The sequence below is a fragment of the Aureobasidium subglaciale genome, assembly GCF_000721755.1.
Source record: "Aureobasidium subglaciale EXF-2481 unplaced genomic scaffold scaffold_4, whole genome shotgun sequence".
NCBI classification, from domain to species: Eukaryota; Fungi; Ascomycota; class Dothideomycetes; order Dothideales; family Saccotheciaceae; genus Aureobasidium; species Aureobasidium subglaciale.
The window spans coordinates 1-1,002,454 of record NW_013566991.1 but is presented as its reverse complement, the minus strand read 5'-3'; the positions used below and the strand labels follow the sequence as shown (position 1 = coordinate 1,002,454).

Below are 1,002,454 nucleotides of genomic sequence, written 5' to 3'. Positions count from 1 at the left end.
GGAACTCGATGTTACCGCCACCATCGACGGCAATGATGTCCTCGATGATCCAGTAGATACCAGGACGAAGTTGAGAGCCGGCAGGCATCGATGAAATACGGAAGGGAGATGGAATGCCGAGAAGACGCATACCATCTTGAATGATCAACTCAGAACCAAACGCGTACATGAGAGAGGCGCAAGGCATTGCGAGCAGACGAATCGGCGGATTTTCCGGAATGGTGCCGCTACAATGTAATCAGTATGATAGCTAGAGGTTACTTCGAACAATCAACTTACACAATCAGCTCAACGATGATGATGACCCAGGCAAAACTGAAGTTCCAGTGGAACCAATCAAGCTATCACAAAAGTCAGTACTACACTCCCAGAATGTGTGGTTGTGATATCTTACGTATGATCTGCGTCCACCAATGACACGGCACTTGCTGCCCTTCTTCCATAGATGCCAGAAGCGTAGCACGTATTCGAAAATACTGATTCCTCCCAGGGCTGCTGTAACGATCGAGAAGACTGTGTTGGGCGAGAGGTCTGTTCCGTACCATAGACCAAAGTAGAGAGCCAGAGGCATGACGATGGAGTCGAAGAGAATGAGGAACCAGAAGATGAAGATACTACGCTTTCTCTGGCGCAAGTCGTACTCTAGCGAAGGTGGTGCGTATGGGTTTACGGCTCCTGGATCTCTGGCGGGTGCGGCAAGACTGGTCCTGGGTAGAGCCAACGATCGTCGGGGTCCGAATGGGTTGGACGCTCTACGTCCTCCTGTGGATGACCGGACACCACCACCAACAGGTGAGTGCACATCTGAAGGTCGACGTACCCCATCACCCACAGGCGACATTGGAGGTGAGCGGGTGGTGTCGACTACTGGTGACATTGGCGGGGGACGCGCGCTATCGACTGCTGGAGATGTCGACATGGCGGATCGGATGCTCGAGGGCAAGTGTCAAGGCGATGGTTTTGTGCTGCTGGAAGTTAGTGGTTAAGCATTTACCACGTTCGAGGCATGAGCGACGCACGTATTCTTGAGGTGAGAAAGTGGGCTGAGTCTTGCAGAGCGTTTTCCCACTGACTTTCTGGTTCCGGACCGCGGCTAGAGATTGGACCGAAACAAAGAGCACGAGGCCTTCGACGATTGAAGTACAAGTAGGACCAAGAAGAAGCTGTGTATTAAGATAGACCAAGTCGATACTCAAGGCTTTGAATAGGCAGAGTAGAGTTAGACTAAAGGGCTTCGTCGACTGCCGATTCTTGTGTGTTATCCACCTGCCTTGCGGCTCCCAACATCGAGACCCTTAAGTGACGTTGGCAATTTACGGAAGCCACGCTACGTCAGCCTAGAGAAAGCCGCTCTATGGCTTGCTTGGCAGCAACTCAGCCTTGTCTTTCGGCGACTTGATATCAAACGTACGGGTAATATTATCCACCGCCCTCTTTACCTACGACATATAGGACCATTGGCTATTCCTCAGAGAGGGTGGAAGCGAGTCGTCGGAGAGTGACGAGAGACACAGTGACGAGTCTGAGTCTATCTCCAGATGAATTGGAAAGCTTCACACCCTTCAATGGCTTGGTCCAGGTACAAGGAGTCCCGGAAGGCGTTGGTTAAGGAAGCTTGTGCGCTTGGTAGCACTCCCAAGTCCTGGCGGTCATCAGTGGTCATCGCAAAAGCATCGTGATTAAATCACCTCTTCCAGCCGCAAATCACTTACGCGCCCTCTCGTGTTTGATCATGACATATTAGACCATCGCAATCAAGTATGCGCTTTCTTCTGTTATCTGCCCTGAGTGCGCTATCGATTGTCACGAGCGCTCTGCCTGCTCAACAGGCCCCTCTACTCCGCCATGCTGCAGACAACCGCACCGTCTCTCCCGAGCTCTTTGCCGATCTCGAAGAATTGGCACGTGTAGTCGACATATCCTATTGCGTAGGTCTTACTGGCATAGGCATCTCAAAGCCATTCAAGTGTCTCAGTCGATGCTCCGAATTCCCGGATTTTGAACTCGTCAAGGTAAGAAGGTGTTTTTGTGTTGACTTTGAGGATCCATGAGCCGACATGTTACTAGACATGGAACACTGGCCAATTGATGTCCGACTCCTGCGGCTACATCGCTTTGTCTCATTCGCAGACCAATCCACGCATCATTGTCGCGTTCCGTGGCACCTACTCGATCGCAAATACAGTTGTGGATCTCTCGACTGTACCACAAGAATATGTTCCTTACCCTGGTGATCCGGAATCGAAGGCTTCAACATCTCGTGGAATCGACTCAGAGACTCCACGATGCAACAACTGTACCGTTCACACAGGTTTCTATAGCTCTTGGAAGGTGGCTGCATCTGCCATACTACCAGACCTGGAGGCCACAATAGCGTCGTATCCCGACTATGCTCTTACCCTTGTTGGTCACTCGCTTGGAGGAGCAGTAGCTGCTCTTGCTGGTCTGGAACTCGACTCACGAGGCTGGAACCCAACCATCACCACCTTCGGCGAGCCCAGGCTGGGCAATTCAGCATTGAATAGATATCTTGACCAGCGGTTCAATCTGCTCGGATCTACTCGGGAAGTCTGGACGAGCACTTTCAACGAGCGTCAATTACGCTATCGCCGTGTCACTCACATAGATGATCCTGTACCGCTTCTACCGTTGACAGAGTGGGGCTACCGGATGCACGCTGGCGAAATCTACATCTCCAAGTCTTCCTTGACTCCAGAAATCCAAGATCTTCAGCACTGTGTCGGCGACGAAGACCATCGATGTATCGCTGGGCAGGATGGCAGTCTATCAACAGATGCCAAACGCGACGATCTCAGAGCTCAGGTGCAGCAGTCCGTCGATGATCTTGCCGAGGAGCACGAGTTGGAGAAGAGAGATGTCGGTTTGTGGGTGGTGCCATCTCGCTACAAGCTCTGGCAGTTATTCTTCTCTCATCGAGACTATTTCTGGCGTCTCGGCTTGTGCGTCCCTGGTGGCGATCCTTGGGATTGGAATCGCAAACCGTATGCCCTGCTTGATGAGGAAAAGCAGGACTCGGTCTGATCGCGTTGTGCGGCTGAATTGTGATGAGTCGGAGCTTCTTCTACTGTATCTATTATCCTGAAACCCCACTATACTTTTAATCATTGATCGATAATGTATGAAACTCGTTTCATGCTATCTCTGACCAGGTCCAGCTCCAAAGCGCTTGGATGGGGTTATCTGTGTGTCTTTGCCAAAACTGAGCAGCTGCCTACTTTGCCTGTTAGCCCACGATGACCTTCTGATCTTCTTCTGCTTCTCAGACACCAAGCGATTGACCCAAGCCATTGGTTTTTGGATTCTCCCCCAACTCGGACTGGCAATGGAAATGCTTTGTCCCATCAAACATTGCCACGGCGATGTGAGCCAGCACGTCTTGTTATTGATGCGGCTCATCTAAAATTGCGCAACAGTATATATACTGACCACATTTTCCAAATTTCACCGAATGGGCGTCTGGCGGCAAGTCATCACCACAATCCCGTAATCTAAAATAATCTTTGTACTAACCCCATAATAGCAGTGGTAGCGCGTCTGCTTTGCATGCTGAAGGTCTAGGGTTCGATCCCCTAGTCGTCCATCTTCTTTTAGCCAGTTCCAGAGGCAACTGGGATGTCTTTTTTGTCTCTGAAGCAGTCTGTTTGGCAAGTACTTTGTAAGAGCGTGGCGTGGAAAAGGTGGCAGGGTTGTTTTGCATGTGGGAAGTGGTTAGGGTATGGAGAGAACAACAAAACACATCGGGACTAGAAAGCTGGGTGGCTATAGGCCTGATATCGTAGGCTTACGTTGATTCTGACAAGACTAACCCAAAAGGTCCTTCTAAACTGAAGTAGCAATCTTGCCAGCTGTGTGGAGCTAATTGTGTCAATGAGAGAGTCCGGACTCGTGCAGCGTGTTTCTCGAAAATCCCCATGACTTGTTTGAAACTCTGATATTGACATATGTCCACCATTTCCAGACGTTATTGCTTAATAATTCTCAGGAACAGATATGCTTATGTGGTATCAGTACTAGGCGGTTGATAGTTGCAAAGTTGTGGAAGACAAGAAAGTTGAGACACATTCTTGATTCAGAATGGTCGTTTGAGGAGACACCCTGGTAATCCACCCGGATGACGGTATCGGACATGGACAATGATGGACGAAGGGAGTCGTTTGTGACTCCAAGTAGTGGGAAGTAGTCATACCAGGATGATGACGGATCGAGAAAGGTGTTCTGGGAGTGGAGGAGAGCGAGCTCGAGTGCTAAGGTATGTATGATGTTGGGCACGAACGTTGGCAACAGGATTTTGCTTCTCGCCAAGACTCCAACCAGAAATCGCCATGCACCTGTAGATGGTGGATTCGAGAGCGACGACTTGACCCGCGTATTGTCCCGGCATAGCCATATCCGAGGCCTGAATTCAGCAGGTTGATCACTGGCCTTCGAATCAATCAGCATCAATACCGCCACAATGTTCGCCTTACTCCGACCCCAATGCCTCTACACTGCGCCCGCCGCTCGCACCTTCACAAGCAGCGCCAGCCTCGCCTGGCAGTCACACAAGAACGCACTCGCCAAAGTGCACGCCGATTTACCACCGTATCCTCACGGACCCGCCCGATGGTTCAAGCAATCCGACAAGGGTCTCTACGGCGGTCAGCGCATCCAGTTCGGCAACAATGTATCACGCAAGACCGAAATCAAGACACGAAGGAGCTGGTACCCCAACATCAAGCGCAAGGCTCTCTTCTCAAAGGCCTTGAACCGTCGCATTCGCGTCCGCGTTAGTACCAGAGTCATGCGCACAATCGACAAGGTCGGAGGACTCGACGAATACTTGCTGGGCGAGAAGTCGGCACGCATCAAGACGCTAGGAATGGAGGGCTGGAGATTGCGTTGTATGATTATGGCTACAAAGACTGTGCAGGAGCGCTTCAATCAGCAGAGACGCGCGCTGGGTCTGCCTGAGGTCGACTACGCCCTTCTGGCCAGTGAGCTCAACCCTCCTACCGAGTTGCTCGATGCTGAGGCATCAGGCGAGCCTCTCGAGTTTGGAGTTGAGGAAGAGCAAGCGGGTGAGGACGCATTTGACTCCACCATCGGTGGTAGCGAGGCGACAGGCGGTAGCAGACAAGAAGCGTTCCAGCAAAGGGTGGACCAAGCCCTCGACAAGAACTGGGAACAGGCTCGATGAAGAAGTTATGGATACTGGCGTTTCTTTTCATGTACATTAGGGTTGGAGCAAAGACTGTACAATTTGAACATCACGATAATCAGTGGTTTAGCAAGATAAGCACGACAAATTCGCATCTTAATCTCTTCATAGTCACGCTCTACTTGGCTCGTAGGTACTAGGCAAGGAAGGAAGGAAGGAAGGAAGGAAGGAAGGAAGGAAGGAAGGAAGCACAATAGGTAATTACTGCATTTCAGTAGTTGGAACACCGATTAGACATGGGGCAGGGTGACTGCGGAGAAGAGATGGCACCCCCGAACGAATAGGCCGGCCCAAGCTTCCCATGACGCGCGGTAGCGAACAAGGAGGCCATCAATTTCTAGACAAGACAAGTTGAAAGACCGGATGGCGTGTCGCGTGAAGGACGGCGCATGAATTGACACGAATTGAACGACCTCTCTCACCCACAATGGCACCACGAACATACAACCCGTGCTCGTACCTGCCACGCCGGCTGCAGATAGTGACCAGCCTGGCACTCTTCATCCTCTTCTGCATCGTCCTCTTTGGCCAGTCCACCGTCGACGTCCCTTATCGCGATGAAGTCAACGAGGGCGCACGAAGGGTTTCTGCATACTTGCCCAAAACACCCGGTCTCCCATCAGGCCTCAACCCATTCAGGACACCAGCACATTCACCACCGCCAGAGCAGGCCAACAGTACCAGTGGAGAGGCACGATGGTTCTCCGACTGGAAGTGGATGAACCCCTTCTCCTCGTCCATAACACTCGACGAGAACAGGGCAGTGCTGCCTCCTCTAACAACAAGACCGCCAGTCTACACGTATTTCGACGCCGACTGGTACAAGGACGAGAGCTCTCTTGAGAGTGTGGATCGTCTGCTTCTGATCTGGAGACGCGCATGGTGGGCGCAAGGCTTCAAGCCTGTCATTCTGGGTAGCGCCGAAGCCATGAACAACCCGCTGTATGCGAAGCTGGCTAGCCTGCAGCTCGAGGACGAACTCAAGACAGACGTGATGCGCTGGCTCGCATGGGGCAATATGGGTACTGGTATCATGGCCAACTACGTCGCATTGCCAATGGCTCCACACAGTGACCCTCTACTCGCCTATCTGCGTCGTGGTGACTATCCACAGCTCACCCGATATGAAGGTCTGGAGAGTGGCTTGTTCAACGGCCCCAAAGATCAAATCAACAAGGTCATTGAACAGGCCTTCAACGCTAAGAAGCCAGTCAAGGCCAAGTCGGTCATCGAGCTGCTACCAAAGGAGACTTTCCACATCGACAGCAACCAGAAAGCCATTGCCTTCTACTCGAGCAAAAACATCAACAAATTCTACAAGGGCATTGCCGAGAAACTGGCATCTGACAACAAGGATGTAAGCCGTGAGGGTCTGCGTCTCCTTCCTCAGCTCATAGTTTCGCATCTGCACACAATCTGGCAGAACTCCTTCTCCAGCGGTATTGCAGTGTTGAAGCCGCTACCAGACCACATGTTTACCCTGGTCAAACCAGCCATTGAGCTTGCTCGCAACCTGTCGCAGTGCACAGAGTCACCACAACCTTCATCTTGCCCACCGAATCGCGAGAAGTGTGTTCCTTGCGTAAGCAGTCATCCACTACGCATCAGCCAACCCATGAACTTCCGCAACACTTCCGACCTCTTCACCATCGGCACTGTCCCTCACCCATACACCATGGCTTCTCTTCAACATCAGACAGACTCCCTGACCATCCGCTTCATCCGCCGCACAACAAAACGTGACGAATGGCTCCTAGCCACAACAAAAGAGTTCAGCACAGGCACAAGCAGTTTCTCCCGTATCCCACTTATCAAAGACGCCGTCGCCTCCGACTACGGAAGCGCCCGTTCTCTTTGGCTAACACCCGAGAATCTCTCGGACGAGAACAATGCCAAGTTACGTCAAGATCTTGCCTGGTCACTGGGCTTCCCTGTCCCTACAATTGAATCTACCCTCGACTCTGGGCATTCGGAAACACCGGTTCCGGGTCCTGAACGTCGTCCCCCTGCTCCCAAACCAGAGGGCAAAGTCCCTGATCCCGTCGAACTCGTGCGCGAAGGCACACTACTAGGAAAAGCACGATTGCTGATCAAAGGCAAAGGACCTCGCAACAGCACACCCATCCGTGATGCTGTAGAAGCTTGGAACCTAGCGGATACAGAAGTATGGAGATTTGTACGTGCGTGGAATGCGAGAAGAAGTGTAGAGAGGAGAAAGTGGGAAGCAGAAGAGAAAGCTTATGCAGGCACTGAAGGCGGTAAAGGAAGCTGGAGTCGCTGGTTCGATAAAGATTCAGATTGAAGAATTGGCACAAGTATCTGATTGTCGTATAGTCGGGTTTGAAGAAAGCGTTTTTCTTGTAATAGCGGAAGTATCTCTTGACTATGTTATTTTGTATAGAAACATGAGGACGTAAGCTCTCTCCCCGTTTTCATCTGTGTCAAAGGAAAGGAAAGATGATGGAGAATTGTCCACACGAAAAGCAGTGAGTACATCATCAATGAACCATAAGACAACGCGACAAGGCAAGACTACAAGGCAAGAGGAACACAAAGTCGAAAGAAGAAGAAAAAAGTAAGCACCGTAGGCAGGAATCGAACCTGCGACCTCCTCGGATCTAGACTGACACGACGTTGAGTAACAACGAATGACCACGTACGTGTTAAGACCACGGGTGTGTTAGACCACTACACTACCACGGCTATTTTTCGCTGATGACGGGGACCTTGAGAAACCTGAATATATAGGTTAGGAAAAGCGAGGGGAATAGCGGGGACTGGTAGGGGTGATTGAGTTAGTTTAGGGATTTGGTCATGCGATGTGGGAGCTTTTGATCGAGCGGATAGTAGAGGCAAGCGCGAGATTGACGAGAAGAAGGATTGTCTTTGCAGATGCTGTGTCTAGATGCTCTTGTTAACATAACCAAACATCATGAAAACGCTTTCTCATGCTTCCCGATATCCAACAACAAAAGGTCTTCCATTCCATCCCTTGACCTTTTCCAACTCATCCAAAACTTCCTTCTCCCTCCCCTGGACCTGCAATATTAACTCCAACTCCCCAAAGTAATTAGCCTCTGCACTTGTCCTCACAAACCCCGCACTCTCAAACAAAGCAATGCTTTTAACATTGCTCGCTGAAATTTTGACCCTTAGATATCGTAAAGCTGCTGGCTGATCTTTGCTGTACTCCTGTAGAATCGGGGCAGTATTGGTGAGGATGTAGTGCATGAACGTAAGTAGAGAAGCACGACCATGTCCTTTGCGATGCTGAGACTTTACTGCTATCATGAGTTCGATTTCACCTAGGACTGATCGTGGAGCGGCAGGGTCTTTGTTGTCCTCTTCCTCAACTTCATCGTCGTCATCAACAAGGAAGAGATTTATATCGCCAATCATACGAGAGGGTGCGTCGTCTTGTTTTGGTGAAATGGTTGTATTTGTGGTTGGTGGCGTGGAGGGAGGTAGACAGGATATGAAGGTTAGTTTGTCGACATCTTGACGCCAGGATCGTTGCATGTCGTATTCCTCTGGTAGACTCAGAGGTTCGGAGGCCGTGAGCTCTTGAAGTTCCTTTTATTTGTTATTTATACAGGCTCATTTTTCGTTTTGGTTTTTTGTTGAAATTGTAGAAAAGTGGAAGTGAAAACATAGAGGCGAAAGCAAAAGACAAGGAGAATTGGAGACTGAAATGAAAGGATCGTAGGAAAAAGATACAAACTTACCTCATCTTTCATCCATTCATGATATGTTGGTACGTGATGCTCGCTGTACGGACACAGCAAGATCTGAGACGTTACCAATGCTGTGAGCCCAAACGTTCAGATGACATGCTGTAAAGAAAAATCGACGACACATATGCTCTTACCTGTATGCTCGTTAAGCAACATGTTTGGAATGATTCTAAGAATGTCAATTGATGAGAGTGCAACAGCTGCCAGATTTCTCTCTCGCTTGCCAAGCCAAATCGTTCATAGTTCATCATCAATAGAGTCTCCAGAACCTGCCTCATCTTGACTTGACCACTTTACACATTTTCTAATACTTTCAGGAGAGATACATCTCAGCGTCTGCACTTTAGGGGAAAATGTAGCTCAATCGCTCCTGCCGGTAGGTCTTGGATCAACGCATCGCATCTTCCTTCCGATTAAGATCTGATCTGGTGGCGTCATTCTGTTCATTCGAAATGCTGCTTTTGAGATCATCTTGACCACCATTCTCCTGTATTCCATCCGTTGTTCAACTATCATTCATAACCATCATACCCTGTTGAAACAATAGGAAGGTCAATCCACAATGCCTCATATACTCGTTACCGGTGCTTCCGGGTTTCTAGGCCAAGCAGTAGTGACAGCGATACAAAATATACATCCTAAATGGACCATAACGAATTTGGATCTACGGGCGCCACCGGTTCCTCAGCCCAATGTCACATACATCCAAGCAGACATCACACAAGCCTCCGAGGTGGACATTGCCATACGCAAAGCCAACCCAGATGCCATCATCAATGTGGCTGGCTGGGTACCGAGTGGCAGCCTACGATACAGCAACTCAAAAGCACTTCGCGACAAGGTCTTTGGCACAAACTATCGCGGGACCCTAAACGTACTATCCGCAGCCCAAAAGACCAATTGCAAAGCCTTCGTCCACACATCCAGCTGCACAGTCATCTCCGACGATCAAGACCACGACTTCCCAGACATGACTGAAGACATACCAATCGGGCACGCCACTTTAGCCTACGGAGCCAGCAAAGCACCAGCTGAACTCGCCGTGCTGGCTGCAAACACCACCGAGTTTAAAACCTGTGCTCTACGCCCTGCAACTATCATCGGGCCCGGAGATACCTACGGTGTAATCGCTACAATCCACGCCTGCATTGCCAAAGGTGAAACGCCATGGATAATAGGCGCAGGCGACAACATGTATGATTTCGTCTACATCACCAACATAGCAGATGCCCATCTCCTCGCTCTCGAAAACCTGCTCTCCACAACACCATTTCCAGAATCTGCAGCTGGTCATGCTATGTTTGTGTCCAACCAACAACCAGTGTATTTTCGAGACTTTATGCTGGCGATATGGAAACATTTCGGTCATGTTCCGCCATTCCAGCTGATGATTCCGACGCCGTTGGCTTGGGTTGCTGGATTGATGGCGGAAATCAAGACGTGTGTTTGTGGGCAAAAGGAAAGTACGTTGAGTAGAGGGAGTGTGAGAGATGCTGTGGGAACGAGGTATGCGAGTAACGAGAAGGTCAAGCGGATACTGGGGTACCATCCGCGGGTTGACTTTGTGGATGCTGTTAGATTGGCTTGTGAGGTTAGTTCTGTTCGCCTTTCTTTTCTCCTCGTGAAAGATCATTGACATGTGTTGCAGGATTACAAACGCTTCTTGGCTGCGAAAGGGGCGAACAAACAGGCTAATGATGTCAAGATCAGTTAGATGGTGTCTGGCATGATCTTGCCTTGTGGTAAAGTCAAGTAGTGGTCTTGGAGTCGACGGGTTGTTTAGTATTTGTATACGTTCCACGTTAGCAAACCTATTCATACGAGGGCTGAGTGTGAGGGTGAAAGTTCTGTTGTTCTTGTAATCGTTTCTTAGTATTTGCATGTGTACAGTGTTGCATCAACCTCTAAGTGGTAGGATGTGCTGGCCCAAGACACCTTGTCTGCACAGAGGACATTCAGGCTTCTCTCTCACCCAGTCCGAGATACATGTCCAGCAAAAGACATGGCCGCATGTGGTAGCGCTTGGATCACGCATGGGCTCCAGACAGAGTGTACATTTCCTCTGCTGACTGCTTTCTATCCATTTCAGCTTATCTTCATCTTCAAGATTGATGATAGCGGCATCCGACTCGGAAGGAGGCAGAGGTGTATGCGTCATTCTCGAGATCTTGCTGTGAAGACCATGGGTATCACGGTGTGCGCCGCCTTCTTCCAACAGCAGAGCATTGTTTGAGCTGTAGGCATTTGGATCCAAGGAGATTTCGACACCGTTGTCCAGGACTGCAGTGCCTCCAGCCAGAGTCGCAGGATTGCTGATAGCAGGAACAGAAGAGTATGTTTCATGGAGGTGCAGATAGGTTTGAACACCGAGCTGTAAGACCAAGAGGAAACCCAGGACTTCGTAGCCAATGCGCTGCTCGCTAGGATCCAGACGTCTAGTGAAGATGTAACGAAGCCCGCTCAAACGCTTTGCAATGTGGTAGTAGGCGCCGGTGAAGTAGAAGGCTGTCAAGCTCAAGGCGTGTATCGGTGAAGGTGTAGTGATGGTGTCCAGATTTCTCAAGACGTAGGATTGCAGATTGGTGACCCATGCGTATGTCTTGTCGGGCTTGTTGTTTCGTCGACGCAGAGAAGCTTCTAGCTTTGCGCGCAGCTTCCTTCGGAAAGCTGGTAGCAAGCGAGTGAGGCCGTATGGCAGCAAGACACTAGCGAATATGTATCCTCCTCTTCTGAAAGCGCTTGGAAGGCGCAGAGTATCGTCTTCCACCTGGACAATGTCGCAGTATTCCTCTCCGAGTGTGCGATTGCCGACCAGTGTAGTCAAGGATAGGTAGAGCAGGTCGGCAAAGGTTCGTGTACCCGTCATGTTTGTTTGTGCAAAGCGCGCGCCATACAAATTCCGTAGTACGGAAGAGAGCCGCTCGAGTAGTACGCCCTGGAAGTAGGCATCTTTCTGGTGTGATCGGATGATGTCTGGCGCAGAGGCGAAGGGATACTGGAAGACGGTGTTGATGCTAGAAGATGGCCGGTTGTGAACAAACTCAGACATGATGTCTATGCAGATGAGCAAGCTGCGCGCGACTGTGACTGTAGCTTACTATCTGAGCATGTGAACATCAGAATGCGGGATACGGCAGACACGCTGGCTGGCCGAGGCTCTCTGTCGGCCTTTTGCATAGCCGACGACTTCGACCACTTTTGCTAAATCTCAAAAAACATCAATCCTACCTTGTCGTCCACAACTTGGCTGAGCTGGTCGCGAGAAGTCCAACTGTCGTACAGTATATCCCGAGACTTCTGTCAGCTGTTCATAAGACTGCTAGCTCGCCAATGTCTTTCATCGATTGGTGGCTTCTTGCATGTCTTGTTGACTGTCGGATCGCCTGCCAACACTCTACGGAGTACGGAATCTCGGGACTCGGCACCGTCGCCAAAAGTGGAAGGAGAATCAGGAACACTTGATTGGTACATCTCGCAGGAGCTGATTCCTCTATCGCTCATTCTCAGACTATTGATCCTTCCAATGCGAGAATGTTTCTCTGCTTTTCGTCGCGCCGCAAAATTCGGGCTTCACTTTCGTGTCGATTTGTAAGTTGAAGAATGCTGCGTCAGTGGCACGGTCAAACAACAGGCCGAATGACTCCTGAGCACAAAGACAAGCACGAACAAGCCTTGCGAGGCTGAACCTTGTTATGGGAAAGTGGGAAAATCTGCAAATCAGATTTGCCGTATTTTCGTTTGTCCACACGGAAATGTGGAGGAGGGCGTTTCGCCGACATGCCGTCCGTTTCGCGGTGTCGGTAGCTTCGTCTCGAGAACGGTTCAATGCTTACCAATACGGTGAGAAGAGACTCACGCAGGCGATGGGACAGATAAGGACTCCTTTTTAGGATGGCAAGCGCTGTGAATTTCAATTTGATCCTTGTATAGCCCTGATGTAAGAGAATGACATGATCATCGTGATACGACGTTCCAAGTGTAATACAGTGCTCCATGTTGTTTCCCATGCACCTAGAGCGGGGGAATGGACTGTTCGCTAGCAAAAAGCTTGTGCTCCATAGCATATTGCCTTCATCGAAGATGCATCAAAGACGGCACAAGCGGAGGCCGACTCGGACATTACACAGATATGGAGGCGTCATGAACGGTGGATTACTGCTGCCTGCCGCTTCGTATGTTATCGCTGTCCTTCGCTCCTAATCCCGGCCTGCTCTTTCCTTGACCCTGAATCTTCGACTCCTTCGACACCCCGGAACATGTCCGCCCCAGTACCAGACACAGTCTGGACATCGGGCGACGCCAACAACCCGCCTCCGGCTGCCGACCTTGCTCAACACAACTCCGTGGCAACTGAGCCATTAGAAAGAGTCGGAACAGAGAGAGAACTGAACGAGGAGAAGGTCCTGGATCGAGAATACGTACAACAAAAGCATGCCGAACAGAACGCAGAAAAACATGGACGATCACCGCTTAATCGCCATCAGAGTGACTGGACATCTTCTTCGAACGAAACACCGGACGACAAGAGCCAGAGGAGCATAGAGGAGGAGAAGCAGACATGGGGTGAAAAGATAAATCCGCTCAAGCGAAAACACAAGCCCCCGATACCAGCCCAGCAAGGAGAATCGCGAGAATACAAGGCCAATTTCTTCAGTCATCTCACCTTTCAATGGATGGCACCGATCATGAGTGTCGGTTACCAACGACCACTTGAGCTCACAGATCTGTGGAAGGTCAATCCTGACCGCAGTGTAGATGTCTTGTCTGCAAGGCTCAAAGCAGCTTTCAAGAAGAGAGTCGACAATGGAACAGAGAACCCTCTCAAGTGGGCGCTATACGACACATTCAAAAGCGAGTTCCTACTAGGAGGTCTTTGTGAACTCATCGCAGCCGTTGTTCAAGTCTTGGCTCCTTTCGTCCTCCGTTATTTGATCAACTTCTCCACCGATGTCTGGATTGCCGAAAAAACTGGAACACCTAGGCCTAGTATTGGTCATGGTGTCGGTCTTGTTATTGGAGTGACCGCTCTGCAAGTCATACAAAGTATTTGCACAAATCATTTCCTATATCGAGGTATGACAGTCGGTGGACAAGCTCGAGCAGTCACGATCGCTGTGATCTTCGAGAAGGCCATGAAGCTCTCTGGAAGAGCGAGAGCTGGAGGCAAGTCGAATACTGAGCCCGTTGGTCTCCCCCCAGGTATAACTCCTGGTAGTAAGGAGGAGAAGAAATGGCTCAAGGCAAAACTCAAGAGAGAAAAGTCAAGCCCAAAAGACAACAAGGGTATATCGGGCAGTGGAGAAGGCTGGTCTAACGGCAGAATCGTCAATTTGATGTCAACTGATACCTATCGTATCGACCAGGCATCGGGCATGTTCCACATGATCTGGGCCTCGCCAATTTCTATCATCTTGACTCTGGTACTGCTTCTCATCAACATCAACTACAGTGCTCTGGCTGGTTTCGCACTTCTCATCGTGGCTATGCCTTTGCTAGGAAGATCAATCAAGAGCTTGTTCGTCCGCAGAAAGGCCATCAACAAAGTTACCGACCAGAGAGTTGGACTGACTCAAGAGATTCTCGCTGGAGTACGATTCGTAAAATACTTTGGCTGGGAAAGCAGTTTCCTCGATCGTCTGAAGGAGATTCGACGAAGAGAGATCGGCAAGATCCAGTTTCTGCTGAACATCCGCAACGGCATCATGGCCGTCTCTATGTCTATGCCTGTGTTCGCCTCTATGCTGGCCTTTATTACATACAGTCTCACGGACCACGGCCTTCAGGCTGGAAAGATCTTCTCATCTCTAGCGTTGTTCAACGGTCTCAGACTGCCACTCAACTTGTTGCCACTCGTAATCGGTCAGACTGTGGATGCTTCCGCTTCTATTCGTAGGATCGAAGACTTCTTGCTGGCTGAAGAGGCACTGGACGAAGCCGCATGGGACTACGAAGGCAAGGATGCCATCGTCATGAAGAACGCAGACTTCACCTGGGAGCGAACCCCAACACAGGAGGCGGAGAAGGCAACAGTCGGAGCCGCTGGCTCTAAAGAAGCCAAGGCTGCCAGAAAGGCCGACAAGAAGGCCGACAAGGCAGCCGACAAGCAGTCAAAGAAGGATGCGAAGAAGGCCGCCAAAGAAGCCTTGAAAAATGCCGAAAAGGGCGATGGTCTCGAAACCTCGGATAGCAGCACGACTCTGGCCGATGAAGGTGAGCGTCCTTTCGAGATCAAGGGCCTCAACATCTCGATAGGACGCGACGAACTTGTTGCTGTCATTGGAAGTGTTGGCTCTGGTAAGACTTCTATCTTGGCTGCACTTGGTGGAGAAATGCGCAGAACTGCAGGTGAAGTTACGTTCGGTGCTTCTCGATCATACTGCCCGCAATATGCCTGGATTCAAAACGCTACAGTCAAGGAAAACATCACCTTCGGAAAGCCATTCGACCAAGACTGGTACGACGCAGTTGTGGACGCATGTGCTCTGCGACCTGATCTTGACATGCTTCCCAACGGCGATCTTACCGAAATCGGAGAGCGCGGTATTACTGTATCTGGTGGTCAAAAGCAGCGTTTGAATATTGCGAGAGCCATCTACTTCAATGCCGACATTGTACTCATGGACGATCCGCTTTCAGCTGTAGATGCTCATGTCGGACGCCATATCATGGACAATGCCATCTGCGGACTCCTCAGGAACAAGGCTCGTGTTCTTGCGACCCATCAACTCCATGTTCTGCATCGCTGCGACCGCATCATTTGGGTACAAAATGGCATGGCCTACAAGATCGACACATTCGACAATCTTATGGCAACCGATGCGGACTTCCAGAAGCTCTTGGCTACTACTGCTTCGGAGGAGAAGAAGGAAGAGGCAGAAGAAGAGGTCGAAGGCGGTGAAGTTGAAGAGGAGAAGAAAGATGTCCAGAAAAAGACTGGTGGTAAGAAGCCAGCTGCAGCGCTCATGCAAGCCGAAGAACGTGCCGTCAAGAGTGTTTCCTTTGGCATCTACAAGGCTTACATCAAGGCATCCGGTTCTCTCGCTGTTGCGCCTCTAATTCTCCTGACCTTGATTCTGTCTCAAGGTGCCAACATCGCAACCAGTTTGTGGCTGTCATGGTGGACTTCGAACAAGTTCGGTTACACCAGAGGAACATACATCGGTGTCTACGCCGGACTTGGTGTATCGCAGGCTGTCCTCATGTTTGTCTTCTCCAGTATCTTGACCATCTGTGGTACTCGAGCCAGTGCAACTCTGCTTCACAACGCAGTTACTCGAGTCTTACGCGCGCCAATGTCTTTCTTCGACACAACTCCGCTTGGTCGTATCACGAACCGCTTCTCCAAGGATGTCGACACCATGGACAACGCCTTGACTGATGCTTTCCGTATGTTCTTCATGACAATGGCACAAATCATCGCCGTCTTCATTCTGATCATCGCCTATTACTACTATTTCGCTGCCGCTCTGGGTCCATTGTTCATCATGTTCCTATTCGCTGCAAGCTACTACCGATCGTCTGCACGTGAGATCAAGCGCCACGAAGCCGTTCTTCGTAGCAGCGTTTTCTCTCGCTTCAGCGAAGCAGTTTCCGGTGTTGCCACCATTCGTGCTTACGGACTTCAGGACCAGTTCTCGAGATCCGTCAGCGATGCAATCGACAACATGAACGCTGCTTACTACCTCACCTTCTCGAACCAACGTTGGTTATCTGTCCGTCTTGATGCTATCGGTACCCTTCTTGTCTTCGTCACTGGTATTCTGGTAGTCACTGCTAGTTTCTCCGTCAACCCTAGTAGTGGTGGTCTGGTCCTGTCCTACATTCTCTCAGTGGTACAGATGATTCAATTCACTGTTCGTCAACTCGCTGAAGTCGAGAACAACATGAACTCTACTGAGCGTATTTACTATTACGGCAATAACCTCGAGGAGGAGGCACCTCTTCACACCATTGATGTGCGGCCCACATGGCCCGAGAAGGGTGAGATTGTGTTCAACAATGTTCAGATGCGCTATCGCGAAGGACTTCCTCTTGTTCTCAAGGGTCTCAATATGCACGTCGATGCAGGCGAGCGTATTGGTGTTGTTGGTCGTACTGGTGCAGGAAAGTCAACCATCATGTCCACCCTGTTCCGTCTCGTGGAGCTGAGTGGTGGAAGCATCACGGTTGATGGTCTCAACATTGCCGAGATCGGTTTGAGAGACTTGAGATCTCGTCTCTCCATCATTCCCCAAGACCCTACCTTGTTCAAGGGTACCATTCGCAGCAATCTCGATCCTTTCAACGAGCACACCGACATGGAGCTATGGGGAGCACTTCGTCAAGCCGATCTTGTTGGCGAGCAGCAAGACATTGCTGACTCGTCTTCACGCATCCACCTCGATGCTCCCGTCGAGGAGGAAGGCCTCAACTTCTCCCTCGGTCAGCGCCAACTTATGGCTCTGGCTCGTGCTCTTGTACGTGGCAGCCGCATCATTGTTTGCGACGAAGCAACGTCGTCAGTCGACTTTGATACCGACCAAAAGATTCAACGTACCATTGTCAAGGGTTTCAAGGGCAAGACTCTGCTCTGTATCGCCCATCGTCTGAAGACCATCATCGGTTACGACCGCATCTGTGTCATGGACAAGGGACAGATTGCCGAGCTAGACCGTCCCATCACTCTCTACGACCAGGGTGGTATTTTCCGCAGTATGTGTGATCGCAGTGGCATTCGTAGGGAGGACTTCTTCATGAGCCCCGAAGCCAATTTTACAGAAGAGTGATTCGTTGAGCGATGATTTCGGTTTTGATTCGGGTTTGGCATGCACTGCATAGATGCACACATGAAGATGGCGTTTTTGGCGAAAAGCATCTTGTTTGGTTAGCTGTCGTTGTATATACGAAGTCCTATGAACATTATATTACCTCAAAGACTGCCTAGGCCACAATTGTGTTTCGACCTTGGTAGAATACTCCGAGCATCACCCTTACTCGACATGCATATTTCAAGTCTTGAAATGAGACGGAGTCAGGATGGTGCACAAAATGTACGACATGCGATATAAAAAGTTGCTAGGGTGATCAATAGTTTATCACCATAGTCTAGCTAAGAGCTCTCGTCCCACTCTCGTCTGTACATCTGTAGAGCTTCAACGCGACTCACGGATAGTCAAAATAGCAGGCAGGTGTCAGTACTACAAGTTGTTTGCTGGTGTACTCTATGCATCAGTAGGACCAACAAAAGCACAAGATACGAAAGGACAAAAGGCTATGCGCTGATGCTTCGCCCCCCCTTGCGTTTCGAAGCAGATAGCAGAAGAAGAAGATGGAAATGATTGGGGCGTGGGGATGACGCTAGACAACTGGGGCCAAAAGGGTCTCATCGCTGGGGCGCCAAGCAATCTCTGACTGGCAGCCGTCGTGGCGGATTCAGAGAATTCGTCTGCGAGTGCTTTCACATCTTCTGCTCGTTCACTACTTCCTTCTACAAGACAAGAAACCTCACTCGTAAAAGTTCTGTTTTCTTATTTGCTTTGTCGTCTGTGCAGTTGTTTTTCTGCGCATCCGATACAAGACCCTCTGGTTCATCCTCCGCCAGATCCCCTTCATACCTAATCGACAGGCTCGTTGGACTTTTTCTAGTCATCACACGCCTTATCCCAACAATCCAGATCCCATCCCTCGACCACTTTCAACTCGTTGAACATACATCGCAATTATGGCCGATCAGCTCAACATGAACAATCTCTCCCTGGGCGAGTCTCAGCACGCTCCCAGACAAAACGGCAACGGTGGTTTCGTCCGCTCCGCATACATCCCTCCCCATGCCAGAGGCAGCACTAGAGGTCCTGCTCCTGGTCCTGGACCCATGGACGGCGCGCCTCCCATGAATGGCCACTTCGACGGTCCTAGGTATGTTTCTCGCGGTGAGATCGTTGGAACATTTTTGACTGACAAATCCTTTTAGACCCGGCGGCTTCGCTTCCGGTCCTGCTCCTGGTGCTGGCCGTGGCGGCGGTGGCTGGGGCGGCGCTCCTACCTTCACCCCCAGAGGCGGCAATGGCTTCGACAGAAACGCCTATGGCAACCCCGGTCAGGGCGGTGGTCAACAAGCCCGTGGCTCCGGTGACGGTCAGTGGAGAGACGGCAAGCACATTCCCGGCCCTCCCAACCCTCGCGTCGAGCGTGAGCTGTTCGGTGTCCCCAACGACCCCAACGTGCAGCACAGCGGTATCAACTTCGAGAAGTACGACGACATCCCGGTCGAGGCTAGCGGTGAAGGTGTCCCCGAGCCCGTCACCACCTTCGCCAACCCTCCTCTTGACGACCACTTGATCAGCAACATCGAGCTCTCTGGCTACAAGGTCCCCACTCCCGTCCAGAAGTACTCCATTCCCATCGTCATGGGCGGTCGCGACTTGATGGCTTGTGCCCAGACCGGTTCCGGAAAGACTGGTGGATTCTTGTTCCCTATCCTCGCTCAGGCCTTCGTCAACGGTCCCTCTGCCGCCCCCGTCCAGACCGGCATGGCTCGCCAGCGCAAGGCTTACCCTACTTCTCTCATTCTTGCCCCTACTCGTGAGCTTGTTTCTCAGATTTACGAAGAATCCCGCAAGTTCTCGTACCGCTCATGGGTCCGCCCTTGTGTTGTCTACGGTGGTGCCGACATCGGTCAGCAGCTCCGCCAGATCGAGCGCGGTTGCGATCTTCTCGTCGCTACTCCTGGTCGTCTCGTCGATCTCATAGAACGTGGTCGCATCTCGCTCCAGAACATCAAGTACCTCGTTCTCGATGAGGCCGATCGCATGTTGGACATGGGTTTCGAGCCCCAGATCCGCCGCATTGTCGAGGGCGAGGACATGCCTTCCACCGCCGGCCGCCAGACTCTCATGTTCTCGGCCACCTTCCCTCGCGACATCCAGTTGCTGGCCCGTGACTTCCTCAAGGAGTATATTTTCCTCTCTGTCGGTCGTGTCGGTTCCACCTCTGAGAACATCACCCAGAAGATCGAGTACGTCGAGGACGTTGACAAGCGCTCTGTCCTGCTCGACATCCTCCACACTCATGGTGCTGGTCTTACCTTGATCTTCGTCGAGACCAAGCGTATGGCCGACTCGCTTTCGGACTTCCTGATCAACCAGGGCTTCCCTGCCACCTCCATTCACGGTGACCGCACTCAGCGTGAGCGTGAACGTGCCCTCGAGATGTTCCGTTCGGCTCGTTGCCCCATTCTCGTTGCCACCGCTGTTGCAGCCCGTGGTCTCGATATCCCCAACGTCAAGCACGTTGTCAACTACGATCTCCCCACCGACATTGATGACTACGTTCACCGTATCGGTCGTACTGGTCGTGCCGGAAACACTGGTGTCGCCACCGCTTTCTTCAACCGTGGCAACAGAGGTGTTGTCCGTGACCTTCTTGAGCTTCTCAAGGAGGCCAACCAGGAGGTTCCTGCTTTCCTCGAGACTGTCGCTCGTGAGGGTGGTGGCTTTGGTGGTGGCCGCGGCGGTGGTCGTGGAGGTGGCCGTGGCCGTGGTGCAACCGCTAGTCGCGATGTCCGCAGCTTTGGTGGCGGCTCCCGTCCTGCCTACGCTGGCTCCCAATGGGGCGGCAGCGGTGGTGGTGGCGGCTTCGGCGGCCAATCCGGTGGCGCTGGCGGCTACAGCGGTGGCTCTGCTGGTGGCTACGGTGGCGGCATGGGTGGTGGTGGCTACGGCAACCCCTCCGGCCCCTCCGGCCCTGGTGCCAACTCTTGGTGGTAGACTCCCAAAGCTTGCCAATGACCGACCTGCACTTTCTGGTCGACTGACCTTCTGGTCACCAATTTCTTTCAGTCTTTGATTTTATAGCTTTCTCGTTCCGCGGTCCCTCTCTGGACGTCGAAACACTCATGGATCGATGGACGTGGTCCTTGCTCATACCCCCAGTCAGCATGATAGACAGCGTTGATTTTTCTTCATTCTCAGCACGGAGACGGCGCTCATCACGGTTTACGACTTTCTTCACGGCCTTGAGCGTTCTTACATGAAACGCTTGATGCACTCGACGAGCGTGGTATCCGGTCTGGGCATATGAGGCTTCCAGAGAATTCGGACATTTCTCGATACCAGTTGTGTTTTTCTGCTTTTCCTTTTCAAATAACGATCCTGGCGTTTCATCGCATCACGAGGCTCCGTGGCATCTGGATGGGCGTTCTCGTGGGACGCTGGGCCAGTCTAGGCCTGCAATGATGTTACGGCTGTCGCATATGGCATGGGCAGCTTTCTTCTTTTAGCTCTCGGATGGATACCCCCAACTTTATAGACTTCTTTCATCTGGAGGCAGGAAGAGATAGGCATGGCAAAATGGCTGCTGCCTGCAAGGGATATGCTGGTCGCTCAGCAGGATCACAATTCTACAAAAAAAATTACTACAATCCCGTTGTTTCGTGGTTTGAGTCTTCAATATAGATGCGCAAATTAGAAGGCATTTTCTGATATTGATCTGACGTGTGCTCGTTGTAACGTGACTTGGATAAAATAAACAGCCACCTTGTGGTCATGTCTAGGTGTAGACAGCAGTGGAGTGTAGGCAATGACATGTACACCAGGCGCAAACTACATGGGCAATCCATATGCTGAATATCCTAACCTTTGTTGCGGTTCATCAAGCTAGTGTATGTAGACGGCCAAGGTGCATAATCATAGATAGTTGGTGAACCTGTTGGTGGAGCGGTATAGGAAGCTTCCCCAGACTGCGTCACAGGGAAAGAGCGAACGGGAGCAGCCGTAGCAGGCGCAATCTGTAGGAGCGACCAAGATCGCGACAAAGGGGAATCCGTTCTTCCATCACTGCATTCTCTCATCACATCCCATACGAGCGCGCCATGGTAGAGCAGGACTCTCGCAGCAGCTTGCGACACATTCTCGCCGACGAGCCTGTTGAACAAAGTCCACGACCAGCACCGCCAGCGACACCAGCTTCCGCGCCCGCCGTACGAGCAGTATCGACTGCTGCGAACGGCGAGCATGAGCAATCACCGGCTCCCAAGGGCGACAAAGACGAGGAACACGAAGCAGAAACACCGCTGTACACATCGACTACGCAGACAACACGGCGCAACGCAAATGGCAGCGTGTCGTCAGTCTACTCTGGAAACAAGATCCGCCATTTGAAAAAGGAGGACGGTGTACCGCTATGGCGCAAGGACATCCAGTACGACTTCCTCGACATCGTCTTCAAGGACGAACAACGTGTCTTTACTCGCTACTCGGACAATGAAAAAGGCCACACGTTTGCCGAGATCTACGTCGATGCCATGGCCAAGAGCAGCAAGTGCAGCAAGATCCTCAAGGAGAAGCTCAAGGAGGACCTTGACTCGGCCATCACCATGGCCATGGTCTGCCTCCTCGTCAATGTTGGGCGTATGAACACCACGCTGAACTTCTTCCCCGAGATGCGTGCCCAGCTGCGTACCTACCACTCCATCCCTGCTCTGCAGGCACATCAAGACCCAAACGCCTACAAGCAGCTACAAGACGCTCCCCGTCTGAAGTCGATCCTCAAAGGCGCCACCGAAGACACTCCCCAGCCAGGCACCATTGAAGACATACGTCAAGCTTCAATACCACGAACCAATCCTGTCAATCTGATCTTCGTCCTGTCACAATATGCTCCCAAAATATCAGAGCTACACTTCAACCATCCTCGCGATTTCTTCGATCTTGTCATGCGATCGAGCTTGAGCAGCAAGAGCAGAGCGACTGCCTTCCTCTGGCTGATGTGGTGGTACCTCGAAAGCGACTTTTCCAATGAATCTGCCCTCAGCAACCCCTTCGGAGCAGGTTGCGAGCCAGAAGGTGGTGGTCCGCCAATCAAAGTCCCTGCACTCGAGAGCTTGACCGAGGAACAAGCTGCTTTGGAGAATGTTGACAGTGTGGAGGAGAAGGAGTACGGAGAACAGAAGCGTAAGGAGAGAATTGCAATCGTGGCGAGTGAACCCAGTCCGGCAATGACAGCTCTCAAGCGCGCCAGAAAAGGTATGTTGACCTCGCCTGATTTGACGGCTAGACACTAACTTGGGAGAACAAAAAGAACGCAGTCTGTTTGCGGCGGGTCTCGGTGATGCAAATTCGGATGCTGGAACCAAGACCCCCAGCCGCGATTTTGACTCTCCAGCTCCTTATGGTATGTTGACGCTCAACTATCGCGCGAAATGGTGGCTGACAAGTATCGTAGACTCTTTGCGTAGGAATTATGCTGGTAGTGACTACACACGTTCGCCTACGCCCCCTACAAGTTCCTTCCAAGCCGTCAACATCATCTCGAAGCCTTTGGCATCAAAGTCTGTCTTGGCCGAAGTCGACGAGAAGGAACCTGAGATGCTTCAATTCGCTTCGCCGTCTGTAGGCACGCCGCAAGCTGCTGCACTGCCCAAGAAAGGCTCTGGACGAGGTAACTGGAACACCAACATACATCACCCTTTCCTGCTGCCCAACCCTGTTCCCATGTCCCCTCCTGCCCTTGATACCTTACCGGATAGCGTCTATCTGCAGTCCCGACGAGATCACCTCCCGACGTCCTCATATCAACTCCAGACACGGAACCGTCCGCTGACATCACACCAAAAAGCAGTCAGCGATTACCGCCGTGTGCGAATCAACCAGATCATCGATACCGGTATTAGAAGGCGCCACATAGCTGCAAAGCGTCAACGTCAAGAAGAGGGTATCTTGCTGCGTGCCTGGAAGCGGATCCGCATGCTACCTGCTGGCTGGGACAGTGAAGACGAAGGCCCCATCGAAAAGGCTAAGGACGACGCAAAGGACAAGGACGACGGTGTGGGTAGAAGATCAAAGGAGGAAGAAAAGGCCGCAGCCGCGCTACGACGTGCCGCGGGTGGCGTCCGTATCCTCGGTGGCTTTGCCCTACCACTCACAGACAAAGAGCTCGAGCAAGAGAAGCAACGACCACTTAACAGTATCGCCAATGTCGCCAGAGACGATGTAGGCGAGGAGGCACTATACTTCTCTCGAGCCTTTTCACTTGGCATGGTTCAACTCGACCGCGAAGAGAATGCAGATCTCGAGGGCAGTCTACTACGTCCGTCACCACAATTGAAGCTCGTTGACGATACAGAAGACGAACGAGAGTTGCAAGCCATGGATGAGGTCGCCGCCACAATCGTCAAACCAAGACAGGGTAGGAAGAGTCGCGGTGGAGGCGGAGGTGCAAGCAGGAAGTCCAAAGGCGGTGCCAGCAAGCTCGCGGGTGAAGCAAAGGATGGAACACCGGCCGACTCTAGACTCTCTACTGCGAGACCAGACAATGATGCAGAAGATGAAGAGATGCATGATGAGGGCAACACTACCATTGGTCCGAGTGCAGAATTGGACGATGATGAAAGGGAGTTGCTGGGAGAAGCGGACACGGAAGATGAAGAGGAAGACGAGGATAACATGGATGAGGATTGATTGGCATTGCACAAAGGTGTGTATCAGACCATCTTGCTCTGAGATTGAGTTACCCGACTGAGGGTGTTGCTGTGTAAAAATACTGCGAATATTACAGAAGCTTGCGCTGTGGATGCTGCACCTAATGGTCACAGCTCTGTCACTCCCTCTTTTGTGATTGTGCCCAGCGCCACTTGCTCATATGTGCTCTCGGCAACTATCACTTGACTTGGAGAGCGAACATGTTCTGGTGGCCGTCTACTTCCTCACACCTCTTGCTCCTCGAGTCCTCCGCATTCTCTGATAGCCGAATCTTTACACGACGCCGTCTCGCGCCTCTCGCACTCACCGTTATGTCCTCCACTCCTTCTTCCGCCTCTACAAACCAGCCGGCGTCGGACATCCATGAAGTCACCGAAGCAGCACCTGGTCCAGTCTTCCAAAAGGCCCCTGAAGCCCCCAAAGCCACATCTAGCTTGTCGAAGAGACCTACCAAGTAAGGATCCCCCACTTGCTGATCTGAAGGTTACTCAACTGTACTGACAAAATTGTTCCTACAGTGAATGCTTCGCCAGTCTAGTCACCGTAGAAGTCGGCGATTCACCATTCACAAGAATCTCCTCTGCTTCTACTCCGACTACTTCCGCGGCGCCTTCAATGGCAATATCTAAGAAGCGAACGAGAAGAAGATTTCTTTGCCTGATGAAGATCTCGGTCTCTTCTGGATTTTCCATGGGTTCATCAACACCAACCGAGTCTGCGACACTAACGACAAGGCTGGCTCTGATATACAGAGTCGCGTTCTTATCAAGCTTTGGTTCTTTGGCGACAAGTACCTTGCTCCTGCTTTTCAGGAAATGGCTATGGATTGTCTGATCAAGAGGATCAACGAGAATGGGTTGAAGACGAAAGTTGTGATTGACAATATCTACAACAACACGATGTCAGGCTCGCCGTTGAGAAAGGTTGTGGTGGATTGGCAGACGTATGTTATCAACACGACTAAAGAGAAACTCGCGGAGTGGCCTATGGAGGCTTTGGTTGATTTGACCGTCGCTCAGTCGAATAAGAGGATGGATCAGAATCACATCAAGAAATTACCTGGAGGCAAGTGCTTTTATCATGTTCATTCAGAGGGGGAGCATTGCCAAATCTGAAGTGGGTTGAAGAGCGTTTAGAGTGTCTTCAATTTTCAGGGGGCAGAGACATGGGTCGTAATATTTTGCCAGACGAAGTCAATAAGCATGAGACAAATCTGTATATCATGATCATCCAAAAATGTACCCATCCCTGAAGTTTTGACCCAAAATCGAGTGATTGATGTGACTGCGCACGACGCTCAGAGTCACCCTGTCACAGGCACCAACGACGCGTTGTGTTGCATCTCGCCATTTCAAACCGCAACACAACACATCAAACCACGCAAACAATGACACGATAGCCCCTGACATACTCTTCGGCAAGTAGCGAAAGTCAGTCACAGTATTATGGCGACCTCCCCATCCATCATCGCAAAGATACAACGAAAAGTGTGGGACGGCAGTCTACCGCTCGAAATCCGACTGGCAAGTGCAGACTGCAGGACCTACGATGAAACAGATCCATATCTGGTATGCTTCTCTTCTTACCCCTCTATTCTCATCACCAAAACTAGGGATAGAATGAATACACAATTCCTTACAATGACAGCTCTAATCAACACAGGTCAACGTTCCACGTCTCTCATACCTTCCCTTCCTCCTCCCTCGTCTCCACGCCTTCTTTGCTCCTAATCTGATAAACCCCTCCATGCCCCCTCACTCCGCCTGGCTATCCTTCCAAAATGTGGCTCTAAAATACCATTATCCCATCGGATTACTCTACGACCTATTTTCTGGATCCCAACCCTCAGATTCTGAAGATGATGGTACAGAGGAAGCAGAGAACTTGCCCTGGAAACTTGAACTTAGGTATTCAGAGTTTCCGAGGGAGCAGTTGATGGAATTGGATGCAGAGGGGAAAGTGGTGAGGGATTGCTATGTTAATGCTGTTAAAGAGGTAAAAAATCTTGCCCCTTTGCCTTTATGGTTGTGAGATGAAGTGATTGCTAACGAAAGACGATCGTTACAGGCAGATGTGATACGCAATGGAAAGGGAAACGTCTATCTGGGATTAAGTCAAGTGGACTGTGATACACAATGGCAAGCCGTCCAGTCACGTAAGTTGACTCCTTTTCCTTCTTTTCCTTCTTTTCCTTCTTTTCCTTCTTTTCCTTCTACAACAAAGATGGAAAAGCCGATTGCTAATGAGACTGGCGAGACAGAAAATCTCCAGAAATTCAACACGATAAACACAAAACTCCTAAACCCACCAGGAACATCCCTCCGCAACGTCCCCATGAAAATCTACCTCCCCACCGCACCAATTTCAAATCCCGGAGATGGAGAAGTACAAGCCAGTATACGCACAGTACAAGATCTTGTACCTCTGTTTTCTGCTTCCCGTAAGTTTTTGTTTTATATAAATCTCTGTACTTTTTCCAGCTATTTTTAGCTAACAGGATCTTTTGGGATAGGTCAAGCGAATACATTGGGTATGGCTTTGAATACGATTCTGAAGACGGTGTTTCCCAGTAGGAGGAATCCGGTGTTGGCGTCGCCTGTGTTGCATGGTGCTGTTGTGCCGATGAGTGCGCCGGTGGAGGAGCTGATGAGGGCTGCTGCTTTTGCGGATGGCTTCTTGCATGTTGTTGTCGTCATGCTGTGAGTGGATAGACGCGGTAAGAGCGATTGGCATGAGATCAAGGGTGTCATTATAGAGGTCCACTAACTGCATGGCTCGATTCCAGACTGAGTGATGTTATCATTGAGGTACTCATATTGCATTGCTCATGTTCTTGACATCAAGTATATGTTACTTGGCGCTTGGTCAGGCCATTAACTATATCGTCTAATTCATCCCTTTTTCGCTTTCTTTCCATTGCATCTTCGCCCACTTCTTCTTCGTCTTCATCTTCGTCTTCCTCGTCCAGTGCGTCTTCCCATGTCCTCGGTTTCCAGCAGCGGATGGTGCCGTCAGAATGAGCAGAGTAAAGCTCGATGTGATGGGCTCGCCAGGCCAGACTCGTTGTTTTGTTGACGACATTTCTTGTGCCCGATCCTGCTGCCACCTGTATACGAGTGGACGTGTATGATGGTGTTCTCAGGCGAGTGATCAGCTTCCCCGTGTGCGTCTCGTAGACAAGCAGTTCTCGAGGGTTAGGATAGATAAGAATCTCTTTTGTCGGACCTGTCAAATGACTGGGACTAAGCAATGGTAGCAGAGTCGATGTGGTAGAGCTTTTGACAGCAGGACCGAAGTTTGTCAGCGTGTTCGCGCCAGTATGTCCATTCCAGACGCGTATTTTGTCATCTTGACCGCATGAAACGAGGAAGTCTCCTGCCTCGTCCCATGTTATACCATTGACAGCGCCTGAGTGGGCTTTGCCACGCTCACGTCGTAGTGTGTTGCCATTATCGCCGACGCCCCGACTGTCTTCCATATCGAGCACCCCCAAGCTGCTGGCGCTGCGGCGAATATCCCAAAGTCTGACTAGACCATCTGAGCCACCACTAGCCAGGAGATGTTCGCGTTTCGGGTGCCAGGCGGTCGAGAGTACGGCACCACTGTGGCCAGAAAGCGAATGTGTACTGGCACCGGAGCGAAGATCGACTAGGCGTACGGCGGGGTTTTGTGTGGCACAAGCAACCAGTAAGTGTGAAGCGACAGGCGAGAGGGCGTGCGAGTAGACGACGGCTTCGAGATCAAAGGCGGCAGATGTTTCGAGGGTCTCTGACGAGTACAGCTTCAGCGAGTGGTCATAACTGCTGGACAGAAATGCTAGAGAGTCGAAAGGATAGAAAGACACATGAGTGATGCCGAAGTTGGCCGTCTTTGACGTCTTGGAGGCATATCCGAGCGGCTGTATGACGCGACTCTCGTCAGGTTGGCTTGTCGGCGTCTCGAGGTCCCAGATACCAATCGAGGAGTCTGCACCGCCGGAGAGAAGCCACCGTCCTTCGAACTTGTCGACAGTGATGCTGTTTACCCCAGACGGGTGCGCAACGCCGTTTTGCAAGGCATCCTCGTCGTTTTGTGTGTCTGGAGGGCTGATGCTCAGTGATACGTGACTTGCAGGCTGAATCGAGTACACGAGGCGCGTGTTTTGAGACCGCGTGAGGGCGGCAGGACTGACGCTACCAAGAGCGCGATTGAGCAGGAACGAGTTCATCCGGCGACTGATTCATCTTTCGTCATCTTCGGTCTGCTTGGTAGAGAAAGAGCCATCAGAGGAGGGAGTGTGACGTAGTGAGAAACCGCGACTCTCCAACCTCTTGCCAAGCCGCTGCTTTCCTCGACCAACCACCAATTTTCATGTGATGCCCCATAAACTCATCAATACTGGAACCTGACAAAACACTCATGGAAGTCCGCACGGAACGTCTAGAACGCTACAAGCACCCCGAAGACGTGGTTGAGCCTGAAATTGTTTCCCGTAAACGCCGTAAGATCTCTGTCTATGAAGCCGTCGCTGGCAAGGCTGGTTATGAAAGTCTTCTTCCGAACGAAAAGCGGACTGCTACAAAGTATCGAGACACTCAGACAAATTCACTGCAATCTGTACCCCCGGACGAGGTTTTATTCCGCCGTCAAGGAGCCCCTGAGCGTTATGAAGAATCAGACATCTACAAAGCGCCCAGCCCGAGCACACCTTTACCAGATTCGGATTTGCTCAAGTTTCTGCATCGTTATGCCTCCGAGTTCTACTCAAAGGCCACGCCGGACAAAGGCCAGATCGACTTCCAGTCATTGGACGAGAGTGCTATGCTTGCTCTAGGTATATTGCTGGAAGAGACAGCTACCCTTCACCTTGGCGAAACTGGTTATTCTGCATTCATCGAAGATGAGAACGAGGATATTATGACCGGAAAGCGGGAATACTGGAACGGCTCAAGATGGGTTCGAAGTGTCATCGAGAAGAAATCTGCTGGCACCTGAAGTGTCCGTCTCAGCTCCGTTGTGCGACAGTCCATGGCCACACAATACATGTGACAAATACATGTTCCCCTCTGGCTATCACAACGACGGTAGCCTGTCACAACACTACTCATACCCGTATCGAGACGATCAGAAGCAAGCTACCTGATCCATCGCTCCTTCAATATACTGTTGACATAAGATGGTCTCGAGATCAATTTCGCGCCGCCACGCCTGAGATCGGCAACACCGGGCCTACAACCCGCATGGCATGCATCCTTCACTTTTGGGTGCGTTCCACGGCCCGTGTCTCCAGACTCGACCCACGTCGGGCCACCCACGAACCACCCAAGAGTCCCAGAATGGGCTTGATCGCGACACTACTGCGACCCGGTAGATCCTGGAGAGATCCAACGTTCCAGCCCTTGCCTGGGCCGCTCAAATGCAGTGGAAACCTCCGGCATGCTATGATTCTCAGTGCTTTAGCCGCGAGAAGCGCCAACAATAGCCTATCCTCGTCAAGTCGCTTCTCGCCGGCCTGGGATTGGTCTCTCCTCCCATGTGGCGACGAAAGGGGGGAATCTGGACTCTCTTTCAATTGGTCGACAAGACGATGGCGACTGCAGCTGCCCGCATATCCTTTGGCTGTTCGGAGATGGGCAAATTCCAAAAACCCTGAGAGCGACTCTGGCTTGCTGTATGTAATCTTCAGCGCGCCATCTCATTATGCAGCCCTGATAGATTTAGACATACACGACTCGAGCGACAGCACTGCATTGTTCGATTGGTCTCGATTGACCATGGTATTGCGAGACTGTGGAAGGTTGTTCTTTTGCACGAAATTGTGAATTGTCATGAACAAGAGCCAATCAGAAGAGATTGCTTGGCTGACAAGACGGTCTAAGAACAACCACACACACAGTAACCAGACAAGACAACTTTCTGGCTAAAGCCCATGCCAACTTAGAACCTTCCTTCTGTGCGGCTCCTTCTCTGTGCAAGAAGTGCTTACCTCCTCCCAAGCAAACATGTCTACAATCTGCCTATACAAGTCTAAAGAAACCACCTACGTCTACGACTATGTGTCGTGGTCACCGTTTTCTTAACGGAACCTAAGTATCGCGCAACAAGGCATGCCACGAAGCTTAATCGAGTCAAGTTTGGGTCGTATGGTTTGAAGACTTCGACTACCAGCTTCGAGTCGTGCAGGCAAAATGTGCCGGCTAAATGTAAATGCTCGTGATCAATGCAGGCTGTATAGCTTACTATACCGCATTCGGGCTACTACCTCCTTCTCCAGACGTTCCAACAGCTCATTGTGGAGCTGCGGGGAACAAGCGACCCTCGCGCGTGCCGGATCACCCATCTCCAGACTCCTCCACAATTCTGAGCGATGATCTATTCCACTCCATGGACTCATCTCCGAATGGTATATCTTGACTTTGAAGATTGGTGAAACGTCGAGAAAACTATCGCATCTGTGCACAAGCTCATGGCGAGGAATATACTCCCGCTTTCCAAGACGCCAATATCCGTTAGCCTGCTGACAACCTAATATCAACGCCGGCGATCCCTGGTGGCTAGTCCCGGTTCTGCAGGCGAGGTCTCATGGCTAGCAGACCACACACCACGCGATCACCCTTTCCCGTTCGTGCGGAGCCCCCACGAGGCTAAACACATTGTCTGTGGGGTAAATGAGAATCGATAGTGGCCAAGACCACTCTGGTCCTCCCATTTGCATGTGCCACTCGGCCGGGTCGACTCAAGCGAGCCTTTGTCGCCTCAGAACGCAGGTCTGCTGGCGCTCGTGCCTGGCGGCTAAATGGAGTGGCATGCTTTGTCCTGCAACAGTCATCTCAAGCCATTCTTGTTATATATGTCCATTGTCCTCACCCCCATGACTTGATCAGCCAGGCACTCGACTCACTGTCTCCTAGACATTTACCTCATTCGCTGATCTCTTCTTTCTTTCTACATCCAACAATCGTTCTTCGTAACAGAAAGTCGACATGGAGGCTGCTACTAAAGGCCACTTCAGGCTCGCTGGCCGCGAGTTCCCCAAGGTCAACTGGCTGACCGACCCTGGTTTGAGGAAAACTTACATTTGTTTGATGTTCGTTGTCATCACCAGTGCCACCAACGGTTACGATGGTTCTATGATGAACGGTCTCCAAGCCCTCGACATCTGGCAGAATGGTATGCTCATACATACAAACAACATCGGCTCTGAACGCATATACTAACTCATTCCAGACTTCAACCACCCATCTGCAGCATCACTGGGCTTGCTGAACGCCATCATGTCTGTCGGTTCTATTGTTGCTCTACCCATCGTACCCTACCTCGTTGATGGCCTCGGTCGCCGCGCTGGTATTCTCACTGGCTGTATCATCATGATCATTGGAGTCGTCCTTCAATCTGCTGCCATGAAGTTCGGCATGTTCGTTGGAGCTCGTTTCCTCATTGGATTTGGTGTTGCTATCGCCCATGGTGCATCGCCTCTGCTTCTTACCGAGCTCACTCACCCTCAACATCGCGCGCTCTTCACCACCATCTACAACACCACCTGGTACTTGGGTTCGATCGTAGCAGCATGGTTGACCTTCGGAACTTTCCACATCCAGAACCACTGGGCATGGAGAATCCCCTCGATCGTCCAAGCTTTCCCTTCCGTGCTCCAGCTCACCTTCATCTGGTTCGTTCCCGAATCCCCCAGATTCTTGATCTCGAAGGGCAAAGTAGAGCAAGCACACAAGGTCCTGGCCGATGTCCACGCCAATGGTAACCTCGATGATGAAGTCGTGATGCTCGAGATGGCCGAAATCAGAGATACTCTCAAGTTGGAACAGGAGTTCGAAGGAAACGGCTGGAGCGAGCTTTGGAGAACTCCTGGCAACCGTCACCGCCTGATTATCCTGTGTTCTGTTGGTTTCTTCTCGCAATGGTCTGGAAAGTACGTTGTCCTGGGTCCTACTTGATGCCTCTGATCAATCTTGCTAACCTTTTGTAGTGGTCTCGTCTCTTACTACCTTACCCTCGTCCTTGACCAGATTGGCATCACCGACACCGATACTCAGCTCGTCATCAACGGTGTTCTGCAGATTTGCAACATGATCGTCGCTGTTGGACAATGTTTCTTCGTTGACAAAATCGGCCGTCGTACTCTCTTCCTCATCTCCACTGCCGGCATGATGTTGGCCTTCTGCGTCCAGACCATCTGCTCAGCACGTTTCAAGGTTGAAGGATCTCAAGCTTCTGCAAACGCCGTCGTTGCTTTCATCTTCATCTACTACGTCTTCTACAACATCGCCTTCTCCGGTCTGTTGGTCGGATACTCGGTCGAGATTCTGCCCTACAACATCCGTGCCAAGGGCATGACCATCATGTTCTTCTGCGTTGATCTCGCCCTCTTCTTCAACCAGTACGTCAACCCTATCGCTCTGAAGTCAATCGAATGGAAGTACTACATCGTCTACTGCGTCTGGCTTGGCTTCGAGCTCTTCGTTGTCTGGAAGTTCTACATCGAAACTCGCAACACCCCTCTCGAGGAGATTGCCAAGTACTTCGATGGCGAAGATGCTGTTGTCGGTGGCGCCGTCGCTACCGAGAAGGGCAGAGCTTTGGCTGCTGAGATCGGCGGTCTGGGTACAGTCAACATGACTGAGAAGGACGGTGCCGCTGTCGAGCACAGAGAAGTTTAGATGATACCAAGGTTGGATTTATGTTAGGCCGGATTTATGTGAATACTGGGTTACTACGATGCGGAACTGTGTAATACACATTCGCTTTCAATTTATGACTTTTACCTCAAACCACCTAATCTTTCCGTTCATTGATGTGACTCTGTTTCTACCTCCATGGACTGCAAGAATGGTGTTATTCCCACCTCCAAAGCAGGGAAGGCAAAGTTGAACACCTTCTCCGGGATAGAGGGAAGCTTTGGACGCCACGTCCCAAACAGGAAGGCGTTCGCCTCTCATGCTCCACATTCACGACGTCTTGACCTCCACCTCCTCTTTTAACCAGACTTCCTCACCAGATCCCAATAAACAGTTTCAAACTACCATTTTCGCACCTATCACCTCTTGAGAAACAACCATAATGCCTGAAACCAAGCATTTCACTCATACCATCAAATTGTCTCCTGGCTCTTCTCACGCCGGGCAGTATTTCGAGGGCAGATTAGCCTACTGGAGTCTCGGCGACGCTTCCAAGCCTACGGTCTTGATGCCGACGTGTTTTGCCGGGAAACTCGAAACCACCACTCCTTTTCTCTACGATTCTGAGACTTCGGCATTGCCGCTTTCAAAGTATCATATTTTGGTAGTGGGACAGCTTGGTGGCGGTGAGAGCTCTTCTCCTTCCAATCAGGCTGCTCCATTCTCTGGTGTCGAATTTCCGAGGGTGACGTATGAGGACAACATTCATTTGCAGCATGCGTTGTGTCAAAGTCTTGGTGTCAAGCATCTAGAGGCTTATATCGGGTTCTCGATGGGTGGGCAGCAAGCTTATTACATGAGCGTTCTCTATCCCGACTTTGTCTCTAATGTCGTAATGCTGGCTACCTCGGCAAGAACATCATGGCATAACTACAACTTCTTGGAGGGACCCAAGGCTGCTCTGGAGTCTGCCGTCGACTTTGAAGATGGACACTACAAGAAAGAGCCAGTCAGAGGTCTCAGGGCTTTCGGCAGAGTCTATTCTACATGGGCGCTCAGTCAGCAATGGTACAGAGAGGAGTGCTGGAAAGTCCTCGGCTACGACACGCTAGAGCAATACCTCCAGAACATCTGGGACAAGAGATCAAATGATGCAAACGATCTACTCTCCATGCTATGGACATGGCAGAATGGAAACATTGCTTCTTGCTTCCCGAAGGACAAGGATGATTTACCCACAGCTTTGGGCAGGATCAAGGCCAAGTGCGCGATCATGCCATCCAGGACTGACATGTACTTCCCACCCGAAGACAGCGAGGAAGAAGTAAAGCATATTAAGAACGGAAAGCTGGCTGTCATTGAGAGTATTTGGGGGCATTTGGCTGGCGGTGGCGCTGGTACAGCAGAGGATAAGCAGCTTATCAACGAGCAAGTCTCGCAGCTGCTCGGCCAGTAGCTCTGCAATCTAGGGTTTGTGTCAGAAGTCTTGCAAATAGAAACATGGATCTGATATCTGAACAAGTCGTTAACGGTGAAGTGTCATCACTTTGCGTTCATGCTACACTCGCTACGAGAAAATACCACGCTCATAGTCAAAGACAGTAGCCTTGTCAACAATCTTTCCCACGTCTTCGACAAACTTCAGATGCGATGGATCTTTGTTCAGATAGTAGTCTCTGTCCGCTTCCGACTCAAACTCGGAGACAAAGCCATATTGGAGGCCACCCTGTCCATCGTGTTAACGGGGAAACCCTGCTTGGGTGGATCAAGTCGACTTACTGCTGCTCCTTCGGGGCTGTTGTTCTTTCCGCCGCCGTAGGACTTCATGTAGGGTTGCTGGGTCTGTGGGTGGATGCAGGTGTCCTTGAGTCCGACCATACGATCGCACATCTGCGCACAATGTTGAGTGCTGGTTTCGTGATTCGATCATGGACGGAGCTGGTCTTACCTCCCTGACAACCTTCGGCTCGGTGTCCTCCTTGAACTTGAATAAGACAATGTGTACGACTGGCATCTTGAAAGGTCGAGAGCTCACAGGTTTGTATGATCAGATGTGAAGAGTAGTTGTCTGGTTGCGAATTGAGGTCCGTCTATCCTGCATGTTGATGACGTTCGTCCCTCGGATTTAAGCATCCGAGATACATCCCCTCGAATGATGCTCGTACGGAAATGCGCCTGCACAACAAACCTCCTCCTACCACCTTCGACATGTTAGGAAGACAGTACAGCGTGCTGAGATGACGCGTGACTTGTGCTGCAGACACGACCGTTTCCGCCCTAGACGTCGCACATAGTACTTTACGCGATGAGCATCCCGGCACGCGATCAGCCAGTTGACCTGGTCATTCGATTCACTGCTGCTATACCAGACGTCGTTATACGAGTGCCCTCAGCGAAACTCACCACAGCTTTAGGCTTGCGACAGCAGATCAGATCAGAGCTACCTGCCACATACGCGTCGAACCGTCTACGACTCATCGCGGCAGGAAAAGTGCTCACTGACACGACCGCGCTCTCCAAGTCGATCAATATCCCTCCACCGCCTCCGCGTTCGAAAGATGATTCAGCTGGTTCAAAAGACACATCTAAGGGCAAGGCGCCTGCTGGGAGCACCGTCTCCCGAGTCTACATTCATTGCTCGATTGGTGACGCCCTTAGCACCGAAGAAGTCGTTGCTGAAGCAGAGGCCGCTGAGAAGGCCGACAAAGCACTGTTGACAGAAGTGCCAGCTGAGGCTGTTTCAGTAGCGACTCAAGATGCTACAACTTCATCCACACCCGCTCCTCGCGGCTTCGACCGCCTCCTCTCCGCTGGATTCTCTCCTGCCGATGTAGCGAATCTGCGTGCACAGTTCATGGCCATCCAAGCACACACCCACACTCCGGATACGATGCCAACAGGAGATGGCCTACGGTCGCTAGAAGAAAGATGGCTTGAGAATGACCCTGCGAATGCTGCAGGTGGTGGAGCAGCAGGAACAGATGAAGAAGGTGGACTTGAAGACATGCTATGGGGAAACCTCATGGGATTCTTCTGGCCGATAGCAGCGGCGTGTTGGTTGATGCGCGAAGAAGGCATCTGGACAAGACGCATGCAGATTTCTGTGCTCAGTGGGTTGCTGGTCAATCTTACTTTCGGCTTCCTTAGGATTACCTCTTGAGCTTGCCAAATGAAGCACTGCCGAACCACGCGTCTTTCGATGATATGTGATGCTTTGGCACATGGAAACGTTCAATGGACTCTGGTTGCACCTTCCACATCCAAGGCGTTATTGGGCCACGATGTTCCATCAGGACGGCAGGCGGGCTTCATCGCTTCATCCTACAGCTATTCCCTCAGATTTCTCTACTCCAGAGTGTCATCATCCCTATCGTACGAAAATAGTCTGAATGCCTCCTAAGCCTCCGCCGCCGGTGCCAAAGACGCCACCCCCTTCGAAAGCATCAACTCCTGCAAAGCCACCACCACCTGCGAAGGCGGCTCCCGCAAAGACACCGCCTCCTGCGAAGGCAACAGCTCCTACAAAGACGCCACCGCCTGTAAAAGCGACACCGCCTGCAAAGTCATCAACTCCAGCGACGGCACCACCACCTGCCAAAGCACCACCTCCCGCAAAGACTCCGCCTCCTGCGAAGGCACCAGTCCCTGCAAACACGTCACCGCCTGCAAAAGTCACACCAGACAAGCCTTTGCCAGACAAGAAGGCAGATCCATCCAAGTCTTCCCCAGACAAGAAGCCATGGAACCCACCTTTCAAGAACCCATTCGCGCCCAAGGATCCAGCGGTGCCCAAAGATCCAAAGCAGAAAGGTCCTCTATCTATGCAGTCTCTGAAAGACCTCAAGAAGCCCTTCCACAAGGGGCAATCTCGCTCGAGAAGCGTATCGTCGTTAAAAGACGAGCCACCAACCAAGAAGAACAACAGACCACCGCCATCGCCTGAGGATTTGCGCCTAGCCAAGGCTCTCTTACCTATCGCGCCTGCTGTGTCGAGTGCGTTGGCTGGAGCTAGCAATCCGGCGATCCTGGCCACCTTGTTGTTAGGTTTTCTCACGCTCAATATTGGTGGAGCCATTCTGGCTGCTGTTGAGATCCACAAGGGAGAAAAAGCATCGAATTCAGCCAGCACGTCTTCCAGCAATACTTCGTCCTCCAACAACGCTTCTTCCTCCAACAATGCTTCGTCCTCACAGAATGATTCATCATCACGGAATGCATCGTCTTCATCGAGCAGCTCGTCATCCTCGTCAAGCAGCTCTTCAAGCAGTTCTTCATCAAGCAGTTCATCGAGCAGTTCTTCAAGCAGTTCTTCCTCGAGCAGCTCAGGCTAACAACACAGTTGAGGAGGATGCGTAAGATTTATCTAGGTAGTCCCAGCTTGGCTAATGAGAACCCAAGCTATTCGTCTTTGTATGCGGAGTTTACACACACAGTCTGCCCACAGTCATGATTTCTTCCACTCATACACATGTGCATATCCTCAGCAAGAAAGAGAGATGTGTGCAGAAATGAAATCGTTTTCAAGGCTGGAGCATTACGAATATGAAGAACAGTGAATAGCCATGCATCATTGTGCTCTCTCGAGCCTTGCACGAACATTCAAAACTCGTCTCATGCCCCCACATTGCTAAATCACTCTCTCGAGATAGACACTGATTGATAGTCAGTAGTGGATTGAGGTCCCTCGGGCCGAGCTGCCGGTAAGGTGAGGCCGTTATCTCAGCCGAAGCATCCGAGCATGTTCAGGGAAAAGCAGCTTCATGGCAGGTCAGGGCAAAGCAAAAACAAGACGTCATGTGAGAGTTTGACAAGAGAACCAGGCAGCTAGCTACATGGCATGATCGAACGGCAATTGATCCTACGCAGTATAAGTAGTCAAGACAAGTCCACAAGACCCGCGAAATCCTCCATCCAAACACACACACACCTTCCACTACTATTCTATACGGATCCAAGTGCAACCATGGCAGACAACAAACCCCTACCAACCTTCCTCACAAACACTGAGCTTCACCCTTCCTTTGAAGACGACATCAAAAACACCCATCTAATCTACGACTACGCCGCCCAATCCCCTGACGGCACACCCGAAACCTGGCGGTACGAAATGTGGTTCTTCTCCTCTTCCCGAATCGTCTACGCCATCCACGGCGGTCCCATGGCCGGCCGCATAAACTATCAAACCTGCACCTATCAATGCATTCGTCCCCACGAACTCTGGCAGTGTAATTGGTTGGAGGAGACTGGAACGATTTGTTCGCTTGTTTATGATATCAAGATGCAGAAGATTACGACGTTGATTGCGTTTAGCAAAGGGCATTGGGAGAATGCGGAGGAGGCTAGGGGGGATAAGAGGGATGGTGAGGTGTTTGAGAGGTGGAGGGGTTTGGCGAGGGTGGGGTCGCAGGTGGAGAGGTTTATGTTGAGTGAGCAGGCGGAGATCAAGGAGAGGTTCAAGGGGAAGGGAGATTTGGTGCCTATTGAGGAGGATGCTGTGACGTTCTAGGCTGGGAAGAATTGTATATAAGAGGGAGAGAGTGTATCCGAGAGGGAGAGAGGCAATAGAAAAGAGGTCACGATGACATGCAAACCTTGGACACTATACATCTAGTCACAGGAACAGCACGAAGAAAGAAGCATCAATGTTGTAGCACAAAAGAAACCCAGTTGGTGGTATCAATAAATCCCGTGGCAAAGAAAACATAAAAGAAGTTTCGAAAAGTGTTTTTGAGAGACCTTTGGAATGTTGTGAAGAGCATTGTCAAAAACGAAACTCCATAACGCTTTTAGATGCCCCCGTGGTTTTGGTTCATTTGGCACATTCCAGTGACGACCATTGTTACCCGACCGACTTGCTCGAAGCCGTGTCTATTCATGGACATGACTCTTGACCTTTTTAGACATTGACTTGCACGTCATATGTCATTGCCTGCCTGCCTTGTAGCTTGATCCATCTTGATTTGCGTCGAGATGGCAAGTTTACTTGCGCATGGAAGAAGCGCGGCGCTTCTTCATCTCCTGCTGCTGGGACTTGGCCTCGGCAACACGCTTGTGGAGGATGTCGGCGTACTCGGCCTAAGAGTGTGTCAGCAATGATCGGAGAAAAGACAGAAGACAGAGGAAACGTACGGCGGCGTCCTTGGAGGCCTCGGCGTTGCGGCGCTTGAGGGCCATGCGGTGACGCTTGTGCTGGAGACGCTGGGGAGTGACCAGACGCTGGATGCGAGGAGCCTTGGTGTAGGGCTTGGCACCCTCCTTCTTGGGCTGGACCTCACGGCGGATGACGAACTTGCGAACCTAGATCACAACACAGTCAGTATACAATTCACAACTCAGACTCGGTCCATGAAGATGAGAATCTTTGGACCGGCGACGATGGAAAGGGGGGTACCCACATCATCATCCTTGCTGAGACCGAAGAAGCGGCGGATCTTGGTGGCACGCTTGGGGCCGAGACGCTTGGGGTGGACGACGTCGGTGAGACCGGGGACGTCGTTCTCACCCTGCTTGACAACAGCGAGGGCGAGGACGGACAGGTCCATGGCAACGATGCAACCGCGGACGGACTTGCGCTTGCGCTCACCGGTACGGCGGGGGCGGTAGCAAGAGTGACCATCGGCGAGGAGCAGACGGACACGGGTGGGGTGCATGACACCCTGCTTCATGGGGAAACCCTGCTTGTCGTTGCCACCGGTGATCTTGAAGACGTAACCCTTCCACTCGTCACCGACGGAGTCACCGGGAACCTCCTGACCCATGCGGCGGTCCATGAAGACGCGGAGACGGCGCTCATCCTCAATCTCGATGAGCTTCTGGGAGCCGTTGGCGGGGTATGAGATGTTAAGCTTCATGGTGGCTCTGAGAATTTGGTCAGTATGATTGTGGTAGAGAGTGAATGCTGAGTGGCAGTCGGTCGGGCTGTGATGTGAACAATATGGCTGCGCAGATCTTCTCGATGGCTGGTGGACTGGCGGACGTGTGCGCAGTGAATCGTGTGCGTGTTCTTGATCGACTGTCGGCGACTTGGGCGTGCCGAGCGTGTCGTGGCTGGCGCAGAGAATTCTTCAATCCGGCAGGATCTCATTCTTCTGGCTCATCATCGTGTTACAAGAGCGATCGTGCTTTGACTTGATGTGTGCGTCGTGCGCTTAGTCGTAGTCGAGATCGAAAGTCGTGTGCAAGACGTGTCTGTTGTAGGCACCACAATTGTCGTCGTAGCCGTCGAGTTCAAGAAGATTGTCGCAAGCCATATGTCCATAGCACAGTTTCCGTCCTTCATACCAACAGCATGAGGGTAGTCCTTACTATTGTCGAGGGTTGTCGTCGTCAGTGGTCGCTTCGCAAATTGGCGAAAAAGAGATTCGAACTTTGCTTGATGGATTTTCGCATCGGCAGTTTCCGTGGGTGTGCGCTTCCCCACACGTGATCAACGCTGAAGCGACTCCCGCTTCCAGCCACACTTTCGGCTTGACACTCACTCACTCGACCCGCGCCTTTATTGATACTCGATTGACATGCGATTTCTTCACACCGTCAAGGTTCTTTGACCATAGCGTGACTTGATTGCTTGATTAATTCCATGTTCAGTTTGCCAACTAGTATTTCCATCTTACTGACTACAAACAACCATCAATCAAGTCCTGGATGGTACTATTTCCGCCATACAAATAATGCTTCTACACGACCGCCCGTTCTACTTCCTGGCTCGATCCCATCGCTTCATCCACGGCCAATTTTCTTGTTCATACTATAAATGTCTTTCTTCCTGCTGCATCTCGTCGTTGTAAGTAGAGGGCGAGACTTAACGTGCAAGCTGCACACACGATCAAGCCGACAGTGACTGAGTTTCCCACCAAGAATCTTGGAGCATATGTGGTGTTGTATGTCATCAATGGGATCCATGCATTAAAAGCATGCGCGATCGACTTCGTTGATCCAAGGATGAGCTTTCGTTCAAGACTTTCGCCGGCACATACCTTATTCACCATTGTCTAGAACGTCTTGTCAGTCCTAAAAACTGGCATCAGTAGGAAAACTTACGGGGAAGACTGGTCCTAATCCCTGGGAAAAACCTGTCAAGTAGAATGACCCCCACTTGAGACCAAACGGTACGCTGTCCCAGACCGCCAAGTTCATCGCCGCGAAGAAGCAGACAGTGAGGGAAAAGTGCACGATCGGAGACCGAAGGCCTAAGCCATCGCTTACCCAGCCATAGCAAAGCGTTGTCAGAATGGTATTCGCGTTAGTCGCCGTTGGTTAGGTGTTGATCTGAGGGACAGAGTAGCTGCGAGATACGTCAGTCACAAGCCGCCATCCGTTTGATGAGGCGAAGTGTCTTACCGGTCGAGACTCTTCAATCAGAGATTCATGTATCCTCCGATATTTTCGCTGCAGATGAAGAAGCTGTGTGCTCCTGTTAGCTTGAACATTGTCAACCCGGCATCCTGACTTACGTGTAGTAGGCCGTGTACACCCAGAAATGCCACTTCTTCAACACTCTCGCAACACCAGCCCACGTGATGGGCTCGTCGAGCTGCTTCCCGGCATTCCTCATTCTCAATAAAGCAAGCTCTTTCTCGGCTGGTGTGAGCCAGTTGACTTTGGTGTTGCTGGGAAGGTCAGGTAAGGCATAGTAACCTGTATCAGCTAATCAGCACCCGTAGCAAAGAGGAAACTGGAGTGTCATACCTCAGAGAGCCATCAGCAAAGTGATAACGCCATCGAAGATGAACAGCCACCTCCACCCCGAGAGGACATGTACTCCATTCATGCCAGAGTAGAGTGCGGCTTGGAGGTATACAGAGAACATAGACCCGACAAATGCTGACGCGAAAAAGAAACATGCTCTCTTAGCGAGTTCTTGCTTGGTGTACCAGCTACCGAGGACTGTATGAACCGCCTAAAGACAGGATAAGCGTCTGGATCGCTGGAAAGGAAGTGGCAACGCAACATGCTGGACAAAAGGTTCCTTCCGCAAAGCCCACAAGGAAACGGCAAGCATAAACATGGTGGGGCGTCTTGACGGCGGCAGTCGCAAAGGTGACAATGACCCAAAACAGTTCCCAAGATAGACACCACCAAGATAGTCTGATGCGTGTACAAATCATTTGACTCGGGATTTGAGAGATGACATATCCACTACCAAAGGTAAGTAACGGTTGGTTTCTGCAAGATCTTGGATGACTTACACGGTCCACATTGTGGTAAATGTCTGATACTGATTTCCGACCACCTTGAGCTCTTCTTTCATTCCAGATACATATGCGTTGGCTGATCATGGGTTGTCAGTCCTCTGTATGGACCAGCGCAAGAAGTTCAGACGTACAAAGATTATTCTGGTTGAGGTTCTTCGAGAAGTAAATGAAACCAGCCCATGTTCTTCGGTGCATCAGCAGACATCCCCCTGGAAGGTAATGAGAAGATCTTACAAGATGAACCAGACGTTCAATGTCGCAATCAACCACAAATATTCCGGGGTATGGAATACCCGCCAGGAACGAAATACGATTGTATGCTTGCTCTTCTGCTCGATTTTGAAGTATACTAAATATATTTCAGTGGAGTACGCAGATCTTGATGCGCTTGATATCTCACGCCTGGACACTCTCGAAGGGAAGCAGGAGCTCGCAGCCAAAGTCTCATCCTTCGTTAGCAAGAATGGTAAGATTTCGAATAGCAACAGAGTCGAGTCACTTGTACTGAGTGTTTCAAGCATTCTTCTACGTGAAAGGACATGGTCTGACTGGAGATCGAATCAAGCGTCAGTACAGCATTGCCAGAGAGCTGTTCAACCTTCCACTCGAAGAAAAGCTTCACTACCTCGCCAACACCAGAGCTGGTGACTTTCGTGGATATAAGCCAAGATCAACAGGTGAACTCGGAGCTAGAGACAACGATGAGAGATACAACATCCCTAAACTCACGCCTGAGCATGGACGACTCCGTCCCCAATTGATCCACGACCATCTGGAAGAGATCAAAGACTTCTCTTTGGTAAGTCGAGCTAACAAATGGCATGGACTGAAAACCCTAACAAGCTCTAGCATATACATGATCAGATACTTGTGCCTCTTCTGCAACTGTTCGCATACATCCCAGAAATCGACGAAGACTACTTCGTCAGCCGTCATCGCTACGAAGCCAAAGGACTAGAGTATCTGTCATACATGCAATACTTGCCACGCACAGAAGCAGAAGATGCAGCCGTCAACAACATCTGCCCCAGAGGTCATGCAGACTATAACGCCTTGACTTTCCTTTTCCATCAACCTGTATCTGATCTTCAAGTACAGACTCCTGATGGCTGGAAATATGTCAAGTCTTTTGAAGACACTATCATTGTCAATGTTGCTGATGCGCTAGAATTCTGGAGTAGAGGCTATCTCAAGTCGACAGTTCATCGAGTGATTCGACCTCCGCCAGATCAAGCTGATAAGCCTCGTTTGAGTCTGATCTACTTTGCCAGACCAGAGGCCGATATTGAACTTGCACCTGTGCAGAGTCCACTCTTGCAGCGACTCGGTCTCCAATCGAGCACCGAAGATGTCCCAAGGGGTGTTACAGCCGAAGGTAAGGGCATCCAGTCTGAGGTACAAGAAACTTTGCCAATATCTATGTGTTCACAGAATGGGCAAGAGCACGAATCGCCAAGGACCACAGATTTAGGACTGGAGTGGTCCAGAAAGGGGAAGGAGAAATCATCGCAGGCGTACAGGAGAAATTCTACGACTGAAGGGATATGAGAAACAGCTCAGTTTTGGAGCTTAGTGACGTATAGTACTTTCTGTATAAAAGGCAATGGACAACAATGTTCCAACAATAATGTAACTCCGAAAACAAGGTATCTCCGACAACGGTGTAACTCCGACGATAATGTAACTCCGACAATAGCACAACTCCAACGTAAGGAGATCGAGATCAGATCCTTTGCAGCCCCATTGTACCCATATATACACTTCTCGAACATAATATAAACAGTTCATGACAGTAGATCTTCCGCCAGGAGACACTCACCCTCAGTGAGGAGTGTCAGAAGGATAGAGATATTGTCGGATGGGTTCACCGCTAATGTCGGTGATATTACCCATGCGGTCCCACCAACCGACAAGTTCACCTCCCACAGTACGAAACGCGCAGTCCGAGCAGGGATATCCGGTTATCTTGCCATGTTCTTCAACTCTCAGAACGACTGCGTAATTGGCAATTACACCGCTTGCAGGATTGGCAACATAAGAAGCAATGTTTCTGTTGTGCATCACCACCTCGGCATCAATCTCCGGATTTTTCGCTTGTGTTGTGCGACCGAAGACATCGTCGGCTGCGGATGTCATCATGCCATCGGTGATGGGACCGCTTCTGAGAGTATTCTCGACATCCCGCATGCTGGTTCTTGTATACCTCGTCCTGTGATTCTCCACAAAGGGACCCGATTGCGGTTGCTCGGGGAAAAGACTTGGTGGTGGTGATCCCGAGGGTGATGTCAATGACTCGAGACGTGGTGTCTGAGGCATCTCCGGCAGTGGGGATGGTTCCCTGGGCGGACTAATGACGCATGATGGTATTGGGCCACGCTTGAACGGCGAATATGGCGACGTCAAATACGAAGGTACTAGCAATGTGTCGAGCGACGGTAACTCCGGTGACTGGTGGAGAACTTGCGAGAATTGAGGAAGTGTAATCCCAGGGGCCTGATCCTTTGATTGTTCGTAAGACTTGAAATCGCTTTCGATCCACTGTCTTTCATACTCCGCATCCAAGTCTGCAGGATCGTGTTTGACATCATTGTCTTCTGTATGATTGCGAAGATGGTGCGATGCGGTGTAGCCATGATCTCCGAAACCAGAAGTCCTGCCCGGATAGATTTTGTCACCCGTTCCATCGAGGGAAATGTTGGGTACATGAGTCCAGCAGTTGTCAAGGCCCTGATTGTTTATCACACGACTGTCAAGTGGCTCCATCTTGACTCTCTTGGATGAAGTCGACGCTGGAATCGATGATCGAGGTCTCATGCGAGCGGAAAGTCGCGTAGACCGAAGTAATTGCGGTCCGCTTGCGCCGTGAACGAGTTCATCGAGCTGTTGTCGTACATCCAGCATCTCGGTTGTAGGCTCCAACGACGACCAGTAGACGTCGTACTCCGACCAGAGTCTCTCAGCTGTTTGTTTGTGATGGGTCTTTTGCCACATGCTAACACTACACCTCGCGAGCATCATGTGACATTCGATGCCGCAGAGGCGCGGAAGGAAGGGCTCTTGTAGGAGATTACGCGCTTCCGCGATACATTGATTATGTGTGCCTGGACGATAGAGCGCTTCGAGAGTGCTTACTCGAGCCTCCCAGTTGATGGAGAGGGACCGCGACATCTCGAGCTCGCGCTGTGCGCCGCCGAACGTGAGTGTCGTTTCTAGCCAAATGGTAGATTGGGCAGCATGCGCGGCGTAAAGGGAACTCGGAGAACAAGGTGATGGAATGCGAGAATATCGTGTGCCGTCGCTTGTAGTTCGCTCAACCACAAGATTTTGCAGCCACGTCGGCAATTTCTTTGACAGCAGTATTTCGTCAAGAGAGCCCAACTGTCTGGAATAGGAGAAAACAAAATTCTGAGCAGCTGACGCTGATTCCCTGTGAGTCAATGAATTTCATGCTCTGCAAATTAGTGGGCAGCACATGACTGATATGCGCATATTTGCTCAGCTGCCTCAGGTTTTTGGGTCGCAGCCTGACGACACACAAGTCTCCTTGACGTGGCAAATCTGGAGCTGGAAAGTGCCTTGTGGTACCCGTATGCGCTGCATGCATACAAGTCAATGGTCGGCCGTTCCATGATTCGTTGCAAAGGTCGACCGAGGCCTCTCGATGCCTTTTGATATCATGCCTTACCTGTCTATTGTGGCTTTCGAGCGGAATTTCTTGCCATCTATGGTAACAGCTTCTAGATGAGCTCGTTAACATGATAACATGTATCAAACACTCTGCAGCCAAACTGGTCCCGAGTTTTGCCTGTGTCGTGTTGTATCGCAGTTGAAGCTTTCAGGTTTTACTCATTACTCACACATGATTGTGGGTTGAGATTAATGCCAGGAAAATTCAAGTTCAGAAAGGCCATATCGTGTTTCAAAGACGTTGTATCACCCTGATATAGTGTCCAGAGCATTTCTAGTCAGCTGCTCATATTCCGGGAGCGAAGTCGAAATTCAATTGAGGATTAAGCGTTCGTGACGCCAAAGTGTCTACATTCGTATTCAGTCAGTGACATACTTGTCCCTCGACGGGCAATGATGACGAAAAATGGTATTATTCGTTTGAAGTAAAATCGAGCAGACAGATGTCTCTGATAGCAATCTTCTGCGGTGGCATCGCCTGATGTTTTCGCTGTTCACGAACGCTTAGGTAATGATAGCCGCGAGAATGCGGAGTAAAGCGCTGTGGTCTGCGATCGCTCGCGTACGGTTGCCATTTTGTCAATGTTTTCTTCCCCAACACTCTCTGTGTGGACGACAACCAGATCTCACAACTGCATCTCTTGGAGAGCTTCGCCTTACTACAGCGCCTTTTCAGGCTGTGCTTCGCCTCTTGTTTGTCCAAGCCCATGGCGAGACTGTTCCCTTTGTGTACGCTATCTTTTCTCTCCAAGAGCATGGCAAACTCTTCTCACTGCTATCTACTAGCCACTCTCGAAGATAAGTGATCTTGGCAGCCAAGAGAAACCAAGCCTGGCGGTGCATGAGACCTCGCGGATCCCCGTTCGAAAGACCAATCGTTACGATAATTTTGTTCGCCTCCGTGCTCGCCCTGATAAGCTGTCAAGGTTTGATGGTTCTCGGCCGCTTTTTCAAGCAAATGGTCACATTCCGGCGTCACATCGTTCGTTCCGCGAGCACTTGTTCGCCGGCAGAGTTCTGTAGGGCGCACGCAAAGCGGTAAGGCGTTTTCCGCGAGGTACATTCTTGGCAATTACAAGAAAGTGTGTATCATGGAGGAGGAGGAACATCTCAATAGTCCACCGGGTGACTTTCACTCTGGCTGATAAGAAGGAATAACTCTGCAGGTATAGCCATGGCGTTCTGGGCAGCGATATCAACGAAGGCACTGTCTTCTAATAAACTTGAATGCATTCCCTCCCATAGCCTCACTTCTCACTCTTCCCCTCCCATCCTTCAGTGCACTAGGGATTTCTCATTAGTGAGAGATTGCTCCTTTTGGCGAGGATTTCAGCTGCCACGTTGAAAGATCACTGGGCAACTTCCTTTACTACACTTTTCCGTACGTAATAATTCCCTTCGTCTTGGGGTAGCTGTTTCCTTCAAAAGGTCCCCAGAGCTGATCGCATCTTTTCTCCAGATTCCCCCACAGTCCCCCACAAGTTGATCTCGTGGTGTAATTGTCTCAATCATGACTTCTTACGAGAAAGGAGGAGCGAATCCTGAAATCGCAAAGGACAACTATGATTATGAGAACCAAGATATCACTGCCATCAAGGAAGGAACCACCAATGAGCTTCCTGGCGAACAGCTGCAGCGTGGTCTGCAGTCACGTCAAGTTTCTATGATTGCTATCGGTAAGTCAAATCCAGCGTAAAACCACAACATATGCTAATCAGTCACAGGTGGTGCACTCGGAACTGGTCTCATTATCGGAACTGGCAAGGCGCTCGCTCAAGCCGGCCCTGGATCTATCTTGATTGCATACAGCTTCGTTGGTCTTCTCGTCTGGATTGTCATGGCCGCCGTCGGCGAGATGGCTGCTTGGATCCCTGTTGCCGGTGGTTTCTCTCCCTTCGCTACTCGTTTCTGCGACCCTGCTCTTGGTTTTGCACTTGGATGGACTTACTGGTTCAAATACATCATCGTCACGCCTAATCAATTGACAGCTGCGGCGTTGGTCATATCATATTGGGTTGATGCTGATAAAGTCAACCCGGGTGTATGGATCACGATATTCCTGATTGCCATCGTCGCTATCAACTACCTTGGTATTCGCTTCTTCGGTGAATTCGAATTCTGGCTCTCTTCCATCAAGGTCGTTGTGGTCTGCGGCATTATCATTCTTTCTCTTGTTCTTGCGCTTGGAGGTGGTCCAGATGGCGACAGAAAGGGTTTCCGTTACTGGAACAACCCCGTATGTCATCAATCACTCTCTTTCTCGAGTGTATCTTACTAACACATACACCAGGGAGCTTTCAAAGAGTACAAGACTACTGGCGCATCTGGTCGTTTCCTCGGATTGTGGAGCTCTATGGTCACAGCTGTTTTCGCCTACCTCGGTACCGAGTTGGTAGGTGTCACAGTTGGTGAAGCTGAGAACCCTCGCAAGACCATCCCTAGAGCCATCAAGTTGACCTTCTTCCGCATTGTCTTCTTCTACATCCTGTCCGTTCTCTTGGTCGGTATGATCGTTCCATACAACAGCGACAAGCTTGCTTTTGCTACCAAGCAGTCCAACTCCGCCGCTGCCTCACCCTTCGTTGTCGCCATTCAGCTTGCTGGAATCAAGGGTCTGCCTGGGTTCCTAAACGCTTGTATCCTGATCTTTGTCTTCAGTGCTTGCAACTCTGATCTGTACATCGCATCGAGAACTCTGCACGGTCTCGCTATCCGCGACCAGGCACCCAAGATCTTCGCAAAGACCGACAAGAGAGGTGTCCCATACATGGCCTTGGGCGCCTCAACTTTGTTCTGTCTCCTGGCATACATGAACGTCTCGTCGAGCAGCAAGGAAGTCTTCGGCTACTTTGTCAACTTGACCACCATCTTCGGTCTCTTGACCTGGATCTCCATCCTCGTCACCCACATCTACTTCCGCCGTGCTTGCAAGGCTCAAGGAGTTACCCCTAAGCAGCTCCCTTATGCTGCACCTCTCGGCATGTGGGGATCTTGCTTCAGTCTCTTCTTCTGCTGCTTGATCGCTCTGACCAAGAACTTTGCTGCCTTCACACACGACAAGTCTTACGGTAACTTTGATTACAAGAACTTCATCACTGGATACTTGGGCATTCCTCTTTACCTGATCCTTCTCTTTGGTTACAAGTTCATCAAGAAGAGCAAGGGTATCAAGCCTCACGAGGCTGATCTCTTCACTGGCAAGGATGTCTTTGACCGTGATGAGGAGTACTGGAAGGCTGTAGAGGAGGAGAAGTATGCTAAGCGCGACGGTGGTTGGTTCTACAGAACCTTCCTGTCTTGGCTCTTCTGAGCGACTCGCCTTAATGATGGAGTCGAGGGAGGCACCATGTTGGTTTGCCATATTACGATATTTCCTGTCTCATAGGTTACGCTAGTCAATCACGATACGAGATCATTATTCAAGATACTTTGATCTTATTCTAAATTCAACGTCAAACGCAAAGTTTCATTTTAAGCTTGTTTAGTCGCTCGAACGTAGTCCGTCATCCTCGTGTGCAAGATATGTCAATCTGGACCTGTCTCAAAGCATAGTACTTTCCAGAGCAGGAGCGATGTCACAGGAGTACATCTTTTCCTTCGACTCCCGGTACTATGTCCGTTGACATGAAGCATTACTGTGCTTTGCTGCAGTGCAGCTTGAGGTTGCGCTGCTTCAATTGTTGGGTTGTGAAACAAAATATCCTATACCAAATTTCACAAGCGAGACACAGTAGTCGTGGATGAATCGAGTGAAATTACATCCCATATTTCATTTCGTGCATTTAGATTATCTAGTATATACTAGTATCAGACTCCATACCATCAAAATCAGACTTAGATTTTCTCAGCAGTCTCCTCGTGATGAATAGCAATCGACCCCTTTCTCTCAACCTCCTCAACACGTCTCTCAAGGTCAACAACAGCAAAGCCCTTACGGCCAGCAGCAGCAGTACCAGGAACAAACAGAGGAGCCTGGGTGAAGAGGTAATTCATCTCCTCAAGAGGGCGTCCGGCAGTCTCGGGCAGAATGGCCCAGAAGAAGAGGGCGTTTGTGAAGTTGCAGACGATGAAGACAATGTACCATCTCCAGCCAATGTTGTCGATGGCGACGGCGGTGGTCTGGCCGATCATGGTGTTGAAGGCAAAGGAGACCATGGTGGCGATGGAGACACCCTTGGAGCGGGTTCTGGTGTCGAAAATTTCGGCGGGGATGATCCATGAGAGAGGTCCACAGGTTGCTGTAGCGTATTAGCAATGTGTTGCAGTTCTCTGACGTATAGAGTGACGCATACCCGAGAAGGAGAAGTTGTACAACCAACATCCAACAACAATAAAACCCCAACCAGCACCCTTGTTAGCTCCCCCCTCTGCACCAGGGGGGAACTTCGCAAGCAGAGCAGTGGCCACGATGAAGCAGAAAGCGTTACCGATGTTACCAAGGATCAAGGGCCAGCGGCGTCCGAACTTGTCGATGAGCATCAAGCAGCAGAATTGTGCCAAAAGAGCAATGAGCGAAGAAATAGCTTGGTACTTCAGGGTGTCGTCACCACTGATCCCGATTTCGGCAAAGATTGAGACTGAGCTAGTAGGAGAGGTATGGTAAGCATGGGTATGATACATGGTAAGAGGTGTGGATATAATTTTAGTGGAAAAAAAGAAAGAAAAAGGGGGGGGAAGAGCTTACTAGTATTGGATGACGGAGACACCAGTCATCTGAACAGAGGCCTGGAGGGCAACAGCGATGAACAAGCGACGGAAGCTTGACTTGTTGGTGAAGAGCTCTGCGTATGACTTTGCCTCATGCTCTTTCTCAAAGGTGACGGCATCCTGGATTGATTCGAACTCGGCGACAACCCAAGCGTCTTGGGTGTTACCGTGGGCGTGCAGCTTAGCAAGAGTCTGAAGACCCTTCTCTGTTTGCCCGTTGCTCATGAGCCACTGCACCGATGTCAGTCATGTCCTACACTCGCGCGAAGGCCAAATACGTACTCTAGGAGATTCAGGGAAGAACAGGATCAAAGCTGCGAGCAGCACGGCGGGAAGGAGCTGTACACCGAGAGGGATTCTCCATTGTCTGCTGTCACGGTCTCCGTAAGAGGTGTAGCAGCCGAATGCAGCCCAAGATGCAATGAAAGCACCGATACCCAACATGAACTGTTGCAGAGAAGTGACACGACCACGAATACTGGGGTGAGCCAATTCGGCTTGGTATAGGGGAATGATCATGACGAGCATACCGACACTGTTCCAAAGTTAGCAACATGACTCTGAACGAGCTGAATAAAGGAGTCGCTTACCCAAGGCCAGCAATAGCACGACCAGCATAAAGATAGTGGAGGTTTTGAGCGGCAGTCTGAAGAGCACCACCGACCACGAAGATGATAGAACCGATCAAAATAGTCATCTTTCTTCCGAGCTTGTCACCAGTTGGACCTGCAAAGAAAGCACCGAAGAAAGCACCGCCAGTGAATACACTAACGACAGCACCAGTCTCGTTGGATGTAGGGTCGAATTGCCATTTGAAAGACTCGGAACCGATGGCTCCAGCGATGACACCGAGATCATAACCGTAGAGGACTGAACCCAAGGAAGCAAAGACTGAGACCAGGAACTGGTACCACTTTGGTGGCAACGCCATTGTGAATAGATGTATAAGTAGTTAGAAAAGGATGATGATCAGAAAATCAAGTCCCCGTGGGGGCTACATGCTCAGATATATATCTGGTAGGACGATCATAACAGTAGGGTATGATTCCGTCCAACCGGACGCATTCCTTGAATACGGCAGATATCGAAGCCTCAATCGTTACCAGACTCACATCGCATCAGCTCAATACAGCGGTAGGTCTCGTGGGTGGCGCTGCAAGCAACTTGGAGACGCCTCCCCGGCGGGACTCCCTATACGCTCCCTTGTTACTTTCGGTCGCCTAATCGAACCTAGACTTTCCACAACGGATGGACCGGGGAGGTGTACTTGGTTTAATGTGGGGTAGTGCGGTGCAGGTCGCGCGGAGAGTGGAGGAGAAAACATGGAGATGGTAAAGGCACCGGAGAAACCCCGCGCCCTAACCATCGACATGGCCTTTCGAAGGCTGAAGTGTTCGGTGACAGACCTGTTTTAGGGCAAGACTGACCACATCAACCACTTCTGCCGAGCAAGGAGCAAATCTTCCGGTCTCTTTCGGCACTGCGTACCTGCCAAGTTGTGCATCTGAGCGAGCGAAAGATCCATGAAGGATTTCACGCCTTGGCGAACGAGTGCGCATCTGATAGTCGCACCGTTTGATGATATGTAGATCACCGGACCATTAACCGCTCGGTGGACGTTCTCACGGATAATTACGAGTAGAGCAGGAACTCTATTGGCGAGATCCTGCACGAGACATGCGTCCCAAGGTTCATACTGCGACTCGGGCCTTTCGCTACACGCCTGAATAGATTGTTGCCGAACCCGGAGTTGAAACTGTGGGCCAGCATCAACTTCATCCTCCTTGTACAGTGATCATGTGGTGAATAGAAAACGACAATTTAGAACTGAAGCTTTCCTGGTATCTTTGTACCTTTTGACCGTGTTTGCCCTTTGTAAAGTCCAGAATCTCGAAAGCGGAAGGAGTATTGCAACCATTTGATCATCACTTCTGAGAGAAAACATGGCTACTTTTACCAAGATTCCGGACTCTGAGACCCCCGTGGTTTCAATCAATCCCCTGAACAAGATCGCAAAGGTCGATGATAATGTTTACGGAGGTTTCACCGAGTATGTCAATGTCTAGAATCTGCTTCTGACCACGCATTGTGGCACATGACTGATACATCGAAGGCACATGGGACGCTGCATCTACGGCGGAATCTACGACCCTGGAAATCCCCTTTCGGATGAGGATGGTTTCCGCAAGGACGTGATTGAAGCCTTCAAGGAGCTCAACTGCCCTGTTGTCAGATACCCTGGCGGCAACTTTGTAGCTACCTACCACTGGCTTGATGGTGTTGGTCCCAAGGATCAAAGACCCGTCAGGTAAGATGTCGCTGATGTTGCCAACGCGTTGAACAATACTGACAAAATACCAGACCAGAACTTGCCTGGCTCGGCGAAGAGAGCAACCAATTTGGTACCGATGAGTTCTTGAAATGGTGTGAGGTTGTTGGCACCGAACCGTACTTTGCTCTCAACTTCGGCACTGGCACACTTGATGAGGCTCTTGCATGGTTGGAGTACTGCAACTCTGATAAGAACACTTACTACGCTAACTTGAGACGCAAGCATGGCCGTGACAAGCCTTATAACGTAAGTCAAGTTGAAAGTTCTCGATTGGAACGTATCAAAAACTGATGTTATCCTAGGTCAAATACTGGGCTCTCGGAAACGAGATGTGGGGACCATGGCAGGTTGGTCAAATGACCAAGGAGGCATACGCAGACAAGGCCTACCAATGGGCCAAGGCCATGAAGCTGCTAGATCCCAGCGTCATCCTGATTCTCTGTGGTGAAACCGGGTACAGCACATGGGACACCTACGTCCTCAAGGAGTGCGTGAAATGGGACACTCACACTCTGGGAGGCAGCACGACTGCCTCACTCATCGACATGCACAGCATCCACATCTACACAGCTTCAAACGACCACCTGAAGAATGCGACAGCACCTCGCAGTGCTGAGCGTGCTATCCAGATCACTGGAGGTCTTATTGACCTTGTTCGCATTGAGAATAAGGTACCTCACACAGTACCCGCACCCACAATCTGTTTCGACGAGTGGAACGTCTGGGACCCCGTTCGTGCTCCTGGTGATATCGGCGCTGAGGAGAAGTACACGCTATCAGACGCACTCGCTGTTGGTGTTTGGTTGAACGTCTTCATTCGTCAGGCCAAGTACATTGGCATGGCGAACATTGCACAAAGCGTCAACGTCATCTCTCCTCTCATGACAACAAAGGACGGTCTCCTCAAGCAGACGACATGGTGGCCTCTGCTATTGTTCTCAAAATACATGCGCGGCTGGACCGTAGCAGTCAATGTACGTTGCGGCGAATACGAGGGCGAGACCGAGCCTAAGTGGATTCGCGGCACCATCGAGACTCCCTGGTTGGATGTTTCGGCTACCATCAATGAAGAGGGCATTGTCAGTATGGCTGTTGTCAATGTTTCTGACAGCAAGGACTTCTCCACCAAGCTCGAGGGTGTCAACAGTGATTCTGTCACAGTCTACACCGTCACTGGTGACAACCCCATGGTTGCCAACACAGATGGTAACGAAGAGGAGGTGATCGTCAAGGAGACCAAGTGGGACAGCAAAGGCGAGTTCACCTTCCCCAAGCACTCAGTCACCATGCTTAGATGGAAGGCCTGAAGAAGCGATACAGCAAAAGCTTTTCGTGTATATAGGTTGATGATGATTGAGGATTGGCATTTAGAGGCATTATAGATTCAATGACTTTCGCAGGTCCAACCATCTACCCTTTCGCAATGGATCAAGTTGATCGAGCTGGTCCAGCCATGCTGTCAACTCGAGCGTGGTGATCTTCTCATTTCCAGCATCAATCTCAAGGTATTCAGGAGTGTATGTCACCAAGGCTAGGTAGATCCACTTGCAGTCTGTTGTATCTTCGAGCATGTCTTTCAGTAAATCAAACTGAGTGTCGAAATACTCGATGCGATCTTGGTTTGTCAGATCGGGCGCTATCCTAAGGTCCAGGGGGGTCTTAGGCGATAGGTTTGTCATGAGGTAATTGTGGTAGAACCACAGACTTTGATCGTAGGGATCAGTGTAAAGGGCGGTGATGATGAGCTCAAACTCGTCATCAAGGAACTTTTTGCGAGCGGCAGCATCTGCGTCTCTCTCTTTGAGGAGACTGGGCATGAGCCGAAGCCTATTGTGCCAGGCGGAGAAGTTTGAGAGGTTCGTCTTGATCATCTTTGTCGTGTAGGCAAACTCGGACTCCGTCATGGACTCTTCTGATTTCTTGTCGGTGGTCTCTTGACTCTCTTCTTCAAGCTCTTGGATAGAGAGTTGCTCGATGGAGGCGACGACTTCTCTCCGGTAGCTCCAGCCGTGAAAGTTGCGCGAGTCGTAGCTGAGCATCTTGCTGACCAAGGCCATCTCTTCTAGCCATAGGCGCTTGGCTGAAGTGACGGGCAGATATTGCGAGGCTTGCTGCAGAAGCCATGCGCGGTGGTTCCAGACCCAATAGCACTTGGGGAACTGCTTGAGCAGCGGCAGAAGGAAGGCCAGGTCTTCGCGTATCAACAGGGTGATTTCGTGTTGAGCTGGAGTCAGACCTGGCGCAGGCTTGGACTCGGCATCTTCAGTCGACGGCGAGCTGATCTCTTTTGCAAAAACATGCTGGAGGACGCGTCGGCGGTGGTTCCAGATGGTGTAGTATTCGGGGTTCTGGCTGAGCAGAGCGGACGTCAGGTTTAGTGTGTCGACACCAAACTCCTCTGCCTTGATCTGGACACAGTATTAGCGAGTGGTCTCTGACTGCTAATTTGGAGAGATGAAGATACCTTTGCTTGCACATTGTCGACCAGGCCTTGGTATGCTTCAATCTGCTTAAGCTCCTTCCTGCGCGCGGCGTCCGTCTTCACGCCGGCAGCAACGCGGGGCACACCGTGCTGCAAAGAGGTCAACTTCCGCCAGCAACCTTCTCCCACGGACAAATACATACACTCATATTCCTGCTGATCTCGTTATGTCTGTTGGTTGCTTGGTCTGGCAATAAAGTCTAGTCTGCTCCATGCCGCAGACCGATGCTTCGAGCTGGAGACAGCGCCTGACACCTTCCAAAAACAAGCATCCTAAAAAGCCTCGCACCCAACACCGTCGCTTCTTCGAGTCGAAACAAGACGTTAGAGTTGGCCCCTTCTCCGTGACTCTGAAAGCTCGATACCCTGTTCGCTCCTTCTTCAAGAACTTTTCATTACGTTTGTCTCTGCACCACAAATCTTCAGACGAGAAGAAGCCAAACTCCTTCCGTATTCCCTCTCACCCCGTCAAACATTCTTCCAAGCGACGTGCAAGCTCAACCTCGCACCGCACTATTCATTCAGCGTCTATCCCGAAGCACCGTTGGTTCAATCTTGCTTGATTGTATGTGCTCTATCATCCTCCTCATCTTCGACTCGAGTCTGTGAACACTCCAACATGTCCAGAACGCACTTGTCTAGTCAGCGGTCCAGCGAGAACATCCATCTCAGCTCTCAGACATCGTCAAAGACTTAGCGTGTCTCAAAGCCCGCTCCAGGATCATGGCTCGACGTACGGGCTTCAAAGAAGCCACTATCACGCTACCAATGGGTTTGCCCAGTGTCTCCCATACCCATCAAGCCAGCTGCAGTACCGAACGTATGCCGCTTGATTGACTCAATCAATCTGGACGGTTGCGATGATGCCATGGACATTGATGAGAACGAATCTCGTGCAGACACCGACGTGGACATGGACATCGACACAGACGACGAGCCAGAACCTATGGAAGGCGTCGAATACTCCGAGCACATCGCTTCGAGAGCATCAATTAACTTTTTGTCTCGCCGTCCATCTGCCCTCAGAAATCAGAACTGTTCCAGGCTCAGGCCGTCGAGAACACCGGACCGCTTCGTACTCGATAGAGGTCCCGATGTGCAACCGCGAGAAAGATTCATGTTATCCAGTCCGCCTCACGAGCTGACTGCCTATGAGAGGTGGGATCGTCGACAATCTCATATTCAAGACTATTTTGGCTGGAGAACCAAGATACGCCGAGGCCCAGAGCTCACAAAGCCTCCGGCCACTTCTCGACCTTTCAGGACTCCGGGCTTGTTCATGAGCAGCCGTGTCAATCCTTTCGGCCCTGTCACTCTTGAAGGCCCTCGAGAGTTTAGTCAAGGTGCCGTATGGAACGTGGGAGGCTCATCTCCAGCCAGTCCTGATGACGGTGTTCGAAGCACAAGCGATGGTCGTGGTGGTCAAATTACCAGTGGGACAAATGCACCCATGTTTCGTTCTGATTTTCTCAAGAGTGTCCATGATGAGTCCGACCATATACAAATACATGGAAAGCGCTTGAGCGCAGCTATGGATCTCGACCAAGCCAGTAGGGTTCTGTACCATGGCCATGGTCTGCCCACTCCTGTGAGCTCACCTGACTCTGATGCTGGTGGCGCTTTCAGCCCTATCCTGTGGCGCGACACCGAGTGGACAAAACCCGGCTCCCCTTCACGTAAGTTCCTTGACGTTTCGGACAAAGATCAGTTGACTGAGGATATTCAGTGCAACGTACACGATCCAGAATCAAGAAGACAGTCCCAACCACTCCGTTCAGATAAGTTCACTCACATATTTGCGTCTCGCCAAAGCTGATTTTCTGCACAGTCCTGGATGCTCCGGCTCTTCGTGATGATTACTACTGTTCCCTATTGGCGTATTCGGACACAGCACAATGTTTAGCAGTGGGCCTTGGAGCACAAATATACACATGGTCCGAAACTCGAGGAGTCGATAGTCCAGAGAGTCTGGGACCACCGGCATCTGGACATGTCACTTCACTCTCTTTTTCTTCAACGGAAGGTGGAAGATCCATCCTTGCCGTTGGAAGATCTAATGGATGCCTCACGCTCTGGTCTTCATCAGAGTTGGTCCCAAGGTTCAACCATACTCATCGATCCTCGATCTCATGTGTCTGTTTCAGCCCTCGAACTTTCCGCAGAGCTTCTATCTACCATGCTGGAGCCAAGGTGCAGGTGGAGTATCTTCTGGTCGGTGACGAAGCTGGACATGTTTTCTTGTACTCGGTGGAGTGGCCAGACAAGATCGATGTGGACATATTTTCTTGGCCTGGCAGAATGATTGTGCTTGCTCGCTTTGATCTTCACACACAGCAGATCTGTGGTTTGGCTTGGAGTCCAGACGGTCAATTCTTTGCTTCAGGCGGCAATAACAATGCGCTGTTCGTCTTTGAGACGCGACGAATCCTGCAACCAGACGATACGGTCGCACAACCCTTGATCATGGTTGCCAACGACTTTGTCTACTACTGGCCTTCGAGTCAAGAGGAAGCGTTTCGGATCTTGCCAGGTCGAGAAACCCATCGTTACATGCTGAACGCAGCAGTCAAAGCATTGGCATTCTGTCCGTGGCAACCATCTCTGTTGGCAGCAGGCGGAGGTAGCAATGATCGCTGCATTCACTTCTACCACACTACGTCTGGAGCGAAGCTTGCAACCATCGATTGTTCGTCCCAGGTGACCAGTTTGGTCTGGAGCAAGACACGTCGTGAGATTGCTGCCACGTTTGGTTTCACACAACCCGATCATCCTATCCGTGTTGCCGTCTTCTCATGGCCAGCATGTGAATGCATCGTCCGCGTTCCTTAGTGCGGCGAGGATCGCGCTCTTTGGGCCATCGGATACCCTGGTGGTCCTGACAGCTCTAGTGCTGGTCGTGAACCTGGCAAATCATCAGCAAGGGAAGGCACGCCATGGTATGCGAGAAGAACACGAGCGGAAGGTTGTCTGGTCGTGGCTTCGAGCGATTCGAGCATCAAGTTCCACGAGGTCTGGAGTGAGGAGCCTACATCGTATCGTAGTGGGCCATTGTCGCCTGTGGGGTCGAGTATAGGATTGATGGGTTCGCTTGGAGGAAGTGATATCCTTGAGTCGTTGCATGGGGTTGAGAAGGAGGGTGCCTCGGTCATTCGGTAGGCTTCTTTCTATTCTTTGTCGTGCGAAGAGAGGTTTGTTTCGGGTTATTGGTTTCTGCTTTTTATCACTTTACTCCTACACAGCTACACATCAATCAATCCTGAGACAACATTGCTTTGTGTCTTTTCTAGCCTGATTGTTTGAAGAAGACGAGGGTGAGACTGAGGTTTTTTTTTGCAAATCATTCTTTTCATACTCAACCCTCTCTATACACAGGGCATTGACGGTGAGAGGGCATATAATCTAGATGCAAGCAAAAGAAAAGAAAAAAGGAGTACAAGCTGGGGGCATGATATAGACTTGAAGGAAAACGCAAGATGACAGAGAAAAACAAAAACTCCCCCTTTGATGTCCCATGACCTTCGTAATAGAAAAAGAACTTTGATGTATGACAGGAATGAAACGTCAAGCAAACGCCTTTTTTCGTCTCCTTTTGCTTCCAGACCATAGAAGTCCAGAGTTGCAAGGGGGTAATCCAAAAAGAGAGAGACAGCGAGTCAGATCAAACGATCAAAAAGACTAGGCAGATGTGGATATGGATGCAAAGAAGAAACATCTTATGCGCCAGCCTCAGTCTTGGTCTTCTTGGCCTGAGGGACCTCGGCCTCTGCATCGACCTGATCCTCAAGCTCGCGCTTCTCAGCCACGCCGTTGAGTTCCCTTTGCTTCTGCTCAAACTTCTTCTTTTCCTCTTCGGTCATGTTGGGCAGGAGGGGCTCTTCGGTCTCCTTGTGCAGGTTGGAGTAGAAGGTACGGATGATGGAGTCGGCGTCGTCGATTGCGATGGGGCGGACGTCGGCGAGGGCCTTGATCTTGGCTGTGCAGAGCTTGACTTGGGCGTCTGTCATTGTAAGGGAGAGTTGCTCGACGCGGGACTTGATGGCGTTCCAGCCGGTCAGGCGGGAGGCGAAGTGGACGTAGCGCTTCATGCCGAACTAGAAAGGATGGTCAGTACAAGAGACAGGGCAGTTTGGGAGTAAACAGAAGCAAACATACGTCGGCGGGGTCAATGATCTCGTATGTAGAAGGGTTGGCAAGGATGGCCTTGGCGTGGATACCAGCCTTGTGGGTGAAGGCGGAGAAACCGGTAATGTAGTTGTTGAAAGGAATGTTGATCTCGACCGAGTCGGCGACCAAATCCTCAATCGACTTGAGCTTGTGAAGATCGTACTTGCCCTTGACGTAGTCGCGGTCGGCGACAATCATGCGGGCCATGAGACCACCGAGAGGGGTGATGCCGTTGCGCTCACCGATACCGATGACTGAGGTGTCGATGTGAGTGGCACCGGCCTCGAGGGCACAGTATGCGTTGGCAATGGCACAGCCAGAGTCGTTGTGGAAATGGCACTCGATATCGCAGCTGACAACACCACGGAGAGTTCTGACAAGGTCGTAGACCTGTCTGGGGGAAGCACAGCCGACGGTGTCAGCGATACCGACTCTGTTGACGCCGACCTTGTCGACGGCGGCGTACAGCGAGAGAAGATCGACCAAGTCGGATCTGAAAGAGTCCTCTGACGAGAATCTAATCTCAAGACCCTTGGACTTGACGAACTGGATAACCTCGATGGCAGCGTTCTGGAAAAGTGGTTAGCGGCGGAACATGCGATTGACACTCGGGAAATAGCTCATACCTTGATGTAGGTCATGTCCTTGCCGTGAGAGTGCTCTCTCAGGAAGGAGGAGGTGCCAATGACGACATCGACACCGTCAACACCAGTCTCAACAGCGACCTTGACGTCGTCCATGTGGCAGCGGACGTGAGTCAAGATCTTGGCCTTGAGACCCAGCTTGCAGATGGCCTCGCAGTCGAGACGCGACTGCTCGGAGGCGCACGGTGAGGTGAGCTCAATGCAGTCAACACCGAACTCATCCAGTGCCTTGGCGATCTTGATCTTGGTCTCGGTGTCAAAGTAGGCATTGGCAAACTGCTCGCCCTCACGCAGCGTCGACTCGATAATCTTGAAGTTTGATACGTTCGACAGGAAGTCGCCTACGGGTTGGTAGGGGTTCTTGTTGACGGTATGCGGCTTGGCCTTCTTCTCAAGGTCCGTCTCGAATTTGGTGAAGCCATTGGGCGCTGCGAAACAAGTCAGTAAACAATTGTGTATACTGAGCCTGTTCAATCACTCACAGTCATCAACCTGAACACCGTTTGCGGGAGGAGCGCTGTCGTCGACTGTGGGACACATTTTGGGTAGAGTATGGAGGGGGATGTAATGATGGTCAGAAAGCAGAAGGTCAAAGCCGACGAATTTATTCAGGACGCACGACCCCAGCGATGATTCACACGTAGCTCTTGTGCTTGGCTCGTCACTGCGTTTTTCTGTGTGGGGTCTGCTCCGAGATCGCTCGCCGATGGTCAGCAGAAACACGGGATGATAATTATGGTATTGAGTGAGAAATTGTTCCTCCCAAGTTTGCAAATGTTGCTACTAGCTGCTAGGCTATTCTCTTCCTCACTCCCAGCTTCATTGATCTTCCCTCTAACTGTATCTCATTGGCCTTGCATTCTTCTCGTTGTCCATTGACAACCACTTTGACAAAATTCTCATCTGTTTGTGACCTACGTCATATGGCCGACGGCTTTTGCCGCTGATAGGCAAACGGCACTTTGACAATCGTTGCCCTGGCAGCTCTCGGCGGGCCCTACCAATAGCTTTTTGTCACTGTCTTGACAGCAATTATATTGAATTGGGCGAGCATTGAGCGCCCTGCTCTGCAACATGTTCAATCAAAATTCTCCTTGTTCACAGTGTGGAGATGGAATTGTTCAAGACACAGTTGCAGTGCAGCATCGGATATCTTCTCCATCTTTGTCCCTTAACTCCGCCTTTCCCCACAAGCTTCTGATGCGTGTTTCGTTGATCTCTCGGTCTTTTGATCGAGACCTTCAGCCTCATGAGTCACTTTCCATATTCGAGTCACAGTTCAAAGTGCTTGGTTTCTTGTGACAAGCGAGAAATGATCCCTGCGTGAGTCAACAAAGAGCAAACATTGATTTCGTCGGAATACATGGCGGCTCGGGCTAGGTATGCAGTCGCTTGTCGGAGTCTTTCGGTCTGGGTCCGAAGTGTGCAGTCGGATTTTGTCCGCCTTTCGGTGTATCTTACCATTGACTTGTGTGCTGGGCTCGAAAGGGTATGGAAGGACTTCGACGGGTGATGTAGTAGAAGACGGAGTGACCGAGAATCGTCTTGACACTCTACAGATATTCATGTATGCCGACAGATGGTAAACTGTAAGGCGGTAAGAGCCATAACAGCAGCCCGCGATTGTTAGTCTTTGCAGAGATCTTCTGTGCTTAGGTATATTGCAAGATTGTGTGATACAGGACTGGCTACATATGGAAATGATTCGCAACTGCTACAGACAAAGATCAAGTTTTGTCAGTCTAGGCCAAACTCTTGGTTTGTGTGAGCACGCGACACTCGCCGTCTCTCCTAGCTAGCGAGCCGGCTTTCCTTCGACTGCTGCAATGCACAGTCCTTTTCAATATGAGATTACCCTGCGTCGGGAGATGCAGACATAGCCCTCTCTCCCCGAACAACCTTGCTAATCTAGAAATCACTGTGCATTGCTGCAGCTTATATCAGAGCGTCTATCAGGGAGGGAGTAACGATTTTGTTAGAGAAAGTGCTACCAAGTGAATGTCATCACAGGTCCGTCACCACCTCACAGCTGATCACGAGCAGCACCATCATCCCCTTCTTCCTTCTTATCGTCGCCAAATGTGCGAGGCAGCAGAGTCTCACCTGCCATGCTCTCGTCAAAAGCGTCACCTTGATCCTGCAAATATGTATGCGCTTGCAAAGTCTGCTGTGCCTGTATAGCTTGCTGTGTGTTCTCCGAGTGCACAGGGTCCCTCTGCAGTTCTAGCATATCTCTGGTCTCCTCGGGTTTCCATAGACCGGGCGACTGGGTGGCGCTTCTCGCATTATTGCTCGGATCTTGTTGTATAGCTGGATGGCCGCTTGGGTATGCAAAGTCATGGATTGCTGAGCCAGGTGGGCGAGGTTTTGATTGTCCATTTACATGAGTTCCATTCTGACCTTGAGGACGAGGGTTCGGCATAGGACCTGGCTCCGAAATTGGGCCGCGTGGTTGTTGCTGCAGCATAGAATTGGGCGTGTTGAAAACGTCGCTCATTTCGAACTGAGCAGATTCCTGAGATTTCGAACGCGTGTGAATTGATACAGGCATCTTTGTTGAATGTACGTATACTTTCTGATGGATTTCGATAAGGTATCAAGCATTCGGACATCTAATGATGATAGTAATCTGGTCAAGGTCAGATGTCAACGCTGAGTATGTTTGATGCAGTTGTTTCCGCCATTTACCAGGAAGGACCTGAGGCGAAGGCGACTGCCTGTTTCTTGCAGCGTCATCATCTTTTATGCCGCCATCACATCGATTGGGAAGGCGCTGATCAGAAGACCGAGTGATCGAGTGTGTTGTGGAAGAAAACATAGTTGCTAACTCTCCTCGAAGCTCATTCCGTCCATAGCAGTTATTGTCCTGAGAAGTCTAGGATAGCCAATCTGGCCACTTCATGTCCCACCATCGCAGCATATCTGCCAACGACGCCTTTAATAGATTTTGAGTCGTTGATGTCGCCATCCTCCCATGCCACGAGATCCTTAGTTGCGTTAGCATACCTGTTGAGATTTTCGGCAATCTTATCTTACCTCGGTGTGCACTGTCATGCCCTGGTTGATGTGGATGCGTATCCTGTCAAGGTCCATCTGCTCTTCGACTTCTTCGGGGCTCATCATACCCGGCATGCCCATACTGAACAGAGCTTCCGAGCTCTCAGATACCTCCAAGGGAGTGTTCAGTCGATACGCGACTACTTCCTCGCCCCTCCTTTGCTTGTGTTCTCGTGACAAAGAGACGTATTTCTTCTGGTCCATCAGCTCGCGTGCCTCTCCGTCAAGAGGATCCCACTTGTTGGTCTCCGGATCCAGGACGTATTGTGGCTTGTAGTCGCCCTTGTATCTCATCTTGATACACTCGTGAATGTAGTAGCCCATGTAGTAGAACTCATAACCACCTTCAAGAGCAAGAGCAGCTTCTCTCATGGCGCTGAGCTTGCCGAAGCTGTACTTTTCAAAGTCTTGATGGTAGATGAAGTATACTCCACTGACTGCATGCGGCAAAAGGTCGAGCACACCAATAGCAATGAGTCGGCCGTCGAGTCGATAGCATTGATGAAATGACCCCAGGCGTTGCTCTTTGCCTTCTTTCTTGACGGTCCGACGCACTATAGGAGACTTGCAAAGAAAGCGTTCGAAGCCTTTCTTGGTAAGCTCTTCGGGCTCATCATGATGAACGTGTATCTGATAGTTCTTGTATAGCTGGAACTTCTCTTCAGTACAGTCATCTGGCTCAAGAGTAACCTCAAAGCGATGAGCAGAGTCGACGGGCTTGAGCTGGTCAGCTTCGGCTTCATGAACTGTATGCAGCAGATCGAAGCCATTTCTTTGACGGGCTTTCTCTCTAGGATCTCAGGTTTAGCGACAAAGACATGCGCGCCCCGAACACATGTCAAACTTACTCTTTGGTCTTGGGAAATCGTTTAGCGGTCTCCTTGATGTATTCTTCTCCAAGCACAAATTTGTTCCAAACGTTTAACGCTCTCCGTTGACTGCTACTTGTGACTAGATCTTTTGCAGGTAGTCTGATGGTTCGTCAACACTCTGTTGCTGAGAATAATAGGTTGTCGCTGACCTGACTGTGTAGTGCGGGCAGCATGATCGATACACATCAGGCTTGTATATGAGATTTCCTGATCTAAACGACCGTCAGTAAAGATACTCCATCTGCAGCTATACCATATTTCTCGGATAGCGATTGTCGAGGTCTATGTCCTCAAACTGTAGCCTGTATCGGGAACACGTGTAGTGACTTGCCTTCTCCATCCTCGGTCAATCAAGCCTTGGTATACTTGGGCGCTTAGAGAATTTGTAATCACGTAGTACGAGCCACCTGAGAGTGTCAGTATGTTTGCATGTGATACTGCAAGAGGCAACGATGAATGATGAAGTGTGGCGTTCATCAAACGACCGGCACGCACGAGATTTGGGGGTTCTTTTACTTGAATCATCGCCTTTGCAGTAGCCACAATCACCTTTTTCGCATACGTCAGTTGGGTGCACACAATTGTATGACTTTTTGAGAGGCATCACCTGGCTGGTATCCTAGATTATTTCTCCATGTCAGCCCAATCAGCCCAATATACAGAAGCGGAGACTACATGATGCAGAGCCGGGTTGTTGGTAGTTGGCAGAGCACATGGTTTCAAGGGCCATTCTCATTGGCCTGTTTCGATGGACCTACCAATTGGTGTGAGAAGAGTTGCGGCGGCGGGCATTGCGGCTGCGTCGGTGGCTATTTGTGTAGTTGAGTATGACAGAGACGCGTGACGATGGCGTGTCGGTGGGCTTGGAACTTGAGCAGTTTTACAGCGTGAAAGATGATGAGGTCAAATATATAGATTGAGACGACAGGTGTAGAGCGATGTAGCATGTAGCTAATATACGGAGGCTCGGAGAGGTAGAAATTCTGGGAAATGATGGAATATGTGGGACACTTCTAGGCAGTGAATTATGCACGTCTCTCCCAGCATCACGGCAGCCTATGAGCAGATACTGGGTACGCGATCGGAATCTTCCAATGTATCAGCTACTTGATACGGGCATTGAGTGAATGTGACAGAGTTATATCGAGGTAGTCGAGGAAGTTGCAGTGCTTGGCGGCGGGCGGGTGGGCGTGTGTGGCCTGGATGATTTCCGCTTTCAACACCCCACAATGGGTAGTAGTGAATGTTCTCCCCCATTTCACTTTGCTCTCAAACTCCATTACAATGTGCCTCTCTGGCCTCTCAAGCCTGAACCGGTCCTGTCGCGAACAGGTCTGACCCTCGAACTCGTTTCAATCCTCGCTCACCTTCGACTCCTTCCCACATTCACTCCTGAGTCTACCAGACTTTGTTTGGCTGGACACGTGAGCCCATCAAGTCGACCGTCGACACTCGACTTTCGCCTATATACTACGTCGACGTCAAGAAAGAAACTTTGGCTGTCAAGATGACTCAAGATCTGAGCGTCGATCGGCCCATGGAGGCTCGTACTGGCAGGGAGAACCAGAGTGAGTTCGACCGCACCACGGACAGCCTGCAACGCTTTGTACTGACTAGGTCTGAAGGATACGGCTCTCAAGGAGAACGTCTTGTCGCCGGCATCGTACCCCTTTCCAAGGATCGCAAGAACGTTCTACTCATCCAATCAATGCGTCGGGGCGGCTGGGTCATACCAAAAGGTGGTTGGGAAGTCGATGAGACTGTCGAACAAGCCGCCTGCCGCGAAGCCTGGGAAGAATCTGGCGCCATCTGCAAAATCCAGGCCGATCTGGGCAAGATCCCTGAGAAGAGGAAACCCGAACAACTCACCACACAAGCTCCAAAGGCTGCCTACCACTTCTTTGAGGCTACAGTCGATGAGGTCAAAGAGGAGTGGCCAGAAAAGCACAAGCGCAAGCGAAGGTGGATGGGTTACAAGGAGGCCATCGTCTTGTTGAAAGACAGGCCCGAATTGGCAGAAGCTCTCAATCGGAGCAGTATCGACAAGGAGCTGTGATCGTTGATCACGGTCATGCAAGAACACGAACCATACGCCGCTTAGGCCTGGACGACTGATCTGATCTGGCCGCGTCGAGGAGAACCAGGGCGCACACCATAACATGCATCCGGCGTTTGTCGGCGAGGAGCAAAAAGTTTTTGACAAGTCGACGAGGAGCAATACCACAGACTGAGGACGATGAAAGAATTTGTCCATGAAGTAACAATTTCGGCTTCACTTCCTGCGAATATTCTCGCTAGTTCAACCAATTGTAATGCGAACATAAAAAGGAATCAAAGATACATCCTCAGTCTCGTCTCAAGAGACGTATCAGGTCCCGGATCTTCTCTTGCACAAGCTCTCCGACAACTCCAATCAAATATGTGATACACTAATTTACAAGACATTTCTGGGTCTGAGACAGGTTTTTGTCCTTGGACAGTCTGCCTCTATCTTAACTCCACACCAAACTTGCTAACCAATTCTTGTCGAATCTTGTCATGCATGTCGTTAGCTTGTTCCTTGGTCAATGTGCTCTCAAGACTGCGGTAGTTGATTCTGTAACACAGACTTCTACGTCCAGTCTTTGGGTGAGTGAACTCATCAACCAAAGTAACGTCCTCGACCGAGTCTCCAGCAGCGCTACGCACAATTTCCATAATGTCATTTTCATGGAACGCAAGGGTCGGTGCAGCTGCTGCTTCAGATGCGAGGCCTCCGGCAGGAGAAGGCGAGGTAGATGTGTTCGAAGCGGTGGCAGTAACAACATCATCCTGAGGAACAACCTTTGGCAACCAGAAGGCGACATCGCGGGGTGCAGCGGGATACTTGGAGAAAGGCACGAAGCGGCAAATCTTCTTCTCATCGAACTGAGACAAAAAGCGAGAGTCTTTGCTCCAGAACAGACGAATGTCGGGAATCTCATAGAGGAGCATGGCAATTCTTTCAAGACCGATGCCGAAAGCCCAGCCGACTCTTGATGGTGCGTCAGCGTTGTCGAGAAGTGGCTGAGAAATGACACCACAGCCGAGAACTTCGAGCCAGTCTCCCTGCCAGAAGATTTCGAGCTCCCATGAGGGTGAGGTGAAGGGGAAGTATGCTTCAATCCAGCGGACCTTGAGCGGTTCTTGTGATTGAGCTTGGTTGCGGACTTCGTCGATGGTGGACGCTGCTGCTGCTTCCTTGGCTTTTGAGAAGATCTCAACAACGACGTTCTCCAGGGAGCGCTTGAGATGAGCAGCAACAGCCTCGGCCTCTTCTTGAGTATGAGGTTTTTGCAAAGGGTTACGTTCAGGGTGAGTGGTAGGGTTGGGATCTTCAACAACGATATCGGGCTTGGGCAGCTTCTCTACGTCCTCCCAGATCAGCTGTGCAAGTGTCTTTCCCTCAGGTACGGCATTGCGATCCCATGTCATGGCGCCCTCCATCTGGTGGAAGACAGGATAGTGTGAGCGGTCAATAGCATCTCTACGGTAGACATCGGCTGAGATAGTGAATCCCGAGCTTGTGTTTGCACGAAACACATCAGCCTGGTGTGCAGATGTATGCGTCCGTAGCACAGTGTGCTTATTGATATAGTAAGTGTCTGTCCGACTGCGTCCAGGGTGATCCAGAGGGAAGCCCAATGAGTCGAAGTTTTGGCCCACGGTTACCACCGGGAAGAAGTCATTGTGATGCTGATAGCCTGGGAAACGAGACTCGATCAACTTCCTTGTGATTGAGATTGGATGATTATCCTGTTGGTGCAGCTTTCGTGACACGGTTTCCAAGATAGTACTCGGGACGTTGGTCCATGAGTCCGTTTGATAACTCTTGCCGTGTATCGTGAGTTCTTTTGGCCTTGAATCTGTTTTCTATCGTCAGTACTGATTTAGATGTATTGCGCTCCACATGGGTGGTATTGCTGTTGGGTTAAGGTCACACCGTCAACGCGAGTTGAGGCTTTCCTATCTCCCTCGACATAACTCTCGCTGCGATTGAATATCTTGCACGCTCGTCCAGTCACCTGAGAATAGTGACCACAGAAAATATGCTATAGACTAACCTGAGCTATTGTAACGCCGCGTAACTGTCCAGGAGAAGAGAAACGCGTTGTTGGCGATCTTCGAACATTTACCACATGCCGAGATAGATGCTCGGTAGGGTAATAGCTTGAGCATCCTCCTTGATATGATGCAGCAAGACTCAATCGCGGCCTGATATGCTATGTCTAGCGACTCTGTGCCACTAAAGCCGGAGGCAGAAGAAAGCTTCATGTGGTCAGTGCGCCTCGGCCAGGGTGCTACCATTCGCACCGCATTTTCTTTGTTTCTCGAGATGTCACGACAACGACGGCAGGTGCGATGTTCATCTGGTACTTTCTGGTGATGGGTTAGTACCTTCGAACCTTTTCGGGTCTTGTTGATCATATTCTCCATCGCGTGCTGCTCTGACATTATCAATTGATATCTTCTAGCTCGACCCAACATCCACTTCATTAATTCACCATGACTATCTTCCCAGCAACCGACAATCAACGCATAACAAAAGCTATCGCAAAAAGCAACGATTATGGCAACGGACCCATCAAGTACCCGCTGTAGTTTGGTGGTACATCTTCGGCCATGGCAGCGCTATTCTCTCACCCGCTAGATCTAGGTTTGTGCTGAGTACATACGACCAGGAGCACCATCGCTGATGTGATCTAGTCAAGGTTCGGCTCCAGGCACAACATCATCACGGAGCTCTTGACATGGCCGACACCTTCAAGCATGTCTACAGACGCGAAGGCTTCTCAGGACTCTACAGGGGCATATCGGCATCACTCTTGCGACAGCTCACGTACTCGACTGCCCGCTTTGCAACCTACGAAAAGCTCAAGTATATGGCCGAGGACGATGGTGTAAAGGCTCCTCACACGCTACTCGTCGGGCTCGCTGCAGTTTCAGGTCTGGTGGGTGGTGTTGTTGGCAATCCAGCCGATATCTTGAACGTCCGTATGCAGAACGATGCCGCTTTGCCGATTGCTGAGCGCCGCAACTACGGCAACGCAGTCAGTGGATTCATCACGATCGTTCGTGAGGAAGGTTGGAAGCAGAGCGTCTTCAGAGGCATGGTACCAAACCTTGGGAGAGGCGTGTTGATGACAGCCGGACAACTGGCTGGATACGACGTGTTCAAGATGGAGCTTCTGGCCCACACTGAGATGCAAGATGGTACCATGACACACATCGCTGCCAGTACTCTTGCTGGACTCGTTGCTACAACACTTTGCAATCCCTTCGACGTGTTGAAGACGCGAATCATGGCCAAGAACGAACGTCTCGGTATGTGGAATACCATCAAGACGGTGCACAGGATGGAAGGACCAGCATGGATGTTCCGTGGATGGCTACCAGCTTTCATTCGATTAGGACCTCACACTGTAGCAACTTTCCTCTTCTTGGAGCAACAAAAGAAGTATTACAGAAAGCACTACGCGGATTGAAGCAGATATGGTGGAGATGGTGAAAGCTGAAAGCTGCCGAGTGCACACCAAAAAGTCAATTGGCCTAGATCCCTAGATACATTATCCAACCTGTGTTGTCTTCATTAACAATGAGCAGATGCATTCGAGGTCCCAGCAGACCCTGACAAAGCTCCAGCATGTGAAACGCGTGCAAGCGAAAGCGTGGGTTAAGGTGGCTCAAGGGGCAATCGTGGGTGGAGAGGAGCGCCAAGATTACGCCGGGTCCAACCGCCATCGGTCGCCAGCTGTTCATTTGTGGGCTCTAGAGCTTTAGGAGGCCAGACAAGTAGTGACTTCCCCTCTCCCCATTGAACCATCAAAACTTGTCGACACTCCCTCCGGTTCGCAAAGAGAGACTGTCAACATGAGTGGTCGTGAGTCTACACCCTGCAAGATGCTCCCGCCACAATGCCCTTTGCAGACTGGCGCAGTGGAGCATCTTCTTTGACACGTCTGTCGCATGTCGACTAACACCTCGCGCTCTCAGTACGATTCCTCGATCTGGTGAAGCCATTCACCCCTCTCATTCCTGAGATTGCTGTCCCCGAGACCAAGACTCCCTTCCAGCAGCGCCTGATATGGACTGGTGTACGTCACTCCAAGAATGAACACCACGACTTGTACTTGCAAGACATCTCGCTCTGTGCTTGTCAGCCAGGGACCTGTGTCCAGCCGAACACTGCCCAGAATGCGACTGCGCAGAGCTGATGTCACTTGCTGTGCAAAGTTGTGGTGCATACCATCCACGTACCGAAAGCTGATCTGGTGTTCTTGTGCAGGTCACTCTCCTCATCTTCCTGGTCATGTCGCAGATGCCTCTTTACGGCATTGTGTCCTCTGGTGAGCATTCGCGGAAGGTTCAATCAGAGAGAGGCTTCAATACTGACCCGTCCCAGACACCTCTGACCCGCTTTACTGGCTCAGAATGATGATGGCCAGTAACAGAGGTACCCTCATGGAATTGGGTATCACCCCTATCATCTCCTCCGGCATGGTCTTCCAGGTGCGCAACAAATACCCCAACATACGAGCCTCGATGATCAGATCTGACACAATTCGCAGCTTCTCGCTGGAACCCACCTCATCGACGTCAACCTTGACCTCAAGGCCGACCGCGAGCTCTACCAGACTGCCCAGAAGGTTAGCAGCTCCAGAAACCAAGCGTCAAGCGAAGCCGATACTGACTTCTCTAGCTCCTTGCCATTATCCTCTCCTTCGGCCAAGCCTGCGTTTACGTCCTGACCGGTCTTTACGGCCAGCCCTCCGACCTCGGTGCTGGTATCTGCGTTCTCCTCGTTGTCCAGCTTCTTACCGCCGCTCTTATCGTCATCCTCCTCGATGAGCTCCTCCAGAAGGGCTACGGTCTCGGCAGTGGTATCTCGCTCTTCATCGCGACCAACATCTGCGAGTCGATCGTCTGGAAGGCTTTCTCTCCTACCACCATCAACACCGGCAGAGGTCCCGAATTCGAGGGTGCCATCATCGCCCTTGTTCACCTCTTGGTCACCTGGCCCAACAAGCAGCTTGCCCTCAAGGAGGCTTTCTACCGTCAGAACCTGCCCAACGTCATGAACTTGATCGCTACCATTGCTGTCTTCTGCGCCGTCATCTACCTCCAGGGTTTCCGTGTCGAGATCCCCGTCAAGTCTTCGCGCCAGCGTGGTATGCGCGGTTCTTACCCCGTCCGTCTCTTCTACACCTCCAACATGCCCATCATGCTCCAGTCGGCTCTTTCCTCCAACGTCTTCCTTGTCAGTCAGATGCTGTACTCTCGCTTCAGCGACAATCTTTTGGTTAAGATGATCGGTGTTTGGGAGGCTCGCGAGGGTTCTTCTCAGATGCTCCCCATCTCTGGTCTTGTCTACTACATGTAAGTGGAGAACTACTTCTCTGGCTACTCTCAGCGCAATTACTGACCGATCTTCACAGGTCCCCTCCTCTCAACTTCAAGGACGCCCTTCTTGACCCCGTTCACACCGCTCTGTTCATCGTCTACATGCTCACCGCCTGTGCCGCCTTCTCCAAGACCTGGATCGAGGTTTCTGGCTCCAGCCCTCGCGATGTTGCCAAGCAGCTCAAGGAGCAGGGTCTTGTTATGGCCGGTCACCGTGATGAGTCCATGTACCGTGAGCTCAAGCGTGTCATTCCCACTGCTGCTGCCTTCGGTGGTGCCTGCATTGGTGCTCTTTCCATTGTCAGTGATCTCGTTGGTGCTCTTGGTAGCGGCACCGGTATTCTCATGGCTGTCACGTAAGTTTGGAATCCTTCTTTATTCTAGTGTACTCGTCAGCTAACAATCATCACAGCATCATCTACTCTTACTTCGAGATTGCCGCCAAGGAGGGCGACATGTCCGGCCTCAGAGGCATGGTTATGGGTTAAGAGACTGATGTTTCAGATTTGAGAATCTTCTACATTGTATATTTTATCACTAGGGAAGAAGAGGTATGCTACAGGCGATCTTGGGGAGGAATCTTGCTTGGAACAAAAGCTGGTCTCTAAAAGAGCTATGTAGATCATAGAGGCCAGGCACTTGCGTCACAAGTGCCTTTCGATATTGGCCAGATCGCCGTTAGTCCTACGCTCTTTTGTAGGATGCAATTTTAAGAAAAGTTATTCACAGTCGCCCTTGCCTTCAACTGTTCAATTTGCTGATGCAACTCTTCAACGGTCTTCAACATGTCACCCATCTTGATCGATCTTATCAACTCCCAGAGCCTATCGAACTTCTGACTATCGGGATACAAAGGAACCTCTTAGACGAGGGATTTTGTTGTGGAAAACAGAGGCATGGCAACTTTTCACTCGACTCTCTGAGTGGCTAGTCAATCAGGAACATATGGGACAAGTCGCTCCTTCCAATTTGCAGACAGAGTCCCGGCAGCTACCTCTGTCTCTTTTCGGGTTCATGAGCTTGCGTCCAATCGCTCCTGTGTCGTCACTTCCTCTGCGAGCACCTCAGACAGAGCTACGGGCCAAGCTCAAGGAGAGATCGATGGATTGAGATTTGCCGTTCGTAAAGTCCCGACGAGTCAGTCATGTTACTTCATATATTGTTTGATCGAGCATGATAATCTCTCGACCCTTGTCGGAAACATCCTAATTTGCCATGATTGCCTTGGAGAATACTACATACCTTCGCTCAGTCCAAACTGTTCCCTGTCGAGATGGAGTATACATAGCAGAAGCAGGTCGAGTGTTATTGACCATGATGATATTCCTGCTGACATGGTATGCTTCTATAGCATTGAGCTGCTGGTGTTCAAAGAATGGTTGGTGCTCTCTCGTTTCAACATTATCCCGTCGCGCTTTTCATTGACTTGTTTTATCCCCGGGTCGACTGAACACACCGGTCCCGGTCTACGACTAGGTCATCATTCACGGACGTGTTCGGTTCTGTCTGAGCAGACATGGCCACCGTTGACGATTTGTGCCAATACAGCAATGCAGGAACAGCTTTTACATCGAACGAGGACAAGGCGGAGTGAAGTGTTGAGGGCTGTACGTAGCTTCCACGCAAGATACGCGTGTCTCAGGAGGAATGATGCACGTCAAAGTGATCCGTCCTGTTGCCTTGGTCTAGTATTGCCACTTGATCAGGCGAAGCAACAAGGCGAAGTAGTATAGAGCTCGAGCACAAGTCCAACACAGACCACGAGTAACAACAAGGCGGATGTTGATAGAAAGAGACAGAGGTCAGGTTGGTATCAGGTCTCACGATCACGCGGAGAGAACAGCGTTCCGGACCGGTTCGGGTAACGATTACAACTTGATAGGGTAGAATTGGTTGGTTGTACGATGTAGACTTCACCTTCCTTCTTTTGACAAGTGACATGTGCTCTTTGTGGAGAAACAGAGCGAGAGATGGGGCTGAGTTACTGCTACGGTACAGTATCTTCGGGGGACGGCGCGGTAAATATCGCGATAGGCAGAGAGAATGCAACAGAAGGGGGCTGTGTAGAAGCTGAAGTAGGTAGGTGGAAGAGCGACATGTCTTCTCGCTCAAGTGCTTCCAAGCAAAAGCCCAGAGGATGGTCTGTGAGAAGGAAAAGCTGTGCAAAGTTGAGTGGTGTCGAAGGGTGGCAGGCCGGGAGAGCGCGGGGCGAGGCTTAGAGACAAGTCAGGGAGTCAGGCCCGCGTAGCAACTCCATTCTGGCAGACATCGTCTAGACTGTCTCGATTCACAGTGCATGGCGCATTTCAAAGCAGTGACACCGGAACGAGATGGCTATGGCTGGCAGGTCTGTGTACCCCTGTAGATAGAGACGATTAGTAAAACAGATGTGGCACAACGGTAACAAAGCATTTGCAAGAGAGCGCCGAGCGCAGGGCTCGAAGGTTCGGCGGCTGAGCGATATAGTGTCCGTGCACGCGAGCATGACGGTGGAAACGGCCATGGTCGGATGAGGCAGTGCAAGCAGCATGAGATATGTAAATGCGAGAGTGAGCGCCTACCAGTAGGGGAACAAGTTCAAAGACCTATCACCATCTTCCTACGCAAAAGCAAACACTCTACAAGAAATACAAGCACAAAGAAAGATAGCAGACTCGTCTCTTCACTGCAACGCATATACCAAGGCCGGCATCTCCATTCCGCTTGTCGACCATCTTTCGACCAAAAGCACACCATGGCATCCCTCCTTCAAACACCACTCTCACCACCGATGTCCAACGCCTCTTCACCCACGGCCTCGCCCTCAAAGCGCAGATCGCCCTCCCTCTCCATCGACCTCAGCAATCTCCCACAATTATCCACGATCCCCGTCCCGTCAAACACCTTGATCATCACCGGCCTGAACGACCCTGCCATCTTCGGCGCCACAAACCTCGCAAGCATAAAGCAAGCCCTCGACAGCCACGCAACAACCTATTCCTTCTCTCCTCTGAAATCCTTCCGTCGCATCATCGCCTCTTTCTACAATGTCGACGCCGCTATCGACATTCGCTCAAAGCTCGACGGTGAGAACGTGCTGGGTCAACGCATCAGAGTCTACTTTGGCACAGAAACAAACATCACTTCGGTTGAGGATCAACACTTGAAGGCGCCGTCGACGGGGAAACTGTTCTTTATCTCTCCTCCTCCTTCGCCACCTCATGGTTGGGAGTCTCGTCATGAAGACCCTCCTAACAAGGAGGTTCACGCCGAGGATCTCGCAGATGCTTTACACAAGTTGTCTTCTGTGCCAGAGGACGAACAAGTGCATGCTCAGCATGTAGAGAAGTTTGAGGAAAAGACTGCTCCCGTTTCTGCTCCGGCTGTGCAGAGAAGCAGAGCTGATTCGAGGACAATTGTTTACTCTCCTGTTGAGCAAGGTCATTCGCCTCTTCTTCCTGCCATTGCTGTCGAGGATACTAGCTGTGAGGCATCGCCTGTAGAGGAGAGCTTTGGCGAGGATGCACAGAAGCCCATGGTTCACACCGCTCGTCCTCCTGTTGAGCTCATGGAGGAGTAAACCTCTTTATTATACACACATTCTGCTTTCACTACGGCGCTACTGGGAGGTCAAGGGTTGACTAGGTTGGAAGGACAGGTTCAGGGAATAAATAAGCATTGGGTCAGGCGCATTCGAAACAGCGACAATTGTCTATTTCCTCATCTTTCAACACCAAACAAGCATTCTCAACAATCGAATGGAATCACCTCAAACATCAAATTTCATCTCCGTCTTTTCCAAAGGCAAGCCATCCTCATCATGCATCATGCTCTTCCACTTTGCTTTGCGTTCTCAAACTTACTCTATATGATGCGAGAGTAGGCTCACGCAGTTGCCATGTTGACATCTTGATCCGAACCGATTCAGACCTTCGAGTCGGGTCCCGCATCTTCCTTGCCCTGAAGTATTCGAATCCTAGTCCATCTCTTTGCCTCGGATCAATCTCCTCACTCTAGCGCCCTCACAAATCACAGAATGCGGCCTCCTTTCACCCTCCTTCCGCTGGAGTTAAAGAAGCTAATCGCCAATGTCAGCACTGCTCCATGTATAATCAATGGCCAAAACTGACACTGACCGCATGATTGAAAGTATTCTTCATGCCTCTGGAGCTGCGCGAGAAGCAGACAATACAGACACTATTCGCAGGACTGAGACACTTTGATATCATCACTCTTTTCAGCAGGCGTTTCAAAGTTGGAAAGGACCGCGAGAGGCCAGGTATTATTAGTCTGGGGCAAATACAGGGATGATACTATTTGCTATAAAAACAACATTTCGTAAAAAAGCGCTTCGGTGTAGAACTTGTCCTGCTGGAGTCGAGTGGTGATCCAAACCGCAACTTGTTACACTTTTCCTCCCCATCTTGTTGAACTCGTGATTTCCCGTTGTTGTTCGCAATCTTTTATATACTGATCATCCCCTTCTGGTTGGAGAGATGCATCGTCGGATCGAGTTTGGCGTTTACTGGGTACGGCCGGCAGGGGCAGCAGGTCTGGGGGCAGCGCCTCCCTGAGGACCCATTCTCTTGCTCCTGTGATATGCGTCAGTAATGTGTCATCTCACGGTATAATCAGCACCACTTACATGAAGGTTCTGGAAAAGAAGGAAATGCCAATCATCAAAGCCCAGCTGGGCATGATGGAGAAACCGTAGACGACCCAACCGAAAGGAACGGCAAGACCAGTCTTAGCAAGCATACCATCAAAGGGGTGGAAGAAGCCCTCGTAGGGAGTCTTTTCCTTGAAAGTCTTGTCGGTAGCGATGGAGACGATGTCCTGAGCGGAGACGGTGGTACGGTTCAGGGGCAAGAAGTAGACGGTAGTAGCGGGAGTGGTTTGATCGGGAAGAGGCTGGGGAAGCTGCATGTAGATGATGCTGGGAGCGCCGGCACCCCAAGCGTTACAGAGTTGAGGTTCCTGCTCACAGTCCAGACGAGCGAGCTGAGGAGCGCTGGGGACAGCGGAGAAGAGTGAAACAGCCTTGGACCATTCCTGATCAGAGCGAACACACATGCCGAAGCAGGTGCGGTTGCCGCCAGTGGTGTAGACCATCCAGTCCTCAATACCAGGGCTGGCAGTAGCGGCGCCAGGCTTCAGGACCTGGGCGTAGTTCTCCTTGGTCAGCTGAGTGACGGCGAGCTGCTCGACCTTGCCAGCGGCGGCGTTGACGGGGTTGGGGACACCAGATGCGGCCGAGGCTGCTGCTGAGCTGGCCGAGTTGACGTTCGAGGTAGCGGCGCCGATGAAGTTGTTGATCCAGCCCTTTGCCTGGTCGAGGAGAGGGAACTGCTGTTGGGCAGCTGCCATGGCGGGCAGTGCCAGAACGATGGGAGCGAAACGCATCTTGTGAGGACTTGTTGGAAGGTGGGCAAGAAGTCAGGAGAAGAGGGAATGGATTATCTCTGCAGCACTTTGTTCGAGTTAGGAACGTCCAAGCTCGACTATCTCGTCTTACCGACTTTCACTTACCTTGCGACTCGGTGTTATGGATTTCCTAAGCTCAAATCAAGTTGGTGATGCCCGTTTCGAGGGAAGGAACCGATGATGACAGAGTGCATGCTTGGCGCTGCTGCCTTCTTTCTGTTATCCACGTCGCCATGATAACAAGACTTGGAGGTACTTCAGTACGAGCACTCATTCTTGAGTTTCTAACGCGACGCGATTATGAACTCTACAAGTAGATTCACAACTTGATCACTCTCGGTGTATCGCAGATTCAGGCGCCCAAGTCGCAAGCCATGGCTCTCGCTGTTTCACAAACTCGACATCCTGAAAGCTAGCTACATCAACGGCTCAAAGTCCGGCATAGATACGTACGGCCAAATGTCTGTTGTGTCCAATGGAAACAGAGCATCCAGATCAGCATTATCATATGACAAGAAGTCTTGGATATTTGGCTGAAATATAGCCATCTCGCTTGTCATCTCTTCCATTCGCAAAGGATCGAAGCTTGACAGCTGTTGCGGTGTGATCCCTAACAATTGATCCGACTTCTCGGCTTCAAACCTTGCAATGCACTCAATGACAGCATCCAGATGTTGACAGAACTCTCTTGCAGCGATGTTACCCAGACGATCTAGTTGCTTCATGAGATGGTGTGCCGATTGGAATGCCTCCTTGTCCGCATGCGCATTGGATCCGAGGCAGAGATTCGATACTGCAAGAATGGTCGCAGCTGCATAGAGATACTGCGCTGATGAGTAGTCCAAAGCTGGGAGCGCTGTCCAAGCTTGGGTTATCAAGCGACAAGTATGTCTTGCCGTGTGTACGCAAGTTTCGGCTAGCATGAATGTAGCCTGGGGGATCTCATCCCTTCTGTTGGTTCGATTGGTGACTTGAAATACCTGCAGCAAGGTTGGTCGAGTCGCAAGAATCACGCACTGGTTGAGTCAGCCAGGTCAACAAACGTCAGCAGTCGATTAACTTACCTGATTGAAAGATAAATGCAAAGCGACAATATGCCAACTCGCCGGTTTGTCTGGCAACATCCTCACACCTTCTGGTAGTGTTGCCGACCAGTCTCGAAGGCTCTTGAAGATCGCTTGCACTTTCTGGACAAATGGACGATCATTCTTCTTCCGACTGTACAGTGTAGAGATCGTCTCTCCAGCAATACTCGCAAGACGCATCGTAGCACAGAGGTAGTCAGCACTGACCACATCGCCCTTTTGCGCATCGCTGAGACCAGCATCTGAAGGTGGGTTGACTTCTATATCGTCGTTTAGAATGAAAGCAGAATGCCCAATCTTGCTGGCGATGAAGCGATCGAGAGCATAGACCGTCCACCATAGACGTGCTCTCATCTGTCTTGCAGCCAAGTCGGGTAATTGAGACTCTGCAATGTTATGATGTAGACCCAAAGTCATGGAGAGGCGCATGGCTGATCCGATATACCAGTAAGCAGAATGGCGTCTGTTCATCGCCAAGGAGTATAACGTCTATTGTGCATTAGCAGTTGCCGTGTTGACTCGTGACTTCCTCAACTCACGATACAGATCAAGACCTCCACGTGGTCTGCTGTAGCACGCTCTGGCAACACAGGCAAGAGCGCCCTGGCTTTTGCAAAGTACGCCAATCCTGGAAACACCGCATCTTGGGATTCAGCCAATCTAGGAGAATAAACCTGAGCAAGTGCGAACAGCGCAAACAGCTTGCACTCCTTCATCTCGCTCAAAGATGATCTATCAGTGTACGCTTTCTCTAGTAAGCTCCGAACACTGGACAACGATGAGAGATGATAGCATTGTCCTACCGTCGCAATCACAGATTCGACAAGTAGGTATGCCTGAGGTCGACTTGGCCACGGTGTATTCTCATCTGCTGCTTGCAAGATCTGACTATCTTGGATGTAATGAGTCCTCGCCATATGGACTTCCGCTTGCGTATGAAGTAGAAGTTGTCGCAAGCGAGATGAGAAACCTGTACATGCTGCTTCGCCGATGAAAATGGGACTTTCATCAAGTGGTAAGAACCAGGCATCATCTCGAACTAGAGGGTTCCCTGAGTCGGTGGTAGCAGTGACTTCAGGTGTATTACTTTGACTCTGTTGGTTGGCCTCGTTCTGTGGTGTGGGAGCCTGGTTCTTAAGACGATCTATCTCCTTCAACAGATCGGTAATATAGCTTGAGAGTGTTAGTCGAAACATCTGTTTTATTGCTGTGAAGATATACCTTTCCCGAACTGTCGTCTTTCTGTCCTTGACAGGATATTCGCATAGCGCGTCATTGGCGATTCTGCAATTCTTACAAGGCTTTTGACCATCACACTTGATCTTATGCGAATGGCATCGTTGACACCTGCAGACGGCAAACTGATCAACTTAACCGAGGCTTGTTGGAAGGTCTTTGATAACTCACGCGACGCTCTTTCTCGGCTTCTTGGATACCCTGTGCTCGGAAGACCTTGCCCCTCTTGTTGATTCCATTCTATCAATGATGGATATATTGGCGAATATGCCAGATCGTTTGTCGGCGATGTGGCAGAGGGATGGCAAGATTGTTTGCCGCGTGTGACTCTGCCTCGGTATAATGCTCCATCTTGCCGAGACCATTTCCAAGATAACCATTCTCATCACGACCACGACAAAAACATTGTCGTTATCAATTTTTCATATCTCAAATATAGCTTATTTCCTACATCACATGTGATACGATGGGCTTCCCACTGATTGCAACCTCTGCCAGCATCTCTCTATTCTTCCCACAAGTTTCCAACAATCCGGCGACGGAGCGCACTCTCGGATTATCAACACGTCCTCGTGGCGACCTCTTCAGCAGCAAAAAATTGGCCCGATGACTGCACCGAAACGAACCGGGCACCATAGCGTAGAGGCGGAGAGGTACGGCTCGCGTTGGTCGAGTCGCCCTGCGGTGTGCTTTTACGGAACTGATGCACGAGAAAGTCCTCTATCTTGCACTACGAGAGTCAAGATACGATATTCGTCCTTGTGCCCGGCCTTGTTTCGTGCAGGTCAATGAACAGTCGAAGCACGATTCCTAGTGTCGATCCCCCAGATTGGAATCAACTGTGATGCGACGCAGGTAGCTAGTGCTCGACCCTGAGATGCTTCCTGCGAAGATTATTGTATATGACCTGATGGTCGCGTCTGAGTGAGCCTGTTCATGATTGGAAAACAATGCGAAGCTCCCGTCAGCAATGGCAGCAAGAATGCAAGCCATCAAAAGGCATGGTTAAATTGTGATTGTAGACCTATACCGTGGGAGATACCACTTTCAACATGGGCGATTTTCAATTTATATCCATCGACAATCAAGTTGTAGTTCTCATGAACGAATTCGCCATCCATGTCGGTCTTCAAATAGTATTCAAGAGGTGCTTCTCCCTGATGAAGCGGATGGACTTCTGATTGATCTGCACCTCATGAAGAGTGGACAGAAAGGATGGATGTCCTGAAAACAGTCATAAACTTACAAGTAACCATACACGTCTATATCAGCTTCGGTGAAAAATAACGTGTTGCCGGCGTCTACGAATCCTCGTTTGTTATGCTGCAGTGTCTGGCTGGCTGAGGACGCTGTCTGTAAGCTCGGCAAGAACACACTTTTCACCGAAGCAGCCAGACCTACGCTCACAACCACATCATGCATACTCCTCCTCATCGATGAACAGTACTCATGAGGTCCTGCGACAGCGTCGTGTCTACCTCGAGACTGTGCTGTCTGCTGATGCAAACGTTCCGATGTCATCGTTGTCGAAAAAGCTAGCACAAACGCGTCGCGACTCCTAGCCTCCCAGCCTTCTCTAAAAGCTCTATTCTCCCGCCCATACCCGGTTCTCTCTTCCTTGATGTCATCGTACAATGGTCAGGCTCTTGCACATTGGGTTGTGTTCCCGGCATCCACAAGCTTGAGCAAGATTGACAGCCCATGGGCGCATCTACCGCCCACTTCCTCTTCACCACCCTTCCCACCAGTCTGGGCTTACACAAAACAAAAGCAATGGTCAGTACGGGGGTCGAACCCGCGACCTTGGCGTGCCTATTTCAATCTCTCATGCTGACCGCAAAGTCACCGTGAGATGGAGATATTAGCACCACGCTCTAACCAACTGAGCTAACCGACCAGGTCCGTGATGATTGCTCGCCACGTGATGTGACTGGCCCCTCTGGGCACGTATACATAGTTCTGCTCGAGCAAATCGGTGCCTTGATTATCAAGTTATCTCGTTCAAAGGGCTCAATAAAGGACTTTTTCACACATGTGAGTTTCTACGACTAGCTCCCAAGCTAACCTAAGTGTGAGAGCTTGTTTGGCTGGAGACACTAGATGTCAGATGATCCAAATTGTTCGGCCACAGATGCACATCTGTTCGCACGCTTCTGTGTGAGAGGTTCTGCAGCAAACAATACCAAACCACCAAAATCGTCGCAACTTGTACCTGTTTGGCCAGACATACAAGATTGAGATGAGAATATATACACAAGCTAATTAGAAGTGCAATAGCATACCACAAGTCATAAGATACTGTATGTCGCCGCTGTGAGATGATTTATATGTCCAAAAAGATGGCTTTGGGGACGACCCTGGCTGATGATGTGACGGGTAGATGCCAAGTCCAATCGTCCAAGGCTCATCGTCTGTCTATCTTCAACATACCGTCTATCGATATGCGAGTGATCACAAGCACGTTAAGGACCACTTATGGCTACAGTATACCAAACACGTCTTAGTTTTACGCAGATTTAGTACAATGTGAATGAATTATCAAAGCAGCTACGATACGGTAGTGTTGTCGAGATTGAAGCCTCGAGTCCGAAGCCTGGAATTTCGGACTTCGCCTAGGAAGCTCACGGTCCCCCACCATTCTCGGACTCGATGAGACTCGGTGGAAAAATCATTCTAAAGCGTGGGCTTCTTTCGTGCTCACGACCGACCTCGTCGTCGGCAAGCTCTGTAACCTTTAGAACAAAAATTTGCCTCGAGTCGTTTTTCGCCTCTGAGCCCCTGGATTCAGGCTTCTCTCTTTTTTTTTTTTTTTTTTTTTTTACTAACGATGTCTTGCTTAATACTATATGTAGCATCGAGATTAGTTAAGCATTAGATCGCGGCTAACCCGAACATCGCCCTAACGGGCAGTGCCACAAGTTGTATGAGGTACAAAATTTTCTGCATAGCGACATCGACGGGGCTGTGGTTTAGGGGTATAACGTCTTTTTCGCATGGTAGCTGGCTACCCATGGTCTAGAGAAGGTCTTGGGTTCGATTCCCAACTGCTCCATACTTTTTGCATCGTCTTGCGCTACTTTTGGTCTAAAGTGGTCGAGGTTTGAGTGTGGTAGGTCAAATTGAAGTTTTGAAGTCTCAACCAACTTTGACTCGGCACTACAGACGACGGGCTTACACCTGCTAACTCAGCTTCACATATGTGAGAGAGGGCTATCTGTTCTGTGTACTGCCCGAGTCTTAGATTTGATAGAGTTATTCCGAGTCCTGATATTAGGTTCCACTTGGGCATCCTCACCGAAAAAAGTGTATATCGATGCTCGATGGACACATCCCATGTCCTAAGCAATAGGGACATTTGGATAGTGGTACTGGACTGTCTATCACGACCTCGTGAAGATGCATGTTGGTGTAATGTCTTAGCGTGAGCACTGGTTTTTTTTTTTTTTTTTTTTGGACTGCCTATATCCTCCGATTGTGAACATTGTTTACGATTGTCAATATAGTAATCCGATCACTTTTGCATACTATTCTGTACATGGTTCATCCCTCATACTGTGTTGCCTGCGACTATCAACAAGGAATGAGCATCTATAATACCCATGTCAAAGCAACAAATTTCTTAGACACCTCTAACAAGAGCGGTAATACTACACTTTAGCATACAACATGAGAGTCACGCACTTTTAGACCGCACATCGGGATGTGAAGCAAGCAAGATAGAATTGAAGTATGTACATTAAAACTTTGTATACGTGTCTAGTATAACATGAAAATCATAAAAAGTGCCATGTACCAAAAACCAACAACTATCTAATCCGTACAAGCAGGTGCATTCTTCGCAGTTTTTGAAACAGTTGTAAAGACTGTAGAAGTGCTCTTTACGATCGTCGTCTTGGTAGCAGGAGCAGGCGTCACCGTAACCTTGATCGTACTTCCCTTGAGCGAGCTAGTCTTGTAAACTGTGGTCGTCGACGCCGGAAGCGTGGTCAAGATGGTCGTTGATGAATCTGCAGCATTCGTGATTGTTACAGTTGACTGCGCGGCAGTAACTACGGTGGTGCTAGACACAAGCTTCAAGCTTGTCACGGTCGCTGCTGCTGCCGAGATCTGTTCAGTTGAGCGAACAGTTGCGACACTGTAGATGGTATTTCCTGGTAGCGACACTGTGCTTAAAGCAGTGCTGTATGCAAGGCTAGTCACGGTCGATCCTGAAGCGCTCTCGGTAGTTACTGATGTCAATAGTACCACCGAGGTAAATGTCGACACGGCAGCACTTTCGGTGATGAGGTCAATCGAAGTTGCGAAAGAAGTGCTAAGAACAGTTGAGGTAACTGCCTTTACCGTGCTGGTTGGTGCGATTGTGCTCGTGCTCGTCAGGCTCGTATAGATAGTTGAACCTGCACTAGTGACCACCGAGGTCTTGATATACGAAATTACTGTGGTGCTGACGAAAATGGTAGTGGTTCCAGCAGCACGAGCCTCAAGACCTCTTTTGAAGAGCTTAGCCGCGCCTGCAGTAGGAACACAAGAAGCTGTGATAGTCGTTCCCTTCGTCGTGGTCTTTACTGAGAAGCTCGAGATGGTCACAGTAGACGGCTTCAGTGTGGTTGATGTCGTAACGTCCGATGCTGTGATCGTGGTCACACTGCTTATTGTTGTGCCTTTCAAAATCGAAGTCTGGTAAACAGTCACCAAGGAGCCCAGATTCTCAGTAACCGTGACGGGCTTCAAAGACGATGTTGAGGTTGCGAGAACCGTGCTAGTTGCTTTGACGGTCGATGTTTTCCCGGCAACAGTTGTCATGAATAAATCGGTTTCAGTACTCTTGATAGTGGTATCCTTGCCCGCAACAGTCGTCACAACCGAGACGACAGAAGTCTGCTTGATCGTGACGTCCTTTGCAGAGGCACTGACGGTAGACAAGACAACTGAGGTGGATTTCACTGTCGCAATTTTGGCGGATATTGTAGTTGTCGAAAACACAATATCTGTTGCCTTGACAACTGAAGTCTTGAGGATGGCTGGAGGGGTGACCGTAGTACCATCGTTCTCCGTCACATATGTTACTTGCGTCGAAGTGACATCCCCTTGCACAAGAGTGGTGTAGGTCGTGGCTTTCTGGACAATAGTGGTTGTGATCTGGGTGGTGATTAAGGGCAGAGTCACCGAGCTGCTTGACGACGATGTCGAAAGCATGGACGAGGACGAAGATGAAGAACTGACGCATGCGGCAGGAGCAGAACCAAATCCAGCAGTGAAAGGCTGAACATCAACAACGGAAAAGTCGATCCACGATGTAGTAGGGAAGAAATTGGCCAGTTGGAACTGAGCTACATCGACGTCGGAAAGCTGCTGCGAGAAGCTGGCGCGATTGCAAGTGCTGCTACCAGGACCGAAATTGTGGTATTCGGCAAAAGTGACACCATCAGTCTGAGGTGAAGATTTGCTCCATTGAGTCCATCCTGCCGAGCCGACAGAGTCATCGAGGTAACAACCAGCATACAAGACACGAGCAAAATTGTTCCATGGTCGTCCTAACGAGACATTCTTAAAACCGGACGAGCCTGCAGCTGGAATGATAGAGCATTGATCAAACACGAAGCCAGCAGCAGTAGTATTTGTTGCGCGCTTGGCAGCGGTAATCGAGTCGCCATCCTCGTTAGGTGAGATGGTCGAGTTGAGGAAGTAACCAGACCCAGCGCCGAAGATGAAATCAACATTGCCCTCGATGTAGGTCTTGAAGGTGAACATATTTCCAGAGATGTACAAAGTGTCTTGGTTGCCATAGATCTGGCAGCCATGCATAAAAGCATACTTGCTGCTCTTGACAGCAAATCCAAGGGAGGCAATGTTTTGCTGAGTTCCGTTGTTGTTTCTGAAATTGACATTGTAGGCATAAAAGTAGTTTCCAGTCGCATAAACAGTAGCAGCATCAACATCACTCCCAGTACCCTGAGTGTCCTCACCATAAGACTGCTGAATGGTGACCTGGTTCTTGTTGTAATCATCAGTCGAGTCAGAGTAACCCATGAAGATGGTAGTACCACTCTTGTTGACAATCAACTGCTCTTGGTATACACCAGGATAGATGAAAATGGTAGCATTGGTCTTACTCGAAGTAGGTGCGGCGTTGAGAGCGGCTTGGATAGTATCATAAGTAGTGAGACCATCGATAGCATTCTTGGAAACGACGAGAGCACCAGTAGGAGGTACAGTACCATTGTAAGAGCTTGAGCCGGACACTGTGACATTGGTGGGAGTAGTAGTGTTGACTACCGCAGGTGCAGGCGCTACAATAGAGTTCGAGTAGGTTTGATCAATCCAGGATGTGCTATCCATGATAGATGCCAAGGAGTAAGTATCAGACGTCAGGAGAGTCGCATTTCCAAATGCTTGTCGTGCAGCGACGTTGTTCTCCCAAGAGCCAGGACCAACGTTGTTATACTCGGCAAAAGTGATGTGATCGGTACGAGGGTCAGTTGCAGACCAGATCTTCCATCCTGATGGATTGATAATACTATCGAGGTATGAGTTCTTGACAACCACAAGTGCATACGCAGAGTATGGACGACCAAGATACACCGTGTTAGTGAGATCAACCGTTGCATCGGTAGCAGCAGTGAAGAGACATCGGTCAAAGATGTAGCCGCCAATGGCCGAGGCAGATGCACGACTCTGAGCAGTCATAGCAGACTTTGCTCGTTTAGCACCGATCGTGCAACCAACAAACACAGACTTGGAGTAGCCCCAGATAAAGTCGATAGCTCCAGAGATGTAACAAGACTCATAATACTGGTAGCCAGCGGTCGCACCGGTGAGAAGGGTATCTTGCCAACCTTGGAATGAGCATCCATAGAAACCGATGTCATTACCATAGATGGAAGCAGCTAAAGTGACGTAGTTTGGCTCCAGACCATCAAGGTTATCTGAGTTGATAAAGTTGACGTTGTAGAACGAAATTCTGTTCGAGGCAGTTGCGACAGTTGCAGTTTCCGCATCGTTATGACCAACTGGCAGAGGAGAAACGGAAAGACCACGTGCGAACGTCACAGTGACTGAGTTGTCCTTGTAGTTTTGTCCTGGGTTGCCAGAAGTATATCCAATGACGCGGACAGCACCTGGGCGATTGATGGAAGGGATCTGTTCGGTGTAGGTACCCGCATAGAGGAAGATCGTCTGATTGGTATTGTCGTTTGGAAGAGAAGCAAGAGCAGCGGTCAGGTTCGTGAATGAAGCATTGTGCTGACCATCAGCCGACACGACGACGGCATATTGAGGAGGCGCAGTGCCGCTATCAGGATGGGCATTGATTGATGAAGTACTAGTGGGACCCGAAACACCCGAAGATGTGCTACTTGCACCGCCGGTGGTTGTTGATGCCGGGAAACTCCACGAAGTCTCATAGTTCCAAGCAGCCTGGTCGATAAAACTGGTGTCGCCTACCCAGCTTGCAAGAGCATAAGCTGCAACCTGATCATCGGTCATGTTGGTCGCGAATGACACGCGAGCTGTACCGGTTACCCATGATCCAGGGCCTGTGTTGTTGTACTCTCCGAGGAATACATTAGATGTCTGAGGGTTGCTAGTCGACCAGACCTGCCAGCCAGCAGCATTGATATGCTTGTCGAGGTAACTGTTCTTGTAGACAACTGTAGAGTAGTTACTGTAAGGACGACCGAGGAAACTGGCTGAAAATGTGCTTCCGTAGGTTGAGGTATATGTGACGTAGCAGCTGTCAAAGATGTATGCCGATGGGGTGCCCAAAACGCGGCCTTGAGCAGATACACATGCGCCTTTGGTGTTGGAAGCAATGACCGACTTGTAGAAGTAGGCTGTTCCAAAACCCCAGATGAAATCAACGCTACCCTCGACGTAACAGTTTGAGAAGACTTGAACACCCTTATTGGCCAAAAGAGTATCTTGGAAGCCAATGAACGAGCAACCGTAGGCAGCCATGTTGTTACCATAGAAATCGGCGGCAAGAGCGGCTGTGTTGGCTGTTTGGGGGTATGAATTGATAAAGTCGATGTTGTATAAAGCCAGACCGGAGTTATCGTTGGTCTTCTTTGAATTGATGACAGGAGTCTGCTCGTTTTGACCTGCGGAGGTGAGTCTTCCACTCGAGAACTGAATCTTGACCTGGTTCTGGCTGTAATCATTCTTGAAACTAGTCTCTCCAAGGAGAGTGACCTTGCCGTTTCTGGTGATGCTGATCTGCTCATTGTATGTGCCAGGCTTGATGTAGATAGTGTATGGCTTGCTATCATTAGGGAGAGCGGCGATAGCGGCAGAGATGTTGTTGTACTGGCAGGCGGTACCATTCTGGGATACAATCAAAGTTGCTGAAGGAGTAGGCGTAGCACAGACGCTCGAACTGGAAGCAATCACAGTGCTACTGCCAGCGATGCTGCCGCTGGAGACACTGCTCGTCAATTCAGATGATGTAGATGATACTGATGACATGGTTGATGACACTGAAGAGCTTACAGCAGAGCTGGAGACAGTGGCGATCTGGACAGAATCAGAAGCTTGGATTGCACTCAGGACATCGGAGTCAATCCATGTAGTGTCAAAAGAGTTATAGCCAGCAAACGCATTTCCAAAGACCTTGTCGATTGTGAAAGCGGAAACCTGATCAACAGAAAGTTGTATATCACAGACACCAGGTCTGGCTTTGAGGTTGGCGGCGTTGGCTGAATACGAACCAGCACCAGAGTTGGCGAATTCTCCGTAGAAGGCGGTATAATTGCAAGAAGTACCATAGAATCCGCTGGGAGCGATCAAACTCCCAAGATTACTATTACGGTAGATCGCTTGAGTGTAGTTGCCGTTGGGTGCCGCGAGGTAAACGTAAGTGTTGGTGAAGCCAGCTTTCTGAACCACAGAACTAGAGTCGACGACAATTGTGGAGTTACCATTATTCGCAATGCCAGGAGCTACACCTTTGGCGTACATAATGGAAGCGCTGCCGACGGTCGGTACAATTATAGATCCATAGACGTATACAGTAGGATAGTTGTAAAAGAGCTTGTCCGATCCCTCGATGTAGGAATTTGCAATCAGAGCCGTTCCGTAAGAAGAGGAATAGACACCCGCCCCGTTAGATATCAGGGCACAGTTGTAGAACCCATGCTTAGAGCCTCTAATCGACACAGCAGGGGCAGTTCCAGTACCGGTGTTGGTCAAGTTAAGATTCTTGAAGGTGACTCCTTTAGTGGCACTCGTGGCAATACTGACCACACCGTTGGCGCCACTTGCAATGATAACGACCTGATTTTGGGCAACAGAACTAGCAGTGGGTCCAATGATGGTCACAGTCTGAGTACCGCTGATAGCGATGCTCTCAGAGTATGTACCTGCCTTGACGACGACTGTAGGGATACCACTGTTCTGAGCAGCATTGATGGCAGCATTGATAGCGGTGAATTGAGCCGAGCCATCTGTAGCCACCGTCAGTGCGGTCAGTCCAGAAGAAATGGATGAAGAGACGGCGGTGGACGAGCTCGATGATACAAGAGAAGAACTGGAGGCAGTCGACGGTAAGAGCGAAGCGGTCGAAGAGGTCAATGTCGATGTACTGATCGTTGAGTTCTGACAAACAGCGACAGCAGCAATTCCAGCAATGCTGATCAAGGTCGAAGCCTTCATGGCGATGGTGACCACCTCTGAGGGAAGGGGATGGACAGATGAATCGTTGTGAGAAGGTGCTCGAGGGTGAAGATCAACGAGTGATGGGCATTGCAGCTAATATATCTCGCTCGAGGACCATATAAAGGACCACATATGGAGCCTCTTTCGGCATGGCCGAACGATACGATACGTAGCTGGTCGGCCTGAAGATCCGGCAGGCTCGGTAGACCGTGAGCCGAGTCTAGTCGATGACCAGGAAGGTGCGGAGGGCTGTCCCTGCTATGGGATGCGGTTCAATGCACGTGTCGTTTGCGAGGTGGAGGCAAACAAGCGTCGGATCACGCATGGCGCTAGCAGGTGTATAGTGATGCTAGCAGGTAAGTACCTAACAGAGCGCAAGATCATGGACACACCCCGAATTTTGCAATCAGGGCGCACACCATCTCTGAGACCCTTCCGCTCCAGTGAGTGTCTTTAAATCACCTTACGAGCATTGTCCAGTGTTAACAAAACATGTCTTGTGTTTTCGAGGCTTTGTTCCCAGATTCGATATGTACAGGGTTTAGGCTGATGGATCATTTCTCGACATTTGCCGGCACTATGGGCAAAGTATAAGCCTCCCCAACTGGTAGAAGGCCGACATTAGAGTTCTGAAGCTTTTGATCGTTTAGCGAGTATGCGAGCTATCTGCAGGATGGATTTCTAGAATGCAGAGGCGCTCTGCCGCAAGAAAGATCAATACATGCATCTCCTAACCACAATTCGGCTCGCGAGGGCGATCTTACCACCCTTTACATGGAGATCTATTCCCGATCGTCTCGACCGCGTACAATGTCTACCACGGAAGGTTTGAATATTCCGCTTCGTTTGACAGTAGGAGGATTGATAGGCTTTCGTGGTTTCGAGGGCTTACAAAAACATCGTTTGGTGCATTCCCGGCGGGATGCTATCCGCAACTATGGACACGCGGGACCCACCCACCACATGCGTGGAAATGAAAGATGTGGAGGCTCAGCGTGCTTGTGTAGAGGAGAGGCTTCAGGTCGCTTGACGCGCCGCCGCAAAGGCACGGAGAAATTTGCGGTGCCGGGGTGCTATTTCGTCCAGATTTCGGAAGGGCCGAGAACAAGGGCAGACCCACAATTTCCCCAAATGGTCGTTGAGATTTGAAGCATTGTCCAATGCGATACAAGGCAGCTGAAGATACGGAAGATGTGGGTGGATGGCGGTAAGAGACGATGGAATCTGGGAGGGAGGTCGGTGAGTAGGAGACCAAAGTTGTCCCTGTCTGTCCGACTCAGGTGGCTCCCGGGTCCTCTGAAGAACTCGTAACCCGAAAAGCTGACACCTGCCAAAATCGAGCTTGTCCAACAGTTTGGGACGCAGATAATCCTCCGCATCCTCGGCGATCATTTTGGGGATCTGTTATTCCAGACATGGACAGATCTGCAGCGACCTGTGAACGACCGCATATCACAGTGGCCACGTCGAATAGCTATGCGAAAGCGGTACGTATCTTCAACATGGGTCAGGGCTGGCTTCAGGCACAGAAGCCACACTGAACGGAAACGCATGCTCGCTTCCAAAGTAAAAGTTGCAGGCCGCCTGACGGAAGATATCTACGAGTCAGACACGCAACCTCGTTGTCCACTTGTCAAGCATGGTGCATGTATGTACCACGGGACAGCCCGGCTTTGTCATTCATCCTGCATGCATGCCCATGTAACAAGCTCTGGATCAAGAACGAGATCAAGCATTTGTTTATCCGCCCTGCTGGATCGGACAGTCACTCTTGGGAACTCAACTGAGTGTACAGACACAGCAAATCCGGTCTTTTGCTCATCGCTCAATTCCAATGATATTCGAGAATTTCAAGACATGTTCGACCTGGTTCCCAGTTTCATCATCGTTGCGCTCCCGAGATCTACAGTAAACGCTTTCCCCGGCCGCCGTTATACAATGGAGTCTGCACTTGCCGACGTTCGAGGTGAGCTGAGAAGCGGCATCAATCGAGTGGGGGCAAACGCACAAAGCTTGACCTGCTCGAAGATCATCTTGGGGCGGCCTATTTCGGTCTGCAGCAGGCGGCACCATGCTTCTGCCACTCGACACAGATGGACACGGCAAGACTGAACGTCGAAGAAATCGATTGAAATCGATAAGGACATAGCATTAAAGTTTGACAGCTAATGTAGGTACTTGTACATATCATGTACTCTTCAAGCGTATGGGTTCTGTGAGCTCTTGTTGGTGGAGAACTATTATTCCGTCGAGCTGAAGGAGGCTGCGTATTATTAAATCCGGAAGGTTCCTGCTAGCACGCAAACAGTAGCAGCTGCTGATATATCGGCCTATGGTTAGAAGCCTCTTCAGTCACCATGTTCTAATAGTGGCAGGTGTTTGTCACGGCGCCACAGGTCATTCTGGCGTAGAAGTACGAAGCACAGCATTTCCCCTTACGGTGAACTGTCAAGCACAAGCGCATGAAATAATGGATAAGGCTGAAGAGATATGATGAATTAGAACAAGTATGTGAAACCTCTCAGACGCCTTCACTACGCAACGTGCAGTCCGATATGTAATTATACGCTGATCAGAAGCGAGCAAAGGCAAGCTCAAAGGCAAGACCCAGGGTCAACTTTGCATGCTGCAGCATGTGATCAAAGTTCAAGTATTCGATCTTGTCCTCGGTCGTGTGGATCTTGTTGTCGCTGTATTTGAAGTCACTCTCAATGACGAATGCACTAGGGTAACCGGCCTTGCTGGCACTGGCATGATCAGAGCATGCATAACCACACTTGGTAAGGACATAAGGAATGTCGCAGTAGGTGGTGACGACCTTCTTAATGAACTCAGTGAGGCCAGGGTCGACAAAATCGGTAATGACGCCAACACTCTCGGGCTCGCCAGCATCAAGAGTCTTTTGAATGTAGCCAGTCATGTCTTGCTGGAGCATGGCCTTGACATCACGGCCAGCCTTCTCGTAGGTCTGGAAAATGGCTTGCGATCCGAGAAGACCGCCCTCTTCTGCGCTGTACCAGTGGAACTCGACGGTGTTCTCTTGCTTGCCCTGAACGATGTCCTGGTTGAGGAGCAAGACACGGAGCGCCTCAAGGATAGTCACGGTACCGCTACCATCGTCATCAGCGCCGGGTGCGGCAAGAAGTGAAGGGAAGAACAGGTTGATGCTGTCCTGGTGGGCACCAATCACGACTGTCTTGTTGGTCTTGCCGGGGAGCGTGGCGATGATAGAGTTCTGTCCCCAGGCATGCTCAAAGTGCTTGACGTTTGCACCATGCTTGAGAGCTCCAGCATGTGCTAGAGTGTCGTTGACCTGACCCAGAAGCCAGAACGATGACTTTGCACCGTATTCACTCTTGTAGTAGCGTGTGTGGAAGGCGGTAAAGATCTCGAGATGGTCGTGCATGTTTGACTTGGTCAGATTGCCGGCGAGAGACTTGACAGTCGAGTTGTACTCGGTATGGGCTGGGAACTTGACGGCGGCGTTGGACTTGGGAATGGAGCCCAGATCGGGTGTGTCGGTGATGTCGAAGAACGAGATGCCTTCCTATCACGTCTTTAGCTAGGGCTCCCGCACGTCGACATGGATACACTCACTCTTCTCAGAGCCCATTTCTCCGCATCCGTCACCCATTTGGTCTCTCCAGGACTCAGCTCGATTAGATACTGCTCAGGCGACATGAAGCCTTGCACTTGCTGGGCAGCATTCTGGGCGATTCTTGGGACACTGAATGCCTGAACGGCGAGGCCAGATGCGCATGCAGCAAGGATAGATGATGTCTTCATGATTTGTTGATTATGATTAGAGGTATGGAGAACAGAGAGGTGTCGCAGTTGGATGTGACTGCCTATCGTGGGGAGTTGACCGAACAACGCTTGTATCGAAAGCGGCAGGTACGCACGTCATTGCCGCAGGTCACGGCATGTGATCGCGATGGCTGTGATGCACATCTGCTCGGTCTTGAATATTAGCCAGGGATTCTTCCATGAAGCGATCAAGATTGTGGCATAAATTGATCCAGTAGCTTGAACGAATGTGATCTGAGTTGGTAACGCCCATCGGCATCACCATGTGCTGAAAAGCGCTCAATGTGAACAATATATGTTGATGCATCCGGAATCCTCTCATAACCCGCCTCGATAGTATAACGGCTAGTACGAAGGTCTCATATCGGTCATCGAAATGACCAAGCATGGCTTGGGTAATCCTTAGATGGGAGTTCGATTCTCCCTCGAGGCAATCCTTTTTGTCCATGCAGGATCTCCAAGCCCACTCGCGCCGCAGCAGCTGCTGCTACCTCGAAAATGCGCATTTCTTTTGTTTGACAATTGCAATCCCTGATGCTTTGCAAATTTCGCAAATTTCATCACTCTCATTCAGATTCGATTTGATGTTCCGTTCAATTTTGTAGCCAGTACACACGTGAACCCGCGCCGCTGAAGTCGCCTCCCAACGCGTCTTCCCGCATCAAGTCGATGGGCGAAATAATACACACTCATGGATAATCTGCTGGGTGGGCTGAATCACGCCCAGAGGCTTGCAGTGACCTCGCCATCACTGGCTCTGCAAGTTCTGGCGCCTCCTGGATCTGGCAAAACCAAAACACTTACCGCTCGAGTCTCACATCTCATTACCGAAAGGGGACTGAAGCCATGGAACATCGTTGTCTGCACTTTTACCGTCAAAGCGGCGCGAGAGATGAAGGAAAGGATCAAGGACCTTGTTGGTGATGGTCTCGAGAAGAAGCTCATTCTGGGCACTTTCCATTCAGTCGCTCGCCGCTTTCTTGTGTCTTATGGCAACTTGATCGGTATTGAGAAAAACTTCGGAATTGCCGACATGTCGGACAGTAAGGCCATCATGAACCGCATCATCAAACGTCAGGGATTCTCCATTGAACCAGGAAGTGCTGGAGCCAGGATTTCAAGTCTCAAAGCCAAAAGCATCAGCGCCGAACAATATGGACTCACTCGCAAAGCTGCTGAGCAAGAGTTCAGTGTTGTGTACGCCGAATATGAGGAAGCATTGCGAACATCCAACCTCTTGGACTACGATGATCTGCTTCTTCGTTGCGCTCTACTGCTCCGTAAACATCCCGAGTGTGTCTCCAACATCGAGGCTGTTCTTATCGACGAGTTTCAAGACACCAACAGCGTACAATTCGAGCTCATGTGCCTGTTCTCTCAGTTCAAGAGAAATGTCACTATCGTTGGCGATCCTGATCAAAGTATCTACGGATGGCGAAACGCCGAAATCAAGAATCTGGAACGAATGGAGAAACGCTTCCCTGGCACAGACGTGATACATCTGGAAGAAAACTACAGATCAGCGGGAGCAATTCTTCAGTCAGCGCAAAAAGTGATCGAGCAAGACGAGAGTAGGCCATCCAAGGCTCTCAAGCCTACCTTTGGTGTAGGAGACCGGCCTGTCCTACGCAAACTTCCTACGGCAGACGCCGAGGCAAAGTGGCTTGTTGCAGAAATCATGAGGACGCAGGCCTTGTGTGCAGATTTGCTCAAGCCAAATGACTTTGCTATATTGCTTCGCTCGGCAGCTGTTTCCAGACACATCGAATCAGCTCTCGGCAACTCAGGCATACCATATCGCATGGTTGGTGGAACCAAGTTTTTTGATCGTATTGAGGTCAAGATGGTGCTGGACTATCTTCGTGTCATCAACCAGCCTGATCATAATGATGCACTCCTGCGCATCATCAATGTGCCCACCCGCGGCGTCGGCGACGTCACCGTCAAAGCTCTTATAGATGAAGCGGAAAGGAAAAGCAGCAGTCTATGGAAAACTGTGCTCAACAGTGTTCAGGGCAAGGCCCGATCAGATACGAAACTCTCCGCTCAGGGATCGAAGGGTCTCACGGATCTGGTCAATCTTGTCCTCACTGGCCAGAAGAAGATCAAGGGCTCAGACGAACAGCAAGCATCTCCGTTCGAACTGGTAGAGTACCTCATCAAAAAGCTTGAGCTGTCCAAGTACTTGCAAAAGAAGTACCCAGACGATTACGAAACTCGATGGGCTAATATCGAGGAACTCAAAGCGCAAACGGCAGACTTGACAGCAGCCATGGCTCACGGTGAAGAGTTTGTCGAAGAGGAAATCTTGCCTGATATTGAGGGGTTGGAACAGCGACTCATGAATACTCACGAGGACGCATTGACACTATTCCTTGCGAACATTGCACTGTCAAGTGAGGTCCAAAGAAAGCAGGATGAGAATCCTGATGAGACACAACAACACGTTACGATATCCACGATACACGCAGCAAAAGGTCTCGAATGGCCTATCGTGTTCATACCTGCCTGCTATGAAGGCTCAATACCACATTCAAGAGCTGACGACATTGATGAAGAACGTCGCTTGTTGTACGTCGGCATGACCAGAGCTCAAGCATTGCTGTACTTGAGCTGTCCAAACAAGAACAGTCAGTCTGGAGAAACAACAATGTCTCACTTCCTTACACAGAGAGGAATAGAGGCATTTTTCGAAACACAAGGACCCAAGCTTTACGATGATGCGGTGGTTGAGTTGGCGAAAATATTGAGAAGAGACAAGCCTGCTCTCGGACAACTCATCGAAGCACGTAGCACATACGAGAAGCCTGAAGATACCCACTGGCCTCTGGATGGTACTTTTCCTAAGAGTGAAAAGTCAAGATGGGACCATGGACGTGAGATTGACTTCAAAGAAGGAGCGTTTGCGAATAAGCGACGCAGGACAGAAAATGAGCAACAAGGTGGACCTACGGTACCAGTTGCCGGATTCATGCCAGCATCGAAAGTTACAATGCAGAATCAAGCTGGCTTCTCTACTGCCTCAATGAGTATACCAGCCAAAGTCACGACAGCTGCGATGCGCATGCAAGAGCTAGAATCTGCTCAAGAAGATGCTAGACTTCGAGATATCGATGGACGAAAAGCACCAATCAAAAAGAACAAAGCTGTCGAGGGATCTGCCAACATTATGTCTTTCTTCGGCAAGCCAAAGACGACCACTGCATTACCACAGACAGCGGGATTGACACGCACATCGAGTGTTCCCGAGGCACATCTACCACCGAGAGCACCAGTGTCTGTGTCTCGTCATGCGTCCAACCCTCTTCACGACATCTCGAATATGTCTTCTACACGACCAGCAGGAAACCTAGAACGTCCTGCCATCCCGCCAGCGAAAGCAGCACAAATCACAAACTTCAAACTCCGGACAACGCCTTTGACGACGAAACCTGTATCAACCAACAAGATGGACAAGGAAGGTAATCAGACAACAACGGCCTCTCGACCATATGCATTCTTCTCAAGCCCACCTCCTCCAGAGCCACCTTCTTCGCCACCCGAAGAGGAGAAGGTAGAAGTGTTCAAACCGGCGACTACTTTCCATTCTACCAGCGTGGCACAGGTGGGCAATAAGGTTGTTCCCGGACGTAGATTGGGCATGGGACGTGTTTTTAAGCCTTGGAGCGCTAGAGGCGGTCGAGGCGGATGATGATCAGCATGATGGATGAGTGGGACTTGGTACGATTGTATTGCATACACGGCATTGCTTGGTTGGAAAGCATTCTAGATTGTATCGTTTCAAGAGTCGGGTTGCATGGTGTTCGTGGGTTATTGTACATGGATTTATCGTTGGAAGTAGCTATTGGTATTGCTTCAAATGCATGATGAGCGGACAATGCAAGACCATGCTACTTTTGAGGTCGCTGCTTCCTGAACTGAGTATTTCGACGTCAATCTGAATCTATCCGGTGTATGAAGAGCTACTTTCAATGCCTCCTCATATTGCTACGCTTAGCCATTCCTTGTGACTGCGCGTAGAGCGATATCTCATGCTCGTCGCTGTCAAGGATGCACCATCTACTGGCGTTCGAACGGTTGTGTCTCTCCTCCCTTTTGTCCTTGTCTTCAAGCCTCTGGCTGCGCAGCATAGATCCTCACAGGATAAAGGTCCTTGGGGAAGCCTCTCTGCAACTCAGTAGCCACAATCTTCAGGCCAGCCTCCTTGAACAAATCCCTAAACTTGTCATCCGTCCGCGTAACACTCGAATCCGTCTCATCATAGACATCCTCGCCAAACTGATGATTTGACAGATTCTCCTTTAGCACAATCCAACCTCCTGGTGAAAGATGTTTCTGCACACGCTTGAACAGCGCATTGACTTGAGCATCCGTACATTGGCCCAAGCACCATTGGATCCAGATGACGTCGTAGGTATGCTCAGGCTCCCAGGCTTCAAGACCAACATTGTAGATCTTTCCAATCTTTCCTGCATCCCGAAGCTCTTTGAAGTCGTCACCCTCGGAGACTTGATTGGTGAATTTCTCGACTGGCTCTACGATATCTGTGACGTCGGATACCTTTGAGAGGAGACCGAGAGTGATACGACCGATTCCAGCGCCGCAGTCGACAATGCGGGAGAGAGGTGCGGTTGCAGGGTGGAGTTTGGAGGCACGGCGGAGTTTTGCGAGGAAGGTGGAAGATTGTTGGAGGTCGATGCGAGAGACTTGGGGGAAGCCGCCGAGCATACCCGTCACGGATGGGTCGCAGGAGTTCCAGTATGTGAGTGCGACGGATGTGTCGATTTGCGAGTCTGGAGCGGGCATGGCGCTGGAGTTGGAGGTCATTGTGTTGAGAGATGTGTGTCGACACTGTCTCGGACAAGTACCGCGCGTTTGGATATCAAGAGCCGGGAATGTCTTGTTGTCGTCGTTGGTCCCGAGTGTGTGAGCGGGCAGCACGCAGAAGTTGCGGGAAGACGCGTCGATCAACACGTCACGTCAGACCTCGAATCTACAAGACAATCCTTCACCAATATCCGACTGGGACGCCAGCTTCGACTTTCCTACGATATTTGTGCGCTTCATGCCGCACCGCAAACCACTTCAAGTGGAAAACACGACGGCAGGCACCTAGATTCAAGCTACCTGTGTATGAATAACACTGTGCGTATATAAACTTGTCTTGGCGGTATCTGCCATACCAAAACGCCGTGAAACCCGCATTAAATATGTTTGAGAAGACATGTTTGGTGCGAAGAAATACAGAGACACCAATCCGTACAGACGATAGAGTTGGCAAGGTGTGAGGGAATGGTACCGAATCTCGAAGAGATTGCACACTTTTGGTCAATATGTTGCCGGAAGGTGCACGTGGAAACGACGGTGGTCTTCTTGTGTATTCCGTGAAAGCGCACATGTCACCCTCTGTCTGGGAATGGAGACTACTTGCTATCATGAGCTAATGCATTCCGTTAGGCCTCGGAGGTAAATAACGAAAGATCTTGTGCCTCCATCATCGGATTAGTCGCTGCTTGTTAACAGTCTTATATTGAGTAGGCACAACTCCGAAAATTGCTTCAAGCGGAAACACGATGGGGAGTAGATTACAGGCCTTTCGTACTTGTAGCCTGTTTCACACAAGTTTCGGAAGATGTGTCCAAGAGTGTTCATTTAGTCTTCTGGGGCCATTGTTCACGGTACACGGATGAGAGACGCGCCGAACGTGTAACGCGTCATGTCCAAATTTGATCAATACGTCACAGCCATGAATCGGGTATGCCTATAAGTCTTGAGCAGCATCACTCGGTGACGGTGATGAAACAGGGAGACACGACTGTCGAAACAAGGCTCGAGCCGCGAATGATATAGAAATGGAACGCGAGAAGTATTGCCATGGTGCAATCGAATGGAATCTTCTTCCTGATGCTGCACACGCGTAGAGACGCGATAGGAGTGCATAGTGCATAGTGCATGTGCCGAATACATGCAGGAGATGCTGCAGGCTTTAAATGTCCGACGCGCTCCTTTCTTTCGAGCGCGGCAACATGTCGAGGCGACTGCAGTTCGAAAGCAGTAGTGGACTTGAGTGGTCTGCGGAAGTGGATGTTGCTACAGATTCAAGCTGAGGAAAGCACGTGCGCATGGATCCGGAGGCCGGTTAAACAAGAGAGCGATCTTTCGATCTGCATCTCGATGAAGAGCGGCTCTGCGACTGCATCGAAGATGGACCAACTCCTAAACGCAACCAAAATGTATTGGATAGAAGAGAAGACTCCGGTTCTCAGAACCTCTGCTTCCTCTTGTCAACCAAGGCAGACAAGCATACCCACCGTGTAGATGTCTCTGACACAGAGTCGAGTGTTTCCCGTCAGTTCTCTCGTCTCTATCGACTGCGTACCCATTATTCTTTCGACCTCGCCGCGCCATTCCACCAAAACAAACAAACGGCCGGCCTTTCCGACCTCTGCCTCTGCCTCTGCTTTAACTAGGTCTGCCCAACGCCACCTCATTCCGTCCGAAGACGAGCATGACAAGCCGAGTCATGTCGCAGACGTAGCCATTCATCAACCCGACTTGAGTGGCCTTGGGATATCGACGTCAACTCAGGATGAGATGGAACAACAACAAGATGCGATGGTCGCTCTTTCAGGCGTAGACAGCATCCAAGCCTTTGGCGCTGCCATCGGCCTCGAACAAGATGCTCTAGGCAATCTGCTGGTCTCGATGGCTAGCGACAACTCAAAGTCCATTCTTGGGTACTCGACAACAGAGCTGTTCGCCCTGGAGAGTTTCCATGATTTGCTCGAGCCTTACGAGTCAAAGGCCTTTATCGACCACATGGCTGCTGCTCATGATCGCGCTAATTATTCAAGTACCCGCAATGTCTTCGAGATGAACATCAAGGCACCGGATGGCTCCGATAACCGCTTCTCTTGCGTCGTGCACGCTGATATCACCAGACCTTCGCTGCTTCTTTGCGAGCTCGTGCCTCAACATGGTGCCCGCTCGCCCTGTGCATTGCCCCGTTACCGTCAACTCTCGCCCGCAAGACAATTGAGACCGAAGTATTACCGACATCTGAGGAGGGATAGTGCTACCAATGCCATGGCCATTATGGACAAAGCGCACTCTACTGTCTCAGTCGCGTCAACCATAGATGGCTTGTTGGAATCCCTCGTCGCGTCCATAAAGAATGCAACAGGCCATCAAGATGTCTTCGTTCATCGCTTTGACGAAGACCGGACCGGCCGACTAATCGCGCAGAGCAAACATGAAGAGAGCTATCAATATTTTGCCAACAGCACCGGTCCAACATCTTGCAGCATGTCACATGATTGTCTGAGAATGTTCCGCACTCTGGAGGTTCAAGTCCATAGAGGTCAAGAGACGTCCTGCCTACTCGATCGACCCGACAGTATGCTCGAGCGTCCCCTGGAGAGCAAATCGCTATATATGAGAACCATGCCTCATTTCCAGGTTGCCGATGCCGATACCAAACTTGCTCGATCTCGTGTGCTTGTACCTCTCATGATCTCAGGGAAAATCTGGGGTGTTGTGACTGGATACTCCTTTCTCGAAAACGAAGCCCCGCTCACTTTCCTCTGTCGCAATGTATGTCGACAAGTCGCGGACTCGGCATCGCGGAAAATGGAAAACATCATGACCTCTCATGTTCTAGAAGCTCGCGGACCACGTTTCGCCCGAGGCACTAGAGAACTCTCTGAAACCACCATCCTAGCTCCGCGAGACACATTGAACTTACTCCAGGCCGACTTTGCTATATCATCTATCAGTGGCACCAGAAAATCATAGGAACGGCGACAGAACCACAAGAAGCCTTCGCTTTAGTGGAGTATCTGCAATTGCGCCGACTCAAAAGGAACCTAATGTCTTCTAATTTCGCAGCCGACTTCCCCAATCTGAGGTACAACCCTGGATTTCGCTCTGTTGAGAAACTGTTACTCGTCCCCATTTCTTCGGACGGTGAAGACTTTGTAGTCTACTTCCGTGAAGCGATCTCAACCTCTTCACACCAGTCGGTCGAGACATGGGATGAGTCAGAGCCTCAGATTGCAGCGATTACCCATACAGTCTATGTTAGATTTAGCGCCTTGTGGAAGGAAAAAGAGGAGGCATTGCAACAAAGCCGCCTATACAAGCTTCTACTTTCGAATTCTAGCCACGAATTTCGGACTCTTTTGAACGCAATTTCGAACTATCTCGAGTTTGCAGGAGAAGGCCAACTCGAAGCCAAGGAAAGCGAGGTTGTAACCTTGGCCAAGGCTACATCACAGTCACTGTTGGGCGCAGTGACGAAGCTGTTGGATTGTGTTGACAGGAACTTGCAGCCTTGATTTGCTCACGGTTGTCATGATCCATCTACAACATACCAAACTACACTTCACAGCGTCAGAATCTCCGCAAGATCCGATGAACGAGCTATGTTCTTTTGATTACCTGCTCATTTGGCTGGGTAGCCTCTGCGCCCGGAACCTTGGAGGACGGAAGTTTGACAGAATGCGCACCTGGAAAATCTTATCCAGTGGTTTTGTCGACCACTCTGACGCTCCTGCCGTCCTACAGTAGAGCTGCACCAGGAGGAAGTGGGCTCTCCTGTGAGCTCTAACTGAATCGACAAGCGAGGAAACTGGTCAAAAGATTGTCCTCAGATACACACGGTTGGCAGGCGCATTTGACTGACATCAGATGATGGCTATGCGGGGTGATTCTCGAGTCAAGGTTCTGATCAAACAAGCGAGTGTTGCCAGTCGATCAAGACTCTCGAACGCTCGCTCGGCAGGTGAACAGAGTCGAGGTGCTTTTCAGGATCCCAGATTTGCCAGACCTCATGATTTGTCCTTGTGCTTTTGGAACAACTTTACTCGTGGCATAATTATTGGACCGCGGCCACTGGGAGGTGGAAGTCGGTTATGCAAAGTCCCATTATGGCTACGTCTGTTTTATTAGGGTTTATTAGCGTAGCGAATATCGGAGTCCGGTCCGAAATCATGTTTGCGGTATAACGTTAGAGAAGACCGGTCTTGAGTGTCTTGATGTGCTGCATGCTGATTTGATTATGTGTATCTCTTTCGTCTCTGTCACGCTCCCACCTTTCTGCATTTGTCTGAAAGCAATCTTATAGATGTATATACAATACTTGATGTACATTCCCGATCGATCCGAAGAACGTTCTTACCCCAGGAAGAAATGTCATCTGAGTGATCTCTATACCAATCGTCGATTGATATAATTCTTGGCAAAAGTTCACATCGATATATCCGACCACATCGGACGAACAGGTGCGCGGACTCGTGTCTGCTAATCAACCTTCCAAAACAGTCTTCCTAACCAACATGGTGGGGCCCTGAAAGGGATCCACGGAGTGCTGTCTCCGTAGGGTTTCCCAGGTCCAAATTTCTGATCAGGAAGCCTTTTGCTTCCTGTCCTTTGGCAGAGAATTGCTGGTGTCAAGATGCAGACGCCAGCATACATTCTGGATGAATTTGCCTACTTTACTGCTTCTGAGCGCGCTGAGCGCATGGCGGGTACGTTGCTGCAGTTCCAGACGCGCATGTCTGAGACTAATGGCCGTGTGCTCGGTCGTGTGCTTGATATGATTGAAGCGAGTGAAGGGGACGAAGCACTACATCTCGACATGCTGGCGACGCATATGAGCAAATACCACTCTACATACCTGCAGTACTCGCCCTGGAAGAACGGATATACCTTGCTGGACGGAACCGAGATCAACTCGATGAGTGCCTATAGAGCATACTACAGCCGCAAGAATGGTCTCCTACCCCATAGCCGCACCAACGACGGCCTCTTGAGCGATGAAGATGCATCGACCCTCTTGCATTGTCTGGCGAACCTACAATGGGCCGTAAGAGAACACGCAGATAAAGGCTGGCTTGGAGAAACGGCACATACTCTGGAGCTACCCGCAGACTACTGCGAACTGCTCAAGCACGTTCGCGGTATCGGGTACGAGAACTGGGACAGGCAAATGTTCATCCCCGACATCGACGCATCCGTCTTGCAAAGGATTGAAGACTTGGCCCTCGAGGCAGATGAACTGTCCGATCTCGACTGCACGGCTGATTTTCGATTGGCTGCCGGATGGATCATGGGAGAAAACGAGCACGGCTCGCAAATCATATATGCCGTCTCGCGGCACACAGGTGTTGTTGAGCCCTGGCGCTGGAGAATCTTCGTCGAAGCGAATTTTCCGCATACCAATGTCTTTGAAAACGTGGAGGAATTCTTGATCTGGTTGTCAAGTGCTGATGACTGGATTGATTGGAGCGGTGTTCGGGAATCTGTCGGCGAGGTCCACAAGATATGCGCGATACGCCGGACAGAGGAGGCCGAACACAAAGAGACGCTGGAGCAATTGGGAAATTACAAGCTTGGATGACCTAGAAGGCGGCGCTTTCGTCCGCAGGGACGATATGCACATTCGTGTTTGACAGCAATCTCTCTTGACCACGGATGAACCTCGCGAAAGCAGCGTCAAATCCCAGAAGATCGCCAGTCGCGCCATAACAAGTCTGCACAGCAGTCCAGGCAGGAAGTGACGTTAGTGAATTCGCGAGACTCTACTTCAGTTGTCAACAAGCATGCGCGTATAATCAAAGCATCCGGAACAATCCCGCGTCAACATATCGCGAGAATCGCAAATTCGTCCTCAAGGATATCGATGTTTTATGCTTGGCATTGACTCTCAGGCTTTGTCTGAACAGTCGACTCGGTGAAAAAGCCGACTGCCGAAGGCTCACGGCGCGGTTCGCCACCTCCGCAGAGTCATGGAGTACCGAAGGATGCTCGGTGACCGGCCGAACTCGTACACAGATGCAGTTCTAGACGTAGATTTGGTAACAGCAGCACCCTGAAAAGGCAGTGAACTAGGACGAGGTGCAAAATGATGGACGACGAAGCCCATGACGAACGACTGCGGATGCGCACCTTGGCCCGGTACATACCTTCTCCATACGCGCCGGTCAGCAAACACGCACTGATCCACTACCCAGTTATTTTCTTCCTGCCCAAATCACTGCCGACACGCTTCGAGCAATCAGCGGTGAGCCTGTGCCACCGACCTTGTCGCAAGACACGCACCTCACTGCCCTCGCCCAGCTCGGTCCCCTCAAGTTGCAGTGTGACCGCGCCTTCATCTCGCTACTTAGCACGTCTACCCAATTCATCATCGCCGAAGCCACAAGATCCATTTCGTTGAAACAATCGTCACGCCATCGAGGCCGACAAGACGCTTTGTTCTTGGGCGTGCAAGCCTTGCACAAGAGCTATGGAGTCTGTCCAAACACCGTAGACATCTTTACAAACCGCTCTGGGACGCTGGCTTCGAACACATCCGACATCGTCGCCAATACCGACCGTTATGTTATACGAGACTTTCGCAACCTAGACTTGTTCAAAGACCGTCCATATGTCGTTGGCTTTCCACACATGCGATCTTATGCGGAAGTGCCGCTGAAGAGCTCCAATGGTCGCGTCATCGGCAGTTACTGTATCGTTGATTCTGAAGTGCGCCACGACTTCTTTGATGATGATCTTATGTCTACCTTGCAAGAGATCGCAGAGGCCATCGTCGGCTATCTTGATTCCGTCGCTATCCAGCATGCTCACGCGCGCGGGGAGCGCCTGATGCAAGGCTTGTCTATGTTCGCTGCGGGGCAGTCCATCATTGCGTTAGAGACGCAGTCATGCAGAGAGCGACGTATCTGGTCACGTTCAAAGTTCAATGTAATTGATGATATTGCGCCAGACCTGTGGCCCTCAGCTTCTACGATCCAGTCCGCGCGTCATACGTCAACCACATCGACAGATGGAACGAGCAATGACGATCCCACGCTTGAAAGCACGCTGTCGCGGGACAGAGTGCCATCGACCTCGCTTGGAGTTCTTGATCGAGACTTTTCATCACTGGATTCTGCTTCCATACCTTCCAAATCACAATCTCAAACGAGCTCGTCCACATCCGTGAAACAGCATGAGAATATATTTTCCCGTGCCGCGGCTGTAATACAAGTCGCCTTGGACATCGATGGCTTGGTTTTCGTGGGTCCTGGCGCCCAGGTGACGAGTAACATGCGGAACTCGAACTTTGAACCCATCTGCCAGGTCCTTGGAAAATCTCTCACACCGGAACAATCGACTGAAAAGTTCGAGACGCTGGGGCTATCATCCCTCATGAGTCTCGCCAGTGCCTTCCCTCATGGACAAATCTTCTCAGTCGATGAGTACGGTGTCTATCCTTCCGATAGCGACGCACATCATGTCGACAGCACGTACGTAGATTCGGCTCGTTCTATGCCATTTTCTTTCCCTTCAGAAGTACTGGAAGCTTTACCTCATGCCAGATACGTTCTTTTCTTGCCTCTTCAAGACATAACCAGCAACAGTCTCTTTGCCGGTCTTATTGGATGGACTGCGGATCCCATACAACACATTGTACACGACGATCTGATCAGCCTGAGGGCTTTTGGAAATGCGGTCATGACCGAAGTAGCCCGGTCGGAAGCCGACTATGTTTCGCACGCAAAGTCGAATTTCATCTCGTCAATCAGTCATGAACTGAGGTCCCCACTTCACGGCGTCCTTGCATCCGTGGAACTTCTCGAAGACAGTTCTATTCAGGAGTCAGCGAAAGACGTCGTCCGCATGATTGAGAAATGTGGGACCACTCTTCTTGACACTCTAAATCACCTGCTTGAATATGCCCAAATCAATCGCTTCAACGGGTCACAAAGCGAGATTCATGAGTCGCCTCTCTCTAACAAGGGCACAGCTATGGCGAGTGCCCATGGTGAGACCTCGGTAGCCGCCCTCGATGAGCTTGTCACCGATGTGACTGAGAGCGTGCATTGGGGTATGCGATCTATGCGGGCCCCCAAGTCGGCGATTGAGACCGGCGAGAAAGCTTTAGGAGTACACATCAACATCCAGCATCATCCTGAATGGCGTATGCCTCTTCGAGTTGGAGCCTGGAAACGCATGGTCCAGAATCTCGTTGCTAATTCCATCAAGTTCACCACAAGTGGATACGTTGAGGTTATGCTCTCAATTGTACGAAGACAAGGCTTGACCGATATTGCACAGGATCACGTATGTCTAGTTGTGAGCGACTCGGGCGTTGGCATGAGCCGCGACTACTTGGACCGAAGACTGTTCACACCTTTTGTCCAAGAAGACTCTACAAAGTCAGGCACAGGTCTAGGTATGAGTCTGGTCAAACAAATCTGTGATGATTTTGAAGGCACCATCAGTGTGGAGAGTATTTTGGGACTTGGTACACGAACGGAGATCTGCATTCCGCTGTTGAAAAACGTTGATGAATTCATGCCTGATCGCATTCTACCACCAAACTTTCTTGACCCTGATGGCTCACTTCAGGGGAGAAGCTTATGCTTTGTAACACCATCACATCCTGACATGACGGACATCAAGTCTGGGATCAGAGGAAATCAACTCGAATCTCTCTCTCACCTGCTATCCGACGGCGCTAAAGACTGGCTGGGCATGAGATTCTTCACATCTTCGACACTGGATCAGACTCATGCTGACTTCTACGTCTTTTGCGACATGTTCCAAGGTCGTCCCTCTGACCAGACGACTACTCATCAACTCGCGGCAAGCAATAAACGTATCATCTGCATTGGACTTGCAGAGATGGATCCTATTGGACTGAGCCAAGTCACGACACTCGCCTATCCGATCAGTCCACGATCTTTGAGTAAGGCATTACTAGCATCCCTGCACACACGAGATGAGCAAGTTCCAGCAGCACTATCTCTCTCGAATCCTTCTAGCCCGCCTCGAACACCAAACTTGTCTCTCACCAGCGATGCCGTTCCATTGAAGCAAAACCACCAGCCAAAGCAAACGACCATGACATCAAGGACCCACGACAAGCAGCCAGATCTAGCTCAGAAGGACCGTCTCAGACACGTCCTCGCAGTCGACGACAATGCAATAAACCTCGCCATCCTCCAGAAATATCTCAGAAAACTAGATTGTATGGTAGTCTCCGCAACAAATGGTCTAGAAGCAGTCGAAGCCTACAAGGCCGCAACACAGGCCTTTGATGTTGTTTACATGGACATCACCATGCCTGTCATGGATGGCTTTGAAGCTTCCCGCAAGATTCGGGAATTCGAACAAGAAACTACGGGACGGCGGGCTGCACATATCATCGCATTGACGGGATTGGGGTCCGAGCAATCGAGGCAAGAGGCTGCGGCTAGTGGGATTAATGAATTTTATACCAAACCAGTGAAACTCGAACGTCTTCGAAGCGTCCTAGATCGGATCACGAGCATGGATCAACAGCGATGATATCGCCAAACATGTATTCTGACGAAATGACCGGAGATGTATATATGATAAATGAGAAACTCTCGTCTAAATTTCAGGTCTTGCCTACTAAAATCTTTCCCATTGAGCCCTACTCACTTTACGCAAGGTGGAACGGACGCACGCATTCGGGTGTCCGATCTGGTCGCGTACAAGCCGAAATCCCAGAAGAAAGACCAATCGTGATCTTCTCGAGAGGGTCCCTTGTGGGGCTTGAAGGAGCAAAGACAAAGGCAGCCGCGCACCATGCTGTGTAAAAGAAATGCAAGGACCAAAACGTACAGCAGCAGGGATTCCCACGTGGTCACCCACCGTAGTACTAATCTGCCGTTCAACTGCTTATGTATGGCAGAGCGGACGGGATGCCCAGTTTTCAGCTGACTGTGGCCGTACGTGCCTAACGGAGCAAATATGAGGTATAAGTAACGAATGTGATTCATGCAACACGTTCTCATGGCAAGATCGGAATATCGGCAGCTTTACTTTTTATTCTTCATGCTACTAATGATTACGACTACCAAATAAGTCGCTTGCAGGGTAAAATGGCAAACGCAGCAAATCAGGACTTGATCATATATCGTCGTGTGTGCTTTATCCTTTTGAGACCCAAAACTCCCGCTAACCTCAAATGCAACCAGCAACACCAAAACCTTGAAGAGCAGAGAAGAGAATTCGTAGGTGGAGATCCATATGCTCTACCTTTTCCTATGGCCATCAAGACCAGGATCCCCAAACATGTGTGCCGGGCTGTGGCTTTTCGTCATGCCGTCAAGTCCGGATCCAGAGTCGCTTCTAAATATCTCGGACTGGGCATAAGGGTCAGACTCCCACACCTCAAGCCCTCCAACTGGTAGTGACTCTCCGTGAGGTTTGTTGACACCGTATTGGTGAAGCGCACCGTTGATTCCAGTAAGCGCCCATGCAAAGACAGCTTGGTCGCGGATTGAGCTCATGAAATCGTCCTGGGCAGGTCCACCCGCCCTGACTTGCTCGGTTTGAGCACTGAACGGACCCAAGGATGGTGCAAAGTTGTTTGCAAATGTTGGTTGCGGGCGAGCGTCCATTGGAGGAAGGATAGGCTCCGATGCCCAAGGGGCAGCGAACAGACCATTTTCGTACCTCGAACGTGACAGCGTGGGAAGCATAGGGCGTGCTCGTCGTAGACATACAACTAGCCCGTCTGATGTGCACGAAATGACGGCTTCTATCTCGATAGGCTCTCGCTGAATAGGGGGTCTGACGCTGCCATCGGGTGATGTCATTGAAGACGCCGATGATTCCTCTGCTCTGGAATCTCCAAAAATTGCCGAGTGAGTGTCCTGGAATTCGGTACTGCTATGTCCCGATGTGGTCCGAGAGTTCGAGGTGTGATTAGGAGCATCCACGTCCATGCTCCCCGATCTTGAGCGCGAGCCGTCGATATGCACGCCTCCGCCAAAGTCCTGGTCAACACTACTCTCTGCTGTCATATCGTCGTCGTCGCTGTCCTCGTCCATGGGTGTTGTTGCGTCGTCATCAATGCGAGGATCCCGGAACCAGAATCGAAGGTAAGCAATGGAGTCGTTAGCTTTTGCGTTCTCAAGACACTTGATAGCGTCCTGGAGACAGTTCTCGGCGATACAGTAGTAAAAACTTCGACCTCGCATGTACTCGGCGGGTATGCCGATAACCTCTTCTAAGCCTGCAGTCGCATACATGATGGTTAATGTACGGGTGAAGCGATTTAAAAACAGGGCGGCTCGAGGTTCGTGCTTCTCCAGCGGTCGTCTGAACTTGCCCGAGATGTGTGATAACATGTGGTAACGCGGATCGCGTGGTGAGGATGAGAACAAACGTCGAATGATAGGTGCTTCTTCTGCTCGCTCTGCCAGGAGGTTTAGCTGAGCGTTGGGTCACGGAAGAGATTGAAGACTTACTCTGACTTGGTAGACCTCGTCGATAGATGGAAGTGCAAACGATCATAACATCATAGACGATGGTGAAACAACATTCACAACCAGTCCATTGTCCTTCCTTGTTCTTGACTCTGCAGTAAGACAAGACAGCAGCCTTGTCCATCTGCACACCCTTTTTGTGAAAAGCTTGGGCGAAAGGCAACTCATCTTCAGAGAAGAATTCCCAGCACGAGCGATTGACGACTTCATCAGGCGTCCAGCCGAGGACGTCTACAATTGAATCGGAGGAGTAAAGAACACGGGCGTCGGGGGTCAGATCTGTCGTGGTGTCAGCGAAAAGTGGTGGGCTACAGGGTTGGTCTAGTGGTACCATGTATAGAGATGAAGGTCAAGTCCATGGTGGCGGATTGTGTGGGGTAAGAAGGCGGCGAAGTTGACGAGGTTTGTAGCAGGCGTGGTTATGTCTTGTGGTCTATCAGGCTGGTGTATGCAGGTTGCCACGATGGCGTTGTTGCTGCACGTCCTAGACGATGGATGCGAGAGGTGAGATGCGGGACCGGGCCACAGGAAATGGCGGCACGCCTTGACTGGCCGAGACTTGGACGAGCGAGGCGGGCGTCGATGTACCCTCTTGGTCAACCCTGAGGCTTCAGGTACGGCTTGACGTGTGGTACTTGTCGAGTTGGCAAAGGCGGTCCAAGTTACGGGAGAGGCATGAGTGTCGGGCTTATATAGCGCTGCTTGGGTTGCGTGCAATGGCGAGGCGAAGTCGGCGCTGGCTTCCGAGCTGACAGGACGTGCTTGTAGTTGCGCGAAAATGTACTGCACTGTCCGTGCTAGCGACAGAGATCGAGTGCTTCACGAAGACGACTTGGGATGCGACAGTACTAGACAAAGTAGTGTAGTGTAAAATTGCGGCCGAGAAGAGCCAAAGGGCACGGCCTGATCACTCGACTCTTTGCCCGACCGGACCCTTTCCACAATCCTATCGTCGACGTCACACAAATGCTGCACCTACTTGGCAGCGACCATCTCTCGACTAACTCTCACAACCCGTTCTTGACTGCCCATGTACCCTCGCCATTGGTTTCCAGACGCTCGGGTTCTTCTTGTATTGAGCGCCTGCTTCTTGGCTTGATGCGTGAACCTAGCATGTGCAGCAAAGCCGACTTCCTGATTGTACTCGCTGTTGCGCAAATCCATTAGCATTCGGCAGTCACCTTTAAGCTGCCCTACTTTCCAACCGGACCCTCAGCTCCGCCGTCCAATAAGACCCAGCATTCAGCCCTTGTACTGGGTAGTTGCGGTCGGCTTCCCTGCCTGCCTGACCTTGGATCGAGTTTCGTGTGCGAATCTGCTTTCTAGCTGGCTTCCATCGCTGATTTCTGCTTTGTCCGAGGACATCCTGCTTTGCTTGCTGGCTTGCTATGATAGCGATAGTCATCAATGCCTACTCGTCCTGCGTTGATTATAGTAATCGTTTGTTGTAAATAGTAAATGCAAGCGAGATGCCGAGCAAACTGGTTTGTCTTCGCAATTGTCGTTGATTGCAATATTGACGATCCCTTTGTGCTTTTCGTCATAACAATTTCTGCGCAGAGTGCTGGCGCCGTTTGTGCCTGCCTCTCCGCGTCTCGTTCACAGCCAGCTCTCACCTGTCAACAATCACTGGCTTGCTGTCAGCCACAACAATTGTGACAGCTGCCGTGGTGCACAAATACCTCTCTGCGTCACAAGTGCATTGCCTCAATCTGGCCGCCATATGACAGGACAACATGCAACTCCCACTTTGATAGCAACCATCCAAGCAAAAGTGCTGTCTGTTTGCCTGCGATTTTCGCTCACTAATCTCCTCCTACCATGGAGTTCCCTCAATTGAGAGCATGGCTGCGTTTAACAGTACGTTTGACATTCCCGTTACTTATGCAACTGTTTGCAGGATCCAAGCCATTCGCTAAACATATTAAAAGGATGAGCAAAGTGAAGGTACGCATACGAGTTGTCGGCGACATACTCCCTCATCTTCGAGCGGCCCTCACCTGACATTGTTCTAGTCTCAATTTACGACATAAAGTTCTACCCATATTCCGAGCCGGATGAAGATCCCGTCTTTGCCGCCGTGGCAGAAAGAGAAGTAAGCCCTACACATACAAGTCCTCAAACTACATTCCGAGTAATCGATTATAGATTTACATATGCAAGCCCGTCTGCAAGTCCAAGACATCAAAGACTAACGGTCTCGAGATTTTGACCGTGCTTGAAGATCCCGACGTACGTCTGCATTGCTCATGCAGTGCCGTCCAAGTTATGCCACATCACCTTAGCTAACCCGCTTTGACGTAGGAGGACATCTCTCTCAACAGTGTTGCGTGGTCGAAGGATAGCAGAACTGGGGAGCCGCTGGTCTGTGTCGCCGGGTCTGGATCGAACAACATCAAAATCTTGAATGTGGTCACAGGAAACTTGGCCCGAGTAAGCTCACCATCATTCCATTCAAAGAAAAGACGTGCTAAATAGTCACGACAGGTTCTCTATGGACACGGCGGTGTAAGTGCGATGTTGTCGAATACAATCAGGACCTAGACTGACATACCAGAGGCTGTCAACGACTTGGTTACATCACCAGTCTCACCAAACATCATAGCATCGTGCTCTAGTGACTACACGATACGAATCTGGAATCTGGATCGCAAATATGACAAACAGCCGTGTGCAGCAATCTTGTCAGGAGAAGGCCATAGGCAGACCATTCTCTCTATAGTGAGTATCTTTGAGGCTGGACTCTGTACAACACTGACGATGACTACAGGATTTCCACGACAATGGTAGGTGGCTGTTGAGCGGCGGACAGGATACCATGGTCTGCCTGGTAAGTACTGTTTCTTGTTGAGAGGCTTACGAAGTCATGGCTTACTCTCATGCAGTGGAGCGTTCCAGAGATCCCCGACGAAAACGCCGGAACAGACAGACCGACGGCAGTGGTTTTCCCGCACTTCGCCAGTATCAACATGCATTCGGACTACGTAGACTGGTAAGGCTCGAAGGCACTGAACTACCATGGTTGCTCGTTACTGACAAACAGACAGTGTCAGATTCTTGGGAGATCTCGTTATATCCAGAGCATCTACGGGAAATAACATCCACGTCAAGCGAGGAGACATAATGCTCTGGAAAATTGAGGGCTTTTCTTCGGCCGACATGAATCCACCAGAAGCCCCGATGCCCGGTTGTGGACGACCGACACGTTCAGCCTTCGGTGGCACTTTCCAACGACTGCTGACCTTCGACATGATGAGCGTAGAGCCATTCTACATGCGCTTCGGTCTATTGAAAAAACATGGTCACCGTCCTATGCTCGTCATGGGTAACATCAAGGCGCGCTTCTCCTTCTGGGACCTCCAGAGATTTGAAGAGCGTCGACCTGCCAAAAAGAAACTAAAAGCTGTTGTTAAGAGCAACAAGCGGGACAAGGATCTTGCTAGACAGGTCCTAATAAACAACGCGATGCGAGCCAGTAGTGACGCAAGCAGCTTGGTGACAATAGCCAGTCGTAAATCAGAGCTCATCAGTCGTCGTATGAGCATTCGCTCCAAGGGTATACTATGCAGCCCCTTCCTCAAGAGTGAAATTACACCCATCTGACAACTGCTGGCACAGTTCGCGCTTCTCGGACTCTTCCCACTCCTGTATCAGCGCTCGGTTCAACACCTGTGTTGACTCCAACCTCAATCACCAAGGCTCCAGTAGCGCCTTCTGAAGCTTCAGGACCGCCTCCCAAGGCTCCTATCCCACCCAATAAAGCCCCGATACCGCCTTCTAAGGATTCAAAGCCGCCCTTTAAATATCCAAAACCGCAGTCTAAAGACCCAAAGCCGCCGTCCAAAGACTCAAAATCGCAGTCTAAAGGCCCAACCCCCGTCTACAAACGCGTACCCCCGAAAGTCAATATAAACACTCGCACCAGCAAGAATTACATCAGGCACGCCGCTCATAAGATGATCGTCGTCAACTGTCCTATCGATTTTGCGTGCAGAGCTATTGATTGGAGTCATGATGGAAAGTGGTGCGTTGGGGTTGGTGATCGTGGTATGATTGCAATATTCGGTCGCGAGAAGACCAAATGAATACGCATCCTTGAGTGATATCTGATGGAGTGGGTAGAGTCTGCACGAACGAGATCAGCAGCGGGGACCATGGCTAGAGGAGGTCAAGCTAACTACAACCTAAGCCTTGCTGCGGACCAGCTTCCATTGAACCCCGGCCAGAGGAATGCGCTGACTTGACTTAAGCGGTCACGTTATCGCATAGCTATAGATGCTCAGACGAGGCGACAAAGCCTTAGGTAGATCAATATCTCTAAGAAGAATTCATAGTATTCAGAGCACTATCTAAACATTCTTGTCGACGAGTAATACAGTCCGTCTACCTAATCTTCATCCCAGTCCTAACATCCACCTTACAATCTTCCACACAACGCTAACAGGCCAGAGCATAATGGCCAATGTCCTTCCTACTGCTGTGCCAACACGAACGACGATAGCTAAACAGCACAATATGACAATCAGTCTCACCGCCATGAACGCCAAAGCCTTCATCGCTTGCCAGCGTTGAACAGGCTTGGTTGCCGAGTCAGATAATATATGTATGGCTTGAAGGAGACCGATGTCGAGGCCTTGTGGAGATTGATCGTGGGTGTTTGGCGATTGCTTGCAGAAGACCTGGTTGATTGCCCAGGCCAAAAAGCCGACGACTTGGGTCTCGAGAGGTGATAGCGACTCGGCCATTGACGCGCCAGACACGGATGATATACTCTGAGCATGTGAGCGACTCAAGTAAGGAGGAGGAGGAGAGGCGGTGCGATCGTTATGCGCAGCTCCACTTTTCTCATGTTGCTTCTTGACGACTGGGCTGTTGGGATGGACGACGCGAACTCTAGGCAACTGTCGTAGATCTTGGAAGCGCGAGGTATTAGAATCAGAGCGTGTACGTTCGGCTCCCCCTGAGGTGGCGCTTTGTGCGGTAGGGACATCCTCTTGGTCAGACGCAGAAGCTGGGATGCTGATGGCCGAGTCCCTACGCTCATAGCCGGGCGCGGTCGAACACACGGGTCTGCGCAAAACACGTGGGGAACTTGGACTGCTTCTACCACTGGGTGCAGCAGAGAACTCTGGGAACGCAGACATTGGCGGTGAAGCCTTTTCATGTCCGGCATTGGCATCTGCCTCAGCAGGTATTGCAGAGCGAGGATTGCTAAAGTCTCGCAGTGCTTTTGTGGCTTGTGCAAACTTGCGAGGTCCGGCGCCAATACTGTGCATCCTGCCGTTCATTCCTTCCTTGTGTGAGAGACGCTGTGCCTTATCTCTGTAGTATTGCACAGCTTTATCCTGATCTGCCTGACGATATGGCTGCGGGTCTTTTGCTGTCGGCATGGGAATCACAAAGCTGTCTTCACTTGCATGAAAGTCTGCCCTCGTAGCTGATGAGTTGGCAGTAGCGTACTTTATAGATCCAGCTTCCGTGTCGGGCTCCATGTTCCATCCAGTCGAATCCTGACGCCATCGACCTCGGGGACCTGCTGGTCTTTGCCTGTTTGCTGCAGATGTTGGTCTTTCTGGAGTTTGGGCCTGAGGAGAGAAGTCTTGTGGCATGGTGTGATCGCTTGCAAATAGTGAAAGTGCTTCGGCTGGTGACATGGGCGTTCGGGGAGTCAAATGTGATACGACGCTGGGGCTGATCAGGCCAGTCCTTGGGTTGGCCGCCCGTGCCGTGAGATAGTCATCGGTGCCTTTGACACCCATATCCAGGTTCGTGATTGGCAATGATGTTGTTCTAGGTGTGGTGCGAAAGGTGTCTCTTAACCATAATCTTCGTTTAGTGTGTCGAGGTGAAGTCGGAAATCTACTAGAGCGTGTCGGCAAAATCTGGTTTGGTGAAGAAGAAATGTTCAAGTCGTCAGTGGAAAGTCGCGCAAGCAAATGATGAAGTTGCTGGGTGACGACGTCCGTATTATTTCTAGCATCCATGGAGGGGCAGAGGAATGTGGTTTGGTTGACATCGCAACCGCCAACGGTCAAGCGGAACATTGGAACAGCCTTTCCGATCGTTGCTATCTTTTATCGCAGCTTCCAAACCCGAACGTCACCATCGTCATGGAGAGTGGTTTGTCAGATATATCCAGTGTGGAAATCGAGACTGCTAGATGCACGAACGCTTGTTTGGTCCGCTGCAAGGCAGTTGGTCGAATTCGTCGACTTGGAAACTCGATTACTGGCGAAACCTGGCTCGAGTGTTCTATTCTGCTCCTGCCATTCGTGAATTACGATGCTCTCTGGTCGCGTCTATTTTCTTGTCTCAGTCCGTGAATGGATGCTGCCTTTTTGGGTCGGATTCGTGTCGGTGGAGCGCACCACAAAAAACCAACCATGAATAGCATAGAACTTCCAGATTGAGTACACACTATCATACAAAGTATGCAGTTGCAGAAAAATGGTAGTAAGATAATCTTCATGGAGTCGCTGCCAGTCCCCGTGAGCGGCTGATATCTGAATCACAACTTTTGTCCAACGACAGCTCAAGATGCAATACCGTTGATCGTGGGACACGATTCTGCGAGTCGCAAGTCCGGGCGCGTCAAATCTCAATTGCTCCCGATTGCATCGACTTCAGCGTACTGCATCCATTTGTCGTTGTTGGCTTTCTTCCAGACTTGAACAAGACCATCATCTCCTGTGGACACTAGTAGATCGCCTGTTGCCATTAGCTTATATCTTTTTGCGCGTCTAATAGCTTGGACTTTATTGTGCTTACCCATCTGCGAGAAGCTGACCCGCCAGGCTGCACCACTGTGCGCAGAGAGCTCAGCCACCAGCTTTGCTTCCTGGTTTACTCTACCTGGGCGATCTTGTTCCTCGTTCCTGCCACTGCGTGGTCCACCAGCAAGTCCAGCGCCAATTCCAGATTGATTTGGTTTGTTGTATGTCGGTGATTTGAGGCCTGGTGGTTGCTCTGCGGAGTTTTTCGATTTCGTTGCTGAGGTTTCGGAAGAACCTGGAGTGTGTAGTTCATATACACGAACATATCCGTCCTTGCTGGCAGTCGCGATCACGTCAAAGCCGCGCATAGAACCATTGGCCCAAGCGATATCTCGTATCAAAGAATCTGAGCCTTTGAGCTCAGCTGCTGTGTAGAACTTGCGATCTTTGTCAGTGCGGTATATCTTGACGGTGTCCATAACCGAAACTGCCAATGACAGACTCTTGCGATCAAGTCCAGCCATTATAGCAGGCCAGGCGGGCAACTTTTCATGATGCCAACTCAATCGAAACCCTGTCTCTTCAGTCCTTTGCGGAGTCTTGCATAGATGGTCTTGCCACAGAATCTGCCATTCAGAGAGGTTGTCATGGTCTACCGGCTCGCATACCGTTAGTTGTCCATCACGAGAAATGACAGCTAGGTATGTTTCGGTGCCGATATTCTTGAAGTCCAGAGACATGTACGGCACTCGTGTCGACGAGGGCTGTTGGTAGATACGTTTGAAGCGGCGGCCAGACATGGGTGCTTCAAGCACATCCTCCTGCCATATTCGTATAAGACCATCTTCTCCGATACTCGCTAAAATCTCGCCCACAAAAGGGCCATTCCACTTGACCTGCTTTGGGTCAGAAACAACCCCATTTCCGGATTTTGTGATGTTGACTCACGTCGGTAACCTCGGCGTCGTGAGCCTTCCAGACATCGGTCACTGTCCACCCCTCGTCTTTCCTGTCCCAGACCTTCAATCGGTGGTCGGATGACGCAGTCACCATACGGGTACCATAGAAATTGTAGTCTACCGCTAGGACGAGGTCGTGATGACCATGACTGAAGTGGTGGAAAGAATTTGTGGCCATGATATGTCCAGCGAATGCGCAAGTGTTGGTTGCGGCAGTTGACACGCGTCGGAACCTGAGAGGGCGTGTACAAGACGTGGCTAAGTGAGGTGGTACCTGTTAGATTCAATTCTAATGCGGGGTGCGTAGAGAGCAGTTCAAGATATGCCGTATGTATATAAATTCGTGATGAAGGCTGTTGAAGATACGCATTTAGTCGTGATGCGACCTCGCGTTTATCTTCGGACATAAGCGGAGCTCAGTTGGTCTTCAACACATCAACATTTCAATTCATAAATTTACAACACAACATTTCAGAGCAGACTTGATGGAAGGGCAGAAAATGTTGTAATACAGTCATGGATTGTCTTGAGAGACATGTTATACATCAATACATAAAGTGGGCGATGTCGCCAGCCACGCGTGATATCGAACTAATAGCAGAATTGAAGAATAATCAAGACCCCCAATCGCTTTTCCCATGAATCGCGTAAACTCCAATAGAAACAGATATTCGTTGTACTGGCGTAAAGTTCTACCACTCAAGAGGCTCGGTCTTCTCCTCACCACGGTTGGTCTTTGGGACCGGTGCGGCTTCGACCTTGACGGGACCCTTGCGATCACGCTTGAGGAAGCCAGAGCCGTCAAGCCAAGGGGTCTCCTCAGTACGTCTACGCTCAAACTTGACGATCTTATCGTCCATTTGCATGGTGAGGCCGATGTCGTCGAGACCGTTGACAAGACAGTGCTTGCGGAACTCTTCGACATCGAACTTTGAGAGGACAGTACCATCGGCCTTCTTGATCTCTTGGTTAACGAGATCAACTTCGATGTCTGAGCCGGTGCTGGCTTCGTCGAAAATCTTCTTGAGGACAGCTTCGTCGCCGATACGGATGGGAAGCATGCCGTTCTTGAAGCAGTTGTTGAAGAAGATGTCACCAAACGAAGGGGCGATAATGCAGAGGATACCGAAGTCGAGAAGTGCCCAAGGAGCGTGTTCTCTGCTGGAACCACAACCAAAGTTGGGGCCCTGGACAACAAGGATCTTTGCGTCACGGAAAGGCTTCTGGTTGAGGACGAAGTCGGGGTTCTCACTCTTGTCTTCGTTGTAGCGCCAGTCGTTGAACAGAGCTGAGCTGAGACCAGAACGCTTGATGGTCTTCAAGAACTGCTTGGGAATGATGGCATCGGTATCAACGTTTGAACGATCGAGAGGAGCGGCAAGACCCTTGAGCTGAGTGAACTTGGGCATACCAGTCGAGGTGGTAGGGGCACCACTTGACACTGTGTTGCCCTGAGAGGTCTCGTCGAGGTCCATAATCTCCTCAAGGTCAGCGTCACTCTCGGGTGCTGCTACCTCAGGCTCAGCGGAAACCTCACGAGGAGCCTTGCCGGTGACCTGCTGGTAACCATCGAGCTTGCGAACGTCGGCAAGCTTGCCAGCAAGAGCACAAGCGGCGGCCATGGCGGGAGACATCAAGTGGGTGCGACCCTGAGCACCTTGCCTGCCCTCGAAGTTACGGTTCGAGGTGGAGGCGCAGCGCTCCTTGGGGGAAAGAATGTCAGGGTTCATACCAAGACACATGGAGCAACCAGCCTCTCTCCACTCGAAGCCAGCATCAATGAAGATTTGATCGAGGCCCTCGGACTCGGCGCGCTGCTTGACTAGACCAGATCCGGGAACAACCATTGCGCGCTTGATGTTGGAAGCGACCTTCTTGCCCTTGACAATACCAGCGGCGGTGCGAAGATCCTCGATACGGGCATTTGTGCAAGATCCGATGAAGACCTTATCCAAAACAACGTCCTCCATGGGTGTACCGGCAGTGAGTCCCATGTACTCAAGAGCTCTGATGCAGGCCTTCTTTCTGTTCTCGTCCTGGAAGTCGTCGGGACCGGGAACAACGCCGTTGATAGGAACGACATCCTGGGGCGAGGTACCCCAAGAGACGGTAGGGGCGATGTCCTTTGCGTCGATGAAGATATCGTGGTCGAACTTGGCACCCTCATCGGTCTTCAACGAAGACCAGTATGCAACGGCCTTCTTCCACTCGGCGCTGTCGACCTTGGGAGCAAGGGGCTTGCCCTTGAGGTAGTCGAAGGTAATTTGGTCAGGGGCGATCATTCCAGCTCTGGCACCTCCCTCAATTGACATGTTGCAGATGGACATTCTGGCCTCCATTGAAAGGCTGCGAATGGCGGAACCGCAGAACTCGATGACAGAGCCGGTACCACCAGCAGTACCAATCTGACCGATAACGTAAAGAACAATGTCCTTACTGCTGACACCGGGAGCAAGCTGGCCATCTACCTGCACACGCATGTTCTTGCTGCGCTGAGTGATGAGGGTCTGGGTGGCAAGCACGTGCTCCACCTCACTGGTGCCGATACCGAAAGCGAGCGAACCGAAAGCACCGTGGGTCGAGGTGTGACTGTCACCACAGACGACTGTTGTGCCGGGGAGAGTGAAGCCCTGCTCAGGGCCAATGATGTGAACAATTCCCTGTCTCTTGTCTCCCATACCGAAGTATGTGAGGTTGAACTCCTTCACATTGTCCTCGAGAGTGGTGCATTGTAATCTCGAATCATCCTCCTCGATAAATGTGGCAGCGCTCTTGAAGTTTTTCCTTGATGACGTAGGCACATTGTGGTCGGTGGTGACAAGGGTGCAGTCAGGTCTTCTGACCTGTCTGTTGGCATTTCTGAGGCCCTCAAAGGCCTGAGGAGATGTGACTTCGTGGACCAAATGTCTATCGATGTAAAGCAAGATTGTGCCGTCATCTCTCTCGTTGACAATGTGGTCCTGGAAGACCTTGTCGTACAAGGTTCTGGGTCCTTTCACAACACCGGGCATTTTGGCGGTGGTGGGTTGTGTGGTGAATTGGAAGAGTAAGGAAACAGCAGGAAGTATCAGTGTTGAACAACTGATGGTATAGGGATCAAGAAGAAAGAAAGTGAGGCAATGAATGAAAATGTTCCTGCTTCCACCACCTACCTATACACACTGTTCTCGATGCTCAGCCTCCGATCTCCGGCCTTCACTTAGAAAAGTGCTTCATCTGATTGGTCCGTCGATCTCTCCACCGCGCGTGCCATGATCCAGCTCGAGGCCGATTGCGGCCTCGCTGGGCAGAAGGTAAGCAAACCAGCCCGGTATCGCACATCTCATGTTCATGTACGCATTAACTAGCATCGCACTGATCAAAACATCAGGAGACCCGAAAGTTCTCACCTGCCGCATTTGATTCCTGAAATCTAGACTGTGGGACACCTGGCATCGGCCACACATCTGATGCCTATCTCGCCCGCTGGTAATACGAGCCACGTACGTGTTCTCAATTTCCCACTGCCGGCTCTGCGATGACGTATCGCGTTTTCGGGTTTACCATTTCGCGATTCCAGAACCCCAGATGTTCACTATCCCCGCCCTAGGGCGTGCTCCAGAGGTGCCGCTTCAGTGCGCGTGTAGCCGTGATCTATCATGAGTGTAGGCTTCTGGAGACGGAGACGGACCGCAACACTTAATACACACCCACATGCATGAGGCAAGTGTGTTGTGATCTGAATATAACTTGAATTATATATACAGCTAGCTGGAGGGGAATAGATCTATAAGTTGTCCTGCGAGAATATGACCAAAGCAAGTCGGTGTCTGATGGCAAGACCGATGAGGCCTACAAAAGTCTGCATAGCCAGGATTTCGACAGCGAGTCTATCCTCCCTTTTGGGGCCTCTCCAAACGAGCCACAAGTTGAGGATGGTGAAATTTGTTGTAGAAACGACCGTACCTTTTCCATCTGTCTCGATTCGCAGTAATCTGAGCGTGTCCAGTACCTTTAGTACTTCTCCTACCCACTTGTTTAACGGCTTGTCGGGTGTGAATGTCGCCTTCGATGGCTCCAGAAGTCCAGTACGGGCATTGAATCGAGGTAGTCTGTGTCGCGGACATGGAACGATATGGAAGAGCTGAGGTGCCGAGTAGATGAAGTTGAAGACCTGAGGGATGAACAGAAGTATGAGAGTTTTGCTGAAGTGGCCCATGATGCCCACTACGGCAAAGACCATACCGGCGAAGTAGCAGTACGTGTCTCCCACAAATACCTTGGCAGGGAACCAATTATGCTTGAGAAGGGCGAAAGATACACCGAGGAACGGTAGCAACAAATAGACTGAGAACAGATGGGAGTCTGTGGCAGGGTGAAGATTGGGAGTCGAAGGAACCAGGTAGAATGCGTCATTCAGAAGAATGAGCATGGCAATAACGATCGATTGAGCGACTTCGATGCCGTTGATGCCAGCTAGAATGTTGATGCTGTTGGGGCAGAAGATGGAAATGGCAGACATGTACAGGTAGTACAACGAGCCCAGATCGACGAGTTCTCCTAGATACGGCCTCAGCGGGATAGGGACCACCACTTGAGTGACACCGAAATCAACAAAATACAGTCCCAGGATGGGAAGCGATGCAAAAGCAGGGATGAAGAATTTGTGTCTCCATCTAATGTCGAAAAAGTCGTCGATGATGCCGAGGATGATGACCGTCGCGAGTGTACCATATGCGAAACCATAAGATGCGAGCTGGATCCGTCAGCGGAGCCTTTAGATATATGTGAGATACTGCACACACCTTCTCAAGAGGGAATCTGTGTAGAAATCTTCCTGTCTCGACGATTTGAGCCTCGACCACGATGTCCTTGTTGCCTCCCCCTGAAGTCGCGGCCACAATGTCATGTTTGAAAGCAAACGGAAGAAAGGCTATAATGCACAACAGATATACCAGCGCGCTGACTAGTCCCATCATCTCAGGGCTGTATAGTAAGCATCAGCACAATCCGTGATCTCAAGACAGAAACTACTGACAGTACAATAGGTTGTTTCTTGGACATGTCCTTTCCTTTTCGCCCAGCTCGGATGAACGCATCTCCGGTCCATCGTATGATGGCATATGAAGAAGAAAATGCCAGACCACTCAAAGCTAGCGATGCAAATACAGGGGCTCCATCACTGCTCCAGGTGTTAGAGAGGACGCCAAGGCTGGCAGCAGAGCAGGCCAGCAGCGACCATGTCTCGGTATTGCTGAGTTGTGCGGTCATATGTGCGATGTCAAGATCTTAGTTGTCCGAGTCCATTGGCCAGAGCAGTCCCCAAATGAACGTTGGGAGATGCTTGTTGTGCAGTGTGCATTTGGAAAAGGTGTCAACTTGCAACCATGCTACTAAGTTTAAGGCCGCTTAGATCCGAGAATAGTCACAGATGAGCCGCGTCATTCTGGCGAACAACAAGATAGTACGAACACAGAACAGCAGTCGTATCCCTGAGTCTCAATCGCCTTGACTGAGTCCTTCCGGATCATGTCCTTCATGCTTCGACAGAAAAAATTGCGGTTGGTACTGGGTCTTTGATTCGAGGACCTTGCGGTGGTCCCGTGGCATGGTGACGCGGTTTCTCTCAACTGTCAAGTTTCTACCCAACTTGGACACGAGAACGCTTATAGTTGTCGCAAAAGATGATGTGATGTATTAGAGGCATACACGGGAGTGGTTTGTGTCTTTCACGAGCGGAAGCCCACTCTAGAGTGATCGCTGATAGTATAATATTGGTAACAGGGTTACCTCCCATACATGGAGGAGATCAAAGCTCAAAATTATACACAACCACATACAACCTCCAGGACTCTTGCAATAGAGGAATACTATAAGTGAGCAAACGAGAGTCCATCTGCCGAGACGATCATGATATCTGAAAGATTTGAAAATATGTTGACAGCGACAAGAAGCAGCCCGTAGTCCTACATGAAAACGATCCGATAAACACCAAAGCCTGAACCCACCGCTGATTCCAATGACGAATTCCACAAGTCTATGTGATTGACCATGATACTTCTTGACAAGTGACGTGCAGTAGACGAGAGGTCGAAAGGTGCGGCTAATTTTGTACAATGCGTGGTTGGGCGAAATAAGACTACCAGCCCTGCTTTCTCATCTTGTTGACCATCTTGACAGTGCCACGGAAAGCCTCCTTGAAACGTCTTCGCCAACGTTCAGAGTGCAGACGCTTTCTCTTGAGACCAGGACGCTCATGGAAGCGCTGCTTGTTGAAGTCTGCGCGGACTCTGTTCCTACTGCAAAGTTGTTCGACCTGACGAAAGGCGCGACCGACGTCGCCGGCAGGGCCTATCCTGACGGTCTTGCCGAGAGTGGGACCGGGTGTAAAGTCGAGAGGTTTGACAGGTGAGATCTCCCTCTTAACGTTGAAGACGTTGGCTACTTGGTTCGAGGTTCTGAAGTTGGCAAACAAATCGGCGGCGCTCGTTCCGTTGGCAGAGGCCGGCTGGACGCGGTGCTTCTGTTGGGCAGACGGAGTCGGGTAGCGAGAGGTGCGTTGTTCTGAGGTGGTGGGAACACCCTTGAAGCCATCGAGGGCTTTGTCCATCAAATCGTTGATGGACTCGGGCAAATCTGATTGTGGTGCGGGTGCTGGGGCAGCATCTTCTTCAGCGGTAGCAGACGTGTCATGCGAGCGCGTCTCTTGTTCCTCCTGCTTGAGCTGGCGAATGAAAGCATCGGGTTGGTCTTGACGCAGCATGCGGGTGGTGGTGAAGGAGCGGATGGCGAACGGAGACAATTGATTGCGGTATAGCGGAGTTGAGTAGAGCGACAAGGGCCGACAGCGCGCCAGGACCCGCGCGGCGGATTGTGATAATTCCATGGCTTGGAGTGTGTATAGACAGAGTCGTGTGTCGCTGATGGTGGTGCTCGTGGCCGGCGACTTTTCCACAAACGCCAAGGCGCCGAAGACAGCAGCAGCGAAGTTGTGCAAGGCTCAAGGCTCGACCATCGCGAATTCCTTCTTGCCCATTCTGTCAAGTCATCGTCCACATAGGTCATGGCTTACAACAACTATGCCCGTACGCGCCTTCCTATCCTATCTTCCACCTTCCTCATATGCTGACACCTCATAGCTCCGGGAGCCTATGGCAGGCCGCCGTATGGTGCTTTCCCTCCCAACATGGGTCCTCCACCAGCCATGGGTACGCGTCTGCCCATCTTCAATTCGACGTGACGTTGCGCTAACGGGTCTCATTCAGGTGCTGCACCTGGCATGTCCCCTCCTCCGGGCATGAGCCCTGCCGCAACTCCTCTTCCCGCTCGTCCTACTTCCGTCGCTGCGCCCTTCGCTCCGCCGCAAAACTTGCCCGACATCAACTTCAACGCTCCTGTTATTCGTCTTGGTGTCAGCCAGCCTAACTCCAAACCTTCTCCCTACGGTTACGATTCACGTCCTTCCGACAATGCCTCCGGAAACCGTGGTCGCGTCGGTCTCGGTTCTGATCAGAGGATGCCGCGTGAAATCGTCCAACTCGTTCCCCCTACTCTGGAGGAAGTTAGCAGGACCATTTTCATCGGAGGTCTGGTGGATGGTGTTCCTGACGACAATCAGCTCGAGGATGTTTTAGGTGCTGGCGGCCAAGGTCCTGTCAAGCTGCGTCGCTGGACCCGTGTTACTGACGCTGATGGAAAGCCCTGTCGCTTTGGTTTCGCCGAATACGAAGACGCTGGTGCTTTGCAGCTCGCCACGGAGATTCTCAAGGACATTGAAGTACCTTTGCGCGAGAAGGGCAAGCTTCTGAGGGACGACGAAGGGAATGTCAAGAAAGCCACACTTATGGTGCTCGTTGACCAGAACTCGCTCGAGTACATCGAGAAATGGTCAAAGCCCTCTGCCGAAGAGCTCCAGTTCCGCTTGGACACCGCAAAGGATGACCTGACCCGCGTACTCGCACATCTGTCTTCTCAGGACTCCTTGACCAACGGCGCAGACAAGAATGGAGACATTGTCATGGAAGACGGTCACAAACCTGACGGCGCGGAGGTCATCACTATTCCCGTAGCCGCCGAAGATGAGCTCTCCGACATTCCCGCCGAAATGCGCGAGACAGTCGCCGCCGAAATTGCCTCTTTCAGAGACCGCAGCATCCAGCGCGACCTTGAGCGCTTGCGTAAGGAGGAAGACCTGGAGGCCGCCGAACGTAATAGATCTGCACCAAGACCGAGCCGTTTGGCATCCCCACCTGCTTCTGCCCCGTCAGGGCCTGGAGGCGTCAATGGTGTACCTGTCGGTCCTCGCGACCGTACTGTCGCCGGTGCCCCATCAGGGCCTAAGGGTTACAGAGGCGCACAATTGCCCAAGGACTACGTCGATGGCGTGAACTTTGTCAATGGTCAGCACGAAGATGAGGATGATCCGGCATCTGACTCGGAACTCGAACGTCGTCGCGAGGAGAAGAAGAACGCAGAGTTGGAGAAGGTTTACCTTGATCAAGAAAGACGTTGGCTCAATGTGGAGAGGAGACATATCCAAGCACTTGCGCGTGCAGATGCAGAAGAGGAAGCCGAACAGAGCGCTCGCCAGCAGCGTCGCGAAACTCTGGCGCAAAAGTATCGTGAATTTGACGATGAGGAAGAGCTGCGCAGACCTAGCGAGCTGTTCTACAGGGACCGCAAGGCATGGATCCGCGCACGCAGAGACTTCAAGCACGCCGAACGTGCCAGAGACGAGAAGGATCGCGACGACGAGAGGAAAGAACGTGCACGCGAGCAACGCAAGATGGAGGGCGCTCGCGGCATGGCCGACGATTTCCTGGCCGAAGCTGGACAAGAACTGTCGACACGCAGTTCCACCACCAAGCCGCAACCCAGAGCATTCACGCTCAACCTGGGAAGCCTCGGTGGCAACGGCGCAGTGCGCGAGGGCTCAGGAGAGCCGGAAGAACAACAGAAGAAGGGCGTGGGCAAGCAACAGACCATGGCCGAAATGGAAGGCCTTCTCGACGACGAAGACGATGCCGCCCCGGACAGTGGAGATCGCAAGAAGGCATTGTTGCGCGCTGTCGACTTCAAGCCTCTTGCTGCTGGCGAGAAGATGAACGACGACGAGCGTCAAGCCGCTACTCGCGCACTCGCCGCATCCATCCCTACCTCCCTCACCGACCTGTTCGACTGGCCCGTCAAATGGGCCCACCTACCCGACTCGGTCATCCGCGAGCAACTGCGTCCGTACGTTCAGAAGAAGATTTTCGAATCTCTCGGTGTACAGGAAGATATGCTTGTCGAGGTCATCGAGGGTGTTGTACGCAGGCACGGTCGTCCCGAGGAGATTGTGGAAGAGTTGAGCGATACGCTCGACGAAGAGGCCGAAGGACTTGCAAGAAAGGTCTGGCGTATGGTCGTCTTTTTCTCAGAGTCCGAGGCCAGAGGCTTGGTTGTTAGGGAGTAGGATGTTTTGCATCAAAAGCTCTGTAATCGTGCAAAGAGTGGTTTCCTGACCTACCATAAGTGTCCGTACAGTACCTCCCAGTGACTGGTCCGAGATAAAGTGACGCATCAATCGCTCTGAGGTCGCAATGTGTCGAGTATGGTCAACGTTGTGAGAAGGAGCCATGATGCGTTTTTCTACATGTCATCTTCGGATAAGCACACAGCACGTCTGACCTGTAGAGAAAAGTTCTCATCTGTCATGCATATTTACATCTCGATCATTACACATCCATGCTATACAATCGACTTGGCCCCCATCTCCACCAGGCCTTCCCTCAACATCATCTATACATCTCTGACTCTTTCTTCCCCTCTCCTTACACCTCCTCCACCCCCCTCGGCAAATCAAACAACTTCCTATAATCCACCTTGACACCCCCCAACAACCCCATGCCCGCCTCTTTACCCCCAAACACGGCCTTGACACCCCCACCATCACCATCGAACCAGAAATCCGCACAGTTCCCCACAATACCTTTTGTAAATGGATTTTCTCTGCGCTGGGCAAGCACTTCTTGAGCGCGGGAGCCATGCAAAGCAGTAGCGACAAAAGTATCAACACCGAGTAAACGCTTCCACTGTGAGAAGCAGGATTCAGGGCCGGGTGTTGTAGTGCGTGTAGATCCTGTTGTGGGGCCACCTCCGGAAGAGCCTATGCTGCCGCCTTCTGCAGATGTTGAGCCTGTGGTGAGGGCTGTGACGAGGGGGCCGGCGTGGTTGTTTCTCATGGCTTCCCATGTCGTCATGGCGCGAGCGATTTGAGTGAGTTGGACGAAGAGGAGCATGATCGTCCAGGTTAATTGTATACTTCCCCATCCATTTACGAGAAGTGTAAAGGGATCCTTGGACCATTGAGCACAGAATTCTGGCTTTAGGACTTCGCAGTGGATAGCTGAGTCTGGTGGTGTGGGTAACAATGCGAGATAGACGAGTGTAAGTCGAACAAGGATCCCAATACCCGTGAGCAGGAAAATAATGTAAAGGACAAAAGCGCGATGGTTGTTGACGCCAACACAATTGTTCAACCAAGGACAATGGTGATCGTGTCGTGCCACGCAGCGATTGCACCGCCTGCAGTGCTTGCTTCTTAGTGGCTTTCTGATCATGCACATTGTGCAGAAATGTTGTTCGTCGAATGCTTTTGCGTCGATGAGCTCTTCAATGGTCGCTTTCTGTTGTCCGCGCGATGCTGAGCGTGGGATGTAGCCAGGGTCCATGAGCATGGCTGTAAAGTAATAGTATGCACAAAGTCCAAATGCAGCGACGAAAAACAGATTGAGGAAGAAATGGCTTGAAAATGTAGCTGTCAAGATTTAGTAAATGCAAAGAGGGAGAAGCGGATCGTGACTTCCTTACTAGGAAGAATGTGGGTTATGTATCTGATACCCACCCATGCAAGAGTCGATGCAAATACTCCGGCTAGAAAAGGCTGTTCGAAACATGTCAGTATCGAGACTGCAGATACAGTCGACATGTACATACTGTTTTATGCATATGCTTCATGTCGCTCGGTGCCCATTTTAGTAACTTTTGTGATGCCAGTTGTAAAAGATACGATGTGATCATGGATATCGGTAGACCGAAATACACAGGCATAGTGGAAAGAATATACAATGTAATCCCAATAACGACAAAGGGCCAGCAAAAGAAGAATCTGTCCAGGAACTTTTTCGAATCCTTGACAAAGGTCAGAGGGAAGTTGCGAGGATTTCCTTCGGGGTCGAAACCAGTGTCTGCGAGAGCGCGATGCCATTGACGTGTCGAGTTCATGTCTTTTGCAGTGACGGCAGGCGTCTTGCCCTCGTTGTTCGCGATGAAGCGATCGGCGCCGTATTCGACGAGCTTCTGTATGCAGTTGTAGCTGCCCTTGACCAGAGCCCAGTGTAGTGCGGTGAAGCCTAACTCATCTCTTGCGTGCACGTCGGCACCCCATTTCAGCAGAACGTCCAGACAGGCCGGGAAACCCTTGTAGGCAGCCCACATGAGACTGGTGTGTCCTTGCGAGTCGGCGATGTCGACGGGTACATCTGCTTGGTGCAGGAGGAGGATGAGCTGGAAGACATTCCCATCTAGAGTCGCCGAGTGCAGTAGGTTGTATCCTTGGTCATCGGTAAGGAGTGGATCGGCGCCTTGTCGGAGCAGAAGGTTTACGACATCAAGGTGGCAGCGCTTAGAAGCCCATAGCACCGGAGTTGCTTCTGCGTCGCCGCCCTTTGCGTTTACATTTGCGCCGGCTTCGATAAGGTAGTGACAGAGAGCATAGTGTCCGTTAATGGCAGCCCACTGTAGTGTCTTGTCAGCGCTCCTCGAGTCTGGCGCATCTAGTCGTCGAGTATTACATGCAAGGCTGTGATGCCCTGAGGATCTGCCGACGTCGCCGATGCCTTCCCCGTGTCAAACAGCTTCTGTATAGATCGTAATTCTCCCAGTCTGGCCAGGGCCATCAAGTCCTCCTGAATTGGGTGGATCGGGGACGAGGGCATATCGTCGAGTTCGAGGTGTCCATTGCCGTTACTCGTAGGGGCGCTTGGTGTCGTGATGGTCGAGGGTCGCTCACGACTCGGCGTCGAGGATCCCTCTTTGCTAGCCATGTCTCGTCTGCGAGGAAATTAAGAGTTATAGTTGCATGTTTGTAGAACAAGGGTCTGAGATGTGCTCGTATTGTAACGCGTGCTTACGCAGCCTTTAATTCTTGTGGCGCAGTTGCTTAATCTAATCTACAGGGCTGTGGCTGTCGTCGGCTCGGGGGTCCTGCTCTGCCCGCATGGCAACATATTCCTTGGCGTCTGACTTGATTGAACGAGCCGCGCCAGACTGGGACCATCTTCGCAACCTTCTTCATGACCCTCCGTCGGCCAATTCCGCTCTCAGGCACGTCTTACAATCTTTGCCAGCGTCAAGTCTCCCCAAAGCTTTTGCTCTGGCAGAACGCCGTCCATGTACTTCTCGGCATAACATTCATCCTCCATGAATCGCTTGAGGGAGACTGAACTCAGACGACCTGTCACGCCGTCTCTCGACCACTCACCGTTGAAGAGTGCAGCCAGTTTGGTCAAGCCATACTTTAGCATCTCGCCTGTGCCAACATTGGGCCCATCGCGCATTGCCTTGTTGCAAATCCGTGCTTCGCTGATGATGACGTCCAGGAGGGCGTCGACCTTCTCTGCTGCATCATTGGTGATCTGTTGAATCTCCGAGAGGATGTCGTTCTGTACGATCTCGAACGCTGGACCAGACAGCTTGAGTATGTCAGAGCCCCGAGGGTATTTGCTTACGATCTTTCCCACGAACGACTTGTTGAACTCCCGCTTGAGACATTCGTTGAACATAGGGATCGCACGCTGCAAGTCGGAACGATTGTCCCAAGGTTGCAAGAATGCCGAGACGAGCAGAGATTGAGCTGTGGAGCCAAGCTGATCCTGGCCCTCAAAGCCAAATGGCGCAACTGGAATGGTTTCTGTGCAGTGTACACCGAACCTCTCCCAGTCGGTGATCGGTTTGAACCAGCCGTATTGCGCCCCGGTCAGATCCACAGCATAAGTCTCTCCAGACTGCAGGCACACGCGAAGAACCTCATGGAGCCAGTCCCTGTTCCATTCGTGGCCCGTGTAACGGGCGTTGCGGGCAGCCCTGACGACTTTGACTTTTATTTCCTTGATGTCTGCGCAGATGCCTATTGTAGATCGAAGTCAGATATCTGGATACTCGTACGATCTTCGCGACCACCTACCTTTGAGTAACCAGGAGCTCACCATGTACATATGACTCAGCGAGTCAGTGCAGTATAGTAGATTGAGGCAAGTATCTGCATCCTGCTTGTCCTTAAAGATGGCGTCTGGAAACTCGCGGTAAAAGCCAAGATCCCTTTTGGTCGGCTCAAGACTGTAGTCACCCTCATGAATTAACAGCTCTCCGTCAACTTCCTCAGCCTTCACCACACAGTTATCAAAAGACTCCCTGCGTACCGCGTACCAAATCTTTTGCAGAAGCCAAGCAGCTCTGAACAACGCCTTCCTCGCCTGCAAGTTTGTGCATTCGATGCGATGCGCAGACCAATGAGTCTTTTGGCACTGTTTGCTGCAATAGCGCACATCGGTTCGGGGAGTGCCATCCATGTTGGGTGCTTGGTGACAGCCGGCACAATGGGCCCTCGCGTTCAACTTGGCACAGTTGGTACATCTCTTGGTTTCGCTGGGAACGATGATTGGTTGCTTGACATTTGATAGCTCATTTGGCTTCCCTGGAGACGTAGGCTCGGAGTGACCACTAGACTTTCTAGTCGAGATTCCGGTGTTGGAGAGATTGTGGGATAGATTGCTGGTCAGATCGTTGGACGCGTTGTCAGAGACACCGTTGGTCATGTTGTTGGAGAGATCGTTGGTGACGTTAGGTGTGGCGGACTGCAGCTCTGCTGCTGGAGCTGGGCTGTAACTTTGATCAACATATATCAAGATCAAGGGGATGGAGGACGACTTACGCATGGTCGGGGTTGACCAAATTGTCCTCTCCAGGAAGAGAGGGTTGCTCGACAATGGCCATTGTATGTGTATGTATATGTATGAAGAAGTACTGTGGGTGTATCGGATGGTTAAGGAAAAGACACAGAGAGTGGTAAGTTGAGACTGCGCTCTATACGATTCGCTCCGCGAAGTCGTGGCGGCGGCGGCGGCGAAGATAAAAAACCAACGAGTGCGAGTGAATCAAGGAAACAAACGCGTCTTGTTAACAAGACCACAACGCAATTCACTTTCGTAGAAGATTCAATCTGTCAGTGCGCTGGTTTACATGTCGATGTTCCTCTTTTGTCTGATCATGGCTTCCATCCTGCAAAGTAGTTCTTGCCCTTTTCATCTCCTCTTCTTATTGGCAGACTTTCGCTTGGCTGCTGGTTCATCCTCAATCACCTCAGCTGTAACGTCATGAACCAATTCTACCTTCTCTCTTCGTAGACTCCAATAGAAAAATGCAACGACAGCGTGACCCAGATCGTAACTTAACGTCTTGACTGCTGGGTGACTGTTCAATGCCTCCAACAGAAGTGAAGACGTATTCTCCCACACATCCAGATCGCCGCTCTTCTGTGCAAAGAATTGGATAGCCATAGTGAAAGTGGCCAAAGGTAGATTCGCCACCTGCTGCAACGTGTTCGATTTCGTGCCTGGAGGCAGACTGCCCAGGCTATTCAATGGAAGCACAAGCGGAAGGATAAGCAATAGACGTGCGGCGAGAATAGTATAGATAAGCCACTCTCCGTCATCAGCATACTCAGACGCCGATCTCAAGCAATAGTTGTACAGCAGTGGGACTGAGTACCAGAAAGGCCAGTATGACAGTAGCTGATCGTTCGAGTTCGCCGAGCGGGGCTTCGTGAATAGCATGATGTAGAAGAGCGATTGGGTGAAAGACGTGGGCAAAATTTCGAGAAGTGCAAAGAAGGCCCAAAGATTGGGTACTTTGCACCTTCGACCTTCGATACCCATGTATATAGCGACCGCGAGAGTAGACCATAAGCCGGATGACGAAAGGAACCACCTAAATTTGTTTGCCACGATAGCTTCACCAAAGCCCTGGAACAGCGAGGATGTGGTGGACCAACGCCACAAGTGCAGAGGTGTCCTGTTGGATCCAATCAAGGCACCTAGAGGTATGGCGTGAAGAGATGTCCATTGTCGGTAAGAAAGGATCAGGACACTGAGCATATGATAGGAAAGCGTAGCAAAGCTGGAGACGGCCAGGATGATGAGGAATTGAGGAATCTTTGGCCGGCCATTTTGTAGGTACGATTGCCTGATGGTTTTCAGCACGACTCCCGTGAAGCCTAAAGCAGCGGCGATATATGCCCAGAAGATCAGAGCTCCTGGATGGTTAGTAGGGACATCCAGATCCATCGCCAAGTATTTCCGATGTCTAGGCCGATGGTTGAATGTTGGAAGCTGGACGCTGAGATTTGCATATTCAGTGATGATGTTAGAATGGACCGTGCCGATCATTTCCCTGCTGGGCATTGCACTCTGCATGTTTCAAGAAGGAAATATATGTTGATTTGATGTAATGGTATACACAAGGAAATCGGACATGATAGAAGGTACAAAAGTATTTTACAGTGAAGGGTCAAGATGAAATCTAACCTCTGGTGGTCTTTCTCTCCTCTACGCGTCTCTTGTACCTGACTTCGGCCTTTCTTCTCTCACCACCATCGATCTTGTGACCACGCTTGATCTCCCAGAGACCCTCCTTTGCGACAATCTTTGCAGCACCAGGCTTCTCCTTGATGGCCTCGACACTGGGACCACCGATGATGTTTGACCTGATAACCTTTGTACCCTGGACGGGCTTGATCTGATCGAGCGATCGTGAAGGCTTGTCCTGACCAGCAGGGACGTTGACAATAATCTTGCGCATACCAGGAGAGCTTGTCAGAGTGGCGGTACCAGAAGCAGCGGGAACCTCGACAATCCTCAGCTCGCCAACGCCATCCTGGACGTCTGTCAGGTCACCACCGATTCCGAACGAGCCTTGGCGGAACTTGTTGCGCCAGTGCAATAAGTAGCGGCGACTACGAGCGGGTTCCACGCCGAGTTCGCGCAACTGTAGTGATGAGAGAGAGAAGAGAGCAGTCCAGTCGGGGATCTTTTGGGCGTGCTGGGACATTTTGCGGCCAATGAGGGTGAGGAAGGTCTGAGCATCTGGGACGAATGGAGTGGGTTTCGGTATGTCCTTTGCGGCGACTTTGGCGTGCAGGCATCGTAGCTGAGTCTGGACGAAGGAGGTTGTGGTAGGCAGAGCCTTGACGGAGATGGACCGCCTGGCGAACATGTTGATTCCGAGTTGGTGATAAGCTCGACTGTGGGAAAGCGCGTTCTCGAGGGCAAAGTCTGACGGTCGGGGAAAGAGCGATGGTCAAGTGGTGGGCGTAGTAGAGCCTCTTTGGCTGATTGAATTGGTCCGAATCGCGCCTGCCAAAAAGTCGGAGTCGCTGTCGCTGCTGCTTGTTGCGAATGGTCCGTGTGCACGGCCCGCAGAGCCGCTCCGCATCATTCAATGTCGCGATGAACCATCATTCACTTTCCACTGTTCCAACTACCCAAGCTCTGCGCATTGGGAGAGGTTGTCAAGATGGGCATGGCACCCGCATCGCCCGCCATGTTCAAGGCTGAGAATGTGGCCACTGTCAAAGCTGCGGAGCAGATGCAGGCGCAAACTCTCCATCCTGCTCAAGCTGCTCCTCCTGCTTCTGCCACAAACATTGCAGAGCAGCTGGACGACCAGGAGCGCCGGAAATATGTCAAGGGTACCCTTCCTCATCTAATCTCTTCTTACCTTCACAACCGCTGACACGTTACAGGCAAGAAACTCGGTTCTGGTCAATACGCCGACGTCTTCTCTGCTCACCTCGTCTCCGATCCTTCCCAACTCGTCGCCATCAAGAAGATCAAGGTCGGCCCCGAAGTCCAGGAATGGGGCATCTCACATGATTCTCTCCGCGAGATTAAGTTCCTCCAGGAGTTGTCACACCCCAACATCATCCGCTTATACTCGGTCTTTTCCACAAAGAACCAGAACCTCAATCTGGTCCTCGAGCAACTACCCCAGGGAGATCTGTTGAAGCTTATTCAGGACGTGGATAATATCAGCTACAGCCCGAGCGACATCAAATCATGGATGGCCATGCTCTGTCGCGCTGTTTGGTTCTGCCACCAGAACTTCGTCCTCCACCGCGATATCAAGCCCAACAACTTGCTGATCGCTGCAAATGGCGAGATCAAACTTGCTGATTTTGGTCTCGCTCGTAGCTTCGCTGATCCTCACACTCCAATGACTTACAACACTATCACCAAGTGGTACCGTCCCCCAGAGCTTTATTACCAGGCAAACTTCTACTCTGGTGCCGTGGACATTTGGTCCGTTGGTTGCGTTTTTGCGGAACTCATCGGTCGTTGGCCATTCTTGTATCAACTACCTGACGGGGATCTGGCCATGATAGGGAAGATCTGTGAGCAAGTCGGTACGCCCACAGAGGACAATTGGCCCGGTGTGAGCAAACTGCGTGGCTACGTACCCGTTGCAAAAGAAGACATCAAACCTGTCAAGAAGCGCGCAGATTGGGAAGCCCAATTTGGTACCGTTGGTCCCGCGGGTGCAGATTTGCTGATGCAAATGCTTGCTCTTGACCCACGCAAACGTCCAACTGGCGCACAGATCCTTGAACATCACTACTGGACCGCTGATCCCCGTCCTACACCACTTCATCAGTTGCCTCGTCAAGGAGGCGGTATGGATGCTATGGGTGAAGATCTCAAGAGACGTGGCGGCGAGCTGCCTAACACTAGGGGTGACAAGGTAGCTCGGAAGATTGACTTTGGCTCTATGAAGGGCTGAGCGATTGTTCTATGTCACATGAACATAACATCCAATCTACAAGAGGGAGAGTCGTCGCACCCAGGATTTCAGTGCGAGAAGCCATCTACCACATTTCATTCCAAGCTACGAGTGGAGCTATGTCAGAGCTTTGGAAGCAATGAAGTCTGCAATCCCAAGGCGACGCTGTCACGCATAACAGCGTCAGCACACAACACCATCAAGAGAGAGGACGACGTCCACCGATCATCCTCGATTGAGCGTCTCGTCGCGAAGGCTGTATCAGCCTGCGGGAAGATCTAAGCCCCTTGCAGCGTGTTTACTGCTTCTTGTCATCAATCCTCCTTGCGTGGCGGCATCAAGTCACAAACTACAATGGTACCTCGGCGATCTCAAGCGGACTCCCCACGGAAGCTCCTGATATCCAGTACAAGTGCGCCTTCTCATCGAATTCTCAACGTGCAGAACAATTGAAGTGACACATTCGTAGCACGATAGACTACACTAAGCTAGGCTAGTCACTTGAAAAAGATAAATTCAACAAAAACTCGGTATTAATTACGTAGGGGCAAAAAACATAGAATATGAAGAAGCATCAGGGTAGTGATATCGAAAACAAAACAATCAAAAGAGAACATTTCCACATCTTGTCCGTCGCCTCAATCTAGTGATGGCCAGAGTCAAACATGACTTTGCCACATCCTTCTGATACCCAAAGACGAGTTCAACGTACGCTGGGTGCGATCGGTACGCTTAGGTGTCTAGCGAACTTGAGCGTAGGGGCTCGATTGCGTTCTTCCAAGACATGCAGACTAGAACTCCTCCTGGAACTTGGTCTCACGAGCAGGGCTCTGAGTCTTTTGCTGTCCAGCGAAAGTTGGAGGAGGAGCAAGAGTCTCGTCAAAGTGGTCGCGTGCCTCTTCAAACTCGTCTTCTTCACCACTGACGGCACTAACGCTACTACGTCCACGACGAGCGGTAGGACGGGTGGTGGGAAGCTGCTCGTCACTGGAGACCGAAGAAATGCTATGGAGATCAGTGTCGTGACGGCGGAAGGACGAGTCGGAAACTGCATCGCTGGTCGCGGGTGCGACTGCGGTGGCGCCGGTGGTTGATGGCTCAGAAGTCGAAAGGGACTTCTTGGCATCAGAGGCAGGGAGGGTGACGGCGGTGGTCTCGGACTGCTGGCTCTTCTCGGCGGGCTTGGACTTGCGGCTGAAGCGGGAGAACAAGCCGCTCATGCCTCTGGACTTACGTCGTTCAAATGGCACAGAGCTTGCGGTCGGATGGGCAGTGGAAGACGTAAGGTCTGCTGACTCGGACTTGGAGGCAGTACCGCCAATCGTCTGGGCGGTGGGAAGGGTGATAGGAATCGGTTCTGCCTCAGGCATGGGCTTGACGCGTACATCATGTGCTTCGGTAACATCATGGGCCTCCGTAATATCATGTGCTTCCGTGACACCGTGTGCTTCCCTGGCCTCATCAATGCTAGAGAGACTGAGGCTGCTACGAGCGCTAGAGGAGCTAGAGCTGACCACGGTGGAGACGTGGCGATCAAGTTCTGGGCGGAGGCCGCTCTGTGTACTGTGGACGGTACCACCAGTAGTTATCTTGTTCATCATGTCTGGAGAGTCGCTCTTCGCGAGGGGCGCGCCATCGATGGTGCTGACAGTCTCTTTGTCAGCAGCAGGAGTGCGGTCAGTGTCAAAGTCCTTGTCCTCGTCATCAACTTTGGTGTGCTCCTCAGTTGTGGCGGCAGTAGTACCACCAGAAGTTGATATTCTCCCGGCAGTGTGAGTAGCGGCAGAGGCCTTTGTAACCTCTTCGGTATCCCTCTTGACTTCCTTGGATCTACGCTTGTCATCTTTGCGAGCTTGCTTCTCTTCGGCCTTGCGGCTCTTCTCGAGCTCTTTCTCGGCCCTTCTAGCAGCCTTGGCTTCAGCCTTCTCTTGATCTACGCGACTGTCAGTATGGTGGTGTTGGGACCAGGCACGATATTACTCACCCTTCAGGCGCTTGCTCTCTGCCTTGACCTCCTTCTCGCGTTCCTTCTCGCTCATCTGAGTGCGTCTTCTTTGTTCTTGGTCAAGACGAAGCTCTTCCTCTCTGGCACGCTTCTTCTCGGCGTCGGCATTGATCTGGTCGAGGGTGGGCTGGAGCCTGCTCTGGGCAATGGCATCGAGCTCCGACTGGTCCATGTATCTTCCACCACCAATGCTGACCTTGCCGAAGTTACGCTGTCTGTTCTCACTATCGGCCGAAGCGCGAGCACGAGCCTTGGCCTCCCACTCCTCCATCTTTGCAGGTGTGACTTGACCTGTCTGTTGGAAGACTTGTTCATCCATGAGGTGCATCTGAGCTTGCACTTTCTTCTCGGCAGCTGCAAGCAGAGCAGCACGGTCTTGGTTTCGCTTCTCGTCTTGCTGAGCGACTGAGTTGTTCAACGAAGACATTTGATGGCGGATTCTGCGGGATCTGAATTCGTCATCAGAAGAATCGTCATCATTCTGGACGGGCTTGGGGTTGCTCTCAGCACGGTTTCTGCCAGGACGACTGCGCAAGGACAAACGCGAACGAGGCGATTGTTGTTCATAGCCGTAGTGAGCGCGGTAACGAGCAGCACCATCAGGGTCCATCTTTGCGAGACGCTCGTTTGCGAGTTTCTGAGCAGCCTCTTGCAAGTGAATGTATTGTACAGCTTGCTGGCGTAGATCAGGCTGAGTCGACGCGGCTGAAGGAACACGGTTGTGTGAGGCGGTAGCAGCGCTGGTACCGAGGCGCGCCTGGACTTCGGCAGCCTCTTCGTCATGTCTCCTCTTCTCGCTCTGGGCGTACATCTGCTTGGCCATTGAAATTGCAGAAGCACGAAGTGCGGCCTGTTTCTTGGCCTCCTCAGTCTCTAGGTCGACTGGAGGTGCGGAACCAAACATCTCGCGAGGCACGTTGCGACCCATGTTCTGAACGCGAGCAGCACGCATGGCGTCAGAATCGATGCGATTGGAATCTTGAGGGCCCTGAGGCTTGGTTAATGGTCTGTGAGCCATAGTAGCAGCGTTGAGAGCATTGTGTGCCGAGTTGGCGGAGTCCGGGTACTTGGGATGCTGAACAGGTGGGTTTCTGACGGATTGAGATTGAGATCTGCCAACAGCACCAGTAGCAGCCATGAGAGCCTTCTTATGACCGTCCTCGGTGTAACCATAGTCGAGCTTGGGACCCAGATTCTTGTTGCGCATAGCAATGTTGGCTGCTGAGTTTCCCTCGGCCGAAGCCTCGGGCTGCCAGAGGTTCAACTTGGGGCCGTCCTTGTGAGCAAGCAAAGCGGCCTTTGAGCCGGCTGCACTCAATTCCGGCTTCCACAAGGGAGCCATCTTGTAATCCTTTGCTGCCATTGCTGCAATGCCAGCGTTCTTTGACGGGTCGGGCTTCCAGTGTTCGAATTGCTTGTGACCAGAGTTTGCCAGGTTTGCGGCCGAGTAGGCAGAATTGGTCGTGTCGATTCCAACAACGGGGTAGCTGGGAAGGTCGCGAGGATTGGCATACTTCAACGAAGTGGCGGCGCCTGAATGTGGTTAGTCTTTTGTTTGAAGCGATAAGGAGCAGAGCGGGACTTACTGCGCGAGGAGAGCTTGTTGTTAGCATCGAGTATGTCGTCCCTCTGCTTTGTGCTCTTGGCAGGCTTAGTGACATAGAGAGCGGCAGTCGAGGCTTGCTCCTGAAGCCTGGTATCGCGATGGGCGGATGGATCCGGGCATGCAATTGCGTGGCTGTCGCTAGTGACAGTGGCAGACTGGGTGGGCTCGGCGTCGGTCAAGGGCAACGGAGCAGGGTCGAAGCTCTTCATGTTGGACTTTGTCTTTGTCTGTGTAGAAGTCGCGGGTGGTGCGAAGTCGTCGTTCTTCGCGTCGGTCTTGTCGCTGCTTCTGGCGTTGGTCTTGTCGCTGAGCTTGGTGTTGGACTCGTCGCTTGTCTTGGTGTCGGACTTGTCGCTGGTCAAGGCAGCCGAGTGATCAGGCTGCTGGACGGTAGTGTCGGTTGGGTAGACGTTTGTCGTCGTCTTGATCGGTGTGGACTCGCTCGTCGTCGCGGAGTCGCTCATGGCGGCGGTCGACTGTTTCGATGTGGGGTCTGATGTGGGAGCAGTGATCTGGGTTTTGGCGGCTTCGATGGGATTGCTCTCGCTCATGGGCGCCTTCTTTTCTTCGATCGGAGTGGCTTCTGGAGTGTGCTGTTCGAGTAGGAATGTCGTGTCACCGGTACTTCGGACTTGCGCAGGTGCCATTGGTGGCTAGGAATGAACGATGTGACGACGGTTAGATGGTAAATGGACAGCCAATATTGCGCCCAAAGAATGCATCCCTCCAAATATCACTACGTCACTTGCGCCGTTGCATCCCGACCTGGGCGCATACGTCAACGAGCATGACCTTGATCCCATTTGTGCCACTCCATTTCCAAGCCTTTGCCTTGCGAGATCTACAGTCTTCTCGTCTTTGGTCAAGCCATACCATCACCATGTGCAGCTTGCCCATGCCATTGCTTGTTGATGACTAGAAATTGTTTGGATCGTGGTCCTTCGCTACCCCAGTGATCGACGTCCAGGGTTTGTAGCCCAAGCTTTGTCCAGAACTTGATTTGGCGGCCCATGCATGTCCTGGCCATCTCATCCCTGCTTGTTAGCACAGTGCCTGTCTCCTTTATAACTTCTCCTAATACTACACAACGTCCGTCTTCTGCTCACAGGTCACGTACATATTCCTGTCAGCACTTCAACTCGAGATCATACAAACCCTTTGCAACGTGCAACCCGACCGTTTCAACATCTTGCGCTGCATCCAATCTGCCCATCGGAGGAGCCAGACAAACCATGGCACACGTCGACAAGTTCGATCATTTGTTGAACTTTCGTGATGTTGGTGCATTCGTCAATGAACTGACAGGCTCAAAGTGAGCTCTTCATACATTTGTCTGTCGTTCATTTTCCATAACAATCTTCTTCAGAAAGCTCAAGCCTGGACTACTATTCCGAAGTGCTAGACCAGACGAGGCTTCAGCTGAAGATCGCAGGCGATTGAAGGACGACTATCAGATCCACACTGTCATTGACCTACGCACAAAGTCTGAGCATATTGTTCAAGCTCACAAGCGCTCCGTGCCTGTGCCCTCTGCTGAACCTGTTGCTCCCTCCAACAATCAAGCCGCTGAACCAGTCAAAATCCCTGGACTGACCTATGCCGAAATCAACTTTAACGGCTCTTCGTACTCGTTCGCGCTTATTCGTCAGTTACGGTACTGGTCCACTACCAAACTCATCGCTCTCATGGCTGCGGGTTACCGAACTCAAGCCATTAGCATCTTGGGCAAAGAGGTCATGTCTGAGCGTGGGCTCGTCGGCCTAGCCTTTGACTCACTGACTCACTGCACTAGCGAAGTTCTCGCAGTTTTTCGTGTTTTGGCAGACCGAAATAACTATCCCGTTGTAGTCCATTGCACACAAGGCAAGGACCGCACTGGCCTGAGCATTTTGCTTGTCCTTCTGTTGCTCCATGTGGATACGGCAGCCATTAACGCCGACTACATGCGAACTCAAAAAGAACTTGTCTCCGAGCGCGAGGCGAGGATTGTGGAGATAAGAAGCATTGGTATGCCTGACTCCTTTGCCGACTGTGATCCCCAATGGGTGGAAAGCGTGGTTGCTCACATCAGCGAAAAATATGGCTCCATCGAGGAGTATTTACTGCATTGTGGCGTCACAAAAGAGATGCAAGACGATGTCAGACGGATCCTATTGGAATAGCGAGACACCCAAGCTATGACTCAGGCTCTCGCCATGTACCCTTGTCCATGGAACGTTATGTACTTCTTATTTATCTACAGGCTGGCCTTGCCGGCCGACACTACCGTTTATTCCAAGTCATGTGTGATGTCCGGGGTACCCTGCCCATCGAGTGTCATACCGATTTACACAGCACACCATGGGATAAAGAGATGTACTACTTTGACCACATTATCGGCCATCTGTTCGTTGAGACAGGCTTGATCTCAGGTATCAATGAGGGGAGAAAGCGAACAAAGGCCTGACTATCTTCTCGACCACGAGGAAGGCTGGCCACGATGAAGACTTGGAAACAGTGCTAATTCCGAGGATCAATGTAAAATGTTTCGAATGTTGTGCAGTGTCCTGAGCAAAACTTCTTTATGATCTATGCCAGAATACTATAAGCCAATCCCTTTGAGCATCTTCAAGCAGGTGGTTGTCGACAAAGACGTGTTCGAAATCATATAGTGCCAAGAAAGCGTAGCGTCGTTTGGCGCTCTTCACCACGCACAAGCAAAATTTGGGAAGGCTTCAAAAGTCGGTCTCTTGCAAGATATCATGATATCATTCCACAAAGTAGCGGCAACCAAGAACGAGGCCAGACAAGACCAAAAAATGAGGTCGTACCCGGGATCGAACTGGGATTACCGGAATCAGAATCCGAGGTGCTAACCATTACACTATACAACCTGTTTGTTGGAAGGGCTTCGGTAGATAAGCATATATAATTTTGAAAACGGGCCGACTACTTGCTCATCTCTGATCTGTCTACCAGCGCGCTTCCGCTCCGGGATCATACCACGAGCTTCAGATGTTCGAAAGGACACCCGGAGAGATCTCTTCCAGCCTGGCACTCAACTCTGCCCAAACCTTTTCCTGTGTCCTCTTGCCTTCCTCACTTCTGACAAACTTCGATGGCTCCTCAACCTTGCAGTCGCTCATGTATTGACCATGAGTATCGTGGGAAGCCAGTGCTGCGGCGACAAGCGTTCTACTACCCACTTCGGTGGTCCTGGCCAGAATCTTGAGCATGATCTGGAAGGCGATACCATCCATCTCGCGAGAAAGTTCGCTATAGCAGAAGCCTGGGTTCATGGTGTTGATGGTGACTGGGTATGATGACGAGGTCTTTTCGACCAGAGCGCGAGTAGCAAGGACATCTAAGAGTTTGCTGACGGGGTATCTGATGCCCATTTGAGAGAGATCGGGCGATGCGAGAGCGTCGAAGATGGAATCACTCTCTGAAATCTTCTTTCTCTCGGGTATGTCTGTCCAGTGATGAACCTCGGACGCGACGATTGTGAGTCGAGGTTGGATGTTGTGTTTCTGCGATGATCGCTTCAATGCTGGCAGGACAAGAAGGGCCAATAGGAAGGTCGAGATCACGTTTACAGTGACTGTGGACTCCATGCCTTCGAACAGCTGAAATTTCTCTGTGCTGATACCTGTGATTTCGTTAGTCTGGTGAACCTCTTATCCGTGAGATACTGTCAACCATACCGGCATTTTCAATGATAGCATCGATGCGAGGCAGAGTATCGACCTTCTTCGCAAACTCCTTGACACTCTCGAACGAAGACAGGTCTAACGACCAAACCTCAGCTACTCCAGTCCTTTTGGTACTCTGTTCGATATCCTTGACTGCAGCTTCACCTTTCTCCGCATTTCTGCATGCAAGAATGACTTTGTCTGCACCAAGGCGGACTAGGTGGCGGGATGCCTCAAGTCCGAGTCCAACATTCGCTCCAGTGACAATGAATACCTGACCCTTGCAGGATTGCTCAGGGTATGTAGGAGTGACGAAGAATTGCGAGTAGAAGAATCTCAGGAACGATGTGTAGTCCATGTTGACGTGGCTGGAGTTATAGCTAGCTCAGAGGGGCTTGATGATGGAGCACAACTGTTTGTGACTTTGTGATGGTGAGAGTTGATGGTTTGACAGGCGAGGGACTTTAGCACTGATATACCTTCTCTCCCCGGAAACACCTCACGGTCGTATGTTCAACCGTTTCTTTGTAGCCTCCTTGCGGGATCCAGTCTCATACCTGCAAGCTCCGAGTCGGCGGACATAAGCTTGGGATTGCTCCGGATCCCGATAAAGTGGCCCCCACTCGCTCGAGTACCCTCATGATGTCTGGAGAACTTGAATCCATGACTTTACATTGTTCCTAGTCCCAGATGGCTCTCGGTAGTCGTGATATTGCAGGTATGCTGTAACCAACGAACCTCATAGGGTTTCGACACGTCGCGTGCTGCTACGAAGACCACGATGGCTAGGGGTCGTCATACCTCGGCTTGAGCTCTGATTCCATTCTTGGCGTGGGTAATGTGCACCTTCGATCGGCCACATGGTTGCTCCGTTCATCACTGCATCGCTTCCTCAAGTCCTGGAAAGATCTGGGCTCAGACATGCAAGAGTCGACCAATCGTCCATACGGTCTGCTGAGCAATCTTGCACACCCCAAGTATCGATCAGAACCAAGTCAGAAAGCCATCGGATCTACAGCGGTCGCAATAGTCCAGTACTGCGACTGGGCCTCGATCCTTGATCATCAAGGGTCTCTCTTTTTGGGCAGGCCAGAGTTCGCATCTTTGTCCTGTCGATTTCGCCGTATGACATTCGAGGTAATAGCGCTTGACCGGATGTCCACACTTTAATGATTTGACTAGTTCGAATGTGCACATCGCTGGCTCATGTTCGTATTCACGGCGCGAGTGATAGGCTCAAGGGAGTTGATAAACAATTCTTGTTCTGTAAAACTGCTGCTTTATGAAGATTGACTGGTGTTGAGAAGATATTTAGTATGTCTACTGTTCTCAGATAACGACAGGGGCCTTATTCTCCTATCTCACCACGCTGGCATGGTGTGATTCGCCCATGCATCTTGGATGAATTCGCCTTGACGCGTAGCCACGAATGGCCAGGACAACGACAAATAATCCTATGAAGGATGTCTCTACGCATCGAACCCTCGGAAAAGCCCTATATCCAAACTCTCGGTATGCTCACCAACGTGCATGAGTGCATGAATGGTGGCCCACGACTCAGTGTGAAATAGAAAGTCATGTATGCGTCCAAGACGTGTTCTTTCCTACAAGGAGACCCTCACACCTGCCAACCTCTCATGCCTGTTCATGAGCCTATTTCGCTACGAGACATGGTCGGAGATGTGGCATAATGTTAGGGCATGCTTTCTCTGTACTGAGGCCCGACTCCAGCTGCTTGATGAATCATAGCACATTAGTCGATACATGCATGCTACCTGATATATATCTCCACTCTTTCGGAAAACGTACATCCAGGCGCAATGGAGTCAGTCATACGTGCTTAGCGTCATGAGCTCGGTGTATCGCACTCCGAGCAGTTCTCTCAGTTGACTAGACGAGCTCGTTGTGTCCTCCCAATCCTCGAGAGAGCGGAGTGCTGCCGTCGCTGAGCGAGCCTTCTTGTTCCACGCTGCAAGCTTCTCCGCAAAGTCCGATCCTTGCTTCGTGACTACCATGATCTCGGCATATCCACGATCGGTGATATGAGTGCAGTCCGTATATGCGTCTAATTGTGAATGTAGATGGTGTCGACGTGCTTTGGAGGCCCTGACACGATACGCATGATCCACAGGACTGCGGAGAAATATGTTCAGATCTCTACAGTGAGCACAGCCACACCTTACCGGATTCCTCGACCAGTTGATTTGTGCAGGTTCTGAACCAACAAATCTATCGACGTAGTTCGAGAGGCGTGTTTGAAATAGCATCTTGTAGTAGAAATCGAGTTCATCTTTCTCTTCATGCAAGCGGATGATTATGCCCTTAAGTGAGGGCAGAATGGTGCTATCGAAGTCTTGCGGATCCATGGAATCTGTTTGTGCTGCAACGTTGGCCACGAGTCTGGAAGCACATTCGGGGAGAACCAGATCTCTGCAATGTGACAGGACCTTCAGTAGCAATTGACCATCAAGCGCAGGCTTGCGAATGATCTGCTGTGTACGGTCCGTGTATCTATTGTAAGTCCAGACTGGTCGCACCTGGGGAGGTTGGGATTTGCGAAGAGCTAGATTGGTAACCACGGTGTAAATCAAAAGCTTGTAGGTCGACAGTAGATCTTCGCTCAGCGGCTCTGGCGTTTCCAGTAGCTCGGACAAGAAGGTCATCATGAAGATCGTTTTCTCTGGATCTACGTTCTGCAATTGGCGTTGGATGTTGGGCATTGTTCTGAAACGACGCATTTAGTCCTGAGGCAAGTTTTTGATATGTGTGCTAGATACCTCATGTATCACGTCCGAAGTGATATTGTCAAGATAAGCGCGAAGATCATCTCTCAAGTCTCCAGAGAACATCTCGATCTCCTCTGCCAAACGATCATCTATGTGAGTGGGCATGACTGCTAACAGGTCGGTCGCATTGTCACAATTGTGTTGGAGGGATATAGAATGTGCGAAGGTTCAGGTTGACGTGTTTTGACGCGTTCGTGGAGAAAGCTACACGCCCAAGTTTCTCATGAAGCATATAGCATGCATGCCTGTCCGATGTGCTTCTCAATAGCCGATGGTAGTCAGACTCTGCATATTCACTGCTCATAAAGACTGATTAGATTCCACCCTACGTAAGATCATATCAGTGGGTGTAGAAGAAATGGTGATACTGTCGGAGATTCAAACGCTCTGAGATCCAGGCCGGTTTTGGTGACGTAGCCACGCGATTTGGCAGTCAAGTCGTCACATCACACTTGTCGAGACTGCCATGTTCCTTCCTGCTTCGAGCAAAGAACCCATCGAGAAGCACCAAATCGCTACTCAATTGATCTCACTATACATTCATAGTCTCGTCCCATCATCTCATTAAGAACTGATCTATCTCGAAGCTTACCGCTGCTGTCGAATCCAAGACGATGTCGATCAAGACCACCAAACCACTCACAACGAACGACGGCAAGAATGAGAGGGTCGCTTACGGACCTGCAGTATGGTACACAGAAGATGACAAGTATCTTTTTACCTACGGTCATGAGTTACAACTGCCAGAAGCTCGACTCCAAAATTGGTATCCAGCGTCGTTCACGGACCCTAAAGACACGAATACACGTTTTCAGACCATGGAGCACTACATCATGTACAGCAAAGCCATGTGCTTCAACGACGAGGAGACGGCCAAGAAGATCCTCGTAGCAGCCACGCCCAAGGAGGCCCAAGCACTTGGCCGACAGGTCAAGAACTTTGATGGCAAGAAGTGGCGTGAGATTGTGCCTGAGGTAGCAGAAACCGGGAACTGGTTGAAGTTCTCCCAAGTCGCCGAGTGCCGAGATGCGTTGTTGGCGACCGGAAACAGAATATTGGCAGAGTCGAACCCTGAGGATCGGAATTGGGGAATCGGATTTCGTGGAGACGAAGCGGCTGGACGGGAGAGTGAATGGGGCACGAACTTGCTCGGTAACGCGCAGATGAAGGTCAGAGATAGACTCACGAAAGGGGAAACGCTGTAGGTAGCCTTTTGCTTCTGCTAGACTCATGAAATGCTGATGTTACGCGAACTCTGCCTTGTCGTATGCATAAGTTCACTGCCTCTATGCCGCACGATAAAGGCAGATCATCAATCGAGCGATTCGAAGGTGTAATCATGTGCCGGCCTGGGATGGTATTCCTTGACAATTGATGAGACGACGAACTTCGGTGGACATTGCTGCGACCCTGAAGAGTATTACACGTGATAGGCTTCAGTACAAGGAAAGGTTCAACATCTCAACAGACCTCACAGCGGGGAAATCCTTCAGCATGCCCGAGTAACACGACCTCGTGCATGGCTTTTGACGCATGTGGTACAAAGTTCAACCAGGACAAAGGCTTTCCGTCGAATTTAACCGCCCGTACACGAGCCATGAACCGCGTAGCGATTCCCAACAGAGAGGGCGGCCTTCAGTTTAGCGATAACTGCCCTAGAGACAGCCGCCTTACCAACACCTTCACTGTTTGTGGAGGATGAAGGAGTTTTAGGGCTCCGTCTCAATTAGCCTATATTTCTCAATGTCGTTCTGATTACCAGTACTGCGCTAGTGACATTGACACACCGTCCGGACGTCCGAGCCGGAATGAGTCAAGTGATTAAAGAGTGCGCTTCGAGGCCCCAGGATAACAGCATTCCACAATTGAATTGTCCAGTCAACAGAAGGGCAATATGGAAGCGCGCGGAGAGAGGCTGACAAGGCTGAGATACAAGACATGGCCAAGGGACTCTGCCTGCGGGGACGCGAATGTGGAGGTTCTGTGGCGTGACTAGGAATGCCAATATAGACATACACATCTTGTGTGCACGCGCATGCATAGCAGTCCCTATCAATAGTTCATTGCAGGATCTAACGGTTCACTCACGAGATCTTCAGCTAAGTAGAGGTGTACATGTTTGGAATGACGATTTGATTGATTCGAGTATTAAACGGTTGAATCGAAATGGTGTGAGAAAATTGTGAAACAGATCGTTCTGTTGAAAGGCTCCCTCAATCCTTCGTGAAGCCTTCGTAAAACCTGGGTATCCTGCAAAAGTAATAACAAAACATACGAAAAGTAGTCATCCTGAATCCAAGACCATGCAACCGTTACTGCGGACAGGATCTCGAACTTGCATAACAATGTTCGTTAGGTTATCGTTTAAACCTCCTGAGCAGCACGTGCATCCGAGTTGTCAACCTTCTCGCGTCTTTCACGGCCCTTGTCGGACCATGGGAAGTGGGCGACGGGAATGATGAAGAAGGAGTTGCTGCTGTCGGCGATACCAGCCAGAGCGTTGTACCAGGCAGCGAATGCGGCAAGCATACCGAAAGCACCACCAGCTCTGAGACAGGCAGTGTTTCCGTGCTGAAGGTATGAGATACCAAGCATGAGGAAGGCAAGATCCAGCGTGAAGAAGAGGAAGAAGAACGCAACAGTGGATCGCAGCGTGCAGATGAGGAGGATAAAGGTGAAGATGAACCAGCCCTAGCGTGAAGTCAGTCACACGTACCGATGATCGCAAGGAGACCATTTGCTTACCATCAGATAGAAGCCAAAGACGTCATCAAACTGAGTGCCCTCGTATGCGCTGACAATCTCGAAGCCTCCAGGGGTCAAAATAATGGCTGTTCCGATCCAGAATCCCTGAAGGGCGTTAGTTCAGGACTCTTGTAGAGGGCAAGGGGTGTACTTACGCCATACGACGAGAGAGCAGTAGCACCGAAGGTGTTACCCACTGCCATCTCCCACATACCGGCGAGAAGCTGGACAAGACCACCGTATGCGAAGGCAGCACCAACAACGATGTTGGGCTCAGCGATACCACGAGTACCAAGGTTGATCAGAGACAGGACGAATGTAGTCAGGGCGAAAGCACTGAGGCCGAGAGGTGCAGGGTTGGCGAACTTGCGGTCGGCGATGGGCTTGTAGAGACCAGGCTGGAATTCACCACCAAAGGCAGGAAGGCGGACCGACTCGCCAGTGTTGATGTGTGCCAGAGGGTTGCCGCCATAGTCGTAGGGCTTGCGCTGCTTGATGGGACCGAGGTTTGGGGTTGCGTGGTCGTAGCCATTGACACCATTGACACCGTTGGTTTCCTTCTCCATGCCGGCGTTGATAGCGTTCTGCTCCTGAGCAGTGGACATTGTGTACTGGTGTTGAGTTGTAGAGATAGATGGGTGGAGGTCTTGAAATGTGGGTAAAAGGATACCAAAGTCGTAGAGATGTAGATCGAGTCCAGACACTTGGATCGAGCTGGAAGAAGAGAGACTGGAAGATGAATGCGGAGAGATAGAAAAAATCGAACGCAAAGGGGGCCGCTACGCTACATAATATATTCGGTACCTGCTAGCTTCATGACGATTGTTTATGGGGATGTGGGGGAAGAGCCGTGCTCCGCGTGGAGTTTATTTAGCTCAAGTGCTAGTGTGGGAGGTGCTTGTGCTGATTTGATAATAGAGCCGTTGTCATGTTTCCCGGCACAATTGCTTTGTCAACCACCCTGAGATCGAATGGTTCGATTCCTGATCTATCTTCGCAAATTGTTCTTGGGCTTCCTTGGTATGACATCGAGTCGACACACTCGAAGACTGCCTTCCTGCTTTCGTCAGTCAGAAGGATTGAATTGTGTGTCCGACAAGCCGCCGTCTCGCTGAGTTTTGCATACCCTGCATGAGCCATGCCCTTGGGTATCGTAAACTCATGGGCATGCGTTCGCTCCACGACGCCGACGTGGAGCGCTCGAAACGGATTGCATATGTCTTGGGAACGTTGCCAACGATGTCAGCCCAGGCGACGATCTGGATACCCGCGGCAACATACCTCCCCGCGTGATGCTTTTTGGTTCCCTTTGCCCTTCGTTTTCAGTTACGATGTGCGGTATCGCCAGAGCTTGTCTCCTTTGCCGCTGACTGTACATATGGATGACAGATGTCTCGAGGCTGGCTTGATGGCGTCGCAAAGCAAATAACGGACGCCACCAAACGTGGACAATTTGGTTGCTACTCACGAGCCAAGCAACGCCATCAGTGCGTGAAAAGGCTTCATCTCAACCAACTGAAGCTTCCTCTACGGAGTCAGGCCGATCAGACAGAAATTGTTCATAACAACTATTTCGCATACTCGTCAAATCCCTGCATAACGAGTCTCCCGTCTGGAGCTGTTCTCGGCTAATCACTTGCTTTTGTCCCAGACCGGTCATCTTCTTCTGCGAACTTGATTATCCGCCAACCAATAGCCGCGAGCCGGCTACAGGAAAGGTAAATGCAGAGCCGCTCGGCCTTTGTGTCCAGATCCTTGCACGCGTCCTCGCGGTTGTTTAGGACACCTTTTACACACGACAACCAGATTACTGCACGGTGTGTTGAGCCCTCGGGTCTCGCTGGTGGTTTCGCTTTAGTAATGTTCGGCGGCATGGATCGACAATGGGCCGGCGGAGCGGAGGGCTGTGGATTGGTGTGCACGGTGATAGATCTACGAGTTCTCGCCCGTCTGCGTTATCCGAGATGCCGTGGACGACAGGCAGTCGCCGTTACCCGTAAAGCACTTTGTGGCGCCAGGACATCAGGCAACGCAAACCCCAGGACATTTCAAGTGCGCTTCTGGAAGCCAGTTCCTTACAGGTAGAGGACAGTGAACAGTAAGCAATCATGTTCTGTTCTTCTTCCCACGCTTACGTGGATCTGAATCCTACGAAATTCATGTCTACATTCTGAAACACCCCATGCATATGTCCTAAGCGAGCATGGATTCTTTCTGCACGACTCACCTCCCCTCGTGATTCACTGTCTACCTAGCGAGCTCGTAAGGTAAATCCTCACTATGAGTATTCGGTAAAGGATCACCAATCAAACCATCGCGTTTACGGACGAAGAGAACAGTTCAACGAGATTAGCATGCCTTTAGCCCGATCCATGGACAGCCTATGCAGCCGTGTATAGTATACCTGAAGCCTCTCGCAAAGGGAAGCATCTCATTCCGGGCTAGGCTTTTCCTTGCTCTTCTGCGCTCATGAGCGCACTCCGTCATGCTCTCGTCGCTCCGTGTGTCGGGCCTCGTGCCATACGCATCCAGTGTATCACCATCATGAATCTTTCCGGTGGCTTACCTTCCTTGGGATCATGTCGAGTTTTGGACTGGCTTTTCTATGCACTCCAATACATCCAATCGCGTTGTCCCGAATCTTGTTACCCTGCTCTTTCAAGTTCTCGCAGGACAATATTGGGCCTTCGAACGAACATGGTTTGGCTTTTGTCTTCCTGCACACCTGTGAGAAACGACTAGTCGGTCAGATTTTGGCGTAAACACGAACTTGGTCGTTGATCATTATTCTTGTCTTGTCTACTTGAACGCGCCATCTAAGAAGCCGAATAGCCAAGATCCGTAGCGATGCAAGAACCGCTCACGGTCTTTGAGGCGTCTGACGCCAGGAACAAAACAGTTTGAGCAACTTCGTGGGGGTTGACCATTGTCACAGGTCCCTTCATCATAGTAGAGTAGCCCTCAGTGTTGATGCTCTTGATCGTACTTGAGATGTTGGTCTCCATGCCCGATGGCAGCACGGCGTTGCATCGGATGCCCTTGTCTGTGTAGAATGCTGCCGTGTTCTTCGTCAGGCCTACAAGACCATGTTTAGATGATGTGTAAGCAGCGCCTGCAGTAAACTCGGTCAGTAACGATCTTTAGCTGGACCTTTCGTAGGAGAAGTACATACCAGCTGCAAAACCGCGAAGAGCTGCCACGGAACCGATGTTAATAATTGAGCCCTTGACCTTCTTCTCCAACATGTGGTTGACACCAAGCTTGGTGACCATCATAGGCGCAGTGAGATTGACTGCGATGATGCGGTCCCAAAGGTCCTTTTCGAGTGAGCCTACAGGATCTGAGCAGGACGAAGAAGTCAGCGAAATACGTTCTAGAATATATGAATCGAACGCAGTCGAAGAGCCTGCAGCTATCTGCAACTCAAAGAACACGGCAACGACCAGAAATGCATGCCATGTCAACTATGCGCGCATACGTACCAAGGCGATCAGTAAGTCCTGCGTTGTTGACAATGATGTCAATTTGTCCGAATCTCTTAATTGTTGTCTTGAATATATCCTCTAGGTCGTCCTCGAGAGTCACGTTCGCTTCGATGGCGATGGCTTTCAACTTGTCGTGAGAGGCTTCGAACTTCTGGACCAGATCCGTATTGATATCGATTGCAACCACATTTGCTCCTGCTTCCAAGAAGAGGTCTGTGATGGCAAGACCTAGACCTCCAGCGCCTCCAGTGACGATGGCGGTCTTTCCTTTGAGCGACAAGACGGTAGACATGATTGGTTCGGCCTTCCCGTGAAGATTCGTAGTTGACAATGTTGTTGTATATGGGTGCTTACACGGGTTTTCTAGTGAGATGAGATATAGATACAATTCTTCAATTGAGGCGTAAAGTCATGTGTAATGGACTTCAATTACGCAGCATCGTAGAAAGGCGTGGAACTGGAACACCCCGCAAATCGGTGTCATTGACATGTTGAAGCCGACGCCATTTTGACTTGGGAGCACGCAATTGGCATCCATTCTTCGAAGCATAGGTACATCACTCACAAAGTGATCTCGCACCTAGCAATCATACGTCTAAGCTTATGGCGCATGGTAGGTATTCTCTTACAGAGAATGCAGCGATACAGCTTGATGGAGAGCTCGATGATGACGTCACTAGATATGTGCTGTACACAGGGCCACCCTGCTTTGAAACGTGCATATCAAAGGCTCGACATCTACTCGAAACCAGACGATTCTCACACAGCCATTGATTGGCTCTCTAACCTCAGTTATTGCTTATCTGTTTAGGGGTCGTTGTTGAGGTGCGTTGCTAGAGGAGAGAGTGCAGACTGTAACACTTGAGGTAGGTGGGCAGTCAATTAAGTTGAGCTTGAGCTTAACAGTGGAATGATGTTGGAGTTGTCCCAAACCACATCACTGCTGTAAGGTAATAGGGGACTGAACGGCGGCCGAGGAAGTATCCAAAAATAGATAAATATGATCCAAGACCTGAAGATCTCCACACAATCGACGCAAGGAGGAAGGTGAGCTGCATCCTTCGATAGCTCCTTCCTCAAGTACCCCGCGTCTGCCTAACCAGGCACCAACCTCTTATCGTCTTTCCTCCCCTGTCAACAATCCGAACGACACCTGCAGGATCAACTTCGTCTTGTCACTCAGTCTCCAATTATTTGGCGTCAGACACTTGTGCCAACATGACTGGCGAGAGCTTCATTTCCAATCCCAATTTCGCGAACGAGACGTCCAATGCGTATTTCGAACACGCGTCTGGCGTCCGGGTGGATACTAATGCTGTTCTGATCGAAGCCATTCGTCGCGAGTACCCTCAGCTGCACTTGACTGTGATACCCGCGTTTGAGGCCAATCTCATTCAGTTCGCTGCTTCTGGAAATGCTGCACTGGCTCCAATCGATAAGGAAAACGATCGACTATACATCAAGAACTTCGCCCCACCAACCAGACGCCTAGATGGCGATAATGGCCGTCTCGTAGACGAGATCAAGTTTGGCAAGTTTATGATAGACTGGGATGGCAAGGAGTACGTCGTCTACATCGCTGATGGCCGCGATGGTCAAGAGGCCTACCCGCAAGTCCGAAATCAATATATCCTGTCGTCCTCGGTACAAGCAACCGAAAAGCTTTTACTAGAAGCAGGCCGATTCACCAATTCAATAGAAGGCACGGTGCTCGTCTTCGACCAAGGATACTGGCAGAAGAGTCGTGAGTTGTGGGAAAGTATCCAGTCGGCAGAGTGGAGCAATGTTATCCTCGACGAAGATATGAAACACGATTTGATCAAAGACGTGGAAAACTTCTTCAACAGCAGGGAGACTTACCAGAAGCTGAAGGTACCTTGGAAGAGAGGCGTCATCTACTATGGTAATACTGCTACGTATACTCATGTTCTGTGAGTATATACTAACCGCACCTTTTGTTCAGGCCCCCCTGGTAATGGCAAGACCATTAGTATCAAAGCTTTGATGCATTCGCTCTACAAGCGCAAGGACCCGGTCCCTACTCTCTACGTCAAAACACTCGCAAGGTATGTTAAATGATCTCAAGTGGTGTACCGGAGCTGACAATTTTGCAGTTATGGTGGACCTGAGGCCTCGCTCGCCAGGATATTCGCTGAAGCCCGCCGTTATGCTCCATGTTATCTCATCTTTGAGGATCTCGACACTATCATTACCGAGCAGACTCGCAGTTACTTTTTGAACGAGGTCGATGGTCTACGGTCGAACGATGGTATCTTCATGGTCGGATCGACGAAGTAAGTTGCAGATGATGACAGCGAGTTGCTGGTAATGAGTGGAGACTAGAGAAAATATCCGCTGAAGAAAGTGACTCGACCTTGAAACTCTGCTGACTGTTTCTTCTTTAGCCACATCGATCGCCTTGACCCTGGTATCTCTAAACGACCCTCTCGCTTCGATCGCAAATACCTCTTCCCCAACCCAAACCACGAGCAGCGTGTCAAGTATGCACACTTCTGGCAAGCCAAATTGAAGGACAACAAGGACATCGATTTTCCGGACAAGCTCTGCGAGGCAGTATCTTCCATCACAGATGGCTTCTCCTTCGCATACATGCAGGAAGCCTTTGTAGCGTCTCTGCTGGCTCTTGCGATCAATGATAAGGAAGAAGTACACCATGGTATTGACCTAGACAAGCTTCCTTTGTGGCAACAGCTCAAGAAGCAGATCAAGATTCTCAGGGACGAGCTCCACCAAGACCCAGGAGAGGTCATGGCAGCACTCAAGATCTAGTCGCGAGACCCTCACTATATATTGCTTGTACAACCATAGCTAGCCGAGCTCAGGGACTCCCCGGCCCCGGTCATTGAGGCATTCTATTTGATATGTCTCGTACACCTTTGCGGTATCATGCGCCAAAGTGACAAGCGAAAAGCGCGAAGTTGCTTGGAGGATGGTGATATTATCAAGGTAAAGCAAATCTGCTGAAGTCTCTAGAAGATCCGGGGCCGGCAGGAGTGCCTCTCTGGAGGTGTGTCACACGCCAATAACATCAGAGACGAATGTTGATTGAAAGAATGCCTAATCTTCTATCTCTGATCGTCTGCGCTTCGCAAATCGGAAGTGTCTTGATTCATTCCTAGAGGACTAGAGCCCATCACCATGTACCACTCCATGAGGCGATATCGGCCTCTGCTCGCACGTGTCGAGTCGGCTCGCGCCCACAGGGCACGACACAAGTGCTGGCGGTGTGTTTGCGACAAAGGGCATGAGGTGCGAGACAGTTCTACACACAGGTACGCATGGCTCTTGGATGTAACGCGTTCCCAGATTCCGAGTGGAGAGGAACCACACCCGTGTCTATTCTGATCAGATCCTCTGTCAGAAAGGTTGCTGAAACAAGGCAGATCGGGTTTCGTGTTGGCCGCGTGCACGCACGGCCCACCAACATCACTTCGAACTCCATCTTGGGCACTTTCAACTCTACTGCGCCGCTTTCAGCTCGTGGCACTGCCTCTATCTGAACTACATCATCATGGCGCTGGCGGTGATGCTGCCATCGCATATGGCCGATGTACCCTGGAAGTCATGTACACTGAAGGAAGTACCCCAGGCAGCCGCTAGCCTGAGGAAAGGTTGGTGGCAGCCTAAACATGGCTCTACATGACCATTTCGTTCCTTGCATCATCACATCTTGACAGCCAATTCGTGCCTGGATACTGCAGGTACCCTCCTGGAGCGTGTAACGCGGTCGAGGACTCGAGGTCTTTCTAATGCTCTAGTCCTCGATTGCTGCCTCCATCACCATGCCATCAGATTCCTAGCCACGCTATCCTTGGTTCGCTGCCTCGAAGGTATGACTCTTCGATCTGTGGGGGCTGTGTTCCGGTAGGTCGGTGGCCGAGCATGGTCACTTGGTCATTCATGCCCCCCCCCCCCCCCCCCCCCCCCCATGCCCAATTCTAGCCAGCGGTGAACCGCGCACCGTCGCCAGTAGGATCGCCCCAGGGTCGTACCCGCCCCCTGCCTCCCCCCCCCCCCCCCCGTCCCTCACCATTGTGCGGACGCATCGGCCGCGGCCGTGGTTTGCTTGCGTCAACTCTTTCCATTTCATCATCGTGGCACACCTCGTCGCAGAGAAGGGCAGATACACCTTGGCGAGATAACCACGGACCCTTCCAGTTGTACCTCTCGTTTCTGCCTCTGATTGAATATAAAAAGGGCCATGTCTTTGCCGTAAGAGATTGAACTTCTCCTTCTCCAATTCATCATCTTTCAGCTGGCTACCAAGTACCAGAACAATACCAGACTCACCTTCATCAACACACTCGATCGAAGCTTCCTCTCAAACATCAATCACTATGCCTTCCAACACATCATCGTCAAAGTCTTCGGGCAGCAAGACGCCCTCTTCAAATGTCTCTGGCGGCAAGCCTCCTGTCTCTAGCTCAAAGCCAGCAATACACAACTACGGTCCTGGCGTCAAGTACGGTCCCCCTGAGCCATCATCTCGCGATGCCCTCAATGCTCGTAAATGGCGATGAGCACAGAAACACTCAACACAGACAATACGCCGAGATTGCACACAAACCACCATCTTAAGCTCTTTCGAGTCTATCTACTGGACATATATCACCAACGACCGACTTCGGGACCCATTGTATCGCCGAAACAACGGATCATCAACAGAGTCACTCAAAGATTCAAAAAGCCCCCAGACCAAATTGGAGAGCTTTCACAAGATCTGCGACCTACAACACAGCATAGGGCGACTTGAAAAGTCACGCTCAGCAACTGTTTAAACACCTTTTGATCACGCGTTTGATTATTCGAGCTTTTACTTTGCCGCTTGCTGCAACTTTTTGATTGGACGGCAGGCTCTTTCACCCCCAGCACAAGCTCATCATCACGAATTTGGGGGGCAGCTCTTTATTTGTCAAATCGAGGAAGGAGGGATGGTTGCACATGAGGTGTGTGAAGACGGGAGGATACGGGCTACACGAAAGGAAGAGATAGGAACAAGGGCAAGTGGGGGGAGGGCGGAAAGGGACATGAAAACCACAAATGTGAGTCAAACTCGTGTGTGTAACGGGTTCTTGGGTGGGATTTGAAATAGAGCTAAGTCGTCTTTTTGGGCGGTGGTAGCTTTTATTCTTGGGTTGCAACACACAAAGGAAGGGTGGTGAGGGGTGTCCCCCTGGCGAGCATGGCGCGGTAACCGGCAGGAAACGAGGCCACTTATTTCAACATCATTCTGCCCATTCTGAAACGAAGCTTGATTTAGTTGCACATCTCAGACTCTTTGTCCACATCTATCAAGGACGTCATGTTCCTTGATTTATTTTCTTTCCATGCCTTCTGACGAGCTGTTGCTTCCAAATAGCGGATGGCTAGTTTGATCTTGGCGGAACAGCGTGTGGTGTGGCAGGGTAGAACGGTCATTGCACGACGTTCGGGGGTTCTCTGGCCGTCAGAGCGAATCTCAGTATGTGTTCGATGGTCATTGGCGGCTTTGACGGGTCGACATTGTGTCGTTGTAGTCTTCTGACATGGTCGGGCACCGTGTCCACCATGTCGATGTCCATGTCGTTCTGTTTGCCGTCTGTGTTTTTGCCTTCACCGTCTCCTTCTTCGTCTTCATCCTCATCATCGCTATCCCACAGCTTGCGACGCAAACCAGTAACAACATTCTCAATGCCGAGTTCGTGTTCTTCTAGGGTAAAGACGTCGTCAAAGGCGTCGGAACCCATGTCGCGAGCGACTCTATTGCCTTCTGGACCGGCCCAATTCCAGAGGTCGGCCAACTGGGCTGTGGTCATGGTCTGTTGCGGCGGTGGACCGGGCTCAAGGCCATTCGATGAAGTGCCGTTGGTCTGAGCTGGGTCTTGATTGGTGTTTGCGGCATGTCGCACTCCATTGGCGATCCAGTCTTCGACCTGGGGCTGTAACTTTTTGCGCAGCAGTTGAGTGAGCAAGTCTTCCTGGGTACGGCCTGGATATGACGGTAGAGGGTAGACGTGAGCGCCGGCGAGGAGTGGCTGAGCATTGACGAGGGTGTGATGCAGTGAGGCAAGGTTGTGGGACAGCAAGGTGGCCGAGTTCTGTAACGAAGGCCTGTTTTCAAGGGCTGGCGCATTAGTGAGCAGTTGGATGGGAGCGAGGTGTGAATTGTCGCATACCACGAGGGGAGAGGGTCGTTTGAGTCTAGGTCATGCAGCAGCTTGCCTATGCTGTTGGCGAGGGTATTGAGGCGCTGGCGCACCTGCTCGAGAGTGCGCAATGTCTCGACCGACATGTTGTTGTTTGTGAGGGATGGCAGAGAGTTGATGGCTGTGCGTTGGTCAAGGGAGGGCAGCTTGCGACATTGGGAGATGCATAAGGTGGGTCAAGGGTTAATGCAAGCTTCGGCATTTGTGCAGCAGCAGAGTGGAGTAGGCACGATGACGGATGACGCTGCTGGCCTGCTGCTTTCGGCTTCGACTCTCCAGACTGCTCGAGCGGAGCGTGTTGGTCGAAAGCAGCAAACACAATTCGGCCGTCCTCCTCGTGCGAAGCCCTCAGCACCCGCTCGCTATGCTGCAGATATAATGTTGATATCGATATACGACACTACGCTCTCTACATAACCCACCTCACCCTGCACAGCGCCCCGTAGGCCCGCAGCGCAATCATGTATGCCAAAGCAACACGCGACTATGGCTGTAGCGATGGCCACTTACACGCTGCAGGTTCGAAAAAGACCTCTACGCCCTCATCCGGGGCATGAGGAACCACAAGGGCAATGAGAAGGAATACATCCAGAACAGCCTGAAAGAATGCCGCCGCGAGGTCCGCAGCCCCGACATGGACAACAAGGCCACCGCCCTGCTCAAGCTCGTCTACCTCGAGATGTTCGGTCACGACATGTCATGGGCCTCGTTCAACGTCCTCGAGGTCATGTCCAGCCAGAAGTACCTGCAGAAGCGTGTCGGCTACCTCGCCGCCGTCCAGACCTTCCGTCCAGACACAGAGGTCCTCATGCTGGCCGAGAACCTGCTTAAGAAAGACTTGAACTCGCCGCAACTTCCGACCATCGGCCTTCCGCTTGTCACAATCCCTCATGTCGTCAATCCGTCCATGGCCAATTCACTCTTGACCGATCTCCTCCCTCGTCTCACCCACTCTTCGCCCGCCATCCGCAAGAAGACCATTGTCACCCTATACCGCTTGGCCTTGGTCTATCCCGAGACTCTACGTCCTGCATGGCCAAAGATCAAGGAACGTCTGCTCGACGAGAACGAGGACTCGAGCGTCACGGCCGCCATCATCAACGTCGTGTGCGAACTTGGCTGGAGGAGACCCCACGACTTCTTGCCCCTTGCCCCTCGATTGTTCGAACTACTGGTCCAAGGCTCAAACAATTGGATGGCTATCAAGATCATCAAGCTCTTTGCCACTCTCGTACCCTTGGAACCTAGACTAATCAAGAAGCTGCTACCCCCATTGACCGCTTTGATCAAGACTACTCCAGCCATGAGTCTGCTGTATGAATGTATCAACGGTATCATCCAAGGTGGCATTCTGGACGGCGCCGAAGGAACAGTCGAAGGTGACGAGATCGCACGCTTGTGTGTCAGCAAACTCCGAGGCATGCTTGTCGTTGAAGGTGACCCCAATCTCAAATATGTCGCTCTCCTCGCCTTCAACAAGATTGTCGTCTCTCATCCTCAACTCGTCGCCTTGCACTCTGATGTCGTCGTCGAATGCATTGACGATCCGGATATCTCAATTCGCACAAGAGCGCTAGATTTGGTCTCCGGAATGGTTGATCCCACTAACCTCATGCCGATTGTTGAGCGTCTCCTGCGACAACTTCGAGAGGCTACTCCGGCCTCGGCTGTGCATGATCCGACCAACGATAGAGGCATGCATGCTGGTGTAGTACCCTCTGGAGACTCGGACGATGAAGAGGCGGCAGAGTCATTACGAAGGCGAGAAGCCCGCTCATCAGAAGCCCCACCGCTACCCGAAGACTATCGCCAGAGTGTCATTGAGAAGATCCTCGAAATGTGCTCGAGAGAAACATACGCCAACATCACTGACTTTGAATGGTACATTGGCGTCCTGGTTGACCTTGTTGGTCACTGCCCGACCGTGGGCACCCAGTCTCTAGACAGCTCCTCAAAACCCGTAAAGGACGTCGCATATCACATCGGTCTTGAACTCCAGAATGTTGCTGTTCGTGTGAAGAGCGTGCGGCCAGAAGTGGTAGCTGCAGCACAGTCGTTGATCATAGTTGAGCGAAGAAAAGACATGTTTCCTGCTTCTGGAAATGGTGCACAGGCTGTTCTCGCATTCGTGGCTTGGTTGGTTGGCGAGTATCCTGATCTACTTCCCGATCCGCAGGCTGTTTTGAGTTCGTTACTGCACTCCACTAGCGCCCAGCTGCCTGCGAACATTCTTGCCATCTACGTACAAGCCATACCTAAAGTCTTCGCCCGTCTAACGTCCAACCAAGAACGATCGTGGACTGCATCCAGAAAGTCACAATCCGATCTATTGATGGCCAGGATCATACACTTCTTAGAACCACTCGTTCAGCATCCTAATCTCGAGGTTCAAGAGAGGGCCGTCGAATATCTCGAATTGATGCGTGTCACCTCCGAAGCAATTCAAGCACATGCCGTTGAAGGCGACGAGGATGGATTCGTAGATGCGCCCTTGTTGCTCACCCAAGCCATACCTTCGTTGTTCATGGGCCAGGAGCTAAATCCTGTTGCGCCTGGTGCTCTGACCAAGGTGCCGCTTACAGAAGGACTGGATCTTGACACGCCCATCAACGATAACTTGCAAATACTCCTCTCGCAAGCAGACTACGATGACATGTCATTCCCGGACGAAGACAATGTTTCCAAGTTCTATTTCGAGAAGCCTTCAGCAGCAGCAGTACAGCCTACTTCAGCGGCTGATTATCTGGAGCCTAAGGAAGATTCGCAGACCGGCTCTTACCAGGCAGAGGACCGCAACATCGATCCCAAGGATATTGCCAAGAAGAAGGCCGAGAGGCGCGAAAGATACAGAGACGATCCATTCTACATCGATCCAGAGCGTGGGTCTGGAACCTCAACACCACTGCATAACATCCTTAAGAGCAGCAATGGCGAAGATCTGGACATTGACTCGATACCTATCATGGATCTGCAACTTGATAGCAATAACACAGCAGCCGAGGCAGATCGTCTGCGCAAATCCAAGGCACCGAAGAAGTCACGCAACAAGCGGGTTGAGATTGCTCAGGACGAGACGATAGGTGACGACACACCTGTGCCTGCAGCGGCACCAGCCAAAGCTTCCCTCCTCAGCAGACCCAAGAAGTCCCTGTTACATGTTGACAGTAGCGGCCTTTCGTCCCTCTCGCTCTCAGAAAACGCGTCTTCTCGTGAGACACAGCTAGACTTTGAACGCCGCCAACAGGAAGAAGAAGAGATGGCAAAGGCAATCAAGGAAGTTGAACGTGCACGTCTTGAAATGCAGCGTGCCCAGGAGCGGGTGGAAGCGAGCCACATACCCGAAGAAGGCACAATAGTCAAGCGTAAAAAGAAAAAGACAAAACCAAGGACGGAAGAGGAGAAGCCTGCAGAGTCAGAAAAGACATTAGCAGATGATGCCGAGGGCACTACAGTGGTGAAAAAGAAGAAAAAGAAGAAGACCAAGGAGGACAGCGTAGAGTCCCCAGAAGGAGATGCCGGTGCTGAAGTCGAGGCAGCTACGGTCAAGACAAAACGAAAGAAGAAGAGGCAGATCAATTTTGACGAGCAGGGAGATGCACCGACTGCTTGAGTTGGTAGCTCTTCCCTTGAATCGGAATATGAATTGTAATATCTTGAAACATTCATCTTGCCTCTAGGTCCGCATTCTGCAGTTTTTTCCTAAGCTGCGTTGTGATCGCTCCTACTTCTTTAACAGGACGAGGCTCTTTGTTTGTTGCTTCTCCCTCTCCCAAGGCTTCAGTTTCTACTAACCGACACTACTTCAAAACTTCATGCACCGAACACATCTCCGCGACCTTGTCATCGTCCTGCGTATCCAAGCCTTCTCCATCCTTGCGGACTCTCAGCTTCACGAGCTTTGTGCTTTACCATCCACTCAAATGCTTGTATACCCACCCAACGGGAGATTTGGCTCCTGTATTAACCTCGACCTCGCGGTTCCATCACACAGTGGCATTCTCTCTTGCTGTTCCATGTCATTGACGTTTTTTTGGTGGGGGATAGAAAGTCAACCCATGAGACTTGTTCCCTCAGGTTCCCCCCCCCCCTGTCGGCAGTTAAATCTACTCATAGATCCTTTATCCATGCCTGTGGTTTAATTTCTTGATCATGACGAAAAGACAAGGGATGTGGAGCGAGGCTGATGAGGTGCGAGGAAACGAATAAGCTCGGTACAAGCAGACCAAGAGTACGAGTCTCCCAGGCCCGAGGATGAGTGGGATAGAGGCAGCTCGATGCACAAGCCTGCTGAATGAGTCCGGTGGCTCGAGGAAATCAGGCCAGATACAAAAAGGTGACTGTAGAAGACCTCAAGAACAGAGAAGTCGACCTAAAATCGAGGCGGCTACGTGTTTGTGACAAAAGCAAATGAACAGTAAAGAAGCAAAGGATTAGAATTATCTCTCATTGGTGGTCAGGGGTATATAATATAACTCGTGTGTATCGTTTGACCCAATGTACTGGCGATCTTTTTGCAAAACCACCCCTATTGCTGTGTAAGAAAAGGAAAAAGGATAGAAAAGGATGGGTGTGGAAGAAAAGGCCACAAGAAGCACAAGAAGATGGGTAGCTTGGTCGGATGTATGACTCTTGAGCCAGCCCTGGGTCTTTCTTCTCTTGTTGACAGAGTCCGGCGCGCCCGAGCCAAGTTTTGCGTCTGTGACTCGAAATCGGAGAGCTTGTTCGACGATGAGGTGATGATAGTATTTGACCAGGCTTCATTCAGCAAAGAACCCATGTTTTTACGAGGTTCAAGATCGTTGCAATGACTCGATGTGTCGGCTGCTGCCTATTAATTCTTGGCAAATCCATTGGTGAATCGGCTCTTAGAACCCTAGAAGCCAGCAGAGTTCTGAGACCATGAATATCATGACATTTAGTGATGCGAGTACCGAATGGAGCTCTTTTTACTGCTCTCCCTCAAGCTGTTCTCGTGCTCTTCTTTGTGCCCAACGGCTCTGCAGGTGGAGTTGTCGAGTCCTACTCCTCTTCATCCTCTTTGCCCTCGTGCTTGCCACCATCTTTTCTGATGGGGATCTTGATGCCCTGTCCTGCAAAGCATTTGCTGAGCTCGGTACTCTCGATGACACCAGGGAATTTCTTGGCGGAGAAGACCTGGAAGGGCTCGGAGAAGACGGTGGCCAGAACAGGACGTTTGCCGGTGGAGAGCTTTGAGCCCCCTTCACCAAGTCCAGCACCAACATCGAAGAAGCTCATTTTGAGACGGAAGGCAGCCTCGGTGCGAACTGAGAGATCCTGCAAGACGAACCAGTGACCTTCTTTCCCCTGCGGATCACGCAGCTGATTCGCGTTTACAGTAAGACTGCCAATGAGATTGCGGGTAAACATGCCACTGCTTTGCGGCTGTTGTGGCATGGCTGGTTGTTGATATTGTGTTTGGGGATACATTTGTGGTTGGGGAGGATATTGTGCATAGCCTGGGCCCATTTGAGGTTGAGCATAGTGGCCAGTGCTGGGGGGATACATGGACGACATGGAAGGGTGAGGAGGGTATCCCCAAGGTTGGGCATAGCCTGGCGGAGGGCCGTAACCGACGATTTGGTTGGTACGAGGGTCTGTGTAGGGGACTTGATGGGGATAGTAAGCCGTGCGCTCTGGTGGTGGAGGATATGAGGTAGTCGTGGCTGTTGAGATGGAAGTGGCGGGAGAATTGGTGGCTGCTTTGACAATGTTCTTCTCGACCACGCCTGACTCGTCCCACAGGTCGACCTGGAGAATGTAAAAGCTGGCGTCGAGTTGGCTGCGAAGAAGGGTGGATTAGAGAGGCATGTTTTACATGGATTTCGACTCTGCTTACTCTGCTGGAACTTCCTGGCCTGTTTGCTCGTTGACAACGACTAGGCGCACACACGGTGGAGGAGTGATGGGTCTGCGGTCCTACAAATGTCTCAGATGGGCCGGACGCTCGTACTACTGGAATTGGTTGCTTACCTTGTCACCAAAGCCACACATGCGAGCTCGGATGGGTTGCTGCACGACAACCAAGGAGAATCTCAAACCATCCCTGACGACTGATATCGTCTTTGCGATTTGAGAGACGGCCGGTGTCTGCATGTTCTGGCCGTTTGGTTGCAGCGGCACTTGTCGGTTGTGTTCATACTGTGGGAGAGAGGGTGCCGGATAGACAGGATGACCGCCGTAGACGGGCGGGAGATTTTGTGTTTGAGCCATGAGGACGGTAGCCAAACGGCGAATTGATGTCCAGACGTGCTGCGGTGCAAGATGGGCTACCAATCGAAAGTCGGCGTGGCGGGCACTGGGACTTGACGGAGGCTAAAGCCACGAGTGAGACCTGGGAGCAGGGTTGGGTGTATCCGAGGCAGCGCACAGAAGAATGGGCGTAGGTGAATCTGGCAGAAGCTGCTGTGTCGAGGACTTTGTCTTGGGTCTGTGTCGAGGCGAGCGCATTCGCGCGCGTTACACCAACCGGAGAAAAAGCGCCCACGTTGCAGCGGCCGTGCGTTTCAGAATGCGTGCCTCAGGGGAGAGCGTACAGCTGCGTGGAGAAGAGCCGTAGAGGAGGGGTGTCGTCGAGTCGATGTATGCGATTGCGATAGATGGATCTAGCCCAGAGTCGGTCGGCAGAGGAATGCGTACAGCGACGAGAGGGCGAGGCAGCGAGTCAGGGCGGCCTTTCTTGATCGCTGAACAAGGGAGAAGGAGCAAATCCGAGTCCGCACAGGCAGGCACAGGGGTCAATGGCGACACTTGTTCGAGCAGCAGAGTGGAGAGAAGACAGGAAGGAGCACTGGAGCAGCGCGTCCAAGCCTTGATCAACTTGGACCTGGATCGCCCGCCATCATCTTTTGGTTCGTCGTCAGAAGATAGAGAACCGCCACTAGGCTGGGTTCGGGCCTCTTAGTCTGTACCGAATGAGCGTACCGAAAACCTTTTTGCCGCCCGGGAACGAATCGGATGCCTCCAGGCCGTTGCGCCATACTCCAATCTCTCGTGCCTTGATCCACAAGGGGTCCCTTACAACTTCGATTCGCGATTATTGCCATCAATCAACTCAAGCGGAACTGCCCACAGTGCCATTCGTCGAATCTCGCATCTCAAATCTCGCAAGCGACTCACTGACCTGATTGCTGCATCCGTACTGAGACCAGCTTGCCTGCAGGCACGCTGCAATCTGAGACAATCTTACTTGATACAACCACGCCCAGCGCAATGGCGCAACTTCTCCCGATGACAGCCACGACGTTTGCTCATTCGCGCTTCTGGGTCGATTTGTGACCTAGGTACCATGACACGCCGCGGTTAAGTACGGCAATGGCTTGCTTGTAGAGGCTTGCCGTTGGGCAAAGACACCCATCCTCGAACTCGAGTTCCCACAGCTACTATACCGGCATTGCAGTAGCGTGTCGGTCCCTATCAATGCGTCAAGACTCGTCCTCGGTACTTGTTTACATGATTCATCTACCACGTATGTAGATAGTGCACTATTGTCTATCCTCATTATTCAATCCTCAATAGATGATACAAGCAATAGTCTGCTGATCTCCCTGGCAAACGGAGAAAGTCTAGACGGTGGCCTAGCAGAAGCTTCAAGCCTCAATAGTAATGGAACCGGCGATTTCAGCCTCGAGACGCCCATCCATTGTTACGTGCGTACAACAGATGGCCTTCTTATACCTGACCATCTCAACAATCGGTTTCTGTCACTCAGACCCCAAGCCAGCAGACAAAAGGCTGAAAATACACGAGGCGCAATCTCCGAGACCGAGGCGACCACTGTGTGAAGATGCTGGTGTATGCAGTCAGACGATAGTTCGAGCAGCGAGGCTTGTAGAAAAGCACCCGCAAAAGTGCATGGGCAAAGTGAATGACACGTCAACACTCGATGGTATATAAAGCCGTGGCGCGCCCTGCAGCAGGCATACATGACCAGAGGAACGACGAGCTCAGGGTGGCAACCAGCCGGATGCCGTTTCAGTGCGCACATCTGTGGCATTGGCAACATGTCTTTTGCTCAAAGGGAAAAGATGATGTCGTCTCGATGCTGCAGCGAGGCTAAAGTATGGAGTCTTGAGAAGGTTTGATGATCCGCTTGTCGCGTGGGCGGGTCGAGCAAGACGATCAAATCCCTGATTCGTGTACGGCGACGCCGACCAACGCCTGGTGACGTAGCGCTACACCCGAACCAAGGGTGAACCTGGAGAAAGCACTCGCGACAGGACACATTTTATCCTAGCAACATACATCAAAACACTCGATAATAGCCATGTCCGGTACGATGGCCAGAAGTCATCGGCAGAAACGCAAGCTGACCTCATATCAGCACCGCCAGTAGATTATTATGCCGCCCTAGAGGTTGACTCAAAGGCAACGCAAGAGCAAATCCGCACTGCTTACAAGAAGTATGTTTCACGACTTGGATCTGTGAGAGCATCTCTGATCATAAGTCTCCAGACAAGCACTCAAGCATCATCCCGACCGTGTGCCTGCAGACTCGCCCGAACGCACAGCCCGTACCAGAAAGTTCCAGCAGATCAACGACGCCTACTACACTCTCTCGGACCCTACAAGAAGAAGAGATTACGATGCCACAAGACGCTACCATGGATTCGGCTCAGACTTCGGCTCCGGTTTCGGTGCCGGTTCCAGCGCACCTCCAGGTGGTTACGGAGACCCAGAAGAGGAGGTTCCGCGACCTGAGGCTGGCAACCAGCAGGGAGCAGGTTTCAGCTTCCCTTGGAGCGCGTTCGGTTTCGGTGGGAAGGCGAAGAACGAGGAAGATGCGAACAAGTTTAGCAGCGAACAGTTCGGCAACGTCTTTGAGGAAATGCTCAGGTGCGTACTCATGTCTTTTCAAGCTTCCACATCGCTCAATGGCTGACCTTCGCATAGGGAGCAAGGAATGGCCGAAGGCGAGAACAACTCTCCCACAGGCAGATTCTGGTCTATGATCGGTGCTGTCAGCGGAGGCGCCATGGGCTTCATCATCGCTAACGTCCCCGGTGCTATCGCTGGTACAGTAGCAGGCAACAGACTCGGTGCTGTGAGAGACAACAGGGGCAAGAGTGTGTACTCTGTCTACCAGGAGCTGGATCAGCCTGCAAAGATGCGCTTGCTTAGCGAGCTGGCGTCCAAAGTGTTTGCTCATGCCATCAGCTGAGCAACGTCATATAATGAACCCTCACGATTGACCACTCGATTTAATTTGTCTTCTGTTATACAAAATGGAGGGGATGATCACGAAGCATGCAATACCCCTATCAATGAATATTCTCATCACATGCGTTTCCTGATTCTAGTACTTTGGGTATGGGTATCTCGCTTGATTATCTTAGATGACTTGTGAGTGGCCAGAAAGTGTTCTCGACTATCGCTGGATAGACTGTGTGTCTCTGTTCAAAAGTTCCCTTGCGGCGATAAGCTCGGCTTGTTCATATCCATCCCAGCCTCGCTCGCCACCCATACTGCGTCTGACGATTTCTGATAGCTTCTTGGTTGAGAGCTCGCGCAACTTTTCGACTGACGCCAGCGATGGAGATGGAAGATCGCCGACTGTTGCGTCTGATGACTGCGCTTTCGGTGGTTTACTGCTTGTCTGTGACAGGACTTCCAGCAGGCGTTGTGATGTCTGGAGAAAGCGGTCAGCATGACGCATGAGAGAGGGAATTGAAGAAGAAACTCACGAGCTTGAGACCGTAGTAACCACGGAGGTAGTCGTCGCACAACTCAACGCTGCGACAGAAGCTACGTTGGGCATCTGCGAGCAACTTGAGCTTACTGCCAGAATCTTCCGCGGCACTGGCCGAGATGAAGAGCATCTCTCCAAGACGGGCGTGAATCTAAGTTGCTGTCAGCATGCCGAACGGCAAGGGGATCATGAAGAGCATATACGCACATTCCAAGCATTCGGGGTGATGAGCAGAACTTCTTCCAAGCAAAAGACAGCCTGTGAGTGCATGCTCTGCAAGAAGTAAAGCTCAGCACACTCAGCCCACGCTTCAGCATCGACAGGCGAGCTGTCCAACAGCTCAGTCAATGTCTTTGTCGCCTCGGCCACCTTGCCCAACCCTCTCAGCAGCGCAACCTTTCTTTTTGTCACCGGTCCATTCGTCGGCTTTTCTGCAAGGATCTCATCGTAGCTCTTCAACACATTCAACAGCGCCTTCTCGTCTGCAGCGGTGGCTTCGTCGTAGAGTCCACGTAACGCTTGAACGCGCTCATTGTCGGGGCCAAAGCGCTGGGACAGCTTATCCAAACAGAGAGAAGCGGTCTGATCATCTCCAGTGCGTAGGCATGCGACCAGCAAGTTCTCGCTGGCTTGCCATTGCTCGGCGGATTCAGATGTCGTGAGGAGGGAGATTGGGTAGGGGAGACTGCTAGGTGCTTGGCTACGAAGCCATTTCGGTGCCAGTTGAGACAGTCGCAGGGACTCGGGATGTGAGAGGTGTGTCGGCGGCGCTAGTAATTGGTCCATTGTGTTGCTATGTGGTCTGAACGGTCATGTACAAGTTGCTTGAGTTGATGGTGGAGCTTCTCCAGCTTGCTGTCTCCATCTCCACGCGACGTCCGCCAAGCATCACCTCCGACGGACGACCCTGTTCCGATCTTTCATCCTCCTTCATCCCAACAATTTCCGTCTCAAATTTATGAAACGCTACCACTCCTGCGAAGCTTACCCAGAAGCCGTATGACACACAAGACTACACGTTTCCCAGCAAGTTCTGTTCTCGGCGCGCCACCCTCAGAAGCACGAAGCAGGGAATTACACGAGTGAAGTCGCTCATAAGCTGGTGTTGTTCCGACAAATAGTATGCTAGGACTTAAGAATCACATCTAAGCTCTTTATACTATACTAAGCCTCTGAAGTCTCGAAAGTAGAAGAATAATCGATTAGACATCCTCCTTGAACTCATCACGGCTACCATCCGTGCTCAAAGTAGCATTTCTGCCATCCTTCTTCTCGTTGAACTCAGTAGCGTTGCTCTTATTGCGGGCTGCATTCATTGCCGTGCCAGCATGGACAGATGAGGTACGTCTTACCGCATCTTGCTCATATTCGATATATGCCAGGGGACGCTTAGTGCTGATGGCCTCCTTGTGGCGGAACACAAGAGGATCGTGGTTCTCGCGGAAGAAACGGTCCATATCCTCAAGCGTTCGATCACTTGTCTCCGGGTAGAGGCAATACACTATAGGGATGAAGCTGAAGTTGAACACGGTCCAGATGATGTAGAACTTCCAGTGGAGGCTGTCAATCCCGATAGGCGTGATTTCGACGACCATCTTCGAACCCGGATTAGTATATCGCAGAACCCTGGGATGACAGAATTTGACTCACAAAGTTGAAGATCCAGTTAGTCGCAGTACCCAGAGCAGCTCCTTTCGTTCGCATCGAAAGAGAGTTGATCTCAGTAGGGTACAACCAAGGAACACCTTGCCATCCAATGCCGAAGAAGACCTTCAGGTACAGTCAGCAGGGCCTCTCTAGAACGCACCTTCAACTTACGTAGTAGAGGAAGAAGAAAGCAATCGACGCAGAGGCGACTTCGTCTTGGTGAGCAAAGCCATCCAGCTCGCTGAAACGTAGCAAGATAGTAATCAGTAGGTAGCAACACCCTTGGCCAATTGAGGCGTAGATCATCATATTTCGGCGCCCCCATCTCTCAATGTTAGGGATGGAGATGAATGAAAAAAGAAGGTATGAGACAGAGTTACAGGCGGCCAGGAGACGGGCTAGCTTCTCGGTAAGACCGACAGATTGAATCAAGACCGTGGGCAGGCTGAGACGAGAAATGGATTAGCAAAAGCCTTTCATCGAAACGTAGGAGACATACTAGTAGGAAGTGACATTGATGCCACCCAATTGCTGCATAGCTTGTGCACCCATCCCTAAGAAGAGACGACGCATCGTACAGGTACCACCTTCTCTTCCTGTCTTGCCTCGAAGTAGCTCGCCCCAGGAAGGAGAGTTCTCACGCTCGTAGTTGACAGCGTACTGAATCTCCTTGCTCGCAGTGATGATCTGTGGATCATCGGCGCTCGTCGACTCAAGTGCCGCAAGGATCTGGTCGGCTTCTTGAATACGGCCCTTGCTAATAAGCCAACGAGGAGACTCTGGTAACCAAGGAACCGTGCCGAATAGAATGAAGATGAAGATAAACTGCAGGGCCAACGGTATCCTCCACGCAGCTCCTCCGTCAATGTAAGAGAAGCCGAATGTCACCCAATTAGAAATTGAGAAGCCTCCGATATTACAAATCATCTCTATGATTACGAGCTTACCCCGCCACGATGCCTTAGAAGTCTCTCCTTGCCAGACGGGTGCGGTAGACGTATTAATGCCGTTACCTACGCCGGCTACGATACGCCCAACGATCATCTGAGGGACTCCGAAGGCTGTGCATTGGAGAAGTGCTCCGATAGACATAATCGTGGTTCCTAGCAGAATCGAGTTCTTACGTCCTAGCGGATCGCCAATCATAACTGCAGCAATGGCTCCGAAGAAACACCCGATGTCGTAGATAGCAGTGATAGTTGATAGTAGACTGGCGTTGTTGGTGAGATTGAGTTGTGTGATGTAGTCCTGTGTGACCACGACTCCACCAAAGACACCCTAGTGACACAGTAGGTTAGTTACATACTACTGACCAGGTTGGCTTTTCTACAAACCTGATCGTAACCGAAAAGGGTCATATCTGTGGCACAGGCTACCGTGACCCAAACGGTCAGCCATGTTCCAGTCATCCTGCCGGGTCATTAGCATAGCTTTTGGATGGACAATTTGTTTTATCCTGCTGAACTGCAAGGGTGTCTTGCGAGACAGAGCAGAGGACATTGGGGGTTCCACTGGCCTCTCAGGGCAGACAGGCTCTCAATGGACGCATCCAAAGTCTTAGGATGGCACTCTGCAATGCAGCAGCTATTCTAATGTTGTGACATACCCAAAGTATTTTGGTTTTGACATTGTCTTTTCAGACATCTTGCAATATGATGGTTTGAATTTGGAGAGACAATGCGGAGAAACTATGATGATGGAGACGCATAACGACGAGAGAGGAAAGCTAGATCCTTATATATGACATGGATAGCGATTTGATCAGTCTACCCCAGGCGAGGGAATGCTCGATCCCTCCATGAGTCGCGTGCTCGTACCCGAAGGAAGAGACGATCGCTCTCTGCATGACGTCGCGGGTGGCTTACTTGGTGCACAACGGACGTAACTACCTAGACATATGGAAGTCATCAGAACGTGCAAGTCCGAGTGTGATGGTGATCATCGAGGCATTGGCATCGACATATACTCACAATTGGGCGACTGGCAGTACAGCTGGACACGGTGACAAAAGGCTCGATCTCTGAGGACGATATGCATCTTCTCTCCATTGTCGGGTGAAACCTCCTGCCCGGACTGCATGGGATTGGAGCTAAGACTGTCGATCTGGAGACGAAGTTGGAGTTGGCGTTCTCCCCGCACTTTTGCACGAGCTCTGTCAATTCGGGCCTTTTGCCGGAGGCTTCGTGGCCGTAGAGGTCTAAGGAGAGCGTTCCGAAGTCCAGAGGACAAACCGATTGAGTGACAAGTGTCAGCCGGATTACTGGGTTCGTGAGGTATGCAGAGTGTCAATAATGGTTCTCCAGCTGATTATTGGTGTTGACCATCCAAGCTTTATCCAAGAGGGAGCAAGCTGAAGGTATGGAAGCTTGTGTGGAGAAAACAAGCTTACCAGCCATGCGCATTGAGACTGGAAATGACGCAGGCGGCACTGGAGCAACGTCCTTCGCGCGTGTCATATGAAGTACAAATGAGCAAGGATCCAAGATTGGTCGTGCTCATCGTATGTTTCATTAGAGACTCGGCGCTGCTAGCAGTGTTCGCACCCTGAGCTGGAGAAAAACCCATGAAACTGGAGTGAGCGGACTCTAAAACGGACCTGGAGAGAACATGATGGTGCAGCACCCTCTGGAAATACGCTAGTGCGTCTGTAGAGTCGTATGTTACTATAGCATCGATTCCAGCAAGATACAGTCATGGACTATCACTTCTGAACGATATTCGAGTGGTCGTTGGATATGTGTAGTGCATTTATCCGAGATTGCTGAGTTCGAGCTGCAACCTCGAAGAACGTTGCTTGGTATCGGTACTGCTTCTTGTACACTCTGCTTCCTCTGTCGAGTTCTGATACAAGCTGATCGTCAGTAAGCATACAATAACAGCCAGGGCTTTTAATGATCCTGTAAGCCTGTTCCTTCGAATGTAGCAAGCGGTCTCTGCCTTCGGAAAGATCGTGCCTATTTGAGCATGATAGCAAACCCCTCGCCAGTATTGGTATCACTCACTCTTGCCGTCATACCGAACTTGGTTTGCTTGCCGCTACAGCAGCAGTGATGAAGTTGCTTCCTTATAGCTGAAGCCTGAGCACTCTGGAGCAGGGCTCAGAGGCGAACGTGCGCTCGCTGGGTAATCAAAATCAATGATCTCAATATCGACATTTGAAGTCGAGTCCGAAGCGAAATAAATACTATATATTGGGCAAAAGTAAGTGCCGCAAACCTGGCGGTCAAGAATTGCTGAAGACTTCTTTGCCGAAACATCGACGGCACCCGCGCTATCTTCAGGCAAGAGCGTCCTTTGTCGACCCGACGGCCGACGCCTCAGAGGAACCTGGATACGCACACCAAGTTTTTTGTCTGAGCAGACATAATTCAAGACAACCCAAGGGGAAAGAGCTTGGCACCTTTCGCCTCGATAACCTCGAAGTGTTGTGTATAGTTCAAAGCTGGAATCTTGAAGGGTCGCTCAGTATGACTTCCACAACTTCGCCCTTCTTACGGAAAAGAAATCACCTTTTGAGCTGTTCGGTCGGTCCAATCTCCGATCATTTCAGCTTGTCGGCTTCCAACGGTAATTGGCAGATTCGAAGAAAATGTGCGAATGAATGCTATGCTGTCCCAAGACAGCATGACCGGGAATCTTGACTGCACCAAAGTGCTCCTAACGGAAGGAAGGCAGTGTCGAATGTTCTCCAGCAAACAAAGGCCGACCTTGATAATCTGGGCCCAAAAATCGAGCCTGGTAGGCTTCGTGAAGGGATTCGCGGAATCGAACGAAATCGTTGCCTTCGGATGCGCATCGGTGTTGCCGACGGAAGGCAATGAGTCATGTGGTTAACGATCGACATTTGTGACAACATCAACCATGAGTCATCATGACAGACTCAAAACAGTCATCCGCACAGATGCTCATTGACTCATAGGCGCGCGGCTAGTTGCACCGCTAACCCATCTGACTTCACCATATACCATAAGTTTGCCAGATTCATATTCAGTCTTTTCAGCTTGGAACATACCAATATCACCACCATGGCTGGAAACATCGAAGAAGTATCGACTATGGAGTGCGGTACCGAACCGCTGAAACGTCAGTTCTTGTTCGATCCTGCTTACAGGAACCTCAACCATGGTCAGTAAGACATGTCTGCCCTCTCTACAAAGTATCAGTGCTTCCGAACATCAAACGCCTCCTTGGCCCGGCATCTTGAATCTCCCACCCACACACAAATGCCGTCGCTGGACCGGCTTGCGAAGAACAATTTCCATTGCACCGAAGTTTGCTGACCCGTGACCTTCTTAGGATCGTTCGGGACTTTCCCTCGTGTCGTCAGGGACGCTTTGCGACACTCCCAAGATGAGTGCGAGGCAAAACCTGATGCCTACATTCGCTACGCCTATCCAAAAGCGTTAGACGTATCGAGAGAGGCCGTCGCAAGATTGATCAACGCCCCCGTGGACACCTGCGTCTTCGTGCCCAACGCGACTACGGGTGTGAACACGGTCCTGCGCAACCTCATGTTTGCGGAAGGAGATGTTATTCTGTACTTTTCCACCATTTATGGTGCATGTGAGAAGACAGTAAGCTACATCGTCGAAACTACCTCTGCCGAGGCAGTAAAGATCGACGATTATACCTATCCAGTTTCAGATGATGATTTGTGTGATGCATTTGAGAAGGCAGTGGCTCGGGTCAAAGCCTCCGGTAGGCGGACCAAGGTAGCCATCTTCGACACGATCGTATCCCTTCCTGGTGTGCGAGTCCCTTTCGAGCGTTTGATCTCTGCATGTCGCTCTCATGACATCCTCTCGCTCGTCGACGGGGCGCACGGGATCGGTCACATCCCCCTTGATCTTACCAAACTTGATCCGGATTTCTTCGTTAGTAACTGCCACAAATGGTTGTATACGCCAAGGGGGTGTGCATTGCTCTACGTTCCCGAGCGAAACCAGGGTCTCATCCGCTCGACCCTGCCAACGAGCCACGGATTCGATCCTTTGCCCACTGTTGGGGCGGCTCCAATCAACAATCCTCTGCCGCCCAGCGCAAAGAGCGCATTTATCGTTAACTTCGAATTTGTCGGTACGATTGATAATTCACCCTATACGTCTCTACCTGCCGCTGTCGAATTTAGGGAAACCATAACCTGGCAAGACAAGAATGGTGAAGATGCAATCATCAGTTTCACGCAGAACCAAGCTCGCAAGGCAGGCAAGCTGGTGGCTGATATCCTGCAGACAGTAGTCATGGAAAATGCGGAAGGTACCCTAGGCAGATGCAACTTCTCGAATGTCAAATTGCCACTTGACCCCACCGCCCTAGCTGGTGGTGAAACCGGCAAGGCAGTGAAAATTGCCCAATGGATCGCCACAACACTGGTCGAACAGTACAACACCTTCATCGCCATCATCTATTACGGGGACGCTTGGTGGGTCAGGCTCAGCGCTCAGGTGTACCTCACGATGGAAGATTGGGAGTGGGCCGGAACCATCCTGAACGAGATCTGCGAGAGAGTTCGCAAGGGAGAGGTCTTTGCCGATGGCATTGTGGAGCAAGGTACATAGGCGAGTCACAAGACGCACCCTTGCAGTGCGTCGGGAAGACTTGCCGCCATGTACTCTGTACCCGAGCAGCCAAGCTGTATGCAGCATTCCATTGTACTCAGAATTCATCACATCAGTCATTCTCTCACAATCGAAACAGGTGATCATGTAGCTGCTCAGGTGAACAGATGTACGCGATACTATTTTCATTCAGGGGCAGGCTCGAAGCAAGCGGTCAGCACTCGAGGGTGACCTTGGACTGCCGTGCTCTCATACAATCGCGGTATGCAACTGGCACGTCAAGAACCTCCAGCAGAGAAGAAGTTTCTCGGAACAAATCTCAGCTCCACAGAATTTGGGCATCAAGCTGGTCTTGCGGCTTCCAAAAAAACAGCGGGCCTCTCCGCAAACACGCAATTGAAGTTTGTCGGTCCTCCTATCTATGTGGAAGAGCAACTTCTTACCTTCTCCCGCACCCGCGTACTCCAGGACCTTTCAAGGTATCACGTCTGTAAACAGGTGGTGGTCATAGAGACAGTTGCTTGCAACCCGATACTGCTTACTAATCAAAAGTCTCATACTGCTCAGGTGCTTTATAGACGAGCGACATCATTCGAGAATCACAGCGGTTCTTACTGTCTGTGAATTGACTCGATCTGTGTGCGCTCTCTATGTTCAGAAGATTCGCGAAACTCATTCAGGGGGTGATCCTGGTGGTATAGTGGTAAGTCACAACTTATGAATATTCATATACCGGATCATAAAATTCGTGCAATTCATGGGGCATGGACCTATTTGGCTTAATTATCGATCAAGAGGCTTCAACCACTCACAGCTAGAGTCCTGCCCAAGCCCTGTTGATGACCCACAGCAGCTTATTTTTAGCGTCCATCAAGGCGGCCGAAGTGAATACGGGAGAACCTCGTCCGCTTCTGCCAATGCATACTGACAAAACACCGATAGCAATAGCGAGGGTGAGGGCTCCGGCGGGCTTGCGATACCTGCGAACTAGCAAGCGCGAGTGAGCGATCATTTTCTGGAGTGTTTCTCGACGCTCGATTTGTGCCGCATGCTTTGCGTAGACTTGTTCGCCCTCCTCTAGTGTCTGGTTTGCGAGCTTGCTCGGATCACGCGTTGTCTTCAACACGCTGTAGCTTGACACTTTGCGCCATGCACTGAAAGGAAGTGTCTCGGGCGGATGTTGCGAATATAGTAATGTCGTCCTTGCGATGAGCGACTCAATGTCCAGTGGCTTGGGGAGTTTTGACAAGATCGCGTACATCATGTCCTCATCGTCCGAGTCATATTCCAAGAGCTCATCTTTCCGAGTCGTGACAATCTAGAACCTAGTTAGCAAGATGATCACCCTCCGGGAGGGCCGTCCCGATTCAGGCCGACAATGCAGACGTCATGACTTACTGTTGCATACATGTACACCGACATCACGGCTTCATGAGCAAGGAGGAAATCGAATAGCCGAGCAATTCCTCCGTACTCCTCGATGTCGTGCGCGTACAACGTCAGAGTCGCTGCAATAGCGAAATATGGCCGTAATCTCGCCAGATGCTGGCATAGTTTGGGATCAGTGGCATACACGATTGCCGGCAACAGCTGCACATGCGATTCGCTGGCTGAAAACGTAGGGAGCATGTAATCCCGTATACGTAGAAGGGATAAGCGAGCCAAGGGAATTGCAGCCTCGTCGGCACCTAGGACAAGCAACAGCACTTGTGCGATGTCGTGGAAACCTTGGAAGTAGTGTAGACGTGGATGCTGGCGCAATAGTCCAATAATGAGGTCCGAGAGCTCATGCTTACGACCTTCGATCTGCTGCTCAGATTCGCCTGTTCATGTCAGCAGAACGCACCCCCAACCGAACCCGTGTACTGAGCTGACCAGTAGGATAGTACACAAAAGCGCGGTGAACGTCGAGTTTGACTTGCTCTTCATCGCGATGAACCGGCAACTCTTTCCAGTCATTTGTCTGATCCGTAGCTGCATTAAAATTACCCAATAGTACGGGCCCTGGAAGTAGTATCAGCAATAGAACTTTGCGTGAAATTAGTTTCGCTACGCACACGCAACACGTCTGACATGGTCTTCGACGAGTCCGCCCGAAGTCGTGGCAAGTGCTGCTAGTTGATCTCGGTCGTTGCTTTTGCACGCTTGGATAATCTGCGCGACCTTGGACGATTCGGCAGGAGTCAGAGGTTCGTTTCGCCATGATTTAGAGAACGGTTGGCCAGAGCTTGCTCTGTCGGAGTCGTCATTGGCCGCTACATCGCTGGGTTTTTCATCATAGTCGTGATATTCATCTTCCAACATCTCAGTGTTGCACTCAGGAGAAGCAGTCGTCAATGCAATGTTTAGAGCCCAGCTTGTCGGGTCGTCACACGTGCCGTGCGTGCAGTAGTAGTGCTGTATTCGTCCGCGGGTAAATTTGTACGTGGCCCTGCAACTAAGAACACCGTTTCTGTTGCAACAAAATTAGGACCGCGGAAAGAATCTGATGATCGGAGATCTACGTCGGTCGAAAGTTGGCCTTGGAAGTTGTACTGTGGCACGGTAAGTAGGAATGTTGGTGGAGGTCAAGCCAATCGTCATTCAGCGCGCGGTTCCGAGCGCAAGGAACACCGCCGAGCCAACCGCATTTTGCCGGTCTCTCGGCGCCATCACCTTGACTCCTTCACATTTGACCTCTATCTCGTCAGTCCTCTTCCCAGTCGTAGAACTAGCCGACTAGTTCGTGACGTATCACAACACTTGCTCACTTAATTCATCATGTAGGCCAACTGCGCAATCCCGTGGCAATTGCATGCAGTAAACACCCGATTCAGGTACTCGTTTGCAACTTTCATCACCCTCCCTCTCCATGTCTGCGGTGACAGGTCGAATTATCGCGTCCTTGCGTTGCAGATAGGGAGTGTGCTTGTTGCACTTTGACAATCTGCCTTCGTTGTAATTCAACATAAAGTAGTTCCTGGCGTCCGTTGATTGAGCAGTCCCAGCGGGTTCCACGTCTGACTCCATCTCTCCTCTCTGCGATTTTTCGCCCTCCATGAGTCCTCAGCAGCCCATATCGGAAAACCGACAACAGGAATCCCATGGTCGTATTGGATTGCTATCGAGGACATTGGTTCCAACCCCCACGATCCGCTGGATTTTGCCAGCACGAATTCGATCGCCGATAAAAGATGATTATCTTTGTATAGGCAGAGACTTCATCCAGCTTTGGGAGATCGAGTCAGAGGTAAACATCAATCTAATCGCGACGAAGCACGACTTTGATGGCGATATCGGTGGCGCCAACATTGTTGGCTATTTCGACTCGTATGAGAGCGAGTTCAGAAAAGATTCAGAGGAAGCGAAAGACTGTAGCGATGACTCTGAGGCGCCCATGGGACCGCAAATGTTGACTTTCACCCTGGTCAACTCTAACCAATTGTACTTCTTGACGGCTTCGGGAAAGAAGAATGGCGAAGTCATCTTCAGGCTGTCGTGCATACCGATACCTAAGTTCACGAGTCCACCGCGGATGATCGGGAATCCTGTGGCCGTGGATCCACGTTCTCGAGCTCTGGCAGTGGCAGCAGGCGAACGCGACGTGTTCATATGTTACACCAATCCCGCATCACTGCTGAGTTTAGGAACACAACGTTGGGATAACGGATTCTTTCCTGTATCGGAAGTTCGTATTGCTCATGTACAGGGTACCATCTTGCTGATGGACTTCCTCTACCCACCAAGTCACGACCAGGACCGTGTGGTACTGCTCATGATCGTCCTTTATAGAGGAATCGTGCGACCGACCTGGGCCGAGTGGTCATATTCTGATGAACACAAAACTTCAGACATGAGGTTGGGTCAACGAATCTACTCAGGTGAGTCTTCGTTGATCGATTTCCAATCATGTTTCTAAGAATATCAGATTCTGAATTACCCCACATGTTGATACCCCTCAAGGGGGATGCAGCGTTCATACTAGCCACTAAGAAAGGGATAACGATATTTGAGCACATCTTGACCACCGCGATCTCGTCAAACCGTCAAGGCATCGACAAGACAAATCCTCCCCGGGACTATCCGCCAAGCACTAACAAGCCGGCTTGGGCTCACTGGGTACGCCCTAGAAGAAATGTTGAGTACGAAGAGGAGGACTATATTTACTTGATATCCGAGGACGGCAACGTCTATTATGTGGTCTTTACACAAGAGTCGCCAGCTGAGGGTGTTGTCATAAACTCTGTCGGCAGCCTAAAATGTCATGTGGACTCGGCATGTGCACCATTTGGAAGGTCTGCTCAAGGCGACATCCTAATAGTCCATGGTGCGTCCAGTGAAGGCTGTGTCTGGATAGTAAGTGCTGCCGTTTGCCATCTGTCATTCAAATGGAGACTAACGATCGTTGTCCAGAGTGACTGTCGACAGGCTCCTACTTCCTATCTCGAGCCGAATGGTGGTATGCACGGTTACATCGTGTCTCAATCACCAAACTGGTCCGGCAACTTTGATCTGATCGCTAAATCCACTTCACGCGGGAAACTGCTACCAAACTCGAGGGACACTCTCTTTGCGCCTAGTGGGCGACAACCATACGGCAAGATCACAGAGCTTCGAATGGGTATTGAGGCACGTATCGATCACGAAGTCAAGAATTTCCAATTCGGCGTCGTATCTCATGCATGGGTGTTGCCAGTGGAGCAAGAAGATGTGTTCCTCGTCATGCTCTCCGGTCCAGGGCAGACACACATTTTGTCGATACCACAGTCTCCTGACGATGATCTTATTCAGGCCGAACAGATAGAACCAACCGGCCTCGACCTGCAACATTCGACTCTTGCTGCAGCTATCGTGTATGGTTGCATCCTCCAGATCACTGAATTTGCCATTTGTTCCTGTCACGATAGTGAAGACAGTTCGCGAATCGAGCAGTGGCCACCAGGATACAAAGCCGTCGCTGCAGCAATCGACGAGAACCTATGTCTTGCAGCCGTAGTATTGCGCAAGGATGCACGTTCAGAGATACGATTCTTCAATGTCGAAGAGGCGGAACATGAAACTGTCTCCACCTCAGAAATCGGTAAGCCGACAGAAATCGAAGACGAGGTGGTATCCGTGGCCATCCATTCTACTACTTTCTTGACGTTTATTGTTGCTGGCACTTCGGGCGGGGCTCTTCATATCTTCAGAGTCTCACCTAGGCATGGGCTTGAACTTTACCTTGAGCATGAGATCTCGCACAATGTCGAAAACCTAGAGGTCTTGAGCGCATGCGAAGACATCTTAATTCTCGGCAAGCAGACGTTGGCCGGGCAGCCTGTTGGTCTTGTGGTTCTTTGTGGCTTACGAGGTGGATCCATCTACGCGCTAGAACTGCAAGCCAACCTGGACGGTATGATCTACATTTCGCTTGCTATAGGTGTCGTCAACTGACCTTGCTACAGCGACAATCCAGATCAAATCACAACAGCATTACAGTCTGGGTTTGACATCAGTCAGGCTTAAACCAGGGAAAACCTATTCGTCTGCATTCGCGACTTGCGGTGACGGGCTCTTTAGCATTAGTCTTAAAAGTACCAGGACAGACTCCCTGAGTATCTCGGACATTTACTTGACAGATAAAGAACGTGGCTTTCAACAAGAGGCTATTGCGGCTCTGTCGTTGGTTCCATATGCTGAGACATCGACCATATCCGAGGCCCTTCTTGTGTTTTCGAACGACACTTGCTACGTTACATCGATATCTCGGAGACGAGGTGTTGTCCCCAGAAATATTAGGGCTCGAGGATCTCCTCATACCTTGATCGAGTGTAAGCAGTCGAACTTCCTCGTCAGCGCAGCTTCATACGGCTGGTTGCGTTCGCCAACGACCAGGGCTGTCAGGGATGTGGTTCAGTTCAGCTCGGGTAATTGGAGCTGCACCTATGAGATGGACATTGGTTTCAAGATCTACGCCATGGCGGAGTGGTCTGTGAAACGCCATGTTGTCATCGTGGTTGCTGCTGGACGACTATCTCGGCCTGAAGATGAAATTGCTTCTAGGTCAGACAACGGAAGGCTCTACCTGCTCCAATGCCCGACTGTGGGTGAGAGCGACAATGTCGCAGTGCTTCTCAAGCCATCGCTTTTTGACTCTCCTGTGACGGCAGTTGCGACTTACGGTGAGACTGGTATCGTGGTATGCTCGGGGACAAAGGTCTACTTCCTCGAATATGACACACAAGCTCCGAAGTAAGTCTCCGGAACAGATCGTTCCTCTCATTTCCACAAACATGAACTAATCGTATTTTCAGATTTAGGCTCAAGGAGATATGCAACTTCGTCATGCACAGCCCTGGCATTCGTGTGACCACGTCACCGCCCCACATTCATGTCACCACGGAGCTAGACTCGACGCTCACACTCCAGCTAGTGGCCAGTCCAACTGATCCATCTTCCAGGAGGCTGCATAACGTCGCTCGGGGTGATGGGGCACGGATGTCGTCTAGTCATACGACCATCAATGTTACGGATGGTGACGATATTGCTTCGAGCTTTAACCTAACCAGCACGATGAACTGCGAGCTGGTGGGTCTGCAGATACCAGATCCGAATCGTCCACCTGCCATCGCGACTCATGATATTCTTTTCACTGCGAAGCTCACCCGATCGGTCATGCGCGTCGTGGAGGCCAACGTGCGACCACCTTGGAAGCCGGCAAAGGCTAAAGGTGTGCTCAAGGACGATCTTGTGGGTATCGCTACAGATGGTACAATCTACGGTTTCGCAATCCTGGACGAACGTACAACCAACAGACTTCGATGGGTTCAAAGGCTCTGCCAACGTAATGCCGAAATCTGCCCATTCACCTTTAGTAAACCGCAGACGTTTACTCAGAATGGGTTTACGAAGCAGATACCAGTAACGCTGCCACCTCCTGGATTTGACACCGCATCCGATATCGACATGTTTGCAAATGAGAACACGGCCAGGAGATCCAGGAGATACAGACCTAGCGACATGCACGTCGATGGTGATTTCTTGGTACGGTTGTTGGCTCAGGATGGAGTTGAATTGCTCACCTTGATACTCGATACCGAGGCGGCAAAAGAAGCCCACGACACCATCTCGACTTGGGTCCGTGACAATCTCGAGTCGCAGAAGAGGGAAGTGGAAGCGCTGATTAGCGAGGCTGCAGCTGTCATCGATCGATGGTGGTGAGAAGTTCACAATAGACAAAGATGATAGCTGTATTTATGTGGGTCTGGCCCTTTGTTTTTCGTTACAGTTCCCATGCTCTTGAGCTCATAGTCGAATGTCGTCGTACAAGTGGTTCATGTGACAGGGTTGCACCCAAAGCAAGAGATCAAATTCAGACAATGGTACCGCGAGGTTAGTTGACTCATGAGTCGCCAATTTTTCATGGATCTGCTCGCTAAATAGTAGTAGTACACTGCATCTGCTTGTGTCCTACCAGAGGGTCGCATTGCTCTATTGGTGATTTTCCTGGTCTGAATCTTGTGACTCTGCTGTTGAATAATGACGATCACGAGACCAGATAATCATGCAATGATGTTGGCGACAAATAGCACACACATGAGATATTACAAGCCAAACGATGTCTTTTACCACTCAGAGATACTGTAACAACGTGATAGAATGACTAGCATGTCCTTCACCCAGTTATCAAGGTCTGGGATATTGAAAAAATATTCAGACAGGGTGATACCGTTGTCAACGTCTGACGGAAACTCATTTTGAGAATAACAAGATACGAGTCGTAGGACAAATGTTGCATAGTTTTAGTGGGTGATGTGTAGTGCCATTCCGGTATTTGTCTAGAAAATCGAGTGTACGCGCCATGCAGAAAAGAAACAAAGATCCAACAGTTTGGAAATAGAAAAAACACTTATTTGAACGCCTCATGCTTCACATTCAAGACCCCCTAAGACTCCATCGCAGCTTGCATGTACACTCGATTCCCTATGGCCATGGCGACCGGCAGTAGTTTGGAGGGACCGGAAGTCGGGCTCAAGGGTCCCTCCAAGATGAAGGGGGCCGCGGTTCTTGTTGTTGACAGTCGTTCGGTCCAACAGGTATATCTACAAGAGAAAGGTGCTTGGATGATGGCTCATCTTCTTCGTCCAGCGGCGCGTTGGGGCGTCCTTGAAGGCTTGATGACAGGTGCCGGGGCTTCATCATCACTTGATGATTCGTCATCTTCCTCCTCTTCTACCTCTTCGCTCTCATCGTCGTCGTCAGATAGCTCTTCGCCCTCGTCGTCCGAGGTCTCTTCAGCTTCATCATCGAACATGCCTTCTCCGGCCTCTTCCTCCTCAATGTCGGATGATGCTTGATCGCCACCATTGACCATAGACAGGTCACCGAGGTCGCTGCCCACGGCATTGCTGATGAGGTCGTTGTCATCCTCGTCCGATGACTGGTCATCTTGACCCTCGACGTAGATGACATCGCGGTCCACGTTGTCAGAATCATCAAATCTTCCATCTCTTGTTTCCTGGATGCTCCTGCGAAGTTCGATCTGAGCGCTGAGCATGTCGAGCTTGCCCTTGAGGGTGACGAGAGATTGGAGGCCGTTGGCACGTTCCTTGATGACACGCGACAGGGTCTTGAGCTTCTTGAGGACGTCAGGCTGGCTGGCGAGATAGCCACCGTGGGAGACGAGAGACCATTGAACCCAGACCATGAGGTTTCCAGCACGGCCCGGACGCTTGTGCAGTCTCTCGGCCAGGCGTTGGAGGAGGGAGGCGACGAGCGGCGATTGAAGTCTTTGGATGGTTGAGCGGATACTGGGGATGTCGGTCATCTGGAAACACGTCTCGAGGAGTCCACGGTCGTTGGTGCGCAGAGCCTGTGTGAGGACGGTACCGAGGGAGGTAGCGGTGGGAGCGGTGAGGGAGCGGTCCTGGTTCATGGGGACGAGGGCTTGAGTGCCCTGCTCGCGGTCTGCGAAGGCCGACTGGACATCGATTGTCTCGGGGTGCGCTGCCTGCAGCATGTCGCCGAACGACTGCCCTTCTGCCCCATCCTCCATGTCCTCGTCGGCGTCAGCCATGACAGCGTCGGCGTCGTGGCTGCCATTCGTCGTGGGCTGTGTCTCTTCGGCCTCGTCGTCGGAGCCGCTGTATGCGCTCGATTCCTCTCCACTCGAGATCTCGACTATTTCCGGTGCATCGGCCTCGTGTTGCTCAACTTGGGCCTTTGACTCATCGACACGGTCTGCTCGTGAATCCTTGACGCCATTGGTGTAGTTTGCGCGCAGCTTTTTCCCAGCTCGCAGATTCTCGTCGGTCAAGAAGCCAAGTCCAGAGCTGGTTTGCTGTGAAGTCTTTGCCTTTTTCGACGGAGGCAGCGAAGGTGCCGCTCCTGCCTCGGCTTGTCTAGCTCGTGTCCGTTTTGCTGTGCTCATATTGAAATGTTGGCTAGACTGATTCGTCGTGTGCTACTTTGTTCCTTCCAAAGCGTCACTTTTCTGAGAAAAAAGTTAGGAACGCCAAGTCCTAGCACTTGCCAAAGTTGCCAGGAGGTCCGTGTCTGCCCCAACTTGCCCGACTATCCGCCGTGCTCGACAAGGACAATTTGGAGCGGCCGGTGCCTGTGCCTGTGCCTCTTTTTCTTCAAAGACTTCTTCACCCGGAACTGTTCGTTGACATCTTGCAGAACTGCGACCACAGCAGATGATACCGCGGTCGCATCCAAGAATAATTCTCTCCCTTCAAGGCTGCTGCCTTACGTTACGTATCCCGTTTGCATCCGTGTGGATTGGAAGGCGACTGCTGTCAACCAAGACTTCTGACAAGTTCCGAGAAATTTGGCAAGTACCATCTTTTGCTTTCATGCTCAGCTTCTACCCTTTCAGCGTGGTAGGTACAGCTCATGAGCGACTTCCCCTGTAAATGCGCCATCTTGTTCTCCTTCTATTCATCTCTATCTGAACAAAACACTGTCGTACCACATGAAATCTTGCTCATCCCAAAACCCCTGCGTTTGCCTTCTGCTCGACTCAGCCGCACGACCCCGGATCACGTGAAGCGGGTAACCGGCGCCACGACGTCGAGATCTAAATTCTTCGTTCGACTTTCAAAACTTGCGTCCTTTGCGAGTCCCAATCGCGTCGAAACACGCTCCACGTCCACGTCCGGCTTTCCGATTCGCGCGACACGTTCCCCAAAAACTTCGCCGACAACTACATCAACCCACACCACACCACATCTCGGCTCCAGGATTTTTATTTGTGCGACGCGCATAATAACTTCTGCTTGTCCACCTATTCAATACAGTAGCTCTGTCCCGCCGTTCCTCTATATTGTCGCTTGATTGTCGTTTTCTGTTCGCTGTTCGGCCGTTCACGTGCCATATTCATCTCTTACAACACTGCACAACACATCTCCAGCTCAGATGTCATCAGAAACAGGACTACAACCGGAGATGGCAAACGTCGACCGGTGAGTCTCTTTCTTTCATTCCTTTCCCATACTCTCATCAATCTTCCTCGTTGTTGTGTCGTCTTGTTACACTCTTCATCATGACATATCATACCTTCCTCCTTGTTCTCTTCCATCAATTATTGAATGTAAATATTGAGAAATTGTTACAGACCCAATGAAGACGTGCCCGTCGCCGCTGAACAAAGTGATGATCTGTTTGGCGAGGAACCTAACGGAGAGTCCGTCGACGATGTCGCCAAGGCACCCGCCATCGACGGCCTCGACGATGTTGCTGCCTCGAAGCCGGCGCCGATCGCCACGGATCTTTCTGAAAACGGCCCCCCGACTCCCGCTGACTCACAAACCGTCGATCCTCAATCCAGCTCAGACGCCGCTCAAGTGACAGAACAATCTTCTGGCATTGAAGGCGTTGCTGAATTCATTCCTGCTGACGCGAACCTCAATCAGCCCCTCGTCTCACCATCAGAACCGCTCGGTGACGGCGAAGCGCACATCACTAAGGATACTGAGATCACTGACGCGCCTTCGCTCGCACCTGCACCCGAGACCGTCACTACCATTGCGCCCGAAACCCAAGGTGACGAAGAGTCAAAGTCTGCTGGTACTGACAGTGTTGTTAACACCGGCCCCAACTCAGATCAACCTGCAGCCTCAGATCTTCTAGACAGTGTTGCTAACCAGTCAAAACAAGACGACACAAGACCTGGAGTAGAGCAAAATTCCACTTCGTCAGATCTTCCCGTTAGTGCTGCTTTAGCATCAAAAGCCCCTGCCATGGATGTATCCGCCGCTCAGGCATCTGCCACACTCCCGGTCGACACATCTATCGACCAGGAGATGTCGGACGCGCCTTCTGCTGGAACTGTCCGCGCACGCGAAGAAGAGGATGATGGAGCTAGCGAACCCTCGGCAAAGCGCGCAAAGACCGGAGACGATGTCAATGGAGAAGCGCAAGCCGAGTTCAAGGATCTAGGAGCTTCGAAAATGGCCCAACCAGCACCTGCCACTTCGAATGGTGGGACTAACGGTATTGCCGTCAGCGTTGTCCGCCCTCAAAACACACCTCGCATCAGTTCTGGCCCTATCACTAAGAATCAAAAGGCCTTCTTGATCGAGAAGATGAAGAATACCAAGAAAGTCAAGTCGGCCTTCTGGTTCACAAAGCCCGTCGACTATGTTAGCATGAACATCCCTCATTACCCTACCATCGTCAAACAGCCCATGGATCTTACCACAATCGAGCACAAACTCAAGACTGATCAGTATGCGTCGGTGGATGATCTTGTGTCCGACTTTGAGCTCATGGTCACCAACTGCTTCACCTTCAACGGCATTAACCATGCCGCTTCGGTCTCAGCGCAGAACCTCAGGGCCTATTTCATGAAGCAAATGCAAATGTGCCCGACTGGTGAAGCTGCACTGGTCAAGCCCAAGCACGTCGCTCAGAAGCCGTTGCCAAAGCCAACTGCAGTACCCCGACCCGAGCCGGTAAAGCCCGCTGCGCCTGTCAAGTCTCCTGCGAACGAAACTTTTGCCTTGTTGCCCGATGGAACACCTATGATTCGCAGAGATTCGACTGCCGGCAGACCCAAGCGTGCAGTCATTCCTCCTGCTCCGCGCGATCTTCCTTACTCTACATCCAAGCCCAAGAGGAAGGAAGCCCAAACCGGTTTGAAGTTTTGCGATCACATCTTGGAGGAATTCCGCAAGTCCAAGTATGATCGCTTCGCTGCTCCTTTCCGTATTCCTGTTGACCCTGTCGCACTCAACATCCCCAACTACTTCAGCGTCATCAAGACCCCTATGGACATCTCCACGATCACACAGAAGCTCAAGGGTGGACAGTATGCATCCGCAGAAGAGTTCAGAAATGACTTTGAGTTGATGTTCACCAACTGCTTCCGCTTCAACCCTCCTGACAACATCGTGCATCAGATGGGCAAGGACTTTCAGGCCGAGTTCCACAAGGAATGGTCCAAGAAGGACAGCTGGATCAAGAGACACACGCCTCAATCTCAACGCGCTAGTCCCGTGTCAGATGCAAGCGATGATGAAGAATCCGACGAGGCACCTGACGGAGACGATGAGCACGACAACAATGAAGCTACCATCACATTGCTCAGAGAACAACTGGCCGCCATGCAAAACATGGTTGCTTCGATCTCTGGTGGCAAACGTGCATCTCCCAAAGCTTCTAGCAGCAAGAAGAAGAGCAAAAGCAGCAGCGGCGCCATCAGCAAGCCCAGCAAGAAATCAGCCGGAAGTTCTATCGTTTCTCGCCCTACCATCAAGACGGGCTCCAAGCCTAAGAAGCAGCGTCTGGTGACCTATGACGAGAAACAGGAGATTAGTAGTGCCACAGAGCACATGAGTGCTGAGCAGGTGGAGAGACTGACCAACATCATCACTGAGAATGTCGCCAAATACAAGGACATGGCTGGTGACGATGTTGAACTTGAAATCGACGATTTGCCTAACGAGGTGCAGCACAAGCTTCTCCGTTACGTGCGTACCATCTTCCCTAAGGCCGAGCCTGTCGAGATGGATGCAAACGCCATCGACGATGATTACGAACCTGAGAAGCCGTCAGCGCGTTCCGGCGGAGCCGCAAAGAAGAAGCACAAGCCCATGAAGAAGCACGAGCAAGAAGATCGCATCAGACAACTCAAGGAGCAGATGGCTTCCATGTCTGGTGATGTCGACTCTGTTAGCAATGGTGCAGCACCTTCAGCTCAGCGTCGCGCCGACAGCAGCGATGATGATGACAGCGAGAGCAGCGAGGAAGAGTGAATCCACCCTTCTGACCATGCTCATCACTCGAGTCGGACTCGATTGCTCAGCTGCAGAGAGTAGTAGCCAACGCTTTACATTATTTGCGTCGGATGATAACGAGACCAAGGCCGAAAAGCATGGAAGCGAGCAAAGCAGCTCGCGAACATGATGATGAATGACAAGAAACACGACGTACCCTGGTAATATCTGTGGCGTGTGCACACATACAAAAACATTCTCGACTCATCCATTCAATGAGAAACAACATGCTTGCTCAAGGAATGCATTCTTTCTTCGCCCCCCAGCAAACCCAAAAGAGATACCCAGAGGGCAGAGTGCAGGAGGCCGGGCGAGTTTGATCGACTTGATGGATGATGAGGAGGCGTGAGAAGATAATTGGCAGACGGAGGCCACACCTTTAAATTCTTTGTACCATAGCCCTTTTTTTCTGTTTCTAGTTTATCAGTAGTCTTCTCAATTGATGACAACACATTTGAGACAGAGCTTTATCGCACTGACCTTCTTTGTAGTAATGTCTTGACTAGCGAACGCCAGTTGAGTGTGAACATGGTTTGACGAGTCTCAATCTGTTGGTGTCAATGCGTCTGAGCATCGAATGTGGTGTCTGTATCTCTTGTGGATCAGCATGACCCTGTCAGCTCGTCCAACCAAAGTCGTTGCCAATAGTGGTGGTCACTGCGGAGCAACTCTCCGACTCCTCCACTCTCCGTGCTCCATCCCCTCCATAAACACAAAAACATACCGACTCTCTCCAGAACCACACATCTTAAACCCCAGCTCACCGAAGTCCTCGACAAAATGCTTCCACAACCAGACGCAAAAGTCTTGCGCACAAACCCTCAATTCGCAGCTCTGTGGAGAGATTTGACGACAAACAAGATACAAAGAAATGGTGTTTCCAGAGATGTTGCATTGAACTCGGAGACAGTAAAGATGAGAGAGGTGTGTTTGCTTGCTACCAAGCTACCAGTGAACGAGCAAGAGGTGCTGATGAAAACGAGTAGGTCTTGCACAGCAAACGGGTTGAAATTGCGGAAAAGGAGGTTCTGAGAAATGCGGTTAGACATGTTGCGTTTGGTGAAGATGGTGGTTTGACTGGCGAGGTGAGTGGTGTGCTTGTGTCTCGGATTACCGGGTGAGAAGCATAGATCACTGATTTGGATGTGTGATAGTTGAGGGAGACGGCTCAGATTGTTTCTGCGCAGTTGGATGGGAAGTTGAGTCCACAAGACAAGGATATCGTCCTAGTCGAAGTCGAGGAATTCATGAACAACATCGACACGATTAGAGCAGCGGTGGGAAGTCACATGGAGCAGAACATGGTGCTGCTGTGTCAAATACTGGGTAGGTTGAAAGAGAGAAAACGAGAGGGTATCATTAAAAGTAGGGGCATGCTAATTTTACATTATGTACAACAGATCCAACACAGCAGCAGCCAGACCCTGCGACGCTTCCAGTACACGCCCAAGCTCTTCAGGCAGATGTCGAGGAAGCGAAATGGCAGCTTGGTGTCAAGCGCATTGAGCTGGCAAGCACTCTGACGCAGCTTCTCAAGACGAACGCGCAGCTTCTACAAACATGCATCCGGATACTGGAGCAAGTGGTGCATGGCAGTGTGGGTCGACACACCCGAGCGCGAGCTGAACATCTTGCAACAGTGGCGCAAGGACTGGAGAAGCGATTGCTGGTAGCAAGAAAGACTATAGCGGGACAAGTCTACGATGGTCGAGCCGAGGAGCAGCTCAGAAGCAAGAAGGACGAGCTTGATTCGCAGGGTGCTGGTTTACGCAGAAGACTGAGAGATCGAGAGCAATGGCTGGAGCGGCTTGAGGGTGTCGCAGGACTCAGGGAGGCGGTCGAGGAGATGGAGAGAATCAAGGGCGAGATATCGAGGGCCAAGGAGGAAGTCGGCCGGTTGGAGAGAGGAGCGTAGGTAAGACTTAGAAGTCGGTGACACGGCCGTTGTAGCTCCAGTCGCTTCCATGGCCCCATCGCAGAGGGTTGTTCTTGGGACCACCAACCTCGCCTGTCTGAGGGTTGACATCGCCTTCGAACTCTGGAGGAGCGCCACGTCGGACGTTTGGGTGCAGTTCCTCGCCCTTGCCATCTGCTTTGAGAGCAGGCGATTGGTTGATCTGGGGCGATTGGTTGACCTGTGGCTTGGAAGGGGAGGCTTCGGCGACCGTCTCTTCAGGAGCTTGCTGAGGAGTACTGAAGGCACCAGTAGATTGCTTCATCAGCTTGTCGAAGACCTCCTGCTCTTCCTTGGGGAGACGCGGCGGCGAGGGCCCTGGAGACCACGATGATCTGAAGGCTGGCGAGGTGCTGATGGCACGGCGAGCAGCGAGGGTGTAGCAAGAGCGGACGGCGAGACGTGCGAGACTGAGTGAGGACATGTTGAAGATTTTGTGGTTTGGAGCTTCCAAAGTTGAATGGGCTGGTACAAAGGAATTGAATGGTTGGAGGCGGAGGTGCTCGGTCAAACTCGAATTTGGCCGCTCGATGATGTCAACACGATAATTTGTCGTCCATACCTTTTCGACTACCTCCCAACCTTGTCTCGAGAATTTTCGATTCGGCAACCTGCTCTATAATATCCCGAATTGCCGACCAAAAGTCAAATAGTCCAAATTATGGATTGTTGTGTACCGTAGAGGGTGGAATAGAATTGACCAAAATGTTTGTCCAAAGCCGCCAAGACAGTGGTATGGTGGATTTGTGAACCCTGATCAAATCACCTTCCCTCTCTTGAAAACTTTCTGGTGCAATGTTTGGTAGAGTATTACGGTCGCGCAGTACCCTACTCGGAAACCCGTTAATTCGGTCTTCATTACGGACGTCTCGTCTTTGTCTGCGCCCTTTGATATTGTCATTGACCGCTGGCACGAAACGTCTTTCTTCAACCGAGGCATTTTCTCTTGCGCAAGACCAACATGACTTGAACGAGCGGAAGCAGCTTGAGATCAAGCAAAAGACACGGAAGCTACCTCTTTCATGCCCTGGCTGCGGTGCTCCAAGTCAGACAGTTGCTCCTGAGGAGGCAGGCTTCTATACTTTGAGTAGGTCTGCTGTCAAGAAATTTGTTCAGGATGATACGAAACAAGAAGACCTCATCTTCCACGCAAGTCTGGACAAGGTTACCAACGAAGTCCTGCAAGAGCTAGGTCTGAACAACAGTCATCTATCTGCTCAAGAAGAGCCCCAAAACCAGACTCCCGTCTGCGATCGATGCCACAACCTCTTACACCACCACACCGGCGTGCCAATTTTCCATCCCTCAATCGACAGCATCCGTAGCATAATCGAGGATTCGCCTCACAAGAACAATCACATCTACCACATTCTCGATGCCGCAGATTTTCCCATGTCGCTTATCCCGAATCTTCTGAACCGCCTCGATCTTCCTGCCCTACGTACACAAAACCGCCGTTCCAAACACCGCAAATATGTCCGCGACCGCATCGCTGATGTTTCGTTCATCATTACTCGCTCCGATCTCCTTGCCCCGAAAAAAGAACAGGTCGATGGTCTGATGCCATACCTTCGCGAGACGCTTCGTGACGCCCTTGGTCGCACCGGAAGAAATGTCAGACTCGGAAACATGCGATGTGTGAGCTCGAAGCGTGGCTGGTGGACAAAAGAAGTAAAAGAAGATATATGGGACAGGGGTGGAGCGGCTTGGATGGTCGGCAAAGTCAATGTGGGCAAAAGTAATCTGTTCGAGGTTGCCTTTCCCAAAGGCAGAGGACAAGAGAAGCTTTCCACACCTCTGCAAGCAGACCTAGAGCCAGATACCTCGTCAGTCCCCGAGGGTCTGAGTGAACCCCTGTCTGATCTCCCTGACATCCAGGAGGCTGGGGCGCACACCGCCAATCTCACTGCCAGTGCATCTGGTGATGCTCCGATCGAAGCCCAGCCAGAAATCAACGATCAGAACGAACCAGACGTCTTTGATGTCGAAGAAGGCTCGCTGCTTCCTCCTGCTCAGCTCGAGGTTCCCTACCCTGTCATGCCCGTCATCTCGTCTTTGCCTGGAACCACAGCTTCACCGATCCGCGTGCCATTTGGTAGCGGAAAGGGCGAGCTTATCGATCTTCCTGGTGTGGCCCGATCTAATCTGGATGAGTTTGTGCTTCGCGAACATCAGCAGGATCTCGTCATGCGTTCACGTGTAGTTCCCGAGCAGTTGTCCATCAAGCCAGGTCAGTCGTTAGTACTAGGGGGTGGTCTAATCCGCATCACTCCCACGACGCCTGATTTGGTGTTCTTGTCATACACTTTCTTGCCTCTCCGTCCTCACATTACATCTACCGAGAAGGCTGTGGCTATCGCTAGTGGCGAGAGAGCGACTGGACTACATACAATCATGACCAAGGGGGCTCGTGAACAGATGGCCTCAGCAGGAACATTCAGACTAGAGTGGGATGTGACCAAGCAGCGTGCTGGCCCACTGACTACCAAGTCGGCTGCTAACATCAAGCCCGAACAGCTGCCTTTCAAGGTACACTCGGCAGATATTCTGATCGAGGGCGTTGGCTGGGTTGAGCTCGTCGCTCAAGTACGAAAGTCAGACAAGCGCAAACCTGCCCCCAGGCCTTTGTTGGAGAAGTTCTCGGATACGGATGCCGCGTCCGACTCAGCAGATTCAGAAACGACTACTTGGAAGCCTATAGGTACACCAGAGGAGGATCTTGTGCAGGATACTGTTCCACAAGTCGAGGTCTTTTCGCCTAAGGGCAAGTTCATTGGAGTTAGAGCCCCTATGAGTGCGTGGCTGCTTGGTGGTAAGAAAGCACCGACTGCCAATACTCGAAAGAGTAGACCTAGACAGAGTATGAAGAGTCTGAAACACAGTCAACGTGGTAGAGAAGCCCAAAGAGAGGGCTGAATACCACCAGACACCTCTTCCCTCTCAATGTTGATTGTTGGTTGGAAAACAAATCTCCCCTTCAAATGACAGATGTCTACGCCAGGATAACGCGTGTAGTCTTCAAGGTGCCCTGGGATCGGCGCCATCACCTCTCTGGATGCTCCCAGCCTCCTGTTCTTCCACCATCCTCAAAGTCTCTTCAATCACAAAGATATCTCGGAACACGACCTCGGCCCAATTCTGAAGGTCGCCCATTTCCTTCAGCTGGTCCACGCTTTGACCGATCGTCTTGTCAAGCTCTTCGGCCTGTCGTGACAGCTTTTGAGTATCTTGGATCAGAGTCCGTTTTTGCGAGGCGATTGATTTGGATGCTGAGGTGATTGCTTCGGTGCGCTCAGTCAGCGGCGCGGTGTGTTCTCGCAAAGTCGCAGAGACCATTTCTGAGGTGGATCTTGTAGTGGATCTGTTGTCAGGCATTTTACGTACTAGCAGATACTCAAGGGCGCTATGCGGGATATGCTGTTTCAACAGTCATGTTGTCTGTATTCCGCGGGATATGAAGGGAATATATACAGTATGATGGCCGGTTGTACGATTATGCATAGCGACGCGTGACGACGGGCTTTCACATGCAAAGTACCAAGCTGTATTGCGCGCTCAATCAATCAACCAACTAACCGAGATAGTGCAAACCCTCCTCATCAAAAAGGCCAATCAACGATCCGAACTCTTGCGTGAATTATTGTGAGTGCGTTAGATGTGACAAGGCAGAAAGTGCCTCTGTGATATAGAGTGATCTCCCTGGCGCGGCCAAACGATCAGCAAATGCGGAGAAGATGACGACTTCATGCATCAACAACAGCTCGTTTGTCTGTTTGGCACTCACACCATGAGGATCTTGAACTAATGGCTGCTTCCTTGTTTCATGCCGATAAGGACAAACGGAGGAGGGTCCTTTTTGAACCCCTCCCAACCTGCGAATACTTGCGTTGCTTGACACCTTTCACATCGTACGGCCACACTGCTAGAAATCACCTTGATAAGCACGCGACAGCAGAGCCGCTCGTCCTTGTCTTCGCCTGGAGAGTATTCACAGACCAACGATACGACACTAGAACTACAGTATGGCGTCACTCACTAGACGTCAGATATCGGTCATCTTGAGTGTCCTTGTAAGTGTTTTGGGAAGCTCGCCTAATTCCTCTACTAATGTCGCATAGTATCTTGGAGCCTTGACTGGCATGGCAGCGTATGTTTACCGTTCTTTTGATCGCCTTTCTGTTCAAAGACTGATCTCTTGACCTACAGATACGCCGTACACCAAGCCTCGACACTCTCACTGCCTATCCCTTCGACGCTCACAACTCTCGCCCTTGCACTCCCACCATTCGCAGGCTTGTGCATGGAAACCAGTACCGCACTCGCATCATCACTGGCCCAGCACCCGAAGCTTCGACACCGCCATGCACGCAACTTCCCGGCTGTTCTCCTACCCTCGACCCTGACCGTCCTTGGCTTGCTGGTCTACATCACTGTTGTCGCTACACTCAGTGGCACCCATATCTCGCCTGTTGGCGGTCTTGGTTGTGCATTAAGAGAAAAATGGCAGACCATGTTCCATGACAAGAACGCTAGCAAGATCAAGAGGATCCAGGAGGCTTTCGACTGCTGTGGTTTTAGGAGTGTACGAGACATGCCCTTCCCATTCCCTGGCCATGGAGTCACTGTCGATACATGCTCGCAGCGTTTTGATCGTCAGACCGGCTGCGAGGGAGCTTGGAGAGACAAGGAGAGAACAGTGGCCGGTCTCATGATCGGCGTAGCACTGGGTGTCTTCGTCTGGGTGGTGCGAACACCTCTATCTAGACCTCGTCTCTGCTTCTCAAGCTGACTTCTCCTGTAGGTTGTCATCATCGTGACTCCGACATTGCACCCGACGTGGGCGCATGAGAGTATGCGTTTGCCTAGTCGAATCATCGAAGAAGAGTCCGATCCAGCAAACAGGGTCATCGAATATCCATCTCAGCGCTACACTGATGATCCTGAAGGAGGCGATGGAGACGCTCGCCGTGAGATTGCCGGTCTGAACAACGACTCTAGGCTTGCCTTGCAGGTAGAGTCATCGAGAGACTCTCCCAGTAAGCTTCTGGCAGACCAAGGGGTGTGGAGAGGAGATGAGGACTGAAGTTGATGATCAAAGTTGGTGGTTGATTTTAGCATAAGGGACTGAAGAGACAATCAAGTAGCTCCAGGTTTTACTTGATAGTCAACATTCCGACAACTGATGGCGAAACGTAGAACAAAGAGACATCAATGGAAGGAGTGTGACTTGGAAGCATGATGTTACTCTCATATTCTTGATCATCTTGAGATACTATCATGGTGATGAACTGGTGTGGTCAAGTATGGTCAATATTCGAGACCAGGGTTGCATCAATCTTGACTTGGAGACTTCGGACCCTCGGACTCCCGAGCCCAGGCCGCCCCCGCGCCACTTCTTTTGAAAGATGACCATCAATGATTTTTTTTTTGGACATTCTGTCGCAAACAACAAATCACTCGCTGCTAGACTTCCTCTCAGATAACGCCTTCATCGCCACTTCAAGTCAACCTTCATATCGCACCGCCACCACAAAACTCCAGCCTTGAACTCCCCCGACCGCAATAACCCACACCTTCTCCAAAAATGGCCGACAACATCTACGACGAGATAGAAATCGAGGTAAGACTCCTGCCCTCCCGCCTCTGCCTGCAACCACCACTGACATGGCGGCTCAAAACAATTAGGACATGACCTACGATCCCATGACACAATTATACACGTACCCCTGTCCATGCGGCGATAAATTCGAAATCAACATTGACGATCTAAGAGACGGCGAGGATATTGCAGTGTGTCCGAGTTGTTCGTTGATGATTCGGGTCATTTTTGATCTTGAGGATTTGGAGAAGACAGGGGAAGGGGTTTGAGGGGTGGATGGAAAGGGTAAAGAGATATGGAAGAAGAAGAAAACGTCAAGGCTATGGACAACGGGCAATGGATAAGAGGGGGAGGAAGAGGACAGGCTTTTTGAAGACATCGCGGAGGTCAGGGTGAACAAGCACACGCACTGTCTGGGATGGATGGACGGCAGGGCCGTAGCGCTGCTCGTTACGTCTCGCGCATAGTCAGGACACAGAGAGACCTGCCTGGTTGTCTCCGTCAGTCAGCATAGCCGCGAAGCATGAGCCATGACCACCCTCATGGTGCGGCTCTGAGAAGGCGTCACGCAGCTAGAAAGCAGTCGCGTGCCTCGGAGCAGTGCATATAGCACAAAGGTCAAGAAAGGAACCAGCGCGTTCAGACGACCATCAAACACTTGTCAAACCCAGACCGAAGGTACAGAGAGCAGACAAAGCATCGTGAGGAGCATGCATGGCTAGATTTTGATGGTCTCTACATGCCATAACCTACCATCTAAATCAAAAGAAATAAAGCTTTTTGTTCATGACCCTTGAAAAACACCCGAAAAACGTCAATGTGGATATCGACAAAAAAAAAAACTCCCATCATGTTTTTATATGCAAAGAACAGCAAGGCATTCAAGCAATCATATCGCCCTTTTCGTTCTCGAGCGTCGCGGTCTCCATACCAGGTCTCCACTCTCTTGCCCATCTCGGCCACATGCGCTTGTACAAGCTCATACCCACAGCATCCATGGGGTTGATCTTGCCGTCAAAGGTGGCCTTGAAGTAACCGTGCGTACCCAGGGATTCCTTGATGTAACCGCTGCGGCCGCGCTTGGTCCAGAGCTGAATGGCCTTGAACCAGGCGACGTCTTCCTCGTTGAAGAACATGTAGCGGATGGTCACCAGCTTCTTGTGGATCTTGTAAGGGTGGCCGGTCACGATGGCACGTTTGGCGATGATGCGGTTGGTGCTGGGTGCGACGGATGTACCGGTGGCAATGAGTGTGTACAGGGGCTTGTTGGCGTCTGAGTCGTCGTCCATCTTGTCATCATCCTCGTCATCTGAGTCGGCTGGTGGCGGAGGAATAGTGGATGTGCGCTTGAGATACAGACAAGGGACGTGACCCCAGGTCAGGGGACCAATGAAGGTGGCCATTCCTGTTTGACCAGGGTGCAGGTAGCGGTCGAACTTGTGCACATTGTTAGGAGTGTTGCCTGCCTGTGAGAACAAGGGGTTGATGATCAAACGGCGAGGGCCGCACTGCATGATCAGTTCGTCCTTGGACTTCAGCGGTGCAGGGTAGTCCCTGCTGAGTGTGATGCTGTGATTGACCGAAGTACGCTTGTGCTCGTGGCGGAGTAAGGAGAATATGCCTGTTGGTGTTGGGAGAGTCTTGAGAGTGTCAGGAGATGACTCGCCCAGACGGACGTAGACGTGGACGCGGGTTCCAGAGGCAACACCTCCTACCAGGGCCTCGCTGACCATGCGATGTTGTGCTGCCTTGTAGTTGGCAATCTCGAGCAGACGCGACCACTCTGTAGGCTCATGCGGCTTGTCCTCATCTTGCTCCCAAGCGCTGGTACGCAAACTCTTGAGACCTCTGTAACGGGCCAATCTCTCGCGGGCAGAAACATTGGGGTGAAGTTCGATTTCGTCAGGGAACTCGAGATCTTCTTCGGCTTCGGCCTTTCGTGATTCGCGATAAGCGGCCAGCTGCTCGGCCTCCTCCTCGGGCGATCGGTCCAGGAACATCTCTGATTGTGGGTATTCTGAAGGAGCGTACTCGGTTGGTTCGCGAGGAGCAAAGCCCTCGGTTCCATCAGCAGGGATGGCATCCTCCATAGCATCGTCCATCTCTTCGTCGCCACTCTCCAAATCAGAGCCAGAGTCCGAGATATCTCCAACGTACCACGCAGACTGGTACTTGGAAGTACCTCTGGGCAGCTTCTTCGGCTTGAAAGCCTCTGGGTCCTCGTCCTCGTCAAAGTAGTGGTGGTCGTCCAGCAAAACACCCTTACGTTCCGTGGCAGCTACAGAAGGCGCGAACTCGGTCATGGCAGTCTCCTCGGGAGCGAGGTCGGCAATGTCATCCTGATCTTCTGAAGGAAGCTCCAGCACGTTGTCTTGTTGAGGCTCGTCATCCATAGCCATATCGTCAGCCGACGTCTTTTTCTTGCTCTCCAGAGGAGTAGCAGCCATGATCTTCTCGATTTGGAAGTCACCCCAGTCTCCAACCTGTAGCAATCTGTCGGCCTTGAGGCCTCTTCCACGTACAGTTCCGGTGAAAACAACTGTGTTCGAGGCATCCTCGGGCCAGGCCATGTCGTCGACCAGCATCCAACTCCTTGCTTCTCTCCAGTGAATGCCCTTGGGTGTGGTGGTGCACAAGGAGCGTACAACATTTGCGCAGTCCTGACGGGCGTCTAGAGAGTGGACGCGCTCTTGGGTAGCGAAGAAATGGGTGATGAAGGACTTGAGCGAGCCCAAGACTCCCGGACGTCTCTTTGCGGGTTCGATTTTGTCGAGGCCTTGGACCAGAGTAATGACATTCGACACGCCCTGACTCTCAATGGTGCGCAGCATCTGCTCGCCCACAGCATCCACCTCTTGATCGGCACTCAGGACGAACAGGACAAAGTCGGCGACTCGGCAGGCATCCAGAGCGTCAAGGACATCGCGACGTCCGAGGGTAACGAACTGAAGCTTCTGCTTGAAGCGGTCAACGTCGACTTTCCAGAGGTTCGAGTTTGGGACTTCCTGTTCAATGTCGACGCTGCGGACGAGGTTTTGGACGGCGGTTGCGCTCGATATGTCTTCGCAAAGGGGAATCACTGCGCAAATGCGAGGAGCAGCATTCTTTCCGTGGAAGACGTTGGTCTGGCGATCGTGTTCGGCGTCCTTGACTAGACGCTTTTGCTTTGCTTGGTTGCGACGGTCCAATTTGGACATCATCTGCTGGTGTGGCGTCTTTCTCGTACCGCGGTCAAAGCCTACTGACTCGACTTTGCCTGTATTGTGTTGGCGACTGGGACTTCGTGATATATCGTTTCTTTACATACCCTTGTTCTTGTCCTTGATCGCACCCTTGCTCTGGTGCTTTGACTTGTACGGCTTGTGACTCTGCTTTGTAGTGCTACGATGATGGTGCTGCTCGTTGGTAACCATGACGGCGACGATGACACTCCGGAGGAATGTAGGACAGCTAATTCGCACTTCTGGTCGGGCTGAACAAAAAACTCGTTAGTAGCGGTATGGATTCTTATCGGCCGCTTATCGCCGGCGCATCTTGGCGGGGCCCTCGGTTGATCTTGCCGGCTTTCGCTCACAGCACTCTGCAATGCCAGGGTCCTTTTCCACCCATGACGTTGACCGAGCATGTGAAAGTCGAGGTCAAGCATTGTCGCGTCCGCCGGCCGACACCATGACCTCCGTTCCAATCACTCCCTCAACAACATGGATGACCCTGTGGCCGAGATCCCCTACGTGATTGCCCTTCTGACCGAGACTCCCCCATCATTACAACTCTCGACGGTCAATCAGTACTTCACTTCCGATGCGAGCTTCACTCACCCCTTCTGCCGGACTGGCTCGTCGGCGCATTCTCGCTACCTGATTGAACGCATCTACCGATGGTACAAGATCATGTCTCCACGCATCACCGCAAACGTCCACAGCGTCTCCTTTGATGAGAAGAATCTTGTCCTGTACGTCGGTCTCACCCAGGTCTTCGCCATCTGGGCTATCCCTACACATCGATCAGAGGTCTCGCTAGTCACCGTCCTCCACTTGTCTCCTCAGAAGGATTCGAGAGACCACGACAAGGTCAAATACTACATCTCCAGCCAGAATGATCTATACCAGACGGATCAGTTCATCAAGTTTATTCTGCCTTGGATCTCCATCCTTGTCCCCATCTGGCAGTTCTTGGCTACCATCTTCTGCGTCATTGGCAGTTACTTATTCGCTCCTGTCACTTGGTGGGAGGAGCACTTTCAAGATCACTTCACAAGGCCCGAAAGACCTCCCAAGTGGAGCGACGCTAGGTGATATATACACACTACTATACAACCTTGATCAATTTACCAAGGGATGGACATACACCCTGTCGGTGTCTTGGAAGCTTCTACGCTGTCCGTCTGTCTTACACATGAACGCCTTCCCGGAACTTCACAGTGTTGCAAGGAGCCATAGAGACCGTGTTGGCGTACATTGTTGACAAGAAAGAGGCCATGCTGCTCTTTGTCCCATACTTTATGCCTTCATTGTCCATGTCTCTCGAGGCTTGTCTATGCATTGTTGATTGTCTTACAGTCACAATAGAGACAAAGAGAAAAATCGCCTTTAGGAAGACAATGGACCTCCAATATGCCTGCCTGTAATATGTTATAAAATGCACTGCTTCTCCCTCTATCTCCGCAATACACCAACACAACAATTCTTCTCTTCTGTTCAGTCTGCCAATCATGCACCCTAACACCCCACACGGTTATCCTCGTCGTTTGAGTGCAGGTATTGGCCGCTGGACGGACCAAAACACCATCCCGGCTGGACCGCAGAACGCCCCTCAACCTCAGACAGCCCGTCCTTCCAAGAAGAGCAAATGGCCTCCCGTTCTTAGTGTCTTCCGCTCGGCTGACAACGATGACACTCACGGCTCATCTTGCAGGTGCGTTAGATGCTTGCATGCCTGTGGTGCACTTAAAGTTCAGGTTGTCGACCAACCTCAGCGTGAGTTCAGCTTCAAGCACCCACGTCCTGCCCCGGCTCCCCCAAGACGCCCTACCCCTCCTCCAAGACGTGCTCCTCCAAGACCTGCTACACCTGGCTCTGCTCCGAGACGTAGAAATTCGAGTCCGACAGCTCCCATGCCAAGACCTACAACCAGACGTCATCAGACTGTCGCTCAACAGCCTCAAATCGTTGCGCCTCGTCCCATCGCTCCCATCTCGATCTCAGCTCTGAACGCTACTTGTGAACCTGCGCCACCTAGCCCAGCCATCTCGGTCACTACTTCGGAGCCAGACTTCGACCAGACTAGATCTAATCGCATGAGCACCTACTCGTACCTCGACGGGCACACTGATCTTTCTGCTTTCGACGATCCACCTTATGCCGATTACTTCGCTCCTAGAATTGCCACGCGTGTCGTTCCGACTAGAGCCAGCTCCACAGCCGTCAACATTCCTGCCATGAGAGGTTTAGTCTTAAACAACGCCACTCCTGTCTTGTCCCAAAAGGCTAAGTTGGTTGAAGTTCTTGGTCCTCGCAAAAGAAAGCCCGTCGCTAACGCTGTCATCCCAGTTCTCTCTGCTGCTCAAATACTAGGTCGCTCGCCAACCAGACCCACTGTACCAGGTCCCGCGCGCCAGCCTCAGATCGTTAGACCCAGCAGAGTTGAGTCGAGTGCAGCTAGCCTATACTTCGACGCCAGCCCTGAAAGTCCCTCTGGAAGTCCCTCGAGCACTCGTGCTGAAAAGGGTTCTGTCAAATACTTCCTCGGTTCTGATAGCTCTTGTAGTTCTGCTTCTCTTACAGCCCCTCTGATAACTCGTCCGAATCTCTCGGATCTCATGCGAGGATCGTCAAAAGAGTTCTGACCGAGGCTCTTGATAGGAACTCCCTTATCAAGAAGCCTTTGGTAGGCCGCAGATAGTTTGTAGCAGGTGAGTCTGTTTTCCTTTCCCCCTTCCCCCAAACAATCGTGTCATTACCCTAACAATCAGCTCCGATCTTGTACTATTATCCAGATTCAGTTTCAGTCATGATAAGGAATTGATCAGTTAAGTACTCAAAAATGAACATGTGTTCAACACTAAATTGAAATGTGCCAGATAAACAGTGTAGATGCAGTCCTGTGACAAGTGAGTGACGTATGGGTAAGACGGACAAGAAGTATGCAACCACGTGCGACACAGATCCATCGAGTGCCATAATGCTGATTTGCACGTCGTCGCGGAAGAAAGAGCGATGAAGGTGGCGTGAAGTAAAGCCGTGCGTGCCTGACAGTGCTGTCACGATGTTCAAGCAGCTTTTCACTCTTCAACAACAACAACAACAACAACAACAACAACAGAATCCTACACGCAGTTTTCCAGACTCCTAAGACGTATCCTATCACCAACATAGCGGCCAAACGACCCTTCGCATTGTACAAATGTCACGCCGAAAGTCTCTTTTGATCGGCATCAACTATACCGGCAGCGACAACGCACTGAACGGCTGCCATGAAGACGTCAACAATGTGGCCGAATTCATCAAGTTTCGAGGCTACCAGGACGTTCCACAAGATCAGATTGTACTCCGCGACGACTTGGGAGAAGAATACTCGCCGACTGGACACAATCTACTAGCCGCAATTGATTGGTTGGTCAGTGAAGAGCATACCACCTGTTTCTTCCACTACTCCGGACATGGCGGTCAGGTCGACGATCCAAACGGCAAGCGTCCCTCAGGTCTACTGGATACCATTGTGCCCGTCGACTTCGAGGACAATGGCCAGATTGACTCCGATACACTCCACAAGCATCTCGTGACCAAGCTCCCACCAAGCAGCACTTTGTTCCTCATTCTCGACTGCTGCCATTCCGGCTCGACCTTGGAGCTACCATTTGTCTATCGCAGCGACGATGACGGCAATGTCCACAAGATCGACGGCTTCGCAGCAGGAGCCGCTCTCCTGAAAGAAGCGAAACATCTGATCTCCGGCGGGTTTGGTGAGGATAATGAAGCTCGGGCACGAGATCTCTACGGCGGAGCCACCGCGTTCCTTCGCAGCATGAGACACCATCGACAGCTATCAAGTCTTGCCACGGACGACTTCACTCAAGATCATCCAAACGACAGGAAGATGATCACGATGTTTTCCGGATGTAGAGATGACCAGACCAGTGCCGATGCGCAGATAAACGGTGTCAGCGAAGGTGAGTAAATCGCACTCGACCAATTATACTCAAGAGGATCCTGTTCAATTCTGATACTCGACTAGGAGCCATGAGCTGGGCATTCCTCGAAGCCACAAAGATCAACGCGGATCCAACTTACAGGGAGGCAAGTCATGGTAGAGATACTTCGTTACTACTTCTAACACTAACTTCTCTAGGCCCTGCACCTAACACGGGCCATGTTGAAAGACTCTCAGTACACTCAGGTAAGAGTTTCTGTAATATTTCTAACACATGCTGACTAATACTATAGGTCCCTCAGCTTTGCGTAGGTATGGAGATGGATCTGGATCAGCACTTCATGATGTGACTTTGACTCAGACTGCCAATAGTGTCATGTCGGAGAGGTCGGCGTTCTGGTTCTCGTGTTTTACTCATTAGAAACATTGTTTGTTCGCTTCAATGCCCCTCGATATTCAATCTTGCGTCATGGTGGCTTGTCGAAGATCTTAGTCCTAGTAATCTCACCTTTGATGTCTTTTTTGTTGGCTAACAAAGAAGGTCTCGTTGGCTATACGTACAATGCTATTCTTCGACCCATCTTCTTTGTCCCCTTTGTCTACGTGCACTCTATGTTCAGATAATAAAACAGCCAGCGTACGTCCTTTACGTCCTTCACTGAGGAGAGTCGAGATCCCAGCACTTGTGAAATATAGATCCAGGAAAGATATCTATCTAGTCACTCGTGTCTGGAAAAGTCGTGCCCTCTCCGCTCAATATCGAACAAATCAGTAAGGAACATCGACGACATGAACGCCGACACTCTCTCCGTCTTCATCGAAGCTAATCGGTTTCCTCCAGCCGTCAACGCGCACCGCTACTCTATCATCAGGGCCGAAGCCGACGCTGTCGCTGAACGTATGTCGACCATCTTCAGAGACAACATTCGTCGGGCATCGCGTTCGTACGCCGCGCCCAAGACGAACACCATCTGTGACGATCGCATCTACGAGCTGGAAGGTAATGAGGACGACGTTTCCAGCAGCTCGTCTTTTGCACCGTCGAGCTCTGCTTCGCTTCCTGCCTTGTCAGAGATGAGTGTCATGTCTCCGTTCAACCCCTTTGATGAGGCCATCCCGTCGCCTCCGAGCCCTCTTCCAGAGCGGCTTAGACCTACCGTTGATGCTGATGCTCTACCTTCTCCTCTGCCGCCGGTCAGCAAGAGTTATCTGCCCTTCATCTCCAAGTCTGCTCCGTTTGATCCCTACAAGGAGAAGTATGTCCCTCACCCTACGGGACCTTATGCTGCCAGAAGATTCCAGGAAAGAAGCAGGATGAGTGTGGCGCCTACTGAAAGACCAGTCACTCCGAATTTCTCCGATGAAAGCTCATCTGATGAGGCTACTGCTGATACTGACACACCTCCTGAATGTCCCATCTCGCACAAGTGTCCAGAGGCTTTTGTGAAGATGTGCAATCCTCGTCGTAAGCCTCTGTCCCTGGGTGTTGAGCCTTTCACACCTAGCAAGTACCCTCCACCTGGTTCATCTAGCTATGACGCACCTCAACACAACCACAGCGCTGGTCCTCTGGTTATCAGCAGTGCGTCTCATTCGACATCTCGCTCAATCATGCACACCACCCCCATCCTCTCACCTGCTCCTAGGACGTCGACGCAGAAATCTAAAGGCAAGTCTGCTCCAAAGCTCAACAAGCCTCTTCCACCTCTTCCATCTCTATCCTCCAAGCCTCGCAGCCAGCACTCTTCTCAGCGTGCAAATGCACCTTTGAATCACCGCGCTGGTTGGGAGCAAGAGGAGCGTAGAGTTACTCCTGTTATTCGTTCAACAAGAACTCTTCATCAACCTCTCATCGCTAAAAAGATCCCTACACCTGTTACTGCTGCTAATATTCTTCGTAGTGATTTGAGAGGGGCCAAGATGAAACTTGGAAAGAAGTGGCTTGCTCTTTCCTGAAGTTTGATATGCTGATTTAAATGTCGCATTTCAGTGTCCAGGACTTGATATCTGGAAACCTCATGGTCTTTGATAGATCATGAGGAAGGTGGTTCGGGAGTCTAGTGTAAGGGAAACATGGGAGTCCAGTATTGTAGAGATATATTGTAAAGATATCTTGTCGAGTTCCCTTGTTTATATCATTGAGTTTGTGGGAAATGAAAACTGATGCCCATTCTCTAGAATCGATGAAGAATGTGCACCGGATGGTCTTGTTACCATAGAGTTACATAGCTGGTAACTTCACATCATTCTTGCCAGGCGGAAATTTCGTTCAGGAAGAATGACGAAATCTGACTGTCAGGATGACCCCAAGACGCTGGATCTGATGTACTAAAACTCGGTGGGGACAAACATGTCTCGAAATGCGGCAAGAACGATCGGTGTGTAGGAAGAGCATTTCTCATGGGTAACCACGACCCGAGTGCAGCTACCATTGATCGGCTCTCCAGATTCACATTAGAATAAAGTGACAGGTAGTCTTGTAAGCAGTTTGCGAAGCTATCTCATCAGCAATGCCATCCTCGGAGACGAGAGAAAAGCTATATTGTGTGTAGATTTTATCAGCTAGGGCCTCAAGAAGCGAACGATCAAAACATTCAAGAATCTAGCCGACGACGTGTCTGATTTGTCAGGTGTGTTGTGCGGAATGGAGCATAACAAGGTGCGGCCTTTGTCGAAGACAACGTCACGTGGTCTGAAGCAGTAGATCAATTTTTGAATGAGAAAGATCTTTTATTTTAAATGGAATCTATCTCTATGCGAGGGATTCACAACGGGGAATAGTTAAAAGAAACGTCATAAACATAGCCCTTTTTAATCCGGGACGCCTGGCCAAATGCCTGAGTGTAACAGCAAAAACACCACCAACCCTCTATATCATTCACGAAGCGTAAACAAGAAGAGCAGGCTAGCGAGTGCTCTAGAAGTCATCCTCGTCAGAGAAGACCTCCTCACCACGCTTGCGGCGGGCCATGCGGTCCTTCTTCTTCTTGCGGAGCTCTGCAGATGTGAGCTTCTTCTTCTTCTCGACAGTCTCGATCTTGTTGCCCATGGCATCGAAACGCTCCTCCTCCTCACCACCCTTGGCCTCAAGTCTGGGACCGGCACCTTGGCCCTGAACCCAGTTGTGACCGGAAGGAGTCATGCGACCGTTCTGGACAGCCCAAACTTCCTCAGTCAAGTCCTTGGTGAACTCGGCGGAGTGAGTGATGATGATAACACCACCCTCGAAGGACTTGATGGCCTTGGAAAGAGCACCAAGGGAGTCACGGTCGAGGTAGTTGGTAGGCTCGTCGAGGACGATCAAGTGAGGACGTTGCCATGAGCAGGCGGCAAGGACGACCTTGACACGCTGACCACCGGAAAGACCACGCATACGAGAGTGAGAAACAAGCTCAGCGTCGAGACCGAAGTTGGCGCAGTGAGCCTCAATCTCCTTACGGACGAGAGGACGGAACTGACCAGAGGCAAGAGCCTCCTTCTGGTCAACCTCGGCAACCATCTTCTGATGGGACTGCATGATCTCGGTACGGGGGATCCAGGCGTTGTCAGCGGTCATCATGGGAGTCCACTTCTCGTTCTTCATGCCGATGTTGTCACCGAGAGCGAACGAACACTCGTACTCGTAGGAGTTCTTGAACTTTCTACGCGAGTGGATACCAATGACGCGACGGTAGGTACCCTCAACCTTGTAGATCTTGTCCATGGCCTTCTCGTCCTCGTCGGTGACGATCTTGTTGGCACGGTCCATGGTCTCACGGTCCTCACCAGTCTGGAAACGCCACTGGATGTACTCGGAGGGAGTAGAGTCGAGGTGGTGATCGATGTGAGCGAAAGCGTGCTGCTTAATGTAGGCGATACGGATGTTCTCGTGGTGGTAGATCTCACCCTTGGTAGGAATAAGCTCACCGGTGAGGACGTTGATGAGGGTAGACTTTCCGGCACCGTTAGGACCAATGACGGCAATACGCGATCCGAGAGAGCACTGGAAGGAACACTCCTCAATCTGGGGCTTGGGGGTACCAGGGTACTGGAAGGAGACGTTGCTAACACGGACGATGGCCTTGGCCTTGGTCTTGACACCCTCGAGGAAACCGGGCTCAGGGAACTTGAACTCCATCTCGGAGGCACCAAGCTCGTAGTAGGACTTGGCGGAAGGGACACGCTTGACGAACTCGGAGAGCTTACCGCGGTATCTCTTCAGCTTGAAGCGCTCGTAGTGGATAACGTGCTGGATGACGTTGTCAAGGAATCTGGAGTCGTGGGAGATGATGATAGATGTGCAAGGGGAGGTGGTGAGGTAGTTCTCGAGCCATGCAACGTTCTTGACGTCCAAGTGGTTGGTGGGCTCGTCAAGAAGAAGAATATCGGGCTTCTCGAAAACGGCACGGGCAAGAGCCAACTTCATCTTCCAACCACCAGAAAGACCACCGATGGGGCCATCGAGCTGCTCCTCGAGGAAACCGAACTCAATGAGGGTAGAGCGGACCTCGGCATCGGGGGTCTCGACACCGACGGAAGCAAGCTTCTTCATGGTCCAGCCAATAACGGTCTGCTCAGTGTCGTCGGAGTCAAGATCGTGCTCGACGTAGACAGTCTTGACCTCACTCTGCTTAGGGAAACCCTCGACCTGCTCGTTGTTGATGGCACGCATGAGGGTGGTCTTTCCGGAACCGTTGGGACCGAGAAGACCGTAACGCTGACCACGCTTCAGGCGGAGATGGGTCTGGTTGAGCAGAATCTTGGCACCGTAGGCCAAGTTGAAGGTGCAGTTACAGAGATCCTCACCCTCCTCCTCATCGGGCTCGACCTCACGGCCAGCGGCAGCGAGAGGAGAGGCGCGCTTGCGGAGTGCCTCAGAGATGTTCTTGGCCTCAGCGTCACCAACCATGACGGTAAGGAAAGGAACAGTGTTCTGAGCCCAGATCATGGACTCGCCGACCTTCTCGTCGACAAGCTGACCACCGATGGCACCAACGTAGTTGACAATGGAGTCGAACTTGTCAGCGACACCAGCCTTCTCAGAGAGGATAGCCTTGAGGTGGGCGGCGACGGTGGACATGTCACCATCCTTGGAAATCTCAGGGGCCTTGCCGTTCTCGACGTGACCAACACGGACGAGAGTGTCAAGGGCCTGCTTGGTCTTCTCACGAGCCTCGGGATCGGCCAGGTTGTCGTGGTTGCGGTGAAGGGCGGGCATCAGCTTAGGCAAGAAAGAGGCGACAACCTGGGGGTCCTCGACAAGCTTGCACATGTTGTCGACAATGACAGCAGCCTTTCTCTTGATAGCGGTCTCACGCTCGTTGAGACCACGCTCGAGAAGGGGAACCATGATGGCGAGGGTAGGCTCGTGGACGTCAGTGACGAAAGTGGTGGCACCGAGCAAGTGAATGGTCTCGGGGACGTTCTCGGGCTTAGCGATACACTTGATGAGCTCGGGAATGAAACGCTCGATATCCTTGTTGACGATGAGAGAGCAGATCTTCTCCATGACGGAGTAAGCAGCCTTCTTGACCTCGTTCTTGGTGTCCCACATGGCCTCGGAGACAATGGGGATCAGCTCAGGGACACGGAGAGCGGTCTGGAGAGGAGAGGACTCGGAGAGTGCGACAATGCAGTCCAGATCGGTCATCTTCTCTTGCCACTTCTGGGCGTTGTGGATGGACTCGATGAAGTGGGGGATAAGAGCCTTGACGGCGTTGGCGTTGGCCATGCGGGTGATGGCAAGGGCGGCGGCCTGAGCGGCGTTCTTGACGGGAACCATCTTGTCACCGGTGGCGGCAAGAACGGCGGGGAGGAGGTCGACGAGGTAAGGCTCAACAGCAGGGTTGACCTCTGAGTGCGAGGCGATGGCCTTGATGGCATCGCAGGCACGCTCACGAGCGACAGCATCCTTCTTGTTGGAAAGAGCCTTCTTCAAGGTAGCGACAGCCCTTGAGTTGCGTGTTAGCAGCTTTCACTCTGGGTTCTCGCAGAACAGGCGACTCACTTGGTAGGGGCATCCTTCTCCTCAATGTCTCCGTTGATGAAGATGGCAATCTCCTGAGAGACACCGTTGATGTCAGCCTGCTCCTTGCTGATGTTCAGCTTGGCCAGCAGGTCATCAAGGACCTTGAGAGAAACTTGGTTCTCTTTGGTAGACATTTTGATGGTATGTGAAGAATAAGGGAGAGGATGCAACGTCGGTCGCTGCACTTTTAAGACTGCGCCGGGATGAAAAACTTTGCGGCTGCCCCAACACGCGGGTGTGAAGTGCCAAGACTATTCGAATTCAGTCGCCGTTGACCTTCAACCAGCATTCTGATTCGATTGGACCTGGCTGCCCGGCAACAGCCTTTGCCTCGCTTTGCCACCTTGCCTCAAGTGCAAAGCACGGTTTCGAGTCGCCATTTCCGCAGGAGCACGAGCAGCTCCTGCCTCTGTACAATAGCGCCGTGCCAATACAGCAACGACCGACGTGCATCCACTCCCTTGTTTTTCACACTCCCTTCTGGCATCAGACATACTACATCATGTCTTCCGCCAAAGAAAATCAAGTATCTCTAAATTCAAGAAATTTCTCGCAGTCAACTTCTACTCCCACTCCCTCAAAGCTGTCCGGTTGCACACAAGACCCATTGGCCGGCCCTGGCCCGCGATCCATCACTTATGCCGGTGAAGGACCCAGACGAGAAAGTGTGTGACTTACATTGGTATAAACATCTTCCGATGTCAATATTTACATGCATCTTTCAGAACGAGATAGCCTATATGGGGGCCCTGGGTCGTGCAAAGCTTATGCGTCAGCCATCTGACAACTCGGGTAAGCACAGTGAATATATAACGCGTACTAGGGACAAGAATCCGGGTTGTGACTCAGTAGCTCTCACCAAAGCAACTAATGCATGCATATGCAACATCGATACTTCGTTTCAACAATCTGGGCAAAGAAGTAGTGGGTTGAGTTTCTAACGTATTGTGATCTATACACTACTGAACGGGAGTCTCGAGTGGTGCATTGGACCCAGACAACCGTACTCAAAGCAGGCAGCTGCCGTGTATCCGTTCTGACACAATGGTCTACATTCAACTGTTCCAGTCCCACTTGTTAAGCTTCATGGTACCGTGATCAACAAGATGTTTGTGCATGTCGAACGAGTTGAAAAGCATGTGAGGCTCGTGGCCCATACCCTTGCGAAGGCATTCAAACTCAGCTTTATTGAAGTAATCCTCAAGGATAGGCACGTAGTCCGGGTGAGCGCACTTTTTGATAATGACACGAGCACGCTCGCGAGGAGACAGACCACGAACATCGGCAAATCCTTGTTCTGTGACGATAACGTCCAAGTCATGCTCAGTCTGATCGACATGAGTACACATAGGGACAATGCAAGAGACACCGGTAGGATCGGTCTTGCTTGGGCGAGTGGAGGGAGTGTGCATGATCGAGTATTTGGCCGATCTCAAGAAGTCCGCACTTCCACCAAGACCGTTCAGCATGCGTGAGCCTAACACACAGGTACTGTTTGCGTGAGCGTAGATGTCGACCTCAACAGGCGTGTTCATGCCGATGACTCCCAGACGGCGAATGATCTCAGGGGAGTTAGACACCGCCTGACTGCGGAGCAGAAGTTTTGAATAGTACTGATCCCAATTATCATAGAATCGCTTGAAGCCGTCTGGAGAGAAGCGGATCGATGTGGCAGTCGCGAAATCCAGGTTCCCTGAATCAAAGAGGTCGAGGAATGAGTCTTGGAGTACCTCGGTCCAGACCTTGAGGTTCTTGAAGTTAGCACCTCCGGAGGCAAGACCGCCAATGACAGCATTGGCGATGTTGCCAATACCCGACTGTAGTGGTAGAAGATTTTCCGGTAGGCGTCCCTTGCTGACTTCGTATTTCAGGAACTCGATTAGATTACTGGCGATAGCTCTACTATTCTCGTCTTCGGGTGCATTAGGCTGAGTTTGATCCGGATAGTCCGACTCGACGATAGCAACGACCCGTTCGGGGTCAATAGGTATATGAGGTGTACCAATACGATCCTCGGGGGCCATGATCAAAAAGGGTTTCCGACGGGGAGGCAGATCAGTCATAGTTATATCGTGCAATCCCTCGAATGAAGGGGCAGCAGTGTTGACTTCGATGATGATCTTGTCTGCCATTTGGATGATCTCGGGAGAGGCACCAACTGAAGCACCGGGAATGACACCACCGTCCTCAGTGATCGCGCTGGCTTCCACAATAGCAACGTCCAGCCGATTGTTGGCCTTCTCGCGTGTATAGAATCCGTACATCAGATCAACAGGGAACATACTCAAGTGTTTGTCGAAGAATTTGATGTTTCCATGGTTGATGCCCTTCGCAATCTCTTTGCCAACTTGATGAGGAGCACGTCTTTCAATCATGTTGAGTTTGGCCCATCGGTTCTCGGTCTCTGCACCAGAGGAAGCACCAACGAACAGATTGTATTTGAGTTGACCCTGGAGATTATTCGCCTCAACATAGTCGGCCATTGCGGTAGGCACTTTCCTAAGCTGAGGTCAGTCATTGGTTCTCCTCTGCATAATGTTCATCCTCTATCATAAGCAGTCAAGCTGTGAAAAGCCACCACAAGTTTCAGTCATTGTCAGGTAAAACAAGGCTTTGCGGAGGTTCAATGATCAACTTCTGGTGTATAGTGGTGCCTCACGGAGACATCGTGCCTTGATGCAGCTACGTGCTTGATACCACATAGCACGCAAGAAAAATGACACGACCTACTTAGGATATCCAACACCAGTGAAACCGGACCAGCCGATGTAACTGCCATTGGGAAAGTGGTGCATCAAGTCCTCGGCTTTGGCAAGCTTATTGAGGTAGCTCGGACGCCTGACACGGCTTCTGAGGAGTGCTGAAGCTGACATGTTTGCTCGAGACAATCAAAGATAGGAAGAGGGAGGGTGGCAGGTAACAGTAGATCTTCGCTTTGTGATTTGGAGGGCTGAGAAAGAGCTCCGGCTATCTGGATGTAGCATGACGTTGCGCCGAGTGCATGTAGGGTCCTCGGCGTACGAGTCACCTGTCTCAAGAGTCAGCTCACCATTCTCGACCCAACGTGATCTGTTGGTGTCCATATCGACATCTGGCGTGATAGTACCAATTTCGAAAACCTGTTATGGCTCGATACAGAGACAAGTGAATATTTTGTACTTCTTTGGCTTGGAAGCACCCGAGTGTTTAGACTTTCTGCGAGAGACTGCCGAACAAACGCCGTCACTTGCTTTCGACTCAGACCGCTGGGCATTTAGACCTCCTGCATGATCTTGATTTGATACACAAGAATTTCCGCGAGCCTGCTTTTCCTGAAAGGACTGCGTTCTGGCCCATCTGATCGTTGTACACTTTGCCTTCTCAAGTGCTTCGCGTCCCCAGTCTGGAGAAGTGGATTTCTCCACCAACTGCAGAAGCCGGGGTCAAACACCAACAACAAAGAGCACCTGCGGTATCGCATTTTAGTGTGCTCGTCTGTACTTCCAGACATATCTCAAATCATGACAAAGTAACGTACTCCTTCAAGGACCATCCAAAGTACACGTGACTGGTTCCAAGGGATACAATTTCAGGAGCATCGCATTCTTGGGTAGAGGCGATATCTTCTCCGACCAAAGTGGATTGCTAAATCACTACTTTGGACTGCTATTGTAGCAAAGCTTTCGGCCGGTATCAACATCTGTCAAAATGCAAGGTTAGCTGGAGGTCGATGACCATGTCTTGTAACACCACATCCATGAAACAGTCACTTCCAAGAGGCCGCTAGAAAAAGCACGAAAGGAAACTGGCATCCCAGACCCGTATCTTGTGACGCTTCCTCCTAGTCCTGGCGAAAATTGGCAAGACTGGAATGTGTCACCATCTATAACGCTTCTACAATGCAAATGACGATGGTCTGGTCCACAAGCTCCAGACTAACCCTGCAAGCAGACACGCTCTACCGGCCCCGCAACACATCTGTCAACCTACCCGACACAGGGGTGACCCACTATTCATGTAGCATCTCGCTAGGGCTCTCGAGTAAGTGATTACGAGAAGTGTGAGTATCCAATCAAGAACAAAAATACGACAAATTCCTGAAGCCGACACCTTCTGTGGAGTCAGAAGTTCGACAAGTAACTTCTAGTCTGGTCATTGCGTCGAGGTATATGCCGGCCGCCACGAAGTCAAGTCGGGGACGAAGTACGAGCGATGCCGATATTGATTGATGAGGTCGAAGAAGTGAGTGGCCTTATAGTTGGACAGGCGATTGTACCAGAATTGGATGCAGAACACTCTTTCCTTCGTCTGGTTCGACTTGTTCGACCTCTCTTTCGGTAATCTGGTCAACTAATTCGATCTTTCATGGTCGGTTGCAGCATGCTCACCATCATGCAGCACGCAGTCCTCGGCTTCGACATTTGCATTGTCTAATTCGACTTTCTCGACGTCTGGTGTCACACTCTCATTATCGAATCCAGCATTCCCCGTGTCGGGTTCAGTGAGCTCGGTGTCGGGTTCGTGTTCTGGTCGTCAGGTCCAACATTCTCGTCGTCGGGTACGGCTTAATCGGCCTCTATATAGCTTATTCCAGCATTCTCGCTGTCGGGTTCGTCTTCCTCCATGTCGGGATGGGCCATGTTGCATCTTTGTAGAGGGGCAAGAGCGGCTTCAGACGTCTCCAAGACCATCTTACAGCAGGTTTTGTTGCTGTCAAGAGGCACGATGATTTCTCGAAAGCAGTGGATGGTCAGCCATTACAGGTGATAACACAGCGTTCTGGTTGATATCGTCTCTCTGTTTGCGCATTGGTCTGTCTATAGCAGGCCATGGGGTATCATAAAAATCATAAATCATGCCTCGAGCGAGTGAATCAAAAAATCCTCTTGCACTCTCCAGCCAAAGCACCCAGTTTATCGAGCATGGCTTCTCTTTCCGCCAGCGCCTGTTTCCTTTCCTCGTCAGCTTCCCTCAGCTCCTTCTCCAAGACCAGTATCCTCTGATTCTGATTCGCTTCACTCTCGCCAATACCAGGCAAGACGGAGATCAAATACTCAATCTGCTGCTCCTTAAGCACCAGATCCCTTGCCAACTCTCTCAATGCAGCTTGAAAGGTCGCAGGATCATCAGGACGAGGTTGGCCATGTTCGTGGGCTTCCAGGGCAGAGTTGGCGTTGGTGTCTTGTTCGACGGCAGTAGCTGTGGGAGCATCTGGGGCGGCATTTGGTTGGAGAGGAGCTGGAGCGTTGGAAATTGGGTCGGACATGTCTGGTTGGTCTGGGATGATGCCGAATTGATGGCGTGTTTGGATGTATCGGATTGATGCGAACATTTGGGTCGCCAGCTGTTGGATAGATTTAGCTGTCGCAGTCTGTTCTTTTCTCGGAGAGGGAGGTCGCTTACGTCGTCTAGGCAGTCCTGCAGCTGTGTTAACCGGTCTGCCATGGTGTGTGGTGTTGTTGTAGATTATTGTGTATAACGTGGAAAGTGGAAGGAGCGATGCGATGCGGTGCGATGCGATGACGAAGTTCGAGATGCGCGCGTCTCGGCAAAGTCCAAGGTAAACACGTTTTTGTGAGTATCGCCGTTCACCACATGCACTCTCGACATGGCCTGATCACTTGCAGTCGCTTGGGCAGATATTCTTTCCATCTCTCAACTAGACGCTACCTGTCACAAAATGTGACCCCTCCACTTGTCGAGACCGCCGACTCTCATCGTGGTACCTTTATACCATCACCCTTGGACGACTCTTCGACATTGAAGAAGAAGAAGCCCTCGAAGAAGTCAAAGGCTGAAGCAGCGCTTGGAGTCGCAGAGCTGTCTTCTGCTGCAGATGCCGACGCGCCATTGGTCAAGAGACGTGGTCGGCCATCAAAGGCTGTCGATATTCCTGAAGCAGACACCACCGAGACCACCGACGCGACTGAAACACCACCAAAGAAGCGCACTCGCAAACCCAAGACGACAAAGGATCAGACAGCCATTGCACACGGCAGTCTACACCACAACACTCTCGTCGAATTCCTCGATTACGCAACAGCTGTGAATCTCTCTCCGACCAGCACAGTCTACCGCGGCACCCACTATGAATACACCGTAGCAAACTCCCTCACACGCCTCGCCTTCACCTTGACTCGCGTGGGCCGGACTAGCGATCTCGGCATCGACCTCCTCGGCAGCTGGGCCATACCCTCTCGCCCTGCACCTCTAAACATCTTGATCCAATGTAAAGCCGAGACACCCAAGCCCAGCATGGTCAGAGAACTCGAGGGCGCCGTCGTAGGTGCACCTATGAGGTATAGAGGAGAAGGTACAATAGCAATCTTGGCTGCTGCCAAAGAGGCGACCAAAGGCGTGAGGGATGCTGTGGGCAGGAGCCGCTTACCCATGGCCTATCTCAACATCACCACAGAGGGTAGCGTGAGGCAGTTTGTTTGGAATCAGGCTGCTGTCGAGTGTGCTCTGGAGAGTGTGGGTGTCACTCTTAGGTATTTGGCCAACGGCGAGTCCGAGGTTGCTCTGACCTGGAAAGGCTTACCTTGGTCTTCGTCAAAATCATCATCTCTGGAATGACACTTGGTCCTATTTCTTTCCCTCAAGAATTACAGAGCTGCCTGATGATTACTCGCATTTTCCCAGTGCCCGTGCAGATGGTTTGTGAGCTGCAGTAATCAACCTTGTTCTTACCCCTGATCACATGCTTAGGGATAACAACCATTCGATGGTGTACCACACCAGCTCCGCCATCACTATGCACTTCCACAGCTTTGCGCTTCGCTCACCAAGCTTCACAAGTGAGCTACTGGTTTGAGAACAGGAGCTAAACATCGTGACACCTCCTCTATGACGGTTGTGCGCACTTGTAGAGCGGTTTTGGTCACGACAGATCAGGAGAGAGAAAAGGCTTGATATTCTACTATTACTCGTCGTTCATTACCCAACCTATTTGAATCATCTACTTTCCACTCCCACTGCTGCCAGCTCGAGACTTACTCAACTTCTTTCGCTCCTTTTTGCTCTTTTCTTCCACGACTTCTTGTTGCGGAGGTTGGCTTCTAGGCGCGGGTGCTGGTGCTGGTGCTGGTGCTGGTGCGGCAGCAGGTGCGGCTGTAGCTTGGGGGCCCAGAGGACTGTTGCTTCTGGCTCGCGGGTCCATGAGGCCGATACTTTGCTCTCTCATCTCCATCGCTTGGCCGCCTTGATCCTCAGTCATGTCTGGCAGCAGGTCTGATGCTGATCTGACGAAGCTTCTTCGCGCCAACGGACTCTTGCCCGTTCGAGTACGATTGCTGCCGTGATCAGTTGCTTGCCTGATTCTTTCAGGGACTGCTAGTGTCTTTTCTATATCCGCTGGAGCCTTTCCTTGTGCTACACTCATATCGCTGTTATCTGAGTTCATTCTTCCATGTCCATAGGTCGATTCATCATCACTTGCCGATCGTACCGAGACCGAATAACCCCCCTTAAGGGTTGTCCCAGTGTCAGGTCGACTCATTTCGTATTCTTCTTGTTCGTAGTGTAACCCACCAGCTGGTCTTTGATGAGCCTGAGCATTGTGGTACAGATTGCGATCTTCGGGTCCCATGATCGATTCAATACGTCGAGGAAGGTAGACTGAATTGTTGCCCGAGGTTGCAGTCACGATGGACTCGAAACTCAGACGACGCATGGCAGGATGGTTGGCAAGATCTGGAAGAGTGTTGGAGGACTCGGCCGCTTGCTTGTACCATCCACCAGGCATGAGCTCGGGTGCTGCAAATCTGCCCTCCAGACCTTGATCCGGTAGCACATTTCTGTTCTTGACAGATTTCTTGCGTGTGATTGCTTCGACTGCTGGTTTGAAAGTTTCTGGCACAATGTTCAGATCGTCACCTGTTGCCTCGGCGTGTTCGATTGCGGCTTGTGGTGTGGTGGTAGAGTTTGCAGCACCAGCATCGGCACGCGGCCCACCCCAGGTTCTTTGTCCTGCAGTAAAAATACCGTATACCATGTATGCCCAATTGAAGAATGGATTGATGACGAACATCAGAGGATACATCATGATCTTGTATCGCCCAAGCTTTGCACCGAAATACAGCATTAGTACCCAGTTTAACCCAAGGGATACAGCAATGAACCCAACAGGTAAATTGTCAATCTTCTGAGAAGTTGTGATGATGGAGATGACCATGATAAAGAAGAGAAGGGCAGTTGTTCGAATTGTGTTTTGTGCAAATCGAACTAGACAGAGGATGGGATAGCGTCTCCAAAGACGGACGTCAGTAAGCATGCAAACCTCATTGGTGATGAATCCGAGGAACCATCGTCTGCGTTGTTTGAGCAAGCTTTGATATGTCTGCACAGCCTCCGTTTTGCAGAATGCTCCTGTGTTCATCTGTATCTGGTACTTCTCCTTGGCACCGATCATGAAGAGATGAGTGAGCCATCTATCTTCTCCCAGATGGCATTTGCCATAGTCAAACAAGTCATCACATTGTTCGGCCTTGTCCGCAAAGTAGTATTTGGCCATCGCTCTGAAGGCAGAGAAACGTAGGACTGTCAAGGCTCCGGGCAAACATGTTACGGCACCACATCCAGACTCGACCGATCGTTCGAACAACTGGCCATGGATATACTCCATGTCTTGCAAGATTGTGATGAGACTGTTCTTTTCCGTTGTCGATGTGATGACTCCGGTCATGGCAAGCATGTTTCTTTTACTTCCAGGCTTCAGTTCCATCTCGTACATGAAGTTCTGGATACACACTTTGTCCAGGATACAATCAGAGTCGATGAAGAGAACAAAGAGATTATCGTTGCGTTTCAGATACTCAGCATACACCTTATCAATCAGCTTGAAAGTCTTCTTCTGACAGTGTCTCTTGCCTCCGTGCGGGAATCGAGAGATAGTGACGCGCGTGCTCCTGTAAGTGACATCGATACTCTTAGGGTATGTGTCCAGCGTCAAAGGGACGCCGAGCTGCTCGATTGTTTTGAGGTAAAGTTCATCTTCTTGGTCTCCGTCAAAAGAGAGGAAGATGTGGAGACACGATGGTGGATATTCGCAGTCAGCCAGAGAGTCAACCGTCCTGAGCAGGATCTCAGGGATCTCCTTGTAGCATGGCATGATAATGACAACTTTCGGTGCAGAATCTTCGTCGAGAACATGCTTGATGCGCTTGGTTCTTCCAACAGAGTGGGTAACCAGTTGATATACGCAGATGAGCCATGGTATGATGAGCAATCCAGAAAAAGACCAGAAGGCAAACCATTGTAAGAAGCTGACCATAGCTTCAGGGAAGTATCGCACGACTTGACTTGGGAGGGGGAGTGTCACAACCATGATGGGCAAGAAAATACACCTGGTAAAGGGTCAGCCACGGCCATAACGGGGTCACCTCACAATAACATACCTCAAAGCGGTGAAAGCAAACATCATTATGATGGCGAGAACCTTAATACTGAGGGTCTCCGCCTTTTGGTAGACCTTGACCAGACAATATAGGAAAGCAGCTACCCAAAGGAACCATTCAAGAAGAGCGGCAAGCATGACTGAGCCAACAATCGCGGTATAGGCAATCTGACATTGTTAGCATGGATATAATAGTCTGCACAAGATACAGCGACTCACGTCCTTTGCTGGCCAGGGATCATGAATCGATGGTACGCCATTCTCGTTGACCGCCCGACTGAACATTTCAGTCCACATGTTGTATAACATCAAGAAGTCGCGAAAGAATGGGCGCGGTAGGATAGAAGGCGAGTGCGCGAATGAAAGAGCGGACCTGATGCTCGAGGTAGGGGAAGGGCGGTCAAGTAGGTGATGACAAAATTGGAAACAGGTGACTTTCCAGAAATCGACCTTCTTTGCTTTTCTGCTCTAGGCGAAGTCGTGATCTCGTATTAGACGAAGTTTTCGTTGGTAGAATGAGAGGGGTAGCGAGTATGTTTTTCGGGATTGGTCAAGGTAGTACTGCAGCTAAGCGGCAGCCAGCATGCAGGTCTCGAGATGAGAGCGGCCGGAGACTTAGTCAACTTTATTGGAAGAAGACAGAAAAGGTTGGTCGTGCAGGTTTGCTTGGCTGAACATGCATACAGAAGGTAATATCTTGCGAAGATCCACTGATCATGTGAGTGTAGAACTGAGGTTGGCCTATCGTTGGCGCTGTGAATGTTTGGAAGACGTAGGTGGGTAGGAATGTTTTGGATGGGACAGAAGACCCAGGAAACACCAGGAAACAAGTCCAGCCAGGGACAACAGAACTGCAAGGAAATCAAGACAGACAGAGATTTCAAGGGAAGATCCATCAATGAGGGAAGGCACCATCAATAACTTATTCCACTCGGGAGCATTTTGGGCGTGGAGAGACCCTGACACGAAGAAAGGGAACGCCAAGGAGTGCCATACCACCTGCAGCGTTTCACCAGCTCTCAGTCGAGACAATGGAGGCGCTTCGCAGTTGGCTCGTCGCTGTGCGTTAAGGTAGACATGGACTCCGCGTCTGAAGATCTGCAACACATGTAGCTGTCGATTGCGTAGTCATTCTCGAGAGATGGAGCGAGATTCGAGAGCCCACAACCTATGAATTCTCTTTGGGTGCATTTCTGACGAAAAAGTCAAGCATCCATACAGCTTACCTATTGCTCTGCGTTGCTACACAGAAAGGCGCAAGTGAAAACATTCATACGCGAGGAGAGCTTTGTTAGGACATCCCACCTCTGTTTGGTCTATTTTTGGATTATTTCGCGAATCCAATCCGGTTCTTGCTGCCGTGGGCGGTTACAGAAGTATCCAAGTGTGGCGATAGCGTGTATTGAAACACCCGACGTGGTTTATGTTGAATAAGTCTTTGTCGGCTTCGGTGATTCGCAAGAAAATATCGTTCCGAAGAACTAGCATGACAAATGTTCATTGACGTGAGAAGCTTGGGTAAAGAATTAATACATGATGTTCCTCAGACTCCCTTTCATGTTCAGCTTCGAGAAAGGATTGGCTCGCTGCACATGGAAAACCACAAGCCAGTTCTTCGCTTTTTGATGCCTGCTTCAAACATGCCCTCGCTATGCCGTCGAGAAGGTGACGAATCATGGACGAGCCCGTCGAACTTTCTGCACAGCGCTACTGGTTAAGCTGATCGCCTGCATACCAGCATCACCACCTAGGAAAACAATAAGACAGAGAGAAGAAAGGAAACAAGATCGATCTTGTGGCCACATATAACCTCCGTCAACCACACGGGAGTCGCTCCCAGCGCTCCCCAAGTAGCCAAAGGTCTTACGCCACAACGCCTATGCTGGAAATCAAATTCATAATACGCGCGACGTTTTGCGCGATTGTATTAGTGACGGCTTATGTGTCAGTGTAAGGAAAAGATTGCGGGCGATGTGTCGATGCGAGAAACGTAGAAGGGTCGTCATAATAGGGGGATTTGTCGGGAGTCCTGGTGACCAGCGAACAGCAAGGTCATGGCTCACAGAATACCCGAATCCTTCAAAGCGTTCTGAAGGATTGTCTCTTTTACGGCTGCGAAGACCAGACGAATGTTTGACGTATCTGTTGCTTGGGTGAGGCTGTGGTTTGGTCAGTACGGCTGAACTTCGAGGGGTAGCATGTTAACTTACTGAGGATACAGGTTGAGATGTGCTCTGTTGACCTGATTGAACCTCCAGAGCAGGTACTTGGCGGCACGATTTACGTCGTTGCCACCCGAGTAGTCCGGAAAGTAATTCGAAAGAGGTGACTTGCCGAGCTTTTGCCTAAACAGATCGACCTTGTTGAGGAACAGGATGATACTTGTTCTCATGAACCATCGTGAGTTGACGACCGAGTCGAAGAGGACTAGACTCTCCATCATACGGTTCTGTTGGTGACGAATAAGCATGGGGAAAGCGACACAACGTGGAAGCACGTACCTGATCGCTTGCCTCTAGAAGCACTTGGTCGTACTCACTGAGAGCAACGCAGAATATGATAGATGTGACGTTCTCAAAACAATGGATCCACTTCTTGCGCTCACTTCGTTGACCTCCAACATCGAACATGCTGTTGATCTGGTCAGAAGTAAACTCACGAGTTTGGTTGTGGCCTTCAAACTTACTGAATACTGAGTTGACCCATCTGGAATCGTGTTTCGTAGATACCTGTGGTCTTTGTTCTTGCTCTTAACACATCTGCCTCGGACGGGCAGTAGTCCTCCTGCGTTATTCGATGGACTTCGTCGAAGAAGCTAATCAAAATTAGCATTGGAGCACGACTGGATGGGTGTGGAAGTGATATGCTCACTATGATGCCGAGTCCATCATGTAGAACTCGCTCGAGTGATCGAGGACTTTCGGTATACAGGGATCTTTCCAGATTGCGGTGATAGCGGTTGCGCATCTCGCATCGAGATGAGCGTTCGGATCGGGGTCGACGGTAAATTGCATGATATATTCGCAGTGTTGTACGTTTTCCGGCACTTCTGGCGATATGTCGAATTGTTGCATGGCGCCGATGAGTGCTTTGGCGCAGTCGATGACGTTCTTGTAGATGGTATGTCGGTACAGGCGCAACTCATCAACGCTGTAACCATTCTGATGGATGATTTTCATCTGCTTGACAATGGTCGACTTGCCGCTCTCGCCAGAACCTTTGCGCGGGAGATGTTAGCAGAGGGTGCAGACAGGCTTCGAGGCCGACGTACCTAGCAGCAAGATCTTGCACTCGCGCCGTAACTTCTTCGAGTCTTCTTCGAGGCCGCGATCAATTGCCTGACTCTTCTTCTTCTGACCTTCGTCATCGCCTCCCCTCGAACTCATGCAGTTACCCATGGTGACAGTTCCGAGTGTTTGGACCGGCCTCAGCCGGATGTCGCAAGCTCGATCAAGCCGTCAGAGGTGGTGGAGCAGATGCTGGTATAGCTCGGCGTCGTGGATGGGCGCGCGTTTGGCTGCAAACAACAAAGTGGGACAATGGCGAGCTGGATAGGCTGGATGGACGAAGGTGGCTGGGCGAGTGGAGAGGGCTTTGTATGCCTCGTTGGCTGCCGGATTCCGAAAGCGACGTAGCGACGCCAAACAAACAAGGGCAGAGAGGCAGCAGCTGCAGACGAGCGAGACTGGGAGCTGCACGGATGGACAAGCTGCGACGGAAATGCGAGATGGCGACGAGACGAGCAGATGGTTAGGACGGTTGGTTGGTTTGGTGGGTGCGTGTCTTGTTGATAGAGTTGACGGCTTCTCTGGCTCTGGTTGCCTGCCGCTGTCGAAAGCGAGTCCGTGCCTTGTCTGTTACAGCAGCGCCCCCGCAATTAGATCAATTCGAGCCTTCCTTTAATTGCTTCAGGCGCTTGCGATGCTGCAATGTGAGATCTACGCTGGAACACTTCTGAGAGACGCTTGCAGAGAAGAGAGTGTGCCAAATCAAAAGAGAATTGCTCCCAAGGTGCCTGCTGGTCATGCCTGCTGTATCCACTCTGTATCACGACCGGCATCGTGCTGTTAGGGACCTGCCGTTTCCTATTGGATTACGCCACACAATGGGCCACCGTTGTGCCTGCCACTCGACAGAGTCGACACACTATCTCGTTTTCAACACCACTTCTCTGCCCACGCCCACGATTTGCATAACTCTCGATTCCTGTGCACGAATATCTCGGCGCGACACGCCATTCTTGCACATCGATCCTCAGACGTGCACAAGCGTTGGAGCTGCTCTGAAGCTATCAAAACGTCCTGTACCTGTTCTTTGCACTCTTCCAAATCCGGCCGATTAACCCTTGTCTCGGCCTTCCTTGTGTCAATTCCCGTTGTCGATTCGTATACTCCCTCGTGGAAGCGTTGCCATCGAGATCTTGCTTGTCGTGCGAATTTTCCATATCTGTCGTCGGATTGTGCTTGACGGCGAGTATGGAATGCTCTGGCCGCCGCAAATAGCCCTGACCTTGGGTCGTAACCAGCTCCGAACATGACTAAAACCTCCCCTGTCGCTGGCGTGATATGCCATCTGCGAGTCTGGGAGCCGCGACCCTCCTGTCCAACTTCGCCAGCTAGTGGAGGTTGGCCCGGTCAATTGCATAGTCCTAGTAGGTAGTGAATCGAGCTATCGTTCTATTGGAAATATCACATAATGACTTCTCGGCCGAGAAGTCAGTTCTGGCACAAGAGCCCGAGGATTCTCCCTTTAGCCAACGACATGTTGGACAATGTTATACTTCACCCATCCGTTCCCAGTCTCCAACCCCATGTCGAGGGGTCTTTTCTGGTCAGACCGTCAGACGTTATCTACTGTCAACACTATCCTCGGGTAGTACGATACACCGCGGCTTTATCGTTCTTTCGGGTGAGTCCACTCGTCGTCAGATATCCCTGGCAATACACACAATCAAGGTTCGTTTCTATTGAGAACGGTGATACTGCATAATGATCTTGCGGCTACGCATTCGTACCTCCGTTCAAAGGTATGGCAGCAACTTGGCCCTGGGCAGTCCCAGGTAGTATGCAGAGTGCCAGGCATGCCCTCCTGAGAACGCGGATCGGAAGACCATCGAACTCTCGCTCAACATCACGCTGCTCTCAAGCGTGTTGTACATATCGTACAGCTGCTGCTCGACAGAGTTTGTCAGACTCTGGGGGCTTCATCGGGCCTGTCCAGCACTTCGAAACACCGGTATGTCTTAACAATCAGGCCTCAGAATGTAGGAGGTAAGAATGCGATTCCGATGCGACTGCCTCACAGTGGAACTCAAGCTAGAGTCAGGGTGATCATGTTTGTGTTTGTTGCTTGCGGGCCACCCCACAAGAGCCGCATCTCGTGTTGTGAGGCTTTGACCAGATCGAGAAGGAGTCCGGACGCTGTTCAGATCTGAGCCTATTGCTTGGCAAGTGGCTCTTTGGTGGATCTTCTTACCACAAGTCTGGGGAGTCAATGGCGGAGAGCAAGATTTAGACAAGGATATGAGAACCTACATATTTGCGTTGTTAGGCATTAATTAGAAGCGCAAACAGAGCGCCTTGATATGGCCGTGGACTTGTCCATGAGAGACCTACATCGACCACGCGGTTGCGACCGGGAAGCACTTGTAAAGGTCGAAGCTTAAGTAAGTTAGACCGCCGCTGACGACTTGCTTGGAGACTTGAACTTGCTGGATCGACGATCTGTGTGCATGTGAACAAATGGAAGTTGAATGTGCTGTTGTGGATTCCCCTGGGCCAGCCTTCTTTTCTTCTCCCCAATCCCACTCTTTGCTTGCTCACTCAGGTACGACTCTCAATCATCTGGCGAACGAGTGACGATCATACCCGTTCCTCGGCAAGCGCTCTACCACTTTCCAATCGCCACTTTACACCGCAACACGTCTCGCCTTTGAGCTTTCAGCTTCGACTGCTGTCTATCTTCTAGTTCACTGGAATAACACGATAGAAATAGTGACGCTGCTATTTGCATTTGAGAAGAAGAGATTCCTTGACCTACCTTGCCAGAAAACGGCGCGTCATTCTCTCGGCTCCCGCTGCCCCACGCTCCACGCTTGACGGCTTTTCTCGACGCCCCGACCGAACAACATACATACCACTCCCCTTCGTCCACCTCAACCACAACACATATCTGTACTCTTGAGCCATCAATACCGTCGCCATGGCAGAATTCGTACGTGCGCAGATCTTCGGAACTACTTTCGAGATCACTAGCCGGTATGTGCCTCTCGACTGACCCCTGGGCCAAATTCGCCCGACTTCCCCCAAGTCCACCAAACATCTTCCAATACCTCTGAACACTTCTGAACACTGCTGACACCCCCTAAAGCTACACCGAACTAGCCCCAGTAGGAATGGTAAGTGAAGACGTTCCCCTAGCTATTCTTGATGCGAATATATGCTAATAACCTCGCAGGGAGCCTTTGGACTCGTCTGGTAAGCAGATACCGTCGTCGCAAGCCATATCGCCCTCTAATGGAGCCCCTAGTTCAGCCAAGGATCAGCTCACAAGCCAGGCTGTTGCTGTCAAGAAGATCATGAAGCCTTTCAGCACACCCGTCCTCTCCAAGCGTACTTACCGCGAGTTGAAGCTTCTGAAGCATCTGAGGCATGAGAATGTGCGTACACTCTTCCAGAGATGGTCCTCTGCTCTCCCGGTGTGTTCTGACAGAAACCTATAGGTCATCAGTCTCAGCGACATCTTCATTTCTCCCCTCGAGGACATGTGCGTAATAATCTCATCGGCGAGCATCGCCCCAACCAACTGACATCGATACCAGCTACTTCGTCACCGAGCTCCTGGGTACTGACCTTCACCGTCTGCTCACCTCAAGACCTCTCGAGAAGCAGTTCATCCAATACTTCCTTTACCAAATTCTGGTAGGTTTCCCTTAGTATCGGACATGCCAACATGCGGCTGACAAGGCATACAGAGAGGTCTGAAATACGTTCACTCCGCCGGCGTCGTCCATCGTGACTTGAAGCCCAGCAACATCCTGGTCAACGAGAACTGCGATTTGAAGATTTGCGACTTCGGTCTTGCGCGTATTCAGGACCCTCAAATGACTGGTTACGTTTCAACGAGATACTACAGAGCCCCCGAGATCATGCTCACCTGGCAAAAGTACGACGTCGAAGTTGATATCTGGAGTGTTGGCTGTATCTTCGCCGAGATGCTCGAGGGCAAGCCCTTATTCCCCGGCAAGGATCACGTCAACCAGTTCTCTATTATCACCGAATTGCTCGGAACTCCTCCAGATGATGTCATTCAGACCATCTGCAGCGAGAATGTAAGTCGCAGACCATTTGATATAACAGCAAGCGGAAGCTAACATGTGCCCGAAGACCCTCAGATTCGTTCAGTCCCTTCCCAAGCGTGAGCGTCAACCCCTGACCAAGAAGTTCAAGAACGCCGACCCTCAAGGTGCGTAAACACAGAATCGCAGGCAACAACACAATCTGACATTGTTTCACAGCAATTGAGCTGCTTGAGCGTATGCTAGTCTTCGATCCTCGCACACGTATCAGAGCCGGCGAGGCTCTGGCTGACCCTTACCTTGCCCCTTACCACGATCCTACCGACGAGCCTGAGGCCGAGGAGAAATTCGACTGGTCTTTCAACGATGCCGACCTCCCCGTTGATACCTGGAAGATCATGATGTACGTGCATATTCGACTATGAGTGCTAGCGTGGTATGTGAAACTAACATGGTTGTTCAGGTACTCCGAAATTCTGGATTACCACAACGTGGATGCTCAACATGGCGAAGAAGCCGGTGTTTCTCAATAGGGCGATGGCAGGCGTGCATGATTTAGCATACCGCGACGATGCAGAAAGAGCAGACGCACACAGCGTAATACCAAGGATATGCAAGCTTGGGTTCGCAACGATGGAACTGGGTTATTGTTTTGATTTAAGAGCGCTGTCGCAACCCTTCAATTCAAGGATACACAAGACGACGGCGCAATGCACCATCCAACCCGGCTCAGAAATCGCTTCGGTCACCGCACATCCACAAGTATGACGATGGAGTGAATGTGGACTTGGCTCGATGCGCATGAAGCACCGCGTTGGTATGAGGAAGACGAAGAAGCATGTCTGAGGAGCTCTGGGAACCATCATAGAAAGAAACAGGCAAACCGACAGAGCGAGGTGTCATAGCGTAATAAGAAACAGATTATCTTGTAAATATGGATCGCTGGTTCAATTAAGCATTATAATGTGCCAAGCTTAATATCTCCGTCGGAACTTGCGAAGATGTCATACAGAATGTACTAGTGATCATCGGCCTAGACCAACACATGACACTGGGCATTGGCAGAGCAGTGTTTTGATTGTGAACCGCAAAATGATAGCTTGGCGATAGCATAGCATCATGGCCGACACATACCGCCCAATAGTAGCAGTGGTAGATTTCCACCACCAGCGGTAGAGCATCCTAGTAGCGCGCAAGTAGACATCAGCTCACAGTCAGTCTAGTGGACCTGAAGTAGAGAGATGGGTTGGAGTAGACCCAGGATACGATCCTGCTGTCGCCAACGACTGGCAACTGCTACCCTTCCTCGCCCTGTCTGACGGAGCACATGCGTAAATCAAGCACCCCCTGAACGCGACCGACTCGACTCAACGTGCTAACAAGCGATACTGCAGTGCCACCGAGGACTTCTCGTATTTCACACTCGTATTGAAAAGCACACCCGAGCGCTCGCTGTTCGGCATAAGTTGCACTCGCCAACTCGACTCGAGGGAGTTAATCAACAGGCCGGCCGATGTCACTCGCAGCACCGTACAAAAGGGGGTCGTCGTCATTACAGAGAACCCACAGACGTTTACTGCTATAAGAGAGAAGCTCAGCGTAGTCACAAAGGCATGGTTCGCACAAAAGTACGCATCCGAGAAAAAGGAGGCAGTGGATTACCGACATACAGGGGCTGATTCTGGTCCAGAGACTTTGCCGATATCGAGATCCTTGAGGTGTGTTAGACTCCTGACCTCGAGAAGAACCAGGATCGCTGACTCCTCCCAGCGTTTCCAGGAGAGTTTGAACAAAGGCTTCGGCAGTCAAGAGGATGACAAGGATCTCTACTTTGGTAAGACTGTCTTAAGATTCGTACCGTCACACCTGCTAACAGATCTCTGCAAGGTTTGTCTATGCGCGAGCTGATTCATCAGTTCAAATGGCAGACCTTGGTGCTATTCAAATGTCTGCTGTTGCAGCCAAAGGTAAGCTCATCACATTGGTCACCGTCTCGAGGCGCATTACGCTTGATACTCGGCTGCATTTGTATTGACTCGGTTCTAGATGCTCTTCTTTGGCTCAAACTGTGAGAAGATGTGCCTTGTTCAGTTCTCCCTCATATCCTTGATCCCAACTCTCATGCGTCACCTTCGCGATTGCGCAGATCCCCGCATGGACTACTATGCTACCCATGTAGAGAAGCCTACCTCGTTGAAGACAAGCGAACGCGCTTCGCTTCTGGCCTATATGGGCGTTCCCTTGCAAGTCTTCGGAAAAGGCAGTCTGTTTGGACCCTACACACCATTGCAACAGCTAGACACCTTGGCGGACCAAGATACGAAATCGTACATGGTTGGCTCTACTAATCAACTACTCCTGCAGCAAAGGGATCGCTACGCAGATATTTTGGTCAACCTCGATGATAATACCATCAACATATACTCTCCTTCTCTGCGAAGCGCTCTGGCTTTGTCAACGGCCGACAGACGATGGATTGATTTTCTCACTCAATCAGTACATGATACTTGGGACGAAAACATCCCAAGTCGGCCCAAAGACATGGGCTATGCAGGTAGCGAAGAGTTTATCCGTCTTCAGTTCGAAGAGTATCTGCTCTCTCTACTCTCAGCCTCGAAGTACAGTCGTTTCGTTTCTAATCATAAAGGTGACCCAAAGGCTTTGCTCTCAGAAGTGGAGGGCGATCCTTCAAACGAGTTTGGGAGCGAGTTCATGAATCAATGGTGCTTGACCGAGAACTACGCTCTTTTCGAGCGCACTACAGACTCGCATCTCTTCGATGTTGTCGAACCACGGCACCCTTGTGCTGGAGGCTTGACTATCGAAGATGTACAACGTAGACTTGCTGCACAAGTCTCTGAACTACACCTGGACGAACGTTGGAGAGGGAGCAAGGAGGCCGTGGGCAAACACTTATCCACCGGTCGTGAGCGAGTCGCAGGAGCGATCAATACTCTATGGGCTGATATCGAAGTCATGCGCGAAGCCCAACGTAAACGAGCCGAGGAGCAAAAGGCTGCAGCCCCCAGCCCTCCGGGTCCGGAGGAGAAAAGTGCGCCGAAAGGTAAGATGTCCTCATACCAAATACAGACGGTAAACTAACCTGATGCCAGTGGCTCAAGCTCAAGCTTCTGTCCAAGCTGCTTCCTCTCGTGCAGGCGCATATATATCATCTTGGGGCGCATGGGCGTCTGAAAAGCGCAAGAACTGGCAAAAGCCTGAGAATAGCACTGCTATGCCAACAATTCCTGCATCGTCATCTTCTCAGATCTGGGAAGCCGAAGATTCTATACCCGCTGTTGCGACTGTGTCGGAGCTAAGCATGCAACACGGCGCTCAATCTACACCAACTTCTGCTGAGACAGAGGAGAGCAACTCTAAAGCAGCCAGAGAGGAGCGGGACGAAGAGGAAGACACACAGAAAACGCAGCAAGAGGACATAGCGACGCAGGTCGCAGCAGAGGACCCGTGGGTACAGGAGAAGATATAAATGTAATTTAATTGTGAGCAAGACCATACATCAATGTCCGGGAGCTTCGGAATTAGCACAAGTAATGAATATACTGAGTCTCATCTCTCGGAGGACATGGATCAATTTCAATCACTTGAGGTCGGAGGCTAGGGGGTTGTTTGAGGTGTCAATTATGACATGATGTGGCTTGGCACGCATGCACAAGAATATACCTTGATCGGTGCAAGGTAACAGAGCTCCAAGATGAAGCTACACATCCTGGGACCGGCTTTTGGACTGCCATCAATAGACGCAGAATGCATTGCAGCGGTCGCATTAGTGGAGCGCTACACGCAGGGCAGTGGACAGGCATGGGCTTTGGTGGCCAGCCATGAAGCGGCGGCAGACACTCGACTCCCCTGTCTTCAAGTTGGCGACAAGACATACTCTGGCTTCGACAGGATAGCACAGCACCTCATTGATGAGGCTGGCGGCGCTGTTCCTGGTCTGGCCACGGATCTAACAGCACAGCAACAAGCAGATGCGACGGCGTAAGATACGACGTAAAAAGCTTGCACCAATCTCACACTAATTCCCATGTAGACTGATGACTTTCATCAAGTCCGAGGGTCAGCTTCTGCTCGACATCTCTCTGTACGTGTCATTCGAGAACTACCGTAATCGCACACGCTCCGCCTTCACAAAGATCCTGCCCTGGTACGCCAATTTCGTCGTTCCTCCCCAGCGTCGCAACCAGGCCAGACAGCGCACTCAGCACCTCGGTGTCTCCAGCCTCGACGTCGACGATTTTCACGAAGATGTCATCGACAAGCCGTCGAGTATGCAGTCAGAACAGCAGAAGAAGCCCTTTGAGCACGAGACGGAGAAACATGCCAGGAGACTGCTGGGTCGTAGAGACACTGTCCGCACTCTACTACAGCAGCCAGAACACGCTGCCGCCTTCAGGTTGAACGCCTTGGCCGACAATCTCTTCGAACCGCTGCAGGACCTGCTGAAGAATCAGTCTAATCTCTTGGGTACCGATCAGCCTGCCATCGTCGATTGCCTGGCCTTTGGTTACCTGAGCTTGATGTTTTACCCTAAGATGCCTCAGAACTGGCTGGCCTCTACTATGCGTCTCAGGTATCAGAAACTGGTCTATTATTTGGGCTCTTTGAGAGACACCCTTCGAGTCGATGCTCACCCTGATGAAGCCTTGAGCGCTGTCTCGCAATCTGAAAAGGGCGCTGCTGACCTCCCCTGGGTATCACCACAATCCTTCAGTCCAATTGCCGTCCTCGGCTACATCGGTCAATGTCTCTTTCATCAGCTCCCTCTACCGAAGAGTGACGCTGGCTTGGTACACTTGCCAATCAGACGTCCACGTTCTCTCGTACAAAGATATTTCCCTGCGCTTCTTGGTCTGACATCAACATCCCTCGCGTTACTGGCGTTCTGGTCTTACAAGAACCTCGCATGGCCGCACGGAGAAGCTGTCCATTTCTTTGGCAGAAGGAGACTTGTTGATTATGGCGATGCTGGAGCAACACTTTCTGCACTGGGTAGTCTAGGTCTACAGATGCAACAACAGCAACAGCAGAGCTAAGCTCGCGTCTAGGTCGATGTCACTGTAGACGAGCAAGTCTGGCCGTAAGATGTTAGTGCGAAATCGTCTTGCGGGCTTCATATACCCAATTACACACCACTTAATGTGAACATTTTCAACTCGGAAATTGCTTCCCGTATACTCGGACATCTGTGCCGCCGGCGACCTCGACACATGTTCTTACAACACTCACCGGTGAGCCGAAAGCAGAGACTCCGCTAGACATGGCATTGTTTGCGGCCATGGTAGCTGCTCACCAGATAAGCCCGAAGGCTCCCTACACCGATATTGGCATGTATTCGGCATCAACAAGGGCTAGAACGACTCGCCATCCACACAGGCTGTAGGTCCATAACTATAAGGAGAGTCGGACTCGAGCGAAAGGCTATCGTTAAGTACCATATATGCAGGTAGCTGTGCAGATTATGTCTAGAGAATCAGACTGCTGTAACCGCCCCGGGATACATCTCTTATAGCGACTCATACACGCGGTGAACAAGCTATGCACAATGCTGCGTCATCAAAAAGAACGATCCAGTGGGAAATGAATTGACGCCGGGAAGCACACGCTAATTTATGGCCCCGAGCTGTCACCAATTTCCAAGGACCCATTGCCAAAGATTACATTTTCCGAATTCGTGTTACAATTCTAAGAGAGTAGTACGGTTCAACTAGTGCTGTCCATTGCAGAGCAAGGTCAAGGTAGTATGTAGTGAGGGTGTTCTGTCTTCGGTTCCCTTTTTTCTCTTCCACACCTTAATGGTAACGAATCAAGACAGAAAAGTCAAGGTCTCACGATAGGTCGATACATGCCTTCTTTCATCGACTGACTCAGACTCACTGATTTGTCCTCTTGGAATTCCGCCTTCTTCCAAAACATCTCGAATCATCGAAAGCATGAGCGGAACACAACCAGCAGAGAGCTTTAACGAAGGGACGCACACCTCAAGGCTTCCACTCGTGATCGGACTCGCCGTTGGTGGAATAGTCGCCATGACTCTTGCATACTATGCCATATCTTGTATCCTCCGATCCAGACGCCATTCGCGACCACAGCTCAAAGACGCCGAACATTGTGTGCCAGATGAGCAGAGATCCGCCAGAGAGCAAAAGATACCACAAATTCAGATATCGGAAGCGCACGTCTGATGAGTATTCTTGAGATCGTTGGAATGAAGTTCGAGACAACCCCGTAAGTCCATCCATTCTATTCTTCAACCTTAGCTCCGAATTAATGCGTTCATATTGATCAGTATCATCGGTGTTACACAACAAGCGCACGCTCTCGGGGTTTCACGAGCGCCGACATATTCGTAAAGTCTGGGAGGGAGGCCTCTTGCAGACGGGTAGGTGCACTCCTGCAGCCTCGAATCCTCCACATGCTTATCGGCTCAACAAAACCGCAGCGTCAGCAGTTCTTTTTGGGTGCACCATAAGCTTCTCTCACAGTTGAACACGGCATGATATAAACACATCACATGCACGCGCCGGTTGAAGATCCGGACTACCGAATGACCTTGACATGATGGCGAGGTTGGACGAGTCCATACTGCTTGAGCTGTGCCTGGTAGTCTGGGCCATGTTGCTGTCCGTGGATTTGGTACGGACTAGATATGTTGCTATCCATGTCTTTTACTGCGAGATTCTCAAGTCGTTCCTTCCAATACATGCTTCTTTCCGTCGCGTTGTGCAACAAACAGGAGGGGTAAGGCGAGTAAATTGCCATGTAAGTTTAAGTGGTAACCCGTGAACCGTCCTATTCTTTCTCCTTCTCATCCTCGATCTCGCGAAAGAGGCAAGAGCAACAACGGATACCCACCAGCTGTCAGTGAGATTCATCACCTTTTACTTCTACGCCATTGCGACTGCGGAGTCATATACTCCAACTCCACCTCCAACGCCAACGAAACTGGAAACAACAGAGCTCTTGGCCATGTCAACTACGCCCTCACCACTGATAACGACCTCTTCACCAACAGTCAACAAACATCCACACTCAACCGTAGCAATCGTCGGCGGTGCAGTTGGAGGTGCAGCAGCCCTCCTTCTCATCCTCGCAGCGATATTCATACCTCTCTTGCGAAAACGGAGATCTTGCCTAGACATTGCTCTGAGACGACAATCTCGGCATTCTTCTCGTACTGATACAACGATATCCCATCAGGATACATCTCTCACCGATGAGAAGCTCGAGACTCAAACTAGGAGAGACGGGGATAATGCAAGTCTTGACGAGTTGAAGCTGGAAGAAATGATTGGCTTGGAGGAGATGTTGAAGATAAGGTTTCCGAGTCCGGCGGCGTATGAACTGGATGCTGGAAGTTTTGTCGAGGGGAGGGCAAACTGGGAAATCAAGTTTTAAAAGGTTGTTGTGAATCCTCTCTTCGTTTCTATCTTGGGAGTTTTGTGGTTGGTCTGAGAGATATGGTCTCGACATATCTTGGTGCACTTCGGAGAGAGGTCGTTGAACGAAACATTCAACACAACAAGCCTGCTCATTACAGTCACAGCCTCAAGTTTTCTTGTCGCATTGGAGATCTGCTGTTAATGCCTTCCTTATGATTCGTGACACTGACATCCTCACACAGCGCGACGCGCTCTCTCGGTACTTCATATGAATGATCTCACTTGAAAATTCCACGATCCATACATTGTATCGGACGACGATATCACGCGTGATATTGCAAACATCAGATAGCCCTTCCACCGGAGGTGGTAGTCTGCTCAGCGTGACAGAGTCGTGATTGATGACGCAAAGAAAACAGGAAGGCTGGTTGACGCGAAGCTGCGTTACTAACATGTGCATAATTGTGGAAATGATCATTGTGCATTCATGATCATCTCCAGATATCTATATGGCAGATAACAATGTCTGTCTACTACGATGACTGTAACACTTTCTTTAATCCAGTCGCACACTGCGTACTATTAACCTCAATCCACCTTTACTGCTAATGTGTCTGAAGTCTTGGACTGGTAGTTACGTGCGGCTTGAACTCATGTCACATCCGGAGAGGTAAAGTCTGTCAACACTGTTTTTTATGTTGCGACATAGCGACGATATGTAGAGACATGAAACGTTTCAAATCAAATTCATACAGCTATCAGATATATTTGTGAGAGACATCGAGTTACTAAATGCTCGACGTCGTCGTCAGACGACATTCGAAGAAGTGGAGTGGTCATTGAGCCCACCACCCTGGACGAAGTTGCCAAGATATGGCTTACATAATCGCGCGTTCCTGAATGCTCATATAGATGTACGCCCTCACCCACCCCCTCTACACCAATCATCCAAGGCACGTACCCCAATTCCTACCCCTACCATCTCATCATACTAACTCTCCTCAGTGCACGGGGTACGTTCATCACTTCCCACCCACATCACCAATCACACCACTAACTGCTTTATAGCTTTACGCGGTAAGAAATACATCCATCTCAATACATACAACGCGCAGCAATACTGACATTGAAACGCAGCAGTATCAGTGAGGATTCGTCCGAGATCGTGTTTTTGCTAGTTGAAAACTATCAACTGACTGCTCTCGACGGTCGAAAGATCTGCCGAGGAATTTTTGGAAAACCACATTACACACACACTTAGTAAACCTTCTCTTTCTTCATCGATCATTTGGCCTCTTTCTGAGGCTGGGGTTCGAAGAAGATGGACCGTTGTTTATGAGGTCCGGGGGAGGTGTGTTGATCATGGAGCTACGAATCATGGATTGTCTTTGTAAACGCGCTGAGGTGCGTACAATGGCTGCCCGTGATATGGCTTGTGGCTATTCGAAAGGTCTGACGTGACTTGTTGCTCGACGCCTCTTGATTTGTTGTGATCACAATATCCTTGCCATCCATCACAGTTTCAAACAGACCATTTACACAAGACTCATATCAGTAACAGAGAAAGAAGTACATCTCCTGGGAAATTCGCCGAATCGCTAGTTCTACACTACAGTTATTTCGCTGGGGGGAGAAAGCAAGTATCGCGGTAAAAAGAAACACAGCACACAAAAACACCTATTTCCCTCCTTCTTTTCAATCGTTAAGAATGGCCATCTTTTCCCTTCTTGGGACCGTCAACAGAAAAAAAAAAGGAAAGAAGACTAGAAGCAAGACAATGCCCGGTGTGATGGGTGAGGTATCGATTGAAAGCAAAGGAAATAACAGAAACCAAGAGAGTGTGGTGTGGGACGACACTCTTTTGGTAGAAGAGACGAATTATCAACACAAGCTCAGACGCGAGGCTTCTTCCAATAGTATTGCTGAAAGCAATGGTTAGCATGTGTAGTTGATAATGTTTGAGGATAGTGCTTACCTTGTGTTGTTTGCGAGTGGATCTAAGAGGGGGTTTGGCGATGCTGACGGCGGCACGGCGATGCTCGTCATTGTCCATTTCAGGAACGTAGTAGAACTCATCTTCCAGAGCCTTGCCGGCGGCATCCTTGCCTGAGCGGGCGATCTCGCCGACACAAGGGATCCTGTCCATGAGGTCCTTCAGTTCTTCGGAGGACAGAGCCTTCTCGCCGAAGCTACGGCCACCCTTCATCTCAGCAGGGAGGTTGTTGTAGATGGCCGAAATAGGCAGAGAGTGGATGCGTGTAAAGGCCAGTTGATTGATGATATGGTTCTTGACTGGCGAGAGGTTGCGAGTGGACTGGGCGGCTTGTGTGTCGACGGGTAGTTGGTTTGCAAGCTTGAGGGTGATCTTGAGGGGGATGCGAGGACGGTCTTCCTCTTTGCAGGTCGACTTGAAAGACTCGAAACGCTCGAGGAGGTTGTCACCATATGGGCCAAAGGAGTGGACAATAGGATCGTTCTCTTCATCATTCTCAAGTGCTTCTTCAGGCGCGTCTGAGGAGTTTGTCGCCATGGACAGTTGCACACTAGCTTTGGTAGGCGTAGGTGTTAGGCGGACAGCAGGGTCCGGAGAAAGTCTGGCTGCTGGGACGGGAGTAGACGAGGCAGGCAAGTCGTCTTCTTCGGCTTGTTCGTCATCCTCGTAGACGTGGACGGGAGCCGGGCTGCTGGGGAGATCGAAGGGGTCGGCGATGAATGTCTCGGAGAAGGTGTCGTTGACGTTGTCGTGTTGGTTGGGCGAAGGAGACTCGGGCGAGCGAAGTCTGGGAAGGACAGGAGGAGGACTCGATGCAATTCTCTCAGGCACAGCACTGGTCTCCCTGCTGACTGACGACTCGAGGTCCCAAGGACACTGCTTTTCCTCCTGCGGCCATGCAAGCAAGACACGGGTTTCCTGGACGTCGACCATGACCTGGGATCCTGGCTTCTGCGAGACAAAGCTCTCTCCCTTTGCTAACTCGACGATGGATCCCTGGTAGTGCACCTTTGCACCATTCCAGCCTAGACACTGGACGACCATCTCGCCAAGAAGACGCGGACCCTCGGGTGCATTGTATGTGGCCTTGACGTGAACGCGTGAGATAAGGCGGTTGGCCGATAGTTGGTAGTCGGACGAGTTACTCGAGCGGCCCATGAGCAGCGGGTCGCCATTGGAGGGAAGCTTGACACTGGGTACTGTGCCTAATGGGGCTCTTTCGGAGAGCGACGAATACGACGCGGTACGCTGCAGTCCTAGGACGCGTCGATTTGGCGATGACGAGAGGATACCCGTGGCAGAAGTTGGCACTGGAGTAGGGTAGAACTTGCGCGTGTCGTCTTCATCTTCCATGAATTTGCGTTTCAAGGCTCTTGGGAGGCCGCCGGGTGACGACGACAAGGGCTCAAAAGCGGGTAAGAGCGAGGGCCTTCTGACGGAATCAGGCTTCTCGGTGGAAGGCAGGACCTTTTTTGAATGAGAGATCGAGTCCATGGTGTCTGGTCTGCTCTCGGGGGCTGTTCTACACACGCGTGAGATGCCCGTTCTCTGCTCACGCGTGTCCAGAACTGGCGTATATCGAGTACAAGCCGGCGGGCTGTTGGGCGAATGCTCAATTTGATGGCAGTCTAATAATACTCGGTATCAAGAGAGGGTGATGGTCAGTTAGTTGAAAAGAGAGTGATCGTGGTCGGAGGTGCTGAGGACGAGAAAGGCCTTGCTGCGAGGGAATGGGAACGCGCTCAGAGTAGCAGGCGCGTTTCGCGATTGCCAAAGCTTTCAGAAACTCCACCAATACTCGCCAACTTCAACTTTATGCCTTTATTTTTCCCGTCCTATCTGCTCACCACTTCTGATCAACATTATGAATCAATCCTCCTTTGCTCGGAGCAAAGTTGCAATCTCCAATTTGCTTGTAGCCATATAGGTTGATGCATGAACAGACCGTAGATGAAGCCTGCACTAGCCGTTGTGCATGGTTAAACATTTAACCACCGCGTACCTATATTCATAAACCTAATTCACCCAGCCACTTTTGCACCGATCCATCGAATAGCTTGCAGGAGAATGACGACAAGAGCACACTCTCGTGCCTTGGTTTTGCTCTTCAGCTCTGACCTGCCCACGACGCGTCTCACTCAGCGAATGGTCATGTATCAATGCCCCTGTCTTTGATTTTCACTATCCGTACATTGTTGTGCAAATCAATCCGCATATCCAGATCGAGCATTTGAATCACCACGACAGCAAGACGTTGATCGATAGTACGTTTCGATCGCTATCACCACACACACCGCCTTGTACAAATGGATCGGGCACGAACAAAACATGTTCAACAATCAATCGATTCTGCTTCATGTTACATAGAAAAATAGCCGACGCTTCTTTGTCCATCTGCTTCAGACCAAGCAGTTGCCATGTCATTGGAAGATGATCTATTGATAAACAACATTTCCAAGGAAACGCAAGACATGTTGCATTTGTCCGCGCTGTGAATTGTGCCTGTAATGGCTGCGCAAGATACGAGAAGACGGAAATGGTAAGATTTTGATTGTTTGCAATCATTGACTGTTGATACCATGGTAAGCTGCAAGGCATATCCAATTGCCGAGTTCACGACAAGGACAAGATCTACTTTCACGTTGATTTCGACGGTACTCTGGAATCGTTTTCTCGAACACTGCATCTTCGTCAATTGCTCATCACGCTCTTCTTTGTTTCAGCTCAGTCGAATAGCGCTCACGAGATATGTTGGTTGCAATGAATATCCAGAATCGAAAAGCTGCTCAGAGATGGTCGACACAACACAGAAACATCACTCGGAAGATGGTCGAAGAGTTGGAATTGGGGGCATGACTTTTTTCTTTCTTGCATTCGGACATCAACGCGGGAGAGTGATGACATTTCTGAGCTACCACTACTCGCGGTTCGGGCATCTGGTTGAGACGCCGTGATAGATCCCTCCTCCCCAAACGCCTAGTCCCTTGAGGTAACGAAGCACAACAGCCAAGACAGCAGTGATGGGGCGAATAGTTTACTTCAGCTTCTTCTTGGGGCGGAGCTGGTTGGTGTGACCGCACTTCTTCTTGCGGCAGTTGGTGGCACGAGGGGGAAGACGAGCCTGTAGAGAGGAACGCCATGTCAGAAATGTTCTTTGTCTTGATCGTGCATCTTCTTTGCGATTTCTTCCGTCTCGATGTCTTCTTCTCTTGCCCAATGTGTCGCGTGTATCCGGAGGCGGGATGGGGAGCGAGGCGACTTACGTAGCACTTGCGGCAGATCATCTTCTCGCAGTTGTACTTGGAGGCAAGAGCCTTGAGCGAGGGCTCGATGATACCACCACGGAGACGGAGGACAAGGTGAAGAGTCGACTCCTTCTGGATGTTGTAGTCGGAAAGGGTACGGCCATCCTCGAGCTGCTTTCCGGCAAAGATCAGGCGCTGTTGGTCTGGGGGAATGCCCTCCTTGTCCTGGATCTTGCTCTTGACGTTGTCGATGGTGTCAGAGGACTCGACCTCAAGGGTGATGGTCTTGCCCGTAAGGGTCTTGACGAAGCTGCATGGCGACTTTTGTCAGTGGGAGTCCAGTTTGCTTTGCGGTGTGCGGGCGCTGTGGGTGCGCTTCGGGAGGCTTACATCTGCACTGTGACACAAATTCATGTTAGCGATACTCGGCATGCGACAGTGACGACGTCTGCGTAGCACTTACTAGTGACGGTCTTCGTTGCTGAATACAATACCTATTTCGCGACGAGAAGCAGACGTGGAATTTGAGAAGCGCAAAAGCGAGCGGTGCGGCGTGCGTCGCGGCATTAACCGAAGATGCTCCGCCGGATGCCGTGCCAAGACTCCATCATCGACGTTCACCAATCCCGACTTGCAACTCTGGAGTCTTGACACTTTGACTTCATAGACAGACTCTGTGGTTCACTCCTGAGTCAGGTATTTTCGACTGACTTGGTATTCAAACATGCTGTGCAAATAACTTAATCGAGGGCCACTTTCGCGAAATTGTTTCATTATTCCCCACGCAGAAGGCACCGCTCGCTGAATTAGGAAGCACTGATGTGTATTTGCATAGCCAAGCTGGATGAGGGACTTTTACAGGCAATTTTGCGGGAAGCATACTCTATAGGATGCTTCTTTATTCTGATTTTCTATTCTATAGCACTCCATGAGCTACCCTGCAGAGACACTCGTTGTATAAGAGGTGTGACAAGGCGAATGAGCATTCGAGCGGATTTATAACATCTTGAACCGAGCACAACGATCTCTCTACCTCTTCCTTTCGCTACTTTCCCATCTCTCCAATCTTTTCTCTAACACAAAGACGCACTTGACAAGTGAGTTCAGTGGTAGTGCAGCCAGACTAGCAGCCTCATCGTAGAACTCCTTAGCATAGCCATCGAGCTCGCTAACGTTTCTGTATCTCTTGTAGCTGTTGCCAGGCCGGGTGACGTTGAGCTCACTCGCTGTCGAACCCGCCCTTACGCGAGCTGGGCGTAAACTGCTTTGCACCTTTCTGAGCCGCTCATCTTCGGCTATGGGTTCGGCATCTGGATCAATATCCATACTTTCAGGCGGCTCTTTGTTCGGGCGTTCAATCGGAAAGAAGCGCAGGAGTGCTCTACGAAATTCGGCTTCTTTGCCAACTCTTCCCTTTTCGCGTACCTTCTCTTCGGCAAATACAGAGCCGTACCAGTCCATATACTCGTCAAGCTTCTCCTCAGACATGTCGAGTACATCCTTTTCCTGAACCTGCATAGCCTCTTGATATCCGAGCGGTGTGCTTGACTTGATGGTGTCGTTGTAATCCACTCGTGCTTTACTCCAGGTTGACCAATCCATGTTCAGAGCAGAGAGCTCGGTAGTATTTTTGGGGTAGCGTTTAACATTGTCCAAAGGAAATAACAATTTGGTCGCAATGACAAGGACAGCCATGAGTCGAGCTTCAGCATATTGTATAACACGATACCTCATGGCGCGTTTGACCTGTACATCATAGACGAACGTGATGTCAAGGAGTTTTGCCAGCCGCAGTGTAGCTGAGTAAGCCTCTAGAGGAAGTGCAAGATTGCGTATCCATCGGTAAAGGACTAGGATGTGGTTGATTGGTGGTATATTCATCCCAAAAGCGCGATCGAAAGCTGTGATATTGTCGAGTACGGCCTGTTGCACTGCCACCGGGCTCAAGACATCTTGAGGATCCATGATCTTGTTGTAATTGAAAGGCAGGCGAGACTTCATCGGCTCGGAAAGAGCCTTGACAGCTCTGTAATATATCAGTTCGCCACTGGCCGCCCACGTGTAAACATCGCTGACGGTCACCGGGAGTCTCAGCAGGAGGCAACCGATGTAGCACATACTCAGAGCATCGACAAGCTTAGGTACGGCGTCATTCTTGCTCTTCCTAGCCTTTCGATTTGATGATGCATCGTCAGTCCTTTCTGCTTCGGATTGAGAACTGTACAGTTGCGAGCTTTGCTCGGCCTCGCTCTCTGACTCGTAGCTGACACGAGATTGGAGGCTTTGTAAACGAAGAGCCCAGATGTCGCGTACCACATTCTAAGCAAGATCAGTGAATGCAGTTCGGAGAAATCTAGGCTACGGCTTACTTCGAGCTCGTCCGGAAGTTGTTTTATGTGAATTAACCAATGCACTTGTTTCCATAGCACCAGCTGGAAGCATAGCAAGTAATGCTCGAATGCTCTTTTACCAGTCAAAGCTGCAAGTTTTAGTAATTTATTGATTACCAACATGGCTTGGAAGCCTTACCAGTCTCGACATTCTCTTCAACATCTCGTTCTCGACGTGCCTTCTTACCGAAAAGTGGCACACCGTCTGTATCCTCGACTACTTGCGTACCTCGCTAGTTGCTTGGTCAGAAATCTTCCGCAGTGCGTAGAACACGTAAGTGATGAACCTACTGCCCATTGACGATGTCCTTCCGAACAGTACGTGTATCCATCGTCTCCGACGCGAAGACTCGTTGAACCACAGCCCGCCTCGCACTCGGATTCCATTTATCAGAATGGATAAAGATTGCACGATTGCCGGCTACTCATGATAGTAGGGTGCTGCACGATTATCACGACGCGCGGTCACTAATAGTGTTGATATTGCAAAATTGTAGAAACAAAGCTTGTTCATTGGACCGACTTTTCTGCGAGACCTGCTACCACAACCATCTGACGTCGCACAACACTACTGATCTACCAAAGTTACAATGGAATGGCTCAACCAGCTTACTTGCACATTCTAATGCTTCTCGTAATCTTCTCAGCGAGATGTCTCTGGGTCGGATGATGCAATAATGTATTGATCTAGTTCAAAGAGTGACCCTGTCATTGTCTCTCTTTTCCACCGTCACGTTATCTAATACCTTTCACGACCAAAGACTCATAGGCAGTATCCACTACCTTGATGAAGTATCTGTCTGGAATGGCCGCAATTTAGACTATGCTCGAGTTCGCATATTTCAAGTACATCAATATTCCATCTCCAGGGCGTCACAATAAGCACATATTTATATTGTTCGGAAATTGATTTGCATTGAGTAGATTTTTGAAAACCATCGCTTCGTGACATTTTATTGTCTAGACGCGCACGTCAACTTGCCCGTGGGAAAGAAGGGGGTCGTAAAGGAAAAAACATGCGGCTAGACGCCGTCGAGATCGAACAAAAGGCTTGCAGCAGTAGCGGAGGGCAAGCACGACAAGGCATCCGCAGTATGCTGGGCGAAACTGTTGCAATGCTCATCTGGCTCCGAAGCAGCGCCTAGGAAGCGCTGTCTCGATGTGTTGGTTGTGCAAATCGTTTAACCGGACTTGGGAGCCTCCTTGGCCTCAATGGCGCACTCCTCACCCATGGCAGTAAGAATGATGACGTCTGATATAGTGGTCAGCTGTTGTGCGTATGGGCTGTTCATGCTGGGTATAACTCACTGGTGTCCTTCTGCTCCTCAATGAACATCTTGTTGATTCTCTCACCAACCTCGTTCTCGGGGACCTTGACGTCATCCTTGGTGGAACCGTCGTCAAGCATGAGGGAGAGGAAACCGTCGTCAGTGACGTCGAGCTAGCGCGAGGGTCAGTAAGGGCTATATGTTTAGGGGCCAATGGAAGCGGAGAAACTTACGAGCTGGTACTCGCGACGGGAGACGTTGGGGACATCCATGTTGTGGGTGGAGGGAGACAGATCCTCGAGCTTCTTGCCGGTGAAGATGTCAATGGCGACCAAGTGGACCTTGGCGTGACCGTGCTTGCCGGTCTTGGAGGTCGACATGTCGACGATCTTGCAGGGACGGCCCTTGATGACAACGTGACCGTTCTTTCTCAGGGCAGAACACTGCATGGGGTAGGTGGTGGAGGCACCGGCATCGGTGGACTCGAAGGTGTGCTGCTCGTGCTGTAGGACGGGGTGGTCAGCAATTGTTGAGCGAGCGGGCAGACGGCTTTGGGCTTTGAGGCTTTGTTGTCGCGGCGCGGGGTCGAAGGAAATCGGTCGCGTTGGACAGCCGGAGCCAGAGCCGAGTATCAACGTACCTGGGCGTCGTTGTCGGCCATTTTGACGGTGTTTGAGTGGTGATGGGAGGTGAGATGGGTGTTGTGATAGAGATGGCAAAAGGATGAAGAAAAGGTGAAATTTGAAAGTCAAGTGGGGAAGGAGCGGTCGTCTGCCTCCGCCAAGGTTTGTGAATTCCCTACCAAATCGGGTTTGTGGGTCGCAAGCAAGCTGGCAGGAGAGCTCTGGCCGGCCTTGCACGGACGTTCTTTCCCTAACTTCCGTCGCCAACATCATTCGTACTTGATTAGGGTGTGCCTATCCCCATGCCTGCCCACCTCAACTCTCCTCCACTCCACAACCACGCGACGCTCAACACATCTGCTCGGCCACCTCTTTTCACTCTTTCGACCGTCAAATCGCAGATGGCATGTGGCTAAATCGCTATTCCCAACACCCTTCGCCGTCATCTTCGCCTGCACCGCAAAGGAGGCCTAGTCATCTCGCTCCGAGCCCCCTTCCCCACAGGCCCGGCATCACAAACCGCTCTTCCTCCTTGTCTCTCCTCACGAATGGATCTACCGATAGTCTTCCTGCTTCCGCAAGATATCCTCCTGCCCATTCCAACTTGAGAAATCAGTTGGATGCTTCTCCTGTCGACAATGTGCCACATCCATTAGACGTGCTGCGCGATATCCTAGGCCCGATTCAATCCGACTCCCTGTCTTCAGATGACCAGCATGATGCGAATGTCGACTTCGGTGAGCTGAGTCTGCAAGAGTTTGTCGACACCCCTCTATCTTCAGACCAACCTTCCGAACAGCCATCCGTCGAAGAATGTATGTTGACATGCCCTTCACTCTGGTCCCCTACTTGAAGCTTAGGTTCGTTTAGTCCAAAAGGAGAAAGGCAAGTTTGAGGATCTACACAAGTCCATTGTCGCCTGTGATGAAGTCCTCAAGTCTGTAGAGAATTATCTCACCAGCTTCCAGGCTGATCTCGCCGCTGTCTCTGCTGAGATTGAAACATTGCAAAATCGTTCATCTGGCCTCAATACCAAACTCGAGACGCGCAAGCAGCTTGAAACAATGCTCGGTCCGGAAGTCGATGCTTTGACCATCTCTCCGGCTATTGTGCGAAAAATCTCAGATGGACCTATAGATGATGCTTGGATAAGAGCTCTGGACGACTTAGAAAAACGCTCCAAGACTGTTGATGCGAAGGCCGCTAGGTCTAAGAGTGCCTCTGATCTTAAACCACTGATAGACAGCCTCAAAAATAAGGCCGTCGAACGAACTCGTGATTATGTTGTATCTCAGATCAAAGCGTTACGTGCGCCTGGTGTCAACGCACAGCTCATACAGCAGAACAACTTCATGAGATACAAGGATGCTTTCCAATTCCTAGATCGGCATCAACCTCAATTGGGTCAAGAGATTGGTCGTGCTTATATCAATACAATACGCTGGTTCTACTTACACAATTTTTCGAGGTATAAAGCATCACTGGAAAAGATGACTATCCATGTTATCGATAAGAACGAGGTCCTGGCACAAGACGATACTACAAAGCGGACAACAGTGGTTTCTGGCTCAAAAACACAGGCTGCACCACATGATGCATTTTCCCTCGGGCGACGCATGGACATGCTCAAGGGCAGCTTCAAATCGGCTCTATCTTCGCATATAGCAGAGGAAGACAAATCTGCGCATTATTTAGAGGCGCCTTTTAGAGCCTTCAATCTCGCGCTGATGGACAATGCTTCTGGCGAATACTCGTTTCTAACCGAGTTCTTTTCGAAGCAATCGTACCACGAAGTAAATCGCAAATTCGGCGAGATTTTCCAGCCAACTTTTGCTCTTGGCCAGGCTCTGACCAAGCAATTAATTGATCCGACTATCGATGCACTGGGTTTATTGATGACAGTTCGGTTGAATCAACGTTTTGCATTCGAGCTTCAGCGAAGGAAAGTACCAGCAATGGAGGGCTATGTCAACGGCACCAATATGCTTCTATGGCCACGTTTCCAGATGGTCATGGATACACATTGCGAGTCTCTTCGCAAGGCTACCTCATCGCTCTCTGGACGACCGGCAGGCTCGGCGCTTAGTCTTACCTCCTCGGCGTCTGCACCACAATCAATCGCACCACATCAAATAACTCAGCGATTTGCGAACTTTGTGCAGGGAATCTTGGCATTGAGCAGCGAAGCTGGGGACGACGAACCGGTTCACAACAGCTTGGGGAGATTGCGTAACGATTTTGAAGCCTTTCTGACCAAGTTAAGTAAAAGCTTTGCAGAGCAGAAGAAGCGGGAACGGTTCCTCGCGAACAATTACTCATTGGTCGGTACCATCATCGCAGAAACGGAAGGCAAGATGGCCAAAGAGCTCAAAGCGCACTTTGCAGAAAAGGTAGAGGAGTTGGGAGGTCGATAGTATTGAAGTGTGTCACGATAGAACATCGAGTGTACAACTAAGCTTCTGGCGTTGGAGGACTGAGGCTGCTAGCAGGCTGCTAGCTTAGGCGAAGGAGACCATGAATGCTAAACTACTTCGACAGAGTCTTGACATGAACATGATGCGTGAATTGTGTTGGCCGACCCAAGGCTGCGGGTACAATTGTGTCAGTCAAACCTCGAACGCCCCCCGAGACAATTTCGCGATCAGTCCCTCTTCGAAGTATGTCACACAGTCGACTAGCTGTCAAGATGCACAGTAATTCTAATGCTGGAGAGATATATATACAAGAAGACTGTCGTTCGGTCGCTCTCCGCAGACGTCTCTGTGAAACCAAAAAGTGTTGTGCATTGCTACAAGATGATAGTTGGTCGTCGCGTGGACAGCAGAAGCGCCAAGCATTGATGCAGCATGCGGTTTTTGACATCTTCATGTCGTTCACACGTAGCCCACCATCACCACCGATCCATAGCAGCGCACCTTCACCGCACGCACTCGTCCGATTTTCCAGCTCTCCGCACCTGAACACTTGCAAACCACAGACGTCAAGTCGCCGCCGTCATCGCTATCATCATTTCACGAGCTTCACCACCGAGCTTGCCCTCTTCAAAAAACATGGCGCCTCCAAGCACATTCGCATCCGCCGCCGCGGGCGGCAATACTCCCACAACTCCGCGCACTGATTCCGCCGGGGAATGGTACGTCAGCATACAGCGAAGCTATAGTTGGGGTCATGTGCAATCGACTGACTCGACACCGTGTATAGGGCACGTCGAACAAACGGCGCAACCCAAACCTTCCGTCGTCCTTCTGTCGCTACCTCGATCATGAGCTCCAATGCCAGGGAAGTGGCTTCTGGTTCACAACCCGCCGTCTATGTGCCTCCGCATCGCAATGGCCCTGCCCACTCGGACACTCGCTACTCCAAGAACCAACTGCTCGACCTGTATCACAAACAGAATGTAGAGGGCTCGCTAGACGATTCGCTGTCGCCCCTGTTTGTCGCCGGCTGGGAGCCAACTCAGTCCAATGGAGTCTCATTGGGCGGCTGGGGCAGGAGGGACGAACAAGCCAAAGACCACGTTCCCGGTCCCGAGGTCTGCTGGGAAAAAGACGGTTCCACGGGTCCTTTGGGTCTGGTCGACATGAACGATGAAGAGAAGGAGGTACGTGACATCCCGCTGATACGACTGGACTTGGTGCTAAATCATCTGAACAGCACTTTTCATCCGTCAATTCGCCCTTGAAACCGCCTACGACCGTGACCAAAGACGCTGTCAATCCTCCCATGCGCAAGATTTCTGTATCGCAGAATGTCAGCAGTCCTGGCGCCTTTGCTGTTGCCTCGCCTGGCGTTGCAAGACCAGGCGCGAGACGTCGCGAAACCCAGGAGTACCCGTTCCCCTCGAGTTCGCAGCTCAACTCGCCCACGGTCGGCAAGGCCACGCGCGACGACTCCCGCACTGCCTCTCCACCTCCTTCACTGACCAGAAGAAGGACTGACTTCAAAGATACGGCTGACTCGGCAGACGAAAAGCCAGCCCCCGATGTACCTGATGCTGCTCGTCCTCCATTCTCCGCCATCAAGCGCACTGCAACCGGTCCTTTGAATACCGCTATTGGCGGTGCATCATCTCCATGGTCTGCAACTCCCCAGAGCGCTGGCTTTTCACCAATGGGTGCTTTTGGCAATTTTGCCATCAATACCAATGCTACTGTCGGCACTCCAACTTCGGACAAACGTCCTGGACTGGCTGGTGGTAGAGCCGAGAGCCGCTTCAAGGGACTCATGGCCAAGGACACCGACGACGCTTCGAGGGATAAGTCTTCTCTGGACTCGATTCCTCATGAAGACCAACACGAACAGCATGCTACTGGTAGCGCTGCTCTCGGCGGTGGCCAGGACATTTCTCCTCCCCGTAGTCGTGGCTTTGGTACCCCTAGTCGTCAGGACTCGCGTGATGAATTCGGTCATGGTGCCTTTGGCATGACTTCGGATCCTTTCCGTACCCTGATGGGTCAGCAACACGACTCATCTCATGGGATCCTTCCAGGCCGCTCTCAACAACTTCCTGCCGCCAGCGATCCGATGAGTCCCTCGGATACCAATCCTTATCAAAGCCCTGAACATTTACCCGCAGACCTCGACGATGCTGATGATGATGCCTCCGATCTGCAAAATGCTCATCTGCCCAATCTAGGCGGACTCATGAACGACTCCATGTCTTCTGGTGCTGGAGCTTTCCACGGTCTTGGAAACCTTGGACGCGTTCCCGCAGCGCCTCCGAGCGATCGCAGTCAGACATCGAGTGTTGGACCTAACAGAGGTTTCGGTGGCTTTTCTGGTCTGAATGCTCTTCCTGGACTCGGAGGCGCCTCTGCCTGGGGTGGGCCTCAGGCGTCTATCGGCACTCCTAACAGGGATAGAGCTGCCTTGGCTGGCAACTTTGGTGAGAACCCCTTCGGCTCTTCTGCAGACCTGGGATCTCCCAGTCTTGCGGCTCTGAGCGGACTGGGCGCGTTCGGCGCCAACCCTAGTCAAAGTCGCGGTACCAGCCGACTAGGATCTCTCTTCCCGACCAGCGTGCAAGAGCAAATGCGACCTGATCACGGCCGTCAGGACGAGGACGACGCCGGATCGGGAGAGTTTGCAAACTTGCCTCGCGACACATCTAGTCCTTTTAGACGTGCTGCCGACGTTTCTAGCGCATTCCCTGATCAAGATCGCAACACTGAGACATCTCAGCAAGAGCCCATTGGCCAACGCCCTGCCCAATCTTCTGCTTCTATGCAAGCTCAGGCGGTCACCAGCTCTGCGTCTAACCAACCACCCCCAGCTCAACAGAAGACTATGGTCATGCCCGATCGTATGAGGTGGATCTACCGTGATCCCCAGGGCGTCACCCAAGGCCCTTGGTCGGGCTTGGAGATGCATGACTGGTACAAGGCCGGTTTCTTCTCCCCCGAGTTGCTTGTCAAGAAGTATGAGGATATCGATTACGAGCCTCTGGCCCAGTTGATCCGTAGAATTGGTAACTCTCGCGAGCCCTTCCTCGTCCCACAAATCGGCATCCCTCATGGCAACCCGACTCTTCCCCAGCCGCCCGCTAACTGGACTAATCCTCTGTCTTCTGGTGGCGCTCAGCCTCCTTTCGCCAACAGTTTTCCTAGCTTCGGAACCACTCTTACTGCCGACCAGCAGAACGCATTGGAACGTCGCAAGCAGGAGGAGCAATACCTGATGGCTCGCCAGAAGGAGCACCTTGCGCAACAACAATTCGCACAGCGCTTCCAGGCTCAGACAGGCCAATTGCTATTCCCTCAACTCCACCACCAATCCAGCGTTCAGAGCTTGCACAGCCAGCCCAGCTTCGGTAGCCTTAGTTCGCCTGCACCAGCATTCCCAGCTGCTCCTCTGCAGAACAACTTTGGCAGTACCGGCGCGAGTGGTAGCACTCATGTACCCGGCTTCTTCGACAACTCTTTCAGGTCTCCTGGAGCCCTGGGTGGTCTCGGAGCCATTGGTGCTGGCGCGGACACGCTTGGTAACATCAGAGAGGAAGACATGTCTGGCATGGTGAACAGACTCAACCTTGGACGTTCGTCACAGGGCAATTTTGGAGGCATCGGTCAGCCGTTCCCTCAAGCTGAAGAGCAACGTCGCATCTCGACAATGCTTGACGACCGCTCTCGTCTCGAGCAGCAACAGGCACAGCACGATGCTACCCAACGCCTCCAACAGGATCAGCCTGCACGAAACGAACAATTCGAGCAGTTCCAGAGCCTGCAGGAGCACGCTAGAGCCGATCCTTTCGGCGTTGGTCCTGAAGGTGTCATTGGAAAGCCTATCGCTCCTCCGTCTGAACAACAGCGCAGCCAACAAGACCAGGGTCAAGCGCAACCTCAAGAGCAGACCGAATCAGAGTATGAAGCCCAGTTTGATGAAGAAGCCGAAGCTCTCACTCAGCAGGAAGAGGCCGCTGCTGCCTCCCAATTCAAGCAAGAACCATCTTTGACCGAGCAAGTACAGAAGGCTGCATCTGTCAAGCAATCGCCCGCACCTGCATCGTCCCCCTGGGCCAAGGTTGACACTTCTTTGCCGCAACCCTTCCCTCCCGCACCATCGCAGTCTCCTCTACCTGCCCCTGCAGCCCAGCGCAACAGATCTCATGTGGCTGATGCACTCCATGCCGAGTCTAGATCCCGCTCGCAAACACCATCTGCCGAGACTCCCAGTGCTTCAGTCGCTCCTTGGGCCAAAGAACCCGCCGAGTCATCCAGAGGACCTTCTCTCAAGGAGATCCAGGAGGCCGAGGCCAAGGTAGCCGCTGAGGCTGAAGCACTTGCTGCCGAGGCTCGTCGTGTCGCTTTCGAGAAGGAGCTCGCACAAGTCCAGCTGACTACCGTACCTGCACCTGGACTTCCTTTGACCTCTAATTGGGCCAGCAGCAACACTGCATCTCCCGCTACTGGTACCGCTCCTTCGCCCTGGGCCAAGGCCGCAAAGGTTGTTGTCGCTCCCGCTACTGCCAAGAGCATGGCCCAGATCCAGAAGGAGGAGGAGGCTCGCAAGAAGCGTCTCGCAGCCGCCGCAGCCACTCAAGCTGCAGCTGCCGTCGGCGTCGCTCCTGTCCAGCAGCCTGCTGGGGGTAAGAGATATGCCGATCTTGCCAGCAAGGTAGCATCTTCACCCGCACCTGGCAGCCCCGTACCTGGTATGACCGGTGCTTGGACCACTGTCGGCGCAAGCGGCAAGGTCAAGACCCCCCTGCCTGCCCCCACTCCCGTCAACACCAGAGTTGCCAGCTCGACTATTCTGCCCACCGTAGCAGCGGTCAAGAAGACCGTTCCTGCCAGAGCTACTGCAGGACCTTCTGCTGTCAATGCCATTGACGAGTTTAAAAAGTGGGCCATCAACGAGCTCAAGCACGATCTTAACAAGAGCGTTACTGCCGATGAGTTTGTTAGCAACTTGCTCTCCTTCCCATCTGAGCTCGAGATTGTTACCGAAGCCGTTCACAGTGTTTCTCACACCATCGATTCTCGCCACTTTGCCGAAGAATTCATTCGTCGTCGCAAGTTGGCTGACAAGGGCCTGGTCGATACCACTAAGCCATCCAGCCCGGCTAGTATGGTTCAATCGGGCGGTTGGTCAGAAGTAGCTAAAAAGAACGCTGCTTCGGCCCCTAAGCCCCAAGAGCCTAAGGATGAGCTCAACAACGGTAGTTTCAAGGTCGTACCGACCAAGAAGAAGGGTGGCAAGAAGTAAGCATAGGCTAGAGACGATGGGAAAGTATGTAAAGCTATAGGCACATGTAAATTGATCAATTTCTTCACACGATTTGAGTAAATTGACGTCTGCGTGATCGAAACATACCGTGACAAGGGGCCTGTAGCAAGGCAGAGTGACTTTCGGAAGTGGGAGTTTGAGCGAGGGAGTGTGTGAAAAGAGCGCTCTCAGCGGAAGATGTGAGGATTTGAAAGTGACTGTGTCTTTCTACAGCTACTTTTGAGGGGTACAATGGTTCAAGGAGTGAGGCGGAGGATCAAATCACCAATTCCGAAGCATGCATGCCCGTTTTTGTAAACAGTATATTTTTGGAGCTCTTCTATCCCTCGACAGTGTAGTGGTTTAGAATAAATCGGACATCAATTCTCCACATTTGATATATGATATGGCCACACGAAGAGGGGGGAAAAATGCTTTCAAAGTATGATGAAACGCCCCAAACTCAAGCCACAAATTCGGCATTTTGTTTGACCAAAACTTTGTTAAACTTTTCTCAAACACAGCCTAATCACTCAGCTCCAAAGCCCATCTCAAACACTTGGGTACCAAAACATCTAGCTATGGAACAACCAATAGGAAGGTTGTCCAGAAATAAGTTTCAACCAGAATGCCCCCCCCCCCCCCCCCCCCCACGGGAAAGCCTGATATTCCTCATCCAAATTAAAAAAAAATGCTTTCGTGAAAGACTGGTTTTGACCAAAGATGACAGCCCAAGAATCCAGCCGAGATGTTTTGACCTTGAGACGAATGGTCTCAGGACTTTGACTGACAAAATCCAGCCAGAATGTTGGAGCTCTGGCCAAAGTATTTGATCGAGATGTTTTAACCAGAGTGTTATTTCTTTCTCATTTCGTCATTGGACATTTACAGCAAAATCTCCACCATCAACGAGCCATGAGGGCACACACATCATACTAAAGCAATTCCCTTCGATTCTGGACGACTTATGATCCTTGAATTTCCTCCAAGAGTGATTCCAGTTTCGTGCAAGCTGCGAGAGGGCTATTCAGACTTCTCGCCTAGAAAGGTAGGAGCGAGCCATTTTCTCACTGGTAATGGTTAGATCAGGCAGGCTCTTGCCTGTTATACCGTTGCAGTCGCCGTCCTTGGTCAGTTCCTGAAGCGATCTGAACAAGGATGCAATAATATTTCACATCGGGATGATTTTGGAGTCGCTTTCCCATATGCTGATGTTTTGGAGAAAGAAAGAATTCGTTCGTAAAGCATGAGAGGTAGAAATATGGGTATATGCAAAACCAGCCGAAACTCCTCTTATTCATCCCGTCCCAGACGTAAAGCGCCGTCGATTCACGACCTGAAATGTAGCCTCTACATGGTGTTCCAGAAGTGGTTTGCGTAAAAGAAGCGGTCAAACTTGGAGTCCAGGTTGACGACATTGACATTGCCCTTTGCGGTATTTCTGATGACGGCACGGGTAAAGTCGCCGGTATTGTGGTCCTGTTCAGCGTCGATGCCCAAGCTGCGGTAAACACCCAGTCTCAAGCTGTGACATGTCAGTTTTCTCCATGTTTTCGAAAGCAGTATAGGCACAAGGCGACTCACACGACATCATCTTCAGCCTTGTTTTCAGCACTCTCAACATCATCACCCTGCTCTTCCAAAATCTGCAATTGCCTTTTCAAGCCATAGACTTCGGAGCCCAGTCTTTCAGCCTCAATCTCCAAGTCATTGGCGGCTTTGGCGACTCTGAACTTTGCATTGTCCAAGGCTAGGATATCAGAGGCATGGGCTGCAGGGTCGTGGCGTGAGATTTCCGAGTCGTGGGTTGCGCGGAGGTGTTGTGCTTTTCGTGAGAGTTGGGCGAGTTGTGTGTGTTGGGCGTTGAGACGCAGAGAGCGGGCGCTGCGGAGAGTGGAGAGGGAGGAGTGGATGCGCGAGATTGACTGCAGGTCGCTGTCTGTGTGGAAGTTGCGGGTTGTTTGGCGGATGAGCTGGAGGGCGGATTAGCTGTCGTCGCATCGTGTGTCGGAGGGTTGAGAAGCGTACAGTGACGGGATCTTCGTCGAAGAGAACCATGCTGGCGTGTGGTGGGAGAGGGTATGAGTTGTTGCAGAGGTCCTGTGGTGTTGGGCGAAGATGATGTTCTCGTGTTGTCTTGTTTACAAAGTGTGGAGTGGCCGAGCAACGCGCTTTTCCCTCTCGGCCCCACGTGCGAGGCAGACGGAGACCCTGGCCGATGATCTCACTCCAAACATCTCACATGCCACAGCGCGCCAGTCAGCCACCACCAAGCCCGTCTTCATAACATCTGACAAGCGATCAAGCCTTTCACAACTCACACAACCATGGGTGACCACCTACCATGCAAGTCATCGCATACCGTATCCTGCAGACCACAACACTGACCCTCCTCTCCCAGATGCCGCAGATGCTGAATCGTACGCCTCCTTCTCTCGCTTATACAATGGCCCCACCAGTAGACTGATGCTCCTCATAGTCCTCTGAAGCCTGCAGAACTGCAGGTCTTGCGCTCACAATACGACAAAGAAGGCGAATACGTCTCTCTGCAGACAAAGTTCAACTTTGCCTGGGTATGCGACAGCCGCCTCTTGCAACTTCTCCTCGACAAGCTCTCTAACACATCCACCCCAGGGCCTCATCAAATCCACCCAACGTCCCGAGCAACAAGAAGGCGTCCGTCTCCTCACCGAAATCTTCCGCTCCTCTCCCGACCGTCGCCGCGAGTGCCTCTACTACCTCGCACTCGGCAACTACAAACTGGGCTCTTATGCCGAAGCCCGTCGTTACAACGAGCTGCTCGTCGACCTGGAGCCTAACAACTTGCAGGCTCAGAGTCTGAGGCAGCTCATCGATGACAAGGTGGCAAAGGAGGGCTTGATGGGCGTTGCTATCGTCGGTGGGTTGGCTGTTGCTGCTGGTGTTGTTGGAGGCTTGATCTTCAAGGGCGCAAGAAGCTCAAGGAGATAGTCGATGTTGAAAGCGCTGGTCGTTTCTGTTCTACAGTCTCTATTCCCTCCACCCTTTCTGGCACCTCTCTGCCTCTCTACCCCTCTCTCACTCACGCTATTCGCGAGCTTTATTCACATGTACATGATTCTCCACCTTCACCCTCTGCTTCGTTCCTGCTCACCATGTCATGTTGTATTATCTTTCACCATGTCTATTTATACAGTGCCTATCCGACGCGGCAGCTTTTGAACACCTCTCTCAGAATATTGGTCATGTGGTCATGCGTAGCCAATCTGCATGCTTCCTCCTTCTTAACATCTCGTGATGCTTAGAACAGACCGGGAAGCATGGCAAATCTCTTCTTCTGGTACTTGTCGCCAAACTCGTTGCGATATCTGCGTTCCTTCTTCTTTGCCCATAGAGCCATCTGGCCGACTGCAACAACAACGAAGAGCCCGGTGCTCAAGCTCCAAGATGCCAGCCAAATACCGATCCATGCAAGTGCCTCGAACATGTAGTTGGGGCATGTCACAAGGTCGAAGCCTAGACCACGGGGGATGCCACGCTCGGTACCACCAGTGCTGCGCAAGTTGCGCAAGACGTAGTGCGTGTTGAGGTTACCAAGCTCGCCGACCACGAACAGAGCAATGGCAAGGTACGTGATCAACGGGTTCGAAGGAGCAGCGGTAGGAGCGGTAGGAGAGTAGATCCAGTAGGCAATGTTGGCACCACCAAGAGCCCAGTAGTGGGCAGAGTTCTTGAAGATGTTGCGGGCAGGCATGGTGGCACTGGAGAAGCGATGCACAAAGACAGTCTCGAACTCGCGCTTTGCAAAGTGCAAGGTCAACATGACGCAGGACAGGAACTGCAGGTATGAGGGCTCGGCGGGAGCATGTTTGTACAAGTATGGGCGGAGGAAGTAGAAGAGAGGGTGGATGAGCAGCGGACCCAGGTATTCGATGATGAAGACGGTGCGCCAGGCGATCTGCGGACCCAGGTCTTTCACGTAGACGACGCTGTCGCTGCGCAGACCGGTGCGCTCGACGGTGAAGTCCTTCGCATTGGGGACGTGGGAGCCGTCGCTGCCCTTTGTCAGGCGGAGACGGTGCACTGAAATGCCAGACTCTGCGGCAATGCGCTGGTACAGGTCTGCCGTGCTGCCCTGCAGGTATGTCGTCGTCTCGTCGGGCAGTTTCTTGATTGTGCGTCCTAGCCCCGTGTCGTCAGCTTCAGCCTTCTTGTCGAGAGCACCAGCATGTCTAGTCACCTCTAGGTTTGATAACCAGCTTCACCGGTTTCGAGGCCATCTTGTCAGTGCTCGGTTTTCGATCCGACTTAATTCGCTTGTCGGTAGAGGACACACACACGAAGGAAACGGATCGCCGGCTGATTGCTCTATCCGCGCTAAGGACATGAAGCTTTGGCAACATTCCTTCCACGTGGAGCCTCGGCTCTTCTGCGTGCCGCCGAACTATCTCAAGGACAGGGATGGCATAGACAATTATCAATGCCCCGTCAACTCTGCACATCTGATTCAGGTCAAAGGTCGACATGTGGAGAGCTTTCATATCACCGATCATGCGTAAACTCGCTGCCTACCCCCGGTCTGCCCGTGGACAAAGGGGGAAACCCTCCCCAAGGCATCCAGGCTGAGCTTGCCATCGTATGCAGCTCGACTCTTACCGTGCATATGTACTTGGCCAATATTGAGGAAGGGTCAATGTACATACACCCTCAGCCTCTCTGCTTCCTCGGCGCATACCATGATTACTCAGATACGAACTCTACCTCTCAGCCCACCATGTCCGTGCTGAGGCATCCAACACCAACAAGTGCCCCCACAAACAGCTCCGTGCCGCAAAATATACTCGCTTGCAACAGTCCCTTCGGCAAGGGAGCCAGCTAAGTATATGATCATGCTATCGAGCAAAGTACAATATTCCTGCGAAGGAGCAACGTGGCCCGGTCCGCGCTTTCCAGCTGCTATCGTCAGCTGTGCTTGCCTCGTTCCTAAAACAGTACACTTCCCAATCTGGTGAAAGATGATTTTTTCCCTACAAGACAGCCCTGACATCTGCCAAATTTCGCTCATCCAATTTTTATCAGTTGTAACGTTTCTCAATAGCTTTGATTTCCCTACAGCCTGCGTTTCTCGATACTAAACCTTCTTGCATTCTAACAGCAGTCCGGACAGCCGTTCAGCTGAAAGCTGAAATATACTTCCAGCCGTCTGGGGTATAGCTTCTAGTCCCTGGTTTTAGCCCCTTCTCCCGTCGTCCTAATCCGTTAGTACGGGATTAATCTAGCTGCCATATATATTCCGAGGTGAGCAGATTTCTTTTCGTCGAGTAGTCTCGTTGTTCTCCTGTTCTCCTTCTAGATTGGACAATATGAAAGGTCTTCGTCGAGTCTTCAGCAGCGCATCATGCTTCCGACCAGATGCCAACGAGGACCATGGCGTTGTCTACATGGAAAGCCAACCAAAGAGCAATTCCACTAACAAGATACAGCCAATGGTGAACCAAGTCGAGATGAATCACTTCGGAGAGACTTCCGTTCCCATGGCTCCCTCGACATTGGACGGCATGGCTGACCAAGTCCGCGAATCTCTTGGGGCAATGGGTCATCTGTTGTCTGCAATGAAGGCTCCTCTTCCGACGGGTACGGGCGATGGCTCAGCCTTGTCTGTCGAAAAAGACGACTCGCTGGTTTCTACCCTCGGCACTATCGTCAAGGATGTTTCTCATCTTGGTTTTGATACAGTCGAGAAGGTGGCCAAGATGACCCTCAAGACCAAGAATGGAGACCTCATTGATGACAAAGAATATCTTATGGAACACTTGATCAACGTATGTGTGCATGAAAGATAACTTGAATGCCATCTGACTCCATTTCCCAGGCCGCTCAGAAATTACCCGACGACGTAGTTGGTCAAAAGCTCACACATGGCTTTGTGACCACTCTTTGGGACGACTTAGAACACCCTCCCAAGGTGTTCATGAGTGATAAATACCAATACCGCAGTGCAGACGGCTCTGACAACAGCTATCTTCATCCTCGTTTGGGCGCGGCTCATGAGTCCTATGCCCGCACTGTGAAGCCTGCAACCATTCAACCTGGCAATCTTCCGGACCCTGCCGTTCTGTTCGATGTTCTCATGGCCAGAGACAAGCCCACCGAACACCCGAACAAGATTTCCAGCACCCTATTCTACTTTGCCTCGATCATCATCCATGATCTGTTCAAGACAAACCACAAAGATTTCAGAATCTCCGACACTTCATCTTACCTGGATTTGAGTCCACTTTACGGTAGCGACCAGGAAGAACAAAACAAAATCAGAACCTTCCATGATGGAAAGATCAAGCCCGATTCGTTCGCGGAGACTCGTCTGCTGTCCTTTCCTCCTGGAGTTGGTGTAGTAATGATCATGTTCAACCGCTTTCACAATTACATTGTTGAACAGCTTGCCCTGATCAACGAGAACAGCAGATTCACTAAACCTGCTCAAGATGCTGGCCAGGACAAACGGGACAAGTACGACAACGACCTCTTCCAAACTGGCAGATTAATCACATGTGGTCTATACATCAACGTCATCCTCGTCGACTATGTGAGGACAATCTTGAACCTCAATCGCACAGACTCTGACTGGTCGCTTAACCCGCGTGCCGAGTTCCCTGGCATGCCCGATTTGGGATGTGGTAATCAAGTCAGTGCTGAGTTCAACCTAGTCTACCGTTGGCACTCAGCAGTGTCGGATAAAGACGACAAGTGGACTCAAGAGCTTTTCGCGAAATTGTTCCCAGGCAGAAAACCGGAAGAAATCCCTCAACTCGAATTCTTGAAGACTCTGGGTCACATGGAAGCTGACCTGAAAGCTCAAGATCCCACGAAGCGTAACTTCCACGACATCAAGAGGAATGCGGATGGCACTTTGCCAGACGACAAACTCGCCCAGATTCTGATTGATGGCATCGAAGATTGTGCAAACGCTTTCGGTCCTCGTCAAGTACCTCTGGTCATGAAACAGATTGAAGTCCTGGGTATTAGACAAGCGAGAGCTTGGAATCTTGCCACCCTCAACGAGTTCAGAAAGCATTTCTCCTTGAAGCCTTACTCAACATTCGAAGAGATCACTGCAGACAAGGAGATTTCTGAATCTCTCAAACACTTGTACGATCATCCTGACAATGTTGAGCTGTATCCCGGTCTGGTTGTTGAAGACGCGAAGTTCGCCATGCGTCCCGGATCAGGACTCTGTCCTTCTTACACAACTTCTCGCGCTATCTTGTCCGATGCTACAGTCTTGGTTCGCGGTGATAGGTTCTACACGACTTCTCACCATCCAGCAGCGCTCACCAATTGGGGCTTTGCAGAGCAAGCATCTGATCTGAAGATCAACCATGGCTGTGTCATGTACAAGCTCTTCATGAAGGCTTTCCCCAACCACTTCCGCCCAGACTCTGTCTACGTCCACTTCCCTTTCACTGTACCTTCTGAGATGAAGAAGGTTTTGACGGGCCTGGGCAAAGCACACAAGTACAATTTCGACAGACCAGCTCCCCTCGCTCCAACCAAGATGTTGTTCTCTTACTCTGCTGCACAGAAGGTTCTCTTCGATCAGGAGGCTTTCAAGGTGTACTGGGGTCCTAAGATCGAGTTCCTCATGGGCTCCTCAGCTAAGAGCTTCATGCTTGCAGGAGACACCAAGGTCAACACAGCTTCCCGCGACATGATGGAGCAAGCCCTGTATCTCGGGAAGTTCTCCCGAAAAGAACCCACGGGCAACGAGAAATGGCTCCTGGAAGTTCGCAAGTTCTACGAAGAGCACACATCGATGCTGCTCCAAAAGCACTCCTACAAGCTTGCTGGCACCAATTACGTGGATCTCGTCCGTGACGTGTCGAACATAGTTCACGTACATTTCTGCTCTGAAGTGTTCAATCTCCCCCTAAAGACGGAAGCAAACCCGGATGGTGCTTTCACCGAGAAGCAAATGTATCTCGTGATGGCAGCTGTGTTCGCCTGCGTCTTCTTCGATGTTGACCCCGAACATTCCTTCGCTCTTCGACAAGGTGCTCACGACGCGATCCAAGCTGTTGGCAAGCTCATGGAGATGCAGGTGCAGGCTTTGGCGAAACTACCTCATCTTTCTGAAGCCGTCGATCGTATCGGCGAGTGGTGGTCAGGCAAAGATCGTTCGATTCTTACGCAATACGGCAAGCATATGGTTGAGCGTCTGCTACAGACTTCCGGCATGGACGTCCAGCAACTTGTTTGGGCACAAATTATCCCCACTGCAGGAAGCATGTGTGCAAATCAAGGCCAATTCTTTGGCCAAGTGATCGACTGGTTGTTCAGCGACGGTCGCGAGTACCTCCCACTACTACATGAACTGGCAATTCAAGACACACCCGAGGCCGAGGAGAAGATCATGCGCTACTTCCTCGAATTCTCGCGTCTTCACTGCGAGACTGGCGTTTACCGCACCGTCGCCAAGGAGATGATAATCGAAGACATGGACCGTAGGGTCAAGCTCAATGTTGGCGACACAGTTGCTCTCAACTTCCGCAGCGCATCTCGTGATCCAGACATCTTCCCTGAGCCGGAGACTATCAAGTTGGACCGTCCCATTGACTCATATATCCACCTCGGCCAAGGCCCCCATCAATGTCTCGGACAACCCATGACGCTGGTCGCCATGGGCGCTATTCTCAAGACCCTCTGTAAACTTCCAAATCTGCGCCCTGCGCCAGTCTGGCCTGGCCCTGTCGACAAGGTCAAGAAAGTTGTCAAGGACTTCTCGGCCTTGGCACCTGATGTCGAGTTTAAGCCCGAATGGGAGTATCATTGTTACCTTCTCGAGGATTGGGATCAGTATTTCCCCTTCCCTGCAAGCTTGAAGATCTGCTATGATGGACAGGCAGCTTAGGTAGCTCAGCGGATGCAAGGAGGCAGAGGTTTGACGAGAAGGCTTGGAGTGTTTGGACTCGCTGGTCGTGCGGCGTGGAGATTATTGAATTGGTCCGGAAAATGGTGATTGAGACTGGATGAGTTTGTGGAAGACGCAATGTGTTGATGATTCCTGTGTTTGGATATGGGTGTTTGGATTCTATTGTTCTTGGTGGTTGTTCCTTCTTCTCAATTATTCCCTTTGTCGTTAGTTGTTAGCCTATCGATCTTTTCCAATTCTACGGTGTCTTTCTGACATCATTCCTTCCATTTTTGAGTGCTAAACTTCACAGTCTTTTTCAAGACCAACAAAGACAAATCAGAGGAACAGAAGAAATATTATTTAACATTATGTAGCCGGTAAAGTGGCTTTAGTCGAATTCATCCAGGAAATCCATAATGGCAGAGTACGTAACAGTACCACGCTGTTGTGTCTTTGAAGTCGGAGGAGGCGATAGCAATCCGTTCACCTGCACAGAAGTCTTCAACGAACTCTCTCTAGGTCCCCACGGCGAAGCAGCTCTAACCGGAGTACCCATACCACCGGCCTCTGCCTCCCTAGCCGCTAACCTTTGCTTCAACTCCTCCGCCTTGTCCATTTCTTGAACTTCCGGAAGTCCATCAACGAGTTTAGTCTTTCTCCTTTGCCTTTCCATGATACTATGCGTGCAAACATCAATCTTCGCATCCAGATCCACCAGATCCTGTTGTTGTTGCCGGATAATCTCCAAATGTGCTGAATTGAAATCTTTTTTGCTTATCACAGACATCATTTCCGTGTGGAGAGTTGAACGTTCTTGTTGCAGGGCTTCACAGTCATCAAAGAGGCGGAGACAGGATTTGTCGATTTTGCGGAGGGCGCGGAGGATGCGGAAGGCGGGATCTGTGCGGAAAGCGATTGGGTCGAGGGAGTCCTTTCGCGGATGCTCTGGGATCCAGAGTGAGGATTGGAGGGATTGGAGGGAAGGGCGGGTCGAGGTGGAGGGTGTTGAGTGGGTTGAGTGGAATGTTGGACGAGCTGTGTTGGGTGCGGAGAGAGATTGTTGTATTGAAGGTAGTCGAGGTACACATGGTGTTGACACTGATGAGTGTAGTAAAGGGCGTTTGGGTCCGGAACTTTTGGAAGGTGATGGTTGAACAGAAGGTTCGCTGGGTGCATAGCAGGTTTGCGGCAAGGTGTAGTTTGGAGCAGCTGAATGCGATCGAGGGCTCAAGTTTCCTGAGAATGGGTCGGTACTGTGTCCTCTTTTACTGTCTCGCCTTGACACAGGTCGTCCTCTCTCCATAATTGATTCATCGCGGACCTCGGGTACTGTAGTGAGTTGAAGGCGTGGTGTATGTCTAAGAGGTTCTGGTGTGTCGTCTGCCACTTGACTTCTTGATGACGCCGCGGCTTCATCTCGAGAACCCTTTCTCATAGATGAAGTATCATCGCGTGATCCTTTTCGTACTGTCGAAAAAGATTCATCTCGTGAGCTTTTTCTCATCATTACTGGCGTTTCGTCTCGTGAGTTCTTCCTTGCCATAATCCTGTCTCCCAATCTCTCAGAAGGGTCTCCAATCGAGGTTTTGCGTGGTGATTCATATGAAATCGCTTGTAGCACAGCAGGCTGTAGTGTTTCCGCTGATCTGGCGTCCCTTGGTCGGCTGTACATCTCCTGAGCAACCATTGATCTTTGTCTGCCAGGATTTGAAGATAATGATCTCTGCTTCTCATGAGAGACCAGAGTTGGTCGGAGGTTCTCGACATCGCGTAATGGCAGAACATCCGATCGTTCCTGACGATGACCCCTCACGACACCACGGCCTCGGGCTACCTCCTTGAACAGAGGTCGTGGTCCAAGACCTGATACCTCGTTCACCAGAATAAGTTTGGCTCTCTCTCCAGGAGACTGTGACAGCTTGTACCTGACCGGCGGGACCTGGCTATCTGATCTGGGGAATAGCGCATACTGACTTTTGCCAGACATGTTGGCGATACGTCAACTGCCCTGTTGTTAGCTGCTCCAGAGTTGTCATACGTTTTTGGAAACATACATGAAGCAATGTGTGGGTGTCTTGAGAAGAAGTTTAGTGCTTTTTTTTGCTTCGTAGCAAAAGACTTGAGGTGTGGTGGGCTGAAAATGTTTCATACACAAAGTTAAACACGTGGTGGAAGCCGTGAGTTCCCAAGAATATCTTTCCAGAAGAGTAGGGCTCGCGGAAGGCCAATATTTGCTGACAGAACACCGACAGACCAGGCCAGTTTGATACAGACAAAAGGAAAGAGACTTCAAAAGAGTGCGACGAACCGAAGAATCGAGACAAAAACTGGTTGAACAACACGAGGTGAACTGTTACTTTGAGCCCTCGCCATAGTATAAGACAGCCGCACCTGAGACTTCTTGAACCAGAAACAATGACGCTAATTTGTTTTAGGGCTCTTTAAGGCCGAAACCTGAGACGTGACAATGGTTGGCCTCGACGTCTGACATCAACACCCGTACTTACATATAGATTCCCGAGTACGACTGTACGATCGGGAGCTTGAGCTCCGCTGGATATGGTATGATGGAATCGATATGTACTGTGATCTTCTTCTGCTCGCACGAACATTGTTTCTGACAATAAGATCCATCATCTAACAAGGTTGACCATAGCTGCGATCATAGCGGATGCGTCTACCACAGCTTTCTCTGGTGTGATGAGAAGATGATCACACATGTCGTCTGGCCATCGGGTAACCATCGATAATCGTAATCGTCGACCTCACAAAGACATAACCTAGAAAACGAGAAGAAGCGACTGGCAGCCGGCAAAATCGATGATCGCCAAAGATCTGCGCCAGAAACGTGAGGTGACGGAGGGGCCAAGATCTGGGGAGTTCGAGCTGGTCAGTTTCAGCTTTCGAATCTGCAACACCCTATTTCGACAAAGCACGGTTTCAGCTGCCGTGTCGGGCGGCCTGTATGCCAGAAACAGCATGAGAGCACGCAACTGAGATGTCATTGTATTTCACAGAGTTCGAGACATCTTGTATCCAATTAATGGATATCGGCGAGCAAGACAGGAACAGACGGGGTGGCTTCTTCAAACACGCTAACCGACGGCCAGTCCACGCGAGTTCCTGAAGATCCCCTTTGACGAGGCTTCTCACAGCTAGTTTTCCAACGGAGGACCCGAAACTTCTTGCCCGTTCACTGCCGTCATTCCCAACCTCCTTCCAAATCAATTGTCCATCTTCGTTCGGCGTCGGCGAAACATGAAACGCGTAGAACATCCGAGGAACCAAGAATGTTCTGGTTGGGCTGATCGTCGCCGAAGCATGTCTTTGTTTGATAACATGGCCATGACACATCGCAATCGCATATAAATGCTCAGGTTCCCTTGCCAATCCCTTCAACTTCCTTTTTTTTCCGGCCGTGTTTCGACGCAAGGCCAGTCTTGCGAGATGTCCAAACAAAACAAGATGGGGCCTCGACTTTGATCTCGCTTGCTGAGAACTCGTCTTGTGGTCAAATTTAGATACTGTAATTTGCACATGATCGTGCCTTCCAGGGTTCTTCGCCTTCAGCCGCTCCTCTTCGGTATCCTCTTCTTGACGTGACGATCTGAGCCTCGAGTTGTTGCTATATACAGAAGATTTTCTCACCCGGTAGATCGCTTGGTGTCTGAGATATACAAGTGATACTCAGGGTAGTCCATTCGGCATATGCATCGTAGGGCTTACCCTCACTGCGTAGCCCCACTACTAGGCATAGCAACAGACACCGCAAGCAGCATATTTATGGCCACGCGACATGCAGTACGACAGCTCGAATGGTGGAGATGATGACAGTAACTCGTCTGTGAGAAATGGAAATAGTTAGGAAATGATATGATGATAATAACCCTGCAGCGTCCGCCGACGGTTCATACAGGTCCGTAGACATGATGGTAGAAAAGACATAAAAGTGGTATCCAAAAGAAAATGGGGTAAAGCTACGCTTCAAATCGTCCAACGCTTTTACTTCTTGCTGGCATGCACAACCTCGATGATCTTGTCGACGACAGAAGGATCCGAGAGCTATCGAAACGGTCAGTGGTTGTTCATGAGTGAATTTTGTGCTTAGGAGACTTACAGTAGTGATATCACCCAGCTGGTCCTCTTCACCCGCCAGAATCTTACGCAAGATACGACGCATGATCTTACCAGAACGAGTCTTGGGAAGATCGGGAACGACGTGAATAGCCTTGGGTGCAGCGAAAGGACCAATGCTCTTCCTTACTTGCATGATCAAGTCCTTGCGAAGAGCGTCGTTGGCGTCATTACCGTTCTTGATGGCAACGAAAGCGGCAACTGCTTGGCCGGTGAGCTCGTCTGCAACACCAACAACGGCAGCTTCTGCGACAGCGTTGTGCTCGATCAAGGCAGCCTCAATCTCAGCAGTGGATAGACGGTGACCAGAAACGTTGACGACGTCGTCGACACGGCCACGGATCCAGTAGTAACCCTCGTGATCGCGAGCGGCACCGTCACCAGTGAAGTAGTATCCCTTGTATACGTTCAAATATGTGTCCATGTATCTCTTGTGCGCACCCCAGACGGTACGGGCCATACTGGGCCATGCCTGCTTGAAGGCCAAAACACCCTCGACGTCGTTGCCGTGAAGCTCCTCGCCGGAGACGGGATCGATGATTGCGGGCTCGATGCCGAAGAAGGGGAGGGAAGCGCTACCGGGCTTGGTAGGAGTGATACCACCTAGAGGTGTGATAACGTGCGATCCGGTTTCCGTTTGCCAGTACGTCTGCGGATTGTTAGTATTCGTTGACAACATAGCCTGTCCGTCTTGACTTACGTCAACAATGTGGGCCTCCTCCTTTCCGACAATCTCGAAGTACCACTTCCACACTTCTGCAGCAATGGGCTCACCAACACTACCCAAAACTCTCAAGTGATCCATCTTCTTGACGAAGTGGTCTCCGGCGCGTTTGAGGAGTCGTAGAGCTGTAGGAGCAACGTAGAACTGTGTGACCTTGTGCTGGGCAACCACGTCCCAGTATCTGCTGAAGTCGGGGTATGCAGGAGTACCCTCGAACACAACTGTTGCAACACCGAGCAACAAGGGCGCGTAAACAACGTAAGTGTGGCCGGTGATCCAACCAACGTCACCACCGCAGAAGAAGGTGTCGTTGTCGTGAATGTCAAAGACGTACTTGCCGGTAGCGGCTGCTCCCAGCAGGTATCCACCAGTGGTGTGCATGACACCCTTGGGCTTACCGGTCGAGCCGGATGTGTAGAGGAGGAAGAGAGGGTCCTCGGAGTTCATGGACTCGGGAGCAATGTAGTTGGGGTACTTCTCGACCTCCTCGTGCCACCACAAATCACGACCCTCGGTCATGGGCACGTCTGCGCCGGTGCGCTTGTATACCAGACAGTGCTTGATGCCAGGGCACTTGCTGAGAGCGTCGTCGACGATCTTCTTGGTGCCGATAAGCTTGCCACCACGTCTGCCTTCATCAGTAGTGATGACGACCTTGGAGTCTGCATCAATGATGCGGTCCTTCAATGAGTCGGACGAGAATCCAGCGAAGACAACCGAGTGAACGGCTCCAATGCGGGAGCAAGCAAGGAAGGCAATGACAGCCTCGGGAATCATAGGCATGTACAGGGCGACAGTGTCGCCCTTCTTGACACCCATCTGCTTGAGGGTATAGGCTAGTCTGCAGACCTCGCGCAAAAGCTCACCATACGAGATCTTGCGACCCTCGCCGACTTCGTCAGCCTCGTAGATGATGGCGGTCTTGTCGGGATTCTTGAAGGCGTGACGATCCACGCAGTTGTAAGATGCGTTCAAGCGACCCTCGACGAACCAAGCATTGTCGCCATTCTCGAGGGAACCACTGTGCACAGTCTGGAAGTCTCGTTCCCAAGTGAGCAGGTCGCGAGCCATGCGGCCCCAGAACTGGTCTGGCTGCTCAATTGACTCCTTCCAGAGCTCTCTGTAGTGGTCCAAGCCATCCAAATGAGGCTTGCTGTCGGGGTGCTTGCTGCAAGAATTTGTTAGAAGCGCGCAACGCCAAGGTCGTTTTGAACTGCAACTTACTCGAAGAAGGCTTTCGGCACGTGGTAAGTGTCTACCTCGTGTGCCTCAGGAACGACAGAAGCCGGAGCCTTTGGCGGTGCGACATTTCCGTCAGACATGGTGTGAGAAGTTGTGTGGTAAGAATATGGAGAAGGAGCTCAAGAAATGCGGTTGCAGACGAGCACAAGAGTCTCTTTATGACACTCTGTGTGAAACGGTTTCCCGAAGCTCGAGCGGGTAATGGGCAGCTCTAGGATTGGTGTCTTCCTTCGAACCGTGGTAAGCAAGTGCTGGCTTTCCGTGTAGCGCGCAAAGATGTCTGAAGCTGCCAGAGATGCACGAGATGCTCAGATTAAAGTGACAAAGTCGTACGAGGCTACGGGAAAGAGAAAATTGAGGTTTTGTACGGGCTAATCTCATCCACTACCCCACCCGGCAGGACTCTCTTAAATATGAGCCAGGATAGAGGGCCTACCGGCCAAGTCGTGCGGGGAGCTGGCTGGCACGGACGAGGGGAGCTTCTTCCCTTCTCTCTCCCTGCATATCTCGGGTATGGTTTTTGGCTGGAACCAAGAGGCTCAAACATTTGGCATACGTCAAGAGGTCACGCTCCAACCCGCAACGGCGTCAATTGGAAATCTTTGAACGCTGTTTGGCTTGTGAGGAATCAGCGGATCGCCCACACGACCGCCATGGGGGTAGAAGTTGTGCGTGTTTTATTCATGATATTATGCACAGAGATGACAGATACCGAAACAAGTCCGTCATCTTTGACCGTGCCGTTGTCCCTGGCGGCTACTATGCTAGGGGCTCGGTCCATCTTCCTTGGGTCCGACCTCGGTCGAGAAGCATCACGAAGCAGCCACGAACACGACGCCGATTGAATTTCGTAATAGGAGTAGTATTGATTGAGTCCGGCTCCCCTCAGACTGTATCATGAGTCTTGGATGAGTTTGATTGTGTTTGTCTAGACGCGAGACTCCGTAGCTGTCCCGGTCTGGTCAACGTACATGAGCAATTATCCATATCTCGGTGGTCATAATAGCGAAGTCAGCGAACTGGCGGCTGAATCAAGGGGGAAGTGCAATAAGCCGTGCGGCGTCAAATTATATATTGGTGGAAATCCTTCTTGACATCAGCACATGTGGGTCTAAGAGAAGACATTCCATTGGTCGTAAACATTTCTGTAACACTCATGGACCTTTGGACAATAGACAGGATCCTGGCCAAAGATAATATGCCACAGGTACTCGAAGATTCGACCTGCGGTGGCATCACTCAGCCGGGTGTCCATCAGCCAGCTGTGGAACCAGGCGTAATGCGCGAGTGGTCTTTTTCGAATCTGGTCTCGAGACACGGCGAACTGAGCACAGCAGGCCACGCCGACCTGTTCCGGAACGGCAGTGGAATTGAACAATTCAGACCAAGCCTTAGCAAAGGCTTTCTCGGTCTCAGCTTTGTGTCTGTCTATGCCGGTCTGCTCTTTCTTGTGACGAAACGGCTGGATCTCCGTGGGGTTGCAACCAGGCGAAGTATGGCACCTGAAGTTTGCATAGCCGTTGCGCTGCACGAAGTCGATGTTGAGCAATTGCAAAGATTTGGCAGCGTTCTGGTCGTTGTGCCAAGAAGTGAGATGGCTGTGTATGAAGGCGACGGTCTCGGGCAGGTCATGATAGTTCTCTATGATGTAGGTGAGGAAGACGTTCGCTTCTCTACCCTTGTTGCGAGTCGTGTGGAGCGGTGCCTTTTGATCATCGGTCACATAGACGGCATGTTCCCAGCTGCAAGACCAGTAAGCTTCGCTCAGGCGTACTCATGGTGCTTTACGTACTTCGGTAGCATGTTCGAGACCCATTGCGTCTTCTCCTTGCCTGTTTTGGCAACAACAACGACCTTGGTTCGACTATCTCGAAGGCCGGATTTGGGTGTCGCTACGGCTTCTATACTTCCGTTGAGAAGGGAGTTCGAAATGGCGTGCATGACGGCTCGCAGAGGATCCGTCTCGCTCGATGAGTTGATTGCGTGAGAGAGACCATGACTGGATAAGAGGCCGCCTTCCTGCGATAGTCGGTCGAGCGCTAGGATGGACTGGTGAAGTTTGGAGAACTGTATCCTTAGCCAGACCAGCGTCGCTACAATCAGTCCGGCCACAAGCATTCGGGACAAGGCCCGCATGGCGAATGTGCGAAGAGACGCATAAAGGAGTCGGGCGAGATACGATGACCAGGATACGACTCTGCACTTTCTCGTGTTTCGAGGCATGTGAAACATCAGGGTCCATCTGCGGAGTCAAATCACGCTAGCCGGAAGAGGTAGCCAGTAGGGGCGCGTCTCTATGCCAAGTCTACCTCGTCGTGTGACTTCCACTACTTCTAGTTTGAACATGTTACAGACGTCGCACGGGTGATCAGAGCTGGCAAAGTGATGCTGATCTCGATACACAATACGTATGGTCACTAGCATGACTCTACATCTCCTAGCCTTCATTGCACCCACGCCGCACCATTCATCCACAACACACAGTGGGTTCCGAGATACCAGCTTCTTCTCCTCGCGAGTCATCAAGAGATTGATCCATGACGAGCGGCAACCTCACAACCATCCAATCGCACAGAACTTTGCCTAGAAAGGCGCCGATAACGATAGAGATGATGATATAGCCATTGAAATACATGGCCAGCAACATGACCATGTACCCAACACCGAACGTCGCCGCGTGGATGATACCCCTGGTGACTTGCTGGACTGGCGTCGCTCGGAATGTGATGTACTTCTGCTCAGGAAGAGGAGGGGCACAAGACGCATCGGGACCACAGCCACTCGGATTGCGCTCATCGTCGAACTTTGGAGCGATATGTGATACTCTGGGAAGATATTGGAGGCTGGCAACTCTTCGTTGGAACTGACGAAGTATGTAGGAATCGTATTCTTTGCCCAATCGCCGTAGAAACTCGAGGCACACCACGAGGAGGGAGACTCCTACACAAGACGCAGCAAACATTCCAGTGGTCCTGATATGCCAGGTCGATGCTAGAAAGCAAGCATCGACCGTATACCAGTTCCAGAGCATCTACTCTTTGTCAGACCCCACAAGGCAAGTTAATCAACGCCTACGGAACCTACGGATATTTTGCACTCTGACGAACTTTCGCCGCCCATTGACATTGAATGTGACATTTTCGACAGCAGTATCGGCTTTCCAGAGGAAAAGGATGAGGAGAAATCAAATGGCTGTTTGACAAATTGAGATGGGACATCCAAAAGCACGCGTCCATACTAGCAGTATATCAACTCGGCAGATGAACCTTGCCCACCGCATATTTGCCATGGCCGCAGGGTATCCGCATGGCCAGACGTATAGCCACCTCAAACTTGCTCAATTCCAGCGCACTACCAAACGAGTAAAGCAGCCTCAGCTTGGCAAGATGCAAAATACACGATCGTTATTGGTCCAAATCAACAGCCCGAGACTGCCAAGGGAAGCCACTCTCCGCTTTTGTAAACATCACCTCGTCCTTGACCTCTACATTTCTCGACTCCGATACTGATCTGGACATTTGTTGAAGGATTGACATGAACTCCGTACTCCGTTTCAGCTCCTTATGCCGCAGAAATTGCCTGCCGAGTCCGAATACTTGCCCAAGCGCATCTCAACAAGTGACTAGATGTTTCTGGGCTCTGCTGATTTAGGCTTTACGACCATGCCGCTGCATGCTACGGCCCCGTAGACGCTCGTGGCATTAAACGTGATCGGGTCGTGAACATGGTCGCTTCAATACTTTATTTGAACTTACAATCCTATACGGATGTGTCGTTCCTTCTCTTGAGCTTCATCTCGAGTTTTCCTCACTCCTTCGCTCTGACCTCACTTAACAGCAATGGTCCATATTCAGAATTTCACAGATGCTAGCTCGCTAGAACCTCATTGGGGCTACGCTGATCGCGTCGTTCCATGCACAAACGATGCTGGATCCTGCAAATATCTCGACGTCGTCTACCACTCTCATGATCTGGGAATGCTCTATTCTGGCATCTTCTGGGCGACTATCGCTGGAATGCTGTTTATCTGGACGTTAGGTCGTCGCTTGCTACCCTCAAGACGTGCAGACGAAGAACTGCTTGTACCAGTGCGACCAGTTCGATCTTCGCCCCGAGGCGGAATCGAGCGACTTCAACACGCTTTGTCAGCGAGTGCCCGGCGCTATCTCCTTCCCGACTTCGCAAGACCTATCTTTGGGCGCACGACGCGGCTACAAGTCTTGTCACTGCTTGTACTGACCGGTTATCTCGCCATCTGGTCGTTCGTCGGGATTGTTTACAACAAATGGGTCACACCTGTGAAGAAGATGCCTGGTGTTTACAATACTCGCACCAGTCTAGGACCTTGGGCGGATCGCGTCGGCACTCTTGCGTACGCGTTGACTCCTCTGTCGATCCTCTTGTCGAGTCGCGAATCGATCCTATCGCTACTGACAGGACTACCATACCAGAGCTTCAACTTCCTCCATCGATGGCTCGGTTACATCATCGTAGTGCAGTCTTCTCTGCACACGATCGGCTGGACAATCATTGAGGTAAAGCTCTATCAGCCCCAACCCACTGTTGGCCGCGACTGGATCCGTCAGCTGTACATGATCTGGGGAGTTGTTGCCATCGTTCTTCTGTTCTTTCTCTTCGCTCTCTCTACACCTTGGGCCATCCGCTTGACTGGGTACGAATTCTTCCGCAAGTCCCACTACATCCTCGCGATGGTCTACATTGGTGCATGTATTGGCCATTGGGACAAGTTATCTTGCTACCTCATTCCTGCCTTGATCGTGTGGTTCATGGACCGCGGCGCACGCCTTGTTCGCACCGCCATTCTGCATTACACTGTTTTACCTGGTGGTGAGGTTGCTTTCGGTCCTGCTAAGGCCACGACCGCGCTCTTCCCCGATCCGAATGGCGATGTTGTTCGTCTAGACTTTGTGCACCCTCACGATGCCTGGTCTGTAGGTCAACACTTCTATCTGTGTTTCCCAGAAAGCAGTATCTGGCAGTCGCATCCCTTCACGCCGCTTAGCTTTCCCATCCATACCGACGGCATATCTTGCGGCGTTCAACACTCTTACATCTTCCGTGCTAAGAGTGGAGAGACCAAGAAGGTTGCGCAACTCGCCAGAACAAAGTTGCAGCAAGCTGGTGCGGACGCTCCTCTGACCGCGGTCATTCTGACTGGTCCCTATGGCGAAACCATAGCTACCCACCTCACGCAAGAAGTCAACATTCTTTGTATCGCTGGTGGCACAGGTATCACATACGTGCTCCCTGTCCTCCTCGGTCTTGCGTACCAACCACGTTCGGTCAAGAGGAAGATTTCTCTCGTCTGGGCTGTACGTCAGATTGCGGATATCGCCTGGGTCCAGCCAGAGCTCGACCGCATCAGACAGCTAGCCAAATCCATTGATTTGACTATTCGTGTTTTCGTCACTCGGGAAACGGAAGCTCAATCCACCATGTGCGAAAAGACACGATACACAGATGAGTCCAAGTCGACCTCAGAGCCTGTGGTCATATCCGAATCTGGTGAAACATCGGACTCATCCTCTGTTGCTTCGACGTCTGCCGCGTACCCCTGCTGCGGCCCGCCGTCCGATTCATTCGCTATCCAGAAAACAGCATTACCAGCATCAGATCCCAGGGAGCAACCTATCCACAGACATCCTGATCTTAATGTGCTAGTAAAGGAATTTGTCAACGATACAATCTGTGGTAGGACGAGCGTGTATGCCAGCGGGCCTGGACGTATGATCTCTGAGTTACGAAGCATTGTGGCTCAATGTAATGATGGATCGAAGGTATGGAAAGCCGAGGAGAGATACGATGTCAGTCTTGTCTGTGATGATAGGTTGGAGTGGTAGATACTCGCAATATAGATGTAAAGTCATATCATTAACAACTCTGGAAACCCGCCGTTAAAGAGCATAGGGTTGTCGGCATCAGTCTGCAGTTAAGCGTGGGCGCTGGAAGTATTCGTTAACCAATTTACAATCCTGGTCGAGTGCCTATCGATCGCATTACAGCTGAGAGCCCATTGTTGGCTGATCTAGCACACCAAGACCTGAACCAACTCTCTACTCGTAAATCATGTGCGTCTCACCGACGAAAGTCCACCAATAGCATTCTATACGTTTGCTCATATATTGTCAATCATGTCATTTCCTCTCAGTCCCTCACAGCAGTCAGCTTCACCCAAAGAGCAGGTCTATAGAACAAAGTATGATGCTGGAGTCTCTTCTCCCAACCAGCACTTCTGGGATCCAACTCAATGTCAAAGTTGAACAACAACTTAGTGAACACCAAGCGTAACTCTGCATACGCCAGATTCTTGCCCAGGCAGTTTCTAGGTCCAAAAGAAAACGGCTGCACAATGGCGAGATTATCGCTGGCATACTTGCGTGGTGGGTTCGGAAGCCATCTCTCGGGTACGAAACGCGTCGGGTCTGCGAAGTTGAGGGAGGAGCGATTGGCAATGTACTGGCTGACTGCGATGGAGGCCTGATACTTTGGTAAGTAGGAATTTACTACTGAGAGATGTGAACAGGGTCTTACATTTCCCTTGCCAGAGAAATGAATGCCGGCCACGTCTGCGCCTGTCGCTGGCACTTTTCTCAAGAAGCCGGTAGGTATAGGGGGATAGCAACGCAAGACTTCATGAATGAAACCATTCAAGTACTCAAAGTTGGTGACATCGTCGACGGTAATCTCGGCGTCATTCTTGTAGCGGCTTCGTATCTCGTACTTGAGCTTGTTCATCACATCTGGGTTGTCGATGAGAAGGTAGGTGCCGATGGACAACGTTGTTGCTGTAGTTTCTGTACCAGCCACGAGGAACAGACCTAAGTTACTCTCAAGCTCACCTTTTCGCAAGCCGTCACCTCTTATGCTTTCTGCTTCTTCGATATCACCCTTCTGGTTCTTCAAGATAGACGTGACGAAATCTGGTCGCTGCGTCTCAGCAGCGATTCTGGCCGCGGCCTTTGCTTCAATCCATTTGAAAAGTTCAATGCGCTTCTGAATCTGCGATCTATTGATGATCAGTGAGCCCAGCTTCCTGACAAATGGAAAGTAGTGTGTAACATAGGCAAACTTGACAGCTTTGAGGCCTTCAAGAATGTTGCCGACCCATAGGTGTTGCTTCATATCGGCAAGCGAACCAAAAGGATGCCCGAAACTCAAATCGGTGATCACATCGAATGTAAAACTGTTGTACCAGCTGCAAAGCTCGATCTTGTAGGTCGAATCCCAGCCATCGCCACCAGAGGCGTATCCAGGCTGGTGCTCTGAGATGTCGCGAAATCTTGAGATGAGTAGATCCACGTACGACTGGAGTAAGCCTTCTTGTTCACGAAGGGCTCTGTCAGAGAATGCATGGCTGATGACTCGTCTCTGACGACCGTGATTCTCTCCAGGAGCAGTCAAGAGGTTAGGAACTCCGTTCATTGGGGTTGGGTACCACGCAGGATCTTTCTCGAAGCTTCCAGTATGCTTCTGTTTGCCGGTGCGGAAACCATAGATATCTTGCCACGGATTGTTTTCGCCCGAAATGACAGATACCTAACAATCATGTCAGTATAGACCACACGTCGGTTCGAACGACCGCACAGAAAGTCTGGATCCGATAGCTTACCTCGTTGGGACTGTATCGAGCGACTTCGCCATACTGCTCATGCAGCTCTTGCATCCAAGACAATAGACTGCCGTTCAAACTGTGAAGTATGTATGGTATACGGGTGGCAGCAAGGTACCAGGGGCCAGGGACATGGCTCAGCGGATGGAAGAATACTGTATAAACAGTGGTGAAGAGCTGGTATGTGATATACTAAGTGCGTTAGTCTTGAGGCTTATTGATGATCGAAGCAATAAGAGATACCAAAGCAGCGAAGCTCATAGCGATGACTAGAGCATGGCTGGGAAATTCGGCTAAATGGTTCATATCGTCTCTCGAATGGTCTGATGAATGCTCTACAGTGTGCGTGGCTTGCGAAGGTTGTTCCAATGATCAGTATACGAATAGACCTCATACTTATGTGGCGATAGTAACCACACACATAGTCGTGCCGAATGCCGGTCACAGGGAAGCTAGTGCTGGTGACCAGCATAGGCGCATCTTACACGCATCAATCTATCGTCAGCTACCGGCCGAGACGGACTGTCCATGGAGTTATGATCCCATCCGCGACTCGAGGAGCGCTTCAGTCTGGCGCGGGCTCGGAGCGATGAAGATGCCGTAGTCACACAAGGTTGCGTAGATTTGTTTTACCACGTCACGTTGACACCCCAGTGAGGAGGGTGGGGTTTTCTGCTCTCCAACAGGGCCATCTCGCAACATCCATGCTTTTTTGCAGGTGGAGTGGTCGTGATCTGCAGACGTGCAGTGCTCGGGCTCGGATATGGCGCGTCCGAGAAAGGGAAAATGGCGCGTAAGCCCTATAAATTCATCAGATGGTATAGACCATACATGTTCTGCTGTGAACGTGAGTTTGCTTGTATTTCATGTTGGATGTGTATAACAATCTGGATATATTCTGCGTATGCGCGCCGAATCAAGCTTACATGGCATTGCTTGACGGCTATTTCTTCGGCTGTTGATCCTGTAGAGGGCGACAATGCACTCATTGGTCATATTGCCGTTTTGCAGATAGATCGTGCAACTGATCTTAAGCTCTCGCTAGGAGTCTACTCCTTGATCATGACCGGCGCTCTTGTCAGCAGCGCTTGAATCAGACAATGATGAACCGATGTGACGGTCAGCCAGAGGATGAGACCGGACAACACGAGGACGGCATGTTTTTGCCGAGCCAGGTATGAGGAAGGTCAGCAACTGACGCCACAAGCGCTTCCATACTCTAGATTGGTGTGAGACGCATCATCTTACACCGCTGTCAGAGCCTTCCGTCACAGAATCCTGCCATTACCACTCTCTGCCTACCAACGCTGACCTGGAAAGCCTAGCGAATTGTTCTGGGTCATGTTTTCAATCCTCACTAACAGGTTCCGGTCGACTCCCAAATAAAATCTTGTACCTGACAATTTCCACAACTTCGACCGCACCATCTTCTCCATTCTGCGCTTTCTTCAACACCGCCAACGGCTTCATCAACTTCTTGATCTCGCCCGTCATGCGTTGATGCTTGCCAATATAGAAGTATACCCGCTTCATCCAAGCCCCGCTTTGCGGGTCAGAGAGGCCCGGTGTGTAGAGAGGAAATACCAAACGACCGACTTCTGTCGATGTAGGCGAAAAAGTCGTGTCTTCCGATGTGGATGTCGGGAAATTGATGGTTCCTTGGAGCTCTATTATTGCGAGACCGGAAGGTGTGTGTAGGGTTTGTGGGAGTGGGTTGTTAGGGTCCGCTGCTGGTTGTGTTGTGGAGATGGTTTTCGGCAGGTGGACTGGTGTCACAGATGGCCATGATTCGGTCGACATTGTGTTTGGCGTCGAATGCGAAGTCGCGGAAGTTATTTCGACCCAAGAAGAAACTATGAGATTGATGATTCCTTCTGTCTAGTCTCGACTTTGATACGGCGTTAGTGGGTCGTGTTGTAAAGTCTTGGAAAGTTTGTCTTTCGAGTAAGACGCGTCGCAAAATGGATTGCCTGTTTGGGACATTAATTGGCTTCCTTCTGTGACAAACACGATATTCGGTCACATTCAAGGCAAACAGTACCTTGCAGCCTTAGTACAACTGTAAAAGAGAATAATACATTTCATTGCAGAGAAGATCGGATTATATATCCTTTTTCCAATCTTCCCAACAGGACCCGCCGAGAACGCCAATGCCATGCGTCGTCGTAATAACAGGAGAATGAAAGAGATAAAGAGGAAACCATAATGCGCAAACACAACACTTCTTCTGAACATGGCGCAGCGGCAGCATGCAATGCTCACATGCCCTCTTCCATGCTCACATGTCTCCACCAGGGCGAGGCGTTGTCCTGTGGACCATTGACCATCTCTTCGGCGTCTCCGACTTGTCTGCGCTCGCTGACTTCTCTTGTCGCGACACGCTTCAACTTCATAGCGCGAGATGCCATGGCCAGACTTATGTTCTGCATAGAGGGCTTCTTGGAAGGGGCTCTCTGTGGCTGGCGCGTCAATCCTTGGGATGGGAACTCTGATGGTGAGCCTTCGTCGACCATCGGTCTATCGATGACCGGCTGGAACCATTCATCCCTCATGACTGGTCGTTGTCACTGGAGCGGCTCCGACGAGGAGGACAGACGATTCAGGTGAAGGTAAACATCGGTGCCGTAGCTGCGGAATGGGGTCAGCGGATTGTCACATGCATGCTAAGAAGCACTTGGCACTTACCCCTCCATGCTGATCAGCTTCAGGTCTCCACCAAAGTATCTGGCGTACAACCTCGAAATGGGCAACCCGTAACCAAACCCTGCCATTGGAGCCTTGAAGTCGCTCTTGTCGAAATCTGGATCCAGTATAGGCGTCTGGTCGACGGTCGTGTACATGTAGGTCCACACAAGCGGGATGGAGCTTCTCGGAATGCCACCTCCCTCGTCGGAAATCTTGATGGTGATATCCTCTTTTCCTTCAGCCACGACTACTTTGGTGACGGGGAATTCTTCCTTGTCTTGGCCATGTGTCTCAACGACAGCGCGAAGAGAGTTCTTGAGCGTCTCGAAGAGCATGTGTGACAGATGGCCAGGGACGTACATGAAGTTGAGGTCGGGGTTGCAGACTAGCTGGATTTTGGGAGCATCAAACAGACCGTAGTGATCTTCGCAGACAAAGCGGGCATTTTCGATGGCCTCTTGAGCTAGATCACGCACATTTGTCTTTGTACAGATGATTCCGACGTAGGTGGGGTCCGAGTGAGCTCGTTGGTCGGTCAAAGCAATGTGTTGGCCGATGAGCATGCGAATCCCGATACGGGACATGTAGAAACGGTCGAGGAAAGCCTGGATGTTGTGGTCTATCTGCATTCGTTGACGCTTGCGCTTGTACTCTAGAATGCCTTGAGCAACGGTGGTCACGACGCTATCGTGACGGCGCTTGATCTTCTCGAGCGTCTTTGAGAAACGGGTATTGTAGTCGTTTAGCTCTGGCGGCCATTCGTTGGTGTCGTCGCCAGCGCTATAGTAGCGCTTGAGAGCATTCTTTCGATCGGCGGTTTCGTGGTTGTTGTGATGGAGTTGGGAGCGATACTGGCCCTGATTGACGCTGGGGTTCTTGGTAGCCTCGCTCAAGATACGTGAGTTCTTTCCGTTCTGCGGTTTCAAGAGGCGGTCGCGGATTTCGGACGAAAGAGACGGCTTCTGTAGAGTGGTGATTTCCTCAAACGACTGAGCGTACCAGTCCCGGACTCTGCCGATAGAGGGCATGTCGCCGAGCCCGTCGGGCAATTCCTGGAGCTCCTGCACACGATGTGCCAATCTTATGGGCAACTCCTCGGAGAGAAACTGAGAGGCTCGAAACAGAGTTCCTGCTCAGGTCGTCAGTCACTGCATGTCTCGAATAAGTCGAGTCGTGTGATGGGCTTCTTACCGACAGACGGTCTCTCGCCGAACTGCACCATCTGGCGTAGACTCACGCCCGTGGCAGGGAAGTTCGCATAATGCCGGATCGTGTCCATGAGCTCGGTCGACTTTTTCCACGACATGACGGAGCGTGTCGAGGCCTTGCGGCCAGATGTGGATGCGGACTTGACAAGCTCGCGAGCTCAGGCTGTGTGCTGGCGAGTGCTCAGCAAAGGTCAATTCTGGCCTTGGATGTCGTGTGTCGTATATCAAGCAGCAAGAGCAAAAGAAAGCGGAGAGCGAATCGATGGCGCTCGGGATGCGTCACAGAGTGCCGAGCGACATCGAATGTGTGGAGTCCCAGCTTCTCCACGAAACACTTCCATAGCACCGTGCCGAGGTCTGCCTCTGTCACGCTGCCGACTTCTTTTCGTTCACCACAGCTCCTCGGTCTACGCTCCATCTTGCTCCGAGAGCTCTACTTGATCATGCTCATTCTTGATGCAGGCTACCTTAGCTTTGCTGTCATGTTTTCCTCGCTCCTACTCCTGTGTGCAATGTGACTGCACCGATCTCGGACTCGCACCTACCCCGAGCGTCTTGCAAAGCCCTAGCTGCCTCTATGCACGAGCACAATGAATCCCTTCAAGAAACACATTGAAACCCGGTGCGAGCCTGCATCACTACCGCCATCAAACGGAACCCTTGACCTCGACAAAGACGTGTGGTGCCATAGTTCTGGGCACTCTTGCTTGTCCAATAAGCGCCTACCATTCTCATTTGCAAAGATGAAACCATCTCACGTGCCTCGACTCATGCTTCTTGTAAATCGTCTGCGTTTTGCTCATGATACAGACTTTCTCTATATATACACTTGTTTTTACACGACAGACCATAACAGTCTGTCAGAGAGAGGGGAATGACATCCATGTCTCCAATTTCCAGTCCAACGCCTCGCATGTATGCCATACATCATTCCGGCCAGCCAAATTTTGCCAAACATGCTTGCTTTTTTGGAAATCCCGAAACTTGGTCTTTAACGTTTTCGCGTTCCCATATGCATTTAATCGACTTTTGAGTGCGTTTCCGTCGCATCAGATCTAGGAGTTTCTGACAACACCAACCTTGGCGGGCTAGAAAGATTGTCAGCAACATGTTTCGATGCATCTTCTCTACATGCAGGTACTTACTCTGATGACTCTGCCGTTGAGGGTGAAGCCCTTGGACTGGCAGAAGAAGACAGTGCCGTCCTGCTTGTCAGGTTGGGGTGTCTGGAAAGTGGCCTCGTGCATGTTTGGATCGAACTTGTCACTCTCGGCGCTAGGATCGAATCTCTCGAGGCCGTGCTTCTTGAGTGTGCTCATGAGGATTGTCTCAGTCATCTTGAGACCAGAGTGGAGGTCGAGAAGATCCTTGTTGCTGCCGTCAAGCTTCTCCTTGGGCACGACCGAGAGAGCGCGGTCGAGGTTGTCAATACTGTCTAGCAGGTCTCTGGAGAAACTCTGGAGGGCAAAGTCCTTGGCTGCGCGTACTTCACGCTTGGTCTGCTCTTGCAGGTTGCGGTATTCGGCAATTTGGCGCTTCCACTTGTCCTGCAATCAATTGTCTCAGTATGGACTCTTCTTCCGCTCTCTCAAGTCTTGTTGCGCTCAACGAACCGTGACGTCGGCGACCTCCTTCTTCTTGGCCTCGAGCTCCTTCAATGTGGGATCATCCTTGGCGCCTTCTGCGGCCTTCTCTGCATTCTCAGCAGCGACATCGTTCTCCTTTGCGCCAGTCTCGGGGGTGGCCGAGTAGTTCCTCACAGCGACGACAGCGCGACCCTGTTGGACAGCTCTGAACGAAAAGGGTACTCTGCTCTCGACCGCTTGCGAGAGAGGTCTGGCGGATCTGGCGAGGAATCTGAAGCTCATATTGTGTTGTGAATTGTCGCGAGTCGACGGTGGGTCGTCAAAAGCTGTGTGGTTTTGCCTGGACAAGGTGTTCCAGTAATTAATTTGGGTGCCAAGGAAAGTCGCCGTCGAGCTGGTGACGCCGACCGATGCTTCGAGAATACGATAATCAGCAGGGTCAGCGTCAGCGTTTGTCCGTTGCTTCCCGCACAGCTGGACATGTCTCTTCAGCTTTTACACATGGTTGAAGGAAATATGAATTTTGTGTTCAATACACTATCGCCGTCTACTACTTAAGATGTTTCGTCAACAGCGCCTTCGCTTCCTCGATATAATCCTTGACCTGACCGTTCCACAGCTTCTCATCTCGCGAGCGACACTCTTCTTCAATTTTCTTAAAATCCTTTCCAACACCTTCGGCCCTCCATTCGTAAAGATCTCCTGAGCGTCGCGAGCTTTGAACAAGCCATTGCGTCCTCTCCAATCGCTGTTCGCTGTAAGCCTGGAAGGCAGCATCGAAGCCTTTGTGACCAGCCTCGGCCACTCTGGGGTCATTAAGCAATTCTGCCATGATTGCTGAGTCTTCAATACACATGCCAGCGCCAGCACCTGGTGGTAAGATATTGTCAGTGGCTTTCTATGCAAAGTACGGCATAACGTCATTCTAGTTGGGGTTTACTCACCGTGGTGCGGAGAAGTGGCATGGCCAGCATCACCAACAACAACTACGCGACCCTTGTTGTAATAAGGCATAGGATGATCACCGGTATCTGTAGACGCATCAGTCTTATTTTTCTTGTCTCCTGGCGTGCCCTCTGGCTCAATCTAACCGTATATGGCCCAGCAGTCAAGATTCGGCTCTAGCATGTCGATGATCTTGTGAACGGTCGCACCAAAGTCTTTGAAGTCCTTGTAGACATGCGACTTCTCCGAAGGCAATGTCAATTTAGTATCAGATGGCCACTGGCCAGGATCGACCTTGAATGCGACCACGTTCATGGTGGCTCCCTTGTTGACTGGGAACGTCAGGACGTGACCATCCTGGCCCATGTGCATCTTAGCATTCTGTGCTAGGTCGTCGCCGAGCTCCTTTCTCGCCTTATCCATTGGTATCAAGCCGCGGTAAGCGTATTTGTGTGTGTATACTGGCGGAGCGCATGGGCTATCAGCACCCATCATCCATGTCCGCACCTTCGATTTGATACCATCACATCCAATGACTACCCGATGTCAGCCTGTCTCTACCTGAGAACATCATACTCAGTGGAACTTACCAGCGTCAGCGGTTGTATCGGTTCCATCATGGAATCGTAGCTTCAGTTTTCCGTCTTCGAGCTCTTCGATAGTGTCCAGATGCTTTCCGAAATGCGTAACACCTTCAGGAACGTGCTTGACCAATTCATCCAGGAAATGTGCTCGGTGTACAGCATTGGCTCCGAATTCGTTGCTGATGCTGAAAGCATATTCTTGCTTTCCTACTTCTGTGTCGTTATGGGCGTCCACCCAGTCAAACCACACGGACTGCTTGTCTTCTCCCTGATTGCGTGTGGCAACCTTTTCGAAGGCGTCGTAGACGTCCGATGAACAAACCTTCATTGCTCTGGCAGCTGCGGGGTTGAAAGCAACACCTGCTCCAATCTCGCCAAAGCGAGCTGCCTGTTCAAATATGTCGACATCGAGCCCTCGGTGAAGTAGAGCGATTGCAAGGGTGACACCACTGATGCCACCACCAACAATGGCGATTTTGCCCAATGGCTTCGAGTCTGGCATTGTAAAATGGATTGGTGTACAAGGACCCGTCGTTCGGAACTGTGCGGTGTTGCGCGTAACACTGATAGTCGACAATTATCCGAGGTCAAGAATGTGGAGTAAGTCGCTATAAGAAGCAATAGGAACGTGGGGAAAGGGCGAGGCTTCCTTGTGAGTCTTTATACCAAGCTCTAGAGCTCGGAAGACGTTCGTCTTATGATCGTATTGCTAGCCGTAAGATCCGTGCTTATGTTCTCGGTGTAGGACAACATTGCCACCACAGTCACTGGGCTTGCCAGAGGGTAACTCCATGACGCATATCTTCAGCTTGGAAGCGTGTTTCGGAAGAGGGCAGGGGAGGAGTTGGAGACGTGCAGGCATAAAGATCAACTACTTCGAGCTCAGGATGATACAGCTGTCCCAACTGAGGAAATATGACCCGCTCTTTTTGACTGTTTCCGAAGCTCTATCGGAAGCCCGTTGATGACACATCCCGATGGTGATGGAGATGATCCGAGATGACGAGTCGACATGATCTCTACGACATGATCTGTTCGACATGATTGTGCATGAGTGTCACAAATTCAATTTGTGCATCTTTCAACCTCTTACTCTGGGGAACGAAGACACGGCACCTCAAACACCGAGTGGTAGGCTAGCCGCGCAGGGAACATTTCGATGTGTGACCATTTGATCGATCGATTGTTGACCGATCGTTTGACAGCCCCTCTCGCACCGAGTCCCATGTGCGCCACACCGAAGATGTCCGTCAGGCCTTGCTCCTGTCTGTCGTACAGAGGCTTCAAGACCAAGTGGACACACCAACATAAAGATGCGAATCATGCTACTGATTCTGCCCTTATTCGATTATCCGTGTCTCTACGGCATCATAAAGAAGCAAAAAGCAGATCTATCATGCAGAGGTCTGGGTTTTGAACTATCCTGAGTCCCATCACGTACCTGCTGATGAAGCTATGCTTGGCACCACTATATCATCGCAAGTGGCTATTCAATATGTCCCGACAAGTCCGACGCAGGCGATGATGCATGCAATTTGCTGACCAGGGCAAGTTTTCAACGGTGCTAGAGATCGCGAGTTCTGCCTGCAGTTGATATATTACCGAGTCATGCAACTCCTCGAGCTTTGATCGTATTCGACGACACGTAAATTCTCCTCACTAGCAAGGGTCGAACGATCCTTATTTGCCGGGAATGTATGCGGACAGTACTCCGTGGATGCAATGACCGAGTTGGTCGACGGTTGGGTAGATCCCTACACCTGACATTTTCTCCCCACTTCTCAATCAACGAGCCTGCCACCAACACCAAATGGTGTAAGAGTCATTGTGATACAATCTGAAGATCATCTGTATGTGGCGGTTTTTTTAGTAGTAATGACTACCTGTCTTCCGACTTGACAGGACTCTCCGAATGCGTGGGCACAGCTAGCAGGTTTTCCGTGTTCGGTGCTGTCGCCGTGTCCCCTTACCACCTTAGTCTTGAGCGGACATGGGATCCGACGGCGATCACTTCCCGGCATCCAGACGCAGCCATCTCTGTGCTACCTCTTTCGGCTAAGCGGTAAAGTAGTAGATGGTGTGCCCGATGTCTGAACTCGTGGCGGAGCATCTGAGGAGACTCACGTTTATGTGCCAAGCCTCCGTGATCACTCAATCCATTGACGGGGAGTCGGACCGGGCTGATAAAACGATCCTGTCAGATCCTAGGTCGTACAAGAGGCTCAAGATCTCATGCAGAGTCTGGCCCACGAACCTGTGAGCGCCTCGGAGTCATCTCCGAGTTTCGCTTTCCCTCTACATTGACCCGCCTCTCTCATATATAGTTAAGCCTCATGTCCAAGCTGGTGCATGCTTCTCAGCTCCCTGCTCACTTTAGTCTTGTTCGCTCCGGACTTCCTCACCATTTGCATTCCTGTTGAATTCAAGGATCACGACCTCAATAGAACACACACAAAGAAGAAGAGAGAGATAAGATGCTACAATACGAACAACAGCGTGCTGTCGGATACCCGACGTTCCCCGGCAATATCGAAGCGCTCTCCATTCTGTCCAGCTCGCCGGAGCGATCGAACGAATCCACGCCTAGAAACACTGCCACTCCAGTTTCACCACCGCCAACGACAACACAAAGTTCAGAAACATCATCACACTCTTCGAGGCAGAAGCGGAGACAAACGCTGGCCGCGTGCCGTCCTTGTAGGAAACGCAAATCAAGGGTAAGCACCCTTTTCGCAAGCTGAACAAACTTCTGCTCCGTAGTCTGATTACGACCTCAGTGTGACGGTGCTCGTCCTAGATGCAACACGTGCTTAGATAAGGCGACGCCTTGCGTATACTCTGTCGAAGAGGGCAAGACACAACAACAAGCTTCGAGAGAGGAACTCAAGGCATATAGAGCGGTTGTGTGCATGCTGCGAAAGGCTTCACCGGCCGATACAGATGTGATACTCAAGCATCTCAAACAGCACGACGACGTCAACGATGCTGTCAAGCACATACAATCAGAAATGATGCTGCGTGGTGGTGTAATTTCTAATCAGGCATGATGTAAGTAACTTCCTGCATGCATGCATGGTTGCACATCATACTAACAGTCATTCCTAACAGCGTTATATCAGGGATTCACTTTAAAGGAACCCGACTAGAGGGATAAACCACGACCTCGCTTTTTCTTTTGCCTTTCATATACCCAGGGCTCGTTATGTTTTCTCTTCTGCGCACACACATGCCCTTGTTCAGCATTTGCCGCAGATCACTTGTAATCTTCCGGCTTCTACAAGCTCTCTTGAGGAAAACCAGATCTGTGAAACGCCTGTCTGGAGATTGTTCTTACGTCTGGACCGGATTGTATCTCGAGAGAATGTAGCTGTCTCAAAACGGTAATCACGGCTCAAGTTCCGGTAGTCCGGTATATACATATCATGTTAAACTAATAGAGATGCCGGCAAGAGAACACGCTGTTTCGAAAGCTGCGAGTCACATTCCTGGTTTGTTGGAAGAGTCGCTACCGAAGGTCACGAGAGGGATGGGCATAGTCCATATTTATCTTGTGCTGACAGGAGACTTCGATCCCGACCCATTCGATCCACAGTTATGGCGCCGCACGATGGTAGAAAATGCGATCGTAGCCCTGTGAAGACAGCTTTGTGTCACCCGATGACGCCTCGGACCTACATCCGTTATGCGATGTACAGGGCTCGGGGTTGACTTAGCTTGACCGAGTTCGAAAGCAGCATTGTTAAGCGGCTGCCAGCCCGTAACGACTGGCAGACGATGATTTATGACTGAACATGGCCAGTCAGGGTGTCGTCAAGTTGGCGATGCCGCAATTGAGAACATCGAGCAGGGTGAATCGCAAAGCTCTTTTCCATTTTCTGTCTGCGGACGTGCTCTGAATTTAGGAATAGAGATGCATGCATCCAACCACGTTGATGGTGGAGGTGACGCCCTTCTGCTTATGAAACGAAGGCGTTGACTTGGAACTCTGAGCGTTTGCTCACTGACCACATCCTCATAATTACGTCAGCACTCCAGGCTGCCACTTTCTGTGAGGACGACCCTGACTTTGTTTATTTCGCAACCATTATCGATGAGTCCAAGAAGTCTACGAAGTGTCCTGACCCAGATGAAGCAGATATCACTCACTCCTCTAGCATCGAGGAATCCTGAACCTCTCAAGGTGCCTGCGCACTGGGTTGGCAGCCCGCCAACCTCTTTTAAAAACCCATGGTCGAGCTTTGCCAAACAACACGGTCTGCTGGACGTGTTCAAAGCGCGCTTCGGTTCCGAGCGGAATTTCATCGCTGTGCCAGAGACACGAGACGAATTGGTCAAAGTCAGGAAACCGGATTTCGGTAGAAGTCTGTCAGGTTGGCAAGAAGGTCTGAAAGCGACGTGGCTGGGTCATGCTGGCTTCCTGGTAGAGACGGCGTGCTCAGCCTCCACGACGCGACACGAATTTTCGGCCGACGAGAAGACGGATGTCAGAGGTGTCCGCATCCTATTCGATGCAGTTTTCAGTGAGAGAACGAGCCCGGTTGACTTCTTTGGACCTAAACGCTACACACCCACGCCTTGTACGTTGGATGAGCTGCCTGACGTCGATCTGGTGGTGCTATCGCACAATCACTATGACCATTTGGACATCGCTACTATCACACATGTATACAAGAAGGCAAAGGCAGCCGGCAAAGACATACACTTCTTTGCGCCCCTCGGAAATAAGCAATGGTTCATAGATACAGGCATGGGGATCACTGCGGACGAGGTCACCGAATGCGACTGGTGGGATAGTCAGAGAATTGAGATCGAGGGAATTGGCAGGGTCGACCTCACATGTACACCCGCTCAGCACACTTCTGGACGCACACCCTTTGATGCAAGTCGGACTTTATGGTGCTCGTGGGCTGTCGAAGATTTGCAGTCTCAAAAGAAGTTGTTTTTCGCTGGCGACACCGCCTACAAAGCCACATCTGCAGACACTGCTTGTCCCGCATTCAAGCAGATAGGCGAAGTGTTCGGAGGTGTAGATTTCGCAATGGTCCCTATAGGGCTGTATTCTCCTGAATGGCTGTTGTCAAACGTCCATTGTTGTCCCGAGGACAGTCTGAACATTCACAAAGACATTCGAAGCAAAAAGACGGTGGGTATGCATTATGGAACCGTACGAGGTGGTATTAGTGGGCAGTACGAGGATGTTCGAGAACCACCAAGACGCTGGCAAGAATGCTGTGCAAAGGAGGGCAGATGGCAGACTGAATGTTATTTGTGTGATGTAGGCGAGACACTTACGGCTGCTTGACGATTGACGGATAATCACATTTCCGTCAGGTCCACTTGATATAGAAGATTGAATGTAAACGTGTTGCACACAACATACCAGGACTTGACGGCCACCTTGACACGGTACAAAAAGGGGAGAAGCGTCCATGTTTGAGAAGCTTCAAAGACACCCTTCGCTTGACAACAGGTTTGAATGTGTTTGTCCGCTCTCGGCTCGGGTTATGCTAGAGTCGACATGGCAAAGGTCGGCAAGACCGATATTGTGCATGGAGCGAGGTAGAGGCAGCCAAGGATTGATTGCGTAGTCTTGTTGGCGGAAAACGAAGTCAGGCAGTGGCGGCAGCAGAAGATGAGCGACGCGTATTCGTCAGTATCGAGGCTTGTATCGCCAAGGTCAGGTAGCCAAGCGCTCGGAAACAGATTTTAGGTGATGGAAGTTGCTCCTCGGGCGCGGCAGTGCAGCGTGGTTTCACGCCTCCTTGTCATGTCCCAAGAGCCTGAACTCTCCGGCTGTTGACGGAAAGCATCACGGCGCGTTGGTTGAGGAAATACAGATGGAAGGATGGAGGACGAGATGCCGGATGAGTTGAGACGAGATGAGATGGGCTATGATGAGGCTCGTAAAAGTGTGTTGGAAGTAGATAAAAATAAATAGGAAGCAATGACGATCACGGACTTAGAACAGGATGCGGCGGAGTTTAACGAAATACGAGCAACGAAGGGTCCATGTAGCGCTGAACGAGATGGTTGCTAGGCCAAGAGAGATGCCATGGCTCCAAGCAGATGACTTAGCGCCGTCGGTCGAAGGAAGTCGACATTCTGCTTCATGTCGCCGCTTACATAGACTAATACCTTCGCTCATTGTTGCATACCATTCATTCACCTCGACTCGAGTCCATCTTCGTCGCGCAATTGCATAGAGAGAAAGAAACTCGGACGCAGGGCAAGAACGCTCCACTGTATAAGACGCCGGAACTAGAACAGGACGCTAGACGTCCCGCCACACGCGTCCATGGCCACGCCTGCTTTCACCTCCTGTCTACTTTGGGCCCTGTTCGCTATATTTGCCGCCGCCAGCTCCACGACACGCAATCCCTTGCGCGCCTTATCCACTGTACAAAATGCTACCATTGACACACATACACATCGGGTGACGGCCCTGCACCATTTCGACTTGACCTTTATACTGCGTCCGGATCTGCATGTCAGACTATCTCTAGAGCCCAATCATGAGCTCCTTCCCAACTCTGGCCTGGTGGTCTCATATCTGAACGCCGACGGGACCGTCTCACGGACCGAGGACGTGGATCGCCTGGCTCACAAGGTCTTTCGAGGAAGCGCTTGGTATCGCCAAGAGAACGTGGACGATGAATGGATAAGAGCAGGATGGGCAAGAATCACTATTGTTAGGGATGGTCTGCAACCTCTGTTCCAAGGCGCCTTTGCCCTGAACCATGACAACCACCACGTCCAACTCGCTCCTCATTTCGCCCACACGCGCCACGACTTTGACCCTCATGTCGACACTGCAGATGAAGATAGCATGGTCGTCTACCGCGACTCGGACATTCTATTGGATCAAGATGTCGACTATCATATGCAAGAGTTGAAGAGAAGCCTGGATTACGAGCATGGCCTCACCTGCCAATCGGACAGTCTGGGTTTCAACAGCCAACCAGACCACCCCGTATATTCCGCTATGCTCCGTCGATCCGACTCGATCTTGGGCAGCGAGACTCTAGGAAATCTCTTTGGCAAGCGCCAGGTTGACAGCAGTACTGCTGGCAACTCAGCAGGTGTAGACCTCAGATCGACCATTGGCCAGACTGCCGGCTGCCCCACTACCAGACAAGTAGCTCTTGTTGGAGTGGCCACTGACTGTACCTACACTGCCCAATTCAACTCGAGCGAGTCTGTTCGCATGAACGTCATCGATCAGATGAACACAGCCTCCAGCATATACGAACAATCCTTCAACATTTCACTCGGTCTGGCGAATCTGACCATCTCGGACTCGAACTGTCCGGGAACTCCTAATCCTGCTAGTGCTTGGAATCAAGCATGCAGCGACAGTGTTGATATTCAAGACCGTCTCAATCTATTCAGTGCTTGGAGAGGCAACCAGCGAGACAGCAACAGCCACTGGACACTGCTGAGCACCTGCAATACTGGAAGCGCAGTAGGTCTTGCATGGCTTGGTCAGGCATGCGTTCAGTCTGCCTACTCGACCAATAGTAGCACTACCGGTAACGGACAATCATCTACCAGCGGCGCAGAGACTGTGACTGGTGCCAATGTCGTCGTTAGAACTAGGGGAGCCTCCGAGTGGCAGATCATTGCGCACGAGACTGGTCACACTTTCGGTGCTGTTCATGACTGCACTTCGGAGACTTGTGCTCAAAGTACAACGGTCGCCAGTCAACAATGTTGTCCTCTTAGTAGCTCTACTTGCAGCGCAGGCGAGGGGTACATTATGAACCCGTCGACAAGTTCTGGCGTGAGAACCTTCAGTCCTTGCAGTGTTGGAAACATCTGTAGTGCGCTTGGACGCAACAGCGTCAAGTCTACCTGCCTTACCGCCAACAGGAACATCAAGACTATCGGGACACAGGAATGTGGCAATGGCATTGTTGAAGAAGGTGAAGATTGTGATTGTGGTGGTGAAGCTGGATGCGGAGGCAACTCGTGCTGCAACCCTACCACATGCAAGTTCATGAACAATGCCGTGTGCGACGACAGTAACGAGGGTTGCTGCAACAATTGCCAATTTGCGTCCAACGGCACTGTCTGTCGCGCCTCGACTGGATCCTGCGACCCGGCCGAAACATGCCCTGGAACGTCGGGCACCTGTCCACAAGATGCGAGTGCGCCGGATGGACAAAGCTGCGGCAACAGTCTTCAATGTGCCAGTGGACAATGTACGAGTCGTGATCAGCAGTGCAGGAGTGTCATGGGTGGCTACCAAGGAGTCGGAAACAACACATCTGCTTGTGATAGCTCGACCTGTCAGATTCGATGCTCAAGTGGCAGGTCTTCAGCTTTCGGAAACAATGTCTGTTTTGAAGTCCAACAAAACTTCCTGGACGGTACTTCTTGCGCCGGCGGTGGCAGATGTGACAATGTGAGTTACAGAGACGAAGCCAAGTATGCAGGAGCAGCAGCTGACAATTTTCAGGGACGTTGTAGAGGCACTAACACTGGTGGAGAGATCAAATCCTGGATCGATGACCACAAGGGGATTGTGATTGGTGTGTGTGTCGGAGTAGGAGGCCTCCTATTGTTTGCCATTCTTGGGTGCTGCGTTCGTGCCTGTCGCAGGCGTAGAGTCCAGCCTGCGAAGGTGCAATCACCGCCACCAGGCTGGGGAACACAAATGCGACCGATGCCGCAAAACCCTTCATACCCACCGCCGCCGCAACAATATGGGCAAGGTGGCTATGGGCAACAATGGGCACCGCCGCAAGGGCTGCCTCCGCCAGCGTACACTCCAGGAGCGAGGTATGCATGAGCTCATGTCGCTGAACCATCAGTCAGCATAGAGCGAGTAACATTTCTGGCGTTGTGAAGTCTTTGATCATTCCATATCATTGAACATTGTACATATTTGAAACGAGAGATGGACGGGGTTTAACCAATTTTCTACTGTCACGTCAATAAAAGAGGCCTCTGTGGTTTACGGAAGAAGAGTGTCGGTCAGGGTGCCTGTGCAGGAGTTGGCAGGTGGAACATGTCATGTCGGTCGCAGCTTCCTGCCGACAGCCCCTCAGCGCGTCACCGTGCATGGCGTTACGATTTATCTAATTCAATCATGATAAGATTCGGTATCCGCTCGAAGGAAATGAGTGTTCAGCGATGAACCGGCTGACGAAGTCGCTTCTTCCAAAGTGAAGGTCGTGCATACATTCCTCTCTGCAGCGGAATTGAGTAATCATCGCGACTAGACTGCAGCTGCACCACACTGAACCCATGATCTTTTGAGACATGCTCTTTCTACTCGGTAGACACTTCCCTCGGTTAGCGTGGCACGTCGTCGTCAGAAGAAGAGGAGGAGAACAAAGGTTCATGTACCAGTCGACAGCATGAACACGACTCCTCGAGGCCAACGCCATATCACGTCCCAAATCACAAGCAGCAACAACAGCCCTTTCGCCCGAAACAATGCTTCGTCCACGCCCAATGCTCCTCGTTCGCCAATAAAGACCATCGGCCGAGAGCGACAAGAGCTGGGTCTCAGTCTCAAACGCGTCATTGGCACCACTTGCCAAACCGTCTTCTGCTTTGACCATCTAGCAGGAACTCGAAGTTTCGCCTATACCGCAGGTGCTGCTGCCGTCGTAGCCACAGTAGACGCCGACGGGACCATCGAACAACGCTTCTTCAGAGCAAATCCTGCACAGCCCTCGCAGAGGTCGAACTTCCTACCAGCCGTCTCGGCTTCGCCCGCCGACCCAAGGCATCGCTCGCCCCTACCGCCACTCGACCGCACCGAGTGGAACGACTCGCCCTCGGGAAACAAGAACGGTGCTGTACGCGAACGTGTCAAGGCTGCCACTGCGGTCAGCTTCAGCCCAAATGGCCGCTTTCTTGCTGTCGGCGAGACGGGCTATAAACCACGCGTCCTGGTCTTCTCGCTGGCTGAGAAGTCGTTCGCCGACTCGCCCGTGGCCTCCATCTGCGAACATACCTTCGGTGTCCAGTCGGTGAGTTTTGGCCCGGACTCGAGATATCTCGCTTCTCTCGGCACTGTCAACGACGGCTTCTTGTACATATGGGCCATTGATGAAAGAGGAGGCGCCCCTACTCTGATTGCCAGCAACAAATGCACTACCAGCGTCAGACAAATGGCCTGGATGGGTTGCAGTCTAGTGACTGTTGGCCTGAGGTTCATCAAGGTCTGGAGACCAAACGACCTTCCAGCTAGTGTCAACGAAAACTCCGAGCGAGGTTATGGGCTGTATAACCGCCAGCACAAGCCATTGGCCGGTCGAAACACCTTGTTAGGTGATCTGCTGGACGCGACTTTCACCTGCGTAGCACCATTCTCCGACACCAAAGCAATCGTATGCACCGACGGTGGAGATGTCTGCATCCTTGATGATGAAGACAAGGGCCAAAGATTGCTTCGAGTCGCCAATCTAAACTTTACTATCACCGCTGTTTGTGTTGGGCCTAACTCAAAGGCAGTCATCACGGGTCTAGACGGCAGCATCGAGATCCTCGACCTCAACGAGCTTAGCAAAACCTCCGTCCTTCTTGATACGCTGCCAGGTTATAGATCTTCACAAAAGCCATCAACCTCTGGTTATGTTGCCGTCGGCTCGATTGGTAATGCCATAGTGACAGTAGACAACAGTCGTGGCATCCAGCTGCGGAATATTTGTCCGAAATCACCCAACGATAAGCCCGGTCATGCGGTTATACAGAAGCTTCCGGCTCACTCAGATGCAGTTCTTGGAGTACGTGCAATTGCTGCGTCCAACGAGCAGGATATTGCCTTTGTAAGCTGGTCTGCGAATGGCACCATTATTTTCTGGTCATCACAGTGCGAAGCAAGAGCGGTGATCTCCGTGTCGATGGACCAGTATGTCGACATGTATAATGTTATGAACGAACTCAAGACAGTTGTCGCATTCTCGAGTGTCTCACACGCCGTCACCGGCGACAAATATGGCGTTCTAAGGTAGGCCAACTGTATGTGCAGAGGTCCACGTGAATGAGTGCTGATTGACGACAGAGTGTCCAACGTCCGAACTGGAGAAGACGTTTCTCGGGTCAGAGCCCATGCAGGAGAGATCACAGACATCGCCATTCACGAGGACTCGGCATATACACTCATAGCATCAAGCAGTCGAGACCGTACTATCCAACTATTGACATGGAGCTCGGGCCAGCTTGACTTGTTGCAAACGTTGGATGAACATGCAGGTTCGGTTACTTGCGTTCTGTTCGCTAAGAATGGCGAGCAGCTGATATCGTGTTCTGCGGACAGAACCGTGGTGGTCCGAGAGGCTGCGAGACAGCCAGGATCTGGTCTTCCACTTTTCATCATCACTAGGACGATTACCCTGAAAAACTCACCAACATGTCTACGAATGTCTTTGTTCGACGACACACTGTTGGTATCCGCTACAGATCGAACCATCCAATTTGTCGGTACACGGACCGGCCGTGTGCTATCCTCATTCAAAGCCAGCGATACCGATGGTGGCGATGCTGTGATCATGTCAAGTCTGGTCCATCTACCCTCGACAGCAGGATCGCCGATAGTCGCAGGCGTAGCTAGCAGTGATAAATCTGTCCGCATGTATTCAGAAGATGGCACACTGCTTGCCCGTGACTGGGGTCATACAGAGGGCGTCACTGATATAGCGCTGCTCAAATCACACACTGCTCCCGACGATCTAGCCGCTATGAAACTCGTCACCGTTGCTGCAGACGGCACGATACTCATCTGGGCAACTGTGCCCGAAAGACCCCGATCAAGGGACTACTCTGATGTAGCACCCTCATTCGCAAACACTGCTCCAGGCATCGTCTCGGCAGAACAGCCATTACGAAAAGTAATCTCTCACAGCGAGATTGCCCGATTTCAAAGATCCAGATCCAATGAGACAGAAAACTCAGAACCGACACCAACAGCTATGGCGGCGACAGCGAGCACGGGGCTGAAAAAGAAACCTAGCAGATTGAGCATCCGCCCACCACCACCAAGGTTAGAGCCCTCACCATTAGGGACTCTACGTAATGGTCTGACTGTCAGAAGTAGACAGAGGAGCCCGAGCCCAACACCACCTAGCCCCAGTCCTAGATTACCACCTAGTCCACGAACGCATCCGCGGAGCGCGCCAGGAAGACACCGATTGTCCGTGAGTGCTGTGCCGCCTTTACTGGCCAGTCCAGCGGCCGAGAAAGCGAGCAAAGACGGCAGAACAGAAGCCGGCATGTCGGGCTTCGGAAGTATTGCAGCGTCCACGGAACAGCTATCTCGGATGCTGCGGGCGTACAGACAAAAACTTGATAGCAACTGCACCGGTCTGACAGGAGAGAAGCTCCGGGAGCTCGAGAAAGAGCTAGATGCCACAGTCCAGATGGTACAGCAGAAAATGGCAGGTCAGAAAGACGAGAAAGAATCTCAGAGCACGAGTGCAGCCGAGGACAGTAGTGCATCAAGGGCAACGTCGTCGTCACAAGATGCTTCATTCATATCGGCACGGGCTCAGTTGGAGGAGGAGACGGTCAGTGGTGCTGAAGCCACTGTCGCGCCTTGAGTGCTAGGATACCAATTATATCATTACCGCAGCATATCAGTTATCATAACAGTACTTCTCTTTTTACTTTCGTCAGCTCCACACATACATGATAGAGAAAAGGGGAATCAGTGGAGTATTCCCTTTGTCGAGACCAGGCTACTCCCTCCACGGCTATATGAACATGCGTTCTTTTCACTCTCATCTGCTAGCATCAGCTATTCTCTGCCATTACATCCGTTTCCTTTTGTGTACAAATCTGCACAAGAGAAAAAGAGATGGCCAAAGATGATTGCGTGCATCGGAATATCTACATCAGCAGACACACATCTAGGGGAAAAAACATGACGAGTAAAAGGTCAACAAGGGAACGAACTCGGAGAAGTCAAATTCTCTTCCCGCCAGATGAGTCGAGACCCTACTTCATGGGTTTGGATATAAAAACAGACACAGAGATGATGTGTATATGAAGAAAGCAGCCTCTAGAACGCCGTTGACTCCACCGCCGTGATTGGAACCTTTTGTAATCAAAAGAGCAAAGAAACGCAGTAAAGAAGGCCGTGTTGCTGTCCCAGTCGTTCTCCTAATCGACAGGAGCATGCTTGAAGAGGAAGGAGACAGACTCGCCGTTGTGGGTACGACGGCAGGCTTCTGCGAGCTGTGATATAATTGTCAGAAAGTCGATCGCTATCCGACCAGCGGTTCCGGTGTAGACTTACAGTGGGTGAGATGTCAATGGTCTCGATACGGTCGCAGAGAGCCTTCTTCTCCTCGTGGGGCACAGTGTTGGTGACGACAAGCTTTGTCAGTTTTGACTTGTTGAGCTGCTCGATGGCATTGCCTGACAGAATGCCGTGAGTGACAATGGCAATGGCACTGCTAGCACCGTGCTCGATGACAACCTCGGCGGCCTTGCAGAGGGTGCCGCAAGTGTCGGCCATGTCGTCTACGATGATGGCGATCTTGCCGCGGACGTCACCGACCAGGACCATGCGGGAAACCTCGTTGGGGCGAGCGCGCTCCTTGTGAATGAGAGCAAAGCCAAGGTCGAGACCATCAGCAATGGAAGTAGCTCTCTTGGCACCTCCGGCATCAGGAGAGACAATGACACAGTCTTGGACCTTCAGGTTGTCGCGGATCCAGCGGAGGGTGCTGGGCTCGGCGTAGAGGTTGTCGACGGGGACGTTGAAGAAGCCCTGGATCTGCGAGGCGTGGAGGTCCATTGTGATGACGTGGTTGCAGCCGGCGGTTTGAAGCATGTTAGCCATCAAACGGGCGGTGATGGGAGCACGGGATTTGTCCTTCTTGTCTTGACGGGCGTAGGGGAAGTTGGGCAGGACGGCGGTGATGCGGCGGGCAGAGGCCGTCTTGCAGGCGTTGATCATGATGAGCAGCTCCATGACGCCGTCGTTGATGTCGCCAGGGGCAGTCGACTGCAGCACGAAGACTTTGCGCACCAGTCAGCCTTGACGGGATCAAAGGTGCAAGGGTCTGGGTTGTGTCATACCATCCTCGTCGCGGACAGACTCGCCGATGCTGATGCTGGATTCGTTGTTGGAGTACTGGAGAACCATGATCTTGGCCAGCTCGATTCCCAGACTGTTTTGCGCATAGTGTCAGCCTCTTGCGCAGCGTGTTGGGCCGATGCGCAGATGGTAATGGCTGGTCGAAACTTTTTATTTGCGTGCGCGCGCGGGGTGGACATGTCTGATGCGGGCAGAGGAAGGAAAGACCTACCGGCTAGCGACCAGCTCAGCCAGCTGAGGGTGGCTGCTGCCAGTCAGGAGCTTGATCGAATTGGTAGCCATGGGGCCGTTGCAGTGTTTGATATTCTTGGGGTGATCGAGAAGCTCGAAAGGGAAGCAACTCTACAAGCACAGCATACCTTAGGACATTGCGGAGTTAGGGCAGGGTTTTCTATGGGAGCCGCTCTTTAGCCGACCTCCGAAGGCGGTGACGTCGTGGCAGAAAGTGGGACTGAGCATCAAGGTGTTTGACTGCTCCTACTATACAGTCAGACGTGCCTTGCACTCACTTTCACGCCATTGTCTGCTTCTGCTAAGTTGATCCGCTTTGGAAACTTGTTGATGACTGTGTACAAAGGTCACCACTGCAAGCACATGTTCACATCTCGACCAAAGAGGCTCTCGATCCGAATGGCAAGAGTGAGTGTCATTATGGATTGGATGCTTTCTGACTGTTTACGTCTGCTTGCTACTTGCCTAAATAGCAGCATGCCAATCGCTTTGATATTGTGCCTTTCATATCCATGGGGAAAGCCTGTTGTTGCATTGCGTGTAATTTGCGTCTCGGCCTTTCTTGAACATGTGTTGCGCCTAAAACGAACTCGTGTAAAACTCTCGAAGAGCTCAGAAACCCTCTCCATGTTGTGCCCAGCCCTAACGCCCGCCAACCGATGCAAAAGATGCCGCTGGACTTTTGGTGTCTGCAAAATATCGAACTTCGAAGAGCCTGTCGTCTACCAGCCATTTTGACCATATGGTGTTGCACCGTAAGGGGTAGTGCCTCCAGGTACAGCGCCGCCAGCATTACCACCCCAAGCGCTCGTGTTGCCGCCACCAAAGCCACCTCCGTATACGGAACCAGCACCGTAAGCAGTTGTGTTGTTGTACGCTGTGGCAGCGCCGGTCATGTCCATCATGTCCGGACTTTGTGGCGGTTGGGCCAAATCCTGTTGGTGTGCTTGTTGGAGATTGGGTGACAGCTCCTGGATGATGGTTGCGAGCTTCTGTTGCAGAACTTTGATAGCGGCGTGGAAGACGGTGTCTGGCGGCATTACACCAGTGCCCTCAATGTTGACATAGAATCGGTCAGGCTCCTTGTCGTAGTCAAAGGCATCACCCTCCTGCGGCGGCTCTTCCCACTCGGCGTTCTTGCTTGCAGGCCACTCCTCCAACTTGTCGCTTTCATACCACAGGTCGGCGTGGCGCAAGGCGTTGTGTGGATCATACTCGAAGGAGATGGCAGCTGTCGGCATCCACTTTGCATGTTCTTTTGCGATTCCCTTCTTTGCGATGCAACGGAGCTTGAGCTCTTGGTTGCGGCGCAACTTGCAGATGAGAGGACCGTTGCCATCGGGATCCATAATGACAGGGGCGCCTCGCTGAGGGCCATCGGTATCGGCGTTGGGGCGGTATTGGCTGAAGGAAGCATCGATGTAGAGATCTTTGGCGAAGACCTTGACCGTCTCGTCGGAATTGCGGTTGACGGCACTGAGACGTAGAACCACGGCGCAGTTTTCGCAATACTGGTCGCAGTCGCAATCGCGTGTGTACAGCAGGTCGTCAATGTTCTTCGCCGACAGCGGGACCAGACCCAGGCGATGGGCCAGAAACTCGTCGGCCAGGACTGAAGTGTTTGATTCCACCTCGACCAGATCGATTGCCAGAGTGGGGACCTCGGCGTGCATGACACGGCGGACGCTGTTGGCCAGAGACAGGGTAGTGTTGCTCAAGACGAACTTGGTCGAGATGGGAGTCGTCTCGCTGATGTTGATGCGCGGGCCCGAGTCATCGGCATCCATTCCCCGGTAGTCGTAGTCCATGTTGGAAGCGCTTGTCGAGTCGACGTCTGCGTGGAGTAGGTACGGCGCGGCGGTTGATAGATGATAGATGATAGACGGCTACTTTGATTGGCGCGCGTGAAGTCGCGAGTTTGGTGAAGCTGCAAACATTCTGGAGCGTCAGCCAAGAAGGCACATGTCAAGCGTTCACTTTCACTGCTGCTCGCCTCCAGTGCCGTTTCTTGCGCCGAACATCTTCTAACTATGCGCACTCACGTATGGCGCAAACAGTTCACTCGCCTCTCACTGCGAGGTCAGCGCCTTCCATTCCAGCGCCATCGCGCCTTTCATTCAGTCGGACGTCAACTTGAAGCCGTTCCAACTCCCAATCAGGGAACCGCCAATCAAGAAAGTCCTATTTCAGAAAACTCAACTAGACCTGCGCCTTCCTTACGACGTGGCCGATTGACCCAACGACGTCCTAAGGAAGTCACGCCCTTCACTGTCCCGGACTGGTTCTTGCGCCACAATGTCAGTCTCCATGTTTCGGCGACAGATGGCCAAACAGGAGCCAATAAGGAATCCCGCTGCTGGACCTTGGTCGATCGAGATTCTGGACACACCGTCCTGACCTTGCCTTTCACCGCGAATCAGTCTGGACAGACAAGTGCTTTCTTCACGTCCTCGGATCGGCCGAAAGAGAAGGAGACCCAGAGCCCTGGCTCTGCAGCAGAGAAGGACACTGTCCACGGTGATGGCGTTGCTGGCGCCCTCAACATGCTTTCTGCCACTTCTGCTCTCGGATCTCCCGACCCGCGCCTCCTACTCTCGCTCCAACTGCAGCTCCTTCTGCACGCCGCTTTCTCTCAGACCGGTCCTTTAGCCGGACGCTACACAAAGGCCAATATCGATCTGAATACACAGGAACTTGCTCACAAGGAGCTCGATCTATATGTGCAGCAAATAGCCAATCTTGTTCAAGCTGACCTGATCCATCTCGATGCCAACGATATCGCAGAGTTGGCTCAGGACTACGTCGATCCCAAAGGGGATCACGCTCCCGGCTCCATCTCTTCTTTGGCCTACGATGCTTTCAACGGCATCACTGCTACCTCAAGGAGTTCCGAAGTTCATGTTCACGTCATTGATGATACTGCAAACGATGAAGCTATGGATGATGGTGATTCTGAACATGCTTCTGACTTGACTGATTTCGATTTGGGTAACTCCAACGAAAGAGTTGGTGGTCGCGGGATTTGGGATATCGTGGAAAAAATGCAGCGTGCTGCTAAAGCTGGCAGCGGTATGGGTGTTATTGTCGGCGAGATGCCAAAAGGTCGTGATCAATCTTCCTCGGAAGAGTCCCACTCTCGCGCTGCTGATCTCAGCCCATGGGCCGAGTTAAAGCTCTCGACGTTATTCGACACTGTCATGGATAGTGTTCACATCAAACAAGGTATATCTACGAGCGAATCGCCCAGCAGTTTTCTACACGAAGCCGACACTACTGGATCCGAATTAGGTGCACCTCTGCCACCTTCGCAAGAAGGTATTGAGCGCTTTTTAGCTGAATTTTTTTCAAAGCGCGTAGATTCAGCCACGCAGTCGCACAAGATGGTCTGGACTCAGGAGAAAGAGCCCATCGCGTCACCAGAGAGTCAGCAGCAGCAACGGACTATCATCCACATCAGAGACATGGATTATATCCGGAAAGCTCCGCAAGGCGAGACAATAATAAATCTCTTAGTCAATGCTGTCCAAAAACGAAGAAAGGATGGTGAGCAGGTTGTCATTTTTGGTACTACGGCCAACTCCGCCCAAGCACCTCCATACCCTGGTCAAGACGACGACGAACTTTTCTTCCGCTATCTCAGATATCCTTCGTCGGTCCCGCGTGGTGTTGCCAGCCAGTTGATGATGATGCCTCGCAACGACCAGAGTCTTGAGCGCAGTGTGGCTGAGCCAGGTCTCCAAAGATTGTTTGAGATCAACATGCGCCACATCCAAACCATGGTTCGTCACCTAAGTCTCCCTGTCTCTGATGACTTTTTCTCAAAACAAACTCGAACACACCTCAACATCCCCGGTACTTCTAAGCTCGGAGACAAGGTCTTGCCTCATGACGAAATTCAAAGGATTGTTCTTTGCGCTGAAAGCTTACGATCTCTCTACACTACCAGTCCTTCTCTTGAGACTGTCCATATCGCGCTTGCTGAAATGTTGGTCAGCAATATTGACGCTAGTCTGAGACCTGTGGCCAGTCGACAATTGTCCCAGATGCCCCAAGCTCGCGAGCGTGGAGAGCCGCAAGACGAATCTGACAAGACCAAGGAAGCTGGCTCGCCCAAGTTGGACATGGAAAAATTGAAGAAGTCGTGCTCCAAACATGAGTTGCGTCTCTTGTCAGGAGTCGTCGACCCTGCAAGTCTGCGGACGACGTTCAATGATGTCCATGCTGATCCTAATACAATCGATTCGCTCAAGACTTTGACATCACTCACACTGCTCCGCCCCGAGGCTTTCAGTTATGGTGTGTTAGCGGCCGACCGTCTTCCGGGTCTTTTGCTGTACGGGCCTCCAGGCACCGGTAAGACTCTGCTCGCTAAAGCTGTGGCCAAAGAGTCGTCAGCGACCGTGCTCGAGGTCAGTGGTGCTCAAGTCTATGAAAAGTATGTCGGTGAGGGCGAGAAAATGGTGAACGCTGTGTTCTCGTTAGCCAAGAAGTTGTCTCCCTGCGTTGTCTTCATCGATGAGGCAGATGCTCTCTTTGGCTCTCGAGGTGGCGCCAATAATCGCACAACACATCGCGAAATTATCAACCAGTTCCTTCGCGGATGGGATGGTATGGATGATCATAGTGTTTTCATGATGGTCGCTACCAACCGCCCCTTCGATTTAGATGATGCTGTATTGCGTCGTCTACCTCGTCGCCTGCTGGTTGACCTTCCTCTGGCTAAGGATCGTGAAGGCATACTCAATATTCATCTGAAGGGCGAGACTCTTGATCCAGCCGTCTCTCTAGCCGATCTGGCCAAGAACACTCCTCTGTACTCTGGTTCCGATCTCAAGAATTTGTCTGTGGCCGCTGCGCTTGCCGCTGTGCGCGAGGAGAACAACGCATTGGAAGCCGCACGCGCCAAGGGCGACACCGAGTTCAAACTGCCTGATCGCCGTACCCTCACGCCTTCACACTTCGAGAAGGCGATGCAAGAGATCTCGGCGTCCGTATCTGAAGACATGGCAACACTGGGCGCGATTCGCAAGTTCGACGAACAATACGGAGAGAAGAGAGCTCGCACGAAGAAGCCTGGTTATGGATTTGGTCTTGGCTCGAGTAATGCCATTGATGAGACTGGCGCTAGAGTTAGACCTAATGAGCCTAGTCGTTAGACCTGCTGTATCCTCCAAATTATGGATCAAAAGTTTATTGATGTAAGATTAGCATGGTGGAGTTTTGGGAAGGGTTGTTGTACGATACAAATATAGCATAGACTAGACACTTTATTTCCGGATTATTCACACTCATTTCTTAACTTACATATATTCCGAGTCCGACTCCTGTCACTTATACTCAAGTTGATCGCAATCGACAACTGTATAATTTCTGAATATTTCCTAAAGCTCCTTCATGCGCTTTACATCGTGGTAACTAGTAGATAGCGACTGGAGTAACAGTATGGTGTCCAAAGTCAGTACTGCACCACTCTGCACCTCACCATTTGCCGTGGTGTAGCTTTGAAAGAGTGAGGATGAGATAGACTACTGGCTCATATGCAACATGCTTTCCACTGAGCAACAAGCACGAGAAAAGACCACGTTCCTCTTGCCAAGAATACAAGTAGCGGTCGTTATTTCGCCAAAAGGGGGGAAGCAGGAGGAATGATCTCGGAAGGAGGAAGAGCTCAATCTGGCACACAAACATTGAAGAAACACTAGAGAAGTCACAGAAGCCAAAGCAAGCACAAGAAGACGAGTTTTGAAATGAAGAAAAAGCAGCATCCATTTATTGTATATGAAAATACCAAGAGTCATTAAATATCCAGTCAGGAAGAAAAGAAACCAACCCCCTTTGAATGAGGTGAAAACATCTGAATGCCAACCAAAAAGGCTAATGATTAAGTTAAAACACCCACCGAGATGTATAGAGAGAAGATACGAAAAAGTTTTTTGTTTGCCTTGTGATCAAAGCGAATCATCCGTCAAGCATAAAAATGCTTAGAGGACGAGAGCGGCACCAGCGACCATGGCGGCGAAGCCCATGCCGGCCTTGACGTTGGAAGCAGCACCAGTGTAGATGGCCATGGTGTTGGTGGCAGTCTTGGAGGCACCGGTGTAGACGGCCATGGTGTTGGAAGCACCAGTGGCAGTGGCAGGGCAGTGCTCGCCGTTGCAGAGAGTGACGGTCTGGGTCTGGACAGCAGGGCCGGTGGTAGCAGGGCCAGCGGGGCCAGCGGGCTTGGCGCAAGCAGTGCAGACCTCAACGACAACAGTGGTACCAGTGGCCTGGGGGCAAGCGTAGACGGTGGTGCTGACGGGAACCATGGAGCCACCGGTGGCAGAGAAGACAGTGGCGGTGGAAGCGGTGTAAGGGCAGCTGTTGCAAGCAATGGGTCCAGCAGGGATGACAGTCTGAGTGGGGCAGACGTAGACGGTGGATGAGACGGGGATGACCTGGGTGACGACGGCGTTCAAGGGGCAGTTGGTAACGGTAGGAGCGCACGAAGCAATGGTGACGACCTGGGTGCTGTAGATGGTCGAGGTAGCAAGACCGCCGGCAGTGATGGTAGTAGCGCCGTTGCCGGATCCGCTGCCGCTGCCGCTACCGCCGTTGGCCACACGCTGGCCGAACTGGATGCCCTGCTGGGCGTAGGCAGCCTGGACATCGCTGAAGAGGGTGCAGGTACGGGCGTTGGTGTCGAATGCGGTTCCGACACATGAGGCAGTAGCATCACAAAGGTTCAAGCAGTCGTCAAGGCTGGCGGGAATGGCACGTCTGGTAAGGTTGACCTGGATGTCGATGATGGTACCGAAGTGGTTGGTGTCGCACCCAATCTGGTAGCTGAAACCGCTGCGGTCGATGTAGATCGAGAGGTCGAGGCCAGGGCAGAACTTGCCGTCAAGAGCAGGAACAGTGCCGTTACCAGCGCCGGAGCCGGAGCCGGGAGTGGTGGAGTTGGAGCCCGAGCCGGATCCAATAGGGGTGGTGGAGTTGGAGCCCGAGCCGGATCCAATAGGGGAGGTGGAGTTGGAGCCAGTAGCAGGAGCAGTGGTGTTGCTGAAGTTGTACTGGGGAATGGCAGAGGCCATGCCAGAGAAGGCCAGGATGGCGGCGGCGGAGATGGCGCTGAAGGAAGGCATCTTGATTGTTGGTTGGTGGGTTGGATTAGTTGGTTGGTGGTCGAGGTGGTATCAGTAAAGAGTGTTGTAAAGAGTGGACGGCTAAGCCAAAGACTGGAAGATGCTGCTGAAGGAAAGTGTTGCTGTTGTTGGATGATGAGACTACTGGCAGGCAATGGACAATGGTATATATAGACCTTCTGTGAGTGAGGGACAGAATATGCCGTTGGCTCGTTGTTTGGTTAATTCGCCTCTCCCAGACGTTACGTCCGTCTTGTGGATCTTAATCTCCATTGCAAGACTCCTAGATGGATTAGCGATATGATTGTGCGTCAGAACTGTTGTCGTTGGGTTGGGGATAAGATTGCTTGTCACTGCAAAACAGCCAAAGCAGGTAGGCAAACAACAAAACCGCTAAGGGGCGCGGCTCGACCAGTGATGCTTGACAGCAGACGTTCGAACGGTCAAATACTATCATGCATGTTCGCTGTATGCATGCACGCACATCGAAGATGGTGGAGATAGCATGCAAGAGAATGATATGGTCCAGCCTTTCACGTGTCGCTAATCAACATCGCCAGGTTCGATATCGCGATATCGAGAGCTCTGACTCTTGACTTTTCTGTTGTAGACAGAGGGTAGGAGCTCGTCGTAAGAGTTTGGGGGAACCGTTGACCATTATGAGGAGAAAATCGCGGGATCTGTGATTAAACCACGCAGCCACCACGATATAGTGTGGTTAGGGTATAGGTTGGATCCGAATTAACAATACTTTGGTAGAGAAACGTCTTGGTCGTCAGATTACTGTGAGCCCAATTGGTATACTTTGTTCAACTGTCAGACTTGTGTTGGAGATTTGGAGCAACTTTGCTCTTGCAGCGGCTCTCTCCTGGGTGCACGGTTGTCGCGAAGGATGCAAGCCTGGCCAAGGGGAAAGGAGACTGGTACAAGGGGTCCATGGCAACATGCCGCTTGGATCGATCGAAAGGACCAGAAAAAAATAGCAAAACAATTGTAGTTCTGCACGGAGAATCTGGGTGCCCCGGCCTTAGGATGGAATTCGATAGAGCAGTCTACTTTTGTTGAAGAGAGGCTGATGAAGTTGGACTCGCATGTGAACGCGCGCGCGTACGACGTGAGTCGCGCACGGTTTCGTGGCAAAACTCTGAAAGTCCGCGCTTGGCTTGCAGCAAGGACAGCCGCACCAATCGGTATCTAGAGTGCTTTCTGCGTACATGCAGTTCTCTCGTCAGTCCATCATTACTATCGCACATACATAGACCGTGTATAACCGACTATGGATTACCTCGACTTTGAGTCAGCTATGCGACGGCATGACCAGCCTCCGGTCAATGTGGCGAATCAGTTGGTCTTTCTCTTCCTGTTACGAGAGAATTTGCACTGATGCGATGAACCAGTCATCCGGGGTTGCCATCAGAAGAGCTTGAGAACCAGTCAAATTCGCAATCCACTCTCCAGTATGGGTCAAATTATCCATGGATTCCTCAAGGCTATAATCCTCTCGATGAGCCCTTGAGCGGCGCACAATCTTGGGACAATTCTGTAGAAGCCACATCGAGCCCTTATTATACCAATGCCATGGACATGTCGGCGTTCAATACGCCAGACATGCAAGACTTCCAACAGTCCTACATGAACTCGCCAGCAGTAACACCTGGTATCACATACGAATCACCTCACTCTGCAGGACCAGGATCTCCTTACCCAGATCAATCTGCAAGTGCTGCTATGACGGCAAACAGCCAAGAGATGCAAAACTGGTTTGCGCATTCTGCTCGACGTGATAGCAGATCTAAGAAGGGGTTTCCCCGACGCAGATCTCTGTACTCGAGGAACTCTGGCGTGCCGGTCGCTATTCCAAAGCATCAGAATGCAGAGTGGTCGGCTTTAGACCCATTACAGCGCTGGCAGAACAGCCCGCCAGAAAATGAACCTGCTTCTATTTCTGCCATCAGCCATGCAGTCGCTTCCACCGATATCGATCGCCATTTGACCGTGGGCTCCGCAAACAGTAGCAGAGTCAGTACACCAGGTATCGAGCCCGCTGGCTTTGGCTATGCAGCTCGACGAACCTCGAGACCTGCCTCAATCAGCAGTCTCGAGAGCGGCACGTCGAACGGCTCAATGGACTCGATTTTATCTTGTCGTTCGGGAAACTCGCGCATTTCTGCAAGTTCCAATCAACGCAAGAACGCTCGGAGTAAAGTCACCAAGTCCCGAGCCCGTTCTGGACCTGGACCTGGCAAAGACGACCGACTCTTCCAATGCACTTTCTGCTGCGACACATTCAAGAACAAATATGACTGGGTGAGACATGAAAAGTCACTGCACTTAAATCCAGAGCAGTGGATATGTACTCCTGATGGCGAGGTCGTACCATGTCCATCCACGAGGGATAGTCTCTGCGCATATTGCTTGGTGCCTCAGCCAAGTAAAGAGCACCTAGAAGGCCACAACTCCACTGCGTGTGCACACAAAAACTTGGAGTCCAGGAGCTTTAAGAGAAAGGACCATCTCATCCAGCATCTCAGGTTAGTTCACAAGATCGACACTATCCCTGCGATCGGTGAATGGAAGCCTCCAGAGCTTTGCATCAAATCACGCTGCGGCTTCTGCGGTGCCGAAATGGAAGATTGGAAAGCTCGTGCCGATCATCTGAGCAAGCATTTCCGAGAAGGAAAAAAGATGCTGGATTGGAGAGGTACTCATGGATTCGAGCCACATGTCGCTCAGCAAGTCACAAACTCGATGCCTCCATTCCTCATTGGGTCCGAATCTAAGACTCCCGTACCTTTCTCAGCAACCAATCCTGGACATTCAGAACTCCTTGCCCAGATCACTTCGAGGGCTGCGTTCAATGACGCCGCAAACCACACTATGGCGGATCCGTCGCCCTCTCCTGATAACGGCCAAGGAGAAGGCAATCAGCCATTCAAAACAGCATGGGAGATCTTGACGTTCCATCTCGGAAGGTTTGCCCAGGAACAGATCAAGGCTGGAGTCGTGCCTACAGATGAAATGTTCCAGCAGGAGTCCCGACGATTGTGGTTTGACAGCGATGACCCGTGGAATCAGACATTCGCCGATGATACACAGTGGATGGAGATCTTTAGACAAGAACATGGTTTGCACGATGGAAATACTCCTGATGCTGCCTAGAATCGGTTATACGTACCGAGCATAACGGGGCCTTCATGGTGAGAGATATGCGCTCGCGCCAGACTTGGTCCGGATCATAAACCTGTAGCTATGATGTATTATATCTTCGTCGAACCATCAACCCCCGCACTGCTAGTTGAAGATTGATAGACGCCGCTATATCCTTCCACCTCTCGCTCCATCTGCTCGAGCACAATTTGCGCCAACTTTGCGTCTTTGTGCAGAAGAATTCCGTGAGGATTCTTTACATCCAGCAAGGCACCAAGAGCGCCTTCATAGCCTGCGTCCACCACGCCAGCCTGCACACTAACACCACTTCTCCAGAGACTTGATCGTGGGAATACACTGCCCATACAATCTTTGGGGATGTTGACAGTCTCGTTGAAGTCAACTAGATAGGCGCCCGGTTGGAGAGTGATGGTATTGGACGTTGAGCAGAATGGCAGGACGGATGTTTTGGCGCCTCGACGGTGTGTGTTGTCGAAGTCAATAGTTGCTGGGGAAGACCATCTAGACACACAGCGGAGGGTCAAGTCGACGCCGCATGGTTGCTGTTGGTGTAGCGCATTGCGAAGGTTGCTCACGATCTGACGACCGACGGCATCGAGTCCACCTAATATCATACTATGCCTTTTGTCCTGGTCGCATGTGAAGTAGAGAGGGACGTGATTATTGGAAGTAGTTGTGATGTCGCGCCAAGGGAAAGCTCACAATGAATGACGCGTGGAGTTCGCGAAAGCACTGTACGCGACTTCCCAAACGCGTCTATTCCATCGCAGGCTGCTTCTGCATCGTCTCAATTGCACACACACAGACTCAAGCACATCATCATGGCTCTTCTTGTCGACAAGCATCGCCCGCGCTCTCTAGAGACTCTGACATATCATCATGATCTGTCTGACCGCCTGCGGTCGTTGGTGAGTGGCTGTTACTAGATCTAGCGAGGCAGGACTGACTCCTTGTAGGCGCAAAGCGGTGACTTCCCACACCTTCTGATCTACGGCCCCTCCGGAGCAGGAAAGAAGACAAGGATCACCGCCACTCTGCGCGCACTCTACGGTCCCGGTGTGGAAAAGATCAAAATCGACAGTCGAGTCTTCCAGACGACGAGCAACCGCAAGCTCGAGTTCAACATCGTGTCATCCAACTACCATCTCGAGATAACACCTAGCGATGTGGGCAACTATGACCGTGTGGTCGTGCAGGACCTCCTCAAAGAAGTCGCCCAGACACAGCAAGTCGACGTGGCAGCCAAGCAACGCTTCAAGGTCGTCGTCATCAATGAGGCCGACCATCTCACAAGAGACGCTCAGGCTGCTCTGAGAAGAACAATGGAAAAATACAGTCCCAACTTGCGCTTGATTCTTCTGGCCAACAGTACAAGCAATATCATTGCGCCTATTCGAAGCCGAACCTTGTTGGTCAGAGTCGCTGCCCCAACGGAAGATGAGATTTGCACAGTCCTGGCTCAGGTCGGCAAGAAGGAAGGTTACACACGTTGTGAAGGCATAGAGAAGAGAATTGCCAGAGACAGCTACCGCAATCTGCGTCGTGCTCTGCTCATGTTCGAGGCTGTCCATGCTCAGAAGTATCGCTTTCCACCGACTTCGCTGCTTCTCAGTACTAACTCGTCACAGCGACCAAGTCACAGAGAAAACACTCATTCCACCTCCGGATTGGGAAGCTCTCATTTCTCAAATTGCAGACGACATCCTTGCCGAACGCAGCCCCGCCCGCATCTTGCAAGTCCGAGCTAAGCTCTACGATCTTCTCACCCATTGCATTCCCGCCAGCACCATCCTGAAGGTAGCGAACCTGTCCTAATGTCTCTGCACGCGCCTTGCTGATCTCCACAGACCCTGACCTTCAAGCTGATACCAAAGATTGACGACGCCCTTAAAACAGACATTGTCAAATGGTCGGCCTTCTACGAGCATCGTATCCAGATGGGCACAGTAAGTAATACTGATCCTGGATTCACTTTTCTGCCCTGACATTTGATAGAAATACATCTTCCACTTGGAAGCCTTTGTGGCCAAGGTCATGAGAATCGTTGAGAGGTTGGTAGTGATCACGACTACTCGCAGTTTGTTACTGACTCAACTCATAGCCATCTCATGGGTATGGATTTCGATGACTGAGGTCATGTGCTTCCGAGCGGAAACACGATCCCTTGTATCCCATTCAAGCATTCAAAGGGCTCTTCGAGCAATGGATCAGCTGCAACAATGCCCGTTTAGCGATGCCCTTATACTTGACTCGATCATTCCAAACAGGGTATCACCCTACACGCGCCAACACGTAGCTCGGCCGGCCTTTCTGTGGAATGCCGCCTATGCTTTCCGATATCGCAACATTATCACGAAACATCTCGTTTTCCACCGGCCGGAGCATGGACGATGGGATACTCTGTTCCACTGACTCGCAAAAGAGACAGAGAACATGGCTTCTAATTAGCTTGACGTACATACTCTTAGTAATGACATAATGACAACGATTGAGATGTGCGCTCGATGTCAATGATTCCCCGGCAAACACCCCAGCCGCACGGATACTTGATCAATTCAATACTCGTAAGGCACCGGACGCCCGGGCTACGAGTGTACGACATAAAGTCGGTCGATCGATCCTGCCTCGCGCAGGAACATAAAGATCGGCCCATGACAGCGGAAGCCCTCGCAAATTTGGATGGAAGTGGGAAGGATTCGCGACCCTGACTTGGTCGATAAGCCCCAAGCAATAGGCAAGCGCCACCGAGCATGGCAGCGCTTGCTTGAGCATGATTTTGGGCACGGTTCGTCCCTGTCGCGTGCTTGTTTGTCGTGGTGATTTCTTCGACTTTGTGAGATCAGGGTCGGGTCGCCGAGGAAGGATCCGGAGCGAGGTCACTTTCATAATCCTTGGGACGATGCCTACTAAATCCTATTAGATACGTACGCACTGCTTCATCGTACGCACCCACGTTGAGTTGGGGTTGCTGCCGGCCGAAGCACATGCAGATCTCCCATGCGTCTCGGCTACCAGCTTCCGAATCATGAAACAGCGGCACCTGGGCGTTGGTAACGATTATAATAGGGCTGCTTGTTCAACAGACTTCTGTCTCAGCTTCGAGCTTTCGCGAGAGCGAAACCTTCCGTCTATATTTCGCTTGATCATGCTTATCTGATGATATCTTGCAACCAATGAACACAGTTTGCAAGGCATCTTCTCACGCCACGTGTCGCATAGCTTGTGTGAAGTCATGATTGGCAGTCATGGAAGCTCGTAATTTCGCCTACAGCATGTGATTGGCGTTCTGGTGAGTCTTCTCGAACCGCTCTAGTAGAAACCTAATTGGCGAACGAGCTGGTCCTTTTCACACCCTCCAGCTCCACTGCTATCTCATACCCACATGGTGGCTTTGGTAAGGGCACGGTGCCGTCTGCCCTTGGTGCTATTCCGCGAGTCCATGGAGGGGTCCGTTCGAGAGGTCTGACTGTACCCCAGCGCGGCTTTGCGCATACATGTACATGCGGATCCCCGGTATGTGCTCTGTACCTGCTTGTCTATACACAATAAAGGCCACACAGAAACATGATATCTCTACTTCTCTGACTTCAATCTTCAAGGGTCCAAATTAGCATGCTCTCTCCGCAAGAACAATCAACCTAACTCCAGGTTTCTTTAAGCATACTTACTCCCGGTGTCATCGTGCGAGCTTGGTCCTGAAGAACGACAAATTGTTACCTAACACTTGGTGCACCAACACCGGAGCCCGCCGATACCCTCCATACATATACCAAAACATGGGGGCTTTCTCACTGGAGTTCCAACATGAGCTGCTAAGGGAGTCATGGGCGTTATACGCACTCGGTATAGTCGTTATTGCTCTCCGCATGTTCGTCCTCACTCCATACATATTCTTCGCTCAGACCAATGCTTATTGTTTCGATCTAGATATGCTAGGGCCAGGAAGCTCGGTCTCCGGCATCTGGAGTTCGACGACTATCTGATCTTAGTGGCTGCTGTTTTCTACACACTGCTCATCATCACATTAAATCTTACGGCGCAAGGCGGTGGTACCGCTCTTGCTATGCCACACGAAGATGTTTCTGCACTTACAGACGACCAAGTCAAAATCCGACAAAGAGGAGCTAAAATTGATCTTGTGGCTGAACAAGCCATGCTAAATGTCGTCTGGATCTTGAAGGTGTGCACATTGAAGCTGTATAGCCGACTCACCATGGGTCTGAGACAGCAGATCGCGGTAAAGGTACTCGCTGTCTACGTTGCGATTGGCTGGGTTGCATGCCAGCTCGCATACTTCTGCGAATGTCGACCTTTCAGCATGTATTGGCAGATCGCTCCTTCTCCGCCATTGAACTGTATGGTCTTTTATGACTACGCCATTGTTCAGGGAACATTCAATATCTCATCCGACGTTTTCATGCTCGTCATACCCTTTCCACTCATCCTACAAGTTTCTATTGGGATGAAGCAGAAGCTTGTTCTCCTGGTCAGTTGTCCCAAGCACAATACATTCAAATCGCGCTAACATCAGCTAGTGCATTTTCTCCATGGGCATCTTTGTCATCATCGCAGCCGCTCTGACCAAGGCCGAATTCTTCCGATCCATCTACGCAGAAAACTACATGTTCTGGTACACAAGAGAAGCATCTGTAGCGGTATATGTTGCAAACCTGCCTTGTATATGGCCATTGCTCCGCGAAGCCTTGCCAGCGCTCAAAAGTTGGACACCGGGCTTCATCAGCAGCTCGGCCTACAAACGCAGAGGCGCCAGTACCACTGGCCTCACAGCCAACAACCGCACACGCAACACACAAAAGAGCAATCTGGGGCTATCACGAAGGTCAATGGACGATTTCCATGCCATCATTGAGCCGACGCGGCCTCAAGAGGCCAAAACGACGACTGACGTTCGTACGAGGGAGATACCACATTATAGCCACCACATCCGCAGCACAAATCGCGGCAGTAGTAGCGACTCGAGCGTTGAGGACCTGCCTATGCATGGTATCATGACCTCGACTACAATTGAGATGTCGGTCATGGCGAGTGACCATAAGGAAGACGACCGCGACGACGCATCACAATCTTCGACTCGTGCATTCGCACACGCGAACGATCTCGAGCGTGGATTACCGCATACACATGTCTGATCCCAACAGACATCCCATTACTTTCACCCATACATAGGATTCGACACCAACGCACTTGCGAAACACGGCAGAGACTGTCGTTGGGCTGGCAAGAAAGCCCGGATCACTTCACTTCAATGTATATAGATACCCCTTCTTCTGACACTTGTTTCCTTTTACTTCAAACTTCTTGTACATAGACAGCTATACCGATCAGAAAGATAGAATGACGGTGATTAGAATTCCCAGAAAGGGTCTCGCATATGCAACAATAGCAAAAACGAGTCGCATTTCCAGTTACTCGCTACTTCCTGCCCACCTCGCTTCCAATCGACCCAGTGACTCGCGTAGCTCTTCCCAATTTTCTCATACAAATCTCAACAAAGCATTGTCGCAGTCCTTCTCGTTTAATCCATGATCCGAGTCTTCCGATCGGAGACATTCGCAACGAAGAACCCACTCCATGATGCTGATTGATTGATTATCCCGCAATGGCCGGCAAGGGTAATCCGGCTCTGTAATTTTACTAAGCCTTATACAACGCCTCTTTTTTTTGTTTTCGCTTGCTCTTGTGGATACGAAGGGTAAGTATCTGCGCTTTGAAGGATTGGAGGGCTGTTGGATGTGGTAGGGTGTGGACTTTATAAAGCTTGAGAGTTTGATGCCGGATGCTGAGTGATGCTTGTGCAGCGGGAGAGAATGGTTTCATATGTGAGGGGGGCTTTCTGGTCTGCATGGGTGAGGCTTGGGGGATGGAATTTGCTTACGCGTTTGGCTACCAGTACAGAAGTCGTGAGATGACTATCCTATCTTCGTATTCGATGTTCGTTATGACAACTTTCTTCGAGCAGACAGGATGTATGTTTATCGAGCGACACTCCAGGGTCCTACTATAACACCAATACCCTTGCGTCTGCACAAGCTGTCCTGGCTATCCTCTTCAACTCTGCTTTATGCTCCGCCTCGCGATACATTTCCCAGTGATCCAACCCTTCCCTGGCCTCGATACTCAACGTCTCATACCCTTCCTTGATAATCCTCGCCACGTCTTTCGGACTCAGATTCTTCACTTTGCCTTTTTCCTCTGCAATTAAATCGCTGTAGTGTTTTGATACGTGTATCAAGATGTTCATGGAAGCTGCGCTTTCTCCCTTTTGTAGTCCATAGGCGTCGCGAAATGAGGTCAGGGATGGGCCGAATTCGACGAGTTTGTAGGAAATGTCGTCATAAGAGGCGGTGTCGGGGAGGAAGGATTCGCCTTGAGTTAAAGAGAGACAGAGGAGGTTTACGAGGGCGTGGATCAAAGAGTCCATATGATAGAGTGACCGTAGGTCATCGGCGTAGACGGTGAGGAAGCGCACAAAAGACAGTAGAGAGCGCCAGAGCTCAGACCAGTGATATGCTGTGTGATCAATCAGTACCTGTTTTACATTACTTTCGGAATCATGTATGACTTACTCAGACGTATTCTTGCTTTACTCAGGAATGTAACAAGTCGTAATATGATTCCGACGTTCAGTCTGTATAACTCGACGTCCAGCTTTTTCCGCAGGTTGTGATTTACACTGTCGATCATGATGTCGATAATGTTCGCAGCAAGAGTACGATCAGAGGTGACCATAGGTAGCTGTGGCGGTCTTTGACGGCTCAGACGAACAGGCACTGTTGTCTCGCATATCTTCTTTGCGATGTCCAGATCCTCGACCAGATTTTGTATGGTGAACAAAGTTAGGTGAGCATATTGCGTCGCCCGTTGTGAACGATAGGCGTGTTGATAGAGGTAGGAGCAAAATGACAGGTAATGCGCCATCGGTGAACTCTCTTTCTTGTTTTCTGAGTACACACGGACAAAGTCTGCGCAGAACAATTTGTTGGCGACAACAAAGTCATACACTGTTAGCAAGATACCGGCATGTGGTTGAGGTCTACTGCTGGTCAGTGACGCCCTTGTATTGACGAGTGAGTGCACTTACTGCTCGGCAAACTTTGCCTTCATCTCGTCTTCCGTGGGTGCAGGTACTGTAGGCTTCGCACCCGCCAGAGCTCCAAGACCAATATAGCTCAATGTACCTCCGATGCTCCAGGCTTCAGGAACGTCGTCTTGAATCGCGACATACTGATCTCTCATGGAAGCACAGGTGCTTTCGATTGACCTGCAGATTTGCACCATTGTCTCGTGATTAACAAAATCGGCGAATTTTACGTGGTAAGGGTTGTACGTCTCGAATTTGTTGTAGTTCGCAAGAAGTCCTGCTAGGAGAAGTGGTTGTGCAGCCTCTAAAGGATCTTCGAGGTCAAGGATGAGCTATAGATGTTAGTGGTAGCTGTTTTTAACCACAAAGATGTACTCACCTGCATCAAAGATGGAAAAAGGTCGCGTTGTGTAAAGTACGTAAGCAAGCCGGTCTGGAAAGCTCCTGAAGCAACACACAAGGCCACCTGAACTGCCTTTTTCTGAATGCGAGCTACGCATGATTAGACGTTATCTACAATTAGTTATCAGATTTCCGCATACCTGTCTTTCCGGACTTGATGGTGGTGTCGAGTGTCGTCACAAGGTCGTTGAAAACAGTATCGACATGATCGAGGCCAGCTAGCACTTCTATGATGTCTGAACTTGGATTCGTGTATCGCTTTGAGAACACTTTGGTGAGGAACACTGTCAGGTTCTAATCTGTAAGTAAGAGTAACAATCAAGTTGGTGGTGAGACATACATCGAGAGCATTCTCATCAGAAGGCGACGATCCAGATCTGGCATAGGCAATCGCATGAGATACGAATTGCTCACAGTGATGCTATTCAAGTCAGATGACGGTTCAAATAGAGTGAACCGTAGAGAAAGTACCGAGACGTGGAGTAGATCTATTGCTTCCAGGTCATCCAATGATTGTCCAAAGCGAGCATTGTCGGGTTTTAAAAGGAAGAATTCACGCCAGAAGCCTTCCGACTTTTCCTCTTCCTCGCGGTCCTATGAATTCTATCAACATCAGACTCTGAACTTTTCAAAGCATTATTAGATACCTTAAACAACTGTCGGTAAAGTTGTGCAACTTTTGGTTCGAATGTATCAGGGCGTGATTGTTGTGTCAATGGTGATATTTCCATAGTGGCTCCCGAATTGATCTCTAGACTCTGTTCTTTGGAGGTTCGGCCAATAAGCCACAGGCACAATTCAATATTCTCGAGATCGGAGCGAGGAAAGAGAGTCAAGACAGCATCTGATGAATGAGCGTGTTGTTTATTACAATCTCAAACCGCCTAGCTTGTGCCAAGGCCACGTCATCCCCAGTTTCAAAGGACGACGACTTGACAATCTCGGCATCAACATTGACAGTCATCAATGAGCACATCACGGAACAAGGCTGTGTTGGTAGGCGTGAGCGGTGTGTCCTCGTCAGGAAAGACGACGCTCGCGCGACTGCTAAGGGACATCATTCCAAACACATTCATTTTGCACGAAGACGACTTCTACAAGACAGATCAGGAGATACCTGTCAACGAGGCCGGTGTGCAAGATTGGGATTGTCTCGGCTCACTCGACCTGGAAGCGCTTGAAAAAGCTCTTGACTTTATCAAAACCCATGGACATTTGCCGTCCAATCTAGAGTCCAAGGAGGACAAGAACGCGGTGGGTGAATCGAAGGTGGATAGGCAGAGGGTGGCAGAACTCAAGGAAGAAGCAAACAAATCACTGGACGCAAAGGCTAGTGTGCCAGTCTTTATCATCGACGGGTTTCTGCTCTTCTCTCAAGAGATGCAACATATCCGGGAATTATTCGACGTCAAACTCTTCCTCCGAGCGAATCACAAGACGGTGAAGCAGAGACGAGAGGCCAGATCAGGCTATGTCACATTGGAAGGGTTCTGGGAGGATCCGCCTGGTTACGTCGACTCTGTGGTTTGGGCAAACTACGTCAAGGACCATGCCTTTTTGTTCGAGGAGGGAGACGTGGAGGGAAAGTTGAAAGATGACGTTTGTCAGGAACTGAACATCGACACGGCACCGCTGGCTGTACAGGGGAACATGACTGCATGTGTGGACTGGGCTTATGGAAAAATAACAGATCATCTATTGAAGAGGACAGCGAAGTGAGTCAAGCAGGAGCATAGCAGGAGCATAGGGCATGAAGCATGAAGGGGCATAGAGCGCGTGAGCCAAGAGTTGGCCAGGCGATGATGATGAGATGACGAGATAATGAGAATCAACTGGACATGGAGCGAAATCGAGTATACAGGTCTCACACATGGTCAAGTGAATGGAGTAGGCAGGGTTGAGTGAAAGCGTGGCTCTTGCCGCATTGGGCCAGATGGCGGGCGGGCGTCGCGTGGTCATGGCGTCTTCTCTTGAGTGACGATTCTTTCTTTCCAATCGCTCGAGCCTTCCGAGTTCCTATCCGCGTCTTTGGCAACTTGTCACCTTTTTCCTTCCATCAGACTCAAGTTCCCTCGCGCGCATCTCCTCGACACTCGATTCCGTCCATACACAACAGCTTCCTCGACGCGATCCAAGGTTGCGACAGCATGGCCGGTCAAGCCGATATCTCTAGCATCCTGGCCGCTCTGGGTACGTCTTCCACCACCCGAGACTCGACCTTGACTCAACTAACGCGTCTCCCAGCTCAGCGCCCTGCCTCCAACCCTGCGCAGCCTCCGCAGCAAGGCCCTCCCCCTGGTGGCATGCCCCAGGGCTATCCTCCTCAGATGCCCAACCCCTCACTTGGCGCCTTCTCTCTTCCGCAGCCGTCAAACTCGGGCAGCGTCGACTTGAGCGCAATCCGTCCCATCAACACCGGCTCTGTCAGCATCGCCGAGGCTATCGCAAAGGCAAAGAGCATTGCTGCCGACCGTGGCATCTCGTACGACAACCGCCCTCAGCAACAGATGCACCAGCAGCAACCACCGCGCGCCGACCCTCGTCTTCAGGGCAGACCGACTTACCAGCAGGAGAGATCCCGCTCGCGCTCGCCTCCCCGTCGCGACAACTTCCGTGGCAACTTCAACCCTTACCGCGACGAGCGACGTGACGCTGACCGTCGAGACCGCGGCTACAACAACCGCGACAGATCCCTATCTCCCGGTCCCCGTGGTGGCAGAGGAAACTTTTCTCCCGGTCCTGGCGCTCGTGGCCCTGGCCCTCGCTCGCCTACAGCACGCGCTCCTCCCGCAGACAGTGATACCATTTCGGTCAAGTCCGCGCTTGTCGGTCTCATCATTGGCCGCAATGGAGAGAACCTGCGACGCGTCGAGTCCGAGAGTGGCGCTCGTGTTCAATTCATCCCCGCCAAGGAGCCCAACGCCGTCAACCGCCAGTGCACCATCTCTGGCCCCCCTCAAGCTCGTGAGATTGCAAAGCAGGAGATCTTCCGTGTCATGGATGAGAATGGCGGCAGCGTGCCACCAGAGCGTGGTCCTCCTATGGGCCGTCAGCAACAACCCGCCATGCAACAGAGAGATCAACAGCCTGCTCTGCGCGAAGGCGAGAACAGCGTTCAGATCATGGTGCCCGACAAGACGGTCGGTCTTATCATTGGCCGTGGCGGCGAGACCATCCGTGACTTGCAGGAGCGCAGCGGTTGCCACGTTAACATTGTCAGCGAGAACAAGAGCATCAACGGCATGCGTCCCGTCAACTTGATTGGCACACCCGACGCTGCTCGCATCGCAAAGGAGATGATTCTCGAGATCGTCGAGAGCGACGTCCGCCCACCTCCCGGTCATCCTGGCCACCAGCCCGCTCAACAGGACACCCGAGCACCTGCACCCTTCGACCCTTACCGTGGAGGCATGAGCAACGATCGCGCTGGAAGCGACAAGATCACCGAGGAGATTTACGTCCCGTCAGAGGCCGTAGGCATGATCATTGGCAAGGGAGGTGAAACCATCAAGGAAATGCAAGCCACCACTGGATGCAAGATCAACGTCGGCCAACCTGAACAGCCCGACGTTCAGCGCCGCATAGGTTTGGTAGGTAGTCGCTCTGCCATCGACGAGGCAAAGGGCGCCATCTGGGAAAAGGTCGACACTGTGGTAAGTCACGAACATCCAATTGCAGCATACAGTCCGCTAACAATCACTCAGCAACAACGTGACCGCAATGGTGGTGCAAGAGAACAACGTGCTCCTCGTAATGACTATGGTGGTAACAACCAATACTCACAGCAGCCTCAGCAGCAGGCTTATGGACAGATGCCAATGGGCGGTGCTGCTCAAGCCATCTCTGCTTTGCAGGGCATGTCTGCCGCACCTCAGCAGGCACCCGCAGCTGACCCCAATGCGGCTGACCCATACGCTCCTTACGGTGGCTACCAGGCATACTGCGCCATGTGGTATGCTGCACTTGCCCAGAATGGACAAGGTGCACAGGGTCAGCCCCAAATGCCGCCTCAATAGGGCGGTTGGCTGCTTTGAACGCCGTGACCGTGTGACGGTTCTGATCACTTTGCCTGGACAATTGACATGACGACGGCAACGACCCACGACTGCATCTATTGCTTATAGATCTGCTTGATGCCGTTCTCGATGTTCTTGCGCTGGTAGACATGCGTGACACGCTGCTCCTCACATGCCTGGTCTTGATGTCGTCTATCTCCGTCGCTGTGTCCTGGATTGACCTGCTCTTATCACCCTCGAGTGCTTGACATAAGCGTGGTTCTGTGACAGACCAAGTGGCAAGTTCGCGTGCTTTGACGACTTCCTGTTGCTCATGCTTCTTCATCCATCGTGGTTGACCTCCACTCTCGCACAATGAACCTGGATCTGGATCATTGGCTTTGACACTCGATACCTGCACTCGTTCTCAAATTCTGCCTGGACATGCATGTTGTTGTTGTGTCACATGGTGCTCTTCATTCTACCATCGAAAAGCTGGACATGACATGCCACCGTCCCTCACCCTAGTTGATCTGCAATCTTCAATTCTGGTGAACATGAAGTTGTCCATTATGCCTGCTCATTGCATGAAACTATACCCCCAAACTCACAGGAGCGCATCTTCCGCTCTAGCATGCACCGGTCGCAATTGATTCTTGATGTTTTCTTGTCTTCTTGTCCTTTTGACATTCCCATTATTCTGTACTTTAGCAAATCCACAACACAACTTTTCAACCTTTTACCTTGTTGAATATTTTTGTGACTCCTCTGTGATTGATCGCGCCATGTGAGTTCCTGATCGAACCATTTGTAATGATTTCCATGACTAAATAGTTAGGGCACTCCATATCCAGCCAACTTGACGTGGCAAAGCACGGGACCAACCAAGAGTCTGGAGTACTTTACACCCTTCTACTTTCTACATACACGAATGAGGTTAAGGACAAAGTATCAAGATATGCGGTAAACGAGGTCAGCGGTCCTCAAGAAGAGTATGCTGTAAGTCGTGTTCGTTTTGTAGACGTGGACTGCTGGTTAATGAATTTAGCGACAGGGTCGTCCCCACTGCATCGCCCTTGAAGAATTTTACATGGACATCTTCATCACCTACTACCACAGCGCTGTACAAGAACGACGGCCGATGGCAAGGAGCTTTCAAGCTCCCAGTTCAGTGATGTAGGCCTGCGAACCACCGTCGATTCTGACCTCTCGACAGATGCCTTCCCAGTATTCGAGGCAACCTACGAGGCGCGGCATTAAGCGAGAGACGTTGCGACCAAGAACCATGCATTCGGGTGCCTACAATCGATTGAGAAAAGAGATTGCTTAGGTTGCCCTACTTAGAGATAGCACAAATGTTGTCAGTTCATCTGCCATGCAACACATGCTATCTATCGAATCCTCCAGAGAGACAGGTTTGAAACGCTTGCCGTTGTGACATTCCGAGGCTTCGAGGAAACATTCGGGAAGGATTTTGGAAACCGGGATTTTAAGCCGTGGTGGCTTAAGCCGCTTGGCGACGATTCGGGAAGGAGGCATTTTTGTGATTTTTTGTTGGGTATCTTCTCTATCTGTAGAACGTCACAGTTCGTCTTGAGTCGTCCGTCCCTGCGAGAACTAACGATCGAGGGTGTGTCTTGATGCAGAGCACTTGTCTGCGGTTGACCTCCAGCCTTGTAGGTACGCCAGAATGACTTTCCAAGCAGAAAGAACCTCCAGAAGCACACATGAATCGAGGCTGCGAATGGCCTCTGCGATCGCCGTTACTGCACGTCGCCAAGAGCTACTTTTGCCGAGGAAACTCTTTGGCGTTTCTTGGGATGCTTGGAGGTGATGCTTGAGTTGCTTGACAGGCGTCGCCTTTGAACGACGAACATTTTTTGGGAGTTACAATTATCGATCAAATTCAAGTGAGACTTGCAAGTTGAAGCTCTCTTGCTTGCAGGCTGTCTTTACCGTGCATCGTCCACTCTAGGCCTTCCGCTCCACGTGAAAAAGTGTTGTTAGGGTTTGGAACCCCAGTACGTAAGGAAAACTGTAGATCCGCTTTGACCTGGTGGGCGGCCGCGCGCGCTCAATATGCTTCAGTGCTCGCGTGGCTCAAGTGGTCGACTCCGACAGCCGTAGGTACAACTGTACAGGAGAACACCACAGTGCTCATCCGTTATTGGAGAACAGCCCTTTGTGATTGGATGCATGTCACCTTATCTGGAGGCAAAAGGTGGGCTGGCTTCTCCAGGATAGACCTCAAGCCAGGAATAAGCACAAAAACCGCCTTCTCGCTTCAGACTGACCCGGACCACGCCGTCTTATCAAAGCTCGTGTCTAGACACGCACGGAAGATCTGGTACCGGAGCGAAACGTGAGCGTTTTTGTCGCGAAAATTGGGGGCGCGCTTCACTTATCTAGCCGGCGCCCTGGCACACAATCATTTTTCGTCGGCGAGCTGCGACACTCCTCATACTTATAACCCGTAGGACCTCTCCGACAGTTTGTCAGAGAAATCCCAGTTTTGCGACTAACCCCCAACTTCTTACCTGACCGTTCGCCCTGTCATCTCGCGACATTGCGGTGAATTGCGCGATTCTACCCCATCTTCTTCGGTAACCGCCTATACACACTGTTTAGGGTCCAAGAAAAGATGTCGCACATTCAAGATCTGGAGAAGAACCCCGTGGAGTCGGGTGTTGGTAGCATCCCTTCATCGGCAGACTACCCTTACGAGGAGGCGGCTGTTCCTGGCGAGAGCTTCGAATATGGCGATGGCTACTACGCCAAGATGCAGCGCCTGGCTGGCAAGTTCAACATCGAGCAGCGCGGTATTGAACGCGTGCCCGAAAATGAGAGAACAGAGACCGGCATCAAGGCCTTGTTGAACGTCATGACAATGGTGAGAACTTGAGGAACGCGCTGCTGAAGCGAGCCTCTTGCTGACCGTACCTTTCAGTGGCTCTCAGCAAACATGGTCGTTTCTTCGTTCGCCATTGGTATTCTCGGACCCGGGCTGTTCTTCACTGGATTCGCCGATGGTATCTTGTGCATTCTATTCTTCAACATCATCGGTATCATTCCCGTGTCGTTCTTCTCGGCTATGGGTCCCAAGTTTGGTCTCCGTCAGGTTTGTATCATGTGAATTGGTTCCGATCATGTTCAACGACTAATTTCATGCAGATGGTTCTGTCCAGATTCTGGTTTGGATGGTATGGCGTGAAGCTCATTGCTATTTTCAACGTTATTGCTTGCATCGGCTGGTCTTCAGTCAACTCGATCGTTGGTGCTCAGCTGCTCAACACCGTCAACGAAGACGTTCCTGGATGGGCCGGTATCTTGATCATTGCCTTCTGCACTTTCGCCATCACCTTGTTCGGATACAAGATTGTTCACGCGTACGAGTTCTGGTCATGGATTCCAACCTTCATCGTTTTCCTGATCACTATCGGCGTCTTCGCCAAGACTGGTGACTTCTACAATATCCCATGGGAGACCGGCAAGACTGAGATGGGCGCTTGTCTCAGCTTTGGAGCTACCATCTACGGTTTCGCTACTGGTTGGACTTCATACGCTGCTGACTACACCGTGTATCAGCCCAGCACGCAGAAGCGCTGGAAGGTCTTCCTGTTCACCTTCGTTGGCCTGCTTTTCCCTCTTCTGTTCACGCAGATGCTTGGTCTGGCCGTCATGACTGCCACCAAGATCAACGATGGTGACAACATTTATGCTGCCGGTTACGCTAAGTCCTCGACTGGTGGTCTCCTCGGAGCTGTCCTGATCCCTCACCTCGGTGGATTCGGAAAATTCTGCCTCGTCATCCTGGCTCTTTCTATCATTGCCAACAACTGCCCCAACATCTACTCGGTCGGTCTTACCGTCCAGGTGTTCGGAAAGTGGATCCAGCGTCTTCCTCGCTTCATCCTCACTCTCGTCGCCACCGGAGTCTATATTGCTATTGCTATTCCTGGCTACAGCCACTTCGAGGCCGTGCTTGAGAACTTCATGAACTTCATCGGATACTGGCTTGCAATCTACACCGGTGTCGCATTTGCAGACCACTTCGTCTTCAAGCGCAGCCTTGACGCTTACGTGATCTCGAATTACGACAAGCCCAAGAACCTCGCCATTGGCATTGCTGCTGTCATCGCCTTCTGCTTCGGTGTCTGCGGCTTCGTCCTCGGTATGTCGCAAACCTGGTTCGTTGGCCCCATTGCCCTTACCGCCGGTGACGCACCTTTCGGTGGTGATGTTGGCAGTGCTCTCGGCTTTGCCTTTGGCTTCACCTCATACCTGATCCTCAGACCTCTTGAGCTCAAGTTCATCGGCAGGTAATGAATTGCCACCTCGTTTTTTGTTGTTTTTATTATATTTCTTCAAAAGAATTTTATGATGGTTTTTGGTTGGATGATATCCGAGTTTGAAAGGAAAAGCTCTCCCCTTGTACATAGACAGATTATGGAAACACTACCTAACGATACCTAGGCTCCTCAGATGTAGGACCTAGGATCATTTCTTCACTACTCTTACCCTCTTGTCTGTCTTACTTCCCCGTGAATCGCCTTGCTTGATGCTTGCTCAATCAATATGAAGACAGTCCAAACACCCACACAATTGAGATTATAGACGAAAATGTGATTCGGGCAAGTTTGACAATAAACCGGGTGCAAAGACCATTCTGTGGTATACAGCGGAAGAAGAAGCGAATGAGGGACAAACTCGTAAATTGCTTCTTCATGCTGTAAGAGTCTGATGCAACCACACATGCTGATGCAATGCCAAGTCTCAGAGCGAAAGGTTCTCAATACAGCTTCAGCAGGTATGCATAGTGCACAAAATCACGGGGTGATACCCAGGCTTGGAAGGGAAGGCGCGTGTTTTTCTCAATCTAACTCCCAAAGTGCCGTAGATGCCATGATAATCTCGCCAAGCCGAAAACGCAGGTCGTGATCTGTTTGGATACACGGACCTTCCTGAATAACAGTCAAGGTAAATCATCCCAATGCAAAATTCTCAAGATCCCCCTAAGCTTCATTCCTTTCTTCGAGCAACTAAGCAGCCTGCCTTCTCAGTGGAGCATAAGCCAGATTCAGAGATTGTAGCTACCAGCGCTTCCAAAACTCTGTCCGAGATTGCTACTGAATTTCCTAGAAATCGTGCGATTCTCCATGCCAATGGGGGCAGACATTTTTCTAGATGGGCGGCGCGAGAGACGATTGCTGCCTGATGCGCGTCTATTCCTGACCTGAGGAGATGTTGCATTGCCTCGAGCGGTGTCATCAGAGTCATACTCGCGCTCATTTTCCGAGATAGCGATGGAAGATATGGTGTCGGTGCGAGTGAGTAGAGGACCAGGGCTGCCATACTCTACTTCCTCTTCGTCATCTTCTTGAGCGATGCTGCTCTCATCATCGTCTTGAACGTTCTCGGTGTCACCACCGAAGCCTTCTCCTTCAACAACCCAGAAGGAAGGTACTGCTGCAAGCGTTGCGATGAAAGATAACACCCACCATGGAAGAATGATGTAGCCAATTTTGACACCATATGTGAAGGTGGAGCCACCGATCGCTGGACCAAGTGCTCGACCGACGGCTCCAACACTTGTTGCAATACCATTGAGAGTACCCAGAATACGAAGACTGCTAGCGGAGTTGGTCAGAAGAATTGTGGAGCATGGGAAAGCAAATGTGGAAACTGCGAACACGTTAGAAACTTCTTGAATGAGGGGCTCGAACAACATACAAAAGCCCTTGACAACCATGACGATAAAGATCGCCACCTCTTGACTGGTTCTGTCGGGTAGAAGAGCTACAAATGGGACGAAGAAGTATATGACAGGCATGCAGATTGCGCAGACGCGTAGACATCTGACCACACCATATTTCCGCGCCACCGGTGGGAAGACGAGGAATTGCACAAACATTCCGGAGATTCCGTAGAGCGTGAATATGAATCCAATCCGACTAGAGTCAAGCCCAAAACCACCTGCAAATTTGAGGGGCGGCTGGAAGTCAGGGTTGCTTGCAGAATGATCTTGGACAGGATGATGCATGAAAATAGGAATGAGCTGGTCAAAGGCAATGTTGTGAAGAGCCAAGAGCGTGTAAACGACCAAATTGATGATGGTCTGGTGATTCAACACCTCTCGGAAGCCGGGTGGAGGAAGTGCAGGCTTAGGCAATGTGTTGGCCTCTTCATCAGATTTTGGAGAAGGTGCGAATTGAGGCTTGAGCAGTGGCTCTCTTTCCAGATTCTCTTGATCGTCCGCGCGTGTGATGATGCGTCTCAAACTTCTTATCGCCTGCTTCGTGTAATATTTGAGTCTCAATCCTAGTTCGAGTCCATAGTCACGGCGATCCTTTTTCGCAGCAAGGGTTTCCTGTTGAAGTGAGCATGTGTGTCAAAAGTGCTGTGTATTGCCTATTACCTCTAAGAACAGTGTTCCGATCGTGATGCCTGTTACGAACAGAATCACAGCAAGCATATTCGGCAGCGCGTACGGAAATCTCTCGAAAAGCCTAGGGTGGTCCGATAACAGCTCGCCAGGTTTGACATGGTATGGATTAGCTAGAGCACCACCTAGCGTGGGTCCAAAGATGCTGCCAATGTTCCAGACGAGTGGCATTACGCTGAAAGCGCGTGGTTGAAGCTCTTTGTATGGCACCATCTCAGCAACGGCTGTTCTGATGATGCCTACGGTGCCGTTGGCGGCTCCAGCAAGTGCTCGAATGGCAATAGCCATACCCAGACTACTAGAGAAGCCCCAGAGAAGAGATGTGATCATGGTGCAGGTCAAGGAGAGTAAGATCACTGGTTTCCTGCCATAGCGATCGCTAGCTCGTCCCCAAGATACAGCGGTCAGGAACTGAGCTAAAGGAAACATGGAGACACAGATTCCTGCCCATCTCGCAACTTCAGCCTCTGGTACACCTAGACTCTCTATCATCTCTGGCACTGGTCCAATGGATAAGCTCGACGTAACCATATTTGACAAATCTAAGGACCATACTCACAGTACGGTAGCACAGACGTGAATGCGATGGGTTCAGCTATTCGCGCCAGAGCCTGTGGAATTACGTTAACGGATCTTTGATATGGAATATGCTGAGGCTACGGCTGTCTGTACGAGGCTTGCTTACCAATACACACATCTGCTGCACAGGCAGACGGCGTTCGGGTTGCTTCTTGTTGGTCGTTGCCATATTTACTGTTGTTCAAGGTTGACACTAGTACAGCCTATAGAGGAAGGAGTGACGAAGAGGCAATAACACATTTACTGTAATGCAGGAAGCGACGGAAAAGTTTCGAGTTGCACGCGGTCATCGAAAATTATGGTGCAAGGGACGTCCTACCTTGTGTTGTCACGAGGCTTCATTGCGGTGAAGAAGGGAGACGATAGGCCAATGCTTGCCCATAAATTAGCCGCCGGATGTCGGCCCGCGTGGGAAGAGGGGCCCAGTACCGTGCTTGGCATACCATCTCAGGAGTTTGCCGGTCTTGGTCTTTCGACTGCAACAAACCGACATCTGCCTGCTTTCCTGGAAGGAGTGCTGTATGGTGATGGCGGCCAAGAACCTACTACGGGGCATCAATCTGAAAGTAAATGCCTTTCCGCGGATATCAAGCCTTGGCGACTGGCCTGAGGCTCCTGTCATTGCTATTTCCGCTCTACAGCCGGAGGGATCCTTGATTGATACTTCCTACTTGACGTAAAGCACGTCTTGGTAGACCTTGATACCCATCATGTGCAGAGTCAATGCCACGAAGGATCAATTGGTTGCATGCATACCACGATAGTATAAAAGGACTTGTTTCGCAGGTCGATGGGTAAAAATCAATTGTTCCTTGATCATTGAAAAGTGACACTATGAAGCCTTTCCACGACTCTAGCCTGGCCGCATGGCTCACCCTCTTGTTGGTGCCGCTCCGGATTAACGCTCAAAGAGGACGGGAGTGGATTTCATCTCTAGCGTTGACTACAAAGTATCATCTCTCTAACACAGTTGTGCATAGACTAGACTTCACCCTACGCTTTTTCGAAACCAGTCAAGACGACACATGCAGTTACGCCAACTCAAGCAACGCTCTCACTTGTACCACAAGAGATGTCCCAAGAGTCAATCACTGTTTCAATCTTGTAGACCTCTTCGACGGCAATGCTACTGAAGGCTTTGTGAACCAGACACGTAATCCCTACGCCCCTGTCGAAGGGGTCCGCTGCAATGTACAGAACTCCGAAATGTTCAATCCTGAAGCCAACTACTCTTCCATTCTCTACTGCCAATACCAGCTACACCAATCGGACAATAAAGACCTTGAGTCGGGTCATACAGCCAGACGAGGGGTAAGTATATATCCAGGTCAGGACTGTCGAGATCTGGCTCCAGATGGCAAGGTCAAGAGGTGGTATGGATTCAGTTGCTAGAGTGAGTCAGAGGGCGGTTGCGGAACCACACCTTATTCTATCGCTAGTTTCCTGCTTTATCCTCCGCCTGACTCTAGTGAGGACGACAAGGAGTGCGTGGAGTTCTCACAGAGTGGTCTACTAAGTGCTGCCACTGGCTTGCGGAGCCCATGGATAGGATATAACGTGTTGGTGACTGTGGTGATGGCTGCCTGGATGGTCATGTAAGGGACTAGCGGCTGCAGAAGTAGAATTGCAATGTGGAGCTTGGAGAGAAGGTGCTGGTCGTTCGTCGTGATAATCTCGCTCTTCGATCTCAACATACATCGCGATAGATAGCATAGACAGTGGAAGGTGAAACAATAACAAAAAGTCTTCCTGGATCTTGCAAGTTGGTGCCTCGGAGCAATTACATCATTCATCCCAATACGTCCGTTAGGATGCCTATCTCGAATCCTTCGCCTCGGCTTACCGGAAGAGACGATCAATCAGAGCCTTGTTCTTATCCTCGCAAGCATGCATGAATATTATCATCCTTCAATTTCGCAGGCAAACTATGAAATTGTCGCAGATGGTCTTCTACACCGGTATTGTGTCTTCCACATGCGCAAACACGATGGCCAAAACCCGACTAGACAACTGGTTCAGAAACCAGATCGAACAGCACAAAGCATCACATATACATTTCAGTGGAAGACACAATGTTGTCGACGCAAATTCGTCTTCCATACGAGAGATGATAGATTTCGATTTCAGTGCCCAAGTCTCTGGTTTTGTGGACTTCAGCATGATCGAAATCACAGCATCCACGAATGCGAACACAGTCGTGATGATGGTCGCTGGAGGGACCGAGGAGGCTAGCGAGGAAGGCCTTCTTCAACAAGCGGTCGAGAAACTAAACAGCATCTCTTTGTCCGAATACGAAGGGTGCGCTCTTCTCCTCCGCCATAGGCGTTTTTGCATCAGACTGACAAAGTCCAGGGTCACAATCATCCATGAAATTGTCAATCGTGAAGTTATGGCTGCGAGACTGCAGACTTGGGCCAATCACGCAAGATACGGTGGCAGAGTACAGTTCGAACATAAATCTGTCTCGGCGACTCTCGTGCCAGAGATGCCGACGTCTAACAAGTCTTGCACCAATATTCGAGTCGTTTGGAAATACAAATGGACCAAGCCCTCGACCACCAAGAGCCCGGCCCAGCGTAGATTGCCATCACGTCCAAACATATGTCCAGGACCTCGACTCAAGACCTGGGAAATGCGGGTGCCGCATGCGATGGTGGACGGCGAAAGAGGGGTAATCGCTTTGGGAGATGACGTCGTGGGAGGTTCACCCATGATCAAGGCGATGGCGAAGCACGCTTTATACGAGCCTCTCGCTGCCCAGGGCCAGTTCCGAACGAGCAAGATCCACAGGTGGGGAATGGACGAGCCGAATGGTGAGCCATCATATCTCGGCTACCGGAGCTTTGGTGCAGGTGCGCGGGCGGACCTTCCACCACCTTACAGTGCGTGAATCGCTGCGCGTCCTTAGGACAGATCCTGCACATTTTTATCCTTGTCTGATGCGCGTCGCATTTGTCGCATGGCCTTTATGTCGCACACATAGATGCGAACATCGTTCCTGTTCCTCATGCAATGCGCACGAGACTTGAATTGCGAGGTATCTCAGAAGTATGACAGTTGTCAGCCGAATACCCGTATTACAATTAAGCTAGTATGGATTTTTCTCCCATGCCGTGAGTGTGTTACATTCCGAGCTTGGAGTATCAGGTGATGCTATGCTCAAAGACCTAGATAGTATCCTGGCCGGAGGTTTAAATGATGTCGAGGTTGGGGCCTCGAGCTCGGCAAGGAGCACGCCAGGAAGAGGTCCTGGTAATTCGGTAATATGATTGGCAGGTAATTCAATGCGGCATCCTTCCGGCAGCTCAAAGATCCTCCCATCTGGCAGTTCAACCCTGTAGGGTCCCGTAGTCCGCGTCGGCTGTCTTTCGAGCTCCAGACGTCTTGGCAATGGGCTGCCCAGCATTGGGGAGGTGTCAGGAAGGTCCTTCAATCCGTTCGGGCCGTGTTCTAGATCCTTCGCCTTGTCCTCATTATTGAATCTCCCTTCTCTGCGCATGCCTCGGTAGACATGGGTTTCCCAAATATCAGAGACGAAAGTGGCCAAGTGTAGGCCTACGAGTGCGAGATTCAAGCCCCAAGTTACGACGAGCTCGTATTGTGGCGTCCATGAACCACTGTTCAAGGAGCCCGGGGGTCCAGCGATGTATCCAGTCATTGCTAGGACAGCGACTACCAAGAGGTCCGCAACGAGCAGAAATGCAGGGTGTAAGGTCTTGTTCTTCCGCACCCTGAATAGTAGGATGACAGCGAAGACATTGACAACAAGGGAAAAGCAAGGCTGTCATACGTGAGCATTCATCTTGGATATGATAAGGGCATTGCCAGCGTACAGCAGCGATAGAGAAGGCATGACCTCCTAGTTGTGCTTCATAAGAGTAGGCGTATTGAGAAAAATCTGGCCATACGGCACCAAAAACAATCAACGAGACGACCGCAGTGGTGATTGCGGCCCAGCGAATGGCGGATCTGTAATACCAGTATTTACCATAGCCATCGCACATGCGTCGCCATCTTACGGTGTGCTTGGTGAGAGACGACATGCCGACCGAATATGTAGTAGTGAGATCTAAAGAGAGAGAAGGATACGAGCAGTAAATAGATTCGGGCATCTGCACTAGCTTACTCCTCAATCCTTCGACGATCACTCATCGCTGTTGTGCTTTTAAGGATCGCTCGGGCCGAAAGTTATTGCAGAAACAGTGACGGGTGGGACGGCTGGACTTTAGACGATCTACCAAGCCGTACAATTCACAGCAACAGCAAAGAGTGTGCTCAAGACCACAGTACAAACAAGACTTGAGCACGAGCATATCTCAGAGCACCGACCCTCAACGCGAGAGCAGAAAGGGCGAAAAGGTGAAAAGGTGAAAAGGTGAAAAGGTCCATCCTGAATTGAGCGATGAGGGAATCATTTGGCGAGAATCACGAGGAGAAAGGGGGGGGCGCGCTCATCAGGAGTGCGGAGACGCGCGTCTGAAGTCTTGACTTTGCTCCTTCCAAACAGCTGAACTTTCACGCTCTTGGCTTTGGTCACCTCTCGTTGGTCCGAGCACAGAATGCGCAGTCACGACACAAACGACTTGAAAGAGATGGGACAGGGCTAGAGATATAGGACAAAGCAAAGGCAGTGTCTTCAACAGACGCTCGTTGTGACATACTTGTTGAAGGATGCCTGAAAGACTTGCGACGCGTGCGCTTCGGCGTCATGGCCCAGGATCCAATCTTCTCGTGGCATCTGCACCGACTTTGGGTCGTCCTTGACGCGATCCCAGTCGGCTTTGTGCCACATGTCCCTGGTCGTCTCGCCCGTCTTCTGGACTGCCTTGACCCGCTCATAGCGAATGTCCTGGAAGGCGCGTAATGCCGCTGGGATCTGTGACTTGCCTGCTACCTTGAGGCAGTAGGCGAGCGTAACTCCATCCTCGAGAGCTTGCGTTGCACCCTGAGCGCTCGTGGGTAGGAAGGGATGAGCCGAATCGCCTAGCAGACACGTCCTGCCGTGGTCCGACACCCATCGAGGCAGCGGATCGCGATACACCAGCTTCCAGTCCACTGATTTTACTCGTCAGCCTTCAGAGCCCGCTCATACCATCAGTCCGCTTACCACAAGAGGGCGTTTTCTCGACAATCGCCTTGCACAGCGGGTCCCACCCATCGATGACCTTGTACACGTCCTCCATCTTTCCCGGCAACGACCAACTCTCCTCGATGTCATTGTCGTCCTTGTGTGTCATGACCCAACAGCAGTCCTTGCCGCCTTTGATGGTTGAAAAGAGAAAGTGTACATCTGGTCCGATCCAGCCTTGGAACGTGTCGCCATTCGCGCAGAACTTGCGTGTGCGTGCATCCGCCATCATATCTGTATTGGGGAACCATGCACGAAAGACGGCATAGCCACTCGGCTTTGGCCGGTCGTCGTAGCCCAGCACCAGCTGTCTGGCTTTCGAACGGACACCGTCCGAGCCGATGACCACATCGGCATACACCTGTAATGCCTTGTCAGCAACGAGACTTCTGCTCAAGTTACAAGAGGCACCACCTTTTCACCGCCTTCTAACACAATACCGGCCTGAGTCTCGTCCTCGAAGTATTCTTGGGCTCTTTTGCCCAGATAAATTGGAATACCCAGTTCGTCTCTCGCATACTCAAAAACTATAGTATGCAGCTCGCCACGGTGACCATTGAAGACCGGCGCTTCGGGATCTGCCTTGGGACTTGGTTGGTTAATCACAAACTCACCCGTCCACTTATAGATATTGAAGCCATGATTGCTAAGGTCAATGGACAGTGGCCGTAGACGATCGGACACACGCTCGCCAGACTTGTAATGCCATCTTCGAAAAATCCGACCTGCGTTGCTGCCGAAAGATATGATGTCGCCGAGTACTTTGAGTTCCTTGAAGGACTCGTAGATACTAACATCGTGACCTTGTCGGTGGCACTCAATAGCCGCAGTCAGCCCGCCGAAGCCTGTGGTATATGGTGAGCTGTCTGTGGTCTCACTCCCTGGATTTGCGTTGCCTCACCAGCGCCTACAACGACCACTTTGATGCCTGTCTTGACAGCTGTATTTTGCTCTTGCGAACCATTGGCCTGTTCTGTGGTTGCCATCTTAGGTGTCAAGTTATAGTTTGGGAGTCTTGTTTTCCTTGCTTAGGTAGTCGTGGGCTTTTATATTTTCATCACACAAGAAGCTCCTCCGGCAAGCTAGATGCCGAACCCTCGGACAATTTCATCTTCGTTGTTACCATTTCATGCACCTACCCCGCTGTTCTCCATGTTTTGTCACATGGGCTGCTGTCTATCTTCAAGAGTAAGCTTGCATGATTGGTAGGCAAGGGAGTCGTGATGGAGGGGTGATGTGGGGCAAGTCTGCTCAAAGTGGGGTCCATGCATCATCAGACTGGACTTGATCCTACATCTTGACTTCACACGGCAACTCTTACAAACAGACTGCCGCTTCTGCAGCAACTGATCCTTTGTACAGTCTCCTATCGTCTCATAATGTCCCCGCAGCAATCTTGTTCCATTTGCGAACAGCTAGCTGACACCTCACAACCATGACGACAAACCCAAGTTATGGCATCGATACACCAGGCAGTCAAGTGTCGAACGACTTCTCGAGTAGTATCAAGAACAAAATTGGTGTGTATCTACCCACTTGCCAGCATTCGCAACCTGACCTCTATACAGTACTCATCACTGGCGTGTCACCAAAGTCCATTGGGCAAAAGCTAGCCATCAATATATCGCAGCACAGACCTGAATGCATCATTCTGGCCTCACGTACCTCTTCTAAGCTTGATACTGTCGCGACCAAGATCAGAGAGCTGTATCCAGATGTAGCAGTAAGCACCGTCATTCTGGATCTCTCATCTCAAGCTTCCGTTAGGAGAGCGGCGGATGAGATCTCTAAACTGGTTGACCGCATCGACATTCTCATCAACAATGCTGCTGTCGTGGATTCTGAGCTGGGCTATACCAAAGAGGGTATTGAGATGCAATTCGGCGTTGGTCATGTTGGACACTTTCTCTTCACCACTCTTTTACTTCCTTTGCTCGAGGCCTCTGCCAAAGACTCACAAGGAGCTACACGAGTCATCAATGTTTCTTCTGAAGGTCATCGGATTGGTCCTGTCCGCCTCCACGACTACAATTTCGAGGGCAAGGAAGTTCCTGAAGAAGAATTATCGCCTAGAAAGGAGGCTCGAATGAAGGATGGCCAGAAATACTCTGTATGGGTGGCTTATGGTCAGACCAAATCAGCAAACATCCTGTTCTCGTTGGCGTTGAACGATAGACTCGGCACGAAAGGTATCCGCAGTTATGCCGTGCATCCCGGAGGTCAGTTGACTGTTTCTGCTGAGCCAGATCTTGTGCTAAGCTCTCACCATAGCCATACAGACTGACCTATCTCGGTCTCTTTCACCTGGAGATGCCAAGTTCCTCGAGAAGATCGTCGACGGAAATTGGATCACCCTTGATCAAGGAACCTCGACTATTCTTGTTGCTGCCCTTGATCCGGCACTCGGCAAATCACAGAGGAGTGTTTACATGAGCAATTGCCAGTTTGCTGAAGCTGCACCTTATACGCACGATCTGGTAATCGCGAACAGATTGTGGGACTTGAGCGAGAAGTTGACTTCGAGAGAGACTGCAAACCTGTAAGCGCACTACCAACTATCGTTAAAAGATGATGATGATTGTCGAAGGCCTCCCAGGAGAACATGGTTTGCTTAAAGTAAGCTTGCCCTTAGCTTAAATATAGAGTTGCCGGCGTCGGTCCCCCGGCACGCTAGCTCTTCGGCTACCGTTGCCGTAAGCTAAGAGGGCTTCTTTAAGCGACCCCGGGTGATCCTCCTGCCAGATAAAGATTAGTACTCTGATACTGATATCCCCTTTTACAATGCGTATGATCAAGTGTTCCAGCTATTCTCCGTAATTCTCTATCTGTCATGAATGTTGCTTGACACACTTTCTACATCACTTCCCAACAGTCATGTCTCAAATCAAAATTCGATCACCTCCTCAGCTACCACCAGTCTTTACTAAAGATGCCAGCACAATAGCCCCGGAGCTTGAAGCATTGGTAGAAGAGTCTCGGAGCATCCAGAAGGCTATTCTAGCAAGCATCACCCCAGAGACTGCAACTTTCGCAAATGTGGTTCTACCTCTAGCTCGATCTCAGAATCTTACATCTCGAATTGTGCCTGTTCTTTGTTTCTACGAAGCAGTGTCGTCAGATAAGAGCCTTCGAGATGTATCCACAACAGCCAGCACAATGTTCGCCGACTTTGAGATCGAGACCAAAGCAGACCAGAGAGTTTTCGACTTGATTGATGCAGTAGTCAAGAAGAATGAGGTTCTGGGAGCAGAAGATCAAAGACTCTTGAACCGATACCATAAAGACTTTGTGAGGAATGGTCTTGGAGTATCTCTTGAGCAACGCGACCGCTTCAAGGATATTCAGAAGGCACTCCATCAATTGACCAGCGAGTTTCAGAAGAATCTGAGGGAAGGGAGCAAGGGTATCTGGTTTGTGCCTGAAGCCTTGGCTGGTGTGCCAGAGGATATGATCTCTACCCTAACAAGAGGCAAAGATGATGAAGAAGGGAAGGTGCTACTCACATTCAGTTCCCCGCATATGTCCACGATCATGAGCTATGCAATGAACAGCGAAACACGAAGAGACTATTTCATCGCAAGCGAGAACAAGTGTCTGCAAAACGTCTCCGTCTTCAAGCAGATCATGATTCTTAGACAGGAAGCTGCTCAGATACTTGAGTATACCAATCATGCAGCATTTCGCATCGAAGACAAGATGGCAAAGACACCGAAAGCTGTGATGAGCTTCCTCGATGACCTACATTCGAGACTGTCCGAAGGAGCTAAGTCAGACGTTGAGGGGCTCAAAGGGCTGAAGAGGAAAGATCAGGAGGCTAGAGCAGATGATCGTAAGATGTATCTCTGGGACTGGGCCTACTATAATCGCCTGATGCTCGAGACACAACACTCGGTCAATCGACAGGAGATTGCGGAGTACTTTCCTCTACAGACGACTGTGGCTGGCGTCATGGACATTTATTCTCGACTCTTTGGACTGGTGTTCGAAGAGGTCTGCGTTGAGGACAGAGACGCTTTTTCCCCCACTGATCAAGGATCAGATCTCGTCTGGCAAGAAGACGTCCGACTCTTTGCAGTCTGGGATGACGAGGAAGAAGGTGGTTCTTTCCTCGGATACCTCTATCTCGATCTTTTCCCTCGCGCAGGCAAGTACGGGGGGATGTGTAATATGAATTTGCAATGCGTAACCATCTTCCTCACCGTGTTCTCCGCTTTCCTTGCTGACGCTCAATTACCAGGGCTTCGAAAAACAAGATGGCTCACGCCATTACCCAGCCACAGCACTGATCTGCAATTTCACAAAGCCCACAGCCACCAAACCGTCTCTTCTGACCCACGATGAGGTTCAACTCTTCTTCCATGAGCTGGGTCATGGCATCCATGATCTGGTCGCCAAAACGAAGTTCTCTGTCTTTCATGGTACAGCGACTGTCGATGATTTCTGCGAAGCTCCATCACAAATGCTAGAGTTCTGGTGTTGGGTGCCCCAACTGCTGCAAGAGCTCAGCTGTCACTACTCATACCTCTCTGCTCAACATCTTTCTACTTGGCAAGAAGAGAATTCAGGCGTTGAACAACCGACAAAACATATCCCTCTCGACACGATTGAAAAGCTTACCAAAAGTAAGATTGTGAATGGTAGTTTGTTCCAGACACGCCTCCTGCATCGTAGTTACTTTGACATGATTGTACATCAACCTTCTTCTCTACAGGCCATTGAAGATATGGATATTGCGGCTGAATGGAACAAACTCAACAAGATTTCCTTCCTTGACACACCAGAGGGAAGTGATTGGGGACACGAATACGCCAACTTCGACGCTTTGGTCAGAGTATACGATGCTGGTTTCTATGGCTACCTATAGTAAGTCTCGGTTTCACTCTTCTCAATCTCTCGCGTAAGCGATATCTGCTGATAAAAAAAACACAGTGCGAGAGCTTATGCAACAGACATGTTTTACTCCGTCTTCAAAGATGATCCCCTGAACAAAGTGCAGGGAAGGAGGTACAGACGCACAATGCTAGAAAAGGGAGGTAGTGTTGATGAGATGGAAACGTTGGTTGAATTCTTGGGAAGAGAGCCAAGCACGGAAGCTTTTTACAAAGAGCTTGAATTGTCGTGAGATCGGATACAATCGGTATCGGGTATGTTTCTGTCGTCAGTGCGTGTAGTCGAGACCATTCGGCGCATCTTCAATGTGTTGAGGCTCTAAACCCACTGTGAGCTGATCGTGTCTAATCTAGTGCAGCGATACAAGTCATGTCCATCATAACACGAGTCATGGAAAATATCGAATGCAACAAATGCGTATAGAATGTACAGAGATATGTCATAGTCTATTTGTTTCGTTTTCAAGTGGCTCTGCAAAGTCTGCCGTCCTCCTGGGGCTCCCAGTACTCAGATCCAACAGCAGTAGTGGCGTAAAAGATATGATGAGGATCATACTTGTCCTTGATCTCACTCAACTTCTGGTAATTTTTGCCATAAAACACTTCCTGGAAGTTGGGCTGTTGGAAGTCACCCTCGTTGAGGTAGCAGGATCCGTTGGGAGTCAGCTCGGCAAGCTTTGGGATGAAGAGATTGGTCATCTTGTCCTTGTTGGCTACCATCTCTTCCCAAGGTGCTGTGAAGTTCCAGGGAGTGGTCAGGGTAGTGTCAATCAAAGCGTCGCGCCAGCCGGGGTTGACAGCGTTTTCAGGGAAGCCAGAGCGGGCGAGCGAGGCGTTGACACCGACACCAATGAATTGACCACCATTCTCGTTGATGAAGCGGAAAGCCTCGGTAAGAGCGGTGTTGTTGTTCTCGACCACGGAGCGAGGAATGAGACGACCGCCATACTGCGCGATACCAACCTGGATGGGTGAGAACATTGTGTCAAAGTGCTCGAGGTAAGTCTCAAATTGGCCAAAGTAGTGGGTGTAGGTGATGTTGAGTTGATCAAGCTTGTCCATGAAAGGAGCCAGCAGATCCATAAGCTCACTGAGACCTACGTCAGGGGCAGTGATGGGCGAGATGGCGAAAGATTCGTTGGTGAAGTACCAAACGCTCATAGCTCCAGCATCAACGATCGCAGGGAGTGCAGCGTGATATGCAGTGATGGCTTCGTAATAAATGTCCATTGGGATGCCAGCGCTGGTAAAGGTCAAGTTGAAGCCGACGGTGGGAGTGTCAGGGTGGAGTTTCGAGGTCATAGAAAGAACAATGCCATAGGTACCGCCACCACCGCCAGATAGGGCCCAGTAAAGATCGGTGTTTTGCTGACGGTTGGCCAAGATGTGGCCTCCGGTGGCGGTAACGACCTCCCATTCAAGGACTTGATCGGCAGCAAGACCGTGCCTGGAAGTCAAAGCGGAGTGACCACCACCTTGAGAATAGCCCCCAGCAATGCCGACCGTAGGACATTCACCACCGACGACCTGATAGCCAGCGGCATCGGCAATCTTGTATGCCTCACCACCACGAATACCAGCACCGACCTTGATGGCTTTACCAGTGTAATGCTTGTCTGACCAATCCTTGATCTCAGTATCCTTGAGGTTTCCCATCCAAAGGCCGAGAGCACCAGCACCGGTGCTCTTACCGTTGTAGTCATGGCCAGTGTTTCGTACAACGAGACGAATGTTGTGGTTGGTAGCAAAGTTAAGACCATTGACAACATCGGTGACGTCCGAGACGTTGATGGCATATTGGACGTATGTGCCAATCACGCACTGTGCGGAGCGAGGTTGAAATGGATCACAACTTTGGTTGGCAAAGAAGGGGGCCATGATCGACGAAGAGCTAGGAAGACTTGATCATATTAGACGGTGTCGGAAGCCCAAATGTCATCTCTACTCACTGTGTCTCAGGATCCAACCAGCTATTCTGGAGCTCAGAGCATCTCTCTTCATCGTAAGCAGCGTACTGGTCGTCGTGACATGCAGCGGCAAGAGGAATCGTAGCGATGAGGCGGCCGTTGACTGTCTGGTTCAAACTGTTCCACTCATTTGCACTCGGCCAGCAAGCGTCTCCGGGGAAGCATCTGCAGTCGGCTCTGTTGACAGAAGCTGCAGCAATATTCGCAGTCACGGCTAAAGCTGCTGCTGATGAGATTGAGGCAAGAGCACCGATCGTGATGCCGGAAGCGAGTGTCGAGCGAAGCATGATGGCGTGGTGTGTTCGAAAGGATTAAAGTTGGGCACAGAGAGATATATAGAGACAGTGAAGGAGCCAAGTCCTTGTGTCTGCACTGTGCCACCCGGAGACTCAAGCCTTTTGCTGCAGGCATAAATTAACTTGCCGACCCTCGTGGTCCCAACGACAATTTCCAGAAGGCCGTGACCCTGTGGAGATGCAGGATAACTCGGCAACAACATGTCGAGAGTTGTGGGCCGTCTGCATCTGTGAGTGAGTAAGTCCGCAGCACTAAGGTACTCGCGGGTAAAGTCGATAGGCGAATTTATACTCAGTAAGGTAATGTCACCGACGGCCGTAGAGCTATAAGCGACGCTTGGACCTAGTTTACCCTGTTTTTTAATGAAGATCATTCGTGTAATACGGGAAGCTGCCGACCGCTCACTCACATGCGGAGAAGCTTTGATCTCACAGTAACTGCTGCATACCTCGGTCTTCCGGAATATAAACCCCTAAAGCAGGGTAGTGATTTGTGAGGGCCACATGCTGGCTGGTCATCCTATCTTGTGAAATACCGAGCAGTCCCAACTGCAAATCAAGTGGAGAAATTTCGCGATATTCTTTCGATCCTACGGGCGTATTGATGCAGCCCTGCGACCAGGGAGAGTCCTTCGTGAGCAGATTTGTTTCATCTGCATAGGTATCTTAGATTGTATCCACGTTACCGTCCCGATAAGTCGGGTCATAGTTTGTAAGGCTGTCGAGCGGAAAGACGTGAATGTAAAAAGTCAACACGAACAACTCACTGAACAGCCACAGCTATGAAGCTATTGGAGAGGTGCTGGCGAGCACAAGCAGCGGGAAGCGAACACTTGTGTGTCTTCGTGCGTCGGCGCGAAGCACTCTACTTGTTGTTTCGCGAACTATAATTGATGGTATCTCGAGTAAGGTTGTGTCGGCTTGTTTTCCCCGAAGAAGACATCACCTGAGTAATCTTGTGGGTCGTATAGGATCGCCTCGGAGATTCCTGCCAGCTCAAGGGCAGTTGCTGGAACGTGCAACGTGATCGCTCGCTACAGATCTTCGACAGATGGATTGGCATAACGTCTGGATCAGGTAGGGTAGCTACCACGCATCACAGATATTATCCTTGTGTCGCATCTTTCGTCTTCGTCGCAGCCTGTGGTGATTTTTCATCAACGTTGTTCATGTCGCCTCCACCATATACTGTGGGTTGGGTATACAACCTCAAGACCATACCTACTTCGAGTGATGCGAGAGGCATCATCGCTCTTGCAGTAGTGTTCCCTCTGCTGGCCATCCTGTTCGTGGGGTTCAAGTTCAAGATTCGGTGGAAGACGATTGGCTCGGTCGGAGGAGATGATATTGCCCTAGCCATCAGTTGTGTGAGTAACATGCGAGCAGTCTTAAGAGGGGCATGCATACTGACTCTGACTTCAGGGCCTGAACATCGGATACAGTGCAGCAGCAATTTACCGTGAGTCGACTCTGTTTGCTTCCATCCTTGAGATGTACTAAAGTTGAGCAGAGACAAAATGGGGACTCGGACTGAATGCAGCAGATTTCCCGCCCGAAAATGCAGTGCCTTTTAGTCGAGTAAGTGTCACGGGCGTTGTTTTGTGCCACACCTACTAACATCCTGCAGACACAATTCGCAGGGGGGCCACTGTACTGTCTCACTGTCCTAGGATTCAAACTATCGCTGCTCATATCCTACCTTCGGGTGGCAGGATTCAACCGCACATATGCCACAATCGTTTGGGTGGTCATGGGTTCGGTCATTGTATGCCAAATACTGTTCACCATCTTGCTATCTGCCGGCTGCCGACCAATCGCGAAGCAATGGGACCCGAGCATACCCGGTACATGTCTCAATGCGCTGCCGATATATTTTGCGCTTGGAGGAACAAGTCTAGGATGGGACTTGATCATCATCATCTTGCCCTTTCCCATCTTGCGCAGACTCCATCTGGATTGGCAGAGAAAGGTCGGTTAAGGCGTTTCTTGAAAGCCGCTCACCACTGACGAGACTCGCAAGCAGGTAGCGCTCCTCGCTGTTTTCAGCTTAGGATTTTTCGTCACTATCGTCCAAGCAATCCGGTTGACAAGCATCGCAAAGCTTGCGACATACACGGACTCGAAAGGGTCTATCCAGTGGTCCGCTGTTGAGATCAACCTTGGAGTTGTCGTAGCATGCGTGCCGACGTTTGGCCCATTGGTGAAACGCTGGGGCCAAAAGGTGTCTCGCGGCTCCCGATCGAAGGTATCGAAGTTGGCAGGATCGTCGCGAAGAAAGACCAACGAGACACGCAGTCGTCTTCCTGCAGACATGAGCCGGAGCTGGAAAGGGCCAACAGTAGCAGAGGACGAGATCGAGCTGTGGACATCGACGAATCGAATCGTAGGAGGGGCTTCAAGGATGCAAAGTTCAGCAGCCGCATCCGAGAATGACGATGACGGCAAGCAGAGTGGCTCACAGTCCTTGCACGAGCAGCAGATTCGAGTGCAGCGCGATGTCACGGTCCGACTCGACGAGATTGGATTGCAGCATATCTGACAGTATGTCGTGAATGCAGGAAAGAGGCAGGAGTCGCTGTCCGCAATGACATGCCGACTGATTTGTGTCGCTCTTTCTTCGAATGCTGAGTGTGTGCGGCCGGGCAGGGCGGCGCGGAGCTCGGGAGGCGGCAGCGCGAGCGGAAGCTCTGAAGCCGGAGTCGAGGAAAGGAAGAGGCAACTGCCGTCGACGCTCGTTGAGGTGCACGAGAGTCGGTTGTCGAGGGCCGGAGACAGACGGTGCAAGGCGCATCACTCAACAGCGACGTGGAGCTCCGGCTGTTGCGACCTGCGACTTGCGGCCATTTCCCCGGACGGCCTGTCCCGTCTTGCCGAGTCGACGTGGTCATTCGTCTTCTGCTTCTACTTCCACCCTCTCCCTGTCTGCGCTCGACATCTCTTTCCGTCATCGCTTGGGTCCTGGCTCAACGTCGTCACCTACCCCGAGGCTTAATGAATTAAGATAGCCCCGCGCTCGGATAGACCATCGTTGCTCAACGTTGCGCTCCCTACGGATGAGTCCGGGGGAGTAAGTCTCGTTGGCACCGACACACGCCAACACCGCTGGTGCCAAACGTTAGCATACCACTTCCTTTTGTTCAATCCGCGGCAGTCGTCTCACTTTGCCACTTGACGATGCTACCCTGCCCATGTCTTGCGATTTGCCTGTCTCGGCAGCCAGGCCGACACCGCGACCGGCGACGCCTCGAGCATGCTCTACTCGTGCTCTAGAACTATCCGACAATTGACCACTCACGTGCGATGGCTTAATACACACCACACTCCGTCACTGGCCAGTCGAGGACGTCAAGTCATTCGAATCACTTTGATCTACCCAAAGAGATTAGGCCTACCACACGGGTCAGGCTGTCCACTTTCCAAGTGCGCTGTTCCGTTGCGGCGATTACAGGCAAGGCTGATCCTAGAACTACGAGGTCATCTTGCTCCTCCTCGTCTAAGACGTCGACGCTTCTTCGCATGTTCGTGGAAGTTGGGCTTGATCTACATTGTAGGCTGTAGCGATGCCACCTCTCACTGATTCAGCAAATGGTATGAGGCGAGTACCCACTTTGTTTTGAAAGCATCGCTTGCAAACCTTGATGATATGATTCTTTTCTGCTCGCCTGCTTGCCCCATGTGAGCTCCATCCGCACAATCGAATTGATCGCCTTCTGCAATCTCAACGCTCAAATCATGCAGATTATCGCAGCAGACCGTGGTCCGTCAATTGCCTATCTTCGAGCCCGGCTGGTAGTCTTGTGATCCACCTTTGCCCTTTCATCCAGCTACTACGTCCTTGCCATCATCAAAAGGCTGATCAATTGACTGACAGGAACATTGTGACATAGAAAAAGCTAAACTTGAAAGCTTCTTTGAGGTGGCTCTAATGCACGCGCGAGTCAAGAATGGAAGGAAAGCACGCTTGGCAGGGACGTCCACCGCAAACCCACTTACCACTACCTCTCTTGCGATGTGCAGGCCTCATCTGTCTCCACCTGTGGGGGCTTAGCAGCCTTCGACATTGTTCGGCAAGTCTGTGATGCGACGCATTCGGGTCTTTCGACTGGAGAATATCGCTTTTGCGAGCGAGTCTGCTATTCGAAGGTTCCATGCAGCTGCCTAGCCTGGGCAAGTGGCCGGTGATTTACGCTTGGTCGCAGCGTTGGCATTGTGGACAAGAGTCATACTCCGCGAAACCTGGCCTCAAATTGAAACAACAGCTCTTACAAGTATCTGCAAGCAAAACGTTCACTTACAGTAGAGTTGTTACTTCGCCATCGACGTTTCGGAGAAGATCTCATGACTCAGGCCACCCATCTCTCGACCAAAATGAATTTCGATCTATCGTGGAGTACCAAATCATCGTCCGCATCTTTAGGATCTTCGCTGTTCTCAATGCAACTCCCCCATGAGGACTAAGATATATTAATCTGGAATCACCAAATTTGATGTGCACCTCGACCATTGCGATGAAAAGCATGTCACCCTATCTCGGGCTGATCCGTGCTCAATCCCGCGCGCCAACTCTATTGTCGGACCCGGCTACCGATGACCCACTGGGATCATGTTCATGAGTCGTTGCAAGATCAAAACATCAGGTTCGACCATTCACATCTCAGGTCTTGCCTTGCACATGTCTTTAACTCCAGCATGTTACAACTACCGATGGTTACCGCACCTGCGGGCCGCGTCAAGTATAGTGTCCATCCAACGGAGATCTTGTTTGTTAAGCCTCTTTTCACCCGGAACTAGATCGTTTTTTGTTCTACTTGATCTTGGTTGACAAATTTGGTACTGTTTAGTGCCACTTTCGACCCGTTTCCCCACTTTGGTGCTTTGCTATAGATACTCATCTATTCCCCCAGTCTAGTTCCGTGGTCGTCATTCAGAACCTGGACGCAGAAACGACAACATGGCGAGCCAAGCACAAATAGATATGATCATGGCCCTGGTCGAGTCGGGTATCCCTCTCTCGGAGATCCCAGCTGGCAGGCCACCGCCTGGAGAGGTGTCTCACATTCACCACGCCGTGGGCCGAACGCACATCATCACAACAGCCGACATTATCTGTATGGTAATTGTGATTGTCGTTGTCGCCATGCGAATGTATACTCGTATCTACCTTGTTAAGAGTCTCTGGTGGGACGATTGTAAGTACCTTGGCCAGTAATGTTGTCTCACCTAGCTGACGTATCTCTCAGGGTGTACTCTGTTCGCGCTGGCACTTTGGATTGGCGAGACAGGATTGTTTCAGATGGCCTGTTCCTGGGGTGCAGGCAAACACATCTATGACCTCGCAGTATCAGATCTCTATCCAAATCTCCTACGTGGATGGGTGGTTTGTGCTGTCATGTACAGCATAACCATGCTCTTCTCCAAGCTCTCCATCTTGTTGCTGTATCGCCGCTTGTTCCCTATAAGCAACTTCGCCAAGCGATGGTGGGCCGTTGTCGCCTTCACAGTCGCCTACTCTCTTGGAGGTGTCTTTGCGTCACTGTTCCAATGCCGGCCCATGGAATCCGCCTGGTCTTTGACCACGTCACCTGATTACTGCATCAGCACTGAAAAGTTCTACACGGCCAATGCGGCATTGAACGTCGTCTCCGATATCATGATTCTTATCTTACCTATTCCCATCGTCTGGGGCCTCAACACAGACGTCCGTAAGAAAGTTATCCTCACTGGTCTCTTCTCAATGGGTAAGCATCAACCGACCACTCGTTGCTTCAAGGCTTCACATGACTGATCTGCCTATGTAGGATCCATCTCATGCCTTGTCAGCATCCTCCGCATGCGCTCCATCATCGTACTCTACAAGGACGGATTCGAAGACTTGACGTGGGGACTCGTCGAAGTCGTAGTGTGGTCACAAGCAGAACTTACAGCAGCAATGATCTGCACCTGCACCCCCTGCCTACGACCGCTGTTTGAGAAGATCACTCCTATACTGTTCTCCTCGGTTGTGGGCTCAAGAAAGGGTAACAGTACCCACGACTACAACGGCAGTAATGGTAAATACCTTCGTACTGGCGACTTTGGTCACAGAAGCACGGCGAGCAAGGCTACATCCCTTGCCGACCTCGAGATGGACTCGGGTATTCACAAGAAGGTCACTGTCGATATTAGTGCTATGGGCGCCGATGACAGCGACAGCCAGAAGAGTATCATCCGTCACTGATGGGTCTGCTGAGCTGGTTGGAAGAACGCACTGTTATATGACATGGGATGATCTTGGAACGATCTGGGGGTAAAGCTTACCATAATACATCTCGCTGGGACACAGCATTTTCTTCTGTCATCTGAACTTGCCATGATCTTTTTCTACCTCTGGAGGGCTGGACTTCGAGTCTCGAGTTCAACTGTCCCTCGCCGACCCTCATCATTATCAGTGGGCCACTCGCCGTCATCACAGAGTCATGCTTGAGCCTCAACCCCACATCCGAACTGCTCGTCCAACTCCTTCCCCACAGCAGCATGATAACGATCAATACCATCAGGACGACAACAAACAGTCAAAAGATCATCAGGCATCCCAACACCCTTTGGCAACTCGATTGTCAAATTTCTCGTAAACAACGTCACACCTTGCCCAGGTGTCTCGAAAGTATACGATATTGTGACCATCCCATCCACACCACCACTGCCATCCTCAAGCATCCCAACCCTGTTGACCTGTTGAAAGACCCATTTTCTAGGTCGTATGGCAGTGATGAGCGTCCATGTCGTCGAATATGTATTAGGGGGTAGATTCACTTTTTCCGTCCAGGCATCACCGACTTTCAAAGGAAGTTCGAGATGTTGGTGCACGCCGCAGCTGCCTTTGTAGGTGCGTCCCCAGTTTGCGGGGTTGCTAACGAAGTCGTAGATTCTGTCTGGCGGATGCGCAAATGCGGTCTCGGATTCTACACTGACTCGTCCCATTGTGGTGAGGCAGATGTGGCTCTGATGAGGTTTATTGGTATCAGTTTGGGGATGAGGATCGGGCTGGCTGATATACGCGGTCCAAAAAGAGTTTCGTCGACGGATTGTATCTGAACTGGCACTGCGTCATTCGAGAGGGGTTGGCTCATCATCACGGATCAGACCGATGAGAGCGAAGTGCCTTGTCCCCGAACATCGACGTCGATGGCTAGTCGAAAACCAAGTACCGCTACGGGAAATCACCTTGAAGAGTATAACAGTATCTTCGTTAAGGCTATGATACAAGCTTGAGAGTGTTTCAAAAACCATGGCAGAATGATGCTGCAATTAAACAGACCGGTCGGTGTGAGGTCGAATGTGCACAATTTTGTGTAATCGTCCATAAATATGCAGCGCGATGCACTGTCATACTGACGCACGCCGCGCTTTGTCATACCATGAGCGGCCTTCTTGCTCCCACTGTTGTTCACTGGTATCATCTTATTCCCGAGACCTCCACTTGCAACACAGCTCCAAGCATGCTGAACTGGAAGTCTCGAGTGTTGCCCGTTCACGGGCGAGAAGTTGCGGCCGCAAACCCCTCGGTCGCGAAGCCGCAGGGGAGGCTTGCGTGGCGTAAAATCGCTCACCCAAACGAGATTATTGAGGCACCCCTGCTATCATGCAGCGACCGTATACCAACACTTGCGCGTCCACTCAGCGGCCTTCCATCTTTCGTCTCAATAGTGAGATCGGGCTTGAATTCCGGGTAATGCGGCAAGAGTGTTCTTATCAGTCACCTGCCGTTGCCGGCTAGAAGCGATCAAGGGGTTGAGTGCCTACTAGAGTACATCAATGCCATAAACACTCAGACAAGTAAGCACATCAGTCACGATTTAGGCAGTTCCAGTGATGTCGAACTCGGCCTGGTTGTCTGATGCTACTGCGAGTTGCAGCTCCCACTCATTTGGTCCTGCTAGCTGCGATGGCAGCTTCGATTTCACCTTACTGTTTGAACAAACAATTTTGTCAATCGCTCCTTCCGTCATATTTTTGTGCTGTTTACCCGTGAGCTTATTCAAATTACATCGAGCGGCGCCGAAGTTTAACGCGTCTTACATCCGAATATTGAAGCTCGTGAGTTGTCGCACCTTCTAAGAAATTTTACGAGAGTCAATTGACCATCATACTAGATCATTGCATCTCTTCTTGTGGCTACGCAGATATGCCTGTTGGTACTCTGGGCGACTCGGGCCGCTTCAAAAACCTCGGCGACACTACCTGCCGTATGTCTTGGACTCGTTGTATCTCTGGCCGTGGCCGACCTCTCATCACGGTCGCATGTGCGATCACTCCGGCCATCTTCACTATTGAGCGTTTACCTACTGTTCTCTTGTTTGTTTGATGCGGCTCAAGTACGCACGCTATTCACGAGTTATGCCGACCGAGTCATCCCAAGCCTGTTGTCCGTGTCAATCGCTCTGAGACTAATGTTGTTGACGATTGAGTGCCGGAACAAGAGACCTTGGCTATATTCTCAATACAGGACTCTACCTCCAGAGGCCACCGCTGGAGTTGTGAGCAGGAGTATATTATGGTGGCTTAATCCACTGTTCCTGAATGGTATGCGAACTCTGTTCAGTCAGAATCAGTTGTATGCTATCGACCCGGATCTAGAGTCTCGGAAAATCGGCCATGAACTGGAGCGCATCTTCGAGAAAGAGTGTCACAGGTCTCAAAAGAACAGCAACTCGTCATCTGCTCCTTCTTCAATCTGGAGCCTGCCCAGAGCTTGTCTACGCTGTTTGTGGACCAGTATCGCGGCCATGATTCCGACTAGACTAGCTTTGGTTGGATTTACGTATGGTCAAACCTTTCTGTTTACTCGCGCGATCGACTATCTCGGTCAGCAAAGGGACGCTAGCGACAGAAATACTGGTTATGGAGTCATCGCTGCGACTTTCATCATTTACGTTGGCATAGCTGTGAGTGAGGTGTACTTATTCCAACTGGGCTTATGTCTAACTTGATTTGTAGGTATCCACTGCACTTTACCAACAGCAGATATCCCGGATCATGACCAAACTGAGAGGTGCTCTGATATCGATGATTTACAGTCGAATTCTCGTTATCTCTGATGGTGCTAGCAGGGATGGTGCTGCACTGACTTTGATATCTAGTGGTCAGTCTCGATACGTGAATTCACTGTGATACTGCTCTAACACATACCTGATAGATGTTGATATCATCATAAGAGTTCTTGGAGAACTCAATGAGTCCTGGGCTAGGTTGATTGAAGTTGCGGTCGGTATCGGGCTTTTGTCCCGACAAGTCGGCGCGGTATGCGTCGTTCCCATAATCCTCACAGTCGCCTCTACTCAGGCACAGGGCTGGGTGTCCAAGCGTATTGGATCAAGACGAAGAGACTGGAATACCGCGACTCAAAAGCGGGTCAACACTACGGCTGCGGTGCTTAGCTCCATTCAGTCGGTCAAAATGTCAGGCCTGATGAATCAAGCTTCGGCATTACTTCATTCGATGAGACTGAGCGAGTTGAAGATGCTCGCTTTGCTATCTCGATTCATCATTGGGCTGAACGCAATTGCCGTGGTACCATCCATATGGTCACCTGTGTTGACATTTGTAGTCTACGCCATCAAAGCACGCATTGACGGCTCAGCTGGGCTGGACATATCGCAAGCCTTTACCTCGATGGCTCTCCTGAACCTGGTCACCACTCCGACTGCAAAACTGCTCACAATTATGCCATTGTGGGCCCAAGCGCTGGGATGCTTCGAACGATTGCAAAAATATTTCGAGCTCCCCATTTACGACCCTCGATCCTTGTCAAGCGCCTCGAACAATGACGTTTGTGACACAGGCATAGAGATGACACCACTTCAGCCGCCAGGTGTACGGGAAAATACTGTTACATGTGCTAATGTGGATGTGGCATTGTCGACTGAAGGGCCAGCAATCCTGAGGGATATTACCTTCGAGGCAAAATCAGGATCTCTGACCGTCATCACAGGTCCAACTGGATCTGGCAAGACAACTCTGTTGAAGACCCTCCTCGGCGAAACCCATCTCCTCAAAGGCCAGATGTCTGTCTCATCAAAAAGTACATCTTACTGCGGTCAGATACCTTGGATGACAAACACGACCATCAAGGAGTTCATTGCTGGCCCAAAATTCCCGAACATCGATTCCTGGTACAATCTGGTGGTCTATGCTTGTGATCTTGCCAAGGATATCGCAGGTATGCCAGACGGAGATGACACCCGACTCGGCAGCAAAGGTTTTTCACTATCTGGAGGGCAAAGGGCCAGACTTGCACTTGCTCGAGCTGTGTACGCACGGAGAGACACCATACTTCTTGACGATGTGTTCAGTGCGCTCGATGCGAATACCGAGGAAGCCATCAACAGCCGTCTACTTGGTCGGCGTGGCTTACTCCGAGAGCTAGGGACCACGGTCATCTTGGTCACTCATTCAAAAAAAGCCACAGCCGCTGCTGACCACGTCTTGACGCTCTCACAAGATGGCCGTGTCGCATATCATGGGAGCCCAAGCCAACTACCTGAGACCGAGTTGTACGGCCTGCCAGAAGAACCTCGTATCGACCACGCGGGCGCAGACCTTGTGTCAAAGCCAAAAACCAAAGCACCCAAAGGCACATCCGCGGAAGACAAAGCAGATCTGGCGAGAAGGACCGGAGACTGGTCGATCTACAAGTTCTACTTCGGCAACTTTCAGAAGAGATATCTGGCCATGTTCGTAGTCTGTTCTGTCGGCGCCGCTTTCAGCTCGAGGTTTTCTCAAATCCTGTTGAAGTGGTGGACAGCGGACGAAGGCTCGAATCCGAGCATGTATCTCTCGATTTATGCTCTGCTCGCTCTGGCTCAAACTTGCTTCAGCAATTCCAACATGTGGGTCGTCTTTTTGAAGATGATACCTGATTCTGCAATCAACATGCACCGCACTCTTTTGGCGACAGTCGCAGGAGCTGCTTCATCGGTATTCTATCAGACCGACGGTGGCGCTATCCTGAACAGATTCGCCCAGGACATGTACTTGGTGGTTGGAGCGTTGCCTACCTCACTCATCGCGACTGGAAATACATTTTGCGAGACAATAGCTTCTTTGGCAATGATCTCGACCGGAGCAAGTTACATGGGTATCACGATACCGTTCGTCATAATTGCGATATTCTTGATACAAAAAGTATATCTCCATACGTCGCGTCAACTGCGGCTGATTGAAATCGAGGCTCGAAGTCCGATTTATTCCCACTTCCTTGAGACACTCGATGGCGTGGTCACGATTCGTGCTTTCGGATGGGAGGAAGATGCTAAAGAGGCACACCTCAAACTGCTTGATGTCGCCCAGTCTCCATACTATTTGCTGTCTTGCATTCAGAGGTGGTTGAAGTTGGTCTTGGATCTCATTGTGGCGGCTCTTGCAGTCATCGTTGTCGCTCTGGCAGCTTCTCAACGAGGCACGACTTCAGCAGGCTTACTTGGTGTGGCTTTGACCAACGTACTTGGATTCAGTCAATCGCTCACTCGTCTCGTCACCGAGTGGACAACTCTTGAGACATCATTGGGCGCTATCTCACGTGTCCGCTCTTTCGCCGCAGACACGGAGCAAGAGAGTTTGCTTGATAACACCATGACTTCTACAGATATCGCGACCCATGGAAAGGTCGTATTCTCAGGAGCCTATGCAAAGTATACGGACGAACATGGTTCTTACGATCTCGACGACATCAACTTTACAATCCCACCCGGTACAAAGGTGGCGATCTGCGGTCGCACAGGCAGTGGAAAGTCAAGTTTAATGCTTGCACTCTTCCGTCTCCTCCCGCTCCGTCACGGTAGCATCAGCGTAGATGGAATCGATCTCAAGACAGTCGATCCAGACCTCGTTCGTCGCAGTATAATCGCCATTCCACAGCAACCTTTCCTCTTACCTGGCACAACAAGACAGAACTTGGATCCCGAAAGCCAGTTCAGCGACACAGATCTAAACTCTGCATTAACCAAAGTTCGTCTTTTAGATCTCGTCAATGAACGTGGTGGATTAGATGCAGAAATTGATCAACAAACACTCAGTCAGGGCCAAGCACAATTACTGTGTTTAGCCAGAGCTCTTTTGCGAAAGAGTAGACTAGTGGTCCTTGACGAAGCTACCAGCAGCCTTGACTCTAATACTGACAGTCTTATCCGTGAGGTTCTGCATACCGAGTTTGCGGATCGCACTGTTATTTCGATTGCACATAGGGTGAGTCTAGATCAAGCACCAAGGCTTGTGATCGAGAACTAATTATTCATTAGGCAGCGACGATTATCGAGTCAGATATGGTCATCATCATGGATGGCGGGCGCGTCTCTGCTATTGGAGCACCGAGCGAACTCAGAACATCAAACGGACACTTCAGGGAGCTCTGTGGAATCTTGCAAATGTGATCAGAAAGCCTTGTATCAGGCTTTACGATGTCCCACGAGAGAGATTGAGCCTATTGGAGATGCAAAATAACTTTCCATTCGTCTTTGCTATGTTCTTTGTCGTGTCATCAAAATCAGCTAGAGCAAAAAGTGTAGATCGCTCAACGTGAAAGTCAGAGAGAGATCATTCGAAAAGCAGAATCAGTCTGTCCGCCCTCTCAGATCGCGCGCCCAAACGGGTTCCCTCCTTGCATATGGTCTATGCTTTCTCATGTCCTGATATTTGTCCTTTGCCTCAATAACCTTCAGTGTTCGAATCCCCATTGCTTGATCTTGTCTCCTGGCATCTTGACGGAGAACCTGCGTCTTGTAACCTCGTGTACTTCCTCCACAAGGACATCGAGCATCTCTGGATCCGTCGAAACTCCAAGACCACTGTCGACGGCCTTTGACTTGCCGCTCGTCTTACTGTGGTGACTAGCCTTAATGTGGTGAGAGATAGGGTATCTTTGAGCCAACTGTCTGGAGGCAACGGAAGCGACAGATCTTGGGGGTGATGGGGGCGGCATGTGGACCAAAGCCAATTCGTTGTTTCCCATGTCCTTTAATTCGGCCATCTCGGACATTGGCTCCATGACGGGCATATCTGGCATCCTTGAGAAACCTGGTGGAGGAGGAATAGCTTCAGGAATATGATAGACGTCATGCATTTGGTGACGGCTGTGATGGGAGTGATGTGAGACGTGAGATGCTGGAGGCTTTACAGACGGCAACTTCTTTGAGCCGTGCCTGCTGGAGACGTGACCGACCGAAGGTGCACAAGGAGGCAAGACATCTTCATCGTCTTCCTCAATGACTGTGACGACCAGGACCTCGTTCTCATGTCTCGATGCGTGGGTGACTTCTTGGTGTCGCGAGGCGGTCTTCGAGGCTGCCTTGGCAGGAGCATGAGACCGAGCCACGGTGTCTGGCTTAGCTGGTGGCCTCGCACCATGACGAGCGGTGGGAACTGTTGTCACTGACTTGAAAATACGCTTGTTGTATTTTTCAGATCCCACAATGTGCTCGTGAATGCGGAGATTCTCTACACTAAGGTCGTGAGAGCCTGGCATCTTGACTTCGTGTTTGGTGAGATGACTGTTCGGATGAGGATAGGATGGCTCGATAAGTTGTCGCTGATCGGTCTTGTAGATGGTATGGCCCAGGTGGTACAACACAATGCGCAGATTGGTGTATCGATGATGTTGGAGATCCGGAAGATCGTCGGTGGTAGATTGGGTAGGAAATCCGATTTGAGGAAGAGAGATGTGGGTGATATAGCCGGATGTTCAAAGCAAAGCATAGTATGGCTTACGCCACCGAGAAGTGAATACTGGTGACTGGTGTTGCCAAGTAAAGAACGCAAAGAGCGAGCGCTGCTGCTTGCCTTGCGCGCAGACAATGGTGAAGGCTTATCGGAATCGGGTTTGACTTGTGACAGATCACATGCATGGAACGCAGTGAACTTGACGCCAGCGTTCGTACAGAAGCCGAGACTTATGAGACCTCTGAGTCTTAGACAATTCGTAGTCACAGAGTGTGCAGTGAGTTATGGTGGAGTGTGAAAGTTGAGGAGTCGAAAGTGAGAAGGAGGGAAGTCTCCGAGTGTTCAATGGCTGGAAGAAACCGACCAGACTGGAGAGGGAAATTCATGTATATTTATTTTGTTTTGGAGAAGGAATGATGATGATGAGTGACCGACGCTTGATGCCCAAGAAGGTCTTATATTGCAAGCTGAATGCATGTGCTGTCAAGCGCTACTGAGTGCAGCACTAACAACCCGAGCCCGCGGTAGTGCACAGCGCAACGTCATGTTGCGTCCTAACTCGTCAACTATCGATAGAAAGAAGGGGCGATGAACACAGAAAGAGGAAAGTGCCAAGGGAACAATCTGGTCTCGGTCATTCGAGTCACATTTGCTGCTGCATCTCCGCCTTGGTGGCAAGCTTTGATCAGCTTTCTTTGACCGTAAAGTCGCACACATCATCCTCCACAGCCCACAAAGTGGAAGCAGGCACGAAGACCTGCCCTGAAAGTCGAAGAGAACACAACATCTAGATAGAGAGATATTTATCAACAATGAATGAGAAACAAAAGAAATAACAGTCAGAAGAAGTCTATTCCACCAGATCAAGTCTATCATAGACGCTTAGACATTACACTATCTTCTCTCGACAAGCAAGAAATGCATAGCCACATATCCTAACACTAAGAATACACCGCAGAACACGGCAAGGCCAACGGCATCATTCCAGAGCGCCAGGACGTCGAAGCCGAAAGAGCTAAGAATGGCCGAGCCAGGGACCTCGATGTCAAGACCGTATTTGTGATCAATAAGAGAGAGGTATCGGACCTCGTTGACAATCAGTCCTTCAAATCCGTAATGGAAGATGGAAATCTGTGAGTTTTGGGTCAGTGGTGCTACGGAGAACATGTCGAAGCCCGAAACTTACAGATTGCAACCAACGAAGACCCTTGGGGATGGTCTCGTGATTGAGTAGGAAGCCGCCAAAGAGCAAGCTGAACAACATGACAAGGACACCAACAAGGTTTGCAACCCCCTGGTTTTTGATAACAATGCCAATGCACAAGCACACTGTGGCGGCAGCGAGGTTGAAGAGGACAACGAACAACATGAACTTCCAGAACTCGGCGGCGGTCGGAAGAAGGCCGGTCATGGGATATACAATGACGGCCATGATGACAGGAGGAATAAGTCTGAGGGGAACAATGTCGAAAACAACCTTGGAAGCGTAATAAGCCAAGGGAGAATAGTATCCCTTGGCACGCTCTCTTACGAACAAAAGACGTTCTGGAGCGAAGACTGTCAGGGAGGTGAGGGTGCTGAAGGCGAACAGGGCAAGCAGGAAGAAGAAGAAACCAAGACGGTTCTGGAAACCCTTGAGATCATCGGTCAAGCCATAGAATAGGAATCCTAGGAAGACAGCGAGCAGGATAGCAATAGCGTAGTGAGTCAACATCAACAGCGGATTTCTGTACAGATTGCGCCAGGTGCGTTTAGACAGGATGGCAAACTGGCCAAGAATGCCAGTCTTGCGATAACCCTTGACAGTGGGCTGAGCAGAGTTGCCATTAGCTGCGCCGTTGGCGTGACCGTTGGAGTGTGCTGCTTCGGAGACAGCGTTGTGAATATCATCTCTGAGGGAAGCAGCGACATCAGAGTCGGCGAACGCTTGTACAAGGTTATCAAGATCTGTGCTTGAGGGACCCTCGGCATTGGGAGGAAGACCATTGGGATCGTCATGTGCTTGCTGTACTCCTCTCATCTTCAACCACTGTTGGGTGTTGTCGAAGCTGTTCTCCAGAGAAGATGCGTCGGAACGAATGGTGCTTGCAGTAGCAGGAGGCTCTCGAGACGACTGCTTTCTCGTAAAGAGTGCTCTGTCTTGCTGCTGCTTGATTGAGGCGGTGCGACTATTCTTGGGCCTGAGTGGAGACTCTGATGTTACAGAACCTCCTTGCTCGATACTGAAGTTTGAAACACTGGGGACAGACTTGACGGCAATCGCACTGCTTGCACGAGTGCTGCGACCAATATCTTGACGGAAAATGGAGCTGTCTTCTGGGATCTGAGGATGAACAGTGCTAGCGTGCATAGTCAGATCAACGAGGTAATCTGCGATGTTGAAACCAGGAGGGCAAGAGTATCCAATGTTGTCGAAGTAGGCCTGGCAATTTCCGAAAGGACCAGAGTAGACGGTCCTGCCTTTAGCGAGCAAGACTAGTTGGTCGAAGAGTGCAACGATGTTGGAGCGAGGTTGGTGGATGGTAAAGACGACGGTTCTGTTGTAAGTCTTGACAAGGTGTACAAGACATTCCACGACGTTGAATGCGTTGAAGGCGTCGAGACCGCTGGTTGGCTCGTCGAGGAAGAGGATGCTGGGACTGGTGACAAGCTCACAGGCAATACCGACTCTTCGCTTCTCACCGCCAGAGATACCACGACCGTTGCCTTCTTCCGAGCCGATGAGTTGGTCGCGAATATGGTAGATGCCGAGTTGTCTTTCGACGTCCTCGGCCTTTTGCAACTTGGAAGCGTAGCTCATCTCCTTAGGGAGACGAAGCATTGCGCTGTCAAGAATAGTCTCGTGGACAGTCAGTGTAGGCAGCATAGTATCGTCTTGATCGACAAAGCCGATGACACTCCTGAAGTCGTTGTCCGAGACCTTTTCACCATTGATTAAAAAGTTGCCGATAACAGTACCACGCTTATTCTTTCTTGCAAGGATATCCAGGAAGGTGGTCTTGCCAGCACCAGAAGCTCCCATGATGGCCATGAGCTGACCAGGATGGACGGCACCCTGGATGTCTGTGAGAATCTGCTTGCCTTTGAGAGCGTACGAGATATTTTCGAAATAAAGGCTAGCGGGCTTGTGGTCGGCCAGGAGGGCGGCGTTCAAGTCCTCCTCGTCGTCAGAAAGATGGATGGGACCATACTTTGCCTTGTTGCGAGACAGGAACCAGACGAGCAAAATGACAGCGACGACGAACAGAGCACAACCGGCGATGACGCCGGCGATGAGCGGTGTATTGATCCTCTTGACGGGTCTTTCATAGCCAGGGACGTCTGTGACGTAGAGACACTCTCCAGAGTGGCACTTGAGGGTGATGCTATCGTCTCCGAAAACGTTCGAAATGAGGTCGTTCATGGCGGGCTCCGAGAACTTGCTGCCGTCTGAAGAACTGCCACCCTCAGTCGAGACGGAGGAGAAACTAGCAGGACCCTTGATATCTTCTTCCAAAAAGTCACCGATATCGATCGAATCTGCCTCGCCACACAGCATGCGGCCGGGAATGCAGCGGCACTTGATGTTCTCGCAGTGGTATGCAGTCGAATTACGGTTGGGGGTGGCTTTGGACGACCAGGTGCACGTGTCGAGGGCGCAGTAGAAGGACTCCTTCTGGTCGACCCAGACTAGTTGTGGTCAGCGAATGGAAGCGTGAAGATGGGACGAGAGCACGTACATTGGAAGTTGCACTCTTTGCGGTCGGCGTTGCAGGAGAAGGTAGCCTGCGGCTTCTTCTCCTTGAGCTGGTCCAGAATCTTGCGGTTGGTGATGTCGCAAATCTGGTAGTTTTCGTTGACCACCAGACCCTCGCGATAGCAAACACCGCCCTCGCCCTCGGGCATCATGGCGTTACAGGCGTCGTTTGTCTTGCACACATTGCAGTTGATGCCCTCCCAGCCTTCTTTACACTCGCAATCGTGGCCCTGGCGTGGCAGTCTGTTGTTTCCGTCGGCAAGAGAGCCGCACAGCGGTTGCGAGCAGTCCTCACCACCGAAGCCTGAGGGACAAGCGCATTTGCCGCTTGACTTTGTGCAGTTGGCATACTGGTGGCACTGGAACTGGTCTAGATTGCAGTTGAAGCACGGCGGGCAATCGTCTGGCCGGTCGCCGTAGATGGAGAAGGGCGCTGATGACGAGAGGGAATCGGGGAACTCAGAGCGGTATTGGTCCGTCTTGTATGCTGTCGCCGAGGACAGCAGGCCGACGGCGGCCAACCATAGCACTCTCATTGTAGGCGCGAGTGGCACGCGAGTCGTAGACGTCGGGAATTCGTGTCGTGACGCGCCGCGTGGATTTGGTGGCGGCTACTTGCAGCTGGAGCAGCTGAAGTTTCTCTTGCACTGCTCGGACTCGATCTTTCTTTAGGAGACTGTATTCAGGAAGGAGCGACTGGACAAGGTCGACCGACTGGCCTGCCTGCCTCTTTAGATCGCACATCGAGGCCCGCCGCTTCTCGTGACGTCCAAGCCGCTTGCTTGGACCACATCCGCCGTTGGCTGAGCTTCCGTCCCCACACATCTTTGCCGAGGCGCGTCAAGACCTTCCTATCCGGTCCACCTTGGCGACTGCGCCTTCCTACCTTGTACCTGCAACAACCTGACCACATCAACACACCTGCCTCGTCACTCTTTATCACAGCTCGCAGAAATTCTTTTGATTACGAGCGCCGTCGGCGCCGGTTCGATGATCAAACATCTATCTACTGCCGTTCCCTAGCCCATCGACTCGCGCGCACACACGGTTTTGACCAAATCTTGCTCCAGCTCAGTGCTTCAGAAGCGCACTCAATACTCGATGCAGTTCTTCGCCGTGTGCTTTGTCTATGCCCGATGTTCACCATGCAACAATACCATCCGGTCGAACAAGCAATACTTCTCCTTCTTGCAGATTCCAGCTGTCTCTCGCCGTTCTTTCGCACTCGCGGTAAGGATGCGACGACGAGTTGATAACATACCCGTCAATCGGTATGTCTTGCTTCTCAGCTGCTTCCAACCACGGCGATGCAGATTCTGTAGTGAGTAACACCAAATTGAATTTCACAAGATCCAAGCTCGACCGTCTCTTGCCGTCTTCGCCAACCAGCCAGATGTGAGGTAGTCGGCCACCTGGGAGCACAAGAGGCTGGTGTGGGTCCTCATACGTCTGGTCCATGCCATCAACTTCGTCAGAATGTATGGCGCCCTTGGTGTAGCGATGTCCGAGCTCGCAAACAAGATCTGGCAATTCCTTCTCGCATTCCAGGCCTGCATCACGAAAGGCCCTATTCACGAGTCGAGAAAAGGCTTGTTGCATTGCAAATCTACCGCCGGGCTGTCGCTCTTGGTTATAAGTATCGAGTAGACTGGTGGACACCTTCCCGTTCAGAACGTAAGCCAGCCTTTAGGCCAAATTGTAGGCATCCTGTAACAGCAGGTCAGTCTAGTACAAGATGGCAAAATCTAGCAATACTAACCGCAACGCCTGTATTACCGCCCATGCCCCCTGCATTCCGCATTAGTGGTCAAGTTCGAGCTTGTGGTCGAGATGCACTTACCACTCGGTGGCATGACGTGTGCAGCATCTCCCATGATGAACACTCTTCCTCCTTTGCTTACATACTCATCCGCATTGTAAGCAGCTACAGTCCAATAGGAAATAAAATCGACTTCAAAGCCGCAGTCATCAGCATCGATCCCAGAACAGACTTCAAAGAAGTCGCGAGCCTCTACAGCAGATACTGAGTCGGCTTTGAAGCCAGTCTCTCTGCCCTTAGCCTTGGAGACAATCAAGAATCCGCCTTTACCCCCGGCATCAAGCCGGAAGCCACCGGTGAATTCCGAGCTCACGACATAAGTGACGCTGTGTACTGCTCTAGTGCCTAGATAGGGCGCCAGGTCCGCTTTGAAGTTGATCGAGATGCTGTTAGCAAGACGACCAGGACCAGACCACTCGATGCCCTCTTTGGTCCTGGCCGCACTTCTGTTTCCGTCCGCAGCGACTAAGTACTTCGTCTTGTATTTCTTGAGCTCGCCATTCTCGACATCTTGTACAAGGACCAAGACACCGTCGCTCAGCTCCTCGTAGTGAACCACCACCCGGCTGAATCTCTGCTCCGCGCCAAATCTAGCAGCATTCTGACGGAGGAGCGTTTCGAACATATCCTGTGTGAGCCAGAGACGCTTACAAGGCGCCAGTCGAGCGACCTCGAGAGGGTCGCTTTCCTGGTGAGCGGCAATAACCTCTCCCTGGTACAATTTCTCCACTACGAGCATTCCAGCGTCAAGGTCGAAGTTCTTCCCGCTTTCTGCAACAAACAATTCATCCAGACCAAGTTGGCGTAGCACCTCGACCGTTCGAAGAAGAAACAGAGCTGCTCGTGGGTGAATAGCTGTAGAAGGATGACGATCAAAGGATATTGAGCGGATGCTGAAATACATGATGAGACAAGCTTGGAAACCCATTTCGAGAAGAGCTTACCCATGATATCCGACCAGTAGACCCATGAACATGCCCACCATACTGCTTCCAATAATGATGACGGGTATCTCTTCATCTTTAAAGGGAATGGTCGCATGGTCAAAGGACTGAAACTCGAACAGCGTCCGTTTGACCCCTGGTAGAGGAATGGTATCATCTATCTGATTTGCTCTAGCCATTGTGATAAGAATTGTCTGTGATGATGGATGTGTCCTACATCATCATGCGGGTCTGGGTGAGTTTATGTACAGGGTCACTTTCTGGAGATGGCGGATTCTCCACGGAAAGTCCGGGGCCGAGAAACGTTTGCTCTTGGAGCAAACAGCTTTATGCGCATGGTTTAGTGACGCGAACTTTCGCGCCAGCTCCCGTGAAGTCGTCTACATTATTACTGGTCTCGCCCTGAACACCTCTTCGTCGAGATCACGGCTCGTGGCAGCTTTGGATTTGAAACGTGGTCGCATGTCTTTTCCGCAACACGCGCTTGCAGTGCAACAGGTCTATCAGCTCGTATCGTTGCCTATGGCTGGCGCATCACTACGCCACACCAGACTCCTGCAGATCAGCTCTGACCTGGCATCACAATGAAGCACGACAGCATCGTGACCAGATTCATAGTAACATCGTGACATGGACTCGACACTGCCGTATGGGTTGAGACTGCTGAGCATATATGCTCAAACACCGAAGAATGACAATGATAAAGAAGACTTTGACGCAACTAAGCATGACTGAGTCAGACGTGTGAGTCTTCGACCGGCCTATGGTACCATAGCAACTACTTTTTGCTTTACACTCTCCGCACGGCACAAGTCTACCATCACAGACGGAAAGACTTGTTCAACATGAAAGTTTCCTCCCTTCTTACACTGGTCGCCTCTGTTGCGGGAGCTCTAGCATATCCAAACCCTGCTTATTCGATATCCTTCCGGGATCTCATACGCCGTGCTGAAGGAGTGCCTTTTCACGAGGATCCCAAGGCTACTACATGGAATCCCCCCCCTAACATGGTGGCTGCACTCGATTGGGTGAGTTTGGCAAACGTGTGCATGTTTTCCAGTGTACTAATACCTCAGTCTAGGTTTGGAAAAGGTCCCTTTTGGAAAGGTCCACTGGTCGCGACTTAACGATGCTCGGTGCGCTAGTAAAGAACAACGGCATCCTCAATTACTGCGTTTCATGGCCCACAGATGAGCCTATCACGTTCGAGCAGCGTTCGGAAATTGTCACCGCCCTCCAGAGCTCATGGCAACAGTGGATTGACGTTCTTGTAGGCTTTGAGGGCTTTCCTCTTACCACAGTCGACGTAAACGTCATGGATTATGCCGTGAAGGACAAAGCTCTGGTGCAAGGAGACACAACTGGTCTGACCATCCACACGATCGTCGACCCTTCAGACGGTCTACTTACTTGTGGTATCGACTGCAATCTATTTGGTTATTCCCCAGAGGATTACGACGTCAGCAGATGTTCCGAAGGCAAGACCGGTGGTTATGACACAAATTTCCGGCTTGAACAAATTCTCGATCAACCAATAAATGGCGCGGTGACCAAGGGACAATCTGCAGGTCCGCTATTCCACAGATTTGATCAGGAACACTTCTTTGACAACTTGCGAAACGAATGGATACTGTTGCACGAATTGGGCCACGCACAAGGTCTAAGGGGTGAGTCACGACACCGCCATCGAATTGCGATAGCTCCAGCTAATTCCTATGTAGATTTCTACGAAGAGCGTCCGGTGGGTCAAATCAACTTCTTGATGTACCCAGATAGTGCGCATCATCTTACCGAGTTTGATGCTTGGATGTTGAGAGACTGGTATATGAAGCTCAAACAACGCGGTGATTTCTAAACTTGTGAGCCTACAAACGGTACACTCCAATCTGCCCCCTGCCTAACAAACATGCAAGAAGTTTACCGAGCTAATACATACACATTCATAGTCTACAATCTCGAGTTTCTGCTTGAGAGTATACTTTGTTCCACCGCTCACAGACGTCTACATGTGTCAGGGCGTCTTGGGACAGTCCAACCATGCGCTGGCTTACGTGAGCTTCGCACCATGTGCTTGCGAGGCCCCACAATCGTCGAATTGGCTTCTGCGTGTGATACTATCGGAAGTCGCGATCGCCATACTTGGCATCCCTGTCGATAAGTCCAGTTGTACACACTCTCGACGTCGCACGTGTAGACAGCCTCTGGAATCAAACAAATAGCGTTTTCTTGATGGTAGCATCGAACACTCGATAGAGGATCTCTCTTTCAAGCCACACACATCGATACATCGAGCTGTCTCACTCTCTCCTTTGAGCAGGAAGCACTCGACCACCGAACGTCAGGACAAAGAGATCCGGAGATCGTCATGGAGAATTGCCGAGACCAGTCCAACAAGAACTCGAGCATCGTGTCAAAAACGGAGAGATCTCACAAGGCACAGGATCAGTCTGGAGATAAATACGAGCGCAGAGTGTCTCATGAGTCAAGACAAGGATGATCTTAGCGACGAAGGGTCCATTCTGCTTCAGCAATTCATGCGCAATTCAAGGTTGGCGGTGGGTCAAATTTTGGCTCCAACGGCTCGGCAAGCGCTGGTTTGTTCGTACCCCAACAGAACCCAACCTTGCACATCTTCGACTCCCTCTGCAGGAAGCTACTAAAACCGAGCTTTGAGTGAAGAGCAGTCGGCAAATCGGGCGAAACATGAGGTCAAACGTGGAATCTGCGTTTGTGTGGGTTGAACTTAGAGTTTTGCAAGACAGGTGTCGCTCAACGGCTCCAGTCTTTTGCGGACCTGTTTCCGTCTAAGCTCGAAGTGGTTCATCATTATCTCTCGCTCTTTCCTGGACCCGAGGATGTCCGGGACGGATTGCTGGTGGCTCTTGGCTTTGGTCGTTGGCCGCTGATCGTCATATGCACCTAGTACAAAGCAACGAGCAACCAGGGATGTCGGTCGATCTTTTGGGACAAGCAGAGCTGGACATGCCTTGCAAAAGTTGCAACGGCCGTGAACACTTTGACCAGGACCCTTCAACCGAATGTCGGACAGTAATTGGGCAGGAGTAGCCTCCGAGGTGGTAGCTTTGACTCAAGCCGGTGCCGATACCAGTTATTGGTATGATCCAATCAGACCTCTCAGACATCAGACCCTTGAGTGAACATGCAGGAGGAGCATGGACTGTGCCAATCGAACAAGTCAATTAAGTCAGTGTGGCCTTTCCCCATTGGATCTTCGACACTTGGACGCCGAATTAGGAGGATTTTCACAGCTCGTACACGACGGAAGGAAGCACAAGACTCTTCCAGCCTCGCCTCCACTTGACGTTTGAGGGATGCAAAGACAATGAGGATCAAGTAAAGTTGTAAGGCGGTAACTTTGCCGTCTCCGCCGTCCGACCGTACGCCCGGGGAACATACTTGATTCTTTCTTCCCAGGATTTTGTCTAGCAAGGTCTCCGGACCCATGTATCAACTCTCTGGCCCAAGAACGATATTGGCGTGGCTTTCGTACTTTTCTGAGCCTCACCATGGAGACGACCGAAAATGATTCCTCAACCATACATGATAACATGTTCTTTTCCACGGCCAGTGTGAGGCCATGCCCATCGTCCCCGGAGAGACCATATCCAACGCACAACTCTCAACCGGAGCTTGCAGCAAGGGGCATGTGGACTGAATCGTCACTCTACTCGCAACCTAGAGCTCCTGCCAGCACCCCTCCAATGGCAACAACATATCAAATGGAGATCTGGAACCTTCCTAATCACGAGCTACGACGAGACAATAACAGCTTCGCTCCTCTCCCGCCAGAAGTTCGATCGGAAGAAACTTTGTACAATCCAGTCAGCTCGAGCCACTACGTCAGTCAGCCATCTGCTAGTCTATGGACTTTTGACGCCAATGTATATACGCAAGCAGGAAACTTCAGTCGTCGACCAAGCCATCATAGCGATCCAGGATTTTCGACATTCCCTCAAGACGTTCCAATTCACTCAACCTTCACCGATGTCTGGTCAGGCACGGGATCAGAGATCGCTCAAACTCCAAGACCAGGGCTACATGACAGAACGCATACAATCTCTTACTCCGCAGAGCCTTCTCCTCCTGCTGGCACAAGTCCAAATGCACAGATTGTAAGACCCGTACTTAGATGCTACGACCACGGATGTGATGGCAGGAGGTTTTCTTCGATCAGCAATCTCAGACGTCACCAACGCGAACGCAGTGGTCGAAGCCCCGTGTGCTTCTGTCCTCGATGCGGTGCCCCTTTCTACCGACGCTGGACTAGAGATCATCATGTCGAACGAGGGAGCTGCTTAAGGATACCTCGTTGGGGTGGTTGGTCTTGGAACTAGAGATGCTCTCACCACCTCGAATTTCGGCAAGCCGCTGCAAATGCCGGGTGCATCGTGCTCTTCGGAAGCAGGACTCGAAACAGGGTTTTTCGTGCGTAAGTGAACGCCGTGGGAACATGCAGGTGGTAGGCGATCGATGCGACGATCATGTCGTAATGTAATTGAAGGGTCGTTTTCGTACGAGTCCAGACGCGATGTACATACGAACAAAAGCCAAGTGGTTTTGTGCATGGCAGTCTGCTGTAGCCGAGCTGTCGATCAGGGTCGGCTTTACGGAGGATCGTCAGGATCAAGCAGCAAACCTGGTCGAACTTTATTGCTCATCAATGCCAAGACCAGGAAATCATCAAATCATTGCGACACTCGTCTGGTGGTTCATTGGTTGAGAAGTTCCAATTCATATATATCTGTAGATCAGGAGGCATGGCTGTATATTAGCTCACGTGCGTCCTGATTAGCAAGCACGCGGTTTACAAGTCCATGATGCCGTAATCCCGTATCATTACCTCGTAGACACTCTTGCTCCTTCTCAACCTTGATACGCCAAGTAACGTATCAAGATTTCGTGTTCACTGTCCGACCATTATTTCCGCCGGCACTTCCTTCCATAACTTCGTTATCGGCCGTTGGCTCCTGCCCGAAGTAAGGAGCTGTCAGCCATTCGTTCGCATTATGTTTGGTCCACGTGGGTCAATGTGGAGAAAAGCCGTAAAGCTTATTATGGTTGTCGAAAGTCGAGACGTGGTTAAAGTTTCAGTCTTCTGACTCGACACGAGTTGACATTCTGCAAGGTAACACTGATTGGGTTGTACTGGTTTGGCGCCAATCGTGTTGTTGATCAGCGTTTCAAGCTCTTAATATATCGTCTTTTGTGGGCATGTCTGAACCTATCCAGGAAGCAACGCTTGAACACGACTTCTTTAAATTGCCAATCACTCATCTGCAGCACAGGATTGAACAGGATCTTTGGACGTTCAGCATCGCCTGTACATTGAAGGTGTATAGATAAACTAAGCCTCCACTTTCTTGTCTTCTTTCTTTTCCGGCCATGTTGTTCGTCTCTTTGCTCTTACAAACAGATTCATCGGTCTGATCAGCTGGAAGCTAGGATCGTACTCGACCTCCTCCTCCGATGCTTTCGAGAACTCATAGCGATAGATGAGCTCACTCAGCACGACTCGGACCTCAGCGAGCGCAAAGTTGAAACCTATACACATTCTTGGGCCCGCGGCGAATGGTACGTATGATCCCTTTGGTCGGTTTTTGGCAGCTTTTGATGACCAACGGTCAGGGTTAAATTTATGCGGATCATCCCACACGGCAGGGTTGTTGTGAATGTGATGAATGGCAACAATCATTACTGAATCCTTTGGGATCTTGTAGCCTCCTGGTAGGATGGTGTCGCTCAGCGCTGTGCGGCCGGGTTGATAACTGGGGTTGTGTAGTCTTTGCGTCTCCTTGATATACATGTCCAAGAACGGCAAGGCATTCGCAAGGTCTGGGGTCCATGTCGTTTTGTCATGAACACCAAAGTCGATCAGCTCCTGCAACAGGCGTTCTTGATTGCCGGGATATTGGACCAGACCAAAGATAAGCCAAGAAAGCAAAGAAGCGGTGGTCACGAAACCAGCACCAACAGCGACTAGAGTGGCTGGCATTGCGTACTTCTCCGGTAATTTGTTACCATCTGGGTCGACCGCACGAGTCAGATAATCTGCGATACAGTCGGCCTTTAGAGCTGCTTCGGCGATAGGGAGGTCTTCTGCGTCTTCCTTCTTCGCGTTCGCCATAGCTTCACCGATGAGCTGTCCAAGTCTGGTTTTGGTGTCCTTGAGCTGCTTTGGCTCACCAAAGGGCAAGTGACTATACCAGTCTCCACGGGTCGAGATCTTCTTGTTTAGCTCCAGGTTGACGCCAACTTTGACGACTAACTCGTGAAGAGGTGCATCTACGCTATCAAAGTGGTGGAGATCGATTCCTAGTGCCAGCTTGCCGATAGCAGTTGACCCCATCTTGAACATGTATTGATACACGTTCCATGCTTCTTCCTTCTCGTCGAGCTCGTCAAACACCTTGAAGGATTTCTCTGCAGTCTCTTGCATCTGAGGAGTGTAGTGTTTTACGGCCTTCGGGCTAAGCGCAGGAGCCAGGAACTTGTGCACCATAGTCCATGCTTCTGTGTTGGAGTCAGAGAGGAAAACACCGGCCATGGGCTCTTTGATCTGGTACAGAGGATGATCCTTGTTAATGATCTTTGCCCAGTAGTCTCCTTCATTGAAGCAGATGGTTGCGATTTCTGGCGAGTTTGTGTAGTACGTCTTGCGGCCCATGTCGGTAGTTTGGAAGACAGGGCCATGCTGTTCGAACAATCTCTGGTGGTTTCCGAGGTGGTCAGGATAGACTTCGAAGTAGGAACCGGCGATGGGCAGGCCCTTGGGTCCAGGTGCCTCTCTCACCGGGTGGCCGTCTATGGAGAGAGCAATAGGCGACTTTGCTTCTTCGACGTCGGCAAGATCTTCTAATTGTGTCTCCCCAGACTGAAACGCAATGCCTAGCGGAGTTAGCTAGCCGCAGGGTGCATGTACAAGAGGGAACCTACCGGCGGGAACCGCAACACCAAAGTACTGTCCGACATCTTCTTTGAGCGTGTCAATATCATGAGTGAAATCCACTTCTATCTCTTGTGCAGTAGATGGGTCCTCTCCAAGTAGGAAGAACGATTTGATGGTCATGACGAATGGCTTTGGTGAGTTGAGACTTGGTGAACACGAACGGCCTACTTGAACCCTTCAACAATGCTGGTGCCAATCAGGATATATGTTGTTCAATAAAGCTAGCCAGACTAATCACATGTAAGTTGCGACAGTTTTGGGCGACGTCATCCTTGACAAATTTGGAACGTGTAGATGCGCAACGATGCTAAGGAGAAGTTGCGTGCTGAGCCTTCCGCGGCACTCGCTTTGGTTGCGAAGGTACGCTGCCTCGGCCGATACAGTCGCATCGTTGATGTATCCACTCTCAGATGCGCTGGGGAACGTCACTTTGCCCCAGTATCCCACACATATCCTGTCATCGTGGACGAAACAACAGGTCGGAGGCTTGAAGGACCGTTGTTGGGAAGCTGCGAAGATTAGACTCGCGAACATGTCAAACGGTGCCGAGGTTCCTGCCGAGGCAACATCTCACAGATTCAGAAATACTGTTCGACAACAAGCAGCAATCAAGGCATTCGCAAAGCATGCCAAAAACGAGCAGATCAAGTGTGATGATCACCACCGGTTATTGCGGGCAGATGAATCGCTGTGTCGTCGCTTGTGGAAAAGTCAGTTAAGCATTTCGTCTTTCACAAATTTTGAGGTTGGAGTCAACTCCGATGAATGATGAGGTCAGTCGGCCGTTTCGGCATCGTACTAAAGATGTGCCTAGAGTCAAAGTTGTAAATGCACTGGAAGGCCCACGCACCTTGTCTGTCTCAAATAGATTTAACCACTCAAATTTCTCGGTCACAACTCATAGCCCAACTGATCATGTCTGAATCAACCAAGGAGATTACTGCGGAGGAGGTCGCGAAGCATGACAAGAAGAACGATGTATGGATCATCATCCATGGAAAAGGTATTTGCGCTCGTCAACGTTACAACCTCTAGGATGTATACTGATTGGCTATGCAGTTTACGATGTGACAAACTATGCCGAAGACCATCCGGGTGGTGCTCAATCCTTGTATGAAGTCGCAGGCCAAGACGCGACGGCTACTTTCGAAGACGTGGGCCACTCGGCCGACGCCCGTGAGACCATGGCACAATATCTCATTGGCAATCTTGAAGGTGCGGAAGAAGAAGATCTCGAAGCTAAGCCTAAGGAGTTGCCTTTGCTGGTTAGAGCTGCACAGAACAACAAGAACTCACGCTCGTCGTCCGAGAGCATTGTCCGTCGTCTTCTGGAAGGAGCTATCGGAGGCGGTGGAGTGTTCCTCGCTTACGAGTTGGTCGCGAGATCGCCCGTAGTCGGCTGGCTGCACCATCAACACGGCGGCTTTTGGAAGGGTATGCTGATTGCCTCGATCGCGAGTCTCTCGGCATCAGCCGCGTTGTTACTCTGGATCAGCCGTCATCTGCAACAACAGCATACCATATCATCCTGGCCAGCTCATTACAAGCCCGAGACTGTTGCAAAGCCCATCACACAAGCTGCTGGGTTCCTCAAGCCTCAAGAATATCAGACATTGCCTTTGGTCAAAAAGGAGAAGTTGTCGTCAAACTCGTATCGCTTCGTGTTCAAGCTTCCCAAGAAGGACAGTATCCTTGGTCTTCCCATTGGACAACACTTGAGCATCCGCGGCAATGTTGATGGCAAGAGTGTTTCACGCTCGTATACGCCAGTCTCAAACAACTCGGACGCTGGTGAGCTCAGGCTAGTCATTAAGGTCTACCCAGATGGTCAACTCACTGGTGGGTACCTCGAAGGTCTAAAAGTCGGAGACGACGTCGAGTTCCGTGGCCCCAAGGGTGCCATGAAGTATGGTCGCGGACTTGCCGACGAGATTGGCATGGTTGCTGGAGGTACTGGGATCACTCCCATGTACCAAATCATCCGCGCGATCTGTGAGAACCCTCGAGACAAGACAAAGGTCACCCTCCTGTATGGAAGCGTATCTGAAGAGGACATTCTTCTACGCAAGGAACTCGACGACTTTGCTTCGAAGTACCCAGACAACTTCAAGGTTATCTATGTACTGAGCAAGCCCGGTGATAGCTGGAAGGGGTCGAAGGGCTATATCGACAAGGCCATGGCCCAAGAGGAATTGCCTGGACCCAAGGGCAAGAGTAAGATTCTGCTTTGTGGGCCGCCTCCGCTCATCAACAGCATGAAAGACGGACTTGCTGACCTTGGATTCGAAAAACCCGGTGCGGTCTCAAGGTTGACCGATCAAGTCTTCTGCTTTTAGTCGGGAGCACAGGCGGTGTCAGAGGACGTATTGTACAGAAGCAGTCGGTGCGATGTAGACACTAGATGACAGATTGCAATCTGATTTTCCTTCACGCGATACAAGCTCCATTCTTCCGTATATGCTGCTCCTAACTTGTGGTATACATCAGTTCCGACATCTCTCAACAAGGGCGCCATCAACTTCGAAGGTCACGATCGAGGAGAGCCTGATGCGGCGTCGGATCGATCTCGAATGTTATGATCTCCAAGGACTGTGGTCGCATTCGGTGCGGTAAAGCTTCCTTGGCTCTTTGTCTGGATGTGCTTGTCCAAAGGAGAGTTTGGCAAAGCAGGTTCGAGTCGGTGAGTCGGCAGATTGGTGACGTTGGTGCCGCGCCATCCGGGGCCCTCCGCACCTTCCGCGAGGGCCGTGCATCTGAACAGCTCCAACGTCCGCTCCTTGCTGCATCGACTTTCACAATCACATGTCTAGAACAACCTCGGCTGAGTAGTTACGATCTGTTGAGGCCAGAATTATCGAATAACACAGCATTTCTTGTTCCCATCTCGGTCTGGACGGTGCTGTATGCTCAAAGATGACACATTCAAGCTTGCACAACACAAATCACTTAGCCTCGGGCTGCTTCGAATGGTCAATCTTCGAGGGCCCTGATGAAACGGTTGTAAGTGCGTCATCGCTTTAGCTATATATACACAGCTTCACCAACATGAGGTAGGTGATCCATCATTGCAATACTCTAACCTACTACGACCTTTCTATTTGCTACCTATTCTTTGCTCGACAACCGTCACAACTTTGATTATGCCTGAGCTCTCAGTTGATGCCATCAAGGGTCGTCCTGTGGCTGTGCTCGGTGGTGGTGTCTTAGGTCGACGCATCGCCTGCACCTGGGCGGCGGCAGGGTGGACTGTCCATGTCCGCGACCCATCACCCGAGCAGCGCAACGCTGCTATACACTACGTAGAACAAAACGTCGCTTCATATGCAAAAACCATCTCATGCTCGAATCCCGGCAAAGCAATTGCTTTCGAAGATCTGGAGCCTGCAGTCAAGGATGCCTGGACTGTCATCGAAGCTGTGCCGGAGAAGCTACAAATCAAAATCGACACCTTTGGAGACCTTGCGAAGATGACAAAGAAGGACTGTCTCTTGGCTAGCAACTCCAGCAGTTACAAGAGTGGAGAGATGTTGGAGAAGGTTGATGACGAGACTAAGAAGAGAGTCCTAAACACCCACTACATGATGCCACCAGACAACAGAATTGTCGAGCTCATGACCGACGGCTTCACCGATGAGAGCGTTTTCCCCTTCTATGTCGAGAGACTCAAGGAGTGCGGCATGAGCCCCATTGTCGCAAAGAAGGAGAGCACCGGCTTTGTGTTCAACCGCATCTGGGCAGCCATCAAGCGCGAATGTCTGACTGTCCTTAGCGAAGGCGTTAGCACTCCCGAGGAGCTCGACCGTGTCTGGGTGGAAATGTTCTCCGGTGGCAAGGCTGGACCTTGCGCCATGATGGATGCCGTTGGTCTCGATACTGTCGTCTTCATCGAGCAACACTACGTCAAGGAACGCGGACTTCCTACCAGGGATACCGTCGACTACTTGGAATCGAACTACATCGGGAAAGGTGCGCTTGGTGGTAAGAGCGGTAAGGGTGGTCTTTACCCAGCCGGCTACACTACCAAGTCCAGCGAGGAGGAGTCCAGCCATCACGACAACTTGCATTCGCCTACATTATACTATCTCGATCTCGGCATGAACGCCGACAAGGACCCTCTACATGCAGGCAAGATCGTTGCACAGTCGGCTTCAAGCACAGAACCCAAGACGCTGATCACTGGCTTGACCTTGCCTGACGGACTCGACATCTCACTCAAGGACAACCGCATCTACTGGACCAACATGGGAATACCGCCTCAGAACGATGGATCCATCCAATCATGCAAACTCGATGGCTCAGACATCAAAGAGATTGTCAAGAAGGGAGATGTACACACACCGAAACAGCTCATCGTGGACCAAGAGAATAATAAGCTATACTTCTGTGATCGTGAAGGCTTGCGAGTCATGAGGTGCAACCTCGACGGGAGCGAGCAAGAAGTTCTAGTACAAAGAGGTGACTGGACAGTCAAGGAAGAGTCTCAAGACAACATGAGATGGTGCGTCGGTATCTCTGTCGATACACAAAGAGGTTACTTTTACTGGACACAAAAGGGAACAAGCAAGGGTGGCAAAGGCAGAATCTTCAGGGCCAAGCTCGAAATGCTCTCTGGCGAGGACGCAACCTCAAGATCTGATATTGAAACTATCCTTACCGGTCTGCCCGAGCCGATCGATCTTGAGATCGACATGGAAGCTGGCATGCTATACTGGACTGATCGTGGCGACCCTCCCATGGGCAACACCATCAACAGCATCGATCTGACCAACCTGACTCATGTGGAAGACGCAAGCGACAACCCCAAGTACAATGTGCTAGCACGCAACATGCATGAAGCCATCGGCCTCAAGCTCGACTCACGCAACCAACACATTTACGCCACAGATATGGGAGGCTTTGTGTACAGGTTCGACCTTGACGGACAAAACAAGAAGAGAATCGTCGACTCAGACCAGAGATCATTCTCCGGTATCACCTTGGCACATGTTTAGAAACAGATAATATAGCAAGCATAGAAGACAATATTAGATAATGATGAACTTCAATAGACATCGGTCTTCAATTCAAACGCACAAATCAAAGTCATGCTCCCATATCTTGATATCTGAATTCAGCCACCTTCACACTTGCACATCACATCCCACCAGTCCAAGGCCCACCAGCAGCATACCCACCCCCAACACCCCTAAACCCAGCCGGCTGCGCCCCACCCTGCCTGATAGCCTCCTCCCTACTCCCCAACCTCTCCCTCATTTTCTCCATAATAGCTCTATCCTCGTCAGTCTGTTCATGAGGTTTGAACGGATTTTCGAATCTCGACTTTTTCTTTTCTTTTTCTTTTTCTTTCCCCTCTTCTGTGCTGGTGACCAGTGACTCTTGCTGAGGGTCATTTTTGGACTTGTTGCGTTTTAGGAAGCCGAAGCGAGAGGATGAGGTCGTGGGGTAGGTGGAGGAAGAGTCGTTTATGGTTGTCTGGGTGAATATGCTGGAGACTTCTGGGTCGTATGGGGTGGTCTTTGTAGTGGAAGAGTATTGGTCTTGTTGTGCCGTTGCTGAAGTTGTGCTGTCTTGTGCATTGGTTTGATAAGACTCGTCAAAGATGGACTTGGGCAGAGATGGCATGGTTGTGGCTTATAATGTGGTTCTTGTGTGTTCTTGTTGTTGTTCAAGGGTTATGTGGTGGTGGTGCGATTCAATAAACTCGAGTGATTGCTGTTGATTTGTGATTTGTGATTCAAGATGCAAGGGCAGGCATTGGGCTATTTATCGTCAGATTCGGAAGGAAGGCAGGGTCAGCTGGCCCTAGCTGCCCTGGCTGCCTGGATCGGAAACGGCGATCACCCCGGGAAGCGACTGCGCCACTGATGTGGGATCCCCACGAACAAAATGCTTAGCACGTAATCAAACCCTCAGAGCAAAATCACAAGACGTCTGGACATTTACGGCCATTGAAGATCAACGAAGAAGGCAGGGAACAAAGGCTGAGCAGTTTAATATCGTCATGTTTCTCATTAGAGTCCACTCCTATCCAGTCGATGGCCCAAAAAGAACTCCCTATTGACACAACACAGCCCACTTGATCCAAACTCCTTGTGCTAAGCCCCTCCCACATCGCTACCAAAAGATACATGAACAATGGATAACACGGCAAGGCATCAACGTGCCTTACGTCCGGTCGCGACGAGTCGCGTTCTCAGCTCTCCGATGGTCTCATCCCAGCCCTCGGAGCCTTGACCTCGGACTCTCTTGCCTACAAACTCAGACATGTTCTTCTCGTTGTAAGGCTCGCCATACACGACTTTGGCATCGACATCAATCTCATTCTTGATGTCCAAATCTTCTGCCTCGGGGTCTGATAGTGTGGCCGTCAATTGTATGCCCAACTTGACCTTTGTCTCAACTTTGGGAAGTAGAATGCAGACATCGATGGAAAGACGCTCGTCGCTGAGAATGCTAACATTAACGATTTGCTCCAGTGTCAAGCGACGCACTTGCTCGGCAACCAATGAAGCTGTATCCCAACCTCTCTGCACGAAGCCGAGAAGCTGTTTTAAGGAGATAGTGTTCTGGTCGAGACATTGCAATTGTGCGCGCATGAGTTGGAGGAAGAAGCGCTTCTCTGTCGTCAACGTCGCAGGAGTGAGGTGTGTGAGTGAGATTGGCGAATTCAGTGGATTTGTGGCCTGGGAGGCAGAGGTGGCTTTGAAAGACGTGGTGTTGAAGAAGAGCTGGAGAGTGTTTGCGTAGGTCATGGTAAGATTGGTGTCTGCCGCAGCGGTAACAGTCCAGCCAGTCTTTTTCTCAAGCTGTGCTACTGACTCTGTAGTGATGTTAGCGAAGTCCTGATGCTGTTTCTGTATCGTCAGAAACTTACCCTTGAGAGATTGCACTTCATCCACCGTGAAACCACGGCAAGACTCCTTGACCCTCTCAGCCTCCTGGATGGCAGCAAGACTTTCAGCCTTGCCTTCTTCGTAAGCCTCGGCGAGGTTGTCTTGTTCGTCAATGTCACGTTGAAGACTGGCCAACATACGCTTGCGTTCTTCGATCTGTTCGTCTACTTCTAGCAAGCGAGCACGAGAAGCACGCAACTCTTCTTTCTCCTCTTCTGAAGTTGCAGCCGCAACTTGCTCGAGTTGCTCTGCTTCTTTGAGCAAGCTTTCATATTGCTGAAGAAGGTCAGGAAGCACCGCGTCAAGGGCTTGTTGCTTCTGGTCCAGAAACCCGGCATCTGCGTCAAGACCATCCTTGATTCTGTTAAGACCCTCTGCAAGACCGTCCAGCAGCTTACTACGCCAATCGTACCAAATCTCTTTACTCCTCATCCTCGCATTCGTCTTGGCGTCCCTGATGTTGACGTCCAGCTGAGCCTTGCGGTCAGGAGTGGCACCCATATAAGCCTGGAAGAACGGTGGCGGGTCGTCGTAAACCTCAGCTTCCAATGTCTTGAGGAAAGACTTGCCCTCGGAGATGTATCGCTTGAGTTCGCGGCAAGCATGCTGAAACAGGTCAAGCATGGGCATTGTGCAGGCGCCTGCAACAACAGCACTTTCAAGGTCGATGGTTTGATCTTCTCCGTCAGTTCCTTGTGGCTCGCTTGGTGTTGGGGCAACTGTATGTCTGCGCTTTGACGCAGTCAAGTCCATGAACTTGATGCCTGCAAGATCGAGGAAAGCATTAAGCTCAACTTTTCTTGCCGGTGGCCCCGTCTTAGGTACAGCAAAGATGTTCTTGGCAGCTTCAAGATCGAGCAAGCCAGGTGCGTTCTGGTTCTGGACAATGAAAGGCGTGGAAAACTTGGGTGTCGCGATCTTTCTTGTGATCATGGCCTTCTTCGCCGGAGACTTCTTGGGAGTCAGAGCGCGCAAGCGTTTCAACGGACTAGTGCCTGTTTCTTTGCTTGGTGTTGAAAGAAACTTGATGGAATCCGCAAAGGTACTTCGAGGCTCCTCGGTGTACTGCCTCTTCTGCTCGGGCGTTGCAGCAAATTTGACAGGCGAGCTACGCAATTGTTTCTCGAGGGAGGGCGAGGTTGGATTGAGCTCCTCGAGGTCAATTTGCTTGGGTGTAGCAACGGCCGGGCTGCGTAATGGGGACCCACCAATTGATACAGCTGTGTGGTGGTGTACTGGGGAAGGCTGAGGTGACACGTTGGTAATTTGTGGTGTAGTAGTTGCCTCTGGCATCTGTGGTGTAGCTGTGGGTGACGATTTGCGCTCTGTCTCAGTGATGGGCAAGGCAGGATAGCTAACTTCACCCATCACTTCGTCTTGAGTCTCCTGGACAGGCTCACTTGAAGCATCGTTCGTCGTAGGCTGCTCAATCTGCATCTCGTCCGCAAGCTGTGCAGTCACTGTTCTAGAAGGGGAAGGCACGTCTTTGATGTGTTCTTCTTGGTGCGGCTGGACCGCAAGACTGATTCTCGCGCTTCTGCGAGTCGAGACAGGACTTTTGCGTGATGAAGCCTTCGATACAGAACCTTTGGTGACAGAGGCAGGGGTATGTGCCACATGTGACGAGCTTCTGACCACCGAAGCTGGCCCCTGCGTTGAGCCGTTTTGCCTGATGGAGATTGGACTTGTTTGTGCCAGTGGTGTGTGTTGAGCAGACTCTGTGGTCTTGTGTGTGAAGTGAGGGCTTCTCGTTGTTGAAGAAGGTGTCTTCCGTATGGATAGTGGAGCTTTGTGAGTGGTAACAGGAGTCTTCTGCGCGGATGAGGCAATCTTCTGAGAAGCAGGACTCTTGCGAGCGGATGCTGGACTTTTATGAGGAGCAGCAGAAACTGCAGGACTAAGGAAGGGCAGAGACTCAGTAAGCTCCTTAGACGCAGACTTGCGGGCTGAGCTTCTCATTGAGCCAGCAGAGTCCTTGACAGCAGAGCCAGGGGCTTCTTTCTCAAACAAAGGTGTCAGAAGCTTCTTGGCGGTCAAGTCGCGCGGTTCCTTGAAGCGGTCCTGGTCCTTGGGAGTTGTTGGTATCTCTGTTCGCACAGGTGTGGGAGACCTTTGGGGAGTGGTTGGACGATCGATTGCAACAGCCGCATGCTGCTTCAAAATGTTTCCTACAACAGCGGTAAATTCCATAGACATGTCCTCATTCACCTCTGCATCGTCTTCCTCTAGGATTGATGGCTCTCTGGGCGATTTTGGTTGCTGCTGTTGCTTGATGCCACCCACTGCCATTGTGAAGTCCATAGTCTGTTCATCCATGATGGATGAGGCGCCAGAGGAGCGGCGGCTGCGCGAGCTTGATCGTCTATCTTTCTTGACAGGAGATTGCTGTCTCTGCTGGATTGTACCAACCGCCACAGTCAAGTCCATTGTAGCATCACCTAGCGACTGGCGAGAAGAGGAAGATCGTCTACGCTTCGCATCGCGTGCCTGAGCCACAGTGCGCCTCGTCGGCTCCTCGAAAGAAGGCTTCGGCTCCTCAAAGGCTGGCTTCTTGATTGACGGAGAAGCAACTTCTTCTGTGGTAAAGCCCTCGAATCGTCTCTTCAGAGCACTGCGAGGAGGCTGGGCTTGAGGGTTCCACTGGTGAATCTTGCCAACGGCTTGAGTCAAGTCCATGGTCTCGTCTCCGAAGGAGACAGTTCTTTCAGGTGACTGCTGATAGAAATTCTGGTGTGTCTGGATGATGCGTCCGACTGGGCGTGTCATGTCCATGGTCATGTCGCGTGTCTCATCCTCGTCCAACTCTTGCGCTTGTACCTGAGGCTGGTTGGCTGTCCAGATGGCGCCCATGGGTTTGGTCATATCCATTGTCATGTCGCCCTCGTCTTCAGTCTCTTCTTGGTCTTCCTGAGGTCGCTGTTGAGGCTGTTGAGGCAAGATACGGCCTATCGCACGTGTCATATCCATGCTCATATCGTCGTCTTGCTCGTCCTCCTCATCTCCAGGCTGCGGTCCAGGGCGGAAAACGGAATCGAAAGGATTGTTGTTCTCTTGATCGTCTGCGGCAAAGTGCTGGCCTTGAGCCCATGGCTTGAAAGCGTTTGTGACTTCGTCGCCAGCCATTTCCATAGTCATGTCGCCGTACTCGTCAAAGTCAATGCCTCGAGTACCGGCTTGGTCCGAGGCTTGTCGCAGGGCAGCGTCCAGTCTCGCGCTTGAGCCGGTGCTGTCTCCAGATTGTTGCGAGAGCAGAGAGTCGTCCCCCTGGTCGAGGCTCATGGCGGTATCTCCATCATCTTCAGAGTCGACATGTTCCTCAACATCGCTACTAGCGTCGACATTGCTACTGCCGCTGACTGGGGAGGAAGAATAGTCGTCCAGATCATTAAAGTTCATGGGAGGGATGGCAGAGCTTCGACGGCGCTTCTGCTTGTGAGCATCGCGTTGGTGTTCGGGCGAGTCTGGGAGTTCTGATTCGTCTTCGTCTGCTTGCTCCGGAGGGGTGGACGGCGGGTCCGAGTCGGGCTGGTGATGTGCTCTTGCGTGGTCGGATGAGTTAGACGAGGCCGTCGCATCGCGCATGTATTCAATGACGTCCCAGGTGTGTAGGGTGGCTTCGGGTGCAAAGGAGACTCTGCGGTTTGCAAGAGACTTGCGACGAGCTTCGCGGCGTTTGGCTTCATCTTCTTTGGAGGGCAGGATGGACTTGACCGCCGACGCAGTGACGGACTGTGGAGAAGCGTGTCAGTGACTGAGTCGAGCAGGGCACGCAATCGGTAGCAGTGAGGTGTGCCTTCTCGGAGTCGCAAGTCGAGAAGAGCATGTTTACTGGGGCGCGTCACTTACGTCGAGACCAGTGGAGCCAATGTTCTTGGTGCGGGACTTGTTTGGCGAGGGAGACTTTCCAAAGGCCAGACGCAGAGGCGACTGGTTCTCTTTGTCGTCCAGCTCAATCATCGTGTTGTGGTCGTCGCATCTGCAGAGAGAAGGAAAGCTGCGAGCAAAGACGCCAGGGTGACGCGACGGCGGAGTTGATGCAGAATCGATAACAACAAACAAGCCCGCTAGTCGGGGAAGCTATGCCGAGTCGCCGTGCACGGGAGACAGTTGCACTTGCAACATCTCGTCAGCCAATGACGGGCGAGATGGGGCTTGGCGGCCAAAGCGAAGCCCACAGAAAGCGCCGAAGATTTGGCGGAGTCCAAATTCGAGGCGTCGGTTTAGCGCACGCTGGCGAGAGACGATTTTGCTCTTGATTTCGCGACGACAAATTGACGACTCCATCCCGGTACTCGACCTCTATACCGACAATCAATCAACATGGCCACCGAACTTGCCGTCCAGAGCGAGCGCGCTTACCAGAAGCAGCCTCACATCTTCCAGAACGCCAAGAAGGTCCGCAAGACTGCTCGCGCTGGCAAGAACGGCCGCAGATGGTTCAAGGACGTCGGTCTGGGTTTCAAGACCCCCAAGACCGCCATTGACGGCAACTACATCGACAAGAAGTGCCCCTTCGTCGGCGAGGTCTCGATCCGCGGCCGTATCCTGACCGGCACCGTCATCTCCACCAAGATGCACCGCACTCTCGTCATCCGCCGCGAGTACCTCCACTTCGTCCCCAAGTACGCCCGTTACGAGCGCCGCCACAAGAACCTCGCCGCACACGTCTCGCCCGCTTTCCGTGTCGAGGAGGGTGACCAGGTCACCGTTGGCCAGTGCAGACCTCTCTCCAAGACCGTGAGACTTCCCGCCCGTAGACTCTCCCGCAAGGAGCCCGCCACTAACACAGCCCGCGCAGGTCCGCTTCAACGTCCTCCGCGTCCTTCCCCGTACCGGCAAGGCCGTCAAGTCGTTCAACAAGTTCTAAGCAGCTCGCGCACTCAACAACCATGGTCATTTACGGGAGTCTTCTCTGGGATGGGGCAGCAACCTGGGCGACAGGAAGAGCAAAATAGTCGTTTTTCTGCAGCCCTAAAAAAGCAACATGCCTTTTTGTCGCATCATCTTCTTTTTCTCCAAAATACCATCACAACCCCCAACGACGCCCGTCCCGACTCTCGAAAAAGGAAAAATATGGCGCTTTACGATACTTGCAGGAAAGGGTTGTTTCATCGTCTTCACCAATACAGGGATGGACATTTGCTGTGTCGTAAAGAGTCAATGCCACACGTTGAAACATGATCTTTTCTATTCTCCTCTTCTCTGCATCTCCCACCGTGTCCACCTCTTGAGAGCATGCACATACTGACAACAGCTCCGATCACTACATCACGCTCAACACTTACCGAACACACCTCAATTCCGTCTTTCGCAATCCGCCTATCCCCCGAGCCCTCACCTCTGAACCTCTCAGCGCAGGACCTCGAAACAGAGTACCGCAAAGCATAAAAAGAGCATTCGGAACAACCTTGAGAGAATAGACTCTGGTCAGTGGAGAGCTCCAGTAACAGCCAAACCGGCCAGCTCTGGTCCCTACGCGACATGCCCAACTACGCCCAATTACACCATTCCTGAGCGACACTGACATGCTCAACCATGCCTCATCCGAGCGACATTGCCCCGCGTGACGTGATCTGGCCATTATACATGCATGCCCGTGACTCAACCTGCCGTCTTCTACCGTCCTCGCTTCTACTACCACATTCTCGATTTTCGTGTCAATAGCTCTCTAGTGGAAAGCTTTGTTAGTAGGCTGACAATACTCCACATCCACGCACTTGCACCTATTCTAGGCATTACACTCGCACTAACATCAGATAGCGCCATGGCTCCTGGTAGGCACCCGGCATGAGATGGTTATAATCTGCAGCTAAGAGACCAGCGAGCAGGAAGTGCCTGTCAGATTGCGTGCTCTATCGTACATGTCTATCTACCAATGTGGTAAATGCAGATCTAGCATCTATAAGCCAGTCACGACCCATACTACTTTGCACCAGTTCACGTCTCCATGACCTTCTACCCTCGAAACACTCGGTTGACTTGGTTGTTCTCATCTCTTTATCCGGCTTTGTCAGGACCTTCGAGCATATGCTTTCCTTCATTCTGTTCCTTCCTTCTCGATCTAGATCAGCTGCCACGTCCAAGATCATGCGCTACATCAAGAAATGGTAGCTTCCCGTTTCCTCCGCTGTCACCTCCATCTTCCCAGAAAGATGCTTCGTCACTACGTATAGTGTACTCGCGTCTGGACCACAGTCACCTACTTCTCGACCATGAGACTGTCATCTAGACATCCTGCTCATGGTCCCGATATTTGCTCGCGCCAGTGTCCTCGTTGTATTGCTTTTGATCTTCCCAATACCTCGTTAATTATCCTGAGGAATTTACAGTGCTCATATGCAACACATGTACAGGAATTGATAGTGATGGTGCACTAGCAGGGGTAAGTGTGTTGTACGTCATCCCAATCAACTTTCGACGACGTCAAGGAGGTGCCGTCAGCCACGACTAAATTTCTGCACATCTCAATATTGAGCGTACCAAATGTCTAGAAACTCTAAGTTTCTACTAAGAGCAGTCTGATGTACACTCTCTCTCTTCTATAAAGTCGATACAGGTTCGTGTCGCGATGATATGGCTTGTTTAGTCTCCGACAACCATTGCCGCTGGTATGACCCTGACACCCATGACCCTGACACATCCATCCATTCATCAGAAGATCAATCTTTTGCACTTGCATTTGAGATGGTAGTAATGACCAGAAGATAAAGAATGAAGACATTTAAAGCTGTATTGGAGCTACCAAAGTTTCTATGATCAATTCGTGAAACTCGTTGTCGTGGTTACTGAATCGAAATCTGGATGCACACCCTGAGACGGATATCGTATCAACACAGTCAGACATGACGATCAGATCCAACAATACGGCAGACCTACTGATACCAGGCCCGCGGTCGTCTTAAGTGTATACCGAAAGATGGTTGACAATCTGATACACCTCGGATTGCTGTGAAGGCTTTTCGTCCGCTGGTCGTGAAGACATCTTGAACAAGTCATGATCCTGAAGCTCCTTCTCCCAGTCAGGATTGGAACCTATGGGAGACCATACAGATTTCCTTGACGATATTGATGCTGATTGGACCGAGCTGCTACCGCTGCAGTGCTTTTGCGGCCAAGATTTTGAGGGTTGCAAGTGCCATCTCGAACGTGGGGTTATGTATGGTCGAAGATATGTGGTAATGAAAGCTGTGCGTTGGTATACTCCTAGCTCAACCTTGGACCACCATCAGTAGAGGATTCTAACATTCACTTCAATAGCTGTTCGTGCTCAACGTGTCTGATGATTGAGCTAGTATGTAGTCAAGTAAGCCACTCGTTGTATGGTGATTGTCTCAACGACGACAGCCCGTCTGTGTTCAGAAATATCTCAACAAAGACAGCCCGACAGCACTCCACTCACATTCATGCCGAACAGAGGCCGTGCGGGATCGAGAAGTCGCGACCTTGATCCTTGAGGATACTCACCAAAAGGTAGTTGCTGCCGTTGTACCACCAGCTAAACAACCGGGATAAACAACAGAGCAATTTGCTGGAGAGGCAGATGCTGCCCGAGCAGCAGATTTTAGGCGGACCAGACTCCGCCAGAGCAGTGGGTCTTTGCAAGACACGATATCCGTCCAAGTCCGAGCGACATAAACAGAGCAAGACCCGTTCTGTAGGCAGCCCCAGAGTCTAGACTGAGCGGAAGAGCCTGGAGATTTGTTGTTGGCTGTCCTTTCATGTTGAGCCCCGATGTCGCATTCTTTGTCAAGATATGGCGCATCACGGTGGTCCAGATCATCTATCGAGGTTGCGCAACAGAGGAGCTCAGGTTCAGTGTCGTCGGGATTGCCTGTTTGGGAAGGAGCCGCGTTCCTGCAGTCGGTCATCCAGCCAACCACTCAGAGGTCAGACTTTGACTGATCCAATCTTCCAGACCCAGGTCCACAGGATGCTGAGCGCCTTAGCCATATGCAAACGGTATAATCGACGTCCTCCGATGGTACGATACTCTGAAAGTGGTACCTGACGCGAATCCTGCCAACCACGAGCGGTGGACTGATTGTGCCATCTACGAAATCTTAACCTACGAGCAAGCCATATCGGCCAGACTGCATTTCGAAGAGTCAGAAAGGTAGAGTCAAAAACCTGCAGGGTCAAGGTCAAATGTAATCACAATTGCTGGTGGTCTCCCCTGAAGAGCACATATCGTGTCGTAGTGGTCCATGCCTGGCCGCCGCATTGGGCTCAGGCGCAGAGTTGGAGTAGCTCGTAGCTCACAAACCTTGAAACGCTGCGCAACAACGGTCGCGGCTTGGTACAGCGTAGTCTCCTCTGTCGTGTAGGTCGTCAGGGAGTTGGAAGTAGACTCGTGGTATACGTACGTGCGCACTCCCACTCGAGTCATCCCAAGGTGACGAAATGGTTCGACAAACACCTTTTTAGGTACTGCTTGGCTGGACTTTTTTCAGCGACGTGCAGGAGATCTATCCGCGGGCTCGTAAGATGGTCGCATCCGTTGGTGGTTGATCATGCTTAAAGGCTATCTTCGCAATGGACGTTAAGGTTTTGCCAGAAGACTTTGCAAGGCGTGCATTGGGCTGATTCTTATGTTTTCGATCTTCGAAGTACACATTTGGCGTACCGCTGTTTGACTCGCAAGTCGAGGTTAATCACCGAGCCTCCCAAGCCAAATTGCGCAGCAACAAAGCGAACTGGATGCTGTGTGGATCTACGGAGACGTAGCCTCGAGTTTGTCTTCGGCAAGAGCGTGCTGCCTACCCAATGCGGTTCAATGTCGCAATCATCTAGAGCTTTTGCCTTTGATGTGAGAAATTAGCGTTCGACACTTTCAAGGTGGCCATGGTGTTTTGTACCAGTAACGGGAGCAGAACCCGTTTTGGAACCTCATTATCAAAGAAGGTGTCGGGGACTGAAGGTCGCAAGAGAGCCTCAGCACCAGACTCGACGTTTCATCTTGTCTGACGCGTGAAAGACGCGATTCTCTGAGCCCCACCGCGATCTGCATCGAACGATTGTCAAGAAACGCAGATCCAGCATTACATCACGTTCTGACGGAGCTTCGAAGCTATTGTTGTTGTTGTGGACACAGAGCACGCGTCGTGGGAAGAATCGGTGCTTTGTGGATTGGACTTGCTTAGGATGATATTTGCGCGAACGGTCGGTCATGACAGGGCTTGAGAGGTGTGATTCTGCATCTTTCGAATTCTTCAGTGTGAGGGATGGCTCAAAAGTCACAGCTACAGTGCATGGCGTGTTCGGAGTAGTCTCGATTATCTACACGACATACGGGGTACAAAGACTATTATTTCAATGGTCGCCCTTCAAGGCAACCGCTGTGAAGCGCAGTGGAAGACACGAGAGTCGTGGATAGGTACTCGAAGTAGCGTCTGGAGCATCGAAAACACCTCAGAAGTCAGAGATTGTTTGACTCGGCTGCTACCGAAAATCCGCAAAACGGTCACAGTGCGGTATTGAAAAGGACACCCAATCCGAATGGCCGTCGTTGACAGAGAACTCACGAGTAGCTGATCCTCTTGGTCACTCGTACGTTAATCTATTTTCGCGGCGAAGCGCCGGCACGTCGCCCGCGCGCCTGCACCTTCCAACGCTCTTGCAGCCCCGTCGGACAGTTGAAGGACACGGAGTAAATTCGACTTTCGAGTCGTGTCCGCTTCTTGAATCGTTAGTATTCGGCTTTAACAGAACGTATCCTTCTCGCTCCGACTTGAACTGTGGACATCATGCTTCCTTCTGTTCAAACGCGCAAGTTTGGTACGCTTCTCACTGTCTGACACCTCGGACTTGAAGCTTGCTGCGTTATCTGCTGATCTACCCCGTCATCTAGCAAAGTGATGACTTCTCGGCCGGCAAATCTAAACTTCCAAATCTCCCTCTCGCGTGGTGTCGGAATGGTCGATTGGATGACGACGTGAGCTAGGTGAGAGCTCCTCACAATGAAGATTGTCCTCGCAAACCTCGATATTTGTAGCAAGACATCGACCGGGACCGAAATCCTGGTTTGTGGGCGTCGTTCCGCATACGTCAGAAATTGCCGTGATGAACCGATTTTCGCCCTACATTGCGTCCCAAAGTGGAAGCATGGATGTCCGCTTCCAATTTCGTCTCTTGTCTGTGCCCCAAAATTCCTGCTTTGTGATAGAGTATGCGCCTCGGGTTCCATGATCGATAGATCATACATACACCAGTCGCATTGCATACCGTGAAAGATGCTATGTAGATACTAGATACATCAAAATGACTCGCGGGCTGACCCGCTACCTGACATAGAAATTCGTGAGAACGTTCAGCTCAACTTCACGGCCTGAAACCTACTTCCACCTTGCTTCTTCATTAAGCCGCGTCAAAACGTCCTCGGTGTGGAGCTGCTGGCCCAGCTGAATTCGAATCTTATGCTTTAAACTTTGGCTCAGAGTGACTGACAGTCGGCCCCTGTGGCCTATATTACTTTGACACACATCCGGCCGTATGCTAACAGTACCACACGTGCTGTCTCCGCCTTGCGCCCTGCATTCGACGTCCAATGAAACGGCTAAGAATTTCACCGCCTCAAGCCGTTGACTACCTTTGTTCTTCGTCTCTCACTTTGCAAGATCGAGGGAGACAAGAACAGCCACGCTAGAGTGTTCCGTGAGGTTGGTCCGGGCTCTCAGAAACGATGGAGTCCAGCAGATCACAGCCGATACCCGTGCTCGGGACAGGCGACCTCAGCGCTAGCGTGATTGAGCTACTCGTTTGGATCGCAAAGCAGGCATCGGCTCAAGATGTGCTGTGGGAATATATTCAAAGTGTTGATACATTAATGCTAAGCGAGTGTAATAGTAGGGGTATCTAGAAGCAGGACGAACGCCGTAAACAGTGATGGAAGTAGACAGCTGGCACGCCCGCCTGGGCGTCGCGAGTCGGTCAGGATCAACTCATGCACGACCGGCGCCAGGGGGTATTCCCAAGTCTACCCAAAGCGCGTAGAACAATCGGAAGGGTATCGTGGAGGACAGAAGAACAAGCGCCGCAAATACGGTTACAAAAGGCGGAAAGGACGTTTTGAACAAGCTCAAGATCATTAACGACTGTGAGGCTGCAATTGGAAGCGGTTGTTGGCCTCATGGCGTGCAAAAGGATTGGTAGGACCAGTCATTGGTGGGGCTTGCATGATTGATGGAGGCGGTGGAGGAGGCGGAAGACCTGACGTAGGCATGGCGGCATGAGCCATGGAAGGTGGCGGCAATGGTGAAGCGTGAACTGAACGACCCGGCATCTGTGTGTGATGAGTCTGCAACTGGTGTTGGGGCATTACCGCATTTGCGTGAGGCGGTGCTACGGCTGCATGACTCTGTATGGGCGCTTGCACGTAGGTTTGTGAGATTGGCGAATCGCCACGCTTGCGAACATTCCTAGTCGGTTCAGGACTACTTCTCTGAGCCTCACGGTAACGTCCGTGGGCTGACTGAGTGGACCCGCTTCCATTCCGTCTGGCCCGAGGTGACTGTGGACGAGGAAGATGGTCGCGGCCGCCTGGGAACTGAGAGACGATTGAAGCGAGAATGTCTCTGTCCTGCCTGTAAAAGTCTGCGTCCTCCGTCATCTCCTTAACCTGCTGCTCAAGTCTAGAGATGGTTTGGGAGGCTTCCATCTCCTTTCTCTTGCGACGCTCACGGAATCTTGCACTCGCGCCAGCGTTCCGGCGTCTTTTCTCGTCAGCAACGCGAGATGCTGCTTGTACATCGACAGGGAAGCGCACGTCTCCCTCCGTAGTCTTGAGAGTCATCATCTGCACAGGGTTTGAATTAGGCCCGGAGCTGAGGGCGACATGGTACGACTCCGATACATGCGATGCTGAGGTTCCAGGAGTCATGCTCAAACATCTACCTCTATGGGCATCAGATACTGACAGATAACCAGACATATGGGCCTCCCCAGGAGGTGATGTCTGGTCATAAGCGGAATAGTCGGGACTGGGACTAGTGCTATAACGTCGGCCTGAACCAGACTCGGGGCTAGCCGTGCGGACAATATGGTTGGTCTGGATCATTCCTGGATGTGCGTAATTAACAGCTGGTGGTGCAGGGAGAGCTGGGGCACCGCTCATTCCAGGCTGCATTGAATATGGCCTGGAGTGGGGAGAGACAGGAAACGGGTTCTGTTGAGCATCCATCATACCGTTGGGTCGATTGAGGTGGGATAGACTGATGGCTCTTCGAAGAGGAGATTTGGGCGTGAGCATTCTCCTAGGTCCGTGGTTCAGTGGCTCTGTCAGAAGAGGTAGTGGAGTGGGGGCCGGCCCATGCGACGTGTGGCCGAGAGGGGGTAAAGTTGGCGCCCCATCACGAGGCGAGTCAATCTCATCAGCTTTTCTTCGTCGTTGACCCGACGTGGCTGCGTCATCAGTAACAGGATTGAGGACCGAAGGTAGAGTAACCGAACGAGGCACGGATGGAGAAACTGGAGTCCTCACAAGAGGCGGCAGCTCAAGCCCTCTGGGAGGCAGAAGCTCGGGTCCATGCCTTTGAGCCGAAGGCGAACTTGTTACCGATGCTGGAAGGCCCGAGGAAGTGTTTGATACATGCCGTGAATGAGAAGTGGGCGCTAAAGAGCGAGCGTGTCCATCGTTTTCATAAGTCGATGGATGGCCTTGAGCGTCCGGCCAATGTGACATGTAATCCTTGCTTTGCGCGTGCTTATCCTCCCACGATCCTGACCACGAGCGTTGCTGGCCGTGGTTGAGGATCCTACGATCGCCGCTCTCGACCGACAAGAATGGCGAGTCGTATCGAAGTGGCTGAGAATCCGGGGTACTTCGGGATATGCCAAAATACTGGCTGTGGAGACCTTGATCGTGAGGTAGGGCGTGCAAAGGACGAAGAGCAAAGTCCGGAGTGGCCAGCTTGACTGATGAGGTGGAACGATCGAAACGTCCCACGGCAGTGTCGATGTGTAAGTTGGTTGAATATGAAAGGTACAACCGGTCGTAACAGGAAGTAGCAACAGGCAAGGTGAAAGATATTGGCCCGGTTTGATCAAGAGATGTACGGAGAAATGTACCTCAAGCTTAAGGAGATCAGATGCTTTAGGAAGGGTAGACGAGCAAAGACTGGTTATGAGGCAGTAAAGGAGTGAGGAAACCAGGTGCGGGAAGGGGTCGAAGGTCTGTGGGAGAGCGGCCGAGTATATGGGCTGGAGGGTACGCGATCACTCAGATACCCAGACCAGTGATATAAGACCGATCGGCAGGTTGCGGTGAGAGTGAAATGACATGACAGCAGCAAAAGCGCGGGCCAGATGGAGCCAGGGCCTGATTGGGAATGGTAGCATCATCTTGCGCAGGTGTGGGCAGCTGGCATGGACGAAGATTGACTGAGTTAGACTTTGGTACTTGCACTGGGGTCGTTGCGGCAAGAACTATGTTCGTGCAAATGCTTCCTGAACGTTGGTGTCACACTAATCGACTAGGCGTCGACCAGCACCGGCAGGCCCTGTCTCGAAGCTTTGACGCCCATGCGGCCGAGGGTCGTTCCTTTCCACCAAAACACGGAGGGTAAGGTACGCAACGTTCTGCCTCTTGCTGCCCACTTCTGCTGCTCCGACAGAGACTCGCTTACAGACTTCTCGGGGTCCAGCATCTGTCGATGTCTTTATCCGTCTCTGCGAGCCATGGCATCGCGAGCACAACAAAAACTAAACTGTGGACTGGCCAGGGCCAAGCCGGCTCCGCGCCAACATCGGTTGCTCAGATCTTAGCCAGAAAGAAAAGCTACCGATGACCCTCTCTCGGTAGTTGTGGAGCGAGTGTCTCCAAACAAGCAAACCGTGTCACTGGTGTTGATGAGGTGGCCCCATTCGCCCATCCATGCGAGTCGACCACCCAACAAGCAGGGCCTCTTTGGTCTATCGAAACGCACAATCCCAGGACGTGTGGCGCTGTGTCATCCGTCTGTGCCCATCGGCCACCTCACGTCCTTGCTCTCATTTGTGCGAGAAAAAGGATCGTGAAGGTTTTCGGTACGCCCAACCTTATTGCCGCTTCGACCCGACGAGTCAAGCCATTCGTATGGATGTTTGCCTTTGATCATGACTTTGTTCAAGGGGCCGAGGGCAACGTATGACGACAGCTCATCCTGCCTTTCGACCATAATATCCAGCCCGTCGTGGACAATTGCCATCACCAATCGGCAACCGGAAATCCTTCCCTTGCCCGTGATTCGTTGCTCCTCTGCTTCGAAGGACATCAACAGATGAAAAGTAGCTTTATCCTGCACATCCTAGCGGCGGATTGTGGAATCGAACAGTTGTTAGTTCACAGCGTGCGTGCATGCATCACAAGTTAATTCCGTACAGCCACCTATCTGGAGCATTTCGTGTCTATAACCGTCGATCCGCGACAATCTCAAAGCATGTCAAAGTTTTGGGCTTGAATCACCTGAAACATATCAGGCTTTGGCCCTTGCATGTCACCATCATCCTGTCTCCAGTAGATGGTGTGCAATATGGCGACATCGCTAAACCCTACTTGCCACGAGGGATTTTATCGTGAAGGTTTTTTTTGCGTTTACAGTACATGCCCCTACTCAATGGTCATGACTGACTCGCTCATATGCTCGGTCGTATTCATCAAGACATCGCCTATCAGCCAGCGGCTTGGTATTCTGCGCGAAATCCTCCATCTAATAAAGTGTGGAGACAACGCACTCGTCCACTGTATCACCAGTATCTACTCCTGTCAGACAACCAGGGATATGAGGTATGTGATGGCATGCATCATCATAACAAACGATTGCTCGCTTCCTGGAGTCAGCCAAGGAAGGAGGAGATAACGACCAATCCGATGTGATATGGCTCAAAGTGGCACGGCACACACATGGAGGCCGCATGCTGGCATGCATCATGTGAGGTGCAGAACCGCCGACAACTTTCTCGAGGCACATGTGGTGCCAACAAAGCAATGCAAGAATTCTGTTGTTAGAATTATGCTATTGGTTGAGCAGTATCTTACTGCTGTCGCTGCCTAGACGACAATTTGCGATGAACAAGTCACGCATGCGCACTCGCTCGAACAGACATGCACACGATGCAGTTTGCGACATGCGCTGGCCACTGCACACCCAAGCAGTACCGGTACTGCATTATGACTTTTGAACGTCACCAGCCCACTCTAGCGTACGCAGGAAATTTATGCGTCGCAAGCCTTACCACCAAGCCAACAGGCTATTTGCTAGGAGATTGCCATTTTCAATACACAAGAAGCCCATCCGTCCGCAGGGCAGCATAGGGAACGGTAGCTCTCTACAGTACCTTCAAGCTGTATGCTGCGATTGCATAACGCACATGGTGACAGACTGACATCAGTTCTCGAATATTGGAAAAGCTCAGGGTGTAAGGTGGAGATGGAGTCCTCGATCTCAGCTTCGTCTCGCCGCTGGTTCTAGCGCCCGTAATCTCGTCAAGGTACCGCGCATCGTGACCGTCCTTGATATAGCCGCTGATAGAAGACTTCTCGAAAGAGAAGGTGGAGCACAGATGGTGGTCCGACTTCGTCATGTATCGTGTTTCTTCTCGCTCTGTCAGCAGGGTGGAGTTTGGTCCTGCCTCCCGCTTTTGCTGAGACTCGGACCTGGCGATCGCGACTCGTCAATTTTCAACGGTCGTGTTTCAGGATGATCTTCCCTAAATTGTTTCTTCTTCTGCCAGATTGGGTCAGTATGGGCGAAGCACGAGCTTACGATATTGGCGAGGACGGCACGTCGAGCATCATGCATTCCATCCTGCGTCTCGAGACATCGGCAGCCGATTGTCGTCATTTCGGTAGATCAAACTGCATCTGTTGCGTGTAGCGAACGATTTACCAAGCAGGCGGGTGTCCGCGGCACGATGCTATTGAGTGAGGAGAAAAAGTAGGGCAGGTTTAGCTAACATCTCACACGTGGCTTTGGTGATCAAGGACCACCACAAGGTGGTACACCAACAGACCGGCTAATGCCCCGCGTACAGACTGCTGCAAATCATCATCTCTTGCGCAGCGTTTTGAGGAAACTTTACGCCCGCGTCTACTGCAGCCAGCCGTTGGCCCAAATCACGGTCGGCAGTGTGGGGCCTGCGCGAGCGAAGCTCGGCCTCAAGCCACGAGGTGCGGTCCATGCACGCGGGCTGCCTCGTGGCATCCCAAGACATGCTTTAGAACGGGATTGGAACAACCATAGAATGGTGTTCGGCAACCCCTGGCTCCTTCAGCCTGGCCCAAGCGCCCCTCGAACAAGCTCTCAAGTTTGTAGATATGGATAAGCGAGCTTTCACCTGGTAAGCTAGTATTCTCGTGCTTCTGTTTTCGGTATGATTGTGAAACTTGCCATGTAGTTCTTAGTGGTAGCTAAGCTGAGACGTGATCGCCAGTTCCACGTACGAGGTGTTGGTGCGGTATAACCGACAGTACATGAACCCCCTGGTTAGAGTTGAAGCCATCCATCTATTTCAGGTCTATCCGGTGCCGCGAATCTGTGTGTTCTCTGATGATCTTCATTGATATCGACGCGTGCTGCTGACCAAGACATTGAAACCAGGTACAATTGAATCGACTTTTCCTGGCCTGTAAATCGGAAATTGCAAAAACAGCCAGTCGAGGTCGTCACCGTTGCATTCAGGTCTAAGCACGCCATGTGCGATCGTGACAAGCTGATGAAGTGTGGGCACTCTTGCGAATCTTGCATCAAACACGGGCGAAATGCTAGTTCCGTCCCGAAGTTTCCGCCCTTCTAGAATTGGCCGAGAAGAGCTACACATCGAGGAGCGCGATTTCTCTGTTCTTTGGTCCTTCTATTTCTAGTAATATTGCAGGTCCCCCACCACGTGTGCAATCTAGAGCCGGCCATGTCCGCCCCGTCCGCGATTCCCTCCACATATCATGCCTTAGCCAGCATTGTGAACTCATTGATGGGAGCAGCTGTAACGCCGATCGGAACCTTGAATGTCGCTCCCTGAAGTTTTGCGCTCTCGGGATACTTGTCTGGGTCCTCTTCTGCTGCACTTGTAATGTAGAGGTCTTCGCCAGCGATGCCAGGGCAGGTCACGCAACGTGTTGGCAATGTGATTTCGGTCACGATCTGACCTGCCGGACTCACCCGCACAACCTTGCTTGTGCCGAACATAGCGACCCAGAAATGGCCCTCTGCATCTTGACAGTGGCCATCTGGAACGCCGCCCTCGATCGGGCACGTAAAGAAAGGACGTCCAGTCGTAAGATCGACCTTGCCAGACTCAACATCGTAGTTGTAAGCCTCTATCTTGCCAGTGGGTGAATCGGTGATGTACATGGTTTTGTTGTCCAGAGTCCACGACATTCCGTTCGGAATAGTAACGGGCTCTTTGATTCTGTGGAGGCTGAGGTCTGGATCGAGTCTGAACAAAACGCCTGTGTGGGGATTCAGCAAAAGAAGTCGGCATGGACCAGGCGGTTGACTCACCCTCCGGGCCAGGCTCGCCTACAATCGTAGGGTCGTTCATGGTTCCAACATAGAATCTGCCATGGCTATCGACTGAGCCGTCGTTGCTTCTCGAGCGATGCGCCTTGCCGCTCTGTACTTCCTCTTCAGACCAGAACTTCTTGATGTATTTGGGCTGCCCGGTTTTCTTGTTCGCGATACCATATCCGTCCTTTCCACCAAAGATGAATTCATCATCGTTACCCTCGATGTTGGCAGTGCAACCGATGGAGAACGGAAGGTCGATTGTCTTGTGCGACGAAGGACCTTCGTCGAGATTCACGACATGAAGCTGCTTCTTGATGATGTCGACAAAACGCAACGTGTTGCTCTTCTTGTCCCAGAACGGAGCCTCACCCAGCTCGCATGAGGTCTTGAGCCAAGGTTCGGCAACCTTGATTAGCTTGATGTTTGACATATTCAGGCTCGTGTAATATGATTGTCGTGAGGGTTAGAAGACTACAAACAGAATAGGTCACCTCTCAGTTGCTATCGTCGAGGGTGAGACACGACCTCATTATGATGGCATTGTTTGCACGTTGTTTGCTTCTGTATTCCCCACATCAGGAGGCCGCGAAGGCGGTGTTGTTCTGCCGCCCATGTGCTCTGCCCTCCAACTTCTGATCCGCACCAGAAACTAATGACCTCTCTCTTGCAGACAATGGTACAGGTGCATCTACGACGTACCTCTAGACCTCACGCTTCTGCAAGGCTTTGCTCGCCTGGATGCGTGTTTTCACACCCTTGGAGACAAGCGCGTTCAGGCCTCACCGATTCGCACGGAGGTGATCGGAGGTGCCAACCCGGCGGGATTCGTCAATTTTGACGAAGTTGCTGTCCGAGCCCGTGGTTCATGTCAACCACTTAGAGTGACGCTATAACCCGACTCCCGAGACACAGCATGCGAGACATCCCATGGCTCTCCCAAAGGGCCCACGTGCGAATTACATGCAGCACGCCAGTAATGCAAGTTTACACCGCCAATGTGACTTGTCAGATCCGGCATCAGGTCATTAAGCGCCGTGTGCCAAATATCCCTATCCCTGGTCCTACGCGAATGGTCGGTGTGACTATGCAGCCTGATCAACCACTGCCTTCCGCACTAGATTCGGAGCTTGCTTCCTATGTCTGGACATGGAACTGATGGGGCAGAAGAAGAATGGTACTGTGGAATCTCAACATTCGCACTACATACGGGGAACACTGCATGGTCGGAGAATCGAGCAAACAATCACATACGCGTCAATTGATATATGGATGCATGCGCAGCAAGAAACATGAGTGTGATGGGTGTATGTTCTAGGTATTTGTGGGTGATTGAGATTTCTTCTGCATTGATATTCCGTCATGCGCGTGACTTGAGCAGACTGACAGACCTTCAATCCGATTCCGAGTATCTACCTGCATCATGCAGCCCTGTTCAACGACCAGCTGTCTTGCAGCACTAGCCTCAGCATGCGTATGGCACCGCTGCAGTGTCATGGACGAATACCTGCTTGCCATCAGAACGTGGGCATCATGCTGTGGCCATGTACCATATGTCTTGCCGACCTCTTACATGTGTAACACACTCTTCGCCGGCGTCAATCAGGATCCTGATCTCCGCCATTGCAACAAATTCCCTGCCACCACTCGTTTGTTCCTGCACGGGGACTGCGCATGTCGGCGCTATGCAAGTGAAGATCCACTATCCTATCAATAGTGTGATCTCACTTGCGTATCACTTGTCATCCCGGGTTGGCAGATGCAGGGACAACGGCCAATGAACTTGATGTTTAAAACGCGTTGGGCAGCGTATCTTGATATATATGCACGTCACTTCCCTCATCGAGTCATTTATGGTTGCAGAGAGGTGTACTTCGTGCATAGTGCGTTGCGACTGTTGGCTTAGAGGCTCGGTAAAGGGACAAGGCTGGCTTCGGGCAGTCGACTTTTGTTTTTATGAACCGAATGGGTCAGAACTGGTTAGAACGGATGATTTCAGCGTATGTTCTTGAAAGTATTGGAGAAGTACCAGAGTCACTCCGTATTACCAGTCTCGTACGTGGTTGCGCATACTCGAGTCCATCCCATACTGGCTAAATCAGAAGCTTGTTCCTGGTGTCGAATGATATATTTCAAAAAAGCACCTGCCCCACCAAATTCGTCGGGCGTATGGCGCAGTGGTAGTAAGTTCATTTCTGGAGCCGCACGAGTGCTCAAACTGACATTGATGACGTAGGCGCGTCCCCTTCGCAGCAACGCTTTGTCTTCTTAGATTTCGTTATATCGTTTATGGGGAAGGTCTTGGATTCGATCTCCAATTCGTCCACACTTTTTGCTCTCCATGAGGTACGTCCCGAGTCGCCAAAAAGTTGGGCCGATTGCTGTTATGTCGGATCTCAATTGTTGATCGGTCATACTGCCCGCCTACTGCTTGAAGACGAATGTGCAACGACGTACGAGCTGAATACTGCAGCCAACGAGCGCACACCTATTCGAGAGCATGTCGAATATTCCACTTGAGCAGCCCTGGGTACTCGTCTGCCCTTGGTGCTCTCCACTCGCTCGAGTCATCAGTAGCTTCTTACATCGATAGCATCGTTTTCGGACTGCTGCGACTCATGGAGCTTTGCCACAAGCTGACGAGATCAGTAGGAGCATCCGCGCTCTTGCCGAAGCAACAAATACTGGTCAGCTCTCCGCGGCACTCCCATGTGAACAGCCATAACAACCATACAGCGAATTTCTGCACTTTTGCTCGAGCCACCAACGTCCAGGCATAATTCGCTAAGCACATCGTTGATGCCGCCATCACTCGTTTGAGAGTCACGCAAGCGTTCCCGTCTCTCGGCTTTGCGCAAGCGAGACATCAGCCTCTTGCGTGAGCTTTGATTTTGCTACTCACGACAGACTCGCCTATAAGCGAACGGTATGTATCCATCCCGCATTCCATCCAACGGCAAAGGGGTCCACCCGCAAGAACACACTGACCGAATTTCAGACAAAGCAATCTACCTGCCACACATTCTTCTTCGGCCGTAAGAATGGATCTCATAGAAGAATGATGACACGGCGTCGACGCATCGTGCTTGCAAAATCGCATCCAATTTCTGATCATCCCATTTCCCGTAGGATCCGATCCTTCGTCGCCCCTACTTTGTCAAACATCAAGAATAGTAGTTCTTCGGTCTCGGAACGAGGCGAGTCAGTCATGTTCCTTGTTCTCTATCCCCAGCTCGAGACTCGATCTCAATCTAGTGAGCATCTCGGCATCGGAATGACTCGCTATATTATCTTGTTAATTATATAGTTCGTTTGCTGAACAAGACAAGCGCAGCAATTTACAACCCGGATAGCCGGCTACTCCAATATAAGCCAGGCGGCTGGTCAAGATTGTGGATTCAGCAATCCGGATTCTGCGCATTGATATGCCATGCCTCTCTAAATCGCTTCTGCCATCATCATGACCGAATTCGATGCTCGATATCAGGGATTTCGGTCGAATGGCACTGAAACATTGAGCGACGACCTAGGCTACCTAGAGCCCACTAGCGAAGGACTCTCATCAAGCGCACAATGTCCTCAACGACACACGCCCTACAGGATCGCGGAATAGACTCCGACACCGATGTTGACTTCCTGCTGGGAATCCGTGGTATCCAACGTCGAACGTGGTCGTGGCGGCTTTAGCATACCCACCCACATGGACTGTTCAAATCTCAGCAAGAAAAGGTTGGCAACAACCCGAACAACACGAATGTTGCTACTATGGTCTCTCGCCACGACTGACAGTACTGGATAGTTCAGTGTTGATGAGCACTACCATCACTTCGGTCCAGATATCCCAATTGAGTGGTAGCAAACAACCAAAAACATCGCGGAAGGTTTCGCACTGACTTTTTTGCGCTTGATAAAGAGGTATGTGCATCTTGAACCAACCACGAACCGTTTACAGCCATGCGTCCGCCATACTTGTGATAGTCTCCCTTACGCCGATAATTCCTCCGGAGGCCTCAAATGCGGACGAACGGACCACGTATATCACATGCGAGCCTGATACTTTGTTCACGACAACCTTAAACCGTGTATATCCCTTCACTACACCTCGCTTAGCAAGTGCTCAGGATCATCATATGTGGCAGAGAAGATGATGAGATGCTTTCTGAACTGTCTTTTGCGAAAGTCGTAGCGAGAAGAGTCGTGGCCTTAGTCCTCAATACGGTAGGACTTGCGATAGCATGGAGCCTGGCCTCAAGGCAGCAAGGTGTACGATCCTCGAGATCTGGCGATCCAGAGAGTTTTGTTGTGACTAGGTACGCAGGACCGAGGCTTATTCAAGTATCTGTAATGGAGGTAACGATGAGGGAATAGCTTTGCTCATTGGTATACCGGGCAATAGCCTCGCGATAGCCTCGTTTTCCTGGATGTGCGGAGCACGATTGTCTGCGATGCTTGCTAGGCTTGATGTTCGAGTCGCCATTGACCTTCAGCGGGAAGCATCGATAGAGGAAGAACGTCCACATCCTGAGAAGGTGCAAACATCTTGAGTTGTCCAGGATGCATCGTTCCTTCCTCTTCATCGTTGCCACACGTGACAGCCGGCGATCAACACAATGCTTCCCACATGACATTCGATGTGAACACACATCCCACTCGACACAAGCAAGCATGGTTTGATGTTCATCATGTCGGTCTCATCCGCAAAAACGTACAATTCATGGCAAACGGCTTTTTTCTCTCCGGGAAATCCATCTCTACCCAAACTCGCTGTACTTAAGTGACCACCAACACTCCCTATCTCCCAAACTCTGTGTATCAGATATTGTCATCTACTCAGTGCCATCACTGTTTTTCCCTTCCACAATAAAGTAGAAAAGAAAAGACATGACCCTGTCACAAATGTCTACAGATTGTTCCATCTTCTTTCTATGTCTCGTGCACATTCTTCGCATATCAACTCTCTAGACCTTGCCGTCGTATATCAATCGTTCTGAGGTTTTACGAATGAGCCACAATTCATTCCGAGTCTTTCCTGACTGTTTTATGCTAGACAAATGTGCCAGGCTGATGCCGTTCGCTCCCCGTGATACCAAAGCCGTGAGATCTGGCAACTCACTTTACTATAAATCTTTTCAGAATGCTACACACGGGTCCTACCTGGCACACAATTGCGATACTACGAGGTCTGCATAACGACAAGTAAGAGGTAAAGAGAGATCATCTGTACCCATGAGTAGAGAGGTGAATAAAGATATCTCTGTACAACCGAATGCCAGAAGAGCCAGAAGAGCCGATATTCCGTGACGCCAAACTATTTCTACAACAAATCTATACTATACACACAGTTGAGTTGACAAGACCTTTAGCGGTAGTTGGCCAACTCATCATACTCTTCTTCAATCATCTGGTCGTCGATACCAGCCTCCTCACCAACAACCTCAGTACATCTTCCACAAAGCGAGTCGGCCTCTGCGGAAGTGAATTGCCAACATCTGATACACTTCTGTCCATGTGGCGGCAACACAACAGCTTTTCCTGTGGCAGGGAACTTCGGGTCTCCACATTCGAACTCGCACTCGAACTTCCATGCTGGCTCGTCGGCTTTGAGAAGGAAGGCTCGCAGTTCTTCATCAGGTTCTTGTTCGGCTAATTGACGGCGGTATTCGGGGTCGCCGGGAACGACGTCAGCATCGGAGACGACGAAGAGCTCGGTCAGCTCATCAGTCTTTCGGAGGTCGAGAAGGAGGGCTAGAGGAATATTGCCCGTCTCGCGGGGCATCTGCAACTCAACACGGCAAGCCAAAGAGCTACCGAGTCTGCCTGCTCGGCGTGCATTCTCCTGAGCCGACTTGACAGCTGTAGAAACATTTGTGAAGACCTTGATGACCTTCTCCATTGCTCCCTCTGCGGCGAAGGCGTCAAACTGGGCCGTGAAGGGGAACTCCCACGGTCTTCGGCTTATAGGAGTGGGATCGTAGTCGTGCCACTGTTCGGGAATATGCTGCCATACCTCTTCAATCAAATGAGGGGTGATGGGACCCAACATGTGGCAAAGCTCTTCCATAATGATGAAGAGCACCGTTTGTGTGTGTCTGCGAACATTTTCGTCATCGGCATACAATCTGTCCTTGATGACTTCGAAGTAGAAGCCCGAGAGATCGGCATTGATAAATTTGTTGATGGCTTGCACACCTTTGTGGAACTCATAGGCACCATAATGTTCCCAGACTTGCGCTGAAGTCTTGGAGAGCTGATGTAAGGCGACTTGATCGGCAAAGTACAGATCCTGCAGTAAATCTTCAACGGGAATGGGAGCAGGATAATCATGCATGATACCGAGAAGCCATTTGAATGTCGTGCGGTACTTGTGAAGCGATGAATGGACAGCTTGTAGGACGGGTTGGCCAATGACAACATCTTTGGTATAGTCACTGCTTGCAACCCACAAGCGCAAGGCGTCAGGACCCATGGCGTCCTTCTTGGCCTGGTTAGGACGAGGGGCAGTCTTAGTTCCCTTCTTCGTCTTCGCTGGTGGTACAATTGTACCACTAATGATTTCTTCGGGTGAGATGACATTGCCCAGGGACTTGCTCATCTTGCGGCCAGTGTGGTCAAGAGTAAAGCCATGAGTGACGATAGCGCCAACAGGAGGATTGGCAGTATCGGTCTGACCAGAAAGGTAAGTCAAGAGAAGAGACTGGAACCAACCACGATGTTGGTCAGAACCTTCGAAGATCATGTCTGCAACAGAGCCATCTTCACGCTTCTCGAGCTGAGCCCATGAGGTGCCACTGTCAAACCAGACATCCATGGTGTCTTTGCCACGAACATATGATTGCCGATCAAGACCAGGCGCGATCCAAGCAGGGTCGTCAGAGGCATCAGCCCACCAAGCGTCGGTACCACGTTTTTGAATGACTCTGATGATGTGCTCGATGCTCTCTACGGTCAAAACGGGCTCGCCGGTTTGTTTGTGGAACAGAGCGGGAATAGGTACACCCCAACTGCGTTGACGAGAGATGCACCATTGGCTGCGACCCTTCAAGAAACTTTGTAGTCGTGGCTTGCCGGTATCAGGAATAAACATGATGTCCTGCACGGCTTTAAGTGCGGATTCCTGAACACTTCCAACGTTGGCAAACCATTGATCAGTAGCTCTGGTGATGACGGGCTGCTTCGTTCTCCAATCGACAGGATTCTTATGCCTAAGGTTGTGAGTCTTGAAGACGAGCGATGAGTCTGATTTTAGCGAAGGGATGGAGAGTTTGGCGTGAGGATCTCTGAGGAGAGCAACAACGGCCTTTGCACCGTCTTTTTCGACGGGAAGACCCTGAAGGTAATCGGGATCCGAAGGGAAAGCCTTGTTTGTGTATTTGCCATGATCGTCGACAGGAGCGAAAGCCGGACCGATGCCTAGCTTCATGCAGACATTATAGTCATCCATGCCATGACCAGGAGCGATATGAACCAGACCAGTACCCGACGTGTCAGTGACGAAGTCTGCATGGATGATCTTGTTGTGTTCGGCCGAGATGACGTTGATGTACTCTGTGTTTTCCAGGTTCGCGCCCGAGATGTTGTCGACGAGGATGCTGATGGTGGCACCCTCTGGCAGGTGGGTCTGCAGCGACTCAACACGCTCTTTGGCAACAACCATCTGGCCTTGCATGTCTTTGGGAACGTTTTCGCCAGCGACTTCGAGCAGTACATAGTACATGTCTGACCGTACAGCGATAGCCTTGTTTGCAGGTAGGGTCCAGGGCGTTGTTGTCCATATCAAGGCGCTGACAAAGTCTGCTTGGACAGCGGCATTGTCGGCGAGAACAGGTGGCAACTTGAGCAGAGGGAACTTGACAAAGGCAGCGACAACGCGGTGGTCTTCGTCGTATTCGAGTTCGGCCTCGGCGAGGGCAGTACCGGAAGATGGCGACCAGTGGACGGGTTTGTTCTGACGGTAGATCAGACCTGAGTGGGAGCATAGTTAGCATGGTATCCTGGAGCTCGACAGACGACAGACGACAGCAGGGACGGACCTTACCTTTTGCGACCATGTCCTTGAAGACTTGCAGCTGCTTGATCTCAAAGTCGGCGTCCATTGTCTTGTACGGCTTTTCCCATTCACCCATGACGCCCCACGAGCGGAAGGCGCTCATCTGTTCAGCTATCGTCTTTGTTGCCAACTTCTTTGCTGCCTCTCGAATGGCCAATGGACTCAGACCGGCACCGTGGGCTACGCTGGCTTCCTGCTTGGCCTCGTCGACCGTGCTCGTGGACTCCTTCGATAGCGTCGACTGTTGATGAGCCTGCAGAGCCTTAAGTTCGATAGGCAAGCCGTGACAGTCCCATCCTGGTCTGTATTGCACCCTGAAGCCTCTCTTTGCGTATGTCCGTAGAATTATGTCCTTGTTGATCTTGTTCAGCGCGTGTCCAACGTGTACAGGGCCATTGGCGTATGGAGGCCCGTCGTGCAGGGTGAAGGTGTTGCGCTCGCCCTCTTCATTTTCCGTCGGAGCATTCTCCTTTTGCCAGGCATAATAGTCGTCGGCGCATTGTTTGCGGTATTTCAGAAGCTCTTCGCTCGATGGTCTGGCGGGGAAGGTCGATTTTGGCAGGTGCAGTGTCTGCGACCATGAGCCCGCCGCCGCTGCCCGTAGTCCGCGTGTTGATCGGAACATGTTTGCGCCTTCCTTCAACCAATCTTCATATCGTTCCTTCTCTTGATACCCTCACAATCCAATCGTGGCTTGCTCTTGCCGTCGGGAAAAAAGTTGCCATAGCTCGCTGGTGACGTTTTGCGGAGAACGGGAGTCTCGCCTTGGCGTCTCTTCCGACGCCTTCACCGCCATCATTTCCTTGCCCTCTCGCTTGCGCTCTTTGCAGGCTGTCCAACAAACATGGGTACGCCTCGCCGTTCAAGGCGGGAACCGAGTGGCAAAGTCTCAGCTGGCTCGATACTGCTTACCACCCATCTTCCTCAAAGCTGCCTGAAACACTTCTCACCGTCAAGGCTTCGTCTCAACAACTGAAGCCTCTCAATTATCCAACCACTCGTGAGTCGAGGACTTGTATTCTCAACAAGACATCCCACTCGACAAACAGGACGGTCGAATTTCCACTGGTCAACTCTCTGAAAGTCTCGATACCTACCGAGCCTTGCCAATGCATGCATGTTTGCCTCGTCCACACTGACAAGCGGCTCTTTCCCACGTGTCCACCACTTCCTCGCCACGTTCACCATGGCTATCAAGTGATGAATGACGAATGATCTTGTTTCATGCTTCCTGATCTGGTCCTGAAGGCTAGTGATGTTGCGTCTATGTTTCTGTATATGACTTTGCGATATTTCCGAGAATATGTAGCAGCATGCATAGCGATCTACTAGCCACGTGCAATATCACATCAAGATGTCTTTCCATACAGCCTTCTTCTGTGTCGGCTTGATGTCTGAAGGAGTAAGTTACGGATCACACCTGATCATTCGGCTGCTGAACTGTTGCTCCTCAGTGTGGTCCCCCTCGAATCGTCGCTGAGCATTTCGTCACCACACTGGAAGTTGAGGCATGGATGAAGGTTGGCCCTCTTATCCCGGTAGAAAGCACTCTCTGACCTCCACAGAATGTTGATAATCTGAAGCGAAGAGACGGTCAAGACAAGCGTAGATGGACTCATCGTATAATGTGCGAGGGTCTCCTTTTCTGCAAGTCCAAGCTAACGTCTTAACAGCATAGCCATCCACTCTACCTCAAGATCTCGAAATGTCCTCGACTTTGCTGGTACTAGGCTAACAAGGTGCTCCGTCCCGTTGGATACCGTAAACCTTCTGTGTGGCCACGTGCCTTATGACCGAGCCAACCATTTACACTCTGCCTTGACGTACGGAAGACATGATTGCGATCTATGTCGAGGTATTGAACTCGATCCTTGCTCGGACATAAGCTGACTGATTTTCACAAGTTGTCGTGCTACGCGCATGTATACAAGAAAACTATGACGAGCCACGCATGCCTCTTCTCTGGCAAACCGCAGTATGGAAGCAACATCGATTAAGCGCTTCAATCATAGACTGCTCTGACTCCCGCTTTGCTGTGTTGATCAGCGGTCTCGAGAACCAGCTACAACACCTGTACGACTACAGAGCCCTCCCCTTTCTCATTTTGGAAACCTTCATCGACGAGCTCTTGACCAGGATTGGAAGAGCAAAGACTGCCGAATGGACCGTAGATCCACCACCGACAGTTGCAGAGAGATTCGACCATCACGTTGATCTAAATCATCTTTGTCTCGCTTACATACCATTTCTGGGCTGGCTCACAGAGTTCGACATCTTGTGTGAGACCGCATTCGCCTGCGATCAATGTCTTCGATCTTGTCTATTGCACAACGCACACATCGTCCAGGCAACTCTGACATATGCAAACGCAGAGCTCAGCCATCTCAACCAACAACTTCTCTTCCACCTCTGCTTTCAAACCAACAATTTGCTATCCTCTCTACAGACAAGCAAGGAATCTTGCTGTGATCATTGCAGTCAAGTCAAGCATCTGGCTTACATAGCCTTTAGTCTTCTTCCTATCGCTGTCATCCTTACTCTTTCCGCCGTCTTTTTACGTCCTAGATGGACTTCAAAGTGGATATTCTGGCTGTCGATTGCGGCGTTTATCTTACATCTTGTTATCCGCCATTACATACGTGTCACGCTGAGGACGTTCAGACATACATTTTTATCCTACTTTACCGATTCCAGACATGCTGCTGGGACTGTCTTGGCCCATTTAGCAAGACTCTTGACCCGTGAGTTGCAGCTTTTCGCTTCTTGTACATACAGACGGACTGACTTCAGGACAGCAACTCCGATATAATGGACAGCAGTAAAATGAGCTGTTTGGTTGACAGGGCACAGATGTGCTATTCAGTTCTAGTGTCATTGTGTTCGCTCAGACGAGATGGCTGTTCTAATTGATCGCCACGTTTATGCTTCTGGTTTCATAACTCATGCGTAGCTGTTTCTTCTTTCCAAGTATACAAACATATACATTCAACCAGAAGGGATGAGCAAATAAAACGTGGAATGCATACAGAGGGCCAATTTGATTCCACACAATTGGCTGGAAGTGGTCAGCGGGCTCGATCTGAGAACAGGGGACGAGACAAGAACACATTGCAAGGAGCTTCCCATATGTCTAGAGCATCGCAACATTAGTCAGACAATCTAGGCAATATTCAATGTGTATTGATAAACTAGTACAGTTATCATTGGGAGAAATCATGGATGGCAATGGAGACTTGATTTGTGTTGAATTTGGACGTTGAACGAATCAATCCTTGTATGATTGACCGATAAAGTTATTACAGAGAGATACTGGGCATAGTGTACAAACGTAGCGATTCATGAAAAAGAAAACCGTATCCTCCTTGTATCAACGCGGTGCTCTTAGGCGACTTTTGGTTGTAGTAGGTGTGAGATGATTTGCTTAGAGGAGAGCAGCGAAGCCGAGAGCGGCACCGAGGACACCACCGACGGCGGGTCCGTTGTAGGCGGCAGCACCAGTGCTGACAGCGCTGGAAGCGGAGGAAGCTGCGGAGGAAGCACGCGAAGATGCAGACGAGGCACCCGAGGACGCACGCGAAGATGCGGAAGAGGCACCAGAAGTGATGGCGGAAGATGCGCTCGAGACGGCGGAAGAGATGCGCGAAGAAGCGGAGCTCAAGGCGCCAGTGCCAGAGCTGAGGGCAGAAGAAGCCGACGACTGGAGGGCAGCAGCCTCAGAGGAGATGGAGCTCTTGGCCGAGCCGGTAGCGGTGGCCTCGGCGGCGGAGAGGGAGGACAAGCGAGCGCTGATGGACGATCTCTCAGAGGCAAGGCCGGAGGAGGCAGATGCAAGGGCAGAAGAGGCGCTTCCAGTGAGGGTGGTAAGAGCACCAGCGGCACCAGAGCTTCCTGCGCTGGCGATTGACGAAGCGCCTGAGACACCGGCGCTGGCAACAGATGAGGCGCCCGAAACGGCGACGGAGGCGACTGATGAGGCGCCAGAGACGCCGGAGCCTACAGCTGAGGTGGCATCCGAGAAGACCGAACCAGCACCGCTAGTACCGGCGGAGATGATGGAACCACCGACAGAGGTGATGTCGGAAAGGATCTGGGCAGAGGCCGAGGCGGCGAGGGCGGCGCAGACGAAAGAGTACTTCATTTTGATGGTTGTGATGTGTGTGGATTGAAACTTGGGGTAGAGTGCAAGGTGTCTGTAGGTGATGACAATTGGTTCGGTGATGAGAGTTGGATGGAGGGTTAATCTGCGAGAAGGTTGTGGTGCTTATATACAAAAAGTGCAGGCGCAACGCTCACGCTCTTGCATCACAACATCCGGGCATCTAATGACGGGGTAAAGTGAAACTCTTTGGGGGGTCCGACGCTCCCGACAGAGTTGGGGGCTCACTGTTCTTCCTAGCTGTGCTTCGGCTCTGCTTCTGATTGGATCGTGTCATGTTGCTCTGCCAATTTACCTTCCTACTTTCCATCTTACGAGCAACAGGAGGTTGATCCCCGTGGATTTGCCCGAAATCTGGCAAGTTCTAGCCTGCGTATGACGCATTTTGCGTACGAAAGTAGTACGAGACAACGTCACAGCCTTGAGAGGCGAATTGGCCAGGCAGGCGTTGCCGTCGTTTGGGCGCTTTGGGGCTGGCTCAGGGGAAACTACGTAACGTGGGGGAGTGGCTGGATTGATCTGTTCTTTTCCGGGCTTCTGCATAAGTACTGCTATTTATGTATCCAGGATGATCATGATCTTCCGTCTCGATAGGTTGCGTGTTCCGAGTATCCAAGTTTTGGACAGACACTGTCAAGATCTCAATGGAAAAATAGGCAGTAGTAGTTGCAGTAGTAGTAGTAGCAGTAGGAGCATTCATAAACACGAATTTTGCCACATTTTGTCAAATGGTTTTTATTTTTGAAGCTTGGAACAAGTTCACTTCTGTTTGTGTACATGCTTCCGGTATCTATAAGCTTGGCAAAACCGTCTGTTTGTTTCTGGAAACCCTTGCGTCTGGATGAACTCGGGACTGAATCGTCCATCTTGTGTTGTGTATGCTACACGATGGTCCTTCAACTAGCTCTCCGGTGCTGATGGCCGTCCGCAGCAGAATTTCCACTTCCACTGTGTTGTCGTAATTTGCACTGCCTTGATTGTTGTAGTTGGTTAGCTGTTGGTACCTAGCTCGAAGCTCACGCTACTGCTTAGCCTTTTTTGCCCGCTTACACATAAGCCTCAGTACATCCGGAGTACGCGCGTCAGCCATGAGTAAAATGCTTGGCCTCTGACGATGTTGTCGAAGGATTTCGTCCACGACTCTAGCCCCGACTCATGGTGTGAGATCCGATGCTTGCTTGGCTTCTATCCGATTTGCGAATAACTTGCTGCTTCCAGCAAATATCAAGTTTTGTCGTACACACATTCTTGTAAGATGTAAGTCGCGAGTCGTGTCAACACTCATGCGGCCACTACCACCCTGGCCCCATGATGATTCACTTCTGTCTCTCTTCTGAAAGTAGTGACACTACAATTCGTCACTCTGAAAGGAACAGCACAAAGACTGCTATTGTTATAATAGTCTGTAAGTCAATTTCGTAATGCTCGCGTGGTATTATGCCGCGCACGATTGTGTATACATAAAACAGCCAATGTTTGTCACAAAGACAGAAAGAACGATGACACTCAATTATCGTCTATGTCCCATCATCAAGCCTTTCCATAGCCCTAGCAGCTTGCGTCGCGAAGTCTTGACACCTCTCGTCTATGGATGTGTCCCTTGCCAATTCGTCAAATCTTTGCTTCCAAAACCTCCATCTAGCTGGACAGTATGTTCTTCCTCCCCAGTGAGATCTCACACTGTGTCGGTTGGCGGCTTCGGGAAGCTCGTCCACAAAACAAAGCTCGCGAATCTTGCTTCCAGCTACCATTATCCAGGTTGCCGCAGGTGGCACGTACATACGCCACTCTTCGTGTAACTCTCGCTTGCTGTCATATGGCAGATCTACGCCTTCATCCATTGCAATACTTGCAAAAAATGACAAATCCGGGCATCCGTCCGATCGTAGCATCAGCGTCGCAGCAAATGTCGTTATGTTGAGTAGCTGCGGAGCCTGAGCATGCCATTCTGCATCATTGCCATCCGGTGGATCAATTTCTGCAATATTGTCAGCCTGTCTGCTATAACGGAGCCTTCACTGCCTGAGCCGTGGATCAACCTACCCCAGCCATACTCCCTGAACATTTGACCCCAGTCTGGCAGATCTCGCCAAAATGTCCCGTTCATACGTCTGACGCCATGTCCAGAATGAGAAAGGACATCTGGTTGACGAGTGATAGAAATGATCAAATTAGCCAGCCGTGCTGGTGACGGGCCACTGATTGACCTGGCTGCTTCATTGATGATTAACCACAGATTGGCAACATCATCTCTTTGCCCACTCTTGAGACGTGGTTCATAGATGGTCGCTATAGTGTGTGCACTTCTGTAGGCCGACCGTCCACCGTCCAAATATGTCTCAATAACATCGATCGTTCGAAGATCTTCATTCTTATTCTCAGAGTTCGATGTATTCTTCCTGGTCTCCTCGCGAGCGGACGCACTCCATTTTGAGACCGATGACATTGGTGCAAAAGATCGATGCTGCTAGAGGAGCGAGTCTGAAGAGGACTTCTCCTGCAATATCTTTGCTGATGTCGCTAGCATGGATATGGGAGGTTGGGCGTTAGGACATTGGTCGTTAGAGCGGTGTCCTAGATGGGTAGTGGTTGACGCCGAGCATGCTCGTCCTCGACAAGTCCAATACTGTAATGGTTAAGCTGTCACTTATCGCTGCAATGGAAAGTAGACACTTGCAGAATGCTCAACTAGGGTATTTTCGGCCGCCCAGGCTCGATAGTACCTTATCCCAGCGTAAGAGTCATTCTCGACGTTGTGCAAAGCAAAATGAAGGATTTCACCGTGAAGCAAAACAATTGATTCCGGAGAGGCTCGAACTCCCGACCCTTGCCGATTACCTCAGTACCTGGCGGTGCTGAGTATCCAAGATCCTCTGGGAGGGTTGAAACTGTAAAGGCAATATCATGACCAACTAGACCACAGAACCGCGATTAGCTTTCGTCTCTGTCTGTGCAAACATACTTCTTCCACCGGACGATTGTGACGCTGCGTGGAAAACGAACCTTCGAGAGATCGGGCTTCCTCTCATACTTGATGACATGAACTTGACGAAGGTGCAGTAGCCTCCAGATCGATTGTGTACAGATGCCGCAATGATTCCTGGATGGGAGTCTCTGATGTGGCGTGAATCTTGTTGTCGATTTTGTTTTTAATTTGCTTTCCCGATGGTGCGCCGAGGCCTATGTCGGGGTAGTGAGCCCCTCTTGTGTCGAAGGGGAAGCCTGCATATTTCTGCTGCAGTCCAAGGCGACTTTTGATGGCTCAAGAGTCGTTCGCGCGAAAAAATTGCAGCAGGATGGTACAGTATTTTGCATGCACGATGCATGAATAAACAAGAAGTTTGAACATAGATAAAGAACGTCCATTTAAGCAAGTTTGATAAGCGGCTGGAGAGCGATACAAGTGTTAATTCAATTCGTTTTCGATTGTTTCTCTTGGGTGTTGCTTGTGACTTTTTCTTTTTGGAGGGAGGAAAGCTGTAACATCTCTATTCAGTATACCTTTACTCGCTGGGTGTGTACGTAATTAGTTCGTGGCTCAACCTTCGAATGCTTGGTGGTAGATTAGAAACAGGACGTCGCAAGCATCGAAACGCCAAAGTCTTCGACGCCACCAGCCACGCGCTTGCCTATTCTTCTGATCCTTCCTCCAAAGCCCACATACTGGCCCACTCATTAATGAAATTCACTCGCCTGGTGCGACGTTCATGACGTGAATTTCGCAGACTGCAACAATAAGGCTTGTCGCTATACAATCTCCATTGCAGCAGATCCGTAATGTCAGGAACCCAGGTCACAAAGAGGAAACGCTCGTATAAGTCTAGAACACGCACCGGCTGCATAACATGCAGGTAAGTACGTGCAATTGAGAACTCAAGGCACTTGACTAACCCAGTACATGGTAAAGAAGTAAGTTATCCTCCCGACGAGTATCCTACATTTCTGATTCGATCTTGGTCAGTTCGACGTGTCAAATGCGATGAAGAACATCCAAGTTGCCGGAAATGTGTGTCGACTGGACGCAAATGTGATGGCTATGTTGTGTCGAGAGCAGCCTCACCAAGTTGCTATCGAGATTTAAGTTTGAATCTCTTCAAGCCTGGAGAGGAAGCTGGCGCAATTGAGTTCTTCCTCAGAGTATCGATTGATCAACTTTCGGGAAATTCTCAGCCCGAATTCTGGCGCCGTCACATCATACAATTGGCTCATCAAGATACTGGAACACGGCATGGCTTGCTAGCTTTGGCCCATCTCCACAGAGACTTTACAAACCACAAGACACAGTCGACTCGAAATCAATCGGCCTTGAGACATTACAATATCGCAATTCAGCACCACGTCACTTCAATGGTTGAGGGGCCACAGGACGCGATGCAGTCGGGGTCTTTTATATCGACTGCAATCATATTCATCTGCGTCGAGCTGATGCAAGGCCATATCGCCTCTGCTGTTTCGCTCTTGCAGCGCGCAGTCACCTTGATCCCTGCCACTGCAACTCGCTTGATCTCGCTACATGAGGACCTGGTTGGTCGACTGCAGATCCAAGCGAAGCGCGTAGGTCGTCTTGTCATCAAGCATTAGATCGACACTAATATGTGTTATAGCTTGTCAGCAAAGACTTGTGGGGCCCACATGATTCGCAACACAAGAAGATTTGTCACAACCCAGGGTCGAAGCGAAAACCTGACTGGAAAAATCCTTATCAAAATCTGTCGAAAGACGGAGCGGCTCTCTGCGAAGAACCGTCACTTTGGGAGAAAATCCAATGGGCATGTTCTATCACGGAGGTAGCGGATGGCATTGAGCATGCTACCCTCAGCGCGCGTGAACGCGCCGCAGCCGATGTAGTACGGATTCGAAAACTGCTCGTGACCACATTCATGCTTGCAGACGAGGTACAGTCTGCGCAAGAAGAAGAGAGAGCAGTGCTGAGCGATTCTCTCCTCCCTATCTATCGTGCTATCATCGCCTTAGCTGAGAGAATCATGGGACTCTCACCTCTGGAGCAGAACAACACGCTGCCCCACACTCCATGTTTCACTCTCGACATGGGAATTATCGGACCATTGTACGAAGTCGCCTGGCGTTGCCGCGATCCCGAGATACGCAGACGGATCATCGACTTGTTGCGAAGAAGCAACCGACAAGAAGGCTTGCTGAGGAGTTCGATCTATGCTCGAATAGTGGAAACAATTGTGGATATCGAAGAGGGTGGTCTCTCCCCAGTCTTGAAGAGTGGCGATATACCTCTCTGCGCACGCATGGCTAAGCCCTCTCTTTCTTTCGATCTCACAACCTCGAAGCTCTTTATCTCATATAGACTATTGCTAGCCAGTGATCTAGACACACTATATTGTCGCGAGATCACGGGAATTGATTGAAAAATCCATGGAGTGGAACCAGCCACGAAAAAGACTTCCTTTGTCCGCAAAAGGGTTGTGGGCCGTGAACTATGATAATCAGGATGATTTGCGCACTATAGTTGACCACCAAACACCGCCGACAAACTTTCGGCATGGTTAGATTGTACCCCTGACAAGTACATCAATAAACCGCATACACACAGCTGGCGGAAAGCATCGTTAGGGAGATATTCTGTCACCCTGATCTCACAAGACAACAACTTGCATCGGGAACACTGGTCTGACGAAGGTTATGTCTAGCGGATGTACCCACGTATCTGCGTATAGTGGATACGGCGCTCTATCACGACCTAGGCTTCCTTGGTCGCGCGAGTTTGACATTTAAGGAAGGTGCAATGATGTCTAGATAGCAGTGTATCATAGTTGCCGCAATGTAGCAGGCAGTTGTCCTTACAGACAGCCATTTCACACTCCAAAGTCCCGCGACATATATTTCTCGGCCCCAAAAATGGCTCAAATGTTCCCGCTTACTGCGGTGTTGTCAAAAGATGTATAAATTCTTCCCGACAGAACTGACTTTCACCCCCTCAGTCCGACTGCTGAAGTGAGAACTGTTCTGGATTTTCTGAAAATGGTTCGTCCTCTCGTACTCGTTCGGTTGATATACTACTACATTAAGAAGGAGGAAAGAAAGTTTGTACGACACCTGGTAGTTGTGCCGCCCGTTGTCGACAATCTCGTCCAAGTCAGTCCGAGCTTGATCTTTATCTCAGTGTATGAGACTTGTTCGCAAGACCATCGACGTTATAGTAGATCTAGTGCTTTTGGGAGAAGGGATAGAAAACATTTATGCTGTCCACGTCCTTTCGAGGTTTGAGATCGCCTCTGGACGGAGGCTGTATCTATTGGTGGAAAGTCAATTTCGTGGGGGCTATGCTCGGGGTAGATCGCACGCCTTATGCCGCCGAAGAGCTGACAAAACACACAGATTGTCAGACCTGCAGTTCGCGACGTTCCCAAAGGAATCCCCGCTGATTCTTTATCCTATGTGCAGGCATTTACTGTACCAAACAAAGTCATGTAAAGGGATCGACTAAGAAGCCTAGAAGGCGTAGAGCTCGAGCAGAGCCTCGGCACAGCGGTGACGCCTGGAATGCAATAGGTATATAAAACTCACCACCGGCGGACCTTGCCCCGCGCATCATCCCATTGAACATACTATGCACATACTGGTAAGACAATTCAGCACGCTTGATCCAACGTGCAGAACCTGATGGCTTGCGGTGATTACAGCTGGTGAATGATGACGGACCCCCTTCGGAACAAGCCCCGTACCTCCTGCCATTCATAAACACTGTCGAATCTGCGGGTCATCTACTCTCGGTCGTTCTTCCCTCATCACAACAATCTGGAGCCGGGAAATCACATTCTATCAGTGAGGAGGTAACTGCAACTCCAGTTTGGCTTAAACGGGAAGACACAATTTACGCGCAACTTCATCCGTGGTTTTTTCTTGATGCAACGCCTGCTTCATGTGTCCAGATTGCGCTTGGTCATCTCCTGAAAGACAGACCAGAAGTCGACTTGGTCCTATGTGGACCTAACCTGGGCTGTAGTGTTAGCGCTTTGTATGCGCTATCTTGTGGAATCCTGGGAGCAGCATCAGAAGCTACGCTTTGCGGATACAGATCAATCGCTCTAGCTCTATCTCTTCCTAGAGATCCCGGCAACTTGGAGGAAACATTGGAAATGTGCAAACATGCCGTTCAGGTCATCGAACGTCTATACGAGGACGCCGATTGGGAAACCAATATCATGTACTCGGTCAACATTCCTAGCTTGGTCGGTCTAGCAAGAGAAATTGCTTGGACGAGCATTTACAACAACTCTTGGCAAAAACCACAAAGCTTCGAAGAGTTGGAACCAGTCGCGAAGAAGGAAAAGTACGAAGATACGACGGATGATCGAGTAGGAGATTCTGTTGATGCAGAAAGAACATTCAAGTGGGTTTCGAGGCTCGACGTCGTTGTTGAGGAAAACAAGGATGCGCCCGAGGGCACTGACGCTTGGGCGATACATCAAGGGAAAACATCAATTACAAAGATCAATGCGAATTATATGTATATGACGGGCATGTGATGACCGATAGGACAGTGCGTATTTAATCAAACACAACCATCATAACCCAAACTACCACGGAGTGCTTCCCCCAGGGTTGCGTGACAGAATGGTTTCATTGGTCTTGAGGAGTCGATCAAGGCCAACATCCAGAACCTGTAGATAGCCTGAGGACTCGAGGATCGATTAGTTTCTGGAAATGTAGCCTACATCAATGGGTGCGTGGCCCAATGGCAAGGCGCTTGACTACGAATCAAGAGATTGCAGGTTCGATCCCTGCCGTGCTCAAATTCTCTTTTGCTTCTGACACCACAAAAATCGACATATCGCTCTAGATAATCGATGTTTTGCAATTGTTTTCCTTCGAATGATGTTGTGTTGAACTCTAAGTCCACCGAGCGCTTTTGCAATCGAGCATCGCATGTTCTGTAACGACAACGACTGATACTTTGCCACATGAGATTGAAACACAGACGTTGTCTGTTATGGCATACATATCATGGAGATTGGTGGGTGGCACATTGCTTTTTGAGGATAACTGCGTAATATGTTCTGTTCTAATGTGGGAACGAAGAGAGAGAAAAAGGAAAAACCGCCGTCAACCAACTTGGGATCAGTCTCTCAGTATAATACCGCAGACCATCATCACATAGCATGCGCATATCCCAGTCCTCGAAGCGCTCGGCTTCCTCGTCATCCTCCCATGCTCCAGGAACCACTCGCTTTGATTCATTGATCATGTCCCAGAAGTCTCCAGCGCATTAATCTGCAAACTCATCTCGCATGTCTGAGAGTAACAACTTCCAGTCGCTGGGCTGCGGGCCACATTGAACGAGTAGTATACGCGAGTATACGCAAGGTCTACGTACTGAAGCTCATTAGCGAGTTTGGTAATTGCGTCTTGTCAGATGCTTTCTGCATCTTCATTGCGTGGGAGGCCGATTACAGGGGCAAGATGTCCATCGAGATATCTCCTGAATGCTGTTTGGATGTCCCACCGGTTAGGGCATCGTGTAGCAGAGAAATTCCTCGTCAAATCTGACGCCGGCAATGACGGCTTGCTGAAGCACAACTCGCCACTGATCAATTTCTGCCGATTTGCCGTACCGAGTCGTGGGTCCAGGTGCATACATGGTGAGTTGAAGTAGCCATGAACGACATGCGACTTCGCTCTCCCAAAGTGCCACTGTAGATTTACAGCCGATGATTGCTTCAATGTCCTGTCGTTTATGCTCATTGAGTTCCACACGACCTGGATCTCGTCACGACTCAAAGCACTGAAAGCAAATTCAGTACCCCCCTAGCTTAGTCGGATAAACGTATAGGTTACTCGCTTGTAGTACACCATGTACGAAAGCTGGGGTGCGTCCTTAAATCTCTCTACGCGCTTCTGAACTTTGGCAAACGTCTCTTTCTTCAGCACCGCCTTGACAGAACCTATTGTCTGTCGTTTTCTGGCTTCAGCTTCCACATCCGAGAGCAAGGTCTGCAAGTCCTTGAGATTGCGTTTCGACCTTTCTATAAGCCGGTCCAGGATTGTTTTGCTCGGCCCTCCGACAGTACTGATCTGTTGTCAGACTTGTAGTTGTTGACCTATTTCTTTGTACAGCTCAGCGAGATCGATCAATTCCGAGATGGGATCTCGTAAGTCGATGGTAGTATCTTTGACGGCTTGACAGAAGTCGCCTAGCTTTCTGATGCCGTCGGCAATCTGAAACGCGAACCTAGCAACGCCGACAGCACCGCTGACGACACCAAAGACTTCGGCCATGGATGAAATTGATGCGGCGAACGTCAGATGAGTGACGAGGAGAAGATTGGGATCCTGTATGAATGGCAAGAAGCTGGTGGGGGGAAGCGCGATGGTGGGCTGTGTGGATGCATACAGGGCTATCCGCTAGCGTGCATAACCTGGACTGCAGGCGCTCGTTTAGATGGTCAAATGATACCTGAAGGATGAAAACTCTTGTTTACGGTTGGCCAATACTACACTATACGGTAGATTAAAGATGATATCTTAATGAGGTGAGTCCTCATCTTGTGCGAAATGTTCTCTGGCCCACGGCGACTTCTTTCGCAATGTTTCGCCATGGTAGAACCAAAGCCAAGGTATGGGTATCATCAGAATACTCAGGAAAGCGAGTAGACTCGATGCCCATTCATAACCTAGACGAGTGTACATCTGATTCGCAAACAATGGGAACCCGGCTCCCACGAGGTTGCGGATGAGTATGACACCAGCAAGTGCAGAGGCGCTGTACGTCTGATAGCTGTCGACCACGTAGTTGAGGATGGAAAGAATGACAATGTAGATGCCGAGGCCGAAAAATCCAGAAGCGATGATGGGGACAATCCAGTGGACACTACTGAAGGAAGTCCATGCGAACCTAGGTAGAATTAGCGACTGACTCAGCAGTGACATCAAAACATTCGTCTTACCAGAAAAGACTGATAGGCAGTAGGAAAGCGCCAAATCTGGCCAGCCAGATGCGCGCTTCAGGAACACCTTTGCCCTCATTTTGTGCGACTTTTCGAAGATAGTATCTCTCTTGGATGGGATAGAGTGCAACTCCAACTACGCTTCCCATGGCCAAGCCCAAGAAGCACAAGCCTTGCTGGCCTACGTTAAAGCCGTGGTTCTTGCCAAACACCAAAGGGAAGGCTTCATTGAAAAGGTAGACCAAACCATAGATGAAGCCATTGTAGGCAGCAGCACCAATAGTGATGGGTTCTGTGAATAAGAAACGAAACGGTCGAGTTAGAGTGATGGCGAACAAGGTGTGTAGACTCTTTGACTCGTCAGCGTGTGCGTCAAACACCCTTTTGGCTGAGTTCTCGAATCCTTCTTTCCTCAGTGCTTTGCGGACACGAGCAGCCTTCTTTTCAAGAATAGTGCTGTGGCGTGTCTCAGGTAGTGTGGCCATCATGATAAGCCATACGCCACCGAAGATGGCCATATACACCCAGAACAACCAGCGCCAGCCTTTTTCAAGCGCGATGTAACCGGAAATGACGAGCGCCATGGGAGGGCCGAATGTCGAGGAAAGACCGTAGATGGACATAGCTGGACCACTGCTGTTTCTCTCCCAGACATCCGACACAGAGCCTCCAGTGTTCGTCAGCGGTGCCGAGCCGCCGAATCCTTGAATCAGACGGCAGACAATGACAGTAGCAATGTTGGGTGCTAGAGCTAGTGGAATCTGGAAGATGAAGAGGATGAACCACGAGCAAAAGTAAACAGGGTTTCTACCAAAGTACTCGGATAGAGGTGCGAGAAGCATAGGACTTAGTTACATGTCAGCATGAACGAGACAAGATGGCATATTGGAATCACATACCCAATGGCAAATCCAAGAATGTACATGGATAGTCCGACAGTGCCAACTTCGTCCGACACTCCAAACTCCTCGACAAGCTGACCAACACCAGATGAGTAGCCACCAGCACAGAGGCAGGTCAGGACATTCAATGAACTGGCGAAGCATGTAATGTACCACTTCATGCCCTTGCTCCAATTACGAGGGTTGTCCTTGTCGTCTGGAGAGAACACGATGAAGATTTCCCGCGTTCCATCTGGATGGCTTTTGGCCTCTTGGTATGCCTCTTCTTCCGAGAGCCAGAGTCTTGATTGGACATCTTCGATTTCAGATGGAGTGCGTCCAGTAACTGACGATCTTTCGGAATCGATCTTCTTCTCAACATCCCCAGGGTCCTCACGCTCAATAGCTTGCTCCATGGTTGTGTTGCCGATGAGTTTACAGAACGAACAGAGCGATGAGAGTACGGCTGGGCAAAGGTGACAAGTAGGGAAGAGATGAATGAGAAAAAGAAAGGCCAGTGATGACCTACGAGGCTCCCTAAGGCTCTTTCTTGGTGGTCGTGCGCCGGTCTCGCAAAGAGATAACGGAGTTAGTGACGATGATGCGGCAGCGTCCCACTCCGCAGAGACCAATCTCCAGAACATCTCCAGCATTCTCCGCAACGCTCGTGTCAATTCTTTGACATGATTGGTAGGGATGTCTATGATTTGCCGTTCTTGGAGACGGTCTATCTAGCGCCGCCGTCGTAACCGTGATGCTTATTCAACCAATTTGTGCGTGTGAGCCCTGACCAAGCCTTTGAGTGGCTTGCTTTTGCTCGAGCTTGGTTTTGAGCCTCTCCAGGCTCTCGGTATGTGGGATGCACGTCATGTCAAAGTACTCCTGGTACTCTGAACCTCTTTAGTCGAATGCTGACAACTTCGAGATGCTGGGAAGGTGCTTTCTACTTCGGCAACTGAGCGCGGTCGGCGGAAAGAGCGAGTGGAGCTCGTCGTTCTTGCCGATTGCGCGGGTCACGGCAAGTATTGGTTTCGAGGTCGGGAAAGAGCAGCGACTGATCGGCATGTCGTCGATAAACTCTTGGCAGACGTCACTAGAGCCCATCTCACATGGAACTTTTGGACTTGATGATGCTCCCTCGGACACGATAGCAAACCAATCATCCGAGCGCAACCCAAATCAGACTACTCTGTCAGAGGTCACTCCATCCAGGGCTACTTTGTCGAGCTTACCAACTTGAAACCATCACTCCGACCACTCATCCTCTGCAATATGTCAACAACAATCGACCACCCAACCACCACCCAAGCCTCCTCCAAAATCACCACCGCAAAACGCTCCCTCGAATTCCTCTACGACCCCTCCTCCGCAAACGCACCCACTCGCCGCCGCACCCGCACTCTCCTCCTCACCCTCCGCTACGTAACAAAGTTCCTCTTCTGGCGCCTCGTAAGATATGCAAAGTACGCCGCCGTAGGAGCAATTACAGCAGCGATTGCAGGAACAGCGATAGGCAGTGTAGCTTCTGGTGCTGCGTTTGTGATTGCGCCGACTGGAGTGCTAGGAGGTGCTGGGGTGGGGTTGCTCTGGGGGTTGGGCAAGTTTGGGTGGAGGAGGATGGCCAGGAGGGTTAGGAGTGGGGAGGTTGGGGAGGGGGATGCGAGGGCTGATGAGAGGGATGGGGAGGAGAGGGCTGAGAGTATCAAGCCGCCGAAGATGGAGGAGCCTTGGTGATCAAGTTGAGGGTCAAAGAGATGAAGAGGTGGAGAGACGGCGTGGCCTGCAGTCACGAAGAACGACTATGGTTCACGAGCACAGAGCTGGCCCACCGATTTTCATACTTTGCCTAGGCCACAGCATGGGCGAGTGCATCTACGATACCGAAGCGCGAATGAAACCAAACACACAATGGAAGAGCATCAACAGTTTCCATGAAGAAGCCAAGAAGAGCATCATATGCGCCAGAGCACAACAGTCTGTCACGACTTCAGACACAGTCACAGGTGTGCGCGCTTGCTTGAGAAGGAGAGTCAAGGTCCCTCCCAGGTGAAAGCCTAATAGCAATGTCGTTATTCAGGTAGAAGCCTAGGGTACCCACTCGACTACTTTAACCCAAGAAAGTGAGCTGGCCGTTCTCGTTGCTAATCTTCTCGTCCAGCTCAATCGAGGCATGCTCGTTCCAGCCACCACGTCCATCACCGAGGACAGCGCACAGAGCTCTGCCTCCCTCGGCCAGCCAGATCTTGCCCTCCTTGACACTGCCAGCGAAGTTTCCACCTCTGCCCCAGACGAATCTACCGTCGTGGTTGCCGAGCACGTCGTTCAAGTGCAGATAGGACTCGTGTTCGGAGCCGTCGGTACGCCTGCAGAGCGCCTTGAGTGCCATTGTGTTGTAGTCGATCGAGATGTCGCGGCAGCTCTCGCTGAAGTTGCCTCGTCTAGAGGTTTGGTAGCCTCCACGGTTGCGCGAGTGGGATCGCGAGCGAGAACGAGAGTGCTGTCAGGAATGTTAGCACTTGTCTTGTTTCCTATGCACATGCACCACTCACTCTCTTATGGTGCTTCTTGCTGTCGTCGCTGCTAGAGCTGGAGCTACTATCTCTCCTGCTAGGTCTACCGTAGTTACCGGAAGCGCCGTAGCCTTGCTGTTGTGCGTATTTCTCCTCGTCCTTCTTCTTCTTGTGATCCTTGCCAAAATCCTCGAGCTTGGAACCTGCAAAGGCACCACCAATGGCACCGATGATGCCGTGGTTCATCTTGTGACCTCCATACGCGCCAGCTGCGCCGCCGGCAAGAGCTCCCATCATACCACGATCACCCTCGACTCCAGCTTGACCACCGTATGAAGGTTGAGCAGGGGCGTAAGGGGCAGATTCGGAGCCTTGGTAGGAAGTGTTACCGCCGTAACCGCCGTGCGTCTGGGAGGGGTATTCGTCGCGGGCGGTCAAGGGCTGCTGAGGTTGACCATAGCTTTGCTGCTGGGGCTGGTAGCCACCGTATCCTTGGTCGTGCTGAGGAGGACTGCCGTAACGTTGCTCGTTGCCGTACTGGCTTTGCTGGGGACCGCCATACTGGCTGTCATGTTGCTGGGAACCGCCATACTGGTTGTTATGCTGCTGAGGACCGCCGTAGCGTGCTTCACTACCGTACTGGTTTGGTGGAGCTTCAGAGCCATAGCCCTGCTGCTGTTGTTGCTGGCCACCACCGTAGTAGCCTTGAGCTTCACCGCTGTGACTGTTGTAGTTATTGTATGACATGATGCAAAGATGAGTGTTGATATTCAGGGGGGAGGAAAAAGTGAGAAGGAAACCTGAGGTTATGTTTTATAGATAAAGTTGGAAGGATGAGGGGCTGCCTTCACTTCCTTTCTTTGGAGGGGTGAATACGTGTTGCCGTATCAAACAGTGAGCTCATAGCGCATTGGGAAGGACCATTTGCTAGTCATGGCGCAGCTTCGCTACTACCTGTCACTTCCAGAGTCCAATGTTTCTGCTTTTGGTCCAAGGGCTGAGCTTTCTGCATCACAGCCGCCTATGATACCATTGGATCGGTGGCTGTGTGTTCGAATGTGAGCATACCTGGTACCCGTTCTAGAGGCTGTGCAGCACCATCGTGGCTGGCTTGTCGAAGGAGCCGCTCGTATTTGTTCGGCTTCTGGAAGTCGCTCGCCAAGGCAGCTATTTCCGGATCTTCCGTCTTGCATCATCAGGCATCCGCAAAAGCATCGCCAGTAAACAATGTGTTTGACATCTGCCAATCTTTAGTTTTCAATAGACTGGACTATACATAAGACAGGTTATACGTATGAGATCTATTCTACGAGCTCTTGGGGACAAGTCATGCGAGCATTGTTTTGGTCAAACAAGTGAGTTACGTGCTCGGCGAACGGCGAAAGCCTGGTCGAAAGTTCTTTGCCAATCACTAAGCACAGTAGAAGCACCTAGAACACGACCTACTACACTTCAACCAAGCAATAATCACAAGTGAAACACTCGTACTATATCCACAATAAACGAGTACCAAAGGTTGTGAGTGACGGCCATATCTACAGAGGTTGCGTTTTGGGATCAGGGTTACCCCGTCGACAGCAGAGGAATTGATGCCAAGATTTATGACGTGAAACAAGCGTTACATCCGAGCGGCTGATTTCAAGCATTGCAAAAAAATTGTTCTTCTCCAAAACTGACCGGTGGTAGTTCAACGTAACGGAGCAAAAGAAGATTGAGCACGGCAGGGATCGAACCTGCAATCTCTTGATTCGTAGTCAAGCGCCTTGCCATTGGGCCACGCACCCATTGATGTAAGCTCCTCTTCCAGAAAGCAATAGATCCTCGAGTCCCCACGCTATCTACAGGTTCTGGATGTTGGCCTTGATCGACTCCTCAAGACCAATGAAACCATTCTGTCCAAAGTGTTTCTTCAAGATCTCTTTAGCACGTGCCTTGGGTAAGACCTTGCTCAAATCCTTGCTGTTGTCTTTGCGATCTTCAGGGACTTTCTTGTCCGGGCGGGCCTTGCGCATGGCGGCGAGGACAGAGTTCCAGTTGTATGGCTCGGCAAAGGCAAAGATACGTTCGCTGTTGATGTCGGAATCGATCAAGGCTGCGACATGCAAGCGAGCAGTGTCTTGGACGTTGACAAACCATTCTGCCAATGTCAGTTGAATGGAAGCTCCGGGCGAGAATGTATGACTTACGAGGGGGAATCTGCTCGAGCTGAGGAGCAAAGCCCTGAGTGAAGACATCTCTGATCCAACCAGCAGTGCTAGCATCCTGGCTCTTGTCGAGGATGGGACCGAAGTTTGCATTGGGCAAGACGGTGTTGCATACAAAGTGAGGCTTGCTCTCCTTGACGTACTTCCAGACCGCTTGCTCGCCCTGGGTCTTGCTCGCACCGTAAACGTTCCAAGCCCTGTCTGCCTCGGTATATGGCGGATCAGCCCAAGCCTTATCGATGGCGACTTGGTTCCAGGATGATTCGTCAATGTTGAACTCCTTGTCCGGTACGGGATTGGTGGCTGCGGTACTAGAGGAAGTGAAGACGAAACGCTTGACCGAGGGCTCCTTGTTGGCAGCTTCGAGAGTGTGAGTCACGCCGGCGATGACACTAGGGATGACTTCGTTGGGGTTTTTTGAGAATGAGATGTTGGTCGCAACGTGAATGACACCAGAGCAGCCTTGAAGTACTCAGTAAGCTGGAAGTCGGGACAGGGGTGGACATGAGGGAAGAATACCCTTGACGGCATGATCAAAAGCACCCTTCTCGGCCATGTCAGGCACGACTTCGAGCTCGAGCTTATCCTTGCCGTGCTTGTTGTCGAAGAAGTCTTGAACCCATTTGCCCTTTGCTTCAGTTCTCACAGTACCACGGACCTTGTAGCCTGATTGGATGAGCTGGTCAACAATGTGGGAAGCGATGAAGCCATTTGCGCCGGTGACTAGGACGGTCGAGCCCTTTTCGATTGCAGACATGGTGCCTTGTGATTGCGCAGGTGAGTGAAGGGAAGTGAAAGTGTTGTGAAGGAAGACAGAAGTGTATAAGACTTAGCCGAGGAGGGGTAATTGTACTATGCATTTCTAATCACTCGTCTCACGCATCGATAAAGATGGAAGGAGCAAGCACGGCACGTGGAAGCAGCCTTGATGTCGTCATACTGCCAAGAGCATCATTGTGTCTCGAGGGGCAGACGGCCTTGTGCGAGGTGGACGGGAGCGACGGGGAGGAAGAGCAGATATGACATGGGTGTCAGACAGTGGACAGACAGTCGAGGCGACCAAGATCGTGTTTGTTGTTGCGGTTGTTGGGTGAGCAGATGGATTTGGCGAGATGAAGGAGTCGCGGGACGATGACGATGGGCGGTCAAATGAGGAGATGGCAGGCTTGGGCCAGGCCGCGGCGCGCCAACCATCAGCGAGCAGGAGCCAGCTGCGGTGAACCTGATCGACAATTGGATAATTTGAGCGCAACCATTTCTCCCTGGGCATGGATAGCGGACCTGCCTGTGTGACAAAGTCGACCGGATCATGTTGTTCTCGACACGCCAACTCTCTGTCGTAGACGTCGCTGCAACCCCCGCAGCACCACCGTAACACGACGACGACGACGACGACCACCACCGTGCGACTCCACGACATGTCTGCAATGGCGCCGACTAGCGACAGAGCTTCTACAGGTAGCTCTGCCTATGCGGACTCTGGCAAATACGCCTCTTGGGGCAGGAGTAGCGATGGTGGCAGCAGGAGAGGCAAAGACAAGGAGGACGCCAACCACCTGACCGTCTTCCGACGACGAGGCCGCAAGTCGGGAGGCTTCTTGATGGGAAACATGTTCCAGGCGAGGGACGGCGAAGACGACAAGACCGAGTCTCCATCCAAGCAGACTCCACGCAAGCCCTCACGTCTCGGTCAGAACGTCGCGACTCCCACCAAGGACACGGACGCCGCTCCGCCAATGCCTCAAGCTTCTCTGGACCCGTCGCAACTGGTCCAGATGGCTCTCAGTCTCAGCGAAGGTCGCCGCCGTCATGTCAGTGCCAACCTACAGGTCCCTGCTCCGTCGGGCGACAAGCGTCGAGTCCGCTCTAGTGGAGCTCCCGTCATCCACGTCTCTCCCGGCTCTCCTATGGGCAACGGCTTCCTACGCCCGACCTCTCTCGATGACTCTGGCTACCGTGCATCTACCGAAGATGAGTCCAGCTTCACGACCGAGGAAAACGTCGACTACGATTTCTCCCACGCTACTCTTCATCGCGCTGAACGAGCTCGCAACTTCTTCGAATTGTCGTCCGAGTACAGGCGTCTTTTGTCCACTCTTCCGCCTCTGAAACCTGTCGCATCCGTCTCCTCACCACACCTGGAGCAGAAGCAGAAAGAGCTGGGAAGGGAATACAATCCTCTACAACTGTTGCGTAACCGCAAGGCTCGTCACCGCGAACAACGTCCTCTCGACCCTCCTGCTGAAGCCTACGACAATCTGCCCAAAGTAAAGTCATACATTGACGACCTCGAGCATGAAGCCGAGGACGCCACTTACCGCACCTCTCTCGACACTTCTCTCCTTCCAACTTTTCGTCGCCCGAGTCGAGGTCAGGACGATGCGCCCAACCAAATCACCCGCAGCCACAAACGTAACGACACCGCTGCCTCCAGGATCACTCGCTCCGAGAACGACTGGTCATTCACTCCCGCCGAACTACTGGCCGACGCTGTTTGGCTGTTGCAGCCGCGAAACAGGGCCTGCATAGAAAACAGGCATGGTCAAAGAGTCTTCCCTAACCAACCTCGTGCAAGCTTCGAAAGTTCTAGAAGTGGCAGAAAGAGTGCCGACAGCAGACCGTCCATCTCGCGTACAAACACCTGGGGCAGTACCATCAAGAGTGACGACGAAACGGACCGGGGTCGCAAGAAGCCAAAATTCCTTTCTCTGCGCCATGTCGATAGTTCTGCTCGCAAACATTTGTTCAGAAACAGATCTCGCTCAAGTAGTCTCTCTAGTGCCGCTTCGGCACGTCCTTCACACCGGAAGAAACAATTTCTTGGCCCTGGCGATGCCCCCGATCTTGACAATACTGGCCCTCTGGAGCGCCAAATGAAGAAACTGATCGAACAAGAATCTTTAGACGTTCAAAAAGAGTCTCCTGAGCTCATTTCGCCAGACAAATGGGACAGGGGCCATGAGCAGCAGAACGGCAAACAGAACACACCACCCACCCAAGTTGAGAATCCTTCAGTCAACAGTCACAAGCGGAACGAATCTTCAAAAACCGATGAGCCTAGTCATTTAGATGATCGTGCTCGCTCTTCATTCGATGACTCTACCGCCCCCAGTTCACCGACAGTGCCCAATCACATCCCTTCTTTTGGCATGAGTCTGTCCCCGCCAACAAGTCGGCAGAGCTCGCCCGAAAGGAAATTCGGCCTTTTCAGATCCAGCAGAAATGCTTCAGACGATAAAGTTCATCGTACCGATTTTGCTACTGGTAGTCAGGCCAGTCTATCCAATTCGCGACATGTCAGCGACAACGTCGACCCACCTCGATCTAGCGTGGATTCCCTACGTCCTCCAGTCCCAGGCATAAAACGGCACAGAACAACAAGCAGTATTACCGATACTTTGTTCAATTCAGGCCGTCGCATGTCAAAGGACGTTGGTGTTGGCCGCTTCTTCAAAGGTGGCCGTATCGGAGATCTGGTTCGCTCGGATAGTTCTCGTCAAAATGAAAAGGCTCGCAGGAAAGACAAGCAGATCACTTCCGACATGTCTGACTCTGATGTAGATCTTGATGAGCACGACGAGAACCAACCGCGCAAAGTGCCTCCAGTCAACAGGTCGAATGCGACCCTCAGTGGCGGTACGGAGAAGGAACGACAGAAATTGCACAATCCAAACCTACCGACATTCAAGCCGAGCCATCCGATTGTGGAAAGTGACGCAGAAGAAGACCACATTTCTCGGCAAAGCAAGCTACACAGAGAAGAAAGCAGATCTTCGCGCTTCGAAAGACTAGCTCCACCTCGAATCAATCTTCCCCGAGAGGACTCTGAATCAGTCTCGCCAACCAGAAAGACACCCATATCCCGCTACTCTAGCGACGGCGGCGATCGTAGCGACCAAGACATGCTGACACCTCTGCGCAAGACTCGCCAACCCGGCGGATTCGAAGCAAATCTTCCAACCATCGAGACCACTTCCCCATCTCCATCAAGACACTCTTCACCGCCAAAGCGCCATTGGAGCATCTCCGACCGCCACGGTGCTGATACCCCCGAAGCAGAAGCCGTAGCAGTGACCTCTCTCGACATAGCTCGTGTCCGCGCGCTCTATCTCAGCAGCGGCATAAAAGCTCATGAGATCATCCTCCGCGCCAACAGCACCGCAGCACCACCATCTCCCTTCTTCATCACAGCAGCAAAGACCGCAAATCAAGGCATTCATCCAGTCTGCGTAAAGGAAGAGTTTACAGTCGCTGCCAGAATGCTTCACAGGACGATTAAGGACCAAACTACTTCTATGTCCAGACAGCTTACGTCTTTCCGCCAAACGCAACTTCCTGGTTTACATGATAGGTTGGCGGATTTGAGGATCAAAGTGGATGAGAAGTTTACTCCGTTGGTTCATTCGACGGCTGATGAAGCCGATGCTTTCACTGTGGCACTTACGACACAACATACCTTGTCTATCAAGCGAGTCAACGACGCCATTGACAATGTCCTACGACGCAGGAGGAGAAAGTTGATCTTCTTGAAAAAGGCAACGTTTACGGTACTGGAGTGGATCGTGTTAGGACTACTATGGGGAGTTTGGTTTGTGGTCGTTATTATCCGCTTCTTCAGAGGAATTGTCTCTGGAGTTGTCAGTGGTGTCAGGTGGTTGGCTTGGCTGTAGGCTGACTGAGCTGCTTCTACAAAGTCTTCTGGAAGACATGATTTTTGCTTCTTCTCTAATCACTTAGTTACCTATTTTATTTCTATGACAGTACTTGTTCTCTTCCAAGGACTCCAGTGCGACTTTCCCAAACCTCTCAAAGACTCCCTTCCGTCTAGTGCTGCTTTCTCCATGGCAAGATACAGTCTGGGCACGTCGCCGTGGATTTTGCTTCTACGAAGTATGATCATCATCATGATTAAACACCATTGTTTCGTCCAGGCGCAGAATGATATGATTAATCCAGACCCCCGGTTCAGATTGTGCAGGGCCCGGTTGAATCCTGAGAGATAGAGAAGGACGTTCTGCGTCTTTTTTGCAGGTGGTCCACGTCGTCGACAAGGCATGTTGAAAGTGTAAGGTAGACTCGAGATCTTGCACCTTGTGCATGGCTCCTTGTCATGTCCAGCGGAGTCTCTTGTGTGAAGCGTCTACACTGCATTTTATGCGTCTTTGTCAGCAGGCATCACAAGCTTGGGTGACGCGTTGACTTTTGGATGTCATAGGTGAGGACGCGTCCCCTCTGGATTTAGTCGTTGTCGCATCGTCTCTCATCCTTTGTTGAACTCATGTATTCCACCGTAAGATCACAACAATGAATTGATTGACATGATGAAGTGTCGCGGCACGAGGAAAACACCAAGTTGTTAGAAGAGGGAAGAATCACAGGCAAACGGTCCGTAGCGCACGGGGTCGTCATCGGTTTGGAGTTTGTTAAACTTAACTTCACCTTGCCAACGGGGTCGGCTACCTGTCGAGATGAGCCACGAACGCTGGAATCAAAAGTCATCAAATGTAAGCACCGAACGGCAGCATCCAGAGATAAGTGTAGGCTCAATGCAATTTCGGCTCTGTGGGAGCAAAGGTTATGTATGTACGCTAGGTTGACGTTGCATCGTTCGTGATGATCATGAAAAGTGCTCGAGCTTCTCACTTCTTCCTACGTCTGAATCTGGTACTGGCTTCCTCATCATCACTCTCGTCATCCGAGACTTCGTCAGGACTAGGTCTCCGCTGCACCCTCTTTCTCGGTTGTAATCTTTCTTCGACAACACCCTTGGCTGTTCTCTTGCCCGGTTGTGTCCGAGAAGAAGCACTAATCTTGGCCTGTCTGGCTGCATCGGCGATGTCTTGATCTCTGGCTGTACCTGCGATCTCTTCCGGCAGTATGGTTTCAGAACGTGAGACTTCGGCATCTTGTTTGCGAGAAGTTGCGATACGGCGGCGGAAGCGTGACGTATTGTTTCCATCTTCTGAAGAGTTGTCTTTCTCGCTGTCTGATATGAGGGAGATGCTATTTGTCGTACCGTTCTTCTGGCGTTGTGATTGTGTGCCACTGCCATTGAGCGATGAAGGTGTTGCGATGACTTCGACATCTGCGCTGTCTTGAGTCTGCTGCGATCTTCCTGCCTTTCTCTGAGACTTTTTCGTACGCGGCTCTAGGAAGTAGTCATCCTGCGTGCCGTAAGACTTTGGCTCCACTGCCTCCAGCGACACAAAGACGCGAGCTCTAGTCTGAGTGTTGGCAGCGTTGCCTTGCCTTCGGAAACGTTTGAAGTTCTTGCGACCATTCCAGCGTTCGTCCCACCGGTCATCGTGACCGGCTTCAACATTGTGCCTTGAGCGTGGTGGAGGCTCACGATGAATTTCCATGACTTCGATCTGGGCCAGGTTCTGCATATCAGTGACGTCCATGCCCTCGAGTTGATTGCGGAGCTTCTCTTCGTCTTCGCGACGCCTATCTTCATCTGCTTGTTGGCGCTCTGCGAGAATGGCTCGCACGTCGACCTCTTTGTCCTTGCGCTTCTTGACCTTCTTTACCACAGGTGCTGGCAGGAGTTCCTCGATCGAGGGTTCCACGGGGGTTGTGGCGGATTCGATTCCTGCCTCAATGCGGCGTTTCTTCATCTTGGCAGCACCCTGCAGCATATCGGCCATCATGTCCTGGTGTGTCTCTCCATCATCTGGCGGCGGTCTCTTCCTCGTTGAACGCTGAGTGTGCTGACTCGGTGCTGGATGAGAGCTCTCTGGACGTTCGTCTTCATGCATTGCGCTTGGCGAATGAGCTTGGCTTGTCTGATAGGAAGGAGGCTGCGAGGGGGAGGGAGAACGGTATTTTGGCAAGTCATTGATATCGATCTCGTCAAAGCCTTTGAACTTTGTCTGAGTCAGAGGTCTGCGTCCACGTCGTTTGCCTGTTGCCACGTCCTGCTGAGATGGACCAGAAGCGGCATCTTCTGGTGTTGCGGATGGAATCTCCGTGGCGTCCCTTGTAGACTGTCGTCGTGCAGCCGGAGAGTTTGAGGGTTGGTGGAGTGATGGCTCGGCTGCGTCATGCATGTTCGTGTCTTCTACTACTTGCACGACTTTGGCAGGTCGTTTCAGCTTGGCAGCATCGGCATCAAGGACGACTTCCAACAGCTCGTTCTGCTCAATACTGCTCTGACCAAGTGCAGCATCAACACGGTCGTAGAAGGTGGGCTGGTAATCTTTGAAACCTCCGATGCGAACCACAACGATGCCACCCTTGGTTGTAGACGGTTGACCAAGGTTGAATGCTCTGTCAGACTTTTTGCCGGCGACTTCACGGACGTAGGTTAGTAGCTTGTGGGTGTCTGAATCGGTATTGTCGACGGGATGACACAAGGCCTTTCCACCACCACCAGTGATGACAGGCATAAGGTTGGCATGCTGTCCAGGGTCACTGAAGATGAAGGTGTATTGCGAAAACATTTCGGAGCGCTTTGGATTGGGCAGAAAATCAGGCGATTTGTCAGGGCGAGGATTGGGTTCGTTGGCGGGTGGGGGCGAGTAGGGCTCTTCGGCGGGCCATATTGCATCAAAGTCTTGTTCGAGCGCGTCAAGAGACATGTTCTGTAACTCTTTCAGGTAGTCGTCGGTGACTATGTAGCGAGCGTTGACGAGAGCTTGCAGCGTGGTTGGCGTGTTGCGCTTCTTTGCGACCAGGTGCGAGGTGTATTGGGCGACATAATCGACGACGCATTTGATGCTCAAAGGCTCGAGGGATATGCGCTGTTCGCTGAGAGGATCTTCGAGCTGGCGGTAGGCGCGAGGAAGGGCAGGGAAGGAGAAGACTTTGGGCTGCCATCTGATGTGAAACAGGTGCTCGTAGTTGCCCAGCTTGATCTTGTTGTCGTTTCTGTCCAACGCTCTGGTTGCGCCCTTTTCCAGGCGTTCGTCGTTGATCCAGGTGCCGACTTTGGAGTTGTCGGTCACGGTGAGCTTCGTTTTTGCATGCAGGAGTTTGCTCTCTCCAGCCTCGGGCTGCGCAATGTCGACAGTCAGATGTTTGCGTGACACGGACGAGTTCTCAATGTATCGGATTCCTTTGTGGCTTCAGTATGCGACTGACGATTGTACGTGTCGGATCATGTACGAACGTTGGCCTGGCTCGGGCTTGGAGGTGCGTCCGACGACATGCTTTGTGCCTGGTCGAAGCCATAGTCGCTTGTCTGCTTGGAATTAGTCCGTTGCTCGTCAGAGCCACGACATAGCGACTTACGCTCGAACAAGTCGCCCTCACACTCGAGAAACCACATCTTGGTTGTCTGCGCCGGAGCTCGAGCGCATCAGAAGGAAGCGAAAGTTTATATTCTACCAGAGAGATAATCGTCGGCGCTTGCTCTTTCCTGGAAGACGCGACTGTTGCCTGCCGAGGCTTCGCGTGCGCGTCATGGCACCTGCCGAATGAGCCTCCTCCCTACGCCTTGACAACGACTATGGTGTTTGGTTGGCGGACCCCAACTTGCGAGGACGATAACATGAAACAACTCTTCGAGGGCTTCTCGGAGTGCAGAGATTAATCAGACAGGAGCGGCAGCACTGCTTGACTCATTTCCCCTTCTGCGGAAGTTGCCTGACTGGTTGCTCCCTACGCAAGCTAAAGCAAAGCGCTTGTTTGAGAGAAAGAGAAAGTTATATATCGGACACTGGCTGGCAGCAAAACAAGCCGTCACCGCCGGCACCATCAGGCCTTGCTTCTGCGTCGGCTTGGCGGAAGCCCAAGAAGAGGAGAGTTTTTCGGACACTCAAGCTGGTTACACGTCGGGAACACTACTCGAGGCCGGCAGCGATACGACCTCTAGCCCACTCTCTTGCTATCCCGCCATGATCCAACTCACAGTTTTACAAAACTGATTTGAGACTGATGCTGCACGATGACAGCATAGCCTTGGCAAGTCATCACACATTGACCGCAAGGCAACAGCCTGCTCTCGACTAAACACAACCAACATCAAAGCAAATATGGCTATCGAATCAAGTTCTGTACCGATTAGTATCCGCGGCCGCTACTTTTACAAAGGCGATGAAAGAGTGAGCTATACTAGCCATGTACCAACGATGACCCTCTAATTTGGGACAAGTTCTTCGTTCGGGGAGTTGTCTATCAACCCTCCAGGCACGATGATTCGCGTGGCACTATCAACGATCCGCTTTCAGACGACCGGATACAAGAGTTGCAACAGAGTATTCCCTTGTTCATAGAGCTTGGAGTGAACACACTCTACATCTGTTCGTCCTGTGTAATTGAGGCTGGTGGTTCTGGCTGACCCATCCAGACTCCATCGACAATAAGAAGCCGCACGCAGAGGCGATGACATTGCTCGATAATGCGGGAATCTATGTCGTCGTGGTCAGAACCTTGCGTTACATTGAGCGAGAGACTTTGCCTAATGCATGAAAACAGACCGTCGCTACCCCGTTCTGCTCCATCAATCGATCGAAGCCCTATGGATCGTACAACATCGCCAATGTTACCTCTTTCCTCAAGACTGCAAGCATAATGGCCGGTTATCCTAACACCTTGGGTATTGTCGCAGGCGACTCAGTGATCAACAGTTACCCGTCCCTACAAGCAGCACCTGTTTTGAAAGCTGTAATCCGAGACATCAAAAGATATCTAGCGTGGAGCAATAAAACCAACGGAACACGACTATTGCCTGTGAGTTATTCAATTGCGAGTGTTCCATCCATCACCCACGCTCCAGGGCTTCTAGAGTACCTGTACCTTGGTGATACAAAAAGCACAATCGACTTCTGTATGGTAAGTTGATTTCAGGAACTCATTACGTGCTCAAGACTCTAAATTCATATAGCCAAAGAGTTACTCATGGGCGGGTGAATCCAGCATGCAATGGTCTGGCTGGGACCGACTTGTAAGTTTACTGCCCTACCGAGCTAGACACAACGTCCACTAAACACGCATGCACTAGGTCAGTCGATTTAAGGAGTTTGCCATACCTACATTCCTCTCTGAGTATGGCACCAATATTTACAAGCCTCGGCAATTTCACGAAACCAAGGCTCTTTACTCAAGCGCGATGACCAAAGTCTTTTCTGGCGGATGTGTCTATCAATTCAACGAAGCTCCTAATCGGTACGGCCTGGTGGTGATGCCTCATACGGCCGAAGAGTTGTTCTTCAAGATGGATGATTCTACGCACAACCAGGTGACTGAAACGCGAGAAACGGATCAGGGCAAGCTCTACATTTATGGCGACTTCGAGAACTACAAGACAGCCCTTGCAGAGCCCATTGACTACGATCACAATTGGGATACCATGGAGCACGAAGCAGCAGAGAGATGTAACGCTGATACTGCGCAAATTACCTGGCCATGGGGACCCGACTTCCAGATGCCTGAGACGTGCATTGATTGGGCAAATATTGCTGAGCTTGTCGAGCGATCACCCCTTGAGACCACAGCGCAAAGGTTCGAAAACACACATATTGCCTGAAGTCGAACCTCGGGACAAGCAGCTAGGTTGGAATTCTGCAGCTCGATGAATTATTCAAAGCATCGCGGAAAAGCATGTCCAAGACAGTCTCTTCCGGACGTAACGGACATGATTGCATCACGAATCATGAGCCCGATATCCCAATTTCATTGCGAGAATCATGGCTGACGGCAAGGGTCACGCTGACAGTTTCTCAACTTTCATGGCTGCATTTACGTACTTACGTGCGAAGCGTAGTGAGCCTCGGTCAGTTTTGCAGGCAGTGTGTTTGTATGGCAAAAGAGGGTTGGGCGCCCTGTACATCATCGTTCATCAATTTCCTTATAGGTCAAGACAGTTGTGAAAGCAGCAAATCAGAGATGACGAATTAGTCCGAGGTAAGTTACAGAAGGTATAAAAGCGCCACAATGCGGAGGGTGGCGGGGGTCTCGCTGGGGAAGCTTAACGGTTAAGCTTCTTGTCTCTCCTTGTTAGTGTAGATCCCCTTGATCCTACCTCCACAAACCGAGGCATGGCAGCGCATGGCCAGCAGACAATTGTAACGGCCATGAAATGATTGGATATCGCAGATGATGTGCATACCGAAAGGCTGTTTGCTCAGGCTGGGGATTGCAGATCAGTAAGGCAAACCTCCTCTTTTGCACATGATCGGCATCAAACCTTCCTGACGATGTCAGTGCAAGCCAGAGATCCATGGTATCTCCGCAATTTAGCAGTGGCAAGCCTAAAAGCTCTTGTACTTGAGCAGAGTACCGAACAGATATATAGGGAGCATCGAAGCCGCGACATAAATCCTTCTTCTCATCAAGTCAATCTTCTATCATCACTATCACAATCATGAAGAACATCGCCATTGCCTCCCTCTTTGTTGCTTCGGCTTCAGCCTTCCCTTGGGTCGTCAACCAGCCTGGTGTTGACAGCTCCGCTCTTGGAGCATCACACAAGGTCAGACGTCAGCAATCTGGCGGCAACCAGAAGGGTGGCCCTGCTACCTGCCCTTTCAATGCCAACCACCAGGGCGCTGCACCATACAACCCGAAGTACCCATACAACGGTGCTAAGAACGGAGCTCCTGGCAAGGGTATCGGTGGTTACCAGGTGCCTGCTGATGGTGACACTGCTCACCAGTATGTTGCCCCCGGACCCAACGATATCCGTGGACCCTGCCCTGGTCTGAACGCTGCTGCCAACCACAACTTCCTCTCTCACGATGGTATTACTACCTTCACCGAGCTTGTCGACGCTCAGCAGAACCTCTACAACGTCGGCTACGACTTGGCTAACCTGCTTGCCGCTCTGGGTCTTACCTTGACTGACGGTGATCTTGTTACCGAGAAGCTGTCCATTGGTTGTGATGCTACCACCCGCACCTCGTTCTCGCCTGTCCTCACAGGATCTGAGCCTGGTCTTGATGGCCACAACAAGTTCGAGGCCGACTCGTCCCTCACCAGAAACGACTACTTCCTTGCCGACGGAGACAACTACTCCTTCAACGGTACTCTCTTCGGCATGATGCAGGACACTTGCCAGGGCAACTTCAACCGCGAGAACCTCTCCAAGTACCGCCTGCAGCGCTACACCCAGTCCCGCGAGGAGAACCCCAACTTCTTCTTCGGTCCTCTGACCCTTCTCCTGTACGGAGCCTCCTCGTTCCTGTACACTCTCATGCCCAACGGTAACCACAACTACGCTCCCGACCTCGAGACCATCTCTTCCTTCTTCGGTGCTCAGCAGAAGTCCGACGGAACCTGGGAGTTCAACGGCGGTGAACGCATTCCCGACAAGTGGACCAACCGTGTCACCCCTTACTCCAACTCCGACGTCACTTCTGAGATTCTCGCTCAGTACCTTGAGAACCCCGTGCTCTTCGGTGGCAACACTGCTGATGGCACTTTCGATGCTATCAACTTTGGCGCCATCAAGGATGGCAAGCTCGAGGTTGGTGTCAGCGGCACCAACACTGCTTGTCTCCTTTACCAGCTTGTTACTGGTCCCGTCCCCTCGTACCTCAACGGCATCGTAACCCCTACTGTTGACGCACTCAACTTCATCTCCAGCAAGGTTGCTCCTCAGTTCAAGAACCTTGGCTGCCCTCTTGCCCTTACCTAAGCGGGTATGATGAGCAATCTGATCAAGACGAATTTGATCACACATTGAAAGAGATATGATGTATGGAAATAGGAAAGAAGGAAAAAGAGACTGGAGCTCTTACTATTTAGTCCTCAGAGTGCACTTAATGCACATGTTTACAACGATAATGAATACCTGAATTTACCCTTTCTATCGATCGCCTCTAGTTCATATCGTGCCTTGTACAATATCATCCTTACTCATACTCTCAACAAACGAAAGTCATCTCAAGCATAACTTTACACATGAGCAAAAAAAGACTTGGTGGAATAGAATATATGTTATTGGGAGTTGTCATACCAATTTCTGCCACGGTCGACAATTCAGTGCTGTGAATGCCCGTCCATACTCACAATCTAGTCACCACTTTCTCTCTATTGCTATCATGAGATACGTTGCAAATCTGTAATGCTTGTAATCCTTGCACCTATTGATAGTCGTCGAACCTTCTTCTCTCCCTGGCCAACTTTCTTGCTGGACAGTATATGTGCGTCTATACAGTCTAGTAGTCGTCTCCTGCCAGCACGAGATGCAGCAAAGGTGTGGTTGCTTTGTATGCTTGAGCCTAAATCACTGTGACTTCGGAAGATTGGAGAAAAAATGTGAACGGAGGCGTGCATTCGTGATCTGATTGACAAAGTAGACATTGCGAGACTCGTGTAACATGAGACTATTTTGGGAGATAGTGAATCTAATATCCTCTCGCCTATCATTGACGAATGCCTTATCATGTGGAGAGCTCAAAAAATTCTGACAGATCATCCAACGACAGCAGCAGACTCCGAAGCAGCCTTGGGGTCACGCCAAACCACCTCTTCAGTAGAAACTTCAATTCCTCCCTTTTCCTTCTTCTCAGCGGCCGCAAGAGCAGCAGCTCCAACACACTTGTATCCTTTGAACTTTCGCGCAGGTAGCCCAGCCTCGAACATCTCGCTGATTTCCTCGAGAGTTCGGTCCTTGATCTCAGGGAGAAAGAAGTAGATGAAAACGGCAGCAACCATGCAAGATGGGAACCAGATGTAGCCGTAGCGAGGACCCCAGTTGAGAGCACTGGGATTGATGAAGTAGGGAGCGGTGAAAGTGGCCAACCAGGCACCGATGAAGCCAACGGATGCTGCGAGGCCGAAGGTGTAGGAGCGTAGTCGCTGTGATGGGATTTCGCCTCCTGACAGCCAAGCATAGGTGGCGATGAGACCCTGTATAGTGTGTCAGTACATCCCGTTCTCCTGGTCGCATCAGACGACTCACGTTGTAACTGAACATGTAAAGTACGCTCAGTGCCACGATCACTTTTGATGCAGCCGGACTACCAGGCTTCGTTGTGTAGACCACAGCAATGATGAGTTGCAAGAAGCCACACAAGAGAAGACCGGTGATCAGGAAGAGGCGACGGCGACCGAAGCGGGTGATGATACATGTGTTGAGGATGATGGCGATGACTCCCACGCTTGTGAGAATGCACGAATTTTCGAATGAGTCGCCGACCCCAGCCATCTCGAAGAAGTAGGTTCCGTATGCTAGGACAAGGTCAGCATGATGCTGTGTATGTGAGCTTTGTCGGACACACCAATGATGAACATGGCGCCAGAAGCAGCTTGCGTGTTGATGGCGGCTACTGAGAGGATTGTTCGCCTGCGATCGATAGGGTCTCTGAACATATCCCAGACGCTGACCTCAGATCTCAAGACTTTCTCTTGGTCGATGCCAGCTTGAATGGCGGATAACTCTTCATCAACACGGTCTGGATGGGGACGAAGCCATGCGAGTGCTTTGCGAGCCTGCTCGGGCTTTTCATGCTCAAGCAGCCAACGAGGTGATTCTCTAGAATGTTGTTAGTGTGCTGGCGTCGTTACAACAGACTGGTCACCTACGGGATGAAGATCAAGCCAATGACAATGACAACGGGGACGACATAGATTAGGCCGAGCGGGATGAGGTAAGCGCTCCTGCCATTTCTTTTGGCAGTGAAATTGTCAACGATCGTACCAATGAGCTACACACATTAGCAAGATCGACAGCATTTTAGGGTCGCAACTTACTGTTCCAATGCTGGTGAAGAACTGGAAGGAGGCAAGAGCCAAGCCTCGGTATCTGGCAGGCGTGACTTCCTGGATGTAAAGTTGGGAGAAAGTCATCAGGAGGCCGTTGCCCAACCCTAAGATGAAACGCCCGGCGTAGAGCGCACCGATGTGCGTAGTGGCCTATGACAATCATCAATTGCTGTTCAAGATGATAAAGTTTTCCTGAACTCACCATCATGATGATATTTCCAACTGACAATAAGGCGCATGCAGCCCAAAGACAACTCTTACGGCCAACTGTCCTCGCGATCAGACCCGCACAACCAGATGCGATCACAGCTCCCAAAACCATAAGCGAAGAGATAAGTTGCTGTCTTGTCGGAGACAGATTCCAACCCAATGGAAGGTTGGGATCTTCATAGCCATATATCTTGAGGAATCCGACCATAGCCTGGATACCACCGATCAAGCCATAGTCAATTCCATACTAGACGCAGAATCATCAATCAGTAGCTCGGCTCGAAGCTGGACTCGGTGACAAGTACCTGGAATGGCGACATGGACACGATGATGACAGCTACCATACATTTCCAATTGGCCAAAAGACTGTCTTCTTTGTGGTCTGTCATAATATGAGATGTATCACACGATCAGGAAGGTGTTTATTGAGGAGAAGCAGAACGGCGCTTGTTTGATGGGCATGAGTCCGGGGTAAAGACGAAGGTGGAATCAGAGCTCTCAAATATGCAAACAAAAGGAGCGTAGTCGTGCCCAAGGCAAGTGATGTCCAATAGATTTGCCGACAGATACCACATGTGGGCTAGAGAATACTGGTCGGACCACAGGAGTGTATGGTCCTGGTACACTAAACAGCTCAATCTAGCCCGCCGAGGCGACAGAGTAGTCTGTTTCTCGCTGCATATCAACGTCTTGCAGGGTGAGAACGCATAGGCTGTATAGCCGACTACGAATGGCGTTGTCGTGTTGACCTGAGGTACAAGGTCACTTTACGGAGTACGGCGTCCAGACGATCGATTCGATGATTGAATGTCCTATCATTGGTCAATAGACATGAAATGATCTGCGTCGTGTCTATGGTCAATAGACATAAACTTGATCATGCTTGTCGTGCCCCACAATTTGGCTCCTTCCACCTCCACATCACCCCGCACTTTCGCTGCATATCAATCCAGGTTTCCACGCACTGCCGAGAGTCATGGTCTTTCTCTGTGCTTGACCCCTATGCATCTTGCGCATTATGAGACTCGAGTGGGGCCTACCGACCACCAGCGCGGCAATTGATGCTCCAGGCAAAGTGCGGAGAGCGTATTGTGCATCCTAGAGATCTCCTCTTTCGGCCAAAAGACTGAGGGGTGCATGAGGAGGATCCAAGGATACCATTGTCCCCAGTGGGGCTTGGAGTCTGTCGTCGTGTTTTTAGTTCCGTACATGCGTCCTGACAAGCACATCTCCAAGGTGTCTGAATTCCTCAGGACAGCAAAATGTCAGCGAATCACTTAGTCGAGAGCCTTGACTCAAAGAGGCTGGAGGGTTCAATCTTGACTCTTGACTTAAGTCTCTTATTCATTGGTCTGTTGTGTCTCGGTCTGGTGACGTTGCTTGCCGATTATGCGTATATGCTGTACATACACAGGAAACTGGTCAGTTTCAATACCTTTGGCAACTGACGAAGCTGACAACTAAGCCACCTGGTCCCATACCACTACCGTTGATCGGCAATACTCATCTTCTTCCGGAGAACAAACCATGGATCTACTTCGAGGCGCTGGCAAAGCAATATGACAGTCCGGTCATTACTTTCTGGATCGGTCGCAATCCAACAATCTGGATCAATGATGCATGGGCAGCCTCAGAGCTTCTTGACAAGAAAGCTGCTCTCTACGCATCAAGACCGCGAATGCTAGTCTTCTCGGAGCTAAGCGGTGTGGGTCAATACAACCTCGTCAACATGTACTACGGCGACCGCTGGCGAGTGCATCGCAAATTGACCCATCAAGGTGTCGGTCTGCAGCAGGTGCGCAAGTATCGTGGCTTCCAGAACAATGAGAGCCAGGTAATGGCGTTTAATATTCTGCATGATCCAGAGCGCTTTGTGACCCACATGGAGCGATACGCCACTTCGGTTGTTTCGATCATCGGTTTTGGGAGACGAGTCGCTAGTATATCAGATCCGCTCATAACGCAGGTGCTTGCGATCATGCAGCGAGCAGCAGAACTCAACGTTCCTGGTAAAAGCTTCCCTATGATCATGGAAACCTTCCCGTGGCTAGCAAAGTTTCCGAAAAGGATCGCCCCTTGGTTGAAGCCATTTGGAAAAGGGGGCCGTGGAAGCGCGTTCTACTACGCCCTTGCCGATGAGGCCAACAAGACTTCACAGCAAGAGCCTTGCTACGTCAAACAGCTGTTCAGAGAGGCTCCCAAGTACAATCTCATCCCAACAGAGATTGCCTCACTCACTGGAAATCTCTTCGGCGCAGGCAGTGACACATCTAGTTCTACCCTTGTAACGTTTGCATTGGCATGCTGCGCCTTTCCCGAAACACTTCCTGCTGCTTGGGAAGAACTTGACCGCGTAGTTGGTTCCCATCGCAGCCCGAGCTGGGAGGATGAGCCACACTTGCCATACGTCAAGGCTTTTGTGAAGGAGGTCTTTCGATGGAGGTCGGTGGCCATCATCGGCGGACAGCCTCATTCCCCAACAAAGGACGACTATTGGAAAGGATATCTGATTCCTAAAAATTCATGGGTTCAGGGCAACACGTAAGTTCTGTTCGCCGCGCGTTGGGTTCAGGACTAATACCTACCTAACAGTTGGGCAATCCATCACAATGAACGAGAGTTCCCAGGTAGGATGATCGATCATGAGGTAAACCTGGCTCATACGACCTGACTGACATCTTGCAGAACCGGATAGATTCAACCCCAATCGCTTTTTGTGCGACAGCTCGGATTCCCGGCCTTTTCCAAACGACAAAGGATACATGACTTTTGGTTGGGGTAGAAGAGTGTGTAGTGGACAAGGCCTCGCCGAACAGGGAACATTCATCAGCATTGCTCGACTCCTCTGGGCGTTCCGCATCGAGAAGGCCAGAAACAAGGATGGGCAAGAGGTCCCTGTCGACATATTTGCATACACGTAAGTAGACTCAATAAGCTACTGTAGCCGAACTGACGTGCGTAGTAATGGGCTGAATATGCGCCCTGAGCCTTTCAGTTGCTCGATCGTACCTCGGTCAGAGCCGATTAGAGATACCATTGTGGCAGAAGGCAAGGAAGCGCTACTCGAGCTGTCAGTCTACGATGGAGAGACGAAGTATACACTGAGCCAGTTCTACGAAAAACCTAACGTGGGGTAGTGGTTTTCGAGGACAAGTTGTTGTTGGCAGGAGAGTAGAGTGGCTGGCATTTTCCAGTATTGAGTCGGTGAATCAACCGTCGAGGATCTTCAGCATCTCCTGTACTGAATGGCATTTTTCTCGTTCCTTGCCCTTGGCTTGCCCTCTTCTCTTCTCTTCCTTGTCGATCTTCATCCAGTCTTCCCAATTGATGCTTCGAATGCCACGTTTCTCAGCTTCTTTCTTGACTTCATTCCAGCCTGCTTTCGGGTCATTGTCGTTGCCGATAAAGGTGACACCATCTGCCCAGTCTTTTGCGACAATGTCAGCGCTGGTGAAAGCGTCTTGCATGGTACTGGCAATAACACCAGTAGGACCGCGCTTCACCCAGCCTGCAGCATACATTCCGGGGACATGTCCCGCGCCGAGTGCGCCAGGTCCACGATCTGGACTCAGTACTCTACCATAGACGTCATTTGGGATGATGCCCATCTTGCGGTCAAATGTGATGCCAAGCTCTTCGAAGCCTTCTATAGGCTCTGACAGATAGCCAACCGAACGGAAGACGAGATTTGTTTTGAGCACTTCGCTTACCCCCGCCTCCTTCTTTTTGACTCGCATGCTCTTCAAAGCGTCTGAATCGCTCAAGGGAACGGAAGACGGATCTTGAATAAACTCCATTTCGTCAACGCGGACGCCACTAAGAGTGCCAGGGCTGTGAGAGCTTTCCTCGAAAGCCACGGGACTGCGCATGTAGTGCAATTCCCAATGCCGTTTTGCTTCTTCCACCGCGGTAGGAGAGCCTTTTTCGATGACCTGAGCGATACGCATGAGGGGACGAGGCAACTTCTTGGGCTCTTGAGGGAGCAGGGAGCGGTCGGGAGTGTGGAAGGCGACACCAGGAAGTTGCATCAACTCGCGGACTTCCTTGATAGTGTAGGGAGCCTGCAGCGGACCTCTTCTTCCGACAACTCTGACTCTGCGTATCTTACTCTTGGAGAGGGTCTCCAACGCAGCTTCGGTCATGTCTGTGTGCCTAAGCCTATCGAGCGGTGAGAGGAGGACTCTCGCGACATCCAGGGCGACATTTCCCTGGCCAATGACTACAGCCTCGTCACTGCTATCGAGGGTAGGAGAGAGATGTGCATATTCCGGCAGACCGTTGTACCAGCCAACAAAGGCACGAGCAGAGAGAACACCAGTCAAGTCCTCACCTGCAATACCTAACTTGCGATCTTGCGAGGCGCCATAAGAGAAGAGGAGGGCGTTGTAATGGGGAGCAATGGCGGACAGAGGTAGAGCGGACGGAGCGGAACCGACGGTCGTGTTGCCAATGAAGGTGAAGGAAGGATGTGATGCCACTTCGACGAACTTGTCTATACAATTCTAGAAAGGCTGGTTAGCAGACTTGGCAGGACACGAGAGAGCACGACGAGATTACCTTTACTTCAGGATGGTCTGGAGCAACACCGAAACGGACCAGACCATAAGGAGACGGCAGGGCCTCGTACATGTCGACGCGAGCATTCGGCATCTTCTGCAGCATACGGTAGGCAGCATAGAAGCCTGCCGGCCCCGATCCGATCACGGCGCATCGAAAGGGCCGCTCACTGTCCGCTGTCGAATAGACGCGTCCAGCATTGCGCCTCCCCTGCGAAATGAGACTTCCTCGAAGCTTCCTGTTGCAAATCTGGCGTAACAGTAAACTTGACATGACTGTGGCAGGAACGACTTTGCCGCGTCTCCCAGCCACTCAAGATTCTGGCAGGCTTTTGGCGGCTCCCCACACGTCATGCTGGCGGCACGACGATCCGGAAGACGACCCGAAGCCCGTATCGCCTTATCTCAGCGTCCCCGCAGCAACCATGTGTTTGGCTGCCAGAGTACACAGACGGATATATGGCCACTATCTGGCCGTTTCATTCCTCGTTCCTCCCCTTGTGAAATCTTGACGTGCTTTTTTCCTTCTCTTCGCAGACGCTTGAGTTTCGAATTGTCAGGCAGCAGGCCTAGCACTCTTTCGACCATGGTTGGCATTACTCCACCATACCTGTTCACGCCTGTCAACCAGCAGGACAGGAATCCGTGCTACAACTTCGACCCAAAGGCCGTTACGCGTGCCAGCTACTACTCCATCGCCTCATCAACGTCCACACCAAAGCCGAAACAGGAGGGCCCACTGATCGACTTCAACAGACATCCTGACAGCTACATGATCGTTCCTTCCGCTCGTCCTCATGTCCCACCCATACACCCAAACACAAAGCGGAGGATCAACACGGCAAGATGGTTACAATTCACCCTCCGCGCTCTCCAGCTCCTAGGAGCCCTAGGAGCTCTTATTTGCGTTATTATCATCAGAGGCGTCAATGATGTTCAAGGCTGGATTCTCAGAATTCCCGTAAGCATACTCCCGGCCCTCTTGGATCATTGTGCATACTGACGCAACGATGCTAGCCCGCTGTAGATGCAGTGGTCTGTGTCTACTCGCTCTACAGTCTCCGTCGTCCGGCAAAGAGGCGTCCTGCAACCTCATCGGCTAGCTATAATGCCTTCTCCTTCTTTGTCGACATTGCTCTCTTGCCTTTCTACGTCTTCATCGCCTTCTTCTCGGCTGCCAATTGGACCATGGCTCCTGGTGAGGAAGGACGCTGGACATCCTTCTTCCACTCGTCTGACCAGGATGGCAAAGTGCTAGAGTCTGCCTTCTTGATCGGCAGTGTGACAGGTGCTTTGCACTTGTTCAGTATTCCCATCGACATGTATCTGTTCTCTAGATTCCGGAAAATTGCCCAGTATCCACCAGACATGAATCCGTTGGAAGACAACCTGACCAGCAGGGTCAACCGTAAGCACATGTACAAGAGCAGCGATGCGTCGGCAGCCATGTCAGAGCAGAGATTGGCCATGCTGAGTGGCAGTTCGATCAGCTTGAGCAGTCCTACCCGTGTCTCGGCCAACAGAGATTCGCTTGTTCCCGAGGCCAACCTCCGACCCATGTCGTTCTATCAGTCGCGCACCAATCTGGATCCTAGCTACTCTGGCCACACCAGAGACTCCGCCCGTCGCTCCAGGTTCGAATATCAACAGCCATCCTCGGCTCATGTCTCACAAACCAGCATGCATCGTACTTCACAATCTCATGATCGTGAACGCTCTCGCTCTCGTTCCTCTCGACCCCAGTCCTTCCAGCGCTACGCGAATCAGAGAGACTCTACTCATGACCCAATGCCAACTCGTCCTCTGTCATTCATCACCGCCTCGGAGGATCTGAGTCGCAACGGCACTCCTCCTTCTGCTCACGCTACTTCCATCGCCGATAAGGCTCAGCCTGCTTTGCTCAACGACAATTGGTTTGTCTTGGCTGACGATGATGCCGACTTATCATCTCCTCGCCGGACTCCTGTACCTGAGCTCATGTCCGACCGTGACTCCAGCCCCGAAGCCCGTGAGCCGAATGTTTCCCAGCTTCGATTCGCCAGTGAAGAGTACAAGGAACTCCTGCCTCAACCCTTGCGCATGCACCCTCCTACCCCTCCCAAGCATTCCTTCGATGGTGCTGATTTCCATTTCGATGAGATGCCGAATGGGACTCTCGAACTTGACGATTACTCTTTACGCCAGACTCCTAGCAACACAAGCATTGGCCGTGCCTTGAGCCCCCCTGCACCCGAGCCTAATGCCATATCTGCCAAGTCGTCATTCTATTCCCAAGGCCCTGACGAGACCAGCCGCTCTAGCACGCCAAAGATCAAGCACTACGGTAACCTGACGCCTACAATCAACAACGTACGCGGTGACATGGTTAAGGAGCAGACTGTACCAAGGGGTCAAGGTCGTGTCGTCAGCAGGTCTGGCGTGGACGTTGCTGATGCGAGCGTCATGTACCTTTCATCGGATGACCCATACGGCACCCGTGCTCGTAACGTATCTGGCAAGATTGCCGAGGAAGGTCTTGGTGGAAATTGGGCTAGAAAGAGACATGTCAGTGGACAGGCATAGTTGCTTGCTCTGGAAGCAAGTCAAGGGTGACATTACTGCCAGAGCAGAATATAGAACAAAGGCAAAAGGGCGTTCTGGAGGCACGATTATGATGGGTCTGCAACACGATTAAACGGTTAGGATGTTCTACGAGACACGATTTCGGTACAAAGGTGTCCATAATACAAAAACGACAGACATCGGGTTATGCAGTCAAACGATTACAGTTCATGATACCTTTAAGGCGACGAGATTTTGACTCAAGCCGTCTCGTATCTACATCATGTCCAGAATTACTTGCGAGACGACAAAAACCGCGCGACATTGACTCACAGATCCATTATCGACACCGCGGACTTCACTCGGAAATGCCAAGACCTAACATCCCGTAAGACCATAATATACACCACTTATCCACCCACAAGCTAGCAGCTTTCTCTTACACTTATAGACATTCTTCTTTTGCCTGCGCATATCCTCCCCTAAACTCCACGCAGTATACGGGTACATTTCTAATTCTCAAATTGTGAATCTAAGGGTGGTTAACGCACCCTTTAACTCCAATTCTACTTTCAACTCCAACGACGATAATTTCCACCCCTTCCCGCGCCTACCCCTTGAACTTCGCGAAGAGACATGGCGCCTCTGCTTGCCACATAGGGTGTACGAAATGGACGAACCTATAGCAAGATTTGTCTAGGAGGTCGAGTACGATGACGATTGTCCCTGTTGGCTCTGGAACACCGGTCGAGGCAATGTTCGCCCGCCGTTAATTACGCAAGTCTGCCATGAGTCACGCAGAGTCGCGTTTGCTAGAGAAACATGGGTCTCAAGGCTCGATTGGCGCCGCGGCGCGCGGACTTTTGGAACTCCGTGTGAAGCTGATTGGGAGACCGGCAAAGTCGAAGACCGCGCTTTCTGGCAGGACACTTCCTGCGACACCGTACATCTGAACTGGACCGCATTCTATGACATAGACTATGGTCCTAGTATGCCTGGTCACCCTTTGACTTCTTTGGCCAAGGAAGCGAAGCGTCTAAATAGATCAGCATCTTTCATGCTGAGCGAAATGACTGTGGATATAGGGGAGTGGGAGCCCTATGACGAACCTATACCTCAGTGGTTTGAAGATGTACCCTTGGATGAAGACAAACCGGAAGACCTAGCGGCGCTGAAGCTACTGCCAGGATGGCTGGTAGTTGTAAGAGTGGTCATTATACACCTCGACCTTAGACGAGCTGCTGGCAGCGGTCTGTTTGGGCTGTTAGGAGATGAACGCTTACAAGTGGTGGACGCCACTCTGCTGTTGGCCGAGCAGTTGTATGCACTGGCCGAGCATTGTGAACATGGAGCTTCTGCCGTCACCTGTGCTCAGGACTTCACTCGAATGTCTGCAGACGACATGGACGCTATGGTAAAGAGTGTAGCGTTCAAAAGTTTCCACGACTCCGAGATAGGCAAGCGTCTGCGGCCAGCAATCATGTTCAGGCTGTGCACACAGATGTGTAATCACGTGAACATGCCGAAACAGGAGGAGCAAAATGTCTAGACTAGACATGATGGGAGAAGATGGAGCCCAGGCTACACAGTGCAAGATACACAAAATGTGCGTGATACCATCATCTATAAATAAGCCGACTGGATGCACAGGCTGGCCACTTCGATGGCGAGACATCTAGGCCCATGATTTCTCCATAAGTACGCAATTGTTGTCCGAGCCGTTCACTCCAATTGGGCTCGATATGTCTTTCTCGTGCGTAAGTATGTCTTGCGGAATCTCACTACATTGAAGTCCAGAACCAATCTCGAGACGACACCTTGAGGTTGTGGTCATGGTCGTGGACGCAAAGTCTATTGTGGCTTCTCTCCCCAACGTGCGCATCACAGCACAAAACAGGGCCAAACACAATTGAGTGGGTAATCAGATACGGTATTGCTGGCCGGACGAACACATACGGCCACAGTCAGCTGAAAACTGGGCATCCCGTCCGCTCTGCCATACATAAGCAGTTGAACGGCAGATTAGTACTACGGTGGGTGACCACGTGGGAATCCCTGCTGCTGTATGTTTTGCATCTGTTTTACTTGTCTCGCTTTCCACACGTCCGTCTTTACGTCAAGAGAAAGTCGTTTGGTCGAATCGGTCACATTGGCCATATTCAGTAGACACGGGGCAATTGAAGGCCCACTGTCTAAATATCGGACACTTGATTTTCTGCCCATACGTTATACTGCGAACATCTTCCGTAATTCGAATACAACCATAAGATAGCTTTTTGTAGCGAGGATATCTCGATTCAGGTAGCTTCGTATCTATGATTTTTTTTATCTTTATCGCCACTGATTGTCTCTTGTCAACAAGACCACCGAGCAATTGCCAACAGTACCTCCAGTAACTACACCCGCCAGCGACGGATCACTCATCAGCTTCTTCGGCCCCAGATCAATGTCCTTGACCGCAAAGACCTTTGTCGTTACTCTTCCCAGAGCGTCCGTGATAGCACAAGCGACGGGGAAACAAACGTAATCCGCCGTCTGGAAGTCAGGAAGTCAGGAAAGTAAAACGTATCTCCTGTTGACGGATTATTGTCGTAATCAAAGGGCGCCAACATTATCTGACAAGCATTACTCGGCACGCCACCGATACCAAACATGCGAATCCTGGATATGCCATATAAATCCATCGAGTCCGGGAAGAAGAAGAATGCACGGTCAGAGTCATGAACGACCGATGGCCATTGTGGCTCATACCTTGTTCCTGCTGAATTGGAAGACGTCCATAACAGCTTCTCTAGAATGCCAATCTTCATCATCATTGTCCAAGTCGCATCACGGTATGATTTTCACTTATTACCGCATTGAGACTGTGCCCTCATGCCGACAAAGCCTATATGCAGAGCCGAAAGATGACTGGAGGCTGGCTATTTGACTTCCAGGCACCAGTCTCTACTGGTACAGTATGCGATAAACCTCTTCAGCGATGGCAAGACTACTAGTCAATCCTGGCGACTCTATGCCTAGAAGGTTGATGAACCCTTCATAGCCCTCTTCCCTCTTGATGTAAAAGTCTTGGAAGCCTTTGCCAGCACCCACAGCGCCCATCTTGCCTAGCTTTGGCCGGATACCTGCATAATCCAGCGCCACGGCCGACTCGTCGATTCCAGGTAGGTATTTCTTGATATCTGCAAGGGCGGCTTGAAAGCGGGACGGGTCGGAGGTAGGAGTGAGGTCGTTGGGACTGTCGACCCATTCTACATCCGGACCAAAGCGGACGCGGCCACCCATGTCAAGGGTTAGATGTGTACCTAGACCACCTTGTCCTGGTACTGGAGCCGGATAGACCAGTACACTAGGCTTGGGACTTGAGGTCGCGTAGCTAAAGTAGTTACCCTTGGCGTAGAAAGGCTTCACATGGCGGTCCTCCGGAAGAATCATGTTATTGATGTCGCAAGCATATAATCCTGCAGAATTGACCAGCACCTCCGCAGTAATAGGTTCTGTCTCTGCATTGGTATCCTGGGGATCTTCGGTGTAGATCTTCCAATCTGGCGATGTAGCGCTAGGAGCCTCTATTCTCGTGACTTTGGCACCCAGAGCTGTGTCACCGCCGGCATCCTCGAACGAGCCATGCAGAAATGTCATGTAAGCATGGCTGTCGAGGATACCAGTGGTGGGTGACTCCAGAACTGCTGTTTCGGCTCGAACGTCAGGCTCCCTCCGTGTTGCTTCTTCTTTGCTCACAAAACGCGTCGGCACGCCAATGCTCTTTGCAAACGCATGAACTTTCTCCACTGCTTCTGCTTGTACGGTATCCTGCGCAACAACCCATTTCCCGCAATTATTGTGCGGAATCTCGTGTTTCTTGCACAACTCATACAGCATGTTCTTGCCTTGAACACATAGCTTTGTCTTTAGCGAATCGTGACCGTAGTATATACCTGCGTGAATAACTTCGCTATTACGACTGCTGGTCTCGGTACCAACAGCGCCATGTTGTTCAATCAGCACGGTGGAAGATGTGGAAGGGCTGTGTTGTTGCAATCGTCTTGCGATGGCTAGGCCCACGGCTCCTCCACCTATCACTGCATGGGTGAAATCTGCATGGACTGGGGTAGTGCTGCTGAAAGTCCGAAGTCGTGAGGGATGTTGAAGAATGATTCGTAGTGCGTTCTGTTGGCGTAGGAAAGAAGCCATGATGATAAGCTTTTTTCTGGGGGGTTTCTGATCGTTCTTGCCTTGGGCTCACGCGGTGACGATGTCCTCAATTCTTTTCGCACTGTTGAGGTTGACTCTAAAAACAAACGTTGGAGATCACTCCTGTATTGTTTGCTGCACGGCTCCCAGGCAAGAATTTGGTATTGCCGTTGTCGGATAATGGCAGAAGTGGTTGGCAGATGAGACGTATTCATCAGCCACACCACGAGCCACAGAGCAGCTTCCGAAGATGATATGATGTCATCATGATCATTCAATTCATGACGTTTATGACGCCTCACATTGAAATCGAGCTCTGGATCTGGTTAAGGTCCAGGACAGAACTGGACTATGTATTGGATAAAGATACCAGGGTGAATATGCCTATTCACTCTATAGACTGACCACGACTATTATATAGTATGCCGTTTGACCCTCAATGCACCCAGATCCATAAGTTGACCACGCCAGAACGCCAGAAAGGTTGTCTCAAAGTTTTCCAGTACCACCGAATCATCCTCAAGAGGGAACCCCTTCGTACTCCCAACCACCTTCGGTGCGCTTGCGGCGTCGTCTGGTGTTTTGTCTGTTCGCAGCACACTTGACAAATAACGTCAGTATAGCTAGAAGAAACACGATAACGCCTGCAACGGTGGGTATCACAATGCTTTTCTGATCACTGTCGAGATCGGATCGGTAGGGACATGTCTGGTCTACACCGCTAACCCAACAATCTCTGGTGTCAATATCGTTGATGTTGAGCCAGAACACAGGCTGATCGTCAAAATCGGATTGACGAGAAATCCAGTCTCGGACAGCGGCAACCATGTAGCGGTTCTCCAGTGCGGTACGAGGAACAGCAAAGCTGATGTCCTCACCACATGCCTGATCTCCCTGGTAATATCTAGCCTTGGAGTCGCTCACACTGAAAGTGTAGGGCGAATCGTTGCGACGGCAGACGAAATGGTTCTCGTCGGTGCAGTCGACCACTTCCCAGAGACCATCGTTGGATGCATTAGTGACTGCACAATGTCTGCTACCTGTCGCTTCCGATGCATCGCTATCACTGGGCTCATCGTCAGCCCAGCCCCAGAGCGAATCACGTATAAACTCCCGATATAGTGTAGCATTGTCTCTTGCCAAGGTGCCTATTAGTGGCTTGTTCAATACAGGTGAGATGCCACACGATGATAGATTGGCTGCTGCGTAGCTCGTGGTGTTGAGAGATGTGGTGTTGGGTAAACTGCTGGACACTGCCCATGAAGAATTCGCATTCGACAACGTGTAGTTTCTGGATTGATACAAGCAGCCCTCTGTGACTCCACCGTCAGCAGATAAGGTTGTGTCAATCGTGTTGGAAACATAGCCAGTGGGAAATATCGTATCGGCATCTACGCCAAAGTCGTACTGCTGCATTTGGGAATCGACGCTCCCGATATTGGCAACAAGTCGGAGAGCACGTTGCAACATAATGACGCTCTCACTCGGCCAACCGTCTAATGTGTATAGTCCCGAGCCGTCGCTTAGAGGCATCGTGTTGATATACTCCGATGCCGGTGGATTATTGATGGCGCCTGAGAACCACGAGTCGTTAAGGTTAGCTCTCTCGGTCCGAAGAGCAAATGGTGTATATAGATATGGAGAGAGGGTCGAATTAATAAGATCGCTAAGGTAGTTTCCGAGAGTGGGCAATCTTTCAGGATCAGGCGAACTCGAGATATTCGTCGGATCATCGAAAGGTGCTGCCAATCGCACGTTGAGCTCAAGATATTTGAAAGTTGCGTTGAGATCGTTCTCAGTGAAGCTGAAGTAGTCTGCCAGCACTTCAGTCAGAGTGGTGAGCCCTATGCTTTCAGTACACGAATAGCCTCCAATTTGATGTCGTCCTGTCTCTGACGGCCGTGCGGCTGCGGTAGACTGAGATGTTACTGTCATGCTCACTTCGCTAACTCGGGCAGGTGACCCATCTGCAACTACAGTGGCTAACGATGCTGAGTCGGTACTGAGTGCAGTCATTAGCTCGGAAGAATCCTCGGGAGTTTGTCGGGCGAGGATTCCTGTTCTTCGATGCACATCTTCTTCCGCATTGATCAGGGAACTGTGGAGAGGCTCCCGTACCAGACGCTCGGCCGTAGCTCCAGAAAATCTAGCCACTGTCAAGGTTGCCGATGGGCTCGTGGACGAGGAAGACGTAGAAAGACTGCTGGGAAAGGCTCCAGTTCGGATTGGCGAGGTGGAGTTGCCTTCATTGCTAAGTTCAACAGGACACAAACTCCATGTCTGACGGCTCTGATCCCAATACAAGTCGACGATTAACCGGTGAAACCCAATTGAAAGGAGGTTCGACAAACATTGCTGCGCAGCAGCATCTTCGTATACGCGGTCCGAGAAACACACCGGGGTCAGGGCGACTCCTGGTGCTGTGACATAGTTGATAGGGATTCTGCTGGACAAGTCCCTTTGCGACTACAAAATATGCGAAGTAAGCCACATGTGCACTATGGTGATCCGGTCGAACTTGTTCTTACTAGTAGCGCGGTATAGAGGGTGTCGGAAGCCTCGGTCGAGGGATCCGGATTGTAGCTCGAAGCCATGGCGCGCAGCGCTTAGACTGGCAAGTGGAGTGTCACGATATTCATGCGATAGGCACAGGTTCTTCCAGGAATTTCTCCCACTCCGACGCAGTGCACTGATTGCCAGCTGCGATCGTCGTTGATGACAGGACTCATGGCACGTGGTGGCTGGTCGGTGGAGCGTCGAGTGCCGGGAAAAGCCGCCAATCAGAAGCGTCATGCGCTACGCCTCGTTCCCGTAAAAGGGAGGAGCGACTCGTGATGCTTGGCTGGAATTGGAAAAGTGCAAGCACCAGCAGATCACTGTTCCTCTTCTGTATGGCAGACGCATATTGGTCCGTGGACAGACACCCTTTAGGAATCCCAGTCTACAAAGTGTCATATAGTGCATGGGAACTGCGTATCACGCGTTCACGTCGCTTCATGTTCCCTTGCTAAGGGCAACTTACCCTGCCGGCAGCACACTATCGGGGCTTCCTTCCCTGGCCCCCTTTGGAGCAATGGCTACCAATCCAGCCCTGGAATCAGGAGATACTTGCACTGGCGCGTGAACTTGGAGGTACGGTAGTCCAAAAAGGATCTGCAGGTCTTTTGGCGCGGGAATCGCATAGGGTGAATTGCCCAAACTGGGAACAAAGCGTGGAGTAGAAGCCACGCTTGTCAAAACGCGAGAACAGACCTTCGCACGGCTACAGACGAAATCTTGTCTCCTATTCCCACGCAATCAGATCAGCGCCTGCCGTACCTTTCGTGTTAGATGCTGCCGAAGCGCATTGATCGTGGAGTCTGATGTTGCCGGCGCTGGAGAACCGTTGAGGTCGGGAGTAGTCCGTGGCATGGCATGAACAGACCGACATCCGAAGCGAAACTGATAGAATGTAGGCAGGTCCCGCAGGACTCCTGCCCCTGTCGACTTGTCGGGTACCTATGCGAGTTTCTTCGCTTACCACTTGGGTCCGAAGACAAGTCTATTTGGCGCTGGTCGCGACTATGGCACTATGCGAGCGACCATATTTGTCAATCGATAAGCCAGGTGCGTCTGCTACCAGAAATTGGAGAAGTTGGGTTACCCCAATGTCTCTCATCTGAACCTCGTGCAAGCCACGTGGAAAATCTCTGTAAATGCTACCATGCAGCATGAGTCGAATGGCTATAAGCGCTCGCTATTTGATGCAAAGTTCGATGCCGACGATAGATATCTCAGCCTCTGTGGCATTTTTCATCGCTTCCAACGGTTTGTATCAAAAGCATATCGCAGGCTTTGTGGCTATACCATGCCACCAGAGAGATCGCGGTGTTTCAAAGTCTTGATTTTGGACAAACACTCTTTTCCACTTGGCGCCCCTCCGGAATATCCTCTGACGCTGTCCAACTCTGACCCAGTGCGAGGAGAGTAACTTTAGCCTGCGAATCTTGATAGAAAGTAAACGGTCGGTCCGCGGCACGAATATGAAGGGTGTAGAAAGAGTTACGAAAGATGAAATCACATGTACATGTGGGTACGCTGAGTTTTGCTGATGTGGGTTTTGGAGAGTACACACCTTGTCCGAGAACACTTACGAGACAGGATGAGATGCGATCAGAATGAGTTTGATCATCTGACGTAACTAGTCAGACGCTCTGTCGCGACTGTTGAGATGTGAATGAGCACCGCTTACGCGCACAAGACGGGGATGCATATCGCGAAGATAGCGTTCCAGACCAATGTAAGGCGCGTGAGAGACCTGGGAAGGGCCGGCTAGGGTTTTTAGGATTCTGGGCAAGCATAGCGCATAGGGTGGATATTGCCCGTACTTTGTTCTTTCGCATGGAGACATAACCCCCTGGAGGATGCGGCGGCGGGAAGCACGGCTGGCGATCGACTCTTGTACACGTACAGCGGAGATATTCTCTGCATCATCGTTACGTGCTGGAGCGTTGAATTCACGGTGGTCAATCTTGCAAGGTGGAACCGTCAGGTGAGCTGGATCTCTCCTGTTGCCAAAGTCGTTGAACTGTTTCCGCTCCCGACGTGGATTGCGTGCGTTGCTGTTATGGTCGTTTCTGCTGTTATTTCGTTTCTGATGAGGATGGTAAACGTCTTTGGCAGTTGTGCTGTGCCTGTAACGACCAAACGTGTCCGTACATAACGGTGCAACGAAAGTGAGTAAGATTAATGTAATTAGAGCACGAACGGTCTGGTCAAACAAACAAAGGAACTGCACATCGAGGTGAACACAAACACGAAGAGAGAAGGAGTCGAGAGAGAAGACCATCTTTGCACACAGTATAAGAAACAAGCAAGACTATGAGACAAGAAGGCTCTGGGAACTCGTGTCAGAGTAGGTAGCAGGCATATCTGTGTTGAAGAGCTATAGTCAAGCGGTTTCATGTCTTGGAACAAAGTGCATCGTGTGCGTTTCCATCTTCTGCGGAGGTAGTTTGCCAGTGGACGGCAACGATGAAGAGGATATACCGCTCGCAGAACGGTGATTAGCAGTGATGGTGGGGTTGAGGCTCTTTATTGGAGCGAGTCGAAGACGAGGGAAAGTTGTAAAGGTTCAAATAAATGTTTGATGATAAGGAATGATCATTAACCTTGACAGTGGTTCTTAAACAAAAACTAATTGGGTATACACAAATCTCCATCCACCGATGCCAGCACCATGCATGACCGCAAACGCCATAAAATGTAACAGACAGCAAGCCCAAGACGCCTCATTCCTCATTATGTACATGTAGTGCAGATTCTGTCGTCGGTAAGGGGTTCTAGTTGGCAACAATAGCGGACAATCTCATCTTCTCCTTGGGGCTCTCCTTGCCTTCACCGCCATCTTGGGCAAGTTCGGGGTCGATAGAGTGGTGTTGGGGAGCAACGCCAGCCATGTGAGGCATGTGAGAGAAGTGGTGCTGAGGAGCCATCTGCTGGTAGACATGGGGAAGAGGTGCTTGGTGGGGGTATTGCATCTGAGGGTACTCCTGAGTCTGGCGGTACATCATGGCAGCTTGAGGGTTGAAGGACTCCTGGAGCATCTGAGGACGCTTGGTGCCGTCTTCGGAGCGAGACATCTGCATAGGAATCTGGTAGCCTTCTTGGCCGGGGACGACAAGGCGCTGCTGCATGTATGCGCTTGAAGGGCGACGGTCGACATAGCGGGGGTCTTGTTGGCTGAGAGGAGGGAGCTCGACAGGTGATGTGCCGTGGGGAGAGCGTTGCGAGTATGAAGAAGCGTCTGAAACTAGGGAAGGTGCGCCGTCTGCCGAAACATGAGAGTAAGCACCAGGTGAAGGCAAAGGACTCTCGAAAGGAGACGCACGAAGAGTGCGACCGAACTGAGGAACACCCAGGGTCTGAGGATAGTGGCCATGCTGCTGCTGCGAGGCCATGTGTGCCTGCTGCTGGTAGATGGCAGGCAGCTGGTTCTGGTCGAAGTATTGAGGTCTTTGCATGGCAGAGTTGAAGTACATGGCCTGCTCGGGCAGGTGCTGCTGGGCCATTTGGCCGGGCTGGCCTACCATCTGCTGCTGAGTGTGCTGTTGCTGCTGGCGGGCTTCCATCTCGGCGCGGCGTTGCGCGTTGCGTCTGCGGCGGTTCATGCCACCATTCCACCAGTTCTTGACAGCGTTGTCGCTGCGACCGCGAAGGCGGCGAGCGATCTCGGCCCAGCGCTTGCCCATCTCGGCAACCATCTGCTCAATCAACTCACCCTCCTCGGGAGTGATGGGGTCATGGTTGAGATTGGGCTTCAGGTTCTGGTGGTATCTCTCGCGGCACTGCTTGGGAGAGCGAGTGCCCATCATGCTTGAGATGCGGACCCAGTTGTGGGCGCCCTGAGAATGGACAAGGCTCATGAGGATGTGATCCTCCTGCTGGGACCAAGGACCTCTCTTGTGTGCAGGCATTCTGAAAGATGCAAGAGACTGAAAAGAATGTAGAAGTGGGGACTGCAAAGTCTGTTAGATATGCTTCGCGTTCAAGAGGTGGTATGAGGTAGTATGCGACCACGTCTTTGCAACGTGGAAACAGGGCTGCTATGATGCTTACCTAGAGTCAAGCTTGAGGCTTTGGAAGGAATGTGATGATGGAGTTGTGTCTGAGAATGGGGGAGTAAGACAACGGGGAGGGACAACGAGGTCGTTATAAAGTCGATGCAAGACCAGTTGGGATGTTGGATGGCTGTTGATGTTGCGACGAGGTCGTTGTATTTGTATCAAGCACAATGTTTAACGGTTCAGGAGCACTTCCGAATCGGTCAAAACGATGGGCCTAAAGGGACAGCGGGGCAGGTGCGTCAACTCCTGGTGATAGTGGAAGAGGGGCAAGATTCGGGTCTGGCTGATGTCGATAGTTCTCACAAAGACGAGTTGGCGGCCGTTGCAGAAAAGCAGGAGACGGGCGGTTATAACGGTTGCAAGCCAGGTCCTGAAGAGGGAGAGAGATGTCAAAAGAAGGGGATCTAGGGCTCAATTGTACTTGGCTTCTTCCCGCTAACGTCAGAGTCGAACTTTATCCAGATCGCTGGGTGATGCGCGATGTGCAGCAGGGATGGTGAGCGTGGTACGGGCAGAGGCTTGCACCAAGCACGACGGCGCCGGCGCAGGCCCCTTGCTTTCGAGCTCGCTCGTTCCCTCGACCAAGAAAATTCACCTCAGGCCCTTGGCTCTTTTGCTGCGCGGGCTACTGCAGGTCATCGGACACCGTTGAAAGGATCTTCACGCTTTTGACTCTCTGCTCGCCCCTTGTGCGCGTGTATTAGCTCGGGCCCGTTTGCAACTCAACCTGGCCCGTACCGAGCTTGGGAAGGCGTCATCCTCGACGGTTGTTCGAGGCAGAAAGCCGTTTGAAATGATTCGAAACAGCTCAACAGCCAGTAGTGGAAGAGGATCAATAACAATAAAATCTGTGTTCACTATCATTATTCTGATGGTCGAACGATCGTCCTCTGCGACATGATGCCACTGTGCAAAATTTGTGCGCCGTACTCGCGTCTTTGCCTTTGGCCATATGCGCGCAACCACGGCATCGCCGAGCAAAGCCCTCGAGCCTTTTGGCTGCACTTACAGTCATAGACTACGCCGCGAACCCGTGCTTGCGCATCCGGGACCTCCCTCGACCACACCATGCCGTGTTTGGACTGCTGCTCTTCGCCAAAGTTAACCCTTCGCGCGGCCCGTTACCAGTGACTGGTTTCCCCCTTCCACCTCCTCCCCTTGCGCAAGCGCGCTGCTTTTGCATGGTTCTGTTGTGACCGTTGCGGCTGTCTACCAACTGTCACAACTTCTCCTGGCAATCTTACTGTCCCCGTTCGCAGATGCTTGTCACGACGATTGTTGACATGTTTTGTTTAATTTTATATAGAAAAACTGACCCCCTGCACCCTTATGCATCTCCCACTCGCGCCGGTGGAGATCGCGCAGATCCTCACGCGTTAGCATTTCGTCAGTGCCTCCCAGCTGGAGCAAGCGGCTCCCTGCATGCATGCCTTCCAAAGGTGCCAAAACTTCACTGCTTCTGTGAGAATCTTCGGCAAATTCTACAATGCTGCCGCCGCCAGCCGCCGTCATCCACCACGTCGCCCGCATCAGCCCACGATGTTGACCAGAGAATGCGATCTAGGAATTCTTCGATCTCGTCGTTCTAGGCGACACATTCCAAGACGTCTCGTCCATGTAGATTCCTTCTATGAAAGACATGTTTCATGAGAAAAAGCCCGACCTAATGGATTATCTCGGACGTAGTCCACATCGCTACGTGCTTGATCGGAACGACAAGGTTTATATTTGAAATAGTTTCTTGGCTAGCGTGCCTCCTTGTACATACGTAGCCCCTGGTCTGCCAGTCCGCATTCGCCGACTTCTCCACACTATCTCGACGGCCTAACCCTGAGTGTACTCTTGCTAAGCCTGTTTTATCAATCATCTTTCGCGACATGGAGCCTAAAGTGGGAAAGCTTGATCCCTACAGATCCCACTCTCAGTTTCCCAGCCGTACTGATTCACGATGCTCACTTTCTACGGGCCTGGAAATTGCTACATTCCCTTCCTCTCCAGACCTCGCTCGGCTTTCGCCTGGACACTGCTTGCGTACAGTGCATGTCTTGCGCCGAGATAGCAGGAGCCCCAAGGTGTAAGACAGTCTGGTCGAGTGATCCGGACATACCTGCAGACAGAAACTCGACTGCAGAATCATACCCACGCAGGACTTGATTATGAGAATTCACGACCCTTGGCCACGATCGATCTATTGAGACTGTTGTGATGTACGCATCTAATGCGGACAAGAATAGCTACACTACGTCGGTCGCAAGCTGCACAGCGCTGCACAGTTGTTAGAGTGTTCATGGCAATGTCGTCCGTCAAGTTTATCCGGAGCATGAGTACGTGCTGTTGACCAAGGCGCTCTCAGAGGCTGCCGGAGGTCTTGGACAGAGTGCTGTGATCTAACCAGTATGACCAGACCGGCGCCAAGTATGCAGGATGCTGCATATCTGGGACACGCGAGCTATCCCTCATTCGATCCAATTCCTCAGCAGCCTTATGCATGAATTCTCAAACTGTCTTGCAGCAGACGAAACATAGGCCGCCCGAGCTCACGATTGCTCGAGTCGGAAATAGCAAAGATATTGCGACAGTTGCTCGCAACCATTGACAGACATCACTGTTCGAGAGGTTGCGCAATATTGCTGGCGTTGAGGAAGGCCTGGTTCAGACGTTGCCGGCCCGCTTCCAAGCCTCGATTCCCTGCAATCGTGGAGTCAGCTTGCTCCCACATGACATCGTGTTCGAAGCGTTGCTTTTGGGGATGATCATCCGTTTTCAAGCATCTGTCTGACAGGTGGCGGATTTGAAGATCCATCAATAATCAGACAGAACATTACGTCCGTAAGTGTTGCGCCATCGCTGTGTCTGCACTCGAGCCAGGATCGTAGGCTGAGAAGTCATGCATTTGCGCAGCCTTCCGACTTGGACATATGCTGTATGCAATTAGGAGCACATGGCATTGAGCAACGGGTTACCATTGTCTTGGAGCAAGACGCACATCGCCTTTGGTCATGCACTCTCGCAAATTCGGTACATATACTGCTTTGGGATGCAGAACTTGGCCTGCTGCTCTTTATCCACAGTCGTAGACCAAATAGGCCGCGGGATGTGGTGGGTCGCAGACACCCTCACGCCGTCTCCCACCATTTTCGTTTTTAATATAACATGCCGACCCACGATCTTGGATGTGGATATGCAATATGCATACGTGCGTAGTGCTAGGATGGGTGGAACGTTCTATCATCTCGCGCGAGCATAGGTCGGGCAGATGTGCGAGACCTGCAAATCGCGACAAGTACAGCCACAAGTGGAAGGATTTTGGAGATCGATATCATTCACAAATCACATCCTCGTGCTGACGGTGGCGAGCGCTGCCCGGACCAGTAGCGCTATAGTCGCGACGAATGAAGTGTTTTAATTCATTGCTCGGACAATCCTCTTACATCAATCGGTGTGTGGCTTGTGGATTACTGCTCTGAGACGGCGGCGTCTTACCCCATGCAACCTACGGGCTGCGAACTGGCTGCACTCAATCTATGTGCAATGCGAAGCCAGATCGTGAGGTGCCTTGCGTCTCTTGTCAGCCTCAACTCATGTCCGCTTCTCCCACAGAGAGGTCGTGGGTATGCCCGTTGAAGGGTGCCATATGTCGTAACCAAAGATAAGGTAACCGTTTCTCCCGCTGGTCGGCATCAACGGCACGGAGATATTTTGACAGCCTCAGGGATCTCTGCAGCATCCATTCAATAATTGATAATCAGTGTATCGCACAATACTTGCACCATGATACGATGGCATTACCAGGATGAGTCTCGCAGAACTCGCTGCACCCGTGTCCTCTCGATGATTTAGTCGCATGCGAGAAACACAAATTCTTTTGGGGACCGTGCGCGCACTTTGCAAATGCAGCTGATCCTTGTCGTGCCTGTCTTCCTTCTGTCTCTCCGCAGCAGAAAGAGCAATCGTGCTGCTCTTGCATTGACGCAGCCCTAAATTCCACACAATCGGTACGGCTCACGCATCCATCTACATTTTGCTTCTATCATGCATTGATGACGACCGACCTTCACAACATCGCATTGTCGGCCGTGTCGAATCTGGATCGCTAGGTTGTGATGAGCTCGACCATTGATGCGCCCAACGCGCAACGCAAGAACAAGCATCACAACGTCGTGAATACATTACTGGAGCGCCACCAACTCTTCTGAGTAAGCAAATTCACGCAGCCACTTATATGCGCGCGGGTCGGGTAGTCTGACCTGGTATAGTTGAGTCATTGAGACTGTCACACTATCACACAGTCAAGGTTAACTGCCAGCTAGATGTGTTGTGCTTACAATGGTCATGGAGTTGTCCTCGGGCTAGTGTTCCAGCTTGACGCCACGGAAACCTGTTAGTCGCTGTGATGACCCTGCCCGTCAGTCAATCAACGTCGATTTCCCACGACTACATTCTCAATTCCCATCAGATGCAAAGTATGAACACTTTACGTAGCCGAAACTTCTTCTCTTCCAGCATTGGAGTTCGATTGGTTGCACTTCCCAGTCGGTCCCATGCACGCATGAACATCCCGAAACACACTACTGCACAACATAGTGTTCAGCTGGGAAGTGGACACTGGTAACCAACTCTCGATTTAGTATCCTGGATTGTGCTTCACAAAGCTGATGCCAGATAGTAAATATAGCTCACTATGGCCGAAGCTCTGTTTGACCAATGTCTATAGGGTGTTGACCAGCGTAGAATACCCGGTCAGAGGCTCAATGCAACGGCAGCCTAGGGTATGCCGACTCGATTCTGCAGGCCGATATTATTGTCCTTATCCTGCCAAGTACCCAGTCCTATGTCACTCCCAATGTCACCTGCCTATTCAGCTCGGGCATCTTTCGACCATATTTGTACACATTCATGGAGAACCTCCCTTGTGTGACTGATCGGTACAGCAGACGAGAGCTGTAGGCAGGTGTTAGCTCCAACTTGACGCGCCCGAGAAGTATCAAAGCCTCTGAGTACGTACACTCATGTCACTCGAGGTTGCACCAAAGCACATGTTTTGAGAATGGCATTTGGACGTCATCGCACGAAGCTTCATGTGAGCCCCTGGAAACTCTATAATCATATCGCGACTTGGCTTCACCAAACCCTTCCAGCATAGTTCCTCTACCTCAATGCTCAGAAAACCCACTTGTGCCGTTGTAGTTCATTACGGCCATGAATAGTTGATGGAAGCTAAGATCTAGGAAAGTCGCCGAAACTATGTCCATACCTCAGGTCTACAGTGTCAAGAGCGGATGACTGCGGAAGGCATCCGAAAGTCTTCGCCTTGTTCAACATACAACTGTCAACTACCTAACACACAAAAGATCTTCCAAAGCATGCGACAATGCAAGACATACCAATGGCGCAGCAACCGCGATGCTACCTAACAATACTCACCTCACCCTGATGTCGTTCGTCATGTCTGATCATCGCCCAGCGACGCGCAACACAAAGATCCACCTTCAACTTTGCCCACGTCAAAAGGACCTCCCTTTGCGAAAGGTGTACGAAAGACATGAACTAATGAAGACAATCATGCTGGCCAGACAACATGAAAGAGATCTGCACACCAGCAAATCTTCCTCCCGACCTATCGAACCATGTCCTCTTGTTCACCATCATGCTCTTGGCGATATGAGCTACGCGAGAAGATGGGCCAATGAAGATGATAATGCTAGCACAGCGACAATAGAGAGATCTGCACGACGTCCCGACCTATCGAACTATCCTCCCACCACTAATATCGCACAGTAGCATCATTGATGAATGCAACAATACTAGGGCCGATAACTGATGGATGGACTGCTTGTCGGTCTCGACCATTTCTCGTTCATGGGGCTTACTGCCTTGGACTCGTTGTCGATTGCGCCCCTACGTCCGTATGTATAGGAACATAGTATGACCGAATGCTTTTTGACTTTCGATACATCGAGGAAAAAACGTGTCTGCCCGGCCTGGCCCGCCGTCTTTATTGAAGCTCGCACCTTGAGGCATATGCAGGTTCTCCGGGGGAGACAGAAGTCTAAGCCTCTTTGCATCAGAGCCCTGATTTCGCCACTCCACACATACTATCCTGCCCATGACTTGGACAAGTCGCATGATTCATGGACCAGTGTAGCAATACCGCGGAAAGCAATCCGGTAGAGACTCGAGGAGCAGGTTGTTGATTATCCAACGGGTAGACTACCACGGAACAATGACCTGCACAAGATACACACTCGGTTGGAGATAATTCACATGGCTGGAGACCAAGACTTCTCTTGTCGTTTTGCCAAGCGAGTATGGTGATATTCATTATATCATGTAGATCTTTAAGGAAGTTGCACTTCGCAACACGAGATGTCTATTCTCAGGTGACCCAAGAAAGCCGTTTGTTCGCAGATAACGGTCGGATTAGGACAAAGATCTACAGTGTTTCTCGTTGTCGCAGAGAGAAACGGAGGGCAGGGGCAAGTACAAAAATTCGATAATCGTCGTTGAGAGTCGTTGCAAGTCGAAGGAAAGTCGTTGGAGTAGTCGTTGCCACTAAGATCCCTAATCAAGGTCAGGCAGATCAGGGCAGATGACCAAAATAGTCCTTTGATTCAAAGACATATGACTTTTGCGCAAAGTGGGTGTCAGGAAATACAGAGTCAGAGGACAAAACAAGCGAGGAGAATCTATAGAGTTAAGGCCAATCCCTTCGGCGAGTCCTGACCAAGATTTGGGTAGGAATGGCGTTGGTGAGACAGATGAGATGTATTGCGGAATGAGGCTCCTTAGCGTATAGGCGATGACCCGTTGTGTCTGAGACGTTTGCCTTCCGCGTGCGTATATGCGAGACATTCAAGCGGTCGATCGCGGTTGAGATAGGGCTCACGGCAAATGCCCATGGGATCGGGGAAGTTGGAACAGAAACCGCCAGCCTCAAGCATAAAATAAAATCAGAGACACAGAACTTTCTTGCACTGCGAGTATAGACGGTAGATCCCAGCGGCGATACAAATGCATTAAAACATTAAGAGTAAAAGGTTGAAGTACATTTTCAAGGCGAATCCAAGAAGCTTGTGCTAAAAGTCAGAAGCCTAAAGGCCAAACTAAACCACAATGATTATTTGTAAAGACTTGGGAAAATAGACAACCACGAACTCTCATGATTGCTGGTATGACTGACAAATTTGGTACGGTCAAATGGACAACATATTGATTTGTCTTGTTCGCGCGGAGTTCGAGTCCACCATGTTTCTTTACAGTTCTGCAGCGAGCAAACATTCTTGATGCGAGATATGCGGCCGCGAACGTTGTTGCGTCAAACAATCTAAACACTGTGAGAAGACAGACTTCCAAGATGTCTTGCGACAACTGCCGGGTCGATGGACTTGGTACGGTCGGATGGATGTCGTGATTATTCATCTTGTCACCGTTGGTCGCCCGCAGTCGAGCTCCATTATGTGGTTTGACGGAGAGAGAATATCATTTATGCGAGAGATGCGACAGCGACTTACACGGATCTAGATACGTTACGCGCTTGAATTCTGAGCATAACAAATTATTTTTGGACAGCGAGCGGACTAGAGAGTTCCGAGATGGGCGAGTGCTGGAAAGATGAGTCAGAGAGATGGCAGACAGGCGGAGTTGATGCTCAGAGGCACAGTTACGCAGCACGTCAGAAGGCTATCCAAAACAGCAAGAGCGACACATGACACGATAAGCACATCTCCCATGTGCGCATCTGCCCAGCCCAGGTCTGGGGGAAAGAGCGATGACGAGTCCTGGAAAACGAATAAACGCATGATCGAAGTACAAGATCAAAGAGAGATGGAGGAGAATCCTCTCGGAGGATCAGAATAGAGTGCTTAAGTAAAGAGCGATGAGAAATGCAATCTAAAAAATGCTTCACTAAATCTGGAGAAGGAGAAAGAGGTTGAGAAAATCTTCTCGATGGAGTAAGAGTAAGAATGCTCAAAGAGATACACACTGTGCCACCAAGCAAAGACCATATGCAACGCCAGCGCTTCAGAGCGAGCAGAAAAACAAACGACGAGAAAGATGAGCATGAATAAGAAAGCAGCATCCTCCACTGACAGGATCAAACTTCCTGCACTCGCCGACCTCCACGAGGAACATCTTCGAGCCAGACATCACCTCCTTCACCATTGACCCAGCGTCTCCACACTTCTTCGTACGCGTCTTCAAGATCACGAGTCCATCGCGCAGTGTCAAACAGCGCGGATGTCCATCGCGACTCGGTCAGAATTTTGCGAAGCTCAACCAGTCTGCCTTGACCCTTGCCGAAATCAGGGCCCGATAGTGGATAAACGAGTCCTTTGCCCAGTCTTATGGCCATCTCTTCGTACTCGGTATCCGAAGATGCGATTAGATCTCTTTCAGCAGCCTCTCGAACATCAACGGGCGTCTTGGGCAAGGCACCCTTGAGAATCGAGGCTGCCATGCGGCTACACATCTTGTATTCGTAGCGCGGTAGTGTGAGCAGAGGCGTGCCGCTCCAGAGACAGTCGGCTGCTGTGGTATGCGCGTTGCACTCGGGCGTATCCAGGAAGAGATCGCACACCCGAGCACGACTGATGTGCAGATGTTTTGGTGCAACGTCGGTAAAAACGATTCGAGCGGCCACACCAGCGCCTGCCCATGCCTCAGCAGTGCGCTTAAGGTGCACCTCGCCTACGCTTGGAAATCGTAGCAACCACAGAATACTGTTGGGAACTTGAGCGAGTATGCGAAGCCAGGTGCGGAATGTGGTAGGCTCAATCTTGTATAGCTGATTGAAGTTACCAAAGATCACCACATCGTCGGCAAGCGATGGGAAAATCTCCTTCCTCATCTCCCAACGTCGAGTTTGCTCCTCCTCCCAGGTCACACTGCGTTCCTCAGAGTCAGGTGCACTTTGGCGGTGGTCGCAGCAGAAGAAGGTGTCCCGACAGAATACAAGATTCTCAGCATACACCCAATTACCTTCTTCACTCTTCGCTTCATGTATTAGCCGGTCCTCAACATCAAGATTTCGTCGCCATGGTCTGAGTGTGGATGGTGGCACGGCAGTATCGTCAGCCAGAAGATAGTCGCACCATTCGGCTCCAAGTGTACCTGCGAAACCCATGAACGACATCTGTATAGGAGCCGGACGTGCTGCAAACACTTCGTTCCGAGCACCTCTGGTATAGCCGTTCAGATTCACGAGTATGTGTATACCGTCTGATATGATCTGGTCAATAAGACGTTCGTTGGTCCAGTTACTGGCATCATGGAAGTGGGGAGACTCTTCTTCGATCTTTCGGCGATAGGGCGAATTGTCCGAGACAGTGGTGGCATAACAGAAAGCCTCGACCCGTCGCCGATCGTGCAAGCCAAAGACAGATTGCATGAGATGGGCCAAAGGATGATTGTTGAAATCCGATGATACATAGCCAAGCCTTAGTTCCGGCGATGGAGGTGCTGGGGGAGGGTAAACATCAGCAGGCAGCCAGGGCATGCGTAGCGTCAAAGTTGAGATGCGGTATGCATTACGTTCCGAGATGAGGCGGACTTGCTTGGCAGAAACAGGACAGGTGAAAGTGTGGAAAGGCAACACTGTAGGCGCGTTAGGGACGTTAAGGTTGGCTGGAAGCTGAGGCCTAAGATATCGAGATTTTGTCCTCTTCCGCACGTGCTTGTCTTGATACCAGTGCCAACTGATACGTCTGGTCAGGCGCTCGACAAGCTTGATGAGACGTGCGCCTTCCCACTTCTGTCCGGACCATCCCGAGATGACCTGTCGAATTTGTTGCTTATCGGTCGCAAGCCCTTGCAAGCCGCCATCGAAATTCGTAATCAGTTGGACTAGCGAGTCGATGATGACAGGAGTTAGCACTCCGTGCCCCCAGCCTTCACCTTCTTTCAACTGCTTTTCGACGATGTCCACGACGCGATTGAGCCAACCTGGCGGTGTTGATGACTTTGACAAACCAGCACCCAGCAACATGCCGTTTTGGTCAACGTGCCAGCGGTCTCGTGAGCCATCATCAGCAGTGATGCCTCCTCTTGCCTGCCATAAGCAGACAGAGTTGAGTGCATTGGCAAGGCCACAAACAGCTTCAGCGAAATCGGGGTTGACGTCGACGGCTCGCTTGTAATACTCTATAGCCTCTGCAATCTTGCCCTTATCCTTGACAGCATTCGCCAGATTAGCTAGAGCTATGTCGAACTTGCCGTCGCATTGAATTGCTCGCCTGTACATCTCAACCGCGGCGTCGAGCTGTCCGATATCTTTGAGAAGACTTCCTAGGTTGGTGTATAGATGGGCGTGCCTCGAGTCAAGCATCAGACCGTAGTTGTAGTATGCCAAGGCGAGCGAGACACCGCTACCAGGATGCACACCAGGGATGTCCTGCCTGAAAGCAGGAGAACATGCGGTTGTCATTATTGGACTGACAGACTGCTGAACGCTGGCCAGGAGAATCCCAACGTTGTTAGCAGTGGACGGACTAGGCTGCAATGAGAGCGAAAGGTAATATAGCGCGAGAATCTCCCGCACACCTGATACCATGGGTACACCGCTAGCGCCTTGCACATTTCTACCCATCCCATCCTGGAAGATCTTGGCCAAGGATAGAAGGGAGTTGCTTGCTATTGCAACTGCAGCGTTCTTAGCAGGGCTAGCAGGCGAAGAGGGTACGTCACGTAATCCTGCTAATTCTCCGTGAGGATAGAAGCATAGGCGAGCTGTATTCGCAGCCTGCTCGGGGTAGAGAAGCACGGGGTCGGATGAATCATCGCTTGGACCACCGTCCGTTGAGATGACAGATAGAATGTGCTTCACAAGTTGAGAAACACCCGAGAACACACGGCCGGTGGCGACGAGTACAGCATCTTCGAAAGCTTTTGCTGCACCGTTGTTGTCACCCAGCGAATAAAGCATGTTACCTTTCGCATGAACCAGCGCAAGCATGCGACCATTGTCAGCGCCTGAAATCGAATAGCCACTGGAGCCAAAGCCAGGCTCCTTGGGACTTGCAGTCTCATGCGAAAGGTCGCTGTCCACTTCGAAGTCGTACACCGCTAGATCGGATTTTTCAGAAGGACACGGTGAACGACTCCCGTTCGACGACATCTCGCTGTGATGATCAGAGGTCCTGCGCGGCTGATGGGTTGCGTACGTCCGTAGGGATCGTTCAATGAATTCGATGACTTTGATGGCTTCTTTTCCACGCGAAGTGCTGCAAAGCAGGCCTACCAAATGCTCAACTGCCTCAAAATAATTGGGCGCGAGCTTGACGACTTTCATCCAGTACTCCTCCGCCTCCTTTTTGCGTTCGAGAGCAACCAAGGTGGCCGCCAGATTTGACATGGCTTCAATGTGCCGCGATTCAAGACCCAGGACTTTCAGGTAGAACTCCTCGGCCCTCTGATAAAATCCGAGTCCATATGCGATACAACCAGCAAGATGGATACCATCAATCCATTGCCACGTCGTTTCCGAGCAGAAGGTCGTTATAAGAGTCAATGCACTCGCTGCGCGGGACGGTGGCAAGGTGTCGTGCATGTGAGAGCCAGTAGCATCAGGAGAAGACATGGGAGTTGGAGAGGACAAGACATGTGAAGTCGGGAGGTACGTGTGACCATTGGCATACAATGTTGGAGCCACATTGCTTGGAGTAGAATGTGAACTTCTCGAACCTGCAGCCGGCGCAACGCCATAGAATTTGGGGGGTTTTGGATAGAACTTTGGGCCAGCAGATAAGCCCTGGTATGGCGGCTGGGATTGCTGGGTTGTCTTTCGCGCTTGTTGAATGTATACTAGAAGCTCGCGATATGTCTGAAGAGCCCAGTTGAAAGCTTGCTCGCGTTGTTGCGCAGTCGCTGGAGATGGACTAAAGTTAGGAACGAAGTCTGGCGTGACATTATGAACGCCTGCGAATGAGGGGTATACAATTGGCAATTTAGCATCATATGTCGACCATGCATGGGCAGGGGCTGGATATGAAAGACCAGGACCAGGAGCATTCCAGGAATCCACGAAACCATGCATTGGATAGCGGCCGTCATGATGTGTATAGAATCGAGGGTCTCTGAGTGCAGCAGGACGATATGGGACATAAGTGCCGTCGTTCCAATACGGGCCATAGAGACCGTGGCCGTCTATGCCGGATGCAGTGGGGCCCAGATGCTGAAAAGATGGCTGCATAACGCTCGGGACGGATTGACCATAGAAAGGATGAGGGAGCGGATTCAAGTATCGAGGTAGTGGCACGGCTTGTTGATTGATAACGGAGTCCATGTGAGCCATCTGCGGCAGTTGGCTGTAGGGGTGCATGCTGTCGTGACGGTGGAGTAGCTTGTGTCTGGTGGGTTGGGCTCCATTGCTGTTACTTTCATATGCTCCGTTGAGAGTTCCATTCGGTGTTTTCCGCCGCAACATGTTTTCAGACGACATTGGGCGTGGCGTCGAGCCGTCACGAGTATTTCTGAGAGGCTGTGTGGCTTGAGCTGTGCGATCTCGCGAAGAGAAGTGGTCATCGCGATGCTGCTGGTGCTGGTAGTTCAAGGACGGATTGCTTGAAAGCCGGGGTCGCGTCGACATGGCGATGTCCATGGAATTGTTGTTATGTCTGATAGCACAGCGTGCCTCGGAGGCTATCGCCGAAGTGCACCTGTGCCTATGCCTTTGCGAAATGTGTTCAAGTTAAGGCACGACATTGCCATTCATGTACACGAATACAGAGAGGCTTCTGACCAACGTCCCAACAATAACTCTTGTAACAGCGCGAGAATTACTTAAGCCAAGACACGGCATGCAGACGTGAAAGAAAGACGATCCGAGAGAGTGGAGGGCGGCAGAAAGCGTGAATTATACTGTGGATGCAAGGGCTGAAAGACGACTCGGAGCCTGCAGACCGGATTCAAAAGGACCCAGGAGAGAGGAAAGGGCAACGATCCCCATATGAGGACAACTGCAGATTATGTATGCGGGCAAGCGACGGGGACCATGTAACAGAGACGCGGGAAGGAGTGCAGATATGTCACGCAAGACAGAGGTGGATGGGAGTGGTTCGGAACCAAAGGTCGAGGGATGACTGCTGCTCGCCGCCTGTCGATGCAGCCAGATAACCTGCAGCGCTTGTTTCCTGCTGGTCGGACTTTCAACGAAAAAGGAGAGGAGCAAGAATGGGACGGCGCCTCGCAACGGGCTGGCAATCTTTCTTTAAAAACAAACGAATGAAGGAAGGAAGCAACGCGGCGGCCGCATGCTCGGCAGGGAGCGGGCATGTGCAATTCTTAGATACGACTGCAAGTGGAGTCTTTGTATGGAGAGAGGCACGAATCAGAGCCTCCAGGGCTTGCGATCGGCGTGGGATGCGCCAAACCAACAAAAACGGCCCGTGTGTGGCACTTGCATTGATTCAAGGCTCCGTGGACCATCGCGAATCTCTTTGCTGCTGGACGAATCGACCACTCCGTTGACCAAGTCATGTTTCGAATCGCTTCATTGCGTTAAGCTGGCATGTTTCAAACTAGACGTCCTCATCCTGTCAGCGTCAGAGATCATATGGTTGGGCCATGTAACTTGATCTGCTTGGTTGAAGTGAGGTTGATAGACGAGACTAGAGCCTGTGTGGCTTGCATGATCACGCATGATCCCTGACGCCGGTGCTTTGTGAACTTTACGTCGTGCAGACGGGTCATACCAACAGAAGTAGCCACGCTCTCCTTGGGCCGCATATTAATACTTCGTCCAAGTCCGAGCGACTGGTGATCCGACAACTTTTCCTTGAGCAACGATGCCGTGACTCGGAAATACAGACGGATGTCTGAGACACAAAGAGGAGCTCTCGCACGTAGCCGCGGAGGGACGTATACATGAGGCGCAGGGCGCAGCCCACAGTGTTATTACGCACCGGAGATCGCTGCAAGGTGATTGAAGGTAGCATGACTGCATGAAACTTGATTGTGCTATGCTAGGACATGTACAAGCGAAGAGATATTGACCTTAAACATGGACCAGCATGCCCACGCTCCGAAGAGGAGGCATCCCGGTGAGTAGTAGGACAAGATACATCTTGTTTGCACCAAAATAGGGCTAAACCACGGCAAATATGGGTAGAGTCCAGAGTGTTGGCAAACTGAGAGGATGGGATCGAGAGACAGAAGGCACAGGCACCATGGGGAGAAGAAGAGAAAAATCGTTGGGTATCATCACTGAAGAAAAAGCTCAGAACTTTTGAGCGTGAAAGGGGTATCCGTTAGAGTGCTACATAGTAGACAGTTTACTCCTCAGGAACTGCGGATTTTGTTAGTATGGGAACCAAGTGTTTGTTGGATAGTTAGGGCAACTCACTCTCGATCTCGCCGGACTCGATGTCGTCGGAGACGTCCTTGGGGCTGCGGCCATCGACCTGGCAGCCGGTGGAGAAGGCAGTACCGAGGATCTCCTTGACGGTACCCTTGAGGTCCTTGGCCATGGACTTGAAGCGCATGGTGCGGGCAATGCTGATGATCTCATCAAGAGGGACCGACTTGGTGTGCTTGATGTTCTTCTCCTTCTTGCGGTCACGAGGAGGCTCCTTGAGGGCCTTGATGACGAGCGAAGAGGCGGAGGGGACGACCGAGACAGCGGCTTGACGGTTTTGGATGGTGAGCTTCACGGTGACGCGAAGACCCTTCCAGTCGCCGGTGGCCTTGGCGATATCTTCACCGACCTTCTTGGGCGAGAGACCGAGAGGACCGATCTTGGGAGCGAGAGCAGATGAGGCACCAACTTCACCACCAGTGGCGCGAAGGTGGATCACCTTGATCTCGTTGGGGTCCATCTTGGGAGCTGCATTTTTACATCAGCCAGGCGCTCTTGCAGCTGCCAGTTCAAAAGGACGATACTTACGCATGGCTAGTACGTAAGGTAGTCGGTCTCTTTTGAAAAAATTGAAGGGGGCCCTGAGGGTATATTGTCGTCGTTGTTGATCGTCGCAAAGAGGAAAAGGGAAGAAGTTCGTGTGCGCAGCTATCGAAGAAAATGCAAAGGTGCGCCAAGCAACGAAAGTGCGGCTGTAACCGAACGAGGAAGAGTGGTGCACGGACTGCGGGAGTGAGCTGGCTGGCGGGTGAAGCGTCTCAGATGTCGCTGATGACACGGAGCCAGAGGAAGTCGAAGGAGTCAGAAGCCGGACTTTCTATGAATCTTGTAAATCCACTTTCTGTCAACTCTTTGCACAGACACGCGTGAAGCGAGACTAGACAAACATCAGCTGGCCTCTCAACTACTCTTCCAACATGTCGGCGCCACTTCAGTCACCACCGCAGCAGCAGCAGCAGCAGCAGCAGGAACAGCAGGAAGGTCAGATGCAGCCTGGCCAACCTGGTCAGCAACAGATGAACATCAACCTGATGCCCGCCGGAGTCAAGCCTGGCGAGCAGCCCACTCCTGAGCAAATCCAAAACATGCAGCGCCAACTGGTCATCGAGGCGCAAAAGGCAGGCATGCCAGTGCCGCAATACATCGAACAACTGAAGGCCCAGGCCATGCGCCAGCACATGCAGCAACAGCAAATGCGTCAACAACAGATGCAACAACAACAGCAAATGCAGCAGCAACAGCAACAGCAGCAGCAACAGCCCATTACACCTGGCCCTCCCAAGCCCGAGGCCATCGCCGTCGCCAACTTCCTCCAGAGTCAGGACCTCAAGGTTCGCACTTGCGTCTTCCAGGAGAAGCGCAAGGAGATGTTCAAGGTCAAGCGTGCGATTCGCGCTCTCGAGTCTCCCGCCTACGAAAAGGCTCGCTCAAAGAACCCTCTCCTTCCTCCCGTCACCGATCGTGCCAGTGCCGAGAACACATTCAAGCTGCTCCCGCTTTCTCTCCTCGCCCTCCGCGTGTCCAAGATCGAACAGCCAGCAGAGCAGCAAAAGAAGAAGCGCGTCAAGGGTCTATGGAACGTCAAGGTTGAACAGCAGCAAGAGGCGCGGGACGAGTTCCACTACGTCTGGCTGTACGAGGGTTCTCAGTGGAAGACCAAGCTGTACGCTGTCGGCGCACTCGCCTTGATCCTGGCCGTCGTCTTCTTTCCCATCTGGCCCTACAAGTTGCGCATCGGAGTGTGGTATCTATCTATGGCCTGTCTGGGTCTGTTGGGTCTTTTCTTCGCCATGGCCATCTTCCGACTGATTCTCTTCCTCGTCACCATGTTCACCGTACCTCCTGGTCTTTGGCTTTACCCCAACCTCTTCGAAGACGTCGGGTTCTTTGATTCGTTCCGCCCACTGTGGGGCTGGCAAGAGACTGCAGACGACAAGAAGATGAAGAAGGATCTAAAGAAGGCAAAGAGAGAGGCTAAGCGCCTCGCGAAAGCCGGAGGTGAGAAGCTCGCTGACATTGGTGAGAGAGTGCAGGAAATCATGGATGATGGACACGGACACGGACACGGACACGAGGGACATGTGCACAAGGAAGACATCTCTGCTCCCATCATGCAGTCTGCTGAGGGCACGAGTGCTTCGGGAGCGCAAGCCACAGAGGGTCAAGCCAAGCAGCGCATCATGCCTGCTAGTGTCGAGGAGGTCGACAACGAGTAGTGATTTGCAACGCGCAATTGCTCGAAGCGAAAAGCATATTTTACTATTGTATTATATATACCAATGAGCTTGAGATTGAGCAAACTGGATGTTTGTCTGCAACTCGTTTTTGCACTATTTTCTTATGTGTCTTTGTTTGAACGGGCGGTGTGAAAAATAAGGTCCAGTCAAAGACCTTGGTGGTTTGAGAATCGAGCGTTTGTCTTGGTATAGAAATCGTCATTCTGCTTTCTTCCACGTGCATCGACACCATCTCACTCCACCAGGCAGCCACTCTCACTCGGCCCCATCAACACTCGGAACCGACTCCTCCTCGTTTTCCACTTACGATCATCCAACACCATCCTCCCCACCGACTGCGCACTCCGACCTGCACGAGCGCATCAAACCGTCGCAAGTCCGCCGCTTACACCAACTCTTCTTCTTCTACCACCAACGACCGCACCACAACCACACCACCAACCACAACCCTCTCACCCATTTTATCCCATCCCATCCCATCGCCACCATGGGATCCGTCGTCCTCCCCCATCTCTCCAGCGGCTGGCACGTCGACCAAGCCATCATGTCGGAAGAAGACCGCCTCGTCGTAATCCGCTTCGGCCGCGACTGGGACAAAGACTGCATGCGCCAAGACGAAGTCCTCTACCGCATCGCCGACCGCGTCAAAAACTTTGCCGTCGTCTACGTCTGCGACCTCGACCAAGTCCCCGATTTCAACCAAATGTACGAACTCTACGATCCAATGACCATCATGTTCTTCTTTCGCAACAAGCACATGATGTGTGATTTTGGAACGGGTAATAATAACAAGTTGAATTGGGTCTTGGAAGATAAGCAGGAGTTGATTGACATTATCGAGACTATTTACAGGGGTGCTAAGAAGGGCAGGGGTTTGGTGGTTAGTCCCAAGGATTACTCGACTAGGTACAGATACTAGAGGGAGAAAGACAAGGTGGGACTGGCAAGGCTGGAAGTGCTGCTACGACATGTGCAGGCACTGGCTCTTCGGCTATCTCGCAGCTCTCTCTCTCTCTCCCTCTCTTTTGTCCTGCTTCTCCAAGCACCTCCTGGTCCTCGAACACTCCTTACCGCAACTCGACACCCACATCTCGAGACTGCACCCCTCCAAGAAGTTCTTCTCATCACACTTTTGGACAGTCTCTTCTTTTTGGGAACCACTGAGGTGAGTTGTCATGCACGGAACAAGCACAAGAAGAAGAGGGACAAAACGACATCTTTTGCAGAAAGATTCCCACATCCTCGAAGATGGCCAAGGAAGTCGCAAGCAGACTCTTCGCTCTCGGCCCATGCAAACGACTTGGGAGGATGCGACAAGAGTGCAGGAGACACAACAAACAACTCATGATCACGAATCGAAAATCAAAACTGGCAAACAAATCAGAATGAAACATCTTAATCAAAACGACAAGTCAAAAAACATAGTAAAAACTTTGATGGCAATAAAACTCATTTGTGTTAAAAATAGTAGAGGGGGTATCTTCTTCAATCTCACTGCACCACCTAGTAATCGAAGCGTTCGGGGAGCACGACAGGCGCCACCAGTGTCCAACCAAACATGCCGTAGCACACCCATGAGCTGACAATCTTGACCCACGACGCCCAGTATGTACGTCCCACGGGAACAAAGTCTCCCTTTTCGATCAGTGAATCGCCTCCGACATTCTGGGTCAGCAGTGTTGCAACCCATGCTGTGGAAAGCAGGAAGATGACGTGGAACAATGAGTAGTTGTACTGGGTGGCGTTCTTTTCGTCATCACGAGGGTGGGCGCCTGGGTACTCGTCGTCGTCATCGCTGTCGTCGTCAGAGTCGTCCAGAGCCGATGCAGGGAGAGAGCCGGATGCAACAGCTGCGCGGAGAGCTTCGGCGCGCATCTCACGACGAGACGACGGCTGTGTGGCGACCAGACCGTGTTCGTGGTCGCCCTCACCAACTTGATGGTAGCCACCGGGCTTTCCGGTGCCCATAGCCAGGCCATAGGTAGCGGCACGTGTAGTGGTGTAAGCAACAGTCAGGAAGGTGAGAACAGCACCCATGATGACAGTAGTTCTACGAGCACCACGAGCGCGGATCAAGGGGTTGCATTGGTGATCATCGGGTTCCATGGCGACAGCAGACAAGGTGAGGTAGGTGCAGTAAACACAAACCAAGGCAGCTTGAGCCAGACCAGCGCGAGGGTTCGAGTCCTGAATCATGGGATGAACACTGATGACCGAGATGATCAACAAGCAGATCAAGTTGACGGTGATGGCAGCCTGGTTCATGGAGCACCCAGAGCCAGCGAAGAAGATGTACATGATGATTGTCATGACGATGGATCCAAGGTACATTGTCAGAGTCGAGCCGATCAGAAGCGACTTCCAGAATTGAGAGTCTGTGTTCTCGACCTTCTCCAGGCAGTACTCGGCCCAACTATGCGCCAGATCGACCAGGAGAATTAGGCCTAGCAGAAGGAATAGAACGGCGCCGACGAGAGCGACATAGTTGCCCCAAACAATGAAGAAGCCATCAGGGATCAAGAATGAGATGACAATAAGAGCAAGCCAAGCGATCAGCTTAGGCCCCCAGAAACCGTTCTGGACGGCGGATCTCTTGTCGCGTGTGTTCTTGACGCCGATGAGTAGCAGAGCCATGACGAAGTGGAAGAAGCCGAGAGCGAAATTGATACGATGAACAGCAGTGAAGCCATAGCAGGCCTTGCCGTTGCAGGAGATGGTGGCGAAGTCGAGCAAGACCTTTTGGAGTTTCTTGACGGCCCAGTCGGTGAGCATGATCCAGGACAGGAGCGAGTTGAGCAGCAGAATGACGGCGTAGGCGATGCGAGTGGCCATGCTGTTGTTGCACTTGCCAGCAGCACTGCAGACGGCCGAGCATGTGGCCGCTCCACAGCAACTGGCGGCGAAGGTCATGAGCTGTATGCCATGTTAGCCTGAGCGGTGGCGCAAAGCTGAGGGGTGGTCGAGGGAAGGCTCACAGATCCCACCGAGGGGATGGCCAACAGTGGCAGCGACAATAGAGCTCCCATGGCGAGCGATTATCCGATGTTGAAATGTCTGTACGTAGACCAGTCGTGCCGTCGTGGGTGTCGATTCGCAGGTGGACGAAGTGGGTCGCGACTGCCTGCACGTCGTCGCGGTCTGGGGTTCTCAAACGGCTTGGCTACGGGGAAGAATGCCGAGTGGCCGGCCGCAATGACGAGGCCGATCGTAGATTGGCGATTGCCCTTTGGGGAGGCCGCGATAGGCCTGCGTCCCTCCTTCCATCCCTGGAGTGTGTGCTGGTCGAGTGCACGCTATCGCTGTTCTGCCTTTCCTTCTCTCACTCCATTTCCTCCGCCATTGATTGACCACATCCCCGCGAACATACTCGACCCCGTACTCGCACCAAACCATCCTCGTTATCTATACCGCGAACCTCGGTACATGGTTCAATTGCAATACTTTGTTCCTCGACTACTCTCCTTATTCTCTTCTCATTACTAGGCGCCATGCAGGATCGCGACGAGAACGCGCACTACAAGTCGCGAATCATCTCCGTCGTCGCTGCCACTGGTATAGCTCTTGCCTGGTATGTTTGTTACCGCATCTCTCCTTGAACAATCGTTCCTCGAAGGCCCCCTATCTGACTCTCTACAGTGGAACGAATGTTAGTACGCGACCTCGGTTTCTCTTCTCTTTCTGATCTGTCAACCAGTACGCATATTCAGCATGGGCTCCTCAATACGCTGAGCGCATGAAACTATCCGCTACGCAAAGCAACCTTATCGTGAGCAACCGTTCCGCTCATGAAGCAAGAGCTGCGACTGAGTAATACTAGGGCAGCGCTGGCAACATTGGCATGTACGCCTCGGGAATCCCCTTTGGCATCTTGATCGACACAAAGGGCCCTAGATGGGCTGTTCTAATCGGCGCCTTTTCACTGGCTTGCGGCTACTTTCCCCTATACTCTGCCTACCAAAAGGGTCCGGGGTCCATGAGCTTCCCTGCTCTTTGTTTCTTCGGCTTCTTAACAGGTATGGGAAGTTGCTGTGCTTTTGCAGGCTCCATTAAGGTCTCAGCGACAAACTGGCCGCATCACAGAGGCACGGCTACTGCATTCCCCTTGAGCGGCTTTGGCCTGAGTGCCTTTGTTTTTACGCTCATTGGCAGCTTCGCTTTTCCTAATGATACTGGAGACTACCTACTGATGCTGGCCATCGGCACCTTTATCATGGTTTTTGTTGGAAGCTTCTTCATGAAACTCATGCCCCCGGCTTCGCCCTATCAAGCTGTGCCAACCGAGGATGAAGGTCGTCCTGCTCGCATCCGGAAGAACTCGCACGACTTGCAATCTGCCCATCATAGCAGAGATGGAAGCAGATCAAGCCTCCCTGGTGAACCCAGTAAGTTTCCATCTTCTCACTCCCAATGTCCGTTCTTCCCATGCTTTACTCTTGCGCTACAACCGTAAGAAAGCACCCAGCTCATGTCTCCAGGCACTCAAAATGCCCAATCAGATGAGACTTCACCACTTCTCTCCCGTGCTGGAGAAGTCCCTGCGGACGAGTCACAGACATCTCAAACGCTAGGCTCACACAAGAAAGATATCACAGGGTGGGCACTCGCAAAGAGTCCGTCATTTTGGAACTTGTTCATTCTTCTTGGCTTGTTATGTGGAGTTGGTTTGATGACCATCAAGTATGTTGCCTTCTACCTCGACTTTGTGTGCTATCGCTGACATGTTATCAGCAATATCGGAAATAACGTGAGAACATTAATGGTTAGAACGCGACGGCCAGATGCTAACAGAGTATATAGGCAAAAACGCTATGGCACCATTATGACGAGAATGCAAGTCACGACTTCATTCAGTCACGTCAACTAATGCATGTTGGCATTCTCTCGATCGGATCATTCATCGGCAGACTTTCATCTGGAATCGGATCTGACTTTGTGGTCAAACGTCTGCACTCGTCTCGTTACTGGTCATTGGTCGCCTCATCTCTGATTTTCACTGTCGCACAAGTCTTTGGTCTTACGATTGAGAACCCAACCCACCTATATCTACTCTCCAGCGTCACCGGGCTTGGATACGGTGCCCTGTTTGGAGTGTTCCCTGCTCTGGTCGCCGACGCTTTTGGCGCAACAGGACTCGGCATCAATTGGGGTGCGATGACGATGTCGCCAGTGATTTCTGGCAATATTTTCAACATTGCATATGGCGCGATTTTGGATAGTCACTCAGGGTCGGCAGACTCTCATCACAACATTTGCAATGACGGCAAGTCCTGCTACTCGCAGGCATACGTGATCACGCTTGTCGCCAGTATGATGGGCATTGCTTGGAGTCTGTGGTGTGTACGCCATGATACTCAGGAGAAGAAGGCACAAAGGAAGATGTACGCAGACCACCAACCTTGATGGTATTGCTCTTAGCGTCTTCAAATCTCGGCGTCACTTTTGCATGATGGACTGCGATTTCCTATAGATTTTCTTGACTCTCAAAGAGCTGTCCCAGCTATTGAATATACTGGTTGGCTATACTTCATATATCAGGGACAAGGCATGTCTCAGACACGTACTCGAAGAGTAGTAGCAATACAAAGAAGACTCAGCCACATGCACAGCCACAGGGCATTCACATGTAACATGGCCTTGTCGAGTAAGTTTGCCTCCCCGCATCCGAGCAAAGGGCAGGCGGAGCTTCGTGTGGCGTAGGCGTGGGCGGCTCAAGTCTCAAGTAGCTGCCTACGAACATCATGACCTTCACTTTGTCTCGTTCCTTTCAATTTTCAAAGATCAAACCTGTGATTTCGTGTCGTCTTTCAGTCCTGGAGGCTCACTTTGGTGAATTTTGCGAATAAGCTAGAAAGGAGTCAAATCGGTCGCTCCTTGCCACTCCGACACACATCGGTCGTCATGCCCGCGCCATTAGCAAAAGGTATGTGATTTTCGTTTATTACCTTCTTTCCACTCTTTTTTTTTCCTGCTACCACTCGTCGCGAAACTGTGCTTCGCCTTCTAATATTGCTTGACCACGAGTGACTATTCGGCGAAGTAGCATTGAGAGGACCTCATGGCCCCTATTACTTATGCCCTAGTCATGCAACATGTCTGACACGACTTCTAGGCATCTTGATATCCCTCTCCATTCTTGCTGCCGTCGGAATAGCCGTCTATGAGAACCCGCAAGTCAAAGAATGGGTGGAAGAGCAACGACGCAAGATAACGGAATTTCTCCGCACCTTTGGAGACGAACTCGACCCACAATCACGACGCGAGGCAGAGGCATTCGCGTACGAGGGTCGTCTACCTAGACAAAGTCGTGAAGAAGCTGCAGCAACAGCGCGTGCTGTTGCTAGAGCTACTGGGGCAGAGACGACAGATGATTCCGTCACCAGACGTAACAGAACGAGCCATACCCCACAGAGTCCTGATGAAGCCGACCAGAGGAAGCGGCTGGGTAGGGAGTACCTGGCTAAGAGGAATCAAGAGATGCTCGATTTGAAGGAGAAGCAGAAGATAAGGAGGAGCACATCGGAGTTGTCGGAAAAGACACCGTCTTCACCGACGTTTGATCAACTCGTGGATGTCGACGGCTCCTTGAAGACGGACGAGAAAGACACACAAGTGGAAAGCGGATACTTCAACGAAAAGACGCTCGAGCTTCCATCTGTACCGACTGATGAGCCAAAGTCTCTTCAGGGTATCCCTGTTCAAGTGGCCATGCTGGAGACTGCCTTCAATACCGGATCTCGCTATGCAAACCCCTTTGGCGATGAGTTCGAGCTGTCAGGCACGTTAGACTCAAGATCGCCAACACCGAAGCCTCCGGTGCCTCCCAAGATTGCCATCGAAGACGTCAACAAGGTCCGCAGACTGTCCGTTACACAAAAAGAGCCCTCGATCATACAAATCCCCGTCATCGACCAAGAGGAGGAGGAAGAGGACGATCCAGAGCTCGCGACCGCCAACCTCAGCTACGAAGAACAACTGGTCCGCGCCATGTCAATCAGCCTGGCTGAGAGCGAGGAAGCCGCTCGTCAAGCTCGTGCTCTCGAGCAAGAACAACGCGACATGGACTTTGCCGCCGCAGTCGCCGCCAGTCTGGCAGATGTGGAAAAGACGAGACAAAAGGAAGAGCTGATCGATCTAACACCAGACCCACCGATCTCGGTACCTGCGTCTGACTTTGATGCTGATGAGCTATACACTCTATCGCCAGCTATGGCTATTCGTCATCCAGCAGCCATCCCCAACCCCATGGTCGTTTCTCCTTACGATCCTGTACATGAGGCCGCCGCCTCTGCCACTTCTCCCCAAACACCACTCCCTCAACAGCACACTCCCACGACCGCCACTTTCTCCTCGCCTGAACTCGAACGCGATGCCATTTCCTTCTCCTCTGCTTCCTCCACAGCTTCAACAGACGACTTTGCATCTGCGCCCGCTAGTGTGGCAGCTAGCGAAATGAGTCTCATCGACTTTGGAGAGGTTGAGAGCGTGGATAGTGGTGATGAGAGTGAACCTGATGGTGTTTTGACCCCAGGCAGTTGGACTGATGTGGGTAGTGATGTTGGCAGTGAGGACAACGAGGGGCATAGACTTGCTTGATCGAGCTGGACGTATTTCTTCCTGCTCTATGGCTTCTCTTTCTCTTTCTATCTCTGGGTTTGGATTCGGTCGGTTTGGCGTTCTGGTTATATCAAATGGAGTGTTGGGTGGCAAAGGGTGGACCACTTCTCTGGGTCCTTTTTTTCCCCTTATACTACTACCTTTTGAATGTTCTTTATGACTGCTGCTTTGAGTGTACAGAAGCTATGTACGTTGTCCTCTTCCATTATGCTTATCCGTCTTTTTTCTTCAATTCGATGTCATGGTACGTTTCGAGAGACAGGGTGATGCCATTTACAACTCGTAAAAACAGTATTGTGTATATAATGGGTCCACGACAACGTCTCCGGTCTTTCTTACACTTCCTAAACGTTGATCCGTATCTCTTAGACCTTTTGTATCATTGATTTACTGTCAAATAGTGTCGTCAGCCTAGTGTGATCATATTCTTGTTCTTATAACGACATTTTCAGTAGATCAAGACAAGACATGAGGTCTGCTTCGTGTGTTTCCACGCTAGATGGTGTTTAACTGAGTAAACCTCATGGATAGTTTTGGCACGTCAGAGTAACAGATCTCATGGGCGTTGTCGGCTAATCTCGTCGAGTGCATTTCGTCTCTAGATCAAGACAGGGTCACATTGCTCACAATTGATCAGTGAACAGGGTTGTACCTATAGCGTGAAGACTTGGTCATGTGTAAAATTCAAACGCTTGCAAGGGAAGCATGAAAAGTATCTAGAGCAGAGAGTTTCATTACCATCTTAGTGTCAAGCACAGCAGCGACCCTGGAGTTAAGCTAGTATTACAATCCATCATCCATTCTCCTCCTTAGCATCTCTTCTCCTTCTCGGTGCCCCACTCCACAAGTCTCTTCACATCGACTCATCTCCACGGCGAACATCCGTCCATAAGCCTCCCTTACGTCTCTTTCCAGCAGCGGGTCCTCTGTACATCAGCAACTCGTCCGGAACTTCGTTGGCAGGCGTAGGAACCAACGCTGGCATGGCCAATATAAGAGGCACAGGGACAACTGCATCTTCCTCTTTCTGCTCCCTCACAGCTTCGGCAGCCTTGGCAATGGCTTCTTCCTTGGCCTGTTTGATAGCAGCTCTGCGAGCAGTTTCCTCGTCAAAAACTTCCTGCTTGGCCTTTGCCCATTTGGAGAGTGCTTCGGGATGTGAGACCATGTAGATGACAGTCTCTCGAGCAGCGAATGAGTCTTCGAGGCATGAGTGAGTAGCTAGTCTCTGTACACCAAGACCCAGGAGGCTCTCGCACACCTTCTTCAAGGCAGTTCCGCCCTGACCAGGTCTGTCGATAGCAGCCTTGGCCAGCAGCTCTGAATCCACACAGCGACTGTGAACGATCTTGAGGACGGTGAGATCGTGCTTCAATGCATGACCGACAAGAATAGTGTCCTGGTCCATGAGGGAGAACAAGACCTCACGGGCATGAACCATGTCTTGAAGAGCAGTACCATCACGAGTAGCCTTTGCCATCACACCGCGGCTCACACCATGGATGTTGGTGCGCCACTGTGTGATATCCAAGACAGGTCTGACCAGAGCTGAGATCAAAACTTCGCCGCTGAGATAATCGATAGCAGTCAGCTGGATCAATTGATCCACAAATCCGTCACCGTTCCTGCCGCCAGCCATCTCACAATCGAGAGCAATAGCTCGACGCTTGGTAGCAGAGTTGGTCGAAGAGAAGCGAGGGGCATTGTCAAAGCCCTGATAGCGCGAAGTCAGGTGGGTGATGCCAGGAAATCTATGCTTATCATTTCTCGCGGCAGGACAATTTCTCACACCTGTTGTTGCGATCAAGCGATCAAGTCTGTGACGAGAATTATGACAGTAGATGCACTTGACCTTTGCTTTGATCTCAGCAATAGGAGGCATGACAGGTGTGTTGATGTGAAAGCCAGCCGAGATCAAACAGTCAGCATTGTGACAATGCTTCTTAAGAGACTGGTAAGCATCCTCGACCTCATCTTCCCGGAAGGACGTCCAGGCTCGAGCTTCTGGGACAAGATCAGATGAGACAAGTGTAGGCCATGTTTTATCGACGCAGAATTGTGGATCAACGCTCGAATGGACTGAAAGACCAGGAGGTACTAACCCGCGGGAATCAGCTTCTACGGCATAGGAAGGGCCCAAGATTTGCGAACCGATGCTAGTAGATGGCAGTGAAGCATGAGGTGAATCTGGAGCTCCGTCGTACGAGGGTGGAAACTGCTTACGTCGGCCACGATGACGGCGTAGGTGCTGCTGCGGAACGCTCGACGACGGATACTGCATAGTTGGACTGAGACCGCCTGGCAAGAAGCTAGTTGGGAGGTGATGAGCAAGATAAGGATTGATAGGTCGAAATTCAGATGGAGGCATTGGGTGAAAGCTTGCATAGGCTCCAGGGGCAGAAGAAGGAGGCGATGATGAGACGAACGGAGCGGCGCGATGACGTTGATTGATAGCGACAGGAGGAGCAGAGTCGGACGTGGAAGTGTGTTCTCGAGAATGAGTCGATCGAGGTGGAGGCGGAGCTGGAGTGTAGTAAGGTCGGCCATGTGCAGCGTGACCGATGGGAGGCGATTCAACGATGTTCTCTTTACCAAGGTCCATTCTGGTAGGCTTGAGAGGGGCCATAGTATTGGTAGGAGCCATACTTGTGATGCAGGAGCGTGCCTTGTGACCTGTTGGTCGAGGTTCGGAAGCTTCCTTGGAGCGCTGCAGGGAGACAATCACTCTCTGACCAAGAAACTTCTTGTTGTGAAGTTCCTTGACAGCACGTTTGGATTCGGCGACAGTCGTCAAACTGATGAAGGTGAATATGTCTGTGTGAGGACAATGAGTGCGCATCGACGTTGTCTCACTATAACGTTTGTGTCAGTAAAAACAAGAGCGAGAGGGAATATGTGCAGTGTGCAGTGTGCAGTCTACTTACACTACGAAACCCTTGAAAAGAGTCTTGACAACGTCTTGCTCTGAGACGTTGTCGGGTAGTCGTCCAACAAAGACACACCTACCAGTGGGCTTGGAGAGCTCTGGATTGTGGGAGAAAGAGTCTTGGATGTGCTTTTCAAGTTCTTGGGTGCTGCTGAAGTTGCGTTCGCAATCAACGCAAACAATCAATGTAGGAGTTCTGGTCTTGGGACATATGCGGCGAGCCGTCGATGATGTTTCAAGGTGCTGGTCCAACGAATCGATCGAATCATAACGTTGTCTACAGCTGGAACACTGGACTGCGCTATGAGGTCTCTTCAATATCTTGACAGGCGCCATGTCGAGTTCATCAGATCGGATTGGCAAAAAGGTAGTCGTATCTGATCTGAACACTCTTGTTGATTCGAACAGATCTGGAAGACGGAAGCGCGCAATTTCAAGAAATAAGGATAGCAAGTTCTGAATTGTTTGGAGGTTCAAGGACGGAACAGAGCTGTGGAAAGAGTCCGAGGTGGCGCTTTCTTCGACCGTGGTCTCTAGAACCAGAAAGTCGTTGTTGCCATTATTGCGAGTCAATCGACTAGCACCTTCCAGATCCACCAGCGAGAAAAATGCCGAGCAATATTATTGTTTGGTGCTTCAGAGTGGACAGACCCAGTTTACCGCTGGTTCTGCCACTTTCATCAGCAGAAGATGACCCATGGCCTATCCTGTGTCAGCCATTAGGCTATAACGCAGAAGCGTACAAAAGGAGCAAAAGCTCATCACCAGAGTCGAACACAGGATCTCGATCCTAGCAGTCATATACCTGGCCAATTCTCTTTCTTACAGCAATCCGCCGTGTGGTGTAACGGCTTACTCACATGATTCGTAATAAAACCACTCCAGTTTCCGTTATGTATGTCTTAAATAGCTCAGGCAGCCAGGTGTCCGACACTAGGTGATCCAGATCAAGGAAAGTGAGAGGAGTTTTCCCAATCGAGCCCAGCTCTTGGTTTTTGCTGTTTTGATAGCCATGAAACGCACTTTAGTTCTAATCGGGTGGATGGGTTACACATAGGTATATTTCGACCACGACCACCATAAGCGAAAAGGAACGAGGAATGATACCGACTCGAGCAGGACCATTGACTGCTATAATCTTACATAATTTACAACTGTGAGAGGGTGATAGACTTGATCAGGATGATGGTGCGTCTCTCCCCTCCTTGAATTCTTCCCAGCCAGGCGCGCTAAGACCCTTCTGCTCATATTCGTCGTCCCTGATGACTTCGATCAGCTTCACATTCCATTTGCCTGTTCGAAGGACAAGTATGTTGCTCTTCGCGATCATCTCTGAGACCATGGAAGTGGTCACACCCCTCAAGGGGCGGAACTTGAGCTCGCCATCAGATGTTGGCTCTTTTTCTTCAGACTGAATGCCAATGTAAGCACCTCCGGAGTTGACCATGCGGAGACCATGGCTGTTGCTCTTGGCCAGGCCGGCGTGGTATAAGATGCGCGCTGGTGCCTTTGAATGTACGAGACTGTGCGGTAGGTAAAGACGGTTCAGACCTTCCTTGCTGTTCTCTGCTTCGGCCTGGAGAGTTTGCAAATTTGGTCGGCGTGAGAATCCGTGTCGCTTTTGCGTGTTTTCGGCTTCCTCAGGACCGTGAACCAGATCGACAACTTCGCGTGCTAGAAGATGTTGAGCTTTGCGTTGGCTGGGATCGGCCTGATGTTCTGCCATGACGCTCGAGATTTGGTCCAGAGGGAGGAAGGTGAAGAGCTTTAGATAACGCTCCACGTCGGCATCAGCAGAGCCGACAAGGAAACCGTAGAGCTCAAAAGGAGTGGTCATAGTCTTATCGAGCCAGATGGCGTTTCCAGCACTCTTGCCAAACTTGGCACCGGCAGCAGTAGTCAAAAGAGGCACTGTCAAGCCGAAAGGACCGGACAACTGCTTGGTCTCCGGCGAGGTTGATGGTCTAGGTGTCAAGTGTTTGATCAGGTCCATACCTGCGACAATGTTGCCATACTGATCGGAGCCACCAATCTGAACCTGAACACCTGATTGATACAGATGCCACCAATCGTAGGCTTGTAGCAGAGGGTAGGTGAATTCGGCATAGGACATGCCATCACCTTGGGCCATCTTATTTTTGACACTGCCGCAGTCAGCATGCTGTCAGAAGATTGAATAAAGGACAACTAGCACTCACGTGTCTCTACCTAGCATAGCACCCATTCGAGCGACGGTACCAGCATCAGTTAAGAAGTCGATGATCTTGAGCTTTCTCAGCCAGACTGTATTGTTCTTTACACTCCTACTCCAAGTCTTCTCTTTGGGGTAGCCATGTCTCTCAGCATATCGCTCTGCATTCTGCCACATGGCTCGCACACAGCTCTGCAGCGAGATAAAATTGGAAGCAATTGTGTCTCTGTCCATCTCTTGTCGGCTGATCAGACGTCCTGTGGGATCGCCAATTCTTGCAGTTGCACCTCCAATGACGGAGACAGCCTTGTGACCATGTATGTACATCCAGAACAGAACCATCATCGGCAGAAGGTGACCCAGATGAAGCGAAGGAGCAGTCGGGTCGATGCCGGAATACGCACCAATGCACTTATCGGTGAGCAACTTGTCAAGAGCATTGCGATCACCTGCCAGGTCTTTGACGTAGCCACGCTCTTCCAGTATTGTCAATAAACTCTTCCTATGACCAGCGCGTATCCTTTCAGCCTGTTGGTCCCATAATGTCTCGGAATTGCTCTTTCTAGCCACTGCACTCCGTGAGAGATAGCGCAATGCTGATATCGAGGCGCGATTCGTGCAGACGTATGGGCTCAGCGGGTGCAGTGATGTGCTACGCCAGAGTGTCGGTGATGGCATTTTGAGACGACCTGGATAGCGGAAGTCCAAGGTACGCGACAGAAATTAGATCAAGCTGTTGCGCCAAAAGCCCGAGCTTAACTCCGTCACCTGTAAACAACCGACATTTCTCAGTTGCGACATTAATGTATCATCTTACGATAACAAACGACATTTGTGCATCATGACTACGACCGGTAAGTCTGACTGCTCTAGATTGCTATCTCGGATGCTGATTGTACGCAAGTCGGCCGCCATGAGCGCCACATCATGCGCCAGAGAGGAGCTGGGTATAAACAATCCCACGACAAGACAGATATCACTCGCTCATACGCCTGAAAAGTGCCCGATCTATTCCTACAAACTTTGGTTTCATCTTCCAAGCCGGTTCAATCCAGCTCTCCGAATCGTCATCAACCTCAAACAACCTCTCGTTTACTGCTACCCTTATAGAAGCCGACTCTCACCCCGAACATCAGCCATCTTTGGCAAATGTGGCAGCCAAGAGAAAGAGAGTGGTCAAGGAAGACGAGGAGGATGGTGAGATTTGGTTCAAGAAGCGCTCCAAGAAGACATCCACCAAGCAAGAACACAACGAGGAGACCGTGGATACCGCGACTTCGAACGTAGCGCCAGACGAGCCACGGCCCGAGGCCCAAACGAAGCCGACCAAACGAAAAGTCGTACGGAAGCGCATCTTGGTCCCAAAGCCACGTCAGAAACCATCTACCAAGCCGCAACTCGACGCACAACACGACCAACCAATGTCCACATCAGAGGCGATGCAAGAAGCCCCCACAGAAGTCGAGAAGAAGATAAGGAAGCCTGCTACGGTCAAAGTCGCGAAGCGCCAGACGAAAGAGGCAGAAACTCCTGTTGTGACTATACCAGAGAAGGGTCAAGAAGACGAGCTGAGCAATCACTCTCTCCATGCCATCTCGGCATCGCGGCCTGCTGCTTCCAAAGCCACTAAATCTAGTCAGGACGTCCAACACACAGTCGTAGAGCCGAGAAGTCGAAAGAAGGCAGCTCCAGTCAGGAGAGTTGTGCGAAAACAGAAACCGGACATCACTATGACCACGCGACAAGTCGTGTCAGAGGACAGTCAAACGACTGCATCCATAGCACCGATGGAGGAAAAGGGACCAAGCAAGACGCCAAAGGCCACAGACACCAAAAAGCTGAAAGAAGTCAACAGCCGAGCCGAGAATCAGCTTGAGCGAGTGCAAGAGACTGAACATATCGATGCTGTAACGCCTACAGAAGGACAGTCGAGTCCTACCCCGGCGACGCGGGAAGTTACAACAGAAACAGCGCAATCACCGAAAAAGCGAAAACTAGTCAGAAGAGTGCGCGTCCCTAAGGTTCTTGCAGCGTCAGCGACACTGAAGACAACTCCTCCAGCAGACCTCACACCCCGCAAAGATGGCACCAAGCCCCTACGATCAAAAGGAAGATCACCTCTGAAAGAACGAGATATGAACTCAACTCCTGAGGATGGCGAGCCAAAGGATGATTCGAGAAGCTCTGAAAATCGCAGCAAGAACAGTCAGAAAATTGGAGGTGCTCTGCCTGGAGACACATCCTTGCGAAAAACATCAGCAGTAGCTGAAGATGTAGACTTGAGTCTATTCGAAGCAGCACCTTCGGCACAAATCATCAAGAAAAAGACCAAGACCACTAAGGCTCCTAAGAGGGTCTTCAACGATGATTCTGACATTGATCTTGACCAGATGTTGAGTGGCATTGCAGCTATGGCTGATCCCAAGGGAGTCACCAAAGTTACTGCCTCGAATCCTAGTCGCGTCGTGAAGAGGAAAGCTGCAGCATAACCATGTCGATATGGCCCACCATCCCATCGTTCGGCGACGTGCTTTTAAGAGTGCTTGTCAGCCAATTAGATTCGGGAACGAGCACTTTTCGAAGCACGTCGCCGAGCGAAGGGATATTGCAAGTTTCAGAAGTTCACTCTCGTATTGCACCGGTGCTCGTGTTCCATCCTGGCATTGCGAGTCAGCCGGTTGAGAATAACACCATGAGTGTATCACACCAGCACAACGTCAGATCTCATAAAGGTTCATCGATAAATACTACTTTTGGCGAATATTCACTATCACAGTATATGGTCAAACGTATCAACCCAAAGCCGGAGCAATGCGGTGTGAGAGTCATGTGGCGAGTATTGACTAACAAGAACGTGAGTCATGATCGGTCAGAGTGTACTCCAGTAAGCGAGCTGAAGCTATGTAAAAGTTCAGGTATATTGCAGGGTCGACTTCAATCGACAGAAGAGGCTGGGAAAAAGAGGTGAAGGAGGGCTCACACCGCATTTGACATTGACATCCGAGCTGCCGAAGATGGTCAAAGCTTTTGTCAATCTACCAAGATCGTCTGTGTTGATGCTTGTCATCTTCTTCCACACCTTCTCGCATGACCTTATCGAGAGGCATAACCATGCGTGCGGGATGCTGAAGGGGACGATGGTGAAATCCAAGTCAAATTGATGCAGAGAAGAGGTTTGACAAGGTTGGTCTACAACATTGCTCCCAAGGCAGGAGCGTTCTGAACACCGCGAGGGCATGGAAATGTCCGTGTCCAGCATTGACTCCTGCCTCCCGCCGCCAAGTTTGTGGTTGCTATAGCCATTGCGAGTAAGTGTGTTTCTCAGTTTAAAGCGTCCCAAAGAAATGAGAGGCCTTATCTTTCAGCTCGTCACCTTTGTCGATGTCTTCCTCCATCATTCATCGCTCTACAACAATCATGTCTACAACGTATAATTCACCAAAGCATGTACGGACAAACAGCTTGATTGACAGTTTTGAGATATCTGACCTTTCCTTTGCGCCCACACCGCCACCGCATAACCATACTCGGCAACAATCATCAATCGGATCCGCTCGTCTGGAGTCGCCATTCTCTCCAACAAGTAACTTTGGTGGAAGCGTGATCTGGAACAAATCGAGTTCTCTACCACAGTTGTATGACCCTGACCAAACCTCAAGGACCTTTACGCCTTCAGGATTCAGTAGCAGCCATGTATCAAGTACTTCACCGGGCTTGACATCCTTTCAGACTTCCAGTCACTCGTGGTCGACAGCAAGTTCGAGTTTTCAGACAAGCTCTAGCAACACTTTGGATGATAGTGCCGTGTCACAACTTCCGGTTTATCTTGATCCATTGAGCTCCAGTAGATCGAGCTTCTATAGGCCACTTCCAGATATGACCGAGGCTCCGGTCTGTCCGATGAACACAGCAATGCAAACGAATACGACGCTTCCGCACATCTCTGGTTATGGATCTATACGTCTCACAGTCACAATGGATTTGCCTCCTCCGTCCAAGCACCACCAGCACACCCCTCACGTATCTTTGAGGGTAGACACACCAATGAATGACACTTTATCGGTAGTCCACTCTGAGCTTTCCTTAGATGCCGCTCTAGATTCTTTATCAGCACCCGAACTACGTCAACTCTTACGTCTTGCTGTACAGAAGCATCCTTCCTTTGCTTCCGAGATCGCTTTGGGACATGCACAAAAAGCCTCGCATGAAACAAGGAAAACAGTCAACTTCGTACATTACAGCAATAGCGTCTGGCATACCCTGAACGCCAAACATCACCTCAACCCGGAAAAACGACGACAACATGCCGACAGGGCGGTGCAGAGTGTCGCAAATGACATAGTGACTGTTGCCACTCAGGTAGGAAGGGAAAGCTCACTCGTCTCAAAGAAGAGTGCTCTGGAGGCCTTACGGAAGATAGGCAGGAGCATCTGTCTTGCCACAGGTGCTGTAGGCGACAGAGTGAAAGAAGCGGTGGGATCTGACAAGATGTTTGTGGACGCCATTGTAAAAGTGGCATCGAGCTTTACAGAGGATGATCGACGAACGCTATGGGCTGGTGGAAGTGCGACTGAGATTCTGAAACGTCTTGATCAGTTGGACGAGTTGAGAGCATGTTATCATGTCTTTGATGGATTCGATGTTGTGCTAAAGCAGTTGAAGAGGGAAGACAGTCTGGACGGAAGTGTGTATTGCTAAAACCTGAAACAATCACAACGAATTACATGTCTATTGCATAATGATATCAGATGTGCCTATTTCAATCTGTCTTGATCCTCAATGCAGAGCAATGTTGGAATGTGCGGAAACCGGTGCGACCCCAGTGCTTCGCGACTTCCTTCTTTGAAGATCTCACAACGTGCTTGTCTCGTCACCACCCCTTACAAGTTTCTACACTCAACATTGTTGCAGAAATTGAGGCGAACTTGATCGGTGGCCTGAACCGGTACCATAATGCGCAAGGATAGTTGACACGTGTCACAGTCTTCCGTCAACCTGTCCATATCCTCGAACCTAAGCTGTCGTTTCAGACCTTCTCAGGCCCTGGCTCTGGGAGAGCTCGACTTCGCTATTCTTCCATCTCTTCGACTTCTCCCAGACCAATCGCATGGAAAGGTAGCTAGCACCGCGATGACCTTTGTCTGGACATTGCAGATTCTCATAAGCAATCTTCTGGTTCTCAGGCTCTCAAATCGCCTTTCTTATTCTAGAATCTCGTCGCAAATTTGCTGGACTCAACGCATAAATTGTCCAATCATTGCTGGAATGTCTGCACACGCTCCGGAGACCTCATACGTACGGTCGTTGTCCACCATCATACCTCGTCGCTGTTTTGTCGATATATTCTCTCAATATCGATTTCAACTACATCTGCCGGTACCAGACCACTTCTAAGATGCCAATACGGCAGTCAGATACGTAATACTGCCCTTTGCTGTGGGCCCTGGTGTCTGCCCCAGGTCGGACTTCGTCGTCGCCAACCTCAGCGCAAAAAGTCACCAAAACATCCCCATGTCGGTCCCTAGCCCCCCCAATGGTTTTAAGAATATAATCACCAATAGCCTCTTTATCTCTCCATGAAGGAGATATGGCCGAGTGGTTATGGCGCTAGTTTCAGGTACTAGTGGGCAACTGCGTGGGTTCGAATCCCACTATCTTCAATATCCTTTTGCCCTCTATCATGGCAAGCTACATCTCTTGCGGGTTGGGGAATCTCTTTTTGACATTCGCAGTGGAAACTGGTTGAAAAAAAGTCGAGTGAAGCCTGAGACTTTTGCAGGGTCCAAACGCCTTCCAGGGGTAACTTTACCGAGCCGCTCTGTCTTTGGTTCACCACTGAATGGAACGTATCATGACAATATGTCTTCGCTTGCAGTATACTATGGTCAGGGAAGAGTTGTGTATGGCTGTTCGAACGATGATGGGGTTGTGTGTGAATAGGTGCAGGCTGACACATGAACGCAGTCAGCACATGTGGCTCTTCGGTCGCACTCTTCAGCACAAGGGATCCAACCAAACAACAAGAAAAAAAGAATGCCAACTGTGCGACTCCGCCATCAAGTTTGAATGGCCAAATGCAAATTTCGAAACATGCAGTCTAATAAAAGCCTTGTCCAGCTAAATGTCGCCTCTTTACCCGGGACCCGACTATCATCTAATCCTGTCGTTGATAGGAGCCGTACGAATAAGTCTCGCATTCGAACCCGATGGTACAGCACTTGTGCAATCGATGAAGCTCTGTTGGTCAGACCACGGGATACCGAGGACGCTGAGATGAGCCATTGCAGGTGCAAAAGCTGCATTCCATTTGCCTGTGCAGATCGTCAGTCGTGAACAATCAAGCTTATGGAGAGAATATGCAACAACTTACTCTGACTATTTACGAAACTCTGGAATGTTTGACCCACAGTGGAGTTTGGGTTGGAGAGATTGATGTCTGATTCAAAACTGTATACGCCTTTTGGGTGGCTGTCGGTTTGGGAGTAGTATGTTACGTCCCATTGACCTGGAGTAGAGTCTTGAGGTCCTGTTGCAATGTTTCTGTCAGCAGCTGTTGGTCACTCGTAAGGAGGACACTCACCATCATAGGGGATACCATTGTCTTCCTCTGCTACTGCTTTGGATGCCGTATGTGCGCCAATCAAAGCAGCAAGTTCTGGCTGACTGATGCCTTTGTCTGCGAACAGCTGGATCAACACTTGTTGAGCCGAACCAGGGCCAAAAGCTTGCGGTAAGAGGTTGTCTGGTGCTGGAGTGCTGGTGTCTTTGCGACCGATGACCTGCGTATACGTTAGTCGTCGCGTTCACTCTTTGGAAGTTGCTCAACAAACAGTCGGGATTCTGGGACCTCCAGGACAACTAACAATCGCCACACTGGCAGCGAATTGTATCAAGTCTGCAGCACCGACTTGAGACTTGTACACGTCGTACTTTCCACGCAAAAAGCTGTAGTATTGTTGCAAACCATTATTCTCATCTCGAGTAATCTCCACAGAACTCAGAAGAAGAGATCCATCTGCACCCCCTGTAGCAGGTGCATAAGCTGGTGTCCTGGAGGAATATGACCCTGCAATTCTGATCAGCAAAAGTCACACAGTTCGTCAGTGTCGCTCATACCAGAATCATGGAAAGCGAAACGAATGGCACCTCGAGCGAGATCGGTACATCCAGAAGCTCCGATGAAAGATTGAGATAGGTCAGATGCGATTGTTGACCAAATGGCAGGGCAGCCACCGGATGTCTCTGCGATGGCCGATAGAGCCAGGAGTGAGAGAGTCTTTCCAATCATGTTGGTCTTGTCTGCTGATTTTGGAGTTGGCCAGAATCGTGTTTCGTGAAGCGAGATTGGAACGTAGATAAGTGCAAGGCTTGCTAAGGATGAAGAGAAGGTGATAGAGTCTGGGTTATCTTTCTACTGTTCGTTTGAAGTGAGGGGCAACTTTGAATCTTATACAGTGCAGTTACCATACAGTACGAACTGCTCGCCCTGAAAAACCTGTCATCCCATATGCATCTACCACGTGTGATGCCGATATAGACCAGTAGGCATACGTATGACTAGACTACTCACGACTATCCATAGACCGCGGGAACGCTACCGAGACTGCAATATACAAGTCAATCAACACAAGCATGGAATTAGAGTCACGATACTGGAGGTGGGTGAGACAGCGCTTCAAGGTCTAAATGGGTGGTCGGGATGAGCCTGGGATGGTCAGGAACAATCCGACCAGAAATGACCGACAGCAGCCAATAACTGGAGGACGGCACACGATATCTGGTATTCGTGTCTCGTGGACTTCTTCACATCCACCACCCGGGTGATTGGAATAGCCGTGAGGTAGTAGTAGTGCTGACATTGTGTGTAGCCCCACGTAGAAGCGGATGAGTGGTATCTTCTTACTCCTGAACATCGATCTTGAACCTGAGCGATACAGCAGAATCAAGTTTTGAGGCTCTAACAGCAGTTCATGTACACTCAATAGTGCTGTGACATGCATTCGCCGCAGCTATCCATAAGCCTTATATCAGCCATCGGAGCATTCTGCTGCACACACCCGCTCGAACCAGTCCGAAATCCAGTAACGAAGGGCGCACAAGCTGCAATGGGTACAATTCCACCTTGAAAGTTGTCCGAGCATGTCGGAGTAGTGAAGAAGAGGCACTCAGCTATCGCCTTACTTGTTGCCGACACTGCGAGACAACGAATGATTTCGAGTCACGAAACGAAAGGAAGCCGCAGTGATTGTGCTTACTGTAGCAGGTGCCGATTAGTCAGAGTTGCAGGTTCGGCCTGCGAAGATATTCACATGGCACATGAATTTAGATCCACCGATTGAGAGAGGTACCCGAGCCACGGAAAACCAAAATCTCTCATGCCAGAGCACTAATCATTTCACTCATTTTTGGCCCAATGAATTAATTTCATGAACATGACTATTCCTGCTGACGATGACGCATAGCCTCATCATATCCTAGCTCTGTACGACCAACAAAAGGAATCTTGCAAACTATAGCTTGATTCATCTCGGCAGAAGCTTAGCAAGCTTATTGTGTTTCTTTGTACTACCAGAGCATTTTTGAGCCGAGACTAGGCTTGAGTGTCGGCAGAAGGACGAGAGTACTCTTGTAACAGTTGGCAGGTTACTGTTGGGTCTGTGTATCCGCGTATGGAGGTGAGAGATTACTTGTAGACAAAGGTTACTGTCACGAGGGGCGGTGAGAGGAAAGGAGAGTATCGTCTGAGCAATAGACTGACTACACATGGACAAGAACGATCGGTATGTTTTTGATAGCCTTCAAAAGCTGATTTCGATTCGCGGAAAGCGATCTTCTTAGGTAAAGACAGAGTGATGTTAGTACACACGATATTCTGGGCGCAGGACGTTATTCTGAGCAAAAAGCTTTGACGCCTAAGGCCTCAACGACTGGTGGTTCCTTCCTCCGCTCGCTCGCTCAGCTGTCTCGATTTCTGGTCCTCGGGGTCCTTTTTCACTAATCCATGTTGATATAGTTCTACCCTATCGACTTTGGTGGGAAAAGGTGGAAGTAAAACCCGGCTTAGGAGTATTGTCCTGGTCTCCGGGGTCAGGGCTGAGGATGGATTGATTGTTCAAGGCGGAGAGCTTGGGCAGGTTGAAGGTTCTCGAGGAGGTAACTTGTGCCTCAGGAAGGACGACATTGTCATCTGCATTGCTGTTAGATTACAGAACCGGGTCAAACAGAGCTCAGAGACGGGACGAATTACCTCTCAACTTGACGACGTACAGATGCATAGTGTACTTGCCGTGGTTCTGGTGATCCACGACGGCAGCCTTCAGCGAACTATCGTTACGAATGACACCCAGCTGGTCAGTGCCTGACAAGATCCAGACGAGAGTGATTCCCGCAGTCTCTATGTTGCAGCGCAACTTGTCATCAACCTCACCACAAAGGCAAGCGTACAAGAGCTGATCGATAGACAGCGAGCCGGAAGGCGTGCGTCCAAGCTCCTTCAGGAGAAATTGGGCTGTCCACTCAGAGTCATCGCTGAACATCTTTTGACGGTTGATCGATACAACCATGTCCCCAAGCAATGGACGTGTAGAAATCATGGCGGGAGTAGGTTTATCAGAAGCCGAGGCCGGAGATGCTGTTGAACCAGAATTGGATTTAGTTGCGTGGGCAGAGTGCATGAGCGAGCTTGTCGAAGATGACGTCTCGGCTCTTGTGCTGTGAGATGGAGCAGAGGAGGTTTGGTATCTATTACTGCCAGAGCCGAAGGGATGATTTACGGGGTTCATTTTGGATGATCTGGTCGAAGAGAAGGATGACAGATTGGCGGCATAGGTGTAGCTTTTGTATCTCGTCTCCAGTGTTTGACTGTAAGTTGACTTCGTCGCTTCAACACTCTGGCACCTTCCTTAAAGATCTTGTGCGCGACGAGCTAGCATGACAATCTGGAAACATCAAAGCTGTTCATGCGTGTACAAACCGACATGCCAACACTCGACAAGTTTTCCCATCGTCCAAGAGTTTGGCGAGTATCTGAACAAACACGCAAAACAGTGAGTAATGATTCAGTGGAGACGGCAAAAAGGGTTCGTCTTTAGTATCATGTTTCTAGCAGCCCAAAGTATGCACAGGGCAATCAATTACGCCATCAGAACCACCCGCCAGTGCTGACATTGCCGTTAGCCCAATTACCGGCCCAGCTCACAGACTGGCCATTAGCAGGATTCACTACTGCTGCATTGTCCTCAAGGCCAAATTGCCTCACAAGTTGGTCCCAGTTCTGCCAGTCAATATCGGCCGCCGGATCGAATGGCGAGAAGCCAGGAGGCGTTGTATTGTTGTTGAAACCAGGAGGCGTCGTATTATTCCCAATCATGTTTAAATCTCCATTGATCATTGGTTGGTTTGTCGCTTGGTAGTTGTTGATTGCTGTCATTTGTGGAGACGGACCTTGGTAGGGTGCACTACTGAACGATCCATATGCTGATTGCGGAGTATTGCCTGTGTTTGTGTCCATAGGCAAGGCAACTTGCTCCATACTACTTCCGATCTCTGGCGCCAAGAGTGAAATGTCCATCGAGTCTTCACTGAGGACTACTGCTTCGAGACTTTTTGGCGAATTCATCAACTCAGTTGAGTCCAAAGGTTGCGTGCCATAAACGGGAGGGCGCATGAAACGGGAAAGTTGCGCTACGCTCAGCGGTGCTCTGACCATGTGAGGCTGTGGAATTGCCGGAGACATGCCTGGAGGTGTTGCTTGCCTGATCGCCTCGTTCTTTCGTATGGCCTGAGATCTTGCCATGCGTGCCTTCGCGAGGAGCTTCATCAGTGGTTTCCATAGACGGCCGCTGCGCGACTCTTCCTTGGTGACTGCCTCTTTCCAACTAGTCTGGACACACTTTTCGATCGAATTCCATGCTCGATCAACTAGAGCACCGCTTGTGCGATGGCAGAGTTCGCCGAGCAGGAACGCCAGCGCGTGCCACTGCATGTATGTTTTGAACAGCCAACTCCACTTTTCTGTACGTGATTCTGTCTCCATGAGAGAAGCATACTCAATATTTTCCAAACTTGTGATGAAAAGCTTGTCTCGGACTTCTTCAGAAAGGCTCTTGCCGCCATCCTTTCTTTGGTAGGGATGATAGCTATGAGTTTATTAGTCCTCGTCAACGGCCAACCTTCCTGAAAAACTCACATCATCAACCACATCTTACTCATCATCAACCGTGCGACTGTGGCAGTGACCCAATACAATGGGACCGATGTATCTACATGCCGAAGGTATCGTTCTTCGAGCCGCTTGTGGCATTCGTTGATCCAACGTTCCTTATCCTCAAGTGTGACTGAAGCGAAAAAATCACCGCATTGTCTAGGCTCACCAGGTGGGATGTAATTGAGACGACGGAAAGTGTTCGCGACCTCAAATCGAATCAGACAAAAGGACATGTCTGTGCATCCTTGTCGCTCTTCCGGTAGCTTCTTCATGGCAGGAAACAGATCTTCGTCATTGACATTGAGTGGCATCTTGGTGTCAAAAACTTGTTCGGCTGGACACTTCAATCAGCTCGGATTGACAGGGAGACATGCAGAGGGAACTACTCACTGATGGTTGGATCGCTACCATGATCCTCAGAAGCGCGCACATCCAGTATACATATCTGCCACCACAGCCGTCTCCGCATCTCGATCTCAAAGGGTGGTAGATTGAAATGCAGGCCGTCGCGATGAGCACCGAGTGTCTGAGCGATGCGGACAACGAGTCCAGTCAGAGTCCAGATGACACGGGCATCATTGTTTCGGCGCAGACATATAAGAAATATCACGATCGCTTGCACCACCATCATCTCTTCTGTCGTGAGAAAACTTGCCCTCGCAAGAGCTTGCTCGACACCAAATCTATAACGCGAAAGAAGCAGACCTTTCTCTTCTCCGAGTTTATTCAGACAGTCGACTTCTGACAGACTGGTAGTGGCACCGTAGTATATGGCAAACAACAAAGCCTCGAAGCTCTTGGAGAGATTGGCGAGGTGTGAAGCGGATGCCAAGACGGTAGGTTCAATGGTGGGTATATGAAGTACTTTGACGAGGGGGTCCACGCGTTCTTTGAAGACGTTCCAATAAGCCTCGATTTGACCAGCAATAGGGTGAAGGGATAAGAGGTCAACATTTTGTGAACTGAAACTGAAGATCCAGCCGTGATGCTGATCAGGCAGGGAGTGAGTGGGCGAGGGGTCGTCGGCCTCATCGTCGGTATCCTGGTTCAGTATACCCTTGAGATCCTCAACTTCATTGCTAAGATTGGCCCAGAAGGAGTTGTTCACATATCGCGAGCGGCCCTCATTAATGACTAGACGTCCAAATCTGGTCTCGAAGTTTGCGCTACGAGATTCGTCTACAAGTCGATTCTTTGCTGCCCATTGTGTATCATCATCATCATCTCCACGCTTGTTGTGTTGCGTTTGGTCGGGTGGATTCGGACATGTGCGAACGGTGGGATGTGATGTGGTAGGCTCGAGGAAGTCGGCTTCTTCGACGTGCGAATCGGGCGCCGCATCAGGGAGTGATTCGGGATTCGAGATGTCTACACCGAGGCCTTTGACAAGGCCCTCGAGACGGCGCAGTCTGTCCAGCAGCTCGGCATCGCGCGGGTCGCTGACCTTGCGAGATTTGCGAGGGGCCCTGCCAGGAGTCGGAAAGATACACTCGATGTGGGCGCGAGAGCAGTTTGAGCACGGGTGTAGTTTGTCGCATTTGACCTTACGCTTACGACATGTTACGCACGATCGAGGATTCAGCAGGCGGCCATGGGCATCCCGTAGCGTTGCGGGTGCCGAAGCCGAAGACGTGGATGACGACAGATGAACCGGAGGCCGCGCAGGTGGTAGCGGCGATGGCTGAGCCAGAGCAGAGGGCAGACGTGATTGTCCTGGCAGCGAGACTTCAGACGACTGCGTTGGAGAGAGGTTCGAGTTTGCAGACATGCTGCACCTGGTGATGGTTAGGATGTCCAGATCAAGCGCCCAAGATCCACCACCAAAGACCGAAGACCGAAGCCCGACGACCCCGACGCCCCGATTGCACCAAGATGCACAACGTCGAGCTTCGACCAGTGCGGGGTGAGGGTAGGATCCGAGCGCCTTCCCTTTTGGTGAGGCTCAGAAAAAGGACTTGAGCTCCGCTCTCCATAGAGATCGATGCACCATCCAAAGGATTAGAGAGTGATGCACCCTTGACCGAAGCATACCGGTAGCTTAGCTGCCAGTCAATTTCCTTGTTTGCTCAGGCATGATAGCAAGGTGAGTAGAAGGTCGTGAATGTTACGCGTGCAGGCTGAAACTGCGCGTGGGTCCCTGTAGATCTAGGCGATGACTCGCGAGGGTTGGGTTTTATGTCATCAGCACTTGAAACTGCCATCCGAAAGTCACTCGTACCGTTCCGCACCTGCCGCCCATTCTTTTTTCCATGACGCTTATGGACAAGTCATGAACTCGTGTCTTTCAGAGCAGCAGCGTGTCCTCGAGCTACCTACCCAAGTATGTAGGAGACATAATCTGGGGATGTTCCAGAGAGATGGAATAAGGTGCATTGCGCTAGATGCCAAAGGCGGTGAGGATTGGCTTCTAGAGCTTCTGATTAGAAAGACGGTGACGAGCTGGCGTTTCGGATGCAGCAAAGCTATCCACGACCGCAGGCCATCTAGTAATAGAAAGGCATCTAAGTCCACAGCGAGACCCCTTTGCGCGTCATAGTGCACAGCTGCCCCCTCGTGCAAGAGTCGCGAAGACGAGACTGTTGGGTGACGGACCAAGTGGCATGCTGAGCAGGTGGTGAGATTCGTTGCAGCCTTCTTGTTTCAACTCTCCAGCCTCAGGTACGGCCGCTGCTTCTCGGACGCGCATTCGCAACAGCAACGGCAATCGCTGCTGTCATCGCCCACACCGCCATCCCCGCCAGTGCCCCGTGCACAGTCGAGCTCTCACTTTCTTCAGCGTGTCATCGTGTACTACCTTGGGCACGCGTGCTCGTCTCCTACTTCCCTTTCCCCTCCCGCCGCGTGTGTGAGTGCCTGACCTGAACAATGCGTCGGCACCAACCTCCGTCCGCTCTGTCCTCCAACGATCCCCTGTCTCTCCTCCGCGCATACGACCACGAATCCAATCCCAGCCGCCCGATACGCTCGTCGCCGCTGACGGCCTCGACCATCCATGGCCTGCCTCTCGAGCTGACAGACCGTCTGCGCTCCTTTCCGCTCTTCGCCTCGGCCCCAGACTCCTTCCTCGCTGCCATCGGAAAGTTCCTACGCCCACAGCTCTTCCAACCGCACGAGTACATCCTCACCGAAGGCGATGACGCCAAAGCCATGTACTGGCTGGTCCGGGGGTCGCTGAGAGTCACGTCAAGAGATGGAGAAAGTACCTATGCCGAGCTCAAACCCGGCGCCTTCTTTGGCGAGATCGGCATCTTGATGGACATTCCGCGCACCGCTACCGTCATTGCTCAGCTACGATCTTTGGTCTTGAAGCTCAACAAGGAGGACCTACAAAAGGTCCTCCCAGCCTTTCCCGCCGTCGAGCGTGCCATACGTGACGAGGCTGCGGAACGATTGGCCATCCTTGAACGCCTGAAAAAGGAACGCGTCGCTCCTGTTGCTTCTTCTGGCTTGCGCAAACGATCGCGTGACTTTGTCGAGCGCGATGTCGATATGCAAGACGTAGGAATCCAGGACGACAGCAACAAGCGTCGCAAATCTCCCAGCCCCAGTCTTGCCGAAGCTGCAGCCAACAGTGTCCTGGGAAACGCAAATTTGACTGTACGCCAGATTCTGCAGGAGTTGCCCTTATTTGCAGGACTCTCCGCCGAGATTCTGCATTTCCTGGGCGTCAACGCTCAACCATGCTCATTTGGCCCATTTACAGATGTGATAACCCAAGGCTCGCAAGGTCGAGATGTCTACTTCCTCGTGCGCGGCGAAGTCGAAGTTGTGACTGAGGCGCCTGGTAACAAAATCAATGGCATGACAGGTATGCTGTCGCCTGTGCAGCGAGTGCGGGCTCGTCTCAAGCCTGGACAGTACTTTGGTGAAGTCACCAGTCTCTCACTTGCCCCCAAGCGGACTGCCACAGTACGATCTATCAACAGTGTTGAATGCCTTCGTATCACAGGGCAGGTGCTTGATGAACTCTGGAGAAACTGGTCCTCGAGTTTGCGCAAGCAGGTTGAGCAGGAAGCTAAGCGGAGACTGAAAGAAGTCGAAGATACAGACATTATTCTGCCAGACGCCCCTTCTGCCGTTGAAGCCCTGTCAGCTCTACCACAGGAGGATCAGTGGAAGAAGAGCGTACCTACCGTCACTTTCAGCAATACAGAGGCGGAAAGTGCAATCATAAGAGACATGTCTCCTGTCATGACTGAGCCAATGGATCCCGATCCGTTTTTCAGCATTGAAATCGATAATGTGCGCGGAAAGTCAAGGAGAAGCTCACTTGCCCCTCCGTCCCCCGAGCCTGTCATGCACGATCCCACACACAGACAACCATCACCGCCGTCTGCAGGCCGCGCGCTGCCTTCATCACCATTGAAACCAAGATCGTCTCTCTCATCTCTCTCTCCTGCATCTGAGACCCGTCGACCTATTAGTAGGCGACCCAGCGTGTTTGGCAGACCATCGAGCCGTTCAGGACGTGGCCCGCTGCCGGATACAGTGCTTAGCAAAGTTTTCCAGTTTCTGGACCTGCCAGATTTGATGCGCCTTAGACTGGTCTCCCCTCACTGGACTCGACTGTTGACCACTAGTCCGGACATTCTACACGATCTTGATCTGTCACGATACAATCGACGCGTCACAGATCATGCCCTAAAGGAAGCAATCTGTCCATTTGTTGGAACCCGCGCATGGCATGTCAACATAAATAACTGCTTTCACGTAACAGATGATGGCTTCGCTGCACTAGTCGAATGCTGTGGTGAAAGTGTACGTAGCTGGAAGATGCGCAGCGTTTGGGATGTGACAGGACAAAGCATACTAGACCTTGTAGGACGCGCCAAACGCCTAGAAGACATTGACTTGAGCAATTGCCGCAAGGTCGGCGACAACCTTTTAGCGCGTATCATAGGCTGGATAGTACCACAACCACCACCTGGACACGCAGCTCCTCTGCCCCAACCCGTAGCAACATCATCTCGTCGTCCGGCACTGAAGCGAGGCACGAGTAGTGCAGTAGTGCCACAAGCAGATCAACCTGCGCCAGGCACTGTGATAGGAGCTGCTGGACTCAAGCGCTTGACACTCAGCTATTGCAAACATGTACAGGATAGAAGTATGGCGCATATAGCTGCACACGCGGCTAATCGGCTCGAAAGCATTGATCTCACACGCTGCACATCAGTCACTGATCAAGGCTTCCAACACTGGGGATTATATAACTTTCCACGATTACGTAAGCTCGTTCTAGCCGACTGCACTTACCTCACCGATCAAGCCATCGTGGGCATCGCGAATGCGGCAAGGGGGCTCAAAGAGCTGGATTTGGTACGTTTGATACTCTCCAATGCTGCTTCACTTTGCTGACCGGCTTCACAGTCTTTTTGTTGCGCGCTCTCGGATACGGCGACTGAGGTCCTGTCATTGGGCCTTACGCACCTGACACACCTCGACCTCGCATTCTGCGGTTCTGCAGTCTCAGACTCTAGTCTCCGCTGCATCGGCCTTCACCTACTAGAGCTTGAATATCTGTCCGTACGCGGCTGTGTACGAGTTACAGGCCAAGGCGTCGAGAGCGTGGTAGACGGATGTCCCCATCTCTCCCTCTTCGACGTCAGTCAATGCAAAAATCTCTTGCCATGGCTACAAAATGGCGGCGTGCAAGCCACCAGAAACAAAGGATGTAAAGCTAGATTTGAAGTCGTGGCTGATGGGTCATGGCGTGGTAGTGGGGAAGCATATAAGGGATTGCATTGCTCGACTTGAGGGAGCATATAGGGCGTCACTCCCATCATAGCATTTGCAAGGTGTTTTATCTATGTGGGGAATTTTTGTGTATGCGATTTAGCGGTCCCCTCGAGGAAACTCACACTCGTTTTCAAAGGTTTACATGTTTGCTGTCTGGTTCATCGACTTGGTACTGAGTGCGGTTCGTGTGCTGGTTGATGTTCAATGCTCTCAGCGTTTCCAGCTAATTGTCAACATAAAGTACATATTGATCCTAAGAAGATGATCCTCCACGTACGGCCATAGTCAGCTGAAAACTGGGCATCCCGTCCGCTCTGCCATATATAAGCAGTTGAACGGCAGATTAGTACTACGGTGGGTGACCACGTGGGAATCCCTGCTGCTGTACGTTTTGCTTCCCTTCTTTTTGCTTCTCACAGACTCCTCACATCTTCCGCTTTCGTGACCAAGCTGCGGTGACAGCTGATCCATACGTTAGTGAAGGCCGGCATACCGAATGAAGGAGGCAGAAGACGTGAGAGCCATGCAGCTCCATCTCTTCTGTTCTTCTCTCATGGTGACTTCCTCACTCCGATAGCAAGAGCGATCGTCTGCGCGAACGAGGTCTTTCTTGTTTCAAATTTGCAATATTGAGTCTGCGCACAATCTCAATCGCTTCATTTTACCCGTCTATTGCCATACCGAAGGAAGTTGACAGGAATCTGGTCACCATGTTGTCTCGTTACTTTCGTCCAAGTCATTCGACCTTGACCAGCGGCATCAGATCTTTCTCCCAGACGATCAAGCTTTCTCGACAATCATATCGCCATCTTCGAGGAGTGCCAGGGTTCTCTGACTTCGTGGAACGTAATCACTTACATGACTGGAGATTTGTCGTCTACCGCTGCACCTATGGCAATGACGCCGCCTGGAGACACTGTACCGACATGCTAGAGCAAGAATTTCGACAAAGTCTGATGCGGGAAAAGCAACTCGAGGAGCAGTACCATATTCCGCACATGATAGTCCACGAAGGAGTCGAGTTGAACGATCCAAGCAAAATCCAGATCTGAAAGAAACTTCGAGAGTGGACTCCTGCGGATGTCAAGTCCAGGGCTCCTCCTAATGTGACTGAGCACGGTATCGAGAGCATACTTGACAGCGTTCCTTCATACAATTACTGTTTTCACATTGACGACGATGCTCTCGAGTCCATCTTGCAGCCAAAGCTGATGAGGACTGGGAGGGGTTGTAAAGATGCGCTCAGCTACGTCAACTTGGTCAGGACAGACGCCCAATGGCTTTGGGATGAATAGGATCCTGCAACTTTCGATCGTGAAGCTCATGGTTGTGAAGTCGACGATGATCCTTTGGATGAGAATGAGGTCGTGTTTGAAGGCAGTAGACTGCATGATATTGGTTGGATGAGGGTGTCTACACCTTCGCTGATGGTGTTGTACCGACAATTTGAAGATGCCAATTGCATGTGGGACAAAAGTTATGTACGTCCTTCAGATGGGGTCTGCGCAGACTGAAAAGCAAGGTAGAGAGGATCAGGGTATGTTGTTGTGTGTGAGAGCACTACGGACCTGACAGGCTTGCTAACATCAGTCTTGAGGCGGCTGGAAGAGTCTATGTCCAGCATGACGAGGTCTGTCGCCTCCATCGACAAGCCATGATTCATTCCATCGAGGGCAGTCACAAGTCCTCCAACGAGCACCGCAGACATAGCAGAATTGAGCTCCACAAACGCACCTACCGAACAGTTAGCTACATCAACGATCCACCAGCATCAACGTTCACTTACGTTATGTGATTGCATCCAGTCGTGAGCGCAACCACACGGTGACACTTTGTGTTGTAGCAGCGCTGCCAACCCTCCGTCTTAGCTAGCGAGAGTAAGCTCTGTGTGTCCTCATCTCTGGGACAGTCGCCTCGATGCGCAGCTGCTTTACAAATCGTGCATGTGCGTTTGCCGCAAGTGGGGCAGGTCGCTACTTCGTTGATGGTATTGGAGGCAGGTACGAATCCTTTACAGGTAGATACACTGCAATAAGTCCTCTTTGTGGCCTCGGTATCGTACTCGACCTGCTTCTTTGCATATCTCGTGATAAGCTTATTGTCGAGTAAAGTCTTCATGCCTTCGAACGGAATCTCCTGACCACAGCATTTGGGTGGGTACAGTGACTCGTCATTGATCGTGTACTCGAAGAAGTTTGCGAGACACTCCATACAGTAGAAGTGGTTGCAAGGAGCTTTGTAGCTTTGATGCCTTGTAAATCTTGACTCACAGCCCGTGCAAGTCAAGAGTGCGGCCTCTGCTTCAAGATGATTTTGAGCTATGCTCACGGCGAGCCTGTACTCTTCCTCATATTGTATCACGGCTCTGATGGCGAAGCTCTCGTCGGCGATTAGAGTCTCGGCGATACTCAATTCTTGGAGTTGCAGGTTGAGAGCATATTCGAGTTCGGGGTTGTCGGCGGCAAGTGCATCTATATCATCCCGCTGTAGACGGAAGACCAGTCTGGCCAGCTCCCAGTTTCTGATCTCAAATAGGAAGGCCATACTGGGGGGATCGCTGAGAAACGATTGTGTGATTGACTCGATGACTTCTTCAGCCAGAGCCGGATTGGCAGCTCTATTAGAGTTGTTGCTGGCCATCGAAAAACTCATATCAAATGATTAGGGTGAATTTCTCTGCATTGTCAGTTGAGACGTTGCTTGACTTAAGTCTCTGCGACGAAGACCACGTCTAGGACAATATCTGGAAACAAGTTCACTTATGATCAGATAATTTCCAAAGACACGGCTTGCCATGACAAGGGGGTATGTTGTGTTCATGTCGAAGCACCAAGGATATCTCAACGAGACTGGTCTGTGGTTCGAGTGAAAATGTCTGACGGCAACCACTAGAACCACTAGAACCACAGCATATCTCGATATCTCCTGCTCCAGAGTGAAACACAGAATGACATTTGTCTTACGTGGGATGGTCTAATCAGCTTCTGATGATTATTCTCAGCATTGCTCAAATCAGATGTTTGAGCCGCAGAAATCGCTATTCCAGTTACCAGTGAGAGGGCACCAGTCAGAAGCCAAAGCTGTACGAGGCAATCGTCAATCAAATTCGTCTGCGATACATACCGTGTCAGAATGGTGTATCGCGAGACCATGGTGGAAAAGTTGAGAGTTCTGTGAACCAAGCGTGTTGAACTGCTAGCTTTCGGGCAAGAGGAACCACCGCTTCTTCTGTTCCAAAGGGCGGGAACCCCCAGCGAGTTTCTATCTAGAACAATGACGAGATTCAACCACCGGTGTGCCACCGCTGGAGTTACTCGCTTCTTGCGCCCTGCGCGCCTTCCAAACTCCAACAGGCCCGATCACGGTATGGGTCGAGGTTTAGCAAAAAGTCGAGTGTTGATCGCAAGACGGTCAAAACTCGAGCTTCTGGGGTGAGAGGGTTCCTTAGCAGAGCTGATGACGCTCCGACCCCGCTGCTTGCTTACTGCTGCCCCGCCAAAAGACCGAGCCTCGGGAGTACGACTATAAAGTGAGAGAGCCTGACCCAAGTTGAGAAAGTTCAAGGATCAAACCGATCAAGGAATTGGTAAAGATGTCGCAAACTATGAAAGCAGTCGTGTTCAAGGGACCTCACAAGGTTGTGATTGAGGATCGTATGTATTGATCGATCAACAAATGTGGTAGATCCAAAAGGCTCACTGCAGGATGTTAGGTCCAATCCCCAAGATCCAGGATGATGGAGATGTCATCGTCAAGGTCGAATACACAGCTCTCTGCGGAAGGTAAGGTACAATTGCAAATGGATCATCTCACATCCATCTGACCAGGTTTCAGTGAATTGCACGTCTTCCGTGGCCACCAGGCTTCAGACACAGACTTCATCATGGGCCACGAATTCACAGGCAAAATCACAGAAGTCGGCAAGAGCGTAAAGACCCTCAAAGTAGGCGATCTCGTCGTCTCTCCCTTCACCACTTCCTGTGGTGAATGTTTTTACTGTAAGCATGGATTCTCATCTCGTTGCGAAAAGTCTCTCCTCTTTGGCTGCCCGAAGCTTGATGGTGGTCAGGCCGAGTACGTCCGTATTCCTACTGCAGAGGGTACTGTCATGAAGGCCCCTGAAGGTCTTGAGAAGGAGGCTTTGGTTCTGATGGCAGACATCTTCCCCACCGGCATGTTCGCGGCAAAGAATGCATTCAAGGAGTTGAGCAAGGAGGAAGCACAGGAAAGCACAGTTGTATTGCTCGGTCTGGGACCCGTCGGTCTGTGTGCACTGGTCAATGCCTTGGACTACAAGCCCAAGAACCTTCTTGCCGTCGACAGTGTGAATAGCAGACTACAGCAAGCCAAGGACCTCGGAGCCGAACCCTGGAACTTCATGACTGACAGGGATGGCTTGGATAAGAGAGTCAAGGAGCTCACCAACGGCAGAGGTGCAGATGTTGTGATCGAGGTCGTAGGTCTGTCGCCTGCCCTCAAGCTCGGCTACGATCTTCTCAGACCTTGGGGTATCATCTCAAGTGTTGGTGTACACAACGCAGAGGTAAGCACTTTCCAGACTCAACAAGTGTGGTGTGTACTAGTGACTAACGAGCATATAGATTCCTTGGACAGGTAACCAGGCTTACAACAAGAACTTGCGCGTTCAGATGGGTCGTTGCCCTGTCCGCTCAATCTTCGCAGAGGCGCTAGAGAAGCTCAAGAATAAGCAACATCTGCTTGGCTTCATGTTCGAGAAGGTCATGCCGCTCTCGGAAGCCCTCGAAGGTTATGACCTTTTTGACAAGATGAAGGTGCAGAAGGTCGTCTTTGAACTTGAACACTGAGCAGTGTGTGTGAATCGCGAGATCCGAGAGAGTCGTTTCATAATTTTGGATCATTGGCAATTGGTAGCCCGTATGTGTACAACAGCTTTTGGTTTATTGGTCGCAGTGAAGATTAAATTGATTGATCACATGTTTCATGCAGCATAGGTTCGAGCCGATAAATAGCAAACACTGACATCACCACTCGCCAGTCGTGTTTCGAGGAGCAAGTGACCCTCTTCGCCCATAACTCCAGACAATAAAATAAACAGGACTTCCGTACCAGCTCCATGCTTTGGTGCCATAACTCCTTGCGTTGTTCTCATAACCATCATCCCAGCAAAACGCCTTGCCGACCATTGTAAAGCAACGAGGTGGCATACTCAGTTGACGTTGCAGAGCAATTCGGCTTCGAGAATGTATTTGCCCTCCTTGTACTTTTCGGCGGGTTCGTAAGCCTTGTCGTACTTCCATCCAACCGTTTCTTTGCACTGCCGGCAGGTAATGTCTCGCACGACATGTCTCCCAGTGGTCATGTTACGCTCGCCAGCCTCGCCAGAAATGACGTTGACGACATTGTTGAAGAGGAAAGCCTTGCCGTGCTGGCCTCTGAAGTTCTGCAAACGTAAGCTTGGAGGAACCCAAAACGTATTGCATTCATGAGGACGTACTCTGCTCACGATGTCATCGTGGTCGGCAAGATGGGTCTTGCAGGTCTTGCAGCCGTAGATACGCTTGCAGTTGAGGTAAACGTTGTATGCCAAGCCCATGTTGCTGTCAGCTGGGCGGCTGCGTGATTTGAACCGTATGTTGGGCGAAGGTCGAGAGGTTCGTTGGGGTGTGTCGTAGTCCTGAGCAGATGGTCTGGGTGGTGACGGGCAAGATGGATGTGGGCAGTGCGAAGACGGCTTCAGAGGCAGGAAAAGCACATGTGCATACGGAGCGAGAGTCTCAGGGCACGCAGACTGTGGCTACTCTGATGTGCTGCAGAGCAAACGGAAGGCTACGATGGGGGCCTGGGCGTTGGATGGGTAGGTCGTGGCCAGACCCTCGGAGGCGGCAGTCGGCAGTAAGCGGTCTTTGCGGGACTTTGAGCAGATGACGAGACAGGCAGGGCTGAGTGGAGTTGCGACGAGGTCGCTGGTGGAGGCCGAAGATTCCCAAGGAGATGCGGTGAAGGAGCGATACGAGATGCAGCTGAGAGGGCTATCGAGACAAGTCGTCGTTGCAAACGCGGGGCAGCAAAGACGAGGCAGGAACGATCAGTCGTGGCTCCACTGCACGTTGCCCAATTTCCCCGTGACCTCGTGACTGGAGTGCTCAAGAAGATGGTACTTGCGCAAATGGACAGTACACTGAAGGTCAAGAGTCAAGACTTGCACGCACTCTGTAAGGACGGCGACAGGAGATCGGTCTGGTTCGGAAGGCCATGTGCCCGGCATGCTTTTACACAGCAAGGTGTGCCCAGAGGCTTATCGATTGCGACGGAGATAGCGGCAGCGCCGGCGGCTTGAGCGGCCCAGCCCTGCGCTGCCGAGAGCACGTCTCCCATCCGACGCTGGTGAGTCGTGACGCTGACGCTTTGCTGCACGTTCAAGACTGCCCCTGCTGTCGCAATACTTGTCTTCAGACATCACAGCAACTTCTCTTGAGACCTGGGGATTATCTGGAATTCTCGTGTCAGGCCACCTTAGCGAGCCGCTCTTGATATCCGTCATCGCCAGCGCGACCAACAAGATATCTTTGCAACATGGCCTCGGAAACCATCAACTTTGGGCAGATATTTGCGGTCGCTGTCGTCGGCTTTCTCTTATATCGCTGGTTCTCTGGGCCCACTCTCCCATCGTCACAATCTTCTGGCCGTAACGGAGGGCGTCAAGTCAACCCTGAGCATGTCGAAGCAGTAGCCCAGATGTATCCTCAACTGGACAGACGAGCAATCATATGGGACTTGCATCGCAACGGAGGCAGCGTTCAAGCGACTGTAGAGAGGTTGCTTGGTGGAAGGACTTTGGAGACGGTACGTGGACGTGGTCTTAAAGGAGGGTAGAGAGTGTAGTGACTGACACCGAACATAGCCCCCACCATCATTCCAACCTCCGATCCCTCGTGCCGCAGCCCCACCTGCTGCCAGCAGACCTGTCGCAGAAGCAAAAGTCAACCCCGATCTGATTACTCGATACAACCTCTCGTCGCGTCTCAGTACCCAAGAAGGCAGTCAAGAGTCTGAAGCAACAGGCACAAAGGGTTGGTCTCAGAACAAGACAGAAAGATCTGAAATTCTGAAGCGAAGAAGAGAGGAGATGGTGCTTGCTGCGAGACGGAAGATGCAGGCAAAGGACCAGACCAAGACTGTCTAATGTGTATGAGCATGCACATTCTGTACATATACCCAATCTTTTCCGATAATCGATTACCATCAAGCAGGACAACACACCAGGTTCGGCCGTCAAGTTCAACGCCTCTTAGTAAGCGACAACCCACGTAGTAGCCTGGCATCTAGTAGGGTTTGGGTAGGGTCGGAAGGCGAGGACCAACACCGTGCCCGACGTCTCGAATATTCATGCTGGTCGCGTGAGAAAGACGACAAGTACTTTAGTATTGAGCACGAGATGATCGACATAGAGAGGGCTCAAAGAAGCTAGCGGCGGGTAGACCCGTAATGCAGCCGAGGCCAGCCTCTGGAGACGAGAGCAAGGCCAACATCATTAGTGATTCCCAGTGAGCTGTCGCAACGTTAGCACGCCAATCATTTGACATCCAGTCGACCCTTGCCTTTACACACTCTCGTGATGAACCGTACAGGTACGTTGAGATGTCTCACACGGTCTGCGCAATTTCGTCACAGTCTTTGAGTCGAGGGCGCATGTCATAAGGCGCACGCAATGTTGTCCGAGTAACACGCGTCTCAAGACATGTATCGCGAGACGATCTCAGCAGCCGAGTAACGATGGAGAGAGAAGCCGGGACTGACATTAGTTTGCAGGAAGCGGACAGCAAACACTTCGCCCAATGGCAGGCAACGCATTCCAGACACAACCAAGCGCAAGTCGCAACACGCCGCTCGCATCTCAAAGAGCAGGACAGAGCAGCAAGCTGAGTGGAGGATCGAGTTGGGCTTTCGGTATGCCCATCGGAGCAGGAGCAGGAGCAGCATCAGGGACAGCGGTGGGAGCAGGAGCGCCTGGGCTCAGCGCGCCGTCACGCACACCACTTGCCGGTTTTGCGCAAGCAATTGGAGGGTCGGCTTCACAAGCTCCTCTAGATCTCTCGTACGTCCAAGACCCTTTCATCCCATTGCAGCACTCTTCATCGCATATTGCACGAACCCATTGTTATTCTGCATCCTTTGATGGCGTCGGGAACTGGCTCTAGCCGAGGAGGCAGTGGAAGAGCAAGACGACGATACCACGCCCTCTTCCACAACGACGCCTCGTTTGCCTCGGCTGTGCTGGGCATCCCGAACGGTCGACGCACTACTTCCGGCCATTGTATCGTTGTTGGGCAGAGCAACTCGGCTGACCAGCAAAGCAGCGATTTCCCCTCGCTCGGTCCGCAACCGCAGCAGGCAAATGTCTCACAGGCCTGGAATGCCACTGCCATGCGTACACCCCAGCAAGCACCCGCACAACGTGCCATCCCTCAGCAGCAGCAGCAGCAGCAGCAGCAGCAGCAGCCGCCCGCTCAGCAACCTCTCTCTCAGCAGCAACAACAGCCCCAGCGTTCCGTGTCTGCCACAACGCACGAGTCACCACAAGCCGACCAGTCCAACCTCGACACTCAATACGACGGACAATCCCCAACCTCTGATCACGCTGACAGTGAGCATGCTCCCGACGACTTCCCGCCCCTGAGCAATGGCCGCGCCAACGGTTACCCTCATGAAGACGCCGCCTTTGGCTCCGAGTCGGCACGTCCCAGACCTGCCAACCCACCCGGCATCGACCACCAGCTCGGTCTGATGCAGCAACAGCTACCCATCGGTCAATCTAGTGCCCAACAACAACCTTCGCAACACTCGTCCAACTTCGCCCCTCAAATGGTCGACGCTCCCATCACCAGCCAAGTCGCGCCACAGCAGTTGAAGCCATACGAAGACATGTCCGAGGCCGAACAATGGGGCCTACCTGGTCTGCTGGCGAAGATCCGCAGTAACGACGCCGCTTCTGCCTTCACCATGGGTGTCGACATCAACTCGCTAGGTCTCGATCTCGACAGCCCGGAACCGCTGTTCACCACCTTCTCCACTCCATTCGCAGACAACCGTTCGCGCCCCGTCATTCCAGAGTTTACGCTGCCGGGTGGCTACACGGTCACCAACGTTCCAGCGCTAGCTTCGCGCATGAGTGCCTTCTCTGACGAGACGCTGTTCTTCATATTCTACCAGAACCCGCGAGATGTCGTGCAAGAAATGTCCGCTGGCGAGCTATACAGCCGCGACTGGCGCTGGCACAAGGAGCTGCAGCAGTGGATGATGAAGGACAGCCAGATGGCTGCTCCTATCCGTGTAAGCGAGCGTAGCGAACGCGGCATGTACATCTTCTTTGATGCCAACAACTGGCGACGCGAGCGCAGAGACTTTGTTCTCAATTATGACCACTTGGATCAGAGACACGGCGCCACCCAGCCTCAGGCTGCACTTTAGGAAAGTGTCCTGGTCGCCGCCTCTACCTCCGGTGCTCGCTCATCTGATCAGACTGCACGCTCCACTCTCACCTCTAGTGCCCTTACGGCGGCACGACTCTCTGCATCAACTCAACCTCGTTCCGCCATGTACCCCATGTCGAGACCCCCTGGTCTGTCGTCACCTCACTCCACCAACTATTACAACCAGTCTACTACTGCCTACAGCCAGTCGAGTCCCTCATCTTTTGGACCGGACCCATATGCTTCTACTTGGTCTACTCCTGCCCGTGCTGCGGCCTCTAATTTGCGCCCCAACTCAAACATGCCTGTGCGCCCACCTGCTTTCAGGCTTCCAGATGCTCCACAGACAGCCCATGTATCTCGTCGCGGCTACCAGCCCTACGTCTTCGGCCACCTCGCTATTCCCTACATGAGAGATGAGATAAGGAGAAAGGATGCGGCCGCTAGAAGCAACACTGACTTCAGTGGGTCCAACTGGTGATGGTGTCAATCCGCCACATCGCATGCCAGCTCGAAAAGTTTCTTTGCTCGATTATTTGGATCAACGTCCTCCATATGCGGTAGCTGATCGTTATAGGAACACCTCGGTATTAAGCTAGAGTATGACACACGTCACACGACGAACGGAACAGAGAGTTGCTCTCAAATAAAATAGGCGAGGAAAGGGAGTCGGACGAGTCAGCAGTTCTAATAGTATGCATTGACCCTACCATCTACCTATCCCACGTAAAGTTCTTCGTCCTTGGTGCTAGTTGTGATATACGGTATCTTACTGGAAGTATACCTTGACCGCCGATAGCGTCGGGGCCCGTGTGACTTGGGCCCAACGATGCGAGAACCTGCCTCCTCAACTCCAGAAGCTGACGACTACTTTTGTCCGTCATCGAAACGTCCAGTCTCAATTTGATGCTTCTACAAAGTGAAAGTACAGTATTTCCTTCCAGGCTTCTCACCATTGGATCATGCTCTGATCCGACACCTCAAGCCTCCCTATCATGATACTCATACTCCTCCTCATGCCTAAAATCCTGACTAACAACAATCCCACACTCTCTAACCAATTCATTGACACTATCACTTGTCTCTGAGCTACTATCATCTGAATCCAAGCCACCATCTACATGCATGATTCAATGCATCGAGGTATACTCGGCTGCAAGAAGAAAAGGATTAGCGGAACAGAAGCAAGTGCTCGTGTCGACCGCTGAGTGTGGATTGGTTTCTTGCTTGTCGAACTTCCACGCGGGCTCTTTACTGATGATAAGTAGTGGCGGTGGGGAAGCATTGCCTGCCAACATGTGGAAAAGATTGAGAATATCCGTCTGATCTCGGTAGTTCGATGGCAAGCATCACATGTATCCTCGGAAGGAGAGATTCAACGACTACCAAGGACTTCCGAATACAGTATCAGACTATTTCCTCTGATCTGTTATTCTGCTCCCCAGAAGTGAAGCAAAGTGTCACGACTCATGAAAGTCCTTGCTGAATCTGGGACGGGATTCAAGTCCGTGTCTTGCGGGTATGTCGAGCCAGAGCCCTAGATACACCTGTACTACTGTGCGGAAAGAAGGACGGGAAGCCCCAGCTTAAAGTGTGCACGCAGAAGATCTGGTAGGGCGTCCGACATTGTCGATCCTGCAGAGTATGCATGCGGGTAGTTCTTGGAGCGGAAGCATGCTATGCGTCGGTGCCCGGAGTGCTAGCGAAATTCATACCGAGAGCGAGATTGAGAGACCACAAGTCTTTTCCCTGAGGTCGCATAAATAAAGTTCATGGTCGAAGCAAATGTCTACGACGACAACTTTGAAGTTGATCCGCCGGAATTGCGGGTCTGCCTTGGGTATAGGTCCCGCATTGATACTGGGTTCGTCTTTCTCGAACCAGTCTCCCGCCACAAAGATACACGATTCATGACTTGAGCGCCATTGACCGCGGTTTGATGTCCACCAACATCCTTGAGCCAGTCCTCGGCGCCGCTCAACATCCAGCTGCCATGCTGCTCAGTATTTCGAGATCTGTGAGATCTGTGAGCGGGATCCATCAACGCGGCTCACTGAACGGTCATCAAACAGATACATCTATGGTCTCGTTGACGGACCGTGAAGTTATTTCGAGAGGTGGCGCAGGGTCATGCTGCCTAATGATGAGGCATAATCTTCCAGGGCTAGATCTTGGATGAGCTCTGACTCTTCAGGAGCCCGCTTTGGTCCAACTACCGTGTGGAGACAAATTAGTCAAGATACACGAAAACATTGTACCTCAGACGGTCTTTGCTTGAGGGTAGTAGCTAGCGAGACCGCAAAGATAAAGGCAGTCGCAGCGATGTAAGCAAAGCCAGGGGTGTCAAGAGTGATGGTAGGAGGACTGTTACCATGTCAAGTATGACACCAACGGATGATGATCTATGATAGTCTGAATTTTGGAGATGTCGATCTAAGTTGTGGTTATCCAGATACCCACCTACCTGCATAGGTGGTAGTGAAGTGCGGCAGTAAATTTACCGCCTTCTCCATCGGGATGGCTATACATGGGGTCACCTCGATTGGAAAACCACGTCTTCAGGACAACTGATGCTTCGTAGGTATGATTATCTCCTTCACATCCTATACTACTCCGACGTAGCCGTTCTTGTTATCAGAAACTAGAACTCCACGTGCCGACCCTGGTTCCGTGTCAATCCACTATTTCTTATAAGCACTCTCCTTCACAAATTTAGTCGCCCAAAGTCTGCAAGCCAGGGTGTTCCTTCTTGAGAGCAGGAATGTCTACACCGTAGCCATCCGTCTCAAACCACCTAAACATGGTGCCCAGCTCCTTGCTCGCCCACAACAATCCAGCGCCCATGAACGAGTATGTGACCGGAGCTCCGTAGCCCATGGTCTCCTGCCATACCTTGCTTGCTTGCGAGAAAGTAAGCTCATCGCCAGCCAGGCTCAGAGCACGATTGTTGAATCGCGCAGGATTACGGAAGGCGTCAGCGGCGAAATGACCAATGTCTCTCACACTGATCAACTGAAGCTTGTGATTTGGCGCAATGGCTGACGTCCACATTGCACCGAACATCTTTCCCATGAAGCCTGGGACCCAATTGTCCATGAACGCAACGGGCCGTAAAATCGTGTATGACATGTTTGATCCTTTGGTACTGTCGACCAGATGGCGCTCGATATTGTGTTTGCTTCGGAAATGTGGAATCTCGGTCGGATTGTCAAGAGATTTGTCGCCGCCACGATCGACAGAGGTGTAGACGAAGTGATTGACGCCGCGTTTCAATGCTTCGTCTATCAAGGCTTTGCCTTGTTTCTCTTCGCTTTCGACGTTTTGGCCTTGTCCGGCAAATGTCTGCACACTGAAGACACTATGGATAGGTTTGTGAATTGCTTCGGCGGCGTTAAAGATTCCTGGGATGTCGTTGAGATCGCCTGTCACTATCTTGATTGCTGAGGACTTCTTCTGCAAAGCAGATGCCGAGGCCGATGTGGGGTTGCGGGTTACTGCTAGAATGGTGAATTCGGAGCTGTGCGATGGAGACTCGATCAGAGCGTCAATGACCGCACCACCCTGCTTGCCGGTGGCACCGGTAATAAGAAGACCTTTAGACATGTTTGATCGATGTGGACTTGGTTGTATTTGATGTATATCAGATATTTTTGAGGTCTCTTATAGAGGCTCACATAGCTGATCAGGATCAACTTCGAAGCTACGCAAGGAGGGTTTGTTCGAGCGACAGGCGTCATGATGCACGATGCTCTTTGCTGGGTGGAATCGGCATGTGAAAGGCACCGACTCGCCCTTGACCGATCCAACGAAGTCCTCCCGGAGTTCAACCGGCCACTTTCAGCCGCCTCTGAAACATTGATGGTTTTATAAGCAATCCGGGTGCACAGGGAACGGGACGTCCTCTAGCCCGAGCTGCGGATGTTTCTGCTCGCTATGTACTGCTGCTAGGAGTATCGTCAAAGGAAAACCGAACCTGGGCTTGCGCAACAAGATTGTGTCCTCTAGGGTTAGAATACTTCTCCGACCCGCTGTCACGATGCACCTAGTACGCTGGAAGGACAGCATTGCTCGCCAAGGACAATGGTTGACGCGATTTCAGTAGATCTGCCTCTCGAAGCAATACGCATCGAGATGCTGTAGTGATGCGTATTGCTTTCTAATTCTCTCTCGGACGTAGGTACAGGCCAACGCTTCCAAGGGGAAGGCGTCTCACATGTTCTCCGCAGACAGCGGACGTGGTGCCTGAGTAGAAAACCACATTCGATTGCATAGCATATGCCGTCTCGTGTCATAGCCGAGAAATGATGGTCATGATGGAGAGCTTTGTAGAGAATAGAGCACATCTCATGGAAAACGACGTGATTAGCTAGGTAGACTGCCGGATCGGCGCTTGCCTCATCGGGGCTCGGTTCGGGTATCTAGACATCGCAACGGTCGCTCTTTCAAGAGGAACCACTAGCTGGGCAACGTCATTTTCTCGTCGCTACACTCCATGACCTAATCTCAATGCTATACGATGGAGATCACGGCACGTCCAAGGACTAAGAAATCTCACTTGAAGAGAAGGACAGGATGCAACGTCTGCAGGGAACGAAGAGTGCGCTGTGATGAGACCCGACCGACATGGTAATTCGTCTTCCACCCTGCTTTGCTGATTTTCCAAATCAATTAACCCCAAACATAGTCAGAACTGTGTTAGACATAGTCGCAAAAAGCACGTGTCTTGCACCTACCATGTCTCCGGAGATCAAGAAGGACTTGCAACCCAAGACCAGCAGATCGCGTTGCTACGCGGTCATTCGCACGCTACGACTATGACACGATCACCGAATACCACACCGCTATTCGATCTTAACCCAAAACAACATTTTCTCATTCACCATACGAATACCATTGCCCTCGAAGCACAAGCTTGCCATTTTGATGACACCAACATAGGATCTAACATATTCATAAAGTAAGTCGAGCTGTTATGGCGCACATAAGTTTCTGACGTGGGAGGACAGGGCAATAGAACGTGCTAATGCGGTCCCATTTCTTCGTCATTGTGTCTGTAACCTTGCAGCCCAACACCTGTACGGACTCACAAGAACGTCCGATCTTCTCTGCGAGCAGTTGTACCATCGCGGCATGGCACTGAGTGGGTTACGAGAACACTTTGATCGTCTCGATGTACTGGACTACGAGAGTATCATAATCGCTTGCCACATGTTGTCGTTAAATGCTGCCAATTCGTGAGTACCACGAATGTGGGCTGATGTCCAGAGCTGACGTCAAAGAAGGGAAGAGTTTTTATGGAACATGCGAGGCATCTCTATGGTAGTACCCAAGTGGATATCTTCTGTCTGGATGAATACTGATATGGCGATAAGATACTAGATCGTACGGACGTACATGCTAGTCGGTCAAGCGTTGTTGAGCTATTTCTACCGATCCCTGGAAAGGACGAGATCGCAAAATGGCGCGCAGATGGATCGGATCTGCTCGAAAGTGCTTTGCGAAGCCTCAATAACCTGGTAAAGCTCGCCAAAGGCAAGCCTGCTTTGTTGGCCGCAGCGAAAGAGCTCAAAAATCATCTCATAAACACGGTTGAAAAGCCAGAGAATGGATTGACGGAGCCTGGACAAGTGAAGGCAGTCTTTCCTGTTCGCTCATGGCTACCGTGGTTTCCTACCATCCGGGACTACATGAGCGATGGGGACCCGCATATCATGTCGTTTCTTGCCAACTTTGAAATGGTCAAAATGGTTCAAGCCCTCGTCATGCCTGAAACGAGATACTACATGGCGCTACGTCGGAGGGCTCAATCGATTAAATGGACATGCACTCAGCTGCAGACTCTGTCACAGACAGTCGATTTGGATCTGTCCGGGGTCATGGAAGGTCCGCTGCGGATCGCGAATTCCTATCTGAATTCGCTTAGTGCATATCGCTCTAATGTCCAAGAGCTTTGATTCACTTGCTTGACACCGACGCTTCGTACTTTGAGTCGTTGTGCTAAAGAGATTGATAGCTTACAACTATCTTGGTTCGCTATTTGCCAGCCTTGAGCTTCAGGATCTCAACAAGGAGTCTATCACGTTCAGCCTCAAGCTTCTGAACGTCCTTGCCCTCGAGCTCTTCGCCAACACTAGCGCTGAGTCCGTCCAGACTCTTCTTGTTAAAGATGAAAGCATGCTCTCGCATATCCGCGAGCCAAGCCTCACTAGCTGGGCCCAAGTGTTCAAGCAAATGTCTGAAGCCATCAGTGCCTCCGCCTCCTCCCATAGCATTTGACATCAGTGGGCCCGTCAACGCCCATCTGGGGCCCAAACTATTGGTCACGCAAAGATCTGTACACTCGTTAGGGAAAAAAAAACAAATCGCGTCGAATGATTCGGCATGACTCACCAAGGTCTTCTGCCGAAATTACACCTCGGCTGACTAGGGAGTATGCTTCACTACACAGCGCTGCTTGGAGGCGATTGGCAGCGAATCCAGGCACCTCTTTGTGAAGAACGACAGGGCTCTTGTTTAACGACTTGTAGAAGGCAATAGCGGTATTGACACTATCCTGGCTGGTTTCAGGGTGTGGAACTACCTCGACGAGGGGCATCAAATGCGGTGGGTTGAATGGATGGCCGATAAGGATTCGTCCGGGATTGGTCGTACACTTCCCGATGAACTTTGAGCTTGGGAGTCCAGAGGATGAAGACGCGATCACCACATCGGGGCGCGTAGCTGCATCGATCTCGGCCAGCAGACTTGTTTTGAGCTCTAGCTTCTCTGGTGCATTCTGTTGTCGTATCAATAGGCTGCTGATACCAAGCTTCTAGACTGTTTACACTCACCTCTTGGATAAAGTCGATCTTCGAGTAATGGTCCTTCAGACTGGTTCCAACGAACTGGTAGTTGTCAAGTGAAGCACCAGGTGCGAGACCGATCTTCTTCAGGTCGGGCCAAATGCTTTGGAGATACTTGTCGAGCTTCTGCTTAGAGCCTGGAGCCGGATCGGAGACAAGAACACGCAGACCATTTGCGAGAAAGAGGCCGGTCCATGATGCTCCAATGACTCCAGTTCCAACAATGCCCACAGTCTTGATTGCAGCCATGACTGGTACCTGTGGTTTGTTGAGATCGATGGCACAGATACCCGGTCAGGCGTCCAATGCTTTATATCTTCCTGTATTCATATGTTCATAAAACATGGCGCGAGTATGCTAGATGCCATGACGCAGGCACGATCATCCGAGGCCCGTTGCGTATTGGGGAAAACTCGGCAGCCGGCGCCGTTGTGTCAAATAGATTTAAGGTTTCTCGCTCTTGCTGTCGGCGACTCGGTGTCACTCTTCCTGCTTGACCTTGGTATCTCATCTCTGCTGGTGACTTTCGCGAAATTTCGGGTCGCAGACCGATCTCAAGCTTGCATGGATGCGCTTTCGGAGTGAGATGCAATCAGCATGGCTTACCGCTTACTACGGCATCCCCATAGTCACCCCACCTTTGGAAGTTAGACTGCTATGCATAACCTTTCTCGTTCTTCTCTCTGTCTCGGTGGTGTCTTCGGACCCATGTTGAATACCGTCAGAGGGTACGCATCGCCATGCCGCGAGCTCAGGAGTCGCCTATATAGAGGGCCTCTGCCATAGCTTCTGGGCACGGATAACCAAGGTTACACTGGATTCCATCGACATAATGGCAGCACACGAAATCAGACCCGATGTCTATGGTCCAGGTACTTTCGCAGACGTCGACTTCACGCCTCTGCCAACCGAAGCTGCTCGTCTGTTACGCCATTTAGCGCAGATTACGCCTGGCTTCACGGCCAGTGCAGCTGCTCTTGAGAACGTTGAATTCAGCGGTAGGGACCTGCCTATCATTCCTGGCCCCCTAAAGTCTCAAGCTTTCGTGAGTAGCTCAGTCGTGATAGTTGTCAGGTGTGGCTAATCGAATGAAAGACTGCCGCCTTGCAGGCTATGATAGGCATCGTTGGCAAAGAGCTCAATGAGCTTAGAGGCATTGCTGTCGGCAAGATCTATATTGACGTAGACAAGTGTGGCTTGTATCCTGCCACGCCGGCACTTGTCAGTATTGGCAAAATGGATATTGCAGAAATACAAAAGACGGGTACCTTGGCCAAGGTCGGAACTGATGTCGACCACGGTGTAGTCAACAAGACACCTTTATACGTCCGCTCGTGGGCGATATACCCGACCAAAGATCCTGTCGTCTGGTATCAGATCATGAGCAGCTTGGACACCCCTGGCTTCCTCGAATCTTACGGTATCGATGCTAGCATGGATGTATCATCCAAGGACGAAGCATACGAGGTTCTCAAAAAGACATTCTCCAAATACTCCGCCGCCGAGCTTGACCTCAAGAACATGGAGGATGGCTTCTGTGGACAGACTTGCTATACTCCTGAGCAATGGAGAAAGACCCTCATGGGTAAGACACTGGCAAGACAGCCCCTCGTGAACATACGTAGAATCAACGACGGCCATGGTCCAGTACCACTCAAAGGCTCCGAGGACAAGAGACCTCTCGCCGGGGTCAAAATTATCGAGCTAGCAAGAGTTATCGCTGCTCCGGCGACATGCGCTGCACTTGCATCTCTGGGTGCGGAAATCATCAAGGTGCAGAGTCCGAACATTCCGGATCTTCAGGTAAGTCCTCGCCGGTCATTCTGCAATGCATGCACTTAGACGCTAACTTGCGACGTCTTAGCCTTTGAGCTTGACACTCACAGCCGGCAAGAAGATCTATGCACTGGACCTCACAAAGCAAGCCGACAAGGATAAGCTGCACAATTTAATTGACGGCGCAGATGTCGTTGTTCAAGCATTCCGTCTTGGCTCCATGAAGCGCAAGGGCTTCGGCCTCGAAGGCATTCTCGACATCATCAAGCAGCGCAACAAGGGAATAGTATATCTCGATCTCAACTGCTACGGTCCAGATGGCTACTACGCCGAAAGACCCGGTTTCCAGCAGATTGCCGATGCAGCCTCTGGATGTTCTTACGTCATGGGAAAAGCATATGGATTCGACGAGGGCGTTGGTGTCTTGCCTCCTCTCCCAATCGCAGACATGCTCTCCGGCGCCCTCGCAGTCATCGATGTGATGCTGGCGCTCCGAGACCGCGCAAAACATGGTGGCTCCTACCACGCCAACGTAGCACTCACAGCCGTCGATGCCATTCAGCTCAGCAAAGTCTTTGGCCTGTACTCTCCCGAGATCGTCCGAAAGATCCAAGACACATACAACTTCGCACCCATGACGCCAGATCTCCATGTTGAAGAGCTTCTGTACGTCTTGGGCGACGCTTGGAGTAAACACGGTATCCTGAAGCCCGAATACATGGCCAGTTTCACCACTCAGTGGGGTGAGAATCATGCGATTCTCTCGCCAATCGTCAAGTATGACGACAGTGCCGCTGAGCCAAAATGGAGTCACGGTCCTGTACCTTACTGCAGTAGTGGCACCGAGCCAGCTTGGTCATCTTGAAAAAGTCATCGTTGACAATGGGGTCGGTATCCTGTCTGCTACTACTCGATCATCAAGCTGGTACGCATTCAATTGAGAGCCTGCGCGATTGTTGTAGAGAAAACTTGTGGCTTGCAAGATGGTTGCCGAAAAAGACGGAACTTTAGTAAAGCTGGCGCCTAGAGCCAGTCGGGATGCCCTGTTAAACATCATCGTCACAGTAATGTGAATCTTGGTTCTAAACACCTTGAGCGGTCTTGTCTTTCCCGGCGTGATTTGTCTCGAAGCAAAGTCCAGGAGTCAGGCCCTCTAATGGAGTTGAAAGCGGAGTAACGGCAAGCAGGACGAACCCTAATGAGAAGTTCTTAAGAAGGTTAAGATCAACACAGTTTAGATAAGAAAAAGATTGATTGAAATTGATGGTTGCAACAGCTGCAATCTCTACGAGGGTTGTTCCAAAACAAAATGAGAAGAACAGCAGTCCAACCGATGCAAGTCTGACGAGAAGAGACAATTGGGTAATACGCTTCGAGAAGAACCAAAAGGGGTATTTATACATTAACTGGAGAAGAAAAAGGCCAGTTTGTCGTGACTTTTGAGGTGGAGAGAAAGCTTGGGGTAGGGCATTGCTCGAAGGAAGCCTATCTCCTGAGCTGCTCGCCAAGGTACTCGAGGACCTTTGAGTTGATGACACCTTGGTTGACAAGATGCTTGCTCAATCCCTTGACAACTTCCATCTGTTGTTCAGGAGTGAGTCCAGTGATAGCAGTCTCAATTACACTACCGACAGAGGCCTTGTAGACGGCGATGAAACTAGAAAACAGTCAGCTTTGAGCACAGGCTATTGACAAGATGGAGCGGTAAACATACCTTTGGTAGTACATGTAAGCAAAGAAGCCCATGATGAACTGACAATCCATGCGATCAGTCATGCCACCGTGGCCAGGGATGGAATCGCCAAAGTCCTTGATGTTGAAGGTACGCTTGAGACCGGACGCGAAGAAGCCACCAAAGGGAGCAATCAGAGAAGCGAAGGTAGCGAAGATCATGATGTGGAATTGAACAGGAGCCACAGTGATGGTGGTAGGCAAATGGGACCAGTTGGGAGGAATGAAGGGGAGCTGGTAAGTGTGGGACAAGAAGACGGGATTGACGTCGCATTTGAGACCGGTCCAGACGTTTGCGCCGAGGTCGTTGACGGGGCAGATGAAGTAATCATAACGCATCAGGATGTTGGACAGACCAAAGGCGAAGATGATGGTGAAGATCCAAGCACCAAGGAAGCCCTCGACGGTCTTTTTGGGGCTAATCTTGATGAGCTGAGTGCGACCAAAGGTAATGCCGCAGATGTAGGCAAAGATGTCGTTGGTGATGACCAGAGCGGCGGGGAGGAAGAACCAGATCATGCCCTCGAAGATGTTGTTCATGATGAAGTGAGCCTGGACGACAATCAAGTAGAGGGCCATGTGGGTCCAAGCGAATTGCTGGAACTGGAACTTGTAGTGGCCCTTCTCCAGAGAGACGACGAAAAAGACAAAGCCCATGACATAGAGCATGAAGCTGATGAAACGGTGGTGGGTAGCAAAGGGCAGCAGGACCTTGTCGACCAGGATGATGTGCTTGAAGTAGTAGATGACACTCTCCCCGTAGAGGAAGTACATGGTTGTTCCAAGGAAGTACCAGTTGAGCGTCTTTGTGAAGCGTAGCTGGCGCGCTCTGCTGGGCACGTTTGAGATGGCGATGACCTCCTTGAAGGAGATGATCTGGATAGCGGTGACGATGATGATGATGTAGATGTGGCCAGAGAACATTGCGACGAAGAAGAAGATGATCATGACGAGGGTCCAGATGGTCCTGGTGATAAATGTCTGCTTCTTCTTCTCATATTCGCTTTGGGGGACGGGCGCTTGGGGCTGTGAGCACGTTAGCATGGGAAGAGTGGTGCGTTTGGACGGCGGTCGCTCGCCTTGTCGTCGTCGGTCCAGGCACCGTCGTATGACATGTTACGGCTTACTTCAGGCTTGGTGAGGTGGGTGCTCCTTGTGGGGCTCGCCTTGTCGAGAGCATCTTGGCTGTCGTTGGAGGATCTGCTAGGTCTTCTTCCCTCCTTGTGTTGGAACTTTACATCCTTCTTCGGCTTCGTCATGGTGAAGGAGCGGTCGCGGTAGAGATTGTGACGGAAGTTGAACGGAAGCTTGCGGCAGTGATAACGAGACTTTTAGGGAGGCTGTCGAAGGTGTGATGTCGTGATGGACGAGAGATTGAGTCGCGTCACTACGAGTCTGCGACGACGGGGATAAGAGTGAAAGAGAAAGCTAAACAAGCACAAATGGCTGTGAAATGTCGACGGCTCTTGGGTTGGCAGGGCCGGGCAGGGAAGCGGCAGGCACGAGGCACGAAGATCAAGATGTCGCGAAGCAAATGCGTCAGCATGCAGCCACGTCTTGGCGGCATGTGAAGAGCCCAAACTGCCCTGCCAAAGCTTCTACAGCCTCGCGCCCATGCCTCAAACACATTGACCGCAACACAATGGCCATCTCCCACAATCGCGCTCATGGCTGCTTCGGACGACGACCGTGACTTTGACGAGAGCGCTCTTGATCAATTGCCGCAATCCACCCTGCAGGATCTGGAGTTCGGTGCCCTCTCGTCCACCCAGCGTGATGTCGCCGCTCGCAGGCAAAGGCAATACCAACAGGCCACTAGGCCTCTCAAGTTGACTCGTCCAAGTCTCCCGCCTGCCACTGACCCGCCGCCTATCAATGCTCCAGCCTCTCCAGAGTCCGACTATGGCTTGGACGACGACGAAGAGGTTCTTGACCTGAACGATGACTCCATCCACTTTCAACCTCAATTACAACAGTCCTATGTGCAATCTGCAAACTTGAACCTCTCCTATCATGACTCAGAGCCTATAGTAATCGATGATGCTCCTCCAAACTACGAACAACTCAACTACCATAATCCGCAACTCCCGCACAACGACTCCACAGCCATCGACTCGCACATTCAAAAGGTATGCAGTCAAACCGTCCAGCTATCCACTCTTGCTGACTCTTCTCGCGCAGCTCGAAGCTGAACTGAATGCCGTCAGATTGTCCTTACAATCAGCCAAAGCGGAGAATCAAAAGCAGGCTGGAGAACTGTCTATCATTCGCGCAAGGCGTGAGAAAGACGCCAAAGAGCACGAACAACAGCTACAAGCCTTGAACAAGTCTCGCGCAGATGAGGCTGCAAAACAAAAGGCTGATTTGGATGCAAAGAGGAAGGAGATTGAAGCCTTTGAAACGAGCAATCGTTTCCTGGAGCATGATCTCGCTCAAGCACGAGACGAGAGGTCGAAGAGGCTCAAGGCTACCAGATCAAACACTGGTAGGCTCACTCGACAACCCTCTCAATCTCTGCCTTATCGTGATGGCTTTGATGACAACGAGATTGTAATGCTGTCACCGTCCAAGCCAAAGGATACGTCTAAATCTTCTACCCCAAAGGTAGGTGAAAAGCGTAAGAGGAATGCTGCCGTCAGTCCTGCTCCTCAGCTACAGCTTAATCCGCACACCTCCGTGTCCTCTTCACCTGCTCCAGTCGCTGCTGAATCCACGCCTGTAATTGAAGACTTGATTCGACCTCAAGACGACTCGCAATTCCAGGTAGGTCTTGTCCTAAATAGCAGCTTCAGCTCCCGAAGCTGACTGTGCTTAGTTGATTCGACATCTCATGAACCACCGGCTCTCCAACTCTCAGGAAAGAGTGTTGGAGACGTTAAGCCGACTCGCTTTTCCATCATTACCTGGGCAATCCATATCTGGCCTTATAACCCAGGGCTTGTCCCAATACATTGGAGTAGACGAAAATGATGACTTCTCTTCGTTTGCGTGCAACCTTTTCTCAGATCTGTGGGAAAGATGTTTGCATGACAAGATGCACTTGCCGATATATTTAATCCTGGACTTGTACGAATTCGTATTGGCCATGTCTCCCGACGCTCCCAAACTATCGCTCATTGAGCGCTTCCTTCCACTTGCCACAAAGACTATCGATTTGGTTGCGCTACCACGTGTGCGCCAACCTTTGGGCTCACAGGTGGACTCGCAGCTCCTCAAATCTATCAATGTCGACCAAATCTTGACTCTGATGCACGGCATGGCGTTTGATGCCAGTCTCAATTCCGACTCCTGCCAAGTGTTCTGGAGAAGAATGGAGTTTGACTTTACTTTGATGATGCTAAACAAAGGTCAACCGCTTCCACAGATCATGCTCGTCCTTCAAATGCTTGGCAGCTCTGCCATGCCAGAGTCATTCAGTATTATAGTGGACGATCCAGAGAAGCAATCTGCTCTGGAAGGTCACACAATCGATCGTCTGACCACTCTTCTTTTCGAGAGGCCAGAGGCGCCAGCTGGGGAGTCACCTTACGAAGACAGCGAGGTCACTGTTTTGCAAATCGAGACGATTCGAGTCTTGAATTCGCTAGCAGTCACTAAGCACGGAAGTGAAGTCCTCGCTCAACATCGAACAGCTATCGGTCGCCTTGTTCGGTTGTTGCACGTGTCGGTTACCAAGCTGTACGATCTTCCTCCGACAAATCACGACATTATGAGTGTGGCAAGCGACTCGCCCGACTTCAGTACGGTTCATGAACTCACCACGAGTCTGATCAATTTAACGGTTCGTCTGCTATACCACTTGCTTATGAATTACGGCGATGTGATCAATCTGCGCGAGAAGCTCATGGTGATCCCCGGCGGACATCATAAGTTTTTGGTCTCTTTGACTAGACTTGCGTTTTCAGAGCAGCTGGTATACGAGGCCGGGTTGGACAATGAAGCTCTCGATGCCGCGCATGAGATACTGGATGGTATATTGAGCCCGGAGGAAGGCGAAGCAGTCGTACAAGCCATCGAGACGCCTAGGGGGCCGAGCGGTACAAGGACGTCGACTCATGGTTGAACGATTGTGAACGAACTCGTTCAGGAAACATGGTGGGATATGCAGATGCACAGATTTGCAGTTGGACAAAAAATAGAGATGGGTATGACAGGTGCCTTGGACATAAAGAGGGCACGTTGGGAAGCAAACGGTGCCGAGTTGCGATGTATCTAGGTCACAGCAGTATGAATTAGCATAGACGACAAGCAGCAATGTTTTTATGTTGTTCTGCGTTTATTGTTGGCGGGGATGGGACGAAAAAGAGCGCCAAGGCCCATGGCGGCGGACTGGTGATTGCGGGAGTCTAGAAATTCGCGGGTCTGACGACGTGTGAATCATTTGTCGCCGCAGCCAGTCTCTACTCACAGCAAACACCAGCGCATATTTACCCCATACAACAGCAGACTGGAAACACAATCATCATGTCGCTCACAAATTGCCGCTTCTACGAGGAGAAATACCCCGATGTCGACTCCCTCGTCATGGTCAACGTCAGACAGGTCGCCGAGATGGGCGCATAGTGAGTTGGACCTGCTAGCTAGTCTATGCCGAAGCAAACGACTGACGCGGAGATTCTCAGTGTCAAGCTGCTCGAATACGACAACATTGACGGCATGATCTTGCTCAGCGAGTTGTCCAGAAGACGTATCCGATCCATCCAAAAACTCATCCGCGTTGGTAGAAACGAGGTCGTCGTTGTGCTCAGAGTCGACAAGGAGAAGGGTTACATTGATTTGTCCAAGCGCAGAGTGTCGCCCGAGGATGTGCTCAAGTGCGAGGACCGCTACAACAAGGCCAAGATGGTCCACTCCATCATGCGTCACGTCGCCGAGAAGACTTCAACCCCCATGGAGGACCTGTACAAGAACATTGGCTGGCCGTTGGACAAGAAGTACGGCTCGAGTCTCGACGCCTTCAGAATCTCCATTTCAAAGTACGCAACCCCCACCACATTTCTTCGCGCGTGAACACACCACTCACACAGCACAGCAAGCAAGTTTGGGACGAGGTCGAGTTCGCCAACAACGTCATCAAGGAGGAGCTCATTTCATACATTGGCAAGCGCTTGACACCTCAGCCCACAAAGGTCCGCGCCGATATCGAGGTCACTTGCTTCGGCTACGAAGGAATCGATGCCGTCAAGAACGCCCTGCGCCAGGCTGAGGCCCGCAACACCGAGGACACCCAAGTCAAGGTCAAGCTCGTTTCCCCTCCTCTCTACGTCCTTACTTCGCAGACCCTCGACAAGACCATCGGTATCACCGTTCTCGAGGAAGCCATCCAGGAGGTCGCCAAGGCCATCACCGCAGCCGGCGGCACCTGCTCCATCAAGATGGCGCCCAAGGCCGTCACCGAGAACGATGAAGCCGAACTCCAGGCCCTCATGGACAAGCGCGAGCGCGAGAACCAGGAAGTCAGCGGCGACGAGGACGAGAGCGAGGAGGATGGCATCGTTGCTGTCGATGAGTAAGCACTTCGACCGACCACGTTTTGATTCCTTTTTCGGCACGGGACGCAGCCATCATCCCTTTGCTTCCGGCGTCTGGTGTTTCGATCGTCACGCGAAAAAGAAGGAGCACAGCGCTGCATGCATATCGAGGCTATGGGTTTGGGTTAGACATGGCGCTAGAGATTGGACGCGTCGCGGTGGAACGAGAAGAGAGAGAGAAAGACACAGAGGCGGAAGGAGGCATCTTTGCTGAACGCCCAGATCTACACAATGATGAAGGGACTGTCCATGAAGACTCGTTGCAATATTAGCGTACGACCCCCAAAAGAATGAAATTTTTCTTGCAACTTGTGTCCAAGCGGCGGAAGGAGTTAGCACGAGTTCACCGCGCCTGCCTCGGTCAAACAAATCTGCTGCTAACAAAATCACCTAAGCCACCTATATCGACAACCGAAACCTGACTCCAATCGTGGAGGAAACAGCCATACCCCTGCAGCTCAAGACCTGTCTCGAAAAGTCTGTCAATCATTTCCGAGCTATCAGCCACGAAACACGCCCACGCATCATCTAAAACCTCAGCTCTAAGCACGGCAGAATCCGACCGTGCTTCCAGGCTCACAGGCGTACCTTCCTTCCGGTAGGTCTTGCTCTTACCTGATTTTTCCAAAGTAAGTTAGGACTTTCTCGATCTTTTGGTCCATGTCTCTTCGTGACTGATGTTGCAGTCCTTCAGGTCTTTCGTTAGAGATAAATCGTCTTTGATGTTGAGAATGTCTTCAGGTCCTCAAATCGTTCTTCCTTACTCTAGAGCGTGATACTTAAGTACGATGCTTCCTAATCGATTCAGTATCCTCCTGCACCAGCAAGAACTCCATTCACTTGACAAATTCTCTCCCCTCTACTTACGATCGATTTTCATATATATATCCTTCTCACCTCGCGCCTCGAGACTTGAACATGCCCAAAGTTCATCACTGTCCTCGGAGACATTCGAGAGGTCCTTTGTGCAGATGGATCACACAAGATGGTAGACATTTCTATGGAACTCATCAGTCTGTCTGACCAAGCATCCTGGAGCCACGATTTTCATGAAGAGCACTCAAGGATGTTTTGTCTGTCGTGGTAAGTACCCGTCTGCGGAAAACGCGGTACCAATCATGAGTCGCTGAGTCCAGTCTAGTGACGGAGAGAGCCCAAAGCCAGCCAACTTCGAAACAGCGCGACCAAAGGATAGGCAGCAAAGGCAAGGCTAAGGCTCAGAACAATTCGAACCAGAACGAGCCAGCTTCACAGGGTGCTTCTCGGTCACAGTCTTGAACACATCTTACTCGAACCCGCGACCTTCGCATAGAGACGCCATTTCCATTCCCACACATCAGACTCGTTGCTTCTGTTGACCAGATCAATACACTCAGACGTCTAGACTTCTTCTGAGGCTCGCCTATTGCTTGGAAGATTAGTTGTTTGAGCTCCCCGGTTCGTATCTGCGTATTACTCTTTTCGCATCTCATTTGTCATCCACTCTGCTCCTGCAATTCCTTGACTCGTCGTTGTTACATCTATTCATACATGAACCACTAACTTACGTTTCCGAGCGCATCCTCCATTGCCGTCGTCGAAGTTCATGTATGTTGTTTCTGCTTCCTCTTGAAAGCTTCGTGCGAGTTCTGCCGTTTGATTTGCCTCATATACAACTCCCACCTCTACCAGCTGACGGGCTCTGACTGCTTAGAATTCTCAACCGGATCGGTCTTCCTCGCCACGTAGCCGTCGATGTCTTAATTTTACGACCTCGAGTATCTGCTGACATACAAAATGAGACAAATCTAACTTCTGCGCTCCACTGCATCTATCTTCAAGTATAGATCTTCAACACGAGCCTCCCCCCATTTCCGGTTGCCCCCGTGAGACTATCCTCGGGGGTGGGTCACCGGGAGTCCGATGCTTATACTCACGTCTATGGCTGCCCAACACCTTGTCAAGAACACCCTCTTTCATCCAAGTTCCTGTTACATTGGGTACAACCCCAATTCTTTCTTCTGCTCAGAGGGAGTTGGTTAGCTGCTCCCTTGCCTTTGACATCTGCCTGGTTTTCTTTGTGATATTGTCCATCTTTTCAGAAAGCTATGGCGATTCTGCCGTCGGAGCTTTTGGTACTTAGAACAAGTACAATCCATCTCAAACAAACCGCTAGATCACTCCCTCCTTGAGTTCTACACTCTCTCTCTCTCTCTCTCTCTCTCTCTCTCTCTCTCTCTCTCTCTCTCTCTCTCTCTCTCTCTCCCTCTTTTTTGCACATAGACCTCGACGACCCCATCCACATCAACACGCCGAAGCTTCACCATTGTCCTGAGCGTTATCGTGGAAACTGCAGACTGGTCCACGATGGCGATAGGCATTATTGTGGGGCTCATCAGGCTGTATGCTTCTAGCACCTCACGGCCAATTCATACTGGAAGAAGAAGCAGAGTTGTCTCTCTTGCAATCCCAAAATGCCTACGAAGGCTACTCAGACTTCTGGGCCCAGTAAGGCCCAAAAAGGTCAAGGTCAAAATGATAAGACTGAGACGCCGAACCAGAAGAAGGACAGGAAGAACAAGAAGGGTAGAGGCGATTAGGATGGATCTCCTTGGTCTTGTTCAAGCTTCTTGCCTTCCTGTTCTGCCTGCCTCTGAATTCCGTTCCGCTCGACAATACTCAGGCTAGGTCGCCTATACACAAAGGACTTTCCGAATACCCTCTACAGTGCCCTCGACAACTCAATCATCGCAGGCGATGATTAGGCGACTCTCTCCCTCATCATACTCCTCATCTACCTCTTCTCGGTCTGACCGACAAAATTTCCAGGTAGAATGCTCTCGGACTGGGTGACCTCGATATCGAAGTCTGGATGCTTGGAGTCTCTCATGACTCGTTGAGCTCCTGGTGAGTCGATCTTGTAGGTTATCTCGTTGTGATTTTATGCAATCTCCTTGATTCCATGTTTTCCTTGGTTCTATCCTTTGCTTGATTCCAGTTCTGTTGAGTCCGTCTGTCTCGAGTCTGTTTTCATCTTCTCTTTCTTTTGTCATTTAGCACTTCTTCAAGGAAGCATTGGGATTGCCATGTTCTAGAATTTCATGGGTATGTGTCAGGATTCCTATCTACGTATCGATTTATGAGACTTAGCAATGCATCTTTTTGAGAGCTACACACGTCGCGAGACGATATGACTAGTGCTGATTGTCATCTTCTACGGCATCAAGCATGTGAGTACGAGAGCATGGATTCGAGATGTGATTATCTTCGTCTAATGTCATCTCATCAAGTACAATTTGCTCTTTCCCAATTTGAGCTTCTTTCTTTTGGAGTCACTTTTGCATTGCTGTTTTCATAAAGTCTTGTAATTGCGATTGTGGTTGTGACTTTTAGGAGACGATGATTCACTTGTGCTCTTTCTTCGTATGGCTGGTCATCTACTAACAATTACCTCGTTGCTCTTTCTGCGAGTTGTGTGCCAATCCTGCTTGTTCTGTGAGACGGGAGGCTCGCTACTTTCGTCCGATCCTGCCATCTCGTTGCTGCTTCCTTCGTCCCTGCTGCTTCCTTCGTAGCTCTTGATTCGTAGCTCTTACTGCGTTTACCCCTGCTATTCCCACCAATACGTTTGGCCCTCCAAAATCTAGAGTCCACTTGTGAGATGACTTCCCATTCACATACTCCATCTCTCAACCAGCTTGTCAATGATTCAACGTCGACTCGAGACACATCTCACCAAATGTCTTGAAGCTTGAGAAAATGTCTCATCTCCTTCCCCCTCGGTTCGGTATTCGCAACATCGGGATCTCGAATAAGCTATACATAGTACGACCAAGTCTAGATGGACTCGAACCTCCAGCAGACGCTTCCTTCTGGTTCCGACAGCCTCGATGAGACTTTTTCTTTCCGACCATCCGTTCCAACACATCTCTCTCCTTGGCTCTCACAAATTCCATGGTCAAGTTCAATGGATGCTTCACTCTGAAATCGTGCTCTTTGACAGTTAGGAGCGCAAGCATCGAGTACGGACCCCGAGTCTTTCAGTTGACAATTGGTTTCTTGTTTCTTCGCTCCCAAATCCTTGTCGGGGAGCGTTCTCTAGAAGAACGTGCTTACAATGCCATTGTTTTATCGTGTTGGTGATCATGTTGGCTTTCATGATTTACTTTCTCTACAAAAGCCTCTCGAAGTCCACCCTCTAGACGATCCAGCAAACAGGCAACTCAATCACTCTATCCCAACGACTGCGCGTCCCATACCTTCACGTACTACCCCCAACATCCATTCTCTTTGACTACAACAGCAACATGTCCAAGTTCCATCACTGCCCAGGTGTATGGGGTGGTAAGCCTGGCAACTGTCGTAGACTCATCAAGAAGTTTGGTGTCTCACACTGTCCTGTTCACCAGACTGTCTGCTCTACGCACAAGCGCAAGCATCTAACTGATGAGACGTGCCGCAAGTGTTATCGTACCGCTACTCAAACTTCTGGCCCCGGTAAAAAGTCCAATCGATAGAGCTGGCCTTCACCAAAACTCGTCTGCTGAGCTGGACCACGACGGCTCCACTGAGCCTCAACTTTCTGGCACTGTCAGGGAGCCTCAATCCGTGGAGTTGGCGGCAAGCGTTCCCAAGCTTTACTCCCTGAAATGCGATCCCTCGGTAAAGTTCTCGACAGGCAGGTCCTTCGCTAACGGAAACACGAAAGCCTCGGGCAACGGCAGTCCTTATTCCATGGTCTCTGATATCGCTCTCCTAACGTTTCCGGTCTTCCTCGTATCGCGGGTGTATGTTCCGTTTTACCCTTGCGCTACCTCATTTCGACATTCTGATATCGAAGTTGCTGTTTTCTTTCGGGCATCTCAGCCTTCAATTCGGCGTTAGGAGTTATGGTTGTAATCATCTGGCTCTTCCATGTAAAGGGCCGTTTTCATAGGTGGACTGTTGGTTGTCATGTCGTGTGTTCAAAATCGGGTTCTAGAGCAGGAGCAATGTTGAAGTTGACGAATTAAAACTCTTTCCAAAAATCGCTCGTGTGTGGTTCGTTCTTTCTTTGAGGTGCAGTTGCTCGTCATCTTCTCGAGCTTTTTGTCGTAGTTCGTTCCTCCTGTTTTAGGATCTCGTCTGAGCAGATTCGTTACAACCAGATGTTACGAGTGAAGTCTCCACTCCCAAACTACCAGGCTCATCTCGGCTGTTCAAAAAGAAAAAGAAAAAGAAAAACAAAGTCCAGATACATTTGTATCCTGAACTCGGTGTTTCCCTTTGGCGGCATCAAGCTTCTGCAATCTCCTCATCCAACTCTGCAATTTCAAGTGATTGTCTCCTTGCTACATCGTCAATGTCTTTCCTTTCTTCATCACGATTGCCATAGATCGCTGTCATCTTCCTCACATATCTCGTCATACTCTCGCATAATCTATCCAGCACGAAAGCTGCTTCGCTCTGTTGAGCCATAAGTGGACTGTGCTCGCCAATCCAGTCCCACTCTATAAGACCATCCTGATCAGCTTCATATCTATTGCCACCTTCTTCTCTCTCGTCTGTAGCTGTGAAGCGAATCAATTGTGTAAATTGCACCCATTCTTCATAGGTATAAGACCGAGCTGGAGATTCCTTGAGGTCCTTGGCTGTTCTCTGAATAGCGTGGGCAAGTCTTCTGGCTAGTTCGCCGTTACTAGGTGCCTTTTTGCCGTCTTCTTTGGCTAGTTTATCGATGGTGGGTTCTTCTTCTGTGACGCCAGTTTCGAAGCCTCGTTGCAGACGACGTTGAGCGGCTTTGCGTTCTCTTTGATCTTGGAGCCATGGCGCTAGCTGCGGGATGAGTGTGCGCCATATGCCAGCCTTGGGCAGGATGGTGAAGTCAGCCAAGCGAAATGTGCCCTGGTTGAAACTATTGACGATAGTGGTCGACATGTCGGACACAAGCAGCGTCATTGTGGGCACGGCGATCAGAGACCAAACCACGAAGAATGGACGCCCGGCATTGGACTTTGGAGCAAGATCACCATAACCGACTGTGAGAAGTGACACCCAACAAAGATATAATGACTGAAAGTAAGTGATACCCTGAACACGACGCTCGGCGATCCAGAAGATGAGAGCTCCGATGCACCAGAGTATTGCGAACGCCGCGACTGAGACACCCAGTCCAGACCATTTCTTCCATTTCTGAGTCTTTTGTTGGATGCGCCGCATCGCCGCAAAGCGATCTTTTTCTTCGCGCAAGAGTAACAGGCGAGGCTTACGATTTGGTCGGAATGCGGTCAGTGGTATAGACGCTGTACGTCTCAGGGTACTGAAGGGTCCTTGGCTCGGATCGTCGTCTTTTGATCGAGTAGCATTGTCGGCAAATGCAATGCTGCGATTGACCGGGTCGAAGGGTCTCGAGATCGTAGGCCTAAGACCCAACGCTAGCTCTTCACGGTCTCTGAGCTCGATCGAGCTCGTGAATGATCGCCCTATCGTTCGTGTACGACTCCTCTCAATATGCTTCTGTACGATGTTATCTTCTCCAAGCTCAGCGGCGAAGCTGGTCAGACTAGTGACAATCAGACCGAGCATGATAATACCGCCCACTGCATAAGGCATCACTAGACCACGGCCGATATTGCTAGACGCATACAAGTCGCCAAATCCAATGGTCAGTACCGTCACTTGGCAGAAATACAGTGCGTTGACATAGGACCAGTTGAATAGGTCCTGTCCGTATTTCGTCTCGACCAGCGAGAAAACACCAGCACCTCCGGCAAGCCACACGAAAAATAGCATGGTCTGCAAGATGAGCGTCCGCTGGGAATCGGTGAGATTAAATCGTTCCGGATAGTGTCCAAGAAAGTATCCGAGCATGTTGACCATAAGCAGCATTGAGCATATCAAGTAGAAGACCGCGGCAATCACGGCATACCAGAATCCTTGCGTATAGCTCTGCTGTGGGTGGTGAGGCGGTACGTACTGATTCATTGAAACCTCGATGCCGATCAACTACAAATGTCAGAGCGAACTTCAGGTTGTAGGGTACCTGTCAGGCAAGACTTACAATTCCAGTAGCTGCGTACCACAAAACGATAGTAAGTGGAAGTGCAACAATGTAACGAATACGATTCGTGAAGTTGAACAGTAAAAAGACGTTGCCGGTGAATCCCAGCGCGAGCGAGAAGATGTTGAGGGCGTAGCACCAGTGGGGATCTGCAAAGGTGTGCCCATCAAGGTCTAGGAGCAACTCGGTAACTCCATCCCATGGGCAGCTTGCTTCGTCAACCCCGTCAAGCAAACACATACGCCAGGGTGTGACCAAGGCAGCAATGGACAGGACATTTGCGAGGGGACCTTCAAGAACAGGTGACGTTAGCCAGTGTGAAGACAGGTGCTCCGTAACTCAAAGAGTAATCTGGGACCACAAGTGTTGCCCTTAAGACTCTGCCTTGCGAGGAAGGCCGAACAAGACGCGCTCCGATACATGTTGGGGGTTCGACGGCAGAGACTTGGCCTGTTCAAAACTTACCCATGGTCGCAGCGAGAAGCGGAATTGCAGTTCCTGCGAACCACCAATCCTGTTCTTGCTCATCGTCCCAAGACCTCAAGGTGAACTTCCACCACTTTTTTTCCTTTGGCGCTCTGACGAGAGATCTTGTTCTTTCTGCGGATCTCCTTGGTAGGGTGGGACTCTCTGAGCCTCTTCCGCGCCATGATGGTCTTCTCTCGGAGTCATCACGTTGATTCTTGGAGTTGCCGGTACAGTCCGAGGATCTCTCGAAAGCACTCGAGCCGCGCTGTTCACTCATCATGAATGGTGAGTATATCGATCTCCTACGACTGTCTAGCTATCGGCATCTTGAAATAAATGATAGGTATGATAAGGGAAATGGTCGGTGTCTGGTAATTTCGTACTGTGAATCGAGGTTGTTATGATTGTTGTTCCGCAATCACCAAATCTCAGAGAAGCCTGACTATCGCTGGAGGACTGCTCCCTCCACTTAAGAGATATACCGAGGGCACTCGAAAATGTATAGAATCAAAGATGGGCATTCTCATGGTAAGACGAGAGCAAAAGAAGGAAATATTGGGCGCGAACGGCTGGAGTACCGTACCCTGATCGTTTGGTGTTCGTGGCTGGAATTCATGGAAAGTTTAATGGCAAGCGTCATGGACGAGCCGCGGCCTCCTTTATCCTGACCATCTCAAAACTTCATCGCGCAACAAGAGGGAGTATAAGAGAAGGTTAGAGAAAACTAATAGGCAAGATCTTATGTGGGTAAGCATCCTTGGTGCGTTGTTGGCGACACTGATATTTGTTGTGGCTTGATCTTGAGGGAAGGATCATCCGACCTCGGCCTCCAATGAGCGACGGGCCGATGAAAGTGAGATCACAAGGGTCCAATCAATCGTAAAGGGAAAAAATATATGATGCGACTCCGTTCCCACCACTCGCTGTCTTCTCCCAACACCCTTCCTCCCTTCCTCCATCTCGTTAACCTAGCAAATTCGTTGTTTCATTTCCAGCATGTCGGGCCAACTTAAGCAACGCGGCAGCGCTGCAGAGCCTAAGAATCCTCTGGAGTCCGATTTTGCCGAAACCTCAAGCATGGATTCTGATGAACGCTACCTGGTATGAGATTACCGGAATCTCGAATGGACGAAACAGATGAGTCAAACAAAAGCATCCTCCAAGCGCGCATGATGGCCACAGGTAAGTTCAAGGCCAAGAAACAACTCGGTTCGACGACGACAATTCAGCAATGAGTCACTGCACGCGGGCATCTGGTTCTCCCTCTGCTTCTTGCAAGCTTTGGGATGGTACCAGGTTGAGAAGAACCGCACGAACTTGATCGTCTTCACAGACGCGTAAGGAGATGCAGCGACTATCGAATCGGCCTTTCTTGATTTCCCTTTCCACATGTCGGAGAACATTTGACCTAATACAGGGCAGAATGCGCTCGGCTACAAGCAAGTGAGTGCATCTGCCAGAACCTGATTATACGAAGGATTTCTCTAACAGCCTACCAGTCTTTGCACCGTCAATGGAAGTTCGCAGAGAGCTTTTCCGCCAGTTTTGGTAATTCGGTCCTACCGTTAAACATACACAAATCTGACACGCTACAGCCGCGATGTATGTGATTGGGGGCATCCGCGCAACATTCTACATTGGCGTTGAAGCTGGAGGTCCTGCAGCCTATTGGTAAGTTCGGTCTTTTGTTACAGCATACATTATGTATGCACATACTGACTTATACAGGTCTTCGTATCTGGTCACCATGGTGTTCACCATGATTACCGCCGCCGTCCTGGCAGAGATCTGCTCGGCCCTTCCTGCTGCTGGTTCAATTTACTTCTGGGCTGCTGAAGCTGGCGGTCCCAGATATGCTCGTCTCTTTGGGTTCATCGTGGCCTGGTGGTCGTGTACAGCATGGACGACTTTCGTCGCTTCGCTTTGTCAGAGCACTGCCAACTTCATCCTGTCGGAGCTTCCTGTCTTTGGCGTCACTTCCCTCATTACAGACGTCAGCGACATCAAGTTCCGCGCTGTACAATGGATCGTTTCCGAGGGCATCCTCTTCCTCGCCATCGGCATGAACTACCTCAACCCAAAGACCTACAAATGGATCTTCAGAATCGCCTCCGCGCTGATTGTTCTCGATTTCGTTCTAAATATCATCTGGTTCCCCATCGCAGTGTCTCAAACATATGGGTTCCAGACCGCCAAGTTCGCATTTACGCAAACTGAAAACCTGACTGGCGCTCCACCAGTCTGGAACTGGATGCTGTCTTACTATGTGACCGCGGGAATTCTGGTTGGATTTGAAGCCTCTGGACACATCTCCGAGGAGACTCAGAACGCCAATGTCGTCGCCGCCAAAGGTATCTTCACATCTGCTCTGGTCTCTGCATTGATGGGCTTTCCAATGGTCATTCTGTTCTTGTTCTGCTGCCCAGATCTCAGCGAGTTCAACTTCAACTACCCCCAGCCCTTCGTCGGCATCTACGCACAGGCCATGGGCAAAGGAGGTCACCTTGTCATGAACATTGTATGTATCCTTGGTCTGTTCTTCAACACCACTGTCAGTGGTGTCGCATCGTCCCGTCTGATCTGGGCTGTCGCACGTGATGGCGTGTTGCCCTTCTCAGGCTGGATTTCTGCTGTTTCTGCAAACAAAGAGCCTAGAAACGCAGTCACTGTCATGTTGGTCGTCGCGGCACTGCTGCTTTGTACCATCCTTCCCTCGGCTACTGCCTTCGCATCTCTGGTCTCTGCTGCAGGTGTGCCCACTATCACAGGCTATGCCTTGATCTGCTTCGGCCGTACTTTCTTGACACCTGGAGAATTCAAAAACGCCCCTTGGTCCCTGGGTCGTTGGTCGCGTCCCTTGAACTTTATCGCTCTCATCTGGAACCTCTACCTGGCTGCAGTCTTGTTCTCGCCCCTTCAGTTCCCTGTTGTTGGCGAAAACTTCAACTATTCGCCTGTGATCTTCGGTGCCATTACCATCTTCGCTCTCCTCTCCTGGTGGCTCATGCCTGAAGACAAATGGCTGCCCTCGGCTCGTCTTGGTAAAGTTCGCATGCTTGAGGAAGAGTTGAACGCAAACAGGACTGCGCGCAGTTCTAGCATCTCAGGTCCTTCTTCTTGAAGTTTCTCGATGGAGCGATTCAACTTGTGTGAATATGGTGATACAATCACAGAAGATGTCTCGTTCGAATGAAGGAGAGTTTTGCTGAATGGATGATCAGCTGGTTAAGTCTGGCTGGTGAGCGAGAACAAAGTGTAGAGGCAGAGTTCGAGTTTTTGTATTCGAGAGCGGCGGTTGTTGACAAAATGGAGAGATGGCTGTAGTATAGATGCGAAATAAATCAATCGTTTGCCAGATTGCTCGTGGTCGTTCCTGCCTCAGGCTGCTTCAGAGCTCCGTGATCGATTTGGAAAGTGGGGTCCGAAGTTCGCCGCATTGATTTGCCGAGCGGGGTCGATGTTGTACACCAGACGGGCATCTACGTGGTTGCTTCCCTTCAACTTTTCAAAGGTCTGAAATTGTTTGGTATCGAGTTCTGTTTGGCTACCAAGTCGCGTGATTGAGATCGTTTGTGTCACTATTTGCTCGAATACGACACCATGTATGTAGCCAAGCGTCCCATTCATGCATCTCGGTTCCATCTGCTGACAGTAATAGGGTATATACAGCCTCCTTCGCCTTCTTCGAGGCTATATACGAGGTAGGGTTTGCTGCACATACCAGTTGTGCTTTCCACTAACTACGAACCAGGCGGGCATCACGCATTGCTTCGTCAATCTTGGCTCTGACCATCCGAGTATCATTGAAGCAATTGTCAAAGGCCAGAATGAGAAGAAGGGAAAGTTCCCACGTATCATCACATGTCCCAATGAAGTATGAGTACAGATGGTACTCCTGACAGGTCTCGCGCTGACGACTTCTAGATGGTCGCTCTCAGTTTGGCGGACGGCTACGCAAGACTTACCAACAAACCTCAATGTGTCATTGTCCACGTTGATGTAGGAACCCAAGGTCTTGGTGCAGCAGTCCACAATGCATCTTGCGGAAGAGCACCCGTTCTCATCTTTGCTGGACTTTCGCCATACACAATTGAAGGCGAGTACCGCGGCTCACGAACCGAGTACATCCACTGGATTCAGGATGTTCCAGATCAAAAGCAGATTGTTGCACAGTACTGCCGCTACACCGGAGAGATCAAGCGTGGAGCCAATGTCAAGCAATTGGTCAACAGAGCTCTGGCTTTTGCCACGAGTGAGCCGAGAGGTCCTGTGTATCTGGCTGGTGCACGCGAGGCCATGGAGGAGGACATTGAACCCTACAAGCTTGACCAACGCTATTGGACAGCGGTTGAGCCCAACGCTCTGACCTCTAAGCAGATTGAGAAGGTAGCTCAACTTTTGCTCGAAGCCGAGTCGCCACTCCTCATCACTGGATACAGTGGACGAAACCACAATGCTGTAGGGGCGCTTGTTGAGCTGGCCAACACCGTCAAAGGACTCAGAGTCTTGGACACTGGTGGTAGTGACATGTGCTTCCCAGCCGATCATCCAGCGTGGCTGGGCCTCAGATACGGTGTGGAGGACAACATCAAGACTGCGGATGTGATTCTAGTGTTGGACTGCGATGTTCCCTGGATACCAACCCAGTGCAAGCCCCGAGACGACGCCAAGATCGTCCACATCGATGTCGATCCACTCAAGCAACAGATGCCTGTGTTCTACATCAACGCTCTAGCCAGATACCGTGCTGACTCCGAGACTGCTATTACGCAAATCACCGAACACTTGAAGACAAAGTACGAGTGTGAGATCAAGAGCAGCAAGTTCGAGGAGAAGTGGACTAAGCTGCAGGACTCGCACAAGCAAAAGCTGCAGACAATCTCGGAACAAGCAAAGCCTGGTGAGGATGGTACATATGGCTGCTCATACTTGATCCATCAGCTGCGCAAGTCATGTCCACAAGACACTATCTGGGCCATCGAGGCGGTGACGAACACGGCCTTTGTCGCAGATCAGATTCAGGCTACTTTCCCCGGCTCGTGGATCAACTGCGGTGGAGGTGGACTCGGATGGTCCGGTGGCGGTGCTCTGGGAATCAAGCTCGCTACTGACTTTGAGAACGGCGGTAAGGGCAAGTTTGTCGTTCAGATTGTTGGCGACGGCACATATCTCTTCAGTGTACCAGGATCGGTGTATTGGATTGCGCAGCGCTACAACATCCCAATCCTGACTATCGTTTTGAACAACAAAGGTAAGCATACACAATATCATAGTTCTTGAAGATATATTGCTGACATCGGATAGGTTGGAACGCACCACGCAAGTCGCTCCTTCTAGTCCATCCAGACGGCGAGGGCAGTAAAGTTTCGAACGAGGAGCTAAACATCTCGTTTGCACCTACGCCTGATTACTCTGGTATCGCGAAGGCATCATCTGGCGGAAAGTGCTGGGCTGGTCACGCCGGCACTGTGGAAGAGCTGGCTAAAATGCTTCCCGAAGCGATTGAGGCCGTGAAGGGTGGTGTATGTGCCGTCCTAGACGCCCATCTCGATGGACCGCAAGGCAAGTACGGCGGTGGAAAGGCCGCCTTGATAGGTTGAGAGCGCACCACAGTCATGACTGGGAACATGTATATCTAGAACGTCTTCGATGACCACGACAAGGGACGGCAGAATGTTTTGTTTTTGAGAAAACAGATATTATCTAAAGCAAGAAAGGGGGGGTATCATGAAAACCAAACCCAACGTACATACATCCTCTTCATCCATCATCTAGAAGATCCGAGACTCCTTCTTCCTCCTTCGCGACCTCGATCATTATCTCTCTTGCTATTTGACGGCGAAGCAGGATTCTTGCTCGAAGCAGAAACGACGCGTGCAGTGCCTCTAGCAGCCGGACTTTTCGTACTCTTATCCTTTTCCTCACTCAAATCCATCGTATAGTCGAATTTCAAGGCTTCGTCATTCAAGCCAGCAGCTCTGGCTTCACAATAAATGCGTGTTTGGAGTACAGACTAGATTGGGGGACCATCTCATGTCAACATTTCGTGTTTGCTTTTTTGAGAACAAAAGCGCAAAAAGCGCAAAAAGAAATGGATACCTCGTGTCGTTGTCTGCTCAGCCAGAATAACATTTCTTCATTTGCCAACATGCGCGCTGCACGAGTGCGTATCTCTCGCTCTTGGTAGGTCAAGTTTTCGTCGTCTTTTTGCTCGGAGGCGCCGGCCGCTTTGTTGTCTGATTTGGATGGGAGTCTTGTTGGTTTCGCCATGGCGAGGGGACGAGTAGTGTGTGCGGTTGACATTGTGGAAAGTGGAATGTCCCCTCTTGGTGGGGAGACGGTGTGTAGGAGAAGTGTGCCGGGAGGGGGGTTCGCGGTTTGGAGGAAGGGCGTCAAAGAAGAGCTTCAGCGGTACATGATGGTGACTTGGCTGGGGCTGCTGGTGAAGCACGCCTGATCAGTACAGTTGCGTTTTGTCTGCAGTGGCCACAGCCGCTAGTGTCTTGGGTACCGTGGTTTGAGGTTGGTTGCTGCTGTTACTGTTGTTTTCTGGTCTTGTTACACGTCGGTTTTGTGCAAGGGTGATGTCATCATTGCTGAGGGGGTGACCATGTCTGCAATGCATCATTCTCTTAGCAATATCATCGGCCATTGTCTCGGTGCTGGTCGATGATAGGCATTGTCGATGACAAACAACACATTTAATCTGCCTCGTCCGCTTTGAAGAGGCCTTATGAGTGGTTGGTCGACCAAGGTCGAATTAAGAACGAATGCTGACATGAACGAACGAGTTGCGCGCTTCACAATCGAGGCTTCAGGACGATTACAAACATAAAGTCCTACATGATATTATAAAACCAAGGTAGTCATTTCCATATCCACTGGTAGATGAACCGAGGTCTCTCTACTTCTGCGTACCAGTCTTGGACGAAGAAACAGCAACCTGAACACCCTTCTTCGAAACAGCACCACACGCCCCCGAAGCACCACAATAAGTCTGGAACCCAGCACTACTCTTCGACACAGTCGTAGAAGCCAGAGTAGTAGTACACCCAGTCCCATTAGCATTAACACACTTCTTTCCAGTCTTTGTATTGTACTGATGTTGCAAGTCCAACTTGAAGTCTGTAATCGAGTTGTAGTTGGACACCTTGACGCTGAATGAGTTGTCTGTGCAAGCGGTGTATGAAGAAGAGGGTTTCTTTGTCCAATCCCATTTTACGGTGCAGGTGGTGCTGGCTTTGGTCTTGGAGTCGGTGATGGGGAAGCTGATGATGGAGTAGGCGGGTGTTGTTATGCCGCTGGGCGTGTTGGAGTTGAGACTGCCGAGAGTGAGGTATTGGGGTGTGGTGGCTGCGGCGGCCATGGAAGCGGCACTGGCACTGAGAAGGAGCGTATTGATGAAATGCATGTTGAGCGAGGAGGTTTGTGGTATTACGATGAAGATTGGTGTTGGTTATAAATGATTGGCCTTGATCAAAGGGATGGTGCTGCAAGTGGTATGACAGAAGGAGCGTGAGCGGTAAAGGAGATCGCAAACCTAGAGACTGGGACCCGGAATGCTATATAGATTGCTTCACTGCGATTACCCATAAGGCGGATCATGACGGGCTCTAGAATGCTGCCAAAGAAGAATACCGTTGGTGAGGAAAGTTGGAGCACGTTTAATGTATCGATGTCTTACAGCCACATCACCAGCTGCTCTCTCCAGAAAATGCGAACCTGGCAATACGCCTCATCGATAGCGCTGATTCAAGAGAGCCCTCGTCTGGAGAAAATAGATATAGACGTTGCTGGCTCCAGATGCGGCCATTCCGGACCGTTGGCAACCGTTCAAGTCAATGCCGGCAATGCACCAACACTCAAGAGCATCTCTGATCAGCTACATTACGAATCTACGACTTGACAAGTTGCAAGGTCAATTGTGGTTTGAAGTATGTTGGAAGGAGAACTGTCTTTCATTGATTGATATAAGCTATATTCTAACGATGAGTGTTTTCTTGTGGCCGAGGTCTGTTGCCGCCTTCTATGCTTTTTGATCGTATGCTCATAACAGTTCATCTGGGACTCGATTTCTTGATGTTTGCCTTTCTTGACCTCCTCCTCTTCTTGGAGTTCATGATCCTTGATTTCATGGATTTTATTGTTCTCAAGAATTTCACAAGCTTCAAGAATTTCGCGGTCCTTTTGGACTTTTTGGACTTTTTCTGTTTTGGATTACTAGTAGTCTCGCGCTTGAATTCTGGATTATCAGGGGGTTTGGGCTTTGGTTCGGGTTCGAGATCAGGCTTGGACTCGGACGCAAGCTCAACATGACTGGCGGACACTGGGGTGTTGCAATTGTCAGACTCATCGGTGTCCGGTTCGTCCTCGGATTGTTGGCCCACGCCCTGACCCAGATCTATAAGGCAGGTGACCGAGGCAGTCTATGCAGACTCGGCCTTCCAAGTAGGCCATATCGGCGCGGTAGGGGCAATCTATGCCAACTTTGTTCTGGAAGCAGAATCGCTGCCCAGACCTCCGACGACAATAGCACCAACTACCGTCAGGAAAAGGTTGACCCAAACACCAATCCACATTGCGGTTGTGTAGTGACTGTCGAGCTTGTAATGCTGGTACGCGCCCATCATGGTGGTGACGTGATGGAAGATGGAAACGAGGACGACGGCTTTCGAGTAGCTTCTGTTGACATGGCCGAGAGAATAGGCGCGGGAAAGGACTAAGAGAGCGGCTGCGAGGGAGATGAGGCCCCAGCCATCGGTGCGTACGTTGTATAGCTCAAGGTCTGTCGGGCTGAGGTGTTGCTCTACCGGAGGACGGAACCCTGGACACGCGTCAGATGATGGATTGGAGTGGACGAGCTAGACATACAGCCAATGACCATCAGAGGATCCACGACACGGCATAGGCCTCTCGAGCCGTACCAGAAGGCATTGCCCCAGCAGTATCCATGAAGGAGCTGTAGGAAGCTCTGGTCAGCATGACTCTCCGCTTTCTCTCTCTCTGTCGAGAAGGGTTGAGTATTGCGTACCACTTTGTCCAGAGTAGGTGCCATATTAATAGTTTGCTAGTCCAAGACAGCGATCGAGTGCAATGCTTTGGAGAAGGATTGAAAGATGATGGGAAGCTTCGGCTGACCTCTGCAATGCGCGACTGCCTGCTTATCAGTCTTCTGCCTCAGTTATGACGTGGATTTTTGCTGCATGAGCCCTCATCCTGTTCAGAGGGAAGGCGGGGTTGCATCTGTGGAGGTGATGATCACTATTTTCGTCATACCTTTCCTCGGACCTCCACCCGCATCCTTATCTCGGCTCATTCTGTACCGTGAGCGAACCTCTGATATTCAGGAACCACAAAGTCTGTTTAGGAGCCTCTCCAAAAAGGTGAATATGTGCATTTTGTATCTACGTGTCGGAAAATAATGACGACCGTGGAGGCTTTACACGTCTCCACGTCTTCATGCCTGTCTCCACTGTGAAAGTCGACGGCAGCGGAGGCGGGAAGCACACAAGGACCATCGCGTGGACAAAGCATGATCAATTCAATCTGTTACGATGCCTAGATTTTCATGAGAGATTGCGGCACAGGATAATATCTAAGTCGAATTTGGTCGCATGGTAACGAATGTATCATAAGACAACAGGTAGACGGCAAAGTGTCATGCATTTTGTGTATGAACTGCTATTAGGAGACTGGCCAGTAGAACAGAGTCATCATGCTATTCATGCCCATCGTGAGCTGGTCTTCTTGCGTAGACAAGAGGAGACTGTGCGCTGCTGCCTGCATAGAGATAACGACTAAAAGGAAAAGATTAAGAAACATTACCGCCGCATTCTTAAGAAAACATAGGGCTCAAGGGTATAGTATAATGCCCACAGACGCAATCAGAGAAACCAAAACAGAGCGGACGCTACATTTAAGCAGCGACTCTCTCCTCCTCACGACCACGGACAGAGCCGTTGGCGACGCTAGCATCCTCCTCCTCATCGTCGTCCTCGTAGTGCTCGGCGTTGTGGTGCTGGCTGGCAGGGATCCAGAGGTTGCTGTCGCGGTTGCCCTCCATGGGGGCGTCCTGGTCAGCAAGGTCGACGGCCTCGCCCTGGTGACGGTTGCGGCGGCGTTGAGAGAGGGTACGGGTGCGGGTGGAGAGCGAAGAGGTGACCTTGGCGTTCTGCTCGACCCAGTTGGTAAGAGAGTCCTCGCAGTCCTGGATGATGCTGTGACGATGGTCAGTATCAGGAGATGGGTGCGTTACGTCATGACAGAAACTTACGCCTTGCTAGCCTCGTAGCCGTCGTATGCGTTGCGGGTCTCTCCGGGGGTGACGGGGGTGTCGTCAATGAGCTCCAGGAGGTGCTTGCCGTAGCCGGCAATGATGGCCATCTTCTCCGAGTGCTCACGGAGAGCATCGAACTGGTAGGTGAAGGCGGCCTTCAGCTTCTCGCGGGTGATGTTGGAGAGCTGAGCCTCGGCGACCAATGACTCGGCCTCGGCTCTAACGAGCTCCTGCTCAAGAACGACAATCTTGGGGCTGTTGGGCTCCTTGTACTTGAGCTGGGCAATCTGGTCAGTGATCTTCTGCTTGCCTGTAGGAAAAGTTAGTTGCATGACATGGAACACTCTGATCGGATCAGCTCACGATCTCTGCTAGGCTGGACGGAAGCTTCGATGTTGCGGATGCTCTTGATGGTGACGCGGTACTGGTCGTACTTGTCGACGAATTGGTCCTCGAGCTCACCAATCTCGTAGATCAAGACACCAAGCTTGTCGGTGACATCCGAGACGTCGTCGTCACAAGCCTCACCCCAGATGCTGAGTTGTTGCTAAGCACGTGTTAGTTTATGAAGTCGTGATCAATTCAGTTCGAAAAAAAGGCATCAACTTACAGCGACCTCCATTCTCTCTCTGCCAACGAGCTCCATGGAGCGCATGACGTTCTTCTCCATCTTCACCAGCTGCGACAGCTTCTTGGCGAGATCGGGTCCGAAGGCACCAGCGGCATTTCTGCGGAAAGAGTGTCCTAGTCGAGGTTAGCGGTAGCCAATGCGACAAAGACATTCATTGCTTACCGATGTTGCTCTTGCCGAAGAATCTACCAGCCTTGGTGGTGGATGATGGGGGAGGGGGGTTCTGAATCTGCGAAGCAGTAGGTGCGCGCGACTGGCGCATGGAGTATGTGCGGTGCATTTTGGCGGTGGTTAATCTTAGTCGTGAGGATGAATAGATTCAAGCAGCAGCGACAGAGGTGCGTAGATATTTGTTGTGAAGAGGTGGGTGAGAAGGGAGAAAGATGAGATGGATGATGCGGAGCGCCTCTTGAAGAATGGAAATCAATGGCGCATTATTGTATCGGAAGCTGCTGATGTCATGGTTGGCATGGTTGCCCCGTGCATCCGGGTGATCTGGATCGTCCCTCGTCCCTTTGTCTCGACTCCACGCAAATCATTTTTTATTAATCCCCATGATCCGCCTCTCGATTGACTCGGCGCGAAGAGAGTCAGATTGCGTACCTATGTCTCTTGGTATCCAGCTCAACTCCTGCTCTCTGACTGCCTCTCTGTGTCCTTGTTGAGTCAAGTCAAATCGCTGTGCGACATGAAAGGAGATTGAAGCGTTGTCGATGACGTACCACCTGACCATCTAATAGCGCCAAACCTTGTCATTGAGCATGAACAGAACTGCCTGGCCTCCCATGCAAGCCACAGAACTCCGCCAACCCAACCTAAGCCTTGATTATTATCTCTCCCGACATCCGCGTGAGGATCTTCGACCTTATATTCTGATCTACACACGGCTGTGGCTTGAGCACCATGGTGGACAATCTCCCTAACAATATCGCATGCCTCCAACCAAGCGATTCATTGTTGACTGACGCTTTGGGAATCCTCCCATTCCCCGTTTGACTTTGGCAGGTTCTCACCACATGACAACTCAACTGCCAACCTTCCAAATAGCGCAACAGCCACATAAAGCACTTCCAACTCACTATGCTCCTATACGGCAGTACGCACTTGGCATGTCCCAATTTGCTTTCCGAGGCCGCGACAGCTTAAAGCAACTTCCGTCTCTGCCAACAGCTCAAATACTATGAGATTCCTCGGCCGAGTCTTCTGTACAGCCCCCAGGCACGAATTCAAACAGTTCACCCAACTTCGTTTACTGGCCCAGGTTGTCTTGCAGCTCTCTGACCCAGCTCAATCTTCCCTCGCCGAAGATCTCTCCAGTAGCTGGCATCTGAGGTCCGCCATCGAGCAGGAGTGTACGCACAATGATCTTGTCTGGCATAACGTCCTGATGGTGGTAGATGTGTGAAGTGCAGGTTCCGCAAAAGTAGCATCGTACTGACTTGCCTGTCAAATGTCAGTAGATGTTTCTGCCCAAAGTAACCAGAGATACGCACCTGATGCGCCGATGTATGTGTATACGTTCGGTGTCCCGCTCACAATCTTGAGGTCGTCTTTCGGAATGATCTGATTGCAGCTATACGGGCCACCTCCCAACTTCTGACAGGTAGAACAATGACACAGAACATGTTCTGCAGTACTCAACTTGGCCGTCCAACTGATTCCTCCACAATGACAAGATCCTTGATACTCGCCCTGGCTGAGTGGACGCTTTGCCGGAGAACCGAAAAGAACGCCATCCTTGATATCAATAACACAAGAGTCCTCGCTATTGTCGGGTCAGAAGAGCGCTCATGAGGACATAGTCATGGCATCTTACATCAAGGGTCCAGCGTCTTTCGAGAACTGAATATGTACAGGCTCTTTGGTAAGATAAAAGTCCAGATCATCTTGGTTCTCAAATTCCAGGACGAACCCGTGGGTGAAGCCTTCACTGTATGACTCCCAAGAACGATTCTTTCCTGCATTGTCATTCTGTCAGCAGCTACGCCATGGATGCGACTACAATGATATGTAGTCTGATCTTCTCAAGAGTACGGACCGGCCTTTAAGCTCTTTATCAAGGGTTTGCCAGTCGCTGGGTTCAATGATCTGGTCTTCAAAGCCATAAAAGACTCGAAATGCTTCTCAAAATCCGACCATGATATGTCCGATCGATACTTGAACAAGACAATATGGATAATCGTTTCACTCATTGCAATGAGTTGTTTGTAATCAAATCCTTATAACGGCTTGTCCAATGATTAATACAATTGCTCGACTGTAAAACAGAAGCAGAGCAAGGCGCAAGAAGAGATCAAAAACCCAAAAGTCAAGAACCAAGAACCATGAACCTCAAGAACGAGATAGAACTCTATATATACCGAATCCCCATCTCTGGCATTGCTCAGCTGTCCGAGTATCGATTATAATTCGTCCAAGTTCCACGGTAAGATTTTCCTCTGCTTCTGCAAAGGGTAATAATTCCCGGTCAATCACTCTCGGCTCGTGAATATACCATCGCAACAACTTCCGATATTCGTTCCTGATATTCTGCAACGCGTGATCGAGTCATGTCATCCTCTGATGTCTTTTTGAAGACATGATTTTGGTTTGAAAATGTCTGGTAATAGACAATTGGGGGATTGATGCAGTGTGACTGTACATCCAACCGGAGCTCTGGATTTTGACCCCCCGAGTTGCAAGTTTTCAGTATGACCCTGACTCTAGTTTTCGTGATCACGACAACACATCTGCAACACGTCCATATACTGTCAATAATACCAATCAGACTATTCCTATTATTGGTGAGATGAGCCAGAATGTACTTCAACATCTCGTTCTTTGTCTATCAGGGGCCCTAGGGCAATACATTCATGGACATTGAAAATCATCATTTCGTGCCAATGCTTTTTGTGTCAACCACCAAGACGAAGCACCAGACCAGACGCCAACCAGAGCACGCGCAGCAAGTTTTTTCTCAAACGAAAGTTGCCTGCGGACTATTCGCTTGCCTGATGAGGACCAAGAGGAGTCGACCATGCCTGTGAAATGAAGAGCGTAAAAGAGATGGGTACCCAAGCTATTAACTAAGGTATTCACGCCCCAATGCCCGCGTCCCGTATACGCTCGGTATCACCCAACAATCTCCACCCATATGGCTCGCAACCTTCTCCAATTCACGAGGCGGTATATCAGAACACAAGACACGAAAAGGGGAGCAATCGATATGGGATATAAAATACATGCGTTTTGGTTCATAGAGCTAGAGAGAGGAAGCCGAAAGACCGTGGGTATCAAAACTAAGGAAAAAGGAAAGCCATGGGGCACAAGGAGTAGTATCTCTCACTCAAACAAGATCAACGTCCGTGATAAGCTCACGAACAGCAAGCTCACCACCTGCCGCCATTTGCAGCGGCATCGGGTGGGATCTGGAAAGCATCGGCACCATCGCCAAAGAAACTCGTGTACAAGTCGCCAGAAAAGTCCAAGCCCGAAAGTGCCACATCAATGGCTTGTTCAAAATCTAATCCCTGAGTCCACTCGGTACCAGCAATCTGCTTGGCAAAGCTGGGGTCAAGCATGTTGGCATAGGCAGAAGCGTCGTTTGCGGACATGACTTGCTGGTTGACAGAGTTTGGAGTAGACATGACTGTAGGAGCATAGGTTGCTGGGTTGCTGTAAGCGTCGCTTTGAGAGCGAGAGGTCTGGTTGGGTGCTTCATGGGACGGGTATTGTGACGCTGGTGCGTAGGGAGAGTCGAAGCCCCAGTTGGCGCGCTGGTTTGACTGATCTGCACCTGCAGTAGCAGCCTCGCTCAACACACGCAGACTGTCGTTGTCGCGCGAAGAGACGCGTTGAGGTTGAGCACCACGAGCATTGGCTTCCTTCTCGATACCGTTGGGGTGAGATGAAATCCACTCACGGAGAAGACTGAGGATCTGGTGTGCCTTCTGGAAGGCTTTCTGAGAGCTGCCTTGAGACAGCGCAACGAAGCAGTGATACACACGTTCCAGGAACTCAGGAGCTCTGATGTCTTCTGGCTTGATGACCTTGCCGAGCTCCGAACCTGGGTATGTTGCGGCGACATGCATCTTGATCAAGACAACGAGAGCGTAAACAATGCGTACAAAGTACAGAAGCGCGGGAAGGGTAGACACGACCTCAGGACCAAAGTCACAGAAAGTTCCGATGACACTGTGACACGCGGTGAGACAGGCTTCGATTGAGGTCATCTGCTTTTGGCTCAGTGTCTCGGAGAAGTGACTGCCAGATTTGAGACTTCCTTCTGTAGATGATTGTCAGCACGTAGAAATTGCACATAAGAAGAGCGGGCACATACCACTGAAGGGAACCTTGAAGTCGTCGGTGTTGTGATTGACGTGCAGACCAATCTCGTGAAGGTACAGAGATGTGACGTGTCTGTAGAACATGAGGTTGGGAAGCTTCAGATGAGGTGGGAGGTCCTGCTCCCACTGGTCGAGCTTCTTCTGGAGCACTTCCAGGGTGTACGCAATCTTTGGATCCAGGATGGAGATCGAGGCAGTCGAGTCCTCCATGGCGAACGACACGGAAATTTCATCGCAGATGCGCTGAATCTTGATGTGCTGTGTAAACAAGGCATCGGTGGGAGCAGCATCGGCCGAGGTTTCTAGGATGTCGACGCATTCCTGCATGTAGTTGGACCATCGCAAGAGATTAGGACGACGCAAGACCTGTGAGACACTGGCCGAAGTATAGTAGCAAGTCAACCATGCTCTTCGCGACTCAATGGTGTCTGAGTCGACCAGTTGACTGCCGGGACCAGGAGGCAGGTCTGCACCGGCACCACCAAAGCCACGCTTGACCTTGTTCGGGTTGAAGCGCTTTCCTAGACCAACGTCGAGAGACATGACGACAGCCATGTGGATGAGCATGTAGAAGTTTGCCTGGGCAGGACGGTCTGGAGGCTTGTGCCAGAGGAAGGCAACCTGAAGACCCTGGATGATTTCAAGACTCTTCAGACCCTTGCGAATGACGGCAGTAGCTAGCACGTCGAAGACTTCGTCGGTAAGAGCATCCTGAACCTCGATGTCCACAAATCTGAAGCACGCAGCAGCCGTGATGCACAGGAACAGGATGGGCTTGTTCTCGAGCATCCACTCGGGAGTGGCATCTGAGGGGAGCACGATGGCTGGGAACTCTGGGACCAGACGGTCTCTGAAGTGGACGAAGATTGTGCAGGCCGAGTTCCAGTCGATGATCTGGCGAACGCGTTGCTTTACGTATTCTCCAAAGTCGACGTAGACGGTGTGGTACGCGGGTCGGTAGGGGTCATCAACTCGTCTGCGCTTGCGACGGTCGTCGGTGTCGTAGTCGGCGTCCTGGAGAGGCGGCTCGTGTTTGTTGACGGGGTCGTAGGTGGGCTGAGGATACGGGTCTGGCTGGAGGGGTGGCTGAAGCGGGAGGTGTGGGTGCTGCTGCTGTTGGTGGAGGACCTGGGTGAGGGCGTCAATCTTCTTCTCGAGCTCGGCAACGCGCGTGTCGGCCTTCTTCTGGCGGCGCCTGCTAGGCTGCGTGACGATACACTGGCGACCGGCTTTGGCACAGCGCTTGCATGGCTGTCCGCTGTTGTCCATGTCGCAGCGCACTTTCAGACCGCGACAGGCCTCGCAGGCTCTCGAGCGTTTGGCATCGGCGGCGAGCATGGCAGCGCCTCCAGGGCTCATGTCAACCATGTCGGCGCCGACAGCGCTGCCGCGTCGGTCGCCATCGTCGTCGCTGGGCGAGTGGCCGGGCGGGAGAGCTGCGGCGTATCCATAGTAGGGCTGCGAGACATCCTGGGCCTGTTGAGCAGTCTGCGCGGCCGCGGCCTCTCTGTACAGCTTGATCTGAGAGTCGGAACGCGCGAGCGCCGGCGCGGGATACGGAGCAGGTTGATGCCGCGATGGTGCTTGAGCCACTTGTGCTTGAGCTGCTTGCGCTTGCGCCTGTGCCTGGGCCTGGTACGCTGCCTGAACGGCGTCACTGGCTTCTAGCCGCGGATCGATGGGTTGCGCGCTCATGGTGCTGGATTCGCTATGGCTATTCTTTTACGAGAACGAGACGCGTCTTGGGCCAAAACCTGCTGACTGGAAGGAACAGTGCACGGTCCACATGCTCCTAGCTCTTTTGCGCCTGCCCAATTCGCCATCACCACATCTTCCATCTCAACTCTGCACCCATGTAGTGAATTCTTTGAATTCGATAGACTAGGTAGGTAGCTCGAAATGAAAGGGTACAGTACATCGATCCAATCTCATCGTGTCCCTCAATCATGCAATTGGTGTGTTGGACACGTGCCTCGGCCTCGGGTTTCCATCCATCCTTTGATGCATGCTCGATGGAACTTGCACAGGCACTCCAACCTGCCCATCTCGACACCCTCCTCGAACTCTTCGAAGCAGATCACACACTCTTGTGCCTGTCCTTCTTCGTCAAAGCAGTCCTTTTCAGTCGCATGATATATTAGCATGCGATGTCTCGCCGTGTTCGCCCCCAGCATAGACGCTGCTCGTTGAGGTATACTGCCAACGGGCACAGTCTCTGTCTCTCCGGTCCCCGCTTCTGCTGGCGTCTCTACATGACTGGGTCCTGCTAGATGACTTGAAATGCAAAACTCGACGTGTCGTTCACGCTCCTCGCTCGTGCCACTGCTGTCACTCGTGCCGAAGGGATGCGCTCTGGTACCACAAACAGGGCACTCATCTTCTTCACTCAGCGCCTCCTGGGTTCGCGGCTGCTGCGCTCGAGTTTGTGCCTCCTGGGCGGCTGCAATGTTCGTCGTCGTGTAGGAAGTCGAGCGGTATCGTGACCTTGATGAATGTGCCGTATCATTGTCTGAACGAGTGCGGAGCCCTTGAGTCGATGACCTTGGTCTCTGCGGCACACTGTTCAGAGCTTGATATCTCGCTGTATGTAAATGCGGTCGATAAGAGGCCCGTCTTTCTGCTGGCTGAGGGGCCGTAGCCGTGAACTCGCTCAAACTTCGAGCATTGTGAGGCGCAGATTGACACGTAGTCTGACCAGATTCTGATGTATTCAATGATCCAAACATCCTAGCAAAACTTATTCCTTGCGTGGTCCCTTCATTGGCAGCAAAAGTCTGTGCACGTGACCGAGTTGTCGGTGGCGGTGATATCTGTTCTTCCTGCTGCTGAGGTGGTGGTCCATAATTGGGATCGGGCACACATGGGTTACAGACCCGGACAGTCTCGCCGCCGCCCAGGGCCGGATTTTCGGAGTAGTCGGAAGATCCTGTATTGCTCCGGCTCCTAGTATTATCATCGAGGTTCAGTGCTTCTTCCGGAGGGTGTACAATATATTGGCGAGGTATCGTGATGCGGTGGGGCGAACAAGGCCCGCATACAAGTCTCCCGCATCTTCTACAGTGATGTCTTCGGTTGAGAAAGGTAAAGGCATTCCCGCATATCGAGCATGCTGAGAGCTCATCGTCCGGCTGCCATCGCGGAACCACAACCTCATCAGTCATGTTTGCGTTGGAACTTAGAAGTCTAAGCACAAGGGACGCAGATATTTACAACCAGCGAAACATCAAGAAAGTTGGATGATGGAGATAGAGGCAAGCGTAGGTAGTGGTCGAGGGCTGGCCTAAGATGCCAAGTCGGGCTTATCTCATGAATCCCGAGGCTTGACCGCTCGTCACAAGCGCATGCACAGTGTGTGTGTGTGTGATTGTAAAAAGATATGGTCCCGACCATTGAATAAACAATATACCGAGTGAGCGCCGCGCTAGCTAGACTATGTACATGCGACCGTCTGTTTGTCGCCCTTGATTTTTTGCCTCCACTAACTCCATCAATACCACATCTTTCCTGAAGGAAATGAGGAAGCAGAAACCCACACTGTCAATCAAACGACGACAAGAAATACAGGAATCAGCGAGGTGCGTACCGTGATTCCATGCTCATAGTGCGATCACTGGTCACTATTTCCGCCGTACTTCCTTCACCAACACCCGCGCTTTGAAACACACTGTCGCCTGTCATACGCTGTTGTACCGTGCCCATACTCGTGGGTCTTCCACTGTTACCGACGTGGAAAAGGTGACGAGGCGGTGGTGATGTCGGAAAATAATCCTTAGCAGCCGCGCTCGAGGGCGCCCTGACTGGGTGGTCGACTTGATCGAAATTGATGCTACCAGCTCGAGAGATCGGTCGAAGATAGGGCGGTGATGAGGGTCGTATGTCTGAAATTTCGCTCTCTGTGTCCGACTCTTCAACTTCCATGTTATTCCAAGTTCCACCTAGACGGCTGCCCATGTCACCATATCCCTCGGGACTGTAAGATCTGCGGGCGCCTGCTGCTGATTGTGGATCGGGCGAGTCCTTGTATGGCAAGTAGTTCATAGGTGGTGAAGTCTGCAACTCTTGTCCTTCCTCATCCTCGATGGGCTCTCGAGTCATGTTGCCGGGCACACGAGAGCTGCGGACCACCTCAAACCCTTTGCCTTGATCTTTTCGCTTTCCACCAACAAGACGCTGAAACCATGTGGTTGCGGATGAGACAGGGCCTACAGGATCCGCAGGCCCAGTTTTGAGCTTTCTGGCGGGTGCATTCGAGAGAGCTGGGCCCCTAACACCATAGTAGTAGTCAACTTCTCTCACAGCATAGTCAGTCCTCTCACGAGGAGTCAGATCCGCCAAGTCCGGATCTGAAGCGCCTCGGTGTTGAGTACGCAGATAAGGAGGCGCGACTGAGCTACCTTCACCTAAATCGTCAACAGCTAGTGTATGATCTGGAGAATCCAGGTATGGCAGCCTATTCCAGTCGCCACTCGTCGAGTGTCGACTTCTAGCGCCGGGTGTGTATGGATCATTGGTGTTCCGACGCGGACGAGGCGCTCGGTAGTAGGGGTCGGAGAGAGGTTGTTCTGTCTTGATACCCAACACTGGACGCTTGCCAGGATTGGCAAGCACGGCGGCAGTGCCGCTAGATTGAGGGACTGCGCTGTAAGGCGTCGTTGGCGTTTCCACGGTGGGAGTGTAGCCATACTCGGATTGAGCGAACTGATCAAAACCGCCACTAGCACGATTATCAGGTAAATGCTGACTAAGCATCATCTGGGAGCTGGCAGACATGCTTCTCGATCGTCCTCCCATAAGGTTGAGCGATTTGGCGTCCGAGTCGTTGGCTAAGATAGCGGCATCAGACATCATGCTACCAGGTCTGTTTGCTTGCCTACCTGGTTGTCGCTTGCGAAGCTGACGCCAACCGAACGATATCAGGCCTCCTCGTTGTGCGCCGTGTTGAGGATCACCTCCAGCACCTGCCATGCGAGCAAAGACTTCAAGAAGAGTCTGTAAGGCGTTCATGAAGAAACCAAAGATGAGGACTATGCCATGGATGAGAAGGATGGCATAGCCGATCCAGCCCTTCGGCGCCTCGGTGACGCCGAGGGATGGCACAAAGGCGACCATGAGGAGAACGGTAGCGAGTCTTGCTGAAGCGAAAAAGGTGTGGTAGGCGTTCATATGGGTCGGAGAATGGAAGGGGCGGAATGCATGAAGTGTTAGTATAAGGATGACTTCGCAAATGGCCATGATGACTAATTGTGCAATTCCAGAAGGCTGCACTGCGCCGATGGCGATACCCCGAATGAAGGTAAGGATGGCGGGAACGAGGGCGAAGGGAGCCGCCTCATCAGAATAAGTGTTATAAAGTGGACCGTAGAGCAAGACGGTTGGGAGGTCGTCGAAGAGGTAAGCACGTGGCTTTGTGCGAAAGATCAGGTTGAGGATCCACAGTGCGAGGGCTATGATGGAGAGGAGAAGAATGACAGCCATGGCGACGACAGAAGGAGGTGAGCGGCGAGCGACTATCAGCTGAAACATGGAGATAGCAACGACGGGCAGCAGGAAGTAATTGAACAAGATGCGCACCACCATACCTCCGCTCAAGGGCGTATTTTTCTGTCGAAGATCCTCTTCCTGTGTGTTCGAGAGCAGGCGAAGTACCCAGCGCACAAGAAATGCTAGTTGGCAAAGGAGGACAGCAGCGACGGAAACGACCAGTAGCCAGACGGCCATACACGCCCAGATGTCGCGGACGGCCGTCATGCCTACCAGCTGGCTCATACGAGTCATGCCGTAGGTTCCATTAGTGATGTAGATGCCATCCTGAAGAGACATGGTTCCCTGTCCGTGAGAGACGTAGCTCGTGTTGAAAAGCAGAGCAGACCAGCTTGCCTGCTTTGTGACGGGGGCATAGTAGCCAGGGTAATTGAGACTAAGGGCACCCGTCAAGAAGATGAATTGTATGTACTGCAAACAGTCACCGAAGCCAGGAGTCACCAGGCGCAGCAGATCCTGATCACGGCCGTAGTTTGTGGTCCATTTGAAGGGATCGGTGGAGCCCCATGGCGAGTATATGGCAGCCGCAGCGGTCGCAATGGCGACGAGTATGAGGATGGCGACGGGCAAGTAGGTCAAGAGACCGGACAGGGTGTGGCCGAGCGCTGGAGTGATGTTTGCCGAGATGCAAGCAATGTCTGGAGCGCCGGCGTCGCCAGACTTTGCGCTGATGGTGGTGGCGATGGTAGCGAAGGCGTACGGGCTGTAGAAGTCGTGGCTGACGGTGAAGGCCGAGAGCTCGTAGGGGTTGGAGGCGTTGGCGAAGAAGGACGGGGTCAAGGGACATTCGGAGTTGAGAGTCGAGTTGCAGAAGCGGCTGGGCTCGGCCTCGTAAGCATCGAAGGTGAGGACTTGGTAGCGCTGGAAGAGCGTCGAGTACCTGTTGTTGGAGGGAGAAATATCAACAATCTTGCCAAAGCTGTCGTCTGCATTCTGCCACAATGGATCGTCGGGCGGCGGGTAGCTGCCTTGGGTTGCCTGGCCGCTGACATTGCCGTAGATGGTCAAGTTGAGATTGTGACTCGAGGCCGAAGTGTTGAAGCGGACGTCGACAAACAGCGGCACGAACTGCAGGTGCAGCGGGTTCGAGTTGCGGATGTTCTGGTCCAGGCAATTGTCGAAGTTGATAAAGGCGGCCGACACGTGCGAGGGCAGGGCCGACAGAGCAGCGACGCCGACGGCCAGGGCAGACTGGAGAGGCGGAAGTCGCATCGCGGAGGCTCAGGCTCAGGCTCAGGCTCAGGCTCAGGCTCAGGCTCAGGTCTGGTCCACGAGCATGCGTGAGCAAAGGGCGCCCGTCTCACGGCGGCATAGATCTATGTTTGTAGTCGCGACAGGGAAGGATGAGGATCTTTCCAACGTCTGACAATCCCGAGGTTGGGAAGAGCGTTTTCCTGCTCGACCGAAGGCTGGTGTAGCAGCTGTGGCCGTGTCTGACCAAGTCGATGTGTCTTGGTCTTTTGCTTCTAAGATCTCTTGTTTGGATGCGAAACGACACAGCCCCTGTGCTTTTCGACAACCGTCGACTTCTTACCTGGAATTGCTCAAGTCCTCGAACATGATCGACCCGGCCAAGTCGTCCCGAAATAGTACAGGATGCCAGCCCCACGGACCACTCCTTCTCTATGACGATTTCGTGCCGCTTCTCGCCCGTTTCTCGAAGCTCAGTCCGAGGAGGAGAAAGTGTGTGCTCCATCACTTGTTTTCGATACGACGTGCACGATAAGATGCCCATGGCACGATTGTTTCTTATTGGGACCCCTTGTCCTCGGTGCTGCAGCACAGCTTAGATAACGTCCTCTTGGCCAGTCATTCTCTGTGCTTCACGAGCACAATCTCACACACAAACATCTGTGATGCAGATCGGCTCGGGCTTGATCTCAAATGCCAGAAAGTAGTCACACGGCCGAGCGATCAATCCGAGCGCAAGGTGTGACCAGGGGATGCACCCTCCCAACGTTGCAACAAGCTTGCACGCAGTTTATATAAACTTCATATTCAGTCGCGGAAGCATCTTCATCCAGAGCTTACAGGTGGTATGACGGCCACCTCGTCCCCATGATTGATGAGCATATCAGCGTCAGCCTCGACGTCTACGTACTCGAGATTCACAGTAAGAGCACAGCTGTGCAGAATGTTCTGTTTGATTTTAGGGTGCATGGTCTCGAGGTGGTCAAACAAGTCCGAGAGCTTCATGGGTGCTGGAAGAAGATCGGATGATTTGTTGGTAAAGGATGCAGCAGAGGCAAAGTACAGGATACTGAAGTTGGCGGCTGAAAGAGTGAAGGTGGACATAGTTCTAGCTTTTGCAAAGTCAGTATTGGATCGTACTTGAGATTGCGCATGGGATAGACAGAAGTGGTGCGAGGGGAGGAGGTAATCAGACACAAGAGTTTCTCATCGTATAGGCCCCGGAGGACGCTAAGATAATACATGCTATTTTTTCTTGACTCATCATATGGAATGGGACATTGTGCAGCAAACAGAAAAAGATGGACTAACCTTGGTGGAATTGTTTGGTGAAGGAAGAAAGAAAAGAAACAGAATTCAGGCTTCGTCGGTGGAAGAGGTGCAATTGGCTTTGACCAGGTCGGCCAGCAAAAGACCGACATTCAAGTCCGTGCTCCATATTTTTGGTCGGCATTGGATCATCGAGCATGTGAAGATTCAAGAAACAACTTTCAACATTGCCACTGCTCTGCTTCGCTGCTGCCTGTCTTCACGAGAACAATCCAGATACAAATTTGACAAAAGAGAAAGCTCACTCGTATTTGGTAGAAGCATCAAAATGCTCAGTCTTCGCAGCGATGCGGCAAGACGGCGTCCGGAGCTGGCCAGAATGTGCTGGAGTTGCGCCTTGAAACAAACCACACGGCGCCCTGCCTCGACTCGACCTTCTTCTGCCTCCTCAGCTTCCTCTTCTTTCTCCTTATCCCCACGTAGCCGGCTGTCAGCAAGAGCGAACAGCCCTTCGATCCAGAGAAATACCAGAGCTCTCTTCTCCTCACACTCAAGGGTATCACCTTCCTTGCTCCTCTCGCCAATACCCTTTACTAACACCCTCACAGCCCCAAGACCGCTTAAATCTCGATCACGTAGACTCAGATCCGCCCGTATACAACCCGACCATAGAAGCTCTCGACCAACTAGATCCCCCCAACAAGCCTCGAAGTGGCGGCATACGAGATCAACTGCGAAAATGGCACGACGAGCATGGCCACCAGAAGTCCGCTATCAACAACGACAGCGAATACGACGTCAATGAGCGAGGCGAGACGTCGAACAACTTTACTCGCTTGGGCGATGTCGACAACTTCCGTCGTCCTGAGGAAAGCCTCGAGGACCAACGCGACGACAATTCTCAATTGCTACACGCTCGAACGAGCGACCTGGAAGATTGGGATCCGCAACACCGTTTCTTACGCACAGGTGACTTGGTCCTCCTCGACTTCCCTCGCAGTGAAAGAGAACCCATTCTAGCCATCTTCGTACGAAGAGTCGGCCAACCTCTGCAGTCTCAATTCTACACTGTTCATGGCAAGTGGATTCATGCTACCGAGAGACACATCCAGCACACTGTCTTGTCCTTCGTATCTCCGGAACTTGTACAGCCAATTGTTTCCTATCTTCCTGACCACGGCCTCACCGAGGAACTCCTGGACAGGGCCCAGATGTTCGATCTTAGCGTACCCAGAGAGATTTCTGCTCCTTTGGTGACCAAAATGCTCGAGTTTCAGCGGAAAAGCGAACAGATCTACCGTGACAATGCAACGACTCTCGACAGTGCTCACCATTCACTAGCTCATCCTACCGATCTCAAATTTGGTACGCTTGAGCTCATCGCTTCCAGGCTTCTGGGAACAGAAAAGGATAAACCCATTTCACAGGAGGCCATCTACGCCGTTCGCAGAGCTCTGACGCGAGCAGGCTTTGCCTTTGGCCATGACCGTAGAAGTCATCGTCTCACAGGCTTCATTCAGATCCGCTCGAAAGAACAGGTCGCAAATGTCGAGAGGATTCGCAACTGGGTTAGATCATGGCAAGATGATCTGGCTATCTTTGCAGCCGGAAAGTCCTCAGGTCACCAGTTCTCCCCTGCTGCACAACACGTCGTCAACTTCATCCACAAGTCACAGTCGCTCATCCAAGAAAGCCGGCAGCGCCGTGACTTCACATCGAACGGCCGTCTAGGAAATAGCAAGAAGCGATTCTCCATCTCCGATCAGGACGTCGTACAATACGAATACAGCATCGAGTTTGATGAGCAAGACCGCGAGTTGATCAAGTTCATGGAAGCTTGGGCATGCTCTGGCATGTTGCTGGGTCTTCCTCGTGTAGAGGCTCTACCTCCTCTGATCCTCCAAGCAACTGGCATGTACGAGGAGCTCGCGTTGAACCCCAAAGCCGGCTTTACGTTCTTGCAAGAGATCGGTGTCTTGACGCCTCACGAGAATCGAGTCCGCTTCGACAACCACCTGCTCTTGCCTTCTTCGCAACACTCTAAGCCTCTCGAGAAACTGATGACCAAAGTAAATAATATGGTCGCGGAGCCCAACTTTGTGGACTCGATGGCACATCTGCGTAAGGACTGGGGCAATCTGCCCGTCTTCTGTATCGACGGTGAGGGTGCTCATGAGATTGATGACGGTGTTTCATATGAAGACGCCGGTGAAGGCGAACACTGGATTCATATACACATTGCCAATCCGACCGCGTTCTTCGACCAGGACAATGCTCTTGCAAAAATGGCACGCCACATGACCGAGACCATCTATATGCCGGAACGTGCTTTCGTCATGTTGCCAAGATGGTCGACCCGCAAGCATTTCAGCTTGAAGGCCGAACGTCCTTGTCTGACGTTCAGCGCAAAGCTGAATTCTCAAGGTCACATTATCGAGCAGAAGATTCAGCCTGGCTTCATTCGGAATGTAAAGTTCATCACTCCGACTGAAGCCGCGCGGGTCGTCGGCGTTGGAAGTGGTGCAAAGCCGGATGTCGTCCTGACAGTTGGCGGTGAGCCCCCCCGCCGTAAACCAAGGAAGACTGCCGACCATTTGCTCGAACATGAGATCGAAGTATTGAAGAAATTGCAGATGCTCGCCGAAAAGCGTCAAGCAATGCGTCGTGGGGCCGGAGGTCTGTTCCTCGACACCGCCCAGCCCGACTTCAGCATCTGGCAACAGAACAGCTACGCTGGACTGGGTTGGGAACATCCCTCCAGGAACAGAGCACGTTTCGTGGAAGGCGATCCGATTATTGAGTATCGCACGAAAGAATTAGTGTCTTGGTTCTCCTCGGGCACGGGAGTCTCTGATATTCTTGTCCGTGAATGCATGCTTCTAGCATGCGAGATTGGAGCATCATGGTGTGCGGAACGTAACATACCGGTCATCTACCGAGGCACAGTGGAAAGTCCGGATGGCAAGAACCCTAAGGAATTTCATGACCGCGTTCTGGTACCTGCCACAGAAAAGAACGGTGGCGAAACACCTATGCATCTCGCTATCGAATATCTTCGAAACTCTGGTTCCACCATCCTTGCGACCAAACCCTTGCACCACCGCGTTCTTGGTATACCGACTTACAGCAAGGCTACATCGCCGCTTCGTAGATACGGTGATATGATTCTACACTGGCAGGTTGAAGCGGCGTTGCGTGAGGAGGCGAAAGCAGGAGGTCAACTTGACTTTAGTGGCGGCAACCACAAACTGCTACCTTTTTCGGAAACTGCTCTGAAGTCGATCTCGAGTGGCCTACAACCTCGTGAGGCCATGATTCGCCGTACTACTGATTATGCCGAAAATCACTGGCTGGCTACACTTTTCTTCCGCGCCCATTACTACAAGGAATGCGAGCTGCCAGCTACATTCCAAGCTTACTTTCATATGACGCCCAGTGCCAAAAACTCAGAATTCCCAGTTGTCATCAAGGAATACAGCTGTCCGGCCACTGCGGCCAAGCCGGATGCCTATGGTCTTGGACACGCTCAAGCTGGTGACACTTGGGAATGTGCCATTGAAGAAATCGACGTCTTCTCGCGAAAGATTTTGCTCAGACCTGTACGTTTGGTTGACCGCTGGGAGGGATAGACTTGTCGGGACAAGGTCATGTGCAGATATGAATGTTGAAACAATGCTAAGTGGAGCCGCTTACGCGAATAATTACTTGGCCGTTCCCAAAGTCACCTGATAGAACTCCTTTTCTCACTGCTATCTCGCTGTGCCTATACTGCAGTTGAAACAACGACGTTGCGCCTCTTTTGTTCATTCGATGACAGGGCTAGATTCCAAGTAGATCATTGGCTTAAGACAGCGCGCAGCACGTCCCCACCTAAATCCTTCGCGCTTCACGATACTCCTCAGGTACGGCGCTGGTTCCGCATATAACGGCATGGCAATTTGAATCTGTGCTGTGCGAAAAGATCACGTGTATTCGACTGCATTGGCGTCTGGCAGCCAGGAGCGCAGCGGGAGTACGCCGTCATCCGATTCAAGCCACCAGCTTGATTGAGTCTCCTCTGGTAGAAGCCACGAATTATGCTCGTCCCACAAAGTATTTCTTTGCTGCTCAATGGCACTGGAATCAACCAATTCGCTGACATGTATTGAACCGATCTGAGATGACTGCACCTTGATCTCATGGCAGACCGATCAACCCGAGCATATCCATGGCAAACGGACGTGCGAACGATGCCCGTTGATGTAGCCAACCCAAACGGGACTGGGTCCCTAAGCCAACCTGCTTGCGCCGGAAAAGGAGCCGACTATTGGATACTTGAGTGGTTCACGCATCAATTAGTCACGACCTTGACCTATCAGAGGAGACCAAGATCTCTCCCTTTCCATGTCGCTGCTGCATACGCAAGCCAGACATCTCGCGATACTCCATGACATAAAGGTGAGCCAAGACGCAAAGCTTCTGTCACCAATCAGCACATGTTATTGCCTGCGCTTAGTTCAGATGTACAACCAGACACTCTCTTGACTAATGCACCTTTGCATCTCCTTGACTAGGGGCTGTCAATATCTCGCAACCACGCCGGTCGTAACCAAATCTCAACCACTCGAAGGAGCCGAATCTCTGTGGCCTTCTGAGCCCGTAGAAAGAAGCAATTGCCGCTTAAGCAACACGGGCTGGCCACATGGTGTTTTCTACCTACGGTGTAAACCCCGTCCCAGGTCTCGAAATCCACTAGGACACGCCGAAAGGCTATTTAGACTGGCCAACCGGTCGAGCCGGCTTGGTCGCTGGGCTCTAACCTTCGGTCAGGGCCGAAAGTGTATCGCAGATTAACTCTCTCGAGCAACACTCACACTGTACATCCAGGTCTGTCAACTCTGAGGTCGTGAAAACTGATTATTGCCTGTCAAGTGGCGTTGTCAAGCGAAGAGTGGTGACGTCTCAGGGCCGTTCGCTTACCGTGGACTTGGATGTGACCCTTACTACTCCTCATCGAGTCCCGATCTGTAGGAACACGGCGCTATTGTGCATGACTGTAACGGGTCTAGGCTTCACGATCATAATGTACCCTAATCACAATCATCACAAGCTCATGATTTGTCCGCCTGCCTGCCGGTATCTTCAATGGTCTCTGAGCACCCATACAACATACAAGACCACATTGCTTCGAGGCGGAATCCAGGTGGGAAAGTCGAAAAACTTCCTCTACTTCTGTTGTATCAGTTCCAGAATACTTCCCCAGATTTCCTACTTCCTGAACGACTGACAGGTGTGGCTTGGAGTTTTAAGCTTAGGATACCCGGCATCAGGTTCAAATCACTGCGTTGCCCAAAATTGGGGATGTGTGGGCCTCACCACGGGGACCAATGGCGCATTCTCCTTAAGCAGCCTTAGCTCCGTCGTTCAAAAGCATAGATCAAACTTTCCGTTGCGTCGTTTCAAGCTGACTTCCCGCTACAGCGTCTGTGTCCACGTAGAAGGTGCTTTGACACGCATGGCCTCTTGGCCATGTTAAGAATCGAAGGCCCTCAGCTCAAGTTATGATCCACTCATGATGGAGAACGCAAGTCCCTGGGACATACAGGGAATATCAGCCAACACTCAAGCCCAACAGATCTTTTCGTCGTCGTCGCGACCGGATCTTGCCTCTGAGAATAAGCTCAAGAAGCAAACACAACCCCGCCAACTCCTGAGTTGCACCAAATGTCGGGAACGCAAAGTAAAAGTATGTTTTGCCCATCTCACATTAAACACATGTCAAAACTAAGCTCAATGTAATAGTGCGACCGCACAAAGCCATGCTCTGCTTGTTGTGCCAGAGGCCTGCCGAAAGATTGCCACTTTGTTCTTGGAGAGGGCGCTGAATTTGGGCCAATACAGCAATCAATCGAACTCCGAAGATTGAGAGCTGAGAATCAGAGGCTTAAGGAGCGTCTTTTGGCAGGCAGAACTTCGCTCTCCGAGGAGAGTGAAACGGAGGAAGGCTCGTCGTACGAGAAGACAATCACTGGGCGACGGTCGAGTCGTCAGCGGCGATTTCGTGCCGACGACCAAACTGACAGCATCTACTTTGGATCCCCAGCACTGGCAAGTGTAATGACTGACGTGAGTAACAAGCACATCACGAACTGTCACGCCCTTGATTGATCTATGCCCTAGTTTGCCAATTTGCAGATGGATCCAAAATCGCTATCGCATGCCATGCCTCGAGCATCAGACATGTATGCAACCCAAGACGCCATGTATCCGTTTCCAACGCTATGGCCTGCCATGTCTCGTACTCAAGGCTTGTTACAATGCCTGCCCTCACACGACAAACTCTTCCTCTACCTAGAGTCTTTTAGCAAAAAAGCCCAAGGGTTCGCCTTTCCTTACGTACCTGAAGAACTAACACAACGAGAAGTCGAAAAATTTCTCGAAAACATTGAAGAGAATGCAGAAAGGGTCCCGGATCTACTCGCCCTCATGTTCGCCGCTCTAGCTCTTGGAGTGCAACTCGAAACGTTCGACGGTCAACAAGTGGTGCAGACAAGTGACTCTCAGAACAACGGTCGTAAGGGCGAGATATTCTGTAAGCTTGTATCGGTCTTTTAACTTCTCTTCAAACACTGACTTTGATCTCATCAGCTGTGGCTGCAATGCAGGCTCTCCGCTTAGCGTCCTTTACTAGTCGTCCTACCCTGAGAGGCATCCAAGCAATGACCATGCTCGCTCCTTACCTCACGAATACTGGACGATTCCTCGATGCCTGGTCTATGTCAGGTCTGACGATTCGTCTAGCTCATTCCATTGGCTTGCATCGTAACCCTCGCTTTCTCGATCCAACGCCTTCGCTTCGAGAGTCCACAGTACGCAAGGAACTCTGGTGGTGGTTATTACATATGGACCAGGAGTACTCCATGATTCTGGGTCGACCTCTGGGCATCTCTGGTATTGGAGATTGTCCTCCTCCTGAGCCCCTGACAACGGATCCAGTAGCGTTACGTTTGAGTGAGTTTTTTGACCAGCTCACGATACACGGTCGACAAATACTGAGCAGCAACCAACTCTCTGACTCGAAGATTGACATGTACACGGATCGTCTAATTTCACTGTGGGACACAATGCCAGATTCTCTCCAATTCAACAAATCATGGATAAAAGAAGAAACAGAATTGCCAGACTGGCCAATGGAGACGAGGGCAGCAAGTAAGAGAGTCGTGACCCGATCGAAAGCCTCAGACTGCTGACATATATTCAAGTATCTTACTGTAGTATACACAACTACATCATCCTCCTGAACCGACAACGCATCGAGAACAATCGGAGTGTTCCTGAGTATCGTCCACGATCACCGAGATCGCGTCAATTCAGCGCTGTTCCCGAATTCTTTCTCCAAACCACATCGCACACTTCTTCACCATCTCCTACGATACCAAGAGGTAGACCGCTGGTTATAGACTCTTGTCTAGCGTTATTGGACGCCTTTCTGTTTTTCTACAAGCGCGTCCCGTCGGCACTCGTTGACTGGACCATTGGCCAACAAGCTTTCAATGCCTGCATGATACTATTGCTTGATGGTATCGACAGCGATAGCATTGCAAATATCGGAAGAGTGGAAACAGCATACAGCATATTCGTCGAAATGGACAAGGCCGGGATGCACCAACTTACTGGACTAGCCACATCCCGCATAGCTCAAGGTCTCGACCAGCTGAAACAGGCATTCGAGGCACATAAGATGTCGATCAATACGGAGGCCATCTCCCCTATGAATTTGCAGCACAGTCACAACGGAACTCCCGAGAATCCTTTTGACAGGAGCATGGATCAAAGGCTCCGTTCCCACGGCTTCTCGCAGGATTCCGTGATGGGAGCAACAGGAATGTTCCTGCTTGAGGATCATGGTCTTCAGACCAATTTGGTTCGAACAGAAGCGTCTGGGTCGCTGAACGGCGCATCTGCTCCAAAAGTCACAGTTGCGCCTGCTCCGGATCAACAAAGCTTCGGTGGAAACTTGATGCAACGCACGACCTTACTGGAGCCGCGACGAGACTCGGCACATCCATTGGGATCTGTACCTGCTCACCTCCATCCTTCAATACCAGTGATACTTCTACACCATCATCCCATGCACGTCCAGTACTTATCTGGCCTGCAGCCCATGCCGACTTGGAACCATGCCGGGAGCTGGCAACAACACAATACCCAACAACAGCAACAAAGGACATTCGCGCAGCCATCGGCACAAGGAGGACACCACGGACAAATAAACCAGCAGGAACAACATCGTCATCAATAGCACCAATCAGAGACGACTTTGACATACAGAATAGTCACAGTGTCTCACACAGCCACCAATTAATCATAAAAGTAAATCTCCAAAAGAATCAATGCTCAATCAGAAAACTCTTGCCACAACTCATAGCAATCGAAGATCGAGCGTCTTCTTCCAACATCAAAACCTGCAGACACACACAACGTGAAGTCCACATAAACCCTCAAATCTAGCTTCTGTCACTTTTGCAAATCCCGAACTCTAATAGTGAACCCTGCCATTTGCTCTCGCAAATCCCGAAAAACCATTCACTCCAGTGCTTGGAGCAACGTCAGATCTCCATGGTGTCTCCGAGTCATCTTGGGTCGTGACTCGTTGGAGAGGCAAGGTAAAGCGACCACAAAGACCAGAGCAGACGCTGAATGTCATCTCTTTCCCCTCGCCTTCGCACCGAACATATTTTTGTTCTTTCCTCCAAGCTATGTCCAACGGTTCAACAACGATGATCTAGTCAAAACAAGAACAGAGCAGGCTAAAATGAGCGAGGAACATGTCACTATCCTCCTTCTAGAAAGTCCGTAAAACGTGGCACGAGCCTCCAAACGCTAGACCTTGCATCGGCGCGTTTGTCCGCCTCCGATGGATTGTCAGCCTTATGGCTCGTTCCTTTTTTCGAGTTGTATAAGCTTTTTTTTTTGGTTCTAGTTTGAGCCTCATTTTGGTATAGTGGGATTTTTGTCTCCAACGTTCTCACTTCCGGGAGACTTGGTGGGTCGGGATATCGAATGCGGGTTTGCAATAGTCAGCAGTGAGAGTTGACATCGCATCCCAGATCTTCATTTTTTGTGTCTCGAACAAGAAGTTGCAATGTGGCAGTGGACTCCCGGTTGTCGCAAGCCTCGATCGATGAAAGCGCCGTGGTGACGGATGAGTAGATATACTTGGCTGAAAGGCCTTCTGTAAACGCCGCAAGGACAACATTTCCAGAGCTACGGAGAATGATCAAGAGTGTCGAGAGAAACGATGCAAGAGCTCAAAGCACGAACGCCTGACACATAGGGGAGAAGCTACGTACGATTGAAACTTGACAAGCCAGATTGAAAGGGCAATCACGGCCCAATTGATCGAAGCACGAATAAACAAGGAAAGATGCACCAGAAGATATGAGGATGTAAGGAAAGAACGTGAGGGCAACACGAGAAACCTCAACCATGCACCGGACTCAGATACACGGAACCAAGAAGGAACGATGAAGCTAAGTCGAGGGTTTAGCCAGATACAGTACACACAAAGATTCATTCATCCGCACCTCACCACAAGACTTCAGACAACTCAACATCACCATATCAAGGAGTATGAAAATTTTTGATAAACGACGAAATCATGCACTGTGAACTATCGAAAGATTCGCATGTACTGTCATGCTGCTAACGCTTCGCTACTTCCTCTCAGGCCGAGGTGCCTGACCCAAAAGAACAAAAACAAACCAAGTGGAAAACTCATCATGAAGGACAAGGCTATAAACTAATCGTGGTTAACATACAAGCGTGTAAAAGTTTGGGTCTGTCTCGCCTAAACAACAAAAATAATTTATTGCGACGGGATTCATATTGATCAATCAATTTGATCCTATCCACTTCCATTTTCTCCACCAGTCTTGTGGCGGAATATCATGCGTCTCGTGCCGCCGACCTTGCCCATGTCTGACCAAGCGACGCGGTCGGTCTCGCTCTTCTTTCTCTCTACACTGCTAGCCTGTTTGGCTCGGCTCATCATCTCTTCTACCCAGCGAGCCTTCTGCTCGTCGAGTTCGCGGTTGCCACGTGAATGCTTGACCGAGGGACCTGCGAGACCGATGTCTTGCCCAGACCATGAGGACGGAGAAGCATTCAAAAAGGTGTCTGCAGTTGAGGGACGGGAGGAACTCTTCACAGAGCCAGTAGGAGTATGGTAAGCACTGTTGCGAGTAGTGGTAGGTGTGAGGTCAATCGGTTGGGTGGTTGCAGAAGGACTGCTGTATAGCATGTCCACTGGCATCGGGGCCCCTGCAGCACCGAAGGATGAACGGCTGCGGAAACTCATACTGCTGTCCGGACGGTCGAGAACGCTTCCAGGCCTGCTGAGAGGTGTTCGAGTCTTTGCACCGCCACCAACACGTGTGCCACCCACTTCCAACTTACCGTCACTAAAGGTACGATGGCCGTGGTGCTCCGCATACTGGCGCAAGTATTCGCCCAGGTCGGCCCAGCCGCCGCCCACGCGTACCATACAGCGTTCACCCTCGCCCACCAGGCGAACGTACAACTTGATTGGCTGCTCTTTGCCTTCTTGTGTGAGGTAATACATCTTGCCGTCTGCGTCGGTCGTGGTTGATCTTCGGGAGGTCATTTCAGATTGAACGGCCGATAAAGTGAGACCGGTGCGAGAAGGTTTGCCCGACACCGCAGGACGCGGTCTAGGTGGCCCAGTGGCAGTGCTCGGCGCAGGAGACAAATCACGAGAAGGTAACGAGAGCGAAGGCTTGAAAGCAATTCTAGAAGGCAGAGTATTGAGGACACGACTGACGTGACGATCCAACTGTTCAGCGTTGGACGTGTTGCGCGTATGTCCCTTCCTGGCCGTTTCTGGCTGGGAAATGCTGCGATTGGTCTCCGAAGCCTTAGGTGTAGCCTCTGGTTCTACGACATAGCGGCGTTTATGGACCTCTAGATCCAGAGGCGGAGGTTTGACTGCCCCTATCGGTTTACCAGCGGCGCTCCTCTCTGTATCTGAACGCATCATAGGCGGTGGTAGACCAAAAGCAGGGGGCTCGCCACCAAGATCGTCTTGAGATGACATATCATCGTGCATAATCTCGAATGATGCCTCTTTGGTTACCTTAGGTGAGGAGATACTAGATCGTCTCGGCATATCGGGGATCTCGATGGTGTTCAACTCTGAGCGAGGATGATTCTCAATAGAGGTGACGGATGCCCGTTTGATCATTGAACGCCTCTTCTCGTAGGTGGGTTCATCGTCCCGTTCGTCAGAAACTTCATTGCCCTCCTCATGTCCCGCGCCCATGGAGCTAAAATTGGTCCAAGAGGTACTGCTCCCAGCGGATGGCGATATCCTGCTCCCAGGCGAAGTCTGCACCTGCTTAGCTCTGAAATAGCCTGCAGCTGAGGCATCTTGTACTTCGGGGGTCGCATCGAACGATCCTGGTGTTGGAAGCTCAGTAATCGGCTCAAACGACAGGCTCGTTGTGCTAGGTCTGGACATGTGCCGTGGTCTCTGACTACCAGGAGATGATGAACCGCTACGAGGTCTGTGATGACCGATGCTACTGAGCATGGTGTCATCAATAAGGGGTTCCTTTGACTTGGACCGTTTGTGTCTGAACATCTTCTCGAAAGGATTGCTTTCTTGCGATGGTGGTCGAGATTTGGTCTGCGGCGTTCCAGGTAGAGAGTCGACGAACATCTTTTCGAACACATCAGAATCCATTGGGTCTTTTGGTGTGGATGTCTCATCATCGTGTATCATAACGGGCAAGGGCCAGTTCTCTGGGAACTCTACCCTCGCAGGCGAGTTCCAGTTCGAATCAAGTGTCGACTTGCTGTTCTCGGACGAGAGGAAGTAATCTTGATCTATCTCTGGAGTGACATAAGCGTCCATTGGCCGTTGATGATCTTGAGGAACATTCATCTGTGCGGGTTGAGAGACAGCGCTCGTGACTGCAGCCTGCTCTGAGCCAAAGCTATGCCTTGTCATTGATGACGATGAGGAGTGAGCGAGATGTGACGATTGCGTGACACTGCTCAGATCAGGTTGAGCAGGTGTCGTCAGAGATGCCGAGCGATGAAAATGGCGGAAGCCCTCATGACTCTTGATTCCCAACCCGAGACCTTTACGATTACTTGCTCGACTCGAGGTGGAGCTAGTCCTCGAATGGTTGGATGTAGTATTTGCAGCATTATTGGTCTTATTGAAGAGCTTTGTGAATGCCATGGAAGCATGCTCAAAGGGACGGACAGGACTATTGACAGATTTTTGCAGCGATTGAGTACGCTCAATACCTCCATTGAGGAAGGCAGCGCGAGCACGAACACCACTCATGGCGGGAGAAGTCTGCTCTACGGTGGGCGGGGAAGAGGCAGCAATAGAGGTGGATGGAGAACCAAGCTCGGGCGTTGGTGCGATCGAGAGTGAAGGACTGGAAGCGGCCTCACTGTGTTGCACAACGATGGGTACATGGCGGGAGCGCGAAGTGCTCGGCGGCAATGACTTCAAGCTGCCGGCTCGATGAAGAGAATCGGTAGTTGACACAGCTGGCTGAGCATTGTCAGATGTGGAGGCGGGTGCCTTCAGTACATCTTTGGGTACACTATCGCTCTCCATGTCTGAAGTCTCATCCACATCGTGTAAGAAGGCAGAGCCCGTCCCTAAGATGGGGCTCTCAACCGGCTGGAAAACAACATGCTCGTCGTTTCGCTTCGCGGACTCTGATATTCCATTCGCTGTCTCCAGGCTGGTGCTAGGACCAATGACCGGAGACGAGATCAGTTCTGGAGCGGCATGAACAACGGTAGAGTCTTCGTGATCTGAAGAGTCAACGGACGAAGAGACAACCTCGCGAGTGATGACAGCGGCAGGAGCTTGTTTCTTGACGGCAGGCACATGTAGAGGCATGTTCTGAGCAATAATGTGACGGTCGGTCTGGGTAAGCCATTCGCTGTAGCTCAGCTCGAGAGATTCAAAAGTATCGATCCAGGAATCTGGGAGAGTCTCTTCTCTTCCTTCGAGATCATCCAACATGGAGTCGAGTCGGCCGCCGACTTTGCCCATGCGAGACTCCAACTGTTCTTGAAGAGCTTGGAAGGCGTCACGCGTAGTGGATGGGTCGTGTGTCTCGCGCAGACAGCGAGTCATGTCAAGCCATGCATTGTCGAGATCAGATCTGAATTGATCTAGGCCCTTGAGATAACCAGGCACCTTGCGCAACAAAGACACACGCATGGACCAGGTGTTGAGCAGACGATCGAGACGTGAGAGATAGGGTAGGGCACGCAGAATGGTTGCAGTGATGAGAGCGGTGAAGTCGTCGAGGTGTTCGTAGTGGTCGTAATTGGACGTCTTTGGCTGGACATGTTGGGAGAGGACATAGTGCTTCAGCTCGTCAACGTCCTGGTCGAACAGGCTTTCGCGGATCTCTTGGATGCGCTGTTCGAATGCAAGCACCTGGCTTTCGCGCAGACTGCCCCAGTATGGACCCTCGACGGCGGCGGCGGCGTGTGCTGGGGGCTCAAAGGAATCGGACCATGGCCAATGTTGCAACTCATTATGCCAGAGTTTGATGTCCTTGCACGTCTGTGCTATTCTGATTCCAAATGCTCTTTCTGAAGTCGATGCTTTCTCGATCAAGCCTACCAAGGCTGCCTGGCTCTTGCTCTCTTCGCTCCCGGGTTCCGAGGTGAAAGCTTTCAGTGTACGCGTCGGTGACAGATCGCGGCCTAGGGGATCGTATGACTGTGAGTGGTTGCGTCTGTGTCGCGAGGGCGAAGGAGATCGTGATTGCGAGGGTGAAGCAGAAGCGCTCGAGTAGACCCTCGCCGGCGCTGCGAATCGCGGGGGATCGATGGCCGGGTTTCGCGCCATTTTGCTTTCTCGCTCTTGTTTGTATTGAATGGAGTTTGGAGACGTTCAATCGATCATATCGACTGGGTCTTCATGACTGTCGGACTCTTGTAGCAGTGGCCGCACTCCAGACAGACGATGTGTTGGATCACTATGAAACAGAGACAAACCAATTGTGAGACATGGACCAATGTCTCTTCTCAATTACACCGCCGGCGCATCAATGAGCAGGTGAGCGAGAACAGCAGATGATGTACGAGTACGACCAGATGCAAAACGTCGTATATGGACTAGGTACCGACATGTACTTTCGGCATCTACTGATCGTCCTCAGAGAGTGCACTTTTGAGATCATGGCTTGGCTTGGCGCCTCTTCTCAATCTATCATCATCCCTCTATCTCTACAGTCCAACGCTAACGTGTCGCCGTTTTGCTGCACGCTGATATCCAACCTCTTACCAAACGGCGCCCACAAGAACACGCGTTTGCCGCGTTCGATATCTGGTGCGACCAAAGAGTCTTGCCTCCCTGCCTGCCACCTCGGCTTGAGATCAGCACGCCGTCGACTCCGCATTTGGGCGCTCGCATCCTTCCAACTTCCCGCGATCCCAATCCTACCACCTAGCGACTTGCGAGCTGTGAAAAGGGGTGCGTGTGGTTGGCTCAACAGATTGTTAAACCAGCCAATAGAATAAAATATACCGACGGACATCGCAGACATTCTCGAGTGCATTGAGTCCTGGAAAAGCTCTGCGTGACAGAAGCACAAAAGAATGCGATGACCCCACAATCTTATCGACCATTACCTACCTATCAATGCTTTTGCTTGTCCTTCTCTGCTCTCTTCTTCCGGATCATGTTGTCAAACCTGCCGTAGTTTTAGCCAAATCTCGAACCAGATGTCCAAGGCCTATTTGCACTCACCTGTTGTACGAGCCTACGCCTTCGATAAAGGTGGTGGCCAACCACAGCCACCAGGTCCGACTTCGAATGTAGACATTGTGCTTTCTCAGCCGTCCGCGTGCCATGGCTACCGTCTCTGCTGTGTGTACGACAAGCATGAAGTACCAGATGTATGGCTGTATCCTCCAACAAAATTTGGCGAAATGTTCGGGAGCCAGGCCTGAGATGATGCTGCCCTGTTCGAAATTACTCCTCGAGCTGAAGACCACAAAGGTGGTCAACACTATGATGAAGCCCGCGAGATAAGGTCCTTTTGGCGGCAGAAACTCCTTGACAGTGATGTCGCTCCGGCCAAGCGCCTCGACGCAATCTTTGTCCATCTGTACCAGTCGTTCTCGAGCCTCTCGGAAGGAGGTCATCGGAGGCTCTAAAGGAGTCCTGTATCTCAGACCAGCACACTCGAAAGCAATGTGCTCAAGCGATGCATCGGTAATTTTGCCAGTCCATGCCTGGTAGCCTGGAAGGTGGTGATAGTGTTCAAGATATCGAACGACCTGTGGTAACACTCCATGAGTTTGCGTATATAGCGCAGCGCTCGAGTGGACTTACCGAGTCATGGTGGTCTGCATTCATATGAGATATGATACGGGTCTTTGCCGCCTCATCTTTGGACTGGTCACTCATGTTGTCTCTGTGGCTAGATGTCGTCCCTAGGTCAAGAACGATGTTGTCTTCAACGTATGTTGCCTGCCTCGTAGGATCCCGATGACCAGATGATCAAGCCTAGCCGCGCCTGACTTTGTATGTCTCCCGATGGCCAAAAGTCGTGACGCTTTGGGAAGTTGCCCTGCAAGAAACACCCACGCATATTACAAATGCTCACAGATGTTTTTCTGGAATCACGACATCATGTTGCTAGATGTCTCTTTGAGGCAGCCCAGTTACAGACGTGAGCTGTAGACACAGTTCACTCCCCTGTGCTTCATGGAGGCCTCACATATCACCGAGAAGTCGTTTCCGATCGATGTATACCTAGACGGCATTCAGAGAAAGCGGTCGCGCAACAAGCCGAAGACCACAATAATACGTAGCCCGCCCGGTGTCGAGGACGAACTATGTGTTGCCGTCACGCCGTGTCAAGACTACGACGACGCGAATTTGAGACATCCTTCTCAACTTGTCCGCTCGATCTCGATGACCTTGATCACGAAAAACACTGTCGATCTGCGCTCTAGTCCACCGTAAACTTGACACCTGAGGCGCTTCACGGCCTGTCACCGCTCCCAAGATTCCTTCCACAAACATCATATCATCATCGTCGCTCTCCGCGCTCACAGCAAGCGAGCTCGCCGGAACGTTGAGTGCCGGTTGCCAATGCACAGACGGAGTTCGATCGCGACGCCTCAACATGTGTGGCTGGCCCTGACACTTCCCGTGAGTTGCAACTCTAAGCGAACATTATGCATTGGCTCACGCGCGATCAGCACGCCTGCATGCTGAGGTGCCCACTTCAGTCCTCGAGAAATGTGGCTGGTGAGCCAATGTTACGTCAAAGGACCGCCCTTGGACATTCATGCGGGTTTGAAACCTGCTCGGATGTCAAGGGTGCTGCCAGTTTTCTAAGTATCAGCCGGCCTTTTCCATTCTCTTCATCTCTTCCTCCTTACAAGCACTACATACACCCAGACCACACATCTCACACCAAATCTATCTTCGCAAACCCCTATCATGTCGGACAAGCAAGCCTCTGCCGGAGCCGAAGGTGGTGCCAGTGCTCCCGAAAGAAAGAAGCCACAGAAGCTGGGCCAGAAGAAACCTCAGCAGCAACAGCCCACCCCCGACCAATCGGAAGGAGATGGTGGTGCTGAGGCCGAAGCAAGCGCCGACGTTGAAGCAGATGCCAGTGCCAACGCCGATGGAGAAGAAGAAGCCGAGCCGGAACCTCAGCAACAAAAGTCACGTCAAGCATCTCAATCTCGCAGACGCCAGAGCCGTGGTCGTGGCCGTCGCGGACAAGACAGCGACACAGAATCTGTTGCTAGAAGCGATGCATCTGCGAACGGTGGACGTCGCCAACGTCAACGTCAGAAGAAGCAAGGCGGCGGCGGCGGTGGTGGTCCTCTGGACGACATCACCGAAAATGTTCCTGGAGGTGACGCAATTGGTGGAGCTGGCGAGATGGTTCAAAATACCGCTGGTCAGGCCGTCAACCAAGTTGGAAACACCGCGGGTAAGGCTCTCGGCGGTTTGACAGGAGGTCAGAAGCAAGGCGGTGGTGAGGAAGAGGACGACGGTGGTAAGGGTGAACAATTGCGTCTGAGACTCGAGCTTAACCTGGACATTGAGATTCAGCTTAAGGCTAAGATTCACGGTGACCTGACTCTCGGATTGCTGTACGTATATCGCCGCACTTCCCTTCTCAATGGAGCTGACAATCCACCAGTAACTAAAACCATTGCTGCCACGCATACGCCGAAAGTGCGGACGACCAATGCTGAAACGACATTTATAATGGGATACCATGGAGTTCTGGTCTTTGTTGGATTACCATCTGTTCATCTTGTTTCATTCCCTGTATTCTGTAAAGTTAGATCAAAAACGACGAGAGGACCTTTGAGCCACACAAGACTGTTCTGTCGACGGAGATGTGATTATGCTTCTAGAGCACAAGTGATACAAGGCAAGCGTCTTCTCGCTTTGCATATCCTCTCTGCTCACCTATCGTGGATGCCCGATCCCGAGGTATCAGTCTACTTGAAGACCTGCACATGCTGCCTGAGGTATCTTCGTATTCGTGTCATGTTCGTTCAGTCGGATCACCATAGAGCTCGCTTCACCGTCAGTACCCTGACGTCGACGTGTCAGCTAGTGAGGCGCAGTGCCTTGATCATGAATAGTGTTTGAGCGGTCTCGCGAAATTTCCTTCTGCAAATTGCCCTAGACGTGGTCGCCTTGATTTCTCCACATGGGAGCCACTTTTACGTTGACCTAGCCGTTTTGTCGAGCCACACTTCGGCACGGGCTGCAGTTTCAGCTCGCTTCCCGCTGTCAACCCCTGCTCGCAAATCCGAATCGAGTCGCTTTGCAGATACGCGTCGTCTTCAACAAGGCAAGGAATTGCGTGCAGAATGCTGCTATGACGTGTGGCTAGTGGGCGGATCCCTCAAGAATCAGGTTTGTGTGGCACATGGATTTGATCATGGCGCAGGCGTCGCTCGGTATGCTGCCCGCACACGCTGGTCTCGAGATCGTGAGACTGGGCCAGCCGCGACATGTTCCCTGCCCGCATGCCCGCGGACGTCACTGCTTTCCTCTTGCACTGTCTCGCTGCCCTGACCACTGGCATCGTGATTTCCTGCCCTCTGTAGCTCTCCAAGAAATTCACAACCTATCCTCCCATCACCAACCAAACCCCCACTATAGACAATCATGCCGACTGATGAGGAGATTGTTGCTGCGCGCCAGAATTGGGAACCGGAGTACCCCTCGGGAGACGAAAAGAGATTCGCCGGTAGCCAGGCAGAGCAGGCACAAAACCAGAGGACTGTCACGCAACAAAAGAAGCACAACGAATACTACAACCAGGAGAAGCGTCAGACCGGTACGGCAATCTAGTGATCTGCTATCTCACGCTCGAGACTGATCTTTACCAGGTCTCCAAACCGAGCGTTCCCGATCCTCATCGCGCCGAGCAAGAAGAAAGCGAGTCAAGAACGACCAGAGAGATGGCAAATACATGCACACCAATTCCCTAGAAGCTCTGGAAGAAGCCGACGCCAACGGCGAGCTACACGAGATGCAACCTTTCGAACGTATCGGACCCGATTCAACATCCATGGACGGCCCTGTCACCAAGGCTCGCGCAGACAGAGGAGAGATTCCTATGCGAGGCAGCAACCCCAACCAGCCCTATTATAAGAAACCACCAAAGAAGGAGTCGTCTCTCCTTGATGAAACCGATGGCTTGAAGCTGAAGCTGGATGCCAACCTCGACGTCGAAATTGAGCTCAAGGCCAGTATTCGTGGTGACCTGACACTATCACTCTTGTAAGTTCCGACCACATGTCGTCTCGACTGACTTCTACCTTTGCTGTCCCCGCATCGGATCATGTCTAAGTATCGTACGCAGAGAATAACTGTGTACAGTGCATGATCGAATTGGCTTGCCAGAGCCAGACCCCTTGTCTGCTCCCAGCCAAATCGCCCAAACGCACTCCTTGGCATGATCATGTATTATTTTTATCACCTGTACGAAACCGAACCGTCATGATGGGAACGGCGTTTGTTTTAATCGGAAGCGTTTCATTCATACCTCTATGCTTATAACTTAAAATCGTTGGCTAGATACATGCTAGCAATTTACTGCTTGACAGAACCAATCTTCTCATTCATATAGACATCGCCTATCGTAGGTTTCGGCAATCTTGAATCCTGCGAGCCTTCTCCACTTACTCGACAGCCGAACGGGAGATCGATCGCGATGCGAGTTCAAGGATTCGGGAACGAGAGCTCTGTTGAGCCTTGGAGACATAATGTGCTGACTTTAAAGCCCTGATGCTATCCTAGACAGATTCTCCTCCTGATTCCACAACATACACATTCTATAACACACACAACAGTGATGCAGGCTTATCGCTACGAAAATCCCGACGGGCAGCTCAAGCTGAATTCAAAATCAATCCCACAGCCATGGGCTGGAGAAGTGCTCATCGCCGTGGGAAGCTGCTGGACTCTGCCGTTTAAAACTACACATCTCAAAAGGACACATGGAACATCTAGATCCGTATTCGGTCAAGGCGCCTCTCACTCTCGGTCACGATGTCGCAGGAACCGTCCCCAAGTTGGGCCCAGGAGTCTCGGCCTTCGAGAAAGGCGACGGCGTCGCCGTAGCACAAGTCGGCTACCCAATTGCCGAAGCCAGCTGGGATACCGGTGTCGGTCTGGGGACGATGGTGGACTTGCCAAGCATGTTATCACCAACACCCGTTGTGTGGTCAAGGTGCCCGAGAACATACCTTTGCATATGGCAGCTAGAGAAAAGGAATGTGTCTTAGATCGCCTAGAGAAAAGCAACGTGTCTGGTCGGCTACAGACAAATCTCTCTGCTGGAACAGGCGCTTAAGCATTACATTGCAACAAAGCTGATCAAGCCACTAGCAGGAGATGTATTAAAATGAACTTCAGTCAGGTAGCGCGAGGGTTTCAAGGAAGAGCAATAAATGAATGTCTGGCGATACTCGCACTTATCTGAATGAACCGCGGTGGTTCGATCCACTCAGAATAGAGAGAGAAAGCAACATGCCGCACGCTTTGACAATGATTCTACAAAGCTGTGGTATTGTTAGGGAAGGAACGAGAGAGGTCGGAAGTCTTGGCTGCCGAGGTCCGACGGCGTGCAATTGTGAAATGTGAGCTTTAATTCTACTCTGACTGCTCGGGAAGAACACGACCTGTAATGAAGACAGGGTTAGGCATAATCGTTAGGCGCACTCACGACTGCATTGTGAAGTCCAATCACCAAGTGTCTACGGGAGTCGTTCGATGGTATCCGCAATTAACACCACGTAGACCCTCACGCCTACCCCAACGAGCAGGAACGAAAAGTATGATCACTTCAGCGCCGTTGTCAAACATGTGAGACCGAGGAAGCAAGCATGACACCGATTCGATTACCTATTGAGGTAATTCGTCCGAATTTCCGATGCGGCAGCGTTGACAGTAGCTTGAGTTCGTCCGACCGTGACACAGTGTACACTCGGCTGGTCAAGTAGTAGCTAGTCCAGCTGCGAAGCGGACGCTGATGCCTCCTTGTCACTGTTGTTCTCTCCAACCGCGCAGAATCTCTGTTGAATCTCGACTATGACAGAAACTATTCCTCAGCCAGCAGGCTTGCCATTCCTTGGGAATGTACTGAATGTGGATGCAGAACATCCTCAGGAAAGCTTCGCCAACATCGCACAGATATATGGTACATCGACTGTTCTTCAACCTTCGAAGCGTGTGACTGATCGGTGTAGGACCTATCTTCAAGCTGAAGCTCGGTGTAGAGCGTGTCTTCGTTGCATCCCACGACCTTGCGATAGACCTTTTTGACGAGAACAAATTCGAGAAGGCGGTGGCAGGTCCCCTCAAAGAGATCCGTAACGGCGTGAAGGATGGACTGTTTACCGCCAACCCAGGTGAACACAATTGGGAGATCGCCCACCGTATCTTGATGCCAGCTTTTGGGCCATTGTCGATTGGCTCAATGTTCGGCGAGATGGCCGATGTTGCTTCTCAGCTTGTGCTCAAGTGGGCTCGATTTGGTCCCCAGAGTACTATTGATGTTACCGATGACTTTACCAGACTGACTCTTGATTCTATTGCATTGTGAGTATTCAGAGCGGCCCCGCGACGTCCTTCGCATCTAATATCTCCAAGGTGCGCCATGGGCGACCGATTCAACTCTTTCTACCATGACGATATGCATCCATTCGTCAAGGCCATGGTGGGCTTCCTCTCCGGCTCCGGTGCTCGGGCTCGTCGACCAGCCTTCGCACCCGACATGCTTTACAGCAAGGCCAATCAACAGTATCAGGATGATATCGCCGAGCTTCAGACAGTCGCGAAGGAGCTCCTCAATGAACGTCGCCGGCACCCTACAGATAAGAAGGATCTCTTGAATGCCATGATTAATGGTAAAGATCCCAAGACTGGAGAAGGGCTCACAGAAGATGTCATCATACGCAACATGATTACCTTTCTCATTGCTGGTAGGGCTTGGTGATTACCTGCTGAATGCTATCGCTGAACAAAGACACAGGTCACGAAACCACGTCTGGATTGCTATCCTTCCTCTTCTACGAGCTACTTTCGAACCCCGAGGCCTACAGTGCCGCACAGAAAGAGGTGGACGATGTAATCGGCAAGCAAAAGATCACTTTGGAGCTTTTATCAAAGCTGCCATATCTCAACGCTTGCCTTCGTGAAACCCTGCGCCTCCATCCGACCGCTCCTGGCTTTGCACTTACTGCTAAGGGAGACCAATTACTCGGGGGCAAGTATAGAATCAAGAGCGGAGAGGTGTGCGTTGCTGTTCTTCCTCTCATTCACCGCGATACTGCAGTGTACGGCGAGGATGCAGAGGCGTTCAAACCTGAGAGGATGCTCGATGAGCCCTTTGGCAGACTGCCACCTCACGCCTGGAAGCCATTTGGTAACGGTATGAGGGCCTGCATCGGGAGACCCTTCGCCTGGCAAGAGGCTCTCCTCTGCGTGAGTACCTTGCTTCAAGCCTTCCGGTTCAGTTTCGCCGATCCTTCCTACAGCCTGCAGATCAAGACCACCTTGACTATCAAGCCTGACAAGTTCTTCATGAAAGCTGAATTGAGAGACCCAGATATGACTGAGGAGCTGATTGGCAGCATAGGTGGCTCCTCCTCGCAAGGTCGCAAAGCAAAGAAAGATCAGCATCAGGATAATGTCGGAGCCGACCCAAATGCTGACCCCCTTCACATCTTGTATGGTTCTAATACCGGCACTTGTGAGGCTCTCGCACAGTCTCTCAGTTCGACTGCTACCAGACACGGATACAATCCCAAGGTTGCGACACTAGACTCAATGGCGACTGGCCTGCCGAAGAACGATCCGATTGTTGTCATCACTGCAAGCTACGAGGGTCAGCCCCCTGATAACGCGGCTCATTTCTGCAACTGGCTGGAGAAAGCCGATGAGTCGGATCTTGATGGCGTCAAATTCTCTGTGTTTGGAGTCGGAAATAGTAAGTTGCTTGCTCATATCGGCTTCTGTTTGATGATGCTAACAACCCTCCAGAGGAGTGGGCATCCACTTATCAGCGCATCCCCAAGGTCGTCGACTCAACTTTGGCCGAGAAGGGTGCAGACCGCCTCATCGATCGATTTGAAGCCGATGTAACTGATGGTAGTGTTTTCGACAAGTTCGACAAATGGCAGGACGAGCAACTCTGGCCCGCATTCGAAAAGTCGTTCGGCAAGAAGTCTAGTTCGCAAGAATCTTCAGAAAGCGACGCAAGCGAACTCAAGGTCGCAATCGATTACCAAACTCGATCAAGCCTGTTGAGACAGAATATGCAGGTCGCTGAGGTTTGCGATACACGTCTCCTCACAAGACCCGGTGCTCCTCGCAAACGTCATATCGCACTGAAGCTTCCGACTGGACTTACCTACAAAACTGGAGACTATCTCGCTGTCTTGCCTCACAATCCTATTGAAAACGTTCGCCGAGTCTTGAAGAGGTTCGGTCTCCCCTGGGATGCTACACTGAAGATCGAAGAAGGCTCGGCAACATCCCTTCCCACTGGTATTGCAATCCCTGTTTACGACATTCTGTCTGGCATGGTTGAGCTTGCGCAACCAGCTACATCTCGTGCAGTCCAGATCATCGCAAAGACAATTCCGGACAAGGAGAAGTCCGAGGAGCTTGCGAGTCGCGCTGGCGACGAGAGCTTCCAGAAGAATAACATCAGCGTTTTGGATGTCCTCGAACAGTACCCGATGGCTGAGTTCAGTATTGGACAGTTTCTCGGAGCTGTCCCTCCGATGCGAGTGCGTCAATACAGCATCTCGTCTTCACCCTTAGAAAAGGAGAACGTCGCTACCTTGACATGGTCAGTGATAGATGCTCCTGCCAAGGGTGGAGTGAAAGGCCATCGCTTCGAGGGTGTGTCTAGTAACTTCCTCGAGCGACTGTCTGTCGGAGACCACGTTCAGATCAGTCACCGAGCAAGTCGTACAGGCTTTGGTCTACCCAAGGATGATGAGTCCCATCTACTCATGGCATGTGCTGGCACCGGTCTCGCCCCATTCCGCGCTTTCGTTGCCGAACGCGCGTTGAAGAAAACGGCAGGTAAGAAGGTCGGTAAAGCTATGCTTTTCTATGGTCTGAATGCTCCGGACGAAGACGACATGTACCGCGAGGAATTTGATGCATGGGAGAAGGAAGGCGTAGTCGATGTACGCCGAGCCTTCACTCATGCATCTGACCAGTCTCACGGGTGCAAGTTTGTACAAGAGAGACTCTGGCACGATCGTGAAGACGCTGTCGAGATGTTCAGACAAGATGCTAAGCTGTATCTTTGCGGCGCTGGTGTCGTAGGAAATGGCATTGCCGAAACGATGAAGATGATCAGGATGGACTTGAAGGGAGACGGCGAGGAAGAAGCTACTGAATTCGTGGCAAATCTGAAGGGCGAGCGTTATTGGGCAGATGTGTTTTCTTAGTTGCAGTTCTTCAACTTCTATGTTGAACAAGTAGTCGCTTGACAATTCGATTCGTCCCTCACATACTCGCTTGCAATGCTTGCTGACTATACACCTTGATAGTACATTCTAACCTTGGCTAGGTTGAGGCGTTCAACGGACATGCTCGCGAGCATCTCTCCTCTCAAACAGACCATCCGGTGTCAGATAATCACCGACTACCCGCGCATAGCATCATCAACGGCCGACCCCAAATCTTGATACTCTTGGTGAAAGTCTCGGAATCAAAATGCATCGTGTGAAGTAAAATTTACAATAGCTTTACAACTTCTTGCTCCAAAGTGTTATTCTATCGTTCTTTGTCTACCTTACACAGACATGGAGCTTGATCCGAGGAGATACATGACGGGGGAAAGCGCGATCCCATCGCTAGGCTTTTCATTATATACCAAATCTTGGAAGGTAGGTTCGAGAATCAATCAGTGGTATCAAATTGGGTTTGCTGATGACCATACTTCAGCCCACAGGAACTGTCAAAGCTAGACTTGTGTTCATTCATGGATTTAGCGATCATTGTGAGTTGAGAACAACGACTACAGCCTTGAACTTCCACTCACCTATCTCAGGCAACGGCCCGGATTTCTTCTTTTCCTACCTCGCGAGCCATGGCATTGAAGTACACTCTTTTGATCAAAGGTAGGTAGTACCTTCTCCAGGAAAAGCCGCAACGACTTCTAACAACACTCAGAGGTTTTGGTCGCAGTGTCCAAACACCAAAGCAACGTGGAAAATCCGGACCCACCAAAACAGTCCTTCTTGACATGACAGAAATGATCATGACCGTCCTCCCGTCTCCGTATCCAGTCTTTCTCATGGGTCACTCGATGGGAGGTCAACAAGTACTTTACTATAGCACTCAAGGACCTGCATCTATCTTGCAGCAGATCAGTGGATTTATTACCGAAGCCCCTGCTATCATCTCCCCGATGCTCCTCGCGGTATCTTGCGCTCACTCTTGTCGCTCGGTGCAAAATGGCTGCCGAATGTTCAAGTCAAAGCTGCACCTGCCACGACGCGGCTGACGAGGGATCAGAGACATAATGCTGAAGTCGAAGCTGACGAAATGTTCCATGGCTACTGTACTTTGGAAGGCATGAATAAAGCTTTGGATCGTGCTGAGTACAACACCAGCGCTGGACGCAAGCAATTGGGTGACGCCACACCACGACACGAGCCTAGTCTGCTAATGCTGCACGGTACAAGTGATGACGTCTGTTTGCCTTCAAGCAGCGAGGTGTATTTCGGAAAGTGTCCTCTGACAGACAAGGAGTTGAAGCTATACAATGGTTGGTTACACGAGAGTAAGTCGAACAAGTAACCTGCTGTTGGGTTCTCAAAGCTAACTCGGTGTTCTTTAATGCAGTGCATACAGAAATTGGTGAGGATAAACTCACCTTCGCGCAAGATGTCACTCAGTGGATCCTGTCTCGCTCAAAGTAGATCAGAATTGCAGTCTATCAGTAAGAGAGCATGGGTCCATTGTCTTTTACGCTGGAGTGTGATCTTCTGCTAGATTGACTTGTGACATATCTTGTGATGGACTCTCTGTTACTGCTGTGAATTTCTGCATGGAGAGATACAGGAATTCGTGCCTGCCCTTTCCTTGGGTGCGGACAAGACTTATTTGCCAATTGGAGTTCTGACTGATATTCTTGCGACTCCGTAGCAATATACTAGCTACCATTTACAGGAACTTCCATCAACTTTCTACTTGGTGCCTTTGCTCTTGGACCTCTTTTTGCGGGATCCTCTATCATCAACATCGTCCGCTCGCCTCTTACCGCTGCTCTTGTGCGTCTTGGTTTTGCCATTCGACTTTGAATTTTCTAAAGCGGCCATCTTCCATTTCACCCACCCCGCCCTTGCGAACAGCGGCTGCGCCTTCTGTATAAACGCAACTCGAGCAACTCCATTCGGTTCACCGACACGCAATGGTTGCGCTGTCTGTATGATATCACGTACTCCACCATCGTCCTCAAGTTCTTTTGCATTTTTGTGCTCCATGCGACTCATGGTCCTTGCTCTTTCGAAGATCCTTTCCTCGATGGTGCCTTTTAGGATCAGAGTCTCGGCGTGGACTTTGCGAGTTTGACCGATGCGGTGAGCACGTTTTAGTGCTTGAGCTTCTATATGAGGTCTGTTGACCGGATTGATGAAGAAAACTCTTGATGCCGACGGGAAGTTCAAGCCGTATGCGGCTTGATTGATATCCATGAGTAGCACGCGATGCTCGGGGTTTTGGTTGAACCGCACGACGTACTCTGACTTTAGTGCTGGGGTAAGAGATTTAGCATAAATCAAATAGTCGATGTGCAGTACCTCCAGGGCCTGCGCGATGTAGTAGGCCGTATTATCACTATCGTAGAACACCAATACTTTCTCGTCCTGGTAGAATTCTTCAATTCTTGAAAGGAGATAGCTTAGTTTTGCTGATGTGGTACCAACGATATTGGTTTTACGAAGTGCAGAATCAGGAGGCAGTTCGACCTCTTCCACACCCTCGGACGTTACATCGACAGTCGACGACTCTCTTTGTTGAGGCGGTCCGGGGTGTTTAACGGCCGACGTCTTCGCTCGGATCTCGCGCCTATTCCCTACTTGGTTGATAGCGATGGAAGATGACGGGATACCTGCCTTAACTAGCACAGGTAGTTTTCCATCTACGGACTGCGGGTGCAGGATAGACAGAGCACGTATGCCGGCTCCAGCGAGGCCTTCTGTTGGATCGGGGGCATGCGCTTGACCATTGACATGATTTTGGGCCTGTATAAGCTGTGTTGCGCCGCAGAGCATGGGCGAAATCTTGGGTTTGTCAAACGACCAGAATCTTTTAGTTTCACCCGGCCAGTTTTCCACAAATAGTCCGACTTCATGACTTTGAGTGAGCGCTCTCCAGCCTCGTGAATCCACCATGACTTTTGCTTGATTCATACAATGTTTGAGTAGCTCCTCGTCCTCTTTGGAGCATAGCTTGTCTTGCTTTTCGATATAGTGTTGACTTTGCTTAATAGCAGCTTCCATGTCGGAGGCACTGAAACCGGTCCAATAGAAGGCGCTTGCGCGGAGATTGTTCAACAGCTGAGTGCGAGCTTTGCCGCTGCTCTTGTGGAAGATATAATCGATATCTGTCCTCTCGCTAGTGATAGCATTGGCGGTCAACACAAATATGAAAGCATTCACTGTCAGCTTGTCATAGAACGATGGTTCCAGTCGGATAATTTCGTGCGATAGGGGAGGAAGCTCAATGTCGCGCTCGACATCTGAAGGCTGTGTCCTGATGACGATTGATTCCAGAGTTCGACGCAGACATTTTGCGAAACCAGAGAACGTGCGTGTTCGAGGCCGTAGCATCTCATGTCGGAAGAAGTGATCTGTCCAGTCGGCTGCGCGTTCGTCATCACCAGAGCACCATGGTCTGATATTCAAAAAGTTGCTCGCCAGTAAACCTATACTGCGAACAGCTCCATGTCTCTCATCTTTCGCATTGAATGTCTTTCGTTGATTGAGTAGAGTATGGCGGCGAAGTGATTCTGCGTCGTTATTGCCAGAACCGGAGCCGGAGCCAGAACCATACTCAGAATTGGTGTCATCGACAGGAATTGGCGTGCCTGAATGAGAGGTAGGTCCAATCAGGTCCATCTCCACGCCAACGAGGTCTTTCGCCGGAGTGCCGCTTACTACCCACCGGTGAGAGGCCTCGACCAGTTTGCTCGCGACGCTCGCGATTCGGGTGTTCTCCGCGGCCATCCCATGCCCTTCGTCGATGATGATCCGGAGGAAGTGCAAGGCTTTGAGTGGTGAGACATATAAGTCCTTGTGAATTCGGGTCAGCAAAGCCTTCTGGATGTAGTGGAGCTCATGGACCTACATCGGAAGTTATACAGACGCAATCTCGCGTTCTCGTAGCTCCAATATACGGACAGTTGCATTTTACAGGGTACCTTGACATGCGGCGGCCTATCCTATCTGCGCCGTCTCTGTCCTCGTACTCGAATCGAGGCCTGCTGAAGATGACGAGATCGAATGTCGCCAACGTCTCGGCCGGAGGCAAAACGACTCGGTTATCATCCATGATCAAGATGTTCAAGATTCCTGTCGTGTGCTTCTCAAGCTCCAGTTTCCATTGAGACAGCAAGTTTCTCGGTACAACAACAAGAGTCGTGGCGGTGAGTGTAAGTCTCTTTGGTGATGGTGTGCTGGTATTTCGATTCCAACGAATCGGTTCGACAGGCACTTCGTAGGACGGTAGGTTCTTTTGCATAAGGTTGATGCAATTCCCCCTAACCGTGGTGTTAGTAAGTGTTGAGACGTCAATTCATACTGTCTCCCTATCTCATTGTCATTGAGAGGAACTCCTGTCCCGTCAACCTGGCGTATCTCAACTCATCCTCAGCTGTACTTACATGTGTTCTCCAGTGATTTCTTCGTGCTTTTCAAAGAAAGATCGCCAAGGGGCCGAATGTCGGTTGATGGCCGATATAGCTGTTTCCACCAGGGTAGCAACTTTTGGTCGGACGGTCACTCGATCATATTGGGCAGGCGTGCAAGGAAGATAGCCACGAGTCGTCAAGATCAGAGTTATGCAGATCACAGTCTTGCCCAACCCCATGGTCTCGGCTAAGATCCCCCCTTTACAAGACTCATAGTACCGCGGGCCTCGAAGGAAGGAGACCTCCCAGGGTGCATAGTAATAAGTCGTGCCATCAAGCGCCGTTCGTTCTTCGAGTCGAGGATCGAGTTCGAGTCGTTCTTCACACTCCCTCTGAAACATTTGACCAGCAGATCGGCGCTGATATGGATAGAGGACTGTCTTGAGACCAGGTAGTTGATACTGATCATCAAGGAGATCTGACAGAGCTTCCCTATGGAAGTGGCTCTTCACTCTGTCCGGCGAAGGATCTGGCGACGGAATGCTGTTGAAGAAGTAGTACAGAGAGCCTTCTTCTCCAGCAGCGTACAGATCGAACGGCTGTTCGTACACTGGTTCTCCATTCCATGCTTCGAGTGAAGTGTTCAGGCCTTGGAGCAGTGAGAAGAGGTGGGTGTCTGACCCTCGGTCATGCTGCAGATACCGGTGCCCCACATCACTGGGCAACACGTAGATCCTGAGCACAGCTTTTGAAGGACTACTGATGAAGACGCGAAGCCTTCTGCGGGCCAAGAGCTTTTCGATATCAAGTGCGCTTTGTGCGGGAAGTCCTAATTGTGATAAGGTGTCGGCATCGAATACTTCGTCCCAGGTGGTCGCGGCATCACTCGCTTCATTCAAGACAAGTGATCCGACGGGTATGTAGTTATTCAAATCGTTCAAGAAGCGGACGCCGTCTGGCGAGACAAACACGGGCAGTTTAGGGAGCGGCTTCGGGGCGGTATGAAGTGTTTGAATGACAGGGTGGTCATCATCGGCGCTATCGTCACTCATCAGGTCAACAACGACCGATCTTCGATGAGCCGCCATCATGTGATCGCCGAGCGGTAACGCTGATGTGAGTTGCGCATCAAGAGTACCTGACATCGATAATAGTAAAGACTTGTGACGTTCGAACTTGGGTGAATAATGGGAAAGAGGGAGCGCGGCTCAGCTTGTCTTGGCGCTCACTTCCTGACTATATCTGGCGGGAGAACTGTACTGTATGGCTGGTAAGATGTCGCTGAAGAAGATCTTGTGTTGTGGTGAAGACTAAGGATGTCGATGTCATGAGAGGTAAAGTCATCGCGGCGACCGCTTGCGTACCTGCCTCAAGGAGTCACGACTCGCAAGTTATCACGGAAGCAGGGAAGCTGCACCGAGTGAGCCGAACTCGTGCTCACGCTCGCAGCCTGCCTACATAGATAAGGTAACACAAATCACCGGTATAGATATTTTCCAAGCACTGAGCAGTAGAAGTCGTCTCTGGGAGTGAGGTGAGCATACAGCATGATTGTTGTTTTACTGTGAGGACGACCCTGTCATTCTGGAGCGTTTCGAGGTCGCTCACGCTGAGCGCCCTCGAGACACACTCCAGGTAGTCGCTCCAACAGATTTTGTCCTCTTCTGCGAAGCCGGATAAATCTTCGAGCCTCCTCCGTGACAAGTCGCACGACATCGAATCTAATCATAGAGGTCACGATCAAAACCAAGCAATCAGGCTAGCTGCCAAGTCCGAGTGTGGAGCGTTTGCGTCCACTCGCCCAGATGAACTTGACAACTTCACGGCCACTACGATTTGAATGGACGGCGCCTCGAAAGCTTTCCCGAAGTTCTTTAGATATTCAGGCTTCTAAAAGAGACCATACAGCACAATAAAGACGCTCACAATGCGCGAGGTTGCTGGTGGCCAGGGCTACTTACCGTGCCGTCGACCGCCGGTTGTCGCGGAGGACGCGTCACTGCGTCAGTACGCTCGTTAGGGTAGGATAATATTGCTGGGCTCTGGGCAGCCTGGCAGGTAAGCAGCTAATCCGGCACCCGTAGTTGACTCGTAACAGACTGTTGTCTTGTTTTCACCTATCCAGTCACTTTCTCGCGATTCCCTGCCCTAGTGCTGCACATGTTTGCGATGGTATTGCGCCGCTACTAGAACCAAAATCGATTTGATTGCTTTCGAAGCAAGACACAGATTACGACCAACAGATTTCTGGTATAAACAGAGTCCACCCAGGCAACCATCTTAGAGAGAAACCCAGACGCAGACGACAAGATGAAGCTATTCGCCCGTCTCAATATGGTTGTGCTACTCGCAATTTCGGCGTTGGTATACATGGTATGGAATTTGCGCTCATACCATCCCATCACGCGAGCAAAGAAGGTCTGGAGCCGGAAGACGACCGAAGTCATAGTCTTCGGAGACTCGTGGAGCACCAATCGCCTCGAATTGTCGGCGCATCGAGCAGCAGCACCAGCCAACAACAAGCTGTGGGTGGACACGCTATGCTCAGAGGTGTGTTGCGTTTGGCGTGCTTCACCTTGACTCATCCTGACCCAGACAGATTGTTTGCGACCGCATCTACGACTTAGCCCAATCGTTACCCTCCCATCCATCCCACCGACGGGGTCCTGTGATCGACAACGACGTCTACGCCAATCGAACAAGATCGCTCAATCTTACATCGGGGCTTGAAAACATCGGAGACTTTGGGCATCAAGTCGACGACTATCTCGCGCAAATTGACCTTCGATGGCAAGACGGTATAGAAGGAGGGAAAGAAAGAACCACACACATCTTTACCTTGTTCTTTGGACTGTGGGAGCTGTGGGACTTTGTCGGTCTGGAGGAAGAGGCTGTCTTGCCCACTGTGGTAGACTGCATTGCCTCCATGTTTGCCCAACTAGACCGCCTCGTCCAAGCAAAGACCGTGTCCCCTCTCCGGACAACTGTGGTCATACCCAAGGTCCCGGACCCGACCTTCTTTCCTCGTTGGATCGCTGAGCGGACATCTGCAGCTGGGATCGACAAGTATGGCCAGCTCCAACGGCAAGCCGTTGTACTGACTGATCTCTGGAACAACGTCCTCCAAAAGCAAGCCGAGACGTGGAACAAGGCCCGCGTCGTCATGCCCGACTTCCACGCGTGGATGCTCGAGCAACTGCGTGAGCCCGAGATTGACGAGACAGGCCCCGCAGTAGTCTCGAAAGCCGGGCCTGGTGCCAAGTTTACAGAACTGACCCGGTCCTGTGTCAATTACACCGCTCCTCTCAGCGGAGATATGAACGAGACCCAGTCATTTACCATGTGTGATGACCCGTCGCACTTCTTGTTCTGGTATGTCAAAGCTCGCGCTGATTTCTTTGTCTGGATTCACAAGTTGATGCGCTTTCCAGGGATGATACGCGTTTGAGCGGCACCGCACATGAGCTACTCGGCAAACACGTCGCTGAGATGCTCCAAAATAGCACTGTCGCTAATCAGACGTTGTACGTCGAGAATCGGAAGACCAAGACAGATCATCCGTCTTTCTAGGACACACAGGTAGGCTCGAAAGAGAAGATTGGAGCGCGAGCAGCCTTTTGTAAAGGTCTGGGTTGACCGAATGGGTGGACGATTGCTTTTCAATAATCGGTTTGTTCGCATTGTGCATGGGGTGCGTTCTTAGGCCGATCTCCTTGCGTTTCGTCGGAATGTCTCACCTTGGCCCGGCTTTCCCGCATGCGGAAATCTACTCACCACCAGAACAAAGAAGTGCTAGCTCGGGTTGTCTGTCACAGCCCATCCCGTCAGACCGGATCGGCCCAGGACAATCGGACATAAAGGGCGACCGTTCGTCATGATACAAAGAAACAGCAGGACCAATCGCCGGCTCTGGCGAGAAGAAAGACGAGGCGGTGGATGTTGTTGAATAATAGCCGCGGACCTCGTCTTTCATCTTTGTCCGCGTATTGACATGAGAGCGTCAAAGACGACATTCTGACAACAAAAGAGTGCATTCCTGGACATCCCCTTTCCAATGTCTGTCATACGAGTACCCCTATCGGAGCTCAGATTTTCGACATTGTCGCCGGCTACACCATCGACTGCTGAACCTTCTCATGCCCAACCCCAGATCGTCTTCACCAGGCAGTTGTGGGAGAGAACGATGCCATCTGCAGAACACGAAGACTTGAGTACAAGCTCCCAAGGTATTGCAAGTGACGGAAGTGTCAATTCGCGCAGAGTATCGACGAACATATCGATTGCACCGCAGCTGCAATCCTCACCAAAGGCCCGGCTTTCGGATACGCCGCTGACGCCTGAAGAGTCACCGCCTTTTCGCGACCAACGGAAGAGGAGCGCAGAAGCCCTTGATCCAGACGAGGTCCAAGACGTCAGTCCTTCGCATACCAGAGACGGTAGTACCGAGTCACTGGTCAACTTCTGTCTGTGCCAGCCTGAGCCGAAAGTCCCTAGACCTAGGAACGGTCAGTCTACGACATGCAATTTATGCTGTGAGATCTCGAGTGCTGATTCATGACAGCGTTCATCCTTTATCGTCAAAACCGTCAAGCCGCTGTAGTTGCTCAAAATCCTGGCCTTGCCAATCCTGACATATCAAAGATCATTGGCGAGCAGTGGAGAAACGAGCCTGAAGGAGAAAAGAATCGGTGGAAGGCATACGCAGAGGTTAGTGAAATTTGACATGCGCTTGGAGATCGAAGTTGACAGGATGATAGGAAGAGAAGCTGCAGCATCAACAAAAATACCCATCTTACCGGTACCAGCCCAAACGATCAGGACGCCGAGGCAGTGTCTCGTCCGAATCAGGCTTCTCAGGACCAGACCACCGCAAGTGTCAGAAGTGCGGTGGCAGAACCATTATCCACCCTACACCAAGCAAGCCCTCTTCAGCACGCGAGCGACTTGACAAGTCTGGAAGTCTAGAAACGAGTCCTTCATCGGCATATCCTCAATATCCTCCACGCTTGAACGCATTCCGACTCCCACCTCCGACACCCTCGTCCACCACAACGCCTTCAACTCGCTACCTGCCTATGCTCAACAACCTCTCTCTATCATCGCCCCACCCTCTTAACATGGCCAACGGACGTTCTTCTCAGCCATACATGATCCAGCGTGGCGAAGGCGAAGACGAGCACTCGTCCATCCTGTCCCCTGACTCGAAGCGACGCAGATTTGAATCTCCCCAAGGGACATACGTCATGTCAACGCGAACTATGCCACCAAGACAGAATGCTGGCCCTGGCACACCATTTCCCTTCGGTCCACAAGGGCAATCTTCACTACAGCAAGGTCGGCAGATGGGGCCGCCTCATCAATTCCCGCCCCCGCCTGGTACGCAGCATCTTCGCAGGGAGAGCTTACCGCGACCAACCGATCTTCTGCGAGGTCCAGTGCCGCCCAACATGATGGGACCTCCACCTCGTCCCGGACCTGGTTACTCACAACACCGAGCTAGTCAACGTCCGGGTGGACCGGAGCTCAGCTTGACACTACCTCCTCTACAAGCTGGCACCATGTCTGGCCCTCCGACATCCACCAGGTCGGGTCCTGGACAACTACCAAGCGGCAACAGAGGAAGCGACTCGAAAGAGCCCGACAGACGCAGCGTGGGTGAGATCATTATGTCGATGTCATTCATGGCCAAAGTTCAGATCCTTGGTCGAGTTGCACCACCCTCTGCTACTAGTGAAAACAAGCCTCGAGGAACTATCATCGCCATCGAGGGCGATGACCCGGAAGCAGCTCGCAACGTGACCGACTGGCTCGAGGAGTTTTTAGGTCGTGAAGGCGACATGGTGGTCAAAGTAGTTGATGGCCCAAAGCTCCCGGAAGGCAGTGACGAGCAAGATGTGCAGATTCCAGAGCTACTACGAACAGTTGGTGAGTGGCACGAGAAGAGCAAGAGTATTGAGCAACTTGTCCGTGGCGACAAGGACAGAAAGAACAGCAACATGAGTTTACAGTCCGAAGTCGGACTTGACAGCGAGGCTATGGAAGTTGACACTTGTCATGGCAGCGGTAGCAAGTTGGTGATATTACTGCGTACGTATACCGTGACAGCATCCAACGTGTTTGCATCGCGAGTGGCCATCAAGGACGCGTACAAGGCAGCCGACCACTGGCAGTGGACAGCGACGTTGTGGCGCGGCATTGTCGGGCCGGACATGACAGTCTATGTCAAGGAAGCCGACAAGACGGAGGATGGAGGGAAAGGTGGAGTTGAGATCAAGGAAGAAAACCGGATCATGGCGGTCCGACGTTTCAAGGGCACCGAAGAGAACGGCGGCGTGGAGGGCATTGAAGCAGGCACGTTGCGACGTCTCGGGTTTGAGGTGGGCGAATGGGTCAGGAGTGGAGGGGGAGCAGGAAAGGAGTAGAGTCGACGGCTTGGGTCGCCATAAATTAGCTACGTTCTACCACTTGAAATGGTATGTCATTCTGGAAATGCATTTCCTTGGGAACATGGTGTTCTGGGAAGATGGTCAATTTCGTGAGTGATGATGCAAGAGCAAACAAGGTTGCGAAGATTGATTGAAGCTTGGCGAGGGTCCGCTCCCACGAGTTGTGGGGGAGCGGCTCCTAGGGCCGTCCCATGTCAACAAAGGAACAATCAACACAGCCCTCTCAAATCCCATCAACAACGTACAGCAATCAGGTGCAAGGCAGCGGACATATACGAGCCAAACGCAATCGCAGGCGTGACGCAGCATCCGTGTGACTGATAAGATCGGGTGAGCATGTGTGGCCAACGTCTTCATTCCTCGTTAGCGGCTGACGGAATGAGGTTGAAGTCGCAGCTGAACAAGGGATAAGACATCAGTACATACCGCCGTCGCGAGCAGCATGGCGACCTTCATGCAGACAATGTTGGTGCAATCCTCCCCTCCCCGTCCACACTTCCCCAGCCAGGCGCGACCGCTGCCTGCCTTGCACTCCAATGTGTTGGCAGCCAGCGAGTCGTGGTCGCAGTTGTCCTTGTGCTTCCCAGACAGTCCACGCAGCACCCACACTGCTACATCGACGTCTTCGCCCCTCCAGAACCGCTTCCGCAATGCGCTGGGCAAAGGAATCCACACAGATGCTGACATGTTCTCGACTTGCAGCAACGCCGGACGTGGCACGCGCTCCTCCTTCAGGCCTGCGCGCACTGCTAAGGGCACAAACAGTTGGCAGCTTAAGCAGTTCGCCGAGGCGACACTGGGAAGCGGCAGCTTGAGAAAAGTCGTGCGCTTGCCCGAGGGCGAGGACAAGGACGAATGGCTGGCTGTCAACGTCGTCGACTTTTACAACCAGATCAATCTGCTGTATGGCGCAATCACAGAGTTCTGCAGCCCTCACTCGTGTCCCGAGATGAAGGCGACCGATGAGTATGACCCATCTTGTCATTCTTTCCCGCTCTCGAAACCTGCTAATCCACATCTCTACCAGATTCGAGTACCTCTGGCACAACCCCCCAGACTTCCCTCGCCCCGTCCGTCTTCCTGCTCCCAGCTACATCTCGAACCTCCTCTCGTGGACCTCGAACATCCTCTCAGACGTCAACGTCTTTCCCACACATCCAGGAGTACCCTTCCCTCCGACCTTCCAATCCACCATCAAGCAAATCTTCAAGCGCCTCTACCGCATCTACGCCCACATCTACTGTCACCACTACGGCGTCATCAGAGGGCTTGGCCTCGAAGCACATCTCAATACTGGCTTCAAGCACTATGTCCTGTTTGTCGAGGAATTCGCTCTTGCTGACGAGGGCGGCAGAAGAGACGCCAAGGCCGAGTGGTACGGTCCATTGGGCGAACTGGTCGAGAGCATGTTGCGCAGCGACTAGTCTGGCTTGCCAAGTCTCTCTCCTACAATTGCTGCTTTTCTGCCCAGGTTAGTCGGGCACGCCGGCGTTGGTTTCTCGGAATTGGGTCATGGACACGGGACTATATGGTACGCGCTTTTTCTGTTATCTTCACTGTTTTCACACGGCCTTCGTAACACAAGATGGACGAGCTTCAACGGGCGACCTAAATTGCCGAAGCCCTATCTTAATTTTGCATTATTCGTTCTTGCCCATTTCACCTCTCACCCATCAGATTCATCGTGATCATCAATTTCCTAGCACCGACAGTCTCATCAACCTCGGCCGTCCAAAGCCATGTTCAGTTACTTGAATCTCCAAATGGAGTCTCGTAAGGAGGCTCAGCCTGGGGTGTCAAGCGAGCGAGGTGGCGACGTTGACCATCTTGCCAGTCAAGAATGGCAGCTGTGAGGTATCAAGTCAGCAAACATCCAATACGATGGCATCCGTTCGAACTCACTATGAGCAGTCACGCGGTTGTCCCAAACGATTACAGTTCCAGGTGCCCACTTGACTCTGGCCTGAATGTCCTGCGAGTATGCAATATGGTCATACAGGAACTTGAGCAAGTAATCCGACTCTTCCTTCTTGAAGCCAGCGATACGTCTGACGAATTGCTGGTTGACGAACAGAGCTTTTTCACCTGTCGCAGGGTGTGTTCTGACCACGGGATGGGTATTGGCGACCGGATCACGTCTCACAATGCTGCCTCGAGCGAGAGCATTTTGTGCTTGTTCATGAGCAGAGTGGACTGCTTTCAACCCGTGCAGACGCTTCTGGAACTCGGGAGACAATCTTCGGTATGCTTCTGCTTGGTTGACGAAACAAGTGTCGCCTCCTGCAGAGGGACCGTCCAGGATGTACAGGAATGTGGTGCCTGGAGGTTGCTGCTCGTAAGTCACGTCGCTGTGCCAGGTGATGCTGTTGGTACGCTCCTCAAAGTAGTCTTTGGCGGTTGTGTCGGCTGCAGATCTGTGGACCAAGTGGACCTTGGGATAGCCCTTTGGTGCGCCAGAGGCTGGATGAATGTGTGATGGTCCAAAGTATTCAGCAAAGTCTATGGCATCCTGGATTGGCAGGTCTGCAAAGTCCTGGTCGCGGAAAGCTGATACTGCGTTAGTGTCTCAGTGCAAGCATGATGATTATGGCAATGCTTACCAACAACCTTCTTCTGTGCGACGTAGAGGGCAAGTTCGTCTTTGCCAGCTTTGTCAAGCTTGCTAAGCTGTACACCCTTGACTTCTGCACCGATGTTGGCAGTAATGTCTTCAACGGAGGAAGCTCCCTTGAACAGATTCTTGAACGATGGGTCGGCATCCTTTCCGTGCTCATACGCCTCAAAAGGTTGATTGGGTGGATATTTGCCTCCAATGTCCTTTTCATTATCCCAGACGGGAAGGTACAATGGATACTTGGCCGGTGGGTGCTTTCCAACACCTTTCAATTCGCTTTCATAATTTGTCGTCTTGGGGCCTTGAGCAAAAGCTTCCTTGTATCCTTCTTGACTCTGGTTTTTGGCGTATACTTGTTCTGCGTCCGCGTTATGGACAACATCAATTAGTGCGGGAGCCATAGTTTAGTGAATGTGGATCTATGATAAGTACGAGGTAAAAGAAAAAGAGTTGGTTTGGAGACCAAGCAGAAGGAGCGACCATGCTACTTTTGAACTCAGCCCCGGCTGCCGGCAATCATTAGAAAGATCGACCATGATACAACGGAATGATACATCGTGGACCTTCCCAATACAACTCGACGAACAAATCGCAGATCGCAGAACATATATTCACGATAACTTCACAGCATTGCGTGCGATGGTCAAACGTTGTCGACTCGTCGCGCAACCTACCAAGCTCACCAATGTCTCCACGGCAGTTTGAACTGCCACTTAAGAAACAAACTCACGAGCAGTACATGACTCTGTACTTTCAATCACCACATCATTGACCTATAGTAGATCAGTATGTAATCAGATGAATATCAGGCTAATGCGTGGTCAAGATGTCGCCATGCTTGCTCATGAACTCCGCAAAGCACGCCATACCACAATCACTTCCCGATTAGGCAATTCTGGACCTCTTAGCCCTGTTTGCATCAGCAACGTGCCACATCACACAATAAGGAGTGTCAGGTAAACTACTGATGAAGAGCATGCTTTGCTCTCTAATCCTATTTAGCCATCGGTGAGAAAGGCGATATTGCGGATGCTACCATGCAACATCAACGTGGGAGGACGAGTCGTATCCACTCAAGTCCAAGTCATGGTACTGAGTACGCGGTCCACTATCAGGTCTCAACAGCCCTGGTCAATCCGCCTGCGTAATCACGTTTGCCACGCGAGGAAAATGTTCGTCGCGTACGACGTTGGAGGATCGAAACTTTTATACTTGACGACTGAGTTGCCAGCACCTGCCAAAACTCTTATCTATCTTCCTCCTTCCGTCGTCAATTGATTCCGTCGTGCGACTATGGGCCAGATGGACAAGGTTGAGAGCGACACGAGCTCCACTGACTCGAATAATGCTTCGGGTACCAAGGCCTTCCCGTTGGCCACAGTAGAAGAGCCAGTGATCTTCGACACAACAGGCAAGACTCGAGAGACTGCATTCGATACACAGTCATTCGAAAGCTACTATAAGCCTATTGAGAGCTATGAAGGATATCACAGATGGGATCCAAAGTTCCAATGGGAGGCCAAGGAAGAGAAGAAGCTTGTCAGAAAGGTCAGCGACTCTTGCACATAGTCGACTTGACTTTCACTGACGCTCATCCTAAACTAGATCGACTTGCGTATCTGTTCCTGGGTCTGCTTCATGTTCTTTGCGCTTCAACTCGATCGAGGCAACATCTCACAAGCACTTTCTGACAACATGCTCACGGACATTGGAATAAACACAAACGACTATAACACTGGTCAGACCATCTTCTATCTCTGCTTCTTGTTTGCAGAGCTCCCAAGTCAAATGCTGGGAAAGAAGATTGGCCCTGACCGATGGGTGCCCATTCAGATGGTGAGAACGAAAGCAGTCATGCTGTTCTAGTACACACTCATATATGTACAGGTCCTATGGTCTCTGGTCGCTGCTTGCCAGGCTTTTATCAACGGCCGTTCGTCCTTCTGGGCTTGCAGAGCACTGCTTGGTCTGCTCGAAGGAGGTTTCATCCCCGACAACATCTTGTATCTGTCCTACTGGTACAAGACGCGCGAGCTTCCCATCAGACTGTGCTACTTCTGGTTCTCATATCAGTTCACTAGCATTGTATCCGCCTTCCTTGCCTTTGGTTTCCTCCACATGCGTGGCCTCAACGGTATCGCCGGATGGCGATGGCTGTTCGCTCTGGAAGGCTGTCTTACTGGTATAATCGGTGTTATCTCCTGGTTCTACATTCCGCCTTCGCCCACACAAACTGCCTCCAAGTTCCGTGGTAAAGACGGCTGGTTTAACGAAAGAGAAGAGAAGATTATGGTCAACAGAGTGTTGAGAGATGACCCAAGCAAGGGTGATATGCACAACAGACAAGCTCTTTCTCTAGGCATGTTCTGGAAGTGTCTCAAGGACTATCACATGTGGCCCATCTATCTCCTCGGATTGACTTGGATGATGCCTGCCAACCCCATGACTTCATACCTCACGCTCAATCTTAAGAGCGCTGGCTTCTCGACTTTCCAGGTCAACCTTCTCTGCATTCCGGCTTATTGCTTCTTCATCATCAATTTACTCTGGTTGTCATATCTGTCGGAGAAGATCAATGATCGATTCCTCATCGGCACCGTTTCTCAGATCTTCGTCTTGCCTTGCTTAATTGCGTTAGAGGTATTACCGACTGGAAGAAGTCATTGGGCTACTTGGATCCTGAGTTGCTTGGTATATGCACAACCGTACATTCATCCGGTCATTGTGGCCGTGACGAGCAGAAATGGTGGTAGTGTTCGTACGCGAGCAGTGGCGACAGCGTTGTACAACATGTTTGTGCAGGCTTCTTCCATCATCTCATCCAACATTTACCGTGAGCAAGACAAGTAAGCAACAACTTCTTCGCCATCTCTATAGGAGCATCCTACTGACATTCATCATAGGCCATACTACTTCTTTGGCAACAAAGTTCTTATCGGAATTGTCTGCTGGAATATCTGCGCCTTTGTTGGATGCAAAGTCTTTTATGTGACGGTCAACAAGTAAGTTCACGGAATCCGCCGAGGCTCTCGTAGATCGAGACAAGTTTGCTAATCTCCGCCGACAGACGTCGTGATGAGAAATGGAATGCTATGAACAAGGAGCAAAAGGAACATTACCTTGCGACTACGACTGATGAGGGCAACAAGCGTTTGGATTTTAGATTCACCCATTAGATGAAAGATGAGAAGACACAGAGTGACCAAACTTACTGTCAAAGAATGATAGAGACAAATGTAAATTAGACTAGGAAAGGAAGAGTTCGTGGATCATGAAGCGAAACCCGTCTAAGACTTCTTGTACCCATCAACATCAGTGCTGGTACTCAACTTCTCAAACTTCTTGACGTTCTCCCGGTACTGATCCAGCTTCTCGTTGATGCCAGCATAAGCATCAGTACCAATTACACATCTAAGCGGTGGATCATCCATAACAGCCAACTCATACATACACCTAGCACCCTTTGGCGGATCACCAGCCTGCGTACCATTTCTCTCCCCCATACTCTTCTTCGCATCCAAATGATCATAATCCTCATTCTTATTCGCACCGAAATCCATACTTCTGCCAGCCCAATCGGTTCGGAAACCGCCGGGTTCAATGCAAGTAAGCTTGATGTTCCACTCTGGCTTTAGCTCCTTGGAAAGGGCTTCGGTGTAGCCTTCTACTGCCCATTTGGAAGCACAGTAGATGGAGAAGAGGGGGACACCGCGTTGGCCGCCGATGGAGGTTACTTGTTGGATCACACCGCCTTGGGGCTTTTGTGCGCGCATGGATTCGAGGGCTTTGCGGGTTACGTCGAGGAGGCCGAAGAAGTTGACTTCCATCTAAAGGAGGGGTGTGGGTTAGTGGTGATGGTTTTGGGGAAGAGGGTGGTGGGGAAGATTGGAAGTCTTTACCTGTTTACGAATCTGCTCTTCGCTTAGACTCTCAAATTCGCCGGCAAGACCATAGCCAGCACTGGGATATGTCAGTTACTGAGGCTCAATCATGGAATGTCTAGGCTCTTGAAGGGACTTACTTGTTGACGACGACATCAAGACGTCCAAACTTGTCAATGGCCTTTTGGAAGGCAGCATCGATGGACTCTTTCTTGGTAACATCAAGGTCTACAGCAAGATAGTTTTCATCGGTTGCTCCCTCGGGCTTCTCAAGCTTTGACGAGTTGCGAGCAGTAGCAACGGCATGATCGCCCTCTGCAATGATTTTCTTGACGTACTCGGCGCCGAAGCCGGTGGAAGTTCCTGTGACGAAAAAGACCTTTGGTGACATGTTTGATAGAGTGCTGATTTCCGAGATCAATTGAACTTGGCTATGGTGGTCGTGTTTATATGGGTTTATGTTTGGGTTCATGAAAGACGTCACCGACTCGTCATATGTCTAAACTCCGCTCAACTCCGGCACCTTGGTGGCCACTTCCTCGGAGCTTTTAGATCGCGTTCACTTCTTCGATGCACAGAAATTACAAATTGCAAGAAATTCAATGGCACAGTTGCTGAGGATGACGACCCCGAAGCATGATATTGGTATTTTGCTCAGTCTAGCCTAGTGAATTTAAGCCTGGCCCATCCACTTGAGCACCTCTTTACCTAGGGACTCTTCCCGCTCGATTCCGGTGCTTAATCCAAGGACGGTGCTGAAATGGTTGTGCCCTTCGAGTAAAACCTCACTCAGCTTCTCTTGGCCGAATTTCTCTTTGTACTTGTTGACAAAGTCTTGACTGCAGTCAAGAATCTCATCTTGGGGATCCAGAGTGGCAGTAACAACCAACAATCTTGTGATTGGAGACTCAGCTCTCGATACAAGTCCAAGGGCACAGTCCTGCTCTACCCTGTCTTTGTAATATGTTGTGAGGACTTCTGTGCGGTCGTCACCAGCTTGTTGGAAGTGTGCAGGTATAGAGACCAGTACGACACCCTGGATGACTACTGGACCTGATTGAACTGTCTTCCTTGACTCGGCGAGCGATTTTTCGAGTAGCCAGGTTGCAGAGTGTACTGCACCAGCAGAATTGCCCATAATATAGAGCTTGTGGTTGCCGCCAGTAAAGCGGTTCTTGATCCATCCGATGGCACCTGCTATATCCTGACCTCCAGAAGGGAATGCGCCACCGTCGCCAGTACGTCTGTAGTCGGGGATCACTGTGACGAAACCTCTGGACTGTGACTAGTCAGCTTCTCAAGCATACGACCGATCTCATAGCTTCAGGCTTACCGAGAAGTAGTGGCCTATGTTTGCGTACACCAGACCTTCCGCTGTTGGCGGGCTAGGCATGCGCTTGTCACCTCTGGAGAGACCGCCTCCATAGACAAAGACGAGTATTGGTGTGTCATCTGTAACTTGATCTGGACTGTAGAAATCAAGCTTTTGACGCGGGTCGGAGCCATACTTGAACTCTTCACGCGGAGTTGATTCGATGCTCCTCCTGTTCTTCTCGTGCAGAGTAGCGTATGTCTTCATCGTCGGCATCAAGGCCGGGAAGATGGAGCGACCGAATTCTGGTAATTGATCCATGGCTTTCGATGATTTACAGAAGGTCTCAAGTGGATGTAGAGCTATGTTGCAAGTTTGCAGATGCAGATGGAGAAGATGCAAGGCTTCGTTTGTCAATGTCCCGCATCGAAATGCCGCTGCTCCTGCATGCGACCGGAGCTCTACTTATCCACCTTCCGTTGGCAGTGACGACTGATAGTATGCCCTAAGCGGGCTTCGGCACATGGACACAAACATCGAGCAAATTAAAACTTTGGCTTTCTGACCGGTATGCGAGAGGGGAAGGAGGGAGGGGTCGTGGATCAGGGCTTAGTTAGGGCATTGCCCCACGATCCGGCCGAGCATGGCCGAGCCTGGTATGATCGGCGTGCTCAATCACGTCCTTCGATTGTGGGGAGGTCAAATCAATCACTCTTTTTTCCCAGGCGAGTCGCCAACCATGAGTGCCAGCTTCCGCAATGTACGAACCCCAGCATCCAAACATGAAGCGATCACATTGGATCCTGGATTGACCACAACAGACGTGAAAGCGTCTCGATCCCCACAATCCCCACACCATGGACGGTTCACGTCTCGAGCACTGTCGCTCCAAAGTCAAAACACCTTGCCCTCGGCTGGGGCCCCACAAGCGAAAGGTTCGAGAAGGGAGGTAGGTAATCATGTGGCTTGTCGTGAACGTCCTCTCGGAAAGATAGCCAACCCGAACGGTGAGCAGAGGTAGGGCAAGGTATCATATCCACGTTTGATGTGAGTAAGGCAGCCACCATCACATAAAGTCTGTAGCATGCCCTGAGTGTCTCGTCCTTCTCATCTTCCAATCCCCACTCTGTCTTGACCTCCCTTCCTCCTTCACCAGAATCGAATTTCAGCAACCTTACCCTTCGTACTTCTCCAAAACGCAGTCAGCAACACACAATCGCCATCATGCCTGTCCCTGTCCTCAGCCAGCCACCCGGTAAACCCGACTCCAGCTATGTAATCCCCGTCTTCGGCGGCGAGCTCTGGACAATCCCAACCTCAAACTCCGTCATGCGCATGCTCGTCACAGAAAAAGAATCAAAAGGCGACTTTGCCGTAGTCTCCACAGGCGGCCAACAAGACAATCCCATCGGCTTCCACTACCACCGCGAAGCCCACGATGTCTTTCTCTGCTTAAAGGGCAGCATGAATGTTTGGGCCAACGACTCTGCACGCACACTGCTTCCGGGTGACTTTGCTTCTGTGCCGCCTAATGTGGTGCATCAATACCAAATCCTGGGCTCGCACACCGAGTTTGCTGGATTAATTGTTCCTGGAGGTTGGGAAGAATTCTTCAGATTCATCGGAGAGCCTTTTGCTTCTTCGCCAATGGGTCCTTTGTTCCCTACCCGCGATCGCAGAAATCCCATGGAGGTCTTGGTGCCCAAGCTTATCGCCGCGACTGAAAAGTTCGACATGATCCCAAAGCGCGATCATAAAGGTGCTGAACCTACCCTTTGCACAAAAGACGATGACAAACTCTCAAATTCGGCAACAACACCGTACTTCCTCAAGGCAGATGCTGGACCTAGATATGCTTCTGCTGGCTTACTGGTGAAGCCACTGTGTCAGAAGGCTGATTCGAACGACAAGTTCAGTATTGCAAGGATTGAAGGATCAGAGACGATCAAATCCCAGTACCTGGCTTACAAAACCTTGACGTTCGCAACTTCGCATCATTGCTTCTTGGTCGACATGGGTTCTTTCCGTTTGACTGTTAATGGTCAAGGCTCCACCATCAGTGCCGGCGAGACCATCTTTGTTCCTGCTGGGCAAGAGTTCACTCTTGAGGTTGCAAGTAGATACTCTGCTCTCTACGTCTTTACCAACGGAGGTGGTTTAGTAGAACTGTTGGTCGGTATGGGCAAGGAATACCAAAGCCAGATCATTGCCGAAGAGTTCCCCACTGAGAATGATGAAGTCGATGGATTGGCCGACAAGGTCGGTGTCAAAATTGGAGAACCTTTGTAGAGATGTGATTAAATTGAACCAATGAAGTCATAACAACAAAAAAAATTCGAGTACCATGGCCACCCCCCTTTCCTCATAAGAATGATAAAGAAGAATGCTGTTGAAGAAACAAGTCGTGGACAAGGAAACATGCAGCAAAAAGAGATACAAGAACAAAACATACAGCAGCAGGGATTCCCACGTGGTCACCCACCGTAGTACTAATCTGCCGTTCAACTGCTTATGTATGGCAGAGCGGACGGGATGCCCAGTTTTCAGCTGACTGTGGCCGTATGTGCTCGAGCCGTTGTCTTATTCATACATGTACCTTGTGAGAAGGAAGGCACTTGAAGCACGAAATGTAATCAAGTCAGACCTGCCCAAATTTGACTTTACTGAAGAACGCATGCTACTACTACTTCATGACCCTCAACATAGCCATCGAGGTAACTGCCCAGGTAGTCGGTGGCAATGTCTTGGGCAGCCCTCTCCCTGCCGGACGTCGATCAAGTATACCAAGGCCTTCGAACAAGCTGACCCTTTCTGGCCACAATAACGTTCGCAACTGTGACGCATTCCCAAAGAGTGCTTACTGATCTGAAGAGAAATCGCTCATCATGGGATCATGCCAAACGGCAAGCACTACGCAGACACAACAACCAGGCTCCCGACAGTATTCACCTCGAGCAGTGCTCCGACATGCGTATGATTGTTCCTGAAACGCAGCAGGATCTCCGGTCGTTTGTCGGCTCCGCTCAGGAGACACAAGATATCGCACAGTGTCACTGATCCTGTGTACAATTATTCGTATCAACCGCTCGAGAAGACGATATATGAATTGTCCTGCCTTGTCAACCTCGTCGTCTGTTGTGAAGGGCTATGTCATTTAGCAGTTGGCCTCTACGGACATGTTAATTAAGCCATCTTTGTGTATTATGGAATTCACTTTCTCGTCTCTCTCCCCATATCCGAAATGTAAGTTGGCCGTTCTGGAAAACCTGGAGAGTGAGTAGTGTATGTTGTGCATGCTGGAAAGAAGGACGGCGGTCACTTGAGCAGATTGGGGGTATCATAACTTTCATCTAAACTTTTGGGTTCTCACTTCTACGGCAAACAATCTAACCAGCAGCCAGGTCGATGTGAGGCTTCTCCTCTGACTTTGAGGTCTCGAGGTCTTCTTGTTGCTCGTCGTAGTGCTTCTTTTCGGCTTGCTCAATACATGTTGTGTTTGCCTTGAGCTTGTTGATGGTCTCAATGTACTCGTCGTATGGGTCAGAGTCGAAAACGATACCACCACCAGCTTGCAGGTATGCCACACCGTCCTTGATGAGCATTGTTCGCAGAGCAATGCAAGTATCCATAGCGCCTTCGGTCTCTTGGCCAGTCTTGAGGTCGACACTGCTGTAGCCAAAATACCCAACAGCACCAGCATAGACACCACGCTTCTCGCCCTCGCATTCTGCGATAAGCTCCATGGCCTTGACCTTGGGAGCACCAGAGACGGTACCAGCAGGGAAGATACTACGGAAAGCATCGAATCTAGTCTTGTCTGGACGCAACACACCACTGACCTCTGAGACGAGATGCTGCACGTGGGAGAACTTCTGAACGACCATGAGCTTATCGACACGGGTACTCAGGGGGTCGCAAACACGGTTCACGTCGTTACGAGCCAGATCAACCAGCATGACGTGCTCGGCACGATCCTTGAGCGAGTCACGCAATGTTTGGGCAAGTTGCTCGTCTTGTTCGGCCGTGGGACCGCGCTTAACGGTACCAGCGATAGGGTGAGTGTAAATACGGCCATTCTCGGCCTTGACGAGCAGCTCGGGCGAGGCGCCTACGATGTGGAAATCTTCGCAGTCGAGGAAGAAGAGGTATGGCGAGGGGTTGACGGTGCGGAGATGGCGATAGATGTTGAAGGGATGTAGGGAGGTGGGGCGAGCCATGCGCTGCGAAGGAACGGCTTGAATGATGTCTCCGGAGCTGATGTGCTCCTTCAGTGTGTGGACGTGCTTTTCATAACCCTCCTGGCCGATGTTCGAGGTGTACTCATTGCCCAGCTTGACGGGATCTTGTGTGGGCAAAACGGCGTCAGTCTTCTTCAAGACTTGTAGCATGCGGTGAACGATTTGCTTTGCTTCGTCGTAGGCGGCATCCAGATTCTCGAGGCTCTCGGGGACCTTGACATATGTAACGACCATGACTTTCTGGAAGAAATGATCCAGAACAACGATGGTGTCGTAGAGCATGAACAACGATTCGGGGACCTTGAGGATGTCCTTCATGGGGCGACGGGTCTTGGGCTCGAAGTACTTGACACAATCATAGCCAACATAGCCAACAGCACCACCGGTCATTGGAGGAAGCTTGAGTGTTGGGATGTCTGCGACGCGACATTTCGAGAGTTCGTGATCGAGAATGGGCAAAGGGTCTGTTTCGGGGCCGTGACCTTCTCCGGTCTTGAGCATGTGTCGCGGATCGGCACCGACAAAACTATAGCGGCCGATGGTCTCGGTTGTGGCAGCGCTCTCGAAGAGGAAGGAGTGCTTCGATGTGGCACTGTAGGGTGACTCAGTGAGCTACTGTCATTCATGGATGCGCCGGGAGAGATGGAACCGACTTTGCTGACACCTTGAGGTATATGGAGGAAGGAGTCAAGAACTCGGAAGAAATGGAAGCGCATAGCGGCACCAGGTTCGGAGGGTTAGGCAGCTTGATTGCTTCTTGCAGCAACTGGCGCACTTCGGGGAGGGTTGGCTGTACACCTGCCTGTGTCGATACGAATCAGCTGCCGTGCACTTTTCACAAGAGCAGAGCTACCCGTGGTGCCTACCATGTTGTGTGCGATACTCGATTAGGGGGTGATGAATAGGAAAGAGCACTCGCGAAACAGTCACAGCGGAGGAAGGAAGGCGGCAAGTGGAAGCGTCGACCATAAAGTTGAGTCAATCGTCAATAATTATTCAGATATGCAAGGCGCATCCGGCAGGAGCGAACCATGACCCGAGCCAAGCTTTGCTCCCGCATCATCTGGCCAGTGGGTCGGCCCTCGTGGATGCGAGTAACCAGACCCCTCTGTTTATGCTTTGGAGCCGTTTACCTCATGGCAGCTGTTTGTTGCGCTTTGGATCATATCAACTTCACTGTATATGATAGACATGTTCTGAGCTGATCATCTTCGACACTTGTTTCTCAATCACACATCTGCCACGATCATCATTTTCAAACGAAGATCAAACGGCCGAGGAGGCAGGAGTGTGCTTACCAAGGCGCTCCCAGCCACCCGCATTTCGCTCATTTCAAAAGATGGAGTATCGCAAAGCTTCCAAACGTTCTCTTGATAACGCGACAACCTTGATAAATCCACGACATTTCTCCCTCATGGCCATGTCGACGAGCTTCTCGTCGTCGGTCTCGAGCCAGACATCACAAGGCTCTCAATCCGCCGCGACTCCTCTGGGCACGCCTTCAGGCCCGGCGCGCAACAAATCATGGCATGTCCCTGGCCCCTCGACGCGTTACCACAAGAGCGAGCACGCCAGACCGAAGCCCGTTCCCAGATCCAGTACCAACACGCAGCAACACGTGCGTAACCAGTCTTCACTGTCCACGCGCTCGTCACATACCGAAGCTTCTGCAACCGCCTCTCCCCTGGCGCGTCTCAATTTCGCTCGCGACCCGCACAAGGACTATGCCTACAATCCAAATGACACCATCAAGCCGCGCAACAACCCCGCCACCCCGATGCGCTCTCCTCATATGGCCAGCAATAACTTCAACAACCTCCGCTTCCAGGGCTCGCCGTTCTCCGACTACTTCACCGACGACGCGAGATCCGTGGATCACGATGCCCCTTATCACCCTTCGGACCCGGCTCAAAAGCTCTTGCTGCGTCTGAACAACCTTGGTGGCGACATTCTGCGTCTCGGCCTTCAGGATGATTCACTCTCCGACTTCAACGAGAAGTTGTGTACCCTTGAAGCAATGGTTCACGACGGCGTCTTCAGCGACGCTGGCTCTTTGACTGAAGAAAGAGATCGCCGCAACTCCTTCCCTGGACGTCTTTACACCGATGATCACTCTCAGGGACATGAAGCTCGTGAGCGTATCTTGTCGCCCGAGCATTCAAACAAGTCTCGTCTGTCCGATGTTTGGATGGCCGACGCTTGCGAATATACCGATGCCTTCACCCAGACCGTCGATGAGCTCCAGTGTGGTCTCGCGATTTCGTATGCCACATCGGTCACCCAAACTGACGAGCAACCTCCGAAAGAATTGGCCGAATCTGCTGTCTGGGTCAACGATTATACCGATGTCTCGACACAAACCACAAACGACCGCCTGGTCGCTGATCTGCAAGAGGTCGTCGAGCGCCTAGCCAAGGCAAACGACTCTCTGCGCCAGCGTTACGACCAGAGCAAAGATGTTTGCGACACTCAATCTGTGCAAATCGAAGAGCTGACTACCCAATTGATGATGATCAAATCTGAGAACGATAGCCTCAAGCAGGACTTGGGCTTCGACCACTCTGAACTCCTTTTCTTGAAGCTCCAGTTGCAGGCTCTCGAAGTCCAGAAGGAGAACTACGATCACAACAACCATGTCTTGCTTGCAGAAGATTTTGTCCAGTGGAAGGCTGATTGGGACAGTGTCGACGCGCGTCTTCGCTCCAGAAGACAGAAAAACCGTGTCACGTCTGCTGACATCAAGGACTTGCCCAGTTTGGATGATGACAAGAATATCAAGCCTGAAGACCAAGGCAACTGGCAGCTGGAAACCAGCAAGCATCGCCAAGGCAGAGTTCACTCCATCACTCTTAAGCGTGTTGATGAGTCTGAACCTCAGGCAGAAGATGGTGCTCTGGTCGACTCACACTTTGACATCCCTGCCTCGCCTGTTGTCAAGACTGTTTACTCAGAGCAGGCTACTCAGACCGAAGAAGCGCCTTCCGAGGCCGAGAGCACCTTGACTGAAGATACCACCGCTACACAAGGAACTCAGACTGATGTCGAACCTTCTTTCTGTCAGACGGAGATCAAGTCTCAACAGACAGAGCCTATCGAGGCACTTGAACTCGATGACGAGACCCAAGAACAAGAATCCAGCCTGGAACAGCCTTCAGTCTCTCAGTCCCCTTGTTGCGAGAAGGAGCATTTGTGCACAGCATGCGGCGAGAAGCTCGACTATTCTTCCGAAGAAGACGGACCGAACTCAAAGACACCCTGGCGAGAGCTTTGTGATGGCCTTGTCGCATTCGCCGGCATGCAACGTGATTGAGCCACCAACTGCACATTTCCGCTTTTCTCCATACATTTTCATCTGTTTTTTCCTTCTTTTCTGTTTTCCTTTGCACCATTGCGATCACAAGATCTAAAAATCTTTGCACACACCCTCTTGCCTTGGACATACCAAGCCTGATTTCTGCATTCTGCATCTGCGCGCTTGAACATTCAACACTTCTGGTTGAACTTCCTTCTCATCACTCCGTTTGTTAATCATGATACCCACACACATGCCGAACGCCTCCTCAGAAGACGGCACAGAATGTATATAGCCTTAGCATCCGTACAAATTAATCAATCCATAGCCGTATCCTCACTACTTCACCCTCCCTTGCTTGAGACTTGCAATTTTGGCCACTGTCCCGATTTGAAGATCTGCATCGTTCTTGCTTTGTCTGAGACGAGTCTGCCAGCTCCTTCCATCTTGATGTCTACCATCGTTCCTTCCTCTTACGTTCGCCGGTTGTGCCTCCCTTGTTATCTGCCAGATCGTACTTTTCTATTCTGTTCGTCAAATCGCTCTTTCCCCTTTTCGCTTGCCATGTCGCACCTTCTGCTTTTGATTGCAGGCCGTATCTTCTTTTTGAGCATTCATCATTGCTCCTTCCTTTTCAATCTTCCAGGTCGCTCCATTCCTCTTTTTTCGTGTGTCAGAGATCGCTCCTTTCTACTTTGCCTACACGTTGCGCCTTCCTCTTTTGTTTGGCTGGACCGACACACTCTTCTTGACCAATTACTTCCCGTCTTAAAGACACCTAGTACATGGCAAGATTACTCGACATGACAAGTGCTCTATGTTTCGGTATGCAAAGCCTCGATTCAATCTCGATGAAAGGTCATTAGGTTTACTACAAAAACCGTGTCATTCACTCCAAACGCCCATACAGACGTCCCAGTCCAGGGGAAGTTTGGACGGGAAAAAAATCCTACTTAAAAGTCCATTATACAATATCCAACAGCCCATTGAAGGGGTAGTCGCGATCCACAATGTTGACGTCGACGCTCCTTCTAAATATTGCTTCCGTATCGCAAACCTAACGCCGAACCGGCAAGAGCGAACGACCATATCTTGCAAAGCAGGGCTCTGTTATCTGGGTCGCACCTTCCCAAAGACTGCATCTTGATCGTCTATCCTTACTGTATCCCAATCTTGTTCTGTGTCTTTCTTCGACAAAAGGCGATGGGCGCAGCTCAAAGGCTGTTGAGTGTCTAAAAGCTTCACCTCGCTCGATACTCCGCCAACAAGGACTGCATCCGAGGCACCAGATCCGGAATGCGGAAAGGCTTGGTCACCACAGTATCCATACCAGCCTCCATTGCAATGTTGATTTGCTCACTGCGAGCATTGGCAGTGATGGCGATAACTGGGACATGGCTGCTGACTTGTCCCGTAGCCTCGTACTCCCTGATCCATCGCACGCAAGTCAATCCGTCCATCACGGGCATCTGTTGATAGTCAGCACTACTGAAGATTTTAGAGTAACTAAGATGGTTTGCTCACCTCCAGGTCCATGAGGATTATGGAGAGGGGAACGTTGTCTGAATTTGGCGTGAAAACTGTTGTATTTAAGAAGTCGAGGCAATCTTGACCATGATCGGCCGTATGTACGATGCATCCTAGCTTGCGAAGTTGTTGTGACATGACCTATTGGAAAGCTGTTAGCCATATTGAAAGTGACGGGGGCGTGGGTGAAGAGCCTACCCGTTGATTAATTGCGTTATCTTCGACGATCAGTATATGGATATCCTTGGGGGGAATGACCGATGTTGATGACGATAGAGTGTGTACAGACCCTTCGCTGACATTTGCTCTCCTCGCCGCCGAGGCTGTGTGTGGAAGGATAACCGGGCTAGTGACGGTAGGAGCGGAGAAGCTTGTTTGGCGACTCTTTGGCTCGTCAACGCAGCGCCTGGCTTTGATGTAGAACATGAAGATACTTCCGACACCTGCTTCGCTGTGGACACCAATCTGGCCTCCTTGTAATTCTGTCAGCTCGCGGGAGATGAACAGGCCGAGACCGCTTCCTCCGTATTGCTTGTAGGTCTTTGGGTTGGCTTGACTGAAGCGTTGCCAAAGGAGTTTCATCTCATCCTCGGTCAAGCCTTTACCAGTGTCCTGCACTGCGAATTGAATGTAGACTTCTCCTCCGGGACCCCACTCTGGTGAGGTAGAAAGACTTGACTGTCGCGGGCGAGGTTCGATGAATGTCACACGGCGCTGACCGCCTATAGGCGGCTTCTCGAAGGCTGACAAGTATACTGTAAGCTTGCGTATCGGACAATCTCGAGTAAACTTGATTCCGTTCGTCAACAGATTGATGATGACTTGTAGCACTCTGCTCGGATCAAGCATGCAATAGTTGAGTTTAGCATCGAGGTAGCTCTGCTCAACTACCAACTTGGCTTGGATGTCCGCCCTCGCGAGCTCGGCATCGTACATCTTAAGAGACTTTTCTATGAGTGTTGGGGGATGGACACGATCAGGAGTTATGACCAGGAGCGAAGAGTCCAGTTTAGATAGGGTTAAGATGTCGTCAACCTAAATTGGAGGCATGGTCAGCACATTCACAACATGAGGTGGGTACATCGTGTCAACTCTCTGCGTCGTGCTACGAGCGAAGCTTCAGCTGCAGCCACGCGCCGAGCTGGCACAACTAGCAAGAACAATTCGATGACGACTCGTGATGTTGGAATGGAGGTGCAACTCACAATGCATTTTTGGTGTTGAGCACAAAGTGTCTGCAAACTCGGTTTAGCTCGGAAACTTCCATGGGTTCTGTGTTGTCGATCCAACTTACGATAGTTTGAGCTGCATCTACCATCATGTTGATCGTATCAGCTGGCAAAGTTACGGGATTTTGCGACGGAGCAGTATCCAGCGACCCAAGAATACCATCCGCAAGCTGGAGAATAGCTGACAGCGGATTTCGCATTTCATGTGAAACTGGTCTTGATCAGTACAAGCAAAACAGGCAAATCTGATCAGCTTACCCATATCGATAAAATTCTCTGACGCTCGCCTGGTCTCCAGCGCATCTTCCAAACGTTGTGCCATGAGGGCTTCAAGACGTTTGCGAGGAGATACGTCCATGAGCCAACCTTGTATCGTAATGATGCGACCACTCTCATCGACTTCGGGGAATGAGATAGTTTCAAGAGCCCGGATACCAGGCTGCTCGCCAGCTTTGGTAGGTGGTATTTTGACTCTGTATTCAAAGGTCTGGGGCGTCTTTGAATCTTTGAGTCGAGCCCAGATCTGTGTTGCAAGTTCGATATCCTCTTCATAGATAGTGTCGCTCCATGCAAGTCCACGAGACGCTGCCTGCTCGAACACATCCCGTTCCAGTCCGATCAGACTAAGATATGCGTCGTTGACATACTTCGGATTGCCGTCACAGTCAAACATGTACCTATGGGTTCGAGTCAGTCATCAGACATGGAAAGGATGCTTGCTGGCAGGGCAGACGCACATTCCGAAAGGTGCATCTTGAGCCATGCGGGTAAACGTTTCCTCGTTCTTCTCGGCTTTCAGAGCAATAATTTGCAATTTTTGTGAAAGTGCGAAGTTGATCTGTTCATATTTCTCTTGATCCCGTCTCTGTTCTTCCGGAAGAGAGATCAGAGCAGCAGCTTTGGATATCAAATCACCCATATGGCTGATGAAGACACGTGACTCGTCGTTGAATATCCTTCGCGGGTTCATGCCGAGAACGATGAAGGCAATTTGCTGGCCAGACACACTTGTTATGGGTAGGACACAAGCTGTTGTCACAAATCCTCGATCCGGTATGAGAAGTGCCAGCTCTGGTGGAAGACTATCATACCTATCCTGTAGCACAACCACTTGCTGAGTTCTGCGAGCTTCTGCAAATACGGGCCCTAGAGAAGGTCTGTGGAACCGCTCACCGGCGTGAACAATAGTCTCGAAGGTCTGCGACGCGACTCCCGATGTAATCTGAAGCTCCAGTTGGAAAGTATCCACTCTTTCAATGGCATGTGCATGACCCGACTCAACAGGTTGGTTGACTGCTGTGTAAATGAGCGAGTATGCTGCATCGTGGTTGCTCCGCATCTCTGTGGCTAGAGATGTCCAGAGATCAGGGAAGTTGTCAACTGCAGGTATGATAGCTTGGACCTTGTCGATAAGTTTCCGCCGCTGGTTCTGGAACACGTGAGATGTGGACTCTTGGTATGTGTTCAACACAGCCACCATGTGGCCCTCTGGGCCGGTGCAAGGCTGCAGAACAACATCCCAGTACGTTTCCTCGATGAAACCGTTACGCTCCAGGACAGCTTCCATCTCTTTGGCTTCGGCCACTTGGCCTCGATTTATAGCAGCTCTTATCATCTTCATGTGTTTGTCGTGTATTTCGGGGCCCCAGACATCGATGAAACGGTTGCCCAAGGCAAAAGTCGGATGTTTCGAACCAAGCAGTGCGGATGCTGCTTCGTTATATAGGATAGCCTGATCGCTGCCCCAATACACCATTCGCGGCGCAGGAGACGACATGATCTGCACCGCCAGCCGTCTCAGCTCGTCTGGCCATCGCGACATGGGCCCGAGGTAAGTCTTCTCGAATGGGTACGTCTTGATGAAGTCGATCCAAGCAGATTGTCGGACTTTATGAGGATATCGTGTCCAATCGATGGTTTTCTCTTGCGCATCTGCCCATGGAGAATGGTCATGCTCATTCTCTGAACCTTCCATTTCCGTATCTCCTTGACTGGGACGAAGAGATTCGGTGTGTGCTTCGGCGACGCTGTCAAGTCTCCTGTCGTCGTCCCATTGACTGCAGTAGATGACTCTCCATGCATTGCGGAACCGTTTACTCGACCAAGCTCTTCCTCCAAAAGGCTTCACGGGACGATTGCTAGGGATGGCGACGCTTGTAGACAGCGATCGGAGCCAATCATCATACGAGTCGCTGGTGACGGTCCGCTCGAGGAACGAGGTGAAGGCGGCATTCTGAAATACGACACGAGGGATGTGGGGAACGGCGACGTTTGAGGAGAGGACCTCGATGAGAAATGTAGGCCGGTCGTCGTCGCTGAGGAACTCGAGCAGAGAGTTGATGTCGGTCAAACTGGAGAAGAGCGAACCGGAACAGGACTGCGAGGATGTTGAATTTGGCGACATAAGACCACGATGAGGGCTTTGCGACCGGAAGGACGACGCCTGTGATCGTGTCGGGTCGACCATACTGATGGCACAGCGACTCACTCTCCCATGCCAATGTTACGAGTGATTCTGACTCCGCTTCAGAGGGCGGTAATTCATCTCACGACCGCGGACTAGCTATTTGTCAATGACGTAGAATCTACCTGTGCAACCGTTTGGCCAGGCCTTTTCGAGTCAAGAAGTGGATGATCGCTTGAGACATGCTGACTTACGCTTCTACTTACGATGCAGGCACGACCTGGTACTCACAGTGTACGCAGCTTCCAACATAAGTGCAAACTACGTCAATATACAATCGAGCTTGCGAAGATCGATCTCGCTGAAGATGGAATGCCCGGTCTTCGTAAGATTGGCCAGATGCTTGGCATGTGCTGAATTAGGAAACTCTCCCGTTTGGTATCGACTCCTGAGAATGGCCGAAGCTCGACCACGATGATTGAGGCTCAAAGTACAAGCCTTCTTGTTCTTCACAAGTTCACAACACATACTATACATCACCCCGCTAAGACATGTCTGTCCTGCAACTCCGTGAGTCAGTCTTGCTGCTATTATACATGGATGCGCCTTACTAGAGCTCGCCGGTACACTACTTCGATCTTTGGAAGGAAGCGAGAGGGTCAAAGTTCAACATACGAGGAGAAAGCCACGGAAGCACAATAGATGAACGATGAAAGATGGAGTTGGAAGAACGTAGTCTGAAGACCGAGACTGAAAGGTCTCATAAAATATCCAAGGTATCATTAAACTGTAACCAATGCCAAACTCCATATTTGTATCCCTACGCCACCCTTTTAACCTTTCCCATGCTACAACCCCATCCATATGATTACCCAATTCTCCATAGAGATATTGCACTGTAGGTCTCTATGCTACCGAGACAGCCACCAGGACGTTTCGGGTGCACTTCGAGCCGTTAGGCACGTAGTTGGCGAAGTGCACGTCGTTGTCGTTGGGGCAGGCAGAGAAGTAGTTGTCACCATCGCAAACTAAGCCCTGTGAGTCACTGAAGAGACAGTTGGCCTTCTTGCCTGAGCCAGTTGAGAATTTGGCCAGGGGGAAGACATTGTCCTGCCAGACGGCGGACAGAAGAGTCCATTGCGAGCCTCCGTATGCAACACTGAGCTCACCAGTCTGATAGTTCAGCGTGAAGACTGATCCTTTGGTTGCGCCCGAGTAAGCAAAGATTCTATCACTTGCACTTGTCTCGGTGCCGTCGCTAGCGGTAGTCTCGGTCCCTATGTACGATCCGCTCGAGTTGACGAGATTGAAGCTTGTGCTGGTGGGATCGACCGCAGCAGTCGTAGTGGATACAACAGAAATGACGGTCGTCGAGGCGGCAGCAGTGACGGTCGAAAAGGCAGTAGTGACGGAAGTCGATGAAGGCTTGGAAGCTTGCATAGAACAGGCCGAGGAGATGACAGTAGCAGGGTATTTGCTGAGGTCGGCCGGGATAGACAAAGCACGCCTGACCTTGTTGGGAGAGACGGTCGTGGTCGAATAAGAGGTGGATGTCACCACAGGGACAGTGGTAGCAACAGATGTTACTGTGGACACAGGGATGCTGTAACCGAGATAGGCCGAGCAGAAAGGCTGAAGCTTTGACCACTTGATATCGGCAACAGCTTGGTAGGTGGCTCCATTGGCATCGCCGACGAGGGGATCGAGGCCAGCGTTGGGCTTGCTGAACCCGAAGCTATAGCTCACGACATACTGGTCGGTGCCTCTCATCTGTCCGCCGTTTGTAGCGTACTTGTTTGTCCAGGGTTCGGTATATAGCGAGCAGTATTGACCTTGAGCCACTTGCTTGGCTGAGCTGCCTCCGGGGTTGAGGAACAGCATGTAGGTGTTGAAATAATTGCAGACCTTGTAAGGGGTACCATCCTTAGGTGCTGTCGCCTTGTTGTATGCGGTCTGGGCATTACAGTACTCAGAGCAAAGAGTGGTGTTGAAGGAACTTTGGGTGAAGATCTTGGATCCCATGAAAGTGTTGTAACCTTGAGCATCATAAGGTGCGTTCATGGCCTTGTCGCCGTAGGAAACGGCATCGTTGAAACCTGCGGGAGTAGAGACTGAAGTGCTGACATAACCGTTTGAGCCAGCAATGAGAACCGAGAAGCTACCACGAGTCTGACCAAAGTTGTTGGCGTTGGCAGCAGAGATCGGACCGCCCCAGTACGCGCACTTGATCATGACCTGCGAGGAGGGATCCGAGCACGATGCATCGTTGGGATTCACTTTGGATACATGTCAGTCGGAGCTCTCGAAGACGGCGACGACGAGCTTACCTGAAGGATCACGTTCGAAGTACATGTTGAAAGACACGCAGCCAAGCTTAGAGGTGCATCGAGACGCGCAGCTAGCGACATCATATGTCTGGAAAGTGTCAAACCCCATGTAAATGAAACTGAGTTCCAGTCAGCAAAGACGAACCACACTCTGCATCGGGCTAGCTTACGCGTTGTTCGAAGCCTGCTTGTTGGAAAACGTCTGGACGTAGCCGCCAGGTGCTGCTGCGGCTGGGTCCAGTGCTGCGGCAGACCATCTGGAGTCTGCTTTGAACCCATCGGGGGTGTCTGGAGAAGAGGCAGAAACTGCTCCTGTGGGCTGGGGCACACATGTTGCGGCTGCTCTCTTGGCCTGAACGATAGCAGTAGACGACAGAACATCTCCTGCATCAACAGACACTGAAGATAAAGCTGCGGTAGCTTGAGCAGCAGCGGCAGCAATGTCCACGGTGATTGTCTGGGCAGTAACACCCACAGCCTCGGAGTATGATGTCGGGTCAGGGGCGGCAATGACCATGTCAAGGTCGATGTCTTGGGGAGCAGGAAGGGCGGCTACCAAGTTGGCCGCCAATACGGGAAGAGCATAAGATGAGAAGCGCATCTTGATGGTAGGATGAGAATGAGACTGGTGGGAGCTGTTGTTCTAATATTCTGTGGCTGCTGCTCACCTACCTTATATAGAGACTACATTCTTACTGCGGCTCTGGTATGGCCTCTGTGAGGAGCGGTCTCGGTTTGGCCGAATACTGACAGACTCTCTTGTGAACGCCATGGCGCGGCATGTGCGAAGGTAAAGTTCACCATTTGCTATCTTGGCGCAGTCGACACCAGCTGAAGATCTAAAGGGGCTTGACGGGCACGGGATGGTGAACATACCTAGACACATAGTAGTTGGCACTTGGCAGGGAGCAAGTCAGAAGACAGCTCGTGTCGACACGCGCGCTTAAGGCACGGTCGTTCCACGGTCGGAACCAGTGAGATTGCATACGAAAGAAGCTAGCGGGAAAACTTTAAACACTGGAAAACTCTCCGGTTGGGTCTGGTGCCGCTGCTTGTTTTCTGTTCCTGCAGATACCTGCCTGATGTATGCCGATGATCAAGGGGTACGTATCTACTTCGAGAATGCTAGACGTTCATCAAAGGACGTAAGCTCCTCACACTCAACGACAGCGTTGAGATGGGCTCAGTCCGCAACACCAACGTCTCTCGCGGCTAATAGCATTTCGCAAGGACTTCGCAAAATCTATCTCTGCCGTTGTGTTCAAGGGTGAGACATATTACAATGGCTGAGGCTAGGCTTCAGCCTCCCTCATGAGATCGGTCTTGAACGATGAGCATCCCCGGTCTTGACCGCGCAGGGTCGGTGAGAAGGTTCGGCATTTCCGGTGGTGTTACTGGTGCCTCTCGTGCTGGGATTACCCTAAACAAGCGACAGTTGACTGCACCGGCCTCCAATGGTTGACTCCAACGTGGACAGCCACCTGTTCAGATGCGGTAAAAGGGCTCGGTTTATCTTCCTTCCGCAGTTCTTCAGCCCTACGTGATCAATTCGAGAAGCCTCGCACGAAACACGAGCTTTACAGATTGGCGCCAATGCCATGTGCTGGCGCATCGGTTTTAGATAACTACCATTCCTTGAAAATACTCTGACTTTTTGCCGGGTAGCTTGAGTTACGCGGTATTCTGGATGCGTGAAGCTTGCAACAAGGTTTATCCAGCACGGCAGACATCCTACAGACTACCAAGCATCACCTTCGACAACGACTTCCGAGCACGTGAAATCTCGCTGAGGGTGCGACGAACTATGTTTCTCGATCCCGGCTTCCTTTAGTCAAAAGGGGCAAGTGTGCTCGATATGTCTTATATCAGGACACCACATCGTATGAGACGAAGCCGAAGCCCAGCTTATATTGAATCCCGATGCGTCTCTCGAAACAACAAGATGAAAATCGCTGACTCGGCGAAACATCTCAGCTGAGAATGATATCGTTGACCCACATGAAATTATCGACAGACCGTAATTGCGCAAGCAGACAGCGACCCATCCAATCTGTAAACTGTTAGAATCACTGCTATGCTCATCAATCCGCGACCCTACGCGCTCCGACAGCATTATCGTAGTCACAAACTCGTTAGATTTTAAGCTATCCCTGGACCTCATTTTGGACGGGAAAATGAGATCTGGTTCAAGACAGTCGACACCTGTCTTACCGTATGCTGAATCCTGTCACACACGCTCTCCTTCGTAAATAGACCAGAGAAAGGGCGGGCTCTAGAGAAGCGCAATAAAGTCTTACATCAATTACCCTGGCATGAATCGAATTGGATGCATCGTCGGCATCGCTCTAGGTCTCCAGATACCATGCCTTGGGACGGCTACAAGTGTGGCAGATCTCAGCATACCGGGGGGATATTACTGATCTACTGGTCTTCCAAGCCTCACAAAGACGAGCCCAGGTTAGCATCCTTGGAAATGTATGACAGCACCTCTCCCACCAGGCGGACGAATTTGTTAAGGACACTTGTGTGCTTGTAAGAACATATAACCATATAAGAGTGGTCGTTGTTGACATGGTCGTATGACTTGTAGCGGAGCAAGCAAAAGAAAACTGGTGACGTCGGTAAATATTTCCTCGCACTCCAGAATCAGTCGAAGTATCCCCATCACGAACAACAGACAACGATCAGCTCGGGAGAACGACATCTCACGCAAGAGATCGATCAGAGAGGCTCAACAATCGCAGATCTGCAAATCATCACGATCAGAAAGGTGGAGTTCGCTCTACAAAAATATACACCACTATTTTCTCAGATCGCTTTGCGTCATAACAACGTGATGACATCAGTCTACTGCTGTCTCGAAACTCACATATATGTACCTTTACTCTAAGCACATTTCCCTTCGCATCTAATCCCATTCCACTTTCTACATCTCAAAAACCCCAACTCACCTCCTTAAATCAACCACACATCACAATGCCTCACTCCAAGACTCCCGGCGGTTCTGGCATGTCCGAGAAGGAGGCCAAGAAGCAGGCTCAGAGTAAGACTAATCACCTTTGTGCCTTTGCTCCATGCAACACAGACTAATAATCAATTCAACAGCCCACGGTTCCGGTGCCCCCAACGCCCCCGGCCACACCGAGCTGAAGGCTCCCGGTGAGGCCCCCGTTGCCTCGGACTCTGGTGTCACCAACGTCGGTATCGACAACGGCTCCAACCAGCCCGGAGAGAAGGGCATCAAGGGTGTCCCCGTCTCCACCGAGACCACCACCAACGCCAACATGAAGTAAACTGCTTCTTCGCATATTCAGTCTGCATTGAGAGAAGGAACAAGCACTACAAGGAATCCTGGAAATGGATGACTTGGTGAAGTCAAGGGCTGGACCCTTTCTGTACAAGATATGTTTACGAGGCCACGACCTTTCTACTGTATTATAGTCATGCTATGAAAACAAAAAGCACTGAGAAAAACAATATACCACTTGGTTGTTCCGGACTACCTTATGCTTGTCGTTGAATTGAAACTGCGATACCGAGTACAAACTGAGGGACATCGTGCCATGTAGATACTGTTGGTGTGTATTTCTGGTATCAATAGACCCACCGTCCACTACCACGTCTCTGTCATAGTTGTTCTGATGTTAGTCAAGTTTGGTGGACAAAATTGTGCTTTAAGGCTTTTGGACAGGGTCATACCAATAGCAAGTATCTGTCGATGTAATGTTCTGCTGTACGACGACTTGTTTAGTGTGTGGCTTCAGTACAGCTGGGAATAGCCTTTGGATGTATTCTGAGATTATCCGCAGTCACTAAGCTACTTTTGCTGTGGTCGTTGTCGAGATATACAGCATCACACATTTTGGAGCTTCAAAATGCCAGAGGTCAGCGCGGAAAGTAGCAACTCTAGGGGACACGGCTAAAATGAATCGATGCATTGGTACCAAAGTACATGAGGTAATTACACAATGTCAAATTAAGCATAGAAAGCAGCCCCGAAGGATGACCGAAGACATTATTGATTGGCGAGTGTTGAGGACGAAAAGTGATTTGAGCTTGGCGAGGTCGGTCTTGAGCTGTGAGGTATGAGCGAGGTCGGACTTCTGGGTGGATTCAATCTGAGCAACTCTCAACATTGTCATGCGCCAATGAATTTCTGGTCGCGTGCTTTGAAGCCATCACTTTCTCACACCCATTCAAGTCGCAGCTTTCATAACACCGTCAGGATGCAGGGCGACTACAATGTGAGTCCGTTCGAACTAGACCTAGCATGCGACAAGACTGACAGATGACGACAGGCAGCCGTAGCGGCACTGAACACGCTGCAGAGCAACTTCTCAATCGTAGACGCGATTCGCAAGTCTGGAAGAGGAATGAACAAGAATGCCATTCCGGAGATGATTGAGTGGGTCAAGAAGCTGGGCTACGAGGTGTGCGTTCTGCCGCCGCAAGCATAACCCGTACACGCGACTGACGCCAACAACTGCAGCCCGCCGACTTCGATAGACTGAAGGCCGTGCACGTCGCTGGAACAAAGGGCAAAGGCTCGACCAGCTCCTTCATCGCATCCATCCTCGGCCAATATGTCGCCGAAGCCAAGGTCAACAAGACGGGCCTGTACACATCACCCCACCTGCGCTTCGTGCGCGAGCGCATCCAGATCGACAACAAGCCATTGACTGAAGAGCAATTTGCCAAATACTTCTTCGAGACCTGGAACAGACTCGAAGCTGCCGCCAAAGCTGCCGGTCATGCCGACCCTTCCAGCAAGGAGACCAAGCCCGTTTACTTCCGCTTCTTGACCTTGATGGCCCTCCACACCTACATCAGCGAAGGCGTAGATGCCGCCGTCATCGAATGCGGCATTGGGGGCGAGTTCGACAGCACAAACATCCTTGTGAAGCCCAGCGTCACGGCCGTCACGAGCCTGGGCATCGACCACGTCGCCATGTTGGGTGACACAATCGACTCGATTGCATGGCACAAGGCTGGTGTCTTCAAACCCGGTGTCCCTGCCTTCTCAGCTCCTCAACCCGAAGAAGCCGTTCGTGTCCTGCACGAGCGCGCCGCCGAACGAAACACAAAGCTTGACCTTGTCGACATTCACCCCGAACTTGAGAACATCAAGCTCGGTCTTGCCGCAGACTTTCAAAAGACAAATGCATCTGTCGCCATCGCCGCTGCTGGAGCATACCTACGCCAGGTAGGCGTCGAAGATCTTCCCACCTCCACATATCTGCCTCAGGCTTTCCGCAAAGGTCTCGAGGACGTCCACTTGGGTGGACGCTGCGAAACGCGCACAGACGCCACCACATCGAACCTGAAATGGCACATCGATGGTGGTCATACCCTTGAGAGTATTGAACTTGCCGCCCGCTGGTTCGGCAGCTTGATCTCCTCGTCCACAAACTCCTCCACTCGCATTCTGATCTTCAACCAACAGACCCGCGATGCTTCGTCGTTGGCTCTGAAACTACACGAGACACTGGTTTCTGCGCTGGCTGACCAGAAGCCCTTCTCACATGCCTTTTTCTGCACCAACACCACCTATGCAGAGTCAGGCTTCCGTCCCGATCTCACTAGTATAAACACCAATGCTAGCGACATCGAAACGCTGAGCGTACAAAATGCTCTTGCCGAGACCTGGAAGGGCGTGGACAACAGCTGTGATGTCCGGGTGCTCAGGACTGTCGAAGAAGCCGTAAAGGCTGCTAGAGATGTCGCCGGACAGTCAAAGGAAGAAGTCATGGTACTTGCAACTGGTAGTTTGCATTTGGTTGGTGGTGTCGTCGAAGTGCTCGAGGGCGACAAACCCTAGATCACTGACAACAGCGAAAGCGATAGACAGCATGGTATATCTCCTCGGCTTTATGCATTGGTGGACAACTCCAACCCAGTTACTTTCCTCGTCTGATGCGCAAAGTGATGATTCGTCACACATGATAGTGTCGAGATCCGAAGCTTGACCTGTTCCGAAACTTTCTGTAGCTGCTCTGAGCCGTCACCATTCAAGGCGAAGTCACACTTCGACCAAGTACAGTCCTGAGCCACTTGAAATCATGCCAAGTCATGTTATTCTACCCATTCCAGCCCTTTTGTGCCCGTTAATAAGCTGTTCACCAAACACGGAGTCCACCTCACCTGCCCCGAGCTTTTTTGTATCTGCTCCGAACTTAAATTCGAGCCTACGCGTCTGTGCACCAACTCGGAACCATTCCGAAGACAATCTCGGGATGCGACATCACAATTCACGTCTTTTCGGATCAAAATACGTGTCTCCGATATTGCGAGATTGCTGTCCGGAACCGATGAACCGATGAAGCAATGTGATAACCTCGGGTTGTGAGCTCTGTATAGCTATATAACCTACCAGAAGATGACAGGTCATCCGTCACTTCCAAATTTCATCCATCTGAGGATATTTCGAGCCTCCCATACCCGAACAACCCATCATGCCATCGCTTCAAGTTCCGGGTGCAGATTTGCACTACGAGTCCTTCGGCAGTGGACCCCTTCTCCTCCTCATCACTGGTGCCGATGGTCGTGGCTCCGTTTGGCATCCTACAGCCGAATATCTCTCAGCCCACTACACGACTATCTGCTACGACCGCCGCGGTTACTCCTCCAGCATAATAACCGGCACCCAAGACTACAGCACGCGCCTCGAAACTGATGCTGATGACGCAGCCCTTCTCATCCAACACCTCAGTTCTTCTGGCCATGCCATCGTCGTCGGCAATTCGTCCGGCGCCATTGTAGCCCAGCAACTACTCCTCAGACATCCTGAGTGTGTGCAGAAGCTGGTGTCTCATGAACCTCCTGCTTTCGGAGTACTACCTGCAGAATTTCGTCAAAAGGGCGAGGCGGTGGTAAATCACATCTACAACCGTTACAGAAGCAGTGGTCCTATCGCCGCAATGGAAGAGTTCACTGCCGGTCTCGATACCGGCTCAGAAGCCGAGTTGATGCGTTCATTGATGCATCCTGGTCATTCGAACGAGATCAGAGCAAACTCACTCTTCTGGTTTGAGTTTGAGCTGAGACAATATCCTTGTTCTGATGTCGATGTGGAGGGATTGATCAGGCTCAAGGAAAAGGTCATTCCTGCTGCGGGTGGCGAGTCTGGGAACGGTGTCGGTGTCGGTCCTATTGCTGTTATTGCTGGAGCTACTGACAAAGAAATCCTGAGGCTTCCTGGTGGACATATTGGGTTCATGACACAGCCAGAGGCATGGGCTGCTGCGCTAGTTGAGGGCCTCAAGAAGTACTGAGAGGCCTTATGCGTGCAAGATAGCAGTCCCAGAGGTTAATGTAACGTTTAGCATACGTTATATTACGGATGAAGACAAAAACAAGATGTCTCCATCGATACTCCATTATCAGCAATAAGTGTCAAAAATGTCTGTGTAACATGGAACTAAAACGCCGCCTTTTCTCAGTCATGTGTAGATTTTGGACTGGGATCAGATTACGCCTTCGAACACCCATCGCTAGACTCTACCATGTACCATTATAACCTGCTGCGGCAAGGCGTCTTTGGACTGATAGAACGGCAGTGCCCAGCTTTATTGCGTTGGGAGTAGCCGGTTTACTGCCAGCAACATGAGAAGTACATGGCATCTCTTTGATCTCATACAACATCCAAGTATTATTTCCTCAAACTTTCCTCCGACAAGGATCGTGCCACATTCCCGTGTCCGATCACGAACTCATTGATTGAACCACGCGCCAGAATCTCCGAGCCACTCCGAACCTAGCATCTGTTGACTCAACATCGCACTCGGGTTCGCAAGCCAATCGAAGTCATCAAAGTCTTCAATACTCGTCATGTCGTTCAACTGCTCCATCGCTGGCGTGAAGTTCTGCTCAGCGACACTTCGTCGTCCACCAAAGCTCTCATTAATGTGACGGTCTAGGAGTTGTAGAGAGTGGAGGCTTTGTGTCGAAACGGGTACACTAGATTCCATGCACCGAAGGATGTGGTATGATCTCTGGATGCAGACGTCGATGCTGGAAACCAGAACAGGTAGGCGAGTAGAAGCGTATCTCTTCATGGCTAGCATGGAAGTTGCAGCTGTGAATGTCACTACCAAGTGGGTTTGTTAGTATGAGTACTCTGATTTTGACAGGTCCGGCTTACTGTAAACGACATGCCAGTCGGCTACGCGGAAGGAAGAGTCAAGACTATTGTAGAGTATATTCAATAGGCGTTCACTTGTCGTCGTACAAAGCTCGACATTATGTATAACTTGTCGATCCTCATGAGGCATGTACTCCTCATCGGTACTGTCCGAACCCGACGGAAGCAGCAACAGGGCAGGGCGCAGAAGAAGTATGCGAGTATAGAGGAACCTGAACATTCATTAGTAAAGACGAACACGAAACAGGTATGCATCATCACAAACCTGCACGAAACAGCGTGCTCGTTAAGGACCGAGATGTCATCGGAAGCGATGCGCCCTCGCCCTTCGATGAAGTCGCGAATATGATCAGGAATCGAAATGAGAAACGCTTCTAATCGGCCGTTCAAGCTTGCAATTTGTGACAGGCTTTGAGATCGCTGATCTCGGCTACTTCCCACAGAGTTCAAAGCTCCGTTGTCACAATAGAGCGCCGACAGTATTTCACCAACAACGTCGAACAGATCACAGGTGCATCTGAAGATGGGGAGCTCACATGTCATTCTCACTGAAGATGGAGCCTCTTTGTCCTGAACACTCAGAGTGTCGTCGCTCAACATGGGTAGGAGTGTAGAGTGCCCGCCCCGAATCATCATCGGCCACCCGAATGTCGCAGCGACCAATCTATATGCTGTCATTCACTTGCTGCTCACGACTGTGCATGACGAGACTTACCTGTCTAGAACAAGGCATGAGTGCCAAAGTCTCTTGCCCATCTCCCGGCTGTATACTGTCTTCTGACTTTGATATGTTTGTTCTGAATGTAACCCGAGACTCTGCGCCATTCGAATTGCGACACCTAAGAGATTCCAACATCTTGTTACTTCGGTTGTAGACTGCAGATGGACAGCCTGAAGAAGCAGCATCTGAAGTACTGGGAAAGAGGTGCAATCAAGGGCGTCGTACTGAAACGTCTGCTTCGACATGTTATAGAAGTCTGAGACCATGGTTCCTTTCTCCAACTTTGGTATAGAGTTGCAGAAGCGCGTGCTCACCGCGAAGACGATATTGAGGGTGGAGAGAAACAGAGCTTCTTCAAAGTCTCGACGGCTGTCATTTGTTTCAGGATCCTCATCTGGCTGTGAAGTCCACAACTTTTCGTAGCTTCTCACAAAGGTAGGCCTGTGTAGTATCGGAAACAGAGGATGTACGAATGTCCAATAAGTCTTGATAAGATCGTCTGCAACACGCCGACGGGGCATGACTGCCGCCTTCACCACTGAAGTTTTGAGTTTGGCTGGGACGTGACGCGTCTCTTTAGGCACAAAGTCGTGAGTATGTCGGTGCTGGTTGCTGGATAGCTGATGCATAAACGTCGTCGATGAAGATGCGCCAAAGATCACATCCTGCACCTCTGACCGAGCCAAGTTTGCATCAGAATATTCGGAAGCAGCTACAAGTGTGTCTGCCGGTGTTTCCAGCGTGTTCGTGAATGCTAGATCATGTTCGACGTGGCGTGAGTCCTCAGCGCGCCCAGTTCGCGCAAGAATAGATCCTATGCCCTCGAAATTTGTTCTCTGCGGCTCTAGAATTCTGTCTTCGTAAGTGCAGGTGTATCTCTTTCTGCCGGTCACGCATTGCGTGCATGTCGGCTGGATGCCATCGCAGCGAACTTTGCGTCTTCTGCAAGGATCGCAAGCGACTGCTATCTTGCGGCGCTTCGCAGATCGTGGCGTGCTATCTAAACGTTCCGTGCTATTCTCTAACATTGACATGTATGTCGTTGTGTGCACAATTGGTCTTTGAAGAGTGCAGAAAGAAGAAAGACAGTGAGCTCCGAGGGACAGGGCTTTCCGAAGTCCGGAACGTCGAGGCGCGCTCAAGCTCAGCGCAGGTACAGAAATTATCGGGACAGGCGCGGAAAAGCTCGGAACAGGTAGAGAACCAGCACTCGGCAAACTCTCACAGCGAGCTTCATAATTTGGTGTTCCTGCTCCGAACATATTTGTATCTACTGCGATATTCCACGCCTTCCGTGTGCGGAATACTTTAATACTTATCTACATGGGTCTGAAGCATTATAGATCCAGAGCGACGTCACTGACATATATATACTGTCCACACAGTTTAGCAAATAGGGAGGGTACCTGCGCTGAGCTTTCTGTGCCTGCTCCGAGCTTTCTCTACCTGCGCTGAACTTTTTTGTACCTGCGTTGAGCTTTTTTGTACCTGCACTGGGCTTTCTGCACCTGCGCTGAGCTTTCTGTGCCTGTGCTGAACTTATTGTACCTATACTGAGCTTTCGTTTTCTGTTTTCAGCCCATATCGAGCTTCTAAGGTATTGGTCTAAGCATGTCAATCACAAGGCTCTGGAAAAGAACATTTGGAGAGATAGTGCATGAGTTTGCACTCAATTAGATGTACATACCCAACAGTAAGCTCTGGGATACCAGAGGAGAAGGATAAAGGGGACAATGCTACTCCGAGCAGGCTTCGCTCAAGATGGACCAAGAGGTATTCTGTACACATCTCTCATCCATCCCGTCTATACAACAATAATAATGTGTCCGATTCTATCGTTTCATGCTTTCGTTCGTCGTCATAACGGCGTTCTTAGGTAGTCGCAGCCCGACCATCTTCGACGCTTCCACTATCCTCCCTCAAGCTCTCTGCTCTTTCTTGCTGTTCAGACAGCTCAAGCGCCTGCTCAACACCTCTTGTAAAATGTCCTTCACCGCCACAGACCTCAACGATCCCGCTCACGACCATAAGTTTCCAGACTTGTGATCGTCGACTGGGGACTCTGCAGAAGAAGACTTTGGTACCGCGTTCACGGTAACCAGTTACGATCTCCAAAAGCACTTGTGCAGCAGCTGGATCAAGAGATGTTACACCATGAATATCGAAGACCACGTTGCGGTTATGCTGGCGGTCACGAACTTGGGGCAGGGCCGGATGAGCAGCACTAGTGCCATGAGCTTCCAATCTCCGCAGCCTATCCTTTAAGCTGCCAGTATTTGCAAAAGTCAATGGTTCCGGAATCCTGACAATGAGGACGTAAGGGATGAACTCAAGGCCGCCGTGTTCGGCACTGTCGAATTGGTTGCGAGTGCCAGGTACGCGGCCAAGAATTTGGATACGCGGACGAGTGGCGTGTTTGAGCAGACGGAGGAGGGAGAGACCGATACCGACAGCAATGCCGATACGGAGATTCCAGAAAAAGGTTGTTAGGAAAATCAGAAGCATGAGGCCTACTTCGTTCCAGCCCTTGATGGACCAGAAGAAATGTATGTCGTGAGGTGCTTCTTCGATTAGTGAATAGGCTACGACCGAAATCATAGCGGCGAGCACTCCTTTCTGTACAGTTGTCAGCACAATTTAGCACCTGCTTCTCACACCTCAGCTTACCGGTATGTAGTAAAAGTAGGGCAACAAGAACAGGATACAGAAGACTGTAATCAGAGACAAGAAGACACTGCTCATTGGGGTCTTGCCTCCAGTACTTTTGTTCACCAAACTTCTTCCGTAACCGCCAAAGGCAGGAATGCCCATGAACAGGCCTCCAAAAATATTCGCGACACCCAGAGCGACCAACTCGCGGTTAGCAGAGACGTTCATGTTGACAATGCCGTCGGCCTCTTCATACTCGTTTCCGTCGTCGTCGATCTTCGTCTCAATCTTCGCTGTGCTGTTTGCGAGACTTTTGGCTGCGACACTGCTCTCAAAGAAACCAAGCAGGGCAATGAGGAAAGATGTGGAGAAAGCGTCGGTAACGTGCTCCATCATCGACGGTTGGAACGGGAAATGCACCTGGAAAGGCTTGCCGGTTGTCTTAAGATCACCCAAGATATCAAGGCCCTGCTTGTCCCAGGAGAAGCCCCAGGTGAAGAGAGCCGAGAAAACAACAACCAGGAAACGGTCTGGAAAGTAAGCCACAGAAGGATAGCGAGGTTGTAGACTTCTCTTCAACTGTCTGAACACCATGACGATTGTGAAAGCACCGAACGAGACAGCGCAAGTCAGCTTGTGTGCCTTGTCCGCGTTGTTGAACAGATAGATGAGCTTTGTAAGAGAACTGCCATGTGCAGCACCACTAGGGTCATGTTCGATTAGGGTACTCATTCCAGTTTCAGGCACGAGTTGATCGACGAAAATGACGACACCGATAGCACTGATGAAGCCTCGAAGGAATGGTCGGCTCAGAACACTGTCAAGGAAACCAAGTCTAAAGAGACCTGCAAGCAGGATGATTGCGCCAGCAATTCCTGTCACCATGCCGGCGATCTGAGTGTTACTCGCAATGTCGTTGTCTCGATGTTTTCCCGAACTAATGTTCTCGCGGACCACTTGACCAGTAAGAAGGGAGCCAGCAGCTTCAGGACCAACAACTAGCTGTGGTACTGTACCAAAGATGGCGTATATGAAGGGATTGAAGACGAAGGCGTATAGGCCGTTGATGGGTGGTAGGTGAGCCAGGTTTGAAGCGTATGATAAAGACATGGGAATGTAGAAGGATGCCATAGTCAGGGCAGCAATCAAGTCACCGCGCAAGAACTTCCATTGATACTGGCGGATCCAGTTGGTCACAGGGAGGTAGTAATGGAGATACCTGGAAAGCAGGTTTAGAAAGCAGAAGACTTGTATTGGGAGGGGACTCTGCTACATACATGGTCCGCTCACTCTTGACACCATGTTGTTTGGCCAGCCATCGAGTTGTGCTCATGGTGCGCTCTGGGGCCGCACGAAGAAGTGGATCGGAAACATTGTCGTCCAGCAAACTGTGAGGAGTAACAGTACCACTCTCAAAGCCATCTCTTGGATCCATTGACTCGGTACTGAAAGTACTGCCGTAGTGCTGCAGGAATTTTGGTCTTTGGTCCCAACTCTGCTGTTCTATGAGCCGTGTACGGACAGAGGGCTCGGCTTGTTCGCCATTGGATGTCGAAGGTGGATCCGGCATGGCCTCTGGAGAGCGACTTCTATCGGCAGCGTCGAGGATCATGGATGGATTCTCGGGCGACGACACGGTATGCGACTGTCGCAAGCCGCTCGGATTCGCAGGGACGTGTGCGTGCACCGGGCGCGATTGCGCCGGCGTCGACGAGGCGCGCGACGGTGACGGCGACGGTGACGGCGACGGCGATGGCGATTGCGCCGACGACGGCATGTTTTTAGGCGTGTGTAACGAAGAGTCGGAAGTGTGCAGATGCCCGAGACAGGGACCAAGCACGGAAAATATACTCGTACAGAAAGCTGAAGAAGACGAATAGCCCGAGCTCTTCAGGCACTGGCACACTCCTTCTCAACTCAGTTAGTTCGTCACTGACCGCAAGATTGCCGTCTTCTGGAAACTGCGATGCTCAACTCCCAATGCAAAAAGGTATTGGCAGCCCGAGTCAATGCTCGTTCGAGCTTTCCTTGAGGAGCTGATTGTCTTTCCTCGACAAGAGTCCCCGCATGACCGTGTTTGCTGCTGTTCCGACCTAGAGGTCAGCGGCACAAAACATGCCACGCTATTGGTCAGAGACCCTGGAAAGACATGCATCATGATCTTCAGTTCGTCATGTACCCCACGCTATGTCACTCGGCGAGCTTATGTGCTTCGCCGACGGCGACATCATCACTTTTGTCTATATCACTGCATAAGTCTTGCTCTGGCTTTAGTACATACTTGCTGGATCTTTTTCGGGACTATTTACTCTCCTGTAAATCGCTTTCACGATGCTGGATCCTCGAACCTTCCCTCGCCCACCTGCCTTGCAGCAAATCAAGAAGACTATCTTGATCAAGTTTCCTGGCCCTAATGGTCAGACCATTGCTTCCACCGATCGTGCCTACTGGGTTCTTGAGACATACCACCCGCCAACCTACTATCTACCTCCAGCCTCGATTAAATTGAACCTGACATCTACCCCCCGACGCACCTTCTGCGAGTGGAAGGGTGTTGCCAACTACTTCACCTTCAACACACCATCAGGCGAGGCGGTAGACAGCAGAGCTTGGACATACAACGAGCCCACTCCAGCGTTCGCCGATATCAAGGGCTATGTCTCATTCTATGCCGACCCCCGATGGGAATGCTACGTGGATGGAGAGTTGGTAGAGCCACAACCAGGTGACTTCTATGGTGGCTGGATGACTAGCGATATTGTTCGCAAGTCTGTTAAAGGCGCACCCGGTACTAGAGGCTGGTAGGATCCTAACGATGCCCCTATGCACATCTGCAAGCCGAAAGTAATGAGCCGTATTCCATAACCATTCCAGAACCTCGTTCAACCAAGGCTATTCGTGTATCCGGAAGATTAATCAACGCGTTCTCTACCGAGCCTCCGGAGTATTATCGTACACTGTTCGGCTTCGAGAACATAGACTTTCTGGGGCAACTGGGGGGGGGATGTCACTCGCATACCAGACTACGAATTTGTCAACGGGGATTTCTCGTAAGTTGCATAAATTTGAGCAACGCTCCGAGTGGCTTGCCTGCTCCTCCAAGCCGACCTATACCAGACTGCTGAATTGGCGAATGTCTTCGCTACGAATCTCTCGAAAGTGTTTTCTCCCCAGGAGCAGACAACTCGCGATATCGTCGATTGGCCTCTCCAAGACTTTTAGTTGTTGCTTTTCTCCGCCAAGGGTACGAAGCTCATCTTGGAATGCTTGTCGTGGCCAAGAAACGCCTCATAGCAGCCCATACCGTTGATGGCGCCTCGACCAACAACTCGTACAATCCAGATGCAAGCCCAAGGGTAACAAACGCAGCCATCAAATATCGATTCGAGAGCACTTCGTCCGAGAAGTTCCTGCCGTAGATGCCGAAATTCGGGGGAAATTTGCGGAGTCTCCTCAAAACATCAGCCGCCTCCGCACTCTCCAGAGTGAGCTATGCCCAAGAAAGGCAAGGTACAATCACTAGCGCGGCGGCGATGTCGATTACTGGGGGGCATAGCCAATCTTTGCACTTAATCCCGGGGAGTCGTGGAGAGGACGTACAAGGTATTTAAGAAGTGTGGGTTGCCCCGTCTTTGGTTTATCCATCGAAACTGGTACGTCTAAGCCAGTCCACAGGGCAGATTGCGCAACACTCTTCTTTACCATTTTTCATCAGTCAAGGTACGTGCCTCTACCTTCTGGCGTTTTGTCTGGGCGTGGAGCTTGTGTGCGCCGCCAAGTACACACAAGCTCCGCATACCAAGCTCTTCCAAGCTCTCAGCATCGCCTTGTCGCGCATAGTCGAAGCTAACGGTCAACAAACAGATACCCGTGTACTCTAGCTTGTCACAATGGAGAAACAATACCCCCATGCCGACCAGCAGGAAGGTCTGCCAGCCACTGGCGAGACGAATGAAGAGATGACCGCGGGAAGATACATCGCGACCCGCATCTCCACACTGAAGCCTCCAATGACCAAGGTCAAGAATCCAATTGGCCTTCTGAGACTACTCAACACACAGCAGTGGCTCTTCTTTTTTGTTGCATTCATCGCTTGGACATGGGATGCATTCGACTTCTTCACCGTATCGCTCACGGTCTCCGACCTCGCCAAAGACTTCGGAAAGACCACAAAGGATATCACTTGGGGTATCACCTTGGTCCTCATGTTCCGTTCAATCGGTTCCATCATCTTTGGTATTGCTGCAGACCGCTATGGTCGCAAATGGTGAGGCCTATTGCACGCTCAAGGATGACAAAGTTGCTAATATGATCAGGCCTTTCGTCATCAACAACATCCTCTTCATTGTTCTTGAACTCGGCACCGGCTTCTGTCAAACGTACAAGCAGTTCCTTGCCGTTCGTGCACTCTTTGGTATTGCCATGGGCGGACTTTACGGAAATGCTGCCGCCACCGCACTCGAGGACTGTCCAGAAGAAGCTCGTGGTATCATCAGTGGAATGTTGCAACAGGGATACGCCTTTGGTTACCTGCTCGCTGTCGTCTTCGCTCGTGGACTCGTTGGTACCACTTCCCATGGCTGGAGACCACTCTTCTGGTTTGGAGCATGTCCTCCTGTCTTGATCATCATCTTCAGACTGTGTCTTCCTGAGACTCAGGCATACCGCGAGCGCCAGGCCGTTCGTGAATCTGGCAGCCCATCCATCGGAGGCACTTTCATCGCTGAAGGCAAGGTCGCACTCAAGCGTCATTGGTTACTTTTGACCTACATGGTTCTCCTCATGGCAGGCTTCAATTTCATGTCTCACGGTTCCCAAGATTTGTACCCTACAATGTTGAAGGTGAGCAAAATCCCAAGAACGCACAACAGAATCATGAGTGCTGACTTCTCTTCCAGAATCAATACAAATTTGACGCGAACTCCGTCACAATCACCCAAGTCGTCGCTAACCTTGGTGCCATCACTGGTGGTACAATCATGGGATACTGCTCTACGATCTTTGGCCGTCGTTTCACCATCATCGTTGCTTGCGTAGTCGGCGGTGCTCTGTTGTACCCATACACGTTTACTTCGTCCAAGGCTGTCATGGCAGCTGCATTCTTCGAGCAATTCTGCGTTCAGGGAGCATGGGGTGTAATACCCATTCATCTGATGGAACTGAGCCCTGGTGCTTTCAGAACCTTCGTCGTCGGAACTGCTTACCAGCTTGGTAACCTTGCTTCCAGCGCCAGTTCGACCATTGAGGCTCAGATTGGTGAGCAATTCCCCTTGCCTCCTGCAGGCAAGGTTAAGAGATATGACTATGGCAAAGTCATCTGCATCTTCCTCGGATGTGTGTACGTCTATGTCATCATTCTTACTCTGGTCGGTCCCGAGTTCAAGGGTCGTGATATGAGAGTCATTCACGACGAAGACATGGCTGAGGCTATGGGAACAACCCTCAAGGAGAAGCGCCAAGACTCGGAGTATGCTGATCGCATCGAGCATGTGTCTTGAGATAGCAAGATGAGGCGGCGCAGGCAGAAACTCGTTGGGACGGAGATGCGACGTGTTTCGATGTTGATATCGCTCTGTTTTTAAAGATACCACGATAAGAATGAAATCTGCTCACAATATGATACACAATCTTTCTCTCGTCGCATGGCGTGCTTGCGTGCGTTCGTGTTTTGATTTGTAGCTGAGAGACATGGGCGTGATAAGCAAACCGGACAAGCTCTCGGTCAAATTCTTGTACGTTTCTTCTCATCTCCTCTTTTTACCTTGGCGATTTGGACATGTGTGTCGGAGGAGTTGATACACAACACTTCGCGCCCGCTATCCAGCACCTTTGCGCACGTGCTTCTCGACAACCACCGCACACAAATATCGCCATCGAAGTTTTTCGACGAAGCATATAACAACTAGCCGCGATTAAGCCGCAGCAGATCGCGTGTCTTGGGTCGTCTAGTAGACGAGGAAAATTCCGACAATGCTTCTCTCGTTTCTGGCCATAAGGTGTACCATATAAGTGCTGCGGGGTGAGAACAAAATACCTTCTCAACCTAGCTGTGAATTGCATCAAGGCATTGGTGTTCTGTATTGACTTCCACGGAGCATGGTCTCTTCGGAGAGTTACTCGGTGCTTCTCTGTTCCCTTCTCCCTTCTCAGCTGCTATCTCTCCACACGACCAAGACACCAGACTACGAGACTCAATCGCGTACCCCATGGGAAAGGCTATCTCTGACAGGATGTCTTTACTTCTAGATAACACTGTGCCGACGCTACGCAGAGAGCATCGCTGTTCCATGCTAGCATGTAGTCTCTCGCCACGGCTAGAGACGGGCCTGGGACCGCCGGAACGCCATCTGGACTCCGAGGCTCAAATGGTATACACGCACTGACCCGACAACCCCATGGAGAAGAAGGTCACCGTTGCGCTAACGTCCTTTGACGTGCTCACAATTCAATTTCCATATGGTCATCGCGTGGACCTTACATAGGTCTCGGCCCCATGATTGGCTCCTATCTTTCATCTCTATCTTGTTCCTCGCGTGGACCAACAACACCGTACCAAATTCAATATCCATCGTTGTGCGAGATCGGGTCTTCCTTTTGAAAGTATGTGGCTGGTCTGACACACTCATGAGTATAGAAGTTCCGTGTTCGCAAGCTGGGCACACGCCGAAGTCGAAAAGTGCTCCCTTCGATTTCACTCTGAACTGGATCAAATCATCAAGCATTTACCAAGTAAATGGAAAAGCATGCCGCTTCTTGCTCGTTTGCGGATTTGCATACTTGGTTGCTTAAGCCGAGATGCCAAATGCGAAACTGGTCTCGTTTTGTAGAAGCCGTTGGTGCTTCGCTTAGCGTGATCTTTCCCAAACCTTCAATGCTTCCAGGTGCGCCACTCGGTTCTAGAAGTCCACGCGACCAGCGGTCTCTCAACACATATAATACCCATACCATGGCCCTCCTCCCCAGCAGTTCATCAGCAGACAACAGCATTCAAACAGTCACTCGTTCGACACCTTCGTTCCCCTCTCCCTTCTACACTCTTTCCAGTCCTCAATATGGACGCAAGCAAGGCTTTCGATGCCGAAAAGGGTCTCGCTCAGGTCACTACCGAGTCTCCTGAATACGAGATTCAGGCTGGTCAGCAGAATGAGCTTAAGCGTTCGCTCAAGAACAGACACATGCAGATGATTGCCATCGGTGGTGCAATCGGCGCTGGTTTCTTCGTCGGTGCTGGTGGTGCTCTCTCAACTGGTGGTCCAGCGAGCTTGATCATAGTATGTGTTACACTTCCCTCGTTACAAGGAGACGTCGGCTAACGAAACCAGGGATTCAGCATCATCGGAGTCATGTTGATGGCTACTATGCAAGCCTTGGGAGAGTTGACCGTCTTGTACCCCGTTAACGGTGCTTTCTTCACATACGCCTGCCGTTTCATCTCCGAGTCCTGGGGTTTCGCCATTGGATGGCAATACGCCATCCAATGGTTGACCATCCTTCCTTTCGAACTTACTGCCGCTTCTATCACGATCGACTTCTGGAAGGGAGCAGCCAACATCAACGTTGGTGTGTGGATTGCTGTCTTCCTTGTTGCTCTGTGTGCCATTCAGTTCTTCGGTGTCCGCGCTTATGGTGAGGTTGAGTTCGTGCTCTCAATCATCAAGATCGTCGCATGTATTGGCTTCATCATCCTCGGTATTGTCATCGATGTCGGCGGTGTCCCTACTGATACTCGTGGCTACATTGGTGCTACCTACTGGGGCAGTAAGTGCAACCACTTCCTTTTCTTCGAACGTAGCTAACGATATTTCAGACCCAGGTGCTTTCCGCAACGGCTTCAAGGGCTTCTGCAGTGTCTTCGTTACCGCATCTTTCGCCTTCGGTGGCACTGAGTTGGTCGGTCTCGCAGCTGCTGAGTCTGCCAACCCCAGAAAGGCTCTTCCCCAGGCTGTCAAGCAGGTCTTCTGGCGTATTGCCTTCTTCTACATCGTTGGCCTCTTCATCCTCGGTCTCGTCGTTCCTTCTGACAACCCCAACCTCCTCCACGCCCACGGCGCCAACAGCCAGTACTCTCCCTTCGTCATTGCCATCCGTCTTGCTGGTATCAAAACCTTGCCAAGCATCTTCAACGCTGTTATCACAGTCTCTGTTATCAGTGTCGCCAACAGCTCTGCATTCGCCTCTACCCGCACCATCCAGGCTCTCGCCGCTCGCGGCATGGCTCCCAAGTTCCTTGCCTACGTTGACAAGAAGGGTCGTCCCATTCCTACCATCATCCTCCAGATGTCCATGGGTCTTCTCGCTTTCGTCAACTTGGCCGCTGCTGGTAGCGTTCTTTTCACTTGGCTCTTGTCCCTTACCGGTCTTGCCAACTTCTTCGTTTGGGGCAGCATCAACCTTTCCCACATCCGTTTCCGCAAGGGTTGGGCACACTCTGGTCGCACCCTCGAGCAGCTCCCTTACAAGGCCAAGTTCGGCGTCATCGGCAGTTACGTCGGTCTCTTCCTCAACGTCATCTGTCTCGTTGCTCAGTTCTACGTTGCCCTCTTCCCCATTGGCGGCAAGCCTGACGCTGCCAACTTCTTCGAGTCTTACCTCGCCGGTCCCGTCATCTTCACCCTCTTCATTGGCTGGAAGTGCTGGACTCGCGACTGGAAGATGTGGATCAGCGCCTCTGACATGGATGTCACCACCGACATGCGCGAATTCGAGGATGATGAGGAGGAGACTGTCAAGGCCACTGGCTTCATGGGCAAGGTCAAGTCTGTCACCTCTGCTTTCTTCTAAGCGATTTGTCTACGTCTCAAAATTTATGATATAGCACGGAGTTTCGGGTCGACGATTGGGTCTTTGGGAAAAAAGCCTTTTCATGATTAAGCATTATACCTCTATGGATGACAGACATAGCTACGACCAGAAATTATGATCTCTCTTTACCTTTCAAATCATTTCCCATCTTGATCTGTTTTTGCTTTACTCTATGATAGCATGCATTAATTCTGATTCTGGAAAGGTACAACGCTCTGATTCTCGATGTACAAGGGTTTGGGCGATGGTCACCGGTAGAGGAAGGTACAGCTGCGTTGCGGGCGCTTCCCATTGACCTCTTTTGCTGATCAATCTCCCGAGCCCCTGCTCTAATCATCAAATACGACCTTGCATAATTACGAGACTGAGCTAAGAAGCAACTAATGTTCGTTATCAGAAACCTTAGGTGTGTGGATCGACTGCTGAAAGAACAACAGCTCTTTATTGCGTCTAGTCGTGTTATGACTAAAGGCAATAAAGCAACCACCCGAGGAAGCCTCTCTCTACAAGGGCCTAGCAGTTCCGTACACCATCACAAGACCGTTTTGTAAATGTTGCCCACGGTCACCCATCAACCGTAGCTCTTGTCACCATCGACAGCGAATATCTATCGCCTAGAAAGATGCTCCCTGCGAACCCGCTGCCTTTCTCAACTGACTGCTGCACATACACTCGCCCTCGCCATCAACAATACTTCAGAATGAGGCCACACAGAAGAAGGAGTTTCAAACATGTCAAGCATCAGGGTGACACTGACTCGCTCCTACGAACCTGGTCGATATCCACACTGCTATGAGAGTCAAAGGAGAAACAGCTGCTCACTAGCCTAATGTAAACAGCTCCTCAATTGAAACGTGGCCGATGATTGAAGCCAGGCCCGAGTCTTGCATTGGATTTCACTTTAAACCGGCATCGCGACTCCCTATGCATCTACTTTGGTCCCAGAAGCAACAACACACAGAGTCCGAACGGAATGCGTGCAAGACACGAGGGGTTATATACTTCTACAAAAACGATCAGCGCGGTACAGCTGTTCACCAAGTCAAGAAATGATGTCTACCCTTGGAAAGAACACACGCAACATCAATACTTTGAATGGACCGCCATCCGAGAAGACTTTCGACAGCTTCTCGAAAGAGGCCGTCTTTTCGTACCAGATATCTGGTCCGGAAGGAGCAATGCTTATACTCAAACTAGAGCCGGAGGGAGGACGGTCCGAGGGAAGGTGGACCCAAGTGTACAAACGACCAGAGGGGAAGGAGCCATTGCGAGATTTAAGGCTCTCTATGCCTTCCTTGATCGATAAGTCCGGCTTTCTCCCAATGTCAACACAGAATGGCACTTGAACGACAGAACTTCAAAGTGAGACCTGTTGATTCGATATTTTGTGTAGTGGTGGTAGTGGTAGTAGTAGTAGCAATTGTAGAAACTTCAATCTTGAAGAGTAAAAAAAGAAAAGGTCGATCTTACACCCTATCCCAAGCCAGACCCTTCTGTGCTTTGCTTGCTCGCTTGAACGCCGCCGCCAATTTCGCCGCCTCCAGCTTAGTAAAATGCACTCTGTGAACATGGTTCTACATCTCAACAGTCTTGTATCCAGTTTCTTCTGAGTTGGAGGGCTCCAAAGTGTCGCTTTGCTGAGCAATAGCTGCTCCTTCTTGGGTACCCACAACACCGAGCTTGTCGCCCTTGTCCTCGCTTTCGCCTTGGGCGGCTGCTCTGACATCGCTGTCGACAGAGACGCCCATGCTTGCGAACTTGGCTTCGACATCTCCAACTCTTCGCTTGAATTGCAGGCGGTCGAAGAAGAGGCGCTGACGTTGGCGCTCCAGATCTCTGCGCTCGGTCTGAAGAAGAGTCTCCATCTCATCAAACTGTTGCAGCTTGAGCTCGAGCTTTTGCATGTGTAGGTTGACGGCCGAGGAGACCAGTGAGCTGACATGGCGTTCAGTGTGCGAGGCCAGAGCGGATGAACGAGCGGCAGTCAGGCTGAGAGCCAATGTGGCGGGCGAAGAAGCTTTGTCTTGAGGCTCCTCCTTGAGTGCTTTGGGACTTGTGGACTGCTTCTCGGCTGTGATCGTGTCATCAACCTCCATAGAGTTGTCGTCTTTTGAGGGCTCTGCTTCGGTCGAGGTCTCGTTCTCCTTTTCCGGCTCGGCCACTGCTGAGTCCTTCTCGATGTTGCTGCGAAGCTGCTTTCTCATCTGGTCCACCGTCTTGCCTGCAGCAACAGCGGCCACAGCGGGATCAGCCAGATTTGCGAGGAAACTCAAAACAGACATGACGGGGTTATCAGCTTGTGAGAAGGGAACACGACCATTGCTCAGGAAAGCCAGGTTGTTCGGTGCACCATCGACTGTGTCCTCGCCTTCCATGTACTTGTCCTCAATCTCGAGCTGCAAGAACTTGAGAACACACTCTTCCCTCGTGCGGCTTCCGACGTGTGTAGCGATCTGCTCCCAGTTTTCATCAAACAGCTCCAAACCTTCAAGCAACAGCAACAATTCCGAGTCGGCCCAGGGAGCTTCGCGATCGGCGATAGTGGTGTACTTTTCATTCTCCAGCTTTGTGTAGTCGGCGGGACCGGTTGAGTTAGGATATCTTCCCTCCATGAAACACGACGGACACAGATCGAATTTGAGCACGGCGCCATTCTTACCAGCGACAGAGGCCGGAGGAGCCTTAGCGTTGTGATAACGGACACGAGTGCAGTCTTTTCCGCATGAGTAGCAGAAGTATTGCTTTCCAGGTTGTTTGAGCGAGTCCTCGAGATCGGTACCGTTCTCCTGTTTGGCGGTGAGATCCTTTCCGGTGGATTCGTAAATGTTGCGTCTAACTTCCAGATTCAAGTCGGACTTGATGGCAGGAGTGGCGCTTGCCAGACGGTCTGTGCCGGGGTTGGAGCGTCCAGCAGTGAGTGTCGAGTTGGGAGCGGGTTGGTGAGGCTGCAGACCACGGGGCGTGTCTGCCGTAATACGGAAGTGGCCGGTGAAAGGCGGCGCGATGTTAGAGGGCCGAGTGTCAGGGTCAATCTGGAGAGTGTTAGTTTGTTGTTGGTCAGATCAAAGGAGAGGTCAAGCGTGCCTGGTAGTTGATCAAGCCCCACTGCTCGAGGAAAGCGTGAACGCGCATGATTGCACAAACGTCACCAGCCAAGTTGCGACGGCAGGCGGTAACAGTGAGGTATTCTTGGGGGTTGAGGCGGTATGTGTTGATCATAAAATCGCGGTAGTCCTTGTAGACGGCGGGAGTCTTTGAGCGGTTGCGCGAGTTGAAAAACTCGGGCAGGGCCTTGCGTTCGAGGTTGTGTACTTGGTGCATGTCAAACCAAGCGCTGTACGAAGGCAGAATGATGGCGTGTGTTTGTTCGATCAGATGCGAGCGCGCCGAGGCCTCGACTCGCGACTTTGTCTGTTGTTCGGTTTCCTGTGGTGGTGCGGCATCGATCGTGTCCTCGGCGGCTTCTGGGGCATCCTTAGCATCCTCGTTGGCATCGGCCATGTCCTCGTCGTCGCCCTGTTGTAGCTCGTTCTCGGCAGGAGGGCCGTCAGGCGCATCCAGCGGGTTGTCTGACGGCGATTTCGCATTTGTGTCGTCCATCATAGAAGTGTCTTCTGCATCTGCGCGACTGGATTAGAGGTGGGCGCAAAGGTAGCGATTAGTGAGGTGATGTACCTTGAGCATCCTCTCGTTGCTGTTCCTCGATCTGCTCGTTTTCGGCATGGATCAATTCGTCAGATACGGCACCGGGCGCATTGACAGTATCTTCGCTTGCGAGTGAATCCATAATGCGACAAGTGTGAGCGATAATAACGCGTACGTGGATGGATTGACACAGGAAGCTATAAGTTGCTAGGGAAAGGTCCCGACGCGTCTGATCCTCCGCGCTTGGAGCGACCGAGCCCTCCGCAAATCGTGTCAGCCGGAGTTTAGCCGGCCGGTCGAGGCTCTGACAGGTTGAAGTGAAAGCATCGAGACAGCCTGAGAGATGAGCATTGTTTTGCAAAGTCAGTGTTCGTTGCACATTGTTGAGTCTGGGTACGGCATGACCGAGTTAGATTGCTGGTGCGATCAAACTCGTAAGAGACAATTCCGGTACATCACGCTACCATTCTTTGACCATTACTCCAACACAACGTTGCCTGCAGTATCGGTCCTGGCCATCTGAACATACCATCTTAATCACAAGTGCTCTCTATCTGAACTGTAGTAGCGAGATTGTCCCATGATGTGACACAAACTATTATGGTCGGTGGTGACTTCCCTTTCATGTGCTAGAGAGGCATCTCTCGGCCGGCGTCGGTCCCTCGGCTTGAAACGCGAAAGCATCCATCTTCGTATTGGAAAGAGCGGGGCGTTCGCGATGAAGCATTCTACATACCACAACCATGTTTTCAGCGGCACGACAGACTGCCCTGCGGCAAGCTCGCTCATCATGCATGCGCCCTAGAGTTACTGCCCCATTGTCTCGCGATGTCGCCATCGCCCGCCTGCTCTCGACTCTGGCCGTCCTGGAACAAAATGATGGAAAGCTGAACATGTCATCGCTCGCCGCCGTCTCGGCTGCCATGAAGCTCGGTGGCTCCGTGACTGGTTTCGTCGCCGGGTCAAACATCAAGGCTGTCGCCGACGAGGCCGCAAAGGTCGAAGGTCTCGAGAAGATCATCTACGTCGACAACGCCGCCTACGACAGAGTACGTGACGCTGTCTGCCAACAAAGCCCATCTTGTATTGACATAGCCTAGGGTCTTCCCGAGAACTTTGCTCCCCTCCTTGTCGAGAACATCAAGAAGGGAGACTTCACCCATGTCTTCGCCGGCCACTCTGCCTTTGGCAAGAACCTGATGCCCCGTGTCGCCGCCATGCTTGACGTCCAGCAAATCTCGGACATTACAGACATCGAGTCCGAAGACACCTTCGTCCGCCCCATCTATGCCGGTAACGCCATTCTCACCGTTCAGACCTCCGATAGCCCCAAGATTGTCACCATCCGTGGTACCGCTTTTCCTTCAGGCGCCGCACAGGGTGGTAGCGCTTCCGTCGAGGAAGGTGTCGACCCCAAGGTCGAATCACTCACTGAGTGGATCAGCGAGGACCTCGCTACCTCGGATCGTCCCGATCTCGCCACTGCCGAGAAGGTCGTCTCTGGTGGTCGTGGTCTCAAGTCAAAGGAAGAGTTTGATCGCATCATGCCTCCGCTTGCCGATGCCCTCGGTGCCGCCATTGGTGCTTCGCGTGCTGCCGTCGACAGTGGTTTCGCAGACAACAGCTTGCAAGTCGGTCAGACTGGCAAGAACGTCGCTCCTCAACTCTACCTTTGCGCCGGTATTAGTGGTGCCATCCAGCATCTCGCTGGTATGAAGGACAGCAAGGTCATCGCTGCCATCAACAAGGACGCCGATGCCCCCATCTTCCAGATCGCTGACGTCGGTCTCGTCGGTGACCTCTTCGACAAGGTCCCCGAGCTGACTGAGAAGCTCAAGGCATAATAAACTAGCAGAGCCATCACACAAAATGAAACACGACTCAAAAATTCTGGTCATACCTAGGGCCCTGTAAGCTGTACGTTGTATATACCATAGGTGGGCGCATTGCAGGTCTTTCTCTTTTCTTCATCTGGAAATCATGCATAGTGAATTTAAAGCAAACTTGATATTCCTTCTGCCTCTACCTCCAACCCTTGATGCTCAGAATGATGAGGCGGCGTACTAGTCTGCTCTCGGACGTCGTGATATGCCTTCACCGTCGCCTTGTTCCAACGCGAAAGCACTGCCACTTTCACGACGTCTTTTGTTCACACTCTTGTAAGGCACAAGCATCGCCAATTCTGAAGAGGGTTCGACAGAGGAAGGCGTAGTCTGCATGCTACACTAGAAAGGCCTTTGAAGTCTCTTCTGCTCCCCATAGCATTGCACAGACGACTCTCGGTCGACTACTTCCACCTGGCTAGACACCTGTGCCTTTCTTCGGTCGCATTGATGAACAGTGCCTCTTCCCCGGTCCAGCTCGTAAGTATCACAGTTTCTCTCATGCCCTTTCTCTACCAAGCTACCACAGTCATAAGTGTTACCAAAATGATAACACTCTCTTCTCACGCCCTCTCAACGGTGGTGCTCAAGGAAGGCAAATCATGGTTTGATCAACATCATCTGATTGCTATGATACCAATGCGAGCTCTATCAAAGCTCTTTGTGGAGTTCCATCCCCTTCTCGCAATCGGCTACTGGTACATGGATCACGGTTTACGCTGCATCTTCCTGCATCTTTCGCATCGCTTTCCCGCAGCGTTTCCTCATGTCTCTCTCTGCACATTCTGCATCTTCTCTCCCAACCATCTAGAACAGACTCATCAAGCTCTGGAAAATTTCCTTTTGTGCATCCTGACGAATGACCTTTCCTCCAGTAGCCAAGTTGGCCAACTCAATCTTTTTCTTCTGCAACTCTACAATCTTCTCTTCGAAACTGTTGGCCATGATGAAGCGACGGATATGCACGTCTCTCTTCTGGCCAAGACGGTGGACACGATCGATGGCTTGCATTTCGACACCCGGGTTGAACTGTGGCTCCATCATGAAGACATTGTTGGCAGCTGTGAAGTTCAGACCTTGGCCGCCTGCTTTGATGGAGACGAGGCACACGTAGATGTTGGGATCGGTCTTGAAGCGATCGAGAACCTGGGTGCGTGCGCTGACGGACAGCTGGCCGTCGAGACGTAAGAAGCCGATCTTTGCGTCCTTGAGCGCGATTTCGATGAGATCGAGGTAAGAGGTCCAGCTGGAGAAGACGACACTGCGGATTGGAGGCTCGCCCAACTCGAGCTTGTCGCGCGAGTCCTCGACGTGGCGCAACAGATCAGCGATCAACGCCTTGACCTTGGTGTGAGGTCCACCGTATTCAGTACCCTTCTTGCTCTTGACCTGACCCCTCTTCTTCTGGCGAGCCTCCACGTCGTCGTCGACGTCCTTCTGGCTGATGGGGTGCATGACGGCCTTGATGTACTGCTCGCATTGAGGGCAGTGGGCGTAGTTGTCGCGAGTTTGGGTGGTTCTGAGTTCGTTCCAGTACTTGTCAGCGCAGGCTGGGCACACAAGGTGGAGACAAGGGGTAAGGTATCCGATGATGTCCTCATCTTCGTCTTCGCTGTCAGAAGAGTCACTGTCGTTGTCCGCAACTTGTTGTTCGAGGCGTCCAATGCCTTCCATGCAACACGAGCACACGTCCATGGTACTTTCACGCAAGAGATAGAATGTGTCGTAGATCTGTTCCTTGGTCATTGTAGGCTTTTCGGCGTCGCTTTCTTCGCCGAGATCGATGGCTGTCTCGTAGGATGTGCCTTGCAGGACCTTCATATCGTCCTCGCTAAGAAGTTCGCGACCGTGGGCACAGAGCAGTCTCAATCTGGTGATGTTGACCAAAACGTGAGCGTAACTTCTGCCTCTCAGGCGATCGCTGCCGCGTGTCATAGCGCGAACCTTCTTGTTGGCGTCCTTTGCGAAAGCGTCGTATAGAGCCTGTTCCTCGGATGAGAATTCGAGACGGACAATCTCCTCGACACGGTCAGGCAGTTCGATTCTGTCCTTTGAACGTCTAAGGGTAATACTGGAAACGAGAAGACGGAGGTTGTCAAGAACCTGTGGGTCACCGGACTTGAACGGGGCCATGAAGTGCTTTTCAAACACACCCTTGTCGGAGAAGGGATAGATCTTAAGAAACTTGACAAGAGCGCCGAAGTCGTCGAGTCTGTTCTGTACGGGGGTACCGGTGACGGCCCATCTACGCTTGCTAACAAGAGCGCAGGCGGCCTTGAATGTGGTGGTCTCTTGGTTGCGGATCTGATGGGCCTCATCCAGGACGATGCGAAACCAGGCAATCTGGGCAAGCGCGCTATAGTTCTTGGAGGAGGAGGCGAACTCGCTTGCTGCAATGCTGTAGGAGGTAACAACGATGTCGTACTGCGACAGAACATCTAGATCTTGCTCTCTCTTGTTGCCATGGTACATGTAGTAGCTGACCTTGGCGTTGTCGAGATGTTGACCAATCTGCTCCTGCCAGTTGGATATGACTGACTTGGGACAAAGAAGCAAGGTACCACCGGAGCGACGCTCAACATCTCCGGTGACTTTGTCGCTATCATCCATCTGGCCCTCGCCAAACTCTCTGGCCTCTTTGAGGGTGGCGCAGATCAACGAGAGAATACAGAGTGTCTTTCCCAGGCCCATCTGATCAGCAAGAAGGCCGCCGAGAATGGGACTAACCTTCTTCATCTCGTCACCGGTGATTACGTTGTACCAAGCTCTATTTCCATTCTTGCGAATTGCAAACTTCCAAAGGGGATCTTCTTCAGGAGGAGTTTGGGCTTCATGCTTGGTAAGAAACCAGAGACCCTGCTTCTGATGCTGCATCAATTGGGTCTTGACAAGAGTCGCATCCGCCTCAGCTTCGGGGAGCTCCTCTGGTTTGCCGAGTCTGTCAAACATAGAGAGAACATCACTCTTGATCTCTTCAGTTGTACGAACTCTAAAGCCTGTGGACTGAGCTGCGACTGTGGAGGAAGAGACCTTTGTTGGAACGAAGCTGTAACTAGGTACATGAGGGTTGATGACTTCGGTGCCGTGTGCAACAACGAGAGGCTTTGTAAGCCAGATCGAGCGTTGGCTCAGGTGGCGGCCAATACCTTTCTGTGCTTCAGCAGCGCAGTACATTGTGATAGAAACGTCCAGAGATTTGGAGATCGCTTGGCCAGGTTGTTCATCGGCTTCCTTAGGACGCTCCTTCAAGAGACATGCGAGACGGAGCTTCAAGTTCGGATTCTTCATCAATGGAGCCAGAGCGTTGACGGTGATGATGTCGAGCTTGCCAAATTCGATGCCCTTGCCATCGACGGCAAGATACACCTTTTCCTGTCCGACCCTGGGCTGGAGCTGCATTCTCGCGGGAGGCCAGTTCTCAGAGTACTTGCCTAGAGTTCTGTTTGCGGCGGGAACCTTGTGTGCCATTACCTTTGCTGTGATGGAGCCAATGCAGATCTCACGCCTTGGGTCCAGAGCAATTGACTTTGATGAGATCACTTCAATCTCTTCGTCGTCCTCTCCAGTCAGATCAACAGCAGCAGCAGCAGCAGCAGGGCCCGCCTCACGAGCACCCTGATCGCGTTGTTCCTTGAGGTATTCACCAATCACACCGCCCTTGCCGCCCTTGAACATGGCCTTGCGCTTCGAGTCGTTGATATCGTCGTCCATCTTCTGCTTCTTGGCGACGGGTGCAGCTTCGCGATCAGTGAGATTGAACTGACGCTCCATGAAAGAGCCGACGCCAGATGCGTTGTCATCTTGCTGGACGGGATCATCGTCGAGATCTCTCTTCTTGGTTTCTGAAGCGGTCAGATCTTGGTCCGTGATGAGTGGAGAGGTGATGGGATCCATGTTGTCAAGACAGAAGCAAAACTTGGGGCGTGCAAGATGGAGAGCGAGAAGTGGTGGATATGTGAAGCAGTTGTAGTGGGTGTTGGGATCGAGAAACAAGTGGGGGAGAGTAGTAGGTTGATGTGGTGGTGATGATGGCCGTTGTGACCAAGGAAGAAGTGGTGGAGAGATATTGTAGATGGTGTGGATTTGTAGTGGTGGATGGTTGGTCGGAGGAAGGTTGGAAAAAGTGGTAGAGGGTCGGAGGGTGGGAGTAATGATGGGAGGAGTTGACGAAATCCAAGTGAAATCGCAGATGAGGAGTAAGGGAACGAAGAAGACAATGTGAAGGGAAATGTCTAAACCATGGTTGTTGCTTTACTTACTAGCTGCTGCCGCTGCTTTGCGGGCGGCTTTCGGATTGAGCAAGGCTGCCCTACGCGCCGCAGCGTCCATCGAGTTGAGTCAAGTGTTCAACAGCACTCTAGGGCATACATGTGTCTCATTCAGTGGTTCAAACGTACAAACGTATCAGAACGACACGGCTTCGACGTGAGTGAACAGATCGTGAACAGGCTGCGAAGGGGCGGGTGAGCGTTGGTTCGTTCGGCAGATTGTCTGGGGCACCGTCATCGTCTCTTTTTCTCGAGCAGCCTTGCTCTTAGGCCGCGAAGGCCTTTGGACAACAATGACATGTGGTCTTCGAACGGTGATGTAATCGAGTCGACCTCCATCTAATCGAGTCACTATCATAGACGAGTGTGCATGTCATGCGGAAGCTCGAGTGTCTTGTGGAAGCCGCTTCGAGCCTTCCTCGAGTCCACGCCAAGCAAAACAAAAAGTGCATGTATCTCGACACTCGAGGTAACTCTTTCGATCGCCGTGCTCCTACAAAGATCGATATGAGCTCTTTCAAAGCCGTTCCTGGATCGGACGGGTACATTGTTGCGAATCGAAACACCTTACGAAAGAGCCAAAGGCGCAACAAGCCAGGGTATGAGCCTCAGCGAAGCAGACTTGGAAAAACAAGGCTCGGCTTCTGAGACGTGGAAGGCAGATCAATATCAACGTCTTAGGAGACCAGGTAACTTTCCGTATCGATATACTGTCATCAATCGTTCAATTCAGGTTTCCTAAGTATACACGTGGTATCTGTACAGCCAGCGCCCTGCAATGCATCCAGTCCCCACCTCCATGCAAGAGCCCAATTCCGGAACACCGTTGTCATGTTACACTAGCACCAGGTAAAGACAGGAGCTCTACCCTTGATCATTTCAATCCTCTCGACGATGACCTTTCTTCTGTAGCCTTCTTGGTCTTCTGCTGCAGCAAAACCTAGGTCACCATCTAGCTCCGCATCATCCACATCCACCTCGTCATTTCTCTTGTTGATTGCGAAGGAGAACCTCCTGCGCTCGCCAAGATTGTCGAACAATCGTCTCGTCTCATCAAGACTCAGCCTTGACTTTGTGCGGATCGCGACAGGACGTGCGGACCTTGACTCTTTCGCAGTATCGAAGGTAAAGCCCTGCACACTTGAAGGCGAAAGAGGAGCGATGCTATCATCGCTACGTCTAACATCTCCACTACTGTTCTGTCGCGAGATGTTGAAGCGGTTATTTTGAGGGTGATCGGGACCAAGGAGACTTGTCTTCAACGGAGGTGCGGAAGCATAGGCAGCACTGATGTCCATCTCTTCCTCCTCTCTGATTCCTGGCCCTTTAATAATATCAGCGTGCTTGTGACGGAGGTCGTTGGATGGGCGCAGAGGAACGGCCACAGGAATCTCCACCAGATCATCCCATACGCAAACGCGAGCACGTCTAGTCAGTTCCAGAGGACCGTGATCCGGCGTCTTGAGAGTTTCGACAACGTTCCAAGCCTGACCTTTCATGACGGCGATTTGTCGTGCAAACATCTTCTCCTGGAAATCGGCATCTTGCTCGAAACACTTGCGCAAAGCAATCTGAGTTTCGCTCCACCATTGTTTCGAAGTCAACAAAGGGAGGAAATGTTGCTTGGTCTTTTCTGAGAAGGGACGGCCGATCAGAGATACTGGCAGGAAGAGCCAGCCGAATGGGAAGCTTCTCCAAGCATCAGGATGCTTCCAAGGCCAAGACAGACTGTTGTCGATAGCTCCCAGAGTCACAGTAGCAGAAGGTCTTGGACTGGTCTGGCCGCCTGCGGTCATGCTTTCCTGCCTTCTGTACGGGTCTATTTGCCCATCTGTCTGCTTATTTGGAGGTTCAATGACTATTTCTGCTTCCTGGGTTTGTTGATCAATCCTAATCATCCAGTTGTCGAGCCCGCGGTCCGTATTGCGCATGATGTAATCGAGGATCACGAGCTTCTCGAGCTGTTCACGAAAGGATTGCTGAAGAGCGGGCGTCCAGAAGACTTTAGTGCGAGATCGTCGTCGATCACTGTATGGGGCTTGAGGTCCATCCACATCTTCGTCCTCGTCATCGGAAGGGGCACCCCTGGGCCGGCAATCCTCTCCCCATCTCCTCTTTCGCTTTGGTGCAGCGTCTGTCCTGAATCCGGAATTGTGTTGATCGGGCCACGGGTGTTCTTTCAAAAAGATGTTTGCGTCCTTGAAGCCTTTGAGGAAGACCTGGAAACTGCCCTGCTTCTCAGGAAATGGCTTGCCTTTGCGATAATGTGCCCGCCTGTCCCAGAAATCATAGAAGAAGGCTTTGGAGGAAAGTGTGACCACGTCTGTGTATGGTACTAGGTGCGTCCTTAGCCGGCTGTCCAGAACATAGGCTGCTGCTTCGGAGATATAACTGAGATTGGGAATGAGACATGCTCGTCCAAAGAAGAAGGGAAACAGGTTCCGATGAATCCATTTTGTCCACTTTGGGTTCTTTGATGCGTACGGCTCTTCGTCCTTTGGCTTGAATACCCCGACAACCTTACCGGACGTGTTTCGTGCAAAGTAACTACCGGAGCTTCCTTGAGCGATGAGTTTCGGCTGCATGCCCATTTCAATAGCAACTCTGACGCTTTCCACAATGTCGTCGAATTCGATTTTGGATATCCTGTCACCACTGGGCTCGTCGTCTTCTGAGGCCAATGTCTCTGCTGTAGCTGGTCTGATCCAATCGGGAGCCTGGAAGACCGAGTGGTGTATCTCCAAGTGTTCCTCCTCTTGCGATTTGCCCTTGATCTTGCGGATCTTGAATTTCTGAGCGATGTCATCGGCCCATTTCTCCAATCTGGCATTGATGGCCTTGATGTCGACCCCGGAGTTGGTGCGTCGTCGTCGATTGGGAGGTCGGCCATCAGGCAGATCCATACGCTCTCGGCGTTTTGGTTGTATAGGTGCATAGCTCGTGCCATCCGCTTCAACCGAGATGCGGGACTGGCCTTGGTGAATGTCCTCGTCGGAGAGGTTTAGATCGTCATCCTCCTCTTCTGCCTGCGCAATTCTGGCATAACCAGACGTGGCTGGCCTGGACTTGCCCATGATGTGCTGTGTTGAGCTGTTTTCAAGATAGACAGGTGGCCGGTCAAGAAAGTCACCTCATGCTGGAACACGAATGGCGATGGAATGACGACTGGGGGGCGCCAAGCTTCCCCGCGTACCACCATTTATAGGAGACAATCGGTTTCATCAACCAAACTTTGGTTTCAACAACTGTTGGGCAAACTTTTATGCTCCGCTTTACAAGCATGATGTTTGCGGTAGATCAATTCTGGCCAGCATACAACCAAAAGCACAGAATGGTGAACGCACGACACGATGATGATGTAGATTGTGAGGTATCAGCTGCTTATCGTGGCTTGACTTGTTAACGATGGGTGCGATACGGTAGACCTGGTCGTTTTCTCGATAGCAGATTCCAACTTTCGAGTACGATTGCACCGCCTTCAGTCGTCGAACCATGCTCGCTTGTGCGCCAGGATCATTGTAGTGTCTTTGGTAAATGAAAGAGCCCCTCAAGGGCCCCTGATAAACTCGTACCCCGGATCAGCACAACTTGCTTGCGAGGGGTCAAAGCTCGTTGACACCTCCAGGCAAGCGCCTTCCGTCGTTCGACTCGAGCATACACATGTCAATCGCAATCAAGTATCAACAGCCAGTATCATCATGTTGATCTGTACCTGCAAACGATCGTCGATCGTTTCCGAGTAGGACGGACCTCATCTCTGTCTCTGCGTGACGGTTAAGGGATAAACTTCTTGTACTGTGCTTCCGCCAATCTCTCCTGCCTCCACCGTTGCGTAGCCGTCGAAGGCGAGCTGTACTTTGATTACAGCTGCGGCTCTCGAAAGGAGCTCTGTTGCTGTTGACCCTGCTCGCAACTTTACAGATGACGTTTCTTGGAGTCTTTCGCCTCTGCTTCAAGCCCTGGAATGAGTTGACAAAACTACAATCAGATTGAACTCGAAGTCCATGGAATGTCGCTATATATTCTTACGTTTGCTCAATCTGAAGAGAGATCTGGGCAAAGTGTAATATCATTGTGTCTGGTGCATTGCAAAGCAATGTTTACCATAAACCAGAATGCTGTCACGGGTATCTGGACAAGATAAAAACGCAAGACGGTAGATAAAACGCCCACTAGAACCGCTTTGCGTTTCTGCTGTTGTTTTGGCAATTTACTTCGACGCCGAACATCAAGCCTCTACCGTTGTCATTACATAGTTGCCACCCCTGGGCATGTCTCCAGGACGTATGTATACTTAGGCATACGCTTCATGAGCAACGAATTGATCTACGACCTCTACCCCGACACTCTTTTGTTCGCCGCTATACTAATCACTTCTTAATTCAGTCATTCATTCTTTTAATATTTTCTGATCCACACTCCTTTGCTCTGATAAAGACTCTGTCGACCACCAACAACATCACCATACCGATTGACGATATTCTCAAGACCTTGACGACCTAATAAACGCTACAATGTTTCACCGATCTTCCATGGACGCATACAGACCTACTTCGATCGACACTTCGTACCGCCCTTCTGTGATGGATGCTTACAGACCCAAGTCATCTATGGGACTTCACTATCCTGTCACCCTCACACCGCCAATCTACGCTGAAGACAGGCCCTTCTTTGCACACATGGGACACGAGATTCCTCGACCATCTTCAGCTGCACCCATGTACTCCGGGCCTCATTACTCTGTTCCCCAAAGATCATTCAGTGGACCTATGCAGCTTCCGGGAGTGTCGAGTCTGGGACCATTTGGGGCAAACCCAATGATGATACCAAGGTAAGCAAAGCATTCGTTCCAGAATTTGTTGTTGTTTGGTCGGAAGTGGGGTACAAAGGGAGGAGTTCGGTCGGCGTCGGCGATAATCTTATCAAGGGCCAGGATTCGGCAGGCGCAGCCGAGATAAGGCCCAAGCGTGTGGGAATCTCTGCCCTACCCTATCAGCGCATCGGCATTGGCAACGCATCTCGCAATTGATACAGGACTGATTCCTTTCTTTCGCAGGACTTCTAATGTCATGCACACGATGAATTACGCAACTTCAGCACCTGCTGCCACTGCTGGTGGCCAGCAAAACGGACCTGTAAGTGAAAAGACTCGAGGGTTGGTCGCGAGTTGCGTTGCGCGTCGCGCGATCCCTTATCCCTTATCTTTCAAATCGATAACGAGCGTGAGACTGACTTGAGCTCGTCACACAGCCTGTATGCCAGAACTGCGGTACAAGCACCACTCCGCTATGGCGTCGCGACGAGATGGGCTCGGTGCTCTGCAATGCTTGTGGTCTTTTCCTCAAGTTGCACGGCCGTCCTCGTCCTATCAGCCTAAAGACCGACGTTATCAAGAGTCGCAACCGCGTCAAGACAGCCACCGGCCCCAAGAAGAAGGTCAGCGAACACAACCATGATGCCCACTACCATCGCATGTACTGACGGCTCCTCAGCCTTCGCTTGAATCACCTGGCTTCCACCATGATCCCAACATGTCAATGGGTGCCTATCCTCCTCAGCGCCGCGAATCCGACCGCATGTCTTCGGGAGAACACCATCGCTCTCCTTCGCCAACCTCTCGCACAAACGCTCCCGCTCATGTCGTCCATCACAATCCCAATATCGCTCCCCAGCACGTCTTCGATAACGTCTCTCTTGCCGAGTCTTCCTTCCAACCCACCGGCCTGCCTACATTTGCTCTTCGCCAACCCTCTCCTGCACCTTCCGCCAACGGAATGCACCCCGAGCACGCCCACCCATACTCAGAGAACAACAGTTCGCTGAAGACACGCGTGAGCGAGTTGGAGGTCATCAACGACCTCTTCCGTGGTAGAGTTGCCGAACTCGAACAGAGCGAGCAAGACGCCCGTGCAAAGGCATCTGCGGCCCGTGATGCTGCAGACCAATACAAAGCCGACCTCAACGCTGCTTTGACCCGCGAGTCTTCTCTCAAGAAACAGTTTGAAGCCCTCGAAGCCGAGTTTGAGCAGTACAAGGCTCACAATGCCCCTCCATCGAAACGTTTACGCCTTAGCGACGTTGTTCGTGACGATAGTCCCTCGGCTGACTCGAAACCCGTCGAGTCTACGACTACTACTGTGGCTGCTTGAACGACCTTTCCCACAAAAGACTTGTGATTTAATGCTTACGGCGGCGTTGGTGTTGCTTTTGTTAATGATGTCAGGAATTAGACCATACCCCGTTGTCACATCCTGTTGCTTTATGCTTGTTTTCTTGCAGCTCCTCACACTTCACTCCTCTATCAGCATAGAGAAAGAGAGAGCACGAACCCCTTCTACGGAAAGAATCCTACCCAAAAGACAAATACGAACCCTTTTTACCACCTACTACCAAAAGACCCTCTTCCCTCCTCTCTTCAAGCTTCCTTTCGTGACATCTACATCTCGCGAGAGCTCTACGCATCAGCTGCGTCGCCACTCGCCACTCGCAGCTCCCTCGTATGTGGCCGTTGTGCTCGTCATCTTACTCGCCGTTGTTATAGCAATCTAACTCTGCCCGTCTTTCGAGATTGCCAACTGTGCCGTAGGCTGGCTAATCTCGTAACGGCACCCTGCTCGAAATAGGGTTACATGTCATACCTGGTGATTGCTGCAACGGCGGCGATTGCACAAGGCAGGCAGCAAGATTTTGGGATAATCGAAGGTAGGTTTCGTCAAGATATTTGGCCGATCTGACTGCTGCAGTTGAGCTCATGGGTCTACCATCCAATCAGGACTCTTCTAACTTTTCGACATGGTTGTTGGAACCTCGTCAATTGGAACTTGGCCCTTCCTTTTCAGCAGGGAGGGTCTGCAGGTAGGCGAGCTTTTCCATCGGGTTGTTCTTTCCTGCCCACGTTGAGAAAAGTCGTCTTGATATCTCTGAGTCTGAAGGAGCTCCGCCTACCCATCTAACCCAAGTTGCGTCATGCTTAATTCATTCGGTACCGCTCTCTTGTAACGACCGAAGCAGAGCAATACCGAGCTGTAGCAAGGCACATTTACGCCTTGAGATATCTACAAGCGTGGCATACATCCCGCACACGAAGAGGAGAAGAGGCAAGTTGATGGGAGCTGACTGGATGTGAGGTCGACTTGACAGTCAGGTTATGAGCGCAGATCACGATACCGCAGAACGGAAACACATGTAGCTGTCTGAAGATCTAGGCCAAAGGGCTCGACTCGTCAAGGGGTTCGACAGCTATTGACAAGATCGAGGTGCACTACACCTTCCAACCGATGCCTTCTATCCATATGACACTTTCTGCTCGCTACCAACACATCTGCCCCTCTTGTCCACCACGATGTAGCCACTGCAGAAAATCTTTAAAAATCCTTCATCGTGACTCAACACGTAAACCCCCGGAAGCCCAATCTGATCACGAGGCAGAATGGCAGACGAAGTTTCATCAAGGCCTTCAGCGCACCAGACGTCATGATGCCACTGAAAGCCTTGTTCCAAACTGGCATCTTCAACGTGAGCTTCAAGAAGCGCATTGGATGTGCTAGCCATTGCAATGGGACCTTCAGCCAACGCCACCACATCTTGGGACTTGCTAATTTTTTCCAGAAACTCTTCAATGCCGGGGCCCCCTTTTTCAAGGACAAGTTCTTGGGGTTCAAGTTGTTCTGTGCAAACTTCACCCATCCGTCTTTCGTAAAGATCTTGGACTTCATGAGTTTGTTGGGCTTGTACCATCCTTTCTTAAACGTTCCGGTCTTCCTGAGGCTTTTTGCCATGTTCTTTGATATTTCTGACATCCTCTGAGGCACCTGCACTACCGCGTTTTGCACGTCCTTGACAGACTTGAATCTCAAGTTCTTGAGATTAGACTTTGGTATGTGCTTTGGGATCTTTATTTTTTTGCCGATGGGGTTGTGCTCCAAAGCGTCTTCGAAGCCTTCCTCGACGAGCTTGAAACCGGGGTTCTTGTTCACTTGTTTGATCATCTCGGAGAAACAAGCACCGGCTTCAGCACCCTTGGCCATGGTCAGAGTACCTTGTATAACAAAGTTTGCGCCTGAGCTGGTCGACTCTCCGGAGGGGGCGCGGATGAGTGTGTGCCCGCCTACAGGACTGCAGGTGTTCAACCTTGTGAGTAGAGCGTCAGCGGCTGCTGAGGCAATCGTCCAGCCAGCATAGCCTATGATTTGGAAACTGCCGTCCGCTAAGAAAACAAGATTACCAAGTTGGTCTCCCATGTTCTGGATTGGAACGGTATCTGGACCAGTGATAGGATCGCTATTCGGTTCTGCAGTAGGAAGGACAGTCGGTTGGGCAGTCGGATCTGCAGATGGTTCGGCAGTTGGGCCTGGTGTAGGGTCGGCAACCGGTTCCTCGGTAGGATACAAAGATGGACTGACTCTGACTGACTGATAGCTGGAGATCATCTGAGTTGGAGTTGGTACTCTGGTAGGATAGCCAGTGATCACATTCCAGCTGCTTACGTATGGCTCAGGCACTTGCCACTGCGCTCCGTCCGCAGCGGTTTCGACTGTATCCATTATTTCGTTGTAGAGTATTTGTTCCATCGACAGTACTTGTCCTTCCGGTATAGTAGGCATGAGCTGAAATTCTTCAGTCTGTTGGCCAAATCTCCTTGCTCTTCTAAGGGCTTGTCCGACTTGCAGCTCTTGATCAAAGAGCCACTCGAGTTCTGCTGCAGGCTGCGTCGGGTCACCTAGACCAGGGCGATATGGCCAGAACTGCTGTAGTCCCTCGATATCCAATGTCCCTTCGTTAACAGGAAGCAGATTTTCCGGCAAAGAATCCAGCCACCGGGTCATGGGTCTCGCCTGTCTTTCAGTCAAGGGGAGAATAGTTTCGCTGGTTGAGAATTCCTCTCGCATGTTGTACAGGTAGTCCATGAAGAACCTTTCCAAGCCTAATGTTCGTATGGCCACCTGGTTTACCGCCGCCGTGTAGAGTCCGACATAGTTTCTTAACAGTTCAATAAAGCTTATTTCATTCGCGCCATTGCCCTCGAAAAGGTTGTGGAAGTGGTCGCGAATGTCTCTTATGAGAGCAGATCTGTAGGCTCTTTCGCCAACTGCAGACAGGAGTGCTGCTGGGAGGGTGACAGCAAGTCTGCGCCTGCAGGCATCGCCACACTGCAACATATGCCATCTTTCGCCATTCCTCAGGGCGGTGCAATCGATGGTGTTCTGGTCGTATGTGATGCCTTGTGTACCGTCATCTACAGTGGTTTCGTTCATACAAGCCTAACGAAAAGAAGGCTTTAGCGTGAATATTCATGTGCTACTTCGTGACGGCGCAGAGCGATAACGAGTTGCAACAAGGGCACAATCGTGTTTAATGGTCTTCGCACAGGGCCGATCGAACGACACATCTCGGCGATGGTGAGTTTTTACTCACATCCGTCTCATCATCTCGCTTCGTGGGAAATTTCCCCCATCTTGCCGTGCCGGCGATGGCCAACCTGTGAGCCACAGTGCGGTTACTTGGAGGGGCGACGGCAGTAGCCTGTAGATCCGTGCCATTCGATGTAGTGGTCTGCGTTGCAACGACTTCGTGCCACTCTAGTCCATCGTTCGAGATCGTCGTCGTGGTATCCAACACAGTACTCCCATGCTCCTCTTCCTCTTGATTCAATATTGTCGTCGTGGTGTCCAGCACAGTAAATCCATGCTGACTCCCTCATTCACAATTGTCGTCTCAGAATCCTGGACTTCAGACCATACCTCCGTCACAGCCTCCGGCTTCGCTTGCTGGGTCACCCAACGTGTCGAAAAAGTCGTCTGCTCGTTGGGAGACTTGTCTATAAATCTGGTAGACACTTCGATGATTTGGAATCTGGTTTCAATCGCGTTGGTGTACTGAACAGCAAGGCTCATGAGAGCCATTGCCTTTGTAAGCAACATTGGGACGGGACGGGTGCGCGAATTCGAGGGATCGTGTGAGGGAGCGAATGTCTGGGGTGGTTCCTACTTGCCTTATAAAGCAGAATTGCCCTCTTTTGTGAACCTTGTCATGTTTTCCCCCTCTTTCCACCTGGTGGATTTGATCAGCGTATAAACTGGGGAACTGTTTAGTCTATTGTTGTGGGGAACAGGGAATCTTCACAGGACTGGACCTTGCAAGAGCGCTGCCAGAGTTGAGTGGAAACGGGGCCTTTCAGGTCTGGTCATATCACGCAAAGTCAATGGATACGACTACGACCAGAGCGTTGCTATACTTCTCTGCAAATCAATAGTCTCAACAAGTTGGGGCGTTCGTGTCGAAAGAGCGATTAGGCTAAGAGCAGTGGTTGACGTACCAGATCGGACGACCCCAGTCTCCATTCCTTTGAGAAGACCAATCCTGTGATACTTTTTACCTCTATGGGCGAGAGTCGGTGGGGAGCCAGGACTACTGTTGACGTGAGCAGAATTGAGCAATATTTGGTGGACCTCGGGAGCTGGTCTGTGTTAAAATTTGAGTATGCGCATTTCGTCAAAGTATATGCCTCCACCCACACACCCATTAAACTACGCCAGGATAAAGAGGCGCTCACGCCGGATCTGCCAAGAGGAAAGGTGGAGGTAACAAACAAAGGGGGGTGAGAGAAGAGAAGTTTGGTACAAACAACAAGGCAAGAAAGCTAAGAACCGGGGGACGTTCTTCTGGGACTTGGTGCAGAGAGGTATGCGCTCAAAAGTGACCAGTGGATCATTCATTAATTCTCGAAAATGGCATCAGCGTGTTCGAGCAGCGCCTGCACTGCCATACGCTGAGCTTGCATGTCCGACATTTCGCGTTCAATGCTCAGGGGTCGCAAAATCGTAGGTGCGAAAACGACTGAGAGGTTGAGCGGTGTCATCTGGAAATGGGTTAGCATGTTTTAGAAACACATCAAAAGATGACTTACCAAGTTCTCTGACTCCTGCTTGACCACACGGCATAGATGCTGTACCAGGTACTCCAACACATCATGGTGGGCTTGCGGCATGGCCTCCAGCGCTGCTTTGATGCCAGCAATCTGCTTCTCCTTTTCTGTGATTTGGGCAGCCTCGAGCAACGGATCGTAAGTCTCGTAGGTGATTAGTGGGTTGGGTAGCTTGCGGAAGTATTGCTTCAGCGCGCTCGTAACAGCGTGGATATCGAGGTCTGGATCCGCGATGTCGTAGATACCATCCTTTTCGAAACCTTGCTGAATGAGCTTAACCTGGCCACTTCCGCCAGATTTTCTGTAGATTCCTTCCATGTCCATACCACGTCTCTCGACCTCTTCGATGCAGTGAGTGACGATTGAGGGCAAGATTCGCTTCTCATAGTCGCAGCGTTCGCGAAGGTCAGAACCGAACAATACTGAAGACGAATTAGCACGCTGAGGAGACAGTACGATAATTGCCGAAGGCTTACCGGATGGGGGTTCGGCAAGCAGGTTTGAACTGCTGCCATTCTTTCCAAGGGTTCCTGGAGGCTTCATACCATTCTTCTGCCCAGACGAGAAGAAACCGAAGCCCTTGGCGTCACCAGTCCTTAGGGGTTGATCGCCCATAATCGCGCCAGGGCCTGCCTGCATCTGAGAGTAGGGCATACCAGTGATGTCATAAGTGCCATCAGCTTTGATAGGCACACCACGATCGTTGCTTCCGGCAAATGCACCCTTGATGCCTTTGGTGACATTCTTAGCCAGACCAGACGATCCTTTCTTCCAATTAAACTTTTTGGGCTGTCCTTTGCGGATGTTGACCACTTGTGGTGCTGTGAGAACAGTGGCTGGCTCTGCGTCCGCTGCGTGTGGCATTAAATCATGAAGACTAGATGACTCTTGCAAAGAAGATGAATGCAACGAGGTCATGTCGCCCCTACTCGAGCCGTTGTAAATGCCCAGGCCATTAGTAAGGGGCGATCGATCCATACTGCCGTTCTTGACATTGTGAGATTTGTACATATCTTGAATGCCGCTGACCAGCTGGTTGTTCAGCTCGGCCAACTGAAGGTTCTTCGAAGACAAGGATTCAAACTCTTGCAGACCCTTGTCCTTGACTTGAATTAGGTTGGTAATGTCATCGGTAAGTTCGTTTCTCTTGTGTACGAGATCCTCAATCTGAGAACCGAGATTGTCCTTCAACTTCTGTAAGGAATGTGCAAAGTCTTGCAAGATCTCAGACTTCAGCTGACTGATGTCCAGCGGCTTGTTGTCCTCCTTGGCTCTGGTCAAATGCTCGGTCATGATTTCGAGCTCACGAACAACCATCTCACGCTGAGTGTCAAGGAATGCCATGGTCGAGCGTTTCTCACGCAGTTCGGTGTTAACCTGCTTGATGTCTGCGGATGTGTCCATCTTCTCCTCGAGACCGAGCTTATCGGCCTCGAGCTCGGCGATCTTCTGCTGAGCGCGGCGTAGTTGGGATTTCAGAGAAGCCACATCCATCTGACCAGGCGAGGATATCGGGCTGGTGATGAGGATGGGACTACTGATGTCAGCCGAGCTGATTGTGGGCGTCTTCTGGAGCGGTATCGATTTATCGCTGAAGCTTCTGCCATGTTTCACGGCATTGGAAACACGGCGAAGTACACCGGCATGCTCGTTTTCTTTCCTTTTCTGCTCATCACCCCTCAAGATGCGGGACATTTCTTCTTCCATAGAGAAGGCTTCCCCAGCGCTATGCTTTGGTAGATGTGTACGCCAGACTCTTGGCGAAGCTGCAGGATTATGATCAAGCTGAGGGTTGCCAACAGATTCAGCGCGAGGTCGCTCAGTAGCAGGTGGTGCAGGCGGCAACCTAGGAGCAATGAAATCATCATTGGCGACAGACTTGCTCGGAGCAGAAGGGCGATTGGCAGCTCTGGGTGGTGCCATTGGTACCTCAATGCCACTTGCAGTGGTAGATTCGGCCTCAGTGCGTGGATGGGACGGAGCATCGACAAACTGAGCGGAGGTTGCTGATTGTTTTCGTTCGTGAGCAGCATCGGCTTGCTTGAGGGCGGGTGTCGTTTCGGGGGAAGCGACGCGCGAGGTGTGTGTTTTATCTGTGGCAGGTGGCAGGGAATCACCCCTGGCAGGATGCTTTGCAGCTGGTGGGCCAGCAGTCGACGAAGCTTCGCGGAGCTTGGGGTCATCGAAGGGATTGATACTCGAACTAGGCGTATCCACAGAGGCGGGTGAAAGAGACAGATTCGAGTCTGTAGGGGTGTGTCTAGATTGCGTTTGGGTGTCTAGAGAGGTGGGCGAATTCTTGCCAACACGAGGACTGTTGCGCGACACTCTACGATCGCGAGGCACATCCTGCAGCTTGAATGGTTCCGGCGGGGCCAAGCCGAAGTTCGCACTATTTGTAGTCGGTAGACGAGGACGCTGCTGGCTGGTGACGGAGGATGGCGAAGCAACGGCTGGTGTAGTAACGGGGGTGCTGTTGCCCGACACGTTGCGGAGGCCCTGCTGACGAGTCCTATCGGCATGGGTAACGCCAGGACTGCGGATGCTGTCGCGCTCAGTAGAGACGGATCGGGAGGACGAGGGTCGGTTTCTCTCGGATCTCGAGAGAGCACCCTGAGGAGAAAGGTTATCCGACATCCTCGGCGTAGATTCTGGGTGCGAGCGGCGTGGCAGAGGGGGAGGAGCAGGGTTGGGATCGTAGGCCATAGGCAAGAAGCCGTCGTCAACATCGGACATGGTGGTCATGGTGTTAGATGACATGGTCGAGGCGCGCTCCTGCTTGTATGTGCTAGCTGGTAGAGTGAGGGTGTCTGGCGTCTGATCAGAGAGGACACTTGTGTGAGACAAGTGACGATTGCTACCTTTCTTGCTGTCGTCAGACATGGACATGGGCGACGTATCCCGCTTCCTATCATGGCTGGCCTTGAGGTGGTCACTTGAGTAAGAGCCCGAGGGTGAAGCCTCGCGCAGAGCACTCTGTGGGACGGCGCTGGGAGGGAGGGCAGGAAGACTCTTGTCCAGCACCAATGGGTTGCTGGCCCCAGCCGCTATTTGTTTTGAAGCTTTTGCCCTTTTCCGCCGCCTTGCCATCAGGCTCTCGTGACAATTCATGCAGAAGATGCCCTGGCTGGTACGCGCATAACGCAGATTCTCGATCTTCCTCTTGCAGTTGCGGCACTTGAAGCAAGTGGCACAGAAGGCTTGTTCGCCCGTCAGGATCGCAAGATCTTCGATCTTGTTGCCGCAAGAGTCGCAGCTGTATGTGCAGTTGTTGCAAATGAGGGAGCCATCACCCAGTAGTAGTAGGTTGGCGTCGGAATCGAGGAGTGTGGCACAAGAGTGGCAGCGGAAACAGCCCAGATGCCATCGGTGGCCAGCTATACAAGTGCTTGTCAGCAAGTGGGCTACCCCTCGACGCTGTGTGTGACTTACCAAGCTCAAAGGCTCGCCCCTGTTCTAGAATCTGCGTAGCGTGAGAGTCAGTCAAGCTGTAGACAGAGATCAACTCTTGCAATCAGGTACCTCGCCGCAGCCTTTGCACAAGAAGACCTCATCCTCCTCCATGGGAGATTCGGGGTAGTTTGAGTTGTTGTCGGCGTCCATGATGGCGGAGTCCGGGAGCGACGATGACGCGGGAGAGGCCAAGGTGAGGGCGAGAGTGGACAGGTGTGGTCGCCAATCGCCAGCTTGGAGGTGATGCGACGGGCCCACAGGCCTAGCAGGTTGTAGGAGTCGATGCAGACGGGCAAGCGAACGGGTGCAGCGAACGGGCAGTGGTGTTGTTTCGCAGCAGCAGGGCAGATGGCAGATGTTTCAGCGAGTGGAATCGCTACGTCGATACAGCGCAACGGCGGGGCCTGGTGGGAGACCACGTCCGATGTGGATTGCTGCTAGTTGGATGCGCACGCATGCGATGGTCGCGGTTGGGACCTGTCGAAAATGCACACTACAGTCAAGGGTGTTTGGACTTTGCAGGTGCACGACGAGCCTCAAGCCAAGCGGCCGCTCCTGTTACGACGGCGATACAACTTTATTTCCCTCTCGTTTCCTGAACATGGTCAGATCTCCACCAATCCATCGCATTAATCCTCTGTAAATTACACATATTTCTCCATCCTACTTCCCAGACCTGCGTTTGAGCTTGCTTGCCGTGCAATTGCTTTCCTTGCAGACGATCTTATCAACTTCATCAACCTTTACCATGCACGCCTTGCTCAAGCCATGTTACTGCTTTGAAACTGCGTAACGGCCCACTGCTGACGACTCTCTCCGTTACTTATTTACAGACAATACTCCTGGCTATTCGTCTGCCTAAAACCCATCTATCACGCCTTCAAGCATGGCACTCATCTACAGTATGGCATTTCCGTACAAAGTCGTGCCTTCCTCAGGTTCGGCTTCATCGACCACTCCGGCCTTGAGATAGGTAGGTAGCACGGGCCACGAGCATGTCCCACACGCGTTTCGCCGTTCCGATCAACCCTCGAGCGCTCGAGCAGCGTTACCGTTCACCGCTTTGCACGCTGCAGCCTCCCGCCGGCCTTCTGCTCGTAGCCCGGAACATCTACAAAAGCTATCACTTGTCTCTTATAGGCTTATACTATCCCTCAACGTCTTTCGATGTCGTAGCATTCTCCGCTACAAACTTGTGGCTTCAAGACATCTCCAATGCTCCGTCCGGTGGCGCAATGTCATGCGACACCGGTCCTGCATTCTGAACCTCGGTCACGCCAAGTCAATTCTTCTCAGGGGCTGAGAGCGCGCCCTTTCGTATCATTGGCTTTCGTCTTTATTACCGAACAACTCAACTGGGACCTCACCTCAGCTCCTGCGCCAAGCCAATCAGAACAAGGGCACAACTTCTTCAGAGTCTGCTCACCGTCTTTATCGTCGTCGCTATCTCGCCTCCAGGGCCGTGTCAACTGTCAATCTTGATGGACCCTCGTGTGGTGGGGTTCTAATATTGCGCTGTGAGGGTATAGTATCGACGGAGATGTTGCAAATCACTCCAACATTTCTCCATGATTCGAGTTAATATGATGAGATATGATGTTTTCTGATGACACTATGAAGATAGGTACACTTTGCATATTCGCTAGATGTTTTCGATTCACGCTGTCCAGCTTGACAATAAGCCAGCGCGAGAGAATGCTATAACAAGGCCATCCGATGTTCCTATCAAAGGAGTGTCCACGGGAGGTCGTTTCTATTCTTGGATACTATCACGATTTTGAGCAGCTACAAGCAGCAACCTTACGACGACAACTTTCTCTCTTTCCCTCTCACCAAGACGGAATGGTCTCGCCAAAGCCGAAGAGGCATGGGAACATCGGGTGCCGTGCTCTATAGGCAAGTCCTCTGTTTTCCGCCTCTTGCAACTCAACAAAGTCGTCAGAGAGGAGAGCGAGACCAACTGTGTCTTGTCAAAACATGTCAAGGCACGGATGAATCTGCGTCAAGTCGGCCATCGCTCTCTAATACCCACAAGACTTGAGCGACAAAGGCATAGTCCTTAGGAAAGTTAGTACTCCATGTATGTAGGTAATCTTACTCGTAGTATCTATCAAAGATTGCAAGTCCGGTGTCAATTGGCATGCTTCCATTATCACATCTCTTCTTTTGATCTGCATGTTATTGCGCTAACTGCACCAAGCCGCAAAAGTAGACCAAAAGTCTGGTAACGAATTGTCGCGCAATCCGTCTACTGTGCAGTTGATATACCTTAGAAAACGACACGCCAAGTCGAGACTGGTGAGATGGTAACCCTGTCTGGAATATTCATCATCGTTGTCAACGACAACAAGTGGTTCGAATTGCTACAATTGCTGTTCTTGGAGAGTGTCCTGGGATGTCTCATTCTAGTGGATCCATGTGGAAGTGGTGGTTGATCATATCTCCATCTTTTGTGGTTATCCAACGCTTGGTGGTTGATCTCACTTGGTCACCCAAAATTTGATGGACGCAACCATATCGATCGTTCTTGTCAGAACCCAGGGTTTCTGAACTACACCAGAGGCATACTTGAAAGATTATTCTCGGACATGAAAGAAAAAGAAAAAGTTTGTTTTGGGATATCAATTCATTCGTACAAATACTGCCTCTTTTTGATAGAGAGATTATTTTCCTCCATGCATCACACCCTTTCATTCGTAAACGCCGTAAACACCCCTGCTTCTCCGTAGCTCCATAAGTCCACAAATCCAAGAATGTCCTTCTATGAGATGAATCCAGTACTGCTGCCTTGCTCCCTCAACACATTGGCACTGCGTCCAGCATCCCAGAACAAATCCACTGCCTCATTAACGTCTTGCGGCATGACGATGTTGTTATCTGCGCCTCTGCAGCGAGATAGAATGGCAGAGGGAGCGAGGAGTTGGATGGCGTAGCGGAGAGACACACGTTCGCCGTGCTTTGTGAGGAGATCAAGAGATTCGTCTGCGAGTTGGGTGGTTTGGACGAGTCCTTGAGCGGCATTTGGTTTATCGGCTTGGAGGGAAGGAGGTGCGGCGCTGGAGTACTCGAGACGGGCGCGTGTTGCGACGATGCTGCGGATTTCGTTTGCAGAGTAAGGGTGGGTGGGGACGATGAGGAGGCGGTTGAGGAGATCTGGGGGGATACCGTGGGCGGAGACGAGGTTGTCCGTTCCGCGGATGGTGGTGGAGCCGCGGTTGGAGGCTAGGATGACGATGGGCGAGATTGAGGATTCGAGGGCGCGGTTGAGGTAGGTGAAGCATTCCAGATCGAGCATGTGCACTTCGTCGATGAAGAGGACACCGGGGACGAGTTCTGCGACGCCTTGGTCGATGTATTTGTTGACGACCTTGTTGATCTCTGCGCGTAGCTTGTCGGTGATTTCGGTCTTGCGAGGCTTCATCAATTGACCCATCATGCTCATGACGTCTTGACCACCCTGAGGACGGGCGTTTGCGACATCCAGATCGTGGAGAGTGACATCCTGGACGACTTGCTTCTTCTTGTGGACTTCACCCTTTGGTACGGGGACGTATTCCTCGGCTTCCAGATCGAATTCGGTAGCAAAGGCGTCACTGCGACCGACACGCTTGACGGCACCGGTGTTGGCTTCAATGTAGATGACATCTCCGACGCGGACGCGCTCCTTCTGAATGGCCTCGTAGATGCTGGGATCCAGACGTAGCTTCTTTGTACCACGGGCAGAGCGCATGGTGATGAGAAGATGTGAGATGGTGCGACCGTAGCCACCTAGCGGGTTCTCGGCCTCCTCGGGAGTCAACTCTGTGACCTCGCCCTCGTAGACCTCCTTTGTCTCGTGTACCCGCAGACCGATGGCGCGGCGGAAGTTCTCCATCAAGGCTTCCGTCTTCTTGACCTCTGTGCTGTAGACCTCGCTGGCGACAATGGGGCAGAACGGCACCTTTGTTCCCAACTCTTGTGACACGGCCAATGCGAGGGCAGTCTTTCCAGTTCCAGGACCTCCGGCGAGAAGGACAGCACGACCGGCCATCTTCTTTGCTCTGATCAAATCAACGACGACGCCTGCAGCCTGTCGAGATGGGTCAGTATTGTGATCGCATGACTATCCGAGTAGACCAACCTCTCTGGCAGCGACCTGGCCGATGAAGCCTTGAGCATTCGTGTCTGCGCGGCCATCTGAGCGCAGACCCAGGCCTTTGATGTGCGAGTGTGCGGCGGTACGGTTCTCGCGCGAGTTTCCCTTGACCTGGGCAATTTGGACGGGCTTCATGCCGCCCGATGTGGTCGCGAGAGGACCTCCGTTGGCGACAGACATGATGTGAGATGTGTAGATGCAAGGTGGTTGGATGGGATAGCTGTTTCAATGGCCTTGATGCGAGCGCGAAGATGGCTTTCGCGGAGCAGCAGCTGCACGCTTGCCCCGGCTTTTTTTCGGTCGACAAGTCTGTAGAGACTGGATCACGAAGGTGATGCATACAAGACCCTAGACAAGCTACACACAACTCTCGCCCATCATGGTCTCATTACTTCAGCGCATGCGTAAGCTACAAACCGTATGTCTCGCTCTCCATCATTTGCGTCAACCCAACTAACAACCACCACAGAAGGTACATCATCCTCAACACCACCCGCCGCCAACATGTAATTGACCAAACTCTACACAGCTCCTCGCCATCCGTCTCGGTCCCGGCGCAGCAGTTCTCCCAAAAGAAATCTCCCGCATCCACATGCGCTTCGCCCCCAAAATCGACGGCGGCCACATGGGCTCCAAAAAGTTCTGGCGCCACGAACTCGTCCGTCTGAAATATCACAACCCTGCCATCCCAATGACCATCGACCGCACCGCTCTTCAAACCGATCCCGCTCTCATGACCATCTTCTTCGCCGATCCAGAAGCCTCGCCGACCAGTGGTGCTGCACCCACGACTAGCACGAGCGGAGATAAAGAGCCTAGCAATTATTCGCCTAGTACGAAGACAGAGACGATTGATATGACGGGTCGTACGCCGGAACACATCTTGACTGATTTTATGAAGATTACGAGTGCGAGACAGGTCGAGGCTACACAGGAGGAGTTGGAATCATTGCGTTCGCTCGAGGAGCAACGGGTCCGCAGTGAGAGAGACAGCAAGCTCAGTTTGGAGGTCAGAGAAAAGAAGAAGAGAGAAGAGTCCCTGCTGGCTCAGGCAAGAGGTGACCTTGCCTCTGCTGTCTAAGTCGGTCATTGAGCATACGCTGGACATGCTATATTCGTGTAAATTATACTGGGAAGGAGATGGCATTTTCGCATGGCGTTTGTTGGATGCTGGGATTACCAAAGCTACTAGTCGTGTACAAAAAGGCGCTTGCCATCTTTTCACTTTATCCGTTTGATCATTGAGACATTTGTGGAGTTCTCTGATTGCGTCTGGGAAGCTGTCGATTTCTGTCACGATGCTAAAGAAGTGCACTAAACAACTATGCAGCAGCCGTACCATTCCACCAGGCAAGACAACCCAGCACAAAGACCACGACCATGGCATCGGCAACGACAGTCTGCCAAATCACAGCATATCTACCAGCCATACTGATGTAGTGTGAGTAAGGCTGCGGTACCAACCCCGAGTTTGCAATAGTAGCCAACCATCCACTTCCCTGCAGTCTTCCCTTTTCCATGTAGTATCTGCTCGACTGCAGCACAACTTCTGCGGTCGCGAACATGTAGAAAAGTCTAGGGCCAAAGTCTGACCCTTCAAGCACCGTGTTGCGAGACATTTTGCTGCCGTGGAAGGTGCCGCTTGCTGCAATGTAGATGCCGAGGGCCAGAGCAAAGACGGCGTGGACGACGCGCCAGAGGTAGGTTGTGCCCGTGGGCGAGGAGGCTTGCTGCTGAGTTGTGCGTTGTCCTTGCATCATGGCTTTGAGCATGGGAGGAAGGTCGTCCATTGCTGAGTCTGGGATGCCTCCAGCTGCTGATGGGTCTCCACTGAGCAGTGACTGCATCATCTTGAGCATTGGGTCTTCATCTTGCTGGCCGCCTGGTCGCGGAAAGGGCGATTGCTGCTGTTGATGCTGTAGACGAGCGAGCTGGCTCTGCTCGGAGGGTGTGGGAGTCCAGTAGTGCTCTGAGATGTCGACTTCGTCCGGGTCTTCAATAGATGCGTGTTGCGGTGTCATGGTAGACGTAGCTTGTGCTGGTTTGGTAGGTGTCTGTGTCATGGATGCTGTGACAATGTCAGTCGTATGCTCTCCAAGCAGTGTTATGCAAAGCGACATACGCTCTTCAGGTGCAGGAGCAGGTCTTCCACTCAGTTGCGTGATTCGCGCCAGTCTGTCCGAGCCCTCAGTCTGGATCTTTGCATTACGCTTCTCGCGACGCAGACGAGCTGCTCGCTGTGCTGGTGATTCTGTGTCGACGTCTGCCATGATGCTTGGCTTTGCGGGCTGTCGTTGTGCTTAGTAGAAAGCTGGTCGCATGGGTTGGAAATCTAGCTCCACGTCGTCATGGCGGCACCTTCCGTCTATACCATCAACCTCGACCCCAACATCTCTAACCCGCCGAGTCACATTGTCCAGCACACACACATGAGACAACATTTGTCGCAGAAGACTCACACTACACTCCATAAACTGGAATGGTTGGTTAATCGAGTTCGTCGAGTCCGAAGACGTAACCATGACTTTCAGCTGACCCTGCCGTATGTACCGTTGATGTCACCAATTGAATGCTTCTTCTTCTATTTCGTAGTGCCCGCGTCCATCTAGCAAGGCGTATCAGCCATCGTGATATCTAAATCATGGCAAGACACAACGACTCTCAGGGCAAGAAAGCGAGCAACCCTTCTAAAAAGCCTCTTCTTACCCATTTCCTCTGCATCCCTCTTGTGAATTCAACCTCGCAACCTCAACTTGAAGCCAGTATCAGCAAGTTCAAGGAGGATGTCTGTACTGCGAGGTCAGTCGACACTAGCCCAGACACAGTTTCGATAGCCGAGAGCACTGTCAAAGATGGGATTGCCCAGGAAGACAGGTCTCCTAAGAATATCGGAGAGACGACAACACCAAAAGTACAAGCACCAATGATACCCGAGCAAGCAATCAGACCACCTGGATCATTACATCTTACCCTTGGAGTAATGAGTCTAGACGAAGGAAAGCTGTCTCAAGCAACCACATTGCTCCAGTCCCTCGACGTGGAAAAACTGCTTCGAGAAGCAACACCAGATCGAGCCACCGAACCTAGATCAGGGTCAGAATCATTAGATGGCGCAGAGATGTATCTCTCAACTCATCCTTTGTCTGTCTCCCTCTCATCCCTCGAACCAGTGCAATCACCCACAAAAACAAGTATCCTCTACATCCGCCCAGAAGACCCAACAAATCGCCTCTTTCCCCTTTGTTCAGCCCTCCGAAACACATTCATCCAAGCTGGCCTCTTAGTCCCGGATACAAGACCACTAAACCTACACGCCACAATCGTAAACACAATCTACATCAAAGGACGAAAGAAGAAAAAGGCAACGTCAAAACCAGCTTCCGACACGGAAAAAACAAGGACGACGGAAATGACCAAATCGACAAAGGATGAAGAAGGCAAGGAAGGCGAAATCAAAGCAAACACCCCATCTTCAGGCCACGGACCATCAGCAAAATCGAGTTTATACATCGACGCCTCCACCCTTCTCCCTCGCTACAAAACCTACATCTGGGCCTCCGATATCCTAATCTCTAAACTCGCAATCTGTGAAATGGGAACCAAGAAACAATTCGACTCTACTGGAAAATGCATTGGAGAAGCTTATGCAGAAATCGCCATTCTTGAATTTTGATATGTGGGTACAAGTGTAGCATCTCCGTAAGAGGTGTGCATGGAAATCTCGGGGCTGTAGAAAGGCACAGTGTTTTTCGAATCTAGAGCTATTCCTGATGGAGTGTCTCTGAAGAGGACTGTCATTCTGGGACCATGTCCGCTAATCTGAAAAAAAAAAAACCATGTCTTTGGACAGAGCGTTTTATAGGGAGATCAGCTGGCGTGGGAGCGTCTACAAGGGCACAATGGAGTGATTGGTTCAGGTCTCACACATCTCCGTCCGTCTCCTGCTACAGCAGTTAGTGAGTACACAAGCTGCAGTAATGCACAATCATATTCGGGAATGAGACATTTGAATCGAGAGAACAGAGCAATTGTGATCCAGGGGTATAATGCAGAGGAAAACAGAAAAAAGCAAACTCCAAACTCCATCCCAGTATGAACAAAAGAGAAAAAAGAACACCAAAACCATGCCGTCATTCAATTTAATCATCCCCTTTACTCCTCCTGAGCTGCAGCACCCCGCTTGTGAGGAGGCAGGGCCTTCTTCTTGTGCTCCAAGCTTTGAGCTGTCTCCTGAGCAGTTGGCTTGGGCTTGCTCTCGCCGATGAGCTTGAAACTGACCTCGATGCCAGAATAATCGGCCGACTTGAACTCGAAAGCAGGGGCGTTGCGAGCATCAGCGGCGACCTTGGCCCAAGCTGCCTTGTTGTCGGCCTCAAGCTGGTCAGCCTCCTTGAGCCAAACAGCTGTTCTTGCCTTCTGTTCAGGGGTGAGGGTGACTGAAGGAGCTGTGCGAGGGGCGACACCTCTAGTGGCGAGGGCTGCGCGATTCGTGGCAGGTTGAGTCTTGTTGTTTTTGAGGTAGGGAGATGGTCTGGCTGGACCACGCTGCTGCTTAGGGCCCTGCTGACGAGGGTGGCTGGTGTCTCGGCTCTCTTGCTTGTGGTACTCAGATGCTGAGCCTCTCAAGAAGACTTCAATGCGAGAGGTCTTGTTGTCGAGACCAGAATCAAGCTTGCCCTTGGAGAATTGACGGACGAGTTGGTGGATCTCTCTGCGTTGGTCACGTTCCAAGGCCACGGACTTGATGGGGGTGAACTTGGACACTTGATCAGGGTTCTTGATGTAGCGAGAGAGCATATCCTTGGCATCACCCTCGAAGACGGCAAGGAGACGGTCGGCAGCCTTGGGATCGGCGGTAATGAGAGCTGCTCCACTGGGGTTGTTGATGGCGGAGAGCTTCTTAGACAGAGCGGGTGACTTGATACAGACAAGCATCTGTTCAAGGTCTTCAGCAGACAAGAAGACGATGGTGGGTGTGATAGAAGACATGTTGTTGATAGTGATTTGGAATTGCTGGATGAGTCGGAGTATGATCTTTGCAAGGATTTCCCGAAAAATGGGATTGCTGTAAGGAAGAGTGGTGCAGGGTAACTTATATGACATCAGTTGATGGTCGTGGTATGGATATGTTGTTGGAGCGTGATATCAGAAGTGGTGAGATGAGAGGGTGGACGAATCGAATGTGTAAGACTGTATGAGGTACAAGAGAGAGCGGGCTAAGGTTGAAGATGAATCGAGGAAGATGAGACTTTGTGAAGTTGGGAAGAAAAGAAGAAAGGAGAAAGGAGCATGGACACGAGCAGGTGAGTGTAGCGACAAGACTAGTGGCCTGCTATTGTCGCATATCATTGTCGCCAGTATTCAGTAGCTAGTGAATAACTCGTGTAGAGGACAATAGCCGACCATAGCAGCGAATGCCGTGTGGCCATTTGTGAATAGGAATTTAGAGTGAAACGTGAAGAGTGAAAAGTGAATTTTGGAAAGTGACATGATTAGAGTAGACTAACATAGCTTTTGCAGGGCATGTCAGTTCCATTGAGCCATTTGTCGGGATTCCAGCCATCGCAGTTGTCGCCGACCGCAGGGTTCAGACGACTAGCAGCAAGCCTTGCGAGATAGATAGAAGACTGCATCGAATCAGAATTGGTCCAAGCAATGTTTTCGCCGTGGTACTTATCCCTGCTGGGATGCGACACCCGTCTACCACAACTGACTCATCAGCATAGTAGCCTAGGACAAGCTTCTCTGAAGCGGCCAATCTGTCTGCTTCGCGTAGTATTGCATCAAGATAAGGGAGTGTTGATTTCGTGTTCAACAAGTCCTCGAAGGTGAAGGGGTGACCACTGAAGCATGATCGCATCTCGTCCTTGATGCGGGCTTGTGAATTCGAATCGTATGCGAGATATGCGACAACAGTCTGAAGGTGTGTAGCAATTGGGTCGGCTGCACCGACGAAGAATGATAGAATACTATGGTGATAGTATTCAGAGCTGCTCCTGACTCCGTAATGGGTCTGCAAAAAGTGTGATTTCTCGTTGAAAAACTTGCATAGCCTTTGTAGTAGCGTCGTCCTGTTTCTCGCTGCCCGAGTGGCCTTGAAGCATTGTTGTCTTGAACAACGAGACCCAGCTGGTGTCATCCTGAGACACGCACGACAGAATCTTAGTAATCCATGGATGAAAGCGAAGAAACGAACCATCACAAGAAGACTCAGTTCCTAAGTCTGCAAGCTTGTCCGCCAAATTGCCAGCTGCGGTACTGTCTACGAAGCTGAAACGTTGCCCCATAGTGGCAGTGCCCATGATCTCCTAGGAGAAACATGTTAGAAGCCTAGAGACCGGGACGTCTTGTTTGGTGGACTTGGCAAGTGAATCGAGGAGGCCATCTACACTGGCATCGATGACAAGCTCATTGTTTGCGGCTTGACTCATCAACTGCTCCGACATCCCGTAACGCATGTAGGCGTCTTTGAAGACGTGAGGTAAAGCAAGATGTGGTTTGGAAGGGTAGATAAGATGTAGCTTGTGTTGAAGCTCGAGCGTCAGACTCGGTCTGGCAACCGAGTATGCGTAGGGGGCCACACGTACGACGATTCCTAGGACCAAATCAGCACGACTAATGAGACAATTCCGACAGCCCAGGATATACCATGAGCTTGATGAGCTCTAAGCAGAGCTCGCTCGTAGCTGCCTCTAGCAAGATGCCGTCCTTTCCAAAAGAAAGTGAACTTTGCCAGACACGGGCCCGGAACGAGGTGGAAGATCTTGAACAATTCGCGGACCGAGAGTAGAAAGAAGAAGTCTGACACAAAATACTCAAGCAAGAGGTCGTGATATGTGCCCGGATCCGATAGTTCTGGAAGCCGACAAGCCTCTGTGATCATTGCCACGTGAAGGATGGTATGGATACCGGCGCCAATCAAAAGCCATGATAGACCGGTTTGTGGCGAGGCGCGGAAACGGTAGCTGGAGGGTAGAACCGAAAGACTGAGGTAAGCTAGCAAGCAGACACGAAGACCACTGCGGAGCCCCATCACATGGTAGCAGATCTTTGAGCAATGAGGCCAGCAAGGTTCCTTGAGCGGTACGATAAGCAGTAGCCACATCAAGAGACCTGGGTTGTGGCTGTTGACCATTTTGGTGATATAGTGTGAGTGTGCTAAAGGTCCGAGGTGTTGAGTGGTAGAGGTCTGAGGTGTTGAGTGGTAGAGCTGAAGAAGGAGAGTGTAGATACAGGCGTTTGCTTATCGAAGACAAACAGACGGCGAAGGCACCTTCCTCCACCGAAGCTAGGTAGACAGACTGCCCTCAACTCCTGTTCATACTCAGATCGGCAATGGCGCCTGTAGTCTAGATGATCGTGCCGTCTCGAAGGCCGCATGGGAACTATTGTCACGTACATACGCAGAGTAAGGCAGCTCGACGCAGACCTTTATGATACTTACATTCACTCCATATCCATCTCTGATGCCGTGTCCAACTCACCGCGATGCAGTACTATCAAATCCTGACGAATTTTTGTCGCGAGAGCCTTCCACGTCCATATAACTCTTTGGAACGAGGTTTGCCAAGTCGATATACAATCCAATCATTTGAGATCTGATGGAGCAGAATTAGCAGTCTCCATTGCTTGGTTCAGCCGATGGATTTTTCTGACTGACACGACAAGCTGTATACAAAGACCACGGTTGAGATGAGGAGGTAACAGTCGGTTAAAGTCGGTTCTCACGCCTTTTAACCACGCTACAGAGCGATAGGGCCGATACCGCGGCCAAGACCGGAAGCCGTCATTGCCCCAGCTCTGTCTCCAGGATTGAGAACGACCATTGCTGTCGTGTTTAAGTTTTGGAGTCACGCCTTCTTCTTTTTCTCGTCAATTGTCATATCATTCCCCCCTTCACAGACAAGATGCTTTCAGGATCTAGAACTGCTTTGAGAGCTTCTGCTCAAGCCTCCAAGCTTCGTCTGCAGCTGCAGTCCAGCATCAGAGCCGCATCGGCCTGGTCGCAAGTGCCCCAAGGTCCTCCCGTTAGTATCACAACAGCCTGGGTCGACGAAGATGACACTTACTAATGTATCCATAGGATGTAAGAACGCCGTAAACACTACACAACCAGCACAATCTGACATTTCAGGCCATTCTTGGTATCACCGAGGCCTTCAAGGCTGACAGCCACCCCGAGAAGATCAACCTCGGTATGATTCCTCGGCCCAGTAAAGAGAAGACAATATCTGACAATAGAAAGGTGTCGGCGCATACCGTGATGACAAGGGCAAGCCCTACGTCCTTCCCTCAGTAAAGGAGGCCGAGCAAAGAGTCGTCAAGAAGAACCTCGACAAGGAATACGCTGGCATTACCGGTGTGCCCGACTTCACCAAGGCCGCCGCTATCCTCGCATACGGTGCCGACTCCGCACCTCTCAGCGAGGGCAGAGTCGTCATCACCCAGTCCATCTCCGGTACTGGTGCCCTTAGAATCGGTGGTGCATTCCTCGAGCGCTTCTACCCCGGCGACAAGACCATCTACATCCCCAACCCCAGTTGGGCGAACCACAATGCCGTCTTCAAGGACTCAGGTCTCAAGGTCGAGAAGTACCGCTACTACAACAAGGACACCATCGGCCTCGACTTCGATGGTATGGTTGAGGACATCAAGAACATGCCCAAGGGCAGCATTGTCCTCCTCCACGCTTGCGCACACAACCCCACTGGTGTCGATCCTACCGAGGACCAATGGCGCGCACTGAGCGATGTCGTCAAGGAGAACGGCCACTACCCCTTCTTCGACATGGCCTACCAAGGTTTCGCCAGTGGTGACACTGACAAGGATGCCTTCCCCATCCGCCACTTCATCAAGGAGGGTCACAACATCTCTCTCTGCCAGAGTTTCGCCAAGAACATGGTAAGAATCATACGTCTTCGTGAACATTGACACATCCTAACATCAATCAGGGTCTCTACGGTGAGCGTGTTGGTGCCTTCTCCATCGTTTGCGCCGATGCCGACGAGAAGAAGCGTGTCGACTCTCAGATCAAGATCTTGGTCCGCCCTCTCTACTCCAACCCCCCCGTTCACGGTGCCCGTGTCGCTTCCACCATCCTCAACGACCCCGAACTCAACAAGCAATGGTTGGGCGAAGTTAAGGGTATGGCTGACCGTATCATCACCATGCGTGCTCTTCTCAAGGAGAACCTCGAGAAGCTCGGCAGCAAGCACGACTGGAGCCACATCACTAGCCAAATCGGCATGTTCGCCTACACTGGTCTCAAGCCTGAGCAGATGGACACCTTGGCCAAGGAGCACAGTGTTTACGCCACAAAGGACGGCAGAATCTCCGTCGCCGGCATCACTTCCGCCAACGTCAAGCGTCTTGCCGAGTCCATCTACAAGGTTACCGGTTAGATTAGAATATAATGATATTCTGTAATTTGATGAGGCATGTAATGTAGGATATGGAACACGAATAGTTGTAGAACAAGATTCGCAATCATAAAAGCAACAATCACAATCTACAAAAATAGACTGCCAAAGCACGTCCATGCTGTACCTCAAGTGTCAAATCCGTCTCATGACAGCATCCAGTGAACTCATGTGCACATACACATAGTCACAAGTCGTGAGGCTCTTTCCCCTGAATGCAATCTTGGGAAGTCGAGATTGTCAAGTGTCAAAGTATGGACAGAGCATGATCGCGTGGCATTTGTGGCGCTCAAATAGTTTCCGGATTCAGCACGCTAAGGTGGAGGTGTTTTCGGGTTTCGTTGCACACACCGCGACTTTGCTCAACGGTCGGAGAAGAGAACAATCTCTGTCTCGAACAGAAAACAAGAAATGCCGTTTCGATCTAAACGGAGAATAAAACAGCACCATAGATCTTGAATGTCTCAAACGACGAACGACGCCATATCCACGCCATGGAAGACTGCTGTCGAGATTCTAGAAATGTTGATGGTTGAAGAGGCTCTGGGCCAAATCCAGGGTCACGGTCGACAATAATGATTACATCATGGCCGCTAAGAATGGTGGCAGCATGTGGCTTGAAATTTCGCGTCTCTACCTTCCTCCTTTCTGGGCTGAGATGCCGAAGCGGACACAGGTGTTCTCTGCGCACGATACAAAAGGAGGATGATTACTCGTTGTCACTTTTAGTAAGGAGACATACCCAAGTAGAAGGCATCTCGAAAGCACAGCTGGAGTACAAAGGACGAGAAGAGACGGGGTCCACTGTAGACATGATCACGTCATAATGCTCCGAGTTGGAGCTGGAGAAGTCGCGGAAAGGAGAGCCGTCTTGCGTGTCTGCATCAAAGAGAAATGAGCATCTCCAGGGTATTCGTAAGTCGATTGAAGTGTGAGAATGCCAAAGAAGTAGGCAGAGCAGCGGTATTGGACAATCAAAGATGTGGACGCCTCGAGAGGGCATTGTTTGTATTGTTCGGCAAGGCGGCCAACTTCGCGTGAGACGATGGATCAAGAATAGAGCCATCACTAGCATGAACGGTAGTTCCGGATGATGGATGGGAAAGCGTGGTGCAGGGCTCGTCAATTCTGACAAGTTGGCCGAGGGAAACCCCACTACTGGCTTTGTTGCGTTGACCTGGGCGTGGGCACGGTTTCGATGTCTACCTCTTCCCGAAGAAGCTCATACACGTCCCTTCTCCTCCTCATTCCTTTTCCCATCCTAGCAGCCATCCTCTTCAACCCTCAAGCTCTTTTGTGTGTGTCTTGTTTTCTTGACGATTCACGAACACTCTGCCAACTCTACGCCCATCTTCTTTCAACTAACAGCTCGCCGACTGTGTTCCCCCCTCCTTCACGTCATTCGTCCGTGCAGAATTTGAAGAGGAAACGCCTCGATCACCCTTCGAACAACATCGCCTGCTCAGCTTCCTCGTGACCGTATCATTTCAAAGACCGGCCGAATTATCTTGTTTTTGGATTCTATAACTCCATCAGCCGATCGACAAAGTGAACAGGCCGTTTTCCTCGCCACGCGACTCACTTCCAGGCCGTAGATACCGACCTCCGCGAAAGCAACAACTTCACTCTTCAGATTCAAACCGCTTCCGAAACACGTCAAAATGCCTGCAGCTGATGTAAAGGTGCGTCATGACAAACACTCGAACTGCGCACGAACAGGGGCTAATGCATAGATTGACAGAACGATGAGGGTCCCATCGGACTCTCCGACTTTGGAGACAACATGGACATCGCAACCTTTGAGCAGATTCTCGAGATGGACGATGATGAGGATGAGAGAGAATTCAGCAGAAGCATCGTCTTTGATTTCTTCCAACAGGCCGACAACACATTCGACAAGATGGACGAGAACATGTACGCGCCATCGCATCTAGCTGCTTGAAGAGCAACCAATACTGACTGCAATACAGTGAATCAAAGGACCTCGCCCAACTCAGCGCCCTCGGTCACTTCCTCAAGGGTAGTAGCGCAACACTTGGCCTGACGAAGGTCAAGGACAGCTGCGAAAAGATTCAACACTACGGCGCACAAAAGGACGAGACGGGCACACACGACGAGCCCGACGTCGAGAAGTGCCTCGACAACCTCAAGGTCGTCATCGCACAAGCAAAGAAAGACTTCCAGACCGTCGAGCGTCTGTTGAGGAGGTTCTACCACGACGACGAGTAGATTTGATAAAGGCAAGGAGACTTGAGAGAGTCCGAGAGAAGAGACAACTACACACATCAATGAGACAAAAAGTCATGAATTTATCAACACCACACCTATCGATCAGAGAAGAGAGAGGCATGGCCTGCTTGGAACAACGCACCATTTCCTTCATCTCTAGCATCTTTCCACCGTCACATCCTAGTACTTTGGTGTTTCCTTGTCGCATCGCTACAGGTCTTTGTTGGTCATGGCGCAGCGCCATCTCGTCGGCCCTATCATCTGCTATTGCTCGAGAGCGGTCCTTTTTAAACATTCGTCAATCAACGGGCATGGTAGACAAAGGATGGATAGACCAAATACAGTCGAGGCATCAGTACTCACTGTAGTGTATTCCCCCAAAGCATTCTTTCCTGATACCACGTCTTCTTCCCTTTCCACAATCTCGGATAGGCATACCTCGAGTCTTACGATTCCCACCTCGTCCTCTTCTTCCTTTTGTATCTCTCATAATTTTCATAACCCAGATCCCCTTCAGACTCTCACCTTTGCCCGTCACTCTTGTATCCCCCTTCTATATACATGAAATCTCAAACACGTTCCTAATATAATCTACACGATCATGTTTCATCCTTCAGTTTGCCGTAAGATGGACACAATCGTTCACATTGTCATGCTATGGGGGTGCAAATGATAGTTGCCTCGAAGACTTTGTGACATTGGATGAGAGGACATCCCACTCATGCCAAAGCAAGCTCCTGCCGCCAATCTACGAAAGCGGCTGCCGAGTTGTTGATTACTGTATATACGAAAAAGGAAGCTCTCTCGGGGCAGGGTCTACCCGGAAGCATATATGTGATGCCAAAAGGTATACATGGCGAGAGATGAACAGCCACTAAGCACTCATCTCATTCATTGGAAAATCTGTCTCTAGCCGTTCCGCTATAATATGCTTGTCAAAGTTTGTGTACCACTGCTACTGTTACTCGATCTTGATTAGTCAAGAGTAAGAATAATAAAAAGGTGTTATGCATTCTTTATTTCTGTTTTTCGTCTCAAAAAATACACCTGATTCCCTATCGACTAAAATCGCCCTTGTTGGTTTAGATCTCTTATTCTCTTCCAGCACATTTGCAGCTTGCTCCGTCAAGCCCCCTGTAAAAAAAAAATTCTATGTTTCTCCTTCAAATCGAATTCCCGTGGCTCATGCCGTGAAACAAAACTCCTACAACGTCAAAAGAATCGCATTTGTGTGTGTGTCCCTTTGACGCTATCGCTCGCGGTCGGTGATTTCTCTCCATCTCGTCAGGAGTGGTTGCATTTCTGCTTCGCAGCTGCGTTTGGAGTCGCGGATACATCCGTGGAAGTTTGCGACGAAATCGCCTTCGTTGTAGATGCCCTCGGCGGGTCCTTGAGTGTATGAGTTCAGGATACGTTGGGGTACGAGTGCTAGCTTGGCTAGAATGGTGCCGTGCCATCTGTGAGAGAGCCTTTGTTAGCCTTTCGCTTTCTTCATGCGTGGGGGGGGGGGGGGGGGGATGTGAAATCACATACTGAACAATGTGTTCAAGAGCGTGGGCTTCAGCTTTTTGGAAGTTGTAGCTGCGGTATAGAGGGTCGAACCAGGAGTCAAGGAAGAACTTGGCCCACTCTCCTGCTCTTATGACCATGCTGCCTCCAGCCAGGCCTTCGTTGTCTTGTGACAGAACAAAATCGATGCGATCGCCTTTGAGATGCGAGAAGGTCTTGATGACCGAGTCTGGGGGAACGACTGGCTTGTCTACCAGCATGAGGGACTCGAGACGACGAGGGTCCATGATGTGCTCTTCGATCGACAATGAAGGGTTCATAATCAGAGCTGTGCTGGTGAGGTAGAAAAGGTAGGGCGTGTGCGGGTAGAGAGCCATGGCATGGCGCATGGCGGGTACCAGAGACCATGAGCTTGGATTGTCGCCGAGAGGATAGTCGGTCGTGTTGGGGAAGAAAGCTGCATAACCTGCAATTGAATCGTGTCAGCATCATCACAGTCGAGTTGAGACAGTTGCATGGAGACGTACCGTGCTTAGCGGCATAGTGTTTCCGGTTAGCCTTGATGGCTGTTTTGTAAGCTTCACTCAATTCAGGGTCGATTGTGGTGACCACAACAGCTTTCGGTGTTCCTGCTGGTATTGACACGCTGGTCGAAGTTGAGAACAGGCCCGAGAGAAAGTATAATGTGATCAGAGCACCGACAGCTAGGATGAGGATATTCCGAAGCTGGCTATAGCGCAAGAAGGCGGAACGGGAAGAGCGCGCCGCATATGGCGGAGGGTTTGAAGTTTTGCGAGGTGGGAATGCGAAATGCATCTTGGATATGCTGAAATGTGTCGTTGTTCGTCAAAGTCGTCCGAGGTCGTGTGCTTTGTTATGTCTTCTTTGGGCTTGATCGAGATTGGGATGGTCGAAAAGGAGTGGCAGCCGGATTCAAGAAACGAATGGTAGCAGTGTCTCTGCGCTTATGGCTGCATAGTGTGGTCGCTCAAGTATTCAAGTCGTTTCGTCGCAAGACTCCAGAATGGCGACAAGCTATCGGTATGTAAGATGCTGTGTCAGACGGGCGATGGTTGGTGAGATGGCTGCTTTCACGAAAAAGGGCTGGAACATTAAAGTGTCCAGTTGCGCATCTGTTGCTGTTACTCTCCTTGGCGTCGACGGTTGCTCGCCTACCCTCAACAAGAAGACCCCTGGCTTTCTTGCAAATAAACTTTGTTGCAAGTAATTGCTTGCAGCCTGCATACACACAGACAACAGCACAGCACAAGCAGCTCGATGCGAGACGGCTCATTGCCGACATGTATCCTGTCTGTTCAACGGCCTCTCGACCCTCCACGGTCCACCTCCCTACAGGGTTTCAGAGCACTCACTCGCTTGAGCCGTTCTGCTTGAGTGAACACCACGCTCGACTCATGACCCACTCGAATCCTATCAACGTCTCATCCTTTGATGTTTGACGCGAATGAGTAGGATCAGACTGCTCATCTATTCTCGTGATCCTAATTCATATCTTGGAGATAGGCATAAACCTAATTGAGGCTCTGTGAAGCTTCGGAGAAGACTCCCGACGAATCCCACGAGGTGTGTATAGCACCTTCTCGCGTGAGCCTCCTGTGCTCTCAAAACAAAGACATCGGCATCCATCACGATCCGGTTGCGCTTCTACTTGCCTTGTCATTGTGATGCGAGCTCCAAGTCTTGGAGTCCCACTCAATGACAGCAGAAGGTAGGTTCGCCGAGACGGCGAGTATGCGTGACGTAGTAGTGACCCGTCATGTCTCCGCGCGATTCCACAGAAAACATCCAGCCCACTCATTTGACACCTTCATAAGCTCTGTTTGAGCCTCTTCTCTCTGTTCTCTACTGACATCCATCATCCATTACACCGTCGACAAAACACAAAATGCCAGTCGATTCAGTACTCCAGCTCAGTTGCAGCTGCAACCAATACCCTTGGGGCAAGCAGGGTCGCGATTCTATTTCAGCACGTCTTTGCGAGAAGACTCCCGGTTGGGATGGCGAGAAGGCCGACAAGGAGTTCAAGATCGATGACAGCAAGGCCTACGCCGAGATGTATGTCTATGCTATGCTTCACCCAAGGCTTCATACTGACAAGAGAAATCAGGTGGATGGGCACATACCCCGTTCTTCCCTCATACGTAAAGTCGACTATGGAGGATCTGCAAGACGTTATCGACAAGAACGCTGAGCAGCTCATTGGCAAGAATGTCATTGACAAGTTCGGCCACACCAACCTCCCTTTCCTGCCCAAGGTCCTGTCCATCGCAAAGGCTCTTCCTCTCCAGCTCCACCCCAACAAGGAACTCGCCGCCAAGTTGCACAAGGAGGACCCTCAGAACTTCACCGACCCCAACCACAAGCCCGAGATTGCTCTTGCTCTGTCCAAGTTCGAGGCCTTCTGCGGATTCAAGCCCCTCGATCGCATCGAGCCTCTCTTCAAGATCGACCCTCTCAAACAATTTGTACCGGAGCACACCAAGTTCGACGATGAGGTCCTTAAAAAGACTGTCAACTCTCTGCTCAAGGCCGATGAGAAGACTGTTGGATCCGTCGTTGATGCTCTCACAAAGCTCGACAAGTCCAAATTCGGCCAGGACACATACATCCCTGAACTTATCCCCCGTCTGGCTGAGCAGTACGACAAAACTGACAACGGTATCCTTGTTGCCCTCGTTACCATGAACTACCTCGTCCTGCAAGCTGGTGAAGGTATCTACATCCCCGCTGATGGTATTCACGCCTACCTGGCCGGTGATATCATTGAGTGCATGGCACGCAGTGACAATGTCCTCAATACCGGCTTCTGTCCTCAGGCTGAGCGCAACTCTGCCGATCTATTCACATCTACCCTCACATTCAAGCCTCACGATCCCGAGGCCTGCATGCTTCGCGGCGAGTCCTATGACCGCAGCAAGAGTGGCAAGACTCAAGTTTACAGACCTCCTATGAGCGAGTTCAACATGCTCGTGTCAACACTCGGCAAGGGCGAGAAGGAGACTCTTGGTGCTGTCAACGGTCCTAGCATCCTCCTTGTGACTGAAGGTAAGGGCAAGTTCACGGCGAAGGGCACGTCCTATGATGTTTCAGAGGGTAATGTTTTCTTCATTGCTCAAGGTACTGAGCTTGAGATTGATGCCGAGAGTGGCCTTTTCTTGCACACCGCGTACTGCGAGTAAAAAGCCAACCTCTATGCCCTTTGATGATTGATGCCTAAACATGTCTTTTGTATTGGTACCCAGCCCTACTGGATCTTAGCTTAGAGTAATGACACTGATTGTATACTGTATACAAAGTTGCTGTCCTTCTTCACTAGCATTATTTACCTCATCTGTTGAAGTCCGTGAAGTGCTCGTCTCTCGGTATAACCTGCACCGAGATACCCCGCCAACAAGCAATCTTAGGCTAAACACTCACTCTCCATGTGCCAGGAAACGACAAATGCATCTCCTGCATCGTGCTTTCCCCTTCCCTCTGACCTTACACAAGATGGCCGACTCGGTGACTACCAAATTTCATGCCTTTGACCGTCAAGACACGACATATGGTTCCGATGGCCTCTCCATTGGCACCAGCGTATTCGTGCCAAAAAGTATTGGAAAGGGACAGAATCTGCCTGTACACGTGAGATGGCATGGCGGTGCTCTGATTAACGGTGGCAGGGTATATGAGCCTTGGTTCCCTAAATGGTGAGTGTTTCTCTGCTTCCACAACCAACAATTGATCAACTGCATCGATGACCTCCTAAATCCTACTGTCTTCTCTAGACGACCGCTTATCCACGTTGACCTTTGTTACCATTATAGGACCATCGACTTGGCAGCTCTCCACAACGCTATAATCGTATGTCCTGATTATCGCTTGCTACCAGAGTCATCAGGCCTCGACATCCTCTCCGACCTTCATAACTTCTACATCTGGCTCCATACCCATCTACCCTCTTTCTTATCAACCGCATTCTCCGGTCAAGCTCCGAAACCTGATCTCTCTAGCATTCTGGTCACGGGTGAATCAGCAGGAGGTTATATGGCTGTTCAATCTGCACTACTTGGAGAAACCAAGGGTGTCAAAGCTGTCATTGCACATTACCCGATGATTGATCTCAAAGATGCTTGGTACAGTGAGCCTGGACGCAAGGTCGTCTGGGGTCAATCACCGCCCGAGTATCCAGAGGGCTGGCTAGACGAGCAACTGGAAGCTGCAAAGTCTGCGGGAGCAGTAACTCATCGTATACCCAAGGAGTCAGAGTTGGATCTGTTTGTCGCTCTATTGTTGGAAGGAAGATATACAGAATTACTTGGTACTGACTCTCGTCTTTATCCGTTGGAGAATCTGGAGAATAAAAGAGGGCAGGGAGGCAAACTACCACCAATGTGGGTTTTCCATGGCGACAAGGATTCAATCATACCTATCGATGGAACGTTGAGGTTCTTGGAAGTGACAAGGGGTGAGGTAGAAGGAAGAATTGTAACGGGGCAGGAGCATGGATTTGACAATGACGAAGTCAGACTCGACGAAGATTGGGTCGTGGAAGGCAGAGAGTGGTTGAAGCAATATTGGCCCTGATATTCATCCAACATTTACACCCATTTACACCTCACATACATTCACTAGACCGTCCTCACATGCACAAGAACATTCAGCGACAAAATCTGTGTCAAATGTGGCATTAGTTATCTACATAAGGGAGGCACAAAAGAAAGGGAGAAGAGGTGATTATTTTTGTCCAGCTTTCGTTACAGCATTCTGCTCTCCTCCCCAAACAACTGAACCCAGAGCTTTGGTTTGCCAAACACCGACCTCTGAATCCATTGCAACTTCCTTTTGAAAACAAAATAGCAAAACTAAAAAAACGCCAAAGAATAGCCACAGAGGCGGTTGCGAATGTGAGACGAATCTCATAAACACAAGCGACTTATCAAAACCAACCCAAAATCCAGAGGACAAGGATATTGCGTTTTCTAGTATAAGGGGAACAGCCGCACTCAAGCCGTAATATATCAATGAAAAATCAAAAAAGATCGAGGACGAAACAGCCCTCGGTCCATGATGGTTCAAACGCTCGTTATCAGTCAGCAAACTGCTCGCAGTCCTCCTCGTTTTTCCCACAGAGTAATTCGGTCTAAGGGGTAATCGCGGGAGTGTCTGGAGCAGGCGAAAGAGCGCCATACCCCATATGTCCGGTCCGATATCCGGTTTCCAATAGATTGCTGCAAAATAAAATAAAACACAACACAGTGCTTCGGTGGGTGGGGTGATGATCTGGGTTCTTTCGTTTTCTGAGAGATGTCCTCTTGGTGTATGCGTGTGTGGAGGTGTCTTCTAGGCATCTGGTGTTGACGTCGTTGAAGTGTTGCTTCATCTCGTTTGGCGGTCCAGGCTGAGCCACATAACGGGCAAACGAGCACCGAAGTGTAAATCAAGGAACGGCAGGACGAGGACAAGAAGGCAAGTCCAGACGTTTCATGACAGCAAGAAGCGATGTCGCAGAAGAAGGAAGGAAGCGAGAAAGTATCCCGAGCCAGCGGTATCTGAGAGGGCAGCGGGTAATTGGAATCGTCGGTAGAGGGTCAGGATGGATGGGGCAACGAGTACCAGAACATTACCAATGTCGAAACTACGACTCTCATCCTTGTAAATGTCTCTCCTTCTCTACCAGCCTACAGCTCAACTACCAAGTGGATGGGCGGGCGAAGCACCAATGACCAAAAGGGAGGGCGAGGCATGGGAGGAGTGCAAAAAAGCACTACCGGAAAAAGACGGATGTGAGGAATTTCGACAACGCAAAAGTCGAGCGCGCCAAAGCTGCAGCTCGAGACATACGTCAAGAGAGAGCACGACACAGTGGCGACTCCGATCAATAAAAACAGTTTTTTTTGTTAACATCAGTTTATAACGTGCACCGATCGGTCCGAAGACCGACCATCACGCTTCTCTTCTTGCTGCGGAGGAGCGGCTTCAACATCGGAAAGAGAGGTAGAGCAGCATCAACTCGGGAGGAAAAGGAGAATAAGACTCTGGAACACCATACCAGGTCTGAGCATATTTAAAGTCTCCCTATATGCAAGTGTCGATCATGTTCGTAGTCCACGGGTGACTCAGAAGAATTCACGCGGCCAACGGATTTCAAAAGGTCATGTGTGGACCGATAGCAAGCTATCACCGAGCATGATCGGCGAATGGATCTTGTGGTTGCAAGTGAGTGTTACTCCTTTGCGGACTGGTAGGAGACTTGTCGACGGGTGATGTGTCTTCGGCGAAATTGCCATGGCTACTGGCACGAATGTGTGTAGGTCGACGTGTAGCAGCTTCAACATTTTGAGCGCCAACAAAACCAACCTTTTCGCTTGGACTGAACCCAGAGCTCAAGATTGGTGATGTGACGCCTGGATAGTCTGAGAGTTGGAATTTGCGGGGTGAAAGGGTGTAGGATTGGCCATTGAGGCGATTTGCCGAGTTGTCATCTGTGCTGACAGTTGTAGTACTGGTTGCTTGCTCGTATGTAGGAACTCGTGACGAAATGGAAGAGTTCCTCCTAGAGAAGCTGGTACGCGAAGCATGTGTTGCAGAAAAGCTCTGTGGTGGCATTGTCTTGAGTTCACCGGGGTACTGATCAGGTGGTGCTGTTTCCTTGCCAGCATGAGCCAACATGTAACCAGCTCTGATGAGTCCAATGAACACAATCAACACCCAGATGAGTAATACGCAAGTAGATATGATGGCTTCCTGCCTCACAGCTTTTTCCAGTACACGCACGACAAACAGAATGGCTCGAGAGATCTGATCACCAGCATCAATGCTATCTGGTTCAGTAAGAATTGAGCTGTTGCCAGATGCAGTGTCGTTATCCATAGTTCCGAGGGAGAATGTGTCGTTCTTTACCATTGGGAAGTCAACATGAGCATGATCACTAACCCAAGTGAGGCCTTTTTGAATACCTTCAATCTTGAGGGTGATCAGACAGTTCACAACTTCTTTGACAGGATGCTCGAGGATAGTGCCACCGAAAGTGTCATTAATCGCATCGTTCATTCCATCGACAAAGATGTTGAGTGTGTTGTTGACCGCTCCAGTTGTGATATTGACCCAGCCGAAGATATCTTCGTTAATTTTGGTGTTGGTCGTGTTGATGACACGATTTGTATCAACAGCCCATGCGAGGGAAGCATTGTTGAGTGACCATTGTACCTTGTCAGCGAAGGCATCCACTTTCTGAGTAAGCTCGGGGACTTCTTTTCTAATTGCCTGCAGTAAGATGTGTTGGCAGAAGCAACCAAGAAGTCCAGCAATTGCAAGGCAAAGAACGAACAAGGCCGGTGTAGTTGTAGCATAAGCAATTGTCCATCTCACAAGTGTCCTCGCATGGGTTGATGAAAAATGGTTTGAGACCTTGACACCAAAATCGGCCGTGTAAGGACGTGAGACAATGTAGACAGCGTCCATGGGGTCGTTTATATGCTTGATAGCACTTGCTCTTTCTTCTTGCAAACGCCAGCGACGAATCTCTCGATAAGCCATGGGGACACATGCGAGTATTGCTGCAACGATGAGGACGGAGAGGAAAACTTTCTTGGCAAGTGTAATGACATCCGCGAGGCCATCAAAGAAATCATTGATGCCATCGTCATCGGAGCAGAATGTAAGTTTTTCCTTTGGTGGAACGTTGAACATTGATCGATTCATGGTGTATTTTTCCATCGACTCATTGAGCAACTTTTTGACCTTTTCGAAAGGGAAGCGTAGAGCAGTGTTTGTCGCATTGTGGACTTCGGCAAATGTCGGAATGGAATCGTTCAGTTTATCCAGCCCCTTGTCGTATCCAGAAGGTAGTTGGAGTGTGTCGAGTTTTGCGATTGATGAGTTCAGGTTCAGGTCAGGGACGTCGACATTTTTTCCTGTGAAAAAGCTGCCGACATCTTCAATCGCGCCAGTGAATTTTTTCATGGCTTTTTGAAAATCTTCAACAGCATCACCAAGCTCCGTACCTACACCTTTAGCGGTAGAGTTCAAGAAGTCTCCTACGTCTTCGGCAACATCGATGGCAACATGCAAGCTACCACCGACTGCGAAGGTAAAAAGACAGATGTAGGTTGAGGTGAGAAGATTGATATAGAACACAAAAATCTCCTCTAGCACAGTGATGCTGAGAAGAAGCATGGACATCAGTCCGTTAATGGCCTTCTCGATCCCTGATGCGGTGAGTTCGTTAACGCCCGACGACATGTAATGAGGCATGCTCGCCAGTGCGCTTCCAACATTTTCAACACCAGTGCAAGCAGAGAGTGCTTCTCGTTTTGCGGAAGTCAAATGTGTGTTCACACTTCCAATGGCGAGTAATGCACGTATCAGGACGAGGAGGATTAGAACTGTCCAGCGGTTGATCCAAACTTGCGAGAGTCTAGCTCGAAGGCCAAGGTATGGTGTTAGGTATGATGTTTGATCGGAGGACGGTCGTGGTACATCTTGTGTAGCGTAGTAGTTCCGCATCTCATGGTCGCCAGCGGATAGAGAAGGAGGCGCAGCCGGAAAAGCATGCTGTTGGTTCTCTGTGGAGGACATGGTTGAGGAGATGAAGTGTGAGTATCTGACCAGCAGTACGGGGCGTTAGTAGTTGTTTGAGAGCAAGTAGAGCGCGGCGCGAATGTCCGAGTCTGGTCAATAAGTGTGTATGCACAATACAATCAAAAGTGATTGTAGGAAGAAGTAGACTTTGGAGGTTGAATGAAGGACAATAGCGAGAATGATTGCGGAACGTGCAGGAAGAAGGACAATGGCTGTTTTTGAATGACAACAAAGAAATTCATGCACTGGCTTACCTGGTTGTCGGTCCTGGCCCAATCGTGCGGCTAGTGACCTCGCTGTCTGAGACTTAGAGCAAGGCTCAGAGCCAGCAGTTTTACGCAACATCCACTCAATCCAGTCTCTATTCCGGGATTAGAGAGTTGCATCTTGCCAGAGCGCTGTTTCTGTTAGCGCCCTGTAAGAATAAGTTGACGGATTCGTATAGCTGCAAGTCGGGTCTTTGATTGGGCGGTTAGAGTAACGCGCATGCGCGAACAAAGAACCCCTCAACCCAAAGCCCTCATATTCTGTCTATTATCATACACCGTAGGATACGTGATAGATAGAACATGTTGACCCAGTTGTCGTTAGCAGGGCGATTCCGTATCTCGCCCTGGGAGACTTCTCGTCAACGCACGATGGCGAGTTTCGAGACGAGAAGCCCGAGAGAAAAACATCAGCGCCTCGCTGCCGCTTTATCGAAATACACGCTGACGTAGCAGCCACATGCCACATGCTAAAATGTGGCTGGGCAACGCCACAAACGTAAGCACGAACCATTAGCTTGACTTCAACCAATCTCTACAGAAACCTGCTTCCTTCCAAACACTGCGTGTAGAAAATGCGAGAACTTTTCTGGAATCGAAGAGGTGACCGGTGAGGGGCCGGGAATAATGGACATCCTCATTATATCTCGAATATCGAAACACGTTGTGCCACTGCACAACAGCCTTACCGTGGACGCCCTTGCACCTGTAGTAGACAGGCTCTCAAAACCGCTTACCACGCACTCTTCAGCCTAACGAAAAGAGGTCTTGGGCTTTTATTCCTCGTGACCGCTCAGCTTGTGAATCACATTTCGAGCTTCGATGCGCAGAGCTCAACAATTCCCTAGTAGGAACGGGCCCGTGGTCGTCTCGCGTAAGGTCACCAAAACTAGCTAGAAATCATTGAGAAAAGGTGTGGAGTATTTCTTGCTATGATTTAGACAACCGTGAGAGCAGCCGTCAGCATGCACCTCGCAGTCCGAGCCGCGATAGTTGCCTTGATGGTGAGCGCCGTGTATTTCTTCGGTATACCCGCACAGTAGAAGCGCGTTATAGACAAGAAGGCTCTTGATACCATAGGGGCGAACAAGGCATCCTGCCTGGCCACGGATAAATTCGCCTCTTCCTTATGCTTGAACTCTTATGCTAATGCCTTGTTATCCAGGCTCGATCACCAACATCCTTGCATCCGATCAGAAGGACGCCAGCAACATTAAGGACGAACTCAGCAGCTTCGCCAAATGAGCACTCCAGAATTCGCTGGGTGGATACTGGAAACACGCTAACCAGTCTTTTAACAGGTCAATATGGGAAACAGATGTCGCCACTATCTGTGCGGGAGTGACTGAACTTATCTGGAACGAGTGCCTCTTATGTCTGCAAAGACCGCTTTCCAGGTAGGCTGCGAAAACACACAACTGTTTTCAGGTATCGGTGCCATCCGCTGGGAGCGTTGCAATTTGTTCTTCTCCCCCCAGAACTCATCAATATGAATGGCTGCTGTCAAAATGCAGTGATATCTGATATGCGGGTGTGGGACTCTGGAGCTTGTATGTTGTGACAATTCTGTCTTTAGCTGCCCAGGTTCCTCATTTGTTTTCCAGACTCCCGACTCGGCATCGACATCGTTAGGTACCAGTCAGAATGCGCAATAACGTCCAGATAGTTACAACTATATCTAGAAGTCAGGCGCTGGCCCATTCACGCCCCAATTCTCCGTTCTCCTAGGACAACTTTAACCCTTTCGATGTACCATAGAGATATACGAAACCTTTCTTATTGATCGAATCATCAATAGGAGGAGTAAACATCCGAACCAAAACACCTTCACTTCGACACCTTCACATGCAAATCGAATCGCTGCCTAATCCTCACCACTCGACTGGCGTCAACAAAACTGACGTTAGAACCTCACTCGAACCATTCTTTTTACATCGACGCTCATCATGCATACATCTACCAAGAAGTGGAAGGCGCCTCGTATCCAGGCCCGCGAAGAGGGTCTGCGAAAGTTGAGGGGAAGAAAGTATCTCTGCCCAGAGTCGACATTCTACACAGAGCACTTTAATTTCCAGCAGCATGAAACAATCATGCTTAAGGAGAAGGAGTTGCGACTTGAGAAATCTGCACCAGTTTACATACCCGTTGAGCCTTTTGGTGGAAAGATCTTTGCTCCTTCCCTGCACGAGATCTATGATGAGGCTTACCCATACAGCATACACAACACTTTGGAAGGCAAGTTTTTGCAAACTACCCTCAGTCCTGTCCTTTGCATGCCCACGATCTGGCAGGGCGATTTGAGAAAGAACAAGCAATACATCTATCCTTACGACGGTTACGTCGACACGGCGGTCGCGCTCTATCCTGGTATCCAAGAACTCAAGTTTGAGGGTCCTGACAGAACTGCCTCGTTGCAGAGCCACCGTCGTTTCTTCCCTGCCCCACGCCATCCCTGCAATCAAACTGTCAATTGGAGTGTCAGACCTTATCTCAGGCCTCACAACTTCGACGCAATTGTGGAGAACGACATGCCTAGCGAGGAGCAAATCTTCACCCACGATTGGGAGATTGGCCTACCTGACGATGAAGATCTCCAGATCGGTCTTCCATTCCCGGTCAACGAGGTCAACAAGAGCAACGACAATTTCTCGGGCAAGAAGACTGCCGGCGAAGAGCCTGTTGGCGCTGAGCCTGCTGTCCAAGAGCCCGCTATCCAAGAGCCCGCTATCCAAGCAAATGAGGATCCTTACGGCGGTAACAAGGCTGCTCGCCTTCTTGGCAATGATCTGTTCTCGGCTCTCGATCCTCAAAATGTTTACGCTTGATGAACTTACGAAGCAACCCCCGTCACGCGCGACAACCTGACCATGACCACTACAGCAAGTTACAAGCTCGTTCCACGCTGAATTCACCATCTCGAGCCTAGATTGCTATCTCGAGATTTCGTTGAAGATACAAGATCTCGTCGATCTTGCAATCTCTTTCTTGTCTACTTTTGCGCTTCACCTTGTCAATTCATCCATGCCCTGGTGTTCATATCAACTCAGCTCGTGCTCTGAGCTTGTGACTGCTACGCCTGCTATGACCGCTACGACTACTACGTTTCAAATTCCTGCGAACAATATACATTCTCGACAACAATTTTCGTCCGGCGACCGACATCAACGCTCACAACTTTCACGAACAACAACTTACGACTTACGACTTGCATTTCACGATTTCATGCCGCTGCATTCTTTCAATTTCCTACTGCGCATTGCGTTGTCTTTTTCTGCCTTTTATCTCGGATGAACCCTCACATGAGAGGCGCATCAACATTCCAAGCTCAAACGTGAGCAACTTTTCTATTTCGATCTTACTTCCTCCGTATCAATCAAAACTTATCAGTCACTATGCACAATGACGCTTGATTTCAGAATGACCATGCCCTCCGAGAATCAATGTAATGGGCGCTGCCTCAATCAGGAGATATAGTGCCGATGTGACTGCTCCATATACTGTGTTCCACGTCTTGGTGATACTCTCTCGGTGTTATGTATCATACATGTGAAGATGCGTTTCCAAATTCTGCTTCCACCAATGCTTGACCAACAAGACGAGGCGGTTGATCTGATGAACTCAAGCTAACGAGTCGCGCGCATGTGAAACATACGTCATAGTTTCCCAGAAAAGCAACAACTCCACCTCGCTCCCACTCCTGACGTTCGCGCTTCAATTAAACTTGCCTACCTTGATAAATGGTCTAGATCGACTACATACCGAACATGAGTATGTTTTCGAAACTTCCCTGGAGCTCAGGCGGTGAGCAGCAACAACAGCATGAAGAAGAGCAATCTCTCACATCGGTACTGCCAACACCACAGGCGCGTGCCGATCTCACCTTGCTGGTCGCCAATTGTACCGAGACGATGAGAAAGGGTATCACCGACACATTCGATCCGAACCAGACAGGAAATATTGAGGACATGCTGTCAGAGCTCAAAGTGGACGACGAGACAAAACAACCCGACGACGCTACGCGCGTTGAAGAGTCCCCTGAGAAGACCGACGAAGAGAGGAAACAAGCAGAAGAGAAAATAAAAAAGGAGCATGCAGCAAGAGAAAAGGAACTCAGCGGTCCGAAGATGCAAGAGCTACAGAAGGCTGCATTACAACACTTTGATGACTGGAGAGATTCTGTGCTACTACGCATTGGTGAAGTCGTCAATCAACGCGAGGAGGCCGTGTCTCAAAAGAAGGAGGCTCATGCTCAAACTTCTCGTGTACCAGCGAAGAAATCGCCCGAACCATCGAAGTACGACGAAGGGGTCAGTGAAGCATTGAGAGAATTATGCCCACCTACTGAGACACCGCTTGCGAAGCTGGGGGAGCAACAGAGAGCTCTGATTTTACACTCGGTTTTGCTACTTCTGCTGAGTCTTGAGCATTATTCTGCTCACTCGCGTGTGCTACTTCTACATCTCACCAGTAGTTTGAATTTGTCTATTGGCTTCCTTGCTGATGATGAGAGTAAAATTGCTCGTGGTTTGTTGTCTGTTGCCGAGATGAAGGCAGATGACGAAACCAAGAAGAAGCAGGACGACAACCAGAACTCGAGAAAGTGGAAAGTCGGATTGGCCTCTGTGGCAGGTGCGGCCCTTATTGGAGTTACGGGCGGTCTTGCAGCACCTCTTGTCGCCGCAGGTATCGGTTCAGTCATGGGCGGTCTCGGTGAGTACAATGTAGTTTGCCCATAATCCACCTGCTAAACATTCTACAGGACTTGGAGCTACAGCAGCAGCAGGCTATCTCGGCACCCTTGCTAGCAGTTCAGTAATCGTCGGAGGTCTTTTCGGTGCTTACGGTGGTCGTATGACTGGCCAGATGATGGATCAATACGCGAAAGAGGTCGAAGATTTCTCCTTCGTCCCTGTTCGTACTTATCACAAACCTCGCAAAATTGACAAGGAGTTTCGCCGTCTTCGAGTCGCCATCGGTATCTCCGGATGGCTGACTGAAAAAGACGAAGTCGTCGAACCTTGGAAAGTCATTGGACCAGAGATGGAAGCATTTGCCCTCCGCTTCGAACTTCAAGCTCTACTCAATCTTGGCAACTCTCTTACCACAATGATTCGCTCGGCTGCATGGGGATATGCAAAGAGTGAGATCATCAAACGTACTGTCTTTGCTTCCCTCACTGCAGCACTCTGGCCATTGGGTCTTCTCAAAGTCAGCAGAATCATTGATAACCCGTTCAGCGTAGCCAAGTCTCGTGCAGACAAGGCGGGAGAAGTACTTGCCGATGCTTTGATCAATCGCGCTCAGGGCGAACGACCAGTAACACTCATCGGCTACTCTCTCGGCGCTCGTGTAATTTTCACCTGCCTCAAGTCCCTCGCTAACAGAAAAGCATTCGGGCTTGTCGAGAATGTTGTCCTACTTGGTGCACCCACACCTTCCACAGCAGCAGACTGGCGTTTGATCCGTGCGGTGGTTACTGGAAGAGTCGTAAACGTCTACAGCACTTCTGACTACATTCTTGGCTTCCTATACCGCTCTTCAAGCATTCAATACGGTGTCGCAGGTCTTGAGCCAGTCACCCATGTCTCCGGCGTTCAAAATGTCGACGTCACCGATCTCATCTCCGGAAGCCACACTGCCTACCGCTACCTCTGCGGTCGCATTCTCCGCAAAATCGGCTTCGAGGACGTCGATCTCGCCGCGGTCGAAGCTGAAGAAGCAGCACTCGAGCAAGCCACCAAAGCTGAAGAACAAGAACGCCAGCAGAACGAGGCAAACACCAGGGAAGGCGCAAGCCCAGAGGCAGAAGTCAAAGAGATGGAGGGTAAAGTGCAGCAGAAAAACGAAGCATCCATGATGGACTGGGCGACAGAGAAGTTCAAGGCTGGAGGTGCTAGTGCAAGCAGTGCAGCTGTTCAAGCCAAGAACTGGGTCCAGAATACTGCTAACCCGAAGACTGGAGATAAAGGATCGAGTGGTGATATGGGAGGAGCTGCGGGAGCTGTTGGAAGTAGTTTAATTTGAGTGATGTCTTTGTCCAGCAGCCTTGTATCCGCAATGCAGAATGACTTCGAGACAATCAACACGTCAGAGAGACCGGGGCGTTTGAACACGTGCTTCGCTATGACCAGTTCAACCACGATAGATGCAGACTAGCCAATCCAACAAGTCTACCGTACGATGACCGCCAAGACTGCTCAGGATTTGACTGAAGGGTTATATACCACTTCAATCAACAGCCTATCATAAGGAAAAAATGGTTGTTTAGCGCAAGCGGCAAGCCACCTTTATATTACACGCTCCAGAGCTGCCAAGGACCCGATTAGGACGACTGGCGCTGGCGGCGTTAATAGGAAGACTGTTAGAAGCCCCTTGGAATGCCGGGGACCCGATCAGGACGACCGGCGCCAATGAGCCTTTGACCTTTCTTTTTGGTGCTTTGCAGAGGGGATAGGTAGTAAATTGTGGTGTGTCATTTTGCTATATGAGGTGAAGAGAGGGGAGATTGATGCTGTAGTTGTTGTGCGCAGGGTATTCAGAGTTCAGTCCACGGCTTGGTGCTGCTCTTTCTGCACTGTAAAACATCAACAATCTCTGGGACATATTCGGGAGGTCACAGTGATCACCGGTACATCTTGTCCAGAGCATGGGTAAAGGATGACAATAAAGACAGGGTAATCGTCTGGTCACAGCGCGTGCGTTGAGCAATGCTTCCAAACGAGCAAAGAAAAAGAACATAAAGAAGGAAAGGGAAGAATACAGTGTATTGGAAACAATCATTCGGTGCCCGTAACGTGGTATCGATCTGGATGCTAAAGTCTAGCTACGGTCGCCAATGCCTCGTTACTAGATTATCTCACGTATATGTTACAGTGTTCGAAGGCCCGTAAGACTTACGGGCGGTGATCATCGACGGAAGACTGACCTCTATATATGGCCGCAACTCAGCGAAAAGCCTCCCATATGAACAACAGCCTCTGACGCCCGCAGTGCTTACGGGCGTCTTCCGACCGCTCACAGAGCTTGAGAGAGACCTTATGGGTTACTTGACGACCAAGCAACAGTCGCAGTCTGATCCAAGCTCTATCCAACCCATAATCGTCTCCTACTTTCTCAGCCGCTGTCATCTCTTCAATGAATCCATCGGCTCCCGCCTCCATGAGGGCTTTTGGGTACTTCTCGGACAGTTCAACGAGTATCTGTTCGACTCTCGTAAGGGATGTGGGAGCGTGAGAAACAGGAGCTGAGAATTGTTGTGGGGAGGAGTGAGCTGCGGGCGTGTTGAGTGGAATGTTCTCCGCGGGATCTTCGGACTTGATGACTCTCGCTGTATCGCCTGTAATTTCAATGATCGTGCGGTACACTCCAGGATTCAGGGTCGGTTTTGCAGGAGTTACCTGTTGTCACGGGATCTGCGATGGCTGCTCCTGTACACTGATGCGGGAGGATGTCGGTTTATTTTGCTCTTCTCCGTTGTCAGAAGATTGTGGAGTGACAAGAAGTCGAGGGTCCGGGCTGTGAGCAGCAGGAGTCGTCATCGGACCTCCGATCGCGGTGGGATACCCTTGGGCGACAAGACGAGAGACTGATGGTGAGGTTTGGTCACTGCTGCGTTCCGAATGCTGCGGAGTAACAACGGATCCAGTGTCCGAGTTCTCAGGTGCGGGAATCGACTGTGGTTGCACGATCTCAACCAGTCGCTTTTGGGCAGCGACGCAGGATGTCGCTAGCGGGGTCTGTTCCTTCCTGTTCTCCAAAGGTTGTGGAGCAATAGGGAGAAACTCGTCTTCTTCGAGAGTTGTGAGTGTACTTGCGGGACTCATTGACGGGTTGGAAAGTTCTCCCTCGTCTTCTTCGTCCTTGTCCGCAACATCATCCTCATCATCGCTTCCGCGATCATCTTCGTAGCCTTGTTCTTCTTGATCGGCCTACGGATTCGGAGTGATCTCCAGGGCCGTGATCCCCATCATCATAATCAGGCTCCTCGTCTTTCTCCTTTTCCGAGCCTTGGAAGTATTTGGTGGGTTCTCCCATCAATCTCACGCTACGCCTGGGTTGGTCTGTAGGATGGGCTCGAGATGATGAAGGTACATACTCTGAGCCTGTAGATGACTCGGAATCTGAATCCGTAGATGACTCTGACAGTAAGAATGAATAAGGCCGCCTAGGCGACATTGGTGCCGCAGGCGACTGATCCTTCAATTATATCAGTAGGATGCTCGTCCAACTCAAGTGTGGGAGTCTTACCGTGAACTCAATTGCGGGACCTTTTTGCTGTTCTGATGTTGCGGGTGCAGGTAAAGCTGCGTCATGTTTGCTCGCATTACCCTCCATGGTAGTTGCGGGATCAGAAGTAGCATGTTTGCTCGCATCACCCGTAGTGCATGTCGTGGGAGCAGATACCGCAAGCTCCCTCATGCTGCCCGTAACGGATGTTGCAGATACGGAAGGAGATGCCGCATGTTGACTCACATGATCCGTAGTAGATGTTGCGGGAGCAGATGCCCCATGTTGACTCTCGTTGCCCGCAACGATTGCTGCGGGAGAAGAAGCCGCAGCTTCGTTCTCCTTACCCGCGAATAATCGCTGCTGGAGTAGTCTATTTCTCGCCTGCAGTGCTCGTGATACTTGCTGCGGGTACAATTTGGTCAGGTCCTTTGCCAAAGCGGAGACGCAGCTTGACAGGAGGTCTTTCATCTTCGCGCTTGCGCTTCTGGCCAGTCTGTGGTGTGTCGATGGTGTTCTTCGTGGCGTCCATGTTGTAGATCAGTGTGTTAATGTATGATGATGTTAGATGGAAAGATTAAATGGAAAGGGAAAAGGAGAGGTACAAGAAGAACAAGGGTGTAGATGATAGCACCAAGGAGCCGGGAATGTTGGAGTGTAAAAGATGGTGCTAGCCACGAATGCAGCTGAGGTGTTATGTGGTGGATGTGGACAAGCTGTCAAGAAGCGTTCACTTTACTTGTTGCGACAACATGGTATACCCCTGTCTTCAGTCGCTGAATCCGGCTCTGGAGTTGTAGACTTTCGAGAAAGGGTTCGGACATCTAGATAGGATTCGGACATCTGGAATGATTCGGATATCTAAAAGGGGCTTGAACAGGTAGAAAGAACTTGGGCGGCTAGAAAGAATTCGAACATCGAGAGCTGGTTGGACGCGGTCACGACAGCTGCCGAGCGTCTTGTCGATCCTTTCGGACTGGATTCAGCTCGATCTAGGACTTACTGCTCAGGTAGCTGCTTCCTTATTGAGTCATTTTGTGAATTGGCAAGAGAAGGAAAGGGCGACACATAGTTGGAAGAGGAGACGAGAAATGGTCATTATTCTTTATCGTATACAAATACCATTGCTCTTCAGACTGGCCTTTGGACATCCGTTGTGCATGGTTATCATGTGATCCTGATGTTTGCCCGGGTTGTCCCAGTCGTTGTATTGAATCGAAGTGTCGTCATAAGATTCCAGAAGGAAGGTGACGTGCTTAGATGGCAGTGCCTCTCTCGAAACTGTCCCTGATCTCTGAAGTGTACTTGTTGTAGAACCTCGCCAGTTTTTGGTTGAACTGTGCAATGTGTCAGCAATCTTCTTCATCACACCCTCCTTTGCGGTTAGACGTACCTGCTTGTTCTTGTCGTTGATGTACGTGACATCACCATCTTCCTCCTTCCCACTTCTCTCTTTCCTCTTCTTGAGTCGCACCTCCTCTGCCTTTTGTATCTCACCAACCAACTTGTCAATTTTCTCTTTACTCGGCTTGTTCCCCACAAAATCTGTGCTGTCTTTTGTGCTGTAGAAACTGCCATCCTTGTCCACAGCAATCAACTCTCCATCTTCCGTCTCCACAATCTCCAAACCTCCTGATCGTGCAGCCCTCTCCACCGCAGCCATCTTCTCTGCCTCATAATTCGCAGTATCAGGCGCCATATCCCTCACCTGGCGTTTGTAGATCTTATTCGCATCTTGACTGAAATCTTGAAATGCGACATTGTCACGATGAGCCTTTTTCTTCGCTTGCTTTTTATCCCAGGCAGCAGATTCCTCGGCGGTCCAGTCCCAGGCGCGTTTACGATCCCAATCTTCACCGTCTTCTAGAGTTTGTGCATGTAGCAGTTTTTCGGAAGCGCGTTCTTTTCTGCGAGATAGAGAGGCAAGTTCGTTGGGATCGGCCGAGGCGCGAGAGACTTCTAGGGTAGTGGCTTTGCGGTTGTCGTCGCGGGATGATTTGTTTCTGTTGCGCAGGGCGGCAAAGCGGGCGAGACGATCGGCTTGCGATGTTGATTCTGAGCCTGATGTGGGTGTAGGTGCTGCTGAGCTTGGTGTGGGCGCCTCGCTCATGTCGTTGTCTAGACTTGTCGCATCGCTGGTGGTGGCTTCTGTGAAGCGCCGTTTTGATGACTCGATGGTGACGTCGTCTTGTGAAGGTGAGGGCTTGCGTTTAAGTGTTGATGACATGATTGCTGAGATTGGATATGACGTTGTGTGGTGGGAAGGACGGAAGGTTGAAGGTCTGTAGTCGCGCCCTTCAAGATGGAAGTTGTGGAGTTGGCGAACCTCGTCATCGAGGCGGCTGTGATGACCCTGTCATGATATTCATCCTCGCCCCGAAGAACGACAAAACATCAGAGTAGCGTGGGAGTATATCATGCGAGGCATTCTCTAAGCAAAACTTCATGCGATCAACTAACAATGTTCTCATGAACCTGGTGACATCCGTAAGTCGATCAGTATCTAATTGAGCATTTTCGCAGGTTTTGTTCACCAAGTCGGTATCAACACGTCAAGATCTTCGATATCTGACATACTACACTCCAACTCATAACGTGTAGGTACAGTTGAACTAATCTCAGGTGGGCAAAGATGATACAAAGTTCTTAGAGAAATTTCTCAAATATACCATCTTGACCCAAACTTATTTTTCGCATTTCTTTTTTCTTACCTTTCTTACCTTTTTCTCCTCTCTCAAGACTGACCTCACTTTATCTTTCCCTCGCATCGTTATAAAAACCATTACTCAGACCTCAAACTTTACCCACTTCATCATAACAGCAACAACTACAACAGGCACAACACTGACCACCTCCCCCAAGCCAGCGAATTGTGGTGGAATCCTCACGTTGACAAATGCACCCCCAGCCAACAGTATAGCGAACAGGTTGTACACAAAGCTCCACACGAAGTTGAACACAATCCTCTTGACCGCAGCTTTTGATACAGCCGTGAGGACGAGCAAACCTTCAAGAGAAGGACGAAGGAGTACTGCATCTGCGGCAGCGCGAGCAGCGTCAGATGCAATGTCCGAAGTAGAAGAGGAAGGAGAAATGTAGACACCGATTGTTGCTTGTGCTAATGCCGGTCCATCGTTTGCACCGTCGCCGATGAAGAGGGTGATGGGCTTTCTCTTGCTGCCCTCGGGAATATCGGTGATGGACTGCATGAAGTCGCGTTTACTGGCTGGACTGCACTGGGCATGGAATGTGCTGACACCAAGGAGAAATGCCGTGGTCGCAACTGCGTTTTTGTCGTCTCCACTGACGATCGACACAGAGATACCTCGCTCTTGCAGTTTCTTGACGACTGAAGCGGCTTCGGGACGGGGTTGGTCACGAAGTCCGAATACAGCGGACAGACTGTGTCCAATCTCGACACAGAAGACAGTGTACCCTTGGCTAAGCAGGTTCTGAACTTGTGGGTGGGTCTCGACACCAAGCCATCGAGAATTGCCTACCCGGATAGTAATGTCGCCGTCCAAGATAGCTTCGATACCTTTACCAGCAATCGATTTCACATCCGTGACTTCAGCTGCCACAACATCCTGTGTGGCGAGGTATGAAGTCACGGCAACAGCCACTGGATGTTTGATGCCTGTGGTCACACCTAGCAGCTGCGATTGTACAGTCGCCGAATCACCGAGAATGATTTCTTGAACCACAACAGCCGGTTCGCCTGTTGTCAGAGTGCCGGTCTTGTCAAAGACGACATGCGTCACCCTGGAGCCAAACTCGACAACGTGGGCAGATTTGAAGACGACACCACGTTCTGCAGCAATTCCATTCGCAATGACGACGACCATGGGTACTGCGAGACCAATAGCACACGGGCAGGAGACAATCAAGACGGTAATGGCGTAGGTGATGGCCTGTACAGTGGCCTCGGTCGCCGATTGTCCGCGGATTGTGATGCCAACAGCGACCCAGATCGAGAACGTCACGATGCTTAGGCCAATGATCACGGGGACAAAATAGGAAGCGATTTTGTCGGCGATGTCCTGCAGCTTTGGCTTTGACAGCTTTGCCTCGTCGACCATATCAGCAATGGCGCTGATCGTGTTTTTTCCAGGCAGACGTATAGCCCGGACGAGCATTGTCCCGAAGCTGTTGACAGAGCCAGCAATGACAGTAGAATCTGTAGGGAGGAATACGGTCAGCGTAATTCGTTGAACAAAAGTGGCACGATGCTACAATCAAATAACAGCTAACAAATGTCGGCTCATGTAATCAGCATATCGAAAAACGTACCGGCAGATTTTTTAACGGGCTTTGATTCGCCAGTTATCATAGATTCATCCATTTCCGATACGCCTGAGACCACGACACCATCTGTCACAATCCTGCTGTCTGGCATGACTTTGAAGACATCGTCGTAATGCAGCAGCCTTGCATCAATCTCACTCTCTGCAACGGGGTTCTCTGTAACCAGGACAGCCTTGGTGGTCTGGAGTGACCTCATGGCGACTGACTCGATGGCTTTTTGTCGAGCAAGAGCACTGACATAGTGGCCGACCATGATCAGTGTTACTAGCAGCGTGCTAGTTTCGAAGAACTCTCCGGTGGAGAGAGGCCTATTGAGTACGATGTAAACGAAGGAGACGACAGAAAAGATGTAGGCTGCACTCGTGCTCAAGACGATGAGGAGGTCCATCTCAACTATACGTGAGAAGACAAGAGCCTTGATCGCGTTCGGGTAAAAAGGTCCTGCAACAACAATTTGTACCACCGAGGCCAGAGCCAGAGATACAGAGCCGCAGACGATGGGCTTGTGAGGGGGTGGGGCCCATGCCAGGACGAGAACAGGAATGGTTAAAGCAGCGGACAACAAAGTCATGAGCCCAACGTTGCGGACGTGCTTGTTTCCCGCCGACAAGCTGTCGTCTCCATTGTATGGTGCGAGTTGAGCAGATGGTTGAAGTGCCTGTAGCAGATGACGTGCACCGATGACTCTCGCATCAAAGCATATACGAACTGATCTCTTGTCGGCTTTCTCCATGCTTGTGACCCCCGCTGGCCAAGTCTGTTGGAGAAAAGTCTTTAGCTCGCCGTCAGGAAGGACATATATCTCTGATCCTTGAGTTGTCAGCCCCGTACATTTAAACTCGGTAGTCCTTTCGAGGTGGTGTATGACGTCCGCGGTCGACATGACAGCAGAGTCGAGATCGAAGTCAGCACGGCCAAGTACTAAGCTCGTCTTGAGTTTCGAGATCGAGCTCAAAGTATCCAGCGTTCTCTTTAGCTTCCTCTCACATCCGGTACAGGTCATGCCTGAGATGCCGATGGCAACGTGCTCGATGCCAGTATTGCCTTTCTCGACGTCAACATCTGCGGTAACCACAGGTAGCGTGATTTTGTCTGCACAGCAACCAGTGTTCCGAGTCTTCTTACAATCCGGAGACACGACCAAAGCCTCGTCGTATCCGGCCTTCTCGACGAGACCGAAGAATTTAGCCGTGTCGGAGCAACAAGATTCCTGAGAAGTCACGACAGATGTATTGGTGGTCATGAATTTTGGGCCTTTGTTCGTGCCTGTTATCTTCAGGGAACTAGCAGAGCTCTTCCTTGAGACGTTGACACTCCCGGTCGGGCGCTGCTTGCGAGACGTGCAGCAAGACTTCTGGTTCATAGCAAGCAACGAACGACAGAGACAGCCCAGAATTTCCAGCTTGTTTGCCCAACGCTGACGAGTAGATTTGACATGCTGATCGCAGGCCGTACCCTTACGCCTGGTAAATCCTGTAGCAGAGCTGGTCTCTGTCGGGGTTCCAATGCAGCCATGCTTGTCGCATTCACGGACGGCCAGTTCTTCCAAACAGGTATCTGTGCGGTATTAGCCATACTCAGCCTCCGGCGCTCGGTCTTCTGAAGATACGCACCATTGCAGCAATTGCTCTCAATACCCTCGCAACAAGGAGGGACTACGTCCGTGACGCGGACAGCATGATCGACCTTCTCAGCAGAGCCCTTGAGAGACTCCTCCTGAACCGCATCTTGAGCCGCCTTGTCGCTGCGTGTATGAGCCTTGACACTGTCCGAGTTGGCTTTGGGAGAGCAGCAATCGTCAAGTTTGGTCTCCATTGGGGTGAGGTCGTGGATCGGGTTCGCAGCTTTCTTCGAGCAGCATCCGTCTTGCTTGTCTTGGCCGCCGTCGTTGGCAGTAGTCTTGGTGGCGAGAGAACGACATCCGCCAGTCTTGACATTCATCTCGGCGCCGTTCGGGTTGACTTTGGGAGAGCAGCAACCGTCAAGCTCATTCTCCATTAAAGCACGATCGTTAGTAGAGTCCATAACTCCCTTCGAGCAACATCCACCTTTCTCGCCTTGACCGCCATTGTCGATCACAGCCTTAGTGATGGAAGAGCAACACCCGCTACCCTTAACATCAGCAGCGGCAACAGCTACATCGTCAGGACCATTGTTGTCGTTCGCAGAATCGCAGCAACCAGCCTTCTCAATCTCAATCTGATCAATGTCAGGTCCATTAATAACAGCTACTTTAGCCGCGGAAGAACAACATCCAGCTCGGCTATTATCAGCCTGAGCGTCGGGCTGCGCTTTCTGCTTAGAGCACATGGCAAATTCGAGATTTGTTTCGTTTGGTGGTAACGTGATGGTGAGTTCTTGCTATCGGGTTGTGTCTGGAAAGGAAAGAGAAGGGTTTGGTGTTTTAGCATGTCGTGATTCTGTAGTACGGCAGCTGCGCCCACTTGGCAACTTCTCGGTTCTCGGTTACCTCTAGACCACTCATACCACATGCAGTCTCTAGATCAGCTCTGATAAGAATAATATTTTGGTTCTCATTGCGTTTCGTTATCTTGGGTAATTACAAAAGTCCGACGAAAAATCAACATGTCGGCCGTTATTCGATTATTCGAATGTCTCAAAGCCTGCTCTTCTCTTTATCCTCTGAATTACTACCATGCATTCAGTTGATACCAGCCTTCTTCTTGAAGGCGTTGATGAGACCAGATGTGCTAGCATCGTGACCGGATACCTCGCCTGAGGTCTCGAGCTCGGCCTGAATCTTCTTGGCCAGAGACTTACCGAGCTCGACACCCCACTGATCAAAGGAGTTGATGTTCCAGATGGCACCCTCGGTGAAGGTCATGTGCTCGTAGTAGGCGATCAGGGCACCCAAAGTAGCAGGGGTGATCTTCTGGGCCAGGATGGAGGTAGTAGGGCGGTTACCCAGGAAGGTCTTGTGGGGGACAAGCTCATCGGCGGCACCCTCTGCACGAACATCCTCAGGGGTCTTGCCAATCATGAGGGCCTCGGCCTGAGCGAAGTAGTTGGAGGCAAGCATCTTTTGGTGCTTGTTGTCCTCGATTGGGTTGTGCGACTCAGCGGCAAGGATGAAGTCGGTGGGGATGAGCTTGGTGCCCTGGTGGAGAAGCTGGTAGAAGGAGTGCTGGGCGTTGGTGGCGGGCTCTCCGAAGAGGATAGCACCAGTGGTGTACTTGACGTAGTCGCCGCTGCGGGTAATAGCCTTACCGTTGGACTCCATGGAGAGCTGCTGAAGGTATGCAGGGAAGCGGTGCAAGTACTGGTCGAAGGGAGAGACGAGGTGAGTCTGGGCGCCGAAGAAGTCGGAGTACCAGACACTCAAAAGACCACCAAGGACGGGGATGTTCTGCTCGAGGGGAGTCTCCTTGAAGTGCTTGTCCATGGCGTGGCCACCAGCAAGGAAGTCGTGGAAGTTGTCGTAGCCAATGTACAGGCAGACGGAGAGACCAATGGCACTCCAGACGGAGTAGCGACCACCAACCCAGTCAGCAAAGCCGAACATGTTCTTGCTGTCAATACCGAACTTGGTGACCTCCTCCTCGTTGGTCGAGAGGGCAACGAAGTGCTTTGCGATGGCGGAGTCGTCCTTTGCGTGTCCGAGGAACCACTTCTTGGCGGTGTTTGCGTTGGTGGTGGTCTCAGCTGTGGTGAAAGTCTTGGAGGCGACAAGGAACAGAGTAGTCTCTGGGTCAGAATCGCGGAGAGCCTCGGCCATGTGGGTGCCGTCAATGTTTGAGACAAAGTGGAGCTTCATGTCACGCTTGCCGTAAGGCTTGAGAGCCTCGGAGACCATGACGGGGCCGCTGTATTGATGTTAGGACAGTTCAGGCGGGTCCAGAGAAAGGATCAGTACTCACAGGTCAGAACCACCGATACCGATGTTGACAATGGTGTTGATGGCCTTGCCAGTGTAACCGACCCACTTGCCGCTGCGAACCTCCTCGGAGAATTCCTTCATGTGCTCGAGGACGGAGTTGACCTCCTCAACGACGCTCTTGCCGTCGACTTGCATGGGCCAGTTCTCGGTGTTGCGGAGAGCGACGTGGTAGACGGCGCGCTTCTCGGTGAAGTTGATCTTCTCACCCTTGAACATGTCATCACGGAGTTCCTCAACCTTGGCCTCGCGGGCGAGCTGGCACAGGAGCTTCAGAGTCTCATCGGTGATGAAGTTCTTTGAGAAATCGAAGATGGTCTCGGACTTGTCAACGTCGTTGGTGAAGGTGCGCGAGAACTTCTCGTAACGCTGAGGATCCTCGGCAAAGGCATCCTTAAGGACAATGGAGCGACCAAGCTCCTGGTGGTGCTTCATAAGCGACTTCCATGCCGACAGATCGCTTGCTTGGGCGAAACCAGGCATCTTGATGTTTGTTGGGAAAGGTGGGGTGGGGTGATGCGTGAACTACACGTGGGAGCAACGAGATCAGCTTGAATGTGAGGGAACAGACAGATGGCGGGCGGCTCAAGAGCACATACAAGGAAGGAGAGGTGGATTGATGGAAAGTGTGTATGGGAGCGAAAAAGAAGCAGCAATGGTCAAGTCACAATTTGAATTGACGTGATGGGGATCAGAGGCCGATGAGGCCGACGAGCTCCGGATAAACACAGTTGATTATGACGATGCGTTTGCGCGGGCGGGGCGCGCACAAGCCACCCCTCGAGCTTCTCAGCTGCCGTTCTTCGGCCCAAGCAAATGTGGCATGCCGCTTGATCACGGAATCGGCTTCTGGCATTTGTCTCTGCGCTGCTGTGAGATATCTACGCGTGAATCGTTCGTGTGTGACTGCTGTTTCAGATACTGTTGTTACGCGAAGGGACCCATATCGTCCAGTCCAAAATCTACCTAGCCAGGTTGCCGTCATCTTTGTTGCTGCTTTTCTGCTGCTCTCTCAAGCAGTCCCGCTGCTCGATCAGCAAATGTACACGACCAGCACACTCCTCTAATGTAAATGCCATCAATGAGTCATGAAGGATGGATCCTTGATGCTACCGCCTGCATCACCCAAGCCTTCGACCGGGCGGTTGTATGACCATCCTGCGAATTGTTGTTGCATCGTTGATGAAAGTACCGGTCCCTCGACGTAAGAATCTGTAGGTGCTTCTGATGTGAATTCGCGATCGAAGTTGGCAGTGTCTCTATCGTCAAGCTATGATGATGTTAGCATGTCTCGTCGATATTCGCACAGCAGGCATAGACACTTACCACATTAGGCTTGAAGCTGGGCTCGTACTTGCGGTCCAGAAGCTTTCTCCAGTCAATGCTGTGGAAGAAGGGGTGTGCCTTGATCTCTGCCGCGCCGTTGACACCCAGTCTCTTGGTCGGGTCTCTGTCGAGCAGCTTTTGCAAGAGATCGCGTGCAGCAGGGGGTACAATCTCCGGTCCGGGGAAGTGTAGAGGCTCTGCCAGAATCTTACGGTACATGTCGTTCGTGTTCTCATCGTAGAATGGTGGCAGACCTGTAAGCATCTCGTAGAGAAGTACGCCAAGTGTCCACCAGTCGACGGTCTTGGTGTAACCAGTGCCGTGAAGCAGTTCGGGTGCGAGATACTCTGGTGTTCCACAGAACGCTACACTTTCTGTTAGTGTGAAATAAAAAAAGCGGCCAGAATCGAAACGTACTGTTTGTCTTGTCTTCGTCCTTCATGTCGAGTTTGCATAGACCAAAATCGCACAGAGCAATATGGCCAGTGTAATCGAGCAAGATGTTCTCGGGCTTCAAGTCTCTGTAGATGACGTTGAAGCCGTGTAGGCACTCAAGAGCACACAAGAGTTCGGCTGCGTAGAAGCGGGATCGGTTGATGTCGAAGCGTTGCTCTTTTTGTAGGTGATGGAATAGCTCGCCTCCATTGACAAAGGCCAATACGATATAGAGCTTCTCTGGAGACTGGAAGGAGAACTTCATGGGAACAATGAAAGGGTTGTTGATCTGGGCCAACACCGAGCGTTCTGCAAGCGTGTGGGCGACCTCTGAACGTGAGATGATGTGTGCTTTTCGGATCGTCTTGAGGGCGTAGATACGGCGAGTGTCGCGCTTCCTGTAATTGGACGATTGATTAGCTTAGACCCACGACGAGATCACGACGGGTGGCTACTCACTGCACCTGCATGACTTTTCCAAAACTGCCCTTTCCAACCACCTTGAGCAGTTCGAAGTCTTCAATCTTGAGCGACCTTTGTCGGTTCTCGACAAACTTGACGCCGCATTTGATTGAACCAGTTCCGTATTGGAGGTCGACCCACTCAGTACCAGATTGACCTTGAGTCTTTGCCTTTTCAGCATGAGCGAAAGCGGCCTTTTCTCTATCCTTTCTGCCCAACTTGGGGTCTTCGGCGTAGGGGTGTACTTCTTCGAAGCGAGGGTTAATTCTGCAAGTTCCCAAGAAGATGTCGTCGTTTCTACCGGCGTTAGGAGGAGCGTTGGGATTCCTGATGTAAATGGAGAGGTTGAGTTCACAAACGCGAGACACATCGAACTTGTACTGAGTGTTTTCGCCAGCCCAGACGGGCTTCTCTGGTGTGCCCGAAACCGAGTTGACAAAGACTTGTTGCTTGTCGAAATCGACGAGGGCGTAGGGTAGGTACTTGGACGAGTAGCGACCGTGGACCGAGGGGGCGGCGTTGATACCTCCTTGAGAGGATTGAGGGCGGCCACCAGCATACGAGCCGTAGCCTGAGCCACCTACGGAGCCAGGACGTGCACCGGCAACGGAGAAGCCACTGCCGCTGGACAGAGAGGCGCCGTGGCGAGGCTGGAAGATCTGTTCGGCACCGGCAGGCAGAGAAAAGCCACGGCCTTCGTGGAAGGTGAGGATCAAGATACCAGGCTTGAGAGGTGGGGCAGGAGGCGAGGAATTGGCTTCGGAAGCGGCTGTACAGAGTCAGCGGCAGTTTGGGAAGGACAGCAGGAGCACAGTACCGATGCCATTGGGGTCGTTGACGTTTGTGGACGAGTGCAGAGGGCTGTTTGGCGGCTTGGGTGCAGGTTCGGGCGTGATGGTCGAGGTGGAAGACGAACGGCTAAAGGTGTTGGCCAAGGGCGCCAGATGCGTCTCCTTGAGTTCTGAGGCGGTCAGCGAGGGGCGTCGACAGGGGGAGGAGGGTGAGCGAAGTAAACGCACTCTTTGTGAGCTTCCACGACATGTTGCGAGGATGTGCGGGCGTGGTGGGATGTCGAAGGCACGGTCGAGTCTTGACAGTAATGGAATAGAGTTGGCTGCTGCCAGTCGATAAGGCTGAAGGCACTGGGGATAACGGCGTTGTGAACAAGGGGTTGTGCGCTAGTCAAATTCGACGGCCAAAAGCTCCTACCAACGACGTGTAACAAGAGGAACAGATCGGGTGTAGCGAGTGACTTGTCCTTTGAATCTCCACAAAGTCAGCTTTCTAATCAGCCAAACAAGTCACTAATTAAGATGGCATTGTTTTGATGAGAGGGCGTAAGTTTAGAACATACGCCAAGGCCGGAGCGCGGGGTGTCGTACTCGTATACGCTGTCGACAACCGACCATCGCGGCCTACGCTCGCGACCGAGTCATCCATCAACCAACAATACTTGCGCCATCTCATCCGCACACCTTGAGTCTGTTACGACTTTTCACTCGCACGCGTTACGCGACCCCATCGCATCCACCATTATCCCACTGCGATCACTACCGACGCGCGCAAGTCCGCACGACAGCTTGGGCCCCTGCCCACCCATGACCCACCATGGGCCTCATCAAGAAGAAGACTGCCGTCAGAACTACAGAGGGCGGCATCAAATACATTTGCGACATTTGTTCTGCCGACATCACCGCGACCGTACGTTGTCTTGCGCTTTCTTCGAATGCTACTCGTGGTCTGTGCGCTGTATATTGACATGGCTGTCGTAGGTTCGCATCAGATGCGCCGACGATGACTGCTCAAACTACGACTTGTGCGTACCCTGCTTCTCCGAAGGCAAATCTTCCGGCAAACACGACCCGGCCACACATGCCTTCCAGGTCATAGAACAACATTCAATTCCCATCTACGTCGAAGACTGGGGCGCCGACGAGGAGCTGCTCCTGCTCGAGGGCGCTGAAACCTACGGCTTGGGATCATGGGCCGACATTGCGGATCATATTGGAGGCTACCGAACAAAGGACGAAGTACGCGAGCACTATATCGAAACATACATAAACAGCTCGAAGTTCCCGCTACCGGAACGCGCCAGCCCCAAGGACACCACCCTGTCAGAATCAATTCCTAGAGACGAATTTCAGGCTCGCAAGAAACGCAGGATTGAAGAGCGAAAGGAGGCAGCCAAGAACCAGGCCATCATAGACTCGAAGCAGAAGCCGACTAGCAGTGTGCCTTCATGCCATGAAGTCCAAGGATTTATGCCCGGCCGTCTGGAATTCGAGACAGAATACTTCAACGAAGCCGAGGAAGCAGTTCAACATATGCAATTCGAGCCCGGAGATGGCATCAATCCTACCACTGGTGAACTTGAGCCCGAAATGGATCTCAAGATTACTGTTATGGATATCTACAACCACCGTCTTACCGCGCGTGTTGAGAGGAAAAAGGTTCTGTTCGAGCACAACTTACTCGAGTATCGTAAAAATACTGCAGTCGACAAGAAGAGGACTAAAGACGAGCGCGATCTGAGCAACAAGATGAAGCCTTTTGCACGCATGATGAATCACTCCGACTTTGAAGCATTCACGACGGGGATAGAATACGAACACAGCATACGTCAAGCCATTAAACAGCTACAGGACTGGCGCCGTATGCAAATCAGCGACCTGAAGACTGGCGAGAAGTACGAAGTCGAGAAGGCCGCACGACAGGCTCGAGCTGCAGCTACTGCGGACCGCTTCTCCTTACCCGGCAGAGTTCACAAACCAAGTGCCCAAGAGCCGCCGTCAGCGGCGTCGGCTTTGATCGGACCGGAGTTACCACCAAAACCAAACACTACTACTGGCCTACAAACACCACCAGAGGCAACATCACCGAACGCTACCAATACCAACCCTCCACCAAGATTCCCGTTACAAGCAATCACGGGTGTGTCAAAGATGGACCTACATGGTAACAGCAGCCAGGATGCACATCTCTTGACCGAGAACGAGCAAGAAATGTGCAGAGTCGTGCGCGTTCAACCAAAGGCATACTTGGTCATGAAAGATGCGGTGCTGAAGGAAGCCCTTCGATCGAATGGTTGCCTGAAACGTAAGAACGTCAAGGAAATCTGTAGGATTGATACAACCAAGGCTGGAAAATTGTTCGACTTCTTCGTTTGGTCGGGGTGGATTGCAAAAGGATGAAGGAGGGGGGTTCGGGGCGAGGCTTGCTATTTTTTGATAATACCCAACAACCAGAATGAATTACGATATTGCTGTAGAATACCTAAGAACACACAGACTGGGCCTGCCATCTAAGTTACCAGGCATTCTTTATGCTGACCTTGTGCTTGGGCCACGATAAACTTGTGCCACATACCGGCCGAATGAAAGCCGAGGTGCCCGGATCTCGGAGATGCGGCAACCAAGAGCGGCGTCACAGGCCGGCGATTGCGAAAGGGCTACCTGGTACCTTCGAGTCTCAGCTCTCCTACTCGACTTGACCTTGATCCTCGAGAAAGCCCTCCGACTGAGTTCACTGCGTGCGAACCAACAACCTCACTCGGCAAGAAAAAGAGCCTTTACACCAAGCTTGGAAACAACTATCCCGAGTCCTGCTACTGGTAAACCACCATGAGCGGGCAAGTTTGCACCAGTGGTCTGAGAGGGCTGGCTAGAGTTACTCGTAGCGCTGGAAAGCCTTCGTATCTCTCATGGGCCTCAGGACCACAGAGGGTTGGCGCGATCAGCCTACAGACACAGTCACAAAGATGTATGGGCTCCTGGAGCGATCGCCGGCTCAGAGGACAATGGGGTGCACATCAGATGAAGAAGCGAAACTATGCGACTTCAAACTCGACCATCTCCATGGCCGATTACAGAAAGAGTAGGTGAATCGGGAGAACCCTGGATACACCCGACTTCAGTCAGTAACAGCCCTCGTTTTCAAGGTGAATATGGCCCCGTGGCCGAGTACGATCGCCGTGTGCAATCTGGCGTCCTCAGAGACGACCAGCATCAGCGCAGTAAGTCACGCTTCACAGCGATGTTGTCATATGGCAGGGCTGGACTGACATGTTCTAGCCATTATCGAATCACTACAAGATCTGCACGACATGTTGGCCAACTACAACCCACCAGACGTACAAGAACCGACGATAGAATCGCTGCAGCCCAAACGAAAAGGCTTCCTCTCTTCAATCTTTGGTGGAGGTCAAAAGATGCAATCCAGCTTACAAATGCCCGACGACCTACCAAAGGGCTTGTACATGTATGGCGATGTTGGTAGCGGCAAGACCATGATGATGGACCTTTTCTACGACACGTTGCCCGGAAACATCAAGAGAGCCACTCGCATTCATTTCCACAACTTCATGCAGGAAGTCCACCGAGACTTGCACAAAGTCAAGATGCAGCACGGTCAGGACATTGATGCTATTCCTTTCGTGGCCGCTCATATCGCCAAACGCAGCAGTGTGCTCTGCTTTGACGAGTTCCAGTGTACAGATGTGGCAGATGCCATGATCCTGCGAAGACTGGTTGAGTCTTTGATGAACCATGGCACAGTCATTGTCACCACCAGCAACCGTCATCCCACAGAGCTTTACAAGAATGGTGTACAGCGCGAATCCTTCGTTCCTTGCATTAATCTTCTCCAACGACAATTGCGTGTTCTCAACCTCGATTCTCCTACCGACTACCGCAAGATCCCTCGCCCTCCGTCAGGTGTTTACCATTTCCCACTCAATATGGCTGCGAGTACTCATATCACACATTGGTTCAAGTACCTCGGTGACTTCGAGAACGACCCTCCTCACCCAGCCGAACACTACGTCTGGGGGCGACCTATTCAGGTTCCTGAAGCAAGTGGAAAGGCTGCACACTTTGATTTCAACGAACTCATCGGCCGTGCGACTGGTGCTGCCGACTACATTGAGCTTGTTCGCAACTACGACGCTTTCATCGTTAGCAATGTGCCGCAGATGGACCATCGCAGCCGTGACAGAGCTCGCCGCTTCATCACATTCATCGATGCCGTCTACGAATCACAGGCCAAACTTGTTCTCACATCCGCTGTGCCACTGACAGAGCTCTTCCTCTCGCGCGAGGAAGTCGACGCAGCGATCAAGCAAGCGGCAGACAAGGGCGACAGCAATGCGAAGGCTGCTTTACACGATGGCTCAGATGTCGATGATGTGATGCGTCAGATGATGGACGATCTAGGCATGAACATGAATATGCTGAAGAAGAGTAATTTCTTCTCCGGCGATGAAGAGGCATTTGCATTCGCTCGTGCATTGTCTCGTCTTTCTGAGATGGGCTCGCAGATGTATGTCGAGCGTGGCATGGGACTCGAGCACAAAGGCGGCAAGAAGGAGAAGGAACACTTCTCAAAAGTCAGGAGTAAGTGGAAGGAGGATAGCATGTAGAGCCTGCTATCGATCAAGTCCTGTGACGACTCGGATATAGCATGGCACTCTCGAGCAGGATAGGATTTTGGTTTCTCAAGCGTATACGCCTCAACAAACTTCATATATACATTGTGAATTAGACATGCTTCACAAGCAAGTAGACGAGTCTATGGACTTTCCGTAAAGCGAGGCTCCATCAGACACACGATCGAAATATAGATCATGTCTTCTGAAATCTGCGCTCCCCTCTTCGAGCGAATATAGCAAATATGCTTTTGGTGACAGGCCTCAGATATGTGTCATGTTGAGATCAAGTCCACAGCGCGGATCATTCTCTTCCTATTATAATAATGATGCCTGAGCATCGTTCATCAACGGCCATAGGAAGAGAAGGAAAAGAGAGAAGTTCGGAAATTTTCCCTCCAAGAAAAAAGGACAGGCGTCGCACAATCCAATCCGCGTCCAAGCTCGCCCCTCGTCGGCCAAATTCCCTGACCACACAGCCAAGACAAATGGCCCATGCGCCGTGCGTTCGGGAAATCTTCCCTATAAAGTCGCAGCATTCCCTTACACCCTCTTTTCTTTTATTCGTGCGGCGTCCGGGTATCTATACAGTTTCCCCTGTTGCTGGTCTTTCAACTTCGTTGTATCTTATATGAGAGGCTGGCGTCAACCCGTGGACACAGAATAAAAATATTGCAAAACTAGTCTTATCAGTACACTTCCGACGGATTTGCCTAAAATACTTATTTGGCTCTGTTGGTGTGCTGGTGGCTGGACATATCTTCTGCGTGAAAATTCGTTGCTTTCTCGTGATGGCAGAGGGGTGCTTCTCGCATATCTGCCATGGTACTCGTGAGGATTCTGTGTGATCCAGTATGCGCGATGGAAAGTCCTGATATTGAGGACTGCTCGCGCGAGGATCGACTGGTAACTCATGCACTGAGGCATGGTATTCTGCACATGGAAAGCATTTGAGTCGTAAACAAGCTTGCTATGTCGAGACACTTCATGTCAAGGAGATACCTCGCTGGCTACCTTTGTACATAGTGGACATGCCTTGCACTTCTTGTCGCAGACCAAATGTAAAACTTCTTTCCAAAATTTTGACTGCCCAATAATTTCCAACACACAACATGCCTGGACTAAAAGTCGTCGCCCTGATCTCGGGAGGAAAGGACTCCTTCTTCTCAATCCTACACTGCAATGCAAATGGCCATGAAGTCGTCGCGCTCGCAAACCTGCACCCGCCGACTCAAGATGGCGAGCGCTCCGAAGATATCGACAGCTACATGTATCAAACCATAGGCCACACCGTCATCCCACTCTATGAACAAGCACTAGGCCTTCCACTCTACAGGCAAGAGATTCTTGGAGGAGCCGTTGATCAAAATAAGAGTTATGCTTCTCCTGCTGCTGTGCAAGGTGAGCAGGATGAAACGGAGAGTCTAGTGCCGCTGTTGCGTAAAGTCATGGCTGCGCACCCAGAGGTCAATGCCGTTTGTACTGGAGCTATTCTATCGGATTACCAACGTACGAGAGTGGAGTCTGTGGCTATTAGACTGGGTCTGGTGCCTCTGTCTTATCTTTGGCAGTATCCTTTCCTGCCACCGTATGCCGAGACCTCCTTACTGGACGATATGGCTGCTGCCGGACAGGATGCTCGTATCATCAAGGTCGCCTCTGGAGGACTTGATGATGGCTTCCTTTGGGAGAATGTAGCCAGTTATCGCACAAAGACTAGACTTGTGAGAGCTATGGAGCGCTTTGGTATCATCGGTGATGGTGCTGCGCTTGGCGAGGGAGGAGAATTTGAGACACTGGCTATAGAAGGACCATGGCCTTTGTGGAAGAACTCTATTCAGATTGAAGATGGTGACAGAGTGATTGTCGCTGGAGAGGCTGGTGCTGCATCCCTGAAGATCAAAGGCGCTCGTCTGGTGCCAAAGGAACCATCTTCGGACTTCTCATACGAGCAATTACGGAAACCGACAACCTTGGATGACAAGTTTGCAGCTCTTGCGTTAAAGTTGAAATTCAGCGTCGATGACACTTCTGGATCTTCGGATGAGTTATCAGAGAAGAAAGAAGCCTTGAGCTCGGCCTCTGGATGGACGAAGCAGACCACAGACACCTGCACTATCATATCGAATGCCATGGCAGAAGGTGCTTCAGCAGGAGAGCAGATGACCATCATCATGACCCAACTCACCAAAGACCACAACATCAAGCCTTCGTCAATCGCCTTTACAACAATCCTCCTACGAAGCATGTCCGAGTTTGGCGCAGTAAATCTTGCGTACGGGTCCCACTTTACAACGCCAAACCCACCCGCCAGAGTCACAATCGCGTGCGGCAGCTCACTACCAGCTGATGTCCACGTTTCGTTATCTGTCATAGTCCTTCACGATGAGGTGGCAGCATTGAAGCAAGGTCTTCACGTTCAGTCTCGCTCCTATTGGGCACCAGCAAATATCGGTCCTTACTCCCAAGCCATCACCATGCCTCCATCCCCTGAAACTCAAATCCCACAACTCGTCCACATCGCCGGGCAAATACCTCTCCATGCACCAACCATGGAGTTTCCCGAACAAGGGTACATGAGTCCAACACAACACTTCGCAGCCCAAGCAACCCTATCCCTTCAACATCTCTGGCGCATAGCTCAAATCACCCACGTCACAAACTTCCTCGGCGCCGTCGCTTTCATCTCCTCCACATCCTTTGTACCAGCATCTTCACGCGTAGCCACAGCGCTTCGCACTTGGAAGCTCGCTCACGAAGTCCCGGTGACTGATGCAGAAGATGAGGAATCTGAAGATGTGGATGTTTGGGATAGACAGCAGTTTGGCAGTACTGGGACGGTAAAAACGAGTACACAGAGGAGGGACATTGTTAACGCGTCAGTTCCGCCGTGTTTTGTGGCTGAGGTGGAGGGGTTGCCTAGGGATGCGGTGGTGGAGTGGGCGAGTACGGGGGTCAAGGGGTGTGAAGGTGCAGTGCAGACTAAAGGTATGTCTTCCCATTCGCATTGGAGAGGGAGAGTGATTATTAACAAGAACATAGAAACGAAGGAGGGTGTCTGCACGAGACAGACTTTGGATATCAAGGTCGGGCTAGAGGAAGTCACTATGGCTGGTTGGGTCGCTGTTGACAGTGTCGATGAGTTGAGCAAGGTGGAGATCCCATCTTCATACGTCTGCACTGTTTACACGACCCAGATTCTACCTGAAGCGTGGGTCAAGCAGAGACAGCCAACAATTGTTCCCTGCTACAGACTCTGGGATGGCCAGGGAGTGAAGGTGGCAGTTGTTGTGACATACAGACAACAGTAACGCCAGGCGCGGTTGTCAGACGTCAATGAGTTAAGGGGGTATATAACAAGGATTGTGTATTTCTCGTCAGATCTCCCAACTCTCTAATCTCTCACTCATCTGTCCATCTCTTCTTCCAGTATGCATTGCATGCGAGAAACAGAAAATCGACACCAAAGCGTAACGTAAAATAAGAAACCATCATGTCCCATAAAGCGCCAAAAAGAAGTTGTGTGTGTGTCTCGGGAAAAGGGTGAAAAAGAGGTCGTGCAATTGTGCAAATCAAATTGTGACTTTTTGTTTCTTTGGCTCAGCTCTCTCGACGTTGCCCGTGGGTTCATCATTCCAACCATCATGATCAAATCGTTTAGGTGGCCTTCTTGGCGAACTCGACACGCAAAATGAGATGGCCGTAACCGTAGCCTTCCATCTTCTCGCACGCAACGGCGGCGTCTGAGCGGTCGACGAAACTGACGAAGGCGAAGCCCTTGGCCTTGCCGGTTTCTCTGTCCTTTGCGAGGAAGACACGGGTGACACGACCGAAACGCTCGAACAGGGCGCGGAGCTCGTCTTCTTCGGCGAATTCGGAAACCTAGATGAGAACATGTCAGAAAGGGTCTGTGTGTGTGGAAGGAGGAGTTGAAGAGCAAGGTACGTACGTTGGTGACACGCAGGGTGGCCAGGTCGTCTCTCTCGAACTTGCCGCCCATTCTCTCGCCAGTAGCAGCACCGCCCTTGCGGAGATGCGGGGGCACGTAGGACGAGCCACCGGGACCGGAAGCGCCTCCTGCTGGGGGACCGCCTGCAGCCAGGTTCTGAAGAGTAGCAGCGCCGACATCACCGTCGAGGTCGGCAAGACCGGCACCGGCCTCGCCCTCGGGGGCCATGGTGTCCTTGAAGGGACACTTTGTGGTGAAATGCTCGCCGGAACAGATACGACACTTGATCTTCATCTGCTTGAGTTGCTGCTGCTTCTGGTCCTCCTCGGCGGTAGGTTGCTCTGCGGCGCCCGACTTGAAGCCGGCTTGGGGGCGGAAGATGATGTTCTCTCCAAGGGTGGTGGTGTCGGGTTGGGGACCAGCGGGGCGGCCGGCCTCGAGACCCATCTTTGGCCAGGCGCGGCGCTCAGCGACACCGGGCTTCTCGTATTTTCGCTTTACGACGGTGCGGATGCGTTGTGTGCGCTTGACCTTCTTGCCGTCGTCGTTCAGGAAGATGGTGACAATCGTCTCGGTGCCGTCCTTGTTCTTTGTGTGCTGGGGTGCTGGGAGGGCGGTGGCGAGATCTGGCTCGTCATCTTCGGCCCAGTCGGTACGTCCTGGTTGGTTTGACATGTTGGCGGGAATGTGTTGTGTGTATGAGCAGGTTGTGGCCTTGTCGTCGTCTCTGCCTCGCTGCTGCGTCGCTGTCGCGAAAAGTTTAGCGAGTGAGACTGGCTTGGCCCGTGCTCAAAGCTCCCCAGCAATCTTTCCTCCTTGGTCCATCTATCGACTTTCATTTTCACGTGCTATTCTTCCACGCATTGATCCCGCCATGTACCCTCCTTGGGACACTGTCTATCTCAAGGCACAAACTCTCTTGGGATCCAGACTGATGCGTCGAGACACGTCTCTTCAATGACTCTCTGCATCAGATCTGTCGATACGAGTTATGACTATGACTTGCTACAACTCGTCATTGCTCCAAGTGTAATCATTAGAAGCCATCTACACGCCTTCAACGACTTTTCTTGACATGCTTCTTTCCGAGCTCTGCCTTGTGTTCGCAAACTTCCTTCCAACTTGAGACACCTTCGTAGCCAATGGGCATGACATCGGGCCAGTCTTCTTGCACAAAACACCTGTGACACCTCCACTGCTTCAATTGAGCCTCCAACCCATCAATGTTTCGATTCCCTATTCTCCTCCACGAGAGCTTCAGCCCGTTGCGATCGAGTCCGCAAGCATTACACTCATACTTGACCTTTGGGGGATAGCACTGGTTCGTAGTCCCTCCACGAGAGTTCCCTAAACCAGGAATGTCTGTTGAGTCAAGTTCGTAAGTGTCTGTTGAGTCAAGTTCGTAAGATACTGTAGTCACGATACCATGGCAAGCGCTTTCTTGCGTCATGGTACTTTCGGACGTATTCGTCGCGTACTGCTATCCATCCGGGATCTCTCGCAGTCCTGGTCTGTATGACGAGTGCACTCCTTTCTTTCTCTCGCGTCTGCGAAGCTCAGGATCTTTACGATACCGATTTTTTTGCCTGGCAGAGTTCCTGGCGAGTGTTCTTTCTCGCGCCGCTGTTTTCTTGTCGTGTGCGTCCCGATCGGCATGATCGAGAGCGGATAGGCGTGTAATCTATTGAGAATAACACCTCACTCTCAATGGGAGCACCGTCCTCGCTTTACTGACTAAGAAAGACATGGCCAGACTCTGGTTGCTAGGTCTGATATGGTCCAGGGATATTGATCGGAGGGTCTGTCGGTAGAAGTCCTTCACACCTACGCTTAATCCTCTGTAGAACAATATCACGTCCAGGTCACTTACCAGTATGTTGTAGGAATTTCTAGATCACCATGTGGTACACAATAACTACAGCTTGTGTCGTGCAATCACACCGTGTATACGCGCAGAAGCGAAGGTGGTCCTGGTGTAAAAAGGAGAGACTGACAAGCTCACCGGCCAAGCAACTTCCGCGTGCCGAAGGAACCCTGCATGCGCAAGACGTCACGAATTCTCACCCACTTTCGTCTCCGTACCTCGTCAGGGTTGAGCACTTCTGGCAGCCTGCCTCGAAGCGCTGGCATTTTCGAACCGACCTCCACCAGACTGCGTCATGCGTGGAGAGGTGGTGAGATTTGCTTCCAAACACTATAGATATGCCGTGTCTGTGCCTGACCTTGGAGTGTTCTTTCTCTGCGTCTCTTACACTTCCTTACTCTTCGATCGGCGTTTTTCGCAACCAGTCGAACATCCCTGTCACTCACACAAGAGCTTAAAAATATCCCGGTATCTGGGCAAGGCATCCATTACGTAGAGGCGCATTTGCTCAAGGCTTGGTGGTATTACGATTGCCTGATTGGCATCCATCCATCATGGCCGACTTCGTGGTAGGTTTTCTAGAGCATCTCCCTGCCTTCGTTCCTCTTCCACATCTATACGTCCGGCGTACCTGTCGGGAATCTGAACCAAAGACTGCGGATTAATCACTCTAACACCCGGACCAAAAGGAACTTGGACTTGAAGGCTTCGACAAAACTGCCGATAAGTACTTTGACAAAGGATACGACAAGCTGCACAATCATCGGCATAGAAACGATCGTTATCAAGACGACAAACAAGACAACATGAGTGAAGCGCGAGGACGTGATCGCGGCTACGATAGTGGCTCAGACGACAGTTACAACGAACGACCACGACGAAGAGGAAATCCACGCGACAATCGCAACGACATAAGACCACGACAATCAGATGATCGCGAAAGTGACCGACCACGTCGAGTGTCCCCTCCCGGACCACCTCCAGGGCCTCCCCCAGTACAGAGCTACCAGCCTAGCGCAGGCGATGTACCTCCCTACATCCCCTATCAAAATATACGCTCAACCAACAACATCCCACCAACTCCCCAATACTACCCCGAACCATCACGTCCCACATCCCGCGACTACACACCCACCTCCTCAGCACGCAGTCGACCCCGAAACGAAATGACAAAATACTCACGCGCCCAAACCCGCTCGCCCTCCCGCAGCCGCTCCTACCGCCAACGCCGCCGCTCATTCTCCTCCTCGCGCTCCCCTTCTCGCTCTTCAAACCGCGACTACAAAGACAATCCCCTCATGGCTTTGGATAAAAGCACACTTGGCCTCGGAGCTGGCATAGCAGGCGCCCTAATCGGCGGCTATATCGGACGTGAAACCAGTGATCGGCATCAAAAGCGTGGGACTGCGTTGGGTGCCATTATCGGCGGTATAGGGGCCAATATCTTGGAGAAAAGGGTTAGAATCTATAGGGATGAGATGAAGGAGGAGCAAAGAGAGGCAAGGGAGAAGTGGGATGCGAGGCATAGCAAGGATAGGAAGGGGAGGAGGGTCGAGTCCCCGCAGAGATGGTAAATGCGTTATGATAATACGAAGTAACGAAATTGGAATTTAGTGAATGATCGACTCGAGGACTCATATGTATATGACCCATCGGTACAGTTCGCATCACGTTTCGATGCTCGACGTAGTTCAAATCAAACTTTCCAATCAATACATGTGTCACGCTGACTGGACCGATCCAACGAGAAAGCTGTCCATTGAGCTTTCAAACAATGGCCTGGTCCAATGAATGTCCATCAGTCATGTCTTCTCTCTCTTCAAGCAGAAACTGGACCACACAGTCATCGAGTAGTACGTTAGAAGTAGTAATTTACAAGCAGACAAACTGAAGCATAGTGGCATATAACAGAGCGGCTCGAAGCAGAGATAGTCAAAACCGAAGACCACAAAGAAACAGGAACCGAGAGTGATGGCGTGAAGGAGGAAGGCTTGGAGCATAGGCACTGCTCGTGCGAAAGTTAGTCATTCTTTGGATGTCTTGTCAATAGAAGGGCAAGCGAAGTTCGCTACTCGGAGGAGTCGTCAAGTCCATAGATTTTATCGCTCCTCCTCGTGTGCTACGCTACGCTCTGCCACCGGATAGCAATGTCGAAGTACGATGATCTGTAGTATCATAGCAACACCTAGAGAAATGGATCATACCGTCGGCCTTGTACGAAGACTGATCAAAGCTAGAAGATAGCAGTGCCTCCTCACAGCTCGTTGTTGCTCTGGATGCAGCAAGAAGAGTGATGAGCGACATCCAAACAGAATTACGAGAGGCTTGGAGAAAAGACAACTGGGTAGCCAAATAATGTACATTCACACCCACTAGGATAGCAAAAGAGAAAAGAGGCAAATATAAACGTTTCCCCATGGCGACCATATAAAAAAAGGCGTCTTCTTTTCTTTCGTTGATATGTCCCCAGATAGCCCTCCGCCAGCGATCAGGGAAACAAAAAGGAGGCATCGAGACACGCCTTGCTGCGCCTTGGCTTCTTGTCTCGCTGTGTAACAGGAACCTGACGAGACGAGAGAAAAACAGAAAAGCAAGATAAGATCGGGGAAGAAAATGCACAGATAGATGATATGAGAGAGAAGCATGTGAACGCCCCCCTCTCTCGTTTGAGTCTCGCGAGCCCCGCCCCCCCTTCACTCCTCCAGATTTTGTTGCAGATAAAGTAAGATGTCGAAAAAATTCAAGGGAAGAAAAGGCTTTGTTCAGACGCCGTACCCCGAGTCTCCAGTTCCTCTGGTCAAATGAATTGTCGGAAAGAGCAGCAAGATAAAAACAAGATTAGCAAGAATGGGAATGCACATGTTTACCGAAGCTGTGAAACGAGCATGCTTGGCCACGCTTACTTCTTCTTGAGGTTTAGGTTCATGGTTGCGCTGGGCTTCATGCGTTGTGAAGGTGGTCCTTCGTACCCTTCGTCGCCTTCGAGCTTGACTTGAGACCGCCGGCGCTTGCTGTTTATGTTCGGACTCGTCGATGCGGACTGATGAGCACTGTTGAGATTGTTGCCTTGCTGCGAGTGCTGAGGCACCATCATCGGTGGGCCCATGTGCGGACTCGGAGAGTGGTGCATCTGTCCCATCATGTGGTTCGGGGCCATCAAAGAGGCGCCCGGCAAGCCGGGGTGGGCGATGTGAGGTGAGCCATTCATAGCCATCATCTGTTGCCCGTTCAGGTGCTGCATCGGCAAGTTCATGTGGGGGACTGACGGCGAGGAGAAGTTGGGCGTCTGGCCAGGCAACTGCATGTGGGCCTGAGTGGGCGTGCCAGCACCTTGTGGCAAGGGTTGGACGTTTCCATTTCTTTGCAAAGCCATCTGAGCATGATTTGGCGGCATGGGATTTGGCACCATGTTTTGGGGATGGGCGAATTGCATTTGTTGTTGTTGCTGCTGTTGCTGCTCCTCGATTTGAGCAACCATCTGGTTCATGGCGTCTTGGGGACGAAGGTCGTTCTTCTGAGAATGCTCTATCAGATCCTTCATGAAGAAGATGGTTTCCGCTACCTGGCCCTGGTCAGTTCAGGTGGTCGTATAGCTGGAACTGTGGGGCAAGCACATCTACCTCAAGATATTGCATAACGGCGGGAGTGACGGCATATTCATTGACAGGGGCTGAAGGGAAATCTTCGAGTTGAAGAGCGCCTTGTGCCTTTTGCATGGCCTTCTTAGCCGGTGTTCTGCTCATCTTGGGACTTTTGTTCATAAGGGGCGAGTTCTGTTGCACGACACGAGCGAGCTCAGAGCGTGAGATGAACTCTTCGGTCTTGGACACTTCGAAGTCGAGCGATTCGAACTTGTCAGAGCCAGAGGGGAAGGTGGCTGTCAGCCTTCCTTGCCAAATCAACTGCATGATGAGTCAGCCAAAGCGTGTGCATATGCATGTTTCGAAGGGAAACGTACTTGAGTGTTGTTCGCGAACCAGAAGATGTAGCGAGCACGACTGCACTGTACCCACGTCACGTTGCCCTGTGTGGGAACTTCTCTCACACCCTCGAGCTGGAGTTGTATGTTTTGCACACCACTGTCAAAGTAAGTCCAGTAGTACCGTGGCAGCGAAGAAGCAGTGATGGTAAACTGTTTGGTCGACGATGTTGTGTTGTCGAGGACATGTTGGACCAGTTTGCCGTTGGGCATCCAGAAGGAATCGACAAATTGGCTCCAATGCTCTGGTGTGTTGGCATCACGCGACTGCATCATAGTTAGTCGTCTTGTCCAGGTTGCTATCGTGCACACTTACACTTGCATTGAATGTGCTCAGATGGTCTGAGAATTGGATCAGCTTGAGAATGTATTGGCCATTGCTTGGACGGCCCTGTTGCTGTTGCTGAGCTTGCTGCTGCTGAGCCATGGCCTGTTGCTGACGCATCATGTTCATGTTGGTCATGTTCATCATCTGCTGACGCTGTTGTTGCTGCTGTTGAGCAGTTTGCTGTGCTTGCTGCTGCTGGGCCTGCTGTGCCTGTTGCTGTTGGGCACTCTGCGGCTGGTTTTGCGATTGAGCAGAGCCCGGCTGCTGGGGAGTTTGCTGGTTCGGCTGCTGAGGCTGCGAGGAGGAAGCTTGTTGGGGCAGCGGCTGTGCCTGCATCTGCGGCGTAGGGTGAGCACTTGGAGGTTGTGGAGGCTGCTGTTGCTGCTGCTGAGCCTGCTGCTGCTGCTGTTGCTGTTGCTGGGCTTGTCCTTGAGACATCTGAGGTTGCTGAGGCTGTGGAGGCTGAGGGTGTTGTTGACCTTGACCCTGACCGTCAGGCCCAGTTGGCATTTGCGACTGGCTCCTCATCTGGGCAGGAGGCGGCTGCTGCTGTGGAGGCTGACTATTGGGGGGAGCGCTTTGATGAGAATTCTGGGACGACACGTGCGCCATGGCCATGTGCTGGGCCATTGCCTGTTGTCCCATCTGGGGTGTTGCCGGAGCTTGGGGGTTTTGGGCATGTGGCGTCTGCTGCTGTTGCTGTTGTTGTTGCTGCTGCTGTTGCGCGTGTGCCTGTTGCTGGGCAGCTTGCTGGGCGGCCATCTGCTGCATTCGCTGGATCTGCATGATGTGCTGAGGCGGAAGATTCGCCATCTGTGCATTCTGGAACTGGGGATTGGCCTGCATCTGGGCAAATTGCTGAGGACTCATGCCTGGGTGGCCACCCATGCCCATGTTCATGCCCATGCCGTTCATTTGCTGCTGCGCCTGCTGCTGTTGGGCTTGCTGTTGTTGTTGCTGTTGCGCCTGGGCTTGCTGCATCATCTGTCGCTGACGAGCCATGTGTTGCTGCTGCTGCTGCTGCTGCATCATCAATTGAGGATTATTGGCCACTGTGGTGATGTCGGTCAGAATCAAAGACATTGCGATGGGCATTTCGAGGTAAAACTTACTAGCTTGCTGCATCTGATGGTGTTGCTGCTGCTGCTGCTGCATCATGTGGGTTTGAGGGTTGAGATGGCTCATGGCCATGGCGTTTGCACCGGGACCGCCCATGGACTGCTGGGCCATCATGCCACCACCCGGTCCAGGACCCATGCCTGGCGGCATATTCTGCTGGCCGGGCTGCATACCCATCATTGTTGGTTGGCCCATGTGAGGAGCACCGGGGCCCGAGACACCAGGCATCTGCATGGGCTGGCCCATATGCTGAGCATTCGGAGGCATTCCTGGATGACCATGGGGCACGCCGGGTTGCATGCCCGTTGGGTGCGGAGGAAAGGACATGCCTTGCATCATAGTGGTTGGAGCTGATCAAGCGAGACGCGTAGTTTGGACGACGACTAGACAACAGCTGGTCAAGCAAGCGACGCGCGACGGTCGACAAGAATTGAATGGAGCGCGACAAGAGGTGCACTCGAATGCATGTATGAACACGCCGTGATACCGAAGCGTTGTTGCTCTGGATGCGCAGAGGGTGATGATCGACGCGCCTTCGGGCCTTCGCAAACGACGGCGGGCTGGACAAGACAGCGCCGTGAGCGTGGGCGTCAAGGATAGTCGAGGGCCGGGGAGGTTATTCAGGACTTCGCAAGTCGCGAAAAGAAAGGACAAGTACCAGGTAGAGGGTGTGGGCAATGGGCACTGGGCACTGGCAGCAGTCTGATGGTTGAAGGGAACCGGGGTCTGCTTAGGGCCACCAGGGCGAGCGACACGGCGCGTTCCTCTCCGTCCGCCTCTGCGACAAAGCAGCGGCCGAGAGTTTCGAGTCAAGGCTGGGATTCGGCCGTTGCGACTTGCACTCACCAAATCTGTCAACTGATGCCTCCACGAGTCTGGCCAACGTCTTGGTGATTTTCTTGCGCTCGCCGAGATTCAGAGTTGCACGATGCTATGCGAAAGCAGAGTTGCCCTGTCGCAAGATGCCTGGAGACGATGCTTGCTCACCTCACTTCTATCCACCCTCCAACCTGTCCTATCCCAGCGGGCCTTGTGATTTGTCCGCTGACAGGGCTCGTGCACCCGGAGTCCGCTAAAGACCAAATATTGCTCGTTATCCAACACCGCCAAGTTTACGCGCACCTATCACATGCATCCAGACTCGGATTGACACCTTGGACACTTGCTCATACACACTCTGCTGGCAACAGTTCTATTGCTGAGCTCCCATGGCCATGGACTCTGATGTGCTGGTTGAAATAGCATCGAAAATCCTGCTTACATTCTGATCGCGTTGCAATATGTCGCACGCTCGAAGTCGACTTTCCGGACTGTGCTTTCGCTTGGCAGACGCCAAGTTCCGTGCCCGTCGTCTGGCCAGTATTTATTCGGAAGCGCGAATGTTTTTTTCTCTCAAGCATCCTCCAACACCAAACACCGCCGTCGACTGTCGCTGCCAGACTCTCTACGCATCTGTTATGCTCATCTGCGCGACACTCGACGGCTGTTGTAATTCCCGTGAGTATCTTCCCCTTCTTTGCGCGCACACATTCTCCAAACCATCATCCGAATGATGACAACTATTACAATTATGTCTTCTTTTCCCAACAGACTCGACCTTGACGAAGACCATCTGTTCGGGCAGCCGTCGCTGGCAGCCTGTATACTTGCCAGTATATTTTTGTCTGACACTACACACAACAACACCTCATTTCACATTTGCCCTCGTGGAACACTGTGCTAACATGCGCTGAAGTATAGGACTGCTGTGAAGTGAACCACCTATAAGAGATGGAATATTGGATACAATCAGGGTGTTGAGTGACTGCTGGACAACACCAACATCCAACAGCACAAATGGTCAGTCGCTTTCGCTCTTCTGCTGCTTCGCATAACATCGCCCACCTCTTTTATGATGAAACCCATACCACATTCGCAGTTTTCACGCTAGCCGTCACCTAGAACCTATTTCGACGGTCGTTGAGCGTCTTATCTTCCTTGGATGTCTGATTCCTTTTTTCACAATTCACAATTTTGATCGTCACTGCTTTGTGTGAACCCATTGCTGACAATCTCAAAGACACAGGTCAATTTCCAATACTTCTTCTCTACATAGTTTAATCATAATACTGCTTTCTCATACCTCACTTGATGACACTCATGCGAAACAAAACCTGTGAACGATGCCGACGGTTGTCTTACTCCCAAGGTCAAGTACCCTGAGATCACATGTCTAAGATGAAGATCCGGTTGTTGTCCAGTGACCTGGTTGTGCTAACTGCAAGGCAGATCTGAAGATGCGCACCTGCAGCTGATCTATATTATTATCTGCCTTGCAGCAAGCTCATTTCCTGGTTGTCTGCTCGGCGAGCCTGTCTTGATACAAACAAAGCACGACCTGCATACTCTCATTTCCTCTACCCTTCCACTACAAACGCGCAAGATGCAGCTAAGTAATACTAGCATTGTTCAATCATCAACCCTCCTCTATTCTCGCCGACCTTCGTATCTCAAAGCTTGTATTACCAACAGACGAATGTTGCTTGTACACTTCGCATGTCGCCATCTCGCAAACCATCGTATCTTCAAACACTAGTTCCGCAGAAGGGAAAAACTCTCTGCAAGGGAAAAAGAGTGAGATTAGCTTGCATGAGGGCTAGAAGTTTGCCCTGCAAGTCCCTTTGTCTCTTCGCATCATCAACTTCTGTTTTTTGCTTTCGGGAGAAATGCTTGTCTCTCCATGCACCCTGACCATGATTTACAACGAACTTTGACAACCTTCAACGGCAAGACATGTTCCAGTTACCTGCTATACTATCATGACCTGTACGTTCTAGCTATGTATCTGCCTACCAAACAGAGGATTTCTCTACTATATCCTGGGCCCGCTCTGTCTACCCAAAGTGTCATAAGTGCATGATATGCTCAACCTCACACAACATGAACCCAGCACAACTCACACGACAAGCAATACATAACACCCACCCACTAACCACACCCGCGGACCCGATTTGACACCTCCGTCACACAATTCTCACTCTTTTCCATGCCCGAACAAAAATTGCGCAATCTTTCCTTGACAAGCTCATCAGTCACACCATCTTTCTCAATACGAAACGACGGGAATACCGCACCCACAACGCCATCGCTCCCCACAAGTTCTCGGAACTATCGAATTTTTTTGCTTAATGTGGGGGAAAGAAAACCAAGAAGCGATCGCGAATACGAGATGCTCGAACCCATCCAACGACAATCGCGCTTTCTTCGAAAGCTGCATGATGAGGGATAACGTCAGATTGAGTTTTACGTGCTCGCTTTTGTCTTTGCTTAAACTGCTTGCAATTCCCGATTTCCTTTTGGGGAATGTGTTTCTTGCATACGTGGTCGTCGATTGTCGCAGATGGGGGGATTTTGATAATCGGGAAAAAGAGGGTCTCTTCAGGTGAGTGCATGGTGTCCGAGTACGCTTACAATACCGTTGAGAGGGATGGTGTCCTGGTTTGAGATCCAAGATATTTCCAAGAGAAAAGCGGAGCTCGTGCGAGCAGCGTGTTCATTGAATGAGGATCAACGGCGCGCCGGGTGGGATTTGTGGGCTTGTGGGCTTGTGGGCTTCCATGCCATCAAAGATCCAAGACTCGGGGAAACTCGCACTACTTACTCCACTGAGCTATGACTGCGTATACCTAAAACAGTCAGTCACTGTGGGTGCCCTTCGATGCCGAGTCCAAGGTCGTTCGATGGGTCGCTTGAACAGGTGATAGAGCAAGGGTGAAAGATCATAGATGCAAGTCACGAGAGAAGGGTAAGGAGAGAAGTGTGTGTAATAGAACAATTGATTTGATAGACAAAGCGTCTGTCCCAAGGAGAAAAAAGAGTAATGGCTATATGCACAAGGAACGACATTGAAAGCAGGCTCCGGGATGCAAGAAGGTATCATGCCAACCAGAAAATGCAAAATAAGAAAAAGCGGAAACCAAGTTCCCGAAGACGATGTACGTCTTTATTACCTCCCTTTCGGGAGCATCTCGCTCCTCTCCGATCAAACATTAACAGGCGTAGTAGTGTTGCCCAAACCTCAGCCTTGTATTGACCTTGCCTCACCGACGAGGGATGTCAAGAATAGACAGACCCCCTCTCGACGAGCCCAATATGCCCATTATCAACATGAATCTCATGGCGGAGGCGGATAGGTCGTGAGAGTGGTTGTAAAAAAAGAGAATGTTGCGTGCAAGCAAGAGGCGCTTACAGGAAGGCGACGGCCAAGGCACCAGCGGCGAGGAGCATCTCACCAGCGAAAGTGGGGATGGCAGCAGCACCGGTGTAGGCAACAGGTCTGGAAGCAGTAGGCGAAGCGACAGTGCCGTTAGCAGGGCGCGTAGGGGCCTGGATCTGACCATCACCAATCTGGGTGACAACGGCACCAGTGGCACGAGTGGTAGGGGCCTGGATCTGACCGTCGGAGATCTGAGTGACCTTGGCACCAGAGGTGGGAGCCTGGATCTGACCATCGGTGATCTGAGTGACGACGGCAGCAGTCGAGGTAGGGGCCTGGATCTGGCCGTCGGAGATCTGGGTAACAGGGACGGCTCCAGTAGAGGCCTGAATCTGACCGTCGGAGATCTGGGTGACGGGAGCAGCGGTGGATGCTTGGATCTGACCATCGGAGATCTGAGTGACAGGACGGGTGGAGGTAGGGGCCTGGAGCTGACCATCACCGATCTGAGTGGCGGCACCGGCAGTACCGGAGGCCTGAGAACCACCAGCAGCGAGGACGTTGATGTAGATGGGGGAGCACTGGGCACCGGTGGACTCGTCGTAGAGGTTGTAGAAGTCGCCGCTCAAGCATTGGTAGAAGATGGCAGAGTTACCAATAGCAAGGGTACCGTTGCTGCAGACGGAGAAGCCAGCGGTGTAGATGGCACCAGTCTGGGCAGGCTTGTCGAACTGGAACTGGTTGTTGGCAGCAATGTAACCAGTGCGGCCCTGGTCATCAGTCAAGACACCGTTGGCGAGGGTGATGGTGAGGACCTTCTCCTGACGGGTGTCGAGAGAACGCTTGGCAGGAGTGGTGACGTTAGCAATGGAGATGCTGAAGGGGCCGTTGAAGTTGGTAGAGCATCCTTGGGGAGTGGCCTCCTGGGGAGCAATGGGCTTGGTGACACCCTGGGGAAGGGCGACAGCGGCACCGGCAAAGGCAGCAGCAATGGCGAAGGACTTCATGTTGATGGTGATGGGGTGGTGTTGATGATGATAATAAAAGTAGTTGTTTGATGAGAAGATGCGGTGATGATTATGTGCAGAGAAGAATGTTGTTTGTTAACGACAGGTGAGGGTGACAGATGTGAAGATGTTTTAAGAACGAAAGTGAGTTCTGTGACCGGAGGAAGGTGCTACTGTCGGACTTGAGGGCGGCTTCTTAAGGTTGACGAGGCGGATTGATGTGTAAACAGAAGGCAACAATGGGAGGAATGTGCCTTCCTTCTTATATCCCATGCTCATCAAGCTGTGGAATGCCAGGGAGGGGGAGGTTGGGCCAGCCGGCGTTAGCCTCGTCCACCGGATTTGGGTCCATCGCTTGGCTTGAGTGAACACGGCCTGTAGCGCTGCACTTACGTACCTACCGTTGGCCGCTTGCGATCAACGGGCAGAGGTTGGAAACGGACGTGCCTGTGGAGGTTAGCGGCTGACAACGAGCAGGCTTTGGTAGACAAACCGGCTCGGCGGCTCAATGTCGTACTAGTGATCTGGAGATGAACTACGAAACCGGCCAATTGCTGAAAACCTACGCCCCCCAAACAGTGACCAAGCATTGCGGCTCTCGCTGGTTGTACTGCGTGACAAGCCCAGGATCTACTCAGCTGTGGCGGGTAGAGACAGGCGGGAAGCATGCAAGCGCAGCCAATCACTCGCAGACGGCCGACAGCAACCATGCATGTCTTTGTTTCCAGTGGTCTCATCAGCAACCCTTCATGCACATGCTGAACCCTCACCTTGCGACAGAAGCACCGAAGAACCATCAATGATTCAAACACTGCTCTCTGACGTCGTCGAGGTCCGGACCGCCATTTCATCACATCGACTCTGAACTCTCTTCGAATGAGATGGTGACGATCTTTAAGCTCCGGACGTAAATCCTTTCTTGGAAAGTCAAGTCAAAGACAAGAATAGAAGTAGCAGCAACCTCTTTGGCAGCTTTCAAACCATCTTGCCTACGCTTGACAACCTTCAATGACCACTGCATTCGTATACTCGCATAGCGTGTGCCGTGCCCAGCCATCCTACATACTCGCTTTCTGATCACCTCTTTCGCAGTGCATCGAAAGCAGTCATGCACAGAGCGGGGTCCGACTCGAAAAGTGTTCTCTCCACAAAGTGCCCAGTGGCACGCACGCACCCATGGTGCCTACCCCACGCGCGTGTGAAAGCCAGTCAGCCCTGTTAAATTGTGTTAATATTAGCAGGACGTTGATGAGAAAGGTTCACCTGCTGCCAGCTGGTCCAGGCATTGTTTGGACAATTTGACCTGCAAGACGGATTAATTGTTTTTATAAGCTGGTGGGACATATCTCCCTTACTTGTTGAGAAAGACAGTCGCCGAGCAACGATGCGCTCGATGAAGTCGATTGAATCGATGGAACCATGTACGGAAGAGGATTTACAGCCAAGCACGGCAAGGGAACGCACGCCATGCCCCACTCGACGACACGACGACTCCCCAGCTCCCAAGGTGCATACCATGGATGCATTGCCACTTTTTGCTTCCGTTTCATGATTCCGCCAGGAGCTAGCGATGACCACCATCTCACGTGCAGCATGCAATCCAAATCCCTCCTCGTTTTCCGCCAGGCGGTGCTGGAGGTAAAGTGCAGTAGAGTTTGCTATATCACTCGGCTTGGCCGCATTGGAACAAAGTTGGATAAGTAGCCGTGCCATCGGCAATGATCGACGCATCATGACTAAAGCCTAAATCATCCATACCAGACCCTCCGCGGTTGAATCGTGCCACGGCCGCGCAGAGCATCGATTCGTTCGGTCCATACCGATTGTTCTTCTGTATCAATTTCTCTTGGTGTTTCTGTTCCTGAGCAGTTGAGAGAGAGCGTTTCGGCTAGCCGGCAACCAAGCGAAATGTTACTTTTGTTGTTCGACCTCCCACTGGCCAACGTCAACGGCGGGGTGATATGAACGGTTATCGTCCTATGTGATGCCATGGGCGAGCCTTTGCTGCTTACATCCGCCACCGGCTCGTGAGATGAGGTACATGTACTTGTTAAATGACATGCATGAGTAGATCTGTGGCGAGGACAACAAATTGAGTGGTGGGGTGGGAAGAGAGATCCCCATCGTGGTGGCTGGGTGAGCATCCCATACCGATATGGTTGAGCCAATACAAACGAGTCACATGCCTAATGTCGGCATATGTATGACTGGCCAGCACCTCGTAACGCCGTTCTGAGGATGAGATATGTCTCAGTTGACGAGTGGATGTTTACAGTATGAGGCAATGGGATGTGAGACCGTTGGCAAAGTCATTGCAGTGAGGGGACTAGGAATCCCCGCAACGCCTTCTAAGCCTCATCCTACCATGAACTTCCGCAAGTACTTTGACCTGCATGCACGCAACATAAGCCTTGAGGCCAGCTTATCCTGACTTTGAAAAGATACGTTGCAAATTTGCCGGTGACAACGGTGATTGTAAAGGGAGTAACCTAATAGGTACAGGTATCGTGTGTTGTTGCTCCTGCAGTCTAGCAAGCGGGGAGACCAAAAGTTGGATACAAGGGCAAAGTGTGGAGTGCAGGAGTGACACAACGCTATTACCACTCATCGACTCGGCGGGTTACCTGTCAATGGAGCAATTTTGATAGTGTAAAATGTGGATGTACAGGAAGGTATCTCCGGCAAGGGATGCTCAGCTGGTAGAATCTGTAACCGCACCGAACCGGTTTCATTACTGTTTATGGGGCAAACAAACATGAGCTTCTAGCAACGAGATAGTGATTGGAGGTGGAGGAGTGGTCAAAACAGTTGCGACGTGGCAACGGTGAACAGGGTAGAGGCCAAGGTGATTTCCCCACTGTAGGTACGTTGGAAGCAGAAATGAGTCCTTACATGACATCGCACTTGGCCGGACATTGTCCTTGCTTTAGGGTTATTAGGATCGAATGGTATGCCAGCCTTTAGTGCGACGCTATGGAAGACATCCGCGACTGTTTGAACACGCCTGCCGTGATCTCCGTCTCTCACATGCACGACGGCTGAAATCTAGATGTGAAGATGCACAGTGTTGTCGAGACATTTGTGAGCCGTGAGAGTTTACCCTTTCTCAGTAGACATTGTTTGTTCTCGGGGTAAAGTTTGTGCAATTCGATTGTTGTGCTCTCAGACTGTCCATGGTCTCAAGTACGAGATGACGATCAAGGACGGTTGGACTCTTCACCGACAGTAATGCCCAGCTCCTTTCTCAACAGCGTGGTCAGGCTGGTCTTGTCTCTCAGGTAGATCCAGTCGCCTGACGCGGCGCCCTCCTTCTGTTGCTGCGACTCGCCCAGCATGACCCAGTCGAATCTCTTGGGGCCGCTGACGGGGGAGCTCAGCCAGATCTGCTTGGTAGGGGGCTGCTTGTTAACAACGTAGGTACCGTTGGGAGGATAGGCGATGGTAAGGACACCAGCCTTGTTCAGGAATCAGCATATTGCAGAGTGCATTATTGAGCGACGGGCAGACTTACAGAGTACTCGACATCGATACCCTCCTTCTCTTCTGCCAGCTCCTCGGCTCTGGTGACGAGCTCCTCGAGGTACTGATCTGCTCTCTCGTGGTATTCATCGATTTCGATTGGTGTGGGCTCGTTGACCTCGTGCAGAGGTTCCCTCTCCTTCAGGGTGGGCTCGTCGGTATCAGGGAGAATGCCTTTGAAGCTGCGCGATGTGTTTGAGAATTGACAGATGGCAGGAATCGATGCGCAAAGAGCTTGTCTGGGCAGGTATCTGGGAGCTGCAGGACGGATCGAGAGGCTGCGGACAGCCTGGCGCAAGCAACGAGCTGATCTGGAGGCCGACATGATGGGTCGTGCGATTCTAACGTAGACCGAGGTAGTGAATGTTGATGCTGATGTCGCGAAGAAGGAGGCAGTAGTCGATGGATATAGTCAATGGGCAAATATAGTGGAGGTGATGAAGCTGATTGCTCGAAAGCGATTCGTGAAGCTCTAGACAATGACGAAGAGGCGCGCCCCGCACAAACACGAAGCTCTCCAGTCTGGGCCCAGGGTCGGCATCTCATTCAACAACCCATCAATCATCTACAATATATTGAGAGGCAATTGTAAACTCCCGTAACACAGTATAACCTATACTCCTATTCATGAACATCCAAATGGGCTGAAGAGCAGTACACACTCACAGCTCGAACGATCTTTATGAATGTCGTGAAGAGCTGACAAAAGTTTCCCACATGTGGAGGTGGGCCGCGAAGCCTGAAGACCGTCTCATCTTGATGGCTGCTTGTTCCTGAACCATCTGCCATACAACCACGTGCCACTCATTCAAGTACAAAGCTCAAATACTGGACTTCAACTCCGGTCAATCAACTGGAGCGATTCCAATCTACCGCAAACCCAAAACATAGTCGAGTAGCAGTCATGATTAATGCCGTCTTGGTTTTCAATAACAATGGCCAACCGCGCTTGACCAAATTCTACACACAGCTGGTAAGAGATATGAAGACGCGTCGAGGTAATCCTTTTAATTCCTGTCATAGGATACAGCTGTTCAACAACGTCTGATCTCTGAGATCTTCACCTTGGTCTCTGCTCGACCGTCATCATCATGCAACTTCTTACCACTGCCGCCTCTTCTTGCGCCTGCTCAGTCCTCGGCTATATCGGACTCCCACAACGACGTTCCTTCGCTGGTCACATACCGGCACTATGCAACTCTTTATTTCATTGTAATCAGCACGAGTACCGAGTCCCCTCTGGCCCTGCTTGATCTTATCCAAGTCTTTGTTGAGGCACTGGATAGACTCTTCGAGAATGTTTGTGAGCTCGACCTCATCTTCAACTTCGAAACGTTACATGCCGTCTTGGGCGAAATGATTGTCGGTGGGGTGGTGATAGAAACCGGCTTAGACAAGTATGTATTGCAGTATGTCTTTTTCGTGCTTCACACTAATGTTTTACAGAGTGGTACAAGGCGTAAAAGCCCAAGGAAAGGTGACTAAGCGGCCAGTAAACGAGGGCAGCCGCACTGGTGGTCTCGGTCCTGGCATATGGGCTGGTAGATGATGCGGTGGCATGCGCCTCCGTGGGTCTTTTCAATCCTGCAACGTGCCAAGCATCAGGAACCAGGCTGCTTTCGTTCTCCAGCCATGTGGTTACAGCATATCTCGAAGACCAGGCACCAGACACATTCCAGAGGTCGCCCGAAACAGTCACATCTCACCGAGAATGTTTCAAGTTCTTCTCTGCAGCAACGCTCAGTAAGAAGAATGGGCCTCGACTTCTGTAAATTGCTATATGCTCATAATCACAGTATGCAAACTTGGCGGCATGTAAATACTACCTAGCTAGCTACGATCTGTTAGTTCAGTGCAAGAACTTTTCCGTAATCCTAGTATCAGATCCGAGAGCAAATCCTCAAGTGCTCTGAGCCTGTGCTGGTCCTCCAGCTTTCCCCTTCTGGAGTCTTGCTAACGTAGAGTTTGTTCTCATAGACTTTCGGCTTCCTTGAGCTTTTAGGCATGTCTTGTGCCTGTTCTGCTTATTCCTCAATCTTCCTCATGTAGCATGCTCGGACGCAAGCTGGATGATCGCCTTCCCTCGTAGGCCGTTCCGGTAGAAGCATCATAGCGGATTCTGTCTGCTCCAGGTGGTCTCATCATACGGACTGATCATCATCGGACGCAGCAGATGCCTTGATGGCAGAACGTCTTACTGGGGTGCCAAACATATCTTTGGTCGCTCTCGCATAGTACTCTCGGATCTAATGAGCGAAGTCAGCCAGGCTCGCTTCTTTCTAGGTAGTGATTGACATACGGTGTCAAAGACAGTGCCACTCTCATTTGTGTCCATGAACAGTACGCCGTAGACAACGACGACTAGGCTAGGAGTCAGCATATGATCATGCCATGACTTCGAGTGTCCATACATGAGATGGTGGCCCAGGTCGAAAGCTTGACGAACTTCGTCCATGCTGGTCTTGCCCACTTCAGCTTTGCTCTTCTACGGTATCGGCGTTCGAGGCGGAATTGATGCTTCTGCGAGAGTTTGGTAAAGTCCGGCGGCCATGTTCGTTTGGATTTGTATGGATTTCTAGCAAAGTCGAACTTTGGGAGGGCAGCAGCCCGCCGTAATAAGGTCGGAAACATGGTGATCTATTATGACTTGTGACAGCAAAAGTTGCGGCACCCTCGTGGGCGGTTCGGCACGTTGAAGGGACAAACAAGGCAAACAGGCGGCGTTGGGCGAGCTCGCAAGCCGAAAAGTCGTCTGGGGAAACTTTTGGAGCGCCATCGCAACTGAGACGAGCAAAGCACTCGCCCACCACGTCGTTGCTCACGTTTTCTCTGCGTCATCTACGGGTATTGCGTGTGAGGCCACTACAATACCGCTCCGTGACCATGGCCGCTCCTCAGGATACACAGGGTACTCTCAAGATTGAGAATGTGAGTCACTCGTCACTCGGCCATAGTCCTGCGCGTTACTGATGCATCGCTGCGCAGACCGACAAGCGTGACACCCTGATTGCTACCGAGAAGAAGTACCAGCAAAAGTGGAAGCAAGATGGCATCTTCGAACAGAATGCCCCCTCGCTCGAAGAGGTTCCTTTCCACTCAATCACCCCCGCCGAGCTCCGCGAACAACAGCCCAAGTTCTTCGGTACCATGGCATACCCTTACATGAACGGAATCTTGCATGCCGGCCATGCTTTCACCGCCTCAAAGGTCGAATTCGCTACTGGTTTCGCCCGCATGGAGGGCAAGAGAGCCCTCTTTCCCCAAGGTTACCACTGCACTGGTATGCCCATCAAGTCTTGCGCCGACAAGCTGGCCCGTGAGATGGAAATGTTTGGCAAGAACTTCGAGAATTACAACGAGGAGGAAGACGAAGAAGAATCCGTGCCCGCACCCACACAGGAGACCACCAAGGCCGACATCACAAAGTTCGGCGCAAAGAAGAGCAAGGCCGCTGCCAAGGCTGTGTCCATGAAATACCAATTCCAGATTATGGGTGCCCTCGGCCTCGAAAAGGAGGAGATTCACAAGTTCGCCGACCCCAACCACTGGCTCGAGCACTTCCCTCCTCTCTGCGAGCGCGACCTCACAAACATCGGAGCCAGAGTGGACTGGAGAAGATCAATGGTCACCACTGATGCCAACCCCTACTACGATGCCTTTGTCCGCTGGCAAATGAATCGTCTCAAGGACCTGGGCAAGATCAAGTTCGGCAAGAGGTTCACAGTGTACAGTCCCAAGGATAAAGGGGCCTGTATGGACCACGATAGAAGCGCCGGTGAGGGCGTCGGTGTGCAAGAATACACTGCCCTGAAGATGAAGGTACAAGAGTGGGCTGAGCCGGCACAAAAGATCCTCGCAGGCAAGCTTCCCGAAAACGCCAACGTCTACTTTGTCCCGGCCACTCTTCGTCCTGAGACTATGTACGGTCAAACCTCCTGCTTCGTCGGTCCCAAGATCACGTATGGCGTCTATAAGATTTCAGAGAACGAATACTACTTCGTCTCCGATAGAGCTGCTCGCAACATGGCTTTCCAGGGTATCTTCTCAGAGTGGGGCGCCTTCCCAAAGGTCGCCGACCTCCAGGGCGCTGAGGTTATAGGCACTATCGTCAACGCTCCTCTTTCCGTTCACGAGAACGTTCGAATTCTGCCCATGGAGACTGTCAAGGCCACAAAGGGTACTGGCGTTGTCACCTGTGTGCCTTCGGACTCTCCTGACGATTGGATCACAACTCAGGACTTGATCAAGAAGGCAGAATACTACGGCATCAAGAAGGAGTGGGCTGAGTTTGAGCCTGTTCCCATTATCGACACACCTACGTACGGAAATCTTACTGCCAAGAAGTTGGTCGAGGACATGAAGATTGCCTCACCCAAAGACACTAAGCAGCTTGCCGAAGCCAAGGATCTTGCTTACAAGGAGGGCTTCTACAAGGGTACCATGTGCTATGGTGAGCATAAGGGCAAGTCGGTTGAGGAGGCCAAGCCCCTTGTCAGACAGACTCTCATCGATGCTGGCCACGCGTTCAACTACGCTGAGCCCGACGGCGAAGTCATTTCCCGCTCCGGAGATGCATGTGTTGCTGCGCATCTTGACCAGTGGTACCTCAACTACGGAAAGAGCGGTGATGAAGCCTGGCAACAGGAAGTTCTTGGTCACCTCAATGGCGAGCTCAACACATTCTCTACTGAGGCCAAGAACGCCTTTGAGCAGACTCTCGACTGGCTCGGTCAATGGGCTTGCGCTCGTTCTTTCGGTCTCGGCTCCAGGCTTCCATGGGACAAACAATTCTTGGTCGAGTCTCTCAGCGACTCGACGGTATACATGTCGTACTACACTGTAGCCAGTCATCTACATTCGGACATTTTCGGCAAGACCCCGGGTATCGCCAAGGTTACACCTGAGCAGATGACCGACGAAGTCTGGGACTACATCTTCACTCGCAGCGACGATGTAGAGAGTGACATTCCCAAGGAGAAGCTTCAAGCCATGCGCAGAGAGTTCGAGTACTGGTACCCCCTCGACATCCGTGTCTCCGGAAAGGATCTCATCCAGAACCACTTGACCTTCTTCCTGTACTGCCATGTCGCCCTCTTCCCTCGCGAATACTGGCCCCGTGGCATTAGGGCCAACGGTCACCTGCTTCTCAATGGCAGTAAAATGTTAGTCAAAATTCCATTCTCTGATAAATCTTTGCTAACTCTTTAACTTCAGGTCGAAATCCACCGGTAACTTCTTAACCCTCTACGATGCCACCAAGAAGTTTGGTGCAGACGCTACCCGTGTCTCTCTTGCCGATGCTGGCGATTCGATCGAAGACGCCAACTTCGAAGAGAGTGTGGCCAACGCTATCATTCTCAAGCTCTTCGAGTTGAGAAAGTGGTGCGAAGAGACCATCAGAGACGCTCGCGTGCTCAAGGATGGCGAGAGTTACGTCGAGGTCAACAAGAACGAGCGCCTGAAGAACAACGACTCTGTACAGCGTACTGGCGAGAGAAACTTCTGGGACAATGTCTTCGAGAACGAGTTGAATGGCTTGGTAACTGAGACAAGAGAACATTACGCTGCCACCAACTACAAGTCCGCTCTGAAGTCTGGCTTCTACGACTTCACCAGCGCTCGTGACTTCTACCGTGAGATCACCAAATCTTCCGGTATCGGCATGCACCAGGACCTTGTCCGCAAGTACGTCGAGCTCCAGGCCTTGATGATCACTGTCACCGCTCCTCATTGGGCCGAGTACGTTTGGCTCGAGGTTCTCGGCAAGCCTACCACTGTCCAGAACGAGCTCTTCCCTCAAGTTCCTGCCGTCAAGCCCGAGCTGACCGCCGCTCGCGAGTACGTCCGCCAGACCAGTGGTAACATCACCTCTGCCGAGGGTGCCCAGTTGAAGCGTATGGCCAAGGGCAAGGCCACCAACTACGACCCCAAGCAACCCAAGAAGCTCACCATCTTTGTGGCTTCCGAGTATCCTGCTTGGCAATCCAAGGTCATCGACTTGGTCCGTGAGGCTTTCGATGGCTTGACCATTGATATGAAGGCCGTCAGCAAAAAGGTCGACAAGGCCGACAGCAAGAAGGCCATGCCCTTCATCCAAGTCCTTAAGAAGAGTCTCGAGAGTGGCATTGACGCCAACACCGTCTTTGAGCGCAAGCTCGCTTACAACGAGGTCGACGTTCTCACTCAAATGGTTCCCGGTTTGATGAGCACAGTGCAAAGATGCGCCTCTGTTGAAGTCATCTCTGTCGAGCAAGGTGGCAAGACTGGCAAGGTTGTGTGCAGCATTGGCGAGGCCGGTGCTGCCAAGGGTGAGGAGAAGTCTGACTTGCCTCCTCAGGCTGAGAATGCCGTTCCTGCGTAAGTTTTGCCGTTTCTAATGACTAAATGCGAAATGATGCTAACGAGATTTATAGTAACCCTACTTTCTTCTTCTCGAACATCTAGAGCATGTGTGTGCGATTGGCCAAGTGTATGGAGTTTTTCCAAAAAAGCGAAAAAAGTTGTTCAATGTTCCTTCTCGATATCGTCGCTTTCCTTGTGCTTCTTTCTGTGATTGCGGGCTTCTTCGTTACTTCCTCCTCTTGCGTGCCTTGCTAGATCCATCGTGCCTTCCCGCTTGATCATGGCCGTTCTTATACTTTCCCGTGCGAGCAGCTGCATATCTTAGTGCTGCTTCCCCGGTCTTGAGATCGCCACTTTCATCTTTTTCCATGGTTGTACCTGCCGTGTCCACTCAGACATACCCGGTTATGGCTCTCCAGCTCAGGGCTCTCCACGTCGAATTTTTTCCTGTCAAAAAATGCATGATGGAATCAACCACCTGGAGCTAGCTCCTCTCTGTCGAGACATGAATGATCAACATCCTTTCTATATCGCTGGCGAACTACATACTGTAGATCGCGGAACTTTGTTAGTTTCGGGTTTCGATATAATTTCGACCCCACATGTCCAGCATGCTCCTCGTATGACCCTGACACTTTGCGATTTCATGTCGAATTATATCCGCGTTTTACGTATCTATGGATATATGTTGCTATGCATATCTTTCTCTCGTCCCTGCTGAGGGATATCGAGGTTTATGGGTGTGTGTGTAGGGTTGTTTAGTGATCTAGTTAATGTAATCACTTGCGATTTGATATGCTCGTATAAGCTACACCATTTTGTCATCTGGAAATGCCTGCAGGTTGATGTCACTAAGAGTAGATGCATATAAAGCGATCGAGAAAGTATACAGCGCAAGAGTGACAGTATGTTACCACGTACAAAGACTCTACTTAAGCACATCTGACGGGGTATCGCCTCGCAAAGTCCTCCTTATGCAAGGTCAGGGTGCCACACCTCAGCAAGAGCAACATGGCACAGAATCACGATCTTGCACAAAGCCCTACTCCTATGGATATCCTGATCGTTCTTTCCATCCCCTATCACTGCTGGCGAGATAAGATACACATGGCAAGCAAGCTCTGTTTTGCATCTCCAGGACAGTATGTCGGCTCAGAAATCTGCTGTCAAAACACACAGTCGTCTTTTGCATAAGTGACACTGTCGAGGAACGAAGGGGTGATGTGAGATCTTGATGGGCAGGTGTGATGAAGCGCAAAGTATTGTGCATTGACACATGCTGCAGACAGTCTGCGTGTGTTGCGTGCTGAGAGACGGAAATAGTGATACGGTGTTAACGAGCCTAGGATCTGTCTTTATCGTTGCCCTGCTTTCTTTCTTTGCCTCGACCTATAGGTGTACGCTATGCTTGGAGGGAGTCACCTCTTCTCTCCGTGGTCCTGTGCCTTCACTCATCTATGCAGTTAGTACCATTGTCATGGTGGGAGTAAACAGATGGGTGTAAAAGGAAGATTGCCGGGTGATCGTTGGCGAGACTATTAGTTTCTGCCATGCCACTATACAGAGTCAAATGCACCAAACATAAAGAAGACACTGGAAAGAGGGGGAAAATGAATGCTGCAAAGATGTCTAGAAACAATGACATCAAAAAAGACCGTCGAAAAACGAGCTTGCTGTGATTTCTTTCTTACTGTACAGAAGATTGTGAAATGTGAGAGGAAGGTTTCCCCATCCTCCTCACCAGGGATATATAAAGGAGTAGCCTGATTGTGTATGAACCCGGAGCCTTAGGCGTAGGAAATCGCGTCCTCATTATTCAACCAACCAGTTGTCGTCATCATCGGCTACATCGTAATCCATCTCGGCTGCAGGTCTAGGAGGGCCAAGATCTTGAGGTTCGTCCATGTTGACGTCTTTGGATGCTTCGGCGCCTGCCTGTGTAGAGGCAATGGGAGTGCTGGGCGCAGGGTTTGCCATCCAGGATAACTCGACTTTACCGAGATGCGGGATGTCAGACCCACGATTGAGGAACTTTTCGGCTTGATAGCGTTCGGAGAATGCGAGCATAGCTGCGTCTGGCCGTGAAGGATGAGCGCTGATCTGTGTGGATTCCATGAGGTCGCTCTGTTGTGAAATGTCAGTATGATGCTTCAAACCAGATATTGGACTGCCGTCCAAACTCACGAAAAGCAGATATTGCCTCAAAGCCTCGTCTTTTTGCGAATCCAGTGCCTCGTTGTTGGAGAAGATGACTGCAACAGTTCTGGGTCTGTTGTCTAGCCTTCTCACTGCACCTCCACGGGGAGCAAAAGCACCTCTTCCTCCTCGCCATGCGCCTCGCGGTTGGAAAGCTCCACGTCCTCTGTATCCACCACGACCGCGGGGCGCGAAGCCTTGCCATGACTGATCCTCGTTCGGGTTGATACCCATGCTCTCAGCCTCCTTCTCCAGCTCGGCAAGCTTGGCCTTCAAAGCATCGGTTTGCGAGAGTGTGCCATTGCCATCAGTGCCGTTAGCAGTACCGTTCTGGCCAGCAGCAGCTTGATCCGGCGTTCCAGACTTTCCTCTCTCCTTGGCAGCGAGTTTTGCAAGCAGCTTGTTGCGCTCTTCAGCCTGGGCTTTCATCTTCTGTTCCAATTCTTGACGTTGTGCCTCTGCCTCCTTAATTTTCCTCGTCTTTTCCTCATGCGCGCGTTGTGCCTCTTCTTGTCTTTTCGCGAACTCGACAGGATCAATCTTTTCCTCTTCTTGCATGTCAACATCGCCGTCGCTCTTGCCAAAGCCGTTCTGGTGGCGTTCGCGTTGCATCCTCTCAGGCTTATACCAGTAGACCTTAACAAAACGGTTGTCGAAGATGACCTTGGGGCTGTCGTATGCTTTCTTTGCGCTGTCGTAGTCGTCGAACTTTATGATGGCTAGACGCTTGTAGTCCTGCAACTCGACCGACTCGATGGTTCCAAACTCGGAGAAAAAGTCGCGGACGGATTGCTCGTTGAAGTTCTCCTCTGGGATCTGCTCAATGACAACCTGGGTAATGGAGCGGTCGTGGTTGGGACCAGCAGACGAGAAATCGGCGCGTCCTCCGCGACCACCACGGAAGGCGCCTCTATCGCCTCTACCGCGGCCTCGTCCACGTCCTCTGTCGCTGAACGGACGTCCCTGCGATATGGATGCGTTCGCGGGATCGTATTCGTCGGCTTGCTGGGGCACGACTACGGGATCGTTGCCGTGCTCGTGAGGACACGAAGCACCGAGTGCGCAGAAGCCCTTGGTGTCGTAATCGTGGCATCTCTGACCCGAGCGCGGTGTTTGCGAAGGGTTGCCAAAACCACCAGGAGATTGGGCGAAAGGCATCTGCGGCATCTGAGGCATACCGGGCATGTTGGAGAGACCGCCCATAGCCTGCTGCATTGCCATGAGAGCGGCCATGGGGTTGTTCGGGTCGAATTGGGGCATGCCTTGTGGTGCGCCGGGCATGTTGCCCATGAAGCCTCCTCTTTGACCCCCGCGTCCACCTCGTCGCATCTGCTTCATTGGACGGTCTTGCTGGGGACCTTGGTTTTGGCTGTTAAAGGCATTGCTCTCGTTGTACTCGCGCTTCCTTGAGGCAGGACCCGAGGGAGGGTTGAAAGCTGGTTCGCTCGGTTGGAAAGGCTGTGCGGTAGGTTGGAAAGCCGAGGCGGTAGGCTGTAACGGCTTGGACGAGGACGAGTTGTCGAGGTGGGCGAAGACGTCGTTGACAAAGTTTGGAGTGCTGTCGTGCAAAAAGTCCTGCAGGTTGTCCAGACAGTTCTGCTTGACGGCGTCGTCAGATTCCTCGGATCGGATCAGGGCGATGACATAGTCGGCGAGAACGTCCGAGTCCGCGTCCGAGATGTCCTCCAGACGTTTGACAACCCAGCCTTTCAGCTCTTCCGAAGCACTGTCGTCGAGAAGCATGGTCGCGTAATTGATAGTTGGACTCTGGTCAAGCTCCGAGAACTTCGCTCTGGACCTGAGGGACAGCTTGAAATCCACCCTCGCTACCCCGGTCTTGGCTGAAGTCATTTTCACTCGTTATGTTAGCTTACACTTACTTGCACAAGACTTGTGCACGCTTGAACACCTGCCGATGTCGAGAACAGCTACAATCTTTGTTGATGGTAGTGTAGTATCCTCTGGCAATCAGCTTAGGGCTTGTGGGCCGCTTGGAAGTCGAGTCGCATCTTTCGCAGGCCAGCTTCAGAATAATACACAATCGAAGTGAGCCAGGACTGTTGGCAAGCTGAATCCTTCACGAGCAATCGTCGTTTATATTCCTCGACACCTTCTATCTTTACTCTCTCTTCTACCATCATCATCAGAGGTTGCTTCGACTGCCTAGATATTCAGGTAACATCATGTCGTCCTCACAGCCTCAGGACGTCTCAACAATGGAACAACTCTACCCGAGCATCCCCGTCCAGACGCTTAGCCATATCGAAACACTCCAAGACTGGGAGACGATCAAGACATGGGGCAAGCAAAACGGAGAATCATACATGGCTCCGTTGGACAAGGGCTTTGTCATGTATACTTCTATCAACCACACACTGATCGCTGTGCTTGGACCTACTGCAATTGACGAGGTGAGGCCGTTGGTAGAGGAAGGAGAAAAGGCCACTGCTGGGAAAGAATGGAATGAGGAAAAGAAGTGTTGGGAGTGATCAAGGTATGCTATACCAGAGTCGACAAGAAGTAATTCGGTACTAACACTTCTGGAGCTTAGATCCCAGCCGGTTTCACAATCATGGCAGAGTGCAGCAAATAGCCAACCAAATTCTCGAGCATAGCAGTATGTCGTTCATGGACAAAAGCATACGCAAGAAGATAAATCGGCTTCGAGTTCAGGGAGAGTAGAGGGGTAGAAGAGAGATCAACCAAAAAGTCCTTGGTCAGCACGAAATGTTTTACGCGATAGTTGTCACAACATGAGCAGCTGCAATGGAAGATATGCTCATAATTTTGGATGAAGATGTTTAGTGTGTTTGCGCGAGTGCTGAGTGAAGATAGTCTGTAGAGGTGTGGATAGATGGTCGACGCACAGACCACATTTGGCGGACGGGCCTGACGTACCTTTCGGGGGAGACCAACGTCTCTTGCCAGTGCACGACGCGGTCGGAGAGTTCAACCACCAGCTATACCACCCTGCTGTACAGCAGTCAATACCGCCCCTTCTCGACACCTCTCTCCTCTCAACTCGCCCCACAGCCACCGCAAAGATGGCCGGAGAGGATTTCGCCGCCGACCCCAGGATGATGTCCATCCAGCCTCGCATCCGCTACAACACCATTGGCGGCATCAACGGTCCTCTGGTCATTCTGGACAATGTCAAGTTTCCTAGATTCAACGAGATTGTCTCCTTGACCCTGCCCGACGGTACCGAGAGATCTGGTCAGGTCCTTGAAGCTCGCGGTATGTACAGACCAGCTCAACACAACTTGATAGCTGCATACTGATCCTCTCACACAGGCAACCGCGCCGTCGTCCAGGTACGCTCCGACCCGATCGCCACATGATCGCGACAATCAAACTGGAACACAAAGAGCACGGAGCTTACGCATGATAACAGGTCTTCGAGGGAACTTCTGGTATCGATGTCAAGAAGGTGCGCCGAACCCAGCTCGAAATAAGAATGCGAGTAGTAGTGCTGATACCCAGTAGACCAAGGTCGAGTTCAGCGGCCACTCGCTCAAGCTCGGTGTGTCCGAGGACATGCTTGGTCGTGTCTTTGACGGTTCGGGTCGTGCTATCGACAAGGGCCCAAAGGTCTTGGCCGAGGACTACCTGGACATCAACGGTCAACCCATCAACCCCTACGCAAGAGTCAGTCGAAATGATATCATACCACACGAATGCAGTATATTGACGTCTGCAGGAATACCCCGAGGAGATGATCTCGACCGGTATCTCGACCATTGACACCATGAACTCAATCGCCCGTGGTCAGAAGATTCCCATCTTCTCCGCCGCTGGTCTGCCTCACAACGAGATTGCTGCCCAGATTTGTAGACAGGCCAGTTTGGTCAAGCCCACCAAGGGTATCCACGACGACCACGAGGACAACTTCTCCATCGTCTTCGGTGCTATGGGTGTCAACTTGGAAACCGCCAGATTCTTCACTCGCGACTTCGAGGAGAACGGCAGTATGGAGAGAGTTACTCTATTCTTGAACTTGGCCAACGACCCTACGTGAGTCTACTCCATCTCCATGACCTGCTCAGCTACTGACGTTGTAACAGCATCGAGCGTATCATCACTCCCCGTCTTGCTCTGACAACTGCCGAATACTACGCCTACCAGCTCGAGAAGCACGTCTTGGTCATTCTTACTGACCTTTCGTCTTACTGTGATGCTCTGCGTGAGGTTTCGGCTGCCAGAGAAGAAGTTCCCGGTCGTCGTGGTTACCCCGGTTACATGTACACTGATTTGTCCACCATTTACGAGCGCGCTGGTCGTGTTGCTGGCAGAAACGGATCCATCACCCAGATTCCCATCTTGACCATGCCTAACGATGGTACGTTGAAGCCTCATCACTAGGACTGAAAAAACAAAAACACTAACATGCATTTCTAGATATCACCCACCCTATCCCCGATTTGACTGGTTACATCACCGAGGGTCAGATTTTCATTGACCGTCAACTCTACAACAAGGGTATCTACCCACCAATCAACGTGCTTCCGTCGCTCTCGCGTCTCATGAAGTCCGCCATTGGTGAGGGCATGACACGTAAGGATCACTCCGATGTCTCCAATCAGCTTTACGCCAAGTACGCCATTGGTCGTGATGCCGCTGCCATGAAGGCAGTTGTTGGTGAGGAGGCTTTGTCAAGCGAGGACAAGCTTTCGCTCGAGTTCTTGGACAAGTTCGAAAAGACCTTCATCAACCAGGGTGCATACGAGAAGCGCAGCATTTTCGAGTCGCTCGACACTGCATGGGAGTTGCTCCGCATCTACCCCAAAGAGCTTCTCAACCGTATCCCCAAGAAGACTCTGGACGAGTGGTACACACGCCGCTCTTCAGACAAGCAGGCCGACAAGGACACTCGCGACAACCAGGACAGACAGCAGGAGAGCGAGAACCTGATCGACGCATAATCAAAGCCGAAGAGAGCATGTTTTTGACTAAATTTTCCGTTTCTTTCCTTGTTGTAGATAGCGCTTGTGCTTATACCATACCGCAGTATATCAGATATTCGTTTGTCACTGACTGAAGCGTTGACGTGTGTCTTAATGGACGAAAGTATATTATAGTTATAGATGGAAGTGAAATAGGAGAGAACAATGATGGAGATAAAAAAAGTCAAATCACGTGAGTATTTGGTTGGGGCGTGCTTTGCGCAGTCGGAACGTCTGTCTGTGGCCCGGCGTTGGATGCAAGAGCTGCGCTGTGCCAATAAACTCCCATCTCCGCTCATTGCATCTCGCCATAACCTGCAAAATGATGTCCGGTCGTATCGCTGCTCGCGCCGCCCGCGTGGCCGCCCCTCGCGCTCCCATTGCCGTCAGATCCTACGCCGCCGCTGCCTCGCCCGCTGCTTCCAAGCCCCCGGTCGCTCTCTTCGGTCTCGACGGTACCTACGCCAGCGCCCTCTACACTGCCGCTGTCAAGACCGAGTCTCTGGATTCCACCGCCAAGGGTCTCGAGAACCTTGCCGCTACCTTCAAGAGAGATGTTTCATTGAAGACCATCCTTGAGGCCCCCACCCTCAACACCAGCGACAAGCAGCAAATCATTGCCGAGATTCAGAAGTCCATGGGTGTCCAGGACAAGAACAACACCATCAAGAACTTCCTCGAGGCTCTTGCCGAGAACAACAGACTCAACCAGCTCGAGGGTGTTGCCGAGAAGTTCGGTACCCTCATGAGCGCCGCTCGCGGTGAGGTTGAGTTGACCGTCATCAGCGCTGCTGTACGTTGAAACAAGCAAGAGATTATACACGCAACAGCAATGGATTGCTGACATGTCGCAAAACAGCCCCTTGACGCCAAGGTCCTCAAGCAGCTCGAGAGCTCCGTCTCCAAGTCGTCATACGTCGGCCAGGGCAAGAAGCTCAAGGTTGTCTCCAAGGTATGTTATGCTGCAGGTGCACGCACTTACGGCCCCTCTGACAACCCGCACAGGTCAACCCCGAGATCCGTGGTGGACTCGTTGTCGAGATCGGTGACCGCACCATCGACCTCTCTGTTTCATCCAAGATCGCCAAGATGAACAAGCTCCTCAGAGACACTCTGTAAATATTTGACTACGATTTCCCCCCCCCTTTCCTCGCCTTGTAGCAACAGAAAAGAAGAATTTATGGCGGTGTTGACTTGATACGTCGTCCTTCTCGAAAAAGTTACCAAATATAGACAGTGATTGTCGTAATCAATACACAGGCTGGATTCTGTTCCCATTTTATGCTAGGTCGCACTTTTTTCCCATGGTCTCAAACACATGAGGCTTTTCTTTGTACTAGCATCAGCAATGAGTCTCTGAATACTTGGGTCTCTGTCAGACGGGAGCTATCGACACATGCAGCGACTCAGTGAAGAAAGGACTGCCCACGAACGGTGATGAAGGTATGTGTTTCCAAAAGATCGAAATCACCAGTAAACAACGGAAAATGAGATAAGAATGTCATGAATCCATCAACTATAATCTCCTACTGCGAAAATGCCCGTATCTTAAAGTCGGCATTCTCCTCCGGCAGCGGCGCCGTCGGAATCTGCTGGAAGCGTGGCAGCAAATAAAACGCCAGATCCCTGCCTTCGAGCTGATTCGTACTCCACCCATTACCCAGCCACGCCATCTGATTCTCCTCTTCTCCATACCCATAATCATAATCCTCCCATCTAGGGCTCCTCAACGCTTCTATACAATGCAATGTCGACCCAGGCCATAACCCTGTCACTGTGTTTCCCTTTCTATACCAACTCTTGCACTCGTCCATAAAGACTGTGTTTTTGAAGTACTCGTCCGAGTAAGCGAGGAAATCTCGCACTCGGGCAGACTTTACAGTCATTGCTGCAATATTCTCCTTTTGAATTTTGCGAACGCATTTTACAATGTAGTCGCCTACACTTTCTATCATCATTGTCAAGGAGCCAGTGCCGATTGCAGAATTAGGTCCTAGCATCATGAATAGATTTGGGAACTTGTCTGTTGCGAGGGAGAGGTAGGAAGTTGCTCTTTGCTCCCAATGATCAGGCAATGCAATGCCATCGATACCAGTAACTGGGAAGGGAGGTGGTGCTCCAGTGTGGAAACCTGTTGCGCAGACCAAGACGTCGATTTCGTGGTGTTTGCCATCTTCGGTTACTACACCGGTGGGTTGGATGTGGGTTATACGATCGCGCACGAATTCGACGTTTTCTTCCACCAGAGCTTCTAGGAAGCCAGGACCGGGGGTCAGACGTCTACAGCCAGGAGCGAAATCTGGCTTTAACCAGTCAAAGAGTTCTGGCTTTTTGGCCAATCTCTTCTTCATATTCTCCTCAAAGTGTGCTTGGGCTCCTTTTTGCATTTCCGTGCCCATCATTGTTAAATCGTGGATTTCGTTTCCGCCTTCTTCGATCTTCATGCGGAACTTGAAAAAGGCTTCTGGGTCGTTGGCAAAGATTTCTTTTTGGGCATCGCTGAAGATGAAACCATCCATTTTTAATTCGTCTTGGATTGCTTGGCCGAAGGGTGGGGAGATCCAGGTGCGGCTGCGGATGAAGCAGGAGAGTTTTGTTCCAGAGAGGCGTTGGAGGGAAGGTATGATTTGGATTGCTGAGCTTCCACTGCCGATTACACCGATGCGTTTGTTTGTAAAGTCGTAGCTGTGACCATAAAATTAGCAAGGGCACTTTTGCAAAGTTCCAAGGGACAATCGCTTACTCCTGATTCCAAGCTGCCGAATGCATGATTTCTCCTTTGAAACTCCCGAGTCCGTCGATTTGTGGCCATGCAATGTGGTTTAATCCTCCTCTTGCCATGATCAATACATCACTGCTGTCCTCGAACTCCGTCTCTGTTTCTAGGTCTTCGACCATGACGAACCATCTTGAGGCTTGTGCATCCCAACGACAACTCTTGATCTCATGGCGTAGTTTAATGAAGCGATCAACGCTGTATTTCTTCACCGTGCTTTCGAGGTAGGCTTGTATTTCGCTGGCGGGAGAGTACATAGATGACCAGTTTGGGTTGGGGTTAAAGGAGTACTGGTACGAGTGTGCTTTATTGCTTGTTAGTCGTCTATCTTGACTAGCAGTACCTCTGAAGAGAGAAGAGAAAGTGTGAACTTACATGGGATATCGCAAGCACATCCAGGATATCTGTTCTCATACCATGTTCCTCCCACCCCTGCATTCTTGTCGTAGATGACCAGTTCGGCATTTCGCAGACGCTCAGGAATACGGATACCGTGGTAGATGCCCGAGTATCCTGCTCCGACTACAATGACCTTGATGGGTCGTTGGTTCTCGACCACTGTGTTGTGAAGTACGAATCCAGATGCTGTCGTGTCGTTCGCAGATGTCGCTGTGAAGCCTGCTTGGGTAGGCGAGTCTATACGTTTGGCTTTGGGAAGTGCATCGTCGAGGAGTTGGTCAAGATCCTGTTCGCGAGTACCGTTCTGAGTAGTCTTGTGGTTTATGCCGTTCTCGTGGACTGGCTCCGGGATATTGGGAATAGCAGACATGATGTTGTAGTCGTCGCCAGACAGCGCTATGATTCACACGAGCAGATGAGTAGACAGAAAGAAGGGTCAGGAAAGACAATGATGCAAGAGAAAGCTTCCCTGTAGATTCAAACAAGACTCTCGACCCGCGGAAAACAGGCGATGATCCCTCTTTATATACGTACGAGAGTCAACGTGCACAGCGGGATAGGAAAAGCTGTACCTTTACCTTCTTCCTCGTATCCGAACTTACCCTTTGATTCCGCCCTCTCCATCACAAAGTGGAGCCCTACTGGAACAAGGCGCTCATGACCAGAGACAAGTCCAAAGGGCAACCCAACTGCCGTGTGGCGCTCCATGTTTGTGCCCAAAAAGAGACCGCAGCCCAGGACGGGCGGTCGTCCTTACCCAGACAAGGTTGCGGCAAGAGTGGATCCTCTAGAACGTGCGGGGTGCGAGATGTGGGGTCATCTCATCCGGATCCACTTCTTGTGGAGTCCTGAGGGCGGAAGAATTGACTTTTGGCTTGCGGAAATTCGGAAGTTGGTCACGGGCATGCTCAAGAGGAGGGCGGTCAATGGTGTTCACGGCATGGGGGATGTGGAGTCGGCTAAATCGTGATTGTGGTACAAAGGAACGTGACATGAATTGAAACTAGCGAGAGTGATTCTCGAGGGGCTACGACAAAGCAAATGTTTTAGATGATGGTCTTTTGGACGACGAATCGACGCGGTATTCACGCTGGTGTCTTGGAAGTGAGTAGGCAATATGAAGATTCCACCCTAGGTAGTCTTGTCCTTGCTCTTTGCAAACTCCTCTGCTGCGGCAGCCACTCGTTCTGCAGCCTCTCTGGCTTTCACTGGGTCAGGATGAACCCAGTTCTCAGGCTTCTTTCCGTACATCATCAACATGGGCGTGAATATTCCTGGAGCGAGGTCAGCATACTGCACAGCAAAGTCGTGATGGTCACGCATACCTTGTTTGCCACCATCTCTCAATCCCCAAACAGCTTGACCTTGCGTGTTCATCGCTTCCAAGACCGTATCGCAGTCGGTCTTGTTGTATAGACCAACCAAGCCCTGGAACTTGACCCAAGCTTTGCAGATATGCCACACCGTAGGCTTGAGGAAGAACACTGTCCACCAGTCACTCCTGTCTTGGAATTGAGTAGTGTTACCGTCAAGAGGGAGCCACCAGGGTCGAGATTGAAGACCCTTGAGTGCATGGTCTTCAATGTGGTAAACATCGAGACCGGTGTACTTGAACTCGGAGATTGCTTCTTTGGCAGTTTTCATATTGGCAATACCGTTACCACGTTCAATTCTGCGGCGTATGTCGACATGTTGTGGATTCTTGGGATTGAACTTGTCAGTCATGACCCACTCGCCTACGCTCATGAAACCGCCAGGCTTGAGCACACGACACATCTCGGTGTAGACGTCACGTAGTTCGGGGGCGTGAACGGTGGCTTCCTGAGCAAAGACAAAATCGAAGTGGTTGTCCGGGAATGGCATTTTCTGAGCACTGGGTCAGCGTGATATGAGTCGGTGTCATGGGATAGCTGCCTTACACAATAGTCTGCTCGAACAAAGTCGACCTTGTCAGCCATACCTTCTTCTTCGGCGAACATTTGTGCACGGTAGACCTGATATTCAGTGATGGTAACGCCGGTGACATGTACGTCGGCCCATCTTGCATACTGACGAGCAGGCTCGCCAACACCACAACCAGCATCTAAACCTCGCATACCAGGTCTGACACCCATGGTCATGAATTGATAGTGATCATGAGCAGCCAACGCCTCGCGCAGCGACTGCTTGTCGTCCAAGAATGGTGCAAAGTGAAATTTCTTGTTCCATCCGAACTCAAGACTCAGAGTTGCTAATTCATAGTAGCTGTGTGGAAATTAGTTTTCGGATCAGCACGCTCAGTGTTGGGGAAGGCTCACTCATGTGCGATGTTGGCGTAATGCTTCTTCCTTGCCTCGCGCTCAGCTTCGAGCTTCTGAATGTCGGAAGGCTTGTCGAGGTTTTCCTCGGTGTTGAAGTGAGTGCGAAATTGTGCACCCCAAGCGTCATCCTCGCGGGTTTTCGGGAGGTGACCTGATGCGGAATCAGGAAGATAGGTCTTGACAACCGTTGGTTTATTTTGGGCAGCCATATTTGCGATAAATCAGAAATGAAGACCTGAGCTAAATTGAGCGGTGCAGAAGTTTAAGTAAGGTATAGCAATGCAGACGATCTATGGACCATCGCTGAGAGGTGAAAGGAATGCAAAGGCTTGGCTGTTTTGAGCCCTTCGTATTGTCAGTAGGGTGACTGGGTGATGAAGACAATGGATTGCGGCCGACACTCGGGTACGTAGTCAATGGAATATGAGATTGCAAAGCACCTACGTTATATGCGCTTATATCGCTATCATTGTTAGCATCTGAGGAGGCAGCCTCCGGCACAATGCTCCTTGATCATGCTTTCGTCGAAGTCATTGTCTGCAAGGTGAAGATTCTGAGTCATAGACCTGATGGCTACAAACATCAGTGATCTGTAGTCTGCTAACACTGAGGGTACCGTGATTTGAGTAGTGACTGTTGCGATGACTTTCCAATCTTTGGTGGCTGCAAGAGAATAGTCCTGAATTGAGTGTATCGTCCTCGGCACGCGAGGTGTACTTTCGTGGCACAGTGATCCTCCGACGGATCCGACCAGCGAAGTCGCCGACTTACCATGTTTGATGCATCCACTAAAATCAGTGTCCATCAAGTCTGCGTCCAAAAATTGCATGGACGGGTGGATTGCTGGTATGGGAAGGCAGGAGGAGTAACGGACGATTAAGTGCTTATCTGCGGAGATAAGGAATCGTTCACATGCAGAAAGCCAAGAACAGGCGTCATAGCTTTGGGTCATGAGGCCCTTAGCAACGAACGATTTAACGATTGACTCGTCCTCGAGCCCCCTACTCTTCCGAACAACATAATGGCTCGAGGAGAAGAACCGATGCTTACGCGTCGTCCGTCGTCGCATAATGATGAGCGAGCGACCGAAGAGGACGCTCTTCTGACTGGACAAAGACCCCACCGCCAACCCTCTGCCTCACGATGGGCAAGATATCGAGAGATTGCCCTCTTCACCTGGGGTCTTGTAGCAACTGCCGCCATCATCGTTCTAGCCGTCGTGTATCAACACCAGACGTCGGAGGCCAATCCAGAGACACATCGCGAACGACCCAATGGAAAGAGGAACCTTGTTAGTCCGTCCTTCGAGGAACTTCAAGCCCAGTACTGACTAGGAGCAACAGGTGTTCATGGTATCTGACGGTATGGGTCCTGCCTCGCTGGCCTTGACTCGCGGCTTCCGACAGCATGTCAACGAGCTGTCCTGGGACGACACTCTGACCTTGGACAAGCACTTTATCGGAAACAGTCGTACTCGAAGCAGTAACAGTCTCGTCACGGACAGTGCTGCCGGAGCCACTGCCTTCAGCTGCGGACACAAGTCTTACAACGGCGCCATCAGCGTTATGCCCGATCACACACCTTGCGGGAGTGTCATGGAAGCCGCGAAGAGGGCTGGCTACACCACTGGCCTTGTCGTCACTACTCGCATCACCGACGCTACCCCTGCATGCTTCGCCGCCCACGTCAGAACTCGTGCTATGGAAGATCAGATTGCCGACCAACTCATCGGCAACGGCCCTCTGGGCAGAAACGTCGACTTGATTCTTGGTGGAGGAAGATGTCATTTCCTGCCCAACACCACCGTCGGAGGCTGCCGAGCTGACGGCAAGGACCTCATTGAGAAGGCAGACGAGCACGGCTGGAACTATATTGCCTCTCGCGAAGACTTTGATGGTCTCGACCTTGGCTCCTCGGTCAAGCTCCCTCTGCTTGGCCTGTTCGCGCCCACCGACATCCCCTTCGAGATCGATCGCAGACATGTCAACGACCAGTATCCGTCGCTTGAGGAAATGGCCAAGACCGCCCTCCGTGCCCTCAGCGACGCCACGAAAGACAGTGACCAGGGCTTCTTCCTCATGATTGAAGGAAGTAGGATCGATCACGCTGGTCACAATAACGACCCTGCCGCTCAGGTCCACGAGGTGCTTGCCTACGATAGAGCAATGCAGGCCGTCATCGACTTCCTCGAGGACGATGACACTGAAGGTCTCATGGTCGCCACCAGTGACCATGAGACCGGCGGCCTTGCTACTGCCAGACGTAAGTTTTTTCCGCATTCCGTCTGTATTGACTTTGCTGACCGCGCCCTAGAACTCAATGTCAACTACCCTGAATACCTTTGGTACCCTGGCGTTCTCGCCAACGCAACTCACAGCACCGAGCACACTGCCCGTCTGTACTTCTCGCACCTTTCGTCCCCCAAACACTCGGGTGTCGATCTCCGTAAGTATCTTACCACTTTAATTGACGATAATCTGGGTATCAAAGACGTCACTCGCGAAGAAATCGACCATCTCATCGAACACCCTGTCCTGAGCCCTTGGACAATTGCCGACATCATCAGCAAACGTAGTCAGACTGGATGGAGCACTCACGGTCATACTGCTGTTGATGTGAACATATACTCTTCTGATCGCCATGCCTCGAAGAAGCTCCATGGCAACCATGAAAATACAGAAGTCGGTGAATTCTTGCGATGGTATCTCGATGTTGAGGGCGAGGTTGAAGAAGTTACCAAGGAGCTGAAAGATAAGTTGGAAATCTCTAGTGGCGAGAGCTGGTTGGGGTCCATTCCTTCCCAAGAGGAACTAGCTAAGGTCTCAAGCCATCTGATGAGTCCTCAAAGAGGCTTTGATTGAACACACAGACCTGGCTAGAAAGTTCAAAGCATTAGCATAGAAAGGACTGGAGGAGCATTGCATTGATAGAACATATACTCGCATACGCTGGAGGCAAGCATTTCATGTCGTTTGATAGAGCCAATCATCTGATTACTTACCTTTGTCCATCTCTGCTTGATGATGTCTATGCAGAGGAAAGTCCTTCCATCATGTATACTTGGATGAGAGGTAGCATGTATGTAAAGTAGCATATGGTCTCAGATCTACCCCCTAACAAGCAGCCCAATCATTACAAGTAGATGTCGCTGGGTGTGCAGTCTCTGGGTGTAAAGGATGAGAGTGACTTCGCTAGCAAGACTGTAGTCCTCTTGGCTGCTCAGAGGACTCAAAGTCCGACCTTGGCTGTCGAGATAGACCCAGCGGAACACTATTCGCGAGTCATGGAGCTCTGCTGATGTCGAATCAGTCCATATCCAGCACCACGCATTACTCGCAATCTTCTTCCCGAGTGACACGCTGAAGCAGCACCACAATACTGTGACAAAAGCTTCTCCAAATCTCAAAGCACTTGGAGTATTCGCCGGCAGAATCTCTCCATACGACAATCCAGCAGTTCTCTCAACGATCTTGCGCAAGAGGTAAGGAAACCTTCCATTGGCTGATCCAATGATGCTGGTGGGCGCATTCATACCCATCTTGCACTCCAGTCCTTACATACGATCTTACTGATGAAGATCGATAGAGAGTGGAACCCTCACACGCCATGATGCAGAGAAGTCAGAGACCCATATGCCGCATGTGGCAGATGGGACGCTGCACCTTTAGCAGCATCCAGTGCGAGTTCCGTCATGCTGATCTCGATTTCCGCGCGCAGCCAACACTTGACGAAGGCTTTGTCCCCCAGCCGCGCTTGGCTGAGTCTCGCTGGGACTTTGGCGCCCACCAAGTACACAGAGACCGCCAGCCTCTGCAGGAACTTGTTCTTCCTGTGTCCTCGACCTCATACCTTGACATCGACCACGACCAGCAGAACGATTCTGGAGAGCGTTCTGAGTGGGACGACGAAGATTACCAGAGTCGAGGTCGCCCCAGAAGACGTGCACACCATTGGGACAGCCGCGACGCCTCCGAGGATGTGGCACCCAGTGCTGTTGGTAAGCAACTGAAGATCCAGGACCAGTTTCGTTTGTATATGCTGATGCTCAACAGATGGTCGCCAGCCCGTGAGCTTCGTCTCGCAGAATGACGCGTTCAACACTTGGAGAGAGGCCCAGGATGGTGTGTACAAACGTAACACCTACCTGCAAGATTGAAGCGTCTGACATACCTGTAGCCTTCATCCCGGACCAGGAAATCACCGTCTGGGAAGACCAGGAACACGACGTCAGCGACGAAGCGCCCATGAGCGAAGACGACAGCGAGGATGGTATGCTTCACCAACAGCCATTGCTCTGGTCGCCCTGCTAATGAGTCATCTTGCAGAAATCTCCAGACTGGCAGAGCTGGAAGGTGCAAGTGGCGACAAGGAGAACAACCTTCCATACATCGCCTCAATGGGCATGAGTGAAGGTCGCTGGCGTCGCGCTGAACTTAACTCCACAGAACGCACGGACGCAAGAGGACGCGAATCTCCAGCACCATCATCGCCATCACCACCTGGGCGTCTGGTCAACTCTACATCAGAAAATTCGCCTTTGATGATGAGCCAATCAAGAGACATCTCGCAGAATGGCGGTGCGCCTGACGGCGACGGTGTCGGACCCCATCCCTCCTTCATCAAAGTTGCCAATCCCTACATCTTTGAACAGCAGATCAGAAGCGCCCTGGCTGCTATCGGTGTAACTGAACAGAAGGAGGACAGTATTCGTCTCCAGGGTGTACACTACATCGACAACACCAGAAAGGCTTTGCAGTTGTTAGTCTTTCCGCCAAAGATCGTTGACGATCAATTCTAATTATCGCTTCTTTTAGGCCTGTCCGAACCTTTAACACCGCAGTTGTCTATTATCATAAATTCCGCCTGGTCCATGCCGACACCGAGTACATGTGGGCCGTAATTATTTTCCCTGCCGTGAAAACTTGCCAATCAATTCTGATGATCTCTGCTAGGATGCTGCTGCCGCCGCGCTGTTCCTTGCTTGCAAGGTCGAAGACACCTTGAAGAAGTCTCGCGAAGTTCTTTGCGCCGCCTGGAACCTCAAACTTCCCTCGTCTGAACATCTGAGCCCCGATGACCCCGTGAGTTTATCATAGTCAAGGTCTCAGGTCTTCCGCTGATTTTATAAGGTCTTCGAACAGCCTTCTAAGACTGTTGTAGGCCTCGAGCGCCTTATGCTGGAATCGGCTAGCTTTGATTTCAGAACAAGACATCCTCAGGAACTTGTGATCAAGCTTGTCAAACAGTTGGAAGGTCCCATGGAAACCCTTGGCAGAATGTCGTTCAACATGTCTATTGATTTGTACCGCACATTCGCGCCCTTGAAGCAGACCTCCGCGACCATGGCCATTGCTTGCATTGAGCTGACCGCACGTCTTCTCAACCTTACTACCGATTCCGACATGGACAGAGTCGTGGGACCTAATGGTATCAACCTTGAAGCGTGGTTCACCACCCGTGGCGCAATCATGGGTACGTCTCCAGAATCTTGTAAGCTCAAAGCAAGACTGACCAAATCGTAGAGACTCTCTTGGATCTCCTTGATCTCTACACTCATCACCGTCACGCCACCATCGTCGGCCCAAATTTTACTATTGACAATTACGTTGCTATTCGAATCGTGCTAAACAAGGAGGCCACCGCTTCCAAACTCGCTCGTTACACTCACTGGTACGAACGTCCTGATGGCGCATCCAATGGCGCCACCAACAACGGCTCAAAGCACCAAGCAGTCTCTTCAGTCGTGCTCGGCGCCGAACAAAACTCCAACTCCCCTGCAATCAGCACTACTCCCATGGCTGGTGCTCAGAGCAGAGTTGGCGAGCGCGGCAAGGAGGGTACTGTTCGCTTCATGCTCTCAGCCGAACGTGCTCGCGGCGAGAAGGAAGTCGTCGCCAAGTACTTTGCTCCCGACGAGTACGAGGAGTACGAGGAGGAGGTTGACGTTCCTATTGACGAGTGATAGTCACTTGCTTGTCGCTTCAGGTGTTCTCTTTATCACATAGCGAGGGAAGTTCGCATAGCAAAGGCGTTTCAAAAAGGAGTCAGTGGTTTCGGGGCGGTCTCGGGTTCGGTTTCTCGTGCATTTCGACAGGAGCTAATAATTGCGGATAAGAAGAAGATACCCCCTCGGAGCGTTACATGTTGTTAGAATACTACAATTCAGAAAAATGATTCACATTCAAATATTGAAGCGTTGAAATTTCTCCCTTGTCAACGCAGCGTCGTCTCCGTTGTCGCTACGTAAAATAACATTGATCATCGACGAATTCTTCTAGGCCCGTCAATAAGCAAAAGACATAGAGGTAACACCAGTGACCAAAGATAGAGCTCTCCATCAGGGAATCGAACCCTGGTCTCCCGCGCTTGACGAGATTTCTCTTGACAAGCGGAAATCATGACCACTAGACCAATGAAGATGAGCCAGCTGAGCTGGTATTGGTATCATCACGTGATGGAAGTGCATACGATATTATGATTATGTTCCCCTTGTGACTTTTGGCTTTTACGCCGACGCCGATGTCACTGCAAGTTTGCCAGCCTGCAAGCGGCAGAGATTCTGGCCCGGCGGACACCGCCGACACTCCACAGAAATCATTACAGGCCGATACTCGAGTGCTTACTTGAGAGGTCATGTTGAAGCATTGACAAGCGTGCAAGAAAGGGTTTATTCTGGTGACAAATTGCTGCATCTGTTGCGGCGCGCACCAGGACTGGGGCAGAGCCGCGATGCGTGGTGTTGTTAGTGAGAGGCACGTAAGTCAAGGACCCTTGGGCGCTGTGCCCCGCATTGTTTGCGATACGCAGAACAGTGGAGAGGCAAGAAACGGCGGCGGCCACTGATAAGGCACAGAAGGGTAATCCCATATACCTTCCCCTTCCGTCTGGTCATTCGACTCTTCCTCTTGAATACATGTACTCAGCTTAGGATATACCCAGAGACGTCTCCGTCGTTCGCCACACTATCATCGTACCTCCCCGGCTGCTATACATGAATTGAAACCAAGACCGAACAACTATAGTCGAACATGGCACCTGGATTGATCGACCCTCAACCAGCTGTATCCCAGGCAGCCACACACACCCTCTCGTCTGTTACCGAGGAGTATGATGACACGTTGAGATTCTACCTGAACGGCACAAAGGTCGTGCTCGACACAGCAGACCCCGAGGTCACACTGCTTGAATACCTTCGTGGCATTGGCTTGACAGGAACAAAGCTCGGTTGTGCCGAGGGTGGTTGCGGTGCATGCACAGTAGTCGTGTCACAATTCAATCCAACGACCAAGAAGATATACCACGCCTCTGTCAACGCATGTCTGGCTCCTCTAGTCAGCGTGGACGGAAAGCATGTCATCACTGTTGAAGGTATCGGCAGTGTCAAGAACCCACATCCGGTGCAAGAAAGGATAGCAAAGGGGAATGGAAGTCAGTGCGGTTTCTGTACGCCTGGCATAGTCATGGTATGATTGGCTAGCTCCGCTCGTTCCGCCGATACTGACACACTCTTGCAGAGTCTTTATGCCCTATTACGCAACACCCCCGAACCGACCGAACACGAGATAGAAGAAGGATGCGACGGCAACCTCTGTAGATGTACGGGATACAGACCCATCCTCGACGCCGCCCAGACTTTCAAAAAGTCATCCTCGAGTGGTAGTGGTTGCTGTAAAGACGATAAAGCTGTCTCGACCGAGGGCGGATGCTGCAAAACAAATGGCAACGCCACTAAGATAACACCACCTTCGAACGGTTGTGGAAGAGCTGGAGGCTGCTGCATGGACGGCAAAGGCTTTGTTGATGATCAGCCAATCAAGCGCTTTACGCCCCCTGGCTTTATCGAGTACAACCCTGATACACAACTCATCTTCCCTCCGGCACTGAAGAAACATGAGCTCAAGCCGCTAGCTTTCGGCAACAAGAAAAAGAAGTGGTTCAGACCAGTCACTCTACAGCAACTACTAGAGATCAAGAGCGTATATCCTTCAGCCAAGATCATCGGTGGTTCATCAGAAACTCAGATCGAAGTCAAGTTCAAGGGCATGCAATATACCGCCTCCGTCTTTGTTGGTGATATTGCCGAGTTGCGCCAATTCGAGTTCCACGATGACTACCTGGAGATCGGAGGCAACGTTGTTCTGACGGATCTTGAACAAATTGCTCGTGATGCAATCGAGCGCTACGGGCCTACCAAGGGACAGCCTTTCAATGCCATTCTCAAGCAACTGAAGTACTTTGCCGGACGTCAAATCAGAAACGTCGGTACACCAGCTGGTAACCTGGCCACGGCTTCGCCCATCTCCGATTTGAACCCTGTGTTCATGGCCACTAATGCCACCATTGTTGCCAAGTCGCTCGACGAGACCACTGAGATCCCCATGTCCGACTTTTTCAAGGCATACAGATTGACCGCCTTACCCCCTGATGCCATCATCGCAAGCATCAGGATCCCAGTTTTCAAAGAGAAGAATGAATACATGAGAGCATACAAAGTGTCCAAGAGAAAGGACGACGACATTGCCATTGTCAATGCTGCCCTTCGTGTTGTACTAAGTGATTCCAACGATGTCGAAGATTGCAGTCTGGTATATGGTGGTATGGCACCCGTCACAATCTCTGCCAAGGAGGCAGTTAAAGCCCTTACTGGCAAGAAGTTCTCTGATCCGAAGACTCTGGAGGCTGTTATGAACGCCCTCGAGAAAGACTTCGATCTGAGATTCGGCGTACCCGGTGGTATGGCAACATACCGCAAGTCCTTGGCCCTTGGCTTCTTCTATCGCTTCTACCACGAGATCTTGACCGAGCTTCCTGTTACTGATGCGAACATTGACCACGACGCTCTTGGTGAGATCGAGCGCATCATCTCCTTCGGTAAGAAGGATCATAAGGCTGGAGAAGCCTATGAACAAAAGATTCTCGGCAAGGAGCAACCACATGTGGCAGCTATGAAGCAAAGCACCGGAGAAGCACAGTACACAGACGATATTCCTGTACAGAAGAACGAACTATATGGTTACATGGTCTTGTCAACCAAAGCACATGCCAAGATCACAGGCGTCAACTACGAGGCTGCACTGGAAATTCCTGGCGTTATCGAGTGGGTTGACCACCGAGATCTGCCCAATCCAGAGGCTAATTGGTGGGGTGCCCCAATCTGCGATGAAACATTCTTCGCCATCGACGAGGTATTCTGCGCTGGTCAGCCAATCGGTATGATTTTGGCCAACTCAGCCAAGCTGGCCGAGGCTGGTGCTCGTGCCGTCAAGATCGATTATGAAGAGCTCCCTGCCATCTTCACCATTGAGGAGGCCATTTTGAAGGAGAGTTATTTCGACCACTACCGATACATCCAGAACGGTGATGTTGATAAGGCTTTCGCCGAGGCTGATCACGTATTCACCGGTGTGGCTCGCATGGGTGGTCAAGAGCACTTCTATTTGGAAACAAATGCTTGCGTTGCCGTTCCTAAGCCCGAAGACGGCGAAATGGAAATTTTCAGCAGCACACAAAATCCTGCCGAGACACAGACATATGTTGCTCAAGTGACTGGAGTCGCAGCCAACAAGGTTGTTTGTCGTGTCAAGCGTCTAGGTGGTGGTTTCGGTGGTAAGGAGACTCGCTCTATTCAGCTTGCAGGTATCTGTGCTACAGCTGCGAAGAAGGTCGGTCGACCAGTCCGCTGTATGCTCAACCGCGACGAGGACATATTGACTTCCGGTCAAAGACATCCGTTCCTTACTCGATGGAAGGTCGCTGTCAACAAAGATGGCAAGCTCCAAGCTCTTGATGCTGATGTGTTCAACAACGGGGGTTGGAGTCAGGATCTCAGTGGTGCTGTCGTGGATCGTGCGCTTGCTCACGTCGACAACGCTTACAAGATCCCGAACGTGTACGTCCGCGGTCGTATTGCGAAGACTAACACGGTATCGAACACTGCTTTCCGTGGCTTTGGTGGACCTCAAGGCATGTTCATTACCGAGACTTTCATGTCAGAAGTCGCAGACAAGCTTGGCATGGACGTTGATCACCTTCGCGAAATCAACTTATACCAGCCAGGTGATCAAACTCATTTCAACCAGGAGCTCAAGGATTACTACGTTCCTTTGATGTACAAGCAAGTCAAGGAAGAGTGTAACTACGAAGAAAGGAAGAAGGAAGTCGCTGCTTACAACGAAAAGAGCAAGTACTTTAAGCGGGGTATCTCGTTGATTCCTACCAAATTTGGTATTTCGTTCACCGCAATTTTCCTGAACCAAGCAGGAGCATTAGTACATATTTACCATGATGGCTCTATTCTTGTTGCCCATGGTGGTACTGAGATGGGTCAAGGTCTGAACACAAAGATGATCTCCATCGCTGCCGAAGACCTCGGTGTTGCCATGGAGGATGTTTTCATCTCGGAAACTGCAACCAATACCGTTCCTAACACATCATCAACTGCCGCTTCAGCGTCGTCTGATCTCAACGGCTATGCTATTCACAACGCTTGCGCCCAGTTGAATGAGCGTCTGGCACCTTACCGAGAGAAGCTTGGTCCCAAGGCTACCATGAAGGAGCTCGCTCACGCCGCCTACTTCGACCGCGTCAACCTTTCGGCTCAAGGACATTACAAGACTCCCGATATTGGTTACGTCTGGGGCCCCAACACTGGTCAGATGTACTTCTACTTCACCCAAGGTGTCGCCGCCGCCGAAGTCGAAGTTGACACACTCACCGGTGAGTGGACTTGCCGCCGTGCTGACATCAAGATGGACGTCGGTCGCAGTATCAATCCTGCCATCGATTACGGTCAAATTGAAGGTGCTTTCGTCCAAGGCATGGGCCTCTTCACCATGGAGGAATCACTCTGGCATCGTGCCTCTGGTCAGATCTTCACTCGCGGGCCCGGTGCCTACAAGATCCCTGGCTTCCGCGACATTCCACAGGAGTTCAATGTCTCGCTTCTCAAGGATGTCAACTGGGAGAATCTGCGTACAATTCAACGATCACGTGGTGTTGGTGAGCCACCGTTGTTCATGGGCTCGGCAGTCTTCTTCGCCATCAGAGATGCATTGAAGGCTGCTAGAAAACAATGGGGAGAGGATGAGGTGCTTGAATTACACTCGCCCGCTACGGTTGAGAGAATCAGACTTTCGTGTGCGGATCCCATTATCAAGAGATCTATGGTGGTGCCTCAAGAGGGCGAGAAGAGTTTCTTCTTGAGCATTTAGGATGGCTTAATTTTGTCCTCTCTTCTCTAAATAGATATGTGCTTGGACAGGGGCTTATATGGCGTTCTTATTGAATTGGCAGTTGTATATCATAAATTTCCTCTCATTACCTCACAAATATCTCATCACACTCTCGATCCTTTCGTTCTGTGTTTACATTTGTACTGGAGACGTCATTATGTGATCTGGGGGAATTGCTTCTGTACAACTGAACGTAGCAGTCGCCAAATTTCGTGAAGAATGTGCAATGTTAGAGTGATGATCTTTTGCCCCATTGGACTTCCAAGACTCCAGATATTCGGCATTCTGGACGTTGTTATCGCCTTTCACGCCCCACAAACATTGGTACTCATACACCGCTTTGGGCAAGAAGTCATTGTCACGGATGGTGATGTCCTTGAGCTCGGCCAATTTGGCAGCAAGCTCTTGTTCCGGGATCTATGGTAGCCATGTCAGTTTAGATGTGCGAAACCAACTCCGGCTGGAAGGATGGAATCACGTAGTTGCGAGGCACAGTCTCGCCGCTGACCTTCTCAAGCTTGTCGTATACTTGATTCATGGTGAGTTGCTCCGAGTAGATGAAGACAAATTTGTTGAGGGTTCGAGGGTCAAGAACGGCGCGAGTAACATATTGACCGACATCGCGGTCATGTGTAAAGGCCGAAAGGACGTTGCCATCTCCAGGATTGCGTTCACCAAGTCCGCTGACGAGTTTGTCGATGCGACCAGAGGGTAATCGGGGTAAAGTCAATTGGTTCCACCAGCCGACGTCGATGATAGTGTAAGGAAGGTGAAGTCTTCTGATGTGGTTAAGTACATCTTCTTTCTATGGCATTGTCAGAAGATTGTATCTACGATTGTCTGTTGACGCCATGACCTACGGTGTCTCTGAGGGTGAATACCCCTTTAGGTGGTGCAACGGGAGCAAACACAGTGGGAACAAAGCGCTTGACTCCAGCGGCCTTTGTAGCTGGCGCAAGTAGTATCTGATCGATGGTGGCGGCGATGGGAAGGATGGCGATGACCACCTCTTGATCTCCGAGGGCCTTCGTCATGTCGTCGATTGGTCCTTGCAGATCTATTAGCTGTACAGCAATTCCTTTTGTCTTGAGCTGTTGAACCTCAGGCTTCTCATCTGCCACTGCCTCGACTGCCAGAAGGTATGCTCCTGCCTTTGTGTTTTTTTCGACTAGCCACTGGCACCCAATCAGCGTACCGCCAGCGCTTTCTCCGTCAACATCATCGCTCCCAGGCAACACTTGGTTATTGAGGGTACGATTGGGACGTTAAGGCCACTTGGATTCTTGCGCTAATCTCTTGGTGGCCAAGCAAGACAAAGACCTGGTCCTACATGTCAGATTCTGGCTTTCCCTACATTGTCAACTTCTGCAGCGACTGCGGCAGTACCCTCTTCGGAGAATCCGCCAGACTTCCCGATGTCGTGTCTATCAAGACTGGCTGTTTGGACAACAATGGTACCAACCTTGGCTCCATGGATGCAGAAGTCTTTGTTGAACGTCGTGTTGACTATCTTCAACCCTTCGATGGAATGAACCAGGTTGTCGGTACGATATAGATGGTCGACATGCCATTGCACAAGAGGTGGTTCCAGCACAAGGGGGATCGTACCGTTACGTCATGAATATAGAGTTTCAATTGAGGTCAGCAATGTTCCACCTACTCATGTAGTCGCGAGCGGTCTGACCTGACCCAACTTCTAAGAACCCAATGTAACCGTCTGGTCTTACGAGATACACAGCATCACGAATGAGCCCAGCTTTCGACATTGAGTCAGACCATTTGAACCTGTACAATTGTACGCCAGACTCAGACGACAACGCCGCGGTCTCCTCGCTCGCACTCCCATACACGTGCATAATCCAGCATAAACTCCTCAACGATTCATAGTTGTCGCTATCCCCGACCTCTACCCATGGCAATCTGGATCCAGCACCTTTTCCAGTTGACAGATCACTCTGAGGATGGCTGATTTGAATCTGAGAATTCTTCTTGAAAGCAAATGTTGGAATCCATGGCAATTCGAAAGCGAAAGGCAGGACATAGGGAAGCATGAAGGATCTTACGATGGTGCCCATGATTGTCCTTGACTGTACTAAAGTGAAAATGCGATCTGTCGAGTTGACCAGCTCAGTTGCGAACGCAGCGCGCTCTTGATGGTAGGTGTCCAGAATAGCGCGATCAGTCTTGCTTTTCAGACATGTTGCCAATTTCCATGCAAGATTACCTGCATCTCCGAGTCCTGTGTTCATGCCCTGGCCTCCAACGGGGCTATGAACATGCGCAGCATCACCCAGAAGAAAAACATTAAGATCTCGAAATTGAGACGCTACTCGATGATGGACTGAGTATGTCGAGAACCAGTTGACCTTCGTGATCCCAAGCTTGGTGTTGTTTTCCACTGCAGGCTGGATATCAGAGAAATCCAGATCATCTTCCTTCACATCTTCCGGAACCAAACCGAGAACACGATATCGTTGTTCGCCAGGCAGAGGGATCGCGATACAGAAGTCGCGTCCTGAGGCGAAAATATTGACATCTCCAGTGGGGATATGACCCTCGACGTTGACGTCAGATACGAAGAAACGTTGCTCGTATGTGCCCCCTTCGAATTTGATGCCAGAACTTTTACGTACAGTGCTTCTGGCACCATCGCAGCCAGCGACATAACTTGCGACTATACCCTCGTGCTCTCCGTCTTTACCGCGGACTCGCGCCACTGCGCCATGTTCGGTTTGGCGTAAGGACTCCAGTGATGTGCTTCGCTCGATGGTGATGCCAGCCGAGCTGAGATGGTCTATCAGGACTCGTTCCTGAATGTCTTGAGGAAGGAACAATATAAAGGGGAAAGGGCTGAGTCCAGTTCCCACATTGCCGAATTTCAATGAGCCTTTAATTTGACCCTGCTGGGCGATGGTGACATTTTCGAGTTTCGATCCGTGTGAGATGATATCTTCCGCGATACCAAGAGACTGATACATCTCGAGCGTTCTTGCATGGACAATGATGGCTCGTGAAGTTGTGCCAGGACCAGAAGCTTGGTCGATGATCCTGAAGGAGACTCCCAGTCGGCTGAGCCAGAGTGCAAGACATAGCCCAGTTGGGCCAGCACCAACGATGAGAACTGGGTTGGAAGTCATTTCGTCCAGTAATTCGGGGCAATGGCGATGCAGCGCACGAAGCATCTGACGACTGCCGGAAGAGGAGAACAGCTGCTCACAAGAAGAAGCAGCAGTTGCTTATCTACCATCAGTCATCCAGCCCAGCATTGAGACCGTTCACGGGCCGAGTAAGCGGTGATGTGGCATTAGTAAAAACCATGGTCGTGGCGAAACTTCTCAAGACATATTGACGACAACATGGATATCTTAATTGGTATAGGCAACGAGGACAAATCCTGCATCCGAGACGTTCCGACAGCCACTTGACCGCTTTGGGGTGCGTATACAGCGAGCGTTAGACTGCCTTCTTTCTGGTGACGCGGAGGAGAGAGTTTCAGAGGCATAAGGGCTTTCAAGCACGACTCGGCTTTTGATACCGCGACGATTCCGAAGCTCCGAAGCTCCGCTGTGAGGTATTCGACCACGACTTTTGGACAAGCGAGAAGGGGGTCTCGCGTCTACCATACGCGCTTGCTCCGATCTTCTGACCATATCTAGGCTAAGGTATGCAGATGTTGCATACAACATCAACGCGATGTATGGCTCTTCAGTTACCGGCACTACGCAATCCTGAATGGTTGAAAATAAGAGCATCTCTCTGATACATAATAGTACATGCGTTACTACATTACGAAAACATTGACATACAGCCCGATATCGAGGACGTTGGCTACTTAGGCGGCGCCGCATGCGACACCGAGACTGCCGAGCTATACAGATGATCAGCACACGTCTCTGAACTGCATATAAAGAGCAACTTACCAGCGAAGTGACACAGCACTCAGCAGTCTTGCCACCACTGGAGCAGTATGCGGTGAAGTCATCAGTGGTTGTGACAGTGTTTGGGACTGCCAATAGTCACATCAGTATGCTGAGATACACAAAGAGGAGGTCCGAGAAGGGTAAGACACACCAGAGGAACAGGTGAGGTCGGCAAGACCAAGAACATCAGTGCCACAGCACATGGGTGTGTCGAGAGGGCCGCAAAGAGCCGATGCTCGCTTCTCGACAACTGCTGTGCGACGTTCCATCTTGGGGGTTGATGCTGCAGAAGCGATGGTGGCAAGGGCGAGGATGCTGGTGAAGAACTTCATTGTGTTGGATGTATGTTGGTCAGGTTGATGCGAGGAGTGTTGTCTTGTGAGTATGGGTAAGGAGAAAGAGATTGTTGGTGTTCTGCTGAGTCCTTGCGACCAGACGACCATACTTATACCCATCTCTCATCTTCCTGTCGCTAACAAGCACCCCGGACGAAAGGCCATGACATTGGCAAATTGTTAACACTCTTCATTCTATCAGGACGATCGTACCTGAGAGCCTTCGATGGTCTTCTCTCCCAGTATACCTTGCGAAGATAGTCCCCACCATACGTAACAGCGCTCTTACGACCGAAAGAGACGGGCTAAAGTTGAATTACTATCTGTTGATAGACGATCATGACAACGATCTTCGCAGCGAAAACCATCTATGGTGGCCGAGATACGCGGAGATACTGGAGCTCGAACATCTGGCCAGAGGATTGTCAGACAGATTGCCCATATTCTCCTCTTCTAACGACGATCGTAAGGGGACTTCTGGCACTGCTATCATCTCGCGTATCTTGCGAGGGGTTTAGCGGATGCCTCTCGAACCGGGGTTATGGGGACGAAGCTCACGCGATCTTCTGGTTCCGTGGTGCCGACAAGTAGATCTCTACATTTATCTCCACCATCAATAGAGCTTATACAGTCCCATCGGTCTTATCTACACGGACGTGCCTAACGTACCGGCAGATCATTGAACATTACGCACGAGAGATAGACGAGAATGTGGAGAAGCTTCGACAGAGCCGTTGAGGCTCGCTTACTTGCTCTGCCCTCGTGCACAAAATCACTTTTTCCAATGCGATTGATTCATCATAGATGCTTGCCTCAACTATGGAAACTCTGATAGAGGTCAACATGTTTGTTTTCGTAATGGCAGCGGTTCTGGCCTAGCCATCAAAGTGTGATGATTTTCGAAAAGCAGTGCGTAGGAGGAAGTGCTATTTCCGAGATCGTATCCGAAACAGCCAGATAGGATGTTCTCAACAGACACCCCGGACGTTATGATAGAGGATGCATACGGATGTCATCGAAAGCTGATCTTCAATGTGACGCCGTTGTTCCTGCCCGCGAAACCTACAGTTGCTGCCTAGTGCTATAACCATCCCTTGAATCTCTCTTCTAGAACGATCACATAATTGAACATCATTACATAAACACCAGTATGCCCGGCATGAACAGAGCACAGTTCCTGGAGAAGTTTGTATATGCAGTTGAGAAAGACCTTGACGTCAATGGCAGTACTGCATCATGGGCGGCCTCTGACCAGAAGCCAGCTCATCGGTTTTGGGGTGAAGAAGACTACAAGATCGAGGTTCCACATGGCGATAACACTCAATATGGTACAACGTTATCTGCACTTAGCCCTGATAAGAAGTTCATTGCGACCTCGAGTGGAGCAATGGTTAGCATATTCAACATCGAAACAAAAGAATGTTGCTTGACGTTCAAGGGACTTGTAAAGTCCGCGATTGGGATCGATTTCATTCCAGTACTGACCAATGCTGGAGGATATTCTCTTATGATAGCGACCGCCAATCAGCCAGAAGATGATTCGGATCTTCTTTTCCTGGAGCTGGATCGAGATGGCCGGAAGGTCCAGCAGCCACAGCTTCTAGATGTTGATGAATTACTAGAAAAGTCCTTGGAGCCAATCATAACATCAACACACGATTTGCTTGGTCCTTCCGCGATACCACAGCTCTTGAAAACCATTCGTGCGGACTACAGAAATGCACTCAACAAGCTACAGTCTACACTAGAGTCCAAGTGCCTACCTCGAATAACAGACGACCTCGGCTTTTATTGTGCAACCCCTTTCAGCTCGGATGGAAAGCTCTTATTGTTTCGCATCGACAACAGAAAGTCCCATGAGGAAAGCTCGAACCACGTGCCAATAAAGTCCACTAAAGGATTGGTGGTTTATGACCTTGTCAACGACGTGCGGAAACATATTCTGCGCCATCATACAGATACAATTTCGTGGGCAGGCTTTAGTCCAGATGATCAGAATATCGCCACCGCATCATTTGATGGCACCTTTCGCATCTATGATACTACTACCGGGAAATGCAAGCATGTCATTGGACCTATGGGAGGACAAGGTTCGAGAGGTCAATGGTCTCCGAATTCGAAGCATGTCCTGTTCACCGGTTGCAAGAAGAAAACTCTTGAGGACCAAACCGTCAAACAGACCATGTTTGTCACCGTTTACTCTGCCGAGACTGGACAAGAGGTTGCAGACCTCACACACGACGACACCTATAAGAGGGTGCTTAGCGTAGCCTGGTCTTTGAGAGATGAGATTGCGATAAACTCTGAAGCGAAGCTCTTGATTTGGAATCCGTTCAACGATACGATCAAAACTTCGTTCGTCCTCGAGATCGAAGATCGTATGATGAGAGCCTTTGCACGTAGCATTAGAGTCAAATGGTTAGAAGAAGGAAGGGTCTTACTCCTCAAGAGTAGTGACGGCACAATCGAAATGTGGGACCAAGACAAGAATGTCAAATGGAGGTTGGAGAAACCTGCGGGAATTGGTATGATCAGATCTGCTTATGGAGAACACTGGCTTGAGCAGTCTAGGACTTTGATCAGTCTGGATATGGATGGGTATTTGAGATTCTACAACTTGTAAAGACGTTACAAGGTCATTGTATCGTACGGCGGTATATTGCATACTTTGCGAATTTTTGCGCAGCGATAATACGAGCCTCTAACCAGCTGTAGTTCAAGCCTGAGGCAGATCTCTCGAGAAACGAAGTCTTCCCAACAAGGAAGGCATAAACGCTGGGAAGCCAGATTTGGAAGATCCGAAAAGCGGGGTGGATCATCTTGACCCCACCTGGGCTCTTCTGGCAGCTGACAAACGCTATCGTGACGTTTGGTACATCTCTGCCGCCAGTTCCTTCACCACGCTCATCTGCAGCATCATCTAGCAATTTGAATCAATTACATCATGACCAACAGCACGGCATACGTACAACGCGAACGCGATGGCAAGCAAACCTTGGTCAAGGATGATGTCCAACTGCCTGAGCGTGCAGCACATCAAAGTCTTGTGAAAGTTCAGTACGTTGCTCAGAACCCCACTGACAGTATGTGGTACCTCGGACCGACGATGAAAGCCTTCGCTAAGATTGTTCAGTCCAGACACTCGACTCCAATGCATTCGGCGACGGAACAGTCCTCGGCTGTGATTTTGTCGGTACCGTAGAAGAGACCGGTAAAGATACCAAAAACCTCGAGAAAGGAGATGTGGTCGCTGGTCTCATCTGGGGTGGTGAGATCAAAGGTCTCGGAGCCTACGGAAGCCACACATTCGTGGATGATCGCATCAGTTTCAAAGTCCCTGATGGTGTGAAGATGGAAGACGCTGCAACTCTTCCGCTTGCTTCGTGTACTGCCTGGCTGGCCATGTTTTCCAAGGATTGTTTGGCAATCCCTAAGAAGAATGCAAAGACAAGCATCTTGATCTGGGGTGGAAGCTGTGAGTGTGGAAGATAGCACCTCGCTTGAGCAGAACTGACAAGTACCACAGCGAGTGTCGGATCTTATGCCATTCAAGAGGCTGCCATGTATGGCTTTAACATTATCACAACCTGCAGTCCACAAAACTTTGATCTGGTCAAGAAGCTGGGAGCCGCCCACGCCTTTGACTACAATGATTCTGCTGTTGTTGAGGATATCAAAAAGGCGGCGCCCGATCTTGAGTACACGTTCGACACCATCGGTTCAAGGGACTCTTCTGCACAAGCCTCGAAGGCGATCAGGTCTGGGGGTGGTACCCTTTGCACTGTTCGCCCTGGCAAGGCAAACACCGAGGACGTCGCCAAACACGTCAAAATCACCGACGTCCTGGTCTGGACTGCTTTCCTCAAGGATCACCAATACAAGGAGTTCAAGTGGCCCGTGAGTCTCAATAAATTCACAACACATTCAGATGATACTGACAACATACTCGCAGGCTTCCATTGATGACCACGAGCTATCAGCCGAACTATTCGAGAAACTCCCAGCTTATTTAGAGCAAGGAAAGATCAAGCCAAACAATGTCAAGCTGTTTGATAGTCTGGATTCCATTCACGACGGCTTTGCCATGCACCGAGAAGGCAAGATTTCTTCTTTCAAGATTGTATACAAGGTATAGGCGAACATCGGTGCTGTCTCGCGACTCCAGATATAGTCACTGCATCAAAATAGAGCTGTCAAAATGCAAAATCCTTTCCGATGTGGGAGAGCACGCAAGTGGAAAGACAGAGCTTAGTTGCTCCCAGTACATGAGCTTGTCAAGCAGAAAACATTAAGCCCTTCAACAGCGTGATCTTAATACTTGATATGCTGGAGGAAGTTTTGTATGCATCGATACTCGCCCAGGATTTACTCCGATACATACTACCGGGCTCCTGAACATGCCCGTCCCGCCTAGTCCCACGTGTCTGTACAACGAACGAGGCAAGCAGAGTGAGTGGCCGCACCAAGTATCGGTACGATGTACCCACCATAGCGAAGCAGTACATGAGGTCCTCCTGGCCCCGACCCTGAAGGACCCCCATCGATCGAACCATTGCGCACTATATATGGCACATCGCGGACGTGAAGCACGAAGAACTCATACCTCGTAGCAGTCAGTCATCGAAAGACATGCACGGGCAGCACCGACGTCAGATGCCGGGCTGTGAATCAATTGAACAGCGTCTCCCGCCAGCAGTCGAAAGGGGTTGAATTAGTACGGATGTGTTGCACGATGAATCACCACAGCACGTCAATCACAAAGCATAGGCACGTAGAAAGAGAAACACCAGTGAACCCGTCTCGTTATTATTGCTGTGCCCGTCTATTCTAACAAATCATTCTCTCTCGGTCTCATCGTGCTCAAACCGTGCCCCTGTGTCTTGCAACATCAGGGGTGGCGGGAGAGGAGGGGGGCAGCAGAGAATGGGGAGGGGCGAAAGAGGATGGTGAGGAGGCGGCGGAGCTATAGACGATGGTTAGAGACCCGGTATATGTTGGTCGAGTTGCTCGTTATACGTACAGGGGCGATCACTGACGGCCGCCGGGTATGACAGGCCCAGCGCCGTAGACGATGCCAAACTAGGCATCGACGAAGTAGCCCGGAATCTCTTCTCTCTCCCCATCGAGACCCCACGTCCACATTGGCACACGCACGACAGGGCCGGGAGCAGTAACAGGTGGTGGTGGTGGTGGTGGTGGTGGTGGTGGTGGAGGAGGAGGAGGGACCACGGCCACTGGACCCGCGAGGGGAGCCACTGTGCCAGGAAGGAGAAGAGGCCCGGGTGCGGCGGCGGCAGGAGGCGGGGCAGCACCAGCACCAGCAGCGAAGTGGGAGAATGTGCCGGGAGGGGCGACATAACCTCCGCCTCTACGCTCGACTGCCAAAGCCGCATTGATGGCCCTGGCGGTGCGTTCCTCGGCCAGAGAAATTGTACGTCCTTGGTGCAGGGAGGCGTGGTGGCCGCGGAGTCTAGCCCTGCTTTCTATCAGTATACGTGACTGGTCCTCTCAGCAGTCATGACCTACGGGGTATAGAAGTGCGCTTGTGCACACGTACTACATCTATAGGGGAGGTCGTGCACCTTGAGGTGCTCCGACAGGTAGTCGACAGCGAGGGGGCAACGAGTGCAGGGGAAGGCCATTTTGATGTCTTGGTGACCTGCGTGCGCCGAGAATTGGAGAGGTGAGCGACATGAGTGTGCGCAGCTATCGATACGCAGACGCTAGTGGTATGCTTGGCTATACCAGTGACTGGCGTCGGCGATTGGCGTTGACCGACACCGGAGTGAAGAAGCACTACTCCCTGCTAGCCTACAGCAGCCTCTGGTTCTTCTCAACATTAACCCCAAGAGGATACTCCAGCAGCGTAGTCAAAGGTATGTCGAATCTGTGCATTGCTCCATGATAGCCAGGCCACTGACAGAGAGCAGACACGACTCTCTCTCCACCGTCAAGTACGTGATCGACCGCACGCGTAGCAATGCAGAGAGTATTGGTGTACAGCAGCCTCATCGGGTAGAGTATTAAGTTCCCCATCTCTCGACGACAGCGTCAAGAAGATCGAATTGGTCTTTGCATCTCCACAGCTCCCTGATTAGCTGGGACATCATCTATGAGACGAGGAACTGATTCGACAATGGCCCCAGGCATCTTGTCTCTCGACGACAGCATCCAGGATCTCAAATTGGTTCTTGCATTTTGACACCTGGTCACACTGGGCTGCTGCACCACACGAGATGAGCAATGAGTCTGCAAAGGCCCCCGGCATGTTGCTTCTCCAAGAAAGAGTCCAGGAAGTCGAATTGGTTTTTGCATTTTCACAACCCGTTGGATCGAGACAGCACGCCATCCGAGATGAGAGACCGAGTCAAAAAGAGCCCCAAGCGTCATGTAGCTCACCAGCAACATGCAGAAAGTCGAATTGGTTCCTGCATTTTGATGGCCTTTAGGCCAGGCTACTATGGCATCCGAGATGAGGTTCCAGGATCCAGTTTCAAGGCTGACATCGATCCAGATCGACAATCTTTGAAAGAATTACATTCAGGGTTTCATGGCGAGCTTGAGGGGCGTGACACCCAGACTGTTGCAATGATGACAATGTTGATGATGGAGGAAAGAGCAAGAGGATGTTTGTTGGTCGAATAAGCGCAGGTCTATCGTGCACGGTCCACTCGCACGCAGTTCGGCTAATCGCAGTGTATCCGTCTCTTGAACGGCAGGTATAGCCGACTATCACAAGGCTGGAACATTCAATCAGCACGGAAGTCATTGTATGGCCAGCATACAGGTCAGAGACTGATGGGATAATGATACAGATGTGTATTCAAGAGGCTCTGATATGGTTTACTATGTAGGTACAGGAGCGAGAGTGTATGTTTCTCGAAACTAGATTCTATACAGCAGCCTTATCACATGCCTGTGCTGGTGCCGAGCTTGTATCCACCAGTGTTCATGATGTCGATGGCAGCAACCTTTTCGTGCTTTTCGCTGTTCATGGCATGGTCACCTCCTTCCATCAAGCCCAACTCAGTGTAAATTCTGTCCAGTCTTGCGCGATCGTCGGCAGCGTTACCAGCTTCGTCACCAAAGACCTCGTCCATCTCTTCAAGAGTCAGACCCTTGGTCTCAGGGACCATGAAGAAGATGAATGCGGCGGCCAAGAAACAGATGAGGCCGAAGAAGATGAATGTGCCGTAGTTCATGGAGGCAACCATGTCAGGTGTGGCTTGACCGATAGCAAAGTTGTTGAGCCAATTGGAAGAAGCACCGATAGAGATACCCTTTGCACGAACACCGAGAGGGAAGACTTCGGCGACAAGAACCCATGCGCCAGGCTAGGAATAGTCAGTATACCGAAAGCAGTGGCGGAATCGGAATTGCAAACTTACTCCCCAAGAATATCCGAAGTTGATCTGGTAGATCCAAACGAAAACAACAGCAACCCATCCAGCGGCAGCCCTTCCTTCCCAATTGGTGGGACCAAAGGCACCATAAAGGGAAGCAACGATAATGTGCGAGACTCCCATTCCGATGGCACCGGCGATGAGAACAGGCTTGCGGCCCAATTGATCGATGTATAGGACAGCAGGGATAGTAGCGAGCATGAGCAGGATACCACCTACTCCACTGGCAAGAAGGGAAGTAGTGTTGCCAGTAAGGCCCAAATCTTGGAAGATGAAAGCAGCGTAGTACAAGATAGCGTTAATGCCAGACCCTGTACATCGGTCAGTAAGAAAGTCTTGTGCAATCGGGTATCTCAAAAGATTATACTAACACTGCTGGAAAACCATTGTGAAGACAGCGACGAAGACTCTCTTACGAAGCGATTTGTTGGTGAAGAGACTGGCGTAGTCGTAGAAACCAAGCTTAAAGTTGTCCATGAAACTGCCCGACTGGAATTGGGGGAACTTTGCTCTTGATCTGTCGACTTCGAACATGTGCTGGGCCTTGATTTCGAGAAATTCAAGTTGTACGATCTCGCTCTCTTTGGGGGCCCTCCTGAGGTTGGCAAGAATATTCAAAGCTTCATCATCACGATCGTTCGATACGAGCCAGCGAGGACTGTGGTCATGTCAGCGGTTGACTCGTCATAGGATATGTTCTAACCATTACCTCTGGGGCAGCCACATGATACCGACGCCAAGGATGATGGCGGGCAAAAGTTGAATACAGATAGGGACCAGCCATGCAGCGTTCGACTGGCCAGCACCTGTGCCGCCGATGTAGTTGGTACCGTAGCCTAGTCACACAAATCAGTCGATTTAGACGATGGGCCGAACAAGTGGACAAACCAATCCAGTAACTGATCATGATACCAGTGCAGATGGCGAGTTGTTGAAGCGAGACGAGCGAACCTCTGATCTCGGCGGGCGCAAGCTCAGCGTTGTAGCTGCAGTGATGATTAGCCGCATTACCAGTCGAGAGAAATTTCTCAACTTACAGAGGAACGATCATGGAGAGGATACCAACTCCAAGACCAGTAACAAATCGACCACCATAGATGTAGTCGACATTCGTGGCACAAGCCTGAACAATGACGCCGATGACGAAGACACCAACACCAATCTGAGTTGCGATCTTACGACCAAACTTGTCGGCGTTGTATCCGTTGATCAGTACACCTACCCAGGCCCCGAGTTCGAGAATACTGTTCACATCAGCCAAAGGACAGACCTCAGATGTAGCGAGAGGCTTACGCAGTCAGGAGACCTCTAGTAGTGGTGTTTTTGATAGATTCTGGGTTGACAGTTGTCTTGAAAGATGACATGTTCAGGACTTGCCCGAACATTCCTTGGTTGTCTTTGATAATAACGTCAGCAAGTGCAGGACCAACACTTGAAAGGCTTCAAACTCACATCCATATACAAATCCACCGAGCGAAGCAAAGACCGCAAGAAGGAAGATACGTGAGTTTTGCATGAGACCCTTGATACCTGACGGACCAGCGAACTGAGCTCGTCGCTTGGACAAAGCGTCATGGCCTCCACCTGTTGAAGTATGCATATTTGACAGGTATTGATGATATTACCAGAGAGGTTGATGATAGTCGTACGAAAATCGATCTGTCTGGGGAGAAGTGGAGAAGCTCCAAAGGTCTTATACTCGAGTCGTACCAAAAGCAGAGCCAGGTACCTGGATCTACGGCACTTACAACATGGTCAGAGGGTGGTGTATGCACAGGTCAGGCTGATTAGCCGCCAGTGTCCTACCACGCGTGTGACTAGCATACATTTGTATTTAGCCGCCGGTTGTTGGCTTGATCTTGCAGCTCCTGCTGGTTCAAGGAGATGGACATTTTGAGACTATGCGGGGATTGCTGCGGAGGAGCGCGGAGGTGGTGTAGGAGGCGGTTACCCGTACCTATCAGGTGCATTCGGGTCAGACGTCCAGGGTGCAGATTACAGGCTCAGTCGATTTTAGCCTGAGAGCAAATGAAGGATTACTGTGGAGTGCGATCGGGACATGGAAAGTGCATCTTGAACTGGACTGTGATTTGTAAACACTTGACCGGCAAACTCTCCGTACTAAATGACGGTCAAAGATAATTTCAAGAAGTCTGCATTGCGGTCTAGATGTGGGGAGTGAGATATTGCACCAGATGCGTAGAAGGAAAACATGCATCTACGACATATTTTGGGCCAAGCTTTGTGGCGTCCAACTTCTCGAAGCAAGCCTTGCAAGCATTTCCACAACACAATCCCGAGCGTTGATGATGGCGTGAAGTTTGCAGATGCATCACACTCAAGTCAACATGGGCGTTCAGCCTCAAATGCTGAGACACATGATGAGATGTTGATGTTGTGAAGTGATCCGAGCTATCCACACGACAGATGTATCAAGTACCTCGACCCGCGCGGCTTGGGTGATGTGATACGACAGCAGAGACGTTCCGAGCGATGAACTGCGTGCCGCATCATGTCATTTGAGCCTGTTTTGAGATGCCACGGCGATGGGGCTTGCTAGCAATTGTCGACAGTTGTAGACCAGGCAGCGAAGATTGGAAGTCTCGCTGTTTGGCTCTCCTGAAAGCGTGCAAGCTGTGGCTCTGTTCGCGTCTCGACCTTCATCTCTGGACGGTTAATACGTGACCCGACTACAGTGCTCTTTCTTGTCCGCTCTCGCCCGGAGGACTGGATGTCGATGATAGAACACAACATGACTGGCAGAATGAATGCTCGACGCAACGACTATTATAATGCATGAAATTCACCCGTGTCAGATCTCGAGGGGACCACCCTGGCTCAAAACAGCAGTTCTGGATGTCGCTCAACTTTCTCCTGTCTGAACGTCGGCACAATGGACAGCGAGTCCTTGGGAGCTTTGATCGTATCAAGTGCTCGATTGGCAGATAACACTGGGCTACCAGGGGCAAGTGTGGTTGAGACCAGCATCGTTACAGGTCTGAAATAACCTTGACTACGTCGCCATAATCCTGGGTCCAATAAACGACACGTTCTCCTCTCGTGCGTTTGTGTACGCCCCCGCCGATATGGTTTATCTCAACTCCAATTCTAGTCAGTGTATCAGCTAGATCTCGTTGACTACTGCCCATGGGATCATCCCTGATGCAAATGCCCACATCTGCAGCAAGCAGAGCCTCAAGATCAGTAGCGGAATCTCCAATGTAGACCACCACTTCTCCATCCACGTCCTCTGGTTTCCTCTCTGGAGAAGAAGTGTCAAGAAATCGACCGCATGGAGTTGGCATATTGGCCAACTTGTCTGCTGAGGTGCGAATACCGGTGCTAGAGTCTTTAGATAGCTTGCCGTCGCTGCCCCCCGGAAGATCAAGGTTGGAGATCTCGTTCGCGTTGATTTGCATGTTCTCGACATACGCACTTAGCGTATCCCTGTGCTCCAGTGTAACCTGCGAGGATGCGGAAAGCAGAGATTGGCGGATGAAGCGAGCGCTCCAGTTGACGCTCAAGATACTGATCTTGTTGATAGGATCGGTCAGGACAATTTGAAAGAGGCTGTCCCAATGACTGCGAAGCCGCAAGTCATCGTGTTGAATGGCGCTTGCAGCAATATGATCGACGTGACTGGCCTTGACACCTTTGAAGACGCCGCTTGACTCAACGCGACGGACGCTCTTGTCCTCGATGGGTGCCAGACTAGCCAACCATTGTCGCTCCTGGTCTATTGTTGTTCTGGCCGCTGAATGGGGATAGTATTGGGTAGCATGCTCGGTGTAGTCATCCATGTAGCCTGTCACAAAGTCCGACCAGGGTGGCAGAGATTTGGAAGAGTTGGCATAATATGCTATGCTACCAACAAGAGACAGCGAATCTTTACATGTCAATGTGCCATCCCAATCGAAAATAAGGTGAATCGGGCGTCGCATCTTTGTGATGGTGTTGCCGGACATTCGGAACAGAAAGAAACAAGCGATTGTTATTCTATCCTAGGCTTCAGCATATGGTCGCGTACCTGGTCTGGAGCCATCACAATGTGAGGAGTGATATGCACATGAGATGTGGCTCACTATCATACGACTTACACCAAACTTGACAGGACCAGTCTCCGACAAGCAAACATTCGGTTGGCTGATGGAAGCAACGGAGATGAATCATGGATGGAAGAACAACGCACAGACGTTTTAGATGACGCTTTCACTTTGGCGGCGTTCGGGAGCGGCGCATTGAGCCTCATCCCATTTGACTTGACAAAGGAGGGCAAGAAAGATGTTGACGGTAGCGATAATCCAGGGTCTTGGGGAAGTGGGTTGTGTCCTTTGACGTAACATAGACATAGCATATACATCATCGACGACGAACGCAAATGCCCGCCGCCGTGCTTAAACCACGCATGCCAAAAGTGCAAGACATTATGGCGACCCACCCCACTCTCGACATGCCCAAGCACACCAAATATTTCCTGCGCACGCTCAAGACCTTCTTGCCGACTGCATATCAGAGCAATGACAGTAATCGCATGTCTCTCGCCTTCTTCACCCTGTCCGGACTCGATCTACTCGGGACCCTAGAACAAAACACGACAGAGGAGCAGCGGACAGACTACATCGACTGGATCTACTCCAACCAACACCCCAACGGTGGCTTCCGCGCTTTCCCTGGTGCCCATTTTGGAGATGCGAGGACAGAAGAGAACGAACACTGGGATCCTGCAAACCTGCCAGCCACCTTCTTTGCCTTGTGTTCGCTGCTTATCCTGAACGATGATCTGAGTAGAGTCAAGAGGAAGGAATCACTACAATGGCTCACAAGTCTACAACGACCTGATGGCAGTTTTGGAGAGACACTCGTCAAGGGCAAAATCAACGGTGGAACAGATTCAAGATTTGGATACTGTGCGACCGGTGTACGCTACATCCTACGAGGAACATTCGAGGGAGAAGTAGAGGGCTGTCCAGACATCGAGCTTGACAACTTTGTCACCTGTATCCGAAGCGCAGAGGTGAGTGACACCAGGAGAACCGGGGAAACCATACAGACGACATGACTAACACTCTCTTCGAATCAGACATATGACGGCGGCATTTCAGACGCCCCATACCACGAAGCCCACGCAGGCTTCACCTACTGCGCAATTGGGGCCCTCAGCAACATCGACCGCCTCCCTCCCAAAATCTCCGCCGTTCCCTCCGCTCCATCACCAAAAGCCTCCCTCACAAATCCTCCCCTGCTCATAAAATGGCTCGTCTCTCGTCAAACAGCCACAATATGCGAAGAAGACGACCTAGATACCTACGGCGACGAGACAGATACGGCAGAAACCTGCCACGATGCTCACAGTTTTGTCTTCCAAGATGAGTTTGTGAGTGAGCAGGGAAAGATGAACTATGAGGGCAGACCGAGTGTAAACTTCAGTCTTGATTGGACGGGTTTCAATGGGAGGTGTAACAAAATTGCCGATACTTGTTATGCTTTCTGGGTACATGGCTCTTTATCCGTAAGCCACTCCACCACTACCTCAATACCTCACTCCTACTGTATTGAACGACGTAAACTAACATCTCACAGATACTCGGACAATCACAATTACCTCGGACGCAATCTTTGAAACGATGGCTTCTTGAACGAACAGTACATCCACAACTCGGTGGCTTTGGCAAGATAGCTGGAGATCTTCCCGATCTCTATCATTCATATCTCGGTCTTGCTGCTTTGAGTCTTCTCGGCGAGGAAAAGTTGAAACCATTAGATGCGAGTTTGTGTCTGAGTGTAGAGGCAAAAGATAGACTAAAGAGCATTTGGAAGAGATGGGGGATTGAACAAAGAGCCGAGTGATATTGCATAGCGACAGCATCTTCTTGGTACGGGAATGTTGTCTTGTTAGCGCTGTCTAGAACGTCATCTACCATATCAACACCCACTCAAGTGCGTCCCCAGTGATATCTCGTGGTACCAATGTACTTTGCCCAAAGATATGCACCACCCCAGACAGCCGTGTCCAGTGTAAACTCCAACGCCAAACATAAGCCTATCTTGTTCGCTCTACTCATTCTTGTGATTGGCGATGGCGGCAACATTCCCACAGACATGCCGTCTGTAATACCCGACCTTGCCGCAGAAGACGAGGAAAACGCAGTCGCCAACCCACGTAGATGTAATGTCTCGAGCGGAAGCAGGAGAATGGCCCAAAAGAGGTAATCAAGATTCAAGGCCAGGAGATTCGATGGTAGCGTTGACAACTCTGTGACTCTATAGCGTGTCGCTGTGTGATGCTGTGGTCTTTCTGTTCTTCTTGTATGGTTGCGTACGCTCAACTCTGACGTCAGGTCTTGTATCGCTAACTCTTGGACGGTAGGTGCAGGTGCCCAGCCTAGAAGTTGCAACGTCTTGTCCCTGAGTCGCGAGAAGGGTGTCAAAAGATCGGTCTCCGAGGTTTCAGGCTGTGGTGGCAGAGTTGGCTTATGAGGTCCGAGAATACAGTTGTATTCGAATAGAGGGACATGGCCATATGCTGATGAGGCCGAATGTTGAGACAAGGACATTGTTAACCACATGACCGCTGGTGAACGTAAGAGTCCTCGCAACTCTAAGCCTCCATTGGTTTCCTCATTCAAGAAAGCCCATCGAAGAGGTGAAGAAGGCCTCCATGGTAACAGCCAGGATGCTGGTGGTAGAAGAGATGCTGAGGAGATGAGACCAAGCTGTTGTAAGCATGAAAAGGAGCTCAGAGAGTACACCGAAAGATGCAATAGGGCGTTCATGGCCTTGTAGCCATAGTTGACACATCTCAAAAGTAGGAAGCGTTTTTCGGTGCTGGCTTTGAGACGAATGACCTTCTTGCTGACCTTCAAAACTTGCTCACCCAGGTACCAGTCGGCAAAGGTGAGGAATAATTGTGAGATGACTTCTGGCAGTCCGCCGACCGTGAGAAACCGAATAGCGCCGAGCACTCCATTACCAGTCAAAGATTTCCACTCGCCCGATAGAACGTCTGTGAAGCTGAGATTTGACGAGACGAAGCCTACTTGTAGACGTCTTCGTAGACTCATCACCCACCAGGTCAAGATGTTTCGTAGAGTCTCTGCGGTCATCCTAATGAGCTCACCATAGTCGTCTTCTCCTTCTTTGATGATTCTCCATTCTTCATCCGTGAATTTGACCCGCTGAGTGTCATCAACGAGCTCCTCATCCAGCTGATCAATGATTTCATCCCTCTTTTCGCAGACGCCTACTGCTGCTAGAACTTGATTCTTGGCGGCTATCATAGCTTCGTTGTGGCGTATAGTGGCAGGACACATGGGCTCTCCTCGAGCATTATACTGTTGGCCAGTTGATCCTATGAATGGCGAAGGCCGTGCAGCATCCTCAAGAACTGGTTCGTACAGTGAGCGGCCCTTCAGTGAATGCTGTCAGCTTGGGGTCCAGACAACTCGTACAAGACATCCCTTAGAAACGACATTGACAAGTAGACTTGTTCCAGTACATTATTTCCAGGATGCACTTACCAAGGCCATGCGAGCGAGAAAAGCATCTCCACTCATCTTGCTGACTTATTATGACATTGGAGGATCTCTAATAAAGCGTCTGGTTCGAGGAGATACAAAATGCCACCTTCCTGCTTATAAAATGCTTCAACTTTCCACGTCAAATCAGGACAATCTGACTATCGTGTTGACTGAAGGTGGATGGAGGTGACTGCCAAAGTGGGAAGGCGGTGAAGCGTCGAGGCCCAAGCTTTGCTTCCGGCTTCGAGTCGCAGCGGGCAAAAAAGTTTAGGAAGAATTCTGGATTTTGCAAACGAAGGCCCATCATCCACGGCCAACACAGGAATGTCGAGCTTCTTCACCAAGCCCGCTTCTCTGAAGAGAAAGAGACCCGAAAGCGGCGCACCACGACCTCAACGTACCAACGATCGCTCAAATGCTCGTCCGACAAAGCGAAGAGAAACGCGCGACGACTCGGTCTCCGGCAGCGACTTTGAGGATGATGAGGATGTAGGCCCTCGCCCACCTGCTGATTCTGATGATGAATCGGACGAGTCTGAGTTTGAAGGCGAGGATGCGGCAGGAAGAAGGACACGGCTGGCAGAAAGATATCTCGAAAACACGCGACAACAGATCATCTCCGAAGGTTTCGACGCAAAGGACATCGATGCAGAGCTGCTAGCTGAGCGCATGGGCGAGCGTCTGAAAGAGGATTCCGCAGAGAGCAAAGGCAAAATCTACCGCTGGATCGCAGACGAATACGACTATCAAAACGCCCTCCACTCGCAGTTCCGTGCAGACTCGCAGTCTTTGACTGGTGTGGCCACATGCGCTCCCTACATTTACACCGTCTCCAAGGACATGACTCTAATCAAGTGGGAGATGCCCCAGCAAATCGACGCATCCTCAAAACACACACAAGCCACAAAGCCCAAGAAGCTCATCTACACCCGCGGTAACGGAAAGAGAGAGGACGATTTCGACTTCAAGCACCACACCGATGTCATTCTTTGCGTTGCTGCCTCTACAGACGGCAAGTTTGTCGCAACCGGTGGCAGAGACAGGAAGCTCATTGTCTGGGATGCTGCAACACTGAAACCGCTGAAGTTCTTCCACCACCACAGAGACGCCGTCACCTCGCTATGTTTCCGTCGCACTTCAAATCAACTCTACTCGGCCAGTAAGGACAGAACGATCAAGCTCTGGAGTCTGGACGAGCTGGCCTACGTCGAAACACTCTTCGGTCACCAAGACGAGGTCACTGATGTCGGTGCCTTGAACCAGGAGCTGTGTGTCACAGTAGGCGCCAGAGACAGAACGGCGAGATTCTGGAGAGTTGTGGAAGAGAGTCAGCTCGTCTTCCGTGGTGGCGGTAGCGGTGCCTCATCCAAGCAGAAGAGGGAGAATGCAGCAGCTGGTATTCCTCAGCCGCGTGAGTACCACGAAGGCTCGATCGATAGAGTCACTATGGTCGACGACGAGACGTTCGTCACTGGCTCAGACAACGGCACACTCTCATTATGGAACATTCAGAAGAAGAAGGCCATGTTCACTCTACCCCTCGCACACGGTCTGGACCCACCGCCGAACCCTGAAGATGTCAGCGCAGAAGCCGATCCTTCGGCAGATGCAAGCGTCTACACCGAACCACAGCCTCGATGGATCACCGCTCTTGCATGTGTACCGTTCAGCAACATTGTCATTAGCGGCAGTTGGGATGGTCAATTAAGAGCTTGGAAGATTACAGAGGACAGGAGGAGGTTGGAAGCATTGGGCCCTATCGGCTGTGTCGAGGACAACCAGCTGATCGACGCAGAAGCAATGTACATGGACAACTCAATACACGCTGTGCCAGAATCGAACAAGACGGTCAAGGGTGTCATCAACGACCTAGCCGTGTTCGAGCGTGGTGATAGAGGTAAAGATGGTTTGGCTATTGTTGCAGCAATCGGCAAGGAGCACAAGCTTGGCCGATGGATGCATGATGCTGGAAAGAACCACGCCATGCTTTTCCGTGTGTCAAAGAAGGTTGCTGACAACGACACAATAGAGGACGCTGAGGTAGCAGAGGATGAGTGATGTGTTGCATAAAAAGCGTTTCTGTACGATCTCTCATATACCCTTCTTGATCTGTACAAGAGAAGGAGCATTTTCCATTCATCAGATTATGACTGCAAAGTATCGTGACTCTTTCTTTTTGATATACAAGACGACCTGAACATCACAGTAACAGCTTAGTACCGAGCTTCTCCAGGCAGTTTTGATATTTCCACGAAAGGTGCTATAGCAAAGATCCAGCGCCGATCCAGTAATCTCCGATGTTGACCATACGAAAGCCATGTCTCTCTTTACGTACAGTGGACGGATTGATCGCTTTGTAAACTCCTCACTCGTATTTCTAGCAACCAAACATGTCAAAGCACTGCTTTGTGAGAAATGATCAGACTCTAGAGGAGACCACCACAATACCATGACATCACGGCAACCAGATTAAAGATACCACGAGCTTGCGCATACCGACGCTCACACAGGCGATGCTGTGAGTGATAGCATGACGGGAAATTCTCAAGTACAGCATAGCACACGAGAGGTAGAGCAAAATCGGGGCAGATATTTTTTTCTTCATTGATGTGATTGTACGAGACAAACCAGACTTGGCAACACAAAAAATCGGTTACTTAGAAAATCGAAATGTACTCCTTCTTGGACACCGAGACTCACAGCCCTAAATTAATAAGACCATTACGAGAATCAGCTTCCTAAATCCAGAGAGTTATTCTCCAGAGCCACGCCCCTCTACCCGAAAGCAGAAGGACTGGCAACGCAACGCCGTGGAGGAAATGTTTGTGAGATGGTATTGCCTTGCAAGCAAGGGTTCCAGAGCTCGACATAGGCGCCGGTCGTGGCAGGCTCTGTTGTTTTGATCGATTTGTTGAAGAGGGTGCTGGGTGGAGGGGCTTTTTGTAGGTGAGCAGAAGCTGCGCAAGCTTGGACGTTGATTATGTCAGCAGGGAGAGCAGGTAGCCAAGGCGGCGATAACGAGCGATAAGGAGATGGGAATGGTCAGGGTCTAGTTTATCGGAGTCGACCGATGGACCATCGTCGCTCGCCGCATTGGAGACTCGGAGGTGGATTGCCATTCTACACATCTTGTGCTGTCCCTCATGGCAGCTTGCCTTGACTTGTTCATTCGACAGAAGACTGTCGTGGCGATTGACGATTTTGGGTGAAGATGGATGAGATGACCAACATGGACGCTGCACAATACAATGCCTACATTGAGCAGATGAGGCAGACTGAATATCCCATGCTCAAAGGTTGTCTTGCCTGTGTTTTCCTGGTAACTCCTGAACTGACCGTGCTCAAGATGCCACATACCTCGACCATGCAGGAACAACACTTTACAGTAAATCGCTGCTCGAAGCCTTCTCGGCCGACATGATGAGCAACCTCTATGGCAATCCACACTCAGCCTCACAAGCCTCGCAACGATCCACCCATCAAGTCCAAGACGTCAGACTACAACTCCTCCGGTACTTCGATGCGAATCCGGATGATTTTGATCTCATCTTTGTCGCCAACGCCACTGCAGGAATCAAGCTGGTTGCTGATGCCCTTCGCGAGCACGAGTCTGGCTTTTGGTACGGATATCATAGGGATGCACACACTAGTCTTGTCGGTGTACGAGAGCTAGCAAAAGAACATCGGTGTTTTGCCGAGGACAAAGATGTGGAAGAGTGGATTCGCCAGAATGGACAGACCATGCACAACCGCCTCGGGCTCCTCGCCTACCCTGCACAGTCAAACATGAACGGACGTCGTCTGCCTCTCGGCTGGTGTGAGAAGATGCGGAGCCAAGGTGTCCTGACTTTACTGGACGCTGCTGCTCTCCTCTCGACCTCCCCATTATCCCTTGCCAACCTCGATACCGCTCCTGACTTTACCGTCCTCAGTCTGTACAAGATCTTTGGCTTCCCTGATTTGGGAGCACTCATCGTTCGCAAAGATGCCGCATGGGCTCTACAAAAGAGAAGATACTTTGGTGGTGGCACTGTCGACATGGTTGTTTCGTTGAAGGAACAATGGCATGCTGTCAAGTCTGCTCATCTCCACGAGCAATTCGAGGACGGAACCTTGCCCATACACAGCATCATTGCACTGAAGTCTGCTTTGTCGACACACACAGACTTGTTCGGCACATTAAACCGTATCTCTGAGCATACGTCTCACCTCGCTGAACGTCTGTACACCTCCTTGTTGTCGTTACGCCATGGAAACGACGAGCCTGTCTGCCAGATTTACAAGGATCCGCTTTCGACGTACGGCGACGGATCTACACAAGGTCCCGTTATTGCTTTCAATCTCCGTGATGCTAGAGGACAATGGATAAGTAATCTGGAAGTAGAGAAGCTCGCCCACGTCCGTAACATCAACATCCGCACTGGTGGCCTGTGTAATCCCGGTGGCATTCAATCTGCGCTGCATCTCTCACCATGGCAGATGAAGCAAAACTTCTCTTCTGGACAGCGTTGTGGCTCCGAGAATGACGATGTTATCAACGGCCAGCCCACAGGCATGATACGAGCAAGTCTAGGAGCGATGTCGACGTTGAAAGATGTCGAGACCTTCATTTCATTCATCACAGAGTTCTTCCTCGATTCCAAAAGTTCGCCGAACAATCGAACAGACTCTCCTGTTTTGATGGCAGAAGTTCCCATTGTTGAACAACTGCACATTGAAAGCTTGACGGTATATCCGGTGAAAAGCTGTGCAGGCTGGCAAATACCTCCAGATACATCATGGGAAGTGCGACCACAAGGTCTGATCTGGGACCGTGAATGGTGCATCATCCACAGTGGTACTTCGGCCGCATTGTCACAAAAGAAGTACCCACGCATGGCTTTACTTCGACCATCTCTCGACTTTGCAGCTGGACTCTTACACATCACATGCGCCGTACCCATCAAAGGTGCCACTTGCACAGAGATCACCGTCCCACTATCAGCCGACCCTCGCTGCTTCCTCCCCTCCAGCAAAACCTCCACACCAACAAACGTATGCGGTGACAATGTATCCGCAAAAATCTACTCCGACCCCTCCATCTCCTCCTTTTTATCTTCCATCCTAGACGTCCCCTGCCAACTCGCCCGTCTTCCCGCAAACTCGACATCTCGACACATGAAACCGCATCTCCGCACCGCTGGCTCTGAAAAAATGCCCCTCTCATTCTCCAACGAAAGCCCTGTCCTCTGCATCACCAGAATGTCCGTAAACGCTTTGAACAAAGAAATAAAAGCAAAAGGGGGTATAGCAACACCGGCATCGACTTTCCGCGCTAATATCGTTATATCGCAACCTTTACATCTACCTCCAGGTACGGAATTGCCACATGCAGAAGATTCTTGGTCTTCTGTATCCATCGCAAAAAGGGATACAGAGGCTGAAGCAGCGGAAGCGACATTTGACGTCTTGGGGAAGTGTAGGAGATGTCATATGTTGTGTATAGATCAGAGGACTGCGGAAAAGAGACAGGAGCCTTTTGTTACGTTGGCAAAGACTAGGAGGAGTGAGGGGAAAGTGTGGTTTGGTGTTCATCTGGCGTTGGGTAAGGGACAGACTAGGGGATGGCTGAGGGTTGGTGATGCTGTCGTTACTTCTTAGTCTTGTATAATGCTTCTGTCTCTCTCTCTCTCCTCTTGCCTGTATTTACAACGAGATAGGGCTGTGAAAGGGCACAATCACTTCCAGATCGGTACTCAGAGCCATGGAGAGGGCTAGCAATTAGGGTTTCGTGGGTATCATACTGAATTAGGAATAGTAGAAGATCATCTCTTCTTACGAGAAGTAATCGAGCGCGCACTGCGTACCCTGCGCACCCTGCCTATCCTCTGTACGTCGCATACAATGCGTACACTACGTAACAATCGCCGGTGAACATCTGTATTACGAAGCCGTCTCCTCAAGGAGCGTCCCCGCTAGGTACCGCCACCAAAAGCATCTCTCATCCGAGCCCACGCGGTGGTGGTGTTGGCCGGCCGATCTGGACTCTCGGGAACATCGATAGGGTCATCTCTGGTACCACGCGCTCCTGGCGTAATGCCTTGTCTGCAGTGCGGACATGTATCATGCTCAGCCAACCATGCTTTGACGCAGTCACCATGGAACCAATGGCTGCATGGCAGATATGTGACTTGAGACCCAATAAGAGCTTCGTCCATGCAGATTGAGCACGCAGCCTTGCCAGTGTCATCCATGTCTTCCTTTGAGATTTCCCTTGTTGGTAGTGCGGCGATGGCTTCGGTTGATGCTGGCCCAGGCGCGTTGGACTGTTGCTGCTCCATGAGCTGGGAAACTATCCGATCTAGGGCCTCTTGACTGTAGACAGCATCTCCGTGTTGCATGTTGGCGGGATTGAAGAGGTTATTCAAAATGTTGCCGATACCGAAACCGATGGGAGGGAAGGCAGGGTCTGGGCCGGCACCTCGCGGAGGAGCTTGAAACAGATCGAGTAGGTTCGGCAGGTTGTCGATGTTTGGCAGATTGGCTTGTGGAGCATTGGCGTTGCGAGGAGAGAGGCGGGCAGTAGCCGTGTATTGAAAGTTGGGACCGCCACCAGTGAAGACGCGTACATTCGGTTCACCGTCGGGCGATTGTGGTGCAGCATCGCGAGTCGTCTGGTGCGGTTGGCGTGCACCTCCGCCGATGATTTGACTCAACATTTGGAGGAGCGCATCTGGGCCTTGAGCGTGGTTGTGAGTGTGCGGTGGAGGAGAGGCAGGGCCACGAGAATTAGTGCTTGACGTAAAGGTACGGCTGAAGCTCATGGAAATGCCGCCGTTGGGGTTTGTATTTGAACGCATTTGGTAGCCGGGAATGTCTCTAGGGAGATCGCTCTCATCAGGGTCGGGGGCGTCTAAGGGAGTGTGGGCCCATGGGTTGTGGTTGTTGAACGGATGCGCTTCTGGCTCCTCGGGCTCGACGTGTCTCGGGTCATGCTGTGGCTCGATCTGACGGTCGCTGTCAGCAAGAGGCGTCTGTCGGATGGACAGCTGGGAAGTGCTGATGGCTGATGCTTGTGCTTGTGCTTACGATTTCTGTAAAGTCCGAATGACAGTCCGGACATGTCAAACCACCTTGATGTCGGAACCATTCATTCTCGCATTCGTGGCAGAAGACCAGGTCCCGTTGGCCCTCCATGCTCGCCGCAGCTTGGTGTGATGAGGCGGGTTGAGAGAAGAGGGACAAAAGGTGTGCGCTGCTGTACAAGTTCTGTCGACAGGGAAAATAGCGATGGTCTCGGAACTATGCGTTAATCTGCATATGCGGTGCAATGTTTGTTGATGCGTCGCTTTTTCCGGAAATAGATTGGTCGGCCTTCGTAGGGGATTTGGATGTCGAGTGTTGGATCAAAAGGGCGACTGTGACCACGTAGCAGCGCGATTGTGCATGTGTCAGGTTCAAGGTAGATTGTTGCAAGAGGCAAGTCCGAATGTCGCTTTGTGCCTTCCCCATGACGCATTGTTTCCTTGGGAGACGCCACACTCTCACGTGGCGTTGGAGCCTGTGGCTTGACTTTCCCCTGCGACTTTCTTCCACCAAGCAGACATTACATGGCTTACTTCTGTCTATGTTCTATGTTATCCTCGGCGTATCACTCGCTATCTGCTGCAGAGTCGTGCCAATTCCCTGTGAACTCACCGCGTCCCGCGATTGTGACCGAAGCAGCGAAGCGCTAATTGAATAGCTAGCAGTGTTTGTCACAGCCTGGATGCACTGCGGCAATCATGTGTCCAGTGTGATCAGCGATGCTTCATTGATCAGAAAAACGCCTCCAGATCTTCGTTATACAGAGATCGAACATGTAGCTGTCCATGCCGTCCATTGTGGAACCCAAGCGTTGCTGCTATCAGCCACCCGCAGGAAGGAGGGAGGCTGAGCCAACTTCCAACTTTTCATACAAAGCGAAAATACCGTGAATCGAGTATTTTTTTTTCTCCTTGCTCCTTCCTAAATTCCTAAACTTCCTCTGTGAAACCGCTCCAACTTCACAGCATCATGAAGTGGAGGTCAATGTTCAATCGCGACAATGATGGTGCGACGCGCATGATTGACGAAGCCAGCGCTCTGCTCCCCACCCATACCGATCGAATCCCCAGTGCTATTCCCGCCAAAGAGGTCACAAAGGTTGCATTACGCCTCAAACATCAAATCGAGCAAGTCGTCCCTTGCGAGCTTGAGGAGGATAGAATAACCGCCGCTCACTCAAACATCATCACTCCAAAGGTTGTCGAAACAGCCCGATCTGCTGGAAAGCATGGTCGCTCCAATTCTTCTGACGATGACTACTCTGCCTGTGTGGTTTTCTGCTTGTTGATTTGCAAGAAATGGTTCAAGCGACAAGCTTTGTTGGAGCTATGGGATGCTGATATGCATGAAGTTCGTGCTGTCGCTTGTGAGGTCATTGCTAAGGCTATCATTGAATCCGAGGAAGATTCTGGTTTCTTGCTGCAAAGCATCCTTCTAAAGAGATACAGCATCATCCTAAATGGAGAGGAGACCGTCCCCAACAACGTCATCGAAAAGGCTGTTGACTTGCATGCGCTCAGAGTCATTGGAAGCTCTGGCTATCAGAAGTGCATCTCCTATCTTTGGCGTGGCTGGCTGGTTCAAGACGAGGACGACCCGACTCGCTTTGTTGACTACAAGTTGAAGACTTCGACAAGCTATTGGGATCATCTCGACCCCGACCGCATGCGTGCTCCTCTCTACCAGAACGCCCTCCAGGTCTTCATCAGTCTGCTCTACCTCGGTTTCTACACTGGCGCCATCAACACCATCAACCCTACTGGTGATCTCGATGTTATCGAGGGCCTGCTCTACCTTTTCACTCTTGGATTCCTCTGCGATGAGATTGCCAAATTCTGGAAGGTTGGAAAATACTACTTTGGATTCTGGAACTCCTTCAACAACACTCTGTATGCTTTGTTGACTGTCTCGTTCGTCACAAGAATGATTGCTCTTGGTCATCACGTTGGCGATGAAAACAGACACAAGTTCAACGAACTCAGCTACAACTTCCTTGCCTTCTCCGCCCCGATGTTCTGGTGTCGTCTGCTGCTCTACTTTGACACTTTCCGCTTCTTCGGTACCATGCTCGTTGTGCTTAAGGTCATGATGAAAGAATCACTCATATTTTTCGCCCTCCTGTTCTTCGTTAGTATCGGCTTCCTGCAAGCTTTCGTCGGCCTGGACCAAGAAGATCAAAAGCTTGATGCCACAAACTTCATCATTCAGGCCATGATCAACGCTGTCATGGGCAGTCCGGAATTCGATGGATTCGACAACTTTGCTGCTCCGTTCGGCTTGATCCTCTACTACATCTTCACTTTCATCGTCATCGTCTTGTTGTTGAACATTCTCGTCGCTCTCTACAACAGTGCTTACGAGGACATCACCGAACACTCTATCGATGAGTACATGGCTCTCTTCGCACAGAAGACTTGCCAATTCGTCCGTGCTCCTGACGAGAATGTCTTTATTGCTCCTTTCAATCTCATCGAATTGGTTTTCCTTGTCCTGCCTTTCGAATGGTGGATGGATAAGAAGAACTATGAACGTCTCAACGACTACGTCATGGCAACCATCTACAGTCCTCTGTTGCTTGTAACCGCAGCTCTTGAAACAAGGGTAGCCCACAAAGTCCGCTTTAACCGTAAGAGAGGAGAAGAAGATGAAGATACTATTGAGGAATGGGAGCAGATGGATGGCGAATTCGACTTTGAGGGTGATGGTTGGACGAAGGTATGCGAAGAAACGAAGCCCAATGTGGAGGTTGATGGAACTTTGGTCGAGGTCAAGGAGTTGAGAAAAGAGATTGAAGAGTTGAAGAAGATGTTGAGAAGTCTCAAGGATTAAGGATGGGCTCAATAATCTCTATGCTCGTAGGAACATGGGGCAACGCTGCTCACGGCAGTTGTCGTGCAAACAGACGGCAGTCAAATAGAGAGGAGATGGTCGTTCTGAATCATGCCGTTGTCCAATGATCGTCAGGTCATGCAACATTATTTTTCGTTATCCCCCCGTGGCAGGAAGGGCCCGAATCCTGCTCCTGTCAAGACCGGAGCTCCGGCTTCGTACTCAAGCAAGTTACGGTATTTCCGACTCTGGGGTACCTGAATTACTTTACAGCTCTCGAACTATGGATGAACACTGTGATCGTGTACCCGAGCGAGGTTCCCTTGTTCGGTCCTTCGGCCCTTAGAATGTTCTTGCCTCATCTCAGTGATAAGGGATGTAGATTATCTCATCAGGACGGAGACCTGCAGCTACCTTACAGTCAGCGACCTGTGGGTCCGACAGTGCGTAGCTTGGAGACATACCTTGCTGAGCGTCCAAAAGGGCAAGTCTGGGGTCCAGGGGGAAGGCGTATCTGGCAGGATTGACGATTGCGCGAACTCCAGTGGTGGTCACGAACGTGTGTAAGTGGCCCTCGTGATGGTGAACTTACCGTCTGGTACAAAAGAAGCTATTGCGGGTAGTGCATCTCCAAGGCTGCTCATTAATCTTCATGTGCTCAACGAGCAGGTCGAAGGTGGTAGCGGCGTAGATGCAATCTGCCTGTGAGCAGCGGAGAGCCATCGTGGTGATCAGTCTTGATCGATTGAAGTGCGGTTTGCCTGGTTGCGTGGATCGAGAAGTGGATGGACGAGGTCGATGCGCGAATTTCTGTTGTGTTGTCCCTAAATCTTACCTTGGCCATGACTACTAGCGGCGTTACATTTGCACTTTACTGAGCGCCGGCATATTCGACCACGTGTCTGGCTTTCACTATCGTCCCCGCGATACAGCCAAGGTGCGATAAGAGATTCCAGTAGATTGCCTGTTCAGGTACACAGATCTCAAGACGTCCGTCTGACCTTACAGTGTACTCTCAGCACACCAAGTACACACAGTGTGACTCGATGGTGTAAAGAGCCAGCGGAGAGATACCCAGGGGTCTGCTGACCATTCGAGGGGTACTCCGAGGCACCATCCAAGGATTCCGTATCATCGAGAGTGAAACATGTCTTTTCGGCCGATGCATCTAGCACGGCTGTCAACCGTACAAATACAAGGCCTTTTGCTACGCGGCCAAGTTGAGCTTGAATCTGGTATCAAGAGGCAGTGCGATCGTGGACATGGTGTCGCTCCCTACTGTCTGATGGTCTTCCAATGTAGTTGTCAGCACACTACATCAGATCTGACGAGGTTGGCCAATGATCGCAATCTGAACCCTCTGTTGACTGCGTGGTATTTGTCCTAATGGAACAACTTGATGGGGGAGACCGAGTCTCGCTTCGTCCACCAGATTCGAGACACCGTAATACAATTTCACTTCCATCATATCTCGGAGATCATGTTGTATGAAGTGGTTTCGTCCTTGAATTTGAGGGGACGCATCGTTGTGGCAGTCTTGACAACCTGGAAATTGATATCGAGCGGTCGCGTCATTGTAGCCATGATGATAGCAAAGATAGGTAACATTTGAGTTTTGTAAAGGGAAGCGCAAAGAATACTGGTCTGGGGAGTTGAGAGTAAGCTCGCACGGTAACACGCTAGCGATTCATCCTCGGGTATCTGATCGGATGCTTGCCCTACTGATAATCATTTGACGGAGACTGTTAGATACCAGGTAGTCTTCGGAGTCCAGTTGCTTGTGGTAAGTAGTGGGTTTGTTTCTGGAGTGACATGCTTGTCGAGATCAATTGTTTTGTCGCTCAGCTTATAGATGCAGGCGATCTTAGCTGACCATCGTCCTTGGCATCATGTCAATTGTCCGGAATCATGATTGTGGGCTGTGATGACGCTGCGAATTATGATTCATGCACCTCTCATTGACGTCATGCAGATGTCAAGAAGAAGATAAGACAGTGGTATAGACCACACTAGGTGTGAGCTGGGTCTCTGAAATAAGGAGCGTCAAAACACTAGATTTGGTATATCTTCTCCCGAATTCATCTGAATCTGACTTGAAGTGTACAAGATATACAGAGTAGTATATAGAAGCAAATGAGAGCATATTAAGAGAATAATGACCAGAGTTGACGGCGTGATGTCGTCGATTGTGTTTTGATAGCTTGTCAAGAGCATCACCCTGTGCTATTAAAATCAAATCGGTACGTCATACTCTGAGTTATCGTCTTTTTGCTTTAGAAGTGATCATTGTATGAAAGCAACATGACAAAGTGTACAAAAAGCAGCTCAAGAAGACGCGCTCGGGTTAGCCGACAAAAAGCCTGTAGCAAGGATGGTGAAAATTCTATCTCGAACTCTGAGACCGCGTTCCGTATGCCGTATCCAGCGTATCGCGTTTCAGGAGGCGCATGCAATTAAGCTTATTTTTCCCCTCAACTTGATCTAGACTTCCACCATTTTCCTTGATGATTGGTCTTTCCTTACGCGCGCCCTGTCTTGGCTATTCAGCAGCTCAACGTCAGGTGTCAGGCGTGACTGCGGTTTCCAAGATGTACATATGTACGTGCCTCCCTCTTCCAGCCAGTGGTGCCTCTTTGACTGTAAACACAACAAGAACATCGCTACAATGGCCCAATCATCACCACAACCGGACGCCTTGCCTCGAAGGACATCTCTGCCGTTACAGATTAATCGGCTACGCGCAGCATCGGTCAGCACGACGAATAAAATCCTGAACTATGATCCACAGCCAGGCATGTGGGCGGCGACTGGAACAGCCATTGCACATGCGCCCAACCTTCGCGATCTGCGAGAGAACAATATCGACTTTGATGTGGATGGACATCTCGCAAAGAGGCTTGCATTGCCAAAATCTGGTGACAACAAGCGAGCATCGACCGTACCAAACATATCACCTACGCAGTCTCAAACCACTGAGAGCAATGTCGACAAGAACTCGCTGGAGCCAATGATCAAAAGCACATCCTCTTCCGATCAGACGGACCCAGAGACGCCCAAGACGTGGAAACAAACCATAGTTACCGGCCTCGCCGCGTTCTGGCGCTTCTTCAAAACACCCACTGGTTTCCTCATTACCCTGTATGGCCTGAATGTCGTTGCATGGGGTGCCATGCTATTCTTCCTCATTCTCAAGGCCGCACCTGCCATGAACCATCCCGATGGCGGCGACGCCAACTCATCCCCTCGGAAGATCTGGATTGAAATTGATTCGCAAATCCTCAACGCACTGTTTTGTCTGACAGCATGGGGACTTGCACCGTGGAGATTCAGGGATCTCTGGTGGCTGTGCGTGTGGCGTTTCGGACGCAATACCGAGAGAAGCTCAAGAGCGATCAGAAGACTGGCAGCCAGGAACGTGAGCTGGTTCCGATTGCAAGAGGGTGATTTATTGGAGCAAGGCGAAGAAGGAGTCAATCCTGTGTTGATACGTCGGAAGACTTTCTCAGGAGAAAGCGCACCACCCACAGCAGCTTGGAAGATGGACTTTGTCGTTTGGATGATGGTATTGAACACACTCTTCCAGGTCGGAATGGCGTACATGATGTGGAGGTACAACCGAATTGACCGTCCAACCTGGGGAGCAGGTTTGTTCATCGGCCTTGGCTGCGGAGTTGGTATGTTCAGCGGCCTGATGTGCTGGTGGGAGGGAAGGAAGATCAAGGAGATTGAAGGACCAAAACTTGTCAAGGAGAAGGATGCAGAAGTTGTTTGAAACAGGCAAAGAGCATACATACCTGATTGTTAGATGAGCATAATGACAATGTATTTTTGCCTCAAGAGGCGGATATATGATTGCATCAGATTCCAGCGACCTAGAGGACGAGATGGGCTACTGAGAGCTCAAGTTGACAGTGCCAACAACTCAGCTCGTCTCTGATCAAAAGACGACTACGTGCGGAACGAGGCAGATGTTAGCTACCGAACTTACCACGTCCAATTCCCCTCTTCATGGTCTTCACTCAATGACTTCGCTTACTCATGCAGGCGCGAGAAATATCGTCACAATAGTTGACCGACACGGGAAGATCGATGGTTCTCTACGATGTCCCGCAGATCATCTCTCACCGCGGTATATGGTAAGAAAGCACCGTACAAGCTTCAGAAGTCACGGCTCATCTCACACCTATTCCTCTCTGTACAGAGGACATAGTGCAGACCGTGTGAGGGCAATATGTGCTTGATTTTCCGGCACGACGGCCCGTCATGGCATCAACCCCTCCTGAGAGATGTGCAGATCCTACTCTTATATCGCTTGCACAGAGGTGCAGTATATCGAATTCGAGAGTGACGTGTGGAGATCTTGTGGTTGCGAGCAGGAGGCTGGTCTCCTTGTGGCCGAATGAATCGATGGCGTGGGACCATGTCAGCTGGTGATGTGGAAGCTTGGACCAAGGTGTTTGCGCTCTTCAGTCATGACAAGGTCAGCTGTCGCGTTACAGAACATGCTGTCGCTTCTGCAATTCGTGGATAATCATGAACCATGGACTGGTATAATCAATCTGGTCCGAACTCACCCACTTCCGAAGTGCTCCCGTCAATGCCTCTTCACCTTCTCCACAATCTCGACCTTGTCTCTATCAAACACCCCCGCAACCCCATAATTTCCTGCTGACGGCCATGCTGCATGTCGACATCTCAAAACCTCCTGAGTCTCTTTCAAGCATAGCCTAAGTTCAGGAGAGGTGTGCTAATGATTAACCGAGCATGTTGAACCAATGCACCGTTCCTGCTTTGCTGGGACACGCCCTGTAGATCACGCTTGAATTTCTCCTAGCGTTATGCCTCATTCCCACCTAGTTACACCACCAAGCTTCATTGATTGTTACCAGCTGTGACGACCATCAAAGCATGTGTCGACGCTGCTGCACATGCCGACCTGCGGCTAAACACCACCAGCTCTAGAACAAGTCACCGCCTTGTGAAGCAAGGTAGGTATCCGTTCGTTCTCTTTCTGCAGGAACATGCTTCGCAAGTATGCACATACAGCCAAATATGCAGAGACTCTCTCGGCATACTTAAAAAGTCAGACAGCCTCGCTTGGATGTACACAGGGGGGTCCTGGGATGACAGCTTCCAATTTAGCCATCGATGCCGAACGAGGTTATAAAGAGTCATAAGCTCAGCTGAACTTCAACTCAAGCAACATCTCAGCCTTGAACTTGCACAGATGATTCCCGCTCTCCTACTTGCATTCGTTCCCTCAGCACTGGGCATCTCCGTATGGGGACAGTGTGGTGGCACTAATTGGTCAGGTAGCGGTAGTTGTGACTCTGGTCTATCTTGCTCCAGCGTCAATCCTTGTCAGTATCAATAGATGATAGTGTCTGGAACTGTTATACTGATACCATTCAGACTACTCCCAATGCGTTTCTGGCGCAGCTGGTCCTACTGCAACCTCGACTAAGCCAGTGTCGACCTCAGTCTCGACCTCGGCCAGACCTACAACTACGACTTCTGGTGCTGGTACTACTCTTACCACTTCCCGTACCGCAACTGCTACTTCGCCCACCACCTCAGCAGCTGGAGCTTCCGGTGCTGCCGGCAACTTCTTTGCCGGTAGACAGCTCTATGCAAACCCATATTATGCATCTGAGATTGCTGCTGCCATCCCTTCCCTACCATCAAGCCTCAAGGCAAAGGCAAGCGCAGTCGCGAAGATCGGAACCTTCGTATGGCTGTAAGTTTCGGTTTCTAAGCTCAGATATAGGCATTGCTGACGATTTACTTCAGTGACACTGCCGCCAAAGTACCTACCATGGACACTTACCTCGCTGACATCGAAAAGCAGAACGCTGCTGGAGCTAGCCCTGAGATCATCGGCGGCTTCGTCGTGTATGATCTGCCCAACCGCGACTGCGCTGCTCTTGCTTCCAACGGAGAGTTGACCGTTGCCAATGATGGTCTTACCAAGTACAAGGCATACGTAGACTCAATCGCAGCTATCGTCAAGAAGCACTCCAAGACCAAGATTGTCCTTCTTGTTGAGCCCGACAGTCTTGGAAACCTCGTCACCAACCTTGGAGTTGCCAAATGTCAAGAAGCGCATGACGCATACATCAGTGGAGTCGAATATGCGCTCAAGACCTTGAACTTCGACAACGTCGCCATGTACATCGATGGCGCACACAGTGGATGGCTTGGATGGCCTGCCAACATTGGCCCGGCTGCCGACCTTTTCGCAAGTGTCTATGCAGGCGCAGGCAAGCCCAAGGCTCTCCGTGGCCTGGTCACTGATGTCTCCAACTACAATGGCTTTGACCTTGCCAGCAAGCCTGTCTACACAGAGAGCAACCCTAACTACGACGAGAAGCACTACATCAACGCCCTCGCTCCCCTTCTCGAAGCACAAGGCTTCCCGGCTCACTTCATCGTTGACCAAGGTCGTTCGGGTGTTCAGCCTACAGCGCAATTGCAACAAGGAGATTGGTGCAATGTCATTGGCACTGGCTTCGGCATCCGTCCTACTACCAACACCGGAGACCCGCTTGTTGACGCATTCGTCTGGGTCAAGCCCGGTGGTGAATCAGATGGAACTTCGGACACCTCTGCCGCCAGATACGATGCTCACTGTGGATACGCTGATGCCCTGAAACCTGCCCCTGAGGCTGGCAAATGGTTCCAAGCATACTTTGAGCAATTGCTTCAGAATGCAAACCCCGCACTTTGATCTCAGTTCTCTGGATCTCGCAATCTATCTGGAAACGAGTGGAGTGTGGCTATTTTGTTGATTCTGGTAGATGATAGGGGACCTCTCACCTGAACACGCTCGCTTGCCATCTGGCCCAGTCTGACTGTCGTTTTCCGTCGGCTTCTTCCTTCTCCATTCCACACTCCTTTGATAGCTCAATAGCCAATCGTATCCCACACTCCTTTTAGCCGAGTATATGTTTCCCTGAATCGTGACAATAAGTATCACGGTTCCCAAAGAGTGACAAAACTTCACTTGTGACTTTCAAATGGGTCTTCTGCGTTGTCATGGCCGATGACATCGACATTTAGGTATTGAGCAGCTAAATCACATATTGCCTTTTGAAAAGAGAATCTGCAAGCGAGGCTGGACTTGCAAAAGTCTGGATGATCGACAGCCTGCCAGGTACCCTTTCCATACCCCGCCTAATGATTTAAGCATGGTTCTTGGTATTCATGCAGGGCTTCGCATGACTTGTCATGGGTACGGCCGCATGGGCAGACGCAGCCACGTTTCAGTCATGGTCAGCCATTTTATTTCGCGAGGTCCGCTTTTACTTTGACGGTTCCTGACTGGTGCGATGAAGATCTGTGTGGTCTTTGCTGACCATTGGCGGAGAATAAGGGCTTGCTTGAAGCAGAGAAGAGAGAGCTAGGGGTTAAGATAGCCTGTTCTTTAGCCCAGCCGGAAGAATTCTGGTCTATACTACTGAAGCTCACTGACGATCTTCTAGACCAATCTTGTAGCTGGCGGAGCGGAGGGGAAGTAGCCTCTACGGCCAGTGCTAATGGCGAGCCGGCCCGCCCACCCACTCGAGGTCTATAGACTACAGGAGATCCTGTATCTCAGTTATGTAAGGAGCCTTGAGCCAACCGAGGTTTCCCTCAGATCTTAAGTACGTAACTATGACTTTTCTCCGTGCTGAGATATTGATCGTTCATGGCACCTGCCTTCCTGCATGGCCACTAGACGGCGTGTCGGCCCGTCATCACGCTCGACTCTGGTCATGGATCTGGATCGTTAAAGGATTTCAGAGAATCAGGTTCCGACCAGAGGTGTTCTCTTTCCCCGGAGATTATTTCTCTCCATACCAACATGATTGGTGCCTAAGGATGTCTGGGGTGCATGGTTGCGGGGCGTGCCGCCGAACGAGGGGAAGCTTATGCAAGGCCTTAATCTTACTACCTTTTCTCTTCCACAAACCTCGTCGCAGCCGAAACGGATAAATTCTCGAATAGATTAGATATGCTGATACATCTTTGAGGTCATAGTCACCTGGTCTCACCTTACCATCTCTCTGCCCTCAAACGTTGCAAGCGAGCATACATGCGGATATGCACCTGCGCGGATGGGGAACCTTGGGTGACATGTCCGTCTCTGCTTTGGATGGACCAGAGCTAGTACCAATGCAAAACTTGTACAGAAGCCATGTTGTAATGGGTTCTCCGGGAGAACATCCGGCGACTTGAGACCTGTCCAGTCTCCGACTGGGAGCAGCTTCGAATATAAATACGACGAACCCATCGCCATGAAGCAATCCAGATCAGACATCTCCTCCCTTCTCTTCTTCAATCATCAGGCCTTCTCCTTCCGATCACAATGATCTCTGCCTCTACCTTGGCAGCCCTTTTGGCCTTGGGCCATGGCGTCCTCGGACAGCAGGCTGGCACCTCGACTGCTGAGACTCATCCTCCCATGAGCTACCAGAAGTGCACCACCGGAGGTCAATGCACCACAGTCAACACCAACATTGTGCTTGATGCCAACTGGCGTTGGTTGCACTCGACCAGTGGATACACCAACTGCTACACTGGAAACACCTTCGACCAGACACTCTGCCCCAACAACCAGGCATGTGCTGCCAACTGCGCTCTTGATGGAGCAGGTAAGACATTATGTATCTCCAATCAGAAACCCGTGAGCTGATCGTGCGCTTCCTCCAGACTACACTGGTACCTATGGTATCCAGGCCAGCGGTAATTCAGTCAGCTTGAAGCTCAAGCAGGGCAACAACATCGGATCTCGTGTCTACCTGATCAACGGTGACAAATACGAGTTGTTCAAGCTGAAGAACCAAGAATTCACTTTCGATGTCGATGTATCAGGTCTTGGTGAGTTGCTGTGGTCCAGGATATCCCTGCTCATCAAGCTGACCCGTTCTCAGGATGTGGTATCAACGGTGCCTTGTACTTTGTCAAGATGGACGCCGATGGTGGACTCGCCAAATATCCCACCAACAAGGCTGGTGCAAAGCTCGGTACAGGTTACTGTGATGCTCAGTGCCCTAGAGATCTCAAATTCATTGCCGGAAAGGTATGTCGAAGAATCTGCACCACCTCAAGCCAATATGCTGATTCTCGTACAGGCAAACGTTGAGGGATGGAAACCGTCCAATGGAGACGCCAACTCTGGAGAAGGAAACACTGGCTCCTGCTGTGCCGAGATGGATATCTGGGAGGCCGTAAGCATGATCAAGATATTCCTAACTTGGCACCTTACTGACCACTTCACTTCAGAACTCCATCTCCACTGCTCTGACCCCTCATGCTTGCTCTACCAACGGCCCTTGCACTGGAAACACCACTTGCGGCTCCGGAGACTCTCGCTACGACGGCTACTGCGACAAGGACGGTTGTGATCTGAACCCCTACAGATTCGGAGTACAGAACTTCTTCGGGCCTGGCAAGACTGTGAACTCCAACCAGAAGATGACCGTTGTTACCCAGTTCATCACAAGCGACAACACTGCCACTGGTACCCTCTCCGCTATCCGCCGCATCTACGTCCAGAATGGTAAGGTCATCCAACAAGCCGACACCAACATTCCTGGAATCACAAAGACCAATCAGATCACCGACAAGTTCTGCAAGGAGCAGAAAGCTGTCACTGGCGACCCCGACGAGTTCTCGGAGAAGGGCGGTCTTGCTGGCTTCGGCAAGGATCTTGATGCCGGCATGGCTCTTGTCTTCAGTGTCTGGGATGACCACACTGCCAACATGCTCTGGCTCGACTCCACCTACCCCGTTGGCTCCAACAAGGTCGGCGCTGCCCGCGGTACTTGCGCCACCACTTCTGGAAAGCCCAGCGACGTCGAGTCTCAGCAAGCCAACGCCGCTGTCACCTTTAGCAACGTTAAGTTCGGTGCTATTGGCTCCACCTACAAGTCCACTTGAAGAGGCTGGACCTTTTCGCTGGAACCACCGAGTAAGCTGGGCTCTCAACTCCCTGGCTACGAAGGAACGACAGCATGATCGCATCTCCCCAAACCACATTCGCTTCAAAATTGTGTTTTTGCATTGATTACATACCTTTTCTTGTCACTCGTTTAGAACAACTTTGTGATTATGCAGCAATTTGAATGTTACCAGTGTTTTCCAGGCGATTATTCCAGTATTGGTCTCCATGTTTTGCGACCGACGTATCCCTGAACACCTTCGTCCTGCGTGACTTGTGCTGCACTGCGTCCAGTGATGACACTCCGTTCTACGTCTGTGCCCTGAACGAAGAAAGGTTTCCATCCTGATTCTTCGTCTTGTGATACCCAACGGCCTTTCTCAGACCCAGAGGAAGCTTTGATGAAGCCAGAGTTGAGCTTGTCCAACGTGAGGAACCATAGCCGTTGATGTATTGACCCGATGGTGTTCTCCGAGCCATTGTAAGCATTGTTAATCCTTATTGTGTCATCTTCGCTGTCATCCGAATCGACAGCTACTTGTTCGGTAGATTCATTTATGAGATCCTGGACATTGACTTGATCATTGTCAGAGTCGGCGACTTCCTCGACTGCTTGAGGCAAAGGGTCCTTCCTTCGACGTTTCCGCTTCGGCTTCTTGCTCTGGACATTGTTGGCTGATGGTAAACGCATCGATATTGTGTAGCCTTGCGGAAGTTTCGCACCATGCAGTCTGAGTTTGATGTGCCGCTGTACCGTGGTCAGTTAAGCTGAAGGGTAAGATGTTGCGAAACTGACATTTTGAAAGGCTTCGAACAGTCTCTCGCTGTCTGTTTTCTGAGCATCTTGCTCGACCTCAGCTTCCACGTCCGAGGCATCATCATCCGTCTCTGGCTCCTTCTCAGTAACCTTACATGGCACAAGCTCATACTCGCCAGTGTCCCAGATCAAGAGAGATCCAGTAGCATGAGAAGCAGATTCAACAAGGTGATTCCAAAGGCAATGCACTCGTGTTTCGATGGCCATTCGCATAGGTCTGACAGAATTTGGATTACCTGGCAGACCGTAGGGAATCGAGAAGCTGATGGCGCTAGTGGCGGAGAACTGGAGACGGAGATCATAGTGTACACCCGCAATGGGATGGTCATGTTGGTGTACAACAAACATGCGGCCGTGTTGACCTTGGTCATTGCGCCAAAGTTGAGTCCATGCTGCAAGATCTAGCCTCGGATAATCTGGTTTTAGTGATCGTGCCACTTTGCTGAAATGGTCAAGAAAGTACGAGATCGGATCTAGTAGTCGAGCTTGACCTGCTTCGATGGCAGCCGGGGTGGCAGAGGCTCCTATCTTGTGCTTACGAGAGCGGCGAGTAGGTGGAGGTGATATGTCTCGATTCAATGAGGCAGGAGCGGTCATGCTGGGTAGAGATCGACAGGAAGGCGCGATGCACGACAAGCTGTTACTTGGGGGGTTGCATGATACTCGGTCGATGTATTGATGATACACGTTACGCTTTGACATCAGACGCGCAAATACAGTCAAGTCATCTCACGCAGTCCAAATGATCCAGATCGTATCAGACATATTTGCAAGCGAAGTTTACCTTGGGATGTATGTTGGTCATGTTCGAATCACGAAACAGACGCGGAAGTCGCAATTGATGACGAAACGGGAAAGAGTCGATCGGTTAAAGCACGGTTCATTCTCAATGGTCAATGGCCAATCAGGTCTGCAAGAGGCCGCAGCAAACCGCCGTCACATCTTCCATCATCACATATATCAAACAAAATGGGCTGGTTCTGGGGCAACAACAACGGCAACAGCGAGAGTAAAGATGCGCTGAATAGTCTCGATCCGTCACTCCGAGAATTTCTGGACAAGGAATCAAAGACACGCCAACAGCAACAGCAGCAACAACCCACACAACTACCACAAGACACATCCTCATATCGCTCGCAAATAGGCATCGCCGAAGACGACCCATCACAATCAACACAACCACCAAAAGACGAGAACGGTGTCCCGACGCAATCGCTGTACCAGGATGGCAGATATGCCCATCTCTGGAAAAATTACCGCCCGCAAGAACAAATCGAACAAGCCGGACGCAGCGAGAGCGAACGACTAGCCGATGTGATCGACACATACAATGACCGTAAAGCACGAATCGGAAGAGCTGCACTTGAGAATTGCGCATTGGAACAATGGGCCGAGCATGAATGTTTCGAGAGCGGTGGTATGAAAGCGAAACTCATGCTCTGCAAAACAGAGACACGCGCTTTCAACAGATGCTACACCATGCAAAGCCGATTCTTGAAGGCTTTGGGTTACTTGAGCATGCAACGTACAGCCGATGAGGAAGAGCGCATTCAAATGCATGCAGACAAGCTCTATCACGAGATGCTGGACCGGGAGGAGGCTACGAAGGCGGCAGAAGCACAGAAACTACCTACACCAGAGTTCAAGCCTCTCATCACGAGCAAATCGACCACAGAAGCTCTGGGCGAGCGACCGGCCCCTGAAACACAACCCGCAAGAGAAGGATTAGACATGTACACAGGAGAGAAGCGCAAAGCTCTGGAGCAGTCATTGGAGAACAAAACTCCCGCTGAGCGTGAGATCGAGATTCAACTCATAGCGGCCGAGGCAAGAGCCAATGCAGAGTATGCAGCCGTCGTCCACGAACACTTTGAGGCAGAGAAGCACATAAGAGAAGGCAGGAGAGAACGAGGTAGAGAGACGGTCGGAGATACCATTAAAAGAGCCTGGGGCTGGGACAAGAAATAGATGTATCATTGTCCGACAATCAACGCTCTTACTACCGAACCTTGTCAACGGACTGAGCTCATATTGATCTACTAGTGCTATCTACAACGACATTGCCACAATCCTGTCCATGGCTCATCTAAATCCGTCGGACGCTACCAGTATGGTTGAGTCGTTACTCGAGCATCCCAATACCCGGGATGAGAACTTGATCCCGAGTTATTACAGGAGAGAATTGCGGTCTTGTGTTGATGACTTCTTTCAACGTCTGCAAAGTATTCGGTGGAGTGTCTGCCATTTACCAGAGGATGCTCAGACATTGTCGTCGGATGATATGTGACCGTTGGGCCCTGCCACGATGCATGTGTGCTTGATGAAGACAGACTGTATCGCAAAGGTATTGCCTGCGACCAATGCCTGCCGATTCTGGCAACCATGACGACAATCACTTCTGCCTCTTCCATCGTGATTGGGCTCAGATCGAGGCCCGGCTTGAGAAAATTGTGGTAACTCTCTCGACATTGGGGTGAAAGAAAGACAGCAGTGCTTAAAGCCGGAAAAGCCGGAGGGACGTGCGGGAGTACGTCCAAGCTTTCTCCATCCAGAAAGAAAGTTGGGCAGTGAACTCACTGGTGTCATCATTATCGTCTGGTCGTGAATGGATCCAATCCAACATGTCCCTCTTCAAGCTCCCCGTCGAGCTATTCTGCCGTCGGTCTGTACTGCTGACGGCTTCACGCTGTCTAACAGGAGGTAGCAGAAACATCACAACAAGCAGATCAGCACCTCTGCCACGCACACCCTTGTTTGAAGCCATCAAGTCGCATGACCCGCAGAGTCCGGCTATCATACACTCCAACTCGGGTCGCAACTTCAGCTACGGATCGTTGCTGAAAGACATTGCTGCTGCGAAACAACGACTTGCAAACGACGCCAATAGAGATGCTGGTTCGTTACGAGGGGAACGTGTCGCTTTCCTCGTCGAGAACAGCTATGACTATGTAGGTGCGCTTCGCTCTTGTCTCCTTGGTTCTTTGTGTTCTTGTTCCATGCTATAAGCACTTTTGCTTCCACAAGATCAAGTCGCTGAGGTATGTAATGAATAGTGACGCTACTCGCAATCCTTGGTTCCAATGCCATTGCCGTTCCACTTTCGCCCGCCTTTCCATCCGGAGAGCTGAGATATATTCTTGATCAAAGTGGCGCACTCATGCTGGCTGCCTCGGATAAGTTTGCGACCAAGGCCGAAGATGTTTTATCCGGCCCATTAGCAAAGAAGCCTATTCTGTCGCGATGCGAGAAGATCGTTGAAGGAAGCAAGAGTACAGAGGAAGTAGTGCTGGAGGATCTGAAAGATGACAGGAGTGGTATGATGCTCTATACAAGTGGCACTACCAACCGCCCTGTAAGTGTTCTGCCCACTGCAACAACGGGAGGTATTGACAAGCCGTCAGAAAGGAGTCCTCCTCCCGCAGTCTACCCTCATGGCTCAGGCACAATCCTTATCGCAAGCATGGCACTATTCACCCAACGACCACTTCCTTCACGTCCTACCTCTCCACCACATCCACGGTACCGTCAACGCCCTCTTGACTCCGCTTCTCGCAGGCAGCACCATCGAGTTTCTCTTTCCGTTCTCCGTCGATTCCGTTTGGTCACGTCTCGCCGCTCCTTTCCTACAATCGACAAAACAATCGAGGAAGCCCATAACCTTTTTCACCGTTGTCCCCACAATCTACAACAGACTGCTACAGTCACACAATTCCCTCAGTCTGGAAATGCAGACCGCGACAAATGAGGCATTGCATCCTAAGAATATGCGGCTAAACATCAGTGGCTCAGCTGCCTTGCCCACACCCACAAAAGAAGCTTGGACAGAGTTGAGTAACGGCAATGTACTGCTGGAGCGCTACGGCATGACAGAAGTCGGTATGGCTCTTTCCTGCGGTCTGGCGAATGAGGACCGAGTAGATGGGAGCGTGGGATGGCCTCTGCCTTCGGTTGAAGCTCGTCTCGTCGACCTGGACACCAAGACAATCATCAAGCACGGGGAAGAGCTTGATGTAAATGGCAAAGAACGTAGTGGCGAGATCCAATTGCGCGGTCCTACAATCTTCAAGGAGTACTGGAACAACCCGACAGCTACGGCAAAAGAGTTTACCGACGATGGGTTCTTCAAAACGGGAGATGTAGCCGTTCGAAGGCCGGTACCTTCTGCCGGTAAAGGGGCCTCAGGAGACTGGGCAAAGGGTCCCATGTACTTCATCCTCGGCCGCCTCTCTGCCGACATAATCAAGGTCGGTGGTGAGAAAGTGTCAGCACTGGAGGTAGAAAGGGAAATGCTGTCCATTCCCGCCATCTCCGAATGCGCAGTCGTCGGTCTGCCGTCGGAAACATGGGGTCAAAAGGTAGCAGCGGTAGTCGTGTTGAGCGAAGAAGGCAAGACTGCTGGAAAAGATGGGAAGCCATTCGGACCCATGGATCTGCGAAGAGGCTTGAAGGATAAGATGGCGAATTTCAAGATCCCGCAAGAGTTGAAATTGGTTGAGAGCATTCCAAGAAACGCTATGGGCAAGAGTGAGTCTTGAATATGAAGAGGATTGGAATGGAAATATTTTGCTAACGGGCTGTGCAGTTAACAAGAAGCAATTGGTTCTTCAGGTGTTTGGAGATAACACAAAGGAGGCAATCGGTACTCGGATGCGTAGCTGCTAGGTCTGCTGAGCTTCCTTCCTCTTGACGGCGCTCGACACTAAATCGCAAAGCGTGCGAGAACTTGGGAAGTTTTCACTGAGCAGTCTACAAAAGTCTACAGGGCCCCCCAAAATTCGTCACTATGTCCGAAAACATACCTCTGTTAGGTCACGGGTAGGATCTGGGATGGGTCGATAAGTGTATTTTCGATCGAGTCTTCGCTCCTTCACTTCCTACTTGTCACATTTCGTCTTGTTTGTCACTTCCCCGTTGTACGTGCTGTCGTCTTCGTCGTTTCGTCGTCAGCTTTCTTTCCCTTCGCCTCTAGATCCCGATGCCATCGCCTTCGATCTCGTTGTTGATCAAGTCATAAGCAGTCATCCCCTCATCCTCTCCAGAGTCAATGTTCATACCCATAGGCTCCTCTTCACCATCAACAGCGTCTTCCTCGTCATCAGAAACGACCTCCTTCTTGATCTCAGCGACGAGCTTGTCGGCAGCATATCTGGCTCTTCCAGCAGCAATGGCATTGGCGTTGTGCTTGTCCTCTTCGGTCTCTGGGCTGGAGATGCGAGGCTTCTTGCCCTTGGGCTTGGGCTTGTACTTGTTCTTGAGAGGAGCTGCTTCGTCTTCCTCGTCTTCGTCGGACTTGGCCTTTGTGATGCGACGTTTCTTGGCTGGAGCCTCGTCGTTGGAGTCAGGTGGAGACGAGTCTTCGGGGGAGGACTGCTTGCGCTTCTTGGCTGAGGCGCGCTTCTTGGTGGCGGTGGGTGCTGTGGTGGAAGAGGGTGTGTTGGATCCCTGGGCCAATAGTTTCTTCTTGACCTCTCGGAAGCAGGCGCGGGCTGAAGGACCGTTCTTGTAGCCGGCCATGGTTGCCAGCTTGTCGTAGTCGATCTATAAGTGCAAGGGTTAGTCTCGATCAAGAATGGTCTCGATATATCGACTCCAAGTAAAGGTGCAGATCAGGGACAAGTGGGAAGAGTCAGAAGACGGAGAGAATATTGAGATTAGAATTGACGAGGAGACGGCGCTTACTTCTGAAGCAGTCTTCAGGCACTGGAACGCAGCGGCGACGACCTCAGTGTCGCGCTGGGAAAGACCGACCATCTTGGGAGGCGTCTTGTTGTTTGGTATAGTAGTGGCTGTGTTGTGTTGAAGACAGAAGAGAGATATGTTGACGAAGGTGGGAAGAGACGAAGAGTTGGAAGAGAGAAAGAGTATGTGCTCAGGAGTAGAGAGGCAAGGCGGAGAGGGATGGTCAAGATGAGAGAAGAAATGGAAGTGAGAAGAACCAGAAACAACACGCACGAGACGTGGTGAAGTGAAGATACGGGAATTTGAACAACACCATCAGATCTCAAAATTACTTCGAGACCGCACATTGATAGTCACGAGTTGCACGTTTCTGACTCTTGAAGCACCGAAAAGAAGTTTGATCATTTTTCTCGACGTGAAACCGCAATTATTGAAGAAAACGCATCCTGCTTGGTGTGCAGCGATATCCTTCCCACAGTGTACAGCATTGATGACCGTCCCGTATCATGTGGAGATGTGGTAGACAAGTTCAGCCAGAGACTTAGAGCTCCTCGAAGTCGTCGTTAGCGGCCTCGTCCTTGACTTTTACAAAGCCATCCTCCTCATCCTCATTGTCAGCGTCCTTGAAGGCCTTGAGAGCGGCCTTGGCCTTGGCCTTAGACTTGATGCCGGCAGGGCCCTTGGGCTTCTTAGAAGGAGTGAAGGGTTGGTCCTCGTCAGAATCACCACCCATGGAGCGGAGGGCAGCACCACGCTTCTTGCCAGACGACTTGGTGATGGTATTAGGGGTCTGGCCGGGGGTACCGTCGACAGGAGCATAGATCTTCTTCTTGAGGGCATTCCAGGCGTTACGGGCAGAACCGACGGTAAGGCCGGAGGTCTCGGCAAACTATATAGCATGTGTCAGTGTTGAAAAATGAATGACGTGCAGTGAGATTCTTTACCTTGGCCATGTCGACCTATGATAAATACGTCAGCAATAATCAAGAACAGATGTAGAGAGAGCAACATACCTTGGGCTCGCTTTCGAAAGACTGACAGGCGGCAGCAAGCAACTTCTGCTCACGCTCAGTGAAGGATGCCATCTGGTTGTCGAGGCGTCAGTCTGGAAATATATGTTGAGAGCGCGTCTTTTGTATTACCTTGAATGATGATGATGATGGTGATGATGTTTTGTTGAAGGGTGGGTGTGAGATACACTTGACTTTGAAGAAAGGTGTAGACGCGGATGTAGATTCACGGTTGTGGTGTTGGAAGAGAAAACAAAATGCACGAGATATGTAAAGGTAGAGGTGAGAAGCGAGCAGATTGTGATCAGAGTGAGAACGGTGTTGTTTTGATCACGTCTTAGAGTGAAGATGACTGAACTTTCTACATCGGCTAAGCGTAAGGCTCGACGATGATGTCTCGGGACGAACGACTCAGAGTGACTGCAGCCATCGTCCTGGAGATATGTTAAGGTCATCAACAACAATCCTCTTTCCCTCGACTAACCCTCTGGAGATGTCGTGGTGATGTCCTTCGGAATGCAAAGCTGGTAGCTCTGTCTGCCTTTGTGCCTGTAGCGTCTATGTAACAATGCCCGTCTCTTGCTCTCCATTGCAGGGTGTTCTCATCTTTTGCACAACACGGAACGACGACACGATAATATCGAGGATGCAAGCTCGAAGAGATTAGATCGACGAGGCAACAACAGCATGCATTGACCTGATACGTATCGCTCATGGCCGTCTGCCACTTCCACCTCTTCGGCGTAGCCGTTCTTGTCTTCTGCACGACACTGAACAACAGCACGATGATTTTGAGGATGCACATCCCAAGGAAGAAGATCGATGAGGTGATCACAGTGTGTATAGACCCGATACGCTTTGTCCATAGCCATTCCGTGATTGGAGAGGCTTCAGGTCCAGCAGACAATGTCTAGCCGGTGGTCATCTCGTCACGACAGCCATGCTTGGTGTTGGGACGCAAGGGTTGAAGATGGAAATTAAGAGCAGGCCGAGTCCAGCGTGTCATCAGAGAGGGTAGTACCTGCCTCAGGGTGTACGTGAGGAAGATCGTGACTTCTCCACATCGATTACCGACTTGAAGCTTGACATTGGGACTCGCCGGGCTCTCACATGACTGAAAACTCACGATGAGACGTCTAAAGCGTTGGATTCATGTCTCTTTCTATATTCACCTTCTAGCTTTCCGACTTTACATATCAGCACTGCCGAAATACTGTCGCTTTTTCGCATTTTTCAACTCGACCTTTGAGCGACGAGCGTTTGCTCTCTTTGCTCTTTGTTCAAGATCCTTTCCTCTCGAGCCAGCATGTCTGAGTACTGGTTGTAGGAATCCATCATTGTGTACACCGCCCACCATATAGCCATCACTATCATCATCAGAGCTACTCGATTTCTGGGAGTCTATACCTTCATCCTGATCAACCATCTCTCTCGACAGCTTCTCTGGCGGGTCTTGAATGCGTGGATCATATTTGTGCCCGCGCCTGATGTGATCCAACAGACGACTGACTTTTGCAAAGACATGTTGAGAAGAGGAGCAGTGCGGACATTTGAGCGGATCTGGAGGCTGCCAACCTCGAGGATTGTGGGCCAACACATGATGACGCTTTGCACCAGGAGCAATATCGCCAGATTTGATCAATTGCTGTTCGAGCTTTGCAATCTGATCATTGTCGTACCGATGCGTCTTGCGCATGTGCTCACGCCAGCGGAAGCCTTGGTCAAGGGGCTGCATGTTGCGGAAGCAATTAGTCAAAGGACATCGCCAACTCGCTGATTGAGTTGACCGAGTGTATGATTGTTGATGCATGACTTCAGCTTCATCGGCAGAAGAGTCGTCATGTTCAGGCATGGTGAAGAGGTCCATGTCTTCTTTGAACAGATCGCTGCATCGCTGACGAGTCCGTTCGAGCACTAGAGGGTCCCATCCGGTCAGACTGGCTAAACCCAGCACTTCACTCCAATCTCTCAAGCCCGGTCTCGGAGGATTGCGTCGTTTTCTGCCACTTGGCGAGGTAGTCTGTACGTCGGGCTCCGGCGACGATGCTCTATTACTCGGCGAGCGAGATTGTCGTCTGGGCTTCTCCGGCTCCCAGGTCTCATCTTCTCCAGAATCGTCATACATGACAAGGTCTTGCGGACTTGTCGCCCGAGAGGCAGAGGCAGATTCTGTACGACGGCTTTGTCTAAGCGGAGCAATGCCAGTCTGGTTCTGAGATGCTTTGTCTGACTTCTTGACGGACTTTTTGTTCGAAGACTTGTTAGGTGACGAGCGAGATCGGGAATTCGAACGTGCAGAAGAGTCTGACGTATCTCCATCTCTCGGTCGGTGTACATGGGCTTGTCTGCTTTGATGCAAGGCGAGAAGCAGTTTGTCCAGCTTTGATATGATGTGGTTGACAGTCGGATCAAGAATACGACGAGAGCGGTCGTCGTCGGCAGAGAAGACTGGACGTGCGGGATTCTTGTCTTGTACCTTTTCGCCTTCATCTTTGACGGAGCTCTCTCGAGGTGTGTCGGCAGGATTCTGAACGGGTTGTTCAATGACAGATTGATCAAGCGACGACAGCGGAGGCAGATGATCTGCGAGCGATGGCGAAGAAGGAGCCAAAGTTGGACCAGCAGAGACCGAACGAGTTCGTGCTCGTCTTGCTGGAGAGCGACGATCAGGAGTAGCAACAGAGACGGCCATGAGATCAGTCGCTTCAGGACGGCGATCATTGCTAGTTTTCCAAGACTGGTGTGCTCGTGCTAGAATGACCACGTGCAGTTGGTCTCGCAGGTTGTCAGTCGGAGTGGCTTGTCGAGGATTGCGAAGAGTGAAGGTCTCGAGGCCGTCGTTGGGCCGGCCGAAGACTTCAGCACCAGCTGGGACGACATCCGGAGGCAGTGGCCAGGCGGTCCAGTCGGACTCAGGATACCATGGCTTCTGAAGGGCTTGATTGGTCGAAAGCCAACGACTCTTTCTGCTCCAAGCTTTACACGAAGATGGTGATGTTTGTTGGCGCAAGCGAGCCTTCAGGTGGTGAGCGCTGTAGAGGTGCGAGGACAGGTCGTCTGCCTTGAGTTGATCAAGCGAGCCAGCAAGAGTCCGATCGGCATTCGTAAGGTGAAGCCATGCGCGGTCTGAGCCTCGGAAGCGATTGGGCCGAACGTCGAACTCGCTGGTGTCTGACATTGCGGAAGGACTCCTGTTGTTCCTGCGATCGTCCAACTCTTCTACACCCCCGCCAGTACCCCCGTCGGTCTCCTCTTCAAGATCGGCATGGTCGTTGTGATCCTCTTGACCGGCTTGAGTGTCGGGTGAGCCTTCTGAACGCGCCGTGTGCGCTTGTTCGTCGTCGATGGTGCTGATGGAAAAGTCGCTTGCTTGACTAGGCGACGCTGCTCCACTGTCATCTCCTCCTCCTCCAAAGAGCGACATATTTCTTTCCTCGTCCTCGCATTTTGTTGTTGATGTAGAAATTTATCTCTCGTTGCAATTGCGACCCTTGTACGTGAACTGCGGGGTAGACACAACTGTGCAACAGAATTGTGCATCCTCCCTCGCTACCGCCTCGCCAAGCCAAACTCATAATCAACTCCAGACAGCTCGACATGCATCACCCACTCTATACTCGTACCACTGTTACTATTCTCCCACCATCTAAACGCCAGTTCTGTCCCCGTCATCCACTACTGCATCTGTCCACTCAAACTGGTAGTCTACTCTACTGGATCCGCCGATCTTTCACAACTACCTACGCGTGAGCCTCCTGCATGTTCCCTCACGTTGCAACGACAAAGTATATTCTTTCCTTCGGGCTAATCATGACCGATTTTAACCTCTCAAAACAAGACTCGCCAGTCTGAACTTCCACCTATAGGCATCATCTTTGCATTGCTCCTGCCTGACCAAGATCATTGCCACCATGGTCGGCCAAAGCTTACTTCTTGTGGAAGCCAGTTCCGGGCGTGTCTCATCTACATCTACAGCCCATGGCTAAACTTCTTCTATTGATCAGCCATGCAGGTAAGCGAGTTTTGTCTATCACCTCGCGATATGCGGTGAAACGCTCTATTCGTACGTAGTTGTGGGTGGGGTTCTGCCTTGTCCTCGGCGTTGTATTCTAACGACTCAAGACTCTTTTCCACACATAAGTGCTCGTCCAAGGCCTCCAGAAAATCTCCAATTCCGGTTTTCTACCGTCATACAACCATGCTCGTGTCTAGTCTCCTTCTTTCTGCTGTTACGCTCTTCTCTCCCCTAGCTTCGGCAGCCTTTGGTCTCACTAGCAACAGCAACAGTTTCATCATTGATGCTGGTTCCTCCAATACACTTGTTGTGACTGTTGACAGGAAAAGCTGCGACATAACTTCTATTCTGTATCGTGGTGAAGAGCTACAGTACAAAAGCACAGGATCCCACATCAGCTCTGGTCTTGGAACGGCCACTGTGTCTGGAGATGTCGTCGCCAGTCAATATGCAAAAATTACTTGCAAGACTTCCACTCTGACTCATTACATCATCGTCAGAAGTGGTGATAGTTCGATTCACATGGCCACCTACACGACTGCAGAACCTACCATCGGCGAACTTCGATTTATTGCTCGTCTCAACTCGAAAGCCCTACCTCTAGAGTATCCTTTTGGAGCTGCTTCTACAATTGCCGGTAGTACCTCCACCGTGGAAGGCTCTGATGTTTTCGTTGTCAATGGCGAAACACGAAGCAAATTCTACTCCAGTCAGCGATTTATCGATGACAAGGTCCACTGCGTCTATCGCGATGGGTCTGATCCAATTCATGCTTGTATGGTTCTGCCTGACCCTGCATATGAAGCTTCCAGTGGTGGGCCTTTCTTCAGAGATATCGACTCCAACAATGTTGGTGATTATACAGGCCTTTACTTTTACATGAACTCTGGCCATGTACAAACAGAGCCCTTCCGTCAAGGTCTCCACGGGCCCTACACTATCGCATTTAGTCGTTCGGGTATTCCTTCCGCCAGTGGAGCTGATACTTCGTTCTTCTCAAGCTTGGGCGTTACTGGTTATGTAGCTGACTCCGGTCGCGGTCGTGTTTCTGGCACGGCTTCTGGTATCAGTGGTTCTCTTCAGAGGATCGTCCACTGGCACAACACCAACAACCAATACTGGACATATGCCGACTCGTCCGGTAAATTCACTTCACCCGCCATGCAACCCGGCACATACACAATGGTATTGTATCAGACTGAGTTCAAAGTGGCTGAGACTAGCGTAACAGTTACTGCTGGTTCAACAGCTAGTAAGAATATTGCTTCCGGAGTCATAGCAAGAAACACCATCTGGACGATTGGTACTTGGGATGGTCAACCCACTGGATTCCGTAATGCCGATAAGCAGCTTCGTATGCATCCTTCTGACAAGAGAATGTCGTCTTGGGGTCCCCTCACCTACACTGTTGGGTCAAGCTCATTGACAGACGTACCTATGGCATTATGGAAAGGTGTCAATGATCCTCTGACAATCAAATTCACCCTATCAGCAGCTCAGGCTGGAGCCGCTACTTTAAGAATTGGAACCACGCTGTCTTTTGCTGGCGCAAGACCTCAAGCCAAGATCAATAGCTACAGCGCTACTGCCCCTGCTGCTCCAGCAAAGATTGATTCTCGCGGTGTGACTCGAGGAGCATATCGTGGTAACGGTGAAGTGTACGATGTCAAGATCCCTGCTGGTACTTTGATCGCCGGTGCGAATACCATCACAATCACTGTTGCATCAGGGTCAAGTGGCGACTCGTACTTGGCCCCGAACATCGTAAGTCAACCACCCTCAGCTAGCTTCCAAACCGATACTGACAGGACCAGATTCTGGATGCCATAGAACTGTTCCAGTAGAGCACATCACCCAGTCTCCGGTATCCGGAGAGCCACAGTATGAGCCGTGTTGTGGAAAGCTATCCAGATGTCTTCATCAGGTAGGAGATGGGTATTTCGGAGATGCTCTTGCCTCTTTCCGGCATGTACGAAGGGACGAAGATAGTCGTTTGGCCGTATCGTATCATCGTAATATACAATCCCGCCGTGTAGGCGTATCGTATAACCGTATCCAATCCCGTATGGTACCGTATGGACGAAGCAGGAAGACAGCAACAGCCTATCAGCATCTCTGTACGTACAATCGGCCGGAAGAGCAATGATAGTCCGAGGAAAGATGCATGTCGTGATTGATCCTGCGATGTGGATGAGAGTGTTCTTCGTACCTACAAGAAGGGCACATTTTCGCTCTTGGAGCCTCAGGACAACACAGTAACTCTCAAGTGTATGGCAATCTTTGTTCAACCTACCCATCGTCCTGCACTACATCCTTCCACAAGGTCTCGTTCGTTTACATATCAGCAATGGCGGCTCTAAGTCCATCAGCGACCATCATCATCGTCTTGATCTGTTGCGCATGCTTAGTCGTCATCATAGCAGCAGTGGGCCGTCACTACTACGCTGAGACCATCGACGAAGAAGCAAACTACAAGATCTCGCCTGAACAGGCGACATATATGCGCTCTGTCAAGCAGAGAAACGTAGAAAGCATTGTACCAAGATTCTACAACCGCCGCGGAGACATCGAGAAACCAAGGTTACAGTCTTCTTTGACTGATCGTTCGGATCATTGAACGGAGATCCAAGCCGGCCGTCAAAATGGTGAGCGCTCTACTGTCGGAGCTTTGAGTTGATCTGGAAGATTAAAGGCTGATTATTGGGCATTGTAGAACACAACAAAAGACGCAACACAGTCCCAAGCACGCGTCAGCTCGCGCACACATCCAATGATCATCTAATTTTGTTGCGCTGGGCGTAGCACGGACGTGAAGAGTGGTGTTCATCTGCAATCACCTGAACCTTGCGAGAACGGTCAACCTATGTCGTCGCTTAGACCAAGAGTTAATTGAGAGAAGGATCGAGTGTGGGTTGATCGGGTATCTGTCGCTTAATAAGATACTCTTATCCGAGGCCTGACCTGTTGATAGCCGAAGGTTCAGACCCTGGGAATAAGAAAAAGTGAAGGGCGCCATAGCTGAGCATATCGTGCTTTCAGGATCAACAACAGTCTGTTCGGCTCCCTGCATGTGCTTAGTAACACTGCTTTGGGCCTGCAAGCGAAAGACTGGGGTCAGGGCAGCACGGACTATCTACCTATACCGGTGTGCTACACTCGAAACGGTTGATGGATGGCATCTCGCAGGCCAGAACCGGTTGGTAAAACTAACGGCGGCATGTCCCCGGTGGCCTCTGTGAGTTCAGCAAGGCGTTGGAAGGGCGGCATGCCAATTGTGTTTGTTCGATGACGAGGTGCAGGCATCAAAGCTTAACCTCCTTTAGCGAGGCAAAACACATGGCATTGAGTTGAGATGCTTTTATTGGAAGCTTTTCTGCGTACCACCGTGCTACCATGTATCTGCGTTTCACATTTGACTTTTTCGTGGATGTCGTTCTTCTGCCGGGCTTGCCCACATAGCAACCTCTATATTGTCGCGGAGAGGAAGCTTCCTCCCAGGATCTTCGTTTTGCGGCTCTTGTGCTTGGGACAAGTCGTGTTGAGTCAACACGGCATGAAGTGTCACATCCCCGACATCCCTCTCTCCTTAAATTGTCGGTCCGGGGAGGAGCGAGAGCACAAGATACCACAATATCGAACCGGCATGCAGTGTCTATCCATTCCAATCTCTTGCATACAGCGTTGAAGACTGCATCATCAATAAGTTCAAGTCCGGCGGGATTCGAAGGGATTGGGGTGAAGTGCATGTAGCAAAACGTTGGCCGTAAGATCCCTTCATGTCTTTAGGGTTCAGATTCGGTACTTTCTCTAAAGTATCCCGGGCCGATACGGTGATGGTGCTACGCGACTTCCGCTTGACACCGAAATTTCTGACTCGCATGAAGTTCTCCAAACAACCGCTGGACGTCTGCCAACCTTCATCTAGAGTCAAACCCCAAGCCCCTTGTCTCGGTCGCTCTCCACGGAGTTGTTTGAACTGTAAATCGACATATCTCAGATTCGTACCGATTCCAGCACACAGTCATGCAATCTTCGAGGCACGCACGTTGTTAACGAACCGTTGAGATCAGGATTTAGGCTCATGGGAAGCGAACCGATCAGACCAGACACCTTCAGTTGCCGACGCCAAACTACGTAGCCTTCACGTGGCTGTCAGGAAAAGGAAGGCGGCGGGCAGCGGATGTGTAAATGGCAATCGGACGGGGAATGATCCGAGAGTGTCGTGACCAGGTGCGGCCGTGTAACAAGTTGCGGAACAACGTCCTCTTTGCAAGTCTGGAACTATTCTATTTCTGCAGCCATCCACACCACCATTTGCCAAATCGCATTGTTTATGCTCCTGTCGCTGTTGAGCAAGCTCATCGCTGACGCGTCTCAGCTGTCCGACAGGTACAATAGAGTCTGTTCGAGCTGAAGGGTCTTTGGTGTAGATCATATGCACTGTAGCCCTAACGATCCATCTCAGACGGATCTAGTGTTCGTGAACTTCACTCGTTGCGCACTTCGTAAGAAACTGAGATGATGGTTGTGAGGGTCATATATTGGCGCTCTGACCTGTCTAGAGTCGGCTTGTCCATTCATGGGTGGTCCGACTTGGACAAGAGAATTCAACGGTGGCTGTGTTTTCCAACTGGGGAGAGCTCGAGACAAAACGTTCGAATTTTAGTTTACTGACCTGCGCCCATCTCCCAGAGATGTCACACCAAATCTCAGAGGTACCGAGCGGGATCACTTCTCGAATCACCCCTAGGTAGGTCATGGGCATCCACTCTCCGCCGATTGACGTCAAAACGCAAGGTCCTGAAAGTCGTTCGAAGCTAAGTTTGAAGGAATCAGGTTAACGGTGTGTACAAAGGCATGGTCAGATGCGTTAGCGCAATGCTGCTTAAGCTTTTGTACTTTCCCGAAAGCTACGCTTTTCTTGACCGGGCAGAGGAAACATCAGGGTAAGGGAGTTAAACAGTTGATTTCCCACATGGTTCCTCATCATCCCGTATATACCCTGTTTCAAGGAGCAGATTGAGAAATCCTTCCGACCTTGACACCTTTACTCATAAGGCTATACCTATAACTTCGAATTCGTGAATCAATCTCGCCGAACTACACCAGTTTCACCAGCAATACTGCCCCGCGTCGAGGCTCTGTCACCACCGCTGTCAAAGAGTCGCATGAATCTTCTCCCCCACGCCAAACAAGATCTCTCCACGTCATGAGTCGTCAATCGACATCTACAAGTCCACATCTGTCGGCAGCATACCCAATACAAACTCTTGGATCAAGCCCTTCCAAATCGCATACATCGGGATCGAATTCAGACGTTGATTCTGCCATTGGAGAACGCCGACCCAACACGCGACAATCGAAACCAAGATCAAGGAATGGATGCTGGACATGTCGACAAAGAAAAGTCAAGTGTGATGAAGTCCGACCGAAGTGTGCTTCATGCAATAGGCTAGGAAAAGATTGTGAATGGGGTCAAAGATGGAAGTTCGACGATTTGAGCATACGCACACGGCGGAGGCACAAGCATGTCTCTGTGACAGGGAGTCCATCTTGGGATGAACATAACCAACAACGCTTGATGGCTCGACAGCTCTATACCAGACATCAACCAACATTGCCGCCGTTTACTGAGCTCAGTAACGAAGACGAAAGAGAAAGAAAGGCACTTACACAACCACCCGGTACTTTCAATGTCGTTTTGACACCGGACAGCTTTTGTCAGCTGCCAGAATATGGTGGCTTGATCAGACGATATAGAAGTGGGAGTGGATCTTCAAGATATGGCTTCTCGGAAGATCCTAATCTGATAGTCCTCTCCGAGTTCGAGGATACACCCTACTTCATGGCACTTCCGGAACGCAAACCTTCCATCATCAGTATGAACGACCAGGGATTCGATACACCTTCCATGACCCGAGATTTTACAAACTATGGCTCTACAGATGTTGATGAGGTCATGATGCATTACAAGAATTTCATTTCGAAAAGAATGATGCCTCTTGGGTCAAGGTTCAAGTTGAGTGATTGTGGGCATGAGGATGTCATTGTTCAAGAGTCACGATCATTTCCACCTGTAAGATTCGTCAGCCATAAACCAGGGACAGGATGAATGCTAATATTCGACCAGTTGTATCATGCAATATGTGCCATTACATTGCTGAGTCTGGCGCTCAAAGGTCAACGGCATCTCTTAGCTGGAGCTTTTCAGCATTATCATCAAGCCATCTCTGCATGCATGTCAAGCACCTACATGTCACCGGGGTCTCTGATCTATCTTCACTTCATCCTTCTATTATATGACATCTGTTGCGCAACCCAAAACTGTTCACCAGATGGTGTCATGTGGTCCCAACATTTTCAACAACTCGCTCGTCTGGCATACTCTCGAGACAATACAGAAGTCACAGAATTACAAGCGTACATTCTGTGGTATACCCTCTTCTTAGATGCACAATCATGTCTCGCTGGAAACCCAGAATCTGGGTCTTTCGTCAGAGCTTATTTGATGCACGGTTCAGACCTACCAACTTGGAGGAAGCCGGAAGAATTAACACTGCAACCAAATCTGGAGATTTCCGGTTTAGCAGCTGTCTCTGATCTTGGCAAATACATGTGTACGAGATTTGCCGAGATCAGTCAATTGGCATTGGAGATACGAGAAGACGTTAGTTCTGGCCGTGGTAGCATTGCAGAACATCAAGAACGTGTAATGAGATTCAGAAATGAACTTCACTCATCTTGGAATGCGAGATATCCTGCTTTCCTACCTCGCGACTCACCAGAAGCTGGAACAAGACTGCCTGCTCTTGCTAGGACAGTTTTTGACTTTGTAAGTCCTGCTAACCTCATCAAATATTGTTTCTGTCTAACAATCGCAATAGGCATCTCTCCAATACTCTACCGCAATGGTATACTTACATACGAGCATGTATCGTGGTCAACGCGTTTACAACTCACCTGCTCAACGCAAAGAAGTCGCAACTCACTGTCGCCATATCCTTGCAATGGCATCTCTGGTCATTGCCGAGAAGAGTACCGAACAACATCATATCATCTTCTCCGTCTTCTTGGCAGGTGTGAACACATGCAACGATCATGACAAGAATCGTGCTATCGGTATCATCCGAGCCATGGAAGGTACCGGCATCAGCTGCAATGTTACCAAATCTCGCGAGCTGCTCGAGACATTATGTGCTGAGCAGCGTGAGAGGGTCCGATTCGGTGGCAATGCTACTGAGATTGACTGGGTCTCTTATGCTAGAGAACATGGCATCAGACTTGTCAATCTCGGTCTCTGAGTGTTCTCATACCTTCTATTCCAATTCTTGTAAAAATTCAGATATACGATACCCAAAACCAGGACTCCATTTTACTCTTTCCACATCTGTGAGAATGCACAGTGATTTTTTATTGTCAATACTACATTGATGGAGAGGCTCGAAGACAGACTCTCTCAATGGGTCTTCTATAGTCCTCAAATTTGTTGGTGCATTCCCACGGGTCTTGTGATTTGGGCGGCACGCATAGTCAGATGGATACGGGTAGAGCGTAGGGAAGACAGTGTCGTACGTACCTCGGTATGAACTCGACATGCACCCCTACGATGGCAATCAAAGTTGAGCGGCTCAAACCGCTGTCGCGAAGCTCAGGCATCTGTCTACCCATGCAGGTAATCGCACCTAGCGACACCTTGTATGAGGCTGGGACAAAGAAGCTGTGGTTCTTGTCACGACGTGATGGAAGATCGATCAGACAAGTCGTCGAGCTATAGTCAACCCCCTCATCCGTAGTTGCGAAAACAGCAATTTGCTACTTTTGTGGCTCGTCGATAATGCACTGAAGCTTTCCGAATGAGCGGATGTTACCCAACATTGCTCTTTCGGTGTTTCTCTCCACGATGATGTCGCCAAGGCGGATTTCTCTATGATTGATTCTCTCGATCATGCAGTCCCTCTGTGAGGTGACCACTCCTTTGGTCAGAGCTACGAACCATAGAGCTTACGAAGCAACAAGAGTGCCCATGTTTCCACCGTACCCCTTGAGCCACCTGTCGTAGAAGGATCTGAAGTTCTTCCAGGTAGTCATTGCAAGGGTTGAAGCGAACATGATAATCTCCATGATCCTTGCTTGAACGATGATCTCGCGCTCAGTCACAGACTGTCGAGCAAGCAATCTGTCAAAAGTTCTGTAGATCGTACCGCTTGTGGGCATCGAGCTCTTCGACTCTGGCAGAGAGCGCCTCGAGCATGGCGAACAACTGTTGGCTCTGTGGTTTCAGGCTTGCGACTGAGAACATGCAAGTCCAGACTCTGGTGCAAATATGGAGTAGTCTGCTCCAAGGAGCAAAAGGATATCGCCCACTGGACCGACTCCTGCAGTGGGCTCAATCCCTCGAACGCTTCTTCACCCATAGGGAACTCGATGGAAGCCAATGCAGTGTTACTTGACATCTCAACGAGCAAGTCCAAAAACTGTTCAAATTCCGCTTCGTTGACGTCTTCGTCAATGAGGATTAGCCTCAGGCGTGCAGCGGCCATCTTGCCTGTGCTATCAGCTCGATCGCGCGCCTCCTCTACGGCTTTCTTCGCTTTCTGGACAGTCTCAAGCTTTTCCTTAACCTTTGTCCTTTCAAGAGCCAGCTCATTGGCTTTCAGAGAAGCCTTTTCCAACTCGGCTTTCGAGGACTTCATAGTAGCGCTCGAGGCTTTTGTCTGGTTTTCATGGACATCAATCCGGGCTTGAAGAGGTTCTGTGTTGCGCTCATGTTACTCGCGAGTGTCGCACTCGGTCTCTCTGGTTTGCTCGATTTGTTCACTCAACTCCGTCTCAGCTATGTTGGCGGATACAAGCTCTCCCTCCAACTCCGCGATGCGATCCCTACGTTCCTCAAGAGTCTGGGCCCATTCTTTGCGAGTCGTAACGATACTTTGCAAGACTCAGCCGCCGAGATCAAGACTACTAGGGACGGAGTTTTTCTCGTCAGTCGCTGTATCGGGCGAGCATGGATAGAGCGAACGTATATGGGGGAGGGCTGAGGAGGAGGAGGAGGAGGAGGAGGAGGAGGAGGAGTAGGACCAAAGAGAAAGAAAAATAGAACAGATGGTGTAGGGGAGATGTTGGGCTTGCGTAAGACTTACTTTTGTTGACAAAGCCTTGGAGGAACAGGCAGCACTCAACGAGCTGTTCTTGATATCTCGTAAATTCTCCTTGTGATCCACATTGACGACTATGAGCCTCTTCCAGGCTGCGATGCATGAGCTGGTTCGACTGTCTCGAGAAATCTGAAACGAGCGCGACGACATTTTCGAAGAGGTTTTCCATTTGCTCAGCGATGATTGCTGGATCATTGACATCGACCTTAGTGATCTCCGTTGCGAGAGCTTTGGCGTTTTGATGTAAATTGCTATGCCCTCCTGAGGCAGACAGATGATGGGGCTGAGATGAGAAAGGTGCAGCTTGTGTGAAAGAATATTGGTTTACCGCGAGATGGTTGGCACATCGACAAATACCGGAAGATCGACAGAGTCCCACGACTCAACTATCGACCATACTTTCGATCCATGAGTCTCACCTTTGGCAGATGAGAAAGTACAAACGAAGGTCGTTCGAAACGTTCAGAACGAACGGCATACATGAGATACTGTAGTTTATTGTCGTATACAAGTCTGTCGTTCGAACGTAGAAAGAGATACAACATCACATCATCTAATTCTTGTTTGGACTCACGATACCCAGATAAAAAAGTAATCTTGCATGATAGACGCCAATTTTCATACGTCCAGTCGGTTCGGTCACAGACAATCTGTGTTAGAGCAATTCGAGATTATAATGTTCTGGCGGATATGCCACTCTGCCAGCCCTTTAATCTCTCCGGTTACGCCGCGCTTAGCTAATTGTCGGTCAAAGCATGTTCCCTCTCTCTCTCTCTCCCTCTGTCCCTCTCTCTCCTTCTTGCTCTCGTGGTCAGAAGGCAACGATCCTCACATCTTCACGCGCAACAGGTAGCGAAGGCGGACCTGAGCGATGTCGTAGCAGATGTATTCATTGTAGAGGAGGTAGGCGCCGGGAACATTGGTATCACCAGGGTCTTGGGTAGTGTCGGGCTGTGCAATAGTCAGTGAAATGCCTGCACGGGCCGGAACAGATGAACTGACCATGGTCGCACCAGCGAGGGAGGGATGAATGCATCCGGCGTCTTTCCAAGCCTTGGGTGAGGTCTTACCTTGTCCCCAGGTGGAGAAGGCACCCAGCTCTTTTGCGGTCTCAGCTGCGTTATAGCTGGCGTCGGTGAGAGTTTGCATGGGCTTGCCAAGTTCGGCCTCACAGAGAAGGAGTAGTGCGTGGCCATCCGAGTCGTAGGGTGAGCAGTAGTTTGCTGATTTGCTGCTCATGTCGGCGAGATAGATTCCCTTGCCGAACATGTAACCGTTCACTGGGGCTTCTGGTGGAGCAATACGGAGACCTTGACTGAGGATACCTCCATAGTTTGTAGTGCGAGATCCGTGCCACAATAGACGACGGTCGCTAGCAACACTAGCGTACTTGCTCCTACCGAATCTCTCAAACTCTCCTTGACGTTGAATGCGGAAGATGTCCTGCACTTCGTACTTAACGGAGTGGGTGGAGCCGCAGGTCTTGTGCAGGTACTGGTTGATCTCCGTGAATTCCGTGCTGTCGGTGGGAAGGGCAGACATCTCTTGCATGTTGAGGCCTTGGAAGCGTGAATCAAGTGCGTGTATCTGTGCAGCACTGTCCTTTGCCTTTCTCAGGATCTCGTCAGCGTTTTTGAGGTCGCTCAAGCTGTCCAGCAATTCTATCTCTGGCTTCAGCATGTCGAGCGTTCGGATGATTGGTGGACGGTTGCGACCAAAGGCGTGAGGGATGTAGCTGTAGTACTGGTTGCTCAGGTCCTCGTAAGCGTCCAGATCAGTGCCAAGTGAAGGGTCGCTCATCAATGCAGACAGCTCCTTCAAAAACTCGAAGCCTTTGGTAATGGTGGCTTTGCTGAGCTTGCCCAAGGGAAGCTTTTTGACGTCGTAATTGAGGCTTTGCATGGTGTTTGCGAAATGCTCTTGGTTGAAGATGAGCTCCATCAAAGATTGGACTGGTGGTTCGAGGGTACATTTAGGCTGCGTGTGCGGAGTCTCAGTATCGCCATGGGGAGAAGCGCCAGCCTGAGCAGCAGCTTCATCGTCGTCATCGTCGTCGGCAAGGTAGCTGCGTTCGACAAAGACATACTTCTTGGGCTTTGATTTCTCGCCTCTGTCTTCCCACTTGAGGCCGGATTTGTCCTTGAATTTCTTTTGGAAGTTGTTGAAAGCATCCTCCAGAGAACCGTCACCCAGCATGGCTGTTTGACCGTGCTCACCAACACGACCCCACCGAGTCCATGTTCGGTAGTTCTTGTAACTGCCCGAGCTTTCTAGAAGCTGATTCATGCATTAGCGCTGAAACGTGGTAGGAAAGAAGATTGTGCAGTGCGGAAGACGACTTTCGCTGTGGAAAGGGCGAGGAGACAGAAACATACCTGAACGCGATAGAACTTGTTATTGTTGTTGGAGGCATTGGTCTGGTTGAGCGAGGCATCGTAGATTATACCGCTGTCTGGACAAACGTAGACGTGATAGGAAGAGGAGACGCCTTCATCGATGGGTATGTCGAGGTTCACACCTGGCGGAGCGAATTGAGCGTCGGTGGGGGGAGTGTGGTCGGGGGCGTCCACAGGAGTCGCGGCTGCTGGCGGCTCTGCCTTTGGCTTTGCCTTTTTCGGCTGTTTGGCCGGCGTGGGGGCAGCGGGCACGGGCGAGGAGGCCTTGCGCTTTGTGGACGTCGTCTTCGTCTTCATTGTGGTCGTGCTTGTTGTGCTTGCTGCTTGATCATCTTCTTCGAGAACATCAATGAGCTCTTGTTTCTGAAGGCCGCTGTACGAGATGTCGCGATCCTTGAGCAGGTCCCTCAAGTCGGCGACCTTGAGCTTGCTGTAGTCTGCCATGCCAAGATTCAAGCCGCAATGCTGACTGGTCGTGGTTTGTTGTCGTGATGAGTTGCTGAAGAAAAGAAACTGTCGCAGAAGGAGCGGACAGGAACAAGCAGTCACAGGTCACCCTTGATTTATTCAAACCGAGCGAGTTGGGCGCGCCGTAGAAACCGCAGGCAGAAGCTGTCTTGGCGACGAAGGTGCGACGCTGCTGCCCGCGCTGTTGCCTCAGGATCGCGTCTTCCACGCCATTTCAGCCTACTTTCACTACGCCTTCACAATGATTGAAGCCCGCCGTCTGCTTTCTTCCGCGCGCAGAATCTCGTTCGTGACTTTCACTAAGCTTCCTGACACAGTCACGGTCAGAGAGGGATAAACATATCCAGATCTCGTGTCTTTGCCTTGACAAGTGCTGTCATTGTCGACCTCGATACGCGCGCTTCCGGCAGCGATCGTACCTTCCAATCAACAACCTGCCTTTCTTCTACAACCACCAGATCAATCAAACATCACTCAATTCGCTTCTTCTCGGCTTTCTCAATCTACCACCAACTCTCCACAATGCCTCTCGTCGACTTGCCACCCGAGCTACTCCTGCGCATATCAGCCTACCTCACTACTATCGAGCTTGGCAACTTCAGACTCATTTCCAAGCATGTTGAAAACACCATTTTCGACAGTTTCGCTCGCGAATTCTTCACAAAGAAGCAGTTCATGCTGGAACAAGTCAGCCTCCAAGCTCTGGTCGATATCTCAAATCACCCTACTCTTGCTCCTCGTCTGGCCGAAGTTGTCATTAGCACTCATGTCTTCCCGTCAGATCACGAGCTGGCCACTCCATGTGGAAAGGCCATGTACGAGGCCGGCTATGCCAGTCACGACGTTCTTCTCGCAACTGGCCAAGCTCTGAACATGCTCTCCGACGCCTTCTCCAAGTTGCCCAACCTGCGAACAATAGGTCTGCGGGATTACAACGGTAGAGGCCGCTTCCGCGATGGAGATCTTGCCACTTGGAAGAGTTGGGCATGGTCTTTCGGATGGGAAGACATGTCTGCCTATTCGCCAGCAGGCCAGTTCTTGCGACCACTCGTTTTGATCTCGCCAGAGGCCATCTTGCCCCTGGTCTTCTACGCCCTCGGTCAAGCCAAAGTCTCACCAGAGAGTGTCCATATCTTCCTACGCAAGCACGCCAGACTTACACCACGCTCTTTCGACATCCTCAATGGCTATTTGGGCGAGAAAGTTCGACCTGTGCTTGGTGAAATCAAGGAGCTAATGCTGGCCATCGGTCCTGACACGCCACAATCCTACTTCAGGTCAGATCCGTCAAATGGTCACGGCCCCGCTACCGACGCACCATTGACACGCCTCTTGGAACGCACGCCCAAGCTCGAGACGCTCCGTCTGAACTTCGACCCGCGCCAGTCGTTCGCTGCACGCTTTCTTGATTGGCTCGGAGACCCTGTGTCTGGTCAAGCGCATCCCTCAACAAGCCTCGTAACCCAACCCGTTCTACTACCACGCCTGTCCGCTCTAGAACTAGGTATGCTCAGCATATCGGCTGACGTCCTCTTGAAAGTCCTCACAAAGTTCGATTTGCAGTCGTTCAGTTTGTGGAAAGTCACTCTGGACGATGTGTCAGAAAGTGGCGAAGAGGATCACTGGCAGCCACTACTGTACGATCTTGCAGCTGCTTTACCGCAGTCAACCCGGCTCAAGTCTGTGCTGATCGGCTTCCCATCGCATACATGTCGTGGCGTCGTGCCTTTTCGGTCGGGTCCTAGATTGGAGGATCCTGTGTTCTTCAAGCCAATCGGTGCGGGTGCCGAGGGTACTTACAACACATCTGACCTGGCACAAGAGGTCAAGCATCATGCTGGTCCAGGTACAAGCATGAAGGTCTGGCTCGAAGAGCTGTCGACGCGCACGATTGTCAAACGTCAAGAGGACATCTCAGATGTCTCCGACAGTGACGAAGAAGCCATTCATGACGACATTGAAGATGACGAGGATGACGAGGATGACGAGAACGACGAGGATGATGATGAGGATGAATGATCAAAAGACGCAGGCTGGCTCGAGATGACTGGCTGCTGTTATGCAGACGGCGTTGCAAGCGATTGCAAATATACACCAAATTTCGAAAGCTTGCTTTGAACAATTACAGCCATCTTATTCATGGCGAAACATAGAAACACAAATGCGTAAATGGTGCTGCTGAATCATACGTCAGATGGAGAACACTCGTGCACATGGCTCTCCTCATAGAAAACGATGAACCACCTCCTTCCTGCCTTTGTGTCATGACATCCTATGCAAATGTGTCTTCCAGAGGATCCAAGATACAAACATCCTGCTTTCTATGCCCTTCTCAACACTCCGTCAATAACCGCCTTCAGATCGTTAACTCTAAACGGCTTGGAGATCGCATCATCCATTCCAGCTTCAATCACCGAATGCAGCTGCTCTAGCCTCGCGTTCGCCGTCACGGCTATGATTGGGATGTGATTGGTGATATCTCCATCCTGCTGTGCTTGTCGAATCATCCTCGTACATGCAATACCATCAACAATCGGCATCTCTATATCCATACAACTAAGACAACCAGTCAGCAGTGGTAAGAAACATGACCTGACATGAAACTTACATGACATCGGCGTGGGGTAACTTCGAGTCCTGCCCAGACGTGATCCAATGACGACTTGATTGTAGGAAATCAAAGGCCTCTTGCCCATTATCCGCAGTGTATACAGTGTATCCGTGGCGTCTGAGTTGAGCGCTGAGAACAGCCTGATTGGTCCTATTATCCTCGACAAGAAGGACGCTCAACGTGTTGGCCTCTACAGCCCCTCGATCGGGTAGAATAGACATCGCCTGCTTCGAAGCAAGGTCTGGTGATTTTTCGCGCAGAGCGCGTACTGAAAAGGCAAAGTTCGTTCCTCTGCCCGTCTGTGAGGTGAAGCCGATGACTCCACCTTGCAGACTGACCAGTTTTAGACTGATGAACAGACCTAGACCAGAGCCACCGTATTCATTGTATGTTTTTGGTGATGCTTGCGAAAAGCGTTGGAACATTTTGCTTCTTTCTTTGCCGTCCATACCACATCCTGTATCAGCGACTTCAAACCATAAATATATATCTTCATTGCTTGCTTTCGTTTTGTCATCAATGACTTGGAAGGGTTTGGTCATGATCAAATCTTGAAAGATTGCAATATCTTTTGTTTGGGAAGCTCCTACACGGATGGTGATGGATTTTTCTCCTTTGACGCCGGCAGTAAACTTGATGGCATTGGAGATGAGGTTGGTCATTCTGGTTCAGATTATCGTCAGCGTCGGGTCGTTCGTCTCATTAAGCATTACTCATATTCGACTTACATCTGCATTATTCTGCCAGAGTCGGCTTGGATCCAGTCAACATTATATAACCTGACAGACGAATCTTGCATGGCTGTGAAGTTGATATCCGCCCTAGAAGTCTCATTGTTGAAAGTTTCGCAAACTCTGTTCATAAAGCTGCTCAAACTGAACGCCGACGGAGAGATTTCAACCAGGCCTGAGTTGAGCTTGGACAGACTCAGAATGTCGTCCGATATGCGCTTCTGATGCATTGAACAGGATGATATGGTGTCAACTGATTCGGCAATGTCATCTAGAAGTTCCGTCAAGCTATGTGGATCAATAGATGCATTTTTTGTAACGGATGCTTTGATGAGATCCTGTATTTGGCTCAATGTTTGTGTTACTGAATCAGCGCTGAGTATGACTGCACTGAGTGGATTGCGAATCTAGCCAAATTAGCGATCATCCTTGGCAACAAGATGGTTTCAGTGCGCAGCTGCAGAAATGCACAGCTCTCTTCGGAGAGTAGTCACACGTGTCAGGAGTCTCACCTCATGGCTGGTCATGTCGATGAAGCTGGTGAATGTCAGCATGATAAAGCATCTCTTGTTAATTCAGACTCACTTTTCTTGTTGTCTCTTGGCCTCAATTGCTTCGTTCAACTTTTCAGCCTGTAACTCGGCCTCTCGTTGTTTCATGAGAAGCTGCGCTTGAAGAAGCTGTCTCGTTCTCAATGCCTCGGCCCGCCTTACTACCAGTTGGGTATCAAAACTCCTCGCCTCTGCCAGTCTGAAAGTTGTGACTGCGTTTGCAAATAATTGATGTATAGAATAGATCCAGGATGCGTAGTCTTCGTCATACGGCCTTCTCGGGGGTATTCCTAGTACCAAAACTGCATACACCTCTGATTCAGGAGAATCAGAACTAGGTATGATGACTGCTTCCAGTGAATCATCGCCATAACATCGTTGTCGAGATTGTCTGCCCCAAGATTCCGGCATTGTGCCATCTTTGACGCTGACAAGGAGTGGTTGGCCTGTGCGAACAGCTTCTCTCATGCATCCAACATAAGGCTCGGGCGAAGACATGTTCAGATGCTGTGAATGGCCAGAGTCCTCGGATCCGACTACACCATGAAGTGTGAAGCCTTGATGATCAACAACGTTTCGTGAACAGTCAGCTTCTGGATCGAACTTTTCCAAGAGGTCTGCACGATATAGCATGGCAAAAGATATGTCACCATCTTCAATCCGTATTCCTTGGAGGATCGAGTCCCAAAATCCCGGCATGTCTTTTGCCAGAGCGCAAGAATCTAATATGGCTTTGAGCGATTCTCGTCTCCTCAGCTGCAGAGCTGCAGCTGTTGTGTCATATGTCGTCGCATGGAATCCCTGCAATGGTTCTGGGAGTTTCACCATTGTGGCCGAAAGAAACGTCTCTCTTAGTCGGCCTGAGTCCGAAAAGAAGAACGTGACGTGGTTCTCGTTTGCAGGCCTCACCCTGGTAGTCGCTCTGTCCACGATTCTGTCGATGGCAGGAGCATTCGAAATCAGGGCTTCGTTCAACGCAATTGGCCTCCCTTGATAGAGAGGATGGTGGTCATAAAGTAACCGGCCATATGCAGTATTGTATATGATAATCGAGTCCGGTCCGAGCAGGAAAAGCTGTGGTTGTGGTGATAGCATTGCGAGGTTGATCAGAACCAGCAGCTCGCGAGACCATGTTGATATTGGTCCAATCGAAGTGTCTGCCCATGGTAATTCACGCAGATATTGTAAATCTGCATCAATAGTTTGGTCTCCAGATGATCTAGTGAGGAAGGCATGTTCAGGTCTATCGAGGGTGTCCGCAATCTGCCCCGCGATCGGCATAGTGGTTAGGCACGTTCGGTGCGCCGCCTATCGTCCTGCCAATCAATGATGCTCGTATGTTTCTGTTCAAGATGATGCTACGGTGTTGACTATAGGTGGGTACATGGCCGCTAGCGTCGCGATTTGTTGAAGAATTTCAAGCACTGGTATGACGTCGCAGGATACTTTGGGTAGAAGACAACGGCGACGCCACCCCCCTTACGATCATTTCCTTATTTGGAATTCTGTCTTCTACAGTATCTATCAACTTGCTGTCTTCTACAGTATCTGTCAACTTGCTGTACTGAACTTGAGTCCTTCGGTGGTTTTGTAATTGGAGGATGAAATGCTACTGTTAAGTACGGTCGTGGTTTGTACAAGTCACAAATACCCTTGACTGATCGCGACAGCGTCATGCAGCAAGCCCAGCCATACTTGTCGCCACAGCACACCTCAAATATGACGGATTGTATCAAGAATACTGCCTCGAGCTCTTCTCGGTACAAATCTATGAGCATGATGGTCGATTTATATCTCAGAATCATCACAATCACCCTCCGTAATAATCTGATTTCGTTGACATTCAGTTATCCTACCCTGTCTTGGCAGTGACATACCGCGATTTGACGGGCCGCTTTCTCGCGGCTATATTGATCCGCCGATGCCACAATCTCAATCTTGAATGAACTTTGATAACATGTCGCCTCGCAGACTAGTTTTTGGAAGAATTGCTCCTGGACAACTCACACTCAAGACATCATATTGGACTCTTCAGGCATCACGGCTATTTGTGTCACCTCCAAGCCGGCATCTCTCCATCATGTCGAATGCCCGCGTTCATGGCGATTTGAACAATACAGAGGTCATGCGAGACACCAACTTTTTGGTGCCGGACCCTGCATATGACGGGAAAACGTTGGCTATACCTGAACAAGACGACGATGCCGATATCAGATCAAAGTACAGACCATTCATCTCGAGCCCGGAAGTGGCGAGCCGTGACTGGATCTCGAAATCAGAACTTAGCACTGCATTGAAAATGTCCGAATCGGATATGGAAAAGACTGGAGGTGATAGATTGAAGATTCTTGTGTTGTATGGTAGTCTTCGTGAAAGGTGATTTATCCAAGATCTGAACTAGGATCTAAATGCTAATGACTACAGATCTTATTCACGATTACTGGCTTTCGAATGCTCTCGTATACTCTGGCGTCTAGGTGCTGATGTTCGCGTGTACGATCCTTCTGGTCTTCCTGTCAAGGACGATGTTCAGCACCAACATCCAAAAGTACAAGAACTTCGCGAATTGAGTAAATGGAGTGATGGTCATGTCTGGATATCTCCCGAACAACATGGTAACCTTGTGAGTATTATACAACCGTCACGATATTGACACCCTACTAACTCTTTCACAGACTGCAGTCTTCAAGAACCAAATAGATTGGGTTCCGCTAAGTACTGGATCTGTACGACCTACTCAAGGCCGCACATTGGCTATCGCACAAGTCTCGGGAGGCTCACAATCATTCAATACTGTCAACTCTCTTCGAATTCTCGGCCGCTGGATGCGCATGTTCGCCATTCCCAATCAATCTTCGGTCCCAATGGCCTACACCCAATTCACCGATGCACAAGATCCGGAAGATCACAACGCCTTCATCTCAGCAGAAGGAGGAAGCAGACTCAAGCCTTCAGGAAACCGAGACAGAGTTGTGGATGTCATGGAAGAGCTATTCAAATACACCCTTGTCATGAGACAACACTTTGATCTCTTCGGCGACAGACACAGTGAGCGCAAGGAAAGAGAAGCAAAACGATTGAGAGAGATCGAAGTGACGAAGAAGGAAGAAAAGGCAGGAGTTGAAGGAAATGCGACAAGTATGATCACGGCTGGAGTTGTGAACGGGATCGATGTAAATGGACCAAAATGACGTACGACATTGTGAGAGGAAAAGACCACAAAATCCACAGGAGACATCGCAGCCACACCTATTGTATATTTGTAGATCCATATATGATGCACGCAACCTCAAAGCAATAATCGTAACAACAACTGCTGCTTGATCGGTTAATTGCTTGATCATTTTTGAGTTGTCGCCTTTTGCCCGGATCGGTCTAGACAAGCCTTCCCGAGGAGTCCTCTGGTCAGCAAGAGCGGGGGTGGGGACAGCTACGTCGCCATGGTGTAGCAACGGTTAAACATAAATACCATTCGCTGACACTCAATTTCTGTCTTGAACACTTCCATTGACATCAAGACTGCCATATCACACAGCGTATCAATCGAAACAATCTCTCAACATCATGGCCCAAAGAGCAACTGCCACATGTTTCTGCGGTACTGTGCAACTTGAATTGGTAAGACATGAATCTCAGAAATCATCAGCATCAACTGATCGACTACAAAAAACAGCCAGTAGAAGGACCAGACATGCCTCTAACCTTCGTATGCCACTGTGCCGACTGCAGAAAAATCACAGCCTCAATGTTCGCATCCAACTTCCTGGTCAAAAACAGCGCTCTCAAACACATCCGCGGCGAAGATAAATTGACCAAATACTCGACTTCGGAAACCATTGATACTGGAAATACAATGACAAACTACTTTTGCTCGGTGTGTGGAACACTGATGTATAGAAGAAGTTCTGGATTCCCGGATGTTGCTATTCCTCGTATTGGAACGGTTGATGATCATTCTTTGCATGAAACAAAGTTGAAGCCTCAGGTTGAGGTCTTCTGTAAGAGTAGGGTTGCTTGGATTGATGGTATTGGTGGGGTGGAGAAGTCGACACAGGGACAGGAGGCTTTGGGCTGAGAGAGCGACCATCACAGTCGACAAAGTGCATATTATTGGAAGAATGTGCTTGTCAGTAAGTACGCAGCTTTGGAAAGCCGGATAGGCATCAGATTGGAACATATTGTAATGTGAACAGCGACACAGATCTCAAGACATTATCACCGTGACTGACACACATCGAAACTGATTCAAGCGTGTTGTTGTATTCATGATGATCAACTACGGATCCATGCCACTGGGCAATGCTTCATGCTTATGTATAGTACAAGGCTCTTCGTATCTCTGTTGATTCGTGTCGTAAAAATAAGGCATCCATCGTCGTGAAAGGTGTTGAAGCGCGTTTACTTCTTCTCGGTGGCGGGTCTGCTGGGACCGTCCACGGCCTTCTCGACCTGGCCAGCGAGACCGTCCTTGGATGCGTCGAACTGAGAACCGATGGCGCCATCCTTGGAGAAAGCTCCGCCGATCTATTTGAAGCTCGTCAGTGATCAGGTCCTTTGCTTGCATGTGTGACGGAGATTGGTCTTGCCTTCTCGCCAATCTGGCCAACGTTGCCATCAGGGTTGAACTGCTTGCCAATGGCACCAGCAGATGAGATGACCGAAGGATCCTTGGGGCTGGTATCCTTGGCCTCGCCAGCAGCCTGAGCGAGGTCCTCGATCTTCTTGTCGGCCATACCGCGAGTGCGGAGGGCGGCAGCCGATGAAGGCTTGAAGGTCTTGGTGAAGGTGTTGCGGGTGATTGTGCGAAGCATGTTGATTGATTTTTGGAAAGTTTGATTGATTGGGAAAATAGGAGATGACTTGTGTTCCTGCAGGAGAGGTTATATAGGTGGCTGGGAGTGAGGAGCTCCCTTAGCTCTAGCTGTGGTGGTGGAAACCGTTCGAGTGACACCCGGTGACGACATTCCAAAGTCTTGACGACATCGTCCAATCATAAGTTTACATTTCAGTTTGTTGGAAAGCTGAACAAAGCGGTTGGCTAGTCCGACGGCATCTTTGTTGACCCGGTATCACCAAAGGGTATGCCTTTTGTGTTGATGATTGTCATAATTGTTTTGTAGATCCGAAGACCCTACTGTCGCCCATCAAGGTTGAAGCCGAGACTGGATATGCTGCAGATCCTGTTGCCAACGTGGGGCTTCGTTCCTTCTCCACCACCGACGGCAACAACACACCTCAGACGTCTTGACTTATATGCATCAACGACATCCTCCTCGGTCTATGAAAATATCGAGACATCACTCTATCCTCCGTTGGCATCACCGAAAGCTCCTGTATCGGCATGTGAGGTTTGGAACGCCAAGAGTCCACTCTCGCGTCAGGGTCATGCTCTCGACCAGTATGATCCGGCATGTTTCCATGATTTCCTAGCGACCAGCAGTTACACTATACCAAAGGTTTGCTTGAGAGACTCGGCTATATCAACTAAACATGCTCTATGAGTATCAGCTCAACAGGTGAGTTAACGGTGAAGTTAAACACCTTTTCTCTTTGCCAAATCTCGAATTCTAAAAAGCGTCCGCAATCTCAGTTCGAAGACCCCAAACGTCCAAATTGAAAGAGCACAAGGAGGAGAAACTGATGCGATGTCCAACACAAATTACTCAGAGAACACTGCATCAACCTAGCAACCACACAGAGATCGCTCACTCCCTGCCCCTCAAGGCCGTCTTTCGATATATTGCCTTGATCGAGGGAATGCAGAGTTGTGCACCATGTCGACACATAAGGGAATAGCCGAGACCACAACGCACAACTGCACAAAACCGCCAAAAGCACTGCAGGTGCCCTCAAAATCAGCCCAGCAAGACCCAACTCTCTGTGGTTCAATACCACAACACCACGCAGGACATCACAACAACTTGGGATGCAATGTGCGAGACTTTATTTTCTGTGCTAGTCACAGGTCCGACAACCAACAGCCACAGAGAGCTTCAGCTCTTACTTCTTCCGTGGCGCAATTGGCTAGCGCGTTCGACTGTTAGATTTCTGTGCTCTGCAATGGAAACCGGCTATCGAGAGGTTGACAGTTCAAGCCTGTCCGGGAGAGCTACTCTTTTGCTCTTTGCATCGATGCAGGTGCCCGGTCTGTGTGGTTGTGGAAAGGGGTGGAAATTTCGATGCTTTTTTTGGGTGTGGGGCTGCAGCTTTTGCATATAAGCTAGCCACCCCATAAGCTGCGCACCCCTATTAGCTGCGCAGCTGCGCAGCTGCGAGGCCTCTTCAAATTTGACTGTATATACATCAAAAGTTATCTATCTGCCACTCAAATTGGAGCGATTCGAAGCTCTGCTGCTCGAGCTCACGCGCAGCTGCTGTCGCATCGTATCTGACTTGTTTCTCTGCCTCTTGAGCCTCTAATACAGCCTGTGCTTGTTTGGCCATAATAATATTGTTTATGTTCGCGAATTGAGTGTTTGGATTGATAGGCACCTTCCTACGCCTCTTGCTAGTTAATTGATCAAGTTGAGACTGAAGTTGAGTGTTGCGATGCTCAAGGGCGACGTGGCTCGCGTTAAGTGAATCTATCGCATAGCCGGCCTTGTGTAGAGCTTGATATAGTGCTTGTTTCTCGCCACTCTTTTTGCGAATTGATTTGGTAGTTTGATCTATGAACCGAGAGCTCTTAGGGGTAATGAAAATTAGGTTAGTTTCTTGTTGTGGTGATGGTGTAGATAGACGTGGTTTCGAAGCCTGAACCTGTGAGGAATTGAGACCTTTTGACGGCTCAAATGGATAGAGTCCTGCTGCCTTCCAGCCAACACGTAGAAGGCGAGGTGTAAAGGTCTCTTTACGAGCTAAGTTATAGCAGGTAATAAAGCGTTGCTTCTTAACAGGTGAGGCATCATCTAGAGAGCTCAGCTTTGAGATTTCTGAGCGATAACGCGACTTTAAGGGCGCAAAAACACCTAGATCCAGAGGTTGTAATACATGAGATGTATGAGCAGGTAGAAACAAGAGGTGTATCTTGTTTTGCTTGCAAATCCAGAGGAAATCAATGGCTGTATGGCTGCCATGGCTATCCATAATAAGGAGACGCCACTGGCCATTTTGAGGCTTCGTTTCAGGTATAAAGATGTTTTCAAGCCATGAAATACCTTTGGAATTAGTAGTCCAGCCATTTTCAGAGCTTGTATATAGCCAGTCAGGTGTATCATGTAGAAAATGACTTGTTTGTGGTGCTACACCCTTGAAAATTATAAGGGGACGCGTAAATTGACTAAGGGGGGAGACCACCTCGATAATTGAGACCCATTCGCGAGATTCTGGCGATTTAACGTATGAGCGGCTCTTCTTAGATGATGTAAGGACCCTTGTGTTTGTACATACGCCAACTGCAATGCCGTGTTCATCCATATTCCATGTATTACAAGGCTGGATGCGATACCGGCGTGTAATGTCTTCGTAGAGCGTATAGAACTCTTTTATTGCCTCGGGGTTGGTTCCATTAATCCTAGCAGCTTCGATAGGCCTTCCAACAACTGATCTGATGCGTAGATTGTCTCGAATGAATTTGGTAACGAATTTATTCCTAAGCTCTTGATTATCGCCATTCATACGAAGAATTCGAGTCGCCATTTCGCGAGTTCGAGCGTGCGTAGGGGGGAAGCCCTGAGCGTCTTGTTCGAGGATCCACTCAACTAGGAACTCCTCTTGTCGAACAGAGAGCCTCTTGCGGTATTGGTGAGTTGTACGTCGATTCGTTGTGCCATTAAAACGCGCGCGGAGCGTAGATTCGGGGATGTTGTACGCGCGTTGCGCGGCTCGTATCGAACTGACCTCTCCTGTTCGAATAGCCGTGAGAGCGAGCTCGATCTGAGCCTCGCGTTGAGCCATGGAGACGTTGTGGTTGTTGAATAAGTTGAATTAGAAGTGGTTGTGTTGACGAAGCGCGCGAGACGCGAGATGCGCAGCTAATGGGGGTGCGCAGCTAATGGGGTGGCTAGCTTATGCTGGGACGCGGCCTTATTTAACCGGCTGTCCTGGGTGTGTATGTGCTTTGTGTTTCTTGCATCAATTGTAAGGAGATGTCTTGCTTGGGGGTTATATGAAGATTTCGAGTGGACATGAGGTGAGTCAGGTGTAAGTTCATGATTTTGGAGCGAGACAAAAGGTACAGTGGGGAGACATGTTAGTTTGTCACTTCACTTCAATCTCGCTCCTACAACAAAACAAGAGGGCACTCTGACTTGACGTTTCGGTCTTTGCGTACTCATGGAGCGTTTTGATTGTCATCGCCCACTACATGCATTAAGAAGGAAAAAAGACGTGTTTCATTATCATCAACTATCAACTCCTCGCTCAGATGACAGCAAAGGCACTGGCATAGCTGACGCTGCTATCCTCGACCGTGGTACACTCACTACTGCGTTCATAGCGTACGAATTTGAATCTGGCTGGATTCTTGACTGCTTCCATGGCAGCCATGATGATGCCGATTGGATGTCTACCACAGACGGTGTTGCCAGTATCGGCAAGTGTATCCAGCCAAGCCTTGTGATTGCCAGTCTCACATGCATCGATACATTGGAAGTCGACCTTCTTGATACTCTCATGGATTGGTGGGTCTCTGGGAGCTTTTGATCTTCCCGACAGATCAACTGGATCTCCGGATGAGGGTTGGTAGTATGTGTAGCGGAAACGCAAACCCCAATGGGCAAAGTCTGAGCTGATGACAAAGGCGTTGGAAGGATCTTGAAGATAAGGTGCGAGGAGTTCGCCAAACTGTTTCTCGGTTGATGCGGATGTGTTACCGACCATGATGGGGACAAGCTTTGGGAAGGCGGATTCTGATGAGAATGATCTAGGAGATGTCAATTGCTGAGACTCTACGCATCGTCTCTGGCAGACCTACTTGGAAAGCATCTTGTAGATGTACGGAAGATGCATCTCAAGGCTGTGCTCATCTTCATCGACGCTCTTGCTCATCCACTGAAACTTTCCACTCTCGTACAACTCCTTTGTGGTTTCCGTGTCGACAGTCAAGTTACCGAGAGGAGTTGCGTACTTGTCGCATTGACTCAAAGCACATTTAGTCAAGTAGAAGTGATGAGATGGACCGAGTAGAAAGACACGCTTTGCCTTGGAAACATCCCAAGAACGATAAGCCCATGCAGCAGCAGATCCCGAGTAAGAGTATCCGGCGTGACTGGGATGGCAATCAGTACACAGCATACATGAGGCTGAAGATGTGCCTACGGAGCAATGATGACTCTAGCACCCGGTACAGGCAAGCTACTCCAGGATTCTTGAGACGAGACCCGACCAATAGGCTTGACTGGAGTATCCACTTTTGACAACCAGCCATCCAACTGACTAGAGAGCTGTGATTTCGAAGAGCTATACCAGCTACCGGCATGACTTGGCTCACGGGTCGACATTGTTCCTGTTCACAAGTCAGTCAGTGAGTGACTTCAACATGGTGTAGATGTGACAGGAAGGCTTGGAGCTAGTGTATCTGTCGCAACATAGATTCGAGGATAAGAGAAACCATACCCAGCTTTTGACTTTGTAGAACGGATTTGAAAGAGCTCAGACGTGTATCAAGGTGGAGAAGGTGGAAGCTCAGATTAACATGTGATAGTGACGCAAGCATCCGGGGAGTGGAGAAGACGCGCCGACGCGTATCCACTTTCTCTGACGCGACGATACTCGAGGAAGTGGCTGACCATCGAGGTGTTTGCCAGTTGATGCAGAGCATATCAACCATGTCTATCAAACGCAAACGCTCAACAGGATCTCTCTTCACAGCCTCGACATTTGAGGCCTCTCCGACACCATTTTCAAGCTCCCCATACCGCCTACCGGAAATCTTTGTCCAAAGCAAGACCCATGAACAATCATCACCACTCAACTGGAAGCCGTTCTCTTCGACAGTGGGCTCGGAAGACACGCAAAGGACACCAGAGTTGAACAGTCGGACACGGAAACGCTATCGGGATGGTCGACCAGAAGAAGCAGAGATACACGGTACGGCTTTACGTCGACTTGTCGCATACCCTATACTGACATTTTCATAGCATCAACTGTAGAGAAACTCTTCTCAGCGCAAAAAGAACATCCACACGCATCGCCGCTACCATCGCAACAATCACAACTCCAACCAGATTCACAAATTGCAAACACAGACGCACCGCAACGATCGACGTTGCACTCCTTCTGGCACTTGCCACAGAATATACAGCTACCACACGCCGGCCAGCCTACACCACAACAAGAAGTCTTGACATGCGATGGTTGTGACGGTGTGTTAGTGCCGGAATACAGCATGGACACATTGGATATAGATACAGCCTGTGGAGCATGTGGAAAACACGTTTGCAACACCTGCGCTGTTGCAGCAGACATGAGGCTATGTCTAGACTGCGCCATGCAGAGCTGATACTTGGAAGAATATTCTCCGTCCTTTAGCGCGGCTTTTTGGATACACGCTTCACACGAACTCTACATCAGACATGTTATACGAAGCACAAAAGATCATTCAATTACCATCGACATCCCCATTCTATAATTACCATACCCAGCCAGCCTTTTTGAGAGCAAGCGCGACTTCCAACAGCCTTCTTGTCTACTCTCTACGCTTCTTGCCTTCCTCCATGTAGCCGAGTCTTGCATCACTCTTGCCACGACCGTGCTTGGCCACCATGCTTCCAAGAAGGGGATCTCTACTCACACGATCCAGTGATTCTTGATAACTCTCAAGAGCGTGTGCAGGCGTGTTAAGTTTGGGCCAATTGACCTGGTATTTGTTAGCCTTGCATTCCAAATACAGTTGGGACCACAACTTACGTAAAGACCTCCATGCGAGGTGATGAATCTTGCAGACCAAGCAGCACCAACAAGACAAAGGAAAACAAATATCCTCAGTGGCCAGACAGTAGCATCCGGCAAGCGGCGAGTAAAGAGTGAGATGAAGATGAAGAACACACAGCCGGCCAAGATATACGGCAGGGACTGAATCAGCACCGGTCTTGTGTCTGCAAACTGATGTGCCGAACCCAAGCCGGAAGGATCTGGTGCATACGTGCCGAGGAATAGATCAAATGCGTCCTGTCTGGGTCCATCGAGGAAGTTGTTGCAGACATAACGAGTGATGGAGTTGTTCAAGTCCTGCAACGCTCCAGCACGTGTTCTCTCTCCAGTGCGAGTAAAGTCGGTCTTGAGAGCGCCAGTTCCAGAATAAGACTTGCTGACAACATCGGCGTTATCTGCCCAGACATTGCGGAACAAGTGCTCAAAGGCAGCATCCTCCTGAGCATTCTCTCCAGCCTTCAAGATGCCGACATCAGTCAACATACGAGAGAGTGTGAAGCGTCCAAGCATGGATTGGACAACATTGGTGCGATCCAGACAGTCCATGCAGTTTGTACGGACGACTGCTGTTTGACGACTCAAGACTTGAACACCACCGCTTGGCTTATCAACACCACGGAAGTACTCGCCCTTCATTAAACCATCCTTGAGTTGGTCCAGAAGGAGTTGTGCGCGGTGCCATTTCAAGCCCTTGGTCTCGTTGTGGAAGTCAAAGTAGACGTAGTGCAGCTTATCAAACTCGTGTCTGCCGCCCTGAGGTTCTACAATGTGGAACTTCTCCCTCGTTGTGCGATCAGATTCTGTATCCTCTGCTGGGTTCGAAACAAGAAGCTTGACCATGTCCTCGTATGCCTCCTTGACCTTCTGCTCGCGACCTTTTTGGTTGACAAGGTTGACCAAGTAGTTCTCTCCATAAAGCTTGATTTGTTCGTCAAAGTGGAGTTTTGCTGCATGGACGGCAGATTGGACACCTCTGATCTGCAATTTGGGAGTGTACTTCAGGGTGTTGACTTCAGCCCAGTAAACAGGAACACTGCCTCTTGTTTGAACGTATGACAGAACTTGTGTTTCTCCACCAGGAAGTTTGTTGTTTGAGAAGCCGCCATCTCCAGCAAACGTAGTCATTCCACTCGAAGCATCGTCATTTAGAATAACAATCTGCTCGGTTTCGTTGAAGTTTGAAGCATGTCCTTGCTCGTCCAGTCCACGGGAAAAGTAGCGAGTACCAGCGCGATGTCTTGAACGGCGTGTGATGAGGATGAAAGTCATGGGAGCACTCTTGACTGAGGTGTTGGTAATTCTGAGCATACCATACATGACAGGCAGAATATACGGATCCATAGCAGGTTGAGGTCCGACATTTTGACGGCGAGATCCTTGACCTTGACGGAAGTTGATGAGATCTGTTTGGATGAATTTATTCCAGAAGAAGCGATCATCAGCTCTTTGCCAGATGGGAGAACTTTGATCAATCTCGGCCTGTCTTTGGAAGCTGTTGGTAAGATCAAAAGTGTAAGAGAAGAACAGAGGGCTAGTCTTGAGTAGAGTGTTGACTAGTCCAAGGTAGATGTCCTCATCAGGATCGCGAACCTGTCTCTCGCGGAGAGGCAGAAGTTCAGTAGCGACCACTCTATAAATTTGGTGACCCTTTATTCTGCCCATAGCCTGAGCCTTTGTGATTACAACAATGTACTTGTCTAGGGATAGATTAGCCACAATACGGCCCAAAAAATGCAAACAACGTACCAAGTCGTAGACTGATGATTCCGAGAATGCCCTGGATGCTTGTAACTCTCTGACCACCCAGAAGCTTGCCATCATGAAGACGGATATCACCAGACGGACGCTCTACAACAAGGGTGGGCGCGGAAGGCGATGAAGGGGATGAGAATGCATAGTGGGTGGAAGAAGCGTGGACATTAATGTCGCGGAAAGGCAGAAGAGCACTCATGACGCTTGAGGAGTGCAGAGAAGCGACGAAAGCAAAGAGATGGACAAATTTTGTAGATGCAAAGACAGACTCTCAATCATCAAAGTCGCAATCGTCTCCAGGCCAGGTATGACGTTGAGCTTTTTGGCCGAGTCTCCACGGGAACCCTTTGGCCCTTTGATCCTTTGTGAGACGTGATTCAGGCTTGGCGTCGCGGGAGTTGGTCAGGCCGCGCGGGCCCGGAGAGTTTGAGCAGCGAGCAAGATTGACTGATTGTGGAAGGCAGCACCGGACACAGCAGCCAAGCCAAGACGGCCAACTCAAGCAGGACCGTCGTCATCTCCAACAACTCACCGAACCCTTGCTGTGTGTTTTGAGCCTCGAATTACACGTTTCATATCGCTTGCCCAACCTCGATCTCGCCTCTTGTACAGCTATCGCACTTGCGCACGACTGCCACATCTACCACACACACACACACCTATCGATCAACATGTCCGCCCGCCAACAGCAGATGGGCCGACCAGGCGGCGCCCGCTTCGCCCAGTTCAAGCTTGTCCTTTTGGGTATGCACAGTTCCCGTCTTCCTACTACTCGACAAACCGTATACTGACTATGCGCTCGTAGGTGAATCCGCAGTCGGAAAGGTGCGCAATCAACTTGGAAGCCCACCAACCTCGAAAGACACGATCTAACCGATAACAGAGTTCGCTCGTCCTCCGTTTCGTCAAGGACCAGTTCGATGACTACCGGGAATCAACCATCGGCGCCGCGTTCTTGACCCAGACAATCGCCCTCGATGACACGACTACCGTCAAGTTTGAGATTTGGGATACCGCAGGTCAGGAGCGTTACAAGTCTCTGGCTCCCATGTACTACCGCAACGCAAACTGTGCCGTTGTAGTCTACGACATTACTCAAGCCGTATGATCAGCCCGACTCTTCTACTGGCGATACATGCACTAACACGACACACACAGGCTTCCCTCGACAAGGCAAAGGCTTGGGTCAAGGAGTTGCAACGTCAAGCCAACGAGAACATCATCATCGCCCTCGCTGGAAACAAGCTCGATCTTGTCACCGAAGAACCCGACAAGCGCGCCGTCTCTACTGCTGATGCCGAACAATACGCCCAAGAAGCTGGTCTCCTGTTCTTTGAGACCTCTGCAAAGACGGCCGAGAACGTCAAGGAACTCTTCACCGCCATTGCCAAGAAACTCCCCATCGAGCAAGCCACACAGAGAGGCATGCGTGGTGCTCCCAGAGCTGGTGTTGACCTCCGACCCGAAGCCTCCGGTACACAGGCTGGTCAAGGTTGTCAATGTTAGACAGCCTTTCCTCCCCCCTCGACTTGACCTTTTACAGCGAATATTTTTCAGTCCTTTTGGTTCCTCAGATTCTCCCAGCGAAGACGTCACGGATGCGGCGTGTGGCATACACACACACACACGAGACAACAACACAGTTCAGGGTGGATACTGCCTCTTTTCTTCGATATGAATACGAGAGGGCGTTTGGTGCATATCTGGGCTTGGGGTCTTCTTTCCATCTTTATTTTCCTCTGCATCTAGCTTGTAATACCGTTTCTTCGTCTTTTTACCCTGAATACCCTTGCATCTGCGATTCACAATTGATGTGATTGGATATAGACTTGTAAGTCTGACATTGATTGAGAATGTCTAGAGTCATCGACTAAACCATAATGGAAGGTGCGATGACTCCGCATCTACAACCAGCTCTCTTCGATGCGGCCAAGACCGCATCGAAGAACAAACATACTCACAGAATCACATTCATCACCAGCCATGATCCTCATTCAGCGTCGAGCACTTGCAAGCATTGTGCATACTTCAACAATTACCACCCGCTCTCATCGTACAATCGCCAGACCTGTCGGTATATATCGTATTCAACATGCCTCCATTACTAATTCAAAGTCAGTCTCGATCCGCTATTCCTAGTCGCCAATCAAATGCCTCTCCTAAAGCAAACGTGCCGGAAGTCCCGGAGTCCGATTTCGTGATGAAAGTCTTCCAAGGCCAGCAAGCTATCATGGATAGTCAAGCCGGGATAGCTGAGCTACAAGGCAAAAATCTCGAAATGCAACTCAACAACTATCACACCGTACTCGAGGTTACCGACAAGATGCAACACACTATCAGTCACATGCAGCAGATCCAAGAAGATGTTCAAGTCAGTGACAAGATTGCTTTTGCAGCTGGATTTGGATGTGGTCTTCTCGTATGCTTGGCCATCTGGATCTCGCCCCTGAGTGGAAAGGAAAAGGATGAAGATGCTGATAAATGAGGTAGTGATTTATCCCTACCGTTGATTGTCGCTATGAGACTCTACGCAAAGGTCTGGTGTATTCTTGTTCCAGGGTTTGCCCATGGAGGTTTCTCAACTCGATCCGCAGCCGGCCACTCCCAGTTCGTACAAAGCAGAATATAAAGTAAGCCTGCATTTCAGCAGAACTATATTACACTACCCACTGATCGGAAGGAGTGACCCGAGGTTTGTCGTCGTGATTTCACAATCGGCCACTACTCACGCCCGGACCCTTCCCTTGGATCACTTCACTCCGCCAACTTTCCCCGGTTCACTCAACAATACCATACCTTACTATTGTGCACAAACTGCTACGCACTCCCGAGTCGGAATTACTCTGGCTCAGCTCCCGCACCCACACACACTACTACTATCCATACTTCTCTCCGGAAGTCGTCTCTCACCTCGATCGCTGCCTAATTCGAGCCCTCTATCATCATCACCTCTCGCATCAACCTAACCTTTACCCTCCCACGAATCTCCTCGCTCATCGATATCTACAGCTTGACCCACTGCTACCCAAGCAGCCATGGCTGAAACCAAGCTTCCTACTCGCTGGATAGAGACATCTGACGGCTTCATTCCTGCCCCCGAGGATCAACAACCTACCAGCATCCTTCACAAAGCAGTCCTTGATGCTGTCGATAACTTCAAGATCACTTCATTCGACGCCTGGGAATTGCCAGTAACTGTGACCATCGGCAAGAAATGGATTGTCAGTACTTGGGAGTGTGCACCTGATCCCGACAGCTTCAAGTTCAAGTTCGGCCAGCGAGACTGTCAAGGCCGCACATTGGCAACTCGGATCCGCAAATACCAAATCCAAGTCAAGCTCGACGACAGATGGTTGCCATTGATCGACTATCTTGAGCAAGAGTCAAAGCAGTGTCCTGAGAATCCCAACACATTCCATCACCTGAGCCCCAGAAATAAGACAGTATCCATCCTCAAAGTCCAGAGAGGCTGGTGGGCCGCAAACAAGAAGCACTTCGCTCTTCTTCAACTGCCTGCCGAGTTGAGAAGTGAGATCTACCGCTACGCAGCTCCCCAAGACGCCATCGAGCCATATGTCGGCCATCGCGGACGTGGCCACGGCATCCCCTACATTAAAGACTGCAACGAGATGGTCTCCAACTTACTCAAGTGCAACAAGGTCATCTCTCAGGAAATGCGCGACCACATGTTCCTTCACCTACCCCTACTGATCAATCATCACAAGCTACTCAGAAAGACCCTCCACGAAAACATCGACTTCCCTCGCCATCAACTGACACGTCTTACTCTGTGCTGCCGCACTCATGAAGACTTCTTCAAAGTGTTTGGTCTCCGTGGCAGAAGCATCATCAGCGACGAAGCTATCGTCGTGGTTGGTAGTGGAGAATCCCCCTGGTCCCTCCACCGCGACAAGCTACCCTGCATCAAGAAGTTCGAAATCATCATGCCGTCTCGCGAAACACTACAGGAATGGATCGTGAACACAAACTGTCAGACCAAAACAGTGACGATGTTGCTCGAGATCATGTGGCCGTACGTCAAAGGTCAGCCCGTTGTCCTTGGCGGCATGATCAAGAAGTGGCAGAAGAAACTCTGGGAGGTAAAGGCAGCTCAGGCTCACGAAGAGTACGAGAAGCTGTATGCCGATACAGAAGATGGCGGCGTGAAGGTTACTCAAGAGGATATTGACAAATTCAAAGGCAAGGAGGACAAGAGTGACGAGGAAGAGGATCTTATCAGCTTTGAGGAAGAGGAAGAGGTATTCGAGTACCATCTTCCCTTCTTCTGTGAATGTCATCCTTCATGCCTGTTCGGCGACTGGACTGATGAGGATCACATCAAGGACAACGAGAAGACTGAGGAAGGAGAAGTTCATTGAAAAAAAGCGCGTACCGGAAAAGGAGCGCATCGTTTGAAACAGAGCGTCGTCGACGAAGAAGCGTTCTCAAGGAAGCGGCGAAGCAGGATCTGACAGCAAAAGGATGCTTTGGGAAGGAAGGAGCACCTCACGACCAGCATGACTTTGATGAAGGAACGACTTCAAATGAATACCGAGGCTCAGGAAGGAGCGCCTTGGATAATATCGACAGATACGAACATTAGCATTACATTGACGATTAATGATCCACCAACCACACTTTATATTGACAATGCTGTCACAGTACACAACGTGAATCATCAAGACGAGACGACGAATGCAAATAACAGCAACAGTCTATTCCTCTAATATCCGGGTATCATGAGTAGAAAGGAGAAACAAAATGCAGTGCTAACAAAATCAATCCATGGCATCCAAGCCCTCGCCTTCACTCTCCGAAACCATGACGCCGACCAAACATGAATTCAACATACCCTCCCAATTAACCCAAGGATGAACCTCCAAAAACAACTTTGTCCCATCCTTTCCCGCCGCCCTGAGCAACTCTCCCTTGCCACCAGGATGAAAAGGCGCATACGGCGTGATATTATACACTTTCCCATTGTAAACACTCCATGCATCATTCCCCTTTCTCCCATTCTTCTCCTTCAACAAGGAGGGAGTAACTCTTGTGAATGAAGACACATTGGCAAGGTTCTTGGAAGCGGCCAGGGAAGCCCAATCTAGAGGCGAGAAACCAGGGGCGAGTTTTACTTTGCTGGAGGAGGATTTTGGAGTGTCGATTCGGGGGGGTGGTGCGCGGGCTTGGGCGGCTGGGGAGAGGGTTGGTGGTGCTCTGCCTGGGATTGCTGGGACGCCTAGGCTTGAGCGGGTGGGTCGTGAGGGTGGTGGCATGAGGGATGAGGAGGTGGATTGGGAGGCGCGTTGTGCTGAGTTTGGAGCTGGGAAGGAGGGAGGCGGCATGAGAGATGGTGTTGATGGTTTGGTAGTCGGTTTCGGTGGAGGAGGCATTGCTCGTTGAGGAGAGTTTGGGGTTAGGAGGGAAGGTGGCGGCATTGAAGTGGTCTCTGGGTCTGTTGAGGTGTTTGACGAGTCCAGGTTGAATGAGGGAACAGCGATTGAAGGTGCGGCAGGTGTAGCTTGTGGTGTCTTTTGATCGTCGCTTTCCTCCTCTGTCGGTGCTTCAATCTTGTCTTCCTTCTCCTGCTCTATCGTCGCCTTCTCATCACCGTGTCTCTGTTCATCCTGGCTCTTCTCCGTCTTGCCATGTTCCTCCAGTCTCTCCTTTAGATGTTTCGAATCGGGCGGCGGTAGGAGCATCCATGATAGACGCCATGTGTTCGGTGGATGTCGGTGCATCAGAAACGTCAATGACAGAATCAACAATGAAATCCCCCAAACAGCCATCCTTCTCTTGTGCGAGAATAACTCGATGACCAACTTGTATATTTATTCGGAGCGGCGAAACGGATGCGGGAGTGAAACAGCGGGAAAGCAAGCGCCAAGCCCGTCCTCCGAAAACCACCCTGATGTCATGAAACTAGCTCCGAATACACCAAACACCTTCAGTCATCATATATCGATCAACATGTTGTCACGCGTCGCATTCTCTCGAGCTACTGCCATTCTCGTTCGCGTCAAGCCTACAGTCGGTGCTAGACCATTGGGCACGCTGTCACGACCTCGCTTTGCCGCCACTCCTCATCAGATCAGAAGTGCCTCGCATGTGAACAACTTCAACAGATGGCTGTCGACAAAGTCTGCTGCCGACGAGGCTATCGATGAAATCACTGAGCTATATAGTAATGCCAGAGATGAGGTATGTCACACACACATCATGAATTGACACAATCAACGACTAACAATACGTTCAGTTCGAGCTCGCCATGGAAGAGACGGAGAAACAGACCGTCTACGCCGAAGCCGATCGCCTAGCCGCAAGGGAAGAGTTGACAAAATTGCAAGAAGCATATCAGAGCATTGTCGAGAGCGCCGAAACCGAATTGGCAGAAGAAGTCAAGAGGAGAATCGGTCACAGAATCCGCGAATTGGAGAATGGTGTCAAGAACATGGAGGATCTTGCCATGAACCAAGACTAGACTTGCTCAAATGACAAAGAAAAAACGACCATATTACGAAGACGTGAATGTGTGCGTGGATGTCATTTTATGGGACCGAATTACTTGGTGTGCTGCATATTTAGAGCTCATCCTTCTTGACGCCAGCAATGCTGACCAACTCGGTCTCGAATACTGCAGCAAATTAGTGCAAGTCACCTCATCAAGCAAGAGAAGCAATGATGACAACGTACCCAGAACGCTGTTGGCAGGAATAGGTCCCATTCCTCTGCTGCCGTATGCCCACTCGGGCTGAATGGTCAATGTGCGCTTCTCGCCAGGGCACATGTCAAGGACTTGCAGCAAATGTCAGTCAAAAGAGTCTCCAAGTCATGTTTCACTCAAACACTCACGACCCTGATCCCAACCCTTGATGACCTGACCCTTGCCAACGTGGAAGCTCAAAGGCTGGCCTCTGTTGTAGGAGGCATCAAACTCCTTGCCATCAGCTTCAAGAGTACCACGGTAGTGAACCTCAATCTTGTCGCCTATTATAGCATCTTGGTAAGCATACTGTCTCCTACCAGGACATCTTCGGAAAGTTCACCCACCGGCTTGGGTCTTGCGGGTACATTCAACGGCTGTGTCGACTTGAATGTTGAGAGGCTTGTCGAGAGCGGAAGCTGCGGTGGCGAAGAGAGCCAATGCGCTGGTGAAAGTGACGAACTTCATCTTGATTGCTGGACTTGTGATATTGGACAGAGTTGCTGGGAAGTTGGTGTTTCAAAGTTGGAGACGTGGAGGCAACTAGCAAGATGATGCCTCGTGGCTGATAGATATGCGGCTCCCTTGCTGTGGCGGTGCTGCGGGGTCGGGTTCGGTCGAGTTGATCACCACACGGTACGCTCCTGCTCCTTTTGTCTCTTCCCTTTCATAACATTCTACATACAATCTTTCCACGCTAGTATTGAATCTCTTCCCTCCAAAGACTGTCAACGCTTTTGTTTCGCAGCCACTTCGTTAGTCACTGCCTTTAACTCATGTGCGGCGTCGGGTAGAGGAGCCACACCATTCGTTGAGATGATTCCCTCATAAACGTCAGGTTGCAAGTCTCCTGGAGGCGGCATTGCTTGATAATCCATATCTGACGGACTTTCGCAAGACCAGAGCTCATGCTTGAATTCGTGTCGGACACCCAAAAGTCTGGGCAACTTGATTGATTGCGTGATTCCAAATCTCTCGGCCTCCTCCTTCCAGAAGGTTGGTTTGCTGATCTTGACAAGATGATCCATGGGTAGAACGTAATAGGTATGAGTGTGAACACCAGCTTTCGCAAGGCTCGTCCTGACCTTTCTCGGGTCACCACCTATTTCGTTGTTCGGCCAGTCATAAAAGTGAAGACCGAATGGTAGTCCATAATGGTGAGGATTCCATCCTGTGTTGCTAGCGATGCCACCGAACAGATGTTGTTCCAGCGCACGACCTACCTCGGCAGCTCGACCATCGTTCATGAATGGCTCATGTACTACTTTCTTCGACGCGAAGGCGCAAACGAAAGCATGTGCAAGCTCGTGTAACATTAGCGATGCCATGTGGAAGCGAACTCGAAGGTCGGCAGAGTCTTGATCGAATTCTGGACAGACTTGTTCTACTCTGTGCATGCCTCGAAGAGCACCACGAAAACCTTCCCTCATTATGATGGAGATGGAACGCCTGTCGATTTGAATCAGTCCAAGTAAGGATGGTGCAAAGCAGAGAAATACCCACACTTGTGGTGGCGTTGAGCGATCAAACGCAGCAAGAGTCACCATTGAGTATGTACATCCGGTCACTAACGTCACACCATTATCATAACCCCAAGTTATGTTTTGTCCGAGTTCTCGCAACCGCTGTATAGTATCTGTCGCTTCATCCCAAGAAGTGATGAGGGCCGGAGAGAATCTGTATAACGGTACCTTTCCCAGTACGGCCTGTTCCTTCGCCGTGCCCTCGAAACTTTCCGCACTCATCAGGCCCTTGAAGAAGTTGAGAACTTCGACGCTATTGAGCATGTTATTAGCGAGCTCCAAGACTGGTTTCAGGAGCACCCAGTCATATTAGGTAATCGTCGGAAAGTTTCTACGTCTGAAGATGGGATGGAAATGTGCATCATGATACTGTGCATTCACATCGAAACACCTGTTTTTGAGTACCTCGACATCAACCGGCAGTTTGGGACCTGTTATCAATTTCTTTGGGTCAACGTTGATTGCACCAAAATCTTCCAAGGATCGAACAGCGAATGCCATCAGGATTGGGTCGTAACCATGCCACTCTGACATATGCTGATATGGCGGAATTCCTGGATAGAAGCATAATGATGGAAAAGGATGAAGTCCCGTGGCTGCTTGCATGTCGAGCGCAGATTGATTATTTGCAGGGTCAAAATTCACCCGTGTTTGTGACATATTTGTTATTTTCTTGTTGGAATGAGGATCAACATTCAAGGATATCTCCCATCTTCCAGGCCTTTACTCTCGCGGTAAATATTGTTTTTCTCCATTGAATGCATCTGGCGATTGTTTTCATTGTAAGCAATATTAGGTGCGACGCCGTTCTTTCATCATGACCGTCTCCCACACAATGAACTAGCACTCAATCACGCTCAGAGAAGGCGTTCCCTTTCTTTGTCACGCTACCCAGCGAGTGATAGTTCTGCCAAAATTTCCTATGCACAGGCGTATCAGAATCGCCGTCGAGGTCCTGCATTGAGAAAAGTTAGTATCAAAGACGACACAATGTTTAGTAATGAGGACCATCTGAAAAAACAGAAATGTGATACCTCGCGAATTTCAACAGGACCTCTAGAAGAGAGCTTACCCTTGGGAACTCCTTTAGGCATGGTGGGCATGCGCGGTGGTGAACGTGACCTCGATTGACGTTGCTCATTAAAGGGGAGAGACCTTCTGGATCTGCCATCTCTATCGCTTGCGGAGGCGGCAATGAGCTCCCGCCGAGATGGAAGAGTGGAAGAGGGCAGTTCGATACGACTTCGACCCTCAAGAGGGCTCGAAGCAGAGATGCCTTTAATCTTGAACTCTCCAGGTGAAGGTGATCCCGCATCAGATCCTCTCGGTAATAATCGCTTGGCACGAACACCGTAGATGTAGAAAACGTCCTCTCCCTTCTCATTGGGTCGCTTTATGGTGTGAGTTGGGAAGGTCTTGCCTATCTCTGGAATAAACAAACCTCCCTGCATCAAGGGCTCATCGCAGCCTTTGACCGAGAAAGAAGTCTTGTACAATTCAAAGAGATGTGATTGAACCATACAAGCTTGCTTATCTCCAACAAAGTTATGAAGCAACCACTTTGACGTTCTGTCAGGTTCTGGTATGTTCAGCAACCATTCAGGCTGCTGAGATATGATCGGGCGAGGTAGGTCGGTCGCCGTCTGGGCTCTGCGCTCTACGACAGATCTTCTCAAGTCCCTAGATGCCGGCGCCGGCCGAGAAGTGGGAGATACTGAAGATGGTGTTTGTTGGATAAGCGGTGGCACTGATCGGTGTGCACCTGGCGTCAATTGTGGAGGTTGATGCGCGCTAGGTCTGAGCGCTTGAGGAGGCAAAGGCCTTTTATTGAAAACAGCTTCAAGCTTGGCTGGAGTCAACACAGGAAAAAGTTCAGGTGTGACATCCTGCTGAAGCGTCTCGCGCCAATATGTGTCGTAGTCAACAGGATCATCACCGTTAGAGATGCTTCGGTTGGCGTATGGCAGAAATCTGGCAGGCTGCAAGACCACATAATCGTCCCAAAATCCTAACGGGATATTAGAAGATTTGTGCAGAATCTTGCAATACTTCTCAAAGGCCGTTCTGTTGCCTTTATAGTTGCGCTTTTCGCACATCTCATAGTAAAGATCTTCCAGCGTGGGTAGCGGCGCAGGGGCCACGGGATCCGGCGCCGCTTGGCTCCTCCCTGTCGAAGCTCTACCAAAGTTGCATCTGATCTTCTTTCCATTCAGGATCAAGCCATGCCTAGCTTCGAGTGCACTACGTGCCGTGTCCACATCGGCAAAGTTGACGAAGCCAAATTCAGTCTTTGCAGCTGCAGAGGTAGGGTTGAACTCTGAAAACAAATCATGAAGTTTTGGATCGTTGAATTCTGCAGGCAGTGATCCCACCCATAGAGCCGTTGATGGAGCGTCGAATTTGCCTCTCGTGATCCACTTACGGTTTATTAGCATTTGTTTGTCTGTGAGTACCTGTTTGGATTTTAGCGTCGATGTATTCGAGTGACCCTTAGAGAGACCTGGTCGCGATCGAAAATCCGGGCTGTCTATGGGTAACTTCTCTCCAACCTTGGTTCCAGATGACCCTGCGGGACTGTGTGTGAGTTGTAGACCGCGTTGTGTGGAGGGTAAGTCCCTTATAGCTCCCGTTAAAGCTCCTTCGCTTCTAGGTCTCTCCTCAGAAACGGTAGTGGCAGGAATGGCAGACTCGAGAACAACGGATCTGAGAGAAACAGGCTCATGCGATACAGGAGCAGCGACATTCGATTGAGCTGACGCAGGCTCGAGTGTCTCGCCAGCCAAAGCTCCGGCTTCTGTCTCACCCTCTTGCTGATCACTCTTTTGACGCCATGCTTCAATGATACTAGCCCTCTTAGCAGCACCGGACTCGACTGGATTAGCAGGTCCGAGTGGAAGTTCGTCGACATCCATAGCTTCAGCCTCTGACGCCAAGTCTGGGGCGCGTGTATCAATGTCCGGCTCTGGCTCTTTACTAACCTCTTCACGTATTTGTGACGTTGCTTGCACTCCAACAGTAACGTTTTGAACTTCATTGCTCCGAAGTTGTGCTTCATTCTTCCTCTTCTGTTCAATGAACTCACGCTTGAGACGAGCCTGCATATCTCGAGTGGTTTCTCTCGATTCCTCAAGGCCCCAGCTCTGCCGCCGCCTCTTTCGGGATTGAGGCCTCGGAGATGCTGCAACTTCAATCTCCGGCTCATCGTTCATCTCCGTGTCCTTTTGGACTCCAAGCCCGGCGTTCATGGCAGTGTCATCATGATCTTTCTTGACTGCTTCATCATCGATCTGAGCTTGGTCATCCACCATCGGTATGTCATCAACCTGAACCCGGTCTTCCATGGTTGTTGACTCATATAAAGTGATTGATGCAGGAGCCTGGGTAGGGACCTGCAGATCTGGAGGATCTTCATCTCCCGGAAGCAGAGACATCCTTGGAGCTTCTTCTGCTATGCCTCCGCCATTAGATTGACTCAGAAGATCTTCCAGACCAGACAGCATGACTCGAGTAATTTTCCCATCAGGTTGGGATTCGTCGGTAGTGGTCTTATCCTGAACGAATTCTGGTGGCTGAACAGCGTGGGGCCCAGGTTCAGGAATTGTCATAGATGGCTCATCTTGTTCCTCTTCCGGTGACGAAAGAGGGAACGAAGGCAATTGTCTCGGAGTCGGTTTCGGTGTTGCATACTCGTCAACATCAGAATGTTCGCTCGTCTCGGACAGAGAGCCCGAAGGTGGACTTGAAGGTATTTGTTCAATCGGATCATCCATCTGCATTGGTTCTCCTGCGCTACTGTCTGGCGGAAGCAAGTTCGTTGAGCGTCGAATTGCATCCATGCGATTCCTCGGCTGTCTGTGTTCCGGCGGAGATGATTCCCAGGAATACGTACTGCTCTGAGTTCCTTGTGTTACACGAGGATCACCCGCTGGGATGTTTTGCCCTGCTTCGGTTTGCTGCTGCGGTTGTAGCGGTTGTTCCCTTGCTCGAGCCTTTCCTTTCGCCTCTCGTCGCTCTGCAATCTCCTCGATCCTGTTCAGGATCTCAATTGGAATATTGGGATGAGGAAATGTAGTCCCAGGCTTGGAGGGCCACCATGACGTAGGTTTGTCCAGTAACTTTCTTTGCGGAATTGGTATCGGTCTACGTGCATATTTGATGAACAACGGTGGGGGTGCCCTATGCAGTGGTCTTGGTGCGCCTGAGGATATGTCGTCCAACAAGTGTGAACTGGATGTACCCAATGATGCTGCCAGAGCTTGCCATTGTGACGGTAGAGGTACGCGGCCTCGGGGAAGGGATGGTTGTGTGGTCTCGGGTGGTTCAAGCTCAGGCTGAGCTGAAGTCGGCGTGTTGTTCGGTAGGCTGGTGGGTTGCACGATCTGGTCCATGAATTTTGGCCCAGGCCGCGGGACCGTCGTGCCTCCCATGTCGATGTCCCTCGTGACTGGATTGCTGACTGCAGGTTCAGCCAAAGGAATTTGAGATTCGAAGTTTTGTGAAGGCGATTGGGATTCTGGTTGTAGAAACGGCTGTACCTGAGCGTTGACGGGAGTAGGCACGGGAGGTGGAGCCATTGGTGCAGACACAACTCCACCCAATCGTAGGGCTTGATCGAGGGCGGTAGAAGCTTTCACCCCGCTGGTCTTTCTCAGAGCATCCAGTAGTTGAACTCTTTGTTGGAGGCTGTTAGATGAGAGCTGTACAGGCTGCTGTAAATTGAGCCCTGTCTGGATCATGACATCATCATCCTCATTGTAGATGCGAGGTCTAACAGATCGATGTGAACCTGACCGATTAGGAGATGCTGATGGAAGAGGTCGTTTGAGCGGCGTAGCCCTCTCCGCAGTCTTCTCAGAAGTGGAAGGAGCTTCGACCACATCTACATCAGTGTTCTCTGTCACCTCAACTGCTGTCGCACTTCTTGTAGCAGGCGCAGGTTCTTCAGCTTTCTTGTGGACCTCGTGTTGTCGCTTTAAAAATTCTTGAACGACTGGAACCTGATGGAAGGGTACGATGTCCCGAATATCCGAAGGGTCCAAAGGAATATCAGAAAGACTCAAGTTAAAGACGACCAGTTGGATCCGGGAAGCTGGTGGGCCCAGGTGTGTTGCGACGATTGCAAAGGGCTGAGAGATGATTGATTTTGACTCGATAGACGCATAGCGACACGAGTACTGGTTCTCGAACTGCGTCCTTGTGGCAGTCGAGAATTTTGCCGGCAAAGACACTGTTCCGTCGGTGAGGATCAGAGTGGAACCTTGGACCTGAGTTGGTCAGCAATGATGAGAGGGTCGATTGATGATGAAGACCATGATGATGATGATGATAATGATGATAATGACGGTAATGCAAATGAGGATGCGAATGGCAGTGAAGAATGCCGAAGTAAAAGCATTCGAGAGTGAGAATCAGGGACAGGATGGACACAAACCTTGAGTACGTGTAGGGAGCCAGAAGCCATATTGACTTGAACCTTGAGATTGCTGCCATTGTCGGAAAAGTGAGAAGCGTCGAATTCGTACTTGACACCCTTGAGCCTTGCGTCTTGCCAGGCCAGGGCATTAGTGAGCTTCTCAGCAACAATACCCGCCAGCCAGCTGGACGACATTGCTGATGGATTAGAAATCTGCTGGTTGACGATAGACTTGAGGTGACAGGCTCGCACCACCAAAGCGCGAAGCACGTAAATGACGCGGGGTCAGTCGGAGGACGCGAAGGAAAGTAGAAGTTTGGGAAGGAACGATTTGAGTTTGTAACGGCAAGTTTAGCCTAGGCGTGGGGAAAGATGTGGGTGGAAGCGGCGGTGGAGGGTGGAGGCTTCCAACAGCAGTAGCCACTCTGAATCCGCGTCATGAGACAGACCGAACACATTCACCACCTACGACTAAAAGCGGGAATCATCGCTGGTGCCCGGACGTCTTTGGCATCTTGACTGGACACTCTCTCAACAAACATAATCACCCCTCATCTATCGCCTGCCTACGAACCCACAAAGAAGACGCGACCCGTAACCCCTTGAAGCAGCACACATTCAGTCGGCCGACTAGGAAGAATCACAGCGAACGATGCGCGCACATCCATCTCCTACAGGCTGAGCGCTCTGGAATGCCTATCACCGGCATAATGGATTCATTACCGACCTCGAGGCGGGCCTCGTTGTCATCCATGAACTCGCCCACTGTCGACAAGGAGGCCTTGCAGAAAGAGCTGGACCACATTCATACAACCGCCTCGCGAACAGACACCTTGACTTCATTCAGCGACTTTGAGCGTAGTCGCACGAGTAGCCCACGTATTCCGGGTCCGAAAGAGTTGGTCAGTGGCCGTATCAGCGGCTTGTACTCGCGCTTGAGGCAGAGCGTCGGCGCCTCGTCTCCTGCCTCGGACACTTCAACACGTCCTGCAAGTCGAGGGAGCTACGCCGTCACAGATGCCTCGTCTTTGAGGAGTTTCTCCAAGCAAGACTCGCCTACACTCCTTCGCTCGAATCATGCTTCACGTCCAAGCGACGCTAGTGCTGCCATCACTGAACCCGACTTTGCCCCACCTCCGTCGATACCTTCGTCTGCTGTCCATTCTCGTCCTGGCTCTCGTGATTTGACTCGCTCGGCATTGCACACGGCTGCATCGTCTCCTTCAGCAAGACGTACTTCGCCAATTCGAGATACCGAAGGTAATCAGAGTCAGCCTTCCATAGCTGAGAATAAACGATTGTCGCAAAACTTCGACGGAAGGCGTCTATCACAAAATGTCGAGGCAAAGCGATCCTCGGTCAATTTTGACAATAATCGACAATCACTGACAGCCGAAGGAAAACGTCTGTCACATTCAGATGCCCCTTTCATGGGCCCTCGGCCAGAGCGTCCTACAATATCTGTGCAGTCCGAGAGGACAGACAGTCCTTCGAGTACAGTTGTGCCTGACGATCGACGTGACAGCGATGCTTCTTCCAGATCCCAGAGCCAGTCAAAACCTGAGCGCCCTCCCCTTCGCGTGTCTGCTTCACATCTACCAAACCTACGAATCTCCCAGGCGTCCGTCGTAGATGGAGTGCTTGACACCTCTTCAATATTCAGCACAAAACTCAGTACGCCTATGCTTGACATACAACCAAACTTCAATTCTGCCATGCAAACCCGCCGAATAGCAGAAAGAGAAGGTCAACAGCTGGAAGGCTTGGACAAGAGATCTGCCACCATCCCCGCTCATCTCAAGCGACGCGTCATCAGTAAAGAATTTTGGATGAAGGACGAGAACGCTCGTGATTGCTTCTACTGCGGTGATACCTTTTCAACGTTCCGCAGGAAGCATCATTGCAGGACTTGTGGTCAGATCTTTGATGCCAAATGCACTGTGACTGTTGAAGGTAAGCCTTTCGGCCAATCTGGTACACTGAGACTTTGCAAGCCATGCGATGCTATGATATACGGAAGCGACGATGACTCCACGCTCTTCACCGACGAAGACGACCGTGTGAGATCTCCAGTCTCTGCATCTCACTCCCAAGAGCAAGACATGTTCAAGCCCAATGAGCCAGCTCTTGCAACACCTTCCATTGGTATTCCAGTCTCGAGAAGGAACAGAGAAGCTAAGAGACGCTCTGCTGTCATCGAGTTTGATATGCAACCTACGTTAGCACGGCCGAGCTCATCACGATCTTTGAAATCAATGACCGGCAGACCACACTCCAATCACAAGCGCCACCACTCTCGACATCAATCTGTGCGTCCGCTCAAGACTGCTGCAGAGGAACGAGGACCGTTCTCCCAAAACAGCATTACCCATCGACGAGGACCTTTCACGCCTTTCCACAACGACAACATCGTTGATCCAGATCTCGCTCCGTTCCTTTCCGACGACGGCTCTGACCCGGAAGACCAACCTAGCATTTACACCACTATCAGTGACGCTGCTGGCCCTTCATCGTTTGACCGCGCGAGCTTCTTAAGCTCGGCAGTAAAGAAGAGCCGCTCACGCAGGGCGGATAGGAGTGCTGGTGGACATAGCATACGTTCTTCTCGTGACCTAGAGCATCTCATGTTTACATCCAAGCATATCCCACCTAAACAACGAAAGCAACGCAATTCAAGCATTGGAAGCGTTGGCATATCGCGTCCTTCGCCTCGTAGGAGTCGAAGTCAGAACATGAAGATACTGGAAGCCGGCGCGAACGACCCATCAGTATTCGACATCTTCAATCCAGCACTTGCAGATCAAGCACAAGTCAAACGCAGCTCTGGCATGCACGGTCTGAACGCACCCGCGATTGAACTCAATAGAGCTAGTCTGCAGCATGTAGAGCGTCTTCTGACACAACTACTGAAAGAGTCCAAGATTCCTCGGCGCAGGCACTGGCAAAAAGCATTGATGCCAATCCTTCTACAATGTCCCAATGACGTAGATCCTGATGTTCAGAATGGTGATGATATGGATATCAGGAATTATATCAAGATCAAGAAAGTACCAGGAGGAAAGCCTGGTGATACATCTTATGTCTCGGGGGTTGTTTTTAGCAAAAACATCGCACTGAAAGGCATGCGTCGCAGTTTTGTCCGCCCTCGGATTGTGATCATAACTTTCGCCATTGAATATGCTCGCCATAACCATCATTTCATGAGTTTGCAGCCTGTTATGGACCAGGAGAAAGAGTACCTTGAGAACCTTGTCGGTCGCATTGTAACATTGAAGCCGCAAATTCTTCTGGTTCAGCGAAATGTATCAGGACTCGCCTTGAACATGCTGCATGAGGCTGGTATCTCTGTCGTCTACAACATCAAAGACTCGGTTCTCGCTGCTGTTGCTCGGATGACGCAGACAGTCTTGATCAAGTCGATCGACAAATTATCAATCGATCCCTCTGGACTAGGAATGTGCTCCAACTTTGATGTCAAGACTTATGTCCATGGCAGGACCAGGAAAACATTCATCTGGATTTCTGGCTGCCAGCCTGACCTTGGTTGCACAATTGTCTTGCGTGGAGCGGAGCTGGAGACCCTCCGACAGATCAAGCGAATCACAGAATTCATGTGTTATGTTGTGTATAATCTCAAGCTCGAGACTTGCCTCATGAGGGACGAATTCGTGTTGATTCCTTCCTCGATTGGCACCGCCAAGTCTACCCCTCCAAACATCAACATCGCAGTTGCTAAATTTGCGGATGTTCCTAAGGCTCCTATCACACCTGTTGCTCAAACACACGGAGAGGATGGTGAAAGTACGGAAGCAAATGTCAAACTCGAAGACGAACAGCCTGAGAATAAGCCCAACGAGCTGAACCACCTTGTTGACGCAGCACGACATGTTGTACCTGAGCCTTTTTCCACACTTCCAGACGATCAAGATGATGAGTCCATGCCATCGCAATATCGGGAACTCATTGAGACAGCGAGGACTCGATTGATATCGTCTTCGCCATTCGTCAAATTCCCCGAACCTGTCCTTCTTGCCAAAGTCCAAGACCAAGAACGTAGAGTTGAACAGACGAAACGCTTACGGGATCGATATGATTCTTTCGAGCTCAGAGAGGAGCAGAGCGAAAAAGCCAGTGAGAACAGAGAAGAAGTCATAACACAGACCGAAAAGTTTGAAATGGTCATTCCCGAAATGATTACACAAGCCGTGCCAGCAGATCAGACCAAGCCAACCCGCAAATTCCTCCGAGATATACACGAAGCGCAATACCAGATGGCTCTCCACGACTACAACATCAAAAAGCGACAATGGGAGTCCTTCTTCTCCACCAGCAACAATAACCCTTTTAACCCCTTCAGTCATCAGAATATCTTCGTCTTACATTCTCTCGTTAGCAACGCACTGTCTGCACCCTGTGCTGGTCCTGAAGTTCTCGGTCTCTCGTTTTATGCTGGCTGGGGAAATGCTGAACTCGGACTGGAAGAAGATCTCACCCTTGGTCAGTTCATCGAGGAGACTTGCGCTACCGCAGCTACTGCTTGTAAACAGTGCAGTCATAGAATGTTTGATCATCATCGTCAATATGTTCACGGCGCTGGTCAGATTAGTGTTTCGGTCAAGCGATTCCCGTCCAAGTTCCAAAATCTTCACAACACTATCCTCATGTGGTCAACATGCAAGATCTGTCAACAAGAAACTACATGGATACCGATGTCAGACAATACCTGGAAATACTCTTTCGGAAAATACTTGGAGCTTAGTTTCTGGAGCACGCCACTGAAACCTCGAGCAGGTGTGTGTCCTCATGATATTCATAAAGACTTTGTACGCTGTTTCGCATTTCAAGGTCTTGCTGTTCGCATCCAGTGGGACAATGTCGATACGTACGATGTCTTGGTGCCGACACCGACGATCAACTGGGAGGTCAATGCTGGGCTGGAGCTCAAGAATCAGCTTTATTTGCACTTCCAAGCACGTCTATCAGCTTTTGTTGCGTCCATCAGGGTCCGTTTGAACTCTATCAACCTGTCTACGGTGACACCCGAGAAACAGGCTGATGCTGCAGCTACCCTTGAGAAATTGACGCACAGAGTGGACAGCGACCATGAGGCTCTCCTACAAAAACTCCAGGACAAGTACACGGCTTCAAAGTTCTACGAGATCATTCCGCTCAATCGAGCAGTCCGTATGATGGACGAAAAGGCACTCGCTTGGGATGATGAATTCCTCGACTTCGAAACCAAGTACTTCCCTTCAGAGCATGATATCCGAAGACTTGCTACTCTGCAGCTAAAGAAGTTGTTTCTCGATCGGGGCGAGACCACTGGCACTCCCAACAACGACTTGGGTGATCCTGATGAGGGCATGGAAATGAAAGAAAGACCCACCTCAGGTATGGGTCTTACTGATGAGGACCTCCAATCAGAGAAGGCTCAGCATATGCTCACATCCGTCGTCGAAGAACACGGGCACTCGCATCCGAAAACGGACACTTCCACCACATTTCTTGGTCCGGGCAATCAGACAATTGAAGTACCAGATAATCTCATCCTATCGAAGCAACTATCTCCAAGTGAGATAGAACAAGCTGTAGAGAGAGAAGACGTCAAGCACCTCGACCTTGCGGTTCCCTCAGCATTCTCTGAGCCACCCGCGGACCAAGAAACACCCAGAGCCGAGAACTTGCCTCAGATCGATGAGATGTTAGATATGAAGTCTCCGGAGGCTTCCGTGACTGATCCTAAACCACTCAACTCCAGCATTCTTGAACGTATCGAACAAATGCGTTCTTCTGCAGCAGCAGCGATTAGTCCAGAAGCAGGTATGCCAGAATCGAAGATACCTCGTCTTGTTCGCACTCGAGGTCCTATATCCCCGCCACTTGCTCGAACACAGTCTCAACCTGATGGCATCCCCAGAAGAGCAGCTGAGCCTACTCAGGATATGCCGACCATCCACGCACTTGCGAGCGGTGAGAGTTCTGGGGCTACGACACCTACGCCCGGAAAACATCAGAACAAGGACCTGGCCAAGTCTATCGAACTACGTTTGAGTGATCGCCTGGGTGGTGGGTTCATCAAGGCCGGAAGAGGTCAACAGTCTTTGATCCCCAGATCGGTACCAAGCAAGGCTTTTGACAACAACACTCGTGTTTCAGCACTTGCCAAGCACTTCGAGCAGCTATCTCGTGAGTTCGAAAGAGAAAGAGCGCGCGAGCGTAGACAGCGAGCAGCTCGAAGGAGACAAGTTCGTGCCAATCCTCTGGCTAGCAGCAAACCTGTTGTGGAAGTCTACCGAGATGCTCGCGAAGCTGTCGGAGAGAAGACAGAGACGGAGACTATTGACCCTTCTGAAAGCAAATCAAACGAGATCGCCGACCTGCCTATGGAGGACGTTCCCGACTCGCAGTCTGGACCTGTCCAAGACTCACACGATCATGAAGACGCTACGGATAATGAGACTGCGGAATCCACAACTGGCCAGACCGATACAGACGTTGAAGGCGATACAACTGACAATGATATACACCTGCCTTACAAACCCAATCTCTCGGATGCTGGATCAATCTCAGGCAATGGATCGACCGCATCGCCCCATGACACGGATTCACATCTAGAAATGACACTGCCAAGGCATGAAAAGCACTCTCTCATGAAGATGCTCACCAGTTTCTGGTCCGAGCGTTCATCATCCGGCTGGATTGCACTTGACTATCCTCTGCACTCTACAGAACACGTCTTTGATGATAGTGACATAATCGTACGCGAAGATGAGCCTGCCTCAGTCATCGCTCTTGCCTTGTCCTCTGCAGACTACACCGCCAAGCTTCGAGAATTTCGCGGTAACCCCAAGAGTGGCTTCCACGGCCATCATGGCCACACAGACTCCCAATCTAGCTTCAATTTCGCAGCAGACATCAGTAGCAATGATGCTAGTGAGCAATCCGCCATCGAGGCAAGTTTGATCAGTGAGACCGGCACACACATGAAATACAGCTTCAGCCACAACAATGTCCGGGCGACCTGCAAAATCTTCTACGCCGAATCTTTCGATGCACTGCGACGCAAATGTGGCGTGAGCGAACGTTTCGTCGAATCACTCTCCCGCTGCGCAAAATGGGACTCCAAGGGTGGAAAGACCAAGTCTCTATTCTTGAAAACACTAGACGATCGTTTCGTTATCAAGTCGCTTCAGGAAGTCGAGCTCAAGGCTTTTACAAAGTTTGCTCCTGACTATTTCGCCTTTTGCGCACAAAGCTTATTCCACGGTGTTCCTTCTGTGATTGCGAAAATGTTTGGTCTTTTCCAAGTCGAACTTCGCAATCCTAGCAATGGTGTCGAGTTTTCCTCTTACCTTTTGGTCATGGAAAATCTCTTCTACAGTCGCAACCCAACCAGAAAATTCGACTTGAAGGGTAGTATGCGTAATCGCAAGATTGAGAGCACAGGTCTGCCTGACGAAGTCCTTCTGGATGAAAACTTGGTGGAAACGATATTCGAAAAACCGCTCTTTGTCAGAGAACATGCTAGAAAGCTGCTCAAAGCAAGTGTGTGGAATGATACAATGTGGCTGTGCAGACAAAATGTTATGGACTATTCTCTCATGGCTGGCTTTGATGACGAGAAGAAGGAATTGGTTGTTGGTATTATTGGTAAGCTTGAGCCCCTTTGTCCAGTCTTTGTCAGTGAGCCTTTATACTAACGTGGTTGCTATAGATTGTATCAGAACATATACCTGGGACAAAAAACTTGAATCCTGGATCAAGGACCGCGGAAAGAATAAGCCGACAATCACTTCGCCGAAGGATTATCGTAATCGCTTCCGTGTTAGTATGATGCAATATGTTTTGCAGGCACCCACGGTTTGGCATTCTTTCCTTGCGCCTGGATTACCGGTCACTGGTGTCACATTCAATTCTGCCGGTGGCGTGGAGGTCATGAAGGTCGGTAACACGACGGCCGCTGTCATGTCGAATGGAGAAGGAAGGAGCGTTGCGGGAAGTTGGGAGGAGAGGAGTACTGCTGACGAGGATCGCAGGCTTGCACTTACTGAAGGTCAAGTCTTGGATGATGCGACTATTCGTGAGATGAGCACAATGTCGTTTGTCTAGTAATTTCTAGCACATCAAGCATAGCCAAGGCGTTTCAAAGGCTTCAACGTCATCATAGGTTGCTTCATCAATATAGGTCTTCTACCTTGCAGTCAGTCATCAATGACTACCAATCTGGACTGCTTCCAATGGAACCATCGACTTTCAAGACCAATTCCCAATCTCAAGAACTTCAATGCTCACGGCCTCTGCCATATCTTGTCTCAAAACCAGAAGGCTCTCCGTTGATGATGATGTACATCTCCAAGGCCAGGTCTCGGAGATGGCTTGCCAAGACAGGATGTCCTTTGTTCAGCTTGTGCTTACTGATGTTCATCAACTGATCTACGACTTGAGGAGCCGACATTGCATCGGTGCGATCAAACTCTACATCATCTCCATCAATCTTCATCTTGTAGCCGTGAGCAGCGATGACTGCAAACGAATGTTCTATAGCCTTGTCAGGATCACTGAAGCAGTAGGCGTATGCGCAGTAACGGTTCAGAGTGATCAGGCCAAGACGTGGCAGACCATTGTAGAGCTCATCCGGATAGGTCTTTTCAAGCTGTCCTAGGAGATCCTCGAACATCAGGATGATCTTGCGCGGCTCGACGGTAGCGTTGAGGACCGGAAGCTTCGCGAGGAAGTCTTTGGCTTGTTGCAGTATGTACTTGCGACGACCGGTTGCGGGACAAGCTCTGTCTGCTCTGCACATCTTGCAGTCACAGCTGAAGTTCTATGGGAGTGTCAGTGAGAGTTGGTATGAGAACGGTGAAGCCAAAACATACCCAAGTTCTGAATGCAGTATCACGTGTGTCGTAGTCGGCGTTGATCTCCTTGTATAAGGTGGTGATCTCTTCGTCTTTTGCAATATCACGAGTTGCTCGAAAGATGATCATGTCGCCGACAAAGCTGTGCTCCGCGTTGAACAAACATGAATGGTTGATGGCGGATGCATGTAGCCAGAGCCCCATCGATCCATCCATATTGTCCATGCCCGGAGTTGCCAGGGAAGTATTGCCGAAACTGGTGAGCTCTGGATCATGACCATAGCCAAAAGAGTTGTATTCGATGATATTTTCGATGCGGAAGATGTCAATGACAGGTCGTCCGTCAACCATGGGGATCTCAGGATCTTTGAGCGGAGGATAGTTTGGGCCAGCATAAAGACTGAGCAGTTTAGTCCCGATACTGGGGTTAGCAAGTACCTTCTGGATGACTGCAGTCCACATGTTGCTCTGAGCTCCAAATGTACCTCTTGACGCTGCTGGCGGGATGACCAAGTGGAAGGTCTCGGGCATGGCTGGAGTTGGTACCAGAGCCAGGGCTTTCTCGCAAAGGACGATGTCGCCGCATGCGATGGCTTCTACAGCAAACAGACCACGTCCATGACTTTCAGTCTGACGTACTTCAGTCCTGCGCAAAAAGTCGGCATGGTCAACATTGGTTCCGTGTGCCTGCGGTCCGGTGGCTTTCCAAAGATTGATGCCTGTTGATTGTTCCATAATGCGATTCTCGGTTCGTCGGAGCTCACGCAAGCCATCAGTGTTGCGAGGTGAGATCTCAAGGACCGCGTTGTATGCCGAGAGAGCACGATCGAACGTTCCAAGCTCATAAGCAGCCCGACCTGCTCGATACAGGGCCTTCATGTTCTGGAACTCCAAAAAATCGTCGTGTATGTCGGGGAGGACTTGCATTCCAGCCAGCGCATCATCATAGGCTCCATCCCAGTGCTCAAGACATAGCCGAGCCTGAGCCCGATTGCGATAGACCATGCTTCCCATGATATCATTCTCTTGGCTCGCAGTCATAGCCGCGAATGACCTATTGTAACTGTTGAATCTGAGTCAGCAAAGTCGAGTGATCGGAGGAAATGATACAAACCATCTCTCGGCTTCCCAAGGATTTTGACTTCGTAGAGCCACATTGCCGGCTTGCTTCCATTGCAGAGGTGACTTCGGAATATTCTCAACTCTCCAAGCGAGAGGTATCAAGGGATCATCTGGCTCCAAGAACAGGATGTCGGACGGATGATCAATGCATAGCACACACGCCTCATCCAAGACAGTCCTGAAGAAAGGTTCCTTGACCACGAAGGAGGTTCCATTTTGTACTGCCTTGGACGGATGATTGATGACTGCAAAGTCATAGATGGTGAGAAGTTCATGGTCACCGTATTCATCCTCAACGGCAACGCAAGTCTGCATCGTCGAATGCATAGCCGAGACGCTGGTGGCACGAAGAAGAAGCATCTTTCCGTGGTGGTGGGTCTCCATGGACAGAGCACGTAGGGGAATCTTGTGTTACGTCAATATTGACACACATGGCTCACTAGAGTTGATGGATACATACCTTTGTGAGCGTTGTCATAGACAGATGAGACGGAGCATGTTCTTCGCTCAGAATCATGTTCCAGGCAATCCTGCGGTGATCCGTTTTGTTGGACGGATCAGGTCCTGGACCGGTGAGCTCGAGAGATCCTCGAAGAGCTGGCGTGACATGCTGTTGTACGGATACCGTTAGTCAGAAGGGATGTTGGCGGTGTAAAGACCTGTAACCAACCTGTGTTGTCATCCTTTCGAGTACAGCCATCCGGCTGGATATGTCTCTTCTCTGACCATGACGTTCTCTGGTCTGCTGTCGAAGACGGAGCTTGGCTATCTCGAGCTCGGCCTGCACCATTTCGAGCTTCTCAGATGGAGAGATAGAGTGTCGTGGTATTGAAGCGTTTGCATTTTCGGTGTAGGGTGGTGGTGGAGTCAGGGGTTCCATTGTTGGCGATTTCGCATAGACTGACGTATGTGGTACAATGGAAAGTCTGGTAAGTAATGGAGGTCAAGAGCAGTTTCGTTAAATATGTAGGACTGGACGGTCGATAATCGGTGCTTGATGGGTGGGTATGAAAGTTGGTTGGTGGTGTGAAGATCGAAAGATTAAGATGGAAGCCGAAGATGTGAAGCAAGAGCGAAGGCGCTGGTAGCCTTCCTGGCGTCGATGTCAAACGGCACAGGATACTCGTTTGTACTGAGAGGGAGGCTGCAGATCAGGAAGTGACCATCCGCTCAGAAGTTCAAACGTTCGTTACCAATGTGAGTGAAATAAAGCACTGCAAGATTGAGTCGTCGGCGTGTTGATTTTCCATGTGGCTTGCATTGGTATGCACGCTTTGAACTACTCGCATTGACTAAAACCACTTCATCTACAATCACACAAAGATCATCAGCAGAACTCAGTGAAGCATCATGGAAAGGTACATCGCAGGAAGGGGTATCTAGAAATGAACAGAACAATACACAAAACGACATCACCTCTTTCTTTCAACAACTCGACTTGAGACTCCAGTCCTTCTCAAAGCACTTCTAAGCCCCAGAACCTCTGCTTTGAGCCGTGCTACCTCGTCTTCCAAGCTACGAACTTTTGTGCCTAACTCTTTACAGCCTTGGCAGCTCTTCTTTTTGCAGGCACAAGGTTGAGTCTGTAATGTCGTATCTTTGGATGGTAGAGCTGGCAGACCTTTGTCGTCGCCGGTGTCGTCAAATGCTAGCAAAATCGTTGCTGCTTTCTTGGCTGCTGCTTCTCTGGTGGCTAAGTTTATGATGGTATTGGATGGCATACTCATTAGCCTCGCACGTTCAGTAGAATTCGGTATCACTCTTGTCGTCTCTTCTTCCTCCCTCAAGACCTGCACATGTCTCTTCGGCGACCTTCGAGGTGACTGCCGTTGAGAAGGAGAGGTAGAGTAGATAGAAGAACTCCGTGGAAACAGACTTTGCACGGCTCTCGAATCAGGCATAAACTCGCCGTCAATGTTCGAAATGTGTGATACGGCACTGAACATGGCCTCTTCCGACATTGAGAGTACGGCAGCTTCTTTGCCTGAGTTTTGTGGTCTTGGTGATATAGGTGTAGCTCCATGGGCCGGCTCGGGCTTCAAGATTGGGACAAACGGCGCACGTTTGGGTCTTGAAGCCTCGTGAGCAAGTGGGAGCTGTGCGTGAGGCTGCCCGGCTTGTCTTGGGCGAGCTTGAGGCTGTTGAACATGTTGTGTCAGAACCTGAGACTGTTCGGCTTGTCTTGTTCGAGCGTGGTAGTACGTATGTCTGACATAGTCTCGTCGATTGCAAATCTCATCTGACGAGCCAGCGGACAGCCAGATATCTCTGTCTGACGAGCGGCTCTCAGACACACACTCGAACTTTCTCTCCTGTGGAGTTTGGTGGCGACGACGTTCATGTCCATGCTCACTTTGTTGAGTTTGACGAGGCAACTTTGGTTCATCTTCGACTAGTTGCTGCGTCCCAGTCCTTGGAAGATTTGTAATGCCAGTACGATTCATATATGGGGCGAACAGGGCGGCACTTCCGCCTCTTTTCGACTGAGCAGAGTTACCGGTACTGAGTTTTCTCAGATCTGCGAGGACTTTGCCATTTCTTCTAATGACTGCAGAAGATCCAGGACTTCGGACTTGACTATGAGTTGCATGGATGTGGACTCTCTTACGCGCTGATCTGGGTCCGCGTTGAGCAGAAGCGGGAGGAGCAACTGCAGGAGGGGGTGTCTGTTTTGATGCGACTGATGCGTTTAGAGGCTTGATGGATATGTGTTCGGTGTATTCAGAGGACTCTGTGACGGGATCAAGCTCTCTCAACGTAGATCCTGGACTGCTCGACTTGACAAAAGTGTGACTCGAGAGTCGCGATCGGCGAAGGCGCGGAGATGATACTGGACTTTTACGCGCTCGTGGAGGTGATACCTTCTTGACCGGAGAGAAGAGGTCTAGGTAGGTGGTCTCAGCAACAGTTGAACGAACGACCGCACCGGTATTTGGCGTATGCCGTACAGTTGACACATCTTCAGTCTCGGAGATGTAGACAATGACCTCAGGTAGTACCTGAACAGGATCGAAGACGGCACCTGAAGGTAGCTTCAAAACTTTCAGCAGACTCGACTCTTTGATCGTCCCAGAACGACCGTTGTTGGGCGACAGAGCGTGATGAGCTTGCTTCTGGGCGGAAGTGGACTGAAACGAGTTCGGGATCGCATGCGGGCTAGGACCTCTCATCCAGTCCACACTGATAATCTTCTCGCCCAGGTCATTGACAATGACTTGATCTAGACGCAAGCCGACCGAGTCGAACAGTAGTACTTGACCATCAACTCTTCCTACAGCGATGATGGTCTTGGTCTCGATGGGGCCTTCTACGGCTCCGGATATTTGCCTGTGTCCTATCTTCTTCACAGGCTGCGGCTGTACCTTAGCCGCCAGAACAGACAATGAAGTGACAGGTGCTTGTGCATGCCAGGTACGTAGTATCTTGCCACCGGCTTCGAAATCAACAAGTCTACATCTTCCATCAGCGCCGACACTGACTGCACGGGTCATAAACCCAGGGAGAAAAGCTGCGCCGGTGATTGCAATACTTTTACTTCCAATCGTGGTGTTCGTTGAAGCATCTGGAGGGTCTGACATGTTCCTGACGTTCGTAATGCGATGCAGATTTTTGAAGTGCGAAATCTCGCCTGTATGGCCATTGGTGGACATACAAGACTTGTTGGGGGCACCGACCTTGTTACGTGCGATTTTAGTGGCATCATAGGCAGCAATACTGCCGTCCTTGAAAGCAAGTAAAAAAACATTCGGTCGTCCAGGGTGAAAAGATGCTGCTGCAATCGCCGCACTGCTTGCAGACGGATGCAGTTGAATAGCAGATGTTCTGAGGGTGAGATTTCGGAGGTACACAACAGTAGGATTCTCGGAAGCGGACAGTATCAGGTGTGATGTGGGTGATACTGCTAGAACGGTCGGTGCAGAAGGGTGACTAGATGGTGAGTCGAGCAACTTAGATTCGCGAATTGAGTAATGTTGAATCGCACCAGTCAAGGAGGTACTCAAAAAGAGAGACTTTGCGTCCGGCCCATACTCTAAGAGGCGCACAATGCCCTGGTTGAACCATACTATCAGTTATGTTTTCCTCTGATGGAATTCGGACGAGTATACCTCGTTGCCGCTCAGACCCCAGCTTTCTTCGCGTCCTCTTTTACAGTCATGCAACACGACTACATGCTCATCCGCTACAGCAAGCATCTGACTTCCATCTTTTGCTTCTCTCGCTGCCAGTATGCCCTTTTTACTGCTGCTGAAGAGTCGCTTGACTCCATCATGGTCCCAGGAAAAAATGCCACCAGAAGTTGTGATGATGAGATGGCTGTCTTTAGGGAATATGAAAGTCTGTTGGGTCGTCGATGATTCAGCTATTGTAGCTCTTGTGAAGGTCCGAGGCATAATTTTACTCCATTAATCGCTGATAGGTATGCTGTCTGGTTGCTGTCTTCGTTCAAAAGATTGTTGATTCAAGGTAAACAAAATGACGGATGCCAAGAGCATGTGAACATGGCCCAAACGCGGGGAAGAGACATAAAGCGCAGCTTTAAAGAAAAGCGAGAGAGGGATACCTTGATCGCAAAAGTATGGCAAATTCATTCATAATACAACGGTCTGCTCCGCGAAGAATCCGGGAAACTAGTTAAAGACTCTCTGATGTCTCTCAACGAGAGAACACTGGCCAAGAGTCGCAAGGTTATCAATGAAGGAACACAAGCAAAAGATACTCCACATCCTCTCCTCCATCCCCTCTCAGTCTGTAAAATCAGCCCTTGACCTTTGACGTCCACTATCTTCCTCTGCATGTTTGGCTTTGAGATGTCGAAATCCTGGCAGAGTGCCACGTACTAAGTCTCTCGTCTATGACTGTGCTAGTCGTGCGTGCTTAAGCGCTACGCCTATGCCTGGAAATCAAGTCTGATAGAAAAGATAGACTCCATTCTCGCTTCGAGTTTCGTAAGGACAGTTCGAAGATATGCTGTGCAGCGGTGGTTTGTCGTCCGGTACCAGGATCTGCTCTGCTTGATCGATGCAAGTCAGGCATTGGCTGGAAGGTTGAAAGGTCATTCGACAACTCCTTCAGGCAAGCATCCTTGTGCGAAGATTTCGTTGGGGCAATAATTGTGTGCGGGTCTGCCGCTCGCTTAGCATTCCTACGTGGGTACCCAGAGTCTGCGGCCACCGCGGAACTTGTTGGTGTTTGCTGAAGGACGAGTGAAAGAATTGGGGTCAATTGGTCCATTTCCGTTGGTAGTAGGGGTGAGATCCAGCTTTGTTGGAGCAGTGACTCTGCCTGGTCCTGCGGGCGTGAAGGAAGCACCGCGACCACGAGTAGAATTGCCTCTGAAGGAGGCACCACCACGGACATTTCCACGGGCCGGAGTCTGAGCTCCACGCGAGAACTGATTGGGATCCATCACCTTATTTCCAGCCTTGGGAGATTTGTGTTGAGCGAGCATGGCTGCAGGAGCCTTGGGTGGGTGCTTGAGCAAAACTTCGTCTTCATCCTCGCTGACCGCGGTAGGTCTCTCGTCAACAGGCAAGAGCTCTGGACGCATGACAGTCTCCTCCTTCGCAGGGGTGGCTGTCGCTGTTGTGGCGGTAGCACGCGTGTCGGGACGTGCGATGACAGCGTTACTTTCAATCTCCTTGCGCTGAACGACTTGTCTATTCTTGAATTCGCGTTCTTCTCTTGCAACGACGTAGCGGATATCGGCGAGGCTCTTGGTGCGGATGCCGAAGCGTTGAGCGAGTTTCGTCTTGGTAGGGTCATCAGTCAGGAAGATGAAAGATTCCAGAGCGGCGACAGGGTCGAGTTCTTGGTGAATGCGCCAGAGAATGTAGTTGAAGAGAGGGCGCAGATGCGAAGGAACACCAGAAGTCGATGCAGAATCGGGCACCAACTTTTTGGCTGCGGATTTGGATGACTGAGCGCGGCCACGAGTTTTATTTGGAGGGCACTCGGCCGCAGGCTCAGCGCTGACAGAACTACGAGCGGTGTGTACAGAAGAAGGAGTGGCTGATCGGGAAGCGTCTGTATCGGCGGAGCTCATGGAGAGGTTTGCGTCGCGAACGGCAAGTTTGGCTTCGGTTGTATGAACGAGGTCGTCGGATGGGCCTTCCAGCTCTTCATCATGAACGTCGCCTTCAGAGAACAAAGTCTTTGGCAGGGCAAACTTCTCAACTTCTGCCCATGTCTCAAACTTTTCGAAGCCGCCTTGCAGTGTGACGAGGTGGGGGTAAGTGCTGGTGGCATCGTCTAGCCAGACCAGGGCATCTTCGGCGTCGCTGCTGATGCGACCGTTTCCATCCTTCAGACGAGTGGTTTGGGCGAGGGCTGCGACAGTCAGTCGTGGTTGGCTTGAGTTTGCGTACAAAGTGACGTACTGTATAGAGGCACAAAGAGCCTGATCTGACCGTTGGCGATCCATTTCCGGATACCATCACGGGTGCTCTTCTTTGCGCCTGCGAGCAAAGCCGAGTCGTCGGCTATGCAGTTGAAGATCTTTTTGGTGGGTGGCTCGATGGTACGAGGGGTTGCGACAGAGGCGTCACCGGAACGAGGGCGTTGCGGAGTGCGGCGCATGGTGAGTGAAGCCTTGGTGGCGGTGGTACTGAGCAGGGTATAAGCGCTTGACAGTAGGTGGCGAGTTTACGACTGCAAAGGCGGAAGACACGGGCAGGAGTAATGTTGGCGACAGCAATCATATGCGTCGTCGTCGGTCGGAGGGTCTTACGTGCTGACGATAGAGTGACTGTGCGGCAGGATGTGCCGGTGGCATACAAGAATCTTGTGACTCAACAAGCTACAGGCGCATGTTCGACGAGTATACGGCTTGCTTCAGGGCTTTGTGTTGGCAAGCAGGGACTTGTGTGAGGAGGACGTGACAACCAAGGCGAGCATAATCGATCCTGTGTTATTCGACTGCCGTCATGGAAGGATGGATCCTACGAGTACGAGCGTGTGCGATTTTGCGTGTACTGTACAGGGGCGACGGCAATATTACTGTCTCGAGCATCAGACCATGTTCATTTCCGGTATAGTAGAGTATCGACTCGTCGTGCGCACATGGAAGTGTCCTGACGGCGAGCAAGACCGACTTGGGCTTGGACGGCAGCGACAAGGTTGTGTCGAGGAATGCATGCAAGCGGCCCACCGACTTGCCGAAAGCCGCATCGCGTCCGACGAGTCAAAGACACCTCCTTCCCGTTTCAGACACGACTCTGCGACATTCAGCAATCACCTCGCTTGCCATCTTACTTTCCATCAATGCCTACCATACTAATTTCCGGCGCTGCCTCTGGTCTAGGTCGCGCATTCTTGGATGCCTACTCAAGTGACAAGTCCAATACTGTCCTAGTCATTGACCGAGAGCATGTCGATCTTTCCGTATACCAAGGACACCCAGCTACGATCAAATCATACCTTGTCGATGTGACCGATGAGAAGTCGATCATTGAGTTTTCAGCTTCAATAAGGAACACTGCAATTGATCTCTTTGTCCACAGTGTGGGTATTCGTGGTTTGGTTCTTGCCGTCGAAACAGCTCAGCCCGGATCTGTAGCTGCAGCCGAGACTATGGATGTCATGGACTTGTCAACACTTGTGCACACATTTCAAGTAAATGCAGCTGGCACGTTTCTTCTCCTCCGCGCTCTTCTTCCGAATTTGAAACAAGCGAGTGCGGCCAAAGTCATCATCATGTCTTCACGCATGGGAAGTGTAGGCTACAACACCACAGGATCTGCATACGCATATCGCGCAAGCAAGGCAGCCTTGAACTCAATGATCAAGAGCTTCAGTATTGATGTGCCTGAAGTCATCTTCATACTGTGCCACCCCGGTCGGGTAGAGTCAAGGCTGGTCAAGTACAAGGAAGAGGGTGCCATCACAGCAGAAGAGAGTGTCATTGGTCTGCTTCCACTCATACAAGATTGGAACACGAAAGACAGCGGCAGGTTCTATGATCGATTTGGGCAATCTATCGAGTGATAGGCACTTGGTCCGCATGGTTGCATCACTGTATATAGTAGAACGAGTAGGAAGAGGATCAAGAATTTGATATCATAAGCCATTGCCATCATTCATCACATCATTCCTCAGTCGTCATGGGTGGCAGCAACATCTGTCGTTACCACTGGTGCGCCTTCTTCATCCTTTAGAACATCTCTCTTGACGAGACCTTCCAAAGTAGACAAGCAATCGCTGTAGCCACCGATCATAGCCTCAACACGGGCCATAATGTCTTCTTGCGGACCCTTAGGGCGATCTGACTGTAATTTGAGCTTGTGGCTTTCCATGCCCTGGATGTTCAACATGAGACCCGGTATGTCCTTTCTTGACACTTCGTCCGCCCATGACGGTGCCTGGCCGACCGTTGTCTTGAGAATCTGCCAGTGTGGACTGAGGCTTTGAGCTTCGTTTACGGTCTTCCCATCAGGTGCTATGTCAAGCAGGATCATGCGCTCGCGTTTGTTCGTTGGTCGTTTCTCCAGCGGTGCATTAGCGAGCTCTCGATCTATTCCTTCCACGATGGTGGAGGTGACAACGTCAGGATTGTCATCTGAGAAGATGTAGTGTACTGATGGATGATGGTGTTCGCCGGTGTCGGGGTCCTCGATCAGAGTAAAGAATGGGCGAAAATCGGGAGGTGGGAGAAGTTCATCGGGTGCGGCGTCAGGATAGGTGGGATCATCGAATAGCTCTGTGAGCGCGTCAGTAACCATGTAGAGCAGTTGAGTAGCTTATGTGAGACCCACCGTCGGTGTTTAGTGCCTGGTTGGCGTTGAGGCCCTGAGCGTCATTTGAATGATCTACTGAAGGGCTGCCCAAGTTTTCGGTCGTCCGCGTGAAGTTCTGAGAATATTGTTTGTCGGCGTCAGACATGATCGAATGGCGATCAACAAGAGTCGGGCCACACGGGTTGTTGTTAGTTATTGCAGACCCTGACTAAGCTGTGCTTGGCAAAATGCATGTGAAAATGCGTGTTCGTCAAAGTCGCCAGAAGTCGCCAACAGAGGTGGGGATGATTATGCGTTCAAGATTCTGGAGTCTGCTCGGGCTGGGCTTCACTCTGGTCTGCAGTCCCCTTGATGCGAAACACTAATCAAGTCAGTAAACAGTCTATCTGGTTGGCTTCAGAGCCCGGCTGGTAATTCACGTACCTTGTCTACACATTGGGCATCTGCCTTGACTTGATTCCTGCTTGATCCAAGTATCGAGGCAATGCTTGTACAGATATTAGTCTTGTTGGTTCACATTGCCTGGGACACAAGGTCGCATACCATGTGGAACGAGTGTGTACACTGTCCCATTACTATCTTTTGATGAGTGGAATGCAAAAGACTCGTCCAGGACGCAACACATACTGATAGGGCAGTCGTCTCCTGGAAACTTGCATTTGGGACAGGTACCGTCAAATTGAACACGACAGATGCCACAATCATCGTCTTCGGGCATGTCCCAGCGCCAAGCCGCAACTGCGTTATAAGATAGAATGTTGACCTTCATTGCTGTTTACTGTAGCGGCTCTCAGATGCAGGTGAATGTCGAATGGTTGGTATACTCTGCGTCAGGGTCTTGGGTCAGGAAGGTGGGTTGTTTACAAAACAATTGCCCGCGATAGTGAAGCTCGGACTCTCGACGCACGTCAGCGATAAGAGCTAAACAGGCTTATCGCTTGTCGATCACCGCGAAAACGCGACTCGGCGTGGTCACCACGTGCTGGAATACAAGCCGAGTACGGAGCTCACCTTCTGCATCTCACATCTCACATCTCACACCATACCTACACGCACGTCAAGCGATTCCGCTATTTCCTCAGTCCTGCACTGACTCGCGCGGCAGTCTGTACAAAATCCTGCACCAGCTTCTATACAGCTTATCACATATCGCCAAATCACGACATCGAGCACAGTCTCCACATCTCTCACGATCCAAGTGGGGCATCATGGCTTCCTCGTTGCTCCAGTCAGCCAGATCCTCAACCTTCCCATCCCTCCGACGTTCTTTCAACACATCTCACACTGCATCATCGCAAAGAGCAATGTCTCTCTCATCATATCTGGTCAAGCCTGCAGAGCTGAGTGCTGCCTTGAAAGGCAATGCTCCCACCCGATTGGCAACCTCGCCCAGAGTGATTCCCTTGTGCGCCAGTTGGTTCATGCCAAACGACCCCGAGAAGAGGACAGGCCACGAGGTCTTCAAAAAGGGCCACATTCCCAATGCTCGGTACTTGACCCGGCTACTCATTCATGCATTGCGGTACTGACTCGCAACAGTTTCTTTGACCTCGATGCTGTGGCCGACAAGAGCTCGCCATACCCTCACATGCTGCCCAGCGCCCAAGTCTTTAGTCAAGCCATGCGTAAGCTAGGCATCCGTCGCGACGATAACATCGTGGTCTACGACAGTGCAGAGCTCGGCATCTTCAGCGCCCCTCGTGTCGCCTGGACTCTACGCGTCTTTGGCCACCCCAGCATTCACATCCTGAACAACTACAAGCTATGGGTGGAGGAAGGTTTCCCAGTCGAAGAAGGAGAGCAGAGCGATCTCCCAGAGTCACAGTACCCGGAGTCGCCCATCGATCCCACCAAGGTCGCCGCATTCGAACAAGTCAAGGAGATTGCAAAGGACTACAACAAGGAAGGCAGAGAGGGTGTGCAGATTCTGGACGCCAGATCTCTCGGTCGCTGGAGCGGTGTCGACCCCGAACCCAGGGCTGGCCTCTCTTCTGGCCACATTCCTGGCTCCATCAGTGTTGCCCTGCCCGAGCTTCTGGACCCAGTGACCAAAACGCTGCTCTCCAGAGACGAACTGCTCGATGTCTTCAGAACCAAGGGAGTGGATCCTCTTAAGCCCATCATCAGCTCTTGCGGGACCGGTGTGACTGCCAGTGTCATCGATGCTGCTCTGACCGAGGCCGGGTTTCCCGAGACTAACAGAAAGGTCTACGATGGCAGCTGGACCGAGTGGGCGCAGAGAGTGAAAGCTACTGAGAACCTGATTCACAAGAGCCAGTAATCAGTACGAAGATTAATGATGAGCGATGAGAGTGTTGATCGTATACGATACCCAAGATGTGATAACGGCAGTAGGGAAAAAGTTCAGCGGAGCAATGATAGGCATGCAACAATATACATAATGTGCTTGTGCAGCAATTTCCATATCAGCCGAAGTGAACGTGCCGAGTCATGTCGCTGTTCGATTGTACGAGTACAGATCTCTCAGACAGAGCTCGATATGCCATGACATCAGTCATCATGTACCGTACGTCTCTGCCTCACTTCAACTCAATCGTCCATCCAGTCCTTTCCTATAGCAAAGCATCGCCGTCCAAATCAGCCTCCCATGCCGACGCCTTCGCCTTCTCCCTTGACCTCATCCAATCCCTCAACTCCATCCTGGAATCCCAGACTCCAGCGACAAAAAGTGCCCAATCTTGCCTTGAGCCCCCTGAATCATCTCCCCAGTTTTGTTATTTCACAAGATTGATCCCAGTAATCATGTCTTCTTGACGCGTCTCCCTCCAAACCTTTCTCCCCTTGGCTTTTCCTTCCCACCAAGTTACTCTTTCTTCTGCGAGGAGTTCGAGCAGAGTTTGGATGCCACGGAGGGTTGTGAGGAGTGCGTTTCTTGCTGATGTCTTTGCTGTTGTTTTGGCGGTGATGGAGATGTCGAGTTTAGATGTGGAGGTGGTGCAAGGCTTGGGAACGGTGGTAGAGGTGGAACAGCTGGTTTGATACAAGAGGAGTCTAGAGTGTGCGGTGCTGACGAGGAGATTCAGGTCTGAGATGAGTGGCACCAGAGGTTTCGGCCAGCGCTCGCCTCTCGCGATTGAGTTGAGCACGCAGAGTTGACACATTGTGATTGTTGAGGAATGTGAAGAGTGATGTTTCAGAGGCAAGCTGGTTGATGAGAGGTATCTGTGAGAGTGGTAGTCAAGAGAGGAAAGTGTGATGCAGGCGCGTAGACGATGTAGCTGCCTGATATGATCGGTGGCTTGCCTCACTTGTCTCACTTGTTCACGAAGATTAAGACGACAACACGCTGAGAGACTTCACAACTCACTCTTGAATTGGAAGAGCATGTGCAGAGATATGGCGAGACAGCGTTCCCAATAGGAAATCAAATCATGGCTTGACAGAGTCCGTGGCTTACACTCTTGGTCTTGGAATACATTCTGGCCGTTGACTAGTGCCGACACAGCAATCGTGTCGACCATCAACGCTTCACTGGAACTGTCCTTAACAATCGTTCCAGACTTGTGAGGAAGTTGCATGATCAGATGGACCACATATGTATCCATAGTCACAGGCAGATAATTGGCGTGCCAAGGAATACATTGATGGTCAGACAGAAAACTCGATAACGATAGTGACCTGCTACAGTGACAAGAACAGCAACTATGCTGTGTCTACTCCTTGAACTTGCTCAGGTTCGGTCGAGGATTTTTCAACGCCCGACTCTGTAGCGGTCTGTTCTGCTGTACTCTCAACAGGTGCGGCGTCCAAGACCGCTTCAGGCACGACCTCTGCAACCACCGGTGCTTCGACTTCTCCACTAGCTTGCTCGACCTCGGCCGACTCATCTTCGACAACGACGCTAGGTTCCACCTCAGGCAACTCGATATCAGCATTTAAGGGAGGCTCGACCTTCGACACCTCTGCTTCTGTTTCCACCTCGGCCTCGGCCTCGGAATTGTGGCCACTAGCCAACTTCTCCTTTTCTTCCTCGGCAATCTCTGCTGCCTCCCAGTCATCAACAACAGGCTCGACTGGAACGACTACCTTCTTCTCCTTCTTCTTTGCGAATGTTACTTTGTTCCCACCGGAAAGAGCCGAGAAGATGTTGTTGTTGGATGAGGCTGTCTGAGCGATGGGTCGACGTGATGCTGCACTCTTCGCGGCAACACGAGACCAACCATCACTGACACCACTCTCATTCTCACGACGAGTAATGTTGAGAGAAGAGTCTGTACGGCAAAGTTGGAGTGTGCCAAGGCTCTTCGCGGAGATAGCAGCAGCGATTGGTGCTTTGGCGTTCTTGAGGGTCTGATCGAGTGCCTGCTCATCAAGAGTACGACTGATTGCCTTGATGATGACTTCCTCATTCGGCAAGAATTCGACATCAAATTGTACCGGAAGAGCGAATGTTGCTAATTCGGTCCTGACCTCTTCAGTCATGAGACCGAAGCGTGGACGCATGATGACATAGCTGTTATACGGCTCTCCGACCTCGTTAGCACGGACTTGTGTAGCGGTTCCTTCACTACTGGCTACAGCTTTGCCGGATGCTACACGCTGAGCATTTCTGATACGCATGCTCTCCTTCAAGGTCTTCGGTGGCGAGCGCACGAATCGGGGTGTCTTGAAAATGGCGACATGGCGATGCGGTTCGGGGTCCATGCTCTCAGAGTCCAGACCAAAGTCCTCAGCGAGATGATGGATGAAGGCTCGTTGAGTGGCTGTCATAGGCTTGAACCTCAGTCTCTTCTCATCGTCTGCGGCTGCAAACACTCGGAACTCGCGCTCTTGGTTTGTGGACCAAGTAGGGTGAGCAGCATACAGATTGAGGGTCTCGGTAGAGAATGGAACGTGATCACCTCCTTCGACATGTGATTCTTGGTCAATATTGAGAGCGAGTGCCAACTTACGATTGCGCTCCAGTCTGGCGCACTCCTCGTTGCAAGGCAATGACTTTGTAAGGTTTCCCTCGCTGGTCTTTGACGCATTACATCTCATTTCCTGCTTTTGGGCCTGGCATTCGCAAGTGATAAAAATCTTATGAGGGCAAGCCTTGTCCTCCTTGCAGGCGGTGGGAGCATGACAAATGGCTTCATCTGGGTGGCCGCAAGCCTTCTTGGGCTTTCCACAAGGCTGCTGGCAAGGTCGACCGCCGGCGTCTTCGCAGTCACCTTCACGGTGACAAGGCTTGGTGCAAAAGTGGGAACCACACTTGAGCTTTCTGCCACAAATCTGACCGCAACTCACGTCTTTGAACCAACACTGCTGGTTCTTGAGACTCTTTTTGCCACACATGCAACTCTTTTCGACCAGGAAGGGGCACCTAGGGCAGTTTTCGTTGTCCATGTGACAATTGTGTTGCACTTGAGGATGGCCACAAGTCTTCGGGCGATTGCATTGGAAGCGACATGGTGGAGGCTGAGTACCACAGGGCAGAGGAGGTGTGAGTACAGTGCGACCACAGTGACAATTGATCTCATCGAAGATTGCCTCTCTGCAAGAACCACAAGGACCTTTGTGACAAAGATCATCACAGAAGTGGTTGCCGCACTTTAAAAGTCTACCACAGGGACGAGTACAGATGTGTTCTGCTTCGAAGCCGTCATCGATCGGTCGAATGTGGGCGTCCTCGAGCTTCCGACCCTTGCGCTTGATGGCCAACCTCTCAGCAGCCTTTCGCTCACCTTCGCAGCAGCGCTCATCACAAGCATGGCGACCACAGTTGAGGTTGACTCTGCAGACGCGCATGCATTGAGGAGGCTCGATCTTACCTTGATGGCAGATGGTGGTAGACGTTGTTCTACCACAACGGCAGTTGATTGATACAGCCTTGAGGCAAGGCATGCAAGCACCAGCGTGGCACAGCTGTTCACATGGATGTCCACAAGGAAGCTTCTTCATGCACGCCTTTTTGCAGTTTGCAATAGGATCCTGGCAAGAACTCCGAGCGTCCGGAGAGATCTCTGAAAGCTTGGTCTTACCGCAAGGGCAATGCGATACAACATCGGGGGAACGAGGACAATGACCAGGGTCAGTATCCTGAGAATGGCAAGGCTTCTGGCAGTGGTGAATGCCACAGTCGAAGGCGCGATCGCAAGAGTTAGCACACTCAAACACGCCAGTCCACTCCTCGATGAAGTCCTGACTGTCTTCTGTAATATGCTTCTTGTGGCTTGTGACTTCGTCACCGCGATCAGCACACAGCAAAGCTTTCTCGACCTGGCCACAATAGCAGCGAGCATCGATACGAACTTCACAAGCTCCACAAAGACCTTCGTGACAAGCCCTTGGGCACTCGTGCTCTCCGCAGGGCATGAGATCACCACAGACGTCACCACAGCTCCAGCCATCCTCATAGTTGGTGTCAGTACATCGGCGAGTCGACTCGTGCTTGCCACAGAAGCAAGTCTGAGTCGGGCCCATATGAGTACAGGGTGGGCATGGGCCGGCGTGACATGTCAACTGACAAGGGTGGGGGCATTTGCGAACTCTTTCTCTGCCACAAGTGTTTCCACAAGAATGTGGAGGCAGACCAGTGACAGCACGTGGCTCGACTTCTTTCTCACACCAACAGGTGTATGTCTTGGGCAGCGTGTCTTTCGGAAGGTTGCATCCAGGACATCTCCATTGTCTAGGCGGAGGAATTTCGCCATTCTCGCGACCCTGTTGCTGAGCAGCGGCAGAGCCTTGGTTTTGAGACCACTTCTTGACACAGGACATGTGGAAGACGGTCCAGCAAGTATGACACGACCATACTTTGGAGTTGCGAAGAACCTCGCTCGTGCAGATGGGACATTCGTAATGACCGTGGTCAATGTCGTGGTGAGTGCGAGTAGCAATGTCGGGGGCTGTTGACTTTGAAAGACGGCGTCTTTGCGATCGAGGTTGGGTCTGTAGCGAGGTGGCGCCTTGGGTGAGGATTGGCTGGCCAGGGACGAAGTTTGTGGCATCTCCTTGTAGTTCGCCATTTGATGTGAGTTGGCCACCAAAGGCTCTTCCATTGACCGTTCTGTTCTCACGCGTCCTGCCACCTCTCGCTGATCCTCCTCTTCCACCTCTTGCACCACCTCTTCCGCGCCGTGCATCTTGACTGTGGGTGTTGTTCTCCGCACCTGAGACGTCGGCACTTGACGGATCCACGGATGATGCTTGTGTAGACGGCGCGACTGTAGATGGTCTCAGAGACAGTAGAGGATCGCGCGCGCCACGGCCCCTTCCACCACCACCTCTTCGCCTGCGGCCAGGATTGGAGGCATCTGATTGAGGCTCATCTTGCTGAGATGGCGGATTGGAGTTGGGATTGGGATTGGGATTGGTGTTTCTCTCGCTGCGTGCTCGGCGATTGCGCGGGCGGTTCGAAGAACGTCCAGCTTGAGGATCAACTTGAGGGGCAGGGGCAGTCTCAGTGGTAGACATGACTGTTGTATTTTGCGAGAGTGTAGCGGTATTTGAACGAAACGATTGCGGTGGATTAGTGACGTAGAGGACGTGACGATGCAATGCAATAAGGAAAAGGGCAGGCTTAATAAAATGCGGCCTGATAGAACGAGGAAAGGACAAACACACGCTCGAAAGTGGAAGGCGCAGAAGAGTGTCGACAATGTTGATGTGAAAGCAGAAGGTGGCAAGGGCAAGGGCAAGGGCAAGCAGCGTAAATTGTTACAAGGAAACGAAGACTCTAGACGCCCCGCCAATGACATCGACCAAAGCATGAGTCACGCAGGGCTCGGCCCGCGTTCTAGCGTAAGATGGCAGTCGGCAGCCAATGTGCCGACACCGACCACTCTTTTGTCCACTCATAACCTTAGGCACCATTGACATACAGCAGCAATGTCCGACGGCCAAGCTGTCGCATCGCCTCAGGGCACAAAGCGCACAATAAATGAGGTCGAAGCCGAGGATGCGACTCGGCAAAACAACGATACGACCAACGATGATGCCGATGGTAAGAATGCGACACCTGAGCACTCCAGCAGGAAGCGAGTCTTGCAGAAGTACTTGACACTAACACGTACCAGACACGTCCTCGGACGAGGATGACATTGGCCCAGCGCTGCCCTCAGCAGCCGCACCCAAGGCCAAGAAGCGTAGAAAGCTGCCATATGAGAAGCTCTATGTAGCCGCACTACCCGCTGCAACCAGATACTCGAAATCCATGATGCATCAGGACCAGCTCTGCTTTAACACCTTCACACCTCACACCGACTTCCTCATAACAACATCCATCGACGGCGTGGTCAAATTCTGGAAAAAGGTGGCAGATGGTATTGAATTCGTCAAGGAGTTCAAGGCACACGAAGGAGAAGTCAAGAGTGTAAGCGTGAGCGCTGACGGCCGGAGTTTTGCAACTGTTGGTATCGATGGTTCTGTCAAGATCTTCGATGTAATCACTTTCGACCTGCTGGCCATGCTCACACCGGAGCCTGCACCGAGATGTGTCTGCTTCGTCCATGGGCGTGGTGCTTCAATGCCTCTGTTGGCCGTCTCGCACGACACAAGCTCGCATATCACCCTGTACGACGGCAGAGGTGAGAACACAGCACCGCTTCACAAACTGGAGAAGCTGCATAGACTGCCAGTGTCGCTCATGTCGTACAACCCGCAATACGACTGCGTTGTATCGGTCGATGAGGGCGGTATGCTCGAGTACTGGAGTCCGACTAGCAACTATGAGAAACCTGATAATGTCTTTGCCATCAAGAGCTCAACCAATCTCTTCGACTTCAAGAAGGCAAAGTCGGTCCCGTCATCAATTACAATGTCACCCACTGGCCAACAATTTGCTACCATGTCCTTCCCTGATCGCAAGGTTCGCATATTCGACTTCCCCACCGGTAAACTGTACAGGACCTACGACGAATCACTGGCTACTATCACTGAGATGCAACAAGCTGGAACAGCTATTGACAAGTTAGACGATGTCGAATTTGGCCGCAGGTTGGGTGTCGAGCGCGAGATTGAGCACCCCGCCGTCCGTGCTCGAATCAACATCATCTTCGATGAGACTGGCAACTTCATCCTCTATGGTTCGATCTTGGGAACAAAGGTCATCAACACGCTGACGAATCGTGTTGTCAAGGTCTACGGCAAAGAAGAGCCTTTTAGAGCATTGAATTTGGCCATCTACCAAGGTCAGCCTGACAAGAAGGGTGTCGTCACTGTACAGATGGCTGCCAGTGACAATCCCCTACTGCAACAAGCTGAAGCGCGTGACTCCATGCTTGTGGCTACAGGCTCCGGAAAGGTTCGCTTTTACATGTTTACCAACGACACCAACATCAACAAGTCGGATCGAGATATTCACAACGAGAAGCCTCGCACTATTGCAACAAAACAGCAAGCAGAAGCTGCAAAGACACAAACAGGCTCCTCAGCTACCATTCACACATCTATGGGCGACATTCAAATACGACTTTATCCTGAGCACGCTCCAAAGGCAGTGGAGAACTTCACTGTACACAGCAAGAATGACTACTACAACGGCATCATCTTCCATCGTATCATCCGCAAGTTCATGATCCAGACTGGAGATCCGCTAGGTGACGGCACTGGTGGTGACAGTATTTGGGGCAGCAACTTTGAGGATGAATTTACTCCAGCCTTGCGTCATGACAAGCCGTACACCGTCAGCATGGCAAATGCTGGTAAAGGTACAAATGCCAGTCAGTTTTTCATCACCACAGAGAAAACGCCTTGGCTCGATGATAAGCACACCATCTTTGGACGCGTGGTCAGAGGCATGGATGTTGTACACAGGATCGAGAATGCAAAAGTGTGGAAGGAGAAGCCCATGGAGGATATCAAGATTATCAGTATTTCAGTGACGTAGGGTAGGTAGCATTTGGTACGTGCATGCCCTCCTCTCTCTGCACAGTCGTCCGAAATCTTGTTCAGTCTGACTATCAGCTTCTGGTGCTTCTGACAACGGAGTGCGATTATTTCGGCGTTTCTGCAAAAGCACCGAGTCAGTCATCGAGATTGTTTGCCCGCTTTTTGATATCTTGCGTACCATCAATCGACAGCATAGCTCGGAAGTTCGACCATGTCTTCTGCTTATGTGGCGAATTCCAGCTTTGGAAGGTTGGTGATGTCTGAAGCAGGGTCAGCTAACGCAATCCATTTGAACGAATTTGCTCGTTCACTTACCACCTCTCTTGACAACGTAAAGCTGGATGACATTCTTGCCAGCGGTGCGATGATCAAGGGCTGCGGCGCGCAAGGTCATCAGATCCCTGATGATGGCGATTTGACCAGACTCGTGCACGCGCCAAACAATGACACAATGAGCATCATCATCTGGCGATGGATCGAGCCTAGAGATGGTCTCGGGCCAGCCTTGACGGTGGAGTCCGGCGAAGGGAATTTGGTAGGTGTAGGTGGTGTCGTCAGCAGCGCGCTTGTGGCGGGTGAGGGAGACGATCATGTCGTCGAATGTGCGGTCAAGGCTGGACATTGTTGTTTTGGCTGCTGTGGCCTCCGCGGCAGGCTCTGGTGCTTGGTTGGTCATGTTGGAAAGAGTTTGTTGACGAGAGGTAGTGTTGTCGTAGTAGGGAGAGACTGACTGGTCTGCAGGACAGATGAGAGAGTGTGTTGTTCAAAGCTGGACTTATCGCTCTTCAATCAGCTTCACTTCGATTCTCGTTCGTCAAAGTACTGACTCACTTGTGCTGGCTGCCTAACGCGACTCTCGTGGCCCATCTTCTGATGTTGCTGATCCGCGCTTACTGATCACAACACCCTGCAACGGAGACAACTTTGAAAGATTTGGTATGTCAACATGAACGATAGTTATCTGTTTTCCAGACTATGACACGCCACTTCTCCTGCCACAGCAAGGAATACTGGCCCCATCGCATCTCACACATCCAAATTTGACCCCCTCATTCCTGCACCAAAGTCTTCTGGCACGCTCGACACATCTACGCAGTATTAGTCCACCCATACGTACACGCGTCCGCAGTTCTTGAGAATGATACGTACCCAGTCCCTCGACGAATATCAACTCCACGATGTTTCTGCCCATATACAAAGCATCCAGCACAGCGGCCAAGAACGAGTGATCACTTGTCATTCGTCCCAACTGACCATTTGACTGACGCCACAGCAAATCAGACTTGGAGCGATAACCAAACAATCCAGGCATTCTCTCCAAGTGTTTAACCAGGACGGCAAAGTTGGGCGGCTTGTATCGTTCGAGACTATCCTGGCAATCGCTGAGAGGTAGGCCGCCACGATGAATCATAATGCCGTTATGATAGCATGTTATGGAGATGATCATTTGCAGGGCGGGGATCCCGGAACAAACGTTGAAAAGGGCTCTGTATCGATCCATGTTGGCTATGGCGACCGAGAGTATGTTTGAACGGCGCAATCGAGCCGTGGTAGGGGTAGTATATATATTGAGCACAGAGAACTACGCGCGTAGGTCCTTGATTCAAGCCATCTGCGCTCAGTGTATCTAGATCAGCATTTGAGCAGGCCGCAACAAAATTCAAGAAAGAAGCAAAGTCGCACACTGGAGCTACAACCGCCGATCAGTGATTGATGCGAGACTTGAGTTACACCTTCTCGTGCAGATTGAAGTTGTATCCTCGGCTCGTTTTGTGGAGCGAGGCCCAGCGTACCAAATGCTTCGAAGCTGTATACACAACTTGATGAGGCAACAAAAAGCAGAAAGTCATCTCAAAAAGTTATCCTCGAGAGTCGAACCTACCACCTTTATGCTGTAAACCAAAATTAGGTGTTGCCGACGCTACTTCTCCCGGCTTCGCACAGCAGTAAGTTGACCAAGTTTCCTCCTCGATGGGAGGGTTTGGTATCTTACGGCTGTCCAGTGGTCAGAGGGTCTCCCACTGCGCCAAACTCACTGAGTTCGGTCATACCAAGCTGGGATGTGAGAGGAACTCTTTTACCTCAGTATATAAAGTGTGATGAGCAGAAGTGAACCTTTTACGTTTCCCGAAATCCAGTGCACTACGATCAAGCTAGGATCAACATCACTGCCCACGCAGCATTTCGTATGTTCATATCCATATGCTCGATGTGAGTGAACTACAGGTGGGTTGGAAGGCAGGTACAAACAGTCGCATCTTAAAAGAACTTTAGGGAAGGCAACCGGAGTGTATTGTTCTTGCCATTGATTACTTCTGCTATGAGATCCTTCTGATCCAATCTCTGTGTTTGCGTACCCTCTATGCGTTCATCAATTATGTCCTCTCGATCATCAAGCTTTCCTGCGACCAAATCATTGAGATTCCCGATTGATGGCAGCGCATTATACCAACTCAGCTTGCTCGTTGGCGCCCATAATACATGGAGCCTCTCCGACATCGTGACGGTGGTGATGAAGTGCCACAGGATATATATACCTCGGTGGTGATGAAGTGCCACAGGATATATATACCTCGGTGGTATCAGTCCGCAAAAGCGTGAGTCGAGCTTGTCAACCGAACGATCTTTTTGGTCTCTTGCATGTGCAGATTTCTGAGCGCGAGTGATTCTCTCATACGTCTTCACTCGTAGAATCCGATGAGCTTTTGTCTTGCATTTCGAACTGTCGAGAGGCGTGTGTCTCGTCTGTCTAGCATTAGACTCGCCTCCTCGCGCAGACCGACCGAATTTATCATACCCAGTCCTTCCACGATCAAAAGCTCTACTGTAGAACTGCTCGTGAAGAGGGTATCCATCAAGGCTGCCAGAAAGGTCGCATCGTCATCGACTCTGCGGTAACGGTCGTTTGGTGTGCGCCATAGCAAAACTGTTTCGGTAATGATTCCAATCGACCTGGGCATCTCGCGTAGATGGGCAGCCAAGATGGCAAAGCTTGGGACTTTGCAATCGGCTCGCGCATCCTGAAAGCTGCTGAGAAAGCACGACTCTTGGTAGTAAGGCACTGCAACGCCATCCTGGTAACAAGCTACTGAGATAACGACCGTATGATCGGTCGACAGAGCACCATTTCGCTCCGAAGGCGGGAAGCGTGTTTGACCCGTCATGATAAACAGAGAGTAAGATGTCAAGACTTGTGAGCACTCAGGTGGATTGGAAGGCGCTGCGTTGTATATATGTGCTTCGAGGTGAGAAAAAGTGAGTGTGGTGCACTCAATGATCTTCGTCTTTTCACACGCCACCAAATCAGCTCCTGATATATATTGCCATTGTCGGAGCTTGATGGCTGTAAATCAAGCTACTAGTCAGGGTACTCTGCCCAGCCATCGCGAGAGTATTGTTTACTGACTTAGTGGAGACCACAGAATTCAGCATTTAGGGGAAGATGCTACTGCCACATCGGACGCAAGTCCGGTGCGGGCTAAAGTCGCGCGATAACGAATAGCTCTTGACACATGTAACAAAGACAATTCGTATATTAGTCATGAGCAACCATACAACTACAGCAGGTATTGGAAGTAAAGGTTCTGCTTGTCCGTCATGTCCTGCAGACCGTTCTCGCCATGGATCTCAGCACCAGCCTCGTGGAACTTTGAACTCATCGAGAAGTCCTCGAAGTTTCTGGGCAGACCGGCAGCTTCACGCTGGTTGCCCTTCTTCTTCTGAATCCACATGATGTTGGCGATTTGACCAATAACGACACACCAAAGAATGATCCAGATAACAAGAATACCCTTGAGAGCATTGACCTAGATGCCGTGTCAGATTATAACTTCGTTATGTGACAATCACAATGACTTACGTATTGAGGCGCAAACTTCGAGTTGAAGATATAGGGTGTGATGATGTTGCCAACAGAGTTTCCGGCGTTGAATGAAGTGTAGTAGATGGCCTTCTTGGTCTGACCAGCGCAGTTACCACCCATCCAAGAGATGAGTAGAGGGTTGATGGCATAGACGAAAGCGATCAAATAGTATCCTGCGAGGAGGCCGCCCTTGTTCTCCTTGGTCTTGGGAAGTGCAACCATCAAGGCGACTCCAACAATTACGATAGTCACAAGACCAAGCAGGAAAGGTGACTTGCGCTTGAAGCGGTAAGCCAGATAAGAGGCTCCAAGAATGGAAACGAATTGCAATGCACCGGATGGCATGTTGAGCAGCACAGCTTGGTCGGGGGTGAAACCAGCCAAGTTCTGGAGGATAATCGAACCGAAGACAGATGACACGGAAGCGCCAGCGTTGACTGCGATGACCATGATCATGAAGAGCCAGTACTTGAGCTCGGTGAAGGCCTCGGCGACTTGCTTCCAGTTGAACTTATGCGAAACGATACCCTGCTGGTTGGCCTTCAGACGGTCAACAGCCTTCAGGCGGTCTTCGGCAGACAGGAAGCGGGCTTCTCCAGGGCTGTCATGCGCCCACCAGTAAGTGATGAGGCCGATGGCAATAGTCAGAAGACCGAAGAAAAGATAAACGACTTGGTAGCGGTAGAGCGTGGACGAGTGGATACGTCCAAATCCGTAGACAATAGGTGCACTGATGAGTGTACTCAAACCGTAGCAGCTGTACCAGCATGCAACACGGAAAGGCTGTTCAGAACGTCTGTAGAACGCAATGGTGATCATGGAGAAGAGAGGGACTACGGCAGCCTCAAAAGCTCCGAGTAAGAAGCGAGAGGCCATCAAACCACCGTAGCTGCGCGATCCAGCAAGTCCAGCGGCCACAGAAATGCCCCAGCATGTAATGATGACAGGCAGAACCTGGCGGTATCGCAGTTTTACGAGGACCCATGCAGCTAGAGGCTGGACTGCAAGCTGTGCGTAGTAACCGATGTTACCGATGTTCGAGTAGTCGTTGCCCTTGAGATGGGCATCTTTCTTCAGGCCGTAGACAGCTGTCAGACCGATGATACTGTCGATGAAGTTAGAACTCTGCTTTCGCGTGTTGTGCAAGAATCTCGTACCCTTTATCTGCTGATTGAAGAAAGTAGACCATGCACAGCAGCGAGAGCATGTAAATGTCGGTCTTTCGAAGGATGCGTTTGCTGTCTTCCTCGCTGCAGATATGAGCCTCACTTAGGCCGGCGTCCTTGCCCTCCTCATACGCGACTGCAATGCCTTTCGCATTGCTGTGATCTCCAGATGTGTCGGAGGCGTGCTCCAGGTGTTGGGCGTTGCCCTTCTCGACCGTCGAATCCATAGTATAGAGGTGTGGAGATACGATAGGTGGGTCTGGGGTTGAGACTGGGGTAGTGGGGAGAGTCTGGGGGACGTTGTTTATACTTATGAGCATCTTCTCCTACGGAAATTCAACTCTCCGGCGGCTATATGTGGGTAAAGTACAATGAGAAGGAATGCTCACGATACGTGCGGAGTGCTGTCGGTATCTGAGGCAATCGCGAGCGGCGATCGAACGTTGATTGGTCCAATCTCTTGGAGCGCTGTTGTATCGTTACCATCCCGCTTTGGTGGCGTAAAAGTGGCTACTCTGGGCACGAGCCAAATTTGTCAAGGTATGCCCAGTGAATCACGGCGGTGCTTGTCACGTAGGGCAGCTAGCGGTCGTGATCTCGCACCTCTTACTGGCGAGGTAGACACTCATGTTTCTTCGTAAAATTCCGGTATGATTAGAGCAGTGAAGCGCTGCGTAGGACGGCCGGACTTCATGGCAATACGCAGTCGGCGAGTCAGCAAGTTCCTCCAATCATCTGGTGACCATTGCTCCCGATGATCCGATAGGAGGAAATCGGCCTCTGAGTCAAACGCCTATGAACATGCCGAACGGCGTGACACGGCAAGGAGGCACTCGCCGCGTGCAGGGAATCGATCCGAAGCTGCCCACATGGAAAAGATCGTCGTGGAGCCGTGACGGAAGGGGTGGAGAAGCTCGAGGAGATATTGGGTCCTGTGGAGAGCACACCCACAATATAGACGGCAGTTCCTTGAGAGTGACAGACCGTATGCTTAGAGAGACCCGAAAAATAAGTCACGACAATTCAGAGCAGGCTCGGATCATCAGATTTGTCGCGCTTCAAAGCTACATTGCAAGGCCTTGGCGTACATCGAATGGTCCGAAGCAGGTCCACTGCATGATCTCAGGTATCAGTTGATCGGTCTAGACACGGAATCTGTTCAAATCTCTCCATAAGATGCGGAAACATAATCAGTGCTTAGATATCCTCGAAAGACAATACTCGAGTACCGCCTTCGTCCGTGTTGTAGGCGGTGAAATTCTGCCCACTTCTCCTTGCCGGCTACACGACCCTGCCGTTGTACTTGCATGCTATTCATTACTGGCAATGTCGCTCAATGCTGGGTAACAGCACTTGCAGCAGAACGACAATCTTTTTGGGGCCTCTCCGTGTATTGTCTAGAAACGATATATGATCGTGGGCAACTTTATTCGTCGATATAAGACAAAGAAATGATCTGTGGGTCTTCCAACCTCGACAGCAAGAGGGTTGTACGCAACGTTTGGAGATTTGCGGTACAATGACAATACTTCTAAATTGGCATGTACACTATTCTACACATAGAGCATAACCATTTAGAGCTTACTTGGCTTGTCTGCCGGCTTCGATCTTGGTTGCAGGTTTCTCTGAGCTGACATGACCATGCAGACATGATGGCTCAGCGCGACAATATCTCCGCCATCGTCCATGATGATGACTTCCAGATCATATCTGCCATTCTTGATTTGCTTTGCGCGTACTCTCAGGAACAGAAACTCAACACCTTCTTCTGGAAGCAGTTTCTTGATGTCGAGGTTCAACAAGAGGGTCGGATACCAAGCGGAAGAGAAGCCCTTTTGCTGAGCAGCCAGCTCATTTATCTCCTTGGCGTCACGCAAAGGCTCAACGGCATAGGGGTCACTGCCTGTCCGATAGCTCTCGAGGATCTGGGGGAACATGTCGGAAACGTAGCCCAAGCTGGCATTGGTAAACCGCTCGCCATTGCTGAAGCACATCCATTGGTCTGCCAGACTGCGCATACGTTGACCTTGCTTGGGGAAGTAGAAGTTGACGTGTTGACTGGCACGACGGAAGATGGCGAAGGGCATGGACTTTTGCTCTTTCCACGTATCGTCAGTACCAGCTTTGAGGGCGCGCACGTCGGCACTAGGTGGCGCCGGCTCCAGCTTCCAGCCTGTAGGGAAGGATGTGCCTTCCTCTGTGATGAGATTACTGTTGGTGATGTAGGCGGCCACTTCTTCGCGGTCACCTCCCTCCTGGAAGAGCGTTACATGGATGACTGAGGTGCCTCTGCCTATTTTCACATCTCTGACGTTGAACAGTGCGGGTCCGATGCTGGTACGTCGAAGGAACTCCAGATGCATTGACATGGTATGCGGCTGATTCTGCTTCTTCAGGGTCGTGGCGAAGTGCAGCTCGGCCACGCGCATGAAGCAGGAAGTGATGTATCCGCCATGAGGGACTACAAGATGATGGCATAAGGAACACTGGATGGAAGTGGCCGATTATCTAGATTGGGTTCATACCTGAGCCAATGCAGTAATCCTTGATGAAGTTTGCGGTGTACGTGTGAGTCCCAGTTGAGGTGACGGTAGTGGCATCGGAAAAGGGATACATGATGCCCAGAGCTGTCTGGTTGGTCGTGTATCACGAGAAAGGAGGCCGCAAGATGCACACTGGAAGGTGTTACGCCAGGTCATAGATCCCCCGCCATTTCTTGGCCGAGGAACCTCGGCTTGGGATCAAGAAGATGATCTACAGTCATGCCTGGTCTTCTAGTAGTGCGTCGACAACAACTGCTGAAATGGCTTTATGGTTTGTGCAAGCATAGCTACTAAGAGAAGGCAGGCCGTCGAAAGAGTGTGTGAGGGAGTGTGAGAGTGCACACGAGCGAGTCAAGTACGAAGCTACACGAAATGCAGACAGCGTCATGATGCACGGGCGGCAAGGGCTGAAACACAAGTTGGTTCGAAGCGGGCCGGACAGCAAGCAAGCGATAGGAGACAGATGATACAGAAGGGCATCATTGGATGGATGATATTGCTTGCATGTTTGAGGCGTGAGCACGAAGGGCAGAGACATTTTCCAAGATGTTCAAAGCGCAAATGATGGGACTAACGCACGACCACAGTAGCAACACTGCCTCGATGGCGCATGCTTGCGACTTGCAAGACGATCATTTGGGTGGACTGCTCAGGCGCGTTGGTCGTTGCAACGTGTTGGACGAGAGAAGACAAACGAGGTGATGCCACGTTGGCGAAGGAGTCAGGAGAAGGTAGGTAAGGTAGTGGACAGTCTATAGATGGCATCGAATGGCAAGAATAGAGTTTCGCAACGGTCGTTCAGGAGTTCGCATCAGAAGTGGACACTTTCGGTGTCATGACGATTCAGACATGCCGTGCTTTGGGTGTGGAGTATGTCAAGGTACGAGCAGCTTTAGCCAACAGAAGATTGCGGCTCAGTCAACAGTGGCAGCAATCTCGCAGCCTCTTGTCCTTTCCGCCATAACGTTAATTACTGCCTCTGTCTTGAAGAGGCGTGTTTTGCAGCGTCTCGCGTCTAATTCTTCAGCAATCATATCGTCGTCATATCTCTCAGCCGCATCGCCAGCGCAGTTACATAGCGTCCAAGCCAGCGCATTCACATCGTCAGCCCCGTCGCACTCGTCGCATACCGCTACTCCAGCCGACACGATTCTCGACCTTAACGCTCTCTGCTCCGGCGCTGGGAGCGCGTCTGGCCTGCTCCCAGGATGGGCAACGTAGGAAGCCGAACAGACGATGGCGCTCCTGTCTACTTCAAGGACCAGACGAGATGTGCGTACAACTCGGATAGCCTTTGTCGTGCTGTTGCTCTCTCTGACACTTATACCATCCACAGTCTCGATCGCACATGTCAACATAACGAGCTCCCGAGGGCGCACCCTCGTCTCGCTCGCGCCCAACTCGTTCCCAGCCTCGCGCTACCACGCAAAGCGTGACTCGGGCGACAGCACCCCTGTCGAATATGTCCAGGTATTCCGATCTGCTTCCACCATCCCACACATACAGCAAGCGCTAATCCATCAAAGGACCCCGAACCTCTCTCGTCCACCTCTCCTGCCTTCCTCTTGCGCCTGGCCAACGATGAAGAGCTTACCTTCAACTTCACATGCGTCTTGCGCCAAACGACTTCGGCTCCCTCGAGCATCATTGGCGATCACCATGTCGCTCCTACTGGGATGCCCGCTTCCGACACACAGCTATGCGGCCTGACCTACGTTCAAGGCTCGAATCCACGAGAGATCGACCAGCTCGTCACGCGCGAGTTCCATGCCGACCCCAATTTGCACAGGAACGCAAACGTCGAGCTTGTGGGCGACTATAACACAGGTGGTGTACCGTCGGTTCAGTTTCAGTGGTCCTGGAAGTGGAAGCCTCCAAAGCAGTCCGAGGACCACGGAGGAGGCTGGCGCAATACCTGCAGCGTAAAAATCCTCCCGCTACCGCTCTACTAACATAGAACGTCGTGCTGACCATCCCGACAGTTTGTTGAATACAATTCACGCGCTCACCGTCTCGAGACACTGGCCAGCTTCTCTTTCTGGGTCACCAGTACGTTCTCCAACACGCTAGCTTCTGCGCAACCTGTCCAAGCTGACATTACACAAGACACACAGCGTTGGTTGAATTCACCTACGTTATCTCCCCCTCGGCTTAGGGTGCCATCTGCTCAGTCCATCGAGTCTAGGGTTAGCGCTGTCAGTGACTCGGACGGCGGCGATCCCAGAGACTTCCGAGACTACCGCGATTTTCGTGAACCCTCTTCGCCCATGATCGACGCAATCCCAGAGTACGGCCTTGGACTAGTCCCTTCCATGACCAATGGAGGGCCATCACCATCCCACAAGGTCGACATCAGCTGTGTTGGACGACCTGCCGAGGATGCTAGCACTAGCGATGATGGCCCTGTCTTCAGAGCAACTATGCGAGCCTTGGAGCAAAAAACTGGCACGATGAGATCTCGTATGAAGAGAGTCTTGAGAGCCGCCGAAGCAGCCCAAGCCGCCCAGACTGCCTGCAACGACGCCCATTCTGCCTTTATGGACGCGCTTAGGGAGGCTTCCAACTCGAACGCGAATGCCGTCCGTCCAGCTCTTGAGCACTATTTCGACTCTATCGCAAGAGAGATTTTGCTTTACGAGCGCCAAAATAATGCAAACCTGCAGAAACTCATTATTGAGCCCATCAACAAGCTTTACAGCCTCGACATTAAACAAGCAGAGTCCAAGAGACGTGATTTCGATGAAGAAAGCAAAGACTACTATGCCTACGTCAGCAAATACTTGGGCCAACGCTCCGAATCACTTAAAGAAAAGAAACGTGTGGAGAGCGACGCTAAATATCAAGCAAAGCGACGAACCTTTGAGCTGAAGCGTTTCGATTACTCATCTTTCATGCATGACTTGAACGGAGGCCGGAAAGAGCAAGAAGTCTTGTCTCAGCTTACAAAATACGCATCCGCGCAAGCTCGAGGATATCTTACTACGGCAAAAAAGGTTGAGGAGATGCTACCACAGCTAGAGGCTCTGAACCGTGAAGTATCAAACGCCGATGTGGAGTTCCAGATGCAGCGCACGGAGCGCGAGGAGAAGAGACGAGCGTTGGAGACCAACAGTGCCAAATCACCCGAGATCGAAAACCCACCGTCGCTGTTCAACACATCAGGTGTCACACAACTTGACCGTGCAAGTAGCATCATATCAGTGCCGCGCAACTCCATCATGTCCACCTCACCCTCAGCACTCAATGGGTTCCCGTCTAGTGTCACTTCTCCGAACAGCTCGAGCACCAGCGGCCCGCTGCCTGTGAGGAACACTAGCAACAAGTTCAAGGGTATCCGAGACCTAGAAGAGAAAGATCTTTCCGCCACCTCTGCTGCAAGTACTGGCCAGTTCAAAAAAGAAGGCCTGTTGTGGTCTTTGAGCCGACCCGGCAGCCATGTCGATCCTATCATGAACAAAGCCAATTGGCATAAGTAAGTCGTCTGTTCTTCAACATGTTAGACATCTGCTAACGAAAGTAGGTTCTGGATAGTGCTCGATCAAGGGAAGCTGTCCGAATATGCCAATTGGAAAGACAAGCTGGACCTCCATATGGATCCTATTGACTTGCGAGTCGCGTCAGTGAGAGAAGCTCGCAACGCTGACAGAAGATTCTGTTTCGAAGTCATCACACCACAGTTCACCCGTGTATACCAGGCTCCCTCCGAAGAGGACATGAGGTCATGGATTGCATCTATCAATAATGCTCTACAGAGTGCTTTCGAAACCAGACCATCCACCAGTGCACCAAGCACCGAAAAAGTCAGCTCCGCACGAAATACGATCGCCGCGGTGTTGACTGGAAAGACCACACCCTTCTCTTCCCAAAGAGCATCGACCAACGCGACCTCGTCGTACATAAGCTCTTCGAGCAAGATCGTCTCGCGCCATGCCACTACAGGTGATAAGCCAACCTACATGAAGCCCGACAATGAGACGCCATCAGCCCTTCTGAACCAGATTCGAGAATCCGATGCTGGCAACAAGTACTGCGCCGATTGTAATTCCGAGCACAAGGTTGAGTGGGTCTCGATCAATCTCGGCATAATTCTGTGTATCGAGTGCAGTGGCATTCACAGGTCGTTGGGAACGCATATTTCCAAAGTGCGATCGTTAACACTCGACACGTCCGCCTTCACACCCGACATCATCGAACTACTCATGTTGGTTGGCAACCGTGTTAGCAACATGGTCTGGGAAGCAAAGCTTGATGCTTTCCTCAAACCGGGTCCTAATGTGACCCGGGAGCAACGTCTGCACTTCATCACAGGCAAGTATAGCGATCGATTGTACGTTCAAGGCTCGACAGATGCCATGGCACATTTCAAGAGCCCAGACGACACCTTGCTTGTCAGTATCAAACAAAACAACATCCAAAAAGTGTTGTATGCTCTCGCACTGCGAGCGAATCCCAACGCCGCAGACCGTTCTCGTGGGACACATGCTGTGTTCCTTGCTCTCGCGGCTGCAGACCCTGCCTCCCCTTCCAGCTCCTTTGTGCAACAGCGCAGTGGATCGTCAACTCTTTCATCACCAGGCTTGAGCCCGATGGGTCAGCCATCACGCCCGACAACCCCCACCCCTACCAGAAAGCCTTTCCCTGTTGCGGAGCTCTTGCTACAGAATGGAGCGGAAATTCCAACACAACCTGCGCCCATACCCTTGTCACGAGCCGCACAACAGTACATTGAGTTCAAGATAGACCAGAAGACTGGTCGACATTTGGGAGTCGGTGCAAAAGACTCAGCCGGTGATGTACTTTCAGCACTACCAAGCGACAAGCACAGCCCAAACGATCGTGATAGCAGATTGATCAAGAGGCAGAGTACTGGGTCTAGGAGTGCGGTGTCGAGCAGAGACGGAAGTATAGGGAGAAGGTGATCACAAAACATCTCCTTTTTTCCTTCCTCCTTCTTCACTCAATCCGTCAGGTTCCTTTCTTTCTCTTGTGTCGCATATGCACCGGACCACTTCACTTTTTCACGAGTACAAAGATTCGCTTGCAGCGATTGGAAACGCGTTTTTCTTGGTCTTGTTTTCCTAATTCACGAGTCAAGTCCCCACGTGGTTCTCACTTTCCACTTCTTTTCTTACTTCCATGTTGAGAGACTTGAAGAACAATGCTATAATGCCAATGGCTATCTCACCTTTTACACCTTTAATTTTGCTTACCTTCGGGTGTTTTGTTTACAGGGAACGCGTTCAATCCGCACCTGTTCTGCTTTGTCCAATTCCTTCGTCGATGTCGAACGTCGAGAACGCAGTGAACGATGACCTAAATCTCGCGACTGCCTCGAAGATCACGACAGAGGAAAACATCGTCCCAGATGTTGATAATTCTTTCGATGTAACGAGACGCGATTTTTGGCACGAAGTCCCCGGACGCATCAAAATGCACGACAAGCGGGCTTCCACCGAAGAACAAGAACGTCGCAGACTGTTTGAACGACGTGGAAGACTGCACCGAGTTGTCTCAAAGTTCTTAGCCAAAGCCTCGAACACAAATGCGCCCGCAGTACTTCGCCGTCGCAGGCACTCTACTTCTACACTTGTTGTGGAAAGAGCAAATGCTCTGGTGCAGGATGACAGGCACGGTGAAGGGCAAGATGCCGAACAGGCTCAAGTTGCCAAGCCCAGTCGGAGAAAGTCTTTGCTTAGCCGTGCTCGATCGCTCAGAGGTGTGAAGAGCTTGTCAGACTTGAGAGTTGCTGCTCGCAAGGGTGACAAGGGAAAAGGTCAGTCTGGATATCCACAGACTCGAAGAAATGGACAAGTTGAAGGGGTGTTTGAGTGTGCAGTAGTCAGGATGAAGAGTGTACACAGTGCTACTAGTGCACCTTTGTACTTCTTCCGAGGAGCCGAGTGATGACTGGGCCTCTGTCTTCAGATAATAGTGTCATGGGTCAGTGACAGGTAATAACGGTATTCATCCAAAATGGACAATTGATCCTAAACAAACCACTGTTTTGTAACCACAACTCCAAGACGACCCCACACCAACAAGCAGAACCTTTTCAACTCCTCGTTTCCATGCTATGCTCGTGTATTCAAGGAAAGTTCGGCGTCAGGATCAGCGGATCATGGCTGCCAGCTCATCAGAAGTCCTGACGATCTCGATGATAGGAGCCGAGGCATGAGGAACAGCTTGAGGCTTTTCCAATCTCAGACGAACACTGGTCTCGTGCGATTGCAGAGGTGTGTAGTTCATCTTCAGAACCTTGAGAACGTAGATGGCTAGCGACTCCAAGGTCTCAAATTCTGTAGGTTCAATGGCCTGTATCAACACATTAGCACTGGGAGTTGTATGTTAGATGGATGACGACTCGTGCTCACCTGAGTGATGATTCTTTCGAGCTCAGGATACGACTGCGAGTCGTCTGCCTGTATTCTGTCTATCCACACACTGACAAAAAGCTTTTGCTTGGCGGTCCTCTCGTTGTCATTGACACCGATTAAAGTAGGTATGAAGATGCGAGACAGATGCAACACTCTGCCAATGTGTTCCTCGCCTTCAACGAAGTAGACATAGTTGGCACAATCACCCAACAGACTGGCTTTGGGCAGCTTGATCTCAATTTGACACGACTGAATCAAGGACGCGCCGGGAGGGGTGTCCAGAATGGCTTGATGTATGCGATGGGCCAATTCATCAAGAGTTTCCCAACTTTGAACGGGTTTCAAGGAACGAAGGTTTTTTGACAAGATGCCATAGTGCATTGTGCTTTCATCCAGGGCATCTTGGCTCGCGGCAGAGTCGAAACCGCGGTGGAAGGACAGAGAGACTGATAGGAGGACGGGCTGTTGCTTCTCGCGTCCCCACGCGTCGACACCGCTTTTGGGAGCGTACTGAAGTGAGAGATCCTCGACTCTGATGCCGTCGCGGCACCATGGTTGGCCGTACATTTTTTGTTATCGGAATCGGATGTGATAGCGTAGTACGAGGGTACAGATGGGAAGAAGTCGGGTGGAGTTGCCGTTCGCAAAGCGTGGGTTGCGTAGATGATGAAGGGCCGCGGCTCTGCTCTGCTCTTTGCCAAGCAAAACATGGAGCTCGAAATGTTTCTAGACGCTTCTGGGGAGAGAAGGAGAGAGAGTTGAAGCTGAGGATATATTCACCTGCCTGTGACAAGCTGTTTCCCACCATACACGTATTTTCACATCTCATCGATTGATTGTTTCGTTTTTTTGATACCCACTGCTTTAATCTACCACTCACACTATAATCATGGCCGACGCACTCAAGGCAGAAGGCAACAAGCTGTTTGCTGCAAAGGACTTTGAAGGCGCTGCGTAAGTTGCAAACGAGCACTCGATGGTGCCTTCCTCATGCTGACAGAGCAACAGTCAGAAGTTCGGAGAGGCCATTGAAGCCGATCCCAGTAACCACGTCCTCTACTCCAACCGTTCCGGCGCATACGCTTCATTGAAAGACTGGCAGAAGGCCCTGGACGATGCCACAAAGACGACCGAGATCAAGCCTGACTGGGCCAAGGGTTGGGGCAGAAAGGGTGCTGCCCTGCACGGCTTGGGCAACCTTGGTGAGTTAACTCCACTGCTGCTTCAACAAACCAAGGGCCAAAGACTGACAGTGCTACAGTCGACGCCACGGACGCTTTCGAAAAGGCGATAGAGCTCGACCCCAACAACGCACAAGCAAAGTCCGGTCTCGAGGCCGTCAGACGTGCCATCCAGGCTGAGGCCGATGAAGACGGCGCCGACGCTACCGGCGGACTCGGCAACATGTTCAACGACCCTCAGATGATTCAGAAGCTCGCCGCCAACCCCAAGACTGCCTCGCTGCTCGGCGATGCCGCTTTCATGCAGAAGCTGAACCAGATGAAGTCCAACCCCAGCATGATGGGTGAGGCCATGCAAGACCCTCGCTTCCTGCAGGTCATGAGCGTTCTGCTTGGTATCGACATGTCTTTCGCCGACCCTTCGTCACAGCAACAGCAGGGTGGCCAGCAGAGAGGTGAGGCCGAGGAGGACGTCCCTATGCCTGACGCCAGACCCAGCCAACCCGAACCCGCAAAGGCCCCCGAGCCCGAATCCGAGCCCGAAGACGAGGAGGCTGCTGCACAAAAGAAGGCAAAGGAGGAGGCCGACAAGGAGAAGGCCCTGGGTACCGAGAACTACAAGAAGAGACAATTCGATGCTGCTATTGAGCACTACACCAAGGCTTGGGACCTGTACAAGGACATCACCTACCTCACCAACCTTGGTGCTGCCAAGTTCGAGAAGGGTGACTACGAGGGTGCCATCGAGGCTTGCAAGAAGGCCGTCGAGCACGGTCGTGAGGTCTTTGCCGACTTCAAACTTATCGCAAAGGCCTTCGGTCGCATCGGTACCTCATACGAAAAGATGGGTGACCTGCCCAACGCCATCGACAACTACCAGAGATCACTCACTGAGCACCGCACTCCCGATGTCCTCACCAAGCTGCGCGCTGCCGAGAAGGCCAAGATCAAGGCCGAGAGAGATGCTTACCTGGACCCCGCAAAGGCCGAGGAGGCTCGTGAGCTCGGAAACCAGAAGTTCAAGGAGGCCGACTGGCCCGCTGCCGTCGAAGCCTACACAGAGATGGTCAAGCGCGCACCCGAAGACCCCCGTGGTTACTCAAACCGTGCCGCCTGCTTGATCAAGCTGCTCACCTTCCCCGCCGCTGTCGACGACTGCAACACCGCCATCGCAAAGGACGAAAACTTCATCCGTGCCTACCTCCGCAAGGCCCAAGCTCTCTTTGCCATGCGCGAGCACAGCAAGGTCATTGATGTCTGCAACGAGGCCATGGCCCACGACAAGGACGGTAAGAACCAACGCGAGATTGAGCAGCAGATGCAAAAGGCCATCCAGGCACAATACAGCGCTCGCGATGGAGAGACCGAGGAGGAGACCATGGAGCGCATCCAGCGTGATCCCGAAATTCTGTCTATCCTCCAAGACCCCGTCATGCAGTCTATTCTGCAACAAGCCAAGGGCGACCCTGCTGCTCTCCAGGAGCACATGAAGAACCCTGGCATCAAGGCCAAGGTCCAGAAGCTCATGGCTGCTGGCGTCATCCGTGTCGGTGGCCGATAGATTTAATGACTTTCTCCTTATGTTTGTCGTTTCAGCGTCTTCTACAAATTCATAGCAACACATATATTCGATGACCGTTTCATGACAATCTTTGTCCGGTTTGCAATTTAGACAATCCTTTGAAACACCCGACTGTCCGCATCTCCGCCTGGGAGTATGGTCTTCACGGACAGAACAGAAGACGTTCGTCTCTTCTTAGGGATGTCCTGCGAAAGTGGCGTTGTCACCGAGAGATAAACAGCAGCTTGATGCCGAATCAAGCACATACGGCCACAGTCAGCTGAAAACTGGGCATCCCGTCCGCTCTGCCATACATAAGCAGTTGAACGGCAGATTAGTACTACGGTGGGTGACCACGTGGGAATCCCTGCTGCTGTATGTTTTGTCTTTTGCACGAAATTCGTAAGCTTATTTTGTGAACTTGAGAAACGGATGACAATCAGGGAAATGATAATTTTGTTAAAAAGTATAGCGTTTTGACCATTGTGACTACTGCTATTGTCCAGATTACGAACTCACTAACTATCAATCGTCATGTTTCTTCATCAGCCTCGAGCTACTTTACTTGGTGATGCCAGCCTGGGTACTCTTCTGGTATCCTGGGAACATCTGGAGTTGAGCATCGTCAACGTGCTGCAACTGCGGGCAGCCCAATACACTCAAGACGCTTCCCAGAGCCTGGTTCAATAAGTTGAAGACGCTAAGCGCGACATCTGGCTTGGCCTGAGCAGCAAACTGGTAGGCGAAGCAAGCGGCATTGTTGCCCTTGAGCAAGTCTCCAGCGTTGTAAACGCCTCCAGTAAGGTTGGTGACATCAACGCCAGTGAAAGTGTTGGTCTTGCCGAGGTTTCCGCCAACGTTGAGGAACTTGGGCTATATGGCACTCGTTAGCAATTGCTCGGAAGGATAAATATCAGGAAGTTGCTCTGCCATGTCATATACGTACGTGAAGAAGTGCAGCGTTGAGGAGATCCGATGCGAAGTAAGGGATCGAGTAAGGGTATGCGAGTGCGCGTTTGTACTGAGAATCATTGTTAGCTATCATTCCAGCGTCATTCTCTTGTGGTTTGACTCACCCAGTTGTCGGGAATCTTCTCTTGGCCTTGGTGTGCCACATATGAGCCCTGATTGCCGGTAATGCCGAACCACGATTTGATTGTGTCGTAGCTCAAGTAGCCGTAGGGGGCTTCAGCTGAATGGTTGGCCATGAAACGGTAGATGAATGTGTATCTGATGAATGAATTTAGCATATGTCGATGCTTGGAGACGACTTTACTTACGCTGCGGGCTGCACTGCCACACCGGTGAACGGTCCGTTGAAGAAGTAAGGGTTGTTGGCTGTACTTGTTAGCATGTTTCGCGTACTTTGGAGTTGTTATGTTCTATTGTACTCACCGATCTGGGTGTCGAATCTCTGTGAGCGGAAGGCAGTGAGACTCTCGAGCGTCACCTGACCACCGGGCGACGCGCTGATGAGTTGCTCGAACTGCTTAGCAACAGTCTTGTAGTCATTACCAGCCTCGTACAAATCGGGACGAGTCGGCGAGGCATCACTCTCATACCTGATAGCATGATTAGACTTTGCCACAGCGCTTAAATGATGCGATGCGTTACTCACTTGTTGTGCGAGCCAGAAAGGCCATTACCTAGACCAGAGAGGGGACCACCAATACCTGGGCCTGGTGTGCCACCGATCGACCACGACAAGCCATCGCCATCAACAGCGGCACCCAAAACCGCGAGGAAGGCAGCGAGATCAGTTCCCATGCCTACAACCTCCTCGGTGGTATCGATGAATTGTTGGATGGTAGCATAGCCACTGTGCGGCAGGAAGCCATGGTTTGCGAATGCGTTCAAGCTGTACACGATGTTAATAAACGGTGAGAATGAGCATCCAAAAGTGAGCCTTACCCGGGGCAGGGACCGCGCAGATCGTTCGGTCCTGGTGCAACATATTCGTGTCCACTACCTGCACTGACGTTGACGTACTGCTCTGCAGCATTGAAGATAGGCACGGGCTCAAATATAGCCTGAGCAGCAGCGGCACCAGCCTGTCTCTCTTGGAGGATATTGTCGGCACGAGCCTGAAGTTCCGGATGGAACTTGACAGCTTCTAGGACACTGGCAGGGAAGGCTGCCGCAAGAGGCGCGAGGCCGAACAGGACTTTGAGAGTGTTGGACATGATCGACTGATGGTAGAGTAGGTCGAAATGATCTTTGAAGGAAGGAGATGGTTTCTATCAAGCGATCTGCTCCTACCTTTATATATCTTCATGTCTGGTCTTGCTGATCATAAGGCACTTCCAGCGCAGACTCGCACGCATGACGATTCGTTGATGGATCTGCACTCCTCATGGTATGAAATGAAAATGATTTGCAACGTCGACAAAAAAGCTTGAGACATCGCGAGCAGTCGCGCATAACATCGCACCTCGGCGTGGTCTGCATTGGCGCTGCGTTGAAACGTTATGGGCCAGCGGTGATGATCAGCCTGAAGATCTCGCCCGCTTGGGTAAGGCGGCTTCCGCAAGGGTGGTCATGCTCCAATGAGCATTACTCTTATTGTACCTAGGCATTTCTGAAGACCCCGCACCCCGGATTTCGATACCCCAGACGACCCGAGCCACGGACATTTTGAGGTTAGGATAGGTTTGATTGGAAGGTGTCTCGATGTGGCGGATGGTTCAACTGTCCAAAAGCAATTGCCTTGGAAGCAAGCGTGGTCATCGAAGCTTGATGCGTCGATGACACGCGGTTCCTGCCGTCTCTCAATTCGGGGGGATTTCCGCGCTTGAAAACGTTCGATTCACGGGCGCATCATAAACCACTCGCCAATGAAGGCTCTCGAAATGACCATGTCGACATTCACGCAGCGATATCCAGTGCAGGGATCGACCGATTGAAGTTAACCACGTTGGTTGGAGCTTATACTTGCACGATTGGGCCGAGGTCGATTGAGCGATCTGCGCCTGTCTTCATACACAACACACTCAAGCAGGATAGGCCAAGACAGTGATATGAATGATCCTCGTGGGTGAAGCCTTCCGTGTAGTGAAGTTCTGTTGGGTTGTGATGCCATTGACGACCACGCTGCAACCTACATCGCCACACATCAATACTCAATTGAGTTGAGTCGGAGACAGTGCATAAGTAATCAGCGGGGAAATATAGCTGCATCGATCTTGATCAAATGAGAAGTAGGGCTAGCCTCCTGGGTCGTACTAGTCAGTGGTTGATACAATGAACTGTTGGCATATGTTGGCCACACGACGGACAAGAACACCGCCCTGCAAAATCTTGCCCGCAGGCTGAAGGATCGCTCGAACGGACGATTTCAGTGCAATACCCATTGATAGTAAAAGAGGAAGCATCACGCACACGCATGTCCTGGCAGATGGAAAGCCCGCTGCCATCACAGTTTTCGCAGCGCTGTTCATGCCTAAGACTCCTGTGGAAGTGTCGCATGCCATGCCGGAAGCCACCCAGGACGCAACTATGGAGGGTTTACGCCAGAACTTTCAAACATTATGGATGACCTATTGCGCTGTTCAAGCTTGTGCTTGTCGAAGTTGCCACAGACTTTGTGTTCGACTTGAGTGTCACCGAGGAAGTTGTAGCCCCAGACCTTGTCATGCTAACGATGATCATTTCAGCGCCGGACAACGTAATGGCAATTGGTCGTCGTAGAGGGTGTGGCGGCGTCAGAAGTGAAGTTTTTCCAACGTTCTTGCTGTATGCTGTCTGGTCGTTGTATAATTTGGACTCGTTGCCACTTGCCGATGCTGACCTCGATCGCAATGCCAGCGTCGACGTCAAGCTTGACGCCTAGGTAGTACTGGTCATGCCCGTTGAGCTTGGAGTAGCCGACCGAATGTCTGATCTTGTACTCCAGAAGTTTCTATCAGCAGTGATCCATCGGGTTGTGGCTGACATGCAAGCAGAGGTTACAGAGATGTATGTGCAGACATTCTTCCTCGGGTTGTACTTGGTGTGTTTACCTGCGCTGATGAGTTGAAACACTTCAAGAGTGATGCGGTGCTTCACTCAAACTCTTCGCCTGTCAGGAGATCGTGATGATTTCTAATATGTAAGCCGATGATCGCCAGATTAGTACTGTGGTCGGGACGATCAACGAAGATATCATGCTGCTGTGTGCCTTATTGTTCTTCTTTAGTGACACTTGAGCTTTGACATGAGCTGGCCCAGAATTCGGCTGTTTGTGAGAATGATACGGTTCTACAGGTGTTTCTCGGACAGATCTCTCTGAAGGGTCGCCTTATCTCAAAGCTTGAATGCGGGCTTGGCGTTTATCTTCGGGTCCAATTCAGCCGATATATTGCCGTGTTTCTAGAGGTTTTTCTTTTGCTCTATTGTATCGCCTTTCATGCTAAGATGATGACCGAATTCTCACAGGATGCCCAGAAGTCGTGTTGCTAACAATGGTATCGATTCCAGCGACGACGCAATAATGAGGTAGCAAGAATAAATCCCCTGTTGTTCTGTATAAGGCTGAGATATAATTACTGTTCAGAACCGACAAAAAACTCCGCAATCGTGTTGCTCAACAAGCTTTTCGAGAAAGACACGCCACGTATGTTCGGGATCTTGAGCGTCGTCTCGAGCAGGCAAGTCAAAGTGAGGATGAGCGAGTGGCAAAATTGATAGCTGAAAATGTTATGCTGCGATCGTTGTTGACGCGAGCCCGTGACAACATCAACCATACCATGGCTGCTCAGAATCGCACGCTAGATGCAGTCTCGGCGGCTTTGACTGAGACCGACAAGTCGGGAAGTCACGAAGGAATGGTCACAGATAGGAGCTCTCCGCAAGACGAAGGAGCAGCTTCCGCGTCAGTAGGTATCGGGCGCGGTATAGCTTTATCAAGTGAACCCGCGGAGCAAAACTCTTCTGCTCTCGTGAGTACTTCGCAAGACGAGGCGCCCGAAGTGTACTTTCAGGACGACCTTGCGATGCTCTCGGAAGAAGCAATCGTGGCAGAGAACATCAGCATGCTAGTGCCCAATCTCACCTCAGAAGGAATCGACTGCATCCCGGCACCTGTAATGTCAAGCACTGTTACGAGCCAAGATCCAATTGCTGTGCAATTAAATTGGCCAGAGGATACTTTGGCGACCAACTTTGTCTCATCATCTTTGAATGCCCGTCCGACGCATGATCACCAATCCTGGACCCAAGAGTTCGGACAGGACGACCTGATGGCCGATCTTGAGAGGCAACGTATTTCTCCATACAACCAGTTGTCAAATATCTGGTCGCACGAATATCAGATGGGCCCACCAGTGTATCGCGAGGTGCTTGCCCGTGTTCCACAATTTGGTCATGAACTTATCATCACAAATTCTAATTTCTCTGACCATTTGGATGCCATCAAAAACTGTTTCGGTCGTCTGAGATATATGAACCAGCTTACGGTCCTAGACTATACGCGGTATGTAGAGTTTGAGCTGCTGGAGATTCAGTCAACTGATATGTACAGATTTTTCAAGTCTGTTTCAGTGACCTTGTCCTTGTTCAACAGCCTAGCAAGACCTGAAGTCCTTGGTTGGTATGCGCCGACAAAGTATTATCAACATATTGCTGGAGTTGCCATGTGGCAAATCAGACCTTGCCGAGAGACATATATCAAACTTGCTACACGATACCGGCCAACAGCTCTGCAAATGATGGAAACTTATCCAGCTGTCATCGATTGGTGCCCATTTGCCTCCGTCCGGGATCGGCTTATCACTCTCCATGCCGCCAATCCTCGTATTGACAGCATCGTTTGCGACATGGCTACATCATACGTTGTCGAAGCCGACTTGAGCGACCTCGTGCAAAGCGGCAGCCAATCAAGACGATGTTTCTTACGAGTTTGGGATATCATCCAAAGCATGGGCCGCGAGGCAGGGGATGAGAGGCGATTTCCTCATGCACAAGAATATCGGCTCCCAGCGCCCACTGCGGCTTCGCTTTTCACCAAAGAATATGCAGGACAGGTGTTTCAGAAGCTTCACATGGATGAGGGCATCGCGCTTTATAAGCTCGATCCTGCATTCTTCTTACAATACCCTGAGCTCCTTGGTGACGATCATGATATTATCGGCCAAGGCATCGCAATCCTGCCTGATGTCCAGACCACACTTCCTGGACCAAGCAGACTTGATGAGACAATGCTGACCACGTACAAACACTTTACGTCATGGTCAATCGATGTACTTTCTCAAGACTAAACTTGACAGCTAGACACATTATTGTTACAATGTTGTTTCTGAGACCGAATTCACTTACACTGCTGCGCAGCTTGGCAGAATGGACTTCGCTGTCTAATCTGAGGACCAAATGCTATGAAGAAAAACGGAACAGGAATCAGCGCCACGGCTGCGAAAGCGAGGATGCTCGTAGCCCAGCCAATACCCAGGTTGGCGTACATAACATCTTGAGCTAGAGGTAGTACTGCTCCTAAGATACTCCTTGCGCAGCTAGCTGCGGCTAGAGCACTAGCCGAGTATATACCGTACGAGTCCGTCAAATAGTTGAAGAGGGCTATGAGGACTAGGTTGAAAGCAATGCCGAAGGGTAAACCAGACATCATTGGTACGATCCAGTGAAATGACGACTTCGAAGTCCAGCCGAGCCAAAAGAGTGATGCTACAAGCAGCGCTCCACCCACGCAAGCTAGTGGGAGTCTGCGATATTCCTCCTTGGTGGCCCATCTCTTTCCCTTTTGCATCTGCTTCTCTCGAAATCGATCGTACGCCATGCATAACGGCATTGTTACGATTGTGCCTACGCCAATGGGTATGAAGGCTAAGCCTGACGTCTTGTGGTCCATGCCATAAACCGTACGGAATATGTAAGGGTATGCTGCAAAGAAAACAAAAAGAATGGCGAAAACAAGTGCGCAGTATAAGGACGAGAAAAACACAATCGCCTCTGTGGCAAACAACTCGACTGGTCTCTTGGTCGAGGTCAAAAGAATGATGCTGAGACTTCTCTCGTCCAGATCTTTATTCGATACAAGAACTCGGCACGACGTACTACATCGCGCTCTATGGGCTTGGATTTGTTCGAGGACTGGCACATAGGTTTCGGGTACGAACAACATCCCCACGAAGGCAATTGCGGCAAGGGCCGCGACCAGGACGAAAGATATACGCCAGTTGTCGTACGCCACATACCCAAATATGGTCGGACCTAAGACGGTGCCCATTGTGGTACCCTACGGTGGAAGTCAGCACGGATACTCGCTGATGCGCTCGGACTGACCATAGTATAAGCAGCTGTGGCCGTCCCTCGGGAGCCAGGGTCCGGATATATGTCTGCGTAGACACCGCCAATGACGGAAATTGGTGCAGAGCCGCCCATGCCCGCGAAGAACCTGAAGACCAGGAGAGCCGTGTAGCTTGGACTAAAGATGCAGGCCAAAGACATCACGAAGAAGAGTCCGCTTGTCGACAACAATAACTGCTTGCGTCCGAAGTGTTCACTCATTGGCGCGAATATCAAGGGTCCGATGATATAACCCGCAAGGTAGGTTGTTGAAATCAAGATTTGCTGCAGTGGCTCGGTGATTTCGAAGTGTGCCGCGATGTAGAATGACGAGCCACCTGGCAGACTAGAGGAGAGAGTGCTGTTGAACATGAGCAGCCCAACGGTCAGGGCGACATAGAGCTTTCTGGTCTGCCGTTGAGTCAGTCAGACGCATGTTTCAAGGAGCGACTTCGTCTCATTGCAGACCTTCGAGAACCGATGAGGATGTAGACGGTCTTTGTCCAGGAGAACGATTTTTCTGGCTTCACAAGAGTGAGCGGAATTGTCATGTGCTTCGAGCTCCATGACAATGGTATCTGGACTGTCCAATATTGATTCGTTCGTGGCTCCAGTCGAGTGGCAGACCTAATTCCTCAAGAAAAAGGGGTGGAACATGTTCAAAGTAATCAACTCCGCGACATCGGCATATGATCCCTTAAGATCCCAAGAACCACTCTGTTACGTGAGTGTGTACGGCACTAAGCGTTCCGAGTCCGGCCTTACGCTTTTAGACCGAGACAACTTACCAATATCTTGTTACCTAAACACGGAAAGCCATTATTCTGGCTAGATCGGACGAAAGCTCCATGCATTTTGGAAAGTCTACCCTTAACTCTGTTACTCAGTTTAACCTAGTGAAACAGGAACGACACAGAAACTGTGGACCAAACTACCAATAAACACGCAAACTCTGATCTCGCGATTTCCAGGCTCCATGTAAGCTACACAGGCGGCACCAAGACTGACCCTCTCAATGTCTGCGTAGCAGTACCACCAAGCCGCACTTCCTCGACGGCTCTTTTCCCTCTCTCGTTAATCGTGACGACTACATAAACGCTGATTTCGCTCTGTCGTCCAAATTCAACACCTTGTGTAATGCTGACGTGTAGTTCCATCTCTTTGTATTCGTGAAGAGCAAAGTATGAACCCAACGCCGCAGCTGCAGCGCCCGTGGCTGGATCCTCGAAGTTGTTTTCCATCATGCGTGTTCGCAATGCAACGTGCCTTCTTCGGTCAGGCGTGACTGAAGAAGAAAGAACAACGTAGTAGTAACGTGCCATATACGTGTTTTTCCAACCAGCATCGAGTAATTCATTGGTAACGCTAAAGGCTGAGGCTCCTGGATAGACAAGAGAGAGTTGTTCGAGAGTCTCAAGCCTTATCAGTCCAAAATTCATACCACTCACGATGCTGAAAATAGGTGCCGCAAGTTCTGCTTGCCGAACAGCAGGATCGGAATGAAGTTGAACAGTTTGAAGCTCGCTCGGGACATGGGCCGTAGTTTTGTGATGTAGATGGGTATTGTGTGGTATGCTTACGCCGACTCGGCCGGGACCATCAGTGTGAATGGCGATGGGTCCAGCTTTTGTTATGAGGGTATCCACACCAAGAGCTTGTAAATAGACGGCGGTACCGACAGCTACGTTGTATCAGTCGTGCGCGATCGGCTCGAGGCTTGGGTGACTGACTTGGGTGCCCTGCGAAGGGTAATTCGAGCGTAGGCATGAAGATATCAATCTTACGGTGACTCACATTCTGGTCACCATACAGATTTTTGTCCAGATCTTGAACAAAGACGGTTTCTGACAAGTTGAGTTCCCGCGCAATTGTTTGCTTTTGCGCTTGCGTCAGAGCAGCGTGGGTGGTCGAGGGCGGCGGCAGATGCACAATGGCAAGCGGATTGCCCTTGAATGGTGTCTCAGTGAAAACGTCCAGATAGACGAACTCAAGACACTCTGCCATGATGTGCGCGTGTGAATGTGTTGAGGTTCGAAGACGAATTGTAATCTGACTGTGTCTTTCGGGAAGCTTGCCGAAAGTGGCATTCCAGGATGTGTGACAAATCGAAGTTTAGTAAGATATTTCAAGGAGCGTCGAACTCTTTCAAGGCATCAGGTTTCCGGAGGGTATGAAATATCGACTTCTGTTCAAATTGTTCTGGGATGTGGTATTGCTATCTAAGCCTGCACGGCGGTACACTCCATCTCGACGTCGGTCCCCCAGGGCAATGTCTTGACAGCTACGCAGCTTCCACGGGGATCAGCTTCTTTTCAATGGACAGTAAACACGATTCGACTCACGTGCGGCAAGGCTTTTTGTTTGGGAAATACTCAACGTATACCTCATTCATAGCTGCAAAATCGTCCATGTTCGAAAGATAGACATTGAGCTTCACCACATTGTCCAATGAGGTTTTGGCAGCTTCGAGCACTGCCGAAAGATTTTTGAGGACTTGATGCTAGAAATGGATTAGATGAGTGCCGTGACAACGTTTAGGACTACAAATCAGCGTACTGTACGATCTTTGATGTCGCCTTGTATGATTTCGCCGTCTTTGGGATCGATGGCAATGGTGCCGGAGCAGAAGACTAGGCCGTTGACCACGATAGCCTGGCTGTATATTGCGGGAAGTGACGGTGCCCTATCGGTCACAATGACTTGTTTGCTCGACATCTCGAAGGGGTGATCGAGCATGCGACGTGACCAGAGATGGGGAAAGGATTGGTAATACACACACACATCTAGACTGCAAGATCTGTACTTATATGGAGCAGAAGCTTCCTCACTGTTGCTGACAAACGCATAGAGCAGCCAAAGAAACGTGTTCGTCGCATACATTCGTCTACATGCTCGAAATCGGGTTCTTACGTGATCGGAGGTTTGTCACGAGCCTGAAAAAATCGTTTCGATCTTCCCCACGTTCTATAACACAGGAGATCAAGCAAGCGTCCTTGGGAAACGCCCTAATTCATAAGCAGATAAACATATCGAGAGCTGTACTTTGGCAGTCACATCATTGGTGACGGTGCGAGTCAGAGATCTGGTCGCTGCACTCGCGCGCCCAGTCGATCTTACGAAGCGTGAATGTGATACGAGTAAATTAGAGCAGCATATGTTGTCTCTCAAGCCCGACCATCCGTGGTTTGTATACCTCTCGGCCCCTGTCTGAAGTCATCTCATTCTGCGTCGGGATCGTCGTAGTATGTCAATCTTGCCCTGACAGCCTCTGGAATTTCAGGATCGATGAGGCCATCCGGTATCGGTTGATCGTTCTGAACAAAGTTGTTGATCAGATCTTCTCTTTGAATATATGTTCGTAGCGCTGGCTGTATCCTTTTGCCCTGGAACATTCCCAGACGTGGGCCAATGCCCCTGCTCGTGTCTCTCTTGCTTTTCAGCTCCTGCATCATCAAGAACTCTAGGTGGCTCATGTTTCTGATCTGCACCAGCAAGGCCAAAGGGCTTTGCTGTCCTTCAGGATCATCGTCCTCCTCGGGGAAGTCAACATCTAGCTCACGCAGCACGAGCCAACGTAGACTCCCTTGTTGATCTCTCAGAAAGTGCAACAGGAACTCCATGTCCACACAGCATTTGGAAAGCGAGACTTCCCGAAGGCCAGTAGTGTAGAAACATGCATCGAGAATTGAACCACAGTCATGTAAAAAGTCATTGTCGAACCTGGCTTTGCGTTGTGAATCAATGTCTTCGGATGCATCTGCGCCCAAAGTACTAAACACAAAGCGCGGACCATGGGTATTTAGAAGCACACTCGATGCTGTGCCTGCTGATGGTATATGACTGACGAATGTCAATGACTTTCCCGGTATGATCAGTCTTTCCGGCATGAGCGAAAATCCCTGGGAGGGCGCAGCAATGCTGAGGAAGTCATCAATAGCGCCATCAAGCCTATGTGTTGAGTCTTGTTCAATTCCCCACAATGGAAATGAAACTTGGTCGCATAGATTCATCTGCATTCGAGATATTGAGTATTCTGCTTGATGGGCTGCCTGACAGATCGAGCGAAATGTTCGTCCAGCATCTGGGCGCAGAAAGCTGAAGTCACGCAGATCGCCAAAACAGATGTCGAATCCATAGCCTTTCTGCAATAGTACATCCATGCTTTCCATAGTGTCCTTCCTCTCCAACTTAGCAAGGTCGTCATGTATGCCAAGTCTGACGCTAATGCTGTGGCTATTGAGGCGCCTCAAAGCTTCGGAAAGCATAGCTACATGTTCGTTCCGATCGATGAATTGTGCCTGTGCCTTAGCACGAGCCTGTAGCTTCTCGGACAACTTGTCATGATATGGAAGATAATGTGTTCCAAAGGTTATGCTCTCGATATGTTGGCCGAGCACCGGATGATCTACCAAGTCAAGTATGCTTCGAAGGCTGTACTCGCAGAGGACGAGGGAGAGGTTACTAAGATATGCTTCAGCAAACCGCTTATTGAAGATAGTACAGAGATCTCGGCAAGTCGTGCGGAGAGCTTTCAAATCGTTGTCGTCCACGAATTCGCGGATGACATCCATCACTTCTGGTGGTATAGCCAAAAGTCGTGCCATGGTGTTCGATATCGTCAACTTCAGAATTGACCAGAATTGTGACGAATAGAATGCAAGGGGCACAACGTGAGCTCGGTCCGCCTGATTGACTCCACCCTGACGCGCCGCCGACCACCCGCCTGCCGTTCCTTGCTTCTCTCGACACAAACCTTCGTCCAGCCACTTTCTGTTCTGTCGGACGTCATGAGTCTTCTACTGGCTTTGCCTGCGGAGATATTAGATCTGGTATTGGACCACTTGGACTGTGAGAGTCTTACCTATCTGCGACTCGTTTCTAGGAAAGCATACATCTCCGCAACTGCCGTTTTTGGTCGTAAACACATAGGAACGCTCCGTCCGATCTTTACCTCAGACTGTTTGGAGGCTTTAGTCGCGATCTCAGAAAGCCCATTCTTGCGTCACTATGTGAAGGGCATCTCTTTTGCATCTTATGCCCTCAAACAGGACAGTAGTGCACTGCAAGTCGTCATTTCCCAACATTGTCATGAAGACAGAAAATGGATGATTCGCAGACACGAAGACTGCTCTCAAAGGCGAAGCAAGCTGATTGGATCTGGCCAACATATCGAGCTGATTGCACAGGCTCTGACCAACTTCATGACTGCGCGAGCTCCGCTTACTTTGGGAATATTCGACATTGAGCTCAACAACAGTGACAGAATACCTATCGATAAAGGATGGGGAGCAGACATGTTCTACGGTGACCTTTTCGAACTCGATGTTTGGCACACCGATGGCGGTAACGCTTTGAATGCGGTCGTCTTGGCCGCCAACCTCAGCAACTATCCCATGGAGTCCATCGAAATAGACGCTTGCGCGTGTATGACAGTCCCAATGGGCATGGGAGGGTCATGGACAGCCGAGACCCCTCGAGTCGATCGTATACTGACAAACATTCTTGCCGACGCCAATTATGGCAACTTGAATTCGAGTATCCATGTGAAAACCACGCCTGTTGAAGATGAACACATGACTTCACGCCTCTCCATAGAATGGCAGACCCGTCGACTCTCCTTTGAGGCCTTACAGCGCTACGGAGAGACCGAGTTCCCACGCTTCAAGGGGATCGCCGACCTGGGCTCGCTATCAACCGTACTCGGGAAAAACACGTTCCGTGAAATTGACCTGTCTCACTGTGTGGTGGAGGCATACTTTCTGTTCATCTTCCTCCAGGCTCATGCTGGAACTCTTGATCGTTTGAGATTGTTCCAAGTTGAATTCCGTCGACCCCGCCTACGTGGCCGGCTTCGCGCAGGCATGTCTCCACAGAGCTTCTTTGATTTCATGAGGAATAGGCTCATACGCTTGAACCATGTCGAGCTGGATGGTCTCGAAGCTCGTGCCGAAGGTTGGCCGACGCACATGTTTACAGAGGGACAAGTTCTGGTCGGCAGAGAGCAGATCGAGACGTTGCTCAAGCTCTAGAGATACTAGCAAGAGAAGTAACGCGGATCAGACAATGCCATGCATAGTTTGCATCTTTCACATTGGCCGATCATCCACTATCCATCGGTTTACATATACGTCAGCGATTTTCAGTCTTTTGCGTGGCTCCTGCCTGTGTGAAAGAACTAGACGCACTGATCCTACCCTCTAGGCTGGCATTTTCCTTTCTTCTGGAGAACATCACACACTCGAAATCCGATCACTCCAGGTCTCTGCCCTTTTGAGGTTTCTCCTTTCAATAGACCAGTTACTTGCACATCTCTTCTGTTCTCCACGTTTGATCTTTGTGGGAAGATGCGACGGCACAGAATCTCGCGTCATCGACAGTTTTCCCAAGGTCATTGTGATCTTGCCGAATCAAGATTGTTTCTTCCGAAGATTGCTGGGCGCTATCCCACCTGCTCATGATTACAAGCATACACATGGAATGCGTGTTGCTGATCGAGGAGTAGTGAGGTGAAGAAGGGGCAAAAGAACATGGAAAGGCAGGTCCACATCTAGCTGATACATATAGTGAGAAATCGCGGTATCAACTTGAAAGTCATGGTGTGTAGCTGCTCATCATAAGCATGAGTCCCATCCTGCATACTTCCACGCATCCGCAATACTTAGCGTAACATCTCCATCTTCCATCACACGGACTTGTGATTGACGAAGCGGCTAAGGCGATGGACTTTGCGTTCTCAAAGTCTTCCTTCCTCTTGGTTGAATCATTTCTCCTCCGAACGCTAACATGATCTTTCATCAATTGAACACGCAAATTGCAGTACCTTTAGTCTGGAGAATCTCCTTGCTAATGCTTTTGCAACCTCTACTACTCTACCAGTCATCAGTGTAGTTTATCTCCCCATGTATCATTGTTTTTGCTCACACCAAGTTTGTATATAAGATTTCGTCTTTTTGCAGGTCCCGAGTTTTCTCTCTGTCCTAAGATCATCATTCCGTAGATGTCGTCAAAGATGTCTAGTTTCGATGCGAGTAGAGCCGAGAATCAGACAGGCCTCTTTCAGAGCAAGCTATGAGGAAGGACGACCATCTTCTGCAGCATCGTCCAAAGGAAGAGCAATGTACTCCCAATTGCGCCTTCCTTGATAATACAAAAAACGGTGTGATAGCATGAGCGCGATGATCTTCGACCACGTCACATGCGAAATGCAGGTAAGAAACATATGCTACTTATGTTGAATTATGTTTGAAAAGAAGTACTCTTCACCCTTGTTCCCTTTCACGTCTCGAAGAATCCTACGAAAAGACCCCAGTCTATCATTGTGATCATCATGCACCGTTCTGCTTGATCTTCTGAGGCTCAACGTTCCAGATCATCTCAGCGTATTCCTCGATACAGCGATCAGCAGTGAAGAAACCCATGCGAGCAACTGCAAGGATGGTCTTGTGGAGCCAAGCTTCCTGGTCCTTGAAGGCCTCGTCAATGGTATCCTGAGTCTTGCAGTATGCCTCAAAGTCAGCAGAAGTCAACCAGTGGTCGTGGTTGACAACAGTGTTGGTCAGCGCCGAGAACTCATCAGAGTGACCGAACATGCCGCTGTGAATGGCATCGAAGACCTTCTGGAGACCTTCATCGATCAAGACGCCTTCGTAGGTGTGTTGATGGCGAATGTCTTCAACATCTTCGGCCAAGTTACCGAACAAGAAAATGTTGTCCTCGCCAATCTCTCTGGTGATCTCAATGTTTGCACCATCACAAGTTCCGATGATGAGACCTCCGTTGAGGACGAACTTCATGTTGGAGGTACCAGAAGCCTCGGTACCAGCAGTGGAAATGTGCTCACTAATGTCGGAAGCTGGGGCGATGATCTCACACTTCGAGACATTGTAGTCCTCAATGAAGATGACCTTCAAAGCATCACCAATCTCAGGATCGTTGTTGACCACTCTGCCAACTTCGTTGACAAGATGAATGATGCACTTGGCCATCCAGTATCCAGGAGCAGCCTTGCCACCAAAGATGGAGACTCTGGGCTGCATCTTCTTTCTCTCTTCGGGAGACATGGCCTTAAGAGCCAAATAGCGGTGAATGACACCGAAGATGTTGAGTTGCTGACGCTTGTACTCGTGGATACGCTTGACCTGAATATCGAAAAGAGCTGCTGGGTTGACAGACACTCCGGTTGTCTCCTTGATATACTTGGCAAGGCGTGTCTTGTTGGCGTACTTGATGTCTTGGAATGCCTTGCGGAACTGCTTGTCATCGGCATATGCCTCAATCTTGTGCAAGAGGGTGAGATCCTTCAAGAAGTCATAGCCACCAAGCTTGGAAGCGATGAGCTCAGACAACTTGGGGTTGGCTTGATGCAGCCAGCGGCGAGGGGTGATACCGTTGGTGACGTTAGTGAACTTGTCTTGGCCGTAGATCTTGACAAAGTCCTTGAAGATAGTGGTCTTGATCAAATCGGAGTGCAACTCTGCCACACCGTTGACCTTGTGAGAGCCAACAATGGCAAGGAAAGCCATACGGATCATCTTGGGGTTCGATTCCTCAACGATGGAGACCCGAGAAAGCATGTCGCGGTCCTTAGGGAAGGTACGCTCGACGTATTGCAGGAAGTGCAAGTTGATCTCGTAGATGATCTCCAGGTGACGGGGAAGCAAATGCTGAATCAACGGGACAGACCACTTTTCCAGAGCCTCGGCCATGACGGTGTGGTTGGTGTAGCCAAAGGTGTTGACAACAATGCTCCATGCAGTATCCCAGTCAAGACCTTCTTCATCAACCAAGATGCGCTGGAGCTCAGGGATGGCAAGTGTCGGGTGAGTATCGTTAAGCTGAATGGCAATCTGGTTGGGGAACTCCTTCCAAGCCTTCTTCGACTTCTTGAAACGGCGGACAATGTCGTGGAGCGAGGCAGCGCACCAAAAGTACTGTTGCTTGAGACGAAGCTCCTTGCCACGATCAAGGCTGGAAACGTGTCAGTACATAGGACATCGTTGAGCAGAATCAACTTACTTGTCGTTGGGGTAAAGCACAGCAGAAATGGTCTCGGCTCTCATCTGATCATGAACAGACTGCTCATACTCGCCAGAGTTGAACTTCTGGAAGTCGAACTCGCCACTGGCAGCTTTGCTAGACCACAGGCGCAGATTGTTTGTGGTAGGAGTGTTGTATCCGGGAATAGGTACGTCGTAGGCGTTGGCAGTTACTATCTCGCCATTCTCCCAGACTGATACCTGTCTTCCGTTCTCATCATTGTACTTGCGGACATGTCCGTAGAATTGGATGTCAACTGTGACATCGTGTCTGGGGAATTCCCAGGGGTTGAAGTCAAGCCAGTAGTCAGGAACTTCGACTTGGTAGCCATTGATGATCTCCTGCTTGAAGATACCATATCTGTATCTCAGACCATAGCCCCAGGCGGGGTAGTCGAGCGAGGCAAGACTGTCCAGGAAGCAAGCTGCTAGACGGCCAAGACCACCGTTACCGAGAGCTGCATCACGCTCGATGCCAATGACATCTTCCATGCGGAAACCGAGATCGGCGAGACCCTCTGCGTGGATGTGTCAACATAACATCTACGATCGACAAGTGTAAAGGACATACCTCTTGCAACATCCTTCAGACCGACGTTGAGCATGGCGTTGTCCAATGCTCTTCCCATCAGAAACTCGAGAGAGAGATCTACGTTTGTAAGTAGATGCGTGAGCGGAAGTTAAAGCGAGCTTACAGTAGACACGCTTCTGATCAGCAAAAGTATGGCTTTGCTGCGTCTTGTTCCAGTCAATGATCAGGCGGTCGCGGAACGCCAGAGCGGTTCCGCCATAGGCAGCACTGCAGACCGAATCAGCTTTATCCATCAAGGTGACGGTACTACTGACCCTTCATCGCAGTTGTATAGGGAACGAGCAAGGGTAGTCTCGATGTGACGAATTGCGGCAGCCTGACAATGCAATCAGATGTGTGTTCGACAGGTGTTTCTGGAAGCCTTTTGTACCTCAAAATCCTCCTTGTTACTGAATCCTGCAGCACTCTGTTTGGGTCAGTGGCGGCTCGGGCGATACGAGGACGATTGGGCGGGATCATACATGTTTCTTCCAGCTAAAGATTGAAGGTCAGTCGAGGGTACTGTAGGTAGATTGCTCTGTCAACGCACGCGGTCTTTTGCTCATCTGGGATCTCAGCCTCGACGCTCTTGATATCCGAAGCACCAAAGCCGGTAATTGTACGCTTGTGCTTGGGTCTTGTGATGCCAGCAGGCCCAATGGGACCCGAGAGCTCAGCAACTGGTGCCGAAGTCGACGGTCTACGCGAGCGGGAAGCGGTCGCCGTGGTAGCCATGATCGTAATGCTTTGGCGTGTGTAAAGGAGGGGCTGGTTTGAGGAAGATGAGGGGTAGCTTCCTGCAAGTCGAAGTGCTGGCTGAGAGGAGACGGTTGACAGGGGAAAGAAGGAGGAGAAGGTGGGAAGGAAGTGAAGACGTTCACGACTCTCAACGACTCCGGAGCTTTGGATCTGCTGCCGTAGGTGGCTGCTGCTGCTCTCGCTGAAGGGCGGGTAGGAAGAGCTGCAGCACTGTTGGGTTCCCCCGAGAATGGTTGCTGATGCGGGGTAGCTAGGGAACTCGCGCGTCTGGCGTGATCTAGAGCCGCTCGGAAGCTGAAGCCGAAACCTTCCCGAATCACCTCTGTTTGTTGACAGCCGTTCCACATGCACCAGTCACCTTGAGCACCCATGTGTAGTGCTTGAATGGCTCATGTTGAGCTTGGAATTACTCGAGCTAGCTTCTCGTCTGTCTCCCATAGTCTGTTGTCATGCCGAATTGTCAGTGGGTATCATTATCAAATGCCAGAAACCACGGCCTTTTTCCCGTCCGTATCCGCCATGCGCCGTAACCCTCATTTTGTCTCCATCCTCAGCCCCCGAACACCTGATCCCACATGCAATGTGTCGTGTTTGTATCCACTTCGGCCTCCAGGGCCGATGAGACAGCCTGACGAAGCCCGCTTCATCATGTGAAGTCATTTGCACAGTCTTGCTTACATTGGACTCGCAGGCAGATAGATATGCATCAAGTCACCGCCCTCCTGGATACATTTGGGCGAAGGCTCTGGCGTGACCAGACCGTGCTGCGAGATAGTTCGAAGGCCGAGAATTAATCTGAGAGATTCTTCCTCATCGACCACACACGGCGACTGAGACGACGTCTTCGTGTGCTCGACTGCTTGTAAGCCCGAAAGAGTCGTGAGTGCTGCCTCAATTGCCGCCGGTGCTGCAAGGGGATGGATTGACCACTCTAGCTTGGCAAGAACGATACGATTCATCGAGCTGATTTGCTCAGTGCTAAAGATGCCCTCGGCGATTTGTCTTGACCAGTGGAATATGCTCCTTGTGCTGTCCTCTGTGAAGGATACTGCGATACTCAGTGACGACAAGATCACCAGTGCTCGCTGACAAGAGGCGTCCGATTCTGGGCCATGGATTTGCAAAATCTTCGATTGCGACTGGGCGGAAGCAAATGTATCCGGGTTGCTGTGCCAGCAGTGGATACCAGCAACGGCTGGTCGAGACAGAATGTTGTAGGCCAACGCGACCGTCTCCATTGGTACTCGAGAGTTGTTCAAGAACCTTGAGACCATGGACCGCAGTGGTTTTATGGAGCTACAGCTGTCACATGTGGTGATGTTGCACAGCACGTCTGCTGCTACGGTGACTGTGATTTTGATCAGCTGACGTGAAGCACATTGAAGCTCATCAAACGACTCACAAGAGCATGAGATGTCGGGTCTCTGCGAATCACATCTCTCGTGTAGATTCTCCTCTCTCCACCAAGCTTCCCTCATGGCAGGCGAGGGTAATTGGGATAGAGGTGAAAGACTGTCCAGGTAGGCATCAAGATCTGGAGATGAAAGTGTGTCGCAGAAGCTGAGCGCTGGAGAAGATAGAGCCGACATTTTGAAGGGTTAAAATGCGTTGAGCAGTTCAAACGAGCATGCTCTTCAGGGTGGGTCGAAGCGATGTATATATGTCTAGAGCCGAGACCAAAGCAGAGACGGTTGTCTGAGTTGGGAATGAGGTAACGTGAGGAAACTGAAAGTCGAGAAACGGCCAGGTATCATCTACCAGAGAAGGCACGTGGAATCTTTCTTTTTCCTCCAAGTGGAGTGCCGGACTAGAGATTCAAAGACTAATAGAGGAAAGGTGCGAGACACGCAGGCCTTTGTGTGGGGATAGTGGCGTGTATTAGGATGAGAACACTTCTCAACGGCAATTGCAAAACCGTTTCAAATATGCTCAATGATGCCAAAGGGGAATAGGGACGTCTTTTTGGGCCAGAAAAAGGGAAAAGAAAAAAGTTGATGCCGCCTTCACCGACTTTCGACGTCGTGCATCATTCAATGCGTTCGTGAAGGCTCGGCCCAACTAGAGATTGCGTAGATCAGGAGGGCGCAGTGCGGGACGAGACTATGCCGGGAGAGTCATGCGTCTCTTGGCGAATTGGCATGGCATTCAGGGATAGACTGATACGAGCGAGGGATCTTTTTCTAGAAGTGATGGCATACAAGGATTGTGAAAGAGTCGCACAGGCCCTTTCGTGTCGCAATTTGTTGGTGGTCGTATCCAGTACGCTTCTCGCCAAGGCATACGCGTCTGAATAGAGTCAGGGTTCAAGCGCAACAAGGCCCGAGGCGGCCGAAAGTTTGATCTTTCCCGTGGCTGGGAACTATCGAACAGCTTCAAGAATTCTTGTCCATGGACGTTGTCCTTATCGAATGGCTGATCAGGGCAGAAGAGCCGTCCACTGCCGTCAGAGGCTTCTACGACACCGAGTTCCAGACCTGATACTGTTTTACTGGGCTGAGAATGTGGAACGTGGTAGATGAACCAAACAATTTATGAGCAAGACATGAACGAACTTGGTGCTCGGGTGGTGTTGCTCGATCGGCATTGTTGTGTCATGCGGGGAAAGCTCTTTGTCTGATCTGCAGTCAAGTAGGTAGTCCAAGAGTACTTTCTAGATGTACTTCCTCTTCGCAAAAGCATTTATGATGGAAGCTCTTTCCCTGCCCGCAGAAGTCGTGAAGCAGGATCGAAAGGCAGGCAGCATGGGAGCTTTCATCGACGAATCGTCGAGTTCCGACGAACCACGACCGCCGCTTTCCGTAGTAAACAGCCTCCGTCCGTCTCGCAGTCGCTTCCAAAACAAGTCCACATCTTCCTATCTGCACAAGATCATCTCTCATTACAGTTCTTCTTACGTGCATCTGCAACAATCACTCCACATCACATACAGCTTCTCAGTCGAACGTGGCGTCGATCGAAGCAGCATCAACACACCCTCCTGACCAACCCATCATCCTTACCACCGGTAACCACTCAAACATGTCGGCTCCCACTCAAGATCTCATCAACGAGCGTCCCAGCACCTCAGCTGGCGGCAGTAGCCCTGTCTCCGCTGCCTCGCCCGCCTCTCCCGGTGCTGCTCCCGAGTACCACTCACCTGCCTTCCATCCTCCTCACTCGCACGCCGACATCGAGCAGGAAGCCCACGAGGTCAACCCCCATCACCACGTCCGCATCACCAACAACTACGAACAGGCCTTGAGGGATCGTGCCGCTGCTACCGGTAAGCAGGAGCACAAGGACGCCATCGCTCAAGCCTACAGCAGCGGATGCGGTGCCGATGCTCCTCCTGCCACCCACCCAGGAAGACAGCAGAGCTTCAAGATGAGCGACCAGAAGAGAGCCGCCATGGAGCACATCTTCAGCGGTCACCCCAAGTCTTCTGGCTACACCACTTCCGCCAAGAAGTAGCTCCAAACTCGTACAACTGCACCTGCGACCTCTTCTTGTCTGCACACCTGGGCAGATGCCTCGTCGACGCTACAACTCGGAAAATCGGTGCTCCAGCTAAGCCAAGTGGTATCGAAGGTGGCTCTAAAGATGCATGGTCGCCGTGTCAAACGAACAAGTTCAATGGAGGAAGCTCTCCTCGATGGCCAGGATGATGATGATGATGACAACGGTTCGTCTGGCTGAGCATGACGTTTATGCTTTATGTCTTAATGCTTTATGGTTCATGCTTTGTGTTTCAATGGGAGCGCTGCTGACGACGACCTGACGACCTGGGCTGTTAACGGCGTTTTCTTCTTCGGGGACCAAAACGGGCGTTAACCCTCTAATCTGTACCAAACCTGCGTTACTTTACCACAAACCTTAATTCAAGTCGTCTCTGCCCCTGTTGATCATGCCGATCGTTCGCAACGTCTCTCGACTGCCAGGTGCCTGCCTTGTTATAGCTATAATTGTCAATTTATATGTCCTAGTCGTCATGCCTGCTTCGTAAGTCGAACTCGTCTGCAGCGTGTGAGTAAACCTAACGCAACAAGCACAACAAACGGATACTCGGCACGAAGAAGAAGCAGCATAGGTCAGAGTGCGTCTTCTTTGAATCAACAAATATCTAGGTAACTCTGACCCTCAACTCTCTATCCCTTCATCAAAAAGCTCGGGGTTCTAGGAGGAAGCAAGAAAACGACCATAGGGGATTTTGTAAGCTCGATCCCTTGTCTCCATCTTCCAAAGGCAAAAGGGAAACTGCTGCCTTGAGGACCAAGCTCCTCTTGCGCCGTTTGTGTCGTTCTGGAGCCAAGACCTTCGGATAGCTTCTTTTTCCGGCTTCCGTGTTGTTGATGTCGGTGTTGACTACGCGTCCTTTCTCGAGCAAGATTATTTGGTCGCCAATTGCTGTGCTAGAGTGGTTGTAAAAACAAGCCAGGGCAAGCAGTGTTTCCTCGCATCGATGACGGTCGTTCGAGTCGGCAAGAAGCGGCAATTGTTCGTCCAAAAAGCTGTTTGAAGACCTTGATGGTTGTCGTGGATGATGTGATGAGTATCGATATCATTCATGTCCTGCGATTGCCCAGCGGGGGGCCTTACATCAGTCTTCTGTGTTTGTTATGGTTATGCATCACTGCCGCCGAGTGTTCAAAGCCAGTAAACTCTTCATCTCGCGTTGGTTCAAGAGTTGCCAAGAGCATCAGGAGCCTTCTGCTTTGAAGGCTTCTTTTTCCTCTTGCTGATGACAACATAAGATTCCAAGCTCAACTCGGTTTCTGGCTTATCTTTCTTCGGACAGGTGGATGTGTGGGTTTTTGTGGAGGAGGAGGAAGAGGGTTTGCCATACCAGTCGACGTCACTGAGTTGCAGCTTTCTGCTTCTGGTGACGTTGCGTGAGCTTCCCGATTTATCGAGACGGGGCTGATTGTATGGGGACTGTGCATCTAGAGCTGCTGTGGAGGTAAGAGAGGAAGAGTCAGCAATCGTGGCAGACAGAGCAGCTCTAGGCTTTGCAATTTCGTTGTTGCGGGTGCAGGCGTAAGAGGATGTGATTGCAGAAGAGGGTGGGGGTGTACGAAGACTTATGCCATTGGCAATGTTGGTATTGCCATGGCTGCTTGATTTGACTGTGTTCGAAGTGTTCGCCGCCGCAGGATTGTTGGAATCCCGAGATTGCATTGAGTGGTTCAGGCCGCCTTTGCCCACAAGAACCGTGCGATTTGAGTTGGGTTGCAGAATGTAGTGGAAGGATGATTCACCATCGTTGGGCTCGTCGTCGCCGCGAAGGTCGTAGTTGAGGACCAGACTCTTGATGCGTTGTTGCTCAGCACGAGCTTGCTCTTGCTGGCTGCGCATAGCGACTGCGAAGTTTGAGTCTGAGGGCAAGTCGATAGATCGAGTCTGTGTGTGTCAGCATATGCGCCATGGGCGTGTACAAGGGACCGAACTGAAACCCTTACCTGGGGCTTGTTGCCCTTTCTGCTGAGAAGTGCAAACTTCATCGTGTTCGACGGAGGCTCGATGGGCTGGCTCGGTTCACTGTTAGGAGTAGAAGTGGCGGTAGCTGTCTTACGCATGGGCAAGGGAACGTCGAAGACGGGCTTTCGGTCAAACTTGCGAGACTCGACGCTGTCTGCCATCATCTTGGCCAGTTCTCGGTCGAACTCGGCATCTGCCTCGGGATCGCGTTGATCCTCAGGTCGGGTCACAACAATGTGCTCTTCTTCGTCTTCAGAACCTTCTTCAGGAGTCTCGCCTGCACCTTCGTCGTCGGTAGGTTCTGCAGCTTCGTCTCCCGAAGACTTGTCGTCTTCACCGTCATCGTTGTTGACATCGTCGATGCCACGAACATCTTCCTCTTCCTCTTCTTCTTGCTCCTCTTGGTGCTTGTTGGATCCGGCGTTCTGGTAGTTGTGCTTCACAGCGTCGCTAAAAACTTGTTGTGCTTCCTCAAAGGTAGTGGCGACCTTCCACTGCGGTCGCAACAAAGCGAACATGTCTTGAACCACGAACTCAACATCCATAGGCATTGGTTCCTTGGTCTGAATATAGTACTGGAAGAAGGACAAGAAAAAGTCGAGCTTCTTCTTGACAGCACCCTTGTCGAAGTACATGCCGCAAGTCTCGAGGAGACTAGCCACGAGTCTGATGCGGAAGTAGTCATCAGGCAAGTCAAGGATGTTGTAGGAGCCAGGACGAGCAAAGCCGCCAGGATGGCCGTGGTTGACGATGTGGTAGAGTGTGTCAAAGACGAGTGCTGAATCTACCATACGGTAGACGTAAAGCTCACCTAGATATTTGACTTCGGCGATGCGCTTCTGATTCTGTTTGAAATCGTTGGACTCGAGTCCAGCTGTCATCTGCTCGAGTATGTCGTCGAGCACAGAAACTGTGAAGCTTTGGTGATAACGATGCAACGCTCCCAGAATCACAGCTAACAGATGAATGTTGCTGTACTTGATTTTTCCAGGCTTGGTAAAGATCTTGCGGAGGAGCTCCGGAACCTCGGGCTCCTCCCAGTGCAACTTGCGGATCTGCTTGATCACCTTTTCGAGGGAGCGCTTCGAAAGGTCTAGGTAGATGAGCTTGCGGACGTACAATTCAAGCGGAGTACGCTCCTTCTGCTGGATGGCTGCTCGTTCTGGTGGGTTGACGTAGTACATGGCATTCTCGATCAGCATGCGCTCTTGCTGTCCAAGATGCTGGGCGCCCTTCTTACGCTGCAGGGTCTCCAGGAAAGAGGCCATTCTGGGCGACGTGTCTGGATTGCGAAGCAGATAACGACCGCAGTTCTCGAGAAGATTCGAGATGATCTCAATGTTCATGCGGGAAAAGTCATCCAGACTGACCTTCAGGCAATGGAAGATGACATGCTCGGGGACAACGCCAAACTTAGTAAGCTCAGCGATGTACCGGATGTTGATCATACGTACTTGTCCAAGGAAGTCTTTTGATTTGCGACGTTGCAGGCTTCTGAACTCTTCGTCAAGGTAGGCGATCAATGCTTGGGGAACATCGATCAAATGCTTTCCAAGGGTAGCTACCAACCGTGAATACAGAGGCAAAAGATCGGTTCTGCCTTTTGGAATGTCCTGAATGGCTCTTACCAAGCGGTTTCGAGAAGCTTTAGAATTCAAGAAGCAAAAGTCAATGGCAAATTGATCAACTTGATCTTTGTTGGTCAGATCGACAAGTTGCGCAAGCAATGCATCGACTTGTGCGCCAACGGTCTTGTTGGCAATGGCGGTCGACTGGTCTTCGCCTTCTGCTGTCTTGGGTTCTGCAGCTTCAGGCTTGTCCTTCGCTTCAGCTGCTTCGTCGACTCTCTTGCCGACCTGATCGTCACCGTCAGACTTCTTCTTCTTGCCATCTTCAAGCAAGATGCCTGGAACTCTGTCCTTGAGATCAACCAGGTTCTCGTAAAAGCGCCGCTCTTCTTCGTCCTCCCATATGCCGGCGCCTTCTCCTTGGCCACGCAGGTACTCGCCTGTCTTGACCAAGCCGATACCACCGTCTCCGCCAGCGTTGTTTGACTCTTTCTCAGACAAATCCGGCATGTCATCACCAAGCGCATCCGCCAGGACCTGGGCATTAGAGACAAGTTTCTCGTGAGATTTTGTCTGCTTCTCAAAGTTTGTTTGGCGGTCTTCAAAGACTTCTCCAGACTTGACGTATGCTTCTGCATTGCGGCGTCCTTGGGCAGTCAGATGCTTCTGGTCGCGAACGATGTGTGCCTTGACGTCTTGGAAGTAGCGGCTGAGGATGTTTCTGAAGCGCTGTTGCATGTCGGGAGCGCACATTGGGGGATCGGTACCGTTCGCATCGGCGTCAGCGTCCTCTGCAGCGTTGGCAGTAGCAGTTGATCCGTCCTCGGCAACAGTCTTGCGACCATCTTGTGCAGGCTTGGAAGCCAGAATGTCCCAGGCAAAGCTCTTGACGAAGATGACGACCAGCGGCAGATTGACGTGCTCGCGGTCGTGGCCCAACATGTCTTTGAGCACTTCTAGGGGGAAAGGTTCCGGGTCCGCAGAGTCAGGTCGTGTAGTTTTGGCCTTGGGCACAGTGTCCACGGGCTTGCCCGACTCTTTCAGCTTGTTCGCCTCCTCGGGTCGAGCAATGTCTTCCAAACTACGCAAGACACCGATGAGCCATAGCTCAGTGGCCACACGAAGGAGTATGCGCTGTCTCGAGATTCGGTCCTTCTCTTCCCTTTCACGCACGTCTTGGGGCAGAGCCTTCAGCTGGGCTCTATCAGGTGTAGCCAGGCCACGGCCAATGAACCAGCCGAGCATCTTGGTGAACTCATCGGGACCGAAGCGTTGATGGAGGGCGGAGACGATCTCGACGCCAGCAGCGATTTCTCCAGGGGTCTTGAGTTTGGTGAGGCCCTCGAAGCAGGCGGAGATGATCTCGGATAGGTATTTGTGCAGCGATAGGGTGCAGATGTCTTGTAGGAAGACGCTCTGGCCGGCAGCGTTGATGGCGGTCCGGAGACGTTTGATGAAGGCCGTGTTCTTCTTCATGGACGAGTCGAGTGAGCCCTGGACGAGAAAGACGTTTGCTTCACCAGCCCATGCTCGCTGGTTGAGGTCGCGCAGGTCGCCTGTAAATGTGCATCAGCGTGTATACTTCCCTGTCGTGCTCCACGATCAGCCTACGCTTCCTCTGTCTGTCCATCGCGTCACTGTTCTTCAGCGATGGGGCGCAATAACAATCGGAACTGGTAGAGTGATATAACGAAAGTCCAGCATCTGGCTATCACTCGTCGTGTTGGCTGCGTGTGTCAAATCGCGAATTGCTCCTGCGATGATGCGCCATACTTCCTGGGCGCGGGGCCGCCGTGAACGTTCCCATCGCGTCCAACTTTATGCCTCGCCAGATAAGATTAGATCTCACCATCCACCACATGTCAACCACCTGCTTGTTCATTACAAGACTCTTACTCAGCATTCGTATCAAAGATATTCGCCTTGCCGGGCATTTGAATGACAATCGGCGCGCCACATATTTGGTACCTGGCCGCCTCCTCTCCCGTCAAATGACCACACTCTGTAGAGCCCTCGAAGCGACGCTGTCCTCCAAAGCTACCGATCTGGTCCACATCAGGGCTGTCGATAGGCACAGTGTTCTCTTTGGATCGGTACTAGTAGATACAGAGGTGGATAGCATATCTACGGATTGGAAGCCTCATGATATCGAATGTCGTGTCGCAAGGATAATAAAAAGCCACACCCATCCAGAACGCCATGCTAGAGTTTCTACCTGGGGCACCATGTTTTTGCCTGAAAACGCCCGCTTCCCATATGTCATGCCATGCTTCGTTCAAGCCAGGTAACCTAGCTCGTCGCCTTCCAAACGCTCGAGGTACTCCTTCTCCAGGAGAATGTCGATGCACTTCTTGATGTCCGGCACCTTAGGCACGAATCTGTTCTTGATTTGCGAGATGACCTCGGCAACCAGCTGAGTGTGCTTCATTGTCTTGCGAGACTTCATGATGCGAACAATGGCAGACTGCACGCTCGTTAGCATAGTACATATACAGAAGACGGGTTGCAGTTCAGAACAAAACTTACCTGCATGAGCATCTTTCTGTCCTCCTCGATCGTCTTGTGCGTCTCCTCGACTTCTTGCTTCTGCTCCGACTTGATGGCAATGTTGAGGTTCACCTTCAGCTTCTTGTTCTTGAAGCCATGGTTCAACGTGTAGGTAGTACCACTTGCTTGACCGGCACCATCGGGCTTGGCTGTGAGCACTCTTGCCTTGAGCATGATGGCAATCGAGGGATCGAGCGTGTCCTTGCTCAGCTTGGTAGCTTCAGAGATCTCGTCATAGCTGACTGTCTCGCTGTCGTTGAAGAGGAGCAAGATTGCCATCTGATAAGTTGACACTTGGAAAGTGTAGGGGACCTTGTTCATCTTGACGTAGTTTGCTCTGATCTCACCCTTGCAGAGATGCCACAGCCATGTCAGCTTGCGGCCACCGTGCTTCTTGAGGTAGTAGTTTTGGAAACGCTCGTACGTGCGCGCAATGTCCTGTGGCGGCGTGAAGGGCGTGTTTGATGGCTGCAGCGGCCAGAAACCCGTACCAAGAATATTGTAGTAAGAGTCGATGATGGTCTTACGGTCAGCCTCCTCGAGGTTCTCTTTGCACCAGTCCTCGTATGATGCATTGAGATCCTTGGATGTCTGCATGTCCTGGAACATTCGCTGCAGCTTGTTGGTGTACTCGAAACCACTTGCGTCTTTCAGCTTGGAAATCATGCTCGTCTCAGCGTCGCCGGAGGCAGATGTTCCTTGGACTAGACGCTTGGCCAGTGTCTTGGAGTAGAACTTGTTGAACACGTCCTTGTCCTCAATGTACTTGAAGACAGTCATGACTTGGTTAAGCTGTTGCTCCATGTCATCTTCCTCAGTGCTCTTGGTTGACTTCTTCAGCAAAGTATCGGCGTGCTTGGATAGAAGCTCAGGAGAACGTGTTGAGCCGTTCTTGCAGATGGCGTTGCGGTTGACGTAGTTGCGGCAAGCATTGTCGAGACTGCGAACAAACTCAGACTCGCCATTGAATGCGGTCTGGACAAGGTCCGAGTATTTGGTGTGAACCTCCAGCAGGGCGTCAACGTAAGTCTTGGGGTCAACCGAGTTCTCGGCAGCAGAGGCAACCTTGTCGACAGCAGCGTTACCAGCTCGGAGAACATGGGCCTCGAACTTGCTGCGCAGAGGGTCCAGGCCGTCCTGAATACGAGCAAGTAGCTTGTACATGCGCGTCATGTCTTCGACTCTATCGTTGTCAAGAAGAACCTGGAACTCGTCGCGCAGGATGGCACAATGATCAGTGATCAGAGCCTTCTCGCAAGTCTTCATCAAGGGAGCCATGATCTCGTTGAGAAGATAGAGAGGAACACGTTCCCTCTCTTCTTCGAGACGCTGCTCGGCCTTCTTCATGTATTCGACAACGGTGTTTTCTGCGAGGAACTGGCGGGACTCTTGGGCGTAGTACTTTTCGGTGGCCTCGAGGTAGGGCTTCTCAAAGTAGACGCGGTAGACATCGAGGGTAGACTTTGTGCTGTCCTGCTCGTCGATGCCCAATGATACGAACGAGTCGACGACACTCTTGATCTGACTTTGCTCGATCGTCTCTCCGTTGCGTTGCTTCTCGACAAGGTGCAAAACGGCATCCATAACGGCATTTTGGGTGGTACCGAACATGTCCTCCTTCCATCTGACCAGGTGCAATGTGTAAATATCATATATGTCCTTCTTGCCCTCGTCAATCTCACGCTTGACCCAATGTCTGTTGAGGTAGCGGAACAAGTGGTTGTTGTAGGTGCCGGCGGTGGTGTAACGGTTCCACTCCTTGATGTAGAAGGTCAAGAGAGCCTCGTCAGAATGCTTGATCATCTCAGCGTGGACGCTGGCGAGGTGTGATTTGAGGTAATCATTTAGGCGCTTGTAGAGATCTTCTCCGAGAAGATGTGCTGTAGACAAAAGATTAGCATGCTGCAGCGTGTGGTTGCAGGACTGAATAGAGGACTAACCTCCACGATGTGTGGCGTTGAGGTTTGTTGATTGACCGACGGCCTTCTGAGCGGTGCAGAAGTTGTGGATGGCTGTGTACAGGCTCATGTATGTCTTGAGATCGATGCCGTCGCGCAGGTGGTTCATAATCTTCTCGACGCCTATGGCGAGGAAATCCCATGTGCCTTGGATATCATCCTTGCCTGGTAGCTGTGGCATAGCAGTCACGTTCTTAGCCATGTTTGAGAACAAGCACGCGGGCGGTTGTCGAATAAGCCTGTTGTGCTAGGAGGAAGGCGGCGAAGGATAGAAGAGATTATGAAGCCAGTACGCGAATGAGAGGTCGACAATACCAGACGTGTTGTTGATTGTGATATATGATGGAGGGGTTGACGTGAATGCGGAATTGCAAGAGCTCACTTGACTGCTCTTGCCTATGTCATTTACCATGAGCGCGCTGAGGCAACTGCCCTCCGGCAACTTCCGTTTTGTGGGGGAAGCGCTAGTAGCGGCTGCCTGACGTGTCTGACCGTGTTTCACTTCCAGGCAGTTTCACTCCCATCAAAATATTGAGCTGTCAAAAATCACTGTCATTTTCGAAACAATGGAGCCGACCGTGGGAGTCGCTGATTCTCGCGCTCTCTCCCAAGAGTGCTCCTATCTAAAAATTACTGTGCATTGCTGCAGCTGACATTGTCCCCATCGTTGTAGGTGGAGAGCCGCGGTTTTTACGCCCTTACTTTGCGTTCATATTCCTCCCCAGACGGCCACTGGTCGTAATATCGCGCTATAGAAAGGCACAGTTATTTCCCAATAATTCAGCTGACGTTGAGAGTCGCCAATTCCCGCGCTCTCTTCTAAGTGGTCCTCGGTGTCAGAAAACACTATGCATCACCACAGCTGGCATCGTTCTCTGCTCTGTAAGTGGAGAGCTGCGATCTCATGCTTTCAGTTGTCAACTCCACATACGCCGCTCTCTACCTATGAGGTTCAAGCTGTAGAAAGGCACAGTATTGTTTAGATTACCGGCCTAACCGCTGAGAGTGTTCGATCGGCCTTGCTCCTCTGACGGCTACTTTGGTCAAGAAAGCACTCTGCATTACTACAGCTCGGATTGCCCTCTACATTGTCGCTGGGAGAGAGGTGTAGAAAGACAGTAATTCTGCAGCTCCCGACACAAGAGGCCTGGAGAGACATCAACTCATGCACTCTCCCCGAGAGGTGGTTCGGCCGAAAATTACTGTGCTTTACTGCAGCTGAAATTGGCATCTGCTCTGCGACTAGAAGGATGTAATTTCGATCCGCCGTCTCACTTGTCTTTCATACTCCTCTCCTGGTGGTCATCATGCGACGTATTGAGCTGTGAAAAGGCACAGGCTTTTTCGAGATTCGACTTATGTTTCAGAGAGCCGTCAGTCTTTGCGCTCTCCACAGAGGTGTGGTCCACTCTGGAGAGTACTGTGCATTAGTGCGGCCAATGTTTTTGCTCACCCCGTGGGCGAACGGGGAGTCGCTATGTTTGACGTTATTACACCTTCCCTACCGGCCTCTGATCATCGGGACGAAGTGTTCTTACCTGGAATGTACTGTGTATCGCTACAACAGAGTTCGTCCTTCGCACTGCTAGCGATGAAAGCGTAGGAGTCTCATTCACCTCGAAGCTCTCATCAGTTCCGCAACCGAGCTGAAGCAAGACACGGTATTCTATCGGAGCCCCACTCGGAGAACGAAGAGCCATCGGTTCATGGCTCCCTCTGAGAGGTAGCTTGGCCTTGGAAAGTACTGTGCATCGCTATAGCTGACATTGTTCTCTGCTTTGCAATTGGAGGGTCACATTATTCACACTCTTGCCTGATCGACCTCCGCTGTTCCACCGACATTCGTTTTGGAGGTATTGAGCTGTAGAACGACGGCACGGTATGTTGAGAACACTGTTATGATCTACCAATAGTAACAGCGCTATCAGCGAAAACAGTCTCTACGACAAAGACCTCAAGAAAACCACGAAGCAACAAGACCGCAGCATCCTCTTACCCCAACCTACACATCCACAGCAGGTCCACCCACCCCATACACCGGATCCACCCCAAACCACCCCAGCCCCCCGATCCCCTTGACCTTCCCCTCCTCTCCCCTTTTCCCATAACACATGTCCCAACTCTTTCCCTTCGGATAACTCCCCACCATCTCAAAGCCTCCCTCCAAATCCTCCAGTAGTCTATGTGCAACTCCCGCAGGTACGATGATGACATCCCCTTGTTTTACAGTTTCTTTGACGCAAGAGGGATTGTCTTCGTGCCCAAAACAGAGGGATGCTGAGCCAGAGGATATGCACAGGACTTCGTGAGATGTGGTGTGGAAGTGGGATGTCGAGTACATCTAACTTATTGTTAGCATCTCCATCTCTATCTCTACCTCATAGCAAAAGGCTTCTTACAGTATACCGCCAAGCGGGCTCCACAACCCCTAACCCCCTCAAGTGCTCTTCAATCTGACCAGCACTTGTATTCGCTATAAACACATTTCTGTATAGAAGCAAAGGCTTCTTTTGTATTGATGTATTTGGCGTCAAGCCATGGGCTGGGATTTGATGTTTGGAGATTTTGACCTCTTTGAGTGGAGTAAGGATGTTTGATGTTGCCATGATTGTTCGTATCAGTCTTTGAATTGTCGGTTTCATTGACAGTGGCTTTGTTCCAAGTAGGTGAGTGTTTGCATGCTTCTCATCTGGTCAGAATAGTCGTCGACGGCATTTGGTATGATGGCTCTGACGTCACTATTCGCTATCTTATCGTTCGTGTGGGGAAGCGCATGAGGCTCAAGCTGTCATGCAAATGTCACAAGACATCGTTGGCACTGTCAAAGTCAGGTAGGTGAGGAAGACAAGAATTCAGTCGAGATTGCGTATGAATATAAAAAGGAATTCCACCTGTCCCCATTTCTCCACTTGTGTAAAGCACTGGGTTCCTGCCCAAAAATCCCATCACACTTTCGTTTGTCCTGCCAGCCTGCCCTTTTTTTTGAAAAGGGGGGAATATACAAACATCCAAATGAGAAAGAAAACGCCAATCCACCTGAGCAAATCAATATCGCTAGGAACTCCATGAAGGGGAAATAATGTCAATGAAGGAAATAGATCGTGATTGGTCTGGTTTGGCTAATCGTCATTGTGGTTTCGAGACTCGCTTGCTCGCACGTCTCCAACAGCGGCTTCGTAAGAAGGAATTGGCGGGTCATGCGGTAACAAGTGTGAGCGTTCCGAATGCATGCTCGCCCGCGGTGTAGAGAATTGATTGTCCTCGTCAGGGCTCTCATATTCGGGTGGTGGAGCATCTGCGTGTGGTGGCATGGTCAGGTCTTCGTCTTCTGAAACGTGACCAGCTGCATTATAGCTTGTGCCTTCTCCTATATCTTCCCGTGACTCGGTGAGACTGAGTTGTGCAAGTGAAATCTCAGTGGGCGATCGTCGGGGTCCTGGGCTGGTCGCTGGCCTTCCGAGGCGGACAGTAGCACTGTGTGTGCGGCCGTGGATATATGCTTGGCCTTCGCGAACACCTTCTCTGCCGCCTTCCAGGAGGATGCTGCCTTGTTCGCTGCCATATGGAGGTGGTGGAGCAAGACTGCCAGTCATAGGAGCAAGGCCCCATTTCTTGACATTTGCTTCGATAAAGACAAAGCCCATTTGGCCGAAGTTGACTTGGATGTTGCAAGGTCCGTTTGCTCCGACAGTGGGGAAGAGGTTTTGCGACTTGAGACCATGGGCAACATCTTCTAGCTTCTTGCCGTTGCGAGTGAAGAAGACGGTTCCTGTGCGAGGTCTGTAGCCGACTCCGACAACATCTCCTTGTTCGTACGACGGTGCGTAGTTTGTGCCGGAGAAGGGCTGGTTGTACCTCCGTTGGCCGGAAGAGGTATAGGCGATCGAGTATTTGTGCATGCCTGTACGAGTTAGCTGTTTGCTTTGACATGGAGAGCTTGTCGCAACATACCAGGGAGACGGAACAGAGGGTAGGGTTTTGTGGTCATGCCAATGCTGATCATGGTGCTGTCGGGTTTGTCGAAGATCTTTGCTTCCCAGTAATAGACCTCGTTTTGTTTGGGCACGGGAAGGTTGCTCTGGACGCTGCACTCGGCATCAAAGAACTCAATCTCGGTACGGCCCTCGACAAAGCAGTTTGCAATTTCGAGCTCTGGCTCAAACTCCCATGCTTGTACACCCTTCTCTTGTATTGCGAGGAACTGCGAAAGTGAAATGTCCGTCTGGATCGACTCGGGAGGGTTGGCTGTGACGAAAGCTGGGGCATGGCGTGTCAGCAAGGATTGTATGGGAAGAAGCACACGTCTTGGTAGAATTACCCTTTGCGCGGAGGTACTCGGCACGCTGCAGGTCGTCCATGTCGGCCAGAGCATCCTCCTCTTCTCGTAAGAAGGCTTGCTCATCATCATATTCTCCAGGTCTGCCAATGCTGTCCAGGAAGATGCGACCACGATTGGTGTAGCGGAAGAAGTAGATGCAGGCCAGGATGATGGCGACGAAAGCGGCCGAGCCAAAGGCGGACAGCATGCCGATGAGGATGCCCTTGCCCGTCGAGCTCAAGCCCATGGTTGTTGTGTGTACGCTCTCGGAGTTCCAGGAGATGGTGCCATAGTGGGAGCCGACGGTCCATGGTTTGCCGTTGACAATGATGGTGGGTGTGGACACGGGTTGGACATAGGAAGTTGACATTGTTCGCGGCAGAGGCGGACTGTTGGCCATGTTGTGGAGAGACTATCGCCGCACTCGCACCGTGGCGATGGGCCTTGGTTGATGTTTGTCGAGTTGCTCCTTGCGAGGGAGTTGCGGCCTTTGTGATACGGCTGCTGTCGAGACGCGGGAGGCGGCGGCGGGGAAACGGGTCGACGTTAGAGCCTCAGGTGATGGCCGAGGGGGGGGGAAAGAGCAATATCTCGCTGTAAACAATCTCGCTATTGTAAGATCCGGTGTCGCATGCACGTTAGCAGCAAGTGCTGTGTTGAGAAATCAAGAAGTTTGTCCGTTTCCACCCTAGGCACGCGGATGATGTCGAGCATTCGTCGCTGCTGCACTTGGCACTCCTCGATCCTCCAGCTTTCTTGCCGCGCGCCGCTGATCTAGAACTTTGTATGAGCTTTACACGCACAATCGAAACCTTCTCTCCTTTCCACTCCCTTGTCTGTCAATCAGCTGCCGTACTTTGTCTTGCGACGCCGTCAAAGGGGCCTCTTTGTCTTGTTCGCCAAAGTGACCGGCCTCCCTAAGGCCGTCTTCCATAACCACATTTCCAACCCAAGGCCGCCCGCTTCCGGCGTTGGTCCATCCTTCTGAGTCAAGCTTGGAGCTTCGCCTCGATGGCCAAATTCGCTACAACTCTTCGAAAATAGCCCTCATCGCAACTCGAATCTCTAGCTTCTAGGAGCGCGCCTTATATGGAAATAAAGATGAATGTCCCAATGTTGTTTGTGACGTTGGTCAGATACCTGTTGCATTGCTTACTATCATTGTCAGCTGTTATCCTATCGATAGGATTGCAACGGTTCAGCTTCTGTGACATGTGCTTTGCTCGGTGAGCATTTCCAATAACAACCCAAGTGATCACTTTTGAGAGCCTGGAAGCCTTGTAGTAAATGCCTACAATGACCATGAAATATCAAGCTGTACAGGTCTCACACCGACTTGCATAAAAGCAGAAACCCGGCCTGACAAGTGTTTACGATTGAGGAAGCCGAGAGTGGGTGTAAAGTTGTCTGATCAAAAAGGCCGACCTATATAACTATCTAAAAAGTTGAAGAAAAAAAGGCTCGTTGCTCAAAGCATCACCATCCATCCCTCATGAGTCCATTGCCTCCAATTGGCTTGACCACGAGAGAGTTACAGAAACGACATCAGCCATCCAGGCTATGTTGAGTATGTAGCGGAAGTGGCAAGAAGAAGAAGCAAAACGAGGGATAGAAGGGGGCTGCCGGCTAACCCGTGCAGATGCTACGCTTCGCTAAGTACGCTCAAAATCATAAGGAAAAAGTACCACTTTTGTGTGCTTTCGTGTCATACTGCCGTCATCCATGCGTTGCTATAGTATATATAAGACATCGTTTCCGGTATTTGGTATGGCCGTCGAGTGGGTGAGGGGAAAGGAAAAAGACGTCGGCCATGCCATGTGTGTATGACTGCCGGATATGTCATGGTCATTTACAGGCTGTAGTTTTGTCTGAGCTCGTACTGTTGCTCTTGAGGAAGGTGGCTGATAAAACCATCAAAGTCGGGGATCATGTTCTTGTATGCCATGAGAGCCTGAGTGAGCTTGTTAGTGGCATGATCTAAAAATCAACAAAAGAAAATCACTTACCTTGTGGAATCCTTCGAACGGTCTCTCGGTCTGAGATACAGGGACCTTGCGCGAGTCGGCTGGCACACTTGCAATAGCCGAGAAGAAAGCAAGCAGACATTGCTCGAGTGCCTGAGGGTTGTCCAGCACAATCTGAACGAAGCCTCTAAATGCGTCCAGCTTCTCATCAGTCCACTCGACAGACTGCATGACAGTCAGGAAGGTAGGTGCGAATTGCGCAAGATGAGGAGCAATCCTCTGGTCGTTACCCAGACCCATGCGGCCTAGTGCAATTGCTGCGTTCTGGTTCAACGACTCAGGCACCTGCTGACTGAACAAGATCATGCCAAGTTTCTGCAAAAGATCCTCAACGTAGGGGTCCATGCCGGCTTGGTGACGCATCGAGATCTCTCCAACGGACCAGCAGGCATTGTTTATCACTCTGAATGCAGTCTCCTTGAGCATTGGATCAGTGTCGCGGAGTGCCTCACTCAGGTCAAGCTGCATGGTGAGGATACGCATGATGGAATCAAGGTAAGGCTGCATTTGAGCAAAGACGTAGATGGCACAGTCACCAAGCAGGGCGTACGCGGATTGCTTGACATCGTTGTTGCTGTCTCTCATGCAGTATGCCAGTAACTCAAAGAAGTTGGGGTTGGCAGTCGCGATAAGCTCACTAGCTCTATCTCCATCAAGTGCCTGGATGATGGCACTGAGAAGATCCAAGCTGGTGACAAGGAAGTCCTTGTCAGGCGTGTCCATGTAAACTTGGGACGCTGCAAGGTTACCCTCCTCGAGGTTGTCCTGTATGATCTTGATGCATCGTGAGAAGAAGGGCTTTGCGTAAGGAGCGAAGGCTTCGCCCAGGGCGGTGGCGATGTAAGCCAGGCACTCCAACAACGGGAACATCTCCCGAGACTTGTCTGAAACTGTGGTCCAGCGCTGGATGAGAGCGGGCATGAGTAGATCGACAATGGCAGGCTGCGCCATGTCGGGGCCAACGTGCTCTGCCAAAGTTTGAACACAATCATACAAGATGTACATGTTCTTGTCCTTGTACTTAGCGAAACATCTGACAAACTGCTGCGCAATGATGACGCAGTAGGGTGTGATCTCCCGGGTTGCTTGATCTTCAAGATTGGCGAAAGCGGAAGCCGCTGCCTCCTGGACTCGCTTGTTGTTGTCCAACATGCGGAACAGAATACCCTCCATCATGGGCTCGAAGAACTGTTGCTTGCCAGCCGCGTCCAAGTGAGAGGCCCAGGACGAGTAGCGGCCAAGTGCCCAACAGGTGATTTGTCTCACAACGGGTTGCGTGTCTGTAAGTAAAGAGATCAAGAAGGGAACGAGGTCAGGAAGACTTGGTTGAACGGTTTCCATGCAGCCAACAGAGATGGCACCCAATGCGAGGACAGCAGCTTCTCTGTTGGGCCATTCTGCGTGGTTCAAGTTGTTCTTGAGGTATGGCAAAGTGAATTCGAAGACACGCTCGTGGAAACGAGTAGCAAAGGTGTCCAGGGCAGCGGCTGAACACTTTCGGAGATTCCACATTTCCTCGGGGTCCTCGCCATAGTCGTCGTCTTCTTCAAGTTCGCCGTCGCTGAGTTCGTCGTCATAAGCGTAGCCGTTTCCATTGGCGAAGTCTTCAGGCTTCACGGCAATGCCCTTCTCCTTGGCACTGGCAAACTGTGGCTTGATGTCTTCCTCCTTGTCTTCCTTTTCGGCGTCTTCTTCTGCCTCTGCTTCCAATTTTGCCTGATCGTCTTGGCTGTAGATCATACTCTCCAGCAGGACCGGAACGATCTTATCGAGATGCTGAGCAAACTCATCTTGTAGCTCCTCAACCTCACAGTTCTCAAAGAAGAACTCGGCAGCATCCAGAGCTAGGTCAGACTCTGGATCGCCCTTTTGTTGTACCAGAACGTAATCGATAATACCGCTTACGTGCGGCAACACCAGTGCCGGAACGTTGCTGGCCAGTTTCGTAAAGGAGCGGCAGATGAACCTTCTCACTTCCTCATCTTGATCGTTCTGAGCCAGGGCAAAGAGTTGGGCAAGGAACTTCTCGACGTTGTCTTGCATAGCTTGCGGCATGGGGTCATCGATAAAGAAGTTCAGTGTGCCGAGTGCTTTTGAGCGGACTTCTGATGTCGGGCTAGTGGTGAACTCGATGAGTTTCGGGATCAAGAAGTCCAGAGGGCGTTGACCGTCGTATACTTTGTTGAGAGCCTTCTTGTGGTCTTCGCAGATCTTGAGCAATGCGCTCATGGCTCCGTCCTGAATGTGTGATGCGATGTTGCCGTTGCGATTCTCGATCAAGGAGATGAGTTCAGCCAGCACCTGAGGCCAGCCCAGGATACCACCTTGACGCACGATTTCGGTGACGACGTTGCCCGCATAGCTTCGGATACGCTTGTCCTGATCTTGCAGACCTTGGAGGATGGTTGAGCGGAGGTAGTCCTTGTTTGGTTCGGCCATGGTCTTGTACGACGTTTTGACATTGTTTTTGAGCATGACAGCAGCGGCACTTCTGGCGATGAAGTAGTCATCGTTTGACAAGGCGACAGGGACTTCGGGACTGATACACAAGTAGGCGAGATAGTTGTTGATGTCGGGGTTGGCGCCAGCATTCTTGAGTGCCTGAACAGAGTTGGTCAGTGGTGCAACATGGCATTGACGACGAGTCGAAGCTAACCAGCTCGGCATTCTTCTGCGCAGTCTTGTCACGAGGATTCAGCGACTCCTTGAGGAACTGCGCCAGCTGGCCCAGAGGCTCAGGCTGTGGACTCCAGGACATGATGTCGGATGTGGAGATTGGCGACACTACCAAGACAGATCAAATCGCTTCAGAATTACCAGGTCAGCAAGCGCGTCAGAATGAGGACTTGTCAAGGCCTCGAGCATACCTGGGAAATGGAAGGAGGGAAAAAAGTCGTGTAACTAACAAAGTTCCCGTGTGGAGAGAGGATGCAGAAGCAAGAAGGCAAGCCGCAAGCGACGGCGGATCAACGCAGCAGCTTCGGCACAACGAGAGCTATTCGCGTAGCTAGCTATTCAAGTAATTGCGACAATACCAACGACTGGTGATTGCAGTTTATTGTCAAGTTCACAGGTGAAGCTTGAGCGCCGACAAGATCTGTTCTGTCCTTAGCCCTCTGAAAATCAGTTCGCATGCACAGGCCGCGCCCCGCCATTGGAACTTTGTCTGTAGACATGGAGGCTATGCGATCCCATACCACCACGTCCACCAAGCAGTCATCTTGTATGCTCTGCAATATGCTTCTTTGTATACAAATTCTAGGGCATGCGATCGCTGGACAAGAGTTTGAGCGGCAAAATGAACATGTGAGAATGGTCTATCAACTTGTTGATACAATCCGTCATCGATAGGACGACCGATTGTCTTTCACTCATTGTCATGATCGAATCCAGTCCGAATTTGTCCACCACATATGCCTGATCCTACGTTTTCCGACATCACCGCTCTTGCGCACATTTCCATCCTCAAAAGTGAGCAATAACCACATCTGTCCCAAAGAAGCAGATTTCGACGTTCGATTTAGCAGCTTTAAGCTCTCACTTTGGCGATCAACCGACGACCAGGGCATTGCGCATGCGTGTTGCTCAAATGCATCGTCAAGACCGTTTTTTTGCTTCATCTGGAATTGCTGCTCTGCTATCCGGTTACGCTCTTCCTTCGCTCGACTGTGAAGAGGACCTCAGCATCGGTCGAAACAGTGATCTGATCTTCGACAACGTGGTTACTGGTACTGACTTGACCACCCATCTGCGTATACCAGTCCTTCACGTCCCATTCCAGGCCGTGCGTCGAGATATGTGCGGGGCCAAATATAGGTAGGATACCAATGTTTGGCGTTATGACTTTCTCGGCCAGCGGAGTGTGGATCGTTGTCGTTCCAGCAGGAAGAGTGAACGAGATGCTTGATTCGGAAAACAGCCAGAAGCGAAGGTTAGGACACTCTTTGGAGTGTTGCTCTCGGTAGATCTCTGACAAGAGACCAATTCCCTGGTCAAGTCGGCCTGCGATGGTCCCAAGCACGAGGAAGTTTCTCTGCCAGGGTTGCTCCCTCAGCACCTGTTTTATTGCCTTTCCAAAATCTGTGCTGTACTGGTCTGGATCCTCTGTGACCTCTACACCGCGTCCTTGATAGTGGGCTTTCACATCATCTCTAAGAGAGTCGAGATCACCATGAACAATATCTGGTAACTGAATGCGTTCACCACACATCAGACAGTGTTGGAAAACGAAACAAGTTGTCTTACATATTGATCGAGCCGTGATGGATCATTCTGGACGAAGAGATCGTGAAGTTGGTTGGCACCGCCATCAGCGCACAACCGATAGCTTGTATGGTTCCACAAGCGGTCTAGCACTCTTGTATCTGCTATCGGTTGGTTCAATATGATCAGTGCGGGTTTGGATTGATCTTTGCTCAGGTGTGTAAACTCGTTGCCGTCCTTGATGAAGTCGGCAGGATACACATCCGGGTGTTTGTCGTTCATGTTGTTCTTTGGATAAGGTAGTGAAGGTCGCACGACACGGGATTGGTTGTGCAATGTGTAAACTCACTCTCTCGCGCTCTGTGGCTAGAGGAGAACACTAGCCACAAAGTTGCGCACGACCGTCGGCGACAGCGGCTGCCGGCTTCGATCTTTATGGTTGGTAATGCTTCCATCATCTTCGCTACGATAGCCATTTCGTCTCCGCCGCTCGAATTCCCTTTGTCTTGGATCTTTCCTGGTTCTATACAGTCGCAATGTTTCGCCCGATAGCTAGACGCGCCGTCGCGCAGGCCTCACGCAGCAGCGCTCCATCGCGGAGATTTCTAAGCACCGCACCTCCACATGAGAAGTCACGAAGCTGGAAGAACTCGGCTGTGAGATGGACATTGGCTGGTGCTCTGGTCTACTACTACAACACTAGCAATGTCTTCGCCGAGGAGCAATCCTGTAAGCGCTTCTTGTGCCAAGTTGAGCGGCGCGAGCACTGGCACTAATCCCACCCAGATGTCAGACACGCGCCTCCGGAGACACAGATCGAGTCCGAGACTCTCCCTACCCTCGATGCAGTAACAGCGAAACGTCAAGCCCTTCAGGCACAGCTCAAGGCCGGTGTAGAGGCCGATGCGAAGAAGGCTGCCGCCGCCGCAACCGATGCTGCACACAAGGCTCGTCAAGCCACTACAAACGCTCCTGTACCAGAGCCAGAGGATGGCGCAGCCGCTGGATCGCCACAGGATCTGGAAGAGGAGGCAGGTCAACAGGGTGCATTCAACGAGGAGACTGGCGAGATCAACTGGGATTGCCCGTGCCTTGGTGGTATGGCCCACGGCCCTTGCGGAGAGCAGTTCAGAGAAGCCTTCAGCTGCTTTGTCTTCTCCAAGGAAGAGCCCAAGGGCATGGACTGCATTGACAAGTTCAAGTACGTTTGGCCGCAGCAAAAACGAATATCATATTGGTGGCTAATTACTGTATAGGGACATGCAAAACTGCTTCCGCGAGCACCCCGATATCTACGGCGCAGAGCTCGACGACGATGTTGAGGACGAGGCAAGGGCACAAGATGCTGCTGATCAACCTGGCCAGTCTAGCCAGCCCAGCCAGCCCGAAGCCAACCCTGACGCCGAGAAGGTCGCGCACAAGGAAGCCGACCACCCAGATGCCATTCAGGCCAAGAGAGAGCGCTCCAGTGCCGCATCTGAGCAGGTCAAGCGTGATCACAGTCCTACGAGCGAATCCGACAGTCTGGTCCCCAAAGCCGCACACGACGCTACGGGTCAGTAAAGCAAGGGAAAGGAATAGACCTGTTCTGCCCATATATACACTGTACATTACGCATTGGGGCCTGCAACTCTACCAAACCTAGGCATTTGACAGCCTGAAAAAGCGAATGTATCACCACTTCTTTAGACATGTAATGAACAGCTGAAATTCTTTGACATACAACAATTGTTGGCTGAGCAATGAGTGGGACCTTCCTGTATGCGGAGCACTGTCGTAATAGCTGATTCGAGACACGAACCTCTTTGAACATGGTGGCGATGGCATCGAGATACGTCTTAGTCGACTCCCAGGCTCGAGTTTTGTTGACATGAGACATGAGAGTGCCCTTGCTAATTACCGTTCTGACGCTCTTCTCTGACTCTAGGAGGACGATTGAATGACGTAATCTGCCCAGAGCCGGAGCCGTTCCAGGAAAATCCGGGAGCAGAACAGCCATACCGTAATTATCACATGTCACTCTATTAGGTGGGACTAGCGAAACCAATCACGATGAGTCTCGAGTTCCTACAGCGACCGAACAGTGACGCAGCTTCTGCTCCTATTGCATCTGCGCCTGAATCCCAAGTCAACACCTCTACCGCTCCCACCCCCGTCCCAGAACCCATTCCCGCTACCGCTATTGAAGAGCCAGTAACCGTCCAAGAATCCACTCCTTCTCAAGAAACCACCATCGCTTCCGAAGAGCCCGCACCCACAGCTCCCGCTACCATGTCTTACGCATCCGTCGCCGCCAGTGGACCCCAGCAGTCCGAGGAGGAGGTACGTAGTCGCTATCTAATAAATTCAACCTGAGCGTCTGCTAACTCGTCCACAGAAGTAAGTCTTGCGCAACCTTGCGCCGACAGCAGGTCGATACTAACACGTGCCCAGGCGCGCACACGCCGTCCCCGAGATCCAACACACCGACGACGAGGTCCACGAGCTCATCGACGTCGACAGCCCTCACATCTCCTCTGTCCCCTCCGACTTCCAGTCGCAAGAAATTCAGACCGAGACCCAGGCCGAGCGCGAACGTCTTGAGTCCGAGGCTCGTGAGAAGGCTCAGCAGACCGAGCAGGTCAAGGAGGAGGTCAAGGAGAAGACCAAGCAGAAGGCAGAGAAGGCCGCAGAAAAGGTCAAGGCCAACAGCGACAACCCTGTCATTCTCGGCAACACCATCGCCGTTGTCGCTCTTGGTAGTCTCCTCGGCTTTGGCGCCTACAGAAAGTACAGTGCCGGTCAGCTCACCTGGAAGGTCGCAGGTGCCTGGGCAGGTGTCGTTGGTGTCTTCGGTCTCGGCGACTACTACGCCAGCAAGTAAGTGCAAGAAAAACATCCTTTATCTAGAAGGCTACACTACGCCAGCATGAGGAGAGTGGAGGCTCAAGAGGTCGTCCTGCGCCATGCTGGTTTCGCAGATACAAGCCCCCAAACGCAACACAAACGCTGACTTGTGCTTCTTAGATACCTCTTCAAGAAGTACCCTCCCAAGAACTAAACAGGTCATGACATTCCGTTCTTGTACTTCAAGCGTCCTCTCTCTGCTCTAGTTTCACCCATCTCTCTGCTTTGGATATTCTTGCGCGTTGTGCTGGTCAAATGAATGCTCAGGCGCTGGAGGCTTCAATGTCTGTATCATAAACGAATTTCTCATTCTCTTCTCCAATTGCTCCTCTACCTCTTCATGGCATATCTGTGCGGTGCCTCACTGGTATTCTCTATGGATGTCGGTGGTGCGAGGGCTCGTCCAACTAATATGGTGGTCGCCGGCTACCGCGAAGAGTCCTCCTTTGACAGGCGGCAGGAAGCACGCCGGGACAGCAGACGAGTTATAAAGTGCCCAGATGTCCTCAGAGGCTAGCCAAGTGGGCTAATCGGCCACGTGCGCGAACATGATGGGACGGAAGTGGCTTAGATTAAGGGTAATCGAGGCGATGATATTTGAGCTTACCAATAACGCGCACAAAACTTGAATCTATCGACATATAGTCTGCAAGGAATTGCGATCTCGCGGTCAGCTGCTCGCTGTCAAGGTAAAATCATCACCACGAATGAAAGGTCTGACACGACAAAGGAACAAGGAGGATCCCCACATGATTCTCCGCAAAGAACAAGGTGTCGGGAAGCTGGAGGTCCGGCGGCCTCGGGAATGCCAGGACGCGCGCGCCATCACTTTCACATGCAAAGGCAATAAGACGTTTAGACCTCATGACATGGCAATCGTCAAAGATTCCTAACAGTTCTGAAGCACTAGGCAAGAGCATGACGGCTCTTGCTATGCCACTCGTCCTTTCACATGCCATTCTGGCTGCATCTATACCGTATTACCTTCCCGGCGTAAACTCCCCTCCCTTGCCATTGTCATGAAGACTTGATTTTGACCTTGTGCTTCTTCCTTTGTTTTGAAACGACAGCCTCCTTCCTTTTTCTGTTCACTTTAAACTTTTGCTTCGAGTGAGCTTTTGTTCGGAGGCCTTTCTGCATTTTCACTTCTTCTTCGCATGTCTTTGGAACATTCCGCATCATGATAGGTAAGGTTATCGGTTTCAATCCGCATACAGTCGCTAAGTGAAGTGTGTATAGACCACGTCCTCGGTAGGCCGTCGGTCAGATTTCGCAAGTATCAGGTTTTTGCTGTAGTCTCTTTCTGGTCCTACTATCTCTACAAGTACGTTCCTTTCCCTGATCTATTGCGAAGTCTTACTGACCATGTTGATCGCAGGGGCAACCCACATGGCCCGCCGTACCTTCGTCGCATCTCCAAACTCTTGTCTACACGCTTGACGGCCTGGCACACTGTTGTCCTGACTCTCATATACCTGTACATCACACGCAACTTCAGCAAACTCGTAGGTCTCGAGTGCCCTGAGCCATTGGCCAATCTCTACACAAGATCATACTTCCGAGCAACATGGATCACGACAGCCTTGGACGCAGGATTCTGGACGGGCATGAACCTTCGCCCTGTATGGTTGAAAGATATTGCGAGTCTTGTCTTCTCCATCTACTATCTCATCTGTGCCGAGCAAGCAGATGAGAAAGTCCGCAAAATAAGAGCTGGCTTGACATTGGAGCATCTGAGGGTCAGCTGGAACAAGCCAAACACACCATACATCAACTTCTTTGGCAAGCTGATGCGTCCTAAACTGATGCGCTATCCACCACGAGCCATCCGCATACCCAGACCTAGACAGAGCAGCTACGATGAACCCATCCAAGCCTGGCTGTACTTCGACGGTCCAATTAGCGATCTCAAGAATCACGACAAGATCGTGCTCGACATTCCTGGGGGTGGCTTTGTTGCCATGGATCCGAGAGCACATGACGACAAGCTGCTGGCCTGGGGAGCGAGGACTGGCTTGCCTGTCTTGGCCTTGGACTACAAGAAGGCTCCAGAACATCCCTACCCCTACGCTCTGAACGAGTGCTATGACACATATCACACTCTGATTGCGACCAAAGGACAATGCATAGGCCTTTCTGGGGAGAACGTGCCCAAGATCGTCGTCAGTGGGGATAGCGCAGGCGGCAACCTCGCTGTTGGCCTGATCCTTATGATCCTACAATCAGGAAGCACCGCAACTCGTCGCTGGCAAGGTGAAACGTCGCTTCCCGTCCCCGAGGGTGCCGTACTCATATATCCGGCTCTTGATATGAACATTGGCAACTGGATGACAGACGAACAAATGTCCCTGATCAAGGATCGCAAGATGCGAAAGACCAATAGAGGCGTGCTAAGCCGGAAGAGTGACGACTACAGGAAGTTGACACCAAACACTCCTCATGGATCCGAGGATGAAGACGACGATGTCAGTCCGCCGAAGACGGAGCGTACAAACACCGCCGTGCAACAACTGACCGACAAACCAATTGTTGCTTCGCCTACTGAGCCTCACACTAGTGCTGCTCACACCGTCGATACCGCTCCTGCTACATCTGCACCTCAGATGCTGCGTACACGTCTAGCCATGTCTTCCATGATCTCATACTTCAACGACCGTGTCTTGACCCCCGAGATGATGCGTGCCATGATCATTTTATACATTGGTCCACATTCTCGACCAGACTTCTCGACAGATTATCTGCTATCGCCACTTCTCGCACCTGAAGCACTTCTCACCCGCTTCCCTAAAACGTACATGATGACCGGCGAGCGTGATCCACTCGTTGATGACACCGTCATTTTCGCTGGCCGTCTGAAGCAAGCAAAGTTGGCGCATTGGAACAGCCGCAAAGAGCTCGGGTTGATTCGTGAGCGTGACGTGTTTGTCGACACCGACCACGTCAATGTGGTCCTGATCCCCGGTATCTCTCACGGCTTCTTGCAGTTCGCCGGCATATTTCCAGCAGGCTGGAAGTACATCTCCCGATGCTCACGATGGATGGCAGATCTCTTCCGTGAAGCCGATTTGCGTGCTGAGCTGGATGATGAAGAGACCGACTACTTTGGCAACGAAGCTGGAATGGGCATGAAGAAGAGCAATGGCATCAGACATCACCGCCGCATGCCTACTGAGTCATCGGGTGATGAAGATAGGCCGCTCGAGATGAGCACACTTACTGGTGGTGCTCGAACCAGTCCGAAGAAAAAGGGTAGCCAAAGAGGTGGCGTCAGAGCTGTCAGGGGAGCCCGAAACGAGCGAGACCGGAACCAAAGGACGAAAAGTCTGGTCAGTTTGGCTAGCGAAGATGATCTCCTAGGCAGGAGAATGAAGGGCTTGACTGGTCACCTGATGGGTGATGGCGGTATGCCACAGACTCCGTAAATGACATGAATGTATCAAAACCCCTATTCACTGACAGATGTCCGTGGCTTCGAAGCTTCGAGGTTCTTGTTTCACAACCCGGTGAGATGCATGACACTTCTAGCTGATACTTCTGTCAAAAGTTTCCCCGTTGTATCATGTCTCGAGACGATCTCAGAAGCAGGCATATATTCATCTTCTTCGAGTTCACATTAACCAGCACGCTCACGATAAGATTCACCCCCCCATCGTGTTCGTTGGCCACTTCTCTATGATGCCTTGGACGGCTAAGTTCATACGCAATGTCACCTTCTTGCATTACGTGAAGTCTTTGTGCGAAACTGTGGACTCGCATGTGTTCTTCTCCCAATGCTTTTCTATAGATGACAATATAGTATGGTATCGTTTCCAACTGAGATGTAGATACAATGTCCATGTTTGGAGAAGTTTGGACAAAAAGGCAGGATACAATCTCGAGAATATATCAGAGAGAGAGATTCGATAGTATCGTTTAAGCTGGTGACCTGTTGAAATTCTGAGTTATTGTCATAATTTGCAGGGTTTCGGAATGCAATGGGAGTTGGAGATTTCGATGAGATAGATACACGAGTACGTGACAATGATAGGGATTACGGCGCTGAGGTCGTTTTTTTGATAGACATGAGCCATGTTTTTCTGTAGAGAGACGGACACCGGTGCAGGATGATCTTGGATGAAGGCTCCATGGAACGAGCAAAATCAGCTTGGCAAACTATTGTCACGATGCCACATCAAGGCGGTTTGGAAGGCACGATCAATCTTGAATGGCAGCAGGCGTGGCCACACTTCATAGATGGAGAGCGTGATCTTATTGAGCGTTGTTTTCTTCTTCCGCATCTGGCTGCTCAGTAGACTCTTCACCATTCCTTCCCGCGAGAAAGTGAGCCACCAACTCATCCTCTTCTTCTTCCTCATTTTCCGAATGATGTACAGAAATCCACTCGCCCTCATCCTCAGAACTCCAACTAGAGTCCACCGAATGCTCGTCGTCTTCTTCCCTCTTGATGTATATCTGCAAACCCTCCTGAATTTCTTCTCTCCCGACCCACGTATCGTCATGTCCACCTATCAATCTCGACCGCTCATAAAGACTACAACACCTCATCATCCTCAAATACTCGAGCTGCAAATCATTTCTCAAAGCCAGGAACAGATCAAGACCGGTCTGATTAGCCTCATCTGCCACTGCATCACCATGCTCAGCGACCTCCAGATGGACATGTTCGAGATACAGTATCCGCAATGTATCTGATTGAGCGCGCAGGAAAGTGGTCAGAAAGTTTACAGTCGTGCTACAATAGGCAAGACGGATTTCTCGGAGGCAGTCGTGCATGCGTGTAGAGGTTATCATCAAAGCACCATCTAGTGTTGTTTGACCGCGTTGAGGCACTGTTCCAAACTTGACGCTCATTTGTCGGAGCATGGGATCGTGTTTGGGAGGTATTGTGAAGAACTCATATGTCTGGCGTTTGGTGTCGATGGAGGATTGAAACCTCAGGGTTGGTGCCGTCTCCCAGAGCTTCCAGCCAGAGGTTATGACGAAACGTCCAAAGTTTGGGTCGAGATGCCCGGGCTGAGGACATAGATGTTGATCTTTGAGGATCTGGAATTCGTCTGTGATGTTGACTGCATGTCGCAGTTGATCGTCTAGATGAGCTTGGAATCCTCTGATGGGGAGATTGGCTTGTTGTGCAGCTTTCAAGACGTATTGTACGGCGTGAACATTGGATGCTTGCGGGTTGACTCCCTGCTCAATCTTGCCATAAAACTTTTCGTAGCCATATCCCTTTCTCTGGGGGACAGTATCTTTGTCGCTGTTGTTGTCGCTGTTGTTGTCGCTGTTGTTATGGTCGCTGTCTTCGTCGTCGTGGTCCAGAGGTATCCATGGCACCAATATATCGTATACTCCCAAGGTAGGCTGCGCACCCTGCCGCTTGAGATTCTCCAGTGCTTGCACCACCACCTTCAGTCGTTCATCCCACTGTTCGAACATGGTCTTGTGTTCGAGCTGTTGTAATTTTTCCGGGTCATCTGTGAATTGCTCGGCATACACAAAGTGAGTCGCAAAAGTCAAGCGCCTGATATATCGACCCAGTGGATGGGCACTCAAGTCGAGCAAGCCTTGCAAACTGTAGGGCGACCATGTGAAAGATAGATCCGGTAGGCATTTGAGTCCGAATTGGTGATTCGAGAGAGCACTTATACGCCGGCCAACCAGACGTAGATTTGTAACGTCACGCCCATGAAGACCATCAAGTACAGCATTGAATATTTCGGGCGGAAGCGATGATAGTGAAGCCATTCCTGAAAGGATCTTGTGGCTTGATGAAGCTTTAGTCTACAGTAATGAGTTCTGTGGCGAGTTCGTGCAGCGGTGCAAGCGACGGAGAAAGTGTGCTGTTGTTCGGGCTTCAAGTGCCACCCTGACAATCCTTGGCATGATGTATATCATGGGCATATTTTTTTGATGGACTAAGTAATTGCAAAGAAGAGAAGATAAACAAGAAGTACGGTATCAATGCAAATGGGTATCTCGTGGCCAACATGCCGATAAACAAGGCAAATAACAACATCTCGCTTCACCAGACCTTCATCATCTCTACCTCCTTCGCTTGCTGGCCCTAGGCTTTGCAGGAGGTGCTTTCCTCTTGCCCTTTGCTTTTGAAGCTTTGGGTGCAGGTGTACCGCTAGCCATGCTCTCTTGCTCGCTTTGTTCATCCTCGTCGCTCCCTTCTTCCTCTTCCTCTTCACCATCGTCATCTGGGTCCACGCTGTCGGCCACACGACTCGATCTTCTAGGATTTGGCGGTGCTTGTTTCCCCTTCGACTTTGCTGATGCCGCTGGCTTTGACTTTGACGCTCGTGTGGAGGGAGTCTGCTGAGCCTCGGAGAGCGGAATCTCAAAGCTCGGTGTAAAGCGCACAGGTGGACTGTCAGGTCTAGAAAGCAATTCCTCATGTGATGGTGGTGAACTCTCGCGATCTTCCTCATCCTCTGAGTCTGGGAATCTTGCGCGCCAGATCAGACCGCCAAAGTCTTCGTCTGGTAGTTCGAAGTCCGTGTCGTGCATACGTTCTGGTTCGTCGTCGTCATCGCCCAATTCATCCTTTTCGTCTTCCTCCTCGTCTTCGTCGTCGGAAACAGACCACGGCGCTGCATTTGAATCTTCGCGCTCGTCTAGTGCTTCTAGATCGTAGAGACCGTGTAGTTTCGCCCAGATGCCAGGGATGCGTGTATGTGGCGCTTTCGGGTGGATGTAGCCATTGGATAGCAAGTGTTGGTGTAGACACAGGAGATGAAAGTGCTTGTGCATGCCAGTAGGTTTCCACTTGATGAGACCTTTGAACAGGCCAATCTCCTCGTCGTCGGTCCAGGGGTCTGCTACTAGCGCAGCATTGGCAGCTTCCTCTTCATCTTCCTCCTCTTCTTCCTCGGCCTCTGTCGTTTGTTGTGCGGGTTTCGTATTGGGTGTCTCGTCTGTAGGTTTCGGTCGTCGTCGCTGTTCTATCTCGACAGCGACTGTTGTATTTGAGCGTGAAGGTGTTGGCGCGGGGCTGGACGTTTGAGAGACGCGTGCCTTTCTTTTGGGTGCCATCTGGGATATGCGATTGCGTAGAAAATGGCAGGTACAGTTGCGAGAAGAGACAGACGAAGCACCCTGATTGCTTTACCGACACGAGTCGGCGCTGGCCAGACCACGACGCCATCGCAACTTTTGGCGGCCCGCTTCTGCCAAGGAGCTTGGGCCACATGATGGGGAAATCTATATCAGCCTCTTTGCCATTTGACATTCGACATTTGAACATGACCGTTTTTCTGGTTTTGCGTTATGCTAGATAGATCTTGTTTGACACTGATACAAGAATGGAACCGAGCATCGTCGATCAAAAAGTTTGACCGTCAGACAATCATGTCAGCTCATGCCAGAAGCAGAAACACCTGCTTGTCTCTGCTATACCACGGAAAGCTACACCTCAGAACGACTTCTCAGGAAACACAGCATCAGTGATAACATCAGCCTTCGGTCACATCTCCGACTGGCTCAGCAGGACCGAATCTTCTAACGAGTGCATGAACAATCAAGACACAACTTCACACTCAGAAGTATCACTTCTATCCTTATTTGAGTTTGCTAGTTACATATGCAGCTTTCTACTTCTCCTCAACCATTTCCCTTGTTCTGTCAAAGTCACCGCCGATCTGGTTTTTTTTACTGTTTGTCAATATTCCGGTTTGTGGGCACCATATGGTCAGGTTTGTATGCAAGGTCTAAGTGCATTCTGCACGGCAGATGGGTTAGCTTCAAAGGTAGTTTTGCTCGGTAAACATCTGGATTGATGGTACTAGATGCGAATCGGTTGCTTCGTATTAGCCGGTCAAATCATGTGAGCTTGGAAAAAGAAAGATGCTGGTGTGATATCTTTGGTCATTAAGCGTTCATGCCTTGCGGCAATTCTCTGTAGTAGGATCTGATACTGTCATGTCGTGGCCGTATGAGTCTGCAGAGACAAAAGAGAAGAGTGAAAAGGAGAAAGAAGAAGAGCACAAGTAGAGATACGGAAAGAAAAATGTTCAGACAAAAATACGCCGAGCTCCTGTTGCCCTGAGTAGTCCTTGCGGAAAACTTGTAAACTCCTTTTCCCTTGTTCCCATTCCCAGTCTCTAGTATAGCCGTGGAACATTCGTGTTGAACCCATCTTTCCCAAAACATCGCGGCAATTGCTTGCCTGATAACTCCATCGATTCTTTTTTGGTGGACTGGTGAAATAGAAACTCCTCGCTCGACGCCAGATAAATCAGATGCTTGGTCAGAAAATGTTCCAGGATAAAATGAAGAAAGTGTACAGAAAGAGATCGATGACAAGATGTTAGAGTGCAGTGTTGCAAGCGAAGTTGTAGTGTTGGTCCGTCGGCGGTTAGAAATTATGGAGAGCTAGCGATGCGAAGCTGATATGTGAAGCAATAAACGATTGGTCAAGCGCGTCATACGCTATTGCAGTAGTATGTTGTCGGTTGATCGCGCGAAAGTCATTACGACCCGAGTGCTCGGGAGAGGAAGATTGTAGCCAAGCGAATTAGATGAGTTGGACATGGTGGGGAAGTATGCATGTCGGTGGATGCAGGCAAGTGATCTGCGTCAAGGGGGACACTGGTACTCAAGTAGAACTATTCCAATTCAAGTCAGTCCACTGACGAGTAATAGGGTACGACATGGGTGAGATCGAGAGATCTGGCATGTGAGATGAAAGGGTTGGGTGGCCTTGCACGTACCTTGGTCGGTGTAAGATGTCGTGGTGGTGCATATCCTCTTTATGCTTTGCGTGTGCAGGGCTCGCATCTCTTGACCTTGCATTTGGTGCATTCATAGATGAACCAATGCGGACCTGAATGGCATAGGCTGCAGTTCCAGATGATGAGAGTCGTGTCGGACTTGATGACTCTAAAGCGGTGTTCGCAAGATCCAGAGATGGCCATTGTGCTTCAAGTCTCTTGTCAGTTCAATTGATCAATGATGGCATGGCGGGGTAGCTTACTAGGTTATGGTCTGAAGGAGGCAACTGGCTATGTGAGACTGTGGGTGTAGACGAGCAACGACGCCAATTGGTGGGTTGCTGAGAAGGTGAAGCGATTGAGATGTGGTTGATTGGCAACGACGGTAATAGAGAGGAGTTATTGAGGGGGAGCGGAATGAGGAAGGCAATGGATTAGAATGTCTTCTGGAAAGGTCGAGGCAAAAGATATATATAATAATCAAACCAAAACAATGCAGGCCAGATCTACTACCGATGCAACATACCCGGCAGCAGCAAGAGACAGAAGTAGAAGAGCAGAAGATCTCCGTTCTGAGGAGGCGTCGGTGGATAAGCCAGAAAAAAACGTTCGCGCCGCAAGCAAAGCTGAGACCTTCATCCACATCTCACAAGAAATGATGGCGTCTGGAGATGGGAATGAACGGGTCAGAGTGGAGGGGTGAAAGGGTAGAGAAAGAGGCTCTTGCGCCATGCGCACTTGCTCGAACAGGCAGCCAGCCCAGGACCGAATGGGCGGCGGCGTGTGCAAATCTAGCGATGAGGGCAGCAAGCCCATGTCGTACTGTTGCATGCGCCGCCATCCCGGTCTTGGGAGCTGGGTCTTGTTTCCTTACTCATGTCATGATCCATCTAGAACAGGGGTGGTAAGAAATCGAGTATGATCGAGATGCGGCAAGGAGACCCTTGACCTCATGTGCTATTCAGCACTTGATCATTCTCCCTCCCTGTCTGCCGCGCTTTGCATACTGACCTTCCAGACACACGATTTTTCGACCGGGTCATCCACAGCCATGGTTGCGGATGTGGAGATCAAACTGGACTTCATCAATTGGAGAAGCATCGCACGGGTTGAGTGGACCGGTACCGTATGCAGAGAAGGGCCGGCATATTCTACTGCAGAACGACGTCTTGCTTTGGCGCGTTCACTTCCCCCTGCTAACGTACCCTACTCTCTCATCTACCTGTGGGGCTGCAATGGGCGTAGCGGAAACGTCGAGCCGGACATGCATGAGATCCAGCAGGGAACGCTCGCGACGTGCATCAGTCTGCTTGTGTCGACCGGGGATTTCTCCTTGCACGACAATGTGGATTTTCCTCTTTCTGCATGCAATTGGGTTCCAACAGAACACAGAGATCTACAAGCGGCGGGAAGATCTGTGAGACAAGATCTGTTGGTATGGAACTAGTGCAGAGATGTTCAATGTGCTTTGGTCTTTGTTCGACCTCTACTTACCTACACTTCCCCATGCTATGTTCCCTGGAGAAGTATACTCAAGTAAATTGAGGCTGGCTGATGCTGTCATCTCCCCGAAGTGGCCAAGTCGAACGATGGCCTGTAGCTGCATATCTAGCACGTCGGCATAAAGCCTGAATAGATGATGTCGTGCCACTCGAAACTTCATGTGCGTGGTTCAAAGAAGCCTCGTGCGTCAAGCCACGGCGCGCCAGTCGTCAAGGACCCGGCAACAATAGACCAGCAAGCTGACTCTCTAGCCTGGAGGAGGTGGAGAGATAACGCGCTGCTCAAGGGTTCGAAAGTTAAAATCGTAGACCTGTCACTTTTCAGCCATACATTCCTGACAATTCTTGACCATTCTTTGGAGTTAGGAAGGAGATGACACAACCCCCTGCAAGCCCTGATCTCGCCAGAGACATGCTGAACTACTACCCAAGGTCACTCTACCGAACTGTTCGTGACCTCGCGCCAGGTACTACCTGGTTGGTATAGCATGCGACCTTCCTCTGTGACATCTAATCCCAGTCGCCGAGCAGCAAAGCTGTAACACAACAATCGTATCTCTCCCTCTTCCACGAACCCGGTTATCAAGGTGACTCTGTCATGCAGCCACACCTTATCGATCTGTGTCACCGGAACATTTATCCTGCTGCTGCCCATTCGACACTGCTTGCTCACTTGAACCTGGTCGGTGGAATGCAGTATGCAGAATATCACAATCTCGAATGGACGGACCCTCTCCTTGCTACACTGTCGACGACTTGCATACGCATGCCTGGCCTCTCGCATAACCATCATTCCGCATCATGCTGCACTGCGTTTCACGGGATGAGTGGGAGTTCCCACAAATGACGATATAGTTGCATGCGCTTGAGTGGCTAGGGAGACGGGTACCTGGTAGTTAGCTTGCCATTCCACAGACCTCAGACTACTAGTTGATCCTGTGTTGCCATCATCACCACACGACATTTTGAAAGAACCGGAAAGAGTCTTTGCACACTGCGTGCACATAAGAATCAGCACTCCACGAGATGTGAACCCTATCGTAGTCTTGCACAACGCGATTGGACAATTGTGAAACTCGAGATTTGGTCAATGGCATATTCCAAACTCGGCCGAGTCTGAGGGCTGGAACTTCCATTTCTTCTCGAACGACGATGGATCACAGGTACACACGGCGTGCGGTTCTGTCAAGCCATTTTACTGCCGCCTCAGACCCAAAACCAGATTAGACTACTGCAGGAACAGCCTTGGGGTAGGTGCCAGATTGTGCAACCAGGTAATGTTACACTGGATGCGTCATGTGTTTGAGGCGTATTGGTGACCCTTCTTCAAGCGAACTACTTTGCAGCTCGAGAAATGAGGCGTTAGTATTGCAGATCCAGATGATCACTACTATGGGTCAAACCGAGAAGGGAAAGTGGAGACGACGTGAAGAGTGTTAGGAATGAAAAATCAGGTATCGCTGTCTGCACTAATCATGAACAAGAGTCAGTCTTCTCATCCTCCACTACCTCCAGGCAGCTTGCTGACACAGCCGCCACTTCACCTCCCCTTCTATCAACTTTTGGTCATCATCAAGAGCGTCGTTATGTGCATCGCCTCTTCGATTGTGGTTCTTTGTCATGGTCTTTGGCGTGCTGAGGTGTACTCTCGGGCCGCCATTTCATCAACATTGCTTATGGCCGGAGCCAGGCGACAAGATTGATTTACTGGGTCTTCTTGGGGACACCCTGCTGCTGAGCGCCAGCGTAGCGGTTAATGTCGGTGAGGTCAGCAGCCTGCTTGATGCCACCCTTGACACCGTCCCAGACCTGTCTGACGGCAGGAGGCAAGTCCTGGCGGTTGGCAATGGCGTCACCGCGAGCAGTCAGCTGGTTAACGGCCTGCTGGACGAAGGTGCTCTGGTGGAAGCGAGCTCTGAGGAAGATGGTGTAGACGGCAATCAGGACCCAGGAACCCTTTTGGAAAAGGAGAGCGGAGAATCCCAGACGGAACCAGAGAGCAATCTCGAGGATAGCAACAAGAGTCATAGACGAATCGTAGTAGTTCTTAACGAAGTTGCCAATGGTGTCGGCGAGGCCAGAAGACTTGGGCTTCTCGCCAGCAGCGACAGCAGGTTGGGGCTGGATGGTGGGCAGAAGGTTGGATCTGGTGTAAGTTGCGACATGGAAGATGGAGTAGACGGCGAAGGGCAGAACGGCAAGGGGGATCTGACGGGACCAGAGCCAGATCAAAGCCATGGCTAATGAAATCAGCATTGGGCACGGGGCATGTGAGTAGCGTGGGTGACTTACCCAGGTATTGGACATTCTCATCACCGATGATCTGGAAAGCACCGCCCTGGGGCTTGCCGGCACGAGCACGAGCGCGGAAGCTCTTAAAGACGACAATACCGTACGTGGCAGCGGCAGCGACAAAAGCGGTGCGGTAGGAGAAGATGGCCCACTTTGAGTTTGCGTGGAAGGTCAGGTACGAGAGAGCGTAGCGGACCGAAGACAGCAGGAGGGTGACATGGCCGGCGAACCAAGCAAACTGCAGTGTCTGCACGAGCTGGAGCAAGCGCTCCTGGAGAGGAAGGTTTGCAGGAGGAGGAGGAGCCATTGTTGAAGGGTAGCTTGAACGAAACGAGTCAATGCGAAAGACTTTGTGAGGAGTGTAGGGAAGAAGTGAGAGTGAGGAAAGCAGCAGCAGGACGACAATGACAGGTGTTGGCCGGCCGAGCCAGTGGGGTCGTCATGGTCAGCGCGCCGTGGCTGGCGCGCACAAACTCACGCGAGCTAGCAAGCTGGGGAAAATGGACGTCACTCACTCTGATGTGTCTGTGGATGCTATCCTGTAATGAGCCTCGAGGGTGCTAGGAAATGGTGGGACTTGTGATGGACAGGTGTTTGCAAGAAGAATTGATTACAGCGTGCTCGAGAAAGAGTAGGTAGGTAGCCATCTGGGCAAGTACGACCTGGTGAATCAAGGAAGCTGCACCTTGACCATGACGTCGACGTCTGTCCGCGCAAGCAAAGCCACCTCACATGCGTCTCGACAATTGACAGCCCAACCACCTACAGAGCCACGTCCGCTAGTTAACGCTGGAAGACTCTATGCCCATGGGTCCAAGCTATCGAGAAGTGATTGACATATTGCAACCTTTGTCTGTTTCTCATCCTTCTCACACACAATAGTAGACAAACCAGATGTGGCATATAATAGTACGATGTACAACCACAGATGTATAAACCACATTGGCATTCCCAACAGATGATCTCGTGCCCTTGGCTACCTATATGTCTTGTCCACGCTGAGCATTCATAAAAGTGCCTCACGTAATGTCGGGGGACTGACAACTGTCAATTGCAAGAATAATCATGCTGTTTGTCCTTTTCTCGCTTTTTGTTGACTAACGGTACATACTGGAAGCAATTAAGTAAATTGACATGGATGAAAACGCAACGGAAACAAAACAAAAGCGCTGAGGTATCACAACTTTGAACCCAACTTGGGCAAAGGCAGTCCTGCCCACCTTTGCCGTGCTGCTCAGCGACAGCGCAACGATGATGATATAGGTTGACCACGATAGTAGTCTCGACTTCTTACGCATCCTCGACTGTAGAAGGCATCAAACTTAGCCGCGGATCGAGAAGCCCTTTCTCTTGCCCTTCTCTTCGACTGGTCGGCCTGTCTCGATGCGTCCCTTCTTCTCCTCGAGCTCGTTCTTCTGCTTGTCCAGCTGTTCTCTCATCTCACGATGACGGGCGTACAGCTCCTCCTCGCTCTGCTTGAGTTTCTGCTCCTTTTCTTGTACCTTTTGCTGGAAGACCATCTTCATCTCGCGCTCCATCTTCTCCAGTTTCTGCTCGTGCAGCGAGCGCTCTTCCTCCTGCTTGGCTGCAGGGTTGATTTCCTTGAACACCGAGGGATCTTGCTGCATGCCCATTGACTCGAGCTTGTCGGAACGGTAGTTCTCGTAGAGCGTGTTGTTGGTATGTTCCTTGAGCTCCTCCATGTGTGTTCGGATGAGCATTTGGCGAAGCTTGGCAAAGTCGCAGTGGTCCTCGTTGTCCACTTCAATGATGCCCCAGGGGTACTTGCGTCCGCGCACTTTGCGGCCTTCGGGCGTGCTGACCTCAGCGTTGGCTCCAACCACGGCGAAGGGAACCTTTGACATGATCTCCTGGTTCTCGGCAATTGTCTCTTCGTCGTCCAGCTCGTAGCGAGGGCCCTCGAAAATCTGAATGCCCTGGTGCTTGATGTCTGAGAGAATCTAGTCTTTATGTTAGAACATGACTCGCGAGAGATGAAGATATCATGATACTTACTCTTGCCTTGAAGGAGAGGACCTCCTCGTCTGTGAGAGTGTCGGCCTTTGCGATAACAGGAATGAGGTTGACCTTGGTGTGCAGTCTACGCATGACCTCAATGTCAAGAGGCTTGAGCGAGTGACCGGTGGGCTGAATGAAGTAGACACAGGCGTGGATGCGGTTGTCGACAATATTCATACGGTTGACTTTGTTCTCGGCGTCGAGGTATGCATCGAAGCGCTGCTCGATGTTCTCGACAATAGGACGCCACGACTCGTTGTTGTTGACAAAGTCACCGAAGCCGGGGGTATCGATGACATTCAGTCTCAGACGGACGCCGTTCTCCTCAATGTCTGCGCTGATGGACTGGATGGCGACGGTGGTAGGGGCGAAGTCCAGGCTGGGTTGTTTCTGCTCCTTGGGAGGGTAGAGAGAGGTGTTGAAAAGAGTGTTGACTAAAGTCGACTTTCCAAGACCGGATTCACCTGTGTTTGGGTCAGAAGGCGCGCATGTATGTATTGAGATTGAGGATGGGACATACCGACAACCATGACGTTGAAGCTGAAGCCCTTTCTGACACTCTTGCGGTGCCATTGGTTTGGCAGGTTGGCAAAACCAACAAAACCAGTCAACTTCCTGCGCACGATATTCTTCATGTCGCTTGCAGCAGCGGCGGCAGCCTTGGGGTCTCTGTGAGAGACAGTCTGAATAGCGGGCGATGGAGGTCCCATCAGTGGGGAGGTGGGAGTGGTATCAGAAGGGATCTGGGGCGGAGCTGGCGATGCGCGGACCGGAGGGGGAGTAGGAGAGACGCCGTTGGAAGCTGTTTCGGCGAGCTTTGCATCAGCATCATTCATGGACGACTTGTTGACATTGACAGATGAGTCGGCATTCGCAGCCTCTGCGTGAGCAGGCGATGCGGCTTCATCGGTGACACTCATGGCGGAGAAACGGGAAACGATGCTGTTCGCGATGCAAGAGGCAATGGGGGATGGTGGTTGGGGAGAGCTGGCTTACCCATGGCGGGTGGAGTTCGAGGTACTACGGAGATGGACGTTCCTTCTGCTGTTAAAAGAGCACGTGTCAGCAACATGCACTCGAAAACCTTCGTTGGTGCTGAGCAAGTTTGCGGCGGCAAGAGCGTCCATGATGGTGCTTGCCCGACACGAGTCGCCAGCCCGCCTGCTGGTCGCACTCGCGTCCATATGTCCCATTTCAACAATTCTACGTACCGTTCGATTGTTGTTGATGATATGCCAGAAGCGATCCGAGAAGCGATAGACAAGGGTGAGAGTCACGGAGGTATCAACGCTACAAGATGAAGGTCGAATTGTGGAGAGATGCGGTTTGCGTGGAAAGGGACAGCCAACCTACACGCAGCCAAACCGCCGCGGAAAGGGGTCTGTGGGACGTGCGGTCCTAAGGATCATGGAGAAGCAACCGCAGATCCGACGCCCTCTCCTCACTACCTACAAGTCAAGTCTCTTCGAATGCAGCATCCTTTGCTCTTTTACTGATCTTGATATGTTGAAAGGCAGCTATAGAACAAAGAGGCGACCTCGCACTTTTTCAATAATAGGCACGGCAGCAGTCTAAACCACCAAGTCCATCTAGTACCCCGATCCGGCAAGGCGTCATGCCGGCGTGGGCAGCCAGGACGACCATGCCGGACGCATCTCGAGCTTATCTTACATCTAAGCAAATCGCGCTCTCTTCGCAATTGTGCATCCCTGCTTGTACCTGTGTCTTGCTCACCTGGGTACCAAAAACGCTCCCGACGCCACGCTAAACTCATATCCCCAATTAATAACACCTCTTACCCCAGGTTCGTGAGCACTGCATTGAGCTGCGTTTTGTCATACTTGACATACTTGCCCCTACCCTTGTCAATCTCATGGTATCTGTCCCAATGACGACTGTAGAGTGGCTCAATAAACCTTTGCACATCTCTCGCAAGCGAGGTCTTGACCTCTTTCTCCATCTTGTAAGTCTTGTGTTTGGCCACCATTTCATCAAACGATGCATTGAAGCTGCGGAATTTCTCCTTCATTGTATCCTTCTCTTTTGAAGAGAGTGCTTTGACAAAAGCTGCCGAGTCGACAGCCGTTCCTGTACTTGGAGGACGTGGGCCACGGTTGGTGTATTGCACGTCAAGCAGATAAGCAGATACCTCATTCCACGTTGTCATGTAATGCTTAGTCGCCTTGACACGCCAGGCTTCTATCTTCGGTTGTGCGGGCTCCAGTAGCGGACCCAACTCTGAGCTGCGGATCATACGCTCAATGATGGCAACGTTGTTTGCCAAGAAGACGCCTTGAACGCCTTTGCCTCTTTGCAGAGCTTGAGAGCGGGCCTCCAGATTAGACAGGAGAGTGTGTATGGTGTCTGAGGCGTAATCTGCAAAGAGTTTGCGACCATCCGCACCAACGTCGAATGACTTGAGGGTAGGTATAGAGGTGCTCGAAGATGCAGGTCCTGGGGCAGACCATCCGCCTTTTCCAAGGGAGGTCAGTATTGATGACAACGGTATTAGGAAACCGGTCATTGTCTGCAGACGGGTCATCATCTCGGACGTCAACGGTATCGCCGCGCCATCGGCTGGCAGCTGCGTCATCTGCTGCACCCGATTCCTCACATCCGTCAGAAGGGCGGAGAGAGATGACTTTGCAGTTTCTCTTATAGGCTTCAAAGCATCAGCTACCTCGACCTTCATTTCTCCTGTCTTGCTCTCAATCTCCATCGCCGTGTTAGACACAACTTCGATGATCTCGTAGGCTAGGAAACAATCACTTGTAATATTGTCCTTGATGTGGCGATCGAGGTCCCGCAGGGTAACGGCGAATGCCTTGAGAGCACCTTGACAAGTCATGGACAAAACCTGACCCCATTCTTCACGATCGAACACGGGGCATATATTGTCGTACTCAGCGATGAACATGCCCTTGATACCTGCAGCATACATGCCAATGGCGTTGTCACCTCGCTTGTAGACTGTAGCAGTACTTGGGTTCTGCTTTCGAGCAGTCGCCAGACAAGCAGCGGCCATGTTCTGCAGACTAGATGTAATATATTGGCCTCGTACTTCGGCATATATTTTAGCCGTTGATGTGCCTCTCGGATCGCTTTGAGCAGCTTCTGAGGGTGTTGAGGACGCATGTGCGTTTATAGTTCGTAGGTGAGTGGTCTTGTTGGAGGAGATACGAGGGAAGTCGATGTTCTTGGTGATGAAGTGGAGAGGTTCAACTGGTGCTACTCCGTCGCGTAGAGTGTTTTGGAACACGTCTTCGAGCTGTCGACTGCCCACGCCTAGTAGGCCGTTGAGTTCAGAGATGGCTTGCTGGTTCGAGCGGAGGTTCGATTGCTTCAGATCACCGAGAGCCTGGCGGGTGCGATCGATGGATGCAATGTACTCGTTCAATCCAATCGTCTGCGGATTCGAGCGTAGAACCTGTTCCTCTCGATTGCGCATGTCTAGGGGCTCGCGAATTCTGTCGATTGCCATAATTACGCGGTCGATGTTCGCATTGGTTGTCTGAAGTCGTTGCGTGTTTCCATATATGGGCCCGATAGCCTCTTCCACCGTCTTTCCACTGGTCTCCAGCCTACTCATAGAGGATTGTATCTTCTTGGTCAAGCTCTTCATCTTGCTCAGGTTGGCATAAAGCACCTCGACCTCAGCGCTCTCTTCTGCGAATGCAGCAGCTCGCTTGGGCCCTGCCATGTTGGAGTCGCGAATTCACTAAAGCCTGGTATTGGATAGGGTCGATGTCAATACATTCTGGAGTACCACGGACCGGCGTGGACGCGATGTTTGTCCAAGGCGTAACAGCTATGAAGATCCTCCCTGTCTGTGGAGCTGTTGGCAACAACACGACATGGAACGCGTAGCTATGGCCAAGACATGGAGTCTGTTCTGAGTCGCGATCGTGGAGAGAGCGCACGTGGCACTTCACCAAGCCAGCGGCCGTGCGCTGCGGGACGAATCGCGTGATGCAGATGCGTGTTCCTGTTCCTGAAAATGCATATCGTAGCCATGACGAGCCATCTCTGAGATTCCAAGATTCTGATAATTAAGCCTCATTGTGGCAGTGCTGTCTCATCTTGTCCATTCTCTACCATCTTTCTTTCTGTGTATCTACATGCCTTTCTGGAACTCCATCGTTAATCACATCCACAATGCAAATTCGCCTATCTCACCAATGCTCAGATCAAACGCTTTCCGTCTCAACGTGAAGTCCCGTGGGGCCTGGTGAGTTTTCTAAGTCACGGAGCCACTTCATCAAGAAGTCATGCTAAACCACAGCCCAGTCGCCGGCAACTTCACCAAGCCTCGCCAAGCTCCGTAAGTCTACGAAGGATCACAACTCGAGGAGTTGCTGGTGCTGTAGTCTTTGCGGGCACTGTCTATCTCAATTATCCTCCTCAATTTCTCCAAGCCGACAGTTCAAAAGGATCGGATGATTCTGAGGGTTGGTTCTCATGGCCCGTGATTGTCCAACAACCAAGTAGCCAGCCTCAGAACGAAGAGTCTCAGGGGATAACCACCGGAAACGATGTCAACCAATCTCGACCGGGTCAACAGGCACCTCCATCTCAGACTAAAGGTCACACAGCATCCGACATCAATGAAACACTAGAAGCCTCTGATGTATCAGCATGGCATACCATGGTTGGAAGCTTCGAAACTGCCAAAGACAGTATCGTCAACTTTGAAATCTCCAAGATCGGAGAGAAAATCGCTGGCACGATTGTGCCGAAATGGGTCAAAGTCTTACCCGGTTATATCTCAAAACTGCAGAGTGAACTGTCCATGGCCCCCGGCTCCCTAGCAGAAGAAATTTGGCACGAAGCAAACGACCCTGAGATTAATCCAGAGATTATTTGGGATGCTCGAGTTCGAGTATCGGACGAGATCTGCAAAGAAGAGCGCGATTTTCTCAAAAAGAGAAAACGCCACACGACTGCTGCGCTAGCCAGATATCTTGATATACCGGAGGCAGATATACACCCAGCCGATGTACCGACTATTGCAATGTGTGGGTCTGGTGGTGGTCTTCGCGCCCTCGTCGCCGGCACTTCCTCGTATCTCTCGGCACAAGAAGCTGGACTGTTTGATTGCGTCACATACACAGCAGGAGTCAGTGGTTCCTGCTGGCTGCAAACCTTGTTCTACTCATCTGTTGGTCAGCAGAGCCACGGTCGCATGATCAATCATCTGAAAAGCCGCCTCGACGTTCATATCGCCTATCCTCCAGCAGCTCTCTCGTTGCTCAGTAGTGCACCTACCAGCAAGTATCTTCTCAGTGGAATAGTGGAGAAGATGAAAGGTGTACCCGATGCTGATTTTGGTCTCGTGGATGTGTACGGACTGCTTCTAGGAGCACGTTTACTAGTTCCTAAGGGCGAATTGGGTATTTCGGATCACGACTTCAAGATTTCTAACCAACGACAACACACGGATACTGGCGCATATCCTCTACCCATCTATACCGCAGTCCGCCATGAGATACCCGAGGTAGCACAAACACAGGACCGTGCCATGAATCTTCAGGACGAAACCTCAAAGGCGATCGCGCGCGCAGAGTCATGGTTCCAGTGGTTTGAGTGGACACCTTACGAATTCTTCTGTGAGGAGTTTGGAGCCGGAATCCCGACTTGGGCGATTGGTCGCAAATTCGATGGTGGCTACAGTGTCTATAGAGATAATGGTCTCGCTCTGCCTGAGCTTCGTGTTCCTTTGCTGATGGGCATCTGGGGAAGTGCATTCTGTGCCACGCTGTCCCATTACTACAAGGAGGTACGCCCTATCGTTCGCAGTCTTGCTGGATTCAGTGGTATCGATCAATTGATCGCCGAGAAAGATGACGATCTTACCAAAGTCCATCCTTTCGAACCTGCCTCCATTCCGAACTTTGCTGCAAACATGGAGAATCTACTACCCCAATCATGTCCACAGAGCGTTCATGGTGTGACGACTCTGCAGCTCATGGACGCCGGCATGAGCAACAACCTTCCTATATACCCTCTTCTACGTCCGGGTAGAGATATCGATGTACTGATAGCTTTCGATGCCTCTGCCGATGTCAGACAAGATAACTGGATCAAAGTGACGGATGGGTACGTCAAACAACGTGGTATTAAAGGATGGCCTCTTGGAGCTGGCTGGCCTACTGAGGAACTCACCGAGGAGCAGACACTGAAAGAACTTGAGCAAGCTCAGGCCACTACTGAAAAGGAAGCCACGGACAGGATTGAACATGCACAACACGTCAACGACTCCGACGCAGTCATGAAGGGTGAAAAGGTTCCCGCCAAACCGAGTGACTTGGGCTACTGTACTGTCTGGGTAGGCACGACCGAAGAGCGTGAAAGTGACACCGAACCGCCTATGTCGAAAAAGGTCGAGGAAGATTGGGAAGTCATGAGGCCAGATGCTGGTATTGCTGTCATCTACTTCCCCTTCCTGAAAAACGACAAAGTGCCAGGTGTCGATCCGCAGACATCCGACTTCATGAGTACATGGAACTTTGTCTACACAACCGAGGAGATTGACAAAGTCGTATCGCTGGCTCGTGCGAACTTTGAAGAGGGGAAGGACCAAACCAGGCGCACGATCCGTGCAGTTTGGGAGAGAAAGAGAAATCATCGTCTGGCGCGTGAGGAAGAAGCAAAAGATATTCGTCGTCAGACAAGGATGAGGAAGGTCAACAATAACAGATGCAAGCAGTATGGTGACCACGGCGACCAATTCAGCTAAAGGTTGAAAAGTGGTGTGGAGTACATGGAGTCAATCAGGATCCTATAAGTGACTATTATAATACCCAGCGTGGCATCGCGCATAGTAAGAAGTAATTAAAGACCCGTTCAAGGATAACCAATTGGTCCCATGTATTTTGATCGCATTGGTGCATGCAAATAACACTTTTGAATTTGAGTCCATGCCAGACCTTTCACGTGTACTCACCAAGCTGGCTTGTCGTTGGTAAAACCCTGCGCTTTCGGTGTCCAATCAGTTATGACCACATTATCATATGCCACATCTGATCGTTTCTATTACAATATATCAGCACCCAAATCTTCACGCTGAGAGCGCTCTGGTGTCTGTACTTAACCTGGTTGAGGGACGGTCGAAAGGGTTTGGACATGAGAGATTCGATATCTGAGGTTCTTTCGATAGAGCAACTGCTGCGCTCTCCGTTCCGACCGAACATGCCATAGTTTTACTTGGTTAATATCTCAGACACGAATACATGAGGAGACCAGGCTTACACAAGTCTAATTCAAGTTCTGGAACACGTCAGTATTGATCTGGTGTTGATATACCATGACCGGCGCAATGCACAAGTCGTGATGCTCAGATTGTGCATGGACACAAAAGACACGTGATACACACGAACCTCACGCGCCATCTCAGCGCAACAACAACTCAGCGACCACAAATCCGCCCGCGCATTTCATCTCCCCTCGTCCCTCTCGATGCCAGATTGGAGTACGCCTAGCTCGACTCTATCCCTGGGAAGCTACTCTTCTCTTTTCGCTGTCTCCGGCTCTATCCCAACATAGATTGCGTGACTGAGCCTTTGGCAGCGCGAATTGCAGACTGCGACCTTGTGTGACTGTGTCTTTCTGGATACACCTCCACCGTGGCTCATACATACACTTGTCAACATAGAGTCAAGGCTGCTCTGCAGTTGTCAGAAACGCCAAAGCCTGGGTGGGTGGGAACTGCGCTGCTTGTAAGCACAGGGCTACGGTAGGCTGTACTGACCGAGTAGAACCCGCCGACATGTCTTGCGCGGATGGCACACTAAAGCTCGATAGCGATACTGGCGATGTTACGCTTGCACCAAACACGAGATTTGAATGGATCATTGGTGGTCATCAGGTTGGCGCTACATGGAACGAGGTGGCGGAGGAGAAAGAGTCTTTGAACACACGCCATCTCGGAGGCCCCTCACGTGTACACGGCAACGATATCTCGCTACGATTTTGGCTTGCTGTTAACCACGACAACAACGAGATGGTGGCTGTCTTGACAATGTCTGTCAAGTCGCGATCAAAGTCCAAGGCTCGCCCGCGCAGCTTCTTCCTTCTCATGCCTGCAGAAGACTTGCGCCTATCTAGTGCAATGCAAGATTTTCATCCCATATCGCTCGATTCTATACCTGAAGCTCTCTTCGAGCGACCCGCCGATGACGTCTCAGCCAAGTCGACACGTATCTTGCACGTATCATTCTCGCTAGGACACAAGCGCAGATCCGGCGCTGTCATGTCCACACGCCCCTACTCTGGTCCGATGCGCGGCACTCCGCTGGCGTTGCTTGATGGCCTCAAGTCTTTATCAGAGGCCAAGCAGTTCGACCTGTATCTAAACTTTAGCTCGTACACTCAAGTCGGCCTCCAACGTATATACGATCAAGTCATGATTCGAAACGTAGCATATTTTACACCCAATCTTGATCTCAAGAGCATGTATAGAGGCGGATGGGATGGTGGCTTCGCCTTGTGGGAGATCCAAGGTTGGCGCGCTGGCGCTGGACATCAAGATGCGCAACCACGGAAGAGAAAAGCATGCTCCCCACCAACGGACGAACATCGCGCTCCACCAGCGTACGATGGATATAGCACACCAGCACCTCCAGCATATGCGCACCCAACGACACTGCCACAACCACAGGCAGAGGAACGACCGGAACGTATTCTTGAACCCTCATGTCACGTATCCACACCCAGCAGTGTTGTCTGCGATAGCGTTGTTCCAGGCATACCAGAAACACCGCGATCAGTACACCCTCTGCTCTTCTCTGACACAATGCCGGAAAAGTCATTTGCTACATCACCAAAAGAAAAGCCATCACCTGTTCTGTTTCCTGCAGTGGATGCGTCAAGTCTGCTACCACTTTACGACCATGAGATGGGAACGTGGCTCTTGACAGCATGGAATCTTGTCCCAAACATCCACTTCACACTAATACACGAGCTACTCGCCATAGCTTCCACAGTCAACAATCAAGACGAATCCGGCTATAGAACTGCACGCATAACGTGTGCAAAAAGACTAGCCATTCGCGTGGCTGATCGCATGCAACATGAGGCTGATGAGAGTGACAACTCCGACGAAACACGACTCAAAAAATTGCGTCTAGAGATCCTGGCTTCTGAGCCTGATAGTATGATCAACTGGCTATTCATGCTGCGATCTGAAGGCGATATACGGTTTATGGAATTACTCGGGAAAATGGAAGTCAGGAAGAGAGTCGCTCTTTCCGTGGTTGATGACCATGACGGGTTCAAAGAGCATGTGGGCTCTTTTATGGTTATGAGAGCTGCGATTGTGTTACAAGCGTTGTGCATGCAGCATCATTCGCGAATTGTAGCAAGACGTATGGCGAGAGCTTGAAACGTCTACCAAAAGAAGCTGCCTGCCTGGATGTGACTTCCTTGACAAGGACGCGCTAATGCGTAGAGTCCCGGCACACAAGTGTGAGTGTTCAGGCACATTGACAGGAAGTCACGACTACTTAAAAAGGTGGATGCGTTATCAGTGTGAACTGCATATCGGCTTCTTTCGATCAACGCTTACAGTCAAGTCGTGTCTTAGGATTATGATTGCCTGCTTGGGTGCGGTGTCACGTACTTCATTAAGTGGCGATAGCCTATCCTCCACCACGCCATTCAAACGATAGATGCCTCGGGACAGAACACTGACCGGTGCCGGTTCGGATCGCCGCGGAACAGCCATTGCAGTCCGCCCTATATCCGGGACTATGCGACTAAATCTTTCCGGACCATGCAAACTCGCAATTACAGCGAGATGAAGCTTACTCAGATGGCTAGGGCTACCAGGAGTCTCAAGGTTCTGCCGAGACAATTAGCCACGTCCCGTCCCAATCCTCAGATTTGTGACAATTGATAGATAAACAAGTACCCCTGGCAAGAAAGCTCTCGGTGTCACTTTCGAGCAGACTTCTGACCATAATGATCAAATTTTTCGTCCTGCTTGTAGTCTATGCATCTTCCGTCGCAGCTTTTGCCTTCAATTCTTACGATGTCGGGTTCCAGGGACTGTACCCTCGTCGGCGCTTCCACACAGTCGACTTTGAGGCTCCCGCCCCGAAGATAACACGATGGGACTCTCGTTGCGACTATAGCAGTTTGTTTATTACACCGAGAGGTCCCTGGGTCTCCGGCGCAGCTCGAGGCCCGGCAATCCTTGACGCGAAAGGGGGACTGATCTGGATGGACAACACGGAATTTACCCAATCGATGAACCTCAACGTACAGAAGTACAAGGGGAAGGACTATTTGACATTCTGGTCGAAGCGCGTCAAGTCGAAGAGTGTAGTTAGGAAGGCCAAGCAGAGCGAAGGTTTTGCCAAGGTCAAGGAGCCGCGGATCTCTTATGTCATGGTGAAATTCCGACCTTATTCCCAGTCGCGCAACGGCCCATATACTGACGCTCCGTTCTCAGCTTGATTCGTCCTACAATGTCGCTTATCGCATTTATCCTCATGGCCAAGGTCTCAAAGGAGACTCGCACGAGCTCCGTATCACTCCGCAAGGCACTGCGATTATACCTATCTATCACAAACGGCAGGTCGACTGCACCGAACTCGGTCTTGGCAAAAGCTGCTGGATACATGATGGCCTTTTCCAGGAAATAGACATCGAAACGGGGAAGCTCATCTTTGAATGGCGCGCCACCGACCACATCAATATGAAAGATGTATTCAGCAGCCCAAACGCCAAAGATGGATATGGCACATCCAAAAAAGATGCTTTCGATTTCTTTCACATCAATGCCGTGGACAAGATCGATTCTGGCGACTACATCATTTCGGCGCGCTACATGCATGCCATTGTGTGTGTCAGCGGCGAGACAGGTGAGGTACTCTGGCAGCTCGGCGGTAAGAAGAACAGCTTCACGGATCTCGACAAAGCTCTCGACTTCTCATGGCAGCACCACGTCACATGGCAGGGCAACAACACGATCTCTTTATACGACAACCATGCCAACAGTGTATTGCATAGCCCATCGATGTACAGCAAGGGCATGATTGTACATCTCAACCTCCAGAACATGAGCGCAAGTCTCGAGCAGAAGTACGTGCACCCAGACAAGATCCTTAGTGTGTCGCAAGGCTCAGTGCAAGTGATTCCGGCAAGTGGGAATGTCCTAGTCGGTTTTGGCAACTCGCCTGCCTTCGTTGAGTACACACGCGCTGGTCAGGTACTTTGCACGGCGCAGTTTGCGCCACAAGTCGCGTTTGAGCTGGTGGATTTCGGTCTCGTCAAGTCCTACCGTGTGTTCAAGCATGCGTGGGTAGGAAAACCTGCCACAATTCCGAGCATCAAAGTCAAAAAAGACAAGGTGTACGTGAGTTGGAATGGTGCAACAGAGGTCAGAGGTTGGCGTCTAGAGACAGCCAAGAAGCGTGAAGGCAGAGCCGACGAATTTGTGACTGTTCAGGAGTTGCGACGAGAAGGCTTCGAGACCTCCTTCACCCTGGATCAAGCCACTGGATATGTCAGGATTGCTGCTTTGGACACAGCACACAACGTGATGGCGCATTCGGACGCTGTTCGTGTCAACGGAAGATCGATGGTAAGCTTGCAGGACACCATCGCCCTATCTTTATGCTAACTCATGAAAGACTCTCATTCGGTTGCTGCTGTTTGCTACGCTGGTTATCTTGTGTCTTTGGGCTCTTCGACGCCAGAGATGGAGGCTGTCTCGTGCGATCGCGAAGCGCTGTCGTTTGACACTTGGGAAAGCTTCTACGTACGGCGCATCTGGACTCAGGCTCATCAGAGGGCGAAGGAAGATATGGACACCTGATGAAGGTCGAACGCTTGAAGCAGAGCCTCTGCTGTACATGGAATAATCTTGAATGTTTTGAATGACACGCTCCGCCGGCAAGCCACAAGATAAGTGGCTCACATCATGTTTCGTTTGAGCTCGACCGATCAGGGCAAGTGACGACCTGGTCAGTCAAAGTTTTAGACCCGCGACAAGTGTCGTTGTCGATGGTCTGTCGTTCGTACCACTGTCATTGTGCATATCAGCGATGCTACCTTGAGCGTTTCAACTTGTATCGGCAACAGATGATTCTTGCCATTACATGCATCCGCGTCGCAATCTTGCCGTCTATCTTCCGGACTGAGGGATTCTTCAACTCCTTGGCAACTGGGTTCGTAGATGTGCTTGGACATGTTGCACCGACGAAGCTATGGAGACGTGCTGCCTTTGCGATAGCTTCCAGATTTTTGGTCTGGGTTCCTTTCGGCTCTACGCTGGTAATACATCTGCAAGCCTCTAACAATGCATCCGAATTGATGTTAGCGACAGGCGAGCTCGTTCATCATGTCAGCGTTGTTCAGCTGAGCTTTTGCTGCAGCCGTTATACCATAGATATAACCAAGATAGAGATATCTTTGGTATGAGATGCTTAGATCAAAGTAGCAAAAGGCACTGCAGAGCAGCAAGCTGAATGGCGGATAGTCCGGGACTCAAACGGGTGCCGAAGGATTCAATTAGTATGTTCAAAACCCATCAGTCTCCATCCTCGAGGCTTAATAACAGACTGCCTAGCGATAGAGAAATTACGCAAAGGCGTCGTGGTGTAGGCGATCAGACAGACAGATGGACGTCGGAACGATTGACATTGTGGTCGCTATACGCAGTTGTCTCGAGTGCATGTTGGGATTCAGGTTGGTATTGTTGTGATTCGAGATATTCATTCAGAGATCTAGCCGAGATTCGACGCGTTCCAGCTTCTTGCCGTTTCACGACCAATGTCGAAGGATCAACCATTCTTTCGGCAAGAGACATCAATAAATGCAATCTCCTTCCAATCAATCGGCTTTGCATTTAAAAAGCCGACTAAAGCTCAGTTAGCACAGCAAATGCGATATTCTGACAACACCCCCATTTTCCGACCTCGGACACACCGAAGTCGAGAAAGGCAGGAGGTACCTCGCGGCTGACTTGGAGCAGAGGTCACCCCTTGGTAAGGAGCTGTCATTGACGAGCACTCGCTCATACAGTACTTGTTTCGACAACGGATGAGAAACACTTCAGGAGCCCGAGATGTGCACAGTAAGAGTTGTATGTATACAGTATGTTGGTGCTCTCATTATGCATCATGACCTGCAGACAGCGTTGAGCTTTTGGTATCGAACCTCTCAAGCAAGGTCGTCGGCAAGCAAAGATTAAGTGATGCCTCGGACAAGACCGGGGGTGATTGAGAGTTGACTTCGTCGTTCCCATCTTCCCGCGGCAAGAACCCCGCACACCATCGTCACTGCCATCATCTCTACCACCAATGTGCTCAGCAGTCGTTTTCAACACTGCTCTCAATACGCCTGTCAATTGTTGAAGACGACTTTGATTTCATCTTCCTCGTAACCACTACAAATCACACACAAGAAATCATGGCATCCCAATACACCGACCAAAATGCCGACAAGGTCAAAGAAGCACACTCTACCCTCTACGATGCAGGTCTAGAAATGCGCAACAAAGTAGCCGGAAAAGAATACGTCGACCGCGCACTTGCAAACGCAACTTCCGATTTTGCTCGTCCTATGCAAGAGGTGATATCCCACCATACCATTACCCACTCTTGTCATACCAAAAGCTCACAAGAATACACAGCTAGCAACAGAAGCAGCATGGGGAAGCATCTGGACACGACCAGGTCTAGACCTCAAGACCAGAAGTCTGTTAAACATAGCAATGTTGTGTGCTTTGAACCGTGGTCCTGAATTGGCTGTTCACACCAGAGGAGCATTGAATAATGGAGCTTCAGAGGTTGAGATCAGAGAAGTGATTCTACAAGCAGCTGTTTATGCTGGTATGCCTGCTGGTATGGAAGGTACGAAAGTTGCTGAAAAGGCTATCAATGAGTGGAAGGAGAAACAGTCGAATTAGATGTGTGGAAAGCTTTGGGTGTGTAATTACTGTGTATAGAAGCAATTGAGCTATCGATGTTTTTTTTTCTTAATAAAGAGTAGAGATCTTGGTACCGCCATCAGGGAGCTTAGCCCTCAACACAGCTCCAGGATGTATTCTGCCATCGACGCCAAAGTTCCAATCAGGCTGGTAAGGCAGCTGGTTGATGTTAATGTAGATGTAACCATCTGCGCCAACAGTAGCACCGTCAGGCCACAAGATCCTAGGATCTCTGAGCAAACCATGTGTTTGACCATCGTTAGGATCGTAATAGTAAACAGCATTTTGCTCGGGAATGAGTTGGAAGATCTTTCCAGTGCTGTCACCTTCGAAGCCATTGGCGTCTCCACCACGCTGGCCGTGTGAGGAAACATTACTGTGAGCCCAAATCTCTGCTAAAGGATTGCTGTCTCTTTCACGGAGATTGGCAGATGGAATGGAGTAGAGGCTCTTGGAGGTGAGGGGAGAATAGTAAGCTGTCTTTCCATCTGGCGAGAGCTGGAGACCATCGAGACCTTCTTGTTGCCAACTAATGGGCTGTCCGAGTTGGCGGAAGTAGAATGGCTTGCCGAAGTAGGTGGGTACATCGTTGGGAACGCGCAAGACACTGTGGTCCTGGTTGAGTCTGCGCCATGAATCGCCGGTTGCGAGGTCCACCATGATAAATCCCGTGCGCCCTTCGTTACTGCTGTCGACGAGGTAGGCAATGCCTTCTCCAGAGGTACCGGATACGTTGGCTCTCAAGTCGAAGCGAAGATCGTTGAGGTATGAATCAGGGTAGTGGACCGTACTAGGGAAGGTGTACGTCTTGTAAATCGTATCGTTGGCAAGTGAGATGGCCATGAGCTTTGGTCCGCCAGGTTGGGCGTAGGGCATACTGGGATCTCCAGCCGCATTGTGCACAGTAGGTCTTCCGGTATCCAGGATCCAGAGTGTCTCTGGTCGTGTAGAGGTCTCGGGTGTGATGTAGAGAGCTTGGACAGATACGAATGCAGAACTGTTTCCACTGCCAAATGCGATGCCATTCCATGTCATGTTCAGGCTGTCAAGAGGCAGCTGAAGATCTTGAGATGGGTAGGGCTTCTCAGCCGTCTTGTTAACCACCTCCCCTACAGTATACTCGTAGTCTCCACGGGTGTAGGATACGAAGAAACGTCCAGTCGATGAGATGGCAAGACCAATCGGCCATTGATCGTAGTAGTAATGGTACTCTTCAATTTCAGGACCATAGGTTCCATTATCAACCCGAAGGATGGTAGAGGACGAGTTTTGGAAAGTAACCTGCTGGGCAACGGCACCAGCTACCAGCAACGAAAGGGTGCTGAGATACTTCATTACGGCGGATGGGAGTTGAGATCAAAGAGTGGGAGGCAGAGCATTCGCAATATATAGAAGGACGGCAGCATGCCCTACATACATCATGCAGCAACGGTAAAACATAGCGTCATGCCACTCTCAATTGGAAAAGCATTATTGTCGGTTGATTCAATGTTTTATTTTCCCCTCATCACTCAGGCACGCATGACGTCTTTGAAATGTATCTGCCGTGGAGATGATCAGCAAGTCCGGGGAGCAGCCTGTCAAAAACCCAAGTCGAGCTTCGCGCGAAACGGCAGAAGCGGCTCTTCCGTGCTCTTCCTTGCAGATCAAGCGCTGCGTCTCTTGTCGATCGTGAAACGTGCTGCAATACGTTTATTGCTTGATCTAGAGCTTTTGATGCTGTGGCATTAGTCGACAAAGCGAGATGCTCTTTGAAGCTTGGTGTGGAGTGACAAGAAACTCTTGGAGCACGAAGATGGTAGAGGCAATGCGGCACGAAAGGAACTCGGATGCTCGTATCTCGTAATTATGGGCTGTGGTTATCGATGACAGAATAAGAGGATGTCACTCTCGCAGCCCCATACAGTATAACGGTGGGTCATAACAATCCTTAGCAAGAGTGATCAAAGCCATCTCCTACTGTACTTCTTCAACCATCTTGACTGGTGCTTTCCAGCCGTTGCTTAGCATTTGTCCTGCTGGCTGACCTTCTTCCAGCCATTCTGAGGGCACGCCGACACGGCTTCCATCCTTGTTGTTGACGTATCGCACAAAGAGCGGGTTCGCGGGATTGTAGTATTCTTCGCCATCCTCGGTGTACATTGGTGTCCCTTCTGCAGCATTTTGAGCAGCAATGATTTCGGCGCGAGTTCGACGCTTAGTGGCGGGTTTCTTGAGTAGCTTGTTGATAGTGTCCATCTGCAAGATGGTGTCAGTGGGAGGCAGGTAACCATGTTGGCGGAGCAGAGACGAACCTTTTCTTCCTCATTGCGCTTCTCAGACAAGTTCTTCCTTCGTCTTGCCATCTCGGCTCTTCGCATGGCGTGCTCCTCTGCCGTCAGATGCTTTTTCTTCTGGGCCTCATTAGAGAGAGCCATGAGACTTTCGTCCTGCTCTTCATCGTAGACTGCACGTTGACGGCGAGTCATCTTTGTCAAATCCAGTGTTGCGTCGCCGTCCTCGCCTTCGAGCTCGCTATCAAGGTCTTCCTCGTCGTCTTCGGCACCCGGTTGATCCTCATCGCCGGATTGCAGATCAGACAGTTCATCGTCGTCATCGTCGTCTTCATCGTCCAATTCCTTGTCTTCGACACTCTTGAGATTTCCTTTGCGCGGTGGTGCCGAAACAGCAAGATTGACTTTGGGCTTTGAGTTCGTGGAGGAAGTGGCTGGGAGGACGCGAATAGTTGGGGTTGGCGGATGAGGAGAGTCCATGTCCATATCATCGGCGTCAGCGTCAGCATCTTCGTCGCTGCCCTCAGCGTCCATCATGTCGGTGTTGTCCATGCCATCTTCTTCTCCATCGGCATCCTCTTCATCGTCTTCTTCGTCATCGTCGTCGTCCTGGTCTTCGTCGGACTCATTGTCGAGCACAGTACGAGGGTTGCGGGTGGAGCGAGCAGTCCTCACAGGGGGTTCAGGGGAGTCGTCGGCATCAGGGTAATCGGACTCGGGATCGTCGCCAGAGATAGCCTGGCGCAACTTGCTGGGAGGAGCCTTGACAGTGATGCGCAGGTGATGGGAGTCGTTTGTTTGTCTGTTTATGCTGGCTGAAGTGCTGTTGGGCGCAGTCAGTCGAGAAGTCCCAGCTCTGGTTGATCTAGTCGAGCGGGTGGGAGGCATTTTGGGCAGAGCAGATAAAGTTGAAGAACGACAAGGACTGGGGGTTTTGATTTGGGCTTTGTTTGTCAGACGCGCTTGCGCGATAGTCGCTGAGTGGCTGTTGAATAAGTGCGACTTGCCGCTCCTGCTCACTCTGCTTCTTGCACTCAACGCGACGTGAAGCTTGACCTCAGACGCAAGCTTGGAAGCCGTTTGCTCGTACAAAGCATCAACAAGACTAACCTGTTGTTTGATGGATTACTCCTCGGTGGAGCAGCCATGGTTCTGTTTCCATATGCTCCTCCAACTGGGCTTCCGTCAGCACCCTTTTGTCTCTTGTTTGTCGGCGTAGACATGTCTAAGCGTCCCCAATGTTGTATACGCGAAAGAATGTCGGCGCCGTATAATTGGTTGGACCGGTATACGAAGACCAAAAGCTTCCTCTCGATCCCGTCACCAGCATGTGGCTGAAGTCCGGCCGCTGCCCCACAATTCAGTCATGCCGAGGCATCGTCGAGGCTATCGCTCAATGGCACATGATAGTCCGATATTGAAACACTTAGCACCACATTCCTTCATCAACGACCAACATGTCAGAGAAGAAGGGCCTACCAGCATGGCAACGTCGCGCCGCCGACCCATCCATCCAAGCACCGAGTTCAGAACATGACGCTACCCCGTCCGCCATTGATCGAGTCCGCAAGTTCCTCCAGGACCCGGCGGTCAAGGACGCCTCGCCCGATAAGAAGAGGGCCTTCTTGCTGTCCAAGGACATCTCGGAAGACGCCATAGACCGGCTCATGACTTCGGCAGACTCTGAGCGCAAGGACACAGACGCCGACAAGGACACTGCGATACAAGACGCAACCGGATCAACTACCGACGCCTCGACCGAAGCTGCCCAGCAAGAGTTCGACGCAAGCAAGACGACGCCACAGCCACAGGCATATGTCAGAACCACAGACGGCTCGCAAGATGCTGCAAAGCAAGAGTTCGATGCCTCCAAGGCCGTCTCCTTCTCGCCCACAGAGTTCAGAGCCGCAAACCCGTCTACCACCCCTGCACCACCACCACAGCAGCCACGACGAGACATACCTCCTATCGTCACCTATCCTGAGTTTCTCGTCCAACCTCAAAAACCACCGCCACTCGTGACTGTGAGCCGCCTTATTAACGCGACATATATAGCAGGTGCCTTGACCGCATCCGCTTATGCTTTGTCAAAATACATCATTGCTCCCATGGCTGACAACCTCAATGATGCCCGGCATGATCTATTTGAGCACACGAGTGATTATGTGGACGACTTCAACGACAGACTGTCCGAAATCGTATCCACAATTCCCTCACAGGCAAAGTCCTTCCTGCCTAACACTGCCGAATCCGCAGACTTTGACATGGAAAGTGTCACCTCGGATCCTACTGAGCTATTTCACCGTGATGTCGGCACCCAGACTTCACCATCCCTTTCTCGTCGTACGAGTCTGTCCTCTGACACTGATGTGGTCAAGGTCAAACCGGATACTGTTCCTGTCAAGCAAGCCACACGCCTTGAAATAATCAAATCTCATTTAGCAGAGCTCCTCGAAGGCACCGAGAGCAACGGAGCCAGCAATCAGACATTACAGGAAAGCGTCGGCGAAACAAGACAGTATCTTGACGGCCTCTATTACACACCTCCATCATATTCATGGAATGCCGATAACACACTCAACACAAATGGTGCCAAAGACAAACAGCCTGACGCAGCTGTGGCATTGAAAGCCGAGATTAGGGGTGTCAAGGGCGTCTTGCTCAGCGCGAAACGTTTTCCCTCGGTAGGAAGAGTTGGCGCTTGAGTCCTACTACCCAACAGGCGATGACCATAAAGTCTTGTCGACCTTGGACTGCACTGTTTCGCCACTCTCACATCACGGGAGCTCGCTCACGACAGCACGCTTCTCAACCTCAAATTCAGCCCTTGAAATCCTGTTTCTAATTAGAATTTTGGTATCCAAAGATGCTTGCAGTGGGAAGGCTCCTTGATGACTGGATGTCAAGGATGCGCAAACCTTGGACTGAATATACAGGCGCCACGTCAGTTGCATTCGGGATACAAGCTAGTGGGTGAGACGGCATTGGCACAAGTTTACCAAAAGCCCTAAGACGCCTCGAATCCTTGGTGACACAACTCTTGAGTACCTCTGCTGGGCCTCATTATCCCACCAAAGCTTGGAACTCTTGAGCACATACGCGTTTCCCAGCTGAGATGAATAATGAAGGACGACCAATCGAATAACCTCTTATGTGTTTCTTCCGTGTTTTGTCCTGTGCCCGACTGATCCGAGGACCACCGCAGATTCCAAAGCCGTATCACAACTTGTCAATTGACTCCAATGTGATTTTGTTTCCGAAGACCCGCATCCTCGTACGTAGAACACGTATTACGCGCGGCTCTGCCATATATTGTTCCCCTCTTCCAACTATTGGTGCAAGAAATCAGGGTTTTTGTTCCTTGGAAGATCCACTATTGTACGCAGATAAGCATTTACCAAGCTTTTGGCGAATGCTTGTCTTCCAGTCGTGGAGGGGTTCTGGCAGCTTTTTCCAAGGCTTTTCTGTCGTCATTCTTCCGTGCGAACCGGCTCCCCGTGTGTTAGGTCGCTTCCACTCCTTCCTTAGCAGGACAGAGTGAAAGTGAGCTGTGGGAAGGCATTTGGGACTGTGATCAGAATATGTTTGCGTAGAGAGTTTTCGAGTCAGAGGCTCTCATGAACGTCGCTCAATGTCGAGGAAATGTTGTGCCTCGGTGCAGCCAAACGCGTCATGGCAAGATACAGCGAAGTCCCTCAGGCGCGGCTGTCACTTTTGACGCCAACAGTGAGGCCGCGTCAGCGAAGTAATACGGTTGCAGGAACGTTTGTGGCTTCGAGTCTAGCTTATAGGACATGCCATGGCAGCCACACGAGAAAAGTGTCTCTTACCATGCATTCAGCTTCCACACTCCCACAGACAACTCCGTACAATGTCTCTATCAGAAAAGGTTGAAGGTCTCTGTCGTAATCCTCACAGTGTCTCGCAGGCGCTAGCCGAGGATCCCACCCTATCGCCGGGTGAAGCTGCGAAAAGGCTCTATCACCCCGACAATATCTCGATCAGCGAAGGTCATGTACCTTCGAAGAGAGCTCCAGCGACTGATGAGGAGCTCGAGCGCGCTATGCAATGCGGAAAGTTCACCACTCAACCTAGTGAATTGTTCCTCAGAGTCTTCCATGACAGCTTGATGCCATTGGAGCATGATCCTCTGATGGGCTGCTGCAGTCCGTCGCTGGTCGGCTCATCGGGCACATGCCCATTGACCATCATCTCGGGTCTGCCAGATATCTGCAGACACATGTCCAATCTGATTGCACGGGCGGAGAAGGAGGTGCTTCTTGCAACAAACTACTGGATGGACTCGGATGCCTCGCGACTCATCACTGATGGTCTCAAAGAGCTATCAAGACGTGCTGGTGAGAGAGGTGAACGTGCCGTCGTCAAGATTATGTATGACCGAGGCAACGTCAAGCAGGTATGAGATCTACTTGATTTTCTTGATCAACGGACGCTAAGTACAGGTTCAGGTTATGGACAACCACCAAACTGTGCTCGAACCGGAGTATACCGGCAAAAACATCCGTCTACCTTCGACCAAAGAGGCGCCTAATCTTGACATGCAAGTCTTGAACTACCACCGACCAATGCTTGGAACCTTCCACTCCAAGTTCATGGTCGTGGATCGTAGAGTGGGTGTTGTAAGCTCGAACAACATTCAAGACAACTCGAACATGGAAATGGTAAGTTGGGGTGAAATTCTGATATGAGAGACTAATAGCTGACACGCCATCCAGATGTGCCATGTGGAAGGACCTATCGTTGACTCTCTCTACGACACTTTCTTGATCTCGTGGCACAATCCCCTGGAGCCAATCTTGCCGTCTCGTAACACACCAGCCGTTCAAGGAGGATTACCAGCATTCGACCAGGCCTCATTCCGCGGCATGTTCGATGCCAACGGCGAACTCAATGTCCCAGAACGCGGTAACAGTCGTTCGTTGTCTGAAATTGCAGAAGCCGGCAAACGTGAGGTTCTGCCGCTACATGCTCCTGGCGATCCACACTATGATGTAGACATCGCAGCTGAAGTTACTCGCATGCAGTCTGTCATGTCACCTCGGGACGGCGAGACAGGTCCACAAGTGGCAGCCCGCCATCTCAATCGCGGCAGACATCTGGATCTCAAGACAACCATCGAGGGTGAGTACGAGGTCGGCGAGGAGATGACACCGTACATCCCACACAGAGTCCACAAGCTTGTACCCATGGCCTTGGTGAACCGCAAGCCATACGGTGCAACCAACCACAATGGTGTATACATGCCCCAGAACGAGGCCTGGCTATCCGCCGTCCGCAACGCACGTCGTTCCGTCTTCATCCAAACACCCGACCTCAACGCCGCGCCTCTAATCCCCGAACTCCTCGCCGCAGTGCGTCGTGGCGTGGAAGTAACATACTACGTATGTCTCGGCTACAACGATGCAGGCGAACTCCTCCCCTTCCAAGGTGGCCACAACGAAGGCGTAGCAAACAAACTCTACACTTCCCTCACCGCAGATGAGACCGCTGCCCGTAATCTGCTTCACATCCACTACTACACCGCCAAAGACCAAATTGGTCCCATCCACGACAGTTTCAAGCAGCGCTCCTGCCACGTCAAACTCATGATCGTGGACGAACAACTCGGTATCATGGGCAATGGCAACCAAGACACGCAATCCTGGTACCACAGTCAAGAAGTAAACATCATGATCGACAGTGCCGAAATCGTGATGAAATGGCGTCAAGGTATTGAGAGAAACCAGAATACTGGTAAGCTTGGCAGGGCGAGCAATGTCGATGGCATTTGGCGTGATGCGCAGGGTCAACAGGCCAAAGGAGCTATTGGCGTCGACGCGGGAAAAATGAGTTGGGCCAAGGGTATTGTGGGTGCTGTGCAGAGGGTCAGAGGCGCTGGCGGTTTCTAAGCCAAAGCCGAGGAAGTATGGAGGAAAGATCGGTGAGAATGGTAATGATGGTATGGCTGGACGTGGCATGATACTCGAAGTTTTTCCTAGTTTTTGCTTTCCTAAGATAGCTATGGTTTATCCTGATAATGACGAGAAAAAGGAAGATATTGCTTACTAAGTCCTTCTCTTGTGGCCTAACGTGGAATTCGATGATGGCCCTTTCTCCTCCGTACGCTCTTTTGTCCTGCAAGCATACATCGCGCTTTCTCTGACGATTGAGCTGTTCCTTTTCCAGTAGATTGAGTCATCTTATTTTCAATCAGTCATTGATGGGATGGTTGCATTCCTTGAGAAGTTGCATTGAGAGTCGCTCCTCTTCATCTCGGCGATTATATCGCAGGAGTCGCTCTTGCCTTTTTGTGCAATTGGCTTCTCCTGCGTGATGGAAGCGGGTTTGCTCCTTCTCCGTTATAGACCGATGGTATCTCTATTGGCAGGCCATCGCAAAGATTAGTCGCTCTTTTCTTACATATGCATACATATGCACGATGAGGTTGAAAGGGAAGTTCTGGAAAGGAAAAAATGAACGTTCTCATAAAACAATACTAAAAATCGACAAAATGCCAACTAATAATCACTACCTCTACCACCTCCCCCACCCTTCCAACCTCTACAAACTCTCGCAGAGACTAGATTCTACGCAGGAGTAGCCTTACTCATAGCAACCAACCTCTTGACTCCCACCATCCAATGAGCACCCTCTGCTTCCAGCTTAACCTTCATCATCTCGGTGAGAACGGCAGTGGCACGGTCAAAGTCTCTAGCTTGCAGTGCTTGTGCTATCTCGACTAGCATGGCGATAGTGTCGGACTTGACCAGGGTTTCGTTGTTGAGGTGGTCGAAGAGGATGTTGAGACGCTTTTCTGCATCGTTGACGGGGGCGATGAAGGAGGCCGGGGCGCGGGACTTCACACGTGCCATGTCTGCGGACAGAATCTCGTAGACTGGCATGGCGTTGCTGGGGATGTGGCTGCGGTCACCAGGGGCTAAAATTTGTGATTAGCACATGGGTTCAGTGACAAAGAACGAATAGTTCAGAACTTACGATACTTGGCGGCTGCAGGTGCGGATCTCTGAGACTGTGCGGTGCTGGGCCGAGAAGGCATCTGTTGCGGAGCAGCTACTGCCGGAGGCGGGGTGGCCTGTGGCGGTGCAGCTTGAGGTGGTGCGGCTCTGGGTGGGCCTTGAGGAGGACCACGAGGCGGCCCCTGTGGCGGCGGTGGAATAGCCTGGGGCGCGAGAGGCTGCGACGGCGTGGGCACTTGACCATATGGCGTTGCCGGTGCTCTCGGCGCGTATGCAGAAGCTGCGGGCGCGTATGGTGAGGGTGCCGCAGCGCCGTATGGGTTGGGTGGTGGGGCAACATTACGTGGTAGCGGCATGCCACCGACTGCAGGTGTGGGCTGAGACCCAGGTGCCGGTGCGTATCGGTTGCTAGCAGGACCGCTTGCTGTTGTCGTTGGAGGAGGGTTATAAGGAGAAGGACCACGGCCAAGGGGAGGAGCTTGCTGTGGCGGAGGCAGCATCGAGGCGGAAGGCTGTTGTACTGAAGCTGGGGTGTATGCGTTTGACGCAGCCGAGATGGGACGCTGGATCTGTGGAGGACCTGAAGGCGGTGACATGATGCGAGGAGGCATCTGTCCTGCCTTAGGTGGCGGAGGCAAAACTGCAGCAGGCTGCTGGCCGTATGCGCTGCCGGGAGGTGGAGGTGACATCACAGGAGCGTTAGGGAAAGGAGACGACATAGCAGCCACGCCGGGGGTACCTCTTCTCGAAGGCTGAACCGGCTTGGAGAATCCTTCTGGCAAGTCGTTCCACTGCTGCGTCTCACCCTTCTTTGGCGGAGGAGGCACGGCGCTGGGTGTTATACCACGAGGAGGTGCGATGGGGGCGGCGGGTGCTCCATAAGGTCCGGGCTGACCATAAGCCGAGGTCTGCTGAGGCTGGTATCCCATAGGAGCGTAAGCTTGTGCAGGAGGTGCGTATGGGTTTGATACAGCAGCAGGTTGGGCGGCGCCCGGAGGAGCGTAAGCGTTTGGCACACCAACAGGACCAGGAGTCGACATGATGCCGCCACTGGGAGCGTACGGGTTTGCAGCAGCGAGTGGCGCTGGTGTAGGAGCGCCAGAGTAAGGAGCCACAGGCGCGGCAACACGAGCGGCAGCTGCAGGCTGTCTCTGGACCTGAGGCACGACAGGCTTTGTTCTGTTGGCAAGCTTGACTCTTTGTTGAGCCACCTCTGCGGCAGGGTATTTGGAAGGCAGGAGATCCAGATACTTCTCGGCAACCTGCAATTGACCGTGACTGGCCAGAATATCGGCGTATTCAGTGTACTTTGTGTATAAAGGAGCAAGCTTGAAGTTCTCGGTTGACTGACGGTCGGCGTCTTGGAAGTTTACAACTTGACGGAAGACAGTGACCTTCTCGATGAAATCTTGCAGAGTTCTGGCGTGAACTGAGAAGCCAGTCTCGCCGTCGGCTGCTTCCAGACCTGCACTCTCTTTCTCCTGCAGCTCCTGGGCCCAGATGGTAACAACCTTCTCAAGCTTAGATCCAGCAAGGAAACAGAACGAAGCATCTCTTCTCAAAGTTCCCTTGTCGGCAGATTCTGAAAGCGACTCCTCAAGACGATCACCCAGAGCTTCGCACAAGTCAGAGAATTCGGTCTCGTCAGCGAAAGTGCACAGCGTAGCCATGACCTCCTTCCAGTTGGATAGATCAGCGTTGTGAACAACGTCCCACAAGTTCTTGCCCACAATCGAGGCCAGAAGGCGGAGGTAGTTGGGTCCCTTGGCCTTTTGTTTCAGATAAGCGGTCTGTACTTTGTCCATACACTTCTGACCACCACAGATGGCGATCATGAAAGCATCCGACATGCGACCATCCTTCAGGCAAACGTCGAGAGCAGATTCAAAATTACCGAGCATGAGAGCACGTGTGATGTTCTTGTCTGCGTCTGATTCTTGACCGCTGACGATGTGGAAAGGCTGGTTTGTCTTGGCGCCCTTGGTCGCTGCAAGATCGGCCAGGAAGTTATCGCCATCTTCTCCATCAGCGGTGTCGTTGCCGAAGAAGCTGTTCTCATCATCGTCTTTGGGCTTCTCAACATCACCGTTGACACTGATGTCGGCGGTCTTCTGCGCAACATCGGTCTCATCGGCAAAGCCAAGGTATTCTCTCAACTTCTTTCTCGACTTTCCAGCGTTCAGTGTTTCGATGACCTGCCAGTCTGCCTTCTCTTCCTCATTGGTCGCAGCAGAGATCTTCGATTCGCAGATACTGGCCAGATCACCTCCCTTCAAGGACTCTTCAAACTTTTGAGAAGCCTCAGTAAAGGCAGAGTCGACAGCGAAAGTGTCAATGGTGACAGTCGATTTTTTTGAGGTGGCGTCGGTTGCGAGCCTGACGAGCTTTCCTCCGAAACCGAACGACACGCCGGCAGGGCGTTGCATCCACTTGGGGGCCTTGGGCAAAGAGAAAGTAACGTGCTGAGGTTGGCTCTGAACCTGGTTGAAGAAGTCGTCGCTTTCCAAATCCTGCTGAGCAGCCGTCTTCTCATCACTCTCAGCATTTGTGTTTTGGATGGTTTGGACGGCAATCTTGCCATCGAAGGAAGCAGTGGCGAGAAGACCAGGGTTGTGAGGGTTCCAACGAGTCTGGAAGGTCGAGTTCTTGACAACAGGGAAGTCGCCGTACGACTCACCAGTCTGGGGGTTCCAAGCAACTGTGCGATTGTCCTTTCCGCATGACAACAGCAGGCTTGAATCTTGCAAACACCATGACAGAGAAAGGACACCGAGTTCGTGACCACGGAGAATGCGCTCAGGGGCGCTGGAATTGCGCAAGTCCCACATGAGGATCAAAGGATCCTGATCATTGGGGATGGCAGTCATGAGCTTTGTTGCAACATCAGGATCCCAGGCAACAGCGCTGACAGGCTTGCGACCAAAGTTGTTGAGTGTCAAATTCTCCTTCTTTTGTCTAACGTCCCAAATGGTGACGAAGCCTCCGCTTGAACCAGTGGCCAGAATATGAGGAACCTTTGCGCCCTTGTTCCAGTCCAAACATTCGTAATCGTCTGCTCTCGCGGCACCTCCACCCAGTCTGAAGGGATTTGCAATGTTGTTCAAGTCGTAAATGAATAGTTCGCCCTTGGCACCAGCTGTCGCAAGCAGATCGTGTTTCGAGTGATTGAATTGGACAGCCTTGACGGCTCCTGAGTGCTTTGTGGTCCGAGACATGAACGAGTCGGATGGGCTGGATCGGAGTTTCTCGGCGTCCCAGAGATCGAGAGAGCCATTTTCGAGAGCACCAGCAATGATACCACGAGAGCGATCGGCAGTAGGTTGGCTCCATGCAATGTCGTAGAATCTATAGGCGCATTAGAGCTATAACGTGTCTTGTTGTGGGGTACGCACTTGGAGTCGGTTGAAATGCTTCCAACAGGGGACAAATCAGTAGTGGCATCGATCTGGTCTAGTTGCAGGTCCCAGAGCTCGAGGTTTGTCTCGGTCGAGAAGTCATCGTCTACAGCGCCAGCGCGGGTTCCGGTAGCGATTAATGGCGGAGCTGAGCCGGGCGACCATGCGAAGGCCGCAGTGCGAGGAATCTCGCGCAATCGAACCATTGTCGAGTCTTTATGAGCAGCACACCTTAGGTCCGTCCAAGCATGCAACAAACAAAGGGAAAGCGCGGTGGGATGGTGGAAAGGGGCTGGCTATGGGATAATTCTTGACCAGCGTTACAAGGGAGCTCCGGCTTGCCCTTCGTCACACCTGGCCTCCCGCCTCCCGCCTCAATCTGGGGCTGCATCGCTGCCCTCGCCTTGGCATCAGAGATCCGCTCCGCTCTTTTGTTGCATGTCGTCAAAAACTATCAACGCCAACCATATCGATCGATACATCAACACAACTTCAAACCATGTCTGACGCACCGAGACCGAAGGCCACTGTCTTTGTCGGAGGCTTGACCTCTGCCGTCGACAGCCACACTCTACACAACGCCTTCATCCCATTTGGTCCAATCGTCAATATTTCACTACCCAAGCCAGAATTACCATCAAATCCTGAACCGCATCGTGGTTTTGGTTATGTCGAATTCGAGAGTCCTCAGGATGCCCAGGAGTCAATCGACAACATGGACCAAAGCGAACTTTTCGGTCGTGTCATCAAGGTCAACCTAGCCAAGGAACAAAAAGCCGAAGGAGAAGGCCTTGGAAGCAAGACTGCAATTTGGGAGCAGGTCCGTATTCCCATCATTTCCATCGACCCGACAAACATGCTGACTCTGACATAGGAGGGATATCTTGCAAAGCACGCAGTCAGTGATGAGGATCGAATGGCAGCACAAGGTGATGATGACGGCCAAAATGGGCCCATGGACCCAATGCAGGGGCTTGAAGGTCTCGACGTTGCTGGTCCTCAGCAGGCTTGAAGATCTTTTGATTTGTGTTAATCATAGCGAGGCGTTTGGCGTATGCGAAAATTATTCGCAGCATCACAGGAAAGGGAAAAGGTCACGGCATGCTTGATGCAGTTGTTCATTTTTGGAGAACCATGCTATCCTCGTTTCACCAATGTCTTTATCAGGCTTGACCTATAATCAACTTTGCAGATAACGATCTATATTTGGAGCTGAGAGTTCCTCGCTACTGATGAGTGATTGTCTGTAGTGCTCTGGCCTGTTCATGCCTAGTGTCGCGAGTTCCAAGCTGTTTATCGAGACCATGTCTTGTGACGTCTGGAAGTAATAGAGCTAGCTGGCTCAAGCAGATATGAGTATGGTCGTGCGGTATCAGATTCAGATCGAACGATTGCAGGTCTTTACATTTGTCATGCCAGATTATCTTTCGCATGGAACAACAAAGATAAGGCCACGATCAAAACACAGTCAAGAAACGGGCTATTGAGATGCCGCGGAGTGCAGAGAACAGGGTATAGCGCATGGCATATATCAATGCTCCAAGATGCAAAAAAGAATACAGTCTGACCATGAGACATTTTTGACGTATGCTACAACGAGACTCTGATACAAGAACCGGCGCACTGGCACACTTCGTGATATGATGTTTTACAAGTATGCATTGCTTCTCGTCAATCTAGTGGGAGGGCTTGGTGTCCGAGGGAGACGAAGCCTGGTTGTGGCCTCTGGATCTGTACAGGCGGAGGGTACCGTCGGTGAAGAGCTTGCGGATAAGGGAGTAGGCGGCAAAGCTGATGGCGACGCTATTGGGATGTTAGGTGACTGAGTTGGATGGTTTTGAGAGTTGTTGGGCTTACGCAAGGACGACACCTGGATCACAATTGTTAGTCGCAGACAGTGAGATAAGATCAAAGCACACATACCAATGGGAATCAACTCTGGGGGAATCTTCTTGAGAGTACGAAGACGCTGGGAGATGGTGTGTGCTATGGTTTGGCGTTAGGTCGCAATGCTCGGTAGAGAGGCATATTCTAGTGAAGGCATACCGCTGTGCTCCTCCTTCTGCAATTGAGCATTAGTAACAGATTAATTCGAGCCGGAGGCTTGCGCATATGGACGTACGGGGACGGGCGCTCTCAGCTTAGGGGTGTTCTTGAGGCCGCGGGTCTGCTGGAAGATGCGGGCGGCAGGACGAGCCTTGACAGCCTGCAGGGCAGGAGCCTGGGCGCGCAAGGCGGAGGCAAACACACGACTCGAGATCATGTTGAATTGGGCTATACACAAGGGTAGAAGGAACAGATTATAGCACCGCGTGAGGTCAGCAGAGCTTCAATCTGGCGGAAGCAAACTGAACCTGGGGCCGAGCAGCCAATCAGCAGCCGCGTCGCACCCGAGTTGAGGAAACCACGCCAAGACAATCAAGTGCGACCGAGCGATCGAAGACGACTCTTGCTTGCTCGCGCAACAGCTCTCGCATCCCACTACCCATCTCCCCTCAATTACCCTTCAAAACTAATCACAATACCGCAAAAATGGCCGACGATGAGGACAGAGTTACCATGCCCTTCAAGTTCGTGACTGGTACGCAAACGCCCCTTCTTCCATGACTAGTGCTTCCAATGCTGACTGACGTGATTGTAGCGGGTACGTCTTTCCCTATACCATGCGCCGCCACCACCACACGTTCTACTCGTCTACCATGCTCCCTCACCGCTCCCTTCTTCCGCCGATCATACGCACCTCTCAGACCCAGATGATTGACACGCCACTCAGGCTTCGATGCGCGCTTCCCCAACCAGAACCAGACCAAGCACTGCTGGCAGAACTACGTCGACTACCACAAGTGCATCCTCGCCAAGGGTGAGGACTTCAAGCCCTGCCGTCAGGTACGCTCGTTCCACATTCGAACACCAATTGTCAAACAACACATGTCTGACGCGCACATAGTTCTTCCTCGCCTACAGATCCCTCTGCCCCAGCTCGTGGGCCACAAGATGGGACGACCAGCGTGGTAAGTTCTTGCCACATACATCATCTGGACTCTGCAAGGGCACACGACTCATGACATACCACAGAGAACGGCACTTTCCCCGCCAAATTGGACGAGTAAACGCCTGTTCATGCGTGACGAAACAATTCTGCTTTGGCAATTTGGGCTTCAAGTCTCCTCTACTGTCGATAGCATCCATTATTGAGGACATAATCCAATTGCTTACTTCTTTTGCTGACCGCTGTTCGTCTTGACATGGTAGCTTCAAGATTGCATGCACTGTAGTTCAGCCAGTCGATCCAAGCACTGGACATTGGTTTGTTCGCCATCTCTTCTCTCATGCCTCTCATCATAGCACCCTCCACGCACACTCTCCACACATACACATATACACACAAGGGCAGCTATCAGGACGGCGCACAAGTTAATTCACTATAACTCAAATGCGTATCAATTCTCTGCCCGAGAAAAAACCGGTCGATCTGTTGGCACTTCCGACGGGGCGACATGGATGTAGCTCTCTTTATCCGTTATATACCTCTTTTACTCGGGACTCGTCTGCTATGCAGGGGTTCTATCTCCATGGGAAAGAGGTCTGAGATGTTGAGGCTGACATTTCTGTTCTATCTTTTGTGCACTTTTTTTTCTCTCAAACCTACAATCTAAAGTTCTTTCGACGTACCTCTCTTGTTTTCAAATATGTTTCTGCCTTTTTACGTGGGGATGTGTTTGTTATTGCCTTGCTGGAGAGAGGTATTGGCTGTTGCGGTGGAGGTGCCATGTTGTTGTGTTGTGCCCTTCTTCGAGCTTTCACCGATGATCATCGATGATCATCTAGATCTTGAATTGGTTTCTGCATTCCGACAGCTCTTGTTTTGACCAGCACCTTCTGCTGAGATATGGTACATCTCTTTGACCCGGTGTCTCGCCACTGCCTCTCCCCAGACGTTGTCCAGACTTGTGAAAATGTTCATGCCTTTTTACAGCCCCTTTTCCGCGGTCACTCTGCACGATGAGCTACTACTACATCCTCCGCCAAGACTCCACAGTATCCCGGGCTTCCGACCATCGACTCCCCAATCATTGCGTGTAGTCAGCGTTTTACACGATATCGGGGACACGATTAACGAGCGATGGACTACTTGAGAATCTTGTCATCGGCCTGGTGATGGCGCGTATACACCGTGGGCGATGAGACGGAGACAGCACAGAAGCACTGAATGGCACAGCATCTCGGTGGGCACCCGGTAAGGGCGTATGGCGACTGAGGTATGAGAAGAAGGGTTACATTGGCACAGCAGGGAAACCTTATATATCCTTCTCCAAGACAGCAACCCAGCATGTAAAAGGAAAGCAATGGTGGAAAAACTGGACGTGAAAATGGGATTCGTAAGAGAAAGACCAAACGCTATAGAGAAAGAGAAGACTAAGCCTTGTACAAACAATCCAAGAAACCGGCAGCCAAATCCTCAACGATACTCTTATCTGGTAATGCTCCAGCAACACCGTAGAGAGCGGCTGCGTCGCCCTTTTTGAGTGGTTTGCCTTTGCCTTCTACAATGGCTTGTCTTTGCTTTTCTCTTTCCTCTTCTACGCAAGCTTCGAGATCGTTGAGAAGCTCGTCGACTACAGGAACAATGGGGAGGGTGACGGCGACATGGATGGCAGCAGGAGATTGCAGAGCATTCAAGTGCCAGCCCTTGCTACTCATGCCATCGGCAATGTTGTAGATATCCAGGGTGTCAGAAGAGAAAGCCACCACTGAGACCAGGGGTTTACCGAGGATATAGAGGTCGTTGCGGAGAGTGTCCCTGCTGCGAAGACCTTCTGCCATCTTCTTTGCCGCACCGACGATTTGGTGGCAAGACGTGATGTAGCCAGCCTCACCTACGCTCATCATACTCGCCCAACAGCCTGCAATCAGAGCGCCAGGACGAGAACCAGCCATAGAGGGAGAAGCATAAACACCACCACTCCAATCAGGGGAGATGAAGTATTGGTACTTGCGAAGGGCTGCAGAGCGGTAGAGTAATGTACTGTTGCCCTTTGGAGCAAAGCCGTATTTGTGTGTGTCACAAGAGATGGAGGTGACGCCCTTGACGCGGAAGTCGAACAACTCGGTATCGTAGCCTGCGCGCTCAAGGAAGGGAACGAGGAAAGAGCCCAGACAGCAGTCCACGTGTAGAGGAATGTTTCTGCGCAGAGCGAGGCGGGAGAGACCGGGGATATCGTCGATGATGCCGTGGGGGAAGTTGGGAGCGCTGCCGACGAGGAGGATGGTGTTGCTATTCAAGAGGCGAGAGACGTGGGAGAGAGAAGCCTTGTAACTGGGTGCTGGGCAGGGTACGTAGTGGACGGTGATGTTGAAGTAGGAGGCAGCCTTGCGGAAGGCAGTGTGTGCTGTTTCGGGCAAGATGAGCTCAGGCTTGGTGACGCCGCGTTCGATGCGAGCCTTTTCTCTGGCACTGAGGACAGCCATTATGATGGACTCTGTGCCTCCGCTGGTTGTGACACCAGCACCGTCGGCAGGTGCGTTGAACATGCCCAAGACCATTGCCACCACCTCGGCCTCCATCTTCCTGACACCAGGAAAGACATCGGGATGGATTGGGTTGGCAACACCAAACTTGCCAAAGGCTTCCATCTGCAAGTCCTGAAGTTCCTTGCCGCCGTGGTAGACAGCGCCAGACACTCTGCCATCTTCCCAGCGAGTGTGCTTCATCTCGTGCAGCTTTTCCAGTTCGGCGCGCACTTGCTCAGGACCCCATCCTGAGGCAGGCAGTGATGTGTATCTTGTGATACCCGGGCCAGAAGGCACAAGTTTCTTCTCCAATTCGTCCAGTGACTGCTTGATCTCGGCTTGGACCTTGCCTCGTACTCCAGGTAGCCTCAAGAATATGCGGTAGAGTGACTTGCGGAGAGCGGCATAGCCCATCTTCGCGCTTGCGACGGGTCCATAGCCGTAGAGATGTGTTAGTGCGACTCGGGAGTAGCGCAGGAGGAACAGCACGAAGAGCAGATTGCGCAGTCTTGAGAATGGCTTGTTAGTGTTTGGTAGGGGAGTCCAGGCTTCAGGATAGACTTACAGATCGACCGACGTCTTTGCGAGCTGCCGTCTGGCAGCAGGCGTGCGGACGTTGAGCACTTGAGTAATACTGGGAGCCATGATTATCGCTTCCTTTGAGTCGGATAGTCAAGAGGTCATGTTCAAGGGGACAAGGCTGGGATAATTAATACTTGCATCTTGGTCACCATCGAAACAACCTTTGTCTTGGACCCCGCCTGAGAAGCTTCCGTCATCGCCTCGTGCCTCACAGGGTCCGCCTCCCACGAGCAAACCATTCCAAATTAGGTCATGCTTGCGAAAGCCAATCTGTTCGGCCCCAAAACACGCGACTCTGCTCATACAGCAAGTGGGAATAATCTCCGAGTTTGCTAACATATCAATTCATAATCGTGTCATTATATACATGTAAAGATCAAAAAGATCAACATCTCAGGTCGCTTCCGTCTTCCGCTCCTCTTGCCTGCTTGGAGGATCGTTTATTGAGCCATGCCGCCGCCCAGTATCAAATGGATTCGCGACAGTAGTGGCAAACTTCCGAGCTGGAATCTTACGCTCAAACAGATCATCCAGTTCTGCATATGTGCGTCCCTTAGGTTCAGGTAGTCGATAGTATGCCCACACTGTCGTCAAGAAACAGCTGCCCGCCCAAAACAGTCCTGTCTTGGGTCCCCAGTCCCACGCTGTCGGATTCAGCATGTGCGGTGTTAGCACATTGCTGATGATGTTTGCTACTAGGTATGCATTGCGTGCCAACACCATCGTCTTCTGTCGTAATCTGGTTGACGAGATCTCCGAGACGAACGAGTAGGTTAGTGGTCCAATCGTGATGTCGTAGACGAACACGTAGAGAAGAAGCAGCGCGCCGACCGCCCATGATGACGGCTGATTCTTCGGTGCAACACCGATGAATCCGATGATGAGCAGGAGAACCATCATGATAACCTGTCCAAAGAGGAAGAGCGTTCGGCGACCAACCCAAGGTAGCAAAGCCCAAGCAATGAAGACTCCTATAGCACCCAGACCGTATTGTGCCATTGTAAGGTCGAAAGAATAAGCTGTGTTGAGTCCAGCGCGTTCGAAGAAGTATGACGAGAATGCCATGATGCCTCCGCCGCAGAGAATCTGTATCATCCAAACCATGCAGCATATCTCTGTACGGCGAAGCTCGATGCCTTTGAAGCAGTCCAGATATGATGTGCCCAGCGTGACTTGTTTTTCCATCTCGTTGGTGTGTATCATAGCCGCGACGGACTTTTGACTGTCGAAAGCCTCTTGGCCCTGTTTGCTCATCAAGCGATTTACCGATCTCTCGGCTTCCTGGATGCGACCTTGTCGGACTAGCCACCAAGGACTTTCGGGCGCCAAAAACATGGCTACGGCGAGCGGTATCGGCCAGATCCATTGCAATGCGTAAGGGATCCTGTATCCCCACTGGTCAGTTCTGTCGACTAGTGCTCGAAGCACTCCAGATCCAATGATTTGGCCCATGACCTAGCCAAATGTCAGTCTGATGTCTTGTCTTCACGATTTGAGCCAACTTACCCAGCAGAGATTCACGTAACATGTGAGGTACGGTCTGAGCTCTGTTGGAACCACCTCGGCGGCGTAAGAGGGAGTGATGGTCTGGAACACGCCCCAGGGTATGCCGCAAAGAATCTGGCCTACGAGTAGTACCCTAATATTGGGAGAGAAGAATGTGATGAAGATGAAGCATGACTGGCTTGGTGTCAGTAATGGCAGCATCACCCGAGCAAAGCGTACTCACCACCAAAGCTAAGGCACCAATGATTGTCCAGCGTTGACCGTACTTGTCTGCGAAGATGCCGGTCAAGGCTAAGCCGATCATCTCACCAATGCAAGTACCATTGGTCAATCCTGTTTGCCAGGCTGCCGTGACTTGATAACTTCCGTCCTCAGTAAGATGTCCATACTTCTTTGAGAAAGCCGGAAAGGCGAAGAAGCTGAAGATGACCTACGGATTGTCAGATTTGGTCTCATAGCTTTGTTTCTGATACTGACCACCAAGTCATAGCCTTCCATAACAATACACGTCGAGGCCAGGACAGACCATCCTATGGCTTTTGGATACGTCTTGACAGCCGTCCATAAATTCATCGAGTGCTCTTCTTCAAGAGCAGCTCGAGCTCTGTCCAGGACGAGGTCTGGATCTGCCTCGGATCCCGTTGAGCCCGACCCTCTACGCTCACGTAGAGAAGCCAACATTCGGCTGTATAAGTTTAGCAATGGTACCTATAGTGCAATTACAAGACGATAATCGTACCGCTCCATCTTGTCTGTAGGTTTGCTTCCAACTTGGACATCGTTGGGATTTTGCATGATATGTTCTGTTCTTGAAGAGGTTCAGCTGCGATTCTTGGAGGTCTCGTTGGCCGCGGAATCCTACTTGTTAAGCGGCTCAGCCATGACCGTCACGTCATCAACGAATGTCGCGTGAACTAAGCATGGGGTATGAGATCCGGAGAGGAACGACAGGGTGATGATATGAATTGATTAATGATGACAGAGTCGATAGCAGAGAAGGAAAAACGCGACCAGGGACACAACCTGAAGGGATCGCATGACACAAGTATTCCGCGCGATGAACGGCGTGGCGTGGAACACCCCCAAGTTTAGGGCAGTACTAGCGTATGCGCAGGCCCTGAAAGCTTGTTCTCATACCCTAGCAAATTGCACTTGGCTGCACATCGACTGGTGATCTCTGCAGGTCCTTTCCCCCAACACATACCTGTACTGCTGTAGCTTAAGGGACGATGCGGCATGAAGAGACTGGGCGTCTGTCTTGTGGTGTCCAAGACTGTTCCAGACTGATATCAGGCGATTCGTTCATTCTCGAACAAGATGGGATGGAGCGGGGAGCACGCGGAGACGGGGAAACGAAAAAGACGCTAGTGGAGGCTGGATCTTGGCAAGGCAGTTGACGTTAGCGTTTCTGCCTCCGCACTTTCCTCACAAAATCAAACTGTTCAAGATAGCATTAAACAAGCTTCATATCAAATGTGACAAATGCTGGAGTGTTGAGGTATGAAACAGCGATGCAGCCTGTCAAACGTAAAGACGTGCCCACCCGGAAAGATGACAGAGTAATCTTGCACTTTGACTGTAGGTACATCACCTGCACCGAAGGTCAATAGAACATGCAGCTTGCTGACACTGCATATAAAGATGACTGCTTTTATGCTTCCGTTTTTGAAGCCGAGAATTCAGCTCTCAAAGAAAAGCCTCTGGCTGTACAACAGAAACAAATTATAGTCACCTGCAACTACGAAGCTCGGCGCAGGGGCTTGCGCAAGTTACAACTCATCAAGGATGCCAGACATATATGTCCGGATGTTGTGATTGTACTGGGTGAAGACATTAGTCGATTTCGAGATGCAAGCAAGACGCTGTACAATTTCCTTCGCAGCTTCTCCTGGAACGACAGAGCGGAGAGGCTGGGTTTCGACGAGGTAGGTCCTTTCCCGATGCTTAGGCGGTCAACTTGCCCAATAGACCTGACACTCGAGCAGGTGTGGCTGGATGTCACTGACATGATTGACTACAACATCTCATTGCTGAATTCTCACGATTTGGCTCATTCATTCTTTGTTCTGGAGAAGGATGACCCTACACAAGGATTTGCTTTTGACGCTACTTGTTATGAAGGTCCGACAACACCAAATGATTCAACTACCAATGATGAAGTGTTGACCCTGAGACTCAAATTGGGCTCCCATTTAGCGAGTCATCTTCGTAATGAACTTGAGAGAAAGACAGGATACACTTCTACTGTTGGTGTGTCCACTTCGAAAGTATTGTCGAAGTTGGTCGGCAACATGCACAAACCGAAAGATCAGACCACCCTCGTACCTCCATACACTCACCAGGATGGGCAAGTAAGTAACGTTGAAGCCTTTATCGATGACTACGAGATCGGTAAGATCCCAGGGATTGGCTCGAAACTTGCAAGAAAACTTCGCCATCACGTCCTTCAGCATGAGCCAGACTTTGAGAAAGGTCTGATCTATGGGGAGACTAAAGAGAAGGTCACTGTGAAAGACCTTCGTCTCGCACAGAACATGAGCGCCGACCTCTTGGAAAAGCTTCTGACTGGTCCCGGCTCTCCTCGTGGCATTGGTGCAAAGATATGGTCGCTACTTCACGGCATCGACGATACGGAGGTGAACTTCGCGAAAGCCGTGCCCAGCCAGATCAGTATTGAGGACAGTTACATCCGTCTTGACACTTTGCCCGAAGTGTTGAAGGAGCTTAAGATGTTAAGCTGTAGCCTCATAGAGCGAATGCGCATAGATTTGGTCGCTGGAGAGGACGACGCAGATCTTGTTATATTGGAGCGGTACGACGAGCTCGAGTCTGAGCAAGTGTTCGAGGAGGCCAATGATGAAGATGAACACAAATCTACATTGGTAAGCACGAAGTCGATCACAAACGTGGAAAGGGCGAAAGCCAGACCACATGGTAAATGGCTCGCTCAGCCAAAGACGATTCGATTGTCCACTAGACCACGATTGCCACTCAATCCAGATGGTACTCGCACTAGGAGCTTCAAGCGGATATCTCACTCTTCGGCCTTGCCCAGCTATGTCCTCTCTTTGACCGACACTGTGGACGCCCTTGCCGAGAAGCTTGTTCACGAAACATTGATAGGCATGTTCAGAAGACTCCATCCTGAGAAAGCTGGTTGGAACTTGAGTCTGGTCAACCTTGCCGTGACGAACATGGCTGAGGCAGGTGGCGAAACCAGGACCGCAAACGGTCGCGATATTGGCAGCATGTTCAAACGTCAAGAAACCGTACACAAAGAGTTCACGACCTACGCTGACGAAGACGCAATGCCACCAACAAAGTCATCTTTTCAGACCGAAGAGCGTACTTCACTTGGTCACATCGACCAATTGGACGCCGAGATGTCTGTCGATGTGGAAGACAGTGGCTGGGTGGAAGAAGAGAACGAAGATGCCGAGAGATGTGGTATTTGTGGCATGTCGGTCCCCTTGTTTGCTTTGCCTGCTCACACACGGTATCACGAAGTCACGGATGATTGATACAAGACCACACTCAAAATATACACATGCTTTCAGGCTTGATTCAGCGCTCGAGGGTAGTCGACTTGAGCTTATCGAGCACAGTTGTCTGCATTCCTTCGAGCTCGACCAAGAGCAGAACTTCAGGCCTGACAACAAGGAAATGGACGAGCGCGATAAAATCAGGCATCTGACTCAACAAACATAGGCGATCAGGCTCAAGACATCGAGCCGGTGAACGGCAGAAGCTCGAACTTAGTGAACAGCAGAGAAAGTCGAGCTCGTTCGACACATGAGGTTGAGTTCGATAGTAAAAATCGCGAACTCGACGATAAGAAACGGACGAGCTCGACGGAACAAGCAGTTGCCCGACGAATGGCAGAAACATGTAATCGACGATTAGCAAACAGTCGAGCTCAACGAAACGAGTGGTTGCTCGACCAAACGAGGGGCTTGAACTCGACCAGATAAGGGGCTCGAACTCGACAAAACGAGTGGTTCGAACTCGACAAAACGAGTGGTTCGAACTCGACAAAACGAGTGGTTCGAACTCGACAAAACGAGTGGTTCGAACTCGACAAAACGAGGGGCTTACATGTCAATGGATGAGGGTAGTTGCTGGTGCTAGTCCAGTCACAACACCCTCACAAGTGTTGTGGCACTGTCATATACAACATACTCTTGTGACGACTTATTCAACTCGGATCCGGACTCGACCGGTCTATGCTCCTGCCTGCCCAGAGTGACACCTTGGTAGTGAAATGTCTAAAGGACCCCGAATCCTTTCTACGAGCCGCGGAAACCGCCGACGGACCCTGGAATAAGCTGGTTGATGTTTTTGGCGTTCACTGGGGAGTTGCAATAGCTCTCGCATATAGTTCGAATTGAGACTTTATCGACTTCCAAACTTTGCAACCAACTTTCCTCGCCTACCAAACACATCCTACCTACGAAAGGCTGTCAACAACATGCCTTGCAGAAGTGAGACACACGAACATCATTGGCCTAAGGAAGGCACTCTTATGATCTGCAGATGCGAGATCTTCTGCGGCTTTTGTGAGGGAGAAGACGCTAAGCTTGTACACGCTCGTCCGTGGGACTTGCGCGAACATGTTAGAGTTGTACATGCTTGTGCCCAATGCTTATCAATCAGAGTCAGCCCTCGTATTGCACCGTGAGTATCAATCTCAGAACTTGTCTCTCTTGCCAACAATACTGATGTCTTCCAGCAATGTGAGCGCCAAGTCCAAGAAGCGTAGTCATGGAGAGGTCGAAAAGAGTGGCTCGAGTGATGACGACGACAGTGATGAAGATAAGAACGATAACGAAGACAACGACAACGACAAGGAAGAAGATGAGAGCAATGAAGAGGAGCTCAGTGCAAACTCTGAAGTCATCGCCAGGTCACCATCAGATCCATTCTTTGTCAATGACACAGGAGAGACCAAGGCTGCAGCTACTCCTCTTCGTCTTCGTGCAGACAAACCTGCTGCCAAAGCCAAACAAGTCTCCCCGAGAGCTCATGCAGCTTCCTTCAAACCCATTGGAACCAAATCAGGTCCACCATCACCCAAGCGTGCCAAACAGGAAGCAGTCACTGCACGTCCACCTCAAGCCGCTACTAACCAGTTTCGTATGCCTCCTCTCGCAATCAATCAACAGTAAGTACACTTCGGCGTGAACAACGACAATGCATGACTCTAACCTTTCCAGTGTCAACAAACAGTACATGCATGGACACGCTAGAGTACCCGGCCCAAACTTCCAGGCACCCGGTGGTTATCCGCAGCAGTACCCTACCATCATGCCGCCTGTACCCGGTGCTTTCGTGCCTCCGATGAACGCACGACCTCTCAACATCAATGATCAAGCTCATGGCCATGCTCAGCCACCTCCTGGTGTAACAGCAAACCCTCCTCACTTACCAGCTCGTCATGTACCCGCCCAATCAACCATCAGAAACTTCTACCAAATTCACCCCGGCGCCATCGCCAACCCAGGAAACAATCCCGAGCAACAGCGACTACGTCAAATGACCGCCCACTGTCTCACCAACACCAACATCACCGAGCAAAACCTGATCCTTACATACACGCAGGAAGCAGAGTATGTTCGCCAGCTGTACACTAATCGTCGTTTGACCATGTTCAGAGAAGAGATCAGACAGGGACAGCAGCAAGATGCTAGGGTTCAGTTCGGACAGATGTTACCGCACTTTCACGAGTGGGCTAGAATGATGGCTTCTGCTGGTCAGCAACCCGGTCCTCCTCCCGGTCAGCAGTCCGGGTCGCAGCAACAGCAGCAACCGGGCACCCAACCTGCTGGTGTACCTCAACAACAGCAGCAGCAACCAGGTCCTCAGGAGCCGGGTCAGGGTCAGCAGCCAGGAGCTCAGGGTGATGGTCAGGAGCGCCAGTAAGGGGTACAAAGAGATTATGTAAAGATCGACCTGAAAAGCCAGTATTTCCTTATTCGCCACTTGAGTCTCTCCAATATTATTGTGCCTTTTGATAGACGTGACACAGCCTGCTATTTGATCTCGGAGCATCATAAAACGAGAACTTCCCTGACCAGAGCCCCCTGGTTTGGAAACAGCCCAGGCACGTAACCAAATACAGCGATCTCATGAATACCTTACACCCATTGAGATCAAGCTGTAAAAAGGCAGAGTGATATTGAGAAACCATACCGTGTCCGCAGAGAGCATGTAGAGTACTCCATCTCTTGATCCAAGACATCGAATCAAAGGTAATCTTGCCACTCGACAGGCATGAAACCACCCTGCTATGATGCAGGAGAGTCACTGCAGAAACATGATGAAAAAGACGGCAGGTGGAAAAAGATCATTCGCTTTCATGATAAAACTAAATAAAGACGACGTCGGAACATTTACAGCTGCTCGTTGACAAACAGACCAGCCATACCCATACCGGTACCAATACACATACTTGTGAGCAGAATCTTCTTCTTTTGCCTCCTGCACTCACTCAGACCAGTAACGATTTGTCTCGCACCAGTGGCACCAAGAGGGTGACCAAGAGCAATAGCACCACCACGGATGTTCATCTTGCTCCAGTCAATCTTGAGTGTGTCGCGGCAGTATACAGCCATGGAAGCAAAGGCCTCGTTGAGCTCAATGACATCAATGTCATCGAGGGAGAGTTGGTACTTTGAGAGAAGCTTGGGGATGGCGACTGAGGGACCGATACCCATGATTCTGGGAGCGAGACCAGCAACGGTGGCGCCAACGAACTTGGCAAGGATGGGTTGGTTGAGCTCCATGGCCTTGGAACGCTTCATCAGGAGGACGGCAGCGGCACCATCGGTGACTTGACTGCTGTTTCCACCAGTGCTGCGGTTACCGAAGTCGGGGAAAGCGGGACGAATCTTGCCGAGAGACTCGGCGGTAGTACCGTAGCGGGGACCCTCGTCTCTGGTCAACTTGACTTCCTTGAGCTCGCCAGTCTTGGGATCCTTGACGTTGACGGTGATGGGAACAATCTCGTCGTCGAACCAACCAGACTTCTGAGCATGCTCAGCACGGCAGTATGACTCGGCGGCGTATTTGTCCTGCTCTTGACGCGAAATGTCAAAGTCCTTGCCAACGTTCTCTGACGTCTGACCCATGGGCTGCAGGCAGTCTGCGGCATCTTGGTTGGCGTTGACAATCTCGTCGACGAAGGGGCGGGTGAGACGGTCACCACCGTCAGACATGGACTCGGCACCGATGGCGACACCAATCTCGATGGCACCGGCCATGATCTGATTGGCGATGTCTTGTGTGGCCTTGAGACCGGAACTGCAGAAGCGGTTGGTCGAGTATGCGGAGGTGGTGTTGGGGAAGCCGGCGGCAAGACAGGCGGCGCGAACGTAGTATGCGGCTTTGGCGTCCGAGACGTTGCCCAGGCAGATATCCTCTACCATCTGAGGGTCAAGTCTTGATCTCTGTCTTGGTGTCAGTACGTGGCGTGGCGTGGCTTGACCGAGGGGGAGTTTGGCTTACTTTGACGACCTGCTCGAGCAGCTTGAAGACGAGGCCATCGAGATGGGTGTCCTTGAAGCCTCCCTTGCCGGCCTTGGTCAACGGTGTGCGGATAGCCAAGGTGATGACAATGTCATCGGGGTTCTTTTGAGTGCTGCGGCCTGTCAGTCTTCTCCACGGCGCAGCATTCGTATGGCGGGGAAGCCTTCACTTACATTGTGTCGAGGGGGCTCTTGCCGGGAGTCATGTGACGGAGCACTGAACCTAGTCTTTCGGCGGCCATCTTTGTCTATGTGAGTCTTTGTTTGTGTGAAAGAGCTGGTATACTGAGTTTGGTGATGTTTTCTGGGGCAGGTGGGACTTGGGCACATGTAAATACTCAATGGCCAGCACCTCGGCAATCCGAATCTGTGGGGAGGGCCTCGGTGCTCGGCTTGACCTGCCAAGCAAGCTCTTTACCGTTTCCCGGAGGCTCACCACCTAGCCGCTTTTGTCGCACATTTGATCTTTGATTGCTATTGGCTATAGAAATGTCATATGCACTTTGTGTACACATATGTTGAGTCATCACACGTTGGAGGACCTTCTATAGGCACAACGTAATCAACACAGTATGATTGATGGTCTTCTATATTGTAGTGTGGGTATCAAAGGATGCTTGTCGAATTCGTGACCTTTGAGAGTACACTTGATGTGCTGGACATAAATTGCCAATGGCTTCGAGAAGGCTATCACATCGAAGCGGGGCAGAAGCGAACCCATAGAAGCCGTCCTCCAGCATCTCCTACTCAGTGCGTGATGCGTAATTGTAGACATGCACGGTGATTTTCCATTTTAGACCACAGCCCGAGGAGAGGCGATCGGCGCCGCATCTCAGTAATGAAATCGCCCATCACGTATACATTGTGCATTTTCACAGCTTTGGTGTCTTATGGATGTAGTGTAGTTGGGCTCCGCTCTAGGTCGGCATGTCTCGAAGTAATGTGTGCTTCCCAAGCTTTGGTGTAAGTCCTTGTAGTGTCGGACACTTGTGAGACCATGTGTGTGACAACGAACCTCGATGGTCCGAGAGCTGAATCCAGTATATGGTTCCGTGCGTGTCGTACTTGTTCTTGCTCGACAGATCTCCGCTGGGCGGGTCGGTGTAGATGCCGGAGTGCTGGCTCGGGTCACCCTTGTCGTGCTTTCTGACGACAGGAAGGGACTGGTATGCTTCTCACGATACCAACTTGTCTTTTGAGCGATCAGATCACGGAAGCCTTTGCATTTATGGTGTGTAGGGGTCGAGATCCTCCCCGGAAGACGAACCCTCGGTATAGAACCACTTGCGGTATAGCTCATAGACGGCCACAGTCATGCGCCGATCGACATCTTTCAAAGCCATATATTCGTCATATGTCGTTGATGCGGTTCAATCACAGAGATAGTGACGAACTGTCCGTTGGCTCCCTCATGTCTTCTCTCTTATGGTGCATTCAACGCTGCCGGTGTCCAATCTGATGGCTGTTTCTTTCAAGAGGTCGCAGACGTGCAGTGTGCAATTTGGGGAAAGTTCCGCGTGGTCGTATGTCGTGGCATCTGTGAGCATGACTTGAGCGCTCATGTGCCTACATGCGACGGCTGGTAAATTCGTACTTGATGCAAAGATGCGCGGGTGCCGTTCACTGTGAGCGGTAGCAAGGCTGTCCCATGTAGTCGTGCGGTCTTCAGGATCTGCTTGGAAGACCATTCGGTCGGGGCCGCACATCGAGTTTCGGCGCTGCGAGATGCGCATCGTGCACTTCCCTGTGATCCATGTTTGGCCGGATCGTACTGAACACTGCCTAAGGAAGAGATGGTTTGAAGAATTCAACACAAAGTTGCGTCAAGTAGTCCTTCTGATGACGATGATGGCACGCTGGGGATTGTGCAGATGCATAATCATGCACAGCACAAATTGACGTCAGAGGTCAAGAGGGCAGCACTGTTTGTATTCAAGAAATCGATCAAGGCAGCGAGCAAACATGCGACGAACAACACTTCAATTTCTTCGCAAAACACCGAGAGTATCATTCAGACTCAGATCACCCGTCATACAGCCTCCTTGTCGAAGAGATATATCACAAGCTACTCGCTTCAATATGTCATCTGATCAAGAATACGCCAACTTTTTGGAAAAGGCCAACCAGGACACAGGCAGCTCCAGCAACGAAGTCAAAAGCAGCGGTTTCGCCCAAACAAAAGCTGTTGACTCTGCTGTTCCTGCACCACTGAAGAATGTGGATGCTTTCTACCAAAGCGACACTGATGAGCCGTTCGAGCCTGTTGCTTTGAAGTATGGGAAGCAGGACTCCATCAGTCAAGGTAAGCACGCATGGAGTCAGGGAAGCTGAGATACATGCTGACGTGTTCGTAGACAAGTTCTCAGATCTGATCAACCACTCTGGTGAAGTGGAAGAAGTCAGTGTCAAGGACTGGAACACCAAGAACCACTACGCTGAAGTCGTTGAGGCAGTCAAGAAGGCCGGCAGCGGTAAAGCTGATGTTCAAGTCTTCCGTGTCGCTCACGGTAGCACTCGCTGCGAATACTACATCGTCACTCTCAACGACGAGGGTGTCGTCGTCGGTGTCAAGGCCAAGGCTGTCGAGAGCTAGAGTCTTCTTCTCAAATCCGCTTTAGTGTCTACATTGTTTTATGCTCAGACTAGGACAGATAATCCTTACGATACCCATCTCAAATTGTATCCTTTTCACAGAATTTAGCGACCAATCTGGATTATGTTTACTGATTTACGAGCCGCACGCATAGTACACTTGCTGCTGCTGCACTCCCGCCCAGTCCAACCATCTTCAGCCCCTCGCATGTCCTTCTGCTCCAACTCCTCTCTCCCAATAGTGCAGTCTTCCCTAAGCCGAATCCGAATAGTGTGAACATCATCACTATCACAGAACAGATCAAGGCGACTGTTCCATCAGCAAAGAAGATATATGGTAAAAGAGGTATTAAGCCACCGAAGAAGTATCCAAACGCGATGCATAGTGCGCTCGTATACAGCCGCGGCGATACATCAGCAGATTCAAATCGATGTTGATGTTCCAGCAAGAAAGCAATGGTCTTGTCGTGATTCGCAGTAATGTCGTCTGCCACAGCATCTAGCAGAGTTTCCGAGATATAGCCTTCTAGTGTCGATGCTACTGCGGCCCTCGCTTCAGCAGGCGAAGTGTGCACCATTGCGATTGTGTTCGCTTTCGTCGTTGCTGCAGATTGGCTGTTCTCACAATTAGACAGAATCCAAGACCACAGAGCAATTTTGAACTCACGCTTCACCACTAGCTCCCAAGTAACCTCCAATACCCATACTCAAACTTCCAGCCATAAGCTCTGCCAGTCCAGCGAATACCACAATCTTCGTGTCACCCAGAGCCGCTAGGCCGGCAGTCAAGGCGAATGGTACTGTCAAGCCATCACTCAACCCTAGTGTCGCGTCTGAAATCGTGCGAGGGTCAATTTGCCATCTTGATGATGTTGAATACGCCGAGGAGAATTGCGATGATTCTGACGGTGATGAGGGCTCCTTCTCTGAGTGTCGGTAGTTGAAAGTTGGTAAAGGTGCATAGACTCCGGACTTGTCATTTCTGAAGAGTGATGTGATATAGCCGAAAACCATGATTCCAGTTGAGACAAGGTGAGCGGAGATTGGATGTATTTTGTTGTCAAGTTTTCGAAGATTGGACTTGAAACAGAGGGGAAAGAAAGTGGCGGGCAAAGACATCTATATATCCTTGAATTCACCCACGTGGTTGAGCGCCACGATCTTCCTATGCCCCGTCCCCGCAAGTTTAAAACAGGCAGATATGTGACGCGGCACGTCTTGTGCTACGAGAGGGTTTATGGCAGGAAGTTCCTGCGGACGCAGAAAGCTTCGAGGTCAAAGAAACACGGCATCACTTGAAAATAGCTCTGCAGGAGAATCGATATAACAAAAGTATAATCTTGGAAATAACAACGCGGCAAGTGTAGCTTTTAGGTCTATCTAGCCATGATTCTAGTGTCGAGATATATGTCTTCTATTTTACCAACCCTTGGGAGGGTACATACCATCAGGAATCTGGACAGTGTTCTGGTAGTAAGTCTGGTTCTGCAGCGAAGCGTCGCCCCAAGTACGAGCGATACTGCCAAGTACCTTGCGTCCGTTTCTGACAAGCTTGGCGTTGGGAGGAGGAAGAGTGGTGACAACATCTTTCGAGCTGAAAAGACCAGCGAATGAGGAGTTGAAGAAGTGGGTAGGGTTAGTACCAGTTGCAGCATCCCACACTGCATTCTTGTCGCCTGTCTTTTGAGCAACAAAATCGAAGATGTTGGCACCGACGTCCCAACGACCAAGAGTGTGCAAGTCCCAGTTTGCCTCGACGGTGCTGATCTCAGAGTAGTGGTTGTAGAAGCCCGAGTCAACAGTGTTGATCAGTTTCTTGGGAACTGCATCACCGAGAAGGATACTAAAGACACGGTTTTGGAGAGTGTAGGTGTGAGACTCATCGAAAGTGACCAGAACCAGGGTGTCCTTCATGAAGCGCTTGTCATCGAGCAGAGGCTCCAAGAAGTTACGTGTCCAGGTGCCAGCCGTGGTAACACTAGTATCGTGTCCATCTGATGTCATGTTTGGCGTAATGAACTTGGAAGAAGTCAGTGGCAATCCAATGATTGATATTTGGGAAGTGACTACCATCCACTGAGGCAATTTCTTGGCCTCAAGGTCGCTGTAAAACTGTGTTAAGTTCTTGTTCTTGGCCAGTCGCTCTGGCGTTGTGTTTGAGTTATAAATAACGGCCGGGTTATGCTTGCGCACATAATCGTTCGCCTTTGTCTTTTGATTGACCCAAGCCATGCCCTCGAAACCAGAGTAAGGCATATCTTCTTGATACTGGTTGTGTAAGTTTTAAAAAAAATTCAAACCCACCAGAAACAAACTTACCTGGCCCCATGATACACCTTTATCTTCTAGAAGATCGATGAGAGACGAAACATTGCCAGGGATCTGGTTGAAGTTGTCGTTGTCCATGCCAAAGTTGTCACCACCGATAGCGGCTACATAATTGGGCTCGCTAGGATGAGTGACACCAAAGTAGTTGCTCAATGTGATACCCTTCTTCGCCAGCCAGGCAAGGTTAGGATCACCGGCGGCCTTGTCGTAGTCGGTGTTCTCCAACCAGATGACAACGAAACGATCAAATACCTTGCCCTTGACATGACTGGTCGGGCTGAGTGTCAGAGCACCGGCTTGGGCAGCGGCGACGTCTGCAGGGCTAGTTGAGGTAAAGTTGAGAGCAACAGCCCGGCTGGAGAAGGCCAGAGCCGTGATAACGAGCGAAGGATAATGCATTGCCAAGGAACGACTGGTAATACTCAAAAAAAAAAAGAAATGTGTGGGAGACTTGACCTTTATCTTCTAAAAGGACTCATCCATACGACCCCTGCCTTCGCCACAGTATTTACGCATACCGCCATCCGAATACATTTCGACTTACCTAGAGCGGTTCAGACGGCTGATTGAGAAGCGTCTACCTCCTTGAACCCTACACACGTGGAACATGTGGCATGTAATAGCAGTCCGTTCATTGGCAGATGAAATTTATGGTTAGATTTCCTGCCTTAGCAACGGAATAAACATGACGGCTCGAGGCTCAAACTCCACTCGAAAATGTGTGGAAGGTCGTTGAGCAAAACTGTGAGGATGCGTGAGAGTCAATTGAGGGGAGCACATGTCATGCACGCGCATCCGTGATTGGCCCGTTCCGACGCGTTTGATTTCTCCGTCGACCTTCCCTTCACGACCACATTCTACGGATAATCGGCGCATGCGAGCTTTTAGGCCATGATCAAGCACTGCCATGGTCTCCTCGGCATTTCTTGATATGAATTGGCTCTTGCTCTGATGCCATGCGTCAGCACGCAGAGCGACAGAGATCGAGGCATTGAACGTCGCGACTTTAGTCCCGCCACCCGATGATCCCAGGCAGCTTGGGCGAGTAAAAGCTCTCGGGCCATAGCAAGTTTACCCCTGCACATTGGGACAACTCTTTGCCCTCCTTCCTTCTCTTGTTTCTCAAGAAAAAGAGCAGTCAGTGTATACGGGCACACTATGACTGTTCCGGATGAAGAAATCGCTCTGAGCGATACTTCTGAGCAATGGTCCGACGATCAGAGGAGGACTCTACTTGACGAGGAGAAAGTTCGCACACACGTCGAAGTGCGGTCATGGTCAATCAAGTGGTGGCAGTTCATGTTGCTGTTCTTGATGTCTGTTACGCTGCTTATACCATTTGCTATCAACCTCGCGCCAAAAAGCTCGTCATGGGAGGAAGCTGCGACTGGAGATCCGTCTCAGCCAGACTCAATTAGCCAAGAGCCACAATCTGGAAACCTGGACCAAACAGACCACTTGCACAATATCCCACCGAGAGATGATTATCTGCTAGATCCTGCCTGGGACTTCGAAGCTGCTCCTGTCACAAGAACGTACAACTGGACCTTGAGAGAGACCGTTTGGGCGCCTGATGGAGTCGTCAGGCCCATGCTGCTTATCAATGAACGATTCCCAGGTCCTCTGATAGAGGTGAATGAGTTCGACACAATCCGAGTGGTGGTTAATAACCAGATGAGTAATGCAACGTCTATACACTGGCACGGAATCTACCAAAATGATACCAACTCTATGGATGGCACCGTTGGTATCACGCAGTGTCCCATCGCATCTATGAGCAGTTTCACCTACGAGTTCACCGTGCGAGGACAGAGTGGTACCTATTGGTACCATGCACACCAAGGCGTTCAAGCCTCGGACGGTCTAGTGGGACCCTTAATCATACATTCCAAAGATGAAAGACAGCTACAGCAAATTCAATACGCTAGTGATCGCATCATCATGCTTTCTGATCACTACCATGATCTTTCTGGTGCGCTAGCCAGGAAATACTTGGCTCCAGATATGGAAAATACAGAACCAGTCCCTGACGGAGCCTTGATCAACGGCAGAGGTTCCGTTCGCAATTGCGATGAATTGCCCCACAGACAGTGTGATAATTCTTCAAGCAACGTCGGAATACCCACTTTCGATCTTGAACCGAATCGTCATCACAGGCTTCGAGTCATCAATGTTGGTGCCTTCGCCGAGTTTCAATTCCAGATCGACGAACACGAGCTGGCGGTGACAGAAGTGGACGGCACTGACGTCCAGCCGAAGAATTTCCATCGCCTCAACATCAATCCCGCTCAGCGCTACAGCGTGGTTGTCCACACGAGCAAGAAAGAGGGGACGGCCTTCAGAATGAGGGCTCGAATGATCTCCCATTGTTTCGCCGAGGCGAACCCAAGTATGGTTGAAACTGCAACTGGTGTTGTACGCTACAGCACCCTTGCAGAGAACAGGATGGCAATTGAAATACCTGACACCATCGATTGGGACGAGGCTATCGGTCTTGAGTGTAAGGACTTAAACACGACAGACCTGGTGCCTGTTCAAGTCGTTGCAGCTCCTGCAAAGCCGGATTCGTTGATTTTCTTACGCAGCGCCTTCGAGATCGGCGCCTACAGATTGTCGAGGGGCAAGTTCAACACGAGCAGTTGGCGCGCTGATGTGACAAGTCCCACATTATTTCGATCGATCGACGGGTTGCAGGCGAGAAACTCATCCTTCGATGGGGAGAAAGGCAGTGGGGACGTATTTGTCAATGACAAGGCTTTCCATCAGCCTACCGAGCTTGTCGTCCAATCTTCAGGCATCAAGACTATAGACATATTGATATCCAACTTCGACGATGGGTATGCTACATCCTTACGAACAATTCTAAATCGTGCTAACCTTATTTCCAAGAAATCATCCCTATCATCTTCACGGATACAAGTTCTGGGTGCTTGCTCAAGGTCATGGCTATCCTCCAAGAAAGTCACTCGACGGCCCTATGGATACAGATAATCTCTCACCTCTTTATGATTCGCTTGATCTCTCGAATCCTCTGAGACGCGATACTGCTAGCGTTGAAGCTTTCGGCTGGGCCTTGATTCGATTCGTGGCCGACAATCCTGGTGCCTGGGCGTTCCACTGCCATATCTCGTGGCATGCTGAGGCAGGCTTGCTCATGCAATTCCTCACACGGACCGATCTCCTGGTTGATGCCGAGATATCAGAGGCACATCGAGACCTCTGTAGGGCCAGCGGCCTTGAGAAAGGTACGGGGCCAAAGGATGAGCTTTATTACGATGAGGCGTGATCGTTACGTGATTGATAAGGGCAATCGATCTACTTCGTCGCTCTAGATTGGCATTTGTGCTTTGTTTGGGCTGGACTCCGTCATCGCTATCCTTATTGCAACCAGGTCTGCCAGGAGCTCGAGAGACGGCTTCGAGTCTGCGACAGCACCCCGAACATCCAATGTCTCAGGGTCCATGTCTATCAGATTGGCCAAGTCCACGCCAATGGCACATGATCTGCGAGGACGGAATTGCGCCGTCTGTCAAGCCTTTTCCGTCTTGAGGCACACCTGCCGAACCTCTTCTTGTGTAAAGTCCTGTCAGGCCTACGGATACTCTTTTCTGAGGCTTCGGCACCGTTTGTATCATCTGAATCCTTGCAAGACATCGAACGTCTCGAAGACAATCGCCTCTACGCTCATTGGCGCATCTGGACGTCTATCATTGCGGCTATGCACATTCGCCTCGCTTCTGCAGCTATTAACAGTCAAGTCGGCATGGCGAACAGACGATCATTCCGACACGAAATCATTTCCGCTGTCGCCAAGCTACCTTGGCATACCAATCGATGTTGTTCGCCAAGTAGAACTTGGCAATCCTTACATTGCTTTGTCCTTTCGACCTTCTTATTTGGGACGCATATCCTACCTCAGTATGTAACGAGATGGTGGGTCAAAGGTCTTGGGTCGCGTGTCCTACTCACCTCTGGCTGGTCAGGCCCAGATACATGTGTACAGCCGCCACCATCGAATATTCGCTATCTCTTGGCATTTGGCACCATCGTCAACCGCTTCTGATAACAGGCCAATTGGTGTGTAACTGTCATGGTGATTGACCCGCGGCTTGATAATATAAACTTTGACAAAGGAGGAATGCTGCACTTGATAGGTATAAAAGCGTGTTCGTCGTATTGTTGAAGGCCCTTGCCTGTTACTGCTCACCCCCTTCGTTTTTCTACAGGGTGCATTCTTCCTCGAGAACATCTTCGACAATGAGCAACAACACTATTGACAATAGTGACTTGGCCAAGGCTCATGTGCCTGAGGCAGCCATTCAGGGTACCGCCTACGAGACTCATGCCGGTCGTGGATCATTGGATGTCGGCAAGAGTGAGCCTCTCTACGAAGTGAGAACACCAGACACCGAAGAAGACCACGACGACACTCCTACGGACGAAGAACTCACGACATTGAGGAGAATTAGTGGCCCAATAAAATGGGCCGCCTACACGGTTGCTTTTGTTGAGTTGGCCGAACGATTCTCATACTACGGGAGTTCCATTCTTTACACCAACTTTATTCAATGGCCTCTGCCTGAGGGCTCCAGAACCGGTGCCGCTGGTCTCAATGGCCAACCTGGTGCTCTTGGCATGGGTCAGAGCGCTGCTCAGGGTCTCAGTCTGTTTAACCAATTTTTCGCGTAAGTCTGATGGTCCAGATGTTTCATACGTGCTCGAGTCTGTCACTCGCATCGACAATTTGCTGTGCGATGCCTTTTTGAGACTTCATACGGTTCAATAACTCTGTACGAGACGTTGTCGAAGTGACAGGCTTCAGCATGTAAAGACCATGAAAGACATTCTGCTAACGAATCTGAAATTCAGATATGTTATGCCTCTTGTTGGTGGTTACATTGCCGATGCTCATCTTGGCCGTTACAAGACTATCCACATTGCTATTGTTGTCGGAATCGTCGCTCATATCATCCTCGTCGCTGCTTCTGCACCCGATGTTATCGTCAACAAGACTGGTTCGACTGCTGCCTTTATTATTGGACTCTTGACACTCTGCGTCGGCACGGGTCTCTTCAAAGCCAACATCTCCCCTTTGCTCGCTGAACAAAATCCAGTCAAGAAAATGTATGTCCAGACGCTGGCGACGGGTGAAAGGGTGATCGTGGATCCCGCCATCACCAATTCTAGAATCTTCCTGGTGCGTAACCCATGATCTACACCTCATACGGACACGACTGACCTCTAACTAGTACTTTTACCTGTGTATCAACATTGGTTCCTTGACAGGACAGATCTCCATGGTTTATGTAGAAAAGTTTGTGGGTTTCTGGTAAGTAATCAAGATTCTCCCCAGTTTTCTCTTTCTAAACTTCGAACACATCACTAACCTTTTCACCTTCCAGGTTGGCATTCTTGCTCCCAACTATACTCTTCGTGGCCGCTCCTACTATTCTGTTCTTCAATCGCAAGAACTACATCCTTACTCCACCTACTGGCTCTATCTTGTCAAAGTTCTTCCACATGCTCGGCTTCACCTGGAAGAACAGACAAGGAAAATTCAACTGGAATGTCGCAAAGCCCTCCAATGTGCCAGTCGAATCACGTCCTGCGTGGATGACCTACGACGATGCCTGGGTAGAAGAGGTCAAACGTGGAATCAAGGCATGCAAGGTATTCTTGTTCTTGCCCCTCTTTTTCTGTAAGTCCTACATATATAGCTACCGCCAGACCTCCAAGATACACCTTTCATACGTGTAGACGGTCTGCTACTGTCGCCTAGTCGTGCTTGGCTGTCGTCGGTGGCATACACATAGGTTCAATATGAAAAAAGCTAACAATTTTGCAGTGGCATACAACCAGATGACAGGCAACCTTACGTCCCAGGCTGCCGTCCTACAACTCAACGGCGTCCCAAATGACCTTTTGCAAAATCTAAACCCTATAAGCATCGTCGTCTTAATCGTGGTGCTGGATCACGCAGTTTATCCATTTTTGAGATCCAGGGGGATTTCTTTCACACCAATCAAGCGCATGACACTTGGCTTCTTCTTCGCCGCTGCCTCCATGGTCGCTGCTGCCGTCATGCAATACTTCATATATAAAAAATCACCATGTGGAAAAATGGCCGCGGACCCGGACTGTATCGAGGCCAATGGAAAAGCTGACATCAACGTATGGTCCCAAATCGTACCCTATGTTCTTATTGGTATCGCGGAGATCTTTACCAACGTCACCTCTCTGGAGTACGCCTACGCAAAAGCACCCGCCAATATGAAGTCCTTGGTCATGTCAATCAACCTGTTTATGTCGGCCTTCGCCAGTGCTATCGGACAAGCTTTCACACCCCTATCTCAGGACCCTCTTCTCGTCTGGAACTACACCATCATCACGATTCTAGCCTTCCTTGGTGGAGTAGGGTTCTGGTTCTGCTTCCGTGATCTGGACGCCAATGAGGACAGATTGAACATGCTGGAGATCAGTACCATGAGAAACAACAATACTGCTGTGGAGCCTAGTGACACCGAAGCACAGGTCCAACATGTTCACGATGAGAAGAAGTGATTCTCTTGACATTAGCTTGACATTTCCTCTCATTGAACAGCGTCTAGTCTAAGCTACCCCAGTGCTCAGTTCACTAATCGTTGGTCACTGTTCATAGTCTTACATATTGATACATTGAGGACGCTCGTTCATACGGTCAAGCTGTCTATCTTTCATGGATTCTTTGTTGTCGTCGTCTGTGAATCGGCCTCAGATCTCGCCCTCGTCGTCATCGTACTCGAATCCCGTCTCGTCAGCTGCATCAGTACACGGTACTTTTCAGACAAGTCAGGCTGCCCCTTGAGATACGAGTTTTGATCGACCTCCAGCGGGTCATGCATCAACATAAAAAATCACCATGCTTTACAGCAGCTCCTTTCTACTCTGCTCTCGCCTTAGAGGTGAGCTTCTATGCATAGCTGATTTAAGTCGCAGTATTTTTCGAAAACACAACGAAGTCTACGGAGATGCGGCACTTTGAAATATGATTTCCAGCTCTCATTTCAGGCTCTGCCCATCTGGAAAATGACTGTGCTTTTCTGCAGGTTCGACTCCGCTTGTCAAGTCCAGTGGAGGAGAGCTATCATGCTGATGGAGCAATAGCAGGTGCTCCAAGTCATTCCCCGGAAATTCTTGCGGTCTACAGGCGAATGGAATGCTTCTTCACCTGGCATATGGATGATAAGTTGACGGATGAGGAGACTCGGCGTCCAAATGGTGATGTAATGTTCGGTATCACTACAGGTGATGTAATCGCCGCAACTACTCCTTATCAATAAAGCCGCGGTAGTTTAGTGGTTAAGGCGCTGCATTGTTACCAAAAAATAATCCACTGATGGACTTCGGTCTTCAGTCTCCCAAAAACTACTGGTGAGCTTCGGCTTCCAGTCCCAAAAACAACTGATGAGCTTCGGCTTTCAGTCTCCAGTAACTTACACTGCAGAGATCGTGAGTTCGAGTTTCACTCGCGGCATACCTTTTTGGCCAATGTCTAGAACTGTTCCGTTCTAGCTGTGAAGACACACGATACTGTCTCGGCAGTGGTAGAGCTCGAGTGAATGTATCTGCTGGGTGGGTGACTTTGTGTCGTGTAGTCGTAAATTCACGCATTTGAGCGTCCAGTCTTTCGCGCAGACACGCTCACTGACCGGTGAAGCAGACACTAGTGATACTTTCACTCGCTCGGTTTCTCACACACCCACGATCGCACTCCACTACCTCACATGCGCATAAGACCTCCTCCGCCTCCTCCGCCTCCTCAGCAACCACAACATCGGAAGAATGCCTTCTCCGTATTCGGACGACAAGAAGAAGCTTTACGGTCATCAAAGACACCGCGACGAATGCTTATCGTGCAAACAGGGTGACGGCTTCCGCGAGCTGAGATGAGTAAATCGTGATGCGGTGGGTGATCTACGTCAGTAGACTGACAACTGTAGGCAGTTTCCGGAGAGCTCGTGTGTAAAGCAGCAGTTGACGCGTTCGGTCAGAGAACCTCGAATGCAAAGAATCTCAAAGAGTGTATCGAATTAGGAGAAAATAAGAAGCAGAAGAAGCAGCAAGTCGAGGAGTGGAATGAGCTTATCCAGTCCTTCAAAGACGCCATCAGCTCGCTGAAGAAGGAGATCGAAGTCATCTGCGCTGGCAAGTGAAGTAGTTTGCCTTGGATTCGTTATACTAATTGAGTTACAGGAAACAAGCCCAGCCAGCTTTCACAAGCATTTGAACAAGATGCAGCTGGACGCCAGGTGACTCGCAATACGATCTGGCACGAGGAGGCTGCTAGAAGTATGGAAAAGACGGAGATCCCCAAACTCAACAATCCGGATTCCAGCTGCCCAAGGTCGTTCAAGGGCCTAGATCGACCCAAGATCGAGACAATCCCCTCTTATCTTCTCCGGGAGTTCTCTGGTCTGCTGGTCTGGCTCAGATTGCGCTCACGCGTACAGAATGACCATCCGATGGACGCCATTGACAAGGCTTGCGGTCCAGCAAACATGAACCTTGACAGCGTCATCGGCAGCTTTGGCCCACCCTCAGAGCCTGACGACGATTGGCCCTCTGACACAACGGCACCTGCTTCGCCCAAAGCTGAGCTGCATCTTAAGAAGGCATCTGAGACAAAGCAATGGGAACTCTTGGGAAGTTCCGAATTTCTCGAATATGCCGATTTACTGGTCCCTCAATATGCCAAGCTCGTGACTGATAAGGTAGCAGAAGACAAGAAGAAGGAGGAGAAGCAGTTCGGACAGCCATCAAACGACGATCTGGAAATTGGACGAGGCAGCAAACGGGAGCGGCTGGCCAGCGGTACGAGACCTTACCTGGCTCTCGTTCATCAATTGGATTCAGGGTTGCAAGGAAGTCGACCAGGAATTCTTCGAGACCACACTCCCAAAGTGGGGACGTGAGAAACGTGAGCGCCACGATTTGATCACAGCGGCTCTTCCAAAGCCATCGCGGCAGTATTCGACTCGGATAACGCTGATTTTAAGCCTCCCACCACATACTACCACAAAGCTAGGTCGATCAGAGATCTTGATGCAGAAGAGTACGGCCTCTCATCGGAGAGTGACCTTGATACAGCTCCCATTGACCCTCGCTAAACAACAAGCATCATGTTAAGCTCGCGTCTCCTCCTTTCTCCTCGATCACCTACTGGTAAGCTCCGGCCCTATTTTGCCTCCTCGTGTCCAAAACGTCTTTTGGTGAGCTCCGGCTTCCCATTTTCAGTCATGGCTGTACCGCAATCCGGGTACGCAGTCATAATGTCAAGCTCCGGCTTACAGCGCTACTGAACACCGATTCGTGGTCCTCAAAAATCAATCCTCTCATCCCGATCTGCTTTGCCAGTTGTTGTTACCAGCGTGACATGTCTAAAATCTGCTGTGTGCCTAGACTATCCACCGCTCCGAGGGTAAGCTACGATTTCCCTTAGTAATAGCACTTTGCAAACACCGTGAGTTGGAATCTCGCTCGCCGCTCCAGTTTGCCTTTTCGTTCGGTCAATATGCAGGAATGTCCCACCTCAGGTGCTGGTATATCATACTCTCCATATTCTCACACTTGACATGACCCCTTCTTCTTCTTCTTCTTCTTCTTCTTCTTCTTCTTCTTCTTCTTCTTCTTCTTCTTCTTCTTCTTCTTCTTCTTCTTCTTCTTCTTCTTCTTCT

The 1,002,454-nt window shown here is 51.0% G+C and overlaps 423 protein-coding genes across 423 annotated transcripts in view; 208 read left to right on the top strand and 215 right to left on the bottom strand.

Annotated features, from left to right (window-relative positions):
- The window catches only part of AUEXF2481DRAFT_27365 (uncharacterized protein), a gene marked incomplete at both ends in the record, with an annotated part of 1,194 nt that extends 275 nt beyond the window's left edge, over positions 1–919 (bottom strand). The window contains 3 exons of the mRNA XM_013490829.1: positions 1–227; positions 280–341; positions 395–919. The exon at positions 1–227 is cut by the window's left edge and continues 275 nt beyond it. Of these exons, the coding sequence (XP_013346283.1) occupies positions 1–227; positions 280–341; positions 395–919 (814 nt within the window). The remainder of the gene's footprint in view (positions 228–279; positions 342–394) is intronic.
- Positions 920–1,411: 492 nt separating this feature from the next.
- Positions 1,412–3,167, top strand: AUEXF2481DRAFT_86905 (uncharacterized protein). The gene is made up of 2 exons (XM_013491016.1): positions 1,412–2,012; positions 2,068–3,167. The coding sequence occupies exons 1-2, from the start codon at positions 1,761–1,763 to the stop codon at positions 3,040–3,042; spliced, it is 1,227 nt and encodes a 408-aa protein (XP_013346470.1). The 5' UTR covers positions 1,412–1,760; the 3' UTR covers positions 3,043–3,167.
- Positions 3,120–3,858, bottom strand: AUEXF2481DRAFT_562671 (uncharacterized protein). The gene is made up of 3 exons (XM_013491118.1): positions 3,532–3,858; positions 3,448–3,477; positions 3,120–3,232 (listed from the first exon to the last, which is right to left on the bottom strand). Exons 1-3 carry the CDS (start codon positions 3,716–3,718, stop codon positions 3,198–3,200), a joined length of 252 nt encoding a protein of 83 aa, XP_013346572.1. The 5' UTR covers positions 3,719–3,858; the 3' UTR covers positions 3,120–3,197.
- A 473-nt stretch (positions 3,859–4,331) lies between these two features.
- AUEXF2481DRAFT_37604 (uncharacterized protein) lies at positions 4,332–5,459 on the top strand. Its single transcript, XM_013490906.1, has one exon. It carries the CDS (start codon positions 4,475–4,477, stop codon positions 5,195–5,197), a length of 723 nt encoding a protein of 240 aa, XP_013346360.1. The 5' UTR covers positions 4,332–4,474; the 3' UTR covers positions 5,198–5,459.
- A 71-nt stretch (positions 5,460–5,530) lies between these two features.
- Positions 5,531–7,653, top strand: AUEXF2481DRAFT_37603 (uncharacterized protein). Its single transcript, XM_013490905.1, has one exon. It carries the CDS (start codon positions 5,646–5,648, stop codon positions 7,518–7,520), a length of 1,875 nt encoding a protein of 624 aa, XP_013346359.1. The 5' UTR covers positions 5,531–5,645; the 3' UTR covers positions 7,521–7,653.
- Positions 7,654–8,084: 431 nt separating this feature from the next.
- On the bottom strand, positions 8,085–9,121 carry AUEXF2481DRAFT_37601 (uncharacterized protein). The gene is made up of 3 exons (XM_013490904.1): positions 9,087–9,121; positions 8,944–9,023; positions 8,085–8,791 (listed from the first exon to the last, which is right to left on the bottom strand). Exons 1-3 carry the CDS (start codon positions 9,106–9,108, stop codon positions 8,165–8,167), a joined length of 729 nt encoding a protein of 242 aa, XP_013346358.1. The 5' UTR covers positions 9,109–9,121; the 3' UTR covers positions 8,085–8,164.
- A 251-nt stretch (positions 9,122–9,372) lies between these two features.
- AUEXF2481DRAFT_562368 (uncharacterized protein) lies at positions 9,373–10,749 on the top strand. The gene is made up of 2 exons (XM_013491117.1): positions 9,373–10,543; positions 10,601–10,749. The coding sequence occupies exons 1-2, from the start codon at positions 9,515–9,517 to the stop codon at positions 10,664–10,666; spliced, it is 1,095 nt and encodes a 364-aa protein (XP_013346571.1). The 5' UTR covers positions 9,373–9,514; the 3' UTR covers positions 10,667–10,749.
- Positions 10,587–12,096, bottom strand: AUEXF2481DRAFT_37600 (uncharacterized protein). Its single transcript, XM_013490903.1, has one exon. The coding sequence runs from the start codon at positions 11,999–12,001 to the stop codon at positions 10,850–10,852; it is 1,152 nt and encodes a 383-aa protein (XP_013346357.1). The 5' UTR covers positions 12,002–12,096; the 3' UTR covers positions 10,587–10,849.
- A 1,112-nt stretch (positions 12,097–13,208) lies between these two features.
- Positions 13,209–17,717, top strand: AUEXF2481DRAFT_46286 (uncharacterized protein; the record flags this gene model as incomplete). Its single annotated transcript, XM_013490931.1, has 2 exons — positions 13,209–13,370; positions 13,437–17,717. The coding sequence occupies 2 exons, from the start codon at positions 13,209–13,211 to the stop codon at positions 17,715–17,717; spliced, it is 4,443 nt and encodes a 1,480-aa protein (XP_013346385.1).
- Positions 17,718–18,652: 935 nt separating this feature from the next.
- Positions 18,653–20,696, top strand: AUEXF2481DRAFT_27357 (uncharacterized protein; the record flags this gene model as incomplete). Its single annotated transcript, XM_013490828.1, has 2 exons — positions 18,653–18,846; positions 18,902–20,696. The coding sequence occupies 2 exons, from the start codon at positions 18,653–18,655 to the stop codon at positions 20,694–20,696; spliced, it is 1,989 nt and encodes a 662-aa protein (XP_013346282.1).
- Positions 20,697–21,799: 1,103 nt separating this feature from the next.
- On the top strand, positions 21,800–24,386 carry AUEXF2481DRAFT_2922 (uncharacterized protein; the record flags this gene model as incomplete). Its single annotated transcript, XM_013490743.1, has 3 exons — positions 21,800–22,952; positions 23,008–23,100; positions 23,152–24,386. The coding sequence occupies 3 exons, from the start codon at positions 21,800–21,802 to the stop codon at positions 24,384–24,386; spliced, it is 2,481 nt and encodes an 826-aa protein (XP_013346197.1).
- Positions 24,387–24,718: 332 nt separating this feature from the next.
- AUEXF2481DRAFT_2921 (uncharacterized protein) lies at positions 24,719–25,522 on the top strand (the record flags this gene model as incomplete). The annotated part of the gene is made up of 3 exons (XM_013490742.1): positions 24,719–24,861; positions 24,926–24,950; positions 25,049–25,522. 3 exons carry the CDS (start codon positions 24,719–24,721, stop codon positions 25,520–25,522), a joined length of 642 nt encoding a protein of 213 aa, XP_013346196.1.
- Positions 25,523–25,547: 25 nt separating this feature from the next.
- AUEXF2481DRAFT_561943 (uncharacterized protein) lies at positions 25,548–27,213 on the top strand. The gene is made up of 6 exons (XM_013491116.1): positions 25,548–25,975; positions 26,070–26,402; positions 26,475–26,562; positions 26,668–26,847; positions 26,920–27,123; positions 27,193–27,213. Exons 1-5 carry the CDS (start codon positions 25,853–25,855, stop codon positions 27,108–27,110), a joined length of 915 nt encoding a protein of 304 aa, XP_013346570.1. The 5' UTR covers positions 25,548–25,852; the 3' UTR covers positions 27,111–27,123; positions 27,193–27,213.
- A 33-nt stretch (positions 27,214–27,246) lies between these two features.
- AUEXF2481DRAFT_2919 (uncharacterized protein) lies at positions 27,247–28,614 on the bottom strand (the record flags this gene model as incomplete). The annotated part of the gene is made up of 1 exon (XM_013490741.1): positions 27,247–28,614. One exon carries the CDS (start codon positions 28,612–28,614, stop codon positions 27,247–27,249), a length of 1,368 nt encoding a protein of 455 aa, XP_013346195.1.
- A 105-nt stretch (positions 28,615–28,719) lies between these two features.
- Positions 28,720–29,381, top strand: AUEXF2481DRAFT_704052 (uncharacterized protein; the record flags this gene model as incomplete). The annotated part of the gene is made up of 1 exon (XM_013491115.1): positions 28,720–29,381. Exon 1 carries the CDS (start codon positions 28,806–28,808, stop codon positions 29,379–29,381), a length of 576 nt encoding a protein of 191 aa, XP_013346569.1. The 5' UTR covers positions 28,720–28,805.
- Positions 29,382–31,369: 1,988 nt separating this feature from the next.
- On the top strand, positions 31,370–33,061 carry AUEXF2481DRAFT_46284 (uncharacterized protein; the record flags this gene model as incomplete). Its single annotated transcript, XM_013490930.1, has 3 exons — positions 31,370–31,556; positions 31,614–32,313; positions 32,371–33,061. 3 exons carry the CDS (start codon positions 31,370–31,372, stop codon positions 33,059–33,061), a joined length of 1,578 nt encoding a protein of 525 aa, XP_013346384.1.
- Positions 33,062–33,461: 400 nt separating this feature from the next.
- Positions 33,462–34,475, top strand: AUEXF2481DRAFT_2916 (uncharacterized protein; the record flags this gene model as incomplete). The annotated part of the gene is made up of 1 exon (XM_013490740.1): positions 33,462–34,475. The coding sequence occupies one exon, from the start codon at positions 33,462–33,464 to the stop codon at positions 34,473–34,475; it is 1,014 nt and encodes a 337-aa protein (XP_013346194.1).
- Positions 34,476–34,530: 55 nt separating this feature from the next.
- Positions 34,531–35,178, bottom strand: AUEXF2481DRAFT_561741 (uncharacterized protein). Its single transcript, XM_013491114.1, has 3 exons — positions 34,968–35,178; positions 34,799–34,909; positions 34,531–34,745 (listed from the first exon to the last, which is right to left on the bottom strand). The coding sequence occupies exons 1-3, from the start codon at positions 35,031–35,033 to the stop codon at positions 34,587–34,589; spliced, it is 336 nt and encodes a 111-aa protein (XP_013346568.1). The 5' UTR covers positions 35,034–35,178; the 3' UTR covers positions 34,531–34,586.
- Positions 35,179–35,324: 146 nt separating this feature from the next.
- On the top strand, positions 35,325–36,179 carry AUEXF2481DRAFT_2914 (uncharacterized protein; the record flags this gene model as incomplete). Its single annotated transcript, XM_013490739.1, has 1 exon — positions 35,325–36,179. One exon carries the CDS (start codon positions 35,325–35,327, stop codon positions 36,177–36,179), a length of 855 nt encoding a protein of 284 aa, XP_013346193.1.
- Positions 36,180–36,408: 229 nt separating this feature from the next.
- AUEXF2481DRAFT_2913 (uncharacterized protein) lies at positions 36,409–37,350 on the top strand (the record flags this gene model as incomplete). Its single annotated transcript, XM_013490738.1, has 1 exon — positions 36,409–37,350. The coding sequence occupies one exon, from the start codon at positions 36,409–36,411 to the stop codon at positions 37,348–37,350; it is 942 nt and encodes a 313-aa protein (XP_013346192.1).
- Positions 37,351–37,982: 632 nt separating this feature from the next.
- On the top strand, positions 37,983–38,525 carry AUEXF2481DRAFT_62943 (uncharacterized protein; the record flags this gene model as incomplete). Its single annotated transcript, XM_013490942.1, has 1 exon — positions 37,983–38,525. The coding sequence occupies one exon, from the start codon at positions 37,983–37,985 to the stop codon at positions 38,523–38,525; it is 543 nt and encodes a 180-aa protein (XP_013346396.1).
- Positions 38,526–38,998: 473 nt separating this feature from the next.
- AUEXF2481DRAFT_46281 (uncharacterized protein) lies at positions 38,999–39,870 on the bottom strand (the record flags this gene model as incomplete). Its single annotated transcript, XM_013490929.1, has 3 exons — positions 38,999–39,094; positions 39,149–39,316; positions 39,415–39,870. 3 exons carry the CDS (start codon positions 39,868–39,870, stop codon positions 38,999–39,001), a joined length of 720 nt encoding a protein of 239 aa, XP_013346383.1.
- A 706-nt stretch (positions 39,871–40,576) lies between these two features.
- Positions 40,577–41,215, bottom strand: AUEXF2481DRAFT_37588 (uncharacterized protein). The gene has a single exon (XM_013490902.1). It carries the CDS (start codon positions 41,005–41,007, stop codon positions 40,762–40,764), a length of 246 nt encoding a protein of 81 aa, XP_013346356.1. The 5' UTR covers positions 41,008–41,215; the 3' UTR covers positions 40,577–40,761.
- Positions 41,216–41,376: 161 nt separating this feature from the next.
- Positions 41,377–42,218, bottom strand: AUEXF2481DRAFT_2910 (uncharacterized protein; the record flags this gene model as incomplete). The annotated part of the gene is made up of 4 exons (XM_013490737.1): positions 41,377–41,422; positions 41,473–41,656; positions 42,120–42,157; positions 42,208–42,218. 4 exons carry the CDS (start codon positions 42,216–42,218, stop codon positions 41,377–41,379), a joined length of 279 nt encoding a protein of 92 aa, XP_013346191.1.
- A 174-nt stretch (positions 42,219–42,392) lies between these two features.
- Positions 42,393–43,751, top strand: AUEXF2481DRAFT_2909 (uncharacterized protein; the record flags this gene model as incomplete). The annotated part of the gene is made up of 5 exons (XM_013490736.1): positions 42,393–42,528; positions 42,578–42,679; positions 42,732–43,012; positions 43,063–43,588; positions 43,645–43,751. 5 exons carry the CDS (start codon positions 42,393–42,395, stop codon positions 43,749–43,751), a joined length of 1,152 nt encoding a protein of 383 aa, XP_013346190.1.
- AUEXF2481DRAFT_37585 (uncharacterized protein) lies at positions 43,711–45,393 on the bottom strand. The gene has a single exon (XM_013490901.1). It carries the CDS (start codon positions 45,379–45,381, stop codon positions 44,035–44,037), a length of 1,347 nt encoding a protein of 448 aa, XP_013346355.1. The 5' UTR covers positions 45,382–45,393; the 3' UTR covers positions 43,711–44,034.
- A 1,705-nt stretch (positions 45,394–47,098) lies between these two features.
- Positions 47,099–49,363, top strand: AUEXF2481DRAFT_37583 (uncharacterized protein). Its single transcript, XM_013490900.1, has 4 exons — positions 47,099–47,281; positions 47,360–47,576; positions 47,625–48,136; positions 48,191–49,363. The coding sequence occupies exons 2-4, from the start codon at positions 47,411–47,413 to the stop codon at positions 49,208–49,210; spliced, it is 1,698 nt and encodes a 565-aa protein (XP_013346354.1). The 5' UTR covers positions 47,099–47,281; positions 47,360–47,410; the 3' UTR covers positions 49,211–49,363.
- A 371-nt stretch (positions 49,364–49,734) lies between these two features.
- On the bottom strand, positions 49,735–51,538 carry AUEXF2481DRAFT_2906 (uncharacterized protein; the record flags this gene model as incomplete). The annotated part of the gene is made up of 5 exons (XM_013490735.1): positions 49,735–50,138; positions 50,193–50,482; positions 50,585–50,838; positions 50,890–51,142; positions 51,198–51,538. 5 exons carry the CDS (start codon positions 51,536–51,538, stop codon positions 49,735–49,737), a joined length of 1,542 nt encoding a protein of 513 aa, XP_013346189.1.
- A 987-nt stretch (positions 51,539–52,525) lies between these two features.
- AUEXF2481DRAFT_37581 (glycoside hydrolase family 51 protein) lies at positions 52,526–54,341 on the top strand. Its single transcript, XM_013490899.1, has 4 exons — positions 52,526–52,657; positions 52,721–52,915; positions 52,969–53,185; positions 53,242–54,341. The coding sequence occupies exons 1-4, from the start codon at positions 52,551–52,553 to the stop codon at positions 54,244–54,246; spliced, it is 1,524 nt and encodes a 507-aa protein (XP_013346353.1). The 5' UTR covers positions 52,526–52,550; the 3' UTR covers positions 54,247–54,341.
- AUEXF2481DRAFT_561364 (uncharacterized protein) lies at positions 54,281–55,929 on the bottom strand. Its single transcript, XM_013491113.1, has 3 exons — positions 55,565–55,929; positions 55,404–55,511; positions 54,281–55,347 (listed from the first exon to the last, which is right to left on the bottom strand). The coding sequence occupies exons 1-3, from the start codon at positions 55,568–55,570 to the stop codon at positions 54,316–54,318; spliced, it is 1,146 nt and encodes a 381-aa protein (XP_013346567.1). The 5' UTR covers positions 55,571–55,929; the 3' UTR covers positions 54,281–54,315.
- A 208-nt stretch (positions 55,930–56,137) lies between these two features.
- AUEXF2481DRAFT_561352 (uncharacterized protein) lies at positions 56,138–58,395 on the top strand. Its single transcript, XM_013491112.1, has 3 exons — positions 56,138–57,097; positions 57,148–57,199; positions 57,248–58,395. The coding sequence occupies exons 1-3, from the start codon at positions 56,290–56,292 to the stop codon at positions 58,248–58,250; spliced, it is 1,863 nt and encodes a 620-aa protein (XP_013346566.1). The 5' UTR covers positions 56,138–56,289; the 3' UTR covers positions 58,251–58,395.
- Positions 58,396–58,801: 406 nt separating this feature from the next.
- Positions 58,802–60,844, bottom strand: AUEXF2481DRAFT_37578 (uncharacterized protein). Its single transcript, XM_013490898.1, has 4 exons — positions 60,712–60,844; positions 60,212–60,657; positions 59,574–60,155; positions 58,802–59,512 (listed from the first exon to the last, which is right to left on the bottom strand). Exons 1-4 carry the CDS (start codon positions 60,767–60,769, stop codon positions 59,135–59,137), a joined length of 1,464 nt encoding a protein of 487 aa, XP_013346352.1. The 5' UTR covers positions 60,770–60,844; the 3' UTR covers positions 58,802–59,134.
- Positions 60,845–62,252: 1,408 nt separating this feature from the next.
- Positions 62,253–62,780, bottom strand: AUEXF2481DRAFT_27337 (uncharacterized protein; the record flags this gene model as incomplete). The annotated part of the gene is made up of 1 exon (XM_013490827.1): positions 62,253–62,780. One exon carries the CDS (start codon positions 62,778–62,780, stop codon positions 62,253–62,255), a length of 528 nt encoding a protein of 175 aa, XP_013346281.1.
- Positions 62,763–65,119, bottom strand: AUEXF2481DRAFT_37575 (uncharacterized protein). Its single transcript, XM_013490897.1, has 8 exons — positions 64,917–65,119; positions 64,766–64,777; positions 64,675–64,707; positions 64,490–64,565; positions 64,308–64,370; positions 64,135–64,257; positions 63,266–64,076; positions 62,763–63,216 (listed from the first exon to the last, which is right to left on the bottom strand). Exons 1-8 carry the CDS (start codon positions 64,948–64,950, stop codon positions 63,088–63,090), a joined length of 1,281 nt encoding a protein of 426 aa, XP_013346351.1. The 5' UTR covers positions 64,951–65,119; the 3' UTR covers positions 62,763–63,087.
- Positions 65,120–65,665: 546 nt separating this feature from the next.
- On the top strand, positions 65,666–66,214 carry AUEXF2481DRAFT_2899 (uncharacterized protein; the record flags this gene model as incomplete). Its single annotated transcript, XM_013490734.1, has 2 exons — positions 65,666–65,726; positions 65,784–66,214. 2 exons carry the CDS (start codon positions 65,666–65,668, stop codon positions 66,212–66,214), a joined length of 492 nt encoding a protein of 163 aa, XP_013346188.1.
- A 431-nt stretch (positions 66,215–66,645) lies between these two features.
- On the bottom strand, positions 66,646–68,801 carry AUEXF2481DRAFT_2898 (uncharacterized protein; the record flags this gene model as incomplete). The annotated part of the gene is made up of 2 exons (XM_013490733.1): positions 66,646–68,042; positions 68,759–68,801. The coding sequence occupies 2 exons, from the start codon at positions 68,799–68,801 to the stop codon at positions 66,646–66,648; spliced, it is 1,440 nt and encodes a 479-aa protein (XP_013346187.1).
- On the top strand, positions 68,530–69,809 carry AUEXF2481DRAFT_77882 (uncharacterized protein). Its single transcript, XM_013491002.1, has 3 exons — positions 68,530–68,566; positions 68,652–68,833; positions 68,884–69,809. The coding sequence occupies exons 2-3, from the start codon at positions 68,800–68,802 to the stop codon at positions 69,660–69,662; spliced, it is 813 nt and encodes a 270-aa protein (XP_013346456.1). The 5' UTR covers positions 68,530–68,566; positions 68,652–68,799; the 3' UTR covers positions 69,663–69,809.
- Positions 69,810–70,047: 238 nt separating this feature from the next.
- On the top strand, positions 70,048–72,065 carry AUEXF2481DRAFT_27332 (uncharacterized protein; the record flags this gene model as incomplete). The annotated part of the gene is made up of 8 exons (XM_013490826.1): positions 70,048–70,057; positions 70,171–70,271; positions 70,463–70,523; positions 70,580–70,686; positions 70,746–70,823; positions 70,877–71,553; positions 71,613–71,933; positions 71,990–72,065. 8 exons carry the CDS (start codon positions 70,048–70,050, stop codon positions 72,063–72,065), a joined length of 1,431 nt encoding a protein of 476 aa, XP_013346280.1.
- Positions 72,066–74,311: 2,246 nt separating this feature from the next.
- AUEXF2481DRAFT_2895 (uncharacterized protein) lies at positions 74,312–75,136 on the top strand (the record flags this gene model as incomplete). Its single annotated transcript, XM_013490732.1, has 1 exon — positions 74,312–75,136. One exon carries the CDS (start codon positions 74,312–74,314, stop codon positions 75,134–75,136), a length of 825 nt encoding a protein of 274 aa, XP_013346186.1.
- Positions 75,137–75,798: 662 nt separating this feature from the next.
- On the bottom strand, positions 75,799–77,150 carry AUEXF2481DRAFT_37569 (uncharacterized protein). Its single transcript, XM_013490896.1, has 3 exons — positions 77,086–77,150; positions 76,202–77,026; positions 75,799–76,148 (listed from the first exon to the last, which is right to left on the bottom strand). Exons 2-3 carry the CDS (start codon positions 76,957–76,959, stop codon positions 76,079–76,081), a joined length of 828 nt encoding a protein of 275 aa, XP_013346350.1. The 5' UTR covers positions 76,960–77,026; positions 77,086–77,150; the 3' UTR covers positions 75,799–76,078.
- Positions 77,151–77,396: 246 nt separating this feature from the next.
- Positions 77,397–79,682, bottom strand: AUEXF2481DRAFT_704034 (uncharacterized protein; the record flags this gene model as incomplete). Its single annotated transcript, XM_013491111.1, has 4 exons — positions 77,397–77,996; positions 78,045–78,554; positions 78,605–79,412; positions 79,473–79,682. Coding segments are annotated over 4 exons (2,128 nt in total), but the record flags the coding sequence as incomplete, so codon positions are not given.
- Positions 79,683–83,051: 3,369 nt separating this feature from the next.
- Positions 83,052–88,949, bottom strand: AUEXF2481DRAFT_95626 (carbohydrate esterase family 8 protein; the record flags this gene model as incomplete). Its single annotated transcript, XM_013491023.1, has 3 exons — positions 83,052–83,861; positions 83,988–87,754; positions 88,061–88,949. 3 exons carry the CDS (start codon positions 88,947–88,949, stop codon positions 83,112–83,114), a joined length of 5,406 nt encoding a protein of 1,801 aa, XP_013346477.1. The 3' UTR covers positions 83,052–83,111.
- Positions 88,950–90,265: 1,316 nt separating this feature from the next.
- AUEXF2481DRAFT_560581 (uncharacterized protein) lies at positions 90,266–91,315 on the top strand. The gene has a single exon (XM_013491110.1). It carries the CDS (start codon positions 90,429–90,431, stop codon positions 91,062–91,064), a length of 636 nt encoding a protein of 211 aa, XP_013346564.1. The 5' UTR covers positions 90,266–90,428; the 3' UTR covers positions 91,065–91,315.
- Positions 91,316–91,524: 209 nt separating this feature from the next.
- On the bottom strand, positions 91,525–92,738 carry AUEXF2481DRAFT_46272 (uncharacterized protein; the record flags this gene model as incomplete). Its single annotated transcript, XM_013490928.1, has 2 exons — positions 91,525–92,499; positions 92,550–92,738. 2 exons carry the CDS (start codon positions 92,736–92,738, stop codon positions 91,525–91,527), a joined length of 1,164 nt encoding a protein of 387 aa, XP_013346382.1.
- A 709-nt stretch (positions 92,739–93,447) lies between these two features.
- Positions 93,448–95,625, top strand: AUEXF2481DRAFT_106058 (uncharacterized protein; the record flags this gene model as incomplete). The annotated part of the gene is made up of 1 exon (XM_013491109.1): positions 93,448–95,625. A coding segment is annotated over one exon (2,175 nt), but the record flags the coding sequence as incomplete, so codon positions are not given.
- Positions 95,626–96,866: 1,241 nt separating this feature from the next.
- Positions 96,867–97,586, bottom strand: AUEXF2481DRAFT_27325 (uncharacterized protein; the record flags this gene model as incomplete). Its single annotated transcript, XM_013490825.1, has 1 exon — positions 96,867–97,586. One exon carries the CDS (start codon positions 97,584–97,586, stop codon positions 96,867–96,869), a length of 720 nt encoding a protein of 239 aa, XP_013346279.1.
- Positions 97,587–98,990: 1,404 nt separating this feature from the next.
- Positions 98,991–101,155, top strand: AUEXF2481DRAFT_86870 (uncharacterized protein; the record flags this gene model as incomplete). Its single annotated transcript, XM_013491015.1, has 3 exons — positions 98,991–99,017; positions 99,078–100,352; positions 100,535–101,155. The coding sequence occupies 3 exons, from the start codon at positions 98,991–98,993 to the stop codon at positions 101,093–101,095; spliced, it is 1,863 nt and encodes a 620-aa protein (XP_013346469.1). The 3' UTR covers positions 101,096–101,155.
- A 615-nt stretch (positions 101,156–101,770) lies between these two features.
- AUEXF2481DRAFT_560680 (uncharacterized protein) lies at positions 101,771–103,420 on the top strand. The gene has a single exon (XM_013491108.1). It carries the CDS (start codon positions 102,214–102,216, stop codon positions 103,156–103,158), a length of 945 nt encoding a protein of 314 aa, XP_013346562.1. The 5' UTR covers positions 101,771–102,213; the 3' UTR covers positions 103,159–103,420.
- A 242-nt stretch (positions 103,421–103,662) lies between these two features.
- Positions 103,663–107,096, top strand: AUEXF2481DRAFT_27322 (uncharacterized protein; the record flags this gene model as incomplete). Its single annotated transcript, XM_013490824.1, has 2 exons — positions 103,663–103,715; positions 103,772–107,096. The coding sequence occupies 2 exons, from the start codon at positions 103,663–103,665 to the stop codon at positions 107,094–107,096; spliced, it is 3,378 nt and encodes a 1,125-aa protein (XP_013346278.1).
- A 713-nt stretch (positions 107,097–107,809) lies between these two features.
- Positions 107,810–109,407, bottom strand: AUEXF2481DRAFT_2885 (uncharacterized protein; the record flags this gene model as incomplete). Its single annotated transcript, XM_013490731.1, has 3 exons — positions 107,810–108,978; positions 109,031–109,327; positions 109,380–109,407. 3 exons carry the CDS (start codon positions 109,405–109,407, stop codon positions 107,810–107,812), a joined length of 1,494 nt encoding a protein of 497 aa, XP_013346185.1.
- A 1,462-nt stretch (positions 109,408–110,869) lies between these two features.
- AUEXF2481DRAFT_2884 (uncharacterized protein) lies at positions 110,870–113,133 on the top strand (the record flags this gene model as incomplete). The annotated part of the gene is made up of 11 exons (XM_013490730.1): positions 110,870–110,908; positions 110,980–110,995; positions 111,064–111,143; positions 111,197–111,280; positions 111,353–111,481; positions 111,536–111,556; positions 111,608–111,769; positions 111,819–111,878; positions 111,934–112,040; positions 112,096–112,604; positions 112,667–113,133. The coding sequence occupies 11 exons, from the start codon at positions 110,870–110,872 to the stop codon at positions 113,131–113,133; spliced, it is 1,674 nt and encodes a 557-aa protein (XP_013346184.1).
- On the bottom strand, positions 113,048–115,369 carry AUEXF2481DRAFT_560354 (uncharacterized protein). The gene has a single exon (XM_013491107.1). The coding sequence runs from the start codon at positions 115,090–115,092 to the stop codon at positions 113,443–113,445; it is 1,650 nt and encodes a 549-aa protein (XP_013346561.1). The 5' UTR covers positions 115,093–115,369; the 3' UTR covers positions 113,048–113,442.
- A 277-nt stretch (positions 115,370–115,646) lies between these two features.
- AUEXF2481DRAFT_27318 (uncharacterized protein) lies at positions 115,647–116,898 on the bottom strand (the record flags this gene model as incomplete). Its single annotated transcript, XM_013490823.1, has 2 exons — positions 115,647–116,657; positions 116,710–116,898. 2 exons carry the CDS (start codon positions 116,896–116,898, stop codon positions 115,647–115,649), a joined length of 1,200 nt encoding a protein of 399 aa, XP_013346277.1.
- Positions 116,899–117,161: 263 nt separating this feature from the next.
- Positions 117,162–119,838, bottom strand: AUEXF2481DRAFT_37551 (uncharacterized protein). Its single transcript, XM_013490895.1, has one exon. The coding sequence runs from the start codon at positions 119,729–119,731 to the stop codon at positions 117,413–117,415; it is 2,319 nt and encodes a 772-aa protein (XP_013346349.1). The 5' UTR covers positions 119,732–119,838; the 3' UTR covers positions 117,162–117,412.
- Positions 119,839–120,239: 401 nt separating this feature from the next.
- On the bottom strand, positions 120,240–122,060 carry AUEXF2481DRAFT_37549 (uncharacterized protein). Its single transcript, XM_013490894.1, has 3 exons — positions 121,738–122,060; positions 121,505–121,685; positions 120,240–121,455 (listed from the first exon to the last, which is right to left on the bottom strand). The coding sequence occupies exons 1-3, from the start codon at positions 121,968–121,970 to the stop codon at positions 120,487–120,489; spliced, it is 1,383 nt and encodes a 460-aa protein (XP_013346348.1). The 5' UTR covers positions 121,971–122,060; the 3' UTR covers positions 120,240–120,486.
- Positions 122,061–122,482: 422 nt separating this feature from the next.
- On the bottom strand, positions 122,483–123,709 carry AUEXF2481DRAFT_37548 (uncharacterized protein). Its single transcript, XM_013490893.1, has one exon. It carries the CDS (start codon positions 123,583–123,585, stop codon positions 122,839–122,841), a length of 747 nt encoding a protein of 248 aa, XP_013346347.1. The 5' UTR covers positions 123,586–123,709; the 3' UTR covers positions 122,483–122,838.
- Positions 123,710–123,845: 136 nt separating this feature from the next.
- Positions 123,846–126,246, top strand: AUEXF2481DRAFT_86861 (uncharacterized protein). The gene has a single exon (XM_013491014.1). It carries the CDS (start codon positions 123,979–123,981, stop codon positions 126,151–126,153), a length of 2,175 nt encoding a protein of 724 aa, XP_013346468.1. The 5' UTR covers positions 123,846–123,978; the 3' UTR covers positions 126,154–126,246.
- Positions 126,247–126,306: 60 nt separating this feature from the next.
- On the bottom strand, positions 126,307–128,888 carry AUEXF2481DRAFT_37545 (uncharacterized protein). Its single transcript, XM_013490892.1, has 4 exons — positions 128,534–128,888; positions 127,677–128,477; positions 127,551–127,623; positions 126,307–127,497 (listed from the first exon to the last, which is right to left on the bottom strand). The coding sequence occupies exons 1-4, from the start codon at positions 128,783–128,785 to the stop codon at positions 126,512–126,514; spliced, it is 2,112 nt and encodes a 703-aa protein (XP_013346346.1). The 5' UTR covers positions 128,786–128,888; the 3' UTR covers positions 126,307–126,511.
- A 173-nt stretch (positions 128,889–129,061) lies between these two features.
- On the bottom strand, positions 129,062–130,733 carry AUEXF2481DRAFT_27312 (uncharacterized protein; the record flags this gene model as incomplete). Its single annotated transcript, XM_013490822.1, has 3 exons — positions 129,062–129,867; positions 129,925–130,619; positions 130,672–130,733. 3 exons carry the CDS (start codon positions 130,731–130,733, stop codon positions 129,062–129,064), a joined length of 1,563 nt encoding a protein of 520 aa, XP_013346276.1.
- Positions 130,734–131,041: 308 nt separating this feature from the next.
- Positions 131,042–132,082, bottom strand: AUEXF2481DRAFT_2875 (uncharacterized protein; the record flags this gene model as incomplete). Its single annotated transcript, XM_013490729.1, has 1 exon — positions 131,042–132,082. The coding sequence occupies one exon, from the start codon at positions 132,080–132,082 to the stop codon at positions 131,042–131,044; it is 1,041 nt and encodes a 346-aa protein (XP_013346183.1).
- Positions 132,083–132,216: 134 nt separating this feature from the next.
- AUEXF2481DRAFT_37543 (uncharacterized protein) lies at positions 132,217–133,145 on the bottom strand. Its single transcript, XM_013490891.1, has one exon. The coding sequence runs from the start codon at positions 133,008–133,010 to the stop codon at positions 132,318–132,320; it is 693 nt and encodes a 230-aa protein (XP_013346345.1). The 5' UTR covers positions 133,011–133,145; the 3' UTR covers positions 132,217–132,317.
- Positions 133,146–133,382: 237 nt separating this feature from the next.
- Positions 133,383–134,573, top strand: AUEXF2481DRAFT_63284 (uncharacterized protein; the record flags this gene model as incomplete). The annotated part of the gene is made up of 2 exons (XM_013490969.1): positions 133,383–133,485; positions 133,540–134,573. 2 exons carry the CDS (start codon positions 133,383–133,385, stop codon positions 134,571–134,573), a joined length of 1,137 nt encoding a protein of 378 aa, XP_013346423.1.
- A 791-nt stretch (positions 134,574–135,364) lies between these two features.
- AUEXF2481DRAFT_27308 (uncharacterized protein) lies at positions 135,365–138,831 on the bottom strand (the record flags this gene model as incomplete). The annotated part of the gene is made up of 3 exons (XM_013490821.1): positions 135,365–136,506; positions 136,558–138,111; positions 138,165–138,831. 3 exons carry the CDS (start codon positions 138,829–138,831, stop codon positions 135,365–135,367), a joined length of 3,363 nt encoding a protein of 1,120 aa, XP_013346275.1.
- A 585-nt stretch (positions 138,832–139,416) lies between these two features.
- AUEXF2481DRAFT_2871 (uncharacterized protein) lies at positions 139,417–140,346 on the top strand (the record flags this gene model as incomplete). The annotated part of the gene is made up of 2 exons (XM_013490728.1): positions 139,417–139,496; positions 139,551–140,346. The coding sequence occupies 2 exons, from the start codon at positions 139,417–139,419 to the stop codon at positions 140,344–140,346; spliced, it is 876 nt and encodes a 291-aa protein (XP_013346182.1).
- An 828-nt stretch (positions 140,347–141,174) lies between these two features.
- Positions 141,175–142,213, bottom strand: AUEXF2481DRAFT_2870 (uncharacterized protein; the record flags this gene model as incomplete). The annotated part of the gene is made up of 2 exons (XM_013490727.1): positions 141,175–141,812; positions 141,868–142,213. The coding sequence occupies 2 exons, from the start codon at positions 142,211–142,213 to the stop codon at positions 141,175–141,177; spliced, it is 984 nt and encodes a 327-aa protein (XP_013346181.1).
- A 1,293-nt stretch (positions 142,214–143,506) lies between these two features.
- Positions 143,507–144,986, bottom strand: AUEXF2481DRAFT_559957 (uncharacterized protein). Its single transcript, XM_013491106.1, has 2 exons — positions 144,633–144,986; positions 143,507–144,579 (listed from the first exon to the last, which is right to left on the bottom strand). Exons 1-2 carry the CDS (start codon positions 144,635–144,637, stop codon positions 143,682–143,684), a joined length of 903 nt encoding a protein of 300 aa, XP_013346560.1. The 5' UTR covers positions 144,638–144,986; the 3' UTR covers positions 143,507–143,681.
- A 7-nt stretch (positions 144,987–144,993) lies between these two features.
- Positions 144,994–146,246, top strand: AUEXF2481DRAFT_37538 (uncharacterized protein). Its single transcript, XM_013490890.1, has one exon. The coding sequence runs from the start codon at positions 145,256–145,258 to the stop codon at positions 145,844–145,846; it is 591 nt and encodes a 196-aa protein (XP_013346344.1). The 5' UTR covers positions 144,994–145,255; the 3' UTR covers positions 145,847–146,246.
- Positions 146,247–146,752: 506 nt separating this feature from the next.
- Positions 146,753–148,204, bottom strand: AUEXF2481DRAFT_77853 (uncharacterized protein). Its single transcript, XM_013491001.1, has 3 exons — positions 147,542–148,204; positions 147,387–147,491; positions 146,753–147,332 (listed from the first exon to the last, which is right to left on the bottom strand). The coding sequence occupies exons 1-3, from the start codon at positions 147,989–147,991 to the stop codon at positions 147,006–147,008; spliced, it is 882 nt and encodes a 293-aa protein (XP_013346455.1). The 5' UTR covers positions 147,992–148,204; the 3' UTR covers positions 146,753–147,005.
- Positions 148,205–150,202: 1,998 nt separating this feature from the next.
- AUEXF2481DRAFT_27302 (uncharacterized protein) lies at positions 150,203–151,163 on the bottom strand (the record flags this gene model as incomplete). Its single annotated transcript, XM_013490820.1, has 3 exons — positions 150,203–150,498; positions 150,559–150,726; positions 150,869–151,163. 3 exons carry the CDS (start codon positions 151,161–151,163, stop codon positions 150,203–150,205), a joined length of 759 nt encoding a protein of 252 aa, XP_013346274.1.
- Positions 151,164–152,089: 926 nt separating this feature from the next.
- On the top strand, positions 152,090–153,661 carry AUEXF2481DRAFT_27301 (uncharacterized protein; the record flags this gene model as incomplete). The annotated part of the gene is made up of 4 exons (XM_013490819.1): positions 152,090–152,774; positions 152,835–152,937; positions 152,986–153,165; positions 153,277–153,661. The coding sequence occupies 4 exons, from the start codon at positions 152,090–152,092 to the stop codon at positions 153,659–153,661; spliced, it is 1,353 nt and encodes a 450-aa protein (XP_013346273.1).
- Positions 153,662–154,943: 1,282 nt separating this feature from the next.
- AUEXF2481DRAFT_77850 (uncharacterized protein) lies at positions 154,944–155,412 on the top strand (the record flags this gene model as incomplete). Its single annotated transcript, XM_013491000.1, has 2 exons — positions 154,944–155,104; positions 155,166–155,412. Coding segments are annotated over 2 exons (311 nt in total), but the record flags the coding sequence as incomplete, so codon positions are not given.
- An 894-nt stretch (positions 155,413–156,306) lies between these two features.
- On the bottom strand, positions 156,307–157,163 carry AUEXF2481DRAFT_77849 (uncharacterized protein; the record flags this gene model as incomplete). Its single annotated transcript, XM_013490999.1, has 2 exons — positions 156,307–156,982; positions 157,048–157,163. The coding sequence occupies 2 exons, from the start codon at positions 157,161–157,163 to the stop codon at positions 156,307–156,309; spliced, it is 792 nt and encodes a 263-aa protein (XP_013346453.1).
- A 346-nt stretch (positions 157,164–157,509) lies between these two features.
- On the top strand, positions 157,510–160,687 carry AUEXF2481DRAFT_86846 (uncharacterized protein; the record flags this gene model as incomplete). The annotated part of the gene is made up of 2 exons (XM_013491013.1): positions 157,510–157,540; positions 157,597–160,687. Coding segments are annotated over exons 1-2 (3,093 nt in total). The 5' UTR covers positions 157,510–157,538.
- A 1,409-nt stretch (positions 160,688–162,096) lies between these two features.
- On the bottom strand, positions 162,097–163,308 carry AUEXF2481DRAFT_2861 (uncharacterized protein; the record flags this gene model as incomplete). Its single annotated transcript, XM_013490726.1, has 3 exons — positions 162,097–162,877; positions 162,935–163,014; positions 163,069–163,308. 3 exons carry the CDS (start codon positions 163,306–163,308, stop codon positions 162,097–162,099), a joined length of 1,101 nt encoding a protein of 366 aa, XP_013346180.1.
- A 2,053-nt stretch (positions 163,309–165,361) lies between these two features.
- Positions 165,362–166,255, top strand: AUEXF2481DRAFT_2860 (uncharacterized protein; the record flags this gene model as incomplete). Its single annotated transcript, XM_013490725.1, has 4 exons — positions 165,362–165,368; positions 165,419–165,497; positions 165,550–165,930; positions 165,988–166,255. 4 exons carry the CDS (start codon positions 165,362–165,364, stop codon positions 166,253–166,255), a joined length of 735 nt encoding a protein of 244 aa, XP_013346179.1.
- Positions 166,256–166,352: 97 nt separating this feature from the next.
- Positions 166,353–167,636, bottom strand: AUEXF2481DRAFT_558711 (uncharacterized protein). Its single transcript, XM_013491105.1, has 3 exons — positions 166,991–167,636; positions 166,779–166,934; positions 166,353–166,723 (listed from the first exon to the last, which is right to left on the bottom strand). The coding sequence occupies exons 1-3, from the start codon at positions 167,567–167,569 to the stop codon at positions 166,463–166,465; spliced, it is 996 nt and encodes a 331-aa protein (XP_013346559.1). The 5' UTR covers positions 167,570–167,636; the 3' UTR covers positions 166,353–166,462.
- A 349-nt stretch (positions 167,637–167,985) lies between these two features.
- On the bottom strand, positions 167,986–169,839 carry AUEXF2481DRAFT_62912 (uncharacterized protein; the record flags this gene model as incomplete). Its single annotated transcript, XM_013490940.1, has 5 exons — positions 167,986–168,378; positions 168,434–168,553; positions 168,602–168,875; positions 168,930–169,708; positions 169,765–169,839. 5 exons carry the CDS (start codon positions 169,837–169,839, stop codon positions 167,986–167,988), a joined length of 1,641 nt encoding a protein of 546 aa, XP_013346394.1.
- A 2,521-nt stretch (positions 169,840–172,360) lies between these two features.
- AUEXF2481DRAFT_558557 (uncharacterized protein) lies at positions 172,361–174,120 on the top strand. The gene is made up of 2 exons (XM_013491104.1): positions 172,361–172,555; positions 172,727–174,120. Exons 1-2 carry the CDS (start codon positions 172,456–172,458, stop codon positions 173,986–173,988), a joined length of 1,362 nt encoding a protein of 453 aa, XP_013346558.1. The 5' UTR covers positions 172,361–172,455; the 3' UTR covers positions 173,989–174,120.
- Positions 174,121–174,733: 613 nt separating this feature from the next.
- On the bottom strand, positions 174,734–176,524 carry AUEXF2481DRAFT_37521 (uncharacterized protein). Its single transcript, XM_013490889.1, has 4 exons — positions 176,046–176,524; positions 175,864–175,992; positions 175,387–175,811; positions 174,734–175,306 (listed from the first exon to the last, which is right to left on the bottom strand). Exons 1-4 carry the CDS (start codon positions 176,290–176,292, stop codon positions 174,803–174,805), a joined length of 1,305 nt encoding a protein of 434 aa, XP_013346343.1. The 5' UTR covers positions 176,293–176,524; the 3' UTR covers positions 174,734–174,802.
- A 501-nt stretch (positions 176,525–177,025) lies between these two features.
- AUEXF2481DRAFT_2855 (uncharacterized protein) lies at positions 177,026–181,167 on the top strand (the record flags this gene model as incomplete). Its single annotated transcript, XM_013490724.1, has 5 exons — positions 177,026–177,848; positions 177,896–178,323; positions 178,381–179,359; positions 179,412–180,198; positions 180,261–181,167. 5 exons carry the CDS (start codon positions 177,026–177,028, stop codon positions 181,165–181,167), a joined length of 3,924 nt encoding a protein of 1,307 aa, XP_013346178.1.
- A 910-nt stretch (positions 181,168–182,077) lies between these two features.
- Positions 182,078–183,376, bottom strand: AUEXF2481DRAFT_2854 (uncharacterized protein; the record flags this gene model as incomplete). Its single annotated transcript, XM_013490723.1, has 1 exon — positions 182,078–183,376. One exon carries the CDS (start codon positions 183,374–183,376, stop codon positions 182,078–182,080), a length of 1,299 nt encoding a protein of 432 aa, XP_013346177.1.
- Positions 183,377–184,365: 989 nt separating this feature from the next.
- AUEXF2481DRAFT_704002 (uncharacterized protein) lies at positions 184,366–187,317 on the top strand (the record flags this gene model as incomplete). Its single annotated transcript, XM_013491103.1, has 2 exons — positions 184,366–184,412; positions 184,565–187,317. 2 exons carry the CDS (start codon positions 184,366–184,368, stop codon positions 187,203–187,205), a joined length of 2,688 nt encoding a protein of 895 aa, XP_013346557.1. The 3' UTR covers positions 187,206–187,317.
- A 689-nt stretch (positions 187,318–188,006) lies between these two features.
- AUEXF2481DRAFT_27289 (uncharacterized protein) lies at positions 188,007–188,899 on the top strand (the record flags this gene model as incomplete). The annotated part of the gene is made up of 5 exons (XM_013490818.1): positions 188,007–188,150; positions 188,213–188,311; positions 188,381–188,552; positions 188,627–188,823; positions 188,867–188,899. 5 exons carry the CDS (start codon positions 188,007–188,009, stop codon positions 188,897–188,899), a joined length of 645 nt encoding a protein of 214 aa, XP_013346272.1.
- Positions 188,900–189,148: 249 nt separating this feature from the next.
- AUEXF2481DRAFT_2851 (uncharacterized protein) lies at positions 189,149–189,604 on the bottom strand (the record flags this gene model as incomplete). Its single annotated transcript, XM_013490722.1, has 1 exon — positions 189,149–189,604. The coding sequence occupies one exon, from the start codon at positions 189,602–189,604 to the stop codon at positions 189,149–189,151; it is 456 nt and encodes a 151-aa protein (XP_013346176.1).
- A 371-nt stretch (positions 189,605–189,975) lies between these two features.
- On the top strand, positions 189,976–192,096 carry AUEXF2481DRAFT_2850 (uncharacterized protein; the record flags this gene model as incomplete). The annotated part of the gene is made up of 1 exon (XM_013490721.1): positions 189,976–192,096. One exon carries the CDS (start codon positions 189,976–189,978, stop codon positions 192,094–192,096), a length of 2,121 nt encoding a protein of 706 aa, XP_013346175.1.
- Positions 192,097–192,198: 102 nt separating this feature from the next.
- AUEXF2481DRAFT_2849 (uncharacterized protein) lies at positions 192,199–192,555 on the bottom strand (the record flags this gene model as incomplete). Its single annotated transcript, XM_013490720.1, has 1 exon — positions 192,199–192,555. One exon carries the CDS (start codon positions 192,553–192,555, stop codon positions 192,199–192,201), a length of 357 nt encoding a protein of 118 aa, XP_013346174.1.
- An 806-nt stretch (positions 192,556–193,361) lies between these two features.
- AUEXF2481DRAFT_558917 (uncharacterized protein) lies at positions 193,362–194,514 on the top strand. The gene is made up of 2 exons (XM_013491102.1): positions 193,362–193,921; positions 193,982–194,514. Exons 1-2 carry the CDS (start codon positions 193,481–193,483, stop codon positions 194,261–194,263), a joined length of 723 nt encoding a protein of 240 aa, XP_013346556.1. The 5' UTR covers positions 193,362–193,480; the 3' UTR covers positions 194,264–194,514.
- Positions 194,515–195,660: 1,146 nt separating this feature from the next.
- Positions 195,661–198,192, bottom strand: AUEXF2481DRAFT_63157 (uncharacterized protein; the record flags this gene model as incomplete). The annotated part of the gene is made up of 2 exons (XM_013490956.1): positions 195,661–198,035; positions 198,087–198,192. 2 exons carry the CDS (start codon positions 198,190–198,192, stop codon positions 195,661–195,663), a joined length of 2,481 nt encoding a protein of 826 aa, XP_013346410.1.
- Positions 198,193–198,375: 183 nt separating this feature from the next.
- AUEXF2481DRAFT_556969 (uncharacterized protein) lies at positions 198,376–199,282 on the top strand. The gene has a single exon (XM_013491101.1). The coding sequence runs from the start codon at positions 198,481–198,483 to the stop codon at positions 199,072–199,074; it is 594 nt and encodes a 197-aa protein (XP_013346555.1). The 5' UTR covers positions 198,376–198,480; the 3' UTR covers positions 199,075–199,282.
- Positions 199,283–199,490: 208 nt separating this feature from the next.
- Positions 199,491–200,624, top strand: AUEXF2481DRAFT_27282 (uncharacterized protein; the record flags this gene model as incomplete). The annotated part of the gene is made up of 1 exon (XM_013490817.1): positions 199,491–200,624. The coding sequence occupies one exon, from the start codon at positions 199,491–199,493 to the stop codon at positions 200,622–200,624; it is 1,134 nt and encodes a 377-aa protein (XP_013346271.1).
- Positions 200,625–201,024: 400 nt separating this feature from the next.
- AUEXF2481DRAFT_558354 (uncharacterized protein) lies at positions 201,025–202,489 on the top strand. The gene is made up of 4 exons (XM_013491100.1): positions 201,025–201,947; positions 202,013–202,074; positions 202,127–202,174; positions 202,222–202,489. The coding sequence occupies exons 1-4, from the start codon at positions 201,182–201,184 to the stop codon at positions 202,276–202,278; spliced, it is 933 nt and encodes a 310-aa protein (XP_013346554.1). The 5' UTR covers positions 201,025–201,181; the 3' UTR covers positions 202,279–202,489.
- Positions 202,490–202,717: 228 nt separating this feature from the next.
- AUEXF2481DRAFT_2843 (uncharacterized protein) lies at positions 202,718–203,884 on the top strand (the record flags this gene model as incomplete). Its single annotated transcript, XM_013490719.1, has 1 exon — positions 202,718–203,884. The coding sequence occupies one exon, from the start codon at positions 202,718–202,720 to the stop codon at positions 203,882–203,884; it is 1,167 nt and encodes a 388-aa protein (XP_013346173.1).
- A 961-nt stretch (positions 203,885–204,845) lies between these two features.
- Positions 204,846–208,069, bottom strand: AUEXF2481DRAFT_2842 (uncharacterized protein; the record flags this gene model as incomplete). Its single annotated transcript, XM_013490718.1, has 2 exons — positions 204,846–207,858; positions 207,915–208,069. 2 exons carry the CDS (start codon positions 208,067–208,069, stop codon positions 204,846–204,848), a joined length of 3,168 nt encoding a protein of 1,055 aa, XP_013346172.1.
- An 864-nt stretch (positions 208,070–208,933) lies between these two features.
- Positions 208,934–210,815, bottom strand: AUEXF2481DRAFT_557981 (uncharacterized protein). Its single transcript, XM_013491099.1, has 2 exons — positions 210,662–210,815; positions 208,934–210,434 (listed from the first exon to the last, which is right to left on the bottom strand). Exons 1-2 carry the CDS (start codon positions 210,712–210,714, stop codon positions 208,991–208,993), a joined length of 1,497 nt encoding a protein of 498 aa, XP_013346553.1. The 5' UTR covers positions 210,715–210,815; the 3' UTR covers positions 208,934–208,990.
- A 1,779-nt stretch (positions 210,816–212,594) lies between these two features.
- AUEXF2481DRAFT_558000 (uncharacterized protein) lies at positions 212,595–213,402 on the bottom strand. The gene is made up of 2 exons (XM_013491098.1): positions 213,318–213,402; positions 212,595–213,258 (listed from the first exon to the last, which is right to left on the bottom strand). The coding sequence occupies exons 1-2, from the start codon at positions 213,357–213,359 to the stop codon at positions 212,788–212,790; spliced, it is 513 nt and encodes a 170-aa protein (XP_013346552.1). The 5' UTR covers positions 213,360–213,402; the 3' UTR covers positions 212,595–212,787.
- A 107-nt stretch (positions 213,403–213,509) lies between these two features.
- AUEXF2481DRAFT_2839 (uncharacterized protein) lies at positions 213,510–214,490 on the top strand (the record flags this gene model as incomplete). The annotated part of the gene is made up of 1 exon (XM_013490717.1): positions 213,510–214,490. The coding sequence occupies one exon, from the start codon at positions 213,510–213,512 to the stop codon at positions 214,488–214,490; it is 981 nt and encodes a 326-aa protein (XP_013346171.1).
- Positions 214,491–214,817: 327 nt separating this feature from the next.
- Positions 214,818–218,009, bottom strand: AUEXF2481DRAFT_37506 (glycosyltransferase family 2 protein). The gene is made up of 3 exons (XM_013490888.1): positions 217,528–218,009; positions 217,310–217,476; positions 214,818–217,258 (listed from the first exon to the last, which is right to left on the bottom strand). Exons 1-3 carry the CDS (start codon positions 217,603–217,605, stop codon positions 214,873–214,875), a joined length of 2,631 nt encoding a protein of 876 aa, XP_013346342.1. The 5' UTR covers positions 217,606–218,009; the 3' UTR covers positions 214,818–214,872.
- Positions 218,010–219,367: 1,358 nt separating this feature from the next.
- AUEXF2481DRAFT_62958 (uncharacterized protein) lies at positions 219,368–220,706 on the bottom strand (the record flags this gene model as incomplete). The annotated part of the gene is made up of 6 exons (XM_013490944.1): positions 219,368–219,467; positions 219,519–219,757; positions 219,810–219,939; positions 219,995–220,123; positions 220,180–220,525; positions 220,580–220,706. The coding sequence occupies 6 exons, from the start codon at positions 220,704–220,706 to the stop codon at positions 219,368–219,370; spliced, it is 1,071 nt and encodes a 356-aa protein (XP_013346398.1).
- A 2,352-nt stretch (positions 220,707–223,058) lies between these two features.
- On the top strand, positions 223,059–225,578 carry AUEXF2481DRAFT_37504 (uncharacterized protein). Its single transcript, XM_013490887.1, has 10 exons — positions 223,059–223,565; positions 223,678–223,705; positions 223,765–223,784; positions 223,837–223,966; positions 224,030–224,073; positions 224,129–224,228; positions 224,282–224,638; positions 224,694–224,772; positions 224,825–225,008; positions 225,069–225,578. The coding sequence occupies exons 1-10, from the start codon at positions 223,510–223,512 to the stop codon at positions 225,136–225,138; spliced, it is 1,068 nt and encodes a 355-aa protein (XP_013346341.1). The 5' UTR covers positions 223,059–223,509; the 3' UTR covers positions 225,139–225,578.
- Positions 225,579–225,633: 55 nt separating this feature from the next.
- On the top strand, positions 225,634–228,119 carry AUEXF2481DRAFT_37501 (uncharacterized protein). Its single transcript, XM_013490886.1, has 8 exons — positions 225,634–225,777; positions 225,829–225,936; positions 226,000–226,233; positions 226,296–226,323; positions 226,376–226,439; positions 226,493–226,572; positions 226,652–227,669; positions 227,719–228,119. The coding sequence occupies exons 1-8, from the start codon at positions 225,725–225,727 to the stop codon at positions 228,093–228,095; spliced, it is 1,962 nt and encodes a 653-aa protein (XP_013346340.1). The 5' UTR covers positions 225,634–225,724; the 3' UTR covers positions 228,096–228,119.
- A 201-nt stretch (positions 228,120–228,320) lies between these two features.
- AUEXF2481DRAFT_27271 (uncharacterized protein) lies at positions 228,321–229,662 on the top strand (the record flags this gene model as incomplete). The annotated part of the gene is made up of 2 exons (XM_013490816.1): positions 228,321–228,607; positions 228,660–229,662. The coding sequence occupies 2 exons, from the start codon at positions 228,321–228,323 to the stop codon at positions 229,660–229,662; spliced, it is 1,290 nt and encodes a 429-aa protein (XP_013346270.1).
- Positions 229,663–231,187: 1,525 nt separating this feature from the next.
- Positions 231,188–232,152, top strand: AUEXF2481DRAFT_703942 (uncharacterized protein; the record flags this gene model as incomplete). The annotated part of the gene is made up of 2 exons (XM_013491097.1): positions 231,188–231,388; positions 231,485–232,152. The coding sequence occupies 2 exons, from the start codon at positions 231,188–231,190 to the stop codon at positions 232,022–232,024; spliced, it is 741 nt and encodes a 246-aa protein (XP_013346551.1). The 3' UTR covers positions 232,025–232,152.
- A 1,748-nt stretch (positions 232,153–233,900) lies between these two features.
- Positions 233,901–235,495, bottom strand: AUEXF2481DRAFT_2833 (uncharacterized protein; the record flags this gene model as incomplete). Its single annotated transcript, XM_013490716.1, has 2 exons — positions 233,901–233,930; positions 233,984–235,495. The coding sequence occupies 2 exons, from the start codon at positions 235,493–235,495 to the stop codon at positions 233,901–233,903; spliced, it is 1,542 nt and encodes a 513-aa protein (XP_013346170.1).
- Positions 235,496–238,073: 2,578 nt separating this feature from the next.
- On the bottom strand, positions 238,074–240,116 carry AUEXF2481DRAFT_37494 (uncharacterized protein). The gene is made up of 4 exons (XM_013490885.1): positions 239,928–240,116; positions 239,776–239,869; positions 239,616–239,725; positions 238,074–239,565 (listed from the first exon to the last, which is right to left on the bottom strand). Exons 1-4 carry the CDS (start codon positions 240,021–240,023, stop codon positions 238,276–238,278), a joined length of 1,590 nt encoding a protein of 529 aa, XP_013346339.1. The 5' UTR covers positions 240,024–240,116; the 3' UTR covers positions 238,074–238,275.
- Positions 240,117–240,346: 230 nt separating this feature from the next.
- On the bottom strand, positions 240,347–241,629 carry AUEXF2481DRAFT_37493 (uncharacterized protein). The gene is made up of 4 exons (XM_013490884.1): positions 241,545–241,629; positions 241,138–241,407; positions 240,945–241,077; positions 240,347–240,888 (listed from the first exon to the last, which is right to left on the bottom strand). Exons 1-4 carry the CDS (start codon positions 241,563–241,565, stop codon positions 240,818–240,820), a joined length of 495 nt encoding a protein of 164 aa, XP_013346338.1. The 5' UTR covers positions 241,566–241,629; the 3' UTR covers positions 240,347–240,817.
- Positions 241,630–241,933: 304 nt separating this feature from the next.
- On the top strand, positions 241,934–243,941 carry AUEXF2481DRAFT_2830 (uncharacterized protein; the record flags this gene model as incomplete). The annotated part of the gene is made up of 2 exons (XM_013490715.1): positions 241,934–242,342; positions 242,398–243,941. 2 exons carry the CDS (start codon positions 241,934–241,936, stop codon positions 243,939–243,941), a joined length of 1,953 nt encoding a protein of 650 aa, XP_013346169.1.
- A 494-nt stretch (positions 243,942–244,435) lies between these two features.
- AUEXF2481DRAFT_37491 (uncharacterized protein) lies at positions 244,436–249,303 on the top strand. Its single transcript, XM_013490883.1, has 3 exons — positions 244,436–244,660; positions 244,729–245,128; positions 245,182–249,303. The coding sequence occupies exons 1-3, from the start codon at positions 244,578–244,580 to the stop codon at positions 249,229–249,231; spliced, it is 4,533 nt and encodes a 1,510-aa protein (XP_013346337.1). The 5' UTR covers positions 244,436–244,577; the 3' UTR covers positions 249,232–249,303.
- A 1,278-nt stretch (positions 249,304–250,581) lies between these two features.
- Positions 250,582–251,289, bottom strand: AUEXF2481DRAFT_27263 (uncharacterized protein; the record flags this gene model as incomplete). Its single annotated transcript, XM_013490815.1, has 3 exons — positions 250,582–250,756; positions 250,816–251,204; positions 251,260–251,289. 3 exons carry the CDS (start codon positions 251,287–251,289, stop codon positions 250,582–250,584), a joined length of 594 nt encoding a protein of 197 aa, XP_013346269.1.
- Positions 251,290–251,575: 286 nt separating this feature from the next.
- Positions 251,576–252,201, top strand: AUEXF2481DRAFT_2827 (uncharacterized protein; the record flags this gene model as incomplete). The annotated part of the gene is made up of 4 exons (XM_013490714.1): positions 251,576–251,594; positions 251,633–251,651; positions 251,711–251,804; positions 251,866–252,201. The coding sequence occupies 4 exons, from the start codon at positions 251,576–251,578 to the stop codon at positions 252,199–252,201; spliced, it is 468 nt and encodes a 155-aa protein (XP_013346168.1).
- On the top strand, positions 251,867–252,472 carry AUEXF2481DRAFT_554855 (uncharacterized protein). The gene is made up of 2 exons (XM_013491096.1): positions 251,867–251,932; positions 252,164–252,472. The coding sequence occupies exon 2, from the start codon at positions 252,205–252,207 to the stop codon at positions 252,430–252,432; it is 228 nt and encodes a 75-aa protein (XP_013346550.1). The 5' UTR covers positions 251,867–251,932; positions 252,164–252,204; the 3' UTR covers positions 252,433–252,472.
- Positions 252,473–252,511: 39 nt separating this feature from the next.
- On the bottom strand, positions 252,512–253,490 carry AUEXF2481DRAFT_2826 (uncharacterized protein; the record flags this gene model as incomplete). Its single annotated transcript, XM_013490713.1, has 2 exons — positions 252,512–253,392; positions 253,451–253,490. The coding sequence occupies 2 exons, from the start codon at positions 253,488–253,490 to the stop codon at positions 252,512–252,514; spliced, it is 921 nt and encodes a 306-aa protein (XP_013346167.1).
- Positions 253,491–254,768: 1,278 nt separating this feature from the next.
- Positions 254,769–258,118, top strand: AUEXF2481DRAFT_62984 (uncharacterized protein; the record flags this gene model as incomplete). The annotated part of the gene is made up of 2 exons (XM_013490947.1): positions 254,769–255,032; positions 255,083–258,118. The coding sequence occupies 2 exons, from the start codon at positions 254,769–254,771 to the stop codon at positions 258,116–258,118; spliced, it is 3,300 nt and encodes a 1,099-aa protein (XP_013346401.1).
- A 195-nt stretch (positions 258,119–258,313) lies between these two features.
- Positions 258,314–260,574, bottom strand: AUEXF2481DRAFT_554297 (uncharacterized protein). Its single transcript, XM_013491095.1, has 3 exons — positions 260,176–260,574; positions 260,047–260,124; positions 258,314–259,984 (listed from the first exon to the last, which is right to left on the bottom strand). Exons 2-3 carry the CDS (start codon positions 260,087–260,089, stop codon positions 258,510–258,512), a joined length of 1,518 nt encoding a protein of 505 aa, XP_013346549.1. The 5' UTR covers positions 260,090–260,124; positions 260,176–260,574; the 3' UTR covers positions 258,314–258,509.
- Positions 260,575–262,123: 1,549 nt separating this feature from the next.
- Positions 262,124–264,301, bottom strand: AUEXF2481DRAFT_63314 (uncharacterized protein; the record flags this gene model as incomplete). Its single annotated transcript, XM_013490972.1, has 4 exons — positions 262,124–262,183; positions 262,239–262,904; positions 262,956–264,147; positions 264,204–264,301. The coding sequence occupies 4 exons, from the start codon at positions 264,299–264,301 to the stop codon at positions 262,124–262,126; spliced, it is 2,016 nt and encodes a 671-aa protein (XP_013346426.1).
- Positions 264,302–265,332: 1,031 nt separating this feature from the next.
- Positions 265,333–266,357, bottom strand: AUEXF2481DRAFT_27258 (uncharacterized protein; the record flags this gene model as incomplete). Its single annotated transcript, XM_013490814.1, has 2 exons — positions 265,333–265,963; positions 266,014–266,357. The coding sequence occupies 2 exons, from the start codon at positions 266,355–266,357 to the stop codon at positions 265,333–265,335; spliced, it is 975 nt and encodes a 324-aa protein (XP_013346268.1).
- Positions 266,358–266,594: 237 nt separating this feature from the next.
- On the bottom strand, positions 266,595–267,584 carry AUEXF2481DRAFT_37484 (uncharacterized protein). The gene has a single exon (XM_013490882.1). It carries the CDS (start codon positions 267,181–267,183, stop codon positions 266,689–266,691), a length of 495 nt encoding a protein of 164 aa, XP_013346336.1. The 5' UTR covers positions 267,184–267,584; the 3' UTR covers positions 266,595–266,688.
- A 372-nt stretch (positions 267,585–267,956) lies between these two features.
- AUEXF2481DRAFT_95566 (uncharacterized protein) lies at positions 267,957–270,082 on the top strand (the record flags this gene model as incomplete). The annotated part of the gene is made up of 2 exons (XM_013491022.1): positions 267,957–269,770; positions 269,834–270,082. The coding sequence occupies exons 1-2, from the start codon at positions 268,061–268,063 to the stop codon at positions 270,080–270,082; spliced, it is 1,959 nt and encodes a 652-aa protein (XP_013346476.1). The 5' UTR covers positions 267,957–268,060.
- A 304-nt stretch (positions 270,083–270,386) lies between these two features.
- Positions 270,387–272,112, bottom strand: AUEXF2481DRAFT_2820 (uncharacterized protein; the record flags this gene model as incomplete). The annotated part of the gene is made up of 4 exons (XM_013490712.1): positions 270,387–270,719; positions 270,774–271,778; positions 271,852–272,043; positions 272,095–272,112. The coding sequence occupies 4 exons, from the start codon at positions 272,110–272,112 to the stop codon at positions 270,387–270,389; spliced, it is 1,548 nt and encodes a 515-aa protein (XP_013346166.1).
- Positions 272,113–272,480: 368 nt separating this feature from the next.
- On the top strand, positions 272,481–273,071 carry AUEXF2481DRAFT_555822 (uncharacterized protein). The gene has a single exon (XM_013491094.1). It carries the CDS (start codon positions 272,638–272,640, stop codon positions 272,941–272,943), a length of 306 nt encoding a protein of 101 aa, XP_013346548.1. The 5' UTR covers positions 272,481–272,637; the 3' UTR covers positions 272,944–273,071.
- A 127-nt stretch (positions 273,072–273,198) lies between these two features.
- On the bottom strand, positions 273,199–273,651 carry AUEXF2481DRAFT_27254 (uncharacterized protein; the record flags this gene model as incomplete). The annotated part of the gene is made up of 1 exon (XM_013490813.1): positions 273,199–273,651. One exon carries the CDS (start codon positions 273,649–273,651, stop codon positions 273,199–273,201), a length of 453 nt encoding a protein of 150 aa, XP_013346267.1.
- A 764-nt stretch (positions 273,652–274,415) lies between these two features.
- Positions 274,416–275,842, bottom strand: AUEXF2481DRAFT_46252 (uncharacterized protein; the record flags this gene model as incomplete). The annotated part of the gene is made up of 3 exons (XM_013490927.1): positions 274,416–274,479; positions 274,537–275,665; positions 275,728–275,842. 3 exons carry the CDS (start codon positions 275,840–275,842, stop codon positions 274,416–274,418), a joined length of 1,308 nt encoding a protein of 435 aa, XP_013346381.1.
- A 957-nt stretch (positions 275,843–276,799) lies between these two features.
- AUEXF2481DRAFT_2818 (uncharacterized protein) lies at positions 276,800–277,612 on the bottom strand (the record flags this gene model as incomplete). The annotated part of the gene is made up of 3 exons (XM_013490711.1): positions 276,800–276,832; positions 276,890–277,291; positions 277,358–277,612. The coding sequence occupies 3 exons, from the start codon at positions 277,610–277,612 to the stop codon at positions 276,800–276,802; spliced, it is 690 nt and encodes a 229-aa protein (XP_013346165.1).
- A 218-nt stretch (positions 277,613–277,830) lies between these two features.
- On the bottom strand, positions 277,831–279,820 carry AUEXF2481DRAFT_37477 (uncharacterized protein). Its single transcript, XM_013490881.1, has 4 exons — positions 278,866–279,820; positions 278,422–278,811; positions 278,275–278,361; positions 277,831–278,200 (listed from the first exon to the last, which is right to left on the bottom strand). The coding sequence occupies exons 1-4, from the start codon at positions 279,359–279,361 to the stop codon at positions 277,881–277,883; spliced, it is 1,293 nt and encodes a 430-aa protein (XP_013346335.1). The 5' UTR covers positions 279,362–279,820; the 3' UTR covers positions 277,831–277,880.
- Positions 279,821–281,333: 1,513 nt separating this feature from the next.
- On the top strand, positions 281,334–281,906 carry AUEXF2481DRAFT_27251 (uncharacterized protein; the record flags this gene model as incomplete). The annotated part of the gene is made up of 2 exons (XM_013490812.1): positions 281,334–281,576; positions 281,637–281,906. 2 exons carry the CDS (start codon positions 281,334–281,336, stop codon positions 281,904–281,906), a joined length of 513 nt encoding a protein of 170 aa, XP_013346266.1.
- A 1,079-nt stretch (positions 281,907–282,985) lies between these two features.
- On the top strand, positions 282,986–284,161 carry AUEXF2481DRAFT_95561 (uncharacterized protein; the record flags this gene model as incomplete). Its single annotated transcript, XM_013491021.1, has 1 exon — positions 282,986–284,161. The coding sequence occupies one exon, from the start codon at positions 282,986–282,988 to the stop codon at positions 284,159–284,161; it is 1,176 nt and encodes a 391-aa protein (XP_013346475.1).
- A 1,029-nt stretch (positions 284,162–285,190) lies between these two features.
- AUEXF2481DRAFT_49096 (uncharacterized protein) lies at positions 285,191–287,464 on the top strand (the record flags this gene model as incomplete). Its single annotated transcript, XM_013490936.1, has 2 exons — positions 285,191–287,263; positions 287,318–287,464. Coding segments are annotated over 2 exons (2,220 nt in total), but the record flags the coding sequence as incomplete, so codon positions are not given.
- Positions 287,465–288,221: 757 nt separating this feature from the next.
- On the top strand, positions 288,222–291,410 carry AUEXF2481DRAFT_2814 (uncharacterized protein; the record flags this gene model as incomplete). Its single annotated transcript, XM_013490710.1, has 2 exons — positions 288,222–289,822; positions 289,877–291,410. 2 exons carry the CDS (start codon positions 288,222–288,224, stop codon positions 291,408–291,410), a joined length of 3,135 nt encoding a protein of 1,044 aa, XP_013346164.1.
- Positions 291,411–291,972: 562 nt separating this feature from the next.
- AUEXF2481DRAFT_703924 (uncharacterized protein) lies at positions 291,973–293,323 on the bottom strand (the record flags this gene model as incomplete). Its single annotated transcript, XM_013491093.1, has 4 exons — positions 293,127–293,323; positions 292,897–292,988; positions 292,109–292,836; positions 291,973–292,047 (listed from the first exon to the last, which is right to left on the bottom strand). Exons 1-4 carry the CDS (start codon positions 293,195–293,197, stop codon positions 291,973–291,975), a joined length of 966 nt encoding a protein of 321 aa, XP_013346547.1. The 5' UTR covers positions 293,198–293,323.
- Positions 293,324–293,868: 545 nt separating this feature from the next.
- AUEXF2481DRAFT_2812 (uncharacterized protein) lies at positions 293,869–294,954 on the bottom strand (the record flags this gene model as incomplete). Its single annotated transcript, XM_013490709.1, has 1 exon — positions 293,869–294,954. One exon carries the CDS (start codon positions 294,952–294,954, stop codon positions 293,869–293,871), a length of 1,086 nt encoding a protein of 361 aa, XP_013346163.1.
- Positions 294,955–295,146: 192 nt separating this feature from the next.
- On the top strand, positions 295,147–298,434 carry AUEXF2481DRAFT_37472 (uncharacterized protein). Its single transcript, XM_013490880.1, has one exon. It carries the CDS (start codon positions 295,177–295,179, stop codon positions 298,300–298,302), a length of 3,126 nt encoding a protein of 1,041 aa, XP_013346334.1. The 5' UTR covers positions 295,147–295,176; the 3' UTR covers positions 298,303–298,434.
- A 587-nt stretch (positions 298,435–299,021) lies between these two features.
- Positions 299,022–300,420, bottom strand: AUEXF2481DRAFT_554134 (uncharacterized protein). The gene has a single exon (XM_013491092.1). It carries the CDS (start codon positions 300,268–300,270, stop codon positions 299,128–299,130), a length of 1,143 nt encoding a protein of 380 aa, XP_013346546.1. The 5' UTR covers positions 300,271–300,420; the 3' UTR covers positions 299,022–299,127.
- A 1,428-nt stretch (positions 300,421–301,848) lies between these two features.
- Positions 301,849–303,429, top strand: AUEXF2481DRAFT_27243 (uncharacterized protein; the record flags this gene model as incomplete). The annotated part of the gene is made up of 1 exon (XM_013490811.1): positions 301,849–303,429. The coding sequence occupies one exon, from the start codon at positions 301,849–301,851 to the stop codon at positions 303,427–303,429; it is 1,581 nt and encodes a 526-aa protein (XP_013346265.1).
- Positions 303,430–303,478: 49 nt separating this feature from the next.
- AUEXF2481DRAFT_554110 (uncharacterized protein) lies at positions 303,479–304,389 on the bottom strand. The gene has a single exon (XM_013491091.1). The coding sequence runs from the start codon at positions 304,050–304,052 to the stop codon at positions 303,528–303,530; it is 525 nt and encodes a 174-aa protein (XP_013346545.1). The 5' UTR covers positions 304,053–304,389; the 3' UTR covers positions 303,479–303,527.
- On the top strand, positions 304,225–305,965 carry AUEXF2481DRAFT_105983 (uncharacterized protein). The gene is made up of 6 exons (XM_013491090.1): positions 304,225–304,346; positions 304,395–305,017; positions 305,067–305,235; positions 305,286–305,384; positions 305,434–305,489; positions 305,540–305,965. The coding sequence occupies exons 1-6, from the start codon at positions 304,260–304,262 to the stop codon at positions 305,568–305,570; spliced, it is 1,065 nt and encodes a 354-aa protein (XP_013346544.1). The 5' UTR covers positions 304,225–304,259; the 3' UTR covers positions 305,571–305,965.
- A 1,249-nt stretch (positions 305,966–307,214) lies between these two features.
- Positions 307,215–308,588, top strand: AUEXF2481DRAFT_27241 (uncharacterized protein; the record flags this gene model as incomplete). The annotated part of the gene is made up of 3 exons (XM_013490810.1): positions 307,215–307,306; positions 307,366–307,924; positions 307,974–308,588. 3 exons carry the CDS (start codon positions 307,215–307,217, stop codon positions 308,586–308,588), a joined length of 1,266 nt encoding a protein of 421 aa, XP_013346264.1.
- Positions 308,589–309,230: 642 nt separating this feature from the next.
- On the bottom strand, positions 309,231–311,798 carry AUEXF2481DRAFT_77795 (uncharacterized protein). Its single transcript, XM_013490998.1, has 8 exons — positions 311,590–311,798; positions 311,414–311,536; positions 311,283–311,363; positions 311,083–311,236; positions 310,920–311,032; positions 310,541–310,872; positions 310,026–310,492; positions 309,231–309,969 (listed from the first exon to the last, which is right to left on the bottom strand). Exons 1-8 carry the CDS (start codon positions 311,671–311,673, stop codon positions 309,458–309,460), a joined length of 1,866 nt encoding a protein of 621 aa, XP_013346452.1. The 5' UTR covers positions 311,674–311,798; the 3' UTR covers positions 309,231–309,457.
- Positions 311,799–311,908: 110 nt separating this feature from the next.
- Positions 311,909–312,661, top strand: AUEXF2481DRAFT_2805 (uncharacterized protein; the record flags this gene model as incomplete). Its single annotated transcript, XM_013490708.1, has 1 exon — positions 311,909–312,661. One exon carries the CDS (start codon positions 311,909–311,911, stop codon positions 312,659–312,661), a length of 753 nt encoding a protein of 250 aa, XP_013346162.1.
- A 428-nt stretch (positions 312,662–313,089) lies between these two features.
- Positions 313,090–314,958, top strand: AUEXF2481DRAFT_2804 (uncharacterized protein; the record flags this gene model as incomplete). The annotated part of the gene is made up of 3 exons (XM_013490707.1): positions 313,090–313,132; positions 313,187–314,595; positions 314,647–314,958. 3 exons carry the CDS (start codon positions 313,090–313,092, stop codon positions 314,956–314,958), a joined length of 1,764 nt encoding a protein of 587 aa, XP_013346161.1.
- A 2,400-nt stretch (positions 314,959–317,358) lies between these two features.
- On the top strand, positions 317,359–319,449 carry AUEXF2481DRAFT_37460 (uncharacterized protein). Its single transcript, XM_013490879.1, has 3 exons — positions 317,359–317,827; positions 317,885–318,055; positions 318,109–319,449. The coding sequence occupies exons 1-3, from the start codon at positions 317,579–317,581 to the stop codon at positions 319,258–319,260; spliced, it is 1,572 nt and encodes a 523-aa protein (XP_013346333.1). The 5' UTR covers positions 317,359–317,578; the 3' UTR covers positions 319,261–319,449.
- A 403-nt stretch (positions 319,450–319,852) lies between these two features.
- Positions 319,853–322,211, bottom strand: AUEXF2481DRAFT_553934 (uncharacterized protein). Its single transcript, XM_013491089.1, has 5 exons — positions 322,065–322,211; positions 321,939–321,990; positions 321,353–321,879; positions 320,668–321,304; positions 319,853–320,619 (listed from the first exon to the last, which is right to left on the bottom strand). The coding sequence occupies exons 1-5, from the start codon at positions 322,125–322,127 to the stop codon at positions 320,015–320,017; spliced, it is 1,884 nt and encodes a 627-aa protein (XP_013346543.1). The 5' UTR covers positions 322,128–322,211; the 3' UTR covers positions 319,853–320,014.
- Positions 322,212–322,686: 475 nt separating this feature from the next.
- AUEXF2481DRAFT_552198 (uncharacterized protein) lies at positions 322,687–323,600 on the top strand. Its single transcript, XM_013491088.1, has one exon. It carries the CDS (start codon positions 322,793–322,795, stop codon positions 323,348–323,350), a length of 558 nt encoding a protein of 185 aa, XP_013346542.1. The 5' UTR covers positions 322,687–322,792; the 3' UTR covers positions 323,351–323,600.
- On the top strand, positions 323,600–325,111 carry AUEXF2481DRAFT_552994 (uncharacterized protein). Its single transcript, XM_013491087.1, has one exon. The coding sequence runs from the start codon at positions 323,850–323,852 to the stop codon at positions 324,846–324,848; it is 999 nt and encodes a 332-aa protein (XP_013346541.1). The 5' UTR covers positions 323,600–323,849; the 3' UTR covers positions 324,849–325,111.
- A 56-nt stretch (positions 325,112–325,167) lies between these two features.
- On the bottom strand, positions 325,168–326,281 carry AUEXF2481DRAFT_552200 (uncharacterized protein). The gene has a single exon (XM_013491086.1). The coding sequence runs from the start codon at positions 326,068–326,070 to the stop codon at positions 325,486–325,488; it is 585 nt and encodes a 194-aa protein (XP_013346540.1). The 5' UTR covers positions 326,071–326,281; the 3' UTR covers positions 325,168–325,485.
- A 313-nt stretch (positions 326,282–326,594) lies between these two features.
- On the bottom strand, positions 326,595–327,932 carry AUEXF2481DRAFT_62949 (uncharacterized protein; the record flags this gene model as incomplete). Its single annotated transcript, XM_013490943.1, has 4 exons — positions 326,595–327,013; positions 327,066–327,447; positions 327,501–327,655; positions 327,812–327,932. Coding segments are annotated over 4 exons (1,077 nt in total), but the record flags the coding sequence as incomplete, so codon positions are not given.
- A 571-nt stretch (positions 327,933–328,503) lies between these two features.
- On the top strand, positions 328,504–329,891 carry AUEXF2481DRAFT_37456 (uncharacterized protein). The gene is made up of 3 exons (XM_013490878.1): positions 328,504–328,606; positions 328,655–329,305; positions 329,358–329,891. Exons 1-3 carry the CDS (start codon positions 328,522–328,524, stop codon positions 329,627–329,629), a joined length of 1,008 nt encoding a protein of 335 aa, XP_013346332.1. The 5' UTR covers positions 328,504–328,521; the 3' UTR covers positions 329,630–329,891.
- A 69-nt stretch (positions 329,892–329,960) lies between these two features.
- On the top strand, positions 329,961–332,208 carry AUEXF2481DRAFT_62886 (uncharacterized protein; the record flags this gene model as incomplete). The annotated part of the gene is made up of 3 exons (XM_013490939.1): positions 329,961–331,268; positions 331,324–331,949; positions 332,016–332,208. The coding sequence occupies 3 exons, from the start codon at positions 329,961–329,963 to the stop codon at positions 332,206–332,208; spliced, it is 2,127 nt and encodes a 708-aa protein (XP_013346393.1).
- A 229-nt stretch (positions 332,209–332,437) lies between these two features.
- Positions 332,438–334,229, bottom strand: AUEXF2481DRAFT_2796 (uncharacterized protein; the record flags this gene model as incomplete). The annotated part of the gene is made up of 2 exons (XM_013490706.1): positions 332,438–333,875; positions 333,925–334,229. 2 exons carry the CDS (start codon positions 334,227–334,229, stop codon positions 332,438–332,440), a joined length of 1,743 nt encoding a protein of 580 aa, XP_013346160.1.
- An 812-nt stretch (positions 334,230–335,041) lies between these two features.
- On the top strand, positions 335,042–337,195 carry AUEXF2481DRAFT_553600 (uncharacterized protein). The gene is made up of 5 exons (XM_013491085.1): positions 335,042–335,605; positions 335,661–335,697; positions 335,749–335,816; positions 335,866–336,207; positions 336,259–337,195. The coding sequence occupies exons 1-5, from the start codon at positions 335,408–335,410 to the stop codon at positions 336,775–336,777; spliced, it is 1,164 nt and encodes a 387-aa protein (XP_013346539.1). The 5' UTR covers positions 335,042–335,407; the 3' UTR covers positions 336,778–337,195.
- A 1,744-nt stretch (positions 337,196–338,939) lies between these two features.
- AUEXF2481DRAFT_552211 (uncharacterized protein) lies at positions 338,940–340,603 on the top strand. Its single transcript, XM_013491084.1, has 3 exons — positions 338,940–339,427; positions 339,479–339,976; positions 340,037–340,603. The coding sequence occupies exons 1-3, from the start codon at positions 339,190–339,192 to the stop codon at positions 340,453–340,455; spliced, it is 1,155 nt and encodes a 384-aa protein (XP_013346538.1). The 5' UTR covers positions 338,940–339,189; the 3' UTR covers positions 340,456–340,603.
- Positions 340,574–341,417, bottom strand: AUEXF2481DRAFT_552426 (uncharacterized protein). The gene has a single exon (XM_013491083.1). It carries the CDS (start codon positions 341,196–341,198, stop codon positions 340,692–340,694), a length of 507 nt encoding a protein of 168 aa, XP_013346537.1. The 5' UTR covers positions 341,199–341,417; the 3' UTR covers positions 340,574–340,691.
- A 672-nt stretch (positions 341,418–342,089) lies between these two features.
- Positions 342,090–346,645, top strand: AUEXF2481DRAFT_63168 (uncharacterized protein; the record flags this gene model as incomplete). The annotated part of the gene is made up of 5 exons (XM_013490959.1): positions 342,090–342,314; positions 342,371–343,162; positions 343,215–343,359; positions 343,414–346,464; positions 346,518–346,645. 5 exons carry the CDS (start codon positions 342,090–342,092, stop codon positions 346,643–346,645), a joined length of 4,341 nt encoding a protein of 1,446 aa, XP_013346413.1.
- Positions 346,646–346,929: 284 nt separating this feature from the next.
- On the bottom strand, positions 346,930–347,736 carry AUEXF2481DRAFT_27225 (uncharacterized protein; the record flags this gene model as incomplete). Its single annotated transcript, XM_013490809.1, has 1 exon — positions 346,930–347,736. The coding sequence occupies one exon, from the start codon at positions 347,734–347,736 to the stop codon at positions 346,930–346,932; it is 807 nt and encodes a 268-aa protein (XP_013346263.1).
- Positions 347,737–348,824: 1,088 nt separating this feature from the next.
- On the bottom strand, positions 348,825–352,202 carry AUEXF2481DRAFT_2791 (uncharacterized protein; the record flags this gene model as incomplete). The annotated part of the gene is made up of 3 exons (XM_013490705.1): positions 348,825–349,061; positions 349,117–351,599; positions 351,650–352,202. The coding sequence occupies 3 exons, from the start codon at positions 352,200–352,202 to the stop codon at positions 348,825–348,827; spliced, it is 3,273 nt and encodes a 1,090-aa protein (XP_013346159.1).
- A 604-nt stretch (positions 352,203–352,806) lies between these two features.
- On the bottom strand, positions 352,807–354,608 carry AUEXF2481DRAFT_27223 (uncharacterized protein; the record flags this gene model as incomplete). Its single annotated transcript, XM_013490808.1, has 4 exons — positions 352,807–353,325; positions 353,426–353,454; positions 353,507–354,378; positions 354,430–354,608. 4 exons carry the CDS (start codon positions 354,606–354,608, stop codon positions 352,807–352,809), a joined length of 1,599 nt encoding a protein of 532 aa, XP_013346262.1.
- A 666-nt stretch (positions 354,609–355,274) lies between these two features.
- On the top strand, positions 355,275–356,284 carry AUEXF2481DRAFT_2789 (uncharacterized protein; the record flags this gene model as incomplete). The annotated part of the gene is made up of 3 exons (XM_013490704.1): positions 355,275–355,457; positions 355,511–356,096; positions 356,151–356,284. 3 exons carry the CDS (start codon positions 355,275–355,277, stop codon positions 356,282–356,284), a joined length of 903 nt encoding a protein of 300 aa, XP_013346158.1.
- A 1,672-nt stretch (positions 356,285–357,956) lies between these two features.
- On the top strand, positions 357,957–358,784 carry AUEXF2481DRAFT_27221 (uncharacterized protein; the record flags this gene model as incomplete). Its single annotated transcript, XM_013490807.1, has 1 exon — positions 357,957–358,784. The coding sequence occupies one exon, from the start codon at positions 357,957–357,959 to the stop codon at positions 358,782–358,784; it is 828 nt and encodes a 275-aa protein (XP_013346261.1).
- Positions 358,785–359,794: 1,010 nt separating this feature from the next.
- Positions 359,795–361,516, bottom strand: AUEXF2481DRAFT_2788 (uncharacterized protein; the record flags this gene model as incomplete). Its single annotated transcript, XM_013490703.1, has 2 exons — positions 359,795–361,335; positions 361,384–361,516. 2 exons carry the CDS (start codon positions 361,514–361,516, stop codon positions 359,795–359,797), a joined length of 1,674 nt encoding a protein of 557 aa, XP_013346157.1.
- Positions 361,517–362,211: 695 nt separating this feature from the next.
- Positions 362,212–363,958, top strand: AUEXF2481DRAFT_37437 (uncharacterized protein). Its single transcript, XM_013490877.1, has 2 exons — positions 362,212–362,399; positions 362,456–363,958. Exons 1-2 carry the CDS (start codon positions 362,312–362,314, stop codon positions 363,730–363,732), a joined length of 1,365 nt encoding a protein of 454 aa, XP_013346331.1. The 5' UTR covers positions 362,212–362,311; the 3' UTR covers positions 363,733–363,958.
- Positions 363,959–364,536: 578 nt separating this feature from the next.
- On the top strand, positions 364,537–366,387 carry AUEXF2481DRAFT_46237 (uncharacterized protein; the record flags this gene model as incomplete). The annotated part of the gene is made up of 1 exon (XM_013490926.1): positions 364,537–366,387. The coding sequence occupies one exon, from the start codon at positions 364,537–364,539 to the stop codon at positions 366,385–366,387; it is 1,851 nt and encodes a 616-aa protein (XP_013346380.1).
- A 71-nt stretch (positions 366,388–366,458) lies between these two features.
- Positions 366,459–367,161, bottom strand: AUEXF2481DRAFT_552269 (uncharacterized protein). Its single transcript, XM_013491082.1, has one exon. It carries the CDS (start codon positions 367,016–367,018, stop codon positions 366,530–366,532), a length of 489 nt encoding a protein of 162 aa, XP_013346536.1. The 5' UTR covers positions 367,019–367,161; the 3' UTR covers positions 366,459–366,529.
- Positions 367,162–367,363: 202 nt separating this feature from the next.
- Positions 367,364–372,288, bottom strand: AUEXF2481DRAFT_37435 (uncharacterized protein). The gene is made up of 3 exons (XM_013490876.1): positions 372,136–372,288; positions 368,271–372,018; positions 367,364–368,216 (listed from the first exon to the last, which is right to left on the bottom strand). The coding sequence occupies exons 1-3, from the start codon at positions 372,244–372,246 to the stop codon at positions 367,552–367,554; spliced, it is 4,524 nt and encodes a 1,507-aa protein (XP_013346330.1). The 5' UTR covers positions 372,247–372,288; the 3' UTR covers positions 367,364–367,551.
- A 321-nt stretch (positions 372,289–372,609) lies between these two features.
- AUEXF2481DRAFT_63329 (uncharacterized protein) lies at positions 372,610–373,156 on the top strand (the record flags this gene model as incomplete). Its single annotated transcript, XM_013490978.1, has 2 exons — positions 372,610–373,026; positions 373,088–373,156. 2 exons carry the CDS (start codon positions 372,610–372,612, stop codon positions 373,154–373,156), a joined length of 486 nt encoding a protein of 161 aa, XP_013346432.1.
- Positions 373,157–373,279: 123 nt separating this feature from the next.
- On the bottom strand, positions 373,280–374,004 carry AUEXF2481DRAFT_552157 (uncharacterized protein). Its single transcript, XM_013491081.1, has 2 exons — positions 373,443–374,004; positions 373,280–373,354 (listed from the first exon to the last, which is right to left on the bottom strand). Exons 1-2 carry the CDS (start codon positions 373,770–373,772, stop codon positions 373,316–373,318), a joined length of 369 nt encoding a protein of 122 aa, XP_013346535.1. The 5' UTR covers positions 373,773–374,004; the 3' UTR covers positions 373,280–373,315.
- A 3,444-nt stretch (positions 374,005–377,448) lies between these two features.
- AUEXF2481DRAFT_37430 (uncharacterized protein) lies at positions 377,449–377,793 on the top strand. Its single transcript, XM_013490875.1, has one exon. It carries the CDS (start codon positions 377,456–377,458, stop codon positions 377,660–377,662), a length of 207 nt encoding a protein of 68 aa, XP_013346329.1. The 5' UTR covers positions 377,449–377,455; the 3' UTR covers positions 377,663–377,793.
- A 1,147-nt stretch (positions 377,794–378,940) lies between these two features.
- On the bottom strand, positions 378,941–381,288 carry AUEXF2481DRAFT_552057 (uncharacterized protein). The gene has a single exon (XM_013491080.1). It carries the CDS (start codon positions 380,963–380,965, stop codon positions 379,373–379,375), a length of 1,593 nt encoding a protein of 530 aa, XP_013346534.1. The 5' UTR covers positions 380,966–381,288; the 3' UTR covers positions 378,941–379,372.
- Positions 381,289–384,727: 3,439 nt separating this feature from the next.
- AUEXF2481DRAFT_551728 (uncharacterized protein) lies at positions 384,728–386,307 on the bottom strand. The gene is made up of 2 exons (XM_013491079.1): positions 385,761–386,307; positions 384,728–385,708 (listed from the first exon to the last, which is right to left on the bottom strand). The coding sequence occupies exons 1-2, from the start codon at positions 386,194–386,196 to the stop codon at positions 385,200–385,202; spliced, it is 945 nt and encodes a 314-aa protein (XP_013346533.1). The 5' UTR covers positions 386,197–386,307; the 3' UTR covers positions 384,728–385,199.
- A 140-nt stretch (positions 386,308–386,447) lies between these two features.
- Positions 386,448–387,388, top strand: AUEXF2481DRAFT_37426 (uncharacterized protein). Its single transcript, XM_013490874.1, has 2 exons — positions 386,448–387,270; positions 387,337–387,388. Exon 1 carries the CDS (start codon positions 386,680–386,682, stop codon positions 386,920–386,922), a length of 243 nt encoding a protein of 80 aa, XP_013346328.1. The 5' UTR covers positions 386,448–386,679; the 3' UTR covers positions 386,923–387,270; positions 387,337–387,388.
- Positions 387,389–387,623: 235 nt separating this feature from the next.
- On the top strand, positions 387,624–388,516 carry AUEXF2481DRAFT_551774 (uncharacterized protein). The gene is made up of 2 exons (XM_013491078.1): positions 387,624–387,946; positions 388,000–388,516. The coding sequence occupies exons 1-2, from the start codon at positions 387,766–387,768 to the stop codon at positions 388,281–388,283; spliced, it is 465 nt and encodes a 154-aa protein (XP_013346532.1). The 5' UTR covers positions 387,624–387,765; the 3' UTR covers positions 388,284–388,516.
- Positions 388,517–391,122: 2,606 nt separating this feature from the next.
- AUEXF2481DRAFT_2780 (uncharacterized protein) lies at positions 391,123–394,435 on the bottom strand (the record flags this gene model as incomplete). The annotated part of the gene is made up of 2 exons (XM_013490702.1): positions 391,123–393,725; positions 393,799–394,435. The coding sequence occupies 2 exons, from the start codon at positions 394,433–394,435 to the stop codon at positions 391,123–391,125; spliced, it is 3,240 nt and encodes a 1,079-aa protein (XP_013346156.1).
- Positions 394,436–395,527: 1,092 nt separating this feature from the next.
- AUEXF2481DRAFT_551655 (uncharacterized protein) lies at positions 395,528–396,666 on the top strand. The gene is made up of 3 exons (XM_013491077.1): positions 395,528–395,633; positions 395,715–396,551; positions 396,606–396,666. The coding sequence occupies exons 2-3, from the start codon at positions 395,762–395,764 to the stop codon at positions 396,617–396,619; spliced, it is 804 nt and encodes a 267-aa protein (XP_013346531.1). The 5' UTR covers positions 395,528–395,633; positions 395,715–395,761; the 3' UTR covers positions 396,620–396,666.
- Positions 396,667–396,945: 279 nt separating this feature from the next.
- AUEXF2481DRAFT_551673 (uncharacterized protein) lies at positions 396,946–398,235 on the bottom strand. Its single transcript, XM_013491076.1, has 2 exons — positions 398,104–398,235; positions 396,946–398,051 (listed from the first exon to the last, which is right to left on the bottom strand). Exons 1-2 carry the CDS (start codon positions 398,127–398,129, stop codon positions 397,232–397,234), a joined length of 846 nt encoding a protein of 281 aa, XP_013346530.1. The 5' UTR covers positions 398,130–398,235; the 3' UTR covers positions 396,946–397,231.
- Positions 398,236–399,483: 1,248 nt separating this feature from the next.
- Positions 399,484–400,412, bottom strand: AUEXF2481DRAFT_27210 (uncharacterized protein; the record flags this gene model as incomplete). The annotated part of the gene is made up of 2 exons (XM_013490806.1): positions 399,484–399,944; positions 400,010–400,412. The coding sequence occupies 2 exons, from the start codon at positions 400,410–400,412 to the stop codon at positions 399,484–399,486; spliced, it is 864 nt and encodes a 287-aa protein (XP_013346260.1).
- A 963-nt stretch (positions 400,413–401,375) lies between these two features.
- AUEXF2481DRAFT_37416 (uncharacterized protein) lies at positions 401,376–403,783 on the top strand. Its single transcript, XM_013490873.1, has 4 exons — positions 401,376–401,817; positions 401,874–401,875; positions 401,928–402,520; positions 402,571–403,783. Exons 1-4 carry the CDS (start codon positions 401,744–401,746, stop codon positions 403,345–403,347), a joined length of 1,446 nt encoding a protein of 481 aa, XP_013346327.1. The 5' UTR covers positions 401,376–401,743; the 3' UTR covers positions 403,348–403,783.
- A 552-nt stretch (positions 403,784–404,335) lies between these two features.
- Positions 404,336–405,521, top strand: AUEXF2481DRAFT_37415 (uncharacterized protein). Its single transcript, XM_013490872.1, has 2 exons — positions 404,336–404,561; positions 404,623–405,521. Exons 1-2 carry the CDS (start codon positions 404,550–404,552, stop codon positions 405,466–405,468), a joined length of 858 nt encoding a protein of 285 aa, XP_013346326.1. The 5' UTR covers positions 404,336–404,549; the 3' UTR covers positions 405,469–405,521.
- A 1,226-nt stretch (positions 405,522–406,747) lies between these two features.
- Positions 406,748–407,218, bottom strand: AUEXF2481DRAFT_27207 (uncharacterized protein; the record flags this gene model as incomplete). The annotated part of the gene is made up of 2 exons (XM_013490805.1): positions 406,748–406,965; positions 407,041–407,218. 2 exons carry the CDS (start codon positions 407,216–407,218, stop codon positions 406,748–406,750), a joined length of 396 nt encoding a protein of 131 aa, XP_013346259.1.
- A 246-nt stretch (positions 407,219–407,464) lies between these two features.
- Positions 407,465–409,183, bottom strand: AUEXF2481DRAFT_63319 (uncharacterized protein; the record flags this gene model as incomplete). The annotated part of the gene is made up of 3 exons (XM_013490973.1): positions 407,465–407,834; positions 407,887–408,732; positions 408,786–409,183. 3 exons carry the CDS (start codon positions 409,181–409,183, stop codon positions 407,465–407,467), a joined length of 1,614 nt encoding a protein of 537 aa, XP_013346427.1.
- Positions 409,184–410,039: 856 nt separating this feature from the next.
- On the top strand, positions 410,040–410,501 carry AUEXF2481DRAFT_2776 (uncharacterized protein; the record flags this gene model as incomplete). Its single annotated transcript, XM_013490701.1, has 1 exon — positions 410,040–410,501. One exon carries the CDS (start codon positions 410,040–410,042, stop codon positions 410,499–410,501), a length of 462 nt encoding a protein of 153 aa, XP_013346155.1.
- Positions 410,502–410,874: 373 nt separating this feature from the next.
- Positions 410,875–412,380, bottom strand: AUEXF2481DRAFT_77766 (uncharacterized protein; the record flags this gene model as incomplete). The annotated part of the gene is made up of 2 exons (XM_013490997.1): positions 411,317–412,380; positions 410,875–411,264 (listed from the first exon to the last, which is right to left on the bottom strand). The coding sequence occupies exons 1-2, from the start codon at positions 412,022–412,024 to the stop codon at positions 410,875–410,877; spliced, it is 1,098 nt and encodes a 365-aa protein (XP_013346451.1). The 5' UTR covers positions 412,025–412,380.
- A 406-nt stretch (positions 412,381–412,786) lies between these two features.
- Positions 412,787–414,366, bottom strand: AUEXF2481DRAFT_37408 (uncharacterized protein). Its single transcript, XM_013490871.1, has 3 exons — positions 414,001–414,366; positions 413,464–413,943; positions 412,787–413,414 (listed from the first exon to the last, which is right to left on the bottom strand). Exons 1-3 carry the CDS (start codon positions 414,236–414,238, stop codon positions 413,116–413,118), a joined length of 1,017 nt encoding a protein of 338 aa, XP_013346325.1. The 5' UTR covers positions 414,239–414,366; the 3' UTR covers positions 412,787–413,115.
- Positions 414,367–419,120: 4,754 nt separating this feature from the next.
- On the bottom strand, positions 419,121–421,750 carry AUEXF2481DRAFT_27202 (uncharacterized protein; the record flags this gene model as incomplete). Its single annotated transcript, XM_013490804.1, has 3 exons — positions 419,121–421,537; positions 421,592–421,663; positions 421,714–421,750. The coding sequence occupies 3 exons, from the start codon at positions 421,748–421,750 to the stop codon at positions 419,121–419,123; spliced, it is 2,526 nt and encodes an 841-aa protein (XP_013346258.1).
- A 706-nt stretch (positions 421,751–422,456) lies between these two features.
- AUEXF2481DRAFT_2771 (glycoside hydrolase family 72 protein) lies at positions 422,457–423,949 on the top strand (the record flags this gene model as incomplete). The annotated part of the gene is made up of 6 exons (XM_013490700.1): positions 422,457–422,525; positions 422,576–422,723; positions 422,771–422,844; positions 422,899–423,255; positions 423,308–423,367; positions 423,425–423,949. The coding sequence occupies 6 exons, from the start codon at positions 422,457–422,459 to the stop codon at positions 423,947–423,949; spliced, it is 1,233 nt and encodes a 410-aa protein (XP_013346154.1).
- Positions 423,950–424,786: 837 nt separating this feature from the next.
- On the top strand, positions 424,787–426,058 carry AUEXF2481DRAFT_2770 (uncharacterized protein; the record flags this gene model as incomplete). The annotated part of the gene is made up of 1 exon (XM_013490699.1): positions 424,787–426,058. The coding sequence occupies one exon, from the start codon at positions 424,787–424,789 to the stop codon at positions 426,056–426,058; it is 1,272 nt and encodes a 423-aa protein (XP_013346153.1).
- A 779-nt stretch (positions 426,059–426,837) lies between these two features.
- On the bottom strand, positions 426,838–428,729 carry AUEXF2481DRAFT_2769 (uncharacterized protein; the record flags this gene model as incomplete). Its single annotated transcript, XM_013490698.1, has 7 exons — positions 426,838–427,275; positions 427,328–427,596; positions 427,647–427,900; positions 427,951–428,072; positions 428,119–428,280; positions 428,333–428,587; positions 428,646–428,729. 7 exons carry the CDS (start codon positions 428,727–428,729, stop codon positions 426,838–426,840), a joined length of 1,584 nt encoding a protein of 527 aa, XP_013346152.1.
- Positions 428,730–429,602: 873 nt separating this feature from the next.
- On the top strand, positions 429,603–431,477 carry AUEXF2481DRAFT_63179 (uncharacterized protein; the record flags this gene model as incomplete). Its single annotated transcript, XM_013490961.1, has 5 exons — positions 429,603–429,761; positions 429,806–430,881; positions 430,933–430,967; positions 431,026–431,257; positions 431,303–431,477. The coding sequence occupies 5 exons, from the start codon at positions 429,603–429,605 to the stop codon at positions 431,475–431,477; spliced, it is 1,677 nt and encodes a 558-aa protein (XP_013346415.1).
- Positions 431,478–431,549: 72 nt separating this feature from the next.
- On the bottom strand, positions 431,550–433,170 carry AUEXF2481DRAFT_27197 (uncharacterized protein; the record flags this gene model as incomplete). Its single annotated transcript, XM_013490803.1, has 2 exons — positions 431,550–432,842; positions 432,898–433,170. The coding sequence occupies 2 exons, from the start codon at positions 433,168–433,170 to the stop codon at positions 431,550–431,552; spliced, it is 1,566 nt and encodes a 521-aa protein (XP_013346257.1).
- Positions 433,171–433,482: 312 nt separating this feature from the next.
- AUEXF2481DRAFT_27196 (uncharacterized protein) lies at positions 433,483–435,458 on the top strand (the record flags this gene model as incomplete). The annotated part of the gene is made up of 2 exons (XM_013490802.1): positions 433,483–433,857; positions 433,914–435,458. The coding sequence occupies 2 exons, from the start codon at positions 433,483–433,485 to the stop codon at positions 435,456–435,458; spliced, it is 1,920 nt and encodes a 639-aa protein (XP_013346256.1).
- A 970-nt stretch (positions 435,459–436,428) lies between these two features.
- On the top strand, positions 436,429–436,986 carry AUEXF2481DRAFT_27195 (uncharacterized protein; the record flags this gene model as incomplete). Its single annotated transcript, XM_013490801.1, has 1 exon — positions 436,429–436,986. The coding sequence occupies one exon, from the start codon at positions 436,429–436,431 to the stop codon at positions 436,984–436,986; it is 558 nt and encodes a 185-aa protein (XP_013346255.1).
- A 1,397-nt stretch (positions 436,987–438,383) lies between these two features.
- On the bottom strand, positions 438,384–439,631 carry AUEXF2481DRAFT_2765 (uncharacterized protein; the record flags this gene model as incomplete). Its single annotated transcript, XM_013490697.1, has 1 exon — positions 438,384–439,631. One exon carries the CDS (start codon positions 439,629–439,631, stop codon positions 438,384–438,386), a length of 1,248 nt encoding a protein of 415 aa, XP_013346151.1.
- Positions 439,632–440,150: 519 nt separating this feature from the next.
- AUEXF2481DRAFT_2764 (uncharacterized protein) lies at positions 440,151–442,225 on the bottom strand (the record flags this gene model as incomplete). Its single annotated transcript, XM_013490696.1, has 2 exons — positions 440,151–442,097; positions 442,160–442,225. 2 exons carry the CDS (start codon positions 442,223–442,225, stop codon positions 440,151–440,153), a joined length of 2,013 nt encoding a protein of 670 aa, XP_013346150.1.
- A 1,586-nt stretch (positions 442,226–443,811) lies between these two features.
- On the bottom strand, positions 443,812–444,459 carry AUEXF2481DRAFT_27192 (uncharacterized protein; the record flags this gene model as incomplete). Its single annotated transcript, XM_013490800.1, has 1 exon — positions 443,812–444,459. One exon carries the CDS (start codon positions 444,457–444,459, stop codon positions 443,812–443,814), a length of 648 nt encoding a protein of 215 aa, XP_013346254.1.
- A 493-nt stretch (positions 444,460–444,952) lies between these two features.
- Positions 444,953–446,086, bottom strand: AUEXF2481DRAFT_27191 (uncharacterized protein; the record flags this gene model as incomplete). Its single annotated transcript, XM_013490799.1, has 1 exon — positions 444,953–446,086. The coding sequence occupies one exon, from the start codon at positions 446,084–446,086 to the stop codon at positions 444,953–444,955; it is 1,134 nt and encodes a 377-aa protein (XP_013346253.1).
- Positions 446,087–454,331: 8,245 nt separating this feature from the next.
- AUEXF2481DRAFT_63167 (glycosyltransferase family 41 protein) lies at positions 454,332–458,516 on the bottom strand (the record flags this gene model as incomplete). Its single annotated transcript, XM_013490958.1, has 1 exon — positions 454,332–458,516. The coding sequence occupies one exon, from the start codon at positions 458,514–458,516 to the stop codon at positions 454,332–454,334; it is 4,185 nt and encodes a 1,394-aa protein (XP_013346412.1).
- Positions 458,517–460,503: 1,987 nt separating this feature from the next.
- AUEXF2481DRAFT_2761 (uncharacterized protein) lies at positions 460,504–461,046 on the bottom strand (the record flags this gene model as incomplete). Its single annotated transcript, XM_013490695.1, has 2 exons — positions 460,504–460,517; positions 460,575–461,046. The coding sequence occupies 2 exons, from the start codon at positions 461,044–461,046 to the stop codon at positions 460,504–460,506; spliced, it is 486 nt and encodes a 161-aa protein (XP_013346149.1).
- Positions 461,047–461,503: 457 nt separating this feature from the next.
- Positions 461,504–462,802, top strand: AUEXF2481DRAFT_27188 (uncharacterized protein; the record flags this gene model as incomplete). Its single annotated transcript, XM_013490798.1, has 1 exon — positions 461,504–462,802. The coding sequence occupies one exon, from the start codon at positions 461,504–461,506 to the stop codon at positions 462,800–462,802; it is 1,299 nt and encodes a 432-aa protein (XP_013346252.1).
- Positions 462,803–463,310: 508 nt separating this feature from the next.
- Positions 463,311–463,742, top strand: AUEXF2481DRAFT_46228 (uncharacterized protein; the record flags this gene model as incomplete). Its single annotated transcript, XM_013490925.1, has 1 exon — positions 463,311–463,742. One exon carries the CDS (start codon positions 463,311–463,313, stop codon positions 463,740–463,742), a length of 432 nt encoding a protein of 143 aa, XP_013346379.1.
- Positions 463,743–464,081: 339 nt separating this feature from the next.
- AUEXF2481DRAFT_95498 (uncharacterized protein) lies at positions 464,082–465,933 on the bottom strand. The gene is made up of 2 exons (XM_013491020.1): positions 465,799–465,933; positions 464,082–465,736 (listed from the first exon to the last, which is right to left on the bottom strand). The coding sequence occupies exons 1-2, from the start codon at positions 465,847–465,849 to the stop codon at positions 464,327–464,329; spliced, it is 1,461 nt and encodes a 486-aa protein (XP_013346474.1). The 5' UTR covers positions 465,850–465,933; the 3' UTR covers positions 464,082–464,326.
- A 378-nt stretch (positions 465,934–466,311) lies between these two features.
- AUEXF2481DRAFT_2758 (uncharacterized protein) lies at positions 466,312–468,223 on the top strand (the record flags this gene model as incomplete). The annotated part of the gene is made up of 7 exons (XM_013490694.1): positions 466,312–466,391; positions 466,460–466,469; positions 466,518–466,589; positions 466,641–467,205; positions 467,299–467,500; positions 467,552–467,567; positions 467,621–468,223. The coding sequence occupies 7 exons, from the start codon at positions 466,312–466,314 to the stop codon at positions 468,221–468,223; spliced, it is 1,548 nt and encodes a 515-aa protein (XP_013346148.1).
- Positions 468,224–468,721: 498 nt separating this feature from the next.
- On the top strand, positions 468,722–470,416 carry AUEXF2481DRAFT_27184 (uncharacterized protein; the record flags this gene model as incomplete). The annotated part of the gene is made up of 2 exons (XM_013490797.1): positions 468,722–468,743; positions 468,933–470,416. The coding sequence occupies 2 exons, from the start codon at positions 468,722–468,724 to the stop codon at positions 470,414–470,416; spliced, it is 1,506 nt and encodes a 501-aa protein (XP_013346251.1).
- Positions 470,417–471,290: 874 nt separating this feature from the next.
- AUEXF2481DRAFT_2756 (uncharacterized protein) lies at positions 471,291–473,699 on the bottom strand (the record flags this gene model as incomplete). The annotated part of the gene is made up of 2 exons (XM_013490693.1): positions 471,291–473,289; positions 473,362–473,699. 2 exons carry the CDS (start codon positions 473,697–473,699, stop codon positions 471,291–471,293), a joined length of 2,337 nt encoding a protein of 778 aa, XP_013346147.1.
- Positions 473,700–474,540: 841 nt separating this feature from the next.
- Positions 474,541–476,232, bottom strand: AUEXF2481DRAFT_63237 (uncharacterized protein; the record flags this gene model as incomplete). The annotated part of the gene is made up of 2 exons (XM_013490965.1): positions 474,541–475,507; positions 475,562–476,232. The coding sequence occupies 2 exons, from the start codon at positions 476,230–476,232 to the stop codon at positions 474,541–474,543; spliced, it is 1,638 nt and encodes a 545-aa protein (XP_013346419.1).
- Positions 476,233–476,380: 148 nt separating this feature from the next.
- On the top strand, positions 476,381–478,043 carry AUEXF2481DRAFT_86739 (uncharacterized protein; the record flags this gene model as incomplete). The annotated part of the gene is made up of 3 exons (XM_013491012.1): positions 476,381–476,408; positions 476,459–476,501; positions 476,524–478,043. The coding sequence occupies exons 2-3, from the start codon at positions 476,468–476,470 to the stop codon at positions 478,041–478,043; spliced, it is 1,554 nt and encodes a 517-aa protein (XP_013346466.1). The 5' UTR covers positions 476,381–476,408; positions 476,459–476,467.
- A 1,486-nt stretch (positions 478,044–479,529) lies between these two features.
- AUEXF2481DRAFT_2753 (uncharacterized protein) lies at positions 479,530–480,252 on the top strand (the record flags this gene model as incomplete). The annotated part of the gene is made up of 1 exon (XM_013490692.1): positions 479,530–480,252. The coding sequence occupies one exon, from the start codon at positions 479,530–479,532 to the stop codon at positions 480,250–480,252; it is 723 nt and encodes a 240-aa protein (XP_013346146.1).
- A 203-nt stretch (positions 480,253–480,455) lies between these two features.
- AUEXF2481DRAFT_37376 (uncharacterized protein) lies at positions 480,456–480,990 on the top strand. Its single transcript, XM_013490870.1, has one exon. The coding sequence runs from the start codon at positions 480,685–480,687 to the stop codon at positions 480,946–480,948; it is 264 nt and encodes an 87-aa protein (XP_013346324.1). The 5' UTR covers positions 480,456–480,684; the 3' UTR covers positions 480,949–480,990.
- A 608-nt stretch (positions 480,991–481,598) lies between these two features.
- AUEXF2481DRAFT_77746 (class II peroxidase) lies at positions 481,599–483,058 on the bottom strand. The gene is made up of 5 exons (XM_013490996.1): positions 482,671–483,058; positions 482,385–482,620; positions 482,135–482,333; positions 481,925–482,080; positions 481,599–481,865 (listed from the first exon to the last, which is right to left on the bottom strand). Exons 1-5 carry the CDS (start codon positions 482,840–482,842, stop codon positions 481,705–481,707), a joined length of 924 nt encoding a protein of 307 aa, XP_013346450.1. The 5' UTR covers positions 482,843–483,058; the 3' UTR covers positions 481,599–481,704.
- Positions 483,059–484,574: 1,516 nt separating this feature from the next.
- On the bottom strand, positions 484,575–485,336 carry AUEXF2481DRAFT_2751 (uncharacterized protein; the record flags this gene model as incomplete). Its single annotated transcript, XM_013490691.1, has 2 exons — positions 484,575–484,741; positions 484,802–485,336. 2 exons carry the CDS (start codon positions 485,334–485,336, stop codon positions 484,575–484,577), a joined length of 702 nt encoding a protein of 233 aa, XP_013346145.1.
- A 359-nt stretch (positions 485,337–485,695) lies between these two features.
- Positions 485,696–488,528, bottom strand: AUEXF2481DRAFT_27177 (uncharacterized protein; the record flags this gene model as incomplete). Its single annotated transcript, XM_013490796.1, has 3 exons — positions 485,696–486,692; positions 486,743–487,094; positions 487,151–488,528. The coding sequence occupies 3 exons, from the start codon at positions 488,526–488,528 to the stop codon at positions 485,696–485,698; spliced, it is 2,727 nt and encodes a 908-aa protein (XP_013346250.1).
- Positions 488,529–489,625: 1,097 nt separating this feature from the next.
- Positions 489,626–492,514, top strand: AUEXF2481DRAFT_63294 (uncharacterized protein; the record flags this gene model as incomplete). Its single annotated transcript, XM_013490970.1, has 2 exons — positions 489,626–492,076; positions 492,128–492,514. 2 exons carry the CDS (start codon positions 489,626–489,628, stop codon positions 492,512–492,514), a joined length of 2,838 nt encoding a protein of 945 aa, XP_013346424.1.
- A 1,568-nt stretch (positions 492,515–494,082) lies between these two features.
- On the bottom strand, positions 494,083–495,136 carry AUEXF2481DRAFT_2748 (uncharacterized protein; the record flags this gene model as incomplete). Its single annotated transcript, XM_013490690.1, has 2 exons — positions 494,083–494,230; positions 494,283–495,136. The coding sequence occupies 2 exons, from the start codon at positions 495,134–495,136 to the stop codon at positions 494,083–494,085; spliced, it is 1,002 nt and encodes a 333-aa protein (XP_013346144.1).
- Positions 495,137–496,088: 952 nt separating this feature from the next.
- On the top strand, positions 496,089–497,322 carry AUEXF2481DRAFT_27174 (uncharacterized protein; the record flags this gene model as incomplete). Its single annotated transcript, XM_013490795.1, has 4 exons — positions 496,089–496,149; positions 496,209–496,278; positions 496,331–497,039; positions 497,098–497,322. The coding sequence occupies 4 exons, from the start codon at positions 496,089–496,091 to the stop codon at positions 497,320–497,322; spliced, it is 1,065 nt and encodes a 354-aa protein (XP_013346249.1).
- A 362-nt stretch (positions 497,323–497,684) lies between these two features.
- Positions 497,685–498,071, bottom strand: AUEXF2481DRAFT_2746 (uncharacterized protein; the record flags this gene model as incomplete). Its single annotated transcript, XM_013490689.1, has 2 exons — positions 497,685–497,918; positions 497,973–498,071. The coding sequence occupies 2 exons, from the start codon at positions 498,069–498,071 to the stop codon at positions 497,685–497,687; spliced, it is 333 nt and encodes a 110-aa protein (XP_013346143.1).
- Positions 498,072–499,051: 980 nt separating this feature from the next.
- AUEXF2481DRAFT_2745 (uncharacterized protein) lies at positions 499,052–499,661 on the top strand (the record flags this gene model as incomplete). Its single annotated transcript, XM_013490688.1, has 2 exons — positions 499,052–499,321; positions 499,380–499,661. 2 exons carry the CDS (start codon positions 499,052–499,054, stop codon positions 499,659–499,661), a joined length of 552 nt encoding a protein of 183 aa, XP_013346142.1.
- A 308-nt stretch (positions 499,662–499,969) lies between these two features.
- AUEXF2481DRAFT_548392 (uncharacterized protein) lies at positions 499,970–502,095 on the top strand. Its single transcript, XM_013491075.1, has 3 exons — positions 499,970–500,218; positions 500,288–500,350; positions 501,496–502,095. Coding segments are annotated over exons 1-3 (516 nt in total). The 5' UTR covers positions 499,970–500,216; the 3' UTR covers positions 501,947–502,095.
- A 2,565-nt stretch (positions 502,096–504,660) lies between these two features.
- AUEXF2481DRAFT_2742 (uncharacterized protein) lies at positions 504,661–505,551 on the bottom strand (the record flags this gene model as incomplete). Its single annotated transcript, XM_013490687.1, has 1 exon — positions 504,661–505,551. One exon carries the CDS (start codon positions 505,549–505,551, stop codon positions 504,661–504,663), a length of 891 nt encoding a protein of 296 aa, XP_013346141.1.
- A 503-nt stretch (positions 505,552–506,054) lies between these two features.
- On the top strand, positions 506,055–508,097 carry AUEXF2481DRAFT_548777 (uncharacterized protein). Its single transcript, XM_013491074.1, has 5 exons — positions 506,055–506,574; positions 506,633–506,905; positions 506,955–507,182; positions 507,231–507,267; positions 507,321–508,097. The coding sequence occupies exons 1-5, from the start codon at positions 506,465–506,467 to the stop codon at positions 507,900–507,902; spliced, it is 1,230 nt and encodes a 409-aa protein (XP_013346528.1). The 5' UTR covers positions 506,055–506,464; the 3' UTR covers positions 507,903–508,097.
- On the bottom strand, positions 507,982–509,140 carry AUEXF2481DRAFT_86728 (uncharacterized protein; the record flags this gene model as incomplete). Its single annotated transcript, XM_013491011.1, has 3 exons — positions 508,779–509,140; positions 508,339–508,723; positions 507,982–508,280 (listed from the first exon to the last, which is right to left on the bottom strand). Exons 1-3 carry the CDS (start codon positions 509,037–509,039, stop codon positions 507,982–507,984), a joined length of 945 nt encoding a protein of 314 aa, XP_013346465.1. The 5' UTR covers positions 509,040–509,140.
- A 482-nt stretch (positions 509,141–509,622) lies between these two features.
- On the top strand, positions 509,623–511,431 carry AUEXF2481DRAFT_2740 (uncharacterized protein; the record flags this gene model as incomplete). Its single annotated transcript, XM_013490686.1, has 3 exons — positions 509,623–509,835; positions 509,886–510,593; positions 510,655–511,431. The coding sequence occupies 3 exons, from the start codon at positions 509,623–509,625 to the stop codon at positions 511,429–511,431; spliced, it is 1,698 nt and encodes a 565-aa protein (XP_013346140.1).
- Positions 511,432–512,051: 620 nt separating this feature from the next.
- AUEXF2481DRAFT_86726 (uncharacterized protein) lies at positions 512,052–513,793 on the bottom strand (the record flags this gene model as incomplete). The annotated part of the gene is made up of 3 exons (XM_013491010.1): positions 513,425–513,793; positions 512,281–513,323; positions 512,052–512,223 (listed from the first exon to the last, which is right to left on the bottom strand). Exons 1-3 carry the CDS (start codon positions 513,554–513,556, stop codon positions 512,052–512,054), a joined length of 1,347 nt encoding a protein of 448 aa, XP_013346464.1. The 5' UTR covers positions 513,557–513,793.
- Positions 513,794–513,964: 171 nt separating this feature from the next.
- On the top strand, positions 513,965–516,360 carry AUEXF2481DRAFT_27166 (uncharacterized protein; the record flags this gene model as incomplete). The annotated part of the gene is made up of 3 exons (XM_013490794.1): positions 513,965–514,426; positions 514,479–515,060; positions 515,113–516,360. 3 exons carry the CDS (start codon positions 513,965–513,967, stop codon positions 516,358–516,360), a joined length of 2,292 nt encoding a protein of 763 aa, XP_013346248.1.
- A 401-nt stretch (positions 516,361–516,761) lies between these two features.
- Positions 516,762–517,810, top strand: AUEXF2481DRAFT_62987 (uncharacterized protein; the record flags this gene model as incomplete). Its single annotated transcript, XM_013490948.1, has 3 exons — positions 516,762–516,859; positions 516,920–517,273; positions 517,330–517,810. 3 exons carry the CDS (start codon positions 516,762–516,764, stop codon positions 517,808–517,810), a joined length of 933 nt encoding a protein of 310 aa, XP_013346402.1.
- Positions 517,811–522,039: 4,229 nt separating this feature from the next.
- On the top strand, positions 522,040–522,886 carry AUEXF2481DRAFT_547700 (uncharacterized protein). Its single transcript, XM_013491073.1, has one exon. It carries the CDS (start codon positions 522,254–522,256, stop codon positions 522,689–522,691), a length of 438 nt encoding a protein of 145 aa, XP_013346527.1. The 5' UTR covers positions 522,040–522,253; the 3' UTR covers positions 522,692–522,886.
- Positions 522,887–523,081: 195 nt separating this feature from the next.
- On the bottom strand, positions 523,082–525,591 carry AUEXF2481DRAFT_27164 (uncharacterized protein; the record flags this gene model as incomplete). The annotated part of the gene is made up of 3 exons (XM_013490793.1): positions 523,082–524,791; positions 524,847–525,136; positions 525,312–525,591. The coding sequence occupies 3 exons, from the start codon at positions 525,589–525,591 to the stop codon at positions 523,082–523,084; spliced, it is 2,280 nt and encodes a 759-aa protein (XP_013346247.1).
- An 827-nt stretch (positions 525,592–526,418) lies between these two features.
- AUEXF2481DRAFT_37356 (uncharacterized protein) lies at positions 526,419–528,671 on the top strand. Its single transcript, XM_013490869.1, has 4 exons — positions 526,419–526,757; positions 526,814–526,862; positions 526,910–526,985; positions 527,043–528,671. The coding sequence occupies exons 3-4, from the start codon at positions 526,915–526,917 to the stop codon at positions 528,433–528,435; spliced, it is 1,464 nt and encodes a 487-aa protein (XP_013346323.1). The 5' UTR covers positions 526,419–526,757; positions 526,814–526,862; positions 526,910–526,914; the 3' UTR covers positions 528,436–528,671.
- A 133-nt stretch (positions 528,672–528,804) lies between these two features.
- AUEXF2481DRAFT_546952 (uncharacterized protein) lies at positions 528,805–531,248 on the top strand. Its single transcript, XM_013491072.1, has 5 exons — positions 528,805–528,916; positions 528,973–529,015; positions 529,066–529,188; positions 529,239–530,565; positions 530,619–531,248. Coding segments are annotated over exons 1-5 (1,791 nt in total). The 5' UTR covers positions 528,805–528,914; the 3' UTR covers positions 530,915–531,248.
- Positions 531,249–532,097: 849 nt separating this feature from the next.
- Positions 532,098–533,076, bottom strand: AUEXF2481DRAFT_37354 (uncharacterized protein). Its single transcript, XM_013490868.1, has one exon. It carries the CDS (start codon positions 532,723–532,725, stop codon positions 532,219–532,221), a length of 507 nt encoding a protein of 168 aa, XP_013346322.1. The 5' UTR covers positions 532,726–533,076; the 3' UTR covers positions 532,098–532,218.
- A 295-nt stretch (positions 533,077–533,371) lies between these two features.
- AUEXF2481DRAFT_86719 (uncharacterized protein) lies at positions 533,372–534,706 on the bottom strand (the record flags this gene model as incomplete). The annotated part of the gene is made up of 5 exons (XM_013491009.1): positions 534,591–534,706; positions 534,346–534,467; positions 534,186–534,273; positions 533,833–534,138; positions 533,372–533,715 (listed from the first exon to the last, which is right to left on the bottom strand). The coding sequence occupies exons 2-5, from the start codon at positions 534,367–534,369 to the stop codon at positions 533,372–533,374; spliced, it is 762 nt and encodes a 253-aa protein (XP_013346463.1). The 5' UTR covers positions 534,370–534,467; positions 534,591–534,706.
- Positions 534,707–534,922: 216 nt separating this feature from the next.
- AUEXF2481DRAFT_545257 (uncharacterized protein) lies at positions 534,923–536,736 on the bottom strand. Its single transcript, XM_013491071.1, has 5 exons — positions 536,384–536,736; positions 536,201–536,334; positions 535,954–536,137; positions 535,588–535,900; positions 534,923–535,531 (listed from the first exon to the last, which is right to left on the bottom strand). The coding sequence occupies exons 1-5, from the start codon at positions 536,499–536,501 to the stop codon at positions 535,231–535,233; spliced, it is 1,050 nt and encodes a 349-aa protein (XP_013346525.1). The 5' UTR covers positions 536,502–536,736; the 3' UTR covers positions 534,923–535,230.
- A 734-nt stretch (positions 536,737–537,470) lies between these two features.
- Positions 537,471–538,326, bottom strand: AUEXF2481DRAFT_2731 (uncharacterized protein; the record flags this gene model as incomplete). The annotated part of the gene is made up of 4 exons (XM_013490685.1): positions 537,471–537,664; positions 537,715–537,986; positions 538,038–538,179; positions 538,260–538,326. The coding sequence occupies 4 exons, from the start codon at positions 538,324–538,326 to the stop codon at positions 537,471–537,473; spliced, it is 675 nt and encodes a 224-aa protein (XP_013346139.1).
- Positions 538,327–539,311: 985 nt separating this feature from the next.
- Positions 539,312–542,363, bottom strand: AUEXF2481DRAFT_546489 (uncharacterized protein). The gene is made up of 3 exons (XM_013491070.1): positions 540,540–542,363; positions 539,822–540,485; positions 539,312–539,767 (listed from the first exon to the last, which is right to left on the bottom strand). Exons 1-3 carry the CDS (start codon positions 542,239–542,241, stop codon positions 539,590–539,592), a joined length of 2,544 nt encoding a protein of 847 aa, XP_013346524.1. The 5' UTR covers positions 542,242–542,363; the 3' UTR covers positions 539,312–539,589.
- On the bottom strand, positions 542,364–543,900 carry AUEXF2481DRAFT_545127 (uncharacterized protein). The gene has a single exon (XM_013491069.1). The coding sequence runs from the start codon at positions 543,705–543,707 to the stop codon at positions 542,487–542,489; it is 1,221 nt and encodes a 406-aa protein (XP_013346523.1). The 5' UTR covers positions 543,708–543,900; the 3' UTR covers positions 542,364–542,486.
- A 213-nt stretch (positions 543,901–544,113) lies between these two features.
- Positions 544,114–547,299, bottom strand: AUEXF2481DRAFT_63325 (uncharacterized protein; the record flags this gene model as incomplete). The annotated part of the gene is made up of 1 exon (XM_013490976.1): positions 544,114–547,299. One exon carries the CDS (start codon positions 547,297–547,299, stop codon positions 544,114–544,116), a length of 3,186 nt encoding a protein of 1,061 aa, XP_013346430.1.
- A 1,471-nt stretch (positions 547,300–548,770) lies between these two features.
- Positions 548,771–552,341, top strand: AUEXF2481DRAFT_77723 (uncharacterized protein). The gene is made up of 2 exons (XM_013490995.1): positions 548,771–549,103; positions 549,156–552,341. The coding sequence occupies exons 1-2, from the start codon at positions 548,876–548,878 to the stop codon at positions 552,174–552,176; spliced, it is 3,249 nt and encodes a 1,082-aa protein (XP_013346449.1). The 5' UTR covers positions 548,771–548,875; the 3' UTR covers positions 552,177–552,341.
- Positions 552,342–554,101: 1,760 nt separating this feature from the next.
- On the top strand, positions 554,102–556,828 carry AUEXF2481DRAFT_27153 (uncharacterized protein; the record flags this gene model as incomplete). The annotated part of the gene is made up of 5 exons (XM_013490792.1): positions 554,102–554,272; positions 554,329–554,652; positions 554,707–555,118; positions 555,175–555,735; positions 555,789–556,828. The coding sequence occupies 5 exons, from the start codon at positions 554,102–554,104 to the stop codon at positions 556,826–556,828; spliced, it is 2,508 nt and encodes an 835-aa protein (XP_013346246.1).
- Positions 556,829–558,433: 1,605 nt separating this feature from the next.
- Positions 558,434–562,441, bottom strand: AUEXF2481DRAFT_77721 (uncharacterized protein; the record flags this gene model as incomplete). Its single annotated transcript, XM_013490994.1, has 1 exon — positions 558,434–562,441. The coding sequence occupies one exon, from the start codon at positions 562,439–562,441 to the stop codon at positions 558,434–558,436; it is 4,008 nt and encodes a 1,335-aa protein (XP_013346448.1).
- A 792-nt stretch (positions 562,442–563,233) lies between these two features.
- Positions 563,234–564,007, bottom strand: AUEXF2481DRAFT_2725 (uncharacterized protein; the record flags this gene model as incomplete). Its single annotated transcript, XM_013490684.1, has 3 exons — positions 563,234–563,288; positions 563,345–563,877; positions 563,933–564,007. 3 exons carry the CDS (start codon positions 564,005–564,007, stop codon positions 563,234–563,236), a joined length of 663 nt encoding a protein of 220 aa, XP_013346138.1.
- Positions 564,008–564,835: 828 nt separating this feature from the next.
- Positions 564,836–566,265, top strand: AUEXF2481DRAFT_547143 (uncharacterized protein). Its single transcript, XM_013491068.1, has one exon. The coding sequence runs from the start codon at positions 565,052–565,054 to the stop codon at positions 566,225–566,227; it is 1,176 nt and encodes a 391-aa protein (XP_013346522.1). The 5' UTR covers positions 564,836–565,051; the 3' UTR covers positions 566,228–566,265.
- A 151-nt stretch (positions 566,266–566,416) lies between these two features.
- On the top strand, positions 566,417–567,702 carry AUEXF2481DRAFT_37345 (uncharacterized protein). The gene is made up of 3 exons (XM_013490867.1): positions 566,417–566,924; positions 566,977–567,370; positions 567,470–567,702. The coding sequence occupies exons 1-3, from the start codon at positions 566,753–566,755 to the stop codon at positions 567,474–567,476; spliced, it is 573 nt and encodes a 190-aa protein (XP_013346321.1). The 5' UTR covers positions 566,417–566,752; the 3' UTR covers positions 567,477–567,702.
- Positions 567,693–568,630, top strand: AUEXF2481DRAFT_37344 (uncharacterized protein). Its single transcript, XM_013490866.1, has 2 exons — positions 567,693–568,280; positions 568,339–568,630. The coding sequence occupies exons 1-2, from the start codon at positions 568,090–568,092 to the stop codon at positions 568,355–568,357; spliced, it is 210 nt and encodes a 69-aa protein (XP_013346320.1). The 5' UTR covers positions 567,693–568,089; the 3' UTR covers positions 568,358–568,630.
- A 552-nt stretch (positions 568,631–569,182) lies between these two features.
- Positions 569,183–572,562, top strand: AUEXF2481DRAFT_46219 (uncharacterized protein; the record flags this gene model as incomplete). The annotated part of the gene is made up of 5 exons (XM_013490924.1): positions 569,183–569,291; positions 569,341–569,692; positions 569,744–570,075; positions 570,126–571,082; positions 571,136–572,562. 5 exons carry the CDS (start codon positions 569,183–569,185, stop codon positions 572,560–572,562), a joined length of 3,177 nt encoding a protein of 1,058 aa, XP_013346378.1.
- A 322-nt stretch (positions 572,563–572,884) lies between these two features.
- AUEXF2481DRAFT_77717 (uncharacterized protein) lies at positions 572,885–574,041 on the top strand (the record flags this gene model as incomplete). The annotated part of the gene is made up of 6 exons (XM_013490993.1): positions 572,885–573,003; positions 573,062–573,116; positions 573,168–573,237; positions 573,290–573,539; positions 573,635–573,902; positions 573,965–574,041. The coding sequence occupies exons 1-6, from the start codon at positions 572,920–572,922 to the stop codon at positions 574,039–574,041; spliced, it is 804 nt and encodes a 267-aa protein (XP_013346447.1). The 5' UTR covers positions 572,885–572,919.
- Positions 574,042–574,096: 55 nt separating this feature from the next.
- On the bottom strand, positions 574,097–577,412 carry AUEXF2481DRAFT_37342 (uncharacterized protein). Its single transcript, XM_013490865.1, has 3 exons — positions 577,005–577,412; positions 576,470–576,881; positions 574,097–576,414 (listed from the first exon to the last, which is right to left on the bottom strand). The coding sequence occupies exons 1-3, from the start codon at positions 577,370–577,372 to the stop codon at positions 574,309–574,311; spliced, it is 2,886 nt and encodes a 961-aa protein (XP_013346319.1). The 5' UTR covers positions 577,373–577,412; the 3' UTR covers positions 574,097–574,308.
- A 1,869-nt stretch (positions 577,413–579,281) lies between these two features.
- On the top strand, positions 579,282–580,541 carry AUEXF2481DRAFT_27147 (uncharacterized protein; the record flags this gene model as incomplete). Its single annotated transcript, XM_013490791.1, has 3 exons — positions 579,282–579,521; positions 579,571–580,343; positions 580,403–580,541. 3 exons carry the CDS (start codon positions 579,282–579,284, stop codon positions 580,539–580,541), a joined length of 1,152 nt encoding a protein of 383 aa, XP_013346245.1.
- Positions 580,542–580,895: 354 nt separating this feature from the next.
- On the top strand, positions 580,896–583,393 carry AUEXF2481DRAFT_37338 (uncharacterized protein; the record flags this gene model as incomplete). The annotated part of the gene is made up of 3 exons (XM_013490864.1): positions 580,896–581,476; positions 581,533–581,678; positions 581,729–583,393. The coding sequence occupies exons 1-3, from the start codon at positions 581,026–581,028 to the stop codon at positions 583,391–583,393; spliced, it is 2,262 nt and encodes a 753-aa protein (XP_013346318.1). The 5' UTR covers positions 580,896–581,025.
- Positions 583,394–583,659: 266 nt separating this feature from the next.
- On the top strand, positions 583,660–585,253 carry AUEXF2481DRAFT_37336 (uncharacterized protein). Its single transcript, XM_013490863.1, has 4 exons — positions 583,660–583,747; positions 583,801–583,882; positions 584,120–584,383; positions 584,445–585,253. Exons 2-4 carry the CDS (start codon positions 583,860–583,862, stop codon positions 584,839–584,841), a joined length of 684 nt encoding a protein of 227 aa, XP_013346317.1. The 5' UTR covers positions 583,660–583,747; positions 583,801–583,859; the 3' UTR covers positions 584,842–585,253.
- On the bottom strand, positions 585,161–586,656 carry AUEXF2481DRAFT_77712 (uncharacterized protein; the record flags this gene model as incomplete). The annotated part of the gene is made up of 3 exons (XM_013490992.1): positions 586,018–586,656; positions 585,320–585,964; positions 585,161–585,264 (listed from the first exon to the last, which is right to left on the bottom strand). Exons 1-3 carry the CDS (start codon positions 586,430–586,432, stop codon positions 585,161–585,163), a joined length of 1,164 nt encoding a protein of 387 aa, XP_013346446.1. The 5' UTR covers positions 586,433–586,656.
- Positions 586,657–587,324: 668 nt separating this feature from the next.
- On the top strand, positions 587,325–589,207 carry AUEXF2481DRAFT_46215 (uncharacterized protein; the record flags this gene model as incomplete). Its single annotated transcript, XM_013490923.1, has 5 exons — positions 587,325–587,579; positions 587,637–587,867; positions 587,919–588,877; positions 588,935–589,033; positions 589,099–589,207. 5 exons carry the CDS (start codon positions 587,325–587,327, stop codon positions 589,205–589,207), a joined length of 1,653 nt encoding a protein of 550 aa, XP_013346377.1.
- Positions 589,174–590,355, bottom strand: AUEXF2481DRAFT_37333 (uncharacterized protein). The gene is made up of 3 exons (XM_013490862.1): positions 590,053–590,355; positions 589,931–589,991; positions 589,174–589,858 (listed from the first exon to the last, which is right to left on the bottom strand). The coding sequence occupies exons 1-3, from the start codon at positions 590,301–590,303 to the stop codon at positions 589,319–589,321; spliced, it is 852 nt and encodes a 283-aa protein (XP_013346316.1). The 5' UTR covers positions 590,304–590,355; the 3' UTR covers positions 589,174–589,318.
- Positions 590,356–590,516: 161 nt separating this feature from the next.
- AUEXF2481DRAFT_77710 (uncharacterized protein) lies at positions 590,517–591,777 on the bottom strand. The gene is made up of 2 exons (XM_013490991.1): positions 591,246–591,777; positions 590,517–591,191 (listed from the first exon to the last, which is right to left on the bottom strand). Exons 1-2 carry the CDS (start codon positions 591,543–591,545, stop codon positions 590,586–590,588), a joined length of 906 nt encoding a protein of 301 aa, XP_013346445.1. The 5' UTR covers positions 591,546–591,777; the 3' UTR covers positions 590,517–590,585.
- A 460-nt stretch (positions 591,778–592,237) lies between these two features.
- AUEXF2481DRAFT_37330 (uncharacterized protein) lies at positions 592,238–593,576 on the top strand. Its single transcript, XM_013490861.1, has one exon. It carries the CDS (start codon positions 592,449–592,451, stop codon positions 593,511–593,513), a length of 1,065 nt encoding a protein of 354 aa, XP_013346315.1. The 5' UTR covers positions 592,238–592,448; the 3' UTR covers positions 593,514–593,576.
- Positions 593,577–594,610: 1,034 nt separating this feature from the next.
- On the bottom strand, positions 594,611–596,331 carry AUEXF2481DRAFT_27139 (uncharacterized protein; the record flags this gene model as incomplete). Its single annotated transcript, XM_013490790.1, has 3 exons — positions 594,611–596,054; positions 596,116–596,264; positions 596,329–596,331. The coding sequence occupies 3 exons, from the start codon at positions 596,329–596,331 to the stop codon at positions 594,611–594,613; spliced, it is 1,596 nt and encodes a 531-aa protein (XP_013346244.1).
- A 551-nt stretch (positions 596,332–596,882) lies between these two features.
- On the top strand, positions 596,883–598,772 carry AUEXF2481DRAFT_2711 (uncharacterized protein; the record flags this gene model as incomplete). Its single annotated transcript, XM_013490683.1, has 1 exon — positions 596,883–598,772. One exon carries the CDS (start codon positions 596,883–596,885, stop codon positions 598,770–598,772), a length of 1,890 nt encoding a protein of 629 aa, XP_013346137.1.
- A 1,223-nt stretch (positions 598,773–599,995) lies between these two features.
- AUEXF2481DRAFT_46212 (uncharacterized protein) lies at positions 599,996–603,485 on the bottom strand (the record flags this gene model as incomplete). Its single annotated transcript, XM_013490922.1, has 7 exons — positions 599,996–600,223; positions 600,279–600,422; positions 600,480–601,316; positions 601,487–601,516; positions 601,576–601,721; positions 601,769–602,187; positions 602,248–603,485. The coding sequence occupies 7 exons, from the start codon at positions 603,483–603,485 to the stop codon at positions 599,996–599,998; spliced, it is 3,042 nt and encodes a 1,013-aa protein (XP_013346376.1).
- Positions 603,486–604,647: 1,162 nt separating this feature from the next.
- AUEXF2481DRAFT_37325 (uncharacterized protein) lies at positions 604,648–606,365 on the bottom strand. The gene is made up of 2 exons (XM_013490860.1): positions 606,242–606,365; positions 604,648–606,190 (listed from the first exon to the last, which is right to left on the bottom strand). Exons 1-2 carry the CDS (start codon positions 606,264–606,266, stop codon positions 604,821–604,823), a joined length of 1,395 nt encoding a protein of 464 aa, XP_013346314.1. The 5' UTR covers positions 606,267–606,365; the 3' UTR covers positions 604,648–604,820.
- A 2,554-nt stretch (positions 606,366–608,919) lies between these two features.
- Positions 608,920–609,803, top strand: AUEXF2481DRAFT_77704 (uncharacterized protein). Its single transcript, XM_013490990.1, has 2 exons — positions 608,920–609,284; positions 609,347–609,803. Exons 1-2 carry the CDS (start codon positions 609,218–609,220, stop codon positions 609,532–609,534), a joined length of 255 nt encoding a protein of 84 aa, XP_013346444.1. The 5' UTR covers positions 608,920–609,217; the 3' UTR covers positions 609,535–609,803.
- A 664-nt stretch (positions 609,804–610,467) lies between these two features.
- Positions 610,468–612,059, top strand: AUEXF2481DRAFT_2707 (uncharacterized protein; the record flags this gene model as incomplete). Its single annotated transcript, XM_013490682.1, has 3 exons — positions 610,468–610,485; positions 610,540–610,671; positions 610,731–612,059. 3 exons carry the CDS (start codon positions 610,468–610,470, stop codon positions 612,057–612,059), a joined length of 1,479 nt encoding a protein of 492 aa, XP_013346136.1.
- A 634-nt stretch (positions 612,060–612,693) lies between these two features.
- On the top strand, positions 612,694–613,512 carry AUEXF2481DRAFT_27134 (uncharacterized protein; the record flags this gene model as incomplete). The annotated part of the gene is made up of 1 exon (XM_013490789.1): positions 612,694–613,512. One exon carries the CDS (start codon positions 612,694–612,696, stop codon positions 613,510–613,512), a length of 819 nt encoding a protein of 272 aa, XP_013346243.1.
- Positions 613,513–613,608: 96 nt separating this feature from the next.
- Positions 613,609–616,166, bottom strand: AUEXF2481DRAFT_37320 (uncharacterized protein). The gene is made up of 4 exons (XM_013490859.1): positions 615,097–616,166; positions 614,647–615,045; positions 614,382–614,593; positions 613,609–614,327 (listed from the first exon to the last, which is right to left on the bottom strand). Exons 1-4 carry the CDS (start codon positions 616,134–616,136, stop codon positions 613,951–613,953), a joined length of 2,028 nt encoding a protein of 675 aa, XP_013346313.1. The 5' UTR covers positions 616,137–616,166; the 3' UTR covers positions 613,609–613,950.
- An 808-nt stretch (positions 616,167–616,974) lies between these two features.
- AUEXF2481DRAFT_63339 (uncharacterized protein) lies at positions 616,975–619,186 on the bottom strand (the record flags this gene model as incomplete). Its single annotated transcript, XM_013490979.1, has 3 exons — positions 616,975–617,718; positions 617,770–618,970; positions 619,029–619,186. The coding sequence occupies 3 exons, from the start codon at positions 619,184–619,186 to the stop codon at positions 616,975–616,977; spliced, it is 2,103 nt and encodes a 700-aa protein (XP_013346433.1).
- An 896-nt stretch (positions 619,187–620,082) lies between these two features.
- Positions 620,083–620,556, top strand: AUEXF2481DRAFT_27131 (uncharacterized protein; the record flags this gene model as incomplete). The annotated part of the gene is made up of 1 exon (XM_013490788.1): positions 620,083–620,556. One exon carries the CDS (start codon positions 620,083–620,085, stop codon positions 620,554–620,556), a length of 474 nt encoding a protein of 157 aa, XP_013346242.1.
- A 723-nt stretch (positions 620,557–621,279) lies between these two features.
- On the top strand, positions 621,280–623,379 carry AUEXF2481DRAFT_544347 (uncharacterized protein). Its single transcript, XM_013491067.1, has 4 exons — positions 621,280–621,471; positions 621,616–622,018; positions 622,068–622,593; positions 622,650–623,379. The coding sequence occupies exons 2-4, from the start codon at positions 621,642–621,644 to the stop codon at positions 623,247–623,249; spliced, it is 1,503 nt and encodes a 500-aa protein (XP_013346521.1). The 5' UTR covers positions 621,280–621,471; positions 621,616–621,641; the 3' UTR covers positions 623,250–623,379.
- A 1,424-nt stretch (positions 623,380–624,803) lies between these two features.
- On the top strand, positions 624,804–626,532 carry AUEXF2481DRAFT_2702 (uncharacterized protein; the record flags this gene model as incomplete). The annotated part of the gene is made up of 3 exons (XM_013490681.1): positions 624,804–625,022; positions 625,074–625,509; positions 625,559–626,532. The coding sequence occupies 3 exons, from the start codon at positions 624,804–624,806 to the stop codon at positions 626,530–626,532; spliced, it is 1,629 nt and encodes a 542-aa protein (XP_013346135.1).
- A 1,481-nt stretch (positions 626,533–628,013) lies between these two features.
- On the bottom strand, positions 628,014–630,372 carry AUEXF2481DRAFT_544497 (uncharacterized protein). The gene is made up of 3 exons (XM_013491066.1): positions 630,229–630,372; positions 629,638–630,181; positions 628,014–629,585 (listed from the first exon to the last, which is right to left on the bottom strand). The coding sequence occupies exons 2-3, from the start codon at positions 630,154–630,156 to the stop codon at positions 628,128–628,130; spliced, it is 1,977 nt and encodes a 658-aa protein (XP_013346520.1). The 5' UTR covers positions 630,157–630,181; positions 630,229–630,372; the 3' UTR covers positions 628,014–628,127.
- Positions 630,373–630,941: 569 nt separating this feature from the next.
- Positions 630,942–632,042, top strand: AUEXF2481DRAFT_63275 (uncharacterized protein; the record flags this gene model as incomplete). Its single annotated transcript, XM_013490968.1, has 2 exons — positions 630,942–631,247; positions 631,299–632,042. The coding sequence occupies 2 exons, from the start codon at positions 630,942–630,944 to the stop codon at positions 632,040–632,042; spliced, it is 1,050 nt and encodes a 349-aa protein (XP_013346422.1).
- Positions 632,043–632,680: 638 nt separating this feature from the next.
- AUEXF2481DRAFT_37313 (uncharacterized protein) lies at positions 632,681–636,729 on the bottom strand. Its single transcript, XM_013490858.1, has 2 exons — positions 636,341–636,729; positions 632,681–635,923 (listed from the first exon to the last, which is right to left on the bottom strand). The coding sequence occupies exons 1-2, from the start codon at positions 636,408–636,410 to the stop codon at positions 632,889–632,891; spliced, it is 3,105 nt and encodes a 1,034-aa protein (XP_013346312.1). The 5' UTR covers positions 636,411–636,729; the 3' UTR covers positions 632,681–632,888.
- A 330-nt stretch (positions 636,730–637,059) lies between these two features.
- Positions 637,060–639,495, bottom strand: AUEXF2481DRAFT_37312 (uncharacterized protein). The gene has a single exon (XM_013490857.1). It carries the CDS (start codon positions 639,421–639,423, stop codon positions 637,189–637,191), a length of 2,235 nt encoding a protein of 744 aa, XP_013346311.1. The 5' UTR covers positions 639,424–639,495; the 3' UTR covers positions 637,060–637,188.
- Positions 639,496–641,301: 1,806 nt separating this feature from the next.
- AUEXF2481DRAFT_544181 (uncharacterized protein) lies at positions 641,302–642,738 on the top strand. Its single transcript, XM_013491065.1, has 3 exons — positions 641,302–641,484; positions 641,600–641,785; positions 641,842–642,738. Exons 1-3 carry the CDS (start codon positions 641,419–641,421, stop codon positions 642,496–642,498), a joined length of 909 nt encoding a protein of 302 aa, XP_013346519.1. The 5' UTR covers positions 641,302–641,418; the 3' UTR covers positions 642,499–642,738.
- A 729-nt stretch (positions 642,739–643,467) lies between these two features.
- AUEXF2481DRAFT_37309 (uncharacterized protein) lies at positions 643,468–645,315 on the bottom strand. Its single transcript, XM_013490856.1, has one exon. The coding sequence runs from the start codon at positions 645,253–645,255 to the stop codon at positions 643,735–643,737; it is 1,521 nt and encodes a 506-aa protein (XP_013346310.1). The 5' UTR covers positions 645,256–645,315; the 3' UTR covers positions 643,468–643,734.
- Positions 645,316–647,063: 1,748 nt separating this feature from the next.
- On the bottom strand, positions 647,064–650,876 carry AUEXF2481DRAFT_2695 (uncharacterized protein; the record flags this gene model as incomplete). Its single annotated transcript, XM_013490680.1, has 6 exons — positions 647,064–647,207; positions 647,256–647,695; positions 647,750–650,083; positions 650,135–650,650; positions 650,706–650,736; positions 650,796–650,876. 6 exons carry the CDS (start codon positions 650,874–650,876, stop codon positions 647,064–647,066), a joined length of 3,546 nt encoding a protein of 1,181 aa, XP_013346134.1.
- Positions 650,877–653,207: 2,331 nt separating this feature from the next.
- AUEXF2481DRAFT_86682 (uncharacterized protein) lies at positions 653,208–655,098 on the bottom strand. Its single transcript, XM_013491008.1, has 2 exons — positions 654,847–655,098; positions 653,208–654,795 (listed from the first exon to the last, which is right to left on the bottom strand). The coding sequence occupies exons 1-2, from the start codon at positions 655,039–655,041 to the stop codon at positions 653,488–653,490; spliced, it is 1,503 nt and encodes a 500-aa protein (XP_013346462.1). The 5' UTR covers positions 655,042–655,098; the 3' UTR covers positions 653,208–653,487.
- A 142-nt stretch (positions 655,099–655,240) lies between these two features.
- On the top strand, positions 655,241–655,942 carry AUEXF2481DRAFT_27120 (uncharacterized protein; the record flags this gene model as incomplete). The annotated part of the gene is made up of 2 exons (XM_013490787.1): positions 655,241–655,279; positions 655,391–655,942. 2 exons carry the CDS (start codon positions 655,241–655,243, stop codon positions 655,940–655,942), a joined length of 591 nt encoding a protein of 196 aa, XP_013346241.1.
- Positions 655,943–656,183: 241 nt separating this feature from the next.
- AUEXF2481DRAFT_2692 (uncharacterized protein) lies at positions 656,184–657,131 on the bottom strand (the record flags this gene model as incomplete). The annotated part of the gene is made up of 2 exons (XM_013490679.1): positions 656,184–656,929; positions 656,984–657,131. 2 exons carry the CDS (start codon positions 657,129–657,131, stop codon positions 656,184–656,186), a joined length of 894 nt encoding a protein of 297 aa, XP_013346133.1.
- A 371-nt stretch (positions 657,132–657,502) lies between these two features.
- On the top strand, positions 657,503–658,534 carry AUEXF2481DRAFT_2691 (uncharacterized protein; the record flags this gene model as incomplete). The annotated part of the gene is made up of 1 exon (XM_013490678.1): positions 657,503–658,534. One exon carries the CDS (start codon positions 657,503–657,505, stop codon positions 658,532–658,534), a length of 1,032 nt encoding a protein of 343 aa, XP_013346132.1.
- Positions 658,535–658,739: 205 nt separating this feature from the next.
- Positions 658,740–662,399, bottom strand: AUEXF2481DRAFT_77685 (uncharacterized protein). Its single transcript, XM_013490989.1, has 6 exons — positions 661,510–662,399; positions 661,251–661,456; positions 661,058–661,169; positions 660,566–660,990; positions 660,369–660,488; positions 658,740–659,952 (listed from the first exon to the last, which is right to left on the bottom strand). Exons 1-6 carry the CDS (start codon positions 661,994–661,996, stop codon positions 659,014–659,016), a joined length of 2,289 nt encoding a protein of 762 aa, XP_013346443.1. The 5' UTR covers positions 661,997–662,399; the 3' UTR covers positions 658,740–659,013.
- Positions 662,400–662,647: 248 nt separating this feature from the next.
- Positions 662,648–663,056, top strand: AUEXF2481DRAFT_37297 (uncharacterized protein). Its single transcript, XM_013490855.1, has 2 exons — positions 662,648–662,947; positions 662,996–663,056. Exon 1 carries the CDS (start codon positions 662,769–662,771, stop codon positions 662,931–662,933), a length of 165 nt encoding a protein of 54 aa, XP_013346309.1. The 5' UTR covers positions 662,648–662,768; the 3' UTR covers positions 662,934–662,947; positions 662,996–663,056.
- Positions 662,999–664,262, top strand: AUEXF2481DRAFT_63374 (uncharacterized protein; the record flags this gene model as incomplete). The annotated part of the gene is made up of 3 exons (XM_013490983.1): positions 662,999–663,056; positions 663,107–663,762; positions 663,813–664,262. Coding segments are annotated over 3 exons (1,164 nt in total), but the record flags the coding sequence as incomplete, so codon positions are not given.
- Positions 664,263–665,941: 1,679 nt separating this feature from the next.
- On the top strand, positions 665,942–666,509 carry AUEXF2481DRAFT_27114 (uncharacterized protein; the record flags this gene model as incomplete). The annotated part of the gene is made up of 3 exons (XM_013490786.1): positions 665,942–665,962; positions 666,022–666,194; positions 666,251–666,509. 3 exons carry the CDS (start codon positions 665,942–665,944, stop codon positions 666,507–666,509), a joined length of 453 nt encoding a protein of 150 aa, XP_013346240.1.
- A 1,249-nt stretch (positions 666,510–667,758) lies between these two features.
- Positions 667,759–668,834, bottom strand: AUEXF2481DRAFT_2686 (glycosyltransferase family 34 protein; the record flags this gene model as incomplete). Its single annotated transcript, XM_013490677.1, has 3 exons — positions 667,759–667,966; positions 668,043–668,484; positions 668,546–668,834. The coding sequence occupies 3 exons, from the start codon at positions 668,832–668,834 to the stop codon at positions 667,759–667,761; spliced, it is 939 nt and encodes a 312-aa protein (XP_013346131.1).
- Positions 668,835–669,924: 1,090 nt separating this feature from the next.
- On the top strand, positions 669,925–671,218 carry AUEXF2481DRAFT_2685 (uncharacterized protein; the record flags this gene model as incomplete). The annotated part of the gene is made up of 2 exons (XM_013490676.1): positions 669,925–670,094; positions 670,147–671,218. 2 exons carry the CDS (start codon positions 669,925–669,927, stop codon positions 671,216–671,218), a joined length of 1,242 nt encoding a protein of 413 aa, XP_013346130.1.
- Positions 671,219–671,528: 310 nt separating this feature from the next.
- Positions 671,529–672,605, top strand: AUEXF2481DRAFT_2684 (uncharacterized protein; the record flags this gene model as incomplete). The annotated part of the gene is made up of 2 exons (XM_013490675.1): positions 671,529–671,728; positions 671,846–672,605. 2 exons carry the CDS (start codon positions 671,529–671,531, stop codon positions 672,603–672,605), a joined length of 960 nt encoding a protein of 319 aa, XP_013346129.1.
- A 75-nt stretch (positions 672,606–672,680) lies between these two features.
- Positions 672,681–673,457, bottom strand: AUEXF2481DRAFT_543656 (uncharacterized protein). The gene has a single exon (XM_013491064.1). It carries the CDS (start codon positions 673,206–673,208, stop codon positions 672,756–672,758), a length of 453 nt encoding a protein of 150 aa, XP_013346518.1. The 5' UTR covers positions 673,209–673,457; the 3' UTR covers positions 672,681–672,755.
- A 1,306-nt stretch (positions 673,458–674,763) lies between these two features.
- Positions 674,764–677,000, bottom strand: AUEXF2481DRAFT_543653 (uncharacterized protein). The gene is made up of 3 exons (XM_013491063.1): positions 676,856–677,000; positions 674,922–676,623; positions 674,764–674,862 (listed from the first exon to the last, which is right to left on the bottom strand). The coding sequence occupies exons 2-3, from the start codon at positions 676,596–676,598 to the stop codon at positions 674,848–674,850; spliced, it is 1,692 nt and encodes a 563-aa protein (XP_013346517.1). The 5' UTR covers positions 676,599–676,623; positions 676,856–677,000; the 3' UTR covers positions 674,764–674,847.
- A 1,813-nt stretch (positions 677,001–678,813) lies between these two features.
- AUEXF2481DRAFT_27110 (uncharacterized protein) lies at positions 678,814–679,692 on the top strand (the record flags this gene model as incomplete). The annotated part of the gene is made up of 1 exon (XM_013490785.1): positions 678,814–679,692. The coding sequence occupies one exon, from the start codon at positions 678,814–678,816 to the stop codon at positions 679,690–679,692; it is 879 nt and encodes a 292-aa protein (XP_013346239.1).
- A 939-nt stretch (positions 679,693–680,631) lies between these two features.
- On the top strand, positions 680,632–682,891 carry AUEXF2481DRAFT_27109 (uncharacterized protein; the record flags this gene model as incomplete). Its single annotated transcript, XM_013490784.1, has 2 exons — positions 680,632–681,577; positions 681,627–682,891. The coding sequence occupies 2 exons, from the start codon at positions 680,632–680,634 to the stop codon at positions 682,889–682,891; spliced, it is 2,211 nt and encodes a 736-aa protein (XP_013346238.1).
- Positions 682,892–683,811: 920 nt separating this feature from the next.
- AUEXF2481DRAFT_27108 (uncharacterized protein) lies at positions 683,812–685,625 on the bottom strand (the record flags this gene model as incomplete). The annotated part of the gene is made up of 6 exons (XM_013490783.1): positions 683,812–684,264; positions 684,301–684,744; positions 684,800–684,917; positions 684,963–685,063; positions 685,115–685,477; positions 685,509–685,625. The coding sequence occupies 6 exons, from the start codon at positions 685,623–685,625 to the stop codon at positions 683,812–683,814; spliced, it is 1,596 nt and encodes a 531-aa protein (XP_013346237.1).
- Positions 685,626–685,963: 338 nt separating this feature from the next.
- Positions 685,964–687,385, bottom strand: AUEXF2481DRAFT_37289 (uncharacterized protein). Its single transcript, XM_013490854.1, has 2 exons — positions 686,487–687,385; positions 685,964–686,430 (listed from the first exon to the last, which is right to left on the bottom strand). Exons 1-2 carry the CDS (start codon positions 687,318–687,320, stop codon positions 686,350–686,352), a joined length of 915 nt encoding a protein of 304 aa, XP_013346308.1. The 5' UTR covers positions 687,321–687,385; the 3' UTR covers positions 685,964–686,349.
- A 494-nt stretch (positions 687,386–687,879) lies between these two features.
- On the bottom strand, positions 687,880–691,213 carry AUEXF2481DRAFT_63047 (uncharacterized protein; the record flags this gene model as incomplete). The annotated part of the gene is made up of 3 exons (XM_013490951.1): positions 687,880–689,270; positions 689,384–690,955; positions 691,012–691,213. The coding sequence occupies 3 exons, from the start codon at positions 691,211–691,213 to the stop codon at positions 687,880–687,882; spliced, it is 3,165 nt and encodes a 1,054-aa protein (XP_013346405.1).
- A 535-nt stretch (positions 691,214–691,748) lies between these two features.
- Positions 691,749–693,968, bottom strand: AUEXF2481DRAFT_37287 (uncharacterized protein). Its single transcript, XM_013490853.1, has 2 exons — positions 693,277–693,968; positions 691,749–693,222 (listed from the first exon to the last, which is right to left on the bottom strand). The coding sequence occupies exons 1-2, from the start codon at positions 693,774–693,776 to the stop codon at positions 692,061–692,063; spliced, it is 1,662 nt and encodes a 553-aa protein (XP_013346307.1). The 5' UTR covers positions 693,777–693,968; the 3' UTR covers positions 691,749–692,060.
- A 17-nt stretch (positions 693,969–693,985) lies between these two features.
- On the bottom strand, positions 693,986–696,813 carry AUEXF2481DRAFT_105859 (uncharacterized protein). Its single transcript, XM_013491062.1, has 6 exons — positions 696,536–696,813; positions 696,334–696,477; positions 695,514–696,285; positions 695,037–695,452; positions 694,620–694,984; positions 693,986–694,563 (listed from the first exon to the last, which is right to left on the bottom strand). The coding sequence occupies exons 1-6, from the start codon at positions 696,555–696,557 to the stop codon at positions 694,372–694,374; spliced, it is 1,911 nt and encodes a 636-aa protein (XP_013346516.1). The 5' UTR covers positions 696,558–696,813; the 3' UTR covers positions 693,986–694,371.
- Positions 696,786–698,880, top strand: AUEXF2481DRAFT_105858 (uncharacterized protein). The gene is made up of 2 exons (XM_013491061.1): positions 696,786–697,217; positions 697,289–698,880. Exons 1-2 carry the CDS (start codon positions 697,125–697,127, stop codon positions 698,705–698,707), a joined length of 1,512 nt encoding a protein of 503 aa, XP_013346515.1. The 5' UTR covers positions 696,786–697,124; the 3' UTR covers positions 698,708–698,880.
- A 96-nt stretch (positions 698,881–698,976) lies between these two features.
- AUEXF2481DRAFT_72660 (uncharacterized protein) lies at positions 698,977–701,236 on the top strand. The gene is made up of 2 exons (XM_013490986.1): positions 698,977–699,528; positions 699,587–701,236. Exons 1-2 carry the CDS (start codon positions 699,345–699,347, stop codon positions 700,930–700,932), a joined length of 1,530 nt encoding a protein of 509 aa, XP_013346440.1. The 5' UTR covers positions 698,977–699,344; the 3' UTR covers positions 700,933–701,236.
- Positions 701,237–701,958: 722 nt separating this feature from the next.
- On the top strand, positions 701,959–704,297 carry AUEXF2481DRAFT_543159 (uncharacterized protein). The gene is made up of 2 exons (XM_013491060.1): positions 701,959–703,926; positions 703,981–704,297. Exons 1-2 carry the CDS (start codon positions 702,051–702,053, stop codon positions 704,247–704,249), a joined length of 2,145 nt encoding a protein of 714 aa, XP_013346514.1. The 5' UTR covers positions 701,959–702,050; the 3' UTR covers positions 704,250–704,297.
- Positions 704,298–704,595: 298 nt separating this feature from the next.
- Positions 704,596–705,562, bottom strand: AUEXF2481DRAFT_2672 (uncharacterized protein; the record flags this gene model as incomplete). Its single annotated transcript, XM_013490674.1, has 2 exons — positions 704,596–704,820; positions 704,888–705,562. The coding sequence occupies 2 exons, from the start codon at positions 705,560–705,562 to the stop codon at positions 704,596–704,598; spliced, it is 900 nt and encodes a 299-aa protein (XP_013346128.1).
- Positions 705,563–706,972: 1,410 nt separating this feature from the next.
- AUEXF2481DRAFT_86661 (uncharacterized protein) lies at positions 706,973–708,437 on the top strand. Its single transcript, XM_013491007.1, has 2 exons — positions 706,973–707,320; positions 707,441–708,437. Exons 1-2 carry the CDS (start codon positions 707,306–707,308, stop codon positions 708,323–708,325), a joined length of 900 nt encoding a protein of 299 aa, XP_013346461.1. The 5' UTR covers positions 706,973–707,305; the 3' UTR covers positions 708,326–708,437.
- A 1,213-nt stretch (positions 708,438–709,650) lies between these two features.
- On the bottom strand, positions 709,651–712,516 carry AUEXF2481DRAFT_27098 (uncharacterized protein; the record flags this gene model as incomplete). The annotated part of the gene is made up of 4 exons (XM_013490782.1): positions 709,651–710,319; positions 710,372–710,653; positions 710,710–710,997; positions 711,047–712,516. The coding sequence occupies 4 exons, from the start codon at positions 712,514–712,516 to the stop codon at positions 709,651–709,653; spliced, it is 2,709 nt and encodes a 902-aa protein (XP_013346236.1).
- Positions 712,517–713,030: 514 nt separating this feature from the next.
- On the top strand, positions 713,031–714,268 carry AUEXF2481DRAFT_37276 (uncharacterized protein). Its single transcript, XM_013490852.1, has 2 exons — positions 713,031–713,674; positions 713,913–714,268. Exons 1-2 carry the CDS (start codon positions 713,458–713,460, stop codon positions 713,915–713,917), a joined length of 222 nt encoding a protein of 73 aa, XP_013346306.1. The 5' UTR covers positions 713,031–713,457; the 3' UTR covers positions 713,918–714,268.
- A 1,968-nt stretch (positions 714,269–716,236) lies between these two features.
- On the bottom strand, positions 716,237–717,603 carry AUEXF2481DRAFT_542416 (uncharacterized protein). Its single transcript, XM_013491059.1, has 2 exons — positions 717,248–717,603; positions 716,237–717,145 (listed from the first exon to the last, which is right to left on the bottom strand). Exons 1-2 carry the CDS (start codon positions 717,377–717,379, stop codon positions 716,402–716,404), a joined length of 876 nt encoding a protein of 291 aa, XP_013346513.1. The 5' UTR covers positions 717,380–717,603; the 3' UTR covers positions 716,237–716,401.
- On the bottom strand, positions 717,575–718,414 carry AUEXF2481DRAFT_542489 (uncharacterized protein). The gene has a single exon (XM_013491058.1). It carries the CDS (start codon positions 718,228–718,230, stop codon positions 717,769–717,771), a length of 462 nt encoding a protein of 153 aa, XP_013346512.1. The 5' UTR covers positions 718,231–718,414; the 3' UTR covers positions 717,575–717,768.
- Positions 718,415–720,576: 2,162 nt separating this feature from the next.
- AUEXF2481DRAFT_2668 (uncharacterized protein) lies at positions 720,577–721,223 on the bottom strand (the record flags this gene model as incomplete). The annotated part of the gene is made up of 2 exons (XM_013490673.1): positions 720,577–720,834; positions 720,891–721,223. The coding sequence occupies 2 exons, from the start codon at positions 721,221–721,223 to the stop codon at positions 720,577–720,579; spliced, it is 591 nt and encodes a 196-aa protein (XP_013346127.1).
- Positions 721,224–721,802: 579 nt separating this feature from the next.
- AUEXF2481DRAFT_2667 (uncharacterized protein) lies at positions 721,803–722,447 on the top strand (the record flags this gene model as incomplete). The annotated part of the gene is made up of 3 exons (XM_013490672.1): positions 721,803–721,871; positions 721,922–722,295; positions 722,345–722,447. The coding sequence occupies 3 exons, from the start codon at positions 721,803–721,805 to the stop codon at positions 722,445–722,447; spliced, it is 546 nt and encodes a 181-aa protein (XP_013346126.1).
- A 592-nt stretch (positions 722,448–723,039) lies between these two features.
- Positions 723,040–723,529, bottom strand: AUEXF2481DRAFT_2666 (uncharacterized protein; the record flags this gene model as incomplete). The annotated part of the gene is made up of 3 exons (XM_013490671.1): positions 723,040–723,144; positions 723,198–723,259; positions 723,310–723,529. 3 exons carry the CDS (start codon positions 723,527–723,529, stop codon positions 723,040–723,042), a joined length of 387 nt encoding a protein of 128 aa, XP_013346125.1.
- Positions 723,530–723,675: 146 nt separating this feature from the next.
- Positions 723,676–727,776, top strand: AUEXF2481DRAFT_72659 (uncharacterized protein). Its single transcript, XM_013490985.1, has 4 exons — positions 723,676–723,826; positions 723,884–726,060; positions 726,113–727,255; positions 727,312–727,776. The coding sequence occupies exons 1-4, from the start codon at positions 723,782–723,784 to the stop codon at positions 727,340–727,342; spliced, it is 3,396 nt and encodes a 1,131-aa protein (XP_013346439.1). The 5' UTR covers positions 723,676–723,781; the 3' UTR covers positions 727,343–727,776.
- A 1,276-nt stretch (positions 727,777–729,052) lies between these two features.
- Positions 729,053–731,179, bottom strand: AUEXF2481DRAFT_2664 (uncharacterized protein; the record flags this gene model as incomplete). The annotated part of the gene is made up of 2 exons (XM_013490670.1): positions 729,053–729,364; positions 729,425–731,179. 2 exons carry the CDS (start codon positions 731,177–731,179, stop codon positions 729,053–729,055), a joined length of 2,067 nt encoding a protein of 688 aa, XP_013346124.1.
- A 1,212-nt stretch (positions 731,180–732,391) lies between these two features.
- On the top strand, positions 732,392–734,374 carry AUEXF2481DRAFT_37262 (uncharacterized protein). The gene is made up of 7 exons (XM_013490851.1): positions 732,392–732,673; positions 732,731–732,750; positions 732,831–732,866; positions 732,923–733,084; positions 733,137–733,450; positions 733,501–733,775; positions 733,835–734,374. The coding sequence occupies exons 1-7, from the start codon at positions 732,481–732,483 to the stop codon at positions 734,356–734,358; spliced, it is 1,524 nt and encodes a 507-aa protein (XP_013346305.1). The 5' UTR covers positions 732,392–732,480; the 3' UTR covers positions 734,359–734,374.
- A 330-nt stretch (positions 734,375–734,704) lies between these two features.
- Positions 734,705–735,498, top strand: AUEXF2481DRAFT_2661 (uncharacterized protein; the record flags this gene model as incomplete). Its single annotated transcript, XM_013490669.1, has 3 exons — positions 734,705–735,172; positions 735,239–735,331; positions 735,385–735,498. The coding sequence occupies 3 exons, from the start codon at positions 734,705–734,707 to the stop codon at positions 735,496–735,498; spliced, it is 675 nt and encodes a 224-aa protein (XP_013346123.1).
- A 407-nt stretch (positions 735,499–735,905) lies between these two features.
- Positions 735,906–737,924, bottom strand: AUEXF2481DRAFT_63010 (uncharacterized protein; the record flags this gene model as incomplete). The annotated part of the gene is made up of 3 exons (XM_013490949.1): positions 735,906–737,064; positions 737,123–737,459; positions 737,531–737,924. 3 exons carry the CDS (start codon positions 737,922–737,924, stop codon positions 735,906–735,908), a joined length of 1,890 nt encoding a protein of 629 aa, XP_013346403.1.
- Positions 737,925–738,685: 761 nt separating this feature from the next.
- AUEXF2481DRAFT_2659 (uncharacterized protein) lies at positions 738,686–740,063 on the bottom strand (the record flags this gene model as incomplete). The annotated part of the gene is made up of 4 exons (XM_013490668.1): positions 738,686–738,828; positions 738,880–739,420; positions 739,474–739,798; positions 739,852–740,063. The coding sequence occupies 4 exons, from the start codon at positions 740,061–740,063 to the stop codon at positions 738,686–738,688; spliced, it is 1,221 nt and encodes a 406-aa protein (XP_013346122.1).
- A 779-nt stretch (positions 740,064–740,842) lies between these two features.
- Positions 740,843–743,168, top strand: AUEXF2481DRAFT_86650 (uncharacterized protein). Its single transcript, XM_013491006.1, has 3 exons — positions 740,843–741,145; positions 741,198–742,116; positions 742,168–743,168. Exons 1-3 carry the CDS (start codon positions 740,876–740,878, stop codon positions 742,713–742,715), a joined length of 1,737 nt encoding a protein of 578 aa, XP_013346460.1. The 5' UTR covers positions 740,843–740,875; the 3' UTR covers positions 742,716–743,168.
- Positions 743,169–743,204: 36 nt separating this feature from the next.
- On the top strand, positions 743,205–744,056 carry AUEXF2481DRAFT_542181 (uncharacterized protein). Its single transcript, XM_013491057.1, has one exon. It carries the CDS (start codon positions 743,461–743,463, stop codon positions 743,941–743,943), a length of 483 nt encoding a protein of 160 aa, XP_013346511.1. The 5' UTR covers positions 743,205–743,460; the 3' UTR covers positions 743,944–744,056.
- A 307-nt stretch (positions 744,057–744,363) lies between these two features.
- Positions 744,364–746,050, top strand: AUEXF2481DRAFT_37256 (uncharacterized protein). The gene is made up of 5 exons (XM_013490850.1): positions 744,364–744,612; positions 744,669–744,750; positions 744,807–744,935; positions 744,984–745,326; positions 745,377–746,050. Exons 1-5 carry the CDS (start codon positions 744,395–744,397, stop codon positions 745,814–745,816), a joined length of 1,212 nt encoding a protein of 403 aa, XP_013346304.1. The 5' UTR covers positions 744,364–744,394; the 3' UTR covers positions 745,817–746,050.
- Positions 746,051–746,882: 832 nt separating this feature from the next.
- On the top strand, positions 746,883–751,064 carry AUEXF2481DRAFT_2656 (uncharacterized protein; the record flags this gene model as incomplete). The annotated part of the gene is made up of 2 exons (XM_013490667.1): positions 746,883–747,317; positions 747,369–751,064. The coding sequence occupies 2 exons, from the start codon at positions 746,883–746,885 to the stop codon at positions 751,062–751,064; spliced, it is 4,131 nt and encodes a 1,376-aa protein (XP_013346121.1).
- Positions 751,065–751,140: 76 nt separating this feature from the next.
- On the bottom strand, positions 751,141–752,267 carry AUEXF2481DRAFT_542274 (uncharacterized protein). The gene is made up of 3 exons (XM_013491056.1): positions 751,946–752,267; positions 751,564–751,890; positions 751,141–751,502 (listed from the first exon to the last, which is right to left on the bottom strand). The coding sequence occupies exons 1-3, from the start codon at positions 752,117–752,119 to the stop codon at positions 751,218–751,220; spliced, it is 786 nt and encodes a 261-aa protein (XP_013346510.1). The 5' UTR covers positions 752,120–752,267; the 3' UTR covers positions 751,141–751,217.
- On the top strand, positions 752,268–752,678 carry AUEXF2481DRAFT_542173 (uncharacterized protein). The gene has a single exon (XM_013491055.1). It carries the CDS (start codon positions 752,416–752,418, stop codon positions 752,638–752,640), a length of 225 nt encoding a protein of 74 aa, XP_013346509.1. The 5' UTR covers positions 752,268–752,415; the 3' UTR covers positions 752,641–752,678.
- A 38-nt stretch (positions 752,679–752,716) lies between these two features.
- AUEXF2481DRAFT_27084 (uncharacterized protein) lies at positions 752,717–754,222 on the bottom strand (the record flags this gene model as incomplete). Its single annotated transcript, XM_013490781.1, has 1 exon — positions 752,717–754,222. The coding sequence occupies one exon, from the start codon at positions 754,220–754,222 to the stop codon at positions 752,717–752,719; it is 1,506 nt and encodes a 501-aa protein (XP_013346235.1).
- Positions 754,223–754,917: 695 nt separating this feature from the next.
- On the bottom strand, positions 754,918–755,337 carry AUEXF2481DRAFT_2654 (uncharacterized protein; the record flags this gene model as incomplete). Its single annotated transcript, XM_013490666.1, has 3 exons — positions 754,918–754,953; positions 755,006–755,091; positions 755,157–755,337. 3 exons carry the CDS (start codon positions 755,335–755,337, stop codon positions 754,918–754,920), a joined length of 303 nt encoding a protein of 100 aa, XP_013346120.1.
- Positions 755,338–756,332: 995 nt separating this feature from the next.
- AUEXF2481DRAFT_541770 (uncharacterized protein) lies at positions 756,333–758,124 on the top strand. Its single transcript, XM_013491054.1, has one exon. The coding sequence runs from the start codon at positions 756,491–756,493 to the stop codon at positions 757,961–757,963; it is 1,473 nt and encodes a 490-aa protein (XP_013346508.1). The 5' UTR covers positions 756,333–756,490; the 3' UTR covers positions 757,964–758,124.
- A 64-nt stretch (positions 758,125–758,188) lies between these two features.
- On the top strand, positions 758,189–759,648 carry AUEXF2481DRAFT_37251 (uncharacterized protein). Its single transcript, XM_013490849.1, has 4 exons — positions 758,189–758,423; positions 758,474–758,815; positions 758,867–759,237; positions 759,293–759,648. Exons 1-4 carry the CDS (start codon positions 758,285–758,287, stop codon positions 759,473–759,475), a joined length of 1,035 nt encoding a protein of 344 aa, XP_013346303.1. The 5' UTR covers positions 758,189–758,284; the 3' UTR covers positions 759,476–759,648.
- Positions 759,649–760,419: 771 nt separating this feature from the next.
- AUEXF2481DRAFT_2651 (uncharacterized protein) lies at positions 760,420–760,982 on the bottom strand (the record flags this gene model as incomplete). The annotated part of the gene is made up of 2 exons (XM_013490665.1): positions 760,420–760,816; positions 760,867–760,982. 2 exons carry the CDS (start codon positions 760,980–760,982, stop codon positions 760,420–760,422), a joined length of 513 nt encoding a protein of 170 aa, XP_013346119.1.
- A 1,159-nt stretch (positions 760,983–762,141) lies between these two features.
- Positions 762,142–764,771, bottom strand: AUEXF2481DRAFT_105836 (uncharacterized protein). The gene is made up of 8 exons (XM_013491053.1): positions 764,196–764,771; positions 764,037–764,139; positions 763,781–763,987; positions 763,632–763,729; positions 763,453–763,579; positions 763,115–763,401; positions 762,729–763,054; positions 762,142–762,674 (listed from the first exon to the last, which is right to left on the bottom strand). Exons 1-8 carry the CDS (start codon positions 764,341–764,343, stop codon positions 762,249–762,251), a joined length of 1,722 nt encoding a protein of 573 aa, XP_013346507.1. The 5' UTR covers positions 764,344–764,771; the 3' UTR covers positions 762,142–762,248.
- Positions 764,772–765,733: 962 nt separating this feature from the next.
- On the bottom strand, positions 765,734–766,708 carry AUEXF2481DRAFT_2649 (uncharacterized protein; the record flags this gene model as incomplete). Its single annotated transcript, XM_013490664.1, has 1 exon — positions 765,734–766,708. The coding sequence occupies one exon, from the start codon at positions 766,706–766,708 to the stop codon at positions 765,734–765,736; it is 975 nt and encodes a 324-aa protein (XP_013346118.1).
- A 461-nt stretch (positions 766,709–767,169) lies between these two features.
- AUEXF2481DRAFT_2648 (uncharacterized protein) lies at positions 767,170–768,590 on the top strand (the record flags this gene model as incomplete). Its single annotated transcript, XM_013490663.1, has 3 exons — positions 767,170–767,757; positions 767,824–768,252; positions 768,324–768,590. 3 exons carry the CDS (start codon positions 767,170–767,172, stop codon positions 768,588–768,590), a joined length of 1,284 nt encoding a protein of 427 aa, XP_013346117.1.
- An 86-nt stretch (positions 768,591–768,676) lies between these two features.
- On the bottom strand, positions 768,677–770,296 carry AUEXF2481DRAFT_2647 (uncharacterized protein; the record flags this gene model as incomplete). Its single annotated transcript, XM_013490662.1, has 2 exons — positions 768,677–770,149; positions 770,261–770,296. 2 exons carry the CDS (start codon positions 770,294–770,296, stop codon positions 768,677–768,679), a joined length of 1,509 nt encoding a protein of 502 aa, XP_013346116.1.
- Positions 770,256–772,359, top strand: AUEXF2481DRAFT_541223 (uncharacterized protein). The gene has a single exon (XM_013491052.1). It carries the CDS (start codon positions 770,585–770,587, stop codon positions 772,316–772,318), a length of 1,734 nt encoding a protein of 577 aa, XP_013346506.1. The 5' UTR covers positions 770,256–770,584; the 3' UTR covers positions 772,319–772,359.
- Positions 772,360–773,489: 1,130 nt separating this feature from the next.
- AUEXF2481DRAFT_27074 (uncharacterized protein) lies at positions 773,490–775,900 on the top strand (the record flags this gene model as incomplete). The annotated part of the gene is made up of 2 exons (XM_013490780.1): positions 773,490–773,556; positions 773,607–775,900. The coding sequence occupies 2 exons, from the start codon at positions 773,490–773,492 to the stop codon at positions 775,898–775,900; spliced, it is 2,361 nt and encodes a 786-aa protein (XP_013346234.1).
- Positions 775,901–775,963: 63 nt separating this feature from the next.
- On the bottom strand, positions 775,964–777,582 carry AUEXF2481DRAFT_541215 (uncharacterized protein). The gene is made up of 3 exons (XM_013491051.1): positions 777,329–777,582; positions 776,044–777,246; positions 775,964–775,980 (listed from the first exon to the last, which is right to left on the bottom strand). Exons 1-2 carry the CDS (start codon positions 777,434–777,436, stop codon positions 776,215–776,217), a joined length of 1,140 nt encoding a protein of 379 aa, XP_013346505.1. The 5' UTR covers positions 777,437–777,582; the 3' UTR covers positions 775,964–775,980; positions 776,044–776,214.
- Positions 777,583–778,199: 617 nt separating this feature from the next.
- On the top strand, positions 778,200–780,555 carry AUEXF2481DRAFT_37238 (uncharacterized protein). The gene has a single exon (XM_013490848.1). The coding sequence runs from the start codon at positions 778,295–778,297 to the stop codon at positions 780,152–780,154; it is 1,860 nt and encodes a 619-aa protein (XP_013346302.1). The 5' UTR covers positions 778,200–778,294; the 3' UTR covers positions 780,155–780,555.
- Positions 780,556–782,689: 2,134 nt separating this feature from the next.
- AUEXF2481DRAFT_37237 (uncharacterized protein) lies at positions 782,690–783,999 on the top strand. The gene has a single exon (XM_013490847.1). It carries the CDS (start codon positions 782,820–782,822, stop codon positions 783,924–783,926), a length of 1,107 nt encoding a protein of 368 aa, XP_013346301.1. The 5' UTR covers positions 782,690–782,819; the 3' UTR covers positions 783,927–783,999.
- Positions 784,000–785,381: 1,382 nt separating this feature from the next.
- On the top strand, positions 785,382–786,881 carry AUEXF2481DRAFT_27070 (glycoside hydrolase family 6 protein; the record flags this gene model as incomplete). Its single annotated transcript, XM_013490779.1, has 3 exons — positions 785,382–785,514; positions 785,567–785,891; positions 785,945–786,881. The coding sequence occupies 3 exons, from the start codon at positions 785,382–785,384 to the stop codon at positions 786,879–786,881; spliced, it is 1,395 nt and encodes a 464-aa protein (XP_013346233.1).
- Positions 786,882–788,501: 1,620 nt separating this feature from the next.
- Positions 788,502–790,075, top strand: AUEXF2481DRAFT_27069 (glycoside hydrolase family 7 protein; the record flags this gene model as incomplete). The annotated part of the gene is made up of 5 exons (XM_013490778.1): positions 788,502–788,787; positions 788,846–789,013; positions 789,067–789,215; positions 789,268–789,363; positions 789,419–790,075. The coding sequence occupies 5 exons, from the start codon at positions 788,502–788,504 to the stop codon at positions 790,073–790,075; spliced, it is 1,356 nt and encodes a 451-aa protein (XP_013346232.1).
- A 209-nt stretch (positions 790,076–790,284) lies between these two features.
- Positions 790,285–791,490, bottom strand: AUEXF2481DRAFT_2638 (uncharacterized protein; the record flags this gene model as incomplete). Its single annotated transcript, XM_013490661.1, has 2 exons — positions 790,285–790,824; positions 790,873–791,490. The coding sequence occupies 2 exons, from the start codon at positions 791,488–791,490 to the stop codon at positions 790,285–790,287; spliced, it is 1,158 nt and encodes a 385-aa protein (XP_013346115.1).
- Positions 791,491–791,635: 145 nt separating this feature from the next.
- AUEXF2481DRAFT_2637 (uncharacterized protein) lies at positions 791,636–792,861 on the top strand (the record flags this gene model as incomplete). The annotated part of the gene is made up of 2 exons (XM_013490660.1): positions 791,636–791,685; positions 791,802–792,861. 2 exons carry the CDS (start codon positions 791,636–791,638, stop codon positions 792,859–792,861), a joined length of 1,110 nt encoding a protein of 369 aa, XP_013346114.1.
- A 653-nt stretch (positions 792,862–793,514) lies between these two features.
- On the top strand, positions 793,515–795,555 carry AUEXF2481DRAFT_27066 (uncharacterized protein; the record flags this gene model as incomplete). The annotated part of the gene is made up of 4 exons (XM_013490777.1): positions 793,515–793,845; positions 793,947–794,245; positions 794,295–795,417; positions 795,476–795,555. 4 exons carry the CDS (start codon positions 793,515–793,517, stop codon positions 795,553–795,555), a joined length of 1,833 nt encoding a protein of 610 aa, XP_013346231.1.
- Positions 795,556–795,643: 88 nt separating this feature from the next.
- Positions 795,644–796,950, bottom strand: AUEXF2481DRAFT_541025 (uncharacterized protein). The gene is made up of 2 exons (XM_013491050.1): positions 796,573–796,950; positions 795,644–796,431 (listed from the first exon to the last, which is right to left on the bottom strand). Exons 1-2 carry the CDS (start codon positions 796,642–796,644, stop codon positions 795,859–795,861), a joined length of 645 nt encoding a protein of 214 aa, XP_013346504.1. The 5' UTR covers positions 796,645–796,950; the 3' UTR covers positions 795,644–795,858.
- Positions 796,951–797,113: 163 nt separating this feature from the next.
- On the bottom strand, positions 797,114–797,657 carry AUEXF2481DRAFT_2634 (uncharacterized protein; the record flags this gene model as incomplete). Its single annotated transcript, XM_013490659.1, has 3 exons — positions 797,114–797,461; positions 797,517–797,531; positions 797,586–797,657. The coding sequence occupies 3 exons, from the start codon at positions 797,655–797,657 to the stop codon at positions 797,114–797,116; spliced, it is 435 nt and encodes a 144-aa protein (XP_013346113.1).
- Positions 797,658–798,579: 922 nt separating this feature from the next.
- Positions 798,580–801,367, bottom strand: AUEXF2481DRAFT_541135 (uncharacterized protein). The gene has a single exon (XM_013491049.1). The coding sequence runs from the start codon at positions 801,004–801,006 to the stop codon at positions 798,772–798,774; it is 2,235 nt and encodes a 744-aa protein (XP_013346503.1). The 5' UTR covers positions 801,007–801,367; the 3' UTR covers positions 798,580–798,771.
- Positions 801,368–801,420: 53 nt separating this feature from the next.
- Positions 801,421–803,693, top strand: AUEXF2481DRAFT_541136 (polysaccharide lyase family 4 protein). Its single transcript, XM_013491048.1, has 2 exons — positions 801,421–803,361; positions 803,412–803,693. The coding sequence occupies exons 1-2, from the start codon at positions 801,781–801,783 to the stop codon at positions 803,439–803,441; spliced, it is 1,611 nt and encodes a 536-aa protein (XP_013346502.1). The 5' UTR covers positions 801,421–801,780; the 3' UTR covers positions 803,442–803,693.
- Positions 803,694–806,806: 3,113 nt separating this feature from the next.
- Positions 806,807–808,898, top strand: AUEXF2481DRAFT_27061 (uncharacterized protein; the record flags this gene model as incomplete). The annotated part of the gene is made up of 3 exons (XM_013490776.1): positions 806,807–807,673; positions 807,728–808,429; positions 808,482–808,898. The coding sequence occupies 3 exons, from the start codon at positions 806,807–806,809 to the stop codon at positions 808,896–808,898; spliced, it is 1,986 nt and encodes a 661-aa protein (XP_013346230.1).
- Positions 808,899–809,352: 454 nt separating this feature from the next.
- AUEXF2481DRAFT_540919 (uncharacterized protein) lies at positions 809,353–810,413 on the bottom strand. Its single transcript, XM_013491047.1, has one exon. It carries the CDS (start codon positions 810,288–810,290, stop codon positions 809,751–809,753), a length of 540 nt encoding a protein of 179 aa, XP_013346501.1. The 5' UTR covers positions 810,291–810,413; the 3' UTR covers positions 809,353–809,750.
- Positions 810,414–811,580: 1,167 nt separating this feature from the next.
- On the bottom strand, positions 811,581–813,445 carry AUEXF2481DRAFT_63226 (uncharacterized protein; the record flags this gene model as incomplete). The annotated part of the gene is made up of 2 exons (XM_013490964.1): positions 811,581–813,029; positions 813,128–813,445. 2 exons carry the CDS (start codon positions 813,443–813,445, stop codon positions 811,581–811,583), a joined length of 1,767 nt encoding a protein of 588 aa, XP_013346418.1.
- Positions 813,446–814,138: 693 nt separating this feature from the next.
- On the top strand, positions 814,139–815,635 carry AUEXF2481DRAFT_2628 (uncharacterized protein; the record flags this gene model as incomplete). The annotated part of the gene is made up of 1 exon (XM_013490658.1): positions 814,139–815,635. One exon carries the CDS (start codon positions 814,139–814,141, stop codon positions 815,633–815,635), a length of 1,497 nt encoding a protein of 498 aa, XP_013346112.1.
- Positions 815,636–815,937: 302 nt separating this feature from the next.
- AUEXF2481DRAFT_27058 (uncharacterized protein) lies at positions 815,938–818,790 on the bottom strand (the record flags this gene model as incomplete). The annotated part of the gene is made up of 5 exons (XM_013490775.1): positions 815,938–816,172; positions 816,225–816,890; positions 816,956–817,365; positions 817,471–817,495; positions 817,544–818,790. The coding sequence occupies 5 exons, from the start codon at positions 818,788–818,790 to the stop codon at positions 815,938–815,940; spliced, it is 2,583 nt and encodes an 860-aa protein (XP_013346229.1).
- Positions 818,791–819,589: 799 nt separating this feature from the next.
- On the top strand, positions 819,590–820,700 carry AUEXF2481DRAFT_27057 (uncharacterized protein; the record flags this gene model as incomplete). The annotated part of the gene is made up of 3 exons (XM_013490774.1): positions 819,590–819,885; positions 819,934–820,132; positions 820,185–820,700. 3 exons carry the CDS (start codon positions 819,590–819,592, stop codon positions 820,698–820,700), a joined length of 1,011 nt encoding a protein of 336 aa, XP_013346228.1.
- Positions 820,701–821,073: 373 nt separating this feature from the next.
- Positions 821,074–821,584, top strand: AUEXF2481DRAFT_27056 (uncharacterized protein; the record flags this gene model as incomplete). Its single annotated transcript, XM_013490773.1, has 2 exons — positions 821,074–821,127; positions 821,183–821,584. 2 exons carry the CDS (start codon positions 821,074–821,076, stop codon positions 821,582–821,584), a joined length of 456 nt encoding a protein of 151 aa, XP_013346227.1.
- Positions 821,585–821,907: 323 nt separating this feature from the next.
- Positions 821,908–822,320, bottom strand: AUEXF2481DRAFT_2625 (uncharacterized protein; the record flags this gene model as incomplete). The annotated part of the gene is made up of 2 exons (XM_013490657.1): positions 821,908–822,033; positions 822,081–822,320. The coding sequence occupies 2 exons, from the start codon at positions 822,318–822,320 to the stop codon at positions 821,908–821,910; spliced, it is 366 nt and encodes a 121-aa protein (XP_013346111.1).
- Positions 822,321–825,870: 3,550 nt separating this feature from the next.
- Positions 825,871–826,949, bottom strand: AUEXF2481DRAFT_63162 (uncharacterized protein; the record flags this gene model as incomplete). Its single annotated transcript, XM_013490957.1, has 3 exons — positions 825,871–826,372; positions 826,424–826,717; positions 826,768–826,949. 3 exons carry the CDS (start codon positions 826,947–826,949, stop codon positions 825,871–825,873), a joined length of 978 nt encoding a protein of 325 aa, XP_013346411.1.
- Positions 826,950–827,276: 327 nt separating this feature from the next.
- AUEXF2481DRAFT_2623 (uncharacterized protein) lies at positions 827,277–827,950 on the top strand (the record flags this gene model as incomplete). Its single annotated transcript, XM_013490656.1, has 2 exons — positions 827,277–827,538; positions 827,589–827,950. The coding sequence occupies 2 exons, from the start codon at positions 827,277–827,279 to the stop codon at positions 827,948–827,950; spliced, it is 624 nt and encodes a 207-aa protein (XP_013346110.1).
- Positions 827,951–828,136: 186 nt separating this feature from the next.
- AUEXF2481DRAFT_46180 (uncharacterized protein) lies at positions 828,137–830,332 on the bottom strand (the record flags this gene model as incomplete). The annotated part of the gene is made up of 3 exons (XM_013490921.1): positions 828,137–828,307; positions 828,358–830,078; positions 830,128–830,332. The coding sequence occupies 3 exons, from the start codon at positions 830,330–830,332 to the stop codon at positions 828,137–828,139; spliced, it is 2,097 nt and encodes a 698-aa protein (XP_013346375.1).
- Positions 830,333–830,804: 472 nt separating this feature from the next.
- On the top strand, positions 830,805–831,639 carry AUEXF2481DRAFT_2621 (uncharacterized protein; the record flags this gene model as incomplete). Its single annotated transcript, XM_013490655.1, has 4 exons — positions 830,805–830,877; positions 830,939–830,958; positions 831,017–831,235; positions 831,292–831,639. 4 exons carry the CDS (start codon positions 830,805–830,807, stop codon positions 831,637–831,639), a joined length of 660 nt encoding a protein of 219 aa, XP_013346109.1.
- Positions 831,640–832,225: 586 nt separating this feature from the next.
- AUEXF2481DRAFT_2620 (uncharacterized protein) lies at positions 832,226–832,618 on the top strand (the record flags this gene model as incomplete). Its single annotated transcript, XM_013490654.1, has 1 exon — positions 832,226–832,618. One exon carries the CDS (start codon positions 832,226–832,228, stop codon positions 832,616–832,618), a length of 393 nt encoding a protein of 130 aa, XP_013346108.1.
- A 550-nt stretch (positions 832,619–833,168) lies between these two features.
- On the top strand, positions 833,169–834,512 carry AUEXF2481DRAFT_27052 (uncharacterized protein; the record flags this gene model as incomplete). The annotated part of the gene is made up of 2 exons (XM_013490772.1): positions 833,169–833,465; positions 833,598–834,512. The coding sequence occupies 2 exons, from the start codon at positions 833,169–833,171 to the stop codon at positions 834,510–834,512; spliced, it is 1,212 nt and encodes a 403-aa protein (XP_013346226.1).
- A 326-nt stretch (positions 834,513–834,838) lies between these two features.
- On the bottom strand, positions 834,839–835,954 carry AUEXF2481DRAFT_37214 (uncharacterized protein). Its single transcript, XM_013490846.1, has one exon. It carries the CDS (start codon positions 835,917–835,919, stop codon positions 834,912–834,914), a length of 1,008 nt encoding a protein of 335 aa, XP_013346300.1. The 5' UTR covers positions 835,920–835,954; the 3' UTR covers positions 834,839–834,911.
- A 146-nt stretch (positions 835,955–836,100) lies between these two features.
- Positions 836,101–836,611, top strand: AUEXF2481DRAFT_27050 (uncharacterized protein; the record flags this gene model as incomplete). The annotated part of the gene is made up of 2 exons (XM_013490771.1): positions 836,101–836,331; positions 836,387–836,611. 2 exons carry the CDS (start codon positions 836,101–836,103, stop codon positions 836,609–836,611), a joined length of 456 nt encoding a protein of 151 aa, XP_013346225.1.
- A 100-nt stretch (positions 836,612–836,711) lies between these two features.
- Positions 836,712–837,301, bottom strand: AUEXF2481DRAFT_27049 (uncharacterized protein; the record flags this gene model as incomplete). The annotated part of the gene is made up of 4 exons (XM_013490770.1): positions 836,712–836,764; positions 836,824–836,925; positions 836,983–837,117; positions 837,181–837,301. The coding sequence occupies 4 exons, from the start codon at positions 837,299–837,301 to the stop codon at positions 836,712–836,714; spliced, it is 411 nt and encodes a 136-aa protein (XP_013346224.1).
- On the bottom strand, positions 837,180–838,269 carry AUEXF2481DRAFT_37210 (uncharacterized protein). The gene has a single exon (XM_013490845.1). It carries the CDS (start codon positions 838,261–838,263, stop codon positions 837,562–837,564), a length of 702 nt encoding a protein of 233 aa, XP_013346299.1. The 5' UTR covers positions 838,264–838,269; the 3' UTR covers positions 837,180–837,561.
- A 933-nt stretch (positions 838,270–839,202) lies between these two features.
- On the bottom strand, positions 839,203–844,044 carry AUEXF2481DRAFT_540443 (uncharacterized protein). The gene is made up of 2 exons (XM_013491046.1): positions 843,788–844,044; positions 839,203–843,620 (listed from the first exon to the last, which is right to left on the bottom strand). Exons 1-2 carry the CDS (start codon positions 843,962–843,964, stop codon positions 839,292–839,294), a joined length of 4,506 nt encoding a protein of 1,501 aa, XP_013346500.1. The 5' UTR covers positions 843,965–844,044; the 3' UTR covers positions 839,203–839,291.
- Positions 844,045–844,218: 174 nt separating this feature from the next.
- AUEXF2481DRAFT_540163 (uncharacterized protein) lies at positions 844,219–851,966 on the top strand. The gene is made up of 2 exons (XM_013491045.1): positions 844,219–851,419; positions 851,484–851,966. Exons 1-2 carry the CDS (start codon positions 844,462–844,464, stop codon positions 851,876–851,878), a joined length of 7,353 nt encoding a protein of 2,450 aa, XP_013346499.1. The 5' UTR covers positions 844,219–844,461; the 3' UTR covers positions 851,879–851,966.
- Positions 851,760–854,840, bottom strand: AUEXF2481DRAFT_540337 (uncharacterized protein). The gene is made up of 5 exons (XM_013491044.1): positions 854,420–854,840; positions 854,210–854,359; positions 853,742–854,154; positions 852,646–853,690; positions 851,760–852,593 (listed from the first exon to the last, which is right to left on the bottom strand). The coding sequence occupies exons 1-5, from the start codon at positions 854,627–854,629 to the stop codon at positions 852,051–852,053; spliced, it is 2,361 nt and encodes a 786-aa protein (XP_013346498.1). The 5' UTR covers positions 854,630–854,840; the 3' UTR covers positions 851,760–852,050.
- Positions 854,841–855,489: 649 nt separating this feature from the next.
- AUEXF2481DRAFT_2611 (uncharacterized protein) lies at positions 855,490–858,140 on the bottom strand (the record flags this gene model as incomplete). The annotated part of the gene is made up of 3 exons (XM_013490653.1): positions 855,490–855,624; positions 855,684–857,798; positions 857,856–858,140. The coding sequence occupies 3 exons, from the start codon at positions 858,138–858,140 to the stop codon at positions 855,490–855,492; spliced, it is 2,535 nt and encodes an 844-aa protein (XP_013346107.1).
- Positions 858,141–858,892: 752 nt separating this feature from the next.
- Positions 858,893–860,325, bottom strand: AUEXF2481DRAFT_2610 (uncharacterized protein; the record flags this gene model as incomplete). The annotated part of the gene is made up of 2 exons (XM_013490652.1): positions 858,893–860,076; positions 860,127–860,325. 2 exons carry the CDS (start codon positions 860,323–860,325, stop codon positions 858,893–858,895), a joined length of 1,383 nt encoding a protein of 460 aa, XP_013346106.1.
- Positions 860,326–861,009: 684 nt separating this feature from the next.
- Positions 861,010–861,732, top strand: AUEXF2481DRAFT_2609 (uncharacterized protein; the record flags this gene model as incomplete). The annotated part of the gene is made up of 1 exon (XM_013490651.1): positions 861,010–861,732. The coding sequence occupies one exon, from the start codon at positions 861,010–861,012 to the stop codon at positions 861,730–861,732; it is 723 nt and encodes a 240-aa protein (XP_013346105.1).
- Positions 861,733–861,785: 53 nt separating this feature from the next.
- AUEXF2481DRAFT_540111 (uncharacterized protein) lies at positions 861,786–862,908 on the bottom strand. The gene is made up of 3 exons (XM_013491043.1): positions 862,905–862,908; positions 862,500–862,842; positions 861,786–862,444 (listed from the first exon to the last, which is right to left on the bottom strand). The coding sequence occupies exons 2-3, from the start codon at positions 862,624–862,626 to the stop codon at positions 861,840–861,842; spliced, it is 732 nt and encodes a 243-aa protein (XP_013346497.1). The 5' UTR covers positions 862,627–862,842; positions 862,905–862,908; the 3' UTR covers positions 861,786–861,839.
- On the bottom strand, positions 862,622–863,336 carry AUEXF2481DRAFT_540203 (uncharacterized protein). The gene is made up of 4 exons (XM_013491042.1): positions 863,109–863,336; positions 863,025–863,056; positions 862,905–862,968; positions 862,622–862,842 (listed from the first exon to the last, which is right to left on the bottom strand). Exons 1-4 carry the CDS (start codon positions 863,248–863,250, stop codon positions 862,778–862,780), a joined length of 303 nt encoding a protein of 100 aa, XP_013346496.1. The 5' UTR covers positions 863,251–863,336; the 3' UTR covers positions 862,622–862,777.
- A 353-nt stretch (positions 863,337–863,689) lies between these two features.
- AUEXF2481DRAFT_63327 (uncharacterized protein) lies at positions 863,690–864,762 on the top strand (the record flags this gene model as incomplete). The annotated part of the gene is made up of 2 exons (XM_013490977.1): positions 863,690–863,970; positions 864,021–864,762. 2 exons carry the CDS (start codon positions 863,690–863,692, stop codon positions 864,760–864,762), a joined length of 1,023 nt encoding a protein of 340 aa, XP_013346431.1.
- A 1,706-nt stretch (positions 864,763–866,468) lies between these two features.
- AUEXF2481DRAFT_53931 (uncharacterized protein) lies at positions 866,469–869,735 on the bottom strand (the record flags this gene model as incomplete). The annotated part of the gene is made up of 1 exon (XM_013490937.1): positions 866,469–869,735. A coding segment is annotated over one exon (3,267 nt), but the record flags the coding sequence as incomplete, so codon positions are not given.
- Positions 869,736–870,314: 579 nt separating this feature from the next.
- Positions 870,315–872,313, top strand: AUEXF2481DRAFT_2605 (uncharacterized protein; the record flags this gene model as incomplete). Its single annotated transcript, XM_013490650.1, has 2 exons — positions 870,315–870,429; positions 870,503–872,313. 2 exons carry the CDS (start codon positions 870,315–870,317, stop codon positions 872,311–872,313), a joined length of 1,926 nt encoding a protein of 641 aa, XP_013346104.1.
- A 107-nt stretch (positions 872,314–872,420) lies between these two features.
- AUEXF2481DRAFT_540288 (uncharacterized protein) lies at positions 872,421–873,226 on the top strand. The gene is made up of 2 exons (XM_013491041.1): positions 872,421–873,001; positions 873,057–873,226. The coding sequence occupies exons 1-2, from the start codon at positions 872,527–872,529 to the stop codon at positions 873,161–873,163; spliced, it is 582 nt and encodes a 193-aa protein (XP_013346495.1). The 5' UTR covers positions 872,421–872,526; the 3' UTR covers positions 873,164–873,226.
- On the bottom strand, positions 873,169–874,247 carry AUEXF2481DRAFT_540137 (uncharacterized protein). Its single transcript, XM_013491040.1, has 2 exons — positions 874,198–874,247; positions 873,169–873,927 (listed from the first exon to the last, which is right to left on the bottom strand). The coding sequence occupies exon 2, from the start codon at positions 873,814–873,816 to the stop codon at positions 873,289–873,291; it is 528 nt and encodes a 175-aa protein (XP_013346494.1). The 5' UTR covers positions 873,817–873,927; positions 874,198–874,247; the 3' UTR covers positions 873,169–873,288.
- Positions 874,248–874,597: 350 nt separating this feature from the next.
- Positions 874,598–875,702, bottom strand: AUEXF2481DRAFT_37202 (uncharacterized protein). The gene has a single exon (XM_013490844.1). It carries the CDS (start codon positions 875,477–875,479, stop codon positions 874,997–874,999), a length of 483 nt encoding a protein of 160 aa, XP_013346298.1. The 5' UTR covers positions 875,480–875,702; the 3' UTR covers positions 874,598–874,996.
- Positions 875,703–875,872: 170 nt separating this feature from the next.
- Positions 875,873–877,570, bottom strand: AUEXF2481DRAFT_63373 (uncharacterized protein; the record flags this gene model as incomplete). Its single annotated transcript, XM_013490982.1, has 3 exons — positions 875,873–876,121; positions 876,175–877,282; positions 877,335–877,570. The coding sequence occupies 3 exons, from the start codon at positions 877,568–877,570 to the stop codon at positions 875,873–875,875; spliced, it is 1,593 nt and encodes a 530-aa protein (XP_013346436.1).
- A 1,219-nt stretch (positions 877,571–878,789) lies between these two features.
- On the bottom strand, positions 878,790–880,207 carry AUEXF2481DRAFT_540061 (uncharacterized protein). Its single transcript, XM_013491039.1, has 2 exons — positions 879,869–880,207; positions 878,790–879,804 (listed from the first exon to the last, which is right to left on the bottom strand). The coding sequence occupies exons 1-2, from the start codon at positions 879,957–879,959 to the stop codon at positions 878,918–878,920; spliced, it is 978 nt and encodes a 325-aa protein (XP_013346493.1). The 5' UTR covers positions 879,960–880,207; the 3' UTR covers positions 878,790–878,917.
- Positions 880,208–881,094: 887 nt separating this feature from the next.
- On the top strand, positions 881,095–884,805 carry AUEXF2481DRAFT_63114 (uncharacterized protein; the record flags this gene model as incomplete). Its single annotated transcript, XM_013490954.1, has 5 exons — positions 881,095–881,158; positions 881,223–881,356; positions 881,413–881,808; positions 881,869–883,358; positions 883,407–884,805. The coding sequence occupies 5 exons, from the start codon at positions 881,095–881,097 to the stop codon at positions 884,803–884,805; spliced, it is 3,483 nt and encodes a 1,160-aa protein (XP_013346408.1).
- Positions 884,806–885,022: 217 nt separating this feature from the next.
- Positions 885,023–885,790, top strand: AUEXF2481DRAFT_27032 (uncharacterized protein; the record flags this gene model as incomplete). The annotated part of the gene is made up of 1 exon (XM_013490769.1): positions 885,023–885,790. The coding sequence occupies one exon, from the start codon at positions 885,023–885,025 to the stop codon at positions 885,788–885,790; it is 768 nt and encodes a 255-aa protein (XP_013346223.1).
- A 204-nt stretch (positions 885,791–885,994) lies between these two features.
- On the bottom strand, positions 885,995–886,827 carry AUEXF2481DRAFT_2599 (uncharacterized protein; the record flags this gene model as incomplete). The annotated part of the gene is made up of 2 exons (XM_013490649.1): positions 885,995–886,198; positions 886,258–886,827. 2 exons carry the CDS (start codon positions 886,825–886,827, stop codon positions 885,995–885,997), a joined length of 774 nt encoding a protein of 257 aa, XP_013346103.1.
- A 397-nt stretch (positions 886,828–887,224) lies between these two features.
- On the top strand, positions 887,225–889,462 carry AUEXF2481DRAFT_539277 (uncharacterized protein). Its single transcript, XM_013491038.1, has one exon. The coding sequence runs from the start codon at positions 887,665–887,667 to the stop codon at positions 889,000–889,002; it is 1,338 nt and encodes a 445-aa protein (XP_013346492.1). The 5' UTR covers positions 887,225–887,664; the 3' UTR covers positions 889,003–889,462.
- A 101-nt stretch (positions 889,463–889,563) lies between these two features.
- On the bottom strand, positions 889,564–891,185 carry AUEXF2481DRAFT_27029 (uncharacterized protein; the record flags this gene model as incomplete). The annotated part of the gene is made up of 7 exons (XM_013490768.1): positions 889,564–889,875; positions 889,949–890,023; positions 890,079–890,232; positions 890,283–890,340; positions 890,398–890,564; positions 890,621–890,860; positions 890,914–891,185. 7 exons carry the CDS (start codon positions 891,183–891,185, stop codon positions 889,564–889,566), a joined length of 1,278 nt encoding a protein of 425 aa, XP_013346222.1.
- Positions 891,186–893,416: 2,231 nt separating this feature from the next.
- AUEXF2481DRAFT_27028 (uncharacterized protein) lies at positions 893,417–895,235 on the top strand (the record flags this gene model as incomplete). Its single annotated transcript, XM_013490767.1, has 2 exons — positions 893,417–893,475; positions 893,534–895,235. 2 exons carry the CDS (start codon positions 893,417–893,419, stop codon positions 895,233–895,235), a joined length of 1,761 nt encoding a protein of 586 aa, XP_013346221.1.
- A 25-nt stretch (positions 895,236–895,260) lies between these two features.
- Positions 895,261–897,049, bottom strand: AUEXF2481DRAFT_540036 (uncharacterized protein). The gene is made up of 3 exons (XM_013491037.1): positions 896,743–897,049; positions 896,272–896,685; positions 895,261–896,224 (listed from the first exon to the last, which is right to left on the bottom strand). The coding sequence occupies exons 1-3, from the start codon at positions 896,839–896,841 to the stop codon at positions 895,286–895,288; spliced, it is 1,452 nt and encodes a 483-aa protein (XP_013346491.1). The 5' UTR covers positions 896,842–897,049; the 3' UTR covers positions 895,261–895,285.
- A 759-nt stretch (positions 897,050–897,808) lies between these two features.
- On the bottom strand, positions 897,809–898,385 carry AUEXF2481DRAFT_539820 (uncharacterized protein). Its single transcript, XM_013491036.1, has 2 exons — positions 898,069–898,385; positions 897,809–897,955 (listed from the first exon to the last, which is right to left on the bottom strand). Exons 1-2 carry the CDS (start codon positions 898,276–898,278, stop codon positions 897,905–897,907), a joined length of 261 nt encoding a protein of 86 aa, XP_013346490.1. The 5' UTR covers positions 898,279–898,385; the 3' UTR covers positions 897,809–897,904.
- Positions 898,386–898,493: 108 nt separating this feature from the next.
- AUEXF2481DRAFT_63115 (uncharacterized protein) lies at positions 898,494–898,989 on the bottom strand (the record flags this gene model as incomplete). Its single annotated transcript, XM_013490955.1, has 3 exons — positions 898,494–898,563; positions 898,617–898,774; positions 898,831–898,989. The coding sequence occupies 3 exons, from the start codon at positions 898,987–898,989 to the stop codon at positions 898,494–898,496; spliced, it is 387 nt and encodes a 128-aa protein (XP_013346409.1).
- Positions 898,990–899,492: 503 nt separating this feature from the next.
- On the bottom strand, positions 899,493–900,878 carry AUEXF2481DRAFT_2593 (uncharacterized protein; the record flags this gene model as incomplete). Its single annotated transcript, XM_013490648.1, has 1 exon — positions 899,493–900,878. The coding sequence occupies one exon, from the start codon at positions 900,876–900,878 to the stop codon at positions 899,493–899,495; it is 1,386 nt and encodes a 461-aa protein (XP_013346102.1).
- A 2,254-nt stretch (positions 900,879–903,132) lies between these two features.
- On the bottom strand, positions 903,133–906,864 carry AUEXF2481DRAFT_539162 (glycosyltransferase family 35 protein). The gene is made up of 8 exons (XM_013491035.1): positions 906,431–906,864; positions 906,363–906,375; positions 906,272–906,307; positions 906,156–906,217; positions 906,005–906,108; positions 905,881–905,958; positions 905,290–905,827; positions 903,133–905,241 (listed from the first exon to the last, which is right to left on the bottom strand). The coding sequence occupies exons 1-8, from the start codon at positions 906,613–906,615 to the stop codon at positions 903,600–903,602; spliced, it is 2,658 nt and encodes an 885-aa protein (XP_013346489.1). The 5' UTR covers positions 906,616–906,864; the 3' UTR covers positions 903,133–903,599.
- A 449-nt stretch (positions 906,865–907,313) lies between these two features.
- AUEXF2481DRAFT_2590 (uncharacterized protein) lies at positions 907,314–908,228 on the bottom strand (the record flags this gene model as incomplete). The annotated part of the gene is made up of 2 exons (XM_013490647.1): positions 907,314–907,987; positions 908,042–908,228. The coding sequence occupies 2 exons, from the start codon at positions 908,226–908,228 to the stop codon at positions 907,314–907,316; spliced, it is 861 nt and encodes a 286-aa protein (XP_013346101.1).
- A 1,429-nt stretch (positions 908,229–909,657) lies between these two features.
- On the top strand, positions 909,658–910,089 carry AUEXF2481DRAFT_27023 (uncharacterized protein; the record flags this gene model as incomplete). The annotated part of the gene is made up of 1 exon (XM_013490766.1): positions 909,658–910,089. One exon carries the CDS (start codon positions 909,658–909,660, stop codon positions 910,087–910,089), a length of 432 nt encoding a protein of 143 aa, XP_013346220.1.
- Positions 910,090–911,295: 1,206 nt separating this feature from the next.
- AUEXF2481DRAFT_2588 (uncharacterized protein) lies at positions 911,296–915,291 on the bottom strand (the record flags this gene model as incomplete). The annotated part of the gene is made up of 3 exons (XM_013490646.1): positions 911,296–912,015; positions 912,075–915,217; positions 915,273–915,291. 3 exons carry the CDS (start codon positions 915,289–915,291, stop codon positions 911,296–911,298), a joined length of 3,882 nt encoding a protein of 1,293 aa, XP_013346100.1.
- Positions 915,264–916,043, top strand: AUEXF2481DRAFT_539350 (uncharacterized protein). Its single transcript, XM_013491034.1, has one exon. The coding sequence runs from the start codon at positions 915,482–915,484 to the stop codon at positions 915,947–915,949; it is 468 nt and encodes a 155-aa protein (XP_013346488.1). The 5' UTR covers positions 915,264–915,481; the 3' UTR covers positions 915,950–916,043.
- Positions 915,937–918,347, bottom strand: AUEXF2481DRAFT_63347 (uncharacterized protein; the record flags this gene model as incomplete). The annotated part of the gene is made up of 3 exons (XM_013490980.1): positions 915,937–916,125; positions 916,188–918,088; positions 918,149–918,347. 3 exons carry the CDS (start codon positions 918,345–918,347, stop codon positions 915,937–915,939), a joined length of 2,289 nt encoding a protein of 762 aa, XP_013346434.1.
- Positions 918,348–920,168: 1,821 nt separating this feature from the next.
- On the bottom strand, positions 920,169–920,772 carry AUEXF2481DRAFT_63259 (uncharacterized protein; the record flags this gene model as incomplete). The annotated part of the gene is made up of 2 exons (XM_013490967.1): positions 920,169–920,507; positions 920,566–920,772. The coding sequence occupies 2 exons, from the start codon at positions 920,770–920,772 to the stop codon at positions 920,169–920,171; spliced, it is 546 nt and encodes a 181-aa protein (XP_013346421.1).
- Positions 920,773–921,285: 513 nt separating this feature from the next.
- On the bottom strand, positions 921,286–922,854 carry AUEXF2481DRAFT_63224 (uncharacterized protein; the record flags this gene model as incomplete). Its single annotated transcript, XM_013490963.1, has 3 exons — positions 921,286–922,067; positions 922,118–922,423; positions 922,485–922,854. The coding sequence occupies 3 exons, from the start codon at positions 922,852–922,854 to the stop codon at positions 921,286–921,288; spliced, it is 1,458 nt and encodes a 485-aa protein (XP_013346417.1).
- Positions 922,855–924,333: 1,479 nt separating this feature from the next.
- Positions 924,334–927,266, bottom strand: AUEXF2481DRAFT_63295 (uncharacterized protein; the record flags this gene model as incomplete). Its single annotated transcript, XM_013490971.1, has 3 exons — positions 924,334–924,435; positions 924,491–927,109; positions 927,165–927,266. 3 exons carry the CDS (start codon positions 927,264–927,266, stop codon positions 924,334–924,336), a joined length of 2,823 nt encoding a protein of 940 aa, XP_013346425.1.
- Positions 927,267–928,163: 897 nt separating this feature from the next.
- AUEXF2481DRAFT_48942 (uncharacterized protein) lies at positions 928,164–928,900 on the bottom strand (the record flags this gene model as incomplete). Its single annotated transcript, XM_013490935.1, has 2 exons — positions 928,164–928,697; positions 928,754–928,900. Coding segments are annotated over 2 exons (681 nt in total), but the record flags the coding sequence as incomplete, so codon positions are not given.
- A 70-nt stretch (positions 928,901–928,970) lies between these two features.
- On the top strand, positions 928,971–930,562 carry AUEXF2481DRAFT_37184 (uncharacterized protein). The gene is made up of 3 exons (XM_013490843.1): positions 928,971–929,440; positions 929,498–929,912; positions 929,968–930,562. Exons 1-3 carry the CDS (start codon positions 929,248–929,250, stop codon positions 930,272–930,274), a joined length of 915 nt encoding a protein of 304 aa, XP_013346297.1. The 5' UTR covers positions 928,971–929,247; the 3' UTR covers positions 930,275–930,562.
- A 201-nt stretch (positions 930,563–930,763) lies between these two features.
- Positions 930,764–931,751, top strand: AUEXF2481DRAFT_2582 (uncharacterized protein; the record flags this gene model as incomplete). The annotated part of the gene is made up of 4 exons (XM_013490645.1): positions 930,764–931,033; positions 931,068–931,090; positions 931,145–931,570; positions 931,718–931,751. 4 exons carry the CDS (start codon positions 930,764–930,766, stop codon positions 931,749–931,751), a joined length of 753 nt encoding a protein of 250 aa, XP_013346099.1.
- Positions 931,752–932,777: 1,026 nt separating this feature from the next.
- Positions 932,778–935,019, top strand: AUEXF2481DRAFT_2581 (uncharacterized protein; the record flags this gene model as incomplete). The annotated part of the gene is made up of 3 exons (XM_013490644.1): positions 932,778–932,784; positions 932,837–932,921; positions 932,976–935,019. 3 exons carry the CDS (start codon positions 932,778–932,780, stop codon positions 935,017–935,019), a joined length of 2,136 nt encoding a protein of 711 aa, XP_013346098.1.
- Positions 935,020–935,578: 559 nt separating this feature from the next.
- On the bottom strand, positions 935,579–937,404 carry AUEXF2481DRAFT_37180 (uncharacterized protein). The gene has a single exon (XM_013490842.1). The coding sequence runs from the start codon at positions 937,337–937,339 to the stop codon at positions 935,846–935,848; it is 1,494 nt and encodes a 497-aa protein (XP_013346296.1). The 5' UTR covers positions 937,340–937,404; the 3' UTR covers positions 935,579–935,845.
- An 18-nt stretch (positions 937,405–937,422) lies between these two features.
- Positions 937,423–938,732, bottom strand: AUEXF2481DRAFT_37179 (uncharacterized protein). The gene has a single exon (XM_013490841.1). It carries the CDS (start codon positions 938,630–938,632, stop codon positions 937,637–937,639), a length of 996 nt encoding a protein of 331 aa, XP_013346295.1. The 5' UTR covers positions 938,633–938,732; the 3' UTR covers positions 937,423–937,636.
- Positions 938,733–940,243: 1,511 nt separating this feature from the next.
- Positions 940,244–940,566, bottom strand: AUEXF2481DRAFT_538946 (uncharacterized protein). The gene has a single exon (XM_013491033.1). It carries the CDS (start codon positions 940,510–940,512, stop codon positions 940,348–940,350), a length of 165 nt encoding a protein of 54 aa, XP_013346487.1. The 5' UTR covers positions 940,513–940,566; the 3' UTR covers positions 940,244–940,347.
- A 304-nt stretch (positions 940,567–940,870) lies between these two features.
- AUEXF2481DRAFT_538650 (uncharacterized protein) lies at positions 940,871–941,849 on the top strand. Its single transcript, XM_013491032.1, has one exon. The coding sequence runs from the start codon at positions 941,261–941,263 to the stop codon at positions 941,753–941,755; it is 495 nt and encodes a 164-aa protein (XP_013346486.1). The 5' UTR covers positions 940,871–941,260; the 3' UTR covers positions 941,756–941,849.
- A 1,217-nt stretch (positions 941,850–943,066) lies between these two features.
- Positions 943,067–944,699, bottom strand: AUEXF2481DRAFT_105741 (uncharacterized protein). The gene is made up of 2 exons (XM_013491031.1): positions 944,103–944,699; positions 943,067–944,050 (listed from the first exon to the last, which is right to left on the bottom strand). Exons 1-2 carry the CDS (start codon positions 944,407–944,409, stop codon positions 943,515–943,517), a joined length of 843 nt encoding a protein of 280 aa, XP_013346485.1. The 5' UTR covers positions 944,410–944,699; the 3' UTR covers positions 943,067–943,514.
- On the top strand, positions 943,233–943,598 carry AUEXF2481DRAFT_37176 (uncharacterized protein). Its single transcript, XM_013490840.1, has one exon. It carries the CDS (start codon positions 943,286–943,288, stop codon positions 943,511–943,513), a length of 228 nt encoding a protein of 75 aa, XP_013346294.1. The 5' UTR covers positions 943,233–943,285; the 3' UTR covers positions 943,514–943,598.
- A 241-nt stretch (positions 944,700–944,940) lies between the features above and the next one.
- AUEXF2481DRAFT_37174 (uncharacterized protein) lies at positions 944,941–947,468 on the bottom strand. Its single transcript, XM_013490839.1, has 5 exons — positions 947,333–947,468; positions 947,118–947,165; positions 946,642–946,923; positions 946,119–946,585; positions 944,941–946,063 (listed from the first exon to the last, which is right to left on the bottom strand). Exons 2-5 carry the CDS (start codon positions 947,119–947,121, stop codon positions 945,425–945,427), a joined length of 1,392 nt encoding a protein of 463 aa, XP_013346293.1. The 5' UTR covers positions 947,122–947,165; positions 947,333–947,468; the 3' UTR covers positions 944,941–945,424.
- Positions 946,917–947,596, top strand: AUEXF2481DRAFT_37173 (uncharacterized protein). The gene has a single exon (XM_013490838.1). The coding sequence runs from the start codon at positions 947,120–947,122 to the stop codon at positions 947,420–947,422; it is 303 nt and encodes a 100-aa protein (XP_013346292.1). The 5' UTR covers positions 946,917–947,119; the 3' UTR covers positions 947,423–947,596.
- Positions 947,582–949,957, bottom strand: AUEXF2481DRAFT_37172 (uncharacterized protein). Its single transcript, XM_013490837.1, has one exon. The coding sequence runs from the start codon at positions 949,819–949,821 to the stop codon at positions 947,917–947,919; it is 1,905 nt and encodes a 634-aa protein (XP_013346291.1). The 5' UTR covers positions 949,822–949,957; the 3' UTR covers positions 947,582–947,916.
- Positions 949,958–950,142: 185 nt separating this feature from the next.
- On the top strand, positions 950,143–952,990 carry AUEXF2481DRAFT_105733 (uncharacterized protein). Its single transcript, XM_013491030.1, has 2 exons — positions 950,143–950,349; positions 950,409–952,990. The coding sequence occupies exons 1-2, from the start codon at positions 950,240–950,242 to the stop codon at positions 952,855–952,857; spliced, it is 2,559 nt and encodes an 852-aa protein (XP_013346484.1). The 5' UTR covers positions 950,143–950,239; the 3' UTR covers positions 952,858–952,990.
- A 2,799-nt stretch (positions 952,991–955,789) lies between these two features.
- On the top strand, positions 955,790–958,288 carry AUEXF2481DRAFT_537822 (uncharacterized protein). Its single transcript, XM_013491029.1, has 3 exons — positions 955,790–956,510; positions 956,572–957,705; positions 957,755–958,288. Exons 1-3 carry the CDS (start codon positions 956,079–956,081, stop codon positions 957,983–957,985), a joined length of 1,797 nt encoding a protein of 598 aa, XP_013346483.1. The 5' UTR covers positions 955,790–956,078; the 3' UTR covers positions 957,986–958,288.
- Positions 958,289–959,534: 1,246 nt separating this feature from the next.
- AUEXF2481DRAFT_2573 (uncharacterized protein) lies at positions 959,535–960,033 on the top strand (the record flags this gene model as incomplete). The annotated part of the gene is made up of 2 exons (XM_013490643.1): positions 959,535–959,696; positions 959,758–960,033. 2 exons carry the CDS (start codon positions 959,535–959,537, stop codon positions 960,031–960,033), a joined length of 438 nt encoding a protein of 145 aa, XP_013346097.1.
- Positions 960,034–960,102: 69 nt separating this feature from the next.
- On the bottom strand, positions 960,103–961,389 carry AUEXF2481DRAFT_62981 (uncharacterized protein; the record flags this gene model as incomplete). The annotated part of the gene is made up of 1 exon (XM_013490946.1): positions 960,103–961,389. One exon carries the CDS (start codon positions 961,387–961,389, stop codon positions 960,103–960,105), a length of 1,287 nt encoding a protein of 428 aa, XP_013346400.1.
- A 621-nt stretch (positions 961,390–962,010) lies between these two features.
- AUEXF2481DRAFT_27004 (uncharacterized protein) lies at positions 962,011–963,215 on the bottom strand (the record flags this gene model as incomplete). The annotated part of the gene is made up of 2 exons (XM_013490765.1): positions 962,011–962,292; positions 962,349–963,215. 2 exons carry the CDS (start codon positions 963,213–963,215, stop codon positions 962,011–962,013), a joined length of 1,149 nt encoding a protein of 382 aa, XP_013346219.1.
- Positions 963,216–963,650: 435 nt separating this feature from the next.
- On the top strand, positions 963,651–965,255 carry AUEXF2481DRAFT_537845 (uncharacterized protein). The gene has a single exon (XM_013491028.1). The coding sequence runs from the start codon at positions 963,785–963,787 to the stop codon at positions 965,030–965,032; it is 1,248 nt and encodes a 415-aa protein (XP_013346482.1). The 5' UTR covers positions 963,651–963,784; the 3' UTR covers positions 965,033–965,255.
- Positions 965,256–966,126: 871 nt separating this feature from the next.
- AUEXF2481DRAFT_63182 (uncharacterized protein) lies at positions 966,127–968,236 on the top strand (the record flags this gene model as incomplete). The annotated part of the gene is made up of 3 exons (XM_013490962.1): positions 966,127–966,744; positions 966,797–967,009; positions 967,064–968,236. The coding sequence occupies 3 exons, from the start codon at positions 966,127–966,129 to the stop codon at positions 968,234–968,236; spliced, it is 2,004 nt and encodes a 667-aa protein (XP_013346416.1).
- A 566-nt stretch (positions 968,237–968,802) lies between these two features.
- AUEXF2481DRAFT_72619 (uncharacterized protein) lies at positions 968,803–973,017 on the bottom strand. Its single transcript, XM_013490984.1, has 3 exons — positions 972,697–973,017; positions 969,324–972,649; positions 968,803–969,264 (listed from the first exon to the last, which is right to left on the bottom strand). Exons 1-3 carry the CDS (start codon positions 972,903–972,905, stop codon positions 968,915–968,917), a joined length of 3,885 nt encoding a protein of 1,294 aa, XP_013346438.1. The 5' UTR covers positions 972,906–973,017; the 3' UTR covers positions 968,803–968,914.
- A 49-nt stretch (positions 973,018–973,066) lies between these two features.
- On the top strand, positions 973,067–973,962 carry AUEXF2481DRAFT_86572 (uncharacterized protein). The gene is made up of 2 exons (XM_013491005.1): positions 973,067–973,519; positions 973,574–973,962. The coding sequence occupies exons 1-2, from the start codon at positions 973,199–973,201 to the stop codon at positions 973,709–973,711; spliced, it is 459 nt and encodes a 152-aa protein (XP_013346459.1). The 5' UTR covers positions 973,067–973,198; the 3' UTR covers positions 973,712–973,962.
- Positions 973,963–974,092: 130 nt separating this feature from the next.
- Positions 974,093–974,962, bottom strand: AUEXF2481DRAFT_77571 (uncharacterized protein; the record flags this gene model as incomplete). The annotated part of the gene is made up of 5 exons (XM_013490988.1): positions 974,093–974,502; positions 974,557–974,569; positions 974,623–974,685; positions 974,746–974,761; positions 974,822–974,962. 5 exons carry the CDS (start codon positions 974,960–974,962, stop codon positions 974,376–974,378), a joined length of 360 nt encoding a protein of 119 aa, XP_013346442.1. The 3' UTR covers positions 974,093–974,375.
- A 208-nt stretch (positions 974,963–975,170) lies between these two features.
- On the top strand, positions 975,171–975,878 carry AUEXF2481DRAFT_37162 (uncharacterized protein). Its single transcript, XM_013490836.1, has 4 exons — positions 975,171–975,285; positions 975,472–975,585; positions 975,647–975,710; positions 975,775–975,878. Exons 1-4 carry the CDS (start codon positions 975,232–975,234, stop codon positions 975,807–975,809), a joined length of 267 nt encoding a protein of 88 aa, XP_013346290.1. The 5' UTR covers positions 975,171–975,231; the 3' UTR covers positions 975,810–975,878.
- Positions 975,879–977,115: 1,237 nt separating this feature from the next.
- Positions 977,116–978,855, bottom strand: AUEXF2481DRAFT_26999 (uncharacterized protein; the record flags this gene model as incomplete). Its single annotated transcript, XM_013490764.1, has 2 exons — positions 977,116–978,718; positions 978,776–978,855. 2 exons carry the CDS (start codon positions 978,853–978,855, stop codon positions 977,116–977,118), a joined length of 1,683 nt encoding a protein of 560 aa, XP_013346218.1.
- Positions 978,856–979,185: 330 nt separating this feature from the next.
- Positions 979,186–980,979, bottom strand: AUEXF2481DRAFT_63175 (uncharacterized protein; the record flags this gene model as incomplete). The annotated part of the gene is made up of 4 exons (XM_013490960.1): positions 979,186–980,247; positions 980,299–980,472; positions 980,522–980,728; positions 980,776–980,979. 4 exons carry the CDS (start codon positions 980,977–980,979, stop codon positions 979,186–979,188), a joined length of 1,647 nt encoding a protein of 548 aa, XP_013346414.1.
- Positions 980,980–981,809: 830 nt separating this feature from the next.
- AUEXF2481DRAFT_46150 (uncharacterized protein) lies at positions 981,810–983,819 on the top strand (the record flags this gene model as incomplete). Its single annotated transcript, XM_013490920.1, has 4 exons — positions 981,810–981,876; positions 981,940–982,223; positions 982,284–983,131; positions 983,213–983,819. 4 exons carry the CDS (start codon positions 981,810–981,812, stop codon positions 983,817–983,819), a joined length of 1,806 nt encoding a protein of 601 aa, XP_013346374.1.
- A 947-nt stretch (positions 983,820–984,766) lies between these two features.
- Positions 984,767–986,217, top strand: AUEXF2481DRAFT_26996 (uncharacterized protein; the record flags this gene model as incomplete). Its single annotated transcript, XM_013490763.1, has 3 exons — positions 984,767–984,972; positions 985,028–985,459; positions 985,512–986,217. The coding sequence occupies 3 exons, from the start codon at positions 984,767–984,769 to the stop codon at positions 986,215–986,217; spliced, it is 1,344 nt and encodes a 447-aa protein (XP_013346217.1).
- Positions 986,218–986,685: 468 nt separating this feature from the next.
- AUEXF2481DRAFT_37158 (uncharacterized protein) lies at positions 986,686–988,237 on the bottom strand (the record flags this gene model as incomplete). Its single annotated transcript, XM_013490835.1, has 3 exons — positions 987,996–988,237; positions 987,802–987,934; positions 986,686–987,743 (listed from the first exon to the last, which is right to left on the bottom strand). Exons 1-3 carry the CDS (start codon positions 988,061–988,063, stop codon positions 986,688–986,690), a joined length of 1,257 nt encoding a protein of 418 aa, XP_013346289.1. The 5' UTR covers positions 988,064–988,237.
- A 1,663-nt stretch (positions 988,238–989,900) lies between these two features.
- Positions 989,901–990,414, top strand: AUEXF2481DRAFT_2559 (uncharacterized protein; the record flags this gene model as incomplete). The annotated part of the gene is made up of 2 exons (XM_013490642.1): positions 989,901–990,123; positions 990,176–990,414. 2 exons carry the CDS (start codon positions 989,901–989,903, stop codon positions 990,412–990,414), a joined length of 462 nt encoding a protein of 153 aa, XP_013346096.1.
- A 238-nt stretch (positions 990,415–990,652) lies between these two features.
- On the bottom strand, positions 990,653–991,238 carry AUEXF2481DRAFT_57003 (uncharacterized protein; the record flags this gene model as incomplete). The annotated part of the gene is made up of 2 exons (XM_013490938.1): positions 990,653–991,028; positions 991,081–991,238. Coding segments are annotated over 2 exons (534 nt in total), but the record flags the coding sequence as incomplete, so codon positions are not given.
- Positions 991,239–991,832: 594 nt separating this feature from the next.
- On the bottom strand, positions 991,833–993,140 carry AUEXF2481DRAFT_63320 (uncharacterized protein; the record flags this gene model as incomplete). Its single annotated transcript, XM_013490974.1, has 3 exons — positions 991,833–992,432; positions 992,484–992,681; positions 992,733–993,140. The coding sequence occupies 3 exons, from the start codon at positions 993,138–993,140 to the stop codon at positions 991,833–991,835; spliced, it is 1,206 nt and encodes a 401-aa protein (XP_013346428.1).
- Positions 993,141–994,055: 915 nt separating this feature from the next.
- Positions 994,056–996,027, top strand: AUEXF2481DRAFT_63363 (multicopper oxidase; the record flags this gene model as incomplete). The annotated part of the gene is made up of 2 exons (XM_013490981.1): positions 994,056–995,578; positions 995,631–996,027. 2 exons carry the CDS (start codon positions 994,056–994,058, stop codon positions 996,025–996,027), a joined length of 1,920 nt encoding a protein of 639 aa, XP_013346435.1.
- An 88-nt stretch (positions 996,028–996,115) lies between these two features.
- Positions 996,116–997,190, top strand: AUEXF2481DRAFT_537522 (uncharacterized protein). The gene is made up of 2 exons (XM_013491027.1): positions 996,116–996,659; positions 996,725–997,190. Exons 1-2 carry the CDS (start codon positions 996,203–996,205, stop codon positions 996,802–996,804), a joined length of 537 nt encoding a protein of 178 aa, XP_013346481.1. The 5' UTR covers positions 996,116–996,202; the 3' UTR covers positions 996,805–997,190.
- AUEXF2481DRAFT_537486 (uncharacterized protein) lies at positions 996,834–999,504 on the top strand. The gene is made up of 5 exons (XM_013491026.1): positions 996,834–997,426; positions 997,611–997,938; positions 997,991–998,070; positions 998,144–998,439; positions 998,587–999,504. Exons 1-5 carry the CDS (start codon positions 996,999–997,001, stop codon positions 999,300–999,302), a joined length of 1,848 nt encoding a protein of 615 aa, XP_013346480.1. The 5' UTR covers positions 996,834–996,998; the 3' UTR covers positions 999,303–999,504.
- Positions 999,505–1,000,523: 1,019 nt separating this feature from the next.
- On the top strand, positions 1,000,524–1,002,042 carry AUEXF2481DRAFT_86562 (uncharacterized protein). The gene is made up of 4 exons (XM_013491004.1): positions 1,000,524–1,000,644; positions 1,000,725–1,000,929; positions 1,000,987–1,001,688; positions 1,001,722–1,002,042. Exons 1-4 carry the CDS (start codon positions 1,000,563–1,000,565, stop codon positions 1,001,885–1,001,887), a joined length of 1,155 nt encoding a protein of 384 aa, XP_013346458.1. The 5' UTR covers positions 1,000,524–1,000,562; the 3' UTR covers positions 1,001,888–1,002,042.
- Positions 1,002,043–1,002,454: the final 412 nt, after the last annotated feature.

Coding starts and splice junctions, on each gene's coding strand:
- AUEXF2481DRAFT_86905 (XM_013491016.1), top strand. CDS start 1,761: ATGCGCTTTCTTCTGTTATCTGCCCTGAGTGCGCTATCGATTGTCACG. Junction 2,013..2,067: donor CGGATTTTGAACTCGTCAAG/GTAAGAAGGTGT, acceptor ACATGTTACTAG/ACATGGAACACTGGCCAATT.
- AUEXF2481DRAFT_562671 (XM_013491118.1), bottom strand. CDS start 3,718: ATGCAAAACAACCCTGCCACCTTTTCCACGCCACGCTCTTACAAAGTA. Junction 3,478..3,531: donor GCTACCACTGCTATTATGGG/GTTAGTACAAAG, acceptor ACTTGCCGCCAG/ACGCCCATTCGGTGAAATTT. Junction 3,233..3,447: donor GGTGAAATTTGGAAAATGTG/GTCAGTATATAT, acceptor CAGGCAAAGTAG/GCAGCTGCTCAGTTTTGGCA.
- AUEXF2481DRAFT_37604 (XM_013490906.1), top strand. CDS start 4,475: ATGTTCGCCTTACTCCGACCCCAATGCCTCTACACTGCGCCCGCCGCT.
- AUEXF2481DRAFT_37603 (XM_013490905.1), top strand. CDS start 5,646: ATGGCACCACGAACATACAACCCGTGCTCGTACCTGCCACGCCGGCTG.
- AUEXF2481DRAFT_37601 (XM_013490904.1), bottom strand. CDS start 9,108: ATGTTGCTTAACGAGCATACAG. Junction 9,024..9,086: donor GTTGCTTAACGAGCATACAG/GTAAGAGCATAT, acceptor TTGGGCTCACAG/CATTGGTAACGTCTCAGATC. Junction 8,792..8,943: donor ATGAATGGATGAAAGATGAG/GTAAGTTTGTAT, acceptor AACAAATAAAAG/GAACTTCAAGAGCTCACGGC.
- AUEXF2481DRAFT_562368 (XM_013491117.1), top strand. CDS start 9,515: ATGCCTCATATACTCGTTACCGGTGCTTCCGGGTTTCTAGGCCAAGCA. Junction 10,544..10,600: donor CTGTTAGATTGGCTTGTGAG/GTTAGTTCTGTT, acceptor CATGTGTTGCAG/GATTACAAACGCTTCTTGGC.
- AUEXF2481DRAFT_37600 (XM_013490903.1), bottom strand. CDS start 12,001: ATGTCTGAGTTTGTTCACAACCGGCCATCTTCTAGCATCAACACCGTC.
- AUEXF2481DRAFT_561943 (XM_013491116.1), top strand. CDS start 25,853: ATGGCGACCTCCCCATCCATCATCGCAAAGATACAACGAAAAGTGTGG. Junction 25,976..26,069: donor ATGAAACAGATCCATATCTG/GTATGCTTCTCT, acceptor TAATCAACACAG/GTCAACGTTCCACGTCTCTC. Junction 26,848..26,919: donor ACCTCTGTTTTCTGCTTCCC/GTAAGTTTTTGT, acceptor CTTTTGGGATAG/GTCAAGCGAATACATTGGGT.
- AUEXF2481DRAFT_561741 (XM_013491114.1), bottom strand. CDS start 35,033: ATGCCAGTCGTACACATTGTCTTATTCAAGTTCAAGGAGGACACCGAG. Junction 34,910..34,967: donor AGCCGAAGGTTGTCAGGGAG/GTAAGACCAGCT, acceptor CATTGTGCGCAG/ATGTGCGATCGTATGGTCGG. Junction 34,746..34,798: donor ACAGCCCCGAAGGAGCAGCA/GTAAGTCGACTT, acceptor CACGATGGACAG/GGTGGCCTCCAATATGGCTT.
- AUEXF2481DRAFT_37588 (XM_013490902.1), bottom strand. CDS start 41,007: ATGGTGAATAAGGTATGTGCCGGCGAAAGTCTTGAACGAAAGCTCATC.
- AUEXF2481DRAFT_37585 (XM_013490901.1), bottom strand. CDS start 45,381: ATGTCGCGGTCCCTCTCCATCAACTGGGAGGCTCGAGTAAGCACTCTC.
- AUEXF2481DRAFT_37583 (XM_013490900.1), top strand. CDS start 47,411: ATGACTTCTTACGAGAAAGGAGGAGCGAATCCTGAAATCGCAAAGGAC. Junction 47,577..47,624: donor AGTTTCTATGATTGCTATCG/GTAAGTCAAATC, acceptor AATCAGTCACAG/GTGGTGCACTCGGAACTGGT. Junction 48,137..48,190: donor TCCGTTACTGGAACAACCCC/GTATGTCATCAA, acceptor CACATACACCAG/GGAGCTTTCAAAGAGTACAA.
- AUEXF2481DRAFT_37581 (XM_013490899.1), top strand. CDS start 52,551: ATGGCTACTTTTACCAAGATTCCGGACTCTGAGACCCCCGTGGTTTCA. Junction 52,658..52,720: donor GTTTACGGAGGTTTCACCGA/GTATGTCAATGT, acceptor GATACATCGAAG/GCACATGGGACGCTGCATCT. Junction 53,186..53,241: donor GCCGTGACAAGCCTTATAAC/GTAAGTCAAGTT, acceptor ATGTTATCCTAG/GTCAAATACTGGGCTCTCGG.
- AUEXF2481DRAFT_561364 (XM_013491113.1), bottom strand. Junction 55,348..55,403: donor TCGACAATGTGCAAGCAAAG/GTATCTTCATCT, acceptor TACTGTGTCCAG/ATCAAGGCAGAGGAGTTTGG.
- AUEXF2481DRAFT_561352 (XM_013491112.1), top strand. CDS start 56,290: ATGGACATTGATGAGAACGAATCTCGTGCAGACACCGACGTGGACATG. Junction 57,098..57,147: donor AAAACCCGGCTCCCCTTCAC/GTAAGTTCCTTG, acceptor GAGGATATTCAG/TGCAACGTACACGATCCAGA. Junction 57,200..57,247: donor GTCCCAACCACTCCGTTCAG/ATAAGTTCACTC, acceptor GATTTTCTGCAC/AGTCCTGGATGCTCCGGCTC.
- AUEXF2481DRAFT_37578 (XM_013490898.1), bottom strand. CDS start 60,769: ATGTGTCCCACAGTCGACGACAGCGCTCCTCCCGCAAACGGTGTTCAG. Junction 60,658..60,711: donor CGGTGTTCAGGTTGATGACT/GTGAGTGATTGA, acceptor CTTGTTTCGCAG/CGCCCAATGGCTTCACCAAA. Junction 59,513..59,573: donor AGATCATTGACCCCGCCGAC/GTATGTTTGCTT, acceptor CATCCTTTCTAG/TTCGGCATGAAGCGCTACGT.
- AUEXF2481DRAFT_37575 (XM_013490897.1), bottom strand. CDS start 64,950: ATGCCCGCCGCCGCAACTCTTCTCACACCAATTG. Junction 64,566..64,674: donor CTGCAAAGGCGATGATTCAA/GTAAAAGAACCC, acceptor TGACACTCTCAG/GTGGCTCGTACTACGTGATT. Junction 64,258..64,307: donor TGCCCGCACTACACAGTCAG/GTCAGCGACAAC, acceptor ACGAACCATCAG/ACTACCTGCAAAAGATCTAG.
- AUEXF2481DRAFT_77882 (XM_013491002.1), top strand. CDS start 68,800: ATGGCAGCGCTATTCTCTCACCCGCTAGATCTAG. Junction 68,834..68,883: donor CTCTCACCCGCTAGATCTAG/GTTTGTGCTGAG, acceptor GATGTGATCTAG/TCAAGGTTCGGCTCCAGGCA.
- AUEXF2481DRAFT_37569 (XM_013490896.1), bottom strand. CDS start 76,959: ATGCGTTTCGCTCCCATCGTTCTGGCACTGCCCGCCATGGCAGCTGCC. Junction 76,149..76,201: donor TTCTTTTCCAGAACCTTCAT/GTAAGTGGTGCT, acceptor CGCATATCACAG/GAGCAAGAGAATGGGTCCTC.
- AUEXF2481DRAFT_560581 (XM_013491110.1), top strand. CDS start 90,429: ATGCGAAAGCGGTACGTATCTTCAACATGGGTCAGGGCTGGCTTCAGG.
- AUEXF2481DRAFT_560680 (XM_013491108.1), top strand. CDS start 102,214: ATGCAGACGCCAGCATACATTCTGGATGAATTTGCCTACTTTACTGCT.
- AUEXF2481DRAFT_560354 (XM_013491107.1), bottom strand. CDS start 115,092: ATGTTCCGCTTGACCGTTGGCGGTTGCGATGTCAACCAAACCACATTC.
- AUEXF2481DRAFT_37551 (XM_013490895.1), bottom strand. CDS start 119,731: ATGCCCGGTGTTGTGAAAGGACCCAGAACCTTGTACGACAAGGTCTTC.
- AUEXF2481DRAFT_37549 (XM_013490894.1), bottom strand. CDS start 121,970: ATGACCGCACAACTCAGCAATACCGAGACATGGTCGCTGCTGGCCTGC. Junction 121,686..121,737: donor AAGAAACAACCTATTGTACT/GTCAGTAGTTTC, acceptor CTTACTATACAG/CCCTGAGATGATGGGACTAG. Junction 121,456..121,504: donor ACAGATTCCCTCTTGAGAAG/GTGTGTGCAGTA, acceptor TGACGGATCCAG/CTCGCATCTTATGGTTTCGC.
- AUEXF2481DRAFT_37548 (XM_013490893.1), bottom strand. CDS start 123,585: ATGGAATTATCACAATCCGCCGCGCGGGTCCTGGCGCGCTGTCGGCCC.
- AUEXF2481DRAFT_86861 (XM_013491014.1), top strand. CDS start 123,979: ATGTCCCCTCCTCCGGGCATGAGCCCTGCCGCAACTCCTCTTCCCGCT.
- AUEXF2481DRAFT_37545 (XM_013490892.1), bottom strand. CDS start 128,785: ATGGCTAGCAAAGAGGGATCCTCGACGCCGAGTCGTGAGCGACCCTCG. Junction 127,624..127,676: donor TGAAGCATATGCATAAAACA/GTATGTACATGT, acceptor TGTTTCGAACAG/CCTTTTCTAGCCGGAGTATT. Junction 127,498..127,550: donor CATAACCCACATTCTTCCTA/GTAAGGAAGTCA, acceptor AAATCTTGACAG/CTACATTTTCAAGCCATTTC.
- AUEXF2481DRAFT_37543 (XM_013490891.1), bottom strand. CDS start 133,010: ATGTTCGCCAGGCGGTCCATCTCCGTCAAGGCTCTGCCTACCACAACC.
- AUEXF2481DRAFT_37538 (XM_013490890.1), top strand. CDS start 145,256: ATGTCGATCAAGACCACCAAACCACTCACAACGAACGACGGCAAGAAT.
- AUEXF2481DRAFT_77853 (XM_013491001.1), bottom strand. CDS start 147,991: ATGTCCACTGCTCAGGAGCAGAACGCTATCAACGCCGGCATGGAGAAG. Junction 147,492..147,541: donor CTGCTCTCTCGTCGTATGGC/GTAAGTACACCC, acceptor AACGCCCTTCAG/GGATTCTGGATCGGAACAGC. Junction 147,333..147,386: donor TCTTTGGCTTCTATCTGATG/GTAAGCAAATGG, acceptor ACTTCACGCTAG/GGCTGGTTCATCTTCACCTT.
- AUEXF2481DRAFT_558711 (XM_013491105.1), bottom strand. CDS start 167,569: ATGGACCAATTACTAGCGCCGCCGACACACCTCTCACATCCCGAGTCC. Junction 166,935..166,990: donor TCACCCCGAATGCTTGGAAT/GTGCGTATATGC, acceptor ACAGCAACTTAG/ATTCACGCCCGTCTTGGAGA. Junction 166,724..166,778: donor GTTACTACGGTCTCAAGCTC/GTGAGTTTCTTC, acceptor CGCTTTCTCCAG/ACATCACAACGCCTGCTGGA.
- AUEXF2481DRAFT_558557 (XM_013491104.1), top strand. CDS start 172,456: ATGGCTGGAAACATCGAAGAAGTATCGACTATGGAGTGCGGTACCGAA. Junction 172,556..172,726: donor TTACAGGAACCTCAACCATG/GTCAGTAAGACA, acceptor TGACCTTCTTAG/GATCGTTCGGGACTTTCCCT.
- AUEXF2481DRAFT_37521 (XM_013490889.1), bottom strand. CDS start 176,292: ATGTTGGAAGATGAATATCACGACTATGATGAAAAACCCAGCGATGTA. Junction 175,993..176,045: donor CCATGTCAGACGTGTTGCGT/GTGCGTAGCGAA, acceptor TACTACTTCCAG/GGCCCGTACTATTGGGTAAT. Junction 175,307..175,386: donor CGGTGTACATGTATGCAACA/GTAAGTCATGAC, acceptor ACTAGGTTCTAG/ATTGTCACGACTCGGAAAGA.
- AUEXF2481DRAFT_558917 (XM_013491102.1), top strand. CDS start 193,481: ATGGAAACCAGTACCGCACTCGCATCATCACTGGCCCAGCACCCGAAG. Junction 193,922..193,981: donor CACTGGGTGTCTTCGTCTGG/GTGGTGCGAACA, acceptor CTTCTCCTGTAG/GTTGTCATCATCGTGACTCC.
- AUEXF2481DRAFT_556969 (XM_013491101.1), top strand. CDS start 198,481: ATGGATGACCCTGTGGCCGAGATCCCCTACGTGATTGCCCTTCTGACC.
- AUEXF2481DRAFT_558354 (XM_013491100.1), top strand. CDS start 201,182: ATGTCACGCCGAAAGTCTCTTTTGATCGGCATCAACTATACCGGCAGC. Junction 202,075..202,126: donor CGGATCCAACTTACAGGGAG/GCAAGTCATGGT, acceptor TAACTTCTCTAG/GCCCTGCACCTAACACGGGC. Junction 202,175..202,221: donor AAGACTCTCAGTACACTCAG/GTAAGAGTTTCT, acceptor CTAATACTATAG/GTCCCTCAGCTTTGCGTAGG.
- AUEXF2481DRAFT_557981 (XM_013491099.1), bottom strand. CDS start 210,714: ATGGCAGTTACATCGGCTGGTCCGGTTTCACTGGTGTTGGATATCCTA. Junction 210,435..210,661: donor GTGTTGGATATCCTAAGTAG/GTCGTGTCATTT, acceptor ACCTCAGCTTAG/GAAAGTGCCTACCGCAATGG.
- AUEXF2481DRAFT_558000 (XM_013491098.1), bottom strand. CDS start 213,359: ATGGCAGACCGGTTAACACAGCTGCAGGACTGCCTAGACGAC. Junction 213,259..213,317: donor TGCAGGACTGCCTAGACGAC/GTAAGCGACCTC, acceptor TCTATCCAACAG/CTGGCGACCCAAATGTTCGC.
- AUEXF2481DRAFT_37506 (XM_013490888.1), bottom strand. CDS start 217,605: ATGTGGACTGAAATGTTCAGTCGGGCGGTCAACGAGAATGGCGTACCA. Junction 217,477..217,527: donor ATCCCTGGCCAGCAAAGGAC/GTGAGTCGCTGT, acceptor TAACAATGTCAG/ATTGCCTATACCGCGATTGT. Junction 217,259..217,309: donor TTTGCTTTCACCGCTTTGAG/GTATGTTATTGT, acceptor ACCCTTTACCAG/GTGTATTTTCTTGCCCATCA.
- AUEXF2481DRAFT_37504 (XM_013490887.1), top strand. CDS start 223,510: ATGGCAGAATTCGTACGTGCGCAGATCTTCGGAACTACTTTCGAGATC. Junction 223,566..223,677: donor ACTTTCGAGATCACTAGCCG/GTATGTGCCTCT, acceptor CACCCCCTAAAG/CTACACCGAACTAGCCCCAG. Junction 224,639..224,693: donor AGACCATCTGCAGCGAGAAT/GTAAGTCGCAGA, acceptor ATGTGCCCGAAG/ACCCTCAGATTCGTTCAGTC.
- AUEXF2481DRAFT_37501 (XM_013490886.1), top strand. CDS start 225,725: ATGGCCGACACATACCGCCCAATAGTAGCAGTGGTAGATTTCCACCAC. Junction 226,234..226,295: donor AAGGCATGGTTCGCACAAAA/GTACGCATCCGA, acceptor ATTCTGGTCCAG/AGACTTTGCCGATATCGAGA. Junction 226,324..226,375: donor CCGATATCGAGATCCTTGAG/GTGTGTTAGACT, acceptor GACTCCTCCCAG/CGTTTCCAGGAGAGTTTGAA.
- AUEXF2481DRAFT_37494 (XM_013490885.1), bottom strand. CDS start 240,023: ATGGAATCCGAGTGCGAGGCGGGCTGTGGTTCAACGAGTCTTCGCGTC. Junction 239,870..239,927: donor AAGGACATCGTCAATGGGCA/GTAGGTTCATCA, acceptor CCAAGCAACTAG/CGAGGTACGCAAGTAGTCGA. Junction 239,566..239,615: donor AACTTCCGGACGAGCTCGAA/GTAAGCCGTAGC, acceptor GATCTTGCTTAG/AATGTGGTACGCGACATCTG.
- AUEXF2481DRAFT_37493 (XM_013490884.1), bottom strand. CDS start 241,565: ATGGCCGACAACGACGCCCAG. Junction 241,078..241,137: donor CCCGTCGCGAGTACCAGCTC/GTAAGTTTCTCC, acceptor CCCTCGCGCTAG/CTCGACGTCACTGACGACGG. Junction 240,889..240,944: donor TGAGGAGCAGAAGGACACCA/GTGAGTTATACC, acceptor CCACTATATCAG/ACGTCATCATTCTTACTGCC.
- AUEXF2481DRAFT_37491 (XM_013490883.1), top strand. CDS start 244,578: ATGGCGCCTCCAAGCACATTCGCATCCGCCGCCGCGGGCGGCAATACT. Junction 244,661..244,728: donor ACTGATTCCGCCGGGGAATG/GTACGTCAGCAT, acceptor CACCGTGTATAG/GGCACGTCGAACAAACGGCG. Junction 245,129..245,181: donor TGAACGATGAAGAGAAGGAG/GTACGTGACATC, acceptor TCATCTGAACAG/CACTTTTCATCCGTCAATTC.
- AUEXF2481DRAFT_554855 (XM_013491096.1), top strand. CDS start 252,205: ATGTTGAAAGCGCTGGTCGTTTCTGTTCTACAGTCTCTATTCCCTCCA.
- AUEXF2481DRAFT_554297 (XM_013491095.1), bottom strand. CDS start 260,089: ATGCGCTATTCCCCAGATCAGATAGCCAGGTCCCGCCGGTCAG. Junction 259,985..260,046: donor AGCCAGGTCCCGCCGGTCAG/GTACAAGCTGTC, acceptor ACGAGGTATCAG/GTCTTGGACCACGACCTCTG.
- AUEXF2481DRAFT_37484 (XM_013490882.1), bottom strand. CDS start 267,183: ATGTTTGCTGCGTCTTGTGTAGGAGTCTCCCTCCTCGTGGTGTGCCTC.
- AUEXF2481DRAFT_555822 (XM_013491094.1), top strand. CDS start 272,638: ATGGCGCGTAAGCCCTATAAATTCATCAGATGGTATAGACCATACATG.
- AUEXF2481DRAFT_37477 (XM_013490881.1), bottom strand. CDS start 279,361: ATGCCAGACTCGAAGCCATTGGGCAAAATCGCCATTGTTGGTGGTGGC. Junction 278,812..278,865: donor CGATACAACCGCTGACGCTG/GTAAGTTCCACT, acceptor GACATCGGGTAG/TCATTGGATGTGATGGTATC. Junction 278,201..278,274: donor TGCCACTTCTCCGCACCACG/GTGAGTAAACCC, acceptor TCTTACCACCAG/GTGCTGGCGCTGGCATGTGT.
- AUEXF2481DRAFT_37472 (XM_013490880.1), top strand. CDS start 295,177: ATGCGCACTCACGTATGGCGCAAACAGTTCACTCGCCTCTCACTGCGA.
- AUEXF2481DRAFT_554134 (XM_013491092.1), bottom strand. CDS start 300,270: ATGCCTTCCTTCAGCGCCATCTCCGCCGCCGCCATCCTGGCCTTCTCT.
- AUEXF2481DRAFT_554110 (XM_013491091.1), bottom strand. CDS start 304,052: ATGATATTAGGTGGACTCGATGCCGTCGGTCGTCAGATCGTGAGCAAC.
- AUEXF2481DRAFT_105983 (XM_013491090.1), top strand. CDS start 304,260: ATGGCTCTTCTTGTCGACAAGCATCGCCCGCGCTCTCTAGAGACTCTG. Junction 305,236..305,285: donor CCGCCAGCACCATCCTGAAG/GTAGCGAACCTG, acceptor TGATCTCCACAG/ACCCTGACCTTCAAGCTGAT. Junction 305,385..305,433: donor ATCGTATCCAGATGGGCACA/GTAAGTAATACT, acceptor GACATTTGATAG/AAATACATCTTCCACTTGGA.
- AUEXF2481DRAFT_77795 (XM_013490998.1), bottom strand. CDS start 311,673: ATGGAAATATCACCATTGACACAACAATCACGCCCTGATACATTCGAA. Junction 311,237..311,282: donor CTGATGAGAATGCTCTCGAT/GTATGTCTCACC, acceptor CTTACAGATTAG/AACCTGACAGTGTTCCTCAC. Junction 309,970..310,025: donor TAAAGCAAGAATACGTCTGA/GTAAGTCATACA, acceptor TTGATCACACAG/CATATCACTGGTCTGAGCTC.
- AUEXF2481DRAFT_37460 (XM_013490879.1), top strand. CDS start 317,579: ATGTCGCACATTCAAGATCTGGAGAAGAACCCCGTGGAGTCGGGTGTT. Junction 317,828..317,884: donor TGTTGAACGTCATGACAATG/GTGAGAACTTGA, acceptor CGTACCTTTCAG/TGGCTCTCAGCAAACATGGT. Junction 318,056..318,108: donor CCAAGTTTGGTCTCCGTCAG/GTTTGTATCATG, acceptor AATTTCATGCAG/ATGGTTCTGTCCAGATTCTG.
- AUEXF2481DRAFT_553934 (XM_013491089.1), bottom strand. CDS start 322,127: ATGGCAACGACCAACAAGAAGCAACCCGAACGCCGTCTGCCTGTGCAG. Junction 321,305..321,352: donor TCGGAACACTGTTCTTAGAG/GTAATAGGCAAT, acceptor TCACTTCAACAG/GAAACCCTTGCTGCGAAAAA. Junction 320,620..320,667: donor CATGGTTGTCAAGGGCTTTT/GTATGTTGTTCG, acceptor ACGTGTTCGCAG/TTTCCACATTTGCTTTCCCA.
- AUEXF2481DRAFT_552198 (XM_013491088.1), top strand. CDS start 322,793: ATGAAGCCTTTCCACGACTCTAGCCTGGCCGCATGGCTCACCCTCTTG.
- AUEXF2481DRAFT_552994 (XM_013491087.1), top strand. CDS start 323,850: ATGAATATTATCATCCTTCAATTTCGCAGGCAAACTATGAAATTGTCG.
- AUEXF2481DRAFT_552200 (XM_013491086.1), bottom strand. CDS start 326,070: ATGCCCGAATCTATTTACTGCTCGTATCCTTCTCTCTCTTTAGATCTC.
- AUEXF2481DRAFT_37456 (XM_013490878.1), top strand. CDS start 328,522: ATGACGACAAACCCAAGTTATGGCATCGATACACCAGGCAGTCAAGTG. Junction 328,607..328,654: donor TAGTATCAAGAACAAAATTG/GTGTGTATCTAC, acceptor ACCTCTATACAG/TACTCATCACTGGCGTGTCA. Junction 329,306..329,357: donor TTATGCCGTGCATCCCGGAG/GTCAGTTGACTG, acceptor CTCTCACCATAG/CCATACAGACTGACCTATCT.
- AUEXF2481DRAFT_553600 (XM_013491085.1), top strand. CDS start 335,408: ATGTCGCCTCCACCATATACTGTGGGTTGGGTATACAACCTCAAGACC. Junction 335,606..335,660: donor TTGCCCTAGCCATCAGTTGT/GTGAGTAACATG, acceptor CTCTGACTTCAG/GGCCTGAACATCGGATACAG. Junction 336,208..336,258: donor ATCTGGATTGGCAGAGAAAG/GTCGGTTAAGGC, acceptor GAGACTCGCAAG/CAGGTAGCGCTCCTCGCTGT.
- AUEXF2481DRAFT_552211 (XM_013491084.1), top strand. CDS start 339,190: ATGGCGAGCCAAGCACAAATAGATATGATCATGGCCCTGGTCGAGTCG. Junction 339,428..339,478: donor GAGTCTCTGGTGGGACGATT/GTAAGTACCTTG, acceptor CGTATCTCTCAG/GGTGTACTCTGTTCGCGCTG. Junction 339,977..340,036: donor CACTGGTCTCTTCTCAATGG/GTAAGCATCAAC, acceptor CTGCCTATGTAG/GATCCATCTCATGCCTTGTC.
- AUEXF2481DRAFT_552426 (XM_013491083.1), bottom strand. CDS start 341,198: ATGGGACGAGTCAGTGTAGAATCCGAGACCGCATTTGCGCATCCGCCA.
- AUEXF2481DRAFT_37437 (XM_013490877.1), top strand. CDS start 362,312: ATGTCTGAATCAACCAAGGAGATTACTGCGGAGGAGGTCGCGAAGCAT. Junction 362,400..362,455: donor GATCATCATCCATGGAAAAG/GTATTTGCGCTC, acceptor TTGGCTATGCAG/TTTACGATGTGACAAACTAT.
- AUEXF2481DRAFT_552269 (XM_013491082.1), bottom strand. CDS start 367,018: ATGCCATCTCTGCCCAAGTCCATCTTTGACGAGTCTTATCAAACCAAT.
- AUEXF2481DRAFT_37435 (XM_013490876.1), bottom strand. CDS start 372,246: ATGATTGAGCTGGACGACAAAGAGAACCAGTCGCCTCTGCGTCTGGCC. Junction 372,019..372,135: donor TTGGCTCCACTGGTCTCGAC/GTAAGTGACGCG, acceptor GCTTCTCCACAG/TCCGTCACTGCGTCGGCGGT. Junction 368,217..368,270: donor TGAAGTGCAATCTCTCAAGG/GTAAGTTTCTGA, acceptor ACATCACTACAG/AGTCAGTAGCACAGCTTGAG.
- AUEXF2481DRAFT_552157 (XM_013491081.1), bottom strand. CDS start 373,772: ATGTCGCGTAGGGACCAGAGCTGGCCGGTTTGGCTGTTACTGGAGCTC. Junction 373,355..373,442: donor CAACGTGTGGCATTGACTCT/TTACGACACAGC, acceptor CCATATTTTTCC/TTTTTCGAGAGTCGGGACGG.
- AUEXF2481DRAFT_37430 (XM_013490875.1), top strand. CDS start 377,456: ATGACAGGGCTTGAGAGGTGTGATTCTGCATCTTTCGAATTCTTCAGT.
- AUEXF2481DRAFT_552057 (XM_013491080.1), bottom strand. CDS start 380,965: ATGTCACATTGGCCGGACGCTCAAGGCCATCCATCGACTTATGAAAAC.
- AUEXF2481DRAFT_551728 (XM_013491079.1), bottom strand. CDS start 386,196: ATGTCAAACATCAAGCTAATCAAGGTTGCCGAACCTTGGCTCAAGACC. Junction 385,709..385,760: donor AGGCGAGCCTGGCCCGGAGG/GTGAGTCAACCG, acceptor ATCCCCACACAG/GCGTTTTGTTCAGACTCGAT.
- AUEXF2481DRAFT_37426 (XM_013490874.1), top strand. CDS start 386,680: ATGCGAGACATCCCATGGCTCTCCCAAAGGGCCCACGTGCGAATTACA.
- AUEXF2481DRAFT_551774 (XM_013491078.1), top strand. CDS start 387,766: ATGTTCTTGAAAGTATTGGAGAAGTACCAGAGTCACTCCGTATTACCA. Junction 387,947..387,999: donor GGGCGTATGGCGCAGTGGTA/GTAAGTTCATTT, acceptor TTGATGACGTAG/GCGCGTCCCCTTCGCAGCAA.
- AUEXF2481DRAFT_551655 (XM_013491077.1), top strand. CDS start 395,762: ATGCCTCTTCTCTGGCAAACCGCAGTATGGAAGCAACATCGATTAAGC.
- AUEXF2481DRAFT_551673 (XM_013491076.1), bottom strand. CDS start 398,129: ATGCCCGGATGTTGTGATGCAAGAGC. Junction 398,052..398,103: donor GGATGTTGTGATGCAAGAGC/GTGAGCGTTGCG, acceptor ACCTTCTCGCAG/ATTAACCCTCCATCCAACTC.
- AUEXF2481DRAFT_37416 (XM_013490873.1), top strand. CDS start 401,744: ATGTCAGGAACCCAGGTCACAAAGAGGAAACGCTCGTATAAGTCTAGA. Junction 402,521..402,570: donor TGCAGATCCAAGCGAAGCGC/GTAGGTCGTCTT, acceptor TATGTGTTATAG/CTTGTCAGCAAAGACTTGTG.
- AUEXF2481DRAFT_37408 (XM_013490871.1), bottom strand. CDS start 414,238: ATGTCTGCAATCGAAAAGGGCTCGACCGTCCTAGTCACCGGCGCAAAT. Junction 413,944..414,000: donor TTTTGATCATGCCGTCAAGG/GTATTCTTCCCT, acceptor GAGTACTTCAAG/GCTGCTCTGGTGTCATTCAC. Junction 413,415..413,463: donor GCTCGAGCAGATTCCCCCTC/GTAAGTCATACA, acceptor TGACATTGGCAG/AATGGTTTGTCAACGTCCAA.
- AUEXF2481DRAFT_95498 (XM_013491020.1), bottom strand. CDS start 465,849: ATGGGAGCTCTATTGTCGCTGCCACTGTTGGCCATCCCCTCGGTGGGA. Junction 465,737..465,798: donor CCATCCCCTCGGTGGGATCT/GTGAGCCTTCCC, acceptor CATGGCATACAG/CTCATGACCTTCGCCGCCAG.
- AUEXF2481DRAFT_37376 (XM_013490870.1), top strand. CDS start 480,685: ATGACCTTTGTCTGGACATTGCAGATTCTCATAAGCAATCTTCTGGTT.
- AUEXF2481DRAFT_77746 (XM_013490996.1), bottom strand. CDS start 482,842: ATGATTGGAAAGACTCTCTCACTCCTGGCTCTATCGGCCATCGCAGAG. Junction 482,081..482,134: donor CAATGGTATCCCCTATGATG/GTGAGTGTCCTC, acceptor ACATTGCAACAG/GACCTCAAGACTCTACTCCA. Junction 481,866..481,924: donor GAGTTTCGTAAATAGTCAGA/GTAAGTTGTTGC, acceptor CGATCTGCACAG/GCAAATGGAATGCAGCTTTT.
- AUEXF2481DRAFT_548392 (XM_013491075.1), top strand. Junction 500,351..501,495: donor CCAGACACAACCAAGCGCAA/GTCGCAACACGC, acceptor TGTCGACATCAA/CTCGCTAGGTCTCGATCTCG.
- AUEXF2481DRAFT_548777 (XM_013491074.1), top strand. CDS start 506,465: ATGGAGATCACGGCACGTCCAAGGACTAAGAAATCTCACTTGAAGAGA. Junction 507,183..507,230: donor TCGTTAAATGCTGCCAATTC/GTGAGTACCACG, acceptor ACGTCAAAGAAG/GGAAGAGTTTTTATGGAACA. Junction 507,268..507,320: donor ACATGCGAGGCATCTCTATG/GTAGTACCCAAG, acceptor TATGGCGATAAG/ATACTAGATCGTACGGACGT.
- AUEXF2481DRAFT_547700 (XM_013491073.1), top strand. CDS start 522,254: ATGAGACGTGCCGCAAGTGTTATCGTACCGCTACTCAAACTTCTGGCC.
- AUEXF2481DRAFT_37356 (XM_013490869.1), top strand. CDS start 526,915: ATGTATGTGATTGGGGGCATCCGCGCAACATTCTACATTGGCGTTGAA. Junction 526,986..527,042: donor GGAGGTCCTGCAGCCTATTG/GTAAGTTCGGTC, acceptor TGACTTATACAG/GTCTTCGTATCTGGTCACCA.
- AUEXF2481DRAFT_546952 (XM_013491072.1), top strand. Junction 529,016..529,065: donor TCTTCGAGGCTATATACGAG/GTAGGGTTTGCT, acceptor ACTACGAACCAG/GCGGGCATCACGCATTGCTT. Junction 530,566..530,618: donor TATCGTTTTGAACAACAAAG/GTAAGCATACAC, acceptor GACATCGGATAG/GTTGGAACGCACCACGCAAG.
- AUEXF2481DRAFT_37354 (XM_013490868.1), bottom strand. CDS start 532,725: ATGCATTTCATCAATACGCTCCTTCTCAGTGCCAGTGCCGCTTCCATG.
- AUEXF2481DRAFT_545257 (XM_013491071.1), bottom strand. CDS start 536,501: ATGCACCGCACATACTCCATGCGCCAGTCGCGCGCACCTACTGCTTCG. Junction 536,138..536,200: donor GAGAGAGAATGGAGGTCGCT/GTAAGTTGATGC, acceptor ACACGTGCTTAG/CAACAACTCAGCATCTGGGG. Junction 535,901..535,953: donor CGTCCAGCCTAGCAGAGATC/GTGAGCTGATCC, acceptor CTTTTCCTACAG/GCAAGCAGAAGATCACTGAC.
- AUEXF2481DRAFT_546489 (XM_013491070.1), bottom strand. CDS start 542,241: ATGAGCGCGCAACCCATCGATCCGCGGCTAGAAGCCAGTGACGCCGTT. Junction 540,486..540,539: donor CTTCAAGGTTCCCTTCAGTG/GTATGTGCCCGC, acceptor AATCATCTACAG/AAGGAAGTCTCAAATCTGGC. Junction 539,768..539,821: donor ACTCCAAACTCTGTCAACCA/GCAAGTCATGTC, acceptor GCTTGACCCCAG/CTTTGCCAAGCAGATTGCTG.
- AUEXF2481DRAFT_545127 (XM_013491069.1), bottom strand. CDS start 543,707: ATGACTGATGAGGTTGTGGTTCCGCGATGGCAGCCGGACGATGAGCTC.
- AUEXF2481DRAFT_77723 (XM_013490995.1), top strand. CDS start 548,876: ATGCTCAGTCTTCGCAGCGATGCGGCAAGACGGCGTCCGGAGCTGGCC. Junction 549,104..549,155: donor TCTTCTCCTCACACTCAAGG/GTATCACCTTCC, acceptor ACACCCTCACAG/CCCCAAGACCGCTTAAATCT.
- AUEXF2481DRAFT_547143 (XM_013491068.1), top strand. CDS start 565,052: ATGTCGGACAAGCAAGCCTCTGCCGGAGCCGAAGGTGGTGCCAGTGCT.
- AUEXF2481DRAFT_37345 (XM_013490867.1), top strand. CDS start 566,753: ATGCCGACTGATGAGGAGATTGTTGCTGCGCGCCAGAATTGGGAACCG. Junction 566,925..566,976: donor CCAGGAGAAGCGTCAGACCG/GTACGGCAATCT, acceptor GATCTTTACCAG/GTCTCCAAACCGAGCGTTCC.
- AUEXF2481DRAFT_37344 (XM_013490866.1), top strand. CDS start 568,090: ATGGAACATCTAGATCCGTATTCGGTCAAGGCGCCTCTCACTCTCGGT.
- AUEXF2481DRAFT_37342 (XM_013490865.1), bottom strand. CDS start 577,372: ATGTTTCAGAGGGAGTGTGAAGAACGACTCGAACTCGATCCTCGACTC. Junction 576,882..577,004: donor GAAATCACTGGAGAACACAT/GTAAGTACAGCT, acceptor CACCACGGTTAG/GGGGAATTGCATCAACCTTA. Junction 576,415..576,469: donor GCGTCTGTATAACTTCCGAT/GTAGGTCCATGA, acceptor CGAATTCACAAG/GACTTATATGTCTCACCACT.
- AUEXF2481DRAFT_37336 (XM_013490863.1), top strand. CDS start 583,860: ATGGCGACCTTCATGCAGACAAT. Junction 583,883..584,119: donor GCGACCTTCATGCAGACAAT/GTTGGTGCAATC, acceptor CTCGACTTGCAG/CAACGCCGGACGTGGCACGC. Junction 584,384..584,444: donor GAGATGAAGGCGACCGATGA/GTATGACCCATC, acceptor CATCTCTACCAG/ATTCGAGTACCTCTGGCACA.
- AUEXF2481DRAFT_37333 (XM_013490862.1), bottom strand. CDS start 590,303: ATGTCACCAAAGGTCTTTTTCGTCACAGGAACTTCCACCGGCTTCGGC. Junction 589,992..590,052: donor CTTGATGTCGTCGTCAACAA/GTAAGTCCCTTC, acceptor GACATATCCCAG/TGCTGGCTATGGTCTTGCCG. Junction 589,859..589,930: donor AAGAGCAGATTCGTAAACAG/GTAAAGACTTCC, acceptor CCCCTCCTTTAG/ATGGAAGTCAACTTCTTCGG.
- AUEXF2481DRAFT_77710 (XM_013490991.1), bottom strand. CDS start 591,545: ATGGATCAATTACCAGAATTCGGTCGCTCCATCTTCCCGGCCTTGATG. Junction 591,192..591,245: donor ACATAGGCCACTACTTCTCG/GTAAGCCTGAAG, acceptor GACTAGTCACAG/TCCAGAGGTTTCGTCACAGT.
- AUEXF2481DRAFT_37330 (XM_013490861.1), top strand. CDS start 592,449: ATGCCTGTCCCTGTCCTCAGCCAGCCACCCGGTAAACCCGACTCCAGC.
- AUEXF2481DRAFT_37325 (XM_013490860.1), bottom strand. CDS start 606,266: ATGTACTTCGAACGTGATCCTTCAG. Junction 606,191..606,241: donor CTTCGAACGTGATCCTTCAG/GTAAGCTCGTCG, acceptor ATGTATCCAAAG/TGAATCCCAACGATGCATCG.
- AUEXF2481DRAFT_77704 (XM_013490990.1), top strand. CDS start 609,218: ATGCCTCACTCCAAGACTCCCGGCGGTTCTGGCATGTCCGAGAAGGAG. Junction 609,285..609,346: donor GGCCAAGAAGCAGGCTCAGA/GTAAGACTAATC, acceptor TCAATTCAACAG/CCCACGGTTCCGGTGCCCCC.
- AUEXF2481DRAFT_37320 (XM_013490859.1), bottom strand. CDS start 616,136: ATGTCAATGTTAGAGAATAGCACGGAACGTTTAGATAGCACGCCACGA. Junction 615,046..615,096: donor TCATGCCTTGTTCTAGACAG/GTAAGTCTCGTC, acceptor GACAGCATATAG/ATTGGTCGCTGCGACATTCG. Junction 614,594..614,646: donor GAGCACGCTGTTTCGTGCAG/GTTTGTGATGAT, acceptor ATGAATGTTCAG/GTTCCTCTATACTCGCATAC.
- AUEXF2481DRAFT_544347 (XM_013491067.1), top strand. CDS start 621,642: ATGGAGAAACAATACCCCCATGCCGACCAGCAGGAAGGTCTGCCAGCC. Junction 622,019..622,067: donor GACCGCTATGGTCGCAAATG/GTGAGGCCTATT, acceptor TAATATGATCAG/GCCTTTCGTCATCAACAACA. Junction 622,594..622,649: donor TGTACCCTACAATGTTGAAG/GTGAGCAAAATC, acceptor CTTCTCTTCCAG/AATCAATACAAATTTGACGC.
- AUEXF2481DRAFT_544497 (XM_013491066.1), bottom strand. CDS start 630,156: ATGATGGACGACACAAATGCGAAATCGCCGTCAGACAACCCGCTGGAT. Junction 629,586..629,637: donor GGGGCTTGATCAACTACCAG/GCACGCTTGACC, acceptor AACACTCTCCAG/ATTGACCCTGACACTCGGCC.
- AUEXF2481DRAFT_37313 (XM_013490858.1), bottom strand. CDS start 636,410: ATGGACGCTGCGGCGCGTAGGGCAGCCTTGCTCAATCCGAAAGCCGCC. Junction 635,924..636,340: donor CAAAGCAGCGGCAGCAGCTA/GTAAGTAAAGCA, acceptor TGACCGCTTCAG/AAACCAAGAAGAGAGATCTC.
- AUEXF2481DRAFT_37312 (XM_013490857.1), bottom strand. CDS start 639,423: ATGGGCAAGTCCAGGCCAGCCACGTCTGGTTATGCCAGAATTGCGCAG.
- AUEXF2481DRAFT_544181 (XM_013491065.1), top strand. CDS start 641,419: ATGCACACGATGAATTACGCAACTTCAGCACCTGCTGCCACTGCTGGT. Junction 641,485..641,599: donor GTGGCCAGCAAAACGGACCT/GTAAGTGAAAAG, acceptor CTCGTCACACAG/CCTGTATGCCAGAACTGCGG. Junction 641,786..641,841: donor CCACCGGCCCCAAGAAGAAG/GTCAGCGAACAC, acceptor ACGGCTCCTCAG/CCTTCGCTTGAATCACCTGG.
- AUEXF2481DRAFT_37309 (XM_013490856.1), bottom strand. CDS start 645,255: ATGGACTACCTGTACAACATGCGAGAGGAATTCTCAACCAGCGAAACT.
- AUEXF2481DRAFT_86682 (XM_013491008.1), bottom strand. CDS start 655,041: ATGTCTGTCGCCAACGGAGGTCCTCTCGCGACCACATCGGGCGGCATG. Junction 654,796..654,846: donor GCCAGGTCGCTGCCAGAGAG/GTTGGTCTACTC, acceptor CCATCTCGACAG/GCTGCAGGCGTCGTCGTTGA.
- AUEXF2481DRAFT_77685 (XM_013490989.1), bottom strand. CDS start 661,996: ATGGTCAACAGCCACAACCCAGGTCTCTTGATGTGGCTACTGCTTATC. Junction 661,170..661,250: donor AGCTTGTCATCGATGCCAGT/GTAGATGGCCTC, acceptor TGTTTCTCCTAG/GAGATCATGGGCACTGCCAC. Junction 660,991..661,057: donor AACTGAGTCTTCTTGTGATG/GTTCGTTTCTTC, acceptor GGATGACACCAG/CTGGGTCTCGTTGTTCAAGA.
- AUEXF2481DRAFT_37297 (XM_013490855.1), top strand. CDS start 662,769: ATGCTTTCAGGATCTAGAACTGCTTTGAGAGCTTCTGCTCAAGCCTCC.
- AUEXF2481DRAFT_543656 (XM_013491064.1), bottom strand. CDS start 673,208: ATGGCGCTCTTTCGCCTGCTCCAGACACTCCCGCGATTACCCCTTAGA.
- AUEXF2481DRAFT_543653 (XM_013491063.1), bottom strand. CDS start 676,598: ATGTCCTCCACAGAGAACCAACAGCATGCTTTTCCGGCTGCGCCTCCT.
- AUEXF2481DRAFT_37289 (XM_013490854.1), bottom strand. CDS start 687,320: ATGTCATCAACACTTAAACGCAAGCCCTCACCTTCACAAGACGACGTC. Junction 686,431..686,486: donor TCAACGACAAGAACAAGCAG/GTACGTCTAACC, acceptor CACATTGCACAG/TTCAACCAAAAACTGGCGAG.
- AUEXF2481DRAFT_37287 (XM_013490853.1), bottom strand. CDS start 693,776: ATGCCTGGTTTCGCCCAAGCAAGCGATCTGTCGGCATGGAAGTCGCTT. Junction 693,223..693,276: donor GGTATCGGTGGTTCTGACCT/GTGAGTACTGAT, acceptor ACATCAATACAG/CGGCCCCGTCATGGTCTCCG.
- AUEXF2481DRAFT_105859 (XM_013491062.1), bottom strand. CDS start 696,557: ATGTCGTGGAAGCTCACAAAGA. Junction 696,286..696,333: donor CAACGACCCCAATGGCATCG/GTACTGTGCTCC, acceptor GACTCTGTACAG/CCGCTTCCGAAGCCAATTCC. Junction 694,564..694,619: donor CCAGCTTCAAGCCTAATGTG/GTAAGTGTCTAT, acceptor ACATCATCATAG/CTTGACGATAGAGACACTGC.
- AUEXF2481DRAFT_105858 (XM_013491061.1), top strand. CDS start 697,125: ATGGGCCTCATCAAGAAGAAGACTGCCGTCAGAACTACAGAGGGCGGC. Junction 697,218..697,288: donor CTGCCGACATCACCGCGACC/GTACGTTGTCTT, acceptor TGGCTGTCGTAG/GTTCGCATCAGATGCGCCGA.
- AUEXF2481DRAFT_72660 (XM_013490986.1), top strand. CDS start 699,345: ATGCGACTTCAAACTCGACCATCTCCATGGCCGATTACAGAAAGAGTA. Junction 699,529..699,586: donor AGACGACCAGCATCAGCGCA/GTAAGTCACGCT, acceptor GACATGTTCTAG/CCATTATCGAATCACTACAA.
- AUEXF2481DRAFT_543159 (XM_013491060.1), top strand. CDS start 702,051: ATGCCTGGACTAAAAGTCGTCGCCCTGATCTCGGGAGGAAAGGACTCC. Junction 703,927..703,980: donor AGGTGCAGTGCAGACTAAAG/GTATGTCTTCCC, acceptor ACAAGAACATAG/AAACGAAGGAGGGTGTCTGC.
- AUEXF2481DRAFT_37276 (XM_013490852.1), top strand. CDS start 713,458: ATGTCGCACGCTCGAAGTCGACTTTCCGGACTGTGCTTTCGCTTGGCA.
- AUEXF2481DRAFT_542416 (XM_013491059.1), bottom strand. CDS start 717,379: ATGAAGTCCTTCGCCATTGCTGCTGCCTTTGCCGGTGCCGCTGTCGCC. Junction 717,146..717,247: donor ACTTCAACGGCCCCTTCAGC/ATCTCCATTGCT, acceptor TTGACTGATGAC/CAGGGCCGCACTGGTTACAT.
- AUEXF2481DRAFT_542489 (XM_013491058.1), bottom strand. CDS start 718,230: ATGAAATGGCGGTCCGGACCTCGACGACGTCAGAGAGCAGTGTTTGAA.
- AUEXF2481DRAFT_72659 (XM_013490985.1), top strand. CDS start 723,782: ATGGCCGCTCCTCAGGATACACAGGGTACTCTCAAGATTGAGAAT. Junction 726,061..726,112: donor CTTCTCAATGGCAGTAAAAT/GTTAGTCAAAAT, acceptor CTTTAACTTCAG/GTCGAAATCCACCGGTAACT. Junction 727,256..727,311: donor GCTGAGAATGCCGTTCCTGC/GTAAGTTTTGCC, acceptor CGAGATTTATAG/TAACCCTACTTTCTTCTTCT.
- AUEXF2481DRAFT_37262 (XM_013490851.1), top strand. CDS start 732,481: ATGGCCGGAGAGGATTTCGCCGCCGACCCCAGGATGATGTCCATCCAG. Junction 732,751..732,830: donor GCAACCGCGCCGTCGTCCAG/GTACGCTCCGAC, acceptor GCATGATAACAG/GTCTTCGAGGGAACTTCTGG. Junction 733,776..733,834: donor CTTGACCATGCCTAACGATG/GTACGTTGAAGC, acceptor ATGCATTTCTAG/ATATCACCCACCCTATCCCC.
- AUEXF2481DRAFT_86650 (XM_013491006.1), top strand. CDS start 740,876: ATGGCTCGAGGAGAAGAACCGATGCTTACGCGTCGTCCGTCGTCGCAT. Junction 741,146..741,197: donor CCAATGGAAAGAGGAACCTT/GTTAGTCCGTCC, acceptor TAGGAGCAACAG/GTGTTCATGGTATCTGACGG. Junction 742,117..742,167: donor CGGCCTTGCTACTGCCAGAC/GTAAGTTTTTTC, acceptor ACCGCGCCCTAG/AACTCAATGTCAACTACCCT.
- AUEXF2481DRAFT_542181 (XM_013491057.1), top strand. CDS start 743,461: ATGATGCAGAGAAGTCAGAGACCCATATGCCGCATGTGGCAGATGGGA.
- AUEXF2481DRAFT_37256 (XM_013490850.1), top strand. CDS start 744,395: ATGATGAGCCAATCAAGAGACATCTCGCAGAATGGCGGTGCGCCTGAC. Junction 744,751..744,806: donor ACACCGAGTACATGTGGGCC/GTAATTATTTTC, acceptor GATCTCTGCTAG/GATGCTGCTGCCGCCGCGCT. Junction 744,936..744,983: donor ATCTGAGCCCCGATGACCCC/GTGAGTTTATCA, acceptor TGATTTTATAAG/GTCTTCGAACAGCCTTCTAA.
- AUEXF2481DRAFT_542274 (XM_013491056.1), bottom strand. CDS start 752,119: ATGACGAAGGCCCTCGGAGATCAAGAGGTGGTCATCGCCATCCTTCCC. Junction 751,891..751,945: donor TATTCACCCTCAGAGACACC/GTAGGTCATGGC, acceptor ACAATGCCATAG/AAAGAAGATGTACTTAACCA. Junction 751,503..751,563: donor AGACTGTGCCTCGCAACTAC/GTGATTCCATCC, acceptor TGGCTACCATAG/ATCCCGGAACAAGAGCTTGC.
- AUEXF2481DRAFT_542173 (XM_013491055.1), top strand. CDS start 752,416: ATGTCAGATTCTGGCTTTCCCTACATTGTCAACTTCTGCAGCGACTGC.
- AUEXF2481DRAFT_541770 (XM_013491054.1), top strand. CDS start 756,491: ATGCCCGGCATGAACAGAGCACAGTTCCTGGAGAAGTTTGTATATGCA.
- AUEXF2481DRAFT_37251 (XM_013490849.1), top strand. CDS start 758,285: ATGACCAACAGCACGGCATACGTACAACGCGAACGCGATGGCAAGCAA. Junction 758,816..758,866: donor CTTGATCTGGGGTGGAAGCT/GTGAGTGTGGAA, acceptor CAAGTACCACAG/CGAGTGTCGGATCTTATGCC. Junction 759,238..759,292: donor ACAAGGAGTTCAAGTGGCCC/GTGAGTCTCAAT, acceptor ACATACTCGCAG/GCTTCCATTGATGACCACGA.
- AUEXF2481DRAFT_105836 (XM_013491053.1), bottom strand. CDS start 764,343: ATGCATACTTCAACAGGTGGAGGCCATGACGCTTTGTCCAAGCGACGA. Junction 763,988..764,036: donor ACTAGAGGTCTCCTGACTGC/GTAAGCCTCTCG, acceptor TGATGTGAACAG/TATTCTCGAACTCGGGGCCT. Junction 763,730..763,780: donor CTCTCCATGATCGTTCCTCT/GTAAGTTGAGAA, acceptor TCATCACTGCAG/CTACAACGCTGAGCTTGCGC.
- AUEXF2481DRAFT_541223 (XM_013491052.1), top strand. CDS start 770,585: ATGTCGAGCTTCTTCACCAAGCCCGCTTCTCTGAAGAGAAAGAGACCC.
- AUEXF2481DRAFT_541215 (XM_013491051.1), bottom strand. CDS start 777,436: ATGGAGGGCCAACGGGACCTGGTCTTCTGCCACGAATGCGAGAATGAA. Junction 777,247..777,328: donor ATTCGGACTTTACAGAAATC/GTAAGCACAAGC, acceptor AGCGACCGTCAG/ATCGAGCCACAGCATGACCC.
- AUEXF2481DRAFT_37238 (XM_013490848.1), top strand. CDS start 778,295: ATGAAGTGGAGGTCAATGTTCAATCGCGACAATGATGGTGCGACGCGC.
- AUEXF2481DRAFT_37237 (XM_013490847.1), top strand. CDS start 782,820: ATGGCCCAATCATCACCACAACCGGACGCCTTGCCTCGAAGGACATCT.
- AUEXF2481DRAFT_541025 (XM_013491050.1), bottom strand. CDS start 796,644: ATGGTCGGTCTTTCCCAGCGCGACACTGAGGTCGTCGCCGCTGCGTTC. Junction 796,432..796,572: donor GCCTGAAGACTGCTTCAGAA/GTAAGCGCCGTC, acceptor TTGCACTTATAG/ATCGACTACGACAAGCTGGC.
- AUEXF2481DRAFT_541135 (XM_013491049.1), bottom strand. CDS start 801,006: ATGTCGCTCTTTGGAGGAGGAGGAGATGACAGTGGAGCAGCGTCGCCT.
- AUEXF2481DRAFT_541136 (XM_013491048.1), top strand. CDS start 801,781: ATGCTCGTGTCTAGTCTCCTTCTTTCTGCTGTTACGCTCTTCTCTCCC. Junction 803,362..803,411: donor CGTACTTGGCCCCGAACATC/GTAAGTCAACCA, acceptor TGACAGGACCAG/ATTCTGGATGCCATAGAACT.
- AUEXF2481DRAFT_540919 (XM_013491047.1), bottom strand. CDS start 810,290: ATGAAGTCCTCGAAAGCCGAGTTGGAAAAGGCTTCTCTGAAAGCCAAT.
- AUEXF2481DRAFT_37214 (XM_013490846.1), bottom strand. CDS start 835,919: ATGGCTGTTTGGGGGATTTCATTGTTGATTCTGTCATTGACGTTTCTG.
- AUEXF2481DRAFT_37210 (XM_013490845.1), bottom strand. CDS start 838,263: ATGAGGGAAGGTTTTCGTGGTGCTCTTCGAGGCATGCACAGAGTAGAA.
- AUEXF2481DRAFT_540443 (XM_013491046.1), bottom strand. CDS start 843,964: ATGTCGTCCAGCTGGCTGGCGGGTATTGTTGCTGAGAAGCTCACTAAT. Junction 843,621..843,787: donor GCTCCCTACACGTACTCAAG/GTTTGTGTCCAT, acceptor TGACCAACTCAG/GTCCAAGGTTCCACTCTGAT.
- AUEXF2481DRAFT_540163 (XM_013491045.1), top strand. CDS start 844,462: ATGCCTATCACCGGCATAATGGATTCATTACCGACCTCGAGGCGGGCC. Junction 851,420..851,483: donor ATTGGTTGTTGGTATTATTG/GTAAGCTTGAGC, acceptor TGGTTGCTATAG/ATTGTATCAGAACATATACC.
- AUEXF2481DRAFT_540337 (XM_013491044.1), bottom strand. CDS start 854,629: ATGGAACCCCTGACTCCACCACCACCCTACACCGAAAATGCAAACGCT. Junction 854,155..854,209: donor CTATGACAACGCTCACAAAG/GTATGTATCCAT, acceptor ACGTAACACAAG/ATTCCCCTACGTGCTCTGTC. Junction 853,691..853,741: donor CCTTGGGAAGCCGAGAGATG/GTTTGTATCATT, acceptor CAGATTCAACAG/TTACAATAGGTCATTCGCGG.
- AUEXF2481DRAFT_540111 (XM_013491043.1), bottom strand. CDS start 862,626: ATGTCTGACGCCGACAAACAATATTCTCAGAACTTCACGCGGACGACC. Junction 862,445..862,499: donor CCAGGCACTAAACACCGACG/GTGGGTCTCACA, acceptor ACGCGCTCACAG/AGCTATTCGATGATCCCACC.
- AUEXF2481DRAFT_540203 (XM_013491042.1), bottom strand. CDS start 863,250: ATGAAGGTCAACATTCTATCTTATAACGCAGTTGCGGCTTGGCGCTGG. Junction 863,057..863,108: donor AGGAGACGACTGCCCTATCA/GTATGTGTTGCG, acceptor ATCAAAAGATAG/TAATGGGACAGTGTACACAC. Junction 862,843..862,904: donor ATGCCCAATGTGTAGACAAG/GTACGTGAATTA, acceptor TGACTTGATTAG/TGTTTCGCATCAAGGGGACT.
- AUEXF2481DRAFT_540288 (XM_013491041.1), top strand. CDS start 872,527: ATGTCTTCTGCTTATGTGGCGAATTCCAGCTTTGGAAGGTTGGTGATG. Junction 873,002..873,056: donor GGTTGGTCATGTTGGAAAGA/GTTTGTTGACGA, acceptor ACTGGTCTGCAG/GACAGATGAGAGAGTGTGTT.
- AUEXF2481DRAFT_540137 (XM_013491040.1), bottom strand. CDS start 873,816: ATGGATCGATACAGAGCCCTTTTCAACGTTTGTTCCGGGATCCCCGCC.
- AUEXF2481DRAFT_37202 (XM_013490844.1), bottom strand. CDS start 875,479: ATGACGGGTCAAACACGCTTCCCGCCTTCGGAGCGAAATGGTGCTCTG.
- AUEXF2481DRAFT_540061 (XM_013491039.1), bottom strand. CDS start 879,959: ATGTATCCCTTTTCCGATGCCACTACCGTCACCTCAACTGGGACTCAC. Junction 879,805..879,868: donor GGATTACTGCATTGGCTCAG/GTATGAACCCAA, acceptor ATCATCTTGTAG/TCCCTCATGGCGGATACATC.
- AUEXF2481DRAFT_539277 (XM_013491038.1), top strand. CDS start 887,665: ATGTTCAACGACCCTCAGATGATTCAGAAGCTCGCCGCCAACCCCAAG.
- AUEXF2481DRAFT_540036 (XM_013491037.1), bottom strand. CDS start 896,841: ATGGAGCTCGAAGCACATGACAATTCCGCTCACTCTTGTGAAGCCAGA. Junction 896,686..896,742: donor ATCCTCATCGGTTCTCGAAG/GTCTGCAATGAG, acceptor ACTCAACGGCAG/ACCAGAAAGCTCTATGTCGC. Junction 896,225..896,271: donor CCACAGCTGCTTATACTATG/GTCAGTCCGAGC, acceptor CTTCCACCGTAG/GGTACCACAATGGGCACCGT.
- AUEXF2481DRAFT_539820 (XM_013491036.1), bottom strand. CDS start 898,278: ATGGCAGAGTGTCTTGAGTTCGTCTATCTGGACGTTTTCACTGAGACA. Junction 897,956..898,068: donor ATCTGTATGGTGACCAGAAT/GTGAGTCACCGT, acceptor GATACAACGTAG/CTGTCGGTACCGCCGTCTAT.
- AUEXF2481DRAFT_539162 (XM_013491035.1), bottom strand. CDS start 906,615: ATGGCTACCACGGCGACCGCTTCCCGCTCGCGTAGACCGTCGACTTCG. Junction 906,218..906,271: donor GTAACAAGGAGGATTTTGAG/GTACAAAAGGCT, acceptor TTGCATTGTCAG/GCTGCCGCAATTCGTCACAT. Junction 905,242..905,289: donor GTGCTTTACCCCAACGACAA/GTAAGTTGATTC, acceptor ACACGTTTCCAG/CCTTGATCGTGGCAAGGAGC.
- AUEXF2481DRAFT_539350 (XM_013491034.1), top strand. CDS start 915,482: ATGCCTCGCCAGATAAGATTAGATCTCACCATCCACCACATGTCAACC.
- AUEXF2481DRAFT_37184 (XM_013490843.1), top strand. CDS start 929,248: ATGTTTCGCCCGATAGCTAGACGCGCCGTCGCGCAGGCCTCACGCAGC. Junction 929,441..929,497: donor CTTCGCCGAGGAGCAATCCT/GTAAGCGCTTCT, acceptor AATCCCACCCAG/ATGTCAGACACGCGCCTCCG. Junction 929,913..929,967: donor GACTGCATTGACAAGTTCAA/GTACGTTTGGCC, acceptor ATTACTGTATAG/GGACATGCAAAACTGCTTCC.
- AUEXF2481DRAFT_37180 (XM_013490842.1), bottom strand. CDS start 937,339: ATGGCTTCACTATCATCGCTTCCGCCCGAAATATTCAATGCTGTACTT.
- AUEXF2481DRAFT_37179 (XM_013490841.1), bottom strand. CDS start 938,632: ATGGCACCCAAAAGAAAGGCACGCGTCTCTCAAACGTCCAGCCCCGCG.
- AUEXF2481DRAFT_538946 (XM_013491033.1), bottom strand. CDS start 940,512: ATGGCCATCTCTGGATCTTGCGAACACCGCTTTAGAGTCATCAAGTCC.
- AUEXF2481DRAFT_538650 (XM_013491032.1), top strand. CDS start 941,261: ATGTGCTATTCAGCACTTGATCATTCTCCCTCCCTGTCTGCCGCGCTT.
- AUEXF2481DRAFT_37176 (XM_013490840.1), top strand. CDS start 943,286: ATGAACAAGAGTCAGTCTTCTCATCCTCCACTACCTCCAGGCAGCTTG.
- AUEXF2481DRAFT_105741 (XM_013491031.1), bottom strand. CDS start 944,409: ATGGCTCCTCCTCCTCCTGCAAACCTTCCTCTCCAGGAGCGCTTGCTC. Junction 944,051..944,102: donor TGAGAATGTCCAATACCTGG/GTAAGTCACCCA, acceptor TGATTTCATTAG/CCATGGCTTTGATCTGGCTC.
- AUEXF2481DRAFT_37173 (XM_013490838.1), top strand. CDS start 947,120: ATGGCGGGTGGAGTTCGAGGTACTACGGAGATGGACGTTCCTTCTGCT.
- AUEXF2481DRAFT_37174 (XM_013490839.1), bottom strand. Junction 946,586..946,641: donor CTTCAACGTCATGGTTGTCG/GTATGTCCCATC, acceptor ACCCAAACACAG/GTGAATCCGGTCTTGGAAAG. Junction 946,064..946,118: donor TCCTCTCCTTCAAGGCAAGA/GTAAGTATCATG, acceptor CATAAAGACTAG/ATTCTCTCAGACATCAAGCA.
- AUEXF2481DRAFT_37172 (XM_013490837.1), bottom strand. CDS start 949,821: ATGGCAGGGCCCAAGCGAGCTGCTGCATTCGCAGAAGAGAGCGCTGAG.
- AUEXF2481DRAFT_105733 (XM_013491030.1), top strand. CDS start 950,240: ATGCCTTTCTGGAACTCCATCGTTAATCACATCCACAATGCAAATTCG. Junction 950,350..950,408: donor GTGAAGTCCCGTGGGGCCTG/GTGAGTTTTCTA, acceptor ACCACAGCCCAG/TCGCCGGCAACTTCACCAAG.
- AUEXF2481DRAFT_537822 (XM_013491029.1), top strand. CDS start 956,079: ATGATCAAATTTTTCGTCCTGCTTGTAGTCTATGCATCTTCCGTCGCA. Junction 956,511..956,571: donor CGCGGATCTCTTATGTCATG/GTGAAATTCCGA, acceptor CTCCGTTCTCAG/CTTGATTCGTCCTACAATGT. Junction 957,706..957,754: donor GTGTCAACGGAAGATCGATG/GTAAGCTTGCAG, acceptor AACTCATGAAAG/ACTCTCATTCGGTTGCTGCT.
- AUEXF2481DRAFT_537845 (XM_013491028.1), top strand. CDS start 963,785: ATGTCAGAGAAGAAGGGCCTACCAGCATGGCAACGTCGCGCCGCCGAC.
- AUEXF2481DRAFT_72619 (XM_013490984.1), bottom strand. CDS start 972,905: ATGGTTCGATTGCGCGAGATTCCTCGCACTGCGGCCTTCGCATGGTCG. Junction 972,650..972,696: donor AGCATTTCAACCGACTCCAA/GTGCGTACCCCA, acceptor ATGCGCCTATAG/ATTCTACGACATTGCATGGA. Junction 969,265..969,323: donor ACCTGCAGCCGCCAAGTATC/GTAAGTTCTGAA, acceptor CACAAATTTTAG/CCCCTGGTGACCGCAGCCAC.
- AUEXF2481DRAFT_86572 (XM_013491005.1), top strand. CDS start 973,199: ATGTCTGACGCACCGAGACCGAAGGCCACTGTCTTTGTCGGAGGCTTG. Junction 973,520..973,573: donor AGACTGCAATTTGGGAGCAG/GTCCGTATTCCC, acceptor ACTCTGACATAG/GAGGGATATCTTGCAAAGCA.
- AUEXF2481DRAFT_37162 (XM_013490836.1), top strand. CDS start 975,232: ATGGCCGACGATGAGGACAGAGTTACCATGCCCTTCAAGTTCGTGACT. Junction 975,286..975,471: donor TCAAGTTCGTGACTGGTACG/CAAACGCCCCTT, acceptor ACACGCCACTCA/GGCTTCGATGCGCGCTTCCC. Junction 975,586..975,646: donor ACTTCAAGCCCTGCCGTCAG/GTACGCTCGTTC, acceptor ACGCGCACATAG/TTCTTCCTCGCCTACAGATC.
- AUEXF2481DRAFT_537522 (XM_013491027.1), top strand. CDS start 996,203: ATGTCTATCAGATTGGCCAAGTCCACGCCAATGGCACATGATCTGCGA. Junction 996,660..996,724: donor GGGACGCATATCCTACCTCA/GTATGTAACGAG, acceptor CTGGCTGGTCAG/GCCCAGATACATGTGTACAG.
- AUEXF2481DRAFT_537486 (XM_013491026.1), top strand. CDS start 996,999: ATGAGCAACAACACTATTGACAATAGTGACTTGGCCAAGGCTCATGTG. Junction 997,939..997,990: donor CCAATTCTAGAATCTTCCTG/GTGCGTAACCCA, acceptor ACCTCTAACTAG/TACTTTTACCTGTGTATCAA. Junction 998,440..998,586: donor GTTCTTGCCCCTCTTTTTCT/GTAAGTCCTACA, acceptor ACAATTTTGCAG/TGGCATACAACCAGATGACA.
- AUEXF2481DRAFT_86562 (XM_013491004.1), top strand. CDS start 1,000,563: ATGCCTTCTCCGTATTCGGACGACAAGAAGAAGCTTTACGGTCATCAA. Junction 1,000,645..1,000,724: donor ATGCTTATCGTGCAAACAGG/GTGACGGCTTCC, acceptor AACTGTAGGCAG/TTTCCGGAGAGCTCGTGTGT. Junction 1,000,930..1,000,986: donor GAAGTCATCTGCGCTGGCAA/GTGAAGTAGTTT, acceptor AAACAAGCCCAG/CCAGCTTTCACAAGCATTTG.